This window comes from Sorex araneus, chromosome X (genome assembly GCF_027595985.1).
Source record: "Sorex araneus isolate mSorAra2 chromosome X, mSorAra2.pri, whole genome shotgun sequence".
Taxonomy (NCBI): Eukaryota; Metazoa; Chordata; class Mammalia; order Eulipotyphla; family Soricidae; genus Sorex; species Sorex araneus.
Window position 1 is genome coordinate 201,162,080 of NC_073313.1, and position 975,906 is coordinate 202,137,985.

Genomic DNA, 975,906 nt, shown 5'->3' on the forward strand with positions numbered 1-975,906 from the left:
AAGCTGTGCAGAGAAGTGATAAAGGAAGACCTCAGAGAGAGAAGAGCAGCAGATTTGGCCAATGCGGCAGAAGCCGGGAAAAGTATTCGAAACACCCGCCTATCCTTTGCCGACTATAAGACCAAGATGACTGCTCTTCGACGTCTTCATGGATCTATCACATCTTCCAGAAGGGCAATGGAAAAGGTTATCCACAACTTCTATTCGGATCTCTTTGATAGCCGTGTCCACCTGCCCACATACCAAATTTCACAGGATGGATATGTCATTCCAATCGTCCTCCCTTCCAAAATCTGGCATGCCATTTCGTCGGTAAGAAGCATACAGCACCAGGTTCAGACAAGGTCAGACCTGAACACCTGAAGAATTTGCCACCAGTACTCATCAATACACTGGCTTGGCTCTTCACATGCTCCCTGTCTGAATGCAAGGTTCTGTCCCAATGGAAAACCAGCAGGACCATCCTGTTGTACAAGAAGTGAGACATCCACGACATTGGCAACTATCCCCCGATCTGCCTGTTGTCCATTGTCTACAAGCTATTCACTAGAGTCATCCTGAATAAGATTGGCAGAACACTGGACGAAGGACAACCATGCAATCATGCGGGGTTCTGAAAAGAATTTCAGGATGGTCAACCATATCCACACAGTGACCAAGCTCATTGAGGTTTTTTGAGAGTTCAAGATGCCACTCTGTCTAACGTTCATTGTTTTAATGAAGGCCTTTGATTCTTTTGAGACTGAAGCTGTCATCAAAGCCCTAGCCAAACATGGTGTTCAAATTCAATACATCAGGATCCTCCATGAGCTGTATTAGGAATTCACCACCAGGATCTCCCCATTCTACAAAGAAGTGATCATCAACATAAAGAGAGGGGTTCGGCAGGGTGACACCACTTCACCAAAACTCTTTAGTGCCACCCTTGAAAGCATCATGCGACGACTGGAATGGGAAGGAGTGGGAGTGAAGATAGATGGGCGGCAACTACACCACCTCCGCTTCGCTGATGACATCATTCTCATAACACCAAATATCAGCCAAGCAGCACAAATGCTGGTTGACTTTGACCATGAGTATGGAAAGATCAGACTGCAGCTGAATCTCATGAAGACAATGTTCATGAGAAACGGACTAGTTTCTGATGTTCCATTTGCCCTCAACAGAATGAACATCTCTGAATGCAGCAGTGATGTGTACCTAGGTCAAGAACTCAACATGACAAAGGACCTGGCACCTGAACTGCTCAGAAGGAAGAGAGCAGTGTGAAATGCTATTGGCGCCCACTCAAATCGATGAACAATGAGATGACAAGTAATACAAGTGAAATTTTTGCTTTGTGGTGTATTATACTTATTTTTAATCTAATTTATTAGAGTTTTTTAAGTTCCACTAGTATTAAAACTTATGGTGTTGATATGCAAACTTACTCTACACCACCACCACCAAAGTGCCTACAACTCCCACCATTGTCTTTTTTGTAGTTCCATTTTCTCACCCTTCTCCTACCACTCCTGACTTTAAGTTGGTTTCATATTCCAATATCATAAAGCTCTGTTACAGATACTTACTTGAAATGTTCATTTTTTGATAAATTTGCACATTTTAATTTTGGAATGTCTCACTTTATTCCTAGCAATAGTCTTTGTTTTAAAATTGGCTTTGTCTAGTCACTAGGATATGTCTTAGTGTCAGTAGCTTTTACCTTGCAAATGTGAGGCCATGTGTTCCACCCCTATTGCCTACCTTACCACCAAGTACAATCCTGATAGCCCTACTAACTGCAAGTGATTCCAGAGAAGTGTGTGTGAGTGCTACAATGAAAGGGTTTGAGTTCTAGAAAGCATTATATTTAAAAAGATACCTAAGTGTCAAGGCCAAGAGTGTAACAAGCACCAAAACTAAAGAGAGAAATCCCCAGCAAGCATGTGTCCAAGCACTGCACCTAAACGAAAGAATCCAGAGCAAGTACTACTACCAAATCTGAAAGAACTGCGACCTTATGTGTGTGACCTTCAGGAAGCACTGTAACACTGTTCACTGTTCACTGTTGTTCATTGATTTGCTTGAGTGGGCACCGGTAACATCTCCATTGTGAGACTTGTTACAGTTTTTGGCATATCAAATACATCACAGGTAGCTTGCCAGGCTCTCCCATGCTAGTGGGATACTCTCGGTAGCTTGCCGGGCTCTCCAAGAAGGTCGGAAGAATCAAACCCAGGTCGGCCGCGTGCAAGGCAAAAGCCCTGCCTGCTGAGCTATTGCTCCAGTCCTTCAGGAAGCAGCCAATCAAAATGCGGAGTTCCAATACCTAATGTATATGCAAAGTGATCATCACTGCAATTATAACAGGAGGAAGGAAAGGACAGAAAAGGAAATAATTTCAGTCGATATAATATTTCATAGTGGGAAATAAGACAAAATGGATTTTTATATTAATATATATATACTTCAATATTTGCATGTATTTTCTAAGTTAACATTTTGTTATCATTCACTTTTAAGTGTGTCTGTATTTTAAGTGGCTTAATACAAACAATATAGAAATGAATCTTTTTAATTCAATCTTACTGTATACTTTGGAGAGGATATTTATGCAATTGAATTTAGCATTTATTATTAATATGGTTACTTTAAAATCTACAGGAGTCATATCGGTTTCCAACTTCTTGTTATTTTACCTGTTTTTCAATTTTCCATGCGTTTAAAAAAGCTTTTATATTTACTTAAGTATTTTATTTTAGTTTTTCTTTGCTGGCTCTCTTTATTTTATAATGGTTTTTAGTTTATATTTGCTGCCTCTCTTTATTTTATAATGCTTTATCTAGAAGTTATATCTCCAACTTCTCAGACTTTATTTTCAAAAAGTTCTAAACATTATATGAAGCACAAGAACTTTTATGCAGTAAAATTTTGTTTACTTCCTCATTCTTTTACATAATTATTATTCATATTATCTCTACAAATGATCTAAATTTCAAAACTGCCTTAAGCAGTAAATTATCTTTTAGTTGCATTGTTAAATTGTAGTATAATACACATAACATAAAATTTACCTTCCTAATCATTCCTAATTCTGTATTTCAGTAGTATTAGTTGCATTAACATTGCTGTGCAATGGATCTTGAGAACTCATTTCATCTCACAGATTTCTGTGTTTATTTGTTTACTTGTTTTATGTTTGGGGCCCACACCCAGTGGTGCTCAGAGGTTTATGCTGTTCCGTACTCAGGAATCATTCATGGCAGACACTGGGATTCGTGTGGGGTGTCAGGGATCGAATCCATGTTGGCCCTGTGCAAAGCAAGCACCTATACACTGTACTATCTCTTTCTCCCAAGAATTCGTGTTTATTAAATAATAAATCATTATTAAATCTCCCTGGAAGCTTGCAACTATCATTCTTTCTTCTGTCTCTAAGAATTTGGCTACTCTAGGAATTTTATATAAACATAATTTGTGTATATTGTTGTATTGTTGTTATCACCTTCTTTCTTTCATATAATATTCTCAGAGTTATCGGTGTTGTAGCATAAGTCAGACTTTAAGTCTAAGTAATATTTCATAGTGTGAATTTCATTGTGCAATAGACCACATTTTATGCTTCTTTCTTCTAGTGCTTACTCAGTTCCTCTGCACCTTGACAACTGTGTATAGCATTACTAGTAACATGATTTTATAGATAGCTGTACAAGACTTTGATTTCAGTTTGGGAGATGAATATATATACCCAGAATGAGAAAGGTTTAATTATCTAATAATTCCCTTGAAAAATGATAAATGAATCAGCATGCAGTGCTATTGAAATCTACCTTTGAATATTGTTATCAATAATCACAAAGATCCCAATTCCTCCACATCTCTGCAAAAACTTTTTTTTATACATTAATTCTAATAGGCACCAGGTTGTATTTCATACTGGTTTTAATTTATATCAAAACAAAGTAAAACTAATTAGACTAATTTATAATAATAAATGATGTTAAGCCTTTTTTTGTATGTTTATCGGTGTTCAATTATTTACTTTGAATAATTGGCTATTCAAGTTTTTTATTATATTTGGACTGTGTTGTATTTTTATAATGTAGTTGAGTTTTATTTTTAATATCTAAATATTGACCTTTCATCTAATGTATGATTTCCAAGTATTTTCTCCCATTCACTAGAATTCATTTTCACACTGTTGGCTACATTCTGAAATATACAGAAAACCTTTATTATAATATAACCCAATTTATAATGTTTTTTCTCTTTTTTCATGCTTTTCATGTTATGGCTAAGAAATTTGCCAAACATGATGACATACAAAATATTTTCTTAATAATTTTAAAGTAATTTTGTAGAATAACTATTAAATTAAAAATAATTTTATAGAAATAACTATTCTACTGCATGTTTGCCATATCTGACTCATTATTTATTTATATAGATTCAGATTTTTACATACTTTTTTTCTGTAAAAAGAACTTTGACAATTTTCACCATGTATGTCTCCAGGTGATACATTTCCCGAACTTATGTTTAACTCAAAAAGTTTTATTTTTTTTCACCTGTGAAAGATATATTTTTTTATTTTGAATCAAAAACAAAAAAGTTGTGTGTGTGTTTTCATACAGTAAGTTAATTATATCTCTCTACTGTATTCTCACATAGATTATTTCTTATGAGAACTCCGTAACTCATATCTGTGTCTCTTGGTGAACAGTATCTTTTTTATCTTTTTTTAAAAAAAGTACTATTAAGCAGTTTTATTAACATAAACTTGGAGGTACTTTAGCATCTTTATAATACTAAGGATAGTTGAATTCTGTATGTGTACATGTATATATACACATACATATATTGAACAAAGTTTTATAAATACACGTCAAATCTATAGTATATAAACAGATCTTTCATCATATGAAAAGTCATAGTCATATAATGACTTTTGGACCACATCCAGTAGTGCCCATAAATAACTGTTGGTTCTTTTCTCAGGGATCATTCCTGTTGTTGCAGTTGCAGACATCAAAATTGAATCATGATGTTTCAGACAATCCTATTACCCACTGTACTATCACTCCACTATATATATATATATAATTTTTAAAGATATTTTTCATTACTAGTTTCAAGTTTTCTGTTTTATGTGGTAGCAATTATTTTCCCTTGAATCCCAATGATAATTGAGATTTCCTTTTAATTTCATGTGATGAATTTCTATCTTTAGAACTTAAACATTTTCTTGCAACTCCCTCTTTCTTGTGACTATTTTTCTGTATAGTTCAAAAAAAAGTAAATATATAATAGGAATTTTGAAGCTTGAAGTTACTTGCTACAATTTTTTAATATCTCAAAATTGTGTTCCTACTCACCCCAGGGGTTCTTTCATGTTTTAGGAATTTATGTATAGATAAAATCTCTACAAAAGACATGAAAGTTTTTTATCTCTTTGCTCATCTCTCTTGGTTTACTTTCTAAATCTTTGCTCTTTTAATAAGTTAAACGAATCTTAGCTAGTAAATCTTTTTTTTTTCTTTTTGAGTCACACCCTTAGATGCAAAGGCGTTATTCCTGGCTCTGCACTCAGAAATTACTCCTGGTGGTGCTCAGGGACCATATGGGATGCTGGGAATCGAACCCGGCTCAGCCACGTGCAAGGCAAACATCCTACTTGCTGTACTATTGCTCCAGTCCCTTAGCTAGTAAATCTTAAAGATTGCTTCCATACATTCTCTTTCTTTTATTCCCCCTGATTTGGGACTCCAAAACTCCAAAACTCCAAATCCTATTAATTCTTTTTTTTAAGTTATTTATTTTATTGAATCACCATGTGGAAAGTTACAAAGTTCTTAGGCTTATGTCTCAGTTATACAATACTCAAACACCCATCCCTTCAACAGTGCCCATATTCCACCAACAAAAACCCCAGTATACCTCCCACTCCTGCCTGTTGTAACTGATAAATTTCACTTCATTTTCTCTTTACCTTGATTACATTCCATATTTCAACACAAAACTCACTATTGTTGTTGGAGTTTCCCACAAAAAAGACAGCCCTACTGCTAAGGAAGCATTTGATAATTAGTTTTCCATTGCTGAGAATGAAGAGATATGAATTCCCGCTGTTCCAAGTACATGATTTTTTTTACTCCTTCCCGCACCACCAAGTTCGTGCCTGCTTAATAGTCCTCATAATATGGCGGACGCCACACTGCTTCTCCCCAAAAAGTGAAAAAAAAACCGAGAAAGAAGGATATTAAGGATATTTCCCCTCCTTGGCCAGCATGGGGCTATGGCTTAGTTCACACTCTAGAGACATGGCAGCAAGCAGTTTCTGGGACCAAAAGTAGCCTAGTTGTCCTCTGGATCCTGGTCTATCAGCAGCAAAGGGGCCGCACAAAAGTGTGACCACCCAGGTCAAATCTCGACGGAGCGTGCGCCAGTATTGGCCCGAGACTACCCAAGTGTCCTGCTGTTCCAAGTACATAGTTTTTTTTTTCTTCTTCCCGTGCCACCACGTTTGTACCTGCTTAATAGACCTCATAATATGGTGGACACCACTCCACTTCTCCCTGAAAAGGGAAAAAAAACGAGAAAGAAGGATATTTCCTCTCTTTGGCTGGCGTGGGGCTATGGCTTAGCTCACAGTCTAGAGACATGGCTGCTACTTTGATTACCTTTAATATTTCAAGAAAAAACTCACTATTATTGTTTGGAGTTTCCCCCCAAAGTCAGAACTGCTAAAAAGGAACCATTTTACATTGCTGACAATTAAGAGATATTAGGTCATGTGGTCTCAACAGCGGCTGCGTGGTTTTGGATTTCTATATAAAGTCCAGGGAAAATTCTGCCAGAAATTGCATCACTGCAAGCTTTTACTTCCCTTTTGTGGTGCTCATTAGATGGAAAAGCCTTGAGAGAAAAACCCTTACCCCCTGGCGCCGCATGGCGCAGTGGCTCAGTTCAGTCTAGAGGCATTTCTGTGAGCTGCTGATGTCCAAAGTAGTTTAGTTGGCCTCTGGGATCATGCTAGTGCAGCAGTGGAAAGCCCTGTTAATTCTTATCTACATGTCAATGGTGTGTTCTACCCTATAATCACTGCTCTTGAGAATTTCAGCACTGCTGCCACAGGTTTTCTAGTTATATTTTTTGCTGAAATTTCAGTATTTGGAGAAACAAAACTCTTTCTCTGTCTGAACTCTCCTAAACCTCTATTCTCTGCCACTCCATCATCTTCTACAAAAAAGTACCCTTTCAATGCGCACTTTTGTGGAATTGCCAAAATTCCATCTTGTTTCTTGATTTTCTGCCCATACCCACAATTGTTTTTAAACCCCCAGAATCTATTTGCAAAGGTCAACTCAATTGTCAAGGTTGATTACCTTTATACTTTTAGTCTTAGAAATACTTTTAAGGTTTAAATTGGTCACTTCTACTTTTCATAACTAATGTTGTCTCTATTATTTTTATCTTAATTTCCAGCTTTCTTTAAACAGATTATTTCTACTTTTTATTTAACGTTTCTGCTTTTTCTAGGAAGGAATTCGTCCATACCATTGATAGCCAATGATACTAAAAGCAATACTTGACTAGCAAAAGTTGACTAGCAAATTGCCATCAAGTGAGCATCTCAACAAACATTATAAACACCTCAGTCATGTCAATTCTTACATGTAATGACTCATATGCTGTAAATATTCCATCAACACTCCTGTTGATGGAATTTCTTGCAATTTCTTATTTCAGTACCTCAGTCTGCTTAAAAATTCAGATCTATTTAACTTATTTTATAGTCAAATACCTTTTGAAGTTTAGGGCTGAAATTTTTTGCTCACATTTAGATTCCCCATGCCGAAGACTTCAGAACTTCTTATAATGAGGATCCAGTAAATATTTGATGATCTTAATGAGTAGATTTCATTCAGAGTTTAGACACACTTTTATTCCCCCCTGACCTCTTATTATAAGGAAGTTAGGATAAGTTTTATACTAAGGCTAATTTTCTTTGTTAAAGCATAAAATCTTCAGTGTACTGATATTTAGTGACATAATTCAGATCCAAACAAAAACTCCATTTTCTAAGTGAATTTTAGTAGCTTAACAGGCTAAAAAATAAAATCTTTAAATTTGAGATATTCTGAATTTAATTATTAAATATGGGTTTTAAATTTGAGACTAGTAAATTTAATGATTAAATATGGTATTAAACCCACAGACGTTATTCTTTAAAATTTCCATGAACTCCTGATATATGCTTCCTATCTGTCTGTGAAAATGACCTTTCTTATTATCTCTATCACTTTTTTTTGGTCTGTGAGGTTTTATTATAGGTATAGGTAGTGTGTGTGACATTTAGAACACTAAAATTTTTTATTAGGAGAAAACAAGGTTCATGAAAGTTGTTTTATCCATACCATGATTTTGCACTTTTTTAAAGAAATAAGTTCATCTAAAAAGTATCGAAAAGAAATAAAAGTGGGGGCTGAAGAGACGGTAGATCCAGTAGGGTGTTTGTTTGCCTTGCTTACAGCTGAACTGGATAAAATCCCTAGAAACCATATGGCTCTCCCAAGCCCAGCAGGAAAGATAACAGTGCAGAGACAGGAGTTAGCACTGCTGGGTGTGGTCCAAAACCATCCTCCAAAAACAAAAAAAGAACAAAAGTGGAAGATTGTTACACACACTTTGGTGTCAGAGTTTATACAATACTATACATTAATGCTATAAGTGTAAGCACTGTTGTAACCATATTATCTAAATTGCAGTAAAAATATTTATAATAAATAGCAATATAAAATAACAGCAATGTTTGCTTCTTTAACGTTTATTTGGTTGGTATCATTTTTCCAATGTGTATAGATTATACTCATTTAAAAATTGTATTGATATTATGACAGGGGTACCTTTATTGTCCACATTTTATAATTGAAAAATAGAACCATTTGCTCAAGATCAAACATCTTGTAACAGAAAAATATTTTTTTTACCAAATTTATCTCAATTACAAAGATTGTGTATTTAGCATTCTCAGCTATTAGACCTCTGCCAAGACTTTAAGAGTCATAATTAATAATATTTTAGAATAAGATTAAAAATAAAATAATATAGTATGAATATAGATGGTTTAAAATAAACACAGACTAAATTTGGTTGATCATAAATTAATTTAGATAATAAACTGGAGTGATGCACAGCGGGTAGGGTGTTTGCCTTTTACGTGGTCAACCTGGATTTGATTTCTCCATCCCTCTTGGGGAGCCCGGCAAGGTACCAAGAGTATCCCGCCCATACGGCAGAGCCTGATAGCTACCCGTGGTGTATTCAATAAGCCAGAAACAGTAATAAGTCTCACAATGAAGATGTTACTTGTGCCCACTCGAGCAAATCGATGAAAAACGAGACGACAGTGCAATGCAGTATTAATAAATTGTGAATGGCAGCATATTAACTAGAAAATGTAACAAAACTGAAATTTTTCTTAAAGTATCTCTACCAAAAATAAAATTTCCATTAGGAAGTCGTATGTCACAAATACAAGAAATCCAAAGAGAAATGTATACCTGCTAAACTAGAAGTGTGCCTGCTAAACTAGAAGGCATTATTGTCAGAAATCCATTTTACTTAGGATAAAAATGGGAGAAAAAAATTGGGGGAGAAGCATGATTTAATGTTAAAACTGGTTTCTGAAAGAAATTTGATTCTGAATATCAGCGAGGTCTGTTATCCATATTTAGCATCTGATCCATTTATTCACATGTTCTTACCTTTAAGAAGAATTTAGCTTCTAAACTGAAAAAGATGGTGCAACAAGAGCATGGAAAATAAGAAAAGGAGGAGAACATTATAAACTGTCTTGCTGGAAGTTATAGGCCTTCTGCAGAGAGATACCTCCTAAAACTGCAACGCATGGCATCAATGTTGTCTCAGCAAACTGAACTTCAGTCATGCTCAGTGGGTGTTGGCGCACAGGTGGAGAATCAGCTCTATAAATTTCCCAAGGGACTGTTCAGAATATTTATGAACAGTCTCTTGTGGAATGTATGGATTTATAGGAGGCATTATACACAGAAAGAATTAACAAGAGCTTCTTGGTGAGCATAGAACAGAGTGCTTAAAGTAACTGTCATTTAATATAGCAACAGAACAAGGTAATATTTTGTTTTGTTATGTTTTTTAATTTGATTTTTAAAATTAATTCACCATGACTTTCAAAGTTAATCATACATGGGGTTCAGGAATACAATGTTTCAAAACATATCCCTTCATCAGTGTCTATTTCCCTCCAGCAATGACACCCACCCCCCCACCCCACCCCATTTCCTTTCCATCCACTTGCCTGTCTCTGTTAGAGCCTCATTAAAACACACAAACAAACAAATGAACAAGAACTTCTGATACTAGTTTACAGTACTGCTTCCAACTGGATCCACAAATAGCATTTATCACCTTTCAGTTCCCTCTTTTCCTCTTAGTTGAACGTTATCCTGCTCTTTGTTGTGGTCCTTTCCCAGTGCTATTCCACCCCACCCCCAAGTACCCAAGTAGCACACTTCCTACTAGACATAAGTTCTAGTGTTCTTTGTTTCCACTGCCTTTTGTCATTTGTTATTCTACTATTACTTGCATTTTTTACATATACCCATATAGGAGAGGGAAAATGCATATAAGCGGGTAAATGTTTTTACAGTATATTTGACAATATATACTTCTGGATATATAAAATGTACATATCTTTATTTATACAAGAAATATATAGTATATATGTGATATGAGGATATATGTACAAATATTATCCATACATATTTTCTAGGGCTGGAGCGATAGCACAGAGGTTGAGCTTTCGCCTTTCACTTGGCCAACCCCTGTTCGATTCCTCCGCCCCTCTCGGAGAGCCCGGCAAGCTACCGAGAGTATGGAGCCCGCACAGCTGAGCCTGGCAAGCTACCCGTGGCTATTTGATATGCCAAAAACAGTAACAATAAGTCTCTCAATGAGAGACGTTACTGATGCCCGCTCGAGCAAATCGATGAGCAATGGGATGACAGTGACAGTGACATATTATCTGGTTTATAAAATTTAACATCTACCTCTTTGAATATTGTTAACTTTGTATAAGTTATTTTGTGGAAAAGTTTGTACAGACAGCAGTGATTTTATGTGACTTGTATTTTATGTAATACTAAGTGCAAATTTGACAGTATTATGGCCTTGAAATACAGCAGAGTGGATAGGGCACTTGCCTTATATAAAGCTGACCTGATAATCCGAAGAACCACGCATGGCCTGTCAAGCACCACCAGGAGTGACTCGAGAACACAGAACCAGAGGTAATCTCTGGGCACAGCTAAGTGTAGCATAATATCAGAAAAAAAAAAAAAAGAACAAAAAGAAGGAGGAAGGAAAGATAGAAGGATGAAATGAAGGACGGAAGGGAAGAGGGAGGGAATGAGGGAGAAAGAAAGAAAGAAAGAAAAGAAAGAAAGAAAGAAAGAAAGAAAGAAAGAAAGAAAGAAAGAAAGAAAGAAAGAAAGAAAGAAAGAAAGAAAGAAAGAAAGAAAGAAAGAAAGAAAGAGGAAGGAAGGAAGGAAGGAAGGAAGGAAGGAAGGAAGGAAGGAAGGAAGGAAGGAAGGAAGGAAGGAAGGAAGGAAGGGAGGGAGGGAGGGAGGGAGGGAGGGAGGGAGGGAGGGAGGGAGGGAGGGAAGGAAGGAAACCTTTACTCTTAGCTAATGTGTAATCTTTGACTGATTTGTCTTTTTTCCCACTTTATGCCTGCCAGGCTGCTTTTGCCTCTCATGAAAAAATTTATCTTTTCTCTTTAGACTGTTACATCCTTTTGCATGAGATCCTGATACTCTGGCATCCATTTTCATTGCTCTGACATATACTTTAATCTTATAATGTAATAAAACTTGTGACCTGTTTTCTGTCCTCTGTAGAGTAATTGTGTATACCTGATAGCTTCAACCCACATAAAATGCCAGGTGCTCTATAAGTATTCATTTGATTTCATTTTTCTCGAATCAAAATACTTCCTCAAAGTATTATTTGACAATAACAAATACACTTATCTATTTCATTACTGAGTCACTTCTCAATCAGTGTTTATATTTTGAACTTCACTGTTTACATAAAAACTATAAAGCTGAAGTTAAATTTTTCCATACTATAATGCATAAAGGGAGGATTTTAGGCACTGCTATTCTGTAGCCTCCTTAATCAAACTACATTGAGTAGGACCTCTGAAAGTTGAGGAGGGCTCTTGAACCCTTACTTTCAAGAAATGCAACATAAGCAAGCATTTCCAGAAACACTTCAGACTCATTGTAGCACTGTAGGACTGTCATCCAGTTGCTTATCTATTTGCTCCTTCAGGCACCAGTAACATCTCCATTGTGAGGCTTGTTGTTACTGTTTTTGGCATATTGAAAATGCCATGGGGAGCTTGCCAGGCTCTGCCATGTGTGCAGGATACTCTCGGTAGTTTTCTGGGCTCTCTGAGAGGGACGGAGGAATTGATCCTGGGTTGGCCGCGTGCAAGGCAAACACCTTACCCGCTGCAATATCACTTCAGACTCATTAGGTGAATAAATTTTTAGTTGCTGAGTGTTTAGGAATCTTTTGCTGTTGCCAATTTTTCATGGCCCTCACATTCAGTTCTGCAACACCATATGAGGTTGTGGCCTACAGTTTAAGAAATGAGGGCATAGAGGACGAAAAACTTGATATAGAATGCATCTGCTACAATATTATAGTATTATTTTAAGTAAAAGTTATTTAAACATTCTGTTCTTTCCAGTTTAGTTTGATTCTGTTGGTAAATCAAAAATGAAAAAGATAAGTGAAAACAAAAGTTCAAAAATAATGAACCAGCAAAATACATTTCAAGTGAGGATTGATTAAAATTCCAAGATTTCAACTGCTATTTTAAATTATTTTTTAATTTTTTCTCTATATCTTCATTAATTATCTATAATATTTGATCATTGATTGTTAAGTATTTTCCTATCCTACATTTTCCCTAATAAGAAGCAAACCAGTACTTACATGTCATAGATAAGATAGTTGAATTAAAAAGTAAGCTGGACCTATTATCAGAAGTTCTAACTTTTGTGCCACATTTTTGTCAAAAACTGGTCTGAACCTATCATCAGAAGTCCTAATTTTTAAGGCCACATGTTTGTCCAGAAGTGGTCTTAAATAATTAAGTTTTGGGGTAATTATATATATCTACTTTTAATATTTTTATTGGTTAAAAAATTTGTAGAATTTTAGGATTATGTCTTCCACCTCAATATGTATTATAAGACTTACCACACCCAGCACCAAAGTTCTATCCCTCCACCATAAAAAATAAATAAAACACTTTCTCATTCTTTTCATACCCTATTATCCATCCATAAGGGAATTGAATGGAATATCATTATGTTTAACTTTATTTTTTTATTTTTATTTTTTTTAAGTGGAAAAGAAAAAAACAGCAGGAGTAACACGCTCAAGAAAGAACGTGGGCTCCTCCGAGGATGGAGAGAGCTCTACACACATCCTAGCACAGGACACGAAAGCACAAAAGTACACATCTTAAGTGGGGAGATGCGGGCGACACAAGTGCTCGGGGACCACATGTGCTCGGCCACGTGGACACAAGCAGCACATGGGCTCAGGCAGCATATGCGCCTATGTTTAACTTTAATATGCAAAATTTGTCTGTATTTATTTTATTTTCTTAATTCCATGTGAAGCCTGCTAATTATTTTTGTATATTTAAAACAGTAACAGCAAGTCTCACAATGAAAACATTACTGGTGCTTGCTTGAGTAAATAGATAAACAGTGGGATGACAGTGATACAGTGAGTATCTCAAGTGCTATAGTGATACCACAAATTTTTTGTTGTTTTTCCTTAAAAATAGAGAAGAGCAAAAGGCAGCATGGAGGTAACAAAGTGTGGAGGAAAGACAAGAGGTAGGATGGGTGATGGAAGGGAGAAAGAGTAGTTTAGAAGCTGTCATAACTAATATTCTTGCGTATTTAGTGAAACTTTCAAGTTGGGCAAAGAAATAAAGTTTTGGGGAACTGTTTGCCCTTTATAATTTAACCCATTCCCTAACATCTGTACAATTTATTGCCTTAAATATATTTAAGGCACATCCTTCTGAAACATTCACAGCTGCTCTATCTAAGCATTATTGACATTTATTTTGTAATGGCCACATTTTTTAAATTGTTAAAGGTTTTTGTCTCTTAACGTTGCTAAGTTCTGCTTTTCTATGCATTTTTAAGTATTATCATTTTCATCAAATACAAATATTTCCCAAGATTTAATAAGATTCCTCTTTGTCTCATTTAATAAATAGGTATTTACAAAGTCCGGGGCCTAATGATTATTCACTTTGTCAATCCTGCAAAGTAGGCAGTTTTTATTAGATTTCTCTCTGAAGGGGAACTGGGTTTTTAGAATGCAACCTTCATAATATGCAGAAAATGGTAGCATCATAGCAGCAACAGATGGTTACTAATTAAGATGTAAAATGGTGGCTTGTTTTTCTACCTACAATTTTTCTGAAATGTAAATAACCCTAAATTATTAGGTTTTCAAATGATAGGTGAAGTTAAGGTAATACTTCCAAAGGAATTTAGAAGCGATTTATATGGCACTCAGGCAATTTCTTCCTAGAGAGTACTCGATCTTTTATTTTAATGCTGACATCTTAAGCTGAAAGTCTTTCAGCTACTGGTTAAGTTAAAATAACACAATAGAGGGAGGTGAATAAGCTGTTATAAAATGCATGATGAATGTTCAGAAAACATTGTCTTTTTATATGCAAGAGAAAACCATTGGAGAGTAAAAAGCTAAACTCATAAAATGAATCAAGAAACAAAGACAGACATCTAATATACAGAAAAAATGAACGCAGATTGGAGTGGGAAGATATTTTATTTGGAAAAAACCAGAAACACCCTCTAGTATTCATTAATTATAGTTAAAACATTAGATGCATCAGTAGACTTCAGGTTGACTGGTTTAATTGAATTAATTACAATAAGTTGTGAAAATTATTTTTAGAATGAAAGACACTATTGATAAGAATTGACTATATTAATTGATGATAAAGAGACATATTAAGAAAATATTGTCATTTATTTAACAGTTTTTTATGGTTGTTTTTGCTTTGCTTTGCTAAAACATTTGTGAGGAAACAATATTAAATAAAGAAAATATTTTCGGCAGTGAATAAAATATGTGAGTTTTTCAGGTTCTATTTAGAAGCTCATGCTACAATTATCTTAATGGAAGTGTTTCCTCTAATACTACACTAATTGTCCTTCTTTCTTATCTACATTGAATCATTCAGCAATAATTATTGATTGCCATTATGTGGCAGGTTCTATTTTATACTGCATATGGAGAGCATAATTTTCATTAAGCCAGTCAAGTGCACTTAACTTTAAGAACAAGAATAATTCCAGAGTTTCCCCTGATATCTAATACATAATTAGCATGTATTAGTACTGTGATAAATATATGTGTAGATTCATAAACTGATAAAAGTGGTCTTGTAATCCTGTCATCTCAGCATACTGTCAGGGGTGTTATTTAGAATGTTGTGGCTTTGTTCTGGGTTTTCTTTTCCACCACTTTCTCCCTGGCAGAATGCTTTTATTTTTCATGATAAAATTAGTCTTTGCTCTCTAGACTAGGCCACATCCTTTTTTCATATATTTGGGCATCATATCACTGTATCACTGCATTACTGTCATCCTGTTGTTCATAGATTTGCTCGAGCAGGCACCAATGACGTCTCCATTGTGAGACTTGTTGTTTCTGTTTTTGGCATATCGAATACGCCACAGGTAGCTTGCCAGGCTCTTCTGTGTGGGTGAGATACTTTCGGTAGCTTACTGGGTTCTCCACAGAGAAGAAAACGTTTAGCCATAACTATTTTTTTTTAAGAACAAAATCAACTTTTCCCTTCAAATCCAATTGGTGGTCCAATTATGACTCACTGACTAGTTTACAAAAATTCTATTCTAAATAGCTAATTTACTCATTACTAGTTTTCAGGTAACAGTAGTATTCCATAAAGAACTGCAATTCACAAATAATAAAATCGCTCAAGTGCTTTCTTTGAAAATATACTTAAGCATGCAAACAAAATCCTCTTAGTTTATTTCTCACTATGTCACAAAGACTACTAGAAAGATGTATATTCAAGTGTAAAGCTATAATAAAATCAATTATTTCTACTACTTCAGAGAGGGAAGTTTTAAGTAAACCGTGTGTGTGTGTGTGTGTGTGTGTGTGTGTGTGTGTGTGTTTACTGTCAACCCACAGGTCAACTCTAGCCACAGCTATTTTGTTTATTTTCTGCTTTTTTTTTTCTGCTTTTTTGGCTAAACCCACACAGCTACTGTTTTAAAACATTATTTTATTGGAATATAGTTATGTCCATTAAAAAACAAAATGAGACTGACTCATAATAGAAAAGATATTAAGGGACTGCATGCAACTCAGTGGTAAAGTGCATGGTTTGCTTGTCTAGGTTTAATTCAAAACCTTTCAAAAAAGACGATAGTGAAAACTAGAGTTTGGTGTCACATTCTTGATACATTATACATCATCAGTTTTACTCACCATGACCTCTGTATATTAAGATCAAATGCCAACTCAGTGAAAAGGACAAATTCTTTCTGGTTGTCAGTGTCTTGGCCACTTGACACCAGCAAACTGGGGTATGATCCCCTAAGCAGCTGGACTTACTCCCTATAGGAGAGGGAGTGGGAAGGGGAGAAGCCTCTGCCCAGCCCCTCTGTGCACGGCGGAGTCCCCACCGACACCAAGAAAGAACCACGCAGAGGGGGCAAAGTTGGAGGTCAAGCAGCTCTTATTTTATTAGCTCCACACAGGATATTTATACATGGACTTCAAGGCAGCCTACATGCATATCGCGCACACCTGGTTATCGCCTCATCGAGTTCATTACAGATGTTAGCTAATGATTTATATTTCCCGCTATCAAGGTGTGTGTGTTAGCTCAGGAAAGTGATGACTGTCAGGTACCTCATCCTTTTATCTCCTCAACCGGAGTGCTTTTCTGGGTGGAGTGCTGGCACAGGGCATTAGGCCCCTGTGAATAGAGCCTGCTCCTGTTTCTAGGGGCAGGAGATTTGGCCAGGGTCTCAGGCTGGCTGCTGAGACCCCGACATCTTGTCATAAAAATAATATTGAACATAAACTGTATGAACCTACTGAAAGCATTTTAGGGACTCCTTAGACCGTGGGAACACTTTTAGCATAGCTCTTCAGATTTCAACATACATTCCTATCAATATCTAATGTAAACTAGTTTTACCTCTTCTCATAAAATATAGCACTGTAGCACTGTCGTCCTGTTGTTCATCGATTTGCTTGAGTGGGTACCAGTAACGTTTCCATTGTGTGACTTGTTGTTACTGTTTTTTGCATATCGAATATGCCATGGGTAGCTTCCCAGGTTTTGTTGTGTGGGTTGAAAAATCTCAGTAGCTTGCTAGCCTCTCCGAAAGGGACGGAAGAATCTAACTGAGATCAGTGACGTGCAAGACAAACGCCCTACCTGCTGTGCTATCTCTCCAGCCCATACAATACAGATTTTAAAATACTTTAACCTCACTCATCCCTTTTATGATTAATATGTTACTGTTGCGATATTAATTATGTAGATAAACTCTAAAACATTAGCATTATTAATTTAAGCTATTGCTTTTAGTCAAATATATTTTCAAATATTACTTCCTAACTCTTCACTTGTGATTGGCCATTCATCCGAAAAACATATTCACCTTACTTAAGTATTTTGTTTATCTGCAAATGGTGGTGATATATATATACACACACACATATATATAACATGTATACATAATCTATGATTCTGTGTTGAAAAACAATTTTAATTTTAGGTTGGAAGGATATTTTTCTTCTCCAATATGCTGAGATTAAATAATTGTAGTGGTCAGAGAGAGTATAGCAGTTAGGGTACTTGTCTTGCATGCAGCTGACCTGGGTTCAGTTCCCAGCATCCAATGTTGTCCCATGAGCTCTGCTAGGAGTAATCCTGAGTACAGAGCCAGGAGTAATCCCTGAGCATAACCAGGTTTGCCTCCCCACAGGAAAAAAAAAATAACTGTAATGGCAGATATTTCTCCAATACTGGCTGGCTGCAGTGGTCTTTGAGAAATAAACTCACAATCTTATTGCTCTCTTATTTATTATGACCCAGATTTTTTTCTTTCATTCTCAGTAACTTTTCTATGACAGTTCATGAGTGCATTTTTTAAATATGTATATTTATTGGCCCAGTGGAAATGTTGGAACCTCTCATTTGGTGTCTTTTTACCAGTTAGTTATCTGCCTTTCTTAAAGAAAATAAAATTGAGTTTTTGGGCTACACCTGGTGGTGTTCAGAGATTTCTACTAGCTTTGTGTTCAGGGATCACATGGGTGATGTTTGAGGATCCATGTATAGTGTCGAGGAACAAACCAGGGTTTATTGCATGTAAGGTATAGTCTCACTTTCTGTGGGATCTCTTTGTCCCCGTCTATGATCTATTTAATGTTGTTTTCCTCTCACCCCCTTTTGAAGCACCTTCTTTTCAAGACTTCAGTTATACTTACATAGTAGGACTTCAACATCTTACCCTAAGTCTCTGATGATTGTGTATGTATTGTTTTTTAAAATATGTTCCACACCTAGATTGGCAGGGCCAATCCCAGGATGTTCAAGTTGGCTATGTAGACATGACAGTGTTGCTCAGACCCAACAGTTTGGTGATCACAACCAGCACTATATTTGACATGTTGGGGCAGTGCAGTATAAGGGAGAGAATTTTATTTATTTTTTATGTATTTTATTTTATTAGCTGCTGGAGCGATAGCACAGTGGTTGGACGTTCTCCTTTCACTCAGCCAACCCGAGTTCGAATCCTCACTACCGAGAGTATCGAGCCCGCGCGGCAGAGCCTGGCAAGCTACCCAGGTGTATTGGATATGCCAAAACCAGTAACAATAAGTCTCTCAATGAGAGAAGTTACTAGTGCCCGCTCTAACAAATCAATGAGCAACGTGATGACAGTGACAGAATGTATTTTATTATTTTAATTTTATAGTTATTAATGATTTTTACAGTCAATATTCCAACACCAATTCCACTTCGAGTGCACCTTCCCAGCATTATCATTTCCAATTTAGGGAGAGAACTTTAGACTTTGCACATACGAGGCACTCACTAATAATAGATCTTTTGTCTGTCCTTGACATGTTGAGTGCTTGTTTGAAATCTGTCTGATGGCTCATAGGTCTCTATTGTTTCTGTTCACTAGGTTTTTGGGTTTCAGGTTCTGATTATTTCTCAATTATGTTTATATACTGCATATGAAAATTTGAAATATGATAAAGTTTTCTTACTCCATTCACTTGTATCACTTGTAGTCCCGTTGATCTTCAATTTGCTAGAGTGGGTGCCAGTAATGTCTCCATTTGTCCCTGTCGTGAGCTAGTGCAGCCCAATGATATCTGCTTGCTCCAGGAACAGGAAGAGCCTCAAATTGTTCATTCAGGGATTTGACGAAGAAATCTGACCATCTAGTTGGTGGGTGGCCACAAGGTCTTCTGATGTCCTGGGAATCCAGTCATAACAGCTCTAGTCCAGCGATCTTCTCTGAATCGCATTACATGACCGGCCCATCTGATTTTTGATGCCTTGGCAAACGAGATAGCATCCCTGATTTTTGACCGTCAACGGAGGTCAGAACTCCGGATTCCTTCTCTCACTTGAGTGAGATATGATATTCCTAGCATAGCTCTTTCTATTCCTCTTTGGGATACCCTAATAGCATTCTCATCCTGTTTGCATAGGGCCCAGGTCTCTGAGGCATATGTTAGTGCAGGAAGAATGGTGGAATCGAAAAGATGTGCCCGGAGTCAGCGGTTCTTCATTCTCTTAACCACTTCTTTGATGCTCTTGAAGGCATTCCATGCTGCTCTCTTCCTCCTATGCAGTTTTGGCACCAAGTTGTTCCTCATATTGATTTCTCGACCCAGGTACACATAGCTGCTGCATTCGGAGATGTTATTCCATTGAGAGCAAATGAAGGTTGAGGGACCAGTTCACTTTTCATGAATATCTTCTTGTTGAGATTCAGCTGCAGTCCGACCTTTCCACATTCGTGGTCGAAGTCGGCCAGCATTTGTGCCACTTGGTTAACATTTGGTGTTATGAGAACGATGTCATCAGCGAAGCAAAGGTAGTGTCATTGCGGACCGTCTATTTTCACTCCCATTCCTTCTCATTCCAGTCATCTCATGATGTTCTCGAGGGCTGCACTGAAGAGTTTTGGTGAAATAGTATCACCCTGCCCCACCCCTCTCTTTACATCAATGATCAATTCCTTGTAGAATGGTGAGATCCTGGTGGTAAATCCACAATACAGCTCATGGAGGATTTTGATATACTGAGTTTGAACGCCCTGTTTGGCCAGGGCTTCAATGACCACCTCAGTCTCAACAGAATCGAAAGCCTTCTTTAAGTCGATGAACGTTAGACAGAGCGGCATCTTGAACTCTCACGAAACTTCAATGAGTTTTGTTACTGTGTGGATATGGTCTATCGTGCTGAATCCCCTTCGAAACTCGGCTTGCTCACATGGTTGTCCTCCATCTAGTGTTCTGCCTATTTTATTCAGGATGACACGAGTGAACAACTTGTAGAATACAGACAGCAGGCAGATTAGGCGATAGTTGCCGATGTCGTGGATGTCTCCCTTCTTGTACAACAGAACAGTCCTACTGGTTTTCCACTGAGATGGAACCTTGCATTCAGACACGTAGCATGTGAAGAGTCAAGCCAGTGTATTGATGAGTACTGGCGGCAGATTTTTCAGATGTTCGGGTCTGAACTTGTCAGGACCAGGTGCTGATCACGTCTTTACCAACGAAATGGCGTGTTGATTTCAGAAGGGAGAACGTTGGGAACAACATATCCCTCCTGCGAAATTTGGTATATGGGCATGATAATATTCCATTAATAACAATATATATAAGAATACTACTAAAACTAGATATCCCAGATCATTGTCACTCAATTAGAGATTGAGATCTATTGAAACTGGTTCTCCTTCCTTTTCAGTGCTAGTCACTTAGTTTATCCTTCTTTTCAGTTTACAGTACATCAAAGTTCTTTCTCAAAACCTGAGCGATTTAATGGATCACTCTTCTTCAGGGTACTCAAAACTGTTATTCCAGTAACAGTTAGCGTTCTGCTGTATCTTTTTAGTTAACAATTCTTCTCTACAACCTTTTATGGTATCAGCAACTTCAATCTAAGAAAAAAGCATCCCTCAAACATGAGGTTCACTTTCTCTGTTCCCTTCTTCTGGATGTCAAGTCTACAAATCAATTCTACTTTTAAGGTTTACCGGTGCCTTCAAACTACTTTTAATTGTTTTCTTTAACATTTTAAATTGCTACTGTATAGTCTACCATTATTGAAAATAAATTCTAGGTAAGTACTTCCTTGTTAAAGTCCAGTCTTCATTTCACTCTTTATTAGTTAACATTGTGTATTCTTTGGGGTATCACATAGTTCATATCCCATGATGTTTTGATGTGATTGCCTTTTAGTATCATGGATTTCATTAAATGGCAAGATTTATTCAAGTGGAATTTTTATTCTTGAAGAAAAAATCCATATCAATTACACTTTAATGTCTTGAACAATAGTAATTTTAGTTGCATAAAACTGTGCAGTAAGTATGAACACTGAAAACAAAACCATTTTATAAAAGGCATTCCATCAAATAATACTCTTTTCAGACGTAATGCAATTTTTCCTGTCATTATAGTTTACTGTTATCCATCCAAAATTGTATTTTGAATGTTGTTTCAATGTTGGATCTAAAACATCTGGCTGGCCTCCTGGCATAAATACTGTAATACTTTTTTCCAATCGCTTTAAAAATATTTCTTGAAGTCTTTACTGAATCACTTACAGATTATACACTTAAATATGCCAATACTATGGATGTTCTGAGTTTCAAATTGTGAAAAATATTTTTTTTTTGCTTTTTGGGTCACAGGGGGCGATTAACAGGGGTTACTCCTGGCTCTGCACTCAGGAATTACTCCTGGCAGTGCTCAGGGGACCATATAGGATGCTGGGAATCAAATCCCGGTCGGGTCAGCCTTCTGCAAGGCAAAGGACCTACCCATTGTAATATAGCCCCAGCCCCTGAAAAACAGACTTAAAAATGATACATACTTGCTAAAACTAATGTTTTTTGTATGTTGATGAGATATCTTAAGACAAATTGCAGGTCATGTACTTATCTAGAAAGAGAAAGCTCAGTTCTAAAAACTGTTGAGCTGGAGCATGAAAGTTCTGAATCATAAGATTAAAATATATCTACTGATATGAAAGTAAGCAGAAATAAATTCTTTCCTATTCTCTTACAATAGAATCATTATACGGAGGTTAAAGCAAAGCATATTTATATAAATAGTTGGAAAAATGAATTGCTCTTTGTTTTCTTTTATCTCAATTTAATTCCAGAATGCTTTAATCAAACTATTGGAAATAATTCTATATATGCATAATATATTGCTGTATTAGTTAGCATTATATTATAAATTATTTTATACTAAGTGATATTATCTATAATATCCTTACTTAATAATATGATATTTAATGTTAGTTAATATGCTAGCTGATATTTTAAATAATAAAATCTTAAGACAGTCATTAATATGTACATTATATATTTGATATCATACATATATAAATGTATTATTTTTTAATTCAATAAAACTATTATACAGATTCTCTCATTTGCTACTTAGAAAAACACTAAGGAATAAGGTCTAAAAAAACTTTGCAAAAATAGCTCAACTAGTGAAGTGTGGAATTAAGGTATAATCACATGCTTACCTAATGCCTCAACCATGTTTTTCTCACTATACTATATTTTATTATAAAAAATATTTATAAATTCACATATGATGCTTTTTTTACAAATATATAAGTTTTGAAATGCTCTACATGAAGTTTTGATTTTATCTAGAGTAGTCAGCAAAAGTTCTTCTAATAATATTAACTTTATTTTGCCATAGCCAGTGATACACAGGGATCACTCCTGGTAGTACCCAAAGAACCATAAGCAGTATCAGGATAAAACCTGGGTCTGCTGTGTGCAAGTGCCTTACTCATGGTACTCTCCAGTTCAAGATATGTTTACTTTTAAAGAATTCTTCCAAACATCAAATTTTATCAAGGTGCATAAAGTACCATAATTATCAGTATATATACATATATATAAATAATAAATCATGTAATTTACCTAGAACTAAGCCCTATGTGAGATATTATCTTGTCTAGTTATTGTCTAACTATTTATTCTAAAAAGATCACCTATTTGGTTGCACCAAATAATTACCCATAAAGTAAGACAGCTAAAAACTACAATACTTTGCCTTGATCTAAAAGGAAGCTATGGCTGGAGAGATAGTACAGGAGATCTTTCCTTGCATGCAGCAGACTCTGTTTTGATAAATGGCACTGCCAGAAAAAATTCTTCAGCAGAGTCAGGAGTAATCCCTGAAGATCACTAGTTATTGCCCCCATCTCTACAACACCCTCCAAACTTACACAAAATCAGAAAGCTTTATGTAATGTTAATATTTCATCAATTATTTTTAGAAATGTCAGTCTATCCTCTCTCACTGTGACTAAGTATATATTGTATGCAATTTTCATTTGTCTAGTAGGTGACTTGCCTGCAATAATTACTCAGGAAATAGTAGTTGACTTGAAATCAAAGAGCTATCTTCGTCATGTTTGTATGTGCTACTGTGATCTTTAGATCTCTCTCTCTGCCTATAGCTCTTTCCATCAATAGTAAGTCCCTGTTCCCAAGTCCTTGACAGAGTCACATTTTAACATATTTTCTCACTTCAGCTTTTAAGAACTTTATAGAGAATATAAAGGAGAAAGCTATTATCAAAAGGTTCAAATAAAAAAAGATTTTTTTCCTAAGTTTAAGTTTTTTCTATTGTTTTATAACCATTTTCATTACCTAGGTAAATAAGAGCACTTGAAGACTAAAGTAAAGCCTATGAGATACATTCAAATATGTAATTTCATAAAAAATATCTGCCTTACCTATGTCTTCCCAGTGTTCAAATGCTAAAAGTCCAATCCAAACTGTATACTTATATATTAGCATACTATCTAGTTGTGGAAACAGATGAAGTTCTATAATAACATGTAAGATTTATTGTTAGCTATAAATTAAAGTATAGAACTATGATTAAGTGTAATCTCATTCATACAAGATATATGTTATTCATTAGTTATATTTTATATACTAATACATATATATATACACACTTTCTTATACACTATGTGGCAAAGACATAAAAGTGAAGTCATTTCTGAAATATATAATGGAAAGGAAACTTCCTTTCAATGATTATGTCTTTTTGTAGCATTCAAGTTTTCATGATATGCTTAACTTCAATTTTTAATTTAAAAGTTAATAAAAATAAATGGAACCAAAGAGATTGAACAAGGTGTAAGACACTTGCTTTGCATGCAGCTGACCTAGGTTGCACCACATATGCTACACACCTATGTTCACTGCAGCACTGCTTACAATAGCCAAGATCTGGAGGCAGCCGAAGTGCTAAACAAAAGATAAGTGGATAAAGAAATTGTGTTATAAATGCCCAATCAAATACTACTTGATTCTAATTAAAATCTCTAAGAAATCTTTCATCTTCTGGAACTGTAAGGTAAATTGAATTCAAACTTATCATGCTAACTGAAGCGAGTCAAAGTAAACAAAAAAAAAGATACAAGATGATCTCAATTTGTGGTATAGAAAGAGGCAAATGAATAGACAATGACCAATAAAAATAAACCCTGAGATTGTACCTACAGAGCTGTCCCTTAAAGGAATGGAGGTTGGCAATGAGAGGAAGAAGGTACAGGACATATGGACAATGCTAGAGGGATATGGTGGTGAGTGTGGCACAGTTACATTAGTATATGTGCTTTACATCGCAATATCTCTGTAACACTGTCACTGTCGTCTCATTGTCCATCGGTTTGCTTGGGTGGGCACCAGTAACGTCTCCATTGTGAGAATTGTTGTTACTGTTTTTGGCATACTGAATACACCACAGGTAGCTTGCTAGGCTCTGCCATGCGGGCGGGATACTCTCCAAGAGGGATGGAGAAATTGAATCTGGGTCAGCCGTGTGCAAGACAAACACCACACCTGCTGTGCTATCATTCCAGTCCATCACAATATCTCAATAGTAAAAAATAAAGGTGGGTGACAAGGAATAAATGGCAATAAAGTGACAATTCAAGATTTCTTAGAATATGAATCTAAAGAATATTATGTTCTCATTCATTCAAGAGCTGTCTCATAAATAACCATAATGTGCCACCAATTTACTTGATTTACCACCAGGGAGATAAGTGGGTAGTTAGGAAGCTAGTGTGCTTCTAGCACACAATGAATATAAGAGGTGCTCTCAATATTTCAAAAATTTTAAAATAACTGTTTTCCCCAAGACAAATTTCAAACTCTGCCAGGTTTGCATCAATACAATTTGATGTCTCAGTAGAAAATTTTAATTGCCTATGTAGAGAAGTAAAATTGGTGATAGTTTATTCCAGATTAGCTGAGATACTGACTCAGAGAGAAAATTAGAGATCCTGGAAATGAGTGGTCAGAATCAGAGAAATAGAGGGCCATACAAAGTGCAGATGGTAAGTTGAAATAATCAAAGTCCTAAGGTCACCTTCCTGATAAGGGATAACTTTTAAATTTCTCTCTGTCTGGTTAGTTGTTTTGTATATCTTAATTGACCATATGTCAATTTTTTGTCATCTGAAAAAGTATGTATCCTACTATTCTTATGAACAACTACAAAAATAATATATAGAGAATCCATTAAAATTAAGGCATATAACTATTCATGATAACCAGAATCTGGAAACAATTAGAGTACCTGAGGACAGACGACTGGTTAAAGAAACTTTGGTACATCTACACAATAGAATGCTATGCAACTGTTAGGAAAGATAAAGTCCTGAAGTTTCCTTATAGGTGGATGATCATGGAGAGTATCATGCTAAGTTAAATGAATCAGATAAAGAAGGACAGACATAGAATCACTGCACTCATTTGTGGAATATAAAATAATATAATATGAGACTGACACCCAAGGACAGTGGAGACAAGGGCCAGGAATATTGCTCATGAGCTGGAGGAGAAGTAGCTGGAATAGAGAAGTCAATGATGGATGGAGGAATTGTTTGGGATGGGAGATATGTGCTGAAAATAGATAAAGGGCTAAACATGATTGCCTCTCATTATCTATATTTCAAACTATAATGCCCAAAATAGAAAGAGAGAGTATGGGAAAAATTATATGCCATAGAGGCAGGGAGAGTTGGAAAGGGTGCAGGGAGGGTATACTGGGAACATTGGAAATGAAGAATGTACACTGGTGGAGGGATGGGTGTTTGATCATTGTGACTGAAACTCAAACATGTACGCTTTGTGACCATATCTCACGGTGATTCAACAAAAATAAGAAAAAAATTAAGCATATAGGAATTACAAAGTTTGAAAATATGCTGTCTGAAAACTAGCTACTGTGTCATTAACCCAGATGTAATGAAGGGTTTCCTTGTAAATCTAAAAGATAGAACTGGTAACCATTATGCTATTATTATTATGCCATTTTAAAAAATAGAACAAAATTATAATACACTCTCTACTGTCATATCCATGGAGAACCATCTTCAGAAAGATCAGAAATCTGAACAGACCAACAACAAAATCTTTTTGCACAACTATCTCTTCAAATGAATGTGTTTCTGTTAATTCATAGTACCACATTTATTCCCTGGATTTATTTCCCCAGAAAACTTGTACTCTATAGAGTACAATTGCATTTGTTAGCAAAATATTTATATAACTGCTATTTGGTTTCTGGAGTAATTGTTTTTCTCTGTTAGAGGAAGATTTTACCCATGCTAATTAAAATTAATTTTTTATAACTTGTCATTCACATGAAAGAACAATCCGTATAAATAAAAAGAGCCATTTGAATTTTGACTGTATCAATACATTGGATTATTTTATCATTACTTTTGAAGACAGAACTACATACTATTTTTATACTACTATATGCAGTCTACTGTATACAGCCTTTTTCTTTACAAAACTCAATATCTTTTGCAATGATAGCTAAAGAGGATAATAGTTATCATACACAAAACTTGCTTTAGCATTCTTTACTTCTTTGTTGTCACTACTACGTATGGATATCTTCTGTATTTGTACAGTAATGTCTTTATTTCTTGCCCAAATAGGATTTTCTAACAAACCTCCAGATTTAGGGAGTCACCATTTCTTTCAGGAATTTGTGTTGCTCAAACTCAACAAACAGACTTAGCCAATATTACAGCAATGCTCTAGGCTACAGGAAAGCTGTTATTTGACCAGATGTTATTACAGAGTAGAAAAACAGATTACACTTTATATTTTCCTTCTACAGAACCCTTTCATAAAGTAGTTATACCTAAGAAAATACAAAAATTCATTTGTTAGAAAACACTTTAGCTAAATAGAGTCAAACACCAGCTATGTCTTTGCCTACTTTTGTGGGAAAGAAAAAGAAAAGCATACTTTTGGCTTTCTATAGGGCGGAGGTAGGGGAAATAGTAAAATGCCAAGCTCAGACTGCTAATTTTAAATATAGTTACTCTTAGCACCATATCCTATTAAGTTACGGCATTATTGCTAACACAAGTGATTGTGTTGCTGCCTTAATCAATTTTTTTCTGTTAGAAAATGGAGTTAGCTGACACTACTAGTGAGGCCTGAGTCTTATGGTTATTGCTCCTTTAACATTTCTCTTACAAAGTGTTCATTTGGATTTTGTAGAAAGAACAAAACTAAGCTACAAGCACACTTGTTACTATGAGTGGCATTCTTCTGTGATTAATTCTTCTTAATAAGTAATCATTATCTTTTGTTCTTTTCTCCTGGTTTGAATACTTTATTTGATTGGAACAATCATTTACTTTTTGCAATAGACTTTATATGAGTATTTTAATTATTTATTTTTATAATAATTTGTTCTTCTAATAATGTTGTTAACAAGAAGTGAATACTGGTAAAAGGGTTAAAAATAGCAACATATATAAATAAAAATTATAAGTTCTCCTTCACACTTTCACTAACCCTACATAATAATTTGATTTCCCCCAAAATAGCCACTGTTCTTGCAGAATATTCTCAATTTATATTTATATACTCTTACAGACTCTAATTTTCCACATCTAATGCATCAAATAGCCAAGCTATTTAAATGTTTTCTGAAGGGAAATTAAATGAATAAAGTAATGATCTGAACCAAATGTGTGTGCTTTATTGTGTGAACTTAGTGACATTTCTTGACTTCTTAAAAATATTTTCTTGTTTTCATGTTACTTTTCAAGTTAATCCTAGTTATAATTGCCAAATAAATAAACTCTGAGTGTGTCCTGCCATATAAAACTGAGTTTTAAACCATCATTTATAATGTTTGAAATATGTATGAATCAATTCATTTGATCCATAGTTGTAGATAGCCATGATAAATTTATAGCAACATGATTATTCTCAATTTACTCTTTGAGCATTCAAAATATCTTTATAATACAATTAAGATAATGTTAAACTAGCCTCATTCTGCACAGACTTTTTATTATTTGAGCTCTTAATTACAATAAATAAATAATTGAACAAAGTTTTTTCTTAAAACTTATTACCTGAGCAAAATTTTTATTGAATTGATCTATGTGTCAAATTAATCTATGTAACCTAGTAAGACTTATTGTGATTAATAACTAATTTCCAAATGAGTTAATAAGTTAGCTTTTTTAATCAAACTTTATTTAGAAATAATTACAGATTCATAAAGTTGCAAGAAATAACAGAAATCATGTACACAATGATGCAAATGATTCCCACAATAATAGTTGGTATCTTGCAACAGTCTAGTTTCATATCACAGCCAGGAATTTCACATGATGTAAAACACAGACTATTTCAACCACTGATCACCACATACATTAATCCTGTTCCCTTTCTCTGTCACATCTACTTCCTTCCCAGCCCTACCCTTAGCTTCCACTGATCCATTTTCCATTTTTAATTTTATTATTTCAAAAATATTCTGTAGATAGAATCATATGATTGCTGACCTCTTAGAACTGACCTTTTTTCCCACCTAGCGTAATTCTCGGGCTGGAACGATAGCACAGCGGTTGGGCGTTCACCTTTCACGCGGCGCACCCGTGTTTGATTCCTCCGCCCCTCTCGGAGAGCCCGGCAAGCTACCATGAGTATTGAGCCCGCACGGCAGAGCCTGGCAAGCTACCCGTGGTGTATTCGATATGCCAAAAACAGTAACAATAAGTCTCTCAATGAGAGACGTTACTGCTGCCAGCTCAACGAATTGATGAGCAACGGGATGACAGTGACAGTGACCTATAGTATGACAATTTTCTTCATTAAAATTCAATTGAATAATTATATTTTGATTTGTTATGATTTTCTTTTTGATTCACGGATTGATCATAAATGAAATTTTTAGCTTCCAAGTGTCTGGAAATTTTCCTATTGTCATTCCAATTTTAAACTCTGGGTAAATTCAGTTGTGACAATTCATTTTAATTTGTTAAATTTTCTGTGGTTTGTTTCGTGGCTTGTGTGTTTTTCTGTTTTTCTTGAATTTAGTTTTATTGGTTGTTTTGAAAATTTTGTAGGTTCATTGTTTAACATAATGCCATCTAAATATATTGGCCCTTTGTCATAAAAATATTTCTGTCTGATAATTCTCCTTAAAATCTGATATCTACTTTGTCTGATACTAATATAAGTATTGTTTGTTTTTGTTTTTATCCATTAAGATGTGTATGCTTATTCTTTTCTATTCTTTTTTCAGTATGAGCATCATCTAGGTTAGTTCATTTTTCTCTCCCCCATATTTCATTTTGTTTCTTTATCTAAAGCTGAAATTATATGATTATAATAGGAAAGATAACTGACATATAAGTTTTATGTCTATAGGAGGATCACTATAACATCCTCCTGGAGAGAATAAAATTTGAGTCAGTTTAATTGAAGTTAAATTATATTCGTTAGTACAGTAAGTTAAATTGCACTTTTTCTCTTTTTATTAATTTTTTTTTTTGGTTTGGGGGCTATACCCAACTGTGCTCGGGGTTTACTCTTAGTTTTATACTTAGGGATAATTACAGTACAGTGCTCAGCTAACCATCTGCGGTGCTGATGATCAAAGCAGGGTTGGCAAAGAGTAAGCACTTAGCACTGCTGGGTGTTTGACTCAAAAGCAAAAACAAAAAAAGAATGAATCAGATAATCAGATTTTTTAAGAGAAAATTGAATTTAATATTTTTAATTAATAAAAAATGCATGATTCCTTGCCAGAATTTGACTACTCATCCTCTTTTCATTGAGGACTCTTATGCATACAGAGTGAAAAAAATTCACCTGGATTTGATTTGCATTTGAATTAAAAGTAATGAAACTAATAGGTTAGGAATTTATTATTTACTTGACATAATTGCAGTTCTTATTCTGGTGATCTCTGGGTCTGGTGGATACCTAAAACTAGTTCAATTTTATAGGGTAATTTTGTCTGTTATTTGGGCACTCCTTATTCCTAAAGTATCACCCATTTCCTTTTTTCTTAATGCTGGTAACAAAATCTCTTACTATTATGATGACTTTCTACCTTTTTACCAGCAGCAACAAACAGTTGGTTTCTACAGATGGTTGTATATCCCTGTTTCATCTCCATTGGATTAACTCACTCCCACACAGAAATCCTATTAACCAAATTCAATTTAAAAATGACTCAGATGTAACTTCCTGGAATACATGTGAAAAATCAATTATCCTTTTCTCTTCTAGGGATGCTTAGCATGACAGAACCTCTTGTCTTTAGATTTTTTTTTTTTTTTTGCAAAACTCTGTCACCAGTTCCTATGACCTTGTAAGTACAAGGAGATTGTGATGTGACAGTTCTGTCCAAAACCTCCCTTAACTGACTTCTGTTGTTTAAGCAAACATGAAATTTGTGTTTTTTCTCAACTAAAGCATAGATATCCAATGGAGTTAATTTCATTATAAAGTCTCTCCCATTCTCATCTGTGTTAGTTTAGTACTTTGCAACCAACATAAAAATTTGTATTATTCAGAATTACTCATTCATTTTCTTTCTGTCCTATGTCATGAACTAAGTTTTGGTAGAGAACATTTTGGTGTTGCTGTTTAGGGAGCTCTGCATGACTAAACAGGCATCTTTCTTTGTGAAAGCTGTCTCTTAGGGACATTATTCTCAGCTTTGGATTCCTGGCCAGCATTCTGACACAATTGAAAGGCCCATTAATCTTCTACTTGATATGTACCTGAATTTTAGGAATTAAAATTTAGATACAGGCAGATTTGGGGGTTATAAATATATAAATGGCAATCATTTGTATGAGATTATCTAGAGAGAAAAAATACAGGAGGAACCAAGAAACAAAAAAAGCATAGGTAGAGGAGGATATAAAAAAGGAAAAAGAGGAGGAGGAGGAAGAAGAGGAGGTGGAGGAGACAGAACAAGAAAGAAATCAGGAAAGTGGAAATATAATCTTAAGTTTTTTATGTAATTAATAGAAAATGGATATAAGGACTTGCTCCTATAGCAAATCAGAAGTTATTTGAGGCAATTTAACAAATGTTAGGATAAGATTCTGAGTTGTGTTTAAAGGTTCATGTTCAATAGACCATACATCACTGAAATTATATGTCTATCCCTCCAGATATTATATGTCTTATTTTGGTGGGGGCAGCAGGTATACTCCTTCCTTGCTGTCTGCTCAGGGATCATTCCTGGTGGGCTCAGTGGACCATAAAGCCTGTCAGTGATCAAACCCAGGTCAGTCACATAGAAAGTCAAGAGCCTAAATTGTTGCACTATCTTCCCAGCCCCCATTTATCTTTATTAGACAAAAATATGCATATGAAGGTGTATCTCCTATGTTTAAAAATTTTTTTATATAAACATATTTTAATCACCAATATGATAGTAACAAATGCAGAACTGAAAGATGTCCATAGTTTTCAGTTATAGTTTTTCAATAAAGAGATAATCATTTAACCAACTCATAAACATATGCACTATCAAAATGCAATAAAATAATAACTTATAATAAGTCATGTGATAATTTTGCTTATTTCTTTTTGTATTATTGTGTATCTCCTAATGATTTTTATTGAATCATTATAAGACTCACAGTTACAAAGCTGTTTATGGTTGAGTTTCATTTATGCAATGTTCCAATACCCATCCCTCCACCACTGTACATTTCCCACTACCAATGTCCCCAGTTTCCCCAGTAGTGGGAATTACTCCACCACCACCACCACCACCAGTCAGCCGCTGGCTGGCACTTTCCTACTTTCTCTCTCTCTTCTTTTGGGAATTATGGTTTTCAATACAGGTTTTGTATACTGTTTTGTATACTTATGCTTTTGATAATTAGTATATATGCATATGAATTAGTATATTTCCTGATAATCACTTGATGGTCTTATACCAATATGATATTTAAATGATGTGCCACCCGTCTTCATTTGACCTTATTTCCAAGTTTATTGTGGTTTTCTGATTGAACACCTTAGAGATACTGGCCAGCTATAAAGGAAGATATAACAATAATGTGAAGAATACTTTAATGATGGCGGCATATTGGAATCACTTAGAAAAGTTTTAAAAAGCAATCCATTCTCAGGCTTACAAATGATTCTGATTTAATAATTGGCAAATAGGAACGCAGCAATAGATAGACATGAAAATTATGAAAGAAAGCTGATGGTCTGAGCACAAGTCAGGGAAGAACCTTAGAAAGAAAGATGCCTCCTTGTTTGCCAAAAGGAGCAAAGGTGAACTGTAGACACATGGTTATATACTTGAAAGAGAACATAATGCCTGCCTGTCTTGTTTCATCTGGTTGTGAAAATTCATCTAGAAATCAAATGCAATTTATTTGAAATGAAGTAAATTTTCAGTTGGGTTCAAAATATTCACCTCTCTTCCTGTGTAATTCCCTTACTTTCATGACAGAAATAATACAGTAAATCTAATGAGCTTAAGAGAGCTTTTTGTTGTTAAGTTCATCCTCTTTAATTTCTTAGACATTCTGTATTTGACAAGTCTTATTGTAGTAGTCTGTTTGGAGAGTAAAATACCTGCTGACAAATGACAGGTTCAAGTGTTTGCCAAGAATGAGTGGTTTCTGACTTAATTTCTTGATGCATGTGATAGATGACAGTCAGTGACATGTCACGTCATCCTGAGGAAATTTGTGACTTTCTACCACAGTGGTTGGACTGCCACCCTTTCAAATTCAAATAACCATTTGAATTGTAAAGAACCTAGAATAAAGTTCTATGGGAATGACCATGTAAAGAGAAAGTATATGTGATAATTTTGCCAAGACCAATGCTTGATCAAAATTTTGAATCACCACATTTGAGAACCACTGCACCAACCACAGGTGACTGAGGGTACAAGAAGATCAAGCTTTTGACTTTTATTTGAAAAATATTATCATTTAAAATAAATTCTGGCATTGATAGAAGCCCAGTAATGTTCATTGAATGAATTCATGGATTATGCTTATGATGTACACAATTGTTACCAAGACTACAGAAATCATTATCATTCAGAACATACGGGTTCAGAGTTATGAAGACTGAGAATTTCTTAATATGGCACATGCTAAAGTTCAGCAGTTTATTTATAGGATGAATTTGTTTGTGCTCCTCTCCCTCATTGCTGCAAATGTTAAACATCAGTCTGTCACGCATGCAAAGTGCTGATCTAATTGGCCTATAAGAGCACTCCTTTCCCTTTCAGCATCATAAAGATGTTATATGAATAATCCACTTAGAGTCTCCCCTTCTGTGCTACTATATTTAAAATAGCTTGTTGTGATGTTCATGAGGATGAATAAAATGCCTTTCTCAGCAATGGAAAATCATGGAGTACTAGGATGCTTCCCACTTTCAACTGAACGTTTGAGAAGATTTAACTCTGGTGCAGTGGGACTAATTTCTCTTGACATTTTCTGGCTAAGCGTAACCCAGTAAGTGTAGAAATGGGAACCCTCTTAGGAAAACCTTTAAAGAAAATAAGACTTTTCTGTACTTCTTTACTGCTACTCCCCAAACTTCTCTCAGGGGTCCTATCTTGCTTCCTGGTGCTCCACATTGTTATTTCTAGCAGAACACAGTCCCCAAGGAAAAAAGGACTTGAGCAAGCTTTCTTTGCCATCTGTTCCTCCATGGGGTTGTGTTATATTCCCTCAAAACAGAAAGTAATTGTATAAGAGAGTGTAATACCTCTAGCAATCTCAATATTTCTACCCCCTAATTTAGAACAATTCTAAGCTGCAATTGAGAGCACCCTACCTTAGAGGCATGTAAGCCATTGGTTTAAGTAATTATTCTAATTATCACTATAGTGGTCTGAATTTTCATACTCTTAATTTATAGTAAGGAAAAATAGTTACGAGAAATTTATGGTATCTCTAAATTCCCATAGCTCTTAAGAAATGAAATAAGAGGGGTAGGCATGATAGTACAGCAGATAAGACATCTACCTTCCACACAACCTACCCAAGTATACTCCCCTGACACCGCATATGAGCCCCTGAACATGCCAGGAGTAATTTATGAATGCAGAGCCAGGAATAAGCCTTGAGCACTTTCAGGTGGTGCAGCTCAAAAACCAAAAATAAGAAAGAAAATAAAGACAATTAATGTCATCGTGTGTATTATATATACATATATGTGTATATAAATATGTAATTAAAAGACAATCATGTTAAAATTTAGATATAAGCCTCATGAGAGCATGTTTCTTGGGCACTTTTCCTAACAAAATCTAAAATGGCATAATTCTACCCAGAATATAAATATTTAGGCCTTATGAGGATCACATTTTTCCTGGATATTCAATTCAGTGTCTAGAAGAGAATTTACAGGCAGAAATCAAATACACTCCTTGAAAAGTATTTAATGTCTCTAGGTGAGTAAAACTTGGTTTTCTTGTTAGTATTTCATTGATACTAGTTAAAAACAATGTACTGAAATACCAATATGTATTAGCTGTTTGGTGGTATGTCTACTCTAACCCAATACCATAATTTAATATTACTCTGAGTAAGCAACTTTATCATAATTTTACAGACAAGAAATGGAAGCTTATATATGTGAAATAATTTTCTCAATTTGTCTAAAATAGAAAATTGCAAACTGGGGTTTAAACCTCAGTCTGAGTAACTTTCTGCCTTTTTCCACCATGTCACCCTCAATTAACACAGTTACATGAATGTTCTATCAAGAATTTTGCGTTCCCCAAGCAAACACCTACAAAAGCTAGATCACCATCTGCCCATATATAAATTTTTCTACTTTAGTCTTTTGTGTCTTTTCAGTATGGTAGTTTAAATTTAAAATAAAATAAAATAAAACAGTTGTTAAACTCCATCCAACTCTAGGGGATATAGTTAGGTTATCTCATTTTTAAAAAGTAAAATGGAAATAAAATAACAAATGATTATGAGAATAAGAGAAGAAAACACTTTGCATGCTAACACCTAAATCTCAAATGGCACATCAGTTTTAAAATGTGTTAAAGCAGATTAGCTTTAAAAGGTTTAGCCATTAGGGATTTTTCTATTTCCAGTAATATGGTCAATTGAAACTAGTTAGAATATTCTATTAGAAGTTTTCTTTTTATTAGAATTATTTCAAGCCTGGATATAGTCTCCAACTAATAAAGATAATCATAAAATACTTTAGGGCCCTATTTAAGAAAATGAGAGCAACTGGGCAAAGTTGCAGGATTTTATTCTTGACTGAGAAAAAAAAAGAAGGCAGTTTTTCTGCTTTATATGGAAGATTATCTGCCTAAATGTAGTGCCAACATGAAGATAAAGGTACAGAACACTCAATATCTGAATTTTATGGGGATTTTTTTGTTTGTTCTTCCTGAGGGGGGAAAGTGCCACAGGCTTTCTTAGGTACACAGCAAATCAACTAAACATGGTTTTTGAGGAAATGAGAAAAGAAAATAAAAGCAATGATATGCTCTGCCACTGGAAACTCAACTATCAACATTTTATTTCTGGACATGGGAAAGTTGAGTGAATGTGGAGACATACCACTTGAAGTCTCAGAATTCTGTCAGTAGGCCACTGACAAACAGTAAAATAATCATGTGCATGACCAGTTTCTAAATGAAAGCAGTAGTCTAAAGAAATTAAGAAATGTTCACACTAGAACTGAATCAGCTATCCCACTCCTCAAGAGTTTTTCTTTCAGAATATAAAATAATGGTGCACACATATATGCAGAATATTTTATTTTAAAATTGGGGACATATGAGCTTTAATTTTGGACCCAACCAAAAATGAGATATGAACCAAGACTATAATTGGAACATTCCTGCGCTTCATTTCCTCCACAAAAAATGGGGGAGGGGTTGGATAATATTCAATTCATCATACAGGATACAGAACAAGGATTTACACAGAAAGATGCACACAAACTGAATTGTTTTATTTCCATTTGAACATTCTAGGAATGGTGATGAGTAGCAGGCTACTTCTGCAGGGAAATAGCAGGACAGCTGAAGGCTTACCCACAGCTAACAGCACTATTGTTGCTTGTCCCAGAAGTCAGGTATAACTGACAGTGTTTAATTTATGCCAGGCTCACTGACCTCATTGACAGAGCACAGATACTAGAGAATATCATCAGAAGGGACCTGATTCTGCTCTCTGGGCAAGCAGATTCCCAGTGATTAAGTTCTCCTGAATCCCTGAAAATACATAGTTGTCCATTAGCTACACTTGACACCTTTTGGTAATGAATATAACCACCAGATACTTTGATAATATAGTAAATATTTATTAGTGTCTCACATTAGACAGATATTCTACAGATATTCAGAATATCTACAGATATTCAAATGATGCCATCTTTTTTTTATTTTGGGAAAATTTCTTCATGTCTTTCTTCTACATTTCTAGCTCTAAGTTAGTCACTAAGAAAGAAATATTAATACGGAGGAGGAGGAGACATAGCCTTGTTCCTGAGGACCATATCATCCATTTAAGAATTCTGAAAAAGGAATTGTGGAGAGAATTTAGTGCATATTATGTTTAAGAATAAATTGAACAGAGTGATAAAATTCCAGATGTCTTTATATCATTCTGGAACTAAAGTCAAAGTGAAGAATGGCCTGAGGTGATGAATCTAGAGTTAAATGAAAAGCAATTGAATGTAATATAAAGTAAAACACAGGGAGAATGACTTTGAAGGTCATTGCTATTTATGCATTTATAGTCTTTTGCTTTAGGTCTTTATGCCAAGAACTTTTGTGGGACTTTGTGCTTTAATTTCTGCTGACTTGTCAAAGGCCAGATACAGCTTGCATTCATTTCACCTGATGCTCTAAAAACCTGTCAGTTTAGCAAAATTTACTGGAATGCAGCAGGATCTCAAAGGGAAGATATCTGAAAAATACAATACTTCAAAAATGTATCTCCCTTTTGCAAGGAGGTTAAAAAATATCTAAAAAACATTTGCCTGTAGCCTTGTTTCAGAATCTAGGGTCTCAGACCTTGTAATAAATGAGAACCTTACAATCAATCTAGAGTAAGTTTGATGAGATAAATAAGCCTTTAAAAATTGTGCATGGAGGAACCGGAGCGATAGTCCAGCGGTGAGTTTGCCTTGCACTCAGCCAACCTAGGTTCAATCCCGGCATCCGAGCACAGCCAGGATTGACTCCTAAATGCAGAGCCAGGAGTAACCCTGAGTATCACTGGGTATGACCAAAAAAGCCCAAAAAATTGTGCATGGAATAAAAGGTTGGAGAGATAGTAGAGTGATCAGTGTGCTTGCCTTGCATGCAGTCGACAGGATATGAACCCCAGCCCCCCAGATGATCCTGCCCAGAGTGATCCTTGAGGTCAGGGCCAGGAGTTAGCCCTGAGCACCAAACAGGGCCAGGGATAAGCCATGAGCACCAAAACCAGTATAATTAATTGTAATACTTTTAGTGCCTTTAGTCACTAATAGTCCCTTAGAGCAGCTGCCATGAAGCATATGGTCACAAGTTCAAATCCTTACGTATTCTACACACAAAGAGAAGAAGCTATGTTGTCCTTGATCCCTGGTGCTTCAAGTGATTTCCAGTGGCATCACAGTCAGTTCAGTGAAACACAGTAAGAAGGAACGTGACCCCGGCTAGAAAACAAAATATCAAGCCATGTAAGCACCATGGACAAAAAATATGACACCTGTTGAACACAGATGTGAGCACATCAGTGATCCCAACCAGCACCACAACCACAACTTGGGTCCTTCAGCTAATCATGCAACCTCTACATAATCACACGAAAAGACCCCACAACTAAAGGAGTGAAAATCTTCATGAGCACCTGTAAGATAATGTTGGTTTGCCCATCCCAACCCTCCCGTGCTAGGAGCTTGTGTTTGTTGATTACCCCCCAACCTGTCAATTACCTTTGTCTTCTGATCAGACTCTGACTTGTAAATATTGTCTTTCTCTTCTCCTTAATGTCCTTTGCATGGTTAGCTATTTCACAGCAATTGCTTTTTGTATGGATACAGGAAGACAGTTAAAAAGACAAGCCTGTGGCTTGGGAGTTGATTGACCCCAGATAATATTACTTCCGAGACATCTGCTCTCTCAACTTAAGCCTCAGTTGCTCTTACTTCCTAGATCCCCAAAAGCAGTGTCCTGATGAGGGACTGGATGGACCCAGGGCAAGCAGTGAGTTACGAGCTATCATGGCATCGAAATGGGCCTGGCCATAGTGCCCTACTGCTTAACTATAAGTAAAGAACTTGGTCATAGACAAATTCTATCATGATCCAAAAGTCATAACTAGATTTGAACCCTGCTGGAATTAGGAATGATTAACCTGGCCTGAGCACTGTAGTCTGAGTCTGTAGCGAGATGTCCCCAGGAGCGTCACCCTACAAGCTTTAAAGTATCTATCACTGTGTCCATATAGAATGGTAAATATTAGGAAGTATAATTAAAGATGTTAATTAAGTTGCTGGTTTAAGGAGAGGAGAAACACGTCTTAAGAGCTGTTTTGTCCTTGTGGGCTTCAGGTGGTCGGGAAGATTGGAAAAACATTTTTGATCACACTTCCTGTGGGGAGGTGTCGTTAGAGAGGCATGGTGAGAGAAAAGAAAAAGATCGGCTGTGGGGAGACAGGGGGGACTGAGTGAAAGAGAGCGAAAGGAGAGAAGAGGAGATAGACAGCAGAGAGAAAGATAGAGGAAACGGATATAGCGGGAAGAAAGAATTGTGCTGTTAGAGAAAGATACACACACACAGAGGGTTGGAGAGAGCTGGGAGTGATGAGACATTAAATAAACAGCAACTAATCAGCAACCAGCTTGGCCCTCGTTCTTCCTTCATCCGTCCAAAGCAACAACCATCTCAGGTGGAGAAGTGGCTCAAGAGCACTGAACATGCGTGGCAAGAGGGAGCCACCTGGAGAGCCCACGAACATCCTTTCACGTGTAATCCCTGCAAAAGAGAGGGGCTTACACAGCCTGAGAGAGGGGGATTTACACAATCACCCAAGCCCAGTCTGGGAGCACTGCAACTTGATACATATCCCAGGTGAGCACCACTGATGAAAATGTGTGAGCACTTAAGCCAAGCATATGTAGAGCCTCCAAAAATTACATCAACAACAATGATGATGGGTTGAGGAAGAGGGAATTTTTAATGTGAATATGTGAGTATATATCTGAGTATATATCTGCTCTAATAGCTTTTTTTTTTTTTAATGCCCTCAATAAGGGTAGCACAAGATCAGTAGTAAGGAGTTTTCTGGCTAGTTGTAGAGATATGATCAGTTAAATAAATCCAATGCTTTCGAAGCTATGAAAGAACTTACTTAAATGCATACTTTTAATGACATGTTATATCCTTGTACACTAAAGTGCAAATGTGTTCTATTAGCTAGATACAACAAAACAGCAGAGTAATATTGGGTGTCTCCAGCAAGAGAAATTTATCTTCTCACAGTTCTGGAGATTTATACCCAAGATCAGAGTACTTACAGGATTGGTTATCTCTGAAATTTTCCTACTTGGCTTAAAGATGGTTGCCCTTTGACATGAAGATGGTTGCCTCTTCCTGTCTCTTCACATGGCTATTTTTCTTCAAAGACATGCTGTGTCTTTGGGTGTCTAAATTTCCTCTTTGTAAAAGGATATCAGTCAGGGGTCATTTTTATGGTCCTTCCTAATATCTTCATTTTAACTTCATCAATACTATCATTTTAACTTTTAATACAGGTTCAATATGAGCTACTGAGTATTTGGGCTTCAGTTCAGGAATTGGTTGACACCCAATTCAGTTAATGATAATAAGTGAAGAAACTGCTTAACATGGCGGATTGTGCTATCTGGGTGCGAGGGAACAGAATAAGAAACTATCAGATTGATTGGGAAAGGAGAGTGGCATGTATGACTTTAATGGTTGTATGATCAATAAGGATTGATATCAGCAATTTCAAAATCATAAAAATTATTGAGTATTTGCTTCCCTGAAAAATGGTAGCTATTCAATATTAGACCCAAACTGAAATGAATAATAGAAATTCCATGAGAACTGGTGACCCACTTTAAAAAAAAATTGTTTTACAATACTTTGGGGAGACACTTTCCTGCTTACAGATTATAATTTTATCTTTCTTGTGTCATGAAATTTTTCAACTTATAGTGTAAAATTTATGATGAAAAAGTTATTTTTGTTTGGACTGCTGGGAATATTTACATGCTGAGTTCTATTTATTGGCACATAAGTTTTGGTTCACCAATCACAGGGTATAAATTGTTTTTCTGCTTCTCTTCACAGTGAGAATTAGCCTGTTTCCTTTGTCTGTTCTCCTTTTACTTTATGACATATAGCCCCATTGTCTTTGAGCATACTAGATTGCATATTATTCTGAATGCTTTATCTGAATATAAAATTTAAGAATTGAGTTTAATTCAACAAACATTTAGTATTTATAATGTTCAAGGAAAAAACATTATATTATTTGTGAAGAATAGAAAAGGAGGAAACATTTTTAAATGAGCTCTGTGTAAAGGAGGAAATAGGATACATCCAAAAGGCTAGAGTATAAAAGAGAATTGCAAAAGTCATTAGATACTATAAATACAGGAGTTCTGACATGGAAGGAATTTCTTAGTTCTTCCCTTAGGAGACATATTTCTATCATCAGTTTTCTGATTCTGAAATTCTAAAAAACAGAGCTTCTTTAGAGAAAATATACTGGAAGTGGGGACAGAGGAAAGAGTGTTACCAGTGTCATGTGTGCTACATATTCATCATTGTATAGTGTCATATTTTATGACAAGAAGATAGAAATGCAGGTAGAGAGACAGGAAATAAAGAGATGGTTCAGGAAACAAGTCTTGACTCTAAGAACCAGAAGGATCATCCAGAACAGACCAATAAGATTCGGTGGAATCAGCTTCTAAAATGTTCGTGCTTCAGTGTAAAGTTACTAGGAAATCAAATAGCTTTTTAAACTCAAACTGATAATTCTCCACCAAATTTCTTATTTAGTTTTTTTTTATTATTTCTTTTTGGGGGCCACACCCTCTAGTGTTCAGAGCTTACTTCAGGCTCTATGTTCAGGGCTCACTCCTGACAGGGCTCAGAGGCAGGGCTCCTGGGGTAACAAGGATTAAACCCAGTTGTGTGCTCTACTTCTTTAAGTTTTGTTTCATTTGGGGGGGCCTTCTAAGTGGTGCTCAGGGGGCCACTTCCTGAATGATTTTCAGTCAACTTGGCCAGATGGTTCAGTGCTAGGGAAGGAGAATGCAATGCTTCATGCTCCCTTCTAACCCAGGTTGACCATATGGTGACAGGGATTAAACTGAGACTTGATCAGTCTCAGTTCATTAGAGGAGTACTCGGTGCCTTGTATAGTTTCCTCTGGCCCTTCCTGAATGATGCATGCAATAGTGTGAGACCATGATAATAATTATGATTTTCTAATATACTTATTATATTTGCCTGTTTTCCTTGATTTTGTTCCTCAATGTTATATTAAATCTAAAATATCTTTAGATTTTAAAGATTCAGTTCAAATTTATCAAATGATAGAATATATAAGGCACAATGATATGAGATGCATAGAATAAATTAGACACATTTATAGCTGTTGAAATGTAGATATTTTACCTGTCATCCCATTCTATTAATATTATTTCAGTTTCTGGGATAGAAGAATAAATTACACTAAAGAGACAGTTTGATGAGGAACTGAAAAATACATCAATCTAGAATCAGACAAATTTGAGATGTAGGTCTATCACTTTCTGTGTGGCCTTCAGCAATTCACTTAAACTCTCCAATCTTAATGTTATTTATTGTAGCTCACATGTAAACACAATATAATCAATAGTGTTGTTTAAAGTATTCCATTTAAATGATGTACATAATGAATAGGGCACTTGACACAAAGTAGTGTTCAAGAAATGATGACCTTTATGATTTCTTCAGGGTAATTTCTTATTTCTAGTAAAAAATATACAGTCATAGGTGCTGAACAAACAATAAAATACATGTTCTGTAAGGATAATAATTTACTGGCCATGTATTACTAATTACTAAAGCACTCCAAAAATTAGATACCCTAATATAATTTATTTTTTATCTCATAGGTCTGTGGTTTAGTCTGACTCAGCTGAGCAATTCTTACTGTATTTCCTGTAGGTTTAATTGAATGTGAATTTCAAATGCTGATTAGCCCAGAAGATTCTCACTTCCTATAATCTCTTGTCTCCACAAACACACTTCCTGTTGCCTGGGAAATCAGCTTCGTGAATAGAAAGAATAGAATAGATCCCTTACAAATGATCTCTTTGAGTGGTTCGAGCTTCCCAAAACATAATGTTGGTTTCTAAAAGAGAGCATCCAAAAGTGAGAATTTCTTGGGCTGGAAACTATAGTATAGGTAGGGCACTTGCCTTTGAAGGTATGCCAACAGGATCTCTGGCATCTCATATGATTCCCCAAGCCTCATTGGGAAAAATCCCTGAGCTCATAGCCAGGAGTAAACCTGAGCACAACTGGGTGTGGCCCATAAAACAAAACAAAAATAAGTGAGCATTCCAAGAGATTGCAGGAAGGTAGCTCGTATCATCTATCTAAGTACCTGCTGTGTGGCTTTTGAGCTTTCTTTCTCTCTCCCCCTTTCCCCCTTTCTCATGCTCTCTCTCTCTCAATCTCTCTCTCCTCACCTCCCTTCCTCCCTCTTTACTTTCCTTCCTTCACTGCTTTGTTTTAATCTTTTACTATACAAAACTCTCATTTTCGTATACCAACTGTAGTCACTAGGACTGCAGAATGAGGCCTACCATGATTTCAAAAGGTGACAAAATTATCTTATTTCTTTTCAAAGAAATGTAAAATAATATTGCATATGATCATGTGGGATGACAAATACTGTCCAAATTCATTCTTCTGGTAAAACTGTCTCATCATGTAACTTATCAAGATTTTCCTTAATAGATGAAAAAGTTCATCAAAATTTAGTCATTTTTTCCCCATTTTCTTGCACATTTATATCTCACTCCATCCTCTGTATTATTCCCATATTCTTTTTCTCCTATTTCATTATTTTTAAAATGAAGAAAATGGTTTCATTTCACTATCTTTAAAATGAAGAAAATAGTACCATCTATTGGAAACTGGCCCTTAAGTGCAAGCCTGAGAATATGGGCAGTATCCTGAAAAATCCTGTTCGGGAGAGTACATGTTTACAGGGACCCCAACACAAACAGCCCTGCAAAGAGAGCTCTGCCAAAAGGATCAGAGCACTCCCACAGTCTCAAGGTTATTGCTTATCTATTCCACATTCCCCATGACCATATCTGCATTAGCAGTATTCCTTTGTTCTTTGTATTTATTCAATATGTCTAGTGCATGTGGCTAGAGGAAGAAGAAATATGAAGGTGAATCTGATAAAAGGCTAAAGAATACTTTGTTCTGGGCTGTTTAGGCTAATTCACTACTTGAATAAGCACCACATTCGTCTCATTCTTTGCAACAGACCCTGCTAGAGAGAGTTCAAGGTGCAAATCCCATCGGCTCCTCTGAGGATATCAACCACACATTCTCATAGAATTAAAATGATAATTATATGAGTGTGATATACCTATCGTTCTTAAAACACTAATATATAATATATTCAGTATTCTGTCGCTATTCTATAGATTCTATATATTGTATATAATATAATATATAATATATATTATTTTTAATTTTATAAATTTTATTCTTCAGAATTATGATTGAAATGAGCTCAATTGCCTTTCTTCTCATAACTACTGCTTTCCTACTCTTTTCTACAAGGAGTTTTTACCCGGGTAACCTCCTAAATGCTTAAATCGGGTGATTTTTTTCCATTGCTACGTGTGAAATATTCTGTATCCTTGGTGTTCATGGCATTTGTTCCTTGGCATTTTATGGAAGTTATATGGAATTGTAAGCATTGTTTAAGGCGCTTACAGCGCCTTAAAATAAAAAATAAAAAAAATAAAGGAGATAAAGCGTTATTATCTCAGGAAAAATAATGCAGATCAAAACAAGAGAATGCCATACATATATTATGACAGTTTTCCAGCAGATGGCAGTAACACATTCTGGACTTAAAAAAAAAAATCAGAATATTAGGACAACTTTATGATAGAGAAAAGATTCTTGACAGAGAGACATTTTTTTTCTAATTATCATATAGGTATCCTGTGGACTGTGAGTGGCCCCATTTTTACTGTTATCTTCAACAATTATTTTTATTGTCTCTTTTTCTGTGGTCAGTATTTTTGTTTGTTTGCTTATTTTTTCTTTCTTTCTTTCTTTCTTTCTTTCTTTCTTTCTTTCTTTCTTTCTTTCTTTCTTTCTTTCTTTCTTCCTTTCTTTTTTATTTTTAATTAAATTACTATGAGACACAGTTACAAAGATTTCATGTTTGAGTTTCAGTCATACAGTGATCAAACACCCAACCCTCCACCAGTACACATCTTCCACCACCAATGTCCCCAGTACCCCTCCATTCCACCCCTCCTCAATTATGACAGACAATCTCCCCGATACTCTCTTTTGTATTGCTTATTATGACTATCTTAAGATGTCTAAAATTTTAGATAACTAGCCTGGAGGCCTGGAGTTCGCCATCACTGAACCTGCATGCCTGCACTTCTCATTGGGTTCTGGAAGTTGATGGCCACCAAGGTTCTTAGGAGGCAGGTGGAGGGATGACACCTGCTCCCGTCTGAGGCATCCTGGTGAAATCTGCGAGGCTTAAAGAGGCATCTCTGTAGTGGGCTGCTCGATTAGAGATCCTTTTGTGTGTCTTATCTTCAACTATCTTAAACGAACAATCTTCTTTTGATTACTCCATAAATGTCAGCGCAGTTCTTTTGTCACTAACTTGTGTATTTAAATAATTTAATAGACCATTGTAACTATCATATTTTTGTGAATTAGTCTAAAATATCTGAATCCAGTGAAAATTGCTGTTTTGAGTTTTAGCACTCTGGCTGCCTGCTGGACATTATCTTCCATATGTGTCTGTAAAACTCACATTCACCCAGTTATAACCTTAAACTCTCCCACCAGTCTCATACAGTGCCTCAAAAATAAAATCTAGACATCATTTTAGAAGTAAATACCTTTATTGTTCAACAGTTTTTCTCTAGAAAATTTAGTTTTATTTCCTTGTATGAAAGAAATATGTAGAGAGAAACATGAGTATGTTTGTGGCATCCCCCAACCCCCCAGTATTTTCCATTCAAAGTTGAGTTTCACCCTCAAAACTAAGAATATGAAATATTACTGATCCACAGGATACTTTCTACATCACCTAACTCTTTTCTGTAGGGTCAGAAGGGAACCCTATATTGCCCTCTCCCATTCTCTGTGGCACTGACTGATTATCAAATTCAGAGTGACAATCAGACTGGAATATGTAGACATTATGCTAGACTTTTTTATTTATCCCTGACTTTATCTTGCAATTTACTATTTATGCCAAATATTTTTTCTCAATATGTTCTCTTTTCCCTACACTTTTCGCTTTTTGTAGACACATTCTTTTTCTCCATGGGAAACTTTAGCAAATAAATTTATATATACAAATATATCATATATATATATGTATATATAGCATCACTGTATCACTGTATCACTGTCATCCCATTGATCATCGATTTGCTCGAGCAGGCCCAGTAACGTCTCCATTCATCCTAGCCCTGAGATTTTACCAACCTCTCTTTACTCGTCCTTCATAACCGTGCCACACTGAAGCCTCTTTCAGGATCAGGGGAATGAGATCCACCATTGTTACTGTTTTGGACATATCTAATCTGCCGTGGGGAGCTTGCCAGGCTCTGCAGAGTGGGCAGAATACTCTCAGTAGCTTGCCAGGCTCTCCAAGAGGAAGAACGAGACAATAAGAGGTCTTCTGAGAGCATTATTTTATAGTCTCTTGATCTTGGCTATTGATGGGATTATACAGCACGAGGTGGGGGCGGGGAGGAGTGGGGGCTTGGGGAGGTAGTTTGTGGGTGTGGGTGTGGCTGCCAAGCTACTGGAAAATGGAGGGTCTGGGAGGAAGAGGCCCAGTCCCGATCTGAGCATGCTTGGAGATCTAAGTCCCGGGTCCGCGCACCTGGATTCCTCTGCCAGTTCCTTCATGCATGAGGTTTGTCCAAACGTGTGGAGAGAGGCCTTGAGCATGCTTGATCATGGCTGGGAATGGGTTCCAGAGGTCTTTGACTTTGGGGGCTCTGCTCAGGGTGGGGAGGGAAACATACATTAACACACATAAACATATGTATATAATGCTTATGTATATAATATACATTATATATGTGTATATATACTTACTACATAAGAAATTGCTATTTAATTTCCTAATTATGTATTTCATAAAGTCAAAGATCCATGCATCTAGTGTACAAATTTAACTATATAAATTCTAATTTAATTTCAAGGATTCTTGTGACCCACAAGATAGAGACCAATTCCAGGTTCAGTGAAGTCTGTCATGACCTTTACAAAACTTTCTCTGATTCTTCCAGTATTTCTCCCCATGGATATCTAGGTTAGCTACATTTAGCTATTTTTAGGTTAGGTTACCTATATTTCTTTATTATTACATTCTTTTTTCTAGTATTTTGAGGCTCAATTAGTGAATTTCCTCTGGTCACTACTCTGTACTCTTTGTTTTATGTTTTTCCAAATTCAGAAAATATTTTACATAAGGGAAGCTTCTAGATTATCAGAAGGGCCTCCCAAACAAGTATTCCAGACAAAAAACTGAAGTCTTTCCCCTTCTATAGCTTTTTAACAAATGAGGGTGGGTGAACATTTCTTTATTGAGTTTCAAAATGGGCTGGTAAAGTTGTTGAGGAATTTGATTATCTTCTGATATATGGTCATCTAGAACTGTACCTTAAATGTCTTTATAATTTTGGTGCCTCAGATAGTTCTTGAACTATTTGAAATATTAAATTATTAAACATTTAATTGCTTTAGATATTTTGATTGAATGAAAGATTGGTGTGGAATAGAATGACTATAGGAGTTTTATCGATGAAGTTTTACTTATTTGGATTATGAGAGAAGAAAATTTTAATACACAAAAGGAAAGGTAAAGACTTCTAGGATAGAGATCCAGACAAGGTGATTACAACATCAGATACATGAAAGAATAATGGAATTGTTCATTCATGCACTGGTCAAGATTCTCCTTTGCTTTAATGAAGCAGAATTCATTATTAGGAAGTTTCTTGTCCTGTTCTCTGTATTTTGGACATTTTTTTCTCTCTTGTTTTCTCTTATTGATGGCATAGAATGACCTACATTTGTCTATTTCAATGTTTTTATTTCTCTAAAGGCAAGAATCTACTGATTCTGGGAATGTATATGCACTAGCTCAGCATTTTAAATGTAAACATTGCCAAGCACTTCTGTTTCATATACCTGTACTCATCTTCCCAGTCCACTGACCTCTCCTTTTCTGTAGTAGGCAATAAATACAAAATAATTAGACAAACCACTTTTTTAATGCCAATAAGATATTCTGTCATTCATAGTCTGTTTTAAAGTAGATGTTTAATCATTAAAAGATGGGACCAGATCAATAGTACAGCAGGTAGGGAATTACCTTGCTGACCCAAGTTTGATCCCCTGTATTACATATGGTACCCTAAGCTCCACCAGTATAATCCCTGAGTGCAGAGCCAAAAATAAGGCGAGAAACCACAGGGTGTGGCCCACAAAACAAAGAAGCAGAATATCATTAATATTGTCTGCCTTGGGGCTGGAACAATGCATAGGGTAGGGCTTTTGCCTTGCATGTGGCCGACCTGTGTTCCATTCCCAGCATCCACTATGGTCCCCCCCAGCACCTCCAGGTGTAATTCCTGAGTGTATGAGCCAGGAGTAACCCCTGTGCCTTGTTCCCTTCTTACATTTTAAGAAATGCTTATTTATCTTTCAAGATCACAATTAGACATTTTGTTAATGAAATAAATGCACAATTAGTCATTGCAGATTTTTCTCTTTTAAACCAAAGTTTCTATTTCTTTTTTTTTCTTGGTTTTAAGATTTCACAGAGCTAAAAGAGATTGTAAACTTCATTGAGAGATATTATCTATTTAGATGCTATTTAAATCAAAGCTTGCACCAGTGCTCTTCATATTCAGCAATCTTCTTTGCATTCTCATCTGATCTGCAGGTCACCTCTACCTTCTTAGCCTAATAAAAGCCTTGCTTTCCCCTGAGGACACCACAGCCCTGAATTTCCTTTTGTACTATGACTCATTGTTCTGTCTCACCACTCTACTACCATTTTATTGCTAAAATCTCTGCTCATTTGAGATTCTTGCCAGTTGGATATATCCCCTTCCTACCTTTATTACTACTATTTGTTCAATTTAAATTAAGATTCTCTCATTTACCCGAATGTTTACATTTAATAGTCTCTTTCTGCCTTCCCAAATCATTCCTTTATCCTGAGACAACTTCATCACTTTTGTATTCCAAGTTTTCCTCCTTCTTAATGAGTTTCTCCTCTCTACTTCTTTAGCTTCTATTTTGAGGTCACTACGAGGTCCTAGCAATTGTAATCATGCTCTTCCAGAGTCACTAGCGAACATTTTTTTCAAATCTTTTCAATTTGCTTTGCTGAATATTCACAGTACAAAGGTTCTTTAAAATCCCCAGAATTCCAGCTGTTGATCCTCTTTCTGTCTTCTAATTTATCTTTCCTAACCATTATGAGGAGGACTAAAGTGATAGAACAGTGGGTAGGAAGTTTGCCTTGCACGTGGCAGACCCGGGTTCGATTCCTCCATCCCTCTCGAAGAGCCGAGCAAGCTACTAAGAGTATCCTACCCGAATGGCAGAGCCTGGCAAGGTACTGGTGGTGTATCGATTATGCCAAAAGCTGTAACAAGTCTCACAATGGAGATGTTACTGGTGCCCACTTGAGCAAATCAATGAACAACAGGATGACAGTGCTACAGTGACAGTGATCTTTATGAGGCAGCTTACACAACATGACATTATTAAAATCTTTTCATTATAATCTCAATTTTCTGGTACCTGTTCTCTCCTATACCGTAAGCATATTTTATTACTTCTCCTGAAAAACCCTTACCTGGTTAAAGTTGAGTCAACCACTTTCTCAATGCCTTAAGCACTATGAAAAATTTTCAGACATAATCACTTAACAGCATGATCATTAGTCCTATAAATATATTAGTCTTAAATAGGTATCCAAAACCACCTTAACTATGGCATTCTATTTGGTCAACTCGTTTCCCCATTCACCATAGCTATAAAATTAAACTTTTTCTTCAAATACCCCTCCCACTTTCACCTCACAGTCTAGTACAAAAAATAGATGACTTTATATTTTCATGCTATCAAGCATACAAATCATCTACATCTACATTAATTCACCTTCCTTCCCCTCACTAACAACAGGAATGTTTTATATTCTCCCTTTAGAAAATAAGTTCATCCATACTTGGGGCTGGAGTGATAGCACAGCGGGTGGGGTGTTTGCGTTGCATGCAGCTGACCCGGGTTCAATTCCCAGCATCCCATATGGTCTCCTGAGCACCGCCAAAGCTGATTCCTGAGTGTAAAGCCAGGAGTAATCCCTGTGCATCGCCGGGTGTGACCCCCCCCCAAAAAAAGTAAAAAGTTTACCCATACTTATTATTTCATCTACTTGCCCCTCTCAGAATTTTACACCATAAATCTTCCCTCACTGTTTTGTCCTATAAAAGTCTATATGTAACAATGGAATACTATGCAGCTGCTAGAAAAAATGAGGTCATGAACTTTGCATATAAGTGGGTCAGCATGGAAAGTATCATGCTGAGTGAAATGAGTCAGAAAGAGAGAGACAGACGTAGAAAGATTGCACTCATCTGTGGAATATAGAATAATAGAGTAGGAGACTAACACCCAAGAATAGTAGAAATAAGTACCAGGTGGTTGACTTCATGACTTGGAAGCTGGCCTCACATTCTGGGGAGAGGGCAACTCAGATAGAGAAGGGAACACCAAGTAAAATGTGGTTGGAGGCCACACGGGGAAGGGTGATGAGTGCTGAATGTAGACTAGAGACTGAACACAATGGCCACTCAACACCTTTATTTCAAACCACAACACCTAATTAGAGAGAGAGAACAAAAGGGAATACCCTGCCACAGTGGCAGGGTGGAGTGGGGGGAGATGGGATTGGGGGGTGGAAGGGATGCTGGGTTTATTTGTGGTGGAGAATGGGCACTGGTGAAGGGATGAGTTCTCGAACTTTGTATGAGGGAAACATGAGCATGAAAATGTATAAATCTGTAACTGTACCCTCACAGTGACTCACTAATTAAAAAATAAATATTTTTTTTTAAAAAGTCTATATGTCACTAAATCCCTTTACATGACTCTTTTACATAAGCAAGTCTCTCTCTTTAAAACAAAGCAAAATAAACCACCTCTCAAGTTACTGATCCATTCTACCCTTTACTTTAAATCTAAACTCCCGAAAGTGAAGATACTCACAATCTGAAGCTTTATTCACTTTAGACTAGCCCCAAACCCATTTTAATTTCACTGGAAGACTTTTGCTCAACAGTTTATACATACACACACACACACATATATATATATATATATATATATATATATGCTGTTGACTTCAAAGGATATATTTAAAACTCTCAACTAATTTATACTCTCAGTAATAATTAAATGTCATTCAATATAACATTGAATAATTCTGATTTTCTTCCCTTTTTTATGCTTTTCTCATCTGCCATAATTTTATTTTTTATTTTATTTTTATAAAATTGTTTACAATATTTGATTACATTTAATATTCAAACACCAATCTAACCACAATTACACCTTCCCACCACCATATTTGCATCCCAAACACCAAACCCTGCCCCTCAAGCAGAACCGAAATAACTTATTTTGTATTTCTTGTTATTAATAATCTGCTAAAAATTACCATAATTTTAAAATGTCAGCATTTTAAGGGCAAGACTCTGGACTTACTCTTCATATTATTCTAAGAAATTTAATCTACATTCTTTATTGCAATTACCATTAAAAACCAAATTTACAAATTGCTTATTCAGTTAGACCTTCCCTTCTAAATTTGGGGATTAAGAATCCAATAGCCCTTGTGATAGCTTAGTACCCAGGACTTAATCTACCTTATCTCCCAAACCAACCTTCTTCTGGTTTCATGACATTATTTAGTGGTACAAAAATCATTTAGTTTTGTACATCAGATAAAAAATGAAATTCTCTCTTTCTCTCTTTTATCTCTTTGTATCTTTCTTGCTCATTTCATTTTTCTCTGTCTTCTCTCTCCTTCTCTCTTCCCCCTTTCTTCCTTTCTCTTTAATCTCCATTCAATGTATAATCTGCGTTGTCAGCTTTATATAATAGTTTTCTATTTAGTTTACTTCTTTCTAACTTTATCACCACTTTTTTAGCAAAATGGTCATTGTTATTTTGGAGTACTGCCAAGGACTCTGAACTAATCATGCAGCGTTACCCAGTCTTCTATCCAGATAGCCTTAAATCAGTTTCTGTCAACCAAGATGACTTGTTAGTGTCTAAACACACTTTGGTTTTCTTAACTGCTAATCAGTATTAGTTAAAAATGAGGAATTTTCCTATTCATCCTACAATGTACATAATATATTCCCATTAAAGAATTCTCTTATTTGACCAGAGAGATAGTACAGGTTTTTCGGCACTTGCCTTGCACATAGAAAACTGAGTTAATCCCTCAAACAAAACAGGATCCTCCAAACACTGCCAGGAGTGATCCCTGAGCATAGAATCAAGCATACAAACCCTGAGTACTGCTGGCTATGTTCCCAGACAAAGAAAGAGAGGAATAAAGGAAAGGACAGATGGGGAAGAGAGGGAGAGGGGACGGGAGGGAGAGAAAGGGAGAGAAGGTAAAGGAGAGGAAAGAAAGGAAGAGGAGGAGAAGAGATGGGAGGAGAGGGAAGGGGAGAAGGGAGAGAAGAAGAGAAAAGAAGGGGTACAATGAGCATTATGCATTGCAAGCTTGAATCTGACATGTCCATGCATGCACTCATAAACTTATTTAAAATCCTTCAGTACATTATCCTTCACCTCTGAGACAGGGTAGTTCCTGCCAGGTCCTTCCTGATTTGGCCTCTGCCAACCTCCGAGGGACTCCAGCACCAAATTCTTCCTTAAGAAATTCTTGCTGTAGAGTTTCCACTGTGCTTTCTTTCCACCCAGGACATTTACACATGTTCTTATCACTGCCTGAAACAATTTGGTAATCTGGTAATTGAATAACTGCCAAATTAAAAACCCATTCAAGCACCAAATATAGTAATTACTTATGAAGTGCCATCAAGCCTTCAAAGTCAATGCAACACCTTTTCCCCAAAGAGGTCTGCATAGCCTTTCTACTAAGATACCCCAAGTTTATCTATTGCTTTTTTCTGCTCTGTGCATAGTTGATTGGTCATATTTTCTGATGTGTTTAATCCTCTTTTGGGGGACAACAGGGAGGGAGGAGGTTGTTGAGCCACATCTGGTGGTGCTCAAGGATTACCCTTGGCTCTGTGTTAGGGATCACACTTGGAGTGACCCAGGGGCCCATGTGCCATGCCAGGGCTTAAACTCCAGTTGGTCACATGCAAGGCAAGTGACTCACCAACCCTCAGCATGTTGCTCTGTCTCTTGCTTTATTACTCTTAACATCCCTCACTAAACTGAACAACTACAAAAAAGAATCATACATCATTATTTTGTTTTATTTTATATTAAATGCAATTTCTCTCCAAATTATTTATCATTGACTGTAGATGTCAGTGACTAAGTTTCTTCACATAACATATAGAAAAACTTAGTCTCAGGTCACTGTCTGCCTGTCTTCCCGTTGCTCATCGATTTGCTCAAGCGAGCACCAGTAACGTCTCCATTGTGAGACTTGTTACTGTTTTTTGGCAATTGAATTCGCCACGGGTAGCTTGCCAGGCTCTTCTGTGCAGGTGAGATACTCTCAGTAGCTTGCCAGGCTCTCCGAGAGGGACGGAGGAATTGAATTCAGGTCGGCTTAGTGTAAGGCAAATACCCTACCCGCTATGCTATTGCTCCAGCCCTAGTCTCAGATATCTTAAGTTATTTGAATAAGGACATATAGCAAATAAGTTGTAACAGGATAACTTGAGTCCCAGTTTCTCATCATCAACTTATAAATTTTCCTCTCTTAACTGATAGTTTGTAAATTGGTTTAAATTTGTAGTACTTTTTTCACAAAAAAATATTTTATGGAAACAAATTTCATAAAACAGATTAAAATAGATTAAAGCAGATCAAGTCTTTGATAGACACTGCTCAATTCAATATCATCTAAGGAGTCCTTACAGCTCTATGTAGTCCCCCTTTTACCACTTGCCAAGAGGCTTAGAAACTGCTTCATAATGACTCCAATCTAGTGACAAAGGTTAGAAGACAGGTTTTCTATATTGATATGTGGAAACCATGAGGGATTTCTTCCATGTTAGTATATAATGCATTATTTAATATTTATCAATTTAAAATTTAAAATGTCAATATGGTATAACCTATTGTTAATACTGGCTGGAATATTGGCTTACACAAAGTTATTCAGGCACATTTCCATGACTCTACATGAACTAGAAAGATAACCCTTTTATGTCATCAGCCAAGTCCATGGACCTAATTCAGCATGATGTTTAAACAAAAAATTTTCTGAATGAGAATTTATTCCTTTTTTTTTTATTTTTGTTTTTTGGGTCACACCCAGCAATGCACAGGGGTTACTCCTGGATCTACACTTAGGAATTTCTCCTGGTGGTGCTGGGGGACCATACAGGATGTTGGGAATCGAACGTGGGGCGGCTGCATGCAAGGCAAACTCCCTACCCGCTGTGCTATCATTCCAGCCCCCAAGAATTTATACTTTTAAAGTATCTCCATCTTTTCTTTATGCATCTCATTTTATTCTTATCAGTTCTGAGTCAGATTGAATTGCTTTAGCAAAATTCCACCTCCATTTCAGTGGTACTTACTTTCCGTGACAGAGAGGGATGACAACAGAATGAATTAAGGATATCATGCTCACTCACTACTTAAGCAGCTCCTGCCCACATGCAATAGTCAGTCTGGCATTGTGTTTCAACCACAAAAAAACACATCATTAATATTAATGAGCCTTTGGATTTTTAAAATAATAATTGGAAACACTATTAGGTAAAGTGGCAGAGTCCTTAAGATATTAGAAGCAAAGTCCTGACAAAATTGAACATGACTTTTCTCCCATATTTTGCCAAGTATTTTTAGTTCCAGCAAAATATGAAAGTAAGAAAGTAATATAAATCATATATTTATATCTGGGGACATTTAAAGAATAAATTATTAAACACACCAAACATTTATAATGATTTTATACTATACATATTTTTTTTTATAAATTTATTTATTTTTAATTAGAGAATCACCGTGAGGGTACAGTTACAGATTTATACACTTTTGTGCTTATACTTCCCTCATACAAAGTTTGGAACCCATCCCTTCAACAGTGCCCATTCTCCACCACCCGTAAACCCAGTGTCCCTCCCACCCTCCCCAATCCCATCTCCCCCCCACCCCACCCTGCCACTGTGGCAAGGCATTCCCTTCTGTTTTCTCTCTCTAATTAGCTGTTGTGGTTTGCAATAAAGGTGTTGAGTGGCCGCTGTGCTCAGTCTCTAGCCCTCATTCAGCCCGCAACTCCCTTCCCCCACATGGCCTTCGACTACAATGTAGTTGGTGATCGCTTCTCTGAGTTGACCTTTCCCCGGAACGTGAGGCCAGCCTCGAAGCCATGGAGTCAACCTCCTGGTACTTATTTCTACAGTTCTTGGGTGTTAGTCTCCCACTCTGTTATTCTATATACCATAGATGAGTGCAATCTTTCTATGTCTGTCTCTCTCTTTCTGACTCATTTCACTCAGCACGAAACTTTTCATGCCCATCCACTTGACTACAAAATTCTTGACCTCCTTTTTTCTAACAGCTGCATAGTATTCCATTGTATAGATGTACCAAAGTTTCCTCAACCAGTCATCCGTTCTGGGGCATTCGGGTTTTTTCCAGATTCTGGCTATTGTAAACAGTGCTGCGATGAACATACATGTGCAGATGTTGTTACAGTGACCAGAATCCAGAGACTATCCACAGAATGGGAAAGGATATTTACACAATACCCATCAGATAAGGGGTTGATATCAATGGTATATAAAGCACTGGTTGAACTCTACAAGAAGAAAACATCCAACCCCATCAAAAAATGGGGCGAAGAAATGAACAGAAACTTTACCAAGGAAGAAATACGAATGGCCAAAAGGCACATGAAAAAGTGCTCTGCATCACTAATCATCAGAGAGATGCAGATCAAAACAACTTTGAGATACCACCTCACACCACAGAGACTAGCACACATCCAAAAGAACCAAAGCAACCGCTGTTGGAGAGGATGTGGGGAGAAAGGGACCCTTCTTCACTGCTGGTGGGAATGCCGACTGGTTCAGCCCTTCTGGAAAACAATTTGGACGACTCTCAAAAAATTAGATATTGAATTCCCATTTGACCCAGCAATACCACTGCTGGGAATATATCCCAGAGAGGCAAAAAAGTACAATATACATAATTTTAGTATATCATATATATATAACATTAGAAACATAAACATGCTAAATATCAAGAAGTTATATATCCCAAAGCTCTACCTTTTCTAGTCATACAAAAAGTCATAGAAAATGTCCCTAATCTAATAAAATATTGTAGAGATTTTATCACTCTCTCATCTGACTTATTCATGACCATCCATTTAAACTGTAAAATAGGGGCCGGAGCAATAACACAGCGGGTAGGGCGTTTGCCTTGCACGCGGCCGACCTGGGTTCGATCCCCAGCATCCCATATGGTCCCCCAAGCACTGCAAGGAGCAATTCCTGAGTGCAAAGCCAGGAGTAACCCCTGAGCATCGCTGGGTGTGACCCAAAAAGCAAAAAAAAATAAAAATAAAAATAAATAAACTGTAGAATAAGCAAAAAGTAGTTCATCCTATCATTGTTTGAATGACTCTTGTTTAGAAAATATAACCTCAAGCTGGAGAGATTGTTGCTAAGACACTTGCATTGTGGGCAAGCATCATTGGTTAGGTACTTGGCATTCCATATGATACTTTGAGCCCTGTCAGGAGTGACCACTAAGCACAGAGACAGGAGAAAGCCCTAAAGAGACCTGAAGACCAATGGAACAGAGTGGAATATCCTGCCACAGACCCCCAAATATATAACCACTTAATCTTTGACAAAGGAGCAAGAAATATGAAGTGGAACAAGGAAAGCCTCTTCAACAAGTGGTGCTGGGAAAACTGGACAACTACATACAAAAAAAAAAAATGAACTGTGACCTTTGTCTAATACCAGGAACAAAAGTCAGATCAAAGTGGATTAAAGACCTCAGTGTCAGACATGAATCTATAAGGTACATAGGGGAAAATGTAGGCAGAACCCTCCATGACATTGAAACTAAAAGCATCTTTAAGAATGAAACAGCACTGACCATGCAAGTGGAAGCAAACAGAAACAAATGGGACTACATCAAACTAAGAAGTTTCTGCACTTCAAAAGAAACAGTGACCAAATTACAGAAAGAGCCCACAGAATGGGAAAGAATATTTACCCAATATCCATCTGATAAGGGATTAATATCCAGGATATACAAGACACTAGCAGAATTGTATAAGAAAAAAACTCCAACCCCATCAAAAAATGGGGAGAAGAAATGAACAGAAATTTTTTCAAAAAAGAAATACAAATGGCCAAAAGGCACATGAAAAAATGCTCCACATTGCTAGTTATCAGGGAGATGCAAATCAAAACAACAATGAGATACCATCTCACACCACAGAGATGGCACACATTTAAAAGAATAAAAACAACCAATGTTGGCATGGATGTGAGGAAAAAGGGATGCTCTTTCACTGTTGGTGGGAATGTCGACTGGTCCAGCCTTTCTGTAAAACAATATGAACAGTCCTTCAAAAACTAGAAATTGAGCTTCCATATGACCCTACAATATCACTTCTGGGAATATATCCCGAGAATGCAAAATAGCACAGTAGAAATGACATCCGTACCTATATATTCATTGCAGCATTGTTCACAATAGCCAAAATCTGGAAACAGCCCAAGTGCCCTAAAACAGGTGACTGGTTAAAGAAACTTTGGTATATCTACACCATGGAATACTATGCAGCTGTTAGAAGAGATGAAGTCATGAAATTTGCTTATAAATGGACAGACATGGAGAGTATTATGCTAAGTGAAATGAGTCAGAAAGAGAGGGACAGGCATAGAAGGACTGCACTCCTTTGTGGAGTATAGAATAACATCACATGAGGCTGACACCCAAGGACAGTCGATACAAGGACAAGGAGGATTGCCCCATAGCTGGAAGCCTGCTTCATGAGCAGAGGGGAGAAGGCAGATGGAATAGAGAAGGGATCACTAAGAAAATGATGACTGGAGGAATCAGTCGGTTTGGGAGATGTGTGCCGAAAGTAGATAATGGACCAAACACTATGACCTCTCAGTGTCTGTGTTGCAAGTCATAATGCCCAAAAGTAGAGAGAGAGTATGGGGAATATTGTTGGTCATGGAGGCAGGGGGAAGTTGGGAAAGAGGGGGTGAATTGTACCAGGGATATTGGTAGTGGGGATTATGCACTGGTGAAGGGATGGGTGTTTGATCATTGTGTGATTGTAACCCAAACATGAAAGCATGTAACTATCTCACAGTGATTCAATAAAATTTAAAAAAAAAGAAAGAAAGAAAGCCCTGAGTACCAACAGCTGTGGCCAGAAAAAAAAAAAGACAAGTGAAAAGAAAATATGTTTTTATGTTCAAAAATCTAAAACGTCTGAGTATCCATTTAAAATGTTTTCAATATAAGACTTGCTTTTTAAAAATTCACTTTAAAAAAAAATCACTTTTAGAGGCTAGAGTTATAGTACAGCAGGTATGGCATTTGCCATGAACACAGCCAACCCAGATTCGATTCCCAGCATCCCATATGGTTCCAAAAGCACCAGCAGAAGTGATTCCTGAGTGTAAAAACAGGAGTTACCTCTGTGCGTTGCCGGGTATGACCCAAAAAGAAAATTAAAAATTCACTTTTAGTATTCAGTGTTGCTGATTATCAGGAAAATAAAGATAACAATGACAAATACCACCCTTCATACCAATGAAAGTAGCTTATATCAAAAAAAGCCAGAAATAAGTAGGCCTGGATGGGGTCAAGTAAAAGAGGAGCAGTCATTCATTGATACTGAGTATAAATTGGTTCAATTTTCTGGAAAATGCTCTCAACACTTCTAAAAACATTGAAAAATGAACTACCATATGAGCATGTAATTCCACTTGTTGTAGTCTATCCCATGACTACTAAAACATTAATTCAAAGTTATTTATGCATACCTATACCAAGTTCATCACAGTACTATCTAAAATAACCCATATCTTGAAATAATCCATGTGTCCAGTGGTAGGTGAGTAGATAAAGAAGTTGTGGTTTATTTGTGCAAATAGCATGCTAGTCAGTTATAAGAAAAGATAAACTCTTGCATTTTGCTACAACATGGATAAAAGTAGAGGATATCACATTAAGCAAAGTAAGTCAGATGGAGAAAAACAAATATCAGATTACCTCCTTGTATATAACATACAAAGACACAAAGCAAGGGAATAGATTAAGGTCAGTGAATGCAAATTATTGCACTCTGATAAAAGAACCAAGGTTACCAAAGAATTGAGAAAGATAGAGGAAGGAGCAAGCTGAGAGGGTAAGGGTGTGTGAGAAGGGACTTAAGAATAGTGGTGGAGAGATATTAACATTGAAATGCAGTAATATTATACAACTAAAGTATGAGTACTAGTACTATTGTAAACTGTTTCCTTAATAATAATAAAGAAATGAAGTTTAAATGTGCTTTTGCCTCTCAATTAGTCCTGGCTCATTTACTTATATTTTACAAATTTTAATTTTCAGAACAATTAGCCTGACTGATTAGTAATAGTAGATGATATTACTTAAATCTATAAAAATAAGTAAGACCAGACTCCCTATGTTTGAAACATCTTTTATATCCTCTATACTTTTTTCTTTTGAGTACCTTTTTTATATCTTTAATTTGAGTTGTTATATTTAAGAATTAATTCCACAATCTTATGAATTGCCAAACTGTAATTACTATTGTTTGGCTGTTGAATGGGTTTGTGATTTGGGATCTACATAATTACTAAGATTGTCATTAAAGGGTGAGCATGACAGTAAAAAAAGAACTCATTTCTTTTTGTCTTAAGTATATAATGTTGATATATTACTATTTTTCTAAGTCCTCATGGACTTAAAAAGTTGCATCTATTATATATTACTTACATTGTGACCCTTATTTCCACTTTCTTTTGTGAGAATAAAAAGTAACATGAAAGAAAAGTTAATTCAGAAGTGGAGCTAGTAACAGAAAAGTTAACTATGTGTCAAATATGTGTTTGCAATGCTTAGTAGAGTTATCAAAATTTTACCCAAGACATTAGAAATTATCACTCATAAACCTTCCTTCTTTCCCTCTTGCCTTCTAAAACCCCTGAAAACCACATCTGTTTCTCACTGATAGCTTTTAATACTCAATCCTTTAATGTTTTCTAACAGGAAGTAGAAATTGTGAGAAGTTTATGTTCACCAACATTTCTGAGTCATCCTGGGAGCCAGTTCAGTGATTCTGTGAAAGATTCAGAAAAGAAAAATGAGGAAACATCTTTTGACAAGATGTCACCTGGAAGTGACAGCCACATCACCGAAGGTTAGCATACTTTGAAGCAATATCTTAGCATCCTGTATTATACTACATGGGTGATTAACATATAAGAATTTCGTTTAGCATTTAGGAAATTGAAAATAAAACATAGTTTTTTTTTTTTTTTTTTTTTTTTTTTTTTTTTTTGCTTTTTGGGTCACACCTGGCGATGCACAGGGGTTACTCCTGGCTATGCACTCAGGAATCACCCCTGGCCGTGCTCAGGGGACCATATGGGATGCTGGGATTTGAACCCGGGTCGGCCGCGTGCAAGGCAAACGCCCTACCCGCTGTGCTATCTCTCCAGCCCCAAAATAAAACATAGTTTAAGAAATACAATTCAGGAAAGAAATGGGTATTTTAGAATACTGTATCTTTCTTATATATGACTTTGATTTTTAAATAAATAATATATTCTAATTAACATTTTTAACTAGATTTTATTTGTATATTTTCTAAATTTTATTTTACTTATTATGGCACGCTTTTTCAACATTAAACTCTTAGAACAACACACTTGACGACTATCTGACTTTTTCTTTTATGAAAAGAAAGCAATACCTATTTGTCTCTCTGGCAGCGAGTAATAAAAGGATACAATATAAGTAAACTGTCAACGATGAAATTTTAAAAATCACACCCTAGCATCTCTTCAGTCAGACAATTAAACTAAATGTGCCTAATCAATTTGAAACTAAAAGTTACATGAGAGTATCATAATTTAGGGGAAACTCTCATAAATTTGATTAATGTTTTACAAAAGTCATTAAAAAGTTAATAGCTCATATGTTAGAAATTGCAGTAATAATATATTTTCAACTCTGACAGAAGTGTAGAATATAAATAATTTATTGAAATAAATAGATATCATTTGTCATTTTTAATTAGTCACATTCTAGATTTTTCCAATTTATCCAACTATTACATATTTTAGAGTTTGTTATACTTTATAATATCATAATTAGAGGAATGTCCCCAATTTCTGAATGTCCCCACAAAATGACCTCCCAGCATCTATGGGGAGGTACATTGTAGTTCCCAGCAGTGCTGGCTTCGGTTACATCATACTAGACCAAGCACTGAAACACCCGTCTTATTTGACAGAGTATAGCTGGATATTGTCAGTGGGCATCCTTTCCATGCTTTGCTTGGGAGCCCATCCCCACAAAAACTATAGCACTGTAGCACTGTTGTCTCATTGTTCATCAATTTACTCAAGAGGACACCAGTAATGTCTCCATTGTGAGACTTGTTGTTACTGTTTTTGGCATATTGAATATGCCCCAGGTAGCTTGCCAGGCTCTGCTGTGTGGGCAGGATACCGTCAGTAGCTTGCTGTGCTCTCTGAGAGGGATGGAGGAGTCAAACCCAGGTCAGCTGTGTGCAAGGCAAACGCCCTACCTGCTGTGCTGTCGCTCCAGTCCTAAAAAAATCTATGATAAATCAAAATTAGTACAACTTTAAGGATATAAATTATTATATATGTTTTATATGCTAAATTTTACATACATATTAAAGTCTGAGAATCTATACTCAAACAATATAGATTGAACCTCAATATACTTTATATCTGATTTAGTTATTTCTGATTCCACTTGATTTAAATGTATAATTTGGAGTAGAGGGATGGATAGTGTGAAAAATAAAGGAAAGGTTGCTAATGATGGACTGGGCATGGATTTCAAAATACATGCAAATTGGCATTTCAATCTCTATTTTTCATTTTCAATTCATTTTGGTATGCCCAATTGATATTCTAACATGATTAGCATCAGTCTTGAGGAATTTACTTCACATTTCTGGCCTGTGATTAAACTTTATGAGCACTTGGCTGAATACAAAAGAATTAGATTAGCAGAGGCCAGGAAAGAGAAGCTTTAGGGGATGATTTATGTTCTGATGATGCCTGCGGAGATCTTAGCATAGGGAAGCAAATATCAGGTTGGCAAATTGATCAAAGTTACATGAAATAAACAGTTCCACTTGTCTTTCCTTACTTCTCCCCTTAGATTTAAATTTCTGAGTATCCTAGCAATATCAGTAGCTAAATTTAAAAGTATCAGGTATGAAAATTGCACTGAGGATGAACATAGCAGCTAACTTTCCTTTTATTGAAATGAAAGAAATCTTTTTCATTATTTGTGCCTTTTAATTCTTTCATGGTTCCCCAAATTTCTATCTTGGGTAGTACAACCATTTAAATACTGGTCGGTAACTTTGACATACTTTCTATAAACTTGACAAAACCAACAAAACCAAAGACTATATTGATGTTACTCTCTTGTTGCAAAAAAATAGAATTCTTTTTTGAAAAAGAATAATGTGTGTTTGAATAAAATGTGATAACAGAAATATTTCAGATTTCATATATGAATGGCACTAAATCATAATTTAAAAGAAGTATGAAATTTAAAAATTATAATTTAAAAGAAATATGAAGCCATATTAAACATCTTAACCTCACAAATCTCATACTGAACGATAACATTTATTTATAGTTAAGATAGAATTGAAGAGAAATAACATTTAAAATGGAGTGATCTGATGTTCTTTATTTTACAAATTTAATTAAGCCAATATGAATCGATAATTCCATATCAGACCTCACAAATAGCTATGACTATTGATATAGTTCCTTTTTTTATCCTCAATTGCAGATCCTGGCGACACAGATAGACACCAGGATTCCCCCTAATCTCTGTGTTGGATGAGTCACTCTTTGGCTGTATTTTATTGCTCTTAGCATCCTTATTTTGTTCACTTGCTTTAATCATTGGAGTAGCAATGAGGATAAAGTGTAGTGTTGCAGTATTCATGCTGGTACATTCCATTTTCATTTTCTTAGGAATATGCTTTAATGCTTGGTTGTTCCAGTGACTTTAGCAAGAAGTGGCTCATTTGAAACTAAATGTCAAACATGACACATTCATAATTTGACAAATTTGAGTGCTATAATATATCTGAAAAAACACAAATTAGCATAGATGATTTTACTAACTATAATTGTAGTAATATAAAATTATAATGTGTACAATTTCTTTAAATATTTTAAAACCAGTAAGTTTTGAGTATAAGTAGGGTATCTTAGATGGTAGTCTACATTATTGAATGTACTTAGGTTGAGCTATGTGTAGAGTAGGAAAATCTATTTTTTCTGCTGAAAATTTATGGATCAAAGAATGCTTGAAATAAAAAAGTTATGGGGTTATGTTCATAAAATTTAAATTACTTGGCATTTTTATATGAATATTTCATGCTTTTTCAATTTACTTATTTAAAGCACAATTTTAATCTTTCATCTACAAATCAAATGCTAACAAATAATATATACAAAGTCACTCTTTCAAGGCTTTTCTAATAAACTTTACAAATTATCTGCTGCATTTCTCTTCATTCTGCTCTATTAAACATATATTCATTCTTAAAATGAGCATGATCTTCCTGTAGATTTTACAAAGCAAACTGAGGATTCTTTTCTTTATCACTTTCCACTTCTCTATAAGTGGCAAGATTCCTTTAGTAACTAATGTTCCTGAAATATTGAATTATTTGCAGGTATGTGTTTCTGTACATGAGAGATTTAACTTAAATATCTTACTTTTGTTCAAAATCAGATTATTTGTGTAACATGTTTCATATGCATGTTTATAGTCCTATCTATAGATGGCTTTTAAGCACTTGGAAATTACCTAGTGCAACTAACTCCATTTTTCTTAAATTTTATTTTAATTAGCTTAAATGTCAATAGTCACTGTATTAGATACTGCAGTTTTTAGATGTCATTTCTCCAAGGAATTAATTAAGCACTTAAGGTAAAGAATCGAGATGTTTGTTATTCATTTTGTTATTCTTTCTTTGCAAGTTGAAAAAATTACCTGTATTAAAATATATTTTGCTTAGTGTAAAGAAAATCATGTCATCAAACTATGTAAATAAAAGGCAGAAATCCACATATTATAAAACTTACCTTTGGGGCTGGAGCAATAGTACAGCAGGCAGTGCATTGGCCTTGCATGCAGCCAACCTGGGCTTGATCCCTGGAACCCCATATGGTCCCCTGAAACCACTAAGGGTGACTTCTGAGCAAAAAGCCAGGAATAGAACCTCAGTACTGCTAAGTGTGGCCAAAAAATAAACAAAAAAAATTACCTTCAATATATTGTGAAAATCTTTTCTTCATATTATTTCTAATGATAAATTTAAGGAAAAAAATCCCTTCTGTGTTTTTTCCAATATGTTAAAAGCCAATGGTTTTATTACTGTCACTGTCACTGTCATCCCATTGCTCATCCATTTGTTCGAGCGGGCACCAGTAATGTCTCTCATTGAGAGACTTATTGTTACTGCTTTTGGCATATCCAATACTACGGGTATCTTGACAGGCTCTGCCGCTCGGGCTCAATATTCTCGGTAGCTTGCCAGGTTCTCCAAGAGGGGCGGAGGAATTGAACTAGGGTTGGCCTCGTGAAAGGTGAACACCCAACCGCTGTGCTATCGGTCCAGCCCCCGGTTTTATTACAGAAATAGAAATATTCACTGTGACTTTATGCACTCTTCCTATGAAATCTTTACATAGCTTAATTGTGTTGAGTATATGAATTCTCAATTTAGGAAACAAACTATTCTCTAAATAACAAATTTATTCTCTAAACAGCAAGGTTACATAAAATAGAGTAACAGGATACTCTAAAATTAACAGCAGAATTCCTTTAATAATAATAACAGACTTTATTTAGAAACTTATAAATAAATCAGACATTTAGTCACAGAACAGCTTCAGTGAGGTCGTCAGCACCATTTGTTCTGCTCTGACTATTGTGTACTTTAATGAGATACAAAGAACAAGTTTTTAGCTCAATTTCTAGGTTCCGTGTTAAATCCAAGACTCCTAACATCAGATTTGCTTCCCTCTCTGTCTATACCTTCTTTCATGCCCCAGATAATCTTCTTTCAAACACCCATGCTGTTTTAATTCACATAAGGGACACTTCATTAATCAAAATTGCCATCAGTGAATCACCTTTTAAAATAATTATGAGGTGCCAGCGCTATAGTACAAAGGATAGGACACTTGCCTTGCACATATCCGACCTGAGTTCAATCCTCACCATCGCCTACAGTCCCCAAGGAACACCAGGAGTGATTCCTGAGTGCAGAGCCAAAAAAAAAAAAAATCCCTGAGCTCCTCCGGTGTGGCTCCCCAAAAAATAAACAATAAAACCCAAAATAAAATAATTATGAGGCTGAAATTACAATGGTGAAAGTAGGAAGTAGATAGAAAGGTTGGAGTGCTTCCAGTGAACTGTGGGTAGTAGAGGAATATTAACATTTCCTTGGTGAGTGTAGTGTCGTAAACATTGAACACAAGAATATTTTAACATTCACAGTCTTGTAAACAATTGTTACTTCAATAATTAAAAAAATTTAAGTAGATAAAATAATTATGAGGTGATACCTTACAAAGTTAGAATCCTTTTTGTCATATTAGTAGGAACTGAAATATTTGATCTGTTTACTCAGTCGGCATTTTGTCTCATTCTTAAGGTAGGTTAAATCTGCAATTTTTCAGTGAGTCTCACATGCTATTTCCAGTTGCTTTTATAGTCAGAGAGCAAATTCTAAAGTTAACTCATGGACTCTACTGGGAAGGACAACTGGGGGTTTGTTATTCTTGGAAATTGTCATGAAAGGTTTATTCATAATTTTTTCACATGGTAACTATAAATCAACACTGGGAATGCTGGAGAATTTCCATTGATTAAATAATCAAAACCAGAGTCAACAACACTGAAATCTCCAGTCCCAAACTTTAATAACCAAGTTTAAAAGGTGCCTGTCAAGATGGCGGACTGGGAATGGGTGGGCGGGCGATAGAAGGGGGATTTGGGAAGCACTGGTGAAGGGAAACTGACACTTATGAAGGGATTGGTGATCGAACATTGTATGTCAAAAACTAACTATGAATAACTTTGTAATTCACAGTGCCTTAATAAAATAAAATTTTGAAAGAAAAAAAGGAATACATCAAGCCATAAAAAAAAATCATTTAAATCCCAGGATCTCATCTTGAACTTGTGTAAATGCATAATAAATTTTAAAACAAGTCACTGTCAAAGAAAGTGAAAAAGCACAAGTGTTTTTAAAATACTTAAAAAACTCTTTAAAAATAATTAGGGACAGAGAGAGTACACTTGGTGAGGTGCTTGCCATGTACATGACTGACCTAGGTTTAGGTTTGATCCCTACATATGGTCCACACATGGTCCCCAAAGCTCCAGGACAAGTGATCCCTGAGCGCAGAGTCAGATAAAACCTGTGCATAGCTTGGTGTGATCCAAAAGCCAAAAATATAAAATAAATAAATTATTGTCCATTTATTTTACCTCCATGTGACTGGAAAGAACTAAGTACTATTTTTAATATTCTAATTATAGAATGACAGAAATATATATAACCTTAGATACTATTTTGTGCTGTTTTAATTTTTTATTCATTCTTCAGCTAGTGTTCATTGCATATCTATATGTGTTGGGTACTATTCTAGGCACTTAGTCACATTAATAAATAGAAAAAAATACATGGCCTTTAAAGCTTATGTTCTTACAGGGAGAAACACTCAGTGAACAATATGAAAGTGAGGAACCGGGGGCCAGAGAGATAGTATAGTGGGTAGGACATTTGCTTCGCACACTGCTGACCCGATTTTGATCCCCAGCACCCTATATGGTTCCTCAAGCACCGCCAGGAATAATTCCTGAGCTCAGAGCCAAGAGTAACCACTGAACGTCACTGGGTGTGACTTAAAAAGCAGAAGTAAATAAATAAAAATAATTTATTTCAAAAGTGAGAAAGTAAATATTGGAAGGTAATAAATGTCACAAAAATATGAAACAAGGATAGAGGGAATGAGACATGGTGATTGTTTAAAAATTTTAATTGGGATAATCAAAAACATTCACAAAATGAAAGGAGACATCTAATGACATTTAAGTGACAATTTGAATATTTATGATGATTTTTATTCATTTAAAGATGTATATACAAGGTTGTGGTGCCAGAAAAATATTAGAGAGAATAAGACCCTTACCTTGCATGTTGCCAACCCTGGTTTGATCCCCAGCACCACATATGCTCCTTTGGATCCAGAAGCATAGAGAGCTTTGCTCCTGAGCATAGAGATAGGAGTTAACAGTGAGCACCCACAGGTGAGCCTCCAAATAAAATTTTCATATACTTTTATATAACTTAAAATATATAAACTCATACAGAAAATTTGAGGAAGACTCCTCCTTGGTGAACCTGGGATCCTTGAACTGACTATATTTCTAACATTACGTATGCAGCTAATTGAAGGAAATATTTCGGGCATCACTGTCACCAATTAAGAGTTGGTGGAACTACTCTGCCCTTTGTTCCTCTATATTTGCAGTACTTAATGCTCTCCTTTGGTATCCAAAGAGTCAGTTAAGGAGTTTAGTCAGAATCATAAGGTTAAGTAATGATTTGGAGCCTACACATGGGATCCAAACTCGGAAATAAGTGTTCTATGGAAAGGACTTGAAAATAATGTTACCTAATACGTTTGAAATGAATACTCAGTATGAAGGTGAAACTCAAGAACTACATTCTAAACTGACTTCATGATCCCAGGTGTCTATCCAGATTGGCACAAGTCCCATGATCATCAGTGCCTTAAAATAAAGGCAATGTTAAAAGTTTATGAATGTGGTAGTTCTGCATTGGACAAGATTCATGACAGGTGTTGATGATGCAATCCTAACTGGGATTAAAGATTTAAAAACACATTGTTACTAAAGATCAGCACACAAGAAAGAAAACTTATTAGTTACAGGTAGAGATTTTGAAGGAAAAGAAGAGAGATTTGAAAAGAGAGGGATAGGGTAGGAGAAACAGTAATGGGGGAAGCAAACCAGGAAAAGGGAAAATAAACCAGCTCTAGGAAAACTTGGGGAAGTACATAGTATCCAGTTGTGAAAGACTGGTGATTCATTTAATAATTAAAAAAAGAAAGACTGGTTTTTGCTCCTACCTCTCTGTCCAATTGGCTCCGAAAGGTGGCAGTTGCCATGCTGCCGCAAAGGGGAAAAGGACGAGGGACAAAAGCCCTTCCCCTCCCTGGGCGGCACAGGGCCGTATCTTAATTCACAGTCCAGGAGCGTATTTGCCAGCAGCCACTGTGTTCTGAGATTAGTTTGTGTGCCTGGGGGATCATGATCATTGGGGGGGGGGGAAGGGGGGAGGAGCCGTTCCTGAGTGTTTTTTTGTATACCAGGAAAGGTCTCGAAGCCATTTATGCCGCCTTTGGAGAAATAGTCCTGGTCCCCACATACGGAGCCATATAGAAGCTCATGGTCACCAGGCTTTCTTCTGGAGAAGGCAGGGAGACTGCACCTGCTCCATTTGGGGCACCCCGGTGTTATCGGCTTGGTCTGGGGTCCGGAGAATTCTCCAGCATCGTGGTGCCCACAGGCCAGGATTCTTCACTCAAAAAGGAAAGGATTTTAAGAGGGAAAGGGAAGGGGAAAAGTAGTAATTTTAAATATAACTAGGAAAATCATTAAGAAGCACTGAAAATAATAGTTTTCAAGTTAATGGAAACAAGTCTTTATTAAGTAACTTTTAATATCAGAAAAATAAAACTCTTATAATTCTCTTTACAGCAAATATATATTAGGAAGCACTGAAAATAATTTGGGAGACAGATATTTCCCTATGCTTAGCAGTTTATTTCAGTTTTTGTGCACAACATGGGCTAATTCCTGCGTTGGTTTTAAGTCAACAATTCATGCTGAAATTAATTACTTTCAATTTTCAGATGATGAAGACTAATTTGAATTGGAAGATACTTTATTTTTTGCTTTCAGAGTTAAAAAAAATGTCCATCAACATATTTTAACAATGTTTACAAATTTAAAGGAGAGGAATATTTGGCTCTTTTTCATCATAATAATAGAAGTTAGTATTCTAAGGACAATCCTAATACTAGGTATCTCAGATATGAGGAAAATGAGAGAATCACTAAACATATGAACTTATTAGCAAGTCTATAAAATTCCATTTTCAAAGTATATTGTGGGGGTCCCATCCTGTCCAGCAGGGAGGACCCTTCGTGAGGCTGAGAAGGGGATGCAGCTGAATGAACAGATGCAGAGCCAGAAGGAGGAGAGAGAGAGAGTTTATTCTACTGCAGTTACAATACTTATACCTCTCTGCTGGGAGGAGGTGGTATAGTATGCGTGCTTGGACTCCCATACTAACAGTAGTAAAATGCAGATCAGGCATGGGTGTTGGCTAGTGAGAAACAAATGGAGAAATGATAAGATCAGTAAGGTCATCAGTGGTGACCTTGTTACAGGAATCCCAAGTAAGCCTCCACTTGACTAGAAGATAAGAGTAAGGCTTGTAAAATGGCTCCCTACAGTATATATTATGTAGTTGTTTCAAGTTTTGAGCCAATTGTTGTTGTTGTTGTTTTTGGGATATACCCAGGGGTATTAGGGGCTTACTCCTAGCTCTACATTAAGAAATCACTCATGGCAGGTCTCAGGAGATTATATGGGGTGCCAGGGATTAAACCTGGATCAGCCATGCAAGGAGAGCACTTTACCTGCTATTCTCTCTCTCCAGCCTGCATGAGTCAAATGCTTCTATTAAGACTATGTATATTTTCCCTACAGCTTGTTATAAATATTTAATATTAGAAATATCTAATTTATTTTAAATAAAACTTTAATGTTGAACTTTGAAACATACTTTCTCATGTCTGGTTAAGGTTGATACTTAATGAATTATAAGATTAATATCAACAATAAATGTGAAATACAAAGAAAAGCACACAAATCTTGCTATTTGAAGTTGCATTCATAAAGAGCAACACATTTCTATATTTGACTCCTTTTCCACATCGACAAACATGAGGATAAGGCTTTTAAAATAATGTTCTATGAATAAAATCTGCACGTCACAGTTATGTTCTTTATTTGTAACTTCCAAACTGATGAAATAGTATATGAGGCCTCAATTAGAAGAGTACACAGTGTCCCAGCCAGAGGGTCTCAGCAGCTCATAACTTTGCATGGTCCAACACAAATTGTCCCATGTCTTTGAAGTCATCGATTTTGGGGGGGGGGGGGGAATCAGTTTTTGCCAGATGCAATAGAGAGTTCATTTTGTTTAATAGAATTTTTGGTCTCATATTCCAGCACGCAACATTCTTGTCAGTTCCCGATTTATTGTGAGATATGCAATCATTCTCTGAACATTAGAGAAGAATTTGATACACTCTCACCAAACCTACTTCATATCATCTCTTCATCATACTTTTGACTCGTTTCTTAAGTATTTCCACTCTTTATCCCTAACAGTGCCATACACCTGCATTGTAGGAAGACACCATATAACAATGAAGTCTGTTTTTATTACACTGTATTATGGACAGGAAACTAGCAAAGGAATTTTAATGAAGACAAAGATTTACTTATAATTCAAATAAAACTTTTGGATAATGAATAGAGGTTATAATTATCCTGCCTTTTAACTAATAAAATTAAGACTCTGATAGGTTAAACAAATACTTCTGTGGGGACTGAAAATTGTTTTCCTAGAATTTTTGCTCCGAATAGTTCAAACACCATTCTTGCACTCATCAGTAAGCTTCTTATCATGATTCACTGCAAGTATTTCTTATACTATGTCATTTAATGGTTTGTCCTAGCTGAAAATTTATGAATAGGGAATTTCTAAATAGGGAATGTCTAAAGGACACTATATATAATTGCATTTCTTATTGTTCACTGTATCATTTTATCATTGTTGTCCCATTGCTCATTAATTTATTCGAGAGGGTGCCAATAATGTCTCCATTTGTCCCTGTCATGTTCAGGGTCAAGGGAATGAGGTCTATTATTGTTACTATTTTTGGCATATCTAATATGTCACAGGTAGCTTGCCAGCCTCTGCTGTACACAATTATGCATCACTCTTTCTCGGGAGCTTTGTTTTTTAGTCTCTAGATCTTGGCCGTTGATGAGATTACATGGCACTGGGTGCAGTTTGTGGGTGTGGCTGCTAAGCTACTGGAAAACTGGGTGGAGGAGGCCAGTCCAGATCCAAGCAGGCTTGGAGATCTCAGACCTGGGTCCCGCATACCTGAGTTCCTTAGTTGGTTCCTTCATGGGTGAGGCTCATCCTAGTATGTGGAGAGTGGCCTTGAGCATGGCTGTAGCTGGGCTCTGGAGTTTTTTGGCTGCTGGGGCTCTGCTTGGAGCAGGAAGGAAAACTCAACCCACCCCCTTCTGAAAGGCTCCCGGTGAAGACAGCCTGGCACGGGGGCGGGAGATTCTGATTTATTATTGTTAAGATAAAAATATGAAATGTATTAAGACTTGTGATTTGAATACTATTGCTACTTACCATTCTCACTGTTTCTGTGTATTTCCATATTATTTATTTTGAAACATAGAAGATGCAATTATTTGGTATTGAAGACTTCCCCTACCAAAAGGGGGAAAAAGGAAATAGTTATAAATTTCATTAAAAATTCCATCAATAGGTCAATAATTTAGTATTACTTAAAAATTTGGCACTCTAGTTCATGCCTCAGATTTTATCAGCCTCTCCTTGCTCTTCCTTCTTAACGCTGCTGTATTGGGGGCTCTTTCTGTGTCAGGCAAATGAGGCCCATTGTTTTTACTGTTTTTGGCATATCGAATATGCCACAGGTAGCGTGCCAGGCTCTGCCATGCGGGCGGGGTACTCTTGGTAGTTTGACAGGCTCTCCAAGAGGGATGGAGACTTATAGGGCGGCCTCCAATTGCCCTTACAGGTGTTCCCATGGTTCATACCATATTTGAAGCCCATCAAATATGGTGTGAAAATTATGGAAAATTAATATTAAGTGTCCTATGCTGTGTTGTGTGGTCGCAAAGTGACAGAAAGTCCAGAAAGTGGCCTAGGTGAGTGGTGGTGGCTGGGTAGTGGAGATAGTGGAGGTCTACAGATGAGATATTTATCTGGCTCCGGTAGGGTGGGGCATCTGGGTTTGATCCATGGAGCACCAGAGATTGGAGGAGGCAGACAGAGGATGTTGTTTCTGGGTCTCGTTGGGCCTGGAGTCCAAGTTCACAAAATTCTGCTTTACCTGGTTCTGTGGGGCTTCACTCATGCGTGAGGTTCCACCCGAATGTTCAGAAAGTGGCCTGGATCATTGTGGCAGTGCCAAAACAAAGAAAGACTAAAATGACTGTACTTTCAATGCATGTATGCTGGCATCAAAAGCATCCATAGAGGACCTGATGGTGCAAGTGCAGAAGATCAAGTACAACATCATTGGACTGACTGAAACGAGAAGGCATCAATCACATCATGCCATTTTTGACACTAGAGAAGAAACTGTTCCTCAGAACATACAAAAGAGGCATCAGTGGTGTCGGTCTCCTTGTCAACACTAACTTGGCCATGAGCACTGATTTTTTCGAATGCCTAACAACCTGAATTGGACGATTACACTTGAATAGATGTGGCTCACTGCTGGCAGTTCCTATCTCCATTGTCTATGAACCAACATCCAACTACGATGAAGAAGAAATTGAGAAGTTCTAGATGGAGCTGGAGAAGTTCTTTGAAGAAGACCACACCTTCTACAAGATCATTGTTGGTGATTTTAATGCCAAGATAGGACAGAGAAGGTCGCCCGAAGAACTCCACATTGGGTCTCATGGCCTAGATTGGAACTAACAGGGTGAGAGACTGAGTTCATCATGTTGACCAAGACCATCCATGATAACTTACAGTTCCAGAAGACCGAATCTAAATGTTGCACATGGGAGTCTCCCAGTGGACAGTTACACAACAAAATTGACCACATCATATTCAATAGAAGGTTTTGCCTGACTGATGATGTCACTGTTGTCCCAAAATTCCAAATGGGATTGAACCACCATCTTCTTCATGTAAAATTCTACTTCACAGAGTGAGGAGAAAGGACTGCAAAGTTTAAGTTTAAGAAGAGAACTCCCAGAATGACTGCCAACTGGGAGGTCTTTGGCACTATTGTGGCAACATGGGAAGATGACATTGCTGACAACATAAATGAGGAGTACGATTGACTGGTTCAGCACCTCCATGATTCCACAAAAAATTCTGAGAATGAGAAAGCCATAAACAGATGCTTGTCTTCAGAAACTCTAGAGCTCATTTGCCAACGTGGTTTGGCACGAGCCTCAGGCAACCACAAGCTAAGTCTGATCTCGCAAAGTTGTGCAGAAAAGCAATAAAGGAAGACCTCAAAGAGAGAAGAGCAGCAGTGTTGGCTGATGCTGCAGAAACCGGGAAAAGTATTCGCAATGCTCGCCTGTCCTTCGCCAACTACAAGACCAAGATGACTGCCCTCCGACGTCCAATGGATCTATCACATCTTCCAGAAGGACAATGGAGAAGGTTATCCATGCCTTCCATTTGGATCTCTTTGATAGCCACATCCATCTGCCCACATACCAAATTCTGCAGGATGGATATGTTGTTCCCAGTGTTCTCCCTTCTGAAATCTGACACGCCACATCATTGCTAAAGAAGTGTACAGCACCCGGTCCAGACAAGGTCAGACATGAACACCTGGAGAATCTGCCACCAGTACTATTCAATACTCTGGCTCGGCTTTTCACACAGTACCTGTCTGAATGCAAGGTTTCATTTTAATGGAAAACTAGCAGGACCATTCTGTTGTACAAGAAGGGAGACATCCACGACATCAGCAACTATCACCCAATCTGGCTATTATCTGTCATCTTCAAGTTGTTCACTTGAGTCATCCTGAAGAGATTATGCAGAACACTAGACGAAGGACAACCATGCGAGCAAGCCGAGTTCCGAAAAGGATTCAGCACGAACGACCATATCTACACAGAGACCAAACTCATTGAAGTTTCTCGAGAGTTCAAGATGCCACCCTGTCTAACATTCATCAATTTAAAGAAGGCCTTTGATTCTGTTGAGAATGAAGCGGTCATCAAAGTCCTAGCCAAACAGGGTGTTAAAATTCAGGACATCAAGATCCTCTAAGAGCCGTATTACAGATTCACCAACAGGATCTCACCATTCTACAAGGAAGTGATCACTGACGTAAAGAGAGGGGTCCGGCAGGGTAATACCATTTCACCAAAACTCTTCAGTGCCACCCTCGAGAACATCATGCGACAATTGGAATGGGAAGGAATGAGAGTGAAGATAGAAGATCGGCATCTACACCACCTTTGCTTCACTGATGATACTGTTCTCATAAAGGCAAACATTAGCCAAGCGGCACAAATGCTGGCCAACTTCGAATGCGAGTGTGGAAAGGTCGGATTGCAGCTGAATCTCAACAAAACGGTGTTTATGAAAAATGAAATAGTCCCTTACTTTCCATTTGCTCTCAATGGAACGAACATCTCCAAATGCAGCAGCTACGTGTACCTGGGTCGGGAACTTAACATGAGGAATGATTTGAGGCCACAACTGTGCAGGAGGAAGAGAACAGTGTGAAACGCCCATATACTGGTGAGGTCCTAAAATATCAAACTTGATTTTAATGGATCCAGGTTGGTAGAACCACTATGAAATTGGTAGAATCAGATCTATAATCTGTCTAGAATAATGTATCATTAGCTGAAGCCTCAGTGAAGTTCCAGGGAAAAAGTGCCAATGAAAATTAATCCAAAATTAAATGATCATAATACAATAAAAACAAAGATATTCAACTCAGTATTTTTAGTAATAAACAAAACTATACCTATACCTATACAGACATAAGTTATACATTATAGATTCTAGAAAGTACACTATGTATACTGTGGAATTTATTTCATGAAACATCTAGCAATTCCATTTTTCAAAATTTCATTCATTTTAGAAATTGTTGGGACTAGTCAGTAGAATACTCCTTTAATAATTAACTATATTTTCAGGAAGCATATGTCCTTATTATACACAAAATTTCTTCCATGTGATTTAAAAAAACATAGAACCTGAGACAATAAGAATTTCTGAAAAAAATTTAAATGTATATGTATTAGGAACACTGAAACAAAAGCCAGGAACTGGGAGACGAAGGAGACATGCTGGTTGGATCTCCCAACAACAAATTCCCAGCTCTCCAGCACTACTAGATGTGGCCTTAGAAGCTGCCAAACACTAGTGGGTTGATCCTGGGGGATCCCTGGTACCAAAGGGTTTGAGCAGCACTACATCCTCAGGCCCTAGTACTAGTGCAAACCCACTTGGTCAAACATTGCCTAGAGTGAACTATGAGCACTCCATGGAGAATACCCCCAAACAAATAAACAAAATACAGAAATTGAATAAGGTAAATATCATCAAAGAATTTAAACTATTAAAGTACAAACAATATATTAATTAAAATACTGGAAATAAAAAATATTTTGGCATAGATATCCAATAAAGTTTTTTTATTTAGGAAATGTAAAAAGCATATACCAAAGGAGAGTGCTAATTTGTAATGTGACAAAACATATAAACTAAAATAAAACTAATAAACAATAACTATGAAAATTTGAACATTACTAACAGTATCTTGGAAAATAAAAATAAACCTAAGAGTGAGGCATATTTTTTCATCATAATGAAAAAGCAGTATAACAGTTTTCATTTATGAATGTATAGATAGGCACTCACAAATGTTATTAGAAATAATTCAGAAATGCAATGATCTCTTAGGAACAATAATGTTAATTAAAATTAAAAATGTCAACAAAAAATTCCATAAAGATTTGTTTCTATTTATTTAAAATAAATGTTTCACATGAGTACGTTTTGTGTACTCAATCAATGATTTGTGGATATTACATCATTGATTTTAGGCAATATCTGATTATATCTTATATGCATATCAATAGGGTAGTTACTAAATAAATTATGATTCAATCATACCTTAAAATAGTACATAAAATTTAAAAAAGGGTAATTTTAGATGTTACTAGCTAGAAAATATTTCAAATGTAGTTTAGGTTAAAATGCAGTTTTAATGTTTTATAGAAGGAAAAATTTCTTGATGCTTTACTACTATAACTAAAAAAGAAAATTTCTGTGTGGCAACTTTTTGACTAAAATATTAAAATATTCATTATATCATGAGTAGCATGACTATTTGTTAAAGAATTGTATAAAGGTAAAAAATATTTCATCATTTTGTAATGCACAGGTCTTGCATATTTGATCCTTGGTACTTCAAGCTTCCCCCAAATCAAGCATTGCTGAATGTGACTCTAACAGCCCCACCAAAACTTCTAGTCCCATGCATCACCAGAAAGAAGAAATAAGTATTATAAAAGAGTTTGGTTGAAATTTAGATAGCAATATAAACAAAAAAATTGAAATGTGATATTCAGACTTTAAAACATTGATTTTACTTTTTTTTAATAAAGAATCATGTTGTTTTCATTGCTTTAAATATAAGTTATTTTGAAATTTGCAGGTTTAAAATTACTAGCAAATTAAATGTTCTAGTAAACCCGAATCACGAAATCTCGTTGATCGTCGAATTTCTCAAGCAGTCTCAGTAACCTCTCCATTCGTCCTATCCCTGAGATTTTAGAAGCCTCTCTCTACTCGGTATTCCCAACGATGCCACATTGGAGGCTCTTTCATGGTCAGGGGAATGAGATCCAGCTTGTTACTGGTTCTAGTAAATATCCATATAAAATTGTTCAACTTATGATCAAATCTACCTGTTGGACACAGCTGAACTTTTGACATTGCATTGTTTAAAGAACAAAGTCTAGATTTTAGGTTTGCAAAGGAATAAATTCAATATTTGTTCATTTATCACAAAGAAACCTGAATTTAGTCCCAATGGCTATTATACTTTGATTTAGTAGTTTGTTTTTCAAGTGACTCTTAAACAATTCAGAAATCTTAAGTGATAGTGAAAGTTGTTAATAACATAGGAGGGCTCTGATTAGTTTATTAATCAATGGTCTAAATTCCTGTTGAGTTTAGGCTGTGGAATAGGATAAGAAATAATAGGAAATGAAATCTGGGGCAGAGAAAGGTTAACCAAAGGAGACAGATTATAAGAAAATGGCTTCCCTAGGGAGCATAGACATCTACATTTTAAGGAAGGCTGTTAAGACCAATTACATGTCAGGCTTGTTCTGACAGTGCAAGGATATATAAGACACTCAGACTCTCAAGTCTTAGAGTTTGGTCCAAGATTTCTCAAATCATCTTCTTAACATGATTATTAAAAGAAAATTTTTTTACAAGCAACCTTAATCTTAATTTTGATTCCCTGGACATCAGTGTATTTTAATAAACTTCCCAGTCATTTTCTTTTACACTTTTGTTATATTCTGGCTTAACTATGCAACACTGAATGTTTGTTTATGAAAGAAAACAGTGGTTAGTTTTTGCAGCCCATGTACCATCCTGAGCTTGAAGAGAGGCTAAAGTTGTGCTGTAGTGATATCAAAATTTTTATTTATGAGACATGCTAGTCGATGTGGTAATAATTTGCTCAAGCAGGCACCAGTACCGTCTCCATTGTGAGACTTGCTACTGTTTTGGGTGTATCGAATACATCATGGATAGCTTGCCAGGCTCTAACGTGCTGGCAGAATACTCTCAGTAGCATGCCGGGCTCTCTGAGAAGGGTGGAGGAATCGAACCCAGGTCAGCCACATGGAAGGCAAATGCCATACTCGCTGTGCTATCGCTCCAGCTCCAGTAATAACAATATTAGGAAACACACACACAAACACAAAAATGTACTGTACGGGCTCGAGAATACAGCAGGTAGGGCATTTGCCCTGTACATGGTTGATCCAGGTTCAATCTGCGGCATCTCCATATGGTCCCCTGAGCATTGCCAGGAGTATTTTCTGAGTGCAGAGCCAAGAGTAACTCTTGAGTATTGTCGGGTGTGACCCAAAGAGAAAAAAATTGTAAAAAATAAAAATAGTGGAGCTGGAGAAATAGTATCATGGGTAAGGCACACCAGTGTTTTCAATTCTAGGCACTGTATGACTTCCCAAGCATGATCAGCAATGATCTCTCAACACAAAGCCAGTATTAAGACCTGAGTATTGCCAGGTATGATTCCCCCACCCTGCAAAACAAATAAAATGAAACAAAAATCAGAATAGCTAAAGCATTTTTAGAACAAAATATGAAAACCTATTATACTCCCAGATGAATCCTGGGATCTTCCCCCCCCATTATAGTCATTTAAGGAAATTACATGTTAGACCTGTTTATGTAAGTAGAACAATATAGTAACATCAGATTTGATTAATTAATTAAGCAACCATTGAACATCTCTTAGAGACAATACTCAGAAGACACTAATCTAAGTTCAAACTGAAATCTTGCTCTCGAGAAACTCAAAGTTAATACTGTATAGCACTGTCGTCCCATTGTACATTGATTTGCTCAAGTGGGCACCAGTAGCGTCTTCATTGTGAGACTTGTTACTGTTTTGGCATATCAAATATGCCACGGGTAGCTAGCTAGGCTCTACTGTGCGGGCCAGATACTTGGTAAGTTGCTGGGCTCTCTGAGAGGGATGGAGGAATCGAAACCAGGTTGGCCACGTGCAAGGCAAACACCCTACCCGCTGTACTATCACTCCATTCCCAGGAGCGGACAGCGAGGAGGCTGTTGGGTGTGGGGAGCCCCTCTGGATGTCTGTGGGGGGTGGCCCTGTGCCTTGATATGCGTGCACACAAGCACCAACATTGGATGTTCGGGCTCAGCCCCCTTGTGGGTGAAAAAAATTAAAGGGTAGAGTTACGGGTAAAAAAAGCTCGAGGGTAAAAAAAGTTTTTGGGTAAAAAAAACCTCAGATTTTAGTAGAGAAGATTGATAACTGATACAAAATTATTTATATAATTGCTGATAAAACTATTAATATATTCAAACACAAATGGAGTTTAACTGGGTTCTAGACATCATATATAAATTTGTAAACAAAACAATAACTCTTCTTCATATAAGAATTTCATTTTGGTGAGGAATGCACGTAGCTTTTCGTAAAACCATAACAAAATAATCTGTTATTGATTGTGAAACTAAAGAAAGAAAATGGAGTGCATGGTTTTCTATGACATTACTAGGTTCAAATGAGCAATGCAAAACATAATGATTAAAATTAAATTCTGGACCACCGCCGAGATGTGATCCCGGGGTCCGCACGCATGTGCGCCCTCTCCGCAGCTGCAAGAGCGTGAATCCAGACACAGCAAAACCTCTTTCGGCATGGGCAACTCCTCGCAGAATGTCTCCAGCCTGAGAACTAAGCCTTGGTCCCGTGCCCGCCCAGGAGGGGAAAGGTATTTCTCTCTCTCGCCTCTTTCTCTCCGGGGATGAAGGGCCCCGTGTCTGCCATGTTATGACCACCACAGATTGGGTTTTCAAGCCTGTAATGATCCAATATCTGGAAGAAATCTCCCTGGACTTAGTTGTTAAAGTACAGAAATTCAAAACCGCGCGGCCGCTACTGCGGCTGCGCGACCTCATTTGTCTTCACAGTAGGTCTGAATCTAGTGGGGTACTCCTAGCAACAATAGTGAGGTTTGTGTTGAAATATTGAATGTAACCAAAGTAAACAGAAAATAAAATGAAACTTATCAGTTACAAGGAGGGGGGTGGGGGGGCGGGATGGGAGGTGTACTGTGTGTGTGTGTTTTTTTTTTTTGGTGGTGGTATATGGGCACTGGTGAAGGGATGGCTGTTTCAGCATTGTATAACTGAGACCTAAGCCTGAAAGCATTGTAATCTTCCATATGGTGATTTAATAAAATGAAATTTTTATTTAAAAAAATTAAAAAAATAAAATTAAATTCTGAACTAGATTTTTAAAAAATTATCTCTTGGGTCTAACAGAGTACTTTTTCAGTTTTTTATTGTTAGTAGGTTGTCAAATGATTATAGAGATGCTATCATTCTTTTAATAGGTTGTAATATTTGTGAATCAATTTATAGTGATTCTAAAGCAAGTTTTTGTGGCTGACAGTTTTTTGTAAAAGTACCAACAAGGCACTTATGTTTCGTTCATCTCAAGCTTACTTTCATAAATCAGCTTTGTATTATTGCTTTCTTCTCTTATTTTTTGCAGGAGATAGATAGATAGATAAATGTATATAAAATCTTTAACTTCCTAATCATGATAGATTTCATCTATCTTACATACCAACAATAACAAGGAACTTAGATATGAAGAACAAGAAAATCAGTCAAATCACAACTGATTGTCAAATCACAGCTGCTAAAGTATAATAGAGACTTCAGGTACAGATATGTAAATAGCTCTTTATTTCATTAAGGAAACTCTAAATTAAGAGTTCTTTTTACTACTGAATACTCTCTTATGTAATCACTTTGAGAAGAATATCACTGTAGCACTGTAGCACTGTTATCCCGTTGTTCATTAATTTGCTCCAGCAGTCGGCACCAGTAACATCTCCATTGTGAGTCTTGTTGTTACTGTTTTTGGCATATCGAATTTACCACGGGCAGCTTGCCAGGCTCTGCCTTGCGGGCGGGATACTCTCAGAAGTTTGCCGGGCTTTCCAAGAGGGATGGAGGAATTGAACCCGGGTCGGCCTCGAGAAGAATATCATAAAATGTAAAATTCTAAAATGGCTTAAAAGGAGTTGATGTTAGGGGAAGAGGGAATAGCTCATAAGACTGGAATACAAGAGTTGCACAAGGCATGTTCTGGTTCCAAGATCATTGGGTATGACCCCTATGGCCTGAGCACCAAAGGACTGGTCCTGGAATCCCCAAATATTACTGTGCTTGAGTAGTATAATATCATCAGGTTTGAGCACTGACCCATGGGGCCCACACATCCAGAACAATAACAGTATCACAGGAAATGACACCTGGGCTTCTGAAGTCCTGCTGGGGAAAATATCTATCTTTCAAGAAATAAAGTTAATGCTCTAATCCGCAATTATTTTTCTTTGCTGTTGTTCTGTTTTGAGGCTACATTCAGTGGTGCCCAGGGTTTACTGATGGGTCTGCATTCAGGGATCACTCCTGGCCAAGTTTAATGAACCATATGTGGTGCTGAGGTTTGAATCTGGGTTGGCTGTATGCAAGGCAAGTGCCCTACTCACTGTATTGTCACTCTGGCACCTAGTTCAGCATTTCTGAACTGGGTCATTTGGTTTCCAAGACACTTCTAGGGGCCCATCAGTGAAAAATTTCATAAGTAGAGTGCATGAAAAAAGACTAAGGGATCAAACTTGTAGAATGGAATTTCATACACAAACATAAAAAAATCACAAAGTTGGAAGGAGACCATGGTTAGTAAGAGGTTGATAAGCACTGATCTAAGCTAATGGCACAGAATAACATGAATTTATGTATGATGTGATATGGTTCCCTCAAAAGCAACCCCCTCCCCCAACTGCACAGGCAACCTCTACATATTCCAGGTATTTTTATATATTATGATATATTATGATGCTTCTGGCAAAACTGTGTAATGATTTATTCATCTTTCTGACTCATAATTATATTACAATGCCTAACTTTTGTGCATTTTATGTTCAACAAACTTATTGAAATACTAAATTATTAATATTTAAAATACTGTCTTTCATTAAACATAGTTGTAATTTGTGAACATAAGAGACTTTTAATGAACATACTCAGTTGTTAAAGAGTTGAATATTAAACTTTCTGATAGGCAAATCTAGACTAAATCCTGTATTTTATTAAACCCTATAATTCATCACTATATGGACAGAGCTAGAGTGTATTGTGCTGAGAAAAGTCAATCAGAATGAGAGATACAGATACAGAATAGCTTCTCTCTCGTATGTGGGATGCAGGAGACATACTGTGGGAATAACAAGTGCTCAAAGATGACAGAGTCTATAGAACTGAGATTACCAAGGTGAGCATCGAGGCAGGGGGATAGATAAGAGAAAAACCTGAGAAATGATGGAGGGAAGCAAACACTATTAAGGAGGGTACTATTGTATGCATTAAGACCTATCATTAACAATACTGTAAATCACAGTGCTTAACTTTATTTTAGACTTATATTTGATACTTAGAAAACAGAACCATGAGAAGTTTACTTACCTACCTTAGCCTTTCGTTTCCAAGTATATTTTTTAATTAAGTAATGGCAACTAAGGCATGCTAGGGTAATTGTCTGGAGTATTACTGAAAATATATTAGTATATACTCAGAGTGGCACTAATTTTTGTTTGTGGGCCATACCTAGTGGTGCTGGGCTGGAGTGATAGCAGAGCGGTAGCGCGTTCGCCTTTCATGCAGCCGACCTGTGTTCAATTCCTCCACCACTCTCGGAGAGCCCGGCAAGCTATTATCAAACCCACATGGCTGTGCCTGGCAAATTATCCGTGGTGTATTGGATATGCCAAAAACAGTAACAATAAGTCTCACAATGAGAGATATTACTGGTGCCTGCTCAAACAAATTGATGAGCAATGGGATGACAGTGACAGTGACAGTGACCTAGTGGTGCTGAGTGGATATTCCTGCCTCTGTGTCAACAATTGATACCAAGAATTCAAAACTGGGCCATAACTGCCATAGTCACATATAAAGTAAGTATCTTTCCTCTTGTACTGTATCTCTCCAGGTTTTAATAAAAATTTAAAACAGAGCTTTAATTTGCCAGCTAAGGAAAGTGGGTTCTTTGAATTTATTTTAAATATATTTATGATGAGAGTGAGCAAGCAGAAAGTGCCTTCCTAAGATGTTTTCAACTTTTTAAAAACCATAAATAATTGTAAGTTTAAGTGCAAGGCAAGCTTTCCTTGCATTCTTAGTGCCTAGTAAACATTCAGAAAATATTATATTATTATTATTATTATTATTATTTGGACTGGAGCCATAGCACAGCAGTTAGGATGTTTGCCTTGCACGTGGTCGACCTGGGTTCAAATCCTCCATCCCTCTCGGAAAACCAGGCAAGCTACCGAGAGTATCCCGCCCACACAGCAGAGCCTGTCAAGCTACCCGTGGTGTATTTGATATGCAAAAAAAAAAAAAAAAAGTAACAACAAGTCTCACAATGGAGACATTACTGGTGAAGTAAATCAAGCAAATCGATGAACAACAGGATTACAGTGCTACAGTGCTATTATTATTTTAGTGCATACATGATGGCCCAATTTTTGACAATGTGATCAACTATATATGTGCTTCTAAGGCATAAACTTACATAATAAGCTCAAAAATAGTATATCAAATAGCCTTTTATATCTATATTTTGTGATCTGTCAACAGAACATACTTTATAATTACCATTACGAGAAGTTGATCTAACAAACTAAAATGACAATTAAATCAAACAGGAATGGTTTTTAATTAGTCAATAAAAATGAAAGAAGAAACAGTCTTCTCAGCTAAACTTTCAAAGATAATAAAATTGACTGTTCTTTTCTTCCTTTCTCTTGTTCAAAAAATATCACTTTGCAATTCAACTTTCGGATATATACTGAAAGGAAATGGAAAGATGATAAAGAAATATATGCACTACCAGGTTCAATGAAGTATAATTCACAGTAGCAAGACATGGAAAAATCTACTGTCAAAGGTTATTTGATACACACACAAATACACACACACAGAGTCACATATTTTTAGTCATAAGAAAGACAGAAATGCTATCACTTACAGCAACACAGAAGGGAGTACTTGGCTAAGAGAAAGTCAGAGAAAGGCAAACATTTAATCGAATTACTTATTCATTAGGGTATTGTGTTAAACTGGGCTTTAAAAATCAAGAGTATAAGGATTAGTTACCAGGAACTAGGCCTAGGGAAATTGGAGAGATGTTAAAACTAAAAATGTATAACTAACAGATGTCCTGGTGATCTAATGTACTATATAGTTATTATAGACAATAGCAGTGTATTGTAGACACAAAACTTTCTAAAAATTAATACCTTAATTACCTTACCTAAAAAGAAAAATTATCATTTTGAAGTTATATATGGATAGATGATGATGATGATGATCATGATCATGATCATGATCATGATCATGATGATCATGATGATTATGATCATGATGATGATTCCCTGGACATATCTGGTGTGACTCCCAAACCAGGAGTATACCCGCAGCACTGTTAGATGTGGCTAAATTTTTTTAAAAAGTTAGTACCAGAGAGATAGTACTTCAGATATGGTGTTTGCCTTGCATATGAATTATACTTAAATGTGTATATGTATATATATGCATATACACAGCAAAAACTCAAGTGAAAATAATCTTATAATACATGAATGTATCATATCAACATTTACACATCAAAATCATCCAATTTTTATGCATGTATTATTTCAATGAAGAAAGAAAGAAAAGGATAAAAGAAAGGAAGCAGAGAAGAGAGAGTAGGAAGAAAAGAGGGAGGGAGGAGAGAGGTATACAGAGAAGGAAGGATAGAAGGGATGAGGGAGGCAATAGGGAAGAATAAGGAAAGGAGAAGGAAGAGAGAGTAGAGAGACTAACGAGAGACTAAAGGATAGAAGTAGATAAATGAACTTCCCACTAAAGCTGAGAAGCAAAGCTCTCTAATAGGGTGTTACTGTGACCTCTGCATGGCAGAGATTCCATGAGTGTACTGAGAGACTAACTGGAAAATGAACTTAAGGGTGCAGAGAGATTCCCTATGGTCCTGGCTACAAAGCATTATGGTAACCCATCAGGAAGAGGTTTCAAAGGAACCAAGAACTGTTTTTCCTTGAGGATCACCCCCAGGATCCTCTACAAGTTTTGCATCCTGCCAGCTGTCCACAGAGAAATGCTCCAGTATCACAAGCAGAGTCACAGAAGGGAGATTTGGAGCTTGGAGAAATAGAATGCTAAGGGCACTTTGGTATAACCAAGAACATTTACATGAATTATATTGTATCAATTATTTCTCACAACCACACTACGGGTGGTTGCATATTTTATTCATATCATACTTGAATTCATTTAAAATATACTCTGTTGTCATTTCGAAATGATAAAGAAATTTGAGATGAAATGTTTGACCCGTAAGTATAAAAAAAAAATAAAGCTTACCAACAGGCAAACAAGACATTGAAATTAGTATTACATTAGTGGATCCAAATCTCGCTTAGATTTTGGCAAACTCTATCTAACTTTCCTGTATCTCTGTTCCTTCATTTTAAAATATTATGATTTTCTTCATATATTTCTTATGAAGATGTTATTGAATGTTTTTACAGTGTGTTTGGAATATAATGGCACATTTATAATACTCATTTGTAGACTGCTATTGCTATATCATTTATTATTGAGTTAGTTTTTCATTTATAAAATCTTAAATACCTAGTGTAAAGAATAAAATCCGCAAGCATTTTGTAAGGAAAAATTAGTTACAAACAGACAAAATTCAGGCTTCTCAGAGTATTTCTCCAACATAAAATTTTAAGAAGTAGTAAAATAGCATGTGTAAGCTGTGGGAGAGGGACTTTTAACTATAATAACTCCACAAATTATATTTTTAATATATATTGTCAAGATAAATATTGGGGCTGGAGCAATAGCACAGCGGGTAGGGCGTTTGCCTTGCACGCGGCCGACCTGGGTTCAATTCCCAGCTTCCCATATGGTCCCCTGAGCACCGCCAAGGGTAATTCCTGAGTGCAGAGCCAGGAGTAACCCCTGTGCATTGCCGGGTGTGCATTGCAAAAAAAAAAAAAAAGATAAATATTGATTAGATTAATATGACACAGTTGGTTCTTATTTTAGTTACATAAGCAACAGAAATTAACATAAAAATGATTTAGCCCCAAATTTTACCTACTTGTAAATCTCTATAGTATAGTTTGCTAAAATAACAACACATTTCATATTAAAAATTAAATTAAATTTATTGTTTTGATTTTATTACAAATAATTTAAGGATCATATGGAATGACAGGAACCAAACACATGTTGACTATGTGCAAGGCAATTGTCCACTGTACAACCTCTTCAGCCCCATAAATATAGGAAGAGAAAGTTTATAAAAAATAAAATATGATTATATAAAATAACCTGGCCCCCTTAGGAACATTGAAGGCTGTCTACTCTATTCCTTATATTAACATTCTATATTTAAGTCTTAAAATATTTTTTCAACTTTAGGTTTTCTTTTCACATAAACCGTAGGGTGACCCATCAAAATATCTTTTTCTCAACTATTTAGCTTCATTTCTAAACTCTAAGAAAATCCTTCTGATCCATTGCCTTTATTAAATACTATTTATTGATTCAGAATGCATAATTTTATTTCCCTAAAAGTAATGTTTATTTTACTGACATTTTCACATTCTAGTCTAGTGTATTTGAATTTGTATAGCTCTGTAAACTATACATTTTTCTAGGTTTAGTACAACATATGAGTTTATCAACCTTCTTGCCTCACTTTAATGACTGTATTTGTGTGCATGTGTTTTTATTTGAACAAAATTTAAGAAGTGCCACAATTTTAAGGCATTTAATCTAAGCATTCAAATTAAACTGTTTTTTTTTTTTTACCTAGGGTTGCTTAGTAGTAGAGGATGTTACTTAGTAGTAGAATCCCCGATCAAGCTTTGTCACTACAAAAACAAATAAAAAATTAAAAAGTAATATTTTCTTGTCTGTACTAAAATTTATTCTCCTTTATATGTCCATGAATATATAATCAATAGTGTGTAATAATATAATTGATGTGTGTATTCTGTGGATTCATGAAAATTTTTTTATTATGCAAATAGTTTGTCTAACAAGGCACATGACATACAGGTGCTTCATAAATACCTGATTACTTAATGAACGTATGAATAAATAAACTAATCAAATTCCAAAAAATCCAGTTAAATTTTATTTTTACATTTTTTCACAACTCTTGACATTTGAGGTCACAGTATTTTTAATAGGTGATCATACTATTAAGATAAAGTAAATTATAAAGTAAATGTCATAATACTAACAGTGTGTTCTTGTCCATATACTGTAGCACTGTTGCACTGTCATCCCATTGTTCATCAATTTGCTCTAGCAGGCACCAATAACCTCTCCATTATGAGACTTGTTGTTACTGTTTTTGGCATATTGAATATGCTTGACAGGCTCTGCCATGCAGTAGGGATACTCTCGATAGCCTGCCGGGCTCTCTGAGAGGGACAGAGGAATCAAACTTGGGTTGGCCATGTGCAAGGCAAATGCCCTACCTGTTGTGCTATTGCTCCAGCCCTGTCTATATACATTTTAAATAATTTTTCATATTTAACTTTGTCACTGCCTTTATAACATTGGTTCGTTTTAATTCAGGCAAATATTTTTACTTATGAAATTTTTCTTTTTTTTTTATTGAATCACCGTGAGATAGTTACAAGCTTTCATGTTTGGGTTACAATCTCACAATGATCAAACACCCACCTCTCCACCATTCCCCACCACCAATATGGGATGAGAGAAAAGGATAATGGGAGAGATTACTGCTGCTTCTTGAGCTTGCAGAAGAAAAAGCTGGGTAGGTATTAGCAAGGGTGTGCATGTGAACACACACACAAGGTAGAGATTGATGTCATCACAAAGGATGTCACCCAAAGATACGGACACAAATACACGGACACACAGACACACACTCACACACACATTCCAAAAGGAAATTAGCTGCTACCAGATATACACACCCTTACAATATATTTTATATATTTCATATATAAATGTTACATAGTTTTTCAATATATATTTTGCTGCTTACAAATAAAAATGTATTGATAATTTCCTTTACCTGAGAACTGTTTTATGTGTTGAAAAATGTTTTTCTATGCTTATTCATAAACAACAGACACTGCCTAAAGAGAGAATTCCTCATTCAAATCTATGTTCATTGCACAAACAAACAAATGTAAAAGACCTTCTATACCTATTAGTTCACTCTATCATAGAACATAAGGCCATGGTGAATCAGTCTATCTACTTCCTTTAATTTTCTATCTTTAATATTCTAAAAATTATAATGGAGTATCTAGGTGCCTTGATGGGCCTTTGGTTTTGTGCTCTCAGATCTTCTACTTGATATCATTTTCTTTCTTATTAATTTAATTATTTATGTCCTTTCCATTTTTTTCTTTCTTCCTCTGAAACAGCTTTCTTTGATCATGTCTCTATCCTTTGTGTCCATCATTATCTAGGTCATCATTTTCATCTCTGACTTTAACGCCTACATAATAAAAAATCCTCAAAATTTTATCATTTTATTGCTGAATTAATTTTTTCATATGTGCTCTTTTCTATCTCAAATAGTGCTTTCTTCTATTGAATTTTTCAAAGTACATTAGCGTTCACTTTTTCCATTCTTTAATTTCTTACTTTGAGTAACAGCTATTACAGTTTTATAGATTCCCCTCCCACTGGATGTTTTGAAGCACAATGAAAATAAAATAAAAAATTTGAGCTATTTCAGAATAAACTAATTCTGAAAGCTGACCATCAAGTTGGCCCAAGTCAGTGCCCTCTTATTATCCTCAAGAAGTGCTTCATTATGACATCTTGTCTTATTTATTGACTTGTATTGAGATTGACCTACGCAAGACATCTTCTCCAGATAGGATGTGTGAATGTTTTTTATCCTGCTATCACTGAACTCTTGACTTCTATAAATTCTTCCATGTGTATGCTTTTTCCTCTGAACAGCACCTGAAATCTTTAGTATTTGTTCCACCCAAATTTTCTAAAATAAATAATAAATGAGCATACTAATTGTACAGGCTGAAACTTCTACTTCACAATATTAACATTAGGTTGTCAAATGCAATGTGTCAACTTTCCTTTGATGCAAGACATGAAAAAAACTATGCAAAATTCCACATGTGTTCTAAAGTGCTTCACTAGGGTTGTAACACCTATCCTATCTTCTCCTTTCTGTGCTAAGATATAGCATGTGCATAAATGCTGAGAGGAAAAAGGATAAAAATCAATGAAGAGTATTGTTTGTTTGGTCCAGAGGGAGAATTGGTTTGGATCACAGCAACATGAGATTATTGGGTCAATTAATGTCTTCATCCTGACTAAAACCACATTCTCCCTCTGATTCAAATGATGCCCAGTGTATGTCATTCAAAAATTTGATTCATATTTGTTGTTTTCAACAATAATCTCCATTTGACATTCTGTACTAACTTCATCCAATTTTCTTTCTCTTTCTTCTATTCATCTGGTCTTTCTCATTTTGTTCTTCATTTTCTTTCACAAATTCACAAATTCTTATTATTAGCAATTCAAGCATTGGCTTAATGCTTTCTTTTTCTCTTTTAGTACTTTTATTGAAGTACTTTCAGGAAGGTCTAGTATTTTTGTCATTTTGTTAGTCTTCCTAATTATAGCCTATCTCTTTTGTTCTCCTGGATAAAATATCACAGATTCTTTAGAGGCCTGTTATTCATTTCAGTCTTTGTAATAAGGTATATGAGTCTATCCAAATTATATTTGAAATATGTGTGATCCATATTATAAAGCACTTTGTAAAAAACATTCTCTTTTTCTTTTTCTGTATGGGAAGCCAGGCCACTAACGATGAGTGCAGACCCTAACAATGAGCGAAGAGTTTACATTTGACTCACCAGTCAGTGAGCATATGTCCCCTGTTTGCCTTGGAATGAACCAAATTGTCCCGTGTGTTAGCATAGTTATTAATAGTGCCCTATTCATTCTCAAAAGTCCCTTGGTTTATTTGATAAATTACATGATCACTCCACATGAGCCAGTGAGATATGATTTAAACATGAGTCATATATGACTGAAGGACTTATTCATTTTTATTAATAATGTTCCATCATTCTAATGGAATTACACTTGAACAGGTGAAAATTATACTTAATAAAATTCAGCACTCTTTGCTTACTGATACCCTAAAACTACTTATATGACACATGAATTGGTCATGACACCAACTGTATTCAAAGCCAATTTCTAAACCTCAATTGGCAGTCTAGTGTTTACTTATTTGATGGGCAAGACTGTACATAGTCACAATTTTTTTGAAAAATTCTTGAATTTTTGTTCTGTATATCTATAACTCTTTGATAGCTCTCACTAAACGAAATATTACATGCCAGATGATTTTAATATTATTGTCATGGGTTTTAAAATTCACAGTTGCTACTGCTAAAGTCTAACATTACAGGCTACTCTAAGACTTAGTAACAGTGTTGATTAATATGTGGAAAAGATAGCCATCTTAATGCATATCATTTAGCAGAAAATTGTGACAGAACTGAAACCTTTAGATTAAAGTCAAAACAAATCATATCCCAAATGATCCAAATGTGTGTGGAATCACTGAAATTAAATCTGGTTTCAGTTTATGCTAATTTTAACTCTTTTATTTGGAGAATTTATTTAACTTTATCCATTTTCAACCTCCATTCCATGAAATGATTATAACATTAAAATCTTGGGAATGCTGTGAGAATAAGCAAAAAATTAATGTGAATCACCTAATTAAATCTCAGATATAATTTTTTATAAAGTGCAGATGTTATCCTTAAAGGATCAAAGATTCACTGTGTTTTCTGAAAAGTTTTCAGACCAGTAAATAAGAAAAAAAGAACCAAATGAATTTTTAGATGATGACTATCTTTTGTGTCAAGAAATGAATAGAATTCAGTGACTAATGATAATAACAAAAAAGTAGAAAAGAGATAAATAAAGATGATGGATGACCTTGTAAAGGCATACACATGATTTTAATTTTTTCTAATTAGAAAGATTTTATATCATGTTATGAAGAAAGTTATAAATAGAAATACACAAGTATATTTAAATTCATATATCAATTTCCTTTTTGACATATTTAGCAATAATGCAGTAAAATAGTTGCATATATTTATATATTAAATCTTATCTGTTAAATATATTTTATTATAGACATTGATGAGTTGTAGGTTGAGTTTTTAAAGAAAACTATTATATTATGTAGTACAAACTAGGTGGAGCAATGGGATGACTTAGATATTGAGGAATGAACTGAGCAAATATATGGCAATTTGGATGTGACTTATCAGTAACATGTGCAAAACAGGCAGATTTTAATGGATTCTAGAAATATAATTCAATAATTTTATATTGCTATAAGAAATGTAATGAGTATGCAATAAAATATTGAAACAGAAGCTTTCTATGTTTTCTCTACCTTTCATATCACTATTAATCCTCTTGAAGGAGAGTTTTGGGCCACACCAGATAGTACTCAGGTTCTGACTCCTGGCTCTGGGTTGATGAATTATTCCTGGAGATACTCTGGGGGCTATATTAGGTGCTGGGTATCAAACTATGGTAGACCATATGCAAGGTAAATGTCTTACCCCTGAACTATCCCTCTGGCCCAAAACTAATAATTTTGTCTTTGCTGTCTCCAGACTACTGTTAAACTTCCATTTGTTTGTAATTTATTATGCTGCATTTTTCAGTTCTGGAATGTTAATTTTACTGCTATATTGAATTTTTAATTGCATTTTGAAATTTTTATATTTCACATATTTTGTACATTACTTCAGATATTTTTTAAATATATAAGAAGAGTCATGGTTGTTTGACATTTATTTTATTACTATATCTGTTCATTTGGGGCCATGAATAGAAGTACCCAATGGCTACTCCTGGCTCTGTGCTCAGGGATTACTCCTGATAGTACTTGGGAGACTATATGTGGTGCTAGGGAGCAAAGTGTAGTCATCCACATGCAAAGCAAGAGCCTTACCCCCTGTGCTATCTTGCCAGCACTAAACGTAGTTACTGTGTAGTCTTCACTGATTCAAATGTTTACAATATCTGCCTCTATTTCCTTTTTCTCTCATACTTATCAGTGAGTCTTTGAATTCAGAATTTTTTAAAGAATATCTCCCCAATGATGCTAAGGGGTCCCAGGATCTATTCTTAGCAAACAGGGCTGGAAAGTTCAATGCTGTGTCCAGAGAATGTGGTGCTGGGGACCACCAAGTCACAACCAGCCCCTGCAGTGCTCAGGGGCCTTCAGAACTACACCTGCAAATACTCAGGGGACCATGTAGTGCCAGAAATCTAACCAGGCAGATGGAACCTTCTTGTATGTGCCCTGTACTATCTCCGAGGCCCACTTAGTAGTCCATAATGGAAGCAAAGCATCATGTTTTCATAAATGTAGGTGAATAAAACTTCCATCAGGTATCCAGAGATTCAACCTTTCCCTTCTTGGGCAGATATAGTGCAGGTGGAGAGAGACTGACCACCTTAATTTAGGATTTTATTGAAAATCTGTCAGATCCTTTTCCTCTCAGCCATAAGGTCTTGCAAATCACCAGCTCGACTTTCCAGCGTCCTCAGTCGTAGTATTTAGCCTCAATTTTTCTGCACCTTCAAACTTTGGCAGATATCTTGTAGGTGAGACTGTTTGTGTCTAAACAAGTCACCAAATTTATTGCTTCATATCGTTTCACTTGTCAAAATCTTAGTGGTTTCATCTACCTCCCATGCACCAGAGGCCCAGTCTGACCACTCAGCACCTCTAGATACAGAGCAATGACTGCAGTTCATTTTAACATCAGTTTCCCTTTCTGTTGAGCATTCTCCACCTGTTACCTGTCTACTGAGTACGTTCTTGTTTCCTAAGTATCCTGAAAATATGTTCTATTTTAATTTACTTTTCTCTTTGGAGTTGATGATTATAGCTTAGCCTACACACTTAGGGCATATTAGGACTTAGCAAAAAATCTTGAAGAGAAAACAGAATTTGATGTGCCACTCTTCCCAATATTATTTCTCCAGTCTCATGTAAATGCCAGAAATGTTGCTGTATTTTTGTCCCCCAGCAGCACTGTTCTTTATGGGCATAGCACAGATTCTCAGCCTCAGGCTGCATGCAGAGCTGACAAGGAATCCCCAGAGGTGGCTTCAAATCCTCAGCTCATATTTGAAAGATTCTTGCCTTGCTTCAGTTGAACTCCCTCTGGTCTTTATTGTTGGACTAATCTCTGATGCCTTACATATATTATTTTTGTAATTGATCCAACTTTTTAAATTGTTCTCAGTAGGAACATTGGTCTGATGTTCATAAGTCTATCAGTCTAGAAGCAACAGTCTTATGTAAGTTTCAGTTGGGTACCATACAAGTTTAATAGAGAGAGAGATATCGAGACATTGTGAAGATCTTTTATTTTATTAGTTCCTTAGTGAAGCAAATTAGTGTTTTGGAAGAAATTTAGAGAAATTTGGGAAGAGATAGGGAAAAGATGTGTGTTCAAGAGAGAACACAAACTTCTGCAGAGTGAAAAAAGCAGAGAAAAGCTCTGGGGAGAAGGTTATAGACAATTGCCTTGGCCTGAAATTCTCTGAATACATAAAAGTCTGGGTGTTGTTTTAAGGTCATTTAAAGTATTGATTGATTAGGAGCAAAATTTTAAATTTGAGTATTCTGATATTTTTGATATATTTTGTCTTACCACCTGACTGTCTAATATCTAGCATTTACTTATTTATTCATCCATCTATTCACATATCAATCTTGCTTTTAGAGTAATTTTACAGTGAGTAGATTGCTATTAAATAAGGAATGAAAATGTTGGGGTTTTAGAGATAGTACAGTGGGCAAGGCACTTGCCTTGTACAAGGTTGTCCCAATTTTTATCCCTGACACTGACAGGAGTAATCACTGAGCACAGAGACAAGAGTCACTGTCACTGTCATCTCATTGCTCATCGATTTGCTCGAGGGGGTACCAGTAACGTCTCCATTGTGAGACTTGTTGTTACTGTTTTTGGTGTATCGAATATGCCATGGGTAGCTTGCCAGGCTCTGCCATGTGGGCTAGATACTCTCGGTAGCTTGCTGGGCTCTCCAAGAGGGACAGAGGAATCGAACCTGGGTTGGCCGCATGCAAGGCAAACATCCTACCACTGTGCTATCGAGTAAGCCCCAAATATTGTTAGGTGTGGCCCCAAAACAAAGCAAAACAAACACACAAAAATTTAATGTTAATGAGTGTCTGAAACAAGTAAAACAACAAATGCTAAGAATATAGGTGACATTAGTTGTATGGGCATCTCCTGCTGAAAAGTCTTGTAGAATGATTAGAAGCAGCATCTCAAAGCTATTCAACTGGAGTAGCACTTCTTGACCTACTTTTAAAAGAAATAATCATTGAGTGTCAAAAACATAATATTTACATAGGTCCAACTTAATATATAACATGTGTATAGTTCTCTCGTAAGCATTTTTATATGAAATACCTGGTATAGAAGTCAGGCACTTTCCTTAAGACAAAGGCAATTTATTCTTCACTTAGACTATTGCAAGACTGTTGGATACACACTTAACACTTCACTAGGAAAATAGTAGAAAAAAGTAAAGACAGAGGAAGCTGGGTTTTTTACATAGTTACTTAGAATGCTTTAGATGTCAGCATTATAGAGCCAATTGTCAATTCTAGGTGAGTTCCCCTACTTCCTCCCTGTCAAGTCTGTGAGGCATGCTGAGTAAGCAAGGCTGCAGCAAAGGACATTTAATATGATTCTCTCAGGAGCATGTTAGGTGAATCCTTTTCCTTGCTTGCTCTTCCTCAGACCAAGTGATTTAAAGCTAATGATAGTGGGCAGAAACATGGGGTAACTGTGCTTTTTAGTTTAGCCTTAATGCCTTCACACTCCTTCCTTTTTTTTTTTGAGGGGGTGCATATCCAACTGTGCTCAGAGCTTAAGCCTGGCTCTGTGCACACTCAGGGATTACTCCTGGCAGGGATGATGATGGGATGCTGAGGATTGAATCCTGGTAGGCCCTATGTAAGGCAAGCACCATACCCGCTGTGTCCCTTACATTATTTTCTTTAATAATGATTTTTTAGCTACCTTGATTTACAAAGTTGTTAGTAATAGTGTTTCAAGCAAACAATGCCCCAACACCAATCCCACGACCAATCTCAACTTCCTTCTACCAATATCTTAGGTTTTCACCCACCCCTAGTCTGCCTCCTTAGCAGGCATATTTTACATTTTTCACATTTTTGTTTTTAAGTTTAATTATTTAATTGTTTCAGCTTATATATATAAAATTAAACTTAAATAATTAGATAATTATATATATACATTCTTATGTGTATATATCATTTCTGTATTCTAAGGCGATGGTTTGATGACCCTTGAAATCTAGTGTTTTCTTGAGATGTTTTTTTTTATTAACAAAATGAGCACTTCCTTCATACATATAAATACTTCTGACAGTGTTTTCCTTTCTGTGAGAAACCTGAAAACCACTGCAATTTTCCACACCTAAGAGTATCTTGTAAAGTAGAAATAATGTTTCTGCTTTCTACACTTGATCTTAGCCAAAAGGCTGAGAAGCAATGTTTCTGCTTTCTAAGCCCTAAATTATACCAGAATAAACTAAAACTTTTGTTGCGTATGTTTGTTTTCAGGCAGGGGGCTACACCAGTTGGTCCTCATGGCTTTCTCCCGACTCTGTTCCAAGATGGCAAGGCTCAAGGGACCATATGGGGTACAAGAGATTGAACCCGGTTAGGCTGTGTGCAATCAAGCCCATACATGCAATGTTCAATTATATGTGCCCCAGCTGCTCAGTCCCAGTTTTCTTGACTTTTTAAAATATTGAAATTATTCAAGAAAAATGCTTCTAACTTGGGACCTCTAATCCCTCCTTTCCTCAATAGTGCGGGCTCTTTCTGAGGCTTTCTCAGGAAGTCGAAAGTTGGCCTAAAGACAAGGGCTGCAGAAGGGAGTTTGATTGACTGCACATGTGTTAGGGCTGTGCATACATTATCCAGGGCACGATGAGGCAGAGTGTGCTCAGAAACACTTCTGAAATGACTGGTTGACTCAGGCCCCACCTATACAGAGATCAGTTCCTAAAAATAGGTGCCAAGTTGCATCCTTTGGACTCAGGGCTAAAATAAATTCAGTCGTCCAATCTACTTGTTGGAAAGACCCTTCAGTGGAGCTGGCCTCCACACTTTTCAGGGGACTGGGAAATTTGCTGTACGTCAAGAAAGGGAGGAAAAGAGGCTGTGAAGATCTGTAAAGATATAGGATATTTCTGGGAACTTGAAATTAAGTCTAAATATTACTAAAGGTATGTGTGTGCTTCTAGGTTTGTAAAATGTCCTTGCTGATTGCTTAAGATCAATGAAGACTATGAATCAAATTTTTATTGCTCTAAAAAGGAGTAGTCATTCAAATTTCATTTTATGACATTATTTATCATTACTTTATATTATTAAATCCAAGGCTTCATATATAAAACTCAGCAAAGTAGCTCGTATTTTTCATATTTAGTATTAAAGAATAATGAGCCAATTTTGATAAACAACTATTAGTTAAATTATATTTCAAGTTAAATCTAAAAGGAAAAACTGAAACAAAATTAGCTTATTTTTATGAGCATAAATTGATAATATATACAATGAATATTTTAAAATATAGATTGTTTTTCTTGGAATTTAGTGAAGGAAAGGAAGAATTTAAAATATTTTCAGTTGTTACAGCTTTTTCAGGGAAACCTATGAAAATTATTCTTTCTTCGACCTTAGTTTGATTTTGATTTTCTTGCTCCAGCCAGTTTCATCTCTTCTGGGAGTATTACTGGAGTAAGGATTAAAGAATCAGATTCTTACATGTTTTTCAGAATTAAGAAAAGCACTGCCAGTTGAATCTGCCAGCTCTAATTATAGTAACTAAAAACTTAAAAAGAAAAGACTGAGATTGTACTTTAAAGGTATCATGCCCTGTATACTGTTTCAAATGGATTTTTTTCTGTCTTCGATTGCCTGTGAATACCTTAATTTGGTCCTGTTGTGCCTTAAGTGTTTGGATGTTAGAAACTGAAGTGATTTGGGAGAGACATTATAACAGAACCTCTTAAGACACCAACTAAAAGCAAGGACACTTTAAGATTACATAATGTAAGGTTTAAATTTAGCTTGCTGGTGCTGAACTGAAAAATATTTTATTTTTACCAGAACTCCATTTGGTCACTGCCGGGCTGAGGTTGTTGGAATTATTTTAAAATTTTATGTTCTGGGTGCCAGAAGATGAGTAAAATATTTACCTCAGCTACTTTCAGAGCCATGAATTTTAATATGAAAGAATACCTGTTTTGAGTTCTAGAAGATATTCTCAAAAATATTGGGTCAGAAATGAGGAAGTCTTGAATTCTATGCTGAACTGATGCTCTCTATCTCTGACTAATCTTTTAATATTTTATTTTCCTGCTGTCAACATGTAAATGAACAACTAGATCTATTTTTTGAAATCAGTCAGCATTTCAGATGTACGCCACATGGCAAAGTGCCAGCTGTTTGGGGGGGCAGGGAATGTCTTCTGGAGTTTTAGATTAAATGTTACTGCTTTCAGTCAGTATTGAGCATCTTTAAGATATAGCTTTCCTCAGCTGCCTGAAAAACAAATGTGAAACTCTTTAATGAATACAAAAGTCTTTACTTCTGAAAATGTTATGGTGAAAATGTCAATCTGGATTGCAGTTCTCTGATTGACAAGGGATGAGGGGATGGGTCACCTTTCCTCAGGTTTTCTTTGGGGTAAAAAGCTGGCAAAGTTCATGGATAATTTATGTTCTTAACAATTGATATCTGCAGTTCACTCAGTTTCGGAATTCTACATCTTGCTTATATTCTTCATAATTAAAAACTTCTGTACATCTGTTTCCTTTTCACTTTGGGTGGTAAAATATTACTTCTGATTTGTGTTGGTCTCTCCTGGTCATCATGATTCAGGCTACTGATACATTCTCTCTTTCTTTCTGTGTCTCTCCTCTTTCACACATGCCTATAAGCAAATAACTCTGGCCATTGAGGCCATTTGTAAGAACTGTTTAATAGCTAAGAGTCTTGAACAAAGCCAGTAATTTATAGAGCCGGGCAATCTCTTAAGCCCCTGCTTTTTGGTTGTTGGTTGAGCAATCTGTAGGGGACAGAATTTAATTGATATTACATGGTCCTTTTTATTTTCCCCCTATCCCTCTTTAAAGAGCATTCAAATTGTACTGTGAAATTTAATTAAATTTTAATTTGTTTTTCCTCTTCCTGAAGCAAACATTCATTCAAATTACAGGTTCATCTTGTGCAGATTGGTGGAGAACCTCAGACTTTTCTGATATAGACTGTTTTACAACATTGATTTATCCCATAGAACTGTGTGGCCTTTGTATGATTACATGATATTCTCTTTTCTTTGTCTGATAACCAAATATAAGGTTCTTTTTGATACCAACCAACCCTTCGATTCCCTCATACTGAGTGTACAACTACTTAATTCAATTCTCACAATAACTCCCTGAGTTAGAGTGGACATCAAGATTGATACCACTGTAGCTGGCCAACTCAGCCACATCCAAACTATAGTGATGTTTCAAGCAAGATAGGAGCTGAGGGGAAGTAGCACAGAGATTTCCGTGCATTCTCATGACCACATTCACCAACCTGGAAGATCATCAAACCCAGTTGTTTCTTTTTTTAATATAGGTGCCATTGCATAGAATGATCAACTAAATCTCATTGCCCTCACCCTTCTCACCTTCTAAGAGATCGAAATTGAAGTAGAATGTATCAACTGGATCGGGTTTTTTGCTCATTTTGAGAATACGCTCCCATTTTGAAAGCTATTACTATCTCTCACACCACCCTTGAGGTTTAGAGCAACAGCACAGTGGGTAGGGTTAGTTTTGCATGCAGCCAACCCGAGTTCCATTCCCAGCACTGCCCAGAGTAATGCCTGAGTGCATGAGCCAGGAATAAACTATTGCTGGGTGTGACTCCAAAAAACAAAAAAAAATTCATTTTTTCTTGTGTAACTTATGCCCGCAATGATTTCTTTCTCCTTCTTTGGAAGGCTCTATCTGTTGATGAAAGCAAAACTTTCTATTCCTTGTTTCTCTAATCAGTGGAGTTAATCTTTTGCAAATATGAATAACCTGAGTATTTTCCACCTATACAACGTAATCAGAAAAGAACAGACTGATAATTAGACATTTTTGCAATAAGAAAAACAAGAGTTGTGTTTTTCTTTAAAATATTGAAATTCTGCACTTCAACAATTTATATCAATTAAGATATAAAAAATGCTAGTGTGACTGTACTGGGGACTTTGTGAACCTAAATGGTTGCATAAAAGTCACCTATCACAACTGGCACAAATACATAAACCAAATTCATATTCTCATAGCTGTACTTCTTAAAATACCAGTTAGGATAAAATGAAATAATTACACAAATTATTATCTCTGTTTGATAAATTCAGTAATTATTTGACTTTTAGATTTTAAATGAGGAAAGTGAGGAATAGAAACATTAAGGAAGGGGCTGGAGCGATAGAACAGTTGGTAGGGTATTCACCTTGCATGCAGATGTTGCAGGTTCGATTTCCAGCATCCCGTATGGTCCCCTGAGTACCACCAGGAGTAATTCCTGAGTGCAGAGCCGGGAGTAACCCCAGAGCATCGCCAGGTGTAAACCAAAAAGCAAAAAAAAGAAAAAAAAGAAAAAGAAACATCAAGGAAAAACTCCAAGATTTAAGCAGTTTACTATAAAATATAGTAACTTATATTTACTATAAAATATACTAACTTATATTTAATTCTAAATTAAATATATATTTAATTCTATATTAAAAATAAATATGTGTCATTCTGCACATCTTTGTGGTATAGCATTCCTATCCTACCCCGCCATCATGACTTGGAATACATTTTGAGGTAAGCCTTGAAAAAGGCTTCTTTTTCTAGCAAAACTTTTCTGTTGCTTTTTGTTCATATTTCATGTTTTTCTTCAAATTTGGATAAATCATAGAAAAGAGACTTTCTAAATTTTTAATTTAATTTAAAAAACAAGCTTCTGTTTTTGCTTTTATTTCCTAACCACTTAAATTGGTTCACCCTCTTTTTGGGGGGGGGCGGTTACACCTGGCAATGCTCAGGGCTTACTCCTGGATCTGCACTCAGGAATTACTCCTGGCAGTGCTCAGGGGACCATATGGGACACTGGGAATCAAACCCAGGTTGGCCAGGTGCAAGGTAAATGCCCTCCCCGCTGTGCGATCAATCCAACAACCCATTCACCCTCCTTTTAGATGAACTCTTTTCCCCAACCCCAACTGTCTTGTTATTAGACAAAGCAATTTTCTCTTCCTGCCTAGCACAGCTTCCAGTAGTTCTTTTCTTCATTTTTCAAAATATATGTGGGATATTTCTTTTTGCCTGGTAAACTGAATATTTTGTATATCTGATTCTTCTAAAACAATAATTACCATATTGCACTAGACATACATATGACAAAATAAATATAATGCTAAAATAATTTATTTTGGAAATTTTCCTATTTAGTCAAAGATCCAACAACATCTTCCAGAAACATGAATATATCAGCATAATATATTTTTAAATTCGAAGTTGGTGGTTACCAACATAGAAAAGCTAAAAACAAGTTAAAAACAAAATCCAAAATTAAAAGGGTTTCAAAGAATGTTCTCAAAATTCATTTAAAGTTCAACTTAAAGTACAATAACATGGAATTAAGATAAAATAACTTTACTATCAATTATATAAATTTTAATTTGTTGAACGCATTTATAGAAAATTTAATTTATAGAATTTTATTTCACTTGCACTGAAATAAAATGTAAGTAGCCCTGATGTTCTAAAGTAGCTGTTCTTTCTTTTAAGCCATGTATATTAAATTTGACAAGTAGAGTCACATTTCTTCATTGAATTAATAACTTTATGTGTGTTTTTCAATATCTGTTGTTGATTAATCTTTTTGCTTTTAATCAGCACTATCACAGGACTTCATCTATACATTATTTATCCAGTAAAACTTTGTGTCAAGTAATTAAAGCTGCATATACGACCATAGTAAATAATTTTACCATGAAAAATCCATAAAGCTAAGGATTAATTTTTCACTTGTTTCATTTTTGGATGGCAGGGCCGCGTCCCATGAGGTACTAAGGGGCACTCCCTATTTTACTTGGCTAACCCTATGGGGAGATTCATTACTCAGGGGGAAACACAGAACTGCTGTGGCCTGCTAATGCTAGGGGCCACCGGGGCTACACCTGGTGAGGATTACTGTTTCATTTATCTGTTATGTCAATTAGAATATTTACTGTCCACAAAAGAGTCATGTTGTCAAGTTGGCACCATATGGGAAAAGAACAAGGATCAAGTGTATTTGTGTTATTCAAAGGTTGTCATCTTTGTATTTGTGCTGTGAGATGGCAGTCCATTCTAGCTGCAGGTTTTATTTAGAATTCACTGCTGTGCTTCTGTTGGAATCAGAGACCTCTTCCTGAGCACCATACAGAATGTCCACGGTTTTGCTACAAGGGTGAGGTCCAAGAGAAGCTTCCAGCTGGAACACAGTTCCCAGCTGGAGCTCAGCCTACCAGAGGAAGAGCAACTGGCAGCAGTAAGCAGCTTGATCAGCTCCTTCCTCCCTCTGACTAATCCCAGGGTGCTCAGAGTGGAAACAGAACCACATTACAGCCCCGACTTCTTTAGTAGGAACTACTCTAGCCCTCTGGGTCCTGGAGAACTCAAGACACATTTATTTTTAGAAATGTAACTGTATTAGTGCTGGTATGCTTCAGTCTGACTCATTCTGGAATGGGAATATTTCAGGATTCATCACCCATTCGTCATCCAGAGCTGGACAACAGCCACAACTTTTACTCTGTAAAATGTCAGAGAAATGAAAGTTTAAGGCAGGCATGTGTTTTCATTTAAGCTACATCTTTTTCCCCCTGAAAATATCTAGTTCAGTTATTATGATTGTCAACTCAAAAAATAATATTTATAGTCGGTAAAATGATGTCTTCTAAATCAAAAATAAATTACCTCAAGCTTTAATTTTCACCTCTCTTTATTTAATTCCCCACTTCAACTGCATGCATCTATCTTCACTAAGTTACACACACACACACAAAACACCACAATAAGAAGAGGTTGCAAATGAACTTCACATAATACTTTACAGGGAAATGAGAAATATTACAGGTACACTGTCATTGGTTAAACAGACTTTGGAAGCAGTTTACTTAAGCTTAGTGTTCTTACATTTACAAGCTTACTCATTTTGTACAAATTACTTATTTTTTGGCCAGTTTTTATTTGAAAATGGCGATAATGACAATGTTTATCTCTATGCTTGATAGTATCTACCTCTATGGTTGTTTCAATGCTCAGAGGTGGCTCAGGGTACCATGCAGTTCCTGGGATGGGACATGATCCTCTCACATAAAGCATGTGCACTAGCCCTTTGGGCAATCTTCCAGGCTAAGGTTGTTTTAAGGATTATATATAAGTTCATATTTGTAAAATGACTGAAACAACAGCACCTGTTATATAGTAAGTACTGTTCCGTAGCAGCAAAATACTTGCAGCAGCTGGTACATAGCAAACAACTTTAGCTATTATTATCAACATCATAATCACTGTCATCATCAACATTATTATTATTGAATTTATCAAGATAGTATAACATAGACATTATCTCCCAGAAAGAAATATAAAGAACCATATTATTATAGATGATGAACATTTTTTTAAAAATCACACGGAAAAACCTTTTTGAGGGAAAATCATCTACCTGACTTAATGTAAAAGGTTGTTCTGTTGTTAAAGTCATCCTTACAATTTAGTGATGCACTCGAGCACAAATTAAATTTGGTCTTGTCTAGAATTGAAGAAAGTGCTTAAGTGCGCTCTTTCTATTATAATCATCCCAACACTTGAAACTGGTAAACTTTCTGTTACCTCTGGTGATGTCAGCATCCCATTACTTCAAATAACTGAATTCTTCAACCACTTTAACCATAATGATTCCATTCTTCTCTTTCTTGGAGCTATTCACAGCCACATATAGTTACATTACATTGGCTTAGTTCTTAGACCAAAATTATTTTTCAGATCATATATTTCTTTCTTTCCAAATAAAATTGATCATAACCCCCAGCCTATACTTGATATTTTCTATATGCCTTGCCCATCCATCCCCCATATGCCTTCTTTGTATCCTTTCTCTGAAATTTGAATTCATGGAGTAAAAGCAAAAGAACTCTTAGTCAAGAGAGAGGGTATAGAAAGAAGTAGCAATAGGTATCAGAATCTATCAAGAACTCTAAAGCAATAAAGGTAAAGAGTACAATTGTTGAAAAGAAGCAGAAGATTGTGAGTCAGTGAAACTCTAATACATAAGCTTTAAGTGAGGAAGCTAATCTATGAACATAAAAATAAATTGCAGGATCCAAAGTATGGAGAAATAATACAGGATAAAACCTGTCATAAGTTAGGACACACAGTTGAAAACTAAGGCCCAGGAAAATTTAGGAATATTCAAGAATTTGTTTCAAGGCCTTCCATTGATTCCCTCTTTCATTTGTCCTCGCATTCTTGAGCTAAATCATCTTCTAATAAAATAAACTGTCTCCTACTTTCCCCACAATGTATAATTTTGCTGTCATTTCCAGAATACATGTATTTATGTATGTATTTGAAATCTTGTGATTTTACACATGATCTAAGATTCAATACACATTGTTTATTTTTAATTGACTTATTTTCATATTGGACTGGATTGATAGCACAGGGGGTAGGGCATTTGCCTTGCACGCAGCCGACCCAGGTTCAATTTCTCCATCCCTCTCGGAGAGCCCAGCAAGCTACCCAGAGTATCCCACCCGTACAGCAGAGCCTGGTAATCTACCTGTGGCATATTTGATATGCCAAAAACAGTAACAACAGTCTCACAATGGAGACAATACTGGTGCCTGCTCAAGTAAATCGATGAACAATGGGACAATAGTGCTACAGTGCTATTTTCATATTCACCATTATTTCTGATAACACCAGATTTTATCTATTTTTACATGACAATGGAAACAAGTTTTGTAATAGAGTATTATAAAGAAAATGCAGATAATATGGTATGGTATGAGCATTTTTTTTATACTTTTTATTTCTAAGATCCTTTCTGTAATGAAAAGTTTTTAAGGTCTATGACATTTTCCTCAGGCCCTGTACTGATGGTGAGCAAGAACCTAGGAGTTGTTGCAACATCTACTTTTTTTGATAGGCTTCCTACTCAAGAATGCATTGGTACCCCCCTGAAATGTGCTTGGTCTTATCTCTAAACCTTCAAAGAGTTAAAAGGATACTAGTTTGATTAAATTTTTCTCCAGAGGAAAATGTGTATGTGTTTGTTTGAATGTGTATGTGTGTCTGTGTGTGTCTCTGTGTGTGTATGTGTGTAAGTGTTAGTGTTTATGTATTCTTTATATATTTGGTACACTGAACTGGGAAGGTAAGTCCTTCTCTACTTAACTGTGATGAAACATTGAATATATTTGGAATTTTTTAGCACTAACAATTTTCTAGTTTGTTTTTGCATATATGTAATAATATGAGTTTTGGGGAGAAGAATTAAATTTGGCAGAAATCCCAAAATTGACTCGTTCCATTTTCCAAGTAAACATTTATGTACAGTTCTAATTTTCACCTGCTCATGTGGTATCCTGCTGAGCATTTTTGGTTATGAGCTGGATTTCCTTGTGGGAGATTCACAGTTTCTTCATGCAAGGAGTTTATTTTTTCAGCCTCATGGAAGTGCTAATCCCAACTTTTACACAACTTCTCTGTGCTGCTTAAAGAACTTCTGTTGCAGAATTTGACATTTTTCCTATATTCTGTAAAGAGGTAAAAGAGAGATGGTTACAAGGTCTGCCAACGGAAAATATATAAAGATGTGCATTGAATTTTGTAATATTTTAAGTCAGACTCATTCAATGGATGCTTTGTAGCATCCACTGCATATTAATTCATGAAGCAATAGGTTAAGTTTGTATAAAATTGCTGTATTTCACCTCAATTGTCAGTTTACTCACCGACAAATAGGATTTTAATTTTAGGTAGTAAAATTTAATAATCTATTCAGGAAGAATCCTGCCACTCATTGGAAAAACGAACAAAGGTATTTCTTGTAAAATTCCTAAAAAAATCCTTAGGGGTGTTATATATTTTTTCATCCCTCACATAAGACCCATAAAGATAGTCCACTGAGTATGACTATCCTTCGTCAATGGCATTGATACCTACAATGTAGGTTTTACTGTGCTATACAATGACGAAGCAAAGAGGTTCTTTGAAATTATGGTAGATATGGATAAGCAAAGTACTATCAGACTTATGAGCTGAAAATTGATGCTGAGTTGCTGAGTAGTCACCTTCTTGTGTCTAAACAAAATAGTCCAGCAAAGTGATTCCATGTTTAAGTTGTGAAAGACTAGCTTCATATGGAATTTTACAAGAAAGCCCAAGATATATGTTTTATATTAAAATCTGGCATTTCTACCTCAACTCGCCTCCTTTAGCCACCTACAACATGGGTTTTAACCACACCAATATTTTTTAGGGGCTATTCCAAGCTTCATAACTCAAGTGACCCCTGACAGTACATGGAGAACTATATGGGGTACCAGAAGTCTTACAGGGTTCATTAAATGGAATTGTTTGAAACATGTTATCACATTGTTTTTGTTTTAATTTTAATCTGGGGATCACACCCAGTTATGCTTAGGACTTACTCCTGGTTTTATGTTCAGAGGATAACTTCTGGCAATTATCATATCATTTGTGGTGCCTGGTTTTAGCCTCTTTTGGTCACGTTTAAAAAAGAAATGCCATACCCTTGTGCTATCTCTCCAGCACCTTAATTAAATTCTTTGCTGTTCACAGATATTACTGTCTGCATGTGTACGGGGGGGGGGAAGCAATTTTCAAACTGAATAATATTTAAATACTGATGTTTTTGATTTCCCTTTAAATGCAGGAATGAAATAAGCAGTATAAACTGAATGCTACTTACGGTACACTTAAGGGATTAGGTTTTGAATCTGAGAGAAAAGAAACAAACGCCAATGCCAAATTTCTCTGAGTAAATAACTATAAATAAATCAAGGGATGATGTGAACGGCTAACAATGTGCTCACTGTGTATCTTACACAGGGAAGACTAATTACTCTCACTATTTGAACTATTTCTAGTACAAGCATACCATGAGAAATCTGACATTATCTCTTTCTTTTGAAATGAATTATTGCATTTGTATCCAAGTGATATTTAGGACATAATAATTGTGACAATTAGAAAACCCAGAACCTAACCAATTCAAAGTTTTGATATATTAAAGGTACCATAATTTTAATTTATAAATTCAAAAGACAATTTCAAATGTGCACAATATTCCTGAGCAACCTCTACAATTATGGGCTATAGAAATCACAAAACATTTGTTATAATAATATACAAATATTTGAACAAAATGCACATCACCTTTAATTTTAGCAGATATTAAAGAGTCTGCAGCTTTGTTAAGAAAAATTATATTGTGCAAGGATACTTAATATGTTTGTTTACATTAACAGTTTTATTTTCCTACCCGAGTGAATTATTAGACACATCATTTTGAAAGTGCTCACTTCTCCAGATAGAATTTTCCAAAAATATCATCTTTTTGAAAGTCAATTTACTTCCAGAGGAGTAGGTTATTCACCAAGAAAGATATTGCATTATTTAAGCACTTTTTTCTCCTTCATTGCTCAGTTTTTCCAAGTAACATTCAGTAAGAAAGTATATGGAATTACTGAGCCAGAGACATACTACAGCTGGCAGGGCACTTGCCTTGCATGCGGCCAACCTGGTTTGATCCCCGGTATCCTATATGATCTCCTGAACACTGCCAGGAATTATTCCTGAGTGCAGTGCCAGGAGTAAGCCCTGAGTGTCACTAGGTATGGACCCAAGTCCCCTCCCCTACAAAAAGAGTGTATGAATAGTGTGGTTTTCCTTCCTTGATCCATTATTAAGTTCAAAAGGGAAACAGAAAAGTTTGGTGCTGTTTGTGGACTTAGGCAAAGAAAACAATTTAAACAAATACTTAAAGTCATTCAAAGGAACTTGTCTAAATTCAGAGACTGAACTTCTCTGAAACAGAAGTGTTCTGAATTAGAATGATTTTATTATTCCAAAGAAAAGGACAATTAGTAGAAGAAAAGCTGCTACAGCACTGATTGTGTAAGTTGGTGAGAATTAGTATTTGGTGGTTTAGGCTTTCTTTTAATGTTCTTTATCAGAATTAATTTCAGTTGCAAGCCTTAACAGCAGAGAGGTGATAAATTCAAAAGAGGGTGATGAATTGTGGAATTCTTAAAAACAGATGAGAAAACTGGTTGTTCCAGAATGCAGCCAGCACAGAAATGATCTCAGGAAACTTTCATACCTTTGCCTACATTCAAACAACTTTAAAGGTGGATTTGGAAGGAGAATGTGTTTCAAAGCTACAAATTTTAACAGTTCATCTTTGTTATGTTATTGTTACTTTTTTTAATCTATTGTGTGCTACAGCATACTTGGAACTAAACAAAGCAGTTCAAAATACATATGAACTAGCATCACACCACAAGAGATATTGCAGAGCCTAGGAAAGATAAGAGCGGATCATTTGTGGGAAAGACAGATTCTAAACTGGTATGCATGAGTCACCTCTATCTACCAACAAGTTGCTTTGACCTCAGAATGAAATCACTTTCTGTGTATTCTAGAGGTCCTGATAGTTTGAGAGGTGCCAGTCTATTTCTGCAATGCATTTCAGAGCAAGCACATTGGCTGCTAATCATAGACTGAGCTTGATGATGACTTTCTCTAAAGAAGAAGTGAGCACATTTACTTGACATTTCTCACGTTAAAAACAAAACAGGAAAGAAAGAAAGAAAAAGAAAGAAAGAAAGAGAGAGAGAGAGAAAGAAAGAGAGAGAGAAAGAAAGAAAGAAAGAAAGAAAGAAAGAAAGAAAGAAAGAAGAGAAAGAAAGAAAGAAAGAAAGAAAGAAAGAAAGAAAGAAAGAAAGAAAGAGAGAAAGAAAGAGAGAGAGAAAGAGAGAGAGAAAGAGAGAGAGAAAGAGAGAGAGAAAGAGAGAGAGAAAGAGAGAGAGAAAGAGAGAGAGAAAGAGAGAGAGAAAGAGAGAGAGAAAGAGAGAGAGAAAGAGAGAGAGAAAGAGAGAAAGAAAGAGAGAAAGAAAGAAAGAAAGAAAGAAAGAAAGAAAGAAAGAAAGAAAGAAAGAAAGAAAGAAAGAAAGAAAGAAAGAAAGAAAGAAAGAAAGAAAGAGAGAATGAGAGAAAGAGAGAGAGAATGAGAGAGAGAATGAGAGAGAGAATGAGAGAGAGAAAGAAAGGAGAGAAAGAGGAAGGAAGGAAGGAAGGAAGGAAGGAAGGAAGGAAGGAAGGAAGGAAGGAAGGAAGGAAGGAAGGAAGGAAGGAAGGAAGGAAGGAAGGAAGGAAGGAAGGAAAGAAAAGAACATGCCACCCCCTGAGAGAAAAATAAACTCATTTCCTCCTAATCATTGAACTACAATTGAGGGAGAATCTGAAATGCTGGGAATCGTGGGGGCTGGGAGGAGAGTAATGAAAACAGGAGAAACTGAAATGAAGCATCAGGAAGAAAAAGAAACTAGGTTTGGAAATAATGGACAAGTAAAAGAAGTTATGCAGGGACAGATAGAGTAATGTAAAATTACATGAAATCTGGAGGCTTGTTTTTAGAACAGAGACTATAAATGGAGGAACGGAAATCAATGTAAATTAAAAGAATACTTAAACAGGAAAAAATACCTATATTCCAACTGACCAAATATAAAACCACCTCTTTATTTAGCAATGTTCTTCACAGTGTGGTTTTGTAGTTCGCGGGTTATTAGTAGAGCAGCAGTAAAATGAATCATAAGTGAGGAACAGAGATCCTTTTCTTAGCTCCTGGTAGGCAGCCACAGCACAGAGACTTAAGGAATGGCCCATGGTATCTCTGGCTGCTCCTTGCAGCAGTCACTGTGCCCAGACCACTGTGACTCAGGTACGCCCAAGGAAACAGAAAATGTGAAAGCTTTGAAGGACGTTCTCATGGTTTTACCCGGAATATGTGTATTAGGTAACATGAGAAATCATTTTAATGTGGGGGGAGTAGCATAACTATTTTAAGTATAGTTTATTAGAATGATTTTTATGAAGGCTGCCATGCTGCTTACTAGCAAATAACAACAACAACAACAATAATAATAATGATGTTTTATTGGTTAGTGCCCAAACCAGAGAGATTAAAATTCAATAACTAAAGCTATCATTTATATTGAGGTAATAGTTTTTCTATTTTATATTTTTTTCACTATTCCTGTAGCCATATGAGTAGGATTATGCCAGCACCTGTGCCCAATCTTACCATTATAATTATGTAATTATTGATTTTTTTTGCATTCTATTATTTCATGCAACACGGGATTTTGTGACTTAGAGAGAAGAATGGAATATCCTTGCAGAAGGAATGAAATTAATTTGGACCTAAGTCAAGTCCTTATTCTTGCTACTTATTAACTTTGAGACTTGGGGGTATTTCATGACTTTTATCATCTCCAATTATCTGTATGATAATACCTAGGGTCTATAATAACAAGGTGGCTGGAAGCCAGTGATCATTTAATAGTTATGATACAGAAGACAATATAGTTAACTCTTTTACTTTTATCAGATTTTCTTTACTAATCACAGGTAGTAGTTTTGATAGTGTGCATCTATGATCATTCTCATAATATAAGTTAGTAAGCAGCAGAGACAGAATAAAAATCTGGTTTTCTGAGTCCAGAACTGATGGTTAAATCTCTCTTCTTATCTGCACGCCATAGAGTCAAGTATCCAACAGTCAAAAACTTATGAAATTAGTTTATCTCAGACCTGTGCTGGAAGAACTTATATATTATGTTGGTGTAGGTGAGGGAAAGGGAAGAACAGAAGAACTCAGATAAAGCAAAAAACGAATAAAACAGAAGCCCAAACTGAAAAAGGCATTTGGCGAGCACAGCGGAGGAAATATATCTAACTCCAGGTGGTCCAATTATGAGTTCCTAATCCAGCATTGTTCAGTGCTTTCCTGGTGCCTTGCCTCTCAGAGGTACCTCTCCTGGCCCATCCTTGCTCCTTGTTGGGGCCTGGGATTCTGCATCCCATTGCTTCTGGCTCCTGAGATGGGTCTTTTGCGTCAAAGCCCTCTCTGCCTTAAGGGCTGGTTTAGGTTTCAGACACTGTTTTTTCCAGCACAGTTTACCAGGGCTCCTCTATCATCTTCCTGCAGCAATCTGAAAATAGAAAATAAATCACTAAATCTCTAAGAGTATAGAATTTTCCAGCCCCATCAAATCTGACTGGACTTGATCAATTTTATCCTAATTTTTTCTCTTTATTTAAATAGATTTAGATTGAGGAGTGGAATATATAAGAGATACACTATTAATTTCCTCAAGACTTCCCACATAAGGAGGCCTCCATTTGCTTGGTTTCCCATCAACCAAATCAGCTAGCTTCTTTGGCAGGGCCAGACAATCAGCATCTTGTTTTATTTAGGAGTCAGTATCACTGTATCACTGTCATTCCGTTGTTCATTGATTTACTTGAGCGGGCACCAGTAATGTCTCTATTACACTTAGCCCTGATATTTTAGCAGCCTCTCCTTACTCATTTTTCCCAACAATTGGAGGCTCTTTCAGGGTCAGGGGAATGAGACCTATCATTACTGTTTTTGGCATATCGAATACACCATGGGTAGCTTGCCAGGCTCTGCCGTGCGGGCAGGATACTCTCAGGAGCTTGCCAGGCTCTCCGAGAGGTATGTATATATATTTTATTGTATTTGAGATATGAATATGCCATGGGGAGATTGCAAGGCTCTCCTGTGTGGGCAATAGACTCTTGGTAGCTTTTCAGGTTCTCCAACAGGAAGAACAAGGGTATTAGATATCTTCCGGGAACTTGGTCTTATAGTCTCTGGATGTTGGCCGTTGGTGGGATTACATGGCGTCAGGGGCAGTTTGTGGGTGTGACTGCCAAGCTACTGGAAAATGGGGGGTCTGGCTGGAGAAGGCCCAGTCCCAATCCAAGCAGGTTTAGAGATTTCAGCCCCCAAATTAGGAGTCAGTATATAATGCAACCTGCTTGAGTTCCATTTCTGTCCTATGCCCTATACTAAAGAACTTATTTTTTAAGACTCTCTCTGTATTTTGTTCTTTTGGGTGGACCACACCCAGCAATGCTAAAGGCTTATTCCTGAGGCTTTGCTCCCAAAAATCACTCCTGCCAGTGCTCGGTCATATAGGATGCCAAGGATCAAACTTGGGTTGGTCAAGTGCAAGGTGAATGCTCTGTGCATAGTATTATGGTTCAGGCCCGTCTCTATTTTTTTTTATCTCTGCAAATAGAGCATATCATAATAGGATGGTGATTTCTTTGTGTTCAGCCCTTCTGCTTGCCCTATAACAGATGAGCAAAAAATATTTACTGAAATTATTTCGAAGGTCTTAAGAGGAAATTATGACAAATACCCTCCTTATTGGGGGGCAGAGCGATAGCAAACAGGTAGGGCGTTTGCCTTGCACGCCGCTGACCCAGGTTCGATTCCTCTGTCCCTCTCAGAGAGCCAGCAAGCTACCTAGCGTATCCCACCCCCATGGCAAGGCCTAGCAAACAGACGTTACTGTTATCGGGAGGACAGTGTTACAGTGTTACCCTCCTTATTTACATGGGATACAAATTCAAGCTAGATGTCATTCCAATGGAAGCATGAAGGAGGCACCTTCTTTTTTCTGGGGCAGAGCAGAACAATGTAGAAAAGGAGAGCTCTAGTCCTTGCTTTGCATTTTCCTTCCCTTTTAGTATACTTTCTTCATTCGCCTACTCACTAGGACCAAAACCTAACCCTCTTTCAAGTTTGATCTCTATAATGACCCAATACATGTAACTGAGAAATAAGCTTTGATTTTATTCCAACTCAAGTTTCTAAGAACAAAAAAATAAGTCATTTAAATACATCAAAATTCAACTCCACGGTTTCCTTTTGATTTACCTCTGAAATTCTAAAAAGAATGTCCCAACAGGATTTAGGTATATATACACAGGGAGCAGAAAGATACATATCTTTAATTAAATTTGCACTTGGGAATAAAATACTATATTTTAATGAAATTTTGTATAAGAAGTGTGTAAAGTTGAATAGCTTTGTATTCAGAAATACCCAAACTCATTTCCAAATTTCCCAACTTTCTAACTGATTTGATCCTTTGAATAAAACACTATCACATATTAAGTAATGGCGGATGTAATTGTTGGGATAATATTTGTGAAAATCCTAACAAATGATTGATGTTTGTTAACACATAGTTACTGTATGCATGACACACTATCATTGCTATATTAAATATTGCAAAGAATATGAATATGACTGCAACCGTATATGAATATGGTTGTATTAAGGAAATGTCCAACAAGAGAACGTAAAAGCATCCATTATCTATAGACTTTTAATGGTTGTAATTTATTTTATCACTTCAAGATATTTAAGTAACATTAATCAATTTGAAATTGTCCAATTCTTTAACTAAACTAAGCAATGAATTTTAAAATATTTAATAGCAATATGATTACATTTTCAAATACACCCTCATTAGCAATATTAATGTGCTAATGATTATCTAATTTCTGGTAAATTATATTCATTTGTAACTACTCTAACACAGAAGAACTTGTAAGATGATAGAGCTGCAGAAAACAGATGAATCTACATAGGAGCAATTTATTGCAACTAAAGTGATAGATAGTTGTATTACTCAGATTAAAATTTAAATGGACATTTAGGTTGTCTTCTCTTTAAGAAAGTGGACATTTCTTACATGATACATGGATCATAAAAAACATGCTTTAACCATGCTTTATCATGGAGTTGTTTGTGTATACCAATCAATGTGATTTGGGGAAAGATGAAACTGAAATCATTTTTAAAGAATCTACTATTTAATAACTTACCACTTATATACATATATACATATATGTGTGTGTTTGTGTGTGTACACAGTGACTTGCTAGTTTTTTTATTGCTGCTGTTACAAATTACCACAGAGTTAGTAGTTTACAACACAATATATTAAAATTCTAAAGGTTCAAAATACAAAATGGGCTTAATGGCTCCAAAATCAAGTGTTGTTTAGACAAATTCCTTCATAAAGCTAGGGAGAATCTGTTTTCTGAATCTTTCTAGTTCCTGCAAGTTGTCTGTATTTACACCTACATTCTTTGATTGGATATCTCTCCCTCCTTCTTCCTTTCCCTTTCACTTCCTTTCTCTTCCTTTTCCCGCTTGCTTTTATGTCCTTACCTCTTTCTTTCACTTATGAGATCCTTATGATTAATTAACACACCTGCACACCGAATAAACTTCTCCATGTCTCAAGAATTTAACTTAATCATACCCACAAAAATTTCTTGTATCATGTAAAATAGCATTTCTACAGCTTCAAGAGTAATGATGTGAACAGTAATGAAAGAACAGTACTTTGTCTACTGCAATGCTAAATTTTGTCTTCCTTCAGTAGGCAACCATCGTGCAGGATTTGATTGGTGAGGAATAAAATGGTTCTGTTATATTTAAGTCATAGAAATTAGATGGTTGGTTTGACCTGGGGATAGTGATAGTTGTATGTACAAAAAAATAATGTATTTTCTAGATGTTAGTTTAAAAAAGTGCAATTTGATTCACCGCTTTCATATGCTAGATGGATGCCAGAGTATCATTTTTGTGCTATCATGGTATACATTTCCATTTTACTTTTTGCCCTTTTCCTTGTGTTCTTTGAGAACTGTAAATCAATGCAAGATTGTGCTAAATACTTGCTCTTTCATTTTTTTGTCATTTCTCAGTTTTATGATATTCAAATGAGGTTATAATATATAGAACTCAACTGATTACAAATTAACCAGACAGTAGCATTTAGAATGTTTTAAAGAGATGGGTTTTATTATTAACTGAGATACATGCAAATATTAAGAATTACAGAAAATGTATTCAGGCTGATAACTCTAGGCCGATGATATGTCCATGGCATGACATTTTGCATACAAATCTGAACTGAGTTATAGATTACATATTTAGACTTGGAAAAATTTAGTTAATTACTTTCCCCACTTAATTCTAAATAGATTTTCTGAGTACTAAGATGTTGGTTTCTTTCTAATGTGTCCAAATTATAATAGCAAGTATGCCACCAAAGTGTGTTTGCCCTTTTTGGAGTTGGTGTCTGTGTTTGCATAAGTTGTTTGTCCTTCCCTGTGGCACATCAGTCATTCTCATCTGGATTTTAATTCATGTTACTAAAGGATTATTGAATTGCTTTTAGAAAATTTCAAAGAAAAATCATTTTCTATTAAAGAGTTGAAAACCTTCAGAGTACTAATTACATACTTACTAGCATCTTAGGCATTTTTAAAGATTTTAGGAAATTATATCTGCATTATGAGTATTCACATAAGGAAAAGGGCATTTTCTTACTGTTTGAAATTTTCTGCATCTTCATTTCTTCATCTAGTAAGGTCATAGATGGTATTCGTTTTGTTTTGTTTGTTGAACACATTCTCTTTAAGAAGTAGCATAGAATTGTAGTTAACTCACGGGATCCCAAGTCAAGCTGTCTGCTTTGCTTTTCAAGCCTGAAGCTCATTAACTACCTGACCTTGAGCAAGTTTTATAAGCTTTCTGTGTCTCTATTTCCTTATCCGTGAAATATAGATTAAAAATAAATAGTTTTTCGCCTTATAGTATGATAGAGGGCAATATATGAAATAATGTCAGACATACTTAAAAAGCTGTGCACACATTGTTTTTACTTTTTATTCATAATTTTGAGTCCTTTATTCATATTTCAATAATTTTGTCAGTTTTGTTGCTCAGTGGTTTTTGTTTGTTTGTTTTTGCTTTTTGGGTTGCACCGGCGATGCACAGGGGTTAACTCCCGGTTCCGCACTCAGGAATAACTCCTGGTGGTGCTCGGGGGACTATGTGGGATGCTGGGAATCAAACCCAGGTCAGCTGTGTGCAAGGTAAACACCCTAGCTGGTGTGCTATTGCTCCAGCCTCTTGTTCAGTGTTCTTTACTAAAAATAAACACTTCTGACTATATACTATCATTGTCCTTTTTCAGTTTTCCATTTATCTCCTGTATTTTTTTTTACCATTAATAGAAATTCATCTAACTCTTTAGGCCATTTGATGCTCCATTTGTGAAAGGCAGTGAGCTGTGAAATTCTTAATGTTTTCTGGAGTAATTATTCAATTTTTCAGACATGACCAGTTGATAATTTGCAGTTTCCATCACTTTTTGTAGTCTTTTTTTCTAACACATATTCACACAGACAACTCTTTCATGTCTCCATGAAGATGTTTCACTTTTGCTTTTATTTTGTTTTGTTTTGTATTTTGGGGGGAGAACCATGACCATACCAGTAGACATTCAGGAGTTACTCCTGGTTCTGTACTCAGTAATTACTCCTAGCAGTACCATTTGGAATACTGGAAATTGAATTTAGGAGTAGGAGTGCCTTTTACTGAGAATAAACTTGACGAGTGTACTTTTATCTGATACAAGGTTTTAAATAACAGGTGAATTTGAAAGTATCTGACATTTATTGTGATTATGTCTGTGTTGTACAATTATTGCATTTATATACTAAACTTATTTCTTTTCATTGCAAGGAAAAGAAAATATTTTTAATTTTAATTAGGCATTGAATGAAAATATTTACTTAAGTCCCTAAGTGAATTTAGGGGTGGGGGGCACTACTGGCAGTTCTCAGGGTTTACTCCAGGCTCTGGACGCAGGGATAAATCCCAGTAGTGCTTACAATATGGGATGTCAGGGATCAAACCCAGGTTGGTTGGCCACATGCAAGGAAAGCATCCTATTCACTATATTATCCCTCCAGCCCTAAAGTCCCAGTGGAAAACCAGATATTCAGAGAATCCAAACAGACACAAATTTTCATATTTTTCTGTGCAGTAAAATCATTCTCAACTGCTATTGTGTACACAAACCTAGAAAATAGAAAAAGCAAACAATTCAATAAAAGGTTCAATGTGAGGGCTGAAATAGGAGGCAGGAAAGAAAATGAAGGTAGGGAAAGCTTGCCTGCCTGTTACCTGGGGACTTTCAGAGTATGGTTCATGTCAATAGCAAAGTGCACAAAAGAATTCTCCCTAACAAAACCAGAAACTACCAGTCCTAAAGAGGATGGCAGGGGATGCAGAAGTGATGAGTAAACATAATGAACATCCACAATTACACTTGTACTCTACACTGGTTCCAGAAAGAGACCTTGGAATTATTTTGGAATTTCAGTACTTTAAGAGTAAATTAAAGTAAATTAAAGACCATTAAGGAGAATAATAACAAAAGAGAATGCTAGATTGAATTAAAAAAAATTGAGACCAAGTCCACTTCATATAATTAAAGAAACATATAACATGAAGGGTCTTTATGTTTTTTTTTCCATAGGAAATGTTCAGATATAGTCTCTTATTCTTCAAAGATATTGGTAAACTATATGATCTCCAAGACTTCTATTTCTAACAATAGTTCTTTATGATCATGGAATTTGTAATTAGTTCTGTTTCCAAGTATGTTATTCCTATTACCTGTATTATTGTCAGATAGATGGCTTAAATGGTAAAATATCAAACTATCTAAAATGAATGACTGTCAAAGCTTTCTCTAGTCAAAAGCTCTAACTAAGGCACTAATTAACTTTGACTAAAACTGTCAAATGTGCTAACATTCTTATGTAATGCATTTCACTAAAAATAAAATTGAAAAAAATCTAGTGTGTAATTTACATGACACTCACATATTTTAGTTTGATCAATCTCCCAGATGATTGAAGGGTGGGCAGAGATGTAAAGAACAAGTTTTATACTTTCTGGATGTCAGATCACATTTAAATCTGCCAATTATTAGTTATGTGAAAAAGTAACTTAAACCAATACAACTCTCTATTTTCTCATCTACTAGTTTTAGAAAACAGTAGTACCTAACTCATGAAGTTATTAGAGAAGTAAAAGATAATTATCATAAAAATATTAACATAAATTTCAAATAGTGTTTCAGGATTGTTACTCAACTTTTAATCTCCTAAGACATGACTAATTTTTCAGTTTAATCACACAAGAAGTGGAATCAGTTGTTTTGATGTTTGCATAAGTGTATGCTTCTATATAGTTTCTAGTTCGATGAAAAATTGTAGATCAGAAGATGGTAATGGAATGGTGGAAATATTGTGAAACGTTGCAGTCTGTTTAATAGACCAGATATTTTAAGTGTTTTCACTATTTGTAAGTTGACACTCTGCTAGAAAAAAATCTGACCCACATATGTACATGTTACATTTTTTTTCAGTGACTCTTGGCCCTAACCCACCTGTACGTGGATTTTCGGAAGACAGTGCTACACAGAGCAAAAATCTGTCAGATCTTCAGGAAGTTTTGTCCTTAAAGGAGAGGATGGCTAGATACCAAGCAGCTGTGTCAAGGGGTGATTGCCGCAGCTTCTCTGCCAATGTAAGCTGCTCTTGGTAATTTTGATTAGGCAAAGCACACTGTTTTCCTCCATGAATTTGAGTTTCAATTCTACCTTATTCTTTGTGTAAACTTGGGCTACTATCTGAATCTATTTCTGAGCTTCAGCTTTCTTAAACTGAAAAATGGGCTTAACCAGAGGATCTTAGTGAAGAATTAAAGAGATATTTAAATGTAACCAATGAGACGCTGTCTACATGTGTCATTATTGTTACGATAGCACAGAGGGGAGGGTGTTTGCCTTGCATACAGCTGACTCCTGTTCGATTCCTCCATCCCTCTCAGAGAGCCTGGCAAGCTATCAAGAGTATCCTGCTCACATGGCAGAGCCTAGCATGCTACCCCTGGCGTATTTGATATGCCAAAAACGGTAACAACAACTCTCACAATGCAGACGTTACTGGTGCCCGCTCGAGCAAATCGATGAGCAATGGGATGACATTGATACAGTGACAGTGATCATTTAACCTACAGTTTTTTCCCTCAAGAAGGGTGGAAATTAATTTCCATTTTTAATAATTAGTTTTTTATGTTACCCTCCTTGATCTCACTTTTATTTAAATTTACTGCCAATATAATTCCTTTTGTTTTTCTCCCCTTTTTTTGCATACAATAAATCCATTAGGAGTATCTTAGTTAAAATAGAAATGAGGGAGATTAGCAATGTAGGCGCTCTTCTAGACCAATCACGATTATAAAAAAACAGCAGGAATCAGTAAGACCACCAATTTTAGAGCCAATACATAATAAAGTCATTCAAATAAGTTTTTTGGGTTACATATTCTGTGGTCTCCAATTCATAGGATTTGATGAGTCATTTTATTAGTAGTCATTTTAGAGCTTAATGGGATATAAAGATATTCTGTTACAATTCCAATCTCAACAATCTCCAAATTAGCAAAATGGTTTATTCAAACAAAATAGAAAAAGAGAATAGTCAACATGGTGTTTTTTTTTTTTTAAATAGAAACTCTTAACCATGCTTCTTTAAAAATTTTTAGGGACAAGGCTGACTGTGCCAAATTCATCAACAGTGTAGCAATTCAATGAGATTATATTCAAGTTTTACATAGTCATTAAAATACGTTTTAGAAGTAGCATAGATTTTAAATGAAAGTACAGAAATGATATAAGTATTTAAATCACTTCCAAAGCAAATAGTATATACTCCAGTGCCTCCTGCCAGTCTTCCTAACTAGCACCCCCTGCTGGACTATGAAGGAATTTCACTATCCTCAAAATTCAAATTACTCTTGGAGAATCTAGTTGATTTTCAAAATACCTACTTAAAGAGCAATTCTTTAATAAACAGTTCTTATTTGGGAATTTTGTTATTGTTCCATATACTTGGATAACATACTATGAAATGAATATAAGCATGACTTGAATTTATATTGTGATAGAAATGAAATATTTAAATTGGGTACACAGGAAATTAAACTAGCTTAAATTTATTTATTTTTTGGCTTTGGGGTCACATTTAGTGATTATTAAGGCTTACTGCTGACTCTGCCTCATGGATCACTCTTTTTGGGACTGGGAAACCATGTGCCCAGATGGGGAACAAATCAAGTCAGCTGAACTTATTTGCATGGCTAGCACTATACCTGCTAGCACTCTACCTGCTAAACAAAGTAGAGACATCTCTACTTTGTTTCATCAGTTTTATCAAAAACTGGTCCTGTTTTTTAAAATATAAAAAATCTTGTCATTAATTTCTCTCAAAACAAACAACTAAATCTGTAGGTCACTGATTCAGTCCTAGACTAAATTCACTATATTTTAATCACATTGAGATAGCTGACAATGATAAATCTTTGTTGTCAGAGTTACCAGACAGAATTTGTATAAACCTAAAATTATGCCAATGTAAAAGCAGCTGTTTGGAAAGTCCCCTAGAAGAAATGAGGAAATAATATTTGTTAAAAAGCAAATTAAAATGTGAGATTCTGTGCAGAAGAATTTACCCCCTTATATTTTTTATACTCATAAGAAATCTGTGTGAAATGTATTGATGTTACTAGCTTATGTATAAGAAAACTAATAGCTCTAGTCCAAGGTCTTGAGTAGCAAATTTATATTAGAATTATTGCCCAACTCCCCCAAATTATGATCTGTCTATTGAGTCCAAGGAACTGTCCAAGGACAGTTCTTGAAAATTGTTGGTAGGGTATTTTCCCCAGGTATAACTATTACATATTTAAATGAAATGGTTAGGTATCGAAGGCAACATGTTAGTAAAATAGTAATTATCACAGCATATCTGTTAGATTCCAAATCTTATTTCTAAGACCAAGAATAAATAAAAACACATTGAATAAATATAAATCTTACAAGTTTCAACACAAAACAATTTATGTGATCATCTGCAATAGCATGGATTAATTGTGATGTTGAATACATGGTGCTAAGTGTGGCCGATTCATGGACTTGATCTCCATTTCAGTATGGGTGCTGTGTGAGCCCAACTCACAGCCACAGGCTACCTGCTTGAGTGGGTTTCGTAGCTCTCATAGAGAAACCGTCTGCTGGCCAAGTTGAACCAGGGTATTTTATCACCACTACTAAACTATAGTTCAAAGATTGTGTCCACTTTGGTGGGAGAATAGCAGCAATGATATGAATGTAGGTACAGGGGTTCTAAGACAGTGGTGATACAAAGAGAAAAGAGAGGTGCAGGCATTTCACATGTGTAACAGTGTTCAACTCCAAATCAAAGTACCAAAGGAAACAGATGATGTATTATTAAAAAAAATTTGTTAGGTATATGAGCAACAAACTACACTTTATAGAAATGGTATTTTTTGTGGAAATGTATTTGTTAGGAGAGTATTCAGTCACTAGAACAACTACAGATGTACACCAGATTAATTTACCCAAATTTTGAATGTTGCTAAGAATTGCTAGGGCTGGAGAGATAGCACAGCGGGTAGGGTGTTTGCCTTGCACGAGGTCGACCTGGGTTTGATTCCCAGTATCCCATATGGTCCCTCAAGCACCACTGGGAGTAATTTCTGAGTGCATGAGCTAGGAGTAACCCCTGTACATTGCCAGGTGTGACCCAAAAAGCAAAAAGAAAAGAAAAGAAAAGAAAAGAAAAGAAAAGAAAAGAAAAGAAAAGAAAAAAAGAAAAGAAAAGAAAAGAAAAAAAAAGAATTGCTAGAAATAGTAAAGTTTTTAATTATATGTGAATTTATATAATTTAATATCTATATGTTATCTGTATGCAATCAGTTAAAATGGTGATTTATGTAAGTTAAATGAAAAATTAATTCAAATACTTTTGGAGGCTTAATTCAATTTTCCCTCTTATCTTCTTATTTTGGCTTTTGGATTCTATTTTTATATTGAGATATGAAAAGTATTTTAGTTTATAAGACTATATTGTTTTAGGTGTAGAATTTTACGCCTATTTTAAATATATATAATATTACCACGCCATAGGCATTATCATGACCATAACTTTACTTTCTTGTTAGACCTCCAAAACAACTCTCCAGGATTCTTTATCGTTTGGACAGTGTTTTTTTTGTTTTTTTTTTTTTTGCTTTTTGGATCACACCCAGCAATGCAATGCACAGGGGTTACTCCTGGTTCTGCACTCAGGAACCACCCCACCACCCATGGCGGTACTCAGGGGACCATATGGAATGCTGGGAATCAAACCTGAGTAGGCCGCGTGCAAGGCAAACACCCTACCCGCTGTGCTATCACTTCAGCCCTGATTCTTTATCTTTTGGGAGGATGAAAGGCACCCAGGTGGTATGCCGTGGACAAAGCAACCACCTAGATCATGAGTCAATGCCAGGGTTCTATGATGTGGTGATCTTTGAGTTTTGCAGTGTCAACCACTGGGGTCACTCAGGTAATGTTCAGTGCCTCTGGGGCTGTAAACTGTGGTGTTAGGGATCTAAACCAGGTCAGGAGGTCATACAAGGCATGTACCCTAACCCCTATTATGCCTCCCTGCCCCCCCAAGGCTTCTTTATCTTAAATTTCTAAACATATATTACATTTACATCACCCTAATATATATCAAATGGCAGGAACTGATCAGCGTTTACATTTAAAGCTTATTGCAAAACTTGATATATGTATGATTTGGGGAAGAAGGGACACTCCCAGCAGTGATTGATGATGCTCAGGGGCCACCAGGGTCACACCTGCCAGTAACTTAGAATCATACAAAGGACTGGAGTCAGAATTCATACATGCATACCATTTGAGTCACATCCCAGCTCCAGTTTTTGATAGGCTATATATCTAGTACTTAAAAGTGTACAGTCTTGTCCCTTCCTCCCAATGTGCATCTTCTCAAATATGTATTAGTCCGTGAAGTTGGAGAGACATTATAATAGTGATGAAGCAGCTTTTGGAATATTTGCTAGTAATTCATATACTCTTAAGTATTAATTTAATCTGTGGTATTTTAGAGTATTGGAATATCCAAGGACATTAATGTTATAGAATATATATATATACATATTGAGTAATTATGTGTTGTTATGAAGATTCTAGGACCCCAGGAGTGCATAGGAACCTCAGCTCAAAGGTGGTTAGTTCCTTTGGGCTCTCAAAAGGCTTCCAAGGCTATGTGAGGAGAGGGATGAACCTTGGAAGTTCCTAAATCTCCTCCTGATTTAAGAAACCTGAACCTATTTGCTTGAGAGTTATCATCCCCATTGGGATTGAGTGTTTCTGGGTTAGGTCTGCTGAATCGTCAAAGCCAAAGCTCTTACATTACTATACTTTCCACAAAGATATGTAAGATCTAATAAGATTCCTCAGTATTTTTCAAGTTGCTCCAACTGCTGCTTACTAAAATAGACTCTTTAGTGATGGACTAGAATCCTTCCAACCTTCCCCGCAAATCCACCTGTAACCAATTCTCATACAAGAGTTGAGTCCTGTGGTATGCCAATCCTGGAATCACATAACTGCTGTGTTTTTTTTTGTCTACACTTAAGTGAGAATATTGTGATTATGACTATTACAGGTTCAAATTCCAACCCCATACTCATACCCTACCTGTGAGAACTTAAAAAATCACCTTAATTCTTCAAACCTTAATTTTCTCATTTTAAAATGTATCTGTATCTCACAGGATATAGAAAAATATCAGATAAAAAATATAGAAGTACATGATGACTCATCCAGCACTATATATTGTTACTAATAACAAACATTTTTGTATGAGATACTCTCAGACTATTTTGTTCTTCCTTAATGATTTAAATTCACATTAGAATGAGTCAAATGTCTTTAATGTTCTTAATATTGTGTTGTCTATATAGACATTTGGGATTTTACAGACAACCTTATTGTGGGTTAAAATTGAATCCATTATTCTAATTTCCACTGGTCTGATATTATTGGAGAAGTACATTATAATAGGTCTAGTCTCTAGACATCAAAATCTGTCTAGAATAAAGTGAATTAACTCAATGCTTTAAAAGCTCTTTAGACTTTGCAACAAAAAGCAGATAAGTGAAAAAAAAACAAAGGGAGATTTTCATGTTTTCTGTAGAGTTCTATTGAAATAGTTGTGCATGTTAACATCTTCTTAATAAACCAATCATCAGTAAATGTTAAATATTTTATTTATTTTTGTTTATTTATTATTTGTATTTTGCACTACACTTGGTGGTTTCTGGGGACCATATAGTGACATGGATTGAACCCTGGATGCCACCATATAATACATGTGCTCCAGCTTTCCTTCCTTTATTTCCAACCCTGCCAGATATTTTTTAAAGTAATTTAATAAGCCTACCCTGAATTTAGTTTCTGTCAAACCAATTTTTTCTTTTTGTTAAAATATTTTAGATGATGGAAGAGTCAGAAATGTGCACAGTACCTGGTGGATTGGCTAGAGTGAAGAAACAATTTGAGAAGGACCAAATGGCTTCTTCCTGTAATAACTTCTCTCAGTACCAATACCAGCACCAGAACAAATCTGAACAGGTAATTCTGCTAGAGGTAATGATTATGTATTATGTATCATTAAAATGCCCTCCTTTCAGTACCTATGTATCACTCACCTCTCTTTGGTGATAACATTTATTTTCATTACTCATAAACAACATTGTAACTTTAAAATGTTTTAGAAAATCATTTTTTAAAGGATATTACTGTATTTATTTACTTGCTTGAAGCATTTCTCCACATTCCCTGGGAACCACGCTGTGATATTTTTCATCTCCGTTTCTAATGTTTCAAACATAAATGAAAATTAAATAGCATAGGTCAGACAATAGGTGAGTAGCAATGCTGAAAACAATGTTTACTTTAAGCCTCTGCTTTTAAGTTATAATTCACAAAAAGTTATCTATTCAAGATAAACTGCTGATAATTTTCCTAGATTATATATATAACATTATCAGCAATTTATTTTAGTAAGCATCCAGTTTTCTTTAAAATAATAAAAAATGAGTAGCATAACCCAGATATTACATAAAACTGTGCAATCCAGTTTCTAAACATTATCTTGTATAAGATGGTTTTCTCATCTTATTGCTCCTTTATGGCATATAATCAAATATTGTCATGAGAAATCATGGTTTTTAGTATGATTATCAATGATAAAATTCTTTAGACTCAGCCCATACTTTAAAAAATAGTAATTTTACTATAAATAGCAGCACTTCAGTATTTACCATTAGGAAAAAATAGCTGGAATATATATGAAATTTTGTAGTGGGAAACAAAAGTAGATATGTTCTTTTTAGAAAAATTTTCTGAGATATTTTGAATTGCCCAATTTCTTAAATAATAAGATAATTAGGTGTCTATGGTGATAGTAATAGAAAAGAATGACAGATATAATTACTAAAATCTGATACTTAAAATAGTATAATCTACAAATTAAGTAACAATAAATTTATGGGAAGATTCTAACAGGACTGTTAGTCTTTGTCTAAAAGGCACATCATGTAGTTAAGAAGTGGATTGGTTTTACTGTTATTCTATAATATAACTCCTGCAACATGAGACTCTTTAAGTGAAATATGTATGTTTTCCTGAAATTGTTCACCTACTTCAAGTTCAGCTGTCATTATTCACTTGAATAATAAAGGATGTTCTGTGAAGTTATAAGCACTGTGTTTACAGACACTTTTTTACAGGGAAGCCATGGGATAAAGTATAAGAGTTATGGGATCCACAGGACTTTAATTAACTGTCACATTGGCCACTTACATTTGTGTGAAACAGCCCAGACTGGTATGGCCTGGCAGTTGCACAGATCCCATGCTTAGTGAAGCTCTAAACTTACTCCATTTCTCCACTGTCATCCTATTGAAATTCTTAATAAATTTTGAACAAGGAACCCCACGTTTTCATTTTGTACCGAGTCTTGCAAAGTATGAGGCCACTACTCAAAGACCCAACTCCTAACCCTTAAGTTGACTCAGTTTCTGATGAATAAGACAGAGTAATTAGTAAGTAATTTATCTATATTATGAGGTTATTGTGAAGATCTAATGTGAAGAAAGTGGCAATTTCTATAAAGGCACCTCCTTATGCATGAAACTTGGAATAAGTTAGGACTCTTTAATATTGCAAGACAGAAAACCCAACCAAAAGTGGCTCAAACCAAAAGGAACATTATAGGTTTACAAAAATGCATTCAAGGAAAGCTTGTAAGCTCCAGTGTTGTAGTAGAGCAGCTGGCTTATGCAATCTCTCTAGTTATTAAACATTTTGAAGTTTTGCAAGCCAGATGATGTCTCGTTAATAGCTTTTCACAGAGAATATTTGTATCAAGAAACTAAGGAATGCAATAAGTCAAAAATGATTGCTTTCTCTCTCTCTCATTACCCCTTTCTCCTTCACTCCTCCATCTCTGCTTCCTTATTCCCTCCTTTCTTTTTTTCTTTACAGAAACTATTGTTAGTGTGCATTGACTTACGTTCATTTAGGGGGTCAGAGCATATGCCTGAAACAGTTACTAAAAGCATAAAACTAAACACACATCACTTGGGCCCCAGTGTTTGTTGCTTCTTCACTTACTAGACATGTGACATCAGGCAAGATCCTTAACTTTTCGGTGCCTCATGTCCCTCAGTTTTATCACTGTCATCACTGTATCACTGTCATCCCGTTGCTCACTGATTTGCTTGAGTGGGCACCAGTAACGTCTTCCATTGTGAGACTTAATACTCTCAGTAGCTTGCTGGACTCTCTGAGAAGGGTGGAGGAATCAAACCTGGGCCGATCACATGCAAGGCAAATGCCCTACCCGCTGCGCTATCGCTCCAGCCCCTCTCAATTATAAAGTCAAGATTTTAATCATTTACCTTACTTTAAAAGGTTACCTTTAAAGGTTTGTTGAGAAAATTAAGTGAGTTACACGTGAAAAGTGCTTAAAACTGCCTGGTATAATGTATAAAAATAAAAAGAAAAGGCGCGGGCGAGGGAAGGGACGCCTCACCGCACTGAGCCAGGCACAGGGCCTAAGGCAGCAGCTGTCTCTTTCGCCACCCAAGTTTGGTAGCCTCCGGCCGCTTCCCCCACCCCGGGGAGGTTGGTGGCGATGATGTGGCAGGCGAAGGAAGGAACGGAGCCATGATGGTTGGTCTCACTTGCAGTTTATTCCAATCTTCCCTCTATACACTCTCCCTCCTATATACTTTCCACCCCCTCACCTTCTCTTCGAACCCCTTTTATTGATCATGGCCCTTCCAAAGGGCGCAATACATTGACATCACCAAAAGCACCAAAAGATCTTACAGGAAGAACATTGAGGCAACATAATTCTCTTATATCTGCAGGCCCTTAATCTAGCCCCCGCCCCCCCAAAGAAGATACAAAACCAAAACCAAAGCCTTCTTTGGGCTGAAAGCACTCGGATTTACATCCCAAAGACCAGGCTGGGCCACAGCAAGAAATCTACATGTCAATTACAAACTAGACAGCACCTGAAATTTACATCCCAAAGACTAGGCTGGGCCAGAGCCTGGAATCTACAATGTCAAGTCAAACCTGGCTAGCACCTTAGATCTGCGGGTCAAAGATCAGCTAGGTTTCTGTGACAAAAGGTTTCTGTGACAAAACTCCAGAAGGCAGCTGGAAAAGGGGAAATATTCCAACAGTATAATGCACATGTTGGCTAGAAAATAATTTAAGTATCACTTCAGTCATCTATTTTTTGTTTATCTCTCAGCCTCACTTCTCTTCAGCTGGTCCCATTCCTGTCCAGTTTCCCTCCATCATCAATGTCTCCCAAAGTGGGTGATACAGCTTTCTGGGGAGTGCTGAAATGAGGGGGGAGGGAGGAGGATGGGGGACTACTATGGGTGCCTAAAGTAAAACTCCTGTGGATGCCTGTGTTTGTTCACTTAACAAAGGTAGATTTCCAGGGGGTCACTGAATGATATTTTTGTTTTCTGAAAAGGGCTGGTAGACCAGCTAAATTTGGGAATCTCTGCTCTAGATCAATGTTTCTTTAACATTTTCCTTCTGTGACCTCATTGTGACCTTGTTTTCTTTCTGTGATCCCCTGTCCTACTGATTGGAATCAGTTTGATTTGGTGGCCACAGAGCATTGCTTAGGCTGAGCTGTGGGCTCCACTTGATAAACACTGGGAGTAAAAAAGATGCAATGAGTGAGTCCTTTTCCCTCAAGTCCTGGGACATGGAGGAAGCAAGTATTGATTGGAAATGCACTCAAAGACATTCTTACAAAAAATGTATTGCTAGAGTGAGAGGATGCTGATTGGTTGAAACCTCTGTACCTGTATAGAACTTCTCTGTACCTATGTAGAACTTCTCAGAACATGCTTATCAATTAAGAATGAATTGGTTCTGAGTAATAATAAAATCAAACAAGATAGAATCTCCACTATAAACTCCTCTCACATTTAGTTGTTTATTAAAGTACATTATTATTATAAGACAGTCATTTGCTGTGTAAACATGAAATAGTAATTATGTACAAGTAATAAAATCCAACCATGCACTACAAGTCACTATCTTCCTGAGCGTGGGTCCGTCGGAGTCTTTAAACTTTAGCGCAGTCTCTACCTTTATGTACACATATGTTTTTTGATTTGGAGGGAACACAGCAGTGCATAGAGCTTACTCCTTGCTCTGTGCTAAGAGATTAACTCCTGAAAGTTCTCAGGAGATCATATATGTTGGCAGGCGTTGAACCCTAGTCAGCTGTGTGCAAGAGAAGTGCCATACCCATTGAACTTTCTCTCCAGCTCCTGGGCTCTAACTTTAGATGTGTTATAATACATAATAATTCCATGAAGAGTGAGAAAACCTAAGTAATAATCCAATGTAATGTAAATGAAATATAATGGCAATAGAATGTGAGGATGAACTTTAATTATCATTTATTGATCTGTATCAGAAATCTGATTTTAAAAATGAAAGGAAATAAAAAAGTTATCTGTTCTTTCAAAAATTAAATGACTAATTTATAATCCATGTTGAAATTTTAATCTTTATCAATTTTTTTGTAAAGGTGCAAAGTTAGGAAAATCATGTCTTAAATATGTGTTTAATCTTTTAAGTTCTAACAATAAATTCTAAAAAATCATTTGTGAGAGAATCTGAAGTGAGACAATTAATGGTAGTTACAGACAGTTAATTCTGGTTGACCTAAACTGTTGTTTACCCTGATAGTAGCTTTTGTTTGTTGAAGTAATTGAGATTTTTATCTCTGCTAAATCTAACCCTGTCCAAAGACATTGACTTTGTTGATAATAAAAATTAATATTAATTTTAAAATCGTGTTTAATTAGAGTTAAAAGAAAGAACATTTGTTTTGGATTTCTGACAGTATTTAATGTCATAATTAGTAAAATTTTTCACAAGGTATAATAATTATGTCCAATCTGCCTCCTTCCCTTCAAAATGTATTGCAGTCAGATGTTTCAAGATAATTAGCTGATGGTTTGGGACTGTTTGGGAGATCATCAATGAGGCTAAACAAGATTTAAAATTATCTCTGAGATTAAAGATTCCTTTTATTCGCTAATTGATCAGATTATCTTATACCTATTTAAGAAAAGATTCTGAAACAAAAGGATAAAGGAGCAGCAGATATATGAAAATGTATTTATTCCAGACATATTATTAAAGTTTGGATAATGTCCCATTTATATATTCTAGATTTTCTACGCCTTACACTTCTGTCACTGTGGAATCTGCCTATGTAAATTAGGAAAAGGATGCCCTATGGACCATAGGACCTCTGGGCCTGGGAACCCAAAAATGAGGTTTCATGTTGTTAGGAGAATGTTTTGGAGAAACACAGTAAGGTGACTCTAGTAGTTAGTGCTAATCAACTTTAACACCATCCATTTAGATTCTGCTTTGCAATACAGACATTACTATTGCTAGTAAATATGGCTGAAACCCAACCCTCCTTAAGGGATTGTATGCCTTCAGCATATCTCCTGTTAATATTTAACTCAGATATATCACACAGAGGTATGATCTTAGAGCTATATTATTAAAGGAGAGGCACTTACCTTGCATGTTGCTGACCTGGATTGGATCCCTGGCACCCCATATGCTCTACTGATCACAGTCATGAGTAATCCCTGAGCTACGAGTAAACTCTGAGCACCACAGGACATGGCTTAAAGCCAAAAATAAAACAAAAGAGAGCAAAAAATATCACATCAGCATTTAGCCTTATTTTGCCTGAGGACTAAGTTCTAAAATAAATGCTTATAACTAATACACATATAACATAAATTAGTATAATTAATATAAAAAATCACAGCCGGTGAGAATCAGTAAGTTTAATATAATATTAGAATGCAAAACACCACTTAAGTAGGGTGCTTTTAATTCACTTCTTACAACAAACTATTTGGAAAGAACATTTTCTTGCAAATGACTTATGAGAAGTGGGGATAAGAGAGCGACAGCTTTGAAAAGTTCCTCCACTCCCTTCCTCTCTACACTCCTGGGTCACCTGAGAAGTGTCAGGGAAATTTAGGACCGATAACTGTGCTGAGCACCTGCTCATCTCATGTCTCACCAACCCCACCAGGTGGTTGTCAAACCACACCTGGTTCCTCTTGTTTTGCCATGGGAAAAGATCCCTGCCATCAATTTCTTGGGGAAGAATCAGATTAGTACTTATCATAGTCTACTAATTATAGAACCCAGGCTCGAGTGAGAAATTGCTCTTTGCAGGAAGGAAGAGTCGGTCTTAAATCTTACCCATGTTTTCCACGGTTTTCTGTTGCCTTGCATCACCTGAAAAAAATTTCAGATGAGCAGTGAAGTAAAAAGCTTTTTACTTTGAGAACGTGAAGAAGGAAAGAGAAAGAAGGTGGGCTTCTCCACACAGAGAGCATAGAGTACACAGCTGAGGCATAGATGGCAGCCACCTCCCAGAATGGGGAGACATCCCACTTGCCTTTGCTGAATTGATCTTCTAGGTTTTCTCTGCAATTGCCCCTACATGGGGCTTTCTACATAGGTAGGTGTTCACTGTTAGGGCATGTTCAAGGGAAGAGATTGAAACTTTTGGGGCCCACCTTTGTGTCCTTATCACACACCTTTATTCCTGCTGGAGCTTCTTTTTGGAAGGGATCCAGCTATACCTAGGCCTGCGGGGGTGCCAGTTGGATTCTTATCAGACCCAAGTTCTTGTGTCCATTGGGTGGGTCTGACCATAATGTGTTCTGTTACTTTAGGGTTAATGACATAGTAACTTTTTCAAATCCCATCTTGGTGTGATAATTTCCCAACAATTCATTGACAGTCACTCTTCTCCTACCCTGTACCTGCCTGCTTCCATTGTGTATAATCCATCCATTCATGCTTAGAAAGGAGTTTAGAAATATACTAGAACAGAGATCAGAATCAAAGTACCATTAGCATGAAACTACCATTGTCTCTTATCTAGGTTCATTTATAATTGCTCATTCTATTGGATTTGTTGTTGTTGTTAATGATTTGTTATTTGTTTGCAGTCATACTGATGGTGTTCAGGGGCGACTCCTGATATGTTGCTGGGGATTACCCCTATACATGCTCTACATACTTTAAGAACAATGCAATGCCAAGGATCAAACCTTTTCTTTGAGCTCTTCCCCCATCCCAAGATCCTTTTTCAAACCAAATTTAATTAGATATAAATTTATGGCATAAAATTCACCCATTTTAAGTGTAGATTTCTTATCTTTTATATATGTACAAGTTGATTCAATATAACCAATCTAATCTTATAACATTCTTATTCTATATCCCAATGAGCCTTGTATCCCTAGCAATCTAAGTTTTCTTCATGCAATGTGCATGAAACTCAGGGTTTGATTTTTATATTTTCACGTAATTTTTCCTTGTTTTCTTTTTTGTTTTTATGTAATATTTAATAGCTCTTTTAAGTATTATAAAATCTTAAAAAATATTTTGGAGGAGTAATTTTTCCCCTCATAAGTGACTTAATTAGGGACTTATAAAAGGGTCCAAAATTTGGGGGAGTAATCAGAGCAAGTCACCACATAGATATTAGCTTTCCTATTAAAATGATAACACTGAATAATGGTAAGAATCTAAAGCAAGCTTTCTTGGACTTTTTATTTGTGTTCCTTTTTCCCCCAAGAAATACAACACAAGCAATCAAGCACTGAAAAACATCATCGTAAATTCACTACACTGTTGATTCTGAATCAATTTTTTGGTATTGTATATTCAGGAACTTTCTAGTCTTGTCAATATTTTTGCTGCCATGCATTCAGTTAATGACCCTCAATTTAAAGATTTATGATGTAAAGTATTCCTGACCTCCATCACTACCAAAATCTCTAATGTGGACCAGTTGGGCATTACAAGACCATATGTATCTTTAAACATGCATCTGCTGTTACAAAAAAAAAAATCCTAATGTAAACAGCAGTACTTTGTAAAATACATGTATTTGGAACAGTTCCTAGATCGTTTATATTTTGACAGCTTTTGATCTGTATAACTCCAATCTGTGTGTTTTAGACCTTTTAATGGTGAGCCATAATTTTTTTCCTATCAAACTAAACAGTTTTATCAGCAAAATGTCCATATTGTAGACCATTTCCCATTTCAGTGTTTTGAAGCTTAAGTCTACCTTTAACCTTCTGCCAAGACACATTTTTTCAAGATCATAGATTATTCTTAATAGCCCAAACTTATATAGATCTCGATGAACATAATTTGTGAGCCAAAGTAGATATTTCATTATATTTTAATGGCTATTTATAAATGGCTATTTATAAATAACTATTGTAGCTGTAAGTAACCCCACTCAAACAAAGATAGAGAAGAAAAATAGTTAACCCTATTGGTTCTACTATCAGACAGCCTATACTATAATATCCTGTGTGAGTGACCTAATTCTTAACCAGCAATCTAAAACACAAGAATAATTTTGACACTAATAAGGGATGCCTAGGAGAAAAATATTATTATAATTCCTGGCTTATATAAATAGTCACCATCAAGTAGTTATTATTTTCAAGGTAGAATATGGTCCATAAACATTCTTATATATAATTTTTAAAGATTTTTAAAAAGCTAAAATTTTTCTGGGCCTCTCATCCTTTAGTTCTTTTCAGTTCTTTGGTCCTAAGGACAGAAATATTCCTCAGAAGCTTATTAGGTAATTAAAGCAGTTAAAAGTGTACAACTCTGTGTATTCTTTGGGCATATGTTATTTTTCTGGAGTTGTAAATTTTGAGGAAAAGGTGTTTTACTCCAACTCTAGAAAATGACTAAATTATATGAACTTCTTCAGAAGAAAGGACTTTTTGTACAACATACTTTCCGTAAGTATTTTGCAGCCCCCAGATTCCATTTTAAATTAGTTTGTTTTTCAAATAGGAGCAAATGCTTTTTGTTTTGTTTTTGTTTTAAGTCTGATTTATTTGCAGTATTGTGACAAGTTGTACTGAGATAGAAGTAGTGTAATTAATATAGAAGTTGCTTGGGTCAGGAGAGAAAAGGCTACACTGAATAAATGAAGAAAAGAGTTTAGGCACTGTTGACTTTGTTCTGCTGCATTGTTGTTTCTCATCATGTTTCAATTGATGTACAGAAGGTAGAAAATGTCTTTGTGAAGCGAGGAAACCATCTCATACCATGTTATGGTTGGTGCAATTAACATAGCTGGAGCGATAGCACAGCCATAGGGTATTTGCTACGGTTGGTGGTGGGTGGTCAGCCCTTTCACGCAGCCGACCCGTGTTCGATTCCTCTGTCCCTCTCAGAGAGTCCGACAAGCTACTGAGAGTATCGCGCCCGCATGGCAGAGCCTGGCAAGCTACCCGTAGCATATTTGATATGCCAAAAACAGTAACAATAAGTCTCACAATGAGAGACATTACTTGTGCCCGCTCCAGTAAATCGATAAGCAACGGGATGACAGTGACAGTGTGGATATGTGTGTTTGTGTGTGTGTGTGTGTGTGTGTGTGTGTATTTTGCAAAGGTTCTTTTAAGACTTGCAGGTGCCTACTGTGTGGAAGTGTAGCCCCTAGTACTTATGAAGCCTCTCTGCCTCTATCTCAGTATGCTAAATGAATTGGGATGTGGATTTACAAGGTTTCAATGAGTACTTTGCTGACTTCTGTATCACTTGGGGACTGACATGGGACATTTTCGGAGCCTGTGACATATCTCCTATCTTTTCTCTGACTGAGTGAGGATTTAAAACCAAATTTTTCTGACAGGCTGGGGCATATATCTTAGTGGGAGCATGTGGTCACTTACATTGCAGAGTCCCTTAGTGAAGCAGTCCTTTATTCTAGCTGGACACCGGAGCTCCCTTGAGCAGCCCAGATAATTCTGATTTAATTGCTCTGTCCCATGGTCAGGGATCAGGGAATATTGCTCTCTAAGTGATTCAAGTGTGCAGCAGTGAACAAGACAGTGCAAACGAGACTCAGGATTTGATAATCTGGAGATCATCAGTCCCCTCTTAGCTTCTTAGATGAGTCTTCTCATATACCCCCCTAATTTTTCTTCATTCTGATAACAGACCCTTCTCTTTCTATTGACATTTCTCTTTGAGAAGTCCACTATAGTTACAGAATAGATAAAATAGCTGTGGAGAACATTGAAAAAGCAAGGGCTAAAACAAATCACGATCACTATAAGAAACGTCAATCAGCCAAACAATTGATTTACAGGTGCCTTCAAGCTCAGTCAACTCCTTTATTAAAGGCAGACAGTATAAGAATAGTGCTTATTTGCGTGCATAAAAAGATATATCAGAATATTAAAAATCAACTTATACATGAAGGAACTAAAAATTATGTCAAAGCATTATAATCAAATTAGAATAAAAATAAAGAAATTAATGAATTATTAGAAGGGTACCTTGATAATCAGTAAAACTGATGTAATTATTGAAATTTTTCATTTTAAACTTTTAATTTCATAGAATTAAACCATCTGGGCACCAAATACTCTTGAGTTTGTACCTTTGATATTCCTGTGCAAATTATTGATTATAAGAGACTGAAAATAATCATGAAATTATAAGCCTTATAAAATAATGTAATATACACATAAATAGTCCTTTGGCTCTTTACATAACTAAAACAATAATGTGACCTTTCCCTAGGATGCAAGCTGCAAGCTGTACCCATGAAGTATAATAGGCCAATCTTCTGTTATCCACCAACATCAATCACATTACTTTAGGGCCACACACTATCATTCTCAATCTGTGCTGTCCCCAAATGCAGTTGATGGTAATTGCTGAGGCAAGACCGTAAAGTCTAGTCATGGTCCCTTTGCAATCCCCAATTTAGCTTCTTTCTGCAGAATGTGCTGGTATAGGGGTTTTCCTGCTAATGCATAAACAGATTCCCTACTCATCACTCCCATCCCATCATGACTTCACTGCAGGCCACCACAGTGCAGCTCTATAAAGGGAAACTCATTACCACCCCACATGGTAAAGACATTTGTGGAATGTTTGCCTGGGTCTTTTGTAGAAACTCCCTTCTTGGTGGAACAGTGCAGTCCTTAGGGTGTGTGTACTTTGGCTGGACTCCTATAACGTAATGTAGATCACTGAATTAACCTACTAATGCACAGAGAGTTAGGGTGTCCTGGTTGTGTTTCTCACATAGTGAGGGCCAAAGTGGTTAGTTGACATACTCATATCATTGAGTTGTAAGCATATTCAAGTGCCTTCAAAAAATCCTATATTGGTTGCTTTTCATCATGTGATTCATCTTACTTCCTCTCCAAAATGGGATCTGTAAGAACAATGTTTTCCCCAATTACTGGAGGACCACCACTACAGCTTCTTTTCTTCTTAATGGCAGTGTGGATTTTCTGTTTCTGTAAAGCTATTTGTTCTTATAGAACCCATTTTCAATTTCATTTACAGAAGACAAGTGCACTTACAGATATATCCTCCATTCCCTTAAAGTAAAATGAATTGGGATTGCTTTAGTGAAAAAAAAAAAAGAGTGATGGTGTTCTTATCACAGAGACCTGAGTTGTTTAGAGAGAGTGACCTGAAAACTTTTGCCAAAAATACAAAATTTTAGTATGGAATTTCATGTCCTTTAGTACTTGAATATATGGTCTCAAGGAGTACTGGGTGTTGATAAAGATATAAAGCACAGATATTTTGACAAATCCGAATTTTATGTCTTTTTGATGGGAAGGATGCGCATTTAAGGGGGAAATGGAATAGAAGAAATATGTTTTCACAGCCTTCTTCTACTGGAAGTCTTACATTGATTTAGAAATAGAAAAATGTGCTTTGTATGATTTCACTTGACAGAAATCCTCAAGTATAGAGACAGAACGTTTTACTGTTTAAATTTATTTTCAGTTATTTGAATGGCAAGACAAAATCTTACATTCATAGATTTTATGACTGTAAGTAATCAAGGGCGTTTGCCTTGCACGCGGCCGACCCGGGTTCGATCCCTGGCATCCCATATGGTCCCCCAAGCACTGCCAGGAGTAATTCCTGAGTGCAAAGCCAGGAGTAACCCCTGAGCATCGCTGGGTGTGACCCAAAAAGAAACAAAAAAGAAATCACTAATATTACAAAATTGTTACACTTGTAGAACTTAGTAAAATATTCAAACGTTTTTTCCACATAATTACTTTTGTGAAATGGCTGTTTTCTCTAAGCACTTGACGTCAGAGGATATTATTAGCTCTTTCTGCTTCTTTGGGATCTGGTATTTCTCAGAATAAACCCATTCTCATGGGTCTTTGAAAATAATTAAATTGAGCTGTTTTTCTATGCTTTTGGATGTTCACTTATTTATTAGTTTGCATAGCTACAAACAAATTCCAATGCTAAATAGAAGAAAACTGAGATGGCACAATCTGAGAAAATAAAGAAAGAGAAAAAGATTCTGTCCTTATTACTGTGCTCTTACAAAATTAATGTTTAGAAACCTCACTTTTAATTTTTTTCTAACTTCTTTGAAAATCTTTTTTTAAATATATATTTTATCTTTATAAAGGGCTGGAGTGATAGCCCAGTGGGTAGGGAGTTTACCTTGTATGCGACCGACCCGGGTTTGATCCCTCTGCCCGTCTCTGAGAGCCTAGCAAGCTACTGAGAGTATCTCGCCCCCACAGGCAGAGCCTTGCAAGCTCGTCGTGGCGTATTTGGTATGCCAAAAATTGTAACAAGAAATCTCACAATGGAGAAGTTACTGTTGCCCACTTGAGCAAATCGATGAGCAGTGGGATGACAGTGACAGTGACAGTTATAGTGATCTTTATAAAATTGTTCACAGTAGTTTATTGCAGATAATTTTCAAACACCAAACTCACCCCCATGCACCTTCCCACCACCATAAGAGGAAAGTGTGTGAAGATTGTTGTATTTCATCCTGCAGCCATTTAAGCCCATATATATATATATATATATATATATACATATACATATATATATATATATATATACAATCATTTATGTTAAAACCAAACAAATGTGTGTGACTTTTGTACATCAGTGGGCTAGAGTATAAGAGATCATGTGCTTTCGAATGTGGCTACGCTCCAGGACATTTGTGTTGCTCTCTTCCGGGAGCTTTATTTCAATCTCTGGATCTTGGCCATTGATGAGATTATATGGCATTTGGGGCAGTTTGTGGGTGTGACAGCCAAGCTACTGAAAGCCTGGGGAGCTAGGAGAAGGAGGCCTAGTCCCATTCCCAGGGAGTTTGGAGATCTCAGTCACAGGTTTCCCTATACCGGGTTTTTCTGCAAGTTCCCTCAGAGGTGAGGCTCATATGAGCTTGTAGAGAATAGCCTTAAACATGGCTGGGATTGGTTTCTGGAGGTTTTCGGCTGCCAGGATTCTGCTTGGGGTGGGGAAGGAACTCAAACCACCCCACTCTGTGTTGCCCCAGTGAAGACCTTCTTTGCAAATCTTAACTTCATAAAATATGGAGTAATATTATACCTAAATATTTGTCATTTGCTTATTATTTAATCTCTTGAGCTGGATGATCTGCACAAGCACAGAAGAACAAGTTATTGTTCATTTCTCTGGGACCCAGTGGTAACAACTTCATTTCTAACCACCCCAAAAAAGAACGAGACTGAGTACATTACATACCAGCCACTTGATCAGTGCCAAGTGCTCAAGAAGTCTCCTTATTTTTGGGTAAATGCCAGTGGATTCTAGAATCATCCTCCTGCAATGACATTTGAAATCCATTCTTTGTCCTCAGAGCAAAAAGCTACAATGATCGAATACCACACTTCCCCTCACTATAGGGTTTAGAAATATTTGGAAGAGTTTTGAGGGTTTCTATGAAGTCAATACTTTGGGCTGGAATTCAGCTAACAAGGCTTTATAATATAAATAATTGATATCATTATTCTAAATCATTTGACAGAATTCTTTTTCTGTTAATATGAGAGTTTTTCTTGTAGGAATTATCAGAAAAAAGAACTTTTCTTCTTTTCCATTCCCCCAAATTCTTTTCCTTCCTATCCTCATATTTTCTAGGGCATTTCTTACTACATATCTCATAACTATGGAAAAAGGTACCATCAATTCTGGGTATAGGATAGAGGAAAAAAACAATAATTTGTGGGTAGGTGAGAATATGGAAAATATAGATAAAAGAATTATATGAACATTTATAACTATTTTCTGTATCAGAATAAAAATATAAAATCTATTATCTCCTAAAAACAATTATACAATGTTATTTCATGTAAAATATAGTTTATTTATATGCAATGACTATGCTGTTTGAGCTATGTGCAGAAAAATATCTTTTCCTATAATTTTCAGATAGGTGATCAAAAAGACTTAACTTTTAGTAATTCAAAACCACTACACTTGGAATAAATTTTGGATACCTCTCATTCTTTCTTAGCAAACTTGAGTGAATCTCATGTTTATTGATCCTTTATCATGATGATGGATCTAACATGTGAGTAGTTTTAGTGGACTTTTTAGTGTAATGGTAGTCTAACATGTTAGTAGCCTTAATGGACTTTTTAGTGCAATGGTATTGCTATCTGCAAACTGAAAGGGAATCCAATATTGATCAGCAAAAATGGTCCTTAATTTTAAATTTTTCTGAATTATTTCTATAATGATATTAGGGAAATGTAAACAACAAAATTTTAAGGAAATGTAAACAATAAAATGTTAACAATAAAACGACCATACTTGATTATTATTTGAGGGGGGTTCTTGAAGTGATTTCCAAATTGTATTCTTTTTTTGGCTAAAGTTAGGGATTCTGATTCTTCATCCCAATTTCAAACACATGTGTATTATATATGCATGTTGCCTGCATCATTTTTGCATCTATATGTTAGAAACACTGTTTAAAATATCTGTATCACAATCACTGTCATCCCATTGCTCATCGATTTGCTTGAGCAGGCACCAATAATGTCTCCATTGTAAGAGTTGTTGTTACTGTTTTGGGCATATCAAATATGCCACGGTGTAGCTTGCCAGGCTCTGGCGTGTGGGCAAGGTACTCTTGGTAGCTTACTGGGCTCTCTGAAAGAGTCAGAGAAATCAAACCCGGGTCCACCAAGTGCAAGGCAAACGCTCTACCCGCTGTGCTAATAATAGAATTTTTAAAAGTTTACTCACTATTCAGGAACCAAAGGCATTGTATATTTATGACACATGCAATACCTTTGGAGAAGCCTTTCTGATTTGTGTCATTTACTGCTTCCCCAATCTCTCACTGAGCAGATTTCAGAGGTTGATTTCAAGTAAGATTGAATTTAGTTGAGAAACAGCTACCTGCTTTATTACTTGAGAAATGTGATCCTAATCCAGGATAGACAGGTCCATTCTATAATTAACATTTCTTTTATTCAGTTAATAGTCACTAAGTTCTCACTATCTGTTAGTCACAACGATCTTGTGATGCCTACTACTTGAGGCAGACATATAGAATAATTACATGACAGAGAAAAATAAATGATGCTTGTTAGGTATAAAGAGATTGTGATAAATTTTACTCTGGGTAAAGGTAGTAGAGGATGGCGGGTGGAGTACTTACTGATGGGACTTGAAAAAAATTCTACTTGAATAAACAATTGCATTCTGGGCAAAAGATACAACTTACACAAAATGTTAACTAGCATATGCTTGCTAATATGCTATTAACAATCTAGAGGCACTGAAAAAACCTAAACAGAGAAGTAAGACAGATAGACATGCAATTAAGAAAAAAATTTCTATCTGTTTGGGATTGATATTTAGAAAGTCAAGGACAGGGAGAAAAAGCTAAGTTAGGAGGCTAAATATAAAAGAACTTAAATTGGGTCAGGAGTTCAGGTAGAGGGCATTGAGTCAAAAGATAATTAAAGATAGACTTGGGAGGGTTTATAAATCAGTTGGGTATTTGTGAGGCAGGGGTAGTGATGAAATCGTCCCTACTAAACGATTCATATAAATAACATGAAGAAATATATATCTTTAACATATAGCTATATAAAATTTCTAGAAGGAGTTTTTTATTGCAAATTCAATACTTTTATGCATACTTCTTTCTTAGTTTGTCAGAAAAATATTGTTATTTATATAACTAATATGTCTGATGTCCCAATGAAAGTGCATCTTTTATGTGTAGTTTTTATGAATCTTCAATATTTTTGGACTCTGGACAACACTATAAATAATACTTTTTGGAAAGAAGAGGATAGCCAAAATTACAGCAGCTAAAAGTTAGAATTATTTATTTAAAATTCTCTCATTTGAAGGCAAACATTTATAATCTTAAGATAATTTTATTAAAATTACATTTTTATTTCTAAATATGACCAAAGTCCAATTTCTCTGAGTAAAGAAAAGGCTATACTTGAAAGTATTGTATTTTCCTCAGGTATTTTTGCAATAAATTTGTGTATACACACATAAATAGCTCAGAGTCTGTCTCAAATAAATTCCAAAATAGCTGGGCCATTTTTATTCAATTAAATATGTATATGTATATATAAGAAACTTATCAATGAATTGATGGATGGGAAAGAAAAATTGTTAATCACAGAAAATTATATTAAAATAATACTAACAATACCTAATATAATGCTATAGATTTATGTAGTGCTCAGTAGTTATTGGTTGGACATAAAAAGCATAAGTGCAGCTAGATATCAATCTTGTTTAGGGATGGATGTATTGATTTATTTTAATTTGGGGGCCATACCCAGTGATACTCAGGTCTTACTCTTGGCTCTGTGCTCCGGGACCACTCCTGGTGAGCTCAGGGGTGTAAGGAATAAATCTAGGTCCGTTGCTTGCAAGGCAATTGCCCTATCCACTATACTATCATTCTGGCCCCAAGACATTACCTTACCATTTTTTTTACCTTAACATTTTTTACCTTAACATTTTTTTCAAATGTTTTTCATCATTAATTCAGGACCTTATAATCCAACTATTGCATGATCCTAACTAGATAAAACTGAGGGATTCACTTTTGAGTACATTAGTATATTAGCTTTAAAAAAAAACCCGAATTAGCAATTTCCTTGACTTTTCTTTTTTCCTGGACATTTTCTCCCTTTTTCTGTAAATTAAGAATATTGAATATTGATAGACGTACTGTATTTATGAAGAGAGAGAGAGTTGAGTCCCTGTGCCACATGGGCATCTCAGGGAGTAGCCCTGGAGTACCATTCTAGGAACAAAAGCAATGTATTGTCTTTCATTGTCATCCTAAATATATCAACCTGACTTTTAAAAAAAATTTTATTAGTGAATCACCATGAGGTACAGTTACAAACTTATGAACTTTCGTGTTTGCATTTAAGTCAACCTGACTTTCATAATCTTTAAATTTTAAGCAAGGTGGTTAATGATAGGGCTTTATGAAGATAGTGCTCCAAAACCACACTCTCCACTAGAATGTCCCCCACATCACCCCTCCCTCACCCTCTCTCAGTGGTAAGCTCAGTTCTGTAGACTGGTTCTTGACTATGTTGACTTTGGCCATTTGTTATTGCCTTACTATGTCTCTTTATATACCACATTTGAGCGAGATCATTCTGTATCTATCCCTCTCCTTTTGACTAACATAAATCAGCAAGATACTCTCCAGGTCCATCCAGGTAGCAGCAAATTGCACAATTTCATATTTTTTATAGTTGTGAATATTCTGTGTATATATATTTCAGTTTCTTTTTTTTAGTCATCTCTTCTTGGAAACTTGGTTGTTTCCAGACTGTGAATAGTACTGCAATAAACATAGGAGTGAGTACATGTTTTTTTAATAAGATTTTGGGGGCTTCTGGTAGATGCCAAGAAATACAATTACTGGGTCATATAGAATCTCAATTCTTAATTTATTTGAGGGGTTTCCATTATTGTTTTCTAAAAAGATTGAACTAGTTGACATTCCCACCAGCTGTGAATGAAAGTTCCTTTTCCCCCACACCCCCACCAAGACTGGTTGTTTTAGTCTTTTTGATGTGTGCCAGTCTCACTGGTGTGAGATAATATCTCATTGTTGTTTTTATTTGCATTTCCCTGATTATAAGTGATGCGGGGCATTTTTTTTTCATATACCTCTTGACCATCTGTATGTCTTCTTTGAGGATATTTATGGATAGAGCTTGGCAGGCCAACAGTACCTCTCCACCAGATCCTCCCTGTCAGCTAGACATTTTGCATCATAGTACATTTTCCCAGTGTACTCTGCTATTATTTTGACATGGTATATGATAACACACAAATTCATCAATTCAATTAATAGTCACAATTCACTTTTAAAAATACAAGTCTATTTAGCTTCATGAAGACTTTTTTAAAAAATTTTTTTCTTTTTTTTTGTGACCTCTTTTTTACTGCTGAAATTACCTCCTACTCAGTACATAGTCTCAGACAAAAATTTAAGGTTCTGCTTAAAAAAAAAAGTATGGGATGGAAAAGAGTCACCATATACAAAGTAAACATCTTTAAACACCAAGCAAGACCAAGAATAAATTAACTTATTCTTTTACAAAAATAATTATCAATTAATGTTTTATATTTTATAATAAAGGTGCCTTGATGAATTGCCTTGGACATAAAAATAAGCAACTATGTAGCTTATTTTTATGCTGCTTGGGTTTAAAAACCATATAGGTGAATGTCCTGTCAAATTAGGGGATACTTTCCAAAAAAACTCATAGAAAAGTTTAGAAACAAGAACTGTCACTATAAAATACCAATTAAGTCCTCTGAATGAGAAAAAACTCCACTTCATGTCTGGGCTATTATCCCCATCCCCCCACTCTCCCCTAACTGGTTAGAAAAACTCTGAAGTGAAAAGGAGTCTTGAATTATAAGAAGATACGAAATTATACATAGAAATTACCTTGTGAAATATTTAACAAATTATCATTGTCATATTTTTAAAGACTTTTTGTCATTATTTATGTCTGTTGATTTTGTACATATTTGAGGGTACCTTAGAAGGAATGCTCAGGAAGCCTGGAGCCCACTTCCCCTGATTCTTTGTCAGCAAAGTTTCCAGTTACTAGGAGGATAGCTCAATTTGTGGGTCGAATTGTGTGTAGCTCGATGCGGCTATACCTAACAGTCTTCAGGGGGTCAGGTGATACCAGGGATTGAACTCAGAGCCTCACTCAAACATGTGCTCTGGCTATCTCTAAGCTATCTCTGCATTCCCATATAATGTTCGGCTCGCCTCTTTATAGAAGTTTCTCTACCCTGTGAGGATGCAGCTATCATTTACAGCATTATAGAACTGGCTGCATTGTACCTACATGTCCTAATCATTTGCAGGATTATCAGAAAATGCCTTATTTTGAAGGGGATGGGGAGCTGTGCCCAGGACTTATTCCTGATGTTCAGGGATCTTTCCTAGTGGTGTTCAAGGGACCATATGAAGTACCAGATATCAAACTCAGGTTGGCCGCTTGCCAGACAAGTACCCACAATACTATCTCTTAGAACTCACTGGGGGACAAAAAAAAATAAATGGAAATAACTCAGGGTAATAAAAAATGTTTGAATTTAAATATATCCAAATATACATATAAACATAATATATCTGGATTTTTATGTTGATCACTTATTTGAAAGAAGTAACTGCTTAGTCATTCAAACCTTGAATCTGTTGACATTTTTCCTAACATAAATAATACATTTGAGGTCTGCATGTCTATTTGACAAAGATGCGAATTGAACTAATACTTCACAACCCTTTCTATTATTGTTAAAATTTAGAAAGGTCAGGCAGGGGTGAGGTTTGGATGGAAATAGTACAGTGAGAAGGGTGCTCGCCTTGTATGTACTTAGGTCAATTCTTGTAACCCATGTGGCCCTCTGAGTACATCCAGGAGTGAGCCCTGAGTACAAAGCCAGGAGTAAGCCAAAGTACTTCCAGATGTGCTCCCTCAAAAAAGAAAGGAACAAAAATATAAAATAAAATTCAGATTACTGATAGACAAAATTGCAGAAATACTGTTATTATGCTTGAACTGCTATTTTACTTTTACTCTGTTGAGCTATCATCTATTATTCTTTCAGTCTTTCAATACACTGTCTTCTATCTTTTTCTGCCCTTCTTTAATTATTGTGCTAGAATGACTATACATTTATATTAGTAGAAATTTAAATGTCTTCTATAATGATCATGACAATAGGAACTTTGACAGGAAGAATGTGACCTCTCTCCTGCATTGAATAAATCTCCTGAGAAGTGTTTACCAAGGATTTTTTTTAAACATACTTGGGCAATATATGAGCTGATATTGGATTGTTGTAAACTATGGAAACATCATAACACTGTTTTACAATTATTCCATATTTTCTTTTAGATCTCAAAATTATGGCATGTATATCTTCTGCTTTTCTTTTCTTTAATGGATGAATGAGATGATAAAACTGAGTTTAAATGATTTAGCGACTTATTCAAGATTATGGCATACCTAGTAGAGATGAGAGTTAGAATGAATTCCTCATTCCTCACTCCTGCCCAATCTGCCTGTGAATAAAAATACATTTTGTCTCTTACAGCCTGATCTATATTTGAATTTAATTTCCTGGTGCAATTTCATAAATTTTTGTGTGAATTTATGTATGGTGTTGTGGCCAGAATTCTTTATTATATTTTATTTATGTGATTTGATTTCTTCCTGAGTATTTAGATGATCCATCCTCTTACCTAACTCAAGACTCTACATAGACATCAGATATTTGAAAAGTCAGATTTAAAAGTCAAACAAAAAGCCAGAGAGATGGTACAGGGGAAAATAAAATCCAAACTAAACTAGTTGTAAAATATGAAACATAGTAAATAATAGGAGGAAATATGAAACATTTTAAGACAGACATTATGTAAATTGCAGCAACTAGGGGGCAGTAAATTTGATGCATTGACAAAAACTAGTGTAGCAATTACACCTCTATTTAGTAATAGCACATAAATGCTGAAGAAGAAACTTATAACTCTAAACTCAATTTATGTGCCTTTGTACTGTTTATGTTGTGTCAGCTCCCACAAGAAAATATAATCAGAGATGATAGGCATGGGTTGTTTTTATTCAAGTTCAGAGACATTAAGTATAAAGTGTTTGCCCCAGAAAATGATGTAGTAAAATGCATTTATTTACTTTTTTTTCTACTCTCAATATTTTGCATTCACCTTTCTCAGCACAGATTCACAACACTGACTCTCTTGTTCTGCCCAGCAATTAACAGCAGTATCAGAAACTCAAGTGTTCATAGATTGCAGGAAGTTTTGTTTGTTTGTTTGTTTGTTTGTAGACCACATCTGTTTCTGATAAGGGGTCACTTTCAATGCAGTGCTCCTGAGCTGTTCCCTGAGGTTCTCAGGGCATGGTGTGTGCCAAAGATAAAGCTCAGGACTCCAGAATGCAAAGCATGTATTTGAGACCTTCCAGTCATCTCCCAGTCCAAATGGCATCTTTCAGTTTTTCAAATGCCAATTTGGGGTTATTATTGACTGATTAAGAAGTGTGAGCCCTATCTCAAAAGGTTGACTACTGTTTAGTTCGAACCAATTATGATGGCATTGAAATGGAAACCCTGGATTATCAGATATTCTGAGATTTTAAAAACAGAGTGAAATCATTAATTTTAGTAGTTTACTAATTAAACACTTCAAAACAAAACAAAATGGGAGGGGGGCGTAAATTGTTCCCGAGCACTCCGCAGGAGTGATTTCTGTGCAAGTCAGAAATAGGCCTGAGTACAAATGTGTACTCAGATGTGTCCCCCAAACCAAAATAATTAAACAAAAACACATTACTTTAAAACACTTAGTGAGACAAATAAAGTATTTCTGTGGGACACAGATTAGCATATAGGCCTCTAGACAGAGACTTGGTTCTATAGTAGAGGTATAGGTATGGTATAGGTATAAGTATAGGTATAAGTATAGGTATAGGTATAGGTATAGGAATAGGTATAGGTATAGGCCAGCTTCACCAATGTCCTGTGATGTTTTACTCTTTATTTAGTCAAATACTCCCTATCTTTCAAATAAAATTTAAAGATATTTAATTGCGTATCATGGTGGTTTCATATTCATTACATAATGAAATTTTCTCTCCAAGGGGTAATTAGCATATACATTGAAATGTAATCTGTATTTTATAATGCCAAGCTACATCTGGTTTTTAATTGTTTGTTTGGTTGGCTTTGGTGCCACACCCTGCTAAGCTCCAGGCTTACTCCTAGCTCTGCTCAGAGATCATTCCAGCCAGGGCTCGGAGGACCATACAGAGGTGTCAGGAAACTGAACCTTATCGGTTGTGTGTAAGACTACACCTTGCCCACTTTACTCTCCAGCCCCTGTGTTTAAAATTATATGTAGGACATTTAAGAGGGTATTAATTACTTCTTAATTTTCATTCCTAGAGAACTATCATTTGCCTACCCAGGTTTGATTCCTCCACCCTTCTCAGAGATCTTGGCAAGCTACTGAGAGTATCTCGCCCACATGGCAGAGCCTGGCAAACTACCCATGGCATACTCGATATGCCAAAAACAGTAACAAGTTTCACAATGGAGATGTTACTGGTGCCCACTCAAGCAAATCAATGAGCAATGGGATGACAGTGATACAGTGATACAGAGAACGATAATAAAATCATCATCATTATCGTCATCATCATCCCATTGATCGTTGAATTTCTTGAGTGGTCTCAGTAACATCTCCATTTGTCCTAGTACTGAGATTTTAGAAGCATCTTTTTATTCGTCCTTTCCAATGGTACCACATTGGAGGCTCTTTCAGGATCAGGGGAAAGAAATCCATCATTGTTACTGGTTTGGGCATATAAATACGCTATGGGAAGTTTGCGAGACTCTCCCATGTGGGCAGGAAACTCTGGGTAGCTTGCCAGGCTCTCCCAGAGGGAGAACTAGACCAACAGATGTCTTCTGGGCACTTGGTTTTATAGTGTCTAAATGTTGGCCATTGGTGGGATTACATGGTGCCGGGGGCAGTCCCTGGGTGTGACCACCTAGCTATTGGAAAATGGGGAATCTGGGCAGAAAAGGCCCAGTCCCGATCTGAGCAGGCTTGGAGGTCTCAGCCCCAGGTCCCACACACTTGGGTTCCTCTGCCAGTTCCTTCATGTGTGAGGCTTGTCCAAACATGTGGAGAGGGGACTTGAGCATGGCTGTGGCTAGGCTCCGGAGGTCTTCGGCCGCAGGAGTTCTGCTCGGGGTGGGGAGGGAAACTGAAGCCCACCCCCTCCGAGGGAACCCAGAGAAGACAGCCAGGCCCAGAGGCAAGAGACTCTGATATAAAATCATACATATCATAGTTTAAGTCTAAGTAAATGATTATTGTTAGTAAATTAATCCTATAAACCAAATGTTTTTAGGAAACAATATCACCAATACAAGTCTACCAGCAAAAAAAAAGTTATGCCAAAATCTTTTTTTCTTTTTGGGTCATGCCCAGCACTGCACAGGGGTTACTCCTGGCTCTGCACTCAGGAATTACTCCTGGCAGTGCTCAGGGGACCATATGGGATGCTGGGAATTGAACCCAGTCAGTCACGTGCAAGGCAAATGCCCTACCCGCTATACTATCACTCCAGCCCCAAAATTTAGCATTTTTTTAAAAATTCTTTTATTGATTCACCACGTGGAAAGTTACAAAGCTTTCAGGTTAAAGTCTCAGTTATACAATGCTCAAACACCCATCCCTTCACCAGTGAAAATTTAGCATTTTTGATTAATAATTCTGTTGTAGTTGGGTACAGAATGTCCTGACTGGACCTGTGGGGCCGACGTGCTGGGCAGGAGGCCAGATAGCACAGCGGGTAAGGCATTTGCCTTGCACGCAGCCAACCCGGCTGGATTCCTCTGTCCCTCTCAGAGAGGCCATCAAGCTACAGAGAGTATCTCGCCCGCACAGCAGAGCCAGGCAAGCTACCCATGGCGTATTCAATATGCCAAAAACAGTAACAACAAGTCTCACAATGGAGACATTACTGGTGCCCGCTCGAGCAAATTGATGAACAACGGGATAGTGCAGCAGTGCTACAATTCTATTGTGCTGCCTCGAGTCATGAGTGAAGAAAAAAAGACAGCTCAGGATAGGATAGTGAGTTTATTAGAAGCTCAGCACTGAGGACCCCATGTCAGAAGAGAAAGAGACTTGGAGCTCTGTTTGCTGAGAGGGACTTTCTTTTATCCTCTAAGAGTGGGCTACAGTCTGCATACCTTATCATCGAGACAAGGGAGACAGAGATAATTGGTAAAAGATCAAACAATCAAGGCATCTTTTCCCTATGTTATGGCCTTCAGGTGCCAAAAGGAAAACAGTGACAGTATATCCTGCCCATTTAGAACCAGCCCCAGGTGTCCTCTCCAGGCATTCCTGTAAATTCCTCAGGCCCGCTACACTCCAGTAAATCTGGCGGCCTGGAGGAAGTAAAAGGAATGCTTCTTCCTCTGTTCTTTTTTCAACATAAGGTTCAGTTTTCTGTTTCCCAGTTCCCATTACATTTTCTTAACTCACATATCAACTAAGATGAATTTTTTAAAATAAGACTACTAGACTATCAACTAAGCCAGAGCCCCACGCCGGCTGATGATGGGAAATAACCATCCTCTTCGGTTTTTTTTCCCTTTGTCAGACAGCGTGGCGATTACTAAACAGGCGTGAACTCGGTGGCGCGGGGCAAGGGGGAAAAAGAAAAGTTATGTAACAAACAGCAGGACTTAATATCTCTATATGCTTAGTAATGGAGAATTATCAAATGCCTCATTGGCAATAGGACTGTCTTTTTCTTTTTGGGGGGAAACCCCAGCAACGGTAGTGAGTTGTGTGTTGAAACTTGGAATGTAATCGAGATAACGGCAAATGAAGTGAAACTTATCACGTACAAGGGTGGGGACTAGGGAGGTGGGAGGGGGCGGCAGATATACTGGGGGGGTTGGGGATGGAAGATGGGCACTGGTGAAGGGAGGGGTGTTTGAATATTGTATAACTGACATAATCCTGAGAACTTTGTAACCCTCCACTTGGTGATTCAATAAAAAAAAAAAATAAGACTTCAGAAATTGTGTTCTTAAGTGATGATATAAATGTGGAAATTAGAACTCCCAATTTCAACTCAAATACTTGTGTCTTTGCAGCCATCTCTTATATCCTTACTTTGCAATGTTAATATTTTTAGTGTCAACCTTATAGTATCAACCTATACATGAATCAGATGGCATTTTATACTAACAGCTGGGCTGGATCAAACAAAAAATAAAAGGCTTTAAAAGCTGTTTCTTCTTCCTTCTCCTCTTCCTCTTCCTCCTTCTCCTCACTCATTGATAGCATTTGCTGGAGCTTAGGGGGATCATGTGTGGTACCAGGGATTTAACCAGGTCAACCATGTGAAAAGCAAGCACCCTACCACTGTACTATCATCATTCTAGTCCCTCAAACTTCTAATTAAACCATAGCCACCTGTCCAACTGAAAATTGTCCCCATGTGTGAAGCTAGAGATATACCTGCCTAATATAGCCTATTATACTGATTATATTTTGTTGTTGTCCACAATTGAATTTTGCATGTGTCATCAAAGTGAATAGCCAATCTGAAGACTAGAGTGCCATTCTGTAACATGAAAAATTGTTTAATAAGCAATAAATCAGATTTTTATCGGAGATTTTCATTTTATTTTCTGAAGTATATGTTTCTTACTTTAGGTTCAAGTTGCATCATTAACTTTTTCTGTTGTAGTTTAATAAATATAGTGAGCAAACCAGTGAGCCTAAAGAGCTAATCCCAAAATTATATGCAAATTTTATAACAAAGAAAAATCCAGAAAAATCTTTTTAGTTTAAAAGAAATTAAAGCTACTAGTCAGTAGTCAGCTGCCTTTTAACAAAGTAATGCTGGATTGGTCCCATCAGTAGAAGTACAAAAGTTCCTAAAAGTGGAGGAGGAAATCAGAGAAGAGACTGGGGATGATGGTGAAAGAAAAGTTAAACCAGGGGCTGAAGCGATAGCACAGCGGGGAGGGCATTTGCCTTGCATGCGGCCAACCCAGGTTCGATTCCCAGCATCCCATATGGTCCCCTGAGCACTGCCAGGAGTAAGTCCTGAGTTCAAAGCCAGGAATAACCCCTGTGCATCAACAGGTGTGACCCAAGAAGCCCCCCCCAAAAAAAATAGTTAAACCAGGAGCCAAGGAAAGTGAGCAGCCTATAGAAATGCAAAAAAGTGAAGGGATATGTATTCCCACAGAATTTGCAGAAATGAAGTCTTATCTTCAACATCTGCCAATATTCACTGAGAAACATTCAGAGCTATTGACCTATAGAACTGTAAACTATCATTTGTGTAATTTTTGAGGTACTACATTTGTGTTAATTTGTTACTGCAACAGGCAAAATAATACTGAGGAAGCATTCTTTTTCCAGAAGCCTCTGTCACTGAAGCTGTATTAATAAAAAAAAGTTTTCAAAATTTCTCAAGGTATTACTTACATATTTATTTAAATTTTTACTGCCTCATTTATTTTCAGGCAGTAATCTGTAACAGCCAGGTCAATATTTCAAGAAGCAGCCAGGAAATGGAAAGAAATAAAGAAGCTTCCAAAGCACGTAAAATTGATGTTCTTGGGACAGAAAAGGTAACTACTTAAAGATAAAATAATACTTTTCAAACAGCTTCCACAACTGTATGGAAAGTGATATTATTTGCACTTGCTTTTATTGTTTGATTGTTTGCTATGTATGTACTATCAATACATATCAGTATCTCTTTCCCAATCTGAAGGTGACATTCTTGAAAAGCAAAAGAAGCGCCCTAAAAATATGAGTACATTTAGGTGTCAAATGATATGAGCTTTTTAACAGAATAAACCTGTGCATTAAAATAAGTGATGGAGGTTTAATTAGCCCATTTCAATGTGCACTGACTAAATTATTGGATGAAAACAATGAAATGGTGACTATATATACAGGGTTGAAATAACTGATTTTGTGCAATTATTTCAAATTTTCTTTAAACGTAGGTCTCTAGTCTTGAAAAGCACTCTGAGGAAATAAACCAAGCCTCTCAGTTTCATCAATATGTTCAAGAAACAGGTAAGAAGCGGATATTATTTGAACCCAATATATCTTTCTAATATTGATTTGTCTGTGTTTCAATGAAATAATTCTAAAGCATAATCTCTCCTACAAAGTAAAGTTCATAACTATGACTCATGATCCCAAAGTGAAAAGGATAGATAATTACGTTTGCTGTGCTCTAAGATGCAATAGGCTTCTATAAGAATTTACTGCCTAAAGTTGGAGTTCACTCAGGTCAGGACCCTGAGGAGCATGTGTCCAGGGTTAGCAAAAAAAAAGTTCTGCTCTTCCACAAGATCCTGAGGCATAAGCAGAGCAAGTTTATTGACTGGTCAATATACTGGTCACAGGGATGGGGACACACAGTGAAAGACACTAAAAAGAGAATCCCTAAATAAAACATTTGGAAATACCTTTTGTTTTCTTTTGAGGTAGTTCAGTGTTAAGAATGTCTTGAGTTTGGGAGTTTAATGTTAAGAATTTTGCCAGTGACCAGTAACTAAATGGGAAAACTTTGCTTGAGGTCTCAAATAAGAGATTAATTTTAACTAAGTAGGGAAGCTGTCCTTGGAGTTGTAGGTTGCTGGGATTCGGCCACTGTCAGCTAATTGAATAGAAGAATGTGTGCCAAGTTAATTTTAGTCCTTCTCAGAACAGTTAAGCTGATGGCGCCCAGAATCTGAAACAACTTTATATTTTTTGTGAACCAGGGACCTTTCACAGGGTCTGTGCCAAGCTGTGTGTGTAGATTGGGACTTAACCACTTCATTGTCCACCAATCTTATGAAATATTGATCCTAAAAGCCTAGAAGAACCAGCCATTTTTGCCGTAGGGACCTAGAATAAAACTTGATGTTTATCAATCTGCCCAGAGTAGTTATTTATATTACATTACTTTTAATTACAAATTTAAACACTTTAAAATCATTTCTTCTATCTACATATGAGAGATTAGACTAAAAACAATTTGTGAAGGTTTACATTAAATGGGCACATACTGCTTTGTCTATCAAAGAGGAGCAAAATAGTTTGTTGTCCAAAAGAACAAAGAGATTATTTAAGCAGATGTGAATGAAACATTAATTGAAGGTATCTGTATTTTGATTTTATTGCTTGGGATTTTTTTTTGTTTTTCTAGACTAAATTATTTGACTGAGCATGAAATTAAACAATCTTGTAAAAATGTTTGGGGGCTGGAGCAATAGCACAGCAGGTAGTGCGTTTACCTTGCACGTGGCCGATCTGGGTTCAAATCCCAGCATCCCATATGGTCCCCGAGCACCACCAGGAGTAATTCCTGAGTGCATGAGCCAGGAGTGACCCCTGTGCATTGCCAGGTGTCACCCAAGAAGCAAAAAAAAAAAAAAAGGAAAAGTTTGGAAAATATGAATGATTAAAAGAAAAAATGGTTCCATCATTTATGACTTTCTATTAAGAGAAAAGACTTCAATTTTCTTCCTATATTCTTGATATTATTATATTACAAAATTGAGTAGCAATAAATATATAAATGTATTGAATATGCAATATAAATATTCAGTATAATAATGTTTTAAGATATATTGAATAGACATATTTCATATATTTTATTTTTTAATAAACTTTTATTGTAAAAAATTCCCACAGTCTTTGAATTCCTTCTGGCATATCATCCTTACTTGTCTAATATCTCTGGTGTGCTCTTTGTCTATAGTCATTGATACACCTGAGGATGAAGAGATTCCAAAGATTTCAACTAAGCTTTTAAAAGAACAATTTGAGAAGTCTTCTCAGGAAAACATACTTTATTCTGACAAAGAGCTGACAGCCCCAACCAAACAGATTAAGGTAAAATAATCTCTCTAAGTGAAAATATTAAATATAAAACCAGACTCAAATGCATAATACTGAATGTTGTGATTTTTCAACAACAAAATCCCAAATCAGTAATTAATCTGTTCCATGAGAAAAATATTGTGTATAAGAAAAGAGGAAGAGAAAGGTAAAAAACATTTTTCAGTAGAGAAAATAAGGGAAGAAAAAATTACGTATGATCTGAAGTTTAGTAACTGACATTAGCTAAAATAAAATGAATGTTAAATGTCAGATACTTATTCTTTTCTTCTTAAAATTCCAAAAGAAAAAAAAAACCTTCGAAAGTGTATTAACACCCTATTGTTTCACTCTAGCACGTTACATAAAGAAAAATTTCAGGATTATCTGTAAATGTTAAAATACTGAGCTATTGACATATTGAGTAGGAAATATGATTCTAAAAGTGAAAGTGAATTATAAAAATGATCATAAAATGTACTGAGTATTGCTACCATGTAAGTCTTTTAGTGGAGTTTACTACTATTCCTAATGGAGATATCATAGAAATGAAGAGACGAAAGATAGTCTAGGAGGTCTTCACAATTACATCGTCTTTATGAGATTTGATATTTTTTTCTCCCTTAAAGATTGAAAGTGAATATGAAGATACTTTAAAGCCATCATCAGTGGTGGGTACCTCTTCCACTTCTTGTACTTCAACAAGCCAGAGGAAGGAAGTATCAACCACAAGATATAGTGACCACAGTGCTTCTTCCTCACTTCTGGCACAAATTAAGGCTACCTCCTTAGGAAACACAGAAGAATTTCCTCCTCCACCACCTGATATATCTCAAAATTCAATAGATGTGACAGATTTTTCCCAGTCCCCTGAATTTCCTAATTCTCCTAGAATGCCACCAGTCCCCAAAGAATTATATTCCAAGCAAAGAAATTTGTACGAGTTAAACCGTTTATACAAACACATCCATCCTGAGTTAAGAAAAAACCTAGAAAAAGATTATATCAATGAGGTTTCTGATATTGTTTCTAGTCAAGTGAACTCAGGGAACTCATTTTCAGCTGATGTGCAGCAAGCTCGGTATGTTTTTGAAAATACAATTGACAGTTCTCAAAAAAATTTCAACTCAGAAAGAGAACAAATAGAGTGGGATGAAATTTTGAAGGGGGAGGTACAGTCTATGAGATGGATCTTTGAAAATCAGCCATTAGATTCTATCAATAGTGATGCACAGGATGAAGATAACATCTCTAAGAGCATCACTGATCAAGAAATCATTGCGGGTGGTGATGTGAAATATACCACATGGATGTTTGAAACTCAACCTATAGATGCACTGGGTTTTCATTCTTATGGCACTAAAGAAAATGCTGAAAAAATTCCTGAGATGGCCAGAGGAGATGTTCGCACAGCACGGTGGATGTTTGAGACAAAGCCACTGGACTCTATGAATAAAATGCATCAGAGTCAAGAAGAACCAGAAGTAACTGCAATGAAGGACATAACTGGGGGAGATGTCAAGACAGTCAGATATATGTTTGAAACTCAACAGCTGGATCAAATTGGACAGCTTCATTCAGTGGATGAAGCTTACCTACTGCAACTCAAATCTGAGCTCAAAGAAATTAAAGGAAATGTTAAGAGAAGTATAAAATGTTTTGAAACTCAACCATTATATGTTATTAGAGATGGACTGGGTCAAATGCTAGAAATTAAAACTGTTCACAGAGAAGATATTGAAAGAGGAGATGTGAGAACAGCACGGTGGATGTTTGAAACACAGCCCCTGGATACAATTAATAAGGATATCACAGAAATTAAAGTTGTCCGAGGAATATCCATAGAAGAAAACATCAAAGGTGGGGTGAGTAGAGCAAAGTGGTTATTTGAAACCCAGCCTTTGGAGAAAATAAAAGAAGATTCGGAAGAGGCCATCACTGAAAAGGAAGCAATAATAGGTGCAGATGTCTCCAGAAAGTGTTGGATGTTTGAAACAAAGCCACTAGACATTCTAAAAGACACTTCTGCTGCAGCACCTGTGCAATCTGAGGAGATAATAGGGGGTGATGTACAAGCTACTAAGCATCTATTTGAAACATTTCCAATTGAGGTCTTAAAAGATAGCCCTGATGTAGGAAAGCTTGAAAAAATCACTGCCTCTGAAGAAGAAAAGGGGGATGTTAGGCATCAAAAATGGATTTTTGAAACTCAGCCTCTAGAAGATATTAGACAAGATAAAAAAGAATGCATACGTACAGTAAAACTTGAGGCAATTGACAAAGGTGATGTCAGAAATTACACACATATCTTTGAATCTAATAATTTAATTAAATATGATGCATCACATAAGATTGAGGTAGAAGGAGTCACAAGAGGTGCTGTTGAGTTAAACAAATCACTCTTTGAAACCAGACCGCTCTATGCCATTCAAGATCACCATGGGAAATATCATGAAGTAAAGACGGTCAAGCATGAGGAAATCTTAAGAGGTGATGTTAAAAGCTGCAGGTGGCTTTTTGAAACAACACCCATTGACCAGTTTGATGAGAGTCTTCATAAATTCCAAATTATTCGTGGAATATCTGCTCAAGAAATACAGACCGGAAATGTGAAATCTGCTAAATGGCTTTTTGAAACCCAGCCTCTCGATTCAATAAAACATACTACTAATGTGGAAGAAGTAGAAAGTAAATCCAAACAAACTACAGATATTGTGAAAGGAGATGTTAAAACCTGTAGATGGCTTTTTGAAACCCAGCCCATGGAGTCTCTTTATGAAAAAGTCTCTTTAATGCCTGACAATGAAGAAATCCATAAGGGAGATGTCAAAACATGTACTTGGCTCTTTGAAACTCAGTCACTTGACACCATAAAAGATGACTCTGAAGCAATAGTCAAATTGCAAACTGTAAAACAAGAGGAGATACAAGGTGGAGATGTTCATACAGCATGCCATGTTTTTGAGACAGAAAACTTGGACAGAATACAAGGAGACGAAGGAAAGGAAACGAAGACCGTGGAAATTGATATCCAAGCTGGGGATGTTTCCAGCATGAGGCACAAATTTGAAAATCAGCCCTTAGATGCCATAAGTTCCAGATCAGAGGAAGTTTGGGAAAAGATCAAAACCTTAAAGACTGATGATATACAGAAAGGAAATGTTTTAAATTGTAGGTGGCTTTTTGAAAACCAACCTATTGACAGGATAAAAGAAAACCAAGGAAAGGATGAATTAGTGAAGACAGTGACAGACATCCAAGGTGGGGATGTAAGAAAAAGGTGCTTTATTTTTGAGACATTTTCTTTAGATGAAATTAAAGAAGAAAGTGACCATATCAGCACCAAGAAAACACTCACTGAAGAAGCAATAAAAGGTGATGTAAAAAGCTACAGAATGCTCTTTGAAACTCAACCACTTTATGCGATTCAGGACCGAGAAGGATTTTATCATGAAGTGACAACAGTTAAAAAGGAAGAGGTAATTCACGGAGATGTACGAGGGACAAGGTGGCTTTTTGAAACAAAACCACTAGATTCAATTAATGAATCAGAGAGTGTGTATGTTATTAAATCTGTCACACAAGAAGACATTCAGAAGGGCGATGTTAGTGCTGTCAGATACAGATTTGAAACCCAACCACTGGATCAGATTTCAGAAGAATCGCACACTATTATGCCCACTGTAGACTATATTCAAGGTGGGAATGTGAAGACAAGTAAACAATTCTTTGAGTCTGAAAACTGTCATAAGAATAAATATATAAGAACAGTAAGTGTTAATGAAATACAAAAGGGCAATGTTAAAATATCTACGTGGCTATTTGAAACCCACACTCTAGATGAACTGAAAGGAGAAGGGGCAGAAAATGGAAATATCAAAATGGTCACCCAGGAAAATATGCATAAAGGTGATGTTAAGCAAGCAATCTGGCTTTTTGAGACTCAATCTTTAGATTCTATTAAGGAAGCAGATGAAAACATCACAGATATTACCAAGGAGAAACTTCCTTCTTCTGATGTCAAGACAACTACATGGCTTTTTGAAACAACACCACTTCACAAATTTCATGAAAATAGAGTAGAAAAGGTGGAAATTATTGGCAAAAGCATTAAAGAAACCTTGAAAGAACTCTATTCTCAGAAGTTTATTGAGGCTCCTGGAATCATCATTGAAGCTGATGAAATTGGGGATGTTCGGATGGCAAAATACAAGCTCATGAATCAAGCAGCCCCTGAGATACAGAAAGAAGAAATGATCAGAGTTGATCTTAGAAATATAATAATGCACCTTCTTTCCAACAGAGACTGCACAAAAAGAGAGATCTTGGTTAGTGAAGAGGAAAAGGGAAATGTTAATTTGACCAAAACTCAGTTGTTGAACAGATCAACAGAATATCATGCTGAAAAGGAAGAGATAGTGAGGGGTGATGTACAGCAAGCAATAAAAAATCTGTTCTCTGCAGAAAGATCTGTGAAGAAAGGCATTTTAATTCAGGAAGATGAACGAGGAGATATTAAAATGACTCTCTATTGTCTTCTGCATGAAAATTCTGGAGACACAATTGAGCGTGAAAAAGTAAAAGGGGGCGATGTTAGAGGAACCATTCACAATTTGCTATCTTTCACATCGAACAATGCAATTTCTGAAAGGGCGAAAATTGATGCCTCAGAGAGGGGAAATGTTCGTTTTTTCACAACATGCATAGAAACTGGAGCTTTAGAATATCTCAAACAACTCCAGACAGGGTCAAATGAAACACTAACAGCTAGGGAGCAAGAAAAAGAAGAAATAATTGGTGGTGATGTACAGGGCACAAAACTGTTACTAAAGAAAAGGCAGCCTCAGGTTGAACGTACAGTTAATGAAACTGACATCATCCCAGGAGATGTGCATAATACAGTTAAGGTTTTTATGACAAAACCTCAAAGTACATCTTATAACACACCCAAAGAAAAAATTGCAAAAGGTGATTTAAAATTAACCTTAAATTCCCTCAACCAGGCTGTAAATCAGAAAAATATGGCTAAAACTCAAGAAATTATCAAAGGTGACACACTGGACATACTCAAATCACTTGATGAATCAGGTAAGCAATGTAAAGAATCTAAGCAGCCCCAAGCCATCCCTGTGGATATTGAGCAAGCTATTGAATGCCTTGAAAAGACAGCAAAGACAAGGGCAGAAATCCTGAAGAAGGAGCTTCTCCTAAAAGACCTTGAAACATCACTAAGGAATCTGAAAGAGGCAGAAAGAGCGTTCAGAGAGGTAGATAAGCAAAGTGGAATCATAGAAAATGCGCAAGCCGGATACTCAGGAGAGCAGAAGCCAGAGCGTCTTCCAGTGGATCTCCAAGGATACAAACAAAGTATTCTTCAGCCGAGGCCAGGACCATTTGAGCCAGCAACCAAGTGGTGGCAAGGGAAAACAGACGCTCTTGATCAAAATACAGGAAAATGTTGCCATGAGAATTTAATAGGAGGAAGAACTGGGGTTAATCTTCCCAAAGCCCCCAAGGGCACCGTAAAGATTGTCATAGACCGTGAACAAAACAATGATGCTCTTGAGAAAAGTCTTAGAAGACTATCTAATTCAACCACCCATCACGAAGCTATAAAAAATATGTTGGAATCAGAGGACAGATCAGGTTTCTGGACTGAGACCACAAGAGGGCAGCATCTTAGAAATGAGCACATGAGCAGACAATTGGCTTCAACTCTTTCAAATAAGGAAATTCTGAAAACCAAGGAATCAGAGACAGCTAGAAAGCAAATGGACAGCATCTTTGACTCTAGCCTAGCAAGTAAAAAATCAGTAGGAACCCAACAAACACAAACCTGCCAACTGAGAAATGAGTACCAAAAGACTGAGCCGTTCCCTATGAAGAATTCTAATATCAAAAATATTAAAATACCAACAGATACACAGGGCTTCCAGTCCTATCCTACCCAGGTTGCAGCCAACAAGTTAGTTGAGGAAGCTTGTGAAGTTACAGGGGACTTTCATAAGCAAACTTTGGTAAGGCAAGAAATGCAATATTCAAATAAAAATGTGAAAAGAAACAATGTAAACCTTCAACCAGTGTTGCAGAATTTCCCAGCAGATCAAGACATATCAAATGTAACAGAAACAAAAGTCTCCCAAAAAGGCCATGATAAATTGAAGACAACTGACATAAAGCAAAAGACAGATGTTCATCTCAGTAGCCAGGACTTTTTAATGATGACAAATACTTCTAGAGACTTAAAAACGGCAATGGAAATGTCCTTGAATTCAATCAGCCTTAACCCTGAAAGTAATGTAAAGGAAAGTGAGTGCCCGCTTCCACCTCCATCTCCACCTCCTCCTCCACCTTCAAATGCATCATCTGAAATTGAATTTCCTCTTCCTCCTCCACCGCCTTTAATGATGTTGCCTGAAAAAAATACGTTTCCTCCTTCACTCTCCACAGAAAAAATAAAGACTGAGTTTGAAAGTTTCCCAGGACTCCTTCTTCCCCCACCAGCAGAGGATCAGAAGTCAGAAAGAGAATGTGTATCCATGTATCAACCACCCTTCCCTCCTCCAACTCAGTCTCTGAAACCGGCAGATCTGTCCTCCTCTGTTCTAGAAAAGCACAGTGAAACAGTCAGACAGTGTTTTCAAGAAGGTACTTTAAGCTCTCGGCAAACTCTTTCTCATTCTAAAACCCTAACGGAAAAATCACAGAAGCGTGTACCACCACCCACATTGCCCAAACCCAAATTTTTTAAGTTACCAGAAGCTAATCCGAAAAATGATAGCTCCTTAAAAATGGAATTAAAAACTTCATTGCCAGATGTGGAAGGTGAGATTCCTCCTTCAAGGGACCAGAAAGGAGGAAAAATGGTGATAGCCAGTGAATACCCAGAGATGAAGCATAGCTCAGCTAGAAAAATGCTAAATGAAAGACAATTATCTATGCCCTCAGCAACATCTCTTCTACAGAGAGCTCCAGAAATTTCACCACTCGATGGCAAACAGGTAGCACCTCTTGTAAAATCACATTCATTTTCAGCAGTTTTAGGTCAACAAAGTCCAAAACCTTACATGAGAAAATTTAAGACACCTTTGATGATTGCTGAAGAAAAATACAGACAACAAAAAGAAGAGCTTGAAAAACAAAAACAGGGTAGCTCTTGTTACAGCATAGGTAAAACAGAAAACCCAAATCAAAATAAATCAGACTTGGAAAAGCAAGTGCCGTTACAGAACACAGATGAGGTTGCCCAACCTAGAATGGACTCAGTGGTCCCTGAGGATCAGCCTAACCTAGAACGTCAAAAAAATGCTCACTTAGTAGAAATATGTAATGACAACGAGGTCTCTACCACACTAGAAATGACAATTGCTGCCAAGAAGCTCCCCCATGTACTTACAGACTCTGAGAACAAAGATACTATGAAAAAAGACGTTTCACAGAGTGAACAGGACATTAAACAGTATACAACAGCTTGTGAAATTAAACAGAATCACCAAGAATATAGCACACAACAAACACAGCAGAAGAAGGGCCTGGATCAGTTGAACTTGCTCCAAATCAAGCCAGTTTTCCCAAATTTCAAAGTTAAAACCATCAAGCTTCCAAGCCTAGATCTCAAATTAAATGAAATGGTGCGAAGCTTTGAAAGCCATAAAAAGCAATCTGAACTTGATGTTCAGGCCAAAGAACAGTACCAGCAAAATAAGAAAACGGAGGTCAGCACTGAATGTCGTAATAAACAACCTGTGGATAAAAAATATTGTGACTTACCGAAGAAGGAGAAAAGAGTGACAATAACACTACCTATGGATTCTACAAAGAAAGGCCACGAAAGTAAGTTCAGCATAGATCATGAACTGCAAAAAGAAGTTAGAGAATCTGAGGGGGAGAAACGTTCAGGAAGTGAAGGGATAGTTCAGGGAACACCAATGATTGATCCCAGAGAAGAGAGACTAATGGTTGAAAGAAAACAGGAACATTTGAATGAAATTGTACAGAAAGAAGTCAAACACGAGGCTGCTGATACACATCTTGATTCACAGGCTCAGGATTTTCGGCAAACACAAATACAGACCTCCAAAACTCAAGCTGAACATAAAAAATTGCCCCAGCCATATAATAATCTGCAGGAAGAAAAATGTCTTAGAGTCAAGGGTGTACAACAGAAACAAGTCTTTTCTAATACTAGAGAGTCAAAGCAAGAGATTACACAGAACAAATCTTTGTTTTCCTCTGTGAAAGAATCTCAGCAGGATGACGGAAAATGTGCTGTAAATATATTGGAATTCATGAGAAAACGTGAAGAACTACAACACATTTTGTCTAGGGTAAAGCAATTTGAAGCAGAGCCAAATAAAGATGGTCTTAAAACTTTTCAGACACTTTTAAATATTATTCCAGCATGGCTATTAAGTGAAGAAAAGAAAGAACATGGGCTTCACATTGCTATGGAGAAAAATGCAGAAAAAATTAAAGAAGAAATAACATATATTAAAACACAAGCAGAGGCTATGCTTCTGTCCTGTGAAAATACAATTCAAACAGCTATGAAATCCTCCAAAGTAGGAAAACAGAAAAATAAAACTAGTAATATAAATGAAACATTATCTAAAATCGCTAATGTTGATGGCAGCTCTAATAACAACACTAAAAAGAAGGAAAATACAACCATTGAAAAAACAGAGCACCACCAGCAAGCAATTCATCATGAAGCAACTGCTCAAAATCTTGTGAAAACCCATCAGGAAATTAAACTAGAAGATAGGAAGATTTCTCCTCCCACTTTAAAAACACGTCCACCATCACCAACTTTTATAACCATTGAGTCTACAGCCCGGCGAACAGAAACCTCTAGTAAGGATGGTATTTCCCAGTCCCCTAAAAAAGAGAGTTTTGCTGACTCCCCACCAAGAAAACCCGTGACAGAAATATCTAAGATTCACAGAGCAAATACTTCCCCTTCTCCACCCAGGAGTCGCTCAGAGCAACTCATAAAACTCAAAGACACCACTGCAAAGTTATCCAGGGGTAGCATTCCAAGTCCATCAGCAACTCCAGTTCCAATTGTGGAGACAAAGTCTGAGATCATCACATCTCCTGCAACACTTCGTCGTCAAATTAAGATAGAATCTCGTGGGAGGGACTCTCCACCTACAATCACAATACCTATAAGTGTAAATCATGTTGATAGCAGTTCCTTCCGAGAATCCGTGGAAGCTCAAGAGAAAGTTCGGAAAGTGGAGAAGAGAGCGACGTACGTTCACAAGGATGGAGTAAATGTCACTAATCATACTGTGCCAGATACTGAGAGTTTTGATGCAGTCGAGATCATCCGCAAAGTTGAAGGGCCTCACATGTCAGAGCACACTGAGAGATATGAAACAACCAATCGTGCTGCTCAACTGGCTGAAGATCTTATGAATGAGCATAAGAATGAGATAAATAGATGGTTCAAGGAATTTAAGGAGGGCCCAATTTTTGAAGCAGTCTCCAATGAAAGAATTTTTACAAATGGAGAAGCAAACCATAATATAAAAGAAGAAAGCCGTACATTTTGTAAGGAGGAATTTGGCTTATCATCTTTAGAAAATACTAATTTCACAGGCTTCCCTTATGATCATGATAGCGTGTCACAAGAAAAGATTTCTGTCATGCAACCCATGGAACAGTCTGAAACAGCATCTCTTAGGGAACAGTTCTCAAGTGTGGACGGATTTGACAGTCAAGTTGTTGGGTCAAAGATAACAGTCTCTTCGCATAGCTCAGAAGCTAGCAAACCTAGCTTTGACTTTAAGCATGCCCCACCAACCTATGAAGATGTTATTGCTGGCCACATTTTAGATATATCTGATTCACCTAAAGTACTCCGGAGAAACTTTCAAGAGACATGGCAAGAGAGTGAAAGAGTTTTTAAAAACCAGGGATATGCAGCTTCAGATGCTCTGGCAGCTGAGATGAGAACCACCTTTCAAGAAGAATCTGCATTCAGACATGGTAAATGAATACGCTTACAAAGTGTGAAAGCAGTTTAATCCACTTAAAGGCATGCATTCCACAGCTAAGATGATTTGCAGTTGAAAGATTGTGTGCAAATAACCAAAAGCTATAACTTAAAACTAACAACTCTCCTTAGATGCTGATCTCTTTCTCTTTAAGACGCTCATGCTTTTACTAACCTCTTTACGAAAGCATCTGAAATGAATCACTGGCATTGTGTGAGAATAACAAACACTTTCCTATAGATCAGTAAGACCTGTATGTATCAAGGTAAATAAGACAGTGCACCACAGGTAAAATAATTATTCTTATAGTAATATGAATGACCATACAGAAATTTATAAATTTTGAGAATTATGTAGTCAGGAAATATTACGGTTTCTTATAAAAAATTTTATTGCATTCATTTGTTTTATACAACATCCTTTAACCTACTATTGACATTTGTAAGTGCTAGGCTTAAATGGTATTTGCTTTTAAATTCAGTACAGAATGATAATAACAAAAAAATCAGTTATACTCTTCCTATGCCCTGTAAGACTTTCATTGATTGACATCACTGATAAAAATATAGGAATAGACTTTTCAAATATGTAATTGTTAGTATTAAGTAAGATGGAGTTTGTGTTATCTAATGTGACTTTTTTCTATAACAGATAATTTTTGCTTTTCTTAAAATAAATATCAAATGATAGTACCATTGGTCTTATTTACATATTACATGATTAATAATTATTTGTTTTGATTATATATATATATTGATTTTGGGATTCAGGAACCATACCTGGTGGTGCTTTCACTCCTTGTGGTCTCTGAGGACTATATAGGTTGCAGGAATTGAACCCAGATTGGTCTCATGCAAGGCATGCACCCTGTCAACTTTACCATCTCTCCGTCTCCAATTTTGTTCATATTGGAAATAGATTTAAAACATGAAGCACAGTAGGGAAATATCAAATGCCGAAAGGTAAAAGAAACTGAAACTGGTTTTTATAGGAAGCTTACTGCAAGGAAGGGGTGGTGGGATTAGGAGGGAGTTGGGCACTGTACAATGGTGGAAGAAAGTGGACACTGTGGTTGAGGGGGCCATGCCAGAATGTGTTATGCTTGAAACCCTACAAGTGACAGTATTGTAAACTGAGTGCCTGAAGTTAATTTTTTAAAAAAAGAACCTTTAAATGAAGTTGCTATCTAGAATGGAAAAAAACATGAAAATGTATTTTTTAACATTAAAGTAGTTTGTGTCTTTAAATCCTCTTGCCTTGTACAATTAATGAGGCTTCACCATAAAGAGGGCTGACATAATGTGCACCATTAGTTCATTCATTTGACAGATTGAAATAAATGACAAACAAATGTAAAATACCAATAAATATACTCTATCACATTTAGAACATATGTGTCTAGTTTATCAGGTTAATATGATTTCTTAATATTCTTGCTCCTGTTATAATTAAGCAAAACTGTCTAGTTAATCTCAGGATGCTCAGTTTCTGTTAAGGTTGCTAAAAACAGATAGAAAATATGAAGAAACTATTTTTTTTATTAGTTTATTTTTTATTCGAGAGTCATCGTGAGGGTACATTTACAGATCCATACATCTTTGTGCTCATGTTTCCCCCATACAAAGTTCGATAACCCATCCCCTCACCAGTGCCCATTCTCCACCACCAGTAAACCCAACATCCCTCCCCCCCCCTTCCCGTCTCCCCCCACCCCACCCTGCCACTATGGCAGGGAATTCCCTATTGTTCTCTCTCTGATTAGGTGTTGTGGTTTGCAATAAAGGTGTTGAGTGGCCATTGTGTTCAGTCTCTAGTCTGTATTCGGCCCGCATCACCGTTCCCCCACATGACCTTCAACCACATTTTACTTGGTGGTCCCTTCCCTGAGTTACCCAGAATGAGAGACCAGCCTCCAAGCCATGAAAACAATCTCCTGGTACTTATTTCTACTATTATGAAGAAACTATTGCTACATATAGAAATATGTCCTTTACTAGAATCAAATAGAGAAAAAGAAGAGCTCTCAGTTGCCCAAATTGGGTATCAAAGCACTAAATTATACATTTATTTTTGTAAGCAATTCTGATCCTATTTGCTCTTATTTATTCTCAGGAGATTGTTGTGAGGATCAAAACAATGTTGGTGGGGGGGATATTCTGTGTCAATTTAGAAATAATAGGCCAACTCTGGCTAGCAAAGTAGTGTCTGTGATCCATAGGACCTCACACTCACATGAAAGAAAAAAATGACAGCAGCTACTTCTAGTGGTTTCAACCACCAGAAGTCAGGTTAGTGGAAGTCTGCAGCAATTTCTGCAGGTCTGGGAGTTTTCTGTAGTCACTGCATGACCCGGGCATACTATATGCAAAGTGACAGTAACTTTTGGCGGTATGGGTCCTCAGAACAGCAGCTAAAAAATACTACTTTAGATCAAGGGAAGAAATGGGAAGATTGTAAAAGGAAAACATGAAAATTCAATAGGTCCCCAAACCTAAAGCAATTTAGATTGAGGAAAAAAGGACTTTGTATATATGTATATGTATATTTCATGTGTCTGGTATTAATATTAAGAATTGGTGTCATAATGTCACACTAAGTAATCAAGAACATACTTTGAACAAAGTATCTTCTACTTTAAAAATACATATATTTTGGTGGTCCAGAATGATAGTATAGCCGGTAGGACACTTGCATTATACACAACTGACCCAGATTTCACCCTATCACCCATATGTTCCCTTAACCCTGCCAGGAATGAGCACAGGGCCAGTAACAAGCCCTGAGTACAGTTGAATGTGGCAAAAAAAAAAAGTTGGTTTTACAGAATTTTCTCCAAATGCTTTTAAAAAGTAACAACTTTGAACAAATTAGGTGTAAACCTCTGTGTATGTATGTGTGTGTGTGTGTGTGTGTGTGTGTGTGTGTGTGTGTGAATGGAAGATCAAGAATAAGTTCTCAGAATTCCCCCATGGCAGAGTTTGCCTTTTATGTTATTTTCAATAACTTAAAGTTAAGAAACATATTTATATACATTCCCTTACATAACAGTCTACCTGTACGAGTGGGTAATATGGAGAGATAGCACAGTGAGTGAGGTGTTTGCTTTGCATGCAGCTAACCTGCGTTTGATTCCTGGTACCGCTCTTTGTTCTGCAGTGATATTACAGTACAGAATCAGGCCAGAAATAACTCTTAAGATCCACAGGGTGTGACCCCAAAACAAAAAACAGAACAACAGTACAAACAACCCCAAAACTCAACCTGTACAATGTATAGTAGAGACCCTGAGATAAATGTAATTATTCAAGAACCTCAAATCTGATGACAGGATACCATATACAGAGTTTGGAACAAGACAAGGGCAGTAGTCTTAGAACTCTCAAATTTAACTTCATGGCCAATTAATATATTACTGTTGCTTTGATTTGTTGTGTGCTTTTTAATGTGATAAAACAATATGATATGAGCTTTTATAAAGTTTTAATTTTTAGAAAAAAAGCAATATGACACAAGCTTTTATAAATTTTTATTTTTAGAAACTGCTTCTCCAAGACAAGGAAACATGTATACTTTGTCAAAAGACAGTTTATCCAATGGAGTGTTTAGTCGCAGACAAGCAGAGTTTTCATAAATCCTGCTTCCGATGTCGACATTGCAGCAGTAAACTAAGGTAAGATGTTCTGCAGTTGTGGTACAAATGGTCAAATAGGCCCCATGTCTAATACTGTGTTGAAGATTTGTTTCAATTTTGTCACCGTTAGTTAAAATGCATTTATCTAAATCTACATGAATTTTATTTTAAATTCTTTTTTAAAAAAGTTATATTTTAATAGACCTTCATACTCATGTTTGGGCTAGGTCTTATCTTTGCATAATTATGCTGTATTGTCTAGTTTTTTTTTAAAATAATTCAGAGTAAATCCATGTAGTTTCATATAAATGCTATTTCACCAAAGACGATGTGATCACATTTTGTTCTGTTGTGCTCAAGATGACTATAGCCTGTTTATTTTTGAAATTAGCCTTTCCTAAAAAAGGGGAATCCTTCTTGTCTAAACTTAGAGATCATGTAAATAACAACAATTAAAAAAATTATTGTGCAAATCAGAATTTCAAGTTATTATTTTATTATAAAGTCTAGACTTAGGAATCAGCAAACATTTTTATGTATTGTGTAAGATAGGAAATAATTTCAACTTTGCATGGCATCCTTATTCTTTCTGTTACTACTGAACTTTCCAGAGGAGTGCAAAAGTAGCAATAGTAATTGTACAGAGAAATGTGGCTGAATGCTAATGGGGCCAACTGTATTCTAGTAGACCTTCATATTCACACTGGGGCCAAATGTTACCTTTGCATAATTATGCTTTATTATCTAAGATATTTTTTTATAGAATTTAAAATAAAATTCATGTAGTTTTAGATAAGTGCTATTTATTTTCTGGTGCAGTAGAAGCACTCTGTAACACAGGTCAGATGCACTCATTGTCAAAAGCTTAAAGAAAGACACTTAAACAAATGTGACATTTGTGTGGCTGTAGTCTGAGATGGTAAATTGTAATTATTTTGCTAAGTACAATAAATAAATTCAGGTGCATTTCTCACAACTATATTTTCCTTAACCTTCTTTGACAAAATTAAATGTCGGTAAGTCTCTCATTGTAACCTTGTTTTCCCTTGATTTCTATGACAGTAGAGTATAATTGATTTCCTACTACCTCCTGGCTATTCCTTCTCAGACTCCTTTGTAGGTAACTCTGTTCATTACCAAAATGTATGAATTGCTTTGAATTCTGCTCTTTATTTTTTTAAATTTTTATTTATTTATTTATTTATTTATTTATTTATTTATTTATTTATTTATTTATTTATTTATTTATTTATTTATTTTTTGCTCTTTGGGTCACAACGGCGATGCACAGGGGTTACTCCTGGCCCATGTACTCAGGAATCACTCCTGGCAGTGCTCAGGGGACCATATGGGATGCTGGGAATCAAACCCGGGTCGACCACGTGCAAGGCAAACGCCCTACCCACTGTGCTACCGCTCCAACCTCGAATTCTGCTTTTTATATGTGCTTTTCTGACTATTTGTATTTTTCTAGTTTACCACATCTTCTATGTTTTGTTTGTTTGTTTGTTTTGGGGTCACACCTGGCAATGCACAGGGGTTACTCCTGGCTCATGTACTCAGGAATTACTCCTGTCATTACTCAGGGACCATATAGGATACTGGGAATCGAACCCAGGTTGGCCATGTGCAAGGCAAAACCCTACCCGCTGTGCTATCACTCCAGCCCACATCTTATATCTTTACTTTAACTATTACCCATGTTGTGAATTCTGCTTTTCATACATTTTCTTCTATTTGTATTGTTTCTAGTTTACCACATCTTCTATCCTTACTTTAACCATTATTCATGTTGTAATGAGTACAGCTAGCCCAGCACTCTTCTCTGTGTATCAGAGAGGACATGCTTACATCTCTAATTTGATTCCTCACAACTACAACAAATTTAATGTGCCTTTATCATCTCTCTAAATTTCATATGACTATGTGACCTGTATGCTACTGTTTTAGCAAATGACCTTAACATTAGCTCAATGATAAGATACTCCTTCCACTCCTTCATTCCCTATACCGAATTATCAAGTAATATAATTTGTGTCCCATAAGTATCTATCAAACTGTGTATATTTCTGAGTCCCCATAGCCACAATATTGCCCAAGAAAAAACCTTCTCTTACCTGTTCCAACGCAATTGCCTTTCTAGCTAGTTTGTCTCCCTGCCTCCAGTATCCCTGTCTCCCTGGTACTTCTCACTGCTACTAGCTATACATTGTACCTTAACACCATACCCAATAGAGTAAGGACGCTTTTTTAAAAAATACGACTCTGAGGTCACTTTCCTAGTAAAAACATCAGCTTCCTCTATTAAAAAAATCACTGTCACTGTATCACTGTCATCCCATTGCTCATCGATTTGCTCGAGCGAGGACCAGTAATGTCTCCATTGTGAGACTTGTTACTGTTTTTAGCATATCGAATACACCATGGGTAGCTTGCCAGGTTCTGCCATGTAGGCAAGATACTCTCGGTAGTTTCTTAGGCTCTCTGAGAGGGGCAGAGAAATTGAACCCGGGTTAGCCATGTGCAAGGCAAACACCCTACTCACTCCAGCGCCAAGAGAATTTAATTTTTTTAAGTGATTTTTTTTTTTTTAGTTTTGGGTCACAACCAGCAGTGCTCAGGGCTTCCTCTTAACTCTGCACTCAGGAATCACTCTCCAAGGGGTCTGCAGACCATATAGGGTGCTGGGAATTGAACCTGGGTCAGCTGTGTGCAAGTCAAGCGCCCTATCTCTCTGGTGGCCATAACATATTTTTATCACACCCAGCAGTGAAAAAATTAATAAATGAAAAAATGAATATCTTAATATAAATTTTAGGGCTGGAGTGATAGCGCAGAGTTAGGACATTTGCTTTTCATGCAACCAACCTGTGTTCAATTCCCCACCCCTCTCAGAGAGCCCGGCAAGCTACCAAGAGTATCACGCCTGCACGGTAGAGCCTGGCAAGCTACCCGGGGCATATTCGATATGCCAAAAACAATAACTCTCACAATGAGAGACATTACTGATACCCACTCAAACAAATCGATGAGCAACGGGATGACAGTAACAGTGAATATTAACTTTAGAGACAGGATCTCATCCCTAGTCCTTCCTTTACCTGATTCCTTTTCTTGTTGAATGTCACTTTTCATGAAGACTGAATTTCTTTCATTTTCTTAAAATTATTAATTTTTCTCTTTCATATCTACTCTTGGTTCCAAATTTATATTTATATTCTTTTTAAGGGTTTCCCATGCTCCTCCCCTAACTGCTTTTTAGGCTAGTACTCATCTTTTGGACATTAACTGTGTCAGATCTGACTCTCTTATATGAGTCAAGCATCCTTATGTGCTCTCTAAAGCAAGTCCCCTGCTTTCTCCAGCCTCAAAACAATGAAATGTTCTCAAAGTTAGGACTATACTATTATTGGTTTATAGGATTATATACATTTAAATATACAATTTCATCCCTCTTCTAAAAATGTGTTACCACACCACTTCACATTTCTACTATGCATCTAAAAGAATAGCAGGCTCTTTGCATTGATCATTCCATTCATAATGTTTGTTATTCAGCATGCTTTTTCAAATTTTGTTATAATGGAATTTTAACTATAACTTCTTGGTATATAATCTGTTTTATTGCTTTATTTTCTTCAGGAACTCATACTATGCATGTTTTATGCTTATTTTTAATATTTATATTTCTTTCATATCTTTTTCTGTTTTTCATTTTCACAGTAAAGTTTTATTTTTTTGTTCCCCAAATTCTCCTCTTAAAATAATTTCTATTGGGTTTCTTTGAACTTGAATTTATTTTAGTTTTTTTTTTTTTATTGATCACTGTGAGATAGTTTCAAGCTTTCATTTTTGGGTTGCAATCACACAATGATCAAACACCCATCCCTCCACCAGTGCACATTCCCCACCACCAATATCCTAGGTATGCGTGCCCTTTCCTACCCTCCCCCAGCCTCTATGGCAGACAATATTCCCCATACTCTCTCTCTACTTTTGGGCATTATAGTTTGCAACACAGACACTGAGAGGTCATCATGTCTGATCCATTATCTACTTTCAGCACACATCTCCCATTCCGACTGATTCCTCCAGCCATCATTTTCTTAGTGATCCCTTCTCTATTCCATCTGCCTTCTCCCCTCCACTCATGAAGCAGTCTTCCAGCTATAGGGCAATCCCCCTCGCCCTTGTATCTACTGTCCTTGGGTGTCAGCCTCGTGTGATATTATTCTGTACTCCACAAATGAGTGCAGTCCTTCTATGTCTGTCCTCTTTCTGACTCATTTCACTAGCATGATACTCTCCATGTCTATCCATTTATAAGCAAATGTTATGACTGCATCTTTCCTAACAGCTGCATGGTATTCCACTGTATAGATGTACCAAAGTTTCTTTAACCAGTCATCTGTTCTAGGGCACTTGGGTTGTTATTGTGAACAGTGCTGCAATGAACATATAGGTACAGATGTCATTTCTACTGTGCTTTTTTGCATCCTCAGGATATATTCCCAGAAGCTGTATTGCGGGGTCATATGGAAGCTCGATTTCTAGTTTTTGAAGGACTGTCCATATTGTTTTCCAGAAAGGCTGGACCAGTTGGCATTCCCAAGAACAGTGAAAGAGCATCCCTTTTTCCCCACATCCATGCCAGCACTGGTCGCTTCTGTTCTTTTAGATTATGTGTCAGTCTCTGTGGTGTGAGATGATATTTCATTGTTGTTTTGATTTGCATCTCCCTGATGACTTGGGATGTGGAGCATTTTTTCAATGTGCCCTTTGGCCATTTGAATTTCTTTTTTGAGGAAACTTCTGTTCATTTCTTCTCCCCATTTTTTGATGGGGTTGGAGGTTTTTTCTCTTTTTTTTAAGTTTTTATTTTATTGAATCATTGTGAAAAAAATACAAAGCTTTCAGGTTAAAGTCTCAGTCATATAATGATTGAACCCCCATCCCTTCACCAGTACACATGCTCCACCACCAAGAACCCCAAAATAGCCCCTCCCAACAAGCCCCCGCCTAAGTAGCTAATGATCTTTACTTTATTCTCTCTATACTTTGAATACATTCAATATTTCAATAAAGAATTCACTATTATTGTTTGGAATTTCCCCCCAACAATCAGGCCTGCTGAAAAAGCGTCATTTAATAATTCCTTTTCATTGCTGAGAATGAAGACCCTATGAGCTATGAGGTTTTGGATTTCTGATATTTTAGCTCAGTTCAGAGTCTAGACGAATTTCTGTAAGAAGCCGCTCTGGGTGCCAAAATGGGTTAGAAGACCTCTTGGATCATAGTCTTTAGGAGCAGGGGGTCCGTTTCACACTCAGCAGCTCCGGATCTTATCTGGGTCTAGGGCGTGCTGGTAACGCCCACTTCCCACGATCACCTATGAGCCACAAAACTGCACAATTCATACCTCTGGGTTGGGAGTCTTAGAAGGTGGCTCTCGCCACGTGGGTGTTGCTGCCGCCGCCATTTTCTGGGTGCCAAATTGGGTTAGGAAACCTCTGGAATCATAGTCTTTAGGAGCAGAGGGTCCGTTTCGTGCATGATAGCTCCAGATCTTCTGGAGGTTTTTTCTTGTACAATTCTACTAGTGTCTTGTATATTCTGGATATTAATCCCTTATCAGATGGGTACTGGGTAAATATTCTTTCCTATTCTGTGGGCTCTTTTTTGTAAATTGTTCACTCTTTCTTTTGAAGCACAGAAGGTTCTTAGTTTGATGTAGTCCCATTTGTTTATGTTTGCTTCCACTTGCATGGTCAGTGCTGCTTCATCCTTAGAGATGCTTTTAGCTTCAATGTCATGTAGGGTTCTTCCTACTTTTTCCTCTGAATTTATTTTAGGTTTTATTGGAGATGTTTTTCCATGTATTTCAACTTTTTCTGATTTTTGATACCTTGTCCATAAATTTTTATAATTAGAGTTTCATCTGTGCTTTCTGTATTTTATGGTTAGTCTACAACTTAAAAATGTTAAGTCTACTCACTTAAAAATGTGCCTTAAACATTTTATGTTTGACAGCGTGTCTTCCTGCTGTGCATGTCTGTAGGCATAGTATAGTACCCTTTACATTTTTGCATGATTATATTTTTCTATATAATTTGGCCTTAATAATTGATCATTTTTATATATAATTAGTTTTTACACATCTTGGAAGGATACAAAATTCAAGATAGCTCTCCTAACTTCACAGAGCTACTACAGCACCCTGCTTTCACACTCTGTTTCAAAAAATAATTATTTCTGGGACGTTCTGCCTTCTTTCCTCTCCCCTATGTTGGTTGCCTGTGTTTTTTTATTTCTGTTATTATCCTACTCAAGTTTTTACAGTCCCATATTTCTCTTATAGTGGTACTCTGTTCTAAATCCTCAGAGAGTTTTGAAAGCTTGGTTTCCCTAATCTCTTCAGTGTATCTTTTGTCAAGGCCTTTAATCTCATTGGCAATTGGAAAGTTCAAACTCCCTCCATGTTTTAGCTGCCACTCTCTGATTGGCCTGTTATACTTTCTAGGAAATGTTGACTGGATGTTTTGTGGCCACTGCTGGGGTCTATCAGATGCCTACCTTGCTTCCTTTGCTGTTACTTCTACAGATATGTCTATCATGTTAGTCTTTTAGCTGTTGGTTTGTTCTTACCTCCTTGTATTTGGAAATTTGATAGAGATACTCTATCACTTAGCTTTTCCACAAATGATAATGGTTGGATTTAATGTTTTACTATCAGGTCAATATACTCTTTTGTATGTGGAAATTCAGATATTTTATAAAAATCATGCTGCTCCATTTTTAAAAATTGATTTCAATTTTAACAGTAACTATAATTGTTGATCTCCCTAACAAGGCCAAATAAACAATTGCATAAGATAGCTTTTGAATTTATTCAAAGTCCAGTTATCAAGGAAGCTCAAACTGTTGATTTTTGTTGATGTACTATTTAGTATTTAATGAAAATCACAACCCTTCACATAAATCATTGAGTTAGCAAAGAATCAGTCCTGTCTTTTTTTATCATCACTACATATGCAGTACACTATGACTCCTATGATATTCAAATCTGACATGCATCAAATATTCTAAATATACCAACACAAACATCATGTAGTGTATAGGTAGTACATACATGAAAATTCTTATCTAAAATGAATTTTCAATTAATAAACACATTCTTTTTGTTGGTAAGTTAACTTACTGAATTATTGTACATAAATTCCCTGTGAATGTTCTTTGTGTATCTCAAAAATTAATTTGTTTTCTCCTTGACAGTTTGGGAAATTATGCATCACTTCATGGACAAATATATTGTAAACCTCACTTTAAACAACTTTTCAAATCTAAAGGAAATTATGATGAAGGATTTGGACACAGGCAGCATAAGGACCTGTGGACTTGTAAAAATCAAAGCAGTTCAGTGGACTTAACTCCCAGTGAAGACCCAAGTATGTATAAAAATAGTGCAGAAAATACTCCCATGCTTAGAGACCTTAGCAAACATTCTTATGGTGGCAACAGTGAAGGACACAGGGATGACCTGAGAAAATTCATGGAGAGGGGAAAATTAAAAATCACTTGGCCCCCATCCAGAGAAATGCCTAAGAAAACCTTTCCCATTGAAGAAGAGCTCAAAATGTTTAAACCTAAGTGGCCACCTGGAATAACAACTCAGACCTCTGCTGAATTTAAAAATGAATCACTCAAAACTCTGGAAAACAAAGAACAAGAACAAGCCAACATTTCTTTCCCGCAGCCATATCGGCAGTCCATCAATCTGTGCCAGAAAGAGGATGTTATAGGAATCAAAGAAGTAGAGATATATGAAGCAAAGAATGATGAGAATAAAGAAGGGAATTTCAATGTGCAAGATAAGCTGAATGAGGCTGAAGATACAAAGAGTAAAAGGAAAAGTGAAATGGATCTTAATGACAACAATAATGTGGTTGTTCAGAGTGCTGAGAAGGAGAAAAATGAAAAACCTAATGAACCTCATGGTGCGGAAGTTTTACAGGTTACTAACACTGAAAATGAGTTGGTGTCTGAAAATCAAAAAGAGAATTTGAATAAGAATAATAATAACAATTATGTAGCAGTCTCATATCTGAATAATTGCAGGCAGAAGACATCTATTTCAGAATTTCCTAATCTATTACCACTGTCAAGTGAAACAAATGGCACTGCAAGTGAATACCAAATTGAAAACTTAGAAAACGCTTCTAGGATCTCAGAGTTACTTGGTATATTTGAATCTGAAAAGACATATTCGAGAAATGCAGTAGCTGTGGCTCTGGAGAAACAGACTGACAACAGAGGTACTGCTGGCAGTTCTGTGCAGTCTGCTCCCAAATCTGGCCTCAAGAGTGCATTCATAGTAAAGGAAAAAACTTCAATGCCCTGTCAAGATACAAGTATCTTAAACATGAAAGGCAACTACTCAAGTAACAAAAATTTACACTTTTTCTTTTCTAACACAGTGAAAATCACTGCTTTTTCCAAGAAGAGTGAGAACATTTCTGACCATGATTTGACAGATTCCGTATGTCCAACTAAAACCATGCCCTGTGTATATTTAAACAAATTTGGAAAAGACATGAAATACTGGCACAGTGATGCAGTAGAAGCAAGTCACATTAATGGCTACACAACTTTTGATGCCCTGAGCAGTGAATATGCAGCTGAGCCACCTCCATTTCTCAGCATGGAGGTTCAGTCCACACAACTCACTGTGGAAGAGCAAATCAAAAGGAATAGATGCTACAGTGACACAGAGTAAAACATCTCTACCCACATGCAATCCACACTCCGACACTGAGAAATATTGATTGCCTGAAATAAGACTTCAGGGATTTTGATAATATTTTGTTGAACTTGCTATAAATGTAATGTTCAGAAATCTCATGTCTATCACAATGGGATATTCCTTGTATTACTCTATATAATGTTTTTCTTAATTAGTTTGAAACTACTTTGTTCTGAATGGAATGAGAAGATAAAACAATATGGCTTTGTTTTTCATTAAAAGGCACTTCCCTTTATTGCTGGTTATTTTTTTTTTTTGGTAACCTGCCATTGGTAAAATTCTCTACTCATGATATTTATCACAGTACTTATATCTTCTCTATAATTTCTGCTGAAATAAAATTAAATCACCTGGGGTGAAAACCAAATCACTTGTGTTTCTTTTCTTTTTGGTATGTGTATTATTATTACTCTAATAATAAGTTTTCCACAGTTTAAAAAGTATTGTCTTGGGGGAAATATTTAATATATTCAAATATATATAGTCCTGAGGGGAAAATAAGTACTAAATCCAAGATATCATATTATAATAAAATATAAAACGTGTTTTTCTCTTTTTTTTTATTTTGGGGCCACACCTGGCAATACACAGGCTCTGATCCTGGCTCTGAACTCAGGAATTACTCCTGGCAGTGCTCAGGGGATGATATGGGATACTGGGAATCGAACCCGGGTCGGCCTCATGCAAGGCAAATGCCCTACCCGCTGTGCTATTGCTCCAGCCCCAAGTTTTTCTGCTTTTTAAAGATATGTGTTATTCTGGTTCTTTAGATGTTTTTTAATATTAAATTATCACATAATGTGTCTATAAACTTTCAATTAAGAGTTAATTTTACTCCAGAACAATGTGGAGTACAAGCTCAGACATCAAATTAACTGTAAATTTTTTAATGTACTTAATTAAATTATGAATATTGCATATTGTATTGCTTTTTATATGCAATTGATAAATGTATAAATCATTTTGCTACATTTTTACTGTTTTTTTATTTCATAGAATTAAGTTCTTTTAGGAAAACATCATTTGAAAATTGGCATCTAAATTTTTTGCTGACTTTTACCTTTCCTAATTACACATTTGATTATTCTGAGAGAAAATAATATCATGAACATAAAAGAATAGCTTTGCATTAATTTGAAGTGGACACTGGTAAAGAGATGGGTATAGAAACATCATATGCCTGAAACCCAAACATTGAAATTTGTAATTTCACAGTGACTAATTAAAAAAAAAATCTATATATTTTGAGAAAAATAATTCTCTCTCATATGTTCTCAATAGTTTTATAAGGGCAGCATTATTACATTGCTAGAGACCTACCAGAACAAACTACTGATTGGCTTAAAATAGTTCTCTCAATCGAGTTCCATATGGCCATCTCTGTTTGACTCTGAGATTTTCCAAGGGGACATAGGTGAAAATCATGTAAACGGCCAGAGCAAAAATCTGCAAGGAACAACTGGTATGACAAACCACAGAAAGAATACAAGGGTAGAAGAGGGCTAAAACGTCAGAAAAGTTGAGAAATACTACTTTATACAATAGATCTTTATCAAAGTTCTGGATTTTGGAAGCCCAAGATAACAATAGGACTATGTTTCTAAGCCTCCGACCTTTGGCTTGCAGATACTGACTTCTGTCATGGTCTTTCATTTAATGTGGCAAATTGCTGAGTCCTCTTAGCTGGAAACTGGTTCTATCAGACACAAAGCTTACATTTTTGAGTTCATTTAAATCTAATTGCTTCTACAAAAAGCCTTATCTTCAGAACATACTTTTTTTTACTTTATTTGGTAGACTACTGAGGAATTTGATTAAGAAAATGGCATGTGGTAGGGTTACCATATATATTTTAAGTTGAATGATTGCACATTTGCCCTACCCTACTCTTCATGACACAGCCTGATTTCTAGAGTACTATGCTAAGGTAATGCTAAAGATTCTACATGTAAATAATTTTTGAAAAATCATAGTATAATATCTTAATGTATAGTTTCTCTCCCCCTAACCTCCCCATTGTTGCTGCTGCTATTGTTATGATGATTAGGGTCACACACGTGTTACATTATGGTAAACACACATTTGGTTGTGATACTCACCACAGGTTTCACTCTAATTGTGTTGTTTCCATATGTGCTAATGTCAGTTATCCTCTTTTGAAAGTACCCCTGATTGGGACCAGAGATAATACAGGGATTAAGGAGTTTCCCTCGCATGTAGCCATCCCTGGTTTGCTCCCCAGAACTACAAATGATCTCCCGAGCACTTCCAGGAGCAAGCTCTAAGCACAGACTCAGGAGTAAGGCCTGAGCATCTCGTATGTGGCAAACTCCATCCATCCCTCCCACCTCCATCCCTGCCCCCCCTCACACAAAAAGGTATTTTACTAATTTCTATCTTTAGATTCTAACCACTTAATCTTTGTAATTTGGTCCTCTGTTCAAGCATGTTTAAATTTGGTTTTAAAATGGGATACTATACATACCAGGAAAAGAGAAAAGTATTTTCTGATCCTCTATTTACCCTTTATTTGATCACCAAAGTGTTTCTGAATCTTCTAAATCATGAGTAGTATATCATAATTTTTGGCTGCATCACCTTCTTTTGATAACATGTAGAAGTCTTAAATAATTCAAATGATGTAAGAAATTTTAAAAGCCATTTTATTTAGTAATAGATATTGGTTCATTCTAATTTTGACAACATCTCCTAGGTAAATAAATAATGAAATTCATTAATAAAGTATAACTTAAAATAGAAATTTAAAATCCTATAACTTTTTTTATGGCTGCAGGCAGTATATTGGATTGCTAGAATTGCTATAACAAAACTTAAATGACTAGTTGGTATAGAAAACAAATTAATTTTCTTTCAATTATGGAAGCTAGGACCCAAAGTCAGCTGTCAGCAAGTGTTTTGGTCCAAGGCCTATTTGACTTGTAAGTAAGTCTTGTCACTGTATAGACTGTGCACTTGTGTCCAAATTTCTTCATATTTGGATTGGAGCCCACCGTAAATGACCTCATTGTAACTTAATTATCTCTTTAGAAACCATGTTTCCAAATATGTATGTTCCAGTCTATCAGGATTTAGGATTTCCACATATTAATTTTATGAAAACAATTTAGCTCATAGTAGCAGTACCAATATTTCATCTTTAGTTTAAATATACGCCTATTATGAAAGAGCTTCAAACTAACTTTTCACTTGGGATTTATATCACAGATCTCTGCCATGTGTATATTGATACTATAAAGTTATTATTTCCAGCAACACAATTCCCTTTAACAGGGATCAGAATAGACTAAGGATATACCAAACGCTTTGACAGAGCAGACTGTGTGATAGCAGAGCTTGGCAGAGAAGGAGTTTCATATTATTTATTCAAGGTTGGGCCTTCCAATGAATCCTATAAAAATGTTCTATTCCTCAGAAGATTGTGCTGAATTGTCTTTTGTAGCTGCCACACAATCAATCCTTGTGACATATTTGGAGCTCTGGGCAGCATATTTTTTGGATTGGGACTATAGCTTTCCCACAGTGCAGTATAGCTGGGAATGCAAACCTACTACCCACTCCTTAGTGTGCAACCAACATATACACCTGGCATATTCCCCCAAACCAACAATTTTCTGTAACCATCTCTAGAGCAATTTCTAAAGGCACATTAATTAATTTTTCAAGGAACTGAAGAATACAAAGAGAATCCCCTATATGTTCCTTTTTGATGGTTACTGACTACTGGTTACAATCCAATTGCAAAGTACAAAAGCTTTCCATTGCCAAAAAAATGAACTTACAGAAAGATAATCACAGATGTTGAAAGAGAAGTGCAATACATTTTTTTAAATCTGGAAATGTTATTGAGAACTAAAGGAGAATTTCAAATATAATGTAGAAGCTTGAAATCTTCAGGCATTAACAGTAATACATATCTTATTTCAGAAAAATCACAATTACATGGAGATCAAAATAGGTCACAGAAATGATACTCAGCATCAAGATGAGTCATGAGAGCATTATAAGAGTGCAAAATCTCAATCCCCTAGAAATTAACTTTACCAAAAATTACAAATTTTTTGAATAAATAAAACACAAAATGATTTAAGCATTCACAGAGTCCTTGGAAAAGGCTAATAATGGTAAACTGTCTAATAATTACAGTTAATGTGGATATTTTACCCTAATGTGCAAAATTGCAGAAAAATTTAAATATTTCAAGTCAATGAAGCAATAGAGAAAAAAAAAAGTAGTGGAGTGTATCACTGTATCACTGTCATCCCATTGTTCTTTGATTTACTAGAGCAGGCACAGTAGTGCATTAGCTTTGCATGTGACTAACCTGGGTTAAATCCCTGGAATCCCATTTGGTCCCCCCCACTCCAGCCCAGCACCAGCAGGAGCAATTCCCGAGTGCAGAACCAATCCCTGGTTTCACTGGGTGTGGCCCGAAAACTTAAAATAAAAATTTGTTTTATAAACTTGCATCACATAGCCAACATACCACTTCAAACGTAACAGCAAATTAATAAAATCACCAGAGCAATTTAATGAGAAATTGTCATTGGTGCAAGATTAAGATATATGGATACTTATTTATACATGAAAATTAAATAATACAAATCTATTCACATGATTTCTTCCTAATAATTTAGTATGCCCTTTTGTGGTATGAAAAAATAATCAACATGCTAGTTGTTATTAATTTACACATTACAATCCAAATAGTACATTTGAGAAAAACGTACTACAGAGTGTCGAAATAAAGACAAAATTTAATCTTCTGTGTCCAAAGATTCTGCACTGTTATTGTCGAAATCCATTATTTTCGATGTACTATCCTTAGTGCCACTTATTCGTGTTTCCTTTGTCACTCTGCCAGTGCTTCATCTCTAGACACATCTAGTGAATTAAAAATTCGTGGCTTAAAAGAACGAGTTTTGTAGACAGCATTACAGCAGGAACTAAGGTGTGGAGCACCAGATCACTTTATATCTTTCCCCATGAAACAGGTAGCCAATCAGAATGTACAATGGGATGACTGTGGGTGGGATTTAGCAGCAGATAAAAGGAAGCCCCCATACACTTCTCTCTCTCTCTCTCTCTCTCTCCCTCCCTCCCTCCCTCTCTCTCTCTCTCTCTCTCTCTCTCTCTCTCTCTCTCTCTCTCTCTCTCTCTCTCTCTCTCTCTCTCTCTCTCTGTCTCTCTCTCTCATCTTCTTTCTTCCTGGACCTCCAGGATAAGGTACAGTGGTGTTCCCTGACATGAGGCAAAGTACACTCAGGCCACTCAGGGCTGGACAAGAGGATCCTACACTTGTGGCCATGGTGAGAAGTCCTTCGCACAGTGGAGCAGTGTGGAACAGTACCTAGTCATCATCCACATAGTCGTCATTCACAGAAGGCTAGTAGATGGGGTTGAACAGGACTGGTGTAAGGGATATGTAAAGGAGAGACCTGGACATCTAGGGAGGCACCCAGTCCCATCTACTTTTATTTGTACAATAAACTCTAATTTTTTAATCTACCGAGTTTTGTATGTAAATCTTTCATGCAACTCTCAAGAACCCACCAGCACAGGAAAATCGGCTTTGGCGCTAACAAAAGTAAACTGATGAACATAAGACAAGACAAATAAATACTTTGTTGCCATCTCACCAACAACCATTCTACAACATGGAGCCCTTAGAATGTTCTCACAAAATGACATTTTAAAACAAGGGTAAATCATTTTAAATTATATGTATAGATTATAAATTTTCAGACTAGTCAAAATTAAAAGGTACTGAATTATAGTTGATGTTTATGTATGTTGAAGTAGCCATTGGGGTAAGGAGGAGGTGAGAAACTGCCCTCTTAAAGTAGAATATTTCAAAATAATAGAAAATGCACAGGTAGGAAAACATTTTAGTTTTGAATTGTTTTAGGAATAAATTATTTACCTGCTCACATGTTAGAAGTGCTATCTACAAAAAGTCCACAACTTTCATCTTCTTACCAGGATTCTTTAGCTAAAGAGTGATATTTCCCTCATCTTGGGTAATATTTAATCTATGATCAGTGAGAGAATAAGTCAGCTTAACTCATAAGGGTCAATCCAGGATAAAAATCTCCTTGTGGAACCCATTGAAGCCTCCTTAGAGCCTACATGACAAATAATTTTCTCCTGTCAAATTATGATTTTACCCTATTCCTTCTCTTGATATCAAAAGCATACCATGATAAACCTTCATCATATTAATCTCTCTTGCAATCTATTCTTTGACCCAGTTAGGACTACTGATATTAGGTCAGGTCCAAGAAATCAGAGACTAGGGTTATATTTTGGAGTGTTTTATTGCTGTCTGACTGACAGTGAGTATAAGATGATGTTACAATTATTAAAATTCTCAATGGTGGTGGATTATGATGGCTATACTGACTGGGAGAAATACACAACTGGTACCATAAATCCAATATTTGTGTTGTGTAATACAAATATGATTGCAATGAAAATGGGATTGGGATGCTCTTGCTATCCATATCACTCTGGAGAAAAATTAGCAAAAAGCTCAGCATACTGCTAGTCCACAAATGTAATTTAATTTAAGCTTGTTAAGGACCATGAAAGGTTAAAGTTTTCCCAAAGATATGGGTCTTGTTTGGAAAAGATTATGATCCAGAAATTGGATGGAGAGAATTGACGCAACCAAAAAAAACTGAAACCACACATTTCTTTAACCTTCTGATCTTGCAGAAGAGGCCAATTCCTCCTGATAAAAGTTAGCAGCTCTGAGTTAGGCAAGAGATAGTACAGACGCCTTTTTCTCAACTTATCTGAATATGGTGGTGCATTTGCTCTCTTGTCTGACCTCACTCACTCCTGCACCACCTGTCACACATATTCTGGATGGTTTTCTGTGACCAGGCAAACAAACCAGCAGCTGAAGGTCTAGTGAAGAGGAAAGCTCTTGATGTTTCTAAGATGAAGGCTGCATCTTTGTGTATGTTGGCCATAACTGCTCTAACATACTTTTTGTATGATGCCCACTTTGCTAGGAGTGTGGCTGTCATGCTCAATCAAGAGATAATTTGACTTCATGTGGAAGTATCTGGGATTTGTGTATTTCTTTAAGGGGAGATTCTTAACATGCTTAGATACAATTTGTAATGGAAAAAAAAGAAATTTCACCTTCCTTCACTAGTTTTCCTTATTCTTTGTGCTCAATCTTCCTAAAATTTTCTCCTAACCTCTTTTATTTGGGATTCACCAAGATTCCTGCTTTACAATTCTCAGAAACCCAGGCCGTTCACCTTGGGACAGTTGAATTTTCTTGGAGAATAATTTTAATCCATTACCCTCTATCAGTATCTCTCATATTCCAGACTTGACTCATGTAGCACTGGAGATCCAAATGTAATGACAGAAGTAAAAGAAAAGAGGAGACTTTAGCATACTGTTTCTTTTGTGTCATCTAATGCTTGAAACAATTTTTGTATTCAAAGAGATGGGGTGTAAGGTACTGGAAGTCTAGAGTGGTATAGTTTTTATTCATAGAAAGAAGAGAAAGTAAAAGTCCACCCACTTGCAATACATTGGTCCCTATGACTGGTGAACTTACTTCAAAAAGATGTGGAGCTGTTCTGTACACTTTCCTAGCCATGCAAAATAGTATAAAGAGCCCAACCTTTGATTCTTTGGGGTTTGATTATAGAAACTTATAGGTCTATATGAGAGATGTTGAAGCACAAATTGCTAAGAAGTCCCAAATTTGCACGTGTGGGATAAGGGTGAACAGAAAGTGAGTACTGGTTGTACTCTGAGCCCTTTCTGTACACCATTTATGGGTTTTCCATCATGATCTTTACTGAACAGAGTAATTTTGAGAAACAAAACAGAGGCATTCAACTATGCTTGGGCCCACCCTGCATATTATCATTTTAACCTAACATCACTCTCATTGTAGCACTGTTGTCCCGTTGTTCATTGGTTTTGCTTGAGTGGACACCAGTAATGTCTCATTGTGAGACTTGTTACTGTTTTTGGCATATCGAATATGCCATGGGTAGCTTGCCAGACTCTGCCGTGCAGGCAGGATAATCTCGGTAGCTTGTTGGGCTCTATGAGAGGGATGAAGGAATTGAACCCAAGTCAGCCTTGTGCAAGGCAAACACCCTACCCGTTGTGCCATCGCTCCAGTCTGTCACGAGGAGTAAGTTAGGTTTTGCTCTCTCTCCAGATTAAACCTAATATCATTTCTGATAAATGAAGTAATGACCACTATGGTGTTACCCTCTGATTTACTACATGCTAGTGGCAAATTTTAATAGTTATTAGTAATTATCTTGTGTCCTTTTAATTCCATTAAAAAATTTCCTGTAGGGGCTGGAGCGATAGCACAGCAGGTAGGGGGTTTGCCTTGCATGTGGCCGACCCAGGTTCGATTCCCAGCATCCCATATGTTCCTCTGAGCACCGCTGAGGGTGATTCCTGAGTGAGGAGCCAGGAGTAACCCCTGTGCATGGCCAGGTGTGACCCAAAAAGCAAAAAAAAAAAAAATTTCCTGTAGGAGTACAAAAGACAAATTGAGGGATATTTATAGTGAATGCACCTTTCTAGCCTTTTTTATCCATGTGAAAATTTCCTCAAATTCATTATAAAGTCCATTACGAAGTAATTCATTATTTTATGAGAAATATATAAACTATATATATTATTCAATTTTAGCTTCAAATTTTAAAACCAACGTAAAATATAAAATACACTTGATTCTTACAATGTCTAAGAATAAATAATAAAAACTGTATAAAATCCCCTTCTTCCTCCTTGACCAATCTCTTTTAAATCACTATCCCTAAATTTCATACTGTTGGAGTGATTGTATGTGTTTGTGTGAGTCTGAGTATATGGTTTTTGTTTAATAGTTAATGTCCAAATAATGAAAATATTAGTATCAGCAGTTTTCAGTGCTATTCTGGCTATTTTTACCAACCCAACACATTCCACCTTAATGCTATAGAAATCAATTCTGAATACATTTTTGTTATAAGTTAATAGCGACCCTTGGATAAATATTTATTATCAAATGAATAAAATTATGTCACAAATTTAAATATTTATCTCATTTAATGTCTTTAAATTTTGTAATACCTGATGATTTCTTAATTTATTATAATTAAAAGTACATATAATCAAACATATATCCATGAATATTATTCTTATAACTATATTGTATCTATATAAAACATTATGCTACTTATTTCTTCACAATTAAAATTTCTAAAAATTTTATCTATGTCCAAGTCTTTCATTAACTCCTTAATATTGGCAAGTTCCAAATATGTATCACTGTCCCTGACCTCTTATTTCTGAATGTTGGACTCTAATAACTCCTATGTGATAATTTCTCTTGATATTTCAATGCACTTTGAATCTATCATGCCTGAATCAGAGAATCATCCATTCTTCATCTCCAAAATCAAAATTCATCCATTTACAGGTATCTTAGATACCATTACTTATCATGCTGCTAAAATCACATAACAGTTATATATCCATATTTCTTTCATTCATATCCAATTAAGATGTCTCATTAAATATACTTGATTTCATATTCAAATACATTTCATATTTTCTTCCTAAAACATAATTTTTGTAATTTTACATTTTAGTAACTTTTTACTGTCAAGAGAAATGCTCTGCATCCCCTTCTCTCTATAATAACTGGAAAATTTACAGTGACAAGAGTCTTACTTTACTCTAGATTTCTTCAATTCCCAGGGATAAAGTTGGTCATTATAGCGAATATTTGATAAATTTTTATGAAAAAGTCCAGAGCAATATAAATTAAAACTTGACCTACTGTACACAGTGTCTATATTAAAATAACATACAGGGAATAATGTGAATATTTTCTGAAATGACTTATGGATTATATGTAAACTATTAAGCATAAATCATGTCAACAACATGTTAAAGAGATACTTGTAAGAAAACTATTGTTACACTACCAGATTTCATATCTGAATGCCATTAGCACATTTGGATACATTTCCAGCGATTGGATTCTTAGGAAGCCTTGGATAAAAGTAAGTCTAAATTTTCCAGGTAAGTTCCAGTTCTGTGTCTGCAATTACCGCTCCCCTTCCCAAGTCCCACAGCACACCCATTTGGTTTTATAAATATCAACTAGGAATTAAACAAGTTACCCTGACTATCACGGGATATCAGTACCTGCACTGGTATGTCATTTAACTCATTTAAATTAAATTGAATCCTTTTAATTTCAGAACAGTGTATCAGGGAGACCTTAGCCCAAATCGATATTGCTAATGTAATTCCCAGAGAGATCAGAAAATAAAGAGAAGGAAGAGATTTTTGAGTCCTTCCGTTAGCTCCTTCATCACCTGGGATAAATTATTTCCATCCCAACTAAAGCAGTTGTTAGGTCACACCCAGGTTCCACATTATTTGCACAAGCTGTGAGCCAGCTCCAGCTATGTGATGTTCAGGGAGCCAGAGATCTCATACAGGGATAAATTCTTGTTCTTTTCTGGGGTAAGGAAGAGAAGAAGTAGTTAGACCAACTTTACTCAAGGTTCTAATAAGAATTAAATAAGAATTTAGTTCACCCAATAAGAATTTAAGATTGTAACGATTAAATAAAGCAACAGGAATTATTAAAACAACACTTCACGTCTCTGGAGTGGAGTACAGACACTATCAATTGGAAAGTATGATGCTGTGTTTGGGGGTAAAGGCTGGTTAAAGAGTGACCTAAGAGGAAGAATATGCATAAGGTTTTGGGTATATGCAGTATGATTCGGTGATAATAATGTTGTATATGTATACTAGAAATATATGAGTGATGATACTTTACATTTATCATTAGCATCCCAGAATGCAGCAAGGGGACATGTGAGTGAATATGCATTTTGAAATTAGGAGTAGGGTTATGTTCGTTGTACTTGCTCCACTAACTGACTAAAACTGGAGGCTTTCTACCCTCAATTTATCAATGAGTTAGTCACCTCAAGGCTGTCAGGTACAGTCTTAGGATCTGTCTGTCTTCACTAACATGAGATAGACATTTGTTCCTTTCAACAGCTTTCTATACTGCCTTTCTTATCTCGAATACATTTCTAGAACAATAGATGAGTGGGTAGATTTCATTGTTATAAATAGGGCTAGACAAATTTTACAAGAAAACATGTTTATTATTTTAAATTTTGCCAAAATTAATTGCCTAAAACTAGTTTTCTAATACCTAAGAACAAATTCGTTGATATATATAGAAAAATTTAACAGTATACTAATTTTGAATATATTTTTAATCTGTGTTAATGTTTATTATAAAAGCCTTAAAGAATTTCTCATATGTTGGAAGTTAACTTTTCTGAGTAATAATATTTATAGAACATCTCAGTTGATATTTAAATGTTGGAATGATGTTAGGTCTTTGATTTTTACTTTGAAATGAGATTACATTTTTAAAACTTACACACAGATAAATAAATCAAGTTACTAGTGGAATCTTAAAGGAATTATTTTATCAATTTTGTAAATTATAAGAATTGATATGGTAATACCACTATTAGTATTACTATTAAAGTGTATATAACCCTTTGTGGTTTATACAGCATGTTTCATCCCATACTATGTTCACAACACTTCACCATTGCATATAAATCTTTACTGTATTTGAAATGTGAGGAAATTTACATACAGGTTAAATAATACACTAAGAGAATCCAGTCAGTTAGAAATAGTAGAGACTTAGTTAATTTGAGAAATGCAAGATTTTGAGATTCTAAGTTGCCCCAAATCACATTTAAGTATAATGACAAAAAGACACAAAAGAGAATTAATCTCAGAAATTCTATAGTTTTTTCTAAGATCTAAAATCTCTGAATAGGCTGTGATTTATTATCTGGCATTTAAATTTATTCTCAGACTTTATTTTTGTGCTATGTGTTTATCATTATATGTATTTGTTCTGTACATATGCATAAGTATATGCAAGCTTATATTTCACTTATGTATATATGTATTTTTATGCATACATATCAACACATACATTCATTTTCTAGTTCGATATGAATCACTTCTTATTAATTAAGTTTCTATTCATACTTTAGATGCAAGCATCATGATTTATCAGTTTTTACAAGCATATATACTTATAATTACAATATGTTTACAAATTTAACACTTTGGTTATTTTAATGAACTTAACCAATGGAGGCTATTCATTTTGAAAGATTTTTTTTAAAGAATTGAAAAGAAAAATATTGGACTGAGTTAATCATTTTTAACACATAAGTTATAAGTAAGTGGAAGCTAATTATCATTAACTAGAAAATGGTTGTTATGTGTGTCCATACAAAAAAAAATAAAATTTTCTGCAGACTTTTGTCCAAGCTCACAACAAAGACAACTGCTATGGTCCTTGACTCTAACCTTGTATAAATATACTATGAAACAATGCTGTTATTTTTGTTGAACATCTGTAGATTATGGATCTTAATTTACTTGATTAAATTTAAAGTGAACTACCAACTTACCCAATTTCTGAGTGCTAAGACACAAACTAATAATACTTATCACTGACCAAAAAAATTCATTGATACAGCTCATCCATATCCATCTGATCCCTCAACATTTCACTGTGTCTAAAGTTATAGAGAGGGCAAGAGAAATAGTACAATTGGTCAAGCATTTGCCCTGTATGAGTCAGAACTGGGTCTGATGCCTGACATCACAAATGGTTCCCAAGCAGTGCCAGAAGTGATTCCTGAGCACAGAGCCAGGAGTAATCCCTGAGCACTGCAGTGTGTGTCCCCCCCAAACCAATATTTGTGTGTATATTTATTTATGTGTAAACACACATACACACACATGTGTGCATGCACACACATTCATATAAACAGAAAAAAGGGGACAATATAAATATAAAATATAATGTATAATATATAATATAATATTTTATATAAATATAAAATATTTATATAAATATAAAAGTGATAGATTATATGTGTAACCGTACCTTGAGCCTGATTGCCTTGTACATAGGCCAAGCTTCATATTACCAAGCTAGCACCACCAGCCTGAGAATCACTGGGCATGGCAAATACTGGCAAATACAGCCCTGTGAATACTGTTGGGTATAACATCTATAAGTATAAATCTACATATGAATTATTTTATACATATAAAATTTATGTATGTCAGTAATGTGTATCTGACTATATAAGTATATAATTATATGTAATTATATAATTATAATCACCATAAACTCTACATGTGTACAGCATGGATAATACTATAATAATTACATTTTTGCTTCCTTACATATCTATAGACACATACATGTATGTAGTTCCATGAGTACAGCTAAGTGCCTATGACTATACATTTCAAAGATATTTATAATGCAAAGTAGAGAACAAAAATAAGATTTCTTATTGAAAATGTCATCAACCGCAGGGAATAGAAGTAAGGGAAATACATCAATCCTTCTGCCTACCTGAAAGGCAAGCAGAAAGCAGAACTGCTCTTTTTAAATCGATGAAATTAACAAAAGCAATTGAATGTGGCAGAGAGGAGATGTCAGTTAGGAATCGGTACATGTGGGACCTGAAGATTGTGAATAACTTAGAGAAAGACATCAATGCCTCTGCTGCTAGTGATTACCTCATTCTCCGTGTGGCTGTAAAACATGGCAGCATTTGTCCCTGTTGTGCCAGGAAATGTCAGAATGTTAAAGCTTCAGTCCTGCTTATGTGAAACAGGACAGAAACTCATTGCCCCAAATACAAAACCTTTTTAATGTTCAAATTTCTGATATATTTAAGTTAGAAATACTTTCATCACTAGAAGACATTTAAATGGCTACTTTGTAAAGAAAGGAAGACCTGAACCTATTTTTTAATTCATCAGAAAAGTATTAAATCACTAGCATTTCAAGGAACCCACATTCAATTACCCATGAAAAGATTGCCTACAGAAAATGTTCAATTCCAGGCTGGCGTCTCCAACCTACCCAGACCACTGCGTCTCTTCCGTGCACTGCTGGCACCTGTTTCCTCAGGGAATAAGAACGAACTTCAATATCAGCAGAAGTAAAACATAATGGCCACATTTATATAATAATTTCCACTGATATTTTTATTCCAGGCAGGCGGGAGGGAGTTGTGAGCATAAGTCACAGACCCTGATTTCCCCAGCTTCTGCTGGCTATGGCAGTGTCTGCAGGACCCATCTGAGGTCTTACTCCCCCACTCTCCTGCCCTGGCATCTTTCTCCTGCTCTCAGTGCATACACCAGTAACTCCCAGGCTAGCTTTTCCAGTTTCTTCCTCTGACTGTAGCATCCTATATCTGTCTTTCTTAGCACTTGCCTATGATGAGTACAAATGAATACTCAACAAGTAAATGAACACATGTATGAGTGAAAAAAATGAATAGATTCGATGTTTGTAGGCAACAAAAGGCAGTCAGTATGCTGCAGAAGCACCTCTGTCCTTTGTTCCCACTGTCACTGTCGCTCATTAATTTGCTCCAGCGGGCACCAGTAACGTCTCCATGGTGAGACTTGTTACTGTTTTTGGCATATCAAATAGCCACAGGTACCTTGCCAGGCTCTGCTGTAAAGGTGAGATACTCTCGATAGCTTGCCAGGTTCTCTGAAAGGGGAGGAGGAATTGACCCAGGTCGGCCACGTGCAAGGCGAAAGCCCTACCTGCTATGCTATCACTCCAGCCTAAGTGTAGCTAATGAAGCCAAGAGGATAAAAAAAAAATGAAGGGAGGAATAAAATGGATAAGGAATGTTCACAATTGCTTCAATTTTACTTTAAAAAATAAAAATACATTTGTAGATATTTAATATTTAGATTAGAACAGAGGACAGTTTAGTGTTTTTTTAGAATTGAGGTGACTGATATTCCTTTTTGACAATATGCTTCTGACATAGTAATATCTTTAAAGAACTAAATCTTGAAAAGATTTGGCTTGGATTTGTGTCTGTAATTTAAAGGAGAGAAAATGAAAGATAAAGGAAAAGTCAAAGTGTAGCAGCATCCTGAAGGTCTATTAGTGAAGAGGGGTGACAGCAGTTTGGTTCAAAATCTAGAACTAAAAAGTGAGAAATAAAGAAGGAAATTAGAGAATATTGTTGGTCAACTTGAGTCAGCAATTCCAGTTGTAACTAACTCTGAAGTCCCAAGGATTTAAAACAATGCAATTCTATTCTCTTCTTGATGTCAACCTTTGAGCCTCAAACTCTTTGCATATCATTCTCCATTTGCAAATTTAGCATCTACATTGATCTCATTGTTTGCCTCTCACCTCTGAACACTTGCAGATCTGTAGAAAAGGGTTTCTACAGATACTATTAATACTAATCCTATTTTACAGAGAAGGATACTGAGCATCAGAATGGTTTAGCAATTTGCCTAATGTGATTTATGTGGCCTTAGTCTTACACCAAAGTCTTGATAATTCTCCTTGTTGATTGCCTTTTTCATGTCTGTCTCAACTGCCTGAGTCAGCTGTAGATTCTCAGCTGACCAGTGGCCTTCTACCTTCATACCTACTTCATATAAGATGACTGGTAAACAATATGGTATTCTGCATTCTTGTTGATGTCAATAATTGTCAAAACTCTTTCAATGTAAATAAAATAATTAGTTTAGATGAAACTGATTTATTAAAATAAGTCAGAAAATCGATTGTATTCAAACAAAATTGAAAAGTAAAAGAAAGTCACCTTTTGATTAATAGATATATATTAATATATATACATATGTGTATATATATACATATATATATGCCTCTCAGAGAGCCCAGCAAGCTATGGAGAGTGTCCCACCCACACAGCAGAGCCTGGCAAGCTCCCCATGGTGTATTCAATATGCCAAAAACAGTAACAATAACAGGTCTCCTTCCCTTGACCCTGAAAGAGCATCTAATCGTTGGAAAGATGAATAAGGAGAGGCTGCTAAAATCTCAGGGCTGGGATGAATGGAGATGTTACTGGTGCCCGCTCATGTAAATTGATGAACAATGGATGGCAGTGATACAGTGATTTTAAAATTAATCCCACAATATTGTTAATGGTAAGGATTCCTGTATAACGCTTTCCAACTCCGCAGCCTCCACCAGTGTCAGCTTCCCTCCTCCATTTTTCCAGAGCCCTCTTCTGTTCTTTCACCCCCACCCACGGTGAGTTTCTTACTAAAGATCAGTTCTCAGTTTCTGTTGTCTTTGGACACTTATTAATCCCCTATTATACTTATCTTCATATCCCACATTTGAGAGAGATCATTTTGTGTCTGTGTCTCTCCTTCTGACTAGCATGATACTCTCCAGATCTACCCGCATAGTAGAAAATTGTCTGATTTCATCTTGTATTCTTGTTCATGTAATGCAGTTCCTGTAACCAGTCCTCTCTTCTTGGACACTCAGGTTGTTTCCAGATTTTGGCTATTGTACTGCAATGAATATGAAAGTGCAAATGTCTTTTCTGAATAGGGCTCTTGAGCCTTTAGCATAGGTGGTCAGATATGGAATTGCTGGATTATATGGAAACTCAATTCCTAGTTTTGAGAGAAGTGTCCATAATGCTTTCCAAAGAGCCTGGACCAGTCAACATTCCCACTGCAGTGCTCGGGGCTACTCCTTTTTTTAGGGATTATACTACGCCAGGGATGGACCCTGGCATCCCACATTGAAATTATGTGCTCTTCCTGACCTGTTGGCAAGACTATAATTCTTGCACATGTTATAATGTACTGCGGGTTGGTGAGGAAGAGACTGCTGCATATAGTCCTTTAAAAATCCAATCTTTTTCTCAGGTAGTCCCAGGGACCACCCCCACCTTATACTCTTAACACTGGAATCCTTTTATCTGTCAGTAGGAAGAAGCGAATGAGACTTCCCTGTGGGAGATTTCTATAAGCCAAACCTGGAAAAGAGTCAGATCACCTTTCCCTGCATTTCCTTGTTCAGAACTTAGTGACAAAACCACACCTACCTAGGAAGAGCCTGGGAAGATTAAAAACATACTTGAAACTAAATCTTTGCTGTATGGGAGGAAGTTCTGGCTCTCAGGCATTTGTCAGTCATCTCTTTTTAAGTCACTTGTTTAAAATTTGTATTTGTATGGCTTATCACCTTTGTTTAGAAATCTTCCATAGATACATTTCCTTTTTTGTTTGTTTTCGAGTCATGCCCAACTCTGCTCAGGAATGACGCTTGCAAGACTCAGGGCTCCATATATGGCATCAGGGTTCAAACCTGGGTTGACTGCGTGCAACACAAGTGCCTTACCCATGTACCATTATTTAGCCATAATCCAAACACAAAAAGCTTCCAGATGTCAGAGGAATAATGAGAAGCATCATTGTATTCAAAGAGGATAATGAGAATGTATGTAAACCTCGTTTTAACATCAAGAGAATGAAGAAATGGATGCATAAGATCTAAAAACATAGTGCCAAACAAGAGTCCAACAGAAAAAAATGGCTATTGGACTAGAGAGATTGTAGAGTGGGTGAAGTGCTTGCCTTGCACATAGTTGACTTTGGTTTGGTTCTCAGCACTGCATATTGTTGGTTCCCTGAGCCCTGCCAAGATTGACCTCCAAGCATAGAGCCTGAAGTAAACCCTGAGCTCTGCCAGAGAGGCCCCAGAACAAAACAAAACAACAACAAAAAAGAAAAGCTTTTATTAATTTTCATAACTAGATGGCAATAATAAGGGTTGGGCAATTCTAATTGAAATATAGTTGACAAGTATATAAATAATGAGGGAAAAAAATTGCAGTTTTTAAAAAAAATTCAAACTTCTTCATTATATAAGACAAAACATAATGTAGCTCATAGAGAATGAAAAATCCAGAAAGAACTTTTTCTCTTGGAGTAGGTGTGATCAGAACACGAAGTGGCCAAGTAGATAATTCAGGTGGCAGAAAATAAGATTGATGGGAAAAGATCCCTGAAGAGGCAGGAAAAGGAAATCTAGAAGAGAGGAGGAAATGTTAGCTGCAATTTACCTTCTATGTTTGTTCATATGAGAAAGAGAAACTTTAATTTCCTCTATTTTCTATATTAATGATGAAATTAAAACATTGTATGAAAGTCTTGTTGCATTATTTAGTGAAGTTTATGAAAAATACATTGCTACAAAATAAGATATATTACAATCCATTTTAAAAATCTAAACTCAGTATGACAGATCAAGAGTTTATTTTCAATGTCAGCATTGGATAATTCAAGTGCGTTTCAAGGTAGAATGTGCATCAATTATGTAGCATTCATTATAAGCCATTTATTTGATAGGGAATAATAAATAGCTCCTCATTTACAAGCACAATGCCATCCTTTGTTTTCCCTAAACTCACTCAACACATGGCTCATATTACTTACTAGTAATTTTATATCCAATAGAATTGAATTAACTTATTAGTTAAAATGTTTGAAATATATTTTAACAATTAGCATTCAAATAACCATTAGAAAACACTGTATCTGATTAGGCACCAAGCCAGTTAGCTCCATAAATATGAGTGAACTATAATAATTGAAGAAAAAACATTTATTTATGATAATAATGTCTATATTGTATTCTATATACTCATTCTCCAAAAAACCATTTTCTTCTTCCATTAGAAATAAGAGTATACTTTTCTTTGGGCATACATGAATACCTGAGTGAAATTAAAACTTAAACCTTCCAAACTACTCCCAGAAATTTGCCTCTGTAATCTTAAGTAGGCATCCACATGAAATAGTTGCCAAAATAAAAAAGTTTTGGGGAACAAGACACACACACATAGAACACATGCACACACAGCGTGTGCACACACAGATAAAGAGAGAGAGAGAGAGAGAGAGAGAGGGAGAGAGAGAGAGAGAGAGAGAACTACAGAATTAAGCTATAAGAGATGGACTAGTTATTTCTAGCCTTTTTCTCCTACTGGTTAGCTGAGAACAGTAACCAAGTTGGTCTTATCCTCAGGGCTCACACCTGTGCTCTGGGCTTGACTTAATGCTAATTGATTGAACTCAGTTTTAGGATCTTGGCTCTTGTAGCTGAGTCCTAATAGTACCAGCCACATGTCTCCCATCTGTGCAACTTCCTTATTTTTCTTTTAGATTCAAGTGTGATTGGAATCCCCCAGTCTGCAATTCTACCTCCATTTCTATGATGGAAAGTTCCTTCTGCTTAGTTCCATTCTGCTTGCTGCTCTAGTCTTGTAGAACATTTTAGAGCATAAATGCTCAATCTCTGAGGTGTTGCTTAACTGTCTGCTTCGACTTTCAACTATTCCCACAAACTAGGGTCAACTATGTGCAAGGCAAGCACTTCACCCACTCTACTATCTCTCCAGCCCAGTAACCACTATTCTGTCAGACTCTTACCTTGTAAGGTTTGGCACTGTGTTTTTAGATCTTAGGCATCCTTTTCCTTATTCATTTGGTGCTAAAACTAGCTTTATATGCATTCTTAACTCCCTGGATACAGTGATGCTTTCATTTTCCCTTGATATTTGGAGGCTTTGTGTCTGAATTTATTTTAAGGTCAGTGCTCAGGGGCTACTTCTGGCTCAGTGCTTGGAGTCCCCTATGGAAGCGCTTTGGAGGTCATACAAGGCCAGGGATCAAACTGGGACTTTTGCATGCAAAGTATACACTTTAGCACCTTTAGCTTTCTCTCTGGCTCTTGATATTTGTGCTCTTTCTAGTCTTTGTCTTTACCTCCTCTTATATGTGGAATATATATATTTATATGTATACATATATACAAATATACGTAGTATGTAGCCACCATTGATCTGGATTCTTGAAGTGTGAAAACTCTTTCTAAAGCACACACATTACTTTGGAAGTAGTTCTTAAAACAAGAGGACTTATTCACTTTAATTTTCTGCAATATTCGACACTATTGACTACTCCCATCTATGGTCTTTATTTTTCTAATAGATATTTCTCTTGATATTTTTCAGCTTTCTAATTGTTCTTTATTTGTCTTTTCCATGTGAAGTTGCTCTTCCTTCTCTCTGTAGACTATGAACGCTAGATTTTTCATTACAGTCTTCCCCCATACTCTGATTACACATTTTTCCCAGGCAATTTTATGTTTTGTTAAATTTTCCAGTAGCTGGGTGGTCACACCCAGAAACTGCCCCTGGCACCGTGTAATCCCATCAAAGGCCAACATCCAGAGACTGTAAAACCAAGCTCCTGGAAGAGAGCACTGCAGAGTCTCTTGTCCCCAAGCCTGGCTGTCTTCACAGGGGCCCCTTGGAGGGGTTGGGTTGAGTTTCCCTCCCTGCCCCAAGCAGAGGCCCGGCAGCCAAAGACCTCCACAACTCAGCCACAGCCATGCTCGAGGCCCCTCTCCACATGTTTGGACAAGCCTCACGCATGAAGGAACTGGCAGAGGAACCCAGGTGTGCAGGACCTGGGGCTGAGATCTGCAAGGCTGCTCGGATCCAGACTGGGCCTCTTTTGCCTAGATCCTCCATTTCCTAGCAACTAGGCAGTCACTCCCAGAAATGTCCCTGGTGCCATGTAATCCCATCAACAGCCAACATCCAGAGACTATAAAACCAAGCTCCTGGAAGATATCATATAGCCTAGTTCTCCCTCTTGGAGAACCTGGCAAGGTACCAAGAGTTTTCCTGTCCTTACAGGAGAGCCTGGCAAGCTCCCCATGGTGTATTCATATGCCAATAACAGTAATAATGAGTCTCATTCTCCTGACTCTGAAAGAGCTTCTAATGTGGCACCATTGGGAAGGACAAATAAAGGGAGTCTGCTAAAATCTCAGCAAGGCCGAATGGAGATGTTACTGGATCCGCAAATCGAGGATCCATGGGATGATAGTGATAGTGATTGTTAAATTGCTATGTTTCTAACTCTTAAGGTATACTAATTTGTCAAATACCTTGAAACTGGAAAAAAGAAATTGGCATGTTTGTATCCTAAGTTACCAGAATAAAGTAAGTCAAGACCTACAAATAGAAGTTTAAACTTGAGATTCACCTGCACAAAAATGGAATCAGATTGTCTTGGCAGGATATAAAAAGACAAGACATTTAAATTACAAAAATCAGAATTGTGTATGAACATACCAATAATTTTAGTTTGTAAAATAAGTGATTGAATTTTATCATTCAATACCACAGAGTTTAGAATTTAATATAAACAATACTTGATGCTGACAAATAAACAATACAACCAAGTAAACAAAAGGATGAAAACGCTCAATGAATAAGTCAGAAGAACAAAAGCAACCCAATGGATTACTATTCTGATTTAACTCTAACAAAATAAGCAGGAGTTCAGAAAACGAAACAAAGAAGAATTAGATTAAACAGAAGGGAGGAAATAATGCCAGAAAGGTTGTTGATTATGAGTGGGAACTGGAGTAGGATAATCAGATAAAGAATAAATGTGCTAAAATAAATGTGCCTAAGGCATGCAACACCAGAATTAAGACAAAATAATCAAATTTCCAAATATTGCACAGAAGAAAATATTGCTTGTGACATGTTTCCATTTCATTCCTAATGTGTAGACTCAATGCTATGAGGATACAGTCATTTTATATCGCTGCTATAGCAAATATAACCAACTAAAGTAACTTTAAGCAACACAGATGTATGACATTATTTTCGTGGAGGTAAGAAATTCCCAATTTAAGATATTCATAAGATTTTGTTGGTTTTTCTGGCTTTAGAAGAATATATTTGCTTTTTACAGCTTTTAGAGGTATCCTATAATCTCTTGTGTGCCAGCACCGTGTCATCTAGGGTAACCAAAGCATCTCAATAATCTTACCTTAATCACAGCTTCAAAGTTCCTTTAGTTATGTGGATGAGGATGTGCATATCTTGGGGAGATCTATCTAACACAGACAAAAGTTTATAACCGTCAAATATCTATTTCATTCATTCAGGAGAGTTGAACAATTTCTGCTTTACATTTTAAAACATTTGTTTTATTTTATGCTTTTTAAGAAATTTTCATATTCATAAGCAGAGTTAGTTGGCTTAAAGCAACCCCGTGAAAGAGATAGGGGAATTATGCTCAGTATATAAATGAGTTTATGCGTGTATTCTTAGGGAAATTATAGTTTGCCCAAAAGCACACATATAGTGACTATCAGATTTTAAATATAAATCCATTTCTGTCATTATAAATTTGTTTTTTTCTTCTATTCTAACTTTTCCAATGAATGAAAAAAAATTTAAATTGTGGATTCACCTGGAAAAGAAACAAAGCAGTAATTTATGGTTGATTTGTAATACTATCTTTCCTAAATATATGCTATAGTTTGAATAATAGTGTGAAAGTTGAACACATGTATATCTCCTTCAAATTTTGGGCTTAGGTGGCCCCAAAACTGTATATATTTGGTGCGATGCTTGTCTCTTTCCTTCAAATATGAAAATTCATAGAGTGGGGTAGCACACACAAACCAGTGTTTACTGGATCAGGCTGGGCTTCCAAATCTATTAAATCAGGCAGAGAATACAAGCATAATTATAAATAGTAAATAGTAACTATAACTCATCTTCCTGAAACAAAGTAGAGCAGGAAGACAGAGAGCGTCTAACTCTTCAGAAGGGGCATCTGCCTTTAAGTATCAGACAACTGTTGATTGGAAAATATAGATCAAAACCTTTTTTTTTTTTTTTTGCTTATTGGGTCGCACCTGGTGATGCACAGGGATTATTCCTGGCTGTGCACTCAGGAACGACCCCTGGTGGTGCTCAGGGGACCATATGGGATACTGGGATTCAAACCCAGGTCAGCCGAGTGCAAGGCAAATGCCCTACCCGCTGTGCTATCACTCCAGCCCCTGTATCAAAACTTTTTTGACATAAAGTTAGCTGTAAAAAAAATGAATAAGTCATAATTTTAATCTTAATGTAAAATTTCTCAAATTCTAATGTTTAAATTTTATTTCTCCGTTTTGTCACTGTGGGAGAAGGTCGCCTCCAAGGAATTCCTTTTGTACAACTGGGATGGTCTTCATTTTCTTCATTGACTTGACATGGTATTACATCATTATAGAATTTCAGATATTTAGCTTTACACCTTTATATATAATTGTCACCACTCTCACTGTGAAAGTTCCAGTGCTAACCCATTACCATACAGACCCTTCAACTCATTACTCTCATCTTTCCATATTTCTTCATCTTTGCTCTGGTAACTCCCATTTTTTTATTGAGTCTTGGGGTTAGCTTTATTGTTTCTTTCCATCTCATTAGCTTTAGTTATTGCAGTACACATATGAGTGAATATATCAGGTAACTATTTTTTAGTTCCTTATTTTGTTTAGCATAATTACTCACTTTTCATTCATTTGTTCCAAATAGCAGTATTTCATTTTAATGCAAGAGTAGTACTCCATTGAGCAACATGCTACAATGTCTTTATTCTGCCATTGATTGAATCAACATCTTATGTTGACTCTATTTTTTGTTTACTATAAAAAATGCTGCCATCAATGTAGAATTAGTTTTTTCATTATTAAGATAAATGACTAGGAGTAATATTGCTAGTTCATAGAGCAATATAGAGCCTTTATTCTTTTTGTAATCTCCATAACATTTTCCCATAGTGACTGAATTAATTTATCTTCCCACCAATAACTTACTAATTTTTTTTGTCCTTTTCTTCATCAACATTTATTTCCAATGCTTTTGACATGGGTCATACTCACAGATGTGAAGTGTTATCTCATTGTCATTTTGATTTCTCTTTTCCTAGAATTTTTAATTATTATAAGATACTGAAGGACTAAAGAAAACCTGAAAAAAAAGCAGAAAGAGTTCCCAGTGGATTACCAGTTTGTGATTTTTAACATAAGGATGTTAAAAACACTAGGCTTCTCTATTTAAAAAGAAAAACATTTGGAAATATATCAGAAAGTACTAAAATATAACCAAGAAAAAACAGAGACTAGAGTATTGTCTATAGTACTTTCCATCTCCTTTAAAATTATTTTAAATAAAAGCCTGATGGGCAGGTGCAGTTATAGAAAGGTTGAAAATCAGTGGTCTACCTCTTTGGTTATAACTGCCTGTTCATGGACTGGTATGCAGGAGAGGGGCTGATCTACAGGTATAAACATGTTGAACAATGCTGATCCTAATGAGGAAGCTGCTTCTTTTTTTTTTTCTTTTTAGGTCACACCCAGAGATGCTCAGGGGTCACTCCTGGCTCTGCACTCAGGAGTTACTCCTGGCGGTGCTCAGGGGGCCATATGGGATCCTGGGAATCAAACCCGATTCGGTTGCATGCAAGGCAAACACCCTACTCGCTGTGCTATTACTCCAACCCTGGAAGCTGCATTTTACAAACATATTTATTGGTCTTTATTCTTAGTTCCTGATCCAAGCAGGATCAGGACTGGGCCTCCTCCAACCAGACCCCCCATTTTCCAGTAGTCTGGTAGTCACACCCACAAAATGCCCTCAGCGCCATGTAATCCCATCAATGGCCAAGATCCAGAGACTATATAAAACGAAGCTCCCAGAAACTCTTATAGTCTAGCCCACTGATGTGCCTAAAGCAGCACACATGTGTTTGGCTTTAACATACTTGCTTGTATTTTCTGATATATGTTTCGTCCCTCTTGAGAACCTGGCAAGCTACTGAGAGTATTCCGCCTGCACAGAAGAGCCTGGCAAGCTCCCCATGGCGTATTCAATATGCAGAATACAGTAACAATAACAGGTCTCATTCCCCTGACCCTGAAAGAGCCTCCAATCATTAGGAAAGATGAGTAAGGAGAGGCTGCTAACATCTCAGGGCTAGGACAAATGGAGATGTTACTGGTGTCCACTAGAGCAAATCTATAAACAGTGGGATGACAGTGATAATCGTGATACAGTGATCCTTAGTTCAGGCTGGGATTTCAAAAGCCTTGAAATCTCTTTAGTGATGGCTGTTGTTGTGTTAATAAGATAACTAAAGGGGAGCTAGTTGCCAGGGAAATCAACTTGAATGGAGTCCTCCTATCAGCTGTTTTCTGAGACAGGGAGAGGGACTACATAGTGAATTCGATTTTCAGACTAATGAGTTATCCAACCAAGCATGCCCAGATTACAAAGACTCTATAAAACTAAAACACAAGACCACAAGACTGTTCTAGATGCATGCTTTGCAAGTGAAAGTTCTGGTTGGATCCCTGGCATTATTTGGTCTCTCTAAATACCAATAAGAGTTACCTCCTAGGACCAAGCTTGAAATAACCCCTGAGCACCATTGGGTATGACCCAACCCCTACCCCCACTTCATCCCACTCCCAAACAAACAAAATAATGACAACATGGTTGGGTTTAGAGAGCTTCTGGAGTGGGAAACCAGAGACTTTCCAAGTAAGAATTTGCCAGACCCCAAGATCCACAAGAACAGATGCTCCTATTTGGACCTTGTCCTATGTTTCTCTTTATCTGACTGGTTATTTATACTTAATTTTTATCCTTTGTTATTTTTGTCCTTTAAAAATTTATCCAATATTTATCACTTAATGCCATTTATAATAAAGTAGTGATCTAGTGAGTAAACAGATGAGTTCTATGAAACCCTTTAGCAAGCCTGAAAAAGGGGAGACATGGGAACCTGAGGCTGATAGTCAGAGAGAAGTCCAAGTAACATTTGGCTTTGTGAACTAAATCTGAAATGGAAGGTGTTCTTGGGAGACTGAGCCCTGGATCTATGGAATCTGATGCTCTCTCAAGTGATAGTGTCAGGATTGAGTTGAATGTTCTTGGTACCCTGCTGGTGTTGGAGAGTTGCTACTTGGTGTGAGGCAGCCTCTACACATACTCATGTGGGAGTTGGGTCTAGGAACCTTACACAATACATCAATAACAACTTTTTTTTCCCCTAAAAATACACCTCAGGTGGAAAGGACAGAATCACTACAATAGAATTTATCTTAAAGCTGTGAGTAGCAATTCTGGAGCAACATATCTTTCAAACAGTGGGAGGGTAGTCTACCATTCCACTCTCAAGATCCCAATCATTTTTAATGAGCCAAGAGTGACCTGGAAGAAAAATCAAGTGAATCATGTGCCCTGTGAATTAAGAAGACAATTAGGATTAAGTGGGGATCCACTCTACCGAGAGCTGCTGGACAGTCAGGACAGAAAAGCAAGCAAACAAAGGCTCCAGCTTGGAGGCGTGGATGACCTTGGCAACAGCTGTTCACTGCTATGCAGCAGAAAGAGATTCCCAAAAGAACCTATTAGGGAAAGAAGGGACAAAGGTTTAAGCTTCCATATCTAGGGGAAAGAATATTTTCTGCTTTGAAATAATGAACATGTGGACAAAAATCAGTCCACATCTTTCTGTGGAAACTCATTTTATTGTGTTGGTTGTGAAGGTAGTGTATTTGAATATTTAGGGGTTAGAAGATGTTTCCACAAGCCTAAAGTTCGAGTGGTAGAAATTGTGTAAATCAAGAAATGTCTCAAGGCAAATTTAGAATTTTGATCATCATACCCATTCCTCCCATTTTGCTATTGTTAAAATAATTTTTGTTTAATAGTAAAATTTTATCATTAATAGATATTCACTGCTATTTCCAAATATATATTTATATACTTTTTATACTGGCCCACTGGTCTCCTAAATGAGGACTTTTGATTTTGGGGGGTAGATAGGGTGGGGAGAATAAAGATTGTTTTGTTTTGTTTTTTAATAGAAAGTTTTACTGGAAAGTAGAAGGGAAGGAGAAAATCTTCCCAGATGGAGAGAAACTTAGTATAGAATTGAGTTAAGTATGGCTTGTTTTGTGGATTTTTTTTTAATAGGAAAACTGAGACTTTGCATTGCTTATCAAGTGATATAAATGTTTACATAGAATGCAAGGATTATAGATGGTGGGCTGACCAGCCTTTTGATTTTCATTTTGGCTGTGGGCCTTTTGGGTTATCTATTTTGCCATAAGCCTTAGTTATTATCCATTGTCTCTTAGCCTCCCTGAGCCTAAGATCGGAGCAGATTTGTGATCTTCGGGATTGTTAATGTTCTGTACATCAGAAAGATCCTGGGAAATCCCAGGAAAATTAAAAACGTAGGATGAGGCAGTCAGAGAGGAGACTGCTCATAGCAGCTGACAAAGGGAAACTAAATCTTCCTCTTTCATTCCCCCTCTCAAAGACGAAACTCTGACTGCAGTCAGGAGATGGCGCTCTGGCTACTTTGTGCCGACTCAGTAGAGTTGAGGAGTCTTAGGAGATGGATTGTAGAGAGGAAAGACCTTTGAATTTTAAGGGTTGACCTTTCTGCTGTAAAGTTCTGAGAAATGCACAGGTGTATCTCAGGGAATGGTTTACCACCTTAAATATTCCTCTGTGTTTCACTATTCAATACATCCACCGTGATTCCCTGTCAACTGCTTATCTACTTGTTGACCATTATCTATAGCTTTGCCTTTCCAGAATATTATATAAACAGAATAACATTGTATATAACCTTTGAGACTGGCTTAGCATTCTACCTTTAAGATTCAACTAACATCTTTGTGTAAATAGTATATGTATCTACCACTGTTGTTTAGCCACACTTTTTTTAAAGGACATTTTGGTTGCTCTCAGTTTTTGTAAGTCTGAATAATGTTAGTACCAATAGTTGTATGTGAACATGTAGCACTGTAGCACTGTTGTCCCATTGTTCATCAATTTTGCTCAAGCAGGCACCAGTAACGTCTCCATTGTGAGACTTGTTGTTACTGTTTTTGGCATATGGAATACGCCACAGGTAGCTTGTCAAGCTCTTCCGTGCAGGCAGGATACTTTCGGTAGCTTGCCGGGCTCTCCGAAAGGGATGGAGGAATCGAATAGTTTGGCCATGTGCAAGGAAAAAACCCTACCCACTGTGCTATTGCTCCAGCCCAATGTGAACATAAACATTATACATTGATATAAGTTTACAAAGGGGGAGGGTGAGCAAGGAGAACAATTGCTATAGCAGTGGCACGGTAAGCCTTACTATCGATGCTGATGAGGCCCCTAGGTGACTTATGTGAAGTGTGGAGGAGAATGCCAGTAGCCTGGAAAAAGGAATCTGCCTATCCAATTCTGCTACCAAAGAATCGGCTAGGGATATCAAGGACAGTCAGTCTTGCTCTTTGCAGGAAAAGAAAGTCAGTCCTAGACCTTTCGCATGGCTTTCAGGTTCTTTGCCTTTCTCAGGAAAGTATTCCAGAGATAAGCAATAAAGAATAACTCATTTTATTTGGAAGTTTTGAGGAAGGAAAGGAAGGGGGGTATAAGAGAGAGAGAAGGAGAAAGAGAAAGAGAAAAAGAGAAAGAAGGTTGCTCAAGAGAAAACCATGGGTTTTTCCAGAGTGGAGAGAATGAGTTTGGCACACATTCCAGCATTAGACATGAAAGTATGAAAGTAGACATCTCAAGAGGAGAGACGCTCGGGCAACACATGGCCATAGGCAGCACATAGGCTCATGCAGCACATGATCATGCTTCCTTTGTTCAAGATGGCTTTTATTGGGTTTCTCCCAAACAGCCCTATGTGGAGCTTTCTACCTAGGTAATGGTCCGTTGCTAGGGTGGTTGCCAAGGAGTAGAGTTGGGAGCAGTTGATAGTCTTCTTTGATATCCTTTCCTGGCCTTTGTTTCTGCTTAGAGCTTCTCTCAGAGGGCAATCCAGCTTTCTTTGGGTCTGTGCTGGTGCCACATATAGGTCTACCAGGCCTTAGTTCCTGATTTCACACGGTGGGTTTTTGCAGTATGGGGACTACGGGTTTTATTTCTTACCAAGAATCCATTGCCTTTGAGTTAGGGAGGGGGTTGGGAGTGAGGGCTGAGTGTCCTTCCCTATCTACCATCTGCTTGTTTCAAAACAAAGCAATGTGGAGTCTTATAAGAAACTACCAGGTGCCTTCCAAAGTACTATCACTTCACATAACATATGACAATTCCTGTGGTGACAGATATTCATTGGTAGGCTTTGTTGTTGTTGTTCTTAATTTAGCCTTTAAAATACGTGGGTGATTGAGTTTTATATTTTTAATTTACAATTCCACAATATCATGTGTTCTGAGCATATTTTCAGATCCTGGTTTTCCCTGCTTAATCTTATCTTTGTTAGGTTGTTCAGATCCTTAGTCAATTTTAAATCATGTATTTATTGTTGAGTTTTAGGAGTTATTTACATATTTTATGTACTTGTTCTTTTTCAAGTGGCTACTTGGCATATATATTCTCCCTGCATTAGACTTGTCTTTTTCTTCTCTTGCTCTTTCATATAGTATTGTATTCCATCTTAATTAAATCCAATTACAGTTTCTCTCTTTCATGGAGTAAATTTGTTAACATATTCCTTGCTAACAAATGTATATTTATAGTGTCAAAAAAAGGAAACCTGCTCTTAGAGAAATACAAATGAGTAAGATATACTTTCTAAATCAATGAAGTTGGTCAGCCCCCATGGATGACTCATGTGAAGCAGAGAGAGATGACCACTCTCTCCAGATCCACTCTGCCACCCTGGACCAACTAGGAAGACTAAGTCTGATAAAGTAGCTAGTCCTAGGCCTTGCCCAGGTCTTCCAGGTCCTTGTCTTTCTCACAGAACAGAATTTCAGGAGGAGCTGAGCATTGAAGTGAAAACAAACTTATTTGTAGGCTTTTGAGGGAAGAGAAGGAGAGAGAAAAAAGGGGGTGGGAGAGAGAGAGAGAGAGAGAGAGAGACAGAGACAGAGACAGAGACAGAGACAGAGAGACAGAGAGAGACAGAGAGAGACAGAGAGAGAGAGAGAGAGAGAAATGCACTTAAAAGAGAATGTGGCTTCTCTGAAGGTGGAGACAGCCCCAATATACATCTCAATAGAGAGGATGTGGGTGACACAAGTGTTTATGCACCACATGTGCTTGGCAGCACACGAACTCCGGCAACATATACATAAAATTCCTTTGTTCAAGTTGGCTTTTAAAAAGTTTTACCTAAGCAGCTCCACATGGGACTTATAGCTAGGTAAGAGTCTGTTGCTAAGGTGGTTGCCAAGGGTATAGAGATAGGAGTGCTTGATGGTCTTCATTGAAATTCCTTTCCTTCTCCTTTTTTCCTGCTGGAAAGGGGATCCAGATCCAGTCTTCTCTGGGTCTCTTGGCACCAATTGAAGTCTTATCAAGTCTTAGTTCCTGTGTCTGTGAAGTGAGCTTTTTGCAGCCTTTAGGCTATTGGGTTTATTACTTCCCAAGGATTTCCATTGCCACGGGAGCACTTTCCTGTCGACCTGCCTATATTATTAAGATTAAAGTGCTAAAAATTGGTTTTAGTTTTATAAATAAATTAACATTATTTAAAACAAGAGAGTTTCTTGCCCGCATGCCTGGCTGTCTTCCCCAGGGCCCCTCAGAGGGGATGGGCTCCAGCTTCCTTCCCACCCCGAGCAGAGCTCCCCGAAGCCGAAGACCACCGGAACCTATCTACAGCCATGATCAAGGCCCCTCTCCACATGTTCGGATGGGCCTCATGCATGAAAGTACTGGCAGAGAAACCCAGGTGTGTGTAATCCCATCAATGGCCAACATCCAGAGACTTAAAAGCGAGCTCCCAGAAGCAGGCCGCGCGATATCTTGTAGCCTACTTCTCCCTCTGGGAGAAACTGGCAAGCTTCTGAGAGCTTCCTGCCCACATGGGACAGCCTTGCAAGCTTCCCATGGTGTATTCCTATGCTAAATCCAGTAACAAGCTGGATCTCATTCCCCTGACCCTGAAAGAGCCTCCAGTGTGACATCATTAGGACAGCCAAGTCGAGAGAGACTTCTAAGATGTCAGGGAAAGGACGAATGGAGAGGTTACTGAGCCTGCTCGAGAAATCGATGATTAACGGGATTTCGTGATCATGATTGTGATCTAAAGCACAATTCCAGTTATATTCTCTATTTTTTTTGTCTGGGAGCCATACCTGATAATGTGGGGGGCTTACTCCTGGTTCTGTAATCAGAGATTACTCCTGACAATCTTCAGGGGACCATATGGTGTGCTGGGGATCAAACTCAGGTTAGATGCACACAAAATACACTTGCTTTGCATGCAAGTGCATTACCCACTCTACTACATCTCTGGCCTATAGCTTTTAAAATTATGTCTCCTTAGTTTAATTTCTATTCTTCTACTACCACTGCATACTGTCTAGGTAGATATTTAAATATAATCAGAATGTCAACCTGTCTTTAGTTATGTTACTTAAAATACAATCCAGTTTATTCTATTATAAAATGATATGCTTTAAAATCTAAGAACAGGGCTCTGAGATTAAAAAAATACAGATAAGCAAAAGTATATCATGATATTCTGAATTTTAAACATTTTTGAAAAGGTATATGTACATGCACCTATGTTCACTGACACTGAAGTTTTTAGTACAATATCTTGCATCACTTTACTTGTATCACTTGTTGTCCTGCTGAGCTTCAATTTGCTTGAGCGAGCAACCAGTAACGTCCCCATTTGTCCCTGTTGTGTGCTAGTGCAGCCCAATGATATCTGCTTGCTCCATGAACAGGAAGAGCCTCAAATCGTTCATTCAGGGATTTGACAAAGAAATCTGACCATCTAGTTGGTGGGCGGCCACATAGTCTTCTGACGTCCCGTGGAATCAAGTCGGTAACAGCTCTAGTCCAGTGGTCGTCTCTGAATCGCATTACATGACCGGCCCATCTGATTTTCGATGTCTTGCAAAATGAGACAGGGTCCATGATTCTTGACTGTTGACAGAGTTCAGAACTCCGGATTCCTTCTCTCGCTTGAGTAAGATGTGATACTCCTAGCATAGCTCTTTTGATTCTTCTTTGGGATACCCTAATAGTGTTCTCAGCCTGTTTGCACAGGACCCAGGTCTCTGAAGTGTTTGTTAATGAAGGAAGAACGGTGCAATCAAAAAGATGTGCCCGGAGTCAGAGGTTCTTTGTCCTCTTAACCACTTCTTCGACATTCTTGAAGGCATTCCACGCTGCTATCTTCCTCTTGCACAGTTCTGGCGCCAAATCTTTCCTCATGTTGAGTTCTCGACTCAGGTACACATAGCTGCTGCATTAGGAGATGTTTGTTCCATTGAGAGCAAATGGAGCTTCAGGGACTAGTTTGTTTTTCATAAGCATCATCTTGTTGAGATTCAGCTGCAATCTGACCTTTCCACACTCATGGTCAAAGTCGGCCAGCATTTGTGCTGCTTGGCTAATGTTTGGCGTTATGAGAACAATGTCATCAGTGAAGCGGAGGTGGTGTAATTGCCAACCGTCTATCTTCACTCCCATTACTTCCCATTCCAGTCGTCACATGATGTTCTCGAGGGTGGCACTGAAGAGTTCTGGTGAAGTTTCACCTGACACTGAAACAGCCCCCAATACAGTACAATAACTAAGTTATTTAAATACAACTCCAATATCCAGTAAAAGTTGGACATAAGTATATGTGTGTGTGTGCACGCATACAGGCATATGTATAAAAGATGAAGATGGAAGCACAAGAAGAGATAAAATATGCAATTTGCTCCAATTTGGACAGAAATGGAAGATGGTAAATTAAACAAAGTGGTCAAGAAGTGGAACAAACACAGTAGTCTCACTTGTCTGTGGTATATAGAATACGACCAGAAAATAAAAGGTACCAAATGTTGGGAAACCCTTGATCCTGTAATACAGAAAGAAAAATGCTAAACAAATGGGGATTAAGAAAGAAATGGGGAGACAGACTGATGGTAACATAAGATCTTAGATATTTTAGTAGTATAGAAATGAGATAACTGTGTGCATCAAAATTATAATTGGGTCAGGGAGATAATATAGATAATACATAAAACAATTGTATTTTATGCAGTGGACCCAGGATCAATCTCCATCACCACATCCCCACCAGGACTGATCCATGAGCACAGAGTCAGGAGAAATTCCTGAGCACAATCCTAGGTAGCTGAATAAACAAAAACAAAACAAACAAAAAAATCAGCTGTAAGAGTAAGCACTATTGTAAACATGCAATTCAAACTATAAAATTTTTTAAAAATTATTTTGAATTTGTGCTAAGGAGGCAATGGCAATGTGGGAGGTGAGAGGAAACCTTTGGGCATAGGTAGGGAACACTGGTGGAAGGTTGGAATTGGAACATTGTATGTCTGAAACTATTATTAATTGCTTTTAAAAATCATTGTGTCTATATATTTCTTTTAAATTTTGGATTTTCAGATGAAATTTACAAAGTATCAAGATCATAGGTCATTTCATTTCCTAGGATCTTACGTGATTTATAATTAGTACAATGAGACGTGATTTTTTTAATATAAACTTGTCTAATTCTGAGGATGTTAATCAAGTAAATCAGTATGTGAGATGAATGGCAGAAGGAATACCTTACCTTATACTATTATATCTTTAATTATTCACAATTTCCTAACAAAATATCCATTATCATTCCATTTTCATAAATAAGAAAACATATTTTGGAATTAGTAGTCACACAAGGCACACAGCTGATTGATAATAGAGTTGGATTTTATCTACAGGTATAAATTTTTGGGGGGGTCACACCTGGCAATGCACAGGGGTCATTCCTGGCTCTGCACTCAGGAATCACTCCCGGCGGTGCTCAGGGGACCATATGGGATGCTGGGAATCGAAACCAGGTCAGCCGAAAGCAAGGCAAATGCCCTACCCGCTGTGCTATTGCTCCAGCCCCTCAAGATTAGGATTGTCACTGTCATCCCATTGCTCATCGATTTGTTAGAGTGGGCACCAGTAACATCTCTCATTGAGAGACTTATTGTTACTATTTTTGGCATACCCAATACACTCCAGCCCCTACAGGTATAAAATTTAAAAGCACAAGTTTTCTCAACTATCCTTTCAGAAATCACAACTAAGATTATCTCATATGTTTGTATATAAGACCAGGAAGATTTGATGCTCTTAACATTCAGTGAAAATAATCTCCTGTGGGGGTCCCGTCCTGTCCAGTAGGGAGGACCCTTCGTGGGGCTAAGGAGGGGACGCAGCCAAATGAATAGACGCAGAGCCAGGAGGAGGAGGGAGAGAGAGAGAGAGAGTTTATTCTATTGCAGTTACAATACTTATATCTCTCTGCTGGGAGGAGGTGGTATAGTATGCGTGCTTGGACCCCCATACAAACAGTAGTAAAATGCAGATCAGGCATGGGCATTGGCTAGTGAGAGACAAATGGCGAAATGATAAGATCAGTAAGCTCAGCACTGGCGACCTTGTTACAGGAATCCCAAGTAAGCCTCCACTTGACTAGAAGATAAGAGCCAGGCTTGTAAAATGGCTCCCTACAATCTCCTATGGTGTGTTGGTAGATAAATATAAAGTAGAATGAGAACTCAAGTAGTTTGTGAGGGGTTCACAAACTGTTCAAGAAACACATGTATTCCCCCAGCATTTTTTTCTCCTTGAAAAATAACTTTTAAACTAAATTTAATTGGATTCTAATACTATTTATGTTTCTACTGTTATAATGTGTAAGTCTCACTTTCCCCATTATCAAATTTCTAGTGCTATTTCCTTTTTCAGATTTATTCACTCTACTCATTCCTCTTATCTCCTCCACTTCCCCTCTGTAACCACTAAATTTTTCAGACAGGCTTATTTACAATGGAAGTTTTTAATTTACTTCATTTATTTATATTTTTCATCTGAGAGAAACCATCTGGTTATTTTCTTTTCCTTCTGCACTTCACTGTGTCAGTGTCATTCCGTTGTTTGTTGATTTACTTGACTGGGCACCAGTAATGTTTCTATTCCTCCCAGCTGTGAGATTTTAGCAGCCTCTCCTTACTTGTTATTCCCAACAATTGGAGACTCTTTCAGGGTCGGGGTAATGAGACCTATCGTTACTGTTTTTGGCATACCGAATAAGCCACGGGTAGCTTGCCAGGCTCTGCAATTATCCTGTGCAGGCAGGATACTCTTGGTAGCTTGCCGGGCTCTCTGATATATATATATATATATATATATATATACACACATACACTTATACATATATATACATATATACATATATACACATATATATCTATTACTATATTTGGGATATCAGTACACCATGGGTAGTTTGCCAGGCTCTCCCATGAGGGCAATAAACTCTTGGTAGCTCATCAGGTTCTTCAAGAGGGAGAACTATGCTATTAGATGTCGACTAGCTATTAGCTTCTGGGAGCTTGGTTTCATAGTCTCTGGATGTTACACAGTGCCAGTGGCAGTTTCTGAGTGTGACCGCCTAGCTATTGGAAAATGGGGAATCTAGGTGGAAGAGGCCCAGTCCCGATCTGAGCAGCCTTGGAGATCTCAGCCCCGGGTCCCCCATACAGGGGTCCTCTGCCGGTTCATTCATGTGTGAAGCTTGACTGAACATGTGGAGAGTGACCTTGAGCATGGCTGTGGCTGGGTTCTGGAGGTCTTCAACTGCCAAGCTCTGCTTGGGGCGGGGAGGGAAATGCAACCCGCCCCCTCCGAGGGGCCCCTGTGAAGACAGCCACCCACTTACCTCAGCATAATTATTTCAAGTTTCATTCATGTTGTCAAATGGCAAGATTTCATCCTTTGCAGTAGTTAAGAAGTATTCCACTTATTGTACGTACCACATCTTTTTTATCTGTTCATCCAGTGACAGGTATTTAGGTTGTTCCCTGTTGGATATTAACCCTAAGTGTTTTAGGCTTCATCAGTGAAGTGGCCCCTTTCCTCCTCCCAGAGAAGTTTACAGTACTCCTACGAGGATCACTAATCTCCTAAGTTTAACTTTACCCTTTCCTTTGTGATTTACCTCTCATCATCACAATTCCCCACATCATACTTGGTTACTTATGAGTCAAATTTTCTGGTAATTCTTGACTTTGTATTTGAGATGAATTATTTGATTTCCTATTTCCCCTATACCTTTTCTTATTTTACTATAGAGTAATGCTCTTTGCTTAAACACAGAAAGACCATTAACGCTGCAGTCCTAGTATTTGGGAGTTGATTGACTCTGAAATGGCTCTGAAATATACCTACTCCTGGGCATCTGTCATAATTATTTGACTCAGGCTGTAGTTCTACTAGAGTGATAGCACAGTGGGTAGGGCTTTTGCCTTGAATGTGACTGACTTGGCTTCAATTCCTCCATTCCTCTTGGAGAGCCCAAAAAGCTACTGAGAGTATCCCGCCCACATGGCAAAGCTTGGCAAGCTACCCACGGTGTATTTGATATGCCATAAACAGTAACAACAAGTCTCACAATGGAGAAATTACTCATGCCTGCTCGAGCAAATCGAAGAACAACTGGAAGACAGTGCTCCAGTTCTACAGAAAGGGGCTTCCCATCTCAGGACCTGGGTGGAATCAGGGCAAACAGCAAAGCTACCCTGGAATAGAAATGGGACAGTTTAGAAAGCATAAAAGCATGGTCTTGATGCAAGCCATTTTGACTTAAAAGACTGATCCTGGGGAAGAAAGTGCTAAACCAGCCTGAATACTTCATCTGGGATTTACAATACAAGTCCAGAAGCCTTGCGCTTGGAACCCAAAGAACTAAGTTGTGGAATCCATATTTCTTACTGTATTTATCCAAATAACTGCAAGTATTAACAAGAAGTAAACTTGTTTAATATTTACTAATAACTAGGGGAAGAGAAAAGGAATATAATGCTTGTTGCCCCTGGGTGAATCTCTCCATTTTGCCCCCGAGAGACAGAATGTCTCCTTGAGTTAATCCCTCCAAGAAAATTGTCTCTGTCAAAAAACGCTTTACCTCTGTAACTGTTCAATCACACCTTCATGCAGTTCTGTACCTCAAACCTCCTAAGATGTTCTATAAGTATGCTAACATCTCTGCATTAAACAGGCCATTGTGACCATCAATCTGAGGTCCCCGATCTGTTTGTTCCTTTGTTGCGGAGGTCTTCGAGGTGGTCTCTCAGCATCAAATGCACATATCATGCACCCACATTTTGAACTCATAGTTCTTATGTGTTGACTTTTGTAAATAATGTTGTTATGAAAGCATAGGAGTAAGCAAGATATTGCTGGGTTAACTGGTACTTTTCTTTTGATATATTTTCAGGAACCTTCATGTCTCTTTTTCATGGAAGCTAATGTACATTTCCAGTAATACTACGAAGAATGCTTTCGCTATACTCACATCAACATATGTTGTCTCCAATCTTTTTGATATAGGACATCTTCACAGGATTGAGGTGATGATCTCAATACATATGTTTTAGTAGGGACCACCTTGACTGTGTTGGCGTAGAGAGGGGCACGGGCAGTGTGGATACTTCTCCCAGAGATCTTGGCTGAGCAATGTATTTCTGACAGTTTTTTTTGCCTCGAAAGAGCAATGTAGTCTTCAGCCAGGAAGTGCTTGTGGACCTGGATGCTGCTTCTGGGGATACTCAGATTGGGTATTGGTCTGTCGGTTTGGTGCTCAACCCAATGATGCCGAGGCCCATCAAAGTCACCCCAGTCCATGGCCACAGTTGGCAGTGCTCAGGGTATCACGCAGTGTTGAGGATCAGATATGAAGACTTTGTATGCAGCGCATTTGTTCCAGTCCTTTGAGTTCTCTCCAGCCCCTAAGTATGAATCTTTCATAAATAGAATTAAATAGAGTTCAACCCTCAAAGGAGAATTAAACAGAGAATTTGAGCCCTGATGACTCAAGCTTGGAAACAAGACCTCGGATTTTCTCTAAGTGAACTGTTCCAAAATATGTATCCCAGTGTAGAGATTTTATAAAATGTACATGTTTGAGGGGAGGTGACTACAAATATCTCAGGGATTCTACAACCTAATAAATGCTATATAGTATGGCTCCTGATTCAATGTTATCTATGCACAGAGATAAATAAAGAGGACCATTTATTTATTTATTTTTTGTAAGCTTTCCTTTAATCCACTTTTTCCATATGAAGGATTGGGATTTGTCACAGTAGTTGCTTCTCTATACGTATTAGTGATTCATGAATATCAAGTCTCAGATCATTGTGAAATCAGCACAAGATCACCAGCAAATTTGTACCCAATTTCTTTACAGAATCAGACCTATGTGTTCTAAATCTGGGCTCCCCACTCACAGTGAAAATGCGGGTATTTAATAAATTACTTTGTTCAGATTTTATAAGCTTTCTTTGACAGCGGAAAGGTCTGTGTTTGACCCTATCTAAAGAGTACAATAAAATATTTGGAATTTGTACACATTCGATTCTAATGGAGGAAGATCAGTAAACAAAATATATTTTTATACATTATATAATATGTTAGATGCTTAAGTGTTTTGAAGAAAGTTAGACTAGGAATGTGACCTTTTCCTTGATGATGTGTGATTAGCAAAGAGCTCTCTCAGCAGGTGGTATTTAAGGAGTGATCTGAAAGAAATGAGGAATTTCTTTATTCACACAGATATCCAAATGGGCCTGTTGGATATCTAGGGAAGTGCTGGTTAGGCAGAAGGAGCAAAGGTACCAAGTCCCTGGCCAGAGGGGTCTCGCCTGCATGAACAAATGAAGGGAGGTCACCCTGTTAGAGGATGAAAGAGAAATGCAGGAAAGTGGGATGAGTAAGATACGGAGAAGTTGGGGCCAGAGCGATAGCACAGCGGGTAGGATGTTTGCCTTGCATGTGGCCGACCCGGGTTTGATCCCCAGCATCCCATATGGTTCCCCAAGCACCGCCAGGAATAATTCCTGAGTGCAAAGCCAGGAGTAACCCCTGAGCATCACTGGGTATGACCCAAAGAAAGCAAAAAAAAAAAAAAAGATACGGAAAAGTCGCTAGAGCAAAATCACATCAAGCTTATGAGAAATGTTAAGTCATTTGACACTTCAAAATGGGTTCTTCATTAGTCCAAAGCTATGCATTATGAGCTCTAAGATGGGCTGCAGAGACAGTCCAGGGGTAAGATGCTTGTGCTGCATATGGACCCTAAGCACTGCCAGAAGTGGCCTCTGAGCATGCCAGGTGTGATTCCCCTCAGGCCCTCAAAAAGAACTCTAAGCAAGCATATCTACCTGTATGCAAGATAACCAGTAGAAATTAAAGTAGTGGTACTTACCACGGAGACATAATCACATTCTAATTTTCTTTTAGGGACTGGATCCAGTTATCATCCTGTAACCTAACCAATGATGAACACATTTCTCTTTTCAGAAAAAAAGAATGAAGTGTGTGTAGGAGGATTCACTTTTTTTTTTCTTTTTGGTTCACACCCAGCGTTGCTCAGGGGTCACTTGTGGCTCTGCACTCAGGAATTACCCCTGGCCGTGCTTAGGGGACCATATGGGATGCTGGGAATCGAACCCGGTTCGGCCGCGTGCAAGGCAAATGCCCTACCCGCTGTGCTACCTCTCTAGCCCCAGGATTCACTTTTAATGTTATCATATCTATTTTTCTTTTCATTGAGGTATGGCTTATAATAGTATCAATATTTATCTTGGGACATACACAATACAACTGTGACACAACTAACCAAATGCCAATATCTTTCTACACAGTACATTGGTCCCCTCTGGTCCTATTCCCTTACCTAATTCTGTCCACTCATTCTCCCACCTTGACAAACTCAGTTCTGTTGACAGAGTACAAGTGTTTATTTTCATTAATCATTGTCTATTCCCTTGTTTTGATCTTTTTATACTCATATACGGTGGACTTCTATGATTACTACTTTCCTTAGTTGTTATGTCAAGTATTGTACATTTGAATGTGGACTTTTCTCCCTTTGTTTCTTGACTTCTTTTTATACATGTTAGCCTTGGGTTCTATATGCTAAGGAAGTCTAAGTTTTATCGTCTGGTTTCTTCTTTTTATTTCTTAAAAATCTTTTTTTTTCTCTTCTATCTACCTTATCAGAATTATTCTGTTGTTCCTTTTGCCAGATTGAGCTATATGCTATGCTTTACATGAAAGTTTAAAAAAATTCATTGTGTACTTTTAATATCCACTATCTATGCTTACACATATGACTTCAATCTCTCTTGATATCCTCTCTCCTTCTGCATCTCCTTTCTTATTTTGCTAATGTGTGGTTCTGTGCTAGTATATTTGGTGTATCTAATTTCTTTTTTTTAATTTTAGTAGTTATTTTTGCATTTCAGTACATTTGACTTCATGTCTATGTTATTAATACTTGTTTCAAGGATTCATCTTTCATTCTTTTACTGGATTTAATGACATTTTTGGCATTTGATTTCTTTTTGGTGGGGGAGGTCACATCTGGCAATGCTCAGGGGCTATTAGGGGTTACTCCTGGTGGTACTCAGGGGACCATATGGGATACTGGGAATCGAACCTGGCTTGGCCACATGCAAGGAAAACGTCCTACCTACAGTACTATTTTTACAGCTCCAGGCATTTGCTTTGTTTTTCCCCCACCCTCTACTCCAGGACTGTGGCTATATAGAGAGAAATGGAATAATATGGCAAGTGGGTTCATACCAGTCACTCTGGGAGGAAAAAGTTATTGTAGGGTCAGGATTACTTTGAGTATAAAGACTCTTGCAGTCCCCTTTATCCTTATGATCATCCTATTTTCAATCTGATCAGAAAGTATGTGATGAGGGAGTATTTCTCAGACCTAATTTATTTACCTGCAGCTTCGAAACTTAGACTTCTTCAGGTCTCCATAAGCAGTTTGGGGTATGAAGGACACTAAGCCTGCTATACTACACTGATAAAACAACAGAGATTCACTGTGTATTCACAGGACACAGTTTTAGGAGGTTGCATGCAAGTTTCTTTCTCTGTAAAACAGCACATGGGGCCTGGAAACTCGGGTGACCTAGTGACCTGGTTGCCTGTCATTTTGTAGTTTATGAGGAAGCACATCATATTTTGATGAAAAATAATAGCTGTACAGAAATATCTTGGTTTTGAGCTGTATGAACAATAGTAGGGATTGATTTATCTTTCTCAACATGGTGAGCAAGAAAGGGTAATCTATGAAAGAAACTGACAAGCATTAAAAGAGTTCTCTTTTCTCTAAGTACAGTTAGAATGCGTTCTCAGACTCCCTTGCAGATAAAGTGGACATATCTTTGAGTTTATGCCAACAAAGTATCTTTGGAAATGATGCATGTCATACTTTTATATTTATCTTTATTTAGATGTTAATTCTCAATTCATTTTGAAAGCTACGTTTGGAAGATTCAAAGAAATGGAATGATTGTGCAGAACAAACCTCTGTTTCTTCTCACTCTTCACTTCATCAGTAGAACAGGAATAAGTGAAAATAAAATTTCATTGCATCGAACCATTAGTATATTGGAGTTTATCTGTGAGGGAAAACTATCTTAACAAATACCATAGGTGAGACTTCCAGAAATGAGAGGAAGTTAAATGTTCCCTAAATTCTCTTACAGTGAAGAAATCTATCCATTTGGTGGGAAAAGTATACACAAAAGATGAAACTCAGGGCGTTGAAACAATATGGAATATTCAGATAAATCAAGTATTTTCATATCTTTTTTTTTTTGCTTTCTTTGGGTCACACCCAGTGATGAACAGGAGTGTGTTCTACTCCTAGCTCTGCACTCAGAAATTACTCCTGGTGGTGCTCAGGGGACCATATGAAATGCTGGGAATTGAACCCCGGTTAGCTGCATGCAAGGCAAATGCCCTACCCACTGTGCTGTCAATCCAGGCCCTGCTCTGAAGTATCATTTTGCTGTTGTTTTGTTTGTTTATGTTAGGGACACAGCCAGCAGTACTCAGGGCTTACTCTCCTGGATCTGCACTCAGTGATCACTTCTGGTGGGGCTCAGGAGACTAGGTGAGGTCCTGGATATCCTGAGCTTCCTTTTCCCCCCAAATTGAGGCCAGCTTCCAAGCCATGGAGCCAACCTACCTCTTGATACTTATTTCTACTATTCTTGGGTGTTAGTCTCCTACTCTGTGATTTTATCAGAATTTCTATTCTTAATTACTATTCTTAATTACTTTATTGCTTAGAAAGAAAAATATTAGTATCTTCCATGATACTAACTACTAGATATAAATGTTAACACTATGTTTGATGTTTTGTGGTTGAATTTTCCAAGGTGATCCAAACCATGCTTCTATTGAACATTTTTTTTTCCGCTCCAGAAATTTGATGATCAACAGGATGATGATGATGATGGTGATGATGATGATTTTTTATACCAAACACCACTAATCATGCCCCTGCTACTCAATAATAACAAGAAAGATCTAAAAAATATAGATCTTTCTTGTGTTATGTCACTGTATACTAGTCACTCCATGTTGGTGAATATGGACCTAATATATTAATGGTTAATTTGCATCAGTTGCTCATTAAAAGTCAAGCAAAAAGTGGTATCTGAAACACACAGATATATAATTGTCTTCTTTTGGCTATTGTAAAATTGTGCTTCCTATGATGATACTATTACTTTCTAGAAAATCATGTTATTCTTTTTTTTTTTTTATGCTTCCCTCATACAAAGTTCGGGAACCCATACCTTCACCAGTGCCCATTCTCCACCACCAGTAAACCCAACATCCCTCCCACCCTCCCCAATCCCATCTTCCCCCCCCCCCACCCTGCCACTGTGGCAGGGCATTCCCTTCTGTTCTCTCTCTCTAATTAGCTGTTGTGGTTTGCAATAAAGGTGTTGAGTGGCCACTGTGCTCAGTCTCTAGCCCTCATTCAGCCCACAACACCCTTCCCCTGCATGGCCTTCGACTACATTATAGTTGGTGATCGCTTCTCTGAGTTGCCCTTTCCCCAGAATGTGAGGCCAGCCTCCAAACCATGCAGTCAACCTCCTGGTTCTTATTTCTACAATTCTTGGGTGTTAGTCTCCCACTCTGTTATTCTATATACCTCAGATGACTGCAATATTTCTATGTCTGTCTCTTTCTGACTCATTTCACTCAGCATGAAACTTTCCATGCTGATCCACTTATATGCAAAGTTCATGATTTCCTTTTTTCTAACAGCTGCATAGTATTCCATTGTATAGATGTACCAAAGTTTCCTTAACCAGTCATTCGTTCTAGGGCATTCGGATTTTTTCCAGATTCTGGCTATTGTAAACAGTGCTGCGATGAACATATAAGTGCAGATGTCGTTTCGACTATACTTTTTTGCCTCTCTGGGATATATTCCCAGCAGTGGTATTGCTGGGTCAAATGGGAGCTCAATATCTAATTTTTTGAGAATCGTCCATATTGTTTTCCAAAAGGGCTGAACCAGTCGGCATTCCCACCAGCACATAAAGCCAACAAAGAGGACTTATGGTCTAACGCTGATATCAGCTGTTGGAAATTATCTTGCAGCTGAAATTTGAGCTGGTGCTTTCATATTCCAGGTTCTCGTACTCAATTCTTAGAAATAACAAATTTTTCAAGACTAAAAAGAAACTAATTAGTTAAATCAAAGTACCTGATTTAAATGATATGTTAGGAATTATAAAGTTGCTATAATTGCTTGAGTCTCTAGAAAGCATCTATTGGTTACTGTGTTATGATATCTTTGGTATAAAATGATCAGGATGATCAGGGAATGTAGCCCTGGCTTACTCAGTCACCAAGAGGTATAAATATACTCTGAATAAATACAATGATAAGACACATGACATCTCCAGCCTTATTACAGATGATGGAGTAACCCAGGGTAAATTCCCTAATCATGTCGTCCACCTACAAGATGGTCAGACTTCTTCGTCAAGACCCCGAATGAACGGTTTGAGTCTCCTTGTGTTCCTGGGGCAAGCAGACGCCATTGGGCTACACTAGCATGTAACAGGAATGAATGGAGACACTACTGGCGCCCAATCGAGCAAATTGATGAGCAAGGAGATGACAAGTGCTACAAGTACAAGTGATATTTACACCAGAGACTTAAAAATCAGAGACCATTGTCTTTATGAGAGCTAATTAACCAGTGGAATTGGTGGTAAAATGTTTTCATACATACTAACATTGATTGCATGTAACATGTTTTTATAGTTCTTAATAGTGATACTGAAATATTTGCTGAATAAATATATCCAACTGTGCCATTTTATGAAACTGGTTTATTTTATTCTTTTATGTTTGGAAATTTTCTTGTTATAAATATTTGTAATTTAGGTCTCAATTGATGCATGCTTGATAATAATCAGAATTACTTTTCTGAGATTGAAGTACTCAAGTCAAGTACTATATAGATCTAACTGGTGAGTATAATTAAGGGAGGAAATCAAAACACTGTATATGTCTAAATATCTCAATGAAAATGTTGAGAAGATACAAACCAGAGACTATTATTACCATGTTTTTTAGATGAAATGAAATAGTTTAATTGGAGACAGTCACAGATATCGGTAAGAATTACCAAATTTTGAAGTGAAAATTATTTATATAGGAGTAGAAGCTAAATACAGGTGGGAATGACTCAGACTACATAAAAATAGCTTATATTCTAAGGTATTATTCTCATAACACACACTTAACTCCCTGGTTTACATTAAAGAAAATTCTTGAAATATTAATGGGACAAAACCTTTGGTTAGGTATTTTTAAGGTCTTCTACTCTGAGATGTATATACTTCTTATATTTCCCCCTGTGAATGTAAAGGTGTCTCAGAGCACTCATTGGGTCTCTGTGTAGTCAACATGTGATGAAACAGTAGCAGTAATAGCTTGCTTACTTCACTTACAATTGAACAGTATGGCAGGCCTCCCCCTAGCATCACCAGGTCAATAGTCAGAGTGTATCAGCAGAATGCAAGATATGTTCAAAATGTGCTTGTGACTGAGTACTATAGCCAGAGACATGTATTTAAAATATTAAAGTTGCTATAAAACATGAGTCCACTGTTAGATACCAGAGTTTCCTGAATATAAAGTATTCATGCAACCAAGCTTCACAGGAATATGATAACCAGAAAACAATTACTGAAAGAAAACACTGTGAGTTAGTCTTGTACAATAGGAACACAAACTAAGGCAGGCTTTCAGAAGAGAAAATATTTTGTGGAAGCAAAAAGCTTTACAAACTTAATTTTCAGAAAGTAATTATCAAGCCTCATGATAGCATAAAGTCTCATTGATCCAAGTTTCTCTTTCTGTATGAACTTCACTGACTTGCATGACTTGGTATCAGTAAAAGCTAATAATGATTCATGTTATTAGCTGCAATAGACCCAGCCACTGACAACTCAGCTTTGACCTTGATTAGCACCTTGTAGGATCATTCTTTAGTCATGAATCCTAATCATCTTAAAACACCTGTGAATTTGTTGAAACTCTGGACTGCAGATAGTTGAAGACGCTCATCTTGTATGATCCCAACTCCAATTTGATCCCCTCCATCAAATAGTCCCATAGCACTGCCAGAAATTATCCCTAAACACAGAACCTATACTAATTTCTCAGTACTTCCATGGGGTGCACAAATGCCCCTTTCCTCAAAAAAAACCAAATAAAATTCAAAACAAACATTTTTTAAAATAATGTTGGAGTTCTGCTATTTTTAAAAATAATGTAGGCAAACCAAACATTCTTGAATGGTTGAAGGGCTGCTATGCTACAAGAAAATAAGTGTTCAGCTTAAGAAAAGAATGTACCCACCTGAGGTGTGATTTAACCAACAATCCTTATAAAATCTTATAAAATCTTAAAAATATTTAACATGCAAATTTTTCACTTAGATACTTAATTCAGTCATAATTGCAAGAATCATGTTTAGTCTGAGTTAGTCTTAACTTTTAGCGGCATACCCTACTCTAATCTCCAGATGAACCCTTTCAAACATATATCCACTAATATTTTCTTCATCAAACATTTACTGAGATCTGAACAATGCAATAGGCACTTAATACTCTGGTGCAGCAACACAGAAGTCACAAGTTTTATAAAGTAAATTTTTATACATTATGAAAGAAGAATAAAATCATAGAGTATTATTGTACAAAGAATTTGTAGATGCTTCTTCTTGCCTTCTAGCTGGACCCACTATTTCTCCTTCCCAGTCTCCCCAATTCCTGTTTTTGCACACATACAAGCTACACATATCAACTCATTTTATTTCCACTTTTCTATTTCATGCTTGACCAATGTAATATGCAGTTGCTCTTTAGAGAATAAAACTAAAGGGAAAAATAGAAAAAATCATAAAGGGGATTAGGTTCTCTTACTCAAGCAAATAACCCAATTGTAAGTAATATAAATTGAATATATGTATAAGAATAAATACATATATTGTCTTTGGACCGAAAAATAGTACAGTGAGTGAAGCACTTATTTGTACTGCATGTGGTCCCCTAGCCCTGCCCTGAATGATCTCTGAACACAGCCAGAAGTTTGGGTCACAGTTGGGTGTAACCCAAAAATTTAAAAAAGAAATATTTTCTCTAATTTTTATTTCTATAATATATATTCAATGATCTAGTACTTATCATTGTAGATAAATTTTCTTTAATGACAACACTCAAAAATTCAGTGCTCTATGAAAGCTCATATTGACTCAAGATTTTTATAAAGTATTCTACCTCTGTATTGAACTTAACATAATTCTTTTCTAATACAGATAGCACTGTAGCACTATAGTCCCGTTGTTCATTGATTTGCTCGAGCGGACACCAGTAATGTCTCCATTGTGAAACTCATTACTGTTTTTGGCATATCGAATATGCCATGGGTAGCTTGCCAGGCTCTGCCTTGCGGGCGGGATACTCTCTGTAGCTTGCCGGGCTCTCCAAGAGGGATGGAGGAATCGAACCTAGATTAGCTCCGTGCAAGGCAAACGCCCTTCTCGCTGTGCTATTGCTCCAGTCCTCTAATACAGGTATTGCTTTTAAATGTTTGGGTTCACTATCATCCTGTCGTTCATCGATTTGTTTGAGCGGGCACCAGTAACATTGTGACACTTATTGTTACTGTTTTTGGCATATTCAATACCCCACGGGGAGCTTGCCAGGCTCTGTATGTGGGCTCTCTGTAGCTTGCCGGGCTCTCTGAGAAGGGCGGAGGAATCGGACATGGGTCGGCCGCATGAAAGGCGAACGACCTACCACTGTGCGATTGCTCCAGCCCAAATGTTTGGGTTATACTAGTTTTATACACTGAAGATATGCAAAGAGCATTTTGGCCTTTACACCAAAGGCAAACATTTTACATATAAATCAATGTTAATTGCTTCCCTTCTTTATTGTATTTTGTCTTATACAAGTTTCACAGGATACTCTAGGATAATGGGGAAAATTGGTTTCACAGAAATATCACTGTATCACTATATCACTGTCATTTTGTTGCTCATCGATTTGCTCAAGCAGGCACTAGTAACGTCTCCATTGTGAGACTTGTTACTGTTTTTGGGATATCAAATTAGCCACGGGTAGCTTGCCAGGCTACCCACTTGAATTATCATTTCCACATTCTGCATCCTAAATTGTTTTATCCTAGTCACTGTATACTCTATCCTTCAAAAGAAACCAGAGGCCAGAGGAAAAATTTAACAGGCTGAACACATACTTTGCATACAGGACTCTAGAGTTAAATACACAGCACATGGCCACTCAAATACCTCTGGGAACAACTCCTGAATACAGAGCTGAAAGTAGCCCCTGAGGACTGCTGTGTGTGGACCAAAAGCCAATTTTCAAAAAAAAGAGAGAGAAAAAAAACTATGTATACTGCTAGGAGCAATCTGAACACAAATGGAACCAGAATTTTTTCTTAATTAAGTATCTTATTAAGCTCCATAGTCAAGAATTGTTAGGGCTCAGCTTTAGGTTCTATCACTTGTATCACTTGTCACTTGTCATCCCGTTGATCTTCAATTTGATCGAGCGGGCACCAGTACCGTCTCCTTTTGTCCCTGTTGCATGCTAGTGCAGCCCATTGATATTTGCTTGCACCAGGAACAGGAAGAGCCTCAAATCGTTCATTCAGGGATTTGATGAAGAAGTCTGACTGTCTAGTTGGTGGACAGCCACGTAGTCTTCTGACGTCCTGTAGAATCCAGTCGGTAACAGCTCTAGTCCAGTGGTCATCTCTGAATCGCATTACATGACCGGCCCATCTGATTTTTGATGCCTTGGCAAACGAGACAGCATCCCTGATTCTTGACCATTGATGGAAGTTAGAACTCCAGATTCCTTCTCTCACTTGAGTGAGATGTGATACTCCTAGCATAGATCTTTCGATTTCTCTTTGGGATACTCTAATAGCATTCTCATCCTGTTTGCGTAGGGCCCAGGTCTCTGAGGCATATGTTAGTGCAGGAAGAACGGTGGAACCAAAAAGATGTGCCCAGAGTCTGATGTTCTTGTTCTCTTAACCACTTCTTTGATGCTCTTGAAGGCATTCTACACTTCTCTCTTCCTCCTGCGCAGTTCTGGCACCAAGTCGTTCTTCATGTTGATTTCTCGACCCAGGTACACATAGCTGCTGCATTCAGAGATGTTTGTTCCATTGAGAGCAAATGGAGCTTCAGGGACCAGTTCGTTTTCCATGAGCATCGTCTTGTTGAGATTCAGCTGCAATCTGACCTTTCCACACTCGTGGTCAAAGTCGGCCAGCATTTGTGCCGCTTGGCTAATGTTTGGCCTTATGAGAACGATGTCATCAGCGAAGCGGAGGTGGTGTAGTTGCCAACCATCTATCTTCACTCCCATTCCTTCCCATTCCAGTCGTCGTAAGATGTTGTCGAGGGTGGCACTGAAGAGTTTCGGTGAAATGGTATCACCCTGCTGCACCCCTCTCTTTACATCAATGATCACTTCCTTGTAGAATGGTGAGATCCTGGTGGTGAATCCACAATATAGCTCTCGGAGGATTTTGATACACCGAGTTTGAAGCTAATGTCCGAGCTTACAAAGCTGTGCAGAGATGCGATAAAGGAAGACCTCAAAGAGAGAAGAGCAGCAGTGTTGGCCAGTGCAGCAGCAGCTCGGGAAAAGTATTCGCAATGCTCGCCTGTCCTTCGCCAACTACAAGACCAAGATGACTGCCCTCCGACATCCTGATGGATCTATCACATCTTCCAAAAAGGCAATGGAGAGGATTATTCACGACTTCTACTCAGATCTCTTTGACAGCCATGCCCACCTGCCCACATACCAAATTCCACAGGATGGATATGTCATTCCCAGTGTCCTCCCTTCTGAAATCCAATTCGCCATTTCATTGGTAAAGTCTCATACAGCACCTGCTCCGGACAAGGTCAAACCCGAACACCTGAAGAATCTGCCACCAGTACTCTTCAATACTCTGGCTCAGCTTTTCACATGTTACCTGTCTGAATGCAAGGTTTCATTCCAATGGAAAACCAGCAGGGCCATTCTGTTTTACAAGAAGGAAGACATCCCGATCAAAAAATGGGGTGATGAAATGAACAGAACCTTTCCTAAAGAAGAAATCCAAATGGCTCAGAGGCACATGAGAAATCCAAATGGCTCAGAGGCACATGAGAAAATGTTCCACATCACTAATCATCAGGGAAATGCAGATCAAAACAACCATGAGATATCATCTCACACCACAGAGACTGGCCCGCATCCCAAAAAACAAAAGCAACCGGTGTTGGCGTGGATGCGGGGAGAAAGGGACTCTTCTTCACTGCTGGTGGGAATGCCGACTGGTTCAGCCCTTTTGGAAAACAATATGGACAATTCTCAAAAAATTAGAAATTGAGCTTCCATTTGACCCAGCAATACCACTCCTGGGAATATATCCCGGAGAGGCAAAACGTATAGTAGAGATGGCATATGTATTTCTATGTTCATTGCAGCACTGTTTACTATAGCCAGAATCTGGAAAAAACCAGAGTGCCCCAAAACAGATGACTGGTTAAAGAAACTCTGGTACATCTACAGAATGGAATACTATGTAGCCATCAGAAAACATGAAGTCATGAAATTTGCATATAAATGGACCAACATAGAAAGTATCATGTTGAGTGAAATGAGTCAGAAAGAAAGAGACAGACATAGAAAGATTGCACTCATATGTGGAATATAATGTAACTGAGAAGTACAAGTTGGCAACGATGCAACTTCTGGCAGATGTCTCTCTGGACTTAGTTACTAAAATACTAAAATACAGAAACCCAAAGCCGAGAGGCTGCTAAATGTGGTCACTCGACCTCATACCTCTTCATCCTCATCAATGGAAAACAAATGATCTAATGCTTCCTTTTCAGCAGGTCTGACTTTAGGGGAGAGACTCTCCAAACAATAATAGTGAGTTTTGTTGAAATATTGTATGCAATCAAAGTGAAAGTAAAGTGAAATGTATTAGTTACACAGGCGGGGGGGGGGCTGAGGGCGGGGGGGCTAGGAGTGTGGGGGGTTAGGGGTGTGGGGGTGCGGGGTGGAGCTATACTGGGATTCTTGGTGGTGGAATATGTGCACTGGTGAAGGGATGGGTATTCGAGCATTGTATAACTGAGATTTAAACCTGAAAACTTTGTAACTTTCCACATGGTGACTCAATAAAAAATTTTTTTAAAAATTAAAAAAATAAAAAAATAAAAATAAATAAAAAGTGGGAAATATATACGTTTAAAGAAAGTACAGCATGGACTAATAAGGGTCTCTGACAAAGGAAACTAAAGAAATAGGACAGAACAAGTACCAGATGTCTCTGAATATATAACAACAAATTCAAGACTTAACTGGAGAGCTGCTGCCATGGGGAATCATCCACTGGCTCTGCTCTATAGATTCCCAACTATATCTCTGAGGAGACACAGGCCAAAGCAGCTAAAATTCATGGACACACTGTCCCTGCGGCTTAAAACCCTTGGAGGGGTTGTAAACCAAGTCCCTGCCCTGCTGAAGCCCCAACAGCCAGCCAAAAGTTCACCTCCATGCTCCATAATATTCTCTGCAGAGGTGCCAAACTACGGACAATTTCAAATACCCAGTGCCCTGGTTGAGAACTCTGGGGTCTTCTCAGAGTGAAAGAGGGCAGCCTCCCCCCACTCCACATACTTCCAGAAGCCCGGGCATCCATGCCACCTCCCACAGCTGCTGCTGTGTCAAGACATTGGCCCAGAACACAGATCCTGAAGTCACTGGGCACCTCCTAGTCCCTCCATACTGACATTCCAGTAGGAGCACACCAAATTAGATGGGAGAGTATCATAGAGGCCAACTAAACTCATCACACAAAAACAGTAACACAGAAGGCTCAACTGGTAACAAACAGCTTAGTAAATTCTTAAGTAAGGACTTAACTACCCTGTGACAACGGGATAAACAGTCTTCATATAAAATTTGATTTTGTACTTATCAAAAAAAGAAGGAAGACATCCACGACATCGGCAACTATCGCCCAATCTGCCTGTTATTTGTCGTCTACATGTTGTTCACTCGTGTCATCCTGAATAGAATATGCAGAACACTAAACGAAGGACAACCATGCAAGCAAGCCGGGTTCCGAAGGGGATTCAGCACAATAGACCATATCCACACAGTGATCAAACTCATTGAAGTTTCGTGAGAGTTCAAGATGCTGCTCTGTCTAATGTTCATCGACTTAAAAAGGCCTTCGATTCTGTTGACACTGAAGCCTTCATCGAAACCCTAGCCAAACAGGGCATTCAAACTCAGTATTAGGTTCTATAGCCACCTTATATTTCCTTGGATTCCACAATATTAAAACTTCTTTGTAGATATTTGTGTAAAAACACAAAAAAGAAAAAGAGGGGAAGGAGCGAGGCATGGAGCACCTTACCGCACCGGGCACTGGGCACAGGGCAGCGGCGCTGTCTCTCCCGCCACCCGCATTCGGTAGTCTCCAGCCGCTTCCCCACCCCGGGGAGATTGATGTCGATGATGAGGCAGGCGAAGGAAGGAACGGAGCCAAGCTGGTTGGTCTCAATTGCAGTTTATTCCAATCTCCTCTCTATACACTCCCGTCTCTCTCTCTGCTTCTTCCCCGAACCCTCTCATACAGCGGCCTTAAATCCTCCTGCATCAGGGGCCAGGGCTTACACATAGGTGTGGTTGCAATCAATAGGGGGTAAAGTTCTATCCCTTAGGGGATGCTTCTACTAGGACAGAATCTCTTTCAGCAGGACACCTGCTCAAGAGCGGAATCCCATGGATGTGTTTCTCCTCTCCTTGTCCAACTAACATATAAGTATTCATATTATTAATCATTTTGTATGGATATAGCAAGAGATGCAATAAGCTTATAGAATTGCTCTCCTGGGGTCACCTCGATCTCAGACTACAGTACTCAGGCCAGATTAGTCTTTCCTATCCGTAGCAGGGTCCTAGTCTCGTCGTTGCTTCTGGATTATGACATGACATGTCCATGACCAAGCTCTTAACATATAGTTAAGCATTAGGCGCTTTGGCCAGACCCATCTCGGTGCCACGGAAGCACACAACTCACCGCTTGCCCTGGGTCTGTCCCGTCCCTCATTGGGACCCTGCTTTTGGGGGTGCTAGGAAGTAAGGGCAGCTGAGGCTTAAGTCAAGAAAGCAGACTGGGAGTGAATAATATTTAAAGCCAATTAAATCCCATGTTACCAAAGCATATTAACAACTGTCTTTCTTTGTCCATACAAAAAGGATATTGTTTTAAAGTAAACTATTCAAAAGACACAAGGAGTGGAGAAAGGCAATATTAACTTACAATACAAATACACTGTCCCAGCAAGGTCTGACCTTACAAATTAACAGATTCTGATTAGGGGAAGAGCTGAATGACTAGTTGGGGAAGGGAGCATAGAAGTGATCATGGATAAACAAAGGAATGGGAGTGACTCGGGAGCACCTTGATGGGCATGACTGATATACCCAAGCTCCTAGTGGCAAGGGGAACAGGACATACCAATGTAGTCTAGAATTGTTTAAAGATTATTACCAGATAAAGCTAAAGTCTTTATGGCAAGGGAGAAAGGACAAACCAAAGTCAGGCCTAAAATACTTAGAGCTATATTCCAACAGATATTTGATTTAATTTTATTCCTATTTCCCCCTCCTAAAAAATACCATCCTCACCTTTTTTCCTTGTCTTCTAGGCTTTTTGCTCTGTCTACCCACTGTCCTTGGACATTTTTCAAGTTCTCTTTCAGTGATGCCTTTCCATTGGTTAACTACCAAATCATGGGGGGGAGGGGGAGAGGGAGGTTATGACATGGTGGGAACAATATAGAATCTAAACATCGGCTTGGAGTTTTGTATCATATGTTGATGAGTAACCTTATTCTGTTCACTAATGTATGTGTATGAGAGAGAAAGGAATTGAAGAGAGAGAAGAAAGAATATAGGGATTGGTATAAACTAAATTTTCTCTCTAATATTTTAATAAGAAAAGGACTTATTTAGCAAACATTAACCTGACAAAGATTAACATCACATTGTTAAAGATAACTTAAAAGGGGCCAGAGCAGTAGTACAGTGGGCAGGGCATTTGCCTTGCATGTGGCAAATCTGGGTTGGATCCTGGACACCACATATATTTCTCTGAGTCTGCCAGGAATAATCTCTAAGTACAGAACCAGAGAAAGCCCTGAGCACTGCTGGTATGGCCCAGAAACAAAAAGCAAAAAAATAACCCCCCAAAACAAACAAACAAAAAAAAAATGAAAAAAGCACAAGATATCTTCGAGTTCTAAATTTGAAAACAGAATTTTATGTGCTTGGAATTATCTAAATAATTTAACTTTTTGGGAAATAGCTTTATTGTAGTCACATTTCCCATCCAATATTAAAATAAATGTGTTGTGCTTCATTTAAACTATGTTAACTTTTAAAATTTAAACATTTATATCAGATTGGAAGTGGCATACGGAAAGAACAATAGGAAAAAAATACTCTCATTAAACATAAACAAAAGTGTACTTGATAGTCAATATATTATAAAATTGGTCAATGACATTCATTGAAACTTATTGTGTGTTTGTAGAAATAGGTACTATGTGTCTTTAATGGATGGGGTTTTGTGAGAATTAAAGCAAGCTTAGAAAGAGGGCAAAATTATCATTACATTCCAGATTTCTACCAATTTTTTGAAAGATTTTTCTGCATGAAAGCCCATTGTGGCTTGCATTTCCAATTATAAATCAATCCTCACATCTGAAATAGACTTATTTTGTTTTAAATTTCTATTTTACAGATAAGGATGCTAAGAAAGTTTTAAATAACTGACCTGAGATTACTCATCCAGTAGAGCTGAAACTAGACTGATTTCTTTCTTATTCTATTCATTTTTCTCCCTTATATTTGTAGCTTTTGTTGGAACTGACTAATGAAATATTCATTTTCCATCCTTGATATGGATTTTTGCATCATTTACTATAAAATTATTTTAAATATTGTTAAGACCGTGCAAGTAGTTATTGATTAAGTCATGCCAAAGAAAATTTCCTACATTAACAAATTGAGGGAATTTCTCATTCTATGGGGAGAACACGGAACTACTTACATACGATACAGACTATTTATATGTGATAAGGTATAAATAAGTGAAAGAAAAGAAACAGAATAGCTATTTAAATATAATTAGTCACATAGTTAATATTGGACTTTCTGTCAAATACAGCACACAAAATTTATAGCAATGCAAAAAGCCTAAAATCAACATGCAATATTTTCATCTATTTAATATTTTATTGACTTTTCATCATTATTGATTTGAACTATTTCATGGTTTTCAATATTAGTGGGTTATTAATTGTACAGTATTTTATACTCAAAGCTTTACATACTTAACAATAATTGTATGAGATCTTACTATTATATCTGTATGCATACTGAATTTCTTTAATATATTGCTTTATGATATTGTCATGAAATTATTTCAATTATTAAAGATTATGGTCTATAGGGCCAATATATTTTCAAAATTATTTGTTGCAAAATGCTGATAACATGAAAAAATACAAGATGCTGGAATAGAGTAAATTTGGCAGGAAATAGAGTATTAGTTAGAATGATTATATAGTTATTTGTATATGTCACTGTCACTGTCATCCCATTGCCCATTGATTTGTTTGATCAGGCACCAGTAACGTCTCTCATTGAGAGACTTATTGTTACTGTTTTTGGCATATTCAATATGCACGGGTAGCTTGCCAGGCTCTGCCGCACGGGCTCGATACTCTCGGTAGCTTGCGGGGCTCTCCGAGAGGGGTGGAGGAATTGAACACAGGTCAGCCCTGTGAAAGCCGCGTGAACACACGCCCAACTGCTGTGCTATTGCTCCAGCCCATCTGTATATGTGTATCTTTGAAATTTCCTAAATAGCCTACAACATTCTGAAGTTTGGTAAATTCATATTTTACATACCCTCTTTAGTCAAGATTAGTATTTTGACTAAAGATCATTCTAAATTTTTCTTCTTTCAGAGATCTAGATTGTCATTAATTTAGATATTTCCAATCTAAGATTTAAGTTTTAGTATTTGTACATTTTTATATGTTATTGAATCACTGTGAGATAGTATTTGTACATTTTCAAATATCAATCCTATTTCTCTCTCAAATGTGAGTAAAACACTCTTTTTTTCCTCTATCAGAGCCAAACTCCATTCCTCTATTGATAACCTCATAAAGCTAATGAGGTATTGATGTTATTTAACAGAGTACAATAATAAAAAATCAAACAATAAATATTTATAAACAAAACTAAACAAAATTATTTAGAATAAAAATTCAAAGGGGGGTATGTGGAAATAGCTCAGTAGTAGAGCACCTGTTTTGCAATCACTGAGGCCTTGGCACCAAGTTTGATGATCTTCAGTACAAACATCTCCATCCTATTACTTCTTCTATCTGGAGCTCAGGTGTCTCAGAATGAAGTGCTGGAGCACTTGATTCAAGTGTGAACTATCCACTGCAGTGGAAACAGAGGGAAGGGAAGAAAAACAATTTAAAGTGATAGGATGTATTTCTGCTTTTAGGTTTTGCATCACTATGTATGTTTTAGCACAGTTGGTTTCTTAAGGAGAGAGAGAAGAGAAAGAGAGAATGAGTGGGGGGCGGAGAGAGAGAGGGAGAGAGAGAGAGAGAGAGAGAGAGAGAGAGAGAGAGAGAGAGAGAGAGAGAGAGAGAGGGAGAGAGAGAGGGAGAGAGAGAGAGGTGATCCTGTTCCCAAACTAGACTGATTAAGTCTGAAAAGGGTAGGGAGAAGAAAATTACAAAGAACGATGTAGATACACAGAAATTTTCTAGTAACAATGCTGAAATTACATAACTTGACTGATCAAATGTCCCATATAATACTCATGAAATTTAGGAAGCACTTATTTTGGGTATCACAGAGCATGACATTATCTTAAGAGGGAGGTAAATGAATAGGTGATTATTGCAAAACAGAAAAGTATCACCTTAAAATCTAACTAGAAACAATTGTAGCAGTATGTCCAACACATTGAATCCCAACTACAAGTCTGGCAGCTGCATATTTGCTTTATATGCTTCCACTTTTCACCCTGACAGCCTTGTAACATAGGATAAACATTCCCCAAAAGAGGGCACTTAAAGCCTCATGTTGAGCTTAGTTTACTTTTTTTCAGGAACTTTTTTAGGAGTTGGACCATTTAGCCATGTTTTTCACTGAAGAGACTTAAATTGCTTTGCCAGGGTAGATCACTACAGTTTAGAGGAGAGCGGTGTGGGAAAAGAGCGTGTCACTTTTCGTTGTTTTTCCCCTCTGTCCCTTTCTTGCTAAATCACAGTTGCTCCCTGGTGGGACACATACAACCTCAGGCACGCACACACCTCTCTGGTGGGACATGCACAGCCCTCTCCAAACCTTAAGGTAAGAAAAAGAAAAACCAGCTCGGTCGCTTGTCTGAGCTCGTTGCTTTTCGGGGTATTGTGGCGGGCTGTGTGCACGCGCCACAGAGAGAAGGTGGGGGAGTGGTATATCTGGAGGGACCGTCCCCTGTCCCCTCCAACTTTGGGAATGTTTCTCCCAGCGCCTCCTGGCGAGCTCGGCACACTTCCGGGCCGAGGCTCGGGGGAGCGGTCGGCGGGCTCCCAAGTACCACTCTCCCCAAGTGCCAAAGGAAGGAGGACGGGGGCGCTGTCTGGTGACTGTTCGCGTGATTCCTTCCAGACGGAGACCTCCTCCAGGGGTTCCTCCAGCACCGCTACGCGTCCTCGGGTCCCACGATCGCTCGCGCCGGGATGCCGAGACTCTGAGCCCCCAGCCGGAGGCTCCCGGGGCACAGCACCCCGGGACACCTTTTTTTCTGCCAAGCCCGGGATGCTCCGGGCGGTCGGAAACCTTCCCAGGCCAGCTTCGCAGGGGACCCGGCAGAGGCGTCGCACCCGGCACCTACGGGTTCCCGGGTCAAAAGTTCCCCCCGCCCCCCACCCCGCCTACCCCGCGCCCCTCACGCGCCACCCCCATCCCCAAACCCGGCAGCCTCGCCTCCTCTCCCGGAAACAAGGCTGCTGAGCAAAGGCGGAGGAAAACCTTGGGCCTTCCGCTCTGATTGGTCTCCCCCCGTCGCGCGGGGCGAGCCTCTGATTGGCTGCCGGCCGTTGTCAGTCGCCGAGGCCGGAGCCGTCGCCCGGTAAGCGCAGCCGGGCTCGGGTGCTCGGGCTGCCGCGGCGGCTGCGAGAGCGGGTACAGCCGGGCGAGCTCGCGCGGGCGCCGCCGCCGCCGCCTCCGCTGTTGCCCACCCCTCTGCGCCGCGCCGATCGCGCGGCCGGTCCTGCAAGCGGCCGCCGGGGAGGGGCGGCCGAGAGAGCAGAGCACGAGGAGGAGGAGGAGGAGAAGGAGAAGGAGGAGGCGGTGGCAGAGAAGTGATGCTGGCGCCGGGGATCCGGGCAGCGGCAGCGGAGCAGCAGCAGCATCTCCGGGACCCTGGCTGCAGCGTCCCCGTGGCCCGCGAGCCTTCCGAGCGACTGGAGAGCGCGCGCCCCGCCGGTAAGGTCCGGCCCGGCAGCGCGCACGCGGCCCCGGGACCACTCGGGTGCTCTTCGGGGGAGGTTACAAAGCTCTTTGTGCAAGGGGCACCCTCACAAGGGTGTTTGGGACCCGGACCGCGCACGGGGACGCTGATGCCCGTGGCCGTGCCACTCCTGCTCGTGCGTCCTCCGCTGCGCGTCGGCCGACTTTGACAACGCGGGGATGACAGTGTGTGAGTGTGCGTGTGTGTGCGCGCCCGCGGTTCGGGTCACTTTGCAAGGAGCGCCGTGGGTCCCCCGTCGCGTGAACCAGCGTCCTTTAGGAACTGGAGCCGGGATGGAGGGAATGGGGGGCTCCAAGCTCAGCAGGGGAGTTGCGGGGGGCGCTAGCTCCCTAGACTTGCTGCTCTGTCCACTGTGGCTCAGCAGGAGCCGGACAAATTGAACTTTAGTGCCCCGATGAAAAGAGGAAACTGTGGATCTCGCGCGTCAGGGGACAGTCGCCTGCCCTGCGGCTCCCCAAAGTCTCACTTTGAGCCGGAGGGAGGAAGAGGCGTGGAAGGGGACAGTCCGGGTTGGCCCTGGGTGCAGAAGAAGCACAGGAAAAGAGTCGGAGGGGGAGTGAAACCGGGTTTGCGGGAGTGGCGACTTTTTGTGGGTCCGACGCCCTGTTGTAGGAAACTCGCCACACTTTCCAGGAGCTCAGAATTGGGAATGGAGAATGGTCCCACTCTGAGGAAAAGGGGCAGAGACGGCTCCTGGGCAAGGCTGATGTGGGGTCTGCCTCTCGACAGCCCAGCCCGAGCGGGGCAGAGCTGGGGTGCGCTTCCAGGTAGACCCTCGGCGTTGCCGGCCGCGACCCAGCGTGGCGTGCGGGCGCAGTGACCGTCTGCCCTGCGGCTCCGCCCTCGGAGAAAGTTCCAGCCCCTCCTGGGTCAGGGCAACCCCACCTAGATCATCGGCAAGTGCAAGCAAGTGTGACCCAGCCCGCTCTTGTGCCAACGCCTTGATATTTTTTGCACTCACTGATTTGATTTGGTAAAGCCAGGGAGACTTCCACCGACGCCTCCAGCCTCTCCGCAGAAAGCGAATTTTCAGCGCTGCTGCCAATGTGTGGTGCTGCCCGGCCAAAGTCTGAGTCTCCGCAGCTCGGGGCAGCGGTTCCTCGGCCCCTACTCTGGTCGCACAAAGTTACTCTTGGCCTTGGTTTTTGGCCCGTGGTCCGTTGCCTTGGTGGGAGTCTCTTTTTCGGAAAGTTACCTGGGCTCTAGCGAACTGCCCCCACCCTGGCGCAGGCGGAAAGAGGCTTTGGTGGTTCAATACGGTGGCTGCGGGGAATGGAAGTGCAGAGGGCAGCTCCCAGCTTGCCAGCTCGAGTCTGGTAAAATAAAAATTGGCTTGATGCAGAGCGGGATCTTGAACTGAGACCAGCACTTTCCTGCTATGTAGTTCCGTCATCTTTTCAACTAGAGTAGTCCTTTACCCCCAAACACAACACGACAGAAATAAAGTACAGAAACTGAGGTTTCTGGCAAAGGCGAGAAAATGAAAGTAACACACAATAGTATCACTGTTTTAAAGGAAGAAAAAAAAAAATCAGTGGGGAGCTGTCCAAAATGTCAGCAGTTTCACTAGTTTTTTTTTCCCCCAATTTAAATTTTAAGGAATTCCACCTTTTCCCATTTTAGTTATGTAAATTATGCTGAAGCAGATGAGAACTGGTAAGACAGCCGTGATGTGAATTTTTTGTCTAAGGATAGTTATATATTTTCTGTTAGTTCATCCATTGTAAATGGAATTTTTAGTGTGTTTTAATTAAATATTTGTACCTTGCATTTTGTTAGCAGCAAATTAATAGTAAATATTTTCTTCCTTGGAGTCATTACATCTGGTTTAAAAGTCTAGTTTTCTGTTACAATTATAGAATGTAGACTTTGTGGTTATTATTCTTGATACAAAATCAACCTGCCACCAGATGATTACTTTTAACATTGTAATATTTGGTTGTACTTTTAGAACTTTATATAGATATGAATAAATTTAAATAGTTTTATTTTGCATTTTATTTAAACAATACTATGAGCTGGTAAAACTGGTTTCCATGTAGCAACTATAAGAGGAAATAGGATTGAAATGTGTTATGCATCATTAATAAGTAACTCAAAATATCTTGTACTAAAAGTAGAAGAATTAAAGAAAAATTCTAACTACTTGAATAAGAAAGTGAATTTTTATATTATTGTCAGGTTACATATTGTGAATTCATTACATTCGTATTGGGGTAAACCACACATCTTAAAGTATAAACAGAGCTTTTGTATTCTTTTAACTTGTATTGGAGGGGAGTGGGGCTTTTATTTGGTAAGATTTTTTTCCAGATAATTAAAGTTTCAAGACCATCAGCACAAAACCTAATCAAGTGCAGACATAAATATCAACAGAGATGTTAGGATACAGCCATTTTGTGTGAGTTTGAAAGCAGAGATGATATGGGGTGTGTCACAGGTAGGGGAGTAGAGCCATGGGTTTGGGGGAGGGAATGGACAGTGCTAGATACTTAGTCTAGATAAGCAATTCAAGTTCTGCTAATTCTGAAAATTCACTTCAATTTTAACTTGTTTCCCTGCAGTGCAGTCCAAGAGACTGCTCATTCTAGATGGGTTTTAGTAACTCGAGTAAATGTCAGCTTGTCAAGACTTAAGGCCACTAAATTCACTTTTTGACCTATACCAGATTTTAATTTCAACAATGCATAACTTTTTCTAAAAAGATCACAGTTGCTGTGAATAGCAGTGCAGTAGATACCATGACATTATGAAATCTACCACATTTGTTAAATAGTCATGTTAGTGTTTCTACATCTTTAGGTAAGTTAGTGAGATTTACTCAGTAGCATTTTTCATTTGATTAATGATGAACTAAATTTTGTTTTAAAATGGAACTTTGGGTCATTAAAAACCTTAACCAGTTCAGTAAATAAGGAATGCATTCTTATTCTCTCCTTTTCTTGCTGTCCCTCCTTTACATTTTTACATTTGCAAGCGTACATCTATAGTACACCAGAAAGGCTCTCAAATGGAATGTGTTCTCCTTTCATTTGAAATAAATTCACCAACTCTCCGTACATGATGACTGTCATTTAGATAACATTCTTAGCTCTTTAGTTAATTAATTGTGATATTGGTTCATTTGAGTAGAATTTAAAGTCCAATGGTTATTGGATTGGCACCAGGTAAAGAATGAGACAATCATAAGGAGACAAACACACATAGACACTCCAAGCTTTTCTGTCACCTGAGCAGCTCCAACTGAACTCATAAGATGGCTGTTTATTCAGTATACTATTTCTCTTCCACCCGCATTCCTACCATATTAGTTATTCTTTCAGTTGCCAGAGATGTTAAGAACAGTTAATAAGTACATCAAAATTCAATGAGTATATTAAGAACAGAGACTGGGACATTGGACATAGCCAATCACAGGCACCCTTAAAGTTCAGAGTAAGGTTATGATAGTTTCCTATTCCTATTTTTACTCATGTTGCCCCCCTACATCTAGAAAACCCTGAACTTTTTAATCTGTTTTTTTTTTCCTGGGCACATTTTTTTTCCTGCCAATTTGTGTTCTAAGACCTAAGCTGTATCTTTACTGGAGAACTTGGAGGACCATATGGGGTCTCAGATCAAATCTGGGTCAGCTGTGTGCAAGAAAAGTGCGTTAACCACTGTACTATCAATCCAGCCCAAACTATTTCTTTATAACCCCATTCTGTGTTCCACTCTACTCTTTCTGTTTTGTTATATGTCCAGTTAATACTATACAAACCACACATTCATTAAATTTACTGAATAAGAACTGGTAAGTAATCATGATGGTACTATAATGCATGTTGTTCCTGAAGTTCTATATGAAGGACAGTAACACTGCCAAAGGTGAAGGTTAAATGTAAAAGGAAATTTAAAGATGATTCAGAATTGGAATAGTTGAATATCTACACTTTAAAAAAATCTTTAAATTATATATTTTTTCAGAGGAATAAATTGAGAAACATCCCCTAACTTTCTTTGTTTCAACTTAAAAACATTGTGAAAGGTCCTTCTGACTATCCAAGGTTAAATCTGTGTAACCTTATTTAAAAAAAGCGGTAGAGTATAAGCAATGATGCAGAAGCCTACCTATGCCACATTTACCTTTAGGAAAGCTTGTCCAAAACATTAGGGTTTAAGATCAAAGTTTTTGTAATGTATATGGATCCAAAAAGACTTGTGATTCTTCTAATAAACTCAAACATTTCCATATGAGTTTGTCTTTAATTCAGAATCAGTTTATTATCCAGTCAAATTAAAAATTAAACCGTGCCATAGGTGTCTGTTCTCTTATTCATAAAGCAATGTGCAGTTATTCCAGCTTCACTCTTTGCTTTCCATTGCATTATTTTCTTCATGGTCTTTAATTATGATCAAATAAATGGTGTTTTTTTTTTGCTTGAATTCTTTAGACACATGAAGAATAAAACCTATCTTTACCTTGAAAAGTATATGTACAAACAGTATTTGAATATGAGAATAAAATTGAAGTTGTGCTTCTAAAGAACCATGCCATGCAATGCATTACTACCAACTTATTGACAGATTCTATTATAGGAAGATAGTAGTGTAGGGTACAGAGTGCTAACAGATATTTATGAGTGATTTATATAGTTTAAGAAAAAAATATTTGAAACTGTTACATTACAGTGCAGTTTTGGCATATGGAGTAAAAAAATCTCCTAATAATACCATCTTAGCATTTGATGTATCTATTATGTTTAAGAATATATTGACCATCCAATTCAGCCGTAGGCTTTGATGACTTGGTTATATTTTTCTTTCTGCTCTAAATGCAAGACTATCAGTAACAGTTCTAAAATCACAAATATCTAAAACAACAAATATTATAACTAACACATAGAGTCAGCTCTGGTTGAATATGAAAATATTGGATAGGACTTGAGTGATTAATCTCACCTTCATAATGTATATGGAAGAACTTTATTCCTTGAAGTTGGTCGGACATAAGGGAAGATCCAAAAATATTATTTGTTAGCCGCTATATATACAAATTTACCTCAGGATAGTTACCCATTAAATAACTCTGCGTCATGTGAGAAGAAATGACTATATCTGCCAATTTGTATACATGTTAAGTATTAATATAGCCTTGCATTATGTTAGGACTGGAGCAGTAGCACAGCAGGTAGCATGTTTATCTTGCACATGGCCCATCTGGGTTTGATTCCTCTGTCCCTCTTGGAAAGCCTGACAAGCTACCAAGAGTATCCCACCCACACAGCAGAGCCTGGCAAGCTACCTGTGGTGTATTCGATATGCCAAAAACAGTAACAAATCTCACAATGAAGACCTTACTGGTGCCCGCTTGAGCAAATTGATGAACAAGGGGAAAACAGTGAGTGCTACAGTGCATTATGTTGTTATCAATAAAGTGTTAACTTGGGATGTGTTTATAGATGCCACTGAAGATTTTAAAGGCTGTAGCTAAATTTACATGTAAAATATTTATACTTATAAACTTACTATGTTTCCATAACTTCTCTAAATGTGTTCTAGAATTTCAATGAAGTATTTTTTTTTTAGTTTCAGGCATTGTCAGGCTTCAAAGTGATGCATAGGTGAGCTTCAGGAATTCCAGGAAATATGAAAATTGTTTGCAAGCTTTTTCTCTTCTTTTTGGGAGAGGTGGAGGACACACATACCATTGCTCAGGTCCTGCTCCTGGTTCTGTACTCTAGCTAGGATCATTCTAGCTAGGGCTTGGGGGGACCGTATAGGATTATAGTGATTGGTTGGCCATATATAAGGCAATTGCCGTACCCACTCTACTATCACTCTGGCCATGCTTTCCTCTTCTTGAGTATTTTATAGTGAGGAAAAACTGTTTAAGGAAACAATAAGCTCTTTACTCCTAAGTGAAAACAGAGAAAAGCCTAAAAATCTGGACTGTGAGAGGAAACTTGCATGGAGAGTATATAGATTTTATAAAAGTAGGACTTCTCTGTTGGTACTAAATGAAAGACAAGAGAAAAACAAATTATTGCTGGTTTTCATCGGGAAATAACTTTCCCTATAGTTTGAAAATAAACATCATTGTATAAAAATCCAGAGTTGCTATCAGGACATGATTTACAGATGTTATGCTGGAGTTGGTTCTAAGCCATTGCAGTTAGCATTTTCTTTGTATTTTGAAGTGAAATGTTTTAATGATATATATATAGATGAAATCAAGACTCAAGCAGTTCTTCACCAAACAAAATTTATGGATGACTGTCCCAGCATCCTAGTACAGAGTGAAAGACTGTTGCCAAAAGTAGTTTTTGGTTATATGTAATTTGTTATAGATTTAAGTGGTACCAGACAAGAAGAATTGCACTAAATATAAACAAATGTACTATGGATTCATCAATAGAGCATATGGAATTAGTGGTTTGTTTTTTCTTCATTCTGTTTATGTCTGTGTTGGAATGTTAGTGAGTTCTCACAGTTGGCCATTTGTAGTTTAGTATCTGTGCCTTAAAATAATAATGTTATCACTGAATTCCAATTAAAAATTATTATTTCTTTATGTTTTGTGTTTTGGCCACATCCTTCAGGGCTTACTCTTGGCCCTGCATTCAGGGATCACTCCTGGCATGGCAGAGGGAATCATGTGGTGCCAGGGACCAAACCCAGATTGATTGTGTGAGAGACAAGGAACTTACCCACTGTACTATCTCTGAATTACAATCTTTGAGAAGTTAGATGGGTTAAATAGTTACAGAGAGGAAGCTATATTTTAGAATAAAGAAGAACCAATAAATAATGAATTACCTCACTGAAGTTTTTTTTTTTTTTTGGCTTTCTTCTGCTTTAAATCTCTTTAGTAAGAGAAATGAAAGACTTTCTTTACTTTTTACATGTTTTAGCTAAAATTAGAAATAAATCAATCCAGAAGATCCTTTTCTTTTGTTTTTTTGCTTTTTTGGGTTATACACTTCGAAGCACAGGGGTTACTCCCAGCTATTGCAATCAGGAATTACTCCTGGCAGTGCTCGGGGGACCATATGGGATGCTGGAGATCGAACCCTGGTCAGCCTGTGCAAGTCTTCCTGGTCCTTACCTCTACTATTCTTGCATGTTAGTCTTTTATTCTGTTCTTTATATTCCACAAATGAGTGCAGTCCTTCTATGTCTGTCCCTCTCTTTCTGACTCATTTCACTTAACAGGATACTCTCATGTGGATCCACTTATATGCAAATTTCATGACTTCATCTTTTCTAACAGCTGCATAGTATTCCATTGTGTAGATATACCAGTATTTCTTTAACCAGTCATCTGTTCTTGGGCACTTGGTTTTTTGCATTATGAGTATTTTTAAATATGTAATAAAATTTTTGTTAATACAGGCATTGATTTAGTATTCTCACAACAATTCTCCTAAAGCAACAAAAGAATAATTAAAAGGGCTGGGCTTAGTGGCAAAGTCCTCTTGTCTTGTAAGCTAGACATTGACCCATCATTGTTACTGTTTTGGGCAAATTAAGTTACATTTTCAGAGCTGCCCAGATATACAGGTATCGCAACTGTAGGTGTTACCCCTAGCAAGCCAAATGCAAGGCAGGTGCCCTACCTTCAAGCACCACTATGAATATGTGCCAGCTCCAAGATCAGGAGTATAACCCCCATGAGCCAGTTTGTGAGCACCACACTGCATCCTGGTGAGCACAAAAATCAGACTGTAACTGAGCATACAACTGAAAGTTTGATATCTTATGGATTCATTTACAGCCACACAGTTAAATTGTGTGACCCTCCCCCCCAGCAAGCACTGAGGAATAGCACAACAATCAGATATGTGACTTTTCTAGTACCACAGACTAAGTGTGCAAAGCATCACATCCAGGAATGAGTGTGTGTTACTTAGCAAAGGGAAGAGAAGAAAAGTAAAGAGTAATTGGGAGAAATAACAATTGCTTTGGTCTTCTATACTGCATGCAAAACATTAGATTCACTTAATTTTGGAAGCAAAGGAACTAATTCGACAATTTATCCTATTTTCCACATGAAGTTACGGTGCATCAAACGAAGTAATATTGTCATTGACAGAATAAGTTTAAAAGCAAAAATAATTACGTATTGAAATATCCACATCTTATCAGTTATCCTGTCAATTCTAACTCAGACTTAAATTGAATCAAAATGAACTATTATATTTTAAGGAGATAAACTAAATCTATCCCAGGTATTTATCAAGGATAAAGATTCTCTTAAATTTTATTAGAATAAAGCAGAAATCCTGCTTTCTTATATAAATAAAAGAATATATAGCTGAATGTTTGGGATTTCTTTTTCTCTTGTTCTAACCTATGATCAGAAATGTGTTACAAAGAAGAGCAAAAGTGTCTGGATGTAGAAATGGGTGAAATTTTCCTAAAACAAATGCATTATTATATATTTGAGTATCTATTTACTTTGGCATATTGGTTGAGGTCTGTGCAAGATGATTTTGATGATCTCCTAAATTACGCTTGAACAAATAATGCAATTACTGGAAAAGAATAGAGGGAAAAGAAAATTGGTTGATTACCAGTTCCCTCTAATAGCCTTTGCTATTTCAACTCATGGGGATGTGCATTCTGACAGCTAGTTTCTTTACAGTTTCAAGTAGGACCATTTTTGTTGTTACTACTTATTTTCATTAAATCAATGTGCTTTATATGGTTAATTGATATATGTATATATGTGTATATATACATATATATATATATATATATATATACAGACATGACTCAAAAAGTTCACAGAAAACACAGCAAAAAAAAATTCCTCTCTCTGGACTTAGTTACTAATATACTAAAATAGAGAAACCCAAAACTGAGAGGCCACTAGGTGTGGTCACTCGACCTCATACCTCTTCATCCTCAGCAATGGAAAACAAATTATCTAATGCTTCCTTTTCAGCAGGTCTGACTTTAGGGGAGAGACTCTCCAAACAATAATAGTAAGTTTTGTTGAAATATTGAATGCAATCAAAGTGAAAGTAAAGTGAAATGTATTAGTTACACAGGCGAGGGGGGGCTAAGGGTGGGGGACTAGGGGTGTGGGGGGGTTAGGGGTGTGGGGGTTCGGGGTGGAGCTATACTGGGATTCTTGGTGGTGGAATATGTGCACTGGTGAAGGGATGGGTATTCGAGCATTGTATAACTGAGATTTAAACCTGAAAACTTTGTAACTTTCCACATGGTGACTCAATAAAAAATTTTAAATTAAAAAATATAATTAAAAAAATAAAATAAAATCCTCTCACTTCCATTCCCTATATACTCATTACTCATCTCCTGCTCTTAACCAAAAGTAACCACTCATTGTAGTTTCTCATTACCTATCATAGATTACTGGCACATACAAGAACAAAACAAAAAGCAAATATTTTAGTATCATGCAATTACAAAATGTTATATGAATACTTTATGTCTTTTAAACTGAGTCTTCTTGGAGGACTGTTAAGTTATTGTAAAGATTTTCTTCCTTTTACAACTCCAGCATGTATACATTTGTTGAAGGTATCTTAGTGGGCTTCTGATGAATACATGTATTTTTTCAAATCCTCTTACTGTGACAGTGCTATCATGAATAATCTTGCACATTGTGTCATTTGTGTAAGACTCTTAGAAATAGATTGGTTAGATACACATGAAATGTATGTGTATGTGTTTATTTCCACATTTGATTTTCTTCCTTTTTCCCAATATTGTGGTTAACAGTATTGACTAGAACTGAACCAAATGCTTGGTTTCATAATATTTCTCCAGAGTACCTCGTGTATACAATCCAATGTGAACTAACCTATTCCAGCAGCATCTTAACAAAATTGACCACAAAGATAACTGCCAGATTAGATCTGCTAGGGAAACTTTGTCAGAGTCTTTAATTTCAGCTGTTCTTCTCTCTGATCATAGAGGCTATTAAATAAATTATATGAATCATAAAAAGGTTTTGTTATTTACTAAATTATAGTATTAAAAATCATGTTCCATATTGACAAAGATTCATTGAATTTGGTACTTTCAGATCTGTTGATTGTGAAAAATTGGCACAAGCTTTTTGAGAAGCGATTTGGCAGTATATCAAGGGGAGGCTATGTAAACACGTTCTTTGATTCATTAATATTCCTCTGGGAAAAACCCTCAGGAAATAGTACAAATATGGAGAAGGTCATGTTTTTGAGGATGTTTTGATGTGTAGTAAAAAGAATCAGGGAAAACTACAATGGACTATAATTTACTTAGGCATTTGATGAGAATTAGAACCCATTAAGGGTAAATATGAGGATAATAACAAAACAGTTGCATATACCACAGTATTGTATATAAAATAGTATAAATGATTCATAAGACCTGATATAGCTAAATAAAACCTACATATATGTATACTGAATTAATGCATTAAAAAGGTGGAAAAATAGATGATTCTTAACTTTATATTTTTTTATTAAAATTTTTTTTTATATTTAAACCTTTTTCATTTGTTTTGTTTTGGAGTCATGCCCAGCAGTGCTCAGGGCTTACTCTTGGCTATGTGCTCAGGAATCATTCTTTCCAGTGCTCACAGGGCCATACGAGGTGCCGTGGATTTAACCTGAGTTGACTGCATATGAAGCAAATGCTCTATATGCTATAATATATCTCTCCAGCCCAATATTTAATCTTTATAAATTTGGATGCAGTTAATTTTTGCCAGGTTTCTTTAACATTTTGCACTGAATATAAGTTATTATTATTCTTTTTAATTGTATAACCTTTCCTACTAGTGATGAGATCTTTCTTTACAGACAGGTTCTTCTTAAAGTTTGCAATGCAGCATGCATTTTTTTCAAATATATTCTTTCCTGTCTTCTGTGTGTCATATATATAAACACACACACATATATATACACAAACAATATATATACACAAACACACATACATGCGTATGTATACATGTATATATGTGTGTATAACCAGGGGACTTCTTTTCAATCTCATTCCTAATGCTAGACATTTATTTCACTTTGGTAGAACAAAGACTGGTGTTTTAAACAACCTGTCCTTGACTCTGCCTACTTTTTAAACTTAATCCAACATTCTCCCTTCTACTAGTAAGCTATTCTCTATTTTTTCCCTTTATTTATTTTTTTTTTGACTTTTTAGGTCCACACTTGGTGAGGCTCAGGAGTTACTGCTGGGTATGCACTCAGTAATCACTCCTAGCAGTACTTGGGGGACTGTGGAATGCCTGGGATCGAACCCAGGTCAGCTGTGTGCAAGGCAAATGCCCCACCCACCATACTATCACTCTGGCTCCCCAGTGTAAGCTATTTTCATGCTGATATTTCTTTTTCTCAAAGAATCAACAGTCAGTTTAGACTGCCTTTTAATTCTTTATTTAATTCTACACGTTATTAAAATATAATCAGGGTGAGTTATAACGTGATAGACAGGTAGGTCTTGCATATTCATAATTATATGAATAAAATTAACCCACGAAATAGATATTTGATTATTGTTTTATTTTTTTAAGAAACAGAAAATAGTTATATTAGGTAAAAATTCTTTGTTAAAAACATGAGTTAATTTGTTCACTTCAAACATAAGTTAATTTGAAGTTAAATAGGAAGGAGCAATGTAAAATATGTTTCCTGCCCCCCTCTAGTAGTTTTCTAGAGAATAAATGCAATGCCCATCCTTCTTTCTTGAAACGTGTTCCATATCATGAGCTATCTTGTTATCTTTGCTCAGTTAATTATCACATTTTCTTCAAAGTGTTGTGCTCACAGTTAATTTCAGAGAGACTGCAATCAGAAGAAGAATATCATCTCTTGTTTGAAGTACTTTGTTTTATCAAAGTTAGTTCTACTTGTCTTTTTTATCAGGTGAACTGATTCAAAATTACTTCATAGGACAGGTGCAATTTGGGGCCACAGAGATAGTACAGTGGAAAGGGAGCTTGCCTTGCATGAAGCCAACCTGGGTTTGATTCTTCCAACCAGTATCATTCCCCTAGCACTGTCAGGAGTGATCTCTTAGTGAAAATCCAGGAGCAAGCATTAAGGACAGTTAGATGCATCCACTCCCCCTGCCCCATACAAAACTAAACCAAATATAGCATGTATTTCCATTTAGAACATCTTCAACATATCATGAAATTTCAAAAACATACTCATCTAATATTAGTGGATGCTAGTAATAGAGGTGGTGTTGATAGGGTGCAGTAATTTTTTTTTCTTTTTGGGTCACACCTGGTGATGCACAGTGGTTATTCCTGGCTCTGCACTCAGGAATTACTCCTGGTGGTGCTCAGGGGACCATATGGGATGTTGGGAATCGAACCCAGGTCGGCCACGTGCAAGGCAAACGCCCTACCCATTGTGCTATCGCTCTAGCCCAGGGTGCAGTAATTTTGTACATCAATACTATAAACATTAACACTATAATAGCTAGGTTATCTAAACTATAATAAAATTAATTAAAAAATAATATTGGCAAACTTCCTACTGAGGATCAGTTCTCCTGTTCTTTATTTTGCTCACCTTTGAACATTAGTTATTTTCCTACTATGTTTCTTTATATTGTGCTGTGGAAAATTATAGTGTAACATTTCTAAGATTCAAGATGAATCTTTTTTCATGATAAGGCTCTTTTTTTAATGAAGCCAGGAATCTAACACCAGGCTTTAAACAAAATGCATATTTTTGCACACTGGATTTTAATATTGAGTGAATTATCACTCCCATTTTCTGCTGAACAAACTTAATAAAGGAGGTAACATTTTAAATATATGAATACATAATTTGAAATGAATACACAAGGGAAAATTGTTTCATGTAGTCATCTGAGAAATAAAATTAAGATATTTGGCAGTTGGTGATGGGTTTGGGGGAAGAGAGTGAGTATTAAGTAAGCATTGGATTATTTTTCACTGACTCATTTTAAATATTTTATTTTCCTTTTTCTTAGTTGGTGATGGCCAATGACACCATGGTGTCCTCTTAATTGTCCTCTATAACTCAGGTAGTGTATGAAAATTATACTATGTTATTAATGATAGGACAGATATTTATGGTGGCTTATTTTTCTATCTATATAAAATCCTAAAAAATAAACCCCAAACCCCAAAGCAATGATTTCAATATTCATAAACTCAATGATTAACTCCTGTTTGAAAAAGGAATTTTCCCAGGGAGTCTTGTTTTCAAGCTATTTTAAAGTCATATTCCTTGTCGTATTATATATCTGCAATTTTACCAGTTGCAGAAGTAATTTACTCGGCAGCACCTGGCCTAACATCCAGAGTGCCATGAATCACAATCATGAGGAATTTTTACTAAGTATATTAATGTTGTATTTCAAGAAACTGAATTCTTATAGCTTATGATTGAAGAAGACTATTAAATGCAACTTGGTCTATAGTTGATACTAGGATGCTGTAGAGGAGAAATGTTACATTTGGCATCAATCATTATTTCTCAGATTTTTTCTTACAATTTGGGGGTATTTTGGAGGGTGGTTACTTTTTAGTACATTCGGTGCTAGCTTAAAGCTAAGATAATGTTCTATAAAATCCCAAATAAATAGCAAGATTTCAGACTTTCTCAGATTGATGAAATTTAGGGTCAGAGAGATGATGTAGGGATTAAGTCTTTGCTTGTAGCTAACCATGTCTTGATCACTGGCATCACTTATGGATCTATGAGCACTAACGGGAAAGATCCCTGAATAGTGAGCCAGGAATAGCCCCTCAGTTCTGCTGAATGTGATCTAAAATTCTGTCCCTCACAAGAAAGAATGATGATGTAAATAGATAGTATATGAACATAGGAAAGATGGAAAATTTTTTTAGTTATATGCCCATAATGATTTATAAATACTTATGTGCTTTAAAATTATACACCTACATTTATCTGTGAATACTTTGTTTGAAAACTATTTTTCAGACGTGATGGATCTAGAACATGCTATGTGTGCTAGATCATGTTATATGTTAAACATTACAGATATTTATTTATGTTGTATCATATCATCATAACATGTCTAAGTAAATACTTAACTTTTATTTTCTCCAATATCTATTAAATCACATTTATACCAAAGAATCCAATAAACAATGAAGGATGGAATGATTAAAATTATTGATGATTTTTAAAAATTTGATTAGGAAAATACATATTTGACAGTTTATAATAAAACATTTTTATTTTTAATTAGATATGCTACAGTTAGAAACATGAAATTCGATACTCTTTTTATTCAGATTTTGTTCTTTACCAAATGATTTTTGTCTTAAAATGGAAAAAATTTACATATCAGTCAAAAGGAATTGCTTATAGTATAAATGAAAATGTGGCCATTTTCTACATGCAGTGCACATTTCTTTTGACAAATGTCTTATAAATATTATAAAATCAGATGGGAATTATGTATTCAAGATTTTTTGAGTTGGTATAAAAGCAAGATGCATGGGGCCACAGAGATAGTATAGTGGTTGAGGCCTTTTCTTTGCATACAGCTGACCTGAATTTGACCCCTGGCATCCTATATGGTCCCCTCAGCATAGAGCCTGCAATAAGAATGACATAGTTGACATGATTCAAAACCCAAAAGAGGCAAACAAATTCAAAAGCAAGCTGCAATCTTTTAGCAGTGTGCAGCATTTTTTACGATTAAAGTTTTTCAGTGGAATTAATCAGTTTCACTTAACAATTTATAATTACATTGATGAACCAGTATCTTTTTTGTACGTATCCCGTGGGGGAGGGAAACACTTAGGACATTTTAAAACACTTAAACCAGTTATACATTCAACCATTACTTAATGGTTGTGTATCACATTCTATTGTTCTAGGAGTAGGCGTGTCATAGTAAAACAGAGCCTCAGTGAACTCCCATGTAGAAGGAGAAAGGAGATGGGGGGAGAATGGACAAGAATAGAACGGGGAAGGGATAATAGATAAACAAGATAACAGGACTGGTAGTATGAATGCTGTGAAGAAGAACAAAGCAGAGGAAAGCATGATGGAAGAGTGGGATGTATGTGTAGGTAAGGTGGCTTAGAAAGGTTTTTGGAGAACATGCTAATTGAACAGAGATCTGAATAAAATGAAGTAGCAAGGACTGTTAGGATGAATTTTCTAAACAGAACATCTGAAGAGAGAATGACCCTGGTGTATTAGAGATGCCTCAGGCACCCTAGTAACCACTGGAAGGACCAAGAGAGAAGTATTAGTAGGAGAAGAGAGAAAATTTCAGAGTGTGAAATGTTAAGGTTTAAGGATTTTGATTCAGAAGATGGGGTATTTTCTGGCTTCCTTGGATAGAGCTGACAATAGGCAAAGAAAGAAACCTTGGAATTAAGTTTATTTCAGAAACCCAGGTGAACGACAATAGTGTCCTCAGCAGTATGAAATAGAACCTTCTCAACTGTGTTCAAGTGCTTCTGAAAGAGATATATCTTGTTTGCTGATGTCTTAGTTTTGACAGTACACATTATCTATGGATAATGGCAGAAGCTATTTGGATCCCTGTTAATATTGTACATGTATCTCATGTGTGCATTTTATTTTTCCTAAAACAACTTATCAATAATAAAAACACTAAAAGACTTGACATCATGAAAATATCACTGTATCACTGTTATCCTGTTGTTCATCGGCTTACTCAAGCGGGCACCAGTAACGTCTCCATTCGTCCCAGCCCTGAGATTTTAGCAGCCTCTCCTTACTTGTCTTTCCCAATGATTGGAGGCTCTTTCAGGGTCAGGGGAATTAGACCTGTTATCGTTACTGTTTTTGGCATATCATACCCCACAGGGAGCTTGCCAGGCAGTGCTGTGCAGGTGGGATATTATTCTCAGTAGCTTGTGGGCTCTCCAAGAGGCATATATATTTATTTCCTTCTTTAATGATGTTTCGCATGGCTGCATGTGTGAGGCTAGGCCTGAGCATATGGAAAGCGGCCTGAAGTGTGGTGGCAGTTGGGTAGTGAAGGTCGACTTCCAGAGCTGGGTCTCTTGTGGCTGAGAGGGTCCTCACCCGCCCTCCCCTGGGGTGCCCTGAGTGAAAACAGCCTGGTGCAGTCTGGTGGCATGGTTATGGGGGCCTCAAGTTGGCTATTTACAACACAAATATCTTAGAATAATTTTTCAAAATGTAAATGTCAATTTCCAAATGTAGAATATAAATAACTAAAACAAAACTTGCAAAAATTATGGGGCTGGAGTGATAGCATAGTGGGTAGGACACTTGCCTTGCACGTGGCCGACCCGGGTTAGATTCCCAACATCCCATATGGCTCCCTGAGCACCACCAGGAGAAATTCCTGAGTGCATGAGTCAGAAATAACCCCTGTGCATCGCAGGGTGTGACCCAAGAAGAAAAAAAATTTGCAAAAATTAAACCAAACTCCTAGATTCGGGAAAACATGGTTATTACTGAATGAAAACTGAGATAGGTAGAAGATGGGTGATGGAACAATGCTGAAACTTTGATGGTTGATGCAATGAGTCCTATACTAACAGAGGTGTTAAGCTATGGCTGTAAATGTTATAAATAAATGCTAAATTAATAATAGAAAAAATAAAAGAAAACAGGACATCAGGACCGATGAATGAAAAAGAAAGGCCCAAAAATATACATCATGGAAAAAAACTTGCATTATAAAAGCAGAACACATAAGGAAAGCAGCATTAACTCAGATGGAATCCAGGATAAAAGTAGACTAACGAGGCACAACAAATTAACAAAGTAATCAAGGTCAAGTACCAGAAACATACATACAGAACATATTTATACTACTGTAGGTATGTATTAAATAGATAATATAATTTCCTTTAAAGGACATTTGTGAGAAAACTGGCAGAAGAATGAATGTTCTAAGTCAGTGTTAATTTCCTGGTTTCAAAATCTCATTTTTGTAATGGGAGACAATGTACTACTCACTTCAGTAATTAAAGAGTGATTAAAAAAAAAGAAGAAGAAGATATAGACATGCATGGGCAAATTCAGGGAAAATCTGGCCCCCAAAGGCCTGGTTATCATGAAAATAAATTGTGCTAATTAGTATTTTCATCTTCTTTTTTGTGTTTAATTTTTACTATACTGTTTATCAGTTTATATGCCTTCTCATTTGGTAATAATTAAACTTATTTTTCTTTTTTATTTAAAAAAATTAATCACAGTGAGATACAGTGAGAAGCTGTTCATGGTCGAGTTTCAGTCATACAGTGTCCCAGCACCCACCCCTCTAACAGTGTATATTTCCCACCACTGGTGTCCTTAGTTTCCCTCCGCTGCTCTCCTCCCAGCTTATCTCTGTGGTAGGCATTTTCTGTCGTCTCTACTTCTCTCCCTTTCTCTCTAGCTTTCTCTCTTTCTGTCTCCCTCTCTCTCTTTCTCTCCCTCTCAATAACTAAATTTCTAAATAACCAAATAACCTCACTGACCTGTGAGAACTGAAAACAGGAGTCCTCTATAATTTATATACAATTCATGATGTGTATCTTAAACCATATTCAATAAATCTACACTCAAGGTTTTAAGAAACAGAAACCACATTGATAATATTTTAGGAGAATGTTTTGGCTTATATGACTGAATGACTCAATGAGAAAATTTTAGTATGTCAGGATTCAAGAAGTTAAACCTGTGATAAGAGGGCAGTCCCTCACCACACATCTTTATATTGCATTACTTTTTTTTGGGTAGTTTCATTCTCAGAAAGTTTCTCTATCTTTTACTCCACCCCTTCAACATCATTGTCATGTCAAAGTGGCAATATTTAAACTAAAGAGTTCAGAAAAGGAGTATAGTTTCTTTTGATAATGCTGGGAAAGACCCCGCTCTGGATTCTGGGTCATAATCAATGTGATGGAAGAAAATTCTCCCAGACTACATTTCTTTTCCGTAATTCTATATCTAAACTAATCCTGATCCTACTGAACATGATGTGGAGATAAAAAGAAACAATTTCAAATAGATTTCAGTATTTTTTAATGCTACTACTCAAATTTATTGAGTTAATTTATATTTAAAAGGTTTTTAGAAATTGAGGTAATGATTTGATATTTTTGAGCACGTGCAGAAATTGTTCAGAAGCCAATAGAGATTTCATTTCCTGCTAAACATTGGTTCCAATAATGATACATGAATTAGTGTGAACACCCCTTTCCAACAAGACCAAAAAAGAAGAGTTGAATAGAATTTTAAAGAAAAATGAAATCTTTAAAGCAGCAAGTACTAAGGAGAATTGAAATAAAATTGAAATGAAATTTTTAAAAGCATCAAGTACTATGAAAAAATCTAGAAGAAGAGAGAATTGTTATAGGTGAGTACAGAATTCACAATTAACTTTTTCATTAGAAACAAAGGTCAGAGAGGTTGAGTTGAACACTTTGGCTAGTTCTGTGCATCTGGGTAGAATCAGCTACCTACCCATTTTTCATTTTGACTGGCTTCTAAATAGCAGTAAATTAAGAGTAAGCTTACTGAAAATGAATATTATCATTGAAGGGAAAATCACCATTTGGAGCCCCAAATCCAAAGACCTTAGAGGAAGATGGTGCTGAATGCAGTTTTAAATTTTAGAATATATAAATTCAGTGTAACATTGAGTTAACCCAGCTATATTTAAACAAATTTTATCAATGCACCATGACTTACAACTTGAGTTTTAGGCATGCAGTTTTCCAATGCTATCATCATTGTCAACTTCCCTGAACCAATGTCCCTATTTCTTCTCCCACCTCTCAGCCTGCCTTCTTGGCAAGTGCATTTTAAAGTTTGATTGTTGTAGGCTTGATCTCATGCTTTCAGTTCTGTTGGTTCTGTGGTTTAGACATATAAATATACTACATCTCTACATTGCTAATATGTCTGAGGCCCCTGCCCCCTGCCCATTACATCTCTTCTGTCTTTTCTTTCTTCCTCCTCTTGCTTTCTTTCCCTCTCTGTTTTTATGCTATAATCTAGAGACCAGGGTAATTTTTCTATCCCCACCTTGATAACTTTCATTCCTTGTCCTATTAGTTATACCAGAAATATAAATGGTATAAATACAATTTATTTATGGTGATACCATTTAGACTTCATTCTCTAGATTATAAGGCCATTCTATTTGAAAGGGCAACAAGACAATATTGTTCAAATATGTCTATGTTATAAATGACAAAGGGTGTATGTTTTTAAATTAAACATTATGATAGAAACATGACACATGAATATTATATATGATACTAAGTTCGTTTTTTTTTTTTTTTTTTTTTTTTTGCTTTCTGGGTCACACCCAGCGTTGCTCAGGGGTTACTCCTGGCTCTGCACTCAGGAATTACTCCTGAGGTGGTACTTGGGAGACTATATGGGATGCTGGGGATTGAACCCAGGTCAGCTGCGTGCAAGGCAAACACCCTACCCGCTGTGCTATCACTCCAGCCCCTAAGTTGGATTTTTTTTATGGACGGGAAATATATACTAGAAATGTGAGTAGTGGTATCATTCACAAAATAGCATGGAAAACTAAATAAAAGTATTTTGTAGTATAGTCAGTTTAAGCTGGTACAACAGAGTAGCAGTTTGGTGTGGCTTATAAATAATATAAATTTATTTCTCAGTTTAAATTTTTAACTTTATTTTTATAAAGTTGTTCATTATAATTCATTTCATTTAATATTCAAACAGCAATCCCACCATGATTGCACCTCCCCATCACTAAAAGAGGAAAGTGTGTGAAGATTGTTGTAATATTTCTCACAGTTTATCATGGTGCCAGCCTGGTTGAGTTCTGGTGAGAGAACTCTTTGACTGCTGAATCTCTGGACTTGAAGGAATTCTAAAAACTATTATTCTCTTATGGCCATAGTTTAGAAGGGTAGATAAGTTTCCCTCAAATCCTTAACATTTTGTTCACATTTTAAGTTTTTTTGACATCATTAAGGAAAGGAGAGGGAATGTTTTTATACTTATCCCAACATTTGGATTCTGTTTTGAAATTCCTTGGTTTGTGACAGTCTCCCTGTGAATGGTGGTCTTTAGTACTATTTATGAGAAACGTATTTATTGATGATGGTCAGTTGACAATTGAAGTAATTATGCATTCTGTGCATGCACAGCAAGGTTGAATACTCAATAAAAATATCCTACTTTGAAAACTTGTTGATGTTACTTGCAGTCTCTAATATTCTTTTAATGGTATTTTCCTCTAACCAAAGAAAGTGATCTTTTGTTCTTGCTTTCTGCAGTCAAATGCTCTGCTGTTGAGCTATGCCCCTTATTCTTGCTTCTTTAAATATATTGAGAGTCTCTTCTCCTGTTTCATTCACGAAGAGTAAGGATGGCTTTATCATTAGATTAAAATCCTCAGTAAAATAGCATTGTTTTTATCACTATCACTTGCAAGGCTGGAGGTTCATAATCCTTTTCAAAGAATAAGAAAATATAAAACATGTTGGTAGAGGCATATACTTTTGAACTAAGCTTAGCAGTGAACATTGTAAATGTACTACTCATGTACTATAAATGCTAATTGGTATTGGTTTCCAAATTTAAATTGTGAAAGCATAATTTAGAGAACAAAGAAGTTTGGGAGAAGGAAATTGGAATACCCCTATTGGGGAGAGAAAATGCTCAAAGATATCTTTGCCCTATAAGAATTTAACCTGTCTTCCATTCAGCACCAGTCACAGTGCTGAAGTGACCGTACATAAGTTTTCTTTTACTTGTATGTGTCTTACAAGTTAAATTGTATGTTTCAGGGTGTTCTCTAATAAATGGATATGCTAGGTAGATCACTCAGAGTGCTCAAGCACATGCCTGACATGCATGGGGGATTATATTTCATCCCAGTACCCTGTGGCCTCCCATGCACCATTACAAATCACCCTTATAGCTCCTCCCACCACTGAAGAGGCCCCCCAAAAAACATTACCACGATAGAAACAAGTGGCCATGTGTATTCATCATTCTCCAGTAAAGATGGGATGTCTCCAAAAATTTTAAAAAAACCCTTCAAGCCAGAAATTCATAATTTAAGAAAATTGTGTGGACTCGGATTTATTGTTATAAATTAAAAATGTCAAAATTATGAAAATTATTATTTGAGTCATTTCTTATTCGTAATTTTTCTTGATTGTATGCAAATGGAATGTTTTTATTTGCAGGAATGATAAGGCTTTTAGCTTGGGCTGCTGAAATGTTCTGGTGTATTTCTACCGACTACTCTTTCTATTTTGTATTTCAAAGCCCATCAATATTCAGACCTCCCTTTTCTCACAAATAAAGGTCATAAGAAATATTTTTGCATAAATTACTTGACTATATAATATTTTAATAAAGCTATTAAATTTACATAAATGCACTTATGTATTGACTGTTCATTTCTAGTTGGATAGCTGTTTCATGACTCAATTCCGTGTATTCATTAGATCACAAAATATCTTTAGAACAGTAACACTTGATAAATTATATCTCTTAAACATTATTAAAATAAGTCATACATATTTAGGACTGTTATAGTGGTGATAGTTATTCACATACAATGATTTTTGAAAATCAATTGAAATAATATTTAAATCTTTGAAAGTGAAGAGCTTGTTCTACATAATAAATTATAAGTCAGTTTAATAAGCCATGTTTATTACCGCTTGTCAACCCATATTTAAAATCACTGTTTAATGTCATGGGGACTGAGTATAAATCCAACCCCCCATAAAAAGATTGCTAGAATAGTTGCTAATAGTTGTAAATAAAAATAAGAATTTGTGTGTATGTGTGTTATGTGTGTAGACTTTTTTGTACAGTTAATAAGTGTCAGTAACATTGAACTTTTCCAGTCAGTTGTGGATGATATTCTTTCATAATGCATTATCCAGTAGCTTATGATATCATATTTGGTTAAGAGACAAAGGTAGGATGAGCAATGAGAGTTACCACAAATTTGGGATAATTATCATTCCTTACTTCTGAATTTTTTTCCCCTGAGAGTTGACAAGGAAACCTCTGCTTATTAAAATTTCTAACTGGAAATTAGAGGGAAGTAGTTCTTACTTAATAAAGAATAAAATGAGATGTGTATCTTAAAAACCTAAGCTAACATAATACTTCACAATTACATTAAATTTAAAAAAAGTTTTTCTTCCACCTCTTACCTTTCACTACTAAACATGATGCCATCTTCGCTATGAATTTAACTGAACTAACTCCTTTCACTGCCATTGTTTACTCTAAGGCAATAAATTTATGCTGAGAATTCTTTTGAAAATAGATAGTTTTATATAAGTAGATAAAATTCCATAAAGACAGGTATTATGTTATTTTATTGATAAGCTATAATATATCTTTATGCTTTTCTATCCATTGTATGATATTAAAAATGTTTTATATATTTTAATTTTTCATAAAAATCAGTATTTTTCAATACCTGATCTTTCATATGTTCACAGAATTCCGCACAGTAAAATAAATATAAGATACTTGACCAGGAACTTATTTAACATTTACCTAACATTTGTTTAAATTTTGGAAATAAAAAAAAAATTCTGAGGCAGAGATGTGAGTCAGTGCCTACCTTCCATGTTTAGAGCCCCAATTTTGATCCCTGGCACCCAAATTAAATGAAAGATACTTATTTTTTAGCATAACTGTGCTTTTACAAGATTATAGGAACTAACAGATTGATGAGAGAGTGGGAAAGCTTTGGTATTTGATAACAATGTACCATGCCATTGTCCTTAGGATTTTAAGTTTATTAGGAGTAAACAATAAGGGATACTTTATGCACACCTAAAATTTCCTAAATAAAAGAATTGCCTTCATAAAAAGAATTTAAAAAAAAATGAGTGGGATGGACATTTGTTTAAAAAGACTATCATAGACCTATTGGTTTAGTGCTTCCTGGTTCATTGAAGGTTATTGAAAATAATTATTATATAATAAGCAGTATAAGACTTCTATTTAAGTCTTAGCAATTATGATCATTCTTAACTATGTAAAGAACAGTAGTTCTTTTTTTATTTTATTTCTGCCTATCACCTACTCAGCGTTGTTCTTACCCTCACATATCATTGCTAAAAGTCTCATCACTTCCAAGATAAGGGCTTTCAGACTCCATGCAGGGCAAGTGGGACATGTTCGGAGGTTAACTTTCTCAGGAACATCCATAGTAATAAAATAATCAAATTGGAGACAAATCCCAGATTCTTCGTTTTCCAACTGAAGTCCAAGGTATATTTTGTATGCTTGCACAGCATTCTCTTAGTTTCCTAGCATGACAATTATCTAGACCGGTTATCCATTCTACAATATACTCTTGACTGGCTTCTGCCCTTTCTTATCTCAGTTCTGAAAACCATTTATGGTACATTCAGAAATGGTTCTCAAATGCAGATCAAAACAACCATGAGATACCACCTCACACCACAGAGACTAGCACACATCCAAAAGAACAAAAGCAACCGCTGTTGGAGAGGATGTGGGGAGAAAGGGACCCTTCTACACTGCTGGTGGGAATGCCAGCTAGTTCAGCCCTTTTGGAAAACAGTATGGACGATTCTCAAAAAACTAGAGGTTGAGCTCCCATTTGACCCAGCAATACCACTGCTGGGAATATATCCCAGAAAAGCCAAAAAGTATAGTCGAAGTGACATATGCACTTATATGTTCACCGTAGCACTGTTTACAATAGGCAGAATCTGGAAAAAACCCGAGTGCCCTAGAACAGATGACTGGTTGAAGAAACTCTGGTACATCTATACAATGGAATACTATGCAGCTGTTAGAAAAAATGAGGTCATGACGTTTGCATATAAGTGGATCAACATGGAAAGTATCATGCTAAGTGAAATGAGTCAGAAAGAGAGAGATGGACATAGAAAGATTGCACTCATCTATGGAATATAGAATAATAGACTATAAGACTAACGCCCAAGAATAGTAGAAATAAGTACCAGGAGATTGTTTCCATGGCTTGGAGGCTGGTCTCTCATTCTGGGTAACTCAGGGAAGGGACCACCAAGTAAAATGTGGTTGGAGGTCATGTGGGGGAAGGGTGAGGCGGGCGGAATACAGACTAGAGACTGAACACAATGGCCACTCAACACCTCTATTGCAAACCACAACACCTAATCAGAGAGAGAGAACAAAAGGGAATTCCCTGCCATAGTGGCAGGGTGGGTGGGGGGAGACGGGACTGGGGAGGCGGGGAGGGATGTTGGGTTCACAGGTGGTGGAGAATGGGCACTGGTGAAGGGATGGGTTATTGAACTTTGTATGGGGGAAGCATGAGCACAAAGATGTATGGATCTGTAACTGTACCCTCACGATGACTCTCTAATTAAAAATAAACTAATAAAAAAAAGAAATTTATCGGTACCCCCTGCCAAAATAAATAATAATAAAATAATTCAATTTGCAAAAAAAAAAAAAAGAAATGGTTCTCAAATAAAAGCACTCACACCTTCAAAACTGAGACACCTTCCATAACATTCTGAGGGCACAAATAGAAAGAATCATTACAGAGATACTGAATGGATATGCTAGTCAGGTTTTTATTTATATTTTACTAATTTTCAGCTTGTGTTAATCCTCTGAGACTTAGTAATTTCAGTATTGTGTTTCCCAGGTGACTAGAATCAAGTGGGGTGAAACTCTTAGGATGAGAGCAATAAAAAAAAGAGAGAATAACTCTAATTATTTCACTCCTGATGCTCTATAGGCTTTTAGAGGGGAGCATGAATAGTGATGTGTCAGAGGACAGATTGAAACATTTGGGCTGTTCCAGCATTGATTGAAACATAAATGAACATTGCAGCTGATGTTAGAGAAACTGGATAATCAGCTCAGCTACCTGGGAGGGCAGTTAAATAGACAAATGAGGGGACAAATCAAACCTCCAAAGAAAGCATGTGCTAATAAGACTCAGCTTGCCTTTAGCACCTTCTAGGTAGAAAATTCGGGGTGCATTGGTACTTTCAACTGTCACAGAGACATTGATCCTAGAGGTGACCTGAAGACACCTCTTAATACTATGTGAAACTTCTGATTGTTCAGGCCAATATGATCTAATACACTTCTGACTTACATAATAAAGAAGCCTGCCCTCTTCCTTGACTTTCCATAATGTATTTTAATTTTAATGTAATCCTAGAGTTGACATCCCAGGTTGAGTTTGGTATATTTTTTCATTTTAAAATCCAGTTTATATAGATTTTTTTGGAAAATGAAGAGTGAGATAACAAAGAATAAGTCTTCATAGAAATAATAGTTCATCAATGCTAAAAATCCAGTGATTTTTTTATGTAAAAGATTGCCGCTGTTTGTGCAACAAGATTTTATTTTCTCAGCAAATTGTAGGTTAAATTCTGAAATGATTTTGTTTGTAAAATTTTTGGAAGTTGAGTTTTTACATTTCAAGTAGACTCAGTTTCCAACCTGAAGATCTCACATTCATTATTAGAAGCAGAATAAAACTTGCAAAATACTCAAAATTAGTTTTTACTCAGAAATAATCAGAATGCTCAGAGAAATACATAAAATCCCTATATTCAATCATTTGTTAGTTCTCCCCAGTGCCGAAGTTCTTGTGTTTAAAAATTAATTTTGTAGATTTAATTAGAAATACTGTCAAAATCCAGATAGTGAAGACTGTTTACTCTAGTTTCATCCTTTAAGCATATAGTTATAAGACAGCATTTTTAATTATATATATTTTTTAATTTGTTTTTTGAACACACCGTTTGGTACTTGGGGCTTTTTCCTAGTTCTGTGCTACAGGATTATTCCTGGTTGTACTTGGTGTACGATACGTAGTGCCAGGATCTAGTCGGGGTCACTTGTGTGAATGGCCAGTGCCTTAACCTCTGTATTGTCTCTCTCCACTGTTTTTGAGACAAATGAGTGAGTCAGTCTTCTATCATTGGTTCCTCCCTGCCAATTAGATACGTAGCTTATACAATATTTAGAGTGGTGAAAAAAAGAGTCCACTGTGCCTCTGCAATTACACATTATTTTGTATTTGAAACACTATGGTATTTGTAAAAGGTCCATTTGTATTTCATAATTATTTAGGTTTAACATTTGTTGATCTTAATTATCCAATTTGGATTCAGAAATGTAAGCCAACTGCAGTCTTTGCCTAAAGAAAGGGAAAAAAATCCTTCTCCAACATCCTGGATTCCCCAAGGTGCCTGGGCTTTCATCCAACATCCCTGGGAGACTTGCTAGCTGCCATGGCCTATAGACTTTTTTCTGCACAGAGGCTGAGAAAAGTCTCTCTGAAAAGCTGAAAATCAGCCACAGAAATCCAACTGGAAATAGGACCCTGGGTTTCTTGGGCAACCCAGAGGGTTAGTCCTTTTGAGCCTACAAGGTTCCATTCACTGTTGAGAACACCTTTTTAATCACCTTTGCTCTCAGAGAGCCTGAGTGTCTTCTTTTTATAGTTTTGAGAAGGGATATTTTCCAGCGGTACCTTAGATGGATCAAACTGGCATTAGAGAATTCAGCTTTAGATACCACTGCCTTGCTTTTTGATGGGTCTGATACTCTTTGTGGGAAATAATAATGTCTGGGTCAAACTGAAAGTTGACCTCTTTTTGCTCAGGATGTCTGTTTCGAAGCACATTAGGGGCAAAACTGTCACTACTGTCTCTGCCGTTGATTTCACTTTTACAACTAGCATGAAGATACTTCTGAACTTTAAAGGAGCATTTTTCAAGCTTCCCTTTTTTTCCTGGGTCCAGTTTATATTGGTAATTTTCATCCCTAAGAGTAATGTTCCTTTTCAGGAAGCATAGGAGCTTGTCTTCTCATCAATGGTCAGTACAAGTTGTTCGTGCATAAGGGTGGTAAAAATTTGAAATGGTTTCCAGTTATCACTCACCTATGAGAAGGTGCATGGACACTGGTGGAGGGATGGGTACTCAATCATTGTATGAGTGAAACGTAATCACGAAAGATTGTAAGTATATAACTATATTTTATGGTGATTCATTAAAAATAATATTAAAATTTTTTTTAAAGACAAGGTGTAGGTGGTAGTAAAAACTTCTTTATAAACAGTGGCTGCTGGAATTGGATAGCATATAGAAGAGCATGAAGAACCTGTAAGTCAAATGTTGAACTATATAAGAATTCTTTTGCAAGATTGATGCCATTTGACAAATTAGATTTTTACATAAGGGACACGGACAAAAGACGTTCTCCTTAGCTCAAGATCAAATGAAGCAACATTTTGTTATTACTTAAAAGAATGCATCCAGCAAGCATAATACTTGTCTTGTTGTAATTCTTCATCATAGAAACTTAATGATATTCAAAGAAGTCTATTAATAATTAGTAATGGTAGCTGAAGTATTGAAGTGTTTACTGTGTGCTGAGGCCCTGTGCTGCACTCTGTTAATGGTTACCTATTGGATCCCAGTAGACTTCAAGTAGCATGTGTTAGCTGCATTTTCAGATGAAAACTCGGTCGAGTGGTATGTAAGTGATTTAGTTCTTACATACTGTACTTTCCTTCCCTTAGAAGAGAGCAAATTGGGGCTGAAGTGATAGCACAGCGGGTAGGGCGTTTGCCTTGCACGTGGCCGACCGGAGTTCAAATCCCAGCATCCCATATGGTCCCCTGAGCACCGCCAGGGGTGATTCCTGAGTGCATGAGCCAGGAGTGACCCCTGTGCATTGCTGGGTGTGACCCAAAAAGCAAAAAAAAAAAAAAAGTGAGCAAATCATGAATTGGGTCCTGATCTATTAGAAATCTACGTTAGCCATGGTAGGTAAATGTTTTATGTAACGTGTGTGTTTTTTTTAATAGTTTATTTTTAATTAGTGAGTCAACGTGAGGGTACAGTTACAGATTTATACATTTTTGTGCTCATGTTTCCCCCATACAAAGTTCGATAACCCATCCCTTCACCAGTGCCCATTCTCCACCACCAGTAAACCCAACATCCCTCCCACCCTCCCCAGTCCCGTCTCCCCCTACCCCACACTGCCACTATGGCAGGGTATTCCCTTTTGTTCTCTCTCTCTGATTAGGTGTTGTGGTTTGCAAAAAAGGTGTTGAGTGGCCATTGTGTTCAGTCTCCAGTCTACATTTGGCATGCATCACCCTTCCCCCACATGACCTCCAACCACATTTTACTTGGTGTTCCCTTCTCTGAGTTGCCCAGCATGAGAGACCAGCCTCCAAGCCATGGGGACAACCTCCTGGTACTTATTTCTACAATTCTTGGGTGTTAGTCTTATAGTCTATTATTCTATATTCCACAGATGAGTGCAATCTTTCTATGTCTGTCTCTCTCTTTCTGACTCATTTCACTTAGCATGATTTTTTTTGAAGTTCAAGATGATTATTTAATATATTATCCTTTGTGATCTGATTGCCACCATCAAGTAATTACCACAACCATTACCTCACATGGATACAGTGTGTTTTATATGTGGTGAGATCTGCACTCATGGGAAAGTTTAAGTATACAGTACAATAATTTAAAAATTATTATTATTGTATATGAGCATACGTTTACTGTATTTGTCATGTCTAGGATCCCAGGCACATTTAGTACACATTCAGAGTGTATGCTTACAAGTAAGCACATTTCAGGCCTAAAATAAATTACTATTAACTCTAGTTAGTTATCATGCTATACATTATATCCCTAGAAATTATTCATCTTGTTGATGTATGTTTGTATATTTTGGGCTTGTCCTTTTTTTTTTTTTCCTTTGAAGCACAATGAAGCCTGCCTTTTCCAGATAACTAGAAGAATGTTCTGATATGCTGATACTTAGAATTTTTTTGTTTCTCCATTTGAACAATTTCACATCTTAGATTATTTTTTAAATTCTTTTTTTTTTTTTAAGAAAGATTCTGCCTCTGTGCTCTAGAACTAGATTTCTGTATACATCTCAGAACTGGACATTGCTTGTGTAAAACAATGAAATCCACTTTTCACTATTCTTTTGTTATGTTTCTCTTCTTAGTTTTTTAAATTTTCATTTTCTTTGGTTTTTGAGCCACATTTGGTAGAGCTCTGAAATTGTGACTAGCTTAGTGCTAGGGGTAAAACCCAGGATTCCAGCATGCAAAGCGTGTACTCCAGCCCATTCAGCTATCTCTCTGACATTGTTCTCTCTCTCTTTAAAACACTTTTAATCCAATTTACACAAGCATAAATACATTTTCAAGGCACTTTAAGTAATGTTTCCTGTATAGATTATAAACTGATATTATTTGACTATGTTTTTAGAAAACAACCTTTTTAAAAAATCAATTGAAAACATTTAAGTGGATAAATGGGAATCAGCATTTCAGGAGTGAGCACTGTGAATATATATTGGCTCTTGAAAAAAAAAACACTCACCTAAGTTCTGCTCTTTAGGTTAAAAGTGAGCTTCTCAGTTTCAAGCCCATCAATCTTGAACACAAAGAAGTATTCTCTTAAATCTCCCAAACAATGAAAAATATTTAAAAAATTGTTTTAAAACTGTGATTGACAGTATTGATAATGTCAGGGTTTTATGCATAAAATATTTGCCACACCGTCCACCAGAGTGTCCCAGTGATTCCCCCACCCCTAGATCCCCTCCAGTGACAGCTTCCTACTAAAGTCACCTCAGTTTCTGTTGCCTTTGGGCATTTGCTGTTAACTTATTGTTTCTTTATATCTCGCATGTGAGGAATCATTTGTTATCTGTTCTCTTCTTCTCTCTAACTTCACTCAGCCTGATACTCTCTTGATTCATCCATGTAGCAGCAAATGGAATTATTTCATCTTTTCTTATAGCTTTGTAGTAACCCATTATTGTATATGTACCGTAGTTTCTTTATCCAGTCATCTCTTCTTGGCTGCTTAGTTTGTTTCTAAATTTTGGCTATAGTAAATAGTGCTGCAGTGAACATAGGCATGCAGATCTCTTTTCTGAATAGATTTTGGGCCCTTGGGGTAGTTGTCAAGAAGTGGGATTGCGGATTATTTGGAAGCTTAAATTCTAGTTGTTTTTTTTTAAAAAAAAAAAACAAGTGTCCATATTTTTTCCCAAAAAATTTGAACTTGTTAACCTTTCTACCTACAATGAATGCAGGTTTATTTCCTCCATATTCTTACCAGTATTGGTTGTTTTTGTTTTTTTGTGGTGAGTGCTAGTCTTACTGGTAAGATGACATCTCACTGTTGTTTTGATTTGCAAATTTGATTTGATTTGATTTCACTAGTGACTTTTTTTTTAGAAAATATGCTATTTTATTTGCATGTTTGCTGAGTTAGTATATTCTCTTTTTTTTAAATTTTATTAGTTAATCACTGTGAAACAAAGTTACAGACTTACAGGTTTTCATGCTTACATTTCAGTCATACAATGATCGAGTGCCCATCCCTCCACCAGTGCCCATTTTCCACCACCAATGGTCCCAGCATCCCTCCCACCACCACCACCCTGTCCTTCATGTACTTTTAAGCCACACATATGTTAAAAAGCCAGCATTCGCCCAGACGAGATCCAGAGCAGCTGCACACGAAAGAGCTTCTCTGTTCCTTAAAGACTACGATCCTAGAGGACTAGTAACCAATTTTGGCACCCAGCCTCTTCTTATAGAAATGCACTAGACTGTGAACTGAGCTACAGCTCCATGCTGCCCCGGGAGGGGAAAGGTTTTTCTCTCTCGACTTTTTCTTTCTATGGGGGAGGTGGCAGTGGCAGCGGTGGTGGCACCCACGTGGTAACCGCCATCTTCTAGAATCCACTATCCAGAGGTATGAGTTTGCAGTGATGTGGTGTGCAGGAGATCTTGGGATGGGGGTTTTACTGGCATGCTCTCTGCCCAGACAAGATCCAGAGCTTCCGCACATGAAACTGAACTGAGCTAAAATATCAGAAATCCAAAACCGTGAACTCATATATTCTTCTTCATTCTCAGCAATGGAAAACAAATTATCAAATGATGCCTTTTCAGCAGGTTTGATTGTTGGGGAAAAATTCCAAATAATAATAGTGAGTTTTCTGTTGAAATATTGAATGTATTCAAAGTATAGAGAGAATAAAGTGAAGATCATTAGGTACACAGGTGAAGGGGTGGGAGGGGAGGTATACTGGGGTTCTTGGTGGTGGAACATGTGCACTGGTGAAGGGATGGGGGTCTGATCATTGAGTGACTGAGAATTGAACCTGAAAGCTTTGTAACTTTTTTCATGGTGATTCAATAAAAAAAAAAAGAAAATCTAAAAAAAAAGGCCAACTTTCATTAAAATAGAGAAAAAAAGCTTAAAAAACCAAACAAACCTCAGAATAAGATTAAGGTCTTTATGTCACTCACTTGAAGATTGTTTTTGGTGCTGTTTAAGGTTTACAAAATTGTTTTTGGTGCTGTTTAAGGTTTACAAATTTGAGAAGATGGATAAGAGATTTATCCCAGTCTTTACACAGACATTGACTAACCCATTATCAGCAGCATCCACCAAGTGGTACTTTTTTTGTTGATAAATGGTACTTTTGTTGATAAATGGTGATGAAACTATATGTATGTCTCATTATCACCAAAGACTATACATTAAATCATAATGACATATGTTCCTCTATTCAATATAGAATAGTTCTTCTCTAAAAATTCTCTTTTCTCTGCCTATTCATTACTTACTACCCTCCTCCACCTGCAGGTCATTGTTCTGCCTCCACAGTTGTGCCTTTTCTGGAATGGTATATAATCAACATCATGCAGCATTTTTTTTAGATTGACTTTTTCACTTATTAATATGTGTTTAAGTTTCTACTATGTCTTTTCACAGCTTATGGCTCATTTCTTTTTAGTGCTGATTAGTATTCCATTGTCTGGATATACCTCATTTTATGTAATCAGTCAACTGCTGTAGGACATCTTGGTTGCTTCTATTTTGGCAATTATAAATAAAGCAGTGCTAAACATTCATGTTTTGTTTTCTGCTCCTTTGGGTAAATACCAAGGAGCTTGATTACTAGACCATGTAGTAAGAGTATATGTAGTTTTATAGAAACCACCAAACTTTTATTCCAAATTCACTGTACTGTTTTGCATTCTCATTAGCAATAAAAAAGATTTTTTATGCTTTGTATTCTCAACAAAATTTGGTGTCAGTATTCTGGAGTTTGGTGCATAGTAGAAACCTCACTGTTCTTTTAATTTATGACAGCTATAGAGTAATATTTCATTTTTTTTTTCTTTTTGACTCACACTCAGAGTTGCACAGGGTTTACTCCTGGCTCATGCACTCGGAAATTACTCCTGGCGGTGCTTGGGGGACCATATGGTTTGCTGGGATTCGAACCTGGGTCGGCGGAGGGCAAGGCAAACGCCCTACCCACTGTGTTATTGCTCCAGCCCCTGATGATATTTCATTTTGATCCTTACTTGCATTTTGCTAATAAATAATGACCTTGATCATCTATTCAAGCCCATTTTATGTCTATTCATTTTCCTTTTTTATTTTAAAATCAGACAGTATTTTTATTGATTTCTATGAGTTATTTTTATATTTTAAAATATACCTGTATAACCTATAGATACATAGGCTTGCAGATACTTTCTTATGTTACAATGACTTTCTTTTAATTTTATTGATTGTTTCTTTTTCTGTTAGTCTAATTTTAGCATGACTCCATTTGTTCATTTTTATTTATTTAGTGTTTTGATTTTTGAGATGTTCTCGGGGAGAGAATAGTTTTTCTTCTCTAAAAATTCTCTGTTCTCTGCCTATTCATTACTTACCCTCCTCCACCTGCAGGTCATTTTTCTGCCTCCACAGTTGTGCCTTTTCTGGAATGGTATGTAGTCAAATCATGCAGCATTTTTTTCAGATTGACTTTTTCACTTTTTAATATGCATTTGTTTCTACTATGTCTTTTCACAGCTGATGGCTCATTTCTTTTGAGTGCTGATTAGTAGAATTCCATTGTCCATCCTATCCAAAATCTGTGCTCAGGGGTCATCCCTGATGGTGCTTAAAGGCCATCTATGGTGCCTGGGATTGAGCCAGAGACTGCTGTAAGGCAAGTGTCTTATCCCCTATACTATTTCTCTGGTCCCCTTGTTTATTTTTTGCCTTTATTGATTTTGTCTTTGGGATCATATTGAAAAAATTATTGATGTGACCTATATTAAGATGCTTCTCAACAATTTTTGTATCTAGAAAGTTATTATTTCAAGTTTCTTATTTAAATCTTTAACCTATTCTGAATGGTATGAGATAGGGTACAGGTTTTATTTTATTTTATTTTGTCTATATTCATAGACATTGTTTCCAAGCACTGCTAATTATAGACTGATCACTATTGAATATCATGAAATATCTTGTTAAAATTAGTTGGTTAGATACTCTAGGGCTTATTTCTGGGTTCTCAGTTTTGTGTATTGGTTTACATGTCTATCTCTAATGCCATCTTTCTTTGATTACTGGAGCTTTGCATCATAGTTTAAAATAAAGACAGGTTTGTTCTTTATCTGAATTGCTTTACCTGTTGATAAATGTGGTTCCACATGCATATGTACGTGTCACTGTCACTGTCATCCTGTTGCTCACTGATTTGCTCCAGCGGGCACCAATAACGTCTCCATTGTGAGACTTGTTACTGTTTTTTGGCATGTGGAATATGCCATGGGAAGCTTGCTAGGCTCTGCTGTGTGGGCAAGATACTCTCGGTAGCTTGCCAGGCTCTCTGAGAGGGGTGGAGGAATTGAACCCCGGTCGGCTGCATGCAAAGCCAACGCCCTACCTGCTGCGCTATCGCTCCAGCCCACATATATATATGTCTACATATAAATTTAAAAATTTTTAAAAATGGTTATTATCATTAAATAGGGATTACATTAGACTTACAGGTGAATTTAGGTTTACCAGCAATATAATGACATTAATTTTTCTAATCTACAAACGTGATAACTTTCACACGTTTGTGTCTTTTTCAGCTTTTCTTACCAAAATCCTATTTTCAGTATAGGTCTTCCACCTCCTTGATTAAATTTATTTTCTAAATACTTTATTGTTTTTGATAAATGGCTATTTAGTATGATGTTTTTCATTGTTAACATGGTAATGGTGTCCTCAAAATCTGTTAAGGTATACACTACTCATCAAGTTAAAAAGAAAGGATAATTACTAAAGTCAAGTGAATAGAATGCTGACAATTACTTATAAGCCCTTTAGACAAAATAAATCTCTGAACATTTTGATTCATACAGAAAATATTGTTTTATTAAACCGTTCAAAGTCACGATAGAGTTCAGTATATCATCTGTTAGATTGAGTTAGATCATGTAATTAATTATCTTATGCTTATGCTGTCTGTTTTTTCTCTTGTGCCACATACTTAACAGTTTTGAATTCGACCTCTCTGTAATTCTTCTAACATTCCTCCACGCATAGGAAAGAAAAAAAAATCAAAACTCAAGAACAGATAGCTCCCTCAATATGCGAACAGTGCATCTATTCAGAAATTTTCATTCCTATTAGCTCAGTGGAATCAGCTTTCTTATACTTTTCTCTTAAATTATTTCCATTATAATTTCTTAGTAACATTATCCTTTTCTCCCTTGGTACATCTTGTCATGCATTTAAAGATTTTTCTATCTTGGAAAAAAAATGCCTCCCTATGCCATACCTCATTTAAACTTTCATTCTTTCTCTCCCACTTCAAAACTTGCTGAAATGGTTATCTATATTTGGGCCTATTTTCCAGTTCCCATATAATCTTCAACCAATCATAATCCAAAATCAATAGTTACCATAATTTAAAAACCTTTCAGTAAGTTCATCATTAACACAGACTATTCAGGGCATTTGTTGAATAATGTCTTACTTGAAATCTTGGCATCACTGAGTACTTTTGCCTCTCTTTTCTGATGGCAAAACTATTTATTGCTCTTTATGACACGTGGTATCTCATTTTCTTTCCAAAATTTGATTGTTTAGTCTCAATTTCTTGTAGCTTCTCTTCTGCTGTCAATGCAATAATTGCTTAAATGATACTTTCATTTAATTCTTATTCTTTCATTCCACCAGTAACTTTACAACCAGATGCTTTTCCATGCTGATACAGTCTGTAGGTTTCTCTGAGCACTAAGACAGTGTTTTTATTCTTTCCCTATCTTCCCTAGACTACCTGGCTAAAAATCTGGCATTCAAAATTATTTAAATCTATATGTCTTCTGTAATTTTCCTATAGCAAGATAAATAACTTTATAGCTTTTATATACACATTAACATTGACTTGGTGGCAGAAGATTGAAGAAATAACAGACCAAAAGTGGAAAGCTAAAATACATCCTTGTGCTTTTAAGGACATGGTGAGTTTTTTCTCCTTCCAAATCTTAATGGCAGGCATTTACATTGTTAAAGGATAATAAAATGCCATTTTATAAGATTGCATTTTCTGTTGTAGGACTACAGTAGAAATAGCATACAGCGCTATTAAGCTATTTTATTGCTATAGATTTGGAAACAATAAAGGAAGCATACTTTTAGAATAAAATGTCAAGGAATTTGCCACTTTTACCTAATTTTTAAAAAATTAAATTTTACTATTTCATATTTAATTTTATTATCTGTGCTAAAATTCTTGATCACATTATTAACTATCTTTCAGTTCCATCCAAAAAGAAAGTATATTTTGTATTGAGATATTTACCCTTCAAGTGAGACACTTACATAAAATAATATGTAAAGAATTAGAAATGTCTTCCAAAGAGTAAAGTATAATAAGGTGCTATAATTAATTCCATTCTGGAACCCAGCCAAAGCCATGCTCAAGGCCACTCTCCACATGCTCGGATGAGCCTCAAGCATGAAGGAACTGGCAGAGGAACCCAGGTGTGTGGGACCTGGGGCTGAGATCTCCAAGCCTGCTCGGATCAGGACTATACCTCCTCCACCCAGATTTCCTATTTTCCAGTAGCTAGGCAGTCACACCCACAAACTGCCCCAGCACCCTGTAATCCCATCAATGGCTAGAATCCAGAGACTATAAAACAAAGCTCCCAGAAGTGTGCAGCCACATTTGCGGCCGGGCGACCTCTTATTGTCTAGTTCTCCCTCTTGGAGAATCCAGCAAGCTACCGAAAGTATCCTGCCCACATGGCAGAACCTGGCAAGCTCCCCATGGCATATTTGATATCTCAGAAACAGTAACAATGATGGGTCTTATTCCCCTGACCCTGAAAGAGCCTCCAATGTGACACCGTTGGGAAAGACGAGTAAAGAGAGGCTGCTAAAATCTCAGGATGAATGGAGACATTACTGGTGCCCGCTAGAGCAACTTGATGAATTACGAGATGACAGTGATACAGTGATACAGTGAATTAATTCCATTATATTGAATTATAGGCATTCCTCACCTAAACTATAATCAACATTTAAAATTATTTAAAAATAAACTAATATTGAAATATGCATAAATATTTTAAAGAATTAAATTGTTCTGATCTTGGAAAATCTAATTTTTTAAGTATCAAAATTTTGTCCCCAGACACTGGTGGAGGATAGTGGGTGTGGTATTGGTATGATATATTCATGAAAGGTTTGAGTGATAATATTGTAAATCCCAGTACTTAAATAAAAATGAATAAAAAATGTAAGTTTTCAGAATTAAACACCACCACCAACGAAAGCTGTATTAAGTTTGAATGCTTTCAAGAATCCAGGATACAATCTTGGCTTTCTTAGTAAGGAGTAATCGACTCTGTATATTAGCTATAGTTGTTACCTATGTGAAATAAAGACATTCTGAGAGTTTAGATTTGTTGTATTGAACAACAGTTTAATTGTCAAATTTGTCATTTAGTTTACATAAAAAAGAAAACTTTGGTGTGTGTAAAGGGAGTTGTCGTATTTTATCAGTGCTAGGATGGATAGTTAAATGCCTGAATCTGTTGCTAGGGGCTACCAAGGCTGTACCAAGTGGTGCTATGTAGCATGTTGTGCTAGGATCAAATTTATGTTCTTGCAAATGTAAGGCACGCACAGATGATTTATCTCCTTTTCCTAAAATAAATACATTTAGACCAGGAGATAGTACAATGCTTAGAGCACATCCCTATCATGTGCCAGAACTGGGTTCAATTATCTATACTTTATGATCTCCCAAGTACCGCTGTGGTTGCCTGGTTATTCCCAGCACTGTAAAACCTGAGAAGCATTATAACCTTGGGTCCTTGAGTTCAGTGATCAGTCTATGGGCCAAGAATTGCAGTGGGACCCCAACCCCCTACCCCCTAAGACTCCCTGAAAGAATACAACAAAATAAACACTTTATTATTAAATTACTACCTAACTTTTTAAAAGAGAAAGTTCCTCCTCAACGTATTTGAGAGGGACTTTTCTTAATACAAGCTGACCCCTACTTTGCAGTGAAGGCATTTCTGAAATTGTACTTAATATTGGACCATCTGACAGAAAAAAAAGCTGTAGATCAGTGTCACAAATAAGATTTCACTTTATAAGAAGATTAAAATATCTAGTCTATAAATATTAAAATTTTGTGATAGTTTATAATATTTTTAAAAGTTTAACACTGGGTTAAATGTAAAATATAGAGAAATTCTTGTATAAAGTAATAACTTACCTGAACTACTCTCAATGTATGCATGTGACATTTTTTCTGTACTTTAGTGTTTTTCAGCCATTGATTCATAGATTGGTGTAGGTTAAAAAAGTTTGTGGTTAAAAGCTTATGTTGAAGAAGTTTGAAACCTCTTTGATACAGTTTACTCGACGGTCAGGAAAACAAAAATAATTTTCTTGGGTATTGAGAAGTGTTTGGTGATTTTTTAAGTGAAATAAGAGTGTGTTCCTCATTTTGATGACTTATCAAATTTTTTAAAGATTTTGTCAGGAGAAATGTCAATCTCACTTTTTTTTTTTTGGTAGAGATATTTGGAATAAGTCTGTACTCTAGCTGTCCAGGATTAGAAAGCTTTCTTTTAATATGATTACTGATAAATTAAAATTTTGATATTTAAAATTTATCAATAGGTGCTTATTTATATTTTCTGATAATACAAAGAAGCTTTGAGGTGAAATCCTTAATGATAGAAATCTTGCAGATTTTTCTTATGAGTTTTTTAATTGTATTTTTCCTAGTAATTCACAATAGAGCCAATTACTTAAGATTCATTGTTTTTGGTATGACTAACCATTTTCATTTTGTTTCAGTAAAATTATCTCCAAAACAATGCTTTAATTTTCTATTTCTTGGTATTTTTTATAGAACAGAGGCAAAACTCAATAAAGTATTTCATGATTGCTCAATTATTGCTGCTTTGACAAATATATATTTTATGTGAGAACATAACTTTTTATGCAAGTATCACAATGGAGACGTTACTGGTGCCCGCTCGAGCAATTCAATTAGCAATGGGATGACGGTGATACAGTGATGTGAGAACACAGTCATGCAAAGCAGGCAGGCAGGTAGTCCCACTGTTCAGTAACTTGAAATATTTGTTTTCCAGCAGTTGTGAAGGTAATAAGTTAGGAAAGAAAAGAAAATTTAAGAATGTGAATCTATAAGATGTAAAATTATGTGACATGTGTGATGGATATGTGAAAGAATCATTTTGGTGAGAAAGTATATTCTAAACATTAATTGTTCCTATACTTGAAAATTCCTGGTCAAGATTTATCTATACTTACTTGTACATAAATTGTGTACATGCTCATTTGAATGGGTTGATATTCAGGGTGAATTCCTTATGTATGACTAAATGAATAAATGAATAACTGTTTTGCTGAAATTCCAGGTTAGTATGAAATCTAGGAACTGAGCAAGATGAACAGCCTGTTAAATTTAGAAACTGCTGAGATGGTTTCTTTGTGGCCATGTATAGACATGATATAAGGGTAACAGAACTCTTTTAGAAGAGAATGGGATGCAAGAGAAAGAGCATCTTGTGGTGATGCACCACTGTGTTCAAATTCTGCTTAAGACATTTCAAACATCGAGAATGCCAACTGGTGTCTTAGGCTCTTATGCTTTCTCACTTATAAAAATGGAAATAATTAGGGGCCAGAGAGCTAGTACAGTGGGTTGTGTGCTTCCTTTTATGTGGCCAACCTGGGCTTGGTCCCCAGGACACCTGAGCACAGTCAGGATCAATTGCTGAGCCAGGACTGAGCCCTGAGCATAGTTGGGTGTAGGCCAAATCCCCACTTCTCCCTACAAAATGCAAATAATTATATTTACTCATTGGGCTTACATATAAAATAAGTTGGTGCTTTACTTTCTGTGATTTTGTGAAATTGTACTTGTTCCCTGTCCATGACAGATGTGACTTAGTACTCCAAAGATCAAACTTGGAACCTAGGATTTGGTTCAGTTGTCTGATTCTTTTCTGAAATATGGCAGCTATCTTGTTTTGCTAGTGGGAGCTTGAGACTAGCAGTCCAGGCACCAACAGTCCCCATGGTTGCTTATTGCTGCATGGCTCACATGTAACGGAGATTGATGAGGAAAGTTTCAGCAGGTGCAAGAATTGGCTTACTATTCTGGCCGGAAATGCACTATTTCCCTCCTTCAAAGTGAACATTAGTGTTGATTTACAATTCAATTCAAGTTATCACTATGGCTTTTGAAATTCCTCCAGGATAGGGGTCAGAATTACCACACACCTATTATTCACTTTCCTTTTACCAGTTTAATCACTGAAATTAGTCATAGCAATTCTATAAAAATTCTAGTCATATACATGAAAAATATATAGCTAGAATTCTCTATGTGTGTTGATTGCTCTAGTTTATGACATTTAGTTCACAGTGCAAGGCAGCACATTACTTTATGATAGATGATAGAGTGTCAGGATGATAATCATGAATAATCAATTTTTTGACTTGTCCATATGACACCAAAATGTACTAAACTTTGCTGCCTAGTGCTGGCTTGCATTTGTTAATGTTTCTGAAGTTTCTTTTTGTTTTGTGATTTACTAGTGGGGCTTTTATTTGTTTATTATGATGTGAAGCAATATTGTATTATTGTTAAGTCCTGGGCACTGCTGAGTGTGGCCCCAAAACAAAAAAAAAAAACAAAATGCCAAAACATTGCATTATAATATTGCTCAATTTAAAAATGTATATTATTAAATGTCAGCTCACTTAAATACTGCATTAACTCAGCACTCCAAAATTGTTGGATTATGCCTTAATTATGTTTGGTTCTGTGCAGGTACATTTCTTATTTTAGTAACACAGTTCCTGTCCAAATAATTTTGTTTAAATTTCCTCATATCTAAGATTTTTAGAATCTAAAGACAAATAGTAATAATTTTTTACATAGCAAATATAACAAACTAATATTTGTGAGAAATTTCTCAGGCAGTGCTCCAAATTATAAGATGATATGGTTGCCTTAGAAAGAGATATAGTATAGGCAGCAAAATAGTGTCATAATGTGAACAGAGTATCATAGGGTACAAATGACAAAGTATGGAAATCTATAATTTATCACAGGAAAAACAATTACATGTAGCAATAGCATTTAATTGTGACTGTGGATCACAACCAAAGACTGTTTCTATCTCTAATAAAAAGCAAAACAAAAGCAAAAAAAAAAAAACCCTCCTGGACAAAGGTTATAATAGATTATTTGTAACAAGATAGTCATAAATGAAATCTTAGACCAGATTATTCTCCTTGTCAAAAGATTGATTTTTTGCTGTATATTTATCAGGTTATATGATAATAGTGGTTCCGCTGAGGGTTTCATGGAGGAAAAAAGGTAAATCATCAATCTCACTGTTAATAAAAGCTGGTACAGACTTTCTTTTTTGTTAATATGGTAGGATATATTTTTTAAAAGTCATGAACCCACAAGGGCAAAATATCAGGAGTGGAGACAACTGCAACAGTTTTAAAAACCAGAAAACTGATGGGCATGTGATAGTTACCTAGCATTTCTGAATTCATTGTTCATTCATTTGCTGGAGCGGGCACCAGTAACATCTCCATTGTGAGACTTGTTGTTACTGTTTTTGGCATATCTAATAGCCACAGGTAGCTTGCCAGGCTCTGCTGTGCGGGCAGGACACTCTCGGTAGCTTGCTGGGCTCTCTGAGAGGGAGGGAGGAATCGAACTCGGGAAAATTGGTCAAAATTCTTTTCAAGGATAAGCTAAATATTCAGAACTCCTATTGCTTCTTGCCCCCAATGACTGTACCGATACAAAAATTTAACAATTTAACAGTCAAGTTAGGTTAGTATTTAAATCATCACTTCAGGATGACTTGTTTGAATTTAGCTAATTGTAAATGAGACTTTATTAGAACTGATTTCTGAATATGCTTTAAACTTACTTGTATATTTTATAACTGGTTAGGTAATTCAAAATTTGAAACTAGATTTCATGACAAATTATTTGCCGGGGGTTTAAAGGATACACTAGCTGAATGGATATGAGTGGAATTCATTTAAATTATTGTATTTAAAGGTGGAAATGAATATCATTAGTCCAAAATAAGGCCAAATTATAGGGAGTAGATGTATAAAAACAAATTTAAAATAGCATTTGGTGGCTGGAAAACCTCCCTATTTAGGTTTATGCTTTTAAAAATCTTTGTGAGAACATTTTATGCTTTACTACTATTTTTTTCTTATTTTCTAGATAATACCTTACTAAAATTTTATTTAGGTATCTATTTTATACTTACTGATATATATTATTTATATCAGTTAGAATTAGTTACTATAATTTAAATATAGTTTTGCACATGACCTTATTTATTTTGGATAATTAATATACTAAAAGTGTTATTCAACAAGTATTTTAGGTGCTTATTTTAATTAGTCTACTAGTGACCCTGAAAAATGACTTACACAGTATGCATAAAAGGAATTAATAACAGTATGGATCATTTGACATTTGACTACCTTTAAGATTAGTATGGATGGACAGCTAACCATCTGGTATCACCTTCCAATCTTCCTTAAGTTAAGGGACTTTATTCACTTTTAAATAGTCTCTGCAAGGTGATTCAACAATGCTTTATAATTCATTATGTTAAAGGCAGTTGATGAAGCATGAAGTAAGTCATTTCTGAAGTTAGTTTTAAAGAAGGTCATGAGCTGATTCATTCAGGTGTGTGTAGTTCCCTCTGAAATCAACTCTAACCAAAAATCTTTTGGAGCACTATCTATATGGACCAGCATTTCTTAGATATTAACTGAAGGAAGGAGAGGAAGTCTAAATGTCAAAAAAGTTTTTCAATTCTTAGATCAAAGATACTAGTTAATCTTCTCTTTCTTAAGGAAAAGGTAGATTTTTTTTATTTAAGAATCCATTCTTAATGAGGAATTAAAGAATTTGTTTATAACATAAAATATGGTAAGGTGAGTAAAGAATTATATTAACAAGTGATAAATATTTTGACACATTAAAGTTTAATTGTACAGACTAAATCTGGAAACATCTCTTGAAATTTGTTTTATGGTTACACACAATTTCTTTGTGAAAAATAATATTTTTAGGTTATTTCTCTCTCTCTCTCTCTCTCTCTCTTTCTCTCTCTCTCTCTCTTTCTCTCTCTCTGTGGTTACCTCCAGCAATGCTGAGGTTACTCCTGGCTATGTGCTCACAAATCACTTCTGGAGGTACTTGGAGGGCCATATGGAATGCTGGGAGTTGAACCCAGGTTATCCATGTGTAGGGCAAGTTTCTTGCATCTATTACAATCTCTCTGCCCCCATTTGTCATTTTCTCTGAACTTCAAAGTAAATATATTCCATTATTTTATTTTTTAAGTATTTGTCTGTTGTTCTTTTTTTTTTTTTTTTTTTGCTTTTTGGGTCACACCCGACAATGCACAGAGGTTACTCCTGGCTCTGCACTCAGGCAGTGCACCCCTGGCGGTGCTCAGGGTACCATATGGGATGCTGGGAATCGAAGAATTGAACCCGGGTCGGCTGTGTGCAAGGCAAACGCCCTACCCGCTGTGCTATTGCTCCAGCCCCTTTGTCTGTTGTTCTTATTCTTGCTTTATTTCTCAGATTTTCTTTTTAAATTCTATTACTATTATTTTCTTGCAAGAAAACTCTTTTTTCTTCTTTATATTTCAATTTTAGGTGTGATTTATAGCTTTACTCAAGTGGTTGGGTCTCTAGATTAAGCTCCATATTTAAAAACTTATGGACTGGAGCGATAGCACAGCGGGTAGGGCGTTTGCCTTGCATGCGGCTGACTCAGGTTTAATTCCTCCATCCCTCTTGGAGAGCCCGGCAAGCTACCAAGAGTATCCCTCCCGCATGGCAGAGCCTGGCAAGCTACCCGTGTCATATTCGATATGCCAAAAACAGTAACAACAAGTCTCACAATGGAGACGTTACTGGTGCCTGCTCAAGCAAATCAATGAACAACAGGATGACAGTGCTACAGTGCTACTACTATATTTAAAAGCTTATAGTACCTAGCTTGTTTTTGTTCTGGGGACTAAGTGATAGTACAGCAGGCAGAACATTTGTCTTGCACATATTCCAATGGGCACCACCTCTGGTCCTCCAAGCCCTACCAGGAGTGATGCCTAAGCACAGAGCTAGGAGTAAGTCCTGAGCAATGCCAGGTGTGACCCAAAACAAACAAACAAACAAACAAACAAACAAAAAGCTTACTTGTCCTATGTCCTCGTTCTGTTTTCTCCAACTTAAATGAAAAAGAAAAATTAAAAGTAGCAACACAGCTTATTTTATTCCAGAAAGTAAACTGATTTATCTGACTTTCAAGTATCCACTGATCTACTTTTGGTTATCTACTCATTGAATATAAGGTCATACTTATATACAGATTATTGCATCCTAGTATATTATCCACCCTTTAACTTAACATCTCAGAAATACGTATCAGGGTCTAGAGCAATAATACAGTGGATAGGGTGTTTGCCTTGTACACTGCCAACTTGGGCATCCCATTTGGTCCCTCTCTTGAGCAATGCTAGGAATAATTCCTGAGTGCAGGGCTAGAGTAATTAACTCGTGAGCATGGCCAGGTGTGACCCCAACTAGAAAAAAATCCAAGACATATCAATAAATGTTTTTGATTTAGTCTATAATTAATGTGTTTAATATAATATAGAGACTTAATTGGAAGAAGCATTTGATTCTAATTTATTTTCGCCAACCGTAGTTTATTAGTGCTGTGCTGATGTTCAGGAATCTGATAATTTAACATATTTATCTTACAGGTGAGAAAATGGTAGCCTAGAGATGGTTAGAATTTTATTTCTTTTTGTTTATAGTTAAATATGTATTAATTCATTCATATCTTTTAAAAATTTATTGTTTTTTTTAATCGAATCACAGTAAGATACACAATTACAAGTTTGTTCATGATGGGGTTTTAGTCACATAATATTGCAATATCTATTCCTTCACCATTGTATATTTTCTACCATGTATGACCCCGGTTTTTCTCCTTCCGCCCCATACACCTCATGGCAGGAAGTTTAGAATTTTAAATGGAGTCATTATCATCATCTTCATCATCATCATCATCATCTCATTATCTCATTGATCGTCGATTTTCTTGAGCAGTCTCAGTAACATCTCCATTTGTCCTAGCCCTGAGATTTTAGCAGCCTCTCTTTACTCTTCCTTCCACATTGGAGGCTCTTTCAGGGTCAGGGGAGTGAGACCCATCATTGTTACTGGTTTTGGCATATGAATACACCACGGGAAGCTTGCTTTGATTCCTGGTCAGGGAAGCTCTGTATTTAAATGGACTATTGTAGTAAATTCCAATTTATTTCTTCTTTATTACTCCATTTCTAGAAAGAGTTAAAAAATTGATTTTCAAAAGCTAGATTTTTTTGCTCCTGTTAGTGCTTGTTCTTACCTATTGTCAATTATATTTTCCTATCAATGGATTATTTGCTGATACCTTGTTAGTGGGAACCTGAAAGGAAACCTGATGAAGTTCAGTCACAAATTTGTGGCCATAGTGACACACAGATTGAAGTAGTTTTCTAAATATCAACTAAGATCCTATTGTTTTAGGCCATGTGTGATTATTATTAAAGTCGACATCAGAAGTGCAGTCCTTAAAAACCACATGCATCTTCCTACCCTTTCAGGGTCAGGTTTATTGGGAGCTCGTCCTTGATGCATCTTTTAGTGTTTACCATCTAGAAATTACTTGATGTAATGGACATCAGAGTAAATAATTAGTTGGCATTCATGTTCATCTTTGAAATATGTTACTGCTGCAATTCTGTCAACACAGTGTTACAACAATTATGGCATTCTTACATAGAAAACAAATTAGGTTAATTTAGCATGCATGATGTTCTATTTTTTCTAGGTGCTTGATAATTAGTGATTTTTTTTCTAGTTCCTCTTACAGGTATAGAATTTAAGTTTTATGTTTCCATTTCTGAGTCTTTTCTTTATCTTCTTTAATTAGCATGTTAAATTTAAGCGTGTTAAATTATTTATGTTTGTGATAAGTTCATCTTTTTAAGAGCCCCTTGCCAGTCTATCGTAGACAACATCCTGAAAACTGTCCTGGATTTTGTTTCAGATTTCTTGTCAGTTGTAACTCCCATTGTCACTGTCATTGTCTCTGTCATCCCATTGCTCTTTGGTTTGTTTGAGTGGCACCAGTAACGTCTCTTATTGTGAGACTTATTGTTACTGTTTTTGGCATATCCAATATTCCATGGGTAGCTTGCCAGGCTCTGCTGAGCAGGTGAGACACTCTCGGTAGCTTGCCAGGCTCTCTGAGAGGGGCGGAGGAATCAAACCCTGGTTGGCTGCGTGAAAGGTGAATGCCCTACCACCTGTTATTGCTCCAGCCCGAATTGTAGCCAAATTAATTTGGCATGAAGATTTACTTGGGATTTTCTTCACTGTTCAGTAAAAAAGGTGGTAACAAGAGAGGTTCCACTAGAGAACATCCTTTCATCCCTCAAAGATAGACTGATTTCTCTTAGCCCCCAGTTTCTTTTCCATGATGTTAGGATCCAGTTATGCCAGACAATATTTAGAGCAAGGTCATAATACTGAACAATGCTAGTATTACATTGGGGTTTGTTCAAAATCATAGGTAGAGCTGAACTTGTTCTTTAATTTTAACTGAAATATATGCTTCACTACAGGAGAATCAACGGATATCATTTTTATGGCTTTCTATAATGAAGGTGCTTACCAGGGGATATAGGTAATATGCTGTCAGGATTGCAATATGTGAGGTTATTTCTGGAGAGCAGATATCCATCCATCATCTAATTCTTTGTTGCATTCTTCAAACATATACACACACCACACACACACACACACACACACTCACACACATTGCACAGTAAAAATTTTTCCAAACTACATTTGCTTTTTGAAAAAAATAACTGACCAGCTGAGTTTCATGTATAATTTATTTTCTAGCAATAACTTTAGCAATTGGGTTACATGATTAATTTTTCCAGACTGCTGAAATAGATTCGAGTGTTCGTTTATTGTCATCCTAACAATTTAAAAAAATAACAAAGAATGAACCTTTTTTATTTTCAAATGTCCTTGGTTTGAGTAATTTATTCCTAGCTACAGTTTTGTCATAATTTATATAATTGCTTTCTAGGATGTCTGTATTTAAATTCTACACTTTTAATACTTTGAGTGTGGTAAAATGGATATGCTTACACATTAGTGGCTTATCATTTACATAAAGACTGTGTAAATAATATTTTGCACACTTGTAAACATGTAGTGATTGTGTGTTTTTTTTTCAAGTTGTCACTGTCACTGTCACTGTTATCCCATTGCTCATCAATTTGTTCGAGTGGGCACCAGTAATGTCTCTCATTGTGAGACTTATTGTTACTGTTTTTGGTATATCCAATTTAGTACTACTAATAAATAACCTATGCTATTATATTCATTGATCAATCCCCTAGAGCTTCAAAATCACTTGAGGTGGATTCTCAAAGGTACTATATCTTTTTTTTTTCATTGTTGCACAGTTAAAACACTAATGTGTTGTTATTTATTTTTTTTAGAATAAGATTTAAAGTTGAAATTTACGGCTGTAAATGATATCTTACAAAATTGATACCTTGGTTGTTTTTGAAGAAAACAAACTGATTTCTATCTTAGCAAAGCCCAGTAAAATCAAACAGTTACATAGAGCAGAGAGAATTTGTTATTATCCTATGTTGAAGTATAAGAGGAGTTATCATAATTGTTATGTTAAAGGAGATTGATTTAGTCATCTTAATTTTTAATCTTGGTACATATAATATGTGTGAGGTATGCCTTAAGAGAATCGAAATAAAGAGAGATGCACTTTATTCATAAGAAGAAATAATGATACATGTATCACTGTGCTCCATTACTTTTTTTTAATGTTGTGCTAATTCTAGCTTTCAGTAAAACTGAAATGGGATGCAGTGAAGGAGGGTTACTAATATGCAGACTGGAAGAAAGAAAGCTGATTACCAGTGCCATGATTATCCCTGTTAGGCCTGTGCCATGTGGTGGGGTAAAGGAATTTAGCAGGAAAAGATGGTTTAGACAAGAACAAAGCCAATTGATTAGAGGGAAGTAGCACATTGCTGGAGCTTATATAGTAGAGGCCTCCAGAGACAGCCCTGTCCAGCATTCTGGGGGAAACTTTTATGGCATATTTCTGGGCTGCTGCATGTGGGGACTTTCTGCTTTTTAGATATTAGTCAGCCCTGGAAGATGAAGTGGGTAATCAAATGTGTAGCTAACTACAGGAGCAAAGTGAATTGTATATAAAATGTTCTTATCCAAGTGTGTGGTGAAGAGAATATCACTTGTATCACTTGTCATTCCGTTGCTCATCGATTTGCTTGAGTGGGTGCCAGTAATGTCTTCATTCATCCCTGTAGCGTGCTAGTGTCGCCCAATGGCATCTGCTCATTCCAGGAGCACGAAGAGCATCAAACCGTTCATTCAGGGTCTTGAGGAAGAACTCTGACCATCTCTTAGGTCGGCAGCCAGGTGTTCTTTTGACGACCCTTGGAATCCAGTCAGTAACAGCTCTAGTCCAGTGGTTGTCTCCAAATCACATTGTGTGTTCAGTCCTTCGGATTTTAGACGCCTTCGCAAACGAGGCAGCGTCCCTGATTTTTGATTGTAGATGGAGGTCGAAACTCCGGATTCCTTCTCTCACCTGATACTCCAAGCCTATCTCTTTCAGTTCCTCTTAGGGAAACCAGCGTTCTCATCCTGTTTTCTGAGGTGTATGTTAGTGCGGGAAGAATGGTGGAGTCAAAAAGATGTGCCTGTTGGAATATAAAGTAACAGAATGGGAGACTAATACCCAAGCACAGTAGAGATAAGGACCAGGAGATTTGCCTCACAGCTTAAAAACTGACCTCACATGCTGGGGGAAAAGGCAGCTGAGATAGAGAAGGGAACACCAAGTGGAGGATCTTGGGAGGACCCATTCGAGTTGAAAGATGCATTCTGAAAGTAGACTATAGACTGAGCATGCTGGCCACTCAATACCTCTATTGCAAACTACAATACCCCAAAGGACAGAGAACAAAAGGGAATGCCCTGCCACAGAGGCAGGGTGGGGTGGTGGGGGCTGGGGTGGGGGTAGTGGGAGGGATACTGGGAACATTGGTGTAGGAGAATGGGCACTGATGGAGGGATGGGTAAATGATCACTATGACTGAAATGCAAACACTAAAGTTCATAAGCTTGTAACTGTATCTCATGGTGATTCACTAATAAAAATTTTTAAATAAAAAGAAAAGATGTGCCCGGAGCCGGAGGTTCTTCGTCCTCTTAACAACTTCTTCAACGCTCTTGAAGGTGTTCCATGCCACTCTCTTCCTCCTGCGCAGCTCAAATGCCAGGTCGTTCATCATGTTGAGTTCTCCACCTAGGTACACATAACTGCTGCATTTGGAGATGTTCGCTTCGTTGAGAGCAAATGGAACATCAGGAATTAGCCCTGAAGAGAATAAAAGACATAGAAAATGATTTGAGCTCATTCTGGGATGGGACTTGTGGGACCAGTTCTAGATATTTGAGTGACAGATGCATAGAATATTTTGCTGAGCCAAATTTGTGAGATGGGGTGCCTACAATGGTTCTAGGAACTGAGTGACAGGGACTGTGGGGCCTCTAGAGTCTCCCAGGATAGACAGCACCACTAATTATTCTGGAAGGAATAGTTTGTCTTAGCCTGCCAGGTCTTTGAGATTGGAGCTTAATCACAGCATCTTTTAGGGGACTTTTGTTAGACTACTTAAATTAGTATGTTACCTTTATAAAAATTACACCAAAATATGTAAACAAACATTTACAACATATAGGAAAACATCTGGAGAAAGTGCTTCTTAAAATTACATAAACTACAAAGAAAGGAAATGGTTAACTAGACTCAAAACATGAAAAGACTCAAAGTGTGTTTGATGAGGCGTGGGAACCCTATAGACTCCACAGAGTTTTGCCATACATATAATTAAAGAAGCATTAATATTTGACATCTGTAAAATTTCCTGTAATAAATTCTAAATAATAAAATTCTAAATAATAAAATCATATAAGCATTTGTAATATCAGATTGGCAAAATTATGAAGACATACGTGTAAGGAGTTTATATTGGAATAGATATGCTCATACAATATGGGTAATATTTAATTTGTGTTGTAACTTTGGAGAACAACTTGAAAATGAGCTTACTTCTCTTAGGGGATAATAGGGGCAGTTAGCTCACACCCAGAGGTGCTCAGACACGTATCCAGCATACTTCTTAGGGGGTGCTCCAGGCCTCTAGGCAGTGATCAGTACACTAAGCAGTACTCAGAATTGAAATCAGCCTGCCCATATGCAAAGCCTGCACACTTGTCCTCTGAGCTATCTCTCTAGCACAAAGATAAGCATAATTCTTTTGTGGTTTTTGTTTTGTTTTGGGGTAACACCTGCCTGTGTTCAGGGATTACTCCTGGATCTTTGCTCAGGGATGCTTCTGTCCATGTGCAGTGCTGAGTACCAAATCTGAGTTAGCCATGTGCAAAACAAGCACCTTGCCAATGGTACTATCTCTCCAGTCCCAATGATAAGCATGACTTTGTCTGTTTTGTGGCCATAGCTGGCAGTGTAAGGGTTTTCTACTGGATCTGCAATCAGGGGTCACTTCTAACAGGGCTCAGGGAACAAATGTGGTACAAGGGATTGAACCTGGGTGAGCTACATGCAAGGTAAACACCTTACCCACTATATTATCACTCTGGCCCCTGATAAGCATAAATTTAACTCAGAAATTTCCTTCTTGGTATTCTTAAAAGAATATTGAATTTTCCAAAAGCAATCTAAACATCGTTCAATGCACGATACTCTATGTAAAATTTAGAGACAAAAATAATAACTCGTAAATTCTGAAAATTAGTGTATGTATAGTGGGTTGGGTAGGCGTGGATATGGGTGGGTTATAAATGGCAAGAAGGTATATAACTGATATACATAAAAGACAAGAAAATGAATAATTTGAGGAAGATAATTATGGGGATCTTCTAATATACTTGTTGTGGTTTATTAAATTATGAAGTAGATTGATTACTGACATTTTCTTAAGTTTATCTGGAGAATTAAATGAAGTTTGGAATATTATTCTGCGTTTGTGTACCAGTCTTAAACACTTTATAAATAAATAAGGGTTTTAGTTGCATAGTAGACATTCTAAACAATCAGGACCTTCCATTTCTAAAAAGACTGAAATGGTTCATAATAGGCAAAACCACTCATAAAAAACAAATACAGAAATGATTGTGAAATGATATGTGTAAGGGTGCTAGAGAGTGATGGAAGCAATGTAAAAGTAGCACTGCACTGCACTGTTGTCCTATTGTTTATCGATTTGTTCAATCGGGCACCAGTAACGTCTTAACGTCTCCATTGTGAGACTTGTTACTGTTTTTGGCATATGGAATATGCCACGGATAGCTTGCCAGGCTCTTGGTAGCTTGCCGGGCTCTCCGAGAGTGACAGATAAATCGAACCCAGGTCGGCCTTGTGCAAGGCAAACGTGCTACCTGCTGTGCTATCACTTAAATCCAATGTAAAAGTAAAAAGGTAAAATTCAAGACTGAAACTTTCTGTGAAACTCAGCTTGGACTTTGCAGTGGTCCCTTAAGGCAGTTATTGAATCTGCGCACTAGCTGCAAATCACAAATATGGATTAAGATCAGATGAGGGCACTGCTAGAAACAAAAAGTCTAGCCAGACTTTTAAAGTCTCATCTGGCTGGAATAACAAAAATAGAATTTGAGGAGACTTAAACACATTTGCAATGTCCAATTCTGGCATTCGCTGGATTCTGAAGCTGTGTAAGCTTTGAGCCAAAACTTCATTATCAAAAGGAAGTGGATGGCTGGAGGAGAGTGTACGGAAGTTAAGGCACTTCCCTTGCATGTGGTCAACCTGGGTTTCATCTCCAGCAGTCCATGTAAACCCGAGTCCCCCCAGAAATAAGCGCAGAGCCAGGAGTAAGCCCTGAGTACCTCTGTGTTTAGTCCCTAAACCAAAATCAAAACAAAACAAAAAGCAAACAAAAGAAAAGCTATGTAATTTTTTTTCTATTTGCTTGTATTTAGAAAACAAAATCCGCCAAGTATGGAGTAGGTGCATAAGCATAATGGTTGAGGGGTCAGTGTTGTAGTAAAGCAGTAGGGTGCTTGCACATGCCTTACACATGGCTGACACAGGCTTGATCCTCAGCATCCCATATGGTCCTTCTAGCTGGGCCTGGAGTCATTTGTGAATACAGAGTCAGGAGTAAGACCTAAGCACTGCTGGGTGTGGCCCCCAAACAAAACAAAACAACAAAAAACAAGAAAATGAAATAGAATAATGATTGATAATGAAAAACCAAATATTTGTCCTAATGGAAAATTCTACTTGATGGTCTCTGGAAATTATTTTTCTCTGGGGTTATTTAAGTGACATAGAGGCTAATACTCTAACTTGATGCTTGAAGGAAGACCACTGCTGTTATATAGAAATATGCACACACACACTTAAGCACACCACAACTTTTGACAATGACGTAAGACTGGTGTTACAAAGTCAGGCACTTGAGAGGCCTCAGATGAACATATACTTTCCCACTCAAGACATTTGTCAAAATGATGCACAAAGCAGGAGGTAAAAACTAGGCCTTAAGAAAAAGTGAACAGAATGTTCAGTACTGCTGAGTAAAAGATTCACGGAGATTGCTACAGAGAGTCCTGAATGGATAAAGCAGAGCAGAGGAAGCCAACTTGGACCAAAGTGGCCTCCTTACCTTGTCATAGTTTTTCAGGACTGCATTAGTGAAATGTTTTCACCATTACCTCATCACCAAAGCTATTTTTTTAAAAAAAATATAACTAACACTATTTTTTTAACAACCCCTTTACACCAGTGAGAATGGCCTTTGCTAGAAATATCAAAGAAATGTTGATGAATGATTGGGAATAAGTGAACTCAAGTATGCTGCTGTGGTAATGTAAAAGCTGCAGCTTCACTGGAAAACAGTATGAAACAAGTAACACCTCGTCATGTCTGAGGATAGCTAGGGCTCACCTAAATATATATTTTTTCACTTCTGTATTTGTTACAGCATTATCCACAATAGCCAAAACGTAAACTAATCCTTAATACCTGTCAACAGATGAGTGGGTGAATATCACTGTCACTGTCACTGTCATCCCATTGTTCGTCGATTTACTCGAGCAGACACCAGTAACGTCTCTATTCCTCTCAGCCCTGAGATTTTAGCAGCATCTCCTTTCTCGTCTTTCCCAAAATTGGAGGCTCTCTCAGGGTCAGGGGAATGAGACCTATCGTTACTGTTTTTGGCATATTGAATATGCCATGGGTAGCTTGCCAGGATCTACCCATGTGGGCGGGATACTCTCGGTAGCTTGCCAGTTTCTCCAAGAGGGAGAACTAGACTATCAGATGTGCTATCAGATGTGGCAATGAGCTTCCAGGAGCTTGGTTTTATAGTCTCTGGATGTTTGCCTTTGTTGGGATTACACGGCACCGGGGCCAGTTTCTGGGTGTGACTGCCTAGCTACTGAAAAATGGGGAATCTGGGTGGGAGAGACCCAGTCCTGATCTGAGCAGCCTTGGAGATCTCAGCCCGCGTTCCTCTGCTGGTTCCTTTATGCATGAGGCTCGTCTGAACGTGTGGAGAGTGGCCTTGAGCATGGCTGTGGCTGAGTTCCAGAGGTCTTCAACTGCTGAGGCTCTGCTTGGGATTGAGTTTCCTTCCACACGCCGAGCATAGCCTCGGCAGTTAAAGACCTCTGGGTATGCCCCCCCCCCAAAAAAAATAAAACAATTAAAAAAATCAATGCTGGTCAGGATTTGCTTACCTTCCGTTCATCCTTAACACGTAAAAAAATATATCTGGGACCAGAGAGACAGTAAGTGGGTAAGGTGTTTGCCTTGCATGTGGCTGACCTGGGTTTGATCCCTGTACCCCATATGAGCCCCCATGACCACCATGAGTAATCCCAGAGTGCAGAGTCAGGAGTAAACCATAGCTCGGTGTAAGCCCAAAACAACATAGTTGTGTGTGTGTGTGAAGGGGGGGTGGTGGTTAGTAGCTCTTGGTTCAGGGGCCACGCCCGCAGTTCTTGGCTTACCAGACAGCTGGTCAATTAGAGGGCATGAGAATGAGGTGCTACTGGGGTCCTGCAGTGCTAGAAGCCACCTGAGCCATCCTTGGTGGTGTACGAGAGCTTCCAAAGCCATACGATGATTCTGGGGGACATTGTGGTGCTGGGGGTCTTACTGGGATTGTCCACGGGCATGGCCTTCACTCCTGTGTTAACTCTCCCACCCTTTATCTTTAACATTATGCTGGGCAACTCATTCACTTTCATCAGGCTTCTTCATCAAGACAAAGATTTAATTGTTGATTTCATTTAAGAGTTCTGAGAGGAGTCAAGAGAGAAAAGTTGAGAAAGTACCAAAAGAAAATGATGCCTCTAAACCATGTCTATTCAGTAACTTTATGGAGTTAAGCTGGTCAACAGTAACTACTTTGTTTAGTATGATAAAAAGGTGACTAGGCAAACAGTTTAAAAGAGCTAGAGAAAAAAACAAAGCCAAAACCAAAAAACTTTTGGCAATTACCTAACCTAGATGGAGACATTGTAACATGTTATTGTCAGATTAGGAGGCAAAGTTTCCATTTAATTGGAAAATGACCTGAAAACAAGTTACAACACTTTTGTCTATTGCTTCTACAGATCAATAGGCTTTGTTATCTTCAGTTCTCACTGAGCTTAAAATTCTGGTGATAATTTTCTTTGTAAAAATTATTTAGAACGAGGTTTGGAGAGATGGTATAGGCTTAGAGGCTCTTGCTTTGCTTAAGGCTGATCTCAATTCCATCCCTGGCACTGCATGCAGTCGGTCCCCCAAGCACAGTCAACAGTGATCCCTGAGCACAGAGTATATCCTAAGCACTGAAACAAAAACAAACTACTCCAAAGAAAGGCCAGAGAGACAGAATCTAGGTTAAGCCTTAGAGGGGGCTGACCCGGGTTTGATCCCCAGCACTGTGGATAGTCTCCCGAGCAGTGTCAGCAGTTACTCCTAAGGCAGCTGGAAGAGCCCCTGAGCCCTAGGAGGTGTGGCACCCACCCTCCACCCCCCGAAGAACACCTGCAAACATCCCTCTGAGGCTTGTTTTCAGAATGGAACAGAGTAGTGTGTGTGAAATTCTAGAGCTGTGCCATCACCTCATTCACTCAGGTATTTGGTAAAGAAATCTATCCAGAAGCCACTGCAGGGCATTCCACTGAGGGGTGCGACATACAACTCTGTCCTGAGGAAGCTGGCACGTTCAACAACACAGTCTAATATTAAACAACTTACTGAAGTAAAACCGATTTCAAAGGGAAAGTAACCGTTGGAGGAATCTGCTTTAGACTGGAGAAGGGTGGGGAGATGTCTATGAAGTAAGATCTGAGCAGAGCTCTGAATTCCTGTCAACAGATGAGTGGATGAGTAAGAGGTGGTATATACTAATGGAATGATGACCGTCATTCCATACTAAAACCTTGAAAGGGTACCTTGAGTTTATATACTGAGGTAATTATGATGCATGAAATAAGTAACGGAGTGAAGTAATTATTATATGAGTTTACTCATTATGTGGAAAGAGAATTCCTGAAATAAACTGGGTGGTGTAAAAAAAGAATTTTTACACTTTGTAAAATTATGGTGGTTATGAGAGGGAAAGAGAAGGAACAAGTAGTTGGGTCTGTTTGGCATTAGACCATTGGTGGTGGGTTTGGAGAATATTAAACATTCATAGGTGCTAAACCTTTGAAATTCCATAGTACTGTAAAGCAAAAAGTTGACAAGCAGAACAAAATAATGAAGTTCGTAGTTTGTTTGTTTTGGAGCCGTACCTGGCAGTGTTCAGGGCTTACGCCTGGCTCTGCATTCAGGGATTTGTCCTGGCAGGGCTCTGGGGATGGAACATGGGTTGATTATGGATAAAGCAATGCCATATCCTCTGTACATTCAATCCAGCCGCTGAGAAATTGTTAATTCTTAGAGAAATAAAGCTATGCTTAATATATTCAAGGTGACAAGAAAATAGAATGAAGAGATGGAAATTGTCTCAAAAACAAGAATCAAGCAATGTCCTCAATCAAACAGAAACTCTCTGACTAAAAACTGACACTTAAACAGTAATGGATGTATTTGACCATAAATAATAGAAACTTAGATTGCCAATTTGAGTCATTAGTAAATGTACAGGCTAATTAATGCACAGAATATCATGCAAAACTTAAAATATAATTATGGAATATAGAGACAGGGGCTGGAACGATAGCACAGCAGGTAGGGCATCTGCCTTGCACGCGGCCCACCTGGGTGTGATTCCTTCATCTCTCTCGGAGAGCCCGGCAGTCTACTGAGAGTATCCTGCCTGCATGACAGATCCTGGCTAGCTACCCATGGCATATTCAATATGCCAAAAACAGGAACAATAATGGGCCGCATATCCCTGAACTTGACAGGGATGAATGGAGACGTTACTGGTGGCTACTCGAGCAAATCGATGAGCAATGGGATGACAGTGATAACAGTGATAACAGAGACAAGTGACACTTTTTCTCACTCTCACTCCCCTTTGGGGAACAAAAGGCAGTGACAACCCATTGTTTAATTAGAGCAGTTATAAAGAGAATATTTTGGTTTAACTGCTTTACTCCAGGGCATCACTTGAGATTGAGGGTGTTCTTATCAAACAATATTTGCTATCTCATGCCCTTTAAATATTTGTTCACCATTCATTTAGACAAGTTTGATATCAGGAAAAAATGCAAAACTGAGGGTTTTTGTTGTCTTTTATTTTTTGTAGTGAATAGTTCATCTGGTTCCACATATGCATTCTCTTTTCATCATTTAATGTTACCCATCAGACTTCCTTTCCTTAGAAGGATATTCAAGATATCATCTTGTTAATTGAGCATGATTTTTTATTATATCACCATACATCCATAGCTTATAAAATATTCATTCTTATAGTCTTTCAAAAGGATTACTGAGAATGGAAGTTTGCTTCACATCATTGAATTTCTAAGGAAATTGTGCATTTTAAAATAAATTGATGGATGGTACTTGCCCAACTGTATCATCATACTTATTTCATTTTTTTTGACCTTATTGATATGTGGTCAAGCTACAAACAAAAATATTAAGCCTAAGAAAAAGTAGTCAATCTGTCAGAAAGTCTTTGAAATCACCTAAAATGTACTGTTTTAAGCAATAAACAGTTACTTTGCTATTTTTTTATTATTAGGCTATAAATGGCTTTTGATATCCGAAATTGATCCATAGTGAAGCAATGAAAGAAATAGAAAAAAAAGAAACAATAACAAAACACACCTTGAAGATAGTCTAAAAAATAAAAGTTGGTCTTAAAAACAAAATTTTCAAAATTAATGATATTTATCATCCAAAAAATAAAAAAAGAGAGAAAAATCTTTGTAAAAATGCTTCTGGGTCATATCCCCTGGGTAGTTAATCCACTTTTTTTTCCCCATTGTAACTTTTTTCTGTCTCTTTTAATATTCAGTTACAGTGCAAATGGCTACATATTTTAAACATGATGGTTTGGTCATGGGGGTGCCTTTTTCTGCTACCATTGTCATAATATCCAACACTTGTTTTTGCTGTTTTCTTTTTTAATGGTCTCAAAAATTATGCTGCTGGGCTCCTAAGTATTTGCTCAAAGGAGATAAAATAAGAAATTCTAATAAGCTCTTATGATAGTCCAAACCCATTTTACCTGAAAAAAGATGTTCAGGATTTGTTCTACCCCCCAGCTCCCCTACCCCCATCCTTGAAAGGATTTCCTTGTCCCACCTACTGAATTAAGTGTTCTGAGAATATTATTCAGAACATAAGTGTTCTGAAAACCCTTTAGTAGTAAGAAGTACTTTCATATTTTTTGTTTAGTATTTGATCATATTTTAATCATCACTTTTTAAGTGTGAAGCAGGTTGGGTAAAAATAAAAATGAATGAATATCCAGGGAAAGAGCAAAAGAGTCAACTTGCTTTATATATCAGACAAGTTCAGATATGTTTTTGCAAACATGCTGAGTGATTTCCTTTTCTAAAACTCAATGTTTAAGAGTATTTTTTTCTAAAACAGTAATGTGATAAAATCAGTGTAAAAAATAATCTGTTTGCATGCCATTTTCTACATGTGGAGATCTGAAATTGGGAATGCTATACCTACAAACATCAGAAAAACTTTATGGTGCCTTATACAAATATTACCTCATTTTAAGCACTCCTAGATTTAATAGTGTTTGAAAGAACTGGGCTTGTCTGTCTCCTGGTGATACATTTCCATGATTATGGGGAAGAAACTCTGTTCCACCCCAGAACTCTACTTCTTCAACTACTTAGTATGAGCTCTGCTCTTTACTTGTGGAGGTAAATGGCTAATGTAACCAAAGTGAGTTTATCTATTGTGATCATCTATATCTTACCTTAACCTCCAGTTTGATTTAATTTCAGTGCATATTATTAAATATGGAGAGGAGGGGGAAGATGAATTAAAATTAGAGCTTTCATCATTCCAATGCAAGATGAATTGTCTTCAAGTTCCAGTTGCTTCTTTCAGACTGTATTAAAAGGATATGATGGAAGATGCAAAAAGGCAAAGAATATAAGACTCAAGAGAGTGCTTTCATGAGTTCTCGACTCACTTACACCTTAAGATTTTTACTTACGCACATTAACAAAAAAACATTGTTACCATAATTTATGATAGCACAGTGGGTAGGGCATTTATTTGCCTTGCACATGGCCAACCCGGCTTCAATTCTTCTGTCCCTCTTGGAGAGCTTGGCAAGCTACCAAGAGTATCTCACCGACAGAGCCTGGCAACCTACCTGTGGTGTATTGGGTATGCCAAAAACAGTAACAAGTCTCAGAATGGAGACGTTACTGGTGCCCGCTTGAGCAAATCAATGAGCAATGGGATGACAGTAATGCAGTGATACTAATCATAGAGTTCCATCCATCCAAAGCTCCAATCCCATGCCCTCCATCTGAATGACCGCTTCCATCCACTATTGTCTCAGGGTTCCCCCACCAAAATTCTCTCTTTATCCCTAAGTCTCACTCCACTATAAGAAGCTCAGTTCTGTAGAATAGATACCAGATGCCTTTGGGTATTTGTTATTTCCTTACTAAGATTTTATATATCCCTCATATAAGATACATTGCTCTGTACCTCTGTATCTTCTGACTATGCTCATCATGATTCCTTCCATTTCTATCAGCGTATGATTTCATCTGTTCTCAAAACTGAGTACTATGTAATTGAGTATATATACTGATTTGTCTAACAAGTCATCTGTTCTTGTACACTTGGGATGTTTTCAGATTTTGACTATTTGTGAATAGTTCTTCTACAACTTTGGCCAAAGTTTAATCACAGTTCTAATTTTTACCTCTGTCCTAGAGAAAGAAAAGAGGAAAGAGAATAGTGGATAGCTTGTAGCCACTGTTTAATATCTCCTATAGTTATTTCAACTCCTAATTTTAAAAAGTCATATCAAAAATAAAGGATAAAAAAGTTGTTGAGCATGGTAAATTTTAAAAAATGTAAAAGATTTTGAATTAGGCCTGGGAATATAATAAAATAAAAATAAGATTTTTATCTATAAAAGTAAGAATTACTGAGCCTTAACTTGCTCGTATATCTCATGTATCCTCTAAAAGGATTTTCTGGTAATCATTTTTCAATTAACAATTGATTCATGGTATACCTTAAGCTTTCAAAGGTGATGTGACAATTATACCTTAGAAAAGCCAAAAGAAAGAAAGAAGCATATACAGTTAACCTGGAAACAGGTAACTCACTTTCACTTTCAGAAGTTGTAGAGAAAAACAACATAACTGCAGTACTCTTTTATATAATTTAAAATTAGTTTAAAATCATATTGTTTGTGTTTTTGAGCATGTGCTTATAATGAACATCTTTTCTCTCCCTTATACTAATCAAACACTGAAATTAAATTAAACTTTGGGCTTTGGGTAGATAAATGCAATGCTATTTTACAAGTCTCCTTGGAAATATTAATCTAGCTCAGTGCAGAGCTATGCTCAGTAGAAAAAAATATTTTTATTCTCATAAGTATTTTAAGAGACCCCCAAAATAAATCTTGATATTAAGTGAAAGAAGAGTTCTGGGTCAAGGTAAGTGCTTCATTCATTATCTGTATTGGTGGAATTATTATTTGCTCTTAAGCAAAATAAAGTCTTTCTAGATTAACTGTGAACTTCATAGTGATGCCTCAGGAGAAATATAGAAATACATCAAAATTGATTACAATGAACACATAATAAGTTTAGGATTTACTGAAGTACTTCAGAGAATCACATCAAAAAATTATATTTGAGTTAGTAAAATGCATGGAAAAAATAAAAACCTCAATATTTACTTGGAGAAAATTGAACTATAATTTGAAGTTTGTCTTCAGTGAAATTTTTTAAATAAAATTTTATTGATTAGTTACTGATTTATGATCTGTTTCACAAGTAAAGCTTCTTCACTTTGTCACTTGTGCATAAACCTCATTGCATCTACCACCAAGTGTCATTAACACTATCAAATTGACTCAACAACCTCTTAATCTTTCCCACACCTTCCTTTCCCCTTAGGCCACCTTCAGTTTTCAGTGTATAAGAATCCTTTTTTTTCGGTTGAATTTTTTTCATTTGTTTACTTTATTTATCTTCCACATGAATGAACTAGTAATTGTCATTCACTTTCTGACATATTTTTCTTAGCATAGTAGTCTGATTATTCATGTGTTGTCATAGAAGTTAAGATTTTAATTCTTTTTGGGCCAAAGCGTGAGCTCAATAGGTAAAGTGAATGTTTTGCATGTCAAAGGTTCAGGTTTGATACACAGCGTTGCATTGTTCCCTACAGTACCAGGTGATCTCTTATCACAGAGCTTGGAGTAGTACCCAAATACCGTGGGGTATGGCCCCTAATTAAAAGCACAGACAAACTGAAACATTTACTTTTTTAAAGTAACTGACTAGTATTGTATTCAGTAAATTTCTCTAGTAATCTGTTAGTAGTCATTTAGGTTGATTCTGTGTCTTAGCTATTATGAATAATGTTATTAAGAACATAGCGTTTAATCTCTTTCTATTTAGTGTTTTAATATTTTTCAGGTACATATCTAGAAGTGATACAGGTGAGACTTAAGATTTCTATTTCTAAGGAATCTTCAGATTCTTTTCATATATATTGTACCAGTTAGCCATATTCTCGATAGTGTAGGAGTTCATTTTTTTTCTATATCATTTTCTCCAAACATTTGTTTCTTGTATTTTTAATAGGTGTGTAGTTATATTTCTCAATAGGTGTGTAGTGATATCTCATTGTAATTTGATATGTATTTCACTAATTAGGAGGTAATTTGAGCATTTTCTTTGTGCCTGTTGATCATCTCTACTTATTTGAAGACCTGTGTATTCAAATTTCATATCCACTTATAATTAAGCTTTTAAATTTTTTTTTGTTGCATTGTATGAGCTTTTTGTTATTTATTGTACATTATGCCCTTATCTCATGAAAGGAGTATTGGTAAGTTCTTTCAGTGGCTGGCCTTCATTTTATGGTGGTCTCTTTTGCTGTATAAAAGTTTTTCAACTTAAATTCCAGTTTTTTTTTTAAATAGTGACTGTGGTTTTCAGCTTTCCTAATACTATTTATTAAACAGCTTCTACATTTTTCCATTTTCTGGTCTTGATTTGTTTATCATAAATTAGCTGTCCATATATGTGGTGGTTTATTTTTGAATTCTCAATTCTATACTGTTGCTCTGCCTGCCAGTTTTTGTTTCAATACTATATTGTTGCAATTACTATGACTTTGTGATATAGTTAGTGGTTTTCCAGGTAGAGTTTTTTCCTTTTATTTTTTTCATTAACTGTTGTGGGATCACTAGAATGGAGCGCTTAGTAAGACTGGATCAGGCATATGGGGAGAATGGAAGAAAAGGCAACTGATCACCAACCAACCCGGTGGCCCTGTTTCCTTCTTCATGTGTCTGTTGGCGGTAACTGTAGGTGGAGGTGGAGAAGAAACCTCCACCGCCACCATGCTCACTTATTTATTTATTAATTTACTTTTAAATTTTTTTTATTGATTCACCATGTGGAAAGTTACAAAGCTTTCAGGCTTAAGTCTCAGTTATACAATGCTCAAACACCCATCCCTTCACCAGTGCACATATTCCACCACCAGGAACCTCAGTATATCTCCCCCCACCCCGCCCCCCACCACCCGCCTGTGTCGCTGATAAATTTCACTTTACTTTTCTCTTTACTTTGATTATATTCAATATTTCAACAATAAACTCACTATTATTGTTTGGGGTTTCCCCCCACCCCAAAGTCAGACCTGTTGAAAAGGAAGCATTTGATAATTTGTTTTCCATTGCTAACAATGAAGAGATATGAGGTAGCGCGGTTTTGGATTTCTGTATTTTAGTAACTAAGTCCAGGGAAATTTCTGCCAGAAATTGCATCACTGCAAGCTCGTACCTCCCTTTTGTGGTCGTCATAAGATGGCAGCCGTGGCTCAGTTCACAGTCTAGAGACATTTTGCAAGAAGCTGCTGGTGTTACATCTCGGCCTCACTTATTTATTTTTGACTGCACACTTTGTGACTAAAATTTAACACTTTTTAAAGGCATATTTGTATGCATATGTACATTTAGCCAGATTGTTTCCTTATGTCTTTTCAATCACTTTATATTATTGTAAAAAGTATGAGATTGCATTGATGAACTCTTTTCACAGTATATTAATTTGTGTGTGTACTTCATGAGCACTAATATCTTCATTTGCTTAGAGCATCTCCATATGTAGGTAGAACTTATTAAGACAGGTTTTATTAAGACACGTTTTATTCAGTTAAATAAGCTTTATTAATTTTCTTCTTTGCCCCACTCCCTTCCTTCTTTTGATATGGCTGTTGCACTGAACAGGGGCTGTACACAGGCTTGGTTATGCTACCAGACATTTTAGCTGTATGCACACTAGGGTGTCTCCAGTGAATTATGGGGACCACACTTTAGTTATGGTGCTTAGGCATGCTCCAGTTGTAGTGTTCGCCACGACTCACACACTTTAGCTGTGTTACTCATATGAATGCTTCCTGGGGTTTTTGCTCCTGGCTGTGGTGATCACACATAATTTTGATTGAGGTGCTGGCCAGGAGTCAAACCTTTTGTTCCTTATATGTGGTCAGAAATTGTTTGAGGTGCAGGGGATCAGTAGAGTTGCTAGGATTATAGGTGGTGCATTGGATGGCCCTAGGAATCAAACTCTTGGCTGCCCTCTTTCAAGGTTCACACTTGAGCCATTGAACCATCTCCTAGTTCCCAAGACAAATTTTACTGCTTAAGATCTTAAAGGCTTAAGTCCCACTGGAAAATTTAAGTAATTGATAAATCCTGTTATGCTTAGCCAACATTAGTGATCTAAATTCAAATTTTCCTTTCTCATGTTCAGAGCCTTCCATAACTTGTTTCTTTCTGCTCCAATTTTCTACTTCTACTTCTGCTTCTACTTGTAAATTTATTTTGTAGGATAGACTTTACATTCTTATCACAAATATTTTCATTTACTCAAATATAGTGGTCTGGAACAATAGCACAGTGGGTAGGGCGTTTGCCTTGCACACGGCAAACCCGGGTTCAGTTCCTCTGCCCCTCTCAGAAAGCCCAGCAGGCTACCCAGAGTATCTTGCCTGCACGGCAGAGCCTGGAAAGCTACCTGTGGCCTATTCGATATGCCAAAAACAGTAACAACAGGTCTCATAATGGAGATGTTCCTGGTGCCTGCTTGAGCAAATCGATGAGCAGAGGGATAATAGTGACAGTGACAGTGACTCAGAATATAAAGTATTTCATACAACTTAATATGTTCACACTTTACTAAGTATTCTAAGTATTTTTTTCAAAGTTTCCTATCCTAAGAAATGTTTCCATATTCCTTTACTAAAGGTAAACTGTTTTAAATGCCATTGTTACTATTCATTAAGGCTTCGTAGTATCTGTCTTTTTGTATTCTTGATATAATTGTATTCCTATGTTCATTTTCTCCTAATGTATATTAAAAGCTCATTGAAAGTGGGATCAAAACTTGAAAGTCTTTGTCTCTATAATAGTGAATAGCTTTTTATTCATTAGGTAAAACATGCAGATTTGTTAAATTAATTAATTTGATTAATTTATCAAATTAGCCACAGTTCACTATTTCTGCTCACAATACAGTTATTATCAGAATGATAAGAAGTATCACTGTATCACTGTCATCCTGTTGTTTATTGGTTCACTCGAGTGGGCGCCAGTAATTTCTCCATTCGTCCCAGCCCTGAGATGTTAGCAGCCTCTCCTTTCTCGTCTTTCCCAAGCTAGGAAGCTCTTTCAGGGTCAAGGGAATTCGACCTGTTATTGTTACTGTATTTGGCATACCGAATATGCCATGGAGAGCTTGCCAGACTCTTCCTTGTGGGCAGGATACTCTTGTTAGTTAGAGCCGGGCTCTCGGAGAGGGATGGAGAATGTCTAAAAGAAAATACAAGCAAGTATGTTAAAATCAAACACGTATGTGCTGCTTTAGATGCAGCCTCATGCTCCCAGGAGCTTGGTTTTATAGTCTCTGATCTTGGCCATTGATGGGATTCCATGGCGCCAGGGGCAGTTTTTGGGTGTGACTGCCAAGCTACTGGAAAATGGGGGGTCTCGGTGGAGGAGGCCCAGTTCTGATCCAAGCAGGCTTGGAGATCTCAGCCCTGGGTCCCATACACCTCTGCTAGTTCCTTCATGTGTGAGGCTCATCCGAGCGAGTGAAGACTGGCCTTGAGCATGGACAGAAAAGAGGTAACTAGTGATAAAATAGACAAATCTACGGTTAGTATTTTATAAAACATAGCATCTAATATTTTCTATGAATTTTCTATGGTGCATGCCACTACCTGAATTTATTTTAAAAATATTCAGTTTCTTCTATAAATAATATTACTGAAGTTTATAAAATAAACATTAATTAGAATTAATATATCCTATAGGTGTAACACAAAATAGAACATCATTTAAAATAAAATTTTATGAAATATCTGATGTCAGTACAAAGAACTTTAAATGTATTTTCATACTTGTAATAGCTGATAAGATCTAATCAGCCTCTTCAAAGGGATATCGAAGCATTATTATATACAATCTTTTAAAATGAAAATAAAACGTGATAGTTAAAAAAGTTTAAACTCATGTCAGACTGGCCAGAATCAGAGTGTTGTGTAATTCCACCATGCATATGTGGTGGACTTTTACATATTCATTTGAAAGTGAGGACAGTGGCTGCAGTGACAGTACAGCTGGGAGGGAGCTTGCCTTGAACATGGCCAACACAGGTTCGATCTTCGGCATTTCATATGATCCACCAAGCCCTGCCAAGAGAACAAGAGTAATTCCTGAGCCAGAGCCAGGGGTAACCCGTGCATATCGCTGGTTGTAACCCCCAAATCAAAACAAAAAACGAAAGGGAGGGTAATATCTTACGACTTGCCTGTTTTGTGGGTGTGGAGATAAACTGTGATTACATAAGGGAAGAAGTATAATCCTAAACTTGCTATACAATATAAATAATAAAACTGATCATAAAGCTTGTTTGAATTCTTTGAAAAAAATGGTTCATATCAATATGTAAATGGTCCAAATAAATCTAGATGTCTCCTCGTGTGTTCACAAGAAGCAGCTTTTTGTCAGTGAAACACGGGCTGGCAAGCTCAGTAGCTGTATTGCAAGGAGCTGGACCTTGTGCAATTTCTCCTCTTGCTGTAAGTAAGCATTATACTGCTTCAAACTGGTGTGCTTGTTGTTTATTCTTACTAGCTTTGAATTATGCACTGCTCTCTAGACTGGGTGACACTTTCCTGTCTTTTTTGTTTAGTTATGCTGCATTCTAGCTGGAATATTGCCTGACATTTAGTGAAAGAATGTTGCTTTAAGTTTTATTATCATAACAGAACTGTCTTGTCCAGTCTGTGGTATTTATCCATGTTGTTGTAGATATTATATTCATGTGTTTATTTTGTAAAAAATGAATAAGACTATATCTCAAGACAATGAGAATCATTCTTTGTAGTTTGCACTAATTTCTATTTATGGGATGAAAAATGAAAAGTCATTCTGTCTCAGAAAGCAGACTTGGCTTGTGAAAATAAATTTGGTGAGGCAAATTAAATAAAGCACATAAGTAACATGTAGAGTGATGGTCAAGATAGAAGATTAATTTCACTCAGGAATATGATTATGTTTCAGAGTAATGGGCAATAAACTGGTAAAAGAAAATAGAATGGAGAATTAGGGGACTAAAAACAAATGAATAGGACATGATCCACTTTACTTTTTCCCTCTCTACCTTCATCCACTTAAAAGTCTTGTTCAGTAATGGATACAAATAAATAAATAACCACAATTTTTTTTACCTTTGATGTAGCTGGTAAATTGATAGTCATGGATATGATTAGAGGTTATATTGCCATAATCTCCCAAAATGTAAAATGAGAACTTTTTGGAATTTTTTGAAAATCCATTATTATTTGCTATACTACATTGCCAATGCTTTAAGAGTTATACAAATAGTTTCTTTATTTATTTGGCATAGAGCTGCCTGTAGGGTTTGTTTATATAACTAGATTAGGACAATGTGAGATAGAATTAATGGAATAATAAACATCCATTGTCACATTCAATTACTTATTATAAATTATTAAAGCATGTTTGATTTTAAAAGAAATTCTCAAAAGGAATACCGACTTCTGAACAGACATTTCACATTTTGGGAGATAAACATTCTTTTATATATATATATATTTAATTAGTGAATCACTGTGAGGGTACATTTACAGATTTATACAATTTTGTGCTCATGTTTCCCTCATACAAGGTTCAAGAACCCATCCCTTCACCAGTGCCCATTCTCCACCACCAGTAATCCCATCATCCCTCCCACCCTCCCCAAACCCATCTCTCCCCACCCCACCCTGCCACTGTGGCAGGGCATTCCCTTCTGTTCTCCCTCTCTAATTAGCTGTTGTGGTTTGCTATAAAGGTGTTGAGTGGCCACTGTGCTCAGTCTCTAGCCCTCAATCAGCCCGAAACTCCCTTCCCCCGCATGGCCTTCGCCTACATTATAGTTGGTGATCCCTTATCTGCGTTGCCCTTTCCCCAGTATGTGAGGCCAGCCTCCAAAGCATGGAGTCAACCTCCTGGTACTTATTTCTACAATTCTTGGGTATTAGTCTCCCACTCTGTTATTCTATATAACATAGATGAGTGCAATCTTTCTATGTCTGTCTCTCTCTTTCTGACTCATTTCACTCAGCATGAAACTGGCCATGCCGATCCACTTATATACAAAATTCATGATCTCTTTTTTTCTAAAGCTGCATAGTATTCCATTGTATAGATGTACCAAAGTTTCCTCAACCAGTCATCCATTCTAGGGCATTCGGGTTTTTTCCAAATTCTGGCTATTGTAAACAGTGCTGCAATGAACATATAAGTATATAAGTGCAGATGTCATTTCGACTATACTTTTTTGCCTCTCTGGGATATATTCCCAGCAGTGGTATTGCTGGGTCAAATGGGAGCTCAATATCTAATTTTTTGAGAATCGTCCATATTGTTTTCCAAAAGGACTGAACAAGTCGACATTCCCACCAGCAGTGTAGAAGGGTCCCTTTCTCCCCACATCCTCTCCAACAGGGGTTGCTTTTGTTCTTTTGGATGTGTGCTAGTCTCTGTGGTGTGAGGTGGTATCTCGTGGTTGTTTTGATCTGCATCTCTCTGATGATTAGTGATGTAGAGCACTTTTTCATGTGCCTTTTGGCCATTTGTATCTCTTCCTTGGTAAAGTTTCTGTTCATTTCTTCACCCCATTTTATGATGGGGTTGGATGTTTTCTTCTTGTAGAGATCAACCAGTGCTTTATATACCATTGATATCAACCCCTTATCTGATGGGTATTGTGTAAATATCCTTTCCCATTCTGTGGATAGTCTTTGTATTCTGGTCACTGTATTTTTTCCTGTGCAGAAGCTTTTTAGTTTAATGTAGTCCCATTTGTTGATCTCTGTTTTTACTAGATTGCTTAGTTCCATGTCATCTTTGAAGATACCTTTATCTTCAATGTCGTGAAGGGTTTTGCCGACCTTGTCTTCAATGTACCTTATGGTTTGTGGTCTGATGTTGAGGTCTTTAATCCATTTTGATCTGACTTTTGTGCATGGTGTCAGATCAAGGTCTAAGCCCATTTTTTTTGCATGTGGTTGTCCAGTTGTGCAGCACCATTTGTTAAAGAGGCTTTCCTGCTCCACTTCACATCTCTTGCTCCCTTATCAAAGATTAGATGATCATACATTTGGGGTTGTGTGTAGGGATATTCCACCCTGTTCCATTGGTCTACGGCTCTGCCTTTGTTCCAGTACCATACTGTTTTAATTGTTACTGCTTTGTAGTAAAGTTTGAGGTTGGGGAGGGTGATGCCTCCCATAGTCTTTTTCCCTGAGATAAATATTTTGAATGAGGTGTGTTACTGCAAATAGTAAGCACAATGAGATTTTAAATGCAAAGTGGATATTGATAATGAAATTTTTTTAAAAAGTTTTTGGGGTAGGCAGCAGGAATGACAGAAATAATGTTTTTGTATTGTGTGTCCAATTTTAACTGAGTTATTTAATCTTGATCAATATTTGATGATAAATGGGTTTCCTTAAGATGCTAAGATTTCACTCAAATAGCAACAAGTAAAATGACTCCTCCTTTATTTCTACTCTTAAGTGGAAGGGAAAATAAATGTTGTATAAGGTATGATTAAAAACAGTTACTTTGCAGGTTTCATTTGGTTTTGATAATTTGAAGTCTCGGGTATCATGCCTTTAACATTTTTGTGTTATTTGTCAACCTTTCAAGTGTAAAAGTCAGTGTTTTATGTAGTTAGCATCCACTAATGAGAAAGCCTTATTGTAAGGTGAGTGACTTGCTGCTTTTCAGCTTTCCCAAATATTGCTTGAAGTTCAATCTTAATTAGATTTTTTTCTAGTGATCAACTTAATTTCAGTAAATGTGTGGGTATTTTGTGATATACAGCTATATTTGTTAGCTGTTTTTATATTAGTATTGCTCAAATATTACTGGGTAGCATATTTGTTATAGCCTTGGGTGTCTCTTCCAGATAACATATAGCTAAGTTACCACTTAGCTAGCTGAACAACTGTGAGTATTGGGAAGGCTACTATTTCTATTATGATAACTTGTTTCATGGCAAAATTCAAGTACCTCAGATAAATAATTAACAGAATATAATTTGTATAAAAATTAACAGTATATAATTTGTAGTGTGTAAAACTCTATAAAGCAGGACAATGTAGGAGACTAGCTGAATTTGTTACATAGAAAATGGTGAATAAAAAGCACTCAATTGTTTACCTCCCTCTTTCCCTCTCCTTTGAAACATGATGACTCAGGTTGATGATGCACTTTCTGCTTAACCTTGTATGAAATGATCTCAAGGATTGTTGAAGGCCCTCAGAGCTCTACAAGTAATTTGCAAATTACAGTTAGTCTAAAAGTAGAAACTAAAATGATTAAAATTGTGTTAAATGGGTGAGGAAGTTAGAGGACTAAGTGGTCTCTGCTCCCATGGGACTTGATGAACTGAGTGTCCTAACTTTTAAGTTAAATTCAACAAGTTAAATACAACCCAGATATTACATTTAACAATACTTCAGGGTTAATAAATGCAGAATATTTTTTAGAAATAAAATCTTGGTATTAAGCCATACATAATACTTAATGAGATGTTTATACTCCTAGATTTATTGTTTGACATTAGCTTGCACTTTGTCTTTCATAAGGAATATTTATTAAAAATTGTCCCTGAAATTCATGCTACTCTTTTATTTATAATGATGGGTATTTTTTGGGTTTATATATTGTGCTGTTTAGATAAAATGACAAATGATTTTTTTCTCCACTATTTCTTATTATGTGTGATTTAGTTAGAGCATGTATATTGATGCCAAAATATCAATGATGGACAGTTTTAATATAATCATGTAGATAAAATGAATACTCAGAGTTTCCCCTTTCCTCAAAAAGATAAATTCATATCAAATAAACTAAGACATGCGTGGTGTGCTGAAAAAAAAGAATATTTTTGTTTTCAGCATGCAAAAACAGATAAAACACTAGTACTGCAAATGATTCATACAATATAATTTTTGAAAGTGCACCACAGTCATATTCATAACAACTGAGGGTATCAAATTTTCATGGGAAATTATAAACTAATAACAAGTGGGGTGGGGTGTCAAGTCTAAAATTAGTTTAATCTTCTCAGGAAAGAGAATTGTGACTCCAACTCCTCTGTTCACCAGGAATTGTTTTGATTGCCGGTAGGATTGAGACCTCATTCATACTACATTATTAATGGTGGTGGGTCAATTGAAGAAATTATGCCTTTATCTTAGAATCTATTGTTACTTGGTCTGTATATTGACTATACCAGCTAATGAAAATTAAATAGATACTCAGTACATACACATGTCCTTGGTTAAAATTTGTAGACTTAAGAATGGAAGGCACTGCACTAAAGTGATATATATATATATATATATATACATATATATATATGTGTGTGTGTATATATATATGTGTATATATATATATATATAAATCAACAACATTGTCTGGTTACCATAGCATAAGGTAATTTAGTATGCTATTTTTCATAGTCAACAAAAGGCATTATAATAATTATGCTAGATTACATTTCTCCTACTTTAATTTGAAATCTGTGTCTGTAACATTGAATAACTATTAACAGTTTACTAATAAATATAGTTTTCTGTTGGAAATTTCATGTTTAAATTATGCTGCCACTTTTAAAAGTGAAATAGTTTTACAACCTGGGTCAGATAATTACAGCAAGTTAGGGACTTGACTTGCACACAGCTGACCGTGCTCTATCCCCAGCTCCATATAGGTGCCCGGACCACCACCTGGAGTTTTCTCTGATCACAGAGCCAGAGTAATGCCTGAACACAACTTGGTGAGACATCAAAACCTGAAAAAAATTTTACAACCTAAAATATAAATTTATTTATTTTGTTCTAAGATTTCAATTTTTTCTAAAAGATTTGCTTAAACCCTGGCCTAAAGTTAATTGTAGTGGTTAATTTTAATAAAATTTGCACACTAATTTATACATTCTTATTAAACATATGTACTTCTCTTATATTTTCATTAATGTATTCCTACTCTGTGGGCTGGAACTATAGCATAGTGGGTAGGGCATTTGTCTTGCACATGGCCGACCTGGGTTCGATTTCTCCGCCTCTCTCGGAGTGCCCAGCAAGCTACTTAGAGAATCCCGCCCGCATGGCAAAGCCTGGCAAGCTACCTGGGGTGTACTTGATATGCCAAAAATAGTGACAAGTCTCACAATAAAGACGTTACTGGTGCCCACTTGAGCAAATTGATGAGCAATGGAATGACAGTGATACAGTGATTCCTACTTTTCAAATAAAGACGATAGAAATGAGCATCATCTGGGTGATATTTCAGTGCACTTTAATTTATTGAAGTTGCTATTCTGAAAATAAATGTATTCACAATATAAGAAAACCATAAGAATATTGAAAAACCCAGATACACAATTGCCCTCACATTAAGCAAGAATCTTAAGATTATTTCTCTTACTTAACACATATTTAAATAATCATAAACATTTCATTCAAACATACCTGTATATATCCTTTCCTTTTGCTTTGAAAGGGCTGCATTGATAGCGCAGCAGGTAGGGCATTCACCTTGCACAGGTTCAATTTCTCTGCCCCTCTCGGAGAGCCCAGCAAGGTACTGAGCATGTCTCGCCCATACGGCAGAGCCTGGCAAGCTCCCCGTGGCATATTCGATATGCCAAAAACAGTAACAACAAATCTCACAATGAAGACATTACTGGTGCCCACTTGAGCAAATCAATGAGCAATGGGATGACAGTGATTGCTTTAAAAATATTTGCATTGTAGACAAATTACATTAAGAAAATATAATAAGTATACAGCCATATGTATACTTAATGTCACTCTAATATTAATACTTTAATTAATTAATTCTTTAATTAAATTAATACTTTAATATCAATCATGGTTTTGTGTTTTTAATTTTTTCAATTAACTTAAATTTTATTTTGTAATAAATCTCTTTTGAAGTAGATGAAGCGAATGTTTTAATTAGTGTATGCTGCAAATCCAGCAGTAAAATTTAGGATTTAAATAATTAACTTAAAACTTTTTCACTATTGGAAATTCACTTTAGTGTAATTTGCTTTTAGTTTTAAAATGCCAAAATAAAATAGTGCTGTTATTTATCTTAGCTTCCTCTCAAATAGAACATTTGGTATATTGAGTTACATTTGGATACAGTTTGTCACTCTGGTAGTTTGTTAAAGAGGAATTTTCTTCTTCTTTTAATCTCTGCCACTGCAACTTTGTGTCAAAAAGCCAATCAATTCTGTCAGGGACTAGGATAGTGCTTAAGAAATTGAAAACATTTCTTCTGTCAGGTCCACTATTCATTTCTGACACCCGGCTGGTACAATATTGAGCACTTTAATTTATTGAAGTTGCTATTCCGAAAATAAAAGCCATACATTCTCCTGCATGTAACCTGTTTCAACATTTCTTTATATACGTTTGGACACAGTTGGTAGCTTTTTAATAAAACATCAGACATTAATCTTTTTAAACTGCAATATACATGATAGGTAAAACTATTAACTAATTTGAATCTAAGATTCATTTTTAACATTATCAGATATAGTGAAATATCAAATAGCATTTTGAATGCATGATGAAGTGAATTTTTGTTTGGTCTAAGCTTGGTTTTAACTTCAAATTTGGGTATTTGTGATGTAATATTTGAAATGTAGTTTCCTTTTAGAAATAAAAGCTTAGTCTACGTGTTTGTTATTGAAACTCTTATTTTTGTAAGAGTTCATTGAACCTAAACTTATTGATAATACTAATCACTAGGCCAAATGCTCAGAGCTAAGTTCCTGTTATGTCAGGAAAATCAGTGCAAATCCATAAGTTCAGTATCCTAGTAATAGATGCTGTGTGATGAATAAGTATAGTTTAGGAGAAGAATGATGAGACCTCTGGGTTCTCAATGGATGGCATGAAGTTTAGGACCTTATGGACTGTTTGCTAGAGGTATATGGGCTGATAAAGTGACATCATCATCATCATCATCATCATCATCATCATAGAAAAACCTCAGGTGCAGTATACTTGTGAGATTTTCTTTTGTTTTTGAGGTAGTAGGCAAAGAGTTTTTTATTACAGTTTTCAAATTATGACTAAAACTAAGAAAGTCTATACAATTTTGTAGAGCATGACGGTGAATTTGTTTTCACTAATAACTTAGGTACCTTTCAAAAGTCTCATTATAAATGTTAAAATTCACGTCCACTAAATCAGCATTTTCAACCACCAGGCCACATACTGTTCACAGGTATAGGAAGGTTGAAAACCACTGATCTGTCTCCTGAGTTATGACTGCTGTCTGTGGGCTGGTGTGCGGGAAAGGTGCAGGTGCTCAGATGCTAAACGTAAAAGAAGGCTGCACTACCTTATACATTACAGGGTTCTATTTAAATGTAATATTTGAATCATCAACACCATACACTGTTATTCAACATGATTATATGCATTTTACCTATATGGCTTGCTAATTTTTAGTGAACAGTACAGTTTTAAATATGTAAGTAAAAAGTACTTAGCAACAATCCTATAGTTGTAATCCATACAAAATGTACAAAGATCTATTAAAATATCATACACAACTATCTTATTTTTCCTTGGACTTGACTTTATTTCTTATAGAAAGACCCATGGGGTGGAGGGGAAGGATAGGCAGTGTGAAACAGTAATAAACCCTTAGTCTTGGATTATAAAACTGTTTAATAGAAAAGGATGAGTGGTGATGAAAATTGAAGTGCCCAGAGGTGACATTGAAATAGTAGGGGAGGATTGTTGGACACTTGCTGTTAGGGCACAGTAACTTTGTATATCAAACCTGGGAACTTTAGCACTACTGTAGCCAAAATACCTAATTATAAGAGAGATAAGTTTTAAAGGATCAGCCTTTTAAATAAAGTAGCTGAAAACTTTGTTATTATTGCCATTAATGTTATCCTTAAAAGCACACCCCAGGCCTACATAGCAAATTCTCAAATATGTCATGATGAAAAACTCAAGCTGTTGAACTTGATTGAAACACCCTTCCCAAATGCAAAATGCCAGCTGAACATGTTCTTCAGTGGTGTCCAGATAAGTATATCTATTTTTTTTTGCAGCTCAGAGTCTTAGATTTCTTTTATTTTTATCTTTTTATTTTTTATTTTTTTTATTAGTGAATCACCATGAGATAAAGTTACAGACTTACAGGTTTTTATGCTTACGTTTCAATCATACAATGATAAATACCCATCCTTCCACAGTTCCCATTTTCCACCACCAATGGTCCCAGCATCCTTCCCACCACCCTAACCCTGTCCCCTTTACCCCACACCACTTTAGCGGCAGGGCATCTCCTGTGCAGTTACCCAAGAGTTGTTGTTTGATTTAGAAACTTCTGCTCCTGATACAGAATACATACATATGCCCTATACTTAACATTTTAAAAGTAAACATCCTTAGTGATTTTGATTATATATATCAATTACACTTTGAGAATGTCATAGTACTTGGCTTGAGATAGCAGCTGAGGGCTGACAATGTCTTCTTGTGGCCCACAATTAGAAACATGTAAGCTAAGTTTGAACATCATCCATACCATTTTTTTTCTTATTTAAAAGTGCCATTTATACACATTCCTAAAACTTGGGTTAAAACCATTGGGAATACTTGATTTCTGTTTCTTGTTTTTTGGGCCGTACCCAGCAGTGCTCAGGCTTACTCCTGACTGCACTGAACGTTCACTCCTCATAGAGCCCAGAAAGCCATATTTTGTGCTGGGGATCAAACCCAGGTCACCCATGTGCCAGCAGGTTACTCATTGTATTATTTCTCTGAATCTGGGTTAAATCCATCTTACGAAATACATTCCTTGGCTTAAGTACCTTTTTCCTTCATCTCTTTTGACTGCACCATTTCTTACAAGCTTAGTGGTAGAGATAGAAGTAACACCACAACTAGGTAAATAGTGTATCAAAATGCTATTATTTAAAACATTATTCTTTGCACTTTTGAAATTAAGATATAATAATCAGGTGTGGCCATAAAGCATTCAAAATTCTCATTTGATTCTCCATCAAAGTTTTATTGACATTCTCCATGTCTCTGCATTTCTTAAAATTGGATAGAATAGAAAATAGGGGTAAAATATCCAGACAGTAATTCGTATTTAATTTATAAGAGCTTTTTTTAATCAAGCCAAAATAAATAGAATGTTGAGTTGTATAGAAGGAAATATATTGTGAATAGTAGAATGTTGAATTTTGCATACTTTGATGGGGAGAATTTGTGTCAGAAATAGTTTTTTCCTGCCAGCTGTGAATAGATATGTAATAGGAGACCATTTCACTATTAATGTTGGGGAATATTTTAAGCCTTCTGTGTTTAATGCTGTGAGCAGAGCATGGTGCTGCTAATCAAGGAGCCTGAAGTTCTTTCTGTCATTGTTGACAAAGGATTAAGTCTCTTTGAGATAATCTGTTTAGCAGGAATGATAAATATCAGCAATTACTCCAGTGTAGTTCCTTAGACCAATAGAGACCAGTAACTACATCACCAAGGATGTTCTTAGAAATGCAAATTCTGGAACTTGACCTCAGTGATAGCATATAAGGTGCTTGCCTTGCATGCTGCAGACCTGCATTGTAGTAAGCAGTCTCTGTGGCCCCCAAGCAAACAAATAAACAAACTAAACTAAAAAAACAAATTTCTAGGCCACTTTTCAGAGGTACTGAAAGCAGCAATAGCGGGTGAGGCCTGGTCATTTCCCCTGTTTCACATTTATTTGTGAACCACTGATTTACCTAATGCAGGTGTCATTTGTGGTGAGGAGTGCAAGGCCTCAAGAAAACAAGGTAATTCTCAATAGGGCTGGAGATAAACAGAAGATAGGATGCTTGCTTTGCATGGTGCCGACCCTGGTTTGATCTCCAGCTCTGTATGTGGTCCCCTAAGCACCACCAGGAGTCATCCTTGATCATAGGCCAGGAGTAAGCCCTAAGTACTGCCTGTGTTACACTCTCTCCTGACTCCAGAGGAAAAAAAGTCTATAAAGCATCCGTACCAAATGATACAGAGAAAATTCTTCATTAAGGGAAAAAAAAAATCTAGTGATCTAGGATAAACTGACCATGGAGTTAGAACAGGAACTACAGAGGCCTTTGGAATAGAGATTAAAGCCAAGTGTTAGGCAGGCAGTTGCAGTGGTTTTGTGCACACAGAAGATTGTGATCATGTGTGCGCGCGCGCACACACACACACACACACACACACAAATCCAAAAGGAAAAAAAAAAAAGAAAAATCTCTGCTTTTCCTTTGTTAGAGTGTCTTACTGCTTAGTATTCGTGGGGACTATTCATCTATTTCCTTCTTGTCAATATGCTGACAGCCAACACCAATCAACATTTATTCCTGTTTTCTTGTTTCCTCCCTTCTTTGTTTCTCATTCTAAAACCTTCTTTGTCCCACATCAAAGTCTAAGAAAATAACCTGTCACTATATCAGAGATTGGAAGAAAAAAACTTCCATCGTGTAAAGCAGTATGGCTTACTATAATTCTCCTAATAAACTATTATTTATACACTTTGACTTTAAAAAGTAGATCTTGCAAGATTGACAAGGATAGCGATCCACAAATAAAAATTAATTAGTTCCATGGAATATATATGTATTTTTTTCCTGTATGCCTTTATTTTTCACTTTTTTCTGCATCTCACACATTTACTTTTTGTAGTGCTGTGATGTTATTTTCATTTTCACTTCATTATACTGTGTCTTTTGTCCTCTCTTTTCCAACTTTCTGTTTTTAAAAGTATATTTTCCCAAATCTCACATAGGAGTCTTTTTGTCATTCTGTCTCATTTACTCATTCACATGCATTTTGTATTTTCAGGCTTATCCATTTATCTTCCATTTCTTTCACTGCAATTCTCTTGTTCTCTCTTGAAATCCCTTGCTGTATTTGCTGCCATCCTTATGTTGGGGCTTTCTTTACAGTTTACTGATACAACTTTTCTGAGCACCTGTTTCTTTTTCCTACTTTCCTCTCCATTTCAGTCTGTCTCAATAGTTAAAGCTCTGAGAATGAATATTGCATTGAGAGTTCTGAATATATACTCATTATAGCAAGATGACTAAAGTACGTGTCTTGACCAAAAAGCTGGGCTACGTTCACACTGACTTTTGACTCTCACCTCTAAGACGTATCCTATCCTGATCCTTGCTCTCTGAGTTCTCAGTACCGGGTGATAGCTTTTGGTTATTTCTAATTCTATCACTTTTATACTGGCTGTGTTTTCTGTCAGACATTCAAGGACTACATCACTCTTCTCTACTATTAGAAAATGATTTTTGCACCAGATTTACAAAAGACAAATACAATTGATTATCCATATTTTTTTCCTTCAAATTTTAGATTCTTTTTCCATCTCTTTTCTCAAGCCCACACTCCATCTGGCAAATATTCAAATTTATTTTAAGTTCAATGTATTCATGGTCCTCTTTCTACTGTTTTAGAAGGAGTGGTCCACCGTTCCTTGGTCATATTTATTTTTGTGTACTTTGTACCTTACTTACAGGAATGACTGAATATATATATGTGGAACCAAATAAAATTACATTTTCTCCACACATTATCTACCTATATTTTCATCCTCTTTGTTTTATGCATTTATTAGTAATGAGATTTTAGTTGTTTGGCTCTCCTATCTTCCATGTTGGAGGTTGGGGTTCCCATATTATTTTAAAATTTGTTTTTATTAAAGCAATATGATTTATACACAATTATTCATAATAGATTTTTTCAGGCATCCAGTGTTATGACCTCCTCTCCATGAAGACTGCCATATCTTGATATTTTAGTATTTAGTACATGAGAGAAGCTCTAGAAGTAGTTTTGCTCTATGAAATAATAAGATTTGAGTGAATCTGTCATTTTGCTTGCTATGAAAACTAAAAGTATATCTACAATCCGGTTTTGGCACTTCTGCTATTCTGCACATTTTACCAAGGTGACTGAGCAGAGGAATAGTTTCAATAGGCTTATAGTCTTGAAATCATTTATAGCTAGTTCTTCTTACTGTGTTCAGAAAAGTACTTCTCGTTCACGAAATTTGTGGTTTATTAAAGTTGATATGAGTTTCTTTTTCTTTTCTTTTCTCCTTTCCAGTTTGCTTAACGTGTATGCAGTAGATACCGTATTCAAAGTGGAAACAAACTACACATGAAACTATTCCCAAACCTTTTTACTTCAGAGAGTATCAAGAGTTATTTTGATGAAAAAAAATCTAGATGGTCTAAAAGTGCTTCTTAATGCTTCATTGCTTGAACATTTGACACCAACTTTAAACATCTGAAATACAACAGTATAGTCGTAATGTGAACTGTAAGAATCATTTTCATGATAAGCATTGCACTGTGATGTTAGTTCAATCATAGATTTCAGAACTGCTTTGAAATCTTTTGGGCCTAGCTAGTTTCCTAGAATGAATTATAGTTGAAGAGTTAGATGGGAGATTTACACCATTTACGGGCTTTTCCTACCTCGCATCATAGATCAGAAACTAACAAGACCCTGCTTCCCACATTTGGTAAAACTGCCTGGAAATCTAGTTTCCAAAACTAGACATAACACCTCAGTTTGAGTATTATTTATTTTTTTAAGATATGAAGAATTAATTTTATTGTGGAAAAATCAGAAGTACTGGTTTTTCTCTGCTGGTTGTTGTAGCTGCTGTTTCTTCTCTCATAATTATCACGAATCACGAATCACGAAATCCCATTGATTGTCGAGTGGCTCGAGCAGGTCTCAGTAACCTCTACATTCATCCTGTCCTTGAGATCTTAGAAGCCTCTCTCTTCTCGGCCTTCCCGACGATGGCGCATTGGAGGCTCTTTCAGGGTCAGGGGAATGAGATTCAGCTGGTTACTGGCTTTGGCATATAGATAAGCTTTCAAGGCTGTCCCATGTGGGCAGGAAGCTCTTAGTAGCTTGCGAGTTTCTCCCAGAGGGAAAAGTAGGTTATAAGATATCGCTTCTGGGAGCTTGTTTTTAAGTCTCTGGATGTTGGCCGTTGATGGGATTACACACACCTGTGTCCTCTGCCGGTACCTTCATGTGTGAGGTTTGTCCAAAAGTGTGGAGAGGGGTCTTGAGCATGGCTGTGGCTAGGTTCCGGTGGTCTTCAGCAGCCTGGAGCTCTGCTCAGGGTGGGGAGGGAAGCTGGAGCCCATCCCCTCCGAGGGGCCCTGGGGAAGACAGCCAGGCATACAGGCAAGAGACTCTCTGCCCTCATAGCTACTTGGCTAGTCTGAAAGTAGTGAGTGGTCACAAGGTCAACCTAAAGTCAACCTGCAGCAAACTCATAATTATATTTTTCTTTTTTACCCTTAGTTCTTGGGCTCGATAGCACAGTGGGTAGAGTTTTTGCCTTGCACTCGGCTGACCCAGGTTTGATTACTCCGTTCCTCTTGGAGAGCCCAACAAGCTACCAAGAATATCACACCCCCACTGCGGAGCCTGGCAAGCTACCTGTGGCATATTCAATATGCCAAAAACAGTAACAACAAGTCTCACAATGGAGACATTATTGGCACCCACTCAAGCAAATAGATGAACAACAGGATGACAGTGCTACCCTTAGTTCATAAGAAGCTGAACAGAAAATAGAAGATCATATCTTTTTCCTTAGCATGTTTGGATGTATCATGTTAGGGAGAAACACACAAATGCAAGTGTATGGTTTTTTGATGAATTCTCAGGAAGAAAAAAATTATGCCTTGTTTTTCCTTTCTAAAAATTTCTTATTTTTTGTTTTTTCTGAGCACTTTTAGTAGCCTGTCCTTGAACTCCAGGGTAATTGTCATTCCTGCAATCTTCCTCTAGTATAGAATATAAAGGCAAAAGCTTTCAGGCCTTCTAAAATCTTCAGTCTAGAAATGGCCCTTACATCATGTTCACCATAATTATTGATAAAAGTAGTCAAATCACAGGAGTAGTCCAGTCTTAATGGGAGGGAATACACACGAATGTGTGCAGTGGAAGGGATAACTCCACGGGAGTATTGATGTAAGTGACTTTTAGCACAGTTTTAAATAGTGATTTTCAACTATTTATACCTTTGGGTCTAAGAAAATAGAAGAAATATTTCTGGACCCCAAGGAAACTAAAAATTATATCTATCTAAATCTATCTGTATCTTATATATTCCAATATTTGTAATAGTACCACTACATGGTCCATCAGATCATCTTTGGAATGACAGTTAACGTTTTCTGAATGAACAGGAAATTTCTGCAGACTGGCATGGGTCTGCAAAATGGCAGTTAAAAATCAGTTTCCTGGGTCCGGAAGACAGCTTTGCATAGGGGAAGCTGTGGCTTGGTCTTTGGCACCACTGGAGTAGCCTCTGCGCCCTGCTGGATGTGACCGCCCCCCCTCCCCAATCATTGATCCTCAAGATGTACAGTGACTGAAAATCACTAGAATACTTTGATTAAAAAGAACAGAGATTTTTATATATTTTAAAGACACATTTCCAATAAGCAGTTATTTATAAGGATTTATTTTATGTACTTATATTATTAATTAGTCATATAAGTGTACATAGTAACTTGAAAATGTATTTAAATTACACCTTAACTCTTTATCTGATGATTATGTGCAGCATTTTCCTCATTCAGTATGGTGTTTTTTGTTTGTTTTCTTGGAGCTTGAATTTCTTTCATTTTGAAGAAGCTTTTGATTTGATGTACTGATGGATGTAGTGATGGAATTATTATGCCCATGAGAAACCATTATTAACAGTAATATAAACCAATGTAAACCACTGAATCTCAGTCAGTTTTTAAAAAGAATTGGAAAAAAATACACCTTAGTTATTTATTTTCTCTAGAAGAATTTGGCCTCAACTAGATTTTAAAGGGTGTTTTATTATTATTTTTGTTTATTTGTTTTTTGTGAGGGTATCATGGTTTCCTTATTACTTAGCTTGGTTCTTGGAATGTCTGATATTTTTTCAGCATTCTCTGGAAACAGGAGAATAGCCTCCCATTCATTTTATTGTTTTGCCTCTGAGAAACTACTTGTATTTCACAGAGGTCACATTTTTGAGGAATAAGCTCATTAGACATCTTAAAGATCGATTGAATTTAACGTGTTATGTATTCAGTTCTGTTGAGGAAGAGTTGTAGGTACCAAGAATAAAAAATATCAACTGTAGTTACCAACTTTACATTTGGTGAAGGCAATAATGTTTTTTCCAGTTGAACATATAAACTCACCTTGGGGAACTTAATCAAGAATCTCAACATTTATTTGCCAACTAAATAAAAACCTCCTATCCTCTCCTAAGTAAGACAAACATCTTTCCTTGGCTTTGTATCAAAAATGCCAGGTCTCACTTGCTAACAACACCCTTTTACACTAGACTAGTCATTCTTCAAATCATAAATAAGAATCTCTGGAGTGTTCCAAGGTATAGCAAATCAAAAATAACAGGATTTCAAAAGTAAGAATTTTTCCCATTTATTCTACCAATCTTTTGAACAGGAGGAATTTTCTGTCAGTTAACACTAAACTGTAGTACTCTGCTATAACTGTCCCTTCTTTTAGCACCAGGCTAAAAAGAAAGGATACCAGTAGCTATTAGGAACACTAAAAAAAAAAAAAAAAAAAAAGGAATGAAAGAAGTGTGATACCACCTTCATCTCAAGTAATCTGTAGACCAGAAAATGTGGAGATTCTGGAAGCACTTCAATGGGAGGGAAGACAAAACTAATTTGAAGGAAAAATTGCCTTCTGGAGTATGTGATCAGAGTGTTCATCTTCACACAAGTTTCATCCTCGAATGCCTTGAAGCTGTATCCCAGTTGTTATTTCACTTAAGGATATCTGAGATGTACAGTTTAAGGACAGAATGTAAGAAGGCTAAACTTCTATTGAGTCACTGTTTGTAGTTAAATGTAAATTCTGAGGGTTGTATTATATTTTGGATACTTTAAATCTCAGTCACCCGATCTTATGAATCCCATAGGCTGTGTCATTATTCCCTTAATCTAGCCCCCTGCATGGCATGAGGTAGCTAAACTGTTATAATACTTCTTGGTTATACTGATATTTGGTAAGTGAGATAAAATTCTTCACCAGCATTTGCTGCTCATGACTCAGATCAGCATCTTTTTCAGTTCTGCGAAGGTCTGGCACTCACATTGCTCCTACTTAAGCAGTTTGCAAAGGAATCACATTCACCTGAAACAGCTGATTAGGAAGTGTTAATTAAACCTTTCTATGGGTCACAATTAAGTCTCTAAATTTAACCTTCTGTGTGTCCAAATAAGTGGTATTTTACTGCTTTGCCTTACTATTGATGGGTTTACTATGAATCGATGCACCTTCTGAATCTGAGGATCCTGGCATCTCCTTGCCCAATCTCCCTCTCCCCTGCCCTCTCCAGTGAGTAATACTGCAGCCTTTTAATTTGTAAATATTGTCTTTTTCCCTCTCACTTCTGTTGGAATGTTTAAAGTAGTAGATGGGATATAAAGCTGCCAATTTTAAAATAGGAATTTAATCAGTAAAACTATTTCTTATTTTTTTTATTTTTATTTTTTTGCTTTTTGGGTCACGCCTGGCAATGCTCAGGGGTTATTCCTGGCTCTGCACTCAGGAATCACTCCTGTCGATGCTCAGGGGACCATATGGGATGCTGGGAATCAAACCCGGGTTGGCCCCGTGCGAGGCAAACCTGCTGTACTATTGCTCCAGGCCCCAGTCAAACTCTTATCAGGAATTTGCTTGACATCTTTTTATTATAAAATTTTACTTTTTCAGCTCAAAACCTTGAGACTTTTTTTGGTACTGGATAACTTCAACTCAAATTTTCTGTATCTATCTGACTATATATAAGTATATGCTGTATCTTTGAACCAGCCAGAGATCAGTCTATTTTTTGCATATTTTTAGTTTTGCACATGCATCGAGATCTCTGTGTACTACTATATATGTAATGAACACAGTCACGTTTTTAAGACTTTGCCATTTATTACCTTTATTCAGAGTAGTGTAAAAAGAAGTAGAATAAGTATATGACTTGGAAGCACAGTGTAGGAAAATAAAAATTGCCAAAATGATAGCATTTGTAATATTTTTACTAGTTTTTGAAGGATGTTAGAGTTTTTTAAGAATGAGTATAGTTTATATTTTTTATATTGAATGATAACAGATAAGATGAAAGTTTCAAGTGTTGCTTTGAGTCAACTAGAGTTTGAAAAGACTGGAGTGATAGCACACTGGGTAGGGCATTTGCCTTGCACGCAGCCAACCCGGGTTCGATTCCTCCCTCCCTCTTGGAGAGCCTGGCAAGCTACCGAGAGTATCTCGCCCTCACGGCAGAGCCTGCCAAGCTACCCATGGTGATTTGATATGCCAAAAACAGTAACAAGTCTCACAATGGAGAAGTTACTGGTGCCCGCTTGAGAAAATCAATGAGCAACGGTATGACAGTGAAACAGTGACAGGGTTTGAAAAAACTGCACATTAACTCAGCCACATCAACTGAGTTGTGAAACTGTTGAGTAAAAATATATGCCTTACAAAGGTAGTGAGAGTTAAACTCAGTTTTATTTTAACCACCCAGGCATAATGGAAGTACATTAAATGGAGGAAATGAGGCTAGCATGTTTTGTGTATCTGGAATAGGATTGCTTTTAGCTTTAATACAGCATGCAGCAGCTAATAAGGGAATATTAAATATAATAGTAGTTATGATGAAGTAAAACCCAAATTTTAGGGACTATGTCAGCAAGATCACACTGGAACATTGAATAAATTGAAATTTAAATAAATACAGTAAGTATTTACTTTTAAATATTTACTTACTGTATTTAAAATTGGTTCTTATTTGGAAGATGCTGAAGGTTTCTTTTTCTTTTTTAATTATTCCTGTTTAGTTGGCAAAATAAACTAGGCAACTCTGTTACATCACCAAGATGTGTTCTTTTACCTTGATTTGTTTTTGTTTTTTTAATAATGGAAGCAGTGATGGTTGAAATTTACTGTAATTAAATATGAAGCAATTTAGTGTTCATTTTTTAAGCCAAAATGTCTATTGATATAGAAATGTTATTGGACTCCCATTTCTTGTATTATGAGGTTTTAATATTGTTTACAATGATTATGTGGATGCTTCATTACTGTACATACATAGTAGTTTCATTTAAATTCCAGTCTCTTAAAAGGTCATGATTGTATTTGACTGCAAGCCTGTGTACATGAGGACTCAGTTTACTAAGTATTTCTTTTTCAAGAGTGCATATTATGCATAACGGAAAGATCTGTAGGAAATATGTCACAGAACCAGAGGGTCTTGTATTGCTTTCATTCGGCAAACATTAACTAACCACATAGTCTGTGCCAGCTCAGTGCTAAGACCTAAAGGAAGAAAAAGGAAGACACAGCCTGCCCTCCAAGAGAAGAGAGATATGCTTAGTCTAGTCTCTATTCAGGTGCTTCTGAATGGGAAATTTTGTGTCTCAGAGGAATTAAAATTAAGGAATGACCAGTTTTATTAGAGGGCCATTGAAGTGGGTTGAGGGTATTATATATATATATTACATATAATATATATATATATATAATTCTGTAGAAGATTAGCCCTCTAATGAAAAATTCATGGATGGGATAGTCCCCTAGGCTGAAACCTAGGGTCTTAGAATATAATGGGCTGCAAATGTGAGTCTAGGAAATAATAGAAAAAAATTACCTTAGGGTCTTTTAGATGTATTGGACAATATAGCAAAAGAGTAGGAAATTGTCATGACTGTATACATAGGTGCGTGCTGACTGGCTGTGTCATTTCCCCAGCCTCTACTCTTCATGTACCTATTGAATGTTGATATACTTACTATCTCTCCTTGATGAATCTGTCAACTTAAACAATGGCTCACATGTTGGGCGGAAGTAATATTTTATTGAATTAATGGTTTGCCTTGGCTGGAGTGATAGCACAGCAGTTGGGTGTTCGCCTTTCATGCGGCCGACCCAAGTTCGATTCCTCCGCCCCTCTTGGAGAAGAGCCCAGCAAGCTACTGAGAGTATCGAGCCCTCAAGGCAGAGCCTGGCAAGCTACTCTGCGTAGCGTATTGGATATGCCAAAAACAGTAACAATAAGTCTCTCAATGAGAGACGTTACTGGTGCCTGCTCGAACAAATCGATGAGCAATGGGATGACAGTGCTCCCTAATGGTTTGCTCCCACTGAGAGCCCCAAAGGAGACCCTAAAGTTTGTATAGCCCTTCTCTGTTTATCTCATTCTCTGAGGCAAGTCTGACCAGCAGTAGGGCTGGTAGGGCCAGTTTGGCAGGATTCATGATGGATTAGTAATATTTTAATAATATTGTTGAGATCTATCTCCAGGATAGTCATTATTTTTTAAAGTAACATATAAGTTGATCAGTTATATGAAACTCATGTTGCTTTGCATGCAGCTGGTCACATAATAAAATTGTCTTAGCAACTCTGAATTACAAAAATACTATCTTGCATGTCAAATATCCTCACTAGAAAGTAAGCATCTGTGGTAAAGTACATGTAAAAGAATTAAAAAAAAAGTATAGCAATCGCTGGAAAGAGTATTTTTTGTGAAATTTTACTGACTCAAGAATGCCCAAGTTTATTAACAGGATCTTGTTTTTTCTCTCTTGCATTACAAAAATATTTACTTTCTGAGAAATGATTTTATTGTTAATTTCTATATCTTTGATGCTTTGTGCAGTTTGTGCTCAAAAGTATTTCATTAATTGATAATGTACATCATACAACTCTCTATTCTTTGTCATGTGTCTTTGATTTTTTCAAATTTTAATAAATATGGTTTTTGCCTGAGTGCATACTGCTGAAAATTATGCGACACTTAGGTCCAACAGTATTTGTTTGACTTTTTATAACTATGTGATAAAAGTAGATAATTCAGAAATGTCTACTCAGTGTATAAAAATGTCCAAACTTGCTTAAATTGTTCTTGTGAATTATTTTAGAAAATCAAAAATAGATTTAATTACAGTTAAATTTAAGGTTGAATTTATTCAAACTTTAGGAAAAATGTAAAACAGTTTATTTGAATAAGTTGATAGCGTACCTGAATATGTAGTAGACTTTTGTAGCTAGAGAAAGCCTCAGAGATTGTCTAATACTGTACCTTAATTTCTTGAATAGAAAACTAAGAAGGAGGATAGACATTATGAATCACAAAATTACATGTTTTCTAAAGAGAAATAAGTTAATGCATAGAAACCCTGTTCTAAGTCCAGGAGATATCCCTCTGAGCTATTTTTTTTTTAAATTTTTTAATTATTGGGTCGCACCAAGCAATGCTTAGAGGTCACTCCTGGCTCATGCACTCAGGGATTACCCCTGGTGTTGCTCAGGGGACCATATGGGATGCTGGGATTCAAACCTGGGTCAGCAGTGTGCAAGGCAAATGCCTTACCCGCTGTGCTATCACTCCAGTCCCAGAGCTATAATTTTTAATTCAGTGTTTTTAAATTATACTGTGATTTATTAGAAGTTTCTAAGCCTATTCTTTTAAAAAGCTGTTTAGTAGAGTCTCTTAGGAACCCTTAAAAACATCAGTGCTCAGACTCATTTCTGGTCAGAATCATTATGGGGAGGGATCTAAAATTACTGGCATTATTTGGAAGCTTTTCAGAAAACAACTCTGAGCACTATCTGGTATACTACTTATATGACTAAAAGACTCTTTCATAAATGACATGAACTCATATCATAAAATTTTGATTTATTGTTGTCAACTTTAAAAAGATACCTTTAGAATTAGATAACAGCAATTTACTTAGGAAGCAATACCAACTGTTAACCAGACTGTTTTAGGGAGCATATAAAAGCTTTTTGATGTTCAGGCTGCAGAACTGACAACCAGCATCTCATTTAATGTTTTACTTACCTACAGTTTTGATCAATTTATCTTTCTTATTCATGATGATATAATCAGCAGGATTCTTTAAAATGTTCTGTTATATTTGTTGGGCTTGACCTATTATCTCAATAGCCAGTGCTGCTGTGTTTTATTGGGGTTTGATGGTATGAGCTCAACATGACTGGTTATAACAACAGTAGCAGGAATATGTTATTGAGCTTACATTGAGGCTCTTTGTTGTATAATTTGTAGAATGTCACCTTTTTATATTTCCATTTGTAGATTTGTCAAGTCACCTTCCAGTTCCATTTACATAATGTTAGTGATTCCAACATTAAGTAATATTTCTCTCTTTACACTAACTTCATTATTGTTATATTTAAATTTGTTCATTCAATCATAAAATTTGGTATAAAAGCTCTTCTTTCTATTCTTCCCATTTATGATTTTTTTATTCTTCTCTAACTTTTTAGATAAATGCTCGTTTACCCTTTTTACTAATTTTACATAACTTAAAATATTAAGACTGCTTTTTTGGCTAACATGTTCATCGGAACTCAGTTCTTCCCTTCTGTCTTCCCTTCATTACTCCATCTGTTTATTTTTTTTTAATTTTTTATTAGTGAATCACTGTGAGGTACAGTTACAAATTTATGAACTTTAGTGTTTGCATTTCAGTCATACAGTGATCGTTTACCCGTTTATTTAATTTTGTTTTTTTTTAAATTTTTTATTGAATCACCGTGAGAACAGTTACAAAGCTTTCAAGATTATGTCTCAGTCATACAATGATCAAACACCCATCCCTTCACCAATGCATATGTTCCACCACCAAAAACCCTAGTATATACCCTCCTCCCATCCATCACCCTGCCTGTGTGACAGATAATTTTCACTTTACTCTCCCTTTACTTTGACGACATTCAATTTTCGACAGAAAACCCACTATTATTATTTGGAATTTCCCCCCAACAACCAAACCTGCTGAAAAGGCATCATTAGATAATTTATTTTCTATTGCTTATAATGAAGAGCATATGATTTCACACTTATTGATTCACTAACATGGTGATGGATTTTAACTTTTGAATTTTAAAGGTTCTTTATGTGTTATAGATATAAATTTGATATTGATCATTTGGATTGCAAATATCTTCTTCAATTTCCCACTGATTTTTCCGCTCTTCGTTTTTGTTTTGGGACTACATTTGGTAGTAGTTCAAGACTTACTCCTGGCTTCATACTCAGGGGTCACTCCTTGTGCTCAGGGGAACCAAATGTGGTGCCAGGATCCAAAATGGGGTTGGCTGTGTGCAAACATATTAACCCCTCTACTATCTCACTGACTCCTTTTCTCCCCTTTAAACCATCTCTTGCAGAACAATTTTTTTTCTTCTTCAAAAATCATTTTTATTGATACAACATTGATTTACAAGGGTGTAAATATATGCTTAAGGTAAGTACAGTGTTATCACACGAAACCCACCACCGTGGTGCCACGATCTCCAAATGTTCCATTTGACCCTCTGCTCACTCCCTCAGCTCCCTGATAACCTCAGATATATGGTCAGTTGAGGGTTTGTTTTCATTATAAATTGTCTGTTCCTGCTTGGATTGGGACTGGGCCTCCTCCACTCAGATCCCCCAATTTCCAGTAGCTAGGCGGTCACACCCAGAAACTGCCAACCCCTCTCCCCCTTCGCCATCAATGGCCAACATCTAGAGACTATAGAACCAAGCTCCTGGAAGAGAGCGATGCAATCTCTTGCCCCTGCACCTGGCTGTCTTCACCAGGGTCCCTTGGAGCAGGGTGGTTGAGTTTCCCTCCCAGCCCTGAGCACAGCCCCGACAGCCAAAGACCTCCAGAATCCAGCCACAGCCATGCTCAAGGCCCCTCTCCATACATTCGCATAAGCCTTACGCATGAAGGAACCGGCAGAGGAGCCCAGCTGTGTGGGACCTGGGGCTGAGACCTCCAAGCCTGCTCATATCAGGACTGGCCTCTTCCTCCCAGATCCCCCATTTTCTAGCAGCTAGGTGGTCACACCCACAAACTGCCCCAGCACCTTGTAATCCTTTCAACGGCCAAGATCCTGAGACCATAAAACCAAGCTCCCAGAAGTGTGTGGCTGCAAAGCGGCACCTGACATCTTATAGCCTACTTCTTAGAGAACTTGTCAAGCTACCAAGAGATTTCCTGCCTGCACAGGAGAACCTGGCAAGCTCCCCGTAGCATGTTCATATGCCAAATACAGTAACAATGATGGGTCTCATTCTCCTGAAGCTGAAAGAAACTCTAATGCGGTACTGTTGGGAATGAGGAGTAAAGAGAGGCTGTTAAAAGCTCAGGGCTAGGACGAATGGAGACATTACTGGCCTGCTCGAGAAAATCAAGGATCAACGGGATGATAGTGATAGTGGTAGTGATGGTGTCGCACAGCTGTGATAGCGGCTGTGTGGTTTTGGAATTCTGGTATTTTAGTAATTAAGTCCAGAGGTATTTCTGCCAGCAGCCACTGCATTCTGAGATTGATTTGTGTGCCTCTGGGATCATGGGCATTCAGGAGCAGAGGAGTCATTCGTGGGCAGCCATTTGGGGTCTCATTTGGGCATGGAATAGGGCCAGTTCCCCCCCACCCCCAGCATGAGATTTCCCACGTGCCCCATCACTGCAAACTCCTACCTCTCTGTCCAGTTGACTCTGAAAGGTGGTGGTCTCCATGCTGCCGCAAAGAGGAAAAGGCTGAGGGACAAAAAACCCTTCCCCTCCTGGGGCGGCACAGGGCCATAGCTTAGTTCACAGTCCAGAAGCATTTCTGCCAGCAGCCGCTGCATTCCGAGATTGGTTCGTGTGCCTCTGGGATCATGGCCGTTCAGAGGCCGTGAAGCCGTTCCTCAGTAAATCAGGAAAGGTCTGGAGAAATAGTTTGGAGAAAAGATTTGGAGAAATAGTCCTGGTTCCCACATACCAGAGTCATGTTTGTAGAAGCTCATGGTCGCTGGGATTCCATCTGGAGAAGGTGGGGAGACTGCACCTGCTCCATCTGGGGTACCCTGGCATTATTGACTCAGTCTGGGGTCTGGAGGATTCTCTGACATTGTGTGCTCGCCGACCAGGATTCTTCACTCTCCATCTGTTTTTAAAGAATTCATTTATGTGAATTGTTCAAGAGCTAATTGGGGTTTTACCTTTGAATGAAAATCAGTGTTTATTTTAAAAACATTTTGTGTGATTTAAATTTTAATCATGAATGTAGAAAAGATTCCTGCTTAAGTTTTTCAAGTAGATCTCATACCTTTAAATTCATAATATTGATATATTCTTGAGTATATGTTAATTATAAAGCTAGGACAGCAAACTGTGTGATTTAGTGTAAAGATCGCCAGCTCTTTCACTAAGCAACTATTTAGGTTTGAGCAAATCTTTCTGTTTTGGTTTTGAAATAATACAGACAAAATTTGATCCATTATGTGGTTAAGATATAGTACAACTTGCATAAGACAATGAATTGAAAGAGTTTGAAAACTATAAAGACTGCACAGTATTAGTACACTGGGCCTGCCTGATGATCTTTTCTGGGTACATAAAGATTCAGAAGACTGTTAAAAATCCAATCGCTTCTTGTAAAATGCAAATATATGCTTGATAAACTTCATTGACCCATCACATCACATTTCCTTGAAGAAGCTTAATGTTATGTTGAAAATGCTGTCTCAGAGGATGTCTCAGTTGTCTTGTGGAATGCTTAGACACTTTAAGTTCTAACAACTTTTAAAGAACTATTAAAAAATCTTCACCAGTTTCTTCCTTCTCATTTAGCCTCTATTCTCTAATTTATTTATTAGAAAACATTGTCTACTTACAGCCCCACCTAGAAAGTTTAGATATATCTCTCCTCCCTTCTCAGTTGCTGTCAAGTATCAGACCTTCCACGGTGTATCATACTTTCTGAACTTCTGTGCGCTGACTTCGCTCTATATCTGGTCCTTTCCTGCATTGCCTTATGACTTTAGCCTTGTTCAGTGTTCAGATATTTCACCATTCATTTGTGTTAATCAAATCTTTATTCATGATTGACCTCTTTCATTTGTTTGTAAAACCTCCATCTCATCAGTTTCTGTGATATTAAAGTCTAGTCATTTTTATGACTCCAAGGTTCTCAAAAGGAAGTCGAATCCATTCTTATATTTTCAGTCCCATCTTTCTTCAAATCATCAGCTTTCAATTGTTATCTTCAACATCATTCTCCCTACCACCATTTTGTTGTGCTAACATGCTGTCTTAACCAGAGGTAAGAGCAAAATGAATAGAAAGTCCTGGAAACTCACTGAAAATCAGTAAAGGTTGAGAAACAGAACTTGGGAGCCACTGAAATCCCAGCGCCACAACATTTAGGCATGGCCTCCTTGCAGCTCTGAGAAAGCAAGTGTCGTCGTCACATTGTTCATCTGTGCTATTCTTTCTGTTCCAAAGGTAACTTCTGTCTGTCAACTTAAAACTCATTCCTGGAAAATATTGCTCACATTCGATATGCCTTATTACAGAGTTGTGGAGGGTTGTAAATGACAAAGTACTAGGAACTAACATAATTGGGCTTGAAATTGTGACAGTATAACAACACATTTTCTTTTATCAAGACAGTTGTTTTGATAGATACCACTGACAGAGGTTTGGCAATTTATCTAAGAAAACTTGAGTTCACTATACAGTTACTCTTTGCAACCTAGTTTCAGATTTCTTGGAGGATACTTGTTCAAAAATATTTCCAGTTTGTCCCCAAATTTTCATATTACAAACAGTAATAATTGAGAGAAGGATGATAGCGTTTTATGTCCCCGAGAATCATGATTACTTGGTTTAACCAGAGTAATAATAGGTATAAATAATACCCAGTTTCTTAGGTCTCTTCATTTCTGTTTGTTTTGCTTCAGATTAAGACAAAGCAGATTGGTTCCCTACAAGGAGACTCTTAAGTCTTTAGTGATTTTTGCTAATTGACATAGACTAGAATTGAAATTGGTGCTCAGTGGGAAGTCCATTTATAGCCTCTTCAGCAGAAACCTAACACTGTATTTCGTAGAAGATGTTAATAAAGTTCAGTTAGGTTGTGAGAACCCTCTAGGTGCCTAGGCAGGCCATTTTTGGTACTGCTGACTCTATGAAGAAGGGTCTTTAGTATAAAATGAAAACTTGCTTCCAAAGTGCAGCTGATTAGATTACTTCAAATGGTGGTATTAATTTCATTGCGAGAAATCAAATGGAAAACTTAGGAGTGAAAACACACCAAACAATAATGGTTTTTAATTTAGCGTGAGGAGCAGAATAATATGAAAACCTTTTCAAAACACGTAATAGAAGCACCAAAGTGATTTTTCTCTTAGATTCTGACATTCAGTATATTTGAATCAGTCAGATCTAGATTTGAATCAGAATCAGAACAGAAGTCTTTTCAGGTACTGAAATAGTTTTCTCCAAAGAATTTTCAAATAATTTTGATGTTCTACAGTAGATTATAAATGAAACAATAATCTCAAGGTACAGCTGTATATGGGTCTTGCTAATCATTCCCAGCTCTAAGATTTCCTCCGTTAATGTCAAATGTCTAATATCACGGTCTGACCTGCAAATTTTAAATTCCAATCAGAGGTTAGGACATCTGGCCTTGGAGCTTAGTTCCTTGTGCCAAGTCTTATTATACTTCTGGAATTGTACAAAAGTGTGGTCAATCTTTATGTTAATGGTGTATCAATCTAGTTTTAGAAAGCAAAAATATTTTTTACCCTACTAAGAGTAGTTTAAACAATAAAAAAAATATAAAAGAATGATACAGTTGGTTAGCCTGGAAGGGACACCATGAAGTTTCCCACTTCCTGTAGAGCGAGTTTAATGCAAATTCCATTACTGGTTTATTTACTTTAGTGAAGAAAGGGTACTTTAATATATAAAGGGCTGATACTATCCTCATTAACATCTGATCAACAGCAGGCCATTCTTAAATTTGAATTTATGATTGCAAAAAAAAAAGAAAAAATACATGTAAAATTAAATTAGTTTTATTATGCCATTAAAGGAACCATTTGATTTCATCGGTTGGGAGAAATCTAATAAAGCCAGATGTTATATTAATTAAGTGCAGTAATGTAAAAGTTTCAAAATTGTAAAATAGATTCGGATAGGGCCCTGTCGAGGTGGTAGTAAATTATTTCATATAAAATCTCATGGTAATTATCACATATACATTATACTGCAAATCATAAAAATAAGTTGAGCCCTCTTCCCTGCTCTCTGAAAAAATGGAATTATACAAAGGAATTGTGTAGTAGTGAAAGCCAGATCATTTATCATAATGTTTTCTAGTTGTTTAGTAACTACTAAACTGAAATTATAAACTCCTGTCAGATCAATTCAGTTGAAATAATTACTAATCTTATATATTTTGTTTTTAAATATACCTATGTCAGTTAAATCATAGTATGTTAATTCACATAAATTTAATTTAAATTATAAGCTCTAAACCATAGTACTTAGGACATTTTATTTGAAAAGGGGAGAGAAAGGGATAATGTAAATCTTCGCTACGAACCTCCTCCAAAAGACTAGTAACGCAGCTGATAAAATACAGAATATTGTGTTTCAGAATTCAATTTTCTTTATTTAATATAGTACTGAAGCATATTTAAGAGGAACATATGTAACTTAATGGATGACATCTATGACATCACTAGTGACATTTCCTAAAGAGCAAATCTAGAATAAAAATATAAAACAAATACTGAATACTTTTGAATAGCAGGTAACATTGGGCAAAAAATTAAAAATATAAAAAGAGGTTTTCTGTCAGGAGCATAGATGTAATTTTTAAAAAAGAGCAGTCCAGACAGCAGTGACCTTTAGAAACATGAGACTACTAAATCCTGCATTTACTGGTAGATACAAGATGATGAAATTATAGAAATTACAAAGTAAATGGAAGATGGATGTGGTACTATGCAGTTCACGGAGGAGGGTAGAGTAAACTTGTTTCGGTAGAATTTAAGATTGCTGTGCAGCTCACTGAAGGTTTATCTGCAGTCTGAGGGACGAATCTGGCCTTAACTCATCTGATATGGAAAAATTGAAAAATGTTTTGTTAAGGCAAACCATCTATACCAAAGCATCAGAAGGACAGAAAGCAAGGAACTCTCGAAAAGCTGCTGGTGTTTAGAAGAATGGTCACACTGCAGTCGATGCTCCTGTGGGTCCACTCAAGTTTATTATTGATCCCTGCCTAGGCAGACTTCAATAAACTGCTTGGGATTTAGAAAGAAAAAACACCTGAGGTCACTGTTCTGCCCAAGTAGCCAGAATCTCAACACTCAATAACAAGGTAAAACAGAAGCAAAATGACCTTGTAATAGGATTCTTCACCAGGATGTAGTGGTTATCACCCCTTGTTGCAGACCAGAATTAAAGGGGGAGCTTTGAACCAGAAATCCTATTGCCTAATCCCACCCAGGTCATTTAAGTTAAAGGCTCTAGGGAATGACACATAAACATTAGTAGGATTTGTTAACGTTCTGCAGGTAATTTAATATATACCCAGCCCTGGGAACTTCAGTTCTATAATAAGAGTGCAAAAGCAATAATTCTTGTAGAACCAAGGAAAGCCATCTTCCTAATAAAACAGTAGACTGATATTTGGCAAATAGGACTCCTATAAATATAATTAGAGAACCGGGAGGTATTTCTTAAAGAGAAGTTGTAGAGTGTGTGTGTGTTTCTGTGTACAAAATAATTTCCTAGAGTATAAATTAACTAATTTTTTTTATTTTGAAGAGACATTTCCAAGAATATATCAGCTTTTTGGCTGGCAGAAAGAAGTCACAATCTGTTACAGAGAAAGCCAGTATATTATATAAGAGGAACATCTTGACATAAACTTATTTCTGTGATATTTATATGCCCATGAATATTTTTTATGGCAAATCCATGTCTTAGATTATTTTTCTATAGTCCAACGTGTTGGCTATACGTAGTCTGAGATTGTGTTTATGTTTAGCATTTTAGTTATTTGTTAGTATTTTTTAGTCAAAGAATGCATTCAGATGTGTAGATTCTAGTAGTTTAATTTAGTAGGAAGCAAAAAAAAAATCTATCAATGATCCAATAACAAATGACATCCAAGCAGTTTTCAATGACTTGGGTGTTGTTTTATTATTTGAATGTAAGTTTGAGTAGCTGATGTGGCTGAAGGGCACCTACTACCTAAGATTAGGATAATCTATCACCTAGATCATATATTACTTATTTTGTGGAACTTGTCAAGTCATAATAAAGGACAAAATAAGCAAATAACAAAAAATAAATGGTTATCACTTGCATAAATAGAGCTCAGAAGTGGAAATATATATATATATATATGATATTGCAGCAGAATATAATTACATGATAATTATAGAAAACTATGCAGCAATCCAAGTCAGAGATCAGTGGCTTGAGAGGCAATATCCAGCTTGAAGACCAGGAAAAATATTAGGAAAACAACTCCTGATAAAGGTTATAGAAATCATCACATAAATGCAGAAACCAAAATTTATATACTGGGTTATTGTAGAGGGGAAAGAAAAAGTCAGATAAATGAAGCCCGAGGAAGAACTCTATTGACAGCTTCCATGTTCCATTATAACAGAGGAGTAAGCCTGTTTAAAACTTAAAACTCCACCTAGGATTTATCTTGGGCACTAGAACTCTGCTGGTTTATAAGTGGGTCTAAGAAGGCATACATAAGAAATCTGGGCATTGCAAAATAAAGAAGAAATGAGGCAAGACCTCCCAGTATATGTGATCCTTGTCTTTCCACTTCCAGAAACTGCCCACAGTGGACCACTATACTCTAAAGTGAATGAGTTGGTTTCTCCCTGCACTTCTTTTCTCTCTTTGATTCTGTTTCTATTGATATGGAATACTGGATATATTAGAACAAGGTTCTTCTGGAGACTTACCAAATTTCTTCTTGAAATTTGTCCATATGTTAGAGACTCTCTATTGAAGTACATTGTAGCCCCTAAAGCATTTTCAAACTAAATATTCTACTTCTCACTTTTTCCTTCAGATTTACCTGAACATTCCAGTATATCCTTTTACTCTGCACCTCCATCTTCCATCCAGATTTTTAGGCACAAAACGAAAACTTTCTCAATTTAAAACCTTCCTTTTATTCATGGCACTTATATGTATTAAATGTATTGTGCCGTAATATGGGATGTGGCACTATATGAGGGATAAATATGTTTATGAAGCAGAGAAAATATTTAGCAAATATTTTAATTAAACAGTGAGTGACTCCATTGATCTGTTCAATTTTAATTCAATATCTATTGATTTTATTTGTTCAATAACCATAGTATAGAGAATGTTCCAAATCTCTTTATTAACTCGACATTTGTTCTAATTTCAAATGGTTCTGGATTTTAAAAGATGGAGATGTTTAAGAACATTTATTACAAATTATATTCCTAATACTATGAAACACTTTGAGACAGAATTTCTTCGCTTTGTTATCTTGAAATACTGAAGGGAAATGAGAATGGACACTAGACAGAAATCTAGGTGAAAGAATCTCACTTATTGCAGTCCCAGATGGAGATTTTGCATTTTGTTCTGTCATTCACGGTTGTCATTGTGAATGAGTGACTATTACAGAATTCTCTTTTCCTTAGAACAGGACACTACTATGGTAATAAGTGAGTGAACTTGATAATAATGTATTTATGTGTCAGTTTTAATTATAGTTCCATAGTTTATAGATTATGATTATTTTTAAATTTATGTGCTACTTCTCTGGAGTTGATTTTTTTGTTCCTTCATTTTAGTTCATTTTTTATTCTGAAACTTTTGTATAACTGTGTCTCTGCTCTGATAAGACTTAGAATTACTTTATAATATTAGATTTTAGGCCTATTAAAGCAGCTGATGAAAAATACTTGTATGAATCATGAAAATAACTGATGAAAAAATAACAAAGGCTCTTACACCCACTGCTGGTTGTTTTAATGATAGCTCTCATTAGTTAGTGTAATTTTGATTTAGCTCAATCTGGATTAACCTGATCCAATAGATTTTTTATTGTGAATGTACTTTTAAAGTTTCCTATTTTAAGAGGATCAATAATGTATGGACATATTCCCTCCAAATACTTTACACCTTATGTGTTTTGATCTACGAGAACTTTAATCCCTTTTCTTACCTTAATCCGTTTTGTCATTTATTTTCCTGTTTTGTTGTAACCGGACTATAACTCCAATATTAAAAAACATATTGTCAGTTATGTTTTGACTTTTTATTTCTGGCGCTTAAAGCAGAGAAAGCATACAATATATTATTCTTTATTTATTATGTAATGTATATCCTTAACCTAATGTACCACTTTGAATACAATGAAGGTAAATAGAAAAGTGCACACATTTTGAATGTGAATAAATATTGACTCTTTAGCCTTTTAAACTTGTTTTTTTGTTTTCTTCAGAAGTTCATATTATCTATCAGTTTTATCATGTAGTGTTCTTCTTTGGGATTTGCACTGTCCAGGAACACTAATATCTTTACATTTCTGTGATTTTCTTATTGCTGTCGTCTCCCCTTGGGTTGTACAAGGCAAATAGACCAGATATAAATCTCTTTCCCCATTCTGCAAATTGTATCTTCAAATTGTTTTTTATATAACTCTGGGAAGTTTCACCTCAAGGCAAATGGCTAGGAATATGAAAGAACTTCAGGAAAGACAAAAGCCCAAGTCTTCTCTGTCTATAGGTATATTCCCAATGCATGTTCTTTCCCTTAGGGTAAAAAGTTCTTTAATGTTCTTTGCATAGAAAAAAACTCATCCCGTTTAAGAATTTGATACATTACGGGATGGGGGACTGGGGAGGTGGGAGTGTGTGGGGAGGTATACTGTGATTCTTCGTGGTGGAATATGTGCACTGGTGAAGGGATGGGTGTTCGAGCATTGTATAACTGGAACTTAAATCTGAAAGCTTTGTAACTTTCCACATGGTGATTCAATAAAAGAATGAATTTAAAAAAATTTGATACATTATATCTAAAAGTGTCCTGGGTGATTTTGATACCCAATTTATGGTAAAAACAATAGAGTCTTAGTTGTCATGGCTTTGGTATTATTCAGCACGGGGAAAAAAGCAAAATTAATTGAGTAGTTATAGTTTTTAACTTTAAAATTTTCTCTAGACAGTTCATCAATGTTTTAAAATTTACAAATAGAAGGTAAGTACCAGATGATATCATTCATCTGTATAATATAGAGTCAAAATTAGAGATTAGATATTACTGAACATTGCAAACCTTTGCCATTGGAGTATAGAAAAAATAATTCCCATATATTGTTGGTGAGGGGGAGAGTATCAGGCTAGCAAAGATATATGAACAGTAGTAGGGATCTGTGACCACTTAGATGGTGGCTATTAATTTTATATATCAATACCATGAAAACACTACTGGAACTTACTTAACTATAATAAAGTTTAAAAACCAATAAAATAATTAAAGTTTGGTTGAAAAATTCTTTAAATCATGTAAGATATTATAAATGTGTATTGGGTGATAAATATTTTTAATTATTTGTATCATAAGATTATAGTTTTTCAAAACAAGTAATGCATAAAGTCGCACAAAATGACACTAGACTTATAAGAGCACAAGAGAAGATACAGAAGCATAACCAGGGACCAACAAAGAGCCAAAGACCATGGTACTGGAGATCTGATCTATAGTACTGAGTTTACTATTGCTTGATGGGGGAAAAAATGAGCAGAGGGTGGAGGGTCCTTGAGATAGTGGTGGAGGGGATCAGGCACTCTGCTAGAGGATGAAGTTTTGGGCTATTTAATGCATGAAATCCCATCACTAACTTGCGAATCATTATGACAAAGCAAAAATAAATTTGTTTTTATATTTTCCATTCAGAAATATACTTACTGAATGGAAAATATAAAAACAAATTTAAAAAATATAAGAATGAATGAAGTAGAATCCTTGCTTTTGTATAGTTTAGTTAAGGATGTGGACAGTGGGTAAATAGTCTCCTAAGGACTGTGAGCATGATCCCTACACAGGGCCATGATCACTGGGGATGGCTCAGGAACAAAAATTTAAAAGAATGTGATACAAAATATAATTCTGTTGGGGCTGGAGTGATAGTACAGCAGATAGGGTGCTTACCTTGTACGTGGCCAACATGGGTTCAATCCCCAGCATTCCATATCATCCCCTGAATACCCCTAGGCGTAATTCCTGAGTGTAGAGCCAGGAGAGACCCCAGAACATCGTTGGGTGTGCCGCTTTTCCTCCCAACTATAGTTCAGTCTATTATTTATTATTATTTTAGGGGTGGCAATACTGGGAATACTCAGGTCCTGAGTACTCAGGTTCTTGGGGGCCATCGGGGCTACACCTGCAGTACTCACAGAGCTATGTGGTACCGTGAACCCACCCAAACCCTCACACATACCAGATGTGAGTTCTGCTTGAGTCATATTCTCTGTCCCTTTGTTATTTTTCAATGTGATGTTGTGTATTTCTAATCCAGAGCCTCATACATGCAAAGCATGCTCTCTGTCACTGACCCATGTCCTGCCACTTTGTTAGGTTAAAGTATTTTATTTTTCAGGGCTCTTCCGCCCAGATTTCCCATTTTCCATTAGCTAGGCAGTCACACCCAGAGACTGCCTTTGGCGCCATGTAATCCCACCAACGGCCAACATCCAGTGACCTAAAACCAAGCTCCCGGAAGCATGCGGCCACTTTGAGGCCGTGAGACATCTTATAGCCTACTTCTCCCTCTGGGAGAACCTGGCAAGCTACTGAGAGTTTCCTGCCCACATGGGAGAGCCTCACAAACTCCCCATGGTGTATTCATATGCCAAAACCAGTAACAATGCTGGGGTCTCATTTCCCTGACCCTGAAAGTGCCTCCAATGCGCATCTTTGAGAAGGACAAGTAAAGAGAGGCTTCTAAAATCTCAGGGCTAGGACAAATGGGGACATTACTGAAACCGCTCAAGAAAATCGACCATCAATGGGATGATGATGATGATGGTGATGATGATGATCATGATCATGATGATGATTTTTCCATTTTTATCATAACTTTTGTTGTGATTGTTGATTTACCTGGGACTAAAACACTTGTTTATGACTTTCACATACTTGGTTGTGGTGCTTGTACACTTGCCGTGTTTGCAGGTAGCTACACACTTTAGTTGAATTAAAGTGTGTGAAAAGAGCACAATTTATTATGGTGCCTGATATTCTAAAAGGCATGTGTGATCTCACTCAGCTTGTGAGGCAGTGCTAGGGATCAAACTCTCAGACTGGTGCCTGCAAAGTATATGCTTTGCCATTGAAATATTCCTGACCCCTATTTCATTTTAACATAAACTAGTCTTACCATAAATAACTTTTAAGACATAAGATAGAAATTAATATAATACACTTCATTTTCAAATGACCACTTTTGAAAAAAATCACCTGTTTCAGTAATGAAAGGGGATTATTTAATGTATCTCCACAATGGGTTTGTGTGAGTCTTTGTGTTTTGGTTGTTTTATCATTATATCTGTGATCCTAAACTGCAGGGTTTGTTAAAACAGATTTGGGCAATACCAAGACATTCAAGGTCATGGAGGGTGTGAATGTTAAGTGGAGTTATGGGATAGGGGGAGGGTACTGGAGGCAGCAAGCATCTCTCATATTTTATGTCTCTACTAACAGAAACACAGCATGAAACAAAATCATAAAGAACAAAACAATCAAAGGTCAATCTACAGAGCTTTTCTTTGCCTGAAACTAAGTACAACCATGTAAGACAAATCGTTACAAAAGCAAGTTAACTTCCTACATCTCATTTTGAAATTAGATTCATTTTATCATACTGAGTAAAAGATATCTTGTTTTCAGTGAGGCACAAATACACTGTGTAACCTTTCAGAGGTTATCTCAAAGTAGTTTGGTCTTTCAACATAATTTTTTTTTCAACAGCAGACCTGTGTATGTCACTACATAAGGCATTATTATATAGGACAGGAGTTTAAGGGAGTAAATGGACCCGAACATACCTCATGTTTTAGAGTCCTTATTCACTTGTCTTACTCTGCTCTAATTTATTCAGAGCTGGAGATGTAGTGAACACTATTATCTTTTATAGTTACATTTAAATATAATGTGATCTTTATAACATATTACTATGTATTTGTCAGATGACAAAATTTACCTCTCCATTGTTGGAGTAAGCTTGCTCAGTTAAAGACAGAAATGGCTCACATTCCAGACTCATAACAACTTTGTTAGAATTTTTATCTAAAATAAACAAATCATTCTTCATATTCAATTTTAGCTGTTAAATTAATCCAAAAGTAAATAACTAATTAAATTGCTGCCTTAGTGTGTACTTTTTCACAGTAAATCTTCCATCTACCTCTGAATTTTAAGGTTTCCAGTGAAAATAATTTGAACCAGAAATGATTAACTATTTCATAGTTCTTTGTCGGATACACTTTTTTTTAAATGTCTGCATAGAGGTTTGTCAGTTCAACATTTCTCCTTACATAAGATGTATTGTTTCAAAGTAATTGTTGAATTTTTTTTAGAAAAAAGGATTTTCATTATCAAAATTTTCATTGCATTGTGTATTCTCTATTGTGTATCTGAAATAGTATAATTATATCAACGTAGTTTTAATACAGTATTCCAGATGTGTACATGGTACTTCAATACTGAAACTTGGAAAATGCTTTAAAATCTTTCCCTTTTTAACTGGGAAAAGTTTGGTGTTAGTATATTTTTATAAAATATACATTTATTTATTTATTTATTTATCTTTCTGTGTCACAGCTGGTGATGCTCAGGGGTTCCTTCTGGCTCTTCACTCAGGAATTACTCCTGGTGGTGCTTGGGGGGACCATATGGGATGCTGGGAATAGAACCCGGTTTGGCCGCGTGCAAAGGAAATGCCCTACTCACTGTGCTATTGCTGCAGCCCAATATACATTTTTAAAATAAAGCATTATTTTCAGCATTTCACTGATAAAAATAGACAACATAGACACTTTCTCTTCATTTTCTAAATATGCTTCATTTCTTACCTAATTATATCCCATGGAAATTAGGGATGAGGAGGTTTAGATCTGGCATGAGGACCCAAAGGGAAGAATTGCAAAGGAGAACAGATTTCCTCAGGTACTGAAATGTAGTGGTATTTATCCAGATAGATATGACAGTGTATAGGATCAGTGATTCTTTCCTTTTATTTTATTCCCTTTGGAATATGACTGTCAATTGTCATCCTACCAGATCTTGCAATTATATTTTGGGAGCAGATCATTTATAATATAATTTTTTAGAAATTTTGCCCCAGCATGACTCATACTTGGAATTTTATCCACTTATGATTGAGATGATGAGATTGGGACTTTGTTTGGTTTCTTTTGGACATACTCCCAAAGGTGTTCATGGTTTATTTCTGGTTCAAGGATCACTTCTCTTGGTGCTCAGGATGCAAAGAATCAAACCATGTTCTGCCAAATGCCAAGAGCCTTAATCCTGTACTGCTGTCTCTATGGTCTGATACTTGGGACTTTTAAGTCTATGATATTTGAGATAATGCTATAATGAACTGAGACTCTGGGGATTATTGGGATGGGGTGAAGATATTTTGCATATAAGATGGATATGCATCTTTGAGGACCTGAGGATGTGAGCTAAATTATTGTAAGCTAATACTGGCAGATCTGACTATGTATGGATGCCTGAAATATATGAGGTTTGTTTTTTAAAATCAAAAGAAACTTTTTGAAGTAATTAATGTAAGGATTTTGAGATCAAAACATTATACTGGATTTTCTGGTGGGTATGATGTAAGATTATACTGGATTACCTGGTAGATCTGATGCAATGCCATATGTGCATATAAAAGTGATATAAAAATAAAAATAATAATAAAAACAAAACAAAACAAAAAAAAAGTGATATAAGAAGTTAGTGTTAGAGGAGAAAGTAGAAACATAATGGGGCAGAGACTGAGGTAAGTTTTGAATCTGTAGGGAAAGGCTTCAGTTCCGTAATATAAGAGAAGTCTGGAAATGGGCAAAACATTTCTGATTCCCCCACAGTATCCAGACAAAATAAAATTCTGCTGACTGATTTAGTGAGACTGAGTCCATTGAAACAGATTTCTGAATTATGGCCTCTAAAATGGAAGAATATTAAAAATTCTTGAATATTTATTACATAGTAATGAGATGTTTTATAATTTTAATAATCATATAAAATATTTTTGTAATGTGAATGTTGTATTGCAATATATTATTTTAAGATACAACACTGATTGTAATTTGTTATATTAACAATAGAAAACTAACACAGAGGGTCCTTATTAAGCATCTTTATAAGGACCAGAGAAATAGCAAGAGGCAAAGTGCTTGCCTTGCATGTAGCAGACCCCCGTTCAAATATCTCAGAATGCTTGTTGTTCCTGAATACCGCCAGAGGTAACTCCTGAGCACAGAGCTAGACACCACTGGATGTCACCAAAACTGCCTCACCCAACTCCACAGATATATTTATAATGATAGATTCTGACATCAAACTGGTTATCCTTTGGATATTAAACATAGTTTTCAAAGTAGTTGTAGCAAATTCATAGTGTAAAACTTATGGGAGTGGGAGTTAGAATGAGGAAAGATTAGGAAGGTCCTTTGAACACATGTTGGATAATACGTTATATTTCGTAGTTTGACAATGCTGTTTTAATTACTGTCCAAAGACTTCATCAAAAGCATTTTCACCTCGGTTTTATGTAATATTTTCTCTTCTGTTAAAATAGCCTGACTCCTCTAGAGCATTTTAAGTTGAACCCGTAGATACTTTTTTGAAGGTTAAATGAAGTTTAAGGGCTTTAGTTCTTGGTTTCCCTGCTGAGACAAGAGATACACTAATTAATAGCTTTTCTGAAGACTGTTTTTTACTGAAAATAAAACCAAATAATTCTTCTGAAGGGTTTGTAGCAAATTACTACTTAGCATAATTTGATTTGAGTTTCTCATGAAAGATAGTTGAATGGAAATAGTTGATCATTTTTAATTCAAAAGTTTCTTCATCTTAGGGCTATTCATGCTATAAATCAGCATATCATTCATATATTTTATTCTGTGATACAGTGCTTTGCTGTGCTTGGGAATTCTTATTAATGAAAAAGACCCTTTGGTGGAATAAAGAAATTAATACTCTTTTGTGGGGGTTACTTTTTTGTTGCTTTTTGTTTTGGGGCCACACAACTGTTCTCAGGAGTTATTTCTGGCTATGCACTCAGGAATTACTTTTGGTGTTGTTCAAATGCCCTACTTGTACTTTTGCTCTGGCCCCAAGAGATTAATAAACTTACTAAAACCTTTACAATATGGAATGCTTAGAAAAATAAATTTGTTTAAAATTGAAGCATTTTTATGGATCAAATTTTCTTCTTTAAAGATATGTGTGTATGTATACATTCAAGCATATAATATATATGTATTCTTGTGTTGATACTTTTAAATATTTTGAGAGGAACCTCTGTAAAACAGAAATCATACTTAATTTTCCTTTAAAATTTTATATGGAATATAATTTCACATTCCCTCAGGCGTGTTATACTATCTATAAAGTATTATTTTCTTGGATCAAACTAAGTACATAAACATGCCTGAGTACATTTGAAGTAAAGGACATGATGTAGAAGGGCTTTGGATCTGGGTCTGACTTTTCAAAAAACAGTATTGAAAAAAAGAACATAGCTTTCATGAATTAGTATATGTAAATAAAAAGGAAAATCACTACTTATCTCAAAGTAAAAATTGTTTTGAAAGATCCTTATAAAAATGGTGTGCTCCGGCTGATCTTCACAGGCCTATTCTGGGCCCCCACGCCAGAGAAAAAATGTCCACTGCAAAACCCAGGTATGTTGGACCAGTGACTGAAAACGCCAGGCCTCTTGGTGTCAGGACTGGGCTGCCTCTACGTGTCTCCCCACCCCTCAGGGCCCTGGCTGTCAAACACATGAACTGCCTCCAGGCACATTTAAGTGCACTAATGGCCATGATTCAGAGACTCACAAATGAATCTCAGAGCAGCTCCCTGCAGGGATGGTTCCAGACTCCAATTATATTAATATTTAGAAATCCAGTAGCACAGGCTGCAAATGCTGCTGCGCCACATCTCATACTACTTTTTTTTTCCCTGCTTTTTGTTGGATCATGGTGAAAGAGATCCTTACAGACATCTTATACTATTCATAACAAGCAATACAAAATAAATGATCTTGCATCTGCCTCTGGGTCAGGATTGAGTGGTGGTGGGACACATCGAAATGGTGGTGGTGGGAAGGTCTAATGATGGTGGAACTGGTGTTGAAATATTGAATGTAATGAATTATTGTGAACAATTTTGTGAAAATAAAAAATAAATAAAAATACTTTATAGCAAAAAAGATGCTGTGTTTTAAGACAGCGAACTCTGATTATTGTATAGTTAAAAGGAAGAAGGATGAATTTTTCTATAATATCACTGTTTATTACTAACACACTTTTCTAAACTTTATGATATAGTCTTGAAATCGGTTGATATATAAAACTAAAGTAAAGCTTGGATAAATAATCTTATTTTTATTCTTTTTGTGTTGGGGAGGGGATCGAGGGCCACACCAGCTGTGCTCAGGTCTTGCTTTTGACTTATGTTCAGGATCACTCCTGAATGGGTTCAGGGAACTATATGTGGTGCTGGGAATAAACCCGAGTCAGCTGTGTGGAAGGCAAGAACCTTACCTGCTAAACAGTGTTTAAATCCAAGACTTGTTTAAATTCTCTGAAACTGTATTTTTAAGGGCAATTTGATGCTTAGATTTGTTTGCTATGACCCTAAATATAATTTGATATTTCTAGCAATAATTTAGATTTAGATTGTAATCTCTTCCTTTACTTATTCCTATTTTCTTTTTTCCTTCATGCTTTCTTCTTCCTGTATACTCTCCCTTGCCCTGTTTTCCCTACCTTTGTGTTTCTTTCTTGCTTCTGACCTTTGCTTCCTTCAATTCCCTTCTTTGTACTAACAGCACACGTTAGATTTGAGTATAAAGTGCTGAGACCACTTGTGGGATAAATATAAGGGGAAAACATTAAATTCTTAAATAATTCAAAATGATAAGATAAAACCTTCTTTTTTTTTTAAATTTTTTAATTGAATCACCAAGTGGAGGGTTACATAGTTCTCAGGATTATGTCAGTTATACAATATTCAAACACCCTTCCCTTCACCAGTGCCCATCTTCCATCCCCAACCCCCCCAGTATATCTGCCGCCCCCTCCCACCTCCCTAGTCCCCACCCTTGTACGTGATAAGTTTCACTTCATTTGCCGTTATCTCGATTACATTCCAAGTTTCAACACACAACTCACTACCGTTGCTGGGGTTTCCCCCCAAAAAGAAAAAGACAGTCCTATTGCCAATGAGGCATTTGATAGTTCTCCATTGCTAAGAATATAGAGATATTAAGTCCTGCTGTTTTTTACATAACTTTTCTTTTTCCCCCTTGCCCCGCGCCACCGAGTTCACGCCTGTTTAGTAATCGCCACGCTGTCTGACAAAGGGAAAAAAACCGAAGAGGATGGTTATTTCCCGTCATCAGCCGGCGTGGGGCTCTGGCTTAGTTGATAGTCTAGTAGAGTGTCTGGAAGCAGTTTCTGGAACCAAAGCTCTTGCGCTGATATCGGCTCCGGCTCGAGATACCACCAGCGTCCCGCTGGTCCATGTACCTAATTTTTCCCCTTATTTCCCATTCCCACGCCACCAGGTCTGTTTGCTTAATGGACATCACACTATGTTTGACACCACGCCACGTTTTTTCCCGAGAAAGAAGGATATTTCTTCTCAGCCGGCGTGGGGATATAGCTTAGTTCAGTCTAGAGAGATGGCTACCATTTTGATTGCCTTCAATATTTCAACAAAATACTTACTATTCTTGTTAGGATCACCCACAAAAGTTCGACCCATTAAGAAGGAACCATTACATATTGCTGATACTAAGATGACCGCGGCCGCGCGGTTTTGGGTTTCTGTCTAAAGTCCAGGGAAAAAGTTGAAGGAGAGAGAGAGAGATTAAAAAAAAAAAAAAAGAGAGAAACGCCGGGCCCCCGCAAGGGGGACCTGGCGGAAACTCTCAAGTCATATACTGCAGGTTGCTGGTGGGCTGCTGGTGTCCAAAGCAGCTCCCTCCTCTTCGTCAGTCATTCTGGGGGTGCGGGCGCGGAGAAATGGGAAAGCCCACGTGGCTGCACTCTCTTTAAGTGTCCGATGTGGGCGGAGACCGGTACTTCCCCGCCCTCGATCTCCCGCCAGCCGCGCCGCGCATTTGGGTGCGTCTCTCCATTTTGTGCTCAGAGAAGTGGGGTAGATGCTGTGCTGTGCCCAGGAGAAGTTGAGGGAGAGAGAGAGAGAGATTGAAGAAAAAAAAAAGAGAAATGCCGGGCCCCCGCAAGGGGGACCTGGCAGAAACTCTCAAGTCACATACTGCAGGTTGCTGGTGGGCTGCTGGTGTCCAAAGCAGCTCCCTCCTCTTCGTCAGTCATTCTGGGGGTGCGGGCGCGGAGAAATGGAAAACCTTCTTTTTCTTAACTCGAAAGTATAGAGAAGAGATTAACAGAAACTTCCTCAACAAGAATATAACAGATCGCCAGTATGTTTATGAGAAAACACTCTGCATCACTGATCATCAAAAAAAAAAATACTAGTCAAAGCAACAATCACCTCACACCAGTGAGACTGGCAAAAAGAATGAAAACAGTAAGTACTGATGCAGATATGAGTAAAAGGAACACCCTTACACTGCTGATGGGAGTGTTGACTTGTTCTGATGAGTAAAATAGACCCTGTGCACATCTTAAACAGGTTAGCTTCAAGCTGGCTAACACTGGGGAGCAGGAGCTGCTAAGGGAGAGCCAAGTCTGGGCAACTTGACATAACTGTGGATTGCATTGAGTTAAGAGTACTTAATGCCTAGTCTTCATTGTCTTTTAACGGTATCACTGTCATCCTGTTGCTCATCGATTTGCTCGAGCGGGCACCAGTAATGTCTCCATTGTGAGACTTCTCGTAACTGTTTTTGGCATATCGGATATGCCACAATAGCTTGCTAGGCTCTGCTACGCGGGTGGGATACTCTCGGTAGCTTGCTGGGCTCTCCCAGAGGAGCAGATGACTCGAACCCAGGACGACACCAGATATAAGTCTCACATAAATCTTGTATGTGAAGGGATACTCAAATGTAGACTAAAACACTGTACTTAAAATATCATGAAAAGGAAACTTCAGTATGCATTTTGAAGTCCTCATCATTTATAAGAGGATGCCCCAATATGAATATTTTTGAGGGTTTGAGATAATAGCTCAGAGGGCTGAGCACATGCTCTTTACATAGGAGGCCCAGGTTCAACACATGTACCCCCCCAAAAGCTGGGGCTATCACCTGAGCATTGAGCTGGAAAGAAATAGTTTTGCACATTTGGATGTTCCCCTTAGCACTCAAAAAGATATTTCTGAGACAAATATTCACTGAAGTTACAGATCTGAATAAATTAATTGGCCAAATATCATGTACTCATCACTCATTTAATATATTCCTTTTCTCCATTCATCAAAAACATGAGCCTAGTAGATAGAGTCATTCCAATGTTTGTGGCTATAAAACAAAAGACACCTATTTCTCACCTTCCTGAAGCTCTATTCTGTAATGGGTTTTGCATTTCCATACTGGAGCTCTATTTTTGGTAATCTCTGTTATGACTCCGGTATATATAATGCCAAGGAGACATCTGCCAGCACAGACCTTCATATGCTAAGACGTTACCAACGCAATCAATCAACAGGGAACAGAGCTCCCAACAGTTTGATCAGCTTTAGATGTGGCACACTGCCATGGCGATGTCTGGCACAAGTATTTTTACAGCCATTACGGGGCAAGCATCTCACTTAATTGATGTGTCTTGGATAGCAATACTGCGGGTAGCTTCATTAGGTGTATTACACGACAGCTATCTATAGTAGTTAGAATGTTTGAAACAAATGAACCAGCAATTTCATCAGAAATTACCACTAAAGCAAATAACAGGTGTCTCTTAGAATGTGTCATGTCTTTAGTTTCTTAGAGGTTATACTGGTTGTCAGTTTATAGCTGGACTACAAATGAATTGAATAAAATTTTATCACATTTTTTTCCCAAAAAGTGAACAAAGCAGAGTAAGTTTAATATAGTAATGCCCTTTATTTGGTGAATCTACATGTTTCTTTTATCAAGGTCAAATGACTCAAAGTCATTTTTCTATGTACCCCACATTTTTTTTAGCCTTTAATAGTTAAAGATTGTCCTACAATTGTTTCATCTTTTGATATTCAGAATTTTGCCTTCCATTTCCCCTCATATTTTTATTGTATTTTTCCCATTGGATTACAGAAGTAATATAGTTCTTTATAAAATTATTCATAAAAATATTACTTTATAAGGCATTAGTTTATATTATAGTCTATATTATTCCTCAAGTAGTTATTGTCCTCTTGCTCTACTGTTAATTATTTCCTAGCCATGTTGCAAGTTGCTATCTTGAGACTTTTTGTTGATTTGTGCGATTTAGGCAATCTTCCTAGGATTTTATATCATGTTTTTCTATCTTTTTGGCCCTATTTTTCTGGTATATGTATGGAAATTGTTTTCTACAAAGTGGAAAATAAAGAGTGAAAAAGTAATAGCTTTTTATTATATGTTTTGGGGTATGCTTCAAGGATTGTACCCTTTATTCAGGATGTATAGCTTCCAATCACATAATTAAAAAATCCAAAATAATTTTTTTCTTTATAATTTCAACATGTTACTACTTACTGTCTAAAATTTGTTTTTTTCTTCTGTATGTACATTGATTTAAAATGGTTCCCTTTCTCCTACAAAAAATTATTCCACCACAGACCTGATATTTTCTTTGTCAATTTGGGGTCTTTTTCTGTGGAGTTGTGAAATTTCCTCATTCTGTATTGGAACAGGAATTCTCCATCAATTCTGATAGAAAGTAGTTGGGCCATTTCAATATAAGGGCTTGGTTCTTCTTTGATATGCAATTTTTGTCTTATCTCTGACACTTTCTGTTTTTTCTTCTTGAAATTGTAGTGACTTTTCTGATTTGTTGCATGACTCTTTCTTTTTTATATTTTATATCTCCTTTCACATTTTCTATCTACTTTTACATTCAATACAAATTCTTTTATCTATCTCTGCATATCTGTCTACATCTTACCTGCCTTTCTAGCGGAATCTCAATTTGTCTTTTTTGTTAGGGAAGGTTTCAGGCCCCTGTAACTTGACTTAATCCCTAGAAATATGCAATTTTTTAGAAATTTATTGTAAACTAATTTAGTGGAGATACAAATCTCAGTTGAGTTTGTTCCATTGTTGTTGATTAATACTCTTTCTCTGGGAAAAGACTGGATGAAAAACATGTATAGCCATCATGCATGGAATAGGATGCAGATGTATAATAATACCATCTAGAAAATTAGACTTTATGTGGAAAATATATCCCCCAAAATTGTCATATTGGAAAAAAACATACATTTTTGTGTAAACTTCTGCAGACCTGAATTAGAATTTAAAAAAAAAAAATTTTTAAGTTGCACCTGGTTGTACTGAGGTCTTACTTACTCCTGGTTGTGCTCTCAGGGATCACTCCAGGTGGGGTGTAGTAGACAATATAGGAATGTCAGGGATCAAGCAGAGTTGTCCATGTACAAAGCAAGTGCTTTATTAATTCTACTATCTGCCCACCCCCAAGAAATTTTATACTCATTCCAATAGCTAGAAATTAAGTGTATCAAATTTAAGTAATTCATCACATGCACACACCTAATAAACAGTAATCTTGAATTAAAATTATACTGTCTAGGGCCAGAGATATGCTTTTTATCATTTTTCTACTTGAAGTGACAAGCCCTTTTGAAGAACTGGAGATAATCATGATATTTGAGGTGGCCAACACAAGTCATAAAGTCAGATTTCTTTAATTCCAGAGATTACCATATTTCCATAGCCTGACATTTTGGGAGATGATTGGAAGGTATTGAGAAATGCTTAGCAATAGAATTCTAAATTGTAATTAAAATTCAAGATTTCCTAACAGACAGTTTGGAATAAGGGGAAGGAAGATTTCCCACCCATTGCATTTGCCATTTGCTTGTAAGTAGTGAATAAGATTTTGCTTAACCGGTTTTATATATATGTATATATATATATGTACATATATATACACACATATACATATGTACATGTCTACATATGATGTATATACACATAAATATATAATGTATATATGATTTGTATCTATATGAAATGCTGGCCGTTGATGGGATTACAAACACCTGGGTTCCTCTGCCGGTCATGCATGAGGCCTATCCGAACATGTGGAGAGGGGCCTTGAGCATGGCTGTAGCTAGGTTCCAGTGGTCTTCGGCCACCGGGAGCTCTTCTCGGGGTGGGGAGGGAAGCTAGAGCCCATCCCTTCCGAGGGGCCCCGGGGAAGACAGCCAGGCATGCGGGCAAGAGATTCTCTGATGCAGAGAGTCCCCACCCACCCCACCCCGAGCAGAGCTCCCTGTGGCTGAAGACCACTGGAACCTAGCTACAGCCATGCTGGAGGCCCCTCTCCACACGTTCAGACAGGCCTCATGCATGGAGGTACTGGCAGAAGAACCCAGGTGTGTGTAATCCCATCAACAGCCAACATCCAGAGAGAGACTTAAAAGCAAGCTCTCAGAAGTGCATGGCCGTTTTGTGGCCGCGTGATTTCTTGTAGCCTACTTCTCCCTCTGGGAGAAACTGGCAAGCTTCTCTGAGAATTTCCTGCCCACATTGGACAGCCTTGCAAGCTTCCCATAGTGTATTCATATGCTAAATCCAGTAACTAGCTGGATCTCATTCCCCTGACCCTGAAAGAGCCCCCAGTGCGACATCGTTTGGAGGGCCGAGTTGAGATAGACTTCTAAGATCTCAGGGAAAGGACAAAATGAGAGGTTACTGAGCCTGCCCGAGAAATCGGTGATTAACGGGATTTCATGATCATGATCTATATGAAATGTGCTAATCTGAGATTTGGTTGTATGTAGTTTTCCTGAGTAAGTATGAAGTCAGAGAATTATATTATCAGTATTATAATGTAGAAAGCAATCTAATAATATCTGCATAGAGTTGCTATGAACAGGATATAGAGGCCCTACTCTGATATACACAGAATGATCAGAATGGAATATTGAACATAATTTTGGACAAACTGGACATATTCTTAAGAGAGACAATCAATGAGGAAACAAACTGGAACCAAGTTAATGAGGAGTATTATCTTGGACAGAAGCAAAGAAATGGAGATTGTTTTTTTTAATATGTAAAAGTTAATGTCCATTCATTAAAGGAATTTTTATGTCTTAATCCAAGGAACAAGGACAGAAATATATAGATAAAATATATCTGGAAAATATTAGAAAATATATAATAAGTTTTGACCCAAATTTTTTAAAAAATGGACTGTTTTGGGATTGGTGATTATTCAAATATTAAACTATGGGAAATAAAAACCATTAATTAACTATTCCATACAGCCTGTTTACTTAGTATTTTGGGATTGATATGCTGAACTTGACTAATTATTTTGAAATTATGGAAAATATTTCAGGCTCTACTAAGTATGTTTAATCTAATTCAGCCCTATTTTTATAGTGAAAATTGATGCTAGATGGCACAGTCATTCTTTACTTAGTGCAGTTTGCTCAAAGACATCTCCATTAACAAGAGTGTCTTACCTTAGCATAGATTTCAAGTACTTTGGTGATTTGTACTATGCTTAAATAAAGCACATGCTGGCATGAAAATGAATGAATGCCTCCTGGCACTCTGTTCATGTATTCCTCAGAGTTTATGATAATTAGGTTGCTTGTTTAATTGCTGTCCTTTTATTTCTGCTTACTTGTGGCAGCTGAAGAGCAGCTTTCATGTCATTTGTGTTACGTAAACAGATAATTTACAAACTCATTTTTGCTATTACAGATAGACAGAAAAAGCCCCGAATGTCAGTAAATCAGGTTTTAATAGTTTTGTATTAGTATTATTGGTGGGCATTTAAATTGCATCTTAGTTCAGAAGAATGTCCCTTTCTGAGACTCCATAACTGTCATTTTAGTCATGATAAGTTAGCTTTTAGTCATGATAAAGTTAGCATTATAAGCATTACAATATTTTTATAGAGTATGAATGTTCTATATTTCTATCATCATGTCTAGTTTGCAAGCATGCTTATTTTACTAAGTACAAAGCAACTTTTGATTGCTTCAGTAACAATTATCTTATGTATATAAATATTATTGAAAAACTAATATTCTATAAAAGACTTTTATGGAAAGTCTTATGGCTGGAGAAATAGAGTACAGAGAGTAGGGTTCTTGTCTTGCATGAAGCAGACCTAGGTTCGATCTCCATTACCCACAGGGACTCTTTGAGCCCTGCCAGGAGTGATCCCTGAAAGTAGAGCTAGGTGTAAGCCATTAGTACCACTGGGTTTCTCCCCAAAGTAAAACAAACAAAAAGACTATGTGTATGATGTCTTTAGCCTATTTAACTATAGTACTATTTTTATAATATTCGTTAAAAAATATTTAATGTGCTTAATTTCCCAGGGTCTTGTGATTTTATAATAATGTAAAAAGTCAGGTGGAGAAATAATACAGAAGGTAATTCACTTGTTTTTTACCTTGGCTAATCCAGTTCAATTTCTGGTACCCTATATAATTCCCTTAGCCCTCAGGAGTGATTGATGGGCACAAAGCCAGGAGTATGTCCTAAACAGACGTGGATGTGGCTGAAAAACAAAACAACAGCAACAACAAAAATCAGAAGCTAGAGTTGTATTATTCCTTATAAGAAAATCATTTGCAAATTCTTGTTAAAGTCTACATTAGGCAAGGATGAAACAATCTGTTATTGGGGCTTGAGTTATAGTACAGCCAATAGGGCATTTGCCTTGCATCCAACCGATCCAGGTTCGATCTTGGGCATCTCATCTGGTTCCCCCAAGCGCCACCAGCAGTAATTCCTGAGTGTAGAGCCAGTAGTAACTCCTGAGCATTGTTGACTGTGACCCCAAAATAAACAAACAAAAAAAAGAATTTGTTTTATTATCATACCGAGGAATATGTTTTAATTTAATTTTTTGGGGGGTTGCTGAAGTGATAGCACAGCGGTATGGTGTTTGACTTGCACACAGTTGATCCGAGTTCTATTCCTTCGCCCCTCTCAGAGAGCCCAGCAAGCTACGAAAAGTATCTCGCTCGCATGGCAGAGCCTAGCAAGCTACCCATAGCTTATTAGATATGCCAAAAACAGTAACAACAAGTGTCAAAATGGAGATGTTACTGGTGCCCACTTAAGCAAATCGATGAACAACGAGATGACAGTGACTGACAGTGAATTTTATTTTTATAAAGTTGTTCACAATAATTTATTACATTTAATATTCAAACACCAAACCCACCACCATTGCACTTTCCTATCACCATATTTTGAATGTTTCCACCCCAAATCCAAAAACATGCCTCCCAAAGTAGAACCGAAGTCATTAATTTTGTATGGCTTGTTATGAATAATCCACTAAAAATGGTCCAATAAAGTTTTTTTGGAGGAAAGTGTGTGAAAATTCTTGTATTTCATCCTAGACCCATTAAGCCCTACATAAGAGATTTCTAACATGTTTGTTAAAGCCAATCAAATGTTGTGTGCTACTCTTGGTACAACAGTGGTGTAGAGTATGAGATGTAGCTCTAGGAATTCTAAAATTTAGAATATGATTATAGAGCAGATTCACTCATGTGTGAGACCTGTGTCACTGTCTTCTGGGAGCTTTATTTCTGAGTCTCTGGATCTTGATCATAAGATTATATGGCACCAGGGGCAGTTTGTGGGTGTGACTGCCAAGCTACTTGGGTTGGAGGGAAGAGGCCCATTTCTGCTCTGAGCGAGCTTGGAGATCTCAGTCATGGGTCCTGCATACCTGTATCTTTCTGCAGATTCCCTCATGGGTGAGGCTTGTCTAAGCCTGTGGAGAGCAATCGTGAGCATGGCGGTGATTTGGTTCTGGAGGTTTTCTGCTGCCGGGGCTCTGATGGGGCTAGGAGGGAAACTCAACCTGGCCCCCTTGGAGTTGCCCCAGTGAAGACAGCCTGTACAGCATCAGGATGTTCTATGTGGTTTTCTTCCGAGAGCTTTATTTCTCTGAGGAATATTTTTGCATGTACTTTTGCAACTATAGAATTAATTATTATATTTGTAATACTAGTTTTATGTCATAAAATACAAAACAAAGTTATAATTTTATGATTTGATTTTTATCTTATTTTAAGCTTTATATTGCTTTTGGTTGTGATTAGGACTTTCATAGAGAATCATGAAATAAACAGTTCTGACATTATCAAGACATACCCAGGAGAGCCCTAGTGATTTTTAAGACCTAAAATTTTAGGATTAGCTGAGGATGTAGCTCAAAGGGTTTAGAGCATGATTTGCATATGGGGTCCACAGTAAATCTCCCAAACTACATGGCTTCTGTGGTTTGGGGGAATCTTTACTGGTAAACACTAGTAAAAGTGACCAGGAGCACTTCCCAAAGACTGAACTAGGTGTAGTTCTGATGTAACCAAATATGGCTCCCTCACTTGCCCGAAAAATTATAAAAAATATTCAGACTAGGGCTGGAGCAATAGCACAGCGGTAGGGCATTTGCCTTGTACGCAGCCGACCCGGGTTTGATTCCCAGCATCCCATGTGGTCCCCTGAACACTGCAAAGAGTAATTCCTGAATGCAGAGTCAGGAGTAACCTCTGAGTATTGCCAGATATAGCCCAAAAGGTGAAAAAAATTCAAACTGCCAATTAATATTTTAAAACGGTGATTGACTAAAAGAAGCATGTAAATATGAATAAATAAAACGTGAAAAAGAGGGAGTGGATGGAAAAAACTGAGGAAGAAAAGAAAAATAGTATGGGAACATTATTAGGAAATGAAGCAACTATTTTGCAAGAGCAGATGACATTTGGGAAAATATCTCTTTTGTTTTAACATAACTTAAATAACCTTAAGCAATTATTTTAAGTGGATGTCCAAAGCCAAGAAGAAGATAGTTCAAATAGCAAACACATGGGCTTTAGGCTCAGCCAATCCATAGCACCTCGTCCCCAGCATTTCTAGGTGTGATTTAAGGACCAGATTGCTGAGTGGAGCACAGTGGTGGTGTGTGACTCCTATTAAAATCAAAAGAAATAAAATGGGCACCCAACATGATTTCATACCTTTTATTTTTTTTTCTTTTTGGGTCACACCTGGCGATGCACGGGGGTTATTCCTGGCTCTGCACTCAGGAATTACCCCTGGCTGTGCTCAGGGGACCATATGGGATGCTGGGAATCGAACACGGGTTGGCCACGTGCAAGGCAAGCGCCCTACCCGCTGTGCTATTGCTCCAGCTCCGTGATTTCATACCTTTTAGCAAAATAGCATAAAAATATTCACAGAACGATTAGTAAGCTTAAATAAAAGACCTTAGCAGAAACATGGTTCAGAAGTATGTGGAATGGTTTGTGAGAACTGACTAAGAGATATTTTGCAATTCTGACAATTATGGTGGGTTCAAGAGCATCTGATGGAGAGGGGAGTTTGAGAAAATACAGCAGGTAATGCACTTACCTTGTATGCAGCTGACCCAGTTTTGATCTCTGACACCCCTTATGATCCCTGAATTCAAATAGGGGGAAATTCTGAATTATGTGATAATGTATAGGTTTAGTCACTTTTAAATAGTTAATACTGATGAACAATACATCATTGTTTTCAAAAATGAAAATTACACATAGCTATGGAATAGCTTCTATTTATTTTTGTAAAAAGTGGTTTACAATTCATCCTTTTGCTATATATGAAAAGCAGTGTAGAATGGGAATAAATTCAAGGTGAAAATACTTTGAAAAAATATTTTTTCAGAGATGATGTTGGCAAAGATTATTTTAATTGTATATAAAATGCACAAATCATAGATAGAGAGGGGGAAAAGAACAATATGAGAGGTAATCTAGTTCTACTATAACTATAAATTTTCATTTTCCAAATAACATAATAAAGTGAAATAGAAAAATAATACAGTGTTAATGAATTGGAAGAATTAATATGATTAGAATGACCAGCTTACCTAATGCAGTATGTAGATTCAGTGCAATTTCTGTCAAAATCTGATTAGATGCATCAGGGACTTAGAATAAACACTACTAAAATTTGTATGGTATCATAAAACTCCCTGAAAAGCCAAAGCAATTGTGAGAAGAAAAAAGATGGGAGTGGGTGACATCAAACTACACTATAAAATTGCGGTAATCAAAAATATATCGAAATAAAACTGACTCTCAGACTAATGGAATAGACGATGGAGATAAATTGATTCTCCAGAGCACTCGAATGTTGTCAGACTCATTCATAACTCTCATAACACTCAGGTGCCTCTTCAACAAGTGCTGCTGGGCAAACTGGTTACCTACATGACAGACAGTTAGATGGGATCCCTGTCTCACACCATACATAAGACTTAATTCACTATGGATTAAACACTTGAATCTCAGACTAGGATCAATAGCAAAATCAAGGAATACATTGGCAGAACTTTCCATGTCCTTGACTTCAAAGTGTCTAAAGTGATTTGAATCCATTGGTAAAGAAAACAAAAGCAAAAATAGATAAATGTGGTTACATAAAACTAAATGCTGTCAAAGAAAGGACAACTAAAATAAAAAGAGTGCTTAATGAGAGAAAATATTTGCTCATGATACATCTGACAAAGGGATAACATCCAAGATATATATAGACCTCACAAAACTCTACAACAGAGAAATAAACAATCTCATTATCAGGGGGCTGAAAAGCAGCTCTGCCCAGGTGGTGTGGGTCAGATATGTCATGCATCATGGGTCTATGGACAAAGGATGGACTCTGCACTCCTGAGAACCTCAGAGCTGCTCCATCCCCAGTTTCTGCTCCCCATCCCAGCCTTATCCACCCCATTCCACCTCACTACAGTAAATCCTGCTTTTATTTGTTTGTTTGTTCTGAGGCCTCTCTAGGTGGTACTCAGGCATTACTCCTGACTCTACACTCTGCACTCCTGGCTGGCTTAGGGAACCATATAAGGTGCCAGGAATCAGACCCAGGTCAGTTGCATGCAAGGCAAATTCCCTATCTTACATATTATCTATTGTTTTGTCCCCCCTTAATCCTGCTTCTTAATCACTCCTAAATATTGCACCCCCAAATTCCAATACAAAATTTGTAGAAGAGTTGAACAAAACATTCTCAAAGAAAATATGCAAAGGCCAATAAGTATATAAAAATATGTCAGTTATTACTTATTTTCAAGAAAATGCAAATCAAATCAAGGGATGTTACTTCATTCAACTCTTATGAAATTATGCTATATCAAAAAGTCCAGAAACAACCGTTTTGATGAGATCCCAGTGAAATAAAGGGACCACTCTTATCCTCAACTAGTAAAAGACAAACATTTCAGCAGTTGAGGAAAAGTAATGTTTGATTAAATATTGGTGTATGTGTTAAAGAAGTATGAAATCTATTTCTTATTGTAGCTGATAAAAACACTGCAAGTCAAAAGTTTAATCTATAGACCTTTAAAAAAGACATATAGGCATATCTTTTAGGTCTGCAGTGTATTTCTCTATCTTGGTGCATTACTGATATCATTTAAATTTAGGTATTTACTATGGCATGTTCGGACAAGCCTCCTGAATGAAGGAACCAGCAGAGGAATCCAGGTGTGCGGGATGGGACTGAGAACTCCAAGGCTGCTTGGATTGGGACTGGGCCTCTTCCACCGATTCCCCATTTTCCAGTAACTAGACAGTCACACCCAGAAACTGCTCTCAGTGCCATATAACCCAATCAACGGCCAACATCCAAAGACTAAAACCAAGCTCCCTGAAGTTTTGGCTCAATGCAGCCATGTGACATCTGATAGCCTAGTTCTCCCTCTTGGAGAACCTGGAAAGCTACAAAGAGTTTACTGCCCGCTAGGGGGAGAGCCTGGCAAGCTCTCTGTGCCTTATTCATTTGCCAAATACAGTAACAAAGATGGGTCTCATTCCCCTGACCCTAAAGAGCCTCTAATGCGGCACAACTGGAAAGGATGTGTAAAGAGATACTGCTAAAATCTCAGGGCTAGGATGAATAGAAACATTACTGGGCCCACTCAAGCAAGTGGATGATCAATGGGATGACAGTGACAGTGATACAGTGAAACAGCTTATTTTCTCAAAGAATCAGCTCTTGGTTTCATTGATGTTTCGGATTGTTTTTTGGGTTTCCATCTCACTAATTTCTGCTCTGAGTTTTATTGTTTCCTTCCTCCTGTTCAGATTGGGCTCCTTTTGGTTGGTCATTCTCTAAACTCTTAGGCTGTGAGGTTAGGTTTCTTATGTGGGCTCTCTCCTCCTTCCTGAGGAAAGCTTGTAGGGCTGTAAACTTTCCTCTTAACACAGCTTTTGCTGTGTCCCATAAGTTTTGGTAACTTGTGTCCTCATTTTTGTTCATTTCCAGGAATCTTTTGATTTCCTCTTTGATTTCCTTTCTAAGCTATTTGTTGTCCAATAGTGAGCTGTTTAATTTCCAGGTGTTTGATTTTGTTTTCTGGTTGTTTGTGCGATTTATTTCTAATTTCAGCACATAGTGGTCTGAGAAGATTGTTGATGCAATCTCTTTCTTCTTACTTTTATGGAGGTATGTTTTGTGGCTCAGCATGTGGCCTATCTTGGAGAATGTTCCATGCACACTTGAGAATAATGTGCATTCAGCTTTTTGAGAATAAAGTGTCCTGTATATATCTACTAAGTCCCTTTCTTCCATTTCTTCCCTCAGATGAAGTATATCCTTGCTAAGCTTGAGTCTGGTTGATCTATCAAGAGGTGATAGTAGAAGTATTCCACTATTATTGTTTTGCTATCGATGTCTTTCTTCGAATCTATGAGTAGTTGTTTTAAGTACTTTGCTGGTCCCACATTAGGTGCATATATATTTAGTATTGTAAGTTCTTCCTGTTGTAAAGATTCCATTACCAATAAGAAATGACCTTCACTGTCTCTTGTGGCCTTCTTCAGTCTGATACTAGGATGGCTACCCTAACATTTTTATGGTAGTTGTTAGCCTATAGGATTGTTTTCCAGCCTTTGACTTTGAGCCTGTGTTTGCTCTGACTGTTGATATGTTTCTTGCAGGCAGCAGAATGTTGGGTTCAATTTTCTAATCCATCCTGCCACTCTGTGTCTTTTAATTGGTGCTTTTAGCCCATTGATGTTGAGAGAGATTATTGTTATAGGGTTTTGTCCCATTTTTCTGCTGAAATTTGGTGTATTTGAGGGTCTTGTGTTGTCTTAAAGTAGCCCATTCCGTTGTTCTTGTAACCATGGTTTTGAGTCTATGAAGTTCCTGAGCTGTTGTTTATCTGTGAAACTGTGTGTTGTTCCTCCTGTTATAAATGAGAGTCTAGCTGGGTAAAGTGTTTTTGGTGAGGCATTTACTTCACTGAGGTTTTTCACTATATCCTACCACTGTTTTGGGGCTGTGAGGGTTTCATCAGATAAGTTGGCTGTGAATCTTAAGGATTCTCCTTTATAGGTAGTGTCTTTCTTTGATCTTGCTGCTTTCAGGATTTTGTCTCATCTAAGATTTTGGTCATTTTGATCAGGATGTGTCTTGGGATATTTTTATTTGGATTTCTTCTATCTGGTACCCTTCGGGCCTCCTGTATGTGGTCACATGTTTTCTTCTGCTCTGGGAACATCGTAGCAATGATGTCTTTGACAGTTTCTTCTTCATCAGGGTTTTCTTCCTGTCCCTGTGGGACTCCAATAATTTTTATGTTACTCCTCTAGGCTTCATCACGATCTTCTCTTGCCATCTGTTCCCAGATTGTCAGTCTCTTTTCCATTTTCTGCTCTTTTCTGGAAAGTCTCTAGACTTCATCTTCAAGCTCACTGATTCTGTCCACAGCAACTATTATTCTGCTGCTGAGGCCTTCCACTGAACTTTTCAATTTGCCTACCAGGTTTTTCAGGTCTGACATTTCCGTTTGTAATTTTGTGGCATTTTCCTCATTTCTACCTTCAAATCCTCCTGCACTTTATTAGCATTGCTTTCTGTTGTTTCTTTTAGCTCCCTAAGCATCTTCAGTAGTTCCCTTCTAAATTCCTTGTCAGAGAGGTTTTATAGCACTTTGTTGCTGTTGAGGTCTTCTGGGTTAGCTTCTTCAATAAGTAAGCTTGGTGGGGTTTGCGTTTCTTTACTGTTGTGACCTCTGTGGTTTAGCCCTTCATGCTCACTGTTACTATTCTGCTTATGATGCGATATTAATTGAGGTGGGCTTAATGAGTTATTGGCTAATGTGTTTCTGGTGGTAAAGCTAACCTAGTGAAAGTTCCAACTAAGAGGGTAATTTATGATTGTTATGGGATACGGAGGGGAGAGAATAACCTGTGGCCGCATTAGCGGCCATGGCTCTGGAAAGGAGACCTGACATGGACCGTGTACCTGAATCAAATGAGCAGAGGGTGCCCAGAACATTGCAGCTTTTGGTGCGAGCGGTGTCCCTCAATTCCTGTCCCCCGCAGATCAAGTATGATAACTGGCTGCCCAGGGGGTCTAGTTAGGTGTGCAGCTCTGAGAAGGAGCCCTGACATGGGCTGGGTACCTGAATGGGATGAGAGAGGGTCCCAGTTAGCTCTTATGATAGTCGAAACCCATTGCACCTGAAAAAAGATGTTCAGATTTTTTCTCCTCCCCAGCCCCCTCACTCGTTGAAAGAATTTCCTTATCCCACCTACTGAATTAAGTGCTCTGAGAACATTATAAAACTGAAAACCCTTTAGCATTAAGAAGTACTTTCATATTTTTGTTCAGTATTTGATCATATTTAAATCATCACTTTTAAGTGTGAAGCAGGTTGGGTAAAATGAAAATGAGTATCCAGGGAAAGAGCAAAAGAGCCAACTTGCTTTACATTTTAGACTAGACAAGTTCAGATATGGTTTGCAAACATGCTGAGTGATTTCCTTTTCTAAAACTCAATGTTTAAGAGTATTTTTTTCTAAAACAGTAATGTGATAAAATCAGTGTTAAAAATAATCTGTTTGCATGCCTTTTTCTACATGTGGAGATCTTAGATAGGAAATGTCTACAGCTACAAACATCAGAAAAACTTCATGGTGCCTTATACAAATATTAACTCATTTTAAGCACTCCTAGATTTAACAGTGTTAGAAAGAACTGGGCTTGTTCTTGTCTCCTGATGATACATTTCCATGATTATGGGGAAGAAACTCTGTTCCACCCCAGAACTCTACTTCTTCAACTACTTAGTATGAACTCTGCTCTTTACTTGTGGAGGTAAATGGCTAATGTAACCAAAGTGAGTTTATCTGTTGTGATCATCTATATCTTACCTTAACCTTCAGTTTGATTTAATTTCAATGCATTTTATTAAATACGGAGAGGAGGGAGAAGCTGAGTTAAAATTAGAGCTTTCATCGTTCTGATGCAAGATGAATTCTGTCTCCAAGTTCCAGTTGCTTCTTTCAGACTGTATTAAAAGGATATAATGGAAGACACAAAAAGACAAAGAATGAAAGACTCAGGAGAGTGCTTGCCTGAGTTCTCGCCTCACTTATACCTCAAGATTTTTACTTACACACATCTTTAAAAAAATATATTGTGGGGCTGGAGCAACAGCACAGTGGGTAGGGCATGTGCCTTGTACGCGGTCAACCTGGGTTTGATTCCCAGCATCCCATGTTGTACCCTGAGCACTGCCAGGGGTAATTCCTGAGTGCATAGCCAGGAGGAACCCCTGTGAATCGCTGGGTGTGACCCAAAAAGAAAAAGAAAATAGAGAAAAAAATTGTTACCATGATTTACGATAGCACAATGGATAGGGAGTTTGCCTTGCACGTGGCCGACCTGGGTTCCCTATTCCTCCACTCCTCTTGGAGAGCTTGGCAAGCTAAGGAGATTATCTCGCCCACACTGCAGAGCCTGGCAAGCTACCTGAGGCGTATTTGATATGCCAAAAACAGTATCAACAAGTCTCACAATGGAGATGTTACTGGTGCCCGCTCAAGTAAATTGATGAGTAACAGGTTGACAGTGATACAATCATACAGCGATCATTGGGGACTGGTTCAAAAGCACAGCAGCGTGGGAGTTTGCCTTGTGCACAGTTGACCTGGGTTCGATTTCTTCATCCCTCTCAGAGAGCCCAGCAAGCTACTGAGAGTATCTCACCCACAGGGCAGAGCCTGGCAAGCTACCCATGGCATATTCAGTATGCCAAGAACAGTAACAAGTCTCACAATGGAGATATTCCTGGTGCCCACTTGAGCAAATCGATGAACAATGGGACGACAGTGCTACAGTGCTATCACATGCTGCAGGCTCCCAAAGCCGGCAGCACCCTGTTCCATGTCCTTGCCACCATTTCTTCAATCCTCTAACTTAAGAAACTAAAATAAAATGAAAGAAAAAAAACCCACAACAAAACAACCTGACCCTGCTAAGGAGTATATATTTAAATAATAGAACAATTCATAGTTTCATTAGTCAACTAATAATGGAGCCCAAGATTTTATTGTAGTGGTGAATTAGTGTGTTTAAATAGATTATTCAAAAAGACAATTAAAATTAATATATGGGGTTGGAAAGACAGTATAATGAGTGGGGCATTTGCTTTTCATGCAGGCAATTCAGATTTGATTCTTGGAACCCCAAATGTTCCCCCAAGTTTCCTCAGAGTGATCCTCTAGCACAGAGCCAGGATTAAAACCTGAGCACCATTGGGTGCAGCCTCAAAAACAATAAAACAAAAGAAGATAATTACAGTGATTAAATGTTACTAAAAATGTTGAATATCTTACTTAAGTAAAGCTCTTAGTGTCTCAGCACAACTCTAAAATGCATCTGTTATTTTTTTCTCCCTTTCTAAGAATTATTGGTATTATACTTACTACTTATAAACGAGAATTCATCGGATGCTTCTATTCATCTGTCACTGCTCCAGACACTGAGAAAAATATGTAAAATGTGTGAAGCATGTCCCAATCTCTAAGTAGTTGGTATGTCAGAGGTGATACAATATATCATTAAGTTGACAAGTTTTGCATTAACAAGTACTGTAAGAATTTAAGATCAAAAAAAGAATGATAGGATGTAAATCAGCTGGGATGTTCTTTACAGAGAAATTAAAACAGAATGCCTTTGTTTATATTTATATTCCGGAAATGAAAAATTTTAAATAATTTCTTATATGGTCTAATGTACCTGATAGCATCTTCAGTTCTGGAAATCCACAATTTTAGCTGTACTTGCCATTTCCAGTGACTTTCAGCTCTTTAGTTAGAATCAGTCCCATAGGCTTTATTATTTGAAAACCAGTGAGTACAATAGTGTTCTTTTCCACCCAATTTCAGCAATACTATATCATGTGACATTATTATAATGAATGGAATATAATCAGAATAGTGCTGTTGTATCAAACATCTTTTCCTTTGGATTTTTTCCTAAGGTTTTAAATCAGTTGATATATCTTGGTGTGGTGCCTCCTATAGCATTAGTTCCAGTAAATTTATACTCCCCTCGGCCCACCACATTTTCTATGTGTAACTCCTAAGTGAAGTCTAGTACATGGTGGAGAACGTCCAGCCTGAGGTCCATATAATGCCCACACAATCATGTGGCTTGGTCCTGTTTCAGATAATTCAGACACATGCTTTTTGCCAACTCCCTGCAGCCTGTGTACCTATATTTTATGATACATGAATGATGTTACAAATATCCAGATGGCTGTTGGCAAAAGAGGCTTTCCACCCCTGCTGTAGAACAAACTTAAGTATCTCCAAAAGTGAAAAGAGATGTATCTCTTGAAGATTTAAAATTTACTTAGAGGGCACAGAGCTTGTATAATAGTTAAGGCCCTTGTACATAGCCTTGCACATAGCCAAACCTGGTTCCATCCTCAGCACAGCATACATTACTTGTATCACTTGTCATCCCGTTGCGCATTTGTTCATGCGGTCGGAGGGCGCTGAAATAAGGAACTCGGAAGAAATGTCTTAATTGGAGGACTAAGGCTCTCTCTGGCTCTTAGCAAAGGCAGAGGGCCTCCTGGACCTCCTTTTATTGATCATGGTAGCTCTAAAGGGCGCAATATAGTGATGTCACCAAAGGCATCAAAAGATGTTACAGAAGAACATTGAGGCAACATTATTTCCTTGTATCTGCAGGCCAGTAATCTAGGCCTCCAGAAAGAAGATGCAAAACCAAAACTGAAACCTTCCTGGGGCTAAAAGCACTTGGATTTACATCCCAAAAACAAAACTGGGCCTACACCTGAAATCTACATCCCAAAGACTAGGCTGGGCCAAAGGCTACAATGTACAATATCAAAGGTCAGGCCTGGCTAACACCATCTGCATGTCAAAGACCAGCCAGGCTTCTATGAGAGAAGGAAAACTGCTCTTTTCAATATACTGAAATTATTTTTCTGAAGGCAGCTTGAAGGGGGAAAACGGTCAGCTTCATCCAAACCAGTCAGGACACAGGAGAAATCTCGCCCATTTTCATGGGTCCCTATGTTCCTGTCCCTAGTACGGTACAGTCTACATGGGCTCGCCCTGGTAGCTCAGTCTAGCGCCAACACGCATTGATTTGCTCGAACGGGAGCCAGTAACATCTCCATTTGTCCCTATCGCATGCTAGTGTAGCCCAAAGGTGTCTGTTCGCTCCAGGAATGTGAAGAGTCTCAAATTATTTGTTCAGGGTCTTAACGAAGAAATCTGACCATCTCATAAGGTAGCCACACATTCTTTTGATGTGCTGTGGAAACCAGTCGGTAACAGCTCTAGTCCAGCAGTCGTCTCTAAATCACATTACATGTCCAGCCCATCTGATTTTCAATGCCTTGGCAAACAAGACAGCATTTCTGATTCTTGATCGTCGATAGAATTCAGAACTCCGAATTCTTTCTCTCAATTGAGTAAAATGTGATATTCCAAGCATAGCTCTTTCTATTCCTCTTTGGGAGACATGAATAGCATTTTCATCCTGTTTTCATAGGGCCCAGATCTCTGAGGCGTATGTTATTGCAGGAAGAACAGTGGAGTTGAAAGGATGTGCCCGGAGTCAGAGGTCGTTCGTCCTCATAACCACTTCTTTGACACTGTTGAAGGTGTTCCACGCCACTCTCTTCCTCAAGTGCTAGGTTGTCATAAGTCGAGTTCTCAACCTAGGTACACGTAACTGCTGTATTTGAAGATGTTTGTTCCATTGAGAGCAAATGGAACATCAGGAACTAATCTGTTTCTCATGAACATTGTTTTCATGAGATTTAGCTGTAGTCTGACGTTTCCACACTCATGGTCGAAGTTGGCCAGCGTTTGTGTCACTTGGCTAATGTTTGGTGTTATTAGAACAATGTCATCAGCGAAGCAGAGGTGGTCTAGTTGCCGACCATCTATCTTCATTCCCTTTCCTTCCCAACCAGTCGTTGCATGATGTTTGCGAGGGTGACACCGAAGGGTTTCCATGAAATGGTGTTGCTCTGCCGAACCCCTCTCTGTATGTCAATGATCACTTCCTTGTAGAATGGTGAGAACCTGGTGGTGAATCTGTACTATAGCTCTCAGAGGATCCTGATGTACTGAGTTTTAATGCCCTGTTTGGATAGGGCTTCGGTAACTGCTTCAGTCTCAACAGAATCAAAGGCCTTTAAATCAATGAACATTAGACAGAGTGGCATCTTGTTCTCTTGCGAAACGTCAATGAGCTTGGTCACCATGTGGATATGGTTGATCCTGCTGAATCCTTTTCGGAACCTGGCTTGCTCGCATGGTTATCTTTCATCTAGTGTTCTGCCAGTTCTGTTCAGGATGATCAAATGAATAACTTGTAGACGATGGGCAACATGCAGATTGGGATTGAGTTGAGTTGTCAATGTCGTGGATGTCTCCCTTCTTGTACAACAGGACAGTCCTGCTTTTTTTTCCATTGGGACGGAAACTTGCATTCAGACAGGTAAGATGTGAAGAGCCAAGCCAGTGTATTGATGAATACTGGTGGCAGGTTCTTCAGGTGTTTGGGTCTGACCTTGTCTGGACCAGGTGCTGTATGTTTCTTTACCCACAAAATGGCTTGTTGGATTTCGGAAGGGAGAACTCTGGGAACAACTTATCCATCATGCAGAATTTGATATGTGGGCAGGTAGACATGGCTATCAAAGAGATCCAAGTAATGGTCGTGGATAACTTTCTCTCTTGCCTTTCTGGAAGATGTGATAGATCCATCAGGACATTGGAGGGCAGTCATCTTGGTCTTATAGTTGGCGACGGACAGATGGGCGTTGCGAATACTTTTCCCAGCTTCTGCCGCATTGGCCAGCACTGCTGCTCTTCTCTCTTTGAGGTCTTCTTTTATTCTTCTCTGCACAGCTTTGTGAGCTCAGACATTAGCTTGTGATTGCCTGAGGCTCGCGCCAAACCATGATGGCAAATGAGCTCGAGAGTTTCCAAAGACAGGCGTCTTTTTGTGGCTTTCTTTCTCTCGGCATTCCTCACACAATCATGGAGGGTCTGAACCAGTAAAATGAGACCTTTCTTCCTATATTTGTCTTCACATCAGTCTTGTGACTCCATTTTAGATGGGGGTGATGGGGAAAACATTGATGAGCCAGGAGTGGAAAAAAATAGATTAATGTAATCCCAATTATTATGGGTCTGTTTAGTCTAGGCTTTAACTAGGAGAAGGGAAATATTTTCAAATGTGTGATGGTTAAAATTGAACTGTATTGATCTTGGAAATACTAAAAGTAATTCTAAATGGCAAAGAGATGAACAATGATGTTACAGAAGTTACTGGAAGGGAATTTAATAAGAAAGAATATATTCTCTTTCTGGGACCACATAAATAACTTGACTTCACAGCTCAAGACCTTAGAAAAGGACCAAAAAAAGGAGCCCAAACCAGGCAGAAGGAAAAGATAATAAAACTTATTATTGTTGACATAGAAACCCAAAAGACAATCCGAAATGTCAATGAAACCAAGAGCTGGTACTTCGAGAAGATAAACAAGATTGATAAACCACTAGCAAGACTCACAAAGAAAGAGAGAGAGAGAACCCTTATAAGCCGAATCAGAAATGAAAAGGGGGACATCACAACAGTAACCAAAGAAATTCAAAAGATCATCAGAGACTACTTTGAAAATCTGTATGTTACGAAAGAAGAGAACCTAGAAGAAATGGATAAATTCTTGGATTCCTATAATCTCCCAAGGTTTAACCAAGAAGACCTGGAATACCTGAATAGTCTTATTAATATCAAGGAAATTGAAACTGTAATCAAAAGTCTTCCCAAAAACAAAAGTCCAGGTCCAGACGGATTGACTAGCAAATTCTTCCAAACATTTAAAGAAGACCTATTGCCAGTTCTCAAGCTTTTCCGGGAAATTGAAGAAACAGAAACCCTCCCAAACAGTTTCTATGAGGTTCATATCTCCCTAATACCAAAAGCAAACAAAGACACCACAAAAAAGAAGACTACAGGCCAATATCCCTGATGAACACTGATGCGAAGATTCTCAACAAGATATTAGCAAATAGAATTCAACAATTCATCAAAAAGATCATACACCACGACCAAGTGGGATTCATCCCGCGGATGCAAGAATGCTTTAACATTCGGAAATCAATCAACATAATCCATCATATCAACAAAAGAAAAGATAAAAATCATATAATCATATCAATAGATGTAGAGAAAGCATTTGACAAGATCCAGCATCCGTTTATTATGAAAACTCTCACCAAAATGAGTATAGACGGGACCTTCCTCAATATAGTCAAAGCCATTTATCACAGGCCTACGGCAAGCATCATCCTCAATGAGGAAAAACCAAGAGCCTTCCCTCTAAGAACAGGGACAAGACAAGGATGCCACTCTCTCCACTCCTGTTCAATATAGTACTGGAAGTACTTGCAATAGCAATTAGGCAAGAAAAAGATATTAAGGACATTCAGGTAGGAAAGGAAGAAATCAAGCTCTCACTATTTGCAGATTATATGATACTATACTTAGAGAACCCTAACACCTCTACCAAGAAACTCCTAGAAACAATAGACTCATATAGTAAAGTTGCAGGCTATAAAATCAGTACCCAAAAGTCCATAGCTTTCCTATATGCAAATAATGAGAGAGAAGAAAGCGACATGATAAAAGCAATCCCATTCACAATTGTGCCTCAGAAACTCAAGTATGTCAGAATCAGCTTAAATAAGGAGGTAAAGGACTTGTATAATGAAAACTACAAAACACTACTTCAGGAAATAAAAGAGGACATAAGGAAATGGAAAAAATATCCCCTGATCATGGATAGGAAGAATTAATATTGTCAAAATGGCAATACTACCCAAAGCATTGTACAAATTCAGTGCGATCTCTATAAGGATACCCTTGACATTCTTCAAAGAAATGGAGCAAACACTCCTGAAATTCATATGGAACAATAAGCCCCCACGAATATCTAAAGCAATTCTTGGGAAAAAGTAAATGGGAGGAATCAACCTCCCCAACTTCAAACTCTACTACAAAGAGGTAGTAATTAAAACAGCATGGTACTGGAACAAAGGCAGAGCTGCAGACCAATGGAACAGGGTTGAATACTCTGACACACATCCCCAAATATATGATCACCTAATCTTTGATAAGGAAGCAAGAAATGTGAAGTAGAGCAAGGAAAGCATGTTTAACAAATTGTCCTGACAAAACTGGACAGCTACATGCAAAAAAATGGATTTAGATCTCCACCTATCACCATGTACAAAAGTCAGATTAAAATGGATTAAGGACCTCAACATCAGACCAGAATCCCTAAAGTACATTGAAGACAAAGTCGGCAAAACTCTCCACGACATTGAAACCAAAGGTATCTTCAAAGCTGACATGCCACTAACCAAGCAAGTGAAAACAAAGATAAATAAATGGGACTATCTCAAACTAAGAAGCTTCTGCAACTCAAAAGAAACAGTGACCAAAATACAAAGACAATCTACAGAATCGGAAAGGATATTTATGCAGTACCCATCCGATAAAGGGTTGATAACAAGGATATACAATGCACTGGCTGAACTCCACAAGAAGAAAACTGCCGACCCTATCAAAAAATGGGGTAATGAAATGAACAGAAACTTTCCCAAAAAAGAAATCCGAATGGCTGAGAGGCACATGAGAAAATGTTCAACATCACTAATCATAAAGGAGATGCAGATCAAAACAACAATGATGTATCATCTCACACCACAGAGACTGGCCCACATCCCAAAAAACAAAAGCAACTGGTGTTGGTGTGGATGTGGGGAGAAAGGGACTCTCTTTCACTTCTGGTGGGAATGCTGACTGGTTCAGCCCTTTTGGAAAACAATATGGACGATTCTCAAAAAGTTAGAAATTGAGCTTCCATTTGACCGAGCAATACCACTCCTGGGAATATATCCCGGAGAGGCAAAAAGGTATAGTAGAAATGACATCTGCATTTCTATGTTCATTGCAGCACTGTTTACAATAGCCACAATCTGGAAAAAAACAGAATGCCCCAAAACAGATGAGTGGTTAAAGAAACTTTGGTACATCTACACAATGGAATACTATGCAGCTGTCAGAAAAGATGAAGTCATGAAATTTGCATATGAGTGGATCAACATGGAAAGTATCATGTTGAGTGAAATGAGTCAGAAAGAAAGAGACAGACATAGAAAGATTGCACTCATGTGGAATGTAAAGTAGCAGAGAGGTACAAGCTTGCAATGATGCAATTTCTGGCAGAAATTTCTCTGGACTTGGTTACTAAAACACTAAAATACAGAAATCCAAAACCGTGCAGCCGCTGTTGCAGCTGCTCAACCTCATATCTCTTCATTCTCAGCAATGGAAAACAAATTATCAAATGCTTCCTTTTCAACAGGTCTGACTACTGGGGAGAAACTCCAAACAATAATAGTAAGTTTTTTGTTGAAATATTGAATTTAATCAAAGTAAAGTGAAAGGAAAGTGAAATTTATCAGTTGCACAGACAGGGTGGGGGGCTGGGGAGGTAGGGGGGTAGAGGGAGGAATACTGTGATTCTTGGTGGTGGAATATGTGCACTGGTGAAGGGATGGGTGTTCGAGCATTGTATAACTGAGACTTAAACCTGAAAGCTTTGTAACTCTCCACATGGTGATTCAATAAAAAAAAAAAATTAAAAAAGGATGTATTCTCTTTCTTCTTATCGTTCACAATGAACCATTTATGCAGTAAAACATTTCCTATACTGAAAATTTTCTCTCCAGTGCAATTAATAATTTTATATCATTTAATATAAATGGCTTTGAAAATACACATGCTAGATTTTCAAGCATAACAGGAGGATTTCCATTCAATGAACAAACTATCTCTGTTCAGGATTTGCAGCATCATTCTTTTCATCAATTAGTACCAATTCTAAGAACCATTGTGACTAATCTGGAAAGCAAAAGTAGAACCCAGAAAACCTGAGTGATAACCATGCCTCTCCAATGGCTTACTTGGAACCAACCTTTAAATCTTGGTAGCGCTGCTTCCACATTTACATATTTATGTCTAGAGTATCAACCCCCATTTTAGGAGGTATTTTTAATTTCCCTGTCTCCAGTGCCAAGAAATGTGCTAGGTAATCGGATATACCTCATAAGCATTGAATGAATACCCTTTCTGCCTAATTAACAAGAAAATTGTGGAGTTGATACCAAGTGATGTGGTAGATATGGTTTATTGTCTACTGTAAGTACTATACTGATGCCATAGGTTTCACAGAAAATATCCTTATATAAGATAGAATGTTTTCAGATTTCTATAAATCATAATTGCTATCTCTATTAAAAATTTATTAACTTATACATCTTAAATGTCTTTTCTTTAATATGTCTATTCCAGTCTCTCTTGAGTGTTATGTATACTACAAGTGAAATGGCCTTTGAAAGTATCTGAGAAAGTAAGGAAATATTGGAACATAAAGTGTCTCCCTAAGAATGAATATAAGGAAATTTGAGATAACTGTCCAGTTTCAAAGTCAATTAAACTTGTTTTTGTAGACAAATAAAATGATGGTGATGGTAATGTAATTCTAGATTAGTAGACTGGCTGTTGAGTATAATATATAAGGATGCACAGATGTTAGAGCTTCATTGATCACTGAAATGCCACTTGTGTCCAGAAAGAAGACACAATTAAAAATATATAATCCAAGAAAGAGCCTTTCCTGCATCCAACTTAGACTTCAGAAGTGTTTTCTACAGTAATGTGCATATGTGTAGTGATTTCCAAGATATGACACAAAAATAGTTTGCAAGCCTGTTTAGATTGAGGCAAGTCTGTGAGTCCTAGGGCTCTCTCTGTCTCTTTCTCCTCCTTTTTCTACAGCTGACAATGGGAACATAGACTTTGTAAAAACCATTCCATTTTCTAGCCAAGGGGATTGTTGTGAAGGCTTGTGGAATTATAGCAATAGTAGAAGTCTTACATATACTACACCTGATTTCCAGCAGCAGACAGACAATGAAATTTAAAAGTATTCTGTTTAGATCCTATGCCTTGGGCTGGATATAGCAGGAGGAAGACAGTTTGAAGTCTACATTGCATTTTATCCAAAAGCACACACACACATGCCTACACTTCTTTAACCAGCTGCTCCTTCTTGTTAATTTGCTTACTTCTACAAATTACATCTTGCCAGTAGTTTTACCAACCTTTGCTACTACTATAAATCTACCCTATTTACCCTATTACTTAATGTGTTGCACTAAATAATCTGTATTTGTAACTGTAAGCACTGCCAGCAGCCTCCATGGTTGATAGACACTTGACTAAACCAGCAGTCTTTATTTTACTATAGTAGAGACAACCCTGCTCTTTGTTGTGCTGAATTGAGTGTGAATTCAAAAATGTGAGCATTGCATATTTACTTGAAGGTTATTACTGTTTTGGTGATTATTTGTAGTTGATTTAGACTTTTTTCTTTCTACTTCCCTGTTTGTAGTGGTGGTGGTAGTGTAGTGGCAAGTTGGATAGTAAAATCAAGAGATTCTAAAAAGGTTTAAATGGCCACTATGGAATATTAAAGAACAACTTCCACCGGAGAAAGAAAAAAAAATGTCCATTAAAGAGAAGTATTTATCTCAAGTGATAGGAATTTTAAAAGATTAAGAACACTGTAGAAATAAGGTCTAGAAAAATCACTTTTTCATATATTCTAAATGATGTATAATTCTCCAGTTGCATTCTGTGCGGACCACTGCCAGACTTAGTTTCAGAATTAACTCTTCTGGCAAATTATTATGGGAATAAGAGAATTGCTCTGTAGCAATCTTTTATTTTATGTTATAGTTCAGATTTTCTTAGGTTCTTTTAAAAATTTTCATTCTGCATTTATGCACACCAATATATATTTATATTTGATTACCATATCTATAATGATTCAGTGCACTTGTTCTTGATTTATATGTACTAATTTTGTAATTATAAGCACTGTAGATGCATATTAAAAACAGAAACACTCAGAAAGTGGCCATTGAATTTAAATGAAATCAAAATTTCCATTTTTAAAAGGTACTGATTAGATGTCATTCTGACATGAAACATAATATATCATTTGTTGATTATTTGAGGCATCTTGTCTTTATTCTGTCAGTGATTTGTCAAATTACAGATATGCAACCTATAGCATCTAAAGCAACAGTTTAAGGATTCTTTCCCATGATTTAAACAAAAAGTACTTTCTTTTTAAGATGTTCACCTCAAAAATATCATGGAAATAAAGCTGCACTAAACTGCTGCTAAATGTAATTTTGAATTAATATCAGGATGATACATTAGATCAGTCTTTCTAAAAGTAGGGGATGCTTCTCGCCCACCCCACAATAGGAAGAAATGGAATGATCAAAGAGAGGGAGTAGCCTGGTGTACAATTTGGTTGGGGGTGTTTTCTATTTATTTCTTTAAGAAAGTCCATTTTGTGTCTAGAGTCTTGAGTAATGTTTTTTTTTTTTCTGATAAAGGGGATGATAAATGGGACTAGCTTCTGGACCTTCTGCATTTAAATTATTTACCTCTAGAGTAGGATTCTTAAAAAATGTATTTTATTGCGGTAACCACATCATTTCATTACATATTACATATGATTAAAATGTGCAATATAAATAAATTTCTACCTATCACACAGTGTTTATCACTGAATGTCCAATTTTTGTCCTTCATCAGGCAGTTAACTCTCTTTTTTTTGAATTTTTTATTGAATCACCATGTGAAAAGTTACAAAGATTTCAGACTTGTCTCAGTCATACACTGATCAAACCCCCACCCCTTCACCAGTGCACCTGTTCCTCCACCAAGAACCCCAGAATACCTCCCATCCCATCCCCCACCTCCTCCCCGACTGTGTGGCTGATGATTTTCACTTTACTTTCTCTTTACTTTGATTACATTCAGTATTTCAACAGAAAACTCACTGTTATTATTTGGAATTCTCCCCCGCCCCCCCTCTGCCAAAATCAGACCTGCCAAAACAGCATTTGATAATTTGTTTTCCATTGTTGAGAATGAAGAGTATATGAGGTCACAGCTTTGGATGTCTGTCTGGTATTTTAGTATCTAAGTCCAGAGAAATTTCTACCAGAAATTGCATCATTGCAAGCTCTTACCTCTGTTTAGTGGGCCTTATAAGATGGTGGTCGCCATGCCATCACTGGGGAAAGGAAAAGCCGAGAGAGAAAAACCTTTCCCCTCCTGGGGTGGCATGGGGCTGTAGCTTAGTTCACAGTCTAGAGACATTTCTGCAAGAAGCCGCTGGTGCCAGAAGTGGTTAGTTGGCCTCCGGGATCATGGGCGTTCAGCAGCATGGGGTCACATCTGGGCAGAGAGCGGTGCTGGTACCACCCCCCCATCCCAAGAATGTCCCATCATTACCTAACTCTCTTTTCTTAACTTTATCCTCATTCCTTTTTTGTTTTATTACATATACAAGTTAAAAATGTACAAGTTGATTTTTGTTTTATTTGGTTAGCTTGTTGTTTCTGTTTCTCTACATATTAATGAAACAATGTTTTTCTCTTCATCCTTCACATCTTGCAGTACACATAATTCCCCTTTAGTCTGTCTGTGTTATGGCAAATGACTTACTTTACCTTTTACTGCCGAGTAGTACTTCATTATATACTATGGGTACTTATTCTGTATTATACATATTTATAGCTGAGTAGTACTATGTTATGTACTTCTTTATTGAATATCACCATGAGTTCTTAGGTTGCTTTCAACTCTTGGCTAGTATAATAATGCTGTGATGAATGAGAGTGCATATAACTCTGAATGTTTGCTATATTTTGTTGATAAATATGCAGAAATGAGATAATGTCTGAATTATAGGGAATTGTCTAGAATTTACATGTTTAAAGCATCTACATCCTGTTTTGTTTTAATGGCTATAAAATTTTCATTCACACTAACTGTGTACAATGTTTTCTTTTCTCCACTTCCTCCTCAGAACTCTTCATTCTCTCTTGATTCTTGAATATTAATCATGTTCAAATGTGTCAGGAGATGTCTCATTGTTGGTATGACTTGCATATCCATTAATAGGAGATCGTAGATTTATTTCCAAATGCTTATTAAGCTACACTTATATATGTTCTTTGAAGAGCTTTCTAAATTCACATCCATTGTCCAATTTTTAATTGGTTTGTTTGATTTTTACTTTTGAGTTTTATGAGTCTTCTATTTTGGATAGCAGCTCTTTTCAGATATATGATTTGCAAATCAAATATCTCTCCCATTAAGCGAGGTGCATTTTCATTTCGATGATAGTGGCTTTTTGTTTTGTCTTCCTGTGCAGAACATTTTAGTTTGTTATTTTATTTTATTTTGTTCTTTGACATTGTAGGCAAATACCCAAAGACAGTCTTAAGGCTAATGTTGAGAAGCGTATCACCTATTTTTAAAAGTATTTCATAGTTTCAGATTTTACATTTAAGTCTTTAACCCACATTGAATTAATTTTTGTGTATGTTTTGGCTGATTTTATTCTTTTGTCTGTCCAATTTTCCCAATATCAATAATTGAGGAGATTTAAAAAAAATCCTTTTATTTTCTTCACTTTTGTATAAGTTTCTTTCTAACTATGCATGGTTTTATTTTTTTAATTCTCAATTCTATTCTACTTGGTTTTATATGTTTTATTCCAGTACCATGCTATGTTGTTACCATAGTATGAAGTGGGGATCATGATACCAACATTTTATTTTGCTTCTCTAACAATTTTCTTTTCCTGACAGGGTCTTTTATAATTCCAAGTAACTTTCATTATTTTTTGTTATATTTCTGTGAAGAAGTTTTTTCTGAATTATAGTAGTATTTAATGGTACTGATCATTCTAATCCACAAATATAGAAATCACTTTATTTCTTTATGTCTTCTTACATTTCTTTCATGAATATCCAGTTTTTAGTGTAAATATTTTATATCCTTGGTTAAATTTTTCTCAGGATATTTACTTGGTTTTATGCAATAGTAAGTGGCATTGTTTCCCTGATTCCTCCTCCTGCTAGTTTATTATTTCACTGTATCACTGTCACTGTCATCCCGTTGTTCATTGATTTACTTTAGCAGGCACCAGTAATGTCTCCATTTATGCCAGCCCTGAGACTTTAGCAGTCTCTCCTTGTTTTTCACAATGATTAGAGGCTCTTTTCAAGGTCAGGGGAATGAGACCTGTTATTGTTACTGTATTTGGCATATTGAATAAAAATTTGTTTTTGTATATTAATGTTGTTATTTGCCATATTATTCATTATTTGTATTAACTTTTTATGAGATAGTTTTGACATTTTTATGTGTATTATAATGTTGTATGTATGGTGATCAGTTCACTACTTGTTTTCCAGTGTAGATGCTTTAGGTCTTCAAAATGCAAAAAATGGGTCCAGATAAGTAGAACAGCAGTCAGGTCACTTGGCATTACAAGTAACTAACCCAGGTTAAATCCCTGGCATTTCATGGAGCATTCTGAGCCCTGCCAGAAGTGACCCTGAGCACAGATCCAGTATTATGCTGTGAGCATGGCTGGGTGTGCCCAGCCTCCTCCACAAAAAAGTAGAATGTTATCATTTCAAATACAGTGTTAACAGTTGAAATAATAGACATCATTGTCTTCTTCCTGATCTTCAGAGAAATCTTTAGCTTCTTGCTATCGAGTATGTTACTGACTTTGAGTTTGTAATGTTGAGATACATTTATTCTATATCTATTTCTTTGAGAGTTTATCATAAATGAATGTTTAAATCTATCAAAAACTTTTTATCAAGATAGATGAACATATCATTTTTAGAATTTATTTTGTTGATGGGTGTTTATAATTTGTATTACCTTGCACATCTGGAATGACTCTCACTTTATCATGATATACGAGTCTCTTGTATTGAATTTGATTTGCTATTATTTTATGGAAGATTTGTATATGCATGTACATCATAGATACTTGATTTATAATTTCCTTTTTGTGATATTCTTGTCTGTTTTTGGAATCAAGGTAATGTTGGCTTCATAGAACATATTTGGAAATCCTTTGGATTTTGGGATAGAATTTAAGAATGATAGGTATCTACTTTTACCCTTACTCGCACTTTTTAGTAAAATCATACTGGATTTTTTTTTTGGAGAAATTTTTTATTACTGTTTGTGATTTTGTTACTGATGATCAAGTCTGTTTTAATTTTAGCACAGTGGTTGGGCTTTCGCCTTTCACGTGGCCAACCCGTGTTTGATTCCTCCACTCCTCTCAGATAGCACAGCAGTTGGGCATTCACTTTTCACGCGGCCGACCTGTGTTCGATTCCTCCGCCCCTCTCGAAGAGCCCAGCAAGCTACCAAGAGTATGGAGCCCGAACGGTAGAGCCTGGCAAGCTACCCGTGCGTATTGGATATGCCAAAAACAGTAACAGTCTCTCAATGAGAGACATTACTGGTGCCTGCTCGAACAAATCTATGAGCAATGGGATGTCAGTCACAGTGACAGTGACCCCTCTCAGAGAGCCCGGCAAGGTACTGAGAGTATGGAGCCCACACGGCAGATCCTGACAAGCTACCCGTGCACATTGGATATGCCAAAAACAGTAACAATAGGTCTCTCAATGAGAGACGTTACTGGTGCCCGCTCGAACAAATCGATGAGCAATGGGATGACAGTGACAGTGACAGATTTTCCCTTATCTGGAATATATTTTTCTAAAATACCCTTTTCATTTCTTCTAGATGATCTAATTTGTTGCCATGTATACATTCATAGTAATCTATTGAGGGAGTAGACCCACTAGTATCTTGAAAATTTTTTTTGAAACTGGATAACCTTTCTTCTATTCTTAATGTGAAGGGATTGGGTTGGGGTTGGAGAGAAATTCGAGAATTACAGCACATAAGTGATCATATTTGATTTAAATAAACAATTTCATTTAAGATTTATGACAAAGAAGACGTGCTAGAGTGATAGCACAGTGGCAGGGCGTTCGCCTTGCATGCGGCCGACCTGGGTTCAATTCCTCCGCACCTCTCAGAGAGCCTGGCAAGATACCGGAAGTATCTCGCCCACACGGCAGAGCTTGGCAAGCTACTGTGGTGTATTTGATATGCCAAAAACAGTAACAGTCTCACAATGGTGATGTTACTGGTGCCCACTTGAGCAAATCGATGAGCAATGGGATGACAGTGACAGGGACAGTGACAAAGGCGACAAGGAAGAAGAGAGAAACAGAGAGAAAAACAGAGAGATAGAGAAAACAATATCCATAATGAAAAAACCTACACACTATGTGCTGGGATGTAAGTGATACTAGAAGTAATCAGATTCTTTTGTGGGTGTGGGGGATGAATTTCCCCAAGTGATTAGCAATAGTAATTTAAATCAGAGTGAAGAAAAGGCATTGTTATGAGCTTATGGAACATATTGATATTCACTGGATGAGGAAAGAGAGGTAGTAGAGGAAGATTACAGGACAGCTAGTTTCAGAGACTGTTATCTGCCTCAGCGTTATCATTGTTATTATTAATATTATTTCTGTTTTCCTCAGAGCAATGTGATGGCATACTTCCAAAATGCAATTCAAAGAAGCACTTCAATGAGAATTGGAGAGATTGCAGCCTAAGTGTGCCATTTTTTGACGTTCTAACTAAAAGCAAGGATAAAATTTAGGACATTAGAATGAATTCATGAGCTGCTTATCCTTTGGCAATCTTCTGTGTTATTTCTTACAACAGCAATGTTGATAGTATTTGGACAACAGAGAATTCTTTGGCATGAAACTCTGGTTTGCTTTTTACTACTGCCTAGGGAAAATCCATGAGCTTTGATAGTGAATTGAGTGGATAGTATAATTAATCATCTACAATGAAAATGAAAAAAGTGCAGTTAAGAGATATTAATACCATTTTCATGTAGACAAAAGTGAGGAAGAAAATGGTCAGGAGTATATGTTTTCCTCTGAAAACAACACTTATACAAATGGGAAAACAAAGGCCTACGATTTTCAATTGAGCTTTGCTCTAATAATTTTAACTGGGCAAAATGTCAAAGCAGTATTACCAATCACCTATCATAGAAAAATTTCATTAGTGGACCCTTGAGAGTCTTAATTTTAAAGTAATGTAACTTCTTGATGAATTCTGCAGGACTAATTAAGTTGCAAAAATGCATCTCTGCGTAGCTAAGTGGGTTAACCTTCTGTAAGATGTTATGGTTACAAGACAATTTAGTTTTAGAGGACATCTCTTTCACATAAAGAATATTTTATTTTACTCCTTAAGTCATTTTTTCTTGACAATAATTGGACATTATGTTCAGTTATTTATTCAGATTTTTCTTACTTTGAGATAATAAAAATACATATTCAGCAACTTTCTATTTACTGTTTCAGGTCATTAGGAAATCTAAGACAAGATGGACAAAGCACACTGCTCTTCAGATCACTCAATATTATCTGAAGTTTTATCAGTCTTTCTGGAAAAAGTAAGCTAGCTTGACAATTGGGTGATATCTCTTTCATTCTAAGCAAAAGACCTAGAAAACAAAAATAAAGGGCAAATCTGTGACATCCCCAACAACTAGATAATGAAGTCATGAGAGTTCCACTAATTTAAAAATCTTTAAATTGTTTTGTGATGAAATCTTAAGTGTCTGGGACATGACTAAAAGAAGAATCTACTTAGAAATCACCAGCCCAAAGAGAGGTATTGTCTCATAAGAAATATGCATTTGATATCCTAGAGAACACAAACCTTCACTGGCCTGGAATAGTGAACTCTAAAATACTAACCAGGAAACCCTCTTGCATTTCACATATAAAAACAAACAAACTGAAACTAATTGTATTTCAGAGACACTAGGTCCAAGAGTATAAAAAGTTAAAAGGAGTAGAGAAATGACATATTGATAAAGAAAGACATAGTGATTTGACTCAGCAGTCCAGTGATTTCCCTTAGATGGTGCAACAGAGCTGTTGATTTGGAAGATAGTGGAATCTTGATACTGTGTAGGAGGTTTTGTAGTATAGAATCAAATCACTGTAACCTAAACAAATAAGATGATTGGTGTGCTTAGAAGAAGGTAGGGCGTCCTTGAACTCTGCCACAAACTTGGAGGCTCTGCAAAGACAAAGTGGTCTATAAGCAAAAAGAAGAAAACAGAAGAATGGGGGAGTTGACTTGCTGGGATTACTGGTACTCAATACTCGGAACACTCCATCAGCGCACTTAGCAACACGATTTTCTATTTGAACTTTAAAACAGTATCTCACTGTATGTAAGTAGAAAATGAGGACATCTATGAAGAATCCCTTTCATTTGTTTTGCGGGAAATCAAATATAGATAGTCTTGCCATTTTAGAAAGAAGGAAACAGAATTCTGTGAAAAGATTTTGTAATAAAGTCAAGCATACAATGTCCAAGAAAAAGAGAAAAGCATATTTTATGGGACTGACTACTTTTAGAATGGTAAAATTAAGTGGACATTATAGAGGCTCCCATTTACACCCATATATGCACCATTTCCCTGTTGATAGCTCTCCCTCTAGAATGGTCATTTGTCACAGTTGATGAATTTATGCTGGCACATTATTGTCACTGAAGTACAAAATTTGCGTTGTGATTCATTCTTATGTGTTCTATGGATTTGGAGAAATGTATAATGCCATTTGTGCATTACTGCGTATCAGTATATACTAGTGGAGTATTTCACCTCACTAAACCATCTCCTAGTCTTCTTATTGTTGCCCAGTTATCCTTCCACATATGCCAGCCACTGACCTTTTCTTCTTCCATGGTTCTGAGTAATGAACTAGGGCCTCAAATGTACACAATTTGTGCTCTGTAGCTCAGCCACATTCCTGACCCTTTATCTTTGATCTTTTTAAGTATCCCCATGGCTTTTCCTTTTCCAGAATGTCAGATAGTTGGGATCATATAATATGAAGCCTTTTCAGATTTTCCCCTTGGTAATATGCATTTAAATCTTTGCCATGTGTTTTCATTGTTTGAGATCTCATTTATTTTTAATGCAAAATAATACTTCATTGTCAGAATGTGCCATAGTTTATCAACTTACCTACTAAAGGGCATTCTTGGTTTCTTCTAAATTTTAGCAATCATGTGTACAGCAGTTATAAGCATCCCAAAATGTATTTTTTAGAAGGGTTTTATATATGCAACAGGAATTTCATACTATGTGCACCTTGTTTTTTGACAGAGGAAAAATATTATATCTGAGATTAAAAGTTAAAGAAGAGATTTGAACTCAGGTCAGCCGCGTGCAAGGCAAATGCCCTACCCGCTGTGCTATCACTCCAGCCCCTACAGTGTTAATTTTTTGTTTAATTTTTGTTTGTTTTGGGGGGACAGATCTGGCTCTGTGATTAGTAGTTGCTCAGGGTACCATGCAATGCTCATGCCCAGCCTTCCTGCATGCAAAGCATGTACTCAGTCTTTTGAGCTCTCTTCATCCAAGAAATTTGCAATATTTTAAAACCATCTCAATGCAGAATCTCATAACTGAAAATTGAGTGTGTTTCAACCTTAGAAATGCAGATAACATTACTAATAAACATTTAACTGAGGAAATGTCCCGTCCCGCGGGACCAAGTTATTCCAGGGTCTGATGAGGCACTACCTGAAATAGCACGGGCGAGAAAGAAGAGGGAGACCAAGCAAGGAACTGTTGTCAAGGTCTCGTTTATTGAAGGAAAGTATACAGAATATATAGGCTGAGGGGCAAGGCTTTTGCAAGGGGGCCAGGGTGGATCACGCAGGGTATTCGCGGGGCATTTGTGTAAGGGGGATCAGCAGACTGGAACATGATATGCCTGTCATCTTTGTGGGTTTCGCCCTTGGTACAGGATGTCTGTTTCATAATACAATATCTTGGTGGGCACTCCCTGTCTGGGGAAATAGCTAAGTTCTCCTTTTCCCAGAGTCCCGGCCCCCCACAAGGAAAAAAGATAGGTGAGGTGGAAAACAACATAGAACTGGTGAAGGAACATGAACATACTAAAAATATTGAGTCACATGGTAGAAGAAAGAATTTCATGCCTAAGATGTAACTTGATATGTAACAAGATTTACAGAATGAATTAAAACTAAGATATTAAAGTAGTACAAATAACAAAATTTAAGCAGAAGGAATCTGACATGTATTTCAGTAGGAAATAGTCAATAAATCACACTTTTTTCACCAAGTAAACTGTACTGTTAGATCTCCCTTTATTGATTTTGAAAAAGAGTAAGGATTAATTAGCATTCCATTCCCCTATTTTGTTCTATTATGAAATGTTTCTAATATATCACTGTATCACAGTTGCACTGTTGTCCTATTACTCATCAATTTGCTCAAGCAGGGACCACTAACATCTTGGTCCCTGTCGTGTTCAGGTCATGGGAATGAGGCCCATTATTTTTACTGTTTTTGGCATATCGAATATGTCATGGGTAGTTTCCCAGACTCTGCCATGTGAGATTCTGTATTGCTCTCTTCCAGGAGCTTGGTTTTATAGTTTCTGGATCTGGCCCATTCATGAGGTTACATGGTTCTGGGGGCGGTTTGTGGGTGTGGCTGCCAAGCTACTGGAAAATGGGGTCCTGGGTGGAGGAGGCCCAGTCCTGATCCAAGCAGGCTTGGAGATCTCAGCCACGGGTCCTGCATACCTGGGTTCCTCTATCGATTCCTTCATGGGTGAGGCTCATCTGAGTGTGTGAAGAGTGGCACTGAGCATGGCTGTGGCTGGTTCTGGAGGTTTTTGGCTGCCAGTGTTCTGCTAGGGGTGGGGAAGGAGACTCAACCCACCCCTGTCCGAGGGACCCCGGTGAAGGCAGCCTGGCGCAGGGGCAGGAGATTCTAATATATACTAAGTAAAAAAAACCCGTCCCATATGTATTCGTTCCTGGCATAGCAAATATCAACTCATAGTCAACCTTGTTTCAGATATATATTCACTTCCTTTTCAATCTTGAAAGCAATCCAAAACATTGTTATATTTTTATATGTGCTTCAATATAAAAATTCTTTCAAAAATACATAAGTATGGATTATCTTTACATCTAAAAATAATACCCCTGTGTGAGTTTCAATGGAAAGCATGGGGACTCGGGGACTCAAGTGTTAGGTGGCTGAGAGCCATTCCCCTGGCTGACCCACGATGATGGATGGATGAAGGACTGGAGAACAGAGAAACAGGGTCCCAGGCTTGTTGGTAATCAGTTTATTTCTCTCTCCTCCCCCAGCTTGATCTGGTCTCTCCCCTTAAGAACAATCATAGTAGTAGTTTTGATCGTAGTCCCAGTCATCGTAGTTCCATCATCCTAGTCTCCTCATAGACCTCAAAGTCCTCTACTTCGTTATGTTCCTAGTAATTATCTAGTCCTTATATTTTCCATATTCCCCCTTACAGCACAGTTATATAGAAATCATGAAGGGTAGGGGTACACATAGGTGGGGTTGAACATTGTCAATAACAATAAACAGATGTAAAGCCACTTCTTCAGGGGAAGTTCTAGGAGATTAACTCAAAGACAAAATCTCATCTAAGGCTTTTGGTACTCTAGATTACTAGGAGATCCACTCAAGATCGGGATTCCAGCTAGGGTGTATTGCTCTCTCCTTCCTCAGCTAGTAATTCATTTAAACAATCGTAGTAAATTTACTTCTTATAATATTTCTAGTCAATTTTTATGAACACATTAGGAGCTATATTAAGCTTTAAAGTTGGCTCTTCCTGGGGACCTCTCATTATATATCCTCAGGCCAGGTTAGTCTTTCCTAACCCTGGCAGGGTTCTTATTCAGTTACTTCTTTTTGGGTCATGGCAGAATTTATTCCATGATCATGCTCTTAACTTATACTTATGATGCTAAGCTTGTCCCTTTTTGATACCAGGGTAGCTTAAAGCTTGCCATGGGTCCATCCAGTCCCTCTGTGAGTACCCTCCTTTTGAGGGTGTTAGGAAGTAAAGGCAATTGAGGCTTAAGTCAAGTAAAGATAATAGATGCCCAAGAGTAAATATTATTTGGAGTCAATTAACTCCTATTTACAAAAGCATAGCATCAACTGTTTTCCAGTGTCTATACAAAAAGGACATTGCTAAGTAAACCATGCAAATGACATAAACTAAAGAGAAAAGCAATATAGGATTATTAGTGCTTGATGGAATTGGATGTGCCTCGGGGGCACTTTTGTAGGAGTAACTCAGTAAACCTAAGATCCCTGCGGGAGCAGCAAGGACAACCCAATGTTATCCAACACCCTTGCAATATCATTCAGTGAACAACAGTGTGTAAATATTCCCACTTTAAATATCTACCTAGGAATTTTTTTAAATGAAGATCCCATATATGTTCTCAAATTGTATGACTGATAAATGTTTAAAAACTAGCTTAATTTACAGTTTTTTAAAAATTCTTCTTGCAATTTTTTTGTTGTTATTGAGGTACAGTTATTTATCCATCCTGTAGTTTGAGGAAAGTATTGTTTTCCAAATTTATAAACTGATTATTTGTCAATAAGATTTAAAAATGTATAATAAATCTGCCTTTTATGATGTGTAAGCAAGTAGCAAAAGGTATGAAAAAAAAGAATATCCAACTGAAAATAGAAAATATTGTAATAGAGAACTGACAATGAAAATAGTATCAACACTTAAAATCAGCAGTCTACCTTGCAAAGTAAAATGATACCATCATGTCTAGTTCTTAAAGCAAAGATACATAATGTATGATTTTTTTTTTTTTTTTGCTTTTTGGGTCACACCCAGTGATGCTCAGGGGTTACTCCTGGCTTTGCACTCAGGAATTACTCCTGGCAGTGCTTGGGGGACCATATGGGATGCCGGGGATCGAACCCAGGTCGGCCGCGTGCAAGGCAAACGCCCTACCCGCTGTGCTATCGCTCCGGCCCCGATGTATGAATTTTTAATCATAGATTATTTTAGTAATACCAAAATAAACTTTTTTTTTTCACAGTAGATAGTGAACGCATTTCTCATTCGCCCTGAAGTGAATAATTAGAAATGCAAAGTTTAGGAGACTGAAAAAGGTTTTAAGAGATACATATTTTTTTTTGGTTTGACTTTTCATATGAGTTGCAAACACAGATATATTGAGAGGAATTTGTCTCTTTTATAACTTATTGCCAAATATTAGATTCTATGTTTCTAAAAGCATCACATCTCTTCCTTTCTTAAAAGGAATATCTTGGTAAGCAAAAGTCTGGGTTTTGTTTTTGCAAGTGTTAATAAATTGAAAAATAATAATTTTAATGTTGCCAGGGGCAAGAGTGATAGTACAGAGGTAAAGGTACTTACTTTGCCTGCATCTGACTCTGGTTGGACTCTAAACCGCACATACGCTTTCCACTCAAGGGATCCTAAAACACAGAGCCAGAAGTGAACTCTGAGAACTGACAGACCCAAACCACAACCTACCCACCAAAAATTAATGTAGCTGTGACAGTTCTGGGTCATGGAACTATAAGCCTTGGTACTCAGAGACCATATGCTAATGGGAATTAAACCCAGGTTCTCTCATATGTAAGCCCTGTGCTTTATACTTAAGTCACATCCTTGGCCCACTAAAAGGATTGATTATTCCTCTCATAAACATGAATATTATGATATTAGCTGTAACTTTCCTTCTTTTTCTTTAGAACAGAAACATTTTAAGTGAGATTGTTCATATTGACCAAGAAATGAGCAATCACTAAGATATACCTTTGTACCTCTGGGAGTGCTTTATAGACTTTGAGTAATATTTTTTATAATTTTTGCTTCCAGTTCTAACTTTTGCTTCATTGAGTTGCTTCTCCTTCATGAATTATATATATGGTTTTCACCAAGACAGTTAACTCCTAGAATTCATAAGAGAAAGTCTAATCAATGTGGAGAAGGCTTCAGCAATCATTCATAATTCCGACGATGCCATCATCATCATCATCATCATCATCATCATTATCATCATCATCCCATTGATTGTTGAATTTCTAGAGCAGTCTTAGTAACGTCCCCATTCGTTCTAAACCTGAGATTTTGAAAGCCTCTCTTCACTGGTCCTTCCCAATGAGGGAGGGTCTTTCAGGGTCAGGGGAATGAGACCCAGCATTGTTACTGGTTTGGGCATATGAATAGACCATGGGAAGTTTGCGAGGCTCTCCCATGTGGGCAGGAAACTCTCTTGGTAGCTTGCCAGGTTCTCCCAGAGGGAGAAGTAGGCTATAAGATATCCGATGATGTAAGTGTATTTATACTGCAAGGAAGCTATACAAATCCTTATATGCATAAATGCAAAAAATAGCCTTTAATATATACTCTGCTCTCAGAGAGCAATAGAATTTTAACCCTGATGAGAAATCATTTAAATGAATTGGTAATCGCTTTTTTCTAGAATGTATATCTTCATAGACACTAGCAAGTGTACAGTAAAGGGGAAACCCTGTGAGTAGAATGAATATGGGGAGGTTATCAGCCACAGATTTAATTTACTCACACCAAAAAGAATATGTGACTGAAAGAGTGTAATCATTTTAGAAAGTCCTTCATTTAAATTTTTTCTTTATTTTAAAAGTCCATCATTTAAATTCTGCCTTTATTTTTAAAAATGGTTAATTCATCCTGGAGAGTGACCTAGTTTTATAATGACACTGGAAAGGGGGTCTGAGTCGGGCTCTAGCTTTGATGTGCACAAGAAAACGAGGTAGAAACTTGTTTGAGGACATATAACTGAGAAGTACAAACACTTCCAATTTACAACCCTATTTCTTTTTTTTTTTTTTTTGCTTTTTGGGTCACACCCGGCGATGCACAGGGGTCACTCCTGGCTCTGCACTCAGAAATTACTCCTGGCGGTGCTCAGGGGACCATATGGGATGCTGGGATTCGAACCCGAGTCGGACACATGCAAGGCAAATGCCCTACCCGCTGTGCTATCACTCCAGCCCCTACAACCCTATTTCTTGCTTAGCTGACAAGTGGGCTGACCACCTGTCTCCTAGCTTAATAATAATTTCCTGTTAATAAGTTATAAATTATGTAGTATTTAAAATGGGTGAGCGTTTTTTCTAGTCTACCACTGTGTTTGGTTTTTGAGTGCCATGCTGGTATTGTTCAGGGGCTCCTTCCTGCCTAAAAGGAGGAATAATAAAATAATAAAAAATAATAAAAATAATCTTGGAGGAATAATAAAATAATAAAAAATAATAATCTTGGAGGTTATTTATGGTGGTGATTAGAGGACCACAGAATGTTGGGCATTGGACCTGGGATACACATTTGCCAAGCAAGTGAAAGTGCAACAAGATCTTTGAGACATCTCCCTGGTCCCTAACCTACTACTCTCAATATAGAAATTGGAATATATTTTTATTATCTATCTTCTTCCAGTGAGGCATAAACTAGGTTGCTGTATCCCCATGTCCTAGAACAGTCCGTTTCAATATTGGTCAGTGTGACCTGACCCAACCTCATCTTTCACTTTGCATACAGGCAAATTTTGCATCGGCCTACAATATGTTAAAGAGTGTGGACTTTGAATAGGCATTTGGTTTTTACCACATTTCCCACCCTACTTTGGTAATCTTGATGAAGTAGTATAACACTGTGTTAATGCTTAGAGTTTTTTCCTGGTATTCCTAATATTAACTACAGACTGGTTTCTGAATATATATACATAATATATATTAAATTAATCTATCACTATAATGACAGATGACAGGTAAATCATTTGTATGAAAATATGGGAGCATACAATGGCATAGTTCTTTTGGTGTTATGAGGGAATGTTTTATATGCCCTCTTTCCCTAGGGACTATATCAAGACATCGAGGTTTTTCATAAACTCGCTCATTGAGGGTGTCTTACACAAGGTGGCGTACTTTCCACACCAAGGGCTTCTGAAAGTCTTGCCCTTATGGAGATTAGTCCTAAGATAAGTGAACATCTATTTGTACCTTCTGTTCTGGGTGGAATTTGTCAGGACTAGAAGGTCAGCTGTTCAGTTACTGCAAGTATATTCTCTAATTAAGCACAAAAGCCTGTGCACACTAATTCCATTGCTTCCTGTTTAAATTGTCTTCAAGTTAAGCTGCTTGTGTGGGCAGAGCATTCTGCTAGAACAGAAGGCAAAAGTTTTCCATTATGATCTAATAACTCTTGCAATTTTAGGGGGAAAAATCACTGCCTGGAATAATATTAAAATTGTGTTCCTGTTTAGACACTAATAAATCATTATAAAGTGTTCTTTAAACTAGGGAGACACCATGGAGTAAGGCCAATTATTTTCTATGATTTTAAATTGAGAGACTACCTTATTTATGAAGTCATTACCCAAGTAAAATTTTTGATCTTAGTTATGGGCCTTCTGTCTAAGTAGCTTTTGTTCTTCTTCTTCTTTACCATTTGAAATTGATGGTGGCAGTGGAGATTTTCTCAGTATCACAGTCTTGTCCACTACACCTAAATCCCTAGAGATTCATTTCTACTTCAGGAGTCTCATTTGCTACCGTTTGACCTCATATTGCCTTAACTCTTTTGCAGAATAATTTTTTTGTGTCTAGAACTGAAGAAATTCATATTCTTGTTGTTGATAGCTGATCAGTATTAAATGGGGGGTAACCTGTTTTCCCAAATGTCAACTTGTTGTATAATAGGATGCTAACTAAAACCCTTGAATTATTGTTTTATTAAGGAAAAATTGTTTAAGTCAACATAACAGATGACAACTTCTCTGATACTTAAAGCAAGGTTGTAGATCACTAACACATTTCTTGAAAAAGAAAGATTTTCAATTTTTAGTTAAATGAGCACATAAGAAACAGGACAGAAAGTATAAAAGAGAATTGAAAGTAGAATTTCTTTGTAAACTGTTGTTAAAATGTCACAGCTTATTTTCATACATTTCTAAAGAGAGGAAAGGAGATGTTCATCCTCTAACTTCAGCTACATGGAGGAATGTCTTAACAAGATACTTAAGAACATAAAATTCCTTTCTCTAGAGACTTGAGCAATATATAGTCCAAAATCATGCCCAAGAGAACAGAGAAAACAATTAATGTGGAGCAGGGTAGAGAAGATTAAGATTTGGGAAATAAACACTTTCTCAAAGATGAATAATTTAAAATGTCTGTTTTCCTTGGGTATATGCGCAAAAAAAATTGCTTGGAATTGTCTTGTTGATCTTATTCCTTGGTGCACAACTTGGAGATTTAGTGGAATTCCAAAAGAGAGCTTCTTGGATGGGCATAGACTGTTGACAGGCGAAATCTGAAGGAATAGTGGGTGAGGGTACTCTGGAGGTGGTGTCATCATAAACAGCTGGAAAGTTCATAAAATTTTAGTGAGAGATTCCTAGCAGCAAGTGCTTATTTGTTTGTTTATTTATTTATTTATTTATTGGAATAAAGGAAAAAATAATACACAGAGGTGAATGTCAGCATCTGACATATGTCAAGCTAACAGAATGTTGACTTCAGCTTGTAGCACTGACACTTCTGGAGCCTTCCAAATGTCAAAAAGTGGTTTGCAATTTAGTGAGTTAGGGAAGAGCAACAGTTGCTTCAAATAGGGTCAAGAACTAGACTTAAATAACAATCTATAGTATGCAGAAGGGCTTGATATTGTTTCAAAGTAAACAAGCTCTTTAGCCCTGTACTGTCTCTCCACCATCTTCCTCCATAAATGTCTGGCACATCACAACTTTATTGAGTAGTGTTCAATAAACGTTATTATTGTTACTATCACCCAAATAAAGAAGTATACAGAAGTAAGCAAAGGAGAGGAAGGACCTGTATGAGATTTCATCCAAAGATAAAGCCAGTAAAGCCCAAACTCACACAAAACAAATTTACAGATTTAGTCATAAAGAAACTAGTTGCCTTATCTTGTTCCTTCTGCCCTTTGAATATATCATATGGTAAAGTTTTATCATGTAATCTTACATAGTACTCTATGAATATTATGTTTAGTATATAATAGCATTTTGAGCCAGATAGTACACTGAGTAAAATGCTTATCTTGCGTGTAGCCAACCCAGTTTGATCCCTAGCACTTCTAGGAGTTATTCATGAGTGCAGAGCGAGGTGTAAACTTTGAGCACAGCCAGGTGTGGCCCATATACCAAAAATAAAAAGTTATAAATATTCACATAATAGTATTTGCATCTATTAAAAGAGTATACACTTTGTATAGTGAGACATAACATTATTCATTTTATCATTCAGGGATTATTTAGAGCCTGAATAGTATTTGCCTCTATTTTTTGATACTTCAGATAGTGTTAAATTTAAAATGATTTATAACTAAAGCATCCAAGGAGAGATGAATAGATAATGAAGATGGAGGATATATATTTGTGTACATATTTATATATACATATAGTAACAGAAATAGCAAACTAATAGCTGAGTTTTATATATAACATATATAATATATATTAAACTCAGCTATTAAAGTTTCTTCTGCTACTATTTATATATATATAAATACATATAAGTAACTCTGCTATAACAGTTTTTCTGTTACTCTTCCTGGTGAAATACTACTCAGCCATTAAAAAAGATGATATCTTGTGTTTTATTACACTATGAATGGAACTAAAATGGGTCATGCTGAGTGAAGTAAGTCAGAAGGAGAAAGAGAAATGCCAGATGTCTAACTTAGTGTAGTGAATAAATTAATCCAGAGAAAGGAAGACACTATTTCAGTAAAAAAAAAAAACAAAAAAAAATGGATAAGACTCATAGGAGTGAGGCTACCAAGGTGGAAGAGTGGGCTGAAGGTAGTGGTCTCAGATGAATGTGGGTTACTTCTGTACTATGTATCACTACCATATGGCATTGCATCTCTATTTTTTTTTAAATAGAGACATAAGCCAGTGTTACCACAATAAAAATAGATAAATTTTTAAAAATTGTAAGCAATAATAAATGATAATTGCTTTTATTAATTTTATTTCAAACCAAGAAAATTTTCTTCCTAAACTTTAAAGCTATAACATCAAATGTATGAAAACACAAAGACATATGCTGTTATAACTATGATTAGCACTTGAGATTTTTGCATCCTAGTTTTTTTTATTATTATCAGTTTCCTCAGTCACTTTTTTTTGAGTATGTTATTTTAATTTCCTAGATTTCAAGTATATATATTTAGTTTTTGGTTGTAGGATTTGGCTTCCTGTGTATATATCTTCTCAAATCTGAGGAATCAAGTTTAAAATTACAGACATATTTTGATCATATTTCTATCACCATAAGGAAGTAAAGTTTACTTCTTTACTAGTAAAACTATTATTCTTAGCTTTCAAATAGACATATTAAAGCATACATGTTACTAATGAATATATCCAATCATTTCTGCAACTTTTATGAATGAAAAACTTTTAGCACAATTTTAACTGATTTTTTTTATTCTCTGTTTATCTTCCAGATTTTGTGATGCATCTATAAATTCTGTTTGGATTTATTTAATTATCTATTTAAGTTGTGTCTTTTTCATGAATTTCATTATAATACAAAGACTATATTGTACAGATATAAATAATTATTTGATGTTAAATACATATTTCCTTAACTTTGCTAACCTCTATTTAATCTCTTAAATTCTTTTAGTTGGTGATTTGTTTGTTTTCTTATGTATCAGCAAGAAAATACCTTGAAGACCTATAAATCATAACATTTTGAGATTTTTAGATTGCATAAAGCATATCATTTCAAAATGCTGATTGAACTGGGAACAAAAATTGAGTTTACTTTTTTCTCTCATTGTGCCCTATAAATATGCATGCCTTTCTTCTTCTTTCTTCCCTTCCTTTCTTCCTTCCTTTCTTTCTTTCTTTCTTTCTTTCTTTCTTTCTTTCTTTCTTTCTTTCTTTCTTTCTTTCTTTCTTTCTTTCTTTCTTTCTTTCTTTCTTTCTTCCTTCCTTCCTTTCTTTCTTTCTTTCTTTCTTTCTTTCTTTCTTTCTTTCTTTCTTTCTTTCTTTCTTTCTTTCTCTCTTTCTTTCTCTCTCTTTTTCTCTATTTCTTTCTCTCTTTCTTTCTCTCTCTCTTTCTCTATTTCTTTCTCTCTCCTTTCTCTCTCCTCTTTCTTTCTTTCTTTCTTTCTTTCTTTCTTTCTTTCTTTCTTTCTTTCTTTCTTTCTTTCTTTCTTTCTTTCTTTCTTTCTTTCTTTCTTTCTCTCTCTTTCTCTCTCTTTCCTTTCTCTCTCTTTATCTTTCTTTCTCTCTTTCTCTCTCTTTTTTGTTCTCTTTCTTTCTTTCTCTCTTTTGCTCTTTTTCTTTCTCTCTCCTTTTCTTCTGTGTGTCTTTCTCTTTCTCTCTCTTTTTTCTGTATCTTTTTTGTTCTCTCTTTTTCTTTCTCTTTCTTTCTCTCTTTTGCTCTTTTTCTCTCTTTCTTTCCTTCTATCTGTGTGTCTTTCTTTCTCTTTCTTTTTTGTTCTTTTTCTCTTTCTTTCTCTCTTTTGTCCTTTTTCTCTCTCTTTCTTTCCTTCTATCTGTGTGTCTTTCTTTCTCTTTCTTTTTTGTTCTCTCTTTTTCTTTCTCTTTCCTTCTCTTTTGCTCTTTTTCTTTCTCTTTCTTTCCTTCTATCTGTGTGTCTCTTTCTCTTTTTGTTCTCTCTTTTTCTTTCTCTCTCTTTCTTTCTCTCCTTTGCTCTTTTTCTTTTTCTTGCTCTTTATTTTCTTCTATCTTTGTGTCTGTCTTTCTTCCTCTTTCTCTTTCTTCCTCTCTTTTGCTCTTTTTCTTTCTCTTTCCTTCTGTGTGTCTTTCTTTCTTTCTTTTTTGTTCTCTCTTTTTCTTTCTCTCTCTTCCTCTCTTCCTTCCTTCCTTCCTTCCTTCCTTCCTTCCTTCCTTCCTTCCTTCCTTCCTTCCTTCCTTCCTTCCTTCCTTCCTTCTTTCCTCCCTTTCTTCCTTTCTTTCTCTCTTTCTCTCTTTCTCTTTCTTTCTTTCTTTCTTTCTTTCTTTCTTTCTTTCTTTCTTTCTTTCTTTCTTTCTTTCTTTCTTTCTTTCTTTCTTTCTTTCTTTCTTTCTTTCTTTTTTGTTCTCTTTTTCTTTCTCTCTCTTTCTCTCTTTTGCTCTTTTTCTTTCTCTTTCCCTTTCTTTCCTTCTCTGTGTCTGTCTTTCTTTCTCTCTTTATTTTTTGTTCTCTCTTTTTCTTTCTCTCTCTTCCACCCTTCCTTCCTTCCTTTCTTCTTTCTCTTTCTCTTTTTTGTTCTTTTTCTTTCTCTTTCTCTCTTTATTTTTTCTCTCTTTCTCTTCCTTTCTCTTTCTCTCTATCTTTCTCTCTTTCTCTCTCTCTTTCTCTCTCTTTCTCTCTTTCTCTCTTTCTTCTCACACCTGACTGTGTTCAGGGCTTACTCCTGGCTCTGTGCTCAGGGAGCACTCCTGGTGGGGTTCCATTGGAAGTTGAGATTTGGTATTGTTTTCATGTCTGTAAATTTGTATTTTGACTTGTTAGGATCCTGCCTGTCAGGTTGGTTTGGTATATATTTGGTTCAGTGAACTCAGCATTATAGACAGAGGCAGTGAATTTGATGGCTTAAGAGGAGATCCAAATAAACCCAGACAATGACTTTCTTCTGCCTTTGTTTCTATAGTTTCTAATGATAGATTTTTTGGGGGGATGCTCAGGACTTACTTCTGACTCTGTGCTCAAGGATCACTGTGGGTGGGGCTCAGAAGATTGTATGGGAACACCATGGATGAATTGGTTGGCAGTGTGCATGGCAAACACCCTACCCACTGTACTGTCACTTTGGCCTCAGAGTGACAGTACAGTGGGTACTTTAGAAGGCTGTCTGTTCTTTCATCTTCCCTTGGATTAAACTCTGCAGCCAGCAGTTCTGAAAGCAGTGGAATTGAGCAGATTTCTATGACTTTGGCTAAAGGGACCACTTAGAGCAGCAGCCCCTTAGTCCTTCCAGTTCCTACTGTCTTGTGTCTTTTGAGGATCTTTAGAGATTTTAGAGTCTTCTGGGAAAGTTTACTTTTTGGCAGTTATGCTTTTATTTTATTTTTCATTTTCCAGGTTTTATGGGGATAGAGTCATCTCAGCAGTGCTCAGGAGATCTCTCTGGCTCTGTGTTTAGGTGTGACCTTCTGGATGTACTCAAGAGACCATATTTGGTGCTTGGTCAAACAAAGATTTACTGAAGTTGTTGAATATAAGATAAGCGCCTGACCTCCTGTCCTCTCCCTAGCTTCTGATTACAGTTTTATAGTTTTATTAGATTTAAATTTAGCTTTTTTAAAAAAAAATGATGTTATGTCATTAGAATGAAAGAAAACTTCTAGATGTGATTTGACAGCATTCTTCTTTGCTGTGCTAGCATTATTACTATTAACAGATACTATTTATTATTAATCTAAAATACTATTTTATAAATTATATAATCATGATATGCTTATTAGCATATTTATAATTGCTTTCATTTATATTTTAATATTACAATAGGGCCTTTACACTTTCATTATTTAATTTATTGAATTTAATAATAAAGAAGATACATCTTTTTTAAAACAATATAAGATGTTTTGTAATCATTATGTAGCACTGTCGCACTGTCGTCCTGTTGTTCATCAATTTTCTTGAGTGGGCACCAGAAACGTCTCTATTGTGAGACTTGTTATAACTGTTTTGGGCATATCAAATATGCCATGGGTAACTTGCTAGGTTCTCCGAGAGGGACGGAGGAATCGAACACAGGTCTGCCACATGCAAGGCAAGCCCCTACCCACTGTGCTATTGCTATAGTTGGACTGGACTGGACTGTAACATATATAAAATGATAGTTTAGAATTTGTGCTTCTGATATCCAGTTCTCTAGTTCTCTAAATTACTTATAAATAGTTGAAATAGAACGTTTTTCTATTTCTGGCTTCTCTTCACATTTGTTAACTTTTACTAGGGAGATACACTGAAAATCTGCCAGATAGCACATTTGGAAACAGAGATATTCAGGAAGAATATCAGCTGCTTTGCTTTTGCTTCCTCAATTCACATCAAAATATTCAGTCAGATGCTTTCATTCTATTCAAGTAAGGGAAGTTGCCAGAGTATATAAACTAGAGAGAAACTTTCTCCTTTTAACTCTACTACCAAATAATGAGAGTGGCCTTTTCTTATAGCTCTATCTTATAGTTCATTAAAACAGCAAATAGAATTCTAGAGCGATAGTACAGTGGGCAGGGCACTTGCCCTGTAATGCAGCCCATGTGGGTTTGACCCCTGGCATTCCATATGGTCTCTGGAGTACCATCAGGAGTAATTCCTGAGTGCAGAGGCAGGAGTAACTCCTAAGTATCACTAGATGTGTGGCCCTAAAATATAACAAACAAGCAAACAAATAAACAAACAAAAAAACCCAAAACCCGAAACAAGCAAATAGTAGAGATATCATTTAAGGTCACATCTCAACTGGGAAAAGTCACACCATAACAAAAACATGGGTCTTCTGCGATTAAGTGACTGAGCTTGGAAGGAAACAGGCCATATGTGCAAAGCTTTGTTTAAATTATTCACTGAGGCACTCAGTTCTTGGGTGAAGATTTTGTAGTTTTATTGACAACTAGGTATTTTCTATTTTTGATTTTTTTTAAAAGGTGGATCTTTTATGCCCCCTCTGCACAAAAACTTGAACATGTAGTGATTTGTTAGACACCAAAAGAGAAAGAAAAATGAAAGTGTGCTTGGTGATTTCTAAAGCACTTGGTTCTTTTCCTGGGAGAGTTTTCCAGCCTTGCAACCTTCAAAATGTAAACAAAAATGAATGAATGATTTAGCAGTAATATTGTTTTCAATTTTGATGTGAGTTAAGAAGTGAAAGTTATTCAGAATATTTTTTCATTCAAATTAATCTTCCTTGGATCCCTCATACATTATTCAGAACACTGTAGTAGAATGACCAATTCTATATGAATGTCGGATGGTTTATTTCTTTTAAATAAAGCCTCTGCCAACTGCATGAATAACCATAACTTAATGCTAAAAATTTAAAGTAAAATCTATGTAAAAATATTTTCCTATTCCTTTTTAGTAACTACTTTTATTGCCATTCTCGTTTCCAAGTGACAGAATAACAGCACAGACTGATCAAACAGAATTACTACTCATACTATTTTTGAACTGGACAGTTAACTTTAATATAATTCCTATTTTGTACATAGTATATGATCTTGGGTAACTGTATCTTTAAGGATTATCTGAAATATTTATTAAATATTTATTAATGATAAAAATGGAGATGAGGACATAGAGTGAAAAGCTACCTATAATCAGGGCTTTATTGTGTTTAATCTGGGTGGAGCTAAAATGTACATTTATAGCATCATTTCTATATGCAGGTGTGAGAACTATACTTTTTGTAGCACTAAAGCACAGTATTTTTTTTTTTTTTTGCTTTTTGGATCACACCCAGCAATGCACAGGGGTTACTCCTGGCTCTGCGCTCAGGACTTACTCCTGGCAGTGCTCAGGGGACCATATGGGATGCTGGGAATCGAACCCAGGTCGGCCACATGCAAGGCAAATGCCCTACCCACTGTGCTACCGATCCAGCCCCTGAAGCACAGTATTTTTCAAGTTATCTGAATAAAGAATACATTAAATATCTTATTAAAAGTGAGATTCTGATTCACTAAGTTTTTTGTCTTCCCTGAGATTCTGAATGTCTAAAAAACTATATAATTAACCCAAACTGCTGGTAAAAGAAACTAAACTTCTAGTAATGAAAGTCTAGAGACTGTTTTTTAAGTTTGCAAATTCAAAACTTCAGTTTTTCCAATTCATGTAGAAATTGATCTTGAAAAGAGAACATAGAGCAGAGTTGGATGAGATAGAAGTCAAATTGCCAATTTAATTCTGAGACTGTTTTAGCCCTGGACAATGTAAGAATCACCTATAAAAAAATGATACTTTGATTTGGTCCTAGAGAGTTCTGATTTATTTATTTATTTATTCATTTATTCATTTATTTTTCTGTTCCTCAGTATTTTCTCCTCATGACCAATAGATACAATTCTGATATTTTTATTCATATATTGAAATACTTTCAAATCTCAAAGTAGAGAGTTCTGATTTAGCTGGTTGGTCTATATTGGTCTGATATCTGTAGTTGAAATTTCCTGATGATCTTCATATATGGCCATATTAAGCATCACTTCATTGTACTGAGAATTGTAATGCTAGATACTAATTTTTAGTTGATAAGAACATTCTCCTTCCTGAAGAGATGTCTACCTTGGGAGCCACTATGACATCAGTGTCTCACCTGGAGAATATTGAATCCCAGTGGAAGAAATTAAATAATTTGGGAGGCTAGTCTGATCAAGCCTAATTCTTGTGAAGGAGGTAGGTGTGTGGGTGTCCTTCAAGGGCATTTCTCCAATAAATACATTCTTGCATTCTCAGTTCCGAATTTTCTGCATCAAAATACATTTTTTTACCCATTATTTTCCCTAAGTTCTTTAAAACACATTTTTAAAACAGTATATCCCACAAAGCCTTTTATTTATTGTCTATTCTTATTTATTTTAATTACCTCTTAATGAGTCCCCAAATTTGTGATCTTTTGTTTAAAAGTTGATACTTCATGACTCCTTTACATTCCTTGTCTTAGGGTGGATTTTCTTTATTTATGTCAGTGTTTCCTGCTTTTAAATTCTCTTCATTAATAAGATTTCTTTTTAAATTATTAAGCAGTTTTGCTGATTTTACTACTTTATATACTCATTACCAGTTATATTAATATGTTTAATACAGTGTATGTTCTAATAACTCAACTAATCAAATGTATGAGCTCTATATTCTAAGACAATGCTGAAATGGTATAGAAAATATTTTGGTTTAGGGGCATAAAAAAATGCCACCTATTTATCATTGAAATAAAATGTCAAGTGTAAAATTCGAATTATTTGAATAAATTTACTTTCTTATAAAGACATTTCAAGATCAGAACCAGGTAAATGCCAGTGGATTCTTTATCTTAAGCAGGAAAATGGCTTAGCAAGTCTTATCTTTGGGTGTTGGGTACGTGCATAAAATTTCTACTATCATTAAACTCAATGTAAATTTTAACTACAGATCAGCTTGAAAACATGTAAAAGGAATGAGCAGTAATCGGGATTTTGTGAAATTCTGTCAAACCAATTGAATTTTCCTCTCTGTTAGAATGATAAGACTGATATAACAGTTGAACTAACAGCTGTAATTTACCTTGACTCTCAATGAGCTTCAGCTTTTATTTCTTTGGCATACAAATTATAGATTTTTTTAAGTGGCCTACACAAAATCATGCATGGTTGGTGATTTACTAATCTACATCAGAGGTTTAACCAAAATAATTTAAGAGTTTTGTGTCTGTGCTCTGAATTTTATTACTGCACTGTAGCACTGTAGCACTGTCATCCCGTTGTTCATCGATTTGTTCAAGCAGGCACCAGTAATGCCTCCATTGTGAGACTTGTTGTTACTGTTTTTGGCATATTAAATACACCATGGGTAGCTTGCCAGGCTCTGCCACGTGGGTGGGATACTCTCGATAGCTTGGCGGGCTCTCCGAGAGGGACGGAGCAATTGAACCTGTGTCAGCCACATAGAAGGCAAATGCCCTACCTGCTATGCTATTGCTTTGGCTCCAAATTTTATTTCTATTATAACAAATTATATTTTATTAATATTTCAATATAACAAGCTATATTATGACATATTTTCTTTTAAATTTCTTTTAGTTTTTGGGCTATATCTTGTGGTTTATGTTTTGTTCTCTTGATGCAAAATTGCAGATGAACCACAATTACGAAATCCAGTAAAACCAGAATTTTTTTGTTTTTAAGTATTTTATTATAGTTTAGATATTATCATTACAGAATTGTTAAGTTTTATCTTTTTTTTAAATTTTTTTATTGAGTCACCATGTGGAAAGTTACAAAGTTTTCAGGTTTAAATCTCAGTTATACAATGCTCGAATACCCATCCCTTCACCAGTGCACATATTCCACCACCACGAAACCCAGTATAGCTCCACCCCGCACCCCCACACCCCTAACCCCCCACGCCCCTATCCCCCCCACCCTTAGCCCCCCCGCCTGTGTAACTAATAATAAATTTCAGTTTACTTTCACTTTGGTTGCATACAATATTTCAACAAAACTCACTATTATTGTTTGGAGAGTCTCTCCCCTAAAGTCAGACCTGCTGAAAAGGAAGCATTAGATAATTTGTTTTCCATTGCTGAGGATGAAGAGGTATGAGGTTGAGTGACCACACTTAGCGGCCTCTCAGTTTTGGGTTTCTGTATTTTAGTATTTTAGTAACTAAGTCCAGAGAGATATCTGCCAGAAGTTGCATCGTTGCCAACTTGTACTTCTCAGTTACATTATATTCCACATATGAGTGCAATCTTTCTATGTCTGTCTCTTTCTTTCTGACTCATTTAACTCAACATGATACTTTCCATGTTGATCCATTTATATGCAAATTTCATGACTTCATGTTTTCTGACGGCTACATAGTATTCCATTGTGTAGATGTACCAGAGTTTCTTTAACCAGTGATCTGTTTTGGGGCACTCTGATTTTTTACAGATTCTAAAACCAGAATTTTTTTTGTGTGTGTGAACCACAGATTATGGTTTATATTTTATTTTCTTGATACAAAACTGCAAATTAACTACAACTGTGGAGTCAAGTATTTCCAGGAATTGTGTGTATTTGCATGTGTGTGTGTAAACCACATACTAAAATTAATGATCTACAGGTAGATATCATGTTACCTGCTTCTTAATATCAGAACAGATCAGAGAAGTCATAACATGTTGTGCTAGTAGACTAGAAAAATGGTATTTTAATCAGTGTTCTCCAAAGAATAGAACCATGGTAAAATATTGTATCACAGAGCATGGACATTATTCTTTTGCTTCCTGTTTTGAAAATCACTGAAATCATATGTGTGTATGTCTGTGTGTATACTTAGTTTCTTAGTTAAACATTTATATTGATAGCTGGAAAACTTTATATTAAAAGCTTTCTAATTTTTAGACAAAACTTTATTTAATAAGTAAATTGTATTCAAAAGAACAGTAGACAGAAAGATGGTCATAATATTGCCCTGTATAAAAAGCTGTGAAATAATGCAAAGAATGAATTGCGAAAATATCTGAGTGTTTGGTATTTTTGGGTTCTATATTTTTAATTCTCTTAATTAAATTTATTAAATTCTGTAAGTTTAGGTTTCTATGAAGTTTTCAGTTATGTTATCATATCAACATGGATCCTCATTGTAACCATAACATCCTCTCTCCACTCCCTTTATTTCTTCTTACTGTATCCTTCCTTATCCCTCAAAATTTTATTTATGTAGTTGAAGAAAGAAACTAACCTGTGAAACTAACTTTGATCCAGTAAGAGTTTTCCTTAAAAGCAAGTATCATTGTGAAAGATTCAGTTTGTAAGAACAGGTTTTGGAATTTTAATCTAGGGGAATCATGGAACACCAGAAAAACACAGGATGTCTTATGTATGGAAACCCATGTGTGGATGTTTTGATTTAGAAATCTTGAACTCATATATGTGCATTTTTTTGCTAATGGAAATTTAAAACAAACAAACAAAAAAACAAAAATATACTTTTTCCTTAGGAAGGGTTTCACCTTATTTAATACTGCCTTTATTTGGTCTTAGGTATATGAATACACAAACTGTACTTCCCGTGAGTACCACAGGGGTAGAAAGGCCCTGATTATTGCTTAGGAAGTGAAAGCCATGCAATATATATGTATATATAGATATTAAATGGAATACTTTTTATACAGTAAGGACTAACATTTACTGACCCTGAATTTCCAATACAAAGATCTGATATTGCAGTAACAACTGTCATATCAGTTCAGAACATTGTTCTGAGGAGCAAGTGAAATAACAGATGGGTTTTCTGTTTATTATTGTAAAATCATATTCAGGAGGATTATTATTTCTAACATTGCTTTCCTCATTTAGCATATTCCGTTTCCCAAGAGAACAAAGTTGACACTTAAATAAACAGATGATATTTACATGAAGCATAAGTCCGAACCACCTCCCTCCTGCTGTATTAATTATATTTAAGGAATTACTTTCTGAACCTTTAATTTTTATCCCTTATAACTCCCCAGATTTATTTTAATTTATGAAATAAAAAAATTGATTTTAGGTCATTCAGGGACAGCTGAAATGAAGGACTTTGGTGTAGTGTATAAAGAGACCAATTGAGATGCTTAATGTTGCATGCAAACTTGATCAGGCGTCAACTTGTGAGGTGTCCAGATATTTGTCTGGGTATGTTTATGTGGGTGTTCCCAGATGTGAATAGCATTTAAATCAATGGGTTGAGGAAACAAAGTGCTTAAAGACTGCAGAGAAACTGTGGTGGTGGTGCCAAAAGATACCTCAGGTGGAAGGGCATGTGTCTAACCTGTGTGAGGTTCTGACACTGAAAGTGATCCCCATGGTACTTAGCATACCCTTCACTGCCAGAAATGCTGGGGGTAGCCCTGGAGGCCCTTGAGGATCTTAGGATGAAGCAGTGAATCACCAAGTCCCCTCTCCATGGATCTTTATCATTGGGAGCCTTACCCACCCCATTAATCCATACTGAAAATCCCTAAAAAACAGAGTCTTGGATCATCAAATACACTAAGAGAGTTAAGAAAAGTAAAAGAGGTCTCTAGGACTCTTATACTGGTTTCAAGAATTTGCTTAAGAAAGGAGATGTAATGGTTTTAGTGCAAGGACTCTAAGGGAGAATTCCTAGACTCTATATTATATCAAGTTGTTAAATTATGAGGTGAAACTACTAAAGAAAAAACAACGCACACTGCACAACATTGTATTGTATTTTTAGGTGTAGTATTTAAAGATACAATACAAATAACATTTAAAAAGGTAGTAAAATCTGGTTCAATAATGAGAAAGTGAAAGGTTTTAAGTACTTATTGCCTTTATTTTTAACACAATATGTTTGATGTAAGCTTTTATAAATTAATGTTTGATAATATCTATCTTTATTGACCATCTCACAATATTCCTTTGAATATGTGAAAGTGGCACACTGTCAGAAATTATTTCAAAATTTTTATCCTTTTTTGATCTAAGTTTATCTATTAATGGTTTACACTCACAAAGCAGGCTTCCAGGTATGTGAGTGAATGGGTGTTTGATCATTGTGTGATTGTAACCCAAACATGAAAGCTTGTAACTTATTTCACAGTGATTCAATAAAAATTTTAAATTTACACTCACTATTATTTTCTGTAATCAAATTATTTTTCTCTCCCCCCAAATTATTCTAATAAATTGGATTTGGACACTGAAGGGAGTGGAAACCATTTGATATTCAGTATGGTGTAATTTTGTTCTTAGATTCTGTGAGACAGAAATAATAATTTTAAGGCAGTTAGCTCCTGTCATATAGACTGGACCACTTTCATTATTTTAAAGATTAATGTAAACTTTTCTCATAGTAATATTTAAAAATGACAAATTAATATTAGTTAATCCATTCTATCTCTATATCCTGTCTAATATTTAATGTAAAGCTTGTCATGTGTAGTACTTTATCAAGAAAACAAAATTTCAAATAGGACAAGAGGCATTATTGTCACATAAGTTTGTTCTGTGGCATTTCTCCTTAGAGCTTTTATGCCTGTTAATAAAAAAGAATGTGAATTTATTTGTGAATGAAATACAACTTCTGCTTAACCATCTGGAAAAGATCACAAGTCTTTCCCACATATATAACTCAAGTTCTGTCTTTGAAAACATTTCAAATTTTTGGCCCTAATTTATCTACCTTTTTTAATGTTGATTTTTTGTATTGTCATTGAAAATTTACAATAAATACTGCATATAACAAGAAACATTTATAAGATCAGATCTGACATCTAAAATTACAGTTCATGCTTTGGTAAGTTCTGTCTACTCAATTCAAAAGAACCAACCAATAAGTTAGATAAGTTGAGCTCTGGGCTGGGCCTTCTTATTAAAGTTCTGCCTTATTCAGGTCTGAGAAACTTAATCATTCCATTAAGAAAAGATGAACTGAAAACAGTTGGCTTGAATGGTATAATTTTTTTGTGAAGAATTCATTACAAAATACTAAAAGTATGGTGTGAAGATTTTTTAAGTGTATCTATTAATTTAAAATAATTAAAAAACCCTAAGGAATTAGGCAGAATAATCACAATGAACACACTTATTGCATTGCTTCTGCAAATTCTTAAAAGGAAAAACCTGTAAAGAGATAATAGAAATGCAGATGTTTTATCTCAATTAAATAGAATTGTGTTGTTTTTTTTCCTTTGTTGCTTCAATTAGCAGATTTTATTTGGCCATTTGAAAGGCAATTTTACATTCTAGTGAATAAAACTAATATGATCTTACCTTTCTAACAGTACAAATATACATATAATTATATAAATATGTATAACACATACATAGATAAAATTGTCTTGTTAATTAAATATGTGTATATTGAATGCTAACATTAGCCAGTCTTTCATTGGGAAAATTGGGTTTGGACCACACCCAATAGTGCTCAAGGCTTACTTCTGGCCCAGGTATCACTTCTGGTCATGCTTTGGGAACTGTATGTGGTACCAGAGATTGACCAAAGATGCACCATGTACATGACAAACACCTGCCCACTGTCCTCTCCCCAGCCCAGTTGACAGTCTTTATCTGTTCAGTAGTATTTGAATTAGCCCAATATAGAGATGATTCATGAAACTGGAGAAATAGCTCAACAGACTTTGAATGATTATATTTTGCATGCAGAAGGCCTAGTTTCTCTCACTGGCAGTGTGTTCCCCAGAGTGTCATCAAGATTGATTGCTGAGCATAAAGATCTGAGCATAGTCTGAACACCGCTGGATATGACCCCCCAGCAAAAATATAAAGAAGAGACTCTATACAGCATAGAGATTATGATGAGATAGATTTGGGATTAAATTCACATCATCTTAAAATAGAAACGCAGCTTTTCCAATTATTAGTTGTGTGACCATAGGTTAACCGATTATCACTACCCTATGTTTTCAGTTTGCTGAATGTGAATGAAATAGTGACTCAAAGGATCTTTACGGGAAACAGATGATCTAAAAGAAATGAGGTGCTAAGTACAATAAAAGGAAGTAGCAGTGTTGTAAAGTCAACACTTTACTTTTCTTTCATGTATTATTCACAGCATAATTGATCACAAAAACGTTTTTGAAATTTGTATTGGCATTGTGGTCTATTTAACTCCATTCCTTATGTATTGACACAAATAAGATGCTATTTTAAAATGTCCTCGTGGTTATTGAGAGACTGAGTATGAATGAATGAATAAATAAATGAATATCTTATTTTCCCAGAGAAGACACATGTTATATAGCTATATTCAAACTCTTTTTAACTGCTCTAGTTTAGTCTTTTGCATGATATCATTTATTCAGTTAGGAATGTGAAGTTGAAATTATTTAAGAAAGATTTAAATAATAAATAATGGGAAAGTAAGAGAAATATCAGTTCACTGATGTTTTGTGAAATGTGTATTTTTAATATGATTTAATGTCCTCTTTATAATAAGATTAAAAATGCATGTATTGCAAAAAATATTCCCAGGAGCAATGGTATACTTTAATTATTTAATGCTTTTTTCAATAATTGAGATTAAACTCTAAAACAGAATAACATGAAATGATTAAAAATAACACTCATCAACTATTTCACCTAAAGGAAATGGTTTAATGAAGATATGACTGGATTTCTTTCCCCTCCCCTCAGTAAGGTTTTTCTTCTCATCTCTAAAGACCTGTCTCAGAATGACCTTTGTGAAAGAAAACCTCGGTGACATTGCCTGTAGAAATCATCTGCTGCATCTAAGTCAGTCACAGGTTTTGCTTCAAGGCAGGAAAGCACATTTCTTCCAATCACAGCTAGCATACTATCTTCCAAAAGCCTTGTCCTCCTATAAATGCAGCTCCATCCATTATAGTCAAACTGAAATATTTCAATGAATTCCTCAAAGAAAATTTTACTTATAGCCAGGCATCATTGATATATCCTGTAAGCTATGATTTTATTTTCTTAAGAAAGGAAATAAGATGCTGAGATATAAAAAGGGAAGCAATAAATTTGATAATCATATGTGAATATAACCAGAATATATTAGAAGTTATGCATATAAATGATGAACATTTTAAGCTGATAGCCTGGAAAAGTAAAAAGAGTATGGTATAAATTTGGCCTCTGCAAGCTCTGTGCCTTATTTCTGTAACTATTGAAACTTTTATGTTCCTTTATATTTAAAAAAAAATAAAGGTACTATTGTGACATGGGTAGTGGTCAAAGCAGTATTTCTTTGGGTAGATACAAATTCATTTCCCACTTCCTTTCACCAGTTTAATGACTCATGTGGATATGAGACTTTTATTCTGGAGATGACAAATCAATACTGAAAGGGAGGTGTGTGCTTATCTAGAGAAAGGGCAGAGCTGACTGACTCACTCAAAGCCTCATTAATATCATTTATCATCCTTCATGTCTTGTTGGAGTATGGGTGTGGTGGGGGTGGGAATGAGGGAACTGTTTCCAGGCAGTCCTCAGGAGACCTAAGATCATTTCCAGTGACACTCAGTCAGCCAGCTGGATCTGGTAGTTCAGTGCCAGAACCAATGTGGCACTGGTCTGGCCTGGTGATGTGGGAGCCACTAGAGATACTTTGGCACAGCTCAGGGTTTTCCAGGGCTGTACCTGATGGTGTTCAGGGCTATGTGATGCTAGGAACTGAATTTACAATTTTGTGCATGCAAGGAAAAGGAATATGACCTTGACCCCTGATATCTCTTCCTGGACTCCAGTATCATATATCTTTATCCAAGCTACTTTATACTAATTTCTTTTTGTTCCCGGGGGAAAGTAAAAAGTCCAGAAGCCTGGGCATTCTCTTAACTTATTACTTAATGTAGGTCCCAACTGGAAGGCATTGCTTTTGGTGACTCATAAATAGCTCTCAGCCATGTTGAGATATATAATTACGTAGTTGAGCAAACAGTATAGAACAAGATATATCACATTAAGATTCTGAAAAGAATTGCCATATTTCATTGAGTTATTATTCCAAATGCTTGCAGGCCCTGTATTTGCAAACCATTGGCTGGTGGTGTTTGTATTTTCCTGTCATCTAGAACTCTAACATGATGACATATGATTGGCAGGGTTATATTCCATGTAGAGGATGAAGGCAGAGGTCATCCCATGGTAAATATAATAAGCTTAATATATTGGCTTCTAAATCAAATTGCCACTTTATGCTGCACTTGTTGTTTGTCTGTCAAAAATATTTGTTGCCACAACTGAAAAAGAAAGTAATTAAGTAAACAGATTATTTCAGGATATACCTTATGCTGATAATATTCACATAAACAGTTATATCTCAAGTATATAGTATTAAAATAATGTATTAATTCATTTTTAAATATATATTACATGTCTAGCATATGCCAGACACTAAGTAAGGCATAAATACAGTAAATATAAATAATAATAGTAAATTTAACTCCCTATTTCTCATAAAGATCAAATTCTGGTGAAGAAGAATTCCTAATTACCCAACATTCCAATATATAATACGTTGATACAGAGTACTTGAAATAAATAGAAAGATATTATAGATATCAAAGATAGCATAGAAAGATACCAGTAAGAGATAGAAATGCCATTTTTTTGCTCAGGGGAATACTGAAGAGTAATGAAATGATAAAAGGTTATAACTTTCTGGAATGATACCAGTCTTGGGGAAATTCTGTAGACTATGATGTTCAGTGAAGAATCATTATGTACTAAAAATATTTTATTCATTTTAGTTCTGTGGCAGTAAAAATATATGTTAATTTTGAAGTGCGCTATAAATTAGGGTTTAATCTAGTCAAAATATCATAGAAAAAATACTATATGATAAAATAATTTAATGTTACTCTTTAATATAATTCAGAATTCTTAATATGTTAGCAAACAAAATTTACTGATATATAGAGAGGGTATTATATAGTAGCTAATTTGAGCTTGATCTCATTATGCAAAACATTAAATCATCCAATTTATAAAACTTAAAATAAAAATAAAAAATGAGATTTTGATCTCCCTATATTTAAAAGGTGTAACATTTATTCATAATCTGAGTATCTTTAATTATTAATAGGAAAGATCTTCCCATTCTGGCAACCAATGTCCCACAGACCATTTCTAAACCCAATTCATGTAAGCACAGTTCTCTATATAGTATAGTTTAAAATAGGGTAACCTGCCTCTATTTTTGTGTTTTCTATAGTTATATCAGGTATTTTATGATTTCTGAACAATATTAGTCATTTTTTATTATTACCTTAAAAATTTCACTGGAGGGGGCCAGAGTGATAGCACAGCTGGTGGGGCGTTTGCCTTGCACGTGGCTGACCTGGGTTCAATCCCTGGCATCCCATATGATCCCCCAAGTACCACACCAGGAGTGATTCCTGAGTGCAGAGCCAGGAGTAACCCCTGAGCAATGCTGGGTGTGACCCAAAAAACAAACAAAAAAATTCACTGGAATTTTGATTGGTATAGGATTAATTTGTAATAGTGCTTTTGGTAGAATGAGACATTTTGAATATATTCTCCACATCCTATGTATGTGGAATGTCTTTTCTTATATTTTTACCAATTTCTTGCAGTTTTTGTTGTACTGGTCTTTCACTTCCATTGTTTATTCATTGGTATCTTGTTTTTCTTTGTATGCAGTTTTCAAGGGAACATTTAAAAAATTTCTTTTTCTTGATATCAATTATTTCATGTAGGAAAAACACATATTAGGGTGGTGGGAATGAAATTGGAGACATTGGTGGTGGGAAATGTATACTGGGTTGAGTGTTGGGACAATACTGAAACCCTATCATGAACAACTTTGTAACTGTGTATCTTATGGTGATTCAATAAAAGGAAGGGAATTTAAATATTAAATCAATTATTTTTATTTAATTTGCTAGTATTTTGTCCATCTGGTTTTCTTTTACTTATACCTTAATGACTCTGACTACTAAATTAAACAAAAGTGATAGTGCATACATAATGGTTTTGTTTATTCCCCAACTTAGAAGAAAAAAGCTTTTCACATTTCACTATTGACGATAAATTAACCTTGGGTTTATAGTATAATTTCTCTCGGGGTGGGTGGGCCATACCTGGCAGTACTCAGTATTTACTCCGGGCTCTATACTAAGGGATCATTCCTGATGATGTTCAGGATCATATTGTGATGCTGAGAATTTAATTTGAGGGCTGCATGCAAGCAAGACTATTATCATTTAATTTGTTAGTGTTTTGTTGAGAATTTTAACACCTATATCCATCATGAGTGGTTTATAACTTTTTCCTTTTGTATGATGTCCCCATCTGGTTTTGGTATCAGAATTATGTTAGCCTTTGGCATGCATTTAGAAATATTTCTTCCTTAAAATTTTGGAGCCTTGGGAAGTTAAGGCTTATGTTAATTTTTTATCTTTTTTTTTTTGCTTATTATTCAGGGGGTTATCCATCAATGCCCAGGGCTTCCTCCTAGTTCAAAACCCAGAAATTTTACCTTGCAGTGCTAACCATATGGTATGACAGAAATTGAACCCAGGTCAGTTTTGTATGAAGCAAATGCCTGATTTCCTTATCTATTGCCCCAACCCTTAAGTTCTTTTATCAATGTTTGTAAAATACTGCTACAGTCATCAGAACCCTTTGGGATAGTGGGGGATTTTTTTCTTTAATTTTATTGAATCACTGTGAGATAATTACAAGCTTTCATGTTTGGGTTACAATCATACAATGATCAAACACCCATCCCTCTACCAGTGCACATTCCCCACTACCAATATCCTGAGTATACCCCCCCCTTTCCTACCCTCCTCCTGTCTCCATGGCAGACATTATTCCCTATACTCTCTCTACTTTTGGGCATTATGGCTTGCAACACAGACACTGAGAGGTCATCATGTTTGGTCCATTATCTACTTTCGACACACATCTCCCAGCCTGACTGATTCCTCCAGCCATCATTTTCTTAGTGATCCCTTCTCTATTACACCTGCCTTGTACCCTATGGTCATGAAGCAGTCTTCCAGCTATGGGGCAATCCTCCTGGCCTTTGTATCTACTGTCCTTGGGTGTCAGCCTCTTGTGATGTTATTCTATACTCCACAAATGAGTGCATTCCTTCTATATTTGTCCCTCTCTTTCTGATTCATTTCACTTAGCATGGTACTCTCCGTGTCTATCTATTTATAAGGAAATTTCATGACTTAATCTCTCCTAACAGTTGCATAGTATTCCATTGTGTAGATGTACCAAAGTTTCTTTGACCAGTCATCTGTTCTAAGGAACTTGGGTTGTTTTCAGATTTTGGCTATTGTGCGCAGTGATGTAATGAACATATAGGTACAGATGTCATTTCTACTGTGCTCTTTTGTATCCTCGGGATATATTCTCAGACGTGGTATCGAGGCATCATATGAAAACTCAATCTCTAGTTTTTGAAGGACTATCCATAATGTTTTCCAGAAAGGCTAGACCAGTCAGAATTCTGTGGTGGGGAATTCTTGATTACTATTTTAGTTTCCTTTCTGTGATCAGTTGAGTAAATTTTTAGGTTTTATTTTTTCAGTTGAAAAGATTATCAAAATTATTTACCTTTCTAAAAAATTAGCTTTGTTTGATGGATTTATTTATAAGATTTTGCTTCTATTCCATTTGTTTCTATTTTGATTTTTATCATACCCTTTTTTTTCTACTTGCTCAGTGTCTATTTGTTTTTCATATTTCAGTTGCTTTGGTTGTACAGTTAAATTATTTATTATTTTTCTTGTCTTTCATTTTTGTCCCAGATAGTGGATTGTCAGGATTAAGCTTTTAATCTCACACTTACCCAACACCTTTATTCCCCCCAGTTCTAAAGGGGTTTCCCTGAGTAATATTGGAGATATGGTGGTGTATCCTTGCTGACACTTGGCACCAAAGTTTGGGCCAGATGCTGGTTTAGTATTCACACTGGGTGAGTAGCGTAGTGTTTAGTCTCAATGGTGCTCATGGCCTCAACACCACTACTACAATAGATGGAACCAGTGGGATCAAACCCAGATCACTGCTTATGCTAGCCATATGTTTTTACCACTTTGAGCTATCTTTCCTCCCTTGGATTCTTTTGAAGCCACTGAGCCATGGTCTTGCCCTTTTCTCATAGAGCTTCTAGATAACAGAACTGTCAGGACTGCCTCTACACCTCAGGTGGCACCGGATTTTTGAAATCACACCCTTGTATTTATCAGGCAGGTGCTTCATAGCAGGGTCTCTTACAGCCCTTTCCATTCAAGAAAATTTTACATGACCCCTTATAAAGTAGGTGTGCAGTTCAAACACCGATAACAAATAATAAATACATGTACTGTGTTGCTGCACTCATGTGATTCAATGACATGTGATCTTTAAAATTCTTGTTTAACTTCCTCACTGACCTAGTGCTTGGTAAGAAACATATTGTTTAGTTTTCACATGTTTGTCATATTTTTGATTTTTTTGTTTGTATTCTAATTTAATAGCACTGTTAGAAAAACTTATTGGTATGATTTCAAGTTTGTGTCCCAGTATATGATGTTTTCTTGAAAAAGTGCCACTGCAGTTTTTAAAAAAAAATGTACATCCTGTTATTTTTGATTAAATGTTCTATGAATGTCTATTAAAGTCATTTGTTTTGTTTCATTTAAAGCTGTTATTTCTTATTTTTTATTCAGTTATCTATCATTGTAAGTAGAGTTATAATAGCTCCAACTGTTATATTGCTGTAATTATCACTGTTAATAATTTTAGTGTGTTTTAGTGCTCTCTCACTTGTTACATGTAAATGTAGAATATTTTATTACATTCTTAGTCATATGTAATAACTCATCATTTCTAGCTGAAAATTTATCTTCTCTGAAATAAGTACAGCTATACTTGCCTTTTTAAAGTTACTTTTTGTTTGTAGGATTTCTCATTCTTCAATTTTAAGCCTGTATTATCTTAAAAGCTAAAATGTATTTTCTTTAAGCAGAAAAGATTGGGACTTTATGTTTTGATCTATCTACTACTCTGTCCCTTATAATTTGTGAATTAAGGCTATTAATACTTAGTGTTATTATTCAAATATAAGTATTGATTCTTTATATTTATATTTTAACTGTATCTTTTCTTGATTTGCCATGTTCTTTACTCTTTTACATACATTTTCTTTTACTTTAATGACTTTTGTGTTGTGCTTGAATTCTTTATGTAGTTCCTCTTTTATGGATTCTGTTTTACGATTCTCCTAAATGGATGTGTAAGTTTTTGTACTTATGGTCTATTAAATGAATTGGTCTTGAATTCACTTTAGTGGGCCATAACTCACTATCTGCCTTACTACACATCATATAACTTTTCTATCTTACTACTTCTGCATATTACTTTTTGTTTTATAAATTATCCTCTAATGTATCTAGCAAGACCAGTTTGATGATGATTAATTGGTTTTAATTTTGCTTACCATTAAAATCTTTATTCTTCCTCCTATTCTTAAATTATTACTTTAAGGGACTTAGTATTTTGGTGGAAAATCCTTCTTTCTTCAAAGCCTTATTATTGTATACCATTACCTTATTTCTTGTATAGTTTCTATTTTTTAAAAATGGATGAAAATATAGTGGGTTGGAATGATAGTATAGTGAGTCAGTTGCTTGCCTTGCACGGAACTGACCCATGTTTGACCTTTGTCACTGTATATGGAGTGATCTCGAGCACAAAGCCAGGAGTAATACCTGAGCACCTCCACTCAAGCAAATCGATGAGCAACGGGATGACAGTGATCATGACAGTGATTTATTGGATCACCATGATAGCAGAGCAGTTACAAAGCTTTTGGGTTTAAGTCTCAGTCATACAATGATGAAATGCCTGTCCCTTCACCAGTGCACATTTTCTACCACAAAAACCCCAGTATACCCCCCATTCCACATCCTCCCCCTACCTGTGTGGCAGATGATTCCACACTACTCTCTCTCTACTTTGATTACATTCAATATTTTCACACCAGACCCACCACTTTTATTCGGGATTTTACCCCAACACTCAGATCAGTACCCAGAGACGCTATTCGGGCGTGGTGACTCGAGGTCTTGGAGAGGGGGAGAAATGGCCGGCTCCACCCTCATCTCGTGAGGCCCCTCGAGGCCCATATCTGACTGTCCACTGGCCTCTGGAAGATGGTGGCCACCGAGCTGCCAGGGAGAATAGGTGGAGGGATGGCACTTTTTCCCACCTGGGGTGGCCCTGTGCCGGTAACTTAATGTGAAGTCCAGACTCATTTCTGCCAAAAGTTGCTGGGTTCCGAGATTTGTTTCGAGTTTCTGGGATCATGGCTGTTAAATAGCTTGATCAGTAGCCAGAGGAGGTTGGGTGTTTTTTTATGTACTTCCATAATTTATCATTCTATTTTATATTTGTTTGGCTTGATGCTTTTTATTAACTACTTTACAATTTAGAATCTGTTAATCATTTCTTCTGATCTTCTGTTAAAGCCATTCTACTTTATTCTTTACCTTTATAATTTTTAAGTTCATTATTTCTGTTTAATGTTTACAAAATGTTTTCTTTGTCCTTACTATAAGTCTCATATTGTTCTCAAATGATATATATCCCTATTTCAAAATGATAAAAAACTTGTGTTGTCTTTCCATGGTTTTTCTCATTTTATCTCTATTTTTATAACTTTTGTTTCAAACTCTTCTTTAGGCAGACTACCAATTTCACTTGATTTGATATTTTTCCGGTTTTTTATTTTGCTTTGACATCTGTAACAAATTCCTCTGTTTCCTCTCCTTGTTTAACCTTATGGTTTGACTATTGTGTATTGAGTTTAATGGTTGTCTTCTTTTGGCTCGTTGTATAGGTCATATCATATTTTTAGGCTGCAGGGTTTATTCTAGGATATTTACCTCAATATAATTCCTGTTATTTGATGTACCACTAATCCTACCTATTTACATGATTAGAAGTCTAGTGCAAGCCCATACTAGAAGCCAAGCCAAGGCATCAGGGAGGTTATTGTTGAAGAATGTCACAATTTTAAGTGACCCAAAGTGTTGCTGTTAGTGTTTCAGATTGGACAAGGGAAGAGTGAGGTCTGCAGTCTCTTGCTCTGCTTGGCCATGTCAGCAGCCTGGGCTTTTCTACCCACTCAGGTCATCATTTGTCCCCTGACTATGGTTTAGTCCAATGAGGTTTTGCTACCCAACGACTTAGTGGAGTATGGTTAGAAGAATGATCTACAAGAGTGACTGCTGGCTTGGACTTTGGTTAAGTGAATCTCAGTGTTAGGGTTATAGACAGTATGGGTGATTCTCATTCAGTAGATGTCCTGAACAAAAATAATTGTACCCCTTAGAAACTGCATTCAATTGTCGTAGGCTTTGACTGCAGAGAAAAAGCACCTTGATAAACATAACTTCACGATTACCATAGGCATCAATACAAAAGATGTTCTTAGGTAACCCCAAACCTGATCCAGATAAGAGCTGCTAGACTAGATGCCACAGGTACAACTCATTCAGTTCCAAATAACTGCCACAGTGGTGAGGCTCAATTCAAAGTTCTGATGCTGCAAATAGAGATCCCAGGCAAGTTGTTAATCCTATCCTGGACAAGGGTCAAATAGGCATCACAGGTGACATCCAGTGGCTCAGGTACACCCAACAAATGGGGTACAGGATATCATCTCAATCAATATTTCTCCTTGGTTATTTGCTAGCTTTCAACTGTCTACATCTTTCTACTCCCTCAGCATCTGGCCTGAAATTTTGTACACAGGTGTCCTAGTACTTTCTTTCCTCTTGTGCTTTATGGCATCATGACTATGACTACTGTTAATCTTATTGTTTCTTTTATCTTTGACCACTACTCCCTAAGTAGACATTGTTCTCCAGCCAGCTTGTCCTTTATTTGTGTCCTAAATTTCATCACTTAAACATTTATGTGAAAATGCAGGACAAAGGAATTGGGGCATCATTATTCATCTACCATTTTACTGTGACCAGAAATGTCACATTTCAAGTTAAAATATTTTTCTTCACTTATAGTCTTCCTTTAACAAGTAAAAAGTAAAACGTGGATGCAATCAAGCATTTTTATATGAAGAAATAGATTCATAATAAGAATACATTCTAAATCTTAAAATGTATCTTCAATGTCAAAGTATAAAAAAAAGAATTTCATATACTATTCATAATCGGCAATGGAAAACAAGTTGTTTAATGTTGCCTTTTCGGCAAATCTGAGTGTTGAGGTAAAATCTCAATTAATAATGGTGGGTCTGTAATCACTCAATTAATAATGGTGGGAAAGTAATCAAAGTAGAGAGAGAAAAAATGTATCTTCAATTACTATTAATAGTTCTGAAAATTTGATTTAACAGATTGTTACAATCATGCTAAACTAAAACAGTTTATATTATCTATACAGAGTTAAGACATTTTTTCGAAACACAATGTCAAATGATAATTGCCTTCCTGAAAACATGAAACTGTACCAGAAAGTGGCTTCTATTAAGTTTCTATAATTATGTTAGCATGATTTTAATTAATATGTTTAATCATTAAAAATTCAAGGAAGTTAAGAACTATTATTACCCTAAAAAAAAAAAGAGTAGTCTTTTATATCTCTAGCACATATGAACAATGTCAGGCACGTTCTGTGTTTTAATCACAAAGTGTATAAAACCATTTCTGTAGTTTTTTAAAACTATGATTGTTTTTCTTACAGTGTTGACTCTGAAGAATAAAATTATTTATTTTCTAAAACCACTTTCACTTTCTGGGGGCTGGAGCAATAGTACAGCAGGTAGGGTGTTTGCCTTGCACGCGGCTGACCTGGGTTTGATTCCCAACATCCCATATGGTCCTCTGAGTACCACCAGGAGTAATTCCTGAGTGCAGAGCCAGGAGTAACCCCTCTGCATTGCCAGGTGTGACCCAAAAAGAAAAAAAAAAAAAGAAAATAAAACCACTTTCATTTTCAAAAATAAACTCCCATCCTAGTAGCTTTCCTCTGAACCATAATCCTGGTGGACATTCATGAGTTTGGACACCAGGGCTCAGTAGTGTATCTCACAAACTTCAAACCCACATCTTGCTACTTGACACCTGCTCTATTCCAAGGACAACTTATTTGATGTCATTAATTTCATTGTATTAATAAAGTACACCATGTTCACCAGTGTAGTGTTATCACAGACTCTAGCTAGGTTCTAGTAATTAAAATTAAATAAAAATAGGCTGGAGAAATTGCACAGTGAACTAAACATATACTTTGCATGTGGGAAACCCAGGTTCAGATCTCAGCACAGTATGATCCTATTCCCTCGAGCACCAGTGGGTGGGTATGACCCAATCCCCTAATAATTTGAACATACTCATTCCTTTTTTTTACTGAAAAAGTTCGTTTAGTAACACCATTCTAATATTATGTTGTAAATCATACATAAACACACACACACATGTAATCCAGTGATGTTCACGGAACTGTTACAAAGATTTAGATTTTCAATAATGCTTTAATACAGTAGTTTAGGGTTGAAGTTCTTTTAGTAACTATAAAACTCATTATTTGTTTGCTCTTTTATTATTAGTCTATGTTGTTTCCAACAGCCATGGAAACATATTTTGTTTATCATTATTTTAAAATTTAAAAAATATTTTATTAAAGCAGAGTTATTTCCAATGTAAATATTTAAGTTCTTTTTTAGTAATTTAATAATACAACCAAAGTTAGTTTTACATATGCAGTATTTCACACCATGCCTGTCATCACAGTGCCAGGATTCAGCCACCATTATCTCAAGATCCAGCCCAATCTACCTCATAAGAAACTGAGTTTCTTTCATCATAGTTTTATTGACCAGCCACATCTCATAGTTTTTGTTCTATTGTGAATTGTTTAAGACCTTGCTTGATTCCTTATATTTGACATTTTAGTGGGTATCTTTTTCTTTCTGACTCCACTTACCATGACATCTTCAACTTCCATCCAACTAGCAGTAAGCTACATGATTTCATCTTTCTTTCATTGTTAAGTAGCATTCTATTGTATATATATATACATATATATACCACAATTTCTTTATTCAGGTATCTGTTTGGGGGCACATATTGTTTCCAGATATTGGCTATTGTCATGTTTGGTGGGGAGGATGATCAAGCTGTTCGCTCTAAACAGATAACAGATATCTAAATTGAATTTAAAAATAGAAGGAGTGAGAAAGAATTGGAAATCATACTTAGGAATTAAGCATGCCCTCATCACCATTAATAGTTCAGTCCAAGACCACTTTACAGAGTGCATTGTATCATAAACTATTCAACCATATTGAAAACTTCAGTTTTAATTAAAGTTATGTATATTCCTTTTTATTTTCATTTTCTGGGTTAGGGGAGAGAGGTTTCTAGAGGACTATTTGTTTCTAAAGCACTCTCAAGATCTTTGAAAAAAACATAAAATTAAACATATAAATACCTATATACCTTTCCATGCTGTTTGATTAATTTCATTAGCTATAAGAAAGGAACACTAGAGTTGCCCTTAATTTTTTTAACATGTACAATTGAATTTGTTTATTTTGGAAGCATGGTGTTTTGCGGTTTCTTATAAAAATAGGAAAGAGTTGACTGATTGGAGACCTTCATTACAATGTAGTTTTAGCTTCTTGATTCATCCAGTGAGAAAAAGTGAAAAAAAAAATCTGCTGAAAATAGATAAGCAGAATGCTAGATAAACAAAATGAGGAGATCATTTACGTTTAGGTTTTTTTTCCATAAAAGTCATGGGAATTATTAGTTCTTAAAGGGACCTTATAATTAATTAGCACATATTAAATACATGTGCATTTTGAAAGTAATAATCAGCATTTGTTTTAGTTATGCCACATAAAGAGGATTAAAACTTAGTGGGAAGATACTGTTCTATGCAAAAATTATTATATTGGTGAAATTATTTTATTCTTTGAAGTCACTGCTTAAAGAAGGGGAAAATCAATATACAAATTCTAATTTCTAAATTACTTGCATTGAAAATGGAAAAAAGATTTTAGATTTAAAGATTTAAAACAGAACATGTAGAAACTGAGATTTTTGACAGCTTCTGTCAGAAACTAATGATCTCTGAGGTAACACAGATGATACTCAATTTGGATAGATTTCTACTAAACGCTAGATATTCCAGAGATTTCAGTGAACAAGTGACAAGGTAGCAGCACATTAATACTGACCAGTGACCAGAGATAGCCCTTCAGATAACTTACAGAGACATTGGTGGTACAGACACTAGCATAATTGGCTTTCTGAATTACTTATAGTATTCTTCAATAGTATAAGACTATCAAAAGCAAAACGAAATGAAACAAAAATCTTTTGGAGCACACACCCAGAAAGTATAGCAGAATAAACTGTGATAGGAAAAGATTTCTGCTTAAAGAACAATCAACTTAACCAAATACTTAACCAAATAAATATTTAATACTTCATGCACTTCCGTGCACTAATTACTAGAGGATTCCAAGTGAATCTACGTATTTTCCTCTGCAAGGTAAGAAAGTGCTTGAATCTGCTTGTGTTGGAGTTTTTACTTCACTGTTTTCATATTCAGGACCTGTTTCTATTTTATTTTTAACATAGCTTAGATCACTTTGGGAGGGAAATCCTTTGCTCATTCATTTCCTTTCTTTTCAAGTTTAGGTGCTCACAAGTCCACAGTGTTGATAGAAGTGGGAGAGTCAGGTTAGAACTGCATCCCTAAGTCCCATTACTCTGGAGAGCCTCCGAAACTCTGATGAAGGCCAGCCTAGGGAAGTGTCGGGGCTTGGGAGCACTTACATCACTGAACCCCTAAAAATATCTCAGATGAAGGATAGGCTCACATAGCCTATCTAATCACTTTGGGTTTTTGTTTTGTTTTTATTTTATTGATTTATTTTAAATTTTTATTTTTTATAAAGTTGTTTGGAATAATTGATTACATTCAATATTTCAACACCAATCCCACCATCATTACACCTTCCCACCACCATTTCTAATTTTCCCACCACCACTCAAGTCTGCCCCACAGGCAGATGCTAGATAATTTATTTTATATTTTTTCGTTATGGATATTATGAGATGTCACATGGTATGAGATGTTGCAAAAGTGGCCGCGCACCCCTGGAATTTTAAAATTTTAAATTATTGGGGTCCAGAGACATCTCTGCAGTGAACTGCTCCGTTCTGAGATTCATTTGTGTGTCTCTGGATCATGGCCGTCAAGGCACTTAAATGGCACCCAGAAGCAGTTCATGGGCATGACATGTCAAAACATTTTGTCCAGCAGTTTTATTAGTCAAGTGTGGTAGTAGCTGAGTCCCCTCTTCCCCAGGCCTCCATTCCAATGAAATATAAGCTAGATATTGAAGCAAGACTACAGCTGCAGATACCTGCATATATATATATACCTGTATATATCTAGGATCACAGATTTTCACTCAGTTAGGAATGGATTCCAGTCAGAAGTAAGAGGGGACAGTTTGGAATGTTATATCTGGGCTCAGTCACCTGTGAGGAAACCCCAACAGATAGACCTCTGTCATTCACCTAGCTAAATTCCCCAAAATCAGAACAGAAGTCCAAAGTAGACCCCCAGAAAAAAAGCCTGTCACCCTAGAGCCCCACAAAACAACAAATGTCAACAAATGAAAATCCTGTGAAAGTAATAGTGAGAAAGATAAATCTTCAGATGTAAATCTTAATGAAAAGAAACATAGTGAGCTGGAGATTAAATTTAACATAATAATTATGAGGGAAATAAATAAGATACATCAAATGGGATATAATATAGAATGAAAGAATAGTGAAGAAAGGAAATAAAGGAGCAAAGAATTTTCCCTCCAAAGAGACCTAAGATATGTTAAAAATAAAATGGAAACATCCTGAATATGAAAACAAGTGAAGTGAAAACTCCATCACAAGCATATTCAAGCACTTTCTTACCTTACAGAGGTAAAAATCAGAAAATTTGAAGACATGATTTTAGTAATGACCCAGAATAGAGAGTATTTTGCAGATCAGAGAAAAGTTGATTTTTAATTAAGGAAGGATTGAGAAAAAAAATGAGATTCCATTACAAAAGGAAACAGAATGTTAAGTATGCCTAAAAGTGAGGTGATAAACAGAAAGAATATAGTCTATTTAAAGAAATAATAGCTAAGAACTTCTAAAATCTGAGGGAAGAGCTAAATATTTAGTAAATGAAAATGAAAGAATACATGTTTCTGTACATAAGACCTCCTCTGAGTCAATACTTATTAAAAACACGTAAGTCAATGATAAAGATAAATATTAGAGAGTGCTAAGGGAACAAAAATGAAACATATGGAAGCACCTGATCAGGCCATAAAATTTTATAGCAGAAACTCTATAGACTAGGAGAGAGGTGAATGACATAAAATAATGGAATAATGAAAATGTTCTGTGATCATCAGACTGTCCTATTATAATGTTAAATGGGACTGGTGGGTTAGTACATGGGTACTTGTTTGTTGTTTGAAGCACCTTGAATTGTTTGAAGCAAACCCCAGTTGGACTAGTATTGCTTATGATCCCCCAAACACTTCAGGTGATCTTGAGCACAGATCTAGGAGTGATCCCTGAGCACCACTAAGTGTGCTCTCACATCCATCCCCACCCCCTATTAAAAAGAGAAATGTTGAAAGAAATTCTTGCATAAGAAAAAGACTGGGGAGGTAACCCAAATAATAGAGCAAATTCCAAACATGTGTGAGGCCCAGGGTTTTATTGCTACTACTGCCTGAACTCAGGGCATTGTTGAGATTATAATCGGGATCAGAAAGAAAAGATAAAAAACTAAGAAAAGAAACAAAAGGAACACAAAACCTAATCACATTGGCAAATAGAAATACAGAATCCCTAAAATAAGTGAAAAAAAAGTTAAAACACAAAACATTAACAGGGGATTAAGGAAAGGAAAGAAAGTTCCTTATTTAATGAAGATTAGTTGATTACCAGCGCAAAAACAAAAAGACTTTTAGATGGGGAAAGATAAACAATAGAAAAGAAATATGAGAATGACACTCTTAAAAGAACAAATGAAAAAATTATGAGGGTTTTGGTAGAGGAAAATATCCAAATGAAAGGATAGAAAGTTAAAGAAACACCAGAAATATAAAACAACCAGAAATCAAAAGATAGATGACAGCAAATGGTCCCATATATTAATATTTACCCTAAATGAGAATGCTTTGAGCTCACAGATTAAAATTCACAGAGTGGTCAGATGGACAAAAATGCGATCTATGTCATATGTTCAAGAGACCCATCAAAAGACACAGAGAAAATCTGGAATAAATTATTTCATGTGAGTAACAGAAAAACAAAACAAAACAAAATCACCAATATTGACAAAATATACTTATTTTGTCATCTTTAACAAAATGTACTTATAACCAAAAAAATATTATGAAACTAAGACATGATACATAATGATGGGGCAGTCCACCAAGGTGATACAATGTCATTAATATGACATAATTTTATTTTCAGAAATAGAACATTTATACATGGTGATGGGTTGGGATTCATGGACCAGGGGATGCCTGAGGTTTGCCTCCTCTACTGGGGATGGAAAGGGGTCGCCCATAGGAACTGGGTGCCAGGGCAGTTCCATGCCTGGAGTGCAAACTCAACAGGCATAAATAAGAAGCATCTGCCTGCAGGCCTGAGACATGAGCTGCACTGTTCACCCCTACCTGTAGCCTGATGGCCAGGCAGCCCGCGATGGCAGCAGGCAAGCAGGGACAAAACACTGGACGTTGTTGAGCCAGGGCATACACATGATCCTCGAGCGTGCAGGGTACCAGCACAAGGGGTGAGCACCCTGTGTGTAACGCCTCGATGCTCATCCTGTTGACGTATCCCCGCTGTTCTGGAACACTGAGCATGCTCTCACCAGCTCTTTGTGCTCTGAGTGCAGCTGGTATGGTCATTGATCTTTGTGCTGTCCCTCTCGCTATCGGTCATGAAGATGCCAGTGTTGGGGTCCCAGCTGCTTTTAGGCTAGAGTGTTAGAGCTTTGTTGGGAGCCGACCCTGAACAGCGGAGCGACAGGCCTATGTTGATTAGAATTGTGGTTTCCGGACTGACTTCCAGGATGTGCTGTCGTGGTGGCCCAAGGAGCAGAGGCGGTGGCCCCACTGGCATCCTGCTGAAGGATCTCCTTGATGGTGTCCTCAGGTCCAGCGTCGGCTGCTCAGGAACTGACTAGCCCTGCATGATGACCTTGGAAGTCTGTCACCACAAAGGGCTAGAGAGACCTGTGGTCGTTGAGCTCTTACAGAGGCCCCGTGGAGTTGACCCAGACTGGGGTGCTACCTGCCTGGCTGGGCGCAGGAGTGCTGTGGCACCACAGCAGCACCTGCCCCATGGCTCTGGGCGGGGAGCGCGGGGGCCCCCTCCGAGGCACTAGTCTTGGCATCTTTGGCCCAGTGGAAGATAAAGGCCACAGATTAGTTGCCTTTGGCGATGGTGGGCCAGCGCTTCATAATCCCAGATGGGGGCCTGTGACTTCCCCGGGGCTGAGGCTGGGGAGCCGGGGGTACTGGGAGAGCTGAGGGTGTAAGCGATGGTGTAAGGACTGGTAGAAGTTGTTACTGCTAGCGTGGTGCACTTAATGCAGGCCACCAGGGAATAGCAGTGTAGAAGAAATGGGAAATTATTCACAAAGTTAAACTTTCTAGGCAATTCATTGCCCATGTTCTTCCTTGAAAACATATCTCTAGCTCTTGTTTTCCACTTTGGAGAAGCCTGTGTTCTTTCTGGAACAATATTCCTCTCATGTTGTTGATATCCCTTCATCTATTTCTAAGTAAATTTTATGCAGCAAAGTCTTACTTCACAAATAAATAAATAAATAAATAAAAATGTTCTTAACTGACCAAAAATGAAGTGGGTAATTTGATCAAACAATTCACAAATACAGAAGTTGAACCTCCCAGTAATCACTGTCTATCCAAAGAATAAAATTCAAGGGTCCGATGAGTTTATTAGAGAATTCTATAGAATTTCAAAAAATGTCTAATGCCTACCCTTCTCAAAGTCTTTGTATAAATTAAATTCCCTGATACCTAAGTCAAAAGTGGAAAGTACCATAGATAAAGCTAGAGTGATATCTCTGATGAGCAGATTCAAATTCTTGACAATTTTGTGGTCCTTTTATGCTTGTGAAATAAGAGTTTTTATTTAAGCTTATTTAGATAATGTGAAGAAAGAGAAAGAGAGAAGTACTTGTTCGAGTGAACACACAGGCTTTCCCAGAGTGGAAATAGCAAAGAGAGAACATCTAGACAAGCGAGCAAGATATATGTTCAAGGGAGAACATGGGCTTGAAGAGCAAGCTCAATCTTGACCTTTTTTTCCTGAATAAAGAAACTGTAATGCAGTTAGTCACTGGGATACTATTTAGCTATCAAAGATGGAACTTATCTTTTGTAAATGGATGTGTAAGGGATTTGAGGTGACTGTGCAAAGTGAAATATGTCAGAAAGTAAAGACAAGTATCAGATAGTTTGTCTTAATATATGTGTGTCTGTGTGTGTGTGTGCATGTGTTTGTGTATGTGTATGTGAAGAGGGGGTGTAAATAACCAAAGTAAAGGAACTAACTGATCACAATTAAAATAGCTCAGATTATGGAAAAATATGGCTGTAAAAGGAAGAGGAGAGGGTTGAGGTAGAAGAAAGGAGTTGAGAGAATAATTATGATAATAGTGACATGAAGCATGGAGTCAATGTGGGGTGGATATACTTCTGTAGAGTTGTTCTGAAATTTATGTAGCTTTGTAAACCAATGGGAAATCAACATGTTTTTATTAAAAGCTAACTACCCAGGGATTAGAGAGATGGTCCATCGGGTAAAGCATTACCTTGTACACAGCTGACCCAGGTTTGATACCTGGCACTCCATATGGTCATCTGAAACAATGGTAGTTACCACTAAACTCAGAGACAGGAGTTTAAGAGAAACTCCTAAACACAATTGGACATACATTAATACATTAATCCTTAATAAGGATGTGTAAGAATCTCTGGGTGGAATATAAAGTAGCAGAGAGGTACGAGCTAGCAATGATGCAACTTCTGGCAGAATTTCCTCTGGACTTAGTTACTGATATACTAAAATACAGAAATCCAAAAACCACGTGGCCACTATTGTGTCTACACTATTGTGTCCTAGTTTGCATAAGCACAACTAGGGGTGACCACAAAGCAAAACAAAAAGTAACTGCTCAGTGTATTATTTTGCATTGTTTAATATTGATTTTTCTATCAATATAAAAACCACATTTGCTCTTTAAAGGAATAAAAGTATTATATTTTAATTTCTTGGTGTGCAACTTATATTGTTCTTATTTATTATAAAGCTCTAAATAGCCTTTCTTTAATGTTGACGGACTAGGCTTGTGGGGAATAGTTAATTCAAGGCTTTTCAGTAAGACACCCAAGACTTTACGAGGTGTTATAAAAGATACCATGTTATTGAAATACAAGAAAATGCTAGAAAACTGTGATACAATCTTCTTATTTTGTGCAATAATAAGCTTTAATTCTCTAAAGTATTTGCCTTATGATTTTGCTGTTAAATTCCTTGCTATGGCATTGGCTATAAAGTAACTAGTTAATTTCAGTTTGTATTTCAGTATGGTTTCAGTGTGTAAATATAATTAGTGTATATTTGACTCTGACTATTCTTACATATCTGGCTATATATTTTTTTTGTTATATAAATTAGGTCATCTTTAGATGTTTGTTTTTTTTTTTTGCTTTTTGGGTCACACCTGGCGATGCACAGGGGTTACTCCTGGCTCTGCACTCAGGAATCACCCCTGGCGGTGCTCAGGGGACCATATGGGATGCTGGGATTTGAACCCAGGTCGGCCGCATGCAAGGCAAACGCCCTACCCGCTGTGCTATCTCTCCAGCCCCTGATCATCTTTAGATGTTGATGATGTTAAGATACTATCATGGAATTTCACGTCAGAATTCATATTATATAATTTTCAGTTTTTATGTTTTTCTTTGAGGGACTCACCTGGTGGTTTTCAGGGCTTACTTCTAGCTCTATGCCCTGGGATCACGCGTGACACAATCAGAGGACCATATGAGGTACTAGACAAAAACCCTGGTCTGCCTCTTGCAAGGCAGATGTCTTATCCTCTCCATTATCTATCTAGCCCCACATTTTCTAGCTATTTGTTCCTAAATTATTAATGTGTCTTCTTGGAAGGTCACTATCATTGTCACTGTCTTCCCTTTGTTCATCTATTCGCTAGAGCGGGTACCAGTAACGTCTCCATCTTGATACTTGGTGTTACTGTTTTTGGCATATCAAATACGCCACGGGTAGCTTGCCAGGCTCTGCCATGCAGGCAGGATACTCTCGGTAGCTTGCCAGGCTCTCCGAGAAGGACAGAGGAATTGAACCTGGGTTGGCTTGGAAGCTAGGGAATTAAATGTTAAGTGAGAGATGGTAATAAGGATGTGTAACAATCTCTAGGTGGAATATAAAGTAGTAGAGAGGTATGAGCTAGCAATGATGCAACTTCTGGCAGAATTTCCTCTGGATTTAGTTACTAAAATATTAAAATACAGAAATCCCAAACCATGTGGCCACTATTATGTCCATACAACCTCATATCTCTTCATTCTCAGCAATGGAAAACAAATTATCAAATGCTTCCTTTCCAGCAGGTCCGACTTTGGTGGGGAACTCCAAACAATAATAGTGAGTTCTTTGTTGAAATATTGAATGTAACCAAAGTAAAGAGAAAGTAAAGTGAAATTTATCAACTACACAGGCGGGGTGGGGAGCTGGGGGGTGGAGGGGGTCGGAGGGAAGTTTACTGTAGTTCTTGGTGGTGGAATATGTGCACTGGTGAAAGGATGGGTGTTCAAGCATTGTGTAACTGAGACTTAAGCCTGAAAGCTTTGTAACTTTCCACATGGTGATTCAATTAAAAAAAAAAGTATCTTAGATTTTCCAGATAATCTCAGTCCCTCTGAATTTCTGAGTCTAATCCAGGGTTTCCCATAAATCCAAGTCTCAGGTCAGAGAAATTAAGTAGAATGGATATGATGCCTGCTTTGTGCAGCCAACCATTGTTTGTTCCCTGGTACTGCATATGGCCTCCTGAGCACTCTCCTAGCATGATCCCTGAAACAGACAGGAGTAAGCCCTAAATACAACTGGTATGTCCAAAAAATGTTTTTTGTATCTTGGGGTAGGCTCATGCTCTATGGTTTAGTTGGTTTAGTTTGGGGACTCACACAACTGAATTTTTACTGACTTCCCATTAAAATTTACAATAGCTGGGACTGGAGCAATACTACAGCAAGTAGGGCATGTTTGCCAACTTGGCTTCATTCCCCAGCTTCCATGTGGTCCCTTGAGCACCATTAGTGGTAATTCCAGAGTGCAAAGCAAGGAGTATACTTGAACATGACAGTGTGTGACCCCAAAACAAAAACAAACAAAATTTAGAATTGTATTCAGACCTTTATTATAGTCTTAAAGATACAGTAGAAATATTCCTGTGCACCCAAATCCGTATCTAGGACACTCAGATAGCCTTTCTCATCTCTGAAGTTTTCCAGGTTCTGCTTTCAATGCATCTGCCTTGTTCTTGCTTTTGCTTTTTTGTTATTCTTCCTCATTCTTTGTTTTTGTTAACTGAAGTATAATCTTTATTTGGCAACATCACAGGACCAGCTTTGTGAAGTGAGAGAAAAATGGTGAAAAATAGCATCAACATGTGGTGGTGTCAGTATTTCCATTTGTTTGGAATTCTTCATGACTAATTACCATATACATGTGGGGGATATCCACACCATCTTCATCTTTTTCATAAAAAGTGAAATAATTTCAAATCTAGAAGAAACATGAAAATTGCCCAGACACAAATTTTGCCTCATCTAACCTCTTCATTAATTTAGAAAGTTATATTGATTTCATTCAGTATTTTTCAGAATTTACTGTGTAGTCTACTTGGGGCTTTATTTGCAGTTGTTAATCATTTACAAGCTCAGATCTTATAAAAATCATGCTAATTCAACAAATACTTTTGAGTATTACATATGAGTCATTTTTAAAGCTAGAATACAAGAACAGAGAGATAGTTCTGGCAGTAGAGCACATCTTCTATGCAAGAGGCCCTGAGTTCAGTCCCTAGAACTTTTGATCCTCCACCCTCACACTGCACCTTTTTCTGCACTTCTCATACGTAGCTCTGGTGGTCCCTGAGCTGTAGCATACCATGAGGCCAGCCACTCAGGCCAAACATTGATGGGTGTAGTGTAGCTGGGAGTGGTCTCTATAAAATTAAAAGATAAAATCTATGGGCGTATGTTTCAAATTATGCAGATTTTAAAGAAACATAATGCAAAGGAATATCTGTAAAACAACTTAATTTTTTATTTTTTTAAAAAAAATTTTGGTTTTTGGGTCACAGCCAGCTATGCACAGGGGTTACTCCTGGCTCTGCACTCAGGAATCACTCCTGGCTGTGCTTGGGGAACCATATGGGATGCTGGGAATCGAACCCGGGTCGGCCCCGTGCAAGGCAAATGCCCTACCTGCTGTGCTATCGCTCCAGCCCCTATAAAACAATTTCAGCTTTACTTCATTGCAAGCAGTAATCTGAAAATCTGTTAAGTGCCCTTTACTCTATCAGGCACTAAGCATACTGAGACCCTAAATTCAGGAATTTCACCCACTTGGACAGAAACATACTTTAAAAAAATTGTTTAATATGCTATATGTCCAATAACTGACCATGTTTGAGACATAAGTATGAAAACATCAAAGGCCTGGAATGTGAGGGAAATTAATAAATGTTAAGGGATTTGGCATGGGATCATTAGAAATGTTAACTTAGAATACCCGAGAATTCAAGTTTTGAGACCAGAAGTGTATAGTGTCTACATTGACTCTTCTGAGCCTTGATCTTATAGCTGGAGCTAAAAGTGATGTTCTCTATTTCTTTATTTCTGTTTTCATACACCTGCCTTTTATTATGCAAATCAAGTGAAGGAAGAAGGGTAGTTCAGGAGTGAGTCAGCCTGAGAGGATTTGGTAGTTAATTTGGAAAATTTGAAAGGAAGATGAGGGGTTGTCAAGTTATGGGTGTGTGTGGTGGGGGGGGAGGGGGAATGGAAAGAAGAATGGAGACTGAAAAGTGTGACTCTCCTTAGTTTATGCACAACATTTATGAATTTCAGAATAGAACTATCCTGGAAGAATGCAAAATAATGGCTCTTCAGCCCAGTGTTTTATTGTGAGTAATAAACTATATGGTGCATAGTAAAGTTAAGTCATTATTTGCTGGGAAGACAAAAAGGGATGACACACAGAAGCCAGAAAGAACAAAGGCATAAACACATGAATTGAACTTTTTAGAATAGCAAAGAAGATTAACACTATTTTGCAGAAGGAGAGAAAAGTAGCTGGATGAAATTATTAGTGTCTGAACTATATCTATGGGATAACCATATGGAATATGGGATATTTTCTCATAAGCCAATTGATTGATTACCTCAATAGCTGTTTTGACTTATTGTTCACATTAAATTACAAAATTGATCAACTAATTTATTTGACTTTTAATCAACACAATTTTACTGATTGTCTCTACAACATATTTACTTGTAGAGAAATGCTGACATGAGAGAAAATTGGATTAATCTGTTTAGAACATTTGTAATAATTTTTAGCATAGTACTTCTAGCTTTTCCCTGTTGTTTTTACTGCTTTTTTTATTTCACAGTTTTGGTATAGGAAAAAAATATCATAATATAACATACTTTATCTCTGTAAAACTAGCTATTTTTCCTCTGTGTTTTGTTGTTACTTTTTTGTCTCCAGGTTCTGAGTTAAGGTAGTGTTAAATAAGACTAAGCTCCAGGGTCTGTCACTTGCATGGACTTACTTGGTCTGTACCTAATTTTGTGTTCTTTTCTCAAGTTAGGATCCCCAAATTGTATAAGAATCAGGTCCATAACATCTAGTGTTCCATTAGTGCAACTCATGGAGCACAAGTCAAAATAGTTATCAACAATACTGTAACAAATTCTTGAAGTTATCTCATAGATTCTTAACTTGATAGACTCCTAAAGTTTGATTTGATTTTGTTCTAGACCTTAACATGCAATCTATTACTCTTCCAGAAGATACATAAATATAATTGTAAAATAACAAAAAAATTTTGAATTGCCAACTCAAAAATAATTACTGGGAGATTGAAAATTTTATCTTCGTACAATAACAAATAAGCATACATGTAATACATTGTAAGCATTGCATCATATTTTATGTTTTATTTTGCTCAACAACTGTTAGCAGTTTAATAAGGCTGTATTAGCAAAGGACTACAAATTAGGTGACTAAAACTGTAGAGATTTACAGTTTTATAAATTCTGGGGTGTAGAATTCTGAGATCAGTTGTATAGCACAATTGATAACATTTCATTGAAGATTTTGAATAGAAATCTTGTTTCATACCTCTCTCCTCATTTGGGTGTTTACTGGTATTCTCTTCCATTCCTTATCTTCTGTTGCATCACCTGATCTCTGGCCATCTTCACATAGTTATGAAGTTTCTTCTCATCTTAACAGGAGCATGCAATGTTCGTATTTCCATATAAAGTTCTATCCTGAGGTACCTAGAATCAGAAATTAAACATAAGAAGTCGGTGGTATGCCATTTCACCCATAATATCACTTTTTAGTTGTTGATAATTTCTCACCAGTTTGGGGGCCACAGTTTGTTGTGGCCCAGGACACAGGGTTAACTCCTTGCACAGCTCAGAGGACCATAAGGGGATTGAACCTAGGTTGGCTATATATATTTCAAGCGGTCTGCCCACTATGTATCTCTCCACCTTCCCACCCCACATCATAGCACTTAATAATAACTGGATCAGAAAAAACACCAAGACATAATTGAAGTGGGCTAGGTTTTAAACGGTACTAAGAATTCAGTTCAGCCATCATAGGTGTTTATCTTGGGTAGACTCTGCCAGAATCAGGACAGTGACAAATACTGAGCAGATTTTTTTTTTTTTTTTGCCTTTTGGGTCACACCCAGCGATGCTCAGGTGTCACTCCTGGCTTTGCATTCAGGAATTACCCCTAGCCGTGCTCAGAGGACCATATGGGATGCTGAGAATCGAACCTGGGTAGGCCTCGTGCAAGGCAAATGCCCTGCCCGCTGTGCTATCACTCCAGCCCCTGAGCATATTTCTAATATCAGTGGACATACTTAAAAAGTTTCTATAAATTTTATGGTCTGGAGTTCAGAAAATATAATATCTTGACCACTGATTTCTTACCTTAAGTTATTTTAATTCTAGTTTCTACAGTTTTACAAAAGCAACTGATTTTGTGAAATAGGAAACAAAATTTCTTGAGTATTTTTAAAATTTGGAATACTGTTGATATTTAAAATTCTGTTGGCTGCTTTAGGCTCTTTTTATATAAATAAAATATTCTATGCAAAAATTTACTCATGGACCAGAGTGCTAGCACAGTGAATAAGACACTTGCCTTGCGGGTAGCTGATCCAGGTTCGATCTTTGGCACTTCTCTATTCGGTCCCTTCAGCATGCCGGGAGTGACCCCAGAACTCAGAGCCTGGAGTACCCCCTTAGCACTACAACATGTGACCCAAAAACATAACAAAGTTTACTCCCTCATTTAGAACAATAGAGACACCTTATTGAAAGTTAAAAATTTGAAATCTCATCTTCTCCACCTCTCTTCCAGGGGATATGGAGGAAGACAGTGAGACATACCAGTAAGTCCTATGGGCATACACCTCGCTCCTTGCTCAGGAGACACTTCTGGTTGTACTCAGGGACCACAGACTATTTAGTGAACCAAGACAGGTCATGTGCAAAGTGTCCTTAACCCTTGTACTATTTCTCCATAAACCGTCTTCTCTATCTTTTATTTCAGATATAAATATTCTGTTTGAAATTTTTGAGTTATGCCATTTTTCTTTTACAAAAGATCTCTATCTTAGTTTCTGTCCTGACTAACTTGAAAAATGTGAAGATAATTTTATTTTATAAAAACAGTTAAAAAGTGAAAATAGCTTCATGATTTATTTGAGGGCAACTGTAATTGAGACAGCTTGCACCCAGAGCAGCAAAAGTGGCACTACCAACTTCTTTCCTTGAAACTACATTATAGAGCTTTTTATTCTTGCTTTTAGTATATGTCAATACTATTTTAGGTTTTGTGTGTTATTTTAGTATGAATTGGTAGGTTGATTTTTCAGTCTGTGCATGCTTAAAATGCTTCCAGCTAGATTAATGGTATTTACTTCTTTGCTTTATACAATTTGGGCTTAAGAAAGGCATCACAGCTATATTCTATATTTGTATACTGGTGGAAATCTATAATGACTTCCTGAAATTTCTCAGCAAGCATGAGGAATTTATTACTTAGAATCCCTTTTTAATTTTAACGAATGGTATCGGGTAGTTAAAAAGGAAGAAATTGATGAAGAGTTAAAGATGAAAAAGAACAAAGAAAGAAAGGGTGATAACCAAAGTGGGGAAAGGAAAAAAAAGCAAACCCAGAACAGCAGAGACTTTTCTTTGAATTTTTTGAAGGCTTCTCTTCAGTAGTATTGTTGTTCCGTAAATAATTTTCTGTTCAGAAGATAAAAGGAGAAGATTGGCCAATTACTTTCAAACTGTTTGATCATATCCATGCATTCATTAATTATTCAAGATTTAGGAGTCATCAAAGAAACTTAATGCATAACTCAAAATGAGAAGTAAGCCTAAGATTGACAAATTCTTTTTTATTTTTGAGATTTCTTCCTCTTATGAGAAAGAATGTACTCTTGGTTATTGGGCTGCTGTAAGCTATCTACGTGGGAAGGAGATTTACACTTTAGCATTTATTTTATTTTTATTTTATTGTTTAATGTTTGGAGCACATCTGGCTGTGCTCAGGGCTTTCTCCTGCCGAGGTGCTCAGGAATCACTCCTGAGGGTTCAGTGGACCATCTGGAGTACTGGGGATCAAACTAGGTTAGCCATGTACAAGGCAAGGACTTTCTTGCTAGCCCCAGTTTAGATACTTTTTTTTCAGATGGGGTTATAGAATTAAAGACAAATTAAAATACTGAAAAAAAAAGTTTTAGAAAGTAGATTCAGAAGTGCAGAAGAATGATAATTTGGGGTTTGATGTGGCCCATTTTTAGATTGTCCTTACTTGTTATGGACCAAGCAATGATTGACCTTAAAGAATAAAACCTGTGTTGTTAAACAAAGTGCATCTTCAATAGAAGTTTTGGAATCATAAGAAAGAAATGAGTTTATTAGATAGAACATAGCACAATGAGTAGGGGGTATGCCTTGCTTGTGACCAACCGGGTTTGATTCCTCTGTCCCTCTCAGAGAGCCAGGCAAGCTACTGAGAGTTTCCCACCCGCACGGCAGAGCCTGGCAAGCTACCTGTGGCATATTTGATATGCCAAAAACAGTAACAACAATTCTCACAATGGAGATGTTACTGGTGCCCACTTGAGCAAATCGATAAACAACAGGATGACAGTGCTACCTTTCCAGTAAACTGATTGAAAATTAAATAACAAAAGCACATTTAATGACATTATGGAATATACTGCCATCTCATGAATGGTGTTGGCTGCTCTAATTATTGTTTCAAAATGAATTAGTATTTTGATACTTTTAGAACTGTACAAATTGATTCAGAATATTTTTCATCATAGACATAAAACTGATCTTTAAAAGAGAAAAAAATCTGCTTTTTAATAAGATGTTGCAGAGGTCCCAGATAGTAGTGTTCATAGTTATTATGAACAAGTTCTTTACAATGGATACATTTAGCAAGATCTTAAAAAGCATAGCTTTAGCCTTGACAGTACTATAATTATGCAAAGCGATTTGCTTTACCAGGTTTTTTTAAAACTTCCATTCACTGGTCTCTTTCATGTCCCCAAACCTTTACAATCTTAAATACCCCGACTCTTCACTTCTTTTAGCAATGATTTTTTTTCAAAAAAAGAATTTAGCAATTCTTTTCAAAATGGTTGAGAAAACAAAAGAATAAATTGAAGTTAAAGAGGAAAAAAGAGGTTTTTTTTAACCCTAGAGGAAAACCTTCAGAGATTTTTGATTTTGTTTTTGTTTTTGTTTTTGTTTTTGCCCTTGAATGAGGCAGTCCCATTCTTTTTTAAATAGGAGACTGAACCTGGTGGTCTATAAAAGGTAGACTGTCTGCAGGTCTACCATCTGTGATGCTTATAAATGAGAGCAATAAAATAAAAACTGCAGAAAAAAACAAGAGAAGTGAAAAATAGTATAGAATTAACTTTACAAAATTACTTCAGATATTCAAAGCAACTTTTAAAATTTAAATTCAGCCTTGCATTATTTCAGATGGGCGCTTTTAAATCCCAGTAGTCTATTACCACCTCCCAGATCTTTGGTAGATCATTTAGTCACAACAAATGACTATGGTTTGCTCTGTTAAATAATAACTTATTCAGGGGCTGGTGCGATAGCACAGTGGGTAGGGCGTTTGCCTTGCACACGGCCGATCCCGGTTCGATTCCCAGCATCCCATATAGTCCCCTGAGCACCGCCAGGAGTTAATTGCTGAGTGCATGAGCCAGGAGTAACCCCTGTACATCACCGGGTGTGACACAAAAAGTTAAAAGCAAAAAAACAAAAATAATAACTTATTCATATTACTTACTGTGAGTGAAAATTAAATGAGGTAATATATATATATATAAAAGTTTATTACTAAGTACTCAGTAATGTTAACATTTTATTAGAATCCAAATATGTATTGACTATGATTGATTTGTTCCTCAAATATTTATTCAAATATATTCTTGTGTAATTTATGTCAAGCATTATGCTAAATGCCAAGGAACCAGTAGTTAGAGGAAACTTTTCTTCCTTGCTCTGTTGGTTATTTAATGTGGATGATGAATATGACTGAGAGAGCATATCTTTTGCATGACATAACTTTTGTTTTGTTTCATTTTGGGATCACACCAAGCAGCAGTCAGTGTTTACCCCTGGTTCTACACTCAGAGATCATTCTTGGTGGGGTTCATGGGACCATATAGAGTACCAGGGATGGACCTGTGTTCAGCAAGACAAGCAATACAACCATCCTACCTACTTTAGTATGGCTCTTGCCCAACATAACTTTGTTTTAACTATATATAAGATTGAGAATAAAATGTAACAAGTCACAGATATATGTTTAAAAAGCTCATTTGTTTGGTAAATGCATACATCTGTTCTCTCTAAAAAGCGCAAATCTACTCTCTAGTTCTTTTCTTTTTTGGGTAGCAGAAAACTTAACCATGTTTGTTGAAAGACACTTGGTCACCACTTGGTCTCAAACTTGATTCAAGAGTTTTCATAGTCTTTTTTTTTTTTTTAATCTTTTTTCTTCCTGTTGAGTTAGAATAAGAATGTGTGATCTGTTTTCTTGTCATGTTGAATGGAATAATCCCTTCTGGCCACCGATTCCTATATTTAATTCTATTTTTGTTCTCGAGTAATGTGTGGAGAATTTCTGTTATTTTCTCTATATTTTTTGAGAGCTAAAGAAATATTGTATAGGACAAGACCATCTCAGGCCTTCCTCTTTGCCAATATCTGGCTGACTCATGTTTTTAACTACTGCAGTGGACCTGTTTGATGCAGGATAGCCAGCAAGATTTTTTAAGCTCTCAAATTCGGAGTAGATGAATCATCATTGCAAGTGTCAAAGTATTAGGGGGAGTTTCTGGCCACCGAAAACTTCAAAGTAGTTCAGGGAATAGAGTCATCTAAACTGTTGAAGAAGTTCTTGGGGTTGAATCATAAAAGAATTTTTGAATGCAGCCCTATTTCTCTGATCACTGAATGAGTTTGTTGAAAGAAGGAAGAACACTCTGGAAAGGGAGGGGCAGCTGATAAATTGACTTTCCAGCTGCTGGGTAGTTCTATAATAAGGGCAGAATATTTTTTTTCAATTGTTGGATGGTCAATGGTCTTTCCTTGGAAAGTTCAAGCCCTTATCTAGAATTGACTTCATCCTTTGTCTTTCTTCTGTATGGCCAATTGGAAATTATCATATCAGCTTTTAAATGAAGGTACAGGTTGTGGAGAGAATGCCAAGCTTGAAGATAATGTAAGCAAAGGTTGGTGGGTTTTTTTTTTTGTGTGTGTGTGGGGGGGGATGCTAGATTATTGTAGATCATGGAAATGGAGTTATCAGCTTCATAGGAGAGAGGAGCAACTGTGACCCTTTAGTGAGCTGTCCGGTTAGTTGATATTTCTGCTGAAAACAAGAGAAGCCATTCCTCCATATGCCTAGGCAACTGATGTCTTTTTAGCAGGACCAAGCTTTTGTACCTCAGAGGTCATTTTCCATCCCTGTCAATGAATAATACTCCATTTTTTAAATATCCTTTTCTATCTCTCCTTTTCTATTCCATAGTGTATTTTTTCTTATCATCCTCTTATTTTATAGGAAAACTGCTCCTATGTTATCACTATTTTTTCCCATACTCTTGGAGTATGCTCTAAATTTAGAGTGTGTTCTAAATTTCCAGGGTTTAATTCCTGATATTTAAATGAAAGTCTTTGTAATTTTTTCTCTCTTTGAACTGCTGGTACTTGCAATTCAAAGCCATGATTTTAAAGGCTATTGTCTGCACTGTTGACTTACAAAGGTCAAATTAATTGCTCAAAGGCCAAAAATGTGATTCTTTGTTCTTCTTGAATCAACCATACTCTGATGCATAAAGAAATCCTTCTTGCTATTTCAATATATTAGAAAAATAGAATGAAAAGATATTAAGAATAAAGAAAAATTCAGAACTTAGTACAATAGCAAAACAGTTACCCCCTTACCAAAGGGATATATATAAAACCTAAGCAACTATGGATATGCTCTGTGCTTATGTATGTTATGTATATCTATAGCTATATCTATATTTACATAGATAGATATATAATGGTGCTGGGAATTTAATTCAGGCATAACAGATCTAAGTCAAGTCCTCTCTAAGAATAGCATATCCATTCTATGTATTTCTGTTTACTCATAATCAAAGCCAACAACAAAATAAATATAACCAGTGTGTCTCTTTTATTCTAATTTAAATGTCCTCCTTGGTTAAAGCTATTTTTTCTATCATGGAAGTACACATGCTACCATTACACTATAAACTACTTTATGAATCTATCCCTAATCTGCTTAATACTGAGATTTTTCAGTAATCAGAAACAAGTGCTGTGAACTTATGCATCATTATAAATTCAAAAGCCCTTGTTTGGGCTGGGAAGACTGTTCAAAAGGCTGGAGCACATACTTTGCTCTGGGTGAGTCCTCAGTTCAGTCACTGTCACCATGTGGTTCCCAGAGCACCATCAGGTCTAGCTGTCCTCCTTCTCCTCCTCTTCCTCTTCTTTTTCCTCATCTTCCTTTTTCTCCTTCATGTCCTCCACCTTTTGGTTTTTGTGCCTCTCCTGTGATGCACAGGTCTTAGTCTTGGTTCTGCATTTAAGTATCACTCCTAGTTGGGCTCAGGGACCATATGGGGTACTGGGATTGAACCCTAGTCAGCCACAAGCAAGACAAGTGTCTTACCCACAGTACTGTAACTCAGTCCCTTCTTCTTGAATTTAAAATAGATAAGCTGTAAGTCCTTCTTTCATTGTAGTTCTTTGCTGATAAAAATAATCTTAATATGTTTCTAACATTGGTAAACCAAAATTAATAATATATTAATAAAGATCTAAAGGGATGAGTGATAGTTTATAGTTTCAAAACTACATTTAATCATGCTTGTTTGTTCTTCTTTAAACAATGACAATTATTTTGCTCTTTCCTTATTTTTATAGTATGTGATCTGATGGGAGTTTAGTTTAAAGGGGATCATGAGATTCAAATAAATTGACATAGGACTTCATAATTTTTTCTCTTTGATACTATTACCATAAATACGAAGATTAAAATTTGAATTATTTTACAAAATCCTTTAGGTCACATTTTTATAAGCTCATAGAACTATTAATTTTAATGGCAATGAAAAAATCTCTTTTTCATTGAACAAGAACAAAAATCTTTTGTTCAAGGAGAAATATATATTAATTTCTTAAATTTTATCATGCCTCCATAAACATCTTATATTTATAATGTTTATAAAACATAATTACAAATGGATCAGAAAGATCAGTGGGCTAGAGGATATGCTATTTGAGGCTCAGGTTTGATCCCCAATATCGTTTGGTCCCCTGAACACCATCAAGAGTAAATCCCATGTGAAAAATCCCATGTATCCTCTTCACTTGGTTTGCTAGTTTGTTTGTTGTAGGTCAGTCATCATATACCAGGTATATTATGTAGTATTTACATATACCACTTTATCAAATAGCTCAGTTACTCCTTTCGTGTGTGCATTTTATGGGTGAGAAATTTCTGCTTGACCTAGTTACATTGTAAATATTTTAAAGAAGATTTTTAAATGAAAAAAATGGCAAAAACTATATTGTACTGTAGTTATCAACATAGTATTATAGCGAACTGGTTTAGAACATGTTGTCTCCAAGTTAGATTGCTCAGTCAGTATTTAACAAAAGTATCCTAATCCTTCTCCCTCATCTGGGAATAGTGGATGTCTAACTTTCTATTTTTTTCATAATTCAGTAAGTACATTTGTCATAGTGTTTGCCAAAGGACATTAAGCTACCTTTTCATGTGGCTTATGTCTCTTTTCCTTGAGTGACTAAGCTATGAGTTATTTTAGGAGAAGGATCATGCTTTATTCATGTGCCCATAGTGTCTCGCACATTAACCAGCATATTCTAGGAGCTGAATTTATTTTCTTGAATTAATCTCATGTATACAGTAAAGTCCTAAAATTAAACTTCTGGGAATTTTTGACCCTAAGTATCAACACCCAAAGATTTTATTTCATCATGATGTTTTCAGTGCTCTTAGATATTAGTGATTAAATTCATTAAATTTGGAGCTGCTTAAATTCTGTGCTAAGCTTACATGGAAAAGCCTTGTCATCATTTATAAGCCTGAAGACTAATCATGGTGTGACATCTTTAAGAGTTAATGGAGGAAGAAAGCTGTAACAGTGGAAAACCAGAAAAAAAATCACCTGAAATTTTTCACAGTTAAGTGCCAGTGGATTGAGAAAGTCTTATAAGGCAGAACTCATAAGATGGTTTAAATTTTATAATTCTAATACCCCATGTCCCCTAAAATATTTTAAAATGTCAGTGAATATCAAATAGGGACTAAGGAATTGAAAACATAGAGGGCTGATATCCACATGTAAGTAAGAGAATAGAAATTCAGACTGTTTGAAGTGGGACTTAGATAGTAAAAACTGAAGACATGAAAGATGTTAGGAAAATACGGTTTTTCCTCTCTGATCACTAATTATTTTATTATAGATAAAAATAAGACATTGGATTTTAAAAGTGTAAGTAACATTGTATATGTTTCTTAAAAGTTAAATCTGTGATATCTACACAATCAAAACCATCATTAAGTAGCAATAGAAAATTTCTTTAAATTTATCATTGACCAGAGAAAGAAATAATTAAAGTAGCTCTACTGTTTTGAGTGTAATCTGACAATATTTCCTGCAGATGGGTAGAATGGGTCTCATGTTTGAGAGAATTATCTGGATCCCCTGTTGCATTATAATCCAGTGGCTACATCCTAGTAAGTAGAATATAGGCCCAAAGCTAAGTTGTCTGGTCATGAACTGTGACATACAGTAGAGAGCAGTGTATGGTTTATATAGTATATGATTTTATTCTAGATGTTTTGGTTTATTAAATACAAATATTCATTATGATAGTGGTTTTGCTGCACAGTTAACTTCTCGTTCTAAAGTTAAGTAGTTTTTAAACTACTCACAATTTCTTGTATGTTTCCTCTTAGAGCAATCTTTAATTAAAGTAATTAAATTTGGTGTTTGGGGTCACATCCTGCAGTGCTCAGACTTAGAGTAATTCTTAAAAAGCACATATTGGTTTTCTTCTAGATACTTTCACAAGACAAACAATCTACACATCATCTTTAGAAAGAAGACTTGGGAATTCAATAATTTATGATGTATTTTTTTAAAACGTTACTGTTATATACTTTCATCTTTTTCATCTTATTGATGGCTTTTCCCATTTTGGAAAGAACTTATAACAAATAAGTTAAAATAATAAAAAGGAACTTTTTTTTTCTACAGTTAGACTAACACCTTTTTTAAACTGTTTCATAAGTTGTATTCCCAGAGAGGGACTTCATTGAAAAATATGTATCTATTAGAAAATTTGAAATCATACAGTTGGCTGTTACATGAGTGGATCTGGAGAATGCCATGCTAAGTGAAGTTAGGACAAGCATAGACACAGAATGATATCCCTCATATGTGGAGTGTAAAGAATTATAGCAAGAAAACAACAAATGCCCAAAGGTAGCAGAAACTGAGACCTGGCCTTTATTTATTTGGATGCATATCACTGTAGCAGTGGTGGGGGGAGTTAGGATGGTGGGGGACTCTGGGACATGGTGGACGGAAGCTGATACACTGGTAGAGTGTGCAGTGTTATGGAATATTTTATGCATGCAACTCTGCTATCATCAATATTGTAAATCATATAGTTACTAAAATACAGAAATCCAAAACCGTGTGGCTTCTAGTGTGGCCGCTTGACCTCATATCTCTTCATTCTCAGCAATGGAAAACAAATTATCAAATGCTTCCTTTTCAGCAGGTCTGACTTTAGGGGGGAGAAACTCCAAATAGTAATAGTGAGGGTTTTTGTTGTTGTTGTTGCAATATTGAATGTAATCAAAGTAAAGTGAAAGTAAAGTGAAATTTATCAGTTACACGGGCAGGGTGGGGGGCTGGGGAGGTGAGGGGTTGGGGGGAGGTATACTGTGATCCTTGGTGGTGGAATATGTGCACTGGTGAAGGGATGGGTATTCGAGCATTGTATAACTGGGACTTAAACCTGAAAGCTTTGTAACTTTCCACATGGTGAGTCAATAAAAGAATAAATTTAAAAATAAATATATTGTAAATCATAGTGCCTAAAACAAAAATTTTAAAACAATTTAGAACACAATGCAATGCAAAGAGAGAGGGGGAGAGAGAGAGAGAGAGAGAGAGAGAGAGAGAGAGAGAGAGAGAGAGAGAGAGAGAGAGAGAATTATGTGTATGAAGTCAGAGAGATAGTACAGAGTTTAAGTCCTTGCAGGCAGCTGAATCTGATTTGAAATACAGCTGGGTGTGGCCCCAACACTACTCTTCTTCCCCAAGTCAGTGTGTGTATGGCAGCATAAGGAAGGGGGAGCACAAGGGAGATATATTTTCCTGAAAATATTTTATGTTGAAATGCTGGTTCTTCTCAATTTATTCTCAGCTTTACTTTGTATATCAAATAATACACCTGTCACAAGCTTGGATTTATCACGAGTGTACATGATGTTTGTTGTTGGGAGTGATTGCAAATCCTTCACTGTAGGTGGATCATCAGAAGTAGATGCACCTGTCTTCGCAGCTGGGATTTGCTCAGGGAAATTAGGGTCATTTAACACCATGTTATCCTTGGGGACAGCTAGATAGATAAGCTCTGTAGAAGACCTAAATTTTGTTTTGAAAAAGACACCCATTCTATAAGTGATATTTGACATGGAATCTGATAATTTGATTAAAGTTTGAGAATATGTAGGCTAGTTAAAATAGAAAAATATTATTTTCTTTGGTTTGATGTGGTTATTCTGATAACTAGTTATGACTCAGTGAATAACAATATTTTTAGGTACGATTAGTTCGAGGCTTAGCATAAAATAGTCCATTCAGTTTTGATGCAAGCCACTGCTTACAAAATGGACCTTGTTGGGTTTCGAATGACACTACAACAGGTAGGGCATTTGCCTGAAGTGCAGCTGACCCATATTCAATCCCTGGTATTCCATATGGACCCCTGAGCCCCCCAGGACTGATCCCTGAGCTCGAGCCAGGAATAAGTCCTGAGCACAGCTGGGTGAGGTCCCAAAAGGCAAACAAAAAAAAGTCTTTTGATACTACAAAGATAGATTTTCCCCCCATTTTAATTGTTTGTTTTTCCCAGACATAGACTTAAGCTGTATGTCTATTTTATTATAATTTCTCTAGTATATTACAACTATGTTAGTCTTGCTTCTATTTTTTGCTTAATAATTCTATGTTAAGTAAATCCACGAATGAAAGAATAAAGAATTATTTATATATTATTTCCTTCCTAAAATTACTCTGATTAGTTTGTTGAAGGTGGTAAGGCACTAGAGATTTGGTGGGGAAGTGGTATTATTTTCTAAAGGGACTATGAAGCCAAATCCCAGAAATTTCATATTATTATCATCAGCTAATACTAAATAAATGGTTAAAAATTAAAGAAGTCAATACCATAAAAGACATGCACTGATCAAAATCACTCCGAAATTGAATGCTCTCTGAGTACCATTATTTAATTTTCATTAAAGTAAATTTTATTTAAAATAAAAGAGGCTTTTAAGGTTACAGACCCACATATATATTTTAAACTATATAATCTTTTCATCATTATGCCAGTTAATATATAAAATTTTCATTATTTCATTAAATTTATTCCTGGCACTTTCCTGTTAATACCTAATAATAAATTTTTCACTTGGATTTCCCCTTTTACCCCCTTTTCAGAGCAAAGTACCAGAACATAGATGTATTTTGTTTGAAGATTATTTTACTTAACTCTAAATTTTATATTTAACTAGATTAATGGAAGTCAAGAGATTGTAGTTTGAAAGTAGGTTTCAAAGGAATATAACTTTATTTTTAAAAATGTCTTTCTCGGGGCTTCTCCTGAAGCCCCTGCCTGGCACCTTTCCGCCGCCGCCGTCGGATCCTGACCAATCTCCATCCTGCAGGTAAACAGGCAATCCCTTGGAGAGCCTGCCTCAGCGCGGAGAAGCCCCCCTCCCCGACCCTGCCCGCCGCGGCTCGGGGCTTCTCCTGAAGCCCCTGCCTGGCACCTTTCCGCCGCCGCCGTCCGATCCTGACCAATCTCCATCCTGCAGGTAAACAGGCAATCCCTTGGAGAGCCTGCCTCAGCGCGGAGAAGCCCCCCTCCCCGACCCTGCCCGCCGCGGCTCGGGGCTTCTCCTGAAGCCCCTGCCTGGCACCTTTCCGCCGCCGCCGTCCGATCCTGACCAATCTCCATCCTGCAGGTAAACAGGCAATCCCTTGGAGAGCCTGCCTCAGCGCGGAGAAGCCCCCCTCCCCGACCCTGCCCGCCGCGGCTCGGGGCTTCTCCTGAAGCCCCTGCCTGGCACCTTTCCGCCGCCGCCGTCCGATCCTGACCAATCTCCATCCTGCAGGTAAACAGGCAATCCCTTGGAGAGCCTGCCTCAGCGCGGAGAAGCCCCCCTCCCCGACCCTGCCCGCCGCGGCTCGGGGCTTCTCCTGAAGCCCCTGCCTGGCACCTTTCCGCCGCCGCCGTCCGATCCTGACCAATCTCCATCCTGCAGGTAAACAGGCAATCCCTTGGAGAGCCTGCCTCAGCGCGGAGAAGCCCCCCTCCCCGACCCTGCCCGCCGCGGCTCGGGGCTTCTCCTGAAGCCCCTGCCTGGCACCTTTCCGCCGCCGCCGTCGGATCCTGACCAATCTCCATCCTGCAGGTAAACAGGCAATCCCTTGGAGAGCCTGCCTCAGCGCGGAGAAGCCCCCCTCCCCGACCCTGCCCGCCGCGGCTCGGGGCTTCTCCTGAAGCCCCTGCCTGGCACCTTTCCGCCGCCGCCGTCCGATCCTGACCAATCTCCATCCTGCAGGTAAACAGGCAATCCCTTGGAGAGCCTGCCTCAGCGCGGAGAAGCCCCCCTCCCCGACCCTGCCCGCCGCGGCTCGGGGCTTCTCCTGAAGCCCCTGCCTGGCACCTTTCCGCCGCCGCCGTCGGATCCTGACCAATCTCCATCCTGCAGGTAAACAGGCAATCCCTTGGAGAGCCTGCCTCAGCGCGGAGAAGCCCCCCTCCCCGACCCTGCCCGCCGCGGCTCGGGGCTTCTCCTGAAGCCCCTGCCTGGCACCTTTCCGCCGCCGCCGTCCGATCCTGACCAATCTCCATCCTGCAGGTAAACAGGCAATCCCTTGGAGAGCCTGCCTCAGCGCGGAGAAGCCCCCCTCCCCGACCCTGCCCGCCGCGGCTCGGGGCTTCTCCTGAAGCCCCTGCCTGGCACCTTTCCGCCGCCGCCGTCCGATCCTGACCAATCTCCATCCTGCAGGTAAACAGGCAATCCCTTGGAGAGCCTGCCTCAGCGCGGAGAAGCCCCCCTCCCCGACCCTGCCCGCCGCGGCTCGGGGCTTCTCCTGAAGCCCCTGCCTGGCACCTTTCCGCCGCCGCCGTCCGATCCTGACCAATCTCCATCCTGCAGGTAAACAGGCAATCCCTTGGAGAGCCTGCCTCAGCGCGGAGAAGCCCCCCTCCCCGACCCTGCCCGCCGCGGCTCGGGGCTTCTCCTGAAGCCCCTGCCTGGCACCTTTCCGCCGCCGCCGTCGGATCCTGACCAATCTCCATCCTGCAGGTAAACAGGCAATCCCTTGGAGAGCCTGCCTCAGCGCGGAGAAGCCCCCCTCCCCGACCCTGCCCGCCGCGGCTCGGGGCTTCTCCTGAAGCCCCTGCCTGGCACCTTTCCGCCGCCGCCGTCCGATCCTGACCAATCTCCATCCTGCAGGTAAACAGGCAATCCCTTGGAGAGCCTGCCTCAGCGCGGAGAAGCCCCCCTCCCCGACCCTGCCCGCCGCGGCTCGGGGCTTCTCCTGAAGCCCCTGCCTGGCACCTTTCGGCCGCAGTTATTTTTTTTTTTTTTTTATTTTAACATTCCATGCCTTCTCCTTTGGCCACAATTGATAGAATTCATTCTATCTGTGTCTTAGTGGGCGTCGTCTAAAGTGGGCGTGGCCTCCTCTCAGAGCGGCCAAGGCTAACGCGGCCACAGTTATTCTTTGCTACCTCAGCTCAATCCGTACTGTGGATTCCTTTCAAAACTCACTTTTGCGATCTCAAACATTTACGCAAAATAGCCATTAGCTTAGGCTGACAGTATAAAAGCTATCAGGGAATAAGAGAAGTTTAGCACAATCGGAGCCCCTTCTTCCCACAAAAAGGAAGAGGAATAAATAACTACAAGGTTCCAACTCTGCACTTCCGTGACAATATGAAGAAACAGCGAAAATCCCCTCCACCAAGAGAGGGAGAACAAAAGATACTAGAAACCTCAAAAGAGTCTCCCAACATCTACGACCTCTCAGATAAACAATTCAGAGAGGAAATATGTAGGAGAGTCGACCTACTCCAAGCATCTATGGAACAGACATCCAATAAATTAAGGGAGGAGATGAATCAAGCGCTGGAACGGTCTACCAAGAAAATACAGGAACAAATGAGAGCAGAAATGAGAGCAGAAATTTCAAACCTTCGAACCGAAGTCTCACAAATAAAGCAATCGGTAGATGAAATAAAAATCTCACTAGATGCCCTCAACAGCAGAATGACTACAGCCGAAGACAGAATCAGCGAGCTTGAGGATGAGCTGCAGAAAGCTTACAGACAGCAACAAATAATGGCCAAAGACCTCAAAATGGCTATAGAGCGAATCAGAGCCCTGGGGGATGACTTCAAGAGGAACAACATAAGAATCATTGGAGTACCAGAACCACAGGGAAGGAACCCCAATGAAAAAAACATAGTCAAAGACATCATCACTAAGAAATTCCCAGAGCTGGAGAAGGCAGGCGTCCAGATACAAGAAGTCCGAAGAGTGCCAGCAAAAAGAGACCCAAATAAAAAGACTCCAAGGCATATCATAGTCAGAATGGCGGATGCTGTAGATAGAGACACAATTCTACAAGTAGCAAGGTCAAAGAGGGAAATCACATACAAAGGAGCACCCCTCAGATTTACGGCCGATCTGTCAGAAGAAACCCTCCGAGCCCGAAGACAATGGTGGGACATAGTGAAAAAACTCAACGAAATGAATGCCTCACCAAGAATACTTTATCCAGCTAAACTCTCACTCAAACTCGAAGGAACCATACACTATTTCTCGGATAAACAACAGCTCAGGAACTTCATAGACTCAAAACCAATCTTGAAAGAAGGTCTAAAGGGGCTACTGTAAGACAAGGAGGAGCCCCAGAAGAACAACAAATCCCACAGAAAGATGACACAAAACCACATCACAATAATCTCTCTCAATGTCAATGGCCTAAATGCACCTATCAAAAGACACAGAGTGGCTAAATGGATCCGGAAATTAAACCCAACATTCTGTTGCCTGCAAGAAACACACCTGAACAAACAGAGTAAACATAGACTCAAAGTCAAAGGATGGAAAACAATCCTCCAAGCAAACAACCCCCTTAAAAAAGCTGGAGTGGCCATCCTGGTATCCGACAACATAGATTTCAGGATGAAAAAGATCAAAAGGGACAGCGAAGGTCATTTTCTGTTTATCAAGGGATATATACAACAGGAAGAAATCACACTCTTAAACGTATATGCTCCTAACAAACGACCGGCTAAATATTTAAAACGACTCCTAACAGACTTCAAAGAGGACATCACTAACAGCACAATTGTAGTCGGAGACTTCAATATGGCCTTATCACCTCTAGATAGATCCACAAGAACAAAACTCAACAAGGAAACACTGACTCTGAATGAAGAAATTGAAGAGAGAGGCCTAATAGACCTATACAGGGCCTTACACCCCAAAAAGAAAGAATACACATTCTTTTCCAGTGCACATGGAACATTTTCAAAAATAGACCATGTACTGGGCCCCAGAACATACCTCAATAGAATCGGAAAAATAGAAATTGTATCAACCATCTTTTCAGACCACGATGCGCTGAAGATAGAAGCTAACCACCCACAAATACGGAAAATCAAATCAAACACCTGGAAATTAAACAATTCCATGTTGAACAATGAGTGGGTCAAGAAGGAAATCAAGGAAGAAATCAAAAGATACTTAGAAACAAATGAGAATGAAGACACGAGCTACCAAAACCTATGGGACGCAGCTAAAGCCGTGTTAAGGGGAAAATTTATAGCTCTCCAAGCATTCCTCAGGAAGGAAGAAAGGATCCACATAGATAGCTTGACTTCACGACTCAAGACCCTAGAAAAGGACCAGAGAAAGGACCCCAAACCAGACCGAAGGAAAGAAATAATAAAAATTAGAGCAGAAATTAATGACATCGAAACCAAAAAAACAATCCGAAAGATCAATGAAACAAAGAGTTGGTTCTTTGAGAAAATAAATAAGATTGATAAACCGCTAGCAAGTCTCACAAAGAAAGAAAGAGAGAAAACTCTAATAAATCGAATCAGAAATGAAAAGGGGGACATCATAACAGAAACCAGTGAGATTCAAAAGATCATTAGAGACTACTTTGAAAGTCTTTACGCCACAAAAAAGGAGAACCTAAAAGAAATGGATGGATTCCTTGATTCCTATAATCTCCCAACACTGAAGAAAGAAGACCTGGAATACCTGAATAGACCCATCAATGTTAAGGAAATTGAAACGGTAATCAAAAACCTCCCCAAAAACAAAAGCCCAGGCCCAGATGGTTTCACTGGCGAATTCTTCCAAACATTTAAAGAAGACCTATTGCCTGTTTTCCTCAAACTTTTCCAGGAAATTGAAAAAACAGGAACTCTCCCAAACAGTTTCTATGAAGCACATATCTCCCTAATACCCAAAGCAAACAAAGACACCACTAAGAAAGAAAATTACAGACCAATTTCCCTGATGAACACCGATGCGAAGATCCTCAACAAAATACTAGCAAATAGGATCCAACAACTCATCAAAAAGATCATACATCACGACCAAGTGGGATTCATCCCAGGGATGCAAGGATGGTTTAACATTCGGAAATCAATCAACATAATCCAGCATATCAACAAAAGTAAAGATAAAAACCATATGATCATATCAATAGATGCAGAGAAAGCATTTGACAAGATCCAACATCCTTTCATGATGAAAACCCTCGCCAAAATGGGGTTTGGAGGAACTTTCCTCAAGATAGTCGAAGCCATCTATCACAAGCCTACGGCAAGCATTATCCTCAACGGGGAAAAACTAAGGGCCTTTCCTCTGAGATCGGGCACAAGACAAGGATGCCCACTCTCACCACTGCTCTTCAATATAGTACTGGAAGTACTTGCGATAGCTATTAGACAAGAAAAAGAGATTAAGGGCATCCAGATAGGAAGGGAAGAAATCAAACTCTCACTATTTGCAGACGACATGATACTATATCTAGAGAAGCCTAAAACCTCTACTAAGAAACTCTTAGAAACAATAGACTTATACAGTAAAGTTGCAGGCTACAAAATCAATACCCAAAAATCCATGGCCTTCATATATGCAAACAATGAGGCAGAGGAAAGGGACATGAAAAAAGCAATCCCATTCACAATCGTGCCCCAGAAAATCAGGTACCTCGGAATCAGCTTAACCAAGGAAGTAAAAGACCTTTACAAAGAAAACTACATAACGCTACTCCATGAAATCAAAGAGGACATGAGGAAATGGAAACATATACCCTGCTCGTGGATAGGGAGAATCAATGTTGTCAAAATGGCAATACTCCCTAAAGCATTATACAGATTCAATGCGATCCCTATAAGTATACCCATGACATTCTTCAAAGAAATGGATCAAGCAATCCTAAAATTCATATGGAATAACAAACGTCCAAGGATAGCTAAAACAATTCTTGGGAAAAAGATGATGGGAGGCATCACCATCCCCAACCTCAAACTTTACTACAAAGCAGTAACAATTAAAACAGCATGGTACTGGAACAAAGGCAGAGCCGTAGACCAATGGAACAGGGTGGAATATCCCTACACACAACCCCAAATGTATGACCATCTAATCTTTGATAAGGGAGCAAGAGATGTGAAGTGGAGCAAGGAAAGCCTCTTTAACAAATGGTGCTGGCACAACTGGACAACCACATGCAAAAAAATGGGTTTAGACCTTGACCTGACACCATGCACAAAAGTCAGATCAAAATGGATTAAAGACCTCAACATTAGACCACAAACCATAAGGTACATTGAAGACAAGGTCGGCGAAACCCTCCACGATATTGAAGATAAAGGTATCTTCAAACGTGACACGGAACTAAGCAATCTAGTAAAAACAGAGATCAACAAATGGGACTACATTAAACTAAAAAGCTTCTGCACCGCAAGAGATACAGTGACCAGAATCCAAAGACTATCCACAGAATGGGAAAGGATATTTACACAATACCCATCAGATAAGGGGTTGATATCAATGGTATATAAAGCACTGGTTGAACTCTACAAGAAGAAAACATCCAACCCCATCAAAAAATGGGGCGAAGAAATGAACAGAAACTTTACCAAGGAAGAAATACGAATGGCCAAAAGGCACATGAAAAAGTGCTCTGCATCACTAATCATCAGAGAGATGCAGATCAAAACAACTTTGAGATACCACCTCACACCACAGAGACTAGCACACATCCAAAAGAACAAAAGCAACCGCTGTTGGAGAGGATGTGGGGAGAAAGGGACCCTTCTTCACTGCTGGTGGGAATGCCGACTGGTTCACCCCTTCTGGAAAACAATATGGACGACTCTCAAAAAATTAGATATTGAATTCCCATTTGACCCAGCAATACCACTGCTGGGAATATATCCCAGAGAGGCAAAAAAGTACAATCGAAATGGCATCTGCACATGTATGTTCATCGCAGCACTGTTTACAATAGCCAGAATCTGGAAAAAACCCGAATGCCCCAGAACGGATGACTGGTTGAGGAAACTTTGGTACATCTATACAATGGAATACTATGCAGCTGTTAGAAAAAAGGAGGTCAAGAATTTTGTAGTCAAGTGGATGGGCATGAAAAGTTTCATGCTGAGTGAAATGAGTCAGAAGGAGAGAGACAGACATAGAAAGATTGCACTCATCTATGGTATATAGAATAACAGAGTGGGAGACTAACACCCAAGAACTGTAGAAATAAGTACCAGGAGGTTGACTCCATGGCTTCGAGGCTGGCCTCACGTTCCGGGGAAAGGTCAACTCAGAGAAGCGATCACCAACTACATTGTAGTCGAAGGCCATGTGGGGGAAGGGAGTTGCGGGCTGAATGAGGGCTAGAGACTGAGCACAGCGGCCACTCAACACCTTTATTGCAAACCACAACAGCTAATTAGAGAGAGAAAACAGAAGGGAATGCCTTGCCACAGTGGCAGGGTGGGGTGGGGGGGAGATGGGTTTGGGGAGGGTGGGAGGGACACTGGGTTTACGGGTGGTGGAGAACGGGCACTGGTGAAGGGATGGGTTCCAAACTTTGTATGAGGGAAGTATAAGCACAAAAGTGTATAAATCTGTAACTGTACCCTCACGGTGATTCTCTAATTAAAAATAAATACATTTAAAAAAAAAAACAAAAAAAAAAAAAAAATAAAAATAAAAATGTCTTTATAGCTTTTCTTGAAAGATTGATTAGTGTTTTTCTTCCAAACATCTTACTGTTTGTACATAATAATTCCAGAGATATGTAGACCAAGATTCTTGGAAATAGAAGTCAGGGGTATAATCAAATTCTTATACTGTGAGCCACTCTAGGAAATTTGAAAAACCAAGTCAGCCAAAATGAGGGTCAGATATAGGGGCTGAGACTAGGTACCAAGCTTCCTTACTTCTCTGAGCTTCATATAGTACTTCACCCATTGGTTTCCTTTATCCTCAAAACCAGGTCATAGTGCAAATATTCCATGTGAAATGTAGGACATTAATACGGAGCTCTCCAAAATGGGTAGAAGAGCTGAATAGATACGTCTCATGACAGACACATGCTTGACAGGCACACTAAAAGGTGCTCACAATACCTGATGATGAGGGAAATGAAAATCAAAATCGATGAGATTTCATCTCACACCCATGACATTGGCCTATATGAAAAGATAGAAAACAATCAGTGCTGGAAGAGATGTGGAATGAAAGAAACCCTCATTCACTCCTTTTGAGTATATAATGTAGTTCAGCCTTCGTAGAAAACTATATATGGTGATTAAAAAAGCTAAAATAGAATTACCATATAATCTGGTAGTTCCACAATGAGCTATCCATCCCACGTATACAAAAACAACACATCAAAAGTATATCTGCATACCTATGTCCATTACCCTATTTGCAATGACCCAAATATGGAAACTACCCAAATACATAATGAAAAATGGATAAAGAATTTGTGGTGTTTATACACAATGTAATACTACTGAAAATTGAGAGTGTTTTGTTGTGAGAAATAAGTCAGGAGAAGAGAGACTAATAGTAAATTATCTCTAATGCATGGTTTATATTATATACAGACAATATCAAGTGAAATCATGCTATAGACTCTGACCACAAAACTGGGTTCAGGAACCAGTGGGCTAAGTGATTTGTAAGGGTACAGAGGACTTTGGTAGAGAGCTTCTGACTCTTTGGTGAGTGTGTTTTCCTTGTAAGTGTGAAGCTTTTACACACTTGTAAGTCAATGTTACCTCAACTGAAACTTTAAAAAAAATTTGCACGCGCGCGCACACACACACACACATACACACACACACTACTCTTCCAGTAGTATATAGATAAAATTATAAGTGAAGTTTGTGAAGAAGTATAGTCTGTAGTCTATTTTCATGCAGTTGGAAGAGGCTTGCCAAGTAAAGCCTGTAGAAAATGGATTCATTGAATTAGAGTAGTCCATGCCAAAGCTAGCTTATTTTCTTTGCAGGTAGCCAAGAAGAATGCCTGAAAGTTTGTGGTGACAGGAGGCTATCTTATAGAACATGCTGGCTGAGCACACATTTTCACTGGCTCAGGTCTGTATTGTTACAGACTTCAGAATTAATGGAGTACTTAGGACACCTCTAGAGATTTTTAGGTCAGAAAAAATTAGACATAGGAAGGAGGTTAGAGAGCCACATTTGTTGGTTGACTCTATGGTGGAGCAAAGCTACAAAACAGTCTTAGGGAAGCCAGAGACTGGACTGTGTAAGCCAATAATTTTTTATTTTCTTGCAGAAATATTTGCTGTTCCAAAAATGACCAAAGAATTCATTTGTAATCTAGAAAAAGCAACTCTTAGAAAAAAAATAGTTAAAATGGCATCATAAGAGATAAGGGCACCATTGATTCATATATGGGGAGGGTGGAGATTGTACAAAATTTAAAGGAGGAGCATTCCTCCTTCAAATTAAAGTTCTAACTTTAGACCTTGATGATTTTGTCGGGCAGTTTGAGGTCAAGATATGTGGAAATCTCATGAAATAGTCCCAAAAGAAAATCTGCACAATTTGGAACAGTGTATTTCTGTTATCTGAAGCGTATCATGAAGGTTATTTACATTTATTTTCCCCTTTAGACTCATTAGAGACACTGCAAGAACTCTTCGGTCCAGGAGCAGAGGGTTCCTTTGAAGACACAGATGCCTTACCTCCAGAGGAGTGCTGAAGTTTTCATTATAAGGTAACAGTTGCTTTTTATTTTCAGTTTTGTAACCTTAAAAAAATAGTGACATAGTGATATAAAAATAGGCAATTGTTACAGAAAGCAGTAAGCATGCTTTAAATTTGTATAAACCTTTGTAGTAGCTCATATTATCTATATGTGAAGATGTTCAGAAATAATTTCTTGGCAAACATTAGCTTTACGTTTGAGAGTGGATGGTACACAGAAAAAAAAATCAGCATTGGAAATTATCACACAACTATAGCCACTATTTTGGATGAAAACCCTAGTAGCAGAAATGTTCTCTCGAGGTACTTCTGTCCTGTTTTTGTTACATATATATGAATGTGAAAATTATCCCTGAGATACCCTTCATAGGCTTCTCACCATCTCAGACTCTTGCCACAGCCTTTGTTCCAGACTAGATCCAGGGAAAAAGGGACCAGAGTTCCTGCAAAACATCTGTAAAGCATAGTTTTGTGGAGCTCTGAGGTGAGTGATAGATGATATTTTTGAAAGTTCTAATTTGCCCCTTCTTTACTGCTTTTCTGTGGTTGGTATTCATGTTTAGAGTTTTTCTTATAGACAGGTTTTCAGTTGATTGGGTGTATACTGAGGAGTGTCACCAGATCAAAAGATTGTTTTGATTTGCAAGAAATAGCCAAACTGTACTGCAAAATGACCTCACCATTTTTCCTCCCCTACATCAATCATGAGAATTCTTATTTCTCAACATCCTTGTCAGCATTTGGTATGGCTAACGCTTTGTATTTCTGATAGGTGTGTAATGTTTTCTCATTGTCTTAAGATTTTTCTAAAATAGGATTAATTACCAAAGGGATTCTGATTGTCCAAAGACATTGGATACTTATTTACTACAAATTTTTTTAATTACTTTTTGGTATGACATTGATTTATAATCTGAGCCTTCTCTTGGCAACATTCCTTATGATAATGCAGTTTTATGAGATAAGTCTGTGAACTCCTAAGTGCATTTTTGTGTTTGTTTATACTTTCTACTCTAGAAGGGTAGGCAAATACTTTTCTAATAATATGCCATGAAAAGAAAGCTATCCAAACTATCTATAATAGTTTTATTTCTACAAATGAAATATGATTTTAAAACAACCTATATATGATGCTATATAAGGACAGTTTTCTGGCATGAGCAGTATTATTTTACATATGTCACATCCAATTATATATTCTTTAATAGTTATATTTAGTTAAATCTACACAAATGTAGCCATAGTATAAAATTCTTCAAGGCATAGTAATTTATCTATATGCTTGGTGCATATTCTACATTAAATTTGCTTGCATTACTATGTAAATATTTCTGATGTGATATACTTAAAAACTGAAGAATTGTTCTTTTCAGTGGAAGGACTAATCTTTCTATATTTCTATCTTTAAACATAACACAATGCCAGTGTTAAAGAAAACATTTTCGTGACACTTGTTAAAGACAGATGGAAGACTTTATTCGAAGGGGGCTATTGCAATGGAGTTTTCCATTTGGGGAAAGAAATTGTGCTCAACTCCAAGTGCAACAAGGACACGTAGAGATTTATAGCCAAGAACAGAGTAGGGATTGGTGGGTAGAAAATTTCTAAGTGTGAGGGGATATTGTGTAGATCTACTCAAGAGTATAGTAGCTGCAGACAAACCTTGAAGAAGGGACAATAAGCTAGAAAGGAAGAATGTGATCAGTTATCATAAGAAAAGGATTTTTAACTAACCTGACTCAGCAGGTTTCTTGCTAGAACTTGGTCCAGGGAGAGGAGTCAAGGTGAAAATTTCAGTAAAAGGAGAATTCAGAGGCTCTTCACCTAGATTTAGTGATGAAGAGTGTGTTATCTGGTATGTAATAGAATATCAGTGAGCATATATTGTGTGATTATATATTCAACCCATACAGCAAAGACTGTATATATAAATTTATTAACAAAGACCTGAAGACATTATACTTTACATAAAAAAAGGAAAATCAAATTATAGACATAATTTTGTTTACTACCCAGCTAATCTATTTAATAGAGCTGTTTTAAACTACTCACTTCATTGTATCTCTATTGATTGGCTCCAGAGAAGTAGTTGAATAAGACATTTGTGGTTAGGGAGGAAACTTTTTTTTTTTCAAAAATTTATGCAGTGATCAATATATAACCCCCTAAGAAAGACAATCTGTTGGCATGGTCTAGATTTTTTATATTTTATATAGCATAGCAAGTAAAAGTTCATTGAAGCGTGAACTGAGGATTACTGGGGAGTTTCTTCAGAATATGAATCTCAGCATTAATGACAAAAATAAGGCAATACTGTAGAAATCAAGTTTGATTATTATCTTCATAACGTTTGTGTTGTTGAGAAGAGAAGTGTTGAGAAAATGGGGCAATGAAGCAGAGATGATAGTCAACATGTGGCACTATTTGAGGATACCAGCCTTCTCATCAATTCATATTGTCAGTCTAATAACCCCCTGGCCTACCTTGGAAGGAACAGATAACTCCAGAGAGAAGAGATCCCTCAGCTCATTGTGATGGACAGGCTTGTGTAGCACATACATAAGTATTTCTTTAGGTAAGCAGTAGAATGTTGAACAAAGAGACAGAATATTTGTAGAAGGACTAAATATTTATTATTTATGTTTGTAAAAAGGAATTATGGCAGAGAATCCATCACAGAGTAAGTTGAACTTGAATTTTTACAAATAGGTACAACTTGCTTTCCTAGACATAAAAGATAAAAGGATTACACATGCCTAAATCAGGTAGTGTCTCTATTCTGTGCACTCAATTTCTTATTTAATTTAAATGCTGTTGTTTAAACTTACATTTTTTTAGCTCATGTTTCCTAAACTGACAGTGAATTAGTTTTATGCCACATGGGAACTAGTTTAAAAGGTCAACAAATATTTGTTTATTGTTTTTCTTTTTGGGTCACACCCGATGTTGCACAGGGATTACTCTGACTCATGCACTAAGGAATTACTCCTAGAGGTGCTCGGGGGACCATATGGGCTGCTGGATATCAAACCTGGGTCAGCCACATGCAAGGCAAACACCCTACCTGCTGTGCTATCACTCCAGCCCCAACAAATATTTCTTAAATGGAAAAAGTCAATACCTGCCAGCCCATAGTTGATTGAAAAGATGAGACTGGGTATGATTAGTTCTTATATTGATAGCATGGCCTTGAGTCCCAGAATAAGGAATTTTGTGTTGCCTTTCAGAGGAGGTTTCTGAGAGAGAAACTAAGAAGATAAATCGGTTTTGAATAACAAAAGCAGCCAACTGTAGAGGAGATGGATTAAAGAAAGGAGGGGTAGGATATGCAATTAGCATGCTAATTAGCTAATTACCATGAGAGGAAACCTGGACTAGCTGTTGGCAAAGAAAAGAAAGAAGATGCCTTGTAATAATAACAGAAAGTTTTTACAACTCACAGTAATACTGATTAATCATCTACTCAGGGCCAGTCATTCTGCCAGCATAAGCCATGGGGACATCAGTGAATAAGAGTATCGATTCTATCTAGGAAAGAAAGCTTAAGGAACAGTAACTAAAAATACTGCCAACAATATAACACATTGGGATATGGAAATATTATAGTGAAGTGCAAATTTGAGCTTAGTATGGGGAACAGCTGGGATACTGGTTTTCAGCTTTACGTAGGAATGTCAGGGAAATGCTTAGGAAGGAAAATTTGAGCTAAAATTTGATGAAGCTAAAATTTCGGCTGGAGCGATAGCACAATGGCAGGGCATCTGCCTTGCACGCAGTGGACCTGGGTTCGATTCCTCTGCCCCTCTCCGAGAGCCTGGCAAACTACTGAGAGTATCTCGCCTGCAAGGCAGAGCCTGGCAAGCTCCCCGTGGAGTATTCAATATGCCAAAAACAATAACAAGTCTCACAGTGGAGATGTTACTGGTGCCCGCTCAAGCAAATTGATGAGCAAGGGGATCACAGTGACAATGACAGTGAAATTTTGGTGAGAATTGGCCAGTACCTTGAGGGAAAATTTGAGCTAAAATTTGGTGAAACTAAAATTTGGTGAGAGTTGGCCAGTACCTTGAGGGAAGAGTCTAAAATTAGAAGGAAAAGGACAAATAGACTTCTAAAAATGGACTGTGCCTAGGGCATTACAAGAACAGCTGCATTTTGATCTTAAAATCTACATCAACCCAAGATGTTCTTTTGTATCAATCACCAACTAGTAAGTTGCAAGATTTTACCATTAGAAAGTTGCAGTTACTATTGCCTTTTGGAATCATTGCTGTGAAGCAAATTCCAAGTTTAAAAAAATAAATGAAATTTATTAAAGAGGTTAAAGTCAAACTGAGATCCTTAGATCTTAGGAACTGTCAACAAATTTTTCTGAGTGAAACACCACTATAGGTTTGTTCTCTGTTTATATAATTGGGCTGTATAAAAGAACGCATAATTGTTCTTTAAAAAATTAGATCTAGTTAGTGTCTGCTACTTCCAGTTGACTAGAGAAGTTTGGTTTCTGATAACCTTAGTTAATAAAGGACAAATGCTATTTGTAACCTATAAACAACCCCTTGATTATAGAATGAATATAGGATGTGGGAAATGATAAGGGCCAGAGATTGAGTCATTTATCCTGTAAGTCTCCTATAGATGTTAAGGTGTAAAATAAGGTTGTTTTCTTTTGCTCTTTTCTCTTCTTTTTTTTTAAAATTTTATTTTATTGAATCACCATGACAAAAGTTACAAAGCTTTAAGGTTTAAGTCTCAGTCATATAATGATCAAATCCCCATCCCTTCATCAGTGCCCCTGTTCCCCCACCAAGAACCCCAATATACCCCCTTTCCACCCCACCCTCCCGCACCTGAGTGGCCAATGATCTTCACTTTATTCTCTCTATACTTTGGATATATTCAATATTTCAGCAGAGAACTCACTATTATTATTTGGAATTTTCCCTCAAGAATAAAACCTGCTAAAAAGGCATCATTTGATAGTTTGTTATCCATTGCTGAGAATGAAGATGATAGGAGCTTGCCTTGCAGCTCGCGGCTGTGCGGTTTTGGATTTCTGTTCTTTTAGCTCAGTTTACAGTCTAGGTGCATTTCTGTAAGTCTCTGGGTGCCAAAATGGATTAGTAGATCTCCCGGATCATAGTCTTTAAGGAGCAGAGAGACCGTGTCTTGCACGGCTGCTCCAGATCTCATCTGGGCGGAGGGTGTGCCAGTAACACTCCCATCCCATGATCTCTTGTGCGCCACGTCACTGCAAAGCAAGTACCTCTGGGTTGTGAGTCCTAGAAAATGGCGGATGCCATCTTCCCTGTAGAAAGAAAGCATTGGGAGAGAAAATCCTTCCCCCTCCCTGAAAGGCATGGGGTAGTAGCTCAGCTCACAGTCTAGATGCATTTCTTTTAGTCTCTGGGTGCCAAAATGGGTTAGTAAACCTCCCGGATCAAAGTCTTTAAAGAGCAGAGGGGCCATGTAGTGTGCGGCTGCTCCGGATCTCATCTCTGCTCTTCTCTCTTCTAGCAACTTGTAAACAGCAGCTCCACCCCACCTCCACCACAACGCCTGCAGGAATGAATGAGTTGGGTTCTGTAGAGAGTTCTTTTGCTTATCATCTCAGATTCTTCACAATGTGGTGATGACAGCCATTGTCTTGGTCACTTAAGCAGACACTTGAGATATAGGGCTTGGATAAACATAAGCATTCTCTACTGAGAAAAATGTCTAGAATTTTCTATCTTTGGTATACATCCTTCATCTCTTGTCAGACTGGGTTAAATTTCTAAAGAATTAAAGCAACAGATGAATGAATTAAAGAATCAGTCTTTGACCAAGCCCAGAGTTATAAATCAAAAGAAAAGTGAGACCCAGAGGGATAGCAGTTAATAGGGTGCTTGTGTTGCATGTGGCTGCCTTAGGTGGATCCCTAGCACCCCATATATTTTCCTGAGTCCTGTCTGGTATAAGCTCTGAGCACAGAGGTAGGTGTAAGCCCTGAGCACAACCAGTAGTGGCCCCAATAAAAAAATAATAATAAAATAAAATAAAAGGAAAGAAAGAAATTTGAAGCTGTCAGAGAAAAGCCAGGATCTTGCCTATCCACATGAAAAGAGATTGGATAAGAAAAAAGGTTTGGGGTGTCAGTACAGCAAAACAATTATGGAGAAGACTATACAGACCAAAAGCAGTGGGGTTTAGAGAATGGGTCTTGGAGTTGTGTTGCAGGTAACTTGGTGTGAAGTGGGGAGTGAGGAAAGTAGCCTAAGGGGAAAGTGCTGCTGTGCTCCTGTCCCACCCACCTTGGTCATCCTGGGCAAATCCTCAGTGGATTAAATCTGGTCATGTATAACTCAAACACCTACTTGACATGGATGCTAGTATTGTGGCTGACTTATGTGAAGCAAGGAGAAGAAAGACGCAATCTCGACGAAAATCAGTTGCTTTCCTTTCTGCCCATGTAGTTCACACAGGAAATATTTAGGGAAGTTTAGAACTGAAGAGATTCTGCTTTGAGTATGGCATAGTGCAGACTTTACACGCCTCGTCTCACATGCAGCAGTCAGCTGATTGTGCCCAAGTTAAATTGGTTCTACCCAGCATGGGAAATGTTCTTTGCCACTCACAAACACAGGGAGCCATAGAACTCAGGCTGGAATTTGCAAATGCTCTTTGGAGCAAAGGAAAATCAGCCCTTATTTCTGCTTGGGTTTTCCAGGAATGTTGCCTTCCTTTACAGAAAGAAAATTCAGAAGGAGGTGAATAGTGGTGAGCAAGCCGTTTTATTTAGAAAATATGAGAAATTATGAGAAAAAAATAGAATAATATATAAAAGAGAGAAAGCAGTTTTCTTAAGAGTGGGGAGAGCTAAGAATTTATATCATATTAAGTTTCCAGTAATCTCCACCCCGTGCTCCGAAATAAGGATGCACCCACTAGCCTTTACAGAGTTGGTTTTCCAAACTGCCCAAACATGGATGGGGCTTTCTTTGAAAATAACAATCAGTTGTTGGAATATTGTCAAGGGGAAGAACTTTTAACTTGGAGCGATAGCACAGCAGTAGGGTATTTGCCTTGCACATGGCCGACCTGGGTTCTATTCATCCATCCCTCTTAAAAAGCCTGGCAAGCTACTGAGAGTATCTTGCCTGCACGGCAGAGCCTGGCAAGCTACCTGTGATGTATTCAATATGCCAACAACAGTAACAAGTCTCAAAAATGAAGACATTACTGGTACCCGCTCGAGCAAATCAATGAACAACGGAATGCCAGTGACAGTGACAGTTACAACCTACTTCATCTTTTTATCATAATACATTGTTCTTTCTGGCAGGTGTCAAACCTTTCCTAAACCAGCACTTGTACCATTAGAGTTTTATCACACCTCAGTTCTTGTATCTACAAAGTGCTTTTTGGCTATTTTAGGTCTAGTGACTCCTAAATCTTTAAATCTTATCAAGATTTTATTTACTCCTGAGAACTCATTGCAACCCCTCCCCCCCAGCCCTTTGCCTACTTCTCTAGTATCCCATTAGCTAGTCTGGGCAACTGTCAATCTATCCTGGAAATCCACTTCATACATGAATTGGTTACCCTACCACAGGTCTCAGAGAGTCATGGACTCAAGCTGGAGAGAGGAATTATTCTTTGCAAGAAAATTAGTCCATCTTTCTAGGTTTTCTAAGATCAGTGTCTTTCCTAACAGCCAAAAAAATTCAGCCAGAGACAAATAGTGAAGTGAAGTAGTTCTGTTCAGAGGAATTTGGAAAGAGAGAAGGATGTGGGGAGGGAGACAGAGAGAGACAGAGACAGAGACAGAGAGAGGGGTGGTGGAAGAGAGAGAGAGAGAGAGAGAGAGAGAGAGAGAGAGAGAGAGAGAGAGAGAGAGAGGGAGAGAGAGAGGGAGAGCAGGGGGATTCTCCAGAGGGGTGAGGACAAATCTCATGTGTTAACCATAGAGCCCTAAGATGGAGAATGGTGATAATGGTGATGCTTGCCTTGTACACATGGTTTTGTAACAGGGCTTTCCTAAACTGCTCCAGCAGAAGACTTGGTATGCGGCTAAGAAGCTGTTGCTAGTTATTTGTCAAAGGGAGAAGCTTTGACTCTTCATGATCTTTTACATATTCTTATCTAGATCTTTTGTTGTTATGGGAGCTTCTTATATTCTGAGGGAATCCACCCTTCTCTGGGTGGTGCCTTAGTTTCTGCATCTAGGTGTCCTCTCATTTTATGTATCTCCCAAGAGCTGAGTATTTGTATCTTAGAGACGTTGTCTTCATGCCTTTGGACTACATTAGGGCTTGGGACTAGGACCACAGCTTGATTTATTTCTAAACGAAAAGTTCATCACTTAGGACTTTGTCTACTTTCCTGAAACAGTTTCCAAGATAATTGATACCATAGAGAGAGTTGTTTCAGTTGATTTAGAGTATACTGTTAAAACTAGTACTCAACTGGTCATCTTTCTTATGCCAGGGAAATTAAATCTTTGCTATCAAGAAGTAGTAGTATCGTAGATAAGGAGTATATTTGTTTTCAACTATCCATAAAGATGTTTTAATAATGGTTTCAACTCTGTCTTTGACAAAATGTGTTGACAACTTTGAAAGACTAAAATTAAATGTGTTAAGCTTCCAACTGAAAATGTATGTGACTTCTTCCTTCCCCTTTGCTCTTCCCTTCTGCTCTGATTTCATAACAAGGCACTGTATTGACGTGTTGAAGAATTAAGGTCTCCCCATGCTTTGGAAGAGCAATGTGGCAGCACTGCTCAGTTTGCAGAAATCTCTGGTCTGAAGTATAGTTTTCTTCAAGTCAGTAACAAAGCTCACATTTTATTAATGTATCCTGTCTCTTTTTCTAAGACACATTGATGGGGGCTAGAGTGATAGCATTAGTGGGTAGGGCATGTGCCTTGCACGCAGCCGACCCGGGTTTGATTCCCAGCAACCCATATGGTCCCCTGAGCACCGCCAGGGGTAATTCCTGAGTGCAGAGCCAGAAGTGACCCCTGTGCATCGCTGGGTGTTACCGAAAAAAGAAGAAAAATGAAAGACACATTGATGTTATAATTTCAAAAGGACAAAAAGAAAAAAAAATTCACATGGTTTTCATAGAGTTAAAAGTGGAGCCTGTCAATATTTGACAACCTCAACTCCCTTATTAGAGATATTTTTAAGTCTTAAAGAATTAAAACATAGAAATAAGTAATGATTAAATGTACCCTGTCAGAATGTTAACAAAAAGGCATACAGAATTCAGAAAGAATAGATACAGCTTTCATTCCTACCATCTCTGCTTTGAACTAGATTTTTTTTTTAAGCTTTAAAAAAAAATTCTGGGCCTCCTAACTGGTACTCAGGAAGTCTAAGGGTCTTATTGGTGATTCCTTATCAAGAATAATCAAAAACAAAACATCAGTTTAGCTCAAGAGTCCAAGGAGGTAAAGCTTTTCATACTTCGTGGTACCAGGAATTATGAGCCACCCTGGCTGTGCTCAGCAGTGTCCAGGGCTACACTTAGTGATACTGAGCAGACCTGGTGATGCTTTGGAATTGAACCCTGGTTCATGCAGGTGAGGGCTCATGTCAGGTATGCACACTGACTGCTATACTATCTCCTGACCCTAGAATCCAATTTAAAAAATGTTTTTGTTGTTATGTTGCTATTTATCAGAAAATAAATGGTGCTTTGAAAGAAGTTAAGGATTATATAACTAAAGAATTATAAAGGATTATAAAGCAATGCAAGAAAAATATGGGCTTATTATCCTGGGAAACCAATTGGGAGGGTGAGTTTAAATGATGTAAATGATGATAGGGGGTGTTTGTAATGCTAGGACTGATTAAATAGAACTGCATGAAGTAAATCAGATTCTTATCGAAGGTCAGTCCCTTGGCCCTGAGTCTTTTCTTTTCTCTCCTTTCCTGATTGTCTTCTTTCTCTCTCTATTCAAATCTGATCTCAAGAAAGCCTTCACTGTCAGTTTTTCATAACTTCATTGTGATTGAAATCAGTGTTACTTTTCCCAAGTGTATATATATTTTTAAAAGAAATAATCTGGTATATTAATTTAAAATAATGTCAAAACAATTTGCCAGGACTGTTAGGCAACTTTGTGAGTCCTTTTTTTACTTTTTTTTACTGGGTGGCTCAGCTCTTATACTTGGTTTTTGGCTTGCATTTTATATCAAAGGAGTGGCTAGTTCACATAATTGCAACATGATGAGATTCTTGTTGCTTTTAATTAACCTGCCTTTTTATTTCTCAAGTCCGCATAGAATTTGGCTAAATTTACTGGCAGATAAAAATTTTGAGCTGCACTAGTTGCATGTTGCTCTTACTATTTACTATTCAATTACCTCATCATTATGTTTTAAATGAGAAAAATTATTACAGTAGAAACTAGACTTTATGTTCTGTGATAAAATTTATTACATTTTTCTTAAAGGCATTTATTGCTCTAAAAATGCTTTAAAAATTTAGACTATCAGTTTTATTTCTTGGGAAGGGAAAATGTCATAGTGGAAAGATAGTGATCTATTATATTTGGAATTATGGAATTCAATGAAAAATTTAGTAAAAAGTAAAGAAAAAATGATATATGTTCTTAATGGCTCCTGCCAAAATAGAACAATCTTCACTCTGTTTCCTATATGAACACTTTTTTGTGAACATGTTCAGTAGTTCTTCATAACAGAAAATACAAAATATATTCTTATGGTTTGCTTTGGGATAGGGTTTGGGGTTTGGGATGTAAAAATCTCAAATTTGGTGTTTGGAAGGTGTAATGGTGGTGGGATTGGTGTTTGAATATTAAATGTAATCAAATATTGTGGACTACCTCATACAATAAAATAAATAAATAAAGTTAAATAAGATGCATTTAATGAAAAAAATGATATAAGTTGTTAATAGAAAGAAATGAATTTGACTGCAAATCTAGTAAGCATGTAAGTGTCTGCTTAGATATAAAAACTTTTATAAAAGTTTTAATTTGAATTATTTATTGTCATTGAATCAATAACAATTCTTAAGTTTATAACCAGAAAATTTTGCATGTGTATGTTTAGATCCTGCAGTATTAGAAAAAAAAAAACCTAAAAACAGCAAGCATATGCTTTGTTGAAAAGAGAGAAAATAACATTTTATCAAAGTCTCTACATGTAAGTGTAACAGAAATTGTGTTTTCCTTCTCTAGCAAAGATGAGAATAAGCAAAATTTGTTTAAACCAAGTGAGAAAGCATGGTTGGGCTAGAATCTGAGATCATAATTTAATTAACTTGATTACTACTGGAGAAGTTTAGGTAAAATATTAGGATTGGTAGGGAAGAAGAGACAGACAGACAGACAGACAGACAGACAGAGACAGTGATAGAGAAACAGAGGCAGACAGAGAGAAAAAAAGAGAGAGGGAGAGAGAGAAAGAGAGACTGTGCATAACTGAGTTCAAGATACATGTATAACTCATTCAGAGGGAAAAGTTGAAATTGCTATTTGATTATCTTTCAAGTTTTCTGTTTGACACTTGCAATTGCTTTATGCTTTAGAAATACTATTTTGCTCTTTTGCATGAGTATTTTTTTCTGAGAAAAGCTTCCACTTAATGTCACAATAGCCTTACAGGAACAATTTAATGGTTCTTGCTAAAAGCCCGTAAGAATTTTCAGAATAGAAAATGAAGTTTTGAAATTGCATTCTCAGCTTCTGTCAATTTAAATTTAACAGATTGAAAACTAAGGGTTTATTTGCCAAACTATCAGTACTGTAAAATAGAAGACAAGAGTAATTTTTTTTAGATATTGTTCAGTTAGGTAAACAAGTGCCTGAAAATGATCAATTGACTTTCATTTTATATAATGTGGCTTTTGTATATTATGTCATTGGTAGGATATTTGGAGAAAATTCTCTTCCTCTGTTTTTGTTCTCTGAGTTGTATAGACTTCTCTTGATAAGGCTAGACTTGGCTGATCCAGCTGTCTATCATTGAAGTAATTGTGAGTCACAGTGGGACCCAAAATATTTTAATTTGTGAAGGAAAAAATAAAAGCCACATCAGGCTGGCTAATAAAGGCAAATGTTTTAACCCACATGTGTATTTTTGTTTGTATGAGCATTGGTAATTCTTGAATATATTGCAAATACATAGCTGTAAGTTGAATTAGACTATCCATCTCTTAGTTAATGTTGTTGGGACTCAAAATCCACTTGTCAATTCTAACTTATTATTGGGGTGAGAGAAAAAATATCTTTTGAAGAATGATGAATAAGATGAGAATGATCCCAAAGAAGTAATTATAGGCTTTTTAATAAGCTTATTAGCCTGTCACAATCTCTGATTCAGTGAAATGATTAACTGTAATTTGAGTAACTTGATTATTTCATTGATTATTAGATAATTTATTTAGTTTATTGCTAAATTCATGAAGTGGTGCAAAATTCTTTAAAATTTGTCACATGTATTAAAAATGACTTTGACTTAAAAAATCAAAGAGGTACACAAATTTATCATATATTCTAGTAAGATTTGCTTTACTGAAGTATAATCATCTAAGTACACTGCTTTAGTAATGTACAGTAGCACTGTAGTCTCTTTGTTACTAGTGCCCACTTGAGTGGGCACTAGTAACGTCTCCATTTTGAGACTTGTTACTGTTTTTGGCATATTGAATACGCCACGGATAGCCTGCCAGGATCTGCCATGTGGGTGGGATACTCTTGGCAGCTTGCCGGCTCTCCGAGAGGGATAGAGGAATTGAACCCGGGTCTGCCACATGAAAGGCAAACACCCTACCTGCTGTGCTATCGCTCCAGTTCAATAATGTACAGTACTTCTGAAGAAACAGTTTTTTGAAGTTAACTTATAAAATATGGGAGCTGGAGGTAACTGGAAATCGATCTTGAATATACAAAACCGGAGAACTTAAATATTTTGAATAATAACAATACTTTATTTTTTCTGTCTGATAGAATAATACATATTTCGAAGCAAAAATGCACAAATTCAAGACATTTTATTAATATAATTTAGTAATTGTTGTTCATATGCAATAGTGAAAGAGAAAACTTTAGTTTTCCCTCGCCAACTGCAAGAATGGCTCCATTTTAGCTCCTACCATCCTGCATTATGAACATTCCTGCATTTTCCAAGGACTCTCTTTCACACTGGAAACTCACAGTGTTCTCAGTCCGTAGGTCTCAGGTTGTGCTTCTCCAATGGTCAAGTGCCATTACAAAGGTTTAAGCTGTCCTCAGTATCTTAAATGGGAGTTCAAGTTCCTAACCTTTTTTTAGCAACACAAGTGTCCCCCAAATGAACAGGACAACTCTGGAAAACAAATGAAAAATTCCTGATACTTGGTAATTACTCCATCAGTTGATAAAAAACATTAGTACTTAAATTTTCTTATAACCCCCCCAGCAAAAAATACGTAACTTATTCTTACACTAAATTCCTCCTCAGCTGATCCAACAGGAAAAAACCTGCCAATCCAACACCTGCCCTTACTGTCCTGCATCAATATTTAATAATGCCAATACAAGATATTCAATAACCATTTCTATTTTTGTACTTTTAATTAAATATTGAAGACTATTTTTATGTCTTTAGCTTGAAGTTTAAAATAAAAGACAAAAAAGATTAGTGTTTTCAAAAATATTGCAAAATAAAACCAATATTTTAAAATATGAAACAGTTTAAAGTTTCCTGTTGGTTATTATGTGGATAAATCAATTAGCTTTTTTCGAAATTCTAAAATTCTTTTGCCCCTAAAGACACCTCTTAGAAATATTAATTCACTCTTTTGCAGCAACAATAAGAATACAGTTAAATTGAGCACCACTGGGCTACTCTCCTACTAATCAAATACTTGGACTTTTCCTTCAAGTGACTGTTTGTTCCTGGCATTTAGCCTTCTTAACAGCATTGAGTTTGAGACAAGTTAATGAATGAATTATATAGGACATCTATGGCAAAACTCAAGAGTCTCATCTCTGCTATTATCTTAACTCTTGAAGTGATAATTCCTTTGAAGTTTTAAGCATCCTAGTGAAAGCTTATCTCACATCACATTTGCATTCCAGTTTCTTACTAAAGAAGAGGAGAGGGGATGAGCAATAGTACAGCTGGTAGAGTGTTTGTCTTGCATGCAGCCGACCTGGGTTCTATCCCCAGTGTCCCATATGGTCCCCCAAGCACCACCAGGAGTAATTCCTGAGTGCAGAGCCAGGAGTAACCTTTGAGCATCGCTGGGTGTGACCCAAAAAGCAAAAAAAAAAAAAAAAAAAAAAAAAAAGAAAAAGAAAAAGGAAGGACAAAAGACCAGAAGTGCTTAATTTATGCATCCAGGAACACTGACTTAATGTCTCCTGTGTGGGCAGTAAATAAGGAGGTGAATGTTCACAGTTTAATACTGTAGACACATTTAATACAGAATTCCACCAATCTTTTAATATGAACAATCATCACAAAAGTTAGAAACAGCAGACTAGAGCATATGTGTGTGTGTGTGTGTGTGTGTGTGTGTGTGTGTGTACACACACACATATATATAGACACATATATAACAGAAGGATTTAACACAGAATATGTATAACATAGAGGCTTCAAGAACTTCCAGGGAAAGACTAAAGATAAAGATGGGAGAAGAGAATGTTCCAGGAGAATCAATAGTATGTTTCAAATATATATTCCCTTTCTGTTTTGATTTTTGGGCCATTCTCTGCAGTGTTCAAGGCTTACCCATGGCTCTGGGCTCAGGGATCACTCCTGGGGCAGATAGAACCTCCACTGACCACATATAAGCAAATGCCCTACCTGCTGTACTATCATTCCAGCTTTTCAAATATATATTCTACAGAACAAAACTATTGAAACACAAGCATAATGTTGGCCTTTTAATTATTATTCTATAATTTAGATGATTTTGTGGTATTTCTAAAGTTAAAGCTATAAACATATTACACAGTCTCATGGTTTGATGTACTTATTTCAGAAATGTAAGTAGGCAATGAGTAATAGACCAGATAGGTATTCATGCATGACTATTTGTGAAAACTTTTGGGGTCTAATTGGGTTTTTACATCAAGTCATAGGGTTTCATCCGCTGCCACAGCTCTTATTCTTGAACAGTTTGGAAAAAGATTAAAAACTCTTATTGTTATTTTTTTTGTTAGACTCTGATGATAGACTCAGCTTGTCTGATAAGTGATTTATTTTTGTTGGTAATGTCAAATATAGAAACCTGTTGGAATTTATTAAGTATCCACTGTGCATTTATGGCACTGACACCTCAAAACTCCAAATACAAATTTTACGTTTTGGCCAAAGTAGTTAACTTACTTTTCCTTTCATATAATGTATTTCATGTTTAAGAGGTGCCTTCATCCAGAAAGCCTGTCCAGATGTTGTTTATAAGGTGGATAGAATTCCCTGCCAGAATAATGCTTTGTAAGTCTGAGGCAGAGTGTCTGTCTTCTGTCTGTCTGTCTGTCTGTCTGAGAGATTAACCGAATATATTGTAACCATCTTGACCTTGATTAAAATTCTATCTGTGCAGCATCATGGATAAGGCTTGAGGTTATTATGCTAAGCTGTTAGGAAGCAAAACAAACACACACACAAATACACACAAACACATGGTTTCAGTCACATATCACCACAGAAAATTAAATGGCAAAACTAAACAACAATAATATTGGAATCTAAAAATTATCTTGATTATCAGAAGGAAAGAGGGAGAAACACACAAAGTTGCCAGATTAATGGTGTGATGGCAGTAGGGCATTGTTGGTAAGTGCTATGAGGGTTATATATTATAGAGGTACAAATCTCTACTCTCCCAACATTTGCGGGGGTGGAGTTTAGGCCACAACTGGCTTGATGATCCAGGCAGGTCATGCCTAGCAGTGCTTGGGGGACCTTTTTTGCTAGGGTTCGAACAAGTACCTTAACCTCTGTCATAATCTCTAACTCCGCTCTCAATTTTATCATATTGTAAGTCCATGTACATCAATGATATTTATTCCAATAAATAAAATTCTCATCTAATTTTTCTTCAAAATATTTCTCATCCTTTATAACATTGTCACTGACCCTCAGCTCACTCTTAAATACATTTTCTTCCAAATTCCTGTTTAGAAATGTTACAAGTTCCCTAATATCACTCCATATTCTTGGACCCAACCTGATTGGTAGCACTAGTGAATTTGATGGACTTTCTTTTCTTAAAGTTCTCAGGGCACTTTGTTTTCTTTTACTCTGTGTATGGGTTTCATTTACATCATAGGTCTATGTATTGTTCTATATTCTCAGTATCCATTTTATGTTTTAAATTCATTTTTGTAGTTTATCTTTAAATCCTCAAGGTCAGGGTGTTTTGTCCATATTCAATATTCAATAGATGTGTGCTGCTGGATTGTTAAAAATAAAAGAGGCTTAGCAAGAACCATGAAGCAAAAGAACTGCTGCATCATTCCCAGAAACTTTCCGCCTCCCTGGATTAATATGCAGTGGGTACAATTCCATAACAGATTAATTGCTACCAATCATGAAGAAGTTAAAATACTCTCAGAACCTAGAAGCTAATCTTGAATCATAATGAAGTTTCTTAATTCTGTGCCAAATCTATAGATTGAATGTGTACTATTACTAGTTGGCTTTCTTTATCTAGTGGTAATCATTTTCCTGAGACTCTGCAGAGCATTGAATTAGAATCTACAGTCTTAACCTAGAGACTATATTTTAGCATTAGCTATAACTAGCTTAAGAATTGGTATCATGCAATTATACATCTACCATCAAAACAAGCACCAGCCAGTTTTCAGGATCTTTGAATGAATCAACTCAAAATTTTGATAATAGCACTTCACTGTAGTCCCGTTGTTCATTGATTTGCTCGAGCAGACACTAGTAATGTCTCCATTGTGAGACTTTTTTGTTACTGTTTTTGGCATATTTAATATGCCACGTGTAGCTCGCCAGGCTCTCTGAGAGGGATGGGGTAATTGAACCTGGGCTGGCCGCGTGCAAGGCAAATGACCTAGCCGCTGTGCTTTCACTCCATTCCCAAATCTTTGATACCAGCTATTTTTCTATTTTCTTTGTAAATCATTTTCATGGGAAGGCCAGTTATATCACTGCATGTCGCATAGAGATCTTCCTCTTGTCTCTTAAACTAGTGATAAAGAAAAAATAGTTAAAAAAATTGCTTATAATGTGCCAGAGACATGGCTCAGTGACAGTGAATATGCCTTGCAAGTGTGAGGTTTGGGCCTTGATCCTTGGAATTGTGAAGAAAAATTATAGTTTTATTTAAAAAAAGCAGTTTTCTTTAGTTTCCATTGCTAGCTGACCTGAACGATAGTAGAATATATATGTAGCATAATATATAGATATATAAAAGAATGAGTTAGGTAGAAATCATTGAATTGGAATTATATATGCTGATGTAGAGAAATATCCAAAACATATGAACTGTACAAAACAAGTTGATAATTGGTGTGTTTGTCATGCTACCATCTGAATAATATAAACAAAAACAATATAGGCAGAGGTACAACTATGTGCAAAAGGTTTTATCTGAAAATTATACCATGAGCTCTTTATGCTGATAGCTTTGGAAAATAACTGATTACAATGAAACAATAAGTTTTAGAGAGGTGTTCAACAGACAGAACATGTGCTTTATATGCAAGCAATTGAGATTTGATCCCAGAGGCATATGATTTCCCTAAGAGTGATTCCTGAGCACAGATCTAGGAGTAAACCCTGAGCACTGCCTGTGTGACCCCAAAACAAAAACAGAAAAATGATGTAATTATTTGAGTAGCACATTCACTTAGTCTGTAGCACTGTAGCACTGTCGTTCCATTATTCATCAATTTGCTCAAGCAGGCACCTGTAACATCTCTGTTGTGATACTTATTACTGTTTTTGGCGTATCGAATATGCCACGGGTAGCTTGCCAACTTCAGCCATGCGGGCAGGATACTCTTGGTATCACTTATTCAAAATTTCTAGATTATTGTACATATTCAGTAAAAAAATTCTTTTTCTTTTTCTTCTTCTTCTTCTTCTTCTTCTTCTTCTTCTTCTTCTTCTTCTTCTTCTTCTTCTTCTTCTTCTTCTTCTTCTTCTCTTCTTCTTCTTCTTCTTCTTCTTCTTCTTCTTCTTCTTCTTTTCTTCTTCTTCTTCTTCTTCCTCCTCCTCCTTCTTCCTCTCCCTCTTCCTCTTCCTCTTCTTCCTCCTCTCCTTTCTCTTCCTCTCCCTCCTCCTCTTCCTCTTCCTCCTCCTCCTCCTCCTCCTCCTCCTTCTTCTTCTTCTGCTGCTGCTGCTCCTCCTCCTCCTCCTTCTTCTCCTTCTCCTTCTTCTTCTCCCAGCAGTGCTGGGGGTGTGGGGATTGCATTTGGCTCAGTGCTTTGGAGGACCAGATCAATAGGGTGCTTGCCATTCATGCAGTCAACTCAGGTTTAATCCTCAGCATCTCATATGGTACCTCAAGCCCACCAAATAATATCCCCCAAATAAAAGTCTTTAATGGGTGTAAGAGAAACAAAAAATTTAAAGAGTACTTCTGACAATCCAGTAAGACACTGAAAAGCATCTTCAAACCTCCTTTTTCAGATATCAGCACTAACAAATGCTTCAATTTCTAGCATAAGAAATGTGCTTGGGGTGGAGGCAATGAGATTATACAGTGGGTGTGTTGGGGGGATTGCCTTGAATACAGTTAACCCAAGTTTGATACCCAGTATCTCTCTTGGTCGTCTGAGTCTGGTCAGGAGTGATTTCTGGGCACAAAACCAGAGCCAGGAGTAAGCTCCAGGCACCACCACTTATCCCCTCAAAATGTGGTTAGAGTTTTTAAAGAAAAAAAACAAATTAATAAAAATACCACAGCTCCCTAAGAAGAGACTGGAAGTGATAATCAGCACAGTGAATTTACTTGGTCATAGCCTGGTGGTTCACTTGAAGTCTCAATATTCAAGGCATGATGGGCTATTAACCTAAACTCATCAACACCTGCACAAAATGTACTTTAGATCCAAGTACATTGAAATTCTTCTAAGTATCAGGCACTTTTCTATAATCTGGAAATAATGACCAGTAATTTAGCAAATAACAAAATTCCTGCTTTCAGGAAGGTTATATTATAGCAGAAGTGGCAGAAAGAAAATATGATGTAAGATGAAATACATGGCAAATCAAATAGTTATTATTGCCATAGGGGGGAAGATGAAGCAGGGTAAGTAGATAGGAAATATTGAAGGTGGAATTTTCACTTCACTTAAATTCCTGAAGAGGAACTTTCTGAACAAGAGAAAACTAAAGTCCTAATGAAATGACACTCTAAGCCAAGTCATCCAAAATTCCAAGTGAAAACCCCTTGGGGGCTGGAGTGATAGCACAGTGGTTGGGCATTCGCCTTTCACTCGGCCGACTCGAATTCAATTCCTCTGCCCCTCTCGGAGAGCTCGGAAAGCTATCCATGCGTAATGGATATGCCAAAAACAGTAACAATAAGTCAGTCTCTCAATGAGAGACGTTACTGGTGCCCACTTGAACAAATCGAAAACCCCTTGGCATAAGAGTATCACTGGTATGGTTGATAAACAGGAGTTTTAGTATTGTTGAATCAGATAGAGTGAGAGAAAGATCAGTAGAAAAATTGGTTAGAAAAGTGAAAGGGAAGGGATTGTAAGTCACATGCCACGTTCTAGTTTTTTGAAACTGGTTTTGCCTCTACACTGGAAGAGATGAAAACATTTGGATGTTTTAAAGAATTAGCATGATCCATTAGCATTTGTTTCAAAATTACGACAATACTGTGTAGTGAATATAAAGAAAAGTTTGAAAGAAAAATAATGGATGCCACTTAGGAAACTCATAATAGAGGCCAGGAGACTTGATGGTTGAACGAAAGTGGAAAAGCAGATACATGATGAGGGCATATCTAGCAGGATATGCTAAATGTAATGGAGAGTGAGATCAAAAGTAGGGTCATATTGTCCAACTAGAGTTAGGATAAATGATAGTTCTTACCAAGTATCATTTACAAATAATTTATGTATACAGGTAGTAGCTAAATACAGTTTAATCACTCTCCCCTTAAAGAGGTGTGAAACCTTTTTAAATCTTTTTTCCATGAATGATGACATGCTCTGATTCTAGTTTAACTTGAAAATTTTAAGTATTATTTGCAGTATATTTCTTGCACAAGAGACAAGAGTTTGAGTTAGAAAGTAGCTTTTTTAAAATTTCTTTTGAATTGTATTGTTTTATGGGACCATATCTTATGAATGACTGAATTCCAAGTTTTTGTTTTGTTGCTGAGGTAGGTTTTTTTGAAATCAGCACTTCTAGACAAACCAGTCATATCCTGCTAGAAATATCCATAGACAACAATTCTACCACTTATAAATGTTATTTTTACATTTTCTAAGATTGTCTTTGACATGTTTATAAAATTGTCTGACAGGGTCATCTCTTTCATAGGTTAAGATGGCAAACAGATTGCAAGCCTGCTGCTAACCATTGCTTTTCTTAGAGAATTAAAGATGATATTCAAGTTTTTTCATCTGAGCACACAGAAGAATAATGTTTTCATTTACTGCTTTAGGAAAGACTAAAAGAGCAATTCCTGGGGAGTCAACCCTTGGGAGCTTGAGGTTATACATTCTGAGTTAAAAAGTGTGAATTAGGCATTGTAGCACTGTCGTCCCATTGTTCATCGATTTGCTCAAGCGGGCATCAGTAACATCTCCATTGTGAGAGTTCTTGTTATTGTTTTTATCATATTGGATACACCACGGGTAGCTTGCCAGGCTCTGCTGTGTGGGCGGGATACTCTCAATAGCTTGCTGGGCTCTCCGAGAAGGATGGAGGAATTGAACTTGGGTCGGCCACTTGCAAGGCAAATGCCCTACCCGCTGTGCTATTGCTCCAGCCCATGAATTAGGCATTCAAGGAGAAATGTGGTTTTGTAAGTTAGCTATGTGAGTCTGAAATTCAGTGAGAAATCTGGAGAGTAAATATAAACTTGTTGGTTAGGAGTATATGTAGAGAGTATCAGACAATATAATCCTTAGGAAAGTATGAATTATAGAGAAGCAAAAATTTAAACTAGAAAACATCAGAATCAATAAAAATTGAGATGCTACTCTGATTCTTAAAAATATGAATACCATTTTATTCAGAACTTTCAGTTTAAATAATTTGCCCTGTGGTGTACTCAGAGAAATACAGATGGCTTTTAATATTCTATTGTTGAGGATATTTATTCTAGTATTTATTCTACTAGTTTTGAAGATGTTGAAAAAAAATGCTGAAAAATAGTTAAATTAAGTGTGTCCATTTTTAAATTTAAAATAATAATTAATTTTTCTTTTTTAATAATTAACTTTTCCATTTAAAATAATAATTAAGTTGCATGTGGGAAATGAATATAGCTCAAATATATTATGTCTATAGATAAACCAAGTATATGTGTGTGTTTGTGTGTGCGTATATTTATAGATTATGTATATTTATAGCTCTGATAGTTTTTAAATCTAGAAAGTCTTTCAAATGTTAACTAATAATTACATTTTAGATAGTTTTTGGATAGCTTATCTTTCTGGTGCTTTATCTTTTCCTCCTTTTCTCTATTTTTCAAATATTTCACATAAGTTATATGCTTACAGAAAAATCATGTGAAAAGAAGGAAGCATTAAATTATATGAACAACAAAGACAAAATAAGGTAGAATTTTCATTTTAATTAAATTATAGTTTAAACTTACTATTTCATTCATTCAAAATATTTATTATAAAGGATACTTCCTGGGTTAGGATAATAGGTATAATGATTAACACAATACCTTCCCTCAAAGAAATCACATTCTTAAAGTAAAGACAAAAAAATAAAGGTAAGGTATGTTCAGAAGTGAGTGATAATGTGAAGTGACAACAAATTAAACTGAATAAAGGATATGTTGTCAAATTAATGACATTCTTAGAATGAAATATAATTGGTGGACTGGGTTGTGGTTGAAGTGGTAAAGCATATGCCTTATATGTACAAAGCCTTGGGTTCCATCCCTGTCGCTACATGCTTTTCTTAACCAACTCTTCAGAGTGTGTCCCTTGTGCCCCCAAAACCAAATGATGAGGCTCTTTGACCACCCCAGCACTATTGGATGTGACATCCACCAAAAGACAATATTAAATGAAATTAACAATTAAAACATAATTTGAAATTTAAATAAAATTAACAATTAAAACACAATTTGAAATTGAAGCTATGAGAGTAAATGTTCTTTTCTCATTCCACATTTTAAGTGGACAGTTCTTAATGTTTCAACATGTTTCAACATGCTGCAGATAATTTTGTAGAGCCTTATAAATTGGGTATAAAATTCTCTAAAACCCTGGTGTTTTCTGAAATGTTAACATAAATAAATTTAATTGTATAAATTGTTATGTATTTGATATTATGGTATTTTTTTTAATTTTATTGAATCACCATGTGGAGGGTTACATAGTTCTCAGGATTATGTCAGTTATACAATACTCAAACACCCTTCCCTTGACCAGTGCCCATCTTCCATCACCAACCCCCCCAGTATACCTGCCGCCCCCTCCCACCTCCCCAGTCCCCACCCTTGTAAGTGATAAGTTTCACTTCGTTTACGCCTTATCTCGATTACATTCCATGTTTCAACACACAACTCACTACCGTTGTTGGGGTTTCCCCCCGAAAAGAAAAAGACAGTCCTATTGCCAAGGAGGCATTTGATAGTTCTCCACTGCTAAGAATATAGAGATATTAAGTCCCGCTGTTTGTTACATAACTTTTCTTTTTCCCCCTTGCCCCGCGCCACCGAGTTCACGCCTGTTTAGTAATCGCCACGCTGGCTGACAAGGGAAAAAAAACCAAAAACCGAAAAGGATGGTTATTTCCCGTCATCAGCAGGCGTGGGGCTCTGGCTTAGTTGATAGACTAGTAGAGTATCTGCAAGCAGTTTCTGGAACCGAAGGTCTTGCGCTGGTATCGGCTCCGGCTCAAGATTCCTCCAGCGTCCAACTGTTCCATGTACATAATTTTTCCCCTTATATCCCATTCCCACGCCACCAGGTCTGTTTGCTTAATGGACATCACACTATAGTTGACTCCACGCTGCGTTTCTTCCCGAGAAAGAAGAAAATTTCTTCTCAGCCGGCGTGGGGATATAGCTTAGTTCAGTCTAGAGAGATGGCTACCACTTTGATTGCCTTCAATATTTCAGCAAAAGACTTACTATTCTTGTTAGGATCTCCCACAAAAGTCCGACCCATTAAAAAGGAACCATTACATATTGCTGATGCTAAGATGACATTAGATCGAGCAGCCGCGGTAGCGGCCACGCGGTTTTGGGTTTCTGTATAAAGTCCAGGGAAAGTACAACCAGAAATAACATCACTACAAACTTTTACCCTTTTATGGTGCTCATAAGATGGAGAAACCTAGAGAGAGGCTCGGCGTCTCCATTTTGCACTCAGAAAGCCGCGGCCCCTGCGCTGTGCTCGGGAGGAAGGAGTTGAGAGAGAGAGGTTAAAAGAATTGGGGGATGCCCGGTTCCCACTGTTTCAGCCCGCCATGGGGTCTCCGATCGCGTGCCGGAATAAGTTCTGTGGGCTGCTTGGAGTCCAAGGGTGCTTCCTTGGGCTCTTCCATCATGCTCTCTCCGCGGCAGGGTCCAAAGGCGATATTATGGTATTTTTCTTTATTGTGTCAAAATATTGACATATATTAAATAGTTTTCACATGTCATCATTATCATCTTAGAGTAAATTCACTTTGGTTTATTTTTATTATGTAAATTTATATTACATTTTGTTTACATTTAGATTTTAAATGCAAATTTATATTTTATATTTTGTCTGAACTGGAGCGATAGCACAGAAGGTAAGGCATTTGCCTTGCATTCAGGCGACCCAGGTTCGATTCCTCCAGCCCTCTCGGAGAGCCCGGCAAGCGACCAAGAGTATCCTGCCCACATAGCAGAGCCTGGCAAGTTACCCGTGGCATATTCAGTATGCCAAAAACAGTAACAATGAGTCTCACAATGGAGACATTATTGGTGCCTGCTCAAGCAAATAGATGAACAACCGGACGACAGTGCTACAGTGCTATTTTGTCTGAATTATGTAAGACATTAAGATATTTTTGTGAATGTTATCTTTATAAACACATGTACATACAATTTAAGTTTTAAACACAACTATGTTCAATGGGGAAATATTAAGTGTAATTGCTCTTGTTTGCTCAGCTTGGAAAAACCAACAACACTATATATGGGATTCCTTATTCCAAGTTGGAATATGGAATTTATTCAAACTCTGAATCTTACTACCATTCTCTAAAACTTTTTTTTTCTTTTTGGGTCACACCCGGACATGCTCAGGGGTTACTCCTGGCTCATGCACTCAGGAATTACTCCTGGCAGTGCTTGAGGGAATCATATGGGATGCTGGGAATCGAACTTGGGTCGGCCACGTGCAAGGCAAACCCACTGTGTTACCACTCCAGTCCCAAGTTCTCTAAAACTTTATGGCAATTCAGGAGCAAATTAAATGGCTTACCAACAAGTAATATGGACAAATATAGCTGTTTATCAAAATAACAGAAATTCTGTAGGACATATTAGTAGATCACGCTTAGGAGGGAAATGTTTAAATCTTTTTACAAAGCTTCTATTTAGAATTATTATTCTATTCTGTGGCATTTTGTGTCTGGTATGGCAGCTTACTTTTTTTTTTAATATATGGAAAAATCTCATGACATATGTAAGCCAGTTGGATGTAAATAAGCATTACTTGAGTAAAAACAAATGGGGAAATCAAATGAAGAATAGTAAATGAAGAATAGTCAGAGACTTTAAGAAACAAGCAAATGAATTATAGGCTAATTTGGGGTTTTAATTTGAACAAATTCATGGCAGAAAACATTTTGAGACAATGTGAAAATTTGAGCATTAACTGAATAATACAAGACATTAAGACATTATGTCAAGTTTTATTAGCTTTATAAAAGATAGGCAATTATCTCATATATATGTATATATAGGGAGAGAAAGAGAGAGAAGGCTTCAAAGTAAAATCATATTATTTCTGGGATTAAAAAAATCTCAACTAAGTTAGATCAACTAAAACAAGTAGTTGTGAATTAAATGAACAAAATGAGCAGATTTACTGGAATTAGATTTTGTGCAATTATTTATTTTACTGCTTTTTTATAGTTTCGTGCGTATTATAGTTTCATAATTTTATTTGTTTTGGGGGCCACAACAGTTGATGCCCAGGGCTTACTCCTAATATGTGCTGAGGAATCACTCCTGGTGGGCTCAGTAAACCCTAAAGAACTAGCAGATCAAACTCAGGTGCTCTACTCTCTCTATCTGACCCCTGTGTTTCTTTTGATAGTATTAATACTTCATTCAGTTACTTAATTTTCTTAAGGAACTCAAATTTACCGTAAAAGAAATTCATCCAAACTTTTATTATAAAATATATTATGCAAAAAAATAAAAAATAAAAGAAAATGTATTATTCAATTAAAAAATCCTAGAATGTAATTTCCTAGTGATCTCTTCAAACTACTAAGTCATCAAAATATTCAGTTATTGAGCCTGCTCCGCAGCCCTAAGCACCCGCGCTTCCCTGCCCTTCGGACTGCCGGCTGAGTGGCCGGCACGCTGACCCCAAGCGCCGCCGCCATTCTGTCTTCCGGCAAAGGTCTGGGACGCTCCCTCGACCCGCCCTTCCGGACCCAGCCTGCTCCGCGGCCCTGAGGACCCCGCACTTTGACTGCTGCCGGGTTGTGGGAAAGGGGCGTGGCATAATAGGCAGGGCGTGGCCTAAGAAAAGTGGGCGTGGCCTCATCACCAGCAGGCACTGTTTCCTCAACATCCTATCCAAGACTAACATCCTAGCTATTTGCAAGCAGTAGGACAAAAAGAAACACGAGACTTCACTTAAGAACTGAAGGAAACATCTCAGTAGGAGACCAGGTTCTACAAACAGCAAGTAAAAAGCCAACCGCTATTAACTGAGCCTATCCACAATCTTTTTTTGCAACAAAAGGAAACAGGGGTACTCATCTCCAAGGGCCCTCTTTCATACCACCACAACAACATGAAGAAACAGCGAAAATCCCCAGTGCAAGCAGAGGACAAACCAAGGAGTGCAGAAACCTCAAGGGGCGTTTCCTACAAACTTGACCTCACTGAGAAAGAATTCAGAGTTGAAATCCTCAACATGTTCAATGAACTCAATGCAAAGATAGACAACTTCAAGGAAGACCTGGCAGAAACAATACAACAGACAGCCGACAAAATACGGGAAGAAATGAGAGCAGAAATAAAAAGCCTTCAAAAAGAAATGAAGAATTCGGTACATGAAATCAAAAACTCTCTGGCTGCCCTCAACAATAGGATGACTGCAGCCGAAGACAGAATCAGTATGCTTGAAGATGAGCTGCAAGAGGCCTACAGGCAACAACAAACCATGGCAAGAGACCTCAAAATAGCTCTAGCCAGAATCAGAGTCCTAGGGGATGATTTCAAGAGGAACAACATTAGAATCATTGGACTACCATAACGACAGGGAACCAACCCCAATGAAAAAGACACAGTCAAACAAATCATTGCGGAAAAGTTCCCACAGCTGGACAATGCGGGCATCCAGATTCAAGGCGCCCGAAGAGTGCCAGCTAAAAGAGATCCTAACAGAAAAACCCCAAGACATATCATAGTTACAATGATGGACATTGTTCAGAGAGACACTATACTGCAAGCAGCTAGGTCCAAGAAGGAAATTGCATACAAAGGAGCTCCCCTTAGACTCACAGCAGATCTATCAGAGGAAACCCTCCAAGCTCGAAGGCAATGGTGGGATATAGTGAAAAAACTAAATGAAATCAATGCTTCACCAAGAATACTTTATCCGGCTAAACTCTCATTCAAACTAGAAGGAATCATACACTACTTTGAGAATAAACAACAGCTCAGGAACTTCATAGACTCAAATCCAAACCTAAAAGAAGCACTAAACGGGCTATTGTAAGACAAGAACAAACCCTACAAGCACAACAAACCCTTGCACAAAGATGGCACAAAATCCCATACAATAATCTCCCTTAATGTCAATGGTCTGAATTCACCAATTAAGAGACACAGACTGGCAAAATGGATTCAAAGACTCAACCCAAAATTCTGCTGCCTGCAAGAAACACATCTGAATAGCCAGAACAAACACAGACTCAAAGTCAAAGTCAAAGGATGGAAAACAATCCTGCAAGCAAACAACTCCCTCAAGAAAGCTGGGGTGGCGTTACTAGTATCGGACAACATAGACTTCAGGTTGAAAAAGATTAGAAGGGATAGTGAAGGCCACTTTTTATTAATCACGGGATGTGTACATCAGGAAGAAATCACACTCCTAAATGTCTACACACCCAATGAGGGACCAGCTAAATACCTACAACAGCTGCTAAGAGACCTTAAGAAGGACATCTCGAGCAACACAATAGTAGTTGGAAACTTCAACTCCGCACTGTCTCCTCTGGACAGATCAAGAAGATTAAAACTCACCAAGGAAATACTGGCTTTGAAGGAAGAAATAGAAGAGAGAGGGCTAATAGATATATACAGGGATTTATATCCCAAAAAGAAAGGAATAAACATTCTTTTCCAGTGCACATGGAACATTTTCCAGAATAGACCATGCGCTAGGCCACACAGCATACCTCAACAGAATCAACAAGATAGACATTGTACCAGCTATCTTTTCAGACCATGATGCACTGAAGATAAAACTTAATCGTGGACGGATGCAGAAAACCAAATCAAATACCTGGAAATTAAATAGCTCAATATTGAACAATGAGTGGGTCAGGAAGGAAATCAAGGAAGAAATCAAAAGGTACCTAGAAACAAATGAGAATGAAGACACGAGCTACCAGAACCTGTGTGACGCAGCTAAAGCCGTTTTAAGGGGAAAATTTATAGCTCTGCAAGCATATCTCAGGAAGGAAGAAAGGGCCCACAAAAATAACTTGACTTCACAGCTCAAGACGTTAGAAAAGGACCAACAAAAGGAGCCCAAACCAGGCAGAAGGAAAGAGATAATAAAACTAGAGCAGAAATTAACGACATGGAAACCCAAAAGACAATCCGAAAGATCAATGAAACCAAGAGCTGGTTCTTCGAGAAAATAAACAAGATTGATAAACCACTAGCAAGACTCACAAAGAAAGAGAGAGAAAGAACCCTTATAAGCCGAATCAGAAATGAAAAGGGGGACATCACAACAGAAACCAATGAAATTCAAAAGATCATCAGAGACTACTTTGAAAATCTCTATGCCACGAAACAAGAGAACCTAGAAGAAATGGATAAATTCCTCGACACCTATAATCTCCCAAGGCTGAACCAAGAAGACCTGGAGTACCTGATAGTCCAATTAACATCAAGGAAATTGAAATGGTAATCAAAAGTCTTCCCAAAAACAAAAGCCCTGGTCCAGACGGATTCACTAGCGAGTTCTTCCAAGCATTTAAAGAGGATCATTTGCCAGTCATTCTCAAGCTTTTCAAGGAAATTGAAGAAACAGAAACCCTCCCAAACAGTTTCTATGAGGCTCATATCTCCCTAATACCAAAAGCAAACAAAGACACCACAAAAAAAGAAAACTGCGGGCCATTATCCCTGATGAACACAGATGCGAAGATCCTCAACAAAATATTAGCAAATAGAATTTAACAACACATCAAAATGATCATACACCACGACCAAGTGGGATTCATCCCGGGGATGCAAGGATGGTTTAACATCCGGAAATCAATCAACATAATCCATCATATCAACAAAAGAAAAGATAAAAATCATATAATCATATCAATAGATGCAGAGAAAGCATTTGACAAGATCCAGCATCCGTTTATGATGAAAACACTCGCCAAAATGGGTATAGAAGGGACCTTCCTCAATATAGTCAAAGCCATTTATCACAAGCCTATGGCAAGCATTGTCCTCAATGGGGAAAACTAAGAGCCTTCCCTCTGAGAACAGGGACGAGACAAGGATACCCACTCTCTCCACTTCTGTTCAATATAGTACTGGAAGTACTTGCAATAGCGATTAGCCAAGAAAAAGATATTAAGGGCATTCAGGTAGGAAAGGAAGAAATCAAGCTCTCACTATTCGCGGACGATATGATACTATACCTAGAGATCCCTAAAACCTCTACCAAGAAACTCCTAGAAACAATGGAGTCGTATAGTAAAGTTGCAGGCTATAGAATCAATACCCAAAAGTCCATTGCTTTCCTATATGCAAATAATGAGAGAGAAAAAATTGACCTGAGAAAAGCAATCCCATTCACAATTGCACCTCAAAAAATCAACTACCTCGGAATCAGCTTAACAAAGGAGGTAAAGGACTTGTATAATGAAAACTATAAAACACTACTTCAGGAAATAAAAGAGGACACAAGGAAATGGAAAGACATCCCCTGCTCATGGATTGGAAGAATTAATATTGTCAAAATGACAAATTCAATGCGATCCCTATAGGGATACCCTTGACATTCTTCAAAGAAATGGAGCAAGCGCTCCTGAAATTCGTATGGAACAATAAGCCCCCACGAATAGCTAAAGCAATCCTTGGGAAAAGGAAAATGGGAGGAATCAACCTCCCCAACTTCAAACTCTACTACAAAGCGGTAGTCATTTAAACAGCATGGTATTGGAACAAAGGCAGAGCTGCAGACCAATGGAATAGGGTTGAATACTCTGACATACACCCCCAAATATATGATCATCTAATCTTTGATAAGGGAGCAAGAAATGTGAAGTGGAGCAAGGAAATCATATTTAACAAGTTGTGCTGGCAAAACTGGACAGCTACATGCAAAAAAATGGGCTTAGACCTCCATCTATCACCATGTGCAAAAATCAGATCAAAATGGATTAAAGACCTCAACATCAGACCAGAATCCCTAAGGTACATTGAAGATAAGGTCGGCAAAACCCTCCACGACATTGAAGCCAAAGGTATCTTCAAAGCTGACACGCCACTGGCCAAGCAAGTGAAACCAAAGATAAATAAATGGGACTATCTCAAACTAAGAAGCTTCTGCAACTCAAAAGAAACACTGACCAAAATACAAAGACAACCTACAGAATGGGAAAGGATATTTATGCAGTACCCATCTGATAAAGGGTTGATAACAAGGGTATACAATGCACTGGTTGAACTCCACAAGAAGAAAACTGCCAACCCAATCAAAAAATGGGGTAATGAAATGAACAGAAACTTTTCCAAAGATGAAATCCGAATGGCTGTGAGGCACATGAGAAAATGTTCAACATCACTAATTATCAGGAAGATGCAGATCAAAACAACAATGGGATATCATCTCACACCACAGAGACTGGCCCACATCCCAAAAAACAAAAGCAACCGGTGTTGGCGTGGATGTGGGGAGAAAGGGACTCTCCTTCACTGCTGGTGGGAATGCTGACTGGTTCAGCCCTTTTGGAAAACTATATGGACGATTCTCAAAAAGTTAGAAATTGAGCTCCCATTTGACCCAGCAATACCACTCCTGGGAATATATCCCGGAGAGGCAAAAAGGTAAAGTAGAGATGGCATCTGCATTTCCATGTTCATTGCCACTCTGTCTACAATAGCCACAATATGGAAAAAAACCAGAGTGCCCGAAAACAGATGATTGGCTAAAGAAACTCTGTTATATTTACACAATGGAATACTCTGTAGCTGTCAGAAAACATGAAGTCATGAAATTTGCATATAAGTGGATCAACATGGAAAGTATCATGCTGAGTGAAATGAGTCAGAAAGAAAGAGACAGAGATAGAAAGATCGCACTCATATGTGGAATATAAAGTAGCTGAGAGGTACAAGCTTACAATGTTGTGATTCCTGGCAGACATTTCTCTGGACTTAGTTACTAAAATACTAACATACAGAAATCCAAAACTATGCTGCTGCTAATGCGGCCTCCTGACTTCATATCTCTTCATTCTCAGCAATGGAAAACAAATTACCAAATGCTTTCTTTTCAGCAGATCGACTTTAGGGGGGAGAAACTCCAAATCAATAATAGTGAATTTTTTTTTGTTTAAATATTGAATGTAATCAAAGTAACGTGAAAGTAAAATGAAATTTACCAGTTATACATGTGGGGTGGGGGGCTGGGGAGGTGGGGGGAAGGGGGGAGGTATATCGTCATTCTTGGTGGTGGAATATGTGCACTGGTGAAGGGATGAGTGTTTGAGCATTGTATAACTGAGACTTTAACCTGAACGCTTTGTAACTTTCCACATAGTGAATTAATAAAAGAATTTAAAAAAATATTCAGTTATTTATTTATTGACCACACCTGGCTGTGCTCAGGGTTATTCCTCGATCCACTTTCAGGATCCCTCCTGAAAGGTACTTGAGGGACAATATGTGGGGTTAAATAGAACCTCGGCTGACCATTTGCAAGGCAGATGCCTTACTCCCTATACTGCCATTTCAGTCCAATGTTAATTTATTAAAAGTGATTTTTATGTATATGATTAATGCATACTCTAGCTATATAAGGGATTTAGGAAACTAACTTTAATAATTCATAATAAAAATATATAATTTTATGACTTTCTATATATTCAATATATTCTAACATTTCTCTTTGAAGCAAAGATTAAACAAAATGAACTTTATGTTTGATTTTAATTTTTATATTTGCCCACTTATGATTTTTATTTTGCCTAATTTTAATCTTTTTATGCCCTCTGATTGATCCATTTATCATACTATACATAGTTTGATAATTTTGTTCTATGTTCTGAAAAATATCAACTTTTTTAATTTCAAAAGACTTTTTCCATCTGCCTTCTGTCTTATGTCATCAGGTTCTTATTACTTTTTGTCTGGACTGGACAGTGCTTTTATGATTGGCCTTACAGTGCTAAGCCTTCTTTAAGCTGTTCTGAAGACTTTTGCCTATGAGAAATATTTAAAATATTTTTGGTTTAAAATTATAAAAATTTAAAAAAAAGACTTATGGCTTCATGTCTTTCTTACAATAAGTTTCAGGCATCATTGACAAGTAGTATTTGACACTCTAATCTTGAATTCTGACCAGTATCAGAGCAATCTTTCAATTCCATTGCAATAGTTAAATGTTCACTTTGGCAAGTCAGTTAATCTCTGCACCTCTACTTTCTCATTTGCAAAATTATGAGAATAGTACTATAATTATGATGTTATGTTTAAAACATTAAATGAGATGAAATATGTCAAGGTTGAGATTAATGCCTGAAAAAATGTATAAATTAATGTAAGGTCAATTCAGTTATTATATCTTGTTATTACTATTTGTCATTTTATTTCATCACAGCCCTAGCAAACTCACATACACAAATTATGCTGCAACCAAAACAACCAGATCACATTCACTGAACACATAATATGTTGTTTATCTCTATAACTCCAATTTGTTCTTCAAGATTTACTTCATGCTCTTGGGGATGGGGAAGTATATGCAGTAGTGCTGCGAACAGTGTATTGGATGATGTTTGTATCTACTTGTGTGTGGGGGCCACACCCAGCAATGTTCAGGGGGCCTTCAAAGTACCCAGTGATGTCCTATGGCTATTTGATGTTGAAGATAATACCCAAGGACTTGTAAATTCTAGGCATGTGCTGTACCACTTGAGCCATATCCCAGACAATGATTTACTCTATGTTTAAATCCTGTGACCATCCGCCATACAGGTTACTTGCTTAACTGTCTTGTGTCCTAAATGCTAAGTATTTCTTTGCACTCAACATTAATCTTGGCTGTCTACACTATCAAATCATAAATCTTTTACAGGCAAGAATGGGACATTTTAAAAATTTTTCTAAATCTCTGTAACTCTTAACAGAATAAAGGCCTGCATATACAGTAGGTATTTATTTGAAAAATATCTGATAATTGTTCTTGTGGAATGCAGGCAAATTCTCTTTAAATGGATTTTTCCCCTTTTATCACATAAAGAATGTTATCACTTGCTGCTCTGATATGGTATTTTTATGTATTTTTGTGTGTATTTAAGAGAATAAAATGAGTTGTCTTTCCCTTTGGGACTAATAGAGTATACACAGCTGCTTGGTCATCTACAGCACAAATATTTCCATTTTCTAGTGAAGATTCTCATTTAAAGGAGATGTAAAACATTGCATAGCAAAAGAATTTTCAGTCTCGAAGAAGTAAAAGAAAACCAAGAAATACTATATTGCAGTTATTTCTTCTCTCACTTAGTTCTAGCCATTTGGCATACTACTCTTATAATTAAGAGCTGTTCTTCTGAATTTTCATATGCACGTTTTGTTTCCTATTTAATAAGTTAGTTTCTTGTTTTGTCATTGATTTCCATTATAGTGAGAAGAGCAGTGGTCCAGAAACAACCCATGAATCACATTATCTATTATAATTAAGGTAAACTGGACATTTCTCTAAAGATTCAACAATCACCAGACAACTAAAAATGAAATTTTAAATTAGCTTTGTAGTGGACATAAGCTTATGTCATTTAGCATCATTATCTACTGTTACATTCCTAGACAGGGTCTTATAAATAATTCCACAACATTAGAATGCTTAATTTTCATAAACAAGGCAGGTCTTTTCAAGTATTAGTCTATTGCTTTGTCCCTAGCAATTCTAGGATAAAATAATTGTCACTGATTTTATGAACCATGCCTCTGAGTATGTGACATTCAAATAGCACTAGTTTTTATACCAACCTAATCTCTTTTGATTTGAGTACCTATGAACTTGCATTGGTTTCCAGGTCAGATGATACAGCATGCCTTCATCAACAGATCATAAGTGGCTTCTCAGGAAAAGATAATTCTAAGGCAATGAGAGAAGTTGAAGCTATGAAATTAGGAAGGATAAGGCATTATTTTCTTTCAAAGATATTGTGAATTGACAACCTTGGGATATCTTTACAAATGGACGGTAGAAGTTAAGTGACTCTAAATAATGAGATTTTGTTCTAGACATTCATTTGAACATAGTAGGCAACCGTATATTAAATTGTGATAAAACAATATACAAATGGAAAATATATCTTTAGATATTTACTATAAGCTTCTGTATGCTGAATTTATTATGATCATTTGCTTTGTATTTAAATGGAGTTTATATTTAATACTTATTTGTTTTGTCTCTATGCTAATTGATTATAATATTCCAAAGATCTTTAAATTATTTTGTTTTTCTTTAAATTAATCTCTCTTTCTTTTTTGCAATAAAATAGTTTTTTAATTAGAAAAATATATAGAATGGCAGGGTGGGAGAGGGAGGGAGACACAGAGAGAGAGACAGAGAGAGAGAAAACATATGAGAGGTTGTAATGAGGCTGCAGAGGATGCATCTGAAGTACTTCTTGTAAGACTCCCCAAGTACATGTAAAAGGGTTTGTCACTGTCTCTGTCACTGTCATCCCCTTGCTCATAGATTTGATCGATCGGGCACCAGTAACGTCTCCATTATGAGACTTGTTGTCACTGTTTTTAGCATATTGAATATGCCATGGTTAGCTTGCCAGGCTCTGCTGTGTGGGCGAGATACTCTCGGTAGCTTACCAGGCTTTCCGAGAGGGGTGGAGGAATTGAACCCGTGTTGGCTGCGTGCAAGGCAAAAGCCCTACCCACTTTGCTATTGCCCCAGCCTGTAAAAGGGTCTAGTGACTTTAAAACATTGATATCCTTTATTATTGTAAACCTTTGGCAGAAAAAATGAGATTAAAACTGAAACTGCATATTGTTTAGAAAGAATCATTTTTTATCTAGTGTTTTGTATGAATAAATAGGGGTTTGTTAAATTGGTTAGAAAATGGATCTAATGAGATTAAAATTTCAGGGTTATTTATGATGTATGTGATAGTCATATGTGAAAAAAAATGACTTAAAGGCATAATTTTGATACCCAGTTAAATTCTATGAATGAGGAATTTGGATGTGATTTGTCAAGGGATCATAGCATGGGAAACTTTCCTTGTTTTAAGAGAAAAAAATTAAATTTTTACTTTTAATTTAGAATATGTTGATAATAAACAGCCTATTAGCACCATCTATTTTATTTGAGACTGTATATATTATCATTTAAATGGGATTTAAAATGAAACATGGACTCTGATTATTTCTCCTTTAACTTCATGCCATTGGAAATCACTTAGAATCAGTGAGACAACTGAATACAGGGAAGAGAAACAGAAACAAATAATTGAGAAGTGGCTTCCTCACTAGATTTAATATTATTAAGAAGTAAATTGCTGTAGACGGTATTTCAAACTGAGGATTACCAACTTTACATATATTAATCTTATTAAGTGCACATACAAAGATACACAGTAAGTTTATCCTATTTCTGTTATGGCAAATCTTAGCTAATTAATGTGGACATGATAAGTATATTTATATATACCTTGTGTTATCAACTGTTGGTGTATTAAAAGTAAAATTGAAAATCCTTACCTCCTTTTTAGGCTTATTGAATGTATTAAATTACTTTCAATTATTTGATTCATTAACTAAAATTTTTGTAGTTTAATTTTAATATAATTTTTAAGGTTTTTTATCATATTATCCTTTGCTATTTTATTTTTAATAGAAACATGTCATCACTGTCACTGAAATTGGAAAATATTTAAAACTTCAAACTGAAATGATGCTAAGAAAATCCTATCTAGTAAATATCATACCATTATGTTTCCTTCTGTGTTTCTTTTACATTTATAGGAAAACTATATTAATATGAAAATGGAAACATACTTGCATGCAAAATTATAGTCTTTCATCCACCTTTCTATTAGTTATTTTCCAGAAATACAATTTATGGGCCAGAGATACAGTTGAGTATGTAGGTGATTACCTTGCACAAGGCCAATCTGGGTTCAATACCTGGCACAAGATAAGGTCCGAAAGCATCACTAGGAGTGATCCCTCACAACAGAACTTGATCAGGGCCTTGATGAGTGGCACTTCATGTGTGGCCCCAAAACTAAGAAAGGAAACAGACAAATAGAAATACACATACACATTACTTTAAGGGCCATTTGTATTATAACTTACATATATAATGTGCTACAATTTGATATTATCAAAGTCAGAATTAATGATTGATCATATTTCTTGTTAGGAATGTATCATTGGACATCTTCACCATTATATGACTAATTTGTAGGCAAAATAGTCCACTGACTTTTTAAAATTGTTATGATGATATTTTTCTTTTTTAAATTACCTTTTATTTAAAAACATCACATTTTACAAAGTTGTTCATGATAGAGTTGTTTCAAGCATTTAATGTTCCAACAACACTGGTGTGACTTCCATCCCACCAGTATCGCCAGTTTTACTCCCACTCCCAACCTGCCCTTTAGATACATAACAAATTTACTTTATATTGCTTATTCCAACAAAACTTTAGAAATGCTAATAGAATGATCAGAAAATAAATGAGTAAGAGCCAATTTGTGATCACTATATGTTTTTGACCTATGTAAATAAGAAAATTAAAACCACTTAGTACAATATAATAAAATACCTATTCTCATTTATAAATACAAGTTTTCAATTCTAGAATCTAAAGTATATTTCATCAAATTTTATTTTATATTTGGATTTCATTATGGTAATAATATTTCACCTGTCATTAATAAAACTTTCAAAGCAAATTTATATTAATATATTGTGGAGTTTACATGAAATAGGTAAGGCCTACATATGTAAAATTTCTCCTATACTCATGTAAACACTGTGGTTTACAAAGTTGTTTATGGTGATTTGCTACAGGCATTCAATATTCCAACACCAGTCTCACCACTTTTCATCTCCCTCTATCATTGTTTCCATTTTTCCCAACCACCCTTTAAGCCTGCCCCAGGCTGTCAGTAATTTATTTTATATTCCCTATTATCAATAATTTTCTAACAGAATGATCAAAAAATGTTTTCTTAGAAGAAAATAGTATAAATTGTGGTATCTCACCATGGAGACAATAAATCCCTGTATGAGAGATTACTATGATATTCTACAGGTTAAACCTTCTGTGTTTATATTTTGTTAATTGAGATGGGTTGCCTTCTACATTACATCCCATCCAATCTGGTGTGCTACTACTAGTTCATTGTGTTGTAGAGTTTGGGATGTCACATGGCCACTAATGCAGCCATGTATTCCAAGAAGTTCAGAATTTTTAGGTGGTACAGCTAGAGTTAAATGTTCAAATGGATGGCATCTTTGAGATATGGAAAGGATGCTAGGACTTCCAGAAGTACAGAGAAATTATTGGAGACAGTCCATCCCAACTCCAAGAAAGTCTGGAGATTTCAGTCACGAGGCCCACGTACCTGAAATTTTGGCAGGTTAATTTCTTGGTGAAGTTTTTCTGGAGATGATGGAATCTGGCTGGAGGCATGGCAGCCATTTTGGAGTGTGGGAGCAATTGTCTGCCAGGACTCCTATCTGGTAGGACACTGGACTGACCCTGCCCCTCTGGGTGCTATGAATGTCTCAGCCATGCACTAGTGTCCTAAAATACTTTTTGTAGTTGTCAATCTCTTTTGAGATTTATTTATGAGTCTATTATGATATTTGGGCTGGAGCGATAACACAGCGGTAGGGTGTTCGCCTTGCATGTGGCCGACCTGGGTTTGATTCCTTCACCCCTCTCAGAGAGCCCAGCAAGCTACAGATAGTATCTCGCCCCCACGGCAGAGCCTGGCAAGCTACCCGTGGTGCATTTGATATGCCAAAAACAGTAACACCAAGTCTCAAAATGGAGACGTTACTGGTGCCTGCTCGAGCAAATCGATGAGCAATGGGATGACAGTTGACAGTTGATTATGATATTTGTTGTGTATATGTAGGGGATGAGATGGAACCCAGGGCTTTGTCTTATGCTTCGTCTTCTGGCCTACTGATTTCTCTAGACAGTTTTTATACTGAGGCTGTGGCCAAGGAGGCCTTTTCTAGCTATGCTTAGCCCAGCAGTGCAGTGCTTTACAGGACCAGTGGTGCTAGAAGCAGCAGGGCTCGATCTGACAGTGCTTTGGGTAGGGGTGGGGGCATATATTGTCAGGGATTGAACTCCAGGCCTTCTGCTTGCAAGGCATATTATTCACCCCTCTATGCTATCTCCCAGGCTGTATTCTGTTTCTGTTTTTCATCTAAGAAAACATTTCTCCTCTATTTCCTTTATTGAGGTATCATGGTTTGTAGTGGTGTTAGTAATAACACCAGTTGTACAATCTCTACACCACATCTACCACCACAGTAGATGCACCAATATATATATATCAATATATCTGCACCACTGTCCCTAGATCATTTGTTATCCTCCTGACTTGGCACACTTAGTCCTGCGGACAGGATCTCAGGGTTTGCTTTCATTCCTCATTGTCTGTTTCCTTTATTGCTTTATACTCATTTGAATAATATCATCTGCCATTTGCCCTTCTTCTGACTCACTTTACCTTACATGATGACTTCTGATTCTATGCAACTTGTAGCAAAATTCAGGATTTCCATATTATTATACCTGAGTACTATTCCATTATGTATGAATGTATGTATGTAAGTTTCTTTCCATCATGTGTATATATATCTATATATTTCATCCATCTGTATTTTGGTAGGTGGGCTGTTTTCCAGATTTTAGCTATTGTACATAATACTGCAATGAATATGAAGTGCAAATATTTTCACAAATGGTTTTTGTGTTCTTGGATGAATGCTAAGGAATGAAACTGCTGGGTCTTAATGGAGATTCATTTTATTTATTTGTTTATTGTTTTTAGGTCACACCCAGCAGTGCTCAGGGCTTGTGCCTCACTCTGTGCTCAGAGGTCACTCCTAATGAGCTCAGGGGACCAAATGAGGTGCCAGGGATCAAATCCAGGTTGTCTGAATGCAAGGCAAATGCCCTACACTCTGTAGTGTCATTATGGCCATCATTTTCACATTAAAAGAAGTTTGCATGCTATTTCTCACAAAGCTAATCTGGACTATAGAGTTCCATCAGCAGTGAATTAGGGTTCCTTTTTATTGCATTCCCTGCAGAGCTGATGGTTTCAAGAGAGTTTTCTGTGTTTCGCTTTTGTTTTAGTTTTTGTGTCATACTGAGCTGTGCTCAGGACTTACTCCTGGTTCCCTGCTTGCAGGTTACTCCAGACAGTTCTTCGGGACCATATGTAGTGTAAGGCTTGAACCAGTGTTAACTGCCTACAAGGAAAGCGATATAAGGTCGGGCCAGAGGCTGAGGCAATGAGGTGGCCCAACAACAACCTTTAATTGCTAGTAAACTTCACTGGGGCCTGAATTTCAGGAATTGTTTGCACCATATCTGGTAAAAACTTCACTGGGCCTTGAATTTCTGAAATTGTTACAGGAGTGCACTGTATCAATAAAAAAGGTAAAAACAGGATCTTATTAGCCACGGATGGCCCAAGAAAACAAACTGAAATGTCTCCCACTTCTTGGCTCCCCCTTCCCTGCTTTTGTTTCAACCCCATAAATTTTATTTATCTTTTTGCCCAGAGCATGACTCTTCCAGCCTCTACAAAGACCTGCAAACCTGTCCCAGGAGCTCTTAATAAACTCTTTTGCTAAATTTGATTTACCTCCTCTCCTGTCATTAACTCTCAGCTGGACCTTACAAGCGCATTACCCTCTGTACTATTTCTCTGACCTGTTTCAGGACATTTTGCCATAGGTCATTCTCACTGGGGTCAAGTTCTATCTTATTGTCATTTTGATTTGCATTTCCTGACTATTTGTTGATGGCTAACACCTTTCATTGCCTGTTATCTGTTGTTCAGCCCCTATTTTAAGTTTTTCATCTCAGACTTTGAATATTAATATGCCCACTTGTAGTCCTCCAGTCTATTAGATTGCAATGTGAATTCTCATAATATTTCTAGAAAGAAATTCCCACCTAAGTTTTATGAGATATTAAGGGATAATGTCAGTAAATCCTCAGCCTACTGGAAGACAGGTCTGAGAAATCTATCAGGGTTATGAGTGAGTAAAACAAAGGTACAGATTCTCCAAATGTGGTCAGTCACATGTTAACCAGTTTTGCTTCCTTGTCTAGTCACCTGTGTTCTCTTTTGAAAAATAAAAAAAGTGTTCAGTATTAAAATACCTAATTAATAGCAGTTTGGCAAATTGTCTAAATTTCTCTGAAATTTTACTTCAACTGTATCTCACTATGTACTTGAATGTTTCACTATGGGCTACATTTCTGCTATTCAAATACATTAGAAAAGATGGAAGAATGATTACCCAGCAAAATGTTCCCAAGCTTTAGAAGTAATTTGAAAGATTTTCAGCTGAGGATCTGCACAGAGCATAGTGTTGAAGCAGATCATTCACATTGGTGATACCTTGGCTTTTCCTTCCTTTATCACTAACTATTGCATGCCCTGGAGTCCTCATTTCCCCCCTCCCCCAATAAAAAACACGTGTTGTTCCTTGAGCATCCCTACAATGCACCAGTTATCTTTTCCCCCAGGCTTAACCTTAGTCCCAGTTTAATCTTAGTCATAGTTCCATGCTAATGAAATTGAGACTGTTATCTTAGATTTTTTTTACATAAAGTATTATAAGTATTCCAAACTGAAGTCTTATGGGAATTATAATCTCTCAGACAAAGATATATTTTGTGCCAGTATCTCAGATCACACCAAATATAAACAAGTATATAATTGAAAAATTAATCTCTCTCTCACAGGAACTCAGTTCCTCTTCTCAAGAATGATCTCTGTTAGAAGATTCTTATATGCTCATACTGAGAACTACTCACCGAGGCAGTTATGTGAATTCCTTATAATTTTTCCACCAACAAGAGCTATGTATACTTCCTTGATTTTTAATTTAAAGATCTGACAACACCAACAACTTTTTTATTTAAAGATGTAACAGCATCACGTGAGCTTCATTTATTTTGCTTTAGTTTGGGCGCCACCCTGATGGTATTTAGGATTTATTTCTAGCTCTGTGCTCAGAGATCATTCCTAGTGATCAGAGATGGTTTGTAATGGAGATTCAATGGGCACTCCTGCAGACCAGGAGACAGGTGCCTTAATGCTTGCACTATCTCTCTGGCCCCACAAAGATTTTATTTCATGTTACATTGAGCTGTCTCATTTTAAATAATTGGTTATGTAGACTAAATACTTTGGTGGAAAAGTGATATTTTATAACACCAGGAACTAATACCACATACTGCTATGTTCACACACACACACACACACAAACACACACACACACTGTCATCGCGTTGTTCATCGATTTGCTCAAGTGGGCACCAGTAATGTATCCATTTGACCTAGCCCTGAGATTTTAGCAGCCTCTTTACTCATCCTTCCCAACGGTGCTGCTTTGGAGGCTCTTTCAGGGTCAGGGAAATGAGACCCATCATTGTAACTGCTTTTGGCATATTGAATACACCACAGGGAGCTTGCCAGGCTTTGCCATGTGCACAAGATATTATCGGTAGCTAGCTGGGTTCTCCGAGAGGGAGAACTAGATAATAAGAGGTTGCACGCTTCCAGGAGTTTTGTTTTATAGTTTCTGGATCTTAGCCGTTGATGCGATTATACGGCACCGGGGGCAGTTTGTGGGTGTGACTGCCTAGCTACTGGAAAAAAAGGGGGATCTGGGTGGAGAAGGCCCAGTCACAATCTGAGCAGGCTTGAAGATCTCAGCCCCAGGTCCTGCACACCTGGGTTCCTCTGCCAATTGCTTCATGCATGAGGCTTGTTTTAGCGTGTGGAGAGTGGCCTTGAGCATGGCTGTGTCTGGGTTCTGGAGATCTTTGGCTGCCAGGGTAGGGAGGGAAACTCAATCCGCCCCCCCTCTGAGGAGCCCTGGTGAGGACAGCCAGGTGTGGGGGCAGGAGACTCTGTGTTGCTCTCTTCCAAGAGCTTCAGTTTTAACTAATTAGCTACGAAGTGAACTTGCAGTTTATAGTCATCAAAAAAAAAAAAAAAAAGAAAAAAAAACTGTTAGCCTGAGAAATCTTAGAAAATGTTATAAATCCTGGAAAAGATTGAGGCATATTTTCATGTTATAAAAATTTCACAAAATGCTGCTCACCCTGCTGTGTACAATAGGTACAATAGACATATATGCTAAGTTATGTATGTTAAATTTTTGTGATCATACTATGTATAGATTATTAAACTCTTCAAAATATACAATGCCAAATACCTTTTACACAGATTGCATCAATGTAACACAAATGTTTATCCTACAAAACCAGGTACACTAATCATTATCATTTTTGCTAAAAATTGAAATATTTTGTATTTAAGGTATAACTTTTAATGAGCACTTAAAGAAATTTATGTCTCCTCTTCTTCAAATATAATTTTTAAAAAAACTGATCATATGTGCATTCTTTTTTTTAATTTTTATTTTATTGAATCACTGTGAAAAAAGTTACAAAGCTTTCAGGTTTAAGTCTCAGTCATATAATGATCAAACCCCCATCCCTTCACCAATGCACATGTTCCACCACCAAGAACCCCAATACACCCCTCTCCCACACTCACCTCCCCACCTGAGTGGCTAATGATCTTCAATTTATTTTCTCTATACTTTGAATATATTCAGTATTTCAACAGAGAACTCACTATTATTATTTGCAATTTCCCCCCAACAATCAAACCTGCTGAAAAGGCATCATTTGATAATTTGTTTTCCATTGCTGGGAATAAAGATTATATGAGGTTTTGGATTTCTGATATTTTATCTCAGTTCACAGTCTAGATGCATTTCTATAAGAAGTCACTGGGTGCCAAAATGGGTTAGTAGACCTCCCGGATCATAGTCTTTAAGGAGCAGAGGGGCCGTTTTGTGCACGGCTTCTCCGGATCTCAGTTGGGTATGTGCATTCTTATGAAAAAATATCCATGGCGATTGGGAAAACTGTCTTCCCATTGTTTATTGATTTGCTTGAGTGGGCACCAGTAATGTCTCCATTGTGAGACTCGTTCTTACTGTTTTTGGCATATCAAATATGCCATGTGTAGCTTGCCAGGCTCTGTCGTGTGGGCGGGATACTCTCGGTAGCTTGCTGGGCTCTCCGAAAGAGGTAGAGGAATAAAACCTGGTTGACCACATGCAAGACAAATACCCTACCTGCTATACTATCGCTCCAGCCCTTTGGGATAACTAAGAAACCATAAGAAGAATGCAGATCTACTGTACACAGTAGGGTGAGCAGCATTTTGTGAAATTTTTATAACATGAAAATACTGCCTCAATCTTTTCCAGGATGTATAACATTTTCTAAGATTTCTCAAGCTAACAGGTTTTTTTTTTGATGACTATAACCTGCAAGTTCACTTCATAACTAACTAGTTAAAACCTCTGGCTAATAGGTAAAAATGTGTACTTAACTTGTTATCAGAATTCTAATCAAAACTCTTTTGGCTTGAATTTATTTAGAGTACTTAAATTTTAGTTTAAAAGCATATAATATGAACACAAATTAAAGAATCTACACATGGTATATAGTGAAAATGATTTGCCTTTCCTCAATCTTTCATAGGCCGTTTCTTCTTTTTTTAAAAAAAAGCCTTTTGGGGCTGGAGGGATAGCACAATGGGTAGGGCGTTTGCATTCCTTTTGATGATGAACACTTAGGCTATTACCAGAAATGCTGTGGTCAAATTTCCTGTGCATATATATGCCTCTGTCACATTTACAGGGACTTCTGTAGGGTAAGTTTTTTGGGAAATACCTGTAAAATGGTGGGGAATAACTGTTTGCTGCTCCCGCAGGGAGCTTAAGGTTTATTGAGCCTCTTCTACAACAGAGCAACTGAGGTACAACTAATAATCCTATATTGCTCTTCTCTTTCCTTTATGTATTTTGTATGGTGTATTTAGCAATGTCCTTTTTGTATAAACACCGGAAGATAGTTGAAGCTGTGCTATGTAACATGGGAGTAAATTGACTCCAAAATAATACTTATTCCTGGGCATCCTTATTTACTTGACTTAAGCCTCAATTGCCCTTAGCTCCTAGCACTCTAAGAGCAAGGTCCCAACAGGGGACTTATGGACTCAGGGCAAGCTATGAGCTACCCTGGCTTCAAAATGGGCCAGGCAAACACCACAATACTTAACTATAAGGTAAGAGCATGGTCATGGACAAACTCTGTCATGACCCAAAAGAGGTAAATGAATAAGGGCCCTAGCTGGGGTTAGGAAGACTAACCTGGCCTGAGGATATGGTCTGGAATATATAGTGAGATGTCCTTAGAAAGAACCAAACTTTAAGCTTGATATCTCTTACTGTGCTCATACAAAATGACATTGCTAGAAATATTAGAAGTAAATTTATTATTTAAGTGGATTTGTAGCTGAGGATAGAAGAAAGCAACACACCCTGGATGGAATCCCACCCTTGATCGGATTACTAATCTGGAGTAATTTCCTTACATGAGATTTTGTCCTCCAGTAGATCTCCTGGAGGAGTGGCCTAACCTCTCTTTGTTGATTTGTTAATGTTCAACCCCACCTTTGTATCCCCACTCTACATGATTTCTATATAAACTGTGCTGTAAGGGGCTGGGATGTTCAGAAGGTCATCAGGAAGTTCCACGGTCACGAGGTTGCTGAAGGCAATCAGAAGTCAATCAGGCTATAAGGTCAGGAAGTCAGATGGTCAGTTGCCAAAGTCAGATCAGAAAGTTATGAGGTGACAAAGTTACGAGGTTAGAAGGTTGGGAGAAGTGAGAAGATTACAAGGTCGAGGTGACAAGGTTGTGAGGTTACAAGGTTAGAAGGTCAGGAGAAGTCAGATGATTACAAGGTCGGGCAGAAGACAGAGGATTTAAGAAAAGAACACAATGACACACATAGAAGCAGAGCACAAAGGAAGAAGATAAAAAGAGAGCACAGCAACAAAGAGAAGATAAGGAGACAAGGAGGAAAACTGGGATTTTGGAGACCCTGAGGTCCTGGAGGAGACTAGGATGATGAAACTGTTAAATGAGACTACAGCCTTAAGGACGACTTTGCTGTAAAGGGAGAGGTTGAATGATACTGGGGAAATCGCTGTCTCCCACCTTCACGCGTTGTTCCAGAGGAGCCTGGGGAGGTCGCTCCCGATCTGCCGGGTGCTGCCTTGTCCTGCCTGCATCTGGGCCTGCCTTCATCACAGCGCACCATTCTGTTTCTCATTTTTTACGTATTTTTTTTTCATGTTGAGTTGAGTGGAGACAAACAAATGGTAGGTATATTTTCAATTTATACATTTTACCAGTTTGACTTCTGTGGTACTGTATATGCCAATTAATTTTCATGCCCACGTATCTTGAACAAGAATGCCTATTTCTCCAAAGAACTTGTGTTTTGCTCTAGTATTTTTGTTTGTATTGCTATACTTTGCTTTTAGTTTTCAAGATTGTAATCAAATCAATTTTTCAGTCGACTTTTACTCATTAGAAAAATGTTAAGAATACTTTCCATTAGTCAATCATTCTTTAAGAACATTATTTTTAATGGCCCGATTACTTTAAAAAAAACTTTCCCTCACGGTGATTCACTAATTAAAAAATAAATATACTAAACAATTTCTAGTTTTATAGAAACATCAAAAGATATTAGACATATATTATTCAAGGATCACCTTATATTTTCTTTACCCTTGCTTGAGAAAAGCCATTTCTTCAGTATTCTCAGTTCCTTTATTTCAGAATAACATTTTTGAAATAAGTATCTAGCACTGAAATATTAATACGGCATCACAAGCACTGATATATTAATATTGGCATCATAATGCTTCAAGGCCCATCAATGGACAGAATTGAATTTTAAATATATCTATATTTAAATTTAAAAATATATATTTGTGTATATATCACTGTCACTGTCATCCCATTGCTCATCGATTTGCTCGAGCGGGAATCAGTAATGTCTCCATTGTGAGACTTGTTGCTGGTTTGGGCATATTGAATATGCACAGGTAGCTTGCCAGACTCTGCTGTGCGGGCTAGATACTCTCAGTAGCTTTCGGGCTCTCTGAGAGGAGTGGAGGAATCAAACCCAGGTCGGCTGTGTACAAGGCAAGCACCCTATCCACTATGCTATTGCTCCAGCCCATGTGTATATATATGTATGTATATATATATATATACATATATATATGTATATATATATATAAACATTGGTTTGCCCTTCCTCCCTGGCCACTAGAAGCTTGTGTTTGTTGATTGCTCTCTCAACCTGTCAATTACCTTTGTCTCCTGATCAGACTCTGACTTGTAAATATTGTTTTTTTCTCTTCTTCTTAATGTCCTTTGCACGGTTAGTTATTTCAGAGCAATTGCTTTTTGTTTGGATAGAGGAAGACAGTTAAAAAGACAGGCCTGTGGCTTGGGAGTTGATTGACTCCAGATAATATTACCTCCTGGACATCTGCTCTCTCGACTTAAGCCTCAGTTGCCCTTACTTCCTAGATTCCCAAAAGCAGGGTCCCGAAGAGGGACTGGATGGACTCAGGGCAACCAGTGAGTTAGCTACCCTGGCATTGAAATGGGTCTGGCCAAAGTGTCATAATGCTTAACTGTAAGTTAAGAGCATAGTCATGGACAAATTCTGTTATGATCCAAAATGTAATAACTAGATTTGGACCCTGCTGGGGTTAGGAATGATTGATCTGACCTGAGCACTGTAGTTTGAGTCTGTGGTGAGATCTCCCCAGGAGAGTCCTGATAAGCCTAAAGGTGTCTATTACTGTGTCCATATGAATGGTAAATGTTAGGAAGTGGAATTAAAGATTTTAATTAAGTTTCTGGTCTAAGGAGAGGAGAAAGACCTCAAGTTCTGTTTTACCCTTGTGGGCTGCAGGTGGTCGGGGAAAACTGGAAAAACATACTGATTGCGCTTCCCATGGGAAGGTGTGGTAAGGGAGAAGAAAATGAGCGGCTGCAAGGAGGAGGTAGAAGGTTGCTGCGGGGTTAGAGAGAGGAAAGAGTGACAGCAGACGGTTGCAGCGGGAAGAAAGAATTGCAGAACGAGACACAAGAAATAGATTTGAGGAGTTAGACGGTTATAGACACAGAGAGATACAGAAGAAGGTGTAGATTGAGTGAGACTAGGAGTTCGAGGGGTAGATTGAGTGAGACAGAGTTCAAGGAAGATTGAGAAAGAGAGACAGATGGAGAGAAGAAGAGACACAGAGTTAGAGGAGAGGGTTGTGAGTTAGAAGGCTGAGAGCTGAGAGTAAGAGCGTTTGGGGAGGTTGGAGTGGAGAGAGAGAGAGAGAGAGAGAGAGAGAGAGAGAGAGACAGACAGACAGACAGACAGACAGACAGAGACAGAGACAGAGAGAAAGAGAGAGAGAGTGTTTACACAGTCGCGCTAAAGGGATTTCACAGCCCGAGAATGAGAAATTTTACATACATTACATATTACACATACGTAATTATATGTATTTCACTGTCACTGTATCACTGTCATCCCATTGCTCATCTATTTGTTCGAGTGGACACCAGTAACGTCTCTCATTGAGAGACTTGTTACTGTTTTTGGCATATCCCATATGCACGGGTAGTTTGCCAGGCTCTGCCTCAAGGGCTCGATACTCTTGGTAGCTTGCCGGGTTCTCCAAGAGGGGCGGAGGAATCAAACTCACATAGTCCGCATGAAAGGCTAACGCCCAACCCCTGTGCTATCTGTGCCTGTTATTTTGTACATATATTGAGGTAAATACAGTCATATTTATGCATACAACTATAATTCAGTAGTAAAGTTCTTTATGGTTTTTCTTTTTTTTTTAATCTGCATCTTTTCTCTAAGTAACGTGAATAACCTGGTATCAGTCACCCCTTTTTAATTACTTCTCCTGCTCCAAATTTAAAGCCATCTTACAATATCCTATGAATAAATAAAATAATAAAAATAATAACCTATTAATAAACATGGAAATAGCATCCTAGCATTTTATTGTAGTTTTGGTTTTGTGTTTTATATTATTTATAGCTTAAATGTCTTTTCATATGTATAAGAAATGTTTGATTTTAATCTTCTTGTAAATGTTATATTTTTATGGATTTGAAATTAAGTCTATTATTCATTCATTCATAAGTAGTTTCTGCATGAGGAAATTAGCTCTTGACCCATAATTTTAATTGAAAATAATTTCCTTTTTATTCTTGATTATGTTTATATTTTTATCATTAATATGCTTTTATTTTATGAAGTTAAATATATATCTACTTAGTGCCTCTGGAGAGATGATTTTGTTTTCAGTTTGGTTTTGAAGTTACACCTTGCAGTGCTTAGGGCTTGCTCCTGGCTCCATATTCAGGAGCCACTCCTAGTGGTGTTCACTCAGGTTGCATATGTAGTGTGGGAGTCTAACTGGGGTAGGATGCATCTAAGTGCTTTACCTCCTGTACTCTATCTCCAACCCACAGGTTTTGTTTTTTGGCAGTTTTTGTTTTCCACTTTGGAGTTTACATTTATATACAATCATCTGAATGGTAAAGCAGAACATCTATATTCATTTAGTAATCATTTTTCAAAGCCAAATGATAAAAATAAAACAACTCTACATGTTGATACAGATGCATGTATGTTAGAGTATAATATGAACACATGAATGAAAAGTTAAGCTTTGAATGTAAATATGTACGCGTATATAAATATGTATAGATGTATGTGTGTGTTCAAAATACCAACTTATTAAGTGAGAATAGATATTTACCCAATTTGTATTTTGGTTTTAATTGATTCCATTCCTAGCAAGATTTGGTCTCATAAAACAGAAATTACTGCAAAACTCATTTAAAGAAAATTTCAAACAAAATTATAATTGACTTAACAAAGCACGCAAGAGGATATTTCATTTTTAGAGGAAAAACAAGTGAAAGTCTTCATTTGTAAAAATCTATTCTACATGTAACTACTTTATTCTCAGTACTTACCGCATCTCCTGCGTTAGTTGTCCCTCAATCACATGCTGTGTTACTCTACAGCACAAGTTTGTGACTAATACTGTACTAGATTTTCATTACACCAAGACTGAGTTATAGTGAGTAATTAGGAGATATCTTGCTTGACAATTATCTTACTGTTGCAGATGCGCCTTCTATAATTGGAACTTTCATAACTTTAATAGATATTTAAACTTAGGTTATATGAAATTTTAAAATGTCTAATCATAACATGGAGTATACAGACATTTTTTGTAAACCTCAGGAAACAAATCTATACTGCTGTCAAGTCTTAACTTAGCCATAAATTCTGAACTGTGGATTATAGGCAAGTAATTTGAAGGTTAATTAATGATCGTGAGCTTATTTCTTCTCTTTGGCTATTTAAAAACATGAACTTACACAGTATACATTTCCCTGTTTTGCCACAAGAATAAGAAATAGTAATTCCTTAGCATAAAGACTTTAAGTTCTGAAGCAAATTTTTTGACATATAATTATTTCATGTTTTAGTTTACATTTATTATATATGTGATTATAGAGGTGATACAAAATGGGGGATTTTGATACTATGTCATACCTTAATATTTTTATGATTAAATCATTTATTATTTTCTCAATTTTATGTTTCTTATTACTTTGTTTTAGTACAGCATCTGTTGGTACTCAGGACTGAGTCCTAGCTCTATGCTAAGGGTTTGGAATATGATGCCAGGGATTGGTCCAGGATTTGCTCGAGCGGGCACCAGTAATGTTTTCATTGTGAGACTTGTTACTGTTTTTTGGCATATTGAATACACCACGGATAGCTTAGCAGGCTCTGCCATGCGGCAGGATACTCTCGATAGCTTGCCAGGCTCTCTGAAAGGGATGAAGGAATCAAACCTGGGTCCACCGCATGCTAGGCAAATGCCCTACCTGCTGCAATATTTCTCCATTTAATATAACCAATTTTTACTTAGGAAAATATATTATGGATGTTAACCTCTGGACCAGGATTTACCAAACTTTTTCTGTAGCAAGACAAATAATAAATACTTTAGATTTAACAGATTATAAAATCTCCTTCAAACTGTCCCACTCTGCTTATCACATGTGAAAAAAGGGACAATATTTAAACACTTCTGATTAGTCTGTGGGCCATGTATTTTACTGACCTTGTCTTATTCTGTTCAATAAACCGAGTAGCCAAAATTTGAAATATATTTTAATGTTTATTTTTAATTGTTTCTTTTTAAAATCTTCAAAGTTTTGTATATTATTGTGTCATATTGTACTATTGAATCATATACATGATTCATGAATCATGTAACAAGAACCCATGTTGTGTATGTATCACATGAACATAGTTTTGCATTTGTGGTGGTGCAGGAGCAGGCACTGCTGGGAATTATACCACGTCTTCATGTGAAGTCTGCGTTCTCCTTTGAACTTTATCTTTCAGCCATAATATTTATTTTTATTTGTAAAGACTATTTTAATGAGATATTCACTGAGCTTGTTTTAGTCTCAAACTTAGAATACTTAAGCCATTTCATTTTGCTTTATTTCAGATCTTATAATCATTTATTATTTTTCTTACTGATTATAAAAACAGTTTATTGTTTTTTCATTTTTGAAAGCAAACTGAAAATATGAAATATAAATATTCCTATCTGCACATATAATCTTTATTAACACATTTATTGTACTTCCAATATTTTAGGTTAACTTGTATTTGGATATAGTTTATTATAATAACAAATTTTCATCCAATTATGTATGCAATTTGTATACTTCTCAATTGATATTCAAGAATGCTTCTCTATTCTATTTCTTTAATCACTATTTTATTAAAATTTATGAACTTATAATTCAGTTATACTCTATAACATTATGTTTATATTACTTCTACTTTTTTCTTATTTCTGATTTGCTTGTGGGGAAATTCCTAAATGTGAAATTATTATGGTAAATTGCATAAAAGATTTATATCTTTTAATACGTACTACAAAATGTTATTATACAACATTTCAATTTGCAACCACATTAATGGTTTATAAGATGGATAATCTCCCACCTTCTCTTAGTATAATGAACTTGACAAATCTTTGTATCCTTTGCTCATTTTTTTTCTACTAGGGCTTTTATGTTTGGTTGATTGCAATCATTTTTCTTCCTATCAAGAATATTGAATCTTAATCCTGTACTTATATCTGTATTTGATATAAATAAAATTACTATTTTATTATTAAAACCTGCATTTTACAGTAAAATAAATTTAGAAAATATTAATAAATATCTTCAGTTATAGTCTAGAAAAATATAGTCAAAAAGTTATTTTTTAAACATAACTGAAGATAATATTTTGTCACTTAGTTACAAAAGATTTATTTTATTCAGATGTATTTGACTAATTAATTGACTGTTTTCACCACACACAAATAATAAAATTTATTTCCAAACACAGTATTTACACAAAAATTGGTTTGACTTTAGATTGCATGTTGCTTTATAATGCCATAATTATAAGTATAGACATTTATAATTCTCAGCATAGTTTTTATTCATAATCCAAGCATATGCCCCTATCATCTTTTGCTTTTTTTCCCCAAGAAGTAAAGAAGTCTAGGCACTATAAGCAACTCCTAGAATTTGCTACCTTTATACTGGTGGAACCAAACTTAGAACCAAAAGTCTACCCACTCTTTTTTTTTTTAAGAAGGTGAAGAATATAACATTTTTATAGATATTTGCTAGTATTAAGTTAGTTGAAGAATTGTTTTGTAAAAGAAATCAATTCACTTGCTAGAAGGTAGGATGCTTGCCTTGCATGTGCCTGGATTTGATCCCTTACACCCTATATGTCCCCTGATCACTAAACTGATCCCTGAGCAGAGAACTAAGAGTATTACTTGAGCACCAATGGGTATAATCCCAAAACTCTGACTCTTCCCACCTAATAAGGCAGTTAAAATAATTGTCCATCAATTTTTTAGGTTATGGAAAAAATAGAATAAATGGCATGCCAGATAAAATTTAATAATAACAAAGAAATAGCACATTACTAATATTCTATGCCACTGAAAATTCGTGGCACATTTTATTCCCCATTCATTAACTTCTAGCACTAAGAATTGAGTGTGGTTTTTCCCCTTTTCTAATATACAGATCATATTGTTTACTATGATCCATAAAGCCAGTCATGATCCAGTCCTAACAACACTTGTCATACTTTCAAACTGCGCTTTCATTCTTCTTCAAGTTCTTGGGCTGGCCTCTACTCCATTTTCACAGGGATTTTGCATTTGACTTTCTTCTATAGAAAACTCTCCTTCAAACTCATGCATTTCTCAATCCTTTTAATTAAAAAAAATGGGTTTGGGGGCTACACCTAATGATGTTCAGGATTTACTCCTGTTTTTCACTTAGGAATCACTCCTGGCAGTGCTTTGGGGACCATCTGGAGTTCTGGTTTTGAACCAGTGCAAGGCAAATGGATTAATCCCTACCTGCTGAACTACCACTCCAGTACCTCCTTTTAATTTTTTTGTTTGTATTTTCTTTGATTTTGTTTTAGGTCTTTTATTATTACATAAAACATTGTGGAGAATATCATACTCTTCTTCCTTTTTAAAAATTAAATAAAAATTGGGGGCTGGAGCAATAGCACAGCGGGTAGGGCGTTTGCCTTGCACGCGGCCAACCCGGGTTCGAATCCCAGCATCCCATATGGTCCCTGAGCATGGCCAGGGGTAATTCCTGAGTGCAGAGCCAGGAGTAACCCCTGTGCATCGCCAGGTATGACCCAAAAAGCAAAAAAAAAAAAAATTAAATTAAAATTAATTATTAAAGCACCATGATTTTAAGTCTCATATTCATAGTTGAATATATTCCAAAATTTTTAAAAATAAAATCTTTTACTGTATTAAAATGTAAATTTTATTAAGTCATCATAATTTACAAAGATTTATATTCGTAGTTGAGTTTTAGGTGTGCTATGATCCAGCACCAGTCCCACCACCTAGGACTGACTCCTTGGTCTACTGATTTCCAGATTTATGTTCTTTTCCTTTTCCTCTCTTTTCTGACTTTTATTCACAGTAACACTCCTCTGAAAGACTTTCTACTTTCTGGAATCTGACTTTATGTGTTCATACCATTTTAGTTGCATTTTCTTTCTTTCCACTATATTGAAACTGCATTAATTAGTGTCTCCAATAGTCTTTACCCCATTGAAACCCATATCACTTATCAGTTTTCCTGATACTTGATCTGTCAACAAGACATTGATCAGCTAATCCTTGAACAAATCTGTCTTCCCCTCCAGACATACCTTTCAGTATTTTTTCTATATTCCCAACTATTCTATCTCAGTTTGTATTACTAGTTACTCCTTAATTGTCTTTCAATGCTAGCATAACTCAAGGGTAAGTTTTTGATTCCATCTGTATCTGTATTCACTAAGTAATTTTCTTGAGTTTTAATTTTGTCTAACATTGACAATCTTTCTCTAAATTATTACTTCTAATACAAATATCTATATTGATGGCATGTTCTTAACATTCATCACTGTGATATGTAATTGGAGTCTCAAACTCAAAATATACAAAACTTACCTGCTGATTTCATTTTTCTCTCAAATGAGCACCACATCAAACTGTAACTCCCACTCCTATCCCATCTCAGCTACTAGAAGTTTATTCTAGTAATTCTAAATGAAATGGTGGGAAGAATCATTCTTGACTCCTATATTTTACTCATATGATCTTTTACTTTACTAGTTCTTTCTATTTATCTATTTATCTATCAAACCTAAACAGATGTTATATAATTTGGTTAAAACTAATCCTTGGTTGCTACCACGGTATTTCTCACCTAAATCATTATATTTTATTACCTCTATACTTATCTTTTTGGTCTGTTCTTATCTAGCAGCCATAGCAATTATTTTAAATCTTAAACCGTACAATTTCTCCCAGCTCCATAGTGGAACCTTATAATAATTAACATAGGTTCCAAAATCTTTATTTTGGCACATGAGACTTTACTTGTGTTAGCTTGTTTACTTCTCCTACAAATTTCTCCGCCTCCATTTCTTTCTTGACCCTGAGAGTCCCTACCGTTTGCAGTGCTGTTATTGTTGCTTGGACTTCCACTTCTTTAGATATTTGTCTAACTTGTATTCTTGTTCGTTCCAACTCCTGCTCAAATATCACATTCTCAAACTGGCATAACTCTCTAATTCCCTGTGCTAATTTAGACAGGACTCATGCTTTACCTTTTTAATCAATTTGGATTTATTTTTTGCGTACTATATTTGCATTATTTTATTTATTATAAATTTTGATTCACACTATTCTTGATTGGTCACCCTAGGAGAGTGTACATTTCCTGAGAACATAGGTTTTCTATAATTTCTCAACTCTTAAATCATTGGTAGCCCCCAAGGTGTACTCATTAAAATCTTCTAAAGATAAAGGGGAAATATTTTCTTCTAACCCAAAGATGGGTTCTGTGTGTGCTACCTTTATCCTTGAATCACTTGATCTGGTCTTCCTTCCTTCTCTTCTATCTTTTTTCCCTCTTCCCTTCACTTTTCTTTCCTTCTGTGCCCTATACTGTGTGGCCAGGGTTGATCTGGGTACCCCCCTTAAAATATTGCATTCTTCTGTCCAGCTATTCTATAATTACCACGTATAAAATATTTTCTATTTTTTAATTATTCTTTCAATTGACCATCTATATTTTTTAGTCATATAGGGCTGGAGCGATAGCACAGTGGGTAAGGCGTTTGCCTTGCATGTGGCTGACCGGGGTTTGATTCCTCCGCCCTTCTTGGAGAGCCCGGCAAACTACCAAGAGTATCTCGCCCGCATGGCAGAGCCTGGCAAGTTATCCGTGGCATATTTGATGTGCCGAAAACAGTAACAACAAGTCTCACAATGAAGATGTTACAGGTGCCTGTTCGAGCAAATCGATGAGCAACGGGATGACAGTGATACAGTGATATGATTTGATTACAACCATTTAAATTCATTTCTTTTGGGGATTGTCTGGGAAAATTAAAATTTTATTCTGTATATAAATACTTAAGTAGATTAATCCATATATTCCGTTAGGTAATACATAGTAGGAACATTGATGCTTGTTGAATGTTGTTGACTAAATCATGTACAGATCAGAACAGAGTTTTCAGTCATTTAAAATAGTTCAGGGATTTATTAAGATAACAAATTTTACCTCTTAATTATATCGAAGATCAGTTTTACTGATCAACAAATGGAAAGCAGCAGTACTGCTCCATTCTCCTGTCTGAACAAAGACACTGAAGTTTACATTATAAATTAGCAAAACGTTTTGTTCTAATGATAATTTCATTTATAGTGTAGGAGCTTTTTAGTTTAACTTAACCCCATTTGTTTGTGTTTGCTTTTGCTTTCCTTGCCAATTGGAGTCAAATCTGCAGACACCACTTAAGACAATATCAAGGAGTTCAATGTCTTTCTTATCCCTTTCATCAATGTCTAAGCTGTTTTTGTATGTTACTATTAAAGTAATGGAAAATGTGCTGTCTCTAGAAACCTGAAGCCCAACAGTTTCTAGGTGTTTTGAGGTCAGTTGTGCTCCCATTTTCTTGTCTTTGTTGATGCACATCATGTAACTCACATATACCAACACTTATGCTCTATCTAAATATTACCAAACTAACAAAAATTAAAAATATAGTTAATAAGACATGTTATAGATGAATAAACCATAAATATATAGTCCCATATATGCATGTTTAAGTTTTTAATGTGTGTGTGTGTTTAAAATCTTTCAAATGGTTGAATATTAAGTTACCTATATTGGTATGAATACATTAATGATATCATTTGCATATTTACAAGCACTCTTTCTCTTTTTTTGCTTCTCTGTAGTAAAGTTGATTCTTTAAGATTTTAACTCAGGGGTCTGGAGTGATAGAACAGGCAGTAGGGAAATTACCTTGCACGCAGCCAACCTGGGTTTGATTCCCAGCATCCCATATGCCCCCTAAGTAAATTACTCCCCATAAATGCCAGGAGTAATTCCTGAGTGCAAAGCCAGGAGTAACCCTTGAGAATCACCAGGTGTGACCCAAAAAGCAAAAAAAAAATTACAAAAGATTTTAACTCAGTAATGAGCACAGTCCCCTTCAGACTTACTGGCTGGAGCAATGATCTTATCACACTCTTTACAGAAGACAGCTGTGCTTATTCTCCAAACTAGGTTCCCTTTGCTCATTAACATAAAAAATTAGCTCCCATCCCCTGCTTCCCGCCGCCTGGAGTCCCCGAGACCCTGCAGCTGCCCCACTCTGTGTCCTGCGCGCCCCATCTCCTGATCTGGCTCCCTAGCTGCGGCCTGCCCTCCCAGGTACCGTCACGGACCCTCGGCCACGCCCTCCCGTCCCCCGCTTCCCGCCGCCTGAGGTCTCCCCGCCTGGCTCTTTAACAGGAAGACACCGGGGGCGTGGCCTGTATCTTAGTGGGCGTGGTCTAAAAGTGGGCGTGGCCTCCTCTCCCAGCGGCTGCTGTTATTCTTTGTTACCTCAGCACAATAGGTATTGTCTATTTCTTTGAAAATCACTTTAGCCATCTCAACCACTCATGCAAAATATCCATTAGCTTAGTTTGATACTATAAAAGCTGTCAGTGAATAAGCGAAGTTTAGCATAAGCAGAGCCCCTCGTTTCCACAGCAAGAGAGAACAGGAATAGATAACTACAAAGTTCCAATTCTATACTTCCGTAACAATATGAAGAAGCAGCGAAAATCCCCTCCATGAAGAGAGGGAGAAGAAAAGATTCCAGAAACATCAACAGGGGCTACTCACATCTATGACCTCTCAGATAAACAATTCAGAGAGGAAATCTGGAGGAGAGTCGACCTACTCCAAGCAACCATGGAAATGACATCTAATAAGTTAAGGGAGGAGATGAATGAAGCACTGCAACGGTCTACCAAGAAAATGCAGGAAGAAATGAGAGCAGAAATTTCAAACCTACGAACAGAAGTCACACAAATAAAGGAATCGGTAGATGAATTAAAAATCTCACTAGATGTCCTCAAGAGTAGAATGACTACAGCCAAAGACAGAATCAGCGACCTGGAAGATGAGCTGCAGAAATCTTATAGACAACAACAAATCATGGCTAAAGACCTCAAAATGGCTATAGAGCGAATCAGAGCCCTGGGGTATGACTTCAAGCGGAACAACATAAGAATCATTGGAGTACCAGAACCACAGGGAAGTAACCCCTATGAAAAAAACACAGTCAAAAACATCATTGCTAAGAAATTCCCAGAGCTGGAGAAGGCAGGCATCCAGATACAAGGAGTCTGAAGAGTACCAGCAAAAAGAGACCCAAATAAAAAGACTCCAAGGCATATCATAGTCAGAATGACGGATGTTATGGATAGAGACACAATTCTGCAAACAGCAAGGTCAAAGAAGGAAATCACATACAAAGGAGCATCCCTCAGATTTACAGCAGACCTGTCAGAAGAAACCTTCCGAGCCCGAAGACAATGGTGGGACATAGTGAAAAAACTCAACGAAATGAATGCCTCACCAAGAATACTTTATCCGGCTAAACTCTCACTCAAACTTGAAGGAACCATACACTATTTATTGGATAAACAACAGCTCAGGAACTTCATAGACTCAAAACCAAACTTGAAAGAAGGTCTAAAGGGGCTACTGTAAAACAAGGAGGAGCCCCATAAAAACAACAAAAACCACAGAAGTATGACACAAAACCCTATCACAATAATCTCTCTCAATGTCAACGGCCTAAATGCACCCATCGAGAGACACAGAGTGGCAAATTGGATCCGGAAATTAAACCCAACATTCTGCTGCCTGCAAGAAACACACTGAACAAACAGAGTAAACGTAGACTCAAAGTCAAAGGATGGAAAACAATCCTGCAAGCAAACAACTCCCTTAAAAAAGCTGGAGTGGCCATCCTGGCATCCGACAACATAGAATTCAGGTTGAAAAAGATTAAAAGGGACAGCGAAGGTCATTTTCTATTTATCAAGGTATATGTACAACAGGAAGAAATCACACTCTTAAACGTATACGCTCCTAATGAACGACCGGCTAAATATTTAAAACAACTCCTAATAGACTTCAAAGAGGACATAACTAACAGCACAATAGTAGTCGGAGACTTCAATACGGCCTTATCGCCTCTAGATAGATTGACAAGAACAAAACTCAACAAGGAAACACTGACTCTGAAAGAAGAAATTGAAGAGAGGCCTAATAGACCTATACAGGGCTTTACACCCCCAAAAGAAAGAATACACATTCTTTTCCAGTGCACATGGATCATTTTCTAAAATAGACCATGTATTGGGCCCCAGAACATACCTCAATAGAATAGGAAAAATAGAAATTGTATCAACCATCTTTTCAGACCACGATGCACTGAAGATAGAAGCTAACCACTCACCAACACGGAGAACCAAATCAAACACCTGGAAATTAAACAATGTTGAACAATGTGTGGATCAGGAAGGAAATCAAGGAAGAAATCAAAAGATACTTAGAAACAAATGAGAATGAAGACACGAGCTACCAAATCCTATGGGACACAGCTAAAGCCATGTTAAGGGGAAAATTTATAGCTCTCCAATCATTCCTCAGGAAGGAAGAAAGGGCCCACATAGATAGCTTGACTTCACGACTCAAGACCTTAGAAAAGGACCAGAAAAAGGAACCCAAACCAGACCGAAGAAAAGAAATAATAAAAATTAGAGCAGAAATTAATGACATCGAAACCAAAAAAACAATCCAAAAGATCAATGAAACAAAGAGCTGGTTCTTCGAGAAAATAAATAAGATTGATAAGCAGCTAGCAAGACTCACAAAGAAAGAAAGAGAGAGAGCCCTATTAAATCGAATCAGAAATGAAAAGGGGGACATCATGACAGAAATCAGTGAGATACAAAAGATCATTAGAGACTACTTTGAAGGCCTATACGCCACAAAACAGGAGAACCAAAAAGAAATGGACGAATTCCTTGACTCCTACAATCTCCCAAGACTGAACAAAGAAGACTTGGAATACCTGAATAGACCCATCAATGTTAAGGAAATTGAAACTGTAATAAAAAATCTCCCCAAAAACAAAAGCCCAGGCCCAGATGGTTTCACCGGTGAATTCTTCCAAACATTTCAAGAAGACCTGTTGCCAGTTCTCCTCAAACTTTTCCAGGAAATTGAAAAAAAAGGAACTCTCCCAAACAGTTTCTATGAAGCACACATCTCCCTAATACCAAAAGCAAACAAAGACACCACTAAGAAAGAAAATTACAGACCAATATCCCTGATGAACACCGATGTAAAGATCCTCAACAAAATATTAGCAAATAGGATCCAACAACTCATCAAAAAGATCATACATCATTACCAAGTGGGATTCATCCCAGGGATGCAAGGATGGTTTAACATTCAGAAATCAATCAAATAATCCATCATATCAACAAAAGTAAAGATAAAAACCATATGATCATATCAATAGATGCAGAGAAAGCATTTCACAAGATCCAACATGCTTTCATGATGAAAACCCTCACCAAAATGGGGTTTGGAGGAACTTTCCTCAAGATAGTCGAAGCCATCTATCACAAGCCTACGGCAAGCATTATCCTCAACGGGGAAAAACTAAGGGCCTTTCCTCTGAGATCAGGCACACGAAAAGGATGCCCACTCTCACCACTCCTCTTCAATATAGTACTGGAAGTACTTGCAATAGCTATTAGACAAGAAAAAGAGATTAAGGGCATCCAAATAGGAAAAGAAGAAATCAAACTCTCACTATTTGCAGACGATATGATACTATATCTAGAGAAGCCTAAAGCCTCTACTAAGAAACTCTTAGAAACAATAGACTTATACAGTAAAGTTGCAGGTTACAAAACCAATACCCAAAAATCCATGGTCTCAACCACATGCAAAAAAATGGGTTTAGACCTTGACCTGACACCATGCACAAAAGTCAGATCAAAATGGATTAAAGACCTCAACATTAGACCACAAACCATAAGGTACATTGAAGACAAGGTCGGCAAAACCCTCCAATATTGAAGATAAAACTATCTTCAAAGATGACACGGAACTAAGTAATCTAGTAGAAGCAGAGATCAACAGATGGGACTACATTAAACTAAAAAGCTTCTGCACCGCAAAAGATACAGTGACCAGAATACAAAGACTATCTACTTAATGGGAAAGGATGTTCACACAATACCCATCAGATAAGGGGTTGATATCAATGGTATATAAAGCACTGGTTGAACTCTACAAGAGAAAACATCCAACCCCATCAGAAAATGGGGTGAAGAAATGAACAGAAATTTTACCAAGGAAGAGATACGAATGGACAAAAGGCACATGAAAAAGTGCTCTACATCACTAATCATCAGGGAAATGCAGATCAAAACAACCATGAGATACCACCTCACACCACAGAGACTAGCACACATCCAAAAGAGCAAAAGCAACCGCTGTTGGAAAGGATGTGGGGAAAAAGGGACCCTTCTACACTGCTGGTGGGAATGCCGACTGGTTCAGCCCTTTTGGAAAACAATATGGACGATTCTCAAAAAATTAGATATTGAGCTCCCATTTGACCCAGCAATACCACTGCTGGGAATATATCCCAGAGAAGCTAAAAATTATAGTCGAAATGACATCTGCATTTATATGTTCATTGCAGCACTGTTTACAATAGCCAGAATCTGGAAAAAACCGGAGTGCCCTAGAACAGATGACTGGTTGAAGAAACTTTGGTACATCTATACAATGGAATACTATGCAGCTGTTAGAAAAAAGGAGGTCATGAAATTTGTGTATAAGTATAAGTGGATCGGCATGGAAAGTATCATGCTAAGTGAAATGAGTCAGAAAGAGAGAGACAGACATAGACAAATTGCACTCATCTGTGGAACATAGAATAACAGAGTAGGAAACTAACACCCAAGAATAGAAGAATAGTAGAAATAAGTACCAGGAGGTTGACTCCATGGCTTGGAAGCTGGCCTCACATTCTGGGGAGAGGGCAACTCAGAGAAGGGATCACCAAGTATAATGTGGTTGGAGGCCATGAGGGGGAAGGGTGATGCGGGCTGAATGTGGTCTATAGACTGAACACAGTGGCCACTCAACACCTCTATTGTGAACCACAACACCTAATGAGAGAGAGAACAAAAGGAAATGCCCTGCCACAGTGGCAGGGTGGGGTGGGGGGAGATGGGATTGGGGAGGGTAGGAGGGATGTTGGGTATACTGATGGTGGAGAATGGGCACTGGTGAAGGGATGGGTTCTCAAACTTTGTATGGGGGAAACATGAGCACAAAAATGTATAAATCTGTAACTGTACCCTCATGGTGATTCACTAATTAAAAATAAATAAATTAAAAAAAAACAAAAAATTAAAAATAAAATTCCATAGGTCACCCTTGTGTTATGTAACTATTATTTTAAAATATAAACTTAATAATAAAAATTATGGATTGATATTAAAGATAAAGTTTTATCATTAATTTATTCAGGATATCTAAATATGGTATTTTGACATTTATTTGAAAAAATTTATACCTGCTTCTTGAGCCCTGACTAATAGATAATACAGTTGATACTAGAGTAGGGAATTTTGAAAAGCAAAATATTTCCATCTGACCTAAGAATATCTCACAATCTACGTGATATTTTTTAAATTCCAAATTATCACTCAAAAAAAGTTTCCAATGGAAATATATATGCTCATACATGGTTATGATAGTTATTTTAAAAATAGTACAACAAAAAGGTAAATCTAATCTTTTTGTTAATTGTTAAAGAAACTATGCTGAAAATTAAAGACATGATAATAGCCCAGTAAGAATAATGAATGTAGGTTAATCTCCTTAAGCTCATATGAATTGTGTCAGCCTCTTTTTCTTCCTCAATAGGATAAACATAATTAGAATTCTCAAAAAGTGCTAAAGTAGAATATAGTACTCATTTTTACTTAAAAAATATTGAGATTAGAACAGCATTAACTTTATCAGTGAAATGATCTTTGTAATTCAATCAAAAGCAGACAAATGAGATCTCCAATGACAAAAAAAAAAATCCAGTGCACACAATTGTAATTCACCAAAGTGTACAGTTATCCACATCAAGCTAAGGTTAGAAAAAAGTATTCATTATTTCAAATAAAACCAAAACAATGCATTGCTTTGCAAACTCATGCTGTTTTCTTTAAATTAAGTGATGTATTTTCACCCTCGACCTGATAGGACTTAGAGAGTTCTGATTATTACTTGATATTAAAACCTGTACTTATGTCATATAAATATAGCAGAAGTTAATGATAGTAAAATTACTTGTAGAGTTATACCCACTCTCTTCTCAGATGCTTATTCCTAGTTAATCCCAACTTCAATTTTTATTCTATTTTTAAAGCTTTTTTTTCAGATAATGAAGTAAATAAAAACTAAACTGTGGTTTACAGAAAATATTAGTGAAAGTGGAAAATAATCAGAACTAATTTTAAATTGGATTTATCTTAAGTAGTTTGGGGGAAGCTTTAATGTCCAATTATTATCTGTTGTCTAATAATCAAATCAGTCATGAATTTCTCTTTTTCCAGCCATAAAAAAGCACTCTATTCCATAAAGAAGAAAGGCTTATTAAATATGATTCAAAGTTTTTTTTTTATTTGAAACAAGTTGAACCATTTTAGGCAAACTTAGTCTAATCAATTGCAAACTTATTACTTCCCCAGTTTTATGTTCAGTAGAAAACTAATTATTTTTTTCCCTTTTCTAAAGAATCCTGCTGACTGTACTGGCCTCCCCTCTGGGTCGCCTAACCCCCTAGGGTGAAATGAGTGGAAAAGAGAACCATTTAAAGTAAAACTTGAAGAGATTGCCTCAGTCCCAGTTAATTTGCTCAAGCATGGATCATGAAGCATCTGTACATGTTCCTACTTCATGTAATAGTTCCTTGCTACCAAAAAGTAGTTTTTAGACCTAATAGCATCCTTTTCTCCTCCAAGCTTATTGGGAGACACAAACATATCAGAAAATGCCCTATATGTATTAAATGCAAAACTACATTTTAAACAGCAATTGATTCATAAATTCTTTGTTTAAAATATGCAACTCTTTGCTGTTTATTTTGTGCTTAACATTCCTCCTGATAATAACACCAATTGCTTATAGATTGTTTTTTAAGTATCATATCTTTGGACTTTATTTTAATCTTCGTTATGTAAGAAACAAGGTGCTTATTTTATATTACATCTTTAATATTTCAAGAGTTACATAGCTTACCTGTTATTTTTGTTGTCTGTAAGACACGCATTCTATTTGATGGATGAATACATTTTTCCTTTCAAATGTCTACCATTTCTTTTATTTAATTCCCCATTAAATTCAATTCTGAAAATTATATTTTTTTATCAACTTTGAGAAAAAGGAGGCAGGGATATTGGGATTATGAAGTTATCTAATTCAGTGAAGGCCACCAACCAAATATTGAGAATGTATATTTAACATTATTGAAATAATCACTTCCAATTGGTTGAAGTCGCTTAGTACTTTCTGGAGTTTGTGTTAATATTTCAGTTTTCACTTTTGAAAAATTTGGTGATCTAGAAATATAAATCTCTACTTCCTTTTTATCTTTATAGAGAAAGTTTTCTATTATCCCTGCAATCGCACAGTAGAAGTACAATTAGTAACTAGGGAAAAATACAAGAAACACAAAGTAATGTAACTTTTAAAAGACTGTTAAACTTTTACAGGTGATGATTATTTGAGCCTTGAGGAATGCCTACAGCTCTAAATGTTCCTAGTTATGATATATAAGCTGGTAATTATTTAATTCATTGCCATGCCTCCTATAATAATATATTACTATAGTTGACCTATGCTTTGAATTTCCATGGTGGTTAATCTCTTTATATGATTCATTTTCTTAAAAGGCAAATCTTAGAGTGGAAATGGAATTGTGTTCAGAGAGCACAGCATAAGACTTTTGGTCTTGAATCAGCTGTTCATGAACTTAAGTCCTTGAAGGAGCTACTTGAGCTCCATTTCCATAGCAATATTAATGCTATGCACTGGAGTGATAGCACAGCGGGTACGGTGTTTGTCTTGCACGAGGCCGACCCGGGTTTGAGTCCTCCATCCCTCTCGGAGAGTCTGGCAAGCTCCCAAAAGTATCCCACCCACATGGCAGAGCTTGGCAAGCTAACCATGGCATATTTGATATACCAAAAACAGTAACAAGTCTCATAATGGAGACATTACTGTTACCCGTTTGAAAAAATTGATGAACAACAGGGACAACAGTGCTACAGTACAGTGCTATTAATGCTGACAATGAATTTCAAGGAATATTTTGGAAAGACATCAATAGATTTTCTATAGATTCTTTGGAATAAATGTTTAAATAAATCCAAAATACTAGCTATTTTCTACAGCTTTTATTGAATTCATTGTACAAAGATATTTTCTCTATAAACTACAAAAACATGGGATGCACATGTGTTTTATTTCCCTTATATAAACAACAGTGCACTTTCCTGCCTTCTTTCTCTAATAAAAAATAAAAAAGGTATATTCCTTTCATAATTTATCTATATTCTCTTCTGTTTTTACTTTTTGTTATGTATTCTTTTGTTTTACTGGTGCCTGCTTGAGCAAATCGATGAGCAACAGGATGACAGTGATACAGTGATCATAAAAGGGTACAAGTTGGAACCAGCTAAAGGAAGAAGTGGTTAGGGCAGTCAGGGAGAGTCTTTCAGTCTTCTCTCTCAGGGTACTGGTTGGCATTTTCTTTTCCATCTACCATTTTCAGTGACTCAATAATGCTGAGGACTGCCAAGCAGGAAAGACTCACATTGCCTTTGATGTCCAGTTGTTTTGTTCTGTTTTCGTGGGTGGCTGTGGGGGGGGGGCATATCCAGCTTTGCTCAGGCTTACTCCTGATTCTGCAATCAGGGATCACCCCTGGAGTTCTCAGGGGATTGGACCTGGTTTGACCATATTCCTATTGACAGTACTATCACTCTGAACTTTGATGTCCAGAGTTGCTTTTATGTTTGTTTGTCTGTTTGTTTTAAATCACTGTGAGATAGACACTTACAAAGCTGTTTATGATTAGGTTTCAGTCATGTCCATCCAGAGATTTTAACTGAACTTCAGTCACACAGCCCATATTACAGAACTTTTGTTTTCTGCTTCCTCCAGGAGATTCATGATATAACCCCTTTAGTTTCTATTTCCTCCAGAGGTCAAAACTGATAGAGTGGTTTCCTTTAAGTTGTTGGTTTGGGGAACCAAGTGGTGCTTGTGATCCAACCGAGGCCTCCTCAAAGCAACATATGCAGTCACATAGTCACAGAGCTCTCACTAGCCCTCTTAATCCCCTATCATATATGGTGAGAGGGAAGAATAAAGCCCCCAGGCAAACAAAGACACTCCCATAGAATCAGACCTTCCAGACATCAGTTTTCAGCAGCTAGGGGCAAAGGCCATACACTCTGTGGGTTAAAGTGAATCTTGCACAAAGGGAATTTTTCACTTCCGTTCTATTTTGTTCTATTCTTCCCCTTTTGATTGTGGTTCAATAAAGCATCTTCCAATCCATCAACCTGAAGGGGTCTGAAGCTTTCTTAGCACCAGAAACCAACCGTCTGTTCACCTGATTGTTTCTTCATTGAGCCAAACTTAATCATGGTCAGGATGCAACCTTTTCCTTCACATTCCTTTCCCCCACCGTTACCCTTGGCTGCGCCTTGGCACCACATCTTTGATTCTGTTACTCAGACTCCATGAACTGTATAGACAGACTTCAGGAAATGGTCCCATGTTCACTCAGTAAGCTGAGTTCTAACTTATGCTGGCTCAGTCCTAGGATATTGCACACTCCTGATCTTCTCAACATCTTACAAAGTTTCTCTTTTTCAGAGACATCCTGTTTTGTTGTTACTATTGATGCTACTGTTGCTCCTACTATTATTAACACCTTTCACATGTGAGTAATCATGTATTTTCATCAGGTCATTCAGTGCTCAGTTTATTTGCCACATGACCAGTCTTCCTGCTAAAAGTGCATATTAAAATATTTATCAAATCCCTGAGTTGGAAGTAGAGAACATTCTAGGTCTTTACATTGCTTTATTAGGATTCTTTTACCCCAAAATTTCACCCAATCAAACAGAGAACCCCAAAAATGAAATGATTGAGTGGGAGTTCCTGTGAGACTAGGAATAAAGTCTTTTGACTTTGCCCTATGCTGCCCTTAGACTAAATGCTAAGAAAGATTTGGACCAAGCCCATTTTATGACATGAAATTTTCTGCTTACAGATACTCTTGAAGCATCAAATAAACAACCTCCAATAACAATTTCCACTAGCTCTGTGTGCCAAGACCAAAACCACTGAAAAAAATAGATCACCCCCCCTCCTTCCCACCACTTTATCGCTTTGAGCCATAAACCTCTTCTAGATCAATGACTTAATTTAATCCTTTAAGGGGAAACTCTTGAACCTTTCCATTTTATTAAGTCATGAGTCCAGATCCATCAGGCTGCTTTTACCCATGATAGAATTATAGAAATTTAGATCAGTTAGAGGATCTGGCTCTCATTTTATAACTGAGGAAGTGGGGAGAGATGTAGTAACCTTACCTAATTAGCAAGAATGCCAGAATAGGAGCCAAGAAGAAGAAAGCAAACAAGCTTATCAAAATCTCAGTATCTACCACCTGGTATCCATTCTTGTATAATAAATATTGAAGCACTGAAATTGCCAGAGACCCTGCGACTCGATAGCAACATGTGACTAATTTATAAAAATGAAAGTAAACAAATCTAGTGTGCTTGTTTCTAAGTGTCTTAAGTAGATGGACCCGTTTTCTATCTTTTCTCCTTTCTGTTGCGTATAATGCAGAAGTTCTGGTAGAGCTTTATTACTTGTCAGTACCATGAAAATTGATGACTAATGTGTATGTGTGTGTGAGTATAGATGTGAGAGATAATTAATATTTTCAGAGTCAAATTACTGGTGCCCGCTCAAACAAATCGATGAGCAACGGGATGACAGTGACAGTGACAGTTTCTATCAATTGAATGTATCTCTATTTCTGGGAATAAATATGGTGAATAAAAGGACAAAGTTGAAAGGACTCTATGGTTTTATATCTCTTACTCATTTTATGTTATTAATTCTCCACAACCAATAGTACTCAGGGCTTACTCCTGATTCTTCTTTGAAGATCCCTGCTGGCGGTGCTCAGAATATATCTGCAGTGCTGGGGATGGGACTAGCATCAGCTGTGTACGAAACAAGCACCTTACCTCAATATGATCTCTCCACCCTGATTATATAGAAATATTTATTGCTTACTGAGTATAGTTTGAATTTTCAGATAGTTGTAATTTCCTTGGTGGCCAGTGCCCAATCACTTTTTTAGAACCATATATAGTTTCTCCTATAAGCTTAGTACTGAGATTATATGATCCTGGGGGCACATACTTATAGAATAGTATTGAAGGAACTATTAATTCCTTCAGTGTCCGTTATAATGATTGAAATCAATATTTGGGGGCAACATAAACGATAGAACACAAGTGTAGGATGTTTGAGACTCTGGCACTTCATGCCATCCCCATATTTCCAGCACCATAGGGGCGATATTGGTGGTCTGTGACCATCCTCAGAGTCAGGCCAAGGTATCAGATGGATATGGCCCTTATAAAGAAGTAACATGTGTGGGTTGGGGGGGGGGATCATTGAGTGTTAGGTATCACTGTATCACTGTCATCCCGTTATTCATCAATTTACTTGAATGGGTGCCAGTAATGTCTCCATTCGTGCCAGCCCTGAGATTTAGCAGCCTCTCCTTACTTGTCTTTTCCAATGATTGGAGGCTCTCTCAGAGTCAGGAGAATGAGACCTGTTATTGTTACTGTTTTTGGCATATTGAATATACCACGGGGAGCTTGCCAGGCTTTGCTGTGCAGGCGTGATACTCTTGGTAGCTTACCGGGCTCTCCGAGAAGCATATATATACATATATATATACACACATATATATATTTCTCTCTATGATTTTATGGAAAATGTATAGGGAGCGTCTTGTAATGTGTCACATAGCCACAAAGCAGCCACATGGTCCAGGAATATGTTCGCTCATGTGTGAGGCTCGGCCCGAGCATGTGGAAAGCAGACTGGAGCATGGCGGCAGTTGGGTAGTGGAGATTGGCTGCTGTGGACGGGTCCCTTGGTGCAGGGAGGGCTCTCACCCTCCCCCCTCTGGGGTGCCTTGAGTGAAAACATCCTGGTGCGGAGTCTGGTTATGAGAACCTCATTTTATGCTCCCTTCCGGGAGAAGCAGCCGTGAGTTCTGGACAGTGGCCTATGAGGAGATTATCTGGCACCTGTAGGAGGTGGCTTATGGCTGTGACCCCTGGTTTGCCAGAGGCTGGGGGAAGCAGGCAGAGGATCTCTGCTCCTAGGTCCAGTTGAGCCCAGGGTCCAAGATCACAAAGTTCTGCATTACCTAGGTTCTGTGGGACTTAGCTCATGCATGAGGCTTGGCCCAAATGTGTGGAAAGCAACCTGGAGTGTGGCGGTGGTTGTGTAGTAGAGGATGGCTTCCTTGGGGCAGGGAGATTTTCACTCAGGGCGTCCCAGAGGGGGGCAGGTAAGAGCGTTATGTAGGATTAATATTCCTAAATATTCCTATTTTTCATAAAAGATAATCAGTTGAGGGACTGGAAATATAGTCCCAGGGGTTGCATGTGGGCACCTCCTGTTTGATGCCTGGCACCATCTATTACCCCAAGCACCTCCAAAACTTACTTCTGAGCATAGAGCCAGGATTAAGCCCAGAGCACAGCCAAGTATGGCACAAACACCCCAAAGAGGGAAAAAAATCTTCGACCTCAAGAGTTTATAACTTGCATAATATTTTTGTTAGGACCAAATATCAACCTTCAGAACACAAGTGGACTTTTCATTTAACTTGTTGCCTTAAGTTCACAGATAACTTTCTGTTCTTTTTGTGGCATAGCTTATGGGGTTCCTGCCATGTAGAAATCAGACATTAAAATAATATAATAATTCCTACCAATTAAGCAAATGATTATTTCCTTTCCATCCTGTGTTCCACTCAGTTACTCCCCTCAGGTGTGGCAAAAGATGCTCAGCTCTGCACAGGGAGCCTCCTATATTTTCCTTAGTGTGAAACTGCCACTCAGGGATGCAATCAGCATCACTACTTGCCTGCAATAAAATCTTGACATCAGGGTTCCATTTCTCAGCACTAAGTAGTGTGTCTTCCAACTAGTTTATTGGGCATGACAATACATATAAGTGCCTATTAGTGAGTATTTTGTATAATCAATTTGAGTCTGTAAGATTTGAAACCTTACAGAAACTTGATGCCTTTCCTCAGCCTATTTTCAGCTTCAATATCATTGCCTTTTAAAGTTCATGATTTAATTTTCTCCATTAGCGTTCGTATTACTTTATACTAAAATCAAAGTATTTTCCAAAAAATCTTTAAAAATATTTTCCCCAATTCTTAATTGTTGATCAAGTGACGAGCTGTGTCAATTTCAGTCTGATATATTCTCAATAGTTTTTAAGGTTAAAGGTATTTTTCATGTCTCAATTTTCAATTTATCTTTAATTATCTACAGTAATATTTTCTTCCATTTTCTACTTTGTTATGAACCTACCTATCATACCACCAACTCAAAATTAATCATGACAGGTGGTTCTAATCTCAAAAGTAAATATATTTCCCATCTCTTTTTTCTTATTATCCACAAAGGGAGTGGAAAAAACAGATGGAATATGCAAGTTAATCTCATATAATGAGGTAATTTTTGTAGTGCATACATTTTCAAAAAAAATAATTAACAACATTTATTATCCTTTAGCTAAAGTCTGAGTACTTGGGGAGGAAGTCATAGTATAAAGCTCATATACTGATTTTTTTGTCTAAAATGCAGTAAGTCGCTGGAAATTTTCTTCCCATAATTGCCTGTAGCAATATGACTAAGAAGTGGAAACAATCTCCATGTGTTCTTTGATAGTCAGAAGAGTGTATCTCAAATTTAAAAAGCAGAGTAAATTTCACATACCCTTTTTTTACATAAGGGTAGATAGTGCATGATGATTTCCCAAACATTTATAAACCTGAGTTACATTTCATTATCCCAAAGCCTTGATATCTTTTGGAATAAAGACAAAAGGCATAATATAGTAAAATTTCCTTTACCAGATAAAGGGTAGCTGTCTGTAGGGTTGCCTGACTCTTTTCTGGAACCTAGCCAATAATGAAAACTGGAACATTTTGCAGGGCTTTTATGGTTTAAATATCAATAACAACCCCCCTCCCTCCTGATACCACACACACACACACACACATTTTCAGGATTTCTCACTTTTCTTACAGTCCAATGAAGTTTGACATGCATGCTCAAATCTGCAGGTATTTGGGGACCAGGTTCCTTTGACCAAAAACCCTTCTTATCTGCAAGGGTCCAAACCTTCACTAAATCGTCTGTTCTGTAGTAAAGATAGTAAAGATTGAGAATATGGAAGGTTAAATAGGAATATAGAGACCTCCAAGTAGGAACCTATAAAAAACTAAAGCACGCCAAGGGGCATGTGCACTTGCAGGCTCTCTGGGCAGCTGTCTCACTGCCCATGTTCGGTGTTCTGGAACTACTGTGTGTGCTGTCGGTCAAGGGCAGGCGATGATGGAAGGAAGAAGGCCAAACTTGTTGCTCGATCAGTTTATTTCATTCTCTCTCTCTTTTCTCTCCCGGCTCTAGATTTCTCTCAGGATCTCTGGATCTGGCCCCCCAATCCACTCTTACAGCCTAGTTAAATCCCCCCAGAATGAGGGGGTTGGAGCATACACATAGGTGTGGTCACCATCAATAGGGGTGAGGTTCCTTTCCCTCAGGGGATGCTTCTCCTAGGACTGATTCTCTTTCAGCAGGAGGATCCACCCAAGGCGGAGTCCCATGAGTATGTTTCTCCTCTCCGCATCCAGCAAAAATATAAGCATTTATAATATTATTCATTTTGTATGGACACAATAAGAGATGCATTAAAGCTTATAGAATTGCTCTCCTCAGGCCATCTCGATCTCAGACTACAGTGCTCAGGCCAGATCAGTCTTTCCTATCCCTAGCAGGGTCCTAGTCTCATCATTACTTTTGGATCATGACAGCATTTGTCTATGATCAAGCTCTTAACTTATAGTTAAGAATTAGGCACTTTGGCCAGGCCCATCTCGATGCCAGGGTAGCACATAACTCACCGCTTGCCCTGGATCCATCCCATCCCTCGTTGGGACCCTGCTTCTGGGGTATTAGGAACTGAGGGCAACTGAGGCTTAAACGGAGAAAGCAGATGCCTGGGAGGGAATAATATTAGAAGCCAATTAAGTCCCAAGTTACAAAAGCATCATATTGTCTTCTTGTGTCTATATAAAAAGGACATTGCTTTAAAGTAAATTATTCAAAAGGCATAAAGAGAGGAGAAAGGCAATATTATAATATTCAGTGTCCTAGGAAGCTCTGACCTTACAAATTAGCAGAGTCAGATTAGGGAAAGCTGATTAACTGTTTTGGGGAAGAGAGCATAGAGAAGTGATTACAGCTAAACAAAGGGATGGGAGTGACTCGGGAACACCTTGATGGGTGTGACTGGGGTAAGCCTATACTCCTGGAAAAATCGGGATGTGCTCCTTGAGGCAAGGAGGGGGAAAGGACAAAGTAATGTCATCTTAAAGGAACCCACATGCAGCTTTTTTTTTTTTAATCCATATACCTATCTGCCAGATTTTAGTGACCAAGTACAGGTGACTGGAAGAGAAACTAGAAAAGATAAACTACATGTGAGTCCAGAACTAAAAAAAACTATTTGATAGCTAAGCAATAATTAAAAGTGGAAAAGGAGTTGGAAATAAAGAACTTGTGAGGATAAGCAAGCAAAAATACAGTTTCTGAGTTAAAGGGAGTGAGATTGGAATCTTTTATTGGAGATGTCTTTGAACAAGTGTGAGAAAGATTCATTATTTAAAACCAGAGGGAAGACAGTAGAAGTATTAATAGGCTCCTAATAGAGGGCCATGCAATCACATTTCATTCTAGACTCCAGCGGAATTCATGAGACAGAAAACATATGCAAAAATAAGTACTGCATAGAGTTTTGCAGCACACATATTTCACAAAAGAAGGAAAAAAGAATAAAATGTACTAGTTTGTCTGCCTTCTAAGTAGTGTACCTGGAGATGTCAGTATCCTTCTGGAAGAGGATTCTATGTTTGGGAACATAGAATCATCTTGTGTCTACCCATCACTCCTATGAGTTGCTCTTTTCTATTTCTAATCAGCCATCCAGGTAGATGTCTTTTTTACATTCACACAGGTGTATCATATGGGCTAGCAGTGGCCACACTCAAGATTAGAGTGTTTTGGACTGTACTTCAGTGATAAGTCATAAGTGCCCATCCTCTGTGGCGAATGGGAGTATGTGAAGAAGGAAAAAGGACACGGTTTCTCAAATTACTGGTGACTTTCTTAAATGAGAAATTAACTATTTCATTTGAAATTACTCCCACACACCCTCATGTTTCAAACAAACAAAGGAACATTTTTTCATGTCTCCGTAGATTTACTGTCAGACTTGTTTGTTAGTACCTTACTTTTGTTGCTAGATATTGCAGAGAAATTGCAGTTGCTGTAATTTTGCTTGTAGTGGAAAATTCCTGGAGCTGGAAGACAAGAAAAGTGGATTTACCTCCCTAACTGGATGGGCTTGAGAGTCTTTTCACAGATTCCACTTGTATGGTCTCATCTGTAAAATTTCTTATTCTGTTAATACTGAAGTTTCCTTGAGTACAGAATTACCAATTTCCTCTTTGTTTTTGACATTTCTAGATTCTAGGTTACATAGTAAATACAACAGTTTATACTGAGATATTTTCATTTAAAAGCTGAGGAAACCCAGGTATATATAGCTTTCCATTAACTTTTTTTTTTTTTTTTTTTGCTTTTTGGGTCACACCTGGTGATGCACAGGGTTTACTCCTGGCTCTGCACTCAGGAATTACCTCTGGTGGTGCTCAAGGAACCATATGTGATGCTGGGAATTGAACCCAGGTCAGATGCGTGCAAGGCAAATGCCCTCCACACTGTGCTATTGCTCCAGCCCCCTCCATTAAGCTTTAATGAAAATAAAACTACCTGCTAATGTTTGCATTAAAAGGACTTTGGTGAATTAGTTGAACTGTTATATAACAGATGCTAAAATAAATGAGTAGCATGGAACTTGGATTGTGCTTGAGAAAACATTTTCCGTCTTAAAAAATTGAGACTCAGACAGCAAAAATGACTACCTGGAGAGGGTGCTGATGTTCGGTGGTAAAACTTAAAGACCCTTGAGTACTGGCCTTTCTTTTCTCTGTCCTACACATCTCCAGAAAATCAAATCCTGTCATTCATTTTCACTTTCTGTTGGGTCTGGACATAGTCAACCCTCATCTATAGAACAAGGCAAGAGTTTATATATTTTTCAAGCTCCAAATTGATCTGTTCTTTGCCATGAACAATTTTTCCTTAGTAAGATAAACTGGATCTTTTTGTCAGGCTCAATTTAAACTTATAATTCAAGAAATATAACTATGAATATGAGGCTCTAAATCATCAAGACACTTTCTCTAAACACTTAAACTGATGCAGTTTTCAAAAATTCAGGAAGCAAATTTTGTAATCACTTTTCCTAATGGTTGAAAGTAAGTCAAAGGACAGTTATGAGAGTCATAATTATATAGTACATTTAGTCAGGGCTGAAGCGACAGCACAGTGGCAGGGTGTTTGCCTTGCACATGGCCAACCTGAGTTCAATTTCTTTGCCCCTCTTGGAGAGCCCAGCAAGCTACCAAGAGTATCCCACCCGCACGGCAGAGTCTGGCAAGCTACCCATGGTGCATTCAATATGCCAAAAACAGTAACAAGTCTCACAATGGAGACGTTACTGGTGCCCGCTCAAGCCAATCGATGAGCAATAGGATGACAGTGACAGAGACAGTGACATTTAGTCAACAACTATGTAGGCAAATTTTTTTTTTAAAGGGGCATTCGTCAGGTATTTTAACTATATCGTGGCTCACCATACTAAGGCTTTTCCTCTTAGGGAATCTGTTTAATAAGACCCTGACCTCTAGTCACCGACTTACATTCTAACTCTCGCTCTCCTATCTATAAATGGTAGGACTCTGAGCAAGTGATGTTTCTCAGTTCATTGTCTCACCTGTGAAACTGGAAAAATGTTAGCCCTTATCTCATGGTTAAAGGAATAGCACTGCACTATCATAGCACTGTCATCCCATTGTTCATCGATTTGCTAGCTCGGGCACCAGTAACGTCTCCATTGTGAGATTTTTTGTTACTGTGTTTGGCATATCGAATGCGCCATGGGGAGCTTTCCAGGCTCTGCCTTGTGGGTGGGATACTCTTGATATCTTGCTGGGCTCGCCGAGAGGGATGGAGAAATTGAACCCAGGTCTGCCACATGCAAGGCAAATGCCCTACCCACTATGCTATCTCTCCAATCGGTTAAAGGAGTAAATAACAATATATGTAATTATTTGGTATCACAATTAGTGTAATGCCCACTTAAGTTTTATTCCTGTGGGATTGGAAAGAAAATACAGAGCAAGGCACTTGACTTTCATGGCTAATGCTGGTTGGATTTCTGGCACTGTATATGGTCCCGTAAGGACCACCAGAAATGATCCCTGAGCACAGAGAGAGGAGTAATCCCTAAACCCTGTTAGATGAGGTTCTCAAATAATCTTCTCCTCCTCAAAAAAAAATTTTCCTGAATAGTTAGTTCTGTGCTTAGAAACTAAATGAATATTTGAACATTACACTCATTTATAATGAAAAGTAATTGAAAAGAAAGGTAGAATCACTAAGCAGAGTAGCACTTTTATTTGGTGCCAGCAATTTGAGGGAGTACTCAGACTGGATTAACCAATGCTTATATGTTCCCTAATCAGTTACAAATCCCTAAGGTTTGTTTTAAAACTGATACCATTTTAGAAACAAATATCATGTAGATAACTGCTTATTGTCTTTCTATTTATACTCTTAGTTTTCTTCTTTTCCTTCTGATTCAGTTGTAGGGTTGGTATGATGAAAAATGAGTTCATGAAATGAGAATATATACTATTCAAGCTATTTAGATTTCACACTCGTTTTTCATTGCTAACTCATCAAGCTGATAGCAAGACTTCTATATAAGAATTTTTATTTGTCTGAAGATTAAGCCTATTCTTTATTTTATTTTTCGACAAGTATCAAATTATATTGCTATCAAATTATCTAGAATTACTCACAACATAGTATTCTTAGTTGAGATAATTCCTTGTGTTTGTTCATATTATATTTTAAATATTTCTTACCACTTACCACCATTAAAAATATGCAGATCATTATGTAATATCTTACAAAATTACTATACATAAGCTATACAGCAATGAAACACAAACTAAAAAGTATAGGTTACTTTCTAAGTCTGTTATCATACAATAGATAGGGTCTAGTAATATAATGCAAAATATGATACAAAACAACAGAAAATATGAAGTGCAGAGTGAGATGGAAATCCAAATTTGTGTTTTAGACATTTCATCATATTTCCTATTAGCTAGCTAAATTATGTGAAGGCAGTGCAAAAACACATAAATATTTCAGTTTCAAAGTCATAATTTCCACTATCTTGGGGAAATATTTGTAGCCATGTTAGGTTTTACAGAGGCATGGTAATAGACTGTTGTTGAAAAATATCTCCCTTAAATGGTTTGCCTTGGCCACATGCTCTGTGGATTTTGCATAGATAATCTTATAAAAATTTCACCATGGTGTCCTGAAATGAGTGTTCTTATCTCTCTGAATTTAGCAGTAACTTCTCGACTAGATCATATAAGCTGAGAATGTATGGCCAAGTCTCAGTTGTTTCCATTATACCAGTCATTGGCATACAGTAAAATTTCATCTTTTATGGACATTTTCTTCTAAGCAGTGTATAGCTCAACTGCTTGTCACTGAATTGCCACATCTGGAGCTGTTTCATCTTTTTGCTTACATTTTACTTTTATACACTGTTATAAAAAGAGCCGCATTCCAGGAAGAAACACAGGCTTTTATTCAGTCATAAAAATAAGCTAATAGCAATGACAGGAATGACTGTGAAAGGGGAAGAAAAGGAAGTGATAATGTCAAATCTATATTAGTAGTTATAGTGTTCATCAAAAGACAACTTAGCATGTGATATTGCGAAATAGGACATGATAAAACATACAATGTGGTGCTGTGCATGATTCCATTTACCAGATGGTATGTTGCTGTATCTTCTTTCCTGGGGGATGGCACGAAGGATGAAAGGAGAACCAAATCCTTCAAAAGCATATTGAATAATCATCTGAGTCTGAATGGATTTTGATTATACCACTAGCACAATGACGCCACACAGATAATGAAAAACCAGGCTCGTTGGTTGAAAGCATGCTGTGCCATTCTCCAGCTATTGATATTAGTCAAATATGAATTATTTTAGCAGGTTGGAATCTCCAGGGATTATTCCATGAATCTCTGCAACAATATGACAAGGACGCAGGCCAATTACTTCTTATTTGTGAATTGCTTTTTATAATTATAAGACAGTAATGCTTCCCATTTTTATCAGTACTTTGAAGGACCAAAAAGTGCAAAGAAAAATATCCGCATAGGGAATAGTGTATCCATATGATCTAGGACAGGGCTTTTCAACTGCCACTCTGCAGACCAGTGCACTGTCTGGTGCCTGTCCATCAGTATAAAAGGTTGAAACCACTTACTTAAAATATGTTCAAAATCATAATAATGAAGCATTCACCTTCTCTGAGTTAATAAGACAATGTTAAAGGTTAGTGCAGAGTAAACATTGGGATAGCTGAAGCATCCAAATATTCATGTAAGAACTGAATATTCACTAATTTTTTAAAATTTAAATATAAATCTTAAATTTTTTGTACAGAGGGTTAATACTTCTTTTTTTTTTAACCAAAGTACACAATTTGGACAGTACTGGTTTTTTTTAAAGCAAAAATTGTTTTTAAGCATGCCAGCTGAAATAGTAAAAATGTAATAGAAGAATTGGGCGTGTGCTTTATGAATGTGACAGACCCACATTCGATCCCAAGTACCTGATATGGTCTTTCAAGCCTTCCAAGAATAATCCCTTAGCACAGAGCCAAGAGTAAGCCCTGAGCACGGTCAGGTGTGATTCAAAACCCAAAAGCAAATTAAAAAAATTCTTTTTCTCAATTAAAAATTGTTTCATTATGTAGTGGTGAGAGAGTGCAAAGGTTTGGAGTGCATGTTTTGCATTTGGAATTCCTGGTAGCACAAAGTCTCTGAGCACTGCCAGAAGTGACCACAAAGCATGAAGCCTGTAAATACTTGATGGTTATGGACTGAAAAAGCAAAATAAAGCAAACAAGTTTCCTTTTTCAGAATATTTAAGCTTGAGAATTTCAGTTGTTTTTTTTTTAAGTCTAGAGCTAAGGCAATAAGACATATTATTAGATCATTGATGAAACAGTTACTGAATTTGGCATCCTTTATCGTCATTAGTCAGTAATGCCCTTATTTAGGAAATTTTATTTCACTGGAACTTCATTGAGGATTGTACTTTACAGACTTTTCTTTCTCTCCTCAGAATAGTTTTTAGAAATACTTATTCTTTTGTGGAAAAATGGATGCATCCCTTACTATATATTTCTTTAAATTATTATTGTACCCTATTTAGAATTGAATTTTAGGGAAATGAAAAGGCGTGGAGAAATGAGTAAATGTGCCTGAAGTTAGATCAGTTCTGCATCTATAATTTCAAGACCCTGTCCTTGAAATAAAGCTATTTGGCTGTGCCTTATTGATCATTTTACACTGTGGAATGCAATATATACCTATTGCCAAAATTATTAATGATGTGAGCTAGCTAGTTATGTAACATGCTACTCTTTAAAAAAAAACAAGTCTGTTTCTATAACCCCAAATAAATTATAAAATAACTTTGGAGATATATTATGCAGTCCGACATTTTAATTTAGGCACCTTACTTTGTATATCCAATGAATTACAATCACTGCCAACAAGATTACTTTTGTTTTTGCCAAGAGTTTTTTATGTTTACTGTTAAAAAATGTTATGGATATTTTTACCTTTGTAACTACACCCATGTCATTTTGACACAACGAAATAAAGTATTTGGCTGCGGAATGAATGTGACTCTACCTGATTGAAATTTTCTGTTATATATCATTTAATATCTAAATTGTTTGGCTGTAAAATTTTATTAGAACAGAGAAACCTTGTCTTGGATTTCAAGAACAAGGCAGTAATTTGGAAGACAAGTTGCAGCCCTTATTTTTTAATTTGTTCTCCTAGAGACAGAATACAAAAGCAGAGAACCCTGTGTTCTAGCCTTAGCTCCACAGCTGATTATCAGCATAAAACCTCGAGTCCACAAAAGACTTCCTTTTAACAGCTATGGAAATCAAAGGGCATGTGTGGGTTTCCTTAATTTTCCAAGAACAAATGAATATTTTGTACTTTAATGTTCTATATACAGGCAAGAAGAGTGTGTTGACATATTATCCTTGGACTAAAAGGATCAAACCTATTTATTGGCATCGCTTTCATAATAGTTTTAGTTTCATTGTAATCTTTTTGCAAATTGTGGGGTTGCACTTCCATTCATTTACTTTGTCTCCTGAAGATAAAAGTGAGTGGCTGTGGCAGGGGTTCTGAATGTGTTCGCTTTTTCTTTTTTTTGAAAACAGGGTCAAGAGTAATCATTAGTTCTGTCTAAAGTCTCAATGCCCTCTAAGTTTTTTACACTGCTTATATCTTATCTCTGAAAGAGAATGGAGGCAGTGTGTGGTACTATGAAAAACACCCTTCCGTTATCAGGAAATCTGCCTGTAAGCTCATTTTGAAGATCTACAATTTAACTAAAACAGCAGAATAAACAAAAAGAAAAATCAAGATTTATTCCTGATTCACAGAACGTTGAAACTGATTATGATTTTAGGAAAAAAATAAATCAATCTTCTTTTTGAATAACACGAGGTTAAATAAGTTATGGGTTTTGGGAATTAGGCCACGTGACTGATTAATGACATTGCTAGGAGTAGACTTTAGATTTCTAGGCTGAAAAAGAACATTCTAGGTATGAATAAATGCTAGTGAGGATGACTTACAAAATAGGAATAGACTTTCATTTCCTACTTAGGTCAAGTATAACCCATAAATCCTTTCACCTGCAGTGCCAGTAACTCTCTTTTGAATGGGAAAGAAATAATACATATAAAACTAATGTCTTTCAGCATTATGCTATTTGCAAAGAACAAATTTCTGGGATTAGTCTATGGACTACCCTCTGAGTCAACTACGGTTCTTAGGAGGTGGTTCATTCCAAAGTTTTAGGTATTCTTACAAAAATCTTTACAAAATGACTTAGATATGCTATATTGTCTGTGCTCCTTAGTTATTTACTTGGATATAAGGTTATGAAAACTTGTGAAAAAGTTGAATTACAGGAAAATGATATAATCCTCTATTTTTATCCCTTTGGAGGCAGCTGATGAAAATATAGCTATATTATTACATCTGTGTTTAAGACAGTAGCATTGATGATTAGGAAACATTTTAAAACTTAAAAATTTAAAAATAGAATTAATATTCAAGACTGTAGATAATAATGTCTGATTATTTTTAAGAGAGTGTTCAAATGAATGTAATCCTTTGATTTAAATATAGGAGTTGTCTTTTATTATGCATGGAATTTTTATTTGTTTTTTTTTTTTTTTTTTTTTTTTTTTTTTTTTGCTTTTTGGGTCACACCCAGCAATGCACAGGGGTTACTCCTGGTTCTACACTCAGGAATTACCCCTGGCGGTGCTCAGGGGACCATATGGGATGCTGGGATTCGAACCTGGGTCAGCCTGGGTTGGCCGCGTGCAAGGCAAGCGCCCTACCCGCTGTGCTATTGCTCCAGCCCCTGGAATTTTTATTTGGTTGTGCTAATCCAAGGCCATCTCAAGGATGCAGTAAGATCTGTATCATTTAAATAAATGGATTACTACTGTAGTTTTATGTAGATTGAAATGATAGTGACAATAATAAGCTAGGTGATTTTTAAAATATAAGAACAACCCTTTTGCCACTGTGCATATATTTATTATAATGTTTTAATACTGGTATAGCTATTTTTAAATTTTCATGTTATTACATCTTATTATCTATAAGATATTATAGTACATAATAAAGTGTTATAATATCTAAAATTAAGGAGGACTTGTTTTAGCTCAAGAAGTATTTTAGATACTCAGAGTAGTATATTTGTCTTTGTGTTTCTTAGCAGTTAAATCAAAAGAGGAGTTGAAACCATTTTCTTTAGTTTCTCTTTAGTTCTTGAATTATTTAGGAAGATTTTGATAGCATTTTGAAAAGTATGATTGTATCTTCTGGTGAGCTTGGGGAAAAGAAATGTGACTGTTAAATTTTCCTAGATTCTCAAATCTAAGTCTTGAATTCACCCTATAATCAGAAAGAAAACTGTTCAGTTTTGGGATCTGGATTCAATTATTAAACAAATTTAAAACAAATTTAGTTTAACAGGGATAGGCCTTTTTATTTTCCACATTTAATAACATCCTACACAATAATTTTATTTCAAAAATGATTCTGTAGACTGTTATATAATTATCATTCTGGTGAAAGGAAAATCTTCTGTTTCTTCAAGAGTGACATTTCTTCCAAGTACCACATGGTAAAAGAAATTCATCGTGGAAGGGAAGACATTTTTATAGAAGACATTAAACAAACTAAATAATAGGAACTTAAACATCACAGAGGAATGTTTTATATCTTTGTGGAATATCTCTTGTGTTTGTTTTCAATGGCTCTCAGGATTAACATTAAAGTACAGTTATCTGTGTGTGATTTTTATGGGGGAGATTCCCATGTCACTCTAATGTGTTCCTTTTCAGTCATGTACTGTAACACAAACCTGAAGCTCAGATCTGCTAAGAACATGATTTCTGTTAACTCTCTTTGTTAAATGTCTCTTCTAGTAGCTATGTATTTCATAGCCCTAGAGAGAGTAAATGGAAATTTATATTCTTTGACTATTCTGATTGGAGGGTAACAAGCAGGTTAAGATGAGTGTGGTACTTTAATAAGAGAAATCTCACATGGCTCTCAGCCATAACACTTCTCATAGAAGCATGTTACAATTCTCCCCCAGAAGCACATAAGCTCTGATCCAGTACCTGGTTTAGGATTCAGTTAACTCCCCAAAGTCCAAGCTATAAAATATATTTTAACCTAGTGTTTTTGTAGATAAAGAACTTAGTAGTTTTGATCAAGTGCTCCTATGGCACTTTTGAATTTAAGCATATTTTCTTTGCAGTATATCTGCCTGCATGAATTGACTAAGACAAATCCAAACTATTAAAAACAATTGACCTGTTATATAAAATGAGAGCATATGTATAATTATAAAAAAAATAGACAGGAAAAAGAGAAAGAGAAGAATCCAACATCAGAGTAGAACTTTTAGGGTGGGGTGCAGGACAAACATGGCTGTGCTCAGGACTTACTCCTGGCTCCACTCAGAGAACACTCCTGGTGTGCTCAAGGGGATCATATGGGGTGCCGGAGATTGAACATTGGTTAGCTGCATGCAAGGCAAGCACACTGCCTACTATACTATCACTCTGGCCCCAGTAACTTTTTTAAATAATCAAGCATAAAGATACCAGGACTACTGTGTCATAACCATAAGTAGCCAGGAAAAGGCCATATAATATTGATGTAAACTTAAAGCAACTAGAATCTAATATTGATCCTTAACTCATTATTTTAAGTAAATTACAAACATTAATGCAATTAACAGTAACCAAAGGGGGAAAATAATTAAAACAAAGAATATTCTGTTTACCTTATTATTGAGAATAGGCAGGTAGGGTAATATTTTCCTTCTCTAAGTTCCCACTTGCTGGTAAGTTCCTTCACTTTAATAAACATCCATAAAAGTATACAAATGTTTCTGAATTTAGAAATGTTTCTAAATAATTAATTTTTGTCTATTCAGGTTTTTAATTATAGAACAGAAATCCATTTTTAAGCTAATGTATTTTTAGTTTTATGGAGGATACTTCTATAAAAACATTTTTTCAGATGCCAAGAAAATGACTCGATGGACTAGTATTCATATTTTGCATTCAAGCAGTCTTGGTTCATTTCCCAGCACAATATGGTCCGCTCATTATTGTTGGTGAATGACTCCTGAGCACTGATCCAGGAGTTGCCCTCGAGTGCCACCAGTTTGACTCCAATACTAAAATAAACCAAAAGTTCTTTTTTAGCTTAAATTTAGCCTTTTCTGAGTTTTCTAAGAATTAACTATCCCTGTATATTAAATTTATCACAAATTATAAGTATGTAAATGAAATAAGATTTTCTCTGCATAGTCACTTCTCATTAACTATCCAACAATTGGGATTCATAAATATTTTGTAAAGCTTGTGCAAAAGCTTGAAAACATGGCATTATTTGCCTACTGAAGATCTAACCTCCATTTTGCACAGAGTGGGTTCATTTATCTGGTATTAATTTTTTTTAATATTGCCCTTTATATTATCCTCTAGTAGGTATCCTAGCTGGTCTATAGCTAATACATTAATTTACTTTAGGGTTAAAGTTCTAAAAGTGGTATCAAAGGAGACTTCTGAGAACTTTTGAATAGACTTGGTTGGTTGGTGAATGATACTGTCATACAGATGCCTTAGGTTAGAGCGAAGGAACATTATAAGTTACACTGTTAAACAGAAATAATTAGAAAAAGAAAATTAAACCTTGCTGCCTTCTTGTCCTAATTTAGAGGCATTGATCCACTAAAGCGTCTAAATGTTTGCACTCAAATGATCTCAAGTCCTTAATGGTTACTCAAGATTCTTCGTTCCCACATGCACAATTTCTGATGCATGCAAAGGTGGTCTACGAGTTAAATGTTGAGATAAAACAAATTAGAGTGAGATGAGGAAATTTTCCTGTTTTTCACAGACAGATTTCTCTTGAAGAAAAATGAAAGTGTTTTTAACTAAAAAAAATAATATTCATATTTCATAGAAGTATACTTAGGGCATTGCTTGATATCCAAGAAAATGACTTTTTGCTTCATTAAGTGAGTTAAACATGAAAGGTATAAACTTTTAAAACTATTTAGAATATTTATTGAATTTTGTTTGACACCAGAAATGACAGAAAATGTGATTAATTGCCACTCATAATTGCAGTTTCATTCCACTGGTTATTGCTTGTCAGTATCAATTAATAGCTCAACTAAAACCTCATTCATTTCAGAATATTAAAGAATGATGGCTTGTGGGAATTGTACTAAACTAGCACTTTCAATTAGATTCTGAATTTTATAGGGTACTGAATAATAGTTTATGAGTTTATAATAGTAAGTACCACTGAGTTATTGTTGAATTGTAATTACTGTAATTATGCATGTTTATCTGGAGAATTGTAATTAGTATTGTCTTTATGTTTAAAAATAGACTTGTACTTAATTTTTCACTCAATATATAGTTTCTGAAGTTCACTTTATAAGGGAATGGGCTTCAAGAATAATCAGTTATCTGGAAAAAGTTTATTTCTGTTAACTTATGGGTGTGTGTGTGTGTGTGTGTGTATGTGTGTGTGTATGTGTATAAGAGATTGAAGATAAAGCACCTGATAAGGTACAGAGAGATGAAGCTTCTGTTTACCCTGTGATTTGTATGAATTATGAGTTTTAGGGGTTTTTTTTGCTAATGCATAATTTTCCAAATGAGTTTTCTAAATTAAGTAAACATAAAACTATAAAATGATGTAAGATATATGGAAAGCATTACAATTACGCAGGTGAGAGGTTTGAGATGTATTTTGCTACCAAAATTATTTTTTAATTTACTTCCCTAATTTGTTTACAAAATTAAAGTTTTCATCCATCTTCAGATTACTGAAGGAATCATAAAATTTTAAATCTGATACTACAAAATGCGACCTTAGCATTTATACTCATGAGTCTATATAATGTAAACAGTTGACAAGTGCATCTAGCATTTAAACAATATTTTCCAAAGCCGATTGTAGAGAATTCAGCAATTCAACCAAGAATTTAAATAGAAAAATCTAAAATCTCATAATATTTTTGATCTGGAATAATCAGAGTGGTTTAATCTTTTATTGATCCTAATAAAGAAGATTCAGTTCCTTTATTCTTAGAATTACCAAACCAATGAAATTTTAACTAAGAGAAAAGAAAAGTATTGGAGTATGTGATTAAGTGAAATAAATATAGTTCTGTTTTTGTGAGAAATATGAAGATTGTCCCAATCCATCAAGTTGATACAAATGTCTGTGGTAACTACACATTAATGTGATTGAAAAAGAAATAAATGAACAAAGCCAAAGTTTTATTTTACATTTTCTGTATTTCTGTCTTTATCAACTTGATTTATAAAATCATTCTCAAAATTTTCAGTATGATGTGTATGCTATATTTTGTGCTGGGTTGATGCTTTTTTGTTATTCTATGTTTTGGTTTATTCTTTATCTTCTTTATCAGCAATTTAAGCATCTTTATCATTGTTGGTATAAATACATAGAGTGTGAATAGGATAAAATTACACAATGAATGAATTTTAAAGCAAATGATACATTTAGAAGAACAGGAATGTTAACACCTCTTGTTCTATATAAGTTTCATCCATACATTCTGATATTGATACCATCATCCATTATCGCTACATTTATGTCTAATATCTAACTCTTTGCCAAAAGAAAGTTTTAACACTCTTCAGTTTTTGTAGCAACCAGTTTCTATATAGGTGGTTTTTGAAACCTAAGTGTAGACTTAGGTTAGAAGATTAGAAACAGGATGTTTTATTCTTACTCCTTTACTTTGGCTAGCTCTTTTATTTTCAGAAAAATGCATGTACTACTTCCTCTATCTCTTTTTTTAATCTGTGATGTGGAGATGGCAGCAACTGTCTCATAACTTTGTTGTAGCTTTTAAATGTAGGTAAAAGAGTGGGAGAGTAACTTCATATAGCAAATGTTAAAGTAAGTTACCATTACATACAAAGAATGTCTTTATATCTCCCTTGTTGCAGTTGTTCATTAAACCAAATACTGTTTCTTCAAATGATACTGTACTCAAAATAAATCCCATAAAAGAAAATACCTTTGCTATCTTTATATGAAGGTATTTATCCTCAAACCCCAACTCACAAAGCTTTAAATAGAAGACGCTAGTGGAGAAAAAAAGATGAAATATCTGTCTTTGATTCTTTCACCTGTAAATATTCCAGAAGCCCAGTTGTACTGGAATTAATGGACTCAGGAATTTCCATGATCATTGTCCCATTAGCCCTTTCTTTATCTCTTTCTATGTAAACCTCGTATCAGATTACCACATGGTCATTTAAATAGCATGTGAAGTTTACAATTCTTTGGTATCAGTAAATATAAAATCTTAATAATATTAAGAACTGTCACTGTCATCCCGTTGCTCATCGATTTGCTTGAGCAAGCACCAGTAATGTCTCCATTGTGAAATTTGTTGTTACTGTGTTTGGCATATTGGATACGCCACGGGTAGCTTGCCAGGCTCTGCCGTGTGGGTGAGATACTCTCGGTAGCTTGTCCTGCTCTCCGAGAGGGACGTAGGAATCGAACTTAGGTCGGCTGCGTGCAAGGCAAACTCCCTACCACTGTGCTATTGCTCCAGCCTAATATTAAGAAAATTTATTAAATATTCTTCTTTCTGTATGATTTAGAATTCTTTCGCCAACTTCTGCACAATCTATTCATCCTAACACTGTATTTTATAATACTCAGTACATAGGAGGAGTTGCATGAGGACAATGATTAAATTGAAACCAATTCACTCAAATGTTAATACTGATGCTAACAATATTTTATTTACTTTATAGAAGTTCCTCCTATTTCTCAAGATACTCATTTATATAATAGAAAGATGAGACTGCATTAATAATGGCATATCAGTTAATTGAAAACAAACACCTTGGACCCTGGGTGATAGCTCAAAGGAATTGATAGCATACTTTGCTCTTTGAGCCCCTGTGTCCTATCCTCAGTCCATGTATCTCGACACTCACTATAACATGTAGCTCCAAAGACCCCTGAGCACTGCCAGGTTTGGCACTGGAAGCTCCCAGCACTGCTGAGCTCTATCAGCATCACATTGCTTGGCCTGAGCACTGCACTATCAGATTGACAGAGTATTGCTGGAAGTTTCCCCCAGATCCCTCTAAACATTGCTTGGGATGCTTAAAAAAATTTTTTAAAGCCCATGTACTCTCTTGAGTGTGTTACTCTCTTTCTCTCTCTCACTCTCACCCCCTCCACACCTTAAAAAACCTCCAAATAAAATCTATTTACTTCAAAGAAAAGTTTTGGTTTGCAGGCTCTCTATTCAATCCTTTCCTCTCTTATAATGCAGGGCCAGTGATCAAACTTGGCAACTCACACATGCTGGCCATATACTGTACTACCTGAGCTATCTTTTGCCACTGTGACCCAGTTTTGAGTGCTCAGCACTAAACTGGCATGCAAACTGTATGTTAGTAAAACATAGTATTAAGTTATGGAAGGAATCATTCAAATATTATTAGCCTTTGGGCCAATGAGATGATTCAAATGACTGAAGCACACATTTTGCATGTGGGAGGCTCAGGTTCTATTCCCAGCACTAAATGGTCCACTGAGCATGGCTTGGAGCAACTCCTAAACACTACTAGGTTTGTCCCTTCAAAAATAAGAAAACTGAAAAATATATTACTAGTCTAACTCCCTGAAAAAATGAACAAAATCAGTCATATTAATATAATAAAAAGGAAATTGCCCAATTACAAATGTGAAAACTTAATGAAAAGTTTTGTCTTACCCAAGGAGAAACTGAAATGCACTACAAGATAATAAATTGTGTCTAGATGGAATTCTATACATCCATGTTCTCTTAGCTAATTTCACTAATAGGCAATACATTTTATTTTTTAAAAAATTAGATCAAATTTAATTGAGTTACCATTGGTTTATGATAATGTAAAAAAAAATCAGGGTTAAGCGATACACCTCTATGTAGAGAGAAATTTAATTTTAAAATACTATTGAATTCAAGTCCTAAAGAAGCACAAAGCCAGGATTTTCCTTGTTTGCATCAATATATTCAGATGAAATTTTCCTTGCTATTTTTCAGAGGAAAGAAAATGAAACCTCATCTTTAAAAGTAGAGCACAGATACCTTCAGTTTCTGTAATAATTCTGTTTTCTCCAGAGAACAGAGAAACCAGAGTCAGACATTGCAACAGTATTCTCTAAAGAATTCTGACGGTTGTCTTGAAAGAGGCAAAAATAAATAAATAAATAATACATGGGTCAGTGTATAGGTATGCTAATGAATTTTAACATAATCTTAGTTTTTCATTTTACGGCGTTTCAGGGAAATCCCAGATGTTGAAAATCAGTGATGCTATGGCTGTTAACAAGTACTGTGTTGTGGGGACATTTGGAGGGCAAATATGCAGCTTTTTACTTGCAAAGATCTGATATGCAGACCACAGGATGGGATGAGTATAATAGGAAACCTAATAATATAGTTGGAAGCATTTTCTTTCAGTAGAAAGAAAGGAACATACAAAAGGAACAGATGGTGATAAGTTTGGGGGAATAGGGCGAAGCACGAAATAGTCTTTGACAGAGCAGGCCCCCAGATAAATGGCAGTGCTGCGCTTAAATCATTTTTTACACTGCTCATTGACTTTCTTTGCCTACTAATAAGTCTTTAGAGAACATATTTAGTTTGCAGCATGAATTTCTTTTTTTCTGTTAATGTTACGTGACTTACACTGAATTTGTTTAACCCTAAAACACTGATTTTGGTTCCAGCAGTCTCCTTTAAATATTTTTCTCTCAAAATGAAATTGTATAGAGCTGCTATTGCTCACCACATTTTTTTTTTCAAATTTTTCATAATAACCAGAAAACTCTGCAGAAGAAAGTGGTTTTCAGCTCAAATGGCATGGTAGCATCAGGTATGGAATTTCTTCCCACCTCTCCTGTCCCTTTTACATTTAATGCTAAGTATCTACCCAAGAATCAAATTTGTGGAAAAGCTATGGGATTCTCTCTAGCCTGGACATTCATATGTTTCCCAACTGCTCTCAAGGTATGCTAATTCTCAAGGAGTGTTAACAGCTTCTGGATTAAAGTTTTGAGAGACAGAAAACTTTTTCAAGGCTATAGGAAGTGACCATTTGACACACTGACAAATAAAGAAGGAATGAGCAGAATTAGAAGTCATTTTCCCCTGACACTGCAAGCTTACTTTTATAATTAGGAATGACCATGTTTTATCATTGTTTCTTTTCTTGTATCTTTTAAATGAGTTTTCATTTTAAAACATGAATTAGGTGTTTTTGTTATTTGGTTTTGTTTTTTGGGTTTTTTAATTTTTTAACTTTTGGGCCACATGCAGTTGTGCTCAGGTATCACTTGTGGCAGTGCTCAGGAGACCATATGTGATGTTCCGGATCAAACTGGGGCCAGCTGCGTGCAAGGTGAGCACTTTATTATCTCTTCTGAGGGATTATATTTTAACATCTCCTCTTTTGATTAGTCTGTATTTAATAGATTGCTGATAACTAACTCATAAAAAGCAAGGGCTAAGAGATTTAAAAAATTTTTCCTTTTTTAATGTTCACCCTTTCATAGGTCACTAAGAAAGTGATTGAAGATGATAGAGTTCAATTTTTTAACAAAACATATGCTGTTTCAATTAATGAGCCAGATTAGCACTTGCCAAGTCTCAGTCATTTTGCATAATCTTCGCTATTTTAGCCTTCAGTATTGAATAAAATAAAGATGTTATAACATAGTTCTTAATTACTATGTTACAACTTTTTTCTTTGTTTTAATTTTTTTAATTGAATCACTGTGAGATAGACTCTTCCAAAGCTGTTCATGATTTAAGTCATACAGTATCCCCACACTTATCCCTCCACCAGTGTACATTTCCCAGTATCAGTGTCCCTAGTTCCCTCCCCACGCTCCTTTTGGGCATTGTGGTTTGCAATACGGATATTGAAAGGTTGTTGTATATATCCGTTTACCCACTTGTAACAGTATGTTCTTGTCCAACATGATCATTTCTGATTATTTTTGTCATACTATCTCTTCTCTATTTTACCTACCCTCCACTCCACACATACTTGTGATAGATTCAACTTATTGACCAGTTCTACTAGCCCTTGTTTTTCTGGTCTTGGATACTAGTCTTCTATTACGTATTTTTATATATTACAAATGAATGCTGCCATTCTATAGCTGTCCCTCTCCTTCTTACTCATTTCATTCAGGATGATACTCTCCATGTCCATCCATATATGAGCCAATTCTATGACTTCATTTTTCCTAACCACTTCATAGTATTCCATTGTGCAGATATACCATAGTTTCTTTATCCATCCATCTGTTCTTGGTCACTCAGGTTGTTCCCAGATTCTAGCTGTTGTGAACAGTTGCTGCAGTGAACATCAGACTGCAGATGCTGTTTCTGCTGTGTGTTTTGGGGCCCTCATGGTATATTTCCAGGAGTAGTATTGTGAGGTTAAATGGAAGCACAATAGTTTTTTGAGGGATCTCCGTATCGTTTTCCAAAATGGCTGGACCAGTTGGCATTCCCACCAGCAATGAAGGAGAGTCTCTTTCTCCCTGCATTCGTGTCAACATTTCCACAGTGTGTGATGATATCTCACTGTTGTTTTGATTTGTATCTCCCAGATAATTAAATGTAAAGCAATTTTTCTGTGCATTTGAATTTCTCCTTTGCAGGAGTTTCTGTTCATTTCTTCTTCCTGTTTTTTGATGGGATTGGATGTTTTATTTTTGTAACGTTCCACCAGTGCTTTGTATATCTTTGATATTAATCCCATGTCAGAAGGCCATTGGGTGAATAACCTTCCCCATTCTGTAGGCTGTCTTTGTATCTATTTCTTTTGAGGTGCAGAAGCTTCTTAGTTGAAGAGAGTCCCATTTGTTTATCTTTGCTTCTACTTGCTTGGTGAGCGGCATTTCATCTTTGAAGATGCCTTTAGCTTCAACATCATGGGGGCTTTTGCCTACATTTTCTTCTATGTACCTTATGAATTCAGGTCTGATATTGAGGTCGTTAATCCATTTTGAGCTGTCTTTTTGTTCATGGCTTTAGGTAGAGATCTGAGTCCATTTTTTTACATGTAGCTGTCCAGTTTTCCCAGCACCACTTGTTAAAGAGGCTTTCCTTGCTTCACTTCATATTTCTTGCTCCTTTATCAAAGATGAAATGACCATATATTTGAGGGTATGTGTCAGGATATTCAACTTTATTCCCCGGGTTTGCAGATCTGTCTTTATTCCAGTATAATGCTATTTTAATTACTACTACTTTGTAGTACAGTTTAAAGTTAGGGGAGGTGATACCGCCTGTCTTTTTTTTTCCCCCCAAGGGTTTCTTTAGCTTTTCATGGCAACTTTGTTTTTCACAGTCAGAAACATCTGTGATAGCAACAAATGGGTTCATGAAATGGCATCTTTTTAAACATATTTTTGCTTTTATTGAGATTATAAAATTTGTGATCTCTTAGATGAGACATTTTCAGGCTTTTTCTAACCATGTCCCCTTTTGTAACTCTTGTTTCCTCCTTGTCTGACTTGTTGGTTCTCTAGTCACTTGCTGTGTTCCCCTCCCCATTTATGCAATTTTCACCTTGGAACATCCTGGGGCCCATGGATGTCATATGTCCCCCAGTTGAGAAATGTTTTAGGTAATGAAATTGAATGATTTTGAAAACTTTTAAATTTTATTTTCTCTAAATTAAAAACCAGTAATCAGAATCCTAACTAATTCCACTAATGCAATATAGTTTGCCTCCTTTACCTTCTTGTTTCTAGCTGCTTGATTTTTCTTTTTATTTTGATGATTTGGGAACAAAATACAAATCCACATTCCCTTTTCTTAACTATTCTTCAGTTCTTTGAAAGACAGTGCACTAGTGTGTCCAGTTTAAGACAGGTGAAATCTTTCCAGGAAACTTCTAACTTTGTAATGATGGGACCATTGAGAAAGGAAATTTCAGGGGATTAAAGTATGAGATCTGTAGAAATATTCATAAGTGTTAACTCTTATGACTCTGCCCAAACCATTTCATCTTAATTAATTGATAATATTTAGATTTGATTCATTTTAAACCTTTCCTATTTATTTAGCATAAATGATTATTTATTATCACCCAGTAGTTTAAGATTTTAAAAATTGTGCCCGTCCAAAGTATAGCTAGCTTACCTATGAAAAACACTATGCAAGCACCTAATTTTAGTGTTATAGATTAAATGTTACAGTAAAACTGTGAATAAAATGCTTAAGAAAATTGTGCCTTAGAAATATTAGAACAAGTTTCTGGTAATCATCAGATTCATGTTTCCCCAATTAACTGATCTATTAATATCGTTGTCAATAATTTACAAATAGTCCCTCTAATGATTTAATTTTTGAAAAATATACTTATCTTACCTGCAAATGAAATAGTAGTAAGTCCCTCTACTAAACTGTTTATTGCTTTAAAATACTTTTTAACAGACGTGCTTGGATGGTATTGCATCTCCTAATTTTTGTGAGCCAGATGTTGTCAGCCTTGAGAAACATCCTGCACCATTCATGAAATTGCATCAAGTGAAAATAATAAATAAAAAAGTAATGATAGAGAAGATTTTTTTAAGACCAACATAATGCCCACTAAATTAGAATAGTAATTTCAAGAAAATAGGAGCTTTGAAACATTATAAGGGGGACTGCAAATTATTTGAGTTGCCAACAATCCAAATATTTTCAGAATGAAGTTACCCTTCCAAGAACTGTATTTGTCTTTGGGAGTCACATGGACTCTGCAAATTAGAGTGCCTAAAAATAATTTCTTAGGTCTGAATTGTTTGTGTTTGTTAATAGCAGGACTCAATGTACTTTCTCTTCTGTGCATGTGTGTCATGGTGATAAAGCAGTACTCCTGCTCTGCCACAAGTTATCAACAGCTTGCAGGGTGACAGTACAAAGATAGAAGGATAGCTTTCCTCCAGTGAACTGATTTAAAATGAAAGAAAAACCAAGGCCATGCTTTCTGGGTTATATCCTAGATTATAGAAACTGACTCTCTCATTAGTGATTAAAGTGCTACTGTTAATACCTAGGACCTGGTTGACCAGTTTAATTATCTTGGAATTTGGCAAGATTACTCTTTTTTAAACTAATATCGGGATTTTGTTTTCTCCAAACTCACCTCATAGTTAACAAATTTTAATTAGCTTAAGAAGTGAGTATCATTGCCTGCCTCAAATTGCAGAATTGGTGTGCTATTACTTCAGAGTAGCAATATGCATCAACTAATTGGATTCAACAGTTAGTACTGGAAAGGCATCATAAATTTGCATGTGCTATTTTAAGATGGGTCAAAATCATGGAGGCTCTTTAGTCCATAAAACTGCTCTTATCTCTTTCATTCACTACCATATACTAAGTAATAGGGAGTAGCAACATAGCAAAAGTTTGTACAAACATATCTTGAGTGAGCAAGTTAATCACTCTAGATGAAACTGTTCCTTCAAAAAGCATGGTTTTATTTTTTATTTATTATTTCTACCCTCCCTAAGATGCTATTTGGAAATTAGGAGGGTTTGGTGATCTGATACTAATAATCTAATATTTTGATAATAATGATCTAATAATGTGCTTGCTGCTTTCAAAAAATATGATATTTTAAAAATGAGTCATCAAGAGATTTTATCATGGTGTGATTGTTGAGTTTAATTACACAAACTATGAGAAAGTTTAATACACATCTAGGCTATACACAGGGACCATCTTCATATATTGTTCCATCACTGCCCACAATGTTACTGTATAGCAATGAGGAGTCCTTTAAGGACTCCCTATGCTAGCAGGTGTCTACAAATGACACATCCAGGTCTATATCTGGGCATTCTAAGTAGAAATGCTATTGAACTTCCTTTTTCATCTGTCACTTCCTTTCGTCATATAACTGCAAACTTCAAATGGTAAAAGGGGGAGAAATTTTATTATCTCTAATTTTCATAATTAGAGGTTCTATTTATATGTATAGTTTCTAGTAATTTGGAGCAAGACCTTACTGGGCATGCTAGGGTCTTTTACATGCAATTATTGCATCTTAACTCATGAATTAAATGCTTATTTTTAAGAAATCCATCCTCTCCCTGAACTCTCCTTTGTGCCTTAATCCTTTCCCAGTGTCTTGCTTACCAGGGATTTTTTTTTTAATGTTAAGATTTTCAGGCTGGAGAGATAGCACAGGGGGTAGGGCGTTTGCCTTGCACATGGACGACCCGGGATTCGATTCCTTCACCCCTCTCGGAGAGCCCGGCGACCGAGAGTATCTCGCCCGCACGGCAGAGCCTCGCAAGCTACCCGTGGTGTATTCGATATGCCAAAAACAGTAACAACAAGTCTCACAATGGAGGCATTACACGCAATGTTTTCTTTTTTTTTTAAACCAGACTCATTTTTTTAAAATTTTTTTTAAATTTATTTATTTTTAATTAGAGAATCACCGTGAGGGTACAGTTACAGATTTATACACTTTTGTGCTTATACTTCCCTCATACAAAGTTTGGAACCCATCTCTTCACCAGTGCCCATTCTCCACCACCCGTAAACCCAGTGTCCCTCCCACCCTCCCCAATCCCATCTCCCCCCCACCCCACCCTGCCACTGTGGCAAGGCATTCCCTTCTGTTTTCTCTCTCTAATTAGCTGTTGTGGTTTGCAATAAAGGTGTTGAGTGGCCACTGTGCTCAGTCTCTAGCCCTCATTCAGCCCGCAACTCCCTTCCCCCACATGGCCTTCGACTACAATGTAGTTGGTGATCGCTTCTCTGAGTTGACCTTTCCCCGGAACGTGAGGCCAGCCTCGAAGCCATGGAGTCAACCTCCTGGTACTTATTTCTACAATTCTTGGGTGTTAGTCTCCCACTCTGTTATTCTATATACCATAGATGAGTGCAATCTTTCTATGTCTGTCTCTCTCTTTCTGACTCATTTCACTCAGCATGAAACTTTTCATGCCCATCCACTTGACTACAAAATTCTTGACCTCCTTTTTTCTAACAGCTGCATAGTATTCCATTGTATAGATGTACCAAAGTTTCCTCAACCAGTCATCCGTTCTGGGGCATTCGGGTTTTTTCCAGATTCTGGCTATTGTAAACAGTGCTGCGATGAACATACATGTGCAGATGTTGTTTCGATTGTACTTTTTTGCCTCTCTGGGATATATTCCCAGCAGTGGTATTGCTGGGTCAAATGGGAATTCAATATCTAATTTTTTGAGAGTTGTCCAAATTGTTTTCCAGAAGGGCTGAACCAGTCGGCATTCCCACCAGCAGTGAAGAAGGGTCCCTTTCTCCCCACATCCTCTCCAACAGCGGTTGCTTTTGTTCTTTTGGATGTGTGCTAGTCTCTGTGGTGTGAGGTGGTATCTCAAAGTTGTTTTGATCTGCATCTCTCTGATGATTAGTGATGCAGAGCACTTTTTCATGTGCCTTTTGGCCATTCGTATTTCTTCCTTGGTAAAGTTTCTGTTCATTTCTTCGCCCCATTTTTTGATGGGGTTGGATGTTTTCTTCTTGTAGAGTTCAACCAGTGCTTTATATACCATTGATATCAACCCCTTATCTGATGGGTATTGTGTAAATATCCTTTCCCATTCTGTGGATAGTCTTTGGATTCTGGTCACTGTATCTCTTGCGGTGCAGAAGCTTTTTAGTTTAATGTAGTCCCATTTGTTGATCTCTGTTTTTACTAGATTGCTTAGTTCCGTGTCACCTTTGAAGATACCTTTATCTTCAATATCGTGGAGGGTTTCGCCGACCTTGTCTTCAATGTACCTTATGGTTTGTGGTCTAATGTTGAGGTCTTTAATCCATTTTGATCTGACTTTTGTGCATGGTGTCAGGTCAAAGTCTAAACCCATTTTTTTGCATGTGGTTGTCCAGTTGTGCCAGCACCATTTGTTAAAGAGGCTTTCCTTGCTCCACTTCACATCTCTTGCTCCCTTATCAAAGATTAGATGGTCATACATTTGGGGTTGTGTGTAGGGATATTCCACCCTGTTCCATTGGTCTACGGCTCTGCCTTTGTTCCAGTACCATGCTGTTTTAATTGTTACTGCTTTGTAGTAAAGTTTGAGGTTGGGGATGGTGATGCCTCCCATCATCTTTTTCCCAAGAATTGTTTTAGCTATCCTTGGACGTTTGTTATTCCATATGAATTTTAGGATTGCTTGATCCATTTCTTTGAAGAATGTCATGGGTATACTTATAGGGATCGCATTGAATCTGTATAATGCTTTAGGGAGTATTGTCATTTTGACAACATTGATTCTCCCTATCCACGAGCAGGGTATATGTTTCCATTTCCTCATGTCCTCTTTGATTTCATGGAGTAGCGTTATGTAGTTTTCTTTGTAAAGGTCTTTTACTTCCTTGGTTAAGCTGATTCCGAGGTACCTGATTTTCTGGGGCACGATTGTGAATGGGATTGCTTTTTTCATGTCCCTTTCCTCTGCCTCATTGTTTGCATATATGAAGGCCATGGATTTTTGGGTATTGATTTTGTAGCCTGCAACTTTATTGTATAAGTCTATTGTTTCTAAGAGTTTCTTAGTAGAGGTTTTAGGCTTCTCTAGATATAGTATCATGTCGTCTGCAAATAGTGAGAGTTTGATTTCTTCCCTTCCTATCTGGATGCCCTTAATCTCTTTTTCTTGTCTAATAGCTATCGCAAGTACTTCCAGTACTATATTGAAGAGGAGTGGTGAGAGTGGGCATCCTTGTCTTGTGCCTGATCTCAGAGGAAAGGCCCTTAGTTTTTCCCCGTTGAGGATAATGCTTGCCGTAGGCTTGTGATAGATGGCTTCGACTATCTTGAGGAAAGTTCCTCCAAACCCCATTTTGGCGAGGGTTTTCATCATGAAAGGATGTTGGATCTTGTCAAATGCTTTCTCTGCATCTATTGATATGATCATATGGTTTTTATCTTTACTTTTGTTGATATGCTGGATTATGTTGATTGATTTCCGAATGTTAAACCATCCTTGCATCCCTGGGATGAATCCCACTTGGTCGTGATGTATGATCTTTTTGATGAGTTGTTGGATCCTATTTGCTAGTATTTTGTTGAGGATCTTCGCATCGGTGTTCATCAGGGAAATTGGTCTGTAATTTTCTTTCTTAGTGGTGTCTTTGTTTGCTTTTGGTATTAGGGAGATAGATATGTGCTTCATAGAAACTGTTAAACCAGACTCATTTTTAAAACCTCAAATTGATGAGCAATGGGATGACAGTGATACAGTGATGACAGTTAAGATTTTCATTTTTTGTAAGCATCAAATATACCTTTAATTCTCTGGGATATTATAAACTTTAGGATATTTTTTTAATTTTGTTGGGTTTTGGGCACAGTTCTAAGGGCTCAACGATTCTGTGTCTTTGGCTGTGTGCCTAGGGATCCCAGTGATAGTCAGAAAATCATGTGGAATTGGGGATTGAACCCAGGCCTCATGGAAGGCACGTCCCTCAATTCCAGTAAGATCTCTCTGAACCATAGGAATGCTTTTAAGAACTAAATTGCAACTCAGCAATATGTATTTGCAAATATCATATCTATTATCTCCTTTACTTTCATTGTCCATCTTTAGATATCAATACCTCAGACCACTATACATTTCTCCACATAATGTAAATGTCTTCTGAAATATCTGAATATTTTAAAAAATTTATATGCATGTAGATAAGAAATAGCATTTGGTATTGCAAACAAAGAAAACGCTCTCTACTCCACCTGGATAGATTCTGTAGATGAGGCTCTGAAAATTATAGCAAACCAGACTAAGAGAAAGGAGAAGAAAAACGGTCTTATTAACAAGTGCAGCTTGAGTATGCATCTAAGTAGAAGAACTCAGTAATGAGTTAATCAAGTGGGTGGTTTTAGAATTTGGGGGTTCTTTAACATCTACACAAAGAACAATAATTTCTTTTTAGAGAAATGACAAGACAAAGGAAAAGGAGTTAGTTTGGCAGAAAATTGGAAGGCAAGTACAGGTGGGTGAGTAGAATCTAAAATATAGTAAGAATGAATTTAGCAAAGTTTTGTAGGTTGATTCTTGTAGGTGATACCTGTAGGCTGATAAGAGTCTAGATGAGCTGACTTCAGTGAGTAATGAACATTTTTTTCCTTCTGGTAGAGATGGACAGAAAAGAGTAGGTTTTGTGCTTTTGATTCTTTTTGTGTTGCTTTTAGCTTAAAATAATCCTTATGTTAACATTTCTTATTTTAGAATGCATACTCTAAACTCCATTTCCCCATTTGAAACTTAAGTTTCTTGTTTCAGAATTTATATCACAAGTTAAAAGGACAAACTCGAGTTAGAATTCTTGAGATAAGCCATCTATAAATTAGTCAAAAGAAGATAGACTGGCATAATCATAAATAAACACTTCTAAACATATTGCTCTGTTTTATTGTATTATTCTCTTGTTTCTGTGATTTGTGAAGATAAAAAGATGAGTCTCATTTCTGGTGGAGTTGGTGTTGCACACCTAAGTTAAACAGTATGGTTTTAGCATTCAAGCATTTGATGAAAAACATCTCTGAAGAAATAAGAAAGACAATATTTGTTGAGTTCATGCCAAATTCAATCAGCTTAATCACTGGATTAATAAATAGCAGTACTCCTACACTAAAAAAAAGAAGAAGAAGAAGAAGAAGATGAAGAAGAAAGGTAATACTTAACAAGACACTATGATCCCAGTTTTTCAGTCCAGATGACATTCAATTCAGAATTCTAGCCATCAGACTTGATGCATCAGTCTTACACAGTAAAGTGAAAAGAAGAGGTAGCTATCTGGCAAATGATTTGTTTTGTGGTTTGAAGGTCTCTACTAGAAATATCTATACTGATGTTAAAGCCATGAGTTTTCCCTGCACAGAGCATGAAAGCCTCTAGATTCATTCAGCATATGAGGTCTTTCTAGATTGTCTCAATGGGATCTGGGATAACAAGTTTTATTTCTCAGTGAAGCCAAGAAAGGAGTGTGATAAAACAAAACTAAACAAAACTTGAAACCTTAACTATAGAGAAAATGTGTAAAAATGTTACCAAGAGGTGGAAATGAAAATATGCATGAGTCTGTTATGGCTTTTCATTGAAACGTAATAGTCCCTACAGTCACCTCTCAAAGACAATCAAAAGTTATACTAATTTCTATAAACATCTCTTTAAACTTGACCTAATGACTTATGTAAGAGCACGAAGAATAAAGAAACAGTGACTAACCAAAGATACATTTTCTTTTAAAGTCTGCAATAAGGCAACTATTAACTTGGAACCTCAAGATTAGAATTTTAAAAAACATTTCAAGGTTAGAGTTAGCCAAGCACTAGCCATCCCAGACTTTGCTTTCAGTGTCTATGGGTTTGGTGAATTTATCTCTTCCCAAAATCTTGAAAATACTTTAAGGTATCTAGGCTTGTCTTAGTCAACCATGAACCCAGAAGCCCTGAAAGTCAGGTGTCAGAAGGGTTTTTTTCAAGGTGGTTAATAAGCATTAGTTCTATTTAGTAAGCCTCTGTTGAAGCTATTCATACCTGATTCTCTGGTATTAATCTGATATATGACATTCCAACCAAAGCCTTAGATAACAGAAAATGTTTACAATTGCCCCTTTACAAAGTAAATAGGATCTTATTAAACCTATATGCAAATAACTAAATTACCATAAAAATAATTACTCAGTGAGTTTTCTGAATTTTGTAAATATTGGATAAGAAGAAAAATGAATGTTTTATTATCCTTAAAATAATATAATATAGAAGTTTGCTGTGAATTGCAGCTAACTTGAGAGAAAAGGGGAAAAAGATTCTTTAAATCTGGAGAACAAAACCTTAAACAATATTTCAAGCAAAATATTATTTCAGAAAGTAAAATTAGCCTTATTAGTTTATTCAGTCTTCTGTAATTAACTTTTCTCCTTGGTTTGGATTAGCAGTTTCTGAATTCATCAGTTTGGATTTTTCTTTCCTGTTTGATCAAGAAATTCTTTCCAGTCCAGCATGAAGATCTTGAAAGTTCTTAGAAAGTTGTACTAGAAAGTACTGGTCACAAGTTTTTCATGATCAGTTTGGGGCTGGGTGGAATTAGGGAGAGGCAGAGATAGCGTTATGAACTGTAGTGATTACAAACTCTTTCAAAAGAAATCAGACAAACACAATTATAAATGGTGTTAAAATAATAGTGGATAATGAGAATTTGTTATAGTAGAATTGACAGGAAAATTAAATTTTGTGATCATGTTTTAAGAAAATAAATGGAATTATGACTTTATAGCATATCAGTATATAGCATGGACAGTAAAATGTTAACAATTTCTAAAAATTTTAAAACATTTTGAAACATTTATATTTCTACTCTTTTTTAAAAAATTAAAAAAGGAGAATATGATTTATTTGATAATGTTTTCCAGATGCTTTAGTGTATCAGCATAACTATTCAGTTAACTCCTCTCTCTCTCTCTCACATCATCATCATCATCATCATCATCATCATCATCACCATCCTGTTGATCGTTGATTTTCTCGAGCAGTCTCAGTAACGTTTCCATCAACCTAGCCCTGAGATTTTAGAAGCCTCTCTTTACTCATCCTTTCTAACAGGGCCACATTGGAGGCTCTTTCAGTGTCAGGGGAATGAGACCCATCATTGTTACTGGTTTGGGCATATGAATATGCAATGGGGAGTTTACAAGGCTCTCCCATATGAGAGCATGAAACTCTCATAGCTTGCCAGATTCTCCAAGAAGGAGAACTGGGCTATAAGATGTCTTCTGGAAGCTTGGTTTTATAGTCTCTGGATGTTGGCCATTGGTGGGATTATACGGCGCTGGGGGCCATTTCTGGGTGTGACTGCCTAGCTACTGGAACATTGGTGGATCTGGGCAGAAGAGGCCCAGTCCTGATCTGAGCAGGCTTGGAAATCTCAGCCCCGGGTCCCTCACACCTAGTTTCCAGCCACAGCCATACTCAAGGCCCCTCTCCACGCGTTCGGACAAGCCTCATGCATGAAGAGAACAAATTCTTTGGTATTTTCTATAGGCCTAGGGGAAATCTCAAAGTCAATTCAAGTCATTCAGAATTTGATTTTGTCAAAATTTGGGATTTAGAAACTTTTAAAAAATATCAAAGATATAAGAATGTCATTACAAGGAATTTAAGATCCACTATGAAACAGAATTTATAGCTATTTTTCAAAATGATTAAAATATTTCAAATGTTAGTATAGCTGATATCTCATGCAGAAAGTGAAAAATTACTATTTTAATATATTGAGAAGATCTGATATCCTTTTTCAGAGATCTCAAAGAGATAGCATGAAGTATAGGAAAATGTTCTGATAACACAGAATTTCTCTAGATACGTTATTTAATAGGTTTTAAAAAGCCAATCTTAATTTCTCTTATTATGTAAAGACTACTAACCTAAGAAAACTTAGTCTTTTTAGACCAAAATGGAAACCAAATTCTAATTTTGCCTCAATACACAGTTACACTAAAGCTCATTTTCCAAACTGAATAATTGAATTTATTTAATTTCATCCAGTTTGGCCACATAAATTAAGCATTCCTGCCTCTCTATCACTACCCTTTTCTTACCCTTGCTTTTAAATTTTTATTTTTATCTATCCGGTCTCCTTGTAACCTTTGAAAAATCAATTTAGGTTATTTTTCTTTCTTTGTCTTTTTCTCTTTCTGAGTTTGTTTTATTTTCCTTTGCTTTCCTTTGGAGTCACATTTAGGGTGGTGCTAGAGGTCTCTTCCTGGCTCTGTGCGCAGGAGTGACTCCTGGTGGTGCTTAGGGATTCAATGTGCAGCACCTGGGATTCAATCCAGACTTGCAGCCACCACAGCTGCATGAAAAGCAAGTGCCTCATCCCCTGTACTGTTTCTTCACTCCTTATTCTGAAATCATTCAACAATCTCTTATGAACAAAATTGCTATTGTTTTCTCTGTTAAAACAACATCCATCTTACTCATGTGTTTCTTACTTTCCTTGTACTCGATATCTACAGAGTATATTTATTGCCCTTTTAATTTCTTGCTGTATATATAGATTGATTTGAATTCTTAATCCATAGTAACATTGATTTCGAGCAACACCTATAAGCTCTTAATAGTGACCTGTCATATTTATCAACATTCTATGTAATAGCTTGGAAATTTTCATTTATATCATATGTCATCTTGTTGTTTGTCAATTTGTTCGAGTGGGTGCCGGTAATGTCTCCATTCGTCCCTGTCATGTGCTGGTGTAGCCAAATGGCGTCTACTCGCTCCAGGAACATGAAGAGCCTCAAACATTTCATTCAGAGTCTTGACAAAGAAGCCTGACCATCTTGTAGGTGGGCGGCCACGTGGTCTTTTGACGTCCCGCAGAATCCAGTAGGTAACAGCTCTAGTCCGGTGGTTGTCTCTAAATTGCATTTTGTGTCCAGCTCATCTGATTTGACACCTTGGCAAATGAGATAGTGTCCCTGATTCTTGACCATCGACGAAGGTCAGAACTCTGAATTCCTTTTCTCAATTGAGTGAAATGTGATACTCCTAGCATAACTCTTTTGATTCCTCTTTGGGATACACAAATAGCGTTCTCATCGTGTTTTCATAGGGCCCAGGTCTCTGAGGCATATGTTAGTTCAGGAAAAATGGTGGAATTGAAAAGATGTGCCCAGAGCCAGAGGTTCTTTATCCTATTAGCAACTTCTTCCATGCTCTTGAAGGTGTTCCACACTGCTCTCTTCCTCCTGAGCAGTTCAGGTGACAGGTCATTTGTCATGTTGAGTTTTCAACCTAGGTACACATAACTGCTGCATTCAGAGATGTTTGTTCCGTTGAGAGCAAATGAAACTTCAGGAACTAGTCCATTTCTCATGAACATTGTCTTCGTGAGATTTAGCTGAAGTCTGACCTTTCCACACTCACAGTCAAAGTCGGCCAGCATTCATGCCGCTTGGCTGATATTTGGTTTTATGAGAACAATGTCATCAGCAAAGCGGAGGTGATGTAGTTGCTGGCCATCTATCTTCACTCCCATTCCTTCCCATTCCAGTCATCACATGATGTTTTTGAGGGTGGCCCTGAAGAGTTTCGGAGAAATGGTGTGACCCTGCTGAATCCCTCTCTTTACATCGATGATCACTTCTTTGTAGAAGTGAGATCCTGGTGGTGAATCTATAATACAGCTCATGGAGGATCCTGATATATTGAGTTTGAACACTCTGTTTGGCTAGGGCTTCGATAACCACTTCAGTCTCAACAGAATCAAAGGCCTTCTTTAAATCATTGAACATTAGACAGAACACATCTTGAACTCTCACGAAACCTCGATGAGCTTGGTCACCGTGAAGATATGGTAAATCGTGCCGAATCCTTTTCAGAACCCAGCTTGCACACATGATTGTCCTTTTATAGTGTTCTGCCTATTCTATTCAGTATGACTTGAATGAATAAGTTGTAGATGATGGACAACAGGCAGATCAGTGATAGTTGCCACTGTCAATGTCGTGGATTTCTCCCTTCTTGTCCTGCTGGTTTTCCATTGGGATGGAACTTACATTCAGACAGGTAGCATGTGAACAGCCGAGCCAGTGTATTGACGAGTACCAGTGGCAGATTTTTCAGGTGTTCTGGTCTGACCTTGTCTGGACCAGGTGCTGTACGCTTCTTTACTGACAAAATGGCATGTCAGATTTTGAAAGGGAGAACCCTGAGAATGACATATCCATCCTGCAGAATTTGGTATGTGGGCAGGTGGACATGGCTATCAAAGAGTTCTGAGTAGAAGTCATGGATAACCTTTTCCATTGCCCTTCTGGAAGATGTGATAGATCCATCAGGGCGTTGGAGGGCAGTCATCTTGGTCTTATAGTTGGTGAAGGACAGGTGGTGTTGCAAATACTTTTCCCACCTTCTGCCGCATCAGCCAGCACTGCTGCTCTTCTCTCTTTAAGGTCTTTCTTTAGTGTTTCTCTGCACAGCTTTGCAAGCTCGAACATTAGCTTCTGATTGCCTGAGGCTTGCGCCAGACCATGTTGGTGAATGAGCTTTAGAGATTCCAAAGACAGGCCACTTTTTGTGGCTTTCTCTCTCTCTTCATTTCTCACACAATCGTGGAGGTGCTGAACCAGTCTAACATATTCTCGTTGGTGTTGTCAGTGACGGCATCTTCCCATATTGCTGCAGTAGTGCCAAAGAACTCCCAGTTGGTGGTCATTCTGGGAGTTCTCTTCTTAAATTTAAACTTTGCAGTCCTCTCTCCCCACTCTGTGAAGTAGAATTTCGCACAAAGGAGACAGTGGTCCGATCCCGTTTAGAAATTTGGGACAAGAGCAACATCGGTCAGGCAAAACCTTTGATTGAATATGATGTGGTCAATTTCAATGTGGAACTGTCCACTGGGAGACTCTCATGTCCAAAGTTTAGATTCGGCCTTCTGGAACTGTGAGTTACCATGGATGGTCTTGTTCAACATGATAAACTCAGACAGTCTCTCACCCTGTTCGTTCCATTCTAGGTCCTAATGTGGAGTTCTTTGGGTGACCTTCTTGGTCTTATCTTGGCATTAAAATCACTGACAATGATCTTGTACAAGGTGTGGTCTTCTTTATAGAACTTCTCTAGCTCCAAGTAGAACTTCTCAATTTCTTCTTTGTCATAGTTGGATGTTGATGTGTAGATGACAAAGATAGAAACTGCTGGCAACTAGCCACATCTTTTCAAATGTAAGTGTCCAATTTGGGTTGTTAGGCATTTGAATGAATCAGTGCTCATGGCCAAATTCATGTTGACAAGGACACCACCGATAACACCGACACCACTACTTTTGCATGTTCCAAGAAAAGTTCTCCAATGTCGAAAACGGCATGATGTGTTCGATGCCTTCTCGTTTCACTCAATCCATTGGTCTTCTGCACTTGCACCATCAGGTTCTCGAAGAATGATTCCAATGCCAGCGTACCTGTGTTTAAAGTGCTAACAGTCATTTTAGTCCTTCTTCATTTTGGCAGCCTAGTTTGGTCCTGAGATTTTATCAGGCTCTCCTTGTTCATTCTTCTTAACACTGCCGTATCAGGGGCTCTTCCAGGGTCAGGGGAATGAGGCCCATTGTTGTTATTGTTTTTGGCATATCGCATACACCCCGGGTAGCTTGCAGGCTCTGTTGTGTGGGTGAGATACTCACGTTAGCTTTCTGGGCTCTCCAAGAGGGATGGAAACTTTCAGGGCGGACTCCACTCGCCACTATAGGTGTTTTGATGGTTCACATCATATTTGAACCCCATCAAATTTGGTGCGGTAATAATGGAAAATGGGTAGGAAGTGTTTATGATGTGTTGAGTGGCCACTTTGTGGCTGTGTGGTCCGGAAAAGCAGCCTAGAGCATGGCGGCAATTGGGTTTTGGAGGTCGGCAGATGAGGAATCTACCCTGCACCACCAGGGTGCATCTTATGGCTGTAAACCCTGGGTCGCCGGAGATTGGTGGAAGCAGGCAGAGAATATCTGTTTCCGGGTCTCATTGAGCCTAGAGTCCAAGGTCACAACGTTCCTATTACCTGGTTCTTTCAGACTTCATTAATGCATGAGGTTGTGTCCGAGCATCCAGAAAAGCGGCCCGGAGCGTAGAAAATTTATATATTATTTTTTAATTTCTGGATCTTTACAGTTACAATTACTTTAATGTGAGAAGACATTATTGAAGCCAATTCTTTACTTTGTTTCATTTTGGTTTTGAGTCACAGTAATCATTGCAGTCAGGGATCATTCCTAGCTGTGCTTGGGGACCATATAGAATGTCAGGAATCAAACCTGGTTAACCATGTGCAAACCAAGTGTACTGTCACACTGGTCCATGAACTGAATCTTTCTGAAGTGTGCAATTTGAGTATTCTTTGATTACTCAAAGATTACTGATTATACTCTTCTGAATATAGTGTTCTTAATTTTTCAAAAATTATTAATATTGGCTGGAGAGATAATATTTCAGGTAGGGTGTTTGCCTTGCACCTGGCCAACCTGAGTTCAATCCCCAACAAATATGGTCTTCTGCACCCCATCGAAGTCATCCCATAGTGTAGAGCCAAAAGTATACCCTAAACCACTAGCAGTGACCCCAAAACAAAAATATAAACAACAGAAACAATGAAGAGAACTTCTTAATAGAATTTATGTATAATCTGTAAATCACTTTCTATAGTCAGGTCTTTTTGATAATATTAATTTGTTCAAGCGATGAAAATAGAATATAATTTTATTTCATTATCCTTCTTTTGTTTTTGTTTGCTTTTTCTATGCTCTTAGTAATGTCTTAATAATTTTCTGTGGTTTGGTTTCTTATTTTTCTAAAATATTTTAGGAGTTTTTAAAAAATGTAAAAATGTCATTTTCAAGTATATAGGACAACTCTTATTTATTTATTTATTTATTTATCTATTTATTTATTATTAGGGTTTTTTTGCTTTTTGGGTCACATCGGCAATGCACAGGGGTTACTCCTGGCTGTACTCTCAGGAATTACTCCTGGCAGTGCTCAGGGGACCATATGAGATGCTGGGAATTGAACCCAGTTGGCCGTGTGCAAGGCAAATGCCCTACCCACTGTGCTATTGCTCTGGCCTCAACTCTAATGTTTTTATTAGAAAACTCAAAAGATCATGAAAACTCAAAAGATCATGATTAAACAGAGCAATCATGAGAAAAAAGAAGGAGTGAGTAGAAAGATCATTTTGATAATGTGATGGCAAGCGAGATACTTATTCAAGGAAAAACATGAGCTTGGAGCAAACCTATTATTATTTTAAGAAAGAAAAACAAATATCTCGAATGACTAAAAGGTACATGAAAAAATGCTCTGCATCACTAATTATCAGGGAGATGCAGATTAAAACTACCATGAGATACCACCTCACACCACAGAGAATGGCACACATCCAAAAGAACAAAAGCAACCACTATTGGAGAGGATGTGGAAGAAAGGGACCCTTCTACACTGCTGGTGGGAATGCCGACTGGTCCAGCCCCTTTGGAAAACAATATGGACGCTTCTCAAAAAATTAGAAATTGAGCTTCCATTTGATCCAGCAATACCACTTCTGGGAATATATCCTGGAGAAGCAAAAAAGTATAGCCGAAATGACATCTGCACTTATATGTTCATCACAGAACTGTTTACAATAGCCAGAATCTGGAAAAAACCCGAGTGCCCGAGAACAGATGACTGGTTAAAGAAACCTTGGTACATCTATACAATGGAATACTATGCAGCTATTAGAAAAGATGAAGTCATGAACTTTGCATATAAGTGAGTCAACATGGAAAGTATCATGCTAAGTGAAATGAGCCAGAAAGAAAGGGACAGACATAGAAAGATTGCACTCATCTGTGGAATATAAAATAACAGAGTAGGAGACTAATACCCAAGAATAGTAGTATATAATGCCAGGAGATTGGCTCCATAGCTTGGAAGCGGGCCTCACATGTTGGTGGAAAGTCATCCCAGATAGAGAAGGAAACACTAAGTAAATCGTGATTGGAGATCCTGTGTGGGGAGGGAGATTTGTGCTGAAAGTAGAATAGAGACTGAACACTATGGTCACTCAATACCCCTGTTGCTAACCACAACACCCAAAAGGAGAGAGAGAGAGAACAAATGGGGATGCTCTGCCACAGAGGTGAGGTGGGGTGCGGGGAATGGGATCGGGGGGTGGGAGGGTGGGAGGGATACTGGGTACATTGGTGGTGGAGAATGGACACTGGTGGAAGGATGGGCTCTCAAATATTGCATGAGGGAATAACAAGCACGAGAAGGTGTGAATCTGTAATTTTACGCTCACTGTGACTCACTAATTAAAAAACAAATAAATTATTAAAAAAAAAAGAAAAACAAGTATCTGACTAGTAAAGAAACAAAACCAAAATGATTCACAAAGGTATTCCTATAGAGGAAAAAAAAGATTTAGAAAAATAATTAGTATACAAGATTGGAAAATTGTTAATAATAATTTTGGTAATAAATACAAATTTTAGTTAAGCTTCTTATGCTTCTACCTTCTTTCCAGAAAATTGGACTCTAATTCTGGTTGTAGGATTGAATTTAACCCCTTTCCTAAGAAGTTTTCATTAAAACTTTGCCTCTAAACTCCAGTGGATTATTTCTTAACTTTTATCACTCCATTGATCTTCATGTTAAATCCTGTGCTGCCTCAGCATTTGTGTTTATATGAATTTTTTCATTAATATATTTTACAGCATGCCAGTGAAAATTTCATGTGTTGGAATATTAATTATCAATATATTTTATTTAAAGTTTATTGACCTTATTTTATTGATTGCTTAATATTTCTCAGCAGGTTTTTAAACATGCCTTGCTCTTTTTAGATGCCACTATAAAATATACTTATTAGAGCATTTATTTCTTGTAAGACCCATATAACTTGTTATTATTTTTATTCATGATTCAGATAACACAGTAGATTACAGATTAAAAAAATATAGGTCCTCCAAAACTTTAAATTCCTTACATATACCTGATGCTGCCTCTTGATGTTTATTGGACCCAGTATAGCATCCATGGGCTGGATCTTAACATCTGTGCAGCAAACAAATGGTTTTCATATTTTACTTCTGCACACCAGCAGTGATCCGCAGACTGGTGGTTTGAACAATGTTATAGACTTAATAACTTATTTTCCTACATGATTAGCATAACCCTTATGCTAATTAAAACAAAAGGATAAAATAGGCTATCATAGGTTCTACATATATTTGCATAACTGACAGATTTGGTGTATTAGATACTAAAAGACTTGCTAGACCATTTCAATAGGCTTTTTTTTTATAGTGCTAAAATTGCTTACTTGAATTTTGAACCAGTTTATACTGAGCACCAATTTCAATTTCCAATTCCCATATCAACAGTGGTTATTATTTTCCAATCTTTATCAGATTCAGTGACATCTCAATATGTTACTTTGGGTCCCTTTTATTTATAAGACAGTTGGATATTTCAAGTATTTATTGACATTTGAATATCTTTTGGGAAGACTTATTTCTTTATACCATTTCTTTCTCATTTATATCCTTCAGGTTATTTGTAAATTTTCTTTCTCCTACTCTGCTCTCCCTTTATATGTATGCATATATTAAATCACATGTATTCATGTATCACATGTATCTATGTTGCATACATATGTTTATATATAAATGTATATAAAACATTTCTTTTCCTAAATAGCCTACCTAGTTTTCTTTTTTTTTCTGTTTTGACATGGAGGTTTTAAAATTATAAGTGGTTAGAATGCACTTTTATTGTTTTGAGGTTTTTTTTTTTTGCTTTTTTTTGGGTCACACCTGGCGATACACAGGGGTTACTCCTGGCTCTGCACTCAGGAATTACTCCTGGTGGTGCTCAGGGGACCATATGGGATGCTGGGAATAGAACCCGGGTCGGCCGCATGCAAGGCAAACACCCTACCCGCTGTGCTATTGCTCCAGCCCCTGTTTTGAGTTTTCATTGTTTTGCTTAAGAGATTTTTTTTTTAAATTTATTATTGAATCACCGTGAGGTACAGTTACACTTATGAACTTTCATGTTTACATTTCAGTCATATAGTGATTGTTTACATCCCTCCACCAGTGCCCATTCTCCTCCACCAATGTTCCCAGTATCCCTCCCACTCCCCCCACCCCAACCCCCGCCACCGCACCCTGCCTCTGAGGCAGGGCATTCCCTTTTGTCCTCTTTCCTTTTGGATGTTGTAGTTTGCAATAGATGTATTGAGTGTCCATCATGTTAGGTCTATAGTCTACTTTCGGCACGCATGTTTCAACCCGAGTGGGTCCTCTCCACAATCTCTACTTGGTTTTCCCTTCTAGATTTTTGCTACTCAGTTTTGAATAAAAGTTCACATTGCTCCCATTATTTCTGGTACTGTTTTAATTTTATTGGGAATACAGTCACCTGTTCTCTGAGGACCCTGCCATTATTCCATCAATGAGGCTGTGAGTGCCTGAGAATTCCTTGCTTGGGCCAATTTTATGGAAATTAAGGTCCGTGAAGACCATACCTGTTTATATTCAGGGTTTAATGCAAGATCCAAGGATCAAATTTAGAACCTTATACACATAATACATATAGTCTAACACAGTACCATATCCCAAGGCCCTAAGATTTTATTTTATTTTCAAAATTCAACCATACAACAACTTATTTTGTTGCAAAGTATGGTTATAAAAGGGGATGAAGATATTTTAATAATTTTATTCCATAATCATTTAAAATAACTTAACCACCCACATATTTAGTGTCCTGATTTTATCACATACCTCTGATATAACTGGGTCTCCCTCTAAACTTTCATTTCATATAATCAATCTGTCTTCCTTCTCTGACATTAGGATCACTTGTTGGGATTTTTATTAGATGACACTAAAATTATGTTTTGGAAAAAAAACCTCTGTGACCTGCTTTAATTTTTTAATTATAGATATAATAAAACATTAACAGTTTTCTAATAGCACAGCATTTTATTCCTAATCCTTTAACACTGGAAGTTATAATAAACTTAGCCATAAAACCTGGTTCCAATGACTAGAGGGCTTTAAAGGACACATATTGGATCTTATATCCTGTCCTAGTTGTTTTACTGTCTTCTCTTCTTTTTCTCCTTCTCTTGATTGCCTCTTGAAGTTTTCAAAAACTACTACATTTTATTTTGTATTGTGTTTTGTAGCACATTACATTTTGACTTAGAAGTGTATGTAAAAACTTTCCAAGGACTCTCAATGAAAGTAATGAACCTAATCATTTTTTTAACCATTTAATGTTACCTGTAGGTGACCAAAATCAAATTGTTTTACACTTATTTTGACATCAAGCTATTTCAAAAGTCTGCATGACCAAATGTCACTAACAGTTTTTGAAGAAATATATGTGAAATTAAAATGTTAATGTTTCGAAGACGGAGGCAAAAATAAAGCACCACCTGCAGAGTCCATGGCATAATACTATGTTAGGGGAAACTATACTGAAAACATTTATTGAAAAAGAGAGTATGAACAACAGAAACTGGCATCTGGCTTATACCACAGACCGTGATCTGGTTCACTCACTCATACATAAAAGTTACTGAGCTCTTTATGGGGCAGATACTGTTATATCTTGGAGTCATGGCAATTAAAAAAAATTAAAAACACAGGCAAAAATCTCTCATAGAAGCCTAACTTCTAATGGGAGTATACAGATAATCATTCATTTATTTACTTTTTAAAAAGACCATTGTTTACAAAGTTGTTAATAATACAATTATTATGGTTATGGTCATTCAGTGTTCCAACATCAATCCCACCACTAGTGTGATCTTCTCTCCACCATTATTCCCAGTTTCTTAGTCCGCAACCCCCAAGCCTGCCCCCTTGGCAGGCACAAAATTATTTATTTTATTTTTATTTAGTTACTGTGATACCACAAAGTTATCCATGATCGGATTTCAGGTATGCAACATTTCAACACCTTTCCCTTCATCGGTGTCCACTTCCCTCCACCAATGCCCCATCCCCCATCCCCATTTGCCTCCCACCTATCAGTCTGCTTCTACAAGAGGTGTTACACACACAGAGAAATATACATATATATATATATATGTATATGGTATTTGGAAACAAAAAGCATGATAACTGTTATTCAGTAGGAAACATGTCACTTAAGGGAGCTGGAGGGTAAGACAGGGAGGGGGCAGCTTCAATGGTGGAGTTCAAAAGTGTTCAGCTGAGAGGAGGAGGAGGTGATGTTGAAAAGGGGTAGTGTTGTACATAAAACCTTATCAGCAATAATACTATAAACCACAGTCACTGTCACTTTCACCCCGTTGTTCATCGATTTGCTTGATCGGGCACCAGTTATGTCCCCATTGTGAAACTTGTTGTTACTGTTAGTACTAAGCATATATATATATATATGTATATATATATACATATATATGTGTGTGTATATATATATGTATATATATACACACACACAAATATGTTGGGCTGGAGTGATAGCACAGCGGGTAGAGCATTTGACTTACATACGGCTGATCCAGGTTCAATTCTTCTGCCCCTCTCAGAGAGCCCAGCAAGCTACCGAGAGTGTCCTGCCCTCACAGCAGAGCCTGGCAAGCTACCGATGGCAAATTTGATATGCAAAAAAAAGTAACAAATATTTAGATGTTATATGTATATATAATATATATAATGTGTAAATACAATATTTGTATATTATCATGCTTAACTCTGAAAGCTTATCTGTAAAACTCAATAAGGAAGGGAACTAGGACTTGAGTTTAATTAATTTTGGCATTATTGATACATTTGTAATTTAATTTTGTTTTGTTTTGTTTTGTTTTGGGGGGACACATCTGTAGGTGCTCAGGGCTTACTCCTGGCCTTGCACTCAGGAATCATTCCTGCAAGGGCTTGGGGGATCATACGGGTTGCTGAGGATAGAATACGGGTCAGCCACGTGCAAGGCAAACACCCTCCCCACTGTCTTATCGCTCTGGCCAATTTTGGAACTATAAAAATGAACAATGGCCTGAAGTGCTTATGTGTTTAATATTTCCCCAAAAGGAAGTTATTGAGATAAATTTATATTATAAAAACAAATACATACAAGAAACATTTGAAATGAAAATCTGTTAGCTTGTGGCAATACGGCAAAGTAAAGGATAAGTCAGTGGCATCAAGATTCAGCCTGGATGACACATAGTATGGCTTAAAAACTTAATTTAGAATCACTTTTGCAAGATTACTTTCTGAAACGACAAACTGAGGATAAAATTGAAAAAGTTAAGCAGAATAGAAAGGAGGAGAAAGACATGAATTGAGAAGTTTTCAAGATAAGTTATTTGAGATATAGTGAAATCATAAGAATGAATGATCACTCAAGGATAAGAATAGAAAATTTTTAAAAAATCAAATTGACAATATTTAAACATTAGAACATAAAAACTTATTATATATTTGGTACACACAAAATTTATTGAATTATTTCTGTGCAACACACACAAAAAATCTTCATATGTATTATATTAAGAGTGGTAATCTTGGGTCAGATAACTGTTGGTTTAGGAGACAAAACTAACTAATTTTTCTCATATGGTCAAAATCATAGTTTTTGTTAATTCTTACTTGAGTGACATTAGAAAAATGAGGTTTTTATTTTTATTATATGTATCACATTTCCATGTTACATATAATGTATTTCTATAAATTCGTTTTTCAGACAGAAAAATTAAGATAGTATGTTGAGTTACCTGATTGAGTAATACATTATCTGTGTGAATAAAACAATGCATTTACTTTTTGATGTGTGGCATCACCAAAAATAATAGTTATTTGTCATATAACTTGAGTTACCACCTTAAAATAATTTTCCAGTTATTTCCAAACGTTCTGAAATCAAATAGTTACTTAATCTCATGCATTTACAGTTGTTCTTTGCATGGTTTGTGAAGACCTTCAATAATGGACAAAAATGTAGGCAGCTACTTGCTCTGAATTTGAAAGGCAGAGCTGAATGTCAAGCATGTAAGAGGAGTTGTAGCAGGCTGCCGGTTGGAGACTAAACAGAGAAGATAGAACATGATGCTTATGTTATAGCCACAGAAAAATAGTGATATGGCAATAGCAATTTAATTGATCAAGATGTGCTCAAATTGTTTTAAATCTTCCTGGGGGGTTACAGTGAGTGAGGGGACACCCAAACTATAAAATATGTCATTGTGACTGTAAGTTTGTAACCACTAAGCAACATCATGCACTGTTACATTGGTAAATTTGGCTGTTATAATTCTTGGAACTTAAAATAGAATTAGAGCAAAGATGGTCCTGTTAAATTGTAAGTAAATTCTTTGTGTTATCTTATAATATCTTGAAATACAGTGTTTTCATCCACATGTTATATATAGACAATTAGAGACTTATAAAAGCATTCTACTTTTTAATTCTGTTCCATGGTAATAGAATAAACTGCAATCCCAAATTCTAAACACCATTGATATTCCTAGCAGTAGCCAACGTCTTTCATTGTTGACTTCATTAATGTGGAAAGAAAGGAAAGTCAAATTGTCTCTCTTAGAAATATCATTTCTAGCACTGTCATCTTGTTGTTCATCTAGTTGCTCGAGTGGGCACCAGTAACATCTCCATTGTGAGATTTGTTACTGTTTTTGGCATATCGATTACCCCACACGTAGCTTGCCAGGCTCTGCTCTGTGGGCAAATTACTCTCAGTAGCTTTCCGGGCTCTCCGAGAGGAATGGAGGAATCAAACCTGGGTTGGCCACGTGCAAGGCAAACACCCTACCCGCTGTGCTATCGCTCCAGTCCCATTTCTAGCATTACTCTCATTAAAATAAGACTCACTCACCATCTAGTACGTATGTGAACTGAAATGCTAACATGTATTTCAATGGAATAAAAATGAAAATTGTTTCATTTTTCAAATATCAAAGATGGGAGAGAGGAAGGAGAGAGAGAAAGAGGGTTCTCTTTGGGTCTTTCTGTACTCGTCTGTGTGTAGCTGTAATTCTTCATTCTGAGGGATTTAAACTTCCATATTCTTTTGACTTTATCTTATTCCCCATAATACTGCTGTTTTGTAAAGGAAGGAAAACTCCTCACAGCCTTCCTAGAAGAGATAATTGTGCAGGACTCCCTGCTCTCCTTCAGCAGTGTACCATATATCAGTTGTTATGGTTAATTAGTTTGTGCACTTGCAGTTTGGTCTCCTGAGGAGGAAAATTGAATTTTAGCCGAGAATAGCATACATATTTTGTAAATGTGTTCAGCTTATTTATACTTTAGAGTAATGCCAAAGCATCTATTGAAAGGAATGGACTGAGGACAACCTAAAGGCAGGGCATGGCAAGTCGTTTGCTAAGGAAGATCACTTGTAAAATCAAGTATGTAAGGTGTTAGGTTCCTTATTTAACTGCATCTGTTGGTTTTTACTTTGGAACATACATATATGTATATACATGGAGTACATATACACATATATATAAAGACACGTTTTCACAAACCATTTTGCACATATTTGATTGAAAAAAAGACAAGCAGTGTATAATAATTGCAAGACCGTAGTTTGAGGATTAATTTTTTCTATGTTTCAAATATGACTCTACCCTTTGCTGATTACATTATAGGTGATGATGAACTTACGGCCCAGTTTCCTTCATTATCAGGAATCACATATTTTTTTCTTTAGTCTTTGGGTCACACTCAGCTCTCCTCAGGACTTCCTCCTGACTCAGTGCTCATAAATCACTCCTGACATGCTTCGGGGACCATATTCAACCCAGGGATTTAACCTGGGTTGGCTTTGTTCAAAGTCAGTGCAATTACTGCTATACCATCTCTCTGTATAGTCCAATAAACAGAACTAATATTACTATAAACTTGAAAGATAAATTGCAGGTAATAATAATAATAATAATTATAAATCACATAGCAAATGTTCAATAAATGACAGATTTTATTTGAGATTTACCTAGTTTTATGTCCCTTATTTTTCCCCTGTGGCATATAATACAAAAGCTAAATGATAATTTTGCAAAAATAGTCAAATATATTAAATGCACTTAAACATGTGATACAATAATTACAACATTAATTATTTATTAATTAAAGTTGTAATTTTTTACAACATTACTTGAATAATGTCATAAAAAAGTGCCTACAATACTTGAATAAGTTTTTTTTTTGTTTTTGTTTGTTTGGGGACCACACCCAGCTATGCTTATGGCTTACCTTGGGCTCTGGGCTCAGGGATCATTCCTGGTGGGCTCAGGGGACTATATGGGGTGCTGGACATTGAACTTGGGTCATCTGCATGCAAAGCAAACACCCTATTTGTACTATCGCCCCAGCCTCTGAGTTTTAAGGAAACTTCTTTATGGATGCTACATTTATTTCAAGGTTACAAGTTCTTAATTTTTTTAATTATAAAAGAGGAATGGCACAAATAGCAATCTGTAATGTATGGATTAAATTATACAGATTTGTGAAAATATTTTTCAAGTCATAAATATTATGCAAATAACAGTTGGTCATAGAAAATACTCTAGCGTTTCACCCAAATTGCTTATTTTCACAGATCATCAGAATGAGAATTAGAGGAAGTATCCATGGGCACAAAATCAGCAAGAGATTGATTACAATCTTAGATTTAGTTCCACGTTTCATAAATATCATTGGCTAATTCTGATAACGTGCATTCATTGCCATGTTTAGCAGTTAATTTAATATCGTTTGAGTTTTCTAACATTACTCTAGCTACCTTTCAGGGACAGAGTCTGTAGAATGCACAGAAATCGTGTTAAACAGTATACTCAGTGAATGTTGAAGAGGATCTAGTTCTTTTTTAGAGTAATGAGGGAACTGTAGGGTTTCTATATCTTACCATATCACCTGTCTTCTTTGAACTAGCTCCAGTTGGCAAAACCATTACCACATGTTGCCTGGCATTGCCTTAGAATATGGAGTTATTTAAGCTAAGCTCTTGATTTTGTGCCTTCATTCAAGGAGAAAACTTGCTTCCAAATCTAGGCAGCCATTAGAAGATACGTGTTGAGAAAAATACATACAAATGAAATTCCAACAAACCAGCTTTGAATATAGAGAACAGCTTTTGACTCCCACAGATTAGCATACCATAGCAAGCTATGTTTAGAATCTTTGATCTCAGTAGATTGCTTAATATCTGTGTAATGGAGAAAGTAGTGAAACAGTAGGATATAAGACAAGATATAAGACAAATCTGCTTACAGAGAACTGCTTACACAAGCGATACAAATAAGACAATTCTAATAGACTGATGGAATAACTTTTATTTCATTCTCATAAAATTGAAGAAAACTTAAATACCAAATAAATTAGTCACTGTAAGCCACATCTATATTCAAGTGCTCAGTTATGGTTTTGTATATATTCTCTCTTTCCCTCTCTTTCTCTATACATACACCCCTCTTTCTATACATACGCATATATGTACATGAACTATCTAAATGGTAGATATTTTTGTATATCAATACATACAAATATAGAATTATAAGTTACAAGTGCATTATAGAATGTATTTATTTTATATTGCTAGGAATTCCCTAAACTACTAGATCATAAATAGTTTACCAGACAGAGCCCTAATACATCCTCAGGTGGAGTGTCCAGTATTAGAATCTTAGCACTGTAGCACTGTCGTCCTGTTGATCATCGATTTGCTCAAGTAGGCACCAGTAACGTCTCCATTGTGAGACTTGTTTTTATTGTTTTTGGCATATCAAATACGCCATAGGTAACTTGCCAGGCTCTGCTGTGCAGGCGGGATACTCTCGGTAGCTTGCCGGGATTTCTGAGAGGGACAGATGAATCGAACCCGGGTCGACTGCATGCAAGGCAAACACCCTACTCACTATGCTATCACTGTAGTCCTATAGAATCTTAAGAGACAGAATTCCCTTAATTAGTTTTCGGTATTTATTATATATGAAATAGATTCTCTTTGTTACAATATCTGAACTAGTTTCAAATTCCATTTTATTGGTATAATGCCATAATTGCTTAAAACATTAAGCAAGTCAATTCTGTTATAAAAGTGGTTCAGTTAAAATGTGGTAGAAAAGGTCATATATTCTTTTGACTGTGTTAATCTTATAGATTTCCAGTATTTTATTACAGAATCAAAGACTGTCAAAGCTTAAAAAAAATTAGACAAAGAGAGGACTCTGTTTCAAACCCTTTTTCTTTTACCAGTTGGTAAAAGTAAAGTACTGTTTGCTCCAAGTACTGCACAGTACAAGTAAAATTAGGTGTCTTAGATTCCAAAGCCTACTGTTATCCCAAATCGTCTGTATCTATACTTGCTTTTTATACTATCTGCTTGCTGCTAGTGGCAAGGCATTTAGTTCTCTCTGATTCAGCAATTACTATAACTGATAGTTTTTTACGATGAACAGGATTTCATTATTTCTCATTATGTTTTGTGTGAATTTTAGAGTCCGAAGTCTCACTCCCCATAATGAAAGAAATAATAACCAAAGAAATAAAAGTAATGATATACCTTTTTTATGGAAATAACAAATCCAACGATAGTCATCATGTTTCTACTTTTGGTTTTCAGTGTTATAAAAATCTCCATCTGCACAATACATGTAGAGCCCATTACAAGCTTTGTTGTAGATTAGACTTCACATTACATAGCAGAACACAGGCAATTTTTCATGATGCATGTGTTAGAGAAAACTATGGTTATATCTGTACTTTTTCTTGCATTTCAGAAAAATATGTTAGTCATTTTTGTTGTGTGTCACCTAAGTGTATATTCTCCAGGGCGGCTAGGGAAAGCCCACGCAACTCTCCCCCTCGCGCCTTGTTTCAGTTCACTTGGGCTGCTCCCCCACCCTGGGCGGCCCATACCATGGGGCGGATGAAGAAGGAAGCGAATGCCAACCTGGTTGATTGATGACCAGTTGCTGTTTATTCCATTATCCCCACACGCCTGTTCCAGTCTCATCGAGCCCCTCATTCTACTCTCACACTGCCCTTCATTTCTGTTTCCTCCTGTCTCTCCTGCTCATCTCTCTGTGCTCCTTCTCACAGCCGTGTATCTCATATCTCCCTCTGTCCCCCTTGCTAGTCTCTCTACCCTTCATCTTGCTGCCCTGGTCTCTCTCTCCTCTCTTCCCAACTGTCCAGCATTGGAGGTAGCACATCAACATATCAAAAGCCCTTCCTGATTGCCAGTCAGGCTCAAGGGTGGAAATACCACTTCTAAGGGTGCTTGTCCTCTCTTTAGTCTAATATCTTAACTAACACCTTAATTAACATCTTAATTCTACTTCTTAATATTAGTTATTTTGTATGGACACACTAAGAGATACATTGAGGTTTGTATGGTGACTCCCTCGGGACGTCTGGTCACAGACTCAGACTGCAGTGCTCTGGCCAGATTAATGATTCCTAACCCTAGCAGGGTCTAAATGTAGTTACTACTTTTCTGGATCATGACAGAATTTTCCATGACGATGCTCTTAACTTATAGTTAAGTATGATGGCACTTTTGCCGGGCCCATTTTGATGCCAGGGTAGCTCACAGCTTGCCCTGGGTTCATCCAGTCCCTCCTTGGGACTCTGCTTTTGTGGTGCTAGGAAGTAAGGGCAACTAAGATTTAGATCAAGAAAACAGATGCCCTGGAGGAGATGCAAATCAAAACAACCATGAGATTATCACCTCACACCACAGAGAATGTCACACATCCAAAAGAACAAAAGCAACCACTGTTGGAGAGAATGTGGGGAGAAGGGGACCCTTCTACACTGCTGGTGGGAATGCCGACTGGTCCAGCCCCTTTGGAAAACAATATGGACGCTTCTCAAAAAATTAGAAATTGAGCTTCCATTTGATCCAGCAATACCACTTCTGGGAATATATCCTGGAGAAGCAAAAAAGTATAGTCAAAATGACATCTGCACTTATATGTTCATCGCAAAACTGTTTACAATAGCCAGAATCTGGAAAAAACCCGAGTGCCCAAGAACAGATGACTGGTTAAAGAAACTTTGGTACATCTATACAATGCAATACTATGCAGCTGTTAGAAAAGATGAAGTCATGAACTTTGCATATAAGTGGGTCAACATGGAAAGTATCATGCTAAGTGAAATGAGCCAGAAAGAGAGGGACAGACATAGAAAGATTGCACTCATCTGTGCAATATAGAACAAGAGAGTAGGAGAATAATACCCAAGAATCGTAGTATATAATACCAGGAGGTTGGCTCCATAGCTTGGAAGCTGGCCTCACACACTGGGAGGAAGTCATCCCAGATAGAGAGGGGAACACCAAATAATATGTGATTGGAGATTCTGCGTGGGAAGGGAGATGCGTGCTGAAAATAGACTAGAGACTGAACAGGATGACCACTCAATACCCCTATTTCAAACCACAACACCCAAAAGGAAAGAGAGATATCAAATTGAAATGCCCCGACACAGAGGTGGGGTGGGGTGGGGGGATGGGACTGGGGGGGTGGGAGGGATACTGGATTCATTGGTGGTGGAGAATGGACACTGGTGGAGGGATGGGCTCTTAAACATTGCATGAAGGAAAAACAAGCACGAAAATGTGTGAATCTGTAACTGTACCCTCACTGTGACTCATTAATTGAAAAATAAATAAATTAAAAAAAAACCAGATGACCTGGAGATAATATTATCTGGAGTCAGTTAACTGCCATGTAACAAAGTTGCAAGTAAACACAGAGGAATAAGAGCACTGTGATGGGAGTAACCTAGTAAACCTAAGCTCCCTGTGGCAAGGCGGAAAGGACAAACCAATGTTATCCTACCTCTAAGTTTGTGTTCGAGTCAGAAGAACATTTTGTTTTGTATTTATGCATTCCTCCCCACACACACACTTTGACAAGTTGTTTCTCTGAAAAGTTAGTTGCATCTAGAGATTAAACACTTGGTTGTTGATCATTAAAGATGTTAAAGAGAAAAGTAATCAAAAATGAAAGTTTTTTTCATTTCATATATATGTAGCAGATATATGCCTCCATATGATTCATGCTTTTGTAAGCATTTGATGATATATGTCACCAACCTATTTTCTGCAAATATTATCAAGAGTGAAATAATCTTCCAAGCTAATGTAGAATTCACCAGAACCTTAAGAAATCGTCAAGTAGTAGCACTACAGAATCATTACTTACCCCTTCTTTAACTCCAAGATCATTATCATCATGTTGAGTCAGGCCAGACACATAAAGTACTACTTAAATTCTTTTGTAGCTTTTCCCATTGTTTACCCACTCTTTTTGGTAACAACATTATTAAGATGCAATTTAAAAACCGCATAATTCACCCTTCTCAGGGCTACAGTTCAGTGATTTATAATATTTGCACAAATTGTACAATCATCAATAAATCAATGTTGTCCATATTTATCACCTCAAAAATATTTTTATTACCTCAAAAATAAGTCTTTTCCCTCCACTATTCCATTTCCAACCCTAAGCAACCAACAATCTTTCACATTTATCTTTATGTGCCTATTCTGAACATTTCTTATGATTAGAATCAAATGATATATACCATATTTTTGACTGATTTTAAATTAACATTATTTTCAAAGGTTATAGCATATACACCAGTGTTCATTGTTCTTCATAGCTGAATAAGATTGTTATGTGACAATGCCATATTTTGTTTATCCAATTTATTGCTTATCCATTCAAACATTCTTATCTTTAGTCTATTGTAAATAATGCTGCTATAAATGTGCATGAACAAATTTCTTATGAATTTATGCTTTCATAAATTCACACATATGCACACCTGGTATTGGAATAGCTGGATTCTTAGAACACTTTTTATTGTTTTGTTTTAGAGCTACACCTGGTAGTACTCAGGTATCACTCTGGCAGTGCTTGGAGTACCATATATGGTGCTGAAAATTAAACAAATTTTGGCATTAAGCAAGGAAAGAGCCTTAACCCCTGTAACTTCTCTCCAATTCCCACTTTCTTCCTAAGGAAATTATTTTTAAATATAACTAGATTTATTAGTGTCAAATACTGTTGTTGTTTTGACCTCGACTAAGTACAATTAAATTCTTATTTTATAACTGACTCACATCTTGATGAAAATTATATTAATTGCTCATTAAACAAGTTTAGTTTCTTAAATAGTTATTCATTCATTTAACCTGATACTTAACCTAAAACTGCTTAGATATCTCCTAATATTTTTAGATACCACATAAACCAAGTTTTCTGATAGCTTTGAAAATTTTACATTTAATTACTACTTTCTGTGTGCAGGTACTATATTAAGTTTTCTACATGCATTTTTCTAATTTTAAAATAATCACATTTGGTAAATATTTTTACCCTAATATTACAGGTGATTTATCAAAGACATCTACTTAATCAAGTGGTAAAAGCAGATTATAATCAAAAGGAATCCATTTCAATGAGAAGAACCCAAATTGTAAATAAAAGAATTTACTCCTTGACAAATAAAGTCAATGTAATATAAATAAATAAGAGAATTTTTTGGTAATTTATGTAATTGTTTCTTTATTTAAAAATAATTTTTACTTAAACTGAAACCCAGCTAGCAATAAAGATGTAAGTCTCAAATATATAGTTGGATACTTAAGATTGTACATTGTCTAAATATTATGAAATCATGATCATAGCTAAAAAGTACATTTTTTTATCAATGGCCTTAACAGAATTACTTAATAGAAATTTCAAACATGGGTGCATAGGCCTCCACTCATAATTTTAATAACACTGACATAGAATATCTGGAAGCAATCTTGAATCCATATTGATCAGAGAGTTACTTCTCTTTTTAGAAAAATAACTAGGAAGTTTGAAAATTCTTTCCATCTTAGAATACCATGCAGTAGTGGAGTAAAAGATAGCAAGCATTTTTTTTTAATAGCAGTGTTCAGAAGCTGCAGCTAGAATTTTCAGAGTAAAATGTGTTCCTAGGCAGTAGTATATACAGAGAGAGAGAGAACCTCAGTGCCACCGAAGATGGATTTTTCTAGACTAATCAATGAAAAATTATGTGCAATTTTTAAGGCATATTAAAGGGTCAAAAAGGGTTAAAACCATGTTAAAGATATGACTATTGGTCAAACAGCTACAGAGTTGAAAAAAGAATTGCATTATTAAAGGTCTTGAATGAAGAAATAATCTATTTAGAATAATGTGAGCTCATAATATACAGAAAGTAGATCAATGATCAAAGAGAAAGATATAGTCCAATGCTAGCGTTAATGAAGGAAGATTACTATTAGGTTCAGTCCTTTATAAACCTCCATAATTTCTAGAGTCAATTGAATATGTTAATTTTATTGTATGCATGCTTTTTTTTGGGGGGGATCACACCTGGCGATGCACAGGGGTTACTCCTGGCTCTGCACTCAAAAATCACTCCTGGAGGTAGAGGGGACCATATGGGATGCTGGGAATTGAATCCGGGTTGGCCGAGTGCAAGGCAAACGCCCTACCCGCTGTGCTATCACTCCAGCCCCCTCATATGCATGTTTATGTAGTTTGTTGTACCCACAAATAATTGTAGTTCTTCATTATAAGTTAAATCCATAATAATCATATGTAAATGGAATATTCCTAAACATAATAAATCTGATGAGAATTCCGTCAGACAGCTTGTTTCTTTGCAGTTTCTTATGTTAGTGATCTAAATATTTCTACCCACATTAATGACAAGTTATTAGAGCTGCATTTTTTTTGCATTCTTAGTCAAATCCATAATAAACAGCCCGTGTTTTTCTGTGATATTTACTTCTGTGTCGTTCTAGACCTCAGCTTGAATACTTGGCATTTGAAATACCTTCACTAGAAAATGTGCAGTTATGAAATGCAAACGGCAGCCACCATGTAGATTGAGGCCAAAAAAAAATACATAGTTGAGGAATAAACATGTAACAGATTTCTTCAAACTGAAGTCTTTTAAAGAAAAAAAATGTTTTCAAATTCACCTCGAATAAAACTACTGCAGTTTTGAAGAATTTAAAATTTCTATGACTGGAGTTATTTCAATTAAAATAAGACAATGAGAAATTCTCAATAGGAAAATGCTAAAGAAGAAATAATTAAAATAATTACTATGTTTAAGAGAAAATTTCCTAAACTGAATGTATTGTTCATGCTAAAAGTCTTAAATTATTATAATCTACAGCAATCATTTTCTTCAGTTTGCAAAAACACAATAAGTACTCTGTTCCCAAATTAGTTGTGGCCTCTTTGGTAAAGGAAAGGTTTAGTTCCCCCAAACAGGGCAACTTTAATGTACTGATGTCAAGCATGCCATGATAATTGCTCAACCGCCCTCACATTATTATATTTGATTACACTCCCATCAAAGATGGCAAGAATTATGTCCTTTAGAAGTAGTAACTTTTAGAGTAATCAGAAACTTGGTTATATATATATATATATGTATGTAAAGTAAAGTTTGATTGGTTACTAAATATGCTACTTTGTATTTTGATACTATCACCTTTTCTAGGAAATTTGCCCAGGTTCACATAACTGTTTTGTTTTGTATGTTACTATAATTTTCATTCATTTTTGTGCTGGGCAAAGAAGACATATATATGCCTGTAAGGAATAAAGTGCCATATCTGAGATCACAGAAAACTTAATAGGGACTCAGGGGAGGGCAAGAAAAGTCAAGGATGGAGATCTAAAAGTAGTGTCAATTAGAGGTGATCAAACTAGGAAGACTAGTAGTCCAAGGTCAAGTTTGAGATTGGGTCAGAGAATACAGGGAGAAGGTCAAAAAGTGCTCTAAGGACAATGCATGAAGTCTGTAAAATTAGGAAAAGGAATCTAACTTAGTGCTAACTTAGTGCTAAGTTTATACCCACGGCGACAATTTGGGTGAGTAACTGGGATATAAACTGGATACATTCATAGACCAATAAGAGTGAATAAATCTTTAAGACATGTCCCTGTGGCTTGGTTGTGATGGCTGATTTTAGAACAAACATATTTCTGTTTGTGACTTCATATATGTGTGAACAGAACTCACAGATCTGTTCACACATATATGATGATCTAATAAAAGAATATGCATTACAGTGGAGTTTATGAAGAAAGCAATAGTGCTAAATTTGGAAAAAATTATGTTTCCTTCCTTCCTTTTTTTAAAAAAAATTCCCTTTGTCATCTAGTGACAATATTGCCTAAAGTATTCTTAGTAGAGCAATGAAAGAAAAACTAAAGTATGTTCATTTTCTTCATTACTGAAAAATTATAATAAGTTCTCCATTTCTTGAACATTAGTTTTTGGCAATTAAGGTTATGTGATAAATTATCAAAATCTTTTATATCTAATGGCTTATGTAATAATCTCATCGAAGTCCATGATTACATGCAGTTTGGCAGTTGCTTTCCATGTGATGTTGACTAAGGCTACAGTTTTCTGGAGTTTTTTAGCCTGAGTGTCCTTAATAGCTCGCTCACATGGTTGATGTTTGATAATGATAGTTGAGAGCTCAGATGGGGTCTGCAACCAAGTGTCTTGGGTCTTCTTCACATGAATTTCTGAGTTTAGCTTCTCATGGCCTGGTGGATAAATTCAAAGAAGTATTCCCAGAAGGAGAGTAAAGGCTGCATATTTCTATAATCCAGCTGTGGAGTTTATGCAGCAACATTGCTTTACCATTCTTTTGGTGAATAGCAAGTCTCAGGATAGGTCCAGATAAAGAAATAGACCCCAGTGTTGGATTTTGAATTAGCAGTCATCTTTCCTTTACTATAACTATGTTGTATTTTCTTATGAGTACTTCACATTGTGTCTTATAGAAATTTCAGGACCAAGGAGCAGGTTAAAATACATTATTTTCTCTTGTGAATTAAGAAATTTGGTGCTCAAAGATAGTTAGGAAATTTATACATATGATGGAATTTGGATCCAAGACTATCTCAATAGCACCAGTAGAAGAAGGATATAAGAATGACAACTATTTCTGCATTTATTAGTACATTGAGTGACACTATTAGTGGATCCCTACAGTTGGGTCCCTTCCCCCATTTCTTTTGTCTTAATTTTAAGATTATTTTAAGGTTATAAAACTTATCTAATTGCCAAAAAAATGTATGTTACACATTTTTAGACTGTACTTATTTGACTCTCTTTTTTCCAATTAAAAAGTTTTGTTAATTATTCCGAACTTTTATAATTCTAGAGATTATGAAAAATCATATGCCTCTGGATTTTCCAGCATTATCCAGTTCTGGACTGGTTAAAGTTACTTACTTAATAGATATCTGTGAGAAATGTGCTTATATGATGAAAGTAAATATTATTACAACTACGTGCAATCCAAGCAAATTGTACTGTACAAGTTGCACTGCAGATGTATATGTGCCTAACACTTCAAGCCCATAAAACTTATTACATTAAATTCATTCCTTCAGTTTTCTGTGATTATGTTGCCCATTTCAAATTATGTTCCTTGAAGCTATAAAAACTGAGAAAAAGAACATTCAGTCAAAAGTAGTTTTGTCTCTATAAACAGCTGGTTGGATGTGTTTCTTTTCTATTTCAGTTTCCTTTTCCACCAAATAGAATAAGTTTGTGATTACAGTTTATGATAAAAAGATATAGGATAGCTAGAGCTGTCTGAAGTTTTGAAATTCATTTTTGAGTAATGATTAAAAAGTTGGTATAATTTATTTTAGTCTAAAAGGAAAAGATTTGGGGAAGATTTAAAATGTTCTTACTGATCAGAAAAACTCCTGTTTTGAAAGTAAGACAAATGTGAAATGTGTCAAAATAACAATTATAGGGTAGATAGACTTCTCTACAAGTAAATTTCATAAAAAATGTATTGCAAATGCTAGATTGGACTTGAAATAAAAGTGCAAATTCTGTTAACATTATGTCCTCTAAAAATGTAGATTCTTACATAGATTATAGCATTTAAAATACAAATTCTACTTGCAAGTATAAGATGGAGGAATTTACCTGAAAAAATGGTCCGATGGGCTACGATTTTCTGAAATCTTTGGGTACATTTATGTTTGAGAATATGAAACATAATCAAGTTAAATATTTTAATCAGGGTAGTTATCTTAAAGGTAATTTTAAAAATAAGAGTATGAGAAGATGGCTAATTTCTTCCCTCAGAAGGTAGATTCTAACTTTTGTAGGAAGAATGAAATGGAGTGAAAGGAAAGAAGGAATGCTGAAGATCAAGTCGGAATGACCAACTGCCCTGAAATTATTTTCACAATCTCAGAAATTAGACAGCATATTTTCCTCCTCCTTGCTCAATATTCAGCAAGACCAAGCCTTGGAATCTTCTCCTAGTTCTTGTATTTTATCCATAGATAATAGAAAAGGAAATGTAAAATTACAAAGCAGAGTTTTTATGTCCTGATATTTTGTTCCTGACCGCTGGACACATTTACTAGATAAAACTTAGTTATGATTCTACCTTATTTCAGTGGAGGCTATTATATGTAACTTAGTGTGTAGCTAAGAGAGAGAAAGAGAGAGAGCTTGATTGCTTGACTGCCAGTTTGAGAAAGAATATCAAAACTGAACAAGAACCAGACTTTCTCTCAAGTGACATAAGCACGTATTAAGCATGAAATATGTGATTGATCATATAATACTAGAATGCATTAGTGCTTCAAACACAAGACTATTTAAATCCTTTAAAAATATACTTAAAGAACAAATTAAGGTTTTCTAATGGACTTCTAGTATAATTTCACTTGAAAATCAAACTTGCTGTGAATTCTACTAGAATTTCTTTGGCTAAGCAATGAACTGGTATAATTTTTAGCAAGTGCCAACAATTTCCATGTGAATGGAGCCTTTATGAAACATATTTTAACATTACTGTGAATTAATAATGTGTTAGCAGAAAAAGACATGTTGAGTTTAGTGCAATTATCCTTCCATCCCAATTATACTGTGACATTAAATCTTGTGACATTTAATAAGAAAGGCCATTTCACCCATGGCTACCTCTAGTGCAGACAATTTATGCAACAGTGTTTCCATAGACAAAATTATGAAAAGAGGGTATTTCAACATGCTGATATGTCTAACTGCCCATGTAAATTAAATAAGGTGTAGCAAAATATACAAATTCTTAATATTATGATTACCTGGTACCTGAAACAAAGAAAGAGAAATTAACAACACAGGGTTTTTAATCAACAAAATTAAACATGTATAAGTGGATCAAAAATAGGAGAGAAATTTTTTCAGTGAACAAAGATTCAGAAAGTCATTTCCCCCTGGGAGTAATTTTAACCTTTTTTAAATAATATGAACCGATCTGGTATATGGGGTTCAAAACATTAGTACTTTGCTTAATATTTTCTGACATATAAATTAATTTTATATTCGAGTCATAAATATATTTAATAAAGAATTCTCATATTCAGGAATTCTTGATCTTTTTTTTTTTTGCTTTTTGGGTCACACCTGGCGATGTACAGGGGTTACTCCTGGCTCTGCACTCAGGAATTACCCCTGGCCGTGCTCAGGGGACCATATGGGATGCTGGGATTTGAACCCGGGTCGGCCGCGTGCAAGGCAAACGCCCTACCCGCTGTGCTATCGCTCCAGCCCCAAGGAATTCTTGATCTTTTAAATTAAAGTATTTGTCTAAATTTTAGATTGTGTATGTATATTGTATAATTAATCTTTCAATAATTTTATGACATTTCCGTCTAAATAGTTTAAATATTTATGACACTAATAGGATTTTAATTTTACTGTTAAGCATTTTGGGCATTAAATAATCAAAGGAAAGTATTAGAATTGCTGGTAATATTTTACTCATTTACTTTTACATATTTACTTTTACATATTTAAATTTTTACATTTACATATTTCACATATTTACTTTTTGTCTTTAGTCTTTGGTAGAGCCAGGAAAGTTGCAGGAACTCAAGAGTTTATTCCTACCTATGTGGTGTAATTGTTGTGGGGTGGAGGTTAGAACAAAGACTCCTGGTTCTGTGCTCAGGGGTCACTCTTGGCAGTGCTCTAGGGGACGAGGGACTCCTACAGGCAAGGCAAGCGCCTTACCTCCTAGTACTATCTCTTTGGCCCACAGTGGGGTGCGATCTGAAGGCTCTGGAAGAATGAAAAGGAGGAATCGGGGCGATGGTCAGCGTCCTGACTGTGAGTGACCAGGCTTGATGGTAGCATCTGAGGCAAGTGTCCTTGAGCACAAGCCTTATTAATAGGATGTGGCCGTGCCGGCTGGGGGCACGGTGGCTTTCCAAGCTTCCCTCTTTGCCCCTCAGAGCACGAGGGAGCCGCGCCCCATCCTCAACTGGTCCAGAGTCAGCTTCTCGCTGTAGGAGATGGGGAGCGGCTGAAGAGAACTTGAGGGGAAAACCGAGAGAAAGATTTGCTGAGGCGCCTGTTCTTCGTGTGGGGCGCCGCGTGTGTGTGCGAGGGGAAGCAGCCCTCCTGGGTGGGAAGGTGGCCCTCAGGCAGGACGGTGAAGGGACCGGTCGGGTTTCCTGGCTTTGAGACCCGGACCCTGCACCCCAGCACCTTGCAGAGATCTACCAGCTCCCCTGCGGCGGCCGCGAGAGCACTGAAGGGCGATGGGCTGGAGGCGCTGTCCACGCTTGTCGTCTGAGGTACAGGGACGTGGGATTTCTCGTCCTTTCTTGTCGTCTGAGGTACAGGGACGTGGGATTTCTCGTCCTTTCTTGTCGTCTGAGGTACAGGGACGTGGGATTTCTCGTCCTTTCTTGTCGTCTGAGGTACAGGGACGTGGGATTTCTCGTCCTTTCTTGTCGTCTGAGGTACAGGGACGTGGGATTTCTCGTCCTTTCTTGTCGTCTGAGGTACAGGGACGTGGGATTTCTCGTCCTTTCTTGTCGTCTGAGGTACAGGGACGTGGGATTTCTCGTCCTTTCTTGTCGTCTGAGGTACAGGGACGTGGGATTTCTCGTCCTTTCTTGTCGTCTGAGGTACAGGGACGTGGGATTTCTCGTCCTTTCTTGTCGTCTGAGGTACAGGGACGTGGGATTTCTCGTCCTTTCTTGTCGTCTGAGGTACAGGGACGTGGGATTTCTCGTCCTTTCTCTGGCACGTCGGGGCGGTGAGGATGCCTGAAGGCCCAGGTTGCGTGGCAGAGCACTTCACTGACCACCCGAGGCTCAGGTTCCTCAAGAGGGAGGCCGGCCGTGTGCAGCAGCGTCGTTTCCTGAGAAGGCAGAGGAAGAGGCTCTTTTTACTGTTAAGTGACCTGGAAGGAGCGATAGCACAGTGGGCAGGGCGTTTGCCGTGCACGTGGCCCACTCGGTTCGATTACTACATCCCTCTGGAAGACCCGACAAGCTGCTGAGAGTTTCCCATGCGCTCGGCAGAGCCTGGCAAGCTACCCGTGGTGTATTCCATATGTCAAAAGCAGTAACAACAAGTCTCACAATGGAGACATTCCTGGTACCCACACAAGCAAATTGATGAGCAACAGGATGACAGTGATACAGTGATATTTAGTTTTTAAACTATTGTCATAATGGAAAACATAATATAGAAAATAAGTAATTAAATTTTACACGTTTCCATCTACACTTAGAACACAAATTACAAGAAGGATATTTTTCCAGAAATAAAATTCACCAATTACTTTGGTTTGAAATTCAGAAACATTTTTTTTTTAAAGAAACTACTCTATTTAAAAATAGTCAAATGTTTGGTAAGCTGAGATTGTTTTTTCTGTCCTTTTAAATTCTATGATGTAGCTGAGAAGAGGTTAATGCAAATTTAATTTGTTCTCAGTATTTTTACATGTATATAGAGGCCTCCATATGCAGAAATTAATTTAAAAATGAAGCTAGTAGGCCCAAGAGTTTACATGCTATTATAATGAATATTTACAAATTATAGGTATATAAAGGAAAATGGGGTTTTGACAGACACAGTAACTTGTGAGAAAATGTCTAGAAATTATATGGGAGAAGCTAATGGAAAATAAAGTTTATTTTAGTAGGTTTCTCTGGACAGATTCATTGATTTGACAGCTCCATCTTCTTGCTCCCCATCTACAGTGGTGATATTCTCTTTTTTTACTAGAAAGAGATGAAAACTTTTCATTGGAAATTTGTGCCCCAATTTAAAGAGGGAGGGTGAAGTCAGAGTAATTTTTCACTTGCTGTTTCTCAGTTAACTTCAGAATAGTCAAAATTGCAAATGGGTATTTTGGAATGATATCAGAATCCCTTCAAATCCCTTCAGATTTTGATATTAGGTGCTTTTATATGTATGAATATAAACATACATATATATGCATATATATACACACATATGTAGCTAAATAGGAACACTTATTAATTGCATGAAGGTGTATTTTAATCAAATGCCTTGAGAATTAATCTTTGCTTAGAAGGCTTTCTGAATTTTATCTTGATTTTTCTGCTTTAAATGATTATATGCTATCATCCTGTTGCTCATCGATTTGTTTGAGCGGGCACCAGTAATGTCTCTCACGGAGAGACTTATTGTTACTGTTTTTGGCATATCCAATATGCACAGGTAGCTTGCCATGCTCTGCCGTGCAAGTGAGATACTCTCGGTAGCTTGCCAGGCTCTCCGAGAGGGGCGAAGGAATCGAACACGGGTCGAAAGTAATGTAATATTTTACATTACTTTTTACAAATATAATAATTTCTTTCTTTCAAATAGCTTTAGATCATTAATCTGACTTTAAATTTTGTTATCAGAGATACTTTGTCTTTCATAAAAGATGATAGAACAAAGTTTTTTTAGTTTTTTATTGTTGCACTCCAGATGGTGCTAGGAGTATGGGATATGATCAGGGATTAAACTCTGAACATTGTACATGCAAAGAATATGCTCTACACTCTGAGCCACATCTCCAACTCCTTTAAGTCATTTTTATCCATGTTCAAGTCATAAACAAGAAATTATCATAATCACAAAATTTTGAAATTGAAATAGCTCTTATAAGCCCACAAATGTCAGCTTCTCAGAACCATAGTCTCAACTGCCCTCAACAACCAATCTCATTATCTGAAAATTTTTCTGTTATAAATATGAGCAATACTATGTCCTCTTAGTGAATTTGATCTTATCAATCAGGTGAAAGTTCCTCATTGAGTTCATAATGGGACTTGGTCCTAAGAATCTAGAATATTTTATCATTAGAGGTAGATGTTATACTTACTGGCTCACCATTTCCATCCTAAATATTTCTGCTTGAAATAGGACCTATTGAAGCTGACCCCCCAAAAAAACAAAAGAACAAAAATACCCTACCTACCTATGCAAGTAGACTCCTCCCCCAAGCCCAAAGATCAACCTCAATTCACCCTTTCCTCAAAAGTCTAATATTTTGTTTAGGTTTGCAAAATAGAAACAGTGTGCCAAAGGGACCTGACCAGTCCATGAGAGGTTTCTTGTTCATTCTAGTATCTACTGATCTATAGCCCACCATTTATTTTTCCTTTCTTTTCTTTTCTTTCCTTCCTTCCCTTTCCCTCCCTTCCTCTAGTTCTCCCTCCCTCCCTCCTTCCTTCCATCTCTCTCCCTCCCTCCTTTTCTTCCCTCCTTTATTCTTTTCATTCATCTTGGGCTCACACCTGGGTGTGCTGAGGGATCAAACCCTGCTTTGGTGTTTACATAAAGCACCTTATCCATAGTACTTTCTCTTTGGCCCTGTAATCCACCGTTTTAAAGATGAGTTTCCCTTTTGTTTTTGTTTTTCTATTAAAGCCATTTCTTGTGGGCCAAAACAGTACTGCAGTAGTTAGGGCTCATGCCTTGCATACGGCCAGTCGGGTTTGATCTCTGGCAATCCTGAGAAATGATTCCCTTGTATAGAGGCAAGTGTAAGACCCTAGTACTGCCAGTTTTTGCCCCCAAACAAAACAAAACAAAATAAAATAAAAGCACTATTTTGCCAACCCGGGTTCCATTCCTCCACCTCTCTCAGAGAGCCTAGCAAGCTACCAGGAATATCTCGCTCGCATGGCAGAGCCTGGCAAGCTACCCGTGGCGTATTCAATATGCCAAAAACAGTAACAACAAGTCTCACAATGGAAATGGTGTCTGCTCGAGCAAATCGATGAACATCGTGATGACAGCGACAGTATTTGTGTAGCACAGACAAGTTTACTTTGAGGGCATGAGTGTACCATCTACCAACCTGACAGCCTTGTATCAATAAAATCTTTCTCAACTTCTCACCATACCTTTGGCTCTCATAGCAGTAAAACAATGTCTTCAAGGCTACACACTGAGTTATCTTTATAACCTCTTGAATCTTCTCTGATATCTCCTAACCAGAGGTTGACCAATTGTCATGATCATATGTGTATTTTTTAAATTTTTTTAACTGTTTTAACATAGAAACAAGAATCTCATTTCTTATTTTGCTTCCACCACTTAGACTTAGAGGGAAACTATAAATAAAGAAAAACATGAGTTCTCTTGGCACAGTTTTCACCAATAAGACTAATTTTATTGTTTCAACTACTAATATCACTGTATCACTGTCATCCCGTTGTTCATCCATTTGCTTGAGCAGGCACCAGTAACGTCTCAATTAGTCCCTGCTAGTATAGCCCAATGGCATATTGGGCGCTCTTTCAGGATCAGGGGAATGAGGACTGTCGTTGTTACTGTTTTTGGCATATCGAGTATGCCACAGGTAGCTAACTAGGTTCTGCCGTGTGAGAACTACTAATATATGGAGCTAATTTTATTGGTTTGGGTCCATTGGACTACAAGTAAGAGAAAAGTCCATTAAAACTGATTTAAGCAATACAAAAGCAAAGTATAAAGTAGGAAATGTTCATTGGCTCTATAATTTCCTAATGTTTTAAAAATTTTTTCTTCTTAATCTATAATCTATATTTTCCCCTCATTCCTAGACTAGCTCCCCTAGGGTTATGGATATTTTCCCATGCTTGCTGCTTAGTCATTTTTTTTAGATCAATAGAAAAATAGAGTTTAGTTTCAGCTGTTTGTTACCAGGAACATTCTCATACATCATCCTCATGCATCTCCTTGTTATCTTTTTGTCCACATTGTGTGAACACGCTGCTCTTTAAGTAATCACTGGTGAAGAGGATTGTATGTCTGAAGACTAAACATGGTAAGGTTAATTCCCTTAATTCATATGTATGCCTTTCACGGATAAGTTTTTTTTTTTAGTTGTTTATTTTTTTATTGAATCACCATGAAAAAAGTTACAAAGCTTTCAGGTTTAAGTCTCAGTCATACAATGATCAAACCCCTATCTCTTCAACAGTGCACATGTTCCACCACCAAGAACCCCAGTATACCGCCACTGCAGAAAGGAAAAGCCAAGAGAGAAAAACCTTTCCCCTCCTGGGGCTGCATGAGTTAGCAGCTCAGTTCACAGTTTAGAGGCATTTCTCTAAGAAGACACTGGGTGCTGAAATTAGTTAATAGGCCTCTGGGATCATGGTCTGTTAGGAGCAGAGGAGCTGTTCGTGTGCCTCATGGATAAGGTTTTGAATGGATGTTGAGTTGCCAACATTTAAAACATTGTGGGTGTTTAATAGGATAGGTAGAAAGAAAATATATGGGAAGATAAATGGAGAAGCAGGTATTAAGGTACAGGAGAACAAACCAATGGGACTACCCTTTTGCTAGAGACAAATAGAGACAATACAAGCTAAGTGAAAAAAGAAAAGTTGAAAGTGGAGAAGAAATGAAAAACAAAAATTGGTAAGAATGATTTCACAGAAAGAAAAATAAAATGCTAAACATTTGCACATATAGTTTATTAATAGAGCTATTCTAATTAGAAAACAAATGTTAGAGAACGAGAAATAGTACTGTTTGTTATTGTTAATCCATAATTAGAGATAAGACTTACATAAAAGAAAGAAAAACTTATTGTGTTTCTCTATATGAATTTTGTCTATATGGAAAAATTTAACAAAAAAGTACATATTGACACTTTGCTCCAAATAGGCATTTCATAAATAATGATAATCTGTACTTAAAAATCAATGGATTTGCCTTTGTGATGAAACATAATAAGCCACTTCCAATGCATAAACAAACTACATGTTTTTTGTAGAAGGCATATTTCCACATTGTTTTCTGAATTTCTTTAGGGACAGAACCACTGTTTTCTAATCAAAAATAATGTTCAGTCCAGCTCTAAAATATGCATAGCTCTACCAAAATATATCAATAAATAGATCCCTGGAGACCATAAATCCCCCCATTGAAGGAAGAAGGAGGAGCTATTCTAGGGCAGAACTCTTTAAATGTCAATAATTGAAGATTGTCTTTATTAGCATCTGAAATGGGAAATAAGAACCACATGTGGTACTAGTAACTGTTCTGAAATATCTGCTCTTTCAGCAAGTCTAATCCCAAATCTAGAAAAGTGAAATATTTGTGTTTTGAACAAGTGTAAGTAGCTAGTGACAGGATCAAAGAAGAAAACATATCTGCATTGGAAACAGAAGATAGGCCTTAAAATCTGTGTCACAAGCCAAGGCAATAGTGTGGCATCAGTTTGTAATTCATTTGAGCTTAGGGCAAACATTATTTTGAGAAAGTGCCCTTCTGGTTTGTTTGGACTTCACAGAAAGATAGATGGGGTATTGGGGGTGGGGCGGGGGTGTTGCTGGAAGATAGATGGGGTGGAGTTGTAGGGTATTGATAATGAGTTCTCAAAAAATATTAAAAGAAGAAATTGCCTAATTCTGAAGTAGCCCAATAGCCAAGAAAGACATCACTTTGAAATGCGTGTTCTTTGGTAATAGAGAAACTGAGGCACCCAGAGAAGTAGAAGCTACTGGAGAATCTAAAGTCATGATATAAATATGAAAGAACCATCAGAAATCCAAAACTGGTCCTGTTACAATACCCAGACTGTTTTATATATGTAAATCAATTTGGAAATATTGTATTTCACCTCCTTCCAAAAGCCGCTCTCTGCCTTTTCCCACTCTGGGGAAGCTTATATTCTCTCTTAAACATGTATTTCCTCTCCTCTCATTTCTATAAGTAAACTCCTTTAAATAAAACTGTTTCACTCCAATATGTTGCCTCCTCTTGGTGTTCTTTCTTGCAAGGGAATGAGATGTCCCTGGAACACCTATACTGAGTTAAGGACTGACTTTACTTTTCCTATAAAGAGCAATTTCTCACTCCAGCCAGAGACCCCATCTCCCAAGAACTAAAGTGCTGGGGACCTGTTTCCATGCCATACAGGGAAAGTTGGAATTCAGGTGCAGCTTTACAGCTTCTTCATGGTCTTTTCAGATGTATGCATCATGTACATATGTGTGCAGTGCAGACCTTTTCTGTCTTTACTCTGCCAGTTATTCTCTCAGATGGCTAAAATGGGTTGGAGAGAGAGAGAGAGAGATGGAAGCATTCCCCTTCCCTTGTTACCAGAGGCTCAGTATAGTAGGGGGTGAGATACCTAGAATTGAGTCAAGATTGCTTCCACCATTGTACTGGATTCGTTTTGGCCACCTGCACTGGGGAAATGCCTTATTTGGATCAAAACTATAAAAATCATCTGTGATTGGTACAGATGTTCATGTCCCACCAGTCCCATGAGGCAGCCATAAGGCTGTGCCTGAAATACACTATTCTACACAGTGTGGGAGATGAGCCCTGCCACCCAGTGACTTGGGAAGCTGTGGACTCAGGCTGGAGTGAGGAATTGCTCTCTGCAGGTAAGGAGGTAAGTTCTAACCTCAGAACAGGCATTACAGCTCCATTGCTTTCCCTTGCAGAAAAAAATTTCCAGAGGCAAAATAGTGAAACAATATAGTTTTTATTGAACAAAACTTTCTTAAACTTGTAGGGAGAGAGGGTTAGATTAATACATATTCAAGATAAAACATAGGCTTCTCTAGAGCAGAAAAAGCTATAAGCAAAGAGACAGAGTCAAATAAATGAGATATGTGACGTGTTCAATGGAGAACATGGGTTTGAACAGCAAGGCCTAATGGCTTTCAGGAGGAGGTCTTATACTATTTCCCTGAAAGATCCTCCCCACACCCCAAGCTCTCTGCATACATAGAAATTAATCTGGGTGTTGTCACAGGAAAATCCTTAAACTGTTCATGATCTGTTCAGAATTTTATCCTGTGCACTGTTGATAGACTTCATAATCTCATAGGTTCTTCTTTTTGCTTATCCTTTCCTGTGGGGTCCACACTTCTCAGTTTTGTTTTTTTTTTTGGTTTTTGGGTCACACCTGGCGATGCACAGGGGTTACTCCTGGCTCTGCACTCAGGAATTACTCCTGGCGGTGCTCAGGGGACCATATGGGATGCTGGGATTTGAACCCGGGTTGGCCGCGTGCAAGGCAAACGCCCTACCCGCTATGCTATCACTCCAGCCCCCACACTTCTCAGTTTTATCTCTCTTAGAGCTAAGGACTTGATTGTCAAAAGGGATGTAATCTTTACACCATTGGGCTACTTCAGGACTGCATAATCTCTTAAATTTTTTACCCCAAAAGTACATTACCGGCCACCCTTCACCTACCATCTATCTGCCTGTGACACTTAAGAAGTTAAATTTTATTAACCGACATTAATAAATAGTTCAAGTAGATGGGTCCAGTTTCCTTTGGTAAAATGTCACTCACCACCCTCTGTCTCTGTCTCTGTCTCTCTCTGTCTCTTTGTCTCTGTATCTATCTCTGTGTCTGTCTCTCTGTCTGTGTCTCATTCTCTCTCTTTCCCCCAGATTACTCTTCTGATTTTCTACAGGCTACCACAATCTGATATTATCCCTATGCTGTTTCTATCAATATACGTGTTCCTGATCTGAAATCTGTCTATCTTGTTGCTGTCTAGAGCCTTGTCACCTATATACACCTGCTGACACTTGCTGTTCTCCACCTTGTCACTGGGCCTCTCTGGGACTTTACCCAGAGTTTCCTTCTTGTCCTGGTTTTCCTTAATCTTTGACCACATGGGTGTCAGTGAGATTTCTGCTGTCCTGCAATATGTTTGGATGTAAGTGTCCTGCTTGGTTCCATCTTCTGCCCTCACATAGTGAGAGGGCAAGGAGAGCAAGAGCCTTGCTTGGCCTGGCTGTGGCTTCCTTTTACATGTCATTATATAGATCCCATTATCAATTTGATTGGATACCTTTTCAAGAGGGTTAGATTAAATAATCAATTAGATTAACTTTAGATTATATGGTATTCATTTGGTACCCAACTCTCCCACTCCTGCCATATCAATAAGGCGGGGAGTAAGGGGAAAAGGGAAAAAAGCAAAAGAATGCAATCTATCTACCTATAGAGATCTTAGTCTTCTGAATGTGCTATGTAAGAGCTTTATTTTTCACATTGCCAATATAGAATAGTACTAGATATGTAAAATTATTAAATGATGTTTTTGTAAAAATGGGGCCTTTTATAATATGTTTTAGATATCTTAAAATATAACAAACTCTGCAGTTTATGGAGATTACCTGGAACTTTTTTTTTCCCTCCCTCCCTCTCTCTCCACTCCCTCCCTCCCTTCCTTCCTTTCTTCCTTCCTTCCCTCCCTCCCTCCCTTCCATTCTTTCTTCCTACACAATCTGTTATACTGAACCCAAGTTTACTTAAGTGCTATATACTACAAGGCTAGTTCTTCCAGAGATAAATATTTATGCAAGATAAACAGGTACTTTTTGGTATCTGGTACTAGCAAAATGACCAGATGGCAGACTTATTCCCAAAACCATCTTACTCTCATTCTGAAGTTAGTGATTTATATGGGTTGGTTGAGAAAGTAAGTAAGCAAAAAAATGATAGGAGGTGGGCCAGTGAGAGGAAGGCATCTGATAAGCTTTAGAATATTTTGAGAAGGCCTGTTTCCTCTGCACTTTTTTCTACTCCTCATATGGTGTTCTCTTTTATATTCATTTATAACTGAACTTGAACACAAAGCACACAAAATACGAGAGAATCTTGTAAGATTGGGAGGTTAGGCAGGAACCAAGTAGCATATAACAGACTAAACATTCTTAATGATTGCTGGGTTATCAATATAAATTGCATGTTGGAGCTTCACTTATAAAGATATAGGCCAGGTATGTGGAATACTTGCTTTGCATGTATGATAGCCCACGTTGATACTCAGTGCCCCACCATCACCACCACATCCCGCACACGCACACACCCCTTCGTGTACACACACACACACACACACACACACACACACACACACACATAGAGAGTGATGAAAGTCACATAAATTCATCTCTGGATTTGGTTTTGCTTCTGTAGAAATATGTATATGTATGTATATATAATAAACATGCAAACATATATATATTCAGCCCACATACATATATCCAAATATATAAGCATTATTTTTAATATAAATAACCATGATTTTAGTATCTGCTCCCAGGAGTTATTAATAAATGAGATGCCTGTAGTACTCAGTGAAAGATGAATATTTCCAAGAACATAAGGGTACTAAGACTGTAATTCACCATCAAATGATGTGCCTAGTAAAGCCTAATTTTTCAAATTTGAAACCCATGGTTTCTAAAATGAGCATCTATTATCTATCTCAGAGATCTCTCATATGTCATTGCTGTAGTGGGAAAATTGGGCTAATATAACTGGAGCACATCTAACCTTCAGAAGGACTTTGTCATATGGAAATTATTTCTCCCCATTGAAATTTTAAGCAGAAACATTTCAAACATACAGGCTCAAAAACTCTTTAATATCTGGAAAATAGAACTTAACATATTTCTTCTTCTCTTATAGAAAAGAATATCTGACAGATTGTTTAATTTAAAAAATGGAACCAGTAACCTGTTCATGAATTACTTTAGTTCCTAATATTACTGAGAAGGGCTGATGAAATGTTTCATATGTAATCATTAACAACAGCACTATTTTTTAGGAGATTGGTGTTAGCCTATGGATAAACAAGAGAATTAACTAACTTCTTTCTAATGCAGTATGCAAATCCATCTTTCATTGGTAAAGGGCAGTTTAGAAAATTACCAATTTCTTTGAGTGATCTAGTATGTAACTTTTATCACTAGATAGTTAATTTATGAATAATGGACTTAAAATTCAATATTTTCTTCCCTGTGGTTATATGTTTGCAGTAAACGAGACATTAACCTTTTAAATCTTTGCCTGAAACAAAAAATCAAATGGCATCAACAGGAATTACTGAGAATTTTTTTTCGGTAGTAGTTAAATGTGCTTCCTATGATAGCTTTATCACTGAATTTTCATTATGAATCAGCTTTGAATTCCATAATGCAAGTTAAATGGTTCTCTCATAATTCTTCATGTTCCCTTTTGGGCTGGGAATATACCTATCAGTAGAGCACTTGCCTTGCATTATGAGGCTCTGTGTTTGATGTGTGACAATGTAATAACAAAATAAACACTCAGAAACTATTAAATCCCTGAACTTTATACATGCTCTGTATAAGTAGAGGTGAAATTTTCTTTGTGTATTGAAGTCTAATACTCAAAAAATACCATTTTTTGGGTTTAGACCTTGACCTGACACCATGCACAAAAGTCAGATCAAAATGGATTAAAGACCTCAACATTAGACCACAAACCATAAGGTACATTGAAGACAAGGTCAGCAAAACCCTCCACGAAATTGAAGATAAACGTATCTTCAAAGGTGACACGGAACTAAGCAATCTAGTAAAAACAGAGATCAACAAATGGGACTACATTAAACTAAAAAGCTTCTGCACCGCAAGAGATACAGTGACCAGAATACAAAGACTATCCACAGAATGGGAAAGGATATTTACACAATACCCATCAGATAAGGGGTTGATATCAATGGTATATAAAGCACTGGTTGAACTCTACAAGAAGAAAATATCCAACCCCATCAAAAAATGGGGCGAAGAAATGAACAGAAACTTTACCAAGGAAGAAATACGAATGGCCAAAAGGCACATGAAAAAGTGCTCTGCATCACTAATCATCAGAGAGATGCAGATCAAAACAACCATGAGATACCACCTCACACCACAGAGATTAGCACACATCCAAAAGAACAAAAGCAACCGCTGTTGGAGAGGATGTGGGGAGAAAGGGACCCTTCTTCACTGCTGGTGGGAATGCCGACTGGTTCAGCCCTTCTGGAAAACAATTTGGACGATTCTCAAAAAATTAGATATTGAATTCCCATTTGACCCAGCAATACCACTGCTGGAATATATCCCAGAGAGGCAAAAAAGTACAATCGAAACAACATCTGCACATGTATTTTCATTGCAGCACTGTTTACAATAGCCAGAATCTGGAAAAAACCCGAATGCCCCAAAACGGATGACTGGTTGAGGAAACTTTGGTACATCTATACAATGGAATACTATGCAGCTGTTAGAAAAAAAGGAAGTCAAGAATTTTGTAGTTAAGTGGATGGGCATGAAAAGTTTCATGCTGAGTGAAATGAGTCAGAAAGAGAGAGACAGACATAGAAAGACTGCACTCATCTATGGTATATAGAATATCAGAGTGGGAGACTAATACCCAAGAACTGTAGAAATAAGTACCAGGAGGTTGACCCCATGGCTTCAAGGCTGGCCTCACGTTCCGGGGAAAGGGCAACTCAGAGAAGCGATCACCAACTACATTGTAGTCGAAGGCCATGTGGGGGAAGGGAGTTGCGGGCTGAATGAGGGCTAGAGACTGAGCACAGCGGCCACTCAACACCTTTATTGCAAACCACAACAGCTAATTAGAGAGAGAGAACAGAAGGGAATGCCCTGCCACAGTGGCAGGGTGGGTTGGGGGGGAGATGGGATTGGGGAGGGTGGGAGGGACGCTGGGTTTACGGGTGGTGGAGAATGGGCACTGGTGAAGGAATGGGTTTCCAAACTTTGTATGAGGGAAGTATAAGCACAAAAGTGTATAAATCTGTAACTGTACCCTCACGGTGATTCTCTAGTTAAAAATAAATAAATTATTTAAAAAAATACCATTTTTCTCTTTTCCTTTTAAAATACATGAATATATTTTTCTTTGTTTCAACTGTCCTATAATACTTATCTTACAAAGAGAAATATTGCAATGTAATTTCAAATTCATTTTATGTAGAAAATTAGTGTTATCATCATTGACAACAATGCCAGACTCATATTTGAACATAGGAAGATTTACCAACCTGAGCAATTTTCAACTTTGTTTTTCTATAATAATTCCATTATTTTTCATTATATTTAGAAGGTAGGTATATATTGCATAATCATTTTTGAGGTATTATATATGCACATATGTGTATATATAAGATAGAAAGGTAAATATATGAAAAAAATATACCAACCATTGACTAGTAGTTAGCACTGTAAGCATATATGTATTTTTTGTTTGCTTGTTTTTAACTTTTAAAATATGGATCTCTGTAGGAAAAATGAAAGTGTCCTTAAAGTGTCTTAAGCACTTTTTTTTCTGAGCTTATCTGATTCAAATGATTAGGAAGGACCTTTAGTGCAATGTCCAAAAGGTGATGAAAGTTCAAATAAATATTGACATTAACTAGACCTAATTTTATTTTACTTTGTCTTTCATTCCATACCAGATTGTGCTCAGGACTTACTCCTAGCTCTGTGCTCAGGGATCACTCCTAGTGTTGCTCCAAGGGACATAAGTGATGCCCGAGTATACCTATTTTATGTGTACTAGAAAAGGATAAAATATTAGTATGTCAAGCTGAAATAAATGAAAGTTTTATGTATAAAATAAATATGTATGTGTACATGTAAGTATATATACACATGCATGAACACACAGGAAGAATATAAAAGAAGATGAGAGGAAAATTTGTGTCCATTGAATTGAAAGTAAAAATAAGAATATATAAAAAAACAAAATAAGAATTAAATATGAAACTGAAAATTAATTTCCTATACATAATGCCAGAGTCAGAAGATAAATGATAAAATTATTCATTTAACCACACAAATGTACAATTCTGTATGTTACATATGACATTTCAAATTGAAAAAACCTATAAAATTAACAGAAGTTAGTATATAGTATTAATATCATTATTCAGAGTAAATATACCACTTATGTAGCATTTACCATGTATAAAACATTCCAATTGCTGAACATATGTTAGCAAACATAAACTACTCCCAATTCCTGCGAAGGTATTTTGTTTTTCTTATTTTACAAGTATAGAAGCAGAGGTGTAAACAGATTTTTAGTAGACCTTTTATTTGAGAGCTATTAAAAGATGAAGGGAGAATTGGAACCCAACTAGAATGTGTTTTAAGAGTTTGTTTTTCCCACTCTTTTATACCACACAACACTTATGAGCTGTAAGATAAATATCACTGCACTGTCATAGTACTGTTGTCCCGTTGTTCATCGATTTGCTCGAGTGGACACCACTCCATTGTGAGACTTGTAACTGTTTTTGGCATATCGAATATGCCACGGGTAGCTTGCCAGGCTCTGCCGAGCGAGCGGGATACTCTCAGTAGCTTGCTGGGCTCTCCAAGTGGGACGGAGAAATAGAACCCAGGTCAGCCATGTGCAAGGCAAATGCCTACCTGCTGTGCTATCACTCCAGTCTTACATATTCAAATTTAAGAATAGCCAAAAATGAGGTGCTTACTGAAGAAAGAAATACTATATACTAGCAACTCATACAAAATGTTCAACAACACCAATAATAAATAAAAAAAAACTAAAAAGACTTGAATATTCAAAGTCCCATACAAACAATGATTAAAACTTTGATTAATCTTCTAAAAGTTAGGTGTGGAAAAACAGTAACTTTTATGCTGTGTTGGTAGCTGAATACATTTCTAGAGGGCAATTTTGCAAGCTATGTCAAAAAAATAGGTTTTTAATCTCATACTTTGACCCAGTAATTATTGCCCTAAGGAAATTATTAGGCAAGTGTTTGTGTGTGAATCATTAAAATGAGTTTAAATAATATTTATTATATAGAGAAGTGGTTTTATTATAGTAACTGAAAGGTTATAAAATATGCATATTTTGTGAAGATGTGAATATGAATATGTGAATTCAGATCTCTTCTATCAAAAAGATTACATTTCAATGCTTGAAACATATATCTCTATCAGTTAGTAATGCTTTTGATGAAAACAGACAAAATAAACAAAAGTGGATTAGAAAAGTATTTATATGGATTATATAACAGCCTTTGGAAATAAGTAGTTCCATCTTGGTTTGGTGGCTAAGCAATGTCAATAAATTACTAAGAGCCCATCAGTTTGGGCTGATATTAAAACACACTGTAGACTGAATGGCTTATAAGCAGAAATGTTTTTCTCCATGATCTGGAGCCTGGAAAGTTCAAAATCAAGGCACTGGCAGATTCAGTGTCTGGTGGGAACTTGTTTTCTTTTACATAGCCGTCTGTCATCTTGCTATATTCTGACATGTCAGAAAACCTAAGAAACTCTTGGGGGTTCCTTTTATAAGATCAAAATCCCATTCATGTGAGTCCACTTGCATCACCTGGAGATTAGGATTTCAATATATGAATCTTGTTGGAACACAAACATAAAAGTCCCAACACTGGTTATTTTGTTTTTCTATATCCTACTCAGCATATTCGCTTTTCCACTTGTAAAAAAAAAAATACATGATCCTTTGACAGTTTCCTCAACATTAACCATTTATCATACAACCAAGAATAAAAAAACAAGAAGAATAATTGGGATGAAAGCTTCCGACTTGTAGATTTTCCTATTAAAAGAAAAAATATATATGTATATATTGAGAGTTTCCTGTCTCTACAAACTTTCTTTTTTTCCTCAGGAAAAATGGGAGTGGATCCTAAGATCTAATATCAACAAAGAGGCGTGCAAGTACCACTGAATGCTTAGAATAACCATGATTAACCCCCTTGAATGAAAAGAGCCACTCTTGCTGAAATTAAGGGATAGCCAGTTAATTCTCCCTCACCCATACAAAATTAGGATTCTATTAGCCTTGAAAAAAATTTGACCAATGTGGTGTCTTCCATAACAGAAATTTTTATTTCTGCGGCTAAAATGAAAATGCCTTTGTTTAAAAAAAATTTTAAGAAGACTGGTTCATATTTCAAATTAACCACATTCTTCTATCATTTGTAATCTCTGATATGCAGACTTCTAGAAATTTAGAACTAAACAGAAACTCCAAGATCCCCAGCCTAATTCGCTGAATTAATTAAGGAAAGTGGGGTCCAGCTGGTTATAATCTACTGCACATCACTTGGCTTTATAATTAAAAAGCCAAGTCCAACCTCCTGCTTTTCTCTTCAACACACTGCCTTCTGTTTTTGTGCTGCTAGAATGCTTAAGTCTAGATAATTAAAGACAATGTTATAAGGACTTATTTTCATTCATTGTGTTTGTCTGCTTGTTTGCTACTAGATTAAGATGCTTTAAAATGACCAGTTTTGCTTTCTCTTACTTCAATCCAAATAAAAATCTCTCACATCTTACCATAGCCAAAGGAAAAAAGTGAAAGAAGAAAATGAACAAAAAGAAGCAAAATTATGAATCTCTGTGAACTTTATTTTCTTTGTTATCTTTCTCACTATGTGGTTCACAGTCTCTTCTGTGGACTTCTCTCCCTCCTCCTTTCTTGAGATAATTCCTGTTTTATACAGTTTTAGATTTTATTTGTTTAGGGTTGGAGTTTTTGTTTTGTTCTTCAGGGGATTGGGGTCAATTTTCACTTCTGGTTGTGCTCAGGGAATATATACAGAACCTTGGCCTCCAGCATGCAAAGTGTGTACTCAGTCCGTGGAGCTGTCTTATCCTGTTTCAGAATCTTAATAATCCAAACTCTGTCATTTCTTCTAACGCAGAATTTCAAAGAACATTTAAACCATGTTTGAAACTTTTAAAACTTATTTTAAAAAATGTATTTCATCCTCCATTATTTACAATTTTACAACACTGTCAGTAGTAGGTTTTCGTGCATATGACATTCAAATACCCACCATAGTGCCCATTTCCCTTCACCAATAACTGCTTGTTCTCCCATAACGCTCCCATTTAACCTCAACATCCTCACCCCACTCCCCATATTTCACTGCCATGTTTAGCTCCTTCTGCCGACCAGTTCTTAGATGATGTTGCTTTTGGCCATTTATTGTTTGTTTACTATGTTGCTCTATATTCAATATATGAGAGATTTTCAATTCGCCAACCAGGTTTTTCAGATCTGAAATTTCCATTTGTAATTTTGTTTGCATTAGAAATGAAAGCATTTCTACTTTCAAATCCTCTTGTATTTTTATTTGCGGTGCTTTCTATGCTTCTTTTAGCTCCCTATGCATCCTCAGTACCTTCATACGTGAGGCCTGTCCAAACGTGTGGAGAGGGGCCTCGAGCATGGCTGTAGCTAGGTTCTGGTGGTCTTCGGCCGCCGAGAGCTCTGCTCGGGGTGGGGAGGGAAGCTGGAGCCCATCCCCTCCAAGGGGCCCCGGGGAAGACAGCCAGGCATGTGGGCAAGAGACTCTTTACGTATGAAGGTACCGGCAGAGGAACCCAGGTGTGTGTAATTCCATCAACGGCCAACATCCAGAGACTTAAAAAGTGAACTCCCAGAAGCAATATCTTGTAGCCTACTTCTCCCTCTGGGAAAAACTGGCAAGCTTCTGAGAGTTTCCTACCCACATGGGACAGCCTTGCAAGCTTCCCATGGTGTATTCATATGCTAAATCCAGTAACAAGCTAGATTTCATTCCCCTGACCCTGAAAGAGCCTCCAGTGTGACATTGTTGGGAGGGCCGAGTCAAGAGAGACTTTTAAGATCTCAGGGAAAGGACGAATGGGGAGGTTACTGAGCCTGCTCGAGAAATCGATGATTAACGGGGATTTCATGATTCGTGATGCATCCTCAGTAGCTCCCTTCTAAATTTCTTGTCAGAGAGGTTGTCTAGCACTTCATTACTGCTGGGGTCTTCTGGGCTAGCCTCTTTAATCAGTAAGCTTGGTGGGGTTCTGCGTTGCTTTACCATTGTGACCCATGTGGTTTAGCCCTTCACGCTCACTGTTACTATCCTGCTTTTAGTGCAGTATTAATTGAGGTGTACTGAATGAATTATTGGCTAATGTGTTTCTGATAGGTAAGCTTACCTAGTGACCCTATATATTCATTGCAGCACTATTCACAATAGCCAGAATCTGGAAACATCCTGAGTGCCCGAGAACAGACAACTGGTTAAAGAAACTTTGGTACATCTACACAACGGAATGCTATGCAGCTGTTAGAAAAGATGAAGCCATGAAATTTGCTTATAAGTCAATAGTCATGATGACTATCATATTAATTGAAATGCGTCAGAAAGAGATATAAGTGGATCAACATGGAAAGTATCATGTTAATTGAAATGAGTCAGAGAGAGACAGACATAGAAAGATTGCACTCATCTGTGGAATATAAAATAACAGAGTGGGCGATTAACACCTAAGAGTTGTAGAGATAAGGTTCAGGAGGTCTGCCCCACAGCTGGGAAACTGGCCTCACATGCTGGGGGAGAAGGCAACTCAGATAGAGAAGGGAACACCAAGTAGAGGATGTTGGGAGGACCCATTCAGGTTGGAAGATGCGAACTAAAAGTAGACTATAGACCGATTATGAAGGCCACTCAATACCTCTATTGCAAACTACAACACCCAAAAGGAAAGAGAACAAACGGGAATGCCCTGCCACAGAGGCAGGGTGAGGTGGTGGGGGATGGGGATGGCGAGAGGAATACTGGGATCATTGATGGAGGTGAATGGGCACTGGTGGAGGGATGGGTAAACGATCACTGTATGAGTGAAATGCAAACACAAAAGTTCCTAAGTTTGTACCTGTACGTCACAGTGATTCTCTAATAAAAATTTTTTAAAAAAACAGAAATAAAAAAGAAAAGAACTAGATACAATAGCTATCAGTTTGGGGGCGGGGAAAGAGAGAGGAACAGATATAGAAAGACTGCACTCATTTGTGGAATATAAAATTACATAATATGAGACTGACACCCAAGGACAATAGATACAAGGACCCGGAATATTGTTCCATAGTTGAAAGCCTGCCTCAAGAGTTGGGGAAGAAGGCAGCTGGAATAGAGAAGGGATCACTAAGTCAATGATGGTTGGAGGGACTGTTTGGGATGGGACATGTGTGCTGAAAGTATATAAAGGACCAACATGATCGCCTCTCAGTATCTGTATTGCAAACCCTAATACTCCAAAGTAGAGAGAGAGTATGGGGAGATTGTCTGCCATAGAGGCAGGGGGAGGGTTGGGTTAGGGGGGAATACTGGGACTTTGGTGGTGGAAGATGTATACTGGTGGAAGGATGGTGTTTGATCATTGTATGACTGAAACTCAAACATGAAAGTTTTACAACTGTATCTCATGGTTATTCAATAAAAAATTAATTAACAAAACAACAACAATATATGAGAGAGATCTTTTTATATCTCCCATTCCTGGCTGACTTCATTCAGCATAAAACCCTCTAGTTCCAATCCCTAGTTGCAAATTGCATTATTTTGTCTGTCCTTAGAGCCAAATAATATCCTGTTGTGTATAGATACCACTGTTTCTTTATCAAGGCATCTGTTCTTAGACATTTGGGTTGTTACCATATTTGGTTTATTATAAATAGTGCTACCATAATCTGGGAGCACAAATGTGTTTACTGAGTAGACTTTTGGGACCAGTGGCATAACTGGGATTATTGGCTGCACCATATGGGTGGTCAGTTCTTAGTTTATTGAGAAGTTTTGTTTTCAAAAGTTTTGTTTCCATTTTGTTTTTAAAAGAAGTCCAATCCTTTGGCATCCCCACAAGGATGAGGGTTCCCTTTTCTCCACATGCAGAGCAACACAGTAACATGAGATCATATCTTCCTTTCATTTGAATATCCATAATCAGTGGTGCAGAGAATTGTTCATATACCACTTGTTCATTGTATCTCATCATGGACAGTGTTTCTGTTCAAGTCCCCCATCCCCAATTTTTTAATGGTTGTTTTTTTCTTTGACCAGTCCTAATATGTGTGTGTATATATATATATATATATATATATATATATATATATATATATGTATAAAATCTTGGAAATTAACCCTTTGCCACATGGGTGGTGGGAAAATATTTTCTCCCAATCTGTGTGGTATCTATACTGGTTATCATTTATTTTGCACTGCTTTTAAATTTGCTGCTGTTCTATTTGTTTATCTTTGCTTTCGCAAACCTAGCTGTGGTCAGTACTCATTCCTGCTCTGGACTCAGGGATCACTTCTGATTGTTTTTAGGGTACCATCTGGGGTGCTGGGACCTAACCTGTATGAGCTGTGCCCTACCCACTGTACCATCTATCTAGCCACTGATATTGAGGCCTTGAATGCAATTTTATTTGTGCATAGTATGGGATAGGATTCTGAGGTGTTTTTTATTTTTTTAAATTTAAATTTTATTGAATCACCATGTGGAGGGTTACATAGTTCTCAGGATTATGTCAGTTATACAATACTCAAACACCCTTCCCTTCACCCATGCCCATATTCCATCACCAACCACCCCATTATACCTCCCGCCCCCTCCCGCCCCCTCAGTCCCCGCCCTTGTAAGTGATAAGTTTCACTTCGTTTACGCTTTATCTTGGTTACAGTCCATGTTTCAACACATAACTCACTATTGTTGCTAGGGTTTCCCCCCAAAAAAGAGAAGACGGTCCCACTGTCAAGGAAGCATTTGATGGCTCTCCATTGCTGAGAATGTAGAGATATTAAGGCCCGCTGTTTGTTACAAAACTTTTCTATTTTTCCCCCCTCGTCCCGCGCCACCGAGATCATGCCTGTTTAGTAATCACCACGCTGCCTGACAAAGGGAAAACAAACCAAAAAAGATGGTTATTTCCCGTCATCAGCTGGAGTGGGGCTCTGGCTTAGTTGATAGTCTGGTAGAATGTCTGCAAGCAGTTTCTGGAACCAAAAGTAATACACTGGTATCGGCCCCGGCTCGAGATTCCACCAGCGTCCCGCTGTTCCAAGTACATAATAATTTATTCCCTTGTATCCCATTCCCATGCCACCAGGTCCGTGTCAGCTTAATGGACATCATACTATGGTTAACCCCACACCGCGTTTCTTCCCGAGAAAGAAGGATATTTCTTCTCAGCCAGTGTGGGGATATGGCTTAGTTCAGTCTATAGAGATGGCTACCACTTTGATTGCCTTCAATATTTCAGCAAAAGACTTACTATTCTTGTTAGGATTTCCCACCAAAGTCCGACCCGTTAAAAGGGAACCATTTCATATTGGTGATGATTAAATGACAATAGGTTGTGCGGCCATGGCAGCAGCCTCGCGGCTTTGAATTTCTGTATAAAGTCCAGGGAAAGTACAGCCAGAAATTACACGTCGCTACAAACTTTAACCCTATTATGGTCCCCCCAAAGTCCAACCCATTACAAAGGAACCATTTCATATTGCTGACGATTAGACGACATTAGGCTGCCGCGGCCATGCGGTTTTGGGTTTCTATATAAAGTCCAGGGAAAATTCTGCCTAAAATTCTATCGCTACAATTTTTACCCTCCAACAAAAAACTCAGTACTATTGTTTGGAGTTTCCCCCCATGTTAAGCCCTGCCAAAAAGGAACATTTACACGTTGCTGACAATCAAGAGATATTAGGTCGCGCGGCTGCGATAGCAGCTGCGCGGTTTTGGATTTCTATATGAAGTCCAGGGAAAATTCTTTTGGTAATTGCATCACTCGCTGGCAGCTCCTGGGCCAGAAGCTCTGAGCACACAGTTTGGAGGCATTTGGGGGGCGCCGCTCGTGTCTAAAGTGGTTCAGTTGCCTCCGGGGTCGATCTCGCACGGGGGGCCGGAAAGGAGCGTCCCCACATGGCTCTGTGCTTAGATGTCGGCCGGCACAGGGCGGATCCGGGAGTCCCGCCCATCGGCTTTCCCGGGCTTCCTGTATAGTCTAAAAACCGGCTATAGCCTCGCTGCGTTCAAAAAGAAAGAGTTGAGAGAGAAAAGACCATACCCTGCCGGCAGCGCCTGGGCCAGAAGCTCCCAGCACACAGTTTGGAGGCAGTTTGGGGGCACCGCTCGTGTCCAAAGTGGTTCAGTTGCCTCCGGGGTCGATCTCGCACGGGGCCGGAAAGGTGAGGTGTTTTTTAATATGTCATTAACCAGTTTTACCAGCATGATTTTTTCAAGAGGTTTTTTTTTTTGCTCTTTTTCATGTTCTTAATTCCTTCATAAAAAAAATAGCTGACTGTGTACAAAGAATCTGTCTCTGGGCTTTCAGTTCTGTGCCATTTTTCTGTGAGTATATCTTTATTCTAGTACCACTGTCTTGATTTCTGTAGTTTTATGACATATAATTTACATGTATTATTTTGTTCATATTACCTAACTATTATATTTTAAATATATGCTCTATTAATCCATATATATCTATAAGCTTTCATATCCATAGCCTTCTGAGAGTAAGTTTTAGAAATTATATCCCTTATCTCCAATACTTTCATATATATTTTCTAAATAAGGATACTGTTATGCATAACTACTCCCAATTATTAACAATCAGAATCAGAAAAGTAACATTAATAACACCTTTATTACCTAAAAATTGATCTTTTTCATATTTTGCCAGATATTTTTCCAGTGTCTTTCAAAACAAGAAACGTTTCTACTTTAGTTTGACCTATAGTTTCATGTCAGAGTTGGTAATCATGTCTTTTAATTTTTTTTTTTTACCCACAGCTCTTTCTTCATCTTCCTTACTTATTTTTAAAGTATAGATATCCTTGGTTTTATAGAACATTCCTTAAACTTGTTTTGCCCATGGTACTTGGGATTAGAATTAAAAATCAAGCATTTTTGTTAGAAATAAATGCATTGAACTTGCATCATGCTCAGTGACCAGGAAGCAAAGTATGTCTGGAAGAAGTCTCTTAAAATTTTAATATCTTTGGAGAAGACCCCAGTTTTCAGCCTGGAAACTGAGGTACCTATAATTGTACTCAGTTTTGTCTTCCCTTCAAAGAACATTCCTGAAGCTGTGCAAGTGAACCTTTGGCTTGGCTATAGTCCTGGGGTGTGGGTCGGCTGCCATGCTTTGGTAGGTAGGGTGCGGGTGTCTCAAAGTTTTCAGTTGCATGGCACTGTTTCCACATGTGCATCTCCTCGGAGATTTAATCAAGAATCAGTAGAGCTGGGCCCATGAGTGAGTCAGCGTGGCAGTGGCTGTGGGTCATGGGTGTGGCTGTTGGGGTCTCTGGAAGTCCAATGGGAGGGCAGGGTTGGAGTTGCGAGGCTGCCCAACCCAACTCCAAGAAGACCTCAGAATTCTCAGCCTGAGCACTCTGGTGTTTCTGAAAACACTCACAGTTTGTCATCTCCTCAATACTGAAATTCCAGTAGGAGCACACCAAATTGGATGAGAAAGTAACAGAGAAGTCAGGTAAACACAACAAACAAAAATAATAACACAGAAGGCTCAACTAGCAGCAAACAGCTTAGTAAATTCTTAGACAAGGACTTAACAACCCTGTGATTAGATATAACAATTTTCACAGTAAAAAATAGATTGTTTTTACACTTAATCAATTTTAATATTGGAGCTAATCAATTTCAACTTGAGTTTTATCAAGTTTCTCTTTTGTCTACATTAAAATAAACAAAGTTTTTAAAATAGAATAAACAATCTTAACGTGTGTATGTGTGTGTGTGTGCGTGTGTGTGAGGGTGAGTGAACGTGCATGCTGCCAGGATTGAACCTAGGGCCTCATACATGTCAGACTTGTACTTTACCACTGAACCTCATCCCTGGTCCCTTGACAACATCTGAAATCCAATAAAGGACAAAACAAAATTTCTGTAGTAGGTTCAATACTCAACCTTAAAATACACAAAAATACTTTAAACAAAGATATTCCGGGAACTTTTTTAGATATCTAGGTACGCATATAACCCAGAGGAATTAATATTGACCAGATTCAAAATAATACACTGTATTTTTCATTATAAAATGTTAAAATATGGCCATAGAGCACTAACAATGAACTAAACATTAAAGATTATAACATCTTTTGATTCTTCCCAAGTATATTTTATATTTAATTAGCCTTCCCTATGCTAAAAAAAAATAATTGTTGCGTTGAAAATACAAACTCAATTCTAATCGATTGAACATATATTACAGATTGCCACTGCAACTTTCAAATAACAGGATGTTTATGTAGGATGAAGGAAAGAAATATACAAGCTCAATATTTGGGGGGAAATATGAAAACAAATAACTATAAAACATAAGTGTTTGTCCCGGTATTAATTGCTACTGGATGAAGAATAAAATGAGTATTCTGCAAAGATATTAGGACCTAATCATGGAATAGAATTATTTAACTCAGTTCTAAAGTATGCATATGATTTAACAGTCAAGATGCAGTGGAAAAATGGGGGGTAATAGTATTCCAAGCAAAGAGAACTGTCTACATATGATATTGGAACTTGTAATGACTAGAGTGATTTCTAGGAAATCTAGATCTACCACAAAATGTTAAAATGCAGAGCACAATGGGAGATAGAGTGGACAACAGGCAAAAGCCACGGATTTTAAAGGATAAATGTATGAACACCACTTGCTGAGAGTAGATGTAGTCATACTGTTAAGATTTTTTGCCCTAGAATTTCTAGAAAGACTTGGTAATGAATTTCTAATATTTAACCCCTGACATTTACTATCTTTCATCTCTCATACTTGAATTCCTCACAGGCAAGAACTGAATCTTAAACATTTTCTAATGGATTTTCTTACAATTTTTCCAAAGAAATTAGGATAACACAGTGTAGAATTGGTTAGGAAATATCAGCTAAACACTGATAGTATTATATTTACAACAAAAAATAAAATAATACCTTAGGCTGTATAGCCACTGTGCTCAGAATTTCTGAATCTTTTTAAAACAAAGAAGTGTTATGACATAGGTCTGATCTTCACTTTAAGCACCTTTTGAATGTGAACTAAGAATAGGAATTTGTCTCAAGGTTTGTCTAATCCTAAAATTTAAGAGTTTATTTAATATCAGCTATATACATATATCACATTGTCCCCTTTAAAGCCTGGTTTTAAGTAAATGTGATTTGTTGTTTGGTTTTCTGTGTTGTGAAAGGATTTTAGAGTCTTTTTTTTCCTTTCTTTTAGTTTGTTGTTGCAAAATCCTGTTTCAGTTTGCTATTTGTATTAAGCCATACGAATAATGTTCATGAGGAACATCTAGTATTTATTACTGGGAAATAACTCGTAATTACCTATTTCATTAGAAAATTACTGAATAGTTGTCTAAAGATTGGTCAATCCCATCTGATCAACTGGCTAGTGATTTTCTATCAGCTAAAAGTATTTACCTTTCCCTAGGGCCAAATTTCATTCCATAAGGAACAGAAGGCTAAGCCTAATTGGAGAATAAATCTCAAGCATGCATCGTGAGGAATATAGATTTTATTTTATTTTCTACAAATGACTTGTCATGGAAGTGCCTGAACTTCAGAAATACTCCTGAGTTCTTCAGACTGTAATGCAAGGAAAATTATAAGAGTGTGAAATTCCTATTTTATTTCAAACAATCTAAAATTCAAGTAGTGTAGTATTTTTTTTTAACTATAGACCGCTCTGCTGCTCCAAAGGCCACAAAATGCCAATGAAATAAAAATGTATGACTGACCTGTGAGGTACTTCTAACCTGGCTACAATCATTCTGACCTTCGCCACTTAAATTATTTTCTGTCAACTTTGTTATTCCACTATTTAAAGTCTTTTAAAAATGGTTCAGAATGACTGAACCGTTTATTTTAACCCACCATCAGTGTTTGATGAAGCAGCACAAAAAGATATGTTTGCTTATATAATTATTGTTGTTTGATCAGTAAAATTAAAATATAATATACTGAATATCAGAGGCAAAAAAAACTGGGTGTTAACATAAATGAAACAAACCCATACTCCGATTTAGTTTGTCACATCCAGAAAAAGAATAAACAAAGAAATCACTGACACCGTTCTATTTCTCATATGAAATGTATTTTTTGATTTGTGTTGTGATTAACTGTATGGCAGGAATGATTCTAAATTTCAGATTCTAACCACTTTGCTTATGATTAACTTTCTTTAAAATTTATCTTTGGAAACTAAATTTATTTCCTTCCCTCATTAGTTTCTCCATTTTGTGTAATGAATGTCTATGGATCTTAAAATTATCTCTAGGTGTGACAAATTAAGTTGAGTCTGTAGAAATCAATTAATGTAATGTAAAGAAATGAATTAATGTAAAGATATTCTTAGGGCTGGAGCGATAGCACAGCGGTTGGGCATTCGCCTTTCATGCGGCCAACCCGAGTTTGATTCCTCCATCCCTCTCGGAGAGCCCGGCAAGCTACCGAGAGTATCTCGCCCGAGCAGCAGAGCCTGGCAAGCTACCCATGCGTATTGGATATGCCAAAAACAGTAACTGGTGCCCGCTCAAACAAATCGATGAGCAACGGGATGACAGTGACAGTGACAGTTATATTTGTAATGTTTGCTCTCTGCTTGAAGCCAGGTCATATAAGTTAGAAACTACCCCTAGATGACAGAAACATCAACCTCTTGGCACCTGTAAATCTTTTTTTTTTTTCACATCAGGAATTTAAAAATCTAAGCCATGGCAATGGTTGCTGAAAGCTCCAAAGCAATTTCACTTTGAAGGGAACAATTTTCAGCTCAACTGAAACTACAGCGATGGGGTTAGGATAAAGGGGAATAAACAGGTGATTTGAACAGAAACATAAGCCTGGTCATAGTACAATAAAATATATTTTAACAAATGCGATACAGTGATATATTTCCTTAAAATATTGATGATTATTACCCCTGGTCATATTAACATTTTTAAATACAAATTTTATATGCTTTAAATTATACAGACAACAATAAAGTAACCAAAATAGAATAATAATTTCAACTACAATTGTAATTTTGTTTGCCTTTGCTTAAGTGACCATGTCTTTTAAGGAACTTTGTAAGATCTTTAATTTTCAGTCATTGATATATTCCCTCATTTGCTTCTTCCTATAAAATACCATGACGAACCAATTAAGTAAAAGTAAAGATTTCTTTTAGGTCTTGTGTCAAGAAGTTTGATACTCAGATGTTATATTTTAAGACTAAAACTATTGCCAAATAATAGGTATAGTTATCAGAAATAGATCAGAGAAAACATATTTTTCTTCTCCTTATTCATTCTCTTACTCAGAAGTCAGAAAACAAAAATATTGAAGAAAGTTATATTCCTCCCACCTCCTCCTATGTGATTTTGATTTCCCTTCTTTTTAGTATCAACTTAGTGAAGGAAATTTAAATATTTTAATAATATTATTTTTCATGTATGATTATTTATTCAAAATCTTCATGCACCTCTGTTATTACTGAACACAATAAATATAACCAAAAAAGTGGAAGAGAGATCATTTAAATTTTATGGGACTTAGGAGACAAAAGCTAGTGCTCATGACTCATACATATGAGTCATGAGCTTGATGCTGGGCACAACCACTGAGTATTTCTGAATGTGCCCCAAAACAAAACAAAGCAAACAAAATTTTGTGTTATTTTTGTGGCAAATTATAATGCTTCCACCTTCACTGAATTTACTATGTTCACCAAAGTATATATGCCTATTCCATGTTCAGATAATGAGCAGGTAATCTGTCATATCAGAGAGTTTATTATTTCATATCCATTGGTGTAGTAGTTCTATTATGTATTCATAGATTAGAGCAGAGGTATGTGATGATTTCTTACAAATATAGATAACCTTCACAAAGAGTGACTAGGAGCCATACTGAGTTATGTGACATCTAGCAACTATGTAAGGTTATGCTTTGCATATCTAACCAATCGGAAAATAATTGACCTCCTTATGATAAAATTGACTCCAAGAGTAGGAAGTTTTAGGCGAGTGGAGCTTCATTATACAAGTTTTACTGTGAAGTCTGAAGAAAGAGGAACTCGGCATATTCGACCTAAATCTAAAAAAAACTGAGAATCATATTTCCAGAGTAATAACTTAGTAAATAACTTACTTTGTTTTATTTTAATTGGTACATATATGAGAGTTCAGGTACACACAGTTTTACTTCTCATTGTGAATGGATAATTTTACACTCTGGTTTCCTGCATGAATTATTTTTTGAGAGTGGGGAGGACACACCCAGCTCTGGGTTCAGGGATCCCTGCTGGCAGCACTCAGGAGAACATATGTTATATTAGCAATTGGAAGCAGGATTTACCACATGCAAGGCAAGCACCGCACCACTGTACTATCTCTCCTGTATGAAGACAAAGCTTCTCTATAGAATCTTTTCTGTCCATCTACATAACTTATTTTCCCACTGCAATATACACCCTCTGTTCTAATATTTTCTTAACAGTTTTTAAATTGACTTCAAATAAACTCACCTTTGTTGTTAACCAAATCTTAGATTAAAGAATTATAATATATGAGGTTAGTACACTAGTTACATTATTTCCCTAAGATGCAGTAAAATAAAATGATTATGAAATTTGAAATCATAAAAAGACCTAAAATACCTTGTGTATCACACTTTGTAAATCCTGCTCTGTTCCTTGGCAGATTGTCCAACTATAACATCACTCTGTGAAAAGCCAGTTAATCTTCCCCTGTGACATCAGCTCATTAGGTGCTTGCTTTTCACATTTGCAAGTTATGCAGTAAATAATTACATGATTATGCACATCACACAACTTATCTCTGTAAGCCTTTCTTTTACTTTTCTGTAAAATTAAGTCTTTTTCTATTTTGAGTTTTACAGTACAGCTATGAGAGACACATGTAAAGGGAAAAAAACAAAGGGAAAAAAAAGACATAGAAAAAGCCCTCAGATAATATGTGAACTGAAAGAGTCAGCTTATATCACCTCCTTTTCTATTGGCAAAATAGATGCACTAGTATTATCAGTGGCTGCAAGTTGAAGAATGATTGAGATTACATACATAAAATGAGTTTACCTCAATTCACAAAATGTAGGTGAAGAATTATTGAGATTAAAATGAGTTTACCTCAATTCACAAAATGTAGGCATCTAGATAAGTGATGATGAACAGGAGTGAGTAGAGGAACAAGGTAAAAAATGCTCTAAAAAAACAAACAAGCTGATCTCTTCATAAAGTCAGGTAAATTATTTTTTTAATCTAGAGGGAGTTATTGATGTATATTATAAGAAAACCCACATCCAAATAGTAAAGATCCATTTATTCCTCTTTTCTTTCTGTTTTCCTTTCTATCCATTATTTTGTTCTTGTTGTTGCTATTGTTTTAGCCATGATTGCTTCCCACAGTCTTGAAGGTGGTGAGAAACTGTTGGCTCTTCAACACTTAGCATTCTTCAGAATAGAAGAAATATTCAGATACTTAATCTTTATTCATGACATTTTGTCTTTTTAAATGCAGGTTCTTTAAATGGCCATTTTAATTGATAGGCATCAAATTAAAAATTTCCACCATGGTATCTTTTTGGCTAAGCTGTAGTTTCTTTAAAAATATGGCTTCTTAAGTTCTTTCCCCGCCTCTCACTTTCTTGACTCTCCTTTTCTGAAAAGATTAAAAAAGAAATTGAACTGAACTCTAAAATAACGGAGACTTAGAGCAACTTTGTCAGCAGCTGAAAGGATTAAGACTCTCCAAGCAATATTAACTTTCCATCACCAGTCCTTCTTCAGCTAGCTCTGAATAAAGCAGGACTGGAGCAGACAATTTCCAGAAGGAGAGAATAAAGAGGCTTAGTCAGCCCCACTTAGAAAGCAGAAAGAAGTTCCTCTATACTGAACTCTTTGGAAAGACATTCAGTAGAATGCCTCTGTGACTTTCCCAACATACTTGAATTGGTTAGCATCTTAGCTTATTATGTATTTTTACCCTTCCTTGTCTTTAACAATATATATATATATGTGTGTGTGTGTGTGTATGTGTGTGTGTGTGTGTTTATCTGGAACTCTTGTGAAACCTCAATGAGCTTGGTCACTGTGTGGATATGTTCAATCATGCTGAATCCTTTTCAGAACCTGGCATGCTTGGGCAATAGTTGCCAATGTTGTGGATATCTCCTTTCTTGTACAACAGAACAGTCATGCTGGTTTGCCATTGGAACAGAACCTTGCATTAAGACAGGTAGCGTGTGAAGAGTTGAGCCAGTGTATTGACGAGTACTGGCAGCAGATTTCTTCAGGTGTTCATCCTGACTTTGTCTGTACCAGGTGTTGTACATTTCTTTACCAATAAATGGCATGTCAGATTTCTTAAACTTTGCAACCCTTTCTCCCTGCTCCATGAAGTAGAAATTCATACGAAGGAGACAGTGGTCTGATCTGGTTTGAAATTTTGGGACAACAGTGACATTGGTCACGCAAAACCATCGATTGTCTAAATGCTCTAATGTTCATTGATTTAAAGAAGGCCTTTGATTCTGTTGATACTGAAGCAGTTATCAAAGCCCTAGCCAAACAGGGCATTCAAACTCAGTACATCAGCATTCTCTGCGAGCTGTATTACGGATTCACCACCAGGATCTCACCGTTCTACAAGGAAGTGATCATAGACTTAAAGAGAGGGGCGTTTGGCATCGTGATACCATTTCACCGAAACTCTTCAGTGCTACAATGAGAACGCCATGCAAAGACTGGAATGGGAAGGAATGGGAGTGAAGATATAGACGGTCGGCAACTACACTACCTCTGCTTTGCTGATGACATAGTTCTAATAACACCAAACATTAGCCAAGCAGCATGAATGCGGGCTGACTTCGACCGCGAGTGTGAAAAGGTTGGACTATAGCTGAATCTCACGAAGACAATGTTCTTGAGAAATGAACTAATTCCTGACGTTCCATTTGCTCTCAATGGAACAAACATCTCCAAATGCAGCAGTTATGTGTATCTGGGTTGAGAACTCAACATGATGAACAACTTGGCACCAGAACTGCGCATGAGGAAGAGAGCTGCATGGAACACCTTCAAGAGCATCAAAGAAGAACCAAAGAATGAAGAACCTTTGGCTCCAGGCACATCATTTTGACTCCACCATTCTTCCTGCACTAACATATGCCTCAGAGACCTGGGCCCTCTGAAAACAGGATGAGGATGTCATTCGGGTCTCCCAAAGAGGAATCAAAAGAGCTTTGCTTGGAGTATCATGTTTTACTCAACTGAAAGAAGGAATCCGGAGTTCTGATCTCTGTCGACAATTGAGAATCAGAGACACTACCTTGTTTGCCAAGGCATTGAAAATCAGATTGGCCAGACATGTAATGTGATTTGAAGATGACCACTGGACTAGAGTCATTACCAACTGGATACCACAGGACATCAAAAAAATATCTGGCTGCCCACCTACGAGATGGTCAGACTTCTTCGTCAAGACCCTGAAAGAATGGTTTGATGCTCTTCATGTTCCTGGAGCGAGCAGATGCCATTGGGCTACACTAGCATGTGTCAGGGTCGAATAGAGATGTTATTGGCCTCTGCTTGAGCAAATCCATGAGCAATGTGATGACAAGTGATACAAATGATATATTTATATATATATAGAACACAATCAGATACTACTTACATTAACATATATCGCTATATCTCTATTGTTTCCACTAGTAGTTTGTGCTACATTTGGAGTTTTAGTAACATAGAAGAATCAAAAAAAATGACTATCCTGCTTTAGGCTGTTGCCTTGCATGCAGCTTACCTGGGTTCGATTCCTCCACCCCTCTTGGAGAGCCCGGCAAGCTACCGAGAGTATCTCGCCTGTATGACAGAGCCTGGCAAGCTATCTGTGGTATATTCGATATGCCAAAAGCAGTAACAACAAGTCTCACAATGGAGATGTTACTCGTGCCTGCTCAAACAAATCCATGAGCAACGGGATAACAGTGATACAGTGATACAGTGAAATAATTGATGGAGATTCTTTGGCCAGTGTCCTGATTGTTTCAGAACTCATCACCATACATATAATGGTGTCTATAGCTTCTGAATACCTTCCTATATCTTTCATTCTTTTCCTTTAGATATTCCTTCTAAAATCACTGTAAATAGTCACTGGACTAACAGAAGTAAATTAGAGAATTAATCCTTGGCAACAATGTCCAAGTCAGGAAATCAGAATCATGTCAGAATCTCTCATACATTGGACTGCATAAATTATTTTTTCTGTACAGAAAAAGAGCAAGAAATGGTCTGTCTGTGTATTCCAGGTCTTTATATACAAAGTTGAAGTAAGTCCATTGCTAAAACAATCCAAAGGATCTTCATTAATTCAAAATGAAGATTGGCAATATGTATTTTCATAAGTTTTGAACAAAATATAAATAAAATGTTCTTTCTTCTGTTGTATTATAAAGAAACTATGTCTTCACTACTAAAATAAAATGGAACTGGCATGGCAGTCATATTTCATAAATGAAAACACAGTTTAATGAAATGACATTTTATGAACTTAAAGCAAACCGATTTTAAATGATCTTATTTAAAGCAATCTGCCATGCTCTTTGGCTTTCTCTAGTCAGCAAGCTGTCTGGTTTCATGTTTCACTGTACCATGCAATGAGATTTGTGTTTGAAGCCTCATAAGTCAGATATGGGGAAAGAAAAGAGGGACACACACTTGAGTGATTCAAAGGCATGCTGTAGTAGTTAGAGCTCAGTTCAGGATAATTTAGCCATCTTTCAAAATGATAGCAGTTGTAAGATCCTAAACTTATGCTTCTTTATTTAACATTTTAAAATTAATCCAGGCATCTTTCAGGCTTAGTTTTATTGTATATATTGTGTGCCTACATCAAAAAGAAAGGTTCATTTTAATATCCAAGACAATAAAAATTTAAGTTAAAATTTCTCAAGTCTTTTTTTGAAAACCATGCTTTTGGAGCTGGAAAGGTAGTAGGGCTCTGGCCTTGCATGCAGCCAACCTAGGTTGGATCCCCAGCAGCACACAATGGTTTTCCACGCATCACTGGGAGTGATTACTGAGTGCAGAGCCAGGTGTAAGCTCTAAGCAACATCAGGTGTGGCACAAAAAAGGAAAAAAGAAAATATGCTTTTAATTGCAATTGGATGTGTTAATGTAATAAAAAGAAGGGCAATTTAGATTGCTAATTTACTTACTGTAGAAATTTTGGAAAATTACATTTCCTGACCTTGATTTTCAGGCCAAGTAACTCTATTATAACATTCCACATAATGTTTTTTTTTTCATTCTAGAGACCTGTGGACAAAAACAAGGAGCCTTGCTTATGTAATATTTTCACAAGTTTAAATTTATAATTAAGACAAAAGGTTTATAAATTCTTAAAAATGATAGCAGTCTTGAAAGAGATCAGAAACTACAGTTAATTGTGAACCTGAGAAAGGCTGAACAGACCAGGGTAGATTAAAGGGATCAGGTCAGCCCACTGCAAGCCCAAACAGAGCCCCCAATATGTGCTTGCTTCTTAATCTAAATTGCTGCCATTCCCTTGGCCCAACTCCACCATCTCAGGAAAGACCTCAATAAGATATTAATCTGCTGAAAAACTTGGTATGCGGCTTTGGGGATTGAAATCTCCAGTCATTTTTGGAGTTGGTATGGGCTATCTCCCCTACTCCCCTATACTTCAGGAAAGCACTGACGGTCACCTCTAGGAATCAACTCTAGTGCCACCATGTATCTCTTCTATTGGCCTAGTTTCAGATACCCATAAATAAATCTAGAAAGAGATCAAAAGCCGCAGTTAATCTTGGACCTGTGCAAGGCTGAACAGACCACAGGGTAGGCTGGAGGGGGCAAGTCAGACTGGGACCCACCCAAACAGAACCCCCGCCAGCTGCTTTGTCCCACAATCCAAAATCGCCACCATTCCCTGCCCAGATTCCACAATCTTGGGATAGACCTCACCAAGACATTCATCTACTGAAATTTGGGGTATATAGGTTTTCTGACTAAAATCTCCAGGATTTCTCTTTTTTTCTTTTTCTTATTATTTTTTATTGAATCACTGTTATAAATCTTTCATGTTTGAGTTTCAGTCAATGCTCAACGATCAAACACCCATCCCTCCACCAGTGTACATTTTCCACCACCAATGTCCCCAGTCCCTCCTCCGACCTGTCCCACCTCTCACCCTGCCTCTATGGCAGATAATTTTCCTCTTACTCTCTCTCTACTTTATTTTCAGATTTGTTTTTTAATTTTATTAAAGGACTGTCAAAGAGTTACAAGCTTTAATGTTTGGGTTACAATCACACAATGATCAAACACCCATCCCTTCACCAGTACACATTCCCCACCACCAATATCCATGATATACCCCGCTTCCCACCCTCCCCCTGCCTCCATGGCAGACACTATTTCCCATACTCTCTCTCCACTTTTGGGCATTATAGCTTGCAACACAGACACTGAGAGGTCATCATGTTTGGTCCATCACCTACTTTCGGTACACATCTCCCATCCCGACTGATTCCTCCAGCTATCATTTTCTTAGTGATCCCTTATCTATTCCATATGCCTTCTCCTCTGCGCTCATGAAGCCGTCTTCCTGCTATGGGGCAATCCTCCTGGCCCTTGTATCTATTGTCCTTGGATGTCGGCCTTATGTTATGTTATTCTATACTCCACAAATGAGTGCAGTCCTATGTCTGTCCCTCTCTTTCTGACTCATTTCACTTAGCATGATACTCTCCATGTCTATCCATTTATAAGCAAATTTCATGACTTCATCTCTACTAACACCTGCATAGTATTCCATTGTGTAGATGTACCAAAGCTTCTTTGACCAATATTCTGTTATAGGGCACTTGGGTTGTTTCCGTATTTTGGCTCTCGTGAACAGTGCTGTAATGAACATGTAGTTACAGATGTCATTTCTTTTTTTTTAAGAATTTTATTTTATTGAATCACCATGTGGAAAATTACAATGCTTTCAGGCTTAAGTCTCAGTTATACAATGCTGGAACAACCATCCCTTCACCAGTGCCCATATCCCATCACCAAAAAAAAAACAAAAACCAACAAACAGCACATTTCCTATCCCGCCACCCCCCGTACCCCCCTGCCATGTAACTGATAAATTTCACTTTACTTTCTATTTACTATGGTTACATTCAATATTTCAACACAAACCTCACTATTATTGTTAGGAGTACCCCACTAGTTTGGATTTCTGTACTTTAGCAACTAAGTCCAGGGAGATTTCTTCCAGATATTGGATCATTGCAAGCTTGTAAACCCCATCTGTGGTCGTCATAATATGGCGGTCACCACGCCCTTCACACCCGGCAAGGAAGAGGCGAGAGAGAGAAATACCTTTCCCCTCCTGGACGGGCATGGGGCCGCAGCTTAGTTCTCAGTCTGGAGACATTCTGCGAGGAGCTGCCAATGCCAAAAAATTTAGCTGGCATCTGGAGTCACGCTCATGCAGCTGCGGAGAGGCCGCACACACGTGCGGCCCTCGGGATCACATCTTGGCGGCGGGGACATATGTCATTTCTACTGTGCTTTTTTGCATCCTCGAGATATATTCCCAGAAGTGATATTGTGGGGTCATACGGAAGCTCAATTTCTAGTTTTTGAAGGACTGTTCATAGTGTTTTCCAGAAAGGCTGGACCAGTCAGCATTCCCACCAACAATGAAAGAGAATCCCTTTTTTCCCCACATCCACACAAGCACCGGTTGCTTTTGTTCTTTTGAATGTGTGCCAGTCTCTGTGGTGTGAGATGATATTTTATTGTTGTTTTGGTTTGCATCTCCCTGATGACTAGTGATTGGGAGCATTTTTTTCATGTGCCTTGTGGTAATTTGTATTTCCTTTTTGAAGAAATTTCTGTTCATTTCTTCTCCCCATTTTTTGATGGGGTTGGAGGTTTTTTCGTATACAATTCTACTAATGTCTTGTATATCCTTGATATTAACCGCTTATCAGAGCGGTATTGGGTAAATATTCTTTCCCATTCTGTGGGATCTTAATGTATTTTGGTCACTGTTTCTTTTGAAGTGCAGAAGCTTTTTAGTATAATGTAGTCCCATTTGTTTATGTTTGCTTCCACTTGCATGGTCAGTGTTGTTTCATCCTTAAAGATGCTCTTAGCTTCTCTGTCTTGGAGATTTCTGCCTATATTTTCCTCTATATACCTTATAGATTCATGTCTGATATTGAAGTCTTTAATCTACTTTGATCTGACTTCTGTGCCTGGCATTAGACAGAGGTCAGAGTTCATTTTTTTGCAGGTAGCTATCCAGCTTTCCCAGCACCACTTGTTGAAGAGGCTCTCCTTTTCCCACTTCATATTTCTTGCTCCTTTATCAAAGATTAAGTGGCCATATATTTGGGGGTCTGTGACAGGACATTCAATTCTGTTCCATTGGTTTGCAGGTCTGTATCTAGCCCAATACCATGCTGTTTTAATTACTGCTGCTTTGTAGTAGAGCTTAAGTTGGGGTAGCTGATGCCACCCATCTTATTTTTCCCAAGGATTGCTTTAGCTATCATGGTGGTTTATTGTTCCATATGAATTTCAGGAGTGTTTTGTCTATTTCTTTGAAAACTGCCATGGGTATCCTGATAGGGACCACATTAAATTTGTATAATGCTTCGGGCAGTATTGCCATTTTGATAATGTTAATTCTCCCTATCCATGAGCAGGGGATCTGTCTCCATTACCTAGTGTCCTCTTTTATCTCTTGAAGTAGTGTTTTGTAATTTTCCTTGTAGAGGTCCTTCACTTCTTTAGTTTAGCTGATTCCAAGGTACTTGATTTTTCTGAGGTACTATTGTGAACGGGATTGTTTCTTTAATGTCTCTTTTTTCTCTTTCATTATTTGTATATAAGAAAGCCATGGACTTTTGGATGTTGATTTTGTTGCCTGCCACTTTACTAGATGGACCTATTCTTTCTAGGAGCTTTACTGCAGAGTCTTTAGGGTTTTCTGAATATAGTATCAGATCATCTGCAAATATTGATAAATTGACCTCTTCCTTTCCTGTCTGTATGCACTTGATATCTTTTTCTTGTCTAACTGCCATGGCCAGGACTTCCCGCACTATATTGAATAGGAGTGGTGAAAGTGGGCAACATTGTTTTCTCCCTGATTTTAGAGGAAGGTTTTTAGTTTTTCCCCATTGAGAATGATACATGCTGAGGGCTTGTATAGTCAAAGATGGCTTTGACTAGGTAATGTACAGAATGGGAAAGGATATTCACCTAATACCCATCCGATAAAGAATTGATATCAAGAGTATACAAAGCACTGGTTGAACTCTATAAGAAGAAAATATCCAACCCCATCAGAAAATGGGCCGAAGAAATGAACAGAAACTTTTCCAAGAAAGAGATATGAATGGCTAAAAGGTACATGAACAAATGCTCGGCATCACTAATGATCAGGGAGATGCAGATCAAAACTACCATGAGATACCACCTCATACCACAGAGAATGGCACACATCCAAAAGAGCAAAAGCAACCGCTGTTGGAGAGGATGTGGAGAGAAAGGGACCCTTCTACACTGCTTGTGGGAATACCGACTGGTCCAGCCCCTTTGGAAAACAATATGGACGCTTCTCAAAAAATTAGAAATTGAGCTTCCATTTGATCCAGCAATACCAATTCTGGGAATATATCCTATAGAAACAAAAAAGTATAGTCAAAATGACATCTGCACTTATATGTTCATCGCGGCACTGTTTACAATAGCCAGAATCTGGAAAAAACCCGTGTGCCCGAGAACAAATAACTGATTAAAGAAACCTTGGTACATCTATACAATGGAATACTATGCAGCTGTTAGAAAAGATGAAGTCGTGAACTTTGCATATCAGTGGAACAACATGAAAAGTATTATGCTAAGTGAAATGAGCCAGAAAGAGAGGGACAGGCATAGAAAGATTGCACTCATCTGTGGAATATAAAATAACAGAGTAGGAGACTTACATCCAAGAATAGTAGTATATAATGCAAGGAGGTTGGCTCCATAGCTTGGAAGCAGGCCTCACATATTGGTGGAAAGTCATCCCAGATACAGAAGGGAACACCAAGTAAAATGTGATTGGAGATCCTATGCGGGGAGGGAGATGTGTGCTGAAAGTAGACTAGAGACTGAACACGATGGTCACTCAATGCCCCTGTTGCAAACCACAACACCCAAAAGAAGAGAGAGAGAACAAATTGGAATGCCCTGCCACAGAGGTGGGGTGGGGTGGGGGGATGGGATCGGGGATTGGGTGTGATACTGAGTTCATTCGTGTTGGAGAATGGACACTGGTGGAGGTATGGGCTCTGGAACATTGCATGAGGGAAAAACAAGCACAAAAAGGTGTGAATCTGTAACTGTACCCTCACTGTGACTCACTAAAAAAAAAAATTTTTTTTAAAAATTTAAAAAAGATGGCTTTAACTAGATTGAGGAAAGTTCCTTGAATGCCCATTTTGCTGAGAGTTTTCATCATAAACGGGTGCTAGATCTTATCAAATGCTTTCTCTGCATCTATTGATATGATCATATGGATTTTATCATTTCTTTTATTGATATGATGATTATGTTGATTGACTTGCTTGCAAATGTTAAACCATCCTTGCATCTCTGGGATGAATCCTACTTGGTCATGGTGTATGATCCTTTTGATGAGTCATTGGATTCTATTTGCTAATATTTTGCTGAAGATCTTTGTGTCTGTGTTCATCAGGGATATCAGTCTGCAATTCTCTTTCTTTGTGGTTTCTCTGTCTGCTTTTGGTATCAGGGTGATATTTGCTTCATAAAAACTGCTTGGAAGTGTTTTTGATACTTCAATTTCCAGAAAAAGCTTAAAGAGGATTGGGAATAAGTCCTCTTTAAAGGTTTGGAAGAATTCACTAGTCAGTCCATCTGGGCCAGGACTATTGTGATTGGTGAGACTTTTTATTACCGTTTCAATTTCCAAGGTGATGGGTCATTTTCTTGGTTCAGCCTTGGGAGGCTATAGGAATCTAGGAATGTATCCATTTCCTCAAGGTTTTTTTGTGTGTGTGTTTCGTGGCATAAAGATTCTCAAAGAAACCTCTGAGTATCCTTTGAGTTTCTGTAGTTTCTGTTGTAATGTCTCACTTTTCATTTCTGATTTTTTTTATTAGAGTTTTCTCGCGTTTTTTGTGAGTCTTGTTAGAGGTTTATCGATATTGTTTATTTTCTCAAAGAATCAGCTCTTGGTTTCATTGATCTTTTGGATTGTTTTTTGGGTTTCCATCTCATTAATTTCTGTTCTGAGTTTTATTATTTCCTTCCTCCTGTTCATATTGGGCTCCTTTTGTTGGTCATTCTCCAAGCTCTTAAGCTGTGAGGTTAGGTTACTTATGTGGGCTCACTCCTCCTTCCTAAAGAATGCTTGCAGGGCTATAAACTTTCCTCTTAATACAGCTTTTGCTGTGTCCCATAAGTTTTAGTAACTCATGTCCTCATTTTTGTTCATTTCCAGGAATCTTTTGATTTCATCTTTGATCTCCTTTCTAAGCTACTCGTTGTCCAATAGTGAGCTGTTTAATTTCCAGGTGTTTGATTTTGTTTTCTGTTTTTGTGTGTGATTTATTTCTAATTTCAGTGCATTGTGGTCTGATAAGGTAGTTGATACAATCTCTATCTTCTTAGTTTTATGGAGGTATGATTTGTGGCTCAGAATGTGGTATATTTTGGAGAATGTACCATGCAAACTCTAGAAGAATTTGTCTTCAGCTTTTTGAGGATGAAGTATGCTGTATATATCTACTAAATCCCTTTCTTCCATTTCTTCCCTCAGATGTAGTATGTCCTTGCTAAGCTTGAGTCTGGTTGATCTATCAAGAAGTGTTAAAGCGTTGTTGAAGTCCCCCACTAGTATTGTGTTGCTATTGATATCTTTCTTCAAGTCTATGAGTAGTTGTTTTCTTTGCTGGTCCCTCATTAGGTGCACATATATTTAGTATTGTAAATTCTTCCTGTAGTACAGATCCCTTTATCAATAAGAAATGACGTTCACTGTCTCTTGTGACCTTCTTCAGTCTGAAATCCATGTGGTCTGATACAAGATGGCTACCCAGCTATTTTATGTGAGTTGTTTGACTATAGGATTGTTTTCCAGCCTTTGAATTTGATCCTGTGTTTGCTCTGACTGTTGATATGTTTTTCTTGCAGGCAGAAAAATGTTGGATTCAATTTTCTAATCCATCCTGCCACTCTGTTTCAGGTCGGCCGTGTGCAAGGCAAACACCCTATCCGCTGTGCTATCACTTCAGCCCGGGTGTTTCTTGTCTTAGCGTAGCCTGTTCAGTTGTTTTTGTAACCATGGTTTTGAGTCTTTGTAGTTCTAGAGCTGTTGTTTATCTGTGAAACTACGTGTTGTTCCTTCTGTTATGAATGAGAGTCTAGCCGGGTAAAGTATTTTTGGTGAGGCATTAATTTCATTGAGGTTTTTTAACTATATCTCACCACTGTTTTCGGACCATGAGGATTTCATCAGACAGGTCAGCTGTGAATCTTAAGGATGCTCCTTTATAGGCAATTTCTTTCTTTGATCTTGCTGCTTTCAGGATTTTGTCTCTATCTAAGGTTTTGGTCATTTTGATCAGGATGTGTCTTGGGGTATTTTTATTTTGATTTCTTCTAGCTAATACCCTTCGAGCCTCCTGAATGTGGTCGTGTGTTTTCTTCAGCTCTGGGAACATTGTAACAATGATGTCTTTGACAGTATCTTCTTTATCATGGTTTTCTTCCTGTCCCTCTGGGACTCCAATAATTCTTATATTACTCCTCTTGGCTTCATCACGATCTTCTCTTGCCATCTGTTCCTGGATTGTCAGTCTCTTTTCCATCTTCTGTTCTTTTCTAGAGAGTCTCTGGACTTCATCTTCGAGCTCACTGATTCTGTCCTCAGCAGCTGTTATTCTGCTGCTGAGGCCCTCCACTGAGTTTTTTAATTCGCCTACCAGGTTTTTCAGGTCTGACATTTCCGTTTGTAATTTTGTTTGCATTTTCCATATTTCTACCTTCAAATACCCTTGTATTTTATTGGCATTGCTTCCCATTGTTTCTTTTAGCTCCCTAAGCATCCTCAGTAGCTCCCTTATAAGTTCCTTGTCAGAGAGGTTATCTAGCACTTCATTGCTGTTGGGGTCATCTGGGCTAGTCTCTTCAATAAGTAAGCTTGGTGGGGTGCTGCATTGCTTTACCATTGTAACTTATGTGGTTTAGACCTTCACCCTCACTGTTACTATTCTGCTTATGATGCAGTATTAATTGAGGTGGGCTTAATGAGTTATTGGCAAATGTGTTTCTGGTAGTTAAGCTAATCTAGTAAAAGTTCCAACTAAGAGGGTAATTTATGGTTCTTATGGGATATAGACGAGGGAGAATAACTCACAGACAGATTAGCGGCCATAACTCTGGGAAGGAGCCCTGATACAGGCCAGATACCTGAATGGGATGAGCAAAGGGTGCCTCTCTCTCTACTTTTACGCATTATGATTTGTAACACAGATACAAAAAGAGGCCATCATGTTTGGTCCTTTTTCTTCTTTCAGCATACATCTCCCATTCTGAGTGGTCCCTCCAACCATCATTGACTTAGTGATCCCTTCTCTATCCCAGCTGCTTTCTCCCTCATCTCATGAGGCAGGCTGCCAACTGTGGAGTAATCCTCCTGGCCCATGTCTCTAATGTCTTTGGATGTTAGTCTCATAATATGTCATTTTTTATTTCACAAATGTGTGCAGTTATTCTGTCTGCTCCTCTTTCTCTGACTAATTTTACAGAGCATGATACTCTTAACGTGCCCCCACTTATAATCAAATTTCATGACTTCATCTTTCTTAACAGCTGCATAGTAGTCCACTGTGTAGATGTACCAAAATTTTTTTAACCAGTCATCTGTTCTCGGGCACTCAGGTTGTTTCCAGATTCTGGCTGTCATGAACAGTGCTGCAATGAACATACAGATGCAGATATTCTTTCTACTGCGCTTTTTTGCACCCCCATGGTATATTTCCAAAAGTGGTATTGCTGGGTGATATGGAAACTCAATTTCTAGATTTTTAAAGAATGTCCACATTCTTTTCCAGAAAAGCTTGACCAGTCGGCATCCCTACATACAATGAAAAAGAGTCCCTTTCTTCCCACATTTGCACCAGCACTGGTTGTTCGTGTTCTTTTTGATGTATGCCAGACTCTGTGGTGTGAGATGATATCTCATGTTTTTTTTTTTTTGATTTGCATCTCCCTGATGATTAACAGTGTAGAGCATTTTTTCATGTGTCTTTTGGATATTTGTATTTCTTTTTTGAGGAAGTTTCTGTTCATTTCTTCTCCCCATTTTTTGATGGCATTGGAGGATTTTTCTTGTACAGTTCTACTGTCTTGTATATCCTTGATATTAACCCCTTCTCTGCTGGGTATTGGGTAAATATTCTGTCCTATCCCGTGGGCTCTCTTTGTATTTTGGTCATTGTTTCCTTTGAGTTACAGAAACTTCGTAGTTTAATGTACTTCCATTTGTTTATATATTGTTCCCACTTTCTGGGTCACTTTTGTTTCATCCTTAAAAATGTCTCCAGGCTTTCTCGGGGTCATGAACCAACACCACCTCCCTGTACTTCTGGAAGCGTCAGCAGTCACATCCACACCCCAAAGCTGCCAGCCAGTTTAAAAAAGAAAAGAAAGCTACTGCAACTATACCTTCCTGACAAAATTACTGAACACTCAGAGAAAACACGATGACCTCTTAGCTCTTGTATTTCAAACCATAATGCACAAAGGGAGAGAGAGAGAGAGAGAGAGAGAGAGAGAGAGAGAGAGAGAGAGAGAGAGAGAGAGAGAGAGAGAGAGAGGGAGGGAGGGAGAGAGAGGGAGAGAGGGAGAGAAGAAAGGTGCCTGCCTGCCATAGGGGCAGGCAGAGGGAGAGGGTTAGTGGGGTGGTAGGAGGGAAACTGGGGACATTGGTGGTGGGAAATGTACATTGGTGGAGGGATGGATGTTGGGAAATTGTATGACTGAAACCATGAAAAACAGCTTTGTAATGATCTATCTCACAGTGATTCTGTAAAAGAAAAAAGTGATAGCAGTATGAAAGCAGTATATATAGCATAGGTAGCATAGGGCTATATATAATAAGTCCATATAGGTAAGTACTTGCTATGTACTCTGTACATTTTGGATATGTATGTATGTCTGTATGTGTATATATATATGTGTGTGTATATATGTATACACACACACATATATATATACACACACATATATACCCAGGAACCCAGGTGTGCAGGACCTGGGGCCGAGATCTCCAAGGCTCCTCAGTTTGGGACTGGGCCTATTCCACCCAGATTCCCCATTTTCCAGTAGCTAGGCAGTCACACTCAGAAACTGCCCCTAGAGCCGTGTAGTCCCATCAATGGCCAACATCCAGAGACTATAAAACCAAGTTCCCGGAAGCACGCGACAGCGATGCAGTCGCCTGACATCTGATAGCCTAGTTCTCCCTCTTGGAGAACCTGGTAAGTTACCATGAGTTTCTGCCTGCACAGGGAAGAGCCTGGCAAGCTCCCTGTGGCATATTCATATGCTAAATACAGTAACAATGATGGGTCTCATTCCCCTGACCCTGAAAAGCCTCTAATGCAACACCATTGGTAAGGAGGAGTAAAGAGAGGCTACTAAAATCACAGGGCTAGGATGAATGGAGATGTTACTGGGCCCTCTTGAGCAAATCAATGATCAACGGGATGACAGTGACAGATAGAGTGATACACATATATATATGCATGTATGTACATATAGATGTGTGTATGCACATATATATGTGGGGGTTAAGGGATTGGGGGAAATACCACCCATCAGTGATCAGAGCTAACACCTTGCTCTGTGCCCAGAGATCACACCTGGTAAAGTGTAGGCCCCATAAATGTGTCAGAGGTCAATACCAGGTTAGACTTTTACAAGGCAAGCAGGAACTTTCCTAGTGTACTATATCTCAGACTCAGAGTACATATTATTACTAGGAGAGATAGATTGGAAAGTTAAATATTATATATAAATCTTAGTGGTTATTAGACCTAAGAAACATCATGTTGCATCTTTGACTATTTTTATAATGCTAAGACACCTAGTTGACCTATGGTTTGAGAGTGTATCCATATTTTAGTATTCAATTTACATTCTTAATTTGAACTTGGAGGCTTATTGAAACTTTTTACTTTTAAATATCAAGAAATAATCACTAAGGATTATTTCGGTAAAATATAAATACACTAAGAAAAGGAGCATGTTCTTTTGAGTAGCATCACATTATTATTTCATAATAAATTTGTGAACAAATTGAAATCCTGCTTGTTTTTGTTATGTTCTGATATTAATTCAGTTTAATCCAGGAATGTTACATTTAGCAAATTGTGTAAACTTAGAAAGATATATGGATGGATAGATTGCATGATGATAAATCATTTACTACTAACTCATACTTTTGCAAATTAAATAAAACTGTGGCACCAATATATATTAAAAATCCGGCACTGATTTTTTTCAATACATGTAATTTTCTTTGCTCTACTTTTGTGTAAATGACATGTGATTCTATGAATCCAGACATTATAGCACTCTGCTATTTTGCTGATCAAAAGAAATTATTTAGTTGACAGCCACACCATTGAAAAATTGGCTTGTCTCTATACAGAACTCTTCAGTTTCATACTCTCTTGATGTCAAACCTCAAAGAACTCTTCAGGTCAGGAGACATGGTTTGATATGGGAAAGTAGATGAAAGAAAACATTTCTTTGAGTTTACCTGGCAGGCATCATAATTTTTGAGAGGCTAAAAATATGTAGTTTTAAAATGAAATGATGGATTATAATATTGTTAACATTGCAACTGGAGACCCTTTTGTATAAAATATTGCCATAACATCGCTGTAGATATTTTCTTTTGCTCTAAGCGGTAGGCTGTGAGATGTGTCAAGTAGCCTTAAAAGAGTCACCTAAATATAAAATATAGTTTTTCCAAGATAAAGCTAACCTCACCACACCCCCACTTGTGTGAAAGCTGCCGAGGCCTGTCACCTCAACTGGGAAAGAGGTTGAGTGTTTTCTGCACTGCACAGTGGTCTATAGAACCATTCTTGGGCATTGGATCATGCCATTTTTCAGGCAGTTTTCAGCTTGAAACACTATTTATGATACATACTTAGAGTATGTTTCTACTGTCAGCTAATTTGTTAAATAAGATTCTGATACATCCTGTAAAGTCTTTCTATACTTATTGCACTATAAATTTGAGCAGCAGAAAGGATAGTAAATGGGCCAAACATAGATGTTCCTTGCATGTGATTGACGCTAGTTTGATTCTCGGGATGACACTATCCTCAAAGCGTCACTGTTTATAGCCCTGGACGCCCTGAGCACCTCTGAAATAGTCTGAGTATACCCTGAAATATAGGGACCGTGCAGCATCGTGTCCTCCTGTACTCATATTGAACTTCAAGCCAGTTGGCTGAAAAATGCTTGTGAATCTCCAAGGCTCCCCAAAATCACCCCAACCACACTTTTGACTGATTTCTTCTCAAGAATTAACTCCGTTGATTAACTAGGTTGATATTATTCAGAACAGATGCCATTAATTTCTCATATTAGCTACATCTCACATATTCAATTTACACTTCACAGTACACATACACACACCGTGTAAAAGAACTAGATGCCAGCATTAAAATTTTTCAAATGGAGATTACTTTATATTTTAAAAATTACATTTTTTCCTATTTTTTGATATGTCCAAATTTATCCTAAAGCTCAGAATGGATCAATTTCACTCATTTCCTCTGAAACCTGGTCTCTGGTTTTTGAGAATTAAACTTCTAATCACAAGACATAGACCTGCCATCCTATAAATGAATACACTGGGTAAAAACGATTTCACATTTCATAGAATTTCGTATATTCGCTTACTAATGGACTCTGCATCTTTGGAGAGATATGATATTTGACCTTTAGCAGTATTCTAGATATTTATGAAGCCATTCCAAATTGGATTTCTTCCATTAACCTCTTCCTTATTATAACCCTAATCAACACTCATTAAAAATCTAACAAATTAGAGAAAAACAGGGTAAATTTTTAAAGGGGCTAATTTTATTTAGGGCTGAAGTACAAAAATAAAAATACAGTATAGCCTCAGAATGCTCAGCAGGGAAAGAAAATTTAAAGTTATCTGAAAGAATGGATTTCAATAAAATACATTAGCAGTATTTAATAGTAAACACTGTTGAACAGAGAGTTCACATATTGAGTGCATGTCTATATTCACTATCCTTACTTTCTCATTTACTCTTTGCTCTTAAAGCCTCTTCAGTAAGTAGACATTTTTTTGTTTCTGAGTACGTTTCCAAACCAGCTCTTCTTTGAATCTGTAGCTGTCTCCATTTCTTTTTAGTCTAATGGTCCAACTGAATGACTAGGAGAAAATTATTAATATTCTGTACTATAATATTCTGTGGAATTTTATGAAATTTTCTTCACCTATAAAATTATGATGCTAAATTATGATGCTACCATATATGAGTATTGTGTGGATTATAAGAATTATCCATTTAAACACAACAATGCATGGTAGATACTATGGTACAGCACAACACATTAGCGTTATTATTATGACATGCCTCCAATATTAATTTTTTAGCAGTATTTGACACAAATAGGCATTGCTTTCTTCTTGGAAACACTTTTTTCTCATTTGCGTTTCTTAACATTGCATTTCCCTTGTTTCCCTGTCAAGTGACTGAACTTGGTTTTCTTAGTGGCTCCTTCTAGAACTGCAAAAAAGTGCTCTAGAACTTTGTCCTCTTTTCTGTCTCCTCTTTCTTCATAGAAATCAGTGTGTGTGTGTGTGTGTATACATGTGTGTGTGCATGTGTGTGCTTGTTTGTGTGCGTGTGTGTTTGTGTGATGTTCCCAGCTGTCTATGACCTCAACTATAAAACATTCATCTCTCCTGCTACCTTTCCCCTAAACGCCAGGCTTACATATCCAAGTGCCTTCTCAACAGTCTATAAAGCTTCTCTAATGTGGATACATTCTACTCACATATCTGTTTCTCTAATTTTTACTCTCCAGAGGATTCATACTTTAAAGAGAAACATAATATTTTTTTTCAAGTTTCAAATTACTTGATACATCTCTATTGGTTGACTGCTGTTAATACCAGCAGTTCATGGAGCTGCTGGTATTAACAGCTAGTTCATGGAGATCCCCGCTGATGTGTGATAGCTACGTAAACGTACTACAGACTAGGGAAGAAAAACTAAACACCAATCACCATTTCAAATGATAGAGTTTTATCAGTTGCTGCTAAAATTAAGAATGAAAAAAAATGGATAATCTTTAATGATGACTCACCACTAAGGATGTCAGGAATTTTATTTTCCCTGAGAGTCAGTGAATCTAAAGACTTATATTTATATTATATTTATATTATATTTTATTTTGAATTCATGAACTACAAGAACATCTGGTATAAAGTAGAAAACTCAGGCTACAAACCATTTATTTGTTCCATGATCATTAAACCAAATCGTCGATTTAATTTTATTTTTTGATTGTCTCTTTGGATTGCTATAGTATAAATGCAAACTACCATGAAGATAAACCTTCCTTCAATAATTCTCAAACTTATTCTTTTTGCAGCTTTCATGCAGTTCTTAACTCCAATGTGACCATATTAGGGAAACTGCCTTTGTGGACCAGATCTGAACCAGCACCCGTCACTGTACTTACTCTCCTGTTTTACTGCCTTGTAATATAGCATATACTTGTGCTGTTCTCATTTGTTTTTACACTTAATGGGATTGTTACTTTTGTTATCTGTCTCCTTTCTCCAGATAGAAACCCTACAAAGTGTTTCGTATTTTCTGTTTCTAATGTGTTTCCAACAAAACATTGTTTCATTTTAGGCATGCAATAAGTAGGCATGAAAATATATATAGGTTAATAATATTAATTTCTAAAATATATAACTAAGTGCATGCTCCCAGAAGGCTCACCTTACATAATTTCTCCAAATGAAATTCTAAGATTGCAGTTATATGTAGAGAAATAAAGGAACATGCTCATATTAGAATTTGTTTATGCTACAGTGTGCTTTTCAGAATTATGAGACATTTTTTATAACCATGGATGTTTCAGTTATATGAAAATGACTTCTGTAGTAAACTTTTCAGACATTATCATTTCTAAATTTCTCAGTTATAACAAATATAAAAGTAAGGCACATCAAATCTATCTGAGACTTAGTAGGAAATAGTTTATCTATAATAAAAACAAAACATTGAACGAATATCATTTAATTTTTGATGATTTAAGTGATATTATGCACAATCTTTCCATTTATGCCCCAGCTAGTCACATTTATAAATGACATTTAATATAGCTTGGAATTGTATGAAATTCATGGCGTTTATTGTTTGCAACATTGCCCACAATTCCATTGTTATTGTGAAACTATATTTTCATGACTTGAGGTCTCAACATTTTTCACAAAGTGCTAGAGGGAAGATAAGATCAGGTGTAAAATTTAAGCATTCTAAGGAGAATTCAAAAACTGAAATGATTTGCACTGCTAATCAAGGCAATTGATAGCAGAAAAACAATATTTTCAAGAGGCAATTATATCAAATTACTAGAGATTTTAATAAGCATGCCAAAACTTGCTACAGATACATTAAATGGAAGAGATCCCACACACATATTCTTCCAAACATAATGCAATCTTCCTCTCATGAAGTTAGCATGAATTGAGCCTTATCCACTTATATTTACAAGAATGTGCATGATCACCATAAGTGGCAATGTGATTTTGTAGAATCTCTTGCATCATACAAAAGCCAGTGTATTTTTCATACAGCCTATCTATGGTGATAGCTCTGTGTGTGAACTGGAAAATTTAAGCATTTGAATTGTCTTGTCATTGCTATCATCCCTTTAAGTACAGACAATCTCAATGTCTATAAAGTTGGTGGAATTTTCTGTACAAAGAGAAATAAAGATCAAACTACAGTCTTAAGCTAAGATGTAAATGAATACAAAAGAGCATAAAATAACCACTACAGCCCCAAAGTTCATAGTTCTGGAGATCACGTTTAGAATTGCCAGCAAAAAATATTTTTTATCATGTTGATCATTTATTTTGATACTAAAAGAAGTGAACAGTCACTGGAGAGCCAATTTTAGAGTGAGTAATTCAAAAGTTTGAAAGTTGAATCTAAAGCCAAAATGTGTTTAATTGACTTTCATTGAGTTGTGTCATATGAGAGAAAATGTTCTTGCTGGCAGAAAACAAAAAAAAACCCTATCTAGGTAAAAAGGGGACAGGTTGTTTTGTAGGGCACTTGAAAGCAGTGTCACCACTGATTTGATGTACATCTTTCTCAGATAAAAAGCCCTGAAGACCCTGTACAAACTGACTAAAAGAAACACCTTTCAAGATTATCCACTGAGCTGATCCTAAAGACATTTTACTTCTATTGTCATTAATATATTCCTAATAGAATTTTTTTTGCACTTCTAAATAAGAACCTTCTTTTCAGACTTTACCATATTGATTTTGTTACTACGTTTTAGCCTCATTCAGACTCGTGAGCTGTGTGTTCCTCAAGTACCTAATTACAATTGGATATTTTTCTAGAGAAAGTTTAAAACTTCGCTTTCAAAATATTTTTTTCAATATGTTTCCCATTTACTCTGATACAACACTACAGAGAATACTGGGCCCGGAGCTTTCGTTATCTTCACCATAATCCGCTTCTCTTGTTATCTTTAAGCAAAACTCATGTTGAAGCAGGCAAGGCTTACAGGCTGATTTGAATTGAACTCAGCCATCCACTGCTATTTATTTAGAAAAGAACTGCTGCTGAATTGACTGCCATATGTTCATTATCCTGATTTATTTTTCACAGCTCTTCCATATCTTTTCTAACACCAGCTTCAAAGGCATTGTTATAACAAAATATTATGTTTAGAACTCTTAATGTTTTTATTAATAAATTCACTAACAAGGCACTGAAAGATTTAGGACAAGCAGGGTGATTCAGGAAAGATACAATATATTATTCTCAAATTATATTGTCACAAGGGGAAACTATGTACATTATCAGAAATAACAGGCCCTATTATACTGAGAACCAAGTTGTTATTTCATGATGCTTCGATAGTTTAAGTATTTGCATTTGTTCTGTGCCAGCCACTCCCATGAAGATGTATAAATGAAGTAAGAGAACTAGTAGCAATCATGAAATGGCTGTGTGACTCAGGTGAATGACTTCAAAATCCAAGAATGAAAATGTAAAAGGAAGTTGTGAGTGGACTACACCTCATGGATTACATTTTCCAGTATAGTTTGCTGTATACTTTCTGAAATCAGGGAATGACAGGGTTATAAGAAAACTAAGCAATAATCTCTTTTGACCCCTTTCTTTCATTTGAAAGCATCTAAAACTTGAAAGGAAAGTAAGGAAAAGGAAAGGCAATAGTTTGGGGCAAGGATTTCAGTCTCAGTTTTTTTTTTTAACTTCAAGATGGGCAATTTATTGGAATTTTATTTATTTATTTGTTTATTTATTATTTATTTTTAATTTTATTGAGTCACCGTGAGATAGTTACAGCTTTCATGTTTGGGTTACAATCTCATAATGATCAAACACCACCATCCCTCCACCAGTGCACATTTCCCACCACCAATATCCTGGGTATACTCCCCCTTTCCCACCCTCCCCCTGCCTCTAAGGCAGACAATATTCCCTATACTCTCTATTTTGGGGCATTATATCTTGCAACACAGACACTGAGAGGTCATCATGTTTGGTCCATTATCTACTTTCAGCATGCATTATCCATCCCAACTGGTTCCTCCAGCCATCATTTTCTTAGTGATCCCTTCTCTATTCAATCTGCCTTCTCCCCTCTGCTCATGAAGCAGACTTCCAACTATGGGGCAATCCCCCTGGTCCTTGTATCTACCGTCCTTGGGTTCCAGCCTCATGTGATGCTACCCTACACTCCACAAATAAGTGAAGTCCCTCTATGTCTGTCACTCTCTGACTCACTTCACTTAGCATGATACTCTCCATATATGTCCATTTATAACCAAATTTCATGACTTCATCTTTCCTAACAGCTGCATAGTATTCTATTGTGTAGATGTACCAAAGTTTCTTTAGCCAGTCATCTGTTTTAGGGCACTTGGGTTGTTTCCATATTTTGGCTATTATGAACAGTGCTGCAATGAATATATAGGTTCACAGTCTCAGTTAAAGTCACCACAGACCTAATAAACACCCAAGAGCAGTTCTGAGCAGAGCAGGCAAACTGAGTAAAGAAATGATTTACTTTTTCAGAGCTTTTGTCTTTCATGGGTAGGACTCATCTGCTCAGCTCACATCTCCCAAAATTTTCTTTCTAAGGAAGGAAGCCTTTGTAAGTTACGGGCTGTAGGGGAGGGCATTCAAGAGGAAACTTTTTTTTTTTTTATTTTTCCTTCCATCTTCCTCCATGTTGAAGTCCCTGCCCATCTTGCAATCTTTGTCTAGCCCCATGGGTAACTACTGATATAACTGAAGTGACCATTTTGAGTATTTTAATGTTTGTGCTTTTTTTGTGCTTTTTTTTGTTTGTGCTTTTTTTCCCCATCTCAACTTCATCAGCCATCATGTGATCCAATTAAACAGAACTGCAGCAGTGGAAAATCAGACATTTGCAAAAGTGAATTCAGCAAACAAATCTGAATTGGCATAGTTTTAAGCCATCCACTCATTAAGAGTGTATGAATCTACTCAGACTTTAAAAAAAAAGGATCATCAAAACAGCCAGAAAAGAAAGGACAAGCACTATGCTTTTCAATGATAATTTGTTAGCTAAAAGTAACATTTGTTTTTTGCCAATTAATTTTGAAATCTGGTTAAATTTATTCATTTGTGTAACATCTTTTTGTATCATTTGTAATTATTAATCAAAATATTTGGTTTTTATCTTCTGTTGAGTCACTTAATACATATCCTAGAACACTTATTAAAGAGATCTTTTCTGTGAAAATCTATGTGTAAGTTTTATATGTATTAGTTTAGTTTGTTTGGTTAGCACCAGGGATCAAACCCAGGACCCTACACATGTAAAGTAAGTTCTGTATCACTGTGCCACCTCCCTACCCCCAGTTTAATTTATCTTATAGTGGTTTGATATTCAGTAACTACCTTTAACTGTTGGCAGAGGAAAACTGCTTCATTAAAGCAGACTCTCCAAACAATAATAGTGAGTTTTGTTGAAATATTGTATGCAATCAAAGTGAAAGTAAAGTGAAATTTATTAGTTACACAGGCGGGGGGGCAAAGGGTAGGGGGGCTAGGGGCGTGGGGGGTTAGGGGTGGGGGGGGCGGGGTGGAGCTATACTGGGATTCTTGGTAGTGGAATATGAGCACTGGTGAAGGGATGGGTATTCGAGCATTGTATAACTGAGATTTAAACCTGAAAACTTTGTAACTTTCCACATGGTGACTCAATAAAAAATTTAAAAAAATAAATAAAAATAAATGGAAAAAAATAAATAAATAAAAATTATATGACAGTAAAAATAAATAAATAAATAAATGAATTTGTCATATGCAAAAAAAAAAAGCAGATTTTCCTCTATTCAGCTTAGTATCCACACCAGAAAACCCTACTTCAGTTGACATAATCCTTCTCTATAAGATCTAATTTTCATTTGAGCGGAGCAATTATATTGACCCTTAAAGCTGACCCTGTTGAACTTATATGAAGGAGTAAGTAGGGCCCAAACATATAGATGTCCCTAAAACCTCAACCAGATTATATTTGTATTTGTGTTTCCTACTTGACTTATCTGGGGGTGTGGGGTGCCAACCCTCAGTGCTCAAGGCTTACTTCTGGCACTGTGCTGTGCTCAGGTGTCATACCTGGTGGGCCTCTGGGTTCATATGTGGATCCTGGGATTGAATCTTGTTGGTTGTGTGCAAGGCCCTACCTACTATCTTATAGCTATAACCTATTGGCTTACTTTCTCAGAGTACCAAACTCTATCTTACAAGAAAACCCCACATTTCTCCCTATAATTCATAATGAAACTGAGCATGTACAAGAAAGGAAAGATCCAAGGAGGAGCAGCAGCTTCCTTGTTAGGTGGTACCCTGTGGCAGCAGCACTCCCCTCTGTTGCCAAACAAGTCTCTTTCCTCTATCATTCTTGTTGGAATATGCAAATTCAAAGGGAATGGCAAAGAGTCACCCCATTAAATAATGATGCATTATTATACTCTGTAAATCACTTACTCAGAGTATCTTTAAATTTTAAATGTCCTGAGAATAGTGGTTAGACAATACCTTCCAAATCTTGTATCCCCTAACATGAATTTTCTCTTTACTTCTCCTATATTTGCCCTATAGGAAATTTCCACTCTGATAACAATCCCGGGATCTCAAAAACTCAATGTGCAATTGAATTCATTATTCATGCTCTGAGTCTTGTTCTTTCCAGCCACTTTATTTTTGGTAATGTTTCCATTGTCCTCGAGTTTTTCATAAGCTTTGGAACTATCTATGAATTTCTCAGCCTTAGTTTATGCACCGTGGCTATTATTCACTATGGTTACCCTCTCCTTCATGCAAAATTCTACTTCACAGAGTGGGGAGAAAGGGATGCAAAGTTTAAATTTCAGAAGAGAAATCACAGAATGGACACCAACTGGGAGCTCTTTGGCATTATTGTGGCAACGTTGCAGTATGCCATCATTGACAACATCGATGAGGAATACGATTGACTGGTTCAGCATCTCCATGACTGAGAAGTATGCTGAGAGTGGGAAAGCCACAAACAGATGCCTGTCTTCAGAAACTCTCCAGCTCATTCGCCAACATGGTTTGGCATGAGCCTCAGGCAATTACAAGCTAACATCCAAACTCACAAAGCTGTGCAGAGAAGCAATAAAGGAAGACCTTAAAGAGACAAGAGCAGCAGTATTGGCCAATGCAGCAGAAGCTGGAAAAAGTATTTGCAAAACTCGTCTGTCATTCCCCAACTACAAGACCAAGATGACTGCCTTCCAATGTCCTGATGGATCTATCACATCTTCCAGAAAGGCAATTCAAGACTTCTACTCGGATCTCTTTGACAGCCACATCCACCTGCCCACACACCAAATTCCACAGGATGGATATGTCATTCTCAATGTCCTCCCTTCCAAAAATTCGACAATCCATTTTAGTCGGTAAAGACACATACAGCACCCAGTCCAGACAAGGTCAGACCCAAACACTTGAAGAATCTACCACCAGTACTCGTCAATACACTGGTTCAGCTCTTCATACGCTACCTGTCTGAATACAAGGATCCATCTCAATGGAAAACCAGCAGGACAATTCTGTTGTTCAAGAAGGGAGACATCCATGACATTGGCAACTATCGTCCAATCTGCCTGTTATCCGTCGTCTACAAGTTGTTCACTCAAGTCATTCTGAATAGAATAGGCAGAACACTAAATGAAGGACAACCATGTGAGCAAGCTGGGTTCTGAAAAGGATTCAGCACAATTGACCATATCCACATGTTGACCAAGCTCATTGAAGTTTTGCAAGAGTTCAAGATGCCGCGTTGTCTAATGTTCGATTTAAAGAAGGTCTTTGATTCTGTTGGGACTGAAGCAGTCATCAAAGCCCTAGCCAAACAGGGTGTTCAAACTCAGAACATCAAGATCCTCCTCGAACTGTATTACAATTCATCACCAGGATCTCACCATTCTACAAGGAAGTGATCATTGATGTAAAGAGATGGGTTCAGCAGGGTGATACCATTTCACCGAAACTCTTCAGTGTCACCCTCGACAATGTCATTTGACAACTGGAATGGGAAGGAATGAGAGTGAGATAGACGGTCAGCGACTACACCATCTCTGCTTCGCTGATGACATTGTTCTAATAACACCAAACATTAGCCCAGTGGCACAAATGCTGGCCAACTTTGACCTCGAGTGTGGAAAGGTTGGACTGCAGCTGAATCTCACCAAAACAATGTCCATGAAAAATGAACTACTCCCTGACATTCCATTTGCTCTCAACCGAACGAACATCTCCGAATGCAGCAGCTATGTGTACCTGGGTCAAAAACTTAACATGAGGAACGACTTGGTGCCTGAACTGTGCAGAAGGAAGAGAGCAATGTGGAAAGTCTTCAAGGGCATCGAAGAAGTACTTAAGAAAATGAAGACCTTCTGGCTCTGGGCACATCTTTTTGACTCCACTGTTCTTCCTGCACAGGATGAGAATGCTATTCGGGTATCCCAAGGGGAATTGAAAGAGCTATGCTTGGAGTATCACTTTTCACTCAGGTGAGAGAAGGAATCCAGAGTTCTGACCCCCATTGACGATCAAGAATCAGGGATGCTGTCTCACATGGCCGCCCACCTATGAGATGGTCAGACTTCTTTGTCAAAACCCTGAATGAACAGTTTGAGGCTCTTCGTGTTCCTGGATTGAGCAGATATAACTGGGCTACACTAGCACTCAACAGGGAGACGTTACTGGTGTCTGCTCAAACAAATTGAAGATCAATGGGATGACAAGTGATACAAGTGTTAAAAATGGTTATAAGTTGCATGTTCATATAATCTTTTCTTTTGAACCACTGTGTGATCAATCCTTACAAACAGATAACCCTGCCTATATCACCAGAACTTCCTATCCCATTATTAATATTTCCAATGATTTTAGGTCATTCTTATTTCAATAAACTTTATTGTGTAAAATTAGACTCATAATATTATATTTATTCAGATTTCTCTATGGTTCTTACACTGCTTGTAAAATATTTTCCAGAATCTTTACTTCAGAATGTAGGAGTTATTTATGTAATTCCAAACTCCACATCCAATCTGAATTTCTTTCCCTTTGCAATATAAATGATTATATAACAAAGTATTAACAGTCTCCTCTATCCTCTATGCTATGTCCAGCTCATATTGTTCTTTCCAAAAAATAATCTCTACCCATCACATTCATGACCCTTTGTACTCATTCCTTAGGACAGAAAATGAATCGCATTGATGGTAGGAAATAGTTTCTTCTATTTTCATTTCACAATGATCTATATATTTATATTTTACCTAGAGAAAATTTTAAAATTTTCTTTTTTTTGTTATTGTTTATTAAAGAAGAAAGATGTTCTTAGTGGCAAATTCTTTATTCATCAAAGGTCATTGGGGGACACTTATATACAAATGATTAATCTTGACTTACTCCTGTAAGAGGAAAGCTTTCATTCTTTCACTGCTAAGCTTGCAGTTAGCAATGTGTTGTTTATAAATGCTCTTTCTCAAGTCAAACAATTTTCTTTCTTTGCTGAATTTGATTAGATTTTTTGTTGTTGTTGTTTATCATGAAACAGTTCAGATTTTGACAAAAGCTTTATTTTACATCAATTAAAATAATAATGTAATGGGGCCATAGCAATAGTACAGCAGGTAGGGTATTTTGATGCACACGATAGACCCAGGTTCAGTCACCCCAACCCCTTATGGTCCCTTAAGCCAACTGGGAGTGATCTCTGAGCACAGAGCCACGAGTAAGTCTTGAGCATTGCTGGGTATGCCCACAGAACTAACTAAATAAGATAATGTATTTTGTCCTTTATTCTACTTATATGATGTATTAATTCAATGTTTTTTATATGTTGAGCCACTCTTGCATTTCTGGGATGAATTCCACTTGGCCATCATATGCAGACTCCCAGGAATCCTGTAATATTTTAATTTTTACTACTTACTGAGGATTTTATCATATTTTATTGGGCTATTGGTGTTTGATCTGCTTTCTTACAATGAAATTATCTTGGTTTAGTATACAATGCTAATGGCTTTATATAATATACAGTATATAATAGCCTTATACAATAAGTTAGGAGGTCTTCATTATTCAGCTGTATTGTAGAAGATTTTGTGAAAGATTAGTATTAATTCTTTATGTTTTTAGGATCATTCAACAATGAAGTATTTTCCTGGTCCTGGTCTTTACTTGAGATGTTTATTATTATTATTATTACTGATTTTATTTCATTATTACCAGTTTACTCAGATTTTCAACTTCTTGAGTTAATTTGGTAGTGTCTTTATTTCTTAGTTCTCTATTTTTCTTATCACTGTCACTGTATCACTGTATCCCATTCCTCGATTTGCTCGAGGGGGCACCAGTAATGTCTCCATTGTGAGACTTCTTGTTACTGTTTTTGGCATATCGAATATACCACGGATAGCTTGCCAGGCTCTGCCACTCTGCCATGCAGGCTAGCCAGGCTCTCCGAGAGGGATGGAGGAATCGAACCTGGGTTGGCTGCGTGCAAGGCAAACGCCCTACCCGCTGTGCTATTGCTCCAGCCAAAAGAAACATAAAGTGAACAAAAAATGTCTGGAGTTATCAGATGCATTTATAACGTGTAATTAGGGACCTGTGATGGGACTCGATCCCCAGCACCCTATCTAGTCACCCAAGTTCACCAGGAGTGATCCCTGAGTACAGAGCCAGGAGCAAGCTGTGAACACACAGGTGTGGCCCAAATTCTCCCCAAAATGAAAAAAAATTTAAAAATCTGCAGTTCACTGATGATAAGGAGGATCCTTGCTCACAATGAACATTTTATTAAAAATTGCTATTTGGGGCTGAAGTGATAGCACAGTGGGTAGGGCATTTGCCTTGCACGTGGCCGACCCAGCTTCTAATCCCAGCATCCCATATGGTTCCCTGAGCACTGCCAGGGGTAATTCCTGAGTGCATGAGCCAGGAGTAATCCCTGTGCATCGCCAGGTGTGACCCAAAAAGCAAAAAAAAAAAATTGCTATTAAAAAATTTATTCTTTTACTCTTCAGACATGAAATAAAGCTTAAATAGGATCAATGATCGATCTCTCTAAAAGATGTCTAAATGGAAATTACTAAACCTAAGCTAGTTTTTACACCAAAACTAACCAAATGAAAAAGCAAGTTTCTCTATTTTCCAAATAATTTAAGTTCCCTTATTATATATTTCCCATGATTTCAAATAAAATTATTTTAATAAAATTTGAATTTTATTTTAATTAATAAGTCAATAAATAAAAGTATTTGAAAGCATGGAAAATATATAATGCTTATTATATAACCCTTATTGGCTTTGTCCTATCATAGCTTTTTAAGACTTATTTTTCTTTTTAAAGAAACTGTTTGGTGATTTTAAGTGAAGAAAAGTGCTTGGTAATTCATGAAGTGAGCTTTGCTCAGAAACTCAAAAAATGGAGATTTGGATCTCCTCTTACAATGTTGCTGTACCTAGAAATTATGTGTCTGTTTATATGAATACCCACATATTTTCCTGAAAGAACATAAAAGATAATATATATATATATACATATATATATATATGAGAGAGGCAGAAATGGCTAGTAGGGATGTGGGTTAGTGGCAAAGCTAATGCTTTGCATGTATGAGGTCCATGTATTCAATAACCAATATTGCATGAAAAAAAACAGAAAATCAGCAATAAGGAGAGAAGGAAAAGTGGGAGTGAAAGAGGGAGAATGAGAGGAAGGAAGGAACCTAAATTAACTTCTAGTGCATGAAGTTAGTGTTATAACTATGCTCCTCCACTCAACGGGTTAAGAAGCTATTTGAACACACACATACACACACACACACACACACACACACACACACTGTTTCTCCAAGACCATTCATTCAATAAACATTTATTGAGCACCTACTTTGTATCAAATTGAACTTAGAGTTCACCTTGGCAAATAAAAGAGACATATTTTGTCAAAGATTAGATCATGGTTTCTTTTGTCAAAGCTTCAATTCATGAGAATCCTGTGCAGAGTTCAGTTATCACATGCAGAGTTCAATAGTGCAGTTGAACAAAACAATTGAAGACTCACATACCAGTGGAAGTTAAATGGCATGCAGCAATGACCCCAGAGTTTCTGTTGCCAGAGAAACATTTAATGGTGTAACCCAGGAAGTATCATGACACTGTACAAAGGGGCATCTGTTTGCAATTCTAACCTCAACAAAGAAGCAATTCTTCTTGCCAAAGGGGGTAGAATAAATCCTTTCCCTTTTCCTCAGCACACCCCACACCACAGATCCAGCAGAGAATGCTGAATGCTCATAATAGACAGAAAGCTACAGGGTCACCCAAATCAACAAGAGCCACACCAGGGTTAACAAGGAAAGCAGGAAGCCAACATTTTGCTAAGCATATTGGGAGAGAGGAAAACCTTGAATCCATTGATAGAACTGTGCACTGAACAATCTCAACAACTAAGAAATAGATACCTTGACAACAGGTCTTGATGCAGAAATGAGGAAATAACCAACTCAGGACAAAGAGCCTGGGAAAAGAGCCATGGCTAACAGAAAAAAATTAAAAGAGGCTCAGTAACGCCAAAGAGGATAAGTTTGTTTTTATTGTAATGGTGTGGATTAATGGTGGTCTACAGGACTGAGTTTCACCCTGCCACTATCCCACTATGATACTGTTTTATGTCACTGAACCACTCTGTGTTCAGTGTCTAAATGACAAACTTTTTTTTCTTTAGAACAAGTTTATAAAATTGTGAGAATTAGAGAATGTAGATGTTCAGTAAAGGATGGTTACTTTTATATTTACATAACAGAACTGAATTCCTTCCTATCCTGCTGGAAGTTCCAACATAAACTTTTGAGGGTAAGAATCTAATGTCAGGTGTTCTGACATACCCTGAATGGTCAAGAACCTGCTTGGTAAGCATAAGTCTATGCGTTTAGTCCTAAGCACCACCCCCAATGCCTGAGTGTTGTTCCCACAATTCAGCTCTCTTCAACAAAGTTTGTCACCTCTGGCTGACCATAACCAGGTATGTGAGCATCACAACTGTGTATGTGATCCCAGAAAATATTACGACTAAAAGTGTGAACATCACAACCAAGTGTGTGTAACTGGTAGTCATCACAAGGGACAGTAAAATGCATGAGTAAGTAAGAAATAAAATGAGACTGATAGTCTATGAGAATATCTACCTTATAGATGCCTTTCAAATGGCTTACACGTACCTAAGTGGAGTATACCTTATTGTGCCCTAGTACATTCTTTTTCCTTCCACATTCAAAGCTCTGTGAGGTCAGACCCAGGCCTCACTCATGTTTCTTTCAGTGGGTGTCTTAGTTTCACACATGGTATATATTTAGTCAAATTTAATACTGTGGACACCGCTTTGCCTCATTTTGTGTTGCATTTTCACAAATGTTTGTGAAATCATATCCTAAGAATAAGTGATGGCACTTATGGGTAAATGTGCATGCATCTGTTTGTGTGTAGAAAATGAGGAGCTATCCTTTTTTCATTAATCTCTGGGTAGCAACACATGCTAAATACTTGTGGATAATTCCTTTCATACTTACTGACACAAATAACCTAAATACAATAATGAAAAATATAAAAATTGGGGCTGGAATAATAGTACAATAGATGAGGCAGTTGATTTGCATGAGGCCAACCAGGGTTCAACTCCTGACACTACATGTACTCCCCTGAGCCTGCCAGGAGTAACCCCTGAGCATAGAGTTAGGAGTAAGCCCTGAGCACATAACCAGGTCTAAGCCCTGAGCACAGCCAGGTGTAACCCCCAAAAAATGTATATATTTTAAATATTAAGTAATCATAATAGTAAATATATTTACTTTATATATAGTAAATGTGGGCTGGAGTGATAGCACAGTGGGTAGGGAGTTTGCCTTCATGTGGCTGACCTGGGTTCAATTCCTACGCAAGCTACTGAGAGTATCTCGGCCAAAGGGCAGGCCCTGGCAAGCTCCCCATGGCGTGTTCGATGTGCCAAAAACAGTAACAACAAGTCTCACAATGGAGATATTACTGGTACTTGCTTGAGCAAATCGATGAGCAACGGGATGACAGCTACAGTGATAGTAAATACATAGATACCTATAAAGAAGTTTCTTTTATGTGTTTTAGAAATAAAATCCAGTCATTGAACTTAACTTACTGGTGTATTTGTCTTTTAATGTATTTAAAGCAAGAAAGTCTAAAATAGGTTAGGATTTAGAATAGCAGAGAGTTACCTCTTTGTGGTCAATATAGATATTAACCATTGTGCCTAATTTCCTATTCATTGTTTCTAATTTTAGGCTTCAGGCTTGTATATAGCCCTCTTAATCCCTGAAAATTCTATGAGTTCTTTTGTTAAAATACAGCTTCACCCATAATGATCTCATTGTTAATTATTTTTTTAATAAGTAGCTTCACTCCAGTATCCCTGAAACTGTTTGAGCTGCCAACATTAAAAGATAGAAACTGTGGAAAGAGCAGAAACATTTCCCTGGAGTTAGAAAATTATTAAGCCTCCAAAATTTCAAAAGCTTTAGAAATCAGCAGGCTCAACTTCCCTCCCCATGAGCCCACGTCCTCTACCAGATTATTTATGGGAGTTATAGCAGACTCAGCTTCTGCCAGGAGTTCCCATTTGCTTGGCAGAATTTGTATCAGGCATAGAGAGAGGATCTGTGCTTAGTTTTCTTGAAGACACAAGAGTTTAAGTAAATATCAGGACTTGAGAGATAGCATAACAGATAGTGCACTTGCCTTGTATGACTGTCCTGGTTTCCATTCCTGGCATTCCATATGGTTTCCTGAGCCTCTCCAGCAGTGATTCCTGAGCACAGAGCTAGAAGCCTTGAGTACCTCCGGGTGGGAATCCCCCGCCCCCCCAAGTATTTAAGTATCATAACTAGTAGTTAAAAGTATTTTTGACATTACATCTGTTGCCTTAGTTTATCATTGTCAGCTGACTCCATCAAGTCGCTCTTTGTCCAGTTCATCGCCCATAGTGCTCCAAGATATCTTTGAGGCTTATTTGTTGTTACCCTGCACACTGAAGTGGGAATTATCTTTTCACAGTAGACTATGGGGTTGGTGGAAAAACTTTGGATATCAAAATTAGCATAATATAAGCTAAACCACAAATTTGGCCTAGCTACTTGGATCATTCTGAAAGGACAGTAGACAAATGATTGAGTGTGATCTCTGAAGTGAGGTTGACTGGTTGAAATTGTGACTTCAGCATTTACTGACTGCATGATATTGAGCTTGTCGCTTTTTGTGCCTCTGTCTCTCCATCTATAATATGCAAATAATAGTACTAGTTGTTATAAGATTGTTGTGAGGATTCAGTGAATTCAATATTCATATCACACCTAGATAACATGATATTTAAGATATATTAAATAATAATATTAGCTAGATTAACCTCATCAGATGGCACTGAAAGGAAAATCTCAATCTAATTACCAACTTGTGCTCTGGTGGTAGGCTGTCATGCTGCTTTTTTAGGCTAAACTCTGATGTCTCACCTTGTGAAATCTTTCCTAAATCATTTTACTTCTCACTGTCACTGTCATCCCATTGCTCATCGATTTGTTTGAGCGGGCACCAGTAATGTCTCTCATTGAGAGACTTATTGTTACTGTTTTTGGCATAGCCAATACGCATGGGTAGCTTGCCAGGCTCTTCTGTGTGGGCTCCATACTCTCAGTAGCTTGCCGGGCTCTCCGAGAGGGGCGGAGGAATCAAACAAAGGTCGGCCACGTGAAGGCAAACGCCCAACCGCTGTGCTACCTCACACAATTCAGGAATGGGTTTAAAATGGGAGCTAAAGTGTCCAGAGAGATTGTACTAGGGTTGAAATACTATATATGGTCTCTGTCATATTCGTTTCATATATTCCCTCTACCTAAAATAATGGGTGATGCAATCTTGTTGGGGAAGGAAGAGGAGACTGTAATAAAATTAATGAACTTATATATGAGTGAAGGGAGCAAAATGGATTGTTCTTTGAAACTTAATTCTGTGAAGTAGTGCAAGGAAAGCATGTTTAACAAGCTGGGCTGGCAAAACTAGACAGCTACATGCAGAAATGGGCTTAGACCTCCACCTATCACCATGTATAAAAGTCAAATCAAAATGGATTAAAGACCTCAACATCAGACCAGAATCCCTAAGGTACACTGAAGACAAGGTCAGCAAAACCCTCCATGACATTGAAGTCAACGGTATCTTCAAAGCTGACACGCCACTGGCCAAGCAAGTGAAAACAGAGATAAATAAATGGGACTATCTTAAACTAAGAAGCTTCTGCACCTCAAAAGAAACAGTCACCAAAATACAAAGACAATCTACAGAATGGGAAAGGATATTTACGCAGTACCCATCTGATAAAGGGTTGATATGAAGGATATATAATGCACTGGCTGAACTCCACAAGAAGAAAACTGCCAACCTGGTCAAAATATGGGGTGATGAAATGAACAGAAACTTTCCCAAAGAAGAAATCCGAATGGCTGAGGGGCACATGAGAAAATGTTCAACATCACTAATCATCAGGGAGATGCAGATCAAAACAACAATGAGATATCATCTCACACCACAAAGACTGGCCCACATCCCAAAAAACAAAAGCAACCGGTGTTGGCGTGGATGTGGGGAGAAAGGGACTCTCCTTCACTGCTGGTGGGAATGCCGACTGGTTCAGCTCTTTTGGAAAACAATATGGACGATTCTCAAAATATTAGAAATTGAGCTTCTATTTGACCCAGTAATACCTCCCCTGGGAATATATCCCGGAGAGGCAAAAAGGTATAGTAGAAATGACATCTGCATTTGTATGTTCATTGTAGCACTGTTTACAATAGCCACAATCTGGAAAAAAAAACAGTGCCCCAAAACAGATGACTGGTTAAAGAAACTCTGGTACATCTACACAATGGAATACTATGTAGCTGTCAGAAAACATGAAGTCATGAAATTTGCATATAAGTGGATCAACATGGAAAGTATCATGCTGAGTGAAATGAGTCAGAAAGAAAGTGGCAGACATAGAAAGACTGCACTCATATGTGGAATATAAAGTAGCTGAGAGGTACAAGCTTGCAATGATGCAATTTCTGGCAGATATTTCTCTGGATTTATTTACTAGAATACTAAAATACAGAAATCCAAAACCATGCAACTGCTAGTGCGGCTGCTTGACCTCATATCTCTTCATTCTCAGGAATGGAAAACAAATTATCAAATGCTTCCTTTTCAGCAGGTCCAATTTTGGGGGGGAGAAACTCCAAATAATAATAGTGAGGTTTTTTTTGTTGAAATATTGAATGTAATCAAAGTAAAGTGAAATTTATCAGTTACACAGGTGGGGTGGGGGGCTGGAGAGGTGGGGGGATCGGGGAGGTATACTGTGATTCTTGGTGGTGGAATATGTGCACTGGTGAAGGGATGGGTGTTTGAGCATTGTATAACTGAGACTTAAACCTGAAAGCTTTGTAGCTTTCCACATGGTGATTCAATAAAAGAAGAAATTAAAATAAAAAAAAAGAATTTTTTAAAAAAAGAAACTTAATTCTGTCACAGAAATCTGGAACTATAGGTGTTATTCAGAGATTCATGCTAATAGTTTATTCAGACCATCTATTTTTTATTTCAATTAAATTTGATTCTATTTCTTACCATACAAAATAACACTCTGATCTTATTTTAATGCTAATAGAGGGTATTGACAATCCATATTTTTAAGCTCAAGCTTAAAATAACAACCAAAAAAAACAACACTACTCAGCTTTGTAATATAGTTTATAGTTGCATCCTAAACAATATTGAAATGAATATGCTAATATGGATTATAATTTCATAATATACTTCAGAATAATATGGTTATAAACTAAATGGAAGAATGTGCATTCAATAATTCAGATAAAAAGCATAAATGGAGACATAATTCATGCATTTGACCTGATCAAATCACTCACTTCTCAAAACCTCAAAACTATACAGCATTGATAAAATTTAATAATAGTCTTAAAAACTTGATTTTGCTCCTAAAAATGAAGATATCATGGCATATAGACAGAGAGAAAATGTGGATTCACATGGAAATAAAATATCACATTTTCACAAAAGCTCAGAAAAAAATACTTTGGCATGAGAAATTTTATTTGGGGATGAGAACATGAGGATATATTTTAAATTGTTTATTGACAGTTGGTAAATCATTTTTTCTCATTTCTCTCTGTGTAGTACAGATGGGAGACTAATATCTCCAAATTCATTTCTCAGTTATACATATGTGTAAATTAGCCTGTACAAATTACAGGTCTTCTTTATGTGCTTTATTAAATCCTGTCAAAGCTGTTATTAAACTGATTTTATATTGTCAAGTACTTGTGAAAATTGACAATGTAGGTTTGTGAGTTAATCACTCCAAAAGACACAGAAATATGAGAAAATGGTAGCAAACCAATGCTAAAATATATGTGCTATGCGCCATTACATATAAAAACAGTTAATTCATATAAAAACAGTACTCAATTTTAAAAAGTGTATTTTACCATTCTGGGGCTCCCCTCATCATGATAAAACAGTGAACCTATATATTGATTTCAATATTAGAACAGTTTGGTATACTCATATAATTCTGTTGCTATCCTCTAGTTCTATCCGATAATTACTTTCTAGATTGTGTGAGGAAAGAATGTTATGCTTCTTGCAGGAGCAGTGAAACTTCATACTAAAAACTACTAATTGCTCTATACTCCTCATTTTCCCACTCATATGCTGTCCACAATCTCTTAGGGTATAGTAGAGTCTAGTTTCAATTTCAAAGTAGGTTCAGCTAGTCTCAGCTATTGGGTTTAGTCACATAAAGCTTTATCCACAGAGTTTTTATTTTTATTAGTGAATCACCATGGGGTACAGTTACAAACTTAAGAACTTTCATGTTTGTATTTAGTTTACATCCCTCCACCAGTGGCCATTCTCTTCCACCAATGATCCCAGTATCCCTCCCACCACCCCCATCCCAACCCCCACCATCCCATCCTGCCTCTGTGGCAGGGCATTCCCTTTTGTTCTCTCTCCTGGTGGATGTTGTAGTTTGCAATAGAGGTATTGAGTGTCCATTATGTTCGGTCTATAGTCTACATTTGGTACGCAGCTTTCAACCCGAGTGGGTCCTCCCAACATTCTCTACTAGGTGTTCCCTTCTCTGTCTCTGCTGCCTTTTCCAAGCTGTGGGGCAGACCTCCTGGTTCTTCTCTATTACTCTTGGCTGTTAGTATCCCATTCTGCTACTTTATAATCCACATATGAGTGTGATATTTCTATGTCTGCATTTCTTTCTGACTCATTTCACTGAACATGATACTTTCCATGTTGACCCACATATATACAAATTTCATGACTTCATCTTTTCTAACAGCTGCATAGTATTCCATTGTGTAGATGTACCAAAGTTTCTTTAACCAGTCATCTGTTTTGGGGCACTCCGGTTTTTTCCAGATTTTGGCTATTGTAAACAGTGCTGCAATGAACATACAAATGCAGATATCATTTCCACTATACCTTTTTGCCTCTCCGGGTATATTCCGAGAAGTATTGCTGAGTCAAATAGGAACTCAATTTCTAATTTTTTGAGAATCGTTCCTATTGTTTTCCAAAAGGGCTGTACCAGTCGGCATTCCCACCAGCAGTGAAGGAGAGTCCCTTTCTCCTTACAACCATGCCAACGCCAGTTGCTATTGTTTTTTTTTTATCCACGGAGTTTTTATGATATAGAGTAGAAACAAGCAAAGTAACAATCCTGTCAAGTTTAAGTTTAAGGATAATCCTCATTGTTGAATAGAAAAGTTCTCAAAGTCCGATTTTCTATCTTTTAGTACTGCACTTAGCAAAGTTGAATTTTCTTGTGAAGTGTTAACAACTTTTTCAATCCTCTTCTATGTGCATTTCCCTTAAAATTCAAAGGAATCTAAATTTAAAGCACTGTAATATTAAGGAAGAAGAATTATACTTCAATGTGTTGTGCTTCAAGCATGTAATTGGAAAGAAAAAAAGCATCAAAAATGAGAATAATGACAAGGCATTCAGGCATTGAATTGGCGTTTTTGAAAATTGTGACTTATACTGGATTAGCCATTCTAAGCATATTATTTGTACAGCAAAGGGAAAATTGATTATAATGTATAATCTATAAAGAAGTTGACCATGTTCACTTAATAAACACTCAATTTTGGCACTTCCCTAATTAATGTGTCTGGACTTGGAGTAGGAATGGAAGCCTAAAATCATCCCCAGATCTTTTTTCAAGTATCTTAGAGAAAACAATAGGTTTCACTAAGTAATTTCTGAGAGCATGCATTTATTAAGTGTAGTGCTAGGTGCAGGAGATAGCATAGTGAAGGAAATAGAGCTCATTCCCTAGTAAGGAAGATAATATAGGAAGAGACAATTCAGAAAGAGTATGATAAGTGTTTATGCTAGGGAGAAAGTAGTTTCAGAGCTGAATGGAGGGTGGTATGGTAGAAAAAAAAAGGAAGATACAAGTTTGCTTAGTGAAAAAGTGGAAAAGAGGTATTTCACTTGTACTTCTTCCTTTGAGATACCTGTGGTGAGTTCATATGGAAATGTCTGCTAGATACTTAAATTTGCAAACTTTGAGGCTCAGGACAGATATTTGGTCTGAATGATAAGACTTGGGGATCTGCAACTTTTTAATCATTTGGGAATAGCACTGTCATCTTGTTGTTCATCTATTTGCCTGAGCAGGCACCAGTAACATCTCTGTTCTGAAACTTGTTACTGTTTTGGGCATATCAAATGTGCCATGGGGACCTTGCCAGGCTCTGCCGTGCGGGCGGGATACTCTCGGTAGCTTGCTGGGCTCTCTGAGAGGGACGGAGGAATCAAACTTGAATTGGCTGCGTGCAAGGCAAACGCCCTACCTGCTGTGCTATCGTTCCAACCCCATTTGGGAATAGTTTAGATTAATCGGAGAAAGTGTGCAAAGAGGATAAAAAGAAAGCTCAGGGAGAAAAATCTCAAGAATCCCTAAATTTACGGAATAGGTAAGGGAGCTTTTACTTGAGAAAAGACATGATCAATACTAAAAAATGAAAACTAGCATAAGAAGGGGGCAGGGGTAATTTTCATGAGTTGTGTAGTCATCTATTAGCAGAATGGCAAAGAAAGCACATTTCAAGGCTGGAGAGATAGTACTGGGTTAAGATGCATGCCTTGTAAATGAGCAACCCACAGTATACCACACTCTATCAAAGCATTACTGGGACCAGACCTTTTTTCCAGGTATGGTGCTGACCTCTGAGCATGAAAATATATGATACTAAATTTGAACAAATAGTACTGTAGCACTGTCATTCCATTATTCATCAATTTACTTGAGCGGGCACCAGCAACGTCTCCATTGTGAGACTTGTTACTGTTTTGGCACATCGAATATGCCATGGGTAGCTTGCCAGGCTCTGCCATGCGGGTGGGATACTCTATGTAGATTGCCAGGCTCTCAAACAGGGATGGAAGAATTGAACCCAGGTCGGCCGCATGCAAAGTAAATGCCCCACATGCTGTGCTATTGCTCCAGTCCTTGAACAAATATCTGTTAATAAATTAAATGTCAATTAATGTGGTAAATTTTGTAAGACTGTAAAATAAAAATAGGTAAGCACATATATTACTGTTTTCAAACAATTATATACATCAAATAACTGGTCAAAGTTTTTGAGGTTTGTAGCGGTTTATTCATGCAAACACAGTCTTTTTGTTTTCAGAGAAGTACCATGCAAATTCACTTTAATCAGGATGTATCTCTGACCAGTGGGCAGAATTAGACAGATCATCCTCATCTTCTTAAAGAATAAATTTCTAACAATGAGTAGTTGAAAGCGAAAGGCTGAGCTTGCTCCCACAATCCAAAATTGCCACCATGACCTGGTCACACTGCACCATCTCAGAGCTATTAGTCTGCTGAAAATTCAAATGTGCAGGCTTTATGACTGAAGTCTCCAGGCTTTCTCAGTGTTAGCATGGAGTAACTTTCCCCACTTCCTATATTCCTGGAAGTATCGGCAGTCACCCCCACAGACTGACTCTAGCACCATCACGTAAGCTCTTCTACCACCCTTGCTTCAGAGATCCATAAATAAATCTCTAAAGAAATTTAGTTAACCTTCAATTTAGTTTATCATTAACTAGTTAAAATTCAGTTAATCTCAGACCCTCGCAATCTTGAACATACCAGGATAGATCACTTGGGAGGAGGGTGGTTAGGGGAGACAGGTTAGCCTGGTACTCACACAAATAGAGCCCCTGGCAGCCACTTGCTCCCACAATCAAAGCTCGCTGCAATGCCCCTGGCTGGACTCAACTATCATGGGGCAGATCTCACTAAGACATGAGTCTTCTGAAAATTTGGGTATGCGGGTTTTGTAACTGAAATCTCCAAGCTTTCTCACGGTAGGGATGAGCTACCTCCCCTCACCTCCCTGTACCTCTGAAAGCCCCAGCAGTCACGTCACATCTGAGCCCCAAAGCCACCACCCAGTTAAAAATAGCTACTCCAGTTGTGCCTTCCAATAATAATACTGAACACCCTGAACAAACACGATGACCTCTTAGTGCCTCTATTGTAAAACATAATGCACAAAAAGCTAGAGAGAGAGCTGGGAGAGGGCGCGAGACAGAGACAGAGACTGAGAGGCAGAGAGAGAGAGAGAGAGAGAGAGAGAGAGAGAGAGAGAGAGAGAGAGAGAGAGAGAGAGAGAGAGATTGGGAGATTGGTGTTGGGAAATGTACACTGGTCGAGGGATAGTTGTTGTAACATTGTATGCCTGAAACCCAACCATAAATAGCTTTGTGATGGTTTATGTCATGGTGTAGCACTGTAGCACTGTTGTCCCTTGTTCATCAATTTGCTCAAGTGGGCACCAGTAATGACTGCATTGTGAGACTTGTTGTTACTGTTTTTGGCATATTGAATATGCCACGGGTAGCTTGCCAGGCTCTGCCATGCGGGTTGGATACTCTCAGTAGCTTGCCAGGCTCTCTGAGAGGAATGGAGAAATTAAACACAGGTCGGCCACATGCAAGGCAAATGCCCTACCCGCTCTGCTATCACTCCAGTCCATGTCATGGTGATTCAATTAAAAAACTGAAAGGCTGAGCTAAATAATTTATTATTGTTTTTATATTGATAACTATGTATGACTATATAAATATGTACCTAAAACTATTTTATAAGACTTTGAACAAAATAAATCAAACTCATAAAAATAACCAAAAAAAATGAAGTACTACATGCAACTGAGGATGGATTATGTGCATGTCTTCCCAAATCTTCTGACATTGGTATTTATACCATGGGAACTTTAAAATCATAAAAATGCTTTTTTTTTATGAAATACTATTAAACTTTTGCCAGCAGTATTTGGGAACATCAACATATTTTATCATAGAAACATAATGCTTTCTTGTTGATGTCATCATTAACAAATTGGTATGTAATCTGAGACTTTTAAATAAAATCTAGAATGATCTATAAGTTGAGATATTTAGTAGGAGTTTGGATTTAATGACCCCCCCCAAACCTACCTGATTCTAAGAATATATATTATTAAAGTGATTGTTGAGAAACAATACATTCTAATTCCCTTTTGTCATTTTAAACTAGTTTTCTATAGTTTCTTTCAGAGTTATAGATATAAATAAGATCATTTGTCATTTTTCTTATTTTAGTTTTTATCGTTACTATTCAAATGTTCATTGTCTGATTTTGAAAAGTATGTCATTTTATGACTTAGAACTTGATTGCAATCGAAGAAACAAAAGACGCAAATTAGAGGTAGGGTTTATCTGAAGAGTTGAAATTGTAGAACTAGTCCAAAACCTTAATTAGCAAAACTAATTTTTAACTGTATCACTGTATCATTGTCATCCCGTTGGACATTGATACATTGATTTGCTCCAGCACGCACGAGTAACGTCTCCATTGTGAGACTTATGGTTACTGTTTTTGGCATATTGAATATGCCACAGGTAGCTTACTAGGCTCTGCTGTGCATCTCGGTATCTTGCCGGGATCTCCGAGAGAGATGGAGGAATCAAACTCGGGTCGGCAGCGTGCAAGGCAAACCTACCTGCTATGCTAGAAAGATTTGCTACCTAGTCCTGCATATTTATGTTTTGAATTTTTTATATTATTTTAAAGATTAGCTTAGGCTCTGTGGTTTAAAAAATTGTTAATGGTAAGATTCTATGCATAAAATATTCCCAACACCACACCCTCCATCATTGTTCACTTCCCTCCGATATAGTTCCAGGGTCCTTTACTCATTGACCCCTGTGTTCAGCTACCTACTGATGACCAGTTCTCGGTTTTTATGGTCTTGGGCATTTACTCCCCGACTAGGTTTCAAAATTTGACCTTTCTCAAAAAAGCACCTGCTGTGCTTTTTTTTTTTTTTTTACTCAATGTCTCAAGGGAATTGCCTAATAAGAATCGTTTTAAGTTTTTTTATATTTTGAGGGGGTTGAAGGTTGGGTCATCCACCGAGTAATGATCAGGGATTACTCTTGGCTCTACACTCAGGAATTAACTCCTGGAAGTACTCTGAAGACCATATGGGATGCCAGGGATAGAAACTGGGTCAGCTGCCTGCAAGGCAAGAGTCCTACCCACTATACTATTGCTGCAGCCCCAACAAAAGCATTTTTTAAAGTGACCAGTGAGATGAAAATTTTAATATTAAAACCTTACTGGATAAAAGCATTGAAATTTTATTAAAATAATACATAGGGGAACTTTTAAATGTGCTGCTTGGATATTAAATATTTTCTTCCACCACATTGCATAATTTTATTATTATTTCCTCAAGTTGTCTAGATTGCCTTGATTCTGCAATATTTGCATAATTATACAGATTCAAGAGGAAAAACTTTAAAGCAAATGATATTTTCAGTGGATTTTAAATAGTGATGCAAATATTGAAAATCCATCTGTAATGGGTTTCCTTTTCATGCTCTATTACCATCCTATGGGTAAGTGAGAGAAATATTTTCAACAAGATCATTTCATCCACTCTGATTATAAGTGTTTCTGTAATCTGATGCAGATTAATTCTGTGAGAACTCTTAAAGAGAGATGTAATAAATTGATATTCCTATCAAATAGCCAGCGGTTTGATCCACAGCAGTTAGACAACATCATCTCTTTTCTTCTTACAGTGAGAAAATATTTCCTTCATACCCTGAAACAAGAACCTCAGCTGCTTCTGCCAGGGTGATGACTAGAGAGATGGCTCTCCAGTCCCCAAAGTAAGTGATACCAGATACAAAGGTGTGTCCGATTTTCAAGATTTTCACGAAGTATGTTTCTTAATTTTGTCAAATCTTCCCTAAGAAGATTATTTCTTGGAAAGGATCGTTGGTGTGCAGGTGACTTTCATATCATTGACACAATTCCAGATAGTATGTCTTCCTGATTGTAATGTCAATGATATTTTGTAAGGATTTCATTACTAAAACATAGCCATGCTCATTATGGTGGAAATTTGAAGTCTCTGTAGCACATTAAGAAAAGGAGTCATGCCATTTGAGCATTCACAACAAAGATTTAGACCTGGATATTATTCTAGGAACAGCCTCTAGTTGTTGCTGTGCCTGCTTGCATTTTTGTGGTTCTCTGTTTATGGAAAGGGAATAATGATGTGAATTGTGGCATGTATGTGGCCTGATATGTAATCAATTTATAGTTCAGAGGGTAATTTTTTATAACTTCAGTGGAGAGTCAGTGGAAGGAATAAGCTTGCTCTTTTTCATGATTGCAAGGACATCTTGAGAAAAGATTTTGTGATTGTGATTTGACTTTTTTGGTTCTCAGGTGCCTGAGTACCTTCATATTATAATTGTTTGCATCCTATTTCTAGAATAAATCGTAAAGAGACCCTGTGAATTAGGATCTATGAAGAATGTTTCAAAATATGTTTTTTGAAAGCCTGTACCCTCTTTTCCGTATGCATGGGAGTCTCACTGTGCTCAGCAATTTATGACTCTACCTCTCTTATGTTTGTAGACTTTTAAGGAATCATCCTTTTTTTTATAGAATTAATTGATATACCAATGATGACAAGTTCTTTATCTTATCAGAATATCTCATGTAACATGTAACTGTAACAGGAGTATGACTCAGTAGACAGTGGTTGCAGAATGTATTGCACTGGAAGATTAACCTTGTTTCATAAAGGTTATAAAGTAAAAATACATGCAGCTAAAAATAAATAAATAATAAAAGAATGAGGGAGTATTTCGTTAGCCACCCACATAACATTTGCAAATCTGATAAATGACTTTTGAAAAATTGTTCCTGAGAGTTTGTCATTGTTAATGCAATTTGTAGGCTTCAGATGTATGTTTGATCAACTGGAATGAAAAGAAAGAAGTATATGCTATAATCTCTGGTTTCCTCCTGTTTGATTGAGCTAAAATCTTCAGTGCAGGATGGACATTTACCATCATCACTCAGGCTACAAAGAAAATTAATTGAACAAGTGGGAAATTATTCCTTTAAATCTGGGAAACAGTGTTGTCACCCTCTTATCCCTCAATTACAATGTGCAGAATCTCGTTAGTATTTTATTGAAGATGCTTTTATGACTCTTTGTGTTTCATTAAACCCCAAAGCAATTTTTGTAATATACTATGACAGGTGCTGAACTTCTGCTTGAGTTACTCTATGGAAGAGCCTATTGCGAAGCAGCGCTAACTCCTCTCTCTCGCCTCAGGAGAACCAATCTGCACGGTTTAATTTCTTCAAGCTGCTAAGAAGTTCTTTGTGTTTGGAATGCCCCTCCATGTATTTCTAAGCTGTTTTTCTAGAGCAAAAACTTTTCCAGTCAGTCCCACTTACTACTGACTTTGGGACTAGTTGACAGGAGGTAACCAGTGCACTGTAAGATAGTTGGCATAACCTAGTGTTTAGGTGCCACTCCAGGAGTGGCAATCAGAATCATCTCCAGACATTGCCCTACACCCCCTGTGGCAACAAAATGCCCTGAGAGCCATTATTCTACAGTGCTATTTTTCTCCAAGCTTGAGGTTCCTTATAAATACAAGGATGTTATGCTTCAAGAATTAGTTGTCCTCCATATTATTATAGTGGTCAGGTGTGAAACCAAATGGTGAATTAGGCAGGTGTTATGTAAAAGCCATTAAAGGAGTAACAGATGCTTTCAGCTTATGAACTCAATTACACAACATGGAGCTACACTGTGAGATAATTTAGGGTCATAGGTGGGTTTAAAGATGGGAAGAATGAATGAGTGCTTCGTTCCCATTGCACTGGTGCTTATTTCATCCTCTTGAAAATATTTGCCACTCTAATGCTAGACCAGAAGTATATCTTTTGCTTATAAATGTTCTATTCTTTAGTAATGCATTAGCGTACAGTCATGATGGATTGTGGTTTTCTAAAAAATCAATTATTTTTTAAAATGTGTCAAAAACTGGGTCAGAGAGATAGTACAGGAGTTAAGACTCTTTTCTTGCCGTTAGCAATTCCAGTGTGATACCCACTGACACATTGTTTCATGAGCACCTCCAGGAATATCCCCACCCCACCCCCAGAACACAGCTATAATAGCCCCTGATTGCCAAAAGGTGTGGCTGTCCCACCTCTTCCATTGTGTCAAAATAGAAACTGCTGTATTACTATGCTCACAAAGAAAAAGATCCCCAAGAATTTGCCTAAAAAAGTGCTATCCCTAAATATATCATAATCTGCAATGATCAGTGCTCACTTGGCATTAGTATGTAGTGAGATCTTATTATTGAGTTACTATTACTTTGCTTACTATTCTCTTTGCTTTTACCATGCTCCTTAAAAGGTCTCTATTTATTATTACAAACAGAACATTCTTGGCGACCATAACAAAGATCATGTGCTTAGAGCCCTTCAGTGGCTTCCTAGCTTATTACCAGTAAAAATCGAAACCTGTAGAATACTCTACAAGAATAGATTTGTCCATTATCACTCTCTATTCCTCTCTTCCTTGCTTATTCCACCCCATCTTCAGGGGCCATCTCAGTGTTCAGAGAACACACCTGTTTGGTCTTAGGGATTTTGCACCTGCTATTTCTATTGCTTACAATGTTTTTCCAAGGATGGATGTATGCATCAGTTAACTCACATTCTAGTGTGCTTCCATGCCACCCTTGTTAAGCTGCTGTCTCTATCCCTTCAATACTCTAATACCTTTCTCTTTCAGCTTTGGGTTTTATTCTTGATCTACGTAACTGTTCATAATTGCGTTCCAGGTGTACAGTGTTCCATCAGTCTTATCACCAGCATCAGCTTCCCTCCACCAAAGTCCCCAAGTTCCTTCCCAGTCCCTAACCTATGTTCTTGATAGGCACATTTTTAAGTTTGCTTGTTTTGGTTTGGATCTCATTGTTACAATATTATTGGCTCTGTAATATAAGTATATACATACACAACATCTTTATACCACAGTTGTGCATAAGCCCCTGGCCCCCTCCTTGACCAGTTTATTATATCTTGAAATTATATACATTTGTATATGTGCATATATGCATATATGTGAGTAAATGGCTTATTTAATTCAGCTAGATATTATATCAAAGAATTTTCTGTCAGTGGTTTCACATCTTATTTTATATTGTGTGTATTAGTTGCTGTTCAGTAAAGAATCAAAATTAGCAAGAAAAATATAAATATACAAATACATATGATTTCATGTATGTATTTGTTGAATATCTATGCAATATCCTTAGACTGATATTTATATTTTTAAAAAGATATTTTAAGAAATTGACTCATGCAGTTAGTGGAACCTGAGAAATCCTAAGAGAAACAACTAGCAAACCTGAAGGCCAGGAAAGCCAGTAGCATAAGTTCCAGTTGAAAAGACAGCTTGCTGGAGACCCAGGAAAAAATCATTGTTGCAGTTTGAATCCGGGAGCAGCGGGAAGATATCGGTGCTTCAGCCTCTATCTCTTAGCCTGCAGGCAAGCGAGGCCCCTCATACTCTAAGGAAGGTCATTCTTTTGTTTTTTTCTTTTGTTTTTGATTACAACACAATGTTTTCTATCGAAACATAGTATTTATACAATATTGCTAATATCAGGGTTTCTACCCAGGGTGAATTTGATATGCCAAAAACAGTAACAACAAGTCTCACAATGGAGATGTTACTGGTGCCTGCTCGAGCAAATTGATGAATAACAGGAGGACATTGCTACAGTGCTGACATCTCCTGAAAATCCCACCACTCTCCCCACTCCCACAGCACTACCCTACCCTATAGGTCAGCCCAGTTCTATAAATCAGTTGTGAGTTTCATTTATGTCTGACCATAGATTACTTCCTTACTATTGTTAACTGACTGGATGAAGGCCATCAAAATTGCAGGGTCAATTTTCTATATTCAATATTATTTTCCTCTATAAAGACTCACAGTAAATGCTGTTTATCTTTGAAAGTAATAGCAATATGTTGATTTGTTTGCTAAACGAAGGAGGAACGTTTGAAAAGATATCAACACTTTCAAAAACTGTACTTTAAAAAAATGTGAAACACCTGAAGAAGCAGCTTAGGGATAGAACACAACTTTAGCATACATGAATCCCTATGTTCAAGTCTGACAACAATTTACAGGACACAAATTAATTTAAATAAACCAATTGAAAATCTACACTCTATAGTATTTGTCCGGAGGCTGCTAACCTTTAAAAAATGTGACTGAGTTTGCACAGCAGTGCGTGCGGGGAAAATAGCATTGACAGGGATAGTGATGGACGATCTTGATGGGTAGTGAAGATGCACTAACTTTCTACAGCAAAACGGTAAACATTAACCAGCTGTAGCCATTATACCTAATCTACAATAGCACTGTCATTCCGTTGTTCATCAATTTGCTCGAGCGGGCACCAGTAATCTCTCCGATGTGAGACTTGTTACTATTTTTGGCATATGGAATATGCCACGGGTAGCTTGCCAGGCTCTGCCATGCAGGCGGGATACTCTCAGTAGCTTACCACGCTCTCCGAGAGGGGCAGAGGAATCCAACCCAGGTTGGCCCCATGCAAGGCAAAAGCCCTGCCGCTATGCTATCGCTCCAGTCCTTTTACAACCTTAAGTAAGTTAAAGACATTCTTTTTAAGGCATGGGTTTGAGCCACACCTGGTGGTCATGGTCAGGATCACTCCTGGCGGTGTTTTGGGGGACGAGATGTGGTACTGGAAATCATAGGCAGTAAATATTTTTTGGAGGTTTCCCAGAATTCACCAGTGAACCCGTGTGAATCAGAAATTTTGTTCTTGGGGAGATTCTTAATTACTGTTTCAATTTCCTTACTTGTGACTGTCCTGTTTTAGGCTTTCTGCTTCCTCCTCGTTCAGATTTGGGAGATTACAAGATTCAAAGGATCCATCCATTTCTTCTAGGTTCTCCAGTTTAAGAGGATAAAGCTGTTCATAATAACCTCTCATCATTTTTTTAAATTTCTGAAGAATATACAATAAATATTTAAAACTTTTTTTAAAAAGATGTGGTTTTTTAAATATTAAAAATTTTCCAGTTGAGGAATGAATCTCCAATTAAAGATTTTATTTTTCTATTTCACTGTCAAAATCGTATAAATGTAACTTTTTCTCTCAAAGGAGGAACTTCTCTCTTATTAATATTTTTTATCTTATCAAAGAAAATCGAACAAATTTTTAAGTTTTACAGGACAGTTCGAAAGTGGAAAAAATTTAATGGATGCAAAACCAAATATATTTCTACATTTTCTTTTTAATCACAATTACACCAAACGACTTTCCCGTAAGCATGTATCTCTGTAGGACAAAACACCCTGTAGCGGGTAGGGTGTGTGCTTGCATATGGCCAACCTGGGTTTGATTCTAGAACCCAGCATGGTCCCCTTGAACCCTGTAGGTCCCCCTGCGTGGTTTATGTGAGAGAGATGGTCACTTTCTCCCTCGTCTCTGCCATCCAGAGCCGGCAGAGAGTGTTAGAACTAATAAAGTCTGAAAAGTCAGTCCTAGGCTTTACCCAGGTTTTACAGGTTCTTTGTCTTTCTTGCTGGAAAGAATTTTTGGAGTAGACGAGCAGTGAAGTAAAAACAGATTTTATTCGGAGGGTTTTGAGAAAAGGGAAGGAGGACACAAGCAGCACATGAGCTCAGGTAGCACATCCGCGCCCTTCCTTTGTTCAAGGTGGCTTTTATAGGGTTTTTCCCAAGCAGTTCCACATGGGACTTTCCAGCTAGGTAAGAGTCCATTGTGAGGGGTTTCTCTGCAGTTTCTCTGGCAGAGGTGGGGGGTGTTCCGATGTCATAGATCTCCTTCAGGTTCTTAATTGCAGTTTCTGTCTCTGGTGAAGTTTGTGTCTCTGTGGGATCCAGCCTCCTCAGGGTCTGTCACTGGTGCAGGAAGATCTTATCAGATCTAGGCCTTAATTTTGTAGTTTGGGGCCTATTAGATTTATTGTAGCACTGTAGCACTGTTGTCCCGTTGTTCATCGATTTGCTCGAGTGGGCACCAGCAACGTCTCCATTTTGAGACTTGTTACTGTTTTGGGCATATCGAATATGCCACGGGTAGCTTGCCAGGCTCTGCCATGTGGGTGGGATACTCTTGGTAGCTTGCCTGGCTCTCTGAGAGGAACGGAGGAATCAAACCCGGGTCGGCCATGTGCAAGACAAACACCGTACCCACTGTGATATCACTCCAGTCCATTGGATTTATTACCTTTTAGAAATTCCATTGCCGTGGGTGCTCTCCTATCTATATGCCTACCTCACCTTGATCTTTGAGTTCAGAGCCAGGAATAAGCCCTATACAGTGCCAGGTATCACACACACACACACACACACACACACACACACAAAAAAAAAAAAAGCATGTATCTCTTCAGTGTTCTTATACTTCATATTTTTTTAATATATAAAATTCAGATGGGATGACAGTGATGAGAGTGATATATGAAATTATTGGTCTTAGAAATAGTACAGGAGATAGTACAGCCACCTTGTAGGCTGCTGCTGCAGCTTCAACTCTGGTTCAAATCTCTGGCTCCACATAGCCTAAGCATAACCAGGAGTCACTTCTGAGCACAGACCAGGAATATCCCCTGAGCTCTGCCAAGTGTGATATCAAAACAACATTAAAAACAAAAAAAAAACTTATTTTATACTGTCTAATTTTAATAGAATCTCTATTAGCTACTTTGACTCAGTTTACCTTGTAGAGAGAACTAGGCGCTCATTTTTTGTATTTGCATTGCCCATTATATTTTTCAGTCGTATAGTGGGGAAATAAGAGACCCCTTGACAGGATGGAGACTAGAACTGAGTGGTACGGGTGAGAATACAAAATACTTAATGACTAGTGTGCATAGGTGCAGGTATATCAGGCCTATACTAAAAGTTACTCAATGGATGTGCCTCAAATCCTTTTAAGACATTAAAAAAACAATGTTTGAGGCTGGGTTGTGGTGTTTTGCCTTGCATCCCACTGACCGCATTCAAATGCCTGCCACCTCTTGAGCATAGGGACGGCACCTGGACACCACTGGTTATGGTTCTAAAGAACAAAATCCAACAAAAGCAAACCCAAGGATTATGCTTTATAATTGTTAATTTATAACACTATTAATATCACAACCATATCTATATAAATGCCACATTCTTAAATGCATCACATTTTTTAAAATTTCAACTTCTGATTTATAGGCCCTAAAGTCTTCTGAGGGTATATTCACTTGAGTATAATGTTGACAATTTTGCTAAATTTGTAATAAAAATTGTGTTTTATTTTAAAATGTTCCACACTATATTCTCTACCTGAAAACTGTCAACCTAAAATTCTTAGAAAATTTTAGTCATTGTGAACTATTTATCCTAAGAATTGACCATTCACTGGTGCAGACATACACATTCATCCACTAATACGCTTTTTGTATCAATGTGGGATATAAAGAAAACTGAAAAACATTGAAGTGTTATCCTAGGCATAAAATTATTAGGTCTTGCGATAGCAGAAACTGATACTAATATAAGTATTTGAAGTTATGAGGTTATATGATTCTTTAGAATGGGGTAATTGCTGCTAATCAGATTTAGTTTTCTAATTCCTCCGATTTATTCCCAGTGAACCCAGCACTTAGGGATACAGTTGATGAACAAGTTTGGCAATTCGCAAGCATCTTTGTTAAAGGCTGTGGATACCTTTAAAATACATATTTTTTAAGGACTGGAGAGATAGACTAATGTACTGAGTACAGGCTCTGTATGCAGGAAGCCCACATTTGATTTCTGGATCTCTGCTTGGTGGATCTCAGAATTAAAAGTTGGGAGTGGCACCTGTATATTGTTTGGGTTGGCCCACAAGTATAAATGACTTTGTAAAATTAAAGCCAAAATCATTGTATTGAAAATCAAAAACGGGTTCTAGGCAATATTTTTTTTTTAATTTATTTATTTTTAATTAGAGAATCACCGTGAGGGTACAGTTACAGATTTATACACTTTTGTGCATATATTTCCCTCATACAAAGTTCGGGAACCCATCCCTTCACCAGTGCCCATTTTCCACCACCCGTAAACCCAGTGTCCCTCCCACCCTCCCCAATCCCATCTCCCCCCCACCCCACCCTGCCACTGTGGCAAGGCATTCCCTTCTGTTTTCTCTCTCTAATTAGCTGTTGTGGTTTGCAATAAAGGTGTTGAGTGGCCGCTGTGCTCAGTCTCTAGCCCTCATTCAGCCCGCAACTCTCTTCCCCCACATGGCCTTCGACTACAATGTAGTTGGTGATCGCTTCTCTGAGTTGACCTTTCCCCGGAACGTGAGGCCAGCCTCGAAGCCATGGAATCAACCTCCTGGTACTTATTTCTACAGTTCTTGGGTGTTAGTCTCCCACTCTGTTATTCTATATACCATAGATGAGTGCAATCTTTCTATGTCTGTCTCTCTCTATCTGACTCATTTCACTCAGCATGAAACTTTTCATGCCCATCCACTTAACTACAAAATTCTTGACCTCCTTTTTTCTAACAGCTGCATAGTATTCCATTGTATAGATGTACCAAAGTTTCCTCAACCAGTCATCCGTTCTGGGGCATTCGGGTTTTTTCCAGATTCTGGCTATTGTAAACAGTGCTGCGATGAACATACATGTGCAGATGTTGTTTCGATTGTACTTTTTTGCCTCTCTGGGATATAATCCCAGCAGTGGTATTGCTGGGTCAAATGGGAATTCAATATCTAATTTTTTGAGAGTCGTCCAAATTGTTTTCCAGAAGGGCTGAACCAGTCGGCATTCCCACCAGCAGTGAAGAAGGGTCCCTTTCTCCCCACATCCTCTCCAACAGCGGTTGCTTTTGTTCTTTTGGATGTGTGCTAGTCTCTGTGGTGTGAGGTGGTATCTCATGGTTGTTTTGATCTGCATCTCTCTGATGATTAGTGATGTAGAACACTTTTTCATGTGCCTTTTGGCCATTCGTATTTCTTCCTTGGTAAAGTTTCTGTTCATTTCTTTGCCCCATTTTTTGATGGGGTTGGATGTTTTCTTCTTGTAGAGCTCAACCAGTGCTTTATATACCATTGATATCAACCCCTTATCTGATGGGTATTGTGTAAATATCCTTTCCCATTCTGTGGATAGTCTTTGTATTCTGGTCACTGTATCTCTTGCGGTGCAGAAGCTTTTTAGTTTAATGTAGTCCCATTTGTTGATCTCTGTTTTTACTAGATTGCTTAGTTCCGTGTCACCTTTGAAGATACCCTTATCTTCAATATCGTGGAGGGTTTCGCCGACCTTGTCTTCAATGTACCTTATGGTTTGTGGTCTAATGTTGAGGTCTTTAATCCATTTTGATCTGACTTTTGTGCATGGTGTCAGGTCAAGGTCTAAACCCATTTTTTTGCATGTGGTTGTCCAGTTGTGCCAGCACCATTTGTTAAAGAGGCTTTCCTTGCTCCACTTCACTTCTCTTGCTCCCTTATCAAAGATTAGATGGTCATACATTTGGGGTTGTGTGTAGGGATATTCCACCCTGTTCCATTGGTCTATGGCTCTGCCTTTGTTCCAGTACCATGCTGTTTTAATTGTTACTGCTTTGTAGTAAAGTTTGAGGTTGGGGATGGTGATGCCTCCCATCATCTTTTTCCCAAGAATTGTTTTAGCTATCCTTGGACGTTTGTTATTCCATATGAATTTTAGGATTGCTTGATCCATTTCTTTGAAGAATGTCATGGGTATACTTATAGGGATCGCATTGAATCTGTATAATGCTTTAGGGAGTATTGCCATTTTGACAACATTGATTCTCCCTATCCACGAGCAGGGTATATGTTTCCATTTCCTCATGTCCTCTTTGATTTCATGGAGTAGCGTTATGTAGTTTTCTTTGTAAAGGTCTTTTACTTCCTTGGTTAAGCTGATTCCGAGGTACCTGATTTTCTGGGGCACGATTGTGAATGGGATTGCTTTTTTCATGTCCCTTTCCTCTGCCTCATTGTTTGCATATATGAAGGCCATGGATTTTTGGGTATTGATTTTGTAGCCTGCAACTTTACTGTATAAGTCTATTGTTTCTAAGAGTTTCTTAGTAGAGGTTTTAGGCTTCTCTAGATATAGTATCATGTCGTCTGCAAATAGTGAGAGTTTGATTTCTTCCCTTCCTATCTGGATGCCCTTAATCTCTTTTTCTTGTCTAATAGCTATCGCAAGTACTTCCAGTACTATATTGAAGAGGAGTGGTGAGAGTGGGCATCCTTGTCTTGTGCCTGATCTCAGAGGAAAGGCCCTTAGTTTTTCCCCGTTGAGGATTATGCTTGCCGTAGGCTTGTGATAGATGGCTTCGACTATCTTGAGGAAAGTTCCTCCAAACCCCATTTTGGCGAGGGTTTTCATCATGAAAGGATGTTGGATCTTGTCAAATGCTTTCTCTGCATCTATTGATATGATCATATGGTTTTTATCTTTCCTTTTGTTGATATGCTGGATTATGTTGATTGATTTCCGAATGTTAAACCATCCTTGCATCCCTGGGATGAATCCCACTTGGTCGTGGTGTATGATCTTTTTGATGAGTTGTTGGATCCTATTTGCTAGTATTTTGTTGAGGATCTTCGCATCGGTGTTCATCAGGGAAATTGGTCTGTAATTTTCTTTCTTAGTGGTGTCTTTGTTTGCTTTTGGTATTAGGGAGATATGTGCTTCATAGAAACTGTTTGGGAGAGTTCCTGTTTTTTCAATTTCCTGGAAAAGTTTGAGGAAAACAGGCAATAGGTCTTCTTTAAATGTTTGGAAGAATTCGCCAGTGAAACCATCTGGGCCTGGGCTTTTGTTTTTGGGGAGGTTTTTGATTACCGTTTCAATTTCCTTAACATTGATGGGTCTATTCAGGTATTCCAGGTCTTCTTTCTTCAGTCTTGGGAGATTGTAGGAATCAAGGAATCCATCCATTTCTTTTAGGTTCTCCTTTTTTGTGGCGTAAAGACTTTCAAAGTAGTCTCTAATGATCTTTTGAATCTCACTGGTTTCTGTTATGATGTCCCCCTTTTCATTTCTGATTCGATTTATTAGAGTTTTCTCTCTTTCTTTCTTTGTGAGACTTGCTAGCGGTTTATCAATCTTATTTATTTTCTCAAAGAACCAACTCTTTGTTTCATTGATCTTTCGGATTGTTTTTTTGGTTTCGATGTCATTAATTTCTGCTCTAATTTTTATTATTTCTTTCCTTCGGTCTGGTTTGGGGTCCTTTTTCTGGTCCTTTTCTAGGGTCTTGAGTCGTAAAGTCAAGCTATCTATGTGGGTCCTTTCTTCCTTCCTGAGGAATGCTTGGAGAGCTATAAATTTTCCCCTTAACACGGCTTTCGCTGCGTCCCATAGGTTTTGGTAGCTCGTGTCTTCATTCTCATTTGTTTCTAAGTATCTTTTGATTTCTTCCTTGATTTCCTTCTTGACCCACTCATTGTTCAACATGGAATTGTTTAATTTCCAGGTGTTTGATTTGATTTTCCGTATTTGTGGGTGGTTAGCTTCTATCTTCAGCGCATCGTGGTCTGAAAAGATGGTTGATACAATTTCTATTTTTCCGATTCGATTGAGGTATGTTCTGGGGCCCAGTACATGGTCTATTTTTGAAAATGTTCCATGTGCACTGGAAAAGAATGTGTATTCTTTCTTTTTGGGGTGTAAGGCCCTGTATAGGTCTATTAGGCCTCTCTCTTCAATTTCTTCATTCAGGGTCAGTGTTTCCTTGTTGAGTTTTGTTCTTGTGGATCTATCTAGAGGTGATAAGGCCGTATTGAAGTCTCCGACTACAATTGTGCTGTTAGTGATGTCCTCTTTGAAGTCTGTTAGGAGTCGTTTTAAATATTTAGCCGGTCGTTCGTTAGGAGCATATACGTTTAAGAGTGTGATTTCTTCCTGTTGTACATATCCCTTGATAAACAGAAAATGACCTTCGCTGTCCCTTTTGATCTTTTTCATCCTGAAATCTATGTTGTCGGATACCAGGATGGCCACTCCAGCTTTTTTAAGGGGGTTGTTTGCTTGGAGGATTGTTTTCCATCCTTTGACTTTGAGTCTATGTTTACTCTGTTTGTTCAGGTGTGTTTCTTGCAGGCAACAGAATGTTGGGTTTAATTTCCGGATCCATTTAGCTACTCTGTGTCTCTTGATAGGTGCATTTAGGCCATTGACATTGAGAGAGATTATTGTGATGTGGTTTTGTGTCATCTTTCTGTGGGATTTGTTGTTCTTATGGGGCTCCTCCTTGCCTTACAGTAGCCCCTTTAGACCTTCTTTCAAGATTGGTTTTGAGTCTATGAAGGACCTGAGCTGTTGTTTATCCGAGAAGTAGTGTATGTTTCCTTCGAGTTTGAGTGAGAGTTTAGCCGGATAAAGTATTCTTGGTGAGGCATTCATTTCGTTGAGTTTTTTCACTATGTCCCACCATTGTCTTCGGGCTCGGAGGGTTTCTTCTGACAGATCGGCCGTAAATCTGAGGGGTGCTCCTTTGTATGTGATTTCCCTCTTTGACCTTGCTACTTGTAGAATTGTGTCTCTATCTACAGCATCCGCCATTCTGACTATGATATGCCTTGGAGTCTTTTTATTTGGGTCTCTTTTTGCTGGCACTCTTCGGACTTCTTGTATCTGGACGCCTGCCTTCTCCAGCTCTGGGAATTTCTTAGCGATGATGTCTTTGACTATGTTTTTTTCATTGGGGTTACTTCCCTGTGGTTCTGGTACTCCAATGATTCTTATGTTGTTCCTCTTGAAGTCATCCCCCAGGGCTCTGATTCGCTCTATAGCCATTTTGAGGTCTTTGGCCATGATTTGTTGCTGTCTGTAAGCTTTCTGCAGCTCATCCTCAAGCTCGCTGATTCTGTCTTCGGCTGTAGTCATTCTGCTGTTGAGGGCATCTAGTGAGATTTTTATTTCATCTACCGATTGCTTTATTTGTGAGACTTCGGTTCGAAGGTTTGAAATTTCTGCTCTCATTTCTGCTCTCATTTGTTCCTGTATTTTCTTGGTAGAGCGTTCCAGCGCTTGATTCATCTCCTCCCTTAATTTATTGGATGTCTGTTCCATATTTGCTTGGAGTAGGTCGACTCTCCTCCATATTTCCTCTCTGAATTGTTTATCTGAGAGGTCGTAGATGTTGGGAGACTCTTTTGAGGTTTCTAGTATCTTTTGTTCTCCCTCTCCTGGTGGAGGGGATTTTCGCTGTTTCTTCATATTGTCACGGAAGTGCAGAGTTGGCACCTTGTAGTTCTTTATTCCTCTTCCTTTTTGTGGGAAGAAGGGGCTCCGATTGTGCTAAACTTCCCTTATTCACTGATAGCTTTTATAGTGTCAGCCTAAGCTAATGGCTATTTTGCGTAAATGTTTGAGCTCGCAAAAGTGAGTTTTCAAAGGAATACACAGTACGGATTGGGCTGAGGTAGCAAAGAATAACTGCGGCCGCGTTAGCGTTGGCCGCTCCGGAAAGAAGCCACGCCCACTTTTTAGGCCACGCCCCCTAAGATGAGGACACGCCCCTAAGCAGCAGAGTGGGGATTGGTCAGGATCCGACGGCGGCGGCGGCGGACAGGTGCCAGGCAGGGGCTTCAGGAGAAGCCCCGAGCCGCGGCGGGCAGGGGGCGGGGAGGGGACTTCTCCGCGCTGAGGCAGGCTCTCCAAGGGATTGCCTGTTTACCTGCAGGATGGAGATTGGTCAGGATCCGACGGCGGCGGCGGACAGGTGCCAGGCAGGGGCTTCAGGAGAAGCCCCGAGCCGCGGCGGGCAGGGGGCGGGGGCGGCAATATTTTTTAAGACACAAACTTTTCTAATTAGAATTCTCTAGTTATAAGAATTATCTACTTCAGTATTATCTAGTTAATTATTTATATACAATTAGAATATGGTTAGGTAATAGTATCAAATTAGTTATAAAATCCTTATGGGGTAAACTACTTCCAAGGGCCTCCGAATCAGAAATTTTGCTTCCCTCATTATATTGCTGAAAAAAATTAAGACATAATGACTGATTATTGTAGCATTTGCTTTGCATGATTAATCCTAATAGATAAATTGAGAGCAAGATACTAACTAGTTCTGAATTATGTTCTACTATTAGTTTATTCATGGAAATTATTGTTTTAATTAAAGACAAAACACTGGTAAATAACAGTAAGTGGTCTCGGGATCCATGTTAACTACCAATTACCAGGATTTAGTACATATTAAGTAGAGCTAATATTGGTATTAAAAGAGGAAATTTACACTCATATTCAGGATCTCTAGGACTGTGAATCAAATATTTTACTTGTTAAGTTGGTGCCTGCCAACATGCTGTTCAGAAATGCCCATTAGAGTTATAAAACACGAATTTATCTCAATTTATTAATGGAAAGTTAATGAGTAGAGACTATGGGCACTATCTCTCCCTCGCTCTGTTCATTATTTCATTATAGATACACATCTTCATTTTCTTTAGAAAAAATTTAAAAATGTTTCAATTTATCTTATGTAAACAAAAGATTACCACTTAGAAATGTACTTGTAACATCAAATGGCAAGTTGGTGAGCATAAGGCACTTCTGGACACAAAAATGTCTTGATACAGTTTTCAGTGGAACTTGCCCTTCCTCCACCCCCAAATAACAAACATACCACATAATTAGTTTCCACCGAGTTTATTTCATCCAAAGGTAAATAGAGCAAGTGTGATTTGAGTGAGCAATATCCTCATGAATGTATATAAAGGTATGCTAGCAAATACAATATTAATAAATACAGTATTGATGTAATCACTGTATCACTGTCATCCCATTGCTCATCAATTTTCTCGAGTGGGTGCCAGTAATGTCTCCATTTATTCCTGTTACATTCAAGGTCAGGGGAATGAGGCCCATTATTGTTACTGTTTTTGGCACATCAAATATGCCATGGGTAACTTTCCAGGCTCTGCCCTGCGAGATTCTGCATTGCTCTCTTCTGGGAACTTTGTTTTATAGTCTCTGGATCTTGACCATTGATGAGATTACATGGCACTGAGGGCAGTTTGTGGGTGTGATTTCCAAGCTACTGGAAAACTAGGGATCTGGGTAGAGGAGGCCCAGTCCCGATCTGAGCAGGCTTGGAGATCTCAACCACGGGTCCCGTATACCTGGGTTCCTCTGCCAGTTCCTTCATGCGTGAGGCTTGTCCGAGCATGTGGAGAGTGGCCTTGAGCATGGCTGTGGCTGTGTTCTGAAGGTTTCACTGCCGGGGTTCTACTTCAGATGGGGAGGGAAACTTAACCAAGGGGGTCCTGGTGAAGACAGCCTGGTGTAGGGGCAGGAGATTCTGCAGAATCAATTCTACTTTTGGCAGAACTGTGTCTGGACTTCGCATTGGATTACCAGCACTAGGCCACCCCAGGTGGGAAAAGGTGTCGTCCCTCTGCCTATTCGCCCTGATGGATCGGTGGCCACCATTTTCCAGAGCCCATTGGACTGTCAGGTATGGGCCAGCAGTGATGAGACACGGGGCCTCATGGGATAGGGGTGGAGCTGGCCCTTGTCCTCCCCCACTCCAGTGAGACCCGAGTTGCTGCCCACAAATGGCCCCTCTGTCTACTGATTAAGCTGCTTACTGGCCATGATCCCAGAGACACAGGAAGGAATCTCGGAATCCAGTGGGTTTTGGCCAGATTTAATTATTAAAATTTCAGAATTCCAAAACCATGCAGCTGCGACAGCTATATTATGATATGCTATTCATAATCAGCAGTAAAAAACAGATTGTCTAATGTTGCCTTTTTGGCAGGTCTGAGTTTTGGGGGAAAGTCCCATATAATAATGTTGGGTCTGGTGTCGAAATATTGAATGTAATCCAAGTAAAGAGAGTAATGTGAAATCATCTGCTTCACAGTTAGGGGGACGGTGTGGGATGGGGGATATACTGGGGTTTTTTGGTGGTGAAAAATGTGCACTGGTGAAGGGACGGATGTCTCATCATTGTATGACCGAGACTTAGACCCAAAAGCTTTATAACTGTTCTCACAGTAATTCAATAAATAAATTTAATAGTATTATAATTTGATTTAAAATAGTAGGTGCCTGAGAGTTGTAGAGCAGGTAGGGACTTGCCTTGCACATGATCAACTGGGTTCAATCCTTAGTATCCCATATGGTCCCCTGAACACCTCAGGAATGATTCCTGAAGCAGAGCCAGGATAACCCCTGATTTTCACCGGGTGTGTCCCTAAAATAAAAATACTGGGTGTGTCCCATAATCAAGTTAGTTATGGGTCACAGAAATAATATAAGGGTTAAGGCACTTGCCTTGTGGGGACTGGAGATAATACAGCTGAGAGGGCGCTTGTCTTTCACATGGCCAACTTGTTTTGTTCGACCCTCAGTAATCCATGTAGCACCCCAAGTCCCACCAGGAGTGATCTGTGAGCACATAGCCAAGAATAATCTCTGAGCAAAGCTCTGGGTGTGAATCTTCATCCCCACCACCACCAGCACCAATAAAGTCACTTGAGTTGCATGCATAATCTACATCACTGCCTGTAGTCAAGGAAGCAAAGAGTGATCCTAGAACAATGAATCAGGAATAAACTCTAGCGCCTCTGGGTGTGGCTCAAAACTCCAAACTAAAACAAAAACAAGAAAAAAATGTTAGGCCAAAGATAATGAAGGCCAGAAAAGAAAATTAAAATTTCTCTGTGCTTTAAGAAATGTTTATTATAAAGGGATGTATAATTAGACTCTTTTTAATGCTGGGCAATTTGGCATGAAATATAATAAATAGTTGCATATTTGCGATTGTATATAAAGTATGTTAACAGATTATTAAGAACAATTTGCCTTTAATATGAAAAGGCAAACCTACAATATATCACTCCTGCAATTATTTCTGGCGGGATTTCAAGACAAGCAGCTGGCATGAAACCTGCTACTGCAAATATATTTTCCCAATTTACACGCAAACACTAGCTTCCAGCGCCTCTCCCGACCCTGTGGTCTGCCGCTGCCAGACAAAGCCCTCTGCTCCTTGAAGGCTGGACCCCGGGTGCCATATTCACAGGGCTCCTTGCTTTGGGAGTGTTTTACCTTCTTTATTTTCTGTGGTGTATGAGTGAAAATGGCCTTCACTTAGAAAAGTTAAAGCCGATCAAGAACTGAACTTGATTGCAACCGATAATTGAGAAGAAAGTGAGTAGTGCGAAAATACTTTTGTGTTCCCTTGACACTTTGGTTCTCAGCTGGTCATACTTTAAGCCCCATTTGTGTAACAGATACTTTGTGAAGCATCTTTATGCATTTCAAGAAAAAAATTCCAAGATAACCTACCTGCATAGACTATTTCATAGAAACAAATACAATGTTCTACATGTAATATAAAAGTATGTCATTGCCCTGGAGCGTGACTACGGCATTAGGTCTGTGGCATAATAAAGTAGTCAGAGCTGTGAGTCTATCCAGAGGTAGACTCAGTGTGAATATGACAGCTACAAAGACGGACTGAATCAAGAGCGTGTACTGGGAACTGAAATGCCATAAGCAGTGCTACTGTTTTCTGATGTTATTTTCCAAAACACCGAACAACTCCTGACAAAACAGCAACAAAATAACCTGAACAAAATTGAGTCTTTCCTCTATTTTCAGAATAGCTTCTCTCCCGACAGATTTGGTGTATATTAGAACCCTGCTAAAAACAAACAAACAAACAAAACAAAACAAATAACGAATGAACATACAAAAACACCTTTGTGGGCAGGAGAGATTGTAAAGCAGTCCAGGCAGTTGCCCTACATGTGACCAATTCTGACTCAGTCTTCTCCGGCACTTCATGGTCCTGTGAGCACTACTGGGAGTGACTATTATCACAGAGTCAGCAGTAGCCCCTAAGTACCACTGAGTGTGGCCCCAACCACCTCCTCCTGCTGCCCCCACACCCTTTGTGCTTGAATGAAAAAAAAAAAATTATAGGTTTACTGGTTTCTGAAATTCTTCACAACTGTATTGCCTTCATGAATATGTTAAAATTATGCAGAATGGGAAGATAAGGATCTGCTCTGTATATTGCAGAGTATCTCGGTGTATATATCAATAACATCCTTGTCAGTTTTGTGCAACCAAAGTATCTGCAAACACCCCAGAAACATCCCAAAGGGTGATACCAATGCCTTTTAATTCACATCAGAGTTAGCATGGCACAGACTCACACCTCACTTCCACCGCACCACAATCTTCATATAAACGTAAATGATGCGCCTCTCTTCCCTTCTTTCAGAATCATTCCAAAGGCTGGTGAGATAGTACAGCGGGTAACGCACTTACCCATAGCTGATCAGGGTTTGATGCCCAGGACCCCTGAGCCTCCCCCAGCATTGACTGTTGAGCACAGAGTCAGGAGTAAGCCCTGAGCACAGCCAGTGAGGCCCCAAACAGAACAATAACAACAACAACAACAACAACAAAATAAGCAAAGTTAGATTTAGAAGCAGCAAAATAAACTGAAGGGCTTATTTTGGAGAATGAATAAATGAATATAAAAAAATCTCTTGGTGAAAAGATTAGAGGTACATCTGATGAGTGGTTGGGAAAACTTCATATCTTATTTTCTCGCCTCCTTCTATCCAACTTCTGTTAATTAATATTTATACAATGTTTAGAACAGTTTCTGGCACGTTATAAGTGCTATATAATCTTTGCTAAATATTTAAGTACTCTAAAAGTTATTCTAAAATTCCGATCTTATCGTGTTTCTTTCTTCATCAGATGTGTCAGTGGATATTTATCAAATTCAAATTTTGCTTTAAGGAGCAGATCTTTTCCTTTCAAGAAAATGTTATGTGAAACAATAAATAAAGGGGTTCTTTAGTAGGATCAGGGTTGGCATCCTACCACCTCACTTCTTAGCAGAATCTGAGCAGAACCTTCCATAATCTGTATGAAAGAGGAAGCGTGTGCAAGGCACTGACTCACTGAATACCCGACAACAATTAGTGTGTTCTAGAGGCTTCTGGGCTCTGGCCACTGAATATCGCTCTCACTGTAGGGTCCCTCATACTATAGTTTTCAACCATAATCTACTAGAGGCGCCACATGGAATTTCTTCAAATGGCTCCAACCTTCAACCCTTTCATTTTGCTATTCATTCTTGCCTGGACTCTTTAGATCACCGTTCACCACATAGATCTCAGCCTACCTTCTTTAAGTTATCACCCCTCTGAAATATTTACCTGTGCACAGAAAGATAATCAGCCTCTTCATTTTTTATATCCCCATCCTATCTGCCATCGGTCACAGGTTTCATAATGGCAGTAGGCACTGACTGATTGACTAAAATGTACCAGCAGTTGTTCTAGCCCCTTTCCTGTTATCAACACACATTTTCCTCAGAATTAACACTATTAGGTAAGTATTAATAATGTTATCATTTTATTAGATGACAAAATAGAAGCCAGAGAAAAACACTTTTGTGTTATTAATTCAGGAATGGAAGTGTCACATCTTTAGTTTAGATTCTTCACTTGGTCAGATGATCATATTGTATTTTGTTTACATTCACTATCTCCTTCTGCACTGTGAACTCCTGAGGTATCTGTCACTTGTGTCAGCTATGTGTAAAGCATGTGCCGTACCTACTGTACTACTGTTCTGGCATGACTCTTATGGTTTTGAAGTACGTATTTACCTATTTCATCATCCTATTCCCAAGGATCAATAAGCCTCAAAATGCTATTGAAGCAGCATGAGTATTCCCCCCCCCCCCATGGGCTCAACTCAATGACTTTAACTCCAAAATTCACAAAATGTCCATTGTCATTCATTTAAGTGTTTCTTTTTTTCCTGTTTTTGTGGACCTTTAATAAGCTGATAAAACTGATAATGCTATGGGCCAGGGAAAGAGCTCAAATTGCTGAAGAATGTAGTTCGTAAAGTAGAACCCTGGTTTGATCTTTGCTACAGCATGGTCTTCCCTGTACCCCTCAAAGCAGCCCCCTAGCATCACCAGATGTCCCCAAACAAGAACAAACACAAAAATGAATAATGCTACATAACCGTCTAGCAGTATGCTTTTCAGGTAGTAGTAGCAACTGAAGATGTTTCAAAGGGAATCCAATTAATGGTTTAGAATTGCTTTTTTAAGTAAGATTTTTATTTTTTATTAAGACACTATAATTTACAAAGCTGTTAATAATAGATTTTCAGGCATATAATATTCCAACACCAATTCCACCACCAATGTGAAAGACCGTCCACCAATGTCTCAGGTTCCCTCCCATCCTCCAGTCTACCTCCTTGATAGGGACATTTTTAAGTTTGTTTGTTGTAGTTGGGGTTTCACACTTACAGTGTTGTTGGTTCTGTAGTTCACATATGTACATATGTATGTATACATATGTGTGTATACCACACCTCTATACTGCGAGCTTGCTCAGAGCCCCTGATATCTTCCCGTTACTTCCCATATGGCATTTTATAATTTTTCCTATGCCAAAAACCGTAACAATAAGTCTCACAATGAGAGATGTTACTGGTGCCCGCTCGAACAAATCGATGAGCAACAGAATGACAGTGACAGTGACAGTGATTTCTTTCCTTCACTGTCCTTCTTATTTCTGTATTCTAGGATCTAGGCTAATTTAGGTATCTCCAGTTCAATACTTTGTATTTCCTTGTCCTATTGTATATGCCATATATTAGTGAGGGACTGGAGTGATAGCACAGTGGGTAGGGCATTTGTCTTGCACACAGCTGGCCCGGGTTTGATTCCTTCGTCTCTCTCAGAAAGTATCCTGACCGCACAGCAGACCCTGGCAAGCTACCTGTGGTGTATTCAATATGCCAAAAACAGTAACAAGAAGTCTCACAATGGAGACATTACTGGTGCCCATTCAAGCAAATCGATGAACAATAGGACGACAGTGCTACAGTGCTATATTAGTGAGATTATCCAGTATTTGTCTTTCTTCTTTTGACTTACTTTGCTTTACATGATACCCTCCAATTCCATTTAAGTTGCAGAAAATTGCATGATTTCATTTTTCTTTGCAATTGTTTAGCATTCCATTGTGTATACACACACACATATATATGTATGTGTATATATATATATATATATCACTTGTATTATTTGTCCTGACAATGGACACCTGGATTGATTTCAACATCCTAGTTATTATACTAAGTGCTACAATGGATAATGGTAAGCAAATACCTTTGAAATGAATGTCGTTTTTGTTGTTATTTTTGTCTCAGATGTAGATACCAAGACATGGAATTGGTGGGTCATATGGCAGGAGAAATGGTACAGGGTAGAATGCTTGCTTAGCATGCAGCCAACTCTGATTTGATCCCCCATTAGCCAATTACAGCATATAGTTCTCTGAGCATCACCAGGAGTGATCCCTGAGCATAAAGCCATGCCAGGTGTGACTCCTAAACTAACAAACAGAAATAATGTTGCAGAAACAGTGTTGGCTCTTCTGGTTTCTTTATGTTTTTGTCCCTTTGTTTTTTGGGCTACACCCAGATTTGCTCAGGACTTACTCCTGGCTCTTTGGGACCATATGAGGCACTAGGATTGAACCAGGCCAGCTATGTATAAAGCACGTTCCCTACCTGCTGTACTACTGTTCTGGCATGACTCTTATGGTTTTGAAGTACGTATTTACCTCATCCTTTACATCACCAAAGTGTCCAAGACCACTGATTAATGGTCTTATATTATTGCCATCCAACTCCTTATTCCTTCTCACTTCCTACTTTCTTGAGCATCCCCGTTTTTATAATCCGGAGCCAAGAGTTTTTCTTTTATATTGATAAAATATGTTATCTGATATTGGTCTTCCTAACTCATTAATGAGTTTTTTCCTACCTAATAAACCATATCAATGTCGAAATTACTTTTTGCCCCACTGTTCTTCGGTGAAACCTTGGAGCCTGGCATTTTCTTAATGCTAATTGCTTTCTTTTCTCACTCCAATAATTCAATCCAATGTGCACTTATGATGAAGGCTATGTCTACATAAATATTTTGTGAGTGAAAAATACCACATAAAAAGTTTAACCTTTGTTTTGGATACAAAGATCAGATTTATATATGTAAACATTAGTGACTTCGAGTTCCCATGTCAAAAAACCCAGGAAAAGGAAAATTTCTGTTTCTGTCGTGCAGAAGGCTGATATGTAAAAAGGTATGAATAACAAATCAGTTTTGGGCATTTTATATTAAAATTCAGAAATAAAATAGTTTTTTTAAAATAGTGTGGAATGAGATGGTATTAGAAAAGGGGGGCTGGTGCTTTGATGCATTCTGAAGCACACCTCAGAATCTGCTTGTGGTCTGCAGAGTGGGAAGGCGACCTTTTAACTGACTGAATAACTAAATAATCACGTCTCCAAAAGTGTTCCAGTCACTGGAGTCTTTCAAAGGATAGATGGAATTAAAATACTATTTGCTCTTTTTTTAAAAAAATCTCATGTTTATATGGAGAGTCTAAAAAGAGTATAAATATGTTTCCAATATTTTCTAATTTCCCAGGTTCTAAAAGAGCCAGGTATTTATGATTGTTATGGTTTATAGTGTGTAAAGCAGATGCCTCAAAAGGTTAAAGAATTTGTGTAAGCCAAGGTCACAAAAAATGTCATGGCAGAGCTAGACTGCAGACTCCAAGAATTTCTCATATCATTCCTCATTAATGGTGCAGAATATACATTTAAAAAACTGATATCATAAAAAACTGTTCTCGCCATATAGCTGGTAAAGTAATGCATATATAATAAAATAAAATGCAAAGTATATTGCATTATTTTCAGAAATCTAATCTAACATATAGAAATTAAGTACTTTACTAAGACTACTGTCATTTAGTAAATCCAAAAGCTAAATAATTAATTGCTTTAAAGTTATAATTACAAGATTGTCACTGTTGTTGTTTAACCCAAAGGCATAATACATAGCCAAAAAAGGTTATAACAAATGGCTCTGCAGAAGCAGAAATTCAGTTAGATTGATGGAATGAAAATAAGGAGGAGTTGGGTCAGTTGGCAAGCAAGCACAGAGTTTATAAGAGGAGATGTGATGCAAAATATTAACCCAGGTCATAGCATTTTTGTTTCAAGGACTAAAGGTGCAGCACCAGATGGAAAATAGTTTTCCAGCCATTTACAAAAAAATAAAATTGCTTTAAAATGGTAATATCTGCTAAATAAAGCATAATTGTAATCAAATTAAACATCCGTATTTATATTTTAATGAATTAATAGTCTTTGAAGTTGTCTGCTTGTGTGAAATACCTTCCAACCCTAACTTGCCATGAATCTCATTGATCTTCTGAGAGAAGATTCACATAGGGCTTACTCAAGGGATTCCATAATAGGAATCCCCTATTATGGGGATTCCTAATATTTTAGGTATTTTAGGGGTTACAAAGACTTGAGTCTTAGTCCATTATTCAATCTCTGTGACTATTTAACTATCTTTATAATAAGGTTCTGGGACTTACACTATCATACCTGTCTTGGGTCTATCATCCCAACCTCAGCCCACCACCAAAAAGTCAGCTTCCCAGTGCTCAAGGACTCCCATACCATGTAAGGTCATTTCTATGGACCAAACTCTCAATTCTAATGACTTTGACAATTTGTTGCTCCCTTACTATGTTTCTTTCTTATCTCACAGATAGAAAAGTTCTCTCTTGTTTTTTTCCTTCTTTGTGTGAAGGTGGTGACACCTACACACATTGGTGAATAGAGCTAATCTGGAATTCCACATATTATCATTCAATGTTTTATTGATGGTGTAAACATGTTTTAATCAAAAGCATATCTATTTTATTGGCATATTAATTAAAAATTAAAATTATGAATAATTTTTTGCTACATTATAAAATTTACATAAAATAATCTTACAAATGTAAATTTTAGTAAGAGTGAAGAGAATTAAGTAAAATTGAAGGAAAATATTAATGTGTCTATAAAAGTAGAACATTGCGTGGTATCTTAAGAAAGGGAATATTGGCTTTATGTTATAAAATATTATAAATACCCCTTGAGTGTCTCCATTAAGAAGTAAAAGCTGTAATAAGAATCTTTATGAATTTAAAATTAAAAACTTGATCATTATATAACATTTATATAAATGAAAGATTAATTAATTATCATGAATGTATAAGATCCTTTAGCAGGATAGAAATAGAAACCTTTCTTAATCTAGTAGAGGGTAACCATAAGCCCCATGAGTGAGTGCCACACTCAATGCCAAGTGCTGAGTTTGTCTTGCTTTTTGAAAAAGCTACTTTGATACATCTTTTCAGACTGGTTTCAAAGCTATGAATTTCCTAAGTTGTTGCCTATACCTAAAGCTCTGTATTGTTCCTTCAAATGTGAATGATAATATAGCTGATAGTACATTCCTGGTAACATATTTGTTTCATCAGTTTCAGTATCATGTTCATCTATTCTCTTCTGGCTCATGGAGGCCTCATCTGATAGCTCTTCTATGTGACATCTGCAATGTTTTTTTTTTAAGTGTTTTTTTAACTTTGGCTGCTTTGAATATTGTCTCTATCTTTGGATTTTGTGATTTTGATTTTTATGTGTCTTGGAGTTTTCCTATGTTTTGTTATGTGTATGTTTTGCTGTGACCCTTCAGGCCTCTTGTTGTTTGGTTTCCTGTATTTCTCAATTTTGGAAAATATGGTTTCTTTAACTATTGTTTATTCATAAAATTTGCTTTTCTGTTTATTCAGGGTAGCACAGCGGTAGGGCTTTTGCCTTCCATGCGGCCGACCCGTGTTCGATTCCTCCGCCCCTCTTGGTGAGCCCGGGCAAGGAACCAAGAGTATCAAGCCCCCACGGCAGAGGCTGGCAAAGCTACCCGTGGCGTATTGGAGATGCCAAAAACATTAACAATAAGTCTCACAATGAGAGACGTTATTGGTGCCCGCTCGAACAAATCGATGAGCAATGGGATGACAGTGACAGTGACAGTGTTTATTCAGGGTCTTTGATGATTCTTATATGGTGCCTCTTGAACTCATCCTGTACTTTTGTGGTCACTGTCACTGTTACTGTCATCCCATTGCTCATCGATTTGCTCGAGTGGGCACTGCACCAGTAACATCTCAATTTTGAGACTTGTTACTGGTTTTGGCATATTGAATATGCCACGGGTAGCTTGCCAGGCTCTGCTGTGCAGGCGAGATACTCTTGATAGCTTGCCAGGCTCTCCGAGAGGGGTGGAGGAATCGAACCCGGGTTGGCCGCATGCAAGGCAAGCGCCCTACTACCACTGCTATCACTCCAGCCCACTTTTGTGGTATTTTGTTCATTTGTTTTCACATTTTTTACACTTTCTGTTGTTTTCTAGAAGTTTTTTTCATCTCATGTTGGAGTACCTCAATCTTTTTCTTTTGGCTGTTATTCTGCTGCTCAGAACTTCTGTTGAGTTTTTTGGGGGGCTTTTTTGAGGGGATGAGAGTTTCAGATATCACCTACCATACTCTTCATTTCTCTCATCTCTGCTTGTAGTTTTCTCACTTTCTCACTTTGGCAATTACACTTTCTTGTGCTTTGCTGACTACCTGTACCACTGTTTCTTTGAGCTCATTAAACATCCTCACAATTTTGTCACTGAATCGTTGTCTAGGAATTTATTGAGCTTGTTGGTCTCCTTCTGTGTTATTGTATTTGCTCATTTAGCTTGGTGGGATTTTACGTCTTCTTCATTGAATGTGCTGTAATCATGCTATGCGGAGGGGTGAATCTTTATAATTAGTCCCCCTTGGACTCTGAGGAATTAGACTGGTAACTGTTCTTTCTGTTCCCAGCCTGTTTTCATTCAATGATAGGAAGTATAATTGACAGCAGTTTTTAGGAAATACAACTGTGAAATTTGAGGAGGAGCTGTCATGCATCAGGATATGCCAGAGGTTGGCTATTGAGGCTGCCAGGGCCTAGCCAGAAGGGCTTACTAGCACCAGCCTCTGATTCCAAAAAGGTCTCTGAGTTGTTATCAGGGAGATTAATCACACCTGGAAGGGAGGGACACTGAACAGAGGTTCAGGATATATGGAGATGGGAACACTGAAATGACGGAGGTCTGGTATGGAGTATGCCAGGGAAAGCTAGAAGGGAGGGGAATCCTTAATTTTTAAGAGAGCCACAGTAACAGTTGTTGAAGTCCTAGCACATCAGTTGGTAAAGCTTAGCAACTTAATCCATGGTGTCCAGCACTCATGGGTGCTAGGCATGAAACCCAGGGCCTCTCTCAAGCTAATTGGTGCTCTGCCACTTGAACTCTCATTCTTGGTTAAGCTCTGTCATTTTTAGTGGCATGACCTTGGCAAGGGTTTTTTAATAATGTTTAGCCTGTATAAAATTTAGTCACGGCAGAGCCTGGCAAGGTCCCCATGGCGTATTCGATATGCCAAAAACAGTAACAACAAGTCTCACAATGGAGATGTTACTGGTGCCTGCTCGAGCAAATTGATGAGCAACGGGATGACAGTGATACAGTGACAAAATTAGGGTGATACTACATCATATGCTTCCTATAATATGAAAATATATGTGAAGGACTTAGCACTGTACTAACATTTAAACAAACAATAGCTGCCAATGCCCTTTGATAAGTCAAGAGAAAACCCACTGAGTAATCATCTCCTTGTACAATAGAGATTTTTTTTTCAGTTTTAATCTATGTTAGTCACATAAATGATTCACATAGAAATAGGCATTTTGGGGGCCGGAGCAATAGCACAGCGGGTAGGGTGTTTGCCTTGCACGCAGCGACCCGGGTTCGATCCCCGGCATCCCATATGGTCCCCCAAGCACTGCCAGGAGTAATTCCTGAGTGCAAAGCCAGGAGTAACCCCTGAGCATCGCTGGGTGTGACCCAAAAAGCAAAAAAAAAAAAAAAAAAGAAAGAAATAGGCATTTTGTTGGCATAATAAGCAATAATATCACTGGCTTATGTTAGAGTTACTCCTTCTGGCTAAATTTTTTCAATTACATGTCTTAATGCCTAGGATGAGAGAAAGAAAGAGAGAGAGAAGATAGGGTCACCTATCATGGAGACAGGTGAGGGTAGGGGGTGATTCAGGGGGGTGATAAGAAAACTGGAGACATTAGTGATGGGAAATTGTACTGGTGGAGGGATGGGTATTGAAACATTGTATCACTGAAACTCAGTCATAAACAGCTTTGTAATGCCCTATCTCAGGATGATTCAATAAAAGAAAAAAGAAAAAAGAAAAAAAGAAAAATGTGCCCTAAAGATATATGACAATTAAGGAAAAGAGGTGATTAGTATAAATTAGAGAACAATAAGCACCTAATAAAAATAAACCTAAAGCAGAATCCTTATAGATTGTAGAAACTATCACAAAAATTAGATGATACACCTCTGCACTATTGGGTTATGTGCATCCCTTCTAGTTTTTTGATCTGAGTTTCCTCCTTTACAAAAATAACACTAGATGAAGCCATCGTCCAGTTTCATTTGGCTCCAATATTCAAGAATTGTCTTGATCTGGAAAACTTAGCTGTTAACATCTTAGAAGCAAATCCAAAGCTTTTAATAATCCCTATTATTTTATTATAGGTCTATTAAACAACTCTAACTCTAATGTTTTAAAGTAGCAGTACTATCACTATAATGTAAAGGCTTTGCAAAATTTTCTCTGAAAGACCATGGCAAGCCCAGGTCATTTTCCAAAGTCAAACTGATGGTTGCTGTTAACCAGGAAAAACATCTGGAAAGCCATCTGCTAAGGTTCACTCAGGGACTCTCAGACTCAAGCTATTCCCTGATAGAACATACAGTATTCTAACAGTGTGACTGACTAGGGCACCTTCCACTTGCATCTTTCAGAACAAGATTACTGCCAGCAGACAGTGTGTTTCAGGGTAGCTACATTAGGAAGTAAAAGCTCACACTCAGTGATCTCTGGAAGTTATTTTAAGCCAGAAAAATACTATATCCACAATTAGTTAACTGTAGCACTGTAGCACTGTTGTCTGTTTTTCATCGATTTTCTCAAGTGGGCACCAGTAACATCTCCATTGTGAGATTTGTTGTTACTGTTTTTGGCATATTGAGTACGCCACGGGTAGCTTGCCAGGCTCTGCTGTGTGGGCAGGATACTCTGGGTAGCTTTCTAGGCTCTCAGAGAGGGATGGAGGAATGGAACCCAGGTCGACTACATGCAAGACAAACGCCCTACCAGCTATGCTATCACTCCAGTCCAAAATTAGTTAACACCATAATTAATTAAGACACGTAATCTAAAAACCAGTATGGAAGACATATCATTTGGGCTGTACTGTAGCGATGGAAGAGCATGGATCATACTGAGAGGAATATGGTGCCTAGCAAGAGGCAGGCACTCAAATCCATAATTGCAGCACAGTATGGTGAGGTCCAATGCAGAGGAACAAACCGTAAATCCAAATCTGATAACAGTCACTACTTTAGTGTACTTTCAGATAGTCAAGGATGATTCAGAGATGTGCTTTCTTTTGGCCTGCTTTCTACTAAACCACTTCTACAAAATGATGTTATGAAAGTAAATCATTCTTCATCAGTAAGATGTTCCTGTAATTCTAAAATAATAAATTTGTGGGATATACCCAATAATGATACTGAAGCGATAGCACAGTGGGTAGGGTGTTTACCTTGCACATGGCTAACCTGGGTTCGATTCCTCTGTCCCTCTTGGAGAACTCGGCAAACTACTGAGAGTACCCCACCCTCATGGAGGAGCCCGGCAAGCTACCCATGGAGTATTCCATGGGTATGGAGAAACGGTAACAACAAGTTTCAAAATGGAGATGTTACTGGTTGCCCACTCAAACATATCATTGAACATCGGGATAACAGTGACAGTGACCCAATAATGCTCAGAGATTACTCCTGTCTCTGTGCTCAGGGGTCACTCCTGGTGATGTTAGGGGAAACATAGGCAGTGCTAGGGATCAAGAACCCAAATCAGCTATGTGCTAGACTAATGCCTTACTGCTATACTTGCTCGCCCTTGAATTTGTTTTAAAAGAATTTGCTTTGGGGGCTGGAGCAGTAGCACAGAGGTTAGGGCATTTGCCTTGCATGCAGCCAACCCGGGATCGATTCCCAGCATCCCATATGGTCCCCTGAGCACTGCCAGGAGTAATTCCTGAGTGCAAAGCCAGGAGTAATCCCTGTGCATCTCCAGGTGTGACCCAAAAAGAAACATAAAAAAAAGAATTTGCTTTTACTTCTTGCTTTTTTCCAATTAAAGATGAGGTTGTCTCATAATTTTATGTTGTTATATAAATTTCCATTTAATTTCTTAGATGGCCACAGTTTTCAACCTCTGATCCAGTCAAATCATTGCCTTTGAACTTACCTGTCTTTATAGTACCCTACCTCTACATTACCTGATATTTTAGCAAGGAATTTTGATTCTAGAAACAGCTGTTTGCAAAGATAACTTAAAGATAAAACTTCAACCAATTAAAAGTAGCAACTAAGATGCAAAGAAAGAATTTCCCCTGAGTCTCAGGGTTATGGATCTCTGTACATTTCTCTATCATTCATTCCATAATTGACTCCTGGGTTGTTGAGAGGGTCCAGTTTACATTGCAGAATTAAGAATCTGCCTTCTTCCTCTTATCTATCAGAACATTCATCCAAAAACTTTTAACTTAATACTCTTCAATTATCTTCCATTACCAGAGAAAAATTTGTTCCATTACCAGAGAAAACGTGACTGTGTGTGGGAATCACTGGTGGAGTTTTTGTTTGTTTTCAAGCAGTTTCCCAAATACAAATTGTCCAAGATGTCTATTCAGAATTTCTCAGGTATGGAGACTCAAAGATCCAGCTCATCATAGCTTATTAATGCTCGTTCCTTATAGCTCTTCTACTTCTACTTTCAGCCTGGTCTCTCTCTTCTTTCTTCAGATTCCTTGCAGAAAAGAACCTGCTTGGTTCCCGGTACTTAGCAGAGTATTTTGGAAATAGATAGTTTTCATAATTAGTTTTGAGTGATGGAAGGGAGCAATATGTATATTCAGAATTATTTTTCCTAATTTGATAAAGCTAGAAACATATGAAATTTTGACAAATATCAGAAATGAATGCATCAGTTGCTCAAATATTGAAGGAAAGCATACGGAACGCTCAGCTTTGATTTTGGTTAACATCTATTTCTGATTATCCTTAGGGAAAAGAATTCTAATTTATGACTATTGTGATTATTGTGAAGATGATTCATAAACATGTAGATTTTAAGAAAACAATTCACTTGCTTTTAATTTTCAGGGCTGTTAATTTACAAAGACTCCAAATGCTTTAAGCAGTTAGAGCAGAGTAAATTATGTTGCTCATTTGTGACTGTATATTAATATTGTAAGGCAAAGTGCCTCCTTAATGTGTTTATTTTAAATAACATAGCAGGAGTATGCACCAAAGAATTTCAGAAGGTCTGGGATGATTTAGATGAACGTGAACCTGCCACACTTTGAAGCATTTTAAGCACTGCCTCTGCAGTTTCAGCTTATCACCACTTTGCCATGATTTGAGTCTGTTATTAGGTGATAACACAAATAAAAACACACTCACTGCAACACAGGTACTGTGTTACCAAATGGGATTCCTCACAAGGAAATGTGGTTTAAAAATTACAGAAGTAAAGGTATCATTTTTTATTTTTGACTTTTGATCATGGCAAAAAGGAACAATTATTAGTGGATTCATATGGACACATATGTTTTCTTCTCTGCCTGGAACAGTTTTCTTAGTAAGTTAATTCTTTCTTACCTTATTCATCTCAACATTCAAGCAGTTTTCTCCAGAATCCTTTTTCTGACTTGACTGTCACCATCTGGGTTAATTGCCATCCCCAGGTGTTCTCTGCTACTTGTCTGAAATAGCATCCAAAACAAAGATCAGAATTTACACATTTATTTCTTCACCCTATTTGACCATGACAGGGAAATACTCACACATTCTCTATTTGTATCCCAATGTCTAGAATAACTTCTCCAATAAAATAGGCATGGAAAAAAATATTAGTCAGGTAAATCAATGGTTAATTCATTCAGTACTAATCACTGATATCATCACATGCAGTCTAGGAATTACTTAGTTTTCTTCCTCTTATCCTTCTTATTGTGGTATCTCCAAGATCATTATAGTGACCCTGTGTATTTCAAAAGAGCTAATAATAAAATGTTAGATTGAAAGGACTAGAGAGATAACAATTCACCTTTGGCCATGGATCTAACATTATCTAGAAACTGGTCTTTCACAGGTCACTGAGACTTTCTGATCTTTATTTTCCTTACATAATAGTGATAGAACTTAGCTAATTTATATCCCAAAGATTCCATAACCCCCAAAAGAAGATCTTCCAATTTCAGGAAAATTATATTTTCCAGGTATATGATAATTTTCATTGTGATATTTCATAGAATATATATATGTGTGTTTGTACACATGCATATAAAATGTTTTTATTTTTTATTTACCAAAGACTAGGTTGGGGTGTAGTTTGGGAGAGACCCTGAGACAGAAATGGGTCTCCACTCTCCCACTTAGACAGTGATGGAAGATGTAGTGTCAGAATGTTGAATGCATGAAACCCTATTAAAAAAAAGCACTAGTGGATTTAAGTGTGTTTAATGGCTTAAAGGATATACTGTTTTTGTCTTTTATTCTAGAAGTATTAATATGGAAAAAGAAAAGGATGACCTGGAATTCAGTGATGGTGGAAATAGCTTGTTACTCAGATCAGCTATCACTGAGGTCAATTTTGAATGGATTAGTTGATATAGTCCATACATGTGTTGATACCTATGCTAACATCCCATCAGTCAGTAATTAACTCATGTTAAGTAGATGAATAACAATGACCATCATGAAATTAACATCAGCCAGAGGGATGGGCTCCTGAACACTGCATGGGGGAAAAACAAGCACAAAATGTATGAGTCTATAACTGTACCCTCACTGTGACTCACTAAATAAAAAATAACAATAATAAATAAAAAACAAAAAAAAAGAAATTAACATCAGCCACAGTACTTTAATCTGAATATGAGCCATACAAAGGCTGGTTCCTGCTCTACTGTAGAAATTAAGATACTGACACCTTACCTTAATTTCCTCTGAGTATTTTAATTTTTAAAAAATTTTTATTAGTGAGGGGCTGGAGCAATAGCTCAGCGGGTAGGGCATTTGCCTTGCACGCAGCCGACCTGGGTTCGATTCCCAGCATCCCATATGGTCCCCTGAGCACCGCCAGGGGTGATTCCTGAGTGCAGAGCCAGGAGTAACCCCTGTGCATTGCTGGGTGTGACCCAAAAAGAAAAAAAAATTATTAGTGAATCACCGTGAGGTACAGTTACAAAGTTATGAACTTTCATGTTTGTATTTAAGTCATAGAGTGATCATTTATCCATCCCTCTACCAGTGCCCGTTCTCTTCCACCAATGTTCCTAGTATCCCTCCCACCATCCTCGTCCCATCCTCCACCACGACACCTGCCTCTGCTGCAGGCCATTCCCTTTTGTTCTCTCTCCTTTTGGGTGTTGTAGTTTGCAATAGAGGTATTGAGTGGCCATCATGTTTGGTCTATACTTTCAGCATTCAACTTTCAACAAGAATGGATCCTCCCAACATCCTCTACTTGGTGTTCCCTTCTTTATCTCAGCTGCCTTTTCTCCCAGCATGTGAGGCCTGTTTCCAAGCTGTGGGGCAGACCTCCTGGTTCTTATCTCTACTACTTTTGGGTGTTAGTCTCCCACTCTTTTACTTTGTATTCCACAGATGAGTGCAATCTTTCTATGTCTATCTCTCTCTGTCTGACTCATTTACTTAACATGATACTTTCCATGTTGATCCACTTATATGCAAATTCCATGACTTCATCTTTTCTAACAGCAGCATAGTATTCCATTGTATAGATGTACCAAGTTTCTTTAACCAGTCATCTGTTTGGGCACTCGGTTTTTTTCCAGATTTTGGCTATCGTAAACAGTGCTGCAATTAACATACAAATGCAGTTGTAATTTTTACTTTTACTATACCTTTTTGCCTCACTGGGATATATTCTCAGGAGTGGTATTTCTGGGTCAAATGGGAGCTCAATTTCTAATTTTTTGAGAATCGTCCATACTGTTTTCCAAAAGGGCTGAACCAGTTGGCATTCCCACCAGCAGTGAAGGAGAGTCCCTTTCTCCCCACATCTGTGCCAACACCAGTTGCTTTTCAACGTTAGACCAGAATCCATAAGGTACATGGAAGACAAGGTTGGCAAAACCCTCCACGACATTAAAGCTAAAGGTATCTTCAAAGATGACATGCCACTAGCCAAGCAAGTGAAAACAGAGATAAACAAATGGGACTATCTTAAACTAAGAAGCTTCTGCACCTCAAAAGAGACAGTGACCAGATACAAAGACAGTCCACAGAATGGGAAAGGATATTCCCCCAATACGCATCTGATAAGGGGTTGATATCAAGGATATACAAGGTACTGGTTGAACTCTACAAGAAGAAAACATCCAACCCCATCAGAAAATGGGGGGTGGAAATGAACAGAAATTTTCTCAAAGAAAAAATCTGAATGGCTAAATGACACATGAGATAATGCTCTACATCACTAAACATCAGAGATATCATTTCGCATCACAGAGACTGGCCCACATCTAAAAGAATAAAAATTTTAAATATGGGGCTGAAGAGATAATATAGGAATTAAGTCATTTTTCCTCGCATATGGCCAACCTGATTCCATTACTGCCACCACATATGATCCTCTGGCAGGGACTGACCATAAAGCACAGAGCCAGGAGTGATCCCAACACCCCCCTCCCAATCTAAAAATTAAAAAATACTGCACATGGAAGTTTTGATAACTTTTAATAATTATTCAAGTGTTCAGACAACACCAGACTGTCATAGACCCTACCTTTGAAATGAACTAAATTCAATCATTTAATTCAATAATTCAATCTGTAATTGTTTATTGAGCATATACAGATATCACACAATTCTAGTGATAGTTCTAAAAGAATATCATCCTTCAGTTTAGTGAAAGTATAAAGAGAAAACAAACGTGCAAGAAAGAAAAATTAATATATTATTAAAGATACAGCATTTGAGAGAACTGGTTTAGCAATGAAGCTCAAGACAGAACTGAAATTATTTGTGCTCAGAGCAGAGATGATCTGAAGAAGAATTTCCAATGCAGATGCAAAAGTCTTGAGGCAGGAATAAGTTCAGCAGCGAAGCATGTGTAAGGAATGGAAATAGGCAGTTAGGCTAGAAAAGAAAACGACAACCCAAGAGATAATATAGGAGGGAAGGCACTTTCCCTGTGTGTGTGGCTGACCCTAATTCAAATCCCCAGCATCACATTTGATTCTCCACAACTCCCTGGATTTCTTTGAACACAGATATAGGAATACCCCAAGTTCTGCTGGTATCCCCTTCACACCTCAAATATTTACAAAAAAAAGCAAACAAGAAAATAGAAAATGATATTCAAGATGTGGAAAGAGAAAAAGATAGAGAAAAAGAGGGTAAGAAATATGCCAAGAAAATAAGTGCTTTGGGTTTTATTCTATGTGGTGGAATGTGGTTGAAAAATTCTAAAGCTCTGTAGTCCTATGCTCAACTACAAACTACTGCTTTTTAATCTGCATTTTTCTTCAGAGGAAAGGATAAGTAGTCTGTCTGGAAAATTTAAGTCAACTGAAGACACAGATTGTTTTTAGTTTTTTAAAGCTGTTAAATATTTTACTTCACCTGCTTCACTTAAATGAAAAGGTCACTTTTAATTTATTTATCATTAGCTTGCTTTACTAAGAATCAAAAAGCAAGATCAAGAGTCATTTTCAATAACTATTGACTGCCAGTTTGTGATTCTCATAAGGAATTTATGATAATCTTTTCCTGCTTTGACTTATTAATTATTTTTAGCACTCTCTTTTGAATGAAACTGGAGATGGGAAGATTAGACAGTGTGTTAAGATTTATGAACACCTCGTTTTAATAAAAGCCTTTAATATTTCATGCAAAATTAAGTTTAGTACTGAAACCATATGCTGCATGCCATCTCAATATTGTCATACATTTGTCTATAATTATTTATTGTACCTTATGTTTTATAGTTATCTACAGTCTGACCTTATATTTTCACCTAGGCAAAAACCTGATCTATTTAAATTAAATATCTTAACAGTCACTGAATACATGATATTAGAAAATCAGTAGTTCTTATTAACTCTTGCATACTATTTTTGTTGTTGTTGTTTTGCTTTTGGGCCACCCCCAGTGATGCTTAGGGAATACTCCTGGTGGGGTCCAGAGCCCTATGAGATTCTGGGGCTCAAACCTGGGTTGACTGTGTACAAGGCCATTGCCCTACATACTATACTATCACTTCAGCCCCACTCTTACAGATTTCTATCTGATGAACCATTAGAAAAATCTGGAGAAATTTATTAAGTTCCAATGGTGAAAAATTTAAAGATATATTATTTTAAAGATTAAATGTAAGAGTTACTTATGAATATCACATAATTTTTAATTTTTATTTTATTGTTATTTAAAATTGTTTTGTTTTCTGTTGAATAGAATACTTCAAAAGAACAGATCTCCCTGAAGCCTTTCAAGTGTTTATTTTGGGAAGTGGATTTGGAGTCATACTCTACAATGCTCAGGGGCTATTCTTGGCTTTGTACTTAGGAGTGACCTCGGGTGGTTCTTGGGAAACAGTCTATGGTGTTGAGGCTCCAAGAAAGAGCCCAGTGGTGCTCAGAAGTCACCAAGGTAACATTGGCTGGTGCTTGGAGGTCTCCAGGACCTATGTGGCCATGACTGGGATTAAATTTGGCAATTGAGCTTGAAAAATGTATGTCCTGATTCCTAAGCTATTTTCCAAGCCCGAGTCCAGCTACTTATTTTCTCAGGTTTTTGTTTTGTTGTTTGTTCAGGCCTTCTGAGAGGTACCCAGGTTGCCAGGGAATACTTGGCCTGGGTAGGCAGGTAGTTGAATCTAGATATTGCGGATGTCATGCTATTCAGGCACTGAGATATTAAGGATTGCCCAGACTCCCCTGACAATTCTCAGGGGGCCATATCACAGTGTGAGGAATGTACTCTGGGTTAGGCAAAAACAAGATGTACTCCCTAACTCCTGTATTATCTCTACTTACCCTTTTGCTTTGTCTCATCTATGAGTAAGTCAATGTCAGCTACTGGAGCTGCAATTCAAGGATGAACTACTGCAGCCACATCACCTTTCACACAGAGAGTGGGTGAAGGAAGGCCATGTCTAGACAAAATGTCTAAATCAGTCAGGAAACTGCCTTTGCAATGATCTGAGTGCTTTTCAGCATTCTGATGTAGGAGTGTGGCTGTGTTTACAAGGTCTCAATATCAACCCAGACGATCTTGGTATTTAGGAAAAGTTCTCCGATTTATTTCATGACATTCATAGATTTTGATCTGTACCTGAGTGACAAATTCCTATACAGGAATTGAAAAGCTGTCTTTGACAAGTTGGTCTTTTTTTTTTTTCAATCAGCCTTTGGAGGAATTATGAAACAGGAGACATGTCCTAGAGCCAGAAAGTCTCTGGTATTATTCTCATTGAAAGAGTGAATTTGAGACTTATCATACAACCAATGGTTTAAACAAAAATTATAGAGTATCCCAAATTGCCTAAGCAACATCTCTAATTTAACAACGAACATATTTAAATGAAGATGCACTAAAGGATTTGGTAGTCATGGCAACATGATGTGAAAATATACCATGTCATTCAAGTCTATTAGAAAAAAATACATTATCATTCCAAAGGTTTTTTTGCTGCTACTTTAAATACTGACTGAAGAGAAGGAAAGAAGATGATGAGAGAAGAGAAGTATCTTGGAATACATTAATTATTCTCATTACAAATGCTAGTTTGAAAACAGTATAATGATTATTATAAATAAACTTGACTATAAATAAAATTATTAAAAAAGAATCTGAGAAAATAAACAGAAATAAGAATGTGTAAAATTTACCTTCTGCATGAAGTTGGAATCTGGAAGTAAAGCACAATTTCACATTTTAAATATTTAAATGAGTTGCTTTTGAGTACATAATTTTTAACCGTATTGCAGCAAAACTTTTTAAAATAATAAGTGGAAATCATCCAATTGTTATCCCAGGTAATGTATTAGAAGTCTGTTCTTAAGTGTTTTCTTTTTCTTTGCTAACAGTCCCATCTAGCTGGGTATTATTTCTTATAAGAGTAGAATAGCATTACACATATTTGATTATAATTTGAAAGATTAAGAGACTGCTTTGATGTTAGACACACTTAAATTCCTTCAGTTCTCAGTTCCATTGAGATATGTTTTGTATTGTCTCTGAGCCTCTAGTCCCTTACCCTTAAAAAAGAAGAAAAAAAAGAAAGAAACTAAGAGAGAAAGAAAGGAAGGAAGGAAGGAAGGAAGGAAGGAAGGAAGGAAGGAAGGAAGGAAGGAAGGAAGGAAGGAAGGAAGGAAGGAAGGAAGGAAGGAAGGAAAAGAAAGAAAAAGACATAGTAAATGTTATATCAGGAGCTTATAATGTAAATGGAAAAGGGCAATCAATAGATATCAAAACAGATCTGACAGAACGGTAGAATTTTTGACCAAAATATTTAAACATTGCCATCGTAAAAATGTTTCTGCAAACAATTATTAAAAACCTTAAATGGAAAAATTAGTCTCAGCAATGTTAAAGAAATATATATATATATATATATATATATACATATATATACAAACCACTAACTGGAAATTTCAGATCTAAAAATACCTAAACTGAACAATTTAGAACTCAGTAAGTAGGCCCAGAACTAGATTAAAGGGGAGAAAAACCAATGAATTGAAAAATTAATCAAAATTATTCAGTCTGAAAAATAAAGAGAAAGTTGACTTTAAAAAAATAACCAGAGTTAGGAACTCAGTCGAATATTGCAAAGTAAAATTTCACAAGTATATCATCAGAATCCTGGAAGGAGTAGAAGAAGAAGGCAGAATTAAAAAGTGTTACAAAAAAAATAATGATGTAAAGTTATCCCAAACTGCCTGAAAAAGAACAGTAACCTAAAAACTAAGTTGAGATCCTGGGGAGATAGCTCAATTGGTTGTGTACATACTTTGCATGGAGGAGGACCAAGTTTGACCCCAGGAAGTTCAGGGTTCAGTAAGAACTGCTAGAGTGACACCCAGCCACTGCTGAATGTGTGGTATTGCAAACCCAACTTGAGCAAGCACCAAATAAGTCTAAAGATATTAGCACCAGCAACATCATAGTCAAACTTTCCAAAAGTAAAGACAAAAACTTTTAAGCAGAAAGAGATAAATATTGCAAAGGAGGAAGCAATTCCAATGGTGGTGGATTTCTCGTTAAAAATCATGGGTACCAGCAGCAGCACCTTCATAAATTTCTTTTGCAGGAAAAGGGGAAAACTTAGCGACTCAAACGCTGTATACATAAAAAGCACTCTTCAGGCGTTAAAGAGAAGAAGCCATGGCATTCTCAGATGAAAGATATCATAGGTGCAGCAGAATTACATTTAAGGAAACAAGAGGAGGCTTCAAAATGGGGATAGAACATAGAAAGCAAACATCTGGATAAATAAGCTTTCCTTTTCCTCTTTAATTTCAGCAAGGGGTAAAGGCTAATCTTCTTGTAAACCCTTCTAAACACTGAAAGATAAGAAAAATCATTGAAAGCTTTTTGCACAGAGGAGTGATATATTCTGATCTGGCATTTAAGAGGATATTTCTGGGGGACTAGAAAGATAGTACAGCTGGTAAAGTGCATCTCTGAGTCCCACCAGTGTAATTCCTGAACACAGAGCCAGGAGTTATGCCCTGAGCACTGTCAGGTATGACCCAAAAACAGAAAGAGAGGAGAGATAGAGAGAGAGAGAGAGAGAGAGAGAGAGAGAGAGAGAGAGAGAGAGAGAGAGAGAGAGAGAGAAAGAGAAAGAGAATATTTCTGGCTATTATAGGACCACCATAATGATACAGGGATACCAGGATATCATAATCCGGAGTGAGATGATGGACACCCAGACCCAGTGCATCAATAAAGAATGTGATGAGAAATGTATGATTTCTGGATATGTTGTGAAAGTAGAGTTAACAGTACTTACTCTTGAAGATTGTATGTAAAGATAAAGATGCTGCTTTAGGGATCCAAGCAATAGAACAGTGGATAGGACATATGCCTTGCACTCGGCCGATCCAACTTCTATCCCTGGCATCACCTGTGGCTCCCTGAATACCACCTTGGAGTAATTTCTGAGTGCAGAGCCAGGAGTATCCCCTGAGTTTTGTCCAGTATATCCCAAAAACCCTTTAAAAATTTTTTTGGAGTAGTTTCACTAATAGTGCTAAGGACCTTGCTGCAATTTTTCTTCTCAACAAATGGAAATGCAAGGTTGCTGTAACTAATGGAAAAAACTGCAGGCGAAGTGATATGAGGTGTAGGGAGAAGGGAGATCCTAAGGTTAGTTATAAGCCAATAAGACATAAACTTTGAAAATGTTTAAATTCCCTAAATATCTTTCATTCCAAACATGACTGTTTGCTGTATGAAACTTGGGAGATAGATTTTTTTAAATGTTATTTTTAGCAACCGTTATTTGCAAGAGATGAAATGTTTTCATTGAGTTAAAGCTTCCATATGTGTCTGATTACCAACTTATTTTACTTTAGTTTCATTACCTGGAGGTTTCCCTTTCAAGAAAAAATTCACAGTAAAAATTATTTATGCCATAAAAATCTTTGCTCTATCAATTTCCATTGTTTTCCTTTTGGAAATTATATATGCAGGAATGCTTTCTAAGTAGGTATACCTTTGTTGCTATAAAATCCTAATCATTTTAAAACTCCATCTATAGGATGGAAATAATTCAAATTTCAGATTTTTAAAATATTTTGAAACATTCTTTTTAACCAAGACCAGGAAGCCTGGCCCAAGCAGTGTAGGATAGTAAAATATAGTGGATCAACAGACGCCTTTCCTTACAGTGTAGGTTTCAGAAGGTAAAAGTCCTCTTGGGACATTATTTCCAATAGTTGGAATTTGTGATGGGTGCAGGATGAAGACTCACCACAGGCCATTACTGAATGGCTCCATTGTGACTGCTTCAGTTTTATTGTGTCAGGCTAACCCAAGAACCCAAGATCAGTTCATGCCTAAAAGCATAATTAAAAGATAATGTACTACTGCAAATCAGCATTTGTTGAGTTTTTCTCCTGTCTCTCTATTTCTAAACAATATTCAACTATACATATATATGTATATGTATATGTATATATCTATATATATATATCTATATATACATATAGATACCTCTATATATCTATATATACATATAGATGGATATATACATACCTCTCTGAAAGCCCAGCAAGCTACCAAGAGTATCCCACCTGCACGGCAGAGCCTGGCAAGCTACCCGTGGCATATTTGATATGCCAATAACAGTAACGGATAGGTCTCATTCCCCTGACCCCGAAAGAGATTCCAATCATTGGGAAAGACGAGTAAAGGAGGCTGCTAAAATCTCAGGGCTGAGTGTAATAGAGACATTATTGGTGCCCGCTCGAGTAAATCCATGAACAACAGGATGACAGTGATACAATGAATAATGACATCACCACAAAAACTTCAGTATTTTAACACTTTAAGGTGCATATACTTGAATAAATGGTTTTCAAATATATGAATAAATAATTTTCTATTTAAGTATCTTTTACAGGTAGTTATAAGTTCTAAAATTTCAATTTCACCTATATAATTTAACATCCTATGTATATTTTAGACTTGGGATTTTTTTCTTTCTTCCTTTCTTTTTTATTTTTCATTTCAGTGATGTTTAGAACTTACCTTTATATGTGCAACAGTATTGCTTTCATTTCAGTGTATTCAATTTAAACTTTCCTTGCCTACTCCATTTAATTCTTCCTTGTGGAATGCAGATTCTTTTTCTAATTGCAGCTAAACATGCCATCTGTAAGTGTTATATTTACTTATATTGCCTGTAGGTAAATAGATAATATTGAAAAATTCCAGTTTATCTTTTTTTTTTTTTTTTTTTTTTGCTTTTTGGGTCACACCCGGCGTTGCACAGGGATTACTCCTGGCTCTGCACTCAGGAATTACTTCTGGTGGTACTCAGAGGATCATATGGGATGCTGGGAATCAAACCCGGGTCGGCCGTGTGCAAGGCAAACACCCTACCTGTTGTGTTATTGGTCCATTTATCTTAATGGTGGGTGCATTCACTGTTTTCATCATGTAACATACTCAAAAATTCTCACAAACATTTTTTTGTATTTTAACATGTTCAGTAGAGATTAATGCCAACAATCATAATCATTGTAGCACTGTAGCACTGTCATACCGTAGTTCATCGATTTGCTCGAGCGGGCACCAGTGACATCTCCATTATAAGACTTGTTACTGTTTTTGGCATATCGAACATGCCACGGGTAGTTTGCCAGGCTCTCTCGTGCCGATGGGATATTCTCGGTAGCTTGCTGGACTCTCTGAGAGAGATAACAATCACATCACAATCATTATAATAAAATCTTTTTGTTATTAATTTATTTTGGAGTTTTGGCCACATGCATCAGTTCTCAGGGCTTACTCCAGGCTGTTCTCAGGGATCACTCCTGACAGGATTCAGGGAACCATATGGGATACCAGGGATCAAACCTGGATTGGCCTTGAGGTAAAGAAGCACCCTGCATACTTTAATACCTCACTGAACTAATAAAATCTTTTAATATATATTACATAATGCATAATCACTGTGAATAATAATATTAACCACCTATAATTTAGTAAAAATTTTTATATAATTTCTTTTGAATCACTACAACTTGATTTTTGCCTAATGCATGTTCAATATAACTTTGCTAAATAAATATTTCAGATGCATTATGTGTATTCAAGTATATATAATTCTTCAATGGAAGTTAAGAAAATTGGATTGGTATGTTAAGTATAGGCAATGAATAATTTGTATCTTACAAGGCAAAGACAACATTCATAAGCTCTTCAACTAAAGGTAATGAGCTTGTAAGACAGTTTGAACTTATAAGATGTATGTATACACATAGGAGTCAGTTGTCTGTGAGAAATTAATCCTCTATAAAGTACATAAAAAGTGTATGTATGAAATAAAAAATAGCATACATATGTACTAAATACATATGTATTTTTATTTTTAAAATATTTTTTATTTCATGGGACCCAGGGCTGAGACCTCCAAGGCTGCTCAGATTGGGACTGGGCCTCCTCTGCCCAGATTTCCCATTTCCCAGTAGCTAGGGGGTCACACTCAGGGACTGCCCCCAGCGCTGTGTAATCCCATCCACAGCCAGCATCCAGAGACTTAAAAGCAAACTCCTGGAATCATGTGGCTGCTTTGCTGCTGTGAGATATCTTATAGCCTACTTCTCCTCTGGGAGAACCTGGCAAACTACCAGGAGTTTCCTGCCCACATGGGAGAGCCTCGAAAACTCCCCATGGCATATTAATATGCCAAAACCAGTAACAAACTGGGTCTCATTCTCCTGTCCCTGAAAGAGCCTCCAATGCAGCATTGTTGGGAAGGATAAGTAAAGAGAGGCTTTTAAAATCTCAGGGCTAGGACGAATGGAGACGTTACTGAGACCACTCGAGAAATTTGACGATCAACGGAATGATAATGATGATGATGATGATATGTACTAGATATGTAATATGTATCAAACTACATATAATGAATCATATATGATATTCAGTGATCAGCTAATCGGGTTTATTAAGGTGGCTTTTAATGACATACATTCTGCGAGAAAGATCTGCACAGAAGGCTGGGTAATTCATAACCTTAAACTGTGGCCATATGTAGTCATCTGTTAAAAACTGTGGGCCGGAGCGATAGCACAGCGGGTAGGGCGTTTGCCTTGCACGCGGCCGACCCAGGTTCGATCCCCGGCATCCCATATGGTCCCCCAAGCACTGCCAGGAGTAATTCCTGAGTGCAAAGCCAGGAGTAACCCCTGAGCATCGCTGGGTGTGACCCAAAAAGAAAAAAAAAAACTGTATATGTTGGTTTAGTCACCATCCATCTGCCAAGCCTCTCTGCTCAAACATCATAATCACATTGTCAGCAGTGAGCAATTGGAAAGATAGATAACATTGCATAATCTGAAATTTAGGTAGAAGAATTTTGCTGTTTTTTGTTTTCATCTCACATCTTTTATTCTTTTTTTCTTGATGTGTGTTTAAATTGATTTAATGACCCAGGTAATTCAAGCATCTTAATTTGGACTATGAGTGTTTCTGCTCCATGGCCTTTGGGGCAATTTTCTTAATTATGTACCTAGAGTCTACCTTGCTTCATATCCATATGGCAGAAGTTTCGAAGATCTATGCAGGGCTATGTGTTACTTTATAATAGAGCATACATATTCATCTTCAGTTTTAGGCATCGAAACAATTCCATTTTTCCCATTATCAGTTTGAGAATCAGAGTGCTTGTTATTAACAACTTTTTTCATATTTCCTTTGTAAGGAAATATGAAAAATTTTATTTTTTCATTCTTATTCTTATATTCATGTCTATTCTTAAATTTTTATCTCTCTGATTTTGTTGTTTTGTTTTGTATTTTACTTAAGCACATTTTCACTTTCTGGGTTTGGATGTATTTCTGATTATAATGTGAAATTAGTAAAAGTTTTCGAGGATTTTAAAATTACCCCAAATCATAAGACTTAAACACCTAGTATCACCTACATAATGCATAGCCATGAACAAATAATTCTAAAAGAAAATAGTTTAAACCTTACTCAGTTATTGGGCTCTGATATTTTAGGTCAGTGAAGACGTCATAATGTGGGTAGTCCAAGAGAAATAATAAGATGATCTCTTCTTTCAAGCCACCAAGATTAACAATTCAGGCTGATTTCCAACAAGTTTGATGAGCCAAGGAAAGGAATGAAGTCTGCAGGAGTGCAGATTGATGGTGTGATCAGTAAAATTAAAGTCCTTAAAGGAATTTGGAGTCGCCTGAGGAGTTAGCAGTTGGGAATTGTGTCTTCTGGAGAATCGGAGTTTCTCAGTGGGAACATAAAGATGTTGATAGATGAGAATTCTCAACCCAGAACATCTAAGGGCCAGTATAATACCATATAGAAAAATAGGGTAAATAAATGATAATCTAATTTCAGTCATTCCAAAAGTATTTTTAGTAAATCAGATTCTCAATACCAAATGGAAATCAGCAAAAGAGTGGGGGTGGGAGTGGGGAGCTTGGGGAGGTGGGGGACAGAGCAAAGAATAAAATACCAAACACCCAAAATACTAGTAGATTTTGCTCCAGGTTCAAATGAGCACAGTGGTCTCTCAAAAGAACCCAAGGTGCAAAAAAATTGACAAATGAAAGTCTCATTCCTCAGTAGAAAATGGTGAGTGAATTTGAATAACCTTGAGTAGACAACTAATAGAACTTTAGTGTCCATACATTCTTATGAAAGTGGTCACTGTCATCCCGTTGCTCATCAACTTGTTCGAGCAGGCACCAGTAACATCTCTCATTGAAAGACTTATTGTTACTGTTTTTGGCATATCCAATATGCACAGGTAGCTTGCCAGGCTCTGCTGTGCAGGCTCCATACTCTCAGTAGCTTGCCGGGCTCTCCGAGAGGGATGGAGGAATTGAACATGGGTTGGCCTCCTGAAAGGTGAAAGCCCAACCGCTGTGCTATAGATCCAGCCCATGAAAGTGGTGAAAAAAAGAATTTGAATTTTAATGGATGCTTGACATACAAGTATTATCTTGAAAATAGTTCCATAATCTGGCAAAAAGGAATTCTCACAGTGATTGAATTCTCACAGTGATGCTTCATTCAGGTAGGTTAGAATCAAATCTCCTTTATGAAGTGAATGCACTAATGATGTGTTTAGATACTTCATTTTGTTCAACTGGCATGGTGGATAACACCTATATTTTCTAAATGTGAATTGCTATCTGATTTCTTCACAATTGATGGTTAGTTGTCCCCTATTGAAATGATCTCTTTTGACTTTGCTCTATACCCAGCCCTCCTATACCCTTTCTTCCAGTGCATCAGCACTGTTACAGTATGACAGACTAAAATATAAAAGTTTAAAAAAATGGATTTATTTATTTTTTCACTCTGTAAACCAGTTGGTGATTCTTCACATCTGGTATTGAGTACAATCTTTTATCTACTAGTATCCAGTAGAAATTTGGCTATCTGAAAATTCCAAGCTGTCCTCACTCATATCTTCAGAGCCTTGTCTATTGTGACTACAAATAGTCAAGTTTGGCTAAAAATTTCTCTCCATCAAGTGGCAGCCATCTTGAGACAGTTCTTTAAGATAACATAAGAATGAACGATACAAGACTTCCTAAGGTTTATGAAATTCTGCCAATTTATACCCTCTAACATCCTGAAAATGAAAGTAAGTCATTATGGGGTTGGAGAGATAGCATAGTGGGAAAGGTGCTAGCCTTACATGCTGCCAACCTTCAGTCAATCCCCAGAAATCCATATGGTCACCTGAACCCCACCAGGAGTGATTTCTGAGTGCAAAACCAGGAGCTTTCTTTGAGCACCACCAGGTGTAGCCCCAAACAAAACAAAATTGTCAGTTTCAAGGGTCAGTCAAGATTCATGGGAACATAATTGGGAAGTTCTTTTTGTAGGAAAATGACAAAGGAAGGGCATGAGAGATAGGACAGAGAGTAAGACTCTTGCCTTGCATAGGATTAACAAATGTCAATACTTAACATCCCATGTGATCCCCCAAGCATAGTCAAAAATGATCCCTGAGCACAGAGTAAGGAGTATGCCCTGAGCACAGCCAGGTATGACCCAAAATTTAAAAAAAAAAGAAACAGACAAAACAACAAAAATATAGCAACTTACTTTAAACATTATCTCATTATCTCTCTCTTCCTCTTTGTGTTCCTAATAAATAGGAATTTCTATTGCTAAATATAAATAACTTACTTTCTCCTTAGATTTCTTCATTTAGAGGACTTCATCTGAAGTATCTTCCAATTTTTTATCAAACTGCATTGCATTTATCCTTCAGAATGACCTGTGATTTAGTATTTATAACGTCTGCTACAGACATCTTCTTCCAGATCACTCTGCTTTCCTCTCTGGCTGACACTCAACTACTCTCTAAGTCTTGAAATAGCCATTTTTTTTCTAGAATGCACTTTTATACTACCACAAAGAGCTTTGTCCTGTGAACTCTAAATAGTATTCTATCTTCTCCCCTATGCTTGAATTTTATTCGCTTGTGAAAGTTTCTAAATTGTATATCAGTGCCCCTTAGTAAATTATGTAAGTTATCAAATAATTTCTTAATTTTCCTTCCTGAATCCTGGCCATTTTTACTAATCATTCCACAAAACAATTAATTATGGGGTACATTTTATCAGTGGTTAATCTTTAAGAACAGTTTTTATTACAACAGTCAGAATAGATAATCATTATCTCTTTGCTGAGTAGGGAAGTAAATTAATTGATAAATCAATAGACAAACTCGTGTTCAGAATACTTCTATCACTCTTGTTTACTCAAATGTACATCTTCATAATCATGGAAACATGATTATTAAACCTGTGGACAGACTAAATATTTTTATGGTTGTACTTTATAACTGAATATTTTAAAGATTGCTCTGTGTTTGTTAGGCTGGTGCTGAATGCTTCACAACTTTATGTGGAGTTAGTTATACTACTGAGCCATACAGCTTTGTAAATTAGCAAATTTTATGAAAATTAACCATCTTGACCATTAAAGATGTTTTGCTTATAAGTAACTCAAGGTTTTGTGTTTTAAAATTTTATTTGTGATTCATTAAAGTATGTTAAGATGCAAAAATGTTTAATGAAATAAATATAGTATGGAAGAATATAAAATAAGTTTTAAATCATTTCTTTTAAGGCCATCTTCTTTTTATTCTGCAATATTCTGCGTGTGGATAGTTTAGTATTTTTAAAAAGATATAAAAAGTCAAGTGTTAGGGACCAAAGAGAGTACAGTGGATAGGGTGCTTGTCTTGCATGTGGTAGACCCAGGTTTTATCCCCAGTACCTCACAAAAGTCCCTGGAGCCCACAGGGAATTATTCCTGACTATAGAGGCAGGTTAAGTCCTGACCAAAAAAAAAAAAACAAAAAAAAAAACAGAGGAGAGCAAAATGGCGGACCATTAGAAATTATGTTCCTCACTATACAAATTATCATGCAATTCATGTCAAGGGACCTACTAGGCATAGGCAAAAGGTGGACCATAAAGATCAACAAATTACAGTATGCTGGAATTTTACTCATACATGTCTATTCCAGTTCATCATTCCTAAGAAAGAAAAGCACAATAGTCTTATTGGCTATAATTTTAGAGTTTCTGAAATTCATATAGAGGACAGATTTTAACAATGAACAAGGAGAAATCACCCAAGAAATCTAACAAAAATGTTAGAGAATGATTATTTACAAATTAAAAAAACTAACAAACAAAATATTAACACACAGTGACTCCTTGATCTTTAGGGGGCTTGTGCCTATACAACTTGATTCTGGAGGATTATAATGCAGGGTTGTGGATCTATTCAATTTGACTATATTTTTCTTCACTTCTTGAATACACATATGTCTTAGATTATACTGTTGTGAAATTTCCAGTCTCAAAGGAAAGTTACTGTCAGTATTCAGAAGAAAAATGAAGCAAGAGTAGCACTGTTGTCCCATTGTTCATCAATTTGCTCGAGTGGGCACCAGTAATGTCTCCATTGTGAAACTTGTTACTGTTTTTGGCATATCAGATACGCCATGGGTAGCTAGCCAGGCTCTGCTGTGTGGGTGGGATACTCTCTGTAGCTTGCCAGGATCTCTGAGAAGGAAGCAAGCATAAAGAGAATTCGAAATGCATCATCTTATCTTTAAAATAATTTGGTTTTGTTCAGGGGCCACACCCTGTGGTTTTCAGGGCTTGTTCCTGACTCTGAGCTCAGGGTTTACTCCTCGTGGGTTTGAGAGATTATATGGGGCTCTGGAGATTGAACCCAGGTTGGCAGTTTGCAAAAAATCCTGAAATAATCACTCTGACCCTGAAATAATTTTATACTATGTTTTATTTAAAGAAGCATGAGTAACCAAAGGGAATTCTTTTTTTTTTTTTACTTTTTTTTTTTGGTCACACCCAGCGATGCTCAGGGGTTACTCCTGGCTTTGCACTCAGGAATTACTCCTGGCGGTGCTTGGGGGACCATATGGGATGCCGGGGATTGAACCCGGGTCGGCCGCGTGCAAGGCAAACGCCCTACCCGCTGTGCTATCGCTCCAGCCCCGGAATTCTTTATTTTTTAATAAAAAATTTATTTTATTAAATCACCATGTGGAAGATTACAATGCTTTCAGGCTTAAGTCTCAGTTATACAATGCTGAAACAACCATCCCTTCACCAGTGCCCATATACCACCACCAAAAAAAAAAAACCCACACAGTACACCTCCCAACCCGCCCCCCCACCCCCCCGCCTTTTAACTGATAAGTTTCACTTTAATTTCTGTTTACTTTGGTTACATTCAATATTTCAACACAAACCTCACTATTATTGTTAGGAGTACCCCACTAGAGTCAGACGTGTCGTGAAGAGAAATGAGGTCTCGCGACCACTACTGCAGTTTTGGATTTCTGTACTTTAACAACTAAGTCCAGGGAGATTTCTTCCATATATTGGATCATTGCAAGCTTGAAAACCCCATCTGTGGTCGTCATAATATGGCGGACACCACGCCCTTCATCCCCGGAGAGAAAGAGGCGAGAGAGAGAGAGAGAGAGAGAGAGAGAGAAAGAGAGAGAGAGAGAGAGAGCCAGAGAGAGAGAGAGAGAGAGAGAGAGAGAGAGAGAGAGAGAGAGAGAGAGAGAGAAATACCTTTCCCCTTCTGGGCAGGCACCGGGCCGCGGCTTAGTTCTCAGGCTGGAGACATTCTGCAAGGAGTTGCCCATGCCGAAAGAGGTTTTGCTGGGTCTGGATTCACGCTCGTGCAGCTGAGGAGAGGCTGAACACGCGTGCGGCCCCCGGGATCACATCTCGGTGGCGGGAGGGGCCGATGCCTCCCACCTTCCCAAGAGCACCCTCGTGTCCTTTTGCTGCAGTTTTTGTCGTAAATCCCATCTGTGGTTGTCTTAATATGGCGGACACCACGCCCCCAAAGGGAATTCTTAAATTTTTCAGTTACAGGGAAATAATGTGTCAGAAAGTACTATGGAATTATGACTTTTTAAAATTTTACTCTGCGTTATGCACACTATACTTTATTGATATTGAGGTATGCCATTTGAATTTCTTTAAAAATAAAATTTTATTTCACACAAGATGGCTGATTAATAGGGTATATATCTTTAAGATTAGATTGGATCACTTACATAATATTAGCTTACTGAAGTAGTTACCAAGTTATATACAGTAGGTGGGTGTTGTGTTGTTTTTAATGCCATCATTCATAAATTTAAGTCTATTGATTAAGACAACAGTTAAGCAGAATATAAACTGACCTACTGTCCTACTTTTATGTGAAGGGATAAAAAACCAAACAGAAAGCATGAATCTAAAACCCTTACAAAATTAATTTCTCGTATATACCATAACAGGTACATATTCAGTTTGTTATAATTTCTATGACTAAATCTTTTAAATATTTATATTTTATGAAAAAATTACTTTTGGTCACTCTAGCATCTTGACTATCAATAAGATACTGAGAACAATCTGTACGCTTAATGTGTAAAACCAAATAATGAACAAATATATTTTACAAAAACTTTAAACAGTCATTATGTAATATTTTATCAAGTTTAATATTAGATAATATGTCAGTTTGGGAAAGGTTAGCTTTTTCTTGATCATTTTGATTTTTTGTTTTATTTGTTTATTATCATAACCCAAATAATCTGCTGCTCTTTGTTCAAAGAACAGAAAAAAAAATGACAACTTGGCTGTCACTCATGAAAGAGATTTGCTCTCTTTATGAGGGACCAACATTGGTAAGCACTCTTCCTTAAAAAAAAAAAAGTGCATTTTTCAATATTTTTTATTCTGATTCTTAATTCTAAAAGTTACTTGGATCATAAAAGTTATCTATTCAAAGTAAAACAGAGGAAATTAACTTATAATGTAAATGTTTATTTTTTGTTTTACTCAAGTGGATTAAAAAAACAGTTGGATACTTAGAAGAAAATCACCAAGTACAGAAATCCACTACCTGGATTCAGACTCAAATTAGCAATGATATCCCAATGATTCTAGGGGTAGAGGAAATTGTAAACAGAGGTGTGGGTGCCTGTGTGTCAAGAATGTTTGGCATTTGTAATCACATAGATCATAGGACGGTGACTAAACAGATTATCTTTTCTCAAAAATCAAGATCCTAGGACAGCACAGTGGTAAGACGTTTGCCTTGCAAACGGCCAACCTGGATTCGACTCCTCTGCCCCTCTTGGAGAGCCCAGCAAGCTACCAAAAATGTCTCGTCCACACGGCAGAGCCTGGCAAGCTACCCATGGCATATTCAATATGCCAAAAACAGTAACAAGAAGTCTCAAGATGGAGATGTTACTGGTGACTGCTCGAGCAAATCGATGAACAATGGAATGACAGTAACAATGACAGTGTCAGGACAAGTCAACATAAGAAATAAATAAATGTTTATACTATGGTTGAGCCTAGTACAGCTGTGAATTTCATATTCACATTAATGTTATAAACACTTGTGCTTATTTCACAGGTGACAACAAACAAGGCAGAAAGACACCAGAGGATGAACAGAAAACAAGAATCACATAGCCTGAGAAAGTTTCACTAGTGTGGTAATTCTATTAGAACTGGGGCTACACAAAGATTCAGGAATCTCTGGGGACCAGTGGAGCATGGGCAAATGCTAAATCTTTCATTACTCAGCTTTGCTCCTGAAAGGACAAGGCCACTAGAGATCGTGAAGGGGAACAAATTCATAAGGAATCGCCTTGTCACTAGGTGTGCTAGAAAGACTGATGGGTCCCATTGCAGTTTCTTGTGGATAAGAGATCACAGGCACCAATGCTTACAGCAGCCAAAGTAATTAACATTTTCTTATAGAAAATGACTTTCTATGAATATGCTTATTATCCTAAAGTTTTTGGAAGTACTTCAATAAAATAATAAATGCTGGCTCATAGCACTGCACTGTAGCACTGTCATCCTGTTCATCAATTTGCTCGAGTGGGCACTAGTAACGGCTCCATTATAAGACTTGTTACTGTTTTTGGCATATCGAATATGCCACAGGTAGCTTGCCAGGCTCTGCTGTGTCAGTGGGATACTCTCAGTAGCTTGCTGGGCTCTTCGAGAGGGATGGAGGATCGAACCCATGTCAGTTGTGTGCAAGGCAAACACCCTCCCCACTGTGCTATTGTTCCAATATGCTGGCTAATAAAGCAATAAAAATTTATATCATAAGTTTATTTTATTCACTAAAATTATTCAATTTAAAGGGACTTTCTGGATGGGCATGTGTGGTTTGTGTCACACCAAGCTGTGCTCAGATCGTGGCTTTGTGCTCAGTGATCCCTCTAGCAGTCCTGGGGGTGCATCAGAGATTGAATCCAGGTTCACTGCATCCAAAGCAAGCACCTCACCCCTGTACTATCTCTCTGGACTTGAAAGTTGCAAGATCTTACAACTTCTTTATCTTTATGATCTTTTGTTTTTACTGAAAGATATATTCTTGCTAAAAATAAATTGCAATATAAATCTGAGAATTTTGATGTTTGCAAATACCACGCATTATATAAGGCTATCTTTATCTTTTTTAATTAAATTTTTTATTAGTGAATCACCATGAGGTACAGTTACACACTTACAACTTTTCATGCTTGTGTTTCAGTCATACAATGCTAGAGTACCCATCCTTCCACCAGTGCCCATTCTCCACCACCGATGATCCCAGTATCCCTCCCACCCACACCCCCACCCCCCACCCCACCTCTGTGGCAAAGCATTCCGTTTTGTTCTCTCTCTCCTTTTGGGTGTTGTGGTTTGTAATAGAGGTATTGAGTGGTTATCGTCTTTGATCTATAGTCTACTTTCAGCGTGCATCTCCCATCCCCAGCAGGTCCTTGAATCACACTTTACCGTTGTTCCCTTCTCCATCTGAGATGCCTTTTCCTCCAGCATGTGAGGCCAGCTTCCAGGCCGTAGAGCCAACATCCTGGTACTTATTTCTACTATTCTTGGGTGCTTATCTCTCCATTCTGTTACTTTATATTCCACAGATTAGTGCAGTCTTTCAATGTCTGCCTCTCTCTTTTTGACTCATTTCACTTAGCATGATACTTTCCATGTTGATCCACTATATGCAAAGGTCATGACTTCATCATTTCTAACAGCTGCATAGTATTCCATTGTGTAGATGAGCCAAAGTTTCTTTAACCAGTCATCTGTTCCCGATCACTCAGGTTTTTTCCAGATTCTGTCTATTGTAAACAGTGCTGCGATGAACATTTGAGTGCAGATGTCATTTCGACTATACTTTTTTGCCTCTCTGGGATGCATTTCCAGGAGTGGTATTTCTGTGTCAAATGGGAGCTTAATTTCTAATTTTTTGAGAAGTGTCCATACTGTTTTCCAAAAGGGCTGAACCAGTCAGCATTCTCACCAGCAGTGTAGAAGAGTCCCTTTCTCCCCTCATCCACGCCAACAGTGGTTGCTTTTATTATTTTGGATGTGTGCCAGTCTCTGTGGTGTGAGGTGGTATCTCATAGTTGTTTTGATTTGCATCTCTCTGATGATTAGTGATGAAGAGCATTTTTTCATGTGCCTTTTTGCCATTCATATTTCTTCCTTGATAATGTTTCTGTTCATTTAATCACCCCATTTTTTGATGAGGTTGGATGTTTTCTTCTTGCATGCAGATTCCAACCAGTGCTTTATATATCCTTGACATCAACCCTTTGTCAGATGGGTATTGGGTGAATATCCATTTCCATTCTGTAGATTGTCTTTGTATTTTGGTCACTGTACCTTTTGCGGTGCAGAAGTTTCTTAGTTTAATATAGTCCCATTTTTTTATCTCTGTTTCCACTTGGGTGGTCAGTGGCGTGTCATCTTTGAAGATGCAGTTAGCCTCAATATCATGGAGGGTTTTGCCGACCTTGTCTTCAATGTACCTTATGGATTCTGGTGTGATGTTGAGGTTTTTAATCCATTTTGATCTGATTTTTGTGCATGGTGTTAGGACGAGGCCTAAGCCCATTTTTTTGCATGTGGTTATCCAGTAAAGCACCATTTGTTAAAGAGGCTTTTTTTGCTCCATTTCACATTTCTTGCTCCCTTATTAAAGATTAGATGTTCATACATTTAGAGTTGTGTGTAAGGGATCTTCCATCCTGTTCCATTGGTCTGCGGCTCTTCTACCAAGAAACTCCTAGAAACAATAGACTTGTACAGTAAAGTTGCAGGCTATAAAATCAATACCCCAAAATCCATGACCTTCTTATATGCAAATAATGAGACAGAGGAAAGTGAATTAACATTGTCAAAGTGGCAATATTCCCCAAAGCACTATACAGATTCAATGTGATCCCTATAAGGATACCCATGAAATTTTTCAAAAAAATTGATCAAGCACTCCTGAAATTCGTATGGAACAACAAACGCCCACGAGTAGCTAAAGCAATTCTTTGGAAAAGACGATGGGAGTCATCATCCTCCCTATCTTTATCTTTGACTAAAATTCAGGCAAGTTTTTAATATGGCATAAAGTTTTCCAGCCAGGCATTTTGAGGACAGCTGCTATTTGGCAGGCAGCCGCACACTACATCAAGCCTTTCTCAAGTCCTTTGTGAGAGCTTTGGTGCTTGACTACTGCATCACATTTGGACCTGTTAACACCTGTGATAATTTCTCATCCATTTTAAATTATACCCACAAAAATCTGGCATGTCAGCTACAAGACTGACTTATGGTTGATTCTAAGATAACTTAGGCTTTTTGGAAGACTTTACAGAACAAATATTTTACATTTCATATCCTTACTACCTGCAATTCTTTGAACTAAACTCATAAAATTTTATAAAAAATTCTGATGTTGTTCTCAGTTTACAGGAAGTACTTGCTTAGTGGCTTTCTGAATAACCCAAACAATTTATCAGCAAGTCAGTGAAAAAAGTGTCTAGGCAGAAGAGAAAGATTTACATTTGTTAAGACTTAGTCAGATCCAGGGCGGGAGAGATAATATTAGAGAGGAAGGTGAGCAGCAAACTCATGTTTAATCCCTGGCACCCCATATGGTCTCCGAGGCCCACCGTGAGTGATCCCTGAGCACTGAGCCAGGAGTAATCACTGAGTACAGCTAGATGTGACACCCAAAAATAAATAACTTAAATCATATATATTCCTGTGTTTCCCACATATATATTCTCTATGTATTGTGTTAACTTTTCTGAAAAATGTTCCACTCAATGAAGCTGTATTCTTCCATTTCTAATTTCTGGAAGAATATGATTAAAATAATATGCATAGATGTTGAAGGGCAGAGGGTGTTATTATACAATATAGATGAAATTGTCATTGTTTTTTATATTCTATGCATTTTAATAAGCTGATTCCCATTTAGAGAAATTAAATGTACCAGATATTGATTTTAGAAGGATAATATGTAATATAAAATAAAATTTAGTAACATTATGTGATGATGTGTAATTCAATATAGCCAGAACTCTCGAAAGAGAAAAATGAAGCCATTTCTGCTGAAAATTTCAGAAAATCAAGTTCCTTCCCTGAAGTATATTTTAATAATATTAAACCAATGCTACATGATTTATAGTCTTCTAATTCTGGTTTTAGGCATAGTTTCAAAGCCAAAAATAAGAATTTTTGGCCCATTTTTACCCAAATCATAGATATTACATAATAACATAAGAAAAACTACAAAATAAGCATGATAAAGCAGATGTGCCTCTCAAGTTTGCTCCAGTTCATTTGCCTTTAGTAACCTATTCGTGTGAAATATTCATATAAATTATGTAACTGGATCAAGTTTAGTTCCCAGTTTCTCATGGGGTTTCTTACAAAGCAAAAGACTTGGTCCCACTCATATTTAGAGAGTAAAGTTTCATGTGATGGATTTGTACTAATCCTTTCAGGGCATTTGGGAAACAATTGGGTCCTGGATAAGTATTAGAAGTATGAGGGTCTATAGGTGCTGTTACCAGCCAGACACTGCACTACATGCTTTCTCATGCCTCATAGTTTACCTCAGCAGGTACCAGTCAGGTGAAATTTCTAGTACCAGTGTGCGTAAGAGGTAAAAAAAAAATTTAAGGGGTCCGGTATAATTTTAGTAATTTATCAGAAGTTATACAATGAAACAAAAAAAAGAGATTTCAAACACAGGAGACAAAGGGCCCACTTTGACCTCCATAACCACTCTCCTCATGGTTAAACCTTCACCCAAAAAGTACTCAAGTAAGATGTTTGACTTCTATGATAAGATGCTGCGGACACTGTGTCATCTTCCTAATAAAACAACCTACTTTTCCTCTAGTGAACACTTCCTTTTGGGGTGAAGATCAGTTAGATCTGGAATGCTTAGAAAAATTGCAAGGCAGATCATTTTAGAGTAAAAAGATACTCAGTAACAGAGAACTAGAAGTTGGAACTGGAACAACTCAAAATAAAATCTTTCACTGAACCCTAAAAGTCTCTAACTGACTCCTCAAAAGCAATTACTCCTTTTTCTGCCTCTGAAAATGAAACTCAAAATTAGAAACATAAATGTTAAATGTTTCTTTGTATTCTGTTAACTATGACAGACTGTCAAAATATTTGCAGTATAATGATTTGTTTTTTTAACAACTTTTTGTCATAAAACTATCCTTATTTAAAGCATAGTAGCCAGACAATATGATAGTTTATGAATGACAAAGTGAAAATGAGAATTAATCAGTACTCCTCTGAGTCAACCTAACCTTCTTATCTCTTCTAAGAACACATACATACAAATATTTATTAATTTAAATAGTATCATCCAACTGCATTTTTCTTTAAAGTACTTTAAAAATTAATGTCAGCATCAATATTAAAGATGTGGCTTCTAACTCCTATGTTCATTGCAGTGCTATTCACAATAACCAGATCCTGGAAAAACCTGAGTCCCCGAGAACAGATAAATTGATAAGGAATATATGGTACATATACACAATGGAATACTACACAACTGTTAGGAAAAATGAAATCATGAAATTTGCTTATAAGTGGAGAAACATGGAAAGTATCATGCTGAATGAAATGAGTCAGGAGAGGGACAGATACAGAATGACTGCATTCATCTGTGGAATATAAAAAATACATATAGTAGAAGACTAATATCCAAGGCCAAGGAAAACAAGGGCTAGGAGGACTGACTGGTCAATGGTTGGAATCTACCACAAGTGAGTGTGGGACAGAGGGTAGGTAAGATAGAGAAGGGACCAGCATGACAATAATAGTTGAAAATAATCACTCTATACAAGAACTGGGTATTAAAAGTAATTAAAGGAAATGCATTACAATCTTTTATTATATGTATTGCAAACCACAATGCTCAAAAGGAGAGATGTAGAGACAGAGACAGACACAGAAAGAGAGAGACAGAGGAGAGAGAGAGAGAGAGAGGAGAGAGAGACAGAGGAGAGAGAGAGAGAGCACCTGCCATACTGACAGGCTGGGGGTGGGATGGGGAATGATGGGAGGGATGATGGGGACACTGGTGCTGGGAAATGTACACTGGTGGAGGGATGGCTGTTGGAACACTGCATGACTGAAACCTAATCATAAACAGCTTTGTAAGGGTCTGTCTCGCAGTGATTCAATAAAACAAATCTTGGGGAAAAAATTAGCTTCTAAATTTTTGAAAGGTTCTCACTAAGCTGACTTATTTTAGGCATATGCTATTGTTCTCCAAGTGGAATGACTTCAGAAGAGATTGGGTGCTCATTTGTTGGTTTGTTTCTAAGTAAATGAACTGCAAAGGCCTTTTGAAATAAGAAAAAAAAAAAGATACCAACACTGATACAGCAAGACTAATTCTTCCATCACATCAGTCTATTTTAATTATCAAATTAGTTATTAAAGATCAGCTTCCAGGTTGCTAAATTTAATAATGCAGTTTTATATTGAAAATGTTGTTTTAAAAGTGTCCCCAAAATGAAAAAGTTTATTGAAAACAGTTTATAATTTCATCAGTACCAGAAAGGTGTTAAAGGGCACCTGAATGAGTGTGTGCATGAGTTGAGACAGGCAGACAGACACAGAGAGGAAGAGGATTGTGTCTAATGTAGATGTAATTACTGGTCTTAATTCACTCTCCTGTATCTATACCTTTTTTCATATGTCATAGTGTGTCTCTCCAATGTTTAATCTAGGCCAAGCCTAATGAACTTTGAGAAAATGCTTGAAATTTTCTTATCAGATCAAACAGTCTCTCTTGAACTTCCACAGCTCTGTGAGAATATGAAATAAATAAGCATATATGGACCTAACCTATACTTTGTAGACACTCTCAGCAGCTCAGTTTACATCAGTTGAAACCTAACAGTCTTTACTCATTTGCGTTGTAAACCAGTGACTCTGGAGGACATTTTGTTACGCAGCATGTTTATTGCAAATGCTAACTTGTTAGTAGTTATAATCAGTCCCAAATTAAGATCCTGTCTCTGTATTAAGCTCTGTGTTAAGCTAAGTCCAAAACACTAATTGTGGATTCCACTGAGCTATTTATATAGAAAAATTTGTAAGAAGAGATCAAAGCTAAGATAGACTTTGCCAGTATCAGGGCAAGATGGGAAGGACTTCTGAGAAGCATACAAATGTTCCTTCTAGTAAAAGTACCGGTGATCTCCATGAACATAGAATAACATAGTTTTACCAACTATGTTATACCCTCATAGTTGGTAAAAGAAACTAACCCTGTAAAATAAAACTATTCAGGAGAAAGGCTAGGGTCCACTTTAAATTCCCATTCTTTGAAAGGGGCATAATCACAATTATGATGGATATGAGATTTTCATATGCTTTCAAATATTATTAAGGCTCTAATTATTTGAAACCTCCTTCCTTGGCTATGAGGGAAATTTCAGAATATAGTACATGGAAGTCACACTAGAATTTTATACTCTAGTGACACTATGCATGTGGTAGTTACTAAATGCATTTGGCCATTTACATTAAATTAAAAATTCAGTAGGGCTGGAGAGATAATGTGGAGGTTAAGTCACATGTAAGTCTGGTTCTATGCCTGGCACCACATACGGTTCCCTGAGCACTACCAGGAGTAGTACCTGATACAGCCAAGAGTAAGCCCTGAGCACAGCTAGGTGTAGTACCGAAACCCAAACAAAATTAAATATTTTAAAGTTCAGTTTTTCATTCACAGTACTTATAATTCAAATATCTAATAATTATATATGGCTTAGCCACAACCATACTAGATTGTTCTTTTAGAGAGCATTTCTATTATAGCAAAATTTCTACTTGATAACATTGACTCTAGGCTAGAGGTCCTACTCATTAGTCATCTTCCCCTATGGTCATGAAACTGTTTGTCTAGGGACCAAAATGTATAGCTCTGTTTGAAAAGTTTAAAGTCCAAAAGGTTTAGCAAGATTAAACTGGCATATCTCCATATGGAAGCTAATTTACTGAACAACAACAACAACAATAAAGCAAGGGTATAGAAAACTTAATGCCTGTTGTTTTACTTTATCTTAGCAATCATTCAACCATGTATATTTGTCCTCATAGGAAATAAAATAGACACTGTGACTAGACCAGGGATGTATATCAGCAATAACACATTTTTTTTTCATGTATGAAATCCTGGGCTCATTCCTCATGATACCAAAAATTAATTGATTATTTAAAAGGTTTTTTGGGGGCAAGGAAGATAGCCCAAAGAATTGGAACAAAAATGTTTTGCATGCAAGAGACCCCAGTTTGATCAGTGGTACTGCAAACTCCTCCAAACACTGCAAGAAATTACCTCCCATCCCTGAGTATTGCTGGTATGACCCCCAAAATCATCATCAGCAGCAGCATTCTGTTGATTGTCGAATTTTTCAAGCGGTCTCAGTAACATCTCCGTTCATCCTAGACCTGAGATTTTAGAAGCCTCTCTTTACTCGTCCTCCCAAAGACACCACATTGGATGCTCTTTCAGGGTCAGCAGATGAGACCCAACATTTTTACTTATTCTGGCATATGAATACACCATGGGAAGTGTGCAAGCCTTTCCCATGTGGGCAGGAAACTCTTGGTAGCTTGCCAGGTCCTCACAAAGGGAAAAGTAGGCTATCAGATGTCTGGGAGCTTGGTTTTAAGTCTCTGGATGTTGGCTGTTGGTGGGATTACACAGCACCCGGGGTAGTCCCTGGGTGTGACCACCTAGCTACTGGAAAATGGGAAATTTGGGTAGAAGAAGCCTAGTCCCAATCTGAGAAGGCTTGGAGGTTTCAGCCCCGGGTCCCACACACCTGGGTTCCTCTTCTGGTACCTTCATTCATGAGGCTCATCCGACCCCCAAAATAGGAAAAATAATTGTGGCAAAGAAAGCAAATCATTGTAAAGCCATTTGGAAGACTGTTTTTAGACTAAAATTTCCAAAGAGCACCTAAATTTTAATTGTGTTATTAAGATTTGGAACTGAGGGGCTGGAGCAATAGCACAGCGGGTAGGGAATTTGCCTTGCACTCGGCCGACCCGGGTTCGATTCCCAGCATCCTATATGGTCACCTGAACACCACCAGAGGTAATTCCTGAGTGCAGAGCCAGGAGTAACCCCTGTGCATCGTTAGGTGTGACCCAAAAAGCAAAAAAAAAAAAAAAAAAAAAGATTTGGAACTGAATATAAGTGACCACAGGATAAAATTAATTTGAACTATACAGGTATAGTTATAAAAATCCACATATTTTTCCCCAAAAAATACAGTTACTGCATATCCAAAATTTCTCTTTTGATGCAATCAACCAACTTGGTGTGAGAGTTGGTTAAATCCACAGATGTGAAACTCATGCGTTAGGGAAGGGAAGATTTTTAAGAATTTACATGTTAGTTGTTTGGTTTCCACCTAGGAAACTAAAATCAGTTCCTTGTGGATATTACAAGACAACTATCATTAATTTGGAGCTAATCAAAAATTAGATTTTTTGACAGGGGAGGGTGAAAGGTGGTGAGCAAGTGCCCCAATATTGTGCATTATTCAAGGGTCAGCTAAACAGTAGACTGAATTCAGTAGGTCTTGACTTGTTAGTCTTTATATACAACAGGGACATGATCACTCCTTAAAAAAAGTTCCATATTGGGATCTTCTTTTAACTGTAGTACAGCAAAAGCAGAGAGACCAGAAGTTGCATGGCTTTTGTTACAGCCCAGTGAATCCATTTAAGTACTCAAGAGCCATTAGGACAATGGTAATAACAAGACCTGTAGGATAACATAGCCTCAGGTAGTTTAGGTTTATTGGGTTACTCCTGTTACAGTGCTCCTATTCCTCTTTGTTTATTTGTATCTTCTTTCTTAGTGTTCTGTTGACTTGCACATATTGTTTTTCTCTTATTCTTGAGTCCTTTGCATAGTTTATTCAGAGCAATGTCCTTTTTGTATGGACACAGGAAGACTTATCAAATGTTATGCTTTTGTAACCTGGGAGTCATTTGACTCTACGTGATATTTTCCTCCTGGGCATCTGTTCTCTCGACCTAAGCCTCAGCTGCCCTTACTTCCTAGCACCCCCAAAAGCAGGGTCCCGACGAGGGACGAGATGGACCCAAGGCAAGCGGTGAGTTGTGTGCTTACCCTGGCATCGAGATGGGCCTGGCCAAAGTGCCTAATACTTAACTTAAGTTAAGAACTTGATCCTGGGCAAATGCTGTCATGATCCAAACAGTGGTAACTAGATTTGGACCCTGCTAGGGTGAGGAATGATTAATCTGGCCTGAGTTCTGTGGTCTGAGTCTGTGGCAAGATGTTGCCAGGAGAGCTGCCTTACAAGCCTCTATGTATCTCTTGCTATGTCCATACAAAAATAACTAGTATTAAGATGTTAATAAGTGTTTGGACTAAGGAAAAGAAAAAAACCTTAAGAGTCAGGAAGGGCTTTCTTATGTTGATTTTGCTACCTGGCTGGGTGTAATCTAGAGGGCAAGGTGGGAGAGACAAGTAGGAGGAGAGATGAGAGAAGCCAGAGAGAGAGGCGGCAGTTGATCCAGAGAGAGGATGGAGCTAGGAGTGCGGGAGATGAGAAAGATGGAAGATTGAATAAACGGTAACTAATCAGCAACCAGCTTGGTCCTCGTTCTTCCTTCGCCTGTCCTTGGCCAACGGCCGTCCCGATCCAGTCCACACACAGCGGTTCCAGAGCACCTAGCACGGGCGGTGAGACAGAGCCGCCCGGAGAGCCTGCGAGTGCATGCGCTCTTCGGTGAGCTTTAGTTTTTTACAAAGACCCTTCCATTATCTAGAAGATATAGGTGTAGTCAGAAACAACAAGGCTTAGAAGCAAAATAAAAGGGATGGGACCATATATACCAGGTATTAGATATAAAGCTTATTTTCAAATATATGTAGGAAATATGCTGAGATCTTTTAGAAATACTTTGCAGAGATAGTACACGAATGGTGAGACTGAGCATAAGTGAGTATTGCAGATTGTATATTATAAAGATGTTTCCTTCTAATATCTCTTGTGTTTTCACGCTCTTCTAGAAACTTGCTGTTCCAGATAGAGAGGAGAAGCTTTGTCCTCTTCTAGAGCCTGAGCTGGCCAGTAGAGTATGGCAAAGTGAAATTATATTACTTTCAAAAGTAAGTCATAAAAAATGGCATTTCTTCCTTATTCAGCTCCCCGAACTCCAGGGATGCTTGATCTTGCAATCATCTTGCATCATGCTGTGAGGGAGTTCAAATAGTCTGTGAAGAGACATATGTGGGATGAATTCCCAATCTCACAGCCCCCAGTGGAGCTCCAGCAAAGCTCTCAGCTGAATTACCATTAGCTGATTCAGCCACATAAGTGGGCCATCTTGAAAATAGACTTGACACCGCCTAAAAAGAAGCATTAATACAATGGTGTGTGACAATGGGACAAACTGCCCATTTGAACTTTGGTTAAATTGTGGGTGCACAAGTGAAACAACGTTATTCTTGTTGAAATGGCTGGATTTTCAAGTGTTTTATTACATGGCAATAGATAACCGATAGTTACATTTTATCACTGTGACAAACTTAGTGACTTAAAACAGCACAAATTACTTATCCTACTTTTCTGTAAATTAGCAGTATAACGTGGTTTTCACCGGGCTTAAATCAAGGTATAGGGCTGAGTTTTTCTGCAGCCAAAGGTGGGATTCTATTTCCTTTACTTTTCTAGCCTATAGAGACTCATTCCTTGTTTCTTTACTTTAATCTGAAGTTCTGTGGAGTGCTCTCAGAGCCTCACCTTTAACTTTTGGCTCTACCTCATCTTCCTTGTAAGACCTTTACGATGACACTCAGCCACCTAGATAATCTAGATTAATCTTATTTTAAAACCAGCTGATTAGCAATCTTAGTTTTCATTGCAACCATACTTTTTTTGGTGTGGGGGCATATACAGCAATGTTCAGGGCTTACTTCTGGATCTACACTCAAGAATTACTCCTGGCAGTGTACAGGGTAACATAGGGGATGCCAGGGATTGAACCTGGATCATCCACATGCAAGGCAGATACCCTTCCTGCTTTAGCCCTGCAACCATAATTTTTTGCTGTATAACCCAGTATAGTATATCTAAAGGTTTCAGGGACTGAGACCTCTGGAGCCAACTAAAGGCTCTCTGAGGAGTTGTTACTCAGCTATAACAATAAGTAAGTAAGAGACTATGAACTCTTCAGTGCCAGTCAAACCAGTGATGCTGGGTCACAAGCAGCAGTCCTCAGGGGACCATGGGGTGCCAGCTTTCAAACTCAGGACTTAGTTCATGCTTGCACCCCTTTAAGCTCTTTCCCTGGTCCCTGCATTTAAAGTAGCAATTGCATTGGGTAATGGCTCTAGACACCAGTAGGGACACCATATCTGTGGGAATATAAATGAAATTGATTCAAATGTCATGTATAGTGTGGGCTTTACATTCTGTCCAACCAAGCCAAGAACTTTGCTAGAGAGAATCAGCTACATTGTTCATAGTCACTATTTTTGTCCTACTACCACATCTTCTAAATGTGTAAGTTTATGAATTTTCTCACCATCCCACATATAGTGGCCCTGCTCTCTATTATATGTCACTTAGACATAAACTCCCTCCTTTCTTTTTCACAAAATATCAAGTCAAATAAAGCCAAATATAATTTTTTAATAAGGCATAGGCATAGGGTTTTCCTAGAAGTGCGAGAAAATGAATATCACAAGAGAAATTTAAAGTGACATTTTAGAAATTCTTTGAAGCCTATTCTACCATCTCAAGTCAGCCTCAACACATGGCATAGCCTCTCCTGGTGCCAAACTGAAGGAAATGTAAACATACTGTTTCTTTTTTATATAGCACGAGGCAAGTTTCTTTCTCAGGCTTGGCTTCAGGCTTCTCCTTATATGCACAAAAATCATTAAAATGCCCCATTTCTCATCTTTTCTCCACTTCATAGTGTCTAGAAAAGATATATTTTCCATATAATATAAACAGTACCCCTACTTCCCTCTGCTTTCACCTTTAAAAGGTAACAATGTTTCCTGTCAACAGCTTTGAAATACGTTTTTCCCTTCCATTCCATGATAGGAGCGCAAAGAAAATAGTTATGCAATACTGGTACTCGGCAAGTCCTGTGAATTCAGGGATCTTGGGAAGCTCAGGGTGCTTCTCTGATTTTGTTACTTCCGAGTGCCTCCTGGTCTGCTGTGACCAAGAGAGCAAAATAAAAATAGACAAAGCACAGATATCAGACCAGGAGGGGAGGCTGCTCATCAGCTGAGCAAAGTACCTGTCATCGATGCTCGAGAAACGAAAGGAGACGCTGTGCCAGGAGCTGGCCTTCGCCCAGGGCAGTCTGGAGCCAAAGGCGGGGATGGTAATAGGCCCAGATATAACCCAGAGTCTGCGGGAGCCCTTCAGACTTTCCAAGGAAAATTAAAAACTAATAACCAGATAATACATTCTGAGCTCTCTGCCCTGTGGACTTCTGTTGAATTTTGGATAAGGTGAGAAAGACCGTGCAGAAAGAAAAACTAGATACAGAAACAAAGACAGGGTGTACATGAACCCTATCCCAATGAGCCCCCCCCCCAAGGACTCAAAAAGTCAATGGAATTTTGAATATGCCAAAGCTGGGTGAATATTTTGGGAGGGGGAGGTGTGCTCAGATTTGGTAGAAATTTGTAGGGGGACGAGTTCAGGATTAAATTGAGAACATCTAAAACATCTACGACCTCCAGTAGCTTAAAAGGCATAGTGGCAGCTTATAGGTTGAGATGCTGTGGGGAATGACTGGGAATCTGCCTTGTGAGAGGACATGCCTGGGTTCCAAATAGGCCACAGAATTGGCCAGAATTCGGAGCCGCAACACATGCTGAGGATCATTTAGCTCGTTCATAAAATGGGATTAGCAAAATCATCTTCTCATAGTAAGGATTAAATAAGTACCTCTTTGGGGCCCAAGCAGGTTGCTCAAAGGACTGAAGCATATTCTTTACATGCACAATGCCCCACGTTTAGTCCCCAGAATTGCATGCCTCCAAATACTGTTGGAGTAATCCTGGTGGTCCTCAGCACTGTTGGATGTGCCGTAGCACATCTCTGAGCATTAGCATTAAACTATTGGATCTCCACAATCAGACTGCTGTAGCTGGGAGTGACTCCTGCCCCCGGAGCACAGTCAGGAGGCCAAATATAGAAAAAACAAATAAGTTCTATCATATATCATAAGTCAATATGTGATCCACAGCACTTTCCCAGTAATAGCAAATATATAGTCATCACTGTCACCCCATTGCTCATCAATTTGCTCAAGCGGGCACCAGTAACGTATCCATGTGAGACTTGGTGTTACTGTTTTGGGCATTATTGAATATGCCACGGGTAGCTTGCCAGGCTCTGCCGTGTGGGCGAGATACTCTTGGTAGCTTGCCGGGCTCTCCAAGAGGGGTGGAGGAATTGCATGGATCGACTGCATGCAAGGCAAATGCCCTACCCGGTGTGCTATCACTCCAGTCCAAATATATAGTACATGTGTGTATTACTAGAGAGAATATGTATTTTTCAATCAGAGAACCATCTTATAAGGGCCTATTAGAATAAAAAGGAGAATTGCTTTGGGGGTTCTTATACTGCTAAAGAAAATGGTTTTATTCTAGATGCAAAGAATAGACTTAAAGTAGAAATTAAACAAGTTTGCTTACTATCACTTCAAAGTGTATGTCTGTTTCTACACTATATATATACATATATATATTAAGCTAAGGCAAACACATTTTTAAATCCAAAATTGGGGATAGGACTGAAACAAACAAAAAACCCTGAAGTATCTTTACAGTTGTAACTTACTTATTGCATGTGTTTATATACTCACAATCCCTAGAATAGACCCAGTGGAGTTTCAAACCACAGAATTTTAAAATTGGAAGCAACAAAAGAGAACATCTAATTTGAAACTTCTTACTTTACACAGAAACTATTTCTTCTACAGTGAAGTACCTTGCTGTGCTTCACAGCTACCCATGGGGCGTATTACCCTTGCTGCCTTGCAGAATTGTCTATGCCAGTCACAGTGTTGTCCCTCTTGGGACATTAATAGCTCAAATAAAATCATATGCCCAGTGCAACCCAGAGTATCACTTCATTGGAATTTCGAGTGCAACTTCCTATTTCCCATTAATAATTTGGAATTTTTCTTGCTGATTTTTAAAGGCGATTTCACATGATCATCCCTGATCCCCGTGTTACTTTTACTCCTCACATCATCAAATTGTTTACAGCAGATCTAATTTGTGGATCTGTGAATAGCATGTAACAGCCAATAAGGTTCACATACTGACTATCAAGTGTCTTTGGTGTCTCTGGCTCTTAGTTTTATATCTCATGTAGGTTCATCTGTGCTGGCTCACTCAGCAGCATCAGTGTCTGTAGCCGGCCTAGGGTGGCATCCCAACTGCCATGCCTCCGTCTTGACTTTCTCTCACTTCTACTCTTCCTCCCATCTCCGCTCTCTATGCAGTGACCTGGCTTTGTATAGGGTTCATATTCCAGCCCTTTAAGCTGTTTCTGCTACTAGTTATATACCAGTCAAGTTGCATATGCCGTATGACCCCTTGGATCATGTATGGATTTGGTGGACTCACCAGTAACCCCGACTACCATAACCATCATACCTTCTCTATGGTGCCAATTGGATAGCATATGAGCAACTAGACAGAGGTTTTGTTTATCCAGCCCTTCCCTCCTCATTTTCTCTTTATGTCATCCCTCCCTCCACGTTTCCTTCCTAACAGAATCAACCAACAAACCACAATGGGTCTGTTTAAAAACAAACTGCAGAAATGTGGCCTAACCTCTCCCCTCTATCCCCACCAGAAACAAAACAAAAAGAAAAAAAAAACTACCAATCCATTCACTCTTTTTTTTTTTTAAGCCTTCTGTGGATTAGCCACCTAAATCAGAAATTTAGAGTCTTCATGTTGACTGGCCTGGGTTAGCCTCAGCTGCTTTCATTTGAAATGGCAACAGTCTCCGTAGATCAGAGTACGTGGCCCTGTAAAATCCTCTATTGAGCCCACTGCCTGTAGAGGAATATACGAGTGCCTGTAAGAACCCACATGAGCTCATTAAATACATCGCCTACTCATCTGCAACTTAGTCTTAAACTCCAGCCATTCTTGGCTTGATTCCCTTGCTTGAGCAACTGCTGTTAGTTCCCACCATACAGCTCTAGTGCTGGGTTGCATCCATTTAGCATGCTGTTTCACCAGACTTCCATATCTAATTACTTTTTCTCGATAACTACTTAAATGTCAGCTACTCAAAACTGGTTCCCCCCAGCTCTCCAGTCTAAACAAGATCCTAGTCATATTTTATGACATCATTGTTTTATTTACATTATAGCATTTCATGCCATGTTTTATTTATCTGTTCGGCTTATCATTGTAATCCTAGCACCTACTTCAATGTATGACAATAGAAAATACTCAGCGTTTGTAGAATGAGTAATGCATAAATGAGAGAATGACAGCATGGTTAAAATAAATAAGTGGTGCATGAAGGGGTCAGAGTGGTAGTACAGGGATAGAGCACTAGCCTTGCATATAGCTGACCCAGGTTTGATCCTTGGTACTTCATATGACCCCCTCAAGCCCTGCCAGGTGTGATCCCTGAATTGATTTCAAAGGTAGGAGGAAGCCCTGAGCACTACCAAAGAGACAGACAGAGACAGAGACAGAGAGAGAGTGAGAAAGAGAGAGAGAGAGAGAGAGAGAGAGAGAGAGAGAGAGAGAGAGAGATTGTACCTGAGAGAGGTATCACATGACAATGCTCTTGGTTACTTAAGGGATTCCGAAATATATAGGCCAGAAAAGTATCTCAAAGGGCTGAGCACACAGGTCTTGTTTGCTGGAGTCCCAGGCTCAGTTTCTCTAATCACATGCCTCCTCAATTATCACTCCCAAGCATGTTTGGTGCATCACAAAATTAAAAAAAAAAAGAATTAAAAGAAATTGAACACCCATACATGGACAGGAGGAAAAATATAATGAAGATATTTGTGGCACAAGATAGCATTTTGATTTAAGGTCAAAAGCAAATCACTCATTATGTTTCCCTAATATAAATCTTATTAATAATAATTATAAAAATTTGGGGAGTGTTGAATAGTACCTGCATTTCAAGCAGTGAATTTGATCCCCCAGTGTAGTTCACATACACTGAGTGTTGTCTCACCCAGTGGTGCTGTAACAGAGTGTGTGATCTTCAATGCACAGCCACTCTGCCTGCACACACAACCTGGTATGTGATCCCTGGCACCACAGTCAGTGCATGAGAATGACAGCCAGGAATATGAAATCTGGTCATCAAAACTACAGTAACATAAAGGGAAGAGAGCGGTGGGGCTAAAAAAAAAAACTTTCTGTTTTCTTAGAAATATAATCTAAAAATTAATAACTCTTCTACCTAGGACTTTTCCCCAGTGGCTTAGTTTATTTTTATGTTTTTGATATTTATTTCTTGTTTCGTTTAAGACTCAGCCTTTCTTATGGCTCCCTTTCTTATGTGATTTGGTCACAGCTTGATACATATCTGTGTTTTTTATCATCCTGCCCAGGCACTCTATAATCCAAACAATAAAAGAGCTGTTCATTTAAGTCTGTGAGCTAATTTTTGTGAGAGGTGATAGGTCAGTGTATAGTTTCTTTCTTTCTTTTTATTTTGTGTTGTATATCCAGTTATTCACACACCATCTGTTGAAAAACTGTTTGCTCTATTGTAGTGCTTTTTGTCCTTTTTTCAAAGATCAGTTGATTATATTTATGTAGGTCTATTTCTGGACTTACTATTCAGTTCCATTGATCTTTGTGTCTTGTTGTGTATTTTTTTTATTAGCACCACATTGTTTGATTTTGCAGCATTAAAGTAAGTCTTGAAATCAGTGTCAGCTCCTACAACATTTTCCTTTCCTTTCAGTGTTGTGTTGGCTATTGTGGTTTTGAATCAGATTTAAACTTTAGAATCAGTGTGTTGATACTTACAAAATAATTTAATGGCATTTTTATTGGGATCCATTGAATCTATATTTCAAATTTGCAAGTGCAGATGTAGTGATAGTATTATGTCTTTCTGTGTGTGAATATAGATTATATCTCTTTAGTTCATGGATTTGTTCATCAGAGTTTTGTGGTTTCCTCATAGATCTTGAACACACAATATTAAATGTATACTTAAGGATTTAAATTTTTTGATACTAACATAAATATTACCTATTTTCATGTCAAATCATGTTCATTTTGGTATGTAGGAAAGGAATTGACTTGTCTATGCTAACCTCATGCATTGCAGCCTTGCAATAATTATTGATTCTAGGAGGTTTTTGCGGTTCTTTTGGATACTATATAAAAATGATCATAGCAGCTAAAGTTTTATTTCATCCTTTCAAATAGATAAATCTTTCATCCCCATTTCTTATCTTATTGCATTATCTAGAACCTCCAGTACAGTGTTGAAAAGGAATGATGAAAAGGATCAATCATCCCATAGTAAGAAAACTTTTTTAGTATAATGTCCTAGTCAGGAAACTTCTAGGTTTCTCACCATTTTGTTGTTGTTGTTTTTGTTGATTTTTTTTTTTTATCAAATTGAAGATGTCGTCTGGATTCCTGGACATTCTTGTCATGAATGATTATTGAATTTTATTAAATGCTTTTTTATGTCTACTAATTTTATATATATTATTTTTCTTTTTATGTATTATTGGCATGTATTACATTAGTGATTTTCAAATACTGAATTATTCTTGGAAATTCTGGGTAATTCTCATTTGATTATATCAAATAATTCTTTTCAACCTAAGAGTACCTTTCTTCACTAGTCAAATTTCACTAAATTGAATTAGATTCTTCACTTGGGAGAATATGGGTTTGAAATAAGGTCATTTCCCTTTGTTTTTCCCCCTGGATTCTATTGTATATGCTAATACATACCTGTTTTAGATCATGAACCTTGTATGAGTTGGGAGTTTATCAAATTCTAAGAAAAAGGGATACTTCTTGTTGGGTATGACATGGTCTCTAATAGTAGAGATTTAGGAAAATACTATGTTTGAAGTTAAATTTGTTTAAACAACTGTACTTAACAATTCATCTATCAACAGGGGAAAAAAGAAGTGAGATTAATGAATGTTTTGAATCAGAAGGTGATAGATTTGAGGACCCTTACTGGCACAAACAAAGAGGCAGAGATGCATAAAAGTGAAGGAAATAGGAGAAGTTTATTGTGGTGCACTCCCAGACAGAACACTACAAGCCTCTGATGAGGCTGGGATGAGCAATGTTCTGGGAGAGAATAAGTGGGATTTTTAAATTGTCTTGGGTTGGAAACGAGAAGAAAGACTGGTGGGACCCATGCACTTGATCTGGCCTTGTTTTCTGTCAAGGGATCAATGTGAGGAAGCATGGAATGCAGCCTGGTGACTTCCTGTTGCCAAATGAACCATAAGTTCTGTCTTCTGTACTGGGAGTAGGATGATTCTTGATTCTGGGAATGTCACTATTTCATCTGCCCACTGCCATTTGGTCCTGAGAAAACCTTACAGAAAGTATGTATGAAAACAATAGATAATGAAAATTGGCAAAGGAACCCCATGTAGTTTTCAGGTGTATACATGTCAACTGTTATCCCTTCTAAGTAGAACATAAAACATATATGAATCCAAATTTTAACCACAGTGTTTACCATTCATGAAACCCACAATCTGTTCACAAAATTGTATGATCATTGCTAAAATCTAGGACCTTCTTAATACAGAAATTATTGACTTAGGATAAATGAACACACAACATAAATGCAAGAAATATTTAAAATTTCAAAAATTGAAGTGTTATTAAGGGCCAAAGTAATGGCTCAAATAACTTGAGTGCATGCTTTGCTCCCAGGCTCAACCCTAGTACTTCTTGGTCCCACAAACACCACCAGGTATGAACCAAAGAGTAATAACAAACATAAAAAATTTTTGGAAGTGAGAGTATTTAAACTGGGAGTTAAATATTAGTTCTGGGGAATGGAGCGATAGCACAGTGGGTAGGGCATTTGTCTTACACGTGGCCAACCCAGGTTCGATTCCCAGTATCCCATATGGTCACCCAAGCACCTCCAGGAGTAATTCCTGAGTGCAGAGCCAGGAGTTTCCCCTGTGTGTAGCTATATGTGACCCGAAAAGAAAAAAAAAAATTAGTTCTCTTTATTAGGATAGTAAATTTCCTTTTGCTATCATAGGTAATATTAAAATAAAACATTTATAGTGTTTGTAAAATATACTGGAAGCATAATTTCATCTCCTTAAGAAACCTGTTATGTGTTTTATATTTTTTAAACATGCCATAATTGTTATGTGTGTTTTATATTTTTTAAGCATTTTGCAATTATACATATTTTATATAGTATATATATTATAAAAATCATATATATACTTTTTGAACTTATAACAGCTATTTCCCTTGTTTTCACACTTTCCTTATAGATTATTTTTGCTGCAACATAATATTCTACCTTGTAGCTCTACCATTTTTTAATTACCATTTTCACTATTCATTTGGCATCTAAGTATCTTTCAACAAAAAACATGGTTAATGAACATTTTTGCTTGCCAATTATTTTCATCCGCTTATATTATTTTCTTTCTTTAGTATAAATTTACAAAAGTGACATGATCAGATTTTAAATTTTTAACAATTTTAGAAATCTTAAGGTATTATGCCAAGTTATTTTGCAAATGCAAAATAGCTCTTTCTCCATCCAAAAAAGAGAGTTACAGAGTCACTTCATCTTCATCACAAAGGGATATCTATTCTTTTGTCTTCTGAAACTTAATACTTGAAAAAAGAGCAGGGAGTGGATTGGTTCATCCCATCCTTTCTATTACTTCCAGATTGTTTTAACTTGTCAGATCATTTTAACATGCTCAGTAATCTTATGCCCTCTTCTTTTATGATCTATGATAATTTAAAAATCTTTCTTCAATTGGAAGAAGGTCTTTTTAGTAGAAACCCAGGCCGGTACAGGCACAGGTGCATAAATGCAGAGTGCATTTATTGATTGGATTATAGACTGCACAAGCAGAGAGGACAGAAAACAAAGATATGCATCAAGCTGTGACCACATCACAGAAGGTCAGAGGAGGGAAAACAATTTCCTCAGCAAAACTTTAAGCTCTCTTTGAAAGAGTTGTGTCAGATGTGAACTAACCATACTTAAATAGACTCTAACCAGGTTGGCTTATAAATAAGCAAGGAAAAAGGGTAATAAATCCCATTTCCTCTGTCTCATGACTCATTAAACAATTAAATATATTCTTTGTACTTCAGGACAAAGGTGCTATAAAAATATGTTCATTTCATCTTGCATATGGAAACTGTTCTTGATAAATATTCTTTTAGAATGTCAATGTTAGCTTTTACAGTCACTAAAATTTAAATATGGCATAACAAGACAAGCTTTTTACCTTCCATTGAGCAATATAAACTAAATCATAGAACACAATTAATTTATAAAGTATCATTCCTGTAGTAAATTATCAATATACAAAAAATACCCTTTACAGTATCAGTTATAAGAATCATGGATGAGTAAAATAGTGCAATAATGACATTTCAATATGACTACCAAAGCTCCCCTACTAAGTTTGAAATTATCCCAGCTTTTAAGACTCTGATTTTACTTGATTTTATTCATTTTCTTTTTTTCTATTGTTCACCAAGTATATGAGCTTGTTTCAGTTTTGAAATGGGATTTTGTATTATTTACATAACATGTAAATGGTTTTGGTATTATTTATTCAAATATTAAAGTTTTATGTAAGGGAGATCCATTGATTTTGTGTTTGGTATATTCCAATGTTAATTATAAATGCTAAATGATTGCCAGTACTTTTTAATACATGTTTGCATAATATAACATAAGCTTCTGAAATCTATAGAAAACAAGATTCATTCTTGTGATTGCCATTTGTTACAACACTGTAAAAGGTGTTTCAGAGTTAAAAAATGTAGATCAGTAAATACAGCTGCTTTGTTTGAGAGGCCTTTTTATTCATCAGAAAAGTGGTGATAAAGGTGTAAAGAAAGTATAACAAGTCTGGCTTGATGGCAAAATTCCTTTTTGTTTTTTTGCCAAAATCCCTGGCAAAGGATATTTTGAATGGGAAGGAGCCACCATTACTCTTGAGTAAAGTGCATTCTATGAAATTCTGCATCTGATTTGTCCAATGATGTAGTTGTTTAAGCAACTGCAATATAGGGGCTGAAGCAATAGCACAGCTAGTTGGACATTTGCACGTGGCCGACATGGGTTCGATTCCCAGAATCCCATATGGTCCCTGAGCACCGCTAGGAGTAATTTCTGAGTGCAGAGCCAGGAGTAACCCCTGTGCATTGCCAGGTGTGACCCAAAAAGAAAAAAAAAACTGCAATATAGAAACTTATGCATTAAAACCTATAGTATTAGGGATCCGGAGCTATTGTAAAGTGGTAGGGCATTTGCTTTGCACTTTGCTTACCTGCATTCAATCCTCGGCATTGTATAAGGTCCCCCAAGCTCTGTCAGTTGACTGCAGAGCCAGGAGTAGCCCCTGAGCATCATTAATCAGGCCCAAAATCCAAAGCAACAAACAAAACTACAGTATTAGGGGCAGGTGAAATAGGAAAGTGGGTTAGGTGATTGCATGTTGATCCTCGACACCTCATATGGTTCCCCAGGCACTGCCAAGAGTGGCTCCTGAGCACAGAACAAAAAGCAGTCACTAAACATCTTTGGGTGTGACTCAAAAGACATACACACAAACAAAATACGACAATTCTATACCAAGTCTAAAATCCAAGAACCCTTGAGAACTGAGAAGAAGTACATGAGTAAAGCAGTTGCCTTTCAAACTTGTGGCCTGCGTTTGATCTTAGTATACCATATGGTTCCACCACCACTGCTAGGAGTGATCCCTGAGCACAGAGCCAGGAGGAAACTCTGAAGACTGCTCGGTGTAGCCCCAAAACAAAACAAAAATACTAATAAAATCCTTGCACCCTTCCTCCCTTCCCCCTTTAACTCTCCTATTCGAGTTCAAGGTGACTGTTTTTAAATGTTTCTTGGTAACGCAATTCTGGAAACGAGTTAGGATAACCTAAATAGTTTGTTGCAATTGAACATTTTCTACCTAGGACTTGGCTTGCTGGGGTCAGGAGATAGTGCAGCAGTTAGAGTACATGCCTGCTACACACCCAACCAGGGTTCAATTCTCCACACCACATTGTCTCCCAGGTACAAAGCTGAAGGGCCCCAAGCACCACTAAATGTGGCCCTGAAGGCCCAGAGCAGTGCTAGAGGGCCAGGTGTCCCCAGCACGGCAGAGCCCGAGCAGCATTGTGTCCTGCACCCCTGTGCTGAATCTGCGGCCCACTGAACACCACTTGAGAGGCCCCTCATACAAGAATTGATTTAATAGGTTGTTGATTTGTTGAATTATTTATTTTTGTGGTTTTATATTGGCTATGAATTTCCTCACTTCTCGGTCATTACTAATAGAGGATGTGTTATGGGGATACCAACTAAAATATTTTGGAGGAAATTAAATATTCTTTTATCTGAATACTTCACCTTCATTATGCTGAACCTTTGACATTGGAAAGTGCTCTCAATTTCTAATCAATTATCAAAATGGTACCAAACTCAATGATTGTTAATAAGCACTTTTGGCATTAAAATTCTGGGGCCATTCAACTCATCAACTCATTTGCCTTATATAATAAGGCAAATCCAGATGAAGAATTCAGCAAAAAAAAAGTTGCTAAATAGTTACATGTTTCCAAAAAGGAATTTCAGTGATGAAGAACACTGTTCTTGGGTATTCCTGATTTTCACTCATTTACTCATATATATACTCACTCATCCAGTCATCCAAAAAGAACATGAAATGTTTGTTGAAATCAGACTTCAGCTTTGGAAATGGTGTACTGGAGTATGGCAGTATTTAAGTTTTCTCCTAGATAAATTTGAATTTCTTCTCTGCTTTATTTTCCTTTTCCTTTAACTTTTGGTTTGGTTAATTTTGACTGAATATCATGTAGTGCTTTTTGACTGGCAGGTTCATACCCTTTATTCACTGAGAATAGTTACATTATTCTAAAAGTTATTCTTACCTTAGGGCAGAGGTGTAAATGTATCATACTTTTGGAGACTATATTGAGGTCTTCACCTTAGAATTAATTTCCTTTATGTTTTTAATTTTTTTAAATATCATTTAGGAAATGTCATTTACATAGTTTTTTACAACAGGTTTTCAGGAAAACATTTCCACATTAATTTCATCCCCCTGTATCTCTGTCCCTCCCTTACTGACACCAAATTTCCACCAAACCCCAACCTTACTCAATGGCAGATAGATTTTTACATTTAATTGTTGTAATTTGGACCCCAGACTTCCTGTTTTGTTGGGTCTGATGGATTTCATATGTACAGATACTTCACCTCCATCCTGAGGGGTGCATCGCTTCTCGGCCTTTTGGCTAAGATAAAGTGTAGCATCCTGAGGGATGCAAGGACTTCTGACCCTTGCCCCAGTGTTACTTTCGCACTTCCTCTTCTTGAATTCTCTCCCCATTTCTCCCCTTCCATGGCATTTTTGTTTCTGTAATCTAGATCTTGTGTTTTGTTCACCTGTGATATATTCCATTTCCTAGACATGTTATTCTATGTGCTACAGATTAGTGACAGCATCAGTGAAGATGTTTATTGTTGTCCTTCTCACTTATTTCACTTAATACATTTTCTCTCAGTTCTACCCAAGTTGCAGCAAACTTCATGATTTTATCATTCCTTGTGCCAACATAGAATACCATTGTATATATCTACCATAGCTTTATTATCTACTCTACTGTCACTGGATATCTGGGTTATTTCCATAACCTTTCTATTGTACTAACTGCGGAAATGATCAAGCTGTGCATATATCTTTTATTTTTTGTAAATTTTTATTTCATTGATTTTCTCAATATTTTGATACTTCCTTCCATTATCTATACATTTGGAGTCATAACCCACAGAGCATTTATTTATTTATTTATTTATTTATTTATTTATTTATTTATTTTTAATTGAATCACCATGTGAAAAATTACAAAGCTTTCAGGCTTAAGTCTCAGTTATACAATGCTCAAACAACCATCCCTTCACCAATGCACATATTCCACCACCAAAAAAAAAAAACCCAGTATGCCTCCCATCCCCCCCACCCCAACGTGTGTAACTGATAAATTTCACTTTAATTTCTCTTTACTTTGGTTACATTCAATATTTCAACAAAGAACTCACTATTATTGTTTGGAGTTTCCCCACTAGAATCAGCATGCTGTGAAGAGATATGAGGTCACATGGTGACTATCATGGCCACACGGTTTTGGATTTCTGTATTTTAGTAACTAAGTCCAGGAAAATTTCTGCCAGAAATTGGATCACTGCAAACTTGTACCTCTCATTAGTGGTCCTCATAATATGGTGGTTGCCATGTCCTCCACCCCCAGGCAAGGAAAAGGCGAGAGAGAGAGAGAGAGAGAGAGAGAGAGAGAGAGAGAGAGAGAGAGAGAGAGAGAGAGAGAGAGAGAGAAACCTTTCTCCTCCTGGGCAGGCATGGGCCGAGGCTTAGTTCACAGTCAAGAGACATTTTTGCAAGAAGCTGCGGGTACCAAAAGTAGTTTGGCTGGCCTCTGGAATCATGCTCATGCAGCTGTGGAGAGGCCACAACGTGCGGCTGCTGGGGTCACATCTCGGTGGAGAGCCTATATATCTTTTAAAGTGAATGTTTTTGCATCTTGTGGGTAGATACTAATCATTGGGATCACTGGGTCATATAGTAACTCTCTGTAGTTTATTGAGACATGTCCATAATGTTTTTTATAGAGACTGGACTAGATAACATTTCTATCAGTAGTTCAGCAGAGTTTTTTTGTTACCAATGCCTGGCCAACACAAGTTGTTCTGATCCTTTCTGGTATATGTCATCCTTATTGGTGTGAGACAATATCTCATTGTCTTCTTAATTGTCTTCTTAATTTGGGTTTCTCTGATAACAAGTGATGAGGAATATTTTTTCATATGCCTACTGGCCATCTGTCTTCTTTGGAAAAATGTTTATTCATTGCCTCTCCCCATTTTTTAAAGTGGTTATTGGATTTATAAATGTTCATCTTTGTGAGTGGTTTGCATGTCTTAGATATTAATCCTTTATCTGATGTATTACATGCAAATATATTCTCCAAAATAGTGAGGTTTATTTCATTTTAGACTGTTTTCTTTTGGCATGCCAAAACATTTTAAAGTTATTGTTTTTGGTTTTATTTGCCAATGAAATAATTTCAATGAAAATGCATTGAGATGCAAATCTTGGAGTGTAATGCCTATCTCTTCCTCAATGTATTTTATGTAATATAGTCAAATATCAAAGCCTTTGGTCCACTCTGAATTGACTTTTATGTAAGGCTTAAGATGCAGATCCAGTTTCTTTTTTTTTTTTTTGCCTGTAGCTATGCACTTTTCCCAACATCATTAATTGAAGACTATCTTTACTCCATTTTTTGAACCCAGCTACTTTGTTGTAAATTAGCTGTCTGTATATATGAAGGTTTATCTATTATGTTTTGTTGTAGTTGGCACTCTCTCTTTCTCTCTTTCTATCTCTCATGCACACATCAGCCAGAAAATTCTATGCAGGTGTTATTCATCATTGATAATACATTCTGTTACAGACAATTTAGTTTATGTGCTAGAGCAAATACACACAGTTACAGACAATTTATTTAATGCAACCAGGAAGTTTTGGTGTCTGAGCATAGCTTCTAGTTGAGCGAGAGGAGATAAGGACAACAGGGAAAAAATTAGCAGGTTTATGCACAGTTAAAGCAGAGGAAAGGGAAACAATTTGTGAGCAGCTGATGCGATGCAGGAATAAAGTTCATACATCTCAGTCTGTACTGCCTTTGATCATTCGCTGTTGTAGATATTCCTCTTGTGGACAGACAAGAGCAGAGGCAGAAAATAACAGCATAAATTAATTTTTTTCCCTTTTAGAGAACAACTCATATCTTTAAGAGAAGTATAATAGTGTGTTTGGGGAGAGCAAACAGTCTATTGGGTAAAAGAAAATAGTAAGCAGCTAAGAGTTGGGGGTTGGAGAGATAAAACTCAAAACGGGGAGAACATAGATAATTGGGAAAACTTTGCAAACTATCAGGGCCCTAGCTAAAGTTTCAAAATAGAAAAGAATCTACTTAGGCTAAAAGAGGAATTTAAGAGACAGTCTCACATCTCAAGGACTCCCCGTTGCCTGGGATCCACACACTTGCTGGCCTTTTGTACACATTATTTTTTTTTAAGTTTTCATCTCTGTGAAGGAAGCTTTATATTCCCTGATCTTTCTCTAATCAATAGAATTTTAATTCATTCTGGCTGTCTTCACAGATACTATATTTGGCTGTAATGTTCTATGTTGCTTTTGTTGAAAAAGAAATCTTTTTGTATAAGAAGAGTAGTCAATTAATTGCTTTAAAAGTATTAATTTTATCAGTGATTATTTATTCAGAAACTATATATAATAATCATAGGCTTTGACGTAGGCTACAGTATTAATATACTATTATATAAGTAATGTTAAATTTATGTTAGAGAATTCTCTAGGTAGATATTCTGAGATTATTGAATCTGTGCAAAAAATCACAGATTGAGTATTTCTTCCTGCTTTTTATAAGACGTGAGTAGGTTGTTAATTTATGTAAACAATAGCCCATTCTCAAATACAGAAATTGAAATTACATCATGAGAAATATTTTTAGAAATATTTTACCCCATGAGAAATATTTTTGATGTGACATTGACAACAGTCTTTAACTTTTTAGAATAAGTAGAGAATATATGACATTCAAAACTCTCATTCCTTTTAATTAGCTTTTAATTATCTTTTCATTTCTTTTAATGAAGAGTCACAATTTTTGTAATCATACAGAGTTCATAACTTCAGCATATACTCAATCCTTTGAAGTCAGAATTTTACCTAATAATAGGTTACTTAAAATGCAGTGTCTCATAGACAAGCTCCAAGCTGATGACTTTGAATTAGCTTGGTTATTGTTAAGATCTTATTCCACTATTATGGGAAGCATACTTCAGGAAAAAGTTGTGTGAAATTTGGCAAATAACAAAGTGAAAAATAAAATTCCTAAATCAAATGACACAAATATTAATGAATCAGAGAAACAAATGATACATTAGTCTGGGAACTAGTCCTTCCTTTTATTTCTATCTCAACTCCACCACCTCATTGGTAGCCTACTAAATAATTAAAGAAAAAAGAATACTTGAAGATTACATGAGTATAAATTAATTTTATTGAAAAAATCTAAATTCTTGCATAATAAAAACCCTGCTTTTGCATGAAGTGCCATTAATTTTTTTAAAGGATTATTTTCAGTTCTTCTACAAGTGTCACCCTTACTATTTTTGTGATGATTGTGTTAGGTTGTGATGAATTTGTCTTTGAACTTCATAGCAAAATAATTTGTAGGATAAATAAAAATAATTACAAGAAAGCGGGTAGCATATTTTGTTATCTAAAAGAACAAAATATGCTCAGGATACCTCCTCTGCTTATAAATAGCAGATCTATAAATGTTAGATGATTTGCTCAAAGCTGCAAAGGAATTTGCTTTTATTAAATAAAATCTAGTAGTAGATATATGTTTTCAAATGCCATCAAGTGTTAACTGTATATGATATATTAAAAAAATTCAGATTTCACTTTTTAATCGTTTATTTGAAAACATTCCAGTCTAAATCTATTTTTATATATTTAAGTTGGGCTTCATCTTAATTAACCAAGTTTACTGAGGTTTACCCAAAGCCATAAATCTTTTTGCTCCAAATATAGGGCTTAAGATTATTGTTTAGTTTTCTATAAATTGCTTTACAATGAAATCTGAGAGTCAGTTTTACATTTGATATAACTTAGCTTGATTTAAACTTCAACCTGTTACTTAGAGATATTATTAGGTTAATGGTACAGGGCTGGAGCGATAGCACAGCAGTTGGGCGTTCACCTTTCACGCGGCCGACCCGAGTTTGATTCTTCTGCCCCTATTGGAGAGCCCGGCAAGCTACCAAGAGTATCGAGTCCGAGCGGCAGACCCTGGCAAGCTACCCGTGGCGTATTGGATATGCCAAAAACAGTAACAATAAGTTTCTCAATGAGAGACATTACTGGTGCCTGCTCGAACAAATCGATGAGAAATGGAATGACAGGTACAGACAGCAACATGAGTAAGAGATTTATTTTGCCCTCACTCTAAGTTTTACTCAGTTCAGTATAAGAGAGTTTCATCATTGGATGAGTCTAGAGGCTGAAATATAGGTAAATAGCGTGGTAACCATTAGAATTATCTGTCAAGATCTATTTCAGAGTTCAAATCCGGCCCAAGTAGAAGAACAAAGTCTGTAAGGGGAGAGCCCCACATGACGATAAGATCAACCCACATCAAAGTCAGTTATCTAAATCCCTAGAGAGTGTCCCAAATATTTCCCAGATTGATTTCCTGATCAAAAACTTAAATGAATTCTGTAGCCTTTAAATAGTGGTTGTCAAACATTTTTATTTCATTGTACTCCTAAAAATTATTGGACACAGTGACTGTTATCTCATGAGTTTTATTGCTTTATATTGATATTAGAAATTCAAACTGAGTGATATATGTCTTAATTTTATTTTAATTTTTGCACTATCCCTGGAGTTGCTCAGGTCTTACTTCTTACTCTGTACTGAGGTAACACTTCTAGCAGGGCTTGAGGAACCATAAGTGGTGCTGAGGAACAAACCCAGGTCGGCCGCCAGAAAGACAAATGCCATATCTGCAATGCTATTGCTTTGGCTCTTGTTTTGTTTAATTTTAAGAAAACATAAAATCAAACATGCTAATAAATATCATTTTTAATAAAGCAGCTACATTTTCCAAAATGAATTTGTAAAACATGACACCGTTCTATGTATTTGCAAGTTTTTTCAACATCTGACCCAATAGAACACAACTGAATCCTCATATTTTATTTTATAGTTAGTCTATTTCGAACCATTATTTTGCTTATGCTGTAAAAAGAAAACCAGGCCTGGTGCAGGTAGGAAAAGGAGCAGTATTATAATCTCCTACTTATGGTAGCAGAGACATCCAAGAACCACAGGAATTCAAGGTAGTAGGAATTCAAGAACCACATTTTGAGAATCACTGCTTCAGAAAATGCAAGGCCTCATTCCATTCAGTATTTAGAGAACATATCAATTGAAGACTCCCAGTTTCATTATTCAGAAATGACAGTGAGACTACTTTAAAAAAAAAAAACATAAAAGCCATCAGTCAACCTCTGCTGTGTCACAGGAGTTCCTATAATTCAAAGTCTGTATGAACCCAGCAGGATCCCAGCTCTCTCGTATTCTGATTCACTGCCTTTCAGATATTTTAGGCTTTATGAAATCCTGCATTTTGTTATCTAGAAGCCTTGAAAGTAGGAGGACAACTTTCATTTCAAACACATAATTTAACTTCTAAATTTCTACTAATTCCTGGTATAGATGAGCTGAGAGCTCCTCCACCCTGTCCACCCAAATAATACAAATTACTTTCTGTATTATGCTTTGTCTCCTTGCCAATGACACCTTACTTCTTATGTAGCCATGTGAATTCATGGTTTATTCCCAAATTATTGAACTTTGAGGTATTTTTCTTCAGGGAGATACTCCACATCTGTGGATTCTGAGCCAATACACTCTAAATTACCAAAATTGTCTTTTATAACAGGACTTCTATTTTCCTCTAATGTCTTATCTAGTTCAACCCCTTCTTTCCAATGAGTAAACAAAACCAAAAATGAAGAAAATTAAGACGACGAGAAAAGGACCGAATTATTTTTCCAGGTGTGTATAGAAAATAAAGTAAAATGTATACTCAGCACTTTCTGTGGCCTTGAAAAAGTGTAGCTAAGCTAGTTAATAGATGGTATCTGATCTCACATAGTTGAAACATTGTGCAGTTGACTCATCAATAACCCCAAATTCTAGCATCAATCATAGCATTATTGAGGGAAGTGGGGCCAATAAAATTATAACTTAGCTCAGAATATGCAAATAAGGAACAACCCTCAGTTCAAACAGGTAAGGTCATTGTAAATCAATAGATCACTTAATTCACAAGTGAGAATATTTCCAACCAGTTCTGCTTTTATAGTATACCATCATTGACTTCTATAAAGTTTTTTTTATAATCCTGACTTGCTTCCTTCAATTCACATATTTAGAATTTTTTAAAAAAAGAAAAAATATTTCCCTCTCTTTTTTTATGTTGTCAAAAGCAGTTTATCATAGAGTAGAGAAAGAGTAGACTTACACATTTAACTATTACTATCTTCCAATAGAGGGGTACTAAATTTCACCTGTGTAGAACTGTAGGGACTGAAGAGATACTACAGTGGGATAATTCATTGACTTGCATGTGACCAACCTGGGTTTGAACCCTGGCACTGCATATGGTGCCTTGAGCACTGCCATGAGTGATCCCTAAGCACAGAGTACTGAGTAAACTCTGAGCACTCCCAAGGGTAGCCAAGAAAGCAAGCAAGAAAGAAAGCAAGCAAGCAAGCAAGAAAGAAAGAAAGAAAGAAAGAAAGAAAGAAAGAAAGAAAGAAAGAAAGAAAGAAAGAAAGAAAGAAAGAAAGGAAAGAAGGAAGAAAGAAAGAAAGAAAGAAAGAAAGAAAGAAAGAAAGAAAGAAAGAAAGAAAGAAAGAAAGAAAGAAAGAAAGAAAGAAAGGAAAGAAGGAAGGAAGGAAGGAAGGAAGGAAGGAAGGGAGAAAGAAAGAGAGAAAGAAAGAAAGAGAAAGAAAGAAAGAGAAAGAAAGAAAGAAAGAAAGAAAGAAAGAAAGAAAGAAAGAAAGAAAGAAAGAAAGAAAGAAAGAAAGAAAGAAAGAAGGAAAAGAATTCAATTAATAAGTTTATTTTTTAATATGTTATTATTATTATAAAATATTTTTTGTAAAACAATTTAGAAAATATATAAAATCCTGAGGTAAAGAGATAACCCAAAGGGTTATGCTATGCATGTGAAAGGCCCCAGTTCAATTTCTGAACCACATAATACCATGAACACTCCTGTGAGTAGCCCTGAGTACTTCCAAGTAAGGCCTAAAAACCAATGTATATAGGTATATTGATATATATATGTATATATATATATTGCATGTATATATAAAGAGAGATGTTCACATATATACATAGATAGATAGAAAGATATATGTACAACGCCTGAAGAAAAAAACATTTCTATAATCTTTTCTCTCAAAAATTAGTATTACCATTTTGCCTTTTATTCTTTCTCAGGACTTTATTTTCAGCCTGCTTTGAAATATTTCTGGAACAGCAAGCTTTTCTGTTAGTCTTGCGATGATTAATTCTTGACACAGTGCCTATGTTTTTCATGCCCAGAGAACTGACACTGCAAGTTAATATTTTATCAGTTCTGTCCCTTACTTCTCCTCTCTCTTTGTGGTAACCTCATCTTTGCCAGGAGTCTCTCCATTTGCTTCTGTTCTGAGCTTGACATCCACTGGTTCAGGCACAATGTCCTGCCTGAAACAAACATGACTTAGGAGAAAGCAGTAAATAATAAACTTGACTGAAAAGCCTGTCTTATCCTTTTTATAGTATTACATTGTGATTAAAAAGTTTGGGGGATGTAATGTTAAAGAAAAATTGTAATTGGATTTATTTAAGTCAATGGATTAAATGTTTTAGATACTTTGTCTAATTAACATTCACAACGTTCATTTCCATCCACCCAAGTTTACAGTCTAGAGAAGCAAGACTTACAGAAGTTGACATGTCCAATTTGTACAACTCATGTAGTAGTAGCAGTTTCATTCACCCTTGTGTCTATCTCTCTTATTCACTGCAGTCTGCTTATGGAACAGAGTCTCAAAGAATCTCAGGCATCTTTAAATTCATGGCTGTTTACACGTAAGCAACAATTGGCTTTTGACCCTTAATATCTCTTCTATTTGGGCACTTTATCATTCCAGTGTCACACATTCATTCACCCTTGACCAAGGTTGAGAAGATATATGTTCTTTACAAATCAGCTGATCAAGTTCAGGTGTAAAGCTATGTCATCATAGACATCTAGCCCCTTTTTCTGTGCCAGATAGCAGACAATTAAGTCAGAGTGATTTATTCAAGGATGACAGCTCATTCACCAGCATAAGGCATCGGTACTTTCTTTGAGCTAAAAAAAGTATTATTAATATCACAAAGCCTCATAGGTTGAATGAATGAAAGTTTGGGAAGGGATGGATTAAAGCTTTGTCTTTTCTGAGTTAGATGAGATTATCTCCATCATCTTTTGTTCACATATTTAGAGCTCATTTTCTAGTTTCATTTAATCTTTAACATCTGCTTATTTCTGAGTGCCATCCCTCAGAGAACTAACTGCAGGATAAGTACTTACTTGACCAGCCAATTAGTAATAGAAGCAATAATGTACTACTGTTGATAAGAATTTTTTCATTCTTGTAAAATATTCACCAATAGTCTTGATAAATACAAAGACCCTTTTATTTTATGAATATTAAAGTCTTCTTATCTCTAATATTTGTCATTGGTTTATAGTAATTTGTAATGTTATGAGCTTTGTATCTCTGTTACCTATATTTGGTGTGTATGTGTGTGTGTGTGTGTCTGTGTGTGTTTCTGGAGCTCATGCCTCGTCTCAGACATGCAAGACATGCATTTTGCCACTGTTATATTCCCAGCCCCTGAATTCTTATTTTTAACGCAACACATATTCTCCGCTTAATAAGAGGGTAAAAGCAACCTTCCATTCCCAACTTGAGTTAGGATTAAAAAATAATTAAAAGCTTTCATTTTAACTGCTAACTACAGCCATCAGAGGATGTCCTTACAATGCCCACAATAACCCAAGGTCCTCTTTCCTCTTAAAATCTCTAGCTGGAAGTATGCTGGGACCTCTCGATGTTGGTGGGACAGGGGCTTTTGGTATCTGGCAGGCATAGGTGTCATTCCATAATAAAATGCCCATTCAAAGATCATGTAGTTTACTGTTTGAATATGACCTGAAATCTCCATGGATCCTAAGACAGTGTCCTTATAAGCAGCAGTCCCACTTCTAGCTCAATTTTCACCACTGTGCCCTGGAAATGGCCTATTTTATGCCAAATTGCCCTGCTAGTGCTACCTTCTGCTTTACCCTTTCCTCAGTTGCTCCCTTGATTCATACTTTCATTCTTTTAATTCCTTTTCATCACATTTTATTCTCTTCTCATTAGCAATGATGGGGCTATGTGGAAGTATTTAAAACTCTCTTAATATGAGACATTTTTAACAACAAGAAAAAAAATGTTTCTTCTTTCTCAAGGGCAATGAAGACCTTTCTTCAGAGCCCAGCCTTTATTCCATGTACAATGAGAGAACTTACAGTGTTTTTCTTGGGAAGAATTGTTCTACCTTCTGAATAAGTCAAACAGATTCAAAGTAAAGATTTATTTTCACAGAATGGGATTTAATTCTATATCCGATGTCTAACATGTAAAAGACTGTGATTACCTATGGACTAAACTCTGTTTCCAGAAATGCTGTGCTACATGGTATTACAGAGTGGATGTTGGAGTTTCCCAAAATCCATTAGTTAGAACTCTATCACAGTGTGACAGTATTGTGAGGTTTAGATGTAATCGTGAGGGTGGGACTTGAAAGATGGAATTCGTGACTTTATAAAAAGAGGAAAATATATTAAATCTCTCCCTTTACCTGTAAAGGGCAGTGAAGACAGGGAACCAGGAAGAAGTCTTTCACCAGAAATCAGAAACACTGGTTCTCAAATCTCAGATTCCGGTCTCCAAATAAGGGAAAAATAGGTACTTAGTTACCACCATTCAAATTTGTTGTGGCAGACTGAGCAAACTTTCCTCCAGAAGTATTCGTTTAGTTTTTACTCATTTATTTATTTCTATCTGCTATTTTTGAATTTAAAAAGCGTCTACTAAGTTCACTTTAAACCTTTTTTTCTTAACAAGTCCTGAAACTCCTGTATCATATTATACAATACCTCTCTCTTCTATGTTAATTATGCTGGGGCAGCAGAAACAAATCATAAACTATCAACTTTAAAACAGCAGAAATATATTACCTTATGTTTCTGGGAACCAGAAGACTCAAATAAAGATTTTGACACAGCTTTCTTCTGAGTTTCTCAGTCTAGTCTGCTCCTGGACTGTTTTAAAACTTGTAGAGGGAGCAGATATTTGTTGAATTCTGCTTGTATCACCTCAGTCTCTGACTTCGTGATCTCGAAAGCTTCTTCATAGTGTGTATATATATATATCAAAATTCTCTCCACCTCTCTCTTAGAAGCATATTTGTGAAAGTATTCCACTTGCATAGGTCATTTAACTTCCTGCTCACAAGATCCTTAACCATGTTGTTTGCCATAAAAGATAATCATTAACTCTTGAACCATGGATTTAAGTTTCTGAGAATTAGAATGAAATTAGGGATGAGTGAATTAAAAAAAAAAAAAAATTCAGTTTCCCGAAGTCCACCCTCTAGTCCCCAAAGATTCATATTCAACTGTCCCACAGGCAGGAAGGCATCCATCTTAGTATCCCCCCAAATTTCAGTCTAATGCAGGATCAATTTAAGCTCAGAGTTTTATCAAAGTATTATTACTATGGAAGTCCCAAATCTCATCATATAAATCATCAAAATCTAGTATATGTGAGACTAAATCTTGTCTGTGTCCATTCTGGGGTAAAATTTCTCTTTAGACCTGAAAAAGCAAGAAAGTTATCATCTACTTTTAAAATATAGTGGTGGCATAGTAAACCAGTTATGGAAAGTCCCAGTACAAAATAGGAAAAATTAAAACTTTGTGGTCTAAGAGCAGTTGCAAAAGTTGGGGCCCAGTCCATAGCCATATCACCAGACCCCGCACCAGGCTGTTTCACTCGGAGTGCCACAGAGCCCTCCCCGCCCCAAGGGACGCAGGCCCAGTAGCAGAAAACCTCCACAATCCAACCACCACCATGCTCAAGGCCGCTCCCCACACGCTCGGGCTGAGCCTCACACACAAGTGAAGTCTGAGAAAACCCAAGTATGCAGAACTTCGTGACTCGGGACACTGGTTTGGAACTGGGAGCAGAGATCCTCTGCCTATTTCCCCCTGTCTACAGCGACCCAGGGGACATGCCCATAAGCCACCTCTTGTCCGGGCCAGATAATCTCGTCATTGGGCACCATCCAGATGGCAGGGCTTTTTCTCCCAAGGGAGCAATATGACGCCCGCCATAGCCATGCCACTGGACCCTGCACCAGGCTGTTTCATTCTGGGCACCCCAGAAGGTGGGAGGGAGAGGGCAGGTGAGAGCCCTCCCCGCCCCAAGGGACCCAGCCCTGGCAGTCAAAAACTTCCACAACCCAATCAGCACCATACTCAAGGCCGCTCCCCACGCATTCCTCCCAGCCTCACGCACAAGGGAAAGTATTCCTGGACCCGCGGCCATTCCTGGCTTTGTTACACATCATAAGACACTTCCTACCCATTCTCCAAGAGTACCACAGCACATTTGATGGGGTTCAAATAGTAGGCAGCCAATCATAGAGGGAAATATATATATTCATATATACATATTTTCATATATATTTTTATATGTCTGAAAGCTCATATCACTCAACCTTTAACCACATGTTAGTGATATCCTAAAGAATGTCTTAATGACCCCTGCCAAAATTGAACAATCTTCGTCCTGTTTTCTGTATGGATAATTTTTTGTAGCATTTTCAGCAGTTTTTCATAACAATACAAAATATATTATTTCGGTTATGCTTTGAGACAAGACTTGGGGTTTGGAATAGAAACATCCCAAATATGTTGGTTTTGATGGTGTAATGGTGGTGAGATTGGTATTTGAATATTAAATGTAATCAAATATTGTGAACTACCTTATAATATTATAAATTTTTAAAAAAGGGGATCCAGGGATGTGACTCTGTGATAGAGCACTTGCCTTGCATGTATGAGGCTCTGGATTCGATTTTGCAACACAGCATGGTCCCATGAGCACTGCTAGAAGTAGCACCAAACTCAGAGTGACTCTTAACTCAGTCATGCATGGCTCCAAAACAAAAACGAACCAAAAAACATAGACATGATTCTTTTCCAATTATACTTGCCATCATAGTTTTTATTGTTTTCCATTATATATCTTTTCTAATTTTTATATATTTTATTTTCATAAAAGTAGTTCACGATAGTTCATTACAGATAATATCCAAATACCAATCCCACCATCAAGCACCTTCTCACCACAAAAAAGGGACCTGCATGAAGGTTGTTGTATTTTATTCTGGAGCCATTTAAGCCCAAATATAAGAGAATACAAGCAAGTATGTTAAAACCAGACAAATGTGTGCTACTTTTGGTAAGTAAGTGGGTTAGAGTATAAGAGGAAATTCTATGGTGCTCTCTTCCAGGGCTTTGTTTTTTATAGTCTCTGGATCTTGGCTGTTGATGAGATTACATGGTGGGCAGGGGTGGGGTGGTGCAGTTTGTGGGTATGAATGCCAAGCTACTGGAAAACTGGAGATCTGAGTGGAGGAGGCCCAGTCCCTATCTGAGCAGGCTTGGAAATCTCAGCCATGGGTCCCACATACCTGGGTTCCTCTGTCAGTTCCTTCATGGGTGAGACTTGTTGGAGCATGTGGAAGAGTGACCTTGGGCATAGCGACAGTTGGGTTCTAGAGGCTTTTGGCTTCTGACGTTCTACTTGGGGCAAGGAGGGAAACTCAACCCGCCCTTCTTTGAGGTGCCCCGGTGATGACAGCCTGGTGCAGGGTCAGGACATTCTGCGGCCTACATATCTTTTCTAACACAAGACCTTTGTCTTGACATCTTCCTAACTTCATTATTAAAATTTTGATGCATATCAAAGGGGCCCAAAAGCAGTGCAGGCATTTTTTGGCAATAGATTCAGGTTTTCTTTTTTTCTGCTTAATTGTGTAACAATGGAGGGAACCTAAGCAGTTTTTCTTGAAAGTCAACCAAAAACTTATATGGGTGTACCTAAAAGCGAGAGTCCTTTATGATGATTGATCAATCACACCTTGCTTCTTTGGCTTTGAAAAGCCTGCATTTCTGGAGATTTAACTTTCTAGTGCCTTTAGTTTTATTTGTTTTGCAGGCAACCAACAATATTCCACATACACAGTATTTCTCATGTCAAAGCTGTGTCAAAGGGTGTTTTGTCACTGTCATCCCGTTGCTCATCAATTTGCACAAGCGGGCACCAGTAACGTCTCCATTGTGAGACTTGTTACTGTTTTTGGCATATCGAATACGCTATGGGTAACTTGCCAGGCTCTGCCGTGCGGACGAGATACTCTCGGTAGCTTGCAGGGCTCTCCGAGAGGGGCAGAGGAATCAAACCCAGGTTGGCTGCATGTAAGGCAAACATACTACCTGCTGTGCTATTGCTCCAGCCCAAGGGTTTTTTAAGACTATTAAAATTACAACTAAAATGAGAAAAACAAACTTACAATAGAATCAACATATATTGCTATACCATTTAAAATGACACAGCTGAGCTGTCACACAGGTAAATGGAACTCTTTCTTCTTGTATATTTGATGCAAGAAGCATCTTGCATCAAAACTTCCTCATCTACTTGTTAACTCTTGGATAACTTAGAAATGAGTTGTAAGATACTCCTCCATTTCATAATTGTTAAAATGAAAATTATATATCTCTTAGATTTAAGCTAATGTTATATTTCTGTATAATTATTCTTTTACAGTAACATTTTAGTAGCTACATTTTGTTTTATTGTCTGAATATACACAACAGTCTCTTCTTATTGAATTGTCATCCTGTTTCCGATATTTCACTAATTGGAGTTTACAGTAAATATCTTTCTACTGACAAAGAGTTCAAATATTTATCATTTATTCCAGAAAGTATCTTAATGGGAAATATGAACATAGTCTAGATTAGCATGCAAATGGAAATGCCAATTTTTATCTCAGTGTGTTTTCTTCTTCACATTTATTTTGGCTGCACAGGAGTTTTTAATAAAATAACAGGGTAGCTCATTATCTCATTTTTCTCACTAACACCTTATCTAAATACTTCTTTGTTAAATTAGGTTGAGTGTACTAAAAAGAGGGAGAGGGTTTAGAGATGTTACTGTGGGAAAAGAAGGATCAAACAGAAAGGCCCTAAACCCAAGCAAGTTCTGTCCCGCACTCAGACAGCATCCTTGGAATCATGAATGGATGAGCTCATTATATGGACAGAAGACTGACAAGAATGAGGGAGGATAGTGGAAGGTTCACTTTGCCTACTTCCTTATATGCCCTCGGAATTCACTCGGTAAGCTTACATAATCTGTGACACCTGTAAGGGAGGCTGAGCCAACTCAAGAACTGATGCTTGAGGGGCTGGAGCGATAGCACAGCGGGTGGGGCGTTTGCCTTGCACGCGGCCGACCCGGGTTCAAATCCCAGCATCCCATATGGTCCCCTGAGCACAGCCAGCGGTAATTCCTGAGTGCAAAGCCAGGAGTGACCCCTGTGCATTGCCAGGTGTGACCCAAAAAGCAAAAAAAAAAAAAAAAAGAACTGATGCTTGAGAGTTAGGAGAGAGCTGTGGGGAAATAGAGGAATCTTGAAACCCCTGAAACTCAGTGATCATAGCTAGATATTTGGGAGGTTCAACCTGATATAGTCCATATGGACATGCCTCCCCCCCACCCCCAAACCAGAACCCATGGTAGAATCTACTGCTGCCTTTTTGTTTAAGGCTTTTCTTTCACTCTTTAATGTGTGAAATCAGGGTTATTGATTTATATTTATATTTGATTTATATTGATCAATAGATCAATAAACAGGCCTCACCCTTCTTTCTAATGTGCTCTCAGTGGTGTCTTTTCTGCTCTGTAATGTAGTTGCTTTCTAATGTATTTAGAATCAAGTTGGATTCATGTAAATGCAGCAGAGGCATGAAAAGAAGTTAATCAGACATAACTATTTTTGGTAAAAATAAGAGATTTCAAGTGGATTTCCCTAATCTACAGAACTGCAAGTGGTGGCCAAGACCTCCTTGAGTCGTCCTGTTTGAATTAAACATATTTATTCTCATGGAATGAGTCCTAGAGAAGATGCTGGACAGGATTTCTGGGAGTATCTTGGCATCTAAAGCAGAACTCATGTGTCTGGACTTAATCCCCAGATGTGGGAAATGTTTTGTGTGGTGAGTGGTGAGGTATAATGTGGGGTGAGATTGGGTGTGCTATGGCATGGCGTGGTGTGGTAGTGGTGTGTGTGTGTGGGCATATGTATGTGCATATGAGAGACAGACAGACAGACAGAGACAGACAGAAATAGAGATAGAGAATCCTGGGCTTTTATCTGACCTGCAGTGCCCCAGAACAGTACTCAGCTTTGTCCAGGTTTCCAAAGCAAAAAGCAGCCAATAGTCTCTTGATAAAAAGCCTAAAATAGACCTGCCTTTTAAAATGCTGCTTGATGTTGTAAAAGCACAAATCTATTTTTTGACCTGCTATAACCACTGGGTCGCTCATCCACAATGTTGCTCTCTAGGATTTCTCTGAATCTGTTTCAGAATTCTTTCTTCAAATAAACCAAGTTACATTTTTTGAGGCTGAATTGCATTGCATTTTTGTTTGTTTTAAACTAAATTTAGTACAGTGTGTCTCAGTTCTTAATGGTGTCTGCACCAGTTCCCAAATTAGAAAGCTTTTCAAACTTCTCTAGCAATGTGTTGTTTTCTTGCCTTTCTCCCAACCTCCTCACTGTGTTAACATAATGACTAATATTTGTACAGGGCTTTATAGTTTACAAAATAATTTCAAACCCATCATCTCCTGGGAGAGAGGGTATTATTAGGAACTCTTTTTACAAAGCAGAAACTGAGGTTTTGAAGATATAACTGGGTTTGTCAAAGACACACAGCTACTAAAAAACAAAGTTGAGACTGAAGCTAGTTTTATGGCCCCAGGCTTCATTTCCTTTATATTACACAGTGCTATCACCCTAGTGTCTGTTCATGTGATTTCACACAAAAAGTTATAGATAGCAAATAGTATTAATGTTTACTAAAGGAATAAATGTCAGTATCAGGAATTATGTTCATACTGTGTTTGGATAAAACTTGGAATTTTCTGTGCATGTGTTCCATTAACATGAAACCAATACACACAAAATTAAAAGATAGTGCTTTAAAATGAAACGTTTTGTGGTGGGGAATCACACAGTGCTAGGATTAGAGCCCAGGACCTTGCACGTGTAAGGCATGTGGTCTAACACTTGAATCATATCCCCAGACTCAGTAGCTTTTGATTTAATGATATCACTAGCTAACATTTTTTGAATACTTGTAATATTCCATACTCTAATAAGTGCTTTTCAAATATTATCTCAAATTAATTGTCATTACAAACGTATGAAGAAGATACTTGCAACTCAGTCAACCCAGATTTCTTTAACATAACACTATAGGAAGGATAGCAATAATAACAGGAATACTTTTTCACTGGACTGGAGCAATAGCACAGCGGGTAGGGGATTTGCCTTGCATGCTGTTGAACTGGCTTCAATTCGTCCATCCCTCTCGGAGAGCCTGGCAACCTACCAAGAGTATCCTGCCCAGACCGGAGAGCCTGACAAGCTACCCGTGGCATATTCAATATGCCAAAAACAGTAACAATTGGTCTCACAATGGAGATGTTACTGGTGCCCACTCAAGCAAATCGATCAACAACAGGATGACAGTGTTATGACAGTGCTACAGTGCTACTTTTTCACAATTCTGGTCTGAAATTCTTAGATGAAATTGCTAGTAGATTTGGTTCCAGCTGAAAGCGCTCTTCCTACTACATAGACAGCATATTTTTCAATGTATACTCAGAGGGGGACTGGAGGGGAGAGAGAGGGAGAGAGAGAGGGAGAGGAAAGAGAGTTCCATGTCTCGCTGTTTTGTTCTTTTAAGGGTACTAATCCTAAAAATTAGTGATCTACCCACTTGACCACATCTAAGCTAATTACCTCCCAAATCATATTGAGCATTAGAGCTTTGACATATGGAATATGGATTTTGGGAAGAGGTCACAGGTCGTAGCACATAATATTCATTCCTATTTTGTGGGTGAAGAAAGGATATTGTAAGAAATTAAAAGTCATATTTCCAACGAGTAAGTGGAGGATCAGGGAACATTGAAAGAATCGACTTCATTGTCCAAATGCTTATCTTAGATTTAGGATTGAAGATGTGTAGTGCTGTAACCAACCTTAAGTTAAATTACAGCTGTAAATGACTAGTGTCACTAAAGTACATAAATATTTAATCTCCAAAGCTCAGTGTTTCTATCTGTAAAGTAATTCATTAAGCTAACAACTATTGATACCTAATTAACACCCAAAAAACATTTGCTAGAGTTGTTTTACTGGTTCTGCAGGACTTCTTTATTTGTCAGTTATATGATGAACTGCTCAGTCACCTTTTTCTGAATGGGAGAAGTGTGCTAAAAGTGGGTAAAGGACCAATCATGATGACCTCTCAGTACCAATAATGCAAACCATAATACCCAAAAGGAAGGGGGAAAGAGAGAAAGGGGTGCGGGGGTAAGCTGCCTGCCGTAGAGGCAGACTGAACTGGGGAGTCACAGGAAAGATTGGGATAATATTGGGGGTGGGAAATACACTGGAGGAATGGGTGTTAGAACATTGTATAACTGAAACCTCATCACGAAAGCTTTGTAACTATCTTACGGTGCTTCAATAATTTTTTTTTATTTTAAATCACTAGCACACAAAGCTATCCAGTCACTTTTTGTTTTCTGTCATTTAGACAATTCTATCATATGGAATTAGAGTTATTCATTTTTAGTACACTGATATTCTGTTGTTTTACATGAGTTTGTTTTTCATTCTCCAGCCTCTCTCTCTTTGTTCTTTGTTTTGCATCAATCTGCTGCATCTCTCTCTCTCTCTCTCTCTCTCTCTCTCTCTCTCTCTCTCTCTCTCTCTCTCTCTCTCTCTCTCTCCCATTCTTTAAAATGCCAAAATTCCTTAGATTTTTATTTTTATTTTCTAGGACCTAGCTAGCGCACTTTTCCGTATGCATGAAGGGAACTGTTTCCTTTACCTATGAATATCTCAGATTTCCATAACACAATTTAAAATCAACATTTCTGTCTCTTTTTTCCTTCTCTTTTGTTATTTCACCTACTTTTCTGTTGATAGACTGCATCATGAACTAATGCCTCAGAGTGAGATGATGGTGCTTAATGCTTTTTTTATACCTAAGTGGGTATTTGTTTAAAGCATGTTTGACTTAACTATGTCTTTGCCCAAGATTTTGTTTTTATCATTTCTTGGTTCTTAGGATTTAGTTGACAAAATTTTGGTTTGCATTTGGCCTACAATAATTTAGTAAAATACTTGACTAAATCTCACTGTACTTCTGAAACGGCAATGTTTTATTTCAACTTATATAATGTATGTCTATATGGGTATAGCCAAGAACAAAATTTTTAAGTTCAATGTCAAATTTGATGCTTTAGTAATAAAACAAATGCAAAATGCCTTTAATTGGAACAGACGCTTTATGATCTGAATATTTCTGTAAACTCGGTCCATACAGCCAATATACCCCAAATTGGAATGCATTAAGAAGCATAAAACTGTAAATTGGACATGTGGATAAGCTTTATTGATACTGTAAAATATTATGGTAAAATTCTGTCAACGCTCCTCATTTTGGTGCACCACATTAAAAAAAGAAAAAAAACAGGCAGAAAGAGTTGTGTATAGTACTGAGATAATTAGAAGTTCAACCTATTTGGATTCACAGCACTCACTCCAGACAATTACAGCTTTAAACTTTCAGCAGATGGCCAGAATTAAGTCCTGGTGAGCCTTTTCCACAGCAGTGGAGCCGATATGCAGTAAGATTTCCCATTGGCAAGGATTTAGCTTCACCTGGAAATAAACTGGTGGATGGAATCTGCTAAATCTGATAGTGTAGCAGTAACATCAGCCTAACAGTTGCTTCCACTGCAAGTCCCTAGGGCCTCTGCATAGGACTAAAACAATGGTCAATGTGGTGAAAAAGCCGTGATTGAATTGGATATGGGTGAAGAGGTGAAAAAGGAGGCAAATGAAGCTCTTGAATGGGATGTTTACTTTGTATAAACAAAAACAAAAGGTTCTTTAGTGGAGGGTATTGCATTGCAAATACATATACTGTTAGTACTTTGTTAACATAATAATAGTCTGACAGCCCTACTGGTAGAAAACAAAAATGGAAGGAAAAGAAGAGAATAAAGAATAATCTCTGGGATATTCATGAAAATTATGCTATGGTAATAGCCAATATTTCAAGTATTTACTATCTGTCTGGGATGGTATGAGTTCTTTAAATAAGATGTGTTTTTAAAATTCTCACAATGCAGATCATTTTTGGATTCGCAGAAAATCTAAAAGTGCAAAGTTATGCTATATGGTTTGGTTCCTGCCGAAAACTCTCTTCCTACTACATAGACAGCCATCTCTTTTCAGTGTATTCTCAGAGAAAACAGAGACACAGAGATGAAGACAGACAGACAGACAGAGATGACCACACTTACATAACCTGAACTATTGCTAACAGCACACACCAACCCCACCGGAGGTTTTGTAACAACATTTGTTATTGATGCCACTGGGATCCCGGGTGATTAATGGAAAGAAGAGAGGGAAGTCTCAAGAGGGGACCTGCTGCTTTCTCCAAATTATGCTACCTCGGAATAGGCTAGGAAGTCTAGGACTGATGATAATGTGGGAGATGAGCCCCTACACAGCACGGACCTGAGGTCCTACTAGCCCCCATCAAGCCACACCTGCTATCCACTTGTTCTGTACAGCACAGGAGTTAATCCCCACCACCCAATTTTTAGGGACCCATGGACTCAGGCTGCAAAATTGCTCTTTGCAGAAAAAGAGAGTTAATCCTAGGCTTTATGCAGGCCTTTGGAGTTCTTCACCTTTCTCCTGAAAAGAATTCAGGAGGAGATGAGCAGTGAAGGAAAAAAAACAGATTTTATTTGCAAGTTTTAGGGAAAGTGAAGGAAGGATAGAGAGAGAGTAGTAACATGCTCAAAAGAGAACACGGGCTTCTCCAGGGACGGAGAAGGAACACAGTACACATCCCAGCATTAAAGTATGAAGTTATGAAGGTACACATCTCAAAAGGGGAGATGCAGGCACACCTGTTCTCAGGTGCCACGTGTGCTTTGCAGCAACACATGGACACAAGAAGCACATGGGCCTGGGCAACATATACACAAACTTCTGCTTCCTTTGTTCAAGTTGGCTTTTGTTTCTTTTTTTTTTTATTTTTATAATTTATTTATTTTTAATTAGAGAATCACCGTGAGGGTACAGTTACAGATTTATACACTTTTGTGCTTATACTTCCCTCATACAAAGTTCGGGAACCCATCCCTTCACCAGTGCCCATTCTCCACCACCCGTAAACCCGGCGTCCCTCCCACCCTCCCCAATCCCATCTCCCCCCCACCCCACCCTGCCACTGTGGCAGGGCATTCCCTTCTGTTCTCTCTCTCTAATTAGCTGTTGTGGTTTGCAATAAAGGTGTTCAGTGGCCGCTGTGCTCAGTCTCTAGCCCTCATTCAGCCCGCAACTCCCTTCCCCCACATGGCCTTCAACTACAATGTAGTTGGTGATCGCTTCTCTGAGTTGCCCTTTCCCCGGAACGTGAGGCCAGCCGCAAAGCCATGGGGTCAACCTCCTGGTACTTATTTCTACAGTTCTTGGGTATTAGTCTCCCACTCTGATATTCTATATACCATAGATGAGTGCAGTCTTTCTATGTCTGTCTCTCTCTTTCTGACTCATTTCACTCAGCATGAAACTTTTCATGCCCATCCACTTAACTACAAAATTCTTGACTTCCTTTTTTCTAACAGCTGCATAGTATTCCATTGTATAGATGTACCAAAGTTTCCTCAACCAGTCATCCGTTTTGGGGCATTCGGGTTTTTTCCAGATTCTGGCTATTGTAGACAGTGCTGCGATGAACATACATGTGCAGATGTTGTTTCGATTGTACTTTTTTGATTCTCTGGGATATATTCCCAGCAGTGGTATTGCTGGGTCAAATGGGAGCTCAACCTCTAGTTTTCTGAGAATCGTCCATACTGTTTTCCAAAAGGGCTGAACTAGCCGGCATTCCCACCAGCAGTGTAGAAGGGTCCCTTTCTCCCCACATCCTCTCCAACAGCGGTTGCTTTTGTTCTTTTGGATGTGTGCCAGTCTCTGTGTTGTGAGGTGGTATCTCATGGTTGTTTTGATCTGCATCTCTCTGATGATTAGTGATGCAGAGCACTTTTTCATGTGCCTTTTGGCCATTCGTATTTCTTCCTTGGTAAAGTTTCTGTTCATTTCTTCGCCCCATTTTTTGATGGGGTTGGATGTTTTCTTTTTGTAGAGTTCAACCAGTGCTTTATATACCATTGATATCAACCCCTTATCTGATGGGTATTGTGTAAATATCCTTTCCCATTCTGTGGATAGTTCAAGTTGGCTTTTGAACAGGGTTTCTTCAAGTTGTCTTGGCTTGGAGCTTTGTGCAGATGTGAGAGTTGATGAGATCCTGTCACAAAGGAAGGAATTTAAAGTTTGGGGGAAATCTCCTTCAGGTCCTTATTGCATCTTTGTCCCTGCTGAAGTATGTCCTCTCTGTAGGGGGGGTCCAGCCTCCTCCTAGTCTGCACTGGTGCCAGATGAAGGCCTTATCAGGCCTTAATTTCTGTGCTCATATGGTTGGCTTTCAAACCCTTGGGGTTATTGATTTTATTACTTCCCAGGAATTCCATTACCATGGGGGCCCTTCCTTATCTACCTGCCTGCCTCATTATCACTGTTGAAGTACCCCTTATCCATCATTATCATGCATTAAAAAACGGAGTTCACTCTTGATGTTATGTATTTTATGAGTTTGAATAAATATGTTATAATATGTTTCTGCCATTATTGGAAAATGTTTTGCATTTTTACTCCTAAAGAAATTAAAACAGGGTCAGAGCAAAAATACAGTGGGTAAGGTGTTTGCCTCTCACACAGCCAACTCAGGTTCGACCAGGCTTCACATATGGTCCCCCAAGCATCACCAGGAGTAACTCCTGAGTGAAGTGCTAGTGCTAACTCCTGAGAATCACAAGTATAACGAGAGAGAGAGAGAGAGAGAGAGAGAGAGAGAGAGAAATATTAAGGAAAAAAGTAAACCACACGATTAGTAAATTTTTGAACTGTACTAAAAAAAAGTATTTGCTGGATAAAGCCCGTAAGGAAGTTATTTTGTTTTCCCTAGAAGACAATTTTAAGAAGCTTGTTCCTTGAGTTAGAAGAGTCTGATTTTTTTACCAGCAAGATCTCTGGAAGCTATCACATGAGCAGAGTTTATGGGCACCTATACATCCATTTATTCCTTGGATGAATGTTTGTCATCGAGACAGTTTGGCTCCATTGTACTCTCAACCATTAAAGTGAGCTACCTCTTGATATTATTATTAATTTAAATATCTTCTAACTTTTAAAAATCATTTCAATCTAATATTGTTTGATTGACCTTACAATCCTCCGCCCCTCTTGGAGAGCCCAGCAAGCTACTGAGAGTATGGTGCCTGCATGGCAGAGCCTGGCAAGCTACCCATGGCGGTGTATTTGATATGCCAAAAACAATAATAACAAGTCTCATAATGGAGACATTACTGGTGCCTGCTCAAGCAAATCAATGAACAACGGGATGACAATGACAGTGACAGTGAGTGACCTTTCAATTTTGTAAGACTTCCTACTCCTGTTTTACATACCCACAGCATAGGCAAAGAGAGATTTCCAGCATCCCACCAAGAGTGCAAAGCAAGTTGCTGGTAAAGTCAATAGGTGAAATCAGGAGCAACATTCTACTATTGAACTTAAGGTTCGTTGGAGCCATTTATCCTTGACTCCGATTTCCACAAATTAGACTGACACAATGTTTGTCTTTGATGATCTTGATAGCCTCAGAGGTGATTGATAGGCTTCGTACAGCTCTATCTTTGACGGCCCCTAATGTAGTAGGTGAAAAAGCCAGTCACATGGTGATATTATTGGATCAAATTAACCTGAGAACAGGAATGTCTTCCTTTTCTGCATTTCATTCTCCAGAACTTGCAAGTTCCACTTGAAGAGTGAAAGCAGGCCTATAAATTCAAGGTCAGAAAGTGAGTCAGTGAGAAGAGCTAGACTGAGGTCTTAAATAGCATGTCACCCCCACTTGTGCACAAGCAGGAAATTTTACTAATTGGTTTATTGATATCTGAGAGTCATGTTTATGGGTCTATAAAATTTATTGGTTGCTACAAAGACTCAGAAACATGAATCCAGGGAGAGATCTCCACAAGAAATTTCCCTGTGATATTTTTCTAGAGCTGATCATTAAGTTAATGTTGGTTGTCTTTATTCACCAAATCCAGAACTCAAAGAAAAATGAAGTAGCAGCGCTCTTTTCTTTTTAATCAGTTTACAATTTTTTTGTTTGTGTTTGTTGCAGACTTATTTGGTGTGTCTGTTTTGACAAGCTCAAATCCAGACCATTAGTGCTTTTAAGACAACAACAACTTTTTATTTGCTATCTACATAAATGGAATAGTAACTTTAGTGGTTACTCGTATATTAGAAAAACAACAGCAATGACTGCAACAAATTTTATGAGTGAGAGTCCCATGGACCTTGTGAGTCCTTGGCCAGGATATCAACAACATGATCCATTTGTTTCTGAGGCTGCTAACAGTTGTGTAGGCAATCTCAACAGCCACAAAGGTCACTCTTAAAAAGTACTCAAATATTGATCTTGGAAAACTGAAAATGATTTATAAATGGTTCTCTTTTAAAATGGCTTTTTTTTTCAACAATCTACTTACTCGAGTGTGATTCCTGAGCCTCTTTTCTATTAAATCAAGAAGATAATGCAAAGAGGAGAAAGAAATGCTCAAAGCCAGTTGACTTCTTTTTATCATATTTCTGCCACTTCATTCTTCAAGTTATTTTCTTATATTTGTTCTTCCACTCATCTTGCTTTGCTTGGTTTTTAACTCTTTCCAAAACCTTCATAATCATTGCCATTTTCTGCCCCTTCATACCTAATATAGTCAGTATTCTGTTCCTCTTCCCTTAACTTAATTTACTATCATTTTCAAGTGTTTGAGGTTATACTTGTTTTTAGAATAATCATTCTAACAATATTCTCTTTCTGAGTAAGCCTGTAAAATCTTAAATATAAAGCAGGTTGAGTCAAGTGAAAGCATGTTCAAGCAAGGCATTAAATCCCCCCTTCCATTTTTCGAAACTATACCAAAAAATAGCTTAGGTCAGCTAGAGAAGCTGTGGCAAAGGTGAAAAATAATAGTGTGAAGAGCTCCTGGTTATATCAAATTTTGCTTTTTTATTACTTTGGACTTAACAATAAATTCCAGAAGCCATGGCTTTTTAATATATTTCCTTGGTCTCTGGAACTCTAGCATTTGTCATATGAAATTCCTGTAGACTGTCTAGAGACCTCTTGCCCCTACAGCAGCTAAACATCTCAATGGGCAAACCATAGAGCAAAAAAAATAAGAATATGAATTTCAATATGTCTCTACACTGTCTTAACAACATAGGCACGGACTACTTATATCAGATAATAGATAATATGTAGCATACTATATGAAAAACAATCTCAGTGGCTCAAAACTGAAGAAAAGGAGGTGGGAAGGGAGAGAGGGAAAGAGGAAGGAAGGGTGTGGGTAGGGAGGGAGGAGGGAGGGAGGAAGGAAGGAAGGAAGGAAGGAAGGAAGGAAGGAAGGAAGGAAGGAAGGAAGGAAGGAAGGAAGGAAGGAAGGAAGGAAGGAAGGAAGGAAGTCTTAGAAACAAATAACACCTCTCCTGCATATTTATATGTATGTTTATATATACAGAGATAAAGCAGATCTCAAAAAGCAATGAAAAATTGTTGAGGATTAGGAGGAAGGGAAAGAAATAAGCGGGACAATTCAATGAGCCTTCACTCTGACCCAAGTACTCAGATATAGCATCACATTTAGTCTTACAATTAACTGTTCTATGTAGTGCTCTTAATGATATCTTTTTTAAAAAAGATAAGAAAATCAAGGCATAGAATGGTTAAGGAACTTGCCAGTCATAAATTTTTAAGTGGTTATCTATGAATCAAGATGCTGATGTTGGTGATAATAATGATGTTATTATTGAGGAAGAAGCTGGGGCAATTAACACTATTGATCAAGACTAGTATTTCACACATATTATCTCATTTACCATAACTTCCTAAAGTAGATAATTGTATTGTTTTCATTTTGTTAATGAGCTTAAAGTGTCAAATGAGTTATCCAAGTCAGAGTTAATGGTTTGAAGCCCCAGAATTTAATAAAGCCCCTCTGACTTTAAGTCCCACACTACCAACTTCTCCAGATCCTCATGCATTTCACTATATAACTATGTATATGTTGATTTTTAATTTTAAATGAAAATTTGCAAGTTAAATATATGTATATATATTTTAGTTTCACTTTTAAGAAAAATGATGATTTTCAGGCTGACGAGATATTCAGTGGGGTAGAATTTTTGCCTTACATACCTCTGAGGCCCACTGGGAGTGATTCCAAAGCATAGAGTAAGCCCTGAACATTATTGATGTGCTCCCCTCAAATCACAGTACTTTAATAAAATTTTTAAATAATAATAAATAAAAATTCTGTTTTATGCAAGATATGAATGTGAGAGTTGGCCCACAGAACCAAATTATTGGTAGTGGTGGTAGGGTGTGTTATTTGAAAGGGACTTTCGTGGAGGGAATGAGATGCTTTGGTGATGGGTATGGCGTTGGAATGATTTATGCATGAAAACATCATTAACAGTATTTTAGATCACAGTACCTCCATAAACATGAAATGTCTTTTTTTTAAAAAAAGCGTTATATTTTGACAGGAGAAATAGTAGAACAGGTAGCTTGTTTGCCTTGCAAGTGGCACACCCAGACTCAATCTTGGGAACTTCATATCATCCCCCAAACATTGCCAAAAGTGATGATCCTTGAGCATAGAGCCAGGAGTAAACCCTGAGCACCGCTAGATATGCCCTCCCACCAAAATAAATCATTTTTTGTTGAAGTACCATGATTTACAGAAGTACTAAATGCAATGTTTTTGCATACAGTGTTATGTAATGCACCTACCACAAGTGTTACAAATAAAATCTTACAGACATTTATAAAAAAAAGTACATATAAATGATAAAACTCAAGACCAATTAAATAAATAAAAAATATGAATGACTTTCTGATGTAACCCAAGTCCTGAAAGGGTTATAACAAAAGATAATTCAACATTCCTGAAACCTGTTCACAATCTTGTCTCTACTACAGTGCATAGGTCTCTTTCTGCCTGTTTGGGGGATCCAGGGTGATGGTAAACATGGGATAAAAGCAGTCTAAAAATTTCAGAGTCATTAAATCCAGTTAATGCTGCTACACAGGCAGAATTAGTCATTTGCTATTAAGCTGGACTACAAATTCAAAAGATTGCAAAAATTCAGCTAAAGTAAATCCAGATGTTAGAATTACAAACTGAATAAAACCTGTGATCTCATTCTAATGAATCCCTTTTAGAAGATTAACACAATGAATGGTACCCACACTTTCCTTTGATAAAATTACCCTTTAAAACAGTGCAATACATAAAAAATACATATAATACATTTCTCAATACACAACTTCCAATAATTATCCTTTTACCCATTTTAACTCCTTAGACTTTCTTCCTTACACAGTGTCAAGTTTAAATAAATGAAAATGTGTAGACTTACAGAAACATGTTCAAGAGTATTTAACTGTGTTAGGCATTGTGCTAAGACCTTGCAGTTTTTTATGTAAAGTAGATATGAAATATCTGCTAGGAATGTGAAGAAACAATGGCTTAATGAGATTAGTTAATTTTCTGTATAACATAAATAAAAAGAGCTTGGCTTCAAACCCTAGTCTTTCTGACTACATAGGTTGAGCTCTTACTCAGTTTTCACTGAATTAAAAATGATCAAATTATCTTACTCAAAGGTGTGGATTAGTTGATCATTACCAGTAATGAAGGGCTGTGTATTGTAGTTTTTTTTTTCTTTTTGGGTCACACCCGGCAATGCACAGGGGTTACTCCTGGCTCTGCACTCAGGAATTACCCCTGGCAGTGCTCAGGGGACCATATGGGATGCTGGGAATTGAACCCGGGTCAGCCGCGTGCAAGGCAAATGCCCTACCCACTGTGCTATCGCTCCAGCCCCATGTGTATTGTAGTTTTAAAGGAATTCAGATCAATTTCTTGATTTGATTTAGTCATCCCCTTGAATTCCCATATGATAGAAGGCAGACAGGTCTATCTTCTTCTTCCTCTTCTTCCTCTTCTTACTAATCATTTATGTAAGCACCATTCCTAAGATCAAATCACCACCCGGAGACCTGACTTCCTAATGTCATCTCATTAAAGCTTCTACATGTGAATTTCAGAAGGGTTCAAAAATTCAGCCTATAGCAGAAGAGAACCAATAGCAGCTGACATCAGCTTAGTTTGAGGAAAAAGTTTCCACAGAAGCCATCAGTGATAATAGTTGAATGTCAAACGTAACCCAACATTGTAGATTCTGCCTCAAGCCAGAAGAAAATGCATGGCAGGAATTTTGGAAAGCAATTTTAAATATAGGGTAGCACTGTTGTCCCATTGTTCATCGATTTGCTTGAGTGGGCACCAGTAGCATCTCCATTGTGAGACTTGTTACTGTTTTTGGCATATCGAAATCACAGGTAGCTTACCAGGCTTACCAGGCTCTGCCATGCAGGTGGGATACTCTCGATAGCTTGCTGGTCTCTCTGAGAGGGATGGAGGAATAGAACCTGGGTCGGCCACTTGCAAGGCAAATGCCTTACCCGCTCCAATCCTAAATATAGGATAATTGATTTAATTAGTTGCACTTTACAGGCCATGGACACATAAAATCTGGTATCCCTTGTGGGATGCCATGGCTCAAACCTGGGTCAGCCACCTGCAAGGCAGGCACCCTACCAGCTACACTATCTCTCCAGCCCCCAACTCATTTTTTAAATGCAGTAAAGGAAACTTAATGATGACCCCAAGAAAAATGAGAGAACCCTTTAGCAAATATCTTGAGCTGGGGCACTTTCATCTTAAACTTCTCTCTTTTTCTTTTAATAGCATTATAGTATGACAAAAATAAGTTTTTATTTTAATAATTTTCAAATATGTTACAGGAATTTACCAAAGAGAAAAGTGGGTACATATCTGAAAAGTAATAGGGAACATATAAGATCTCTTTATACAAACATTCTGAAAAGTAAAATATTACCAAAAAAATAACCATATACAAAAATTTTTTTTAGGAATGAGTCATGTACATTTGATCATTTTCTGATATTCTAAGTTCTATTTCAAGCTAAACCATCACTGCTTATATCACTAATCAATTACACTTTTTTCCTTTCGTGAGCACTGTGCTGGAGTTCAATTTCTGTTCCCACTTCACCTGTGAAGTATTTCAGCTTTCCTTCCAGTTTCTGCAAGTTCCCCTCTTCCTTGGCTCTAGCTGTTGCTGACTTAAGCACATGAGGTCGAGCACGTGATTTGGGAGATAAGCTTCGTTCTTTTCATGACAATGTTTTGGTATTGCTCGACTTTATTTCTGTCATGAGTGAGGACTTCGGCAGTCTCTGGAGTTGTTGGCAGTCAGTTTACATCTATTCAGATGATCTGGCACTCAAAAGTAGAGTTGTAAAAATAAAAAGAAAGTGAGCATTGGATATCCTTGTTCAGTCACTAAACAAAACCATGTACTTGTGCCACTATATCTTCTTCATTTTAATATAATTGTGAATTGGAGTTCTGTTTATGTTTCATGAGGCACAAACAAATAAAATTTCTGTCTTCAACAACTGTCTACTAAGGTCTACTAAGTGCTAAAATTTTGAATAAAAGATAATCAGTGTCATTTCCTTCCCTCAAAGAAGTTATAATCTCGTAGGAGAATGGGAAAGTAAGTTTAATTTTTATTTATAAAATGAAAATTTTGGTTTTTAAATACATACTTCAAGGCATCCACAACCAAAGTTCCAGTGCCACTTATACTATTCAATTGACCTCTTTACCTTCCTTCCTACCTCCTGTTCTCTTCCCTTCCTATAAACACCATATTGTTCACAAGCTAAAATCTATTTTGATTATGTTTTATTCATTTTTCTTTAGTTATTTATATGACACATATGAGAGAAACCATCTGGTAATTGTCTTTCACTTTCCTATTTTACTTAACATATTCCTTTCAAGTTACAACCATGTTGCTTTGAAAAACAAGCTTTCATCTTTTTCAATACCTGAATGTTCATCATTGAATATTTATTCCACAAGTTCTTTAGGCAGTGTATACTTACTTTCTGTCAAATACTTGTTTTGATCAAGTGATTTCAGTATAATCTTCATTTATTGTAGAATGGAAGACAGTTGCTTCACCATTATGGTTTGACTGTTCACAGCATGTTGGGTGCAGCTTCCACTGAAGTGTGCACACAAGTAAATATGGTATGTGAAAATTGGCTCCAGAGAAGCTCAACCTCACTGGGGTGCTGAGAATGGCTGGGTTTCACATGGTGATTCAATAAAAAAATAATAATAAAATAAAATAATTATTTTTTAAAAAAGAAAAGAAAAAGTAGGACAGACACAGAATAACTGTACCATTTGTGATATATAATGTAACATAATAAGAGAATAACACCTAAGGATAGTAGAGATAAGGGCCAGGGAGGATAGCCCCATAGCTAGGAAGCTTGTCTCATGTTCTGGGGGAAAAGGCAGATGGGATGGAAAAGAGAACACTAAGTAAATGACGGCTGGAGGAATCGCTAGGGATTGGTAGATGCATGCTGAAAGTAGACTATGTCCAAACATGATGGCTGCTTAGTGCATTTGGGTGTTATGGTTTGCATATACATTGCAAACCATAACACCCAAATGGAGAGAGAAAGAGGAAATGTGTCTGCCACAGAGGCAGGGGTTGGGAAGGGGTGGGGTGGCAGGAGGGACACTGGGAACATTGGTGGTGAAGAATGGGCACTGGTGGAGGAATGGATATTCAAATATTGTTTGATAGAAATGTAATCACAAAATTTTGTAAGTTTGTATCTCATGGTGATTCATATACATATATATGTGTCTAGAGCTGCAATTTTAATAAAGCTCTTTTATTCTATTCTAAAAAAAAGTGAATATATTTAAACCTTAGGATATAGCTTAAGAGAAGATCCAAGAGAAACCAAAATACATTAATACATTGTATATTCAGTGAAAGAAATTTAAGTCACACAAGGGGCAAAGAGAGAGGGAGGGAGAGAGGAAGAGCTAGAAAGAGAGAGAGAGAGAGAGAGAGAGAGAGAGAGAGAGAGAGAGATGATTGTCTTGCATGTAGTGAACCCCACAGCACCACATATGGTACTACAAGCACCACCAAAGCGAAGAGCCAAAAATTGCCCCTGAATACCTGCAGGAGCGTATAGTTCTAAAGATTATATTGCCTTGGGGCTGGAGCAATAGCAATGTGGATAGGGCATTTGCCTTGTGTGCAGCAGATCTGGGTTCGATTCCCAGCATCCCATATGGTCCCCTGAGCACCGCCAGAGGTGATTTCTGAGTGCAGAGCCAGGAATAACCCCTGTGCATCACCAGGTATGACCCAAAAAGCAAATATATATATATATATATATGTATATATATATACATATATGTATGTATATATATATTATATAGCCTAGTTTTTCTTAATTGTGAACTTTATAAAAACTACTTCATACTGTATCAATGGCTAGTTTTATCTGAAAATAGTATTTAAAAATGTGTTGGTATGTGGTTATTTTAACTCAATTCATTCATTTTTATTACTAAAATGTCAATGTGACTATGCCACATTTACATATCCATTCCTGCTAATGGACAATCCAGATTTTTCTTAGTATAAGAAATATCTTCAAAAGGCCCTCATCTGGATTTTCTCAGATATTTGCCTGAGAAGTTTGGTTATGTTTATGATGGTTCAATCTTATAAAATAGTTATATTTTTCTAAATCAATTAAAACATTATAAATATCAACCCACATTGAACAACAAAAGTAGCATTTTATAGTCAGATTTCTTGTTTTTCTGCCAAAAAGGGAATGAACAGAATGTTTTAACTTTAATATATAATGTGTGATTATATCTTAAGATATGTCTATTATTACCTCTGGCCTTATTTCGATTAAAATGTTCTAATATTGGGCCCAAAGCAGTAGTACTGCCAGTAAAACACAGGCTTTGCATATGACCAACCTGTGTTTGAAACCTGGCACCCCATATGGTCCACTGTACTTTGCCAGGAGTAACCCCTGATCACAGAACTCTAAGAACTTCTGGGTGTGGTCAAAAACCTAAAAATAAAATAATAAAATGTCCTAATAGCCACTTAAGTTTTCTTTAATTTAGCTACATTTGGGAAAGTAGTATTTCCTATATATTTTATCTAAGTTTTCATAATTTATATATTTATTAATATTTGAATCTTCCATTTCATTTATATTCTACGTGTTTTTATGTATGCCCTTTCTCTTTTCTTATAGTAATCTGGACAACAGTTTTTCTGTTTTAATAGTTCTTCAAAGAAACTATTTTTACTTTGTTGAAAGTCTAATATGTGTCTTGTATTGATTGTTTTTCAAAACTTGTCTTCATAATCGCTGTTATTCTGCTTTCCTTATACCATTCTGTTTTTCTGGATTTTTAATCTGATGCCTTGCCACATGCATTTGACTGCAGCATTAGACTGAGTACTGTATCATTGTATTGTAATGTTTCATTTCAGTATTTTCAATTTTCATTAAAAACACAAGTTTTAAGCCAGAGAGAGTACAGTGGGGAAGGCACTTGTCACGCACATGGCTGACCCCACTCCACACGCTCCAGAACTCACCAGGAGTGATCTGTGACCACAGAGTGAGGAGCAGTCCTGAGCACTGCTATGTGTGTCCCCCAAACCAAAATAAAAGGACCACAAATTATTCAGTAGTGAATGTGTTTTCAACTTGCAGTTACACAGAGTTCTTTAATTAACCCTTTGGTTAGTATCTTCTAATTTATTTTAATCATAATTAAAGGTCTATGTATACAGATTTTTTCCAATATTCAACCTTGCCTAATGACTGAGTACGTGGATATTTAAATGTCCCACATTTCTTAATAAGGACGAAAGATCTCTAGTTCTATACAGGATTCAGTAAATCAAGCTTAGCACTTATTTACAAACCATTTTATCTATTCAGTAGTAATTTCATCTGCCTCATATATTAATAAAGTAAAGCAGAAGTCCCCAAACTTGTTTGGTCTATTTCAGAAAAAAAAATCATTTAGTGTCCCCTTGGCAATCTACCCTTTTTATGCTAACAAACAGAAAACAGCCCCCAGTTGTGTCTGACTGCTACCATCCTCCTGGACATGTCCACTGGCCCTCTGGGGAGGCAGTATCAACCATTTGTGGAAATACTGAAGTAACAGATTATATGGAAATTTTTCTTATGTTATAACGCAATGACTGAACTGTATCTGTAGATATTTTTTCCATGCTGTGTCTGATGTTGTTATTAGTTGCATGCAAATTCACAGCCATCATTTTGACTCACTAGGTGAAATGATCCTTTTATGAATGAACTCTTCCTATTGCCAAAGACTTTTTTAATCTTTAGGAATATTTTATAATTTCTAATTTTTTTTTTTGGTTAAGAAAAAGTTATGTCTTTCCCACTCAGTTTTTCTGTTTTCCTACAGGCTTGTTGCTTATGATCTCTGAGGCAGATATACATCTCTGTTTTTCTTTTCATATTGAACCTAAATCATCTTTGATTTTTAAATGACAATTTAAGATCATTTCCATTTATTATGATTAATAATTTTCTTGGACTTATTTTTATGATCTTTATACTATTAACATGACTTTTTCTTCTTCCCTTATTTTTGCTCCCTTTTTATTGCAGTGGATGGGAGATATTTTTTATTTCATTGTTTTCCATCTAAATACTTGAAAGTTATCTTATTAATATTACTTTAGTGGTTGCCCAAAAAGTTTTACCATGAATAAAGTGAATTATTTCACGTACTCTAACACTGGAGAATCATTTTGGAACATTTATTATTGATTATTGCCTGCTCTGTCATAAGTATTAAATTTTTAAATTTTCTAAATTACAGATGGTTATGTTTATTCATGGGCTAGAGCGATAGCACAGCAGGTTGGGCGTTTGCCTTGCATGTGGCTGACTCGGGTTTGATTCCTCTGTCTCTCTTGGAGAGACCAGCAAGCTACGGAGAGTATCCCGCCCTCTTGGCAGAGCCTGGCAAGCTACCCTTGGCATATTTGATATGCCAGAAACAGTAACAAGTCTCACAATGGAGACGTTACTGGTGCCCACTCGAGCAAATCAATGAACAACGGGACGACAGTGCTATAGTGCTATGTTTATCCATGTAGACAGTGTTTAGTTCACCAAATAATGCTTTATAAATAGTTTATCATCAGTGTTTATTACATTTTAGATTATCCTTTATTTTTATTATTTTTCTTTGAAGGGTATGACTTCATTATCCCATACCTAATAATTCCCTCTTGCTATATACATTTTGTTGCTCATTTTGTTTTTAATAGAAATTAGTTGTATTCTCATTGTTGAAAAGTAATTTCAATGTTTATGTTGAAAACTATTTCCCTCAGCACTTTGAAGATATTTTTTTGACATGGATTCCATCATTGTTGAGACTTTTTTGGCCAAATATTAGTCGTTTATAGCTGCTCATTCAGGCTTTCTCATTCTGCTTGTATTGAAGACCTCATTATCTTTGACTCAATGCAGTTTAACTGGATACATCTACATGTGTGGAATTCTAAACATACTATCTTAATAGCGTGTCTGCTTTTATTATATGTGGATTTATGTTTTTGCCAATTCTCAAAGCTTTATGACCACATATTTGCTTAAGTATTTCATTTCCTCTGTTCTCTAAACTCCATGTGATTATGATTGCACATTCATGATTAATTGGTTGCAGATATAAGTGGGAAAGTAGGTGATGAAGGAAGAGGTATAGTGATTTCAAAGGCAGAGAAAAGGATTAATTTCTATCCTACATAACATATATTAGTAACCTTTTATTATTATAGTTCTCTTTGTTGCAGACTAGAAAATTCAAACTATTCACTTAATCCAATTGAATTATATGAAAATAAATGAGGTTTTCATTTTAAAAGAAAATTAAACTCTTGAAACAAGATGATGCCGAAAACCTTGTCAGCTAAAGTTAGTTTTTGAATATGTGCTTGTGTTTTTGGTAATAAATCACAATTATTTTGTGTGTTTTTTATTGTTCATCCTATATTCTGAAACCAAATAAACTTAAGGCATCAATAATATATATATATATATATGTATATGAGGATAGAGTAAGATCTTTATTAAATTTCAAAGTTCAGGTAAAAAAATTCATTAAAATATGAAAATATTAACAAACATTTGCAAATAAAATAAATTTACTGCTTTTTTTTTTCTAATGTGGAATCTCTCAGGCTCTTCTGAATCTTTTCCCCACATCTATAGAGGTATGTTTGACCTAGCCAGAGGCCAGCAACTCGTTCTATTTGTGGTTGATTGTTTTCTAAAAGGATAAAAAAAATCATGAATTTATCTGCTGCTGAATTCTTCTGTGGAGCAAATTCATTTCCTATTGGCTTCTGAAATACATAACTGCAGAACTGTTTCCCCACCACTCTTACAAATGACAAACTGGTCAGACACTTCAATTAATAATAATTTGGTGAATAGCCTTGAGCTGCCTATTTGTCAAAATTAGTATTTCTTGTCTCACATGAACTTAAGATCCAGAACTACAATTATGAAATCTAATCCAGATTATAATATATTTTATTGAACTTGAATGCATCTATCTTAAGAGGGGTTTAAATTCCTCCTCCACACTCACAGATTAAGAATTTAAAAATCTTTTAATTAAATAAAATGGATTAATGGACTAAGTCGATAGAAGCTCAGGGTCAGGGCACATAACTTTGTCCCCCCACCCCCCAACACTACAAAGTGAAACTTTGGAGGTCCCTTGTCAGTGCTAAACTGCTGGGCCAAGGTTTGAACTTCCAGCTAAATTGCCCAAGTATCAAGAGAGACCTTGGGCCCTCTTACCACAATTTGGTGACCTCCAAAAATGGATTAGCACATAGATTTTGATTTAGAAGTTATTTCAAATATATTCATTTGGGTCAGAGAGATGACTTAAAGGACAGGGCACCACATGGTCCCTCTGGAGCATCGGGAGTGACCCTGAGACCCAGGACTGGGCATATCTCCTGAGCACTGCGAGTGTGTTTCCCTGGAAAAAAGTCAAACAAGCAAAATATATACATTTCACATATATAACAATATTCCATACTAGCATCTAGACAAAAAAAGATACTTCTTTTAGGGCCAGAAATGCAGTTCAGCAACAGAGCAGTTGCTTTTCATATGTGAGACCCTGGGCTCAATCTTGGCAACCTCAAAGGTTATTTTTTTCCACCCTTGTATTTTACAGTCTTCTTTAGTCTTCCTTTCCTAGCTCTTTTCCCTTTAATGGTTTTTTCCTTCCCCATCTTATCCTATCAAGTCCAGAAATTATTTGGAGTCACTGTGTTGACATTTTTTCCCTTCCGTAATGAGTTCAGCATCTGCCAGTGTCAGCATTTGGGCTTATATAGAAAAATAACTTCTTGATTATTCATGGTGATAAAAGGGGACAGCATTGTGGGAGTGGCAGTTCTCTGCACTGTTAGAGCTGGCCGCCAATATGATGAGGTTGGAAGGCTTTCTGACCCTGAAGGCCATCCCTGAAGACTTAAATTCTACCATTAGCAATTTGATTCTTTGGGTTAGGGCATTGCCCCTTATCAAAATGCAAATCCCTGGGTGCCAGAAATTGCCTTAAGCTGCTATCATTCATTAACTTCATATGACTAATTCATATATTGGAATCTTTCCAGCAGAACTAAGCTAGAAGCATATTTTGTGAGAAGAACCAGAGAGATTCACTTTGAGAAAAATTCAGGACTAGATGAGGTCAGAGAACATCCAAGAGAAGTAGGAAGCTATTGCAGAGGGAGAAAAGAAAGAGTTTTGAAGATACTCAGAGAAACTCACCTAAATCCCATTTTGACCCACCCTTACTGTAAATGCAGACATTCTTTAAGTGGAGAAAAATACATGCACATGAACAATAGCTCAACCTAAACCAGAGGTCTTTATTTCCTGCATGATTTTAGTTTGGATTGCATGAGGCCAGAATCATGGGGAGTGGGAAGCATTAAAAAAAAATGACTTATAGATGATGAAAATCACGAAAGGGTAAAGGACAGAGGGAGAGATAAGTTTCATTTATTGCATTTGCAGGATATGAGAGTAAGTATTCTAATGATTATTAAAACTAGTCAGAAAAACTAGTCAGAGTCTCATTTCCCTCATAGTTAACTGTTCATTTTACCAATAATAATTGGGTATATCGCTCCAGCCTGGGCTGGAGCAATAGCACAATGGGTAGGGCATTTGTTTTGCATGCCGCCAACCTGGTTTTGATTTCTCCATCCCTCTCAGAGATGCTGGAAAGCTACTGAGAGTATCTCACCAGCACAGCAGAGCCTGGCAAGCTACCCAGGGCGTATTTGATATGCCAAAAACAGTAACAAGTCTCACAATGGAGACGTTGCCGGTGCCCGCTCGAGCAAATTGTTGAGCAATGGGATGACAGTGATACAGTGAACTGGGTATATTTGTAGATGATCTCATGACCTTAGTTACATTTCTAGCTCTTGTTTGTATAGGTTTTATTGCTAGTATTCTGGGGAGTACCATTAATAAGAGAAACGAAAGAACTATCACCCCAAGTAGCTGCCAAAATATTACATAAAGAAATAAGGCAATAAATATAGTGTAAGAAAGACTATGATGAAAGATCTCTTAAAAGCACAGAGAAAGCACAATATATTTTACCAAGAACATTACATCATATTCAATCCTTTCATTATGACTAGCTTATTCAGCTACTGTTCTAAAGATTTGAATTTTGGGACCAGGAGATGTCACTCAGTGCTAGAGTCCTTGCTTACCTATGAAGTCCTATGTTCACCTTGAGTATCCCAAGGGGTGGTCCAAAACAAGGGGAAGGATTATCTTTGGAGAACTGCCAGGTGTGGCTGAATAAAACAAATAAAAATATATTCCATAGTGCCCAAAACGGGGGGAGGAAGAGAGAGAGAGAGAGAGAGAGAGAGAGAGAGAGAGAGAGAGAGAGAGAGAGAGAGAGAATAGACAGAGACATACAGAAAGAAAAAGAGAAGAAAAGTGTCTTCCATAGAGGCAGCCTGGGGGTGGGAGCTGATGGGAGGAAAACTGGGATCACTGGTGCTAGGAAACGTACACTGGTGAAGGGATGGGTGTTGGAACAAAATATGACTGAAATATAATCATGAACAACTTTGTAAGGGTCTATCTCACAGTAATTCAAGAATAAAATCGTTGTGTGTGTGTGTGTGTGTGTGTGTGTGTGTGTGTGTGTGGAGAGGCATTTTTCAGGAATATCATTAAAAGCAAGCCATCAGTTATCCACTGTGATGAAACATGACCAGAAAATGTGGGGAATTTGCCATTGATGAAGAGCCTATCACACTACCTTCCTAAATCTCTGAAGATCCATAGATTTCAAGGAAAGAAACCAATTAAAACATCTCTCAGTTTTAAAACATCTCTAATTTTCTCTTAGAAAATTCTAAGACTGTTACTTCTGTTTAAATATCCTTCCTTGTCATAAAAGCTTAGTACTGGGAGTTGTAAGATGCCAGAGAGGTAGAAATTAGAGCAGAGACTTATGAACTGAAGTAGCAGATGGCACCAAGGTTAAGGGAGGGTCAAAGTAGACTCCTTAAGAGAGTCATTATCCAGAAATTTCAGAGGAGAAACTTCATGGACCACCTCTTTGAAGAAGCCAGAGGTAGGTATTTAAGACAGGATTTGAAGACAGAATTTTCCAAGTTCGTCAAGTTAACAACCCTCTTTGCATTCATGACTTTGTTGAGTATAGGAGAGAAAGGCATAACATTAAAAGTATTGGTCCAAGGGCTGAGTGCATATTGCCAACCCAAACCAGTGTTCTTTGGTCAGCAGTGTTTTCCTTTATGTTCTCACACTGCTTAATAGAGATCATAAGAATCATTCTTGCTGTTATGTCATCTATGCTACATGCATTTCTTAAAAAGCTATTATGTCCCAGGGTCCATGATGAGTATATATAGAGTCAAGTGGAAGTAACTGATGTTAAGGAATCTAGAGTGCCGATGACAGATGTAAAATAAAGACAATCTCCACACATAGCTAAATTTTGTGTATTTTTCCCTGAGACTGATTTTAGAGGACTGGCTTCAACTTTAAGTAGATATAATAATTACGCTTTCCTTATAATTCACATTATTTCTTATAAAGGTCCTTTGATTTACAACCTTCTTGTTGACATCTTTATCAAATTGACTTTGAGAACACATGTCTATAAAGGTCTAATGAACAGAAAACAAATGTACACTTTTAAGATAATATTTAGGAAACTTACTTTTGAAGGAGGTGACACCCAGTGATTCTTATGGACTATTTCTGATTTATTGCAGGGTGTCGAGTCAGCTCCTGACATTGTTTAGTGGAGACCCTGAGGTGCCAGGGATAGAACTTGAGTCTCTTACATGCAAACTGTGAGCGCTAATTTTTGGAGCTCTTGCCCCAACCATTCAGGGAATTTCCAGAATTCTGAATATGTTCTTTTGTAGCTCATGCCCCATCCCCCATCCATCTGTTTCTTTCACTCAAGGTCTGGGAATTCTACACCACTGGCAGTATTTTCACTTCTCAATATAGAACGGTGTGCCTCATGGGTCAACTAACTTCCTGAGCATATATCATTGTCCTTGTATTTCCTAAGAGACAACCAACATTGATTTTGTTGTCAACATATGTAAGACTCTGTTCAACAAATTACATATTTTAATGACTAGTCAGTGTCCTAAAATTTTGGGTTATTCTCCCTGAGAGATCAACTGTTAGTCAGTTATTGATTACAATTTGAGGGCTCTGTGTCCAGATTAAATGCAGTGTGACTTATCCTACGGTAAGTAACTCCTCTTCATTTGAAGTTTGAAGTTGTTTTAAATGTGTTCAACCAAGTTTCTCTAACAGCGATGTCAGGATTGTGACATTTTATGCTAAGTTTGCAGCGAAAAGGATTCTTTAGCAATGTGTTGAAAGGCAGCACTTGAGTCTTTGATTATGTTTAATAGCTTTGCTGTCAGACGGTGAGTCATGATCTTTCTCTTCTACTTTACAGTTTGTATTTACACCTCCTTGCATTTGATAAAAGCAATGTAACAGTCTCTGCCCATTGACAATGATGACTCCTTTATTTTAATCGGTGCAAGGAAAAAAATAAAACCTGATGCAATAAGGTGTAAAACCCCTTTCTCCCTCAGCCATTTTAAATTTAATAGTTAACCCTTATGACTGACTACTTTGTAAAACTAAATGTCAGCATATCCAGTCATTGTGACCTTTTTTTCCTGTGAATTTTGCTTTTTACTATTCTGTTCAATTTAGAAGCAGGCTGTTAATGGGGTGGGGAGGGTAGTGGAATCTTGTTTATTTGTAAACCTTGACAACATATCCATTTATAGGCATGCATTTAAATTATTTTAGTTTGTCGAGAAATTAATTACTAACTTTTTCTCCCATCTAGTGGGACTGTATTTATCTCACAGCAGGGTGTAGTCAGAAAAAAATACTAACCAATGTTGAGGGAGACTGGTTCTTCTGAATCCTTTTGTACTATAACAATTTCTGATAATTCATTTCAGGATTGCCTCTTTTGCAATCTGATTTTAAGTATTCCTTGTAAAACTGTTGAGCTTAGCTTTGTGTTTTCTATATTGTTTTTTCCATTAACTTATTTCTCTAGACATATGCCATTAATTTTAAAATAGACTCTTTTATTTTTGGGTAAAAGAATTTGCAGTACTCTAAAGTTGATAGCTGGGTACTAACCCCCTGGGTAGGATCTGAAAGCAAAATAAGAGATGCAGTAATGAGTAAGCATAAAATGGATTTTGACAGTTTTTCTCTTATAAAGCGTCAGATAATAAGTAGTATTTGCCTTGTGAATAGTATGGTCTTCTTCAGAACTGTACAACTCTGCTAATATAACTCAAAAGGTGCTTAGAACCAAGAGAGATCGTAGGACTAGAGAATTTGCCTTATAATCAGAGGCCCCAGATTCAACTCCTTACATCATATGGTTCACTGAGAAAAGAAGAAGCAAACTGAATGATGATTGTGACTCTGTTAAAAAAAAAAACTTTATGAACAAACACAAGCATGAAGGATGTGGTCTATGTACCGAAAATTAATATTTTCTGGTATAGCATATTAGCTTGTTGGGGATTATATTTCCACACATTAATAAGAAATAATGACAGCATAAGTCTTCCCTTGTCCTTCAGAAACATCATTAGCACTTCTTTGGCTATAGAAGTTATTTAAAATGTGTCCTTAGGCCAGAACAATAGTACAACAGGTAGTGTATTTGCCTTGCTCACTGAAGACCAGGGTTTGATCCTCAGCCACACATATGATCCCCCGAACACTGCCAGAAGTGACCCCTTTAGCATAGAGTCAGGAGTAAGCCCTTGAGAGCCACAGGGGGTATTAGGAAACTAGCATTCAAGAAACAGCCAGGTAAGACCTGGGCAAAGATACTAGATTATCAAATAACATGCTGTCCAGGATGTTCAAAATGTGAGGCTGTGTGTGTGGAAGTAATAGTAGGGAGGAACCTGAGACAAGGTTGGGGCACATTCAGGATGCGATAACTGTGGGCTCAAGAGGAGTCTGGATGTCGGAGAAAGTTTGGGCCAGGGACTGCTCTTACCAATATACCCATTCCAAATGAGATCACATTGGATGGAATGTAAAGTAGAAGGCAACCAATCTCAAGTAAGAAAATATTAACATACAAGACTTAATCTGTAATAACATGTTAGTAATCTCTTATACAAGGGCTTAATGGCTCTAGTGTGAGATACAACAATCTTCACACACTTTTTCTAAGGAAACTTTTTTGACCATTTTTAGTGAATTATTCATAACAAGCAATATAAAATAAATTATTTATAGCCTGCTCCTGGGGAAGGCTTGGGTGTTGGTTGGGAAAATTGGTAATAATGGTGGTGAGAAGGCGCAATGGCGGTGGGATTGGCATTGGGATATTGAAGGTAATAAATCATCATGAACAACTTTATAGAAAAATAAATTTTAAAAAAATAAGAAGGAAAGAAAATAATATTGAACTGCTCAGGAGGCACCATTTTGGACTAACAATATAGAGAAGGAGGTGCTGAGTGATTTTATAGAGGTAAAGACTTTGGAGAAAGCAAGGAGTGGTTATTTAGCAGGTAATTTAGATAGCCCAGTTTTCCCCCAAACAACTGTTCCTGGAATATAACAAGATCTAATTAAGGCGCTGCTGGAGTGTGTGTCCAGGATTCTGACCAGGTCGGGTAAATGTCTGTGATAGCACTGTAGAGGCTGGGAAAGGGGTCATTCAGACCCAGAAACTGGGTCACTGCTAACCGAATTAGGGTGGCAGGCATTATGCTCACAGGAGACAAAAATCAGTGAGGAGCCAAAAGAAACCCTTCTTTTACAGTCTCATTTGTATGTCCCCGGGAAAAGCAGGCACCTTGTCTAACACGGCATTGTTCCATTGGCGTATAAACTACTGAAAGTCATTTGTCTGCCCCCCTCCTTTTTTGACACATAAAGAAATTTTACATTGTAAAAAGATTTTAAAAGATGCACTGAGAATTGAACTTAGAAAATGAAGCATTTTCAAGATGAAAAGGAAACAAAGAACTGCATAATAGGCATTCTGTGCAGTAGACATTTCAAGTTAAGATGAGTTATTGTACTATAGAAAAATTTTAAATAATGAGAATAATACTCTTAACCTTTGTGTATATATTTAAACACTCATAAAACATTTCTACATTTCATGGCAAGAATTTCAATCCACTTACAAATGAATGTAAAGAAAAGTGTTGGTACTAATTGTACAAATGCTATATAAATGCAGAGCATATTGCATTGTTATCCCCTCTGTCTCTGTATAAGTTTGTGTGGTATTGACATTTGTATGGGCTTATTTTAAATTTTCCAAAAAGAACTATTCTATTAGTCCTTTAATTCAGTGCACACTTTGCCATCAATAGAGAATAATAGCCACCCTTTAACTTTACAATTAGTGGTTTCTCTAGATAAGATTTGCCTGAGAGGAAAAGTGTGCTTCAGTTCTACAAAATTAACATCTCCTAGGTGAAGTGAGCTCTAAAAAGAAATAACAAAGAAAAGTTCTGCTCAAAACTTTGCAGTAGTTGGAAACAACAAAGCCACGTCTCTGTCTTGTGGCTCTTAAACACCCAGAGTTGTAAAGTTGCTGTTTAACAGAAGTAAAAGAGCTGAATTTGCAATAAATAGGACAGAGTTACTCCCTAAGTAAGGTGAAGAGATGACACAGCTTAAACCATAAAGCACCTAGGTCCCCTAGGATTGATTTAGATGTTAAGAATAGCGTCTATTTGGAGTCATGTGAAAATACCGACTGTCCTATCTGCAGATCTAGAATATAAGTATACACCAGGCAACCCACCAGCATTGGCAAAGTTCCTACACTATACAAAGCATTTTCAAGAAAAGCACTCTAGTAGAAACTCGGGACATAAATCAGCTACCCAACATCTGAGTTTGAAATACAGCAATGTGAGTGACAAACATTTAAAGTAAAAGAAAAGAAAACGTCATTCTCATCTGTCCTGACTAAATGAATTCCCAGATCCGACCATCTCTGCTCAAACTGCTTTCAAGCACCAGACCTTCCATCTGTGCTGCTACTGATCGCAAGCCATGCTGGGCATGGAGAATCCTCGTACAACCTGAGCACAAAACCTGCCACGATGTGGCTCTTTGGTTCTTGCTCAGGATTACTAGTCCTGAATTACTTGTTTAAATTCCTGTTTTTCATGCAGAATGAGAAGTTCATACACTGAGTAAACCCTTGTGGAGCTCTGTCTTTATCTTCATCTTTGGAAGCTCTTGTGTATCTACAAAAATAGCATCCTCTGTGCTTCTACTACTTGGGTAGTCCCTGAGCACTACCCCCATTTTAAAAAAGAAGAGGAGGAGGAGAAATTGGAAGAGAAATTGAATAAACATACATAGATGCCTAGGAGTTGAAGGAGAGGGAGGCTGTTTATAATAGTAGAATTCTTTCTTTCTTATATGCCCATCTCCCCTAAAGTCAGTCTCCCAGGTTTTCAGGGCTAGAGAATTAGAAAACATTCTATTTTCCCAGTCTTCCTATTCCTCTCTCTGAATTTTCCATAAAAATGTGGGATGGTCAGCTTTGCATCATGTGATGGTTTTCATGCCAAACAGTTCAGTTTATAATTGGTTTGATTGCAATAAATTAGCTTGTCAATAGTTTTGGAACAGATAGTCTTGTTCATCCAAATGTCATCCTGACAGAACCAATGTGGGAGCTTTTAGAGAATTCTTCTGGTGTATAATCTGAGAGAGAACTATAGCTATAAACCTTACTCAGTATCAATATTGTATTTGCACTGTGATAAACTAGGGTTTACTAGATTTTTGCTTTCTTTATGCAATAGGAATAATGAAAATAAAATGGATATGTTGGAACAAAAGCAGTAAAGCATTATTATGGCTAAGGAAGGAATGATTTTTTTGAACACCAATTGCTCACAGGCCAAACTTCTTTGTAAAATTCAAATAATAAATGGTTACCATATTGGCAATGTAAATATTCTCTTATTGATCTTGTATGGAAATCAGATTTTGGATATAAAAATGCCTGACATACTTAAGAATAGATTCTATAACTAGTATTGATAATGAATTTTTATCAAGTTCCCAACTTGCTTGCATTACATTTTCAGAAGTACCTTGATACTTAGAGTTGTCACTATTCTCAAGTTACTTTGATTTCTAGCTTCTGTGGGTTAATAAAATTGCAGAGTGAAAGTTTCATGAGTCAGACAATCAGAACAAACCCACAATGCTATTGTTCTGTTATACTGCACTAAACTATCTTAGAGAGTTTATTTAAAACACAGATTTCCAGCAGAGATCCTCCAGAAAGTTGAGTCAGTAGAGCAAAACTACCTAGGAACCTGCATTCTCTTGAAATTCCTTGCCTATAACTATGCTAGTGGACCTTGGTTATATTTAAAAAAAAACTGCAATGAACTATATTCTTCTTTTGAATCAAGTGTCCAAGAATACATGCAGGAAAACAGACAGAAGGTTGAAAGTCTTAAAATAGCTGAAATCAGAGTTAAGATCAAGCCTTTGATTAGGAGTAGAGTGTCAAAAGGAAAGAAAAGGATAAAAAGAAATATACAAAGCCAAGACACTGACCTTGCTTCCTTTTTCCTGATCTACATCAGTTCATATTTTACAAGAAATCTCATAGTTAATCACACACACACACACACACACACACACACATACACACACATACACACACTACCTTCCATGGACCTACTGAATTCATCTCTCCCTTCTTCACAGATATAAAGTCAGGTTTAATTAACGATCACTGAATTTGTAAAGAATATGGCTACCCAATACCAAATGAAGGAAGGTAATCACATCAGCATATTGTTTGCCCAACTAACTACTTTAAAACATCTGAATAGCATGCTTTTTCTACATCTCTTCCAGGTTAATGATCCATGGGACATCTTCAGGTTTTTTGTTTTAATGTGTTTTAATAGTCAGTGTCAGGTGAATGTTTTGTGAATGTAGAATATAGGATGTACATATAGTCTATATTCCTGTACAAACCTCCCAATTTCAAATGAAATATATTCCAAAGGTCAATCTGTAACTTAGATTTTCAACATCCAGAGCAAGATTTCCTCTAGAAACCCTATTATTCCCACTGGCAATTGTCAGGCCAGTCCATAGATGTTTCTTTACTCTATAACATAGCTGTAGGATATGGATTAAATTACTCAGTTAGTTTATTGAAGAAGGATGACACCTTGTATCCTCCTACAAGAAGAGAAGGAATGGAAGAATTTTTTTTCTCATTCTAGTTTCAGTATTACACTGGGAAGAATTTTGAGGGCAAGATTGCTTTTGATGTTGCATTGTTCACTATCTTAGTGGCAATGTCCAAGTCATTCTGTGCTCTCCCTACTAAAAATCTACTTACTCTTTCTTCCCTTCTTTTCCGTGAAAATTTTTTTTATTTTTTTTAAATTTATTTATTTTTAATTAGTGAACCACTGTGAGGGTACAGTTACAGATTTATACACTTTTGTGCTTCTGCTTCATACAAAGTTCGGGAACCCATCCCTTCACCAGTGCCCATTCTCCACCACCAGTAAACCCAGCATCCCTCCCACCCTCCCCAATCCTATCTCCCCCCACCCCACCCTGCCACTATGGCAAGGCATTCCCTTCTGTTCTCTCTCTCTAATTAGCTGTTGAGGTTTGCAATAAAGGTGTTGGGTGGCCACTGTGCTCAGTCTCTAGCCCTCATTCAGCCAGCAACTCCCTTCCCCCGCATAGCCTTCGCCTACATTATAGTTGGTGATCCCTTCTCTGAGTTGCCCTTTCCCCAGAATGTGAGGTCAGCCTCCAAGCCATGGAGTCAACCTCCTGGTACTTATTTCTACAATTCTTGGGTGTTAGTCTCCCACTCTGTTATTCTATATGCCATAAATGAGTGCAATCTTTCTATGTCTGTCTCTCTCTTTCTGACTCATTTCACTTAGCATACTTTTCATGCCAATCCACTTAAATACAAAATTCATAACCTCCTTTTTTCTAACAGCTGCATAGTATTCCATTGTATAGATGTACCAAAGTTTCCTCAACCAGTCATCCGTTCTAGGGCATTCGGGTTTTTTCCAGATTCTGACTATTGTAAACAGTGCCGCGATGAACATACATGTGCAGATGTCGTTTCGACTATACTTTTTTGCCTCTCTGGGATATATTCCCAGCAGTGGTATTGCTGGGTCAAATGGGAGCTCAATTTCTAATTTTTTGAGAGTCATCCATATTGTTTTCCAGAAGGGCTGAACCAGTCGGCATTCCCACCAGCAGTGTAGAAGGGTCCCTTTCTCCCCACATCCTCTCCAACAGCGGTTGCTTTTGTTCTTTTGAATGTGCGCTAGTCTCTGTGGTGTGAGGTGGTATATTGTGGTTGTTTTGATCTGCATCTCTCTAATGATTAGTGATGTAGAGCACTTTTTCATGTGCCTTTTGGCCATTCGTATTTCTTCCTTGGTAAAGTTTCTGTTCATTTCTTCGCCCCATTTTTTGATGGGGTTGGATGTTTTCTTCTTGTAGAGTTCAACCAGTGCTTTATATACCCTTGATATCAACCCCTTATCTGATGGGTATTGTGTAAATATCCTTTCCCATTCTGTGGATAGTCTTTGGATTCTGGTCACTGTATCTTTTGCGGTGCAGAAGCTTTTTAGTTTAATGTAGTCCCATTTGTTGATCTCTGTTTTTACTAGATTGCTTAGTTCTGTGTCACCTTTGAAGATACCTTTATCTTCAATATCGTGGAGGGTTTTGCCGACCTTGTCTTCAATGTGGTCTAATATTGAGGTCTTTAATCCATTTTGATCTGACTTTTGTGCATGGTGTCAGGTCAAGGTCTAAGCTCATTATTTTGCCTGTGGTTGTCCAGTTGTGCCAGCACCATTTGTTAAAGAGGCTTTCTTTGCTCCACTTCACATCTCTTGCTCCCTTATCAAAGATTAGATGATCATACATTTGGGATTGTGTGTAGGGATATTCCACCCTGTTCCATTGGTCTATGGCTCTGCCTTTGTTCCAGTACCATGCTGTTTTAATTGTTACTGCTTTGTAGTAAAGTTTGAGGTTGGGGAGGGTGATGCCTCCCATCGTCTTTTTCCCAAGAATTGTTTTAGCTATCCGTGGGCGTTTGTTGTTCCATATGAATTTTAGGATTGCTTGATCTATTTCTTTGAAGAATGTCATGGTATACTTATAGGGATTGCGTTGAATCTGTATAATGCTTTGGGGCTATTGCCATTTTGACGACATTGATTCTCCCTATCCACGAGCAGGGTATATGCTTCCATTTCCTCATGTCCTCTTTTATTTCATGGAGTAGCGTTTTATAGTTTTCTTTGAAAAGGTCTTTTACTTCCTTGGTTAAGCTGATTCCGAGGTACTTGATTTTCTGGGGCACGATTGTGAATGGGATTGCTTTTTTCATGTCCCTTTCCTCTGCCTCATTGTTTGTGTATAGGAAGGCCATGGATTTTTGGGTATTGATTTTGTAGCCTGCAACGTTACTGTATAAGTCTATTGTTTCTAAGAGTTTCTTAGTAGAGGCTTTAGGCTTCTCTAGATATAGTATCATATCGTCTGCAAATAGTGAGAGTTTGATTTCTTCCTTTCCTATCTGGATGCCCTTAATCTCTTTTTCTTGTCTAATAGCTATCACAAGTACTTCCAGTACTATATTGAAGAGAAGTGGTGAGAGCGGGCATCCTTGTCTTTTACCTGATCTTAGAGGAAAGGCCCTTAGTTTTTCCCCATTGAGGATAATGCTTGCTGTAGGCTTGTGGTAGATGGCTTTGACTATCTTGAGGAAAGTTCCTCCAAACCCCATTTTGTTGAGGGTTTTCATCATGAAAGGATGTTGGATCTTGTCAAATGCTTTCTCTGCATCTATTGATATGATCATATGGTTTTTATCTTTACTTTTGTTGATATGATGGATTATGTTGATTGATTTCCGAATGTAAAACCATCCTTGCATCCCTGGAATGAATCCCACTTGGTCATGGTGTATGATCTTTTTGATGAGTTGTTGGGTCCTATTTGCTAATATTTTGTTGAGAATCTTCACATCGGTGTTCATCAGGGATATTGGTCTGTAATTTTCTTTCTTAGTGGTGTCTTTGTTTGCTTTTGGTATTAGGGAGATGTATGCTTCATAGAAACTGTTTGGGAGAGTTCCTTTTTTTTCAATTTCCTGGAAAAGTTTGAGGAGAACTGGCAACAGGTCTTCTTGAAATGTTTGGAAGAATTCACTGGTGAAACCATCTGAATAGACACTTCCCCAAAGGATACATATAGATGACCATAATACATATAAAAATGTATTTAGCATTATTTGCTATTAGCTAAATACAAATCAAAATAATATAAAATATTTCATACCAGAGTGAATGGCACATATAAAAAAGACTAGACACAATAAATATAGGAGGAAATATGGTGTAAGAGGAACCCTCTTACAGTAATTTAGAAATGTTGTCTTGTCAGCCTCTGTAGAAAACAGTATGTAAATTTCTCAAAAACAGTAGGTAAAGAGTTTCCATGTAGTCCAGAAATTACACTTCTTGAAAGATTCCAAAAATATTAAAACATTAATTTAGAAAGCCATATGCATATCTGTGTTCATTGTAGTTCTAAATGAATAGCCAGGATATAGAAACAAGTAAATGTCCAATTATAGATGACTGGGTGAGGAAATATTTAGTCATACATAATGCAATACTGTGAGTTCAAAGTGTGGGTGCATGAAACATGCATTCAGTGGCTGAGAACTGCCTCCCTGGCAGAGGAACAGAGAGACAGGGGACCATATGCTGAAGGACAAAATGGCCCATGTAATGCATAGCTGTTATCATACTTATAGAACATCTGAAGGGGATAGAGGTATAGGACTGCATACAGGTGTGATTGATCATTTACAGAGGTAAAGCATTTCAATGGAGGCAATTCTCTTTGGGGGATTAACTCAGGAGACACTCTGTCTTCTAAGGACATTTTTATTGCTTTTCTTTTTCCCTATAGTTGTACATATTAAATGATGATTTTTACTTCTTATTAATACTGGCAGTTATTTGGATAAACACAGCTAGATATATAAATTCCAAAACCTAGTTCTCTGGACCCCAATGGCAAGCAAGTCTTTTATTATAAATCCCAAACTAAGTTCTCAGGCCAGCTCAGCTTTTCCTTCCCCATGGGTGTTCTGTCTTCTGCTGTTATGCTTTCTGTACTGTCCCATTTCAATACCAGGGTAGCTTTGTGCTTGCCCTGAGTCTATCCATGGCCTATGATGGGACCTCTCTTTTTGGGGTGTTAGGAGCTATGGCAACTGATGCCTAAGTCAATTAAGTATGATAGATGCCCAAGAATAGATATATTTCAGAGTCCCTCAACTCTCAAAAATATTAGGAGCATTAACAGTCTTTTGTGTTTAAGTAGTGAAATATGAAAAGTTTTAGGGGAAATAGAAAAGCAAGTAATTCGCTACAAATGTAAAGTCCAGAGTTATCAGAAGGTTTTGACCTATAAGTTACCAAGACTGACTTGGGGAAATGTGACAATGAGAGGTAAAACTCAAAATAGAAGTCAAAGTTAAATTCAGGGAATTTGGTGTGCTTATAAAAGCATGGTAATTTTTTCTAGGGGAAGGAATAGGGGCAAATCAAGATGAAACCTAAAGTACTTAGGTTTGATATACAACATAATACAATTAAATTTTGAGTTAAGATGAAATCTTGTAATTTGCTGCAGTATGAGTTGAACAGACGATATCATGTTAAGTGCAATAAGCTCAGAACAATATAAGAGGATTTTACATTCTATGGTATATTAAAAATAAATAATATCAAGTGATGACAAGTTCTTGGCCTTTGATTGCAGAACTGAGATTGGTAGATAGTGGGACAATAGTGGGGTGGGGGAAGAAAGGTGAACTAGATTCCAGACAATTACAGTGGTGGAAAACCTTGGGCCTTTTGGTGCTTGTTAAGGTGATGGATAAGTTTTATACATCAAAACTATAAATGTTAACACTTTTATGGCCACAAAAGTATATTAAACTAAAATAAAATAATCATAAAAAGTTTCTTCCTGTTTTAAATTGATTTCTATAAAGTGAAATGTAAAGCAGCATACTTTAATATTAGAACTACATGACTATAAAGAAAACTATTCACTTTCCTTTGGAAAAAAGGGAGACTTTGGGGAAGTTTGAATCATCTCCTATAGAGGAAGTTTGAATCATCTCCTATAGAGGAATTCTGTAATTCTGTACCAACAATTTCTGTTTCTCCATTACCAAAACATACACATTATGTTTTGAAATCACTGATATTAATGTGTTTAAGCCAACAGTTGTGTATGGTGAGTAGGGATTGGGCGGCACAACTTATGAATCATTCCTAAGGTGAATTATGCTGCTACATAAAAAAAATGTATTGGCCTGTGTATATAAATGTCCGTGCAGATTATACCTAAACATATTTAATGATGATGGTGATTCATATTAATTAACCAGACTAACAGAACTTAGTTACATGCTTTGAAAATCAATAATGGCCTATTTTAATAATCCTCTCAAATTAATTTGACTCAATAGGCTAAAACTTCATTCTCTACTCAGAGAATGGAATTTGAAATATACATTGCTTTACTTTTGCAATAGCATGGTGAATATAGATTAGCTTTGATTGATGAAAGAAATCATTTCACATCACTTCTCCCATCTGTGTGTTTCAACCAGAGAAACTTAGCAATGACCAAAACACCCTCTCATCTCTGCAGGAGCATTTTCAAAAGTGGAAAGATAAGTAATGTGGGTATCCAAAAGAATATTGGGATTTAAGTAGTGGGACACACATCAGTTTCACTCCATTCTAAGAGTGAAATATCTTTCTAATTTGGGAAACAATGTACTGAAGAAATAAATAGAGGGCTTACAAATCCCAGTGAGTGGATTTAAATCCCACCTATTTACCTTTAATTGGGCTGGGCTATTTGAGACTAGTTGCTTATTTTCTCAAGTATCCTTCTCCCCATCTGTAACATGGGACTAATAATAGTTATTATCATCCACTACCTCAGAGGAAGTGGTAAGGAAGAAGAAATGCCTTCCCAAGACCCTGTACTTCATAAGTGATTCACAGAATGTAAGCTGTTATTAGGTTGAGGGACCTTGTTTGCTTTGGTGACCATTTAATGCAATGTAATAAAGGGTTGTATAGAACATCCTCTACAACACCGGTAAAATCTGTATTCAAAATTAGTACATCCATTTCTACAAAACCCTGACCCTGGGAATCTGGAGTGACCAGATACCCTAATTCTCAAAATTGCCATTCAGTGACCTCAAGCTTCTAGATATATAGGTAGTTTGGTTACAGTCTGGAAAAAAATGAGGAATTAGTTTCTAGAAGGATGTCATCTTCTTCATTGTAATCTTAAGGCAGGACTGATATCCATCTGAAAGAGAGAGAAAGAATCCTCTCTCTCTCTCAGTTTTTTGGTACAAATAGGTGTCTGCCCAAGGTTGACTTTATTTGATCTCATATTTACTCCTTAACTGTGGGGCCAAATGTGTGTTTTCAGTCAGGCTAAAATTTTGTGTGATTTTCATCTCCTTAGATGAAAGAAGAACTGCGTTTCCTTGCTCAGAACGGAAGAACTTGCGTGTTGCTCTTCATTATGCAGTACTCTAACCCGTTTACTCTTTGTTCCTCACTTTATAAGCATCAAACTCATCAAGAATACACTGAGATGGAATTTATTAAACATATTTTTTAAATGTTTGATTCTTTTTGAACACTCAGGCAATTACAAAAATATGTGATTTCAAGTGGGTGCAAAATTATAATAGGTTTTTGTTTTTTGGTCATCCCAGTTTCTATCCTTTTCCTAACTCTCTGCCCGCTCCATTTCCAGCTGTTTTAGTTAGGTCTTGGGAGAACTGTAGCACTACACTGTAGCACTGTCATCCTGTTGTTCATAAATTTGCTTGAGCGGGCACCAGTAACGTCTCCATTGTGAGTCTTGTTGTTACTCTTTTTGGCATATCAAATACTCCATGGGTAGCTTGCTAGGCTCTGCCATGCAGGCGGGATACTCTTGGTAGCTTGCCAGGCCCTCTGAGAGGGATGGAGGAATCAAATTCAGGTCAGTTACATGCGAGGCAAATGCCCTAACTACTGTGCTATACATGTCACAATTTCCAGGAGCCCCTTTCAGATATATATATATATATATATATATATATAGTCATATTTCTGTCTTGAATTATGATCACCTAGGAACATCTCTACTGGCCTCATTTGGTCAAAGGATAACCTATTTTTTCATCTCTGAAGAGGTTTCTTCCTCTGTGCATCGTCCGAGCTATCCCAAGATGATCTTACTGGTGGGGCTACAACAGAAGAAAGGTGTCTACGTGGTAGTCTCAGCCACTAGCAACTGGTGCTTTCTAGAGTATTGGTTCTTCTTTTGGGGATACTCCTTCAACTTTGTTGGCCAAACAGTGACTCCTGCCTCCTCTTTTTTGTTGCCTCCAGTTGCTACCACTCTTGGTGCTTAGCCATGTAGCACTTTTGCCTTAACAAAGACAAAGAAGCTATGCTGAAGAGATAGTATAGCAGGCAGGGCACTTGCTTTGTGTGTGGCCAACTTGGATTCCATCACTGGCACCGGATATGGTCCCTGAGCCCTGCTTATAATGACCCTTAAGGACAGTTCAGAAGTAAGGCCTAACCACTACCAGGTGTGGCCTCCAAACCTAAAGAAAATAACGCTCAAAAAAGTTTTCTTACTGGTTAACCAGTTTCAGTGTCTGGGCCTTATACAAATAATAGTAAATAATAATAAATGTGTAAAATGTGAGCATAAGCCTGATATAAACGTCAAACTCCAGCACCATGCACCAAAGGAGAGAATAATTGACTAAAATTCTGCCTCCTTTCTCAAGCTGCAGCATCTTAAGATGCCACAGAGCAGAATCTTACAACAGTGGCTGTGAAAATGGGCTTTGGACACTTTTTCAAATCATGAACTTTTTCATATCTGAGTAACCTAACTTTCCCAGGCTTCAGTTCCCTCATTTGTAAAATGCAAATGGTAACAAACAGGGAAAGGGAATGCTATTAAGTAGGCACCTGGTCTGGTGCTCTGTGCAAGGCTGGACCATGGAATAGCAATTCCTTGCTTGAATGATGTTATGATACATAAAGCTGTGCATAACATCACTTGCACAGTCCCTGACACACAGAGAGATCTTAATGAAGATCTGCTTTATTATATAATAGATCATCTATTATCTTATGCAACCTAAATGTTACAATGGAGGAATCTATAGGGTGCCAGAGAAAAGGGAAAAGAAGACAGAGGTCTGAGAGTGAGATGTTCCAAATAGGACAGCAGTTGGTGGGGCACAAGGGTAGGTTTTTCCACTGAGCTTTTTGAGTTGCTGTGGCTTTTCTCTTCATTCTGATAGGAAGCAAGAGACAGCCACACCAGGTAAACTCTGCTGTGCCAGAGTGCTAAAGTATAACTGTACCATATCCGTACTAAGCTACACTCATTGCAAAATGCAAATCCTGTAATGATGGGGAAGCTCAGAATTTCTGTTGATTTGCTATGGTTCTGTGTTCATCGGGGCTTATTAGGGTGTTATTATAGCTGAGACACTATTTCGAGGGTTTGTTTACTTAACTGCTCCTGGGGAAAGCAATGTGAAAAATATACAACTGCATTCTTGAATTTATTTAACTTAGGTTTTTCTATCATTATTAGAGTTTTAAACCAAGGTACTAGTTTGCGAGTCTAATTAACAGCCAAGAAGGTCATTAGAGAAGGACTTAAAAGTTCACTGAAGGATACAGCCATACTTAGTTTAATTCACATGAAAAATTAAACACATAAGTAATAGGCACAAAGATTTGTTTTTACACTGTGATTGTTTTTAGACCAGAAGGAGAATACATCCTTGTGTAAGTTTCTGATTAAAATAAAAGATCCCCTTCCCTGAAAAATGAAGGGAATTAATTTTTGGCTAGAGGTCACTATTTGTAATATTAACATGCCCAGAATCATGACAACAATGACACCTTTGTGAATCACTGAGACTATAAGGACGACTTCAGTAGGGAAACAAATTGTTTTGATGAATGAAGAAAGCTGGCTATCACCACAGCAATTGTCCTCTGCAATAATCAAGCCAACCTACTAGCTGCAACATGCTGAGCAAGTAGTTAAACAGGGACAATGCAATGCATTAAAATGACAAGAAGGATTTGCCAAAAATCAGACCCACAGCATCATAATCACTTTTTTTCTGAGAAAAAATAATATGCTGCACTTTTTTTCAGTTCCTGGTATCTTTCTTTCAAGCACAAGAAAACTGTTTTCCTGTTATCAGATGAATTTTACGTTCCAAATTTATTCAGACATAGGCTTATCTAATGAATAGCACTTGACGCTTTCATGCCTTTGGCTTCTCCAGTAATTTCTTGTTACTTAATTAGTATATAATTCATTTCTTATCATTCGTGCATTAAGATGCTTAATAAATACTATATGATCATAATATAATGATCAACAAAAGGAATAAATGGGAACTAAAGATGTCGGCCACATCTTTGGCATTCATGTTTCAATGTTTACTCTACTTTTTGTTTTTCTCCATTGTATGCACTGGAAATGGAATTTGGGATGCAGCACACTTGAGCCCGGAGGGCAGTGGCGTGCTTTATAATCCAATATCACACATGCTTAGTTGACCTTCAGTTCCCCCTTACAGCTTCTCTTCTGTGGTGCTTTTCTTGGCAGCACTGTTGCAAGGTTATAGATAGATAACTTTTCCAGATGCGAAAGTAATAGAAATAGTGGACACCTAGTAATAGTTTCACCTGCTATCAGTACTCTCTTTGTAATAATAAAAACAAGTTCAAGTTTGAATTTTGGTGGCAGAATTTTCTGCTGCTGCAGAAGATAAATCTTGAAGTGATGATGCTGAATTGATACTAAGCACTTTCTCCCTCAGAACGTTCTTGCTGCCATTATCAGATCCTCCCTCTGAGGAAAAATGGCACGCGTGACAAAAGAGAATCTTTATAGAAATTCGAAATACAATTATAGCTTGTATATATGGACCTAGGAAGAACATATTTCAAAATCAGTAGGTGTCAGAGAATTTTCTTTTCCTGTGTGTGTGTGCATTTAATAATTCTGCCCATTCTTTTGTTGTTTTGGTGCTATTTGATGATACTATAAACCGAGGTTGTTTTTAATGTTCACCAGACATTTAAGGGGAGGCAGAAAGCAGAACATGAGAGGAAAAAGTATTTGAGAGTCAGGGACTTAGCACCATGTCATGTTCATGCAAGGCCCTTTTCCCTCCTAATATTGGAGAGAGAGAGAGAGAGAGAGAGAGAGAGAGAGAGAGAGAGAGAGAGAGAGAGAGAGAGAAAGAGAGAAAGAGAGAGCCTAATGCAGTAACTAGTACTGGTCAGTATTTGGTGGAGTGGGTTGGGTTTGTAACTACTCAAATAAAACACTGTTTCATAAACATCTTTCTGGGCTTTTTTGCTTGGAGGTTCAAGTCTTTCCAAAGCACTAACATTCAACACCTGGAAATACACATAAGAAATTGATTCTCTCCCACCCTCATCCTCTCCACAGACTAAAATGTTCGACTCCTAAGAAATACATTCAACCAACACATTTAATCTGCACATATTTAATAGCAGTGTCAAGTCTCTTTTCTGTTAAATATCCAAATTCCGAGCAGTTCAGCCTCTTGTTTACAGATCTTTATCATACACCAAGCACACAGTGGGTATAGAGTTGTCTTTCATGTCATTGATATATAGCTTTGAGGGGTGAGGAAACTCAAATGTGAAAGAAGATTGATGAAATCCCAACTACTCTCTTTTCCTTCACTAACCAAAAAACTAAATGTACATATGGGAAAATACATAAAATTTGTTTGCTTTCATTAATAAGTAATTAAGAAGTGAATATTCCTTTGAATACTGTCCAGTAGTGTACTTTTTGTCTTAGCCTCATAGTAGTGCGATTTTATTTCCTACACTTCTTAAACACAATGACATGCCACTTAATACTTAATTGAAATGAAAATATGAAAATAAGAATTATTTTTTGCAAGCAGTGTTGAAGATTGAATACAAGGCTTTCTGACTGCCCTGCCACTGAGCCTTGACACCAGCCAAAAAGGAAAATTACATTTTAAATTATTCTTATGCAGATGCACTCAAACAATACCAATACTTATCAGCATATGAAAATCAGATTATCAGATTAAGACTGTGTAATGTCAAAAGAAATTATTTTCTTTTCTACTCTGATTTTTCAAAGTTAAATTCTCTTTTGTAAGTAGAAATACTATCTTCATGATAATATAAAGATTATAAACATAGAATTTCCCCCCCCCCAATATTACAATGACTTTTTTGTTCTGGGGAGGGGCACCTTTTCTGCCACTCATGTCAACCCAATGGTCTAGCTGTCTTTGAGACACCAGAAAGACTGGCAGTAATCAAAAAGAACAACAGCCTTTGATGGTGAGGATGTGGAGGAAGAGATACCATAATCCACTGCTGATGGGAATGACAATTGGTGGAATCCCTAAAAATCTAGGAATTGAGTTTCCATATGATCAAACAGTTCCGCTTCTTGGAATATACCCTGACAGCCCAAAAGCACAATGCAGAAACGACTTTGCACTCCTGTGTTCACTGCAGCACTATTCACAGTAGCCAAAATCATGAAACAAACCCCAGTGTGAAAGAATAGATGACTGGATGAAGAACCACGGTACTATGCACAATGGAAAAGATGGGGACATGCAGTTTGCTGCTACATGAGTGGATCATGCTGAGTGAAGTTAGAAGAAGAAACACAGACACAGAATGATCTCTCTTATATATGTGAGAGATATGTGTCAGAGGGGAATAACAGATGTTCAAAGACAGCGGAACTGTCTTCAGTAGGAAACTTGCTACTGGGATGGGGTGAAGGACTTAAGTCAAGGAAAAGAGCAGGAACACTAGGACAATGCAGGAAAAAACAGTGCCTGCCATAGAGGCAGACTTGGGAAAAGGATGGAAACTGGGGACAATGGTGGAAAGAAGTGGACACTGGGATTGGTGTTGGAACATTGTATGCCTGAAATTTAATAATATATTATTTTGTAACTCTGTAATTCAGAGATTCCATTAAAAATGCATTATAGAAAAGTAAATTGTTTTGTGAATAGAAAATGTTTGGTTCTCTTTGAACTCTTAGGCAATTACTAAAATATGTGATTTCAGTGGGTGCAAAATTATAATAGGTTTTTTGTTTTTTTGTCATCCCAGTTTCTATCCTTTTCCTAACTCTCTGCCCGCTCCATTTCCAGCTTTGTCAGTTATGTCTTGGAAGAACTGTAACACTACACTGTAGCACTGTCATCCTGTTGTTCATCAATTTTCTTGAGCAGGCACCAGTAACGTCTCCATTGTGGACTTGTTACTGTTTTTGGCATTTGATCTGAACAAAATTAATAAACTGTAAATGAAAGATAAATTAGATGGCAATGGCTGCTTATTGATGAATTTATGTGCTGATTGAGTTGACACCCCCTTACACTTGAGTTTTGGATATGCTTGAGCTCTTTCATAAAGGAAGGACACCCCAAAATTTCCCGAAAAAGATTATAAAGATTATAAAGGAGTCTAGGTTGAGCATTTTGTATGAAGAATTTCAAAAAATGGTGATTCAATTTAGCTTACTTAAATTTGAAATAGTGAAGATAAATAATACCCCAAAGGCAAAATTTTTTATTCCATAAAAGCTACTGTTTGGCAGAAATCTTTGCTTTGGAGCACAAAAATAGCTCAGCTTAACGTTGTGATTTTAAAACAATTGCTATCATTTTTCCCTGAAGGTGAATAAATCTGAAACTCATCAGCTATATAATAAAATTATATCTATCTATAAAATGAATTTTTCATATAAGGTGCTTGTATATATACTATAAATGATCCTAGATTTTAAAATAATTATGCTACATTTATGGTTAAAGCAGTTGAAAATAATAGACACTTATCATCGAGTATCTAAGTTTTATATAGAGAATAATATTAGCTATTTTGAAAGGCCATAAGTATATATATATGTAATGGGCAAACAGTCTTATAAATGATGAAAATATTTGTGAAAGTGAAGATTAGGGAAAGTAATGTTTTCTTTCAGGTTTAGTTAGCTCTTTTTGTAATTAGTGATCTAAAAGGCACAAAAAAGCCCTTTTATTTGAAAAGTTTATCAATACATGTAAATAAACACTCTTTGGTGTTCATTAATGGCTAAATGTTTCAAACTAAGCATAAACTATATAATGTGTATAGAGACAAAAAAAAAGAGACAAATTATGGGCTACTCTTCCTCCTTTATGTCCACAGGATCATTTTGAAAATTCTAGTAAACTATTCAGATGTGAAAATAGATGCTAGATAATTTTAAAAGTAATGAGTAAAATTGAAACTAGTGTGTTTTTATTCCTAAAAGAATTTTGATCATTGGATTCATCCTAGGCCCCCAAAATTAAAAGATGAGTCAAGGAAAACTCAACTGCATGCACATCCTTGAAGATAAAAGACCTTAGTCTGCATAAGTTCTCACACAAGACCAAAGTTTTGCAATAAAATACAGCAATCTGATTCACCCTCTCTGGAAAACTATGTGGAGATTGCTTAGAAAAGTAAGAGTGGACTTAATCTGACCCAGCAATTCCACTTCTTGACATCTACCATTCCCAACACAAAAACAGTAATTAGAAAACATATATATATATATAAACCTATGTTAATTGCAGCATTTAGTACAATAACCAGGATATAGAAACAACCAAAATATCAAATTTCAAATGAGTAGATGAAGAAGTTATGTACATACACATAGTGGAATATTATTGCAGCTGTAAGAAAAGATGAAGTGATATAGTTTGCTGCAACTTTGATGTAACTGGAGAGCATTATGTTAAGTGAAGTTAGTCAGAGGGAAAAGGACAATTACCAGATGATCTTATTTCTCTGTGTCATTCAGATAAGTGTACAGATCCCCTTGTTTTGAACAAGGAAATAAATAGAATCGAACAGTGACAAAACCTTGACCTTGAATAACAAAACTGAGATTGTCAAACTATTGAGAGAGAGCTGTAGGGGAGAATTAACATCAAACCAGATGTGACATAGGTATCTTGGTGCAACATCCTTAACATTTTGGTGGTTATTGATTGTAGTAGCTTTGTACATGAATACCATAAACTTTAATGATATTATAACCATATTACCTAAACTATAATAAAACTGAAATTAACACAGCAGAGTAATTTACATGGAAATGTAGGAGATGCCTTTAGAAATGAAATTACTCTGTAGTTAGAAGCTATGTAATATAAAAGACTTGATTTTTTTGTTCTGTTTTTTTGTGTCACACCCAGTGGTACTCAGGATCACTCCTGGTGGCACTCAGGGGACCACATAGAATGGCAGGGGGATGGAACCCAGGTTGGACACATACAGGGTAGGCATCTGACCCACTGTACTCAGACTCTAAAGAACTGGATTTTTAAGTGGCATCAGAAGAGTTAACCTTCCTGTATAGTTGCAATTATCTCTATTTTCAATAGCAAGATTTGATGCCATGGAAAAATTTCAACTTTGCACATTTAAGAGCCCAAATAACACTGCAGTCTACTTTAAACATCAAATACTCTTTTCCTTTACAAAACTTCTCTAATATGTTCAAGTCATTTGAATCCCAAATTATTGTCATTGGAGTACTATCATTATTTCCCCTTTGCCATATTTATAAATTAATCCTAACTATAATCCAGTCCTTCAAATTTGGCTCCTCATTTTTTCTTTTCAATCATACAGTACAATCTATATTTTCCACTACCTAGAGTGACAAATCATACAAGTGAATTTATATATAGTAAATGTCTGCATGCACAGATGAAGAGGTAGGTCTCTAAATATAATTATGCAGAAACACACTGAAGCTCAAGGACATGATTGGGTTAGTCCCAGATATAGGATATAGTCCTATGTTATTATTGTTTACAGAAGTCTAAATTAGGCTGGCATAAATACCCCCCGGATTCTTTTTATTTATGCATCTTAAATACTCTTTTTTTAACTATGTAAAATGAACATATTTTGAGAGTGTAATGAGTTTTATAATTCCATTCCAAGATAAGCACACTTTTTGAGTAAAAAAGAAAAATAATTATTTTTTGATTTAGCTAAAATTAGCTGAAGGGCCCAAAACATAACAGAGCAAGTAGTGAATGCAAATATGACTTTACATATTGCTTTCCTTCAGCCCTAGATTTATTAAAACATGAGGACAGAAATCTATTCAATTACTTTAAACTTCATCTGTACTGGCTGACTGATCCTAGGGTATGAGCCAGGGATGTCTTGTAAATCTGTTCATTACAAAATCCAAAGTAAAAAGAGGTTGGGGAATGGGGTTTTTCTCCTTAAATTTTACTGTATCCCCTGCCCTTGAAGGAACCATTACCATCACCAGATAAAGTGAAGATAGTAACCTTGAAATTCTTTAGAAAACACGTCCCACTGGTCTTTTGAAAGAAGTAGGGAACCTATCTAGTTCTTACGTTACCGGGTTAGGCTTAGTATTTGAGGGTACCATCAGGGTATTTAGTATCTTACTACTCTGATGGTACTAACGCTATATGACCTAACGTCAGCAAAAATCAGCTTGGAGATCCCGCATGGTATAAGGTTGATTTCTATCTGTGATCGGACTGCCTCCTGGTTCCATATTCTTATGGAATTATAATGTGGCTGACTTATGATTGGTTTTTGTATGTGTGTTTGGAGGGTGACCCTGATAGATAATAAGAACCTGGATAGATAGGTTTCTGAGAGCCCTCTCCCCGGTAGCTCACTTGGGGCTGTGGCCATTCTGTGAGCCCAGAAGGGAGTGAGAGCTGCTCAGATATAAGCACTATCGATGCTGGTTGGCACAAATGACATCTTGCTGGTAGGGAAAATAGAAATGTTCAGTAAATCCCATGGTCCCAATCCCCTTGCCTCTGTTGTATCAATTTTTTTAAAAAATCAGTAGAAAGAGCAAGTGCATTTTCAATTCTGGCTTAGACAATCTATGCTCTTGAAAATCCTTTAAATCACAAGTTTGAGTTTAGATAATGTATCTTAGAATGTGCATTTTCACCAAATAAAGATAGAACAAGCCATGCACATGAACTCTCTAATATCACTGTATCACTGTCATCACGGTCATCCCATTGCTCATCAATTTGCTCAAGCGGGCACCAGTAACGTCTCCATTGTGAGGCTTGTTGTTACTATTTTTGGCATATCGAATACGCCACCGGTAGCTTGCGAGGCTCTGCCGTGCGGGCAAGATACGCTCGGTAGCTTGCCCGGCTCTCTGAGAGGGGTGGAGGAACCGAACCCTGGTCGACCGAGTTCAAGGCAAATGCCCTACCTGCTGTGTTATCGCTCCAGCCTTAACTCTCTAACATAAAATGAATTATTTACTGGCACCATAAGTTTTCTTCTTCTGATACTTTTTATCATACTCTTGTTAAAGATCTTCCAGAACATTCAACCTCTGATGATATCTAGAATCATATTGTTTTAGAAATGAGTAGAACCTTAGTGACCGACCAGTTGGTTTGCTGGTCCTCTCTGCCTAGTTCTGGCAGTGGCAAGAGGACTAGCTAAAGGAAAGGAGTCTCCTAGACATGATTCTCCCATATAAACACTAAGACTGGATGCAAAGTGTGATTCCCTCTAAAAATCTTTTTTTGTACTTGGTTTTGTATTTGAAGAAAGAAGGTGCAGTGACTTGGTCTAAAAAATATATCAATAGGAAATCAAAGTTGGAAACAGAGTCCAGAGATTTTCCTGAGGTAGCAGGATCATTTAAAATTAAGTGGTGGGGCTGGAGAGATAGCACAGCGGGTAGGGCGTTTGCCTTGCACGCGGCCGACCCGGGTTCAAATCCCAGCATCCCATATGGTCCCCTGAGCACAGCCAGGGGTGATTCCTGAGTGCAGAGCCAGGAGTAACCCCTGTGCATCGCCAGGTGTGACCCAAAAAACAAAAAAAATAAAAATAAAAATAAAATTAAGTGGTATGATTGAAAATTTGAATCAAAATGACAGTGGAATTCTTACACCAGTGAGAAGGACCTATTATCAAAAATTGTCTGGAAACATAAGTGCTGAAGGGGATGTCGGAAAAAAAAAGAAAAATGAAAAAAGAAATCTCATTGACTGCTGAGGGGACTATTATCTGGTTTATTTTCTTTGGAAAGCAGTTTGGAGACCTCTCCGGAAAATAAGTTCCATATGACCTAGGAAATTATGTCCTTGGCATCTACCCCAGAATGAACACCATACCTCCCTTGCCCCTCCAACCCATAAATTCAGAAAGATATATGTTCATCACAGCATTATGCGCAATAGCCAAACTCTAGGACAATACAAGTGCCCAATCACAGATGAGTTGATAAAGGACTTATGCTATATATACACAATGGAATACTACTAAGCTATAAGAAAAGATGGTTTTGCAGTGTATTGCAACTTGTATGGAATTGGAGGTGTTATTCCATATAAAATGAGCTGGAAAGTAAAAGATAAGCACCAATGAGCTCTTCGTATATGGAGTATAGACAAAGGGATTAGACAATCTTCAAAGGAAACAAATCCTGAGAAGTGATCATTAGAATTGGAAGCTGAGGAGGCTGGTGTTGCAGGATGCAAGAACATTGTTGAAGGGAACATGACTTGTGATGGGAAATAGCGAATATAAAAATTATTTCAATACTATAGTAAAATGTACTACCTCAAAAAATAATTTGAACAACTAAAATGTAATGATACTAATACATCAATTTCAGCTTACTTGCACTGCTTCTATTCATTACTTCTAGAAAATAAGATAAAAACCAAGGGAAATAAACCTTTCAACAGAAACCATAGCCACAAGGAAAACTCACATTTGTTTCTTAACCTGCCGGCAAAAGAGGAAAATGCACAATTGAGTTAAATATAGTCACAAATAAATTCTATTGTTAAGTATATTCTAAGTAGAATATATATTGTAGCTTAAAAGTTTACAAATCTTTACTCTAACTGCAAAGTACTTTGCTAAATAAAAAAATAAATTTCTAAACCTTATAATGTGTTCACTCCCAGGCTCCCCAACAAACAAAACTTTCTCTGAATAGTAGAATTGTATGTTTGCATTTGGCTAGAGATATTTTTCTTTTTAAAAGAAAATCATGGTCTGAGAAATGGTTGGCAAAACAGACCTCCCCCATTCAGTATTTGTGACATTTCATTCTGATGAAAGCCTGTTAACTTGTGTGGCATATCCACTCTAGGTGAGAGGATATGGAAGGATGATGCAGTTATAAATTCCACTCATAGTAGAGGCAATTATTTTGATGACAGGAACACATTTACTCTCAAATATATCAGCACATAAATTAAAACGTTAGGTACTCAAACTGACATCTGGAAAAATAAAGGTTATTCCCTGTGTGTAAAGTGGAGATTTGCTCTGACAAGTTCACGAAAAGCATCTTTTTTCTGGTGTTGTCACCTGCAAGTCATCCAGACACTTAAAATTTCCCCACTTTTAAAATACACCTAAGGTTGCCAGAAGCATAGGAGAGATGCTGAAAATCACAAGGTTTGACTGTGCTTGGTAGCAATTGTGGAAAGATTTTAACAATAGTCAAGGTGCCTTTGAATCATATTTGCTTTTACTAATGCCTCGTTCATAAATTAGTTTCTTGGGACATCTGCTAGTCCATTTAGGACATTATTATATAATAGGGTCCTTGTCATCTCAGAAAGGTAATTTAGAGCCAAAATTGCCTTATATCCTCACTTTTAAATAATTAGCTAATAAAAGATTTTTCTATTTAGTCTATCTTTGAAGCTAGGTGGCAGCAGGGAAAATACATACATTTGGAATTCTCCTAAATTAGTTGGGATTTTCCTACCGGTACTCCGTATCCATGGACCAGCAAGCCAATAGCTTTGGGGCTAACCTCAGCAATAGCAGAAAAGCTGCAGGGTCTTGACATTTTGTAGCTTTAACTTCTGGTCACACTTTAACTTCAAGCCTGGAGAGTATAAAATGCTGTGTGTGTGCTGTGAGAAATAAGGCTGGAGCCAAATCCCAACCTTTCCCAGGCCAAGTAAGGAAGAAAAGTCTGAATCTCTGCACCTTCCTTTTACAAATTATTGTGTTTTTTTTGTTTTGTTTTGTTTTGTTTTGTTTTTTGTTTTTCTGGAAAGGCTAATTTTACTAATTAACTGTCTGGTACAAGTTGTTTTGTTTTCTAAATTACTGATAAGCCAATTAAGGACACATATAAGTATCAAATAAATGATTAAACACAAATTTAAATGCTTTTGTATTTTGCATATTTGTTTCATTCCCCACAAAAAAACACATGGAGTTTATTATTACCTACATATAACTTATATATGTGAAAATGTAAACAATACAGTAGAGGGTTCTACTCAAGACAGTATGAAAATTTTCAGATATGAAATTATGCTGCCAATTCCATTATAATGTTCTTCATGATTTTATATATTAAGTGAAGATTATAAACTGTGTATTTGTCAAAAATGATTTCTGTTTTTGTTATTGTTCCCCAAAGGCTGCTTAGGTTTGAATTAATTCAAGTGAATGGGTGAAGATTTTTTCAAATTGCTAAAGGAAATGCTGGATTTAAATCACTGATGATTAGTTGGATGACTGTGGTGACTTTAACCATTCTCTCTAGTGTATTTTTTCTTTTTCTTTTTTTTTTTAACGAAATATTTTATTGAACCACCGTGAAAACAAGAAAAAAATACAAAGCTTTCAGGTTTAAGTCACAGTCAAATACTGATTAAACCACCATCCCTTCACCAGTGCACCCGTTCCACCACCAAGAACCCCAATACACCCCCCTCCCACCCCACCCCCCATCTAAGTAGCTAATGATATTCCCATTATTCTCTCTATATATTGAGTACATTTCATATTTCCATACAGAACTCACTATTATTGATTGGAAATTTTCCCCAACAATCAGGCCTGCTGAATAAGCATCATCTAATAATTTCTCTTCATTGCTAAGAGTGAAGACTTTGTGTATCACGGCCGCGCGGTTTTGGGTTTCTAATATTTTAGCTCAGTTCACAGTCAAAATGGATGGCTGCAAGAATCTGCTCTGGTGCCAAAATGGGTTAGGAGACCTCAGGATCACAGTCAATAGGCGCGGAGGCTCTGCTTCTTGTGCTGCGGCTCTCGGTTCATCTCTGGGCGGAAGGCGCGCCGGGAACACCCCCCCTCCCAGGACCACCTACAGGCTACGTCACTAAAGAAAGTCCTACCTCCTGGTGGAGGGGTCTTAGAGGGTGGCTCTCACCGCGTGGCTGCTGCCGCTGCCGCCATTTTCGCTCAGAAAAATGGGGTGAAGAGGGAAAAAAATCCCTCCCCGGGCTGCACAAGGTTGTAGCTCAGTTCACAGTCAAAATGCATGGCTCAAGCATCTGCTCTGGTGCCAAAATGGGTTAGGAGACCTCAGGATCACAGTCAATAGGCACGGAGGTTCTGCTTCTCGTGCCGCGGCTCTCGGTTCATCCATACAAATTATTGTTTTAAGATTTCATATTCCTCTTTTAAAATTTTGTATACAGCAAGATTCACTTTCTGATACACAGTTTTATGGTTTCTGATAATTGTGTGCTCATATTACCAAGTAACAATAAATATTCAGAGTAGTTTTGTCATTCCTCCTGTTCTCCTAAAAAATTCCGTCATGCTACACTTTTTATTCAAGCTCTTCCCCATCCTTAACAGGACATAACGATTCTCTGCCTCTATAGTTTTGTTATTCCCAGAATATCATTTAAGTATAATCATACTATTTATAGCCCTTTGATTCTAGCTTCTCCTGCTATAACAGTGCATTTGCAATCTATTCGAACGCACTATATGTGATATGTACGTAAGTATATAATATATATATTTGTATATTCTTACACATATCAATAGTTTATTCCTGTTTATTGCTTACAGTTCTACCACCATTTGTCTATTTTCAGCTGAGGGACATGGGATTGATGCCATGATTTAGAGAGATATGAACAATTCATTCAGGTTTTTGTGCCAATGTGGATTTTTATTACATCTGAAATACCTAAGAATAGACTTTCCACATTATCTACCAAGAAAAATGTTTAACTGTGCACCAAGTTAAGAGAGATTGTGCCATTGACATTACACCAGCAATGACCATTCTAGTTGGCTTGTATTCTCCACATTTGATGTTATAGGCTTGCTTGTTCTCTTTAGTTTCTGTTTCAGTCATTCTAATAGGTTCGTGGTGATATTTCATTGTGACTATCCTTAAACCAGAGGGAATGAGTTATTTGCCTTTTATATATTCTTTTAAGTAAGGTAACCATTCATGTCACTTGTTCAGTTTTTAATTGGTTGCCTTATTGCTGAGTTTTGGCTTTTATTTTGTGGTTCTAGGTATTGAACTTAGAGCCCCACTTATTCAAGACACAGATCCATGCTGTCAGCCCTGATGTAGAATTTTGAAAATTCTTTAGCTAGTTTGTGTACAAATTATTTGTCTGATATGGGTTTTGCTGATATTTTCTTCTGGTGTTTTGTTTGTGGCCATTCTTTTTATTTTTTTAATTCTTCTAGTATCATCTTTCTCAGAGTAAAATTTTATTCTGATAAAATTTAATTTATCAACTCATTTCTTCCATTAATCATGTTTTGGCAAAAAACCTAAGAAGTCATTGCTTGATCCTAGGTCACAAAGCTTTTATTCTTGTTTGTCTCTGAAAGGATATAATTCTTACACCCCTGCCCCCTTTTAATGAGGCCATTAAGTACTTTTGTGAATTATGAGTATTGTAAATGGACATAAAAAATTTTAAATGTCAGAGAAATTTTTAAATGCCCAATTAGATTTTCAGCTCCCAGGAGTCAAAGACGACATCTCACAGTGCCTTTCCCTAGCACCATCTTCAATAGCACTTAGGTGTTCAGTAAACACTTATTAAGAGTTGATTAATCCTCTTGGAGAAGTGAGCGTTTTATTTCATTATTGCATAGTACAAGCAAGAGAGGCTTTTCCAGCTGTTCTATTTTCAAATTGTAGTTCTGTGTCTTGCAAGCTCTGTCCCTGGGAAGGTATTTTGCTTTATTTTTTCTGGGAAGTGTTTCCTGACTTTAAAATACAGGCCATTAATGCATTCTAAGATTTTGTGAGAATTAAATGTAGTAACATGTGGAAGTGTCTTCACAATGCCTGATATGTACTAGAAACTCTCAGGAGGGTTATTTTCTACCCCTCCCCACCCCCACTCTCTCTATTTCCATTCAACACTAAATATGTATGTGTTTTTTAGTCTACTAGCTCTGGTTCTGAATAACTGAAAACTCTGCCATACTATGATTCAATGCATTCTTTGTCTGCTGTTTGAATGTATTCCTTAATATATGCATAACTTTTTAGCAAAGATGACTAAAATGGTTCCTTAGGCTATTTTCAACAAATTGTCTTCTTAGAACTAGTCTTTACTGTACAAAAGAAAAAGAAATGAAAGGGAAGTCAAGCAAAAGGAAAAGTCTGGAGTGTAGCATTCATGTAAGAATTCCCTCTCCACACTATCGTTCTTCATTCATTCACATACGTTGGAAATGATAGGACAGTCATGATCAGGACCTGAAAATTAATAAGCCAACTATTTAATATAAAATGAAGGAAAATGGTGCTGCTCGTGATTTTCTTACCAGATCATTACCAATAACTTGACAAATGTAAGTTATGCTATATATTATACCTGTATCAATTTTTATTGAACTAAACATTTCATTTATTTTATAATTTAAATAGCTCATTAGTGACTAACTAAAAGCTGATTTAGCTTTTGGGTCCCAAACATTGGTCTGGTAAAATGCATAATCATATTTGTTGATTGCACAGTTAAGTGAACTTCATGGTTACTTTAGAAGGACAAACCAATGAAATATCTTGAGGTACTTTTAAAAATACTTATTTTAAACCTGAAAAGAAAGTCATGAGGACATTTTTTTCCTAATGATAGCACTATTTATGAAGCACTTACTCATTGCCAGCTAGCATCATTGAGGATTCTTGTGTATTGTCTACTTTAATTCTCATGACAATCCTGTGGAGTTGGTGTTATTATTCTCTTTATTGTATGAACAAGGAAATTGCAAGTGTGGGTTAAATATCTAACCCAAGTCATGCTATTAATAAATGACTAATTTCTTGAACTCAAGGCTCTGAGAATAGAAAGCCCTTATCTTAACTGTTCTGCATTATCCCATACTCGGCATGGTTCACAACTTACAAAAATATTCTTTCAAATATTCAGTTCCATTTTGGAAACGATGTGAATCACTAATGTTCCTAACTTTTATATATGTATCGCAGGGCCTTTTGATTAGGTGCTTGTGTATTTAAATTTGCAATCACAATACTAACGGTCACTCTCATTTTTTGTTTCTTTATTAATCTTCTAAACATTTTAACACTTCTAAAGGCATAACATATCAAGTATGTTCCTCTTCTCAAGTTCTTGAACACATAAGCAGTGACTCTGATTAGGCTTTATTGATACCTGTCAAGTGTAATTATCATTTAATAGAGCTGTCCAAATGTTTGCCAATTTTCTTAATGCAGAATTTCCCCAGCCAAAGTAAACATTCTCTTAATCTCTTAGAACAGGTATAGAATTTCTAATATCATTTTTATTAAAATTATTTTGTTGAGCTTCTTAGAGAAAGGGAGATATCCAATTCATTACAGAATGGTATATTTTGTTTGAGGAAAGATTAAATGTGGTATTGATACATCAACAACTAAATGAACAAATATATCTGTAACAAATTTAACTTAATGTTTATGTAATAGATAAATCACATTCAACTATAACTGTATAGTCACTGTATCACTGTATCACTGTTATCCCGTTGCTCATCAATTTGCTCAAGTGGGCACCAGTAACGTCTCCATTGTGAGATTTCTTGTTACTGTTTTTGGCATATTGGATATGCCATGGGTAGCTTGCCAGGCTCTGCCGTGCAGGCGAGATACTCTCAGTAGCTTGCTGGGCTCTCCGAGAGGGGCGGAGGAATTGAAACTGAACCAGGGTCGGCCGCGTGCAAGGCAAACGTCCCACTCACTGTGCTATTCGCTCCAGCCCATTTATAAATTTTAGCTTGTAAAAAAAAAATAAGATTTATCTCATGAAGCATTAATGTTTGCCCTATTTTGGTTTTTGTATTCTGGGCTAGCTATGCCTGGCTCTGTGCTTCAAACTGATCCCTTGCAGTATTGGTGATTCTAGACAGAGTTGGTGAGATACAAGGCAAGTGCCTTGACTCCTGCACCATCTCACTGGCCCCATTTTTGTAATTTTCATTGCTTGAGCAGGCACCAGTAACGTCTCCATTGTGAGACTTGTTGTTACTGTGTTACTGTTTTTGTCATTTTACATATTAAATTTGGGCTGGAGCGATAGCACAGTGGTAGGGCGTTCTCATTGCATGAGGCCAACCTATGTTTGATTCCTCTGCCCCTCTCAGAGAGCTCGGCAAGCTACCGAGAGTATTGAGCCTGCACGGCAGAGCCTGGCAAGCTACCTGTGGTGTATTCGATATGCCAAAAACAGTAACAAGTCTCACAATGAGAGACATTACTGGTGCCCTCTCGAGCAAATCAATGAGCAACGGGATGACAGTGACAGTGATAGTGACATATTAAATTTATAGCTTATGGACAGGTGTGCCTCACTAGCATTTTAAAATGGTTTTTTGATTAAAAAGACCACTTTTACAAAACCCTGCATAAAAAGTTACCTGAACGATGGAATTCCCAAGAAGTAAAGTGTTAGGCTAATTGCCTTGTTTGGACATGTGATAGGTAAAACACAGGAGAAAGAAACTACACAGGATCAGACTTTTACCTGCATGAGAGTTATCAGACTCTTCAGTTTTACAAGAGCCTGTGGGAACAGAAGGACCAAAAGTCAGTGAGCACCTAATTTCAGTTTCCTTGAGCAAATTTCTCACCACACATATTCTGCTCTGTTTCAGGGCTTCTGAAAAGAATTTCAAAGGTAGTGGGAGTCACATCACATTGTCAGTATTTATATGTCATCACTCTCTTTTTTGTTCTGTTTTTGTGTGTTTTGTTTTGGGCTCAGGGCTTACTCCTGGTTCTGCTCTCAGGGATTATTCCTAGTGGGATCTAGAAAGCATAGGGATGCTGGGTATTGAATCTAGGTGGGCCATGTGCAAAGCAAATGCCCTACCCACTGTACTATAGCTCCAGCCCCTTACCTCTCTTTGGTTAAGTAGTCCCAGAGAAATAGTATGGGAATAGCCAGAACCAAGCCCAAGTCCATTCTTGCCAGCTCATCAGTCTGAAGAATAGTTATTCTAGTGATTCAGCTCCTATCCTCATGTATAATTTATGAACTAATGGAAAAGGCTAAATTTATAGTTTCCTATTCTGAGTGCTCAGTTTAAAGACCTGTGCTTCAGATATTTTCCTTGAAATGGTGGTGTCTCTGTGTTTCTGGGGTTTCTTTTTGTTTTGGTTTTTGACAGTCTCTAAAACATATTGCTTAAAGAGCACTGTGACAGAACCTTTTACTTTCATAATCAAATGTTAAATTGTTTATTTGCAGAATCATCAGTTGGTTGTTAAGCAAGTAATAATGCAATCACTGAAAATTTGTAAGTGCTTCAAGAATCTCATCATAAAGTAAACAAACTATGTGACCCAGAACCTTCCAATTCTGTAACAATGTTTTCTGTCACTATTAAACCAAAGAGGGATTGAAGAAGCAAATCCCTAACATTTCTTCTAAAACTACCTTACACGCACCTAACATCCATAGCAAAGTGAGAATATTAGAAAACATGAAAGAATAAATAAGTATTTCACATATATTCTCATTCTAGTGTTTTTACATTCTGTATAAATGAGAATAAACCACTTTCCTTTGGATATTTGCTTCTGTAGTATGCCTGTGTTTATTCTCAAAACTTGAACGTAAGCTAATGAGCTGAGTTTCTTAATTACATTAATATACTTATTAAAAATCAAAATCACTAACAATCAAACGAATGCAAATTAAGGTAGCAATAAGATATTATCATCTACCTCTCAGAGTAGAAGCACTAATTTTTAAATGATAATGTTTAATGCTGATTAGTTTACTTTAGATAATCATTCCCCTGCACAACTTGCAATAGTAAATTAATATTCTTAGAAAACATTTTCTGTGTTTTTGCTTTTTACCCAGTAATCTGAGTTCTAGAAGTACACATCACGGAGATAAATATAGATAAGAGCAAGCAAATTTTTGGAATAAGAAATGTATTTTTTCCTATTAAAAATTTTATTTCTTGGGCCTGGAGCAATAGCACAGCGGGTAGGGCGGTTGCCTTACATACGACTGACCCAGGTTCGATTCCAAGCATCCCATATGGTCGCCTGAGCACCGCCAGGGGTAATTCCTGAGTGTAGAGCCAGGAGTAACCCCTGTACATTGCCAGGTGTGACTCCCCAAAAAAAATTGTTTTAGGTACACGATTTATAATATTGATAGTGGCAGGATTAAAGGAAATTATTTATATTATATTTTATTTGGAGGGGGTTGTTTATGTGGGAGGTACACCAGTGGTGCTTAGGGTGAATTCCTGGCTCTGCCTTTGGGAATTACCCCAGGTGATACTGGGGACCATATGGAATGCCAGGAATCAGCCTCATGCAAACAAGTGCCTTCCCCACCTTCTATCTCTTCAGTCCTTTTATATGTTGTGTTTGACAAAAGTTTTAAGCTTGTTAAGTGTTCACAATAGGAAATTATTTAAATTATAATGCATACAAAAATAACATAGTTTTATCCAGTAAAAGATATTTTTTTTAAAAAAGATGAAATTCTCAATCACTGTATCACTGTCACTGTCATCCTGTTGGTCATCAATTTGCTTTAACGGGCGCCAGTAACATCTCCATTCATCCCTGTCATGTGCTAGTGTAGCCTGATGGTATACTGGGGGCTCTTTCAGGATCAGGGGAATGAGGACAGTTGTTGTTGCTGTTTGGGGCATATCAAGTACACCATGGGTAGCTTGCCAGACTCTGCCGTGGGGGCAGGATACTCTTGGTAGATTGCTGGGCTCTCTGAGAGGGACGGAGGCTTTTGGGGCAGCTTCTAATCACCTTTACAGGTGTTCCCAGTCTACCAAATGTAAGCTTTTGGTCGACTGGCATGTTGTAATGATCTGCACACTGACAAACACACATCTGCCTGCATCTCTGGGCAGCACCTGGGACATCTGCGGCCTCAAGTTGATCTTTTTGAGATTGATGGAGTGTGCCCGGAGGTTGTTGAGCAGCAGGCAGTGCAGGACCCTATCGCAGAGGCTCTGTGCCAGGTGGAACACCTGTGCCGAACCCCAGGTCACCCAGTGGTTGGCTGACAGCACCCGCAGTGGATGAGCCATGTGTACACTGCTGCCACGGCTCTATGTCTGACAGCTCTGCAACTCAACCTGGCTGGGGCAGGTGGCAACGCTGCGGCTGCTGCTGTGGTTTCTCCATGCCCCACCAAGCCATTCTGTCCAAATCTTGCAAAACAGCCAGCGATGTCCATCAGGAATCACACACAGAGTTCTAGCAGGGATCACGTATAGAGTTCCATGCCTAGCGTACAGACCCACACATTGTGTAAGGCACAATGGTGAGCTGGGTTCGGGAGAATGCGAGGGTTTTGGGCGGTGTTGGTGCCATCTTGCCTCCAATCAAATATGGTGTGGTAATTATTGAAAATGAGTAGGGAGAGTCTTACGATGTATCACGTGGCCACTTTCATGGCTGCATGGATTAGGAATATGTTCACTCATATGTGAAGCTCAGACTGAGCATGTGGAAAGTGGCCTGCAGCGTGGCAGTGGTTGGGTTGTGGAGGTTGGCTGCTGGGGCTGGGTCTGTTGGGGCAGGGAGTGCTCTGACCCGCACCCCTCTGTGTGCCCTGAGTGAAAACAGCCTGGCACGGAGTCCAGTGGTATGGTTATGGGGGCCTCATTTTAGAAGCAGCCATGAGTTCGGTGGCCAATGAGGAGATTATCTGGTGCTGGCAGGAGGTGGCTTATGGGCATGACCTCTAGGCCGCCCAGAGACTGGGGGAAGCAAGCAGAGGATCTCTACTCCCAGGTCCTGTTGAGCCCAGAGTCCAAGATCATAAAGTTCCGCATTACCTCACACATGAGTGAAGTCCCATGGAACGCAGGTAATGCAGAAATTCTCAGTGTTACATGAAAACATAGACTGTAACTATTATAATTATTTTTTAGTTTTGAAAACATGCAAGCACACACAAAGATACAGGTACATACAGAAAGACTGGCAATAGAGGAGGAGAGAGAGGGGTTGCTTGTATCTGGAAATTAAACTTAAACCAACCACCTCAAACCAGAGATATAAGATTTAACCCTGAACTATAGGTGATACTCTGTTCTCTCTTACAGTTTTCTTTCATTTTTGTGTCACATATAGTAAACATAAATGTGATAATTCCAAAATAATTATTTGGGGGCTATAGAGCTAGTATAAGGGATCTTGCACACTGCAGGTCCCAGTTTGGTTCTCAGCACCACATATCCCCTGAGCAATGCCGGGAGTGATCCCCAACCACAGGTTCTGAATACTGCCAGGTAAGGACCAATCTTTTGCTTCCAAATGTAAACAATTATGTTATTATTTATAAAAAGTCAGCAATATATAAATAAGTGACATGGAGTTTACAATTATCAAAATACAAAGATATGAAGATAAACAAGTTCAAAGCAGATGATGAGGTAAACTATGGTGCGGAATTATTTTACAATCATTAAAATGTCTCCTCTCCAAGCGTATGATTTTTAACTCAGGGACAAGCAATGTTCTTACTAACAAGATTTTAAAATAGCACATTGTGAGCATTTCCCGAGCTTCCTGCTATCTATATTGCAAATAAGATTGTGCAACTTAGAAATGTTTTAAATTATGTAGTATTCCCTGGGCCCTTATGAAACTTAAGCAGGTGCCTCCATACCCAAATTCATGAAGAAATCATATTGCATGTATTGCCGACTTCTGCACAACTGATTATAATGTTTTTAATGAAACTCAGACAAGTAATAGAAAATGGGTTTTATTACATGCAGAGCTCAGCTTTAGCACCGTCAAAAGACACAAGAGCAAAAATCAAGGGTCCTTACCCTTCTAAAGCTTGTAATCAAGTGAATGAAACTAGAGCCCCTTGACTGCATAACTGTGCACTCATACACAGGTACACATATACAGATGCATGCACAAAATGGTATCTAGGATGGAGATTCCCCCTTTAAAAAATATGTTCTTTAATCTTCTGTGCTCACCCTCTTACCCTTAGCCTCTTACCCTCCACACGGGGATGTTCTCTCTTCTAGCTTTGAGTTTTCAGCTCATTCACAGGACTTGAATATGAATGTGAAAAATGAGGGATTCCAGAGATGCAATCCACGTAAGACACTGCTTTGTGGAGAAAATTCTACAAACACATTTGCCCCAACTGCCCATCCTGGAAATAAACATGAGTGGAAACCACTGACCTTAGAATCAAAAGACCTGGTCCACATCCTTATCTGCCACTCAGTGTTTCTTGAACATGGGAAAATTACTTTAGGATGCTAAGCCTACCTGCTCCTATAAATAGGAATGACAGGACTGATGACACCAGGTTTTCTGAGCAGTAAATTAGAGAACATAGGTGAAAGATCTGGATGCAGTGCTGACCCCTCATAGGCACTCCATAAAGTTGGTTCAAATTGAATGTAGAGCCTGGCTGTGGGGTAAGCAGCAGTGTGGCAAGTCTGGAACTCTATTTTCATTGCCTCTCCATCTCTGACATAATCTTTGACCGACATGTCACAAGCATTTCTCTTCATCAGCCTCCTGCCTTGGTTTCTGAAACGAGAACAGTATGTAACTTTAATTCTGCTTTTTATAGATATAAAAGACTATAGTGGCAAATATGAATTAGCTCATAATAGAATCAGGAGTAACATTTAGAAACACTTTATAAATTATTGTTAAAGGTTTATAACTTGATTTTGCTATTATTCTGCTTTCTTGTACTCTCGGGGCAGATAACTGCTTTTTTGTTAGAACCTTGACTTTTGGTTTTTGGTCTCTTCTTATGTATGTTGCTTCTCAGTATGTGATCTGACTACGTTTTGGTTTCATCTTTGTTTGATTGTTGTGTTGTGTTGTTTGTTTGTTTGGGGTTTTCTTTGTTTTGATTGTTTTGTTTTCTGAGGTGTGGGGGAGGCACACCTAACTCAGTACTAAGACATTTTGCCAAGGCCCAGCATTAGGGAGTGAGATGTCAGGGGTCAAACTGGAGCATCCACATTGCCATGCATGAGCATTAGCCCTTTTTAAAAAAATTTTATTGAATCACGTGAGATAGTTACAAGCTCTCATGTTTGGGTTATAATCACACAATGATCAAACACCCATCCCTCCACCAGTGCACATTCCCCCCCACCAATATCCCTGGAATACCCCTTTCCCACCCTCCCCCGACTCCATGGCAGACAATATTCCCCATACTCTCTCTCTCCTTTTGGGCATTATGACTTGCAACACACACACTAAGAGGTCATCATGTTTGGTCCATCTACTTTTGGCACTCATCTCCCATCCCGACTGATTCCTCCAGCTTGCATTAACCTTTAATCATCTTCCTGGCCCTCTGTTTTTTAAGGTCAGGTAATCATATACTAGAATAAAATGAAAGTAGATCATAATAGTATCATAGATCAAGTATCAATAAATAAAAGTACTAACTTCCCAATGACTATTGGCAAGAAGAAAAAGGTACAATTAAAATCTTTCATTTTTCTAGAATTTAGGCAAGTAATAGATTTCATTGATAGCTAAACATGTACAGTCTGACTCTTTAATATTTTGGGGAAAACAAATTTACACTAGAGTTTTTATAATAGAAAAATTTGTAAAATCAATAAAAACCCACATATGTTGTATGAATGATATCCAGTAATGTTTATCAATATCATAACTACAAATGTTTGTTATGAATCATTGTATCTACCATCTAAGTAATGTTATGTAACATTTAAAGTAAAGGGCATTATTTTACAGTTTCTCAAAAGGAAGATATTGGTACTAATCCCTTGAGAACAGCTAACTAAAATATTTCTCAAATGCAAACATTATAGCATATTTTAATTTTGCTCTCTATGCATTTATCATCATTAATAACCAAGTACATTTATAGCAGTGTGTATATATAATCCCATGAGTACATATGCCTAGAGCAATACTTCTAAACCAAGGACAATTTCCCTCAGGGACTCTTGGCAATGTCTGGAGATATTTTATTTATAATAACTGACGGGGACCCTGTTGCTACTGTAATTCAGTAGGCAGAGGCCAAACATGACACGAAACCTCCTGCAGTATACAAGGCAGCCCCATACAACAAGGCATTATATGCCTCAAATTGTCAGTAGTTTGAAAGCTGAACAAATTGATGTGGAATATGAATGAATTTAGAGAAGATCTATAACATATCCTTTCATCAGATCATTCACCTATTTCGATAGCAACACAAGGAACCACAAATACCTTTATAGTTTCATAGATGGGCTTTTTCTGTTGAAAAGTAAAACAGTAGGCAGTTTTTTCTGCTTAGCTTTGAGTTGGTTCTGAGCAATCACTTTGCCTCCTTTATCTTTTCTATGTTCCATGTCTACCTCCTATCTCATCATCTGCATTTTCTTATTTTCTTTTGATCAACTTCTCTCTTTCCTCAATTCACCCTTCACCTTTGTTCAGAGAACAAATGAAGGTAGAACCTTCATTTTTTTCCCCCTTTCTCCTCTAAGATTGAAGTGCTTGGACATTCTTTCCTATCAGTTTGCAAACTGTATGGAAACATGGAACTTGTGTTTACTGTGAATTACTTTCATTTGTGTAGACAGATGACTAAGGACTATGCTTCTTCCATAAGAATTTAGAGATACAACAGCTTTTGATATTTTTTTCTGTTCTCTATCAAAAACTCTGGAAACAACCAGGACTGGTGGGGATGTGATTTAAAAAAAAAAATTACTGTCACTCACTGTTGGTGACACTTTCAGCTAGTTCAGTCTCTATGAAAAATAGTATGGAGACTTCTCAAAAATTTAAAAATAGAGCTGCCATATAATCCAGTGGTCCCACCCCTGAGCATTTACATCAAGAATGCAATGTGCATCCTTTGTTAACCCAATGACAGATTAAAGAAATTGTGAGGTTTCTTTAATATACAAATGCAGTGCTACTCAGATATAAGAAAGGGTAAAATCTTGCCTTTTGCTACAACTTGGATGGAATGTGATGGTGTCATGTTAAGTCAAAGTAGTGAGAGGGATAAGGACAAACATTAGATGATGTTAATCAAATATGGTCTATAAGAAACAAAGCAAGGGAAAGGACAGTATTGGGGAAAAAATATCCTAAGACTCATTCATCAACAGAACTGAGGTTCCTAAGAAGGACTCAAGGAAGAGCCAGGGTATATCAGAAAGAACCAGACACATAAGTAGAGGTTTTGAGCACTTAGGTGGTGGTGGTAATACATAACATTGAAAACTAAAAACTTAAACATTAACATTATTGTAAATCAAGTTACCTTAACAGACGTAAGTGAATAAAGAATATTGTCTACTCTTTCCATGTATGAGTATTTTGAGAAAGCTCTGAATTTCTAAGCACTATGTTCATTCAATAAGAAGAATTTCAGCTTTTATTTTAAGCCACATTTTCATAGAAAAAGAGGAGTTACAAAGATGTAGCAACCTGCCCAAATGGCAGGTGGTAAATCCTGTAGTGTGTAGTAATAAAGAATTTAATACAGAGTTTTCTCTAAGATATAAGATAAGTCATCATATCTTCATGAACTAAAGCAGTCCCAGTGATATAACTCTCGAGCATCTTCTTGAAGAAGTAAATATGCATGGGCTGATTCTTACCCTCATTCTCTGTTTGCTTCCTGAATAGGATGTAGGAAGTTTTTTCTGAGGTATGTATCAATTAACAATTGTATCAGATGCTAAGTTGTAGGTCACAAGGTCAGGAAGAGACTAGATATGTGCAGATGTACCATCAAATGAAATAAAAGAGCATTAAAATGCATATACCAAGAAGAAATACATCTTTTTTTCATTTATTCACTTTTCCATTAATTCATTCAAATCATGAGTGAGATATTTGGATGGCATGCCCAGGTTATTATTTTCTCCCACTCTCTACACATTTTTTCAGGCTTTTTAAACAAGCCACATTGCAGAAGAAAGACATTTGGAGTCACTTGAAATTGCTTGCCATGTGTAGATAATCTGAATTTAATGATCTGCATGATGAGAAGGGAATGGCAGACTCATCAGAAAAGTAGTGGAAATGTTTCAGGCTGCTAAATATTTTAAGACCAACAGATTTCAGTTACCTGCTATGATAGGTATTTTTTCTATTCTGAAAAAGCCTGGCTTGCATAAAACACATTGACAGTCATTTCCTGTTTTTCTGATGCAGTTAGCTCAGATCAATACTCTTTTTTTCCCCCATTGCTTTGTATTTATTGATCAAGCTACTATGCTGCAAATGACTGTTGAAATACAGAGCTCTGGGTTTGCTTGCTCTGAGGGGCTGTTTGTACCTCTTACTGATTTGTTGGTATTGGTCATTTTGTGTGTCCAGGGATTCTGTGGTTCAGTGCATAGCAGGAAGAGCCAAATCTGAATGTCTGTTTATAAAAACAGCCATCAAAAAGAACAGTAAGAACTGGAGCATCACATATTGTATTATTCTCACAGTGCCTCTCAAACTCATAACTGTTATTAATTTCAGAGTAATCACTGAATGATAGAATTCTATCCATCTGTTCAGAGAAATGCAGAAAGCTATTAAAGATTTCCACATATGTAGCCCCTACCAGTTAATATCACATATCCTAAAAACATTCAACATTTAAAATTTTACATTAAAATGTTTGTGTGATTGTTTGAAAAATAATTTCATTTCAAGCTACCAACATGTCTCTCACTGCATGGATCAAAATTTTCAGACAAGTTTCACAGAAATCCAAGACATATAATACAAGTGTTTTTTTTTTTAAGCTGAGCTATAGAGACACCATATTCAATAGTGCCTCAAGACAGTGAATCAAAATTTCAAAGTAATTTTTACAAACACAGACTTTCTGTGACTAAGAGAGTCTCAACTGACAAATACTTATGGATGATAGTACACTGTGTCTGTTTTAGCTCAACTCCTTCAGGAGAGTGAGTTGAGGTTCTGAACTCAGTTTCTTTTATGTGTCGCTTCTGAGGCAGAGAGTGGCTAGATTGCCTGGTCCAGACGTGTCCAGTCAGCTTTGACCATTCACCCCATTGGACTGCTCCAATATAATTTTCTTTGTGTATTCGCAGAGAAAATGTTGAAAGCACTTCTTTAAACAATCAGTTCCACTAATCCTGCTCTAAGGCATTTTGTACCGTTCAGGGCCCACTATAATTATAAGAACTCACCAACAAAGAGAAGGTTATTATAATGACATCTATGCACAGCTGCTCGTTGCCAAGCACTTTCCAATAGGCAGCCAATTCCAACAATAGTATTCTGGCCATAACACTACACATCTTTGTGTTAGTACATCTTCACATAATCTTTTAAAAGCAGGACTATGTTGATAAAACTCCCCTAATTGATAAGATATCTCTATTTTGAAAGCTCAGTTGTCCCTGGAATTATTTCCTATGGGGAAACTTGTTTTCAAAACACCACTTTTCTGAAACTAAAACTATAAAAAGTGGTGCTGTCTGAGTTTCATTGATGACCTTAAACTTAATTTTAGCTCTGCAGGTATTATTATACAGAGTATGGGTGCAACATATAAACTACAATTCACCACTTGAGAAAGAAGCAGAGAAGATGAAAAAACAAGGACAGGGAAATGAAGGTGGCTGTAGGAAAGTTGGAAGAGCAGTAGTCATGTCTCTGGTGATTTTATTAAGCATCCTCATTTGGGTCTGGGTGAGTGTGTAGGTCTTACTTAAGGAGGCCTTGGAAGAGAGGCATAAGGAACGGAGAAAGGATGGCAGGAGGCAAGGCATGACATCTTCTAAATAACCAGGAAGCAATGTCAGCATCTGTCTGATAAAATGGGACACAACCCCTTCTACCCTGAGAGATAGTTCAGATGTTTCCAAAATATGGATCCATCCAATCTTACAGATATTCTTTTCAAACAAAAATAACTTAAATTAACAAAAGAAAAAGAGGATTTATTTATCAAAATGGATGTGTTGTGTTTATTTGAGTTATACTGTAAATAAAAGAATTTAATTCCTAGAGGGAAAGTTATTTTAACAGAGCATGTACTGTTAATATTCTCAGAAGAAATGATTTCAAGTATTTTTCTAAATATAATCTCTTATAGCCCTTGATTGACTGTGAAACTTTCCTAAGTATGTAAATACAATTATGTTATCTAAGTCCTTTTGAAAACTGAGTTTGGAAGGTTATGGCAAAGGGAAGCAGACACACTGTTGGAGGGTGTGGTTTGTGAACATTGGATGTATGAAACCGTGTCATTAACCACATTGTAAATAACTGTGACTTAATTTTTTATAAAGAGTAAGGAGAGAATAATGAGAAGTATGAAAGAAACAAGCATTTTAAATTAAGTACAAGACACAACTCTGACTGTGTGATTCATTTGCTAACTGAAGAGCTCCCCTAAATATATGGCTATAGACTTGTAGTATGTTCAGTGAATGGTGGTTTGACAGAAGGCAAGAAAGCGGGCTGTCTTCCTTGGGAAATAGGATACATGATTTAAAATTTATCACTTCTACTTTTTGTTATGCCCTAATCTCATCTATTTTTTAAAAAGGAAGTTTGAAAGAAAAGGAAGAAGTGATGAAAAAGAATATAAGTATCAGAAAAAAGAAAAATAAATTTAAAAGAAAGAATAAGAATATCCAAAATGTGTTGCCTTTTTCAAATAAGTTTAATGATTGAGTTCAACAAAATTACGTGGTGGGGGAAAGGGAGTGGGATAAAGATGAGGATGGAGGAGAGAAGGCCAAATGATTGGGCCACCATGGGCTATCTTTCTTTTTTATCTTCTTGTCAGCTATAAGTAACTGTGGTCAGAGAAGAGGGAAAGAGCTGAGAACCCGGTGTAATATTACTTTCTTGTACCAAGTAAGGTGCAAGATCCATTATATTTCCTTCCCACCTCCACCTAACGCCTGACTCTGAGTCACTATGTGATGCTTCCACTAGCAGAGTGGGAGTTATTTTTCTGGAATCTGAAAGGAAAATATATAGACATTTTCCACACATTGTTTTACTGTGTGCTAGTTAGGATTTTTTTTTCCTTGAACAGTTAATGACTTTAGAGGCAAATAATAAAGAAAAGGAGATGACTATTTTGTGTAGAGTGGGGAAGAAGGGGAAGAAACTCTATGACCCTGTCCATAGGGCTCCCCAGTGACTCTGGAGAGGGCAGGAATATAGGTCAAAGAGACAATGTACCCTTCGAGCTAATCTTGATTTCAAATGTCAACTCCTGCAGTCAGGTGAAATGGAATTCAGCTAAGTTTCTGTGATCAGTCACTTCCTCTGTCTTAAGGACAACACCCATCTCATTAAATTTGAAAGCAGTTTTTCCAGGCCAGTAGCATAACCTCTGGCCCAAGCAAGGACTGAGGACTTAATAAAGCAGAAATAAGCATGACATTTGCAATGGCACAATGGGAGGATCAGTGGAGAAATCAATAGTGGGTGCTGAAAATGGGTATGAAATTAGAATGCATGAGGAATTTGAAGCTGGAAATCTTGTGAAAATACCAAGCCACTGAAATAAACATTTCCTTCTCCAACTCCTAAGTAGTTGCTACCTGATTTTATTTCCCAAGAAGGCCTCAGAATATTAAATTTTAATAGATCAATTGAAACAAACCATGATCATGAGACCAACTGATCAGCATACACTGTGGCACTAATCACTGGACTTTCAATTAATACCAGATTAGGAGACAAGAGTGACTCTGAGGAGCCCTCTAACCACACAAGGCTGCAGAAAAGAGAGCTTATAGATACTTTCGTAGAGCTCTGAAACCATGTCACTTTTCATAACAGTATAGTGCCTTCTCAATTGATAATGGCATAATTGATGTATTGTTTTTAGAGAATTTTCTGGTTCTGCGAAAGCTAAATAAAATGATCATGCCCTTGGAGCTATTCCTAATTTGAGGTATTATGTAAAAGAAAAAAACTTAAGCTTTTAAGTCCCCATGTACCAGTATATTTACAGCAATCTTGTATGACGCAGCTCATGATTGGAAACATCTAAGTATTCAGCAGTTGGGGGTGACTACCAAACCGTGGGGCTTCAATTTTGTGATAAAATCCATGGCAATTAAAATTATGAGTATAATTTTAGGGTAAATATTTTGAATGCCTGGAGAAACAGTACAGTGAGTGGGTAATGTGCTTGTCTTGCATGCAGCTGACCTACATTCAATTCCTGTGCTCCCCAAGCATCACCAGGAATGAGTCCTGAAAGTAGAGCCAGTAGTAAGCCCTTAGAACTTCTGGCTCTGACCCCAAAATAAAATCAAATAAGTTTTTAAAATATACATTTATATGTAGAGTGCCTAAGGAAAGCAATACATTTTAAAAAATGAAGAGGATAGAGAGAGAGCACAGGGTTTCAGGCACTTGCTTTGTATAACCAACCTCAGTTCAAATCCCAGCACCACATACGGTCCCCCCTAAGTACTTCAGGAGTGAACCCTCAATGCAGAGCCAGGAGTAAGCCCTGAGCACCACTAGGTGTGGCCCCCAAACAAGTACATAAATAAATGTAATTAAATAAACAGGAGAGCTCACACATCCCAAACACAGTATAACCAAATACTATTATAATGATGCAAAAGAATATTCATTCTGAACAATAAGAAAGCAACATCTTACATATAAGTCATGCTCAGTGTGAATGAAGATTTTCTATTTTATGATGGTTTAAGTGGCTTAGCATAAATATATGAATACTTAATACAGTATTTATAAATATGTTTATAAATGTATTCTATCAATACAGTATTTGAACGTAATACATATTACTGTGGTGCGAATATCATTGAAAGTGTTCACACATATTAATTTGTCCATTCATTTGATACATATTTGATAAGTTTTATGAGATAACATCAGTTGGTGACCCTGGAGATGCTCATGCATTTGAATATATATAACCGGCCTTACCTAAAGTTAAGTGCTAACTTTGATTGCAGCCATAGTCACCTTTTTTATTCAAGATGTAAGTGAAAATCAGAATTCTGTAGTTGAATAATTAAAGGGAAAATCAAAACTAGACAGCCATTTCTGAGTTGGAAGCACAGTAAGAAATCTGTGAGAAGATGAGGTTAGGATAATCCTATTAGAACAGAGGGAGCAAAGCCAAACCTACACCTGCATGTAGAAAATCAATTGAGAAGCAGATTCCCAAAAGGGCTTTTGGGAATCTTATCAGGTTATCATCCATCATCCCATATTTTGCCTTTAGTCCTGCTTCTTAAATTATGGATGATTGTGACACAGGGTACCCCCTGGACAAGATTCTACAGAGTTTACATCTCATTCCAATCAGATTGAGATACAGTTAACAAGTCATAGGAATACTGAGATTTAATAAACAGCAAAATTTCCAGTGATGGACAGTACAATGCAGTGGTGTATGTCTTATTATTAAAAATATTTTCCTCTTGCTGGAACAATTCAAGGATGTAATTGGAACAAAAAAGCATAAAATCTTTTAGTATTGTGCTTCCTTAAATATTTAACAGTAGTACTTCGATGTAGAGTTTTTCATATAAGAATTTTATATGAATTTAGTGGTTTATGAATTTAGAACTCCAAACTGTACTATTCCAGGGTACTCATTTAAGCTGTAGCATTGCATTTCACTCTTCTCACTATTCATCGCTTCAAATAATGAGCGAACAGCTTTCTCTGTAAAGGTTGATAAAGCTCTGTTCACCCTTAGGGACTTTTGTACAACTATTTTTTCTGATTTAATATCAGTAAACTTTTCCCCACTGTTCAAATCAGCAAGAACCATTGATTCATGGGTACTACATTGAAAGCAATTTCCACTGCTCATTTCCAATCATTCCCACTAGTCAGCTTTTCTGAATCACTATAGCTATTAAGTCGATGCAGATGCAAATGGCAGATCTGCCTCTTACTCTGAATTTGGATAAGTTTTGACATCAGGAAAGATCTCTCGATTCTAGATCATTTGTTAATGTGAAATGGTAGAAAGAGAACTTTTTTTTTAATCTAGAAAGTCTGAGTTTTAATTTCAATTCAAGTAAGCCGTTTATGCATGGAACCTGGGAATCTTTACTGTCACGCAGCAGTGGTATCATCAGATATGCCTTTTAGAGATGGTAACAGGATTCGATGAGAAAAACGTGGGGACAATTTTATTTGATTCTTTTTAAAGGAGTGATGTATTGAGACTTGGTTCACTTTCTGTACTGACTTCAGTCTCTAGCCACGTTGTAAGAGTATAGCTCAGTCGTGGAGTGAGTTAGCATCACTGAAAGAGAATTACCAAAGTGATAGGGATTTTTCAAAGCTCTGTATTTTATGACACTGTGCTGGACCAGAAGAGATCATTTCTTTGACTGCTGTTCTTGCTCTTGCTTCACTAGACTCTCATTTGTCCTTCATTCCTTCTACATACCTATTAAGAACACTTCAACCCTCCTTTTGGGAAATATAATTGGACCCAGTGAATTGGTTTTCCCAGTGTTTTGCACCTTTTTTCCGAAGAAATATTTCCATAAGAATGAGTTGTTTAATCTAGAATAACACATTGATGGGATTCAAGCAGAGGAATCAGGGTGTACTTGCACATTCTATATCAATTGTCACTTCTAGGCCAGGAGAGAAACTGTGAGTGTTGTTTCATTTTATATGTTCCCCTAGGTAAGCAGTAACCAGTTTGTCCATTATTCTGAGACACAAATAACTATTGGACTACACATGCATACTACAAATACCCTCAACCCACACAACTATAGCCTTTTCAATACTAACTTTAATGTGTGGCTTTGAAATTCAGAATAGGAAGGCATTTCTCTAACTGACTTTACCTCTCTCATCCCACCCCAGAACAGGATCAGTATCTAAGTTCTTTTTCTTTTTTTGTTTGTTAGTTTTTGTTTGGGGGCCACAACTGGCATTGCTCAGGGCTTATTCTTGGCTCTGCACTCAGGAATTACTCCTGGCAGTGCCTAGGGGGACCATATGGGATGCCAGGTATCACACCCAGGTGGGTCATATGCAAAGCAGGCACCCTATCTGTTCAGCTATCTCTCCAACCCTAGTTCCTAAATTCTTATACAAAATAGGTTAGTTCCTTCTTTCAACTGTCAGTTGCCCCTTTTTCTATTTGGTAACAATCCTTGTTCTATCAGTTGTGTGTGTGTGTGTGTGTGTATGTGTGTTTGCTATTGGTCAGGAATTTTTTAAATAGTGGTCTTTTGTTTGATAATTTTCTTTGCTTTGCTTTTTAATATCTGCTTCTTTAGCTATGGAAAACAAAGTACTCCCAGTCAAAACTTTGAAATGGCCAAATGACCATTTGTATTGACCTAATTAAGTTTCTTAACAAGGTGCCTCTCTTTACTTTTATTTACATTATTACTTTATTTTCTTCTACTTGCCCTTTTATGTAGACATGGCAGAAAAGCAAAAAACTCTATTTTAGATATTTTATTTGCCGGAACTATGTTAGGAAATGAATACAAATTGCTGTTTATCTACCAAGCACTTACATAGCACTTCTGTGTGCCGTGCAATATTCTGTTTCACAATGACATATTTAATCTTCATGAAAACTCTATAGATAGGCAGAATTGTCACCCTCACTCACATAAGGGGAAATGAAAGCACAGGGATGTTAAGTAACTCAGTCAAAGTCACACAGCAAGTAAGTTGTATGCTCCATATTCAGGCAACTTTGCTTTGAGAGTCCTATAATCAATAGACAGTCCTGCCTATTTATATCATAATGCCACTTTCTTAGTCTTTATTGCAATTAAAAAATTTCCATGTAAATGATTTATTTTGTCATCAAATTTGACATGGAAATATTCAGTGTTACTTTTCCAAGTTAAAATCGGGAAAATCTCAAATGTGAACATTTTTTAAATGTTCTGAAATCTGGCTATAATATACTACCTTCTGTTTGCCTGGGTCTTTTCAAATAGGCTCTGAAGGATACACATGAAGGGATTTTTGCTATAGAATTTTATTTCCTCACTTGACTTTGCTGTCAATATATCGTTGGATCAGGCCTCTAATGCAGGACACATGTGCCCAGAGGGTCATATAATGAATCCATTTTGCAAATTGCAGAGAAAGCTATAAACTATCTTCACATAAAGTGAGCTCAGATCTAGCATGCCATATTTTCAAACATTGTGATATAACATAATCAAAATTGTATTTTCTCTTTTCAAATGGGGGTGAAAATTACATTATTTTGATGTGTAAATCAGTGCTTCTTGTATTTATTCATATACTTCTCAAAAAATGCAGAGATTGACAGCCATTTAACCTGCTCCTAGAAAGAAAAATGTTTTAAATACAAAAATATTGAACACGCAACTGATATGCAATATTTACTTTAAAGATTGAACTGTTGAACAATTTGTACTATAATCATTATTTAATGCAATTTATGACTTCTCGTATTCTTAAATGACTTTTCAAAGAAATGAAAGTAAAAAAAATTAATTACTCTAATTTAATTGATAATAATTGGGCTATTGTAGTGTTTATCTGCCCCATGGTATGATGTAACCATTAGTTGCTGCAGGTAAAGGACAGATGTTATATACTCTTACCTCCTTGTAGCCTAAGCTTTCATGAGTGAAAATTTCCCCCCTCTGCTATCTATGCCTCCCTCTATAATTAATCACCTTACATATGTACATATGTATTAAATACCTCTTTTTATTAAATCACTGAATTTAACACAAGAGAGTCATCAATAAATAACACATAGCCCATGACTTCAAAGAGTTTGTGGATTACTGAAGACAAATTCTTGAGCAAAGCTATTGTGATATATATATATATGTATATATATATATGTACATGTATATATCTGTAAATTTACCTACAGAATACTGATATGGCACAAAGAGAAAATGACCCATTTATGGTTTGAAAAAACTCAGCAGGGACTTTCTGCTTTTTAACTTGGAATCAATTGAACCATGCCTTAAAAAGAACATTTCAGCATCAAAAACTTGGTAAGAGCCAGATTAGAGAAGCTTGTAAACATGAAAATAGTTCAGACTTCTTTTCACTATTACTAACAATGAGAAAATGTTAAAGACTTTAAGTGGAAAGTTGATGTGATTGATTTTTCCTTCTAGAAGCAGAGATAGAGGAGTTAGCAACAGTATAATGGACAGACAAAACAATGATCACAGGCACACTACATGCTATATATATATATATATACATACATATAATACATAAACACATATGTATGTGTTTATGTATGTATACACATATGTGTTTATGTATGCATGTGTACATACATATATATAGCATATATATCTATATATATATACCTGACTACATATATATCCTGAGCCTTACTGGCTATAGCTCAAAAAAAATAAAAAACCAAATAAACAAGAATACAGATACCACACTATCAAATATGTTTTGAAATAGTCCTCTCTGTCCCAATGGTAATTTCAGTAGTCACAAACCTGTCCAGTGCATTAATAGGGGCTGTAAATTGACACCAAAATTTAAAGCAGGTTCTTGGTGCACAGATTTGTTATATGTGGGGGTGGTAGTTTTTCACCTATTTCTGATGCAGGTTATACAAAGCAATTGTTGTTCGTTTAACTGTATACCACTGTCATTGTAGAAAGAAAAATGTTGTAGCTGTTTTGTTAACATTCTGGATGCTTCTATGTAAATACAACTTTTTATTTAAAAAAAACAAATAAACAAGACCAAGGCTGGAAACAGGAATATTAATTAGAAATTATTTTAAGACCCCAAAAGGAAAATTTTTTTATAACAAAACAAAAATAAGGAACAGAATGAGTCAGGTAGGGGGAGAAGGTATGTGCAGGGGGATGGATAGGAAGGATGATGAAGAAAAATTGGAAACTAATTCTCTTGACTCTGCACTCCTATGTTTGGGGAAATAACGATATTCTCTGGAATTAGGATATTTATAAGTGGGCTGCTTTCAACAGCACATAATAGAAAACTCACCTTAATGACATAAACCGAAATGGAATTTATTATCTTGGATAGCCACAAGAGTGGTTGTCAGATGTACCCAGGATCAGTCAATTCGTGCACATATATCTGAACCTAGGTTCCATTTCTTTCTATTCTCCCAGTGTAACTGCTGCCCATGGGCACAATAGATGCTCACTCAGAGGTACAAGGATCACAGGTGAGCACATAAGCATGTGGGAGTGTTAACAGGAGGAAATACACTTGGTGCAGTTTTTTCCTTCCATTCCTAGAATCTCTCAAAAGAACTACCCTCAAGTCTCATGGCCAGACCTGATTTAAATGTTCCTACCTAATCCAATTGCTGACAGCAAATCAATATGAAGAAGCAAAGATCAGTGCCACCAGCTGAGCAGAGATCTGGTGCTTCTGGAGAACAGGGAAGGTGCAGAGCCCTTTTACTAAGGACGAGTCAAAGCAGAGCAGGGGAGTAAGATAGAAACTAACCTTATATGCTACACACAAGATGACTACTTTGATGTGACTTCTACAGGCTGGCTATGGTGTCCAGGCACGTGGGGGAAAGATAAATCATTTTTTAAAGACCATAAGTAAAATTTGCCCCTCTAGGAGAGTCCGGCAAGCTACCAAGAGTATCGCGCCCCCATGGCAGAGCCTGGCAAGCTATCCGTGGTGTATTGGATATGTGAAAAACAGTAACAATAAGTCTCACAATGAGAGACGTTACTGATGCCCACTCGAACAAATTGATGAGCAACGGGATGACAGTGACAGTGACAGTGATAGTGACATAAGTAAAATTTACCAAGAATATAAATAAATCAAATAACTGTGTTTCTGAAGTTCAGAGGATAAAGCTGCTGACGTATTCCATAATTTTATACTTCATAATCAATCACAATCACAATATCCCGTTAATCATTTCTTGGGCGGGCTCAGTAACATCTCATTTTGTCCTTTCCCTGGGATCTTAGAAGTCTATCTCCACTTGGCCCTCCTAACGATGTTGCGCTGGGGGCTCTCCAGGGTCAGGGGAATGAGATCCAGCTTGTTACTGGATTTTGCATATGAATACACCATGGGAAGCTTGCAAGGCTGTCCCATGTGGGCAGGAAACTCTCAGAAGCTTGCCAGTCTGTCCTAGAGGGAGAAGTAGGCTAAAGATATCACTTCTGAGAGCTTGCTTTTAAGTCTCTCTCTGGATGTTGGCCGTTGATGGAATTACACACACCTGGGTTCCTCTGCTGGTACCTTCATGCATGACGCCTGTCCGAACGTGTAGAGAGGCGCCTCCAGCATGGCTGTAGCTAGGTTTTGGTGGTCTTCGGCCGCCGGGAGCTCTGCTCGGTGTGGGGAGGGAAGCTGGAGCCCATCCCCTCCAAAGGACCCCAGGGAAGACAGCCAGGCGTGAGGCAAGAGACTCTCTCTCTTTTATACTTATAAATGAAAAATGAAGCTCCTAACCTGATGTTGACCTGCCAAGAAACTCAAAATACTTAGTTTCTCAATGATAAATATTCATTTGCCTTTTTTCAAAAGATAGAATTTCACAATCTTTAGACTGTATCTCTGTAAATTTCCAGGACATCTTCCATCTCTTAAGTAAATCTCTCCATTACTCTCCCAGAGGAATAGATAGAAAATAGAGACTTTACCTTTAAACAAATTTACCTTTTTATTTCAAAGTAAGTCCATTTTCAAACCCTGAAAACTCTACCAAAAATAAGTAAATTAAATTAAACTTCTTAGAAACAATAAACTAGTACAGCAAACTAGCAGATTACAAAATTAAGAAATAAAAATCTCTAGTATTTCTGTATGAAAGTCATGAATTACAATAAAATTAAATTAAAAATCACAACCTTTTTTCAAATAGTGTCCAGTTGTATCTCACAGCATTCAAAAAATAAATAAATTCTAAGTGTTTTAAAGACATCTAGATTAAACCAGAATTTGTAAGGTGCATTAAGGAAAACACAGGCAGAACTTTCCAAAAACCTGATCTTTGAAAGGTCTTCAACAAATCAACCATAGAAGAGAAAACAGCAAAAACAAAAATAAACAAATGAGTCTACATTGAATAAAAAAAATTCTGGGGACTAGAGGAATAATATAGTCGGTAGGGCATTTACCTTGCATGCAGCTAACCCAGACTTGATCCCTAGCACCATATGGTCCCTTTTGAGCCCACTATGAGAGACCTCTGAAGATAAGAGTAAGAATTAAGCTCTAAGTACAACCAGGTGTGGCAGAGAAACCAAAACAAAACAAAATAAAAACATCATGCTAAATTTGAAAGGTTCTGTACAGCAAAAGAAACTCATCTAAATTAAAAGAATACTATACTGAATGGTAGAAAAGATTTGCACAGTATTCATTGGTTAGAGGGCTAATATCCATGATCTATAAAACACTCAAAAAATTAGCACTGTAGCACTGTCATCCTGTTCATCGATTTGCTTGAGCAGGCACCAGTAACGTCTCCATTGTGAGACTTGTTGTTACTGATTTTGGCATATCGAATACACCACAAGGAGCTTGCCAGGCTCTCCCGAATTTTTGATATGGGAAGTATAAATCAAGCAATGATACCATCTCACACCAGTGAGAATGCTGTATATCAGAATCTCTGGAAATAGCCAGTGTTGGCAGGAACATGGTGAGAAAAAAAATTTCATTCACTTTTGGTATAAATGTCTTTTGATTTATGGAAAGCAATAATGAGGTTTCTCGAAAAAATAAGAATATGCCAGTAATACCACAAAAACATTAATTTGAAAGGATATATACGTAAGTACTGCAGTGCTTATTACAATAGCCATAGCATGAAAGTAACCTGAATGTCCTACTATGTATGAATGAATCAAGAAGTTGTGGTATATATACACAATCAAATACATGCAGCTGTAAGAATAGGCAGAATCCTGCAATTTTCTGTGGCATAGATGGAACTTGAGGGTATCATGCTGAGTGAAGTGAGTCAGAAAGAAAGGGATAGATGCAAAATTATCTCTCACATATTTTTTCCTATTCTATAAAAATAAACAATTGGAGGCAACAAATGGCTAAAGGCAACAGAACTGGAAGATTTGTCTACAGAACTGGGCTGTGGGTGTTGAGTGATGGGGGTATAAATGTTAAATGGAAGGGTATTTTTGGACTTTGGTGGAGGGTGTTGGGCACTTTGATTGTAGGTGTGATATTGGAATGATTTATGCATGAATCTGTCATTAAGAGTATTGCAAACTACAGTATCTAAATAAGTATTTTAAAGCCCAGTTGCAAATGAGGTTTACCAAAAAGCAGAAGCTTTGAAAATCCTCCAATACCAGATACTTTAGTAGTAAGATGCATTAACAGACATATTATGCACATTATGCTACTTAAAATCCCAGTCCATTGAGTCCTTCTTCGTTCTATAGATCTTTTTCTAACTTGGAAATATTTCTAATACTTCTTGAAACATGACTTTATTCCCCTGTGTTCAACTACAGTTCAACCTAATTATTTTTCAGCTTCGTTATCACTGAATAAGTGAAAACCCTACAGTGAGCCTAATGAATAAATGTCAGTCTCAAAAAACTTGGTTGATTTTATGTCACTAATAAAGAAACACACACTTGGGAACACATTGCTTTGGTTTATAAAGTAAAGGAGCAAAATGATCTCTGTTGGTTCACCATTGTATAAAAGCCAAGAGTACAACTACAGCCAGCAATTTGTTGCATTTTGCATAACATTAACCAGAGAACTTAATAAACCAACTATATATTTAAAATGTTCTATTTGTCAGGAGCTCAATTAATGACTGAATATTTTTGACCCTTCTGTGGATGGTGCAGTGGACCAAATCACCAGAAAACTTTGCTGTAAAGTATTTATTTCCTCAATATTAAAATTTTTCTGTCAGGCATTTAATAAAATTCTTTTGATGTATCAGAAAGGTCAGCTTCATTGTCACTGTTTATTTTACCATGCTGTTTGTTGATCACATTCTTTTATTTCCTCCTTTTAAAAGTATAAGTTGGAACACATTAATGTGATAAACTGTTGACTTTCATCCTGGTCACCCAGTTTCACAAAGTTATATGATCAAAGAATCAGCTATTTCTCATCTTGATTTCAATCCATTGCCTTCTTGAAAGATGGAAGGTAAATAGTCCCACGGAGTTCCAATTACCAACATCAAGATAAAAGAAAAGATTTTTCTTTTCCAACATCAAAATTCTATGTTGATTGTTGTAAGATCTAATGTCTAATCTCTCAAGTATTTGCTTGATTTCTGACCACAAACAATGAGTTCTTTTTTGTTTGTTTTTGGTGGAGCATACTAGGAAGTTCTCATAGCTTCTTGCTCAAGGATCACTGTTGGTGATCTCAAGGGACCATGGAGGGTATTGAGGATTGAACACAGGTCAACCAATTGCAAGGCAATTTCCCAACCTACTATACTCCCATTCTGGCCATGAACAGAAAGTTCCTTAACAAGAACAAATGAATGATCCTCCTGGTACTCATTTCTACTATTGTTGGGTGTAAGCCTCCCATTCTGTTACTTTGTATTCCACAAATGAGTACAACCTTTCTATATCTGTCCCTCTCTTTCTGACTCATTTCACTTAACATTATACTTTCCATGTTGATCCACTTATGTGCAAATTTCATGACTTCATCTTTTCTAACAGCTGCATAGTATTCCATTGTGTAGATGTACAAAAATTTCTTTAACCAGTCATCTGTTCTCGGGCACTCAGGTTTTTTCCAGTTTCTGGCTATTGTAAATAGTGCCACAATGAACATACAAGTGCAGATGTCATTTCTACTGTGCTTTTTTTGCATCTCCAGGATATATTCCCAGCTGAAACATAAGCACGAAAGTTTGTAAGTCTGTAACTACCTCACGGTGATTCACTTAAAAATAAAAAATAAAAATAAAAAATTTTTTAAAAAGAAATAGAGGAGAAAAAAAGAAAAGAACCTTTCCTTCACAATGTTGGTCAAATATTGCAAAGTGTGAAAAATAAAATGGGCTTTATCTTTCAAAAAATAAAAGAAGAGGACTTTGAGGTGCATGAGGAGACTAGGATGATGGAACTCTGATGACTGGGACTACGACCAAAACCATGACTATGACTGTGCTGTAAGAGAGAGATCAGACTACAACACAGAGTAGAGAGAAATAAACTACCAACCCCCAAAAAAGAACAAATGAATGAGTGAGGAAAAAGAAATCACCTGGTGATTAGATAGTGTCATGATAGTGTCATGACAACACAAGTTTCCTCTGTCAAATTTAGCTTTCTCTATTGTTTTTTATATAAAAGTTCTACTGAGAAAGTGTAGATTGTTATCTTCCAATGAACCTATACAGCAGATTTATGGTTAAGAGAGTTTAGGGGTTATTTAAAGATCTATATTTATAAGGAAAGATTGTAACATGATATTATTTAACCCAGATAATAAACTAGAGGGGAGGATATTCTAGAACCTTTGACACCAGTGCTTTGAAAATTTTAAATGATGAAAACAGGAAGGTCAGGGAAAGATAGTGGAGAAGAGAGCCTTTTTGAGAGGGCCACAGGTTCCCAGAAGAAGAACGGCAGCAAACATATAAAATGAAACACAGAATCCTTCATGTTGCCCTGCAGAGGATAAGAGCAGGAACTCCCAAAATGCATCTACTGCAGTTTTAACAGTTGTAAGGAGGGCCACTGAAGCTAATAGGAGCATGCCCCGCTCACTAATGTATCACTGTATCACTGTCATCCCATTGTGCGTCGATTCACTTGAGCGGGCATCAGTAATATCTCTGTTCCTCCCAGCCCTGAGATTTGAGCAGGCTCTCCTTACTCATCTTTCTCAATGATTGGAGGATCTTTCAGGGTCAGGGGAATGAGACCTATCGTTACTGTATTTGACATATCGAATATGCCACGGCTACCTTGCCAAGCTCTGTCCATGAGGGTGGGATACTCTCAGTAGCTTGCCAGGCTCTGCGAGAGGTAAGGTATATATATGTATGTATATATATATAATTTGTTGACTACTGTTTGAACTCCATCAAATATAGTGTGGTAATGATGAAAAATGGGTAGGAAGTGTCTTATAATGTGCCCGGAAAGCAGCCTGGGGCATGGCAGCAGTTGGGTAGTGGAGGTCGGCTGCGGAGGCTGGGTTCCTTGGGGTGGGGAGGGTTCTCACCCGCCCCCCTCTGGGGGACTACTCGCCAGGCTACTTTCACTCAGGGTGCCCCAGAGGGACCCAGCCCCGGAAGCTGACCTCCACTACCCAACGGCTGCCAGGCTCCAGGCCACTTTACAGTTGCTCCAGCCAAGCTTCATGCATGAATGAAGTCCCACGGGACCCAGGTAATGCAGAACTTTGTGGCCTTGACTCTGGACTCAACAGAACCCAGGACCCAGAAGCGGAGATCCTCTGCCTGCTATCCCCCAATCTCTGGTGACTCAGGGATCACACCCAAAAGCCACACCCTGCCGCACCCTGCCAGCACCAGATAACTCCTCACTGGCCACCCTCCAGATCTCAGTGGCTGCTCCTCCCAGAAAGGAAGTATAAAATAAGGCCCCCATAACCATGCCGCCGGACTCCGAGCCAGGCTGTTTTCACTCACTAATGTACATGCACCAAATGAAAGATCATCAAAATATATAAAACATGCCCAACCTGGGTTCAGTACCTGGCAACATATATGGTCCTTCCTGAGCGCAGAGCCAGGAGTAAGTCCTGAGTACTGCCAGTTGGCTCCGCCCCCCCCACACACAAATTATTTCATCTAAAAAAATAAAATGTCCTGCCAAAGAGGCAGGGTGGGGTGGAGGGGATGGAGTTGGGGTGGTGGGAGGGATACTGGGACCATTGGTGTTGGAAAATGGGCACTGGTGGAGGGATGGGTACTCAGCCATTGTATGACTAAAATGCAAACACGAAAGTTTGTAAGTCTGTAACTGTACCTCACAGTGACTCACTAATAATTTTTTTTTAAAAAATAAGAAAATATACTAAAAAAGCTATCTTAATTTAAACTGTATGGTACTGGAATAAAAACAGACTCTTTAACCAGTAAAATAAAATTGAGAACCTAGTAACAAAACCTTATATGTCTGGATGGCTAAATTACAATAAAAGGGCTGAGTTAATGAAGTGGAACAAGAAAAAAACCCCTTCAAGAAAACCTATGGAAACTAACTTGTTAGCCACCTCCACACACACAAAAAAAATAATAACCTTATCTTACACCACACTCCAAAATTAGACCAAAATGGATCCAAATCTCTATATTGGATCTGAATCCATAAAATCTTTAAGAAAATTTAAGCACAATTCTTCATACTATTGACTTCAGTGTTCTCTTCTAAGGAGTCAGCATTGTTGGTAAAGAAAAAAAGAAGCAAAACCATGCAATGTGCATACATCAAACTAAAAAATTATGCATGGTTACAGAAATAATGACTAAATTTAAATGATTTGCTCACAAAAGGGAGAAAACATTTGTACACTATATATACACTAACCAAGGGCAAATACCCAAAATTCAGCAACAAAACAAGCAGTTCCATCCCAAAAACAAAAGCAAAAACAATGTGTTGTTGAACAAACGTTTCTGCAAGGAAGATATACAGATAGCAAAGAATCATTGTATCACTGTATCACTGTCATCCTGTTGCTCGAGCGGGCACCAGTAATGTCTCCATTGTGAGACTTTTTACTGTTTCTGGCATATCAAATACACCAAAGGTAGCTTGTCAGGCTCTGCCAATCTGCTGGGATACTCTCGGTAACTTGCCGGGCTCCTGAGAGGGGTGGAGGAATCGAACCCGGGTAGACCCTGTGCAAGGTGAACACCCTACCCACTGCGCTATTGCTCCAGCTAGATAGCAAAGAAACCTGTGAAAAAGGGTTCTTGTCATGACTACTTATTAGAGAAATGGAAATCAAACCAATAATGAGTTATCACTTCACACCAGTGAGAATAGTCCACTTCAAAATATCCATAAATAATCATTTCTGGTACAACGTGGAGAAAAAGGAAGTAGCATTTATTGTGAAACTGTCAGCTAGTCAGCCTCTATAAAAAACAATATGGAGTCTCCTCAAAAAATTAAAAATATAACTTTCACATAATACAGTGATTCTACTTCTTGGCATCTAACACACACACACACACACACACACACACACACACACACACCAGAAAAGAATATTTATCCATACAGATTTTGCACAACTATATTTATTGTATCAGTTCTCAATAGCCAAGACATTAAATCAATGATAATGCCCAACATAGATGAGTGGATAAAGGAATTGTGGTAGGAATGCACAAAGATTTATCTCTCAACCCTCATAAAAGATGAAATTTTGCAGTACACTGTAAAAAACTAAAGCACGCCGAGGGGCGCGTGCACTCGCGGGCTCTCTGTCTCACCACCCGCGTTCGGTGCCCAGGAACCGCTGTGTGTGCCGTCGGTCGAGGGCAGGAGACGGAAGGAAGAAGGAAGGCCAAACTGGTTGCTCGATCCGTTTATTTCATTCTCTCCCTCCGCTTCTCTCCCGCTCTCCTGGATCTCTCCCCGTGGATCTGCCCCGTGGATCTGGCTCGTGGATCTGGCTCGTGGATCTGGCCGTGGATCTGGCCCCCCAACCCACTCTCACAGCCTAGTTAAATCTCCACAGCATCAGGGGGTTGGGGCCTACCCGTAGGTGTGGTCACCATCAATAGGGTAAGGTCCTGTCCCTTAGGGGATGCTTCTCCTAGGACTTAATTCTCTTTCAGCAGGAGAATTAAGCGTGTTTCTCTTCTCCTCAGCCAGCAAACATATAAGAATTCATAATATTAATTATTTTGTATGGACACAATAAGAGATGCATTAAAGCTTATAGAATTGCTCTCCTGGGGCCATCTCAATCTCAGACTACAGTGCTCAGGCCAGATCAGTCTTTCCTATCCCTGCAGGGTCCCAGTCTCATAATTACTATTGGATCATGACAGCATTTGTCTATGATCAAGCTCTTAACTTATAGTTAAGAATTAGGCACTTTGGCCAGGCCCATCTCGATGCCAGGGTAGCACATAACTCACCGCTTGCCCTGGATCCTTCCTGTCCCACGTCGGGGACCCTACTTTGGGGTGCTAGGAGCTGAGGGCAACTGAGGCTTAAGTGGAGAAAGCAGAGGCCCGGGAGGGAATAATATTTGAGGCCAATTAATTCCCAAGTTATAAAAACATAATATTGTCTTCTTGTGTCTATACAAAACAGTCATAGCTTTAAAGTAAATTATTCAAAAGGCACAAGAAGAAGAGAAAGGCAATATTAACTTATATAATATAAATTCAATATCCTAGGAAAGTCTGACCTTGCAAATTAGCAGAGTCGGATTAAGGGAAAGCCAGAGGATTAACTCTTTTGGGGAAGAGAGCATGGAGAAGTGATTATAGCTAAACAAAGGGATGGGAGAGATTCGGGAACACCTTGATGGGTGTGACTGGGGTAAGCCTAAACTCTGGGTAAAACCGGGACAAGCTACTTGTGGCAAGGAGGGAAAGGGCAAAGTAATGTCATCCTACATTACACTGCACTCTGGATTGACTGGAGGTTGTTATGCTAAGCAAAGTCAGTGAGGAGTAAGACAAATATCACATGCTCTTATTCATTTGTGGAGTATTAGAAACAAAGGGGTTTGACAATGGCAAATGAATCTTGAGATTTTTTGCCTGCAGAACTGAGTCTGACAAGCAAGGTGGTTGGGGCGGAAAAGGAACTAAAAGTAGAGACAGTGGTGGAGGGATATAGGTGCAATGGAGATAGCTGTGGTGCAATAACATTGCATGCCTAAAATATTAGTATCAATACTACATGACATTGCAACCATGACAACTCAGTAATAATAAAATTAAGTTTAAAATAGTAACCAGGTAAAATAACTAGAAAAAGAGAAATAAAACCTCTGAGCATAACTCTCTTGCACACAGATTATTTTACAACTCTGCTTTTATTTTGACAGAATTACCCTTTTGTTTGCTTGAGTTAGCTAAAATAATTTGTTGTTTTGTGTCTCTTTTTAATATAACTCCTGGATGGTGGTGTTTTGCAGTAAGTAGCTTTTACATCAGTACTATAAACTTATACACTATTGGAAGCATATTGCCTAAATTTCATTTTTTTAAAAAAATTTCATAATAATAACTCCCAGGACCAAGGGATGACAAATTTAGGTGCATGCATGCTACTGACCCCATTTCAGTCCCTAGTACCACATGGCTCTCCAACACAGTAGGATGCACCTCAGGTCTGAAGTACATCTTCTGATCTCACTTTGAATAACTGCCTCGGTTGCCAAAGTATTGTCAAGTCTGGCCCTCTGGAACTTTAATAAGTGCTCATCCCCACCTCAATAATCATCCTCCATGCAAAATCATTTTGCTTTGTTTATGGTGATGCTCAAGAATTTTTTTTTCAATCTTATAGTTGACCCAATGCAGCACTCTGAAAACTAATTCTGTTAGCTGTACAAGATGGAGTGCTTTCCACTTCCTATACAAATGTTTTCCACTTCCTGTACTCCTATTTTAAGTAAACTGGTTTCCTTCAGAGATATAACCTTGATTTTTTAGGCTCTCAAGGTATTTCTAATACCATGTGAAAAAATGATTAAGGGAAATAGGAATGCAATTGGTCTATCCAGGTAATTATATCCTTGACCATGTGTTCCTGTCATGATAACCAGGTTCTTTTAGCAGTCTCCATATAAAATTATTCTGAAGGTTATTTTCAAAAATATATTCATTTCTCCTGATAAATTGGTGTTCCTACTTGTTTCATATTTATACAAAGTATGTAACTAAACTTGTTATGTTTCACATTTTTGCAGTGGCTACTAGGAAGTTCATCTAAAGAGGCTCCCAGATATTGCTAAAAACAACTTTTTGGTTAATATATGGACTGAAACGATAGCACAGCGGGTAAGGCATTTGCCTTGCACGCGGCTGACCCGGGTTTGATTCCTCTGTCCCTCTCAGAGAGCCCAGCAAGCTACTGAGAGTATCCTGCCCGCACGGCAGAGCATGGCAAGCTGCTCGTGGCGTATTCGATATGCCAAAAACAGTAACAACAAGTCTCACAATGGAGACGTTACTGGTGCCCGCTCTAGCAAATCAATGAACAATGGGGCTACAGTGCTACAGTACATCGTTAATATATCTGATTGTTTTATAGCTAGGATCTAACTTTTTCCATTCTTTTTACATTTCTCTTATGATTATGTCTTCTAATTTCTTCCCCTGAAAACTTTGCTGAAAAGTGGTGCTTTATAAGTAAATTCAATAACTAAATACTCTTAATTATTTATACATTAGTTTTCTAATTTATAAGAAAATTCTAATTTATATATATACTTTTATACTATATTTATATAAATATAGGCTGGAAATATAGTACAGTGGATAGAGCACTTGCCTTGCACATGGCCAAGCTGTCATCAATCCCCAGAATCCCATATTTTCACTGCTAGGAGTAATTCACATTGATGCAAAAACCAAATAAATAAATGTGAAGATTTATTTATAGAAACTATAAACAGCAGTTTACCTCTGAAAATGGTACAGAAATGAGTATGATAGTTTTCACTAGACATTAGTCAATAATTAGAAAAAATAAAGACTTTTCTCTCAAGAGCTAGGTTTATCAGATGGAGGTACAGGAATATGGGGGACTATAGAATAGGTAAAAGTTTTAGCAATATTTTACATCATCTCCAATATGTCAGTATAATAACACTGAGTTTTATTGTTTATATTTCTGACCTTTCTAGTTGTTAGCTGATTGAACCATGATTTGGTCATTCCTTACATATTGTACAATATCTGACTCATCTTAGGGTCTCAGTAACTGTTTTTGAATGCCAAATGTATTTTCATCTATTCAGAGGCATTTCTGTGCGAAGAAATCTTTCAAAGTACTTTCCAACCCTGTGATTTCAATGACTGCATTCTCATTTGTGTTGCCATAGATACCATTTCCTTAATGTGTGCCTGAAGCAATCTCTTGATTCTATAATTTCATCTGTAAATGGGACATTATCAGATTAAAAGAACCCTATACCCAAATATTTATTCCACTCCAATGGTACGTACTAAAACCAAGCCAAACTGAAAATGGACAACCACTTTTCGAAACCAAGAAAAATTAATATACTCTACTAAAAAGTTTCCTTTCCCTTTCTTAACTTTGCTGGAAAATGACAGTCTAACAAATGTAAAAGGGAAGTCTGAGCAGTTGCTTTAAACTAAATCATTAAACCTGATTTTAAATTTTGAGAGACCATGCCCTCCAGAACACTCTAAATGGCTCTTCTTGGTTTTATTCCTTGTGTTTTTGGCCTCTGCTCTTGTCAAACTGTGAGATGATTGTAATCTCATTAAGAAACGAAGTGGGAAAGTTTAAAGCAAATGTTGAAGGGCACCCTAATTACTGTATGAAATTTGCAATGTGTACAAGACCCACAAAGATTCTTTGTTTTAACAAAAATTTCTATCTGAGGGCTGGAGCAATAGCACAGCGGTAAGGCGGTTGCTTTTCACGCGTTTAACCCGTGTTCGATTCCTCCACTTTTTTCAGAGAGCCCAGTAAGCTACCAGAGTATTGCCCCCACCACGGCAGATCCTGACAAGCTACCCATGGCGTATTGAATATGCCAAAAACAGTAACAATAAGTCTCACAATGAGAGACATTACTGGTGCCCGCTCGAACAAATTGATGAGCAATGGGATGACAGTGACAGTGACAGTGACTTCAATAAAAGTTCTGCTAAGCCAAAACATATAAGAGATATATACATGTAGTTCTCACCTTAGAGTATAAACTTCACCAGAGCAGGGGTTTTTATGTTTCATGTACAGATTCATTTCCAAGTGCCTTGAATGGTGCCTGGCACAAATCTATTTTCCTTAGACATTTGTTGAGTTAATATAATAAGTTCATGCTGAAGAAATGATAGCATTTCATTATTAGCTGTATTTTAGTCCAATAAAAATGCTTTTCTCTTATTTTATTTCATGGACATAAAAATCATTGATACAGGAAACCCAGGAGGAAAAACAGGGGACAAATGAGCAGCTCCCAGGATAGTCTGCACTCAGCCTCCTTGCTAATTTGCGGAATCCTAAGATTACAAGATCAAACAGCGTGAGTCTTTTACCATTATCTCAGATGTTTTGGAAAAGAAAACTGCCACCTGTGCTATCCTCCCCCACAACCCATTATCGCCCCATCTTATTCACAACCCTCCTCCTGAGTCCTCCCCCTCAACAGAGCAAAATAAAAACAGAACATAAAGATATGCAAATTCAAGTCTCAATCAAAAATAAAAGTAGCAAATACACTAAGAATATCATCTGCCATTCAGGTTACCTACCTAGTTATAGATCTCTGGTTGTAGGATTTATTCCTTAGACCTGAAAAGCCCTCTGAAAACAACTTGCCTTCATACCTTACTTTCACTCTTTATACCTTCACAAAAGACATTTCCATTGAGAAGCCAAAAGATGTCTCTTCAACCTTGTCTTTGTCTGGGCCTAGAAATTGGGATATGTGAAAGAGACCCGTCCTTGGGTACCCACATACCATGAGTTTAGATACATACTTTTCATGGTCTGACCCAGCCTAAGAACCTCAGTTCTCTTAAATTTAAGAGGTGGAGTCTAGATAAAGCATTTTCAGTAATATGACAAGCTCTGGGCCTGAATTTAGAACCATGTATAAAAATTATTTTAAAATATTCACTGAACTATCAAAGAGTGGTGCTTAGGTGACAGACATTTATTAGGTAAAATAGTGAAACATATGAATATATTTATTAATGCATTATCTACTTGACAATACATGCATTTTTGTCAATACACAATTACATAATTGTACTGTGGGAAGGAGGAATATATACATGTAGTTTCTAATACTTCATTACAAATGTCAGGCTCTGATTAGATTCTCTATTTTTTATTTTCTATTCCCCCCACCCCCCGATTAGATTCTTAAGGGCCATGTTTGATTGAAATCCAGCTGGTACATGTTGACCCTAAACCAAAGGACACATAAACCAGCAAAAACCCTTCATTCTTATTTGTTTTTCCTTTGAATGATAAAAGAAAACCTCTGTGGGTACAAGAGACAGAAGAGAACATTGAACCTAAAAGTAAATAGTCATCCCGCTCCCCCCTCCCCAGTCTATTACAATGTAAAGGTTTAGTTTGTGCATAAAATTTCAACAATTGAAGTTTTAATTTATTAGCTTATTTTTGTGAAGTAAAGTATTTAGGGACGTTAATTAAGAGAGTCAGATAAATAGAGACAGCGATAGAGAGAGTGCAGACTTTTCCAGAGGGGAAGAGTCTAAAGTTTTTATTAACAGTATTTTATAAACTGTGATGGAGATCAAACCCAGGAATCCAGCATTGACAGAGTGTGTTTCTGCTTTTTGAACTGTCTCCTAGTGTTATTTCTTTGATTACTCAGTCCCAGTCTGTCACTCTTTGCCTTTTGGAGTACTTATTATTACTAGGTTGTCTTTACTTATGAAGGTGAATGGTTCTTGTAATGTTTAATTTACTTAAAAAACTTTTTCCATGTTATTTCTATTGCTTCCTTCATCTGAAACTGTAAGTCTGGGCCAGAAGCTCTGGAAGTGAGGTGACAAAACAACAATCCATTCCTTTTTGGTAATTCTCACCTGTCCACTCAACTCCGGGACTAATACCTTCTCACCAAAATGGGAATTACCCATTTCTGTGGAGAAACCTGAAACATAGGCCAGGACAAACTCACCTGAATTGTTGCCTCCCCAGCGGCACTCAGTTCCTCCCTCCCAGCTTCCTTCACTGCATTTCCAATATATCAGTTGACCAACACACCCTTTAGGCCCCAAGGAATTTTTATTTTGCTGCAATGCACATTAACATTACGTGTGACTCACTCATTTCCCTCATTTCTGCAAGTTTTAGTTTTTTTCCCAGCTGATAGTACAGGGAGGCAGAAATCTTTTGACTGCTGCCAACTTGACTAAAGAGGGCAGTTTTTTTACCAATCATACGAGAGATAAGTCTCATCTCCTCAACAATTTCCATGAGCCTGGCCAGCAGAGCCCAAGGATATAGCATCTACTAAGCACTGGACTTCTCTCACCAACTCCGAAATACCCTGGAGACAACCTCTGTCTCATTGGCATCACTGCAAAGCCAATTTATTTCTCTGGCCCAGAAAACCCTCCAAAATAAGTGAGCCCTAGATTAACTCACAGCAACAAAGGGGGGAACTTCTCTTTACCTGAGGGAGGGATGCTGCTATTACATCAATGAATAAGAAGTAGAGGGATAAAAAACATAAAAAAAAATCTCACCAAACTGACTAAAGAGATGGAGAGACATGGATACAACAATCCTTTGGAATGCATCAACTCTTCTCTGGCCACTTAGGTTCTTCTTCTGATAGGGCCACTAATTATATATAACCTACCGTGCTTTTTACTCTTCTCTTCACCCTGTCTTTTAAGATTTATTCAATCCTGTGTCCAAGAACTGACCAGGACCACTTTCAACCAAATGTTGCTCCAACCATACAGCCCTCCTCCTTGCTCAGACCTACACTCTCGCCATCAATGACCCACACCAACAGGAAGCAGCTAGAGAATAATATAGCCCCTGTTTTCTATGCTTATTCAAAGGTCAGGATGTAAGGTTGGATCAAAGGCTGAGGAAGTGAGGTGGTACAACAACCCCATAACTTCTAGAAAACTCCACTGGAGGCTGAGTTTCTGGAATCGTCACCACAGGTGCTCCATATTCTATAAAACAGAATCTAACAACCATCTATGGCCCAAGAAACCCAACTGAAATGGTGCCAATTTTTTTGATATCCCCACTCTCTGCTTTTGTTTCAACCTTATAGACATTACATGGTTTTTGCTCACAACACGACTTGGCTGGCCTCTATGGAGACCTGCAACCCTCGCTCAGGAATTCTTAATAAACTCCTTCACTGAGTTTTGTCTATCTCCTCTCTCTCATTGACTTTCTGCTGGACCTTACAGAAACCTTTGTATTTACCATTTTCAAGCTTACTGATTCATCCTTCCATTTGGTCTACCTACTTTTTTTTATTTTTCAAATAGCTGCTTTTTCTGATATCATGCATTGAACTTTTCACATCCTGTATCTTATTTTGTTATTTAAAGAAATTTAAATTTCTACCTAGAACTTCTACCTTCTTTTTAAAAATTTATTTCTGAATGCATCAAATCATCTTTCTAAGTTTTGGTGTGTCTTTTTTGATGAGCTTTCTAGAGTTCTCTTATATGACTCTAGCCTGCCTTTCTAAGCTTTCTTCTACATCTTTGATGTCTTTTTTTCAGCAGATTGAAATTCTTCCTGATAGAGAGATATAATCTTTCATCTATCTGAGATTGGATTCTGTAGAGTTGTTCTTTCCTTGGAATGTCATTAATCCCTTGTATCCTATTGCCATGTTTTATATTTTTCATTCTGCCTATTTTGGTTGGTTATTTAATGTTTGAACTAAGTGTTGTAACTCAGCGAATCAGAGCATTACTTTTACTTTTCTAGTAGGTAGCCCAGTGCTTGATTAGATTTAATTCAATTTGGTTTAATTTTATATTTTTGGCTTTTGCCAGTTTCTACAAGGGGAAAAAAAAATTGATGAGCAGCTGCTCTGTCAGCAGGACTGGGAGGGGGAATGAAGGAGCATGGCAGGCACTCAGGCAGACGAGAACATGCTGGGATGGAATGGAGACTGATTTATAATTGTAGCACCACCAGGGACTCACATCTACAACCAAGCAGTCTATTTGCTGTCTCTGCACTTCGTGAGGTCAATACCCATCCTGAGGAACGGAGGAATGAGAGTACTATCTCAACTTTTTGGGTTTGTTTTCCTTTCCAGAGAACAGTTCCAGTGAGCACCCAGTCTTTCCATACGGGCTTCATGGGGACCAAGAGCAGGCATATTCACGCCTCTCTTTCTGGCCACACACTTGGGCCCACTGCCCTACCCTCTGTTTCCTCTCCAACAGACTGTAGCCTCCACTCCTCTCTCTCCACCTTCTCTGCTCAGTGAAAAGTGAATCTTTGTCCTCTTTATTATAGTCTCTTCTGATTCCTGAGGTGCCAGAGGTGCCTTAGTCTCATCCGGAGCTGCAGGATTCAGTGTCCAGGTCCACCGGGTTAGTTAGCTTGACCTTTCAGGAGCAAAGTAAGGAACCTCCTCTGGTGTCCCCTTTGTTCCAGAAGTCTTTAGAATGTTCTGCTGTCCATAAGTAATTGCTACAATTTTATAACTCAGGGATTTAAAAATTGTAACAACCAAAATCAATAATGAAGTTAATGCCACTTTAAAAATGGATCAATGTTTTAATCGCCAAGGCATATATACACCTTTGGAAAAAATAGCACTAATTATATGTACAAATCCTTTATTTAGGTAATGAATAATGATTGGTATGAAGATAGATTACCAGATCAAGTCACTTGAAGGTATTAATTGATCATTTCTGACCATGTCCACCCAACCCCCTGGGTCCCCAACATACACATATACACACACAAGTAAAGATCTGTAACAAACTAAAGAAATTTTTGATCAAGCAGGGAATTTCACTAAATGTAAATCCTTAAAAATTTCACTGAATCAATATTGTTCTAAATGGGTCATCTGTTAATTTTTGGATATTTATGTTTTTTGACAAGCAAATAGGCTCTCTATTCCAAAATAGCCCAATTATGCTTTGATTGCAGCATCAGATTTCAAAGGAACTTGGATCTCAAATACTGTAATCGTTTATATGGAGCAATAGCGCATCAGGTAGGGCATTCACCTTGTGCGAGGCTGACCTGTGTTTCATTCCTCTACCCCTTTTGGAGAGCCTGGCAAGCTACCCACAGCATATTCAATATGCCAGAAACAGTAAAAAGTCTCACAATGGAGATGTTACTGGTCCCCGCTGGAGCAAATCGGTGAGCAATGGGATGACAGTGACAGTGACAGTAATACATATATATGTGTGTAGATAGATAGATAGATAGATAGATAGATAGATAGATAGATAGATAGATAGATAGGCAGGCAATTGCTTTACAAAATTAAAAGCTGTTTCTGCGTTGGTGGTATCTTGAGGATACGTGGTACTTTCACCTTAGAGATTTTACAGTGTGCTTAGCTCCATTGATTTTGGAAAATGTACTGTTATATTCTGCCAGACTTCAGGTATCTGTAGTCTTCCAGGTAAGAGAATTGAGACTCTGGTCTGCTGCCTGTGCTTGGTGAGGACTCATCTAAATGAGGCTTGTGTCTCTTGACATTTACCAGATGGTTTTGCTCTGCTACTGGCTTCATCAGCTTCCTGAGAAAAGACCTCAGGAATGAAAGAACACTCCTCCTTTTTTCTCCAAAACTCTCCCAAGGAATACATTTTTCTTAATAAAGTACACTCATAGTGACCCATTTATACTCTCATCCCATCACATGTATCACGATCCCATTGAGTAGTGAGCAATTCTAGGTATGCGTTTAGCCCCATGAAAGTGTTGCATTTTACTTTAATGGAGGCATATTTCACAGGTGCTTTTGTATTTATTACCCTTCCCTTTTTTTTCAGGGAAAACTATATTACTTGGAGTACACACACCGTTGACCTGATTTGTGACTTTTCTTAAAGTTTCTTTTTGTATTTCACTGAAAGAACAAAGTGGACCAATTGGTTTATCGGAGCTGGACCAAGGTTTTAAATAGAGGGAACAGATGGACTGCTTAAGGTAGCATATCTTTAGGGCTACTATTGCACTAAGTTTAATGACTATAGGCAGAACCAGATAATTCTTGATGTGACTTTCACTGTAAAATTGATCATTCCAGCCATCTGTGCACTACAGGGCACATCTTAGTTTACTGCCTAAAGTTTAAGTAATGTCCAGCTAAACCGGCCAGCTGAGTAGGTTCCACTTCTTGCCCCACACAAAGAAAACAACACAAGACCACAAAAGCAGCTTATCAGATAATTTTTAATGGAATTCCAAAAAGGTCTGCACATGTTGCCCAAGGTCATCGATTGTTATCGTGGGAGAAAAATAGTTTCTTTTGCTCCTACCTCTCTGGTTAAAATGTATGACTTCCTCTTGAGAAGAAATCAGGCAAAAATAATAAATCAAGGATAAAGAAAAAAAGCCATGAGACTGTAACTTTTCTCACCCTGTGTTCAGAACTACAGAAGGCTGCTTCAATATCAAATCAGTTCAAGGCAACCGGAATAGCAAGCAGCCTTAGAGAATGAGGTATGTAACTTTCAGGACCTGGGTGAGCAGAAGATTTTCTCTCTCAAACTGAAAAAATAACATGGCACTAGTCAAAGTGCTAGGACAACAGGTATAAAATTACATTTGTGTATCATAATTGTAACAAAGATGGTAAGCTTTCCTGCGTTTTACCTGTGTCTTCCTCCAGTATAAGACATTCAGGTTTAAATCTCCGATTAAATCATTGGTCTACATGCTTCTCTATTCTTTGCAAATTAAAGAACTTGTATTTTTTAGAGAATTTCTAGCCAATTTCCTGTTTTCATGGCATTTCCAAGTTTAATTCTCTCGCAATGTAACCAAGGCATGGCAAGCAATTTCATAGTGGCAGGTTTAGCTTCTCTTTTCTTTGGAATGCCTACTGAGGAAAAATTGCCCAATTTGGGAAAAATGGATTGCATTTTCTTTTCACTTCTTATGCCCAAGAGCAAAAACTGTATTCTCATAAAGGACCTTTTGCTTGCCTTGCTACAATTTCAGCAAGTCTCATTGATCTTGAAATAAAGAACTCCCTTCTCATGGAAATCCACAAAAAGTATGGGCCAGAGCAATAGTACAGCATATAGGACACTTCTCTTGCACAGGGCTTTTCTAGGTTTGATCCCCAGTACCCCATATCGCCACCCTCAGTGCAGCCAGATATGATCCCTGAGTGCAGAGCCAAGAACAAGTACAGCTAGGTGTGGCCCAACAGAACAAACAAAAGATCCAAGAGAACATTTTTGTAAACCTACACCTCCCACCCTCCGTAGGAGCCGCTGCAGGTTCTCTTGAAAATTTCTCTCTGTTCAATATGGCTCTTGGGCATCTGCTCCAAATGTCCCTGGGAATAGTAGAATACCTCATAGTCAGCAGGAGGATCACTTTCAGGCACGTTTCCAATCAAGATGCTACTCTTTGAATTAAAATGTACCTTTGCTACCTTGATACTCTGTATGCTGTTGCACTTGTTTTGGTGTTTTTTAATGGTGATCATAGTTGCACAGACACTAGTGTATTTCCTCATCCATCGACTCTGTTGACAGAATCCATATACATTTCCTTTAAAAAATAAGGCTTAAAATGAAATGCCTAGAAAAGAAAGCAAAACAATTGTTCATAGACAGGTCAAATGCGATTCTTATTGGAGCTAACTGACTGCAGACAGTGTCAAAATCAGAAGTCATGTTCAAATTTCTTGAGCCTGCATGGCATGATTTATTATAACCATGTTTGCAAGCTATTGTGAGCATGACCTGAAAAAAATCCAGCTAGGCAGTGGTTGATTCAGTCAGTATGTAAGCTCTGCAAAATTCCTTTGCACACATGCCCTGGGATGGTTCTAATTTTTAGAACCAGGCTCTGCCAGCTAGAAACCTAAAGGCATAAGTAAAACCTTTAATAGCAGAGGCAAGCAGGATCTATTCCATTGTTTTCTGTTTGCTAGTTACAAAGATAGATTTGTGTAAGTATCCAAATCACTTATGAAATTACTCATTTAACAGGTTACAGTTTTATAAGAAAACATAAAAATAGAGCAATAATATTCCTGAAAATATCATGAAATCATATTAAACTGTTTAAAAGTTTGTGGTATATCAGATACAATAAAAGTCTTTTTTTTTTTGCTTTTTTTTGGGGTCACACCCAGCGATGCTCAGGGGTTACTTCTGGCTCTGCACTCAGGAATTACTCCTGGCGGTGCTTGGGGGACCATATGGGATGCTGGGGATCGAACCTGGGTCGGCCGCGTGCAAGGCAAATGCCCTACCCGCTGTGCTATCGCTCTGGCCCCCAGATACAATAAAAGTCTTGCTTAGTAATACTTTAAAAATAACTTGGATTTCTTTTCTTCTTGAAATCCAGAGGATCTGGTTTGTGAATTGCACACAAAAGGGAACTGAAAATGCTGTTAAATAATTAGATTAGATGCATTTCAATTTAAAATAAAAAAATAGGCCAGATTGTGTTTACAGTTCTGTGATTATACATGCCTTCATCTTTATAATACCCTGGGCTTTGTTTATTTGATTTTTGGCTACATCCACTGTGACTAGGGCTTACTTCTGGTTCTGCACTCAGGGCTCACTCCTGGCAGGCCTGGAAGATTATATGTTGTGCTGAGATCGAACCTGGGTTAGCCACATACAAGACTGTTTGTTGCTCCACTGTACTATTGCTCCAGACCCTCATGCAATCCTGTTTGAATTACAGAAATGTGGATATGTTTTAGTAAATGAAATTGCTTATTAATCACCAATATTCTGAATACCTCACTTAAGTAAAAAATAAATTTGATCTCATATAAAAACACATATATGGGTACAAATATGCATGTAGAGGTCAGTGTCTTCTGTGCATCTGTACTTCTGTTACCATAAATTATTATTTGAATTTTATTGTCAAAAACGGTATGAATTTCACCATATTTCCAGCTTCTAATTGAAAGTCAAAATAAAGAAAAAACTGGACATAATTTTATTAAGTGAAATAATGGCTACTATAGGAGAGGAATTATGAGGCTGATTATCCACTCCTAATGTGGCCCTAACACTATGTTTTCATTTTATCTAAGAATAATATATTGAGAGAGACCTCCTATCAAGTGCAAGTTACTGTGCCAAGTTATTATATAAGACAGACTTACACAAATGATTTTATATAATGAAAGAGCATGTGCTAGAAACATTACTTCCTGACTGTTTTGATGCCAGTTATATAAATGAGCAACACAATAGTTGCAATTGAATCACTTGAAAATGTGGTTGTTTTGGGGCTATACCTACAGGTGCACAGGGATTGCTCCTGTCTCTGCACTCAGGAATCACTCCTGCTGGTGCTTGGGGGACCATATGGGATGCTGGGGATTGAACCAGGGTCAACCACATACAAGGCAAACCCCTACCCTCTAAACTATCACTCCCACCCTGTTGGGTCACTGAATTTCATCCACACCTTTCTTTCAGGGTTGACTAATTCTAGTCTTACATGCTAAAATCATGACTAGTTCCCTTTTATTTGGTGTCTATCATCTTTTTGTCAAATATTGCATCTCCCCAATTGTCTATTTCTTTCTATGGTATAAAGGACACAGAAGAAGAAAGAATATTAAAAACTGAGAGGTTTGTTGAGAATATTCTCCATGAAAGATTTTTGCTAACCCAGCAAATAGTGAATTCTCTCATACAAACTCAGTTTTCTCAAGATAGTGGTATTTGCTAACAGAAATTAATTCATCTTTGTTGGAAATTAGTTCACAGAAATTAGGGATTGTAGTCCATCTTTGAAGCAGGCTTAGTTCATCTTTGTAGGAAATAATGTTGTTTTAAAAAAAAAATAAGACTTCAAACCAAGAGAGGAAAATTATTAAATAAAATCGTTTCAATTGTTTTTTCTCAGGTTTTTTTTTTTTTGTCTAGGATGTTCTTTGATCACCTTTGATAACTCTGTCACTTACTTTTGGAGATCATATTATCAAGTTGTAGCTCAGAGAAAGGTTCTGTTTACAGAGAGTTCAGTTGCTTCTTTCATAAAAGTTACAATGAAGATCACTGAAAATACTTTTGGGCTTAGTATTCTGGGATTACAATAATGCTGAGTGGATCATAGGAGATCTGACTGGAGAAAGTTACAAGATGTACGATTATAGTATTTCACTCCCTCCTCATAGCTCCATGTGCAAGTGAGAATTTATCACATGCCTTTGGACACAAAATTTTGCAAATCAAACTTTCTTAATTGAATTTTACTGATAACCCAGCTCAAAAAGTCCAGCACTTGGCCAAAGGAAGTAATGGAAACTCTATTACAAGTATTCCATACATGCCCCTCTGATTTCAAGATATCAACATGATATTGAAGTTGTGCTATAACAAAATCATGATTCACCCTCTCACTCCTCATCATCCTTCACCCCTCACCTCAGAGAAAGGGTTGCTTTTGAAAACAAGCACTAGAAAACTTCCTACATGGATCTCTCAGGGTTTTGAAGTATGTTTTGCTGAATCTGACCTGTGACACAGAGAAATGCAAAGTCAAGGAAGCTTAAGAGAGTAAAACTCCTCTGTGCACTGTCTTAAATTCATTAACTAATTAGAACAACTGTTCCCTTCACACACACCTTGTTTTCTAATGAATCACAGAATTTTCTTGACAAGCTAGTAACTAGATATATCACTGGTGTTTTCTGTTTTGTTCTATTGGTCCTTAATGCAAGACCTTGGTCACAAGCAGACCAGACATAAACCAGAAATCAAATGTGGTGTTCACAGTGTTAAATTTCTTTGTTGCCACACACACACACACACACAAAGGCTGTAGAAAAAGTAGGAAGACCGAATCTTAGAGATAAACATTATATTATTATTATTATTATTATTATTATTATTATTATTATTATTTGCTTTTTGGGTCACATCCAGCAATGCACAGGGGTTACTCCTGGCTCATGCACTCAGGAATTAACTCCCGGCGGTGCTTAGGAGACCATATGGGATGCTGGGAATCAACCCTGCATCAGCCTCAAGGAAAATGCCCTACCCACTGTGCTATCTCTCCAGTCCAGGGGCTAAGCATTATTATCAGTTTATTTGTCCTTATTCTGTCACTGAAATACTTGATAGTTAACTTGTATGTGTTGGGACATAAAACAAATGGATTCCTTGGACATACATGGCAATGAAAAAGTTCATTTTGCCATGTGAAGTGAAAAAGAAGATATTGATGAGATGCAAGAGAATGATGTACTAGAGTGGTTATAATGTTTAGACCCAGTAAAATTGTAACTTAAATTAAAATATAGGTGACAAATTTTGAGTCCAGGATATTTCCCCAGAAAAACACAACAATTTATGTAGCCAATTTTCAATTATCCGTCTGAGGAGAAATAGCAATAATGGCAATTATCCAAAGGAGTGCATAATGAACAAATTCATTTCTATTTGACTTTGAAATACTGCTTTGGATTCTAAAGCCAACATTTGAATGTAGATGTCTTCTATAGTCTGGAAAGTTGCAGTGCCTCAAAGTATTGTACTTAACACTTTACAAATCGGACTGAAGACAAGGGCTTATATTTTTGTCCTGTTTTGTACAATACATTTCTGTTCTTTGTATTATTGGTGAGAATAGTTATTAAGGCTTATAATTCTGCTAAAGCAGAAAAAGTTCTAATTATGTTTCATAGTTTGTATTTTATCTTTCTAGCACTGATAATAAATTTTTTTTTGCTTGAAAGGACAGACTTTTACCCTAATCTTGCTTAGCCTATGTTGGTAAAAAAAATAATAATAAAATAAAACATTAAGCAGAATTGATAGTCAAACTATAAAGTATTAATTAAAAAATAAAAATAAAAAAAACTATAAAGTATTATCTAAGCAAATCTTGGGTTTAATATAAAACATTTGCCAGTGGAAAATTGAAATGTCTGTATGTATATTTCTCTATATGTATTTTAGCCCCATCAGGTTATTTTTTATTGTACATTTTTATACATTGTACATATTAAAATGTAAATTGTACATTTTTTAATATGTACAGATATCTATCAAGTGTATGACCTAGCTCATACTAGCTATTAATAACTATTGATTTCCTTTATCCCTTACTTTTATTCATTCAGTGTTTTTTGTAAAGTACTGGACTGGAGTGATAGCACAGTGGGTAGGATGTTTGCCTTGCACACAGCTGACCAGGGTTCGATTCCTCCGTCCCTCTCGGAGAGACTGGCAAGCTACCGAGAGTATCCCACTCGCACGTCAGAGCCTGGCAAGCTACCTGTGGCATATTTGATATGCCAAAGACAGTAACAATAAGTCTCACAATGGAGACGCTACTGTTGCCCGCCCGAGCAATCAATGAACAACGGGACTACAGTGCTACAGTGCTACAGTGCTATGTCATATTAATGTCTCATGCACTTTAATGCATGTTTATGTTTTATTTTACTCTTTTTTTATATAGAAAATTCTATAAGAGCAAGAATATTTGAAAATATATGATGGAATAAGACCATCCTTATTTTCCTGGTGATTTCCCCAAATATTTAACACATCTTTTGCTCCTTTTTTTTTTTTTTTTGCTTTTTGGGTCACACCTGGCGATGCACAGGGGTTACTCCTGGCTCTGCACTCAGGAATTACCCCTGGCCATGCTCAGGGGACCATATGGGATGCTGGGATTTGAACCCGGGTCAGCTGCGTGCAAGGCAAACACCCTACCCGCTGTGCTATCTCTCCAGCCCCCTTTTGCTCCTTTTTAACATACTTTTTAGTATGTTCATAGAAAGTAGTTTTATCAATATTAAACAAGTAAACTATTAAGAATATTGATTTGTATAATAAAAACAAAACCTGGTCACATACTTTCTTCTATTTGTAATAATATAGCATACCCTTTCTAAAACAAGGCATTTTTACATAAACAGGTTTGCCAAATATTGCAGTGCCATATGATTTAGGACACTTGAGCTGCTTTTTGCTCTTGAGTTGATAAGTACCAAATGTTTGACCAGAGTTGTTTTTTTTTCTTTCTCTCCCTTTAAAGTTCTGAGTAGGGATTTCGATCTTGAATTGCCCATATCCCAATTTTGGGTATATAATTCCTTTTTCTTACTTCCTGGATCTCTCCTTTCTCTGAAGAAAGCTCTGTTCTCCATCAAGTTTTGTTCCCTCTTCCTTTTGATAAAATTTTTCTACTTACAAAAAAATGTAAAAACAAATATCTGCATAGTATCTTTAATTGAATATGGACAAGGTACTCAAGAAGAAAATTAAACAGAAGACTAGGCTGCACAGAACTGATTCAAACACTTGTTTCCACTACCCACCAGGTTGATGTTAAAGAAGAGATTCAATCTTCCAAGATCATAGTTTTCTTAATGTTGAAATAAAGATAATAATGTAAAATAATGAAAATGTGGTGATGAGTAGTTTAACAAAGGTTGGTAAATTTGTGTATAGAGGACATTCAACAAATCTTTGTTACAGTTTTAAGTATCTATTTTGTGTAAATGGCATTTAAGCACTTTGTATATACTGACTCATTTAAACAGAAATGTAGATCTATGTTGAATGTACTTTTCTTACCACTATTTTATACAGAGATCATTTGAATCTGTCTCATCCACATAACCATTATACCTTTCATATAAACACAGCACCTTTAAGCAAGCAGCAGATGAATCTGTTAGGTCCCAATTGTACCTCTATCTATATATCTCAATTCTACTTCTTTAATTATCCAGCTTAACACCTTGCCTAATAAATGCTTATAATCAGAATATAATTTCATATGAGGGATCATCATATTTTTAGTTACCCAACTTTACCCAGAATTCCTTTCATAATATGAATGGTGAGAACAAAAATTATGCATTCCATTATCATGTTTCATGTAAAACAATTTGAGACCCAAGATAGGATCAACTGAAACAGCTTTTGATTGTGCTCATGCAAACTGTTGAACAGATCTGATCAAATTCAGTCTTAGGGTCATAGTAAAAACAAAAAACAACAAATGAAAGCAAATTCTCATGAGTAAAAACCACACCAGCTTGTCCACTGCTTAGCTGGGTATCGTTGCCCAAGTGGCTTCAACCCTCTGGACCCATTTTATCTTTTGGAAATTAAAGGGATTGCATTAAATCTGGGCTAATCCTGAAACTGAAGTCAGCTTTCACTTTAGTCTTATTTGAGGGACACAGTTTTCTTTTGATAAATTGAATTCTAAATATAAAACTCAATATATACCACATAGGAACATACATCTCTCCCCTTAGAAATTTGAAGACTTGACATTATTGAAGTTATTTTGTTTTTTCCTTATTGCATCAGTATAAACCATCAGCTGGATTGAGCAGTGGCTCACCCCTTCACCTGAGACACATACTCACTAACTCTTCCCTTTCTTGTTGCCTTACACCCAGTCTACTATTCTTTACCCTGTTCTACTAGTCTTTATCCTGTTGTCTTGTGTTCATGCAGGCAGATGGATTTGCCATCATAGGGCTACTTATTATTTTTTTGTTTTGTTTTTTTGTGACGCACAGGGGTTACTCCTGGCTCATGCACTCAGGAATTACTCCTCGTGATGCTCGGGGGACCATATGGGATGCTGGGAATCGAACTCGGGTCGGCTGCGTGCAAGGCAAACGCCCTACCCACTGTGCTATCACTCCAGCCCCCATCATAGGGCTACTTATGACCTTCATTTTCTCACTCTTTACTTCCATCTCTCTTCACTACATGGTATTCTTTATATCATACTTATAGCCTAACTACATGGGGTTTTTTGTTTGTTTTCTGACAGATTTTTATCTTCCTTTGTCAGAGCCTAATTAATCCCCATTGTTTCAAACATTTCTTCTCCCTGGTTTCCACTTAGGTTTCTGCAGTTTGCTATGCAACAACTGCTCCTGGAATGAGCGGCTGGAAATCTCCTCAGCAGAGAGACCATGTCTTGTCCCCTGCCTCTGCAGTAAAAAGTGGAATAACACAGCAAGCTTGGCCCAATAGGTAAGAGAATGCCTCACTCTTCTCATTACTGTGAGAATCAGAAATCTATAAAATCTATAAAATCAGAAATCTCTTTCTAACACTAATGATTTGTCAGGAAAATTTACTTTTTTACTTTATTGATTTTTTTTCTGGGGGATTTCCAAGGATTCTTAGGAACTGTGGGAGTGATTTTCATTTAACCAGACCAGTCATTCAGGGCAAGGACCAGAGGATGCCATGTTGCCAACATACAGCCAGGGACTCCTGGACCACACCTCACAGTTGTGAAGGAACATGTAGTGCTAGTAATTGAACCAGGTTACCATTGTACCATTGAACCAGGAACTATTGTACCAGGCTGGTACAATGGACACCAGCCAGCTATTGTACCACCTCCCACACCCTATTTCAGTAATATTTAATTGCTATAGTATATAAATTATCCTTGTCATAAAACCTTATTCATGAATAATACAAGAGAAAATTGATAGCTAAAAAACTGTTTTATTTTAAATTCATATTTACAGATGTCTCTGGAACCTTTGACTGATTTTAGTAGTGGCCTCTTTTAAGATGAAATATGAAGAGACTAGAGATATGCCTTTGGTGACCTGAGACAATGCCTATTTAAAAATCCATTTCTCCAAGGCCACAGCTAATTGATTCTTGAAACTTCTTTGCTGAAATAACCTTGTCCCACAGGCAATTGTACTTCAATTATTTCTTACTGCACAAGAAAATAATAGTATTTTTATAGAATAGGATATTATAGTCATGAAGTACCTAATCATTAACATAGTTTTATTTAAACTGAAAAAAAAAGTGAACCATATCAAAGGATTTTTTTGCACAGAGATTTTGTCCTATGTGATGTACCCAGTTTACAAAAATTATTGCAGCTTTCCTGGAGTGTGCTACAGGAAAAAAATTTAAAACCTCATACTGGCATCAAAAGACTTGTATCATACTTTCATTTTTACCAGGATTCCTTCTGTGATTTGGGCCACTGACTCAAATGCTTCTAAACTAGTTTCTTTGTCTGTGACATGATCAGTTCTTTTATAGTATCTTTCAAGGTCAGACTGAGTTGACAATGAAGTACAATTGGTAGTGGAGAGTAGTTGAAAAGCTATACGCAAATTTCCTGAAATCTTATTTGCCAAAATTAAAATCAACAAAATACCAAGTTTCTTTTTGTTTTGTTTTGTTTGGGGTTTGTTTAGGTTTTGTTGGGGAGGGGGGCCACACCAGCTCAGTTTTCAGGGGTTACAGCTCAGGATTTGGGAATCACTCCCAGTGGTCCTCAGAGGAATTTGTGGTGCCAAAGTCTGAACTAAGAGCTCCTCCTGTATGCAGACTACTATCTCCCAGTCCTTTGAGCTAACTTCCCAACCCCAAATTATTTTCTTGTTTTCATTATTGTCAAAGTTTATGACAATTTGCACTTTATATGTCAGCTATTTTCACTGTCTTTGGAGGTTTCTATGGGGTTTTAGTGAATAGTTTTTCAATTTGCATCTGAAGAAATGCCTGCTGAGTTTGTCTCTGCATTAGCCCTTGAGAATGCACTGGGAGAATTTTCTCCCATAAGAAAGGATGAGAAGGCATCAATACAACCAAACTAAAATAGAAAGTAGACTCATTTGTGTCATGACAAAAAACAAAGATTCTCCAAATTCAAGACAAACATTTTCAACATTTAAATATATTAGGCATATTGTTCCTCTTTTAGAACTGTTTTATTAAGCTAATGACATAGCTCTTCCTCTTGAGGATATTATATTTCAAAGGCAGAAAGAGACTAAAAACAAAGCACAAATAATTCAGTTCACAAATATGTAATACAGGACCATGGAGATAACTTAAAGGGTTGATGATCATGCTTCACATGCAAAGGTCCCAGGTTTGTCCATGCCACCCCATTGGTCCACCTGTGCTATAGGATGTGACCCCTAACAATGTACTATAAGTAGTATCAAGAGCACTACTAGTCAGAACACAGAAGGGACCACTATGACAGTGATAGATAGAAATATGGAAATGATTACTCTGAACAAGAACTGAGTGCTGAAAGGAGGTAAAGTGACATACTTGATACCCTTTCAGTACCTGTATTATAAACCATGATGCCTGAAAGGAAAAAGAAAAAGAGAGAGAGAGAAGAAAAATGACTGCCACGAAGGCAGGCTCAGGGGGTGGGTGGTGGCAAGAAGGAAAGTGGGGACATTGGTGGTCGGAATGTACACTGGTGAAGGGATGGGTGTTGGAACATTGTATGAGTGAAAGCCAATCACCAACAACTTTGTAATATTATATCTCATGATGATTCAATAGTAAATAAATAAATAAGAAGCATACACATACACTAACAAAGAGTACTGTCAGCTGTGTCCACAAAAACAACAAGTTATGAATCATAGTAATCAGTATAAAAGGGGTTTGCATAGTGCCAGAGAGATAGTATAGGAGATAGGTACATGTCTTGCATATGGCCTATCTTGGTTTGATCCCAGGAACCTCGTATGATCACTCCAACCCCAACAGAAGTGATCCCTGTATGAAGAGCCAGGAATAATTTCTGATGACTGCCAGATGTAGCCCCAAGCAAACACAGTAACAAAAAATAATTTTCTTTAAAAAAAAGAAATACAGAGGCAGAGAGAGACTTGAACTTGCTTCATGGTCAGAATGGTATGAATCAAAAAAGCTGTATGCATTTTCCTCCCTGTCCCACATATGATAAAATTACATTACTTTAGTTTCCCAGAAGTTCCACTGGTAGGTACATAGGATATGGCCAGGTCAATGGGTTTTATCTAAGAAAGGTATGTGCTACTTTTGTGCTGGATTTTTTTTTTCTTAACTACCTTTCCTTGTGGCATTCTTATGGACAATATAATCCAAGGTGTGGTTGCTCCCTTAGCTTGGAATTTGTATGACTAAAAAAGGCAGTGATCAGCTAACCATTTGAGCATATAGCAGGAGCAGGCAGTTGACTTTTATTGTCTTAAACCACTGAGAAAGTAAAGCTTTTTGTTCGAGAAGCTTAACTGTGACTATTCTATTGTAAGGGATCTCTTAAAATATAGAATAATAAAGCCTTAAGACAGGCGACTTTAAGCTTGTCTGGTCACAGAATCAAAAGAAGCCAATATGACTGGATTATAGTAAATCAGGGAAAATAAGCAAATAATTTTTAAAGTTCCTTCTAACTTCTCAATCCCTGCCTATTCTGATTCCAAACCTATTCCAGTGTTTATATTCCAGGCAGAGCCTTAAGATAGATAAGTAACACGACTCTAAATGTCTTTGATTTATTTACACAAATTAAACTCTCATATTTTATCTCTTGGATTATGATCTGTTTTTTAATCAAGAATTCTGCTGGAGTAGTATTGATATGATAATGCAGCCCTAATGCCTTCTCCTAGCTGAGTGCATCTATCCTTTCAGTCAATACCAACCGAAATGTCAAATGAGATTCACTTGGGTGTATAGACCATTCATAACTTGAGCTGAGGCTTAGGATAGGCAGCCCACAGCATTTTCCAATCAAATAATATATAAGATAGTGCAGTTTTTAAGCTCTTAGCTTTTCATGCCAATTTCTAATATTATTGCAAAAGAACTTAGGATTGAAGTCCAAACTTTCATGAAATTCATCATAGCTCCTTTAATATATAAGCAAGATAATTTTTTTTGCACATATGATTAACTAAAATACCATGACCCACCCTCCCAGCAAAAAGAGTAAGTTGTATGAGATGTTGTATATCTCCTTAGAATAGAATAATAGCTGTCAGTCCTCTTGGGATTTGACAACTAAGGTATTTCTTTATCCTTGACACCTATGAGATATAGCCACTGATCCTGTAACTGCCTTTATTGAAGTTTGGTTGACTTAGAGAAAATACATCTGTCTGATATTATAGTAATTCTTGTACAGGTCTTAATGTCTTAAGGACTTTTAGTGAGGTGACTTAATCCTGCTTAAGAAAAAAATGTGGCATAAGGTGAAAAAAACGGATCGAAAATTAAAACTGAACCCCTATTGTACCCCAGGCTCAGTGCTAGCTTCTCTTCTGTGTACACCATATAGTAGGGGAAGCAGCTCTGAGAGGTAATGGTCACTCTAGTCAGTGGAAGAGATGAAAAGGACAGGGTCTTGGACTAACATATAAAAGTCTCCCTCTACTCACTATAGTCAAATCAAAATGACCAAGTATTGTATTTCCAGAATGTCTAGACTTATCCTCTAAAGATAAATACCAAATCATTATTGATTTATTATACATCTAGATTCAGATGAACATCTAAACAGAGCTGGCTATAATAAGCTGTGCTCTGCTAATTGTACATCTTCCCTTATTCAGCTTCATCCTGTATAATTAGCCCACTCTTGAAAATAGTTTTCCATGACATTAAAATTCTTACACAGCATACCCTCTAATTATTTCATATCTTCACATTAGGGCCTCAGATACTCATTTTGGAGGAGGTAATTCTGTTTGTCATTTAATTACTTATAGAAGGAGTTCAAGAAAACCAGAGAAAAAGATGTTGTTAAAATAATTCCTACTTGGCTCTGAGATGTGTACACATAAACTAAGATATAATTCAACTTTTTTTCCTCCCCACCCTCTCTTGGCACTGGTCTCTATTTCGCCTGTTAGTATCCTGTTCTGTCAAAGAATGACCTACCTATCCTTTAAGACCCACTCAAAAGGGGCTGGAGCAATAGCACAGCGGGTAGGGCATTTGCCTTGCAGCAGTCGACCCAGGTTCGATTCCCAGCATCCCATATGGTCCCCTGAGCACCGCCAAGAGTAATTCCTGAGCACAGAGCCAGGAGTAACCCCTGTGTGTCTCCGGGTGTAACCCAAAAAGCAAAAACAAAACAAAACAAAAGGTACTCTTCCTCAGGTCTTTCCAGATGCCCATGATTAAAATTAAACTTTCTTTTTATCCAGGGGGGTTTTGTACTAATCATATAAGGAATGGCAGGTGGGGGCAGAGATGGCTGGTGACTCACTTCAGTATGCTTTTTCTTGCTTCTTCCTGTGCATAGCCCTACACAACAAATCTTTGTCTAACTTAGATGACTTACTAACAAGCAAATTTGAGTATAACTGGTACAGTTCATTTTGAAGCCTGGATATTGAAGAAGTTTGACCCTCTTCTCAACTTTTCCTCTCCTCTGTTATCATCTAAGTGAGAAATGATAACAAGCCTCATGGATGGGGGGTGGGGCACAGATGGAGAGAGGCTGAACTCCTGGATGACCAGAGGAAAGATCTCTGACTGAGCAAGGACATTCCTATTAGATCAGTACACAGATAATAATGCTTAGAAATTTAGGGTGTATTTGTTACAGCTGCTAAGGTGGAATTAGCTAACTCTGCACATGCTTCTAAGTGTACATCTGTGTATGTGTGACTCCCTCTCTAAAAAACCCTGGAAACACTGAAACAAAAATTAAATCACTCTTAAGTATGAGAAAATTTAAACTAAATTGGTACTTCCTTTGGAAATGGAGCAGATGGTCAACAAAATAAGAAATGGAAGGTGATCTAAGATATCTCTAGCATCAGGAATGCCATTTTCTCATTTGTGTGTCTAGAATTTTTTTAAAAACAACCATGTAAGTAGCTAATTTAGAGAAGAAAATGGATAACCATTTAGTTTTCACAGTAATATATGCGTATTTGTGTGTGTATATTCCAACTTTTAGTTATTCAAATATTTATCATTATTCCAATCAACACATAGGAAAATAGAAGTTGACCACTGTGTACATGCCAGGGAGTTCTCTAACAATATGCAGTATACAAGATTTGCCCCACTTACTACAAACACAGTGCATAGGGGTACAAATGTTCACCAGGTCATCACCCCACTGAACATGTACTCAGTCCTCTACTCAGATACTTGAGTTCCTCCTCTGAAAATAAAAGAACAGCATTACCTGCTTTTCAAATTTAGTTGGAATTTTATTTCAGTGACATTTAAATAGAATGGCTATGAAATATTTAGCACCATGCTTGACACTTGAATTTTATGAGTCCTTGAAAAAAATCTTGCCTATTATTATTTATGTTCATTTAGATAAGTACTTTGTGATTGCTTACCAAAGAAATCTGAGTAGATTGCAAGGGAGGTGTGTACTTGGGGACACAAGTTTCCCTCCTGAGTGTCATCTGTTGAGAGTATTAACTGGTTGGGATAATATCTTACATCTTCAAATATGAAAATGGAATGTTAAGGACTAATGAAGTGAGAAAATACTTTTGCTGATTGAAAAAAATAAAATAAAAACAGAGATAAGATACAGAGAAAGTAGATTGAGTTGAAAACTGCTCCAGGTGACCATGCGGAGGCTGGGAAGCACCAGGTGGCCTTGCTTAGTCTCATTTTGTCCTATGCACCACAGCAAGTATTTAAATGGTTTTAAATATAGCCAGTGACATGGAACAATATGTTTATCTTTGTTTTTATAAATATTGCTGTGACTGACACATGAAAAATGTAGATTAGAGAAAACAAGACAGTATTCTTTTAGAACCCTTGAAAATCTTGGTGCGAATCAAAATAAGAAATTCCCATAGATATAATAAGGTAAGGATTATAGAGATGGAAGAGTAAAAAATATAAAAGAGAAATTTCTGAATTATCAGTGGCAGGACCTCAGAGAGAGAGAGAGAGAGATCCTGTTTTTTCTGATAGATACAGATATATTTCACAGATAAGGAATCTTGAAAGTGAATCAGGGTTACACAATCTTAAATTTATCTTTGTTCATGAAGCGCTTATATGCCCTTCAGATACTCAAGAACACATGTCAAATGCACATCTGAATTCACGCATCTGGACTGCCACAGATGCTGCTGAGCTGGAGTGTAAATTTAAGAATTATTGGCACACTGGTAGCAATAGGTTATGGGGCAGAAGAAATTTGTTTAGAAAACAAGCACAACTTAGAACACCAAGAAAAAAAGAGCTAAGGACCTTGCCTTGAGGAACTTATTAACAAAAGAGGTAATGATCCTGAAAAAAATAGAATCAATAGAACATAAAAATAGAGTTTTATTTTAAAGAATGACTTACAAATTGTGGAGTCTTGGTCAGTGAGTCCAAAATCTGATAGAGAGGCTAGCAGGTTGGAAACTCAGGGAAGAGTTGAAATTGGAGTCCAGAAGCAGGATTGGTAAACCTGGAAAAGTCAGCACTGTCCATGAGCACAAAGACTATCTGCTGGAATATTCTTTCTTGCCTGGAGAGACAGAGATCAGCCTTTCAGTCTGTTCAGGATTTCATCAACTTTAATGAGGCTCGCTGGCATTATGAACAGAAATCTTCTTACTGAAAGCAGTTCCCAACTCCTTTAATATTTTCAAGAGTGAAAATATTGAGTAATAAAGATGCTCAGACTCAGAGTTGGAAATAGAAAAATGTATCGAAAAGTAGGAAAGAACTCCCCAGCTGGTGAATGGAGCTAGTCCCATGCCTCTGATGAAGGCTGAGTCCCAAACTCTCAAAGAAACTCAGACAAACTAGTAAGGAAATGCCCTGTCAAGATTGGGATGAGGAGGCCGAAGAGGTAACACAATGGTAGAGTGCTTGCTTTGCATAGCCAACCCAGGCTTGAGCCCCAGCACTTCATAGAATGCTCTGAGCATCGCTAAGAGTGACTCCAAAGTGCTGAGCCAGAAGTGGCCCTTGAAGATCACCATATGTGGGCCCCAAACAGAACAAAGGTTGGATGAGAGTAAGAAAATAAGGTCATGGCACTGTTGTTGGTGGGAGACGTTACTCCTACCAGCAAAGGAGTAGGTTCCCTGGTAGCTTGTGTGAAGTAGGGAGGAGAGAGGCAGTGGCCTCAAGACGGGACCCTGCTGCTTCCCTCTATACCCACCTGCACACTGGCAAAATGCCTGGGAGCTTTAGGCATGACAGGACTCTGCTCTGAGCACCTGCACAGTATAGATCTGATGTCTTGTCAGACCACACCTGAGTTCTGCTTGCTCTGCCCATGGGAGATGATTCTTGCCACCTGATTTTTCTGGGAGGAATCCAGGCTGAAGCAAGGAATTTTTCTTTGCAGAAAAGGGAAGTCAGTTCTAAATATGACCCAGGCTTTTCCATTGCCTACCTTCTCAGAAATGAATTTCAGGAGGAAGTGATTATAGATGTTAAACAAATTTATTTGGGAAACAAAGGGAGGGAAAGAGAGAGAGAGATGATCAAGAGACAACTCAAGTTTATCAAGAGTAGAAATGTCAGAATGACTTTTGGGGGAAGGTTAAATATGGACTTTTCCATAACTGCCTTCGTTCCAAATTCTTGGTACAAGAAGAAATTCTGGGACCTTTTCTAGAGAAAATCACTGAACTTCTAATGTTCCATTCTTGATTCCTGACCTCAACCACTGATGCCTCTCCACCCAGGCCTGTCCTCTCAAAGAGCTATTTGTGCCCTGTGACTAGAATTCTGTAGCTCAGTGGTTTTCAGGCGCATTTGTTTCAAAGGCCTTCATGCCTTTGGGCTGATATATATATATATATTTTTTTTTTCAACATACATTTCCAGAACCTCCCTAACTTTCTGCCTGAAACAGTAGTGAAGGAGACCTAGAGAAGGGACAGTGATCAGGAAGGAGGTGCCTTTAGCATACTTGAATACTGGTCATCAACATAGTTTTAAATTGTGATCAATAAACTACGCAAAACCAATAATGCTTCACGTTCAGAGGTATGATTCCAGACCTCAGAATTCTGATGTAGCATCATATATAAAAGTCAATGCAAAGTCACAGACCACAACACAAATTGTGTGTCTTCCTCACACCAGGTACCTCACAGGTCAGCACATTCATTATTGCTTAAAAGAGCCCCGCAAGTAAGTGTTTACACACTCACCTGACAGTTAGGAAATGAAGCTCAAGAGAGAAGGAAATAGAGAACAAGACAGGTGCCAGTTGCAATAAGCAGGATACAAGATAGTCCATTTAGTCACAGTGAGCAACACAAAATGCAGTTGGTTCTATTTCTAAAGTCTGAGCACACGGTCAGTTGGAAACACTCGGGGTACGCTGGCACTGAGGTACCAGCCCCTGTTGCCCTCAGTTCTCTCTGGCCAGGGAACCAGATTGGTTTGGATTGCACATGACAGTGGAGGTGGGAGACTGTCTGAGCTAAATGAACTTAAACCACTCCAGCTATGGGCAATGATGGACTGAGGAGCAGAGAACTGGGCACATTGTCTGCAAATGATGCTTGCCCTGATGCTCTCTCTGGCCACAGACAGCAGTTCCCCGCATCCATGGCTGCTGCCCAGAAGTTTGCTTTGCTAATGCTGTGTTTGTGAATAGACTTGAATGTGCTCTATTCAGAGTCTTTCTCACACTGTACTTTAACCACTAAACAGGCTGGACTGGAGACCAGAATCTTAGTGCAATTCCTAAGTTTAAAAAATAAATACATAAAAGTGACAGAGGCGAAGAGTTCCCACAGGCAGGCGATGGAATTAGAGTAGATCAGAGTAGTCTCTCTTGGGATTTTGTGGCAAGTATTCACAGCACATTTCTCTAAAACTTGTGGAAACATGGAGGGATCCTGGAGCCTAGTAATGATTTCTCCACAAAACAAAGCTGTCACAGCCCGGAGTAGACTCTACCTTTCCTGTCCTGCCTCCAAGCTTCACTTGTTCTTGACTTAGAGAATATTTGATTAACTAAGGGCTTATTTTCTCCTCACAGTTCAACAAATATTAATTCAGCTGTGTGCAAGACCCTTAGCTTCTCACCAAACTGTGACTTCTAATGCAAACTTCTCTCTCTGACATCCAGGTCAGAGCCAGAAAGTTGTGAGTGCTCTATAGCAGTTGCTAATAAATGATCACAAACTATGTAGTTTCAGGTATTGGGAACTACCCTATGACATGAAATAAATTCTTCTTCCCCAAGAAAATTTAACTGAGATTCCACAAATGACTTTTCATATGTTTTCTAATAGCACAAAATACCCTTCAGACCATAGTGAAATAAACATAACATACAATGAACTACCTTATAAATTAATGAACACCACACAGTTGAAAAGAAATGGATTATTGGCGTTTGAAATGACCAGGAATATGGTAGGTAGAGGTAAGACATTTCTGAGGATCTTACCATCGTTGTTCCTAATTATTTTTCCTATACAGTGCATATAAGAGATTAATTTCCTTTGGGGCATTCACTCCCAACAGGTGAACTAAAATATGCCCATGCCTGTATCTCTGAGTTAAGTAAATCAGAAGGTAAATGAATAAAACCAATGTCTTTAAAGCAATAAACTTGCTCTATTATAAGAAACTGAAGCCCAGTAATATCTTTCATTTATTACTTACCATGCACTAAGTAGTATCCTATGAACTTTGCCACTATAACCCTGTTAGACCTAGGAATATTTGTGCACTTGGATCTTTATTTTTGCAGATTAGGAAACAGACTGAGAGAATGTTTCCAAGACTGGTATATGTCTGGGACTGGATTCCAGGTACTCACACTCTTGCTGTCTCCAAAATCAACAGACCCAAATTTCAGCACTTGTTGTCTATTATATATTTTCTATGATATCCTCACAATCTACTTTTATAGAAAACCTTTCTTTTTTGACCAAAAGTATAGTAGTGCTTCTAGCAAAACTAACATTTACTCCACTTTTCTATATTTATTTGAGCTACCTCAGGTCTTATAAAGCAATGAAGTGATAAACCATCTCTTACTGTGTATAATTACATTCCACAGATTTAATCTGTTATTTTGTACAAATCATTTCTCATATTAAATCCATTAATATTGTCTTTAATTATGATATTATACTAATTTCTGTTTTATATTACATCAATGTCATAGGATCTAATGTAATATTTAGACCAAGTGTTATATATTTAATTGGAGCAAGAGAGAAAACCATTAATTTGGCCCCATTCATTTATTCTCAGACTTTATGGGCCTCTTTTTCCCCTTTCCTTTCCCTTTCTGAGATTTGCTTGATGTTTTCCCTTTGCCTCTGTTGGATTTCTTCTCTGGACTGCATTCCATCTCTTCCCTCAGCTGAGACTCCAGCCTTGACTTACTTATGTATAATGATGATATGATCTGGGACAATAGTCCTTAGAAGTGTAGGAAGAAGAGGTGAAAAAAAGGCAGAAGTGGTAGTACAGCAGGTAGGGTCCTTGCCTTGCACACGGCTGATCCTTGCACGAGGGATTGATTCCCCGAATTCGTTGTGGTTCCCCATGCACTGCCAGGAGTAATTTCTGAATGCAGAGCCAAGAGTAACCCTGAGCACCACTGGATGTGGCCATAAAAATAAAAAAATTAAAAAGGGAAAAAACGAAAGAGGGAGGGTGAAAATCTGAAAAATAAATGTCAGGGAAAGAAGATAATAGGAAGGATACAAATCCAAAGTAGTGAAGTAAAGGAGAATAACTAGAGTGGGCAAGGAGAGAGACCCCAGACGATAAGAGAATAGGATAAGGAGAATCTAGAAATCACCGTCAAACTCTTACAGAAGAGAAGCAAAGGGGAGGAAGCATCTAGGATGCCCTGGTCATTTTCTGTGAAGGAGAACTGTACAAAAAAAGAAAAACACAACCTTTCCAGCCAAGCTGTGGTATTGCTGCAGTTATTCTGCCAACAGCCAGCCAGATCATTTCCGCTTCAGCTTTTACCACCTATATCTAGAAGTCATGCCCCATTGACCAACCATTGACCAGTCCCTCTGGCTCATTTTCCCTGGCTTTGGATATAAGTGTCATACTGTTTGTTTGCTTTTTATATCCCACAAATAAATGCAGTCATTCTATATCTGTCCCTCTTCTTCTGACTCATTTCACTCAGCATGATACTTTCCAAGTCTATCCATTTATAGGCAAATTTCATAACCTCATTTTTCCTAACAGCTGTGTAGTATTCTATTGTGTAGATGTACCATAGTTTCTTTATCCATACATTTGTTCTCAGGCATTCAGGTTGTTTCCAGCTTCTGGCTATTTTGACTAGTGCTGCGGTGAACATAGAAGTGCAGATGATGTTTTTGCTGTGTGTTTTTGGGCTTCCATCATATATTGCCAGAAGTATAGTAGTTAAGATAGAGGAGAATCCATTATGATAATACTAGCTAGAAATGAGAAATGATCACTCTGGGCAAGAATTTAGCATTGAAAGCAGGTAAAGGGATATACATGATAACCTTTCAGCATCTGTATTGCAAACCATAATGCCCAAAGTGAGAGAGAGAGAGAGAGAGAGAGAGAGAGAGAGAGAGAGAGAGAGAGAGAGAAGAGAGGTTCCTGCCAAAGAGGCAAGCCTAGGGTGGGGGGTGTCTTCAAGAGATAAAAGGGAAACTGGAGACCTGGTGCTGGAAAATTACACTGGTGGAGGGTTGGGTATTGGAACATTGTATGACTGAAACACAATCATGAACAATTTTGTAATGCTCTATCTCATGATGATTCAATTTAAAAAAAAAAAAGTAGTTCTTCCCCAGGGAAATGCCTTCCAAGGCTAACCAAAAGTGAATTTCCTTCAAACCTGTTCATTGTAACAACCTCCTAAACGACAAACCTACTCCCACAGACCAGAGGTCAAGTGGTAGTAGCATGTAGGCCACTGGGAAAACATACAATTGTCCAGATTCAAATGAAAGAAATTAAGGGTCAATTATGCAAAGCTAATAAACAAATAAATAAATCAATAAATGCATCAGTTAGGGGTGAAAATCAGTTTATGTGCCTTTTCTAGACTTCAGTTTCAATTGAGGACTTTCCCACTATGTTAAACCATGAATATTGAGGCATATTTTTCTACATGTTTGAAGATGATGCTACCAGTAATGAGTATCCTGGATGCTCGTGGATTGAATTGAACAGAGTAGCACATGTCTGGTCATCTCCTATGTGCACGGAGGATTGAAACTAGCTGTCTGAAAGTACATACTATTGAAACAAAGAATTTGACAGAAAAATAAACGAGCACGTCTTGGCCAGTAGTTTCGTAAACAATTGATTTATCACTTTGATTTTCAATTAACAAAGCAAAAGTTCAATCGATTGTACTAAAAACACACACGTCGTCTAATAGATTCACTAGCTGGACTCTGCAGCGTGAGTGCTAGTCAAAGAAGTGGTTTGGGAGACATGGAGCTTAGACTCTGATGGGCTCCACAATACACCCCTGAAGAACCTAAACCAGGACACTCTCACATACCCCAAGGTTTAGTGACACTGAAATGATAGAACATAGGCAGAGATAAGTTTGCACACCAGAAAGGACACTACAAATTCTGTTTTTACTAACAACTGGTCACGTAACTCTGAAGCCAAAAATCTTTGAATCCGTCCTTTGAAATTCAGACTCTGTATTTGATAAACTAGCATATGGGAACCCTCCCATGTATTGCAAATTCTGTCCCAATTCTGAATCACACTTTCTAATAGTTTTCAGCAGTGCCCTCTATTCTAATTTAATTCAGCAGCACCACTGAAGATGATAAACCCAGCTAGAGTAGTAGTTAATAGAAAGTCTCTTTTAAATGAAGTGCATCTGCTATGACATCTGTTCAAAATCCATGGAGAGGATTCAATGTTCATAAACAAATTGAATAATTACTATGTAATTACAGTATAAATTGTGCAGTTACTGATCTTCTCTCAGAATTTTTATCGTTTGAAATACTCAATATTAAAACCACCTGGGTTCTTACAGAATTGTACAAATATTCTTCAAGTGGTTAATACAAGGTCTTGAGCTAAACATCTGAGGCCCCAAAAAGAATATTATCTCTAGAAGAAAGTGTTATAGGGGACAGAAATGAAAGTGTGGACGAGATGTTAATAGAGTGTGAGGAAAGAAGAGAACTATCGAAGACAAATTACCTAAGTGCTTTCTGAGTTTTTTTTTTCATTAAACCTGTGAAATCGCTAAACCTCACAGGAGGAAGGGATAACAGCAATGCAGGATTTTACCTATTCCATATAGAGCTTATCACTGATAATACCTATGTAAATATTGGGAAACCTTACTATTTGTAAAGAATAAAGGTATTGATCATTTGAAAGATATCTAATAGAACTTTATAGCAATGCAGATATATAGAATTTGTGAAAACAGATCTAATGCTTTTCCAAATGGCTTCAAAACATAGGCAAATCACCTCTTCAAAATTAATTTATTTTTCATTATTTAAATGAATTAAAACTTGGTTTACACTATACTTTAATATTTATGGTATATCTTTACATCTTGATAAACATATTTGCCACAACTTACACACCACCAGTACCATTCAACACTTTCAACTTTCTACCATTCAACTCTGCACTCTCTGCCTATTCTTTTAAACTTCTTCCCTCTCCCCCACTATTTGATACGGCAGCCACCATATTTTTCTTGATCTAACGACTATTTTCATTCCATTTCATTAGTTCATTTGCTTTTAAAAATATTCTACATGAGTGAAAATAGCCAGTAGTTGTTTTTCTCTTTCCTTATTTCTCTTAATGTAATTATCTCAAGTTCCATCCATTTTCTCACACATCGAAAAATTTTTTCCTCCTACTACTTTCCTTACCTTTTCTCCATCCTCTTCTTTCCTTCTCCTTCCTCATCCTTCTCCCCTTCTCCTCCTCTTTTTCGCCTCCTCCTCCTCTTTCTCTTTTTCTCCCCCTTCTTTATTCTCCTCCTTCTACTTTATCTCCTCCTCTTCTATCTTCATTTTCTCCTCCTCCTCCTCTACCTCCTCCTCTTTCTCATTCATGTGTAATCTAAAAAAAACACCCTATTATAACTTTTGTAGGTTTTTTTGTTTTTTTTTTTTGTTTTGCTGTAAGCATTGTATAACACTGTTTGATATACCTGGTGCTACACTACACCAATCTTTTTGGTGAATATGTAAATATGCTCTCCATTTATTTTCTGTATATCAGTACATTTCCAGGCTGACAACAGATTAGTAGTCAACCTGGAAATGTACTGATGTACAGAAAATAAATGAATTTTCTATATAATTGAAGGTCTTGAGTTTATATTCTGTCTCTTCTTAAGAGCAGTTGAGGTGAGCCATATAAAGCTGCTGATAGTCAGCCATTTGTAGCTATATGAGCAGTAATTTCCTGTCTAAACCAAAAGGAATTGGAAAGTGTCTTAAATACTTTAGGCCTCAGTTCTCTTATTGCTCAAAAGGAGGTCAATTATTTGAGAATTAGAATTAATATTTTAAAATGTTGATAATCAGCACTTACATAAGCACTTAGAAAGTTTTTATGGCAGAAGAAATATGAAAGCCTTGGTTACCCAGAGACAGCAGTAAGCAGTACCATTGCCATATCCCAGTGATAGGGATAAAATTAAGCCGATGGTGTGAACAACAAGTTGTGGAAGTATCCCATTATGGCTATTATCTATTTAAAATACAAGTTCCACTAAATGTTTAAAGTTGGCAGTATTATTAAAATGAGAAGACACCTCTTAAACAAAATCATTTGCTACTACTGTATAAATAGGTCCAGTCTCTAAGCCAGAATCATATGTCACACACCCACTTTCAACAGTCTAATAGCTTATTAAAATCAGTTACTATGTAATTACATTAGATTTTAATGACATAGTACTTTTCCAGGCATATATGCTCCCCCACAGCCTCCCAAAGGTAAATTCCATTTAGGAGTAAGAGCCATATTACAAAAATAAGGTTTAAAACATGCGCTTAAAGTAGCCAGGCACTTTGTCTGCTCATTTCCCTAGTGGGAGGAGCAGCTGCACTAGCAGCATCAAAACATCAGAGTCTTCAGTGGGGCAAGAGCCAGCATCATTAGTCAGTTTGCCAAGCAGAGACAAGAATCAAGTTCAGTGGAGCAGAAAGGTCCCTGCCTCTGTAGAACTGATGGAGGAAAGGAACGCGATTGGGTTTTTAAGGGAGTAAGTAGAGGGTGATGTATAATTTCACCACTCCTCACTAAACATTCACGTCTATCAGAGATAGACATCTTAGAATACACATTATGCAAATGATAGTGGCAGTTTGGCATTTAAGGTAGTCTCCTGCCAGAGTTGACTCCCTCTGTTATCTTTGAAAAGCAAAATAAACATGTCCTCCTTCCCCTCGTTGGTTTTCTTATTCTTGAAACATAGTTTTCTCCTAGAGCTTAGAGGCTAACTTCTATGGCAGATGGTCACATCTACTTGCAGAAATTATGAGCTCGATATTGCTAGACTAAGAAATAAACAAGAAAAAAAATGCATACACCAATGACTCCTGCAGGTCTCACAGTGAAGATTTCAAGGAAATTCCAGTCCTTAAAGATACATAGAAAGATCTTGAGGATGGCTTTTTGCCAGCCAAGTTGGATAGCAAGTAACTCAAAGGTAGTTATTACCTAATTGGCTCACTAAAAATTAATGCTGGGCAACAATGGAACAATCACAAACATTGTCAAATCTTTTCAATAATTGAGTGGTCCTGCCTTCATGTGATGAGAGGAAAAAGGAAAGGAGCTCATCTAGCTTTACATAAACTCTACAAAAAAGAGTTTATTTGATTATTTCCCACCAAGTTAATATAAAATTAGAAAATGCATGCTGAAATGATAGAAGTTCATAGTCTGGACATAAGAAGATGCCTTATTTTAAGGGGACGTGATCAAATCATTCTACAAGTTCCCAAAGGAAATTTTAAAAATCTCTCTTCACACACCTAAGATACCTTCACATATAATGTTTTGATTTATCCCTGGGTAAATACTTATCTTAGGTCATCTATTAAGACATTTTAGTATGGAAATAGATACTTTAAGAAAGAAATTAGAGTTTTAATTTAAACAAACTATTTTTACTTTTGTATAAGTGAAGATATTAAGCTCTACTTCAGAATGAATATTTTCTTTAAAAATACTTTGCTGGGAAAAATAGTATGTGTCGTACTCCACTTCAAAGTCACTGTCTAACATGGGTGATAACGAAAAAATAAATAGAATTAGTTCAGGGAGTTGACATCCCTATAGGCCAAGGGAACTTTATATCTATTCAAGTGAGAAGGAGCCTTTGTTTCACATCATGAGAAAATAGTGCATCTGTCTTATACATAAGCATTTATGTCAAAGAAAAAACTTAAGTTTCAGGTGCATAAATATGTGGGCCAAATCGAGCCTAGATTTTTCTTTATAAATGTCATCCCTGTCTGAATAACAATCTTCTTAATGTGTGACCTTATAAATGGCTTAATGTGGGGAGGTAGAGAAAGACTCATTTATCCTATCCTTGAAAAACCAGAATGTAGTCTCTTTCCCAGAAAAATAAGTCTCAGAATCAAAGACTAAACTTCTATTTTTAAATCCACAGGTTCTTCCACAAACCTGTAAAATCTCTACATATTTTCTCCTCTAAATGTGTTAATGAAGTTTGTAAACTTAGCATGCTTTTAAACACATTAAAGTTATGCTGTACTTATATACTGTCATTTCACTGAGAGTGACAACTCAATAAATATTTCTCAGTGCCTCCTGAACAGCTGTTTAAAAAAACTCCACACAGTGTTAGAACAAGATAGATGGATCAATTCATGAGCTTTACCTTTATGCCCCCGAACAGGTAGATTGTTGTGCTTTGATCACACTTGACATCTGATTGTATTCTTATGTGAAAGAAATCCAGAATTAGAGGTTTTTTTTCAGGTGGCTTTAGGATAAGAAAGATGATAGTACTAAACCTCCAGTTTTGCAAAATTCCTCAAAATTCCTCACTGTGGCAATCATCTGTTGTTCACAAACACCATCATCTCGTTGTTCAGCGATTTGCTCAAGCGGACCCAGTAACGTCTCCATTGTGAGACCTGTTGTTACTGTTTTTGGCATATCGAATACCTCAAAATTCCTCACTATTATTGAAATTATATGAATATTCTTTCACATTTTCTTGTTAGCAAAGCTGGCCACAGTGGCATTACTTCCCTTGCCTGAGCAGCTTTGCAAAATGTGCAAATGAAACATATGAGCCATCTAATGAGCACCCAAGGCCTAATCCAGCCCCCCCCTTCTCCTCACAGGGAGTGAGAGGCAGTGCCAAGCCATTTCTGTCCAGCAGCAACAGAGCAATGTTCCTAATTAGGAAAGTGAAATGTCCCAGACAGAGATACAAGAATGATTACAGTGACTATAGATTTTTGAGACTCTGTGTTTGCTGCCAAGAGAATATCAGGAAGAAAGGGAAAAGTAGTAAACTATAGAAAATAAGAATGCAAGACTACTATAGATTATGGTAGGTTTTCTCTACCATGGTTTTTCCTTTAAAATTAATTATCAGGGTCTAAGAGATCACTCCGGGGTTAAGGTGACTGCCTTGTGTTCCCCACACTTCATGGTCCCCAAGAATCTCTGGGAGTAATCACTGAGCTCCACTAGGTATGAGCCAAATGCCTAAAAGTAAATAAAGTAAAATGCAATTTTTAAGGAATAAATAAAATGGTGGTGGGAAGAGGGGCGGGGTAGAGATGTAGTACAAGAGGTAAAGCACTTGCATTCTTAGCTGCAAACCCAGATTATATCCCTAAGTACCACCAGAAGTGATCCCTAGAAGCATCAGGAGTAAATCCTGAGCACTGCTCTGTGTGGCCCAGAGGGCAGGAAGGAAGGAAGGAAGGAAGGAAGGAAGGAAGGAAGGAAGGAAGGAAGGAAGGAAGGAAGGAAGGAAGGAAGGAAGGAAGGAAGAAGGAAGGAAGGAAGGAAGGAAGGAAGGAAGGAAGGAAGGAAGGAAGGAAGGAAGGAAGGAAGGAAGGAAGGAAGGAAGGAAGGAAGGAAGGGAGGAAGGAAGGGAGGGAGGGAGGGAGGGAAGGAAGGGAGGGAGGGAGGGAGAGAGGGAAGGAGGGAGGGAGGGAGGGAGGGAGGAAGGAAGGGGGGAAGGGAGGGAGGAAGGAAGGAAGGAAGGAAGGAAGGAAGGAAGGAAGGAAGGAAGGAAGGAAGGAAGGAAGGAAGGAAGGAACGAAGGAGGAAGGAAGGAAGGAAGGAAGGAAGGGAGGGAAGGAGGGAGGGAGGGAGGGAGGGAGGGAGGGAGGGAGGGAGGGAGGGAGGAAGGAAGGGGGGAAGGGAGGAAGGAAGGGGGGAAGGGAGGAAGGAAGGAGGGAAGGGAGGAAGGGAGGGAGGGAGGAAGGAAGGGGGGAAGGAAGGAAGGAAGGAAGGAAGGAAGGAAGGAAGGAAGGAAGGAAGGAAGGAAGGAAGGAAGGAAGGAAGGAAGGAAGGAAGGAAGGAAGGAAGGAAGGGAGGAAAGGAGTCTTATTTTATTTTTCTTTATTTTTACTGAAGCATCAGTAACTTTTAATTTGTCTTAATTCAGTTTTAAAACACTTGAAGGAAACTCCAGTTGTGCAGTCACCCAGTTAGCTGGAGCTTCTTATGAACATCTGAATAGAGTGTGGTATGGTGCAAATGTTGACGAAATTAAAAAGACAAAGGGATTAAAATTTGTTCCCTATACAGAATATATAAAGATGTATATTATTACAACAGTTACTTTGCACAGGGACTAATAGTGACTTATTTTATCACATCATCTGTAAAACAGTTAAAACAATAGTCAAAACAAAACCAAAACACTGTAGGCCTCTCCAGTTTTTTAGAACTGAGTTTGAGTTGCAAATTCTGAAGGAAAGCAGCACCACTTGGTTAATCCACGTTGGTTCCTGGCCAGTACTACTCGCCTGCCTGTCCCATCTGCCTCTTCCCTACGTCCATCCACACTAAGCAATGAATTCATCTTCATGACTCAAGTACACTTTCATGTCATTTACTTCATCAGTTACACTGTTCTGAACTAAGCTACAGACTTCTTTTCTTTAGACTTCTTTCTTTAGAGGACAACAATATGTTCATCAATTTATACTCAGGAATTAACACAGTGCCTGCATATAATAGAGACAATATGTAATAGCATCTTTTTACTCATAACTTATATTAAAATTTAAATATATGTAGGGCTGGAGTGGTAGTACAGAGGGTGGCTCTTTGCCTTGCATGCAGCCAATCCAGGTTTGATCCCCAACATCTTCTGTTTTCCTGAGCTCTTCCAAGAGTGATTCCCGAGTGCAGATCCAGGAGTAAGCCCTGTGTGCAGCCAGGTGTGACACCAAACAAAATTAGATATATGTATTATTTTGTTATTGAAATTGGTAATAATGATATTTATGAAGCACTGCTTTTAAAAATTAATATGCTTTCCTCATAAATATTGATTTTATTTTCCTACATAAGAAGCAAACACACTTTATTCTCATCTTTCAACCAAAGAAATGATTGTAGTACACTAGTATAATTAGTAATTGGCAGAATTTGAATCCACTTATACCTCTGAGAATGCTAGCAGAGTAAACTTGGCAGGAACAAGGAAGCCTGTTAGATCAAATATCCACCAGCTAAAGATGGCTACATAAATGAAATGCTGCAGTCATGGAAAACAAAGTAACATGAGAGTAGATAAAAGCATGCAAAGGTGTGTTGCCAAGTGAGAATATAGCACATGAGAATGGTTTTGCATGATACCACACCAATTAGAGTTTTTTAATACTTCAGAGTATTGCATGCGGATACATGTGTCTTAGTAAATGCATTACAAATTACTGACAAATTCCTGGAACTGAAGAAAATAAAACTTAGTAGTTACAAACTTTCATGAAGGCATTTAACATTTAGAAATAACCAAAGTCATCCTAATAGGTCTAATTTCCTTTATACAAAGTATTTCTTTAAGGTTCTTTGTTAGTTACAGAAACTGAAATGAAAAGAAAAAATATTTTATCCTCACAAGACAGAGAAACCTGGCCCATTAGACTCCTTTGTTTCTTGCTTGACCAGATGCCCAGAAAATTTTCTAAATTCTTCTGACTTTCCAATAGGAACCCTCAGTTCTTGTCAGTTGCCCAAATCATAATTGAAGTTGACTCATGGGACAGACTAGCAAATCAAAATGTTGATTTTAATCACTTAACTGTCTCCGTGGTGTAAGTGATATGGCCAATCATTCCAAAGCAAATTCAAGATAAATAATCTAGAAAACTTCAAACAAAACAGGATACTGTCTCAGATTCCTAAAGACCCTCAGATTCCATACTATTCTCAATCCAAGAACCACAGAAGGGTTGACAGTGCTATTCTATGGATATAAACCATAAATTGCAGGTTTCAATTGCTTGTATTGTTCCTCTGAAATATTAGCTGCTCAGGGAATAAGTTGTTTCGCAGATTGATGAACGTGGTTGGGAAGTTATGACCCTCAGTAGCGCCAGGAGTATGATTTCAGGGACTGTAAGCAGCAGATCATTGTTGGTGCCTTTGTTCTGTGACACTGCAGTTGAGATATGTGAAGTTTCTAGGACAAGGCTTCGTGGAACCAAGACTCTATCATCTGTTCTAATATTCACCTCACTGCTGTCTCTGAAAATGCCAACAGAAATCTTGGAGTGAGCAGGAAGCCTGTTAGACTGAATATCCACCAGTGAAGGGTGATTGCATAAATGAAATATGGCAGTAATCAAAAGCAAAGTGGTACAAGAGTAGGTAATAGCATGAAATCGTGTGAATTATGCTTGCTAAGTGGGAGGAAAAAGCACATAAGAATGTGTACCCAACACTATCCTACATTTCATAAATGAAAATAAAAATTCAAATAGAGAACATATCTACACTTGCTTGTCAATTGTGCTTTTATTCACTTGATATGGTTATGAATGATTTTTATTTCCTTCTTGCTTATTTTTGTTCTCAAAATGTTGTCTTGAGTGTGTATGGTTTTTATTACTTAAAAATCATCTCAAGTGCAATAAAACCTTAAAATATAATTAAAAAAAGAAAAGTTATAACTAAAAGCATGCCTATCAAGGTAGCAGGTTGTGGATGGAGGTGGGTGGGAGAAAATTCTGGAATTCAGGTGGAGAGTAAAAGACACTTGTATTGGGATTGGTGTTGTAAAGGTGTTGTATTGGGATTGGTGTATGTCTAAAACCGAACTATGAATAACTTTATAGATCATTGTGTTTTAATAAAACAAAAATTAAAATTTAAAAAGTTAAAAGAATCATGAATAAGGAAATATTAATCACACAAGAAATTTATAAAATATAGACTCTACTAGATCTTGTTTACCCAATAAATTAATCAAAAGACGGCCTATCTTTCTTTAAAACCCCTTCTTTTGAGACACACAAAGAAATGCCATTTAAAAATGTGACTTTACTCATTTTGTATGAGTTTCAAAAGCATAGACATGGACAGTCTTTACTCTAAATATCAAAACATCCAAAAACTCCTACAGAAACAAAATCCTATTAACTGGGTCTTATCAGTTTTGAAATTTTCAAAGGGATAGATCATATAAAAGACTCTGAGCAATTCTACCACAAATAAATCTAAAGAACGTCAATTTAGCCCAATATTTCTTCCCATTAGTATCTTACCATGCAAGTTAATAGGATATCAGAATATAATCTAAGTATAAGCCAGCACTTTAAAAAGCTTCTTTAAAACCACATGAATACATTACTCCTATTGCACATTCACCTATTTGCCTAGTTGTCTGCTCAAGTAGAAGATAAATGATGAGACTGATTTCTGACAGTTGCACCCTGAACCATGCCCTAGAGTTCTCCAGGGACTCAGAAGTGTTGACAACTTCCTGTTAGTCTTCTGGGACTGGGATATTCCCATGTGAGCATAAAGTCATTTATTGCTGTTGTGCTTATTTATTCCATTATTTTTTATCCAATTCCTGTTACCCTCGAATGCAAATTATCCTTAATTTGAAACCTTTTAAACTTGAGACATATGATCTCTATAAATAATTTTCCAGCATCCTATGACCAACCTAACAATCACTCTGAAGAGAGTTTGCAGCAAGTTAAATGTTGTCAATGAAGTTTCAGGGGCTCCAAGCTTTTCAGTGTATATGATCTGATCAGAGGCACTGATGTGACATGAGGTGAAGCATCTCATTAAAGAATTTCATAGAATAATACGGCACAGAAGCTGCTGCAAATAATGACTGTGGCTATGGTAACCCAAGGTGAAAAGCACTATTTGCATCACTTTAGCACTCCTTAGAGATCCAATTTACACGTGTTACTGCTATAACTGGACAAGATGGATGTAATCACAAATGACCCACCACAATAGCAGGGCAGATAACTTATTTAGAAATCAGTTTGTAAAATCGTTTAGGAAAAAATAATTCAAAGATTTGACAGTTGACAGTTGGTAAAAAACTTTGAAAAATGTTCACATGGAAACATTTAGATTCTATTTTTTATTTCCTGAATTCCTTATTAAAACTAAATTATAATGTATATGCATGCACATGTGTATGTATATGTTGTCTTCCACAGAAGTACCGTATTTTATCCAAAATAAGCTTATTTTTAATCTAGAAACAACATAACAAAGTTATGAGTTCAGGAATTAAATCAGAGGTATATATTTACCTTGAATGACATAGTGAAAAAAGCCAGATACGGGAAATACCAACTTTGTTGTGCCTTTCGAGAAGACCACAAAAATACTTGTTTTAATAACATCTATTTTTCTGTGATGTCTTAGCAAAAGGTTCTTTTTGATGCTACAATTGAAGGACAGATTACTGTTTATGGCTATCGAGAAGCCATTTACTCTATAATTATTTATTCATCAACTACAATATTTTTTCACTGTGCTGTTGTGCTTTGGCACAGTGATAAGATAGGCAGAATAATGCAGGTAATAAAAATAATGATAAAGCTAGATGAACTCTTTGCCCTTACAGAGCTTACAATTTATCAGAGAGATAAAGCTGAGGAAAACAGCCTATTGATTGAGGGGTTTTTCCATTTGGCATAAAGAAACAATCAACCTGAAGTACAATCAATGGTAAAGTTATGAAAATAGATCAAAGGTGAAGAAATGATGGAGGTGAAGTAGAGAAAAAAATGACTCATGAGCAATGACTCCATTTGCCTTCTCAATTTAACTACATTCTACAATGAATTAAATATACTCCGGTATGGACAACTCCGTATTCCTCAAATAAATCAAATAATTTAGCTCCTTCATCATTGCAGATGCTTTCACCTTTATACTTGCATGTCTTTTCCTACAAAAGTTTTTTTTCTATTGAAGTATCTCCACTAATTTATTTTAAATTTGAGACCCTAGTCAAATGTGACCTCTTTCATGAATCTAGCCCAACCACCTCTATTAAAATGACTATTTAAGATATAGCAGCATAGTTCTAATCATTCCTTATTTCTTCTCACAAGTATTAGAGTTAACATATCAATAATCTCCATACCAATGGGGAGCTTGTATTTTAGTATTTATTTTTAATATGACATTTATGTATTTCATTGTAGGACTGACTAATACAATGAATAAGAGTAAGCAAAATCAAAGTGCTTCCTTTTCAGTGCCATAAAGTTCTTCAGATTTGAGATTAGGCACATGTATAATACCAGGTATAATTACATTTGTAAAATGAAAACATATTTTTTTTAAAACAGCTTTTATTTATTTATTTCTTTTTTTGGGTTACACCTGGCAATGCACATGGGTTACTCCTGGCAGTGCTCAGGGGATCATATGGGATGCTGGGAATCGAACCCGGGTCGGCCGCGTGCAAGGCAAATGCCCTACCTACTGTGCTATTGCTCCAGCCCCAAATGAAAACATTTTTAAAACAATACACTTGGTTTAAAATATATTTCCACCGACTTTTAAATGACAGATGTATCATTTTCTGTGAATTCACCTAGAAACAAGAATTTCTCCAAAGACATAATCAGTTGTCTTCTAGGGCATCTTGCCCTGAGCAAGATCACAAGAAGGCCAAGTAACACTCAACCAAAAGGCACAATTTTTTTTAATGGAATCACTGTGAGATACAGTTACAAAACTTTCATGATTGAGTTTCAGACATACAATGATCAAACACCCAGCCTCCTACCAGTGTACATTTTTCACCACAGATGTCCCCAGCATCCCTCCCACCACCCCTCCCTACCCCACCCCATCCTCTATGGTAGATAATTTCCTTTTTCTACTTTCAGCACACATCTCCCATCTCGAGCAATACTTCCAACCATCATTGGCTTAATGATCCCTTCTCTATCACAGCTGCCTTCTCCCTCAGCTCATGAGACATGCTTCCATCCGTGAAACAATCCTCCTGACCCTTGTCTCTATGGTCCTTGGGTATAAGTCTCATGTTATTTTATATTCTACAAATGATTGCGTTTGTTCTATGTCTGTCTTTCTTTCTGATTCATTTAACTTAGCATGATAATCTCCATATACTTCCACTTATGAGCAAATTTCATGATTTCATCTTTCCTAACAGCTACATATTATTCCATTGTGTAGATGTACCAAAGTTTCTTTAACCAGTCGTCTGTTCTTGGGCACTCAGGTTGTTTCCAGATTTTGGCTATTGTGAACAATGCTGCAGTGAACATACAAGTGCAGGTATAATTTCTACTGTGCTTTTTTGCATCCCCATTATTTACTCCCAGAAGTGGTATTTCTGGGTCATATGGAAGCTCAATTTCTAGTTTCTTGAGGAATACCCATTTTGCTTTCCAGAAAGACTGAATCAGTTGGAAATCCCAACAAGAATGAAAGAGAATCCATTTTTCCTTCCATCTGCGATAGCACTCATTGTTCTTGTTCTTTTTGATGTGTGCTAGTCTCTGTGGTATAATATAATATCTCATTATTGTTTTCAGTTGCATCTCCCTGATGATTAGTGATGTGGAGCATTTTTTCATGTGCCTTTTGCCCATTTATATTTATTTTTTGAGGAAGTTTATGTTCATTTCTTCTTCCCATTTTTTGATGGGGTTGGAGGATTTTTTCTTGTACAGTTCTACTAATGTCTTGTATATCCTGCATATTAATACCTTATCTGATGGGTATTGGGTAAATAATTTTTTCCATTCCGTGGGCTCTCTCTGTATTTTGGTCACTGTTTCCTTTGAGGTGCAGAAGCTTCTTAGTTTAATGTAATCCCATTTGTTTATGTTTGTTTCCACATTTTTGGTCAGTGGTGTTTCATCCTTAAAGATCCTTTTAGCTTCTATGTCATGTTGGGTTCTACCTACATTTTCCTCCATGTGCCTTATGGATTCAGATCTGATATTGAGGTCTTTAATCTACTTTGATATGACTTTTACACCTGGTGATAGACAGAGGCCTGAGTTAATTTGTTTTTTGCAGGTAGATGTCCAGTTTTCCAAGCAATATTGGTTGAAGAGCATTTCCTTGCTCCACTTCAAAAGGCACATTTCATACAATCTTAGATCACATAGAGGAAAAATTCGAATTTTTAAATATATTCTTCAGTTAAAAAAATTGCTACTCACATGGCCAATGTTATGTGGCATTTTCCAAGATGAGTATAGAAAGCATAGACTTTTTCTATTTTTGTCCTTGTTTTGGGGCCAAACCCGGGGACTACTCAGAGGCCACTTCTGGTGTGGTGCTTAAGGTTTGTTTCTGTCTAGGCTTTGAATTGCTAGGGATCAAACCTAAGCTTCTCACTTACAAAGTATGTGCACTAGCCCTTTGAACTCTCTTCCCAGCCCCTGGACTTATTTTTTGATGGTTGGTCATTCTCTCAACCAATGCTTACATCTCCTATAAATTATAATAACACAAATATGACAGTATGACTCTAATAACACCTTAAAAATTGCCACTGCACTGTACTGCATTGTCATCCCCTTGTTCATTGATTTGCTCATGCAGGCACCAGTAACGTCTCCATTGGGAGACTTGTTGTTACTGTTTTTGGCATATCGAGTACGCCATGAGTCACTTGCCAAGCTCTGCCACTTGAGCGGGATACTCTCGGTAACTTGCCGGGCTCTCTGAGAGGGACAGAGGAATCGAACGCAGGTTGTCTGCATGCAAGGCAAATGCACTACCCGCTGTGTTATCGCTCCAGTCCATAGATTACCATATACATCAAAATCAACTTGAAAATTAGCTCATCATCTCTTTTTATTCTTAGAGCATGTGTATGACTTGGGGTCTTTATTGCAAACAACAAACTCCACTCTACCATATTAAGGAAGAAGGAAGTTGCTGAAAAGCACTCTGTTGTTCATGGAATCTGCGGTGGCAGGGGGAGGGGAGAGATACATGACCCAGATTTGGTTCCTAACCAGTCAGAGCTGCATGGCCATGATTACTTAGCCAGAACTGCCTGGCAATTCTTTGCAACTGTTTGAGAATTGCATTTCTTTGCTTTTACTGCCTCTACTCACAACAGTGACTTTCACATTCAGAAGATGAAACTTTATCACAGTGGCTTCAGAAGTGCCAGGCACCACTGTTGTCCTGTGTGCACTCTGTAAATCCAAAGAGCAGAAAGTAGCTGCCATCTTGTATTGCTCACTGCCCATCTGTGTCTTTCCCAGAGGCATCTGAGTGGTGGAAGCTCAGTCATCTATCTTTATCCCAGTTGTAATGAGACCTCGGAAATTTAATTTTGGGCTTAAGTTTCTTTCACAACTGTCTCATTTCTGGAAGAAATGCCAAAAGGGGATTGGAATAGGAAATCAGCTGAATTCCAAACAATGCCGTAAGTGCAGAAATCACTTGACTACAGTCACATAGTTAGAAAGCGGCAGATCCTCTGATGATAACTCTTACGTTCTTCCCAAGATAAAGTGGTTGTTTCATGATGAGAGAGATGAGTTACCCATCTACCTTCACAAATTAATGAAAATGGTAGGATCAACAGCTTCCTTTGCACTTACAATTTCCTGTACTCCAAGAATCATTATGGGTTTGATTTTCTAGATATCTTAATGCTATAAAGGGAGAAACCAGTCTCGTGAATGTGGAGGAGACCATTCCTTCTCTATTTCTCACCTAAAATGATAAATGACACATCAAAGGCATGAAACTAAGGATTTCAGGACTGGAAAACCTCTGAGACACAGTATGAAGCGCAGCACGTTTAAGTTCATTTTCCCCACCTCTCACATCATTCCATGGATTAGTAAAGGAAAATTTAAACACACCCCCAATTTTTTAATCTACCATTTGAAAATAAAATGCAAACTATAGCATATTATTACATTGCAATTTATGACTTTTGTTAGACTCCAGGTCTAAGAATTCACTACCATATCCTATGGATCAGGGTTGCTTACTATCTCTAGGACCATTTCCTCTATACAATGGGTACATAGATACCTACTTCTTATTGTTGTTAGTAAAATTCTGAGTAATCTGGGAAGCATTTTATATAGTCTTCACAAATCAAAAGTATTGTTAACTAAGATATGGTTTAAAATGTTATTTAAAATAACAAATGTTTAGTCTTTAACAAGTTTCAATGATGTGCTACAATAATCTACTCAACCATTAAAATTGCTATACTTTTGGGGCTGGAGAGATAGCACAGCGTGTAGGGTGTTTGCCTTGCACACAGTCGACTCGGGTTCGATTCCCAGCATCCCATATGGTCCCCTGAGCACCACCAGGGGTAATTACTGAGTGCACAGCCAGGAGTGACCCTGTGTTTCACCAGGTGTGACCCAAAAAGCAAAAAAAAAAATTGTTATACTTTTGACTGAAAAGATATGTTAGAGAATGGAAAATAAAATATTTTTTAATTTCAGATCATTTTACAGCTATTTGACTACACATTTTAAATTTTATTTGTTCAGAGGCCACCCAGCAGTGTTTAGGAGCTAGTCCTAAGTCACTCCTCATGGTGTTCAAAGGGCATGAGGTGCTGGGACTGAACCCAGGCCTCCCACATGCATACATGAGCTCATACTATTAAGATATCTCTCTTAGTCAGTTCTCTGTGTGTTTTGGTTTTTTTTTATATTTATTGTTTTTTTTAAAAAAAAAATAAAAGACCATTTTCCATTGGTGGTGAAAAATGGGCACTGGTGAAGGGATGGGTACTGGACCATTGTATGACTGAAATGCAAGTACGAAAGTTTTTAGGCCTATAACTGTACCTCATGGTGATTCACTAATAAAAAATTAAAAATAAAAAAAGTTTAAAAAAAAGCTATATCCCCTTTATAAGTGATCTCTTTCCAATTATACTTAGAGACCATTTCAGACTTCTACTTTCACAGACTCACGAACTTCTGATGGAGTTTTAAAAATTATGTAATAAGGTGTAGGGAAAGTGCAGAGCTTTAAAACTTGGAGAAAAATCCTTTGTGCCATTTATCCATCTGGGACCCACTGAAAAGGTGACTCCTAGAATGCAGTTTTGAAACAAAATATAACCTTCCAATTTCATGGAAAGCTTCACTAATGGGCCAAGTAAAAGCCCTCTTGAAATGGATTGTGTAGCATTTTAACAGTATACAAAAGCACTGAAGATTTTTTTTTTTTTATGTTTCGTTCTCACAAATGAGACCCTACCAAGGTGCCTGTTAAATTTGTCTATGATTCAAGACCCATGCTTTAAAAAAATTGATTCAGAGACTGTGTTCTGAAGTAAATTTTCCACGGACAAAAAGAAAGTAGAAAATAGAAGGAAAATAAGCCTCTCCCTTCTGTGATGGGAATTTATCCTGTCTGAAAGAAAAGAACAGTGCTAAGAAACAGAAAGAAATTGAGAGCCCAAATGTCAGAACCATCTAGCCAAGGAACAAGGTTGGAAAGGTGCTAAAAGGGTGTTTCCAAAAGTGAGTTAGCCTGCAGACAGATGAGGAGGGAGAATTGAGGTCCGATTTAGTCATTGAAAAGTACAGGCAGGGATAGAGAGATAGTACAGCTGGTAAAGGCCATGCCTCGCACCCTACGAGCCCGGGTTCAATCTTCAGTACCCCACAGAGCCCTCCAATCCCTGCTAGGACCGATTCCTGAGCAGAGAGCCAGAATTAATCCCTAGTACCACTGTTTTTTTCCCAGCCCCCCAAAAGAAAAGAAATAATGAAAATAAAAGTCCAGGCAGAGGAAAGGTGGTGTGAATAAAACACAAAGGTGCAGGAGTCTTGTGAGGAGACTGTCAGAGAGAATGGGAAGCAGGATTTTACTCAGAATGGCCCTGGAGATTGTGTCAGTGGATTTCAAGAGATAAGTAGGGAAGGACAGGGGGAAATGCAGGAGAGATGCACATTTAGGGGCCTTGGCTATGAAGTTACAGTAGTGAAGAAGGGTGGGGGTGGATATGGTAGTCATTTCAGGTGATGCCAGATCAAGAGAAGGCTTTGTTATTGTTTTGTGTATCTTTTTCTAAGCAAAGGAAGGCAAGCATTTCTTTTTTGTTTTTGTGTTTTCTCTCACCATCCCCCAACACTTCAACCCCACCCCCAGCCTCCTTCTATGAGAGGCACTTTTCAAGGAGTTACTTGATTCTTCCGTCCTCATTCATTGATACCACTGAATTCATTTGTTGCTTTTTTATAGCAAATTTTCAATCTGTTTTATTATAGTTTTGGTGGGCTGGAGTGACAGCACTGCAAGTAGGGTGCTTGCCTTGCACGAGGCCGGCCCAGGTTCGATTCCTCTGCCCCTCTTGGAGAGCCCGGCAAGCTACTGACAGTATCTCGCCCCACATAGCAGCACCTGGCAAGCTACCCGTGGCATAATTGATATTCCAAAAACAGTAAACTGGTGCCCGCTCGAGCAAATTGATGAGTAACGGGATGACAGTAACAGTGACCTCTATTATAGTTTTGGTAATATGGTTATAAGAGTAACATTTTTTTGTTTTGTTTTTTAATTTTTTATTAGTGAATCACCATGAGGTACAGTTACAGACTTACAAACTTTTGTGCTTGCATTTCAGTCATACAGTGGTCAAGTGCTCATCCCTCCACCAGTGCCCATTTTCTACCACCAATGGTCCCAGCTTCCCTCCCACCACCCCCACTCTGTCCTCCCCCCACCCTACTCCACCTCTGTGGCAGTGCATTCCCTTTTGCTCTCTCTCCTTTTGGGTGTTGTGGTTTGCAGTAGAGGTATTAAGTGACCATTAAGTAAGGGTGTTAGGAGGGCCCGTTCGGGATGGGAGATGAGGGCTGAAAGTAGATTATAGATCAAACATGTTGTTTTGGTTTTTGTTTTGTTTTGTTTTTATGTAAGAGAACTGCTTTTTAGTCAGCCATTAATTAAGCTGATTGATTTGGGCATGAACTCCACATTACTTTTTTATTTTATTTTTATTTTATTTTTTAAAAAAACAACAAATATGTGTTTTCTTTTTTTTTCTTTTTTTTCTTTTTTTTTAAATAATTTATTTATTTTTAATTAGAGAATCACCGTGAGGGTACAGTTACAGATTTATACACTTTTGTGCTTATACTTCCCTCATACAAAGTTCGGGAACCCATCCCTTCACCAGTGCCCATTCTCCACCACCCGTAAACCCAGCGTCCCTCCCACCCTCCCCAATCCCATCTCCCCCCCACCCCACCCTGCCACTGTGGCAGGGCATTCCCTTCCGTTCTCTCTCTCTAATTAGCTGTTGTGGTTTGCAATAAAGGTGTTGAGTGGCCGCTGTGCTCAGTCTCTAGCCCTCATTCAGCCCGCAACTCCCTTCCCCCACATGGCCTTCAACTACAAGGTAGTTGGTGATCGCTTCTCTGAGTTGCCCTTTCCCCGGAACGTGAGGCCAGCCTCGAAGCCATGGGGTCAACCTCCTGGTACTTATTTCTATGGTTCTTGGGTATTAGTCTCCCACTCTGATATTCTATATACCATAGATGAGTGCAGTCTTTCTATGTCTGTCTCTCTCTTTCTGACTCATTTCACTCAGCATGAAACTTTTCATGCCCATCCACTTAACTACAAAATTCTTGACTTCCTTTTTTCTAACAGCTGCATAGTATTCCATTGTATAGATGTACCAAAGTTTCCTCAACCAGTCATCCGTTTTGGGGCATTCGGGTTTTTTCCAGATTCTGGCTATTGTAAACAGTGCTGCGATGAACATACATGTGCAGATGTTGTTTCGATTGTACTTTTTTGCCTCTCTGGGATATATTCCCAGCAGTGGTATTGCTGGGTCAAATGGGAGCTCAACCTCTAGTTTTCTGAGAATCGTCCATACTGTTTTCCAAAAGGGCTGAACTAGCCGGCATTCCCACCAGCAGTGTAGAAGGGTCCCTTTCTCCCCACATCCTCTCCAACAGCGGTTGCTTTTGTTCTTTTGGATGTGTGCCAGTCTCTGTGGTGTGAGGTGGTATCTCATGGTTGTTTTGATCTGCATCTCTCTGATGATTAAAGGATATTTACACAATACCCATCAGATAAGGGGTTGATATCAATGGTATATAAAGCACTGGTTGAACTCTACAAAAAGAAAACATCCAACCCCATCAAAAAATGGGGCGAAGAAATGAACAGAAACTTTACCAAGGAAGAAATACGAATGGCCAAAAGGCACATGAAAAAGTCCACATTACTTTTTTAAAATGTAACTGGATATCCGTGAGATAGACCATTACAAAGCTGTTCATAATTGGGTTTCAGTCATACAATGATCCAGCACCCATTGCTCCACTAGTGCACATCTCCCACCACCAATGTCCCCTGTTTCCTCCCACCACCTCCAAACCCTACCCTTCCCCCAGCCTCCCTCTATGGCAGGTACTTCCCTTCTTGCTCTCTCTTTCCTTTTCCTTTTATGCATTATAGTTTGCAATACATGTGATGAAAGGTCATGATGTTTGTTCAGGGCATTCAGTATTTTTATCAGGATAGTAAAGTTGAAGTAGCTTAACAATTGGGTGGAAGCTTTGGGGTGTGAGTGTGACTGCCGTCCTGAGACTATGGAGTTAAGCCGGAGGTATGGCAGTGATTTTGGATTGCAGAAGCAAGTGGCTGCTGGGGGCTCTGTTTGGGTGGGCCCCAGCCAACCCTCCCCCCTCCGATATGCCCCAGTTTATTCAGCCATGCACAGATACGAGCTTAACTGAAGTTTTTGATCTCTTTCTAGATTTATTTATTGGACTCTAAAGCAAGGCCAGTAGTAGAGCTCACAGTGGAGTTGGTTCATGGGCATGACTGCCAGTGCTTCCATGAGTATTGGGAAGTTGGGCGAACATAGCCCACTCCAACTCTGAGAAAGCCTGAAGATTTCAGTATTTCAGTTACAAAACCTGCATACCAGAATTTTCAGCAGATTATATCTTGGTGAGGTCCATCCTGAGCTGGTGGAGTCAGGCCGGGGGTATGGTAGCAATTTTGAGTTGTGGAAGCAAGTAGCTTCTGGGGACTCTGCTTGGACAGGCACGGGCCAACTTGCCCCCCTCTAACATACCCCAGTTTGTTCAGCCATGCACAGGTCTGAGATTAACTGTGGCTTTTGATCTTTTTTGAGATTTATCTATGGGTCTCTTTGACCTATATTTGACCTTATTTATTGACCTAAATTAAGTTTAATAAATGACCTTTATGGCTAAGATGGAGGTGGTTTGTGGGCATTGCTCCTACATGCCTAACTTTTGGCTGTTTAATTTCTTGGTAAACTTGATCCCAAGTTGTTGGAGTCTGGCCAATGGCACAGCAGCAATTTTGGGGTGTCAGGAAGCCTGAAGGCATCATCAGGCTGCTGATGCACTCACCCCACAGGTACAAGGTTGACTTGCTGGCAGCACCATACCTCCGAAATCATTTTTAGAGATTAAAGAGCATGCACAAGGGATGGATTAATTAGAATGCCACATAGAGGATGAGTCTTGTGAAACTAAACTCCTGAAAATTAGAATGTGTTATAAATAAATGTTCTCTGAATAAAAATCAACATTAAAATAAAATAGAGAAACCTTGGAAATAATAGACTAAAACAATAATAGGGGAATGATTAAGTAAATGCAATCACCCCTTGGTAACTATAGGAGATAAATTGCAGGACCTCTCTAGATACCAAAATCTGAGAGCTGCTCAAATGCCTTTTTTAAAATGGTGTAGTGTTTACATACAGTGTATGCACATACTTCTGTATGTTTAAATCATCTCTAGAATACTTGTACTAACTCACTCATTGTAAGCGGTCTATAAACAGTTATCACACTGTGGTTGTTTATAGAATAGAAACAATAAAAAAATCTGTCCATGTTTAGTATCTATGCAACCATTGTGGAACGAATTACAAGTATGCATTCTCCATCATGGTGGAATGGAAGAGAAAAAAAAAACATGTGCATAAAGATTGTAAGGATAAATTCATTCAATCAACTATTAGCAAGTAGTAAAAAGGATTCATTAAGTGTGTTGAGAAAACATGACGTAGTGAAACAATTTCTGATTTGTGAGGAATTATGCAATTTTAGAACAGAAATTTTCAGGGGGGAAACTGTTTCCAAAGAGATTTCATGGCCTGAAATGAGTTTCTGTTGACTGTCAATTCTGTGCTTTGTCTGGAACCCGAGACTGCTTCCGCCTCTTTGGTTGTCTTTAGCCAACTTCAATATATAAAATCACAGGAGTATTCACTGGGGAATTTGTAAAGTGGGGAAGAGAGAATAGGGAAAGGATATAGGTAAGAGCTTTGAATGGCAAAAGTCATGGGACAGATTAGTACCTAAAACCCTACCAAAGGAATCTAGTTATAGGAATCCATGCTATCTTGAAAAAACATCTAGTAGCTGTGTAAAGTGCTTTGTCATCCTGAATTTAAGGCTGAATACTGGCAGGTTTGGTCTCTATCAGAATAGAATGAGAAATTTTAGAAGAGAGGAAGTTATGAGAGTGTGTATAAATATAAATCTCAAGCATAAAACTGAGTCTTGTGAGAGGAAAATTGAACAAGAATTTGGTAAATAGTTTTGTGCGGTGTGATGCTGGGAACTGATGCAGATGGGAACTGAAGACCCAGCATAGATGGTTGAGAAAGAAGCAAAGCAGCATTTTCTGCTAATGATTTATAAAGTTGATTCTAATACTAAAAGTTAAATAATCTGAGTGGTTAAATGATAATGAACTTTGTAATATAGAAATAGGAGAGGAAAAAATGATGGATCTCATTTTAGCTTTGCCTTATGTGTAATCACCTCACTGTGGAGCTGTGTAAGCTCCTTTCTCGGGTTGTGTAAACACCTTTTAGCCAGTGACGCTAGGAGTGATCACACATTAACAGACACTCAATTAACAGACGCTCTCTGGACGGCTCTCTCCTGCCACCTGCATTTGGGGAGCTGCTTCCCCACCTGGGTCGGCCGTTACAATAGGCAGACAAAGGAGGAAAGAAGGCCAAACTGGTTGGTGATCAGTTGCCATTTATTCCAGCTCTTGCCTCTCCCACACTCTCTCCACAATGCTCTCTACAACTCTCTGCCCCCAACTCTGTTCTACCCTCTCCCACTTGCAACTCTGTCCCTCCTCGCTTTGCCTTCAGCTCCCACTCTTGAACTCAAACTCTCCATCTCTCACCACTCTCTGCAGCCACCACTTTTGCTAACCACCACTTTTCTCTAACCACCCCTCCCAAACCACGCTTCTTCCCCTTACCCCCAAGCCCAATCAACATGCTTTCCAAGCCTTCCTGATCACATGCAGCCCACAAGGGCAAAACAGCACTTACGGTGTGTTTCTCCTCTCCTTAGATCCGTAACTTAATTAACATCTTAATTCTACTTCCTAATATTTTCCATTCTGTATGGAAACAGTAAAAGACACAATTAAGCTTGTAGGATGACTCTCCTGGGGACATCTCGCTACAGACTCAGACTACAGTGCTCAAGCCAAATTAATCATTCCTAACCCTAGCAGGATCCAAATCTAGTTATTACTTTTTTGGATCATGACAGAATTTGTTATTGACCATGCTCTTAACTTATAGTTAAGCATTATGGCACTTGGCCTGGCCCGTTTCAATGCCAGAGTAGCTCACTGTTTGCCCTGGGTCCATCCAGCCCCTCCTTGGGATCCTGCTTTTGGGGATCTAGAAAGTAAGGGCAACTGAAGCTTAAGTCAAGAGAGCAGATACTAGGAGGTAACATTATCTGGAGTCAGTTAACTCCCAAGTTTCAAACTTATCTTTTTAACGGTCTTCCTGTGTCCATATAAAAAAAAAATAATTGCTCTGAAGTAACTAACTATGCAAAGGACATTAAGGAGAGGAAAAAAACTATTTACAAGTCAGCAGAGTCTGATCAGGAGGCAAAGGTAATTGACAGGTTGGGGGAGCAATCAACAAACCCACGCTCCCTGCGGCCAGGGGGGAAAGGCAAACCAATGTTATCCTGAAGTCTTAGACATCTTTAACATAATCATGGTATAACCATTCTGGACTACCTTAATATAGAGGTCAGTTTTGACTATGAGAATGTTAGTAGGGAGTATTTACAGATCTGCTATCAGTGCCCTCCATGAGATCTGTCCCAAGGGTAGAAGGGGAATTGTCTAGATTTACTTTCTCTATTGTGTTCTTTGGACTGGAACAATCCCACAGCGAGTAGGGCATTTGCCTTTGCACACGGCCAACCTGAGTTCGATTGCTCCGTCCCTCTCGGAAAGCCCGGCAAGCTACCGAGAATATCCTGCCCGTTCGGCAGAGCCTGGCAAGCTACCCGTGGTGTATTCGATATGCCGAAAACAGTTACAACAAGTCTCACAATGGAGACGACGTTACTGGTGCCCAATCGAGCAAATCGATGAACAACAGGACGACTGTGCTACAGTGCAGTGCTATTGTCTTCTTTATTAGCATCCATACACCCATCTTCCAACACATGGGTTTCCCTAGAATCAAGGGTATGCACCTCCTTGCCACTTTTGCTGTCCCCTCACCTGAACACCTCAATGGGTTCACTGCTATATCTTTTATGTTCCCTACACCAGACTAACCCCCTACCCATTGCTCTCTGCCACCTTCTGTCCCACAAAGAGTGAATTTCCTGTGTCCTCTCTAGTGCAATGTCTGATGGTCTGTGAGATTCAGGGGTGCCTCGTCTTCATCAGGAGCTGCAGGACACTCTCCATATCTCGGTCCCTCTGGTTAACTAAATTTTCATCTCAGGAACATCTTCTCTTTTGAGATTTTTGTCCTGCAGAACCTCTAAACCTGGGAGATTGTATGTCTTCAAGGGTTATATTTGAAAATATTTTAATTCTTCATCACATTATTGCCAATAATAATAGCTATGATGACATTTTTAATAACTCGTAATCCTCTTTATTGCTCTTTAGGCATCATAAAGAGGCATGATAGGCATGATAGACATGATAAAATGAAACTGAAAGAGTTTCATGCAAAATGGCCAACCAGAAATAGCATGCTAATTTAACTCTTGCTGAGCATCAGCCAAATGAAAAAACTTCTTTCAAACCAGTTGGTCAAGATGCATTGACTAATCATTATTCATGATATTATTTTATATGCAATCTTCTCTGCATTTGTCTTCTGTCATGTTTATATTAATAGTGCTAATACTTTTGATTCATAGCACTATCCAGCATACAAAGAAATTTCAAACTCAGTATCTACTTTGATCCTAAATAGCCTTGCAAAGTGAAATATTGTCATTTGTACTTGATACATGAGGAAACAAATGATGAAAGATGCATAGAATTCAGAGCTCAAAACTAAAAATTTGGAAGTTGAAGACAGGCCATCCAGTATCATATGAATGCCAACAAGATAATTTTCATTGATATTATAAAATAATTTAGAGAGACTGTATTCAAACAAATTGAAAATGAAAAAAATGCATAGTCTCTTACACTATTAATTTCCTACATGGCACTAATATAATTCTTTTAAATCTGACCTAAAATAATATTACCTCTTGATAATGGTCTGTTTAAGAAAAGCTCCTTAGACCCTGTAAGCATTCTAGATAATAAGCACACTAACATTTTTCTGATTTTGAAAAAAAATCTATTTATATATTACTTCTCTCCCCCACCCCCCCCAAAAAAAATAGGCCTAATGAATGGTCTTTTTTTTGGTACCACGTAGCTCATCAGTTTTAAATCCTCCCAGCTGCTGTTTCTGTTACGAGTATGGCTTTCCTCTCATCCTCTTCCATACCTTTAATAAAACAGCCTGGCATTTCCTTTCCCAGTGGAGAAGACCTCTCAGACCTGAACACACTGTCAGGCTCCCAAGCTTCTGGGATTAAATGAGTGATTTCTCTGCCCATCTTTTAAAAATGATTCTCATACAAAGCAGTCAGGCCACAATATCCATCACTGCAAAGGAAGCCAAGCATTTATTTAAAATAATGAGATAGCCCCATTTTCATTTTTTTCCTGAGAGAACAATTTTTAGCAATATTTAAAGATTCTTTGAATTTTAGAACTTGGGAAACACGTTTATTTGAAGCAAGCTATTGTCTTTCCTTTAGTTTTAAGTGCACTTTCTCTACAATGAAATCAAGTGTCGTTTTCAGAATAGCAAGAACCCTAAGCCCACCTAAAGACTACCTTCTATCAGCTATTCCTATTTCAAGTTGACTGAATTCTTCTGAATTTATAAAGGTTTATAAAGCTCTTTTCTATAAAGTTCAAGGCATAGTGATCTAAAAGAGAAAGTTTCAAATAATTCCTTTCAGATTTGGGGTGGAAATTATTTCAGCTGCCAACTCCTGATGAATATTGCCTTTTGCTTTCCATCAGTCCCTCACTACGAATGATCTGTTGGGTGAGCTCAATTATGAGGTCTCTTTGAAAGGATTCATAATTAAATATTTTAAAAGAAACAAATGAGCTCTTTGTCTTCTGAGGCAGCGGAGTCAGAGCACTTCTACAAGCATTCAGGGGTTTCAACTTCCATGGGGAGAGTGCCTTCGACACCAAGGAGGTTTCTTCCCAAGTAAGATGGAAAGAGAGAGCCAGCTCTCCATGCTTTGGAAGGATAATAAGTTAGAGAGTTGTGTAACATAATGGTTTATGAATTTCTTCCTTCAAGGACCATTATCTAGTGCTAATGGTGCTTTATTTCTTCCTCTCCTGTGCTTATTTAGAGCATAATTACAATAGTGAGAGGAAGGGAGGGAGTTGAGCATCAGGATAACCATTTGCCAAATTAATGCAGCATAGTCGAAAGATTGGCCTTGGGGGCTCATTTATCAATTAGTTCTGTTTGAGATTTGAGTTTTTATATTCCCCCACAGAATGAAGATCCGTTGATTGTACTCACACTCTCTCTAGTTCTGAGGAAAATCACTTGAAATCAGAACATATTTCAGAAAGTATCCCTCTACCCTACTCAGTTTTATGGTATATTATAAAGATGGCTTCTCATAAACTTCAAGAACATTTTGTAAGCACCTGTAGTTACTCCTGTCTCTTCCTTAAATTTCTGTCCTCCTTTTGTTCCTCTTCCTAAAAACTGGTTAAAATTTGTAAATGGGCTTATCTTTCAACATCGTATTTTCAAAGTTATTATGTGGGTTTTAATATTAAAGCTACTTTTGTAATATGGTATGGTGTATAGATCTTCAAAATTGGCTCTGAATAATGGAAATGTGAGAGTTTGAAATGACACGGGAGAATTATTCTTATTCTCTAGAAACTAAGTCAGTCTCTTAAGAACTGTTGGCACCAACCATACAGAAAATGTGCCACAGTTCTGCCTGACTTTCTTAACTAGATTTTCAAAGAAAAAAAATGGCAAGTTCTGCCTGACTTTCTTAACTAGATTTTCAAAGAAAAAAAATGGCAGGACCAACGGATTAGTTTTAACTCTTCCATTTTCTTCTTGTGGTTTTAAAAGTAATTTAATCTAGATTTTTTATGTAAAAATTAACCAAATATTTGAACCATTAATATTTATATTTTATTAATCTTATACTGGTGCTACAAAATGTTTTTAAAACCTCATTTTATGTACTCAAATCAAGAAAATAAGAAGCGAGAAAATAGTCTTGTAGAACAAAATATTCCTTTTTGTTGCTTCCAAGAAAAATATATAGGGGTATAATTATATCTTCTAGAAAAAGATACTTGGAAATTCTTAGTCTGTGTAATTTAGAAGTGACTTTTATCAGAAATAGGAGCTTTATAGAGGTAATCAAAGTAGGTAATTAAACTCTGCCCATTAGGGTAGGTTCTAATCTAAAAGCCTAGATATTATGAATAGAGAAACATACAGGAAGAACATCATAGGAAAATGAAAACAAAAGCTGGTGAGATGCATGTACAATCTGTCAGGAAATCATCAAACATGAGAGAAGTACAGAAGATATTCTCACTTACAGCCCTTAGAAGCAACCAACACAGCCAGAGGTCTTCAGAACTGTGAAATAACATATTTATGTTGTATAAGCTCTCCGGTATGTAGTACCTGGTTAAGGCAGAACTAGCAACTATGTCATAGATGGTCTACATACCTCAGGAAGCTGAGAATACTTGCATGAGTGGGTATGGCTCCCATGGGAATCTTGAATCCGAGAGTCATAGGTTCACGAACAGGGACAGAGGTCCAAGATTAATGTAGGGTCCTAATGTAACCTCAATCTCCAAGAGTTAATCAAGAAACAGAAACTAGTAAAAGACTCAAAAACTGAACCAGAAATGATGAAACAGTTCATTTCCAGTTCAGATATCACCCCATTACTAGGGTACCTACTTTAAAATATCCTTCTTACCCTTCCCACCTCTATTCTCTCTCTCTCATTACACCAGTTAATTTACATTACACTTAATCAATACCTGAAATAGTTATTTTATGAATACCCATGTGTTTATTTTCTACCTTCATGTCCTAGACAACACGCTCTGCTGTCTCAGGTCAGTCTGCAGAAGAGAGACAGGCATCTAACAAATGTTCTCTGCATCTTTGATGAACAAATGAAGAAGATGTGAAAATCCAAGGGAAATCATAACTTGGAGATAGAATTTTCCTTGAGACATCAGAGGGCGAAATCAACCATTCCTAGGAAGCTGGAAAGATTTTCAAGCCAAATTTCCAATTTACACATAGAAAATCATATTAACTTATACTTACCTGAATTATATGTACAGGCACGAACTTGACATCAAACTGCTTACTTCACTTAGGAGATGCTAGGTTTTTCACTTTCAATATGTTTGAATACAGTCTTTCTAAATTATTTTATAATATCAATGTAAATTATCTTGTTGGCATTCATGTTGCATGAACGTTCCTGCGGTCGGAGGCGCTGAGACAAGGGATGCAGAAGAAATGTATGTCATGGAGGGTCTAGGTTCTCTCTGACTCTTAGATGAAGGTAGAGAGCCCCATAATCTCCTTTTATTGATCATGGAAACTCTTAAGATCACAATACAGTCACCAAAGGATTTATAGGAAGAACATGCAAAGTTCTTCTGCATAAGGGAAAACAATGTAAGATCTACATACTGACAACAAACAGGCTTAGTACCTAGGATCTGCATACTGACAACAAACAAGCTAAGTACCTAGGATCTGCATACTGACAACAAACAGGCTTAAGCAGAACCTGGGATCTGTGAGAAAAGGAAAACTGACAATTTTGTTAGAATTTAGGAACTTATTTACTAATTATTTACTTATTTACTAAAAGAATATGTTCAACCTCATCCAAACCACTGGGCTCATCCTGGTAGCTCAGTTCAGTCCCAACACATTAATTTGCTACTAAATGGCCTGTCTTCAACTTCCAAATTTTTTGTCTTGAGCTCTGAATTCTATTCATCTTTCATCATTTGTTTCCCCGTGTATTTACTTGTTCTTAGGAAATTCTTCTGTCCATAGAAAAGAAGAACTTTTGCAATTTGTGGAAACTTTATCAATGTAACAATTTGTGTACTGTTAAATGAAAACTTATATTTTAATTACTCAAAATAATAGAAAATCCACCATGAAATTTTTAGAGAAACTAGTGCTTCTTAAATTGAATGTTCTGCAAATAAGGGAATCTGTGATGAATTTAGGTTCCTGGTGGGAAAATCTTTCATATGTTCAAATTGAATGTTATCTCTTTAGAGGGATTTTGTTTTAATGGAAAATGAAATAATATGTCATCAGTATCTGTACTTGTTGTAGGACTCCTTAAAATAATGGCAAATATTATATATGAAACTTAGTTTTATTGATATAGTATTATGTCTGTTAAGCAGAACTTTTTAAAAAAAAATCTTTTAAAATTCAAAGAACACTCCAGAGAATCTGCTTTGTGATACTCAGCTTCCTCCCCAGAAACTTTCCGCTGATCATTGATTGCTCTTTCATTTCCCAGTGTGGTTCCTTCTTACATTTCAAATCCTCCTTCTGGTGATAATTTCTATTACTCGTCACCATGATGTGATAGTATGCCTACTTTTGCTTTCATATCTAAAAAAGAACAATAGAAATAGCAGTTCTGTGCATGCATGGGCTTCATATGAATTTAGAGAGAAAGATTTAGAAAGTGTTTCTAAACTTCCTCAAGAGTGGTAGCTCCACTTTCTCCCACCCAACGTCTACAGGCTTTAATGTGTCCTTTGTAAAAATCACTTTTGGTGATCATGAACTTCCATCAAACTGGAAAGTGTGCTGTGGGGAAGACCAGAATGAACTTTGAAAAAATTCCAAGATATAGACATCCATCATCAACCTAAGAAAATCAAGGGGACAGAGGGATAGAAAAAGAGTTAAGGCAGCCAGAGGGATCCTACAAGGGTTAATGCACTTACCTGGTATGTAGCTGACCCTAGTTTGATTTTTAGCATATGGATCTCTGAGGACAGGAGTAGCTTGTAAGCACAGCCAGATGTGGCCAGAAATAGCAAAATAATAATAATAATAATAATGTAAAATAAATAAAACTAGTATATAAAAATCAGCATGAGATGTTCCCTGACACCCTGGAATTTCCCATACAAGATTTCATCTCTTTTCCTTCCACCCCTTAAGAAATTTGGGATGGTGATTTCCTTAAGTCACCAGCAGCTGTGTAACAAGTGCTTACTACTTAATCCTTTGAGTTTTCATTCTCTAGTCTGTGAACTGGGGAACACACATCTCTAGTAACACTGCAAAGAATGATTTCTATCAAATGGCATAAGGTACAGCACACTGCATGATATCAAGTGTGCTGCACATATTCATAAATGAAATTTGTGGTAACAGTAATAAAAAGGACCATGTTTGCTAGCTCTCTAGGAAATAATTCTTATTCTTCTATAAGAGGTGTTTATAAATACATAAAATTTATTTATGCTTGCTCCTCTTTCTAATTATTTCCTCCTCTTTGACTCTCTCTAAATTTCCCAAGTATTTGTTTTAATTCAGTACATCTTTTTTTTTTCCCTCCAGAAGATCATCAAACAAAGTATCAATGTATCATGAAGCAAGTTATTACGTACCCTTTTGGGACCTAGATCTATGAGAAAGAAATCTTTAAAACTGGAAAGTAACTTTTTATTGAAATTGCCAGAGAGGACTAGGAGACAGTCAAGTCCTCCATTATTGAGAGAGAGAGAGAGAGAAATAGGGAGAGAGAGGGAAGCTCCTGCCATAGAGGCAGGCTAGGAGGTGAGGGATGGGGTTGATGGGAGGGAAACGAGGGACACTGGTGCTGGGAAATGTACACTGATAGAAGCATGGGTGTTGGAACACTGTAAGACTGAAGGCTAACCATGAACTGCTTTGGAAGGGTCTATCTCACAGTAATTCACTAAAAAAAATAGCTAATTCAATAAAAAAAAAAAGGGACAACGGACTATGAAAACAAACCCTTGTATCTGACTACAGAACTGATGTTGCTAAGAGAGGTGAGGGAGCTGTTAAAGGTTTATAGCATTTTCATAAGGACAGTGCTGAGGGTTTTTGTCACTGTTGTAGACGTGAGTAACTTTTACATGAAAATCATAAACATGAGCATTACTGCTACTGTAAGTTATGTTGCCTCAATAAATTAATATTTTTTAATTTAAGAAAAAAGTCCTCTATTATTCTCTTCAGATTGCAAACATAAATAACTCAGTAAACAGTTCAGAAAGGGTTTCTTTTATTTTTGAATTTTTTAAAATTTTTCTAAATTTTTATTGGATCATTGTAAACAAAGTTGTTTACAATGGTTTATTACATTCGATATTCCAACACCAAACTTACCATCATTACACCTTGCCACCACCATTATTTCCAATTTTCCCAACCACCACACAAGCATGCCCCTAAGTTATTGTTTGTTATGATTAATTTGCTAAAAATGATATAAAAAATTCCTGAGAAGGAAGAGTGAAGATTGTTATAACTCACCCTGAAGCTACTAAGCTCTTATATAAGAGATTATTGAGATCATTAGCATGTTGTTACAGATTAAGCTTTGTGTGTTAAAATTTTCTTGATAGAGATTGGTTGCCTTCTACTTTACATCTCCTCAGTATGGTGTGAAGCTCCTAGTATAACAGTGGTGAAGAGTATGAGATGTCGCTTCAGAAATTCTAAAATTTTCATGGGTGATACAACTGGAGTTACATTTATAACTGGATGGTGATGTCGGGATCCAGATACATCTCTGCAGCTTGCTGATCTCTTTGGAGATTTATTTCTGACTCTGTGAATCATGGCCAGTTAATGAGCTTATATGGTACCAGAGGCAGTTCATGGGTATGGCCGCCAGGCTCCTGGAAGAACAGGGGGATGGCAGGAAGTCACCTATCCCCACCTCCATGAGAGCCTGGAGATTTCCATCACAAAACCCACATACCTGAGTTTTTCAACATATTTATTCCTGGAGAGGATTGTTCAAGCCTGTGGAGTCTGGCCATGAGCATGGTGGTGATTTGGTACAGAAAGGGTTTCTAAATACCACCCCCCACCAGATGCTTGCCTATCCAGGAAGCCCCAGACTTTGCCGCCTTCATCCTCCCTCCCATCACACTTCTCTCTTCCTTTGCAGCACTTTTTGCAGCCATAGTATACACAGTGCTCTCTCATTTTATGTTTTTTGTATGTGCTGTGGCTGGGATATCTCTCCCCCATTCCAATTTGCCTTTGAGGATTCATTTTAACCATCATTCTTGATATTTCCATGCCAGCTTTCTCAAGATAGCATCATTGTTTGACTCTGGGATTAAAGTGGGGGGATTTGCAGTGCACATTCTGTGAATAATACTTCTAGAGTTGTACTGTTCATAGTTGGCAAGATTGCACCAAGTAGTTATCCTCCCATGCCTTGTCCACCAGCTCACCACTGCTCCTTTGGATGTTCTTTATGCAAATTTTTATTCTAGTGTCTAAATAATTTGTTTGAAACTTTTCTCCTGGACTATAAGTTTCTTGAGGGGTATAGGTTCTGTTCTGTTTCTGTTCTATACTTTTCACACACCATTAAGCCTCCATTTAGTAGCCTGAGTAGTGGCTCCTGTGTAGAATGTGACAGAAGCTACTTCCAGGTGAATCTTTGGAGGGTGTCCTTTAATAGCTTACTATTAGGTGCCTCAAAATTTAGTAAAGAACTCTGAAGATCGATAATTAAGTTAAGCTTATAATAGAGCCCTGGGAGATAACTTACAGAGTAGAACACATGCATAGCATGTGTGGGGAGCTGAGTTTGTCCTCCAGGCAGCATCAGAGCACCCACTAGAATAGCAAGGAGTAGACCCAGGTCTCTTAAGTACCTCTATATATGGTCCCTGTCACTATCACTGTCATCCCGTTGCTCATCGATTTGCTCGAGCGGGCACCAGTAACTATAAAAATAATTTTTAACTATGATGTTAGATCAGGAAAAATGTGGAGAGAGCTTGGTTACTAATAACACCTTTAACTCACATCACTAGAATTCAAATGGAGTAGTGTCTGTATATTCCAAAAATTTTTATTTTTGGATTTTGTGTCACACTCAGTGGTACTCACTTTTACTTATAGCCTTATGCTCAGGAACCCTCATGACAGGGTTCAGGAGACTATTTGGGGTGTCAGGGACTAAACTCAGGTCAGCAATATGCAAGGCAAGCACACTACCCACTAGGCTATCTCTCTGGCCCCCAGTATATATTCCAAATTGAAAACCCCGTTCTAAATTCTCAATTGCTGATTTTACTCTCATTTGTCTCCTTACTGTTTAAAGTTTCAAAGCTTATAGCATATCACAGCCTTCTTTTGATCAGTTTGAGTTCACCTTAAAGCCAACATTTTCTCCAGAAACCAAATACTGGATTCTGTATTTAGAGAGTACTTATTATGAATTGAACGAAGACCTGACTGTTCCTGAGCCATGTTGCTTGAAGCCATTCTAATATCCGTTTAGTTATAACTGTAACCACACTGAGTTATTGCCAGTCTCACATGGGTCCTGTATTCATAGTCAGCTCTTGGCTTAGACAAAAGAACGTGTATTCTCCCTGCCGTTACCCATCATATCTTTTATTTCATTAAGACTATTGTGCTTAGAAGCATGATTTTCAATCTATCATCCTACTTAAATTCTTTCAGCCACAGTCTGTACATTCAGCTGCATATTTTTCTTAGAAACAGGCTTTCTTGAAAATGATGCCCATTATCTGTTATATCTGTCTTCTAGGACTATGACATTTTGCTTTAACTAGGAAGGGAGATTTTTTACATGAATGGACTTTGTAATCTTGCAATTTATTTTACCAACATGAAAGCTACTGATTTTCTAGAAAGACTGAGAGCTCCAAAGGACAAGTTTTTTTTACTTAAACACCAATTGTAGTACTCTGTCACCTTTATTTAAGTTGTGATCCCCAATCCAAATTTCTCATTATACCCATTATATAGGCAAGTTTACTTAAGTAGAAAGAATTCAATAACTTCATCAAGGGACCATAAGGGTGAAAACTACAGAGTAACACCATTTAGATAACTCCAAAATTAATATTTTCTTCTTTCTAATTAACACTTGATTGATAATCTCCAGGCATGACGGAGAAGGATATTCTCCACTATGAACTTCACAGAAAACTGAGAATTAGAAACTAAATTTGAGAAAGTCAATGTAAGGGGTAAATGAGGAAAAGTCAAGAATTACTTCCAAGTCAGGACCCAGACAGACAACTTTTGCAGATTTTTCAGTAAAAAATGACACATTTGTTAAATACGATGTAAAAGAAAGCAAAGAGTTGCTAAAAATTCATCAATTTATCTGAGTCAAACAAAATTCAGACATGGGAAAAATAGAAAAATTGATATGAGGTCATGTGTAAGACTTTCAACTCGAAGAAATGAGTGTCAGACAATAGCCTCAAAAAGGCATTTTGTAAAAATGAGAAAACTTTAATGTTCTATTTAGCTTATCGTTTTCTAAAGATATATCTATATACTTGTGAGCTTCCATCAAGGGGAGAAAAGGGAAGATTGTTATCAGGAAGATTTTAGTCTTGATAGAAATGAATGATTATGTTTGTATTAATTATCTTCTATTAGTGAAAAATTCATAGATACTAATTATTCTTATTTCAAACTATAAAATGACTACATAAATCTGAAAAGCAACTGTACTTTATTGATTTTGCAGAATAAAGAGGATGATTTGTGAGGCATAGAACCTTCATTCAGGTTTGGAAGAAAACAATGAATGCCGAGATGCCAGATTGCTACTGAGATCTATGGACAGATCCACCCTCACACATCTTTCTCGAACTTCAAGATTTATTAATAATATGCTGCCTCTGAAAGAAGAAAAGAAACTAGTGCCAAGAAGGCATATTCTTCCACATCTGGAGTAGACCTGCTTCCAACGCAATGGCTTCAAAAGTCTCCTGTTTATATGTTTTGACAGTTGTGTGCTGGGCCAGTGCACTCTGGTATTTGAGTATAACTCGTCCTACGTCTACCTACACTGGCTCCAAGCCATTCAGCCACCTAACAGTTGCAAGGAAGAACTTCACCTTTGGCAATATAAGAACTCGACCTATAAACCCACATTCTTTTGACTTCCTAATAAATGAGCCCAACAAATGTGAGAAAAACATTCCTTTCCTTGTTATTCTCATCAGCACCACCCACAAAGAATTCGATGCCCGCCAAGCCATCCGAGAGACCTGGGGTGATGAGAACAACTTCAAAGGGATCAAGATCGCCACTCTTTTCCTCCTGGGTAAGAATGCTGATCCGGTTCTGAACCAGATGGTAGAGCAAGAGAGCCAGATCTTCCATGATATCATTGTGGAGGATTTTATTGACTCCTACCATAACCTAACCCTCAAAACATTAATGGGGATGAGATGGGTGGCCACTTTTTGTTCAAAAGCTAAGTATGTCATGAAGACAGACAGTGACATTTTTGTAAACATGGACAACCTTATTTATAAGCTTCTAAAACCCTCCACCAAGCCAAGGAGAAGGTATTTTACTGGATATGTCATAAATGGAGGCCCAATCCGGGACGTCCGCAGTAAGTGGTATATGCCCAGGGATTTGTACCCTGACAGTAACTACCCACCATTCTGTTCAGGGACTGGCTATATCTTCTCAGCTGATGTGGCTGAACTCATTTACAAGACCTCACTCCATACAAGGCTGCTTCATCTTGAAGATGTATATGTGGGACTGTGTCTTCGGAAGCTGGGCATCCATCCTTTCCAGAACAGTGGCTTCAATCACTGGAAAATGGCCTACAGTTTGTGTAGGTATCGCCGAGTTATCACTGTGCATCAGATCTCCCCGGAAGAAATGCACAGAATCTGGAATGACATGTCAAGCAAGAAACATCTCAGATGTTAGGATTTTTACCAATGTGTGTGTATATATATATATATGTTTCTTTTCTTTTTTGAGAAATGAGGCTGAGGGTGTTGGTATTTTACATGTGTCACCAAAAGAAATGTTTTGGTGAAGGGGTTTTGTAAGGAGGTGTTTTTTTTTCCCCCTTCTTACTCTTAGTTCCTTTCTTTGATTGCCAATTTGCAAATGTTAGGATTGTGTTATAGAAACAACATATGAGGTATAGGACCTGATTATGTCCTAAGATCCTGAGGCATTGCCATTTATCAGCAAAAACAACTGCCTAATGACTGTTAGGATTTACTTACTGTGCAACTGAGATAAATATCTGGTTCTGAGAAACTGAAGGTCACAATCATGTCTTTATATCATCTATGTAAAAATAATCCAAATCAAAAACAATTTAGAAATGAGATGCAGTCAGGAAGACACACTTGATGTGATTATTTATAATGTGTGTGCTGTTGCATTGAATTTTTACCTATATTGCCATGTAATGTGTAAGGTATTTTTAGTTCAACCAAGAGATGAACTTAGGGAGGCTGCAGTTAAATAAATAGAAATTGAAACTTCAGAATCAAATATTCTTCATATTTGCAAAATAGCTCTGCTTGCTCATGCAAGGTTTAAGCTTGGTCAGTGGGTAAAATGTATGTAAAATTCTACTTTACACAATGAATAAGAGTTTTTTTTTTTTTTTTGCTCTTTCAGAACAGACATTACATGGTTCCTCCAAAGGAGACTTTGCCAAATGTAATCTTACCTGCTGCCTTCCATAATATGTTGATAACTGTATTTTTAAAATCTGTTCAGGCAGTTACAGGTATAGAAATAAGTCGGTAGGAGGCCAGAAAAACAATAAATCACTTGGGAAAAAATGAACATTTATGTGTGAATTATAATGAACATAATCTTAGCAATAGTATAAGATGTCTTTCCCACACACTTGCAAAGCATGTGAGAAAATCTTTAAACAGGTGTCACTGTTACTGAATGATTCAGCTCTAGAATATATAGATGCAAAATTTTCGAACTTCCCAAACAGCTGAGTACCTCTCATAACAATGCCGTCAGGAGGTGTTTTCAAGGCTTCAGGTTTGAGGTTCTTGGGAAAAATTGGTGGTTAGCTTGGTTGATAAAACTTACTCACTGGGTCATGTGAGTAGACGTTCTGGCCTTGCTGTGCTTCAATGTGCTCATTTATAAAATGACTAGGAAAAAAACACCTACCTCACAAGTGGTGTGAGATAAAATTGCATTTGCTAAGTGTTTGGAGTTCCTTAGTTAAAAAGGTGCTACAATAATGTAGTGTATAATGCATTATGCTAAATGCTAAAATTGTTTCCTAATTACATTGGTGGTCATTAATAGTCATTTACATCATTTTAGTGTGAAAACCTGTCAACGTAAAGATTGAACATGGACATTTAGAGCAGCTGGTCTTTCTAAGATGCTAACTTTCATTCAGATTAAAAGTTAGTAGTTTAAAAAATCCACAGCTCCACTGTAATTTCTTATGGTTTCAAGAAATATTATTTCTTTAGTGAGTTGCCTTGACATCCAGGATGCTTCCTGAATGTGAAGGCATCTGCCTTTCTTTAAGAAGAACTCTATGGTAGAACATCTAGTACAGTAATTGAAGAACCTGCTTTGCAAAATGTATTAGTTTCAATCTCAGGACACATTTGATCTGAACTCTCTTGAGAACTTTGAGAATAGGTAAAGCTAGTCTACTTTTAACAAAATAGGCACTCAGTATACCCATGCATTGCATATATACCATTTATTAAAACATTTGTCTTCAGTCTAAGAAAGTCCCCACATTGAAAGAGGACGTTTTTACTGTTGTTCTTCTTTAACCTGACCCTTGGAAACTCTCTAGAAGTTTATTTATCTACTGATAAATAAAATTGATAAATGAAAGTCATAAATGATTTCTTGAAAACACTGGATCTGTCATTCCTATTTCTCAATCTATATTATTTTAAACTTTTATCAGAAATGCTGAGAATTATTACAAAACAGAATTAGGTAGTCTGGAGAAAGACAGATCAACACAAACCCAGCCTTCAGCTGCTGAGTTCCAATCACTTGAAAAGACTCATGACTTTGTACTTGGTTTACGTTCCAGTCATGCAGCAAGTTAAGCCTTTGTTTCCATATACTTTATGCTAGTCAAACCACCCTCAGTGTAAAGGAATTGTACATTATAAATATCATATATGTACATCTATAAATTGGTGTGTGTACATAATGGAAAAAGCCCTACTCTTTAAAAGGAGCAAAAATCAGAGAATTGTATGTTCTAAAGAATTGTTTCTTAACTTTTTTAATGCTAGGTAGTTCCCATGTGACAAACATGTATATATTCATCAAGGCCATGTGTACATATTTTAAAGTCATTTTTTCTTCTTCCCAACTCTTTGTATAACTAGGATTTGCTTGCTGTGTAACATTTTCTTCTGCATGGAGCTTGGTGAGGCAAGGTCATTTGTCCAGTGTTTCAATAGGCTACAGCATGTTTTCTCCTCATTTATTTGAATGTTCAAAAGAGTTTAAGTCAGATGATCAAGAAAAATCTCTGATTTTCTGCTTTGGTTAATTGTATGGCACTGGTCAATTCATGGTTTTACTTGTTTGAAATTAAAAGCCTTTTTTTAAAAATGACCATTTCTCTAACTAAAAGTCTTTCAGACTGTTTTACATTAGGGATCATTCAAACCATTTTTATAAAACCTTCTCCCTTCTCTCCATCTCCCCAGCTGTGCTATTCATTATGTAATGGATAGCAAAAGGGATCAATAACCAGTTACTGTATTATTAAAATTTTATTTTTTAAATTTAATTTTGGAAAAAATGTTTAACTTGGTAGGCTAGTTTGTGTGGCTTTGTGTCTTATTATTGGAACAAATGCCAGTTTCAGTACATCATGTTATGTTTTTAAGTTATCAAAATAAAAGATCATTTCTGATTTGGACTAAATTCAGAAGAGCAAAACCCCTTTGTGTGATATGATATGTGAAAAACAAACTCTTGACAAGAAAAATCCAGGAAGGAGTTTTTCAGTCAAATCTCTTCTATCAAAAGACAATGGAATATTTGCATAGAGCATCTGGGATTCATTTTCTACCTTTCCTAATATGTGGGTTTAGTGGGGAAATTGATTATGTCATTTATTCTGTAAAAGTGAAGATAGTTTTTATAAGCAATAAAGTAACTTGTGAATGAAAGAAGTAATTTACTAGAAACGCTTGTTGATGATAATTGACAATTAGGTATACTGTTATATATGAATGATTGTATTTATGTATTTATTTGTCAAAATTGTACATACTATTTCGCCAAACGTAATTGTCTGTAAAAGTGCACTCTCCAGGTTTGTAGTACTATTTAGGGTTACATGGGTTGCCAATAAAGCTGCTAATCAGAAAACTATTTTTTGTATCAATGTTATAAAACTGAAAAATGATGGGTACTGAAGATGTCTTTACAGTCAGTTTCTTCACCTTACTCTTGAAAATGTAAACTGTTGATTGAAAGCACGATGCTAATGTATAAGCCCATCTGTCATGAGGAAGATTACGGTTTCATAAAACTAATTTTTTAAACCACTGGGACAAATAAACCGAAGGAGAACATATTTTGTAGTTTGTTTTTTTTTCTGAAAGAATCTTTTTGATGATATGTGATCATAAAAATTATCTGATGACTAATCATTTATCATTAACCTTCTCCATAACCTTCCTATAGGTAGTAATTCAAGCCATTAGAGCTCATCTGCTTTAGCCCAAAGCAGTTTGAAAGTTAACTTAGGAATCATTTGTCCTGGCAATTCCTAGACTACCTCAGAATATGGGAAATCTAAGTCCTTTGCCCCATTTCAGTCTCAGAGAAGTTTGTGTTTAAATATTTTGGATTGAACATGCCAAATATATATTTATAACCTTCTTGGTGAATCAAGTGTTAAAGGCAAAACTGTCCTTATTGTTTATGGTGTGTTGTGTGTGTGTGTGTGTGTGTATGTGTGTGTGTAAGTAATGTTTAAAATAATGCATACTATTTTAAGTTTGACCAAACTAAAGAATTTCTGCTCAGGCATTCCTTATAGCAGACAAGTAGTTGCTGATTGCTCATAACTGACTTTGTACAGAGAGACTAACAGCTATTTAAGAGGCAGAGTTCCTTATAAGCCTTATCTCTTCTGGATAAATAGGCCATCAGTTTTTAATAGAAATTTAATCTTTGAATTAATCTCTCTTGTACTTTAGAGTATAAAATGTAAAGTCTATCAGCTGGGTGTAACTATGTAAGTGACAAACATTTATATTTAAGGTGGGGTTTGAAAAAGACGTCGATAGATTTTTAACAAAGAGCATTCACATCAAATGAGGATGTATTCTAAATTCAAATTCCTGGGTCTTATCTGAATTTGGGAGATGAAGCTCAGCAATCGGTTAAAATTAATTCAGGTGATTCTGAAGAACCTGAAAGTTGAGAATACTAAGAACAGAAGTTGACAAATCACACTCTGAACCAGCATTCTTCAAACTTCTTATAGCTGTTGACTAGTATCTGTCCTACATATTGTTCCACAGACTAGCAGTTATAACCATGGTGATAAACAAATGTTTTTCAATCTTTTTACACCTGTGGACCAGCTTCAGTCCAGAGATGGTGGTTAAAAAATACTGCTCTAATCCACATCTAGTCCACAGATATGAGGGGTTTCTCCTGCTGAATATCAGAAATGACTATATGATCAGGATATTGACACTGAACCCCCAATTAAGCAATTGTACTCAACTCTTAACTTAGTTTACTTTAGAGCCTATAAAAACTGTGGAAATGTATTTCTTATAATTATTTTATATACTTTGATTTTTATCTGTTTATTATCTGATCCTTTCCAAGAAAAGTTTGCCAACCTCTGACCTGGACAATCAGGAAAAAAGGCTGCTGCTTCATCAAAAAGAAAAGGGTGCTGCCTAAAAAATTTCACTGTGAATAGTAAGTCCTGTCAACAAAGCATTCTGAAATTGTCTCCATGCAGTCAGGGGAAATGATAATGTAGTATGATAACTAATTGCTTTAAAAACTGACAGCTGCATATATTTTAAAAATATTTCCTTTTTTTGCAGAGTGATTTTTAAAAATTATAAAAGCTTGATTTTAATTGTGACAATTATCCAAAGCTTAATTAATATATTGCTTAAAGATGTGTGGGTATTAGACCTAAGAGGGTGGGTTTCATATAGCTTGATTATCATAATTACAAGCATTCTATTTTCTCATTTACTTAATTGATTGTCATAGCTTTCCAGATGAATTCTCGCTGCTGGAGAAGAGTTGAATACATTTCTAAGAGAAGAAAAAAAAAACAGAAATAGGCCTATTTTGAAGAGCGATGTGTCCTCAAATATAATCCATGTGAGCATGAAAATTTTTCCTCGATAATATCTCCGTACCTCTTTGCTGGTTAAAATAGGCATTTTTGTGAAATTAAAAAGAAATGAATGAAAAAGTATTATTGATTTAACTACACCTATAATAACACTGGCTCTACTGTCTCTTCAGCTAGAGGTACCTAGCACTCAAGAAAAATTTTCCATTTAGTTTTTCTTATAGAATCTATTAGTTTGGTACATTATGTCGACTATTTGTTATGCCTCTTGCAATGACCTCAGTCCTCACCTGAAGGGAGCATGGCATAAGGGGTGATTTATTCTCTCTTTGAGGTTTATTCCAGAGCCTTTATTCAGCAGTGGCTGCTTGATATGGCAGACTGGGCAGAGTTACGTGTGGTGGTTTTGTGATGAAGATAATTTTTCAGTGAAGACAAGGATGACCTCACCAAGAGTAAGGTGAGGGAAAAGAAAACACTACTTTATCCCATTGGGAATTCTTAAAATTTTAGGACTCATTTCTTTCTTTTGGTGTTTTTTCATCTTAACAATACCCCCTGATCTAAGTGGTGCTGTTTTCTCAATTGACAGATTCAGAAACTGAGAAAATAATGAATTTGGATTTTACTGGATGAACTCAGGATCTTTGGCTCTAAACACCACATACTATCACTGTATCACTGTCATACCATTGTTCATCGGTTTGTTTTGGCAGGCACTAATAACTTGTCCATTTGTCCCAGGCCTGAGATTTTAGCAGCCTCTCCTTACTCGTCTTTCCTAACAACTGGAGGCTCTTTCAGGGTCAAGGGTATGAGACCTATTATTGTTACTGTATTAAGCATATTGAATACGACAAGGGGAGCTTGCCAGGCTCTTCTGTCCATATAGTATAGTATATGCTATTTCTCAAAATATAAAACACAAATCACCACTGCCACCACTACTCACCATCACCCATTCCTATGAAGCTCAGTGTAAGTATTTTCATTTGTTTTTCAGAGTGAACTACTTCCACCTTTGTGATTGAGTTATAATTTACCTATTTTGAAATTCACGCCTTTTTGGTGTAAAGTTCTATGAATTTTGACAAATGCATTCATTTATGTAATCGACATCATTAAGCAAGTTCTACTAGTTAGTTACCCAGCTCCCAAATTCTTTTGAGCCTCTCTGTAATCAAGCTCCGCCCCCAACCTCAAGCAATCACTAGCCCCAAACTTCCACTTTTTTCTTGAAATGTTTGCTTTATTATGTAGTCACCAAGACATTGTTTATTAAAAGTTTCTTTGGATAACTCATTATTACATCTTACTACCAAGAAAAGGGGGGAAAGGGAAAAACTCTTAAAATTAATCACTGTAATCCCGTTGTTCATCAATTTGCTCGAGCGGGCACCAGTAATGTCTACATTGTGAGACTTGTTGTTACTGTTTTTGACATATCAAATACACCACGGGGAGCTTGCCAGGCTCTGCCATGGGGGCGAGATACTCTCGGTAGCTTGCTGGGCTCTCCGAGAGGGACGGAGGAATCGAACCCAAGTCGGCCATGAGCAAGACAAATGCCCTACCCGTTGGGTTATCACTCCAGCTAAAATGAATATAAAAGAAGAATTCAAGTAACTAAAAATCTTGCTAAAAATATGGGTAACAGGGCTAGAGAGATAGTACAGTGAGTAGTGTGTTTGTTTTGCTTGTGGCAGACCAGGGTTCAATTTAGGATTCCCTCGAATTTCATTAGGATTATTCCTGAATACAGAGGCAGAAGTATGACATGAGCACCACTGGGGATGGCTGCAAACCAAACCAAAAAATAGTTTAGGTGAAATCCAAAAATTTTTAAATAATCTTTGATGTTATAACACCTATATCTAATGAATATAAATATGGTGAAAGTCATAATCTCTAACTACACTGTAGCTCTGAGCACTAGGAACTGTAACAGAGCTACTATCCTTCAGAGCTCTTAACAAACATTTCAGTAGAGGGAGCAATCTATAATTTCAATTATACTTTTTTTTTCCTCTTGGAAGGAAAGAATCCTCTGGAGAGGCATCCATCACCCCCACAGCTTATTAAGAAGGCAAATTTGGGGATTTGTCTTCATACGTTCTCTAACCAAACTCAGAGGCACTCAACTCTGCATCTGCCTAAGTTCTCTTTCTGTTGGTTTCTTCAGCCTCTGATAGTATAGGTTACCTTTAGAAAAACAATCTTGCACAACTGCAAGCTTTTCTTTAAACTTTATTAAAAATATTAACTTGGAAAGCTCACCATTTATGATTATGCACTCCTCAAATCTTCACAGCAATTCAAGTCTTGGATAGCGTGATCATTGTTGCAAAACAGAAGACTGCTGGAGGAAACATGAGTGACACCTAAACCCCTCTTCAATGTTCCTTGGACTGCTGTGCACCTAGTAATTAGCTGGGAATTATATTAAAATGTAGGTTAGTCCTTAGGATTATGTTTGTTTTTCTTTTTGCCCAAATAAGTTTTGGATTTTATCATATTATAATTTTTAATTGAAATGCCAACTTTATAACATTGTATAGCTTATAAGAGGGCGGGAGTGATAGCACAGTGGGTAGGGTGTTTGCTTTGCACACGGCCGACCCGGGTTCGATTCCTCCGTCCCTCTCAGAGAGCCTGGCAAGCTACTGAGAGTATCTCGTCCACACGACAGTCCGGCAAGCTACCCTTGGCATATTCTATATGCCAAAAACAGTAACAACAAATCTCACAATGGAGACGTTACTGGTGCCTGCTTGAGCAAATCAATGAGTAATGGGATGACAGTGATACAGTGATAGCTTACAAGTGTGCATCACTGTAGGTCAACATCTATGTATGCAACTTTCAATGTATCACTCAAGGAACAAATCTATCCTGGACATAGAGTTGTCTCCATTTGCCTGATTTACCCCATATCTTTCCCCTTTCTCTTCTGATAATTGCTATTTGATCTATTAGTCTAAAGTTGAGTTTTGTTTTATTTAGTTCATTTGATAGTTTAGTTTCTCGTACCACACATGAATAAAAATCATATGGGTTTTGCCTTTATCTAATTTATTTCACTAGACTGGATATCCTATAGGACTATCATTGGTATTATAAATTTCAAATGTTTATGATTTAGTAGTATTTTATTTTGTTTATGTGACACATATTCTTTAGCCTGTAGTTTACAGATGTTCATTTTGTCTGTTTCCAGTTCTTGACTACTATTTATAATACTTCAGTGAACACTATTGTGCCAATGTCTCTTTCAATTAAAGCTTTTGTATTTTTCAAATACCTCCAACTAGAATTATACAAAATTTCTGTTTTAACTTTTGTGAAATTTTCCTGCTGTACATATGGATGTACCTGTTTTCAGAAATCTTAACTGATGTACTTTGTTCTTACCATTCTAAAGAGTACCTAATACACAGCATGGTTTTCAATCCACTCTCTGTTCTCCTTCATATTCTCTCCCAACTAAAGGAATTCTAATAAGGACATGAGAGATAGTCCCCAGAGTTAGTTGTCAATATATGCTTTTTCCTAGGATAATATGTTTATTGATTTACATTTTCTTACAAGTCATTTGATTATTTTCTTGTTTGAACATTGATTTGCTTTGTCTACTTTTACTTTCTAATTATTCTCAGTTCATATACTCAAGCATAAAATGCAACATTATTTTGAACTAAAATTTTCACAAAAATATAATAGACTGGACCACATACATTCCACCTATTAGAATTTCAATGGGAAGGATTAGTAATGAGTGGAATTTCTAATATTTCAAATCTAGAAAAATTAACTCTTTTCTTTCCTCACTAGTAGGTAGGATGTCCCCAAACTACCTCTAAAGTTTAACTTTAAACTAGATTTAAAGTCAAGTTTAAGAGGTTGATCTTAGATTTCTGATATACCATAAAATCAACTTCAATTGGAGAAAACTGTTATTTTGCTTTATTACTCTTGAATAGCTGGTAGAATATCGATTAGAATCCTTGAAGGAATTAATGTATTCCTTATTTTTCTTAATATGTATTAATTTTTTAATTTTTATACTTTTAAAGCAAAAGTTGTTATTGTTGTGTAACATGATCCATAAAGATTTAATATTTATGTTTTTGACCCACCACCACTACCACCAAAGTGACAAAAATCACTGAACTTAGTCCCTCCTAATTCACTTCATCTGTCCTCATCCCAATCCTATTATGGTAACCTCAGTTATATTATCAGTGTAAAGGTTATAACCTTTACACTGATAATGTTATTAGCCACGTTATTTTTATTATCCATTGTCCACTTCCTTGTTATTCCCCACTCCTTTCCTAGAATGTGGAGAGGGCTTTGTGGTTACAGTCTCTAGTGCTCAGGGGTGTTTCTGACTTTGTAGTTAGTAGTGACCTCTAACAGTGCTCATATCTATCACTGGGGCTTGAACTAGTGCCAGCTATATGCAAAGCAAGCAACTTATTTGTTTATTTATTTATTTATTTTTAATTTTTTATTAATGAATCACCATGGGGGTACAGATACAGGTTTACATATTCTCGTGCTTGTGTTTCTATCATATACAGCTTGAGTATCTATCCCTCCACCAGTACCCATTCTCCACTGTTGACCCCATCATCCCTCCCACCCCCTCCCCCTCCCCACCCCATCTTATTGGCAGAGCATTCCCCTCTATTCCCTCTCTCCCTTTGGGCATTATGGTTAGTAATGGAGGTCTTGGGTGGCCAATGTGTTAGGTCTATAGTCAGCTCCGTGCACGCCTCTCCCATCCCGAATGGGTCCTCCCACCACATTTTTGCTTGGTATTCCCTTCTCTATCTGAGCTGCTCTTTTCCCCAGTATGTGAGGCTGGTCTCCAAGCCATAGAACAAATGCAAGCACCTTGTTCCCCTTGATATTTTTCCAGCCCTATTTGTTTCTTTGTGCACTGCACATGATTGAAAATATCTGATATTTGTCCTTGTTTCTCTTACTTTTTCACATAAAAATGTCAAAGACAGTTTCATGTGAAACTTTTGGGATACACACAAACTTTTGTGTTATTAGTATAAAGCCATATTTCATCTTAGAGCTGAATAGTATTCTTGTGTGTTTATACCACAATTTCTTAGTCCACTCATTCATTTTCATCACTTGGATTGTTTCCTCATCTTGGCTATTGTAAATAACTTTGCAATCAATATAGGTGTGTGTCAGTGTTTTCAAAATAATGTCTTTGTTTTCTTTGGTTGGGTGCCAAATAATTAAGTCACTGGATCATATGGGAGTTCTATTTTTAAATTTTAGAAATTAAAAAATTATCACTCTGATGTGCTTAGCGGCTGAATGAGACAACAGCCCCACCAATAGTGAATTAAGGTTCCTTTTAAACTGCATATCCACCATAACTTCCTGTTTCTGAACACTTTAATATAGGTCATCCTCGGTCGTGTGAGGTAATCTCAAGTGTCATTTTGTTTTGTATTTTCTTGATGTCATTGCTAATAAACACTCTTTTATATGCCTGTTGATATCTGTATGCCTTCTTTGAAGGAAGAGTCTATTCATCCTCTCTCCTTTTTGTTGTTTTTTGGGGTCAACACCAGCAATTTTCAGGAGCTATGCTCTCTGAGGTACTCAGGAGTTGCTTCCACTGCTGCTTTGAGTGCATGCAATTAATCATGGGCCTTCTGCATGAAAGTCATGTGTTGAACCCTTTGAACTACCTCTTTCTTCTATTGCTACTTTTAAATGAATTTTATTAGTGAATCACCGTGAGATACAGTTACAAACTTATGAACTTTCATGTTTGCATTTCAGTCATATAGTGATCATTTACATCCTTCCACCAGTCCCATTCTCCTCCACCAGTGTTCCCAGCATCCCTCCCACCACCCCACCCTGCATCCTCTGCAGGGCATTCCCTTTTGTTCTCTCTTCTTTTGGGTGTTGTAGTTTGCAATAGAGGTATTGAGTGGCCATCGTGTTCGGTCTATAGTCTACTTTCAGCACACAGCTTTCAACCTGAGTGGGTCCTCCCAACATCCTCTACTATTGCCACTTTTTGATGATGCTCATTTTTTGGTTGTTTTAGGTATATAAGTGTGTTAGATATCTGTGGATATTAATCTTTTGTCAGATGTACAGTGTACAGATATTTCCTCCTATTTTCTAGGACGTTATCTAATTTTAGCCTTCTTGCTTTTTGCAATGCAGAACTTTTTCAACTTGATGTTGCCCCATTTGTTTCTAGTTTTGATTTTGTTTTTTTAAACTGAAAAGTATAGTAGAATCATCGAAGATCAGTTCAATGTCTTGGAGAGTTTTGCATGTTTTCCTTTATATATTCCGTATGTTAGGTCAAACATCAAGGTCTTTAATCAAGTTTTGAATTCTCATTTGTAAGCATTGTGAGATTGGGCCCAGTTTCATATTTTATATGTGGAAAACTAGTTTTTCCCAAATCATTCATTGACTAGATTTCCTTCTTTCAATATACCTACTTTCTTTGTGTATGTTAACTGTCCATATATCGAAGAGTTTACTTCTGGACTTTCAGATGTATTCCATTATTCTGAGAGTTTGATTTTATTCTATTATTACATCATTTGGTTACTATAGCTTGATGATATAGTTTGTTGTTTCCAAAAGTTTTTGATGAAGTCTTTAGTGCTTCCTATGAACAACTTTATGGAATTAAACTGGGAAACTTAGGGAAAAAATGCATGAATTTTTTGAATCATAAAAACCTTCCAAAGGGGCCGAATGATAGTACAGCAGGCAGGGTGATTGCCTTGCACACAACCAAATCAGGTTCAGGGCCTGGCATCCTATATGGTCCCCTGAGCACCACCAAGAGTGATTTCTGAGTGCAGAGCCAGGACTAACTCCTGAGCATCGATGCTGGTGTGACCCAAAAATCCAGGGAAAAAAGTCAATAGGAAATGAAAACCTGTACAGGTCAACCAATCCCTAGAATAAAAATCAAAATGCTAATAAAGATATCTACACACAAACAAAAATGCAGGTTCAAATAGGTTAATTAAATTCTACCAAACATTTAAAGAGCCCTAGTCCTTATTTTCTCGAGTTTTTCCAGAAAAATCAAAGAAATAGAAAGGCTTCATAACAATGTATATGAAGCCAACATTATATTAATATCAAAGACAAACAAAGATGCTGCTGAAAAAAATTATACACAAATATACTTGGTGACATAAGTTCAAAGATACTGAACAAAATCTTAGTAAACCATAGTCAATAGTCAATAATTCATCAAGAGGATCATATACAAATGATGTATAGAAACATATTAAAATAACCATTTTATATGGAATGGTTTTATACAGAAGGATTTATTTCAGGGATGCAAGGATAATTCACGATACATAAATCAATGTGTTAACATCAACAGAAAGATAAAAATCATATCAATATCAATAGATGCAGAAAACTTTGACAAGATTCAATAACAATTTATGACAAATCTCAACAAAACTGGATTAGAAGGAACTTACTTAATTTAGTAAAGATCATGTACAACAAACCCACTCTAACATCCATATGTAGTCATGTGATATTCAATAGTGAAAAACTGAATAATTCTTTTTTCTTAAATTTTTTTAAAATTTTATTGAATCACCATGAGATAGTTACAAGCTTTCATGTTTGGGTTACAATTTCACAATGATCAAACACCCATCCTTCCACCAGTGCACATTTCCCACCACCAGTATCCCAGGTAAACGCCCCCTTTCCCACCCTCCCACTGACTCTAAGGCAGACAATATTCCCCATACTCTCTCTCTACTTTTGGACATTAAAGCTTGCAACACAGACACTGAGAGGTCATCATGTTTGGTACATTATCTACATTCGGCACGCATCTCCCATCCCAACTGGTTCCTCCAGCCATCATTTTCTTAGTGATCCCTTCTCTATTCCATCTGCCTTCTCCCCTCCGCTCATGAAGCAGTCTTCCAACTATGGGGCCAGAAACTGAACATTTCTTTTTTAAGATCAGCCACAAGACTTTCCTGCTTTAATTTTATTTTTGGCACCATGATTTACAGTATTGATAATGGTAAGGTTTCATTGCAACACTACATCCTTCACCAGTGTCAGTGTCCCAGTGTCCCCCTCCCTGTCCTACCTATCCCCTCCACAGTGATATGCTTCCTTATTATAGATCTGCTCTCAATTTATTTTGCTTGAGTGTATGTATTTTCTTTACCTTGTAACTTTATATATCGCATATGAGGAAGATCATTCTGTATCTGTACCTCTTATTCTGGCTAACTTCACTCAGCATCATATTCTACAAACCCAAAGTATGTCCACTTCAGTACTAATTTTTCAATATAGTATTGGAAATGTTAACTAGAGCAAATAGGCAAGGAAGGAAAATTAAAGGGATTCAAAGTCAAAAATAAATTGAAATTTGCCAATTATATGCTAATGTAAACATTTAGATAAGTTATTGATATATAGAACATATAGGATTTTACTGCTGTATTTCTGCAAAGATTTTAAATGGTTTTACAGTTTGTCTTTATTTTTTGACTTTATTTTATCCACTTGTACCTTGATATCAATCTTTACAGTTACCAGCCTACATTTGCCTTTTCTTGGTCTCCTGAGTATTTTGCTTTGAAAGTTTCACGTAGTATATACCTGAATTTCTAAGCTTATTTCCTTTTAAATTTAAAGCAGTAATTCCGCTGTTCATTCTGGAATCCCCTTTATTACTCCCCCTTCCCCCATCTTTATGATTTTTATATATCTTACTGCTTCTTTGGGGTTTCCTTGCCTTTTATAGAAAACCATTTAGCATTTCTTGCAGAGCTGCTTTAGAGATAATGCTTTTAGCTGTTGTTTGTCTGAAAATGTTTTTATTAGTTTTTTTTAAACTCTAAGTGATAATGGGGCAGGGTAGAGATTCTTAGCTGGACGTTTTCACTCAAGAATTTGAATACATTGTATTATTCTCCTCTGGAATGACAAGCTTCATTTGAGAAATCTGATGTGAGTCCAATGTGGGGTTCCTTTATATGTGAGTCTTTGCTTTTAACTTGCTGCTTTTAGTAGTCTGTCTCTCACTTTCATTCTTGCCACCTCGATTACAGTGCATCTTAACATTCTTCCATTTGTATTTGTTTTGGTTGGCCTCTAGGATTCTCTAGTCAGAGCACATGCCTCCTTTTACACATTTGATAAATTCTTGTCTATTGTTTTTACCAACAATTCCTCTCCTTCCTCTTGTTCCTCTCCTATTGGAGCTTCTATGATGTGAGTATTGTTTGCCTAAATTCTGTTTCCTTTATTTTTAACTCTTTTCTTCTTTTATGCTATTTTGGCCCTGGTTCATTCTCTGGCATTGAATATGAGCACCTGAGCACTCCCAGGAGTGATCTCTGAGGAGAGCCAGGTATGGCACCTCCAAAATAAGAGTGATGGGGAAAACTCATAAATCATGAGAGATCTTTTAGAAGGTCTTTTTATGACCTAATATGCAGATTTCAGTATACAGAAAATGCTCATTGTTTCTATATAGACTCACCCCACAAAACTCATTCTTCCTATATAGAGTAAATGATACTTATTAAGTAAACCACCCCATGACAATTTTCAAGCCTTTCCTAATTTCCAATGCTAAAAAGTTAATTTTGACAGGTGACTTTTTCCCCAATAGTTTCATTGTTTTTACTGATAAGTAGGTTTCCAGAAGTTATCATTCTTTTATTCTAAAAAACTTACTCTTGACAATTCATCAATTTATCCACATTTCAAAAATTTTAAAGGACTTCATTCAGCATCTTCTTATTATTTACTTGCTATTGTTTTACCGTGCTGGGTAATAAGCAAGCTAGCATGATTTATAAGAAAATATTCCTTCCCAAAAAGAGTTAAAACCATGGGGACAGAGGAAATACGTATTGCAAGTAAAGAGGCTAGATAAATTATACAGTCTATAAGGTACTTATCTTGCACATGGCTGACTGGGGTACTCCAGGTACTCCAGGTACTCCAGGTACTCCATATGGTTTCAGATCACTACCAGCAGTGACCCATGAGCAGAGAGCCAGGAGCAATGTCAGATGTGCCCCTCCCAATAAATAAAATAAAAACAAAAGAACATTGAAAGTTACTCCTGATAATAGAGTATGCTATAACATTATAACTATAATAGACTATTGGGACTAATGTTATACTGTTAGAGTAGACTATTTGGGACTATTATAATTATAATGTTATAGCATGCTTTATCATAGTGATTTGTTATCAATATAATGTTATATTTGATAACATTACATTTGTAAAATGGATGTTACATTTGTTACCAATGTAATGTTATAATGATCATGAAATCAATATCATGAAGCATATATGGAAAAGTAGATGACTCTGGAGACTTAATATCAAATCCAATATAATGGGATAACTTCTAAGCAAAATCAAGTAGGAAGAGTCCAAGTTAGGCAAGGAATAGAGCAAATGAACAAGATGGAGAAAGAAGCTTATGTATTTTATCTGTACAGTTTTGGAAGGTAGTTAGGGTGATTGGTTTAGAGCAGTGGTTCTCAGACTTATTTGGCCTCCCCTTTCAGAAAAAAAGGAAATAATCACCAGCACTTCACTAGGAATCTACCTTCTTTAAGTGATCAAAGTGACCCCAGTTACCGAGTCATTCCAGTGCTGCTGGAGTTCCAGGCAGTACCTTCTACTTTGGGGAACAATGTGTTGTACAAAGAAACCATATTTGGAGAACAGGTATCGATAAAAAATCTAAATACAGAACTCAGAGATCAAGCAAAGCAATATTTCCCGTGTTCATTTGTTAGAAATGGTCCTTGTCAATACGGTTAGTCAATATCCTTTGTAATATAATATTCTTATACTTAATACAATAGTGTCATTTTTATCAATGGCTCATAGTTGCTTAATCACCTAAGTTTATGAAAGCCAAGATTATATTAAACCTGCAGTGAGGGCCTGATTTTTAGTACATCGGGTAGCTTGCATGCAGCTGAACTGGATTTGATTCCCAGCAACCCATATGGGCCCTGGAGCACCACAAGGAGTAATTCCTGAGTGCAGAGCCAGGAGTAACCTCTGAGCATCACCGGGTATGATGTAAAAAAAGGAAAGAAAAGAAAAGAAAGTAGTGAGCCTTAAGTTTTTCTCATGTTGTAGGAGCACCTGCTCCTCCCTTATAACATGACTGAAGGAATATGTAGAGAAAAGCAAGACAGAGGGGAGGTAACAGCTCAAACCATCTGATGATCATTATTTAATTAGCACTCATTCTTCACTAATCAAGTGCTACTTTAAGTTTTTAATCTTGCAGAAGAATGAAAAACTTCTAAAACTAAGTTCTTTATCCCTCCATTCTAAACACAGCTGTTTCTTTATATCCCTGTCAAGTGATTTTTCTTGAGCTGCTTTTACATATTATCTTGAATCCTATCTTTATTGAGAGTTATAAACATGTTTTATATATTATATTATTTTATATATTATTTTATATGCTGTTTTATATATTATTTATATACTGTTAATATATTATTTTATATACTGTTACTAGGATACATAGAACTTACTCAAAATGTCTAGTGCTAGCAGATATTTCTGTCAAACGATGTGGTTCATTGTCCCAAGAAGACTGAAAAGCACTGGATTAGGAAATTGTATATTGAAATTGTTATTTTCCTGACTTCAAAATAGAATTTCTACCTGCAAAATAAATGGCAGCAGGTTCACTAGGATCCTTGGCTAGGGGAACATATTGTGCGATTCGACTCGAGAACAGAGCACATCTCTGGTGCTTTGGGAGCAGTCATTCCACCACACACTTAATCTTTTCTGGTGAAAGTCTATTTCAGTGAGTGAATATTGGGTTTTAGAATCCTGAGGAAGCATTGTCTCCTAAAAACACAAGGAATGCTAGCATTTTCAGACCATCACATTGATCTTAGCTTTCCTCTTAGGAACCTGGATGACTATATTTCTCAGAGGCAAAAAAAAAATGCTTATATTTGAGCAGGAATGCTTACATGCTCTAGGCAGTAATCTGCCATACTTTCCTTAAAGTTTATTTCATTCTATTCCCAGGAAAGCCAGTTGTGTAACTGGTTAAGAAAAGTCCTGTTCACTGTACCAGTGCACCATCTTTGGATACAAAGTACTATGCAATTATTTTAGAATAAGTTCATGCTGAGAAGTGCTGTTGTACCAAGGGCTTATAAATGAAAGAAATAGTAACTGAGACTGACTTGCAGCTTCAGAAAGAATAAAGGAATTGGAATGAATTGCCTGACTTGTTTATTAGCTAGTTAGCAATTCTCTGTTAATATCAATTATCAATCAAAAATGTAAATTTACTCTCTGCAATTCCCAATGCTCATTATATTCCTCACCTGGGCTGGCAGAAGCACTTGCATCCTAAATTATATGACTACACAAAAGCCAAGCTTGAAGCTGTCTTCTTTTTTGTCTGAATAAACTATGTTTCCAAGTATTTACTGTCTCCAACAGAGGTTTGCAGTGACCCCAGGTACATAATCCAAAGACAGTATTTTCGCTTTTATTGAGAGAACTGGGGAAAAACAAATTCAGGACTAAAAGGGGACTGTGAGATCATCTAGCCCAGTCTCAAAGGATATCCATTTGCCATTCTGACCGGCTACAAAAACTTACTGTTGGAGTGTTCAAAAATGCAGCTTATCACACTGCAGCTCTGGGGATTCTAACACTGAGAGAATATTCACAGGTGGTTCTTCTGCTCAACTATGTTTAAAAATCAGTTGCAGTTTACAATAGGGAGAATGGAGAGACCCTGAGAGGCTGACATTCAGCCAGTTATTGACAAAGACAGAATCAAACTGCCCAGTGCTAGTTTTTTTTCCCAGTCTTTGACACTGTCTTCCTACAACTGTAATTACATTCTAAGTGCCTTCAAAATGAAGACAAAACATTCACCAAATATAATGCCAATAAGCTAAGGAATCATTCATTTTGAGAGCGAAATAAGGCTTTTCTTAACAAAAAGCCCAGTGACCAATTGTTTAGTGACAGAATTCTAGTTAAAGTACCTCTATGTTACCTATACTCAGCCCATTAATTTACACTCTAACTTAATTGAGAAGAAGGCAAAGATAATTGAAATTTTCTCATCTACCTAATGTCACTATAACTGTCATCCCGCTGCTCATCGATTTGCTTGAGCAGGTACCAGTAACGTCTCCATTGTGAGACTTGCTGTTACTGTTTTTGGCCTATCAAATATGCCACGAGTAGCTTGCCAGGCTCTGCTGGGCAGGCGAGATACTCTCGGTAGCTTGCTGGGCTCTCTGAGAGGGGCGGAAGAATCGAACCCAGGCCAGTTGCATGCAAGGCAAAAGCCCTACCCGCTGTGCTATTGTTTCAGCCCTAATGATTTTAAATAAATCTAAAATTCTCTTCAAATATAAGATTGTGAGAGGTCCTAGGAATATAGTCTATGAACAAGATGCACAGCCCCTGTCCACCATGATGGAGTTTACAGTTTAGTCAGGGTGAGGGATAAAAATACAATTTGGTACGGCATTATGATGAGTGGACTACAGGAAAAAAACATATTTTCAAAGCTTTTATATAATTACCAATAAATGGTTTTGAACAACAGGCATTTCCTATTGACTCAGATAGTCAAAGAAAGTAAAGGATATGACTGTTCATAAGTGGATATAATTATAGCAGTAAAACCGCCCAACCAGGGCCTATGAAAGAGTGAAAAGGTTGACAAATTCTTTCCCCCAAACAACTATAAAACTGGGTCAAATGTTCATAAACATTCGTTTCAGGGCCCTGGAAATTGACTAAAAACAAACAACAAATTGAGAATGTTTATTCATAAAAAGCTGCCAGCACTCTATGTGCACAGAGGGAGACTTTATCTGGCTTTCTTGCCCGGGGCTGTTCATATTCTTCTCTCCTCCATTTCTCCCAGCTCAGTGTGGTAATTTTGCTAGAATGAGAATAACCAGGAAAATAAGAGATATATTGTGGAAGATTTTGACTTAATTTGGAGTTAAAGGTGAAAATTCATCGCTCACTGTCCATCAATAGAGGCAGCCATAACGATAATCAGTAAGTGCACCAAGGCAAAGTCAGTAGCTCTGCCAGTCTTCACTTGCTGTCTCAACTGGGGAAAAGGTATCTTAGCAAACTTTCTGTGGAATAGAGCTGATCAGAACAAATAGCAATTGTTGCAAACAAGAGAATGGTGCAAGGGCTATAGAAGCTCCCACTCAGTCGGGCTGAATGGATGGTTATGTGCATGCACAAGGGGGATAGAAGATCGAGAAAAAGACTTGGTATCTGCCTGAAATCTTGACACACTCCTACAATACACATGCACATGTGTCTGCAGAAGGGAGAATATGAGAAACTCAAATTATAATGTCTGACAAATCACTAGTTTTGATTAAGAGCTCTGCTACACACAAAGAACTGTGACCCCCCCCAATTCTTGATTTTTAACAAAACTAAAATTGTCCACACAAAATACAATCAGAAAGCATTCATCAGGGTTAAAGAGCGTAGTATAAGCACATGTGAAAATAATTACTAAAAACTGGAGGGAGCAGGGAGAAAGAGCAAGTGGTAGAACACAGGCCTGGTAATTGAGTGGCCCTGAATTCAATCTCAGCACCACATGCTCCTGGACCACTATCAGATGTATCTCCAGGAGCTTCAAAGAATAGCCAGCCTGGGGCATTCTGAGTCTTAAGACTGGAGCAGTACTACATGTGAAATATTAAATCCTCAAGCAAGGCCAAGCATCCTCAGGTGTGGGCCCTACACCCACACCTACCAAAGTGCTACTGGTGTGACTTTATTAAAAATAAGAGAGAGAAAACAAGTTCATTTTAAAAAGCATTTGATCCTGTCATGTTGCTTAATCAAAACTTCAGCGACAGCAGCTGCTACAGCTCAGATGCCAAAAGATAAAGAGCTTAAGGAAAGAGAGAAGTTGAAAGAGTGAGAAAAATGTGTAGGACAAAATCTGTAGTGCATGCAAGGTGGCCTCTGGTGCTAATAATACAACCCTGGAGAAGAGAAAGTAGAAATCTGGGTAAATGACTGCAACAGTAGATGGTGACAAGGTCTTCTTGGAATTGCCAAGAAGGGCAGCTGTCCGAAGAGAAGCAGGAGAATAAGGTGGCAGAGAATCCACTCATCATTGACTCAAATTTTAGTAATCAAGTCCAGAAAATCAAGAAACAAATTTAAAATGTTCACCTCTGAACCGATCATTCAGTAGACAGTGATGCTACTACCTCTGAAAGGGAACCCATTCTTCATTGGTAAGCATTCCAGATAGCTGCAAAAATCTAGAGGTGCTTTCTAAGCCTTGGATGTGAACGTTTCCTAAAAGGTATTGAGTGAGCAGAGTGGAAAGAAGGACCACAAATGGAGGAAGATGGTCATAAGTCTAGGATAGATCTTGGAGAAATTCCACTAAGGGAAAAAGCTTTAGTTTTCCTTTGTGAGTGATTATTAGTATTAGTATTATTGGCTTTGTTTTTCAGAGTTTTTGATGGTTAGCAGCAGGATGGGCAGAGGCTTATCTTACTTCCTGAGTAGTGAACTGCAGGAGAGTTGAACTAGTCCCAGACGACTCCTGAAGGAGATGCTGGCCAGCAGATCAATCACCTGTGTTGGGACTAAGCCATAATATCCCATATAGCTAATATGGAGCAGTTGTAAAATTTTATCTCTTGGAAAGTAAATATTTTTCTTCTTTGAATTGGATTAAGCCATGACATGCCTCTTAATGATGTAAGTTTGGGGAACATTATCAATTAAAGTCTCACCAGAATCCTTATCACAGAATCCAGGTTAGCTGGTATTGTGAGGTGCAGAGCAGCAGCAAAAGAAAAGTGCTCATTTTCCTAAAGGTAAATGTGGAAGAGAGTCTCTTGCCTGCACACCTGGCTGTCTTCCCCGGGGCCCCTCGGAGGGGATGGGTTCCAGCTTCCCTCCCCGCCCCGAGCAGATCTCCCGGTGGCCGAAGTCCACCGGAACCTAGCCACAGCCATGCTCAAGGCCCCTCTCCACACGTTCGGACAAGCCTCACACATGAAGGTACCAGCAGAGGAACCCCGGTATGTGTAATCCCATCAACAGCCAATATCCAGAAACTTAAAGGCAATCTCCCAGAAGATATCTTATACCCTATTTCTGCCTCTGGGAGAAACTCACAAGCTACTGAGAGCTTCCTGCCCACATGGGACAGCCTCGCAAGCTTCCCATGGTGTATCTATATGCCAAAGCCAGTAACCAGCTGAATCTCATTCCCCTGACCCTGAAAGAGCCTCCAATGCAGCATTGTTGTGAAGGCCGAGAAGAGAGAGGCTTCTAAAATCTCAGGGATAGGACGAATGTAGAGATTACTGAGGCCGCTCGAGTCACTCGACGATCAGTGGGATTTTGTGATCATGATTGTGAAATGTGGAAGTTTAAGGAGTTCCCACTGGCAGGCAGAGGGAGCCTACCAGACTCGGGCACCTGAGCCAACCACATTTCCTGAAGGGATACAATGTCTGATCACAGAGAACATTTTGGAACTGAAAATTGTTTGTTTCTTGAAACCAAAGTCAGTTGCATGTGGACAGATTGTAAGGTCCTTCAGGAATCTTCTATTTATAACCCTGGTGCAAACTTTTTCCCCTTGATTTATCCCCAGTTTACAATATTATGGAAGTTCTGGGACTTAACTTCCTGTCTTTATAGTGTATAAAAATATACCTACCACCAGAGTTCTAGCGCCATCGCACCATCAAAAAAGTCCCTCTACCCATTTCTCCCTCCTTCCTCTTCTCCTTTCTTCTGCTAACCCCAATAATCACCAAATATAGGAATGACTTTGTAGTGTTCTCTGGTGGGGCATATTATCTGAAGGAGAGGGAAGCACCGTGAAAGGAATGCTGGCAAGGAAATCATTTTCTAAGACCCCAAGGGAGTCACACCTGGTATTGTTACTAGCCCTTTATTTAATACCTCACTTGGTTCCCACTAAAATCCTTTAAAGGAACTGTTATTCTGGTTCCTTTATAGAAAGCCCGGGCAAAGAGAAACTGTATAGCTTATCCAAGATCACAGGGCAAGTTAAGGAGAGTGCAAAGACTAAGAACCTGATAGGTTTTATTTTAAAGACAAAGCTTAAAGCACTGTGCTAAGAAAATCTGAGGTTAGGCTTTTAGCCTGAAGTCGGTAAAGTTACCATCAGAGGGGTTGTGGACCCAGTATAACCCTGTCCACCTGCAACAACAAATCTCTCTTGATGGAAGACAGAGTCTGAGTTCTTTGGAGCTGTTTTCCTGAGCATGATGGATGGGCTGTAGGCAAAGGAGTTTTGTGGGGTAGGGTGAGGTGATGTGGGATGTGGAGAGGAAGAAGAGAATGATCTTAAGTGTGAAGAATAGGGTGCATTTCACACATAGCATCAGGAAATCAGCTCTACTTCTTCCTTTCAAGATGCATTTTCCCCTCCCTGAGCATACTTAAAGGGGAGAAAATGAATTCTGCCCATTGAGAAAGGGCACACTGGAATGAAAAACAACTTTAAAGACACTTCAGCACATAAAGCCTTTGAGCTACATCACTGACAATAGTTTACAAGTTTATTTTCAATTTGTGGTTATGCTGAGCAGACATTTTGGGCGGCACAGCAGTAACTCAAGCAGGAGCTGCTGCATCGTCTGCCGAGCGTCCATCTGCACAGGAGCGTATTGTCACAGGCAATCAGGTAGAGATTCATCCAGACACATCATCCACATAGGGCCAGCCAGGAGAATTTTCAAAATTATTTTCCTCTCCAGTTTTGCCAAGTATACAATTTTAAGAAGGTAGGGTTTTTAGCAAAGACTTTTTTTTTCCCCTCTTGGAGAAAGAACTTATTTTCAACAGAACAAAGGAAACAAAGGCTTGATGTGTGTGTGTCTGAATCCCAGTTCTAACATTTGTTCATGGACAACCTTCAGCAGGTTATAATAACAGTCCTTGTTGATAACTAGGGGAAGGTATTTTTATTTGTAAATGAGGACTGTGGTATAAATTAAGAAAGACAATTGCCATTAGTTTTTATGCACATGAAATAAGAGGGGTGAGTTTTTGGTTTGCTGTTATGTGCTCAATACCTGAGAAATAGCAAATGTGAATGCTTAATAAAAGGTGCTAAGAGGGTAGAGTCATTATGAGAAACTGACAGAGAAGCATCAGAGCAGCTTCCTCTCAGAGTCTCTGCTCCATCCGCATGCAATTGCTTTCCATGACTGCTAAGTATCTGATATCTTCATAATTTCTTCAGCATTAGGGGGTTTAGGTTTTTTGTTTCCCATATACATGTAGTTTCTTTCATTAGCTTATGACTTTGTTTTGCAATAAATCATTTCCACTAAACTTCATGAAAAGGACAATTTGAAACAAAATATTTTCATGGCTTTCTGTATAACTTGTCTTTGTTCTGGTTTATCCATCCCTGATAATTAACTGGATCAGTACAAAATTCTAGGCTGAATATTTTTTTCTTGAAATTTTACAGATAATTCTCTAGTGTATATTACAGTGTGGTACTGCTTATTAAAGAATATTAAGGTAAGTGTAAGAAAGATGAATGAAAGTCTTAATATAAAAATATAAGATAAGGAAGAAGATTAAAAGTGTCGGTTGTCCTACAATCAGAGCTCAACTAACATTGTGGTGTACACTTTTCTAAGATACACAGATATGCTCATGAAGGTTCACATCATGACTTTGTATAATCTTATAAAATACATTTCATGAAACATTCCAGGTCCTTTTCAAGACTAAGGATCAGTAACCCTATGTCTTGTTAAGGAGTGATTGTGACACATGAATGACTTCAGTAAACCTCATAGACAGTTTAAGGATTTGATTTAATTGATACAAGCATAAAATAGAACTTGGCAAAGGAAGATAAGGTTAACTACCTGCCAGATGCTTTTCATTTTGGGACATAGAAGGTTCTCAATAAGAATAAGGAGATCAAAGACATATGGGTGAGGGTCAATAAATCATCTGAGTACAACCTCATCAGGTAAAGAATATGAGGTTGGAGGAAAGGTACAACAGGAGCTCCTTGGAAAAGAACATCACATGCAGTCTTTTATAAGAGATGGGGGCCACATACAAGCAAAGTGATTAAGGTCCTGGGTGGGAGACAGGCAGTGAGCATCATTCTCAATGGCCTGCTGTTAAAGATCACAAGTGATTTTTAAACACAGTTACAGTTCTAAGTCTTTGGTGCTGTAAGAACATGTAGTCTTTGGAAGCCTTAGAACTTAAATAAAAATACACGAAAAAATGTTAAATGAAAATATAGTGAGTAGCTAGGTATTCGGAGATGCCAGCTCCAGCTGAAAGCAAAAACAAGAAGCACTTATGCAGCAAAGATATCTTCTCATTGATCATATCTGGGATAGAGTAGTAAACCAGTATCCCCATCCCAGATTTAAAAGTAGTTATTTTTAAAAAGCAGTTATAAAGTTGTGGTAGTACTGGAAACAGAAATATATGCTTGACACTCTGGAAGGAATTTCTGCGGCACATAGCCCACATGATGTTGATCAGGTGGTAAAGGTATAACAGTGGCAAACAAATATTTCCCCATATGAAATAGAGCTGCGAATCTACAGAGGACAATGAAGAGAAAGTTAAGAGGAAGGAGGGAAGAACAAAAGACACCTATCAAAACGCTTTGTCCTATATGGATGATAATCTGAAAGATGCAAATTTTAAGAAACACAAGATGGAGCATATATATATATATATATATATATATATGTTTTCACATATATAGGAACAACATTTTTCTTAGGCCCTATAGTTAAGAGCACAGTGAAAGCAGACAAGTGAAAATTGATGTAATATGTAAAGTAGGTTTCAGGAATCACTACGAACATAATGTTTTAGAGAACAGTGCACTCCGACAGTGTTGGAGTTTTTATGTACATGCTTGAAATTTCAAAGGAAAAACTGGAAATACCTTTTATTATGAATGAGCTAGTTTCTTCCCTCAGACTCAGAGAAGCAAGAAGTCACCCACGATCTTCCCAAAGGTCAAGAGAGATGCAGAGATAGTCAGAATCAGCACTAGACAGTTCCTCTGAGTCAAGATCTGCCAGGGAGATGCCAACAATGACCATGTGGAAGTTGAGGAAACCATTAGTTCTGCCATTTGTACTGGTAATGATCTTTTCTACAAAATGGAAAACTGAAGAGAAGTGAAAAAAGATTAGAAAAATAAGAGGGAAGGAAGAAGCTAAAAAGCATTTCTTTGTTTTCACCTGTCTTTCTATGAATTGAGACATGAGTAAGAAAATTAACTCAGATATGTAAACATTTGAAATTATCAATTTTTAGCAATCAAAATAAACATACATATTTCCATGCAATTGAAGGATATGAACACAATAGTCTAATTAAACATTACATTAAAGGCAGTGATATTAAAGAGATGGAGGTCATGAAGATTTATAAGGGAAAATACAATGTGATGGAGTCAGTAACTAAGAAATATGATATGGGGGCCAGAGAGATAGTACAGTGGATAAGGCATTTACCTTGCGTGCGGCCGACCCAGGTTCAATCCCCAGCATCCCATATGGTCCACCAAGTACCACCAGGAGTAATTTTTGGGTGGAGAACCAGGAGTAACCCCTGAGCATTGTTGGGCATGGCCCAAAAAGAAAAAAAAGGAAAAAGAAAAGAAATATGATATGGGAAAAGTTGGGTCTATGTAAGCAACCTATGAAACAAAGCGTGATCATTAGCATAAAATCCTGGAGTTTAGAAATATGGACCCATGAGTCAGCAGGTATAGATTCAAACCTGATTAGCTTGGGAAAAAATCACTCAACTATTTTACATTTTTGATTTATCCTCATTATGTGAGAGTGCTAACCATGCTTGTTTGATATGTCATATCTTTCAGAAGTGAAATATTAAAGACCTAAATATGTAAAGTCAGATCTATACCTATACATGTCATAATTTGTGTTTAATTTCAGAAGTGTTTCTTGTTTCTTTTTAGTTTTAATTTTTAGTTGGACACCATATTTTTTTGTGAATGGAGAAAGGCAATTACACAATTAGGAAAGGGGAAAACTTACTTTATTCTCAATGGAAGAGAACCACTGATTTCAGTATTCTTTCTTTAATTGAAGCACAGGGTCAATATTCATAGTGACTTATTTGTATTTTTCATCAAAATTCAAAATTAACCCAGAAAATTAACATTTAAGTTTCTATAAGATGAGTTGAAGCTTGATTTGTTTTGTTTGCAGTCCTCACTTCAGCCCACACCACAGGTACATCCTTTTATGTTTTTTATGTGTGCATGCAAATATTTTCCATTTTATTTTTTTCCTATTTCTTTTTTTAAAAAAATTTTATTGGTGAATCACTGTGAGATAGAGTTACAAACTTATGAACTTTCATGTTTGCATTTCAGTCATACAGTGATTGTTTACCCATCCCTCCACCAGTGCCCATTCTCCTCCAACAATGTTCCCAATATCACTCCCACCATCCCCACACCATTCCCCACCTCCCCACCCTGCCTCTGCAGCAGGGCATTTCCTTTTGTTCTCTCTCCTTTTGGGTATTGTAGTTTGCAATAGAGGTATTGAGTGGCCATCATGTTTGGTCTATAGTTTGCTTTCGGCACGCATCTTTCAACCCGAATGGGTCCTCCCAACATCCTCCACTTGGTGTTCCCTTCTTTATCTCAGCTGCCTTTTCCCCCAGCATGTGAGGTCAGTTTCCAAGCTGTGGGGCAGATCTCCTGGTCCTTATCTCTACTACTCTTGGGTATTAGTCTCCCATTCTGTTAATTTATATTCCACAGATGGGTGTGATATTTCTATGTCTGTCTCTCTCTTTCTGACTCATTTCATTTAATATGATACTTTCCATGTTAATCCACTCATATGCAAATTTCATGACTTCATCTTTTCAAACAGCTGCATAGTATTCCATTGTGTAGATGTACCAAAGTTTCTTTAACCAGTCATCTGTTTTTGGCCACTCCGTTTTTTTCCAGATTTTGGATATTGTAAACAGTGCTGCAATGAACATACAAATGCAGATGTCATTTCTACTATATCTTTTTGCCTCTTCGGGATATATTCCCAGGAGTGGTATAGCTAGGTCAGATAGGAGCTCAATTTCTAATTTTTTGAGAATCATCCATATTGTTTTCCAAAAGGGCTGAACCAGTCAGCATTCCTACCAGCAATTAAGGAGAGTCCCTTTCTCCCCACATCCACGCCAACACTGGTTGCTTTTGTTCTGTTGGATGTGAGCCAGTCTCTGTGGTGTGATATGCCATCTCATTGTTGTTTTAATCTGCATCTCCCTGATGATTAGTGAGGAAGAGCATTTTCTCATGTGTCTTTTAGCCATTCAGATTTCTTCTTTGAGAAAATTTCTGTTCATTTCCGCCCCCATTTTCTGATGGGGTTAGATGTCTTCTTTTTTTGCAGAGTTCAACTAGTGCATTGTATATCTTTGATATCAACCCCTTATTCGATAGGTATTGGGTAAATATTCTTTCCCATTCTGTTGATTATCTTTGTATTTTGTTAACTGTTTCTTTTGAGAAGCTTCTTAGTTTAAGATAGTCCCATTTGTTTATCTCTGTTTTCACTTGCTTGGCCAGTGGTGTGTCATCTTTGAAAATACCTTTAACTTCAATGTCGTGGAGGGGTTTTCCAACCTTGTCTTCCATGTACCTTATGGATTCTGGTCTGATGCTGAGATCTTTAATCCACTTAGACCTGGATTTTGTACATGGAGATCTGATTCCAATTTGGTCCCCTGAGCACCATCAGGAGTAATTTCTGAGTGCAGAGACAGGAGTAACCCCTGAGTATCAGTGGGTGTGACCTCAAAAGCAAAAAAAAAAAAATCCCCAAATCATTCTCCTTGCATGCTCCATTCAGAGCTCCTCTCCTCCCCACCCTCTCACACTTTATTCTTTTCCATACTCACATACTGGACTCCTGTGGTCTCCCATGGTGAGTTCTGAAGCACTGCTGTCAGACATTGTTATCACTGTCAAGGTTGTTTCAAAAGCTGGGCTGCTTCTCACAGCCTTCCATCAGAAGGTAACCTCCCCTGGCCTGAAACTCACACTCTCCCAAACACAGCCCTTCATCTTTATGGTTTCTGACTCCTTTACACAGCTCTTGTGCTTCAGTTGATTCAGGGTTTCCAGAATTTTCTACCTTCTCTGGTCTCTTCATTGTTACATCTGTTTCTACCTCTGCTTGACTGGGATGCTTACCCCCCTCCTCTTTACCCATCACGGTTTCACCCACTCTTCCACACACCACATAGCATCTCCTTCGCCAAGTCTCTCCCCTCTTAAAAAATTAACGCTGCCAGCCAGATGCTAGGATTTCCTTCTGTGCAGATCACAGTCCTTTATGGGTACTTTGCTGAAACGATGCCACTCTCCCGTGTTGGAAATCACCAGTCTCCTGGGCAGTGGCTGTGTCTTTTATGTATTCCTCTGACAAAATTTAAAAGCTACAGAGGGCCAGAGCGATAGTACAGCATGGAGGGTATTTGCCTTGCATGTGGTCAGCCCGGGTTTGATCCCCAGCATCCCATATGGCCCCTGAGCACTGCCAGAAGTAATTCCTGAGTGCAGAACCAGGAGTAACCCCTGAGTATCGCTGAGTGTGACCAAAAAAGAAAAAGACATTTTAAAGTTACTATGTACAAAAAGGGTCCTCAAAATGGTGATTCAATTTTCCTAATCACTTTTGTGGGGACTTGATTTAGAGACTAACTTTTTTGTTTAGTTGTTCATTACAATTTTTGTTTGTTTCAACACCACATGCTGCAGTGCTCAGAGGCTACACCATGGCTCCATCTCAGGATCACTACTAGTAGTGTGTGTGGGGGGGGGACTGTGCCAGCATTCAGACCAGCACTGTGTGCTGGGCAAATGCCTTAACCTTTGAACTCTCTGACCCCTAGAGCTTAACTTGTGAACTGGGACACAGCACCAACCTGTATAGCGTAACTGAATGCACATGCAGATTATGAAAAGCCTCTTCTAAAATACCTGGATGATTTATTGTCAGTGAACATTTGATGTGCATACCTAATTTGTACACCCAGGACCGTGTCAAACTTTCTAGGGTGAATAGGGGTTGTGAGTGGAAGATGTTTAAGGATCAGTATCCATAAGTGGTCAGATAATAAGGTCATGGGGGAAAGTAAGCATGGAGGGTTTCCATTATTTAGTTGTCTTCACTTTGTTAAAGAAGATGTATGAGACTGACACCCAAGGACAGTAGACACGAGGACCAGGAAGATTGTTCCATAGTTGGAAGCCTGCCTCATGAGCTGGGGGAGAAGGAAGCTGGAATAGAGCAGGGATCACTAAGTCAATGATGTTTGGAGGAATCGTTGGGATGGGAGATGTGTGCTGAAAGTGGATAAAGGACAAAACGTGATAGCCTCTCAGTACCTACATTGCAAACCACAATGCTCAAAAGTAGAGAGGGAGTATGGGGGAAATTGTCTGCCATGGAGGCAGGGGGAGGGGTGAGAGGGCAGGGGAGGGATACTGGGGACATTGGCGGTGGAGAATGTGCACTGGTGGAGGGATGGGTGTTCAATCACTGTATGACTGAAACTCAAACATGGAAGTTTTGTAACTGTATCTCACCATGATTCAATAAAAATAAATAAATACATAAATAAAAAAATAAAAAATAAAATTACCTATTCACAAGGTCCAGATATTAGAATCAGGATGTGAGGGATAGGAAATAGGACTTTAATCTGCTTATGCAAACACTAAACAGATTTTATCAGTCAAAAAGAAACAATCAAACTCCAGGAACAAGGAGTCTAAGATTCACATCTTATCTTATTGAAAAGTGAAAGATTGATTTTGGGAAGCATAAGCACCAACTCCATCTACTCATGCTTCTTTCTCTCTCTCTTTTTCTAATATATTAGTAATACATTCTTCATGATTGGTATGATTTAAAAGGAGAATATAAGAAAGTGTATAGTGAAAAGTCTGCCTCCTACTGGTAATTGCCACATCTGTTCCAAACTTCTACTTATTTATAATTTGTGACTTATTGATATATTCCTGTACATTATTTTTTGTATATTTTTGAGTAGTGATTAATACTGTGCTGTGGTTTTGTGGATTTTTTCATATAAGTGGAAAAGACATAATTTTAACATTTACCACCTTAACCATTTCTAGTTTCTTTTGTTAGTGTTACACACATTCTCATTGTACAACTAGTCTTCAGCACTTTTACATCTTGCAAAAATAAAATGCTATACCCATTTTACTTCTAGTTACTGGTGTGAAAATAGATTTCTACAAAAATATCCTGGCAGTTGACAAAAAGCAATCAAAAAATAATTATTGTATGACTTCTTAACACCCTGTTTTCTGGTTGTTGTTTTTTTTAATTGAGTATTTATCTAGTTTCAGGTAATTGCTCTGCTTGTGTACAAGCTCTGTTGCTTTGGGAAATTATTTCTTAAGGACTTTTAGGTTCTCATTTTAATGGGAGTGATGCCTGCCTTATAGGTATGACTGAAACATCACATTAAATTAAAGCATATGAAAATGTTTAAAAATTACAAAATGTTTAAAGGCTTGTTAGTAGATGTTGTTCCTTGCTGTAGTGACTAGTCACTTAAAATATAAATTTAAAAAGCAGGAAACCTTTGTCACATTTTTCTCTAATGTGGTTTATCTGAGTCAGTGTGTGCTGAAATTTAAGATGGCATATAAATTAACCCTTTATTATTTTTTTTTAGTTTACCAGAAAGCCCATCTTTTCAACTGATGTAATCGACTGAAAGTTCAATTTTATATAAGTACATTTTTGGTATTGAAACACTGTGATACATACTCTCACTAAATCTGACTTCGCTTGATCACATGTAATATTCTTTTCTGGAGTTTTCTTTTCTACAATTCTTTGTTGTATTTAGAGTTTCTCCTACACTTTTCTTCTTTTCTATTCTGGAATAATAGGATTCCCTCCCTCACCCCCATTTTTTAAATTAAAGTACTGTGGTTTATAAAGTTTTTCATAGCTGAGTTTTAGATACACAGACAATATTGCAGCATCAATCCCACCGCCAGTGTCAGCGTCCCTCCGCCAGTGTTCCCAGGTTCCCTCCATATGCCCCCCACCTCACCCCCACCCAGCCTGCCCTCTTGACAGCACCTTTTAAGTTTGGTAAACTTTGTAACCCTGCGTTTTAAATCAGTTTCTTTTTAAATAAATTTCTCTGTTTATTCTATTTCTCCTATCTGATTTGATAAGCTATGTATATATACATGAGCCCCAATAACTTTCTTTATTTTTAGGGATCTATAGGAATTATAGTCAACTCTATCATATATAATCCAGGCCAACCTCCTTTGCTATCTTCATCTCTGGAGAGTAGAAGTGACCCAAATGAGAAAACCTGAGAATTCTTAATGCAGACTTAAAATTAGAATGGGAGATAAATAGCTCTTTATCCTTATCCTTTTCTAATGTGTATTCTTTAATGTTAGGTGAGCACTGGTCTCTTTCATAGTTTGGAAATTTGCCCTAGTAGTGAGGTGGATTTTCGTCCAGGTATCTGAGTGGGAACCTTTTGCTCTTTTTACTACTGTACGCACAGGTTCAGAGGTTCCCTTTTCAGTCATTTGAGCCATTCAGGTCTGAGAATGAAACCTTGCCAGAAGTGATGCAGATCCAGGGACAGATCTTTTGGCTTTAAGTGGGGTGTGTGGATGCTCAAAGCATATAGTTACCCTTGGGTTGTTCTGGGGCCTTGGTGCTTCCTGATGCTCCTTTATGTTAGAGTTCAAAATGTGTGGAGGGTTTACAGTAGCATTTTGAATTGAGAGAGCATTTTTACTGAGAATCTCAAAAGTTGAAATGTTAGATACTGGCTTGTGGAAGCCAATGTGGATCTGGAAGATAATAGAGCTCTAACATTTTGCATGATATAGACAGGTAGCCGGGTAGTATTTGGTCAAATTGAATATGTTGCCTTCTGGCTAAATCTGTCATCTGGCAAATTACTGTCCATGCTGATGGGATAAATGCTAGCCTCTCTCTCTCACCCCAGCCTTGGTAAGTATCCATATATCTCTCCACACATTCTTGGTAGCATTTGAGAATTAATGTGTACCCACAGAAAGGACTTAGGACAAGAAGTGTTAGGTGGGTTAATTTATGGCCATTATAGAAAAATCATTTGTCAGTTAGTACAAGTCAAAGTGTGCTTTTTGAGAAAAGATAATAATTATATCATATATAGCTTGGTTGGACTGGAGTGATAGCACAGTGGGTAGCGTGTTTACCTTGCATGCGGCCGATCCAGGTTTTATTCCTTCATCCCTCTTGGAGAGCCCAACAGGCTACCAAGAGTATCCTGCCTACTACCCAACAAGTCTCACAATGGAGACGTTACTGGTGCCCACTTGAGCAAATCGATGAACAACAGGACAACAATGCTACAGTGTTACATATAGGCTACATATATATATATAATAATATATTTATTTATATACTGTCCACAGATATAAAAAGATTGAAATGCACTACATTAAGCACCAACTTTCTATATCCTCTTACCCCAAGGCCCTGGAATTATCATTTCTAAGTCTATGAATCTGACTTTCTAAATGTTTATGTATTTATAAAATACATTATTTGCTTTATTGTGACTGACATTTCATTAAGCATTGCATTTTCTCAAATGGGTAGCATTTGTTGGGATTTCCTTCCTTTCAAAGCTGAACAATGGTCCATTGTATGCATGTGGCACTCTTGTTTATTTACCCATGAATGGATATGCAGTTGCTTTTGTATATAGATTCTTATGAATAGTGCTGCTATGAAAATGGGCTTACAAATCATCCTAATGTTTTCATCTCACCCTTATTTTTCCCATGGAAAAACTTTTATGCTAGTATGGAGTACTTTTTCCTTTGTTTTTAAAACATAGTACCATAGTATTTTGTTGTATTAACAAATCATTATGTAATTATTAACACCCCCCCATCGTTAACCAATATCTCTCCTCTATTTAGTAAGATTTTGAAATTTTAAAAAATGTGTATATCCCCCAATTCTATTCATTTCTACCCTGTATTTTCTTTAAAGTCATCAGGAAGATATTCTCAGTTGAGACTAAACTTCTCTGACAAAACTAAAGATATGTTTCAGTTGGAGATAAGTAGCAAACTCAAAATCAGAAAAGTCTTGATGGTTACCATTAAAAGTGTTTAAATAGAGGATTCAAAAATCAATTCTATAGCATTGCTGTATGACTAGGCACATATTTTTAATATAAAAGAAAAGACATGGAGAGCAGGGATGTGGCTGCATGCTTTACATCCATGAGGTCTGATCCCTTGGACAGGAAAAAATATGATGATTAATTAATAGTGATTTTAAAATAAACTTAATAAAACAATTCATATTTTATAAAAAAAACTAGAATATATTTTAAATTATAGATTAGGTGAAACAAAATCCTTGCTAAATTTCTTAGTCTATGGAGACAAAAGTCAATGGTCTGTATGTTGTTTCTGCTTTTGACAAATCAAGAAATATAAATAATTACAGCAACATAATTTGCAATTATATCAATGTTTTAAAATTTATAATATAATAGTGATGGATCACCACTCAAATATTGCAGGTAGATAAAAGCTAAGAACATTGAGAGAATTATTTTTAAAAAAAAATAATAAGGCAGAGGGACTGTAGCAATGTAGCCCCATTGTTCATTGATTTGCTCGAGCGGGCACCAGTAATGTCTCCATTGTGAAACTTGTTCTTACTGTTTTTGGCATAATGAATATGCCACGGGGAGCTTGCCAGGCTGTGCAATGCAGGTGGGATACTCTCAGTAGCTTGCCGGAGCTCTCCAAGAGGGATGGAGGAATCGAACCCGGGTCAGCTGCATGCAAGGCAAATGCCCTACCTGCTATGCTATCACTCCAGTCCTTAAACAGAGTAAGAATTTCAAATAGCCAATGCTGTTAGAACATGAGGGGGGGGGAAAGCAGCAAATATATTTGAGATGGGAGAGAAAATAGTACTGAACAAAGGTGGCTAAATACTGGAATTTGTACCTTTTTAAAGGTATGTAGGAAAATGAGGGTATAAGAGGGGATTAATTTTTTTTTCTTTTTGGGTCCCACCCAGCGATGCACAGGGGTTACTCCTGGCTCTGCACTCAGGAATTACCCCTGGTGGTGCTCAGGGGACCATATGGGATGCTGGGAATCAAACCCGGTTTGGCCGTGTGCAAGGCAAACACCCTACCCGCTGGAGCAATAGCTCCAGCCCCGAGGGGATTAATTTTGAGTGAAGACATTTCAACCAAATCCTGGAAGAACAATGATATCTGTATGGAAGAGATTATATATATATATATATTCATATATGAAATATTTGAATTGAGAAGGAATGTTTGTATTCCCAAAAGGTATTTAAGAAGAAAGGGGATTTAAGGACCCGGTATGCTTTTTATATACAAAAAATATGGTATATGGATTTCACTGTCTTGAGAAAAAACAGGATGAGAATAAAAGTAGCCCCCACTTTAAATATTTTTAAATGGTGTTTAAGATACACTTTTAAGAATGAATAAATTTACCCAATTTAAGAGTCAAAAATAAAAACCACCTTAGAAGAAGTATGTCAGTTCCAATTGTTATAATTAATATGCAAGGTAAGAGAGAAGTTATAAAATGTAATGGGAAAGGTATGATTTGTCTTTTATTATTTTTAACTGATGCTATGAAATAACCAAAACCTTCCCGTACAATCAAATTTATGTGAAAGAGGCACACATTTTTTTAATCATAATAATTTAGAGCTAAAAAGAATATTAACATTCTTAACAATTACCATATCTTCACAATCTATATAACCACCATATTAAACCTGAAGACATAAGAGGCCAGAATGATAGTATAGCAAGTATGGCTTTTGCCTTGCACACAGCCAACACAGGTTCAATTCCTGGTACCCCATATGGTCTCCAGGGCCTGCCAGGAATGATCCCTGAGTTCAAAGTCAGGGGTAATCCCTGAGCACAGCTGGACGTGCATCTCCCTGCCTCCCCCCAAAAGAAATCAGTAAGGAGAGTCTAAAAAGAAAAATAAAATATTAGGGGAAAAGATCAGCCATAAAAATATCTAGCAATGATTGGGGATGTCAAAACACTCCATTAATTAAAGAGTAGAAATAGACTTATTTGGCTGAGTTATATATTTATATTGCAAATAAATATTCCATGTATAAAAGGGAAAAAATCAATAAAGACATTTGAGAAGAAATGTAGAAAAATAATTTTTGAGTTAGAGATTTTCTTATTTATAGAGCATAGTAAAAAGAAAAGAAAAACAGAAGGCAAGCAAATGTTTTTATATTTAGAAATCGAGTAAAAGATCCAAAGAAAAAATAAATATTCTCAGTTCAAAAGAGAATCCAGAACTGATATGGAAGGTCACTAGCCAAGGTGAGAGGAAGGAATGAACTGGAGATGGAAGGGGAGTTGTGCCATGGATGACTTGTTTGATGAAGAATATAAGGACTGATGAGCCAGAGAAGAGGTACAGATGAACTGAGCCTAAAATTTTAATGATCTGATCTTGCAGTTTGGCTTCTTCTTTTAAATCCAAGCAATAAATAGATACTCAAAAACTGATGTACACAAAGATTGGGACATGTTGCTAAAATGTTGCTGATATGCCCCACCCCTACCCCCCACTAAATAGTAGTCCTTTATGCAACCTTTTCATTAGGACTAATGGAGTAGCTTACCAGAATTGATGGTTTTTTCTCTCTTGACTCAGTAACATGTAAGTTTGGCAGCAATCTGTCTCAAAAGTGATCAGAATAGGTATGTGGCTCTTTGGAAAGATGACTGGAAGTATCTCAACTTGAAGTCTCAGAAATCTCATCAGAGATTTATCTTTTAGCTCAGGGAGGCTCAATGCTCTGGCTATCTTCACACATGCTCTTTCTGTGACTACTGCTGTTCGTTTCTCCTCTAAACTTTTCTGAATGAGTCTTACATATCCCCCAGACGAGATTAATATAATTTTTCAGAAAGCTATACCAAATAATTTTAATAGTAGTCACAATTGTAATTATAACTGTATGAAAAACTATTTTTAGATTGTGTGATTATCAAAATAGTAAGGTTTTCACTAATAAAGCATTTTGTATAGTTAAGTTTTGGGGGGTACATATTTAACACATGAATGATCTGATGAGTGACTAAATATTTATATCTTTTAGAGAAATATAACTTAAATCCGTGTCTCTCAAAGTGTGGTCTCTGGTACAGCAATATATGCCTCACTTAACTATGCTTAAGACATACTGAATGTGATGAGGTCTGTTATTAATGCTTTAAAAAATCACCATATGATTTTGATACATTCTAAGTTTTAAGAGCAACAACATTAAAGTTATATATCAATTTCATCATTAAGACTTTCAACAAAGTAATCATAGAAGAAAATACCTCAACATAATAAAGATATTCTCTATGACAAGTAAACAACTAGCATCAATATGGTGAAAGGCTGGAAGCTCACCCTTACAACTCCCATTCAGCATCATCTGAAAAGTACTGCACAAAAGAGCAATTAGGCAATAAAAGACACCCAAAGAAAAAGGAATGAAGTTGTCTTTTTGCAGATAACACTATCTCTATATAAAATACTCTCAAGACACTACTAAATAACTGTTACAGACTCACTGCAATTCCTATTAAATTTCCAACAACATTCTTTACAGAAATAGAGCCCAAAAGTCATGAAATGTATTTTGAATTATAAAAGAACTCACATAGTAAAGTCACTCCTGAGGAAAAAAAAATTGTAAAACTGGAGGTATTAAACTCCCTGTTTTCAAATTTTACTACAAACAACAGCAAAATAGCATGTTATTGAAACAAAAGTGAGCACATAGATCAATGGAACATAATTGAGATTCAAGAAAATAAAATCACAGATATATGAATAACTAATTTATGACAAAGGAACCAAGAAACTACCACGGAGAAAATTAAGGTTAGTTAATAAATGATGCTGGGAGAACTGGACAGCTGCATGCAAAATATTGAACCTAGACCACTGTCTAAAATCACAAAAAAAATCAACCAACACTGGGTTAATCCTTAGATATAACACCTGACAACATAAAAATCCAAAAGGTAATATGGAGAAACCTTCTTGTCAATATATTTTGGAAATTACTAAAGCAGAAACAACAAAGGCAAAAATGAACAAGTATGATAGAATCAGTCTATTTCTTCTCAACAAAAGAAACATATGGATGGAACTGGAAAATGGCATTTGCTGAGGAAAATAGCCAGAGGCAGAAAAACAAGTATAAAATGATCTCACTAATCTGTGATGTTTAGAGAAACAAAATGGAGGTATAGAAAATACCAATTGATAACTATACTTGTGTGTTGAATTACAAAACTGAGAATACCAGGTTGGGAGTCAGGGCAGAGGGTGAGGGGAATGATGAAGTAAATAAACAAAAGGCATTGGTGGAATGACCTTACACACTTTCATTGTGGTAGGATGAAGACAGCATATACACCAAAACTATATATGTTGACATTTTTGTAAACATACAAGTCTACTATAATTATTAGATTTTCTGTGGTAGAGAGGTAGAGGAACTTTGGTGGTGATGCATTAACTTTATACATCATAACTAAAAGCACTGAAAGTGTAATGAGGTTACATAAAGTATAATTTTTAAAACTTATTAAAAACATTTTTAAAAAGAAGCAATAAAATGAAAAGAAATCCAAGAGATGAGAGAAAATAGCTGTAAATGATATATCCAATAGATAGAAGTATTTAAAATTCAGAATATATTATTATATAACTCAATAGCATTAAAAATCGCCTGATTAGCAAAAATAAGGGGGGAGGGATTTGAGCGACAGCACAGAGAATAGGCCATTTGCCTTGCACGTGGCTGACCCGGATTCAACTCCCAGCATCCCATATGGTCCCCTGAGCACCACCAGGAGTAATTGCAAAGCCAGGGCTAACCCCTGAGCATCACCAGGTGTGACCCAAAAAGCAAAAAAAAAAAAAAAATCACCTGATTAAAGAACAAAGTAAATATCCCAATTAAAAGACTTACATAGATAATTTCCAAAACAAAAAAATGGTCAACATGTATATTGAGTCACTAGGAAATGTAGTAATCAATAGAGAATGCAAATTAAAAGGAGAGCAGTGAAGAACATGGGCCGGTGGGTGCCATGCCAGAGAATACTCTGGACCCCAACCATGCCAACAACATCGGGGCACCCCAGATAGAAAAGGTGCAGTCTCCCCGTCTTTTCCAGATGGAGTCCTGGCGACACTGAGCTACTAACATGGCTCCAGTATGTGAGGACTGGGACTATTTCTCCAAACCACGTGGCCACTTATGCAGCCACATGACCTTTCCTGATATACATAAAGCCACTCAGGAATGGTTCTTCCACCCCTGAGCGGCCATTATCCCAGAGGCACAGAAACCAATCCTGGAGAAGCAGTTGCTGGCAGATATATTCCTGGACTGTGAACTAAACCCCATGCAGCCCCATAAGGGGGAAGGGTTTTTGTCTCTCAGCCTTTTCCCTTTTGTGGCAGCATGGCGACTGCCACCTTTCAGAGCCAATTGGACAGAGAGGTAGGAGCTTGCAGTGATGGGATGCTCGGGGAATCTCGAGATGGGGGGGCAGAACCGACCCTGCTCCCCGCCCAAAGCAGCTGCCATAAATAGCTCCTCGTCTCCTGAACAGCCATGATCCCAGAGGCACACAAACCAATCTAGGAATGCAGCAGCTGCTAGCAGAAATACCTCTGGACTTAATTACTATAATACCAGAATCCCAAAACTACACAGTCGTGAATGCGGCCGTGCAACATCAGATGCTCTTCGTTATCAGCAATAAAAAACACATGATCTGATGATGCCATTTCTACAGGTCTGATTATTGGGGGGGAAAACTCCAAATAATAATAGTGGGTTTTCTGTCAAAAATTGAATGTAATCAAAGTAAAGAGAGTAAAGTGAAAATCATCTGCCACACAAGTGGGAGGGGAAGTAGGAGAGTGGGTATGCTGGGGTTCTTGATGGTGGAACATGTGCACTGGTGAAGGGTTGGGTGTTTGATCATTGTATGACTGAGACTTATTTCTGAAAGTTTTGTAACTGTTCTCATGGTGATTCAATAAATAATTTTTTTAAAAAAAATCTCAATTACCAAAACTAAAAGAGGTTTTACCTCACAACTGTTAGAATGACCATAATGAAAAGCAAAAATACAGTTAAACACTGGCTAGAAAAAGAATTTAATGGACTACTAAAGGGATGAAAACTAATAAACCATTGCAGAAATTAATTCCTCAAAAAAAGAGGTGAAAATGTGATGACAATGTTATACAGCAGTCTGATTTCTAGGTTCATATTTGAAAGAAATGAAATCAATATCTTGAAGAGACATTTGCACTTCCATTTATACAGAAATATTATTCATGATATCCAAGACAATCTAAGTGTCCCTCAAAAGATGAATTTATATATATATATGCAATGCAGTGTTAGTCATCCTTTAAAAAGAAAGGAAATCCTGCCATTTGCATAACTTGAATGAATCTTGAGGATATTATTCTAAATGAAATATGCCTGACATAGACAAATATCTCATGATCCCACTTATATGTGGAATCTAAACAAAACTGAATTCTTAGTAATAGAGTAAAAAGAGTTTTACTAGAGACTGGGGATGGTGGAGGAGAAAAATGAAAGATATTGATTCAAGAATCTGCACTTTCAATTACTAGATGGATAAACCCTAGAGACCGATGCATGGTATAATGACTATAGTTGATAATAAACCTTAATAGAGTTGAAATTTGCCAAAACAATAAATCACAAATGTTTTCAATTCAAGAACACAAAGTATCTGTGGAAGATGACAGAATACATTAGTGGATTTTATCATAGTAATCATTTTATGGGGAGAAAACATATAGCACAGTGGGTAGGGCATTTGCCTTGCACGTGACCTGCCCTGGTTCGATTCCTCCGTCCCTCTCAGAGAGCCTGGTAAGCTAGGTTACGAGAATAACCTGTCCGCATGGCAGAGGCAGGCAAGCAAACTATGGCGTATTTGATATGCAAAAACAGTAACAACAAGTCTCACAATGGAGACATTACTGGTGCCCACTTGAGCAAATCGATGGGCAATGGGATGACAGTGATAAAGTGATACAATCATTTTATAGTGTATGTATATCAAAAAACCACACTGTATGACCTTAGATCTATACAATTTTTACTTGTTTAAATGAAGTTATTTTAAATTCAAAATAAGAAAAAAAATAGCCTGTAGAGAGTACAGTGACTGACACTTGTCTTGAATCTGGCAGATTCCAGCTTAAGCTCCAATACCAGACAGGTCCTCTGAATACCACCAAGAGTGACCCCTGACCACAGAGCAAGGATAGCTCCTCAGTACCACTGCATGTGAACCACAGACAAAAAAAATTGAAATAAGAGTTGAATTTCTTCCATTCTGTAACTTAAATTCCCAAGAGATTCTACATACATGACTTTCAAGTTGATAATTACCAATTGTTGACTATGTACAGGTCACACAAAATTTATCTGCCATCCAAAGGCAAACTGTGGGCAGTGCTTACTTAAGGGATAATTCAAGGTAGCATAGATGCTTAGGACTTACTACTGGGGGTTTCCAGGCAAAGGCCAAAATCAAAGGAGATAGTCATGCTTTGTGTCTACTTGTTATATTTTCCTACAATTGGTCCTAATTGTGACACACACAAAAGAGAAACGTTTGCATTCATCAGCTATGTCAGTTTTATCATAGTCTAGTGTTAGATTTGATATTAAAAACCTAGTCAATAAGCACTTGCTTTAAGAACTCAGTAGGGAATTAGATACAGAAATTGAACAGGAGGAAGATTATGATACATTTACAACAAAATTATAGGTTTTTAGTCTTAATATCACCTCAACCCCAAATTACACTAAGAAAGATGAAATTAATGGTTTGAAGGATTGAATTTTTGTTTTGTCTAGTTTCATTTTTTGAAAGTTCTTTTTCTTTAGTGCTAATATAATTGCTCCAACCTTTATGGGAATAGCCATATCTTTATAAACAAGACAAAAGCAAATTTCAAACCCCAAAACAAAAACACACTGCCAAGTTCTTTTGTCCCACTCCTCTAGAAATTAGAAATATAACCAAAGCAACCACACACTTTATTCCAGCCTTAGAAGCTGACAAAGAAAACATTTAATCAAAGAGAAATCCTGCCTACGATGTAAAACATGAATCTTGGGAGTTCTTTATAGAGATTGTTTGAAAGAAGTGGTTTTAATTTCTTAAGAGGCTTTATAATGATAGCTTGTCTCCACATCAACTGGTAAAAGGACAACAAAACCTAAAAAAAACTTTTAGTAAAATCCACACATAAAATCACTAATGAGACAGTTAAATTACCCACTGAAAGAACTGAAAGCAAAATTGACAGGTTTTTAGTCACAGGAATGTTCATGTCTCCCAAGTAAACAAAGACTAGTGAGTGAACAAAAAAGGAAGTAAAATAACTTCCTGTTTTCCTGGGAAGTATTTTGTGAGAAATACTAGGAAATGAGCAATTGCAGAAACCTAGAAGCTAAAAGAGGCTATATTTGCTGGGCCTGAGCAGAGAGGGATCCTCAGTGCAGAGTAAGGACTTCATTGTCACTGGGTATTATTCTTAGTGAAAGAAGCCTGAAATAAGCACTATGAATGAAGTGAAATACACTAACTGAAATACACTGTCAAAAGAAATCTCCAGGAAAACATAAGGACAATGACTGAATTTCCTTCATGTGTCAAAATTTGTTGTTGCTGTTGTGTTGTTTTTGTACACGTGGGGGTCATATCAGGGTCTTACGCACATGAGGATTGTGCTCTTTTGAGCAACTATACTACACCCAGTCTCAAGTGCCAAGTCTTAAGAACATCACTCAACAAAAACTTTATTCTTTCTAGAACTCTTCCAGATTCCTGGGCTAGTATGTTAAGTCATAAGGAATTCCAATCTTTATTGATTCCAGTATATGAGTGCGAATGACTCAATGAGATTTTTCTATTTAATGTTTAGAAAAACATCACATTTAGATATTATGAAAATATTTAATATGCACAAATATTAAAATGTCAGGAAACATAGGAAAACATGTCAAGGAAATTAAAAGTCATCTATAATACTACCTCTTGTTATAGTAATTCTACACAGACCTCCTAGACTTTGTAAAGTATGGTTAAAGATATGGAAAAGTAAATTGAAGCTTCACTCAAAATATATAGTCTACTTGGTAATTAGCTTTAACATAAATGTGCTTTATATGACATAAAATATACTTACATTTTATCGTGTTGTTAAGTCATTAACTGTCTTCATTAAACTGATTTTATCTCATTCCATTCTTTATTTTGGCTCTGGACACCATTTCAGACACATCACTCAAAGCACATTTACTAGACTTGTGTCCAGGATCCATCCAGAGCTTTGACATACAAAACAAGTGTACCAGCCCTTTGAACTATCTCTCCAGCCTATTTAATCTTATTTTATTTTTTATATACTAATACATATTTTAGCAAAGTATAATTTATTTATTCAGCCCCCTCTTCTGATGAAATTTATGAACATATATTTTTTATAAATGTCTTTGAATTTTTATTGAATAAGTAATTAGAATTATAATTTTTAAATCAACTCTGTAGTGATGGCTAAAACATATTTTAAGTACTTAAAATTAAAAAGTAACAATTTGAAAAGACTGAAAAATGAAAGAATATAGAAGTCCAAAAAGATATAATTCTGGACCAGAAGCTATAAACAGCACACAGATGGGCACTTTATAATAGTAAAAGTATCTTTAAAAATTATAATAAGTATGAAATATATGTATAGCATGCAACTACATGAATCATAGTCATCAGGAATTGAAGATTTCTGAGCAAGATTCATGAATCATAATCATAAGGAATCGAGGGTGATAAAAGCAGAAATGCAATAACAATAAAAATTTATCCACATCTTTCAGGCAATGACTAAGCAACTGAATAAAATAATAAACATGGATGTCAGACAGTATACTGGAAATAAAGAATAATTCTACTTTTCAAGATTCTATAGAAAGGCCATGAAAACTGATTAAGTCACAAAGGAAAAATTGTTATGTTCCAAGGATACAAATAGTATGATCAGTACTATGATGTTTTAGTACTGGAAAATATTGGAGCCAGAGGGAAAAGCCAGGGGTTAAAGCACTTTTCCTGCATGTGACGGAATCCAGTTAGATCCATTTGCTACTGGGAATGACTCCCAGAAGGGCCCCACTCCCCACCCACAGTTCCACCAGGTGTGGCCTCTCAAAATAATTTTTTAACTGGGAATTATTAAAAAAAGAAAACAGAAAAATACGTGGAACTGTACAAACTTTTTCTGGACCAACTATTGAAACAAAGAGAAACTCTAAAATTTATGTTCAAATGATGAATAATGATAAAAAGCTGCAAATCAGAACTGTTATGTAAAAAAAATCTACTAAATATTGAGCATAATAATTTTTTTAAATGTGGGAAATAAACCAAGAGAAAGAGGAATTAAACAAATTAACAAAGGGGGAAGCCAAGATGACAGTGGCATGGACACAGGTGCCAGGTCAGGTGGAGCAGTGGCAACTCTCAGAACTCTGAACCGTGGGGCACTATGGCTCAGAAACTCTCCATAATTTCAAAGAAATGAATGTAAGGGTCAATTCTTTAAAACGGCACCTTTTATGGCCAGCCTGGTGCCTGCAACTTCAGTGGTGCCCCAGGATTCTGTCATGTGAGGAGCCCTGGGTGGCTGGGCAGCTCCAGAAATTCATGGGCAGCCAGATCTCGCTCTGGGGCCATAAACTGCACCAAGACTACAAATGACCGCTGTTCCCATGGCACAGCCTCCAGTGGGGCGGCCGTGCATCATTTCTTACCTGGACCAGCCTGCGTTGTCTGCAGCTTATTATGAAGAAAAATCTCCCTGAGTGCCAACTGTCTGGAGACCCAGGATGTGTGTGCACCCCCATGCCTCACTGCCTGCGCCTGCCCACAGTGCCCAGACCGCCCACAGTAGCAGCCCTCACCTTGGTCCTGGTCCCTATGGGCTATCTGATGCTTTAATCACTGCAGTGTCACCAGCAGGTCAACCTGGAACTGCAGGACAAGTACATCAGCAGCCAGATGGTGCTTTCAGACTTCCTTAAACCCCAAATTTACCACTGTTCCTCTGGTTAAACTTCAACAGCTCAGGAGCAAGTTTCCCAAGAAATTAAACCACCAAAAGTTGGGTATGTGGGAGCCATACCAACAAGCCAACTCCGGCTCAGCCATATCGCTTATTTATTGGTCTTACTTCAAAGACCCATAAGCAAATATAAAAAGAGATCAAAAGTTGCAATTAATCTCAGATTCATGCAAGGCTGAACAGATGGGGGTAAATCAGAGGGGATCAGGTTAACCTGGTGCCCACCATAGAGCCCCTGCAACCACTTGCTCCCACAATTCAAAATCACCAGCATGCTCCAGGCTGGACTCCACTATCTTGTAATGGACCTCATGAGCTATGAATCTGTTGCAAATTTGGGTATGCGGGTTTTGTAACTGATATCTCCAGGCTTTCTCTGGGTCAGGATGGGCTACCTCCTCCCACCTTCCTGTATTCAGGCAGTCATGTACACACCCTAAAACTGCCACCCAGTTAAAAAAAAAAGCGCTACTGCAACTGTACCTTCCTGATAAAAATATTGAATACCTTGAATAAACACAATGACCCCATAGCACCTGTATTGCAAGCCATAATGCACAAAACAGAGGGAGAGAGAGAGAGAGAGAGAGAGAGAGAGAGAGAGAGAGAGAGAGAGAAGACATAGGGTCACAGGTTTATTAGAGTTCCAAGGGAAGGAATATCTTTCTACCTAGTTTCAGGCTAACTGGAGACTAATCCTTAAAGTACCAGTATTAGAAGTATCCCAATAGCTATGATCCTTTGGATCAGAATTCAGGGGGAAAGGGGATGGAGAGAACAGTAGTGGTTGGAAATTTACACTGATGGAGGGATGGATGTTGGAAAAGTGTATGACTGAAACCAAGTCATAAATACCTCTGTAATGTTATATCTCACCATGATTCTTTAAAAATAATAAATTAAAAAATTTTAAAAACAAAATTGATAAAACAAAATTGCCTGAATCTCGTGGTTTGGCATGAGCCTCAGGCAATCAGAAGCTAATGTCCAAGCTCACAAAGCTGTGCAGAGAAGCGATAAAGGAAGACCTCAAAGAGAGAAGAGCAGCAGTGTTGGCTGATGTGGCAGAAGCCAGGAAAAGTATTTGCAACGTTCGCCTGTCCTTCGCCAACTACAAGACGAAGATGACTGCCCTCCAACATCCTGGTGGATCTATCACATCTTCCAGAAGGGCAATGGAGAGGACTTTTCATGACTTCTGCTTGGATCTCTTCAATAGCCACATCCACCTGCCCACATACCAAATTCCACAGGATGGATATGTCGTTCCCAATGCCCCCCCTTCCAAAATCTGACAAGCCATTTCATCAGTCAAGATGCATACAGCACCCAGTCCAGACAAGGTCAGACCCAAACACCTAAAGAGTCTGCCGCCAGTGATTCGTCAATACACTGGCTCGGCTCTTCCCACTCTACCTGTCTGAATGAAAGATTCTGTCCCAGTGGAAAACAAGCAGGACCCTCCTGTTGTATAAGAAGGGAGACATCCATGACATTGGCAACTACCACCCAATCTGCCTGTTGTCCATTGTATACAAGTTGTTCACTCAAGTCATCCTGAATAGAATAGGCAGAACATTAGATGAAGGATAACCATATGAGCAAGCCAAGTTCTGAAAAAGATTCAGCACAATTGACCATATCCACACGATGACCAAACTCATTGAAGTTTCGTGAGAGTTCAGAATGCTGCTCTGTCTAACATTCAAAGAAGGCCTTTGATTGTGTTAAGACTGAAGCGGTCATCGAAGCACTAGCCAAACAGGGCGTTCAAACTCAGTACATCAGGATCCTCTGTGAGCTGTATTACGGATTCACCACCAGGATCTCGCCATTCTACAAGGAAGTGATCATTGACATAAAGAGAGGGGTTCAGCAGGGCGATACCATTTCACCAAAACTCTTCAGTGCCACCCTCAAGAAAGTCACCAGATGACTGGAATGGGAAGGAATGGGAGTGAAGATAGATGGTCGGCAACTACACCATCTCTGCTTCGCTGGTGACATTATTTTAATAGCACCAAACATTAGCCAAGCAGCACAAATGCTGACCGATTTCTACCACAAGTGTGGAAAGGTCGGATTGCAGCTGAATCTCAACAAGACGATGTTCATGAAAAATGAACTAGTCCCTGACATTCCTTTTACTCTCAATGAAACGAACATCTCCAAATGCAGCAGCTATGTGTACCTGGGTCAGAACTCAACATGAGGAACGACTTGGCACCAGAACTGCACAGGAGGAAGAGAGCAGCGTGGAACGCCTTCAAGGGCGTCGAAGAAGTGGTTAAGAGGATGAAGAACCTCTGGCTCTGGGCACATCTTTTCAACTCCACCATTCTTCCTGCATTAATTAACATATGCCTCAGAGACCTAGGCCCTATGAAAACACGATGCTATACGGATATCCCAAAAAGGAACAGAAAGAGCTATGCTTGGAATATCACATTTCACTCAAGTAAGCGACCTCCTTTGACGATCAAGAATCAGGGATGCTGTCTTGTTTGCCAAAGTGTTGAAAATTAGACGGGCAAGACACATAATGCGACTTAGAGATAATCTCTGTACTAGAGCTGTTACCGACTGGATTCCATGGGACGTCAAAAGGCCACATGGCCGCCCACCTACGAGATGGTCAGACTTCTTTGTCAAAAACCCTGAACGAATGGTTTGAGGGTCTTCGTGTTCCTGTAGCTAGTAGATATCATTGGGTTACACTAGTGCATGACAGTGAATGGAGATGTTACTGGCGCCTGTTCGAGCAAATTGAAGATCAAGAAGATGACAAGTGATACAAGTGATAAAACAAAATCAAACAAAAAAGATATATGGAGAAAGATATGTGGAGAAAAATTACATGATTCTATTAAAAAATAATTTAAAAAGTTATAAACCAAATTGATAAAAAAAATAAAACAGAAAAGATATATGAGAAACAGATAAAATATAAATAAGAAATGCCTGATATTTTTTGTGGGTAAGTTAAATCTATAGAAATACATTCCAGAAAATAAGAAGAAACACAAATATACAAAATAAGAAAATAGGATAAAACATTATTTACAGAACAAAGTAAAGGATTTATAGGCAGAATATTAATTAAGTTTTGCCAGCCACATTTGAAGATCAAGTGAAGGGAAAGTTTTCTAGGTAAATATGGTTTATAAAAAACAAAATCAAGTTTACACAATGTATATGTATATATACATATATAAGCACATAAGTACAGTTATTGCATTCTTCAGTTCTGTGACATCTGTTTGTTATCTTAAAATTTGGTTGTGTTGAAGCTTTCACTTTCATGAGGTGTTTTTTGTTTTTATTTTTTTCTGAGTTCAGTAAATATATTTGGAAAATTATTTTGACTCTTTTATCTGGTATATTTATTTTTCCCAGGTCCATTTAGATGCTTTTCTGAGATTTTGCTCTCTTAAAAAATATCTGAGGCAGCAACGAGATGCGCAAGAGATCTCGGGACGGGGGCGGGACCGGCCCCCAATCTCCGCCAAGATGTGACCCAAGTGGCCGCATGCGTGCGGCCTCTTCGTTGCTGGATGACCATGATCCCAGAGGCCAGCTAAACTACTTTTGGTTCCAGCAGCTTCTTGCAGAAATGTCTCTAGACTGTGAAGTAAGCCAAGTCCCCTTACCACCCCAGGAGGGGAAAGGTTTTTCTCTCTTGGCTTTTCCTTTGGGGAGGGAAGGAAGGCGTGATGACCACCATCTTATAAGGACCACTAAAGAGAGGTATGAGTGGCACACTCCCCTCCTGTCCAGCCCTGCCTCCCCACCATCCGCTGCCTGTGGCTTCCCGACTACGGGCAGTGCCTTCACCTCAGCCCTCTGCGCCTGCATGAACATCTTGAACATCACAGGTCTCCTCTCACAGGTTGTTAGGGGCGTGTTCCCACATGAAGGGTTTGTGGTCTCAAAAGGTGGCGTGGCCTCTTTCTGGAGTGGCAGCCACTTATGCGGGCACAGTTATTTCTCCCAGTCCATGCATCGTGCTTTGTTCACAATCGGTATAACCTATTCCTCTGAAGAATACCCTGTTCATCTTAGTCACTATATGCTAATTATCAATTAGCCTATCCCATCTTAATTTCAAAAACACTATCAGTGAACACATCAAGCTTCAGAAAAAGTCCTTTTTAAAGAGATCATAGCCCCACGTCTTCAATTGAGGCCCTTCACAAGTTAAGGTGGAGCGTCTGACAGTAAAGCCCATAACAACATGAAGAAACAGCAAAAATCCCCACTGCCAGGAGACATGGAAGAGAGGATCTCAGAAACCCCAACAGGGACTTCCCAGAAATACAATTTTCTCTCAGATAAAGAATTCAGAGAGGAAATCGTGAAGATGGTTCACAAACTCAAAGCAACTATGGAACAACCATCCGATAAATTAAGGGAGGATATGGATGCAGCATTAGAATGGTCCACCAAGACAATCCAGGAGGAAATGAGAGCAGAAATTTCAAAGCTACGAACACAAGTAACACAATTAATAGAATCGGTAGATGAAATAAAAAACTCAGTAGGAGCCCTCAATAATAGAATGGCTACAGCCGAGGACAGAATCAGTGAGCTTGAAGATGAGCTGCAGAAAGCATATAGGCAACAACAAATAATGGCAAAAGATCTCAAAACAGCTCTACAGCAAATTAGAGTCCTAGGGGATGACCACAAGAGAAATAACATAAGAATCATTGGAGTACCAGAACCACAGGGAACCAATGAAAAAAAACACAATTAAAGACATCATTACTAAGAAATTCCCAGAGCTAGAGAATGTGGGCATCCAGATGCAAGAAGTCCGAAGGGTGCCAGCTAAAAGGGACACAAATAAAAAATCCCCAAGGTATATCATAGTCAGAATGATGGATGCTGTGGATAGAGACACAATACTGCAAACAGAAAGATCAAAGAAGGAAATCATATACAAAGGAACACCCCTTAGATTCACAGCAGACCTATCAGAAGAAACCTTCCAAGCCCGAAGGCAATGGTGGGATAATAGTGAAAAAAACTCAATGAAATGAATGGCTCACCAAGACTACTTTACCCAGCTAAACTCCCAGTTAAACTTGAAGGAACCATACACTATTTCACGGAGAAACAACAGCTCAAGAACTTCATAGACTCAATACCAAACTTAAAAGAAGGACTAAAAGGGCTACTATAAGACAAGGAAAAACCCTACAAGAACAAGAGTGGTACGAGCTTGCAATGATGCAATTTCTGGCAGAAATTTCCCTGGACTTAGTTACTAAAATACAGAAATCCAAAACCTCATATCTCTTCATTCTCAGCAATGGAAAACAAATTATCAAATGCTTCCTTTTAGCAGGTCTGATTTGGGGGGGGGGGCTTCAAACAATAATAGTGAGTTTTTTTGTGAAAATATTGAATGTAATCAAAGTAAAGAGAAAGTAAAGTGAAAATTATCAGCTACACAGGTGTGGGTGGGTTGGAGGTGGGACAAGAGGTATACTGGGGTTCTTGGTGGTGGAATATATGCACTGGTGAAGGGATAGGTGTTCAACCATTGTATAACTGAGACTTAAGCCTGAATGTTTTGTAACTTTCCATATGGTGATTCAATAAAAAATAAAATTAAAAATTAAAAAAAATTGGTTGTAGTATATTTCTGTTTATTCATTTTGCTTGATTTTGTGTTTTTTTCTGCATGGTGTCAGAACAACTGTCCTAGTCTTGAAAGAGTAGCTTGTGTGACTATAGAAACCTGTTGTTCAACTTGATCCTTGTTGGGGGTGATAACTTAAAAAAAAAAAGTAAAGAAATTTTTTTGATTTGTATACCTATCTTATGAAACTGTAGATCCATGGTCATGTAAATCTTTCTCAGGCAAAACAAAATCACAAGTGAAATAAGTTTAAGAAACTCTGGTCCAAACAGCCTGCACAGGGCCATTAAAGTTCCAAGGAGAGAAATATCTTTCTACCCAGTTTCATGCTAACTGGAGACTAGCCTTTAAAGTACCAACATTAGAAGTATCTGAATATCTATGGTTGGATCAGATGTCAAAAATTCTGCTGGCCTCTATGTGTAGTGATAATGGAGATATTCCTTTGAGGATAGCTGTAAAAATTAGAATTTAAAATGAATAAATAGGACAGAGGAGATAGATCAAATGGCTGGGGAATCCTAGCTTTACATTTATAGACTTTTGGTTGGATCCCTTACACTGCATGGTCCCCCCAAACACCTGCAAGTGCAGTCCTGGTGATCCGCAGTATCCTGAGTATCTCTCACTGCCACCTCTGCTATGTCCAAGTGGCACCACATTATCGGATACCAAAAACTTTACTTGAGTGTCCCTGGTAGTTCTTTCACATGCACGCACCTCTTCTACTGCTGATCCCTCAGCACTTGCTTGTTCTACTGCACAAAAATGCATCATCTCCTCTCCTCAAGGGACCTCAAAGATAGTTTCCTTGTGGCTAGAAGAGGCATGTAGAGTCACCTCCCCATTTTAAGCATTGAATCACCCTGCACAGGACCTGGTGCACTGGTGGAGATTCTGGCCTGTGCTCAGTGGGCATAATATCATGCTGGGCACAGTGCTGCATGAGGCACATTTGTGGTGTGGGTTGGTATAGAGGTGGATGGCAGGGGCTTCCATGTGCTAAGCATATGTGCTAAACTGTCAAGTGTGCAGATGTGGAAGAGCTAAAATGGCCTTACCCATAGATGAAGTTTTAAGGTTGGTTGATAAGTTTCCTTCTTATGTGATTTGGTTGCTTTTCTAATTGCTGCCTTTGTGGTAAGGAGAATGGAGGATAAATGCTTTATCTGATCATCCACACTCCCACCATGTAAGAAAGGCCTCTGCTCCACACCTCTTCTGGATCTCCTGGTCAAAATCTGTGTGAGTAGAGTGCGCCCCTGGTTCCCACGTGGCCGCCGGGACTTGGGACCCTTGCCGCCGCCACTTCCCGCGTCCCACCGCCCCGGCTTTCCTGGGACCATTGTCCCAGGAGCCCCTGCTAGGAAGAAACGGGGGCGTGGCCTGAAAGGGGCGTGGTCTAAAAAGGGGCGTGGCCTCCTGCCAGAGCGGCGGCCGCAGTTATTATTTCCTACCTTAGCACATTAGGTATGGTCTTCTTGCTTTGAAAATCGGTTTAACACATCTCATACACTTATGCGACCTAGCCTATTAGCTCTAAGTTTAGAAAAATTATCAGTGAATAAGAGAAGCTTAGCAAAGCTTTTGTAAAGACAACTTAGCCTTAAGTCTTCATTAAAGCCCCAACATCAATCACAAAGAAAAGGCTGAGTGTAAGGAAGACTTCTAGAATAGGAATAAAGCTGCCATCAGAAATAGCACAAACAGAGCCCCTCCTTCTCTCAGCAAGAGGTAGGAGGAATAAACACCTACAAAGTTCCAATCCTATACTTCCATAACAATATGAAGAAGCAGCGAAAATCCCCTCCAGGAAGAGAGGGAGAAGAAAAGATACTAGAAACCTCAAAAGAGTCTCCCAACATCTACGACCTCTCAGATAAACAATTCAGAGAGGAAATCTGGAGGAGAGTCGACCTACTCCAAGCAAATATGGAACAGACATCCAATAAATTAAGGGAGGAGATGAATGAAGCGCTGGAACGGTCTACCAAGAAAATACAGGAAGAAATGAGAGCAGAAATGAGAGCAGAAATTTCAAACCTTCGAACGGAAGTCTCACAAATAAAGGAATCGGTAGATGAAATAAAAATCTCACTAGAAGCCCTCAACAGTAGAATGACTACAGCCGAAGACAGAATCAGTGATCTGGAAGATGAGCTGCAGAAAGCTTATAGACAACAACAAATCATGGCCAAAGACCTCAAAATGGCTATAGAGCGAATCAGAGCCCTGGGGGATGACTTCAAGAGGAACAACATAAGAATCATTGGAGTACCAGAACCGCAGGGAAGCAACCCCAATGAAAAAAACACAGTCAAAGATATCATTGCTAAGAAATTCCCAGAGCTGGAGAAGGCAGGCATCCAGATACAAGGAGTCCGAAGAGTACCAGCAAAAAGAGACCCGAATAAAAAGACCCCAAGGCATATCATAGTCAGAATGGCGGATACCATGGATAGAGACACAATTCTGCAAGCAGCAAGGTCAAAGAAGGAAATCACATACAAAGGAGCACCCCTCAGATTTACGGCCAATCTGTCAGAAGAAACCCTCCGAGCCTGAAGACAATGGTGGGACATAGTGAAAAAACTCAACGAAATGAATGCCTCACCAAGAATACTTTATCCGGCTAAACTCTCACTCAAACTCGAAGGAACCATACACTACTTCTCGGATAAACAACAGCTCAGGTCCTTCATAGACTCAAAACCAATCTTGAAAGAAGGTCTAAAGGGGCTACTGTAAGACAAGGAGGAGCCCTATAAGAATAACAAATCCCACAGAAAGATGACACAAAACCACATCACAATAATCTCTCTCAATGTCAATGGCCTAAATGCACCTATCAAGAGACACAGAGTGGCTAAATGGATCCGGAAATTAAACCCAACATTCTGTTGCCTGCAAGAAACACACCTGAACAAACAGAGTAAACATAGACTCAAAGTCAAAGGATGGAAAACAATCCTCCAAGCAAACAACCCCCTTAAAAAAGCTGGAGTGGCCATCCTGGTATCCGACAACATAGATTTTAGGATGAAAAAGATCAAAAGGGACAGCGAAGGTCATTTTCTGTTTATCAAGGGATATGTACAACAGGAAGAAATCACACTCTTAAACGTATATGCTCCTAACGAACGACCGGCTAAATATTTAAAACAACTCCTAACAGACTTCAAAGAGGACATCACTAAAAGCACAATTGTAGTCGGAGACTTCAATACGGCCTTATCGCCTCTAGATAGATCCACAAGAACAAAACTCAACAAGGAAACACTGACTCTGAAAGAAGAAATAGAAGAGAGAGGCCTAATAGACCTATACAGGGCCTTACACCCCAAAAAGAAAGAATACACATTCTTTTCCAGTGCACACGGAACATTTTCTAAAATAGACCATGTACTGGGCCCCAGAACATACCTCAATAGAATCGGAAAAATAGAAATTGTATCAACCATTTTTTCAGACCACGATGCGCTGAAGATAGAAGCTAACCACTCACAAACACGGAAAATCAAATCAAACACCTGGAAACTAAACAATTCAATGTTGGCCAATGAGTGGGTCAGGAAGGAAATCAAGGAAGAAATCAAAAGATACTTAGAAACTAACGAGAATGAAGACACGAGCTACCAAAACCTATGGGGCGCAGCTAAAGCCGTGTTAAGGGGAAAATTTATAGCTCTCCAAGCATTCCTCAGGAAGGAAGAAAGGACCCACATAGATAGCTTGACTTCACGACTCAAGACCTTAGAAAAGGACCAGAAAAAGGACTCCAAACCAGACCGAAGGAAAGAAATAATAAAAATTAGAGCAGAAATTAATGACATCGAAACCAAAAAAACAATCCGAAAGATCAATGAAACAAAGAGTTGGTTCTTTGAGAAAATAAATAAGATTGATAAACCGCTAGCAAGACTCACAAAGAAAGAAAGAGAGAAAACTCTAATAAATCGAATCAGAAATGAAAAGGGGGACATCATAACAGAAACCAGTGAGATTCAAAAGATCATTAGAGACTACTTTGAAGGTCTTTACGCCACAAAAAAGGAGAACCTAAAAGAAATGGATGGATTCCTTGATTCCTACAATCTCCCAAAACTGAAGAAAGAAGACCTGGAATACCTGAATAGACCCATCAATGTTAAGGAAATTGAAACGGTAATCAAAAACCTCCCCAAAAACAAAAGCCCAGGCCCAGATGGTTTCACTGGCGAATTCTTCCAAACATTTAAAGAAGACCTATTGCCTGTTTTCCTCAAACTTTTCCAGGAAATTGAAAAAACAGGAACTCTCCCAAACAGTTTCTATGAAGCACATATCTCCCTAATACCAAAAGCAAACAAAGACACCACTAAGAAAGAAAATTACAGACCAATTTCCCTGATGAACACCGATGCGAAGATCCTCAACAAAATACTAGCAAATAGGATCCAACAACTCATCAAAAAGATCATACATCACGACCAAGTGGGATTCATCCCAGGGATGCAAGGATGGTTTAACATTCGGAAATCAATCAACATAATCCAGCATATCAACAAAAGTAAAGACAAAAACCATATGATCATATCAATAGATGCAGAGAAAGCATTTGACAAGATCCAACATCCTTTCATGATGAAAACCCTCGCCAAAATGGGGTTTGGAGGAACTTTCCTCAAGATAGTCGAAGCCATCTATCACAAGCCTACGGCAAGCATAATCCTCAACGGGGAAAAACTAAGGGCCTTTCCTCTGAGATCAGGCACAAGACAAGGATGCCCACTCTCACCACTCCTCTTCAATATAGTACTGGAAGTACTTGCGATAGCTATTAGACAAGAAAAAGAGATTAAGGGCATCCAGATAGGAAGGGAAGAAATCAAACTCTCACTATTTGCAGACGACATGATACTATATCTAGAGAAGCCTAAAACCTCTACTAAGAAACTCTTAGAAACAATAGACTTATACAGTAAAGTTGCAGGCTACAAAATCAATACCCAAAAATCCATGGCCTTCATATATGCAAACAATGAGGCAGAGGAAAGGGACATGAAAAAAGCAATCCCATTCACAATCGTGCCCCAGAAAATCAAGTACCTCGGAATCAGCTTAACCAAGGAAGTAAAAGACCTTTACAAAGAAAACTACAAAACGCTACTCCATGAAATCAAAGAGGACATGAGGAAATGGAAACATATACCCTGCTCGTGGATAGGGAGAATCAATGTTGTCAAAATGGCAATACTCCCTAAAGCATTATACAGATTCAATGCGATCCCTATAAGTATACCCATGACATTCTTCAAAGAAATGGATCAAGCAATCCTAAAATTCATATGGAATAACAAACGTCCAAGGATAGCTAAAACAATTCTTGGGAAAAAGATGATGGGAGGCATCACCCTCCCCAACATCAATCTTTACTACAAAGCAGTAACAATTAAAACAGCATGGTACTGGAACAAAGGCAGAGCCGTAGACCAATGGAACAGGGTGGAATATCCCTACACACAACCCCAAATGTATGATCATCTAATCTTTGATAAGGGAGCAAGAGATGTGAAGTGGAGCAAGGAAAGCCTCTTTAACAAATGGTGCTGGCACAACTGGACAACCACATGCAAAAAAAATGGGTTTAGACCTTGACCTGACACCATGCACAAAAGTCAGATCAAAATGGATTAAAGACCTCAACATTAGACCACAAACCATAAGGTACATTGAAGACAAGGTCGGCGAAACCCTCCACGATATTGAAGATAAAGGTATCTTCAAAGGTGACACGGAACTAAGCAATCTAGTAAAAACAGAGATAAACAAATGGGACTACATTAAACTAAAAAGCTTCTGCACCGCAAGAGATACAGTGACCAGAATCCAAAGACTATCCACAGAATGGGAAAGGATATTTACACAATACCCATCAGATAAGGGGTTGATATCAATGGTATATAAAGCACTGGTTGAACTCTACAAGAAGAAAACATCCAACCCCATCAAAAAATGGGGCGAAGAAATGAACAGAAACTTTACCAAGGAAGAAATACGAATGGCCAAAAGGCACATGAAAAAGTGCTCTGCATCACTAATCATCAGAGAGATGCAGATCAAAACAACCATGAGATACCACCTCACACCACAGAGACTGGCACACATCCAAAAGAACAAAAGCAACCGCTGTTGGAGAGGATGTGGGGAGAAAGGGACCCTTCTACACTGCTGGTGGGAATGCCGGCTAGTTCAGCCCTTTTGGAAAACAGTATGGACGATTCTCAGAAAACTAGAGGTTGAGCTCCCATTTGACCCAGCAATACCACTGCTGGGAATATATCCCAGAGAATCAAAAAAGTACAATCGAAACAACATCTGCACATGTATGTTCATCGCAGCACTGTTTACAATAGCCAGAATCTGGAAAAAACCCGAATGCCCCAGAACGGATGACTGGTTGAGGAAACTTTGGTACATCTATACAATGGAATACTATGCAGCTGTTAGAAAAAAGGAAGTCAAGAATTTTGTAGTTAAGTGGATGGGCATGAAAAGTTTCATGCTGAGTGAAATGAGTCAGAAAGAGAGAGACAGACATAGAAAGACTGCACTCATCTATGGTATATAGAATATCAGAGTGGGAGACTAATACCCAAGAACCGTAGAAATAAGTACCAGGAGGTTGACCCCATGGCTTCGCGGCTGGCCTCACGTTCCGGGGAAAGGGCAACTCAGAGAAGCGATCACCAACTACATTGTAGTTGAAGGCCATGTGGGGGAAGGGAGTTGCGGGCTGAATGAGGGCTAGAGACTGAGCACAGCGGCCACTCAACACCTTTATTGCAAACCACAACAGCTAATTAGAGAGAGAGAACAGAAGGGAATGCCCTGCCACAGTGGCAGGGTGGGGTGGGGGGGAGATGGGAGTGGGGAGGGTGGGAGGGACGCCGGGTTTACGGGTGGTGGAGAATGGGCACTGGTGAAGGGATGGGTTCCCGAACTTTGTATGAGGGAAGTATAAGCACAAAAGTGTATAAATCTGTAACTGTACCCTCACGGTGATTCTCTAATTAAAAATAAATAAATTATTAAAAAAAAAATCTGTGTGAGTAGATATTCAGTAGGGAGTGTGTCTTATAAGTTAGGTCCCAAGTATTGAGGATGATATATGGTCCAAACCCCTCACTCTGGATCCTTGAAACCCTTCCTAAATGAGTCATTCTGAGAGGTTGTGTGGAGTTTCTTAATGATGCTTTCTCTCCATCCCTCCTGTTTTAGTGTAGTTCCTTTATCCCTTCATGTAAAGTAGCACTTCACTTATTCTTAGTTGCTTTAAGAGATAATTGTTGACCATATGTTTAGTGTGTTTGCAAAAGGAGTGAACCTAAGTCCTTCTAAACTACTTAGACAGCCTTCCCCAAATATGGTGGCTTTAAAATACTCTAGTGCCCAGAGTCTAACAACTACTTTATGTATGTGTGTTTTTTAAGTAGGTGGGAAGGAAATACCTATCCCATGGGGGAAAAATAGGTAGGAAAGACCAAGTGCTAAATTGATAACACATTACTATAGACTTGAGAGGGAAATGACTTCTAGGGGAGTGTGGTCATAACATATTGATTGAAAAAATGCAACGTGAAATTGAATCTTCACGGTAAGTAGTCTGTAGAGAAGAGCTCTCCCATGAAGGGAGAGCAATGGTGTAGACTGAGTGAGCTGAAAATGTTTGCGCATATGCAAGAGCCTACCTGGAGTAGAGGTCTGAGAACAAAAACAGTAAACTGGTCAGCACACAGAAGGAATTAAATGCTGGGATAATGAGTTTGGGGTTTGCTTATAGGAAACTTCCTTAGATTTATGAAGTGGGTAATAGCCTGATGGAAATGGTGTTTCAGATTGATGACATTTTGGCTGTCAGCCATATAGATTGAGGTCATCAAGAGAGCAAGAAGGTCAGAAGTTGGCTTAAGCTGAAGGCCAAACATTAGCTAATAAGAGTATCTATAGGGTACTGGAAATAGAGAATGGAACAAGGAGAAAACTGTGTACAATAGAAAGAAGAAGGAAAAATTCATGGAAGAAACAAAGACCCCCCCACACACAGATGTGTGCATTACCTATGGGAAGGAGAGCCAAGGCAGAAGTAAAAATCAAAATTTCTAGGGGAGGAGAGTCAAGAGCAAACTCACCTAGGGGAAATAAGAGGAGAGACTGGAGTGAGATTTCAGGTTAAGTGAGTAACTGGAAAATAAAAAGCTAGCTATCCTCTGAAATCATTAAAGTGAAAAGAAAATTCATATGGAGATAAAATTGGAAGAGACCACGGAGAAGACAAGAAAATACAGTCATGTCATAAAGACTCCTCCCCTTCCAATAAAGGAAACATTGTGGTAATCAGTCAAAAGTGAGAAGAACTGGAGTGGAATAGAATTCTTTACAAATATTTGCAAAGTTTTCATTACAAAATTTGTTTTCAAGTTTACACTTCCTTCAGATATTTTTTAGCACCATAATGTTTCTAAGCACAGAGTAAAGAACAAAGGATAGTTCAAAGCAATTAGGAACTATACTAATATCAACCCAGAGTCACCATGCTGTATTGATGAGGGAACTGGCAGTTAGAGTAGCACTCAACCTGAGAAGTCAACTTGCTTCCTGCTGGGATGCAAAACTATAACCAAATATTGAAGAGGCAGGGGCTCAATCAAAACCTAAATAACCAGTACAGATTATTTTCATATAATAGTTTGAATAGTAAGCCAGGAGACTGGAAAGTTTGACTCCTTTAGCTCTTTTACCACATGGACTACTATTTGGCTATAGAAAAGACACAATCATACAATTCACTACTTTGTGAATGGGACTAGAAGGTGTTATGCTGAATGGAGCTAATCGGAAAGACAGAGACATATACAGAATGATGTCTCTCATATTGGGATAGAAAGAAGCATAACTAAGAAATAACAGATGGTCAAAGGTGAAAGAACCTGAGAGTTGGCCTACAGAACTGAGTGTGCCAAGGTGGTTGGGGGATAATATGGGAACTTGGGACATTGACAGATGGATGTAACATTCTGGTGGTGGGTGTGTTGTTTGAACATTGTATGCAGGAGACTATTATTACCAATATTGTAGATCAATAAAAATTGGGTGGGTATATTACCAATATTGTAGATCAATAAAAATTGGGCGGGTGTATTTTTAAAAATATATATTTATATCATTTTCATCTAATTCGTTTGCCTCACGCATGAAGGTACCGGCAGAGGAACCCAGGTGTGTGTAATCCCATCAATGGCCAACATTCAGAGACTTAAAAGCAACCTCCCAGAAGATATCTTACAGCCTACTTCTGCCTCTGGGAGAAACTAGCAAGCTACTGAGAGTTTCCTGCCCACATGGGACAGTTTAGCAAGCTTCCCATGGTGTATTCATATGCTAAAGCCAGTAACAAGCTGGATCTCATTCCTCTAACCCTGAAAGAGCCTCCAATGTGGCATTGTTGGGAAGGCCGAGAAGAGAGAGGCTTCTAAAACTCTCAGGGATGAAATGAATGGATCAACGAGATTTCGTGATTTGTTATAGTTTGGTTCCTTATTTCCTAAATGTTTTTAGCTGGATTGGAAGGACACACAGAGCCAGTTTTCAGGACCAGTGCTGAGAGATTCAAAATGACATCCACATGTGCCTTCATCTACCTTCTTAGTTCTCTGTATGCAACAATTTCTCTTCATGTAATAGCTTCAAATATTAACCAGAGCTGATAGAATAAAATATTTGTCCTTCAGGTCTACAAGCCCATTTGATCCCAAGGGAATATGGGCATTTCAGATGCTTTAAACAAGCAGAGTAGGGGGAAATCTGATGAAGATGAAGTGCCATGTGCCATAGCTTGTTATTCAGAGCAGCTTTGAGGCTGCCAGGCCATTAGATTTGCTTCTGTTTTTGTCATCAGTGTCGCTCTAGAGATGACTTATTTGTAAAGGGAGCAGGATCTAGGATATTCATTCATTTGTAAAAGATGCCACACACACATTCTGAAGCTAATACTGTGTTCATGAACTTTACCTGTGACTAAATACATTTCATTTCTTACAGCTGAGCTTCAGTAATTGGTTTTTGCAGCTACAAACACATCCAGCAAGAAAAAAATGAAAAGTCCAGCTCTCACTCTGATTTTTGAAATGGCTTTTGCTGCAGATAGGAAAAGCCAGCCCAGTCTGAGTTGGCAATTCCCAGGGTCAAATCTTAGAGCTCTGGCACCTGGGAACTCAAAGGCGAGGAGGAGCAGGTGGCTTTGAAAGAGTAAATGACCCAGCAGTGGAGGAGCGGAGAAAATGACAGCAGAAGGGAGGTGCTGGGCAGAGGGACGGGGTCTGGGAGTCCCAGAGGAAATAAACCTCACATTCATGACTCACAGAAGCTCAGTGTGGTTTGTTTGTCCAGGTCTAATGCAGTCATGGAGGTCTCTTGAGGTACTTAATAAGCCACCAAATCATATAGCATAGACAATTTCAGGCAAAACTACTACTGGGGGCTAGAGAATCATTACCATGTTATGTGGGATTTGACTGTGAAAAGAAAATGTTGGTGTAATAGTGGGTTGATTGCTTAATTTATTCAGAAAAAAATAGGTCAAATATACAACATTCTCCATGGCCTTGAAAGCACTGAATTATGCACTTCAATAGTTTGGTTCATTGGGTCTTACATTGCCGTGAGCATTAGACTACTGGTATAGCTCTGACATCTACCATAAGCTTGCTAGTAAAATAAGCACCGGGTTGCCAGAAAACATCAATGGGATATGCAGAATAAATCACATATTCCCCCTCTATGGTAGTTTTGGAAACAATTATGTTATAAGAAATTGTATCTTAAATTCTTATCCATCGCTTCCTTACTTTCTGTGACATTCAGTACTTCTGACCTTTTTCTCTTCTGCCTGGGACAACACATTGTAGACATAATATAGCATAATATCCCAATCTTTCTCAATTTCCTTCTCCCTGAAACTTTTGAAAAAAAATCTTGTCATCCTATACTAATAACTAAGAGTTGATGACTAAACATTTTTCTACTAGTATTTGCACTCCCACAAATCAATTAATATGAGTATTACATAGATGCAGGGTCAGGAAGGAAATTTCAGAGAATGGTTGTTATCAGGATATCTCATCTTTCCACAAATATCATGCCTTTATTGTGTCTCTCATGCACTTTACTTTTCCTTCACCTATCATAGTACCTACTACGTGTCAGTGCTGTGCTCAGCATAGAGTCCTGAAGAAGAATATGGCACATTACTTGCTAATAGAAACTAGTGCTTTGGTAGTAGTAGTAGGTATTATAAATTATTAATTTTTGTAAGGGCTGATGTAAAGCTCTTGTCAGAAAGCTCTGAAAGCCCAGAAATGGGATTCTGCATTCTTTCTATTATAAGAGAAGGGGTTCATGGAGCTGATAAGCTTTTATTCATTTGATTTTTTTTCTTTTTAAATAATTTTTTAAAAAATTGAATCACTGTGAGTTACACCATTACAAAAAAACTTTCTGTGATAGGATTTCAGTCATACAATGTTCGAACACCATGTTCCAACACCAATGTTCCAACACCATCTTTCCACCAGTGTACATTTCCCACTACCAATGTTCCTAGTGTCCTTCCACCACTCATCACCACTTTTTTTTTGTTTTTTCTCTCTCCTTTTGGGCATTATGTTTTGCAATACAGGTACTGAGAGGCTATCATGTTTGTTTCTTTACCTATTTTCAGCATGCAGTTCTTATCCAGAGTGATTATTTCCAACTATCATTGTCATAGTTGTCCCTTCTCTATTCATATTTTTAAATATCCCACAAATAAGTGCAATCATTCTATGCCTTTTCATCTTCTGACTTATTTCACTTGACATAGTACTCTCCGTGTCCATTCATTTATAAGTGAAATACATGACTTCATTTTTTTCTGGTGGCTGCATAGTATTCTTTTTTTTTTCTTGGTTGGTCTCAATCGCAGTTTATTCCAATCTCCTCTCTATACACTCCCGTCTCTCTCTCTGCTTCTTCTGAGTCCCCCCCTCTGCCCCACAGTCTTAGTTTATATAGCAAATTACATAGAGTAGTGACACAAAGGTCGGTTGAACATTAACAAATAAAGAAGAGTAAAACCATTTCTCGAGGAGATTAACAAAATCTCATCTGAGGAAATCTCATCTAAGGAGATCCACTGAAGGGTGTGATTCCAAACAAGGGTGTGTCAGGGTGTGAGCTAGTAATCTACTTAAATAGTTATAGTAAATCTACTTCTAATATTTCTAACAATGTTATTCTGTATGAGCACAGTAAGAGATATAAAGTTTGGTTATTCCTGAGGACATCTCCAGACCACAGTCCTCAGGCTAGGTTAATCTTCCTAACCCCAGCAGGATCCTAATCTCGTCGTTACTTTTGGATCATGACAGCATTGTCCATGACCATGGCTGCATAGTATTCTATTGAGTATATGCATCATAGTTTATTTAAACAGTTGTCTGTTTTTAGGCTATTAGGTTGTTTCCAGTTTCTGGCTATTGTGAATAGTGTTATAATGAACATAAAAGTGCAAATGGTATTTCTACTGTATGTTTTTGGACCCCCCCGGGCATATCCCCAGAAGTGGCATTGTTGGGCCAAACAGGAATACAAACTCTAAGTTTTTGAGGATTCCCCATATTGTTCTCTAAAAAGACTGGTCAAGTTGGCATTCCACTACAAAGAATTAGAGTTCCTTCCTCCCTGCATCCATGTCAGCATTGGTTGTTCTTGTTCCTTTAGATGGTTGCCTGTTTCTGTGGTGTAAGATGCTACCTCATTGCTTTGATTTGCATCTCTCTGAGTATTAGCAATGTAGAGCATTTTTTTATGTGCCTTTAGTCCATTTGAATTTCTTCTTTAAGGAAGTTTCTTCATTTCTTCTCCCCATTTTTTGATAAGTTTGGATTTTTTTTCCTTGTAAAGTTACAACTGTGTCTTACCTTTGATATTAACTCCTTATTAAATAGGCATTGGGTAAATAACTTTTTCCATCCCGTGGGCTGTCTTTGTATCCCAGTCTTTCTTTTGAGGAGCAAAAGCTTCTTAATTTAGTGTAGTTCCATTTGTTTATGTTTGCTTCCACTTCCTTGGTCAGTGATGTTTCTTTGAAGATGCCTTTAGCTTCAATGTCATGGGGGTTCCACCTACAATTTCCTCCATGTACCTTATGAACTCAGCTCTGATACTGAGGTCTTTAGTCTATTTTGATCTGACTTTTGTAAGTGGTTAGAGATCTGAGTATTAGGTTATTTATTTATTTAGTTAGTTAGTTAGTTATTTGCATGTAGCTGTCCTGTTTTTCCTAGCACCACTTTTGGAAGAGGGGTTCCTTGCTCCACTTCTTATTTCTTGTTCCTTTATCAAGGTTTAAGTGATCATATATATTAAGGGCATCCCTGGCTCCATATATGCTCATTAATGGCCATGATCCAGAGACTTACAAAGAAATATCTTGGAAGAGAGCAACACACTGCTGAGATGCCTCTGGACTCCATGCCAGGCTGTTTCATATAGAGCAACTCAGAGGGGGGAGGGTGAGTCATCCTTCCCACCTCAACTGAGCCCCAGCAGCCAAAATCCTCCAGAAATTAATTTCCGCTATGCTCACAGCCAATTTCCACAGGCTAAGAAGAGTCTCATCCATGAGTGAATCTGCTGAAAATCCCAGGGATGCAGAACTTGTGACTGAAATCTCCAGGCTTTTATGGAGTTGAGAATGAGCAGCCTCCTCCCATCTCTTGGTGCTTCCGGCAGCTTGGCAGTCACACTCACGAACTGTCCCTGGTGCCATATAAGCTCATTAACAGCCATGCTCCAGAGACACACAAATGAATCTCTAGCAAGGGAGCAAGACAGAACAACACATCACTAAGATGCATCCAGACCCCAAAGTGACCATCCAGTTAAAATTAAATTAATTAGTTAGTTAATTAGCCTCAGCTGTATCACCACATTTAAAATTTTAGAATTCCTGGAGTGACAACTTATACTCTATACCACTGATGTACGAGGATAAGGGCCTAATGGCTCCAGAATGAAATACAGCAATCTTCACACACTTTCCTCTAAGGAAATTTTTTCGGATTATTCTATAATAAGCAACACAAAAATAAATGATTTACGTCTTATTTGGGGGGCAGGCTTTGAAGAGTGAGTGGTGGAAAGCTTCAAAATATGGTGGTGGGAAGGTGTAATGGTGGTGGGATAGGTGTTACAATATTAAGTGTAACAAATTATTGTGAACAACCTTATAAAAATCAAATTAAAATAAAATTTTTAAAAAGTATGGAAGAGAGGTAATGAGGAAGGGGATTGATTATGTGACATAAGGACAATGGCAGAATGATTTTGCCAGGATTTTGATGGTGGAGATGTCTAACTTTCTATACCAAAACATAGAATTAATGGTATTGTAAAAAAAAACAAAAATATTCAATTTGTTTCAGTCTAGATAAAAAAATTTAAGGTGCCCGGCTGTACTAAATTCTGAAAGTCTTACTAGAATATCATAGAGAGTTAAAAAAAATAGCTTAAGATAATTGTCCACTAAACTAACGAAATCATTTTGTCATAGAAATATATTGCAGTAAAAGATACCTCCATGTTAAAAAAAAAAAAGTTCTCTGGGTAACAGCTGTCTCCGTTCAGCTGACTTTGTTGATGCCAAAAGAGCAACTGAACATCACTCCACCACTAGTCATGCATATTTATGTGTATGTGCACTGCTTTGCCTTTTCTTTGGCTCCCAGACTAAGTGTAAATACAAGAATTAGCAGTCTCTTTAAGGTCCATTTATCTGTTCTCAGTTGCCTGTCAGAAATATAATGGCTGACACATGCTAATGTATTAACTGCCTTTCACTATAAACATGTTATATACTAAATAAGCCGAACAGAGCTTCCAAAGGCAGCGGGGCTTTCTTCACGTCAAAATGAATCTGATAAAATGCTTCTTTCTTTCACCACTTTAGCGCTATCATTTTGGAAACCATATATTCTTTAGCAAGCTGTTTGGAAGGTGGGTGTATGAAAGCTTATGAAACTATAAACCATCATAAAATTATTCACAATGCTAATTGCTTCATAAAGAAATTATCTATCGGGGTTAGAGAGATAATACAGGGTCAGAGAAATAGGACAGAGCAGAACTGCATCCTCAGGTCCTGGCATTGAGCTGCCAATCTGGTTGGTAGATTATTGCGGATTAGCCTCCAACAACTCTGAGTATTTCTCTTTTTTTAATTATTTTATTTCAAAAAGTTGCTCACGGGCTCTAGTGATAGCACAGCGAGTAGGGTGTTTGCCTTGCACGCAGCGGACTGGGGTTCGATTCCCAGCATCCCATATGGTCCCCCGAGCACCGCCAAGGGTGGTTCCTGAGTGAAGAGCCAGGAGTAACCCCTGTGCATCACCGGGTGTGACTCAAAAAGAAAAAAAAAAGTTGTTCACAATAATTTGGTACATTTAATATTCCAACACCCATTCACAACCATTACACTTACCCACCACCATATTTCAAATGTTGCCACCTCACACTCCCCAAAGCCTGCTCTCAAAGCAGGACCTAAATCATTCATTTTGTTTTGCTTGTTATGAATTATCCCCTAAAAATGATCCAAAAAAGTTTCCTTAGAGAAAAGTGTGTGAAGATTGTTGTACCTCACCCTGGGGCTAGTAAACCCTTGTATAAGATATTACAAACATGTAAAATGTTGCATAGCCAGGAATTCTAAAATTTTAAATACAGTTATATAGTTGAGATTAATTTATTTTTTAATTAAATTTAAATTTAATTTATGTAACATAAGATGCCCGACCCTACCCAAGCCAGATAAATACCTCACTGGCCGACCACCACTACATCCACTACCCAGCCACTGCCACACTCCAGGCCACTCTCCGGCGACACACCATAAGACACTAATACCCATTATTCCCGCACCATATTTGATAGGGCTCAAATTTGGTGTGAACCATGGTAACACCTCTAAGGGCGATTGGAGGCAGCCCTAAAAGCCTCCGTCCCTCTTGGAGAGCCCGGCAAGCTACCGAGAGTATTCTGCCCGCACAGCAGAGCCTAGTAAGCTACCCGTGGCGTATTCGATATGCCAACAACAGTAACAATTCGCCTCACTCACCTGACACCGAAAGAGCCCCCAATAAGGCAGCATTAAAAATGATGAGCAAGGAGAGGCTGAAAAAATCTCGGGGATGAACTAGATTGCCAAAACGAAGAAAGAGAAAAATGATTGTCTGCACTTTCAATGCACGTACGCTGACATCAGAAGCATCCATTGAGGACCTGATGGTGCAAGCGCAGAAGATCAAGTACAACATCATTGTCTGACCGAAATGAGAAGACATTAATCACATCACATTTTCGAAACGGGAGAAGAATTGTTCCTCGGAACATGAGACAACAGAGGCATCAGTGGCATTGGTGTCCTTGTCAACATGAACTTGGCCATGAGCATTGATTCATTCGAATGCCTAACAACCCGAATCGGACAATTACGCTTAAATAGATGTGGCTCACTTCCTGCAGTTTCTATCTTCGTTGTCGATTGCACCAACTTCCAACTACGATGAAGAAGAAATTGAGAGGTTCTGTATGAAACTGAAGAAGTTCTATGAAGAAGACCACACGTTTTACAAGATCATTGTTGGTGATTTTAATGCCAAGATAGATCCAAGAAGGTCACCCAAAGAACTCCACATTGGGACCCATGGCCTAAAATGGAACAATCAGGGTGAGAGACTGTCAGAATTCATCATGTCGACCAAGACCATCCATGGTAACTCACAGTTCCAGAAGGCCAAATCTAAATGCTCTTGGTGAACAGTTCCACAAAGAAATTGACCACATCATATTCAATCGACGGTTTTGCCTGACCGATGTCGCTGTTGTCCCAAAATTCCAAACGGGATCAGACCACCATCTCCTTCATGCAAAATTCTACTTCACAGAGAGGGGAGAAAGGTCTGCAAAATTTAAGTCTAAGAAGGCAACTCCCAGAATGACCACCAACTGGGAGCTCTTTGGCACTATTGCAGCAACGTGGGAAGATACTGGGATACTGTCCTTGACAACATAGACAAGGAATACGATCAACTGGTTCAGCACCTCCATGACTGTATGAAGAATGCCAAGTGTGAGAAAGCCACAAACAGACGCCTGTCTTCGGAAACTCTCAAGCTCATTCGTCAAAGTGGTTTGGTGCGAGCCTCAGGCAACCACAAGCTAACATCCAAGCTCACAAAGCTGTGCAGAGATGCGATAAAGGAAGACCTCAAAGAGAGAAAAACAGCAGTGTTGGCCAGTGCAGCAAAAGCCGGGAAAAGTATTTGCAACGCATGCCTATCTTTCGCCAACTACAAGACCAAGATGACTGCCCTCCGACGTCCCGATGGATCTATCACATCCTCCAGAAAGGCAATGGAGAGGATTATTCTTGACTTCTACTCAGATCTCTTTGACTGCTATGTCCACCTGCCCACATGCCAAATTCCGCAGGATGGATATGTTGTTCCCAATGTCCTCCCTTCTGAAATCCAACATGCCATTTCATTGGTAAAGACCAGCACCTGGTCCGGACAATGTCAGACCCGAACACCTGAAGAATCTGCCGTCAGTACTCATCAATACACTGGCTCGGCTCTTCACACGCTACCTGTCTGAATGAAAGGTTCCGTCTCAGTGGAAAACCAGTAGGACTGTTCTGTTGTACAAGAAGGGAGACATCCATGACATTGGCAACTATCGCCCAATCTGCCTGCTGTCTGTCATCTACAAGTTGTTCACTCGTGTCATCCTGAATAGAATAGGCAGAACACTAGACAAAGGACAACCATGTGAGCAAGCCGGCTTCCGAAGGGGATTCAGCACTATAGACTATATCCACACAGTGACCAAACTCATTGAAGTTTCGAGAGAGTTCAAGATGCCGCTCTGTCTAACTTTCATCGACTTAAAGAAGGCATTGGATTCTGTTGAGACTGAGGCGGTCATCGAAGCGTTGGTTGAACAGGGCGTTCAAACTCAGTATATTAAAATCCTCCGTGAGCTGTATTGTGGATTCACCACCAGAATCTCACCATTCTACAGGGAACTGATCATTGATGTAAAGAGAGGAGTGTGGCAGGATGACACCATTTCACCGAAATTCTTCAGTACCACCCTCGAGAACATCATGTGATGACTGGAATGAGAAGGAATGGGAGTGAAAATAGACATTTGGCAATTACACCACCTCTGCTTCGCTAATGACTTTGTTCTCATAACACCAAACATTAGCCAAGCAGCACAAATGCTGGCTGATTTTGACCATGAGTTTGGAAAGGTTGGACTGCAGCTGAATCTCAACAAGACGATGTTCATGAAAAATGAACTGGTCCCTGAAGCTCCATTTGCTTTCAATGGAATGAACATCTCTGAATGCAGCAGCTATGTGTACCTGGGTCAAGAAATCAACATGAGGAATGACTTGGTGCCAGAACTGCGCAGGAGGAAGAGAGCAGCGTGGAATGCATTCAAGAGCGTCAAAGAAGTGGTTAAGAGAATGAAGAACCTCCAACTCCAGGCACATCTTTTCGATTCCATTGTTCTTTCTGCACTAACATATGCCTCAGAGACCTGGGCCCTATGCATACAAGATGAGAACGCTATTTGGATATCCCAAAGAGGAATCGAAAGAGCTATGCTAGGAGTACCACGTCTCACTCAAATGAGAAAAAGAATCTGGAGTTCTGACCTCTATCGATGGTCAAGAATCAGGGACGCTATCTCATTTGCCAAGGCATCAAAAATCAGATGGGCCGGTCATGTAATGCGATTCAGAGATGACTGCTGGACTAGAGCTGTTACCGACTGGATTCCACGAGACGTCAGAAAACCTTGTGGCCACCCATCAACTAGATAGTCAGAGTTCTTTGTCAAATCCCTGAATGAACAATTTGAGGCTCTTCCTGTTCCTGGAGCGAGCAGATATCATTGGGCTGCACTGGCACGCGACAGGGACAAATGGAGACATTACTGGCGCCCACTCAAGCAAATTGAAGATCAACAGGTCAACAAGTGATAAAAGTGAAATTAAATTTTTAAAAAATATTTTAATTTTTTTAACTGGCTGGTGACTTTGGGGTCCAGAGACATCTCTACGGCGTATTGTTCTGTGTTGCTTTCTTCCAAGAGCTTTATTTGTGCATCTCTGGCCATTAATGAGCTTAGATGGCACCAGAGGAAGTTTCTGGGCATGACTTCCAGGCTTCCAGAAGCACAGAGAGATGGGGGGAGGGGGAAGAACACCATTTCCGACTCCATGAGATCCTGGAGATTTCAGTCACAATTCCCGCATACCTGGGTTTTTCAGCAGATTCACTCATGGATGAAGCTGTCTGAGCCTATGGATAGCAGCCTTGAACATAGCAGCACTTGAGTTCTGGAGGTTTTTCAGCTGCTAGGGCTCAGTTGGGGTGGGGATGGGGGTAACTCACCCGACCCCTTCCAAGTTGTTTTGGATGATATGCCCGGTGTGGGGTCTTGTAGGCATCTCCATTGTGTGTCATTCTGAGTATTTCTTTAGAGGCCTCCCAAAAAAATGTAAATCAGATCCTCAAGTTGGCATTAAATTAATTATTATCAAAAATACCTCAAAACAGATGGAAAATAAAAAATGTTTGCATAAATTCATATGTAGAAAGCAGGTCAGATCTAAACTGACCTGGTACCACCTGTTCCATTCAGCAGTCTGGGAAATAGTCATAACTCCGGAAACAGTGTGACTAGCTGGGGTAGTCTTTTCATTGACACTTCAAATGGGATAGCATTTATAAAAGACCAGCAAATTGCTAGAATTGTACAAGATAGTGTTGTTAAGGCTGGCATGCTGGTCACAGTAATGAGAAGGCAGACTGGCATAAGGAAAGAGAGTGAACCTGAAAGTTACTTAGTTCTACCTTGTCTTGGTTCTCCCCAAACCAGGGAGCTGTGACACATTGAGTTCCTCTCTCTAAGCCTGGCTTTCTCCAAACATACACATTCTGAAGATTTATAGTGTTCATTATTTTCAAAAAGTGAGGAAAAATACATGAAATAAAAGTGATTTAAACTCTTTTATTGTGTCTTTTTCATCTTTTTTTATTCTCAATGTTTATTGGCAATCTACTTGTTTAGTTTACCTCATGGTTTTTTGGGAAATTTTGACTAAGTGAAGAACCTATAACGTCTCTAAAGTTTTTAATTGAGAATCTGGGTGAGAATTCTTTTCTTTTCTTTTCTTTTCTTTTCTTTTCTTTTCTTTTCTTTTCTTTTCTTTTCTTTTCTTTTTTGAGTCACATCCTATGGAGTCAGGTTTGGAATCACTCTTAAGGGCTCAGGAGACCACATAGAGTGCCAGGAATTGAACCAAGGTTAGCAGTGTTCAAGGCAAATGTCCTGCTCCTTGGATGTGAATTTTTACCTTCCCTACTCTTTCAATAAAAATTGGAAATCTTGCCCACTTTTTTGTTTCTTTCAATTCAATAGAGATTTTTGTTGGCTTAGTCAATCTGCTTTCCCAAATATATTGATTTTTGTTAAAGCAAGAAGCATTCCTTTTATCCAGTCCTGGTATTATTATTAAAAAATAATTTTGACTTTTCTTTTACTAATGCCAGAAAAAAATATTACATGTCCAGCAAGATATAGATAGAGGTCTCGGTTCAATGTAGGAATAATAAAATAGGGTAACAGAATTTTTTCATTTAACATTATTGCAGAGACAAAGTGCTTAATTTTCTCACTGGAGAACAATATTTCACTAATATGTGATTATTTTGACATTCTCATGGAGTTTAGAAATGTGCCATTTATGTGTTGATTTTACAGAAAAAATACTTGGAAAAATATAGGCTTTATTTCTGAGTTACTGGCTTTTGTAGTTTTCATTATGGATTGCTGTTTATGACTTGTTTTTTGCAGTAAAAAAGCATCCTGTGGCAGCTATACTATGTAAATAGTACCAAGAGAAGCATAGAGAGAAAAGAAATTCTTTAAGAAACAGTCAAAGGGATCCAGGGGATATTTTAGGCCAAGAAGCAAATGAAGAGAAAACTTTTACTCTTCTCCCATCACTTTTGTGTGTATGTACTTTTATAGGCTTTATAATTCAACTTCCCTTCTGTGATACCCAATAGCATAAGCACTTAAAAAGTTTACTGTATGAGCTGAACATATATTAAATTTTTAAGGACCTGGCTCTTCTCCAGTAATCCTCCCAAACTGCAGTGCATTAGGATTTTTATATGCTGTCTCTTTTAAATCAAAGGAAATCATTTGTCTTATGCATTTTCCAAAATTTTACCCAAATCATTCATTTTCACACCCCCAACAGTATTTGCAACAGAGAAATGCAATGTTCATTCACATTAACCCATTTTAAAAACACTTCCAGAGACCATGTGAGATCACCTAATCTCCCATCAGTGGTGCCAAATAATGACAACTCTCTAGGTTCTTGTTTTCGAAAAGAAAACATTTGGTTCATCTGGTGATGGAGACAGGCTGAAAACAAACATGAAGAACCTGGCTTCATCTGCTTTTTCTTTTATTCCTTGAAGCTCTCAAAACCAATTGTGAGAGTGCTTTGCTGCACAAAAATAGAAAACTAAATTCCTTTATGAAGATGTTTAGAGGACCTTCTGATCATAAACCATTGACCTTAGGCTCAAAGTAAGGAAGAAAAAGAATTTCTCCTTAATCTTGTCATGTTAGTGGAATTATATACTCAGTGAATACAATTTTTTTAATTAATTATATGTAATACAACCCCCCAGATAGCTGCTCCCCTGCCCTTTCCCCACCCCCTGCAACCCACACCATTCTTTTAGTTTCAGGGTTTGATGAGTTTGTTTTAAAAACACGAATGAAGGGAACTTTCATTCAATACCTGACCATGCTTTAATAGGGGAACATTTCTGGTGGAAAATAAGTTTCTTGAAATACTCTCTGAACCGAGCTTAGAATTCTATACCACTTCATGGTTCCTGGTTTCTGTGTGAACACAGTTTTCTTTAAAAAATAATAAGGTATGAGTGTTAGCTCAACCACTTCAGCTTTACTGCTTCCTTACTTTGAGAACCTGGGCAGATACAAAATGAGTAGACCTTAGTTTTCTCATCACTAAAATGAGGACAACACCCATCTCTGTGCACTATTAGAAAGACTATATGTAACCTTGCACATAGAGTGCTTCAGAAATAGTGAATATGGTAGCTGTTATTAATATTTATCTCAGAATACTTTTGATTCAGAGAGTTTGTAGATAAATGTTATTTTTTTCTATAAAGACCTCTCTATGTGACTCACAGGGATACATATGCTTGACAGTCAATAGGTTTCTTATTCTTGTTTTCTCAATGGGCTCAAATCAAGCAATAAATAGCTATCTGGATTCTGGGAAAGATAGGAAAAAAATGAGTTCATTAAACTTCTGTTGTCCTATAACTTTATGGATAACTTTAATGGCCACAAACATTGCCTCAGCTCTTGAATGCACTGCTGCATGTACTGATCTCACACAGCCCCTCACCAGTCTCCCAAAGTTGTTTGGTTCGGGTCTTGATTGGGTTCAAAATCTCTGAACACCAAGGGATGATGCGTTGACTCTGAAAACAGCTTGAATGTCAACAATTGAGCAATCATAAAATAGCCATAAAGTGGCATTTGTGTGAACTGTAATATTCATAATATTCATAGCGGCCAAATAAATTATAGAAGTGTCACAATGTTGGGCAGTAAAATCTGAATAGCTAATCATCTGGACCAGCCTGTAGACAGCTGTAAGGGAAATAGTTTCGTCCTTTCTAGATGAAGCAAATCTGATAAACATTTTCAATTCTCCTGGCAAGCATTGGATAGATTCAACACATGGATAGATCTGGAAAACCAAGCTCTCCCCACCCCTCTTCTTCTCATTTTCTCTTTAAATAGTTCATGCTGAGCACATTTCAGAATGTAGTCTATGTTTGACCAACAGATGTTACAGATAAAAGGGAAAAGGTCATTGATCTGAATAAGCTTTGGGAGACGTGTTTTCAAAATAGCATCAGATGAGCTAAATGTTAATATGTGAGTGTGGTTTTACCTTTCCCATCTCTCCCAGCTGAGTCTTACTGTGCTGCCTGAAGCCTTCCTGTTCTGGCTTCCACACAGGATTTCTTTGCTCTCTGAAGTGGCTTATGTTGCAAAATGTCCTGGCTTCCTCTGCCCTTGTGCTCTCATCAAGAAGCTGGTCTCCATTAGAGTTTGGGAGAAAGTGAAGTGCTCAAAGCAATTCATAACGGTGTATAAATAATTGAAAGATCACAGTATTTGCATTTTAAAAAATAAAATTATTTATCTCAAGCAAATCTAAAATTGATGGCTTAGACCTCCTGACCTAGATCATGCTTTTCTTAATTATCTCAGTTTTCTATCAACACATATTTATATAGAGTCTATGAAATCCTTATTAACTGTTCTATGAATTTAATATTCGATGAGTCTAACATTGAAGAAACTGATATGGTATGTCACTATTATGTTTGTTAATTCATTCAACATTTACTTATTGCTAGTTACTTTTGCTGCAGTGCTCAGTGACTATGCCCTGTAGTGCGCAGGGCCTAGGACCTTCTCCCATCACGTGTGGTGGCAAAGGATCAAGACCAGCATCTCACACATGAAAGGCATGTGTCCTATCACTTAAGTTACATATTTGACTCCCTAACAAATAATTGTTGGCCCTCTTAATAAATATGGTATACATACTCTATAATGTGGAAGGAGCGATAGCACAACAGGCAGGGCGTTTGCCTTGCATGCAGCCAACCCGGGTTTGATTCCTCCGCCCCTCTCAGAGAGCCCAGCAAGCTACTGAGAGTAAATCAGCCACACAGCAGAGCCTGGCAAGCTACCCATGGCATGTTCGATATGCCAAAAACAGTAACAACAAGGCTCACAATGGAGACGTTACTGGTGTGCCCGCTCGAACAAATCGATGAGCAATGAGATACAGTGATACAGTGATAATATGCCTCTGGATATGGTTAATAGAATAGAAATTAGGTTCTTATTTTCATGGTTCAGTTCTCAACAAGTGCCTAGTTGATTTGGGTTTCCTGGATTGCTGTGTTATAGGAAATTCTGAGACTCAAAGTCAAATCCAAAAATAAATCAAACTAGAAATAATAAGTTTGAAACAAAATACCTCTAGTGTTCCTTTTGAAAATCATGAACTAAATGTAACAGAATTATTTTTAAAATCTAGTTGATCAAATAAAAAAGAATAAAATAGGGGCCAGAATGATAGTAGAGTTGGTAGGCTGCTGGCCTTGCACATGTTCTATCCCCGTCATCCCTGAGTCTGCCATGAGCAATAGCTTAGCGGAATCAGGAGTAAACCCTGAGAATTTCTGGGTGTGCCTCCCCCAACTCCCCCAAATGCCTAGGTAGAAATACAACAGAGGAGAAGAAAGATGGCTGAACAGTAGACTCTGTAACACATTGCTGAAAGAACGAGAAGTCAGATGGTCAGGCCAACATGCCAGGAAAGGATGCAAAAGGAGATTGTCTGTACTCACTGCACATAATGAGATCAAACTCCAGCTGAACACAGGGACTACAGGATCCCATATGTGCAGAGGACATGCACAACAGTAGTAGTTCTGAAGACTTTCCCCATGAGGACTCTGAGAACAGTAAGCAACTTGAGCAGCACAGTTCCAGGTTTGGAGAGGGACAAAGCAGAGGCATGATTACAGCTAGGGACAGAAAATCCACCCACAGTCTTATGAAAATCCACCCACAGCCTCAACCCACTAAAGACCTGAGCTGAATGCTAGTCCTGGGCTTAGCAAGATTTCAGTCTGGTAGCTGGAAAGGGGAATTCACCTGCAGCATTAGGCAGCACTAACACTGCAAGCCAAGTTGACAGGGAGATAGCCATTATGTTAGGTGAAGTCAATATCTCCCCTCCACCCCCACCATTGCACATCTGAGTGCAGGCATTAACTCTGACTCAAAAATGAAATGCAATCCAGAAAAAGGAAAACTGGTACTGGTGTATACAGCTTCCCAATCTCAAGAGCTAAATCATCAGGGTAATCAGAAGCAGCAGGAAATATGAATGCAGCTAGGATGAGTTGTTTTGTACTGCAATGTTTCAACCATGACTAGATGCAACACAAACTCAGCCCTATAAGATTTGCGTAGAATTGGTGAGCACGAACTACCCAAACCTACAAAATCAGATACAAATCCCAATCCTAACAGCACAGCAGACGCAAAGAGAAACAGAGGGGGCCATCAAAGTTAATGGTTGAAGATAGACACCCAGAAAGGTATCTTATAAGAAGTCATAAATTTAAAATAGAAGAAATAAACATAAATGAAGATAAATAAAAACACCACCAGAGTCATGCAGTAATTTCATTAGGTACTTGAGGCAGATTGACAGGAAGTAGCTCCGGGATAGGTGGAACATGGTGAGGTGGATGGCTGGTGGTAACATAATCAACACTGAGCTTATATTGTGGTATATACATTAATTGAAGTCATGGAACTTGCAGCCAATTTTGTCCCAATTAAAAAGAAAACAAGTTGGTACATCTACACAATGGAATACTATGTGGCAGTTAGAAAAGATGAAGTCATGAAATTTGCATATAGATGGATCAACATGGAAAGTATCATGTTAAGTGAAATGAGTCAGAAAGAGAGGGACTGACATTGAAATACTGCACTTATTTGTGGAATATAAAGTAACAGAATGAGAGAGTTGCACCCAAGATTATTAGAGATAAGTACTGGGAGGATAACTCCATGGCTTAGAAGCTGGACTCACATACTGGGGGGAAAGGCAGTTCAATTAGAGAAGGGATCATCAAGTAAATGGTGCTAGGAGGATCTGCTCGGGATGGGAGATGCACCCTGAAAGCAGACTATAGACGAAACATGATGGCCACTTAATACCTCTGTTACAAACCACAACATCCAAAAGGAGAGAGAGAGCAAAAGGGAATGCCCTGCCACAGAGGTGGGGTGGGGTGGGGGACGGGGTGGGAATGGTGGGAGAGATGCTGGGACCATTGGTGGTGGAAAATGGGCACTGGTGGAGGAATGGATACTCAACTATTGTATGACTGAAATGCAAGTACGGAAATTTATAGGTCTGTGACTGTACCTCACGGTGATTCACTAATAAAAAAAAGAAAGGAAGTTTGAAGGGAAAATAGAAATGAATTATATTAATAAATACAAACCACTCTCTTCCTAATGAAGGGGAAAGAACTAGAGAGAATGAGTGCCATAAAGTATTTAGACATAATTGTAATATTTTAATGGTAGTATTTGTATAGGTGACATTTTTAGAAGAAATTTAACTAATTTTATACTATGCTGATACTGAGTAGTTCAAGAAATACTTGACTGATGACTAGGATCGTTTCGATGATGGACAGGTAAATCCTTTCTCTTTTAATCTACCCTAAAGTATCATCTTATGTTTCATAGTTTGGGGCTATATGCTTTTTGCAATTTTCTGCTTCAAGCCTGCTTATATGTCAATCACTGAAATTAATTTTCCACAGCTTACTGCGGTAATATTACAGTCTTCCTTATACTAATGCCTGAAAGGCTGCCAACACAGAGAAGCAGCTAAAAATGCCACTGCTCAACAGACCATCCGTGATTGACCTGAAACTAGTAGCATTTGCACTTTTTATAGCCTAGATTCTTTGCTGGCATGACTGCAGTCATTGGTTTTCAACAATATATTTCCCACTAATGGATTTTTTTTTGCCAGTTGTATTATTGAATTTTCCAACACATATCGAGTCAAGGTCTGCAGCAGACAATTTAACATTACCAAGCTTCATTTGAAACAATTCTTGTAAGAAGCTTATACTTTATTGGTGGGTTGAAAGGCAATCAAATAACTTTATAAATACAGGGTAATGGAGATTTAACATGGAGGCAATGTGGTATGGTTGGAAGACATATTCGAGTTCAAAGTCTAGTACTGGAATTTACTGGCTGTTGACTTCAGAAAAGTAACTTAACATCTCTGAACATCTCTGCTTTATCTGCAAATTGGCCCATTTATATCTACTTCATGTAGTAATAATACTGTAGCGCTCTAGTCCCGTTGTTTATCTATTTGCTTGAACAGGTACCAGTAATGTCTCCATTGTGAGACTTCTTGTTACTGTTTTTGGCATATCGAACACACCACGGGTAGCTTGCCAGGTTCTGCCATGCGGGTAGGATACTCTCAGTAGCTTGCCGGGCTTAAGAAACAAAAATCAATATGGAAAGGACTTAAATTATGATAGGATCACTAATGATACTCTTATAATTGTATCTGTTAAAGTATTTTTATTGTTCTAGATTTTATTTAACATTCATTACTATTTTTATTATAGTTTTGGTAACATGGTTACTTTGTGTTAACTTTTATGGTCTTTCTTCATGTGTCTAGCTACTGCACCTCACTGCCACCAAAGTGACCAAGACCATCCACAATTGTCCTTATGTTACTTCTAGTCAGACTCTTCCTTCCCTCCAGACCCTCCCCCAACTGATTGATGGTCTAGTTTTGGAACACAGGTTTAAGGGTTTGCCATCATTGAATGCTATCTATTCCTTGCTCTCTTTCTCTAAATACTTCAGAGTAAGATCACTGGGTTACTGTCCTTTCCTCTGAATATTTTACTTAACAAGACATTCTCCAGTTTAATCCAAGTTGCAGTAAATTGAAAAAATCTCAGATTTTCTTGTGGCACTTAGTATTTGTGTATATATGCTACAATTTATTTTCTTTTTAGAAAAAAGTTTTATTGGGGGCTGGAGCAATAGCACAGCAGGTAGGGCATTTGCCTTGCATGCAGCCGACCCAGGTTCGACTCCCAGAATCCCATATGGTCCCCTGAGCACTGCCAGGAGTAATTCCTGAGTGCAGAGACAGGAGTAACCCCTGTGCATCACCGGGTGTGACCCAAAAAATAAATAAATAAATAAATAAAGTTTTATTAAAGCACTGAGATTTACAAAGTTATTTATAGTTGAATTTTAGACAATGTTCCAGCACTGATACCACCACCAGTGTTAATTTCTCTCCACGAGTGTTCCAAGATGTCTTTCCATACCGGTTCCCCCAAGCCTGCTCTTTTGACAGGCACCCTTTTAAATTCAGCTGTTAAAGTTTAGGTCTCATGATTTCAGTTTTGTTGAGTCTGGTTTGGATATTTAACTATATCATCTTTTTTTTTTTTTGCTTTTTGGGTCACTCCTGGAGATAGACAGGGGTTACTCCTGGATATACACTCAAGAATTACTCCTGGCGGTGCTTAGGGGACCATATGGGATGCTGGGAATCAAACTCAAGTTGGCTGCATGCAAGGCAAATGTCCTACCCGCTGTGCTATTGCTCCAGCCCCTCTGTCATCCCTTAGTGCCACCAAGGTACCTGATTCTCCATGATCCCTGGCCCACTTTGCTTCTTATCTGTCTCTTCTCTCCTCCACTGTATTTCTGTCCTTCTCCTCCCTATACTTTGAGGCTAAGGGTGATATGGGTATACCACCTTTATTTTATTTTTTTCTGTAGTATTTTTTAATTGAGTCACCATGAGATGCAGAGTTACAAAACTGTTCGTGGTAGGATTTCATTCATAATGTTCCAACACTCATCCCTCCACCAGTTTACATTTCCCACCACCAGTTTCTCCAGTTTCCTTCCCACCACCCTCCCCACAGTGTCTCTCTATAGCAGACACTTTCTCACTTTCTCTCTCTCTCTCTCTCTCTCTCTCTGGTCTCTGTCTCTGTTCTGGTCTCTAAGACTCTCTCCTTTTGGGCATTACGATCTGCAATACTGAGAGGTTATCCTGTTTGTTTGTTCCTTTACCTATTTTTCAGCACACAGTTTTTATCCAGAGTGATCATTTCCAACTATCTTTGTCATAGTGATCTCTTCTCTATCCCAACTTGCCTTGAGGCAAGTTTTCAACCATGGACCAATCCTCCTGGTCTTTGTTTCTACTGTCCTTGGGTGCTGATCTCATGTTTTGTTTTTGTTTTCTGTCCCACCAGAGTCCAACTATTTTATGTATCTCCCTCTCCTTCTGACTCATTTCACTCAACATGATACTCTCCAGGTCCATCCATTTATAAACAAATTTCATAGCTTCGTTTTTCCTAATAGCTGCATAGTATTACATTGTGTAGGTATATCATAGTTTCTTTAACCAATCATCTGTTCTTGGGCCATGTTTGTAGAATCTCATGGTCGCGGGGAATGACCCTGGTTGCACACAGCCAACCTGGGTTCGATTCCCAGCATCCCATATGGTCCCCTGAACACCACCAGGAGTAATTCTTGAGTGTACAGCCAGAAATAATCCCTGTATATCACTGGGTGTGACCCAAAAAGCATGAAATCTGGAGAAGGTGGGGAGACTGCACCTGCTCTATCTGGGGCACCCCAGTGTTATTGGCTCGGTTTGGGGTCCGGAGCATTCTCCGGTGTTGTTGTGCCCACCGTCAGGATTCTTCACTCCCAGATTCTGACTTTTGTGAGTAGTACTGCAATGAACATAGAAGTGCAGATAGCATTTTTGCTGTTCTGTTATAATTCTTTTATTTAAATTTATGAGATTCCCTCTCCTCTGTCTGTTCTCTCTCATCTTTACTAAATAAAGTTATTTTACTTGAAAAATATCTTAGAGACATGACCCCCTTGTAAGTCCCTGGAAATAAAATAAATATTTTAAATATTTGAATAATCCAGAGAAAATGCTCATGAAAACAAATTAGGAAACCAGACTATCTGATGCTTTCTACAACACTCTCCTTTCTGCTTTCTCCTATCTACCAGGTCATTTCAAATATCTCCTAAGAGAGATGCAGCCAGCAATAAAACTACATTGTAGAGCTATGGGCCAGCATCTCTTATATTGCTAACTTTCTTGGGGTATAGTTGGCAAATAAAAATTGTAAATATATAAATATACACTTGATGTTTTGATATAGGTTGAGAAATGATTATCGCAATAAACTAATTATATCTTTCAACTTCCAGTAAGTGGAACCCAACTTTTCCAATATAACTATTTGCAATAACAATGAGTACTAATTAGCTAATTATAATTTCTAAACTCAATTTACCAACAGCTCAACTGTTTGCTTAGTGGACAGACAAGTTCAGACAAGTCAAAACCAATTTATGCCTTCCATTCCTTCCTTTGCTAAATTAGACCCTTAGAATGTTCATGTTAGAAAGCAAGTTAATAATAAGTTGATTATTAATCCCCCTCAATCTAAAAATAAATACAATAAGTCTAATGAATTGAAATAGAACTTGGGTGAGGTCACACTGGTAATAAGCAAAGTTTGACAAAGCCAAATCATTTTGCGTTTGTTAGCAGAGGATATGACTTTTTTTAATTTTTAAAAAGGCATTTAAGAGCCAGAGATATGGCTCAGTAGAGGGTGTGCCTTGTATAAATGAGTCTGTGGTGGAAATAAAGCATTCAGGAATCAAATCAATGTGTGTGCATAAAACTATCATTAACAGTACTGAAAATCATAGATCCTTAATAAAAATGGGAGAAGTAAAATAAATAAAATATAATTAAATTAATTACTTTTCATTATTTCTAGCTCCTGTGTCTTGGGAAAATTACTTCCCTCTCTATATTTGTAAACCATATCACAAAATGCTCTGGTGAACATAATACTTACAGTCCAAAACATAAAGTGAAAAGTTAATGTAACTTCTGTAGTTCAGAGTCAGAGTTCCAGGAATAATCTCCAGGACTTCTTTTTTCCTCCAATATTTTTTCAGGCTGTTTACAATACTGTTGACAATAGAGTTTTGTGAATACAATATTTTTTTAATATAAATACACTGGTTCTAACATCACACCCACCACCAGCATCTTCCCTTCCTTCTACCAATGATCCAAGGGTCCCTCCCACCCTTGGTTACTTCTGTTCTTAGGCCAACTCTCAGGTGCTGTGCTTTTGGCCACTTGTTATTCCTTTGCTGTTGTTTTTGTTTTTTTAATCCCACATATGAGAGAGAACTCATTCTCCATTTTCCCTCTCTCTTTGACTGACTTCACTCAGCATATACTCTCCAGTTTCATCTGCATAGCAGTTAATTACATGATTTTATCTTTTGATTGAGTAGTATCACAATTTTTTTAATCCACTCCTCCGTTCTTTGGCATCTGCTTTGCTTCCAGACTTTAATATTTGTGAGTAGTGCTGCAACAAATATAGGAGCACAAATGTCTTTAAGAAAAAAATAGTGGCTTTGGTCTTTGGGGTAGATTCCCAAAAGTAGAATTACTGGGATTTATGGAAATTGAATTCTTAATTTTTTTTTTCGCTTTTTGGGTCACACCTGGCTCTACACAGGGGTTACTCCTGGCTCTGTGCTCAGGAATTATCCCTGGCGGTGCTCAAAGGACCATATGGGATGCTGGGAATCGAACCCGGGTCGGCCGCGTGCAAGGCAAATGCCCTATCCGCTGTGCTATCGCTCCAGCCCCTCGAATTCTTAATTTTTTGAGATGCTTCCATACTGTTTTCCATAGAGCTGAGCCAGTCAACATCCCCATCCTCAAATAGCACTGGTTTACTTATTAGCCATCTGTATATCTTCTTCAAGGAAGTGTCTGCTCAGCTCCTCTCTCATTTTTTTTTTTTTTTTTGGTACACACCCAGCAATGCTCAGAGATTACTCTTGGCTCTGCACTCAGAAATTACTTGGAGGACCATATGGAGTGCCAGGAATTAAACCTGGGTTCGCAAAGCAAGCATCCTACCAGCTGTACTCCTACCCTCTTCTCCCCATTTTTTAATGGATTTATTTGTTGTTTGTGGTGGTGGTGGTATTAAAGTTTAAATGTGGTTTATATATCTTGGATATTAACTCTTTCTCAGATGAGCTGTGACAGATGAGTCCCAGTCGATAGTATGTCTTTTTGTACTGTAATCTTTTCTTTTGCAGTGTAGAAGCTTCTCAATCTAACATAATCCCATTTATATTTTGCTTCTGTTTGCTTGACAACAGCATTGAGTAATTCAAAATACCTCTGTATTTAGTGTCATGATGGGTTCTACCTGTTTTCTTCCACATAATCTATAGATTAAAGTTTGATGTTGAGTTCTCTAATCCATTTTAATCCACTTTGTGTCGACTTTTGTATATTGTAAAATAGAGACCTGAGTTCAGGACTGCTTTTAATGCTTGACACATTGCTCTTTTTCTTTTTGTTAATTGAAGTGTGATAGAGCCAACTTTACAATATGATTCATTACTGTATATACTGTGAAATGATCTTCACACTATATGCAATTTTTTCCTTAGCAACTTTTAAAGTTTTAGTGCTTTATTATCATAGATCCCATATTGTACTTTCATCTTGACTTATTTTACAGAAGCAAGTTTTACCTATTTATTTCTTATACCTACCCCATAACTCTTTGTCCTTCTTAACCATGAATTAATTTTGTTTTGTTTTCTTGCTTTTTATTTTCAGGTTAATAAGAGGAGCATTTTTGGGACTGGAGCCATAGCATGGTGGGTAGGGCGTTTGCCTTGCACGAGGCTGACCCGGGTTTGATTCCCAGCATCCCATATGGTCCCCTGAGCATTGCCAGGGGTAATTCCTGAGTGCAGAGCCAGAAGTAACTCCTGAGCATTGCCGGGTGTGACCCAAAAAAGCAAAAATAATAATAATAATAATAAGAGGAGCAATTTTTCTGACTTATTTTACTTAGCAATATACCCTCATGATACATCCTTATTGCCACAGTGGCAAGATTTATGTTTTTTACAGTTGTGTGATGCTCCATTGTGCATATATATATATATACACATATATATGTGACATTCTTATCTATCATTGATAATGGCTTTGGTCTATTCCATATCTTGACTATTATAAATAATGCAGCAATGTACATAGAGTTGCTTATCTTTTTAAAATTCATATCTTTGTGGTTTTGTTTCTTTTCTTCAGATAAATGCCCAGAAATGGAATTTTCAAATCAATTAGTAGTTTTAAAGAGCCTCCATGATGTTTTTCATAGTAGCCACAAACAAATTTACATTCCCACTGGCAGGGTTCCATTTTCTCTACATTTTTGATGTTTGTTGCTTATTGTCTTAAAAAAATAAATATATTTTCACTCATTCTGACAGGACTGAAGTGATATCTCACTGGAGATCTGTCTTGTATTTTTCTAAATAGTAATGTTGGAAAATATTTCATTTTATTGCTAGTCATCAATCTGTCTTCTTTAGGAACATGTTTATTTTGTTTCTTTGTTTTTAAAATAGGTTTTATTTTATTAAGTTTTATATGTTCTTTGTGTATTTTAGATATTAACACTTTTTTGGTTAATGATTTAAGCCTATCTTTTTCAGTTCTAAAGATTATCTTTACTTGCTGATATTTATCTTTGTCATCAGGAGCATTTTTCTAATGTAGTTACTCTCTTTTGTTTATTTTGTTTTTGTTGCTTTTGCCTTTTAGGTGAAGTCAACGATAAAGAGTATCAAGACAAAGTTATTAAGAACAACATCCAGGACCTTATCACTTCTGCTTCATTCTAGAAATTTTATCTTTTCAGGTTTTATTTTTAAATCTTTAACCTATATTGAATTATTTGTATGTTTGTGTGTGGTTAAGATCATAGTCCTGTTTTATTCTTTTACAAAAGACTAGTTTCCCCTACATTATTTCTGGAAAAGAATATCTTTTTTTTTTTCCCCACTGTAATTTTTTGCTTCTGGGCTGGAGTGATGGCACAACAGGTAGGTCGTTTGCCTTGCACATGGCCTGACCCAGGTACGATTCCTCCGCCCCTTTCAGAGAGCCCGGCAAGCTACAGAGAGTATCTTGCCCAAAGGGCAGAGCCTGGCAAGCTACCCATCATCATCATCATCATCCCGTTGATCTTCGAATTTCTCCAGCGGTCTCATTACTTCTCCGATAGTCCTAACGTCTCCATTAGTTCTAGCCCTGAGATTTTAAAAGCCTCTCTCTACTCATCCTTCCAATGATGCCACATTGGAGGCTCTTTCAAGGTCAGGGGAATGAGACCCAGCTTGTTACTGGTTTTGGCATATAAATACACCATGGGGACCTTGCAAGGCTCTTCCACGTGGGCAGGAGACTCCCAGTAGTTTGCCAGGTTTTCCCAGAGGGAGAAGTGGGCTATAAGTTATCTCGAGGCTGCAAAAATGGCCACTCGCTTCCAGGAGCTTCCTTTGAAGTCTCTGGATGCTGGCCATTGATGGGATTACACGGGCGCCAGCCGCTGGGAGCTCTGCTCGGGGTAGGGAGGGAAGCTGGAGCCCATCCCTTCTGAGGGGCCTCAGGGAAGACAGCCAGGCACCCAGGCAAGAGACTCTCTCGTCGCTCTCTTCCGGGAGCTTGCTTTTTGGTAGCAAGCTCCCAAGCTACCCGGAGGACATTCAATATGCCAAAAACAGTAACCACAAGTCTCACGATGGAGACGTTACTGGTGCCTGCTCGAGCAAATCGGTGAGCAACGGGATTACAGTGATACAGTAATAAAGATTTTCTTGCTTCTATTATGTTAATATGGGTTTTTCATTCTGTGTAATTCATCTGTGTCTTGTTTTTATTCTACTTCTATACCATTTCCCCTACTTCATAGAAATAGTTTGAAGTCATGGAGCATGAGTCCTTTCTTTGTTCTGAAACTATTCTTTTTTATTTTTTTTGACAATTTAATAATTTTGTGTTACACCATATAAATTTTAAGATTTTTTTGATCTATTTCTAAAGAATGCCATAAGAATCATGATAGACTTTGCATTGAAATTGTAGATTGCCTTAAGTAATATGAAAATTTTAACATTAATTCTTATAATCCGTGACCAAAAAAGTCTTCATTTATTTGTATATTCTTCTATTTTTTCCAGCAATGTATTATACTTTTCTCTGTAGATATTTTCTCCTTCTTGATTGCATTTATTTCTAGGTATTTTATCATTTAATTTGAAAATATCCCGCCCACATGGCAGAGCCTGGCAAGCTCCCCGGGGCATATTCGATATGCCAAAAACAGTAACAAGTCTCACAATGGAGACGTTACTGGTACCCATTCAAGCAAATCAATGAACAATAGGAATAATAGTGCTACAATGTAAAGGTGATTATTTTGTTAATTTCTATGTATAGTAATGGGCTGGAGCGGTAGCACAACAGTTGGGCGTTCGCCTTTCACGAGGCAGACCTAAGTTCGATTCCTCCGCCCCTCTCAGAAAGCCCGGCAAGCTACCGAGAATATTGAGCCCGATCGGCAGAGCCTGGTAAGCTACCCGTGCGTACTGGATATGCCAAAAAAAGTAACAATAAGCCTCTCAATGAGACACCTTACTGGTGCCTGCTCGGACAAATCGATGAGCAATGGAATGACAGTGATACTAGAAAGACATTATACCACACTCTATATCGATCTTCTATCCAGAAAATGTACTGAGTTTATATATTAGTTTAGTAGATTTATGTGGTAATAGAACTTTTGATTTACAAAATAATCTTATCTGCAAATAGTGACAGTTTATACTATTCATTTATAGTTTGAATGTTTTTTTCTTTTTCCTAATTACTGTGAATAGGACTTTCAGTACTTATTGTGTGATGATTGTGAGAGTGAGCATCCTTATCTTTCCCTAGTGTTAGAAAAAAAGCATTTATATTTTATCCATTAAATAAGTCAGCAGACATATTTATTAATGTTGAGTACATTCTTTCTATTCCCACTTTGAAGAGAATTATTTTTAATCATAAGTGGATACTGAATTCTGTCATCCTTTCCTACATATATTGAGAAAATATTACTTTAGCCTTTATTTTGTTCATGTGGTTGATTATTCAAAACATATTGAACCATTTTTTGCATCCTTGTAATGAACCCCAATTTATCATGGTACTTGATCTTTTTAATGTATTGAATTTGGTTTGCTAACACTGTGTTGAGAATCTTCAATTATGTTTATGGGTATATTTGTGTGCATGTGTGTTGAATTTGCTTGGTTTTGGTATCATTGTAATGCTGACTTCATAAAATGGGTTTAGATGAACTCCTCCCTTGTCCTGGAATTTAATTTTTTTAGTGAATTTTATTATTGGTTCAGTCTTATTACTGGTGTTGAATCTATTAAGATTTTCAATTTCAATCTAAGACATAGAAGATTGTATGATCTTTGAGATTTTTCTATTTCTTTTAGGTTGTCAAAATTATTGCATATAGTTATTCATAATACTTTCTGATTTTTTTGTATTTCTATTTAATTAGTTACATTTTATCCCTTTTTAATTTTGAAATTTTGTGCCCATTTTTCCATAATGACGAATCTATTTAAAGGTTTATCAGTTTTATTTATCTTTCCAAGACTATTTCTTTGTTTCATTGAGCTCTTCTATAGACTCTAGTCTGTATTTTATTTATTTATTTTTGTTCTTATTTTTACTATTTTATTTTATATGGACTGGAGCGATAGCACAACGGGTAGGGCATTTGCCTTGCATGCGGCCCACCGTGGTTTGATACCTCCATCCCTCTTGGAGAGCCCGGCAAGCTACTGAAAGTATCCCACCCGCATGGCAGAGCCTGGCAAGCTAACCATGGCATATCTGATATGCCAAAAACAGTAAGAAGTCTCACAGTGGAGATGTTACTGGTGCCCTCTTGAGCAAATCGATGAATAATGGGATGACAGTGCTACTGTGCTATTTTATACACTGAATTTCAGTTTCATTTGTTCTTTAATTTTAGTTCCTTTAGGTGTAATGTTAGGTTGCTTAGCTGAGATTTTTCTTGTTTTCCTTCCAGCAATATTGGGTCATATATCTCTATGTGAAACAATAAAAGGACTTATAGATATATAGTCTTGTACTGCCATAAACTTCCCTCTTAGAATTTATTTTACTGCATCTCATAGACTTTAATAGTTAGTTTTCTATTTTATTTAGTTTTAAGGTATTTTATGATTTCAAAAGTATTTTCTTTATTGACCCAGTTACTAAGTAGTATGCTGCTTAATCTCCAGATATAGTTTTTGTTTTTATTTTTATTTTTCTACATTCAGAATAGATAGTTTCTATGATTACAAGTTTAATCTATTTGATATAATTTTTTCTAAATTTATTAAGACTGATCAGTTTGTCTTTTATAAGGAATGGTCCATGTGTACTGTTGCTTTTATATGAAATTAACTTTTCCTTTTTAATTAACTGTTGCTTTTTAACTGTTGCCATTAACTCCATCTATCTAGTCATAAATTCTGCTTAAGGTCAGTATTTCCTTGCTCCTTTTATGTCTGAATTAACTGTCCATGAATTTTAGAGGGTAATGGGAATCATTAAACCCAGAACCTCAGTTATGCAAAGTAAGTGTTCTACCAATGAGCTACAATCCTGGCCAAATGTCCAAGAATTAGAAGTGTGGTATTATAGTTCCCTACACTTGTCCTCAAAGTCTTCCCTTATGCCTAATAATACTAATTTATATATTTAGGTGCCTCTATGTTAGTATTTACAACTGGCATATGTAATGCCTTTCCATGCTTTAATAGTTTTTGTTTTAATGTCTGTTTTTCTGGTAAATATGGCTACAGTAGCTTTTTATTTCATTCCTATATGCTTTCTTATCCCCTTTTTTGGGGTATATATGTACAGCTAAATTGAGTTTCCTATAGACAGCTTTTGGTTAGTCTTGTTTTTAAATTCACTAAAAACTATCTTTTGATCAGATAGATCGGTCTATTTATATTTAATGTGCTTTAGACAGGTATGTTTATTGTCCCTTGTTTATTGTTTTCTATTACTGTTGTTCCTCTTATTGCAGTTTGGTAACTTTTTTTGATGTTATATGTAGATTTATTTCTCATTTTTTGGTGTGTTTCTAATATAGGTTTTTAGCTTTGTGTTTGAAAGCTTCACATATAAAATCCTTAGGTATATAATATTCTAGGATGATAGCAACATAAATCGTATTCATCTTAAAAATGCATTTCAAGTTGAGGAAGTGATCCAAAAAAGGACTGGAGTGCATGCACTGCATAATTGATCACAGTTTCATCCTCGGCACCACATGGCTCCTTGTACAGGACCAGAAGTGACACCAAGCGCCAAGCCAAGATAGCTTCTAATAACAACAGTGAGTGACCCCCTTCAAAAAGAAAGCTCTAGACGTTTGCCATATCTCAAATGTCATATTTTACACCCTTCGTATGTATATCTCTTATCTAATTATTGTAGTCTTATATAATATTATGACCTTTGTCCTAAAAACTTCATGCAGACTTTGAAGTGGTTGATTTACTACTGGTAGATTTACTACTTGTATATTTAATAATAACAGGGAGGTTTTTTTGTTTTGTTTGTTTATACATCTTTGTTTACAAGTGAGCGCCATTTCTTTTTGGTTTAAGAAAACTTTCTACTATTTTTCCATAAAGCTAGTTTAATGTGAATGAATGCCTTGAGCTTTTGTTTGTGTAGAAGAAACTTTATCTGTCCTTGAGTGATAATCTTGTTATTCTTCATTGTAATTTCTTTCTCTTTTGACACTTTGAAACTATCATGCCACTTCTATCTAGGTTCCAAGCTTTTTGGTGAGAAAAATCTGCTCACAGATTCATTTGGTTCCCTTGCTGTAAAAAAACTAAAGCTCACCGTGGGGTGAGTGCACTCGCGGGCTCTCCGGGTGGCTCTGTCTCACCACCCGTGTTCGGTGCCCCGGAACCGCTGTGTGTGCTGTCGGTCAAGGGCAGGCGACAGAAGGAAGAAGGCCAGACTGGTTGCTTGATCAGTTTATTTCATTCTCTCTCTCCGATTCTCTCCCACTCTCGGTCTCTCTCAGGATCTGTGGATCTGGCCCCGGGGATCTCGCCCCCCAACCCACTCTTACAGCCTAGTTAAATCTCCACAGCATGCCGGGGGGAGGGGGGTTTGGGGTGTACACATAGGTGTGGTCACCATC

At 37.2% G+C, this 975,906-nt stretch overlaps 2 protein-coding genes across 6 annotated transcripts in view; both read left to right on the top strand.

Annotated features, from left to right (window-relative positions):
• Positions 1-175,805, top strand: part of XIRP2 (xin actin binding repeat containing 2) — a 316,801-nt gene extending 140,996 nt beyond the window's left edge. Inside the window, exons 2-12 of one of the 3 annotated variants that reach the window (XM_055123445.1) lie at positions 16,839-16,848; positions 60,544-60,694; positions 93,529-93,601; positions 110,459-110,487; positions 118,033-118,193; positions 124,038-124,175; positions 150,651-150,758; positions 151,143-151,215; positions 152,894-153,027; positions 166,550-166,683; positions 173,917-175,805. In XM_055123445.1, the coding sequence (XP_054979420.1) occupies positions 16,839-16,848; positions 60,544-60,694; positions 93,529-93,601; positions 110,459-110,487; positions 118,033-118,193; positions 124,038-124,175; positions 150,651-150,758; positions 151,143-151,215; positions 152,894-153,027; positions 166,550-166,683; positions 173,917-175,417 (2,512 nt within the window). In that variant the 3' untranslated portion in view covers positions 175,418-175,805. Of the gene's footprint in view, positions 1-16,838; positions 16,849-60,543; positions 60,695-93,528; positions 93,602-110,458; positions 110,488-118,032; positions 118,194-124,037; positions 124,176-150,650; positions 150,759-151,142; positions 151,216-152,893; positions 153,028-153,641; positions 163,006-166,549; positions 166,684-173,916 lie in introns of all 3 variants that reach the window. The other 2 variants (XM_055123444.1, XM_055123446.1) reach the window with 2 other exon arrangements.
• A 57,347-nt stretch (positions 175,806-233,152) lies between these two features.
• On the top strand, positions 233,153-889,910 carry B3GALT1 (beta-1,3-galactosyltransferase 1). 3 transcript variants are annotated; one of them, XM_055119807.1, is made up of 5 exons: positions 233,153-233,291; positions 444,603-444,706; positions 644,872-644,983; positions 837,563-837,693; positions 885,063-889,910. In XM_055119807.1, exon 5 carries the CDS (start codon positions 885,290-885,292, stop codon positions 886,268-886,270), a length of 981 nt encoding a protein of 326 aa, XP_054975782.1. In that variant the 5' UTR covers positions 233,153-233,291; positions 444,603-444,706; positions 644,872-644,983; positions 837,563-837,693; positions 885,063-885,289; the 3' UTR covers positions 886,271-889,910. The 3 variants fall into 3 exon arrangements, with proteins under 3 accessions (XP_054975782.1, XP_054975781.1, XP_054975783.1); XM_055119806.1 differs by having other exon boundaries at positions 644,872-644,961; XM_055119808.1 differs by lacking the exons at positions 233,153-233,291; positions 444,603-444,706; positions 644,872-644,983 and adding an exon at positions 707,111-707,129.
• The last annotated feature ends 85,996 nt before the right edge of the window (positions 889,911-975,906 follow it).

Bases quoted from the DNA above. Each gene is read 5' to 3' on its own strand.
- B3GALT1 (XM_055119807.1), top strand. From the start codon at position 885,290: ATGGCTTCAAAAGTCTCCTGTTTATATGTTTTGACAGTTGTGTGCTGG.